This window comes from Schistocerca cancellata, chromosome 7, assembly GCF_023864275.1.
Source record: "Schistocerca cancellata isolate TAMUIC-IGC-003103 chromosome 7, iqSchCanc2.1, whole genome shotgun sequence".
NCBI lineage: Eukaryota > Metazoa > Arthropoda > Insecta > Orthoptera > Acrididae > Schistocerca > Schistocerca cancellata.
Genome location: NC_064632.1, coordinates 16,667,108 through 17,820,540, shown reverse-complemented (window position 1 = coordinate 17,820,540; position 1,153,433 = coordinate 16,667,108). Strand labels below are relative to the sequence as shown.

The 1,153,433-nt window shown below is 44.3% G+C and overlaps 1 protein-coding gene and 2 non-coding genes across 5 annotated transcripts; all 3 read left to right on the top strand.

Annotated features, from left to right (window-relative positions):
• The first annotated feature begins 320,627 nt into the window (after positions 1-320,627).
• LOC126092535 (protein dachsous-like) lies at positions 320,628-910,721 on the top strand. 3 transcript variants are annotated; one of them, XM_049908186.1, is made up of 3 exons: positions 320,628-321,000; positions 380,303-382,116; positions 910,428-910,721. In XM_049908186.1, the coding sequence occupies exons 2-3, from the start codon at positions 380,347-380,349 to the stop codon at positions 910,437-910,439; spliced, it is 1,782 nt and encodes a 593-aa protein (XP_049764143.1). In that variant the 5' UTR covers positions 320,628-321,000; positions 380,303-380,346; the 3' UTR covers positions 910,440-910,721. The 3 variants fall into 3 exon arrangements, with proteins under 3 accessions (XP_049764143.1, XP_049764142.1, XP_049764141.1); XM_049908185.1 differs by lacking the exon at positions 910,428-910,721 and adding an exon at positions 756,878-758,758; XM_049908184.1 differs by lacking the exon at positions 910,428-910,721 and adding an exon at positions 543,852-546,276.
• On the top strand, positions 459,663-459,737 carry Trnas-cga (transfer RNA serine (anticodon CGA)). Its single transcript has one exon. It is a non-coding gene; the product is annotated as a tRNA-Ser (tRNA).
• Trnat-ugu (transfer RNA threonine (anticodon UGU)) lies at positions 593,137-593,211 on the top strand. Its single transcript has one exon. It is a non-coding gene; the product is annotated as a tRNA-Thr (tRNA).
• Positions 910,722-1,153,433: the final 242,712 nt, after the last annotated feature.

The window sequence follows — 1,153,433 nt, the reverse complement described above, 5'->3', positions numbered from 1 at the left end:
GCTGGCGGCTCTCCTCCAACTGCGCAACGCTACGCGCTGTTAACATCCAGCTGCCCAACACTACAATCGCAGACAACAATGCAAACTAGCCACAGATTGCACACAGCACAACCAGTGATTTTCATACACAGCGCTACGTGGCGTTACCAATAAGAAAACCTAAACAGCCTACTTACACAGAAGTCACACAGACGCTCCTAACGTTCTAAAGAGAAATGCCTGAAAAACGTTCAGCAATAAATATCTTCTGGAGTCGTCCGCTGTAAGGAAATGACACAAAAATTCACAAAATTTCTTATGTAACTAGTGGGATACTTGGGTACTGGAGTAGTGCTACTTAGTGTAAGAAAAACATGAAACTAAAGAAAATTATTTATTTTGCAAAAATTCTGAGAAATCGCAATGGCACTTTTAGTTATGAATTGAACGAGTTATATCCAAGTTCTTTTCGGAATGTGAAGTTACATCTCAAGGACAGGATTCGCTAATGAAATTTCTATACAAAGTTTAAGATGGTTGTTGACTTGGCAGAGTGGCTGAGAGGCGCGCCCACTCAACTTGAATAATTATCCTTTAGAATATTGCTTGGTACGGTCGAGGCTGTCGCGTGTAAAATGCAGTGAAGTGTACTGTTGTGGAGGAAATATGGGGCTCGCAATAGCTGTGGCGCACAACACCGTATGCTGCGATGACTGCTGTTTGCGCCGCTCGCTGCTGCCAGATAAGATAACTCTCGTTCTATCTGGATTGACCTTCGCCAATCAAACTCTCCCTATGCCTTGATGAAGTCAAGCATTCCTATTCGCCCCTAGCCTAACTATTGGCGTGGTACACTGGTCAGATAACTAGTCCACCGCGATGTCACTCAAAAATTCGCTCGCAGGCATTTAACTATAACTCTGTCCGTTCACACCGCACAATAAGTGTGTCGGCCAACACAGTGAACAACGCTTAATCGCAAGGACTCAATATAGAGTCGCACTTCGATTCGCTCTCGACAGAGGTGCTCTCCCAGTGAAGTACTGAGGAGAGACTTGTTCCTCGCTCCAAGAGCGACAACGGAACGGCGCCTCTCCACTCCAGACGTGAAGGCGTATATCTTTTGGTCTCTTCCATTACTCCTTCAGCTCAAGGTGTCAGAAATATCGTCTGCCAATCAGCATCGCTCTTCTAAAACGGGAGAATGACGTTTCGTTGAAGGCGACAAATCCGGAAATCTGTAGTATCGGCGTTTGCTGTTTGCTGTCTCCCTGTGAAAATCTCTGAAACTGCCTACTATGTGTAAAGAATGCATAGGTTGGATGCGCCCACACAATGTAGTGGAATTTGCTTTTAAGCTGAACATGGGGTCATTCCCCCTTTCACTCAGGCACACGCTGTCTGCTCCACGGGCAGCAGAGGTTGACTCGTCCTCTGAAGGGACCGGCCTCCCGGTGTGTGGTCTGCCTAACTAAAAGCTCCTGTGACTGTCGTGTCTGGAATGCATGTGTGTACGCCAGCCTCGAGTATTTCAACCCCAGTGTGCACTTGTTATTTGCATATCGTTTACATGAATTCATACAACATTGAGTTTATCTTATCGAGTTTGGGTTCGAATGAAGCGTATTGATGTGCGCAATACAATTGTGAGGGCGGAATATGTAAGCAGTGAAGGTCAGGAGACCACGACATCTTAGATGTGTTACTTTAATTCGACCTGCTGCGAATTCCAAACACTTTAGCAGTACTCAACAATGGATTGCAGTAGTGTTCTATATGTGGTCTCCTTTACAGATGAACCACTCAATCCTAAAATTCTCCCAATAAACTGAAGTCGAACCATTCGTCTTCCCTACTACAATGCTTACATGCTCATTCCATTTCTTATTGTTTTGAAACGTGACTGCTAGATATTTAATAGATGCGACTTTGTCAAGCAGCACAATACTAATGCTGTGCTCGAACATTATGGGACCAACTAGAAATTTTGCCTAAATCATCTTGTATGTTCCTGCAGCCACTCGGCGACCAGAGCATCATCAGCAAACAGTCGCAGACTGCTGCTTAACCTGCCTGCCAGATAATTTACGTATACATAAAATAACAGCTGTCCTATCAAACTTCTCAGGAGCATTCCTGCCGATGCCCTTGTGTCCGATGAACACTCCCCGTCGAGAACAACATACCTGATTCCATTTCTATAGGTTTCAGTTGCCCCGACGGAATATTTTTATCGAACACGAAGGCTAACTGAGACCTTCTGAAGCATCACTTCTAGAAGCTACACAGCTACAAATCATCTGCACAATAACTGCAATTCGACGCTTCCATCCTGATCCAAGACAGATTTCCACCGAAACATAAAGAGATTAGTAATATCATAAGACGCGACAAAAAAAACAAAACACGTGGGGAAGATGGTCTGGTACGGAGCGCCGTGGGTTTCGAATCCGCATCAGACGGCATGGACCTCGATGACCACTAGAGGTGTCTGCAGCCGTCGCGCCGTAAGTCGTGGCTGCGCCCGTGTATAATGTGAGGGCGCCACTGTGGAGCACGTGGCCCCAGCGGCCGATAGCGACGGACCGTATCACGTATTTCAGCGCCTGCCTCTCGCTCAGCCAGGTCCTTCTCCCAGAGCGGATTTTCCTTTCCCCTCCCCCCCCCCCCGAGACCCGGCACCCATTACTTGCCTCTTTCCTTCCCACATCCCCACATCCCTCCCTACCTGGCCCTCTTCAGCGCGCCCGCCGCTCATCTCCCCCATCTCTTCCCCTCCCTCCCTTCTTCCGGTCACCCTCATCACCTTGCGCCTGGCAGATCCTCTGTTTTGATCATCGTCAGTGTGCCACATCAGTGTTGTGTTTAGTGCTGTTTCTCCTGTGTGTCAAGAGGTGTGATTTTAATTGTGTACTGCCTTGAGGTTCGCCGTCAGTGTTTATGTGCTACGCCATCCGTCGATACCTTTTATGCTCCAGTCATACTGTGCCTTGTGTTCTTTTAATTGTCGTAGTGTGTGGCTTTTTGTGTGTGCTACTTTTAAACAGTTTTAACAGTTTTTTATCTCCATTTTACGGTCATCCCGTTTTTCGTCTATTGCCTTCCATGATGTTCCCTCTTTTTTATATCTATGTTCACCATATTCTCTTCTTTGTTCTTTTGGAATGTCTTCTATTGTTTGTTCTATGTCTTTCGGCTGAAGAGCAGCGCATATGCTGCTGCCAGCCCGCCCCGATGGGGAATTGAAATACAATAAAGAAAAAAAAAACTCAGCCAGGCAGTCTGATATTCGCGTGAGTCTCTCGATATCTCGCTTACAGGCATCATGTTTACTTTGCTTGTTTCCGTCTCCGAATGGACGTTGTTGATTTCGTCAGGTTTTCGCTTGTGACGCCATTGCTTCTTGCATGTTGCTATTCTTGGTGTCTTGCTCGGTAGTCTGTCGCTGTGTGTGTCCATCCTTTCCCGTTCGTCTGTCTCGTTTGTTCGTTGGCCGCTCCCATTCGGTCCCGCCGCGCTTTCGTTCACGGCCAACCTGCGACGGTTGCAGTCGCGGTTACAACAGACAGTGTAATTGCTGAGATGCTGAAGATCGGAAAAACGTATGACCGTTTAAAAGCTGTCATTGTGAATATATGGGAGAACTAAGCCATACTTGAAGACCGAAAGAAGACTAGATGGACTCAAGCGACTGAGTAATTTATCTTCGTAGAGTTTCTCACAAAGTATTCTGATGAAACTCCTTGCCAGATTAGACCAACAGGCTGAATGGATGCTAGGTGAACAGCAGGCGACCTTGTGACTAGGCCGATAGTTTATATAAATGATCTAGTCCGTAACTTCGGAAGCTTCGTTAGGCTGCATGCGGATTATTAAGAAATCATCACGCTCGAAAACGGTAGCGAAATGCTGGCAGACTTGCAGAGCATCGCCATTAGATTCATGGACTTCACCCTCTACAGAAACAAACACCAAGTACCGCACGTAAACGGGCGGCCGTTGCTATTTGTTTACACAATCTTCAAATAATCGCTGGGAATAGTCACTCCATTAAATATCGGCTAACATCCGTTCGGAGCGATTTGAAGAGGAACGAGCACATAACATTAATCGTAGGAGAGGCAGAAATTAATTACAAAAATCCTCAGGAAATTTAATTCATCCACCAAGTAGCTGCTTTACGAAACCCTCATTTGACCGGTTTTTAAATATTGTTCCTCAGTCTATGAAAGTTACGAGATGGGGTTCATAGACGAATAGAGAAGATCCAAAGAAGAGCAACAAATTTCATCAACGGTTCGTTTCATAAGCACAAAAGTAAAACAATGAACTTAACAACGATAAACAAACATGGGTGAAATTCAGATTCTTTTGAAAATAGGGATTACACAAGATAGCGGCCTTTGTCCTCTCAGTTAAAATGTGGGATTACAAAAGATCAACAAGACATGGGAGAAGGAAATACCTCGAATTAAAATGACAACTAAAAGAAAACGAATCAAAATCAAATGTGTTGCCTTTACTGGTGATCCAGCACCAGCTACCAGGATTACCACTGAAGTCAGAGTCTAGAGAATCTTCATAAAATCTGTGTCAAACTGACCTCTAAATATCTTACAAACAAAGGCAGCACACGGACTTCTATCGCGAAGACGAAATGCGGGAGTATCTCTATGCTTAGACACTTCAGGCACTTGTGTGAAAGGTTCAGGACAATTAGTAATAACATAGTGATTATTAAACATCGTGCAGAAAAAAATGAGCAAATCTGACACCATAACCCTGAATATCGAAGAGTCAGTCTCTTGCCACCAAAGCCAATTTTTGCCACTAACGGATAGTCTTTCTCCCATAAGTAGTCAACTTAGCTGTTGATACATCAACATTAACTAGCAAAGTCAAAGACAACGACGGACTGGAAAGACAGGTTTAAAGTAAATATTCGGACCTAACATCGAACGAGCCCTCTGGGGTTACCATGTTCCCTGATGCAACGAATTAGTTTCATTGCATGGAAGACGATACACAATTTACAAATAAAATCTCCCATATCGTGAACGAGATCCGAAAAATCCAAGTACGATAGCTAGCCAACACTAAAATGATTTCATGAAAGTCGCTGGTGACCCACTGAAAACTACGTGGATTACGTTAAGTTCAGGAGCAGATAAGAGACAGAAACCAGTCTATAACTCAAAAACGCATGGACAATACAAAACGATTCCCACAGAAAGAGGGTGGAGAAGTCTTGGGAAGATAAGAAGTATAATAAGGGTGAAGGTAACTACTGGTTTACGTACTCATTAAGGGCCTAACTTATCAATCATAATAAAATGACTTTGTGGATATCTATAACGAAGTAGCTGTAGAATTGTTGGTTTCAATATGGTTAGGAAAGTTAAAAAGTTGCACAAAAGTTTTTAGGCTAAGACTTTGCTGCGACACGTAAGTAGTGAAATACAGGTGCATGCAGCAGTCAACACCTATTGATTGGTTTAGATGCCACTGTTGCATCTTCAGGGTCTCTTACGTGGTACTGATATTAATATGTCTATGGTTTCTAGCTGAGGAATGTCTGTTAGAACTATGGTGGGTAATTCCAACGACAAATTTTATAATTAGTTTTTTCAAACTATTCTAATCATGAGCAGCGGATTTTCAAAAAGGCAGATTCTTTCTTTGTGTGATCCATTCATTGATAATAGTATATTTTTATCATGTTTGCGTGTTTGTGATCAAAATACTCCATGTTGCACAAAATACAAAACGAAAATTTAGTCTTTTTCACTTTAGAAAACATTTTAGAACACTGCAAATACACCTAAAAACCAACTCTACCTCAACGCGCAAAGATAAAGACTCCAAAGTTGAAGACTGAGAAAGACAAAGCAGAGCAAAATAATGTTTCTCTCGCAGATGTCATATGTACATAAATGTTGCGATAGTTTGCTGTTACGTTAATAATCCCGTTTTTTTTTAACTTAATGACTTCCAAGATTCCTATAGAGACATTTTATAGACGCTCTCGCTAGTAATCTGAATGTGTTATACGGTAGACGAGGTAAAACCAAAATAACAAATAAGAAGAAGCAATTTCCCATACTCAGAGATTATAGTAGTGGATACTGTGTAAGCCATTATGACTGTCTACTGAAATTTAAAATTATTTTTTGTGTAGTACATTCTATTAACTTACAAATAAGTTATGTGGAAAGTTAAATATTTGGCAACTCGGCCATATCCCACTCAAAGTTTTGTAGAAATCTGAGATTTTTTGAAAGCACACAGCACTCGTCTAATTTAATTGTTTCAATATATTTCCTTTGTCATTATCTACACAGTCATGAAACATGCGTTCGAATCTTGTAACTATACCGTAGAGATCTCACATAGTAACGGAGCGTTAAAAATAAGCATCATCATCATCATCATCATCATTTAAGACTGATTATGCCTTTCAGCGTTCAGTCTTGAGCATAGTCTCCCTTATAAAATTCCTCCATGATCACCTATTCAGTGCCAACATTAGTGCCTCTTCTGATGTTAAGATTATTACTTCAAAATCATTCTTAACCGAATCCAGGTACCTTCTCCTTGGTCTGCCCCGACTCCTCCTACCCTCTACTGCTGAACCCATGAGTCTCTTGGGTAACCTTGCTTCTCCCATGCGTGTAACATGACCCCATCATCTAAGCCTGTTCGCCCTGACTGCTACATCTATAGAGTTCATGCCCAGTTTCTCTTTGATTTCCTCATTGTGGACACCCTCCTGCCATTGTTCCCATCTACTAGTACCTGCAATCATCCTAGCTACTTTCATATCCGTAACCTCAACCTTGTTGATAAGGTAACCTGAATCCACCCAGCTTTCGCTCCCATACAACGAAGTTGGTCGAAAGATTGAACGGTGCACAGATAACTTAGTCTTGGTACTGACTTCCTTCTTGCAGAAGAGAGTAGATCGTAGCTGAGCGCTCACTGCATTAGCTACACCTCGCTTCCAGTTCGTTCACTATATTGCCATCCTGTGAGAATATGCATCCTAAGTACTTGAAACCGTCCACCTGTTCTAACTTTGTTCCTCCTATTTGGCACTCAATCCGTTTATATTTCTTTCCCACTGACATTACTTTCGTTTTGGAGATGCTAATCTTCATACCATAGTCCTTACATTTCTGGTCTAGCTCTGAAATATTACTTTGCAAACTTTCAATCGAATCTGCCATCACAACTAAGTCATCCGCATATGCGAGACTGCTTATTTTGTGTTCACATATCTTAATCTCACCCAGCAAGTCTATTGTTTTCAACATATGATCCATAAATAACATGAACAATAGTGGAGACAGGTTGCAGCCTTGTCTTACCCCTGAAACTATTCTGAGCCATGAACTCAATTTACCGTCAACTCTAACTGCTGCCTGACTATCTATGTAAAGACCTTTAACTGCTTGCAAAAGTTTGGCTCCTATTCCATAATCTCGTAGAACAGACAATAACTTCCTCCTAGGAACCCGGTCATATGCCTTTTCTGGATCTATAAAGCATAGATACAATTCCCTGTTCCACTCGTAACACTTCTCCATTATTTGCCGTAAGCTAAAGATCTGGTCCTGACAATCTCTAAGAGGCTTAAACCCACACTGATTTTCATCCAATTTGTCCTCAACTAACACACGCACTTTCCTTTCAACAATACCTGAGAAGATTTTCCCACAACGCTGATTAAAGAGATACCTCTGTAGTTGTTACAATCTTTTCTGTTTCCATGTTTAAATATTGGTGTGATTACTGCTTTCGTCCAATCTGATGGAACCTGTCCCGACTCCCACGCCATTTCAGTTATCCTCTGTAGCCATTTAAGACCTGACATTCCACTGTATTTGATGAGTTCCGACTTAATTTCATCCACCCCAGCCGCTTTATTGCACTGCAATCTATTGACCATTTTTTCCACTTCCTCAATTGTGATCCTATTTCCATCATCATTCCTATCCCATTCTACCTCGAAATTTGAAACATTACTGATCGCATTTTCACCTACACTGAGCAACTCTTCAAAATATTCCCTCCATCTGCCCAAGGCATCCACAAGATTCACCAGCAGTTTTCCTGACCTGTCCAAAATACTTGTCATTTCCTTCTTACCTCCCTTTCGAAGACTGCTAATTATACTCCAGAATGGTTTTCCAGCAGCTTGACCCATAGTCTCCAACCTGTTTCCAAAGTCTTCCCAAGATTTCTTCTTGGATGCTGCAATTATCTGTTTGGCTTTGTTTCTTTCTTCTGTGACTACCTGAGTTCTAGTATGTAGCCATTTTTGCTACGCCTTCTTTTTCCTTTTACAGGCTGCCTTGACTGTGTCATTCCACCAAGCTGTTTGCTTCATCCTACTTTTACACACTACTGTTCCAATACATTCTTTAATCACTTCTAGTACTGTGTCCCGGTACCTTGTCCATTCCTTTTCCAATGACTGTAATTGACTACATTCAACTAACTGGTACCTTTCTGAGATCACTGTTATGTACCTGTGCCTGATTTCATTATCCTGAAGTTTCTCCACTCTTATCCTCCTACATATGGACCTGACCTCCTGCACTTTCGGCCTCACAATCCCAATTTCACTGCAGATTAAATAGTGATCAGTGTCATCAAAGAATCCCCTGAATACACGTGTGTCCCTCACAGCCTTCCTGAATTCCTGATCTGTTATTATATAGTCAATGACAGATCTGGTTCCCCTGCCTTCCCAAGTATACCGGTGAATGTTCTTATGTTTAAAATAGGAGTTTGTGATTACTAAGCCCATACTGGCACAGAAATCCAAGAGTTGTATCCCGTTCCTGTTGGCCTCCATATCCTCTCCAAATTTACCCATAACCTTTTCATACCCTTCTGTTCGATTTCCAATCTTGGCGTTAAAGTCACCCATGAGCAGAACATTTATGAAACGCCCCCTTAGAACAATTTGTACAATATGAAACGTTCCCTTAGAACAATTGTACAAGACTGTGCTTAACCTGACACACAATAATTTTAGCGCAACGCAATCTGACTATCAAAAATCCCTGCAAAAGAATGGCCCTGAGTAACATTAAACTATACCTTTCAGAAATCACTTACCTCACAAAAATCTTCGCTACTCAAGCTACTGCAAAACAGCGAGCGCCACTACTGCCAGCTAAATAAAAGATTCAAACCACTGAAGGTACTAACTACTGATAGGGATAGTTAGCAAATGAAAGATATTAATAAAGAACAAACAATGTATTTACCTTAATATTCATAATTGACATTCAGTCTTACAGATTATCAAAACTCCGCCATCTCTCTCCCCACGTCCACCACTGCTGGCGGCTCACCTCCAACTGCCCAGCGCTACGCGCTGTTCGCATCCAGCTATAGCAGTTCATGACAATAATGGCAGACAACAATGCAAACTAGCCACATACTGCACACAGCACAGCCAGTGATTTTCATACAGAGTGCTATGTAACGTTGCCAATAAAAAACATAAACAGCAAACTTACATAAAGAAAGCCTAAACAGCCTACTTACATAGCCCCCATGCTCCCCACAAAAAATTTTACAAATGTTTTTGGCCAGTGGCCAATAATGATTTGATAAAATTTTTCATAATTACACTAACAAAGATATCCAATGCACACACTTATTGATACAATGTTGGTCAAAAGCTAAAATTTTCTCACAGTCCATAAAGACAGTCCTGATCATTCATCATAATAGTAATTACAGTTTTTTGTTTTTCACAAAGTCTCATTAGTAAAAGAAATTGCACATAGAAGTAATGGATTTCCATGCAGTCTTGAAGAAGTAGTGTTGTCCTTCCAACGGAAAGACAGTGCTGACTCTTGAAATGCTGACAGGTAATGGGCCACAATGGAGCAAACCCACAGCAGAGTCATTCGAAGTTCTGACGAATATTGGTAGGTAGGTCATCACTGAGCAGACCCACTGCAGTCCTGGTAGAGAGTATGGTATTGGTGGGCCACCAGAGATGCAGACCCACAGTAGTCCTTGTAGAGATAATTGTATTGGTGGGCCAGCAAAGATGCAGACCCACTGTAGTCCTTGTAGAGATGGCCAGCAGCCATCTGTTGTGACTGTGCAGGTGCACAATCACCATTGAAGAGTCTTGCGGATAATAGAGCAAGTCCATAACCACCACTTGTGCATTCACAAAGTTTTTGGGAATTGTCCTTAGAACCAGCAATGCTGTTATCCAGTCCCTTGCTGAATTATTAACACACGTGCAAACACTAACAGTCCCTACTTCTCACATATTGTCCATATACTATGACCAACAGAATGTGTGCAGTGAAATGAATGCGTACAAGTTGCTGAATTTGATTAACTGGCGTCAATTACAGTTATATAACATAAGAATACAATGACAAAGGTACAAAATACATCATTAAAAACATAACAACACAGATAATATTTGTAGTAATAGGGGCTTTACAAAAGAATAGAAATAAACATATACATCAGTGTTACAGGAATGATGACATGAGTACATACATAAAAGATCAGAATCACTTTTAAAAATTCAACTTCACACATGAGCATTAAAACAACACAGAATAAATAATGTCTAAGCATCTTTACAAAGTAAATAACATATTATTAGAAAAAGTCTACAACAGAGCTCTCATCAGCTAAACACATAAAGACAGGAAAAACACAAATACACAAGGGTACCCAAACACATAGTGGGATAACACAAAAGGAAAGGACAGGGTTTGTTTTCAGTGTAACATTTGGTACTGCAGTCCACCCCACAACTTCATTCGATAGATCTTTCGTCTTATTTCAACATTTGTTTCCACCAAAAAAATCCTATCCAAGCATGCTTTCTGTATTTATATGTTCACACATTGCTTACCTCATCATTTATTTCCAAGAAAATCCTACCTATACCTCGTTCCTGTATTCTATCCATATTTCTTTCAAAATAATTATTTCTGATTGTACAATACTCATTGGGGCCCAAATCTTTCTTCGCAATGCATTCTTTACCTATTCTCCATAGTCAGTTTCTTATATAGTCTACCCCCTCTTAAGCTAACTTAAATCTACTGAGCTCAGATATATAGACCAAAGGACGAGGCAATGCAGCATCACAACAAATCAACACAAACAGAAATGACAAAGAAATGCAAACTGGCAAAGCTAGCAGCATAAATTAGCAAAAGTCAAATTCAATAACACTATGCCTTGCAAACAGCAGCAACTTATACCTAAACATGACATAGCGCAAGCAGAAAAGATATTACAGTAAAAACAACAATGCAGACAAGGGAAATGCATATTCACATCTTAATGTCTATGTAATTAAAGTGGTCATCTTAATGTCTATGTAATTAAAGTGGTGCACCATAACAACTTATTGTAAAAAAAATATTACCATGTACCTGAAAAGAAAATTAAGTGTTACTGTTACGAGTTACTTCTTATTGTTCTTTCCTTTCCAAGTGCTCCTTTTTTAAAGAATGTGGATTACAAAATTATCATTTAATAGATCTGTTGACAGAAAGAGTTCACATTAGCAAATGCATCTCATTTTATAAAAGCAATGCTGCAACACAGCTGGAAACCAGACATCAAATGAAATAAGCAATTACACAAACCAAAGCATAAAAATGTCATTCAGTAGTCATGTGACATTTCATTTCATAAGTTAATTGCTCTCAACTCTCGTACAAAGACTCTTGTCATAATCAGGTGTGCAGATGTAAAAATATTTCTTGTCATTTTGTTAGGCATTTCAGTAAATATCATAAATTTTTAAGTAACGAGGGTGTCGCATTAGCGATGAAAGGCACATCCTAATGGTTTATTCTCCAGGTGTTTGACACAGCTGTGTGCCCACAACGCATTACAAAAATCATATGTTTTCAAGTAACGAGCGTGTCGCATTAGCGATGAAAGGCACATCCTAATGGCTTTCTTTTCTACCTGAGCGTCTGAAAAGGCTTGTTCTCCAGGTGTCTGACACACCTGGGTGCCCACGTCGCATTATGTGCAGGTGGTCACTTAACTTTCTTACGGAAATATTTACGACAGCAGTTTCCGCTACAGTGACAGTCTCATATAAAAACATTTCATAGGTCAAGAATTTTATTGACATAAACATACCTCAACAGCATAATACACATCGTCGTCGTAAAAATAACATCATAACACCTCAGTCAAATGTCAAAAACGTCGTAGCTTCCTCCAATGATTTCAAAACCTAAAGAAAATTCTCTGCTCATTTCAGTAGTGTCATCTACCTCAAACGTACTTTAAAAATTATACTCCCTTACCAAATACATCATTCAAAGTTCTCACAGTATCACAATGGTTCCAAAAAAATATGAACAGTGCACAAAGTACAGACAAAGTACAATTTCTTAAGTGTGAAGTAATCCAACTCTGTAATTGCGTAAACATGTGTCACTGACGTAGTAAAAGGATGTTTGTTTCTCTGTTAAATGATCAGATAGGTGTGTAATTTATGTGTTAGAGAAATATGGTACCGATGTGTAAAGTTGTATAAGCAAATACCATATTAGCTAGGGCTCCTTGTGCTTGCCAAACACATGGTACACAAAGTAGGCGTGTACCCCCCTGAGGTTTATTGTAATTATACCCTCAGGTGTTACAGATTTCAGCAATGGAATGAAATGTATTGCGAAAAACTTTCTTTGTAATTCAAAAATCTTTAAAAATAAATGTTTTAAGTACAAAATTAATCACTCAAATACGTGTCCTGTAGCGCTAAATGTGCGTCTTGCTGTAAGATAATCTCTGGGAAGTGTCGTAGTTATTGTCCTCCGAAAGCTAAGTTCTGCAGAAGTCAATGTACTTACCTCATGATAAACAAAGTGAAATGCTTTGCGTATAGATAACTTAGTTATTACGCTTATTGCCGCGATGAAGGAATTATTGTGCTGTAAAGTATTGTTGTGCTACGGAAAAGGCTGTCTCATTGTAGCTATACCACAAAAGTTACTACTAAAACATGTCTCACTTTATAGAAGAATTCAGAAAAAACTGTGCAGATATAAAACAGATACACCGCAAAAGCAACATTGTAAATTGTCACGCATTAGCAGTGTCGTGATAAAATCGTGTAGCTGTCACATAAACTAACCACTGTGTCATCTGGCATTTCACAGAAAGCACCTCAAATCCAGAATCCACTCATAAGCAAACCAAAATGTTGCATGAAAATTTCATTAGCAGTGCTGGTATATGTTCTAAGTATGTAAGCCGTATATTCGTTATGTAATCGTGCAACTAACAAGGAAGAATGTATAAATAACAACACTGTGTCGTCTGTTCGCAATAACAATGCATTCGCAATTACTTGTCTAAGTTACCTATGTTCTTGACTGGATGGTTAGTTAGCTTTAAAACATAGTTGCATGTTAACAGTTTCTCAGTGTGACAAATAGTACAAGTAGCGTGAAGTGAAAATTGCAAAGACTAAGTTAAAAAGCAGATTATCTGTCAATAAATGGTTTTACATGAGAAATGTGGTGTAATCTTTTACCCTTTGCTCTTCTCAGTACGCAGAGTTTCAACTTGAATGCAAGTATCATGCAGTATTCGTCCGTAAAGAATACGGGAATTTTACTCAAGGTTAGCGTCAATGTTATTTTTCTCGGAGCCAGCCGGCGCACGCGGCAGCCTGCGGTGCGAGTCATTGTCTGTTTCTTTGTTGGCGCGCGCCGTTATTGGGATTAGGAGGCCTAACTTCCACAAATTCGCCTTGCCCAGAGGGCCCAGCTCTGTTTAAAACTCGCCAGTTCTGATGCAGTTCAGGTCTGTCGTTACGATCATATCGTCTGTCGTCATGTCGGTAGTTTACATAGTTTCTTTCTTGTCTGTCACGTGGTGGAGAATTTCTGCCTGAGTCGTAACTACGCGCTGGACCGTTGCGTCTAAAGTTATTCTGTCTCCCTTGATAATAGTTATTTTGGTTCCCATATTGTCTGTTTCTCTGATTGTCTCTGTGATAGTCATTACCGCGGAAAGGTGATCTTTCCCTGTAACTATTACTCTGCCAGTGGTTATCATATGGGTGGTGTCTGTTTTGGTCACGATTTACGTTGTAAGAATAGGTTTGTCGTGGCCATTTATTGTTTCTGTCGTCACGGAATTGTGACGGATGTGACCTGTAATGATTGTTTTCCTGTTTTCGCATCCCGCGACTGTCTGTGTCAATTTCCAGTTCTTGTAACAGTCCCTGAAAAGCTTCAATGTCGTCTTTGCAACGTCCTGCTAAAATAATATGTCTCAAATGTTCGGGCAGTTTGATTAAGCAAATGCGGATGAGTTCTGAGGGGCTGTATGGGTTTGACAGGTATTGATTCTTGTGCAACATGTCTTCAAAATATTTGACAAGACTGGAAAATTCAGATTGTTCAAAGTGTTTCATCATCATGATGCTATGTTTTACGCGGTCTTGTGTGGCTTGAGACCAATATGCTGAGAGGAAGGCATGGTAAAACTCTCCTTCACTGTGGCAATCGTGAATGACCGATCGCATTCTTACAGCTGGTTCATTCTCCAAGTAGCCACACATAAATTCTAATCTGTGCTCCAATGACCAGTTGGGAGGGAAACAATGAGAGAATTATTGGAGCCACGCTTGTGGATGAATGTCGTTGCCAGAATTCTTAAATGTTTTGAATTTACGTGTAGTAATGAACAGCTTATAGTCAAAATCATCATGTCGGCGAGTCACATATCGGTCATTGTTACGTCGTGTCGGCGGTTCCATCTCAAAATTCGGTGCACCTTGCCAATTTCTTTCATAATTACCGAAATGCTCTGTGTTATTATATTGTGGCTTTTCCGTATTTCTATGTCCCTCTTCCAGTATTGGGGCGCGAGTGTCCTCTGAAATACGTAATTCTTGTATCACCTGCGTCAACTGATCTTGTACTTCCCGGATTTCTCTTTTATACTGTGTATTAATTTGATTTTGATTTTGTTTGAATTTTCTTATTTGTTCATAGTCTTCTGTGTCAGTGAAGGCTACGGGTCTTGTGTCATTCAGATCATCATCTACCTTTGTAGATAAGTTAGTGACATGATCCGAAAGTTCAGCTACTTTCTCCGATAGTGAACACATTTCCTCAGTGTGTTTTTCTGAACCAAGTTTCAGAGTGTCCATTTGTGTTGAAATCGAATCTACTGTGTTCTTTAAGTTTTCCTGAGTTTTTGCCAGTTGCGTAACCGAATCGGTAGATGCAACTGAGTCAATTTTAGCCCACAAGGTCTCATGATTTTCATGAACAATGGTTTGCAGTTCTTTTATGGCTGCTTCGTGATTCTGTAATACATTCTCATGACGCGAAAAAATAGGTTGGAAATGCTCACAAATTTGTGTTTTTACGTCATTACAGACTTTCTGACATTTCGATTCTATTTTATGTAACTCAGTAGTTAAATCTTCACGTGTTTGTTCAAGCATATGTTCCACTGAGTCTAACTTTTGAAGCTTTTGTTCCATTGTGTCTAACTTTTGAAGCTTTTGCTGTGTTTGTCTCTGATTTTGTTCCATTGTGTCTAACTTTTGAAGATTCTGTCCCATTTGTTTCTGATTTTGTTCAAGCGTTGTGTCTAACTTTTGTAGCCTTTGTCCCATTTGTTGCATTAACTGTAATAACAATGCACTGGTGTCTGAAACATGTTCCTCAGTGCTTTTCGGCAGTGAATTTGCACCGGCAACATTCACATTTTGACAAGCGGAAAATGTGTCTTGACTCATTTGAGAAAACGGTGAGGACGCAAAACCTGAATCTACAGTATTTGCAAAATTGTGTCCTATCATTTCGGATTCCTGAGGCGAGCTGTTGCCGACCGATCGATCGACAATGCTTCCCTGTTCACTACCTGTTTCACTGCCTACGCCATTGTCTGACGCCCGCTCCATTTCCCTATGCACAGTTACCAAATTACTACTTTGAATATTAGTTAATTCACTACCCAGTGGTGCTGATAAGCTACGCTCGTCGTCACTATTATTTCTCAATTTAGTTTGGAGCCTAGTGTTACGTTTTTCACACGCCATTATTGTCACAATATTTCACACGACAACACAGAAAAGCACAACTTGAATAGCAAAAACAAGAGAACACATTAACATAGCACTGAAAATAATATCTAGTTAATTGCAGCAGCGAAATACTTGGCGCAAAGCTACATGCATGCCACAACTGTTTTACTGTACAACAATGAAAGACTGCAACTACAAAGGAGATTCTCTCTACAATTACGCGCTAGCAATAAACAAAAGCTACACTAAATACACAAACTACAAGAAAAAAAATCAGAAGATTCCAGTGAGGTATCCTAGGCTAAGGGTCGACATATGAAATGTCCCCTTTGAACAATTTTACATGTGAAACGTCCACTTAGAACAATTATACAAGACTGTGCTTAACCTGACACACAATAATTTTAGCGCAACGCAATCTGACTATCAAAAATCCCTGCAAAAGAATGGCCCTGAGTAACATTAAACTATACCTTTCAGAAATCACTTACCTCACAAAAATCTTCGCTACTCAAGCTACTGCAAAACAGCGAGCGCCACTACTGCCAGCTAAATAAAAGATTCAAACCACTGAAGGTACTAACTACTGATAGGGATAGTTAGCAAATGAAAGATATTAATAAAGAACAAACAATGTATTTACCTTAATATTCATAATTGACATTCAGTCTTACAGATTATCAAAACTCCGCCATCTCTCTCCCCACGTCCACCACTGCTGGCGGCTCACCTCCAACTGCCCAGCGCTACGCGCTGTTCGCATCCAGCTATAGCAGTTCATGACAATAATGGCAGACAACAATGCAAACTAGCCACATACTGCACACAGCACAGCCAGTGATTTTCATACAGAGTGCTATGTAACGTTGCCAATAAAAAACATAAACAGCAAACTTACATAAAGAAAGCCTAAACAGCCTACTTACACATTGTGCTTGTCCTTTAACAACTACATCACTGAGTGAGTCATAAAAACTATCCATCTTATCTTGATCTGTCCCTTCACAATGCGAATATACTGACACAATCCTAATTTTCTTTCTAGACACTGTTAAATCTATCCACATCAGTCGTTCGTTTACATACCTTATTGCAACTACGCTGGGTTCCCTTTCTTTCCTGATGTAAAGCCCTACACCCCATTGTGCTATTCCTGCTTTGACTCCTGACAGGTAGACCTTGTATTCTCCCACTTCCTCTTCTTTCTCACCCCTTACCCGAGTGTCACTAACAGCTAAAACGTCCAGCCCCATCTTACTTGCAGCCTCTGCCAGCTCTACCTTCTTCCCAGAGTAGCCCCCATTGATATTAATAGCTCCCCATCTCGTTAACATTCGTTTGCCGAGTTGTATCTCAGGAGTCCCTGGTTTGTCACTTAGAGGTGGGACTCCGTCACCTCCAAAGGTCCGAGGCATTTTGCTCTGATTGTTGCCAGCATCATATTTAAAGTACCAGGGAAGCAGGTTGCTAGCCTTACTTGCCCCGGGTCCTATTGAGTTTTACCCCTATCGGTTGAGGGACTAACCGGTGGATTTGGTAGTCTTTGCCGTCTGAGCACAAAGGTGACCACAACTCAGAATATGTCCGAGATGCCCAGCCTTATTCCAAAGTAACTGGTATCCCGACTGTCAGGACCACTTACTTGGCCACTCATACGTTTCCTGTGGTTCATGAACTAGGACATGACAACAGGAACCCACACCATGAACCAATTAAAATTTGGATTCATGGTTAACCTATTTTTGTTGCTTTAAATTATTACACAGACTTTGATGATCTTCGTCGATTGCGGATACATATCTTGTTGTTGTTGTTGTGGTCTTCAGTCCTGAGACTGGTTTGATGCAGCTCTCCATGCTACCCTATCCTGTGCAAGCTGCTTCATCTCCCAGTACCTACTGCAGCCTACATCCTCCTGAATCTGCTTAGTGTATTCATCTCTTGGTCTCCCTCTACGATTTTTACCCTCCACGCTGCCCTCCAATGCTAAATTTGTGATCCCTTGATGCCTCAGAACATGTCCTTCAACCCGAACCCTTCTACTAGTCAAGTTGTGCCACAAACTTCTCTTCTCCCCAAACTTCTGTAGCACCACATTTCGAAAGCTTCTATTCTCTTCTTGTCTAAACTATTTATCGTCCACGTTTCACTTCCATACATGGCTACACTCCATACAAATACTTTCAGAAACGACTTCGTGACACTTAAATCTACACTCGATGTTAACAAATTTTTCTTCTTCAGAAACGCTTTCCTTGCCATTGCCAGTCTACATTTTATATCCTCTCTACTTCGACCATCATCAGTTATTTTGCTCCCCAAATAGCAAAACTCCGTTACTACTTTAAGTGTCTCATTTCCTAATCTAATTACCTCAGCATCACCCGACTTAATTCGACTACATTCCATTATCCTCGTTTTGCTTATGTTGATGTTCATCTTATATCCTCCTTTCAAGACACTGTCCCTTCCGTTCAACTGCTCTTCCAAGTCCTTTGCTGTCTCTGATAGAATTACAATGTCATCGGCAAACCTCATAGTTTTTATTTCCTCTCCATGAATTTTAATTCCTACTCCGAATTTTTCTTTTGTTTCCTTTACTGCTTGCTCAATATACAGACTGAACAACATTGGGGATATGCTACAACCCTGCCTCACTCCCTTCCCAACCACTGCTTCCCTTTCATGCCCCTCGACTCTTATAACTGCAATCTGGTTTCTCTACGAATTGTAAACAGCCTTTCGCTCCCTGTATTTTACCCTGCCACCTTTAGAATTTGAAAGAGAGTATTCCAATCAACATTGTCAAAAGCTTTCTCTAAGTCTACAAATGCTAGAAACGTAGGTTTTCCTTTCCTTAATCTTTCTTTTAAGATAAGTCGTAAGGTCAGTACTGCCTCACGTGTTCCAACATTTCTACGGAATCCAAACTGATCTTCCCCGAGGGCGGCTTCTACCAGTTTTCCCATTCGTCTGTACAGAATTCGCGTTAGTTTTTTGCAGCCGAGGCTTATTAAACTGATACGTCGGTAATTTTCACATCTGTCAACACCTGCTTTCTTTGGGATTGGAATTATTCTTCTTGAAGTCTGAGGGTATTTCGCCTGTCTCATACATCTTGCTCACCAGATGCTAGAGTTTTGTCAGGACTGGCTCTCCCAAGGCCGTCAGCAGTTCTAATGGAATGTTGTCTACTCCGGGGGCCTTGTTTCGACTCAGGTCTTTTAGTGGTCTGTCAAACTCTTCACGCAGTATCGTATCTCCCATTTCATCTTCATCTACATCCTCTTCCATTTCCATAATATTGTCCTCAAGTACATCGCCCTTGTATATACTCCTTCCACCTTTCTGCTTTCCCTTCTTTGCTTTGAACTGGGTTTCCATCTGAACTCTTGATATTCATACAAGTCGTTCTCTTTTTTGCAAAGGTCTCTTTAATTTTCCTATACGCAGTATCTATTTTATGAGATAAGCCTCTACATCCCTACATTTGTCCTCTAGCCATCCCTGCTTAGCCATTTTGCACTTCCTGTCGATATCATCTTTGAGACGTTTGTATTCCTTCTTGCCTGCTTCATTTACTGCATTTTTATATTTTCTCCTTTCATCAGTTAAATTCAATATTTCTTCTGTTACCCAGGGATTTATACTAGCCCTCGTCTTTTTACCTACTCGTTCCTCTGCTGCCTTCACTACTTCATCCCTCAAAGCTACCCATTCTTCTTCTACTGTATTTCTTTCCCCCATTCCTGTCAACTGTTCCCTTATTCTGTCCCTGAAACTCTGTACAACCTCTGGTTTAGTCAGTTTATCCAGGTCCCATCTCCTTAAATTCCCACCTTTTTGCAGTTTCTTCAGTTTTAATCTACAGTCCATAACCAATAGATTGTGGACAGAGTCCACATCTGCCCCTGGAAATGTCTTACAATTTAAAACCTGGTTCCTAAATCTCTGTCATACCATTATATAATCTATCTGATACCTTTTAGTATCTCCAGGGTTCTTCCATGTATACAACCTTCTTTCATGATTCTTAAACCAAGTGTTAGCTATGATTAAGTTATGCTCTGCGTAAAATTTTACCAGACGGCTTCCTCTTTCAATTCTTAGCCCGAATCCATCTTCACCTACTATGTTTCCTTCTCTCCCTTTTCCTACGCTTGAATTCCAGTCACCCATGACTATTAAATTTTCGTCTCCCTTCACTATTTGAATATTTCTTTTATCTCCTCATACATTTCATCAATCATCTGCAGAGCTAGTTGGCATATAAACTTGTACTACTGTTGTAGTTGTATTTTTGTTGCTTTAAATTATTACACAGACTTTGATCTTCTTCGATTGTGGATACATATCTTATAAAGCATATTATATCAACTCCAGATATTAATATGCAGTGTTCAAATAAAATTTTGAATATTGTCTAAATTTTAAAATTGGACGTTGAGATCCAGAAACGCATTATGATATTAATACATTGGTTTGTTTGTAATGTAATTCCTGTGGAAACAGGCCATGTGTCTACCCTGAGTGAACAGTATGTGCAATCTATGGCAGCATTGTCACCTGTCAATATTTCAGTACTCGTCCTGTGTTCATTACGAGAGGTGTGTTGCTCCGGATTGATTCGGACAAGAAGGAGACAGATTGACGTCGCAGCGAATGTCACTGTGAATCAAAACGACGTTTCTAAAATCTAGAACAAGCTTCTAGAATCGTCACAGAAATGGCCGTGGAAGAAAAACAAGGGATGTGCAGGACCGATATCTGTGCACAGCCGCAAACAGAAACTCTCAACACAATGCAATACGACTGCGGCGGCAGTTGCAAACAATTGCAGGAGTGCAGGTGTGAACACAAACGATACAGACAGGCCCTGAGCAGGGGTGACAAGTCGGAAGGCCTCTCAAGGCTCCTGCTCTGAAATGGGTTCGGAGAGCGACTAGTGGGCCAGACATCTGTGGGACACAATGCTCTCTTCTAATGAAATCTGTATACAATCTTCAACCTGACAATAGTGATATTCGTGTGTGGGGACAACGAGGACAACGTTTACAGCCAAACTGTATCGTCGACCGCCACTCTTAATGCGGTTCAGTCATGTTTTGGGGTGGAATCATGAATGGCCGCAGGACACCCTCTGTGCCAATATTTGGGAGGATGGCTGGCGTGAAGTATCGGGACGACATCCTTGCTTGTATTGTCGCTCCGTTTGGTGAACATACCAGAGTAGAGCATAGAATCAGTCGGATGGAACGGCCTCCATGTTCTCCAAATCTCAACTGCATTTAGAATGCATGAGCCATGGTAAAACTAGCGGTTTGCAATCATCCTGTCCCATCAGAACCAACATGGTATCATAGAGACTGCTGTGGAGGAATGGGACAACATCACACAGGCTAATCTGCACAATCTGGTAATGAGTATGCCTAAGCGTGTTCAAAAGTATCTCCAACTACGACGAGGGTCAGGTGGTTCTTAAACAACGTGTTATGTAAGACGATATTGAGGAAACAGTAGAATCTTTCATAAGGTTTCGTTTTCGAATTTTTGTTTGTTTTTATCAAGTGGAACTGCGTTTACCTCCTCTATTTTTGTTTTCTTATGACTGTGTCTGACAGAACAAGAACAGTTTTTTTTTCCTACTACGACCAATGTTGACAATAAAGCGATATGCTACATTTATTTTGACCACTGTATTTGTTCTGTTTTTGTACTCGCCACATAGTTTATGCTCATTTTGTGTGTGTGTGTAATCACGATACTTGTACCACCAGTTTTTTCGCGCAGAGTGCTGGAAACTATTTCAGTACCTCGTGACTTACTTTATTTTTAATCGAAACGTACAACATCATTTGGTGGCAGTGTTTGCTTTCAGTATGCTTGAAAACGACAAAATGTCGAGACTGCAGGCACAATAAACATTTTTAACAGCTATAAGCAGAATGATTACTTCCAGTATTTCCATTAATTGTAACAATTCGTTCATCAGTTCCACCATTCGCTTAGGTTACTATTCTGCAGTTCCCTTCACCAATGGATAGGCCCAGGTTGCCGTTAGCAAGTTAGAAAGCGTTTTTCGAAGGGAAAAAAGTTAGCTCCTACCATTCACCAGTACAGAATACAAACCATGCTCAGCTGAATGTGTGACATCTCACCGTACGCAAAAACATATCAGAAAGGGCTACTTAGAATCATAAGGAAGGATCCGGAAACAGCCATCAGCCGCAATCCAATTGGTTTCTTATTATTCTTGCATACCCACACTTCAGCTATAAATAGCCATCGTCAGTGCACTTGAGTGAGTTATAATACAACACACTCCCAGCAGTACTTGTCACCATATGACTGTGCTGGTGTACAGGCAGAAGGAAACTTACCTGGAAGTGGCGCCTGATTCAAATTCGTTCCTAGACCGTCAATCTTCTAGGAGCTAGGACCATAATTCATTACCAGAAACGAGCAAGATTTAGTAGTTATTGTGTCTGCATACACCCAAAAATATAGTACGTTTGTCCTGCAGCATCGCTTCGTTACACTGTGTGCAGCAACTGTTGTTGACCGAACCAGATATATCGTGGTCAGTGTAAATACAGTACCGAATAAGTAATGATGTGACATAAGCGCCCCAGAAAGGTCACGAAGAAAATTAAAATTTGAGCCACAGTGAAAAAGCACAAAGTAGTTTAAACCTGCGAGCCACTAGGCAAATTGGTCACATACTCTACTCATTTGCACCCATGGATCCAAAGCTGCTGATGGCCTTTAAGTCGACTTCCTGCCTACGGCAGCACCACAAAGAACACCGAAGTATCTAGGGTGCGAGTCAAGTGTGCGACCGTTGAAGTAATACTGGCTCTCTTCATTTGTCTAGGGAGAAGGAAGTACACGCCCTTAAACTTAGTTTCACAAACTCGTCGGATCATTCTGTGTAGCATACAAGGGAGGAAAAGGCTTGCAACCAATGTCCTCTATTATTGATGCTTCCACAGTAAGTGTAGAAATACCGAAGCAATGTTATCTACAACTTCTGCCTTTTTTGAGCGCAAGTTTTCCAAAGCTGCGTTGAACTCCGACTGTAATAATGAATCCTTATGTCCGCCATATCGACTCTCATATCTACCTCTAACACGTCATCACACAAACCACTCTCATTGAAGCCTTTCACCAATCCACTCTATCGTCTGTGTCAAGTATTTAAAAAATTTCATTTCCATGTTTTCGTGTTAACAACTTTAAAATTACGGAACAGTCGTACCAAGAAATATACATAATGTACAAATGTGTAATCACGAATCCAAAGTAAGAAACATGATCCGGGACATTTTTTGTACGCTCCGCGCGACTGCTTCGCCTGTCTACAACGCGATTTTGTTGACGCCTCTCGGAACGTTTCTTCGTACCTCAATAGACGAGTATCGTTTTCACATTCAGCTTTTTGGGCTTAACACATAAAAGCTGTCAAAAGCGCTGCAAGGCGTCAGGAATTTCCTTAATTCGACTCGACTGTAGGACTATTTTAGTAGTAAAGAATAAATGAGTTAAAATTTCATTAAAGATGAGGCATTTCTTCACGTATCTCTGTGTTCATGACGTCATATCTCGTAAACTATATGCGGTATCGTGATACACTTTTGTTGGTGCATTCAGCAGCATATTTGGATACTGCCTGCGAAATACATTGTGAATATGGTCGGTATCACAACAGTAACACATTTAAACGTCATGCATGGTGCGGCAGTTCTTGACGCATCCCATCGTTTACGACATCATATCTCCTGAACTACGATAGGTAGATGGTTGTTACCCCACATCAATTGTAGTCTGATAGTAAGGGATGTGTGTACCAAATTTAATGCAAATCGGTCCTGTGGTTTAGGAGGAGATGTAGAACATATATACACACATCTATACGTACATCTTTATAATATGTGTAGATTCCTGTCCGTCTCTGAACATTTTTGTACTTCTTCTTTCATCGATCGATTGAAGTATTTCTTTTGTTACCCAAGGTTTCTTCTCAGTTACCTTCCTGTATCAATATTTGTCTGTCCAACCTCTATGACTGCCCTTTACAGAGATGTACATTTCTCTTCAACTGGAGGGCCTCCTATGGTAGTGTGGTATCTGCAGCCTTGGAGAACTTCAGTCTTGGAATAAATTACAGTTTAATCATTAAGTCAGTTTCTCATAAAAATAAAACTAATGTTGGCTTTACAAGGTTCATCTGAATCCACAACTGCGTTTGAATGCTAAAATCAAACTTCCTCCCGATTAAATTATGATAAAATTAAATATCGGTAAACGTTTCTCTAAAATTTGTTCAGGTCTGTCAGGAGCCATCTGCGTGACCGTTGGTGATTCGCGCTACGGGGTGAAATCACAGCAATTATGTATCTGAGGCGCCTGTTCACTCTCTACTATCCGCTGCAGTTGTCAACATTAGCTCCGTCTCCAGCTTACACATCACCTGTTGTAGACCACGGCGTAACCTATTTCCCAATCACACCCTTTCAGTCTCTCCATCCGCTACTCATTATTAGCTGTGACCACTTTGCCAGCTACGTAGGCTTTCAGACCCTGCTGTTTCTGACCCTGTTCTGGTGCCACGGGTATGGTCAGTTTTTCACGCTGGGCTTTCCTATCGGAGCCTCCCCCACTCCTGACTTACGCCCGTCTTTCACCAGCGGCGGATGTGTTTACACGGTCAGTGTCAGGCAGCGCCGTCGCCGATAGCCTACGTTTCCGTACAGCTTCGTAGGCCTAAGCTCCTTTAGTTCTGTACACTGTGAGTAATGAAAATGATTACAACAACGAAAGGGAAACCGTGTCTTCTCAAGGATGGTCATTGCTACCGAGTGCACAGAAAATGTGACGAGTATACGAAATGGCTGTGCGTGAATCCCGAACGGAGTAAGTGCTGAGGCGGTTTAAAAATTGCGGATGGAAGGGTCATGGTTGAATAACAACGTTCTTGCCCACCGGACGAACCAGTTGTGCAGATTAAGAAACGAATGTATAACTGGAGGAAAAGAAACCGCGATGAAAAGTCAGTGCATGTTTTCCAGATTTTTAAACAGGAACTTAAAGGTCCAAAAATTAACGGCTTAGTGTATGCCAAATCATGGAAACTCCAAGACTGCATTGTGTAAAGCAACAAGGGAAGCTACTGCGACGTCTAGAACGCTGGTACTTGTTCAGATGTTCAAATGAGAGAAGACAGTTTGTAATTAACTGAAGGTAATAGTTTTTTTAGTTGAGGATGAGTCTGCTCCTGACAAAAATAAGTCTGGTATTGAGTTGTGAAGACGTCGAGAAAATCCTGTTTGAAAATGAAATTGTTCTTACGAAAGGGAAACTTGACAGTTGTTCTAAACAATTCACACAGCAGTACCTCATGCACGTTGATCTCGGAAGCAAAGAAGAGGGGACAAAGGTATTTCCTGTTTTATTCGCTTTGCTTCCAGACAAAAGTCAAAGTATGAGGAAGTTCTGTAAAATAATGCCTCAGATTTTTTTAATGTGAAACCTCTTGAAGATTTTTAAATAAAACAAATGTTGTTTACATTCTACATCTTTATTCTTCACGTCTATATATTTGCAGCCCTCTGCCGAATTGTGACGTATAACACGTCTGCGTGCAGCGTCAGAAACCGCGTGCTGCAATCGGGCTTCGAATTCGAAGAGCTGGTCCACTCGTGGGGTGCCCTCTCCTGCAGCACAACAGTGCCAGACCGCTGCAACATCTACAACGATCCTACACCCCGGGTTCTCTCTCACCGATCATCCTCCGTATAATCCCGACTTGGTCCCATCCGATTTTCATCTGCTCCCTGTTACTTAAAGAACACCGTCGAGGACTTATCTTTGACAGTGACGAAGCGGTGCAACCAGAGGTGAGGTTGTGGCTCCGTCAAAAAGTGAAACATTCTACAGTGACGGTATCGATAAACTGGTGTCTCGTCTGGAGAAATGAGTTTTCCACCAGAGTGACTATGTTGAGAAATAAATGTGTGACCGTGAAGAATAAAAATGTAGAATATTTAGAACGGTTGTTTTGTTTAAGAAGCACTAACAGTTTTCACATAAAATTTCGGAGGCATCACGCCTTCGGACATTTGAAAGACTTTTTCTGGATTGACAAATAAGATGCCTAGGTGTTCAATGAAGACTGCGGTGCTAAACAGTGTCCTCCAAAACACCTGTTCCCGGTTGCAAATTTCACTTCAACCAACATCTCTGGGAGAAAGTATAAGAACTAGGATTAACGGAGCAATACGGAAGTGAGATTGTTTTGCCGTATGTGTGCTGCAGTGGCTCATCTTCCATCAGACAATATTGATTAATCATTCATCAACAGATGGAAAATTGTGGTATACCAGTTAAAAGTGGAATTTTTTTTAACCTGCGACACAGAACCACGAATGCTGTCGAAGGTTGGGATAGGAAACTAAACTTCTCAATAAATCAAAAACATACGAACGTATGCTTTCTGATAAATAAGCTGGAGGAGAAAGCCGTACATGTCGCATTTGAAATTCAAAAAAGGTTTCCTTGACCAGCCTCTTCAAAAAGATAAAAAAAAATACATAGATCTTTCAAAAAGGTTAAGACATTTTGAGAATATGCAGGGTGTTGGACACACCCGTTACAAACTTCCAGGATCTCTAGAGAAAGGATATGAGCGCATAATATTTCGAATAAGAAACGATGTCCAAAAATGTCATCCAACGATGTTACACAGCATCGAAGTTACAGACGTCTGCACCTGTAATGTAAGTACATGCAAGGTGATTCTGTGATGACTGAAACGTCCGCTTAGAAAAATTGTACATGACTGTGCTTAAACTGACACACAATATTTTTAGCGCAACGGAATCTGACTTTCAATAATCCCTACAAAAGAATGGCACTGACTAACGTTAAACTATACCTTTCACAAATCACTTACCTCACAAAAATCTTCGTTACTCAAGCTACTCCAATACAGCGAGCGCCACTACTGCCAGCTAAATGAAAGATTCAAACTACTTATCGGGCATAGTTAGCAAATGAAAGATTTTGATAGAGAAAAGACAATGTATTTACCTTAATATTGTTCAAAAGTCATATTATATATATCAGTTCATGACATCCAGTATTACAAATTTACTGTCTCTGTCCAGATCATCCGCTCTCAAAACTCCGCCATCTCTCTCCCCACATCCACCACTGCTGGCGGCTCACCTCCAACTGGGCAACGCTACGCGCTGTTAACAGCCAACTGCCCAACACTATAATGGCAGACAACAACGCAAACTAGCCACGGACTGCACATAGCACAGCCAGTGATTTTCATACAGAGCGTTACGTGGCGTTACCAATATAAAAACCTAAACAGTCTACTTACATAGCCCCCATGCTCCCCACAAAAAATTTTACAAATTGTTTTGGGCAGTGGCCAATACAGATTTGAAAAAATTTTTCATAATTACAATAACAAAGAAATCAAATGCACACACTTACCGACACAATGTTGGTCAAAAGCTAAAATTTTCTCACAGTTCATAAAGACAGTCCTGATCGTTCATAACAGTAAAATTGCAGTGTTTTTCTCAAAGTCTGAGCAGGAAAAGAAAATGCACACGGAAGTAGTGGATTTCCATGCAGTCTTGAAGAAGTAGTGTTGTCCTTCCAACGGAAAGACAGTGCTGACTCTTGACATGCAGACAGGTAATGGTCCACAACAGAGCAAACCCACAGCAGAGTCAGTCGAAGTTTTGAAGAATATTGGTAGGTAGGTCGTCACAGAGCAGACCCACTGTAGTCCTGGTAGAGATTACGGTATTGGTGGGCCGCCAGAGGTGCAGATCCACTGTAGTCCTTGTATAGATGGCTAGCAGCCATCCGTTGTGACTGTGCAGGTGCACAATCACCATATAAGAGTCTTGCGGAGAATATAGCAAGTCCATAAACCACCACTTGTGCACTCACAAAGTTTTTTTCTAATTGTCCTTAGAACCGGCAATGCTGTTAACCAGTCCCTTGCTGAATTATTAACACACGTTCAAACACTAACAGTCCCAACTGCTCACATACTGTGCATGTATTATGACCAACAGAAACGTGTGCAGTGAAATGGTACTTAATTTGAAGAACTGGTGTCTATACAACTATAAATTGACAACATAAGAATACAATTACAAAGGAACAAAATACATTATTAAAGAACATAACAATACAGATAACATTTGTAGTAATAGGGGCTTTCCAAAAGAATAGAAATAAACATATACATGTTACAGGAATTATGACATAAGTAAATACATAAAAGGTCTGAATAACTTTCGAAACATCAACTTCACACGTGAGCATTAAAACAAAACAGAACAAATAATGTCTAAACATCTTTACAAAGTAAATAACATAGTATTAGAAAAATTCTACAACAAAGCTCTCATCAGCTAAACACATAAAGACAGGAAAAGCACAAATACCAAAAAATGGTTCAAATGGCTCTGAGCACTATGGGACTCGACATCTTAGGTCATAAGTCCCCTAGAACTTAGAACTACTTAAACCTAACTAACTTAAGGACATCACACACACCCATGCCCGAGGCAGGATTCGAACCTGCGACCGTAGCAGTCCCGCGGTTCCGGACTGCAGCGCCAGAACCGCTAGACCACCGCGGCCGGCAAACACAAATACACAAGGGTACACAAACACATAGAGGGATAACACAAAAGGAAAGGGCAGGGTTTGTTTTACTGCAGTATTTTGCATGGAGATCTCCCTTCGTTCATCATTATTCCCAAAAAGTCCTATCTAAGCCTGCTTTCTGTATTCTGTTCACATCCGCTTTCAAAAATAGTTTTTCTCCACTGTACACTTTTTTTTTTTTTGCCAAACCATTTTCTTATAGCTTCTCAATGCATTTCTTCCAATTCATCATAGTTAGTTTCTTATATAGTCTACCCCCTCTTATGCTAACTTAAATCTACTGAGCTCAGATATATATACCAAGGGACGAGGCAATGCAGTAGCACATAACTAATTAACACAAACAGCAATGACAAAAAATGGAAATTGGCAAAGCAAACAGCAGTATATATAAATTAGAAAAGCAATTGCAATATCTGTATTTGCAATATCTGTATGAAACGTCCCCTTAGAAAAATTGTACATGACTGTGCTTAAACTGACACACAATATTTTTAGCGCAACGGAATCTGACTTTCAATAATCCCTACAAAAGAATGGCCCTGACTAACATTAAACTATACCTTTCACAAATCACTTACCTCACAAAAATCTTCGTTACTCAAGCTACTGCAATACAGCGAGCGCCACTACTGCCAGCTAAATAGAAGATTCTAACTACTGAAGGCACTAACTACTGATAGGCATAGTTAGCAAATGAAAGATTTTGATAGAGAAAAAACAATGTATTTACCTTAATATTGTTCAAAAGTCATATTATATACATCAGTTCATGACATCCAGTATTACAAATTTACTGTCTCTGTCCAGATCATCCGCTCTCACAACTCCATCTCACTCACCACATCCACCACTGCTGGCGGCTCACCTCCAACTGCGGAACGCTACGCGCTGTTAACAGCCAACTGCCCAACACTACAATAGCCAACAACAATGCAAACCAGCCGCAGACTGCACACAGCACAGCCAGTGATTTTCATACAGAGCGCTACGTGGCGTTACCAATATAAAAACCTAAACAGTCTACTTACATGATGTTACAAACTTTCTAGGATGACTCGGACGGATTAATGAATCCATTTGAGGTAAGGGCCCCTGGTTCGGAAACGAACGAGTCGAAAGTTACAAGTGAAAATCGTTCTTATGCCTCTGACACTGGAACACATTGTACCGCTATTCTTGTTGCTAAGAATGTAGGGTTTGCAACTTTCATAGGTGATAGTATTGACAAAAATTAGGAAGAAATGTCCAGTAAACATCGGCTCTAAAATGCATACCCGAGGAGCTATGGGCACTTATTCATCTTCGCTAGTGTGAAACGTGTCTTCTCTATTGAAGTTGGTATTATGGGCCAAAACTGGAGAAAAATATCCACTAAAGTTGGGCTCTAAGATGATACCTGAGCAACTCTTATCACTCATTCATCTTCGCTACTGTGAAACACATCTCCCCTATTGGACAAGTGTTCATAGCTCTTAAGGTATGAATTTCATATCCCATGTTTACTAGACATCGTTTCTTGTTTTGGTCCATACTGCCACCTCTGAAAATTGCATACCCTACATTCGTAACAACAACAGTAGAAATACATGTATTCCAATGTCAGAGGTATCAGAACGATTTTCGCTTGTGACTTTCGACTCATCCGCTTATGAACAGGGACCCTTACCACAAATTGATACATTTATCCGTCGTCATCATCCAAGAAATTTGTAACATCATCATCACGTAAACACCCTGTCTGCGCATACAATTACACGCCCGAGTGCCTATAACTTCGACGTAGGATGACGTTTGAGGACATGGGTTCCTTTTCAAAATATCGCGTACTCACTCCCCTCTACAAATCCTAGAAGCCTGTAAGGGGAATCTCCGAACATCCCGTATGACGACTCGAGGGATTTAAGAAAATGTTTAAAATCTCTGGCTTTCTTACAAAAAAATTAAGTGAGACATTAAAATCCATAAATTAAGGCTAACCAATTGTTGCCGTAATATTGTAGCAAGGCAAAGAAAAAAATAAAATTAAGGGAAGAGTAAGGTAAAATCCCTTAACAAAGCATTTAAACATGCCTATGTACCATGTGCGTAGCCAGTCCTAAGCGTGAATAAAATGTGAATGGATGTTGTTATTACAAAATAGTCGGCAGAGCCACCCACTTTGACAATGGAAAAGCCACGGCTAAAATGTTTGTAGCAGGAAACACCACACTGACGACACGGGTCGCAGAGCCCACAGTCTGAAAGCCCATGACACCGTTCTGCCGCCCTTTGTCCCTTTGCAGGCTGCACTTTCGACTATTGCACGATCATGGGTTAAGCTCCCTGCACAAGGAGTGTAATCGGTAGGTTCAGCAGCATAATTCATCACGGATAAACGGTTTCAGTACACAGAACTGTATCAAAGAACATTAAATTGAAGTGGCGTGTGCATTTAACTATCTTTTTTCTTTTCAAATGTTTGCTTCTGTGTTTCCAAACAGGTTTCATATTTGTATGCGGAATTTTAGAGCTCGTTCTGGTGTACAGAATATATTTTATGTTTTTATGAAGGTGGGCAGAGTTCCCTTGTTGATTTTTGAATGTTTCCAGAAGAATATCTCTAGTTTGTACATTAGTCCACAAAGACCGTGTAAATTACTGTGGATGTTTGTTTTAAAGTATTCTGAATAATTACGTCCTTTTTTCCGGATATTCAGTTTTGTTTCCAAGATGTCTATGAGAAACTCGAGCTATGACCAAGTAGACGTTTGGTATCTATATCTCAAAGGATCCCAAGAAGATTTCTGGGACAGTACCTGCGTGATAGGCAGACAAATAGAATGAAATTTTCAATCTACAGCGGAGTGTGCGCTGATATGAAACTTCCTGGCAGATTAAAATTGTGTGCCGGACCGAGACTCGAACTCGGGACCTTTGCCTTTCGCGGGCAAGTGCTCTACCAGCTGAGCTACCCAAGCACGACTCACGCCCCGTCCTCACAGCTTTACTTCTGCCAGTACTTCGTCTTCTACCTTCCAAACTTTACAGAAGCTCTCCTGCGAACCTAGCAGAACTAGCACTCCTGAAAGAAAGGATAGAGTGAAAATTTCATTCTAGAAACATCCCGCAGTCTGTGGCTAAGCCATGTCTCTTGAATATCGTTTCTTTCAAGAGTGCTAGTTCTGCTAGGTTCGCAGGAGAGCTTCTGTAAAGTTTGGAAGGTAGGAGACGAGGTACTCGCAGAAGTAAAGCTGTGAGGAGGGGGCGTGAGTCGTGCTTGGGTAGCTCAGTTGGTAGAGCACTTGCTCGCGAAAGGCAAAGGTCCCGAGTTCGAGTCTCGGTCCGGTATACAGTTTTAATCTGCCAGGAAGTTTCAGACAAATAGAAAAAAACCTAAAAAAATCTACTGTGGCTTAGAGGTTGAGGATGCATGCGCTAAATAAATTATTAGCCTTGACGAACAGCCAATTCAGCTCATATTCGGAGCGGATTGGCTAACACAATAAGGGGCCACTCTTAATTTCCAGGGAGGTCTACAAGCTACCGCTAGGTTTAAAGTGGCTTTCCGGGAAGAAGGGGGGGGGAGGGGGGGGGAAAGAAGAGGGACAGAACTAAGCTAAACCCGAGACAAGTTAACTGCTGCCGCCTGATCATTCTAGAAAGGAAATACTGAAGGGACAGCAAGTAAGAGGGAGAAGCAAAAAGTCAGTCAGATGGAGTGAATCTTCGAAAGAGGAGTAAGGGGGAAGAGCAGCCTGATTAAGGAGATAGTGATGGCGCTGCCCAGTTCTAGGCCGGTAACACAAAGGAGCACGGAGGAAAGGAACAAAAAGACTTCACCTTCTCGCCGACATTGAAAGGCGCTGGCAAATAAAGAAATAGAGTACGGGCCTGATACTGATGAAGACAGGAGGTCGAAGGTTAACGAGATGCACGCATGCCAATTGGAACTCGCGCAGATCTGCTGATGAGGGAGGCGTGGAGTCGCAGCTCCACCAGAAAGAGAGCGAGTGTAACAGGAGAGGCAGAAGCCGAATCTAGCTGGCAAGATGAAAAGAGGAATCCTGGAACTGGGTGTAGTCCATCATCTGTGAAATGCCAATCAACTACGGAATTATTGCGCCTACCCCAGGAGCCGAGGGAAGTCCACTTGTCTACCCACACCAGTGACGCCGTTATGGGAGAGGTGTGTACACGTTCTGTGTTGATTCTCGTAGAAAGAAAGTGAATCCTATAAACAACATGTTTGCCAGTGTACGGTTGGCGACGTGTTGAGGAGAAGAATCTGGTCATTCGTATGTGGAAACTTCGAGAGAAACACCAACAAAGCTTTAAAGTCTTTCGCAGGAATATGTCCTGTTACAGAGAAAAACTAACGCACTGAATCTTTTTGGCGATACCCCTCAGCTAAGGCTGCGGTGAAAGTGGCACCGACGGAGATCGCCACTGCTTCGTCACAGTGCGTCCGATCTGCTTCGCCCAGCTTTTGGCGGGATTGAGGATATTAGAATCTGTTCTATCAGGCAGGCTACAATCTGCTCTAACGTGGTGAATACCGTACACACTGCCGTCAGTTACTGGAATAACGAGACAATTTTTACGAATACGTGAGATGAGGAAAGAAACGTTCTGTTACATGCTCGAGATGATTCGTGGTGACATTGCCAGCAAGATTACAAACACTTTTTACCACTTGAAATAAATTCAGCAAAACAGACGTATGTCAAATTTTAATGACTTTGATTCAGCACGTGTGTGAAAGACAAAAATAAATTCTTAAGTAAGATACTCTGAACAAGCACAGGAAAGTGAGAACACATACATCACGTTTGCTAACCACCCATATATATAGCAAAGTCACCATCCTCCTGGCATAAAAATACCAGCAAGAAGTAACAATGATTTAAGAAGTAATAATCGCTCGTATAAAGCTAATTTCCACCTATCACCAGAAGGATCCACACAGAAAACTAGTATCAGAATTGACATACACGACCTTCTTCACTTGGACTCATAACTTTTTGCGGTTATAATCTAGGATTATGATTTACGATCCAGATGTCTGCCTCTGCTGCGAACTGACACGCTACATTTGAAATACAGACATGAGGCCGAAATGGCCACAGAACCTGTGTAGTGTAGTATAGGGTAAAGTTCAATAATTTATTATTAAATTCTTAACTTAGGAGAAATTTATGGTTTCCAATGAAGTATGGTAGCGATTTCAGACCAGCATTCCAAGGTATATCACTGTTACTTTAGTTATCATCCTCAGAATGTCACCAACACCTTCTTTCTTGTAGTAAACTTAAAAATTTCTCACAATCCATCTTTTGCTTTTGAGAAGGTCGCCCCATTGGACCGAAGCAGACAAACTGACTTGAATTCCGTCGTCCGACGTCTGTATGTTCTGACACTGATATTGGTTGCACTGAGACCGCGCACCTACTTCCATAATGATTTCAAATATTAGCCGCCTTCGGATGATATCGGACGTGGGTAGACTCCCCGATGGCGATGCCACTTTGACCACAGCCTAAAATGATCGACTCTTCATTCGTGCATTAGTGGGAAGGAACGAAAAGTGGCTTAAGTTTACAGGAATTAAATAATTCTGAATAAGTTCCGTGACATCTGCCACAGTGATGCTAAACGAAGAGAAATTTTCAGTTACTTGTGGAATGTAAAATAAGAAATAAACGAAAACAATAAATTTGTAATAAGAGATGTGCAAAAGTTACAAGTAAGGGTAGCTTTCGATTTTTTAAGAATTGTATCGGCGACCGACGAAGATTGCTACTTCAAACGGGCAAGAAGGTGTTTCTATGAGCAAACAGGAAAGAAGTAGATCGAAATGAACGGTGATTATTCCCATTGGCGATGTCACTTCATTAGTGAGTAAGTATTCTTTTAATAGGTGAATACAAAAATGGTTGCAGACGCTGACAGGCTAATGAAAGAAGAAGACGAGAAGAAGAAGACGATTTGATTAACTCGAGCATTGCTCTGGTCACAACGAAGCAAGTAGCCAAAATGTAGTTTCGTTAGAGTTATTTCGATTTTCAGTGTTTCTGACGGATATTACGCATTACCAGATGGTTACGATATAGATTGCTCGCGTATTCATAGTAATATTTAAATTCGTAAAATGAGAAACCTTTGGGATAATCGTAGCGTTCATAACTTTTCTGCGATTACTGAAAGACCAGCATGGGTGTTCATTATTTCAATAGACGATGCCACGGCAGATCTACAAGACAATGTGCTTCAGACCTACAAAACACTCTATCATACCGTTCTTAGCTTCAACGTAACTTTTCTGACTATGTGACCCCATTTTCTTATCTTTGGCCCTGTTTGTGTTCTTTATCATGGTGATGCATTAGCTGCTTCAACACAACTGCTTCAGACCTACGGAAATCTCTATCATACCGTTCTTTGCTTCAGTATAACTTTTCTGGCTATGTGATCCTATTTTCTTACCTTAGTCATTGTGTGTGTTGTGTACTTTATCATGGCGATGCATTTGCTGCTTCAGTATAACTTCTCTGACTGTGTGACCTCATTTTCATGCCTTTGACCACTATTTGTGTTCTTTATCATGGTGATCATTTACTGCTAGGGTACTCCCAAATACAGACCTTGAACGAGAAGTAGTCACATAGTTTTAATTATCACCTCGAAAAGAAAATCCAACTGTGATCATGAGACATTGGGATGGTCCCGGCCCTTCTCTACATATCCACCCTTCAGTGGGACAGCCAAACACGGACTTGCCGGAGTCTTTCATTGGAGAAATCTGAATTTTGCCTTGTGACTTGATGTGTAACCTCCCCTCACTTATCGACCTTAATGACAGTGAAAAATTAAACCGCGTGTACCTAATGGAAATTTGGGATAAGCAATCGTCACCGAAGTTAATCTGTCGGTAAAGAGGGAGGAAAGAGTTACATCTAAATGAAAGAAAAAATGCTAATGAAACTGGTGGAAATTAATTTTGAAAAGGGGTAAAGTTAATAAAGAAAGTAAATGTGCGGCCGTTACAGTAACAATTAACTAGCGGTAATTAGATATTTGGGATTTGGGGGAAATTACGGTCGCCAGTCCTATGGACAATTACTATAGTAACTGAAAAAGAAAGGTTATTACACATATAATTAGCACTACAAGCGTGGCAACTGAAGGTTGACACGTGTAGTGTGAAAACTGAAAGTTTGTCAGAAGTAATAAATTTCGCTACACTCTGACTTAATTTAGCAAAAGAATTAATAAAACAGGAAAGTCGAAGTTAATTTAGTGACTGAAGTTAAGAGTGAGCTTTCTTCCTGAAGCACATCGAAATTCAGTAAAATATGGTTAGTCTTGGAGTACCTCAACAATCATTTCAAAAGCTACTTGAATCTACGCAATTTAGAAATATGAGATTTAACTTTGAACTTGAATTAAATGATTCTGAACAATTAACAATAGTAAAATTTAGTACGTACCAAGCTGAGCTGCAGTCACAGGTAAGCTAAAATACGGTAACAAAACTCGCACTCTTAATTCGCGCTTGTGTAATCTAAATATTGTAGCCAGCTAAGAATACTTTAACTGAACTTTGAAATTAAATTAGTGAAGTGGAATGATGCTGGCGTTTGAATTTCAACGACACTCGGGTTCATTCCGGAAAAGGAAGGGACCCTGCTTGGTAATGCAATTGGGTCAATGAACAACAAAGGTTCATGCTAATTTGCTGTAATTTTGTGATGCAACAATTTTAAAAGTTTGAATAGCTGAGGTCTGCCATATAGTTCTAAAACTTTACGTGCTTCCTGTCTTCCTTGTTGGTTGATTGAAGGTTTGAAGTCGGCGATCGAGGAGGTGGCGACAGTCACTCATTGTCGGCTGTCGCTGTTGCAGAAGCTGGATGTCGGCGCGCCTTCTTCTCCACACGGTCACCAGACAAAACGGGCTCTTGATGTGCGCCAGCTAATGCTTCCCGTCCGCGACACCGTGCCAGAAACTATCATCGCAAGTCGAGCGCAATTACATGCTGCCAAACCCCGAAAGCGAGCAGTGGCGGTGTGTCAAACAGTCCGGAAGAGGACTTCTTACAGATCTTAGAAATTATGTAATAAATCGTAGTCATAATAATCAAATGTGAATACATCAGCAATTACAGAAAAATTATACACATCCAAAGAAACAATATTTTCAATATCTCAAAAGCTCCAAAAGTTAATACAGGGTGTATACGTGGACAAGGAAAAAAAAGTTCCCGGATTTCCCGGTTAAAAATACACATTCTCCCGGATGAAAACACACTTTTTCCTTGTAATTAAGTGACGGTATACTTTCCCTCGGAACTGAAAAACTTATCAATCCTTTGAATGGCTATGTTTTTATACACGGGCGTAGAATTTCCCGGCACTTTAGAAAACGAAACTCAGGGAAGAAAATTCCTTTTGGGAAGGTTTTTGATGTGCAGCAACATGTACGCTGCATATTTTCGTATTACGAAAGTGTAAATTCGAATTCCACCAAACCCGCATGTTACTTTCCGAACCATTGTAATCGAGATTGCGATGCGGTTTTGTAAGCCAGTCATAGCTCATGTCACGAGATAACGCCATGCGATGACAGCGTATATTCAGACCACAGAACACGTGATTTAGTCAGCTAATAGCTACACCACTGTTCAGTAGCGCGGATACAGAAACAGGAAAAGTTAATGTTTTAAATTAATATTCATAGTGTTGCTACCTTTTAGTATCTTTTAGTATACTAAAAGGTATCAGATTACATAATGGTAAGACAGAGATTTAGGAACCAGGTTTTAAATTGTAAGACATTTCCAGGGGCAGATGTGGACTCTGACCACAATCTATTGGTTATGACCTGTAGATTAAAACTGAAGAAACTGCAAAAAGGTAGGAATTTAAGGAGATGGGACCTGGATAAACTGAAAGAACCAGAGGTTGTAGAGAGTTTCAGGGAGAGCATAAGGGAACAATTGACAGGAATGGGGGAAAGAAATACAGTAGAAGAAGAATGGGTAGCTTTGAGGGATGAAATAGTGAAGGCAGCAGAGCATCAAGTAGGTAAAAAGACGAGGGCTAGTAGAAATCCTTGGGTAATAGAAGAAATATTGAATTTAATTGATGAAAGGAGAAAATATAAAAATGCAGTAAATGAAGCAGGCAAAAAGGAATACAAACGTCTCAAAAATGAGATCGACAGGAAGTGCAAAATGGCTAAGCAGGGATGGCTAGAGGACATATGTAAGGAGGTAGAGGCTTATCTCACTAGGGGTAAGATAGATACTGCCTACAGGAAAATTAAAGAGACCTTTGGAGAAAAGAGAACCACTTGCATGAACATCAAGAGCTCAGATGGAAACCCAGTTCTAAGCAAAGAAGGGACAGCAGAAAGGTGGAAGGATTATATAGAGGATCCATACAAGGGCGATGTACCTGAGGACAATATTATGGAAATGGAAGAGGATGTAGATCAAGATGAAATGGGAGATACGATACTGCGTGAAGAGTTTGACAGAGCACTGAAAGACCTGAGTCGAAACAAAGCCCCCGGAGTAGACAACATTCCATTGGAACTACTGACGGACTTGGGAGAGCCAGTCATGACAAAACTCTACCATCTGGTGAGCAAGATGTATGAAACAGGCGAAATAGCCTCAGACTTCAAAAAGAATATAATAATTCCAATCCCAAAGAAAGCAGGTGTTGACAGATGTGAAAATTACCGAACTATCAGTTTAATAAGCCAAAGCTGCAAAAAACTAACGCGAATTCTGTACAGACGAATGGCAAAACTAGTAGAAGCCGCCCTCAGAGAAGATCAGTTTGCATTCCGTAGAAATGTTGGCACACGTGAGGCAGTACTGACCTTACGACTTACCTTAAAAGAAAGATTAAGGAAAGGAAAACCTACGTTTCTAGCATTTGTAGACTTAGAGAAAGCTTTTGACAATGTTGATTGGAATACTCTATTTCAAATTGTAAAGATGTCAGGGTAAAATACAGGGAGCGAAAGGCTATTTACAATTTGTACAGAAACCAGATGGCAGTTATAAGAGTCGAGGGGCATGAAAGGGAAGCAGTGGTTGGAAGGGAGTGGGGCAGGGTTGTAGCATATCCCCAATGTTGTTCAGTCTGTATATTGAGCAAGCAGTAAAGGAAACAAAAGAGAAATTCAGAGTAGGTATTAAAATTCATGGAAAAGAAATAGAAACTATGAGGTTTGCCGATGACATTGTAATTCTGTCAGAGACAGCAAAGGACTTGGAAGAGGAGTTGAACGGAAGGGACAGTGTCTTGAAAGGAGGATATAAGATGAAGATCAACAAAAGCAAAACAAGGATAATGGAATGTAGTCGAATTAAGTCGGGTGATGTTGAGGGTATTAGATTAGGAAATGGGACACTTAAAGTAGTAAAGGAGTTTTGCTATTTGGGGAGCAAAATAACTGATGATGGTCGAAGTAGAGAGGATATAAAATGTAGACTGGCAATGGCAAGGAAAGCGTTTCTGAAGAAGAGAAATTTAACACCGAGTACAGATTTAAGTGTCAGGAAGTCATTTCTGAAAGTATTTGTATGGAGTGTAGCCATGTGTCGAAGTGAAACATGGACGGTAAATACACTCCTGGAAATTGAAATAAGAACACCATGAATTCATTGTCCCAGGAAAGGGAAACTTTATTGACACATTCCTGGGGTCAGATACATCACATGATCACACTGACAGAACCACAGACATATAGACACAGGCAACAGAGCATTCACAATGTCGGCACTAGTACAGTGTATATCCACCTTTCGCAGCAATGCAGGCTGCTATTCTCCCATGGAGACGATCGTAGAGATGCTGGATGTAGTCCTGTGGAACGGCTTGCCACGCCATTTCCACCTGGCGCCTCAGTTGGACCAGCGTTCGTGCTGGACGTGCAGACCGCGTGAGACGACGCTTCATCCAGTCCCAAACATGCTCAATGGGGGACAGATCCGGAGATCTTGCTGGCCAGGGTAGTTGACTTACACCTTCTAGAGCACGTTGGGTGGCACGGGATACATGCGGACGTGCATTGTCCTGTTGGAACAGCAAGTTCCCTTGCCGGTCTAGGAATGGTAGAACGATGGGTTCGATGACGGTTTGGATGTACCGTGCACTATTCAGTGTCCCCTCGACGATCACCAGTGGTGTACGGCCAGTGTAGGAGATCGCTCCCCACACCATGATGCCGGGTGTTGGCCCTGTGTGCCTCGGTCGTATGCAGTCCTGATTGTGGCGCTCACCTGCACGGCGCCAAACACGCATGCTTGGCACCAAGGCAGAAGCGACTCTCATCGCTGAAGACGACACGTCTCCATTCGTCCCTCCATTCACGCCTGTCGCGACACCACTGGAGGCGGGCTGCACGATGTTGGGGCGTGAGCGGAAGACGGCCTAACGGTGTGCGGGACCGTAGCCCAGCTTCATGGAGACGATTGCGAATGGTCCTCGCCGATACCCCACGAGCAACAGTGTCCCTAATTTGCTGGGAAGTGGCGGTGCGGTCCCCTACGGCACTGCGTAGGATCCTACGGTCCTGGCGTGCATCCGTGCGTCGCTGCGGTCCGGTCCCAGGTCGACGGGCACGTGCACCTTCCGCCGACCACTGGCGACAACATCGATGTACTGTGAAGACCTCACGGCCCACGTGTTGAGCAATTCGGCGGTACGTCCACCCGGCCTCCCGCATGCCCACTATACGCCCTCGCTCAAAGTCCGTCAACTGCACATACGGTTCACGTCCACGCTGTCGCGGCATGCTACCAGTGTTAAAGACTGCGATGGAGCTCCGTATGCCACGGCAAACTGGCTGACACTGACGGCGGAGGTGCACAAATGCTGCGCAGCTAGCGCCATTCGACGGCCAACACCGCGGTTCCTGGTGTGTCCGCTGTGCCGTGCGTGTGATCATTGCTTGTACAGCCCTCTCGCAGTGTCCGGAGCAAGTATGGTGGGTCTGACACACCGGTGTCAATGTGTTCTTTTTTCCATTTCCAGGAGTGTAGTTTGGACAAGAAGAGAATAGAAGCTTTCGAAATGTGGTGCAACAGAAGAATGCTGAAGATTAGATGGGTAGATCACATAACTAATGAGGAAGTATTGAATAGGATTGGGGAAAAGAGAAGTTTGTGGCACAACTTTACCAGAAGAAGGGATCGGTTGGTAGGACATGTTCTGAGGCATCAAGGGATCACCAATTTAGTATTGGAGGGCAGCGTGGAGGGTAAAAATCGTAGGGGGAGACCAAGAGATGAATATACTAAGCAGATTCAGAAGGATGTAGGTTGTAGTAGGTACTGGGAGATGAAGAAGCTTGCACAGGATAGAGTAGCGTGGAGAGCTGCATCAAACCAGTCTCGGGACTGAAGACCACAACAACAACAACAACAACAACAGTGTTGCTACAAGAAAAGCAAAGCTTTCATATATAACATTGGTCTCTAAGGATAATAAGCTGTAAGAGAAGCTAAGCTTTGACAAATAATGTTGATATTTTTTGCGCGTGTTACATTTTAAGATGTATCACACAAATGTACCAGTAAAACTTTTAGCCGAATCCAGTGACTCTTCCTCAAAGTTTTCCACAAATAAATTAGCTACAGCAGAGGAGAGAGAGCTTCCCGTAGCACTACATCAATTTGGTCATAATAACGACATGAATGATCTTCTGGGCTCGAAATACTTCTAAATGACTAGTCATCAAACGCTCTGTGATTTAAGAAATTCATCGTACATTCTCGCACATAGTTCAACTTGCGTAAAAGGAAATTTACTTTGAAAGTAACGCTTTTCAAACCACCATTCGCAATATTTTCCCGCAAGAGCACATTCGTATGTCCAGTTTCCCAACGAAGTAGTCCTCGACCTGATATTAAGCTTTTCAGTTGCGTTTCGGGATGTACATTTTCTTGGAGTACCAGTACTGTATTAACTCGTTTTTGATTCTTTATTATGTCATAATGCCATATGTGCCAGAAGATGAAAACGTGCACTTGATATGCAGCGAGCAGTTGAAATTAGCCAACAGTGTGGAACTAAACACTTTGTTTCAAACACATTGACTGTCTCAGCGTAAATGATGAATAAAAACGAAATTTATTTAGCAAATCGACAAAAATAACTTCATTGTTCTACAAGGCGATTAATGCATAGCTGTCAGAAAAAATCGTGGGAAGACTTTGGAAACAGGTTGGAGACTATGGGTCAAGCTGCTGGAAAACCATTCTGGAGTGTAATTAGCAGTCTTCGAAAGGGAAGTAAGAAGGAAATGACAAGTATTTTGGACAGGTCAGGAAAACTGCTGGTGAATCCTGTGGATGCCTTGGGCAGATGGAGGGAATATTTTGAAGAGTTGCTCAATGTAGGTGAAAATGTGATCAGTAATGTTTCAGATTTCGAGGTAGAATGGGATAGGAATGATGATGGAAATCACATTTGAGGAAGTGGAAAAAATGGTCAATAGATTGCAGTGCAATAAAGCGGCTGGGGTGGATGAAATTAAGTCGTAACTCATCAAATACAGTGGAATGTCAGGTCTTAAATGGCTACAAAGGATAATTGAAATGGCCTTGGAGTCGGGACAGGTTCCATCAGACTGGACAAAAGCAGTAATCACACCAATCTTTAAACATGGAAACAGAAAAGATTGTAACAACTACAGAGGTATCTCTTTAATCAGCGTTGTGGGTAAAATCTTCGCAGATATTGTTGAAAGGAAAGTGCGAGTATTAGTTGAGGACCAATTGGATGAAAATCAGTGTGGGTTTAGGCCTCTTAGAGGTTGTCAGGATCAGATCTTTAGCTTACGGCATAATGGAGAAATGTTATGAGTGGAACAGGGAATTGTATCTATGCTTTATAGATCTAGAAAAGGCATATGACCGGGTTCCTAGGAGGAAGTTATTGTCTGTTCTACAAGATTATGGAATAGGAGGCAAACTTTTGTAAGCAATTGAAGGTCTTTACATGGATAGTCAGGCAGCAGTTAGAGTTGACGGTAAATTGAGTTCATGGTTCAGAGTAGTTTCAGGGGTAAGACAAGGCTGCAACCTGTCTCCACTGTTGTTCATATTATTTATGGATCATATGTTGAAAACAATAGACTGGCTGGGTGAGAGTAAGATATGTGAACACAAAATAAGCAGTCTTGCATATGCGGATGACTTAGTTGTGATGGCAGATTCGATTGAAAGTTTGCAAAGTAATATTTCAGAGCTAGATCAGAAATGTAAGGACTATGGTATGAAGATTAGCATCTCCAAAACGAAAGTAATGTCAGTGGTAAAGAGATATAAACGGATTGAGTGCCAAATAGGAGGAACAGAGTTAGAACAGGTGGACGGTTTCAAGTACTTAGGATGCATATTCTCACAGGATGGAAACATAGTGAAAGAACTGGAAGCGAGGTGTAGCAAAGCTAATGCAGTGAGCGCTCAGCTACGATCTACTCTCTTCTGCAAGAAGGAAGTCAGTACCATGACTAAGTTATCTGTGCACCGTTCAATCTTTCGATCAACTTTGTTGTATGGGAGCGAAAGCTGGGTGGATTCAGGTTACCTTATCAACAAGGTTGAGGTTACGGATATGAAAGTAGCTAGGATGATTGCAGGTACTAGTAGATGGGAACAATGGCAGGAGGGTGTCCACAATGAGGAAATCAAAGAAAAACTGGGAATGAACGCTATAGATGTAGCAGTCAGGGGGAACAGGCTTAGATGGTGGGGTCATGTTACACGCATGGGAGAAGCAAGGTTACCGAAGAGACTCATGGATTCAGCAGTAGAGGGTAGGAGGAGTCGGGGCAGACCGAGGAGAAGGTACCTGGGGCAGACCGAGGAGAAGGTACCTGGATTCGGTTAAGAATGATTTTGAAGTAATAGGTTTAACATCAGGAGAGGCACCAATGTTAGCACTGAATAGGGGATCATGGAGGAACTGTATAAGGGGGGCTATGCTCCAGACTGAACGCTGAAAGGCATAATCAGTCTTAGATGATGATGATGATGATGATGATGATGATGATGATGATGATGTCAGAGAAGTGGAAATAAAATAAAATCTGAAACTAATAACGAATATTAGCCTTCCGTAATTATGTGAATGTATTTTAATTCACTTAATAGTTCCCGGTCACAGAAATTCATTTTGTTTTCATTTGACGTGAGAGCAGCAAACGTAGAGGAAACAGCAAAATCACTGAATGTAAACACGGGTCACGTGCAGACTACACACTTCCCCACTATAAATCAGAGTGCTCTGCGCATCAGCCTTGGATCTACGATATTTCCGAACCGGGGCAATACTAAGATAGTGGCGGCCCCCCTCCCCCCACCCCACCCCACGGCGTCAAAAATTTGAAAAAATCGAATTTTCAAAAATATGTTCATTTTGTAGCGCACATCTTTCTGAAGAGTCTGATACGTAAAACATATATCTTAGAGGAAATTTAAGACATGTTATTTGGTCTTAGTCTACGAGAGTGCAGTGCCACCCCGCTTCTCACAGCATTCTCCTATCGCACGTCAGTCTATTTCGCTCCGTGGAACTGAAACGTGTATATTTTGTACTGAATGTCATCAAACTATATTCACGACAGTGGAAATTAAAATGTCCTGTGGTGCGTCTCCTGCTCCCAGTCGCCCGGTTTGACATCCTGCCCCTCTTTAAAAAAAAAAAAAATCGGGAGAACAAGAACTCTTCAGAAAATTTGCACTCTTTATTGCCTGTTAGCTAATAACTTTCTGTTTTGGGTCACATAAAATTAAATATAGGATACATAAAATAAGTAAAATGAGACAAGCAATACAGTACCCATTCCTTCAATCCTTAGCTTCTAGCATTGTTTTCTCTCTAATCTTGCTACAGCTTTACATGGCGTGCTTTCCTTTCTGCGAAAGAATCTATTACCTCATCAAAGTTCCTCAAACGTTTTGCTACATCAAAAATCGAAATATCGCTGTCTAATACTGCGTGAGCTGTTAATACGAATAGTACCCTAGGCTGGTGTGGTTTCTCGATCTGATTACGTCTATTTTGTCACTGTCTGCTAGATAAAACAAAATAGCCCTTTCTAACACTGCAGAAATTGTAACACACACCAAGTAAATGAGACTGTTTTGGCACAAATGGTCATTTTCATAATACGACAGAATACAATTCACGAAGGTCAACATAAAATGCCTATTAGACCTACTACAAGCAAAAAGCTTTATGTTAGAAAATAGTTTCACATTTCATTGATACGCTGAAGTTTCTCGAGTATGAGATCGAAAAGCAGTAGTTCGAGATTTTTATATAAATTTATAATCTTCATATTCTCCCCTAATTTGTGTGGTGTCCCCATTTCCATTCCTTCCTCTCTCTAACAAACAATCTTGTCATGACTAACTATGGAACTATTCCTGTATTTGTCAAAACTTATTCGGCGGTTAACTGCACTAACCCTGCCAGAATCACCAGTTTAGTTATACCTGATTATTCTCCGGTTAGGCGTTATGTTCGTACAAACCATTTTCCGCGCTACTTCCAGAATAGAATCCAAGCGGCTGCTAGACGGGGACTGTACAACTGGCCCTTACTACTGTAGCGATCTGGCCAAAAAATTTCTGACAAAATTTCATTTTCCTGATACACCGAGAAGATAATACGTAATCTTTCTTACCTGTTATTCCTGTTAGTCGTATATTTCCACTCTGGTAGTCTGAATCTATGGATTTCCCTAGTAATTATAACAACGCTGATCATTCACAAACCCAATCAACAACATAATCAGACAGCGATTGGCGTTCATTTGCTCGGCTTTACTTCGCTCCGCTTGTATAGCCCGGTCCCTTTTTGCCTGCAGGAAAGTTTATTTCTAGATGCGACGAGGATTCCCCTGACAGAGATATCACGTACACTATGCACGCATAGTGCAAGAATCATGAAAGGAGGCTGTATACATGGAAGAAGCCTGGAGATACTGACAGGTTTCAGATCGATTATATAATGGTAAGACAGAGATTTAGGAACCAGGTTTTAAATTGTAAGACATTTCCTGGGGCAGATGTAGATTCTGACCACAATCTATTGGTTATGAACTGCAGATTGAAACTGAGAAACTGCAAAAAGGTGGGAATTTAAGGAGATGGGACCTGGATAAACTGAAAGAACCAGAGGTTGTAGAGAGTTTCAGGGAGAGCATTAGGGAACAACTGACAGGAATGGGGGAAAGAAATACAGTAGAAGAAGAATGGGTAGCTCTGAGGGATGAAGTAGTGAAGGCAGCAGAGGATCAAGTAGGTAAAAAGACGCGGGCTAATAGAAATCCTTGGGTAACAGAAGAAATATTGAATTTAATTGATGAAAGGAGAAAATATAAAAATGCAGTAAATGAAGCAGGCGAAAAGGAATACAAACGTCTCAAAAATGAAATCGACAGGAAGTGCAAAATGGCTAAGCAGGGATGGCTAGAGGACAAATGTAAGGATGTAGAGGCTTGTCTTACTAGGGGTAAGATAGATACTGCCTACAGGAAAATTAAAGAGACCTTTGGAGAGAAGAGAACCACTTGTATGAATATCAAGAGCTCAGATGGCAACCCAGTTCTAAGCAAAGAAGGGAAAGCAGAAAGGTGGAAGGAGTATATAGAGGGTTTATACAAGGGCGATGTACTTGAGGACAATATTATGGAAATGGAAGAGGATGTAGATGAAGATGAAATGGGAGATAAGATACTGCGTGAAGAGTTTGACAGAGCACTGAAAGACCTGAGTCAAAACAAGGCCCCGGGAGTAGACAACATTCCATTAGAACTACTGATGGCCTCGGGAGAGCCAGTCATGACAAAACTCTACCATCTGGTGAGCACGATGTATGAGACAGGCGAAATACCCTCAGACTTCAAGAAGAATATAATAATTCCAATCCCAAAGAAAGCAGGTGTTGACAGATGTGAAAATTACCGAACAATCAGTTTAATAAGTCACAGCTGCAAAATACTAACGCGAATTCTTTACAGACGAATGGAAAAACTGGTAGAAGCCGATCTCGGGGAAGATCAGTTTGGATTCCGTAGAAATGTTGGAACACGTGAGTCAATACTGACCTTACGACTTATCTTGGAAGAAAGATTAAGAAAAGGCAAACCTACGTTTCTAGCATTTGTAGACTTAGAGAAAGCTTTTGACAATGTTGACTGGAATACTCTGTTTCAAATTCTGAAGGTGGCAGGTGTAAAATACGGGGAGCGAAAGGCTATTTACAATTTGTACAGAAACCAGATGGCAGTTATAAGAGTCGAGGGGCATGAAAGGGAAGCAGTGGTTGGGAAAGGAGTGAGACAGGGTTGTAGCCTCTCCCCGATGTTATTCAATCTGTATATTGAGCAAGCAGTAAAGGAAACAAAAGAAAAATTCGGAGTAGGTATTAAAATTCATGGAGAAGAAGTAAAAACTTTGAGGTTCGCCGATGACATTGTAATTCTGTCAGAGACAGTGTCAGGACAGTGTCTTGAAAGGAGGATATAAGATGAACATCAACAAAAGCAAAACGAGGATAATGGAATGTAGTCAAATTAAGTCAGGTGATGCTGAGGGAATTAGATTAGGAAAGGAGACACTTAAAGTAGTAAAGGAGTTTTGCTATTTGGGAAGCAAAATAACCGATGATGGTCGAAGTAGAGAGGATATAAAATGTAGACTGGCAATGGCAAGGAAAGCGTTTCTCAAGAAGAGAAATTTGTTAACATCGAATATAGATTTAGGTGTCAGGAAGTCGTTTCTGAAAGTATTTGTATGGAGTGTAGCCATGTATGGAAGTGAGACATGGACGATAACTAGTTTGGACAAGAAGAGAATAGAAGCTTTCGAAATGTGGTGCTACAGAAGAATGCTGAAGATAAGGTGGGTAGATCACGTAACTAATGAGGAGGTATTGAATAGGATTGGGGAGAAGAGAAGTTTGTGGCACAACTTGACTAGAAGAAGGGATCGGTTGGTAGGACATGTTCTGAGGCATCGAGGGATCACAATTTTAGCATTGGAGGGCAGCGTGGAGGGTAAAAATCGTATAGGGAGACCAAGAGATCAATACACTAAGCAGATTCAGAAGGATGTAGGTTGCAGTAGGTACTGGGAGATGAAGAAGCTTGCACAGGATAGAGTAGCATGGAGAGCTGCATCAAACCAGTCTCAGGACTGAAGACCACAACAACAACATGCACGCATACACAAATCAACTTATGATTTTTTAAAGTATTGGACCAAACTGCTGATGTCATCGGTCCCTAGGCTTACACACTACTTAATCGAACTAAGGACAACACATACACCCATGCCCGAGGGTGGATTCGAATCTTCGACGGGGGCAGCCGCGTGAACCTTGATAAGTCGCCCCAGACTGCGTGGCTACCCCGCGCGGCTTATGATTCATTCAGAAATCAACTTGCAGAGTGTGTTCAAAAACCAACAGGGATGCGCATCAAAATCATATGAGTAATTGATAGACCAACGTGCGCTGGATGCTAGGCGCTTTGCGAAACAAGGTTTTTTCTGCACAAGAATATGAATTTGGCGCACCCCAAACTCACACTCATATATCCTGGCCCGCTGCGCATGCGTGAATCTGACAACTCGGGCACGGCAATAAAATTTTTTCCTGTTGCATCTAGCTGCTTGCTGCGACTGCTTACACAGCCAAGAGCCACATTTCTGTATCCAGATACGGGAGAAGGTACAACTCATACGCCACTCAACTGCACATGCGCATGAGCCCACTCGTAACTGCTAAAACGAATCTAATGTAAACAGTTGTGACGTCACGCTCATCGTAAGCAATTTGTTGTTATGAAGCATTGCACAGTCTTCCTAAAGCCTTTGACACATTTTGCTGTAGGCAAACGCTTGTATGAGCACTGGGTTTAGTTGTTGTATATGGCACATTTCATTTACAATTTATGTTTTATTTTCGTTTCTTTTCTCGTTCACGTTTTATTGTTGCAGTATTATTCTGCAGTAGCGGGATACAGTTATATCTTTTGTTAGAGTATCGATTCTTTCCAGTCAAAATTACAAAAATTTGATTGAAAAATAAAACAATGAAAAATTCCCGGAATTCTAAAAAATTCCCGGGATTTTCCCGGTTTTCTCCCGGATGAAAAAATTCCCGGGTTTTCCCGGATCTCCCGGTTGTCCCGTGTCGCATACACCCTGTTAATATTTTACATTGCCTGAAGATTTTCTCAGTGAACCTTTGAATTGAAAACTTCTAAACGCTTCACGTGATTTCAACTACTGTTGTCTCAGGTGATAAGATTGCACTATAGCTACCAACTCTGTCAAGCCACTCGTCTGTGTTTAATTTCTTTGTTTGTTTGTTTGTTATGTACTTGTGTTTTTTTCATTATGCATGTTTGTCAGAACATCGTATTCTCCACAATAATACAGCAACTGAACGCAGCATGAACACATCACTTCGTGTCGTACTTGTGTAGTTACTATTTTTGCCAATAACTTTATTTAAATGTTAATCAGAATTAATATTAAAAACCGTGGTAATTTAAAAGTGGTCAGTAGCATGTGTTACGTTGCGCCACCACTGAAAAGAGAGCCAAAAGACGCTTCTATCAAGGAGACATAAATAATGGTTTCAACAGTATTTCACGACATGATACTGTCTCGTAATATACACAAAATGGCGCAAGAATGATGGCTTTTTTATTTATAAGCTAACCTTTATTTACAATTATTGTGAACGGTATGACTGTGACTGAACGTTTATAACATTTATTTTAAATAAATATTCTTGTAATATATTACTTTAGTGCAGACAGTGGTCAATTTGTCACGTCTGTTGAAAATTTGAAAGCTGCATTTTTTAAGAGGACGCCTTCAGCCAGTGGAAAGCAGACAGTGGCGGAACATTGCTGAAATCAAGTGAAGACAGATACTTTTTGGATGGCGCATTCAAGGCAGTAATGCTGTGGAATGTGTAACGGTAGTGACACACCAAAATCACAATAGTAATCGGTTGTAGTTGCTACACATTTTATTACAATCAAAAGCATTATAAAATCACAATAATACAGGAGACTGCCTTACAAGGCCAGATCACCTGGACAAATAACAAATAAATTTCTTTAACCGGAACAAGACCCATAAAACTTGAAATCTGAATATCCCTAGGTAAATATACTGAGGTAAAGCTTTACTTAAATAGTAAAAATGTCCATAGAATTCCCATCAGAGCTATCATTACTTCCAATCAGCAGAGGAATAGATTACAGGGTAAGAACACAGATCTTTTAAGGTTTGGCTAGGCAACTTTCCTAAACAAAACTATGTACAAATGATTAAAATAATTAAGGAGGTGCTTTAATTTTGACGAAATCAATCTTTCAGATTTACTTACTCAGTTGATTAATCAATAATATTCTTAGAAAGATTGCAACTAGAACATAACCAAATGACAATACCCCTAAAATGAGGTTGCTTCAATATTGCGTGTGAATTAGCGATAGACGCGAGCAGACCAAGGATTCAAATCAATACGGGAGATCCACGAGACAGGAAATGACAAAGAAATGTACTCAACTTTGCACTGCAATTAAACTTCAGATGGTATAATTGTGCATCGGAAAGATGGAACCACGCAACCATGACAACATAACCCAAGATGTAAAGTAGAGGACAGGGCCTTAAATAACTCTCTGCCCCCGTGGTGCTCTGCTCCCAGTATGCTCGCGTCGACCACTGCCAATTATCTCTAACACAACACACATCAACTGCAGACAATATTCTGAGAGATAAACTACACAATCTTATCTGGAGAACAGGTGAGCAATACAACTGAACAGAAACAAATTAGCCTCTGTGAGTTACTTGGCCAGTGCCAGCCTTTAGACTTTGATTAATAAGCTCGCTAAAAATCATGCCCTAAAGTTAAGATGACAAGAATTATCTCGGCGCACATTTACACGCCAAACTACCAAATGGACTACAAGGTAGAATAGAGGACGTATCTCGGCGTGTCTTGAAACGCCAGAGCCGGACTTACTCACTACTCATTGCACTTCTAGCTACGTCTTTAACCACGCTTCATGTCGGTTGGTTGGGCGTAGCCACACTTCCTCAACTGCCTTCAAGGTAGTTAGTCACGATACCGAGGTAAGTGATAAAACAACTAAAACAACTAAAACTACTCGTAAGGATTTTTGGTACACTGGCACATTCAATTAAGCCGCACGCAACCCACCGAAGCAACTCGGCGACTCCAATTCCATCGGCCGGCGTAGCTTACAATCGACTCGAAGGAGCTTGTCCTTCCGACCTCTAGGAAACCCAAATCACCGTGGGCGGTGGATCTGCACTCACGACTCAACCCGTTGTAGCCGCTGGCCCCGCTCCTTCGTTGTCCGACTCGTCCTCTTGTCGCCCTGCCTACGTACACAGTCCCACGTGACTCTCGCTCACCACCGATCCCGACACACCTACCCAGCAGAGCGCACGCGCTGCCGCCAAAGATGAGTAGGAGACAAATAAGCATAGAAGTCGACTCAAACATCAAAATGACGATAGATGAAAGCTGGCGCCAGAAACACACCAGCTCATGCTGGACTTGATGTCGAGTTCTGGAAGAAGGCCTACCGCCTGTGGCGTAGTGCGATGTTCGGGTGTGTAGGCGATGGATTCTCGGCGGTGAACAAGACTTTAACTTCTGAAGACACTTTTAAGTTAGATCTTGATAGCGAGATCTTGAAGACGGCAAGCCTACTTATGGTAACATGTGCTATTCGGTCTTCTGAGTGACAGATTCTGCCCAGTGAACAGACGCTAAAATACTTTAATTTTCTATGGGATTTTTAAATATCGCAAGCCTGAATATACTCCAAAGAAGAACTTCAACCTTTTACGATTGCGTTACGGAACTCAGAATAGACGAGTAGGAGTTCTTACTTGTTATCTCGAGTGTGTTAATTTGTAAGTCGTTATAATGAACTCTGAGTTATTGTGTTTTGAGCTGGCAAATATTTCGCTTGTTGCGATCACGAAATGGACTTGGTTTTTCGAGTGTCTTCAATGAGTACTTACTTTGCGGCTTTTGCTATCGTTCTTGTAACTCTCTCTACGTAGCTTTATTCCGTTTGATAAGGTTATTTCTGTCTGTATAATACTGGTTGTCGTAAGGCAACTTTCCATTTCTTTGACGCTGTTTCTTGACTAACCACTATTCAACATAATTCTCTAGTATCATCTACAGCAGTTACGACGATGGAATAGAACCGTTTTTATTAATTATTTATTTCTCTTTTAGGTAATATTTCCGCGTATTTTATTACTTCACAATTCTAGTCTGTGCATAGATTATTTGACTGCAGGATCTTAGCTACAGGCAGCGAATTAGCTGCTGGGCATGAAAGCAGACACGTGAAGCTGTAAACTACGACAGTACTGAGTGTTTTAAACAGAGCCGTGCATAGCGCGGTTGCCTAAGGTGCGAGCATCATCAGGTAAAGTCACAGTCGTTTGCTCGTATGGAATGCTGGTCAAAGACACTATTCAGCAGAATATCCTTTAGATAACGTCGTAAGAGCGAAGCCATCGGCTGCTGAGTCACTTGGTACGGTGCCTCTGAGAACTGCGTGGCGTCCCACAAGGACTTCTTAAGGTGTGAATAAACGTGAGAGCAGAGTGGCTCATCAGCAATCCACGAGCATATTGTTTACAAATGTACACGTACCGTGACGTGCACATTGCTCTAGTGATGGCCAGCAGCTTCTAAATGGTTAACTGTTCTTCCCTATGATGTCACATGTAGGGCCGATTGAACAGTCCCCTTCTTGTATGCAATTGCAACTGGTTTTGAAAGCCATTAATTACAAGTCACCTTTCAAGTCATTCATTTTTACGCAGGTAGTGCATCGCTAAAGTATTCCAGAGACATTCTGTACCCGGATTCTCGCCTGCCAAGGATGCCATAGACTTTAGCTGGCAAAGTGGAGGTACAGGGTGTTTCAAAAATGACCGGTATATTTGAAACGGCAATAAAAACTAAACGAGCAGCGATAGAAATACACCGTTTGTTGCAATATGCTTGGGACAACAGTACATTTTCAGGCAGACAAACTTTCGTAATTACAGTAGTTACAATTTTCAACAACAGATGGCGCTGCAGTCTGGGAAACTCTAGAGTACGATATTTTCCACATATCCACCATGCGTAGCAATAATATGGCGTAGTCTCTGAATGAAATTACCCGAAACCTTTGACAACGTGTCTGGCGGAATGGCTTCACATGCAGATGAGATGTACTGCTTCAGCTGTTCAATTGTTTCTGGATTCTGGCGGTACACCTGGTCTTTCAAGTGTCCCCACAGAAAGAAGTCACAGGGGTTCATGTCTGGCGAATAGGGAGGCCAATCCACGCCGCCTCCTGTATGTTTCGGATAGCCCAAAGCAATCACACGATCATCGAAATATTCATTCAGGAAATTAAAGACGTCGGCCGTGCGATGTGGCCGGGCACCATCTTGCATAAACCACGAGGTGTTCGCAGTGTCGTCTAAGGCAGTTTGTACCGCCACAAATTAACGAAGAATGTCCAGATAGCGTGATGCAGTAATCTTTTCGGATCTGAAAAATGGGCCAATGATTCCTTTGGAAGAAATGGCGGCCCAGACCAGTACTTTTTGAGGATGCAGGGACGATGGGACTGCAACATGGGGCTTTTCGGTTCCCCATATGCGCCAGTTCTGTTTATTGACGAAGCCATCCAGGTAAAAATAAGCTTCGTCAGTAAACCAAATGCTGCCCACATGCATATCGCCGTCATCAATTCTGTGCACTATATCGTTAGCGAATGTCTCTCGTGCAGCAACGGTAGCGGCGCTGAGGGGTTGCCGCGTTTGAATTTTGTATGGGCAGAGGTGTAAACTCTGGCGCATGAGACGATACGTGGACGTTGGCGTCATTTGGACCGCAGTTGCAACACGGCGAACGGAAACCCGAGGCCGCTGTCGGATCACCTGCTGCACTAGCTGCGCGTTGCCCTCTGTGGTTGCCGTATGTGGTCGCCCTACCTTTCCAGCACGTTCATCCGTCACGTTCCCAGTCCGTTGAAATTTTTCAAACAGATCCTCTATTGTATCGCTTTTCGGTCCTTTGGTTACATTAAACCTCCGTTGAAAAGTTCGTCTTGTTGCAACAACACTGTGTTCTAGGCGGTGGAATTGCAACACCAGAAAAATCCTCTGTTCTAAGGAATAAACCATGTTGTCTACAGCACACTTGCACGTTGTGAACAGCACACGCTTACAGCAGAAAGACGACGTACAGAATGGCGCACCCACAGACTGCGTTGTCTTCTATATCGTTCACATCACTTGCAGCGCCATCTGTTGTTGAAAATTGTAACTACTGTAATTTCGAAAGTTTGTCTGCTTGAAAATGTACTGTTGTCCCAAGCATATTGCAACAAACGGTGTATTTCTATCGCTGCTCGTTTAGTTTTTATTGCCGTTTCAAATATACCGGTCATTTTTGAAACACCCTGTATATTCACTAACGTGACAAACGTCATGGGACAGAGATGTACATGTACACAGATGGCGATACTATCGCATACACAAGGTATAAGAGGGCAGTGCATTGGCGGAGTTGTAATTTTTGCTCAGGTGATTCATGTGAAAAGGTGCCCGACGCGATTCTGGCCGCACCACTGCACTTGGCTGATTTCGAACGCGGAATGGTAGCTGGAGCTAGACGCATGGCACATTCCACTTGGGAAATCGTTAGGGAATACAATAAGAGATCCACTGCGTCAAGAGTGCGCCTAGAATATCAAATTTCACGCATTACCTCTCAGCAAGGACAACGCAGTGACCGACGGCCTTCATTTAATGACCGACAGCAGCGGTGTTTGCGTATAGTTCCGGTGCTAACGGACAATCAGCACTGCGTGAAATAACCTCAGAAATCAATGTGGGACGTATCCGCCGGGAGAGTGCGGCGAAATCTGCCGTTAATGTACTATGGCAGCAGGCGACCGACGCCAGAGCCTTTGCTGACTGCACGACATCGCCTGCAGCGGCTCTCCTGGCCTCCTGAGCGCACTACACATTAAACGTATTCACAACTGCGAGTGTCGACTACCATCAGCTGTAGAAAGGAATGACGACAGTGAAAACTTGTGCCGGACAGGGACTCGAACCCGGATTTCCCGCTTATCGCAAGCGTCGCCTTACCGCCTGGCTGTCCGAGCGTAACTCACGGCCAGACCCGAGCTTCCATACGTTGTCAACCGTGTGTCTGCAACCTGCACTCGCACATCCATTATGTACGAGGGTAAGTCAATTATTATCCGCAATTTAGTTATATTTTTGTTTATTTTGCTAGCACTGTCGTTTTACATTGATGTCGCATGCTTTGTTTATTTGTTGTTATATCTTTGCAATTTTCAAGCTGCTAGGTTAGTTTCGTTATTGCTGCTGTGCGCCGGCCGCGGTGGTCTAGCGGTTCTAGGCGCGCAGTCCGGAACCGCGCGACTGCTACGGTCGCATGTTCGAATCCTGCCTCGGGCATGGTTGTGTGTGATGTCCTTAGGTTAGTTAGGTTTAAGTAGTTCCAAGTTCTAGCCGACTGACGACCACGGATGTTACGTCCCATAGTGCTCAGAGCCATTTGAACCATTTTTTTGCTGCTGTGCTGTTAATCATGGCTGCTCCGCTATTTGCACCAAAGAAGAGCAGCGATCAGTGATCCGTTCTTTTGTCGTCTGAAGGCGTATCAGGAACTGAAATTCATCGGAGACTTTCGGTCTCGGTACGGTACGGGAACAGTGTCTTGCCACAACGGGGTGTCTAGGAATGGTTTGAAATATTCTGAAATGGTCGCACAAGTGTTACGCGCTATGAAGGATGGCTATTTACCGCCACAAATGAAGAAACCATTAAGCGTTCACGTGAAATGATTCTCTTAGACAGACGATTAATTATTCACGAAGTGGCACATCGTCTGCAAATTGGTCACGGTCCTGCCTCCGAAATCATCCACAACAGACTTGGGTTTCATAAACTTCGTGCAAAACAACTCACACAGTTGCATAAACAAACGCGGTTGGACATCTGCAAAAAAACATTTGCACCGCTATTGTAACGAAGGGGACAACTTCATAGACAGGATCATTACTGGTGACGAAACATGGATGCATCATTACGAGTCGGAGACCAAACGTCAGGGGATGGATACATCCAAATTCCCCGTCCAAGAAAAAGTTCAAGACCCAACAGTTCGCAGGAAAACTGATGCTAACGGTTTTTTGGGACGCGCAAGGCCCAGTACTGGGACATTATGAAGAAAGTGTACGTTACAGTGTGATGCTTAATCTCAGGCCAAAGAATGCAATTCGCAGGAAACGCCGAGGATTGCTGTCAAAAGGTGTTGTGGTGTTGCACGACAATGCCCGTCCGCATACTGCTGCTCACAATGCTGAAACCCTAGAGAAACTCAAATTTGAAGTACTGGATCATCCTCCATATAGTCCCGATCTTGTCCCTTCTCACTATCACTTGTTTGGTGCACTCAAACAGGCATTGAGGGGCCGTCGATTTGCCTCGGACGAAGCAGTGAAACACGCGGTGCATTCCTGGCTCGCAGCTCAACCGAGAACCTTCTTTTATTAGAGCATCATGAAGCTTGTGCAACGATGGACCAAGTACGTTGAAACGCAAGGAGACTATGTCGAAAAATGATGTTCTTGTAAGTTTCCCATTTGATTACAATAAAATTTCATAACTACTTTGCGGATAATAATTGACTTACCCTCGTATATTCTCGTACAGAGGAGACATTTTACGTGAAAGCCACTTGCCCAGTGTCAGCTGATACATACGATATTGCAGCGCCTCTGATATTACGAATTACGACACAAGGTTCCTCCGGACATGGATCATGTACGAGTGCAGGTTGTAGACGAACGGTTGACGATATATAGAAGTTTTGGTATGGCAGTAAGCCATGCTCGGATAGCCAAATGGTAAGGCAACCGTTCGCGGTAAGCGCGAAATCCGCGTTCGATTCCCGGTCTGGCATAGATTTTCATTGTCGTCATTCCATTATACAGCTAATGGTGGTCCATCATCGCAACTGCGAATACATTTAATGTGTTTCATAACGGGTTAGTCACCGTAGTGCCTGCATCTAATTCGCAATGAAACAGGCACTGCAGTACCCTATGTGACCACACTGGGTGGAGCCTAGAGGACTGGAAAACCGCGGCGTCGTCATATGAGTCCAAAATTTCAGTTGGTAGAGCGGAGTGGCGCAATGGTTAGCACACTGGACTCGCATTCAGGAGGATGACGGTTCAAACCCACGTCCGGCAATCTTTATTTAGGATTTCCATGATTTCCCTAAACCGCTGAAGGGAAATGCCAGGATTGTTCCTTTGAAATGGCACAGTCGATTTCCTTCCGCATCCTTCCCTACTCCGATGGGATTGATGACCTCACTGTTTGGTCCTTTCCTCCAAATCAACCAATTAGTTGGTAAAAGCTGATGGTAGGCATCCAGTGAGTAGTGGGACTAAGCAGGAGCTGGTGCATTTTGTTAGTGCAGGTTGCGTACATCCCGCACTAACAAAATGCACCAGCTTAGTAGTCCCCTACTCCAATGTAGCCCTGACCCCATGAAGCCATAGACCCAAGTTGTCAAAACTGTGCAAGCTAGTTATGGCTCAATTGTGTGGGCAGAGTTTACATGGAAGTCACTGGATCCTCTGATCTCTCTAAGCCGATCACTGAGTGCAAACAGTTCTGTTCAGCTACTTGGAGACCATTGCAGCCAATCATAGGTTTCATGTTGGTAAATAACTAAGGAATTTTTATAGATGATAATGTACTCTGTCACGGGGCCACAACTGTTTGTGTTTGGTTTGAAGAACATTCTGGACAATTCGAGCATATGGTTTGGCCACCAGTCTCGCCAGACACAAATCCCATCGAACATTTATGGGACATAATGAAGAGGTCAATTGGTGCACAAAATCCTGCACTGGCAACATTGGCGCGATTATGGAAGCTATAGAGGCAGCATGGCCCAATGTTTCTGCAGGGGGCCCACAACGACTTGCTGAGTCCATGCCATGTCGAGCTGTTGCACTACGTCGGGTAAAAGGAGGTCCGACACGATATTACAAGATATGTCATGACTTTTGTCACCTCAAGGTATGTAGTCAATACCTTTGGACGTACCTTTGGCTGATGAATCACGCTCCCACGCCGCTGAGTTGGGCAACGCACGCTCCGATGAATGCTAGATAAATGCATTTTGCATTCAGTTCTGTTTCCCGTTGGTGGTCTTCACCCTTGTCAAGGCTAACTTTGGCTACTATGTACTGAGTTGAGGTTGCATTCTGGTCGTCATTTTCATGCGGTAAGCTACAAGAACGCTGGTGAGGTTGTCGCATTGCCATCGAAGCTTCACGTAATATTTTATTTCAAACGCTTTCGGGGCCACAGATGTACGTTCAGTCAGGCCCAATCTTCATAACCGATGTTCAAAGAGAGAGATATTGTTCCGTGCACACGAAACAATATCGATATTTCAGTTTTGCATCTGTGAAGCTATAGTTGTTGTTGTTGTGGTCTTCAGTCCTTAGACTGGTGTGATGCAGCTCTCCATGCTACTCTAACCTGTGCAAGCTTCTTCATCTCCCAGTACCTACTGCAACCTACATCCTTCTGAATCTGCTTAGTGTATTCATCTCTTGGTCTCCCCCTACGATTTTTACCCTCCACACTGCCCTCCAATACTAAATTGGTGATCCCTTGATGCCTCAGAACATGTCCTACCAACCGATCCCTTCTTCTGGTAAAGTTGTGCCACAAACTTCTCTTTTCCCCAATCCTATTCAATACTTCCTCATTAGTTACGTGATCTACCCATCTAATCTTCAGCATTCTTCTGTAGCACCACATTTCGAAAGCTTCTATTCTCTTCTTGTCCAAACTATTTACCGTCCATGTTTCACTTCCATACATGGCTACACTCCATACAAATACTTTCAGAAATGACTTCCTGACACTTAAATCTATACTTGATGTTAACAAATTTCTCTTCTTCAGAAACGCTTTCCTTGCCATTGCCAGTCTACATTTTATATCCTCTCTACTTCGACCATCATCAGTTATTTTGCTTCCCAAATAGCAAAACTCCTTTACTACTTTAAGTGCCTCATTTTCTAATTTAATTCCCTCAGCATCACCCGACTTAATTCGACTACATTCCATTATCCTTGTTTTGCTTTTGTTGATGTTCATCTTATATCCTCCCTTCAAGACACCATCCATTCCATTCAACTGCTCTTCCAAGTCCTTTGCTGTCTCTGACAGAATTACAATGCCATCGGCGAACCTTAAAGTTTTTATTTCTTCTCCATGGATTTTAATACCTACTCCAAATTTTTCTTGTGCTTCCTTTACTGTTTGCTCAATATACAGATTGAATAACATCGGGGAGAGGCTACAACCCTGTCTTACTCCCTTCCCAACCACTGCTTCCCTTTCATGTCCCTCGACTCTTATAACTTCCATCTGGTTTCTGTACAAATTGTATATAGCCTTGCGCTCCCTGTATTTTACCCCTGCCACCTTTAGAATTTGAAATAGAGTATTCCAGTCAACATTGTCAAAAGCTTTCTCTAAGTCTACAAATGCTAGAAACGTAGGTTTGCCTTTCCTTAATCTTTCTTCTAAGATTAGTCGTAAGGTCAGTATTGCCTCACGTGTTCCAGTATTTCTACGGAATCCAAACTGATCTTCCCTGAGGTCGGCTTCTACTAGTTTTTCCATTCGTCTGTAAAGAATTCGTGTTAGTACTTTGCAGCTGTGGCTTATTAAGCTGATTGTCCGGTAATTTTCACATCTGTCAACACCTGCTTTCTTTGGGATTGGAATTATTATATTCTTCTTGAAGTCTGAGGGTATTTCGCCTGTTTCATACATCTTGCTCACCAGATGGTAGAGTTTTGTCATGACTGGCTCTCCCAACGCCGTCAGTAGTTCCAATGGAATGTTGTCTATTCCGGGGGCCTTGTTTCGACTCAGGTCTTTCAGTGCTCTGTCAAACTCTTCACACAGTATCGTATCTCCCATTTCATCTTCATCTACATCCTCTTCCATTTCCATAATATTGTCCTCAAGTGCATCACCCTTGTATAGACCCTCTATATACTCCTTCCACCTTTCTGCTTTCCCTTCTTTGCTTAGAACTGGGTTTCCATCTGAGCTCTTGATGTTCATACAAGTGGTTCTCTTATCTCCAAAGGTCTCTTTAATTTTCCTGTAGGCAGTATCTATCTTACCCCTAGTGAGATAAGCCTCTACATCATTACATTTGTCCTCTAGCCATCCCTGCTTAGCCATTTTGCACTTCCTGTCGATCTCATTTTTGAGACGTTTGTATTCTTTTTTGCCTGCTTCATTTACTGCATTTTTATATTTTCTCCTTTGATCAATTAAATTCAATATTTCTTCTGTTACCCAAGGATTTCTACTAGCCCTCGTCTTTTTACCTACTTGATCCTCTGCTGCCTTCACTACTTCATCCCTCAAAGCTACCCGTTCTTCTTCAACTGTATTTCTTTCCCCCATTCCTGTCAATTGTTCCCTTATGCTCTCCCTGAAACTCTCTACAACCTCTGGTTCTTTCAGTTTATCCAGGTCCCATCTCCTTAAATTCCCACCTTTTTGCAGTTTCTTCAGTTTTAATCTACAGGTCATAACCAATAGATTGTGGTCAGAGTCCACATCTGCCCCTGGAAATGTCTTACAATTTAAAACCTGGTTCCTAAATCTCTGTCTTACCATTATATAATCTATCTGATACCTTTCAGTATCTTCAGGCTTCTTCCATGTATACAACCTTCTATCATGATTCTTAAACCAAGTGTTAGCTATGATTAAGTTGTGCTCTGTGCATAATTCTACCAGGCGGCTTCCTCTTTCATTTCTTAGCCCCAATCCATATTCACCTACTACGTTTCCTTCTCTCCCTTTTCCTACACTCGAATTCCAGTCTCCCGTGACTATTAAATTTTCGTCTCCCTTCACTATCTGAATAATTTCTTTTATTTCATCATACATTTCTTCAATTTCTTCGTCATCTGCAGAGCTAGTTGGCATATAAACTTGTACTACTGTAGTAGGTGTGGGCTTCGTATCTATCTTGGCCACAATAATGCGTTCACTATGCTGTTTGTAGTAGTTTACCCGCATTCCTATTTTCCTATTCATTATTAAACCTACTCCTGCATTACCCCTATTTGACTTTGTGTTTATAACCCTGTAGTCACCTGACCAGAAGTCTTGTTCCTCCTGCCACCGAACTTCACTAATTCCCACTATATCTAACTTTAACCTATCCATTTCCCTTTTTAAATTTTCTAACCTACCTGCCCGATTAAGGGATCTGACATTCCACGCTCCGATCCGTAGAACGCCAGTTTTCTTTCTCCTGATAACGACATCCTCTTGAGTAGTCCCCGCCCGGAGATCCGAATGGGGGACTATTTTACCTCCGGAATATTTTACCCAAGAGGACGCCATCATCATTTAATCATACAGTAAAGCTGCATGCCCTCGGGAAAAATTACGGCCGTAGTTTCCCCTTGCTTTCAGCCGTTCGCAGTACCAGTACAGCAAGGCCGTTTTGGTTATTGTTACAAGGCCAGATCAGTCAATTATCCATACTGTTGCCCTTGCAACTACTGAAAAGGCTGCTGCCCCTCTTCAGGAACCACACGTTTGTCTGGCCTCTCAACAGATACCCCTCCGTTGTGGTTGTACCTACGGTACGGCTATCTGTATCGCTGAGGCACGCAAGCCTCCCCACCAACGGCAAGGTCCATGGTTCATGGGGAGGGAAGCTATAGTATGGCATTCGTTATCCTCCCGATATTTTAATATTTTTCTGAGTACTTTATACTATACCCCTGCAGCTCCACACCCTTTTACATCGTGTCGTGTCATTTTACTACGGTTGTTATTCGCAGAAAGTAATTTTATGTTCAGAGAACAAAAGAAGATCTTATGTACGTTATTTCAAGGGTGGAAATTATAAACCTATTCCCTTCCCACCCGTACTAATCCCTATTTTTTTATTTTTTATTAATTTTTCAATTGTTATGCGCACAATTACAGCTTATAGTTTGTTATGTAGTTACACTTATTTCTGTAAGAGTTCTCTTTGATTCCTGCAAAATCATTCTGACATATAAGAAGTGAAAGGGAACAAGTTATGTAAGGTAGCATAGTTGCCAGTGTGCCATTAGCTGTAACATTGCACTGGTTTTTACGTGATTGTGTTCTGAATGGTGCTTTAGTTAAACTGATGTTTGGGGGTTAAAGAGTTTTAATTGGACAAGGGAGTGTGAGACGCTCGTGGTCCAGGGCTCGGTCGGCCCTCAGCGATACAGCCGTGCTGTATGCGGCGCTCTGCGAGTGGGCGTTTTTCACTGGAGCAGGTACTGACACTGTAGTGTAAACAAAACACCGCGAACGACAATAGCGCTTTAGTATAGCAAGGTCACAATAAAATTAACGTTTCGTACCCAGTACGCACGACAGAAAACATACGAGGTAGAGCGTTTCCTGCACGAAGTAGTGCACGCCGATCCACAGGAACTCCTCGGTATTCCATGTTTCTATCGTCTCAAGCACTGTTTATCTGAAATTTGCCGTTCCACCAATGGACATCGTTTCTATCACTCGGACGGCAGTGCGGGAGTAGTGACTGTCGATCACGCAGGACTCGGAGTCCGGGACACACAAATCTTCGAGGTGCCATTGAAGTTCCGGCCACGCTAGTCATGGACGCTCTGCGGAATTACAGAGAGGTACCAAGTCACATGGAACAAAAGTCACACGTTCCAGATGTATCCTGTTCTGAAAGGAGTACGTCAGGTGCGAATCGAACAAGTAAACGCATCCAGTCGTATGTGACCGTTCGTAACTGTCGAGTGATCGTCATTTATGACGGTCAACCGCGGATTTGCCCGGGGTGCGGGCAGGAAGGGCGTGTTCGCGCTCAATGCCTGCAGAGACGCCTCGCCGAGATCCGTCGTGCAGACACGACGCCTACATCGCAGCCGATGACGCTGCCTGTCCAGACAGCGAGGAACGAGACACAGATGCGAACATTGTTCCATTCCACTTACAAGCCCCCTCCCCCCCCCCCCCCTCCATCATTTCCCACAGGGCCAGTTACCGCGAGCATGACGTCACGGCCTGCATCGGAACCGTCGACTTACTCGACAGCAGCGACCCCGTCTGCGCTTCATCTGTGTGGGGCAGGAGAGCACTTGGAGGTCGATTCAAGCTAGGCCACGGAGATGTGCGAGGGGCCTACAGTGCGTCGTGATCCACAGGACGCGTTCCTGCAAGCAGAAGCGCCCAAGTGACGAAAGAAGATGAGGATGTCCGCAGCAAACGTTTCTCAAGACGTTGACATGTTGCAGGAAGCGCTCCGTCTTCAGGCCGCAAGTGGCCCATCGGGACCATCCGACCGCCGTATCAACCTCAGGTGAGGATGCGGATAGGAGGGGCGTGTAGTCAGCACACCGCTCTCCCGGTCGTTATGATGGTTTTCTTTGACCAGAGCCGCTACTGTTCGGTCGAGTAGCTCCTCAGTTGGCATCACGAGGATGAGTGCACCCCTGAAATATGGCAACAGCGCCCAGCGGCCCAAATGATCACCCATCCACCTGCCTGCCACTCCCGACAGCGCTTAACTTCGGTGATCGGACGGGAACCGGTGTATCCACTGTGGTAAGGCCGTATGTCGCAGAGGGATGAGGACAATCTCTATGCGGCTTGGGCTGTGGACTGCGCACTACAGTTTCCTCTTTCGATGCTGGCAATGTCTGCTCAAAGGAAAAGACAGTTTGACGATGTTCAGTCCACTGACATCAGATGAATATCATCCGTTGCCTTAGGTCCCACACCTCCAGCTTGGTGACTGCGCGTCTGAGGTGGAGATCGAGAGGGTATGTCAAGACTCGAGCGACCACCTGACACCCGACGTCGGCGGATTGTCGGACGGGCTTCTTGTCTCGGCCGATCGCTAATGTATATGCAGCAGGTGACTGGGACGGTCACATAGGCGACTGGGCGCTTATTGGCTTAAACGATTGCAGGGTATGTATCGTATCGTATCCATGTGTATCGGATAGGTACAGTCAAAGTCAATGGCATTAGTTCCACAATCAAAAGCCAACTGTTGATGGACATGATTCGGGCGACAGACATTGATATCGTGTTTCTTCAAGAAGTAAGATCTGATCTGTACCTGGATATTTTTGGATACACGTCTTACGTCGACCCTACTACCGACGGTGGTATTGGTACTGAAACGTCCCCTTAGAAAAATTACTGAATTATTGTGCTGGTAAACCCCTTACGTTATTTGATTTTCAAACAGCTGGGCAAAACTGAACGTACTCAGACATTTGTCTCTTTACTTATTCTGATCATCACTAAACTGACACACAATATTTTTAGCGCAACGCAATCTGACTTTCAATAATCCCTACAAAAGAATGGCCCTGACTAACAATAACCTATACCTTTCATGAATCACTTACCTCACAAAAATCTTCATTACTCGAACTATTGCAATACAGCGAGCGCCATTACTGCCAGCTAAATAAAAGATTCAAACTACTGAAGTCACTAACTACTGATAGGCATAGATAGTAAATGAAAGATTTTGATAAAGAACACACAATGTATTTACCTCAATAGTGTTCAAAAGTCATAATATATATGTCAGTTCATGACATCCAGTCTTACAAATTTACTGTCTCTGATGGACACACGTCCAGATTATCCGCTCTCAAAACTCCGCCATCTCTCTCCCCACATCCACCACTGCTGGCGGCTCACCTCCAACTGCGCAACGCTACGCGCAGTGTTGCCAACTCTAAAAAACCCGAATCGCTAGATTCAATATCAAAAGTCGCTAGAAAGTCGCTAAAACTGATTTTACTAGGGGTGTACTGAAAATTTCGTGCTGTGAACGATGCAGTAAGCCAGATGGGTGGGGGGGGGTAACAAAATGTTAATAAAAATTGTCTCATACGTAATTGCTATGTTGTCTTAATTAAATGACACATCGCTTGCAACAACATACATATAAAATACGCTAACATTTAATTAAACATGTTATCATAATTGATGCAACACATAAATTATTGTTTCAATCACAGTAGTCAAATATACTAGAAATATACAACTATATTTGTAACAAAAGAAAGCAAGAACTCAAATTAGGTTACAAAATATATACATACCAGTATGCGAGCTATTCATTGTCGTCACTCAGAAGATCGAATAACTCTTCTGTTTCATGCTCTGACAGAACTGTAGTTGATGTAGAGGGTTGAACGTCGCACAAAATGATGCAGTTCGACTGGTTTTGTTGCAAAAGAGTAACTTTTGTTCGTTCCAATAAGCTCCAATACGTCTGACGGTATGTCAAAAGATGCACAATCTTTATTTTGTTTCTTCAACTGGTCTCTCAATATTATCAAAGCATTAATTGTCTTTAGCGATAATCTGTTACATTTTTTAGTTTTTATAAGGTTCATAGAACTGAATATTCTTTCCACTTCTACATTTGAATGCGGTAGGCATAGAACAGTCATTGCTAGTTGTGAAATCAAAGAAAAAGGATTCTCCCCTGCGGCATTTTTATACTACAAAACCTCACTCCAAAATCGAACAGTGTTAGTAGTGTTATTCTACCTAATGAAGTTGATATTATGCCATTTTTGCAACATACCGTCTATGAAATCGGCACTAAAACCCAATTCTTTGGCTACATCCGCTACAGCACTATTTTTATTCACTTTTAGTGTTTCTTCAACATTCAGCATTGACATGTTTTTCAGGATCGTAACGTTACTTGGCAGTCTTTGTTGAATTTCAAGAATGCATCTCTTCTTCAAATAAACTTTATCTTCCTCAGACAAACTTGAGTCAGACAATTTCTGTTCACACACAAAGCCAAGGTTCGGATTTGCGTACATACATTCGCTTGGAACTGGTGTTGTCAACAAATCAACAGTTGGAAAAACTATGTTTTGTACGTATGACTGCATGAGAAATAAAAGTGTATCTAGTAATTTACTGAGGTCATTGTCTTCTCCTTCAAAAGCTTTTATTGCTATTTGTACGTCTTTTAAAGCATGTTTAAGGTAAAACATGTAAAGATGATTTGTGTCGTCCCAATACATCTTGTACAAAAGATCGGCAGTGTAACAATTGTCTTAAACCATGGCAAGTGAAAAATGTAGCTTTAGTTCTTCCCACTGCTCCAGAATTCTTCGTATTGCTGGTTCAATTGAAAGACAATGTGTTTCACAGACCTTCAAAATTTTTAGTGGCTGTTTTCCACAATTTACTGTCTCATAAACCTTTTTATATTCCTCTTGCCTTTTGGGTGAAATGGGGAACCAATTATAGGTTTCCCGTAGAAGAAACTCTATGTTTCTGGGAGTGGTATTCACTGAGGCGTACGAAACTGCAAGCTGAAGAGAGTGACAAATGCAACGGATCAATACCAAATGCTTCAAATCATATTCTCTCTTGAGTTGTTCGGAAAGCCCATTGTATATTCCAACCATTGCAGAAGCATTATCTGTGCCAATTCCTACCATAATAGCGATTGGAAGTTTGAGATCTTTCAAAGAATTCACAAGAACAGCAGCCAGATTTCTTGCATCTGCAGTTTCCACTACAGCGAGTTTGAAAAATGCTGATCTAATGGTTTGGTTGTTTACACTATAGTACCGTATAACGATACCTAGTATTTTAGATATTGATACATCTGTGGATTCATCTATTAATACAGTGTATTTTCGGTTACCTATATCTTCAACAAATGATTGTGTAAAATATGGAGCCAAAACTTCAGTTATAATGTTAGTGCACTTTGTACGATGTAATTGCATGTTTTTAGCGCCTTCATCACCGGAAAATACCTTCTTGCAGAGTATTCCTAAATGATCTACAGCTAAAATAGAACAATGTTCAGCAATAAATAAAGAAAGGGCGCCTTCCGCTCTGCTTGCTATTCTAGCTGTAATTTTCGGAACAATTTTCACAGGTAAGGTGGTTTGTGTTTTTTTTAATCAATTTTTTGTTTATGCTTAATAGACTTCGAATGCTTTCTAATATCAGACAATTTAGCATAAAACTCTATTGCACATACTTGAGATCTTGCCTTGGATAAGTCTCCAACTACTGGTTTCAGCCACCCATTGAATTCAGATTCTGCTTCCCACGCATCCCGATATTTTTGAGCGTACTGTTTTTTCTTCTGTGGTAAATCCATTATGTAAGCCACCACAACATAAGTTTCACCAACTTGTAATCACTGAAAATACATTAAAATTCAGGCGAACTAGAGGTCACGAAACACTATACTCACTCGGTAACTCGATATCAGTCCTATTGTTCGTTGTTTAAAACGTAATAATGTCTGAGATACCCCCACCGAATTGTTCTTGCGGTACCACTGTACATGTGGTAATAATTTGACTGCGAGTCAACATTTCGAAAAATTAGAGGTTGCTGGACAGAAATGTATTTTATTATACTTAATATTACGTATGTTTTTTTGTCAATTCGAAAAATAAAGGGAGTTCAAAAGTTGAAGAATTATAGATCGATACGCTATCGACGATAACAGGCTAGTGGGTAATGAATAATGAATTGTTCTATAGTCAAGGTTTTCTTACTCTGTAGGCAATTCCCACATTCAGGTTTACTAAATGCTGAACAGTGCTACGTGATCTGCTAAGAACTTAATTTAACTTAGTAAATCTAGAACAAAGTCAGTGTAGTACCCATTCTACAGTTAATATCTTAGTTTTGTTAATGAAAATACTGGCCCAAAATAGTTTTGATTTGTACTTCAAAAGTCGTTAGTACTCCAAAAGTCGCCAGATAAGTCGGTAAATAATTTTTGTCGCTAAAAAGTTTTTTTTTTTTTTGTCGCTAAGACGAAGGCACAAGTCGCCATTTCTAGCGAGAAAGTCGCTAAACTGGCAACACTGTGCGCAACGCTACGCGCTGTTAACAGCCAACTGCCCAACACTACAATAGCGACTATTTCAACAATGCCCACCAGCCACAGACTGCACACAGACAGTGATTTTCAGTACGACCACCACTACTACTCAATGGCGTAGGAGCAATGGATCTTCAGTATTTGACATATGCGCGAAGCCTTGCACTCACCATAGGTGTGCTGCACCTTGTGAATCTGCACGCACAATCTAGTACTGTGAAGTGTTGGCATTGAACATTCTATTACTCTACTGTTGTAACTCCATTGTTTCAAGGTCCTACATGGCACTTACTGGTGGGCGGGGACTTAAACAACGTGTTACGCGCTGAGTATCAGATCACTCACCATGTTTCATGTTCGGCCCTTCATGCGATGACCAGGGATCTCGCTTTGCATGATACATGGACAATAATCCATGGTGAATGACGTGGATGTACACGCTTCACCAGCCACTCAGTCAGTGGGCTGGACAGGACTTATGATCCCTGAGGTCCTTTGGCAGTGACTGCTGGTGGCGAGATGTGATCCACTGCATCACTGAGCATCAGTCTTTCATCTGTGTGACCCTGCCACGACAACAGACAAGTCGTAGTAGAGGACCATGGACTCTTAACGTCAAAATTTTCCGGGAAGAGACTTGCAATGTAGCCATCACTGCTAAATGGCACAGATGTGGACGACGACGTCATACCTATTGTTCAGTAATACGATGGTGGACACACTGCGCAAAACCAGCTATTCTCCGCACGCTCATGGCGTACGATGAGACAGGGCGCTTTGGAGTCAATCGACCTCTGAGTTTTACTACGACTAGAGTCGCAACAACCTTCGCCAGAGCGCCAAACGGTCGTCCACTGTACAATCATATGGCTCCCTTAGATTGCGGCTGTCACATTGGAAGCCACATAGGTTCGAGTGAGACTGCAAGCTTCCATCCCAGGAGAACGTCGTCCTCTTTATCACATCGTCACAGAACGGAGACATCATAAGAGGCGAGTCGTCACGGCAGTTATTACGGCAGACGGATGACGCACAGAGGCACACTTCATCACGGATTATTAATGCACTCTCTATCTGCCAGACGGAGAACGTCCTGCACGACCTGCCGCCTTCGCGTAGGGCACAAGAAGAGGACACATTTTTTGGAGGCCGCCACGCTGGAAGAAATACGCATGGCCCTGTCGCGGAGTGCCAGAAACAATTCATCACGAACTGATGGTCTTTTGCTTGAATCTTATGGGACCTTTTCTGACCTGATGGGGGAAGCTTGGCGGCAGATATGCTGCAAAGTCCTGGATCAACACTTTCAGTTCCCACCCCCACCCCCCAGCCCCCGACCCCCCGAATTTTTGGAGAGCATTGTAATCAAATGATTCAAATGGTTCTGAGCACTATGGGACTTAACATCTGAGGGCATCAGTGCCCTAGAACTTAGAACTACTTAAACCTAACTAACCTAAGGACATCACACACAGCCATGAACGAGGCAGGACTCGTACCTGCGACTGTAGCAGTCGTGTGCTTCCAGACTGAAGTGCCTAGAACCACTCGGCCACACCGACCGGCAGCATGGTAATCACCTGTGCTAAAGATAAACAGAGGGTGCAGGCTGCAAGACTTCCTTCTGTGACATTAGTGAATTCGGATTACAAGCTGTACACATGCGTACTTCGTGCTTGCCTCCTCACTATTGTCAAGGGTGCCATTCATGGCGACCAATCATGTCTGGGAGGTGGTAGTAATATATACCTGGGATTAGGCTACTTTACAGATGTGGTGGCACTTATGTCGGCATGTTGCTTAGAATCAGCATGGCGGTTAACCTAGACCATGCATTTGATCGAGTTCAGCACTGTTTCCTGTACTCTCTCTTACAGAAGAAGGGTCTGTCACTGGTTCTCTGCCTCATCCACAGGATCGCTTCACATGTTATGATCAACGGCTACCGCTTTCCAGCATTCACTATTCAGCAATTCGTGCAACAAGTCTGCCTTCTGTCAGCCTTTCTCTTCGCCGTCGCCCTCTAGCCTGCACTTGATTGTCTACGTCTGCGCCTGTGCCTAGACGGCATACGCCTCCGCAACGCGCATTTTAAATGTTGTGGCTACGTACTGCAGATTCCTTAATATGATCTGCATGCAAGTGCGTTTCCATACTTTTCGAATACACATTTTGTGAACGTCTACCTCGCCCCGAAACGTAATCATTTCACACACGTTCTCCCACTGCCCACTACAGTGGCTTCCAAGATTCAGACGATATTTGGTCATTTTGTCAGCGCTGGCAGGCTGTTCAAGACCCGTTATGAGACACTGACATTGCCCACACATGCAGGTGGCACTGGAATGATAAAAATACAAAATAGGGTATGCTCTCTTTCTGAGGTCGATGCATCACCTAGATGCTTCGGAAAAGGATACCCTCACTGGCAGAATAATTGAAGAGGTGACACAGCGGTGAAACTGACAGTGGCACTAAGTATTGGGGCAACCTGCGCTCTGGAGCACTCTGCATTGTTGCCAGATGTATCCGAGATGGCGGCGATGACGCCATCCGAGATGGCGGCGTGTAGACGTAGCAACAGCACATGATGTCATCAGAGATGGCAGCCCTGACGTTAGTTGATGACCCAAGTACCGTTATCCAAGATGGCGGCTTTTGGCGAGAAAGTAACACGCTCCCTCCCCCCCCCCCCATCCCCCAGAAAAATGGCAGGAAGTTCAAATTCCAACATGATAATGCATCACACCTCTACTACGCTAAGAAAATCGTGGGAAGATAGGTCACTTCGGCTACCCCCACTAACGTAAGTCATCCGACTGCCACCTCTTCCTAGGAACTGATGCCAACTTTGAATCTTGGCGGTAAAGAAAGGTTAATTTGCATATCTCTACTAAGCTAAGAAAATGGCGCGAAAGAAACGACACTTGGACTAACCTGTCACCTGACCACCACCTCCTATGGATTTGTGGGAAAAGGACTCGACCAGTGCTGGACATAAGTCTTTATTTTGCATGCACCAATATTTATTTAACAATTTGATGTAGAACAGCCATCAGGTGTGTTCACCACTAGGCTCGTTCTCCAACTGACCTAGTACACAGTACCACCACCAGAGGGCGCTGTCGTCCCAAGATGGTGGTCCAGACGTCAGCTGATGACACAAGCATCGTTATCGAAGATGGCGGCAGACAGTGTGTTCACCATGAGGCCTAGTTCATATTGCCACCACCAGAGAGCACTGTCGTCCATTCCATGACATAATTCAGGATGGTGGGGGGAAATGGTGGGAAAACGACACTGCCTATGCTGGACATAAGTCTTTATTTTGCAGGCAGTGTCTCCACCACGAGATCTAGACTCCAACTGGCCTAGTACACAGTACTGCCACCAGAGGGTGCTCTCATCCCTCCTGTGACATAATCCAAGATGGTGCTCTGGAGGGGGAAAATGGTGTGAAAATGACTCAGATTGCGCTGGGCTGCTGGGGAGAGTAAGGATGGAGTGTACTCTATTTTGGAACATGTTATTTACCGAAATAATTTCAGTAGACACTTGCACATTCGTCCAAAATAATGCAGCATGTGATGTGTAGACATGCTCAGTACTCGTAAACTGTCCAAATAATGCATAGTGCAGCTTACAGACCTGCCCACAAAATAATGCAACAGACACACAATCAACAAGCGCAGACATTCTCCACCACCCCATGTCCAGTAGAGTGCACAGGAGGCTAGCAACAGCCTCAGTGAAGTGACTCAGCCGTCAGCTGTCAAACCACATACAGCTGCCCTCAAGCATGAAACAGTGACATCCCATTCATACTTGGTACCTGAGAAATTCCTATCCAAATATGTGATAACCTAGATGCTGTTGATGACACGACCGGATGCACCCAACGTCACAGCCGTGAGAAACTACTGGATGCTGGTGAAAGTTGCCTCAATTTTCGAGTATACAGTCACTGCTATACTGACATCAAGAGCTCCAAGGCGCGCCCACGCAGCCCCATATGCAATACACCTCCAGGCAGCATGTGTCTTTACCATTGATGACAGAGTAGCGCAGGGCGCATTCTTCCTAGCAGGACATTAGAGATGTGTCTAACCATACTTAACTGTCCAGCATGACTGGCCCTTCTATGTGGCCATACCATAAACGTATTGGCGACATATCTCCAGAAACCAACTGGTTTCAAGAACTCTGGCTTCAGTGTCATGTCATCAAAATCTTCCCTAAAGAAACTGGCGACTGTGGGGGATAATGGGCTCCCCATAGCCACTGCGCTAAGGGCAGTAACGATTTTTTATTTGCAAGACACCATATTAGAAATAATTACAGTAAAGAAAACCGTTTTGTTACCAATGCAGTGTGCGTATTCATAAGTGATTATTGAGACAATGTATAGCACTCATTCAGTGATTTTGTAAAGCTAATTGTTGATGTATAATAAATGTATTGTGTATTTTGTGAGCATTATTAATTATCAAAGAATGAAAATACAAGTTTTACAGTTAGTGCCATATTGTTACTTACCACAAGTCAATACCAGTTCCCAGACCCACGTCGTTTTTGATTAACTATTTTTCTCAAGAAGTTATTATCTCAGTCATATTAGATTTAATTCAAACGTATGCTAAGCAAGAGCCTTGCACAATAGCCGTTGGCTAACTATACCATTTAAAGTACTAACAGAGAGTGGTGCCGAGAGCGTTACCATTGCGCAGACAAAAGAAATTTTATTATTTCAGGGGTAGCATTCATTAAGCACAGGGACCATTGTTTTCACTTAGATAGATTTTTGTTTAATTACCAGGGTCAATTTCAAATCAATAGTGTTGCGTCAGATACAGTTTTTGTGTTACGTAAATTCTGGTAGATTTGGTTTGGTTTAAAGTTTACATTCTCGCAGTCAGAAAAATTCAGTACAGGGTAAAATGTATGTTCGTATGCCATTCCCATTCTAACAGATGTGCTGCAGGTTACTGTCACTTACGTAATCACAAACATACTTCAAACACACATGTTTAACATAGGCAGTAGTATTGCACTTTCAGAAGCCGACAGCTCTGCAAGAGGACATAAAACTACGAGAGCATCTCCACGTAACAGGTAGGAAGAATTCCTACGCGGCGGCTCACCCAGCCATTTCAAGGACGGACTGATGTAATTGTCGCAGAACTCGGGTGGGAAACTGTGGCCAGCGATACCGTACGGGCAGTATACTACATTCTACGGAGTCGCCAGCCAAACTGAGACATTGCTGGAGGTTTAGTACGAGTGAGGGGTTCTTACATTTGGCACCCCTGGCAGGGAGATCAAATTCCCACAAATTTGGATAGATTGCAGTGGATCCTTCTTGCGTGTAGTCGTAATTTGAATAATCTGCCCTGGATGCGTCTTGCGCTTGGCATCTTGTGAGTGAAATATGACAGCAGAGAAATAATATGCGACGAAAAAAGTTATTTACTGCAAATTTATGGGTAAAATAGAAGTGCAATTTCGATGAAAAACGCGACGACTAACGTTAGCGGAAAGTGAACTGCTAGAATGTGTAACATTAAAACTGTCTCAGTCAAATAACGCAAGAAGTGTGTCACGTAAAGTGATAATGTTTCGCAAAGCAAAAAATACAATTAGCGTCAATGAGTACCAACATTTCGCGAGTGAATAATAGAGATAATAGTCGAAAAGAAGAAAGAAATCCAACGTGGCAAGGAAAGCCGTGTAATCGGAGGAAACAACGGCATAGTGTGGATAGCAGCTCAAAGCAGCAGAGAAGGGGTGCGCTGGAGGCGCTCTAGCTGAGGTCCGGAGTTCGACGCTCGGTGAGGTAGAGGAGCATTACTGCACCCAGTAAAATATACAATTTTCAAAGCGGCAGGACAACTACAAGTAAAATGAGCGAACCAAATATTAGCGAGGACTTGGTTCAGGAGACCTTTGAATCGTCAGTGACCACATTATGTATTTCCACTGACAAAATAAAAAGAAGGCCCTGTCGTCAGGATGAATGACATTGTAGGTAAAGAGGGACGGGAAGTCCCGTTAAATAATTTGGATACCACAGAAAATGCTGTTGAGTCAGACACTCGGACAGTGGTTAAGGAAAATGTGAAGACAGAAAATGAACCTAACAAAATTTATGTTCCAGAATTTAATAGGCAAAGTCATGTTTTCAGCTGCGATGAGTAAACTAGAGGAAAGTGCCAGGGATACTAAACCGAAAACCAGAAACGACTAACAATGAAACAGAAGGAACTGCTAGGAAAACTAACAAGAAACTAGAAGAAAATAACTAAAAGCTAGAAGCAACTGATAAGAGAATAAAGGAAAGTGCTTGATACACAGAAGAATAGTTGATAAAAATTATGAAAGAAGTTAACAAGAACGTAGCTGCTAAGCTGGATAGATATATTATGGTTACTAACCAAAATTTCAGAGCAATAGGTGAAAAATCAAGAATATAATCAAGGAACAGAAGGCAGTGACTCAAAATTTGTAAAAAATGGGTCATCGCTGGGGAAGTATCCATAGTAAATCACAGTAAATTTGTTAAAGAATTACAGCGATATGTTAAAATTTTAGATCACAAATTTGGTAAGAAGATTGAAAAACGCAGTGTGTCGATCTCCAATGCAAATAAAAAAGTAGATAAAACAGAGACAGCTTCATCTAATAGAGCATCATCAGTAGAAACAGATACTAAATAGATATTCACAAATTTAGCTAGTATTCAGAAACAGTTCAGTTATTTTACTAACAGAGGCTCTGATATCTCTGCTGAAAAGGTTGAAAAGAAATTAGATTCCAAATTAATTTCCACAAAACTGGAAACAATACAAATTAAGACCACTGTTTAGAAGTTCGTACTTTACATAAAACAGGAAACTTCATCCTAAAGTTTTTGTGAAGGTCTATTCCAGAAAAATGAGCCAATAGGAGGAAAACAGGATGAATTAAAAGTATAATAGAAGGAGATGCTCTTTCAAGGGAAATGACAGCTGGTGAATCATGTCAAATGTATGACGAATTTATTAAAAAATTCTTAGAGAAATAGTGTCTAACAGTACTCAATGCAGTGTTACAGACAGTATCTTCCAGCAGAGAAATTTCTTGGGCATTGGTATGACAGCCATAAAGATTATTTTCAAAGTTTCTACTGGAATATCTTGTATTTAGATAACCTACTTGACGGGGAAGATCTTATTTCTGTAGTATTGTTCAAGCTACCAGTGAGCGTTCAGGAAAAAATAATATGTAATTTCAGGGAAGGAAACATCCAGTAATGAGGAGTAAATTGGAGATGGAGAGGAAGTGTTAACTGGGGGGAAGAAAACAAACCATAATGAGCAGAGGGAACATAACAGTAAATCAGAATGGGAGAGATGACGAGGGGCATGGCAGTGGGTTCAACAGACGTGATAGAGAAGGTTTAAACCGGGTAGGTAATAATAATCACAATAGTAGCTGATATGAAGAACAAAATGAGAAACATATTGACGGCAGGACAGAAAGAAACCACGAAACGGGAGACCAGAAAAGGGAAAATTAGAAACGAATTTGTGTGAAGAACAGACGTTCAGATAAGTGATGAACCACTGACTATGAAAAGGTCGATAAGGGATATTAGTGAAGATCTTTTTCAAGAAAATGATACAGATAGTAAAGAGGAATACTAACTGGTTGCAGATGAGAATAGTAATGGAATTAAATCAGTTACTGTTATTAATAGAAATAGTGAGTTATGTGCTGTAGTGCACGGGATATAGAGCAAATAAGAGTTACAAGTGAGGAAACCTAATTGCCATTGCAAAGATTTATAGTTATGGGTGCGATAGGAGGAAAGAATCAGAAAATAAAGATTGAAGTGTTGTTAGAGGTAAATGTTCAAGGAATTTTATTGGCAGTTAGTGCTATTGTGGTCCCAAATCTTTGTACTGGATTGATAATAGGGGCAGATTTGTTGGTGGACCACACGGGAATTATGGATTTAGAAAAGGGTAGTATGACCCTAATTGTAGACGTTACTCAAAGAGAAATTAAAGACGGTAACGTGATTAGTCCCAAAGGGAAAGAGTACGGTACGTACTACCTAAAAATAATGCATGACTGCTTTCAGTGGAAAGCAGACTGAAACATGGTAGTCAAGGAATGCAGGATTCTGTGACGATTGCGGACGGGGCTGTAATCAGTTACTATTGGTTCCCTTTTGCAATTACACACATTTATTTTAAAACAGTAATTCCAGACTCAGCAATAAATAATGACATCACACGTTATTAATGAAGGAATAAACAATTGTGTAATTAATAGTGCTTTCACTGCGTTACAATTTAACAAATGAGCATAAAATACAGACACAGCAAATAATGTTTTAAAAACAATCCAATGTGACCCCAATTCGAATTTTAAGGCAAGTAACCAAAGTCACAGCTGAAGGCCTTTAACACAAAGAATGGCAATTATTAAAAAATTTAACAAACATATTTTAAAAGAATAATGCAATAGCGAAGGATAATTTAAAAGACAGGCAACTGATCATCAAATGGATGAGACAAAATGATGGCTAACTTGGTGGCACAATCATTTAAACCTGCTGTAACGCCAAGAATGGCAATTATATAAACAATTTAGAAAGATACAATAAAACAGCAAATACAATAATAAAACACAAGGGCCAGTCACAGATGGTGCACCAACAATCGACCTCAGAGTAGGTCTGGCAAAAAACACTTTCACGAGTGATGAGATAGGTAGCCAAGAGTTGCATTCACTTCACAAGATGGTAACTCAAACTAGTGGCAGTCTAAGCAATGACTAATGATAATCTTGCTGAGGCTCCCTGACCTCCAGTAAACCAAATGCAAAGATGTAAAAATACGCCAAAGCTGGAACCGGCGGTCTGGAGCCCGCACGCAGAGTACTGTGCGCAGAGTGCCCGGAACGAGAAAGGAATCACTGCCACCAGAGTACAAGAATCGCCAACCAACACTGACCCCCAGGGCATCTAGCTGGGGCAAAACGGCCACGAGGCAGGAAGAATACCACAGGTTGAACTTAACAAACAGTAACAAACTGAATGCAATAAATAGTAATTAGAAGTCCAGGAAAGTTAATCAGATCTGCCTTCCCCAAACACTCCACTCGCTGCTCTTCACCACGGTAACATTAAGAGCAGCAACACGAACCCAAGTCACTGGAGAATCGCTAGATTTCACAATGGTGGAGATTTCTCTACTTGAATCCAAATGCACTTAACTTAAAGCTTGCAGGATCCGGTTTACAACGAGGTCGCGCACCCTCGTGACCACAGGCCTCCAATCTGGCAGACCATGTGCGCCGCCAGAGTCCTGGCATCTTCTCGCACTGCATGGACCTGGCTGCTCCTGAGTACCCCTACCGAACTGCAAACTGACACACCCGGAAGAACAACGACGTCGCCCCAAAGATGGGGCCACAGTTACTACATATCGATAACCACCGCTGCTGCCACTAGTGGACGCAACGCTTGAAAAACCAAGTGGCACCAGTCAACACGAGAAGAAGACAAACAACCGTAACCATGTCAACTAAATGATACAGTCTGGCCTCCAACAGAGGACGGAAACCTAAAAACAGCTCCAACGCAAGCTGTAGCACGGCTCATAGATAGAGAGGAAAGTATTCCACAGAGAAAAGGGAATCTGAATCAACATGAGGTTGGTTCAGGGATAGTAAATGAAATAAAGAATAATGTAAAGGATATTGATGTTCTTGATAAAAATCGGAAAAGAGAGCTAGAAACCATGTTGTTAAAAAATGAAGAACTATTTTCTGATATACCAGGATAAACAAAGGGAGAACCCCATGAATTTAAAGTTAAACCACTTTGACCTTTTAAATTGAGACAACATATAAAAAGTAGGACATAGAGAAATACAGAACATGTCGTCTTTACAAATTATAGATTGACCAGCCAGTCAGTATTGTAACCCATTAGTTTACATTATCAAAAATCATGGTTCAATACTAATTACATTGGAAGCTAGGATACTAAATAAGGTAATAGAATCGGAGTATTATGGTCCAGATACTTCAGGGAAATTACTGGAGAAATTTGAAGGCGCTAGTAAGTTATCAAGTGTGGACCTGACTGCCGGTTATTGACGTGTAAAATTGGCTGAAAATTGTAGGAAATTGACAGCTTTCAAGTATAAGAGCAGATCCTATCAATATAAGATGCTGCCATTTAGGCTAAATATTTCAATAGCTGCGTTTATAAGGGCATGAGTTCTCATGCTTGGAGAGGAGCTAAAGTCACTCTGTGTGTGGATGATATTTTAACTGCAGCCGGTAACTGGGAGGAAAACAAAAGAAATTTTGGAGGATGTAATGTCACAATTAATTTAGCTAATTCCGAAGTCGGAAAAAGGGAAATAATTTTGGGGGCGTATCACATCAGCAGAAGGTATTACACCGAATCATGCTAAACTACGAGCTGTCAAGAGGTTCCCACCACCAAAAAACAAGAAACAAATAAAGTTTTTCCTCGGTGTGTGTAATTTTTATACCAAGTTCGTGAGTGAACAGGTACTAAATGCAGCAGCTATACTGATTTTAACTAACACGAATTTCCCACGGTCGTGGACCGAACAGTGTCAGAAAGAATTTGATAATATTAAGATAGAATACTGTTCTACCCAAGGTTAAATCAGGAGCTTTGTGTATCTTCTGATTCTGGCATTGGAGCACATCTATTCGAAGAAATTGAGACTGAGAATGGTGTGGAACAGAAGTCAATTAGTTTTGCTAGCAGAATTTTAACGAAGTTTGAGCATAACATTTACTGAAAATGAGGCATTAGCAATTGTGTGGGCCTTGAAAAGTTCTGATACTATTTGATAGAGAGGAAAGTAAATATATACACAGACCGTAAGACACTGTCGTTTATTAAGAGTTGCAGACTGACACATGGCTGACTTACTAGTGGGCCTTGCTCCTCAGGAATTACAATTTGATATACATTATAGTCCTGCCAAGGACAATGTAGTGGCAGACGCATTGACATGATGGCCACTTTTGAGTGGAAAAAGGGGTACAGAGTGAATCAGATCCCTGATAAATATGTTTGTTTTACTGAAAGGGGTAGGGCACGAAAGTGAGGTTCGAAAAATCTAGAAAAACATAACAAGGAACAACAAAAAGATTTTATTTTCGCTATGATACAGAGAAAGTGGAAAGAAAATCAGGAGCCCAGAAGAAGGGGACATTATTTTGCGGAAAAAGGGGTATTGGCCCGCAGAATTAATTTAATAGGAGGAAGACTGGACATTCTGTTTACCTGAACATACCAGAAAGGAGTTCATATGGTATATACACATGAGCTATGGTCATTATGGGCCCACAAAGTGTGCGGAAAAGTTGAAGCAAACTTGCGTTTGTAACAGTATGGTAAAGAGGGCTAGGAAAATATTAGAAAAATGCGAAAAGCGCCAGGAAACGAAAACACCTAAGGGCAAAGGAAAAGTCTCTTAAGGCGAGGCATAACAAGAATATAACGCCTAAGGAATACATTGTGTGTGATCTGGTACTGATAAGATAGATGCTGAAATAAAGAAATTTCTCTAAATTTTTTAAGGACCATATGTGGTTAGCAGGGTGCCACACCCTAATGTAGTGGTAGCGCACATCCAGAATCCTATGTGGAAGGGACATACAAAATGTGTTGACATGCCTGAATATCAATGACAAGGTGGAATATCTCTCTAGTACGATAATAAAGAATATAAATTGTGAAATACACAGACATGACAATGAAATGCATTGTAAATAGTAGTCATAGTAAATTACTGACAACGAAAGAAGCTCTAAGTATTTTGAAATAATATATGTCCAATTTATGCGTTTGTACAAGAGGCAGGTGTTGAACGAATCTGGAGAGGACATGGTGTGCTGGCGTATTGTAACGTCAAGGCAATTAAAAATGGTTCAAATGGCTCTGAGCGCTATGGGACTTAACATCTGAGGTCATCAGTCCCCTAGAACTTAAAACTACTTAAACCTAACTAACCTAAGGACATCACACACATCCATGCCCGAGGCAGGACTCGAACCTGCGACCCTTAGTGGTCTCGCCGTTCCAGACTGAAGCGCCTAGAACCGCTCGGCCACTTCGGCCGCAAGGCCATTAAAGGGATCACAAAGACAGCAAAACGCTTATGACATGTCCAAAGCACAGCTGGCGCCTGAAATTGCGAACCAGGTGATCATGTGAGGTCGCCAGCGCGATGTAAGCAGAGATACGGCATGACTGAGAAATTGGTAAACATAGCGACCCTTTACGGCGAAGAGATAAACCAACAACGTAAACCAAAATGATTTAATATCAGGGTTAGTAGTTGTTATCAAAGACTCAATTAAGTAAAGAATAACGTAATTAAATGAAGATAATTTTTCAAGAATTAATTAAATTAATAGAATATCTTGTAACTCTAGAATTGTTTAGCACATTAAAATTATTTCAAAAGAATTCACGAAATCATGAAGGCAGTAGTTAATTAAAAGTTTTGAATTTTGGCCACTTGGGCAGAACCAGTAGAGTGAGTCAGAAAAACCAGTCCAGTGTTTAGGAAATGTAATTTATCATTATTATGTGGTTCTAAAATATGTGTCTTTGTTTACTGTATCCATTCTGGATGTCTTGATGATGGGAACATGGGGAATTCTGAGCACACCTACCCATATGACGTGCGCTGATAACCGAGCCTGATGACTAGCTACCAGAGAGGCTGTTGGCATATGCACGAATTATGGCTTTCATCAACAAGCAATGCAAACACTTTGCGTAGGGCCAACAATTTTGGCTGGCACGTAATAGTGCTTCTCTCCAAATAAGTGTGTCAGTGTAGTGATTTATCTGAGAACGACCTTGAGTCGTAAGTGCTTCGCGAATTTCAATGGTGACCAGTGAAACACCATAGCAGTGTAAAAAGAAAAATTTCGTCAGTTTTTTTATGAAATGTGTATTTTAGATATCTTGCATATTTAGGAAAATTCTGAAAAATACGCCAATGGATTCCTGTGGGACAGCCAGCTAGGTGCTTGAAAAAGTGAGCTTAACGTTTCTAATATTTTTTCTAGGTTTCTGCTAAAGTTAAAAAATTAAACTATTATGATAGTTGCTAAACAGATTTTATGTGCTTGATAAATGTTTTAAAAGCTAATGTTTAATTGTCTTTGTGAGTATACTTGAAGCGTATTCTATAATATTACCTACATCTACAACTACATGGATACTCTGCAAATCAGATTTAAGTGCCTGGCAGAGGGTTCATCGAGCCACCTATATCTTTCCGTTCGAGCTCTGATTTCCCTTATTTTATCGTGGTGATCGTTCCTCCCTATGTAGGTGGGTGTCAACAAAAAATTTTCGCATTGGGAGGAGAAAGTTGGTGATTGGAATTTCGTGAGAAGATTCAGTCGCAACGAAAACTCCTTTCTTTTAATGACGTCTAGCGCAAATCCTGTATCATTTCTGTGACACTCTCTCCCATATTTCGCGATAATACATAACGTGCTGCCTTTCTTTGAACTTTTTCGATGTACTCCGTCAGTCTTATCTGGTAAGGATAACACACCGCGCAGCAGTATTTTAAAAGAGGACGGACAAGCGTAGTGTAGGCAGTCTCCTTAGTAGGTCTGTTACATTTTCCAAGTGTCCTGCCAATAAAACGCAGTCTTTGGTTGGCCTTCCCCATAACATTTTCTATGTGTTCCTTCCAGTTTAAGTTGGTCGTAATTGTAATACCTAGGTATTTAGTCGAATTTACAGCTTTTAGATTAGAATAATTTACCGCGTAACGGAAGTTTAACGAGTTCCTTTTAGCACTCATGTGGATGACCTCACACTTTTCGCACCATTCAGATATATTTTCCAAATCGTTTTGCAGTTTGTTTTGATCTTCTGATGACTTTATTACTCGATAAACGACAGAGTCATCTGCAAACAACCGAAGACGGCTGCTCAGATTGTCTCCCAAATTGTTTATATAGATAAGGAACAGCAAAGGGCTTAAAACACTACCTTGGCGAACGCCAGAAATCACTTCTATTTTACTCGATGACTTTCCGTCAATTACTACGACCTGTGACCTCTCTGACAGGAAATCAGAAATCCAGTCACGTAACTGAGACGATATTCCATAAGCACGCAATTTCAATACGAGCCGCTTGTGTGGTACCGTGTCAAAAGCCTTCCGGAAATCCAGAAATACGGAATCGATCTGAAATCAGCACTCAACACTTCATGTGAATAAAGAGCTAGTTGTGTTTCACAGGAACGATGTTTTCTAAACCCATGTTGACTGTGTGTCATTAGACCGTTTTCTTCGAGGTAATTCATAATGTTCGAACACAATATATGTTCCAAAATCCTGGTGCATATCGACGTTAACGATATGGGCCTGTAACTTAGTGGATCACTCCTACTACCTTTCTTGAATATTGGTGTGACCTGTGCAACTTTCCAGTCCTTGGGTACGGATCTTTCGTCGAGCGAACGGTTGTATATGATTGTTAAGTATGGAGCTAATGCATCAGCATACTCCGAAAGGAACCTAATTGATATGCAGTCTGTTGATATATATTAATGTGGTTTAGTATTTTGAAAGAATTTTGGTGGGAGAGGATGGTAGTAAAAACTCAAAGATTATGCAAATTCTAACAATCAGAAGCTAAGGAAAATGTTTCAGTAGGTGCAAATGTAATAAGATTACATAAACCATTACATTTTGCGTTTTAGAGATTTCTGTCGAACTTCTAAAATTGTATTTGAAGAGAAAAAGAATATTTAAAGTAACTGGCATAAAAACAATGAACCTATGGTGTAAATGATGCTCCTAGGAACTGAGGTACCACGTTTCTAATGATTCCAAAATTCCAATTTTGTCTGAACGAAAAAATTACAATTTTGAAACAAATTGCCGAAGGGGGTGTGTAAGGTACCCCTTATTTGCACATAAGAGCTCATTTTACTTTATTTCCAGTTTTGCTGTTTCATGTACGTGAAATGAATGCACCAGCGCTGCAGTACATAGGGAGCAAGGAGCCAGCGGTAGGTTCGCACGCAGGCTAGCAGAGGCGGTTGACCATCTGGCGCTTTCAGAGCCAGTGGGATGAGGTGCCCATGCAGAAATCGCTCGTGACGTCAGCAGATAGGTACGTAGGTAAAGTACATTTATTCTGGCGCTAATCAAGTAACTGATATTAATAAATATTTGCTGACAAATGTTGTTTTTCGCCACTCAGACATTAGGAGGGGTCAACGGGTCATAAATACTGTCTTTCAGTAATTTTACGATGCCAGGAAACGTTGATATTAATAAATAAATGAATATCTTTGGCGTAACCGAAGATATACGATCTTATACGAACTACACCAGTTGTATGCTCAAGTTACAGACTGTTCCCCATAGTTGGTAGTCATCGATAGGATCCCTTTCGATCTAGTCATGCGGTAGAAGATCCTCTCGTACCGTTAATGGTTAGCTTAATATCAGTGTTAACAAGATCATTTTACGGTTTTTCTTAAATATACATACCATAAAAATTATTTGCACAAAAAACTTCTTCCCTCTTCATTATGTAAAACATAGAAAGTAGTACTGCACTTTCAGAACCCGACGGCGCTGCTACGGCTCTGCGAGGGACATAAGACTAAGAGAGCATCTCCACATAACAGTAGGAAGAATTCCTACGCGTCGGCTCAAACATGAACTGGCTTAACTGCCGCAAAATTTGAGTGGAAAAGCGTGGCCAGTTATACTGTACGCCCCTTCTGCCACCATCTGGGGACTCAACGGCTAAATCGAGACATTTCTGGAGGTTTAATACGATTGGGAGGGGTGGGGGTGGGAGGTTCTTGCAAAGATATAGGGGACCCTGTATTAGAATCACAATTTAGAAGAGCTTTGGAAGACATGATATCGAATAAGCCATAGAGAATATATAGCATTGCATTAGAATTTCGAAAATCACTGAGGGACATGGTAATAAAACGACTATTCACTTTGGTGTGTACAGAATATGAGTGTGGTGATATACCATCTGACTTTCGAAGAGACATCAACCACACAAGCAAGAGCCGATAAGTGCGAGGACTGTCGCACAATCAGCTTGACAGCTCATGCATCCAAGTTGCTGACAAGGATAAGAATGGAAAAGAAAATTGAGGATGTGTTGGACGACTGCCAGTTTGGCTTTAGGAAAGAGAAAGGTGCCAGAAACGCAATTCTGACGTTGCGGTAGATAATGGAAACAAGACTAAAGAAAAATCAAGACACTTTCATTGGATTTGACGATCTGGAAAAAAGCGTTCGACAATGTGAAATGGAGCAAGATGTTCTATATTTTGAGAAAAATAGCGGTAATCTATAGAGAAAGACAGGTAATATTCAATTTTTACAGGAAGCAAGAGAGAAAAATAAGAGTGGAAGAGGAAGAACCAAGTGCTCAGATTACAAATGGCGTAAGACAGGGATATACTCTTTCGCTCCTGTTGTTTGATCTATACATCTAAGAAGGAAATGACGGAAATAAAAGAAAGGTTCAAGAGTGGAATTAAAATTCAAGGTGAAAGAATGTCAGTGATACGATCTGCTGATAGCATTGCTGTCCTCAGTGAAAGTACAGAAGAATACAAGATTTGTTGATTGGAATGAAAAGTCTAATGAGTACAGAATATGGATCGAGAGCACATCGAAGAAGGACGAAAGTACTGAGAAGAAGCAGAAATGAGTACAGATAGAGCCGGCCGCAGTGGACGAGCGGTTCTAGGCGCTTCAGTCTGGCACCGCGCGACCGCTACGGTCGCAGGTACGAATCCTGCCTCGGACATGGATGTGTGTGATCTCCTTAGGTTAGTTAGGTTTAAGTAGTTCTAAGTTATAGGGGACTGATGACCTCAGAAGTTAAGTCCCATAGTGCTCAGAGCCACTTGAACCAAGCTCAACCGTGCATGCCATGCAGAGCCATGTGCTCAGAGCCATTTGAGTACAGATAGAAACTTAACATCATGATCGATGATCACGAAGTAGATGAAATCAAGGAATTCTACTTACTAGTCAGCAAAACAGCCCATGACAGATGGAGCAGGAAAGCAGACTACCACCGGCATTTCCTGGCTTAACGTCTGTTAGTATCAAACATAGACCTTAATTTGAGAAAGAAATTTCTGAGAACGTACGTTTGGAGCACAGCATTGTAAGGTAGTGAAACATGGACTGCGGGTAAACCTGAACAGAAGAGAATCAAAGCATCTGAGATGCAGTGCTACAGAAGAATGTTGGAAATTAGGTGGACAGATAAGGTAATGAATGACGAGGTTCTCCACAGAATCGGCTCAGAAAGTAATATACGGAAACCACTGACAAGAAGAAGGGGCAGAATAGCAGGACATCTGGTAAGATATGGCACTATAGGCAGCTGTAGGGGGTAAAAACTGTGAGGAAAACAGAAACTGAAATACAGCCAGGCAATAATTGAGGTCGTAGGGAAGCTGTGACGGGTCGCATGAAACGAGTGAGTTGACTGATGTCCCGCCCACGAAAAAAAAATGCATATACTGTTGATGAAACTGATGTATAGGGTTCCAAAATTGTGCCTCCTCAAATTGGTGGGATTTCGTGTGTATATGCATTTGCTAATACTGGCGGAATTAGCAGTGCCTGGGCACAGCCTGTTCTTCATAAGTAAGTGCTACTCGCTTAACAGATAATTCTAGACTGTGGATATTCTTATAAAATGGTATGATGCTAGTAATTTATATGCTGTATGTTGTCAAAAACTGTTTGTTGACAGACAGCTGGCCCCATGTCCCTTAGCGCCACTCAGCGCTGCTAGTCCGCTTTCCTACTCCGTCCGCCATGGGTTATTTTGCTGCCTAGGTAGTAGAATTGGCACTAAACAAAGAAAAGTGCGAGATCATCCACATGCGTGCTAAAAGAAATCCGACAAATTTTGGGTACACGATAAATCGCACAAATCTAAGGGCCGTCAATTCGACTAAATACCTAAGAATTACAATTCCGAGAAACTTAAATTGGAAAGAACACATAGATAATATTGAGGGGAAGCCGAAACAAAGACTGCGCTTTGTTGACAGAACACTTAGAAGATGCGACAAACCCACTAAAGAGACAGCCTACATTACACTTGTCCGTCCTCTGCTGGAATATTGCTGCGCGGTATGGGATCCTTACCACGTAGGATTGACGGAGGACATCGAAAAAGTGCAAAGAATGGCAGCTCGTTTCGTGTTAACGTGCAATATAGGTGAGAGTGTCGCTGATATGATACGCGAGTTGGGGTGGCAGTCACTGAAACAAAGGCGTTCTTCTTTGCGGCGAGATCTATTTACGAAATTTCAATCACCAAATTTGTCTTCCGAATGCGAAAATATTTTGTTGACACCCACCTACATAGAGAGAAATGATCATCATAATAAAATAAGAGAAATCAGAGCACGAATGGAAAGATTAGGTGTTCCTTTTTCCCACGCGACATTCGAGAGTGGAATGGTAGAGAAGTAGTATGAAAATGATTCGATGAAACCTACGCCAAGCACTTAAGTGTGAATTGCAGAGTAAACATGTAGATGTAGATGTAGATGTAGATGTAGACTTCCTTAAGATGAGGATCGATGATGACGAAGTAGATAAATTCTTCTGCAGTTTCACTGACGATAGCAATCCTGTTAGCTACAAAGTTAATTATGCATATAGATAGTTCATAATACAGGATGGTCTATTGATAGTGACGGGGCCACGTATCTCACGAAATAAGCATCAAACGAAAAAACTATAAAGAACGAAACTCGTCTAGCTTGAAGGGGGAAACCAGATGGCGCTATGGTTGGCCCGCTATATGGCGCTGCCATAGGTCAAACGGATATCAACTGCATTTTTTACATAGGAACCCCCATTTTTTATTACATATTCGTGTAGTATGTAAGGAAATATGAATGTTTTAGTTGGGCCACTTTTTTCGCTTTGTGATAGATGGCGCTGTAATAGTCACAAATGTATAAGTACGTGGTATACGTAACATTCCGCCAGTGCGTACGGTATTTGCTTCGTGATACATTACCCGTGTTAAAATTGACCGTTTACCAATTGCGGAAAAGATGGATATCGTGTTGATGTATGGCTATTGTGATCAAAATGTCCAACGGGCGTGTGCTGTGTGTGCTGCTCGGTATCCTGGTCGACATCATCCAAGTGTCCGGACCGTTCGCCGGATAGTTACGTTATTTAAGGAAACAGGAAGTTTTCAGCCACATGTGAAATGTCAACCACGACCTGCAAAAAATGATGATGCTCAAGTAGGTGCTTTAGCTGCTGTCACGGCTAATCCGCACATCAGTAGCAGACAAACTGCGCGAGAATCGGGAATCTCAAAAATGTCGGTGTTGAGATGCTACATCAACATCGATTGCACCCGTACCATATTTATATGCACCAGGAATTGCATGGCGACGACTTTGAATGCCGTGTACAGTTCTTCCACTGGGCACAAGAGAAATTACGGGACGATGACAGATTTTTTGCACGCGTTCTAATTTAGCGACGAAGCGTCATTCACCAACAGCGGTAACGTAAACCGGCATAATATGCACTATTGGACAACGGAAAATCGACGATGGCTGCGCCAAGTGGAACATCAGTGACCTTGGCGGATTAATGTATCGTGCGACATTATGGGAAGAAGGATAATTGCCGCCCATTTTATCGATGGCAATCTAAATGGTGCAATATATGCTGATTTCCTACGTAATGCTCTACCGATGTTATTATAAGATGTTTCACTGCATGACAGAATGGCGATGTACTTCCAACATGATGGATGTCCGGCACATAGCTTGCGTGCTGTTGAAGCGGTATTGAATAGCATATTTCATGACAGGTGGATTGGTCGTCGAAGCACCGTACCATGGCCCGCACGTTCACCGGATCTGACGTCCCCGGATTTCTTTCTATGGGGAAAAGTGAAGGATAGTTGCTATCGTGATCCACCGACAACGCCTCACAACATGCGTCAGCGCATTGTCAATGCATGTGCGAACATTACGGAAGGCGAACTACTCGCTGTTGAAAGGAATATCGTTACACGTATTGCCAAATGCATTGGGGTTGACGGACGTCATTTTGAGCATTTATTGCATTAATGTGGTACTTACAGGTAATCACGCTGTAACAGCATGCGTTCTCAGAAATGATAATTTCACAAAAGTACATGTATCACATTGGAACAACCGAAATAAAATGTTCAAACGTACCTACGTTCTGTATTTTAATTTACCTGTTACCAACTGTCCGTCTAAAATTGTGAGCCATATGTTTGTGACTATTACAGCGTCATCTGTCACATAGCGAAAAAAGTGGTCCAACTAAAACATTCATATTTCTTTACGTACTACACGAATATGCAATGAAAAATGGGAGTTCCTATTTTAAAAAACGCACTTGATATCCGTTTGAGCTATGACAGCGCCATCTAGCGGGCCAACCATAGTGCCATCTGGTTTTCCCCTTCTAGCCAGACAAGTTTCGTTCTCTGTAGTTTTTTCGTTTGACGCTTATTTCGTCAGATATTTGGCCCGGTCACGATCAATGGACCACCCTGTAGGCTTTAATGAGTGTATCTGTGACTATCAAAATATGTAACATATATAGCTGTATCTTTTGATTTCATTGACTTAGAAGCATAAATTTTTACATCAGCTATGAACCGTTGACTTCAGTCTTTGACATCAATTTCTGCTTGATACCTCTACCCGTTCCTGAAAAACGTGTCTTAACAGATAGGTAGATGAACAGACGGAAAACAAATGACAAAAAGTATTTTTTACTTGATATAATTACAAGTTAAAATTGTCCAGCTTTTTCTACACTTATACTGTAAGTAACCTATACGATTCGATGAGTGAATTTACGACTGTCACAATACGTGGCACTAATGACCATATCTTTTGATTGCATAGACTTGGAAGCTTATTTTTTTTACACCGCCTAGGTACCAAGACCTTAGTAGTTGACATTTATTTCAACTTGATACTTCTACTAGTTCCTTCACAGGAGAGGTCTTAACAGACAGACAGACAGACAAGAAACTGATCCTATAATGGTTCATTCTTGCCGGCTGAGGTACAGATCTCTAAAAAAGAGTGGAAAATATTGACGAGCAGTAGAAATGAGGCTGATGACTAACTTAATACTGAATTTGGCGACAACTGTTACTTTACGAATCTGAGGCTTGGATAGCAAACACGTTAGGCATAAATCGAATAGTGATGTCAAAACTTAAATTCCCCAGATCAGTTAAAGCATGTAAACTAGAAGATAGATTAAGAACGAAGACATTAGATGTTATAGATATTAGAAATGAACCTAAAATATTTTCTGTAACAGAAAAAAAATCAACACATCTAAACAGAAATTGAGGGAACTTGTAAACTGAATGCAACAAAGCAAATATCCTCAATAAGTTTTGCGACATATACCCAAAGGGGTAAAGGACAGAGGTCGTCCCAGAAAGCAACGGAGTTAAGAAGCTGAAGCCAGAACGTAATCGACGAATGTAAATAGTGATGTTTCTACACATACAGTACGAAAAACAATCATGAAAATCTCATCGGGAGCAGTGGGTAATAATGAAGTGAACGTAAGTACGAATAGAAACAGCGCCAACGTTATTATTCCATTTCTTACGTACACAATTAGTCCTTCTTTCGTTGATGGTAATATCATAATGGAGGGAAACAGAGCTTAATTTGACCAATAGCAAAGGATGATAACCCAAAATCAGCATGCGACTAAAGGCTGGAGAGCACATTAGCCGCAATATCTCAAGCCTTGAAGTATATTGGTAATGAAAGGCTTAGGCACTAACTTAAAACTTATAGCAACCACGATAAACATATATCATGTTTCAGAGAGCTCTGTAGCAGAGCAACAACGTCAGTCTAAGTGATGACATCAGACATACCATGGACAGCTGTATACTGACCATTCAACAGTGCTTCATTTCACCAAGGCTTTTAATACTGTTCATGTTTATCTATTAGTAACGGATACGAAACAGCTGACTTTCTAAGCAGTGCAATGCCGTGATTTGACGGCTACCTCAAACACAGATATCTGCGGATTGTCTGCGGCTTTCACGAGTCCGTCGGGTGCAGTCCTCGACCCGCTGCATTTCCTCCTGTATACCTATGACACTCCGTCTACACTACATTCTTGTAACCAGTTATGTGGTAATGACTATCTAGATGCCCTAAGAACATTGCTGCTGCCATACCTGAATGGCAGCCTTTGTTCAGTACCGCGGTTGGTATAAAACCTAGGTCTCAAAATAAACCCTTTCTGTGTACCAGGCAAGTGGTGTACAACGAATACCACTGGAGGCAGCCGCCACCCACGCACAAACATTCCCATAGCGCCTCTCAGTTTCAAGCAGCAGCATCCAGATGGCGTTCATAGTCTGCGCCTCTCACCGCGCCTCGTCCTTCAGAGCATTCCAATCATCGGCCGGTGGCGTGGACACATGCCAAAAGAGTACTATGGAACTGTGGAATACATTGCTGTCACACTGTACTGGCGGACACGGAAATCCTTCCAGTGACAGGCACAAAGCACAATGCGCTGCGAACATTCAGGTAGTTAGAAATCAGCGGTTAGACCGTTTAGTTCTGTGCCTGCACCCAACTCAGTATAGTTCCTGCAAGGCTACATTCCAACTCAGCAGTCGCTGTTTATAGAGTAATAACACAGCCAAGAGTGTCTGCAATATCACTGTCGTAGTGACCTTATCATAGACTGCCGAAGGGCGACAAAGTTGTTAAGATTTCATTGTATTAGATATAGGACATCAAGTGCCACACGTCTACCTGTACCAAAGCTATGTACAATATTGTATCACAACCGTGACTAAATGTTATTGGTTATTTCCTTCTGTGTTGTCACATTGCTGTTCTCTTGTCACCCTGAAAGGAAGTGTTTGATTAGTAAGTGCGCAATCAGCCATCTTTAAAGAACTATAGCAGGAAGCCACTTATCTGCTATCAGTATGTTTGGGCTGATAATAGCATTCGAAGCCAAGGGTCATCCTCATTCTAAAGGAATATGCAGAGTCCTTTCGGAGGTGGTATGTCGTTTACTTTCTCCAACTTTCGAACTGACTTACCCAGACAGTTACAGGAGGACCTATAATTTAACACGGTCTCCAAACCACAGTACCACAGTGCATTCTTCACATCAACAAACATTGCCAGAGGCTAAAGAAGTTATAAGCGATAAATAAAAATCGTAGAGCCAACTGTGGGTGTAACCCTGCATCTCTGGATCCATGATTTGCCATCTTACGACTGAGCCAGAGAATTATGTCGTATTCATATCACATCCAGAGTTAACAAGTGAATAATTTTGGGCAACAGTTCCTCTGATACTCCATGATTGTACGCGCTCTATCGTGCTACTCAGGTACCAGATCAAAAAAGAGAAAAAGGTCTGAGTATAATCTTGGATAGTTTAACTTGAGAAGAACAGTCATAACATGCAAAACCTTTCTGTTGCCCAAATGCAATCCTAAAATTTAGGAAAATATTTCCACTTACAACATACATAAAAATTATTCCAGACAAATCCTGCCTAAATTTTTCTACTGTGATGTGAGCTCCTGGAGGAAAGATTAGTCTCCCCAGTGCGCACGCACAGATGAATCGTTAAGCTTTTACAGATGGCGCAGCTATCGGGTCTCGTGCTCAACCGTACGGCCGTTGTGGGCGAGCGGTTCTAGGGGCTTCAGTCTGGAACCACGCGACCGCTACGGTCGCAGTTTCGAATCCTGCCTCGGGCATGGATGTGTGTGATGTCCTTAGGTTAGTTAGGTTTAAGTAGTTCTCACTTCTAGGGGACTGATGACCTCAGATGTTGAGTCCCATAGTGCTCAGAGCCATTTGAACCAAGCTCAACCGTGCATGCACTGTCTCCACTTGAGCATAAGGAAGTAGCGATCAGTTGGTTGGTTGGTTGATTTGGGGGAGGGAACCAAACAGCGACGTCATTAGACCCATCGGATTAGGGAAGAAAGTTGGCGGTGCCATTTCAAAGGACCCATCCCAGCATTTACCTGAAGTGATTTCGTAAAATCGCCGGACACGGTTTTGAACCGTCGTCCTCCCGAATGCGTGTCCAGTGTGCTACAGCGATCAGTTGAGACACTTATATTTCAAGCGGACATTTATCATTGTTTACACACAGAGTGGCAAAGAGGGGCAATAGTGTTTGGCCGTGTTCATGGCCACACGGTTTGTGAAGCTACTGGATTTATTGGTATTTCGAGTCGGACTGATCAACATGTCTTACAAGCGGTGGTGTAACTCACGTGGCACGAAACACCACATCGGGATTGCGGTCGGAAAAAGATCCTGACTGAGACAGACCGGAAACTTGTTTCACGGCTTGTGAATCAAAATCGCTTCGAAACCCTTACAGAAATTGCTGTAGGAAGTGAATGAAGATTCATCCCCATATGTCAGCGACGGAACATAGCGACGGGAATTGCAAGTAATGAACAAAGGAGTCGTTCACCTCACAGGAGGCCATTGCTCCCACAAGCACATAAAGCTACGCGTTTTCAATGGACTAGAAACCATCGGACGTGGACAGTAGCTCAATGGCGGAACGATACATAACATTTTCGCCTATATTAAAATGACTTATGTTGTCGAGTGCACCAAAGGCCAACTGAAGCATTTCTTCATGATGCTCAAATCGTTATGGGCACTGAAAGCTGGCTAAAGCACAGCCGAAATTTTTGCGGAGAACCTAACGGCCTTCCGAAAGGATAGGCTAAACACGGTTGGCGGTGGCGTGTTTGTTGCTGTTAGAAGTAGTTTACCTTGTCGCAAAATTGACATAGATAGTTCCTGTGTATGGGCAGAGGTCATTGTTGGCAACCGGAATAAAATAACAATTCGTTCCTTTTACCGACCTCCCAATACAGATGTTACAGTTACTGAAAGGTTCAAAGAAAACGAGTTTGATTTCAAACGTGTACCAGACTCATACGATTATAGTTGGTGGTGACTTTAATTTACCCTCGATATGTTGGTGAAAATACAGGGTTATTACAAATCATTGAAGCGATTTCACAGCTCTACAATAACTTTATTTTTTGAGATATTTTCACAATGCTTTGCACACACATACAAAAACTCAAAAAGTTTTTTTAGGCATTCACAAATGTTCGATATGTGCACCCTTAGTGATTCGGCAGACATCAAGCCGATAATCAAGTTCATCCCACACTCGGCGCAGCATGTCCCCATCAATGAGTTCGAAAGCATCGTTGATGCGAGCTCGCATTCTGGCACGTTTCTTGGTAGAGGAGGTTTAAGCACTGAATCTTTCACATAAACCCACAGAAAGAAATCGCATGGGGTTAAGTCGGGAGAGCGTGGAGACCATGACATGAATTGCTGATCATGATCTCCACCACGACCGATGCATCGGTTTTCCAATCTCCTGTTTAAGAAATGCCGAACATCATGATGGAAGTGCGGTGGAGCACCATCCTGTTGAAAGATGAAGTCAGCGCTGTCGGTCTCCAGCTGTGGCGTGAGCCAATTTTCCGCGGGCTACGCGTGAAACTTGCCCGCACGCGTTCAACCGTTTCTTCGCTCACTGCAGGCCGACCCGTTGATTTCCCCTTACAGAGGCATCCAGAAGCTTTAAACTGCGCATACCATCGCCGAATGGAGTTAGCAGTTGGTGGATCTTTGTTGAACTTCGTCCTGAAGTGTCGTTGCACTGTTATGACTGACTGATGTGAGTGCATTTCAAGCACGACATACGCTTTCTCGGCTCCTGTCGCCATTTTGTCTCACTGCGCTCTCGAGCGCTCTGACGGCAGAAACCTGAAGTGGGGCTTCAGCCGAACAAAACTTTATGAGTTTTTCTACGTATCTGTCGTGTGTCGTGACCATATGTCAATGAATGGAGCTACAGTGAATTTATGAAATCGCTTCAATCATTTGTAATAGCCCTGTACATGTTTAAAGCCGGAAGTACGCATAATACATAATCCGAAATTGTGCTAAACACATTCTCTGAAAATTATTTCGAGCAATTAGTTGATGAGCCCACGCGAATAGTAAACGCTTGTGAAAAAACACTTGACCTCTTAGTAACAAATAATCCTGAGTTAACAATGAGCTTCAAAACGCATACAGGGATTAGTGGACACAGGGCTGTCGTAGCAAGATTGAATATTGTAACCCCTAAATCCTCCAAAAATAAGCGAAAAATATACCTATTCAAAAAAGCAAATAAAAATTCTCTTGACGACTTCCTGAGAGACAATCTACACTCCTTCCCAATTAATAATGTAAGTGTAGACCAGATGTGGCTTGAATTCAAAGAAATAGTATCGGCAGCAATTGACAAACGACGGAGCTGATCCTTCTTGGGACACAAAATGGGTCAGGACACTGCTGCAGAAACAACGAAACAAACATGCCAAATTTAAACAGACGCAAAATCCCCAAGACTGCCTATCTTCTACAGAAGCTCGAAGTTTAGTGCGGACTTCAATGCGAGATGCTTATAATAGTTTCCACAACTAAACTTTATTTCTAAACCTGGCAGAAAATCCAAAGAGCTTCTGGTCGTATGTGAAGCATGTTAGCGGAAAGAAACAATCAATGCTTTTTCTGCACGATAACAATGGAGATACTATCGAATACGGTGCTGCCAACGCAGAGTTACTGAACACAGCATTCCGAAATGCCTTCACAAAAGAAGACGAAGTAAGTATTCCAGCATTCGAATCAAGAACAGCTGCCGACATGAATAACTTAGAAGTAAATGTCCTCCGAGCAATGAAGCAACGTAAATCACTTAATAAAAGCAAGTCTTCTGGTGCAGACTGTATACCAGTTAGGTTCCTTTCAGAGTAATCTGATGCATTAGCTCCATACTTGATAATCATATACAACCGTTCGCTCGACGAAAGATCCGTACCCAAAGACTGGAAAATTGCACAGGCCACACCAATATTCAAGAAAGGTAGTAGGAGTAATCCACTAAATTATAGGCCCATATCGTTAACGTCGATATGCAGCAGGATTTTGGAACTTATATTGTGTTCGAACATTATAAATTACCTCGAACAAAACGGTCTATTGTCACACAGTCAACATTGGTTTAGAAAACATCGTTCTTGCAAAACACAACTAGCTCTTTATCCGCATGAAGTGTTGAGTGCTATTGACAAGGGATTTCAGATTGATTACGTATTTCTGGATTTCCGGAAGGATTTTGACACTGTACCACACAAGCGACTTGTAGTGAAATTGTGTGCTTATGGAATATCGTCTTAGCTATGTGACTGGATTTCTGATTTCCTGTCAGAGGGGTCACAGTTCATAGTAATGGACGGAAAGTCATCGAGTAAAACAGAAGTGATTTCTCGCGTTCCCCGAGGTAGTATTATAGGCTCTCTGCTGTTCCTTACGTATATAAACGATTTGGGAGACAATCTGTGCAGCCGTCTTAATTTTTTTGGAGATGACGCTGTCATTTATCGACTAATAAAGTCATCAGAAGCTCAAAACTAATTGTAAAACTATTTAGAAAAGATATCTGAATGGTGCGAAAATTGCTAGTTGACCCTAAATAACGAAAATTGTGAGGTCATCCACATGAGTGCTAAAATGGTCCATTAAACTTCGGTTACACGATAAATAAGTCAAATTTAAACGCCGTAAATTCAACTAAATACCTAGGATTTATAATTACGAACAACTTAAATTGGAAGGAACACATAGAAAATGTTGTGGGGAAGGCTAACCAAAGACTGTATTTTATTGGGAGGACACTTAGAATATGTAACAAACAGGTCTATTAAAGAGACTGCCTACACTACTCATGTCCGTCCTCTTTTAGAATATTGCTACGCGGTATGGGGTCCTTATCAGATAGGATTGACGGAGTACATCGAAAAAGTTCAAAGAAGGGCAGCACGTTTTGTATTAACGTAAAATATGGGAGAGAGTGACACTGAAATGATACAGGATCTGGGCTGGACATCATTACAACAAAGGCTTTTTTCATTGCGACGGAATCTTTTCACGAAATTCCAATCATCAACTGTCTCCTCCGGTTCCGAAAATATATTTTTGACACCGACCTACATAGGGACGTACGATCACCACGATAAAATGGGGAAATCAGAGCTCATACGGAAATATATACGAGTAGGTGTTCGTTCTTGGAATAATAGAGAATTGTGAAGGTGGTTCGACGAACCCTCTGCCAGACACTTAAATGTGATTTGCAGAGTATCCATGTAGATGTAGATATGTGTGCAAGGTCGAATTCAAGCCAGACGTGGATCTGTAATGTTTTGGAGGTGTTTTTCTCATAACGAGTTGCTCCCGCTCACCGAGGTGACAACGTGCATGAACCAGTCTGATTATTTAAAGATTCTCAATGATCAGGTTTCTTCCTTTGAGTTGACATCTACATGATAAGTACGCTGTTGATACCCCTACTTTTCAAGATAACAACGGAGGTCATCGGGCTGGAAGAATACGTGACTGGTTTTCTGAACGCTCACACGAAACCTATTATATCTCTCGAATGACCTGCAAAATTATCTGACTTTAACTCTAAAGAAAATCTGTGGGACATGTCGGAACAGCGGATAAAACGCCGACATCAACATCCTAGTAATTTCGTGAAACTGCGCGATCAAGTCCTCAAGGAGTGGCTTAACGTGGATGCGACGTGCCTGCGGACGACTTATGGACTGACTTCCTAAGGAAATCCAGTCGGTTTTCAAGTCCACCGGTGGAATTAGACGGTATTAAATGATGCTTGTTATGATTTCCCAATTTCATGTCCGGTGCGCTTAGTTCAACACGTCTCAATTGATGCAAAGTTCTGTCATCTCGAGCTATTCGTGAACGCTTATATTCGAGTGTTTGACAACGTCAGCCCTTATTAAGCTTAGGCAAGGAGGATGCGACGGGATAGGCGATGTCATTTGCTCACTTTCGGTTTTCCTTGTCCGTTTTCTTAGCCACTGGTAGCCTGCATACTTCTCTACATGTATCATGTACCTACCATCATTCAATAACTGCGAGACAAGTTCACATCCATCCAGCTTCTTGGCTGTATCTATTCTTAACATTAAATCTGTCTCCGGCTCCTCCATTTCTTCCATCCGACTTCGGAGCAAACTATCCTGTGTGGCAGGTCCATTGGCACATTTTAACCCTTAATCACCAGGTATAATATTATATAACTACCCAGGTGTGGTCTGTGAGGATTCAAAAAGTATTTATTAATTTGAAATTAAATATTTGCTATTGAACTTCTAAACATTTTTTAATTCCGTCAAATTCATGCACCATGAATCATAACACTGGAACTTCAAAAAGATATTAAGTGAATAATTGGTAATATTCACAATCATAAGTGACTTAAACTAAGAAGTTGTTTCAAACAAATGAAAATAGACAATGCATTGCGGTTTTAACCCTGTTTCTTATTTTTTGCTCATAGAAATAATTTAAAAACAGATTTACATAATTCAAATAAGAATTTGAGAAGAAATACGTTTATTCAATAAAACTGCAAACAGTATATTAAGGATATAAATTCAATAAGTTCTGTTTATACATACTCGCATACATACCAGTCTTTTTTTGCATTAATTATCACACTTACACAAACAGAGACATATCTTTATGCATGGTATGCTGTTTTCTTCTTTTACCAGAGGGACATGTATAGCACACTTTCCACTTCCGAAGTTCCTCTTCTTTCTTCATTTCCGTATTCGTCCATTTTACTACATCCTGTAACGAGAAAATTCCATGCCTCGTTGGAGTAACTTCATCTTTCATCCGTGCTTGATTCGTAAATCAGAAATCTGAACGATTACGTTGTATTGCCTAGTTCTTTAGCTGACCACTTGAATCGATTTTTTCCACAGAAGTTTCTCGGAATTCCATTGGATTCGCTTACCTCGTCAATGTTAGTTTGCGAAAGCTGTTCATTCGGTCCTCTCTCATCGCCGTTTATCCCCAGTTCAGACGCCAAATCACGATCACGTCTTCGTTACACACATCGTCACAGTCACTTACTTCTCCCTCTAACCATTGCAGTGCTACACCACGAAAATCGGAATGATTCACATTAGTCCCTTGGGAAAGACCACCAGCCGATCGCACAGCTGCTAGCTAGGTGAGGTCTTTCAGACTACGTAGGTGAATTCGCAAGCCACATAGTTACACCTAAAAGGAAAACTGCAACGAAACAAATACACAGGTACCAGCCGACAACAATGAAGGATTACATGTCAGAACAACTGTGTAACTCGGCTAGTTTAGAAGAAGCACAGAGTACTTACCAGCCAAGCACAACTGCGGTTAAATGCCCGGCTGGCGCACAAATGTCTCGCTGCCACGAACTCGGCGGCACTGCAGCGCGCAGCGGCGGGCAGACAGGCAAGAGAGGAGTGCGGCGGTCGAGAGACTGGGACGGAAGCAGCCGCTTGAAACCAGCCAACGTTTCTCAAGCAACCTCGTTTCATTTGAGACTGCGAGGTTGAGTACGGCGGAAATTTTAGTGAACAAGTGGAAGGTAAGACCGTGGAATGCTGCCTTGCTCTTGGGCTTCGCTGCACGGATTTTCCTCTGTTTGCGGCTTGCTTACTGCGTTCCCTGACAACATTGTACTGTATTTCCATCTTCTTAAGCAGGGTCCCACGTCAGGAACATAGTTTAACATGTAAACGCGTGTTAATATAAAATACAGTTTTCAATATCGTTATACAGAATAGTCAGAAACGGCTCGTAAAGCTTGTAAGGGTGTTGCAGGATAGTTTGTGCTGGGAAATAATTGTTAACCAAAAAAAAAAATTGCGATACTTCGCTCCATTTCGTAGTTAATTACCACTGAAGTTGGCCAATCAAGCCGCTGCGCGCAAAGTCAAGCGGTCACCGAACGTGTTCTTCGTTCGGTTTCTTAAAACTGAACAATAGAGCGATACAGTAATTGGACGTGGGACGGTAGTATGCACCGAACCCGAGCCAAAGGCTGAACAGTCTCACGCGCCATCTGCGCTATGAGAAAACTGACGCTAACTGTATCTGGCGAGTCGCTTCAATCTGCGCGCTCAACGGCCTGATTGACTAACTTCAGTGTTAATTAACTCGGAAACGGCGAAGCCTATTGAATTCCGCCTTAACAATCATCTCTCAGCACGATCTACCCCGCAGTACCTTTACAAGCATTTCAGGCTATTTCTGACCGCTCTGTATGTGTAGGGTTATTTCATGCCGTTTGTACAAGAAACTTGACCAGAGTGTTTTTCGTAGTAATTTTATTTGTTTGAACCAAAAACTTCATTGCTGCATTTTGCTTATTTGGTTAAAGTAACCGCATAAAATTTGACGCAGCTTATCCAAACTAATTACTTAAAAGTTTTATTATAATTTTATGAATTTTGTTCATCCAAAAACAAAATTTATTTCTCTTTTTAATGACCCTTGAATAGAGCTACACTATAGCTCGTGTTAACTTTGATATTTGTGAGATTAATAAAATATTGTTGCGCTACAGCCTAGTTTGGAGCCAATTCAGCAAAGTGATGCATAGCGAGAAGGTGGCATCATTTCGCTCACCAGACAGTGTGAAGTAATAAGAGGTATTCAGAGTGGAAGAGCACTTATTCAGGAAGCTGACGAAGTGCAGAATGTTAGTCAACACCTCTGAAGGATAAAGTGGTGCAATTCTACAGTTCCAGCTACTCTCCATCAGGAGCTGACTAAACAGGAAAAATTGAACAATTTAAGTCATCACCACCCATTGGCGACGCGCAGCTGCTGCGGTCTCTTGTCTTTTCCAGGATAGGGATACTGCTGTTGAATAATTACCGGCCAGCAAATTTTAATAAATATTCCCTTATATCAGACCCTCATTCTCAGGTGTTTTCAGATGTTTGCATAAGGTCTCTGCACATGATAAAATTGTGGTGTGTGCGTGATGCCGACCACTGCCATGTCTATCAACTTCTGTCTTCGAGGTGGAGACTGCTGCAGAGACAGATGAAGTATCCACTCATCTACCAAGGATTACGCCTCCATTAGCTGCAGGCAACCACCTGTGGTGAGGACAATATGCAGACGACTTAGAACACGGGCACAGCTGGGTCCCTTCCTCCTGCTCGTGGCCAGCCCTCTTGTTGGTTGGTTCGTGGATTTGGGGGAGGGAACCAAACAGCGAGGTCATCGGACCCATCGAATTAGGGAATGATAGGGAAGGAAGTTCCTTTCAAAGGAAGGCATTTCACTGAAGCGATCCAGCGCAATCACGGAAAACCTAATTCAGGATGGTCGGAGGCGGGTTTGAACCGTCGTCCTCACGAATGCGAGTCCAGTGTGCTAAGCCGCTCCGTAGCTCTCTAGTGGGACGCCCTCTCGCTTCTGGTCACCACCACCGTTAACAGCCCACGTCCCACCGGAGAAGACGGGTTTACATCCTGACTTTCGCATAGCCATTCCCTACGCCACAGTAGAGCTCCTACCCTGGCCTCTAAACAGTGGCCCCCACTTTATACATTTACGCCAGCTAACCATTCACTCCCTCCTTGCAAGTAAAATTCTTTCCGTATCACCAGTAAACTACAACACTATTCATTCAGGAGATCAAAGCTTTATCTGTTATATCTCTCCGCATATCCCAGCTCTTTTCCTTCTGTCCAACAGTAGACTCGTAACTCTGTCACACTGGGTACAGCAGCCATGCTTTCCTCGTTCTTATCTACATCTGTTTTCTTTCTTTCATCTCATAGACTAACGTTATCCTAATATTTCTCATTCTTTCCCTGACCAATGAACTTCCTATAAACATGTGATTACCTATGAAGTGTTGTGATACATTTCTGTTCATCCCGTTATTCACATTCGACAATCATGCAACGAGGAAATTTCTTAACACACTGTGTTTCCCATACAGGGATGTTTACTACTTCTCGTCATTATTATTATTATTATGTGCTGCTGTAATACGCATATTTTTATGTGAACTCACTAAGAATATCTGTTCTGATGTGAGAGAGCGCCAGGCGCTCTAACCTTGCCAGGTGAAACAAATAATATAAATAACCACTATAAAAATTTGCTGTACTGTTTTCCCGATTAAAAGATCAGTTTTGTTTGTCGTGTGATTGTAAGCCCTTCTGATTCCTGCTACTTATCATTCACTCAGTTACTTCTTCAGCAATGGTTTCGATTTTTAACGAAACGTAAAGAAGAATAACATTTCTTGACAGACTAGAACTTCAGGAGCGTAATACATGCACACTCAGTTTCTAATACGCAATTCCAATTTGCATAGAACTCTAATAAATGACCCTGTACTTATTCATATAAAGCTGCGATATAACATGTATATGTATATCAACAAAGAAATCGAGCAGCGGTGTAGGGAAGGAAAATTATTTTTTTGTTTAGCTTTGATTTCCCTAGTTCAAAATCGGCGCAATTCGGAAGCTTTCGGACGAACAACGTAAGTGCCTATAGTTTCTCCAAGGTGTGCAAATAAACAATGCGCGAATGCAGTAATACCTGTTGTTGTTCCTTTCGTTTCTTACTTTTGAACTTAAGGTTTCTGACGTTTGTTTACAGAAAATATATTGTGTGCTCGTTACCAAGGAAAAAAAAAGAAGAAATAGACGATTTAAAACACAACTGCCTTTTCTTAGATTAGGTTGTCAGCACTGCATGAGCGAGATGCTTTCTGAACCCGTCGCATACTTGCCTAGCGGCAGTTCACCCGGTAATACCCTCTCGGGCCCTGCACCCTACATTGTCATGGCCAAGGACACCGTAAACAAATAGTTCACTCGCTTTCTCAGCATTCATAGTGGAGGAAATATAACGGTGTACATACTGTTTGCGTTAAAGCTGCAACCACTGAAGTATTACAACAAACCTTCATACTGATAGCTGCACTAGTAATACACTCCTGGAAATTGAAATAAGAACACCGTGAATTCATTGTCCCAGGAAGGGGAAACTTTATTGACACATTTCTGGGGTCCGATACATCACATGATCACACTGACAGAACCACAGGCACATAGACACAGGCAACAGAGCATGCACAATGTCGGCACTAGTACAGTGTATATCCACCTTTCGCAGCAATGCAGGCTGCTATTCTCCCATGGAGACGATCGTAGAGATGCTGGATGTAGTCCTGTGGAACGGCTTGCCATGCCATTTCCACCTGGCGCCTCAGTTGGACCAGCGTTCGTGCTGGACGTGCAGATCGCGTGAGACGACGCTTCATCCAGTCCCAAACATGCTCAATGGGGGACAGATCCGGAGATCTTGCTGGCCACGGTAGTTGACTTACACCTTCTAGAGCACGTTGGGTGGCACGCGATACATGCGGACGTGCATTGTCCTGTTGGAACAGCAAGTTCCCTTGCCGGTCTAGGAATGGTAGAACGATGGGTTCGATGACGGTTTGGATGTACCGTGCACTATTCAGTGTCCCCTCGACGATCACCAGTGGTGTACGGTCAGTGTAGGAGATCGCTCCCCACACCATGATGCCGGGTGTTGGCCCTGTGTGCCTCGGTCGTATGCAGTCCTGATTGTGGCGCTCACCTGCACGGCGCCAAACACGCATACGACCATCATTGGCACCAAGGCAGAAGCGACTCTCATCGCTGAAGACGACACGTCTCCATTCGTGCCTCCATTCACGCCTGTCGCGACACCACTGGAGGCGGGCTGCACGATGTTGGGGCGTGAGCGGAAGACGGCCTAACGGTGTGCGGGACCGTAGCCCAGCTTCATGGAGACGGTTGCGAATGGTCCTCGCCGATACCCCAGGAGCAACAGTGTCCCTAATTTGCTGGGAAGTGGCGGTGCGGTCCCCTACGGCACTGCGTAGGATCCTACGGTCTTGGCGTGCATCCGTGCGTCGCTGCGGTCCGGTCCCAGGTCGACGGGCACGTGCACCTTCCGCCGACCACTGGCGACAACATCGATGTACTGTGGAGACCTCACGCCCCACGTGTTGAGCAATTCGGCGGTACGTCCACCCGGCCTCCCGCATGCCCACTATACGCCCTCGCTCAAAGTCCGTCAACTGCACATACGGTTCACGTCCACGCTGTCGCGGCATGCTACCAGTGTTAAAGACTGCGATGGAGCTCCGTATGCCACGGCAAACTGCCTGACACTGACGGCGGCGGTGCACAAATGCTGCGCAGCTAGCGCCATTCGACGGCCAACACCGCGGTTCCTGGTGTGTCCGCTGTGCCGTGCGTGTGATCATTGCTTGTACAGCCCTCTCGCAGTGTCCGGAGCAAGTATGGTGGGTCTGACACACCGGTGTCAATGTGTTCTTTTTTCCATTTCCAGGAATGTATAAGAGCACTGCAACTGGACAATTCTTGCATCAGATGTCGGCGACAGAGGAATCCATACCAGTTGTCCTCTATTGATACATTTTCGGTAAGTACCAGTTTTAAGTAGAGATCGTGTTGGAGTTGTATGGTAGTACTTTTTTGAACTGCAGCGATAAAAATATCACTTTAGACTTTGTTGTTTGTTGTTGTTGTGGTCTTCAGCCCTGACACTGGTTTGATGCAGCTCTCCATGCTAATCTATCCTGTGCAAGCTCCTTCATCTCCCAGTACCTACTGCAACCTACATCCTTCTGAATCTGCTTAGTGTATTCATCTCTTGGTCTCCCTCTACGATTTTTACCCTCCACACTGCCCTCCAACGCTAAATTTGTGATCCCTTGATGCCTCAGGACATGTCCTACCAACCGATCCCTTCTTCTAGTCAAGTTGTGCCACAAACTTCTCTTCTCCCCAATCCTATTCAATACCTCCTCATTAGTTACGTGATCTATCCACCTAATCTTCAACATTCTTCTGTAGCACCACATTTCGAAAGCTCCTATTTTCTTGTTGTCCAAACTATTTATTGTCCATGTTTCACTTCCATACATGGCTACACTCCATACAAATACTTTCAGAAACGACTTCCTGACATTTAAATCTATACTCGATGTTAACAAATTTATCTTCTTCAGAAATGCTTTCCTTGCCATTGCCAATCTACATTTTATGCCCCCTCTACTTCGACCACCATGCTCCCCAAATAGCAAAACTCATTCACTACTTTAAGTGTCTCATTTCCTAATCTAATTCCCTCAGCATCACACGACTTAATTAGACTACATTCCATTATCCTCGTTTTGCTTTTGTTGATGTTCATCTTATATCCTCCTTTCAAGACACTGTCCATTCCGTTCAACTGCTCTTCCAAGTCCTTTGCTGTCTCTGACAGAATTACAATGTCATCGGCGAACCTCAAAGTTTTTATTTCTTCTCCCTGAATTTTAATACCTACTCCAAATTTTTCTTTTGTTTCCTTTACTGCTTGCTCAATATACAGATTGAATAACATCGGGGAGAGGCTACAACCCTGTCTCACTCCCTTCCCAACCACTGCTTCTCTTTCGTGCCCCTCGACTCTTATAACTGCCATCTGGGTTCTGTACAAATTGTAAATACCCTTTCGCTCCCTGTATTTTACCCCTGCCACCTTTAGAATTTGAAAGAGAGTATTCCAGTCAACATTGTCAAAAGCTTTCTCTAAGTCTACAAATGCTAGAAACGTAGGTTAGCCTTTCCTTAACCTTCCTTCTAAGATAAGTCGTAAGGTCAGTATTGCCTCACGTGCTCCAACATTTCTACGGAATCCAAACTGATCTTCCCTGACGTCAGCTTCTACCAGTTTTTCCATTCGTCTGTAAATAATTCGCGTTAGTATTTTGCAGCTGTGACTTATTAAACTCATAGTTCGGTAATTTTCACATCTGTCAACACCTGCTTTCTTTGGGATTGGAATTATTATATTCTTCTTGAAGTCTGAGGATATTTCGCCTGTCTCACACATCTTTAGACTATAGAAATCCATTTAAGCGATCAGTACCTTCTTTGCCTTCATAGAAACGTGAAACATAGGCACGTTTCTTTCTGTTACATGCTGCCTGCTGCCAGCTAGGGAAGGTTCGCTTACAGCTGCTCCTTATTACGTACCCGCGTACACCGCCAAGTTACAGCGAGCGTGGAGAACACGATATTAAATTCTAGTAGTACGTAATAGTTGTGGCGTAGACTCTAATTCTGGAGTACCATATTCAGTCCTAATGGACACACTGACAGCGCCACATATCTGGTACAGAGTGAGCGACCAAAATTATTTCCAGCGTCCTGCGGCTGGAATGCATGTTCTCCGGTGTCAGGCCGCACTACTTGGAAGTCACCGCACGAGGTGTGCTTCTCCTCATCGTTTTTGCACAAGAGAACTATAAGGGAGAAAAGTCGGAGGCTCACTGCAACTAAGTAAATTATTCAGTTTCTCATACCAGTTGAGATAAACTTACATGTTCATCAGCACCACGTACGGTAAATGATGTCAGGAAAAAAATGCAACCACGTTAACTCGCTTATCATGCAAGACGCGTAGTGTGACGGATGTAGGTGGCGACTGGCCTAGCAATAAGGCTGGACTTTAACGTCGTATAGACAGTGAGTTTATTGAATTCAGGTCTGTCGGGCTTTTGAGCAATGACTCTCAATAGCCTAAGGCGACAGCAGAATCAGCCACTGAAACAGTATGACCCTTGTATATAATGTGAATGTAATTTTTTCGGGTCTCTGCGAATTTATTTTAAATAATGCGTATGGTTAGGGTATGGACACAAAAGAGAATAAAACACAAGAGGATTTCCAAGAAGGTAACTGAAATGGAGATGCGAAGGAAACGGCCAAGAGGAAGACCAAGGGATAGATGGCTGAAAGCTGTGGAAGAGCACGTTGAAAGAGGAGGTGAGGACTGGACCAGAGAGAACACAGGAAGATGCTGGAAGAACAGGACTGGACGTCGAGGCTTGTGTTCCAAACACACCCAGTCTGGGGGGTGGATGTCGGGTCCTGTCCACCCGTCTCTTATAGGGTGTCTGAAGAATGCTGTTTTCTCGGATAGCTGTGCAACAATTCAAGCAAATCACATTACTGGTGTTTATTACAATAAAGAAGATTGACAATACTTTCGTTTACAATGTCGTGTCGCAAGCTATTCGCGGCACGTAAATAATCAGTGTCTTTCGCTATATAGAATATCCATGCAAATAATGGCTGTGGATCACAAGTAAGTTCTCTACAAGAGTCCGTCTTCTACTGTCCAGCCAAGGCAGGCAGGAGCGGCACTAATAGTCTCTTCTTGTAGAGGGCACTCGTGCTGTGGTGCGCTCCTTAGTCAGCGAGCTATTGGCTGACGTCGTCTCACAGCCTTCTCTGCTCTTGCGTTCTTCACCTTCGTGCTGGCGGTTGTCGTTACGCCGGAACATCTACGATCATAATGATGACGAAGATGATGATGATATGGTTAGATAAGGATCGTTCCATTGCCAAATACCACTGTTTGATATAGCTATCCATTAAGATTGATCCAAAAGTTATGTCAATTACTTCTTCCTTTTTTCTATACCTGAAGGAAGTTTCCTTACCCCTGTTCAGGATCTGTAGATTGCTCTGTAATAGCTGTTGAAGTAGTTACTCCTGTTGTTTGAGCAGTTGCTTCCCCAAACCAGGTTCTGAGCACTGTCGTCACAACCAGCCCGCAGTTGTTCGTTCAACTGCAAGCAGCTTACAGTCTCCTCACTTCCTGAGCTGGAGGACCTCCGTCCTTCTAAGAAAGGTATGGTTAGGCCAAAAACAAAATCCATCGTGCTCACTTCCTCACCCTGCTTCATTTTAATGGGCTCTAAGTCCCCGGAACAGAAGCTCGCCGAAGGCATGAATGAAATTCGATTTTTAACATAAATGCATGTTGTGGCGAGTTATAAATTCCTCCGAAGCCTGCCATGTCCCCTTTATACATGTAAGGTTCTTGGACCAGGGCCAAGTTCACCTCTTGTAATCCAAGAAGGCGACTCAAGGTGACACTGGGGGGTGTTGGCGCCGCGGTTAGCATACTGGACTCGCATTTTGAAGGCCGACGTTTCAGACACCCGTCCGGCCATCCAGATTTAGGTTTTCCGTGATTTCCTAAATCGCTTAAGGTAAATGCTGGGACAGTTCTTTTAAAAAGGGCACGGCCGATGTCCTTCACCCACCGTAATCTGAGCTTGTGTTCCGTCTCTAACGACCTTGTAGCGGACGAGACGTTAAACTCTAATCTTCCTTCCTTCGTTCGTTACTCAAGCTGGTAGTTACCCTCTTGCTTTGCTGCAGGATTCCCGGCAACAGTTCCGGCCGCTGACTTGCCGCCTCTGTTGTCCTCCATCATCCTGGCAGCAGCCTGTGAGAACCACAAACACAGTTTCAAGTCTCGGTCTCGTGTTGCCTCCCAGGATGTTTCTCCGACTCCCAGCACAAGGGTCTGGCCGTCAGTTCCAGACGACCAGTTAATTACCTTACAGTCCTCTGTGGTGACTTTGTCGTTTCAAACCCGTACTTCCTCTGAAATGGTCTTTGGAGGAACATCATTGAGTGTTTTTGGTACCCATATTGATATCTTAATGGTTTCACTGCTCTCTTGACTAGCAGCAACGCTTCATCGAAAGGAAATATCTTGGGCACCACCTCTGATGGTCAATACACTGTTCCTATGCCCTCGATCAAGGACAGGTCCTCCTGAAATAGGGGCCTCGACTGCGTCCTCCTAAGTTTATCCAAAGAAGGGCATCTACACTAGCTCCTCTATTTCTCTACCGTTCCACTCTCGAAAAGCACGCAGGGAGAACGAACGCTTAATTATTTCCGTGAGACCTCTGATTTCTGTTGTTTTATGAGGACATGCTGAAAAGTAATGCCTCCGAATTCCTTTATTCTGTTTTCAATATCACTTGAGGTATTTCGTGTCTTGCATATTGCCCGATCGACTTTCCTGCTTCGCTGGCGCAAGTTGCAACCGTCTACCGCTAGAGGTCTCCGAACTGTAGAGTGTAACAGGGCGGTGTGTGACGTAAGTATGCCGGTGCGTCAGAACTGCTCAAAAAACTGAAAGCACAAACCTGAAGAGTTCTCCCATACACGGGGCACCGTCCCCTTCAGCATGTCAGTGCCAGACCGCACACGAGCGCTGCGACACTTGCAACTATCCGATGCCTTTGCTTCACTGTCACAGATCATCCTCCATACAGTCCCGACATGGCACCACAACATTTTCATCTGTTTCTAAATCTTAAAGAACACCTTCGACCACTTCACTTTGGCAGTGAAGCAGCGGTACACACAAAGGTGAGGTTGCAGCTGCTTCAACAAGGTCAAACATTCTACACATACGGTATCAACAAACTGGTCTCTCGTTGGGAGAAATCTGTTCGTCGCCAGCGCGACTATTTCAAGGAATTCATACGCAAACATGAAGAAAAAATATTCAGAATGTTAATAAAGATTATTTTATTTAATAAAACTTCTAGAGTTTTTACATAAAAAGTTCGGAGGCATTACTTTTTAGCATGCCCTCGTGTTACTACGATCTTGGTACTAGCGTAAGCGGGCGCCAACAAAATATTTTCGCATTTGGAAAAGGAAGATAGAGGTTGAAATTTCGTGAAAATATCTCGCTGCAACAAAAATTGCCTTTGTTTTAGTGATTGCCATCCCAACTCGCTTATCGTATCCGTGACACTGTCTCCTCTATTTCGCGAAAATACAAAACGAGCTGCACTCCTTTGAACTTTTTCGATGCCCTCCGTCAGCCCAATGTGGCAAAGATCCCATACAGATGTTTGGTTTGGTTTGTGGGGCGCTCAACTGCGCCGTCACCAGCGCCCGTACAAAGTCCCAATCGTTACACAGTCCGATCTAGCCACAGTCACGATGATGATGAGGATGAAATGATTAAAACAACACAAACGCCCAGTCCCCGGCCAGAGAAAATCCCCAACCCGGCCGAGAATCGAACCCGGGACTCCGTGGCCAGAGTCAGCAACGCTAACAAATCCCATAGCGCACAGCACTACTCTAGCAGAGCACGGGCAGTCTAGCAGATTTGTTGCATCTTCTAAGTGTTCTGAAAATAAAACGCAGTCTTTGGTTCGCTCCAGTTTAAGTTGTTCGTAATTGTTATCCCTAGCTATTTTGTTGAACTGCCAGCATCTAGAATTGTATCATTCATCGTGTAACCGAATTTCGACGTATTCCCTTTAGTACTCATCTGGATGACCTCACAGTTGTCATGATTTAGAGTCAACTGCCACTTTTCGCACCATCTAGATATTTTGCCCAAGTGTACGTAGGCTGTTTATGTTTTCTTATTGGCAACGTTACGTAGCGCTCTGTATGAAAATCACTGGCTGTACTGTGTGCAGTCTGTGGCTAGTTTGCATTGTTGTCTGCCATTGTAGTGTTTGGCAGCGGCAGCTGGATGTGAACAGCGCGTAGCGTTGCACAGTTGGAGGTGAGCCGCCAGCAGTGGTGGATGTGGGGAGAGAAATGGCGGAGACTTGAAATTTGTAAGACTGGATGGCATATATATTATGATTATTAAGGTAAATACATTGTTTGTTCTCTATTAAAATCTTTCATTTGCTAACTATGCCTATCAGTAGTTAGTGCCTTCAGTAGTTTGAATCTTTTATTTAGCTGGCAGTAGTGGCGCTCGCTGTATTGCAGTAGTTCGAGTAACGAAGATTTTTGGTGAGGTAAGTGATTTGTGAAAGGTACAGGTTAATGTTAGTCAGGGCCATTCCTTTGTAGGGATTTCTGAAAGTCAGATTGCGTTGCGCTAAAAAATATTGTGTGTCAGTTTAAGCACAGTTCTGTATAATTGTTGAATGGGGATGTTTCATAAGTAACAGTACAACTGCCTTTAATCTTCTGACGAGTTTACTAGACGCTAAATAAGAGCAGTATCTGCAAACAATCTAGGACGGCTGTTTATATTGTCTGATAAATCATTTGTACAGAGAAGGAACAACAGAGAGCCTATAACACTTCCATGGGGAACGCCAGATATCACATCTGCTTCAATCGATGAATTTCAGTTAATGACTACGACTTGTGATCTTTCTGGCATAAATGACGAATACAGTCGCACAACTGAGAAGATACTCTATTACCAAGCAATCTGATTAGAACCCGTTGGAGAGGAACGGTATGTAATGCCTTCTGGTAATCTAGAAATATGTAATCAATTTGTGATCCCCTGTCGATGGTACACGTTACTTGATGAGAGTAAAGAGAAAGTTGTGTTGCACAAAAACATTATTTTCTGAATCTGTGCCGACTACGTGCCATTAGATCGTTTTCTTCGAGACACTTCAAATGTTCGAACACAGTATATCTTCCAGAATCCTACTGAAAATCCGTGTCAATGATATGGATCTCTAATTCAGCGGATTACTCTTCTTTCCTTCTTTGAATATTGGTGTGACCTGCGCAACTTTCCAGTCTTTAGGTACGGATCTTTCACGTACGAGCAGTTGCATGTGATTCCTAACAACGGAGCTACTATATCAGCATACACAAGGAATGTAACTGGTATACAATCCGGACATGAAGACTTGCTTCTATTAAGTTATTTGAGTTGCTTAGTTACAGCGAGGGTATCTATTAAGCTACTTACGTTAGCAGCAGTTCTTGATTCGAATTCTGGAAAATTTACTTTGCCTTCTTTGATGAAGAATTTTAGATAGCTCCGCTGCGCCGCTGTAATGACGGTCTCGTCGGTAACACTACTGCCGCTGTCGCGCTGTGATGGTATTCTCCGTGTCTTGCCGCTGTTCTGCTGTAGATTCGACCGGATTCTCTTTGGATTTTCTACTCGATTTGTAGACAGAATTTCGTTGTGTAAACTACTAAGAGTATGTCTGACTGACATCCTCGCTAAATTCTAGTTTCTGTAAAATTTCGCCAATTTTTGGGTCTTTTACATTTGGCATCTTTATTCGTTGAGTCTGCAACAATGTTCTGAGCTGTCTTGTGTAACATGGAGGATCAATTCCGCCTCTTGTTAACTTATGTGGTGTAAATCTCTCAGTTGCTGTCGGCACTACGTCTTTTGAGTTTAAGCCACATCCGGTCTACGGTTTACGCTCCTTCGGAAAGGAGGGAGGCTGTCTCTTAGGAATGCGTCAAGTGTTTTTTTTGGTCTGCTTTTTTAAACAGATATGTTTTGCGTTTATTGTTGGTGGGTTTGAATGTTACAGTACTTAGTCTCGCTACAGTGAACTTGTGGTCACTAATCCCTGAATCCGTCAATGTACTTCCTATTTGCTCTGGGGTATTTGTTGCTAAGAAGTCGAGTATGTTTTCGCAACCAATTACATTTCGAATAGCCTCCTAACTACCGTAATACCTGAAAATAATTTTCCCAGAAAGCATTTAGTACAATTTCGGACGATGTTTTATGCCTACCACCGGCTTTGAACATGTATTTCCGCCAACACGTCGAGGGTAGATTGAAGTCACCACCAATTATAACTTTATGAGTAGGGTACCTATTTGAAATGATACCCTAGTTTCCTTTGAACCTTTCAGCAACTGTATCATCTCATTCGAGGGGTCGGAAAACTGAACTAATCATTAATTTGCTCTGGTTGTCAGATATAACCTCCACCCATACTAACTCACAGGAACAGTCTACTTCAGTTTCGCTATAAGACAGACTACTTCTAACAACAACAAACACGCCACCACCAACAGTATCTATCAGTGTCTGTCCTTACTGAACAGCGTTAGGTCTTTTGTAAAAATTTCGGCTGAACTTATCTCCGGCTTTCGCCAGTTTCTGCGTCTATAACTATTTGAGCTTCAGCGCTATATGTTCGCAATTGGAGCTCTTGTTCTTTCCCAACACAGCTACCACAATTTACTATTATAATACCGGTGGGTCCTAGGTCTACCCTTGTCCTGTGTTTGACCTGGATCCATTGAGTTCGAAGCCCTTTTTATGTAAACTGAAGGCGAGGGGGGGGGGGGGTGGAGGAAAGAGAAGACACTCTTGACGTCAGCTGCATCGGGATTTAATGCGGAATTAGCGGCGAAGAGTGCAAATTTGTACCGGACTAGGATTCGAACCCGGGATCTGCCTACTGGGTAACTGCGCCCCCTGGTCACAGTGTCTGTAATAACAGCGCAGACTACCTGGGCGCGCCTCCCGGCTACCTATCCGCAGTCCGCGTCGACGTCCTACACGTTCACTGGTTTGTAATTCCCGCAGGAGGTTGTGATAGGAAAAACCGAATGAAAATAATCGATTCATTCGGTTGCTGGAAAACAATCGACACGTTCGGTAGTAGTTTTACGTATCGATTGAATTGTTCATTCATTCTTTTGAGTGAAAGAAGTCTGTGGCATCAACCAAATGACAACAGTCGTCCAGTTGGTCGGTCTACCCATTCGTTCTTTTGACTGAAACTAATCTGTGAAACTGCCGAATGAAAACGATCGAATAAGCTGGTTGTAGTTTTACGTGTCGGTTGGATTATTATTCATTTATTTTCTGTAGTTAAAGCCGTCTGTGGCAGCAACCGAGTGGAAACATTCGACACCGCTGCAGTTTTGCATATTGACTGAATTATTCATTCTTTATTTTCAACTGAAAAACGTGTTCCATTAAAAAGTGTTTTATTTAAACGGTTATTTTCTGATTTTTAACCTTGAGTGAGCGAAATTTTTCAACTGATTTCAGCATTTTGATGAGACTACAACAGAGACATGTGGTAAATTTCTGGTTTATTTCAGGGTTTCTTTTCAACTGAGTCAACCAGTACATTCCTTCCTCCATGTATATCTCGCTAAAGGACTCCGAATGTAAAAATTAGAGGGAATCAAGTTCAAACGGAAGTTTAGCAGCAATCATTCTTAGCTGCGCAACATTCGCGACTGGAACAGGAAAACAAGAAAATAGCAGTGCTACACCAAGTACTCTCGGCCACACACCGGTAAATAATGTAAAATGAGTTAATTTTGCATTGTAATTCAGTTCAGAGCTAGGTTGAAATTTTCAAGTCTTTTGCTTATTAGGAAGTTGGTTTAAAATGAGTTACAAAAAAAATGGCTCTGAGCACTATGGGACTTAACGTCTAAGGTCATCAGTCCCCTAGAACTTAGAACTACTTAAACCTAACTAACCTAAGGACATCACACACATCCATGCCCGAGGCAGGATTCGAACTTGCGACCGTATCAGTCGCGCGGTTCCAGACTGTAGCGCCTTTAACCGCTTGGCCACTCCGGCCGGCTGAGTTACAAAATTTGTGCCCAATAGACAGTCAGGCAGACAGACCGTAAAATAAAGTACCCTCCGCTACACATCAGACTCTGAACCGAGTTACTATTGCAGTGTCATCCACTTCTGAACTATTTTTAAAGTTTCAAGTCTCTAGCTTATCTGGAAGTTAGTTTAGCATCAACTGCAAAATTTTTACCGAACAAACAGACAAGAAACTGATCCAATAAAAACATGTTAGAAAGTGATTGTTCATTTATACATACATAAGCTTACAGTCCCCCCCCCCCCCATGAACCATGGACCTTGCCGTTGGTGGGGAGGCTTGCGTGCCTCAACGATACAGATAGCCGTACCGTAGGTACAACCACAACGGAGGGGTATCTGTTGAGAGGCCAGACAAACGTGAGGTTCCTGAATAGGGGCAGCAGCCTATTCAGTAGTTGCAAGGGCAACAGTCTGGATGATTGACTGATCTGGCCATGTAACAATAACCAAAACGGCCTTGCTGTACTGGTACTGCGAACGGCTGAAAGCAAGGGGAAACTAGGGCCGTAATTTTTCCCGAGGGCATGCAGCTTTACTGTATGATTAAATGATGATGGCGTCCTCTTGGGTAAAATATTCCGGAGGTAAAATAGTCCCCCATTCGGATCTCCGGGCGGGGACTACTCAAAAGGATGTCATTATCAGAAGAAAGAAAACTGGCGTCCTACGGATCGGAGCGTGGAATGTCAGATCCCTTAATCGGGCAGGTAGGTTAGAAAATTTAAAAAGGGAAATGGATAGGTTAAAGTTAGATATAGTGGGAATTAGTGAAGTTCGGTGGCAGGAGGAACAAGACTTCTGGTCAGGTGACTACAGGGTTATAAACACAAAGTCAAATAGGGGTAATGCAGGAGTAGGTTTAATAATGAATAGGAAAATAAGAATGCGGGTAAGCTACTACAAACAGCATAGTGAACGCATTATTGTGACCAAGATAGACACGAAGCCCACGCCTACTACAGTAGTACAAGTTTATATGCCAACTAGCTCTGCAGATGACGAAGAAATTGAAGAAATGTATGATGATATAAAAGAAATTATTCAGATAGTGAAGGGAGACGAAAATTTAATAGTCATGGGTGACTGGAATTCGAGTGTAGGAAAAGGGAGAGAAGGAAACGTAGTAGGTAAATATGGATTGGGGCTAAGAAATGAAAGAGGAAGCCGCCTGGTAGAATTTTGCACAAAGCACAACTTAATTATAGCTAACACTTGGTTTAAGAATCATGACAGAAGGTTGTATACATGGAAGAACCCTGGAGGTACTAAAAGGTATCAGATAGATTATATAATGGTAAGACAGAGATTTAGGAACCAGGTTTTAAATTGTAAGACATTTCCAGGGGCAGATGTGGACTCTGACCACAATCTATTGGTTATGACCTGTAGATTAAAACTGAAGAAACTGCAAAAAGGTGGGAATTTAAGGAGATGGGACCTGGATAAACTGAAAGAACCAGAGGTTGTACAGAGTTTTAGGGAGAGCATAAGGGAAAAATTGACAGGAATGGGGGAAAGAAATACAGTAGAAGAAGAATGGGTAGCTTTGAAGGATGAAGTAGTGAAGGCAACAGAGGATCAAGTAGGTAAAAAGACCAGGGCTCTTAGAAATCCTTGGGTAACAGAAGAAATATTGAATTTACTTGATGAAAGGAGGAAATATAAAAATGCAGTTAATGAAGCAGGCAAAAAGGAATACAAACGTCTCAAAAATGAGATCGACAGGAAGTGCAAAATGGCTAAGCAGGGATGGCTAGAGGACAAATGTAAGGGTGTAGAGGCTTATCTCACTAGGGGTAAGATAGATACTGCCTACAGGAAAATTAAAGAGACCTTTGGAGATAAGAGAACCACTTGTATGAACATCAAGAGCTCAGATGGAAACCCAGTTCTAACCAAAGAAGGGAAAGCAGAAAGGTGGAAGGAGTATATAGAGGGTCTGTACAAGGGCGATGTACTTGAGGACAATATTATGGAAATGGAAGAGGATGTAGATGAAGATGAAATGGGAGATACGATACTGCGTGAAGAGTTTGACAGAGCACTGAAAGACCTGAGTCGAAACAAGGCCCCCGGAGTAGACAACATTCCATTGGAACTACTGACGGCCTTGGGAGAGCCAGTCCCGACAAAACTGTACCATCTGGTGAGCAAGATGTATGAAACAGGCGAAATACCCTCAGACTTCAAGAAGAATATAATAATTCCAATCCCAAAGAAAGCAGGTGTTGACAGATGTGAAAATTACCGAACAATCAGTTTAATAAGCCACAGCTGCAAAATACTAACACGAATTCTTTACAGACGAATGGAAAAACTAGTAGAAGCCGACCTCGGGGAAGATCAGTTTGGATTCCGTAGAAATACTGGAACACGTGAGGCAATACTGACCTTACGACTTATCTTAGAAGAAAGATTAAGGAAAGGGAAACCTACGTTTCTAGCATTTGTAGACTTAGATAAAGCTTTTGACAATGTTGACTGGAATAGTCTCTTTCAAATTCTAAAGGTGGCAGGGGTAAAATACAGGGAGCGAAAGGGTATTTACAATTTGTACAGAAACCAGATGGCAGTTATAAGAGTCGAGGGACATGAGAGGGAAGCAGTGGTTGGGAAGGGAGTAAGACAGGGCTGTAGCCTCTCCCCGATGTTATTCAATCTGTATATTGAGCAAGCAGTAAAGGAAACAAAAGAAAAATTCGGAGTAGGTATTAAAATCCATGGAGAAGAAATAAAAACCTTGAGGTTTGCCGATGACATTGTAATTCTGTCAGAGACAGCAAAGGACCTGGAAGAGCAGTTGAACGGAATGGACAGTGGCTTGAAAGGAGGATATAAGATGAACATCAACAAAAGCAAAACGAGGATAATGGAATGTAGTCGAATTAAGTCGGGTGATGCTGAGGGAATTAGATTAGGAAATGAGACACTTAAAGTAGTAAAGGAGTTTTGCTATTTGGGGAGCAAAATAACTGATGATGGTCGAAGTAGAGAGGATATAAAATGTAGACTGGCAATGGCAAGGAAAGCGTTTCTGAAGAAGAGAAATTTGTTAACATCCAGTATAGATTTAAGTGTCAGGAAGTCATTTCTGAAAGTATTTGTATGGAGTGTAGCCATGTATAGAAGTGAACCATGGACGGTAAATAGTTTGGACAAGAAGAAAATAGAAGCTTTCGAAATGTGGTGCTACAGAAGAATGCTGAAGATTAGATGGGTAGATCACATAACTAATGAGGAAGTACTGAATAGGATTGGGGAGAAGAGAAGTTTGTGGCACAACTTGACCAGAAGAAGGGATCGGTTGGTAGGACATGTTCTGAGGCATCAAGGGATCACCAATTTAGTATTCGAGGGCAGCGTGGAGGGTAAAAATCGTAGGGGGAGACCAAGAGATGAATACACTAAGCAGATTCAGAAGGATGTAGGTTGCAGTAGGTACTGGGAGATGAAGAGCTGCATCAAACCAGTCTCAGGACTGAAGACCACAACAACAACAAGCTTACAGTGCAGCACCAGGTACTAAACTTTTGATGCCAACCAAAACTTATTTTTAATGACACAAGTATGAAAATTCGTATTTGAATAAATAGATACATACGTTCTGGAAATATTTTATTTTTAGAAATATATTTTTTATTCATATGTCCTTGGGAAAAAAATTCTTTATCTGTCTCAAAAAAAGTTGTCAACCCTAGTCATGGTTCACTTCTAATCGAAAAGGCTGAAAAAGTATGTAAATAAAATCACTCAAACCCGCAGAGTGACTGAAAACATTCATATAACGGCCGCTACCGACAGAGACTTGTCGGTCGGTTGTCTCTCACTGAATGGAACCACTCAAACCCGGAGAGTGAGTGAACACATTTATACAGCTGATATGGCCGTAGAGAATATTTTCTTTCGGTTCTTTCATTCGACTGAACGAAAAAGCAAGCGACTGACCAGTCGGTTCTTAAAAACAGTCGGCTGTCCCAGCACCAGCAGCAGGTCGGACTCCACTGTGCGCCCGCACTGAAGGTGGCGGGTTCAGTGCCCATCGAGCGGATTAATTACACGAATGCGTGGTGTCTGCTGTGGCGGACACGTCCGATAGAACACACACCACGCTTTCATATAAAATGCTGTTTCTGTTCCTTCGGGAGACTCTCTAACCTAAAAATACCGCCTACTCCTATCCATACCGCCCTCGCTGCCCGTGTAGCCGCCTCCTGTGTGTAACGGACCCCTTACCGATTAAGCAGAACCCGATATCCGACTACCAAGTCAGGGAATCTGCAGCCTACAAGGTCGCAGAACTGTCTGAGACTCTGATTCAGACCCTCCAATTGGCACTATACCAGAAATCAGCAACAGGTCATGTCGGCAATGTTACTGATGATGAGCTCTGCTTTCATCTCGAAAGCAAGACTGGCAGTCCATACCGCTTCAGCTAGTGGCCCGAAACCAGGGGGACTCTCTTTCGATCCAAAGCGGTACTCACAATCAGCACCTACATGAGCCGCCACCTGTGGTCTTCATCGCATCCGGAAGGCCCCGTTCCACATGTCGGATGACTCTCCCTGGCACGTGCACAGAGTACACAGTGGATTTCTTCCTCTCCTCGACAGCAATGCCACTAAAGCCGTCGGCACACGGACCGTGCATCCGAACGTTGAGCGTTGAGCGTGCCCAGTTTCTGACGTCATAGCGTGGAATAGCACGTTCGGGAGTCTTCCCGAACGTGCAGGGCAGGTCAGATATTCTGAGCGTGCGGCTGAGCGTTGAGCAATGAGATGGCATCAACGCCACCTACGTCACATGCACGCCATCTCCCTTCAGCACAGAGTTGTGATGCGCCATATTGGCACTCATTTCAAGCCTATACGTAGATATGCCGTTTATGATAATCAGGAAATTGAGAATTACTCGAAAACCCGTTGTTAACTGTGTGTTTCGTTGCAAAAAACATAACGAGAAACATCTTATTCGTGGCAAAAGTATTATTGTAACTTGCGCGTTATGAGAGTATGCCATTTGAACGCAACGACACAAGCAGGATCCAACGTTGTCAGTGTAGCGTAGTGAGTAGCATTACTAACTTCTACCTAGCTGCAAGAAATAGCTTTGGTTCGCGTCTCGCGCTGTCTAATTTTTTTCCCCCCTTTCGTGTAATAGGTTCTGATGCATTATTATTAGTTTAATATAAGTTTATACTATAGTATTTGATGTGATGTAAATATAAGTGCACCTTCTTTTGAGGTGTGAGTTTCTTCGATTGGCTTAATCTACAGGACAGCTTGCGCTACTTGTATAACGATATTTTGCTCCTTTTTCTTTTACGTCTTGTAATTCACATGTTGTAAAAATTCTGCTCCTGGGTACGAACAGTGATCAAGTAAGGATGACCTTAGGGTTTTGCTAAAATGTGGGAATGCTGAAATAATGCTTATGTTATGTGGAGAACTATTGCAAATTTGTATCACACTGTTTGTAATAGAAATTTTATAAGTCTGTGTTCTTACTTATTAGACATGGTACTTTCCTTTTCGTCTTAAAACATTTACATGGATATTGAAGTTTTTATTTGTGTATATTACATATAGAACAACGCGACTGGCCTATGGGTAATGGAGGAAATGTGCGTTTTGATAGAGTTAATGCGGGAATTTTACGCGCACCCGTTTAAGCAAACAGTGTGATTTACGAGCTAGAAACATACCGCAACTGCCGCTGGAGTGCGTTGTGATCGCGTATAGCACGTTGAGGCCCACGTACCGTATGCACAAGTCGCATCGTTCCTGAGCGTTCAGCAGCACGTTGAACTTGGCACGCTCAACGTTAACGTTCGACAGCACGGTCCGTGTGCCGACGGCTTAAGGAGCGCCTCTACGCGCCTAACGTTGGAGTTCCCAACTGCCGCTAATTCCCGGATCTTGCTGGCTGAGAGGCCTCCACTTCAGCGACTACATCCAGCTCAGGACATTTGTCAGCCACAGGGAGAATCTTAAACCTGTTTGTCGGACGAATATGGGAGGCCTTTCGGTCGTCTTCCCTGCCTGCTACACTTTGGGATGTTCTATCTCAGTGCGGGCAGTGCCCAGGGCGTCAGCAGTAACGGGCCGGTAGGGTACATTTCGGGCGTTCAGGACGTGTCTCGGATCCCACGTCCGGCCCCCCATAGTGATGCCTACTGGCAACAGCCTAAAGCTGAGTGAACTAAAGCCAGCACTGCCTGGAGCTGTGAGCGAAGGGTCACCAACCCAGCCTGCATCTGAATGCAGCAGTCACATACTAAAAACGTTCAACAGACAAGATCGTTTAAAACAACCGGTTTCGAAAGGCTTTACTGCCATCTTCAGGTCTTAAAAAACCTTTTGTTATGTAACGTGTTCATTCTATGTCGGACCTCACGCCAAGCTGTAATGTGAATAAAGATCATCACATTATAAAATGTCGTTTCATAACAAAAGAGTTTTTTAACACCTGAAGATACAGCAAAGTCTGTCGAAACCATTTGTTTTAAATAAACAAATATTTATGCGATCTTGGCCGTTGGATGTTTTCAGCAAGTAAAATAGATCGCTCCCTCGGTCTTCTCAAAATGAGAATCTTCCGACAGCAATGAGCGTCCCTATCCGTACTAGAAACCGTTGTACAGATATTAAAACGTTTGACTGTGGCATTAAGTACACAAGCACGGAAGATATTTAAGAATTAAACTAGTAACCATACAATAACTTGCTCCTCTTAGGAGCTCGTAAAAATGATTCGCAGACAAACGTTGCACCAGCAGAGCGGAAGCAGCTGCCACTACTGGCTGTCTACCCGACTTTGTGGCAGACCTTCTGTTGTGAAGCCACACCACGGGACGAACTCAGCCGTCCATTGGTTTGCTTAACAAGATAATCTGAATCCTCCTTTCTGAGACAGCAAGCTTTGCACTCTCAAAAATAGCAAATAAATGAGCAGAAATACAAGGTTATTCTAAATAATGGACCCATTTTCAAGAATTCGTATGTATTCAAGTACAAATGGAAAATAAACAAAAATGAACAAGCTTTATACCAATGAAAAGAGGAAGTTTCGAAGTTTTTGGTGGGCGGCAGCGGGCGGGCGGTGATGGTTTCAGAAGCGGCCGGTAGACTTCGCGCGGCAATAGGGCAACACTGTCAGTTGTGAGTGAGATGACGACTGTGGAGCACAAGGTTTTCCGCGTTCTTGAGTTCGCGAAAAGTGAGTCGCAAATTGTAGTGCATCGGGCATTTCGTACCGAAGTCGATATTCAACCACCAACTCCCAAAAGCATTAGCCGTTGGTTTAAGCAGTTTAAACAGACTGGGAGTGTGCGCAAAGGAAAAGGAACAGGCCGACCGCGTTTGTCAGAGGATGATACCAGACGGATTCAAGAAAGTTTTGTGCACAGTCCCAGTAAGTCTACCAATAGAGCCAGTCGAGAACTTGGAATACCCCAACCAACTGTGTGGAAAGTTCTGAGACGGCGTTTGCTGTACAAGTTCTACCGATTACAACTTGTGCCGTCTCTCTACCCCTATAACAAAGATAAGTGTCTCGCATTTTGTGGTTATGTGCTAGCAAAGATGGAGGATGACGCATTTTTACAGAGTGTAATTTTTAGCAATGAAGCGATGTTCCACCATTGTGGAAAAGTCAACAGACACAATGTTTGCATATTGGGCTTGGAAAATCCACATTCACCACTGCAACACGAAAGAGACTCACCGAAGATCAACGTGTTCTGTGCCGTATCCCGTACAATGGTTTATGGGCCATTTTTCTTTGCGGCAAGAACTGTAATGGGAGTCACGTTCCTGGACATGTTGGAACAATGGCTGTTCCCTCAAGGTATGCAATGTTGTAAATATCAACTCTGCAACTTTATTTGTTTAAAAGATATGGTAAACTTAAATTATCAGTATTTTCAGTTAAGCATCAGATCATCAGTTCCTCCACACAAAACACATTGACAGCGTGGCACCTTATTGAATCATTAGGTAACAGAATATTTGTTGTAAAGTTTAGTGCATAATAGTTACTTTTGTTCTTTATTTATTTATAAGAAAGCACATTGGTGCAAGGCTACTGACCGAGCGAGGTGGCGCAGTGGTTAGACACTGGACTCGCATTCGGGAGGACGACGGTTCAACCCCGCGTCCGGCCATTCTGATTTAGGTTTTCCGTGATTTCCCTAAATCACTCCAGGCAAATGCCGGGATGGTTCCTCTGAAAGGGCACGGCCGACTTCCTTCCCCATCCTTCACTAATCCGATGAGACCGATGACCTCGCTGTCTGGTCTCCTTCCCCAAAACAACCAACCAACCTTCCTGCAAGGCTACTGGTCGTGGCATTCAAAACTAAGAAGGAAATTGTATAGGTTTTATGTAAAAGAATTTAACGTTTAATATGTAATAGATATTATTGTTAGTTTGTTTAGAACATGAAAGTGGTCAAGCTTTGATGATTTAAATATCTTAAAATGTAAAATAATGTAGAATAAGCTGTAGCCGATAGATAGATGGCTTCAGGAAAGTCAGTTGAGCGAGGAAACGCGGCCGGGGACAGGCAGAGGGAGTTCTGGTGCAGACGCGAAAGTTAACAGTTCGGCTGGAGACACTTGAGGGTACAGTTCGGATGTAGACGCGAAAGCGGACGGTCGGTCTGTAGGCAGCTAGGAAGTGAAACGACTTAGAAAATGTCGCGTTCTGTGGTATCGCGGGACTTAAGTCTCTGAGCGGTGAGCAGCCGCGCGCCTGGTATGAGTTCTAACTTCTCGCGTAGGTAACTTGTATTTCGCTATGAGATTGTGAATGATCGAACTGTGTCAAATGGATATGCGCTCGAGTGTAACAGTAACTCTAAATATGACCACTTTCGTTATTAGTTTGCTTTCTGAATAAACATTATTCTAACCAAATCGCAACGTTCTGACCTACATCATTTATGGTCGTTAATTTAGTTCCCGATATTATTATTACTGTTATTATATGTTACGTTAACTTTGTATTTCTTAAACTTACCATCAGCCAGCCTATTTAACCCAAGGGTCACACGTGTCTAATTTAGGGCATGTAATGCGACACGTGCGGTTCAACCCCTACACGAGTTTGAGCCAAGACATTTCGTTGAAGAGGAACCGCATGTGAGCCCGAACATCTTTGGGGTGTTAGCTCGCAACGTACCGCCTCTACCAACCACTCTGAACGATCTGCGGAACCGGATCACTGCTGCCTTGCTCTCATTAACAGCAGATACGCTTTCGTGTGTGTGGGAAGAGTTTGACCACCGCGTCGATGTTTGCCGTGCAGCCAACGGTGGCCACATTGAACACTTACAACATTTATCACATTTCTAATTATTAAATATATATTAAAAACTAATTAATTACAAATTATTAAATTTGTATCAAAAAATATGAAAAAAAGCTTTCACACTTCGTCTTCTCATTGGTATAAAGTTTGTTCATTTTGGATTTGTACTTGAATAAATACGAAGTTTTTAAAATGGGTCCGTCATTTAGGGTAACCCTGTACAATCAAATGTCGCTCAGCGATATGTAACGGACACGTCACAACCTCGACGAAAATCATATATCTCAACTGGAAGAACGGAGTTCCCCCTCTCGTGTTCGTTGTGACATCAGTCGCTCCCGGGTTAACATGTTCACAATATCTCGCGGTTAGAACTGAGGCGTCTACAAAATATACGAAAATGAATTCAAGTTATCAACTGAAAGTAGAAGTATATTACTATGATTTCAAACAAGGACATGATTCAAAATCGGCCACGTCTATGTCCTACAGAGCACTGAATTCTTGGTCGTGCAACAGAATGGGCCAACTTTTGCAAGCTGTGAATTCATAAACGTCCGTGTCAAGGAACGAGCAACAATCTTCATGTCGCAGTCTCTTTGTCTGGAATCTGGTGTTGCCAGATCACGCAACAGTGTGACCGTATCAGAAGGAAAATGATTCTCTACACTGTACATTCTTTGAACTCAAAATATTTCATTTGTACGTTGGCAACATCAATCTTTGGAGCTTATTTCCGTAATTGACTGGCAGTTTCAGGCCGACATACGTAAAAGTTATTTCCTTATTCGCGGGCTTTTTACCGTAATTGGCGCGAAAGCAATCTTATTTCTTGTGTACTTGTGTTTTGTCATTATTGTGTACAGTAACGTGTATATTGTTTCGAGTGAAGTTGAAAAACTGACTTTCACGCCTAGTACTACATAATCGAAACATAAACAGACGAAACCTCCGGATCAATTGCAAGAAAGAGAACGAGAGACACATTAAAGTGTAAAAAATGGTTCAAATGGCTCTGAGCACTATGGGACTTTACTGCTGAGGTCATCAGTCCCCTAGAACTTAGAACAACTTAAACCTAGCTAACCTAAGGACATCACACACATCCATGCCCGAGGCAGGATTCGAACCTGCGACCGTAGCGGTCGCGCCGTTCCAGAGTGAAGCGCCTAGAACTGCTCGGCCACCCCAGCCAGCTCAAAGTGTAGATTACAACAACGAAAGCGGGAGTGGTAAAAATAATAAATACTTCATTTTATTTTACTGCGGACTATCAAATTTTCCCGTTCGATTCTTGAAACGGTGTATCAGTTTTAGGTTGATTTCTTTTCGGAAATTTGTCTTGTCGGGCCTCAGAGCGAAAATGCGTTTCTCAGTTTTTGAGATTAAAAAAAGAATTCAAATGAGCACGTTTGAAAAGAAAATAAGATGATGTAACTATGTATGTTTGTGTGAGTGTGTTTTCTAACAATGTAATGATAGAAATAATAATAATAATAGTAACAATAATAATAGAACCTCATCAAGTAAAAATTAATCTGTCTTGATTTACAATATTTTGTCTCTGGGCCAATGAAAGATACAAGAACGTTCCACGAATAGTCTTGTCCATCTACAGACAAATTAAAACAAGGCGGTTTTATCTTGAAATGTTTAGAGACTTTTCGAGTGGCCAGTGAGACACCGAAGTTGTATCTCTTAAATATTATGTGAGAAAATCGAAGTGCGCAGGAAAGGTTTCATGAATATATTAGGTTTAGGGACACATCGAATTCCAGGTGTTGCTACAAGTTTCCTAACACCTGGAAATTCTCCGGAGGAAAATACTTGTGGAAACAGGAAGACAAATATTTACATTTCCAGACATTGATCACTCATCATGTTTATAAAGACGTTTAAATGTTCGGAGCCGCAATGCTGCAGGTCGAAATCATCGGTAGTGAGCTAAATATCAAGAATATGTGGCGAATATATAGTGCAGAAGCAGTTGCAGAATGCGAAGCGTAAGAAAGTTTCTTTAAAAACATTTTCAATACTGGATTGAATATATGATTTGAACACCCAGAACCGATGTGTGCTCAAAATGTTTGCAGTTTGAAGGAAGACTGAAGAAAGAGACTGAAGCACGAAAGAGAAACTCCTTGAACACAGAGAAACAAATTCACAGTGCTACGGCTAAAGAATTTTGTGGACTTTTGAAGGAGAATGAAATCGATTTACTGATTTGGTCTTCTGATTGCCACTAGAATTTTTTATCTACCCTGTATCCTAGATGAAGCAGTATGTTACAGCACGCATTTGTCAGTGTTCAGTTTATCAATTCGTCAGTGCTATTCAAGAGCATCAGTAACTAAGAAAGATGTTTTTATTTGTTCATGAAATAAAACAGAGTGTGCAAAAAATTCCAATATCATTTTCATCAGCTTTATGGCTTTATATCGTCGTCTGAACGATGCTAATTTCAATGAAAGTAACATTCTTCCACAGATAGCAGATGGATGTGGCGGTCAAAATAACAACAGTTCTGTTGTAGGAATGGTCTCAAATTAGTCCCTGACTAATGCTCCGGACTCAGTTACAGAAATGCAGATAATTTTCCCAACTGCAGGACATTCATTTCTACCTCCATGCCGGGCTTCTGGGCGTAGTGAAAAATAAATTAAGAGGCATTAAATCCTTACAGACCCATAGGAATAAGAACAGAAATGTTATCTAATTATGAATCTGTTTTTTTATCTGGGTGTGACTTGTGAGACGAATGATTGGAAACACAAAGTGCTGATGTATTGAGGCCTCCTTCTCAATTAATTTTCTACTAACTAAGACCAAAAGGATTATTATGAAGAAAACAGAGAAGGCACAAAATTCTGTCCATGTAAAATGTGTAGTATTTTACGATAATGGTACTGGGAAATACCAAAGTCTGGGGAAAAGAGGAAAATTACTGGTTCAAATGAAACCTCATACAAGTATTGAAAGACATTTCGCTTCCGGTATTAAAACAAAAGACATAAAAAAATCTTGTGCAGACACACTTTGGCGCAATATGGAAAGATCTCCAGTCAGAGAAATTTTATAAAACAATATTATTAGCTGGTGCAACTGCTTGCACTGGTACTGAGATTTCCTGTACAGCCTCCGAACTCTGCGTCAATGGTTCACGTGAGATGCTAGACATCTAACCCTCTAGTGCCCTGCGTGATATGTACGTCACACTGAGTTTGAAGTGCTGCAAAGAGTACAACGTGCTTCCTTTCTGCCTAACGCCTGGAGTGACACATTTGTTAACATTGCTGTTAACGCCTCCCTAGCGGTCTCTGGTGGCGTTCATACGAATTAGTGGTGCGCACCGAAGTAGTTTCGTTATCTGACCGCTGCTGTGAACTGCCATGTCACGGAAGGTGACGTTGTTGCATTCACTGTATTCGTATTACTGCAGTTTGATGGAATATTTTAATATTTTATGTTGCCATATGACAAATAGCGAATATTGTTTGGGAATTGAATAACTATTCTGTACTGTGATGTAACAGGGGTTGAAAATGAGTGTTACAAATATGTTACATGGGGTGATGAGTAATACAGTTGTGGATGAACGCCATGTTATTTCATTTCGTGAAACAATGGAACTCATGATAAAATTAAAGTGACAATGATTATCGCTTTTGTAGGCATCCACTGAAAGTATACTTTCTATTCTGGACGAGCCTGATGTCAGTATCACAGAAGATCTGTACTCAGATGATGCTTATGATGAAACAACTGCAATTAAGACAAGAGACTTGTCACACGTGAACATGTATCCCTTAGTATTCCTTCTTCTGCTGAAAACGATGAAGGTTGTTTGGCTGAAGACATTGAGGAGTCCATACAGGGAGACGTCAATGTTGCAGATACGTCTGATCGACTACAGTGGAAGAAGGAAGATTTTCCTCCGTCATTGAGCCATTTGTTCCTACTCCTGTATCAGCTTCTAATGGACTGATGAGTCCTATGGAATATTTCAGACTCTCATGACGGATGGTATGCTCCACAACTTGGTAGACCAATCAAATGTGTACAGCACACAAAAGACTAGATCAACAGTGAACACAAGCAAATCGGAACTGGAACAAATGTTAGACATGGGACTTGTTCAGATGCCTAGCATTCGCTGCTACTGGGAGACCGACATGGACCACCCATTGGTTTGTAGCGTTATGGCGCGAAATAGATTCGAAAACAATTTATTGGCAACTGATCAAACTAAAACTAACGATAAGCTCCAAAAAATACGACCATGCCTGAATCAATTCAGAAAAAAATTGTTTGAAAGAAGTTCCAGAAGTAAAGAAGTAAAGACTGCTTTTAAAGGCAGTAAACAAGTAAAGACTGCTTTTAAAGGCAGAAACACTTTGAAACAATTTATGCAAAACAAACCTGTAATGTGGGGATTCAAAATGTGTGGTAGGACAGGAGCTTCTGGCTTCTATTATGACTTTAGTATTTATCAAGGTGCAGTACGCAAAATGTAAAAAGGTGGAGACAAGTAGGGAAAGAGCTCGCACATGAAGTGACCTTAAAATTAACATACTGCCAGAAAACCGCAGTTTCAAGATATATGCCGACAACGTTTTTAGGGTGCTATATTTGTTCAGTATCTTTTGAATAGAGGTATCTGTTTCATTGGAACTGTAAGAGGAAATAGGCTGAAAGATTGTGACCTGCCTAACGAAAAAGACACGAAGGCCGAAAGACAAGGAGTAGTAGAAACCCCAGTAGGTCACACAGGGAGATTCATTGTAGTGATATGGTATGACAACAAACCTGTTATTCTGCTGTTATCGTGATTTCCCTAAATCACTCCAGGCAAATGCCGGGATGGTTCCTCTGAAAGGGCACAGCCGACTTCCTTCCCAATCCTTTCCTAATCCGATGAGACCGATAACCATGCTGTCTGATCTAATTCCCCAAACCAACCAACCAACCTGCTGCTATCTTTCGTTGGTGTTGAGCCCCATACTGAGGCAAACATCTGGGAAAAATCACAAAGAGAATATGTGCAAGTCACAAGACCAGCTGTTATTCAAGCTTACATCACCTGTTTGGGTGGTATTGGCCTGATGGACATGCTATCATCACTCTAAAAATACCAAATAAACTCAAGGAGGTGATATTTATACATCTTCTAACACAAAATTACAGGTGCAGCAATCAACAGTTGGCTCAAATACCGTACGGACTGCAATTTCCAATCAGAAATAGAGTGGACTGGTATCGGCAGATAACAAATTAAAACGAAGACGCCCAAGTAAAGGTGACACGTCAAAAAAGAAGAAGAGGGCTGCCACAACAGCTGTGCACCTTACAGGCTGCCTAAAGGACAAGTATGATCATTAGCCTACGTGGAAGGAAACAAGAGAACGACGCAAGATATGTATCAAGATGGTATCATACGTGCAGTGTGAAAAATGTGATGTGTCTTTGTGCTTAAGGAAAGACAGAAATTGTTTCAGAAGATCTGACATAAAAACTGACAAGCTGAGTTGGCTGATAATTTAAGTAGCTTTTTTTTATTTTACTGTGGAAAGGAATTAACAGTTTTGCATAATGTACCGTACTCTTTAGTGAATCAGCTGCTGTTTTTTAGCGTATAACTACCTGATTGTGCAGAACTGAGATATGTACGATAATCTGCTGCTGTATGACTGTATGATAGTAATCAGTTATTTATGCATTCAGTATAGGTCAATTAAAAGTAGAGTAGTATTCTTCAACACAGAATTTTTCGTAAAAATGAAAACAAAAGAGACTTTGGAACTAGAACCTATAAAGTAAATTAAATTAGAATCTTAAAAACATTTCCTGCCACCCAGTAATTTGTATTGTCTATTGCCCATTGTGAAAATTATGTCACAGTAAAATTTTGGGTTGGATACTGTTAGAATTGCACATGAAATAGCGAAAAGAGGAAATAAGATGTTTTGATGAATAAACGTTTTTGGTACTGTGGGGAATGGTGTTGGGCATTTTAGAACTATATGAGTCCAAATTAAAGGCTTGAAACAACAATATTACACAGTATATATGAACAGTGTCTATTAAACAATGATTCTATTGACATACATCATTAGACCCTACTTGCACATCATTTTCTTTTTATTGTGTTCAGGACTGGATTGAACTACAAACTTTTAGTGAGAGAAATTCTATTTTGTATTCGTCTCAGTTTTGTCACGTTCTTCTTGATGTGCTATTATCCAATTTATCTTCAAATACTTTATTTATTACGTTAAACTGTGTAGGTATTACATTCCATACAAGTTTCCTGCTTTCCACATCCACCGATTTGGCTGGAAGCGTAACGAACGAAACCTCGCGTTGTTGGGAAGATGTAAGACGTTCCTCTGCAAAATGTCAGGTCTTCTCGTGTTTACTATAATTTTTTTTCTTAAAGGAAAACCACATTCTTCAGTAAATATCTCTACTTTACAAGAGAATCACAAATGAACTGACCTTAAATGTACCGTTTCATACCTTCCAGAACCCTTAGGAAACTAAAGAAACACAAATATGGTGTATTTTTTTCTTATTGTAAAAACTATGTTACAAATAAATATGCGATACTATTTACTCTCATCCGATATCGTATTCAGAAGTGTAGCTTGCTGGCAGCTTGGCGCGCCATCACAGTGGGTAACAAAGACGAGACGGAGTGTCGCGGCTGTTATGTACACGTACTAAACATCTACATGACTACTCTGCAAATCATACTCTATTGTTCCGAACTCGAAAAGCACGCGGAAAAGCGAACACTTATATCTTTTCGCGCGAGTGCTGATTTGCCGTATTTTATTTTGGTGATCGTTTCTCCCTATGTAGGTCGGCGTCAACAAAATATTTTCGCATTCGGAAGAAAAAAACATGGTGATTGAAACTTCGTGAGAAGCTTCCGCGCAACGAGAAACGCCTTTGTTTTTATTGTGTCCACCCCAAATCCTGTATCATGTCCGTGACACGCTCCACCATATTTCCCAATAATCCAAAACTTGCTGCCCTCCTTTGAACTTTCTCGATGTAGGTACTCTGTTAATCCTACCTTGTAAAATCCCACACCATGCGGCAGTACTGACAAAAGGGCGGCAAGCGTAGTGGAGGCAGTCTCTCTAGTAGAGCTATTGCATCTTCTAAGCGTTGTGCCAATAAAACGCAGTATTTGGTTCGCCTTCACACAACATTTTCTATTGGTTCTTTCCTATTTCAGTTGTTCGTAACTATGATTCCTAGGTATTTACGTAAATTTACAACCTTTAGATTTGATTGATTTATTGCGCAACCGAAGTTTAACAGATTCCTCTTAGGACTCATGTGGACGACCTCGCACTTTTCATTTAGGGTCAATTGCCAACTTTCGCGCCATACAGATATCTTATCTAAATCGTTTTGCAATTTGTTTGGATCATATGACACTACCTCGGGGAACGCTAGAAATCACTGCTGTATTACTCGATGACTTTCAGTCAGTTACTACGAACTGTGACTTTTGTAACAAGAATTCACGAATCCAGTCGCATAACTGAGAGGATATTCAATGAGCATGCAGTTTATTACATTCCACTTGCCCTTGTAGGGTTCGCTGTCAAAAGCCTTCTGGAAATCTAGAAATGCGTAATCAATTTGAAATCCTTCGTCGACACCACTAAACATTTCGTGTGAGTAAAGACTAGTATTTCACAGGAAAGGTGTTTTCTATATCCGTGTTGAGCATGTGTCAATAGATCGTTATCTTCGACGTAACTCCTAATGTTCGAACAGAATATATGCTCCAGAATCAAGCTGCATATCGACGTTAATGCTATGGGCCTGTAACTTAGTAGATTACTCCAATCGCCTCTCTTGAACGCTGGCGTGACCTGTGCAACTTTCCCGGCTTTGAATACGGATCTTTCGTCGAGAGAGTGGTTGTACACGATTGTTAAGTATGGAGCTATTGCATCTGCATACCATGAAAGGAACCTAGCTGGTACAAATTCGGGACGGGAAGACTTGCTTTTATTAAGTGACTGAAGTGGCTTCACTAAAAGTGGCTTCGTCGACACCACTAAACATTTCGTGTGAGTAAAGACTAGTATTTCACAGGAAAGGTGTTTTCTATATCCGTGTTGAGCATGTGTCAATAGATCGTTATCTTCGACGTAACTCCTAATGTTCGAACAGAATATATGCTCCAGAATCAAGCTGCATATCGACGTTAATGCTATGGGCCTGTAATTTAGTAGATTACTCCAATCGCCTCTCTTGAATGCTGGCGTGACCTGTGCAACTTTCCCGGCTTTGAATACGGATCTTTCGTCGAGAGAGTGGTTGTACATGATTGTTAAGTATGGAGCTATTGCATCTGCATACCATGAAAGGAACCTAGCTGATACAAATTCGGGACGGAAAGACTTGCTTTTATTAAGTGACTGAAGTGGCTTCACTACTTCGAAGATATCCACTTCTAAGTTACTTATGTTGGCAGCTGCTCTTGATTCGAATTCCGGAATACTTACTTCTTTGGTGAAGCAATTTCTGAAGGCTGTGGTTAGTAACTGTGCTTTAGCAGCACTGTCGTCGAAAGTATTTCCACTGCCATCGCGCAGAAAAGGCATTGATTCTGTCGCCACTAGCATAGACTCACACGTCAAAGAGGTTAGAACGCCCGCGATTCCATCGCTGTATTTGCAACATGGCTTAGCGACGAGGGAGCCCATTAAGCAACTAACATCCATGCTGTACAGATGTATAAGTCAATAAAAGGGGTGAAAATGGACTGGACTCCTTTCAAAAGTTACAGGCTTTTGGAACGAAATTTCAAAACAAATCTTGGTAAATTGTGTTATTTTTCAACAATGTTTTCTGTTCATTCTTGTCCGTACTGGGTGTTACGCTAGACCTTTTCTATATATCGAAAGTACTGCGAGTCATCTGTTGCGGCAACGGAGTTCCACACCCGAGTTGGTACCATTAAAGTCAAATTAAGCCGACGCATGTTCTTTCTGTCTCCAAAGCTGGCTTGTTATCACCTCGCAAGACGTTCTCTAATAGCGTTTTAACGACTCGAGCCTAGGGTTGTACGTTTCCAAGAAACGCTGCCCTTACTGAGACTAAAACGCGCAGTTCGCCAGTAAACAAACAAGTAAAAATGACTTTGCGTTCAGAATTCACACACTAAAAGCTGTCCTACAAGAGAACAGTAACACACTAATTTTATCTATTTGTTCCGATTTTCAGGTTTCGGAAACTTATGAGTGGTAATGTCTGCATTTAACATTTAGAACAAAAAGCAGCAGTGTAACTCGGCTGTGTCTCTGCAAAATTTCCAACAAGATATGCAAACTTTCATTCCTGCTCTCATTATCAGCCCGATTATTATTACTGGTAAACTGTCTTATCATTTTTCGAATGTATTAGCGAAGCGGTTATTACGTGGAATGTCGACGAAAATTGTTCTTGCAGTTATGTGAGATACAATGTCAGATATGCCCGTAACAATGCTGCTGTGCATATTACTTTACTAAAAAAAAGCTACGCAAGAGATGGGATTTTGTTGTATGGATCAGATATTTCTTAAGACAATACTGACAGATTCAGTAATGAAACACGTGAAACACGCGAGTTGCTACATCAATGGCGATTTGTTGTTTTACAGAAAACGATCAAGCGAAATCGTGAAATATGTATTTCAGGCTAATATTGAGGCAAATATTGACTATAAGTTTCGATAAAGTGTCTTCCTCACTTGAAAATCGTTTTCAAGCACATTTATGCACATGGTAATCGTTGCTGGAACACAAACTTCTTTGAAAGTTAATGAGGCAAAGAGAATACTGCAAAATGTAGCACGGAACGCCAACAGCTAATGGCCAAGCTGAACTGGATGTGAGATGTTTTTAATCGCGGGATGCTACATTCCCAGGTAAGAATAATTTGTTCGAATAATCGCTCGGAAGCATTAACGTTTACCGTGCTAATTTCGTTTAGTATTTGCATGCATTGAATGCAAGCGTACGTGTTCTGTACCAAAAAACGGAATTCTGACTGAATTCAGATAGCAGTAACCTAGTTTGATTATTGACTGAGTCTGCGCTCTTAATGTTTAGTAGATTTTAAACTTTGCAACATGGGGATAGTAGGTGCAATTTTAATACCACATAATGTGTACGTTACAGGGTGAAAATCGTGTAAAACGGTAGCACTGATGATTCATTTAACCCCAAAATATCAAGTACGTCACGTTAGAAAATGATGTCTTTATTTTCCGCTATTTTCTCGACCTTCGCATATTTATCGTAGCCATTCTGTATGTTATAGCATGAAGGAAAATATCGCCGCGAAAATTTTTCGTTGACAATGTATTCCAGTAAATCTTCTGGGTGAACGACACAATTGTTGAGTGCAATATGTGCAGAAAACTAAAGAACAACGAGAATGAAGGTCCTGTGACGTTAAACCTGCATGCCAGCCAGCCGCGACAGTTGTGTAGTTTTCGTTTATTTCTTTATGCCTAGAAAAGTCGCAAAAATGAACTCTGTTTCTTTCTTTGCAGCTTGGTATTATTATATAACAGTCACTAAAATTTCGTCACAATATCATTTCGTCATAAAGATCAACTGTTTTGGTATTGGGATTTCGATGCAAAAAATGGCTAGCGATATATGAGGAAAGATAGCCCAGGCAAAATCTTGTCATGTTTCTCCTGCTGTAATGCAGTCAAAACTAATGTCTGTAGTACCGTACAAGGTCAAGTTGAACACGCGTCATTACAGTAACTGCCCAAATCCGGACTCCTTGTAACTAAGAAGCTCTTCGGTTTCCTGTTGTATGAAACCACATAAACCTAAATCTGTAACTCAAACTACGAACTGTAATCAGTTGACATCTGTTTCAAATTGTGCACTGTTGTCACTGTTTTTCTTCATTGTTACCACTGGTTTAAGGCCATGCCCATTTGACCATAAAAAATTATGTTACATTATGATACAAACAGGACATTTTTCGGTCTTAACTACCAGATATAAAATAGTGTATTGCATGAAACCACGTTATATAAAGATAAGCGAAAACTTACGTGAAGTAATAAATCTAAAAAGTTCATTAATCTGACTGTATCATTCCAATGAAAGACAACAATTTTTAAAATGAAATCTAAATATATATATGTCGTCAATCCATCTTCTTCTAGGTCTCTCTAGCTGAATGGATCACACCTTTCATCATTTTCTTTCTTTGGTACTCTATTCTCTGCCATTCTCTCCTAGCCATCGTATTCGTTGTGATTTCACAAATTTCACGATAGGGACACAGTGAAATCTCACCAGGATGGGAGTCCGGGGGTGGAAAAGCAAATAACCGAGAAGTGTGACCAAGGGCTGTAGCGTTACTGAAACCATATAAAATTTAAAATTCCATTTTACAGAGATCAATTAAAAGACAAATACATTTGGTAACGGACCCTTTCATCGAGCTAAGAGCTACTATAAGGGAAAAACAATTTTTAAAACATTTACCGTATAATTATTCTTTTATGATTATATTTATTACATTCTATTAATATATGCAGTGTCCTCTTAAATGAGGAAGGGATCGTAGTTTGGAGCGGGTGTTCACATTGGCAAGTGTCTCGTCTTTATTAACACTCATATTGCCTGCTCTAAGTCTATTAATAGTAACAATTTCTTTTCTTGTAAGCTCCGAGTTGAGAAACTAAGTATGCTATTGCTGTATAGCCCAGCCCCAAGTGCCTTTGATGTTACAAGCGAAAGTCATTTGTCCATCACGTTTTTGCTTTGTTGGCGTGTGCTACGAATGTCACAGCATAGGAGGCGTTCAAATGGTTCAAATGGCTCTGAGCATTATGGGACTTAACATCTGAGGTCATTAGTCCCCTAGAACTTAGAACTACTTAAACCTAACTAACCTAAGGAAATCACACACATCCATGCCCGAGGCAGGATTCGAACCTGCGACCGTAGCGGTCGCGCGGTTCCAGACTGAAGCTCCTAGAACCGCTCGGCCACACCGGCCGGCTATAGGAGGCGTAGTTCAGCCTGTATAAAGTAGGAGCCAGTTAGGCTGTGCTTTCATGCCCATAACTGTGGCACCGTATCCACTATAGATGCATTAATTGATGCAGTTCGTTTGTTCTATTGATACTTCTCAATTCTCAGTACATCGTGTCCCAATGGATTTACTGTTTTATTTTCGGCTGCCGTCCTAAGAGGATATAGCGCACTCGCCGATTCTGTACATTTTAGGACTAGATCAATTTATAGGTTGAATGTATTAAGAATAGCTTCCATTTACCACTGTTACCAAGTATGGGGCGTCCCTTTTTTCTGTGGAATAGAATATAATTTGTTGTAACAGTTTGCCGGCCGCGGTGGTCTAGCGGTTCTGGCGCTGCAGCCCGGAACCGCGGGACTGCTACGGTCGCAGGTTCGAATCCTGCCTCGGGCATGGGTGTGTGTGATGTCCTTAGGTTAGTTAGGTTTAAGTAGTTCTAAGTTCTAGGGGACTTATGACCTAAGATGTTGAGTCCCATAGTGCTCAGAACCATTGTTGTAACAGTTTCTCTTATGGCTGTTCGCAATAAATACATGGATACATATCAGTGCAACAGGTTGAGTTTTAAGACGTATATTTTAGAGCAAGTTTTAGAGATAATCATTGCCTGAGATTCCTTTATGTTCATCGTTCATTTACAACAGACATGCTTGAAATTCGAGAAACAGTAACATGTACAACACTTTCATCTCTGTGTCAGAGAATACTCTAAAACAGTGGTCATCAAACTTTTTCGCTCACGACCCTATAAGTTGGCCCCCAGCCAGAAAGTACTGAACGATAAAAGCCGGTACTACTCGGAACACAACATGTCGACTGTTCTCTGTTTCATAGTGCTGTGGCGCTCAGTGACTCCAAAGTTGTGATACTGTAATTACCTGACGAAGTGTTGTGCGTGTGAGCGGACGAATAACCGATTAGTAACGCAGTTGTGCTTATATTTATATTTATTATGTAATAATAGACACGATCTCAATGTTTACTTAAACTGCTGAATGTTTTTACTCTTCTACTCATTGCGTTCTATTACAGAAGCCTTAATTTAATTTCATATTCCTTGCTACAAATATGCACCGCATTTGAAGATGACGGTATTACGCATACACAAATACATGTTACTTCCGTTTGAAATGTATACCATAACAGCTGACCTGTACGAGACACTCACACCCGGGAGTTGCCAGTATTGGAAGACAAACAATAAAACATTCCACCTCTCACATTCTTTAACACTGTAGTGGCCGCTCTACCACCCTTCTGTCTCTGAGATAAGTGGCCAACTTCATTTAACTCACAGTCGAATTCTCTAACGTCAAATAAAATTAAACATCTCTTAGAATATTACGTCTCTGTGAGTATTTTTGTTAACTACACCCTTAAGAAGTTGTTAACGTTATATGATGTTTTTAGATTCGATTGTTAGTTGCTAGAAGTATATTATTAAAAATACGCCTGAGAACAGCGGGCCGCGCGAATGTTTGATTCGGGCCGCAGTCTGACGACCAGTGCTCAAACCCATCTGTAGAGGAAAAGGCACATGCACATCTGTCCTTTACCTCTGTTTATATAGTAACACCATAATAAGATATAAATACTTTATAACTGAGAGCATTCGGCCATTGAACTGTAACAGAAATATATTTTCTGTTATCGAAAACTTTCGTGTAGTTCGAGTTCTACTTCCCGAGTGTGCAGGAAGACGAAGGGAAGATAATTCTCGCTCAGTGGAATTACTTTATGCCCCTCGCCGTAAGCCTTCGTGAGGTATTTCCTAATTGCTGACTGACTCTCAGTTAATAATAAATCCGATTTCTTTCTCGGAAACTAGACAGAAACTGGAAAGCGATCTGTACGAAACTTTTGAGTTATGTCAGCCTCCTATAACACCTAAGAGTTTGTCATTACGATATCATCTCGTAGCGGTAGGGTTATTTAATTACATACTCAACAACAATGGCACTGTGGAAAGATAATTCAGTTCTGCATAAAAGGAATTAAACGGCCAGCTGCCACGTACGTCTCGGCTATGTTTCCCGTTATTCTTCTTCACATAATAAACATAAACGTGAAACAATACTGTCAAATACCTGGTAACATATTACTCATGTCGTAATGTCCTGATTTCACGGCATGAGCAGTCAGCTGAACCGAGTCAAGCGGACAGATGCAGCTGCAAATGTGTGCAATTACTACTTCCGGACCTATAGCGCGTGATTCCACTGTCCTAGCAAAAACTGACTCTCTTCGAGAATAACAGCAGTTGAAGCTGTTAGGTGATAAATGAAAAACGACGTCAGCCGGCTTTAAACATGAAATATCGAGAGAAAAGGTGACGAACGCAGCTAGAGAGCTGAAGCGCCTCGCAACGGCCGAACAGCAAACTACCTGTGGGCAGCCATGAGCTACGTGTGCTGCCCCCAGCGGATTTCAGAGGAGGTGTGAAGGACGCAGTGCAGACAGAATACCGATTACTGCTGTCAGACCAGTATAGGAAACAGTCGTGCTTAGCAGTAATGTGAGTTGACCATCACGTTCAGGCGCACACAGGTGCAGAAAAGAAGCATTCCGCTATGTATCGATAGGAGAAGTGTGTGGTTGCCTCAATCAGTAAACTGCGCCGTAAGGGAAAGAGGGCTGGAGGAGAGCGTCGTTGCACGATGAGGCCGTTCAACGATAGAGCACTATCAAAGTCGAACGAGTGTGGTGGAAGAAACTGCCGTTAATCTGCTCAAAGGAGCAATCTATACAGCGTGACTTATTCTATACACATCTAAATCAGGGAGGAGGTATGATCGGCGTACATGTACATGTACATCTCTCACGAGTAGCTCGTTGTCTTGACAAACGCACCTCACTCGAAAGCATTTTTCAAACACATGTAGACCCCGTTATAAGCGGATTCGTAATACGCGTTATTGCTTATATGCGATATGCAATTTTAGGTTTGAGACTAGCGCTGCCATCTGTTAACAGTAGGCGGAAACAGTAATACATTAGTACAGTTCAACGCTTATTTTCTGTGGTACTTGTCGATGCGTGAATCATTAGATCAGTTCTGCAGAGCTGTGAAGTTGCACTTGACAAGGGTTGTATTTAAAATGTCAGACAAAAGGAAAGAAAGTGTGCACGTAGAGGGAAAGAAGTGTGTACGAAGGCCGTGATCATTACAACAAAGTTAGCAGTTTTGATTCGCTACGAGAAATGTGAGCGTATTGGAGTGCTTTGGGACTGTGAATCCACTGTGAGGACTATTCGTGACAATGCGGAATCAATTCGAAAAATTGCTCATCGTCAACTAATTCACGTTTGACTAGAGTGACCAAATATCGTTCGGTGGCGAGGGAAAGAATGCTAAGCCACTAGATTGAACATTGCAACACCCACGGCTCTACCTGTAGCTGCTAAGAGCTTGTTTGGAGAACCAACGAAAGAAGAGGAAGATCCAGCACCTTCCTCTGCCAGCTCAGGTGGGTTTGATCGCTTCAGGCATTCAGGTTTCTTGAAATTACTGCAACCCGTCGCCTTCTGTTTTGATCCTCCATTTTTATTGTCCCATTACCGTTTTCGAACCGCCTAGCGATTCGTCAGGTGGTACATTGTTAGTGATTGTCTGCAGCTGTGTGGAAGTCGTGTAGCTGTCGCAAGATGTATAAACGATACATGAAAGCTCTGAATGTGGCGAGAATTATTCACTTTATGAGATCGATTTTTTTTTATTCAGGCATCGTTTTGGCTTTCGCAATATTAAAATGACAGAAGAGGTAGCTGTGGCAGATGAAGATACAAAGCTAGAGCCGAGAAATTTAAAGCGAGGTTTAAAGAATTTGTGACAGAAAAACATCTATACTGCGAAGCAGGTTTTCACCCTCCATGAAATGGCTTATTTCTATTGCAGATAAAACATCACCGGGATTTAAATGATCTACCACTCTCAAAATCCTAGAGCACTAAAGATTCGTGACGAGAGCAGGCTGGGAGTTCACTGGAGATTGAATAAAACTGGTTGATATTCAGTGACAGTTTTGTTAATGGATTAAACAGAGAATGAAAACCTACTATGTGAAGGAAAAAATTCCTTTCAAAATTTACCTCCTCATTGACAATGTTCGCAGCCTCCTACTTCCCATTATCGATTCCGATAAGAACACGTAGGAGACGAGATACTGGCAGAAGTAAAGCTGTGAGTACCGGGCGTGAGTCGTGCTTCGGTAGCTCAGATGGTAGAGCACTTGCCCGCGAAAGGCAAAGGTCCCGAGTTCGAGTCTCGGTCGGGCACACAGTTTTAATCTGCCAGGAAGTTTCAAAAACACGTAAGTCATGTTCCTGTCACCGAACGCTACATCTGAACAGCAGCACATGGACCAGGGAGTTATTTCTACATTTAAGACATACTGTCTTCTTAAAACTTTATCCGTTCTGACAAAAACGTGATCCCAATGACGAACTTACAGCAAGAGATTGTTTCATGTTATTAGAGACGCATGGACTAACATCCCTCCAAAGTGTATGAATGGCGTATGGCGGAAACTGTGGCCCGATGCTGTGTAGTGCTAGGAGATGAAGTGATCAGTGATGTCACAGCTGCAACGAGAGATACTGCGGACAGGGTATGTCATATTGGATTCACTGATGTCGATGAAGAGAAAGTGTGTGACTTCCTAAACACTCATTCCAAGGACATGAGAAGTGAAGATATGAATGTTTTCAGTGAGAAAAAGAAAAGCGAAGTCGAGAAAGTGCAGCCTATTAGAAAGCTGGCAACGAAGAAACTGACAGAGGTCTGCAGAACGATCAACGTTGCAATAACAGTTTTTGTAAGAAATTGATTATGAAGAAGCAGGGAGTACAGTACTGAAGTGAGAAGTTAAACATTCTCTTAAATGTTACAGAAAGTTGTATAATCAGCTGGCAAAGGAGACTACACAGTCGACAATTAAACATTTCTTTGCGAAACAGAATGGCATTTCAATTGAACGTGCCTAGCGAGAACGCTTCAGATAGCAAGGATCTGCATGTAAGGAAATCCGTCACGGAAACTGAACTGTCGTTAGCATTATATTCTTCCGATGTAGATAGTCCAGAGGCAAGTTGGCATGCCAAATACCAATGTTCTCTGCAAGAATTGCTGTGTTCGGATGAGGGCTGAGTTGGCATCCCTTCGCTCACAGCTGCAAGCGGCGCCGACTTCGGTCGCGCAGATTGAGGCTGTTGCCAATGGGCACCACTGTGGGGAGCCGGACTTAGGTATCACGGGGATGTCAACATCGTCCCGTCTGTCCCTAGATCGGTCTGCCGCTGTGGTTGCCCCGGTTGCTGCCCGCAGTGGGGGTGTGGTTGATTGGGAGGTCGTTCCAAGGCGTGGCAGGCAGCGAAAGACGTCCCCGTAGGCTGATCAGAAAGCCTCCCCGGTGCGTCTGACAAACAGGCTTCACGCACTGTCTCTGGCTGAGCCAGATGCAGCTGCCTGCCCTGTTTCAGAGGATGATTCTCAGCCTTCAAGATCCGGGCAATCACAGAGGGTGGGCTTATTGGTAGTTGGGACTCCAATGTTAGGCGCGTAATGGGGCACTTAGGGATATGGCGGCTAAGGAGGGGAAGAAATCCAGTGTGCACTCCGTGTGCATTCTGGGTGGAGTCATTCCTGATTGGAAAGAGTCCTTCCGGATGCCATGAAGAGCACAGCGTGCAGCCAGCTGCAGGTGGTGGCACATGTCGGCACTAATGACGTGTGTCGCTTTGGATCTGGATTCCAGCGGTTATCTGATTTGGTGAAGGCTGCCGGTCTTGCTTACGAGGTGAAGGCAGAGCTCACCATCTGCAGCATCGTTGACAGAACCAACTGCGGACCTTTGGTGCAGAGCCGGGTGGAGGGTCTGAATCAGAGGCTCAGACGGTTTTGCGACCGTGTTGGCTGCAGATTCCTTGACTTGCGCCATAGGGTGTTGGGGTTTCGGGTTCCGCTAAATAGGTCAGGCGTTCACTACACTCAGCTGGCGGCTACACCGGTAGCGGAGGCTGTGTGGCGTGGACTGGGCGGTTGTTTAGGTTAGAAGGCCTCCGGAAAGTCCGGGTGGGTTGCAATCTCAAAGGGTGCATGGCAAATAGAGGACGTGCTTGGATCAATGAACAGTCCGCCCGCATCTCGTGGTCGTGCGGTAGCGTTCTCGCTCCCCACGCCCGGGTTCCCGGGTTCGATTCCCGGCGGGGTCAGGGATTTTCTCTGCCTCGTGATGGCTGGGTGTTGTGTGCTGTCCTTAGGTTAGTTAGGTTTAAGTAGTTCTAAGTTCTAGGGGGACTGATGACCATAGATGTTAAGTCCCATAGTGCTCAGAGCCATTTGAACCATTTGATCAAGGAACAGTCGGAATTGTAGTTGTAAATTGTTGTAGTTGTGCTGGGAAAGTCCCTGAGCTTCAAGCGCTTACAGAAAGCACAGAACCTGAAATCGTTATAGGTACAGAAAGCTGACTAAAGCTTTAATAAGTTCTGCACACATTTTTACGAAGTCTCAGACGGTGTTCAGGGAAGATAGATTAGGCAGAATTGGTGGTGGAGTGTTTGTGTCTATCAGTAGTGGTTTATCTTGTAGTGAAGTCGAAGTAGATACTCCGTGCGAATTGGTAGGGGTGGAGGTTATACTTAACAGCCGAACAAAGTTAATAATTGGCTCCTTCTACCGACCCCCAGACTCCGATGATATAGTTGCTGAACAGTTCAGAGAAAATTTGAGTCTCGTAACAAATAAATACCCCATTCATACGGTTATAGTTGGTGAGGACTTCAACCTTCCCTCGATATGTTGGCAAAAATACTTGTTCAAAACCGGTGGTGGGCAGAAAACATCTTCCGAGATTGTCCTAAATGCTTTCTCCGAAAATTATTTCGAGCAGTTAGTCCACGAACCCACGCGAATTGTAAATGGTTGAGAAAACACACTTGACCTCTTAGCCACAAACAATCCAGAGCTGATAGAGAGCATCATGACTGATACAGGGATTAGCGATCACAAGGTCGTTGTAGCTAGGCTCAATACCGTTTCTTCCAAATCCACCAGAAACAAACGCAAAATAATTTTATTTAAAAAAAGCGGATAAAGTGTCACTAGAAGCCTTCCTAAGAGACAATCTCCATTCCTTCCGAACGGACTATGCAAATGTAGACGAGATGTGGCTCAGATTCAAAGATCTAGTAGCAACAGCAATTGAGAGATTCATACCTCATAAATTGGTAAGAGATGGAACTGATCCCCCGTGGTACACAAAACAGGTCCGAACGCTGTTGCAGAGGCAACAGAAGAAGCATGCGAAGTTCAGAAGAACGTAAAATACCGAAGATTGGCTAAACTTTACAGACGCGCGATATTTGGCACGGACTTCAATGCGAGATGCCCTTAATAGGTTCCACAACGAAACATTGTCTCGAAATTTGGTAGAAAATCCGAAGAAATTCTGGTCGTATGTAAAGTACACAAGCGGCAAGACGCAGTCAATACCTTCGCTGCGCAGTGCCGATGGTACTGTTACCGACGACAGTGCCGCTAAAGCGGAGTTATTGAACTCAGTTTTCCGAAATTCCTTCACCAGGGAAGACGAATGGAATATTCCAGAACTCGAAACACGAACAGCTGCTAGCATGAGTTTCTTAGAAGTAGATACCTTAGGGGTTGCGAAGCAACTCAAATCGCTTGATACGGGCAAGTCTTTAGGTCCAGATTGTATACCGATTAGGTTCCTTTCAGATTACGCTGATACAATAGCTCCCTACTTAGCAATCATATACAACCGCTCGCTCACCGATAGATCTGTACCTAAAGATTGGAAAATTGCGCAGGTCGCACCAGTGTTTAAGAAGGGCAGTAGGAGTACTCCATCTAACTACAGACCTATATCATTGACGTCGGTTTGCAGTAGGGTTTTGGAACATATACTGTATTCAAACATTATGAATCACCTTTAAGGGAACGATCTATTGATATGTAATCAGCATGGTTTCAGAAAACATCGTCTTTGTGCAACGCAGCTCTTTATTCGCACGAAGTAATGGCCGCTATCGACAGGGGATCTCAAGTTGATTCCGTATTTCTAGATTTCCGGAAAGCTTTTGACACCGTTCCTCACAAGCGACTTCTAATCAAGCTGCGGGCCTATGGGGTATCGTCTCAGTTGTGCAACTGGATTCGTGATTTCTTGTCAGGGAGGTCGCAGTTCGTAGTAATAGACGGCAAATCATCGAGTAAAACTGAAGTGATATCAGGTGTTCCCCAGGGAAGCGTCCTGGGACCTCTGCTGTTCCTGCTCTATATAAATGACCTGGGTGACAATCTGAGCAGTTCTCTTAGGTTGTTCGCAGATGATGCTGTAATTTACCGTCTAGTAAGGTCATCCGAAGACCCATATCAGTTGCAAAGCGATTTAGAAAAGATTGCTGTATGGTATGGCAGGTGGCAGTTGACGCTAAATAACGAAAAGTGTGAGGTGATCCACATGAGTTCCAAAAGAAATCCGTTGGAATTCGATTACTCGATAAATAGTACAATTCTCAAGGCTGTCAATTCAACTAAGTACCTGGGTGTTAAAATTACGAACAACTTCAGTTGGAAGGACCACATAGATAATATTGTGGGGAAGGCGAGCCAAAGGTTGCGTTTCATTGGCAGGACACTTAGAAGATGCAACAAGTCCACTAAAGAGACAGCTTACACTACACTCGTTCGTCCTCTGTTAGAATATTGCTGTGCGGTGTGGAATCCTTACCAGGTGGGATTGACGGAGGACATCGAAAGGGTGCAAAAAAGGGCAGCTCGTTTTGTATTATCACGTAATAGGGGAGAGAGTGTGGCAGATATGATACGCGAATTGGGATGGAAGTCATTAAAGCAAAGACGTTTTTCGTCGCGGCGAGATCTATTTACGAAATTTCAGTCACCAACTTTCTCTTCCGAATGCGAAAATATTTTGTTGATCCCAACCTACATAGGTAGGAATGATCATTAAAATAAAATAAGAGAAATCAGAGCTCGAACAGAAAGGTTTAGGTGTTCGTTTCTCCCGCGCGCTGTTCGGGAGTGGAATGGTAGAGAGATAATATGATTGTGGTTCGATGAACCCTCTGCCAAGCACTTAAATGTGAATTGCAGAGTAGCCATGTAGATGTAGAAACCAACTAACCATTAAAACCCCTTCCTCAATACTCCACATCGTGTAAGTCTTTAGGAGTCGTATAAGAAGCGATCAGAAACGGGATCCGCATTCGAGGAGCGTTCTATCAACGCCATTGTGCTTGCATGTCTCTCTCGCGTAGGAATTATGAGAATAAAATAAGATCCAGGGCACATGTAGAGACGTATAGATAGTCATTTTTCTCTTGCTCCTTGCTTCCCAAAAGTATTGGGAAGCAAGGAGCAAGGGAAAAATGACTATCTATACGTCTCTATAGAACTTTCTTTGTTACGTATTTTAAGGTCGCGGTGTATTACTAATTACCACTTAACGAATTTTGAGATTTTTGATTCTTTGCTTCATAGTTAACCTCAAGACAATAACATTTTAGTTGCTGCAACACTAGAAAATGAGCATATTACCTAATAATTAAGTCATGTAAATTATAAATCGAGGAACATAATAAAAAAGTTCATTTTCTTATATAATGACAATAGTGTTTCAGCTAGTCATGGTACTTTCTTGAGGATTCATATTTTATGTTTCTAGAAGCCTTCAGCTGGGTTCTTCATGACATATTGCGATACTCCACATAGCTTTCTAATCACTAACATCGTTGCTGTTTGTTTTAGGTACAAGAATAAACATTATTTAACCAAATATAGTTCATGTCATTGCTTGAAGCAACTTCAGCACTTTTAATCTGTCGTATCTTATAAATATTTAGTGGATTTTTGTTCTTGTGAATTAGAAACCATGGAACTGCCTGGCTTATGAATTAATACTATACTATAACCTTGCCGCAAATCTAACTCTTTCTATATATTATCCGTACGTACGCATCGTTCTCCTCCACACGTTCTGCCAATAATGTTCCAGGTAATCGTTAGTGAAATTAATAATAAGCAGTTAAATAGTAACTCTTATTATAATGCCTTATATACTGTGAAATATTGAATAAATAAGTATGGCAATGTGATTAATTTCTTAACAGGGAGTTAGGTTCCGCGGAATCAACGCGCATATCACATAACTCGAGAAACATTTTATGTGTAAAATATCTGGTTATGTTCTCGTTTAAGCACACATCAAGTTTACAATAGTTCAGTTTCTTATTATTTTGTACCAAAAATAACTATTATCGTCTTTCAAAAACATATTTTAATGTAAAATTTATACATTTAAAAATATGACACTGAAAAACAGAATAATGCACTAACATCATTTTCATGAAGGCAGTCTATATCCTGAAAAGCCTCTACATTATGTACATGGGAAAAATTTGTTGCTAAAGGAAGTTCACTTGCAAATGATAAACATTTAAAAATTTAATTAATACTTACATGCAAAAGTGTTATTACAGATAAATCTAGCTGAGAAGGGATTTGCATGTTGGTTGATTGTGGAAGGAGATCGAACAGTGAGGTCATCGGTCCCGGCGGATTAGGGAAGGATGGGGAAGGAAGTCGACTGTGCCCTTTCAAAGGAACCATCCCTGCATTTGCCTGAAGCGATTTAGGGAAATCACGGAAAACCTAAACCAGGATGGCCGTACTCGTGTTTGAACCGTCGCCCTCCCGAATGCGAGACCAATGTGCTAACCACTGCGTCACCTCGCTCTGTTTGGATGCTGTCTGGAATGGTTATATACAGGGGGTTTCACAATTCATGTTACACATTTCTAGAGGTTATAGAGAGGACTTAGTAGATCAAGTCTTACATAGGAACTCATGTCCGGAAACATTGTCCAACGACGATACAATGCGTCGAAGTTACAGGCGCCGGCGTCTGTATGTATGTACAGTGTGATTCCGTGATGATATTACAAACTTTGGGGATGATGTGCCAGTTTGGGGTAAGGGTCCCTGTACCGGAAACGGACGAGTCGAAAGTTATAAGCGACAATCGTTCTGATACCTCTGACAGCGGAATACATGTACCGTAAGATTGTAGGGCTGACTGCTTTCAGAGGTGGTAGTATGGATCAAAACAAGAACAAGTGTCTGCTAAACATGGGCTCCAAAATGCGTACCTTAAGAGATATGAGCACTTGTTCAATAGAGGAACGTGTTTCACACTAGCGAAGATGAACAAGTGCTGGCAGCTCCTCAGTATCCATGTTAGAGCCCATGTTTGTCTCAAATGGTTCAAATGGCTCTGAGCACTATGGGACTCAACTTCTGAGGTCATTAGTCCCCTAGAACTTAGAACTACTTAAACCTAACTAACCTAAGGACATCACAAACTTCCATGCCCGAGGCAGGATTCGAACCTGGGACCGTAGCGGCCTTGCGGTTCCAGACTGCAGCGCCTTTAACCGCACGGCCACTGCGGCCGGCAGAGCCCATGTTTAATTGACAATTTTCTCTTGCATTAGTATATACTACCACCTCTGAAAGTTGTACACCCTACATTCCTAGCAACAATAGTACCGTTCCGCTCGATCGACGAGACTTTTTATGACACCTCTTTTTTGTTGAGGATGATGATTATAATTTTTATGTAAATATCTGTCTGTATGTGTTGCCTTCCGAAAAACTTTATATTCAAGCTTCTATCGGGCCGTCTCATAAGTCAAGTAAAATAAGTCAAGTACTACGATCTGTGAAGGATAAACGCTCTCCCCTGTCGACATATAGTCAACCTTATCTTTGCTATGGATTATCACTGCTCATCACGTGTCACCTGAACCACGCCCCCCTTTCTCACAATATATAAGTCGCTCTCAGACACCCGACCAGTCAGTCGGCAAGATTCAGCGGAGCAGCGCCTCTGAGGAAGTCCAGCGCAGTCCTGTACGAAACGTAAGGAGCAGAAAAGTTCTTGGACCACGACCTCACATCCCGGAAAGTATATCAACAGCCAAACCAAAATCAGTCTGGTCATCCGGCAACAAACTCGGGCGCTTCATATTTACCTTTTTTTTCACAGTGTGTTACATATCACGCCAACGACCTTGCCGCAGTGGTAACACCGGTTCCCGTCAGATCACCGAAGTTAAGCGTTATCGGGCTGGGCTAGCGCCTGTATGGGTGACCATCCGGTCAGTCAGGTGCTGTTGGCAAGCGGGGTGTACTCAACCCTTGTGAGGCAAACTGAGGAGCTACTTGATTGAGAAGTAGCAGCTTCGGTCTCGTAAACTGACGTACGGCCGGGAGAGCGGTGTGCTGAGCACATACGCCTCCATATGCGGATCCAGTGACGCCTGTGGGCTCAGGATGACACGGCGGCAGGTCGGTGCCGTTGGGCCTTCATGGCCTGTTCAGGAGGAGTTTAGTTTAGTTACGTATCATGCTCTGAAAGTGTATTTCTTGTCTGTCTTGAGAGTAGTATTTCGAAATGTTCGGTACGTCATGTTTGTGGTTGGTTTCCAAACAATGGTGGACGAAATAGTGTGTGTTTTCTGAAATTTCCAGTATTCCCATCAGTCTGGTGAATATAGATCTCCCTGTTTTTCCTATATAGTACGTGCCACACTATTGGAAAGCGATTTTATACCGCTTACTTTTATTCACGGTCCGCCCCCACAGCTGAGCGATCAGTGCGACTGTCCGCCATACGGGAGACCCAAGTTTGATTCCCGGTACTGCCACTGATTTTTCCTCTGTGGGAAGAGTGATACTCGGTGCACTCAGCATTGTTGGGCCCACTGTGGAGCTACTCGATCGACTGGTAGTGGTTCCAAGGTCAAGAGGCCATGGCAGCGGTGTGCCGTCCGTATGCACCATCACGCCACATTCAGTGGCGCCAGAGGCAGAGGGTAACACGGCGGTCGGTCGGGCCCGCCACAACGCGGAACTTCATCTTCCCTTCCGTGGGGTATTAACTGTCCTTATGCTGACTCTTACCTACTGCCCTGTAGTCTAATAATAAATGTAATTATTTACTTTCAAGATGTTGCCTATTCTGGTTGGCAATTTGCCGAAAATGGAAGCACATATCTCTCCTTGTCCTGAATATGAGAAGTAGTTGAGGGATGTAATAGTCTCATTTGTTTTCTTTTCTTTCTCCGGAACTTGCCGTCAATTACTCGATGATGGACGTATATGTGTTCCATAAAGTGGAATGCGTAATATGGTGTGTATGAAGAAATGAATGCACTGAATTATCTAGAATCTATGAATGAGTGTATTTGAAACATATGGATCGCTTCTTGGGTATCTATACTACACTCTAGGAAGTTGATGGTCATGCCACATATTGCCATACTGAACTGTATTGTTTAATGTTGCTTGGTAATTTTTTGTATGAACTCATGGAGGCACCTGGTTCAAGCAACAGACATTGTCCATATAATTAGTACCTGTACCAGAACAAAAAGGTTCAGAATTAAGAAATTCTATCTCAGATCTGCGTATTTATATTTAAATATTTTTGGGGGTTACGGCTATCTCGCTGCTAATCCACTTACTTGACACAAGTATCCATACATTCTTTTAATGCGATACAAGGGAAAAGGCTTTGTACATCAAAACAAACTACCTAAACACTGGTAGATACGTGATACTGCTCCAATTCATAATATAATTCTGTTGTAATACTATTACTTTTGGTTTTGTTATTTAAAAACTATGTTAGTATCCCATTATTTTTATGTGCTATATGGGCCGTCGGGGCATGAACTACTGCAACCACTAGACGGATTCGGATATTATTGGGTTTTAATTAAATCATACGTAAGTGGTGCATGAGAGTTTATTTAAATCATGGTTCCTCTTTTTGTTTTTCTGTTCGGGAGAAAATATTGGCACACTTGTCTGCTAGTAGTCTTGTTTGATCAGTGAGCCTGTTGTTAGATCCACACTCCAATTCTAGGGGTTGGTGGATTCTTCATATAACTTTTAGCTCAAGCATAAATGCTTCCCCTTTGTTTGTTATTGTCTCTATTACCTCCCTGCCATTCCTGCCATTCACTCCCTTTTTTAACTTCTTTTGCGTAATCCTTCTGTTTTGTATGCCTTCTTAGCTAGTACTGCGGTTGTGTATTGTAATTTTACCTGCACATTTCTGATATATACTTCGTATGGCTAATAGAATACAGCAGTAAGTAAGTAATAACACAAACAACGTATAAAAACAATGAATGGTCAATATGTTACAGGCAACAAACAATTATTAGATCTAAAAAAGGAAGTAAAACACAAAATACACAAAAATACATAGAAATTATAGTAATAGTATCTAGTAATAGGTTTTCCAGAAGGAAAACAGTAGACCAGACTCATGGTTGTATGTCCAAGTCCCTCAGCCAGCCAGAAGCATCTCCCTCCAGGAGGTGCAGCTCCTGCATTGTGCCAGGGAATCTCCTCGTAGGGCAGTCCATTGCGATATGATGTAGAGTTTGTGGATTCCCACAGTCGCAGTTGGGTGAGTCAGTCTGTCCCCATTTGTGCTTCCAGCAATTACATCTACCATAGCCTGTTCGGATACGATTTAAAGTTGTCCAAGATTTACTGGGAAGACCGAAGCCCTCGGGCCGTGCGGTTGGGTCCGAGACTAAGTTAAGGTGATCAGGGTTAGACATATCCCATTCCCGACGCCAGGCTTCGTCGATATCATAATTGTCCTCGATCCGCTGTTGCCCTAATCTCCATGATGGCTTACGGGACTTGAGCCTGTGGCTGGGATTCTTGCAGTCTTCGTGTAAGGGTAGGTCACGGTTGTTAGCGCACTTTTGCCATTCCCTTTTCAGTGCAGATCTTCGCCTTAGATGAACATTTCTGATAACAGCGGGGATAGTGAAAATTACTGCAATAAATAAATATTTTAATTTTTTTTAATTTGTGGTAAGGTCTCATGGAAGCAAACTACTGAGGTCATCGGTCCCTAAGCTTACGCACTACTTAATCTAACTTAAACTAACTTACGTTAAGAACAACACACACATCCATGCCCGAGGTAGGCCTCGAACCTCCGACGGGGGGAACCGCGAGGACCGTGACAAGGTGCCTCAGACCGCACTGCTACCCTGCGCAGCAATAAATAAATAATACCGAATGTCCGTAGTGTGCAAGGACAAATGTGTTTGCAACCTTATCTACTACTTATAATATCATCCATATCTCAAATTATGGATCAATACCTTTGTTATACTTTGAAAGATCCTCGTATATTTCAGATCACAACATCACGTTGGTCGTTGTTAATTTGTTGATTCATAATAATCTTGAATACATGAACAACATCTTTGGAAGAGTCTCACTAGAAAATAGGTTCAACGGGTGAATATGACTTAAAATATTCGACCATCTAACCGAATGCTCCCTGTGTAAAATTTGCTATACGAGTAGGCGCAGCAACAGAGTGAAAGATTTAAATAAGAGTTTTTTTGTCGGAACGAGTCCCGTTGTAATTCTCGTCGCCGAATCTAATTCACACGTATAGCGGGAGACTTCCGTTTCAGATGAATGTCACAAGTGCCCGCCTAGACCCCTAGAGGCAACAAGCACAGCTTTTTTGGTCGTATTGCGCCCAAGAAACAACTGACTACAAAAAGTAATGAGTTGTCGTTACACAAAGTTGCAGAAACAACTTGACTATAGGGCTAGAGAGCAATGGCAGAGGGGTTTACGAGTGATGTACCATGCTACAGGATCATCGTCAGGATCATCGTCATCCTCATCAGCTACTTCACATGTAGCACAGAGAGTACACCTGCTCCCAACTCTTTCGTTGGAGACTTCAGCTACACATATCCATACGGCTCTTGCATATTTTATAATTTTAACTTCCCTTTGGTCACATTCTCGGTGTTTTCTTATCCCTTAGAATCAAGCGAACACCTTCTAGGATCCATCGACCATTTATTTGCTTTACTATATGTCTAGCCCACTCCCCTTCATTTTCATTATGATCATAATTACATCTTCCACTCCAATATGTTCCATGAACTATTCGTTCGCTTTCTTGTCTGTCTTGGTAATTCGTTATATGTATCTCTTCATTCCTCGCTGAGCAACACTATTTTAATGCTTTTTGCAAGCCTCACCGACTGTAAACTTCCCGTTTCAGAAGCTTAGTTTTGAAAACTTTATGTATCTTAGAAGGCACTCTTTCGTCTTACTCTGCGGTTATACTACGCAAAACAGTCTAACACCACAGTTTCGCGAGTCGAGCCTCGCATACTGTAAACATAGTCCCCATCGCGAACCATGTTGCGAGGCTGCTTTACGGTGAAAAAGCTATTCGCTTTTTTAGCATCCCGAATAAAAAAATTCGTCACAATCGTGTGAAAAGTAAGTATGTGTGGAATGAAATGAGAGTGATCCTTCAGCAGCCTGTATCAGCTTCGAAACCAAGAATAAAAGTTCCGTTGTTAAGCGGATGCTGCAAACATGTGTATGAATCACTTATTACCAGGAATCGCAGTTGACATAGCCAGCCTTTATTGAACAGTTGTTGCATCTCTCAGCTACGTTCCGACTCGATTTTCGGACGAATCAGTGACGCAAAATATTCACAACTTTCTGCAGTGATCGAGATGAAGTTACTGATATTAGTTTCGATTTACCTACACGATATTGGCATATCCTGCGGAATAGTTCCTTACCCCACCAGTGGCAACCTCGTTTCGGTTTCTTTTTCAAGTATAGCAGTGCCGTAGGGCGGACGCGATTGTAGCAGGCAGATCTACGGCCGAACGCGACACTTACCACGGAATCAAGTTCGCCTCGCGGAGTGGCCGTGCGGTTAGAGGCTAGGCCATGTCACGGATTGCGCGGCCCCTCCCACCGGAGGTTCGAGTCCTCCCTCGGGCATGGGTGTGTGTGCTGTCCTTAGCATAAGTTAGTTTAAGTAGTATTTAAGTTTGGTCCTTTAGGAATTCACACACAGAATCAAGTTCATTCAAGTACATACTCAAACAGAGCACATATTCGAAATGATTCTCTCAGTCATTCAAAATAACGACTTCCTTTTAAATACGTACATGGATTTAAATAAATGATTCCGTGTCCCACAGAATGGTTGGTTGTGGCGTACTTCGCTATGCATTGTAGCAAGAGCAATAGCGCTCACAATAGCATTGTAGCAGTCACACTAGCGGCTGTATTACACTTCAAACGTCAGTAGCTTACGCTTCGTCCGTAAGGCCTCACTCACCTTTTCTGTTCCAAACGTTAACGAATATAATGTGGCTGTGAAAGGGTTGTCTCTTTAACCCTACAATAGTCGCGTGAGCTTCTTTCACGTTACTGGTTGCGTAATGTTATTTTTACAACGATGGAACAAAATAGGATATACACTTGTATAATGATACAGGATTCAATGAACTTATCATTCCACACTTGAATGTACTATATTTATAATAATATCCACAGGTAACCTATTTTAAAGAAAACAGACGAAACTGGAGTTACTTTGCAACTCCTGTACATGAGCCTCACTAACACAGCAATTAAACCAATATTTCTAGAATTTCTTCCTGACACATTTTATTTCAGTCCGCTCTCTCCAAACAGTTGACACAATCTTCCTTTAAATAACCAGGGCTGGTCCCCACTGCCACACTCGCAACATCTTCCTGTTTTTCCATTTGTTTCCTCTTGCGGTCCAGTCTCTTCCACTCGAAGCAGTGAAAGTCACCACGCCTCCTGATCCCCTTGGGAACCATCCTCTCTATTTGGAGTTTTAAAAGTTCCCGTGCAGCATTGGTTACGAATATAGTTGTGTTCAGTGCTTTATCTTCTTTTTATTGAATTTATAAATGGAAAAATACAGGCTGAAGGTACGTACACTATGTGATCAAAAGTATCCGGACACCCCCAAAAACAGACTTTTTACATATTAGGTGCATTGTGCTGCCACCTACTGACAGGTACTTCATATCAGCGACCTCAGTAGTTATTAGACATCGTGAGAGCGCAGAATTGGGCGCTCTGAAGAATGCACAGACTTCGAACGTGGTCAGGTGATTGGGTGTCACTTGTGTCATACGTCTGTACGCGAGATTTCCACAATCCTAAACATCCCTAGGTCCACTGTTTCCGATGTGATAGTCAAGTGGAAACGTGAAGGGACACTACAGCACAAAAGCGTGCAGGCCGACCTCGTCTGTTGACTGACAGAGACCACCGACAATTGAAGGTGGTCGTAATGTGTAATAGGCAGACATCTATCCAGACCGTCACACAGGAATTCCAAACTGCATCAGGATCCACTGCAAGTACTATGACAGTTAGGCGGGAGGTGAGAAAACTTGTATTTCATGGTCGAGCTGCTGCTCACAAGCCTCACATCACGCCGGTAAATGCCAAACGATGCCTCGCTTGGTGTAAGGAGCGTAAACAGTGGACGATTGAACAGTGGAAAAACGTTGTGGGGTGACGAATGACGGTACACTATGTGGCGACCAGATAGAAGGGTGTGGGTATGGTGAATGCCCGGTAAACGTCATCTGCCAGCGTGTGTAGTGTTACCAGTAAAATTCGGAGGCGGTGGTGTTATGGTGAGCTCGTGTTTTTCATGGAGGGATCTTGCACCCCTTGTTGTTTTGCGTGGCACTATCACAGCACAGGCCTACATTGATGTTTGAAGCACCATCTTCCTTCCCACTGTTGAAGAGCAATTGAGGGATGACGACTGGATCTTTCAACACGATCGAGCACCTGTTCATAATGCACGGCCTGTGGCGGAGTGGTTACACGACAGTAACATCCCTGCTCAGAGTCCTGACCTGAATCCCATAGAACACCTTTGGGATGTTTGGAACACCGGATTCGTGCCAGGCCTCACCGACCGACATCGATACCTCCCCTTAGTGCAGCACTCCGTCAAGAATTGGCTGCCATTCCCCAAGAAACCTTCCAGCACCTGATTGAACGTTTGCCTGCGAGAGTGGAAGCTGTCATCAAAGCTAAGGGTGGGCCAACGCCATATTGAATTCCAGCGTTACCGATGGAGGGCGTCACGAACTTGTAAGTCATTTTCAGCCATGTTTCCGGATACTTTTGATCACGTAGTTTATTTCGATAAAGCTGTTCTTTCTATATTCTTTTAATAGCATCGTTCTACCAGGCCTCACGAAAAACGGCATTTCTCCTCTTTCGACAGTCAGGCTGTTGAAACAAACTTTATTGGTGTGCCTACACTAAGGGAGATTGTACTGTGACTTCTGGCGAACGGCGCCAAGGGGCAGTTCTTCAAAACAAGGCTGGCCGACCAGCGGTGTTGACCTGTGCTGCTGCCAATGGGCCCTTCGGAGACTTCTCCCCAGGGGCGGCCTCCTCTGCCAGCCTTCGTGACAGCTCAGTGTGCCTCCACACTAGCCTCTGTAGTTTTGGAAAAAACGGTCCAGCAGCAGACGTCGACGTCTGTACCATCAACAGTAATGCCATGGCCTGATCAATCAGACAAGACCGCTTTCGACTGGATTAATCGAGAAAATCCTGTCAGTGCTGTATTTAATAGTTGATGTTTACGTTATTACTCTGCTACACACCAATAATCACTAAGTGAAATAAAAAGACGACCGTCATATTTTATATTTAGTATTTATTTCAGATGAGAATGCTAACGGTAAGTTATCTGCCGCTCACATCCTGACACTAAATATAACCATTGTCTGTTCCGTGGATGTAACTCCGTTATCAAGACGGTAACGCAGGTAGGCAGCGCAGTGAATTGTATTGTAAATTTCGATATGTGGGGAGAACCAAACACCATATCCACCCAACTATCGGGATAAATCAAACAATAGTCTTTTATAATAGCTTCAGTAGAGGTCGAAACACAGTTACAAGTTGTCAAGTCTATTACCAGTAACGTGCCTTTATTATTTCACAAGTCCTAATACCGAAGAGTTATTAAGAACAGTTAAACGGTAAAATTCATGGCTCCTTACGAGTGTAAAAGATTCGGTGCCCTCGGGAGTCAATGTCGCGCGTCAAGGTCACACTGATAGACGCAACTAGCCGATTGAAGAGTAACAGTTAACTCTTCAGTAGGGTGAATTATGTTATTTGTTATGTTCTATGTAAGGTCGCCCTCAGAGGTGGATTTGTATAGCCTCTAGTTACACTTTTAAGGTTAGTATTTCACCATTGTTGTTTGAAAGTGGCTATAATTTGTGAGAATAAAAGTAGTTTATCCATCTTGTGTGCTCTGGTTGACAAATGTTACCCATGCGACTATTGGTGTTACCATTTCCGTTTCTATTTCGGTAAGTTAAATTATTTATTGTCCAGTGTTTAGTGTTTATATTACAGGGTTTATACTAAATAATGTATAACATGCTTGAAACTTGTGTTGGTTCGCAGCCCGATGGATCTTATAAACAAAGCAATATCCCTCATAACGTAGAGTAATAAGAATGGTTGCGCCAACAGCCGGCGCTAATAGAAATGTAACCAATAAAATGAAAAACCAGTCCAAGATGCAAAAAAATGCTTACTTCGCCGAAGTGTTCCCACGTAAGTGAGACCCTTATCTTTGAGGTTTTCAGTAAGAGAATACGTCGAAAACCAGGTATCGATGGCTACATTTCTACTAACGTCCAGCAAGCTGGAGTAACTTGGGTCAGCAATTTCTGTTAATCAATGGTACGAAAACCAGTTCAAGCAGCAAAAGAAAAAAAAAATAAATAAATAAATAAAAAATTGATGACCCAAGGTGCTCCAGCATGCTGGACGTACGTAGAAATGTAACCAGCGATAACTAGTTTTCGACGTATTCTGTTACTGTAAGCCTCAAAGATAAGCGTCTTACTTGCGTGGGAACACTTCAGCGAAATAAGCGCAAAGTATCTTTGGAGTTTCTTCCAAGAAACAAAAACAAACATCTCCAATTTTCGGCTTTCCAAAGGACGAGACCTCGTGCAGTACTGACCTTGTAATTTCTACAATGCACCTTGACTATGTGATCAGTAGCGACACAAGTGATGCGGAAAAGTCAGATCATAACATTTTACAACATGACAAAAGTTGGCGTGGAGTTTGTTGACCAGCTGTCTCAAAAAAATGATGTGGCTCGAAATGTAAGGCATTGGCCTGTCGTAGTGTTCTATAGTCTGCTAAAGTTAGCTGCTATAAATGCATTTATAAATTGAATAAAAAGAAGATAAGGCACTGAACTACATTCGTAACCAATGTTGTATGGGAACTTGTAAAGCTCCAAATAGAAAGGTCAGGAGGCGTGGTGACTTTCACTGCTTCGGACGGAGACTGGGCCGCAAGAGGAAACAAATGGAAAAACAAGACGTTACGAGTGTGGCAGATCACGGGACAAATCAGCCAGGAAGTGGTGTGTTACGTGGGGACCTGCCCTGGTAATTTCAAGGAAGCTTGTGTCAAGTCTTTGGGCGGAGCGGACTGAAGTGACATGTGTGTCAGAATATAATTTTGGAAATATTGGCGTATTAGTCAGGCTCCTGTACAGGTATTGCAGTGAATGGTCCATAAAGTAGACGTATTCTTCATTTTTATTGCAATGTAACTTCAGTTTCGTTTGTTGTCATTAAAACATGTTACCTGTAGATATTATAATAAATATTGCACATTCAAGTGTGAAGTGAGATAGTTCAACTGGCTCTGAGCACTATGGCTCTTAACATCTCAGGTCATCAGTCTCCTAGATATTAGAACTTCTTAAACCTAACTAACCTAAGGACATCACACACATCCATGCCCGAGGCTGGATTCAAACCTGCGACCGTAGCGGTCGTGCGGTTCCAGAATGAAGCGCCTAGAACCGCTCGGCCACTCCGGCCGGCAGTGTGAAGTTAACTGAATCCTATATCATTATGTAAGTATATATTCTATTTTGTTCCATCTTTGTTAAAATAACGTTAAAACCAATGGTGTCTTATAGCTGTCACTCACACTAGCAGTAACCTAAAAGAAACTCAAGCGACCATTTTAGAATTAAAAAGACAACCCTTTCACAGCCAGACTACAGTCGTTAATGTTTCACAACAGAAATTGTGACTGAGGTTTTACAACTGTTACTGCAATGGACAACATGTAAGTTACTGATGATTGAAATATAATATAACCGTTAGCGTGACTCATCGTATAACGTAATACACCACATCTAATCATTATGTGGGACTGATGAAACATTGTATTCACATAAAAGTAAAAATCTGAGTCCTGTGTATGTGTATAAATACGAGTCGTTATTTTGAATGACTGCGAGACTCATTTCGAATATGTGCTCTGTTTGATTTTGTAATTGGATGAACTTGATTCTGTGTGTGTGTGTGTGTGTGTGTGTGTGCGTGTGTGTGTGTGTGTGTGTGTGTATGTGCTACACAGATATCCTGACAAAGGAGTCTTCACAAGCCTACCCTAGTTAAGACTCTTTGTACGTGGTTCTCAGACAATCTCTTGTAATGTTCTGGCACAGTAAGTGATGGATAATCGTAGATGTTGAGAGAAACCACACTGTTATTTTCGCGTAAGGTTCTGGCTTTATCACAGTTGACAGGAAAAGTTCATTCTAATATTCTTATATTTTGCTAAAATGTTCATTCTTACGCATTATGCGATCCAGAGATCGTAGCCTGATTCGAATGCAATCGATATTACTCAGAGAATTGATTGTAACGCTGCGGGGTATCACACGACAGCGCGTTAATTCTGTATAAAAAAAACTCTGTTTACTAAAGTCACAGCCTATCTTAGTAGGAAAACATTCCCCTTGCAATTCTTTGTGAGATTCATCCACGTTACTTGAGTATGTGATTGGGTTTGGTCTCTTTCATACACAAATTAACAACACTTTGTATATGAAATGCCGAAACTTCGTTTTTCAATGTAGTTCCGACAACACAAAATCATACATCATTACTCACACGAGCCACCATGAACACCTCGAAAGAAAGCGAACGGCAGACAGAGAATGAAATAAAAGATTGGCGATCTCTTACAGAAGCTCGAAATTTATATCGTACTGCAATGCGAAAATCTTATAATAATTTTGACAGTAAAACTTTGTCTCGAAACCTGGCAGAAAAACCAAAGAGATTCTCGTCGTATGTAAAGTATGCTAGCGGCAAGACACAATCAATGCCCCCTCCGCGCGATACCAATGGAAATACTATCATTGACAGTGCTGCTCAAGCAGAGTTAGCCTTCAGAAATTCCTTCAGAAAATAATATGAAGTAAATAATTCACAATCCGAATCAAAAACAGCTGCCAACGTGAATAACTTAGAAGTGAATATCCTCGGAGTAATGAAGTAACTTCAATCACTTAATGACAGCAACTGTTCCCGTTCAGACTGTACACCAGTTAGGTTCCTTTCAGATTATGTTGATGCAATAGCTCCATATTTAACAATTATATACATCCACTCGGTCGACGAAAGATCCATAGCCAAAGACTGGAAAGTTGCACAGGTCATAAGAGAGGCGATAGGAGAAATTCACTACAAACGCATATCATTAACGTCGATATGCAGCAGGATTCTGGAACATAACATTGTGTTCGAACACTATGAATTACCTCGAAGAGAACGGTCTATTGACACAGTCAACACAGATTTATTAAACATCGTTCTTGTTAAACACAACTAACTCTTTACTCACACGAAATCTTGAGTGCTTTTGACAAGGGATTTCAAATTAATTCCAAATTTCTAGATTTTCAGAAGCCTTTTGACACTGCATCTCACAAGCAGCATGTAATGAAACTGCGAGCTTATGGAATATCGTGTCAGTCATACGACTGGATTCGTGATTTCCTGTCAGAGATGTCAAAGTTCGTAGTAATTGATGGGAAGTCATCGAGTAAAATAGAAGTGATTTCTGGCGTTCCCCGAGGTAGAGTTATAGCCCCTCTGCTGTTCCTTATCAACATGCAGGATTTAGGAGCCAATCTGAGTAGCCACATTAGGTTGTTTGTAGATGATGTCGTTTATCGTCTTTTAAAAGTCATCGGAAGATCCAAACAAATCGCAAACCGATTTAGATAAGATACCTGTGTGGTGCGAAAATGGCAACTTACCGTCAATAACGAAAAGTATGAGGTCATCCACATGAGAGCTAAAATAAATCCGTTAAACTATGATGACTCGATAAATCAGTCAAATCTAAAGGCCGTAAATTAAACTAAATACCAAGGAATTACATTTACGAACAACTTAAATTGGAAGGAACACACCGAAAATGTTGTGGGGAAGGCGAACCAAAGACTGTGTTTCGTTGGCGAGATACTGAGAAGATGCCACAGATCTACTAAGGAGACTGCCCACACTATGCTTGCCCGTCCTCTTTCGGAATACTGCAGCGCGGTGTGGGATGCTTACCGGATTGTATTAACGGAGTATTTCGAGAAAGTCAAAGACGGGCAGCCCTTTTTTTACTGTCGAGAAATAGGGGAGAGAGTGTCACGGACATGAGACGGGATTTGGGATGGACATTATTAAAACGAAGGCGTTTCTCGTTGCGGCAGGATCTTCTCACGAAGTTTCAATCACCGTCTTTCTCCTCCGAATACGAAAATATTTTATTGGCGTCGACTTACATAGGGAGAAACGATCATCACAATAAAATAAGGAAAATTAGAGGTCGCACGATATAAGTGTTCGTTTTTTTCCGCGTGCTGTTCGAGAGTGGAATAACAAAGAATTATTGTGAAGGTGGTTCGATGAACCCACTGCCAGGCACTTATGTGTGATTTGAAGAGAATCCACGTAGATGTAGGTGTATTTATAATAGTGGAAAAACAAAAAATAGTACGTATTTTAGCTTCTGTAGCTTATACCCTCTTAGTTATTTTAATTACTATTTGTTAAATAATATTTAATATACTTATCAAAAATCATTAATTTATCAGAATGGTTATTGAATTTTCTTAATTGAATGACTTGAAGCCATCTAAGAAAGATTTCAATAAGATGAACAGTCTGGCTTTCTCCACAGTTGTAGTGTGTGTATCATCTTGTGAGTGTGACCCCATCTTGCAAATTAACCTTTGATCTGCCAGCTCCCGATCTCATTCTGTTGAGAGGCTTTCAAGGTGTTCATTTCTCATCATAGCCAGGAGTAGAGTATCTGAAACTCCATACTCCATTCCAGCCAGGAGGAAGGTAGGTCGTGGCCCTCCATAGACGCAGCATAGCTTTTCCAGCAGTGGTTCCAAATGCCGTCGGTGGTCTGAGGAATCTCCTCGCCGACGTCAGTCGTTGCGTGTGCGGTTCGTGCTCATACAGAGGATGCGTTCTCTCCTGCTCCACTTTCTTTCTTTCCCCATTCGTGGCTGTTTCTCTTCGAACAATAGGTGGTGCTGTTCCTGCGAGGTGGACATGCCTAGTCTGCCGCGGAATAGCTACTGCCGTTGCAGAGGTTCTTCCAGTATCGGATTGACTACACCACTGTCATCCGGCCAGTTTCCGTAGAGGATTCTTTCTGGTGGAGTGTTTTGACTTGCAGTTCGTGCAGTGCTTCTTGAAAGTGAGAGATTTATAAAGTATCAGTCCCATTTATTTTGGGATCTCAATATTTTGGTATCTCACAGTCTTCCAGTTCAACACCTGACAAATGGTTCAAATGGGTCTGAGCCCTATGGGACTTAACTGCTGTGGTCATCAGTCCCCTAGAACTTAGAACTACTTAAACCTAACTAACCTAAGGACATCACACACATCCATGCCCGAGGCAGAATTCGAACCTGCGACCGTAGCGGTCGCGCGGTTCCAGACTGTAGCGCCTAGAACCGCTCGGCCACTCTGGCCGGCAACACCTGACAATAAGATACTTAATCTGCGATTAATTTTCTTGTTTCACAAATTAAAAGCACACGCTTGTGTCTCTATGGGATTTGGTTTAAGCTGATTTGTGTTGTAGTATCTGGAAAGATATTAAAGGATATCCGTGAGGTTTTTCTCCGCACATTCAGAATCTGTGGTCTGCCTGGCTAGAGCAATGTCATCGGCATACGAGACCCTTCTGCCTGCTATTAGGTGCTAGAGTATATACTGAACAGAACTGCAGCCAGCACACTTCCTCGCAGTAAGCCGTTTTTCTGTAGTCTGCATCAGCTGCTGGCGATGACCCTAGTCAGGCTAAAATCCTTGGCCATGTTGTAGATCCTAACTAATAGTAGCGGTGATTGCCTGTGCCATACGCTGCTGATAAGTCGAGAAATACAACTCCTGTCATCTTACGAGCTTCAAACGGATCTTCTATAAACTGTGTGAGATTTAGCAGGTGTCCCGTACAGCTTTTGGCAGGCAGGAATCCAGATTGCTGAGGTATACTTAAGGGGTCAGTTACAGGTGACAGGCAATTAAAAATCAACCTTTCCAGTAGTTTGTAAAGGTGACGTAACAGTCAGCTGGTCTAAACTTCTTTGGATTACTTCCTGCTTTGCCAGGTTCTAGCAAAGCAATCACTCGACTCTCTCGCCATATCTTTGGGGTTTGACTTCAGCTCACACAGTTGCTGAAAAGTTGGGGAATACATTTTTTCCCCGTTAAGCTGAAGTGTTTAATTTGCTCGGTTCGTACATCATCTAAGCCAGCTGATTTTCCACTGTTTCTGTTTGATAGCCTTCTCTAATTATTTTTTGGTGAATGATGTTGTGAGGTCACTTCTCTCCTCTTGCTCTTCTCTTTGCACTTTCTGTTTTTGTGATCTGTCTGTTGCCTTCCAGTTCAGCAGTAACTAATGTGCTACTTGATCGGTAGTGATACTATGGTGTGCAGTGGTCTTAGTGGATCATTGCTTAGGCGTCGCAGAAGTCTCCTAGCTTTTCAGATTCAAGTTTTCTATAGGTTTTATCCAGTTAACCCTTTGTGTCTCTTATAGAGGAAATAAACTTGTCTCCTGCTTTACGGTCGCTTCACTGAAACGATTTTCGTCAAATAAGTTGCTGTATTCCGTGGTTTGGTCTGATGTAATCCCAGTGATGTAAGATGTTTGACAGCCACGAGGGATAGATATTTTGGAGCCTCTCGTTACAGCGGTCGTAAAGGAGTCGCAGCAACCGGTTACTGCTTCTATGGAGAATACTTGTACTTTGGCGTCAAGCAACTTTGCAAACCTTGTTCAGTCTGCCTTCCCAAAATTAAACCCAGAAGATACTTTCTGAGGTCTTAAGGCAGAAACTAATTGTCACGTAAGTGGTCTATGCTGTGATGATATTTGGTTTGTGGTGCGCTCAACTGCGTGGTTATCAGCGCCCGTACAATTACCCAGTCTTTGCTCAGTCCAATTCCGCTACTTTCCTGGATGATGATGAAATGATGAGGACAACACAAACACCCAGTCATCTCGAGGCAGGTGAAAATCCCTGAACCCGCCGGGAATCGAACCCGGGACCCCGTGCTCGGGAAGCGAGAACGCTACCGCGAGACCACGAGCGGCGGACGGTCTATGCTGTGTATTGTGTATTGGGGTACATACAGATTTTAGACATTGTTCACTGACATTTCTGCTGGGTTGTAAGCTCGCCTCCACCTGTTCCAGCTAATTTTACGCCATGGATTAAGGTCAAGCGGCTCATTTCCGCCCATTCTTGCACTGCTGTCCCATTCTCATCTTCAGGTTCGTAGCCCCAAACAGTACTGCTGAAATCGCCGATCACTACCTGCACAAGTTTATTTTGAAAACTGATTTGTTTGTTAACAGTGAATTCAGCGACAGCTTGTTTACGAAAGGGATGAAACGGTGCAATTAGCTGTTTCTAGAGTGAGGATTTTAATGTTGTTTTCCTCCGTGACTGCTGTGTATGCAATCTGGATTTCTGGTTGAACGTAAATAGCACTTTCATATTTATCGTGTGGTATTTCAATGGCGAGAAGCATTCCATCTAATTTTCGTCCGCGCATGTCACAAATTCTATGTACAACATATGGCATTGTTGTTGGCTGCATAGTTTTTGCAGCAGTTTTTCTTCCGCTGGTGCAATCCCTTTTCTGTTAACAGAAATAATCGTTAGCTGTGGCACTGAAAAGGGCTCCGATGAGGCTGCTTCTGGTGTGAAAGAATTAGCTGTCATTATCTGACGTTTCCCAGGGTACACCCGATTGCTTTTATTACCTTGATCACAGGTCATCGCAATCTTCAGGGAAGCTCCCATCGTGTACCCCTAAAATGAAGAAAACAGCCAAAACAGTGTGTGCATGCCGACTGTCCTGCTCTTAAAAGATTAAATGGACACAGCACTTAAGTTGTATTGGAAAAAACAAAACAATAATAAATATGATCTAAAAGGCCATGACTTTACTAACAGGCCCTGAAATGCCTTCCTTTAATACTCTTTCCTGAAACTTAGCTAGTGGTTTTTGCGGAATTATTGAAGACGTCGGCTGTAAACAACTGTAAGCAACGAGTTGGTTGTTTCGAGGAACTGCGCAGCAAGATTTCAGTTAAATCTCATAAATAAGATATTCCAAGTACATTCTACATCTGCATCTACATCTACAGCCATACTCCGCAAGCCACCTGACGGTGTGTGGCGGAGGCTACCTTCAGTACCTCTATCGGTTCTCCCTTCTATTCCAGTTTCGTATTGTTCGTGGAAAGAAGGATTGTCGGTATGCCTCTGTGTGGGCTCTAATCTCTCTTATTTTATCCTCATGGTCTCTTCGCGAGATATACGTAGGAGGGAGCAATACACTGCTTGATTCGTCGGTGAAGGTATGTTCTCGAAACTTCAACAGAAGCCCGTAACGAGCTACTGAGCGTCTCTCCTGCAGAGTCTTCCACTGGAGTTTATCGATCATCTCCGTAACGCTTTCGCGATTACTAACTGATCCTGTAACGAAGATTCATTGTGATCTATTAATTGAGGTAAGTCATTATTTTCAGATATCTCTGGAGTAACGACATATTGCTAAAATCTTAAATTCTATCCAAAATTATATTCTTAAAAATACGTCAGTGGATGCTTAAAACTGTTTACTTGCAAACTGAGCGCACTTTATATGACTGAGCACTGATTTACCACTGGTTACTTGCTGGACGAATAAACGAAACATTAGGAGATGAAACCTCTCAAACATAGAAACTCGATATTCCGGACTGTTTCTGTTTATTATTCTAAGATTTGCATTACCTATTCTTGGAATAACAAATTACAACCAGCTCAAAATTTCACCTTAAAATTAATTTTATTATCGCCTTACTTCAGCTTTCTAGTATCACCCTATTACGTAAATTCACGTAAACCATGTTAAGGGACACAACTAATATTGTTTACTTGCTTAAATAGCTATTCGTATTTACCTGATGGGCAGCAATACTTGAGGCGCACTTGCGTTGTGGACATAATCGGGATCTTTATCTGAGTCGTATTTATCCCCATCGTTCTTGGATTTGTCCAACCATGATTTTGGCACTTACCTTTGTTTGCAACTATACATCCTCACAAAGTTCCCATTATCGGGAATCTGAAATTAGAGATACAGCTGCCATTTCCCGGTTTATCGTGTAACTGTGAACTAATGTGGGTAAACGCGTGACGTATCATATTTTACATGAAATAACTCTCGTCGACTGTCCCTTATCATTGCTTCAATTGGCGTTTGTCTCCACGCGTGTGCAACTTCCAATTTTTCAGCTTCCCCCCAGACGCTCTCCCAGGGGAGATTGGGGGGTGAGGAGGTGGGGCGGGGAGGAGAGAGAGAGGGGATGGAGGAAGGTAAATAAGCCTTGTGATACCCTTATTTGTGTGTTCAATATCCGATGTTGTTCCTACTTTTTATTGGTGGAAAACCCTTGAACAGTATTTTAAGATGGGACATACGAATCTGTTTCAAACATTTTCCTCTGTGTGAGTGCATTTTCCCAGTACCCTAGCAATGAAGTGAAGTCTGTCATCGATTTTACATGCGACTGAGCCTATGTGAAGCGTTTCATTTCATATCACTGCACATCCCATCCAGCTATATACATGAGGGGAAAGATTCCAGTTTTGATTAAGTGATTTTGTAGTAAAAAAATGGATCTGAACACTATGGGACTTAACTTTTGAGGTGGTCAGTCCCAGAGAACTTAGAACTACTTAAACCTAACTAACCTAAGGACATCACAAACATCCATGCCCGGGGCAGGATTCGAACCTGCGACCGTAGCGGTCGCGCGGTTCCAGACTGAACCGCCTAAAACCGCTCAGCCACTTCGGCCGGCTGTAGTCATAGGTTAACAATTGATTATGTTTTGTGAATTACACAGTTTTACATTTATGAGCATTTAAGAAAGTTGCCAATTTTTGCACCATCTCGCTATTTAAAAAAAAATCAGACAATATCTGCGCATTCTTTTTTGGATATAGGTATTTATCAGCTCTGCGAGTCACATTGTCGCTCTAGGAAGTATCGCGAATTTTAATTGTTATTTCTGCATTTCTCCCTCATTTAAGTTTTCGTCAGTAATGTTCAGTTCATTATGGCCTACGTCCCGAGGAGGACTACCGCTTCAGTGGAAGCTGTTTGTTCCCCTGAAAGAGGCCGCCAAGCAAGCCTCGATGCGCCGATTTGGACATCTAATAGGGAGCGAGGGGCGCGGCGGCCGCTGCTGCAGCGTTGCCCTCTCTGGCTAGCTGGCCCGTCACTCTACTGTTGGAGCTTTGAGCCGAGATCAAGTCTACGTCTGTCCATGACCACCGAAACATGCTAATGGCTTATGCATTCAGACTCCGGCATGCCCTAATGTATTCCGTATGCCGGAATATAATCACAAGTTTGCAAGAGGTCACATACTCATCTGTTCTGGCCAGGACTCGCTCAGTCTGGCACACAAACCTTAAAAATTCTGAACGAACAATTAATAATCCGCTCTGGCCACCTGGGGGTGTTTAGCTGCCTAATGGAATAGCAACAGGTCTCACATGTACAGCACAACTGGTCTGTTATCAGAAAACACCCGCGTGTATTTCTGAACTACTAACTGCTGCCTAAGTAGTAACTACTTTCAGCTCGTCTCTGTTGCAGGCTCAGTGACCACAATGTGTACCAGAGATTGACAAACGGTGTATTGTGCTACGATTAAGCATTAACAAACGTATCTTATTCTCTCACCTAGCGTTTATTCCCGTCCAGTACGGGATCCGCTTTTCCGTGATTTGGAAAATTTTATTATTTAACTTAATGGCCCGATGTTCTCCCGTACTCGTCAACATAACCTAAGAGAGCTAAGTCGTGTGCGCCATTCGTCCGTAGCATATTTTGATTGCAAAAACAAACAGTATAAGTGATCATTTGCGTTTGTGTGATATTCTGTGTAATGGAGGAGGCACAAACTTTATAACCCCAGAAGGACAAAGACAGTGCAAGAGAAGCAGTAAATCACACATGTAAACACCGCAAGAAATATTTATGTGAACAAGTGCACTTTAAAAAGAGGATAAATTCTCGAAATGCGTTGTGATAAACACGAAAAAAAGAAGTAACTGGTGCAGTTTTTCATTATTTAAATCAGTGTGAAGTATGATGATCACACCCAGCAGAAAACCTCATCGCACTTCAAACTAACGTACATGTAACCGTATAGCACCCGACGATGGCAGTATGCTGCCTAAACGCATAGTACTATTAAATATTAGTAAAAACTGACTGGAGCAGAAAAAGTTGGTTCATAAATTGATGGAAAGCCGTTCAAGGACAGTAGACGTGTTGGACGTCCGCGGCCCATAACAGAACACGGTTGTCAGAGACTTGCCAGCCCTGTAAAGTGGGATAGCGAAGATCTGATGAGAAGCACAGTTCCGGTGCAGGCCCGCCATTCAGCAGGCTCCGCAGAAGACGACCCCTACGAGTCTGACACCACGACGTCGTGAACTACGCTTGCAGAGGCAGAGGATCATCGAGCTTGGACTGGGTCAATGGGAACGTGTCGCCTGGTCAGCTAAATCACGGTCCTCATTACTGCAGATATCTGGTCGTCTCTGGATACTCCTCATCCAGGCGAACAAATGCTCAAAGCATACACCGCGCCGTGGACGCAGGCCGATGGGGCCCGTGTTACACTACACGGGACATTCACGTGGGCTTCCACGAGGGCTGTGATAGTAATCGAAGCTATTGTTTACCTGCCGTGTTTCACTATTTAAACGGGAGTCTAATTAGGAGATTTAGTGCCTCCATGAATTAAATGCAAAGCATGCAAAATGAGACGCATGTCACAATTAATAGACCTGGGACAGAGCGAAATAAGGCTCAATAAGCTTGATGCAAGAAACATATTCCTCCAACAAAAACTTGTGAGTGTTTGAAACTCGTTACCACCTCAGCATTTCTTATATCCTTAAAAATAATGTCACAATGAAGCAACCATTGTAGAAATTCAGGTGATTACATACATATTACTTAAGCATCGCCTAAGCATAGGGAGGTTGTAGGACATTCAAGATGTCAGAATGCAAGTAAGATTAACAATACAAAACTTTAATTTAATTATACTCATGTGAGCAACTGACGATGAATAATATAAATCAATATTCTGAAAACTGTTGCAAATTAAAATAAAATGACTTGACTATGTGGGACCAACATTCAATTGGAAGACTGCAGGAAGCAAAACAATAAAATGACTTGACTATGTGGGACCAACATTCAATTGGAAGACTGCAGGAAGCAAAACATATAAGGACAGCTCGCAAAAGCAAGATAAATGAAACAAATATTCACCACAGATAACTGACCATGCATAGCCAAATGAGTTAAATACGAGCTGCTCAGGAGATGGATTGCGCTACTGCGTGAGCGCGCTTACCTCCGGATGAGAACCTAAAAGCGAACCTTCTCTCTTGAAAAAGTTCTCTTCAGGACGTTCACCACTCCCAAGCCCCACTTGGTGCCGATCTGGTGAACGAAAAAGTTCCCTTTTCTGCGTAAAAGCGGGGGAACTCAATAGAAGCATCCAACTCAACCCTTGCAAGAAGCATCATTACGATTCTTGAGACTGGCACCGGTTTCGAACAGTCTCACTCCATTGGTCGGCACTGACAGCACTGTGTCTGGTGACGAACGCCACTTTGGATTGGACAATCCGTAATTTTTAGAGGAAAATAAGGGACCTTCTTCTTCTTACGTTACGGCCTCTGTAGGACCAAGGATAGCCCCTTCGTGGACTGCATTTTCCTCTTCTTCTCCAAGACCCTCTTCATTCTTTCTCTTCTTCTCACCCGCTCTTCTTGCGAGATCTTCAGTGTCCGTTTCTCCTGTCGGCTCCACTGGTACACTCTAATCTTTTCCTGTATTCTTCTCTGTCATTGATCTCCGGCATATTGGTCGGTGTATACTTGTTCCTCCAATTTCCCTTTGCTTCGACCTTGATCCCCCATCCAATTCCCACCAGTCCTTCCGAAGTTCGACAACCCACTTGGTTCCTGTCTTTCCCCTTGTCCTCAATGTTGTTCCCCACACTCTCTTCGTCATTCTGTCCATACTCATCCTAACTACATGTCCAGCAAACCTTACCCTTTTGAGTCTGATTTCCCCAGATATTGTTCTCATATTCCTGTACAATTCTTCCCTAGGTCTTCGCACCCACCTCTCTCCACCTCTTTTGGGACCTAGTATTGTTTTCAGTATTTTTCTCTCTTCTTTCTCTAGTTGTTCTGCCCAATTTCTTCCCAGTGTCATCGTCTCAGCAGCATTTAATACAGCATTCCTCGCCGTTGCCTTGTAGTGGCTTATCTTTGACTCTCTGGATATATTCGTTTTTATTGTATATCTCTCTCATCATGCAGAAGGCTGACCTGATCTTCTTTATCCTCTCTGTTATTCTCTCCTTGCTCCTGTTCCTTCCTGCTATAAATTCTCCCAGGTATTTAAATTTGTCCACCATTTGCACAGTGCCTTCCGTTGTTTCCCAGCCTGCAGTGGTATTTAATGTCTTTGTCTTTTTATAGGCGATCCTCAGTCCCACCTTTCTCGCTACCTTACTTAAGTTTTCGAGTTGTATCTTTGCGTATTCTTCCGTCTCACTTACTATTGCTATGTCGTCTGCAAAAGCTAGGCAGCCCACTTGAGCTCTGTTGTCCTTTTTGTCCCTCACATGGGTATTCGGTATTCCCATTTCCTCGTTTATTGCTCTCCACTGCCTGATCACTTCGTCCGGTGCTATATTGAACAACAATGGTGACAATTCATCTCCCTTTTAACACGAGTCTTGATCTTAAATTCTTTCCCATAACGAAGTCCTCATCTGGAGGGAAATCGTATAGTTGTCTCCCCCAGAAAAATTTAACAAGCTCACACCTTTAATTAATGTATAATCTCCACAAAGTTGAAGCAAAATCGTAATGTGACATACGGTAGTCATGTCACAATTACTGTGAACGACTTCGTATGCAACAATAAGGAAAGGTGGGCTACAGAGTGTTGCGGCAAGTGTCGTCGAAGGAAAGCTGGATTGGAGCAGAAACATGCTAACACAGCAAACAGAAGATTTACTTGTAGTTCCCCAAGCGTCTGAAGACTTATTACAAGTAACGCACCAAGTCCGGCTATCTCAGAGTCAACAAGGAAGAGGCCTACTGTACTAAGAAACGAACGAAGGTGTCGTAGTGAAAAGGTTCTTGGCATGAGGGGGCTGAGTCGCTGCCGTGGGCCACCCTGTACTGCGGCGCAGTGCAGAGCCACTGGAGGCGTGCCCCAGTGGGCAGATCCCGTGCAGCCGCTGCTGGCGTCCAACGGAAACTGGCAACACTGCCACGCCTGTGGGGTAGTACTGATACTCGATACCACAACAGTGTCTTCCCTGACGCCGATGACAACTTCCACCAGGATAACTATCCAAACTGCAGGGCCAGAACAGTGTTGCTGTGGTTTGAAGAGTGTGATAACGAACTCACGGTGATGTCTTGGACACCAAGTTCGCCTCATCTGAACCCACACCGTGCCTGCACAACCAGCGCTCTATTACATCCCAAACCTTGGTGAACAAACGCTATGTTGTGTGTGGTCATAATGCATTGGCTCATAAGTGTATTCAGCCACTCACAAGCGATCGTACCGGGGGGGGGGGGGGGGGGGATGCGGGTTAGGGGGTGCACCGCGTCCAGGTGTCGATTGCAGGGGGCGCTAAAGGCTGAGAGCACGATCCTTCTCGAAACCAATTACATGTGTTAGTGTTGTACGTGTGGAAATAAATGAGGATTTTACAAAATGAGAAAGTGTAAATCCTAAAATAAAATCAGTATTGCAATAAACTTTTGAACTGTAGTGGTGGATTAGCTTGGTTCAAATGGCTCTGAGCACTGTGGGACTTGACTTCTGAGGTCATCAGTCCCCTAGAACTGAGAACTACTTAAACCTACCTAACATAAGGACATCAGACACATCCATACCCGAGGCAGGAGTCGAACCTGCGACCGTAGCGGTCGCGCGGTCCCAGACTGAAGCGCCTAGATCCGCTCGGCCACTCCGGCCGGCGTGGATTAGCTAATCAGCCTAATTTCAGCGTCATCTAGGGATGCCAAGCAGCGGTCGACAGGCTAGGGGCGCATACGGCACTACGTGGGCACTTACCGTAGCCTGTCGCGGGATGCGAATGATTGTTAACTGCAGGAAACGTACTTGGTTCATATGGCTCTGAGCACTATGAGACGTAACATCTGAGGTCATCAGTCCCCTAGAACTTAGAACTAGTTAAACCTAACTAACCTAAGGACATCACACACATCCATGCCCGAGGCAGGATTCGAACCTGCGACCGTAGCGGTCGCGCGGTTCCAGACTGAAGCGCCTAGAACTGCTCTGCCACACCGGCCGGCAGGAAACGTACTAAAAGAGTGACGTAAGAATGTCGTTTGCTGGCTGCTGTTGTAAGATTTGCCTTTGAGCGTCAATGGTGTGACGAGCGGCGGCGGCGGCGGCGGCGGCCATGGAGGGGGCGCGAGATGATTGATTCACTGGCGGGGGCGGCAGCGCCCGGGCCTGCCTGCCTGCCATTACGGCCGGCCACGTAATTACTATCAATGCGCGCCCGCTCCGGACTTAATTAAGGAGGAAGGCTAATTAACGCCGGCTACAAATAAATACAGAACGCAACATAAGCCACTGCTCCCAAACAGTTATCTCGCGCGCAAATGTGCTCCGGGCTATTACGTGCCGTTCTTTTTGCCCGCGCTAGCTCAGCAATTTCGATCTAGACTTGGGTGGCGAGTCTAATTGTAAGTGGAGACTGTGGCGTCTAGCTGCAGTTCTCGAAATGATGGATACCCTGCCTCCGTGACACCCTGCCTCAACGTTACGGACTTACTGCTCACGACTTGCAAGCGCTACGCCGTCATACCTAAATTTGCTGAAAGCGAACACAGGTGTGAGGCCACGGCTTAGCAGCTGCTGCAAGCCTACTGCCCAAGAGAGTGCTTAATTGTGACCACCCTCCTTGCTAGGCCTTCAGTAAAGCGGCGACTACCTGTTCACTACGTACATAAATGATCTGGCGAATAAAGTCTGTACAGCCCCATGAGGCTGTTCGTATACGACGTATCTGTGAATGGAGAGGGAGCTATCTGTTAAATGTAGCTTGTTATTTATAGAATTCCTCACCATCTTCGACACTTATTTTTCATGCTATTTTATTCTCCAGAAGTTAGTCGTGATTTTTGGAAATAGTTATATGTAAATAAATTATAACACTCCCATCGAAATGCGATTTTTTTGGGGGGGGGGGGGCGGAGGAAGCAGGGAAGATATGACCCCGATGACCCCGCCTCCTCGCGTTAGCTCCACCCCTGATTAAAACTGCACGTCTTATGTCATAAGCTGAAGTTGATAATATATACTTAACAATTATTTTATGAATTACATAATTAACGAGGTCGTTCTGCAGAACGTACTAAATAAGCTACAGGCGACGTCCATTCGAAATAAGCTCACTTCTCAAACGAAAGTACTTTGAATGGACTTGTATACGATACAAAGAGTCAAGAGAGGGTATTCTTGGACGAAAAGGGAAGTTTTACATCCGCGAAATGAGGATGCTTGGTTAATACAACAATTATTTAGTGCTTGTTGGATTAAATTAACCAACGCAGATAATTACTATACTCTCGTTTTGCTATCCCTGTTACCTGCGTTTGGCAACAGAAGTTAACATATCTGCTTCTAGTTTTTAATTAAAATTTGTTGATTGAGACCAGGACTTGTTACACATGTCTAGCCATTGGGTGACTGATGAAAGATATTTATGGTAACATGCGGCATCTTTCTCAAACACAGATGACTGTATAGATAATAATTAATAAAGGTAATTTTTGCTTTTATTATTGCAGTTGTGGATATAACTGTTGCAATCAGTTTTATTTGTTTTCTGTTATGCAGGTCGAACATTAATAACACCGACAAACTTCAGAGACGGATTAATGACTGGAAACGGAGGAAAAGAGGTCCTATGAACATGTGTCCGGAAATGCAGCGTTCTCACTGTTGGTGGCGCTGACGAATGAAGATTCCTCTGACCACGTGCCGTGTGTTACTCGTGTGTTGCAGCGTACTGTAAGCAGCAGAATGGTCCGGAATTCATGTCGGGAACACGCTCAGATGGTGCTTGTGTACATCCAAGAGACAGCACAGCTAAAGCGAAACAAGTACCCTGACAGTCACTAAGCACATCACACAACATTTGGGGTAGACAGAGGAACGTGCTGCGAGGCGGCGCTCTGTGCGCGTACCACATTTGGAGGGCGGGGTATGCTGCCTCTCGACCGCTTCCATCTGCTTGGCCGTACACAGACACCAGCTCCGCACGTTTCCGACACCAACACCGGACCATTCTGCTGCGTCAGTCACACAGCCTGCAACACCAAAGTAACACACGGCACGTGGTCAGAGGAACTTTGATTCATCTGCGCCATCTACCGTGAGAACGGTGCATTTCCGGACACATGTTCATAGGACCTCTTCTCCTTCATTTCCAGTCAGGAATCCCTCCCTGCAGTTTGTCGGTTTTATTAATGTACACCCTGTATACGCATTTATTGCACCTGAGACTACTATTTTCTTCAAGCCTTCTTTTAAATCTTTCCAGACACCAGTAATGAATAAACTTCACGATATATATAGTAAATGGGTTGTACGTGACAATGATAATTAAGGTGATGATGATAATAACAATAATAATAGTAATTATACACTGCGTCAAGAAACTTTCATTGTGTTGTTCTAGAGTGGCAGTAATGGCACATAACAGAAATGACTGGCAGAATATGGAAGGTATCATGTCTGAAGAGGAAATTGGCTGGTCTTTGGAATAGAGAGAAATAATAGGGTAATGTTAACAGATGAGGAGAAATAAAGAACGATAGTAACAGACAGGGATTAGCAACGCTCGCATAGCACTGATATTGTGTCAGAAATACTGATTCACTTGTAGACTGAAGGAAGACAGCTGAAATTTGCTACATGGAAGTTAAGAATATGGGAACAAGTAAATCTTCAATCTTCTCTTGAATACGGTGTGATTTTGGATCAGTTGCAGGTTACTATGTAGTTTGTTTCAAAGTCGTGTGAATGAATTGGCGGAGGAGGTGGGAAAGGATTTGGTGTTGGTAAAGTCAAAATACACGTATAGTGCTTTTGCTTTTGTCGACTTGGAAAACGTATTTGACAAGGTAGACTGACGACAGATTTTTAAGACGCTAAGAGAGACAGAGAGAGAGAGAGAGGCATAAGGTATAATGACAGAAGAATAGTGCAAAGACTGTACAGAAAAGAAGTGACTTTGAAAGATGTGGAGAACATCGAGCAGCAGGGTCTACTACAGAGCTGCTCAATCTCTCATCTTGTTCAGTGGATACATTTAGAAGACAATAGATGATGTTAGGGAGAAAATAGGAGCTACTGTAGAATTTAAAATTCGTGGTAAGAAAATAGGGATTCTGCGATTTGCTGATGATTCAGCAATGTTAAGTGAAGATGCAGAAAAATGAAAAGCGATGCTGACTCAGAGGAAAATCACTCTCAGCTCATCCTATAATATGAAAATTTATAAAGGTAAAACAAAAATTTTAGTGGTGGGGAAATGAATTACCGTTACCCAATGCTCACTTAACAATGAGAGACTGGAGACGTGGCGCACAGTAACCTGTACTGCTACTAGTCTTTTCCTTTCTTATTCCATTCGCAAGAGCGACGAAAAAACGGCTATCTATACGCCTCTGCATGAGCCTCGATTTATCGTATCTTATCTTCGTGACCATTACGCTCAATGTATGGTGGAGTCAGTAGAATCGTTCTCCAGTCAGATTCAAATTCCGGTTCTCTAAATTTTCTCAATAGTGTTCCCGGATTCCCATTTGACTTCCCGAAACATGTCCGTAACACTTTGGTGTTGCTCGAACCTACTAGTAAGAAATCTAGCAGCCCGCCTCTGAATTGTTTCGGTGTGTACATTTAATCCAACCTGGTACGGATCCCAAACATTCGAGCAGTACACAAGAGTAGGTCGCACTAGCGTCCTACACTCCTGGAAATTGAAATAAGAACACCGTGAATTCATTGTCCCAGGAAGGGGAAACTTTATTGACACATTCCTGGGGTCAGATACATCACATGATCACACTGACAGAACCACAGGCACATAGACACAGGCAACAGAGCATGCACAATGTCGGCACTAGTACAGTGTATATCCACCTTTCGCAGCAATGCAGGCTGCTATTCTCCCATGGAGACGGTCGTAGAGATGCTGGATGTAGTCCTGTGGAACGGCTTGCCATGCCATTTCCACCTGGCGCCTCAGTTGGACCAGCGTTCGTGCTGGACGTGCAGACCGCGTGAGACGACGCTTCATCCAGTCCCAAACATGCTCAATGGGGGACAGATCCGGAGATCTTGCTGGCCAGGGTAGTTGACTTACACCTTCTAGAGCACGTTGGGTGGCACGGGATACATGCGGACGTGCGTTGTCCTGTTGGAACAGCAAGTTCCCTTGCCGGTCTAGGAATGGTAGAACGATGGGTTCAATGACGGTTTGGATGTATCGTGCACTATTCAGTGTCCCCTCGACGATCACCAGTGGTGTACGGCCAGTGTAGGAGATCGCTCCCCACACCATGATGCCGGGTGTTGGGCCTGTGTGCCTCGGTCGTATGCAGTCCTGATTGTGGCGCTCACCTGCACGGCGCCAAACACGCATACGACCATCATTGGCACCAAGGCAGAAGCGACTCTCATCGCTGAAGACGACACGTCTCCATTCGTCCCTCCATTCACGCCTGTCGCGACACCACTGGAGGCGGGCTGTACGATGTTGGGGCGTGAGCGGAAGACGGCCTAACGGTGTGCGGGACCGTAGCCCAGCTTCATGGAGACGGTTGCGAATGGTCCTCGCCGATACCCCAGCAGCAACAGTGTCCCTAATTTGCTGGGAAGTGGCGGTGCGGTCCCCTACGGCACTGCGTAGGATCCTACGGTCTTGGCGTGCATCCGTGCGTCGCTGCGGTCCGGTCCCAGGTCGACGGGCACGTGCACCTTCCGCCGACCACTGGCGACAACATCGATGTACTGTGGAGACCTCACGCCCCACGTGTTGAGCAATTCGGCGGTACGTCCACCCGGCCTCCCGCATGCCCACTATACGCCCTCGCTCAAAGTCCGTCAACTGCACATACGGTTCACGTCCACACTGTCGCGGCATGCTACCAGTGTTAAAGACTGCGATGGAGCTCCGTATGCCACGGCAAACTGGCTGACACTGACGGCGGCGGTGCACAAATGCTGCGCAGCTAGCGCCATTCGACGGCCAACACCGCGGTTCCTGGTGTGTCCGCTGTGCCGTGCGTGTGATCATTGCTTGTACAGCCCTCTCGCAGTGTCCGGAGCAAGTATGGTGGGTCTGACACACCGGTGTCAATGTGTTCTTTTTTCCATTTCCAGGAGTGTAGAAATTTTGTTTACGTCATCTTGTATCCTACAGTCACTCAACTTCCGACACCTTCCCGCACACCTCAGCATCATCAGCAAATAACCTTGTCCGCCAAATCATTTACGCATATAGAGATTAACGGCGGTCATATCACACTTCGTGGGACAGTCCTGATCACACTCTTGTCTCTGATGAACACTCGCCGTCGAGGACAACGTACTGGGTCCTATAACTTAACAAGTCTTCGATACAGCCACATATCTGTGAACGTATTCCACTTGCTCATACCTTCCTTAACAGCCTCCAATGGGGCACCGCTTTAAATCTAGAGATATGGAATCTGCCTGTTGCCCTTCATCCATTATTGGTAGTACATCTTGTGAGAAAAGGGCAAGCTGACTTTCACATGATTGTTTCTAATACCACGCTGATTCGTGGACATAACATTCTCTGTATAAAAAAAATTTATTGGATTCGAATTGACAACGTTTTCAAGGATTCTACAGCAAACAGATGTTGGGTCTGTAATTTTGGGGGTCCGCTCTTTTGCCCATCTTATGCAGACGAGTCATCTGCGCTTTTTTCCAGTGGTCTGGGACTTTGCGCTGGGCGAGAGATTCGCGATAGTTGCAAACTAGGTAATCAGCCAATGGTGTAGAGAACACTTTGAGAAACAGTATTCGGATTACATCTGGGCCCGGTGACTTCCTTGTTTTCAACTCCCTAAGTTCTTTTCCAAGCCAGGGACCCATACGGGAGTGTGTACGATGGTCAAACGACGATACGTTTGTACGATTCTCATGCGAGAACGACTTCTTAAACGTGAAATTTAGAACTTCGGTTTTCGTTTTGCTGTCTTCAACTGCCTTAGACCCACTTAGCGATTTTACATAGGATCTTTTGTTAAGGTATGACGGTGGTAGCTGGTGTATGCTCTGCGCATTGATCTTTTCACAGGCGCACGAGTCTCTACTAATATTTGCTTGTCGTCATTTGCACGTTCTCTTTCGAACCGGGAGTGCAACAGCCTCTGCTACCTCAGTATTTTCCGAATCTTGTTATTAAACCACGGCGGGTCTTTCCCATCCTTAATACACGGGGTGAGTACATAATTCTACAGAGCACGATTTACAATCTGCTTAAACTTTGCCCAAATTCCTCTATCTTACTGGAACTAAGTGATGCCAGTTCACTGAGTGAGATGGTAACTACTGTCTGTCTACTCTTTCTATAAGGAACACTCTCGTAGCCTTCTTAGCTGATTTATTAACGTTCGTAACCATAGTTGTTATAATGACATCATGATCGCCAGTCGCCGTTTCTATTCTAACGTTGTAGATAATGTCCGGTTTATTTGTAGCTACAAGTTCTAAGATATTTCCATTGCGTTTGGGCTGCCGTACTAGCTGCTCAAGACAGTTTTCAGAAAACATATTCAAAAGTACTTCGCAAGACTGTCTGTCTGTACCCCCTGCAATGAATCCATAGAGTTCGCAATCTATACTCGGTAGCTTAAAGTCGCCTCCAACTAATATTGCATGATCTGTGTATTTAAGCGCGACTGACTAGGCTCATTGACTTTAGGAATGTCACAGCAGAATTGCATGGCCGGTAAAAACATCCAACAATCAATTTGGTTTCACCTAGGCCTGTTCTATGCGACCAGATAACTTCATTGTCATACTAAACTGCGACATCAGTAGAGACAGTATTTTTATCAATTTCAGTGAACACTTCCCCCTCCTATGGCCTCCAATCCGTCTTTTCGATATACGTTCCATGACTCGCTAAATATCTCAAATCTTTCCACTTCGTTTTTCAGTCAATTCTCGTTCCCGGTAACAATCTCAACGCGAGAACTTTGCTTTGCCAACCCTGGGAGTAAAATTAGATCAGACGGAAAATCGAGGAATAATATTGCAAGCCGGATCCACCAGCAAAAGCTGCTTTTGACAAGAGAAGAAACTCCTTTACATTCAGCAGTACAGAGAAATATCTCAGGTAAAACCTCATAAAGCACTTGGTTTGGAGTACGCTGCTGTACGGAAATGAAACACGGACAATCGAAGAAACGGGAAAACAAAAGTACAGTCTTCGAAATGTGAAGCTAGCGCAGAATACTCAAGATTTCTTGGGTAAACAAGGTATGAAACGAGGAGATCCTTCACAGAGTGGTGGTAGAGAAGCCTTGTCTCTTGAACCTCAGCAGTCGAGGACATGCTGAGTCATGATGATGTCATTGTAAGTACCATTGGAGGGCAGTAGAAGGGAAAAATACGAGAGGCAGACCGAAACCAGAGTCATCAACCAGAGCACGGAGGACGCCAGCTGCACCACTTACGACGCTCTCAAGAGGGGGGCCGAAGACAGGAGCGCATCGCGAGCTTCGGCTGACCAGTCTGATGGCCGAGGACCGAAGATGAGAAAGGCAGAATGCTACGCTTATCACACTTAGTTTGTAGTTATGGAATGATGACTGATATTTGAAATGCGAGGGGAATTATTGAAGATACCAGTGACTGAGAAACCTACGAAGGAAACAGCGTGTGAAAATCTGTTTGCATGCACCCCAGCTAAAAGTTTGGTAGACTTGTAAGTAGGCTGTTTATGTTTTCTTATTGGCAACGTTACGTAGCGCTCTGTACGAAAATCACTGGCTGTGCTGTGTGCAGTCTGTGGCTAGTTTGCATTGTTGTCTGCCATTGTAGTGTTGGGCAGCGGCAGCTGGATGTGAACAGCGCGTAGCATTGGGCAGTTGGAGGTGAGCCGCCAGCAGTGGTGGATGTGGGGAGAGAGATGGTGGAGTTTTGTAATTTGTCATGAACTGCTATATATATTATGACTATTAAGGTAAATACATTGTTTGTTCTCTATTAATATCTTTCATTTGCTAACTATCCCTATCAGTAGTTAGTGCCTTCTGTAGCTTGAATCTTTTATTTAGCTGGCAGTAGTGGCGCTCGCTGTATTGCAGTAGTTCGAGTAATGAAGATTTTTGTGAGGTAAGTGATTTCTGAAAGGTATAGTTTAATGTTACTCAGGGCCATTCTTTTGCAGGGATCTTTGATAGTCAGATTGCGTTGCGCTAAAAACATTGTGTGTCAGTTTAATCACAGTCGTGTATAAAATGTTCTAAGGGGACGTTTCAGACTGATTTGATAAACAACCGTCTGTTATACACATGTGCCATATTCGCAAGGTTTCATGGTAGCTCGACATATCTGTAGTTTTAAATATTTGTGCCGTGTTGAACTACATCACACTAACTGAAGGTGCGACACGAAGTCGCGTAGGAATCATGTGCCCATTGGGTAAACTTGAATCTTTATTCACTGCTGAATGGGTCGCTAAAAATAACTATTCTCCTTGCTACTCAGAAGTGATGTACTGCCTCGTTTCGGCCTCTGCCTATCATTAGAAATACCTTCCAAGGAAGGATACAGTCATAACCACAAATGTAATTAACAATAAAGAACAATGTTACACAAGGTGTTACAATACAGGAGTGGACATACAAAAAGTAAGAACAAAGTCTTCATACAGACTATGGAGTCAGTAGTCACTCGTATCATCCATCAGTACCGGAACCTAACTGATAGGAGGACGGCGTTACAAAGCTTAACTGGTGGCGTGAATATATGATGGCTGTGGCACTGTATCGTGGCCGTAGAAATAGTTGAACAATCTTATAATACAAATAATAAAAGAAAACATTTAAGAATGTACCTAAAATATGATATAGCTGATATAGTTTGTTGACACCGACCTACATAGGGAGGAACGATCACCACGATAAAATAACGACAATCAGAGCTCGTACGGAAAGATATAGGTGTTCATTCTTTCCGCGCGCTATACGAGACTGGAATAATAGAGAATTGTAAAGGTGGTTCGATGAACCCTCTGCCAGGCACTTCAATGTGATTTGCAGAGTATCCATCTAGATGTAGACAGCAGAAGTATATACACTGAAGCGCCAAAGAAGCTGATACAGGCATGCGTATTCAAATACAGAGATATGTAAAGAGGCAGAATACGGCGCTGCTGTCGGCAACACCTATATAAGACAACAAGTGTGTGGCTCAGTTGTTCGCTCGGTTACTGCTGCTACAATGGCAGCTTATCAAGATTTAAGTGAATTTGAACATGGTGTTATAGTCAGCGCACGAGGGACGGGAAACAGCATCTCCGAGGTAGCGATGAAATGGGGAGTTTCCCGTACGACCATTTCACGAGTGTACGGTGAATATCAGGAATCCGGTAAAACATCAAATCTCTGACATCGCTGCGGGCGAAAAAAGATTCTGCAAGAACGGGACCAACGACGACTGAAGTGAATCGTTCAACGTGACAGAAGTGCAACTCTTCCGCAAATTCCTGTAGATTTCAGTGCTAGACCATCAACAAGTTTCAGCGTCCGAACCATTCAACGAAACATCATCGATATGGGCTTTCGGAGCTGAAGGCCCACTCGTGTAGCCTTGATGAGTGTACGACACAAAGCTTTACGTGTCACCTGAGCCGTCAACACCGACATTGGACTGTTGATGCCTAGAAACATGTTGCCTGGTCGGACGAGTCTCGTTTCAAATCGTGTTGGGATGGACGTGTACGGGTATGGAGACTATCTCTTGAATTCATGGCCCCTGCATGTCAGCAGGGGACTGTTCTAGATGGTATGGGACGTGTGCAGTTTGACTGATACGGAACTCCTGATACGTCTAGATACGACTCTCACAGGTGACATGTACGTAAGCATCGTGTCCGATTACCTGCATCCATTTATGTCCGTTGTGCAATCCGACCGTTTTGGGCAACTCCAGCAGGACAATGCGACATCCCATACGTCCAGAATTGTTACAGAGTGACTCTGGGAATCAGCATACTCTGAGAGGAACATCACTAGTATACAATCAGGACCGGAAGCCTTGCTTTTATTAAGTGATTTAAGCTGCTTTGTGACACCGAGGATATCTATTTCTATGTTTCTCACCTTGGCAGTTGTTCTTGATTGAAATTCAGGAATATTTACTTCGTCTTCTTTGCTGAAGGAATTTCGGAAAATCGTGTTTAATAACCCTGCTTTGGTGGCTCTGTCATCAGTGACTTCACCGTTGTTATCGCACAGTGAAGGTACTGATTGCGTCTTGCCACTGGTGTGCTTTATGTATGACCAGAATCTCTTTGGGTTTTCTGCCAGATTTAGAGACAGAGTTTCGTTGTGGAAATTATTGAAAGCCTCTCGCATTGAAGTACGAGCTATATTTCGAAGTTCTGCAAAACTTTGCCAGTCTTGGAGGATTTGCGTTCTTCTAAGTTTTGCATGCTTTTTTCGCTGCTTCTGCAACAGCGATCTGACCCGTTTTGTGTACCATGGGGGATCAGTACTATCACTTATTAATTTATGTGGTATGTATCTCTCAATTGCTGTCGATACTATCTCTATGAAATCATTCCACAATCTTTCTACGCTTACATGATCAGATCTGACTGTCTGTTAAAAAGGCGTTAACGGTATTCAGCCTAGCAGCTGCTGCCTTGTGGTCGCTAATCCCTGTATTCGTCACAATACTCAGTATTTGTCCAGGATTATTTGTTGCTAAGAGGTCAAGTATGCTTTCGCAACCATTTACGCTTCGATTGGGCTCATGAAAAAATTGTTCAAAATAATTTTCTGAGAAAGCTTTCAGTACAATTTCGGATGACATTTTATGCCTACCGACGGCTTTAAACGTATAATTTTTCCAGCATATTGAGGGTAGATTGAAGTCACCACCGACTATGATTCTATGAGTGGGATACCTATTTGAAATGAGAATATGTTATGCGAGAATAGTGTTAACTTTATATACCTTTCAAGCAATACAGGTATGACGATGAAGCATAGTTGGAGAAGAATTTACTTTAATATAATTTTGTTGTGTTTTTCAATTTTTTATGTACGTTTAATTTCCAAAGTAAGTTGCTTTATTAGAGTGTTAGTTTTATGTCAGCCTGGTTTATTGTTATACTGTTCAGCTTGTATTAAAAAAAAAAATAGTCTCATTCCGTACAGTGCAACATAAAGGCAGCTTTGTTATTTTCTTTTGTTCTATTTAAATGTTGATTTAATTTTTAAAAAAGCGCATGGTAAGGCGACCGCTAGCGATAAGCGAGAAATCCAGGTTCGTGTCCTGGCCCGGCACAAATATTCATTGTTTTCATTCCATCATATAGCTGACGGTTGTCCATATACGCAACTGCAAATACATTTAATGTGAAACTGACGATGTTTGATTGATCTGAAATAATAATTTCTACGACATTTGTTATGAAACTTATGCTAATTCCTTCATTCCACCATTATCTACCGCCTCAAAAGAGATTCTCGTGATTGCATTCTGTATAGAGCGTTGTAAAAAAACGCATTTGTGACGAAAGTGCTACCTGGCGGCCGATACCAGAATGAATGCGGCTGGTAATTTCTCGCATCTTGAGAGCCGACTGTTGCCGAGAAAAGGTCATTTAATTCGTGTGCAGCGGCTTGAAAAACAGCATCAGACTTTACTTTCCCTTGCCAAGGTTGTGCAGTTTTTTCCACAGTGCTGCAGGATTCGATTCGATGCATACAACGAAACGGGCATGCCTGATTTTAGCGTTGTGCACGTTCTGCTTCACTTTGTTGCTATGTTTCCTGTACCCTTCAAAGTTTCACTTGAAACTCCTATGTATAGAGCGTTTTTATTCAGCGTTTGACTAGTTCCGTAGTCATCCATGAGTAGGAAGATTATTTGCGACGATTTTCATTAGTACATACACATCGAAGACGAGATTAAAATACCTAAGACTTTTCGCCTATTTCTCCTATAAATACTGTATTCCTTCATACAGGGAGAAAACTCATCCATAATGGTTGAAACCATGCGGTTTACTGAAGAATTCTGGAACATATTCTCAGTTCGAATATAATTTAAGTTCCATGAGACTAGAATCATCTGTCCACAAATCAGCACTTTTTTAGAAAGCACTGCTCGTGTGCGAAACTCAGGTTGTCCTTCTCTCACATGAAGTTCTGCAAACTACTGGATGAAGGGCAGCAGGCAGATTCCTTATTTATGTATTTCCGAAAAGCATTTGAAGCGGTGCGCCACTGCAGACCGTTAGCTGATGAACAAGTGTGCGGAATAGGTTCCCTGTGGCTGGAAGACTTTCTTAGCTAACGACGTCCTCGACAGCGAGTGTTAATCAGAGAAGACAATATCTTCAGAAGTGCCCCATGGAAGCGCGACAGGACCGCTGTTGTTTTCTACGGACATAAATGATCTGGCGGACACATTTAGCTGCATTCTCGGCTGTTTGCTGATGATGCTGTGGCGTACGGGTAAGTGTTGTCGTTGAGTGACTGTAGGTGGATACAAAGTAACTTAGACAAAATTTCTAGGTGGCTGGTCAACGGCAGCTAAATCCAGGGAAATGTAAGACGAGAAGGAAAAACAATTCCCTAATCGAATACAGCATTAGTAGTCGATTAAATTGAAACGTCCCCTTAGAAAAATTATTAATGACTGTGCTTAAACTAACACACGATATTTTTAGCGCAGCGCAACTGACTTTCAATAATCCCTACCACAGAATGGCCCTGACTAACATTAACCTATATCTTTCACAAGTCACTTACCTCACAAAAATCTTCGTTACACGAACTACTGCAATACGGCGAGCGCCACTACTGCCAGCTAAATAAAAGATTCAAACTACTGAAGGCACTAACAACTGATAGGCATAGTTAGCAAATGAAAGATTTTGATAGAGAACAAACAATGTATTTACCTTAATAGTGTTCAAAAGTCATATATATATATATATATATATAGCAGTTCATGACACCCATTCTTACAAATGTACTGTTTCTGATGGACACACGTCCAGATCATCCGCTCTCAAAACTCCGCCATCTCTCTCCCCACATCCACCACTGCTGGCGGCTCACCTCCAACTGCGCAAAGCTACGCGCTGTTAACAGCCAACTGCCCAACACTACAATAGCCAACAACAATGCAAACCAGCCACAGACTACACACAGCACAGCCAGTGATTTTCATACAGAGCGCTATGTGGCGTTACCAATAAAAAAAACCTATACAGCCTACTTACAAAATATCTAGGCTTACCGTTACAAAGCAATATGACCATATTGTCCACTGCACTACAGAACTGTTTGTGATCGTGCTTCCAAGTAACTGCTATGGTAGTGACAATTTGTGAACAGTGACCAAGAGAGCCGCGGAAATGGAAAGAGCTCAGCGCATCACAACGAGACCGCCAGGCCAGAAGAACAAAGATGACCACAACATTTACGAAAAGACTATGTAACGTCAGTATGACCTTATTGTAAAGTTGTTTTTGTAATGCAATTTAGCCTGAAGATGAGGGATTCCCTCAAAACATGTCGCTAAATAAATAGGTAATACAATAGTTGACGGAGTTTGTGACTGGTAGAAGTAATTTAAAAATAACTTTACATATTTCTCGAAACAGTCACTGTTGAAAAATAGTCAAAATGGCTTCAGAAACGGGAGAGACTGGAAAGTAGATGACTAATACTGGTACAGGGTACGCACCATACGGCGGCTTGCGGAATATGTGTGTGTTTCACAAAATAACTGAACAGTGTGATCACTTTGGCTTTTGATATTTAACTATTGCCGTGCGAGTACTCCGAAAATGATGTATCATGTCTACATGTTGCTCTTGTGCATACAGATCCATTAAGTCGTTTGGACCACTTCATTAAAACTACACATTTGCTCTTCGATGACGATTGATGGGCAAACATACGACAACAGAGCAATTTATATCTTACGAAATATGATTTTGTGCGTACTGCATATGTTAACATTCGGGGTGACTCTATGTCTTGTGCAGACAAGAGAGTTTCTTTTTTAAATAGCGTCATATATTTTTATTCATTAATACACTTCCTCTGCTAAATAACTGTTCAAAAGAATGTCACAGTGTACTGTTTACGTAAACATAATATTTTCTTATATACAATACATGTACATGTGGTATAGTACTGATAGATGAGCAGCATTTCTACCTCCTCTTCGTTGGTGCACATTGTACTCACACGAAACGATTCTTTTATTTTTGAACAAATACAGGTGTGGGTCAAACCACGTGGTCATTCCAGTCACGTACTCTTCAGGCGCTCGAATAAATTTATCTTGTATTTAAACGCCTAGTTTTGGTATACTTTCTCGAATATGTCTTCTTTTCGTATCTTCTGACATCGTTTTCCGAAATGTTCCAGCAGTAGCAACTGTTTCCTATTGCCAGTAACTAAATTATTAGTCGGTGCTTGACAGAGCATGACAATCGTAACGAAAGAGGAAACACTTTTTTTTTATTTTTCCAACTACTTATTTACTGATGAAATAAATTTCGGCTTTATAGCTCTTCAGAAGAAAACAGAATGTCCCAACACCAGATGAAGTGCAGGGATGTTACTGGCGCAGAGTTCTCAGAAAGGAATGTATTACTTTTTTAATTCAAAAGAAAATTGTTAACATTTAAAAATGAATAACATGTTGTAGTTTAGCGTATCCTATGCATAAATGATTTTTATGTTTTTCAATTTAAAACTAACTTGACATTCTGTAGTATCATAGGTCTCCTTTCGTTAACAGTGTGCAGAATATCACAATGTACATTGTATGGGTTGTTTTCTGTTAAACGATGTTGAATCAGCTTTTGGTAGGCTCCAGCTTCACTTCCGCTACGACAACCCGACTGCCACAGCTCTGCCTGACAAGGAGGAGATCACTGTTTAGCGTCCCGTCGATAACGAGGTCATTAGGCCGGAGAGCACAAGCTGGGATGGAAAAGGAAGTCTACCGCGCCCTTTCATAGGATCCATCCCGGCAATTGTCTTAAACGATTTGGGAAAACCACGGAAAACCTAAATCAAGATGGCCGGACGCGGGTTTGAACGGTGATCCTCCCGAATGCGAGTCCGGTGTGCTAACGACTGCGCTACCTCGCTCGGTCAGCTGCGCCTGATAAACAGACGCGAGGGCATGAACGTGACATCATGCTGCACCTTATCTGTGTTACTGTTACTGTAAACGCTGGCCTATAGATGTGAGTTCTTAATTTTTTTCAAAGTTAGCTGAAATTTTGCCATCATGCAGGATAGTGCACCAGTCTTTGTTACTCCTGACTGGTTCTTTACTCTTATGGTTTTTTTGTCTTGTTGCGTAGAATGTTACCGATCAGATAAGATAAATGTACAGGATAAATCTGTGTCAGCCCCTGCATGTTACATGATTTGCAAGACGACGTGGTAAGAAACACACCAGTACCCATGTAAATACTTGTTAACAAAAAAATGTGAATTATTGCACGATATTAAAATACCCCGCTTTTAGATAGCAATAGCTCATCTCTAACAACTCTTGTAAGTATGAAACATGAATGGAAGAATTTCGTAGAACGATCGCTAACCTTACCTCTCGCGTGGTTGGTTCCAGTCCATCTGCAGCCCTCCAAAGAGTAAACCCCAACCCGCTCCGAGCATTTCCGTATTCTTACTGTGATACATCGGGCATCTTGAGGTAACGTATAGCCGAGTCTGTGGTGCCAGTGACGCTGCCAAAAAACCTTTCCTTTACTTTACAAAGTCACGGTTATGTGCCCAAATGATGAACGGTAACGCAAACACTTAAAAAAAATAGAAATAGCGGCAAGCATACAAACATGGACGTCTTTCAATCTCGTACCTAGAAACTGTAAAACATAGCGTGCATCTTACAGTTCTTATGTGATGTTCCAGTTCTTATGTAATGTTGCAGTTCACTTTACTTCATACTACTAATGTAGATATCAGTTACATTTATAGCACGGATTAACAATTTCGATGAATTAACTGATCAAAATATTTGAAAAAGTGCTGACTAAATGAAGTACATCCGGGAGAGTGGCAGCTCGAATCTCCGTCCCGTCATCAATATTTTTGGTTCTGTGATTTCCTTAAATCGCGTGAGAGAGTGGAGAGAGTGCCGGGATGGTTTCCTTGAAAGAGCATGAGCCATTTCCTTCCCCCAGTCAGAGTTCGCGCCCCGCCCCGTCTCTAATGGCTTTGTCGCCTACCGGGCAAAAAACCCCAAATTTCCTTCCGTGCTTTACCGCAGCACTAGCACTAGCATCATGTGTATACCTTTCCCAATTTCTGAACACGCCTACTGGCCGTAGAGGCTGCTATGCGACCAGTCTCCAGATTCAGAGGTGTCTCTTGCTTTGTGTGTGAGTCCATGTGATCTTACACACTCGCTCGTACAGTTCACACCCTTATCAATTTAGCTCTGCCAGCTTACACAGCGGACGTCTGCTATGGATCACGAGCCGTGAACTGGAGTACTGCGAAACGCCCTGCCTTCTGATGTAGTTCATCGTCGACAGTGCCGACGTGGGCTCTCTGGTATATAATTTTCCAGGCTTTTTCAATCAGTCAGTTCACAATCTCCTAACAGTTTCTCTTTGCGTTTAAGAGCATGAGTAGATATCTGCGGAGTTACGGGTGTTCCGTCAAATCTGAGGCGAGGATTTGTGTTGAGACCAAGTCTGCCCTCCAGGAGTATGAACGTGCTTTTACGGATAGTAGAAGTCACTTTGTTGTAAGAACACAACCGTGGCATTTTCACTAGCACGGAAGTAGATTTTCCTTCACGCTTCGCCCTGGAGTTTGTAGAGACGTACTTCAGTGCTCGATGTTTTGACCCCTCTGGTACGGTCTCCTTCCGTACTTTTTTGTTGTACCTGGGTAAACGAGCATCTGTTGAGACAAAGGATAAGGTCAAGAAAAAGAGCTTTTCAACACGCTGAAGGTCAGTCAGAAATCGATACAATGTTGATGGTGTTGAGTCAGCAACCAGTCACAAATTTATTTTCGATTCCTTTATTCAAAAGGTACCGTTAGCGGTTTAGAAGCATTACGATTCATCTTCAGACGGTTTTATGCTTTCATTACAACATGTGATGCGTTTTTTATAGATTAATTGACCTGAAATGTCGATTTGGAGTGCTTGTTTTCATAGTTTTCGTCCAACAGATTTGAATACATTCCCACTGTATTCTTATTGTTGCACACGTAAATTTTTCTCACAGAACATTTTAGATTTGTCACAGAATAGATTTCTAACATGCATCGTGGTGCGTGTTAGAAATCTATTGTGTGACAAATCTAAAGCGTTCAATGAGAAAAATTTACGTGTGCAACGATAAAAATGCAGTGGGAATGAATTAACGTCTCTTTGACTATGAAAACAAACACTACAAATCGACATTTCACGACAATTAATCTGTAAGAAAACGCACCACATGTAATGAAAGCATGAAACCGTCTGAAGATGAATCGTAATGATTCGAAACCGGTAACGGCACCTTTTGAATAAAGGAAATGAAAATAAATTTGTGGCTGGTTGCTGTCTAAACACCATCAACATTCGTCTTTAAATAGCAGCCACGGTCTCCGACGATGTCATGATATGACAAAATTGCAGGAATCAATACAATGTTCTGCGAATACAGAATACTCAGAATGCGCTATTAAAACCATGCTCCAGGAAGACTACTATGGGAGAGGTATCTTCATCAACAGCTATGGGTTAATATCTGAGGAAGACGATATTAGTTGAAAACAAAAGATGAAGGATCTACAAATGAGTTTACCAGCCGCAGATACGACGGCGGTTAGAGATGGGTGGTTGGAGACACTTTTCGGAATGCTTGTTGATGACTCATTTCGGCCAATACTCTTGACTCCACGAGACACCTAGGAAACTGATGATAATTCTGCTGTTACCCATTTTATGTCACCCGCTTTCCTCCCACGGCCGTAGAAATACAGCCAGTGAAAATTAGCTTTAGCACCAGGATCCGAATCAGTTAGCTCCGCATCTTGCGCCCTGTCACTAGCTGAAGAGGGGGCAGAACCTTAAGCAGATCAAAATAAATAACATGTTTGAGAAATAGCGATATAGACACTACGACCAGAAGACACGCACCACTAAGGAAATATCCGAATGGGACGGCAATCAGTAGATGTGGTTACATGTACAGACAAAAAAATGATTGAATGGTTTATTCAAGAGAAAGATCTTCACAAATTGAGCAAGACAATTACGCAGTTACTCGGCTCGGCAGTGACTTAAGTGTTGTTGGATGTTCTCCTGAGGGATATCTTGCCAAATTCTGTCCAATTGGAGGGCCGTGCCCATAACGCTCCAGACGTTCTCGGCTGGGGAGAGGTCAGGCTGTCTTGTTGGCCAAGACTGGCTGTAGCAAGCACGAAGACAAACAATATAAAATCTACGTGTGTGGTCGGCCATTATCTTGCTGAAGTGTAGGCTCGGGACGGCTTGCCATGAAGGCCAACAAAACAGGGCGTATAATATCGATGATACACCGCTCTGTTGTAAGGATGCCGCGCATGGCAATCAAAGGGGTCCTGCTATGAAATCAAATGGCACGATCCATATGGCGGGCTACAATCAAGTTGATGTCCCACAGTTTTTGGGACATCTCCAGACACGTTTTCAGCCTAGAATCTCAGTGACTGGAACAGAAATGTATTGGGTGATGAGTTTGACCATTAAAGACGTGTCTGGAGACACCCTGGACAGCGGTGGAATACCGACCTGTCTGCCGCCCGCCACACGGCCCGACAACCTGGGGTGTCTCTTGTTTTCATAGCAGGACCCCTTTGGTTGCCATCCGCAGCACCCTTACAGCACAGCTGTACGTCGACGATATTCCACGCCCGTTTTGTCGCCCTCGTGTCAAGCCACCTTGGGCTTACATTTCGAAATGATAAACCCCGCTCGCATACAGTGAGTGTTTCTACCGCTTGCTTTCATGCTTGTTAAACCCTACTTTTGCTAATAAGATCGCCAGATCTGTCTCCAGTTGAGAAAGTTTGGAGCATTATGGGCAGTATCCTCCAACCAGCTCGGGATTTTGACGTTGCAACGGGACAGAATTTAGCCCGATGCCTCTCACGGGGACATTCAGAAACCATCAATTAATGCCAAGTCGAATAACTGCTTGCATAGAGACCAGAGGTCGACCACGCGTTCTTGTCTTGCTCAGTATGTGAAGCACTTTCTATTTAATAAATCACCCAGTTTTTTTTCTGAAATTGTAATCAGTTGTTTGTCTGCATATGTATACCACATCTTCCGATTTCCGTCATATTAAGATGATTCTTTCGTGCTGCGCCTTTCTTTTCTTAGTGTCGTCTGTAATGCTATAGGTATCGCAAAAAACATTTGCGAACACACCACTTCTTCCAACACGATGCTGCAGTTTTTACGTGACATCAGTCCAGACACATTTGTGAATATGACATTTTTTTGTGTGTCATTGACTTCCATCTAACCATTAACTCTAAACAGATATATCTAACCGCTGTAAATAACAGAGATTTAACAAATTTATGTACATAATTATTTACTAATTTCAGTACGACTGCTTCACGTAGTTCCCTATTAAGAGTCCCCATAGTGTTGTGGAAACTGTGGTGTCTGGAATCGTGGGAAACTGCATACATGCTATCTTATTGCAGACGACATAGACTCGCAGTTCCCCAGACAACATATAATTTAGTAGCGCCGCAACGCATACTCAAGGGTGCTAAATCTTGATTTTAAAGCTCATTTCCAGTCTAGTGTCAATTGTAATGTCCAGCAAAGAAGCTGAAACTAATAATGCAAGAACAGCGTTTTACCCTTCGCGTAGCACACGTTTTCATGCTGTAACTACCTAAAATGAGAATGATGTTAGCTTACACTGCATTCACGTAGGATGGCTGGCAGTAACATGAGGTTTAAATGGCTGGGTAGTGAAAAGGGCAATCGTGTAGTTTTGATATCGTCTTTCTTTATCGGTGTTCGAAAGCGTTTCCAATAATTCTCAAGCCGTAAACATCAAGTGAGAACATTTTACCAGTTTCTGACAAACTCTATATTTACAGAAAAGTAAATTTTCCCTATGTAATTACCGGATCTAACGAGAGAAAAGCTATTTAATGCTCACGTTGAAGGATCAGATTACATCGACAAAAGCTTTAGTAGAGATTGCGTACTGTTGACAAATTGTAGTACATATCAAATTATACATTTCAAATACACTACTGGAAATTGAAATAAGAACACCGTGAATTCATTGTCCCAGGAAGGGGAAACTTTATTGACACATTCCTGGGGTCAGATACATCACATGATCACACTGACAGACCCACAGGCACATAGACACAGTCAACAGAGCATGCACAATGTCGGCACTAGTACAGTGTATATCCACCTTTCGCAGCAATGCAGGCTGCTATTCTCCCATGGAGACGACCGTAGAGATGCTGGATGTAGTCCTGTGGAACGGCTTGCCATGCCATTTCCACCTGGCGCCTCAGTTGGACCAGCGTTCGTGCTGGACGTGCAGACCGCGTGAGACGACGCTTCATCCAGTCCCAAACATGCTCAATGGGGGACAGATCCGGAGATCTTGCTGGCCAGGGTAGTTGACTTACACCTTCTAGAGCACGTTGGGTGGCACGGGATACATGCGGACGTGCATTGTCCTGTTGGAACAGCAAGTTCCCTTGCCGGTCTAGGAATGGTAGAACGATGGGCTCGATGACGGTTTGGATGTACCGTGCACTATTCAGTGTCCCCTCGACGATCACCAGTGGTGTACGGCCAGTGTAGGAGATCGCTCCCCACACCATGATGCTGGGTGTTGGCCCTGTGTGCCTCGGTCGTATGCAGTTCTGATTGTGGCGCTCACCTGCACGGCGCCAAACACGCATACGACCATCATTGGCACCAAGGCAGAAGCGACTCTCATCGCTGAAGACGACACGTCTCCATTCGTCCCTCCATTCACGCCTGTCGCGACACCACTGGAGGCGGGCTGCACGATGTTGGGGCGTGAGCGGAAGACGGCCTAACGGTGTGCGGGACCGTAGCCCAGCTTCATGGAGACGGTTGCGAATGGTCCTCGCCGATACCCCAGGAGCAACAGTGTCCCTAATTTGCTGGGAAGTGGCGGTGCGGTCCCCTACGGCACTGCGTAGGATCCTACGGTCTTGGCGTGCATCCGTGCGTCGCTGCGGTCCGGTCCCAGGTCGACGGGCACGTGCACCTTCCGCCGACCACTGGCGACAACATCGATGTACTGTGGAGACCTCACGCCCTACGTGTTGAGCAATTCGGCGGTACGTCCACCCGGCCTCCCGCATGCCCACTATACGCCCTCGTTCAAAGTCCGTCAACTGCACATACGGTTCACGTCCACGCTGTCGCGGCATGCTACCAGTGTTAAAGACTGCGATGGAGCTCCGTATGCCACGGCAAACTGGCTGACACTGACGGCGGCGGTGCACAAATGCTGCGCAGCTAGCGCCATTCGACGGCCAACACCGCGGTTCCTGGTGTGTCCGCTGTGCCGTGCGTGTGATCATTGCTTGTACAGCCCTCTCGCAGTGTCCGGAGCAAGTATGGTGGGTCTGACACACCGGTGTCAATGTGTTCTTTTTTCCATTTCCAGGAGTGTATATATACATTTACCGGTAGGGTTTCAGCATCAGCTCTCGTGACAGGTCATTATCTCCTCGTAATTGACAAAAATATGTGTTACTTTTCTTTTTCTTACTGGATCTCTATCTAAAAATGAAAATCACATTTTCTGGCTTCCATCGGACAATCCACTTTCCTCAGGTTTCAATCATACACGTGACAAAAAATCGACTCAGTACCTGGAAACGAGCACAAAATTCGCATGGACATGTATAGAAACTGCATGCCTCTTTCCTGGGAACTGAAAATATAAAAAAATATTTTGTGGTAGTCCTATACGTTTGAAAGTGATGTACTTTAAAGTGACTGGCTTCTGCAGACTGAAATGTCTTTGGAATATAAAGTAAATTTACGTGATATTTCAGTTTCGATTGCACTCATTATATTTCTGACAGCTCCTTAATATTGTTCATAATTTTCTGGTTAATTTGGTATTACTCCGCAAAATAGATACGTATTCTCGTGTTGATATGTGTGTCTGAATCCCACATAAATGTCCAGTTCTCAGTTTCGTGCACGCACCATGTAATACTAACATAAGTCGGAAGATAAGATAATGCACTGTTAGTACTGTCATAATAGCCCTTATAGAGGGCTACTCGTTTCAGTGATCAGTCACTGTTGATATCCGGCGATTAACTTGCGTCGAATTACAACATTCTGATCACATCACAGATATTTCCAGATAAAAGCGTTTCGTAACCATCCAAGAAAGTCACAACTAGGACGTTAGATGAGGCACAAGCATTCGTCTAAATAATATGAGCACATACTAATGACGGCGTAGCGTCAGTGCCCCTAGGGATTTGAACCTTCAATGGCGACCCGCAGCGTATCACATCACTTGGCTAGAATTTGACTGTCTTAATCGGGAGTGATGGTACAGCCAACCAGTGGATAATGTCATATCTACTTAAAAGAACGCATTAAGTTGTACTTAGTAATTTAAGCATTCTAGTTCGGGATATTAGTCTGACTGGGGAGAAACGACGTACGAGGTTCCGCAAGGCCCATGTCTAGGTCTACTACGGTTCCTCAAATGTGTAAACGGTGTTCTATCTAATATACAACAAGCACATTTAGTTCATTTTGCAGACGACACTAGCATTGTAATCAATCCAAATATACATACACAAACAGAAGAAATGGTGAACAATGCTCTTAAAAGTATCATTGACTGGTTTTCTGCGAATGATCTCACCCTGACTTTTAAAAAGATACAACAAATTCAGTTCTGCCCGTCTACGTTTACTATACCAATGATAAGTGTAACACTTGGTGAGGAAATAATAAATAATAAATAGATAAATGGGCAGTAACTAAAAAAAATTTAGGTGTCGATATTGACGAGAACTTAAAGAGAAAGAATCACATTTTAGAACTAGTAAAACAACCCCCCCCTCCCCCCCATATACCATGGACCTTGCCGTTGGTTGGAAGTCTCGCCTGCCTCGGCGATGCAGCTAGCCGTACCGCAGGCGCAACCACAGTGGACGGGTATCTGTTGAGAGGCCAGACAAACGTGTGGTTCCTGAAGAGATACAGCAATATTTTCAGTAACATGATTGATCTGGCATTGTAACATCAACCAAAACGGCCTTGCTGTGCTGGTTACTGCGAACGGCTGAAAGCAAGGGGAAACTACGGCCGTAATTTTTCCTAAGGGCATGCGGCTCTACTGTATTGTTAAATGATTATGCCATCCTCTTGGGTAAAATATCTCGGAGGTAAAACAGTCCCCCATTCGGACCTCCGAGCGGGGACTACAGAGGAGGACGTCGTTATCAGGAGAAACAAAACTGGCGTTCTACGCATCGGAGCGTGGAATGTCAGATCCCTTAATCGGGTAGGAAGGTTAGAAAATTTAAAAACGGAAAGGGATAGGTTTAAGTTTGATATAGTGGGAAGTAGTGAAGTTCTGTGGCAGAAGAAACAGGACTTCTAGTCAGGGGAATGCAGGGTTATAAATACAAAATCAAATAGGGGTAGTGCAGGAGTATGTTTAATAATGAATAAAAAAGTAGCAACACGGATAAACTACTATGAGCAGCCTAGTAAACGCATTGTTGTATCCAAGATACACCCGCCACAGTACAAGTTTATATGCGAACTAGCTCCGCAGATGATGCAGAGACTGAAGAAATGTATGATGAGATACAAGAAATTCTTCTGAAAGTTAAGAGAGACGAAAATTTAACAGTCATGGGGGACTGAGGTTCGATAGTAGGAAAAGGAAGAGAAAGAAAATAGTTGGTGGACTGGGGGAAAGGAATGAAAGAGAAAACTGCCTGGCAGAATTTTGCACACAAGCCTGGGGAAAAGACCTGGAGGCAACGGAGGGTTTCAGATTGATTATATAATAGTAAGACAGAGATTTCGGAACCATATTTAAAATTATAAGACATTTCCAGGGTAGATGTGGACTCTAGCCACAACTGATTGGTTATGAACTGTACACTAGAACTGAAGCAACTGCAAACAGATATGAATTTAAGGGGATAGGACCTGGATAAACCGAAAGAACCGGACGTTGCAGAGAGTTTGAGAGGGAGTAATAAGGAACGATTGACAAGAACAGGGGAAAGGAATACAGCAGAAGAAGAACGGGTAGCTCTGAGAGAGGAAATAGTGAAGGCAGGAGAGGATCAAGTATGTAAAAAGACGAGGGCCAGTAGAAATCCTTGGGTAACATAAGAGACATTGAATTTAATTGATGAAAGGAGAAAATATACAAACGCGACAAATGAAGCAGGCGAAACGGAATACAAACTTTTAAAAGACGAATTTGAGAGGAAGCGAAAAGTGGCTAAGCAAGAATGGCTAGAGATCAGATGTAAGGATTTAGAAGCATATATCACCAGCGGAAAGATAGAGACCACGTACAGGAAAATTAAAAGAGACCTTTGGAGGAAAGAGAACCTCCATCAAGAGCTCAGATGGAAAACCGGTCCTAACCTAAGAAAAGAAAGCAGAAAAGAGTAAGGAGTATGTAGAGGATCTATACAAGGGAGATGTACTTGTGGACACTAATATGTTAATGGAAGAGGACGTAGATGAAGAGAAGATGGGAGTCATGATACTGCGTGAATAATTTGACAGAGGACTGAAAGACCTAATCGAAACAAGGCCTCGGGAGTAGACAACATTCCATTAGAACTACTGATAGCGTTGGGAGAGTCAGCCATGATAAAACTTTTCCATCTGGCGACCAAGACGTATGAGATAGGCGAAATACCCTCAGATTTCGAGAAGAATATAATAATTCCAATTCCAAAGAAAGCAGGTGTTGACAGGTGTGAAAATTGCCGAACTATTAGTTTAATAAGCCACGGTTGAAAATACTATCACGAATTGCTTAAAGAATAACTATTAGGCGAACTGCATTACCCCTATTCGATTTTCTGTTACAATCCTCTACTTGTCCTGACCAGAAATCCTGTTCTTCCGGCCGGCCGCGGTGGCCGAGCGGTTCTAGGCGCTTCAGTGCGGAACCGCGCGACTGCTACGGTCGCAGGTTCGAATCCTGCCTTGGGCATCGATGTGTGTGATGTCCTTAGGTTAGGTAGGTTTAAGTAGTTGTAAGTTCTAGGGGACTGATGACCTCAGATGTTAAGTCCCATAGTGCTCAGAGCCATTTGAACCATTTGAACCTGTTCTTCCTGCCAGACTATATCTAACTTCAACCTCGATATAACTTCCTTGCACGCTGTTTTGTGGTTCTTTAATGGATACAAGAGCGAGGAACACATCAGTCGCTACTAGGTAGCTTTGAATTTTGAAACACATACAGATATCCCAGATTTACAGGTCAATCAGTCTGCAGTACAGTAACTAGTGAGTAGGTCACGAGCCGTGGCCACTGTGAAAGTCTGTGAATGTTATTCAACTAGCAAACACTTAAAATGGACTCAGTGCACGAATGTTCAAACTTAAGTACACCCGTCGCGGGATGCTCGTGTGTCATCGGCAGCGGCCCTCGCGCCGCGGTGGCCGCTGTACAAAACACGGGAGCGGAACTGGGGCGCAGGTACTTGAAAGTGCAGCCGACCGAACAGCGGCCGATACCGCACCCCGCCTCGCACAGCTTGGAAGGCACAAAGGGTAGGTCTGTGCCGACGATACTGATGAGGCCACGTGTATAATTGCTCTCTGAAGCGGGGGATGTTCCCAGAAACACTGAAGTACGCCATTGTTAAACCACTGCATAAAAAAGGCGATACGTCCGATGTACACAACTACCGCCCAATCTCTCTTCTGACTGCCTTATCCAAAATTTTTGAAAAGGTAATGTATTCTAGAGTAGCTTCACACCTTTGTAAAAATAAAGTTTTAACAAAATGTCGGTTTGGTTTCCAAAAGGGTTTTTCAACGGGAAATGCTATATATACTTTCACTAATGAAATATTAAATGCTCTGAGTAACCGAAAGTCACCCGTTGGAATTTTTTTGTGGTCTATCAAAGGCTTTTGACTGTGTAAATCATGGAATACTTCTACATAAGCTCAAGTACTGTGGTATGAATGGGACAGTGCTCAAATGGTTTAAATCATACCTAACTGGAACAGTGCAGAAAGCTGAAATAAACAGTTCACATAATATGCGAAAAACTGGTGATTTCTCAAACTGGGGAACAATCAGGAATGGGGTGCCGCAAGGTTCGGTCTTGGGTCCTCTGCTGTTCCTAATATACACTCCTGGAAATTGAAATAAGAACACCGTGAATTCATTGTCCCAGGAAGGGGAAACTTTATTGACACATTCCTGGGGTCAGATACATCACATGATCACACTGACAGAACCACAGGCACATAGACACAGTCAACACAGCATGCACAATGTCGGCACTAGTACAGTGTATATCCACCTTTCGCAGCAATGCAGGCTGCTATTCTCCCATGGAGACGACCGTAGAGATGCTGGATGTAATCCTGTGGAACGGCTTGCCATGCCATTTCCACCTGGCGCCTCAGTTGGACCAGCGTTCGTGCTGGACGTGCAGACCGCGTGAGACGACGCTTCATCCAGTCCCAAACATGCTCAATGGGGGACAGATCCGGAGATCTTGCTGGCCAGGGTAGTTGACTTACACCTTCTAGAGCACGTTGGGTGGCACGGGATACATGCGGACGTGCATTGTCCTGTTGGAACAGCAAGTTCCCTTGCCGGTCTAGGAATGGTAGAACGATGGGTTCGATGACGGTTTGGATGTACCGTACACTATTCAGTGTCCCCTCGACGATCACCAGTGGTGTACGGCCAGTGTAGGAGATCGCTCCCCACACCATGATGCCGGGTGTTGGCCCTGTGTGCCTCGGTCGTATGCAGTCCTGATTGTGGCGCTCACCTGCACGGCGCCAAACACGCATACGACCATCATTGGCACCAAGGCAGAAGCGACTCTCATCGCTGAAGACGACACGTCTCCATTCGTCCCTCCATTCACGCCTGTCGCGACACCACTGGAGGCGGGCTGCACGATGTTGGGGCGTGAGCGGAATACGGCCTAACGGTGTGCGGGACTGTAGCCCAGCTTCATGGAGACGGTTGCGAATGGTCCTCGCCGATACCCCAGGAGCAACAGTGTCCCTAATTTGCTGGGAAGTGGCGGTGCGGTCCCCTACGGCACTGCGTAGGATTCTACGGTCTTGGCGTGCATCCGTGCGTCGCTGCGGTCCGGTCCCAGGTCGACGGGCACGTGCACCTTCCGCCGACCACTGGCGACAACATCGATGTACTGTGGAGACCTCACGCCCCACGTGTTGAGCAATTCGGGGGTACGTCCAACCGGCCTCCCGCATGCCCACTATACGCCCTCGCTCAAAGTCCGTCAACTGCACATACGGTTAACGTCCACGCTGTCGCGGCATGCTACCAGTGTTAAAGACTGCGATGGAGCTCCGTATGCCACGGCAAACTGGCTGACACTGACGGCGGCGGTGCACAAATGCTGCGCAGCTAGCGCCATTCGACGGCCAACACCGCGGTTCCTGGTGTGTCCGCTGTGCCGTGCGTGTGATCATTGCTTGTACAGCCCTCTCGCAGTGTCCGGAGCAAGTATGGTGGGTCTGACACACCGGTGTCAATGTGTTCTTTTTTCCATTTCCAGTAGTGTATATTAATGACTTGCTATTCTATATTCACGAAGATGCAAAGCTGGTACTTTTTGCCGATGATACAAGTATACCTATCACACCCGACAGACAAGAATTAACTGGTGAGATTGTAAACTATGTTTTTCAGAAAATCACGAAGTGGTTCTCTGGAAATGGGCTCTCATTTAACTTAGACGAAACACAGTACATACAGTTCCACACAGTAAATGGAATGACACCATTAATAAATTTAGACTTCGATCAGAAATCGTTAGGTAAGGTAGAATATTCAAAATTTCTAGGTGTATGCATTGATGAGGGGTTGAACTGGAAAAAACACAGTGAGGATCTGCTGAATCGTTTGAGTTCGGCTACTTATGCTATTAGGGTCATTGCAAATTTTGGCAATATACATCTGAGTGAATTAGCTTACCACGCCTATTTTCATTCTCTGCTTTCGTATGGCATAATATTCTGGGGTAACTCATCATTGAGTAAAAGAGTGTTCATTGCACAAAAGCGTGTAATCAGAATAATTGCTGGAGCTCATCCAAGATCATCCTGCAGACACTTATTTAAAGAGCTAGAGATCTTCACTGTAGCCTCACAATATATATATTCACTTACGAAATTTGTTATTAACAATCCGAACGAATTCAAAAGTAATAGCAGTGTACATGGCTACAACACTAGGAGAAAGGATGATCTTCACTGCTCAAGGTTAAATCTAACTTTGGCTCAGAAGGGGGTAAATTATGCTGCCACAAAAGTCTTTGGTCACTTACCTAATAGCATCAAAAGTCTAACAGATAGCAATATAGCATTTAAAAGGAAATTAAAAGAATTTCTTAATGGCAACTCCTTCTACTCCTTAGATGAATTTTTGGATATAGTAAGTGGGTAATATCATAACCCCCCCCCAAAAATATTAAAATATTGAGTGTCATGTAATATTTTGTGTAATATAATATCTTGTATAGACAACTTTTATTAACCTGACACGTTCCACATCATTACGAAGTGTCGTATTCATGATCTATGGAACAAGTACTAATCTAATCTAATCTAATCTCGGGTGAGGCAGAGCAGACTAACCCGCGTCCCGACATGGCGTCTTGCGAGCGCCAGGGTAATTGCCCAGTAGAACGAGGCGCTGGACGCACCCGATGATACAGGGAGGTGCTGCAGAGGGTGCTGGCGACTGGCCGACTGTGGCGGTGTCGATGTCCACGGGAGAGGCGACTTGCGGTGTTGGCGTCGCGGGTGGCCAGGCCGAGACGGCGGCCGCCGCCTGCTCTGTGAGCTGCGTGCGAGGCTGCGGTGAGGCGGGCGGACCTGGGCTGCGTCACGGCGGTCGGGAGAAATCTGAAGCAGTTGAGTGGCGCTGATGCGTTCGTGCGCTGTCGCGAATAGTATACTGCACTCTGCCAGCTGATCTGAGAGCAAAGCCGTATTGCCACAAATGTGGCTTGTTGTACACTCGTCTTTGAACTCTGATGTTGGGATGGAACTTCTTGGTGAAATCTGAAGGTGGAGCAGAGCGGTAAGGACGAAGAAAATGAAACAAGGTTCGATGGCGCGTCCCGTGCGAATGTTCTGCTGGCGAAATGTCAGTAGCGGGCAAAGTACGATATCAACTCAGAAACATCAGTAACGTCTCTTCACGTGAATGTGAAGCTTGTAACCTAACAACAGTTAATAATAATATAATAACCTCCCAACAGTAAAAAATATAATTATATTATTCATTCACATTCAGCGTAACCTCCCGGTATATAAAAAATATAACATGTAAAGCATCCACATTCAATGTAACCTACCAACAGATAAATTCCGTAAACTACCAATAATAAAATGACTGATCTCTCAATTAAAAAATCTGGCTCATATACAACCTTTCAATAATTGACTGACTGTGAATCTAAACTGGTAAATTTGGGCGTCAGCAGTGCTGCGTTATGGCCCTGAAAGATCATACTGAATAAATTGAAAATTCTTACCTCAATAAGATCGCCGGATAACGCGTATATATCTGCTCCTATAAGAAATTTTTCTGGCACAGCCCAGTGCAATGCTGGCCGATAGATTTGTCATGTATAAAAAGAAAGAACTGATTTTTCTTTACAATAATCGGGATGGCCATTGACTGGAGAAATTAGTAAATTCTTTAAATTGAGATGAATGATTCTCAAAAGTTAATTTTTATAAGAAAGATTATTATTAAGAGATTTTTAAAAACATTTACATGGGACTTGGTATAACAATACTACATATACTCTAGGCTGCTTTTACCTTATACTACATCGCTCAGGCACCACCATCGCTCCCCACGACCGACCCAGCCAACTCCACACACACGACTGCTAGCTACTACTTACTCCTACTGCCACAGAGTTCCTACTGCAGCCAACACTGCTCTCTGGTCTGATATTCTCTTATAGCTTACATATCGCAGGCAGCGCGTGAGCAGTCCATCGAAATTACATCTGCCTGAGTTCACTAGCAATAAATTCCTTAGTCATGGACCTCTTACAAGCTCCACGTTCTGACATCTGCATCTTGAACATCCGAACGCAACGTTCGGCCTCGCCGTTTACACTGTAGCTACGATGGTGCTGCCATGGCACGATGCAATCCGTTGTGTTTGCAAAATTGTGCGAATTCTTTGGAAGAACGAGGAAGTCCACTGTCAGAAACAATTGTTTGCGACCAGCATTCGAGAGAAAATACAGAAGCGAGCGACTCGGTAGTGCTGGCGGCATTCGTCGAATGCATTGCGATAACGAAGGGTAATTGCTGTAGGCGGCGACGATAATTAACCGACATGCTTGCCAAAAGTGGCCAGCAAATTCTACATGGAGGCGTTGTTATTGAGTATCAGAATGAGGCCAGTGGAAAAATTCCTGGCGCGTGGCGACCTGACTTCCTGCGCAAGCACGACGCCGTACCGTCACACACTCTACAGTATTTGCTTATCTAACCCAAGCCTCTCACGACGTTGGCGCGCCACATGGCTACTGCGAACTCTTCCCGACTGTCCTCTATGTAGATGACGTAACAACTGCTGTTGCAGCGAGGCGGGGATTAACACACTTGTCTGTTCGTTAAGGCGTGTGATGCAGAATCACACCATTCGGAAGAGATAAACTGTTGCGCCTGGGCTTGTGCGATCCGCCGTGAATCAATAGGAAAAGAATCCAGTGCTTGCGAATCAGAGGGACTAATATGTAAACAAGAAGCTTCCTATGCACTGAATACTGCATCTGTGCCGATATGTAAACGAGACAATGTGTCGTGTTTGCGTGTTGTGCCGTCGGGAGATACAGAATTTCATACTGGTAATTTGACAGTAATAGGGACCAACATAGAAGCTTTTGCGCCGTGCGGTGGGGAATTTAATTCGACGAATGAAAAAGTGCAATCAGATGGTTATATTCCGTGACCAGAAAGAACTTTCTGCCATGCGTGTAATGATGAAATTTAGTGACACCATTATAGCCAGGGCTTCCTTCTCCAATTCATTATAATTAATCTGAGCACTATTCAAAGTTCTGCGAGAACATGCGATAGGGCAATCTGTTTTGCCAGTTTTCGTCGAATTAGGAATGAACTTTATGTAGTAAGTTAATTTTCCAAGAACAGCTTGCAGGTCACGTAAATTCTTAGGAGATTGCCATTGCTGAATTGCTTTCAAATGTTTCGTCGAAGGATGGGCTCCATTGGCGTCGATGATATGTCCTAAATATTCACTCATTGCGTTGAAAAAAAAGAAAATTTCTGAAGCTGCATTTGAGGCCCACCTTAGTTAAAATTTCAAAAAGACAGTCCAAATTTTTAAGACGTTGTTCCGGTGTTTGTTTTGAGACAATAACCTCTCGTTCCGTGTTGTAAAATTGCTTGTAAATGTAGTACAGCTGCCAACACCTAGCGCAAATACACTGATCGGGAGGCACAGTACAGCACTGTACAGTCGTCCGCACACCACGTACTCCACATCTACAGAGCGTCTCCTCTGATTTCTGTACGCTCCTGGTACTGATCCCAGACACTAGAACAATACTTTAAAATTGATAGCGTAGTTGACTTCTGTAAAATGATTCGAACTCCATCCGTCTAGAGGTCCATCATGCATAAAGATCGCCCGTTTATGTTCTTCTTAACCATCTGCTATTAATCACAGCACTTTCAAATGTGTTACTATACATCGATAAGTAGTGCTAACCTCCTCGACATGGGCGCATCTGAAGAAATCTTGTGCACTTGGATGAGCGAGTACTCGGCAAGCTCCATTCATTCACGAGACGTGCAATGTAGCAGTCTACTACTGGTCGGCTGCAGATTAAATCGGTAACAGTGTTGCAGGGCAGGCTCTTTCAGTCCCTAATTTTATCCTAAGACTGCGAGAATGTTCTGAGACTCCCATCCGCACAGACATACATCGTAAAGTATGCACTATGCTCGAGGTGTTAGAAATATGTGAGCGCTGTCTGGTATATTTCAGTGACGTATGTGTTCGAGAATTAACACTGAATGGACGTACTGCACAGTTATCTACCTACATTCACAATGATACTCGCAAAGTAGAGAAGGGGCGGTTTAGCTATGATACTCAAATTGGGGAAACATGCTGTCGCATCATTGGTCGGTGTTGAAATTAGGTAAAATTGCTAAAATTGTTCGCGTTATCAACTGTGATGCTTATTATTACAGTACATCGACGGCGTCTTTTCCATCCCATCCGTCCACTGGTACGCTGTTGGTTACCACATAATGATTGACTGACATCGCTTGTTAGAGTTTGAGAAAGGGTTTTGGAGGAGGGGCAACACCTTCTGGGGACGGCTAGCAGCGAAACAGTGATCACGTACACGACTTGCAATGTGAGGAATTAGTCGAAACGGAACGCAGAGCCATCAGCTATTCCGTCATTGTGACTGATGAGTTTAAATGTAGAGGCCGTCAATCACCTTCGGACTGCAGTTGGGAAACTCTCCACAATCCCACCAAACTCTTCCAGTTTCCTTAAGTTGTAACTGTCTTTTATTTAAAATCATCCATTGTGTGTGGCGTGTTATGGTAGCAGCAGTAACAACACGACCTATACCATGTGACATCTAGTTTTGTTTTAGAAGCAAAGTGTTAACGTCACTATAGAACCTCAACCAGAACTCGAAGACGTGGCGGAAAAAAAAATGTATGGCAGTGTACGAAGTGTGTTACAACAGAAAGAAAACAATGTTTCAAACAACGATGCAGGGTTACAGGGAGGGCCTCTTCGACTTATACTTGTGGTATACGGTCATCCTCCTGCAGCACATGCGATGAAACTTTAAACTGGTCTGTGCAATGGGTATATATAATAGGATCGTCACATGTGATCGATGCCTGCACGCAGATGGTATTTGTTTTCGATATATTGGAGGAGAGAGTGAAACGTCCCCTTTGAAAATTTATACAGGACTGTGCTTAAACTGACACACAATATTTTTTTTTTTTTTAGCGCAACGCAATCTGACTTTCAGAAATCCCTACAAAGGAATGGCCCTGACTAACATTAACCTGTACCTTTCACAAATCACTTACCTCACAGAAATCTTCATTACTCGAACTAATGCAATACAGCGAGCGCCACTACTGCCAGCTAAATAAAAGATTCAAACTACGGAAGGCACTAACTACTGATAGGCGTAGTTGGCAATGAAAGATTTTAATAGAGAACAAACAATGTATTTCCCTTAATAATCATAATATATATGCCATCCAGTCTTACAAATTTCAAATCTCCGCCATTTCTCTCCCCACATCCACCACTGCTGGCAGCTCACCTCCAACTGCGCAACGCTACGCGCTGTTCACATCCAGCTGCCGCTGCCCAACACTACAATGGCAGACAACAATGCAAACTAGCCACAGACTGCACACAGCACAGCCAGTGATTTTCATACAGAGAGCGCTACGTGGCGGCGGCGTTACCAATATAAGAACCCTAAACTGCGTACTTACATGGCCTACTTACAAGAGGTGTGGTAAAAATCTTATCGATTCTGTATCGGATGAAGTTACACGCTACAATTCGGAGCCCTCTTGCGGCACAGGGTTGAAACTTCCGTCAGTGAAGCGGGAAAGTCACCCGAGGGAATTTGCGTGACATGTAATACTCGTTCCTCAACCGACGTTGAAAGCAGGATAAAAATTCGGGGGCACTGCTTTGCAGCATGCCCTCAGGTGTGAACGTCTTCTATTAATTAATGACACAGTACTGTTTGCTATCCTGCAGAAGAGCCTCAACAACTTAATACTGAAAATTTGAAAGTAGTTCTGAAAATCAGTTTCAGTGAGTCTAAAATCATCTATAAATTAACAATAAAGTCACAGAACCAGTTCATTTTTGCGGATTGTGTATTTTTGCGGATAAGTTTGTTAGTTCCACCTACCATGGATCATACTCACGGTAAATGCTGTAATGTGGAACGTGTCAACTGAACGAAATATGAACTACACCGACAAAATTTCAAAAATTGTTGATTATTTCGGCACCACAGACCTGTGGTTTCGTTGTAGAGTAATCGCATTTCGTTTCATATACTACCCCACTTTAATTTTGTACCTGTATTGCAATTAAAGAATCCGCACAGCAGTGCAAATGTCTACGGTATACGCTGTGTGTCTGGTTTAGAAGCCAAATTGATCCATTAACTCGCGGTACTTCCTTTCAACAGTAATGATCACTTTACTTTTCGCTCTCAAACTTGAATTCAGTACTACTCGTTTCTGTCTGTGATTTGTTTTTGCCGGCAGTGTTAGTTGGACGTTAAAAGTGTGGGTAGTTTTGCCGCTGAAGAGCTGGCCGATATACGCCTCGTGTTGAGTTCACTGACTGCAACGGAAGAGCAACACAAACACGCTGTGCTGATCCTTTCAGTTGAGGGTTGTGTTATTCAGTGTCTCTTTCACAGAGGAAGACTGCACTGTAGTTTCTTCTCTACATTGTAACACAGATGACAAAATGGGAGATATCGAAATAGATGACAGAGGGATAGAAAAACAATTAAAATCGCTCAAAAGAGGAAAGGCCGCTGGACCTGATGGAATACCAGTTCGATTTTACACAGAGTACGCGCAGGAACTTGCCCCCTCCCCCCCCCCCCCCCCTTCTTGCAGCGGTGTACCGTAGAAGAGCGTAGCGTTCCAAAAGATTGGAAAAGGGCACAGGTCATCCCCGTTTTCAAGAAGGGACGTCGAACAGATGTGCAACTATAGACTTATATCTCTAACGTGGATCAGTTGTAGAATTTTGGAACACGTATTATTTTTTCTGGAGACTAGAAATCTACTCTGTAGGAATCAGCATAGGTTTCGAAAAAGACGATCGTGTGAAACCCAGCTCGCGCTATTCGTCCACGAGACTCAGAGGGCCATAGACACGGGTTCCCAGGTAGATACCGTGTTTCTTGACTTCCGCAAGGCGTTCGATACAGTTCCCCACAGTCGTTTAATGAACAAAGTAAGAGCATATGGACTATCAGACCAATTTTGTGATTGGATTGAAGAGTTCCTAGATAAAAGAACGCAGTATGTCATTCTCAATGGAGAGAAGTCTTCCGAAGTAAGTGTGATTTCAGGTGTGCCGCGGGGAAGTGTCGTAGCACCGTTGTTATTCGCAATATATATAAATGACCTTGTGGATAACGTCGGAAGGTCACTGAGGCTTTTTTCGGATGATGCTGTGGTATATCGAGAGGTTATAACAATGGAAAATTGTACTGAAAGCAGGAGTATCTGCAAGGAATTGACGCATGGTGCAGGGAATGGCAATTGAATCTCAATTGTAGACAAGTGTAATGTGCTACATAGAAAGAAAGATCCTTTATCATTTGGCTACAATATAGCAGGTTAGTAACTGGAAGCAGTTAATTCCATAAATTATTTGGGAGTACGCATTAGGAGTGATTTAAAATGGAATGACCATATAAAGCTGATCGTCGGTAAAGCAGACGCCAGACTGAGATTCATTGGGAGAATCCTAAGGAAATGCAATCCGAAAACAAAGGAAGTAGGTTACAGTACGCTTGTTCGCCCACTGCTTGAATACTGCTCTGCAGTGTGGGATCCATACCAGATAGGGTTGATAAAAGAGATAGAGAAGATCCAACAGAGAGCAGCGCTCTTCGTTACAGGATCATTTAGTAATCGCGAAAGCGTTACGGAGATAATAGATAAACTCCAGTGGAAGACTCTGCAGGAGAGACGCTCAGTAGCTCGGTACGGGCTTTTGTTGAAGTTTCGAGAACATACCTTCACCGAGGAGTCAAGCAGTATATTGCTCCCTCTCACGTATATCTCGCGAAGAGACCATTAGGATAAAATCAGAGAGATTAGAGCCCACACGGAGGCATACGGACAATATTTCTTTCCGTGAACAATACGAGACTGGAATAGAAGGGAGAACCGATAGAGGTACTCAGAGTACCCTCCGCCACACACCGTCAGGTGGCTTGCGGAGTGTGGATGTAGATGTAGACGAATATGATTCAGTCAGTGTTACAGGCTTTTTCACAGTTATGAAAATACTGTTTTCAGAAACAAAAGTAATTGGGATGGTAATCCAAATACATCGTAATTACATTATTTTGTAATGACTCACTAGACACCAAGGGTTCCTCGCACCAAATTACATAGAAAATATTTTTGATCAAGCTACAAAATTTTGTCAGCGTGAAACGGACTAAGTTGGAACCTCGGATATACTCTTATTGCACTCGAATATTTCAAAACAATGACTACGATGAGTTAACACTTGAATTTATTACTCATAGTCTTATTTATAATGTGCTAATTTTCATAGTATATGTAATATTTATGAAAATCTTGTTAATTATAAATATGGTAAAGTGAACTTTTTAATGCAATACGCAAAGTAAATTGCTAGTGAGCTAATCGGCAGTTCTGATCATAATGACACCACCCATTAGCAAGACTGACATCACGACTTTCCAATAAAGTACTTTGATTTATCTGAAACCAATTTACTTACGAGATTATTAATACTGAAGTTTATGAAGCCACGTTTTACATCGCATATCTTGCTCTGTACTTATTAGATTTCGACCTTTTGCAGTATACTTTTGTTGACTGGATTTTTATGCACAAAATAACATACTCACTAACTGATTAGCTATTAAAATTTTTGCATAATTTACCATAATTTTCAGTATGGTGCTTCTGGTCGAAGTACATTTTCATAAACTATTCTAATTTGCTAACCTACAAAGTATTTCGTAAAACAAATTACTATTAATACTTGTAATACATCCCTAGTGGCAAAATATAAGCTACAACAGTAACACTCAGCACAGAAAACTACCGGAAAGAACTAGACATCATTCCACAAATAGCACAAAACAACGGGTACAATAGTTAAACAAAAAAATTTAAACAACAAGTACAGTCAATAAACATGAAAATACTCTGCCAAAAACAACAGCACAACAAAACACTACACAAACACACACACAGCAGCAGAACCACAACGACACAAAGAATACATGAAAACAAAACAGAAGATTGAAGATGGTACACAGTGACCTACAAGCACAAGTTCAAATATAAAATAACAAACATTTTCCAAAGACAAGGCATAAACATAGTGTTGTTGTTGTTGTGGTCTTCAGTCCTGAGACTGGTTTGATGCAGCTCTCCATGCTACTCTATCCTGTGCAAGCTTCTTCATCTCCCAGTATCTACTGCAACCTACATCCTTCTGAATCTGCTTAGAAAAACATAGTGTTCAGAATAGAAAATTCGGTCGAAAAGTAGGTTCCAAAAATAACAAAACACACATAAATCTACCAGGAACCAGCAATATGCCAACAACAATGCAACACGTGTGGTGGAAGATATGTAGGACAAACCAGCAGAACATTCGACCCCCAGTACAAAGAACACATTAGAGCATAGAAATATGGGACAAGCCAGTCAACTTTTGTAGAACATTTAAGAAATAATAGTCGCAAACATACTGCAAGAGAGAAAGATATGAAAATAGAATAAATACCTTTCTTACAAGAAAATTACCACATATTCAAAACATATTCTGAAAGGAAGATACTACTAAATGACCAAGTGAACTAACTACTCACTTTTTACACTGATTGATTATATAGCAGACAGTACTCCCAAAACCTATTCATAAATCCCATTTCTTTTGCAAGAATATAAATGCATGAAACAAATAAATAATTAAATAAATATAAAAAATAAAATAAAAATGTGCACACACACACACATACACACACACACACACACACAGAGAGAGAGAGAGAGAGAGAGAGAGAGAGAGAGAGAGAGGGAGAGGTCTTACATCAGTACACATAATGTTACAAAAAAACAGTTGAAAGCAGAAACTGAGAAAGTTGGCAACACATACACAAACAAATGACACTATCCACACAAAAATGGCAGTTAAACTGCTATACTTTGAAAACATTGACCAAAAGGGAAAGTACAAACTTTGCAAGTTTTGCCGACTTAGAGAAAACTGTATGGCCTAAAAATATTGCATCAGATGCTGATCTGTAAGTCCTTTCCTAATTCATTCTAAAAACTCCAAAGAACTGTTTTCAATCGATAACCTGTAAGTGCAAACGATAGCCTGCAAGTGCAAATGAAAAAAATCGTGTAATATTTTAGGAGACCCACTGAAGATGCCTTGTGACTAAGGAGAAACGTATCTGGGTGCTCAAGATAAATAAAAAAAACTTCATGTGCAGAATGCAAAACGCGTTTTTCTTTTGAACTACTGTAACTTACATACAGCTGCTGCGAAAACGGCCAGCACAAGAAACTTGTTATAACCTACTAATTTTTGAGGTGGCTTTACAGTTTCCGAGACCACAATATGTTCACACGCCAGCCTTTAAATAGTCGGACGCCACCTGAAAGTTTCAGTCTGGAACCAGCATCTAAGCGAGATCTCTATAACCTGTGGCTAGTTTGGGTTATGTTGAAATCGTTTCTTGAGTTCGCGACCTATATCTACAATGCTGACTACTACCGTGTTAACGCAAATACAACTATTCAGTGATCGCACAATGTTCGCAGAAATCAATTTATAAATATTACGCAAGACTTTGGTCATAGAGACTCGTAGGGCTTAAGTGCAATGCAGGTAGGCACTGTCCCAAGTCGAGTTTGGTTTCATTTATTGTATTTTAATTTATCCTGTCACGGTCACCTGTAAGTGGCCCAGAAAGGTTGGGGTTGGAGGGGTGGGGGTGAAAACATAGGGAATAATCTTTTTATCAGTTTTCTTAAACACAGGGGTCATACACACACACACCGCTTATGATATAAGCAAGTGGATCGGAATATTTGATGACGTATGCCTAGATCGCACGTACTGTTTCCCCTTGGCGCTAATCTACCCATTGTTGCAGCCACCAACTATAATTTAATCATTTAATTGTTATGTAATTAGCGGCAGGTCGGTGAAATACGCACGTAATGAGGACCATAAATATCTGGTTAAGATCCACTTATAGTCTACGATAAAACACGTTAATGTGGACAGCAATTTCCAGACATTGTTTTAGTCATACAGTAGCCGCAAGTGTAAATTAGCACTTCAGCCATGGTGATCTTTCTTTCAGAAGCAGCCTCTTGCATTGGATTTCAATAAATCATGAAAACAGGAATGATCTCTCTACTAAATAACTATGCAATGCTTGTTATTAATAATAAATGTATTATTCTTCATAAACATGAACACAAATTACAGTCTCGTGATAAGACCCCTATTCACATTACTCTTTAAAAAACCAAACCTCCATCGTCGGGAAAGTAATCTGATACCATCCGCACAAAACAGGCATTGTACTTCTTGTAATGTTAAGCTGGAGGAATTGAAGACATAATAAAATGGAGTGAACCTAAATTGATACAGTAACCTGTCTCCAAATGCTTAATGATTCGGAACCTCTTCAAGCCTACCCTAGTTTTTGTGAATACGGGGAAGTACGTCGGCGTCCGGAGTGGCACAAACGGACGTCCTGCCTAACCTCAAACTGTAGAAAATACTGTAGCACAGTATATAAATCGCGACTATCTTATCTGTCATGTTTCACGTCGTTAAAGACTGTTCACAATCATCGCTCTCCGTCAAACAAATGTAATTTTATCAGAATAGCATTCTCCATCAAGCATAGCTCCAGAACGAGCCACATCTTAGTACTTCGAGACAATGAACAACGAATGTAATGCAACTCTCTCACGACTGCCTGACTTCCTTACGAACGAGGAACCACATGCCATTCTCAACTGCCAAAGCACGCCATTGGCTAATGGGCAACTGCCCCCCCCCCCCCTCCCGCCCCCAAGACAAACTTTCTGATGAGGAGGTTAAGCAGTGTTTGTGAAATTATCCGTATCGATACATACTGAAATACTGAAACTGGCTGGGTCAATATCTTAGAGATAGTAGTCAAATAAATATTATAGGAAATAGATGTTGGAGAAATGAAAGAGCCAATAAACAGTCGTCTTTCTCAGACATCTACATTTAACAGATGCATGTAAGACACACCTGTCACATTTCGTGAATTGGAGGTGACATACAGTATGAAAGAAAGAAAAAATTCCAATTAGGCGGCCGAACCGATGCCCTGGGATCGCCCAACCAACCATTCCACACGATATTCAATGAAGGAACCACTGCGTTATCTCGCTAACAGTAGTAGTCGGAAGTCTGCTAGAACTGATATGACGTTGAAACACGTCACGTCTAGCACAAGGGTGGAATTCTTTAGCTTTTCGAGGTTGCTGGGAGGTGATGAATAAATACAAAGGTTGTGCAAAAAAGGGCGGTCAGGAAATTGTCTCCAAGCTGTTATTATTTTGTTCGAACGCTGTGCTCCCGGTGACTCTCTCAACTTCCATTTTGAACTAGCTACAGCGTCACTGAATACAAAGATATTATGCGGAAAATGAAGTAATTTATTTAAATTGCTCCATTACTCGGAAAAAAGTTTCATTTTGACTCTCATTTGGATGTGGCTTTTCTTACTTTATAGCAATTTTGTCTCAGACGTATTTACTAGAACGGGAAGTTGAATACTGGCTGCTGTTGGGTCTTTATCTGAAGTAATGATATACTGTCAGCGGTTGCATTGGACGCACTCTATCCGATTCGTTATTTGCACTGAGCAATTAGCTGTCCCGCTCATGAATTTTTATAAGACGCGCGCCACTGTCTTTTGCATAAATCAGATAACGGCTGTTGATTTCGCGACCGCATAGACGGAAGGAGGGCGCGTTCTGCGGCCTGCCCCTTGTACGCTGCTCGGCGTGTTCATTAGCGCTGCTCCGTTCTCAATTTGTGCTCAGCCGAGCAGGACATGACGTGCTCACTGTAAATACGAAAATTTCTTTATCTAGTAACGTGGGAACTCACACTGATTTACTCTCTGCAAGCATTAAGGCTTCTTGTGTGATGTGGAGTCACGTTCCAAGGCTTCGTTCCCCATTTAGAGACGGCTGATAATGTTTCTTGTGCAGTTCTTGGCGTAATGGATGTAAATCTTATCCTTTGACCTACAGAAGGAGGAACGCTACAAATATATTTGAAGAGGGTACATAAACGTAGGGGAATTAATTTGGCTGCGAACAAACTTTAAAATGTTCGCTCGTCCTGCGTAAGTGGATCGTATATATCACAATATTCCAGAGGCTGACGAGGCGAGGGAAAGTTTAACTGTAAGTAGCAAAGTGCTGTGATGTGGCGGTGAAGTAATTGAACCCTCACCTTGGTTTAGAGTTCTTTAAATCCTCTTTCGGCCGCACTAGTTCAGAATTTCCGTAGGTTCCTAAAAGCGCGTAATGCACAAAGTCCTTTGTAAAAGCCTCGAAAATTTCCCTCCCCAACTTTCCCAAACTTATCTTATGGTTCATCCCGTCGTCGACGGGAAGTTGAAATCAGTATTCCTTCGTTACATCCTTATCGAGTCCAGTCTTGGATTCTGTCTCTGATGACCTGGTTGTCTACAGTCCTTACGCCTGTAGGTAAGTTTATTATACCCGTATTCCACCATCTGAGCCGTAAAAAACTTTTCACAGCGCCTAAGGGAGCATCGTGTAAAGATCTCAAGAATATTTCTATGTTTACTCCCGAAAACGTTTCTCATAATTTTCACTTAATCCTACACCAACTAAATTTACTTGTGCAAGTCACGTTTTGGTATGCGGTAGTTGTAAGCTCCCCTGTTACTAATCGGTTAATGCGAATTTATTGACCATGTTCGCGTGATCCTAAAAGTAACAAGAAATTTTCGAAAGACAATTTGTTTTCGAAAAGAATTACCGGTTAGTGAGGAGAGAGGTGCAAGAAGTTATCCTTACAAACAACTTACTTCACTCCCTGTACTTACTACTTACGTGAATTTCAATTAACATATTTAAAACAGTGCAGTCACACACGGCCAAGTACGACACGAAAAGGGCACCACGAAACTTGAATATTCCACAACTAAACTCAAATGAAATAATTTAGAAGTAATTAAACAGTCGCGAGTCAAATTGCACAATAAATGTTCAGCGCATAAACGATAATTAGAGCAGCAATGACTATTTATCTGATTAACTAAGCATGTTAAAATAGAAAGTTCGCACATATATTTCCAACAACACAACACCGTGCAAAGTAATAATTTGGTATGGGTAATAATCCCTCATTACCAAAAAAGAATTGACCACTGAAAGCCTTTTTTGTTATAGTAAGAGTTACGTAATCTCACAGTAACGTTTACTTGAACGCACAGAAATTGTGGAATTTGCAAGTGGATCTCATTTACATTGCCAATATCGACCTTGACGCACAAATCACAGTTAACTTTCTGCACAATCGCAAAATCCAAGTCAACATATAACAACAATTCGGTAAACACTATAAAATAAAAGGTGCATAATTAATATATTCTTCTACTTGAGTTTTAGTTAGCCAGTACTACTTACAATTAAGTAAGTTTACTTTACAGCTCATTTAGATTCAAGAATGAACTTTACCTCTGTTTATTCTTATAGAACAGAACACTTAACTTACTGAGGCATTGTTAATAATTACTCTCAGTTATTCTTTCAGCAAGATAACAACCTGGCAGTATTATTCTTTCTTACTAATGTTCTTTTAACTTTCAACAACGACATTCGGGTATTTGATAACAGGAAAGGATTTGGACCCTATAAAGACGACAATGAAATGGGACAGTTACTAGATGTCCGCCCCCGGTAGCTGCGTGGTCAGCGCGACAGAATGTCTATCCTAAAGGCCCGGGTTCTATTCCCGGCTGGGTCGGAGATTTTCTCCGCTCAGGGACTGGGTGTTGTGTTGTCCTAATCATCATCATTTCATCCCCATCGACGCGCAAGTCGCCGAAGTGGCGTCAAATCGAAAGGCTTACACCCGGCGAACGGTCTACCCGACGGGAGGCCCTAGTCACTCGACATTTATTATAGTTACTAGATTAGGACTGTAAAGTTCTGACATATTACACTTGTTACTGAACGAGAAATTCACTAAAAGTCTCTGTATATATCTCGTATTGTCTGGAACATGAGCGAAATAAAACGATCTTAGAGTTCGTGGTAGATGTTGAGAACGATTCTTCGCTCTCGTCGGCAGTGCTCCAGTTGCTCCACTGTTTGATTAGCAGTGACCAGATGTGGGCCAGGGCCCGCCTACATTTGTCAGTCTTGGTGCTTCGCAGCTGAGAACCTGGCCTCACACGGGTCTGACTTTCCACAGTACGCGCTGCTCGTGTCTACGCCCTCCCTTGTGTTTCGCACCGCCGTAGTTGCGCGGCGCTTCCGGGCTGATGTCACACTACTGCGTGCAGAGACGGCGCTAGCATTTTAACTTCACTCTTTGACAAACGTGGAGGTAGCGCACCTAACACTGAATTGCAGATCCAGCTTTCCTTAACGTTATTCCAAAACTTTGCACATATGTCTTTTGACACTGTTTACTGGACTTTAATTACAGAGAGGAGGAAAGTCGAGAGCAGAACACTAATTACGGATGACCAACCTAACCTGAAGAAAGACTGGCACTCAAAGTCGGTCGCTTGGAACTTGAGGCATTTACGTTCGTGATGTTTTTCTTATCCCAACAGCTGCTATATCTCAGGTTTTGATGTCTACAGTGTTAAACAAGAAACAATTCGAGAATTTTATTAAAGTTAATATAAGAAAGACAATGTCAGTCAAACGTCACTAATGAAATGTAACTATTCATACGACAGGTCACATAGGCTACTTAATAAAATCTGCTATATGGTTTGTTAGAGGCAGCTAAAGTGATCTCGCGTAAACCAAATCTCTAACCTAACAGTGATACACCACCGATGTAGTTACAGATACCACAAACTTATTCAACGAGAATAATCAAGTCTTTCGTATATTTTTAATTTCAATCAGCATAATATACACATATTCGTAATAGTTTACTTTCAGGGAAATTTATTGTTCTTTTCCTTTGTAATATTATAAAATAGAAATCTTGTGCTCATTCGCTTCAGTCCCACCTCATGCTAGTATCTAATGAATTTTTTCTTCTGCATACGTCAGCAGTTGGACATTTGAGGGCTCGACAATTTTGTAATAATCATATTTTTTTGTTTTTGAAAACATTTTCATGGAAATAAAACAGTCATCTCAGAGGAATATTTTAAAATTGAAACTAAAACAATCTTGATGGCAAAAGAATATTTATTAAAAGTGGCATCGGATTTCGGTCAAATAGCGACCATCTGCAGACCATATGCGCTGAAATATAAGTACAGTGCAGATTTAGAGGGCATCTAATAAGAACAGTTAATGTAAAATACGTAAAATATGACCAAAATGAAAATAAGTTATACGAGTGACGGTAGGTGAGAGCGGTGAATGGAGCACGGACGTCAGCTGCTGCTTACGGCAGAGGGGCGATGGTTTAAGTACTGGATGCCCGACCATCGCTTGTCGCGTTACGTCACTAACAGTCAGTCAGGCATACAATATGTAAAAAGCGTTATTACAAATACAGACGTACAGAGAAAAAACTAGACGAAGATTATTAGAAGACTTACATAACTTACATAAATGTGTGCTTTATAAAGCAGTTTCTCAAATTACGTTTAAACAGAAACAGGAGAATACCCGCTTCAAAGCGGCTGCCACTACACAGATTGCCCTCTTTGGGCATTTGAAGAAAACTCGTAGAGCGTAATCATAGTAAAGATATAGCTATGTGACGCCACTGGTTTCTAAGGAGATGGCGTGAAGGTATCGATATGCACCATCCATCGCTGGTGGAGGACGACGTCAAAAATCCGACACCAACTGACCGCCCAAGTGTGCCAGGATGCAGGTAAGAAAAGTAAAACCCGCTGAAGTAACCATCATGACGACTGGCGACAGAAGCTTACGTAATTTTAAGTGTAAACGAGTGTATTACGTAAAGTTAGCAATTCGATTGGCAGATTGCCGTAAAAGCACCAGGGAAACGTAGAATCTAAAGGTCACAAGCTATAAAATAAGAGGTCACACATTAAAAATAAGAACTGTGTCATTTCAGTCATGAAACTAAAACTACGTATAGGATAAAACTGTTGAAAAGCATGTGAGTAGCGGAATAAAAATGCAATGACATTAAAACTAGAAACTTAAGTAAGAAATAATTGGATGTTGAGATGTAAAAACAGTAGAGCAAAAGCATTCTATGTACGTCAACGAAGAGGTCAAAAAAATATCTTTTTCTGAAGTGTAACTGCTCCTTCAGTAAGCAGAAAGATTTATTTTCGTAAAGAGCATACATTTATCTCTCTTCAGTAATATTCTGGCGGACAGCTGGTGTCGCATCTTTGTCATCATTCTCCACCAGCTCTTGATGTTGCATCTCCATGAAACCAAAAGTGTCACATAGCTCTATCTTTGGTACGATTAAGCTCAACAAGTTTTCTTCAAATTTACACAGAGGCAATATGTGTACTAGCAGACGTTTTCAGTTGGCTATCTCCTATATATTCTCCTACCTCTTTTTAAAGTTAATTTGACGATACTGTTCCGTTCACAGCCACCGCCTACCATCACTAGTATAACTCATTCTAATTTTGGTCATATTTTACGTATCTTGCATTAACTGTTAGTATTATTATTATTATTTCTTTCTATTCTCAGACGTTATGTCTGGTCAAAAATGGACAGTGACGCGGACCTTGATCAAGCGTGACTTCCTTTTAACTGTACGGTATATGTTATATTGCATTTAGGAACTTTCGGGTCATTGAACATGTATCAATAATTACAGATTTTTGTAGTTGTATATATATGTTTGGATGTAGCTGTATTGCATTGATGTACTGGTGGATATTGTAAGATATGACTCCTGTAGTTGATAGTATAATTGGTATAATGTCGACTTTATCCTGATGCCACATGTCCTTGACTTCCTCCGCCAGTTGGATGTATTTTTCAATTTTTTCTCCTGTTTTCTTCTGTATATTTGTTGTGTTGGGTATGGATATTTCAATTAGTTGTGTTAATTTCTTCTTTTTATTGGTGAGTATGATGTCAGGTCTGTTATGTAGTGTTATTTTATCTGTTATAATGGTTCTGTTCCAGTATAATTTGTATTCATCATTCTCCAGTACATTTTGTGGTGCATACTTGTATGTGGGAACGTGTTGTTTTATTAGTTTATGTTTTATGGCAAGTTGTTGATGTATTATTTTTGCTACATTGTCACGTCTTCTGGGGTATTCTGTATTTGCTAGTATTGTACATCCGCTTGCGATGTGATCTACTGTTTCTATTTGTTGTTTGCAAAGTCTGCATTTATCTGTTGTGGTATTGGGATCTTTAATAATATGCTTGCTGTAATATCTGGTGTTTATTGTTTGATCCTGTATTGCAATCACGAATCCTTCCGTCTCACTGTATATATTGCCTTTTCTTAGCCATGTGTTGGATTCGTCTTGATCTATGTGTGGCTGTGTTAAATGATACGGGTGCTTGCCATGTAGTGTTTTCTTTTTCCAATTTACTTTCTTTGTATCTGTTGATGTTATGTGATCTAAAGGGTTGTAGAAGTGGTTATGAAATTGCAATGGTGTAGCCGATGTATTTATATGAGTGATTGCTTTGTGTATTTTGCTAGTTTCTGCTCGTTCTAGAAAGAATTTTCTTAAATTGTCTACCTGTCCATAATGTAGATTTTTTATAGCTATAAATCCCCTTCCACATTCCTTTCTGCTTAATGTGAATCTTTCTGTTGCTGAATGTATGTGATGCATTCTATATTTGTGGCATTGTGATCGTGTAAGTGTATTGAGTGCTCCTAGGTCTGTGTCACTCAATTTCACTACTCCAAATGAGTAGGTCAATACTGGTATAGCATAAGTATTTATTGCTTTTGTCTTGTTTCTTGCTGTCAATTCTGTTTTCAGTACTTTTTTAGTCTTTGTCTATATTTTTCTTTTAGTTCTTCTTTAATATTTGTATTATCTATTCCTATTTTTTGTCTGTATCCTAGATATTTATAGGCATCTGTTTTTTCCATCGCTTCTATGCAGTCGCTGTGGTTATCCAATATGTAATATTCTTGTTTAGTGTGTTTTCCCTTGACTATGCTATTTTTCTTACATTTGTCTGTTCCAAAAGCCATATTTATATCATTGCTGAATACTTCTGTTATCTTTAGTAATTGGTTGAGTTGTTGATTTGTTGCTGCCAGTAGTTTTAGATCATCCATGTATAGCAAATGTGTGATTTTGTGTGGGTATGTTCCAGTAATATTGTATCCATAATTTGTATTATTTAGCATGTTGGATAGTGGGTTCAGAGCAAGACAGAACCAGAAAGGACTTAATGAGTCTCCTTGGTATATTCCACACTTAATCTGTATTGGCTGTGATGTGATGTTATCTGAATTTGTTTGGATATTAAGTGTGGTTTTCCAGTTTTTCATTACTATGTTTAGAAACTGTATCAATTTAGGATCTACTTTGTATATTTCCAATATCTGTAGTAACCATGAGTGGGGTACACTATCAAAGGCTTTTTGGTAATCAATGTATGCATAGCGTAGGGACCTTTGTTTAGTTTTAGCTTGATATGTCACCTCTGTATCTATTATTAGTTGCTCTTTACATCCTCGTGCTCCTTTGCAGCAGCCTTTTTGTTCTTCATTTATAATTTTGTTCTGTGTTGTATGTGTCATTAATTTCTGTGTGATGACTGAAGTTAATATTTTGTATATTGTTGGTAGGCATGTTATAGGGCGATATTTAGCTGGGTTTGCTGTGTCTGCTTGATCTTTAGGTTTCAGATAGGTTATTCCATGTGCAAGTGTATCAGGGAATGTGTATGGGTCTGCAATGTAACTGTTAAATAATTTAGTTAGATGTGAATGTGTTGAGGTGAACTTCTTTAGCCAGTAATTTGCTATTTTATCATTTCCAGGGGCTTTCCAATTGTGTGTAGAATTAATTGCTCGGGTGACTTCATGTTGCAAAATTATCACTTCAGGCATTTGTGGTATCATCTTGTATGTGTCTGTTTCTGCTTGTATCCACCATGCATGCCTGTTATGTTGTACCGGGTTTGACCATATGTTGCTCCAGAAGTGTTCCATGTCTGTTATGTTTGGTGGATTGTCAATTTTAATGTGTGTGTTATCCATTGTTTGGTAAAATCTCTTTTGGTTTGTGTTGAATGTTTGGTTTTGTTTCCTTCTATTTTCACTTTTTTTGTATCTTCTAAGTCGTTTGGCCAATGCTTGCAATTTCTGCTTTTTTCATCTAATTGCTCTATTGCTTCTTGTTGTGAGATTTTACCTAACCTTTTTCGTTTTTTGCCTGATATTTCATTTCTTATAAATTGTGTTAGCTGTCCGATGTCTTTTCTCAGTTTTTCTATTCTAATCTGTAGCCTGTGTTGCCATGCTGGTTTTGTGGGTTTCTTCTGTGTGTTGGTTTGTTCTGATCTCTGCCTAGTGTGTATATTTAGTGTAGTGAGTGCTCCTATATAAACCAGTAGTTGTAACTCTTCCATAGTTGTGTTTTCATTTATTTTGTTGTGTATGATTGTGTTGATAGTTTTAATTGTTGTTTCGACTTGTGGGTTATTTGGCGGTCTATGCAAGAATGGTCTAATGTCTGTATTTGTGTCTTTGTATTCTATATATGTCAGCTGAAATTTCTCTTCTATATCTAACACGTGTGTCTCTTCGCGTTCTATTTGTGCTTGTTCTGGTGGCTGTCTTAAGATTTCGTTTTCCTCTGATTGTTTAATTGATGCGTGTTGGTCTTAGTTTGTTTGCTCTGGGATGTTTGAGTCCATTACTGTATTTTCTTCTTCTTATGATTGCACATTATTTTGTTCCAGTATTTGTTGTACTTGTTGTTTGATGTTTTCTAATTCTGACTGGGGTATCCTGTTATTTTTTATTATTACACGGATCTGATCAGCTAGTCGTTGTTCTGTTAAAAATTTTAATTCCGGGTATCTGGTAATAAATGTTGTGTATACTTGTGATCTGTATCCAGTTGTGTTGGTTCCTAGGTTTGTTGCTTGGTAATAACAGAACATGAGGTGTCGATTAACTTCATCTGACCATCTCATCCTCTGTCTTTGTTTTCCTTCTAGGGTGGTTGCAGGAAGCATATCCTGCAAAACACCTCTATTTGGATTTAAATCATTTTCCAGTTGGCTAGCAGTGTCGTTACCATTGTGGGCGGGCATAGGGTTCAAGCGTCGTCCCCGACCATGACGGCGCTTGTCCGAGGCTTTTATTATTATTATTATTATTGTGGTCTTCAGTCCTGAGACTGGTTTGATGCAGCTCTCCATGCTACTCTATCCTGTGCAAGTTTCTTCATCTCCCAGTACCTACTGCAGCCTACATGCTTCTGAATCTGTTTAGTGTATTCATCTCTTGGTCTCCCTCTACGATTTTTACCCTCCACGCTGCCCTCCAATACTAAAATGGTTATCCCTTGATGCCTCAGAACATGTCCTACCAACCGATCCCTTCTTCTAGTCAAGTTGTGCCACAAATTTCTCTTCTCCCCGATTCTATTCAGTACCTCTTCATTAGTTACGTGATGTACCCATCTAATCTTCAGCATTCTTCTGTAGCACCACATTTCTAAAGCTTCTATTCTCTTCTTGTCTAAACTATTTACCGACCACGTTTCACATCCATACATAGCTACACTCCATACAAATACCCTTAGAAAAGACTTCCTCACACTTAAATCTATACTAGATGTTAACAAATTTCTCTTCTTCAGAAACGCTTTTCTTGCCATTGTTAGTCTACATTTTATATACTGTCTACTTCGACCATCATCAGTTATTTTGCTCCCCAACTAGCAGAACTCATATACTACTTTAAGTGTCTCATTTCCTAATCTAATTCCCTCAGCATCACCCGACTTAATTCGACTACATTCCATTATCCTCGTTTTGCTTTTGTTGATGTTCACATTATCCGCCTTTCAAGACACTCTCCATTCAGTTCAGCTGCTCTTCCAGGTCCTTTGCTGTCTCTGACAGAATTACAATGTCATCGGCAAACCTCAAAGTTTTTATTTCTTCTCTATGGATTTTAATTCCTACTCCGAATTTTTCTTTTGTTTCCTTTACTGCTTGCTCAATATACATATTGAATAAATCGGGGACACGCTACAACCCTGTCTCACTCCCTTCTCAACCGCTGCTTTCCTTTCATGCCCCTCGATTCTTATAACTTGTACAAATTGTAAATAGCCTTTCGCTCCCTGTATTTGACCCCTACCGCCTTCAGAATTTGAAAGAGAGTATTCCAGCCAACGTGTCCAAAGCTTTCTCTAAGTCCTACAAATGCTAGAAACGTAGGCTTGCCTTTCCTTAACCTATCTTCTAAGGTAAGTCATAGGGTCACTATTGCCTCCCGTGTTCCAACATTTCTACGCAATCCGAACTGATCTTCCCCAATATATTCACATGGATATGGTGTTTGTTCTTTCGGACATATCCGAAAGAACAGGGGCCATTGAACGAAATTAGAATTATACTAATACCTTCAGCTGCTAACGGAGGTTCATATATATCAACGGGGACAGGTGAAAATGTGTGCCCCGACCGGGACTCGAACGCGGGATCTCCTGCTTACTTGGCAGACTCTCTATCCATCTGAGCCACAGAGGGCAGAGATGATAGTGCGACTGCAGGGACTACCTCGCGCACGTCTCCCGCGAGACCCACATTCTCAGCTTCTATGTCCACACACTACATTCGTAGTGTCCCACCCCAACACACTCATTACACTCGGACATGTCCAAAAGAACAGACACAAACAGACAACAGACAATAACAACAACAACAACAACAACAACGCTGAACAAGAAGTAAAGGAAACCAAAGGAAAACTGAGAGTAGGAATTAAAGTTCAGGAAGAAGAAATAAAACCTTTGAGGTTCGCCGATCACACTGTACTGCTGTCAGAGAGAGTAAAGGACTTGGAAGAGCAATTGAATGGACTGGACAGCCTCTTGAAAGGAGGATATGAGATGAACATCAACAAAAGCAAAACGAGGATAATGGAATCTCATCGAGTTAGGTCAGGCGATGCCAATGGAATTAGATTAGGAAAAAAGACACTTAAAGTAGTAGGGAGTTTTACAATTTTAGCAGCAAAATAACACGATGGCCGAAATAGAGAGGGTATAGAATGTAGACTGGCAATGGCAAGGAAGACATTTTGAAGAAAAGAAATTTATTCAAAAAATGGTTCAAATGGCTCTGAGCACTATGGAACTTAACATCTGAGGTCATCAGTCTCCTAGAACTTAGAACTACTTAAACCTAACTATCCTAAGGACATCACACACATCCATGCCCGAGGCAGGATTCGAACCTGCGACCGTAGCGGTCGCGCGGTTCCAGACTGAAGTGGCTAGAACCGCTCGGTCAGAAAGTTATTAACATAGAATCTAGAGTTAAGTGATAGGAAGTCTTTTCTGAAGGTATTTGTTTGGAGTGTAGCCATGTATGGAAGCGGATTGTGGACGATAAACCGTTTAGACAAGAAGAACATAGAAGCTATTGAAATGTGGTGACATAGGAGTGGTGCTTAATATTAGATCAAAGGATCGCCAATTTAGATTTGGAGGGAAGTGTAGGGTGTTAAAATCGCAGAGGGAGACAACGAGTGATCAATACAGTAAGTAGATTCATAAAGCTGTAAGTTGCATTAGTTATTCGGAGATATAGAGGCTTCTACAGGATAGAGTAGCATGGAGAAGTGCATAAAACCTGTCTTCGCACTGAAGACCACAACAATAACAACAACACAGGGCTATCAATAAAGGAAATCAAGGAGAAATCTGAATAGGAACTGAATTTCAGAGAGAAGAAATTATGACTTTGAGTTTTGTTGATGATATTGTAATTCTGTCTGAAGCGTGATTGGACTTGGAAGACCAACTGAATCGCAAGTGACGTGAAAAGAATTTATAAGAAGAACGCCGACAAAAGTAAAACAAATGTAACGGAAAGTAGTTGAATTAAATCAGGCATTGCCAAGGGAATTACTTTAATAAAATACTTGTGGGTGAATTCGGCTTTTAGAGAAGAAAAACAACAGAAGATGGCTGACGTAAACAGGATATAAAATGTAGATTGATAACAAGAGAAATATTTCTGAAAAAAGAGAAATTTCTTAAGTTTTTTCTTAAGATATTTGTCGGGAGTGTGGCCTCACACAAAAATGAAATGTGGACGGTAAACAACTCAGACAAAAAATAGCAGAAGCTTTAAATGTGCTACAGCAGAATGCTGGAAAGTAGAAAGGAGATGCCGGCCGGAGTGGCCGAGCGGTTCTAGACGCTTCAGTCTGGAAACGCGCGACCGCTACGGTCGCAGGTTCGATTCCTGCCTCGGGCATGGATGTGTGTGATGTCCTTAGGTTAGTTAGGTTTAAGTAGTTCTAAGGTCTATGGGACTGCTGACGTCAGAAGTTAAGTCTCATAGTGCTCAGAGCCATAGAACGGAGATGTATGGATCCGATGACTAAAGAGGACCTACTGAATCGAACTGAGGAGAAAAAAGCGGTGCCACAACTTTACTAAATTAAGGGATCGGTTGATAGGATACGTCCTGGGCCTTCAACGAGTCGTCAGTTTCGTGACGGAGGGAAGCATATGGAGCAAAAATTTTAGAGTGGAGACCAAGGCTTGACTATACTGAGCAGATTCAAATGGATGTAGGTTCCAAAAAGTGGGTAGATACTGTAATGTGTGTGTGTGTGTGTGTGTGTGTGTGTGTGTGTGTGTGTGTGTGTGTACGAGTGGTAAAACTGAACTCCTCCCATGAGCAGTGCAGTAAGGTCCTGAATTATTAAGCCATGCTGTAAGTATGAACCTTTATTCTCCAGAAACAGCTGGCGCGGCAATCGGACAACTAATATTTAACAAGATGGTCACAGATACACGTGCTCCTACATAGTGATGTGACCACCTGTCGGAATCCTGAATAACTGTCTTCTGCAGGGCAGAGCACTGCGAGAGTTAGTGAGTTTCTGAAACGTTCCACCAGTGATGTGGAGCCACGCTGACTCCAGTGCCGTGGCCAGCTGCGCTGGGGTTCTCAGTTGAGAATCCATGGCACGAACAGTGGAGCCGAGGAGGTCTCACAGATTGTGTTTAAATCCGGGGAGTTTGGTGGCCAGGGGAGTACGACAAACTCCTCCTGGTGTCCTTCGAGCCGTGCATGTACACTGCGAGTTGTGTGAAACGTTGCACTGTTTTGCCGGTAGATGCCATCGTGGCGAGGAAAAACGAACTGCTTGCAGGGGTGGACATGGTCCCCAAGGGTAGCTGCGCTGTTAATCCATTATACCTCCCATAATGACGACATCGCCCAGGAAACGCCATGAAATCGTTCCCCAAACCATAACGCTCACTCCTCTGGCCTGGACCATTCCGACGACTGTTGCAGGGTATTTGCTGCCGAACAATTCACGTCGCACACGGCAACGGCCGTCCGTGCGATGGAGCATAAAACGTGATTTATCTGAAAAGGCCGCCAGTGACCACTCATCGGAAACAAAGATCCTGCTGCAAGAGGTTCGTATGCAGCAGAGTTCACTGAACTGTCGTTGAGGAGACACTGTTGATAACCCCTCGGTTCATCTGGCTCGTCAGTTGCGCAACTGTTCGCTCGCACACATCTCCGCAGCCGTCGCTCACACCTATCATCGATGTAACGTGGAACACCGCAGTTGCCTCGGCACCGGTTTTCGATCGCCCATTTTTGTCGTGTACGGTATGTTATAACCACGGCGGCACGCGAATGGTTTACAGATCTAACCGTTTCGGAAATGCTTTCGCCCTGAGCCCAAATGCTGTAAGTAGGCTGTTTAGGTTTTTATACTGGTTAGAAAATTTGAAAAGGGAAATGGATAGGTTAAAGTTAGATATAGTGGGAATTAGTGAAGTTCTGTGGCAGGAGGAACAAGACTTCTGGTCGGGTGACTACAGGGTTATAAACACAAAGTCAAATAGGGGTAATGCAGGAGTAGGTTTAATAATGAATAAAAAAATAGGAGTACAGATAAGCTACTACCAACAGCATAGTGAACGCATTATTGTGGCCAAGATAGATACGAAGCCCACACCTACTACAATAGTACAAGTTTATATGCCAACTAGCTCTGCAGATGACGAAGAAATTGAAGAAATGTATGATGAAATAAAAGAAATTATTCAGATAGTGAAGGGAGACGAAAATTTGATAGTCATGGGTGATTGGAATTCGAGTGTAGGAAAAGGGAGAGAAGGAAACGTAGTAGGTGAATATGGATTGGGGCTAAGAAATGAAAGAGGAAGCCGCCTGGTAGAATTTTGCACAGAGCACAACTTAATCATAGCTAACACTTGGTTTAAGAATCATGATAGAAGGTTGTATACTTGGAAGAACCCTGGAGATACTAAAAGGTATCAGATAGATTATATAATGGTAAGACAGAGATTTAGGAACCAGGTTTTAAATTGTAAGACATTTCCAGGGGCAGATGTGGACTCTGACCACAATCTATTGGTTATGACCTGTACATTAAAACTGAAGAAACTGCAAAAAGGTGGTAATTTAAGGAGATGGGACCTGGATAAACTGAAAGAACCAGAGATTGTACAGAGTTTCAGGGAGAGCATAAGGGAACAATTGACAGGAATGGGGGAAAGAAATACAGTAGAAGAAGAATGGGTAGCTTTGAGGGATGAAGTAGTGAAGGCAGCAGAGGATCAAGGAGGTAAAAAGACGAGGGCTAGTAGAAATCCTTGGGCAACAGAAGAAATATTGAATTTAATTGATGAAAGAAGAAAATATAAAAATGCAGTAAATGAAGCAGGCAAAAAGAAATACAAACGTCTCAAAAATGAGATCGACAGGAAGTGCAAAATGGCTAAGCAGGGATGGCTAGAGGACAAATGTAAGGATGTAGAGGCTTATCTCACTAGGGGTAAGATAGATACTGCCTACAGGAAAATTAAAGAGACCTTTGGAGATAAGAGAACGACTTGTATGAACATCAAGAACTAAGATGGAAACCCAGTTCTAAGCAAAGAAGGGAAAGCAGAAAGGTGGAAGGAGTATATAGAGGGTCTATACAAGGGCGATGTACCTGAGGACAATATTATGGAAATGGAAGAGGATGTAGATGAAGATGAAATGGGAGATACGATACTGCGTGAAGAGTTTGACAGAGCACTGAAAGACCTGAGTCGAAACAAGGCCCCCGGAGTAGACAATATTCCATTGGATCTACTGACGGCCTTGGGAGAGCCAGTCCTGACAAAACTCTACCATCTGGTGAGCAAGATGTATGAAACAGGCGAAATACCCTCAGACTTCAAGAAGAAAATTCCAATCGCAAAGAAAGCAGGTGTTGACAGATGTGAGAATTACCGAACAATCAGCTTAAGAAGCCACAGCTGCAAAATACTAACACGAATTCTTTACAGACGAATGGAAAAACTAGTAGAAGCCGACCTCGGGGAAGATCAGTTTGGATTCCGTAGAAATACTGGAACACGTGAGGCAATACTGACCTTACGACTTATCTTAGAAGAAAGATTAAGGAAAGGCAAAACCTACGATCCTAGCATTTGTAGACTTAGAGAAAGCTTTTGACAATGTTGACTGGAATACTCTCTTTCAAATTCTAAAGGTGGCAGGGGTAAAACACAGGGAGCGAAAGGCTATTTACAATTTGTACAGAAACCAGATGGCAGTTATAAGAGTCGAGGGACATGAAAGGGAAGCAGTGGTTGGGAAGGGAGTAAGACAGGGTTGTAGCCTCTCCCCGATGTTATTCAATCTGTATATTGAGCAAGCAGTAAAGGAAACAAAAGAAAAATTCGGTGTAGGTATTAAAATCCATGGAGAAGAAGTAAAAACTTTGAGGTTCGCCGATGACATTGTAATTCTGTCAGAGACAGCAAAGGACTTGGAAGAGCAATTGAACGGAATGGATGATGTCTTGAAGGGAGGATATAAGATGAACATCAACAAAAGCAAAACGAGGATAATGGAATGCAGTCGAATTAAGTCGGGTGATGCTGCGGGAATTAGATTAGGAAATGAGACACTTAAAGTAGTAAAGGAGTTTTGCTATTTGGGGAGCAAAATAACTGATGATGGTCGAAGTAGAGAGGATATAAAATGTAGACTGGCAATGGCAAGGAAAGCGTTTCTGAAGAAGAGAAATTTGTTAACATCGAGTATAGTTTTAAGTGTCAGGAAGTCATTTCTGAAAGTATTTGTATGGAGTGTAGCCATGTATGGAAGTGAAACATGGACGATAAATAGTTTGGACAAGAAGAGAATAGAAGCTTTCGAAATGTGGTGCTACAGAAGAATGCTGAAGATTAGATGGGTAGATCACATAACTAATGAGGAGGTACTGAATAGGATTGGGGAGAAGAGGAGTTTGTGGCACAACTTGACCAGAAGAAGGGATCGTTTGGTAGGACATGTTCTGAGGCATCAAGGGATCACCAATTTAGTATTTGAGGGCAGCGTGGAGGGTAAAAATCGTAGGGGGAGACCAAGAGATGAATACACTAAGCAGATTCAGAAGGATGTAGGTTGCAGTAGGTACTGGGAGATGAAGAAGCTTGCACAGGATAGAGTAGCATGGAGAGCTGCATCAAACCAGTCTCAGGACTGAAGACCACAACAACAACAACTCCACGTAGCGGTCTGTATAAAAATCACTGGCTGTGCTGTGTGCAGTCTGTAGCTGGTTGGCATTGTTGTAATATTCGCCATTGTAGCGTTGGGCAGTTGGCTGTTAACAGCGCGTAGCGTTGCGCAGTTGATGAGCCGCCAGCAGTGGTGGATGTGGGGAGAGAGATGGCGGAATTTTGAGAGCGGACGATCTGGACGTGTGTCCATCAGAAAGAGTAAATTTTGTAATATTGGATATCATGGACTGATACATATATTATCACTTTTGAACACTATTGAGGTAAATACATTGTTTGTTCTCTATCAAAATCTTTCATTTGCTAACTGTGCCTATCAGTAGTTAGTGCCTTCAGTAGTTTGAATCTTTTCTTTAGCTGGCAGTAGTGGCGCTCGCTGTTTTGCAGTAGTTCGAGTAACGAAGATTTTTGTGAGATAAATGATTTGTGAAACGTATAGGTTAATGTTAGTCAGGGCCATTCTTTTGTAGGGATTTTTGAAAGTCAGATTGCGTTGCGCTAAAAATATTGTGTGTCAGTTTAGTGTTGATCAGAATAAGTGAAGAGAGTAATGTCTGAGTACGTTCAGTTTTTCTCAGCTGTTTGAAAATCAAATAATGTAAGAGGTTTATCAGCACAGTAATTCATTAATTTTTCAAAGGGGACGTTTCATAACAGCCAACTGCCCAACGCTACAATGGCGAGTATTACAACAATGCCAACCAGCCACAGACTGCACACAGCACAGCCAGTGATTTTCATAAAGCGCTACGTGGCGTTACCAATATAAACACCTGAACAGCCTACTTAACAAAGCCAATAATCATGCCCCTTTGGAAGTCAGATAAATCGCTTCGTTTCCGCATCACGACAACAGCTGCACTGTTTTCCGCATCCCATGACACGTTTTATGCACCCTCCACCGCTGGTGCCTCCACTTGCCGTCTGTGTTTATTGGACGTTGGCGTTGAACATAGCGGTGGTCACATTAATGTGCTTAGATTTTGCGTAATGTTAGCGTGACAAAAAATGTATTTTTCATCGCAGCCGTTCGACATTAAATAATAAAATATATATTCATTAGAAACTGACCAAAAATTTAATAGTGTGTTTCCTTCCGGCTTGTAGCTCCGAGCAGTGCAGATGAGGATATTTCGTCACATATGTAAGCATTGACTCTAAATTTGGAAACATATCTGAACTAACATTTTGTTGTACTATTAAGATCAGGACACAGCTTCAGAATATAATTTCCTCCTAGTATCACAGTTAGGAAGCCCTCGCTATCCTGATTGGCACAATATAGCTTATTAATGAGCCATATCACTCATAAAAATATTTACAAAGTAGATCTCGTCTCTGACAGCAGCTGAAGATCTGCCTTTCACAATCTGGAACCTAATTTCATGCCAAGAAGCGATACTTGTTGGTAATGGTTTGGAATTGCAAATTAATGAAGTTAATCGCTTCTGATAAATTAGAACATCTACGTGCCACAGTCGATGTCAACAAGTGTTTGCAATAGGGCGGTGTGGCAACGTGTCGAGTAAAGTAGGAATCAAATTATTTGCTTTTGAATGAAAATAATTCAGAGCAGAATACCATTAGAAATTCAGGAGATGATGACAACCTTGATTCTAAAGAACGGGGGACTGCTAATATAATATTTACTCCTATGATGAACTTTCCATTGTAGTAACTTAGAAGCAGATGCCACAGAAGTCAGGCGATGGCAGCCTCCTCTCAAACCAAGCAGAACTAACAGATAGCACCAAGTACCAGACTACAATAGAATGGCGAATACTCATTCGAACAAGGAAGAGGTCGTGGTTTCAGAACCATAAGGATTCCCGTTGGCTGATAACCAAACTGGCCTCTCAAAGATGCTAAATTCCTCAGTGGACATGCAGAGAAATTGCTCGAAGAGTCGATGCTGACCATGGCACAATCACGCAAAATATTGCAGAGATAAATGTCCCGGTTTAAAGAAAGCAAAATACGGAAATGAAGTCTCATGCTTCTTGACAGAGCGTAGGGGAACTATGCGGGAGACCCGCGCCGCCGTACTAGGCAAGGTCGTAATGGAGGTGGTTTGACGTTGCCTTCCTCCGACCGTAAAGGGGATGAATGATGACGAAGACGACACAATAATACCCAGTCATCTCTGGGCAGGTGAAAATCCCTGACCCGCCGGGTACTGAACTCGGGACCCCGTGCTCGGAAAGCGACAACGCTACCGTGAGACCACGAGCGGCGGACAAATCAAAATAGGAGGTATATTCGGAAAGTAAGGTTCAAAATGGTTCAAATGGCTCTGAGCACTATGGGACTTAACATCTATGGTCATCAGTCCCCTAGAACTTAGAACTACTTAAACCTAACTAACCTAAGGACATCACACAACACCCAGTCATCACGAGGTAGAGAAAATCCCTGACCCCGCCGGGAATCGAACCCGGGAACCCGGGCGGAAAGTAAGGAACTATCGGTCGCGAAATGGAAACCACAGTGAAAATCCGATGAAGTTTTTGCACAGGTGTGTTGGGCAATATCCCTAGTATGCCCGTCGATCGCGTTACTTCGTTATTTTTAGTTCTGAGCACACAGGGAGCACATAAAGATACCTAGGACAATAGTGTCTCCCGCCAACTACGAGGGCCAGGTGAGAGATGCTGTGCAGCCAACATTACATAACTGTCGTGCGGTTTCTTCTTCAAGACAACTCTCAGCCTCATTCTGCAGGGGCAGTGAAGATGCTCCTGCATCGTTTTCAATTGGAAATGTTTGATTACCCACAATGCAACCCGTAGTTGTCTCTCTCTAAGTTTCATCTCTGCTCACATGAACCACTGGCTATGAAGACAACATTTTGGCACAGACAACGAGCTGTAGGCCAGCGTAGAGAATTGGCGGAAAGCATTGGCGGCTGCCTTCTATAACGACGGTATTGGAAAGTTGGTACAACGCTACGACAAACGTCTAAGTCGGATCGGCGTCTATGGAGACAAGTAGCTGGGAGTTGTAGCTAACTGTTTCAAATAAAACAGTTTTGATTTTCACTGTGGTTTCCATTTCGCGACCTATCGTTCCTTATTTTCCGAATAGCCCTCGTATAATGCGCAAAAACTGAAATTGCAAGTTAACAGGCAGTTTTCAATATGAAGGTTAGAGTGTAGAAACATATCAAACCTGTCTTCAGATGGAACATTACCACAACAACTTCCTCCAGTTATTGTCATTAACAGTGTTATCAAACTCCATTCCTTTTTTATATTTCGCGTATATGAGAATATTTTGTTTTGTTATGCGCTAGTTTTATGTTTGAAGCAGGCAAACACACTGATGAGCCCAAACAGGATGAGCACTGCCCTCCGCGAGGCTGAATGCCTCCTGGCCATGTTGCGGGCACGTGGCGCAGTAAGGAAGGAATGTAAGCTGGAAAGTGACGAATGAGCAGTCATTACAGCGAAGATACGGGCCGTAAATGCGGAAATCCGCTGATGTAAGCGGTTTTGGGAATGAGCACATTGTTGTCGTGGTGTGGCTGGAAACGAGAATCTGAAACGGGGAAGCTAGTCGCCTATTGGCGTCCTACTGTCGTGAGAACCTAACAGAAAGCACTTGAAGGTTGGAGGAATAGCGAGTAGGCCGTATGGTCGACCACGTCTCGCCACAAAACTTGTAGAGGTCGGAGGATTCCGCACCGTGCAGTTCGAGATGGGCGGCGATCTGTGCCAGGTGTGGCGACAGGGTACGACGATGGTGCGGGCACAGCTGTTTCGGAGCTCGCCGTTCAAAGGCCGCTGTCGAACACGGAGCCCCTCGTCACACGACCCCTACGTGTTGCTGTGTTGGCCCAAAGACATCGTCAGTTATGATTGCAGTGGACACAGCATCACTGAGTTTCCACCGTGGATCGGTAGATATATGTCGCCTGTAGAATGAATCGCATTTCTTGTTACACCAGGTCGATGGCTGAGTCCTTACAAGCCGTCATGTAGACGAATGGCCGCACAAAAAATGCACCGCGCGACAGATGTAAGCCGGTGGCGACAGAACTATGCCATGGGGCAAATTGAGTTTGGCTTCCTTGGGATCTGTGGTGGTAATCGAAGGCATCATGACAGCAGTAAACCACGTGAACATTATTGCGGACAGTCTGGATCGCTTCACTCTACGGTGATGACGTATTCCAGCTGTCCGTGTTGCAGGGTCAGAATCGCGCTACAGTAGTTTGAGGGGCATTATAGTGAACTCGCATTGATGTCTTGGCCGGCATATGTGCCATTGGAACACATATCGTGCGCCAGGTGCGTGCTCGTAAACTACCATCCCGTAATATGAGGGAATTGCTTGACCTGTGCGTAGGCATCTGGTGCCGCATACTTCCGAAATCCCGCCAAGGACTTGTAAAATCCATGCCAAGCAAAACCTCTGTTGTACTGTATTTGAAAAGTGGAACATCACGCTATTAAACAGGTGGTCATAATGTTTTGGCTCATCGGTGTTTTTCGGTATGGTATACATTCGTAACTACCCTCAGACCTAGCATGAAAAGTCCGAGATTGATAGTAGCCCGTATCTGACACAGCATGATGAAAGCAGTGCCTGGCGCTAAAACCACTTCTCGCCGAGACAAGGCCGAAAAATTTGACAGATGGGCTGCTTTCCGACACGTGGCCGCGAGATAGCGTTAATGGGGTTCCTCGGGGCTTACCACTTATTGACGGATCGCGTGTCTCCCCACAGAGGTATGTGCTGAGAAATGTGTACCGGAATAAGGACCAAGATAACTCCCTCTCCCTTTAATAGCGTCGGCAACATTTTTACCCAAGACATTGAAACTTGTAGCTTCCCACATTTACCGCAGTGATGCACACGATTCCAAGACCCTCTTTCTTTTACCAAAAATACGTTTGTTTAAGGCTGCAGAATGGCTTCTTGATGGATTCCGCACTTAGTTCTTTCGTACAGGCGAATGAAGTAGTCAGGATTCTTCCGCTGAGTCTGTAAACTGATAGAGAAGTGAATGCAATGTTATTTACAAGATTTATGCGTCAAACTCCGGAAGAAACTTACGGAATTCTGCAGGGTAATAATGCAGTATGTGGAAAAGCGACTAATTATAGTCTCCAAGCTAAAAAGAACGGCGACGGTGTGGACCAGTTTTAAAAATAACGATTTTGGTATTTTCAGTTTACTATGACTGCCATCATTTAATGTTACGCTTTATCGCTCAAACAGGAAGAGTTTTGTCTTTTGCAGCTGAATTTATTTGTGTGTACCAAACATGTTTCTCCTACCAATGATCGTCGGTAATTCTCTGTATTTTCTCTCTGTAGACATTTCACGAATGTATGTGGGAGAAGTAATATGTTGCCCCAGAGTGTACTTCTTCGGAGTTACAATAAGAAAGCGCTCCTTGTTGCATGGCGCCTCTCCTCTGACGTCTGCTGCTGGAGTTGTCGAGCATCTCTGTAACACTCTTGCACCGACTAAACGAGCCTGCGACGAGACGTGCCGTTCTGTCTTCTCTATCTCTTCCAATAGTCCTATCTAGCAGGGGTCCCTGAGGAGTGAGCCATATTCACGCATCGGTCAAACTAGTGTTCTGTAAGCCACTTTTTTCGTAGACGAGATACATTTGCTTGAGATTCTTCCTATGAATCTCAGTCTCGCGTCAGCTGTTCCTATTGTTTTATGCAGTCGTCCCACTTAAGGTCGCTCCGGATGGTCACACCTAGATATTTTACGGTAGATACTGTTCCCAGAAATTTGTTGTTAATTGTGTAGCTGTACTGTTTATGCACAATGGGTCATCTGCGAAACCCCGCACCATTCATTGACATTCTGCAGGCCGATTTGAAAATCACTGCAGTTTTGTGGCGTTGCTACGTTCTTACAGACACCTGCATCATCTGCAAACACTCTTATGTTAGATCATTTACGTACATTGTAAGCAGTGACGGTCCTACCACACTTCCCCGGTGTACTTCTGAAATTACCTTTACATCTGTCTGTCTCATTCCGTTAAGTGCGACGTGTTGAGTTTTAGCTCCAAGGAAGTTAGTTCTCAAATCTAGTCCGGTGATACGTGATAGTTATATTTTTCACTAAACGTCAGTGCAGAATTGCACCAAGTGCCTTCCTGAAGTCCAGGAACACGGCATCAAGCTGAGCACCGATGTCTTTAGCGGTGTGCATCTCACGGAGGGAAAGAGCGAGCTAAGTTTGCAAGATATCTGTTTGCGGAATCCATGTTTCGTAATTCTACAACAGATTGACGCCAGCGATATAAGTCTATAATTATGTGCATCTGTCCTACGACCCTCCTTCAAATCGGAAATGAGCTGCGCTTTCCTTCAGTCGCTAAGTATCCTTTGTTGCTCCAGCGAACCCACGGTAAACTGCTGCTAGAAGAGGAGAAAGTTCTTTCGCGTAACGTCTGTAGAATCTCACAAACATCTCATTTAGTGCTTGCAGCTACTAAGACTTTCCACTACTACGCGACTGTAGTTCCTTTTTTTTTCTATTGCGCGGTTACTTATCACAATATAAGGCATTTCGAAGTTCGTCCCATGATTGAGAGGAGTGACCGAATTACGATCTTCCGTGGCGAAACAATTTCGGAAGAGCGAATTCAGTATTTTGGCATTCTCTCTGCTACCTTCCTTTTCGGGGCCGTTATGGTAATTGAGCGTCTAAGTAGGATTCTACGTAAGACCAAACCCTCTTCAGGTGTTTAGTCAGATCGCTTGCCAGAATTTTCCTTGTCTTCTTTCTGACCTTACGCTCATTTTCACTTCGTTCATCTCTTGTTTCAGCTAGGTTTTGACTCATCTTAAATACGTAACGAATTTTCTTTAGTTTACTAGCAGTTTTCAAACACGGCTGTTAAACGAATAACTCCTTAATACCTTGGTCGGAACATGCTTGTCTAACAAGGAAACCGTTGAGTGCAAGGTCACAAGTTCAATCTTTAGTGAGGTTCATTTGAAAATTTAACAATTATGAAAGGAAACATATTAGCTGCTAATGACCCACCATATGCATCAGGAGGGCGGCACACAGTGAGTGTCCGGGAGGTGCAGAGTCAGCCCTCTGTGAGATGTATGTGTTACAGTCCACAGAATGAACATCGTCGGTATTCAAGAAATATTCGAAACAAACCGTTAACTTTGTAAGTAGGCTGTTTATGTTTTCTTATTGGCAATGTTACGTAGCGCTCTGTATGAAAATCACTGGCTGTGCTGTGTGCAGTCTGTGGCTAGTTTGCATTGTTGTCTGCCATTGTAGTGTTGGGCAGCGGCAGCTGGATGTGAACAGCGCGTAGCGTTGCGCAGTTGGAGGTGAGCCGCCAGCAGTGGTGGATGTGGGGAGAGAGATGGCGGAGTTTTGAAATTTGTTATACTGGATATAATATATTATGACTATTAAGGTAAATAAATTGTTTGTTCTCTATTAAAATCTTTCATTTGCTAACTACCCCTATCAGTAGTTAGTGCCTTCCATAGTTTGAATCTTTTATTTAGCTGGCAGTAGTGGCGCTCGCTGTATTGCAGTAGTTCGAGTAACGAAGATTTTTGTGAGGTAAGTGATTTGTGAAAGGTATAGTTTAATGTTTGTCTGGCCATTCTTTTGTAGGGATTTTTGATAGTCAGATTGCGTTGCGCTAAAAAATATTGTGTGTCAGTTTAAGCACAGTCATGTACAATTGTTCTAAGGGAACGTTTCAACTTGCACCACGAACACCGAATGAAGAATGGCGCGACACAGTGATGCCGAAGATTCGCACCATCAAGATCGAAGGTCAACTCCTTGGAAGTTAAAAACCGTACAGGACATTCAGCTAGATATCCACTCTTAAAGAATGCACAGAGAATCATATTTACGTAACAGGGTGATCAGAACTGATGGAATGTGATCGTATGCAACCGAGTACGAAACGGTCTGTGGTGGAACTTACGGTGAAACTGGCTATACTTTGAGGGGCAGCTGTAAATAGTGCGACAGTACGTTTTATAGGCACAGAAAAAAAAAACATTCAGTGGCTGAATTTATCCAGCGATTCTAATGCAAGAGCAACGTCAACACTTTTCAGGAGGGGTAGTTTGCTCTAAAACGGAATGATTTTTATACGCAGACCAGAAATCAAGCAAAGCAAGTTATCCTGACCAGCTATTGGCGAAACGCAGTGGTCATACCACAGTTGTAGTTCTCTTACGCCCATTTTCCCACTGTTGTTTGCTGTGAGGCAGATATTGCCTACTTACTGTCCTTGCAAGATCGCGCCAACGATAAAGAATCGTAGGGGACAGAGCAGCACAGGAAACGACTCTTCAGATTAACAGTGGGCATAACTGTATGAGGATGCGTTGCGGCACCGATGTCAGCTGATCTAATTTCCAGGGTTCGTTTCACTGCACTTCTTCTGCAAATCCCGATTGGTCCAAGTTGAAAACAGATTTCTTACTGAGTGATGTGGTAAGTTCGTTTATCTCATCTACAAATTTTCGGGCCTATTCCGCAGTTTGCTGTCAGATCGACGCTTTGTTTGAAATTTCGTTGACTTAACTCTTCCAATTCCTTACCACTGTTTGAAGTTATGCAACCATCCACTGTTTCCCTTGAAATCGCTGTAATCTATGCCACGCGCAGTTCGATGTGCATAACGTAGTAGGTTACTATCATGCACATCCTAAAAATTGTATCGAGCATTCTCGAAACGCGCAAACACCAATTTTTGTAACAAGTGTGCTTTGTCCTACCTTGAATATCTGTAGTTTTTCTTCTGCTCTAAACGGTCATATTTCTACGGACTTATCCGAAGTCTCTTCATAACTTTTTTTTTACTATGCTAAGGATGATCTTCCATGCACGTAATAATGTGACCTAATCAGTTACAGGCCGGTTTTACTGCTTTTGATGGATTATAGATCTTTGTGGCAGTTTTCATCGATAGTTGGGGTGACTTATTTGGTGCAACAAAAAATGTGGATACTGATTTCCATAAGAATTTGTTATTTTCTTCATTGATATACTGGTTTGCTTCGAAGTTTAGCGAATAAAACTTCACATTATTATATAGGTAAACAGAGTCTTTCTTCATGAGGTCTTCTCTTCTGTTTTCACTAGTTACTTTCTTCTCCTAAAAAGAAACGTTAATCGTTAAAACATGTATGTAGGTTACATGCGAGTTCAGTAATATGATGTTATATACCTCTCAGGGGCTTTAGGAAACCCAAAATAATCAAATGTGATGACTTCTTCATCTTGTTGCCGCAATTTATTGCGCTACAAACGCTCCCGTTTGTAAAAACAGGTCCAGTGCCCAGTGGCTACCATGTGCGAATGCGCTACAGCACACCATAAATATTACACTAAAATATGCCATTTCTCTTCGAACGCAAGCAGGTAATCGCACAAAAATTACACCATTTCTCTTCGAATGACTGCTGATCCGCAAATAAAATGGACAAAAGCATGTTTTTTAGAGCTTTCTTTGCGATAATTAGAAGCCAGTGTTAATGCTGAAACGGTAGTCAGCCAAGCTACCATCAACTCAAGAGACCCTTCTCTGCTGTCTGTTTTCAACTGCGCGTGCTCTGATGTGACGTCATTCCTTCCGGCACTGCGAGTGCTACGTTGCCCACAGCAGCAGGTCAGTACTCTTCTTTCAAAGCGCGTGTCGAGTATTGTACAAGTGTAGATTATGAGGAATTTAGGAGGAGCGGCTTTTGTAACGGTGCTGTGCCCAGCTGTGTAAGTGAACTACGGTTTTCGTTCCTATACTATTGACGTAAAATCTGTTAAGTCTTCATATCTGTCCAGATTTATGGCGCTCGCGTGTAAAGGAAGAAAAAAATATTCAGAGTGATACTTTTTACAACAATAAAAGATCTGAATTTCACATCATTTACCCCGTATTTTTTATGTTTGAACTGGGAAATATCAGCTGGCTTTGTGTTATTACTAACATCAGATCATGATTTAATTTCTTTGACACAAAGTGGCATTTGTTGTGGCTTGACAAATCCAACAGAAAAGTGTGCCAAGTCTATCTAATTTTGTGTGTAATTCCTGATGTTAATGTTGACATTGAAGAATAAAATATAGGCTGCGTTTGAGTATGTTACATTGTAACAGCATTGTGTGTAATGAAGAACTGTATATAACACATTATTGGTTTCAAGTTGTGGGTCAGAAACCACATTGCTACCCTCCCTATGTCTGTTCCGCAAGCGCAACTTTTACTTGTCTGTAAATTAAGTTTTTGTGTACATTTGTAAGTATTCATTGTAAGTACTGTGAGTTGTATTGTAAATTGTAAGTTTTTGTAATTTATAGGCAAGCCATGTTTTAGTGAAAGTTGTAGTTTTTGTGGCATCAGTGTTGTTTCTGTTATTGTTAATTTTTATAGGAAATGCAGATATGTTTTGTATACTAATTCTGTGTTATTTTGTTTTCATTGTTGTGCACATCAGAATAAGAAAAATATGCGATCATTTGATCTGAAAGTACGTGCAAATGAACTTGTATGTACCAAATGCAAAAAAAAGACACTGAAAAAAAGAATAAAGTGATGAAACACGCTGGCTGGCAGTTCGTTGGCTCGAGTTTCATTCCTGCTGCTAGCATCACATACTTTTTCATTTTATTTTATTCAGCGCAATGTTAAACGGTTAATTATGAAATTTAAATACATTTAAACTCTTCCATTTACATAAATAAAGTTAATATATTCACTTTAGTTATCCGGCCGGCGTGGCCGTGCGGTTCTAGGCGCTTCAGTCTGGAACCGCGCGACCGCTACGGTCGCAGTTTCGAATCCTGACTCGGGCATGTATGTGTGTGATGTCCTTAGGTTAGTTAGGCTTAAGTAATTCTAAGTACTAGGGGACTGATGACCTCAGATGTTAAGTCCCATAGTGCTCAGTGCCATTTGAACCACTTTAATAACGACTACTGCCCTTGCTAGTCACTGGCAAAATTTTGCGTGAGCCGGCACTGTACAAACCAATATAAAGTATTACAATTGGCTTTCGCAGAATTGTACAGTGTCACTTGCCGGTCTCTTGGTGGGCTGCTACCGCCGTACGTAATGAAAACAAGACGGAGTGTGGAGACAGTTATGTTGTCAGATGACGACGTAGGGAGTGCGCACAACGGACTGTATTGCGCTTCTGCCATACAGGTACGTCAGTCTCACAGTCCTCGAGGCCCACGAGAAATACGGGCCCCGCAACCACGGATGAAAAAACAGGAGGGAGACTGCGCTATTGACTTCCGCTGTACGTTGTTTTGAAGGCAGAGTGGGCGGGGCCTGCCGCCATCTTAAATGGCCCAAAACATTGGGAGACTACTGTTTACCATTGCTTCTTGTTCGTTATTTGTGTAGCGTGCACGCAACAGCTCTTTTAAATACTAAAAATTACAGTGCTTACACAAATAACATAGCATCAGGAAGGCAATTTCAAACGTTTTTCTGTTCTTGAATGCGTATTTGCTGTAGTAATACGACACATTTGGCTTCGTTGATCTAACTTGTTTTTTCTTGATGTATTTCGAATAATCAAGAAGAGACGGTTGTGATGTGAAAAGGATGCTTTCGTATTCCAAGTATTTCCACTTTTACTGTATTTGAATCGATCGCAAATGAAGCTGGAACTCCGAAACCAATGCTTGTTTGGTTACTGGTACTGCTTCTTGCTAGTTACATTTTCAGCTTTCAGCTCGTATGCGCAACGTTTATAATGTTTACGTTTGCAAGAAACATACCTACGGATTCTTTGTTAGCCCATAAAGGTGTACAATGCGAAAAGAAATACAGCGTGCTATGATATCTTGTACGTGTCAACAAAGTGAACGGTTATTGAAATGTCAAGGAAACAAAACTGCATGCAGAAGCGAGTTGCTGTGTTATTAGTTTGTCAGTACATTAACTCACTGTAACGTACACACCTTCTCACTCTGAAATCCTATCTACGATGTGACATTCAGTGTGTAGCCAGTACTAGCAATTTACATAGTAAAAAAACGATATAATTTTCCTAAATATTTTCCAGCATTGCGCAATGCTATAAATGTGATAAGGGAATTGTCTCAAACGCTTAGACACCGTAAAATGGATATATTGCTTTAGCACGTACGTAATAACTCTGTCATTTTCTCAGGAATAACCAGACATTCACAATTGGAATGTACATCTACTTTGATGGTCTGCTTGATTTTACTTTTGGCTTTCATTTTGAGGTTTTCAAAGTATGTAAGCCTGTACCACTATGCTTTGTGATATACCAATAGTTAGTTTTATGTTCCATGTACCATTTGCATGACGAATCGTAATGATGTGGAACGAGTCATTCTATATTAACATCAATCTCTTTCTGTACATATGCATTCATGCTGATCATTTATTATTTCTTTTTCCTTTTAATTTAAAGATAGACAGATGTTGAATTAGTAATTCCTACTCATCACATATTACAATAATAGTCTTCTGCGGAATAGGAGGAGTAGTCGAAGAGAAACATTTTCGGTTTATTTACAGATTTTATTTTGCTGTCAGTCAGGCATTTTTTATTACTGGGTAAATGATCGAAGCCGGCCGGAGTGGACGAGCGGTTCTAGGCGCTACAGTATGGAACCGCGCGACTGCTACGGTCGCAGGTTCGAATCCTGCCTCGGGCATGGATGTGTGTGGTGTCCTTAGGTTAGTTAGGTTTTAAGTAGTTCTAACTTCTAGGGGACTGATGACCTCAGAAGATAAGTCCTATAGTGCTCAGAGCCATTTCTTTTAAGTGATCGAAACGTTTAGTTGCAGCACTGTGAGCAATCGTTTGTGTTACAGACAACCTTGCCGTGGCGTAATGAATGACTTTTTTTTCTTCTGGTGCTGTAATTATGTACAATATTGTGCCTGATGAAGTGCAGTGGATTATTGACAACTTCATGAGGGAATAACTAAACTGTGAAGCGGACACGTTGCTGCTCACAAGTCGAGCAGCAGGCAGGTACAACGGAAAGAGTGTTCATCCAAGTTTCCGGCCAAAGTATTTTTCAGAAAGGAAGCAAAAAAAATAAAAATAAAAATAAAAAAAAGAAGATCGTATGGCATTTATTGGCCGGGATATCCTCTTCGAGGTTTGGCCGCAAGTCTTTTTTAGTTGACGCCACTTCGGCGATTTGCTTGTCAATGATTATGAAGATAATAATGATGGACACACAACACCCAACACCTTGCCGGGAATCGAAGCCGGAACCCTTGCGTTGTAGCCGGTAACGCTACCGCTGCGCAACGGAGGCGGACGAAAATCACACATATACAGTTATATAATCACACACACAGAAGAGCTGTTTTAGCCGGAATCTTTTTTTAAAGAGGGAGACAATGTGAACAATGAATAATTATTGGCGGGAGGAATTTAGGGCATGAGATGCTGCACTAACAATCAGCGCAGTCACTTAGCTGTGTGTTGTGCGGGGACGAGACCACTGGTACAGAGTGGCTCGGCTGTCGGAGCGTTTGTGGTTTGAAAGGCAATGAGAAACACAGGAAAGAAGAGCAAGAAGGGGCACCGAGTAAAGTAAAACTTTATAGAGGATAGTGACAAAAGGAAACGGCATTGATTTGTGGGACAGAAGAAAAACCGTTAGACAAAATCAAACAGTGGAGTCCTTTAAATTTCGGGCATGCAGCTGCGCAAATAAAATTTCTTCCTCTGATATTTCGCCCTGATATCGACCGACCATCCTTAGAATAAGTCGACTTACTCTAAGGATGGCCGGACGATATGCGGCCGAAATATCAGTGGAAGAAATTTTATTTGCGCAGCTGCATGTCCGAAATATAATGGACTATTCATTACGCCGCGAAAAGTTGAAAATTGTCCAGGCTGAAATATCAACAATATTCGCCGATTCTAGCTACAGCAGCCGGAGACAGCTGTCGTGTGTGCGTGAGTTTTGTGTGTATGATTGTATGAATGTGTGTTTGCGTTTTACGTCCTTTCTGGAGAATGGGTTGACCGAAAGCTTGTGCGAACACACTTTTCGTTATACCTGTGTCTTTTTTACGGTGCTAAGTCAGAATGGAGACGCCTTTAAGAGCAGACGCCAACATGCGACGCAGCCCCCACCACTGTCTAGCCGTCAGCGCACTTAGCTGCAGGGTTATTTAGCGCACATTGTTGTACACGTGCAAGCCAGTGTGGGTCTATGTTGAATTAGTTTGCATTTGCTACCTGACTGTGAACGGTGTATGGTCAACTAGTGAACAGCTGCTCAACAAGAACAGTGGAAAAACTGAAATAACACGTCGGAAATATAAATTTCACGATCGCTTTGAAAGTGGCTATCCTGGCATAAAGCGAATTAAAGATGACGAATGCAAGGCAAAATGTGTTACCTCCAAGGTAATTTTGTCAATTCAAAACTAAGGTAAGCACCACATTAACAGCATTTAAATAAGTCACTGCGCAACTTAAAAGTAAAGTTCGGCTTCCAAAACTAGACATTAAATGAAACAATAAATTCACTGTTACCAGTTACCGTTTTATTTATTTCCATGACGCGTTTCGAAGGTTTAAACCTCCATCATCGGGTGGATTTACATTAGTAAGTATTACATTTGTGTGTGTGTTGTGTTACGATTTTTGGAGGAACTTGTGGCACTGCCTAGTGGAGAAACAAGACACTATTTCAGAATACGGTTTAGGATTACTTTTGACAAAAAAATTAACTGATATCTAATGGTAAACGTTAAATAAGTAAACTAGAGTACCTTCAGTGGTCACAGGTTCCTTTTGCTGTCGTAACACATCACATGTATACTGCCACATTTGTAAACAAATATGGCGTCTGGAATCAGCTGGGTGCAAGGTTCGTATAGCAGAAGAGAAGACATAATCGAAAAGTGCAAAGAATATACATTGTAACAACATTATTGCAGAATAATTGTTTTAAGCATTTGGCGGTGTTTGTTTTGAGGTGTCAAATATATATGTGCGTGTAGTTCAGGTGGTATATAAATCCAATTCTGACAAGTTAGAACAGCTAAACATTCGTACTCGTTTATACAATCAGGTGAAATGTTAAAATGGCTTAAACTTCAAACTTATTGATAACAATTAGGTGAAATGTTACAGACTTTAATTACAATGATCATATTGGCTACAACGGTAAAATCATACATACATTGCACTCTTTGATTGGGATTAATAAACAGATGTGATGTGAGGGGCTGGAGGCAGAAGGAGAGGTAGAGAGAGGGAAAAAGTGTGTGTGTGTGTGTGTGTGTGTGTGTGTGTGTGTGTGTGTGTGAAAGAGAGAGAGAGAGAGAGAGAGAGAGGGAAGAGTGATTATACGAGAGTAAACATTTACATGGCAAGGAGTCTTAAGATTGCATGTTGCATATATTAGCTGCCTAAAGGTTGGGGTAATACATTGGTCAGTGCTATGTGCTATAAAATATGCAGATAGATATACATTTGTGCCAGTAGTTGATGTACATACAGTTTCAAGCTGTCAGTAACAGTCACGGTAAAGCCTAACCTAAAAATGTTCCAAAACTAGGTTAGAAATGTTCTTTCGACCAAAGCAACGCTGTTCATAGCAGCTGAAACTACGTCACATGGAACTCGTGTGGTCATATCGCACATAATCAATCGTTTAGGAGTATGGACTGTACAAGCACTCTTCTCAAAAAGTCGTGTGATCAAAAAGTTTCTGTTGTGAGAACTAAATCAGAAGCTATTGTTACGAATGTTCTACATAACCGGTTTGAAGAAAGATTAAAAGAAGAGATTAATTCAACAAATTTCGTCGTAGTGGCAAACGATGCATCAAATAGGAAAGACAAGAAGAGGTTTCCTGTTTTGATTAGATTCTGCAAATTTTCCAGCGTGCCTGACAGCATGAATATAAATGTAAAAGTGAGGCTTCTGCGACATTGCATTCTTCAATCGAGACTGTTGAGACTGTTGCAGAACATGTTCAATCTGTGTTTAGGTGTTACGTACTGGAAGACAGAATTATTTGTTACAGTATGTTGCAGATAATGCACCTGTCAATTTTGGCTCTGTGGGAAATACAGATCAAGGTAACAATGTACACTCTATTCTGGAAAAGACATTTAAGAAGAAGATACTGACAGTTGTGTCTGCTACACATGTAACTCATAATTCACTGGAATCTGCAATGGCAAAGACGGTACCTGTTGACATGAACAATGTCTGCTACAAAATATATCATCACTGTGACATTTACACAGTACGTGTCAATAAGCTGAAAGAATTCTGTGACTTCATTGGAACCCAGTGTCAGCAAGTGCTGCAGCATAGGAAGACTCGGTGGGTCTCTCTCTTTCCGGTGGTGGAGAGTATCCTAAAATAATGTGAACCATTAAAGAGGTATTTGTTAGTAATACAGAGTCCCCAATAACTTTAAAAAAGTTATTTGAATAGCAAGATAGTGAGCTGTGGCTTCTGTTTATTCTTGCACAACTTAATTTGTTCAGAACTTTCTTACAAGAATTGAGAGGGAAGATATTACTGCAATTGAAGAAGCACCACAATATAACACTCTTCTTCAGAAGTTATAAGACAGGCAAGTGAATACATTTATTCCACTTACTGTATTGACACTGCAGAGCACATTAGCAGGGAATGGCCTTTTAAACAAAACTCAGTTTCAGAAAACTGTCAGGACATTTTACTACAAGTGTATCTTGTACTTAAAAAAAATGGTCTAAGCGATTTATTAAAGATGTGCTTGAACTAAGGAAGTTGCTGGCCGGCCGGAATGGCCGTGGGGTTCTAGGCGCTACAGTCTGGAGCCGAGCGACCGCTAAGGTCGCAGGTTCGAATCCTGCCTCGGGCATGGATGTGTGTGATGTCCTTGGGTTGGTTAAGTTTAATTAGTTCTAAGTTCTAGGCGACTGATGACCTCAGAAGTTAAGTCGCAGAGTGCTCAGAGCCATTTTTGAAGTTGCTGTTAAATTCTGTTATAACATACGAAGAATTTAAATCACGCTTTTAACTGTACGAAAATATAAGTGAATACTATGGCAACGGAAACATTAGTTTTCATATGTTTTGAGCCATAAAGCGAGTAACTGAAGAATACTTGGAATCCTGGAGAACTAATAATGTATGTCTTCAGAAAAAGTGAGAGATTTCCTACAATGCTGCATGAAGGCTGGTTGTGATTTAAATGAAGAACTTAAAAGATTAGTGGAGTTAATTTTTGCTATTCCAGGAACCAATGCAGACTGTGAAAGAGCGTTCAGTGTTATCTGAAACTACTGGTCATCTGAGAAAAGTAGGCTTTCAGCAGAGACAATGGAATGTGTGGTGAAAATAAAAACTAACTCTGACTACAACTGCCAGCAGTTTTGGGATGCCACGAGAAAAAGAGACCTCCCTTCTAGAAAAAGTGGGAACCTCAGAAAAATAGAATAAGGCGGGACCAAGCTGCAGCGCACAATAATTTTAAGTGTTCATATGTTGCAATCAGAGAAGGCAATGTTAAATGTATATTTTTTTAAATGAATAAACATTCCCACCTTTTCTTTGGACAATTCAATTGATATGAACTCTTTTCCAGTTGGAAATATATGGCCACTCTGTCTTAATATGTCTTGCCAACGTTATTCTGTCGTAGTCCCACTACATGAACTTTACCCTGTGACGAAGCCGATTAGCTGCTGCGTACTTAATAAGCCACCTCAATACAGCAACTACTTTCTGTGGTAGGGGGTTCTCTTTCTGCCAGCTTTATGCTGGACACCGATTGTATTTGGTGAACACTACAGAACCCTTGGACAGCACAGTTTTCGAAAAACCCTGTTTGCTATTCGAGGAAGTTGATGAGACCAGTCTGCTGGCATCGTGTTGTATCTCCCGTAGGGATAACGAGGATAAAATAAGAGAAATTACAGCACGCGTAGAAGTATGTAGTCATTTGCTCTCGCTCAAAACGTGAATGGAATAGGGCAGAAAATAGCTAAGGTTGTGAAACGAACCTTAGAAAAATTAGAGAATTACTGTGCTGGTAAATCCCTTACGTTATTTGATTTTCAAACAGCTGAGCAGAACTGAACGTACTCAGACATTTCGCTCTTTACCTATTCTGATCAACACTAAACTGACACACAATATTTTTAGCGCAACGCAATCTGACTTTCAAAAATCCCTACAAAAGAATGGCCCTGACTAACATTAACCTATACCTTTCACAAATCACTTACCTCACAAAATCTTCGTTACTCGAACTACTGCAATACAGCGAGCGCCACTAATGCCAGCTAAATAAAAGATACAAACTACTGAAGGCACTAACTACTGATAGGCATAGTTAGCAAATGAAAGATTTTGATAGAGAACAAACAATGTATTTACCTTAATAGTGTTCAAAAGTCATTTTATATATATATATATATATATATATATATATATATATATATATATATATATATCAGTTCATGACATCCATTCTTACAAATGTACTGTTTCTGATGGACACACGTCCAGATCATCCGCTTTCAAAAATCCGCCATCTCACTTCCCCACATCCACCACTGCTGGCGGCTCACCTCCAACTGCGCAACGCTATTACGCTAAGCGCTGTTAACAGTCAACAGCCCAACACTACAATGTCGAATATTACAACAATAGCACCCAGCCACAGACTGCACACAGCACAGCCAGTGATTTTCATACAGAGCGCTACGTGGCGTTACCAATATAAAAACCTGAACAGCCTACTTACAGTTGTTGCGTAATACCCTCAGCCACGCTCTGTGCAGTGGCTTACAGAGCACATTCGTTCATGTAGATGCAGATGTAGAGTTAGTGTACCACATGGAATTAGTGAAGCAAACTATGCGGACCTGTTAATATCTCGGTTCCGACGACTTACACCAACTGAAGCCGGTTATAGCTACCACCCTCTCCGTATTTTGGATCTGAAGATGGCCTCCTTCGGACAAAACCGGTCGTTACAAAAAATAAGTGGTCTAGAATGTGCTTCGTTGCAGAAGTAAGCTATTTTCACAGTATCATCACAGAAGTAGAACATTGAATGTGTATGAAAAGACTCGCACGAAAGCTTCCCCTTTCCCGACAATTCTAGATTTCTGGTGGTATCTGCATCACTCTGTATTCCAGTATTCTTAGAGGGTGAATGTCAGGGCGACGAAAATAATGTGTTATTATTCGGTTAATATGAGCCTGTACCAAGTTAAGTATGTATTGAAGTTTACTTCCATATTACACTGTTTCTGTCGTATTGGTGTAACTAGTCAGATGGCAGGATACGTATATATCATATTCTTAGGTAACTGACTAACCACTCGCTTTTGACCTTCCTGAGATGCAAGTTACCGCAGAATATTGTGGCATCAGACATCAGTGAACGGGAAAGTTCAAAATATTGTTTGATATTGGGTTGTTTGTTACGATGCCAAAAGCAAAAACTTACATGTTTAACAAACACAACAGCATGTTGCTACTTGTTCACGTTTTATCGATATGTACGTCCAAAAGCAGGGATAATTGTGCTCTGTTCAGTAATTCACTGCTGGCGCTATTGCCTCATTTGTAGAGAAATGACTAAATGCTGACAACAGAAGCTGTATGCACGAGCTGTCGAGGCGTTGGCACCTTTCCGACTATTAGAGCCTCTGTTTCTTATCTAAGAACGTACTCAGTTGATCTTACGAGTCTGAATGTTACCTGTTCGAATCCTCCCAATCAGGAAAATTTCCTGGCAATGCCAGAAATCGTGTCAGAGGCTTCCGCGTAGCAGACGTACAGAGGTATAAAGAACTGAATATGAGTTGAGTTGTCTCTTTAAAATTGAAGGACAGTTCATCTGCGGAGTACCACTTAACAATTCCTCCAAAACCATTACCGTCAACTTTTTTTCTTTTGCGCATTTTATTACGTGCAGTAAATAACAACTCTGTTTGAAGCAACGGAAGTGGAAAGTCGATTGCTGTAGAATAAAGTTACGTACAAGAGAAGCAGGGTAGAACAGTTGGATCATAAGGCGAAGGAAAACAGAAGCTGAGTGCGGCAAACTGCTTTCTCCTTGCAGGTGATGAAGAGGACTGTATGAAATAAGCAGATAACAAGTGACAGCTCGCAGTGGTACGCATGAAATATGCCTGCAGATAGACCGAGAACGTGGGGATCAGCGTTCCATTCGCAGAATAGCCTGCGCATGCGCAGATCGGAGCTGTAATAACTGAACAGCGTCACATTCTGGTTGTGCCCTGTTTCACACACGTTCCTCGGTCCGTCGCCCCATTCCACCTAACGCAACAACTCTTACCGCAGATCTCATTACAAACTTCAATAAACACGACGCCACTTAGAGCTGACTGAATTCTGAGACAGCGAGCGCTACTGGTGGTCGACGCTGGAATCATTAACGATACCAACATTAGCCACCCAATAAACAGTATCGTTCATTGTCAAACAATACCCAACGGACAACTGAAATGAGAAACGTACACGTCAGATTTCCATGCTATTCCTCTGAACACATAGTTTATATAACAGTGTCAATGTTAGCGGCACTTAAGACACTAGTTAAAAAATTCTGACTACCGGTTTAGTTCTTGAGAATCGGTTCCAAGTTACAACTGGGTAGTTGTGAGATATCCGTTTCCTTGAGATGGGATACCATACTGTTCTTCGCAACGAACAGAGGCAACTTTGACAATGGTCCAAGATTGACAATGTTTTCATGCGCCTGAGATTATGGTCTTCGCTGGTAATACGAGTAGATAGCTGTTGTTCATCGTGACAGTTTTCAGGTTACCTACATAAAATTGGAAGGTAAGCTTAACATGTTATTACAGCGTTATATTGTCTCAAGATCTGTCTGCGTCAATTTAGGGATAACAGACCACGTATCTATTGCTTCTTTGCAGTTAAATGTAAAATTCAATTGCTAATTGGAAACTTGATTCCAGCTATGTCGTTCTCTTTCCTCTCTTATGACACAAGCAGATTTCATCTACTGCAGGTATATTTCCTAAACGGAAAACAGTAACATTTCATGAATAGTTTGTTACAAAGTAGCTATAAAAGTATAATCATTAGGGATTACCAATGAGTTATTACCAGCATTTGAAAATCATCAAACTTTGAATATAAAATGGACTTCGGTAAAGAACAATTTATATCTCCTGAGATATACTAGTCTGTTCTGATGTGTTCACCAAATTTTTGTGGTATAACTTTTCTCAGAATGAAAGCGACACTTGCAAAACATTTTTAATGATGCTTGACAGAACATTACCGGTGATAGACGATGAACATACAAGAATTCATTTCTCTAGCACTGAAACTGTTTTCACTTATTTTAGTGTTCAGAAATTTTGTATCTAAAAGAAATTCCTTAAAGAGATGTTCACCCATTACGAACATTATGAAATTCATAGCAGCTGTAATGTAGCGAAGAGAAAACTTTCAACTGTACTGCTGCTATACATAAATTTTGTGACAGAAATATTACGAACATTTTGCATTGCGTGTATCCTTCTACACTGTCTTCACGTCCTTGACATATTTCTTTGCTGTTAAATAACGACAAGTTTGTGATACCTCTGCCACACACCCTCTTGTGGCCTGCAGGGTACTGGATATGTACAGCCACTGGAAACTCTTGTCAGAATGATCCAGGATCGTAATTCTGCTGGTGACATCTGTTAGCGACATTGTTACTTTTCCACTTACATTATTTAAATTACAATAACCGTTTTAAGTTAATGAAGGCTTTAGTGGTCACATTGTTGTAAATAAAATGGTGGTCACATTGTTGTAAATAAAATGTAAATAAAATTGTTGTAAATAAAATGTCAGTGTTATAATAACATCAGAAATTTTAAAAAGTATTGTGATTAATATGTGACATCATATGCACTGCGTAGCATAGAGGAACAACGAGAGTTCGTTGTGGATATCAGTTTAAAACTCATGCAGAGAACTAAATAGCGTCCTGTTGTGTTTAACGGCCGAAGGATGTATTCTTGCGCAGTGCAGGTGTAAAGCTCCAGCTGTCCTATTACACGATGACGTCACCAACCAGGCTTGGGTCTTCTACCCCTCCTGCTTTGCAGAACTGCCCTCCTCTCCCCCCTCCTTTTCGCCCCTCTCCCTTGCTGTAGCCTTTTACCAGAAGCTCGGTCTGTTTACCATTTCATTCAGAAGGTTCACGCGTATGATGCGCGGGCATTTGACTGGTGACGGTGAGATTGTGTATAGCACGTTAGGTAAGCACGTCTGCTTTGCACACAGTTGACCGGGGGGTAAGTGCCTGCTATCCGTTTGCTTGAGACTAAGGCTGAGGCTACACGAGCGTTTTTTAACGCAACTTTTTTTTGCGACAAATGCAAGAAATACGGTCATAGAGTTACGGTATATGATGTGGCTAGAGATAGTGAAACAGATGCAGATTGTCGAAGGACAGGTGCATTCTCAAGGTCGTAACGCACACGCTTGGGCCTGGACCCATTTTCTTCCGTCAAAAGACAAGTGATAGCTTCCACCGTGCTGGGAAGGAAACTACGGTAACTCTACTCCACGCAGCCGGCGTGCTCCCAAATCTGCGTCATTTAACGTATAAAACCTCGCGTTATTTAACGTAGGGCATAGCCAAATGTTTACGCGAAGAAAACGGTGCGTTAACTACTGTAAAATTGTTGCATTGGAAAACGACCGTCTAGCCTTAGCCTAACATCTCACCGTATTTTTAGCGTAATTCCTGGGAGCGATGCAGTAACTTTTCAACACGAATCCAAACTGAATATGCCCTAACCATGACATACAAAGCATGTTATAAAAACAGCTACCAATCACTAATTAGTTAGTTTATAATATAACCACGGAGCCAGCATAGAGTCAGTTACTGACGAATTAGCATGATATATAATTAAATTACCATACTTTATTTAGATTTAAGTACGTTATAATTCAGTGACAAGAGGTTTCTGCGTTACTGGATCGATGTGAAGTGCAACGTTTCCAGCGTGGCAAAGAAATGCCGTTATTTCATCTACATCTACATTATTACTTAGCATTTCACAATAAACTGCCTGGCAGAGGGTTCATAGAACCACCTTTAAGCTACTTCTCTACCTTTACACTCTCGAACAGCGCGAAGATAAAACGAACGCTTAAATCTTCCCGTGTGAGCTCTGATTTCTCTTATTTTATTGTGATGATAATTTCTCCCTACGTAGGTAGGCGCAAACAAAATATTTTCACACTCTGAACGCTGGTGATTGGAATTTCATGAGAAGGTTCTCTGCTACAGCGAAAAACGCCGTTGTTGTAATGACTGCCAACTCAATTCGTGTATCATATCCGTGGCAGTTTGTCCCTTATTTCGCAATAACACAAAACGAGCTGCCCGTCTTTGAACTTTTTCGATGTCCTCCGTATTCATTTCTAACAAAACGGGGAAATTTATTGCCCTGTAGAAGTGCTTCAAAGCAAGCTATTTCAGTCATTTTTATGTACGTTGTTGATTGTCATGCTCAGCGGAAAAGCTGTTTAATATCCAACGCTGGGTAAAGGACTTCTCTAGGCTATTCCAAGCACTACAGTCAGGCCCTTATTTACAACTCCTGACGCCCCTGGGCTGTCTGCTGCCGCCCGACTTGAAATACACTCGCTTGTATCTATAGTATTTTTATATGCAATACGATATTATGATTAGCACACATTTCTTACACTGTAAAGATCTACCGCGACTTTTTATCTTAAATGATTGTGGTCTTATGTTTTTTAATGTCTGATTTTTTTTCACCAAAATTGTGGTACTTCAACGTTAGACCTTTAGTTGCACTCCGACAGTTACCCACTGCAGAAATATTTTGCACTCCAAGCTGTCACTTTGCTGAGACCTTCATTCTTAGAAATGTTTGCCATTCTGTATAATCCAACATTTTAAGAAAAAAAGGCAGCTGCCTGCATAACATAAACAATATGTACTTCACGTTTTTGTTGTGGTTGGTCACACACTCTGTTTGTTCGACAATTACGCTGCCGTATACATCAAAATATTTCTCTGTGTTGTACTACAACACCTACAAACGCACAGCCCATCATAGCAGAGTATGACTTGCACCAACATATAGCAAGTTTTTGAGGTAAAATTCTGTCCAACTAAAGTACAGCTCTATACGTGTCAAGCATGAGCTGTGGTTCTTTCTTGTCTCACTAGCTTCTCTGTATAACATTTGCATTCTGCGCTCTTGTTTGTGAATAATTGCATCTCAAAGCTTTAATAATGTATTTGGGAAAATTTGCACATACACTGCAGTCAGATGGTATCAACTGAGCCTATGTACTGCGAGTTTCGCTGTGTGGTTGTCCAGGGGCATGCTAATAGTCTTGAGAATAAAAGACACTACGTAACACCCTCTGCGTGTGCGTCAACTAATATTCCACGGACAGCGGGAGATTTAAATTTTGGTAATGTGCGCTTGGCGTGGAAACCAGTCAACATTGCTAACACGCATCATTCAATTTTACGAACTTGTTTGATGTCTATGGTTTTTATTTAATTTTCTACGAATATTGCTGCCCCCTAAAACCTGCCCCCCCCCCCCCTCACCGCCTCCTCTTCGCCCCCCGCCCCTTAAATACAGTCCTGACTACAGTTTTTGGTTACATGTATCCAGTGATGAAATGTGATATCTTCCGAACCTAAGTTTCTATGTCGTTTCCGTCATAATTTTATTGATTTAAGTTTTTTTCTTGCCGAATTTTTATTCTACTTTCGTTAAGATACTACTGTAACCTGGTCTTCAGGAAGCAGGGTAATTAATTATTTGAAGCTGCACAATGTTTTTATATTGCTTTCTTGTCTCAATCTCAGTATTGGCGCCTGCGTTTCAATAATATATGTCTTTGCATGGAAGACAGAAACGCAGAAATCTAGCTTGCGCTATTCTTTTCGTACTGAAAACTTGAAATATCAGTTGAGCGGCTGTGTTCATTTCTTCTGTGTGTTGCACGTAACGTGGTTACGTGTGAGTCTTTCGTAACATTGAATAATGGGTAAGGAATAAAAAAAAAGGAAAACGAGAGTTTATGCGGGACGGTTTGATTAACATTTCGTAAGGTAGTTCGGTTACACACTATTAATGTGAGGTACAGTAATAATTTCGTATCTTTATCTATTTAACAAGCCATATGGTGCTGCGCGGTGACTGAATGCTCTTACAGCCTTTCATATAGTCTTTTTAACGCCGTTTCAGAGTATGACGCCACTTAAAGTATTTCTCATATCATTCGGCTGCTATCCGCCACCTGCTTTCACAGCTCCCTTAATAGCTTCGCAGAATAGGAATTGCTTCCAGCGGTGGCTGTTCCTGACGAAAGTGTAGTGGTGTCACGCCTGTGCTTATGATGAATGAGGCACAGCTCATTCTTCTGGGCTGAGCAGTCCTGCTTTTGGGGACGTCCTTTATTGCCACATTCGAAATGGTCGAGAGGGTCTTCGAAGAATATTCATCTGTGTGGGTGCGTAATCAGATACCTTTAAATTTTAGCTCCAGGATCGTCTGGAGTCGTAATTGCAAGCACACGTTGGTTGAGATATTTGACAACGGAGCTGAGAACCACTGTGGTGTACTTTTTTAGAGGCAATCGTTTTGTAGCAGAGCTGTCGTCGTATCGAAACCTGAGCGGGGTTCGTTTTCCGCGACCGTACTTGAGGTACAAGAAGTCGATAGTACTCATAACAGGTACCTGTGTCTCATAAGTAACGGGGTTAATGCAGACAGCAGGAGAAAATTGAAAAGAAAGCGGATGTGTCGTGAATGTGAAGTCACATCTTATGACCATCAAATCCAGTAACATCAGCTTCCTGAAGCCACCGCATGTCGTATGACGGACACGCTATTCAAAAAGTTGTCCTCCTGAGAATCTATTGTTATATGATGGATATAAAACTGAACGACATTACTTTGTGGCCATTCCCATGTCGATCACATGTCAATAGGTTCACAGAAACTGAAGCGCAGAAACAAATATAGTGTACCACAGGGTTGTACTTTGTGTCCTCTGTCGTTTCTGATATACGGAAATTGATTTTCCAATTTAATTGTCAGAAGACGCAAAATTTTGTCCTTTTTGTAGATGACAGAAATGCAGGACTAAAATGTTGTACCAGTACTCTTATAGAAAAGGCGTTAATAAACAAGTAATAACATCAAAAAATGGTTCAAGGCAAATGAATTGTCATCAAACTTAATAAGGTTCAGTTCAAACAATTCTTTACTCCGAACAGAACTCCACAAACAATAAAAATTATCTGTTTTAAGAATGAAATAGAAGATGTAGAACGTTTTGGGGATTACAGATAAACCCCAAACTCGATAGAAAATGTGTCCTCTAGAGATAGTGAGGCGTCCCAGTTTAGTTATATTTATAGTAATCTTGATTACTGTTACAGGTAAAATAAAAGTAAAGAAACTAATTTGTTCTCCATAATAGCATCCACTAATGCATTACGGAATTTCTGTGTGTGTGGGGGGGGGGGGGAGGGGGGTACTCTGCGGTCTAAAGTATATTTCTGTACCTAGCTTTACATCTCCTAATGCTGTAGAAACTATAAGGAATTAGCTAATTTTAAAACTGTAACAAATTCAGTAAATCGAACTGCTAATGTCTAATCGAGCAACGGTTATGTCGTGATGTCTCCCGACTGCTGCGACAGATCATGCATTGGCGCCAACGTGGCTCCTAAAAGAAGCACCGGCACCATGGCTCAAAGGAAGCAAAAGCAATTGTCGCCTCGCATGGTAGGATGTATAGAGAGGCCATAGAAAATGAAACAAAAGTACAACGGTAAAGACAAACGTCGCGTAGGAGCGACTCTGCGAGCTTTGGCAGCGGTCGGATGACATAACGACTCGGAAATTACGCAGGAGCAGGTAACACACGAAAATTTAGATGTCTCGTAGATGAGGGAGTATGTACAATGGCTTAAAAGAGGTTTAAATCTTTAGTAGTACGAAGAATGCGCCCCATAGAATACTTAACGAACAATGGAACTTCAGTCAGAAGGTTTATTTTAATATCTTCAATGAATGCTCCGTACAGTGGGTGCTTTCGTGTGTCTGATTTAGTTAATAAACTTCAAGATTAGGCGTTTTTCCAAGTTTTACCTGCTCCTGAGTAGTTTTCCTTGTATACTTTCTAACAAAATTATTACAGTATTAGAAAACGTCTTTATGAGAGTGACTTCTAATACGATTTTCTAATAAGTTGCTTTTCTTGGGATATTAAAAGTGCTGCCTTTCGTTATTTGCGTTTTTCTGTTTTTATTAACTGGAATGCTATCGTTTCTCCTGTAACTGCGCTCCTCTGCGCGCCCCCTATTTGTTAACCGTTTCCGGCGACACACAGCGGTCATTCTTAATGTGGCTGTTTATCATACTGGCAGTTTTGAGCGCCTTGGACAATTTGTCGTTTGCAGTGCACGCTTGTTAGCTACATCTCACAATGTGCTTTGTGGTACCAGGCGCATTAGGAGCCACGGTGCGTTATTATGTCTTAATCTTTATTTTTTTCCATTAATTTATTATATCGTGAACATTGACCAATCTGATTTCCCTCACGGGTATCCGTCTCCCTTAACTTTTAGTAGATGTCGAGATAGGCGTTGAACAACTGAAACCGGTTGCTAACGGCTTCTTTAATTTGCGATCAAGACAAATAAATTTATATTGATCTTTTACGGATCGCGTGTTTCCTTAACTGACTATATAAGGTCTTCCAATTTAACCTTACAACTTTGTAACAAAGAGCAGCACACTGTACCTTTATAGCCCCAGTGTGTACCGTCAAATGTGAAAATGGCGTCTTCACGTATTTCAGTATTATAAAAGCTAATAGCCTGCTATGCGTTATGTGTTTCATCCCTTATTGCCTATTAGCAGGCGCTTGATTAGCTTCCGATATTCGTTCCTGTAGCTGTGCAAAGGAAGCGTTTTACTCGTTTCGGGTTACGACCGTGAGGTGCGGATTACCGATACAAAATCCCGTAAAAATATGGGAGCGGTGTAGGTAAGAATTTTTTTTAATAAATCCTCTGATAGGTTCAATAGACTTACACTCTGCTTAAACTAACTTATGCTAAGGACAACACACACACCCATGCCCCAGGGAGGACTCGAATCTGCGGCGGGAGGGGCCGCGCAGTGCGTGACATGGCGGCCTCTGATAGGTTCGATGCGACGCGCCGTCAGTTCCAAACTGTGCATCTCAGGTAGCATTTGCACCTCACATTCTCAATCATTTGTTGTGCGTATACCGCGCTCTGCCTTCCACAACAGTCCTCATGCTGCACCGTTCGCTTTGTTACTATGATAGTTATTCCATGGTATCCTTCTTGTTGTTAATATTCTCTGTGTGTTCCTTTCTTCGCCGATTCCGCGGAGAACGTCCTCATTTCTTATCAGTCCACCTAATTTACAACATCCTTCTGTAGCACCATATACTGAACACTTCGATTCTCTTTTTTTCCTCACAGTTCGTCATTTATTCCTTACAATGCTGTGTCTAAATGTACGTTCTTAGAAATTTCCTCCTCTAATTACCGCCTATGTTTAATACTAGTAGACTTTCTTTGGCCAGAAATACCCTCTTTGCCTGTGTTATTCTGCTTTTCATGTCCTCCATGCTTCGTCTGTCGTATCTTATTTTGATTCCAAGCTATCGTAATTTCTTCACTTCGTCTTCTTCGTGCTCCCTAAAACAGATGTAAAGTTTGTCTCTAACTTGTTTCTGCTACTCCTCATTATTTTTGTCTTAGTCTATAGTGTGTGCTCATTAGACAGTTTATTCTGTTCATCATAACCTGCAGTCTTTCTCAGTTCCACTGATGACAGCAATGTCATCAACCAGTCTTATCACTGCTCCTCTTTCACCCTGAATTTTTATCCCACTCCTGAACCTTAATGTTTTTCCGTCGTTGCTGTTCGATGTATAGTAGAGGCGAGAGCCTACAACTACTTGTAGAGAGAAGTAAACAATATACACTCCTGGAAATTGAAATAAGAACACCGTGAATTCATTGTCCCAGGAAGGGGAAACTTTATTGACACATTCCTGGGGTCAGATACATCACATGATCACACTGTCAGAACCACAGGCACATAGACACAGGCAACAGAGCATGCACAATGTCGGCACTAGTACAGTGTATATCCACCTTTCGCAGCAATGCAGGCTGCTATTCTCCCATGGAGACGATCGTAGAGATGCTGGATGTAGTCCTGTGGAACGGCTTGCCATGCCATTTCCACCTGGCGCCTCAGTTGGACCAGCGTTCGTGCTGGACGTGCAGACCGCGTGAGACGACGCTTCATCCAGTCCCAAACATGCTCAATGGGGGACAGATCCGGAGATCTTGCTGGCCAGGGTAGTTGACTTACACCTTCTAGAGCACGTTGGGTGGCACGGGATACATGCGGACGTGCATTGTCCTGTTGGAACAGCAAGTTCCCTTGCCGGTCTAGGAATGGTAGAACGATGGGTTCGATGACGGTTTGGATGTACCGTGCACTATTCAGTGTCCCCTCGACGATCACCAGTGGTGTACGGCCAGTGTAGGAGATCGCTCCCCACACCACGATGCCGGGTGTTGGCCCTGTGTGCCTCGGTCGTATGCAGTCCTGATTGTGGCGCTCACCTGCACGGCGCCAAACACGCATACGACCATCATTGGCACCAAGGCAGAAGCGACTCTCATCGCTGAAGACGACACGTCTCCATTCGTCCCTCCATTCACGCCTGTCGCGACACCACTGGAGGCGGGCTGCACGATGTTGGGGCGTGAGCGGAAGACGGCCTAACGGTGTGCGGGACCGTAGCCCAGCTTCATGGAGACGGTTGCGAATGGTCCTCGCCGATACCCCAGGAGCAACAGTGTCCCTAATTTGCTGGGAAGTGGCGGTGCGGTCCCCTACGGCACTGCGTAGGATCCTACGGTCTTGGCGTGCATCCGTGCGTCGCTGCGGTCCGGTCCCAGGTCGACGGGCACGTGCACCTTCCGCCGACCACTGGCGACAACATCGATGTATTGTGGAGACCTCACGCTCCACGTGTTCAGCAATTCGGCGGTACGTCACCCGGCCTCCCGCATGCCCACTATACGCCCTCGCTCAAAGTCCGTCAACTGCACATACGGTTCACGTCCACGCTGTCGCGGCATGCTACCAGTGTTAAAGACTGCGATGGAGCTCCGTATGCCACGGCAAACTGGCTGACACTGACGGCGGCGGTGCACAAATGCTGCGCAGCTAGCGCCATTCGACGGCCAACACCGCGGTTCCTGGTGTGTCCGCTGTGCCGTGCGTGTGATCATTGCTTGTACAGCCCTCTCGCAGTGTCCGGAGCAAGTATGGTGGGTCTGACACACCGGTGTCAATGTGTTCTTTTTTCCATTTCCAGGAGTGTAATTAAATGAAGCAAAACTCGAAGGAGATGTAGCCATAGGAATGGATGGTAAATGGTCCAAGGAAGATCTTTGTTTGGTTCCAAGAGAGCGAAAACACCGAGAAGACGACTTAAGTGAGACAAATATAGATGTGTCTAATGAATATCGTAATGTACGGTGACGTTTATCTGTAATGTCAGGTGAGGATGATCTTGCAACGGTTGATGATTGTGATAACACAGACATATTTCATATTAATCAGTTAAATTTTAGAGAAATGGGCCCACTTGCGGGTAAAGAGAACTGCACGACATCGTCTGTTAAGTAATTGACAGGTACGTAAGATATGGACGTCGAATTTTGATGCAATATGTATGGGATACTGTAAACGTAAATTATGTAATCAGACTTTTGATAATCTGTAGAAAACAAAAGAAGACCAATAATGAATAAATGAGCAATTAAACATTGGTCTGTGGTCACTTTGCGTCATGTTATATGATGAAATAAACTTGTGTAAATTATGATTCAGGACTGCGATCACAGTTCAGTTCGTAAAAAGACGTGAAAATGGGTTTGAGTATCTCGTCGCTTAGTTATCGATGGAGCAACTGATTCTAATATTCTTACCTTTGCAACTTTACATGAAGGAATTTCTGATTATTATGTTGCCGTTTTCGTGGCCCTCTCAGTTGCTATACAAGGTTTGCCTGGTAAGGATCTACTGTCTGAAATTTTTGCTTTTCTTCTGCGAGAGCTCTTACAACAATTACAGCTTAATAACAATTTGCACCAGTAACTCACTCCGGCTCGCACCATTTTTGTTGTTTGTTAACCCAAGCAAATTGTTTTAGAAATAGATTAGAACATCGTTATTCCAGCTCTTTAAAACACGGACAGTAGCAGCTTCTTTCTTTTTAATGTCATCACGATTTTTGTCAGAGTAAAGTTTCCGTAGGGTGAATCAACACGAACGCGTCGTAATTCCCAGCATTAAACAAGAACAACACGTTGTAGCTCCAAGTAACTACGTAAATTCTCGATTCACGTCTAAATTTTAAGAAAGACTGCAATTCAGAAGATTCTAAGTAAAAACTAGTGTTCTTACGGGAATACCAAGTTATGCTACAGCACTAACGCCTCCTGAAATATTTACCATTTCTCGTGATAGATGGTGCAAAAGTTAATTTCTGTCTTTTCCTTCGACTGATTCAGTGCACGGGATAAGGTCGCTCCTGAAAGAATTATCAGCGAATTTATCCTTTACAAATCATTATCAGTGCTTTATGGACGAGGCAAAATCCCAGGAACATAAGGAGCACTTATTAAGTTGAAGCACTCAAGGATGCGGAAAATAATTTTAGAACACAAACAAGTTACCAAAAAAAGATAACACGACCCCTCTGGCCGTAAGTACAGGGTTATTACAAATGACTGAAGCGATTTCACAGCTCTACAATAACTTTATTATTTGAGATATTTTCCCGATGCTTTGCATACACATACAAAAACTCAAAAAGTTTTTTTAGGCATTCACAAATGTTCGATATGTGCCCCTTTAGTGATTCGGCAGACATCAAGCCGATAATCAAGTTCCTCCCACACTCGGCGCAGCATGTCCCCATCAATGAGTTCGAAAGCATCGTTGATGCGAGCTCGCAGTTCTGGCACGTTTCTTGGTAGAGGAGGTTTAAACACTGAATCTTTCACATAACCCCACAGAAAGAAATCGCATGGGGTTAAGTCGGGAGAGCGTGGAGGCCATGACATGAATTGCTGATCATGATCTTGTAATGGTCGCCTAGTCGTAGATATTGCTAATTGCTATAATCGCACTATTTCACTCCCATTTACGGAGCTTGTTAGCACTTGGTGTTAGGTTGGCACCATTAAAATGCATTGTGTTGTGGTAGTCGCTGCTACTTGCTGGATCGCTGCTGTGTCTCGATGCTGATGCTGGCTCTAAATCTGGTTGTCTAGGGTTAAAAACATGAGGTCCCGTGTTTTTTATGTGCTTTTGATGATAAAGAACGAGCGAAACCAACAAATAAGAAACTTCAAATATTTATTACTCTGGTGGCCATCTTAATTCCACTGTCAACCAAAGACCATGACAACACAAAGTAGTACTTCCTTTACATGTTCTTTGCATTGTTTATCCACCTCAAACAATAACACACAAACACACTTTACCAAAGTGACATTCCGACTGCCCCCCGACCCTTCTTGCTGCTTGTATTTATAACCTTGTCAAAGAACTACTAAAAAGAGATATAGTTTATAAGTCACATGTACATCTGTTATCATAATTTGTGCAGAAAAGTTATTAATTTGCATCGAGTGACATAATTTAACATGTTATTAAAATGACAGACAGATTTGTTGACTTGACAGAATAATTCTTTGTTACAAAAAGGCCGTGTTTTAGAAGTTTGTCAATTGACTTCTCTAATTTGCATAAATAAGTAAATAACATGAATTATTAAGAATTACATTACTGATATGAAGTCCTGATTTGTAGCTGAGGGAAGATGTTGTGAAACAGAACCTACGGAGCACAGAATTTGCTGGACGTGGAGTGTATAGAATCAGAAATACGGTGCTAGAGAACAATTCGAAAAAAAATATATGAACATAGAAAGTGGCATTAGAAACAACAGATCCGTACATAAGCGCCGGCCGGTGTGGCCGAGCGGTTCTAGGCGCTTTAGTCTGGGACCGCGCGACCGCTACGGTCGCAGGTTCGAATCCTGCCTCGGGCATGGATGTGTGTGATGTCCTTAGGTTAGTTAGGTTTAAGTAGTTCTAAGTTCTAGGGGACTGATGACCTCAGATGTTAAGTCCCATAGTGCTCAGAGCCATTTGAACCATTTTTGGACCGTATATAAGCCTGACAAACAATGTTAGTTGAAGAAATGGTAGTTTAGTGGATACAAGAAGCATAAATAGCTGTGAGAAGTAGTAGATCAGAGAGCTTCAAAGCGGAGAGGAAATTTCAATTTGCAAAACGGCTTACCCAACGCATAGTATAGCATCTGTGAAGAGCAGAAAAAACCGTGCAAGTGCGGGTAGGATTAGCGATCCGAGGATTCTGTTCAAGTTTAATAGTGTATAAATATAGTATCTCCACGATTTATCTGTTACAGATCTCGAAACTGGCAAGATATCGGTACAAGAAATTCCAAGACTTTGAGACTGTTTCAATTTGAATTCTTAAGTTTAAATTTGTTGTGCATTTGCTGTTGTAATCTTTAATTCGTTTTATTAGTTTGGGAGTTACATTAACATACTGCGCTAACTGGCAATCGCAGGTGCATTGGCTTTGTCTGCTCTTGTCCCTGTTGCAATTACTGGTACTATTTGACCAGTCTCCAGAGAACAAAACGGTACAGCCGCCAATAGGGCCATTTGTTACGCAAACGTCGAATTGTTCTGACGATGCTAGTGGCAGCGTTAGGCTCAAAATGCAAAAAAAAAAAAAAAAAAAAAAAAAAATTCGTGACATAAGTTCGGAGTAGGTATTAAAATCCATGGAGAAGAAATAAAAACTTTGAGTTTTGCCGATGGCATTGTAATTCTGTCAGAAACAGCAAAGGACTTGGAAGGCCAGTTGAACGGAATCGACAGTGTCTTCAAAGGAGGGTATAAGATGAACATCAACAAAAACAAAACACGGATAATGGAATGTAGTCGAATTAAGTCGGTTGATGGTGAGGGAATTAGATTAGGAAATGAGACACTTAAAGTAGTAAAGGAGTTTTGCTATTTGGGGAGCAAAATAACTGATGATGGTCGAAGTAGAGAGGATATAAAATGTAGACTGGCAATGGCAAGGAAAGCGTTTTTGAAGAAGAGAAATTTGTTAACATCGAGTATTGATTTAAGTGTTAGGAAGTCGTTTCTGAAAGTATTTGTATGGAGTGTCGCCATGTATGGAAGTGAAACGTGGACGATAAATAGTTTAGACAAGAAGAGAATAGAAGCTTTCGAAATGTGGTGCTGCAGAAGAATGCTGAAGATTAGATGGGTAGATCACATAACTAATAACAGATTCTGTGACATACGTACAGGAAAAAGCGAACACATTCTCTGACCGCAGCGATCTTTGAATCTATGCCTAATAGAGGCACCATTCCAAAGGTCTTATGTATCGAATCCCGGCACTATTTGCGAAGAGGCTTCGTATCCGTACTGTAGAAGGCTGTGAAACCCAGTGCTCCAGGGATACATCACTACATCCGCGAATCAGTGCGTCGGCGGGATGATGCACGTAACAATGTTAAGGAAGGGCATTTAGAACATGTAGTGTAAGAAACTCTTTTGTGTGGTATGCTGGTACGTTCTGTTTCTCTGTGTATCTCAATATTTATGTGATTCAAAGAATTGTCAAAAATGAGTTCTAACAAGGAAATTAGCGTTGCCGGAGAGTCACGTCCCTATAACATGTTTACTTCTACGTGGGAGGAGTGTGTCCTGCAAGCTTAGTCGCATCTTTTTGTTGCACCCTGTATAGGAGCTAATAATTATGCTTCATGTGTGGCACCTGACATACCTTGCTATTCCGGAGGAAAAGTGTCGTGTTTGTAACTTAATGCGAAATAGAAGGAATGACTACTAGCATTTAACATCTTGCCGATGATTGGACTACTGATGACAGAGGATACGGAAAAGGAAGTGGTCATGTCCTTTTCAAAGGAACCGTTTTAGTGTGACATTCAGAGGGGTGTAATTTTGGATACTACAGTACTGGCCATTAAAATTGCTACACCAAGAAGAAATGCAGATGTTAAACGGGTATTCATTGGACACATATATTATACTAGAACTGACATGCGATTACATTTTCAGGCAATTTAGGTGCATAGATCCTGAGAAATCAGTACCCAGAACAACCACCTCTGGCCGTAATAACGGCCTTGATACGCCTGGGCATTGAGTCAAACAGAGCTTGGATGGCGTGTACAGGTACAGCTGCCCATGCAGCTTCAACACGATACCACAGTTCATCAAGAGTAGTGACGCTTCCAATGTGCGTTCATATCGATGTCGCCAAACACGGATGCGGCCATCATGATGCTGTAAACAGAACCTGGATTCATCCGACAAAATGACGTTTTGCCATTCGTGCACCCAGGTTCGTCATTGAGTACACCATCGCAGGCGCTCCTGTCTGCGATGCAGCGTCAAGGGTAACCGCAGCCATGGTCTCCGGGCTGATAGTTCATGCTGCTGCAAACGTCGTCGAACTGTTGGTGCAGATGGTTGTTGTCTTGGAAACGTCCCCATCTGTTGACTCAGGGATCGAGACGTGGCTGCACGATCCGTTACAGCCATTCGGATAAGATGCCTGTCATGTCGACTAAATGGCTCTGAGCACTATGGGACTTAACATCTATGGCCATCAGTCCCCTAGAACTTAGAACTACTTAAACCTAACTAACCTAAGGACATCACACAACACCCAGTCATCACGAGGCAGAGAAAATCCCTGACCCCGCCTGGAATCGAACCCGGGAACCCGGGTGTGGGAAGCGAGAACGCTACCGCACGACCTCATGTCGACTGCTAGTGATACGAGGCCGTTGGGATCCAGCACGGCGTTCCGTATTACCCTCCTGAACCCACCGATTCCATATTCTGCTAACAGCCATTGGATCTCGACCAACGCGAGCAGCAATGTGCGATACGATAAACCGCAATCGCGATAGGCTACAATCCGACCTTTATCAAAGTCGGAAACGTGATGGTACACATTTCTCCTCCTTACACGAGGCATCACAACAACGTTTTATCAGGCAACGCTGGTCAACTGCTGTTTGTGTATGAGAAATCGGTTGGAAACTTTTCTCATGTCAGCACGTTGTAGGTGTCGCCACCGGCGCCAACCTTGTGTGAATGCTCTGCAAATCTAATCATTTGCATATCACAGCATCTTCTTACTGTCGGTTAAATTTTGCGTCTGTAGCACGTCATCTTCGTGATGTATCAATTTTTATGGCTAGTAGTGCATTATTGGACGAAAGTAAGGGGCCACTTATTTGAATTGAACTGTAATATTTGGTTTAGCGAATATGATTTAAGTTATGAACGTTAAAACTTGAATTACAAATGTCTTTATGTTCCTGAGACGAGGCAGTGAAGCAGAATTTACTAGATTTTTTTGGTTGGTATGGAAGTATTAAAGGTTATTTTGGTTTTGATGTAACTCCCTTCAGTTTACAATTATTGATTTTCACAAAGGTAGCAGTGACTGCTAGACAGGTTCCTTTGTATGAAGGAAGACGCTATGAAAGCAAGTATACCTCCGCAACGACGCAGCTCGCGATTACAAACCACCAAACAGTGAAAACGTAATAAATGTATACAATTTCCTCATAAATTGCTTTTAAATGTAACCTTGTGTCACGCAGGAATGTCCATTTATGGTGGCAACAGAAAGTGGTGCCTACGAAGGCATGATGTTTCCTAGCTGGCACCGAGTCTTCAAATAGCACCCAGCAGGCTGACACAGCACCACTTTTGTCGATTTTCTGAAGCAGCCAACACGAACCTCTCTCGTCGTGTAGTCAGTGACCAACCAATATATCCCATCATAGGTGTCATGTTGGAGCAGTTCTTGTACTGAGTCAAGACACACTTAGTGGAGTTGTAAGAACTTCTGATGCAGGTCGTTACATTCGCCTGCGGCATAGATAACACAGCTTCATGTTTCAGTGTCACTTCTCACCACTCGAATTTGTCTCTTCCGCCCGTATCAACCCTATAAGCGCTTTTCCAAACAGCAGAAGATATTCATTTTTTAAACTTTGTTTTTAACTATGCGTTTTTATAAACCTGTGAAATCTCATAACAAATGCAGATGCACAATGTTCATCAAATTTCAGTGAACGATATTTTATTTTTGTATACGTAAATCTTTGGACCACAATACATTTCAGTTATCGACTCAAGTTTGGTTTCTTCCTGATGTTACAGTTGTGTTATGACTCTTCCTTTCCACCCTCATCCCCATGATTACTCTTGATTAATCAATCTACCAATTGACTTACGCACGCCTGTAAGTGGGATTGAGAGCAATGCTCCCGAGGCTACACCAAGGAACGGAATTTATTTCCCGGGTTCGATCTGTTATGCGAATTGATAAGTAAGTTGGTATACAGCTGCACTTTACTCAAATTTTCCTTAAAGACTTAGGGAAACCAAACAAAATTTCCATCTGGATGACGGGACGGGAATCTGAACTCTGTTCCCCCCGAAAGCGAGACCGAATTCTTCACCGCTTTGCCACCAATCCTGGTACTCAAACGACAAAACCTTTTTTATCAAGCGATAAACCGTGGAAACCATCTTTAAAGATAATTTTATTTGATTTATTATCAGTGTTGAGGAAGACACCGACATCTTGCATGGAGAAACGTCGATAGAAGTAAAAGTATCTTCAGGCTTGCTCCAGGGAAGTGTGTAGTGGACTTTGCTATTCACGTCGAATAGTAATGACCAGATAGACACTATTACTAGTAAGCTCAGACTCTTTGCAGATGATGTAGCTATCCATAATTAAGCACTGCCGGCCGTAGTGGGCGTGCGGTTCTAGGCGCTACAATCTGGAACCGAGCGACCGCTACGGTCGCAGGTTCGAATCCTGCCTCTGGCATGGATGTGTGTGATGTCCTTAGGTTTGTTAGGTTTAAGTAGTTCTAAGTTCTAGGCGACAGATGACCTCAGAAGTTAAGTCGCTTAGTGCTCAGAGCCTTTTGAACCATCTGAACCATAATTAAGTACTGTACAAAAATCTGGAAAAAGCTGCACACATGTCCAATCATAAACTGACAAGGTTTGAAAGTGGTGCAAAGATTGGTAACTTCGTTTAACTGCACGGAAATGTAAAAATGTCTACTTAACAAAACTCAGCAAAGTATTATCCAGTGACTACAATAAGTCAAAATTGGAATCAGTCAACTAATACATATACCCGGTTGTCACAATTTGTAGGAATATGAAACTGATCAGTCGCAGGCAAAGCAGGTGTCAGATTTGCATTCTTTTGTCAGATATTTATTTATTAGCTGTTTTGTTTTAGTCCGTTATCTATATAAAAGAAAACACGAAACGTTGCACATGAAGTGGCATGGATATAGCACATAATATTTTAACATAATATCAAATGTGTTAGTATAACTAAACATTGTGAAGTTTAAGGGAGAAATAGAAACCAGAATCTATATAAAATATCGACAAAATTAAGAAAAACAAAGAAATAAAAAGAATGTCTACATAGTAAAATTTGGCCATGTGGCGTGGAGGTAAACACTCACGTTCAGAAAAAAAGAACGCCTTGAACGACTAGAGATAGGACGTTCATATTCACAGGATACGTACATGATTGTGTTCTGCAGAAATGATTAGCATTCGAACCATGTCGGCTGCAGGTTCAAGGTAAACATCAATATCGCGGCGCAACACCATCTAGTGGTAAACACCATCTAGTGGTAAAATGTTCCTGCGGCTCTTGTTGTTGCTATAAACTGAAGGTAACTGATCAGCGTAACTTGAGCAGACATGAAGGATGCCTCGCAGACGTGTGTGCAAACCGCACTGTAAAATCCGTGAGTGTCAGAGAGGACGGATTATTGACATGAGAGAATGTGATGAATCCATCCTGGAAATTGTTGTTCGTGTGGGACTCAAGTGTTTCGACAGTGCAACGGGTGTGTGCAGAATTGTTCACAGGTCGTAGAACACGGCACGGCGAGATGGGTCAGGTCGCACCACCCAGACCACTCCCCCCCCCCCCCCCCTCCCCGCGAAGATCGACACCTCATCCGAATGCAGGACAGGTCTGCGTCCTCCTCGGCTCTGGCACTACACATCGTACACTATCAGGGGTGACAGTCCGTCGCCGTTTATTACGGCATGGGTTACGTGCACGTCGGCCATTTCTCCGCCTATCTTTGACGGATGTGCATAAACGAGCTAGACGGTAATGATATATGGAAAGACGTCACTGGGGACAGAAATGGCATCGGATAGTGTTTTCGGGCCAACGCAGGTTCTGTTTGTTTGGAAATGATGGCCGCATTTTGGTTAGCTGCAGACAGGGGGAGCGGCATCACAGGGACTGTATTCGCACAAGGCATGCATCGCCAGCTCAAGGCCTCATGTTGTGGGGTGCTATGCGGTGCAACCGCAAATCACAGTTGTGCGTGTCTGGGGCACTGTGATCTGTGTGACTTGCGTGAATGACACCCTGCAACTCGTAGGCAAACCCTTTCTGCGCAACACCCCATACGCTATTTTTCAGCAAGACAATGCGCAACCACATGTTGGTGCATGAACACGTGCCCTCTTGGTGCCACAGATTGTCAGCCTGGCCCGCCAGATCACCAGTCTTGTAGCCAATCGAAAATGTGTAGAGTGTGGTTAAACGACGAGTGTAGCGCTGTGACCCAGTGCCAACCGCCACAGATCAACTTTGGAAACAGTGGGATGCTGCATGGATGGCTATACCACGAGATGCCATCGCACAGGTAGAAGTTATCTGGGCCCATGGCGGACCCTGTGCCTACAAGGCAAGAGGACACGTGCTGAACCGAGGTGACTGAGATGCTAATCATTTCTGCTCAACATACTAATGTATATGTCCTGTGATTATCAACGTCCTATGTCTAGTCGTTGAACGTGTTCTGGTTATTTTGAACACGAGTGAATGTTCATCTGGAATCCGGAAGGCATATTCTATTGGTCTACTCTAATTTGCTGCATTGCTGGATCACAAGTTTTGTAATTTATAATTATACACTGCACTGCGCAGCACTAATGTACACTAAACTACACTAAGCTACGCTACTGTACTTGGTATCAGAACCACGCAGGATTTCTAATTTGTCTGGATAGTTGGCTCTCGGCGCGCTGAAGCACAACTTAGAATTCACAGGAGCTGTGCTGCTGTGCCACCCAAGGTGTAGAGATGGGAGATGGCTGTCACGGTGTCAGGAAATCCTTCCCAGTCCTCCCCAAAGCTCACCTCCTCACTGCTTCCGGAAGGTTGTTGCAGGTGGATGTTCTGGTGAGGTGCGTCTCGTTGGCACGATGTACGGTCGCTTCTTGGTCGCCTCTCAGCCATGTTCATACTGTAATTGTCAGTGAGTCGGCAAGTTCAGCTTATGTCACAGTTCCTCATTCCTTATTATGCCATAGAGTGTTGTATTAGCAAAGACGTTCCTGTCCTGATCTGTAACATCTTGTCTAATGGAACACTCCCATTCGATGTACTCTACGGTGTAAATTGCTCCACATCCACAAGTGTCTGTGATGTATTTTCAGTAAGTAACTGGGATGTGGACCATGTCCCAATAGGTAGAGTATAGCTCCCTTGGTGAGAAGGAAGTATGCCTTTGTGGATCTTTCTTTTATGTTAGGAAGGTACTGGTAACTTCTCCTCGCGTGTCCCAGATGTCCTGCCATTCTCTATCAATGCATGTTATTGTTTCCTTATTTGGTTTGGCTCTTGTGTCCAGTATCTTCTTTACCCTTTTCTATTCACCCTGTTTGAGCCGGTATTGTAATTTCACTGTGTTATGGCTAGGGCCAGAGGTAGCAAGCCCATTATCACCAGAAGCGCCTCAGTCGTTGTCGTTCTATACGCGCCTGCCAGGCGCAGGAGTACACTTTTCTCACTTTTCTGTGCTCGCTGGAAGCCTGTGCTGTCCTTACCTTACTTGCTCTATGAGCCCAAACGCTCGACTGTAGCCCACTATAGCAATTAAGATTGCGTTTGGTACGTTCTCACTGCACGTAGTGGCAGCTGAAACTTTTTTAGCCAATTGCTATTTTATTCAGAATCTTAATGCCTCTCTCACAGACAATTTATATATGCGTATGAAAGTTTTGCTTTTCGTCGATGTTTGTACCAAAGTACCTATCTACTTCTTTTATTTTCAGACGTTGGTTATGTACTCTGATCGTGTAGTTATCGATCTTGTTAATGTTCCTTGTAGTAACTTATAAATTGTTTTGTGTGTTGCTATCGTTAGATTTTTTTTCTACGCACCACTTTTGTTAGTTAGTTTTTCAAGACCTACCCTAGTGTTTTCCTCTAAGTGAGCCCTTGCGTTGGCAGACCGTCTGCAGAGGAAACGCAGTCCCCAGTGTTCGTTATATTCTGAAGCTGGTTCAGTCACGGCTAACATCTCAGATCTGTGGATCACAAACAAAGCCCTCTGAGCAGCCTTTGGTGATGTTTTTCGCAATATTCTTTCCGGGACATTCTAATGGCACCTGCCTGTCTGTGAAGTAATTTCGTACGTCGTTACAGACTCGCTTCGTACAGTTCATCTGTTACAGTCTTTTGACCAGGCAGGGTACCATAAACTATTAAACGCCCCAGCTATATCAGATATTATGCCTATAACATACTTGTTGACTGAGGTGTCCACAAATATTCATTGCGTGATTTATCGCATCGGTGGTGGACTTCGGTTTCCTGAACCCGTGCTGTAGGGGACTCGTGCCTATCACCTGTCTTTGGCCCCTCAGGCGACGGCACAAAAGCTTTACCTGTAGTTTGGCAAGAACATTTAGCAAATAAATCGGCGTGTAAGATTTATGTTCTCTTGGGTCCTTGTCTCCCCCCCCCCCTCTTTTTAGTATAATGACAGTTGAGATTTTCCAGATTCTGTGCACACGTCCTTCAAAAGACATTCGTGTAATAATATTGTTATACACACATCAAAAAAAGTTTTGCATCACCTGGGTTTCGAGAGTTCTGGAACCTGTACAGAAAATTGGAATAGAGATCAACATAAACATCATTTCCGCCCTTTTTGTTGCTCATGAGAACCACATATTGCTTGTTGTACCACCATACAGCGAGACCTTCAGAGGTGGTGGTCCAGATTGCTGTACACACCGGTACCTCTAATACCCAGTAGCACGTCATTGGTGCGAGCTTTTCTGCCACCTTGCTGCACTCGCTGGACAGTGTGTCTAAGGCGTTCAGCCTGACCGGGTTGCCTCCAAACACGTCTCCGACGATTGTCTGGTTGAAGGCATATGCGACACTCATCGGGGAAGAGAACGTGGTGCCAATCCTGAGCGGTCCACTCGGAATGTTGTGGGCCCATCTGTACCGCGCTGCATGGTGTCGTGGTTGCAAAGATGGACCTTGCCATGGACGTCGGGAGTGAAATTGCGCATCATGCAGCCTATTGCGCATAGTTTGAGTCGAAACATGACGTCCTGTGGCTGCACGAAAAGCATTATTCAACATGTTGGCGTTGCTGTCAGGGTTCCTCCGAGCCATAATCCGTAGGGAGCAGTCATCCACTGCAGTAGTAGCCCTTGGGTGGCCTGAGCGAGGCATATCATCGACTGTTCCTGTCTCTCTCTGTATCTCCTCCAATTCCCAGCAGCATCGCCTTGGTTCACTCCGAGATGCCTGAATACTTCCCTTGTTGAGAGCCCTTCCTGGCACAAAGTATCAATGCGGACGGAATCGAACCGCGGTACTGGCCGTCTAGGCATGGTTGAACTAAAGACAACACGAGCCGTGTACCTCCTTCTTGGTGCAATGACTGGACTTGATCGGCTGTCGGACCGTCTCCGTCTAATAGGCGCAGCTCATGCATGGTTGTTTACATCATTGCGCGGGTTTAGTGAAATCTCTGAACAGTAAAAGGGACTGTGTCTGTGATACAATATCCACAGTCAATGTTTATGTTCAGGAGTTCTGGGAACCGGGGTGATGCAAAACTATTTTTGATGTGTGTATATGGTACAATTTGGGCGACTAGCCGGTGCAACACTTCTGTCATAATTCTGTTAGGCCGTATGCTTTCTTATTCTTTAACTTTATTATCGCCAACCTCACATATTCCTGGGCACACGGAATCACAATATCATTTTTCACATGCTGCTCTAGTAAGTCAGAGCGAACATGCTCATGGCACTCTGTGTCTTCCATCTCCGTATCGTCCGGCAACAGAATTCTCAGTAGATACTGCACTGCTGCCTACTAGTCTGTCGTCGCCGTGTCATCGGATCGCCATTGGGTTGATAATACAGTGGGTGATCGAACCTTGTTTCTTCCAAGTTTTTTATGGAAAAGTCGAAACGTCCGTTACCGTTTGGTTCTTGCCGTATGAATCCTGTTTTTCTACTCATGTTTGGTGTAACAGTTCATTATATTGTTGTCTGACTATTCGATAAAAACTCAGGCATCTTTGCTGTTCTGTTCTCGCTAAGGATCTCTGGTAGTGTCTTGACGCTTGTCTTGTTCTGCGTCTTAATGACTAGAGGGTGTAACTACAAGGAATCTAACACGTTTTTGAGTTTCTAACAGATATTGAGATCGCCTTGTCTTGCGTCGTCAGCAACTCTCGCACTAAATCGTCGACTTTGGGCTCAACATCAGATTCGCTTCCTTGCAGTCGGGCTAGATGTCAGCGTCTATGTGATTATCTTCGTCTGTTATTGTGAAATAAATGAGATTATGTCGCTGTTTTTAAATCCAGCAAATACTATCCATTATGCAGTGTGGTCACTAACTTATGAATCTGCGGGTGTGATATTATACTTGTTGCCGCGGTTTTGGAAGATAGGCGGGTTGAGAGGCCTTTTCATGACTTGAAGGCCAAGTTCTTGTATAGTGTCCTGAAGGCAGTGTCCTCGTTCGTGTTACTCTGCCAGTTACTCTGCTACGCCACACTTTTGATTTCGCATTTGTATCCCTTACGAAAATATGTCTATCCTGTCGGTGCACTGGTGTTACTGTCTGTAGCTTTTCTGTGTGTGGTCTCCTGACTGTATTGAAAATATTGATTAGTTATGCGTTTTCCTAACACAGTCATTATTTCTATTGTCACCATGTTCTCGTCATACAGTGTGCTGGGAAACTGGATTCAGCCTACAGAGAAGTCTGGTTTCAAAATAATTATGCGTGTGGGGTCCACACCAAATATTTCTGACGGGGAGATACTGAAGTCATCGGAAAAGGGTGGCATGAAAAACAGTCGGATTGTTTGACTAGGGGTAGAGCGTTACGGAAAGATGAAAAACGAGAATTGACAGACGCTTCAAGGTGGACATCAATCACTCATGAAAATTCAAGAACTGTAGTGCGGAATCTAGAAATTTATTTAAGCCCCCTACATATCGCTCCTCTAGGGACCGCGAAGACTATATTAGATTAAATTCAGTTTTCGTTCCATTGACCCAAAAATGAGATGATTCTCGTGAGTGTGGAACATATCAGAAAGTAAAACAAAAAACATGGAGCATCTGAATATAATACTCACTTCCCTGAACATTTGCCAGGAGACCGTCAAGGTCTGTGAATATATACAGTAAACTGGCACTGCTGATATATACAAAATTAATACACTCTCAGAATTAAACATACTTCTGCATTTTAATAAATTTGTCGCTCACAAAATACCAGTCTTGCTGTTGTGACTAAATGCTGTCAAAACTGAAATCTAGCAGACATTTTTACTTAAGCTGATCTAACAGTCCCTGTTAAAATATTCAGATACAGAGTAGGACTTGCTTACTAAAAAGTGTTTGAAACTCTGTTTAAACCACTTATCTGAAACCAAATTTTTAATGGTTGCTGGCAATTGATTGAAAATATGTGTTCCTAATACTGGATCCCTTTTTGGACCAACGTAAGTGATTTTAGGTCTTCATGTAGATTGTTCTTATTCCTAGCATTGATACTACGTCCTGAGCTATTGGCCGGAAATAGAGACAATGTTATTTGCAACAAATTTTATTAAGGAACAAATATATTGAGCAGCAATGGTTAGAATACCCGGTTCCTTGAACAAGTTTCTACATGGTGTTCTTGAATATAGACCATTAATGAGGATTATTGCATGCTTTTGCACTCTAAAAGTTTTTGCTCAGCTTGACGAATTACCCCAGAAGATGGTCTCATACGATATAATAGAATGAAAGTAAGCAAAGTATGCAAGTTTTTAAGTTTATGTCTCCTACATCTGACATCATTCGCATTGCAAATACGGATTTCTTTAGGCGCTTCAGCAATTCCGTGGTACGTTCTTCCCAACTGAACCTGTTATCGAGTTGTAATCCAAAAATTTAACACTGTCAACCTCATCCACTTGCATGTCTTCATACATAATACACACGCTGGAGGGAAATCTCTGAAGGGTTCTCCACTGCGTGTAGTGGGTCTTTTCAAAGTTTAATGACAGTGAATTAACTTTAAACCATTTATTCGTCAGTGAAAATTTGATTAGCAGCCATCTCTAAATCTGTACTTGGTATGCTATTTATTGCAATGTTTGTATCATCTACAAACAAAACAAACAGCATCTAGCAATGCAACAGAGGAGAGGTCATTAATTTACTCAAGAAAAGGCGGCGGACCCAATGTGGAACCTTGAGGAGCACCACGTGTAATTAATTCGCAATCGGATGAAGACTAATTGCTTATTTCACAGGTATTTCGCAAAGCCACATAATGTTTCCCTTTAGTTAGATAAACTCGAACCATTTTGCAGCACTGCCAGTGACACCGTAATATTTTAATTTACTTACGAGAATCCTGTGATTCACACAAAGGCTTTTGATAGGTCACAGAAAATGCCAGTAGCCTCCAATTTGTTATCTAATGAATTGGGTACATTCTCACTGAAAGTGTAAATAACCCTCTCTATATCGGAAGCTTAGAATCCAAATTGTGACTTGGACAATATATTATTTGCAATCAGATGCTCAAGAAGGCGTTTTAACACAACCCATTCAAAGGTTTTTGAAAAAGCCTAGATTGGATTGATTACAGCGAGGACAGAACATAAAAGCATTCAACATTTCCACGCTCCATATGCGACTGGAAAGCGAAGAAATCGTAACAGATAGTACACTGCTAGTAACCTCTTTCACTGCGATGTGCAGAGTATGTATGTAGGTGTAGATAGTGGTAGTGTAAGGTGGCTATAATTTCGCACCATACAAGCACTCATCCACATACTTTGCCGTGATCTACAACCACATTATTAGATAGGTAGTACATCGTATGTATGAATTTAAAGGAGACTGACATTGTCACATACGCCTTGTAAATAATTGTTAACACTTATTGCATGAGAGGTGACGGAGTGTCGTTATTATCATACTAGTAGAGATTGGAACGACAGTGGAAATGAAACGGCAGACGGAACTCAAGCCCTGGGTGGAAGGCCCACACAGGTGTGTTGGTCCTGCTGAAACACAGGAAATAGCAAGACGGACGTTGTAGCACCTAAGCGCTGGAGCACAGTAGAGTCGCGACCGGCCAAATTAAGCCGAACAGAAAGGATTATACTTCGGAAACGCTGAAAATCTTGGACGCAGGTGACAGGAACGAAGAAGTGGCGCCTCGGAAACCACTCAGGCTGGGTTATTTCCAAGGATTTTTACTCAGAAGTACGAGTATAAGTTTTTCCTCGCAAACTTTCGGCGCTGGACTACAAAAGACTAAAATATGGTTGGGCGGCGTTCGGAAGAATCTGTAGGGAGGCAGAATATTCCGTGGTTTCGGGAATATGATCCGTTTTCGGAATTACTATGGTGGGGAGCCGAGCCTTGCTGGGAGGCTCAGCAGTGGAGAGAAGAGGTCTTCTGTTGTGATCGCCCTTGAGTGACGGTCGCCCGATATCAGCTTTTGTTGGTACAAACGGACTTGCTGTCTTTGCTGTCAGTAGAGTTTTTAGTTAGAAGAGTTAGGAACTGTACTGTTGCGAACCTATACGATTCTGGACTTCGCCTCCGGGTTGGAAGTCGTCGTTGAGTACGCAACGTTCAGTAATTGAGAGCACTTCCTCTGGCTATACTTAGGTTGAGACGTTATCTGAACTCCGTCCTTGTGGTTGGGAGTTCGCGTTTCTCGTCTGTAGAACACAGAGAGGAGAAGACAGTATTAGAGTATATTAGTCAGAGGACCGCCTTCTGCCGTCCTAGTGTTTGAAAGAGTTTATTTGTGGCTGGAGTCATTCCATCGTCGCAGACGAGTACGAGAACCGTCACTTCGACGCACCGGACCCAGTACATGCGGTGATATCGCAAATTGCTTCGGCGTATTAGGGCTATAAAAGCCATAACGGTTGTGATCACGTTAGTTTATTTCCAATGAGGTTGAAAGGTAGCATGAGCCCCCTCTCATATTTCTATCTTACTCTCAGTAATTCGATTTTCCTCTCTAAGTGCATGCAGTGAAAAGTTGCTATTCCTTCACACACGGACTTCCCACGCAGCGTCTCTCGTCACCTGGCTGGTCAGATGACAGGCGGGTTCTGGTGATCTTGAAAGGGTTCTGCCGACGGGTGTGAGGGAGTCGAGTGGATGCTTTCCAGTCGCCGACATTGTCGTAAGAGCGGGGGCGACACGCCCACAGGGGCCTGACAGAGCGGCTGGGCTAGAGAGTCCTTTACTTCGCAGAAACTTGGTGAAAACACTTTCTGGCGGGCTACCAGCGAGGCGTGGGAATGAATTGTGTTCCCAGGCAATCTTGGCGGGCAAGTCCCGCGTTTTCTGCAAAATCATAACTGTGATTGTCTTGCTCAGGGGATAGCTCCGTGACGTAGCAAAATTGGCGCAGAAACTGGCGCCAAGTATCTCCATTGGTGGAGTAGTAGTGCGTCGGCAACAGAGTGGAACTTTCCGCCGGTTTTCGAGTCGCTGATTGGAACGTTTAACCACGGCCACTGTCGTGGGGGCAGGAATGTTCTGTGTTGGGCTTGTACGGGTGCTCTTGAGGGGGTCGGCTCTCGCCTTTCGGTCGGAGTAGGTTACAAGACTGAGCCCTCGCTGCTCTGGACAGCCTGCCTTCCGTTGGCTGTCTAATATACTGTCATTTAATTGTAACTGTTTGACGGAGTTGCTGAAGTTTCGACTTCAATGTAACTTTCCGAGTACAGTTGGCAATTGAGCATTCTGCGTGCAAGCGGCCTATGTTGTCTGTCTTGAGCAGTTTTGGCTAAAGTTCACTGTATCGTAGTTACTGTGTGACTTCGCTTGTTAAAATCAAACACTGTACCGTCAGTGATTGTCTGGTGGGCCTTCTTCGTCTCCCTCAGAGGCGCATTTGTATTGCTAGGAAGTCTTTAGTCTGGAACAACCAGACCAGGATAATTTGTTTCGGGCTATACTCGCGACATTATCATCACCATGACGGGACGTCGGAGCAACCAGCCATCGCCTCCGGTACACCAGGTTGTGTCCTCGCAGTTAAGAAGACAGCTTGGTAATGTATGTCCGCAGCACCGGCAGATTAGGTAATTTTGCTTGGTGATAATCAGAGCTTAGCAGAGCGCGCCTGTTCGTCTTTTCTAACTTGGTTCTGTCTTGGGCGTTCATTGTCTGAGTTCTCACTACTGTAGCAGCAATTAATGTTGGGTTGCCTGGGTGTTTCTCTTAAGATCTGAGTTGCAAGGAATTGGCTCCACATACCACTTGGTCATCAATGTCACAATCTAGTTTATGGACAACCTCACCTTCACAGCATTTGTTTGAGTATCCAATTTGATGTATTGTAAATGTTTCATGTGTTTTGTTTATTATTTTGAGTTTAGTCATAATAAATCAAATTGTTATTTTGGACAGAACTTTCATTCTGTTAATCGGTAGAGCAACCCTTTCATTTCTCACTACGTTAATGAAACTTTCCTTTATCTAATTAATTTCTATCAAATTAAATTATTGCAGGTGACACACTCTTTTCTACTCCATTTGCAGGGTCGATTACAGTCAGTTCGCGTTTCTTCTCAATCCATGTGTTACAGCAAAAGTCGAAATTAGAAAAGGGGGGCTTAGAGCATCATTTCCTTATGAAGATTCTAGAAGAATTTAGTGTTAAATACACTGCTAGCCCCGGCACCTCGCAAGGTTCCACACCACCGTAGATCATCTTTCAAAGTAGTGTCTTCCAGTGTTTGGTATGTAGATGATGTCAGTCATTCCGCGTTATTGATATTAGATCGCGCAGTCATAATAAGGCGCAGAATTGGGCAACTGATTAGTAATTTTACTTAGGAAATGCAAACTTTGTAATATAAAGGTTTTTTAATCTGCAATAAATATAAAAGAAGGAACAACGTTTATCATTTAGTAATATTAGTTGTCTTAATCATTCATTTATGTTTAGGTTGTAATTTATACGTTAAAGTCCATTAAGAGATCCTAAGATCTGGTTCAGGGGATTGTCAGACAGGGCCAATTCTTTAGCGTTATTATTTTCCGTTGCGCACATTCAGTTTACAGCCGCCTGGAGTAGCATCTTTTGTAGAAATGCAGTTAGACGGCACCTACCAGCGCCTTTTGTGCCTCCAGGTTTCGGCTAGGACATTGAGTATGCCGCGCAGCTTGCTTGTCTTTGTTGACGGTAATTACTGCTGGGCCGTTCGGCACGGCACGGCACGGCACGGCACGGCAAGGCACGGCCCGGCCGGGACGGCTGCGGCAGCGCCGGTCGCCGGACGGGGAGCCCTCGCGTTTAGGCAGCTCATGCATAATTCCACGCGCGCCCTTCTCATCCGTGTCGCCTAGCTTACGTCAGGCGCCACGTGATCCTGGTAATTCACTGTCCTCTCAGGGGCCGAGCTTCCTCCGCGCGGCCGCTGCGTTCCGCACGGCTCGCCTGCAAACGGTTGTGTCCGCTCGAACGGAAAGTGTTACACCACGAAGCACCAGCTCTGTGGAGACGTTCGTCACATAATGGATAGTAAGTGACTGAATGCCCATTCCGCTTGGAACTGATGTCGATCCTCGAATAGGTTGGTGTGTGAGTTTGTAGTGCTTCTGTTTTGCGTGTTGGTAATCTAGTTGCCGTGGGTTTATTTATGGTTTGTCATTTTTTATTCGAAGTTGACAGTTGCTATTTGAGTTAACAACTTGTCATTTGGAGATGGTGAGAGGAGCTGTGGACGCTAGGAAATGGAGTACCGAGTGGATAAATCGAAACATTTCCGCCATATTCTTCTGTTTGAGTTCACTGGAGGGGTGACAGCAGCGGAGGCAGCCAGAAACATTTGCGCCGTGTATGGGAATAGTGCTATTGGACAGAGCACGGCAAGAAAATGGTGCTCTCGTTTTAAGGAGGATGGTTTTCACATTAGTGACTCTCCACGTTCAGGTAGACCTTTGGGGTTTGATGAAGATCGTTTAAATGCATTAAATAACAATGATTCTCGTCAGTGTACTCGAGAATTGTCAGCTGTGGTGAAGTATGATCATTCCACCATAGTGCGACATTTTCAAGCAATGAGGAAGGTTCAAAAATCGGGTGTGCCGGTACGGCATGCTCTGAGCCAAAACCTCACAAAAATCAGGGGGTGGCCGCGTGTGCATCTCTGCTTCGTCGTCGTCAATTGGCTCGTGAACAACGCCGACCTTTCCTATCCTGCATCGCCACTGGTGATGAGAAATGATGTCATCATGTAACGTAAGCAAAATAAAGGGATAACTGAGCCCAAACGAAGCATCAACTCCCCTTACATAGACTTCGGTGCATCCACAGAAGATAATGTGATGAATCTGGTGGAACAGCAACGCAGTGGTGTACTAAGAATTGCTTCCCCGAGATGTTCAAATGGTTCAAATGGCTCTGAGCACTCTGGGACTTAACATCTTAGGTCATCAGTCCCATAGAACTTAGAACTACATAAACCTAACTAACCTAAGGACATCACACACATCCATGCCCGAGGCAGGATCCGAACCTGCGACCGTAGCGGTAGCGCGGTTCCGGAATGCAGCGCCTAGAACCGCACGGCCATCCCAGAGATGTAACCATCACTACTCACATTTAGTCTTGCAGACGCAATCCACGAACAACGACTGCGTAAGATGCTACTCCACGATAACATCCGCCCGCATTCTGCTAGACTGACAACAAACACTGCACAGGAACTGGGTTGCCAAGTCATTCCGCATCCATATCATTCATCTGATGCTGCGTCTTCAGAATTTCACATTTCCCGCTCTATATCGAAAAACCTTCAAGAATTTCCTTCCCGAATAAAAATGAGGTCCGAACATGGCTGGATGAGTTCTTCGTTCAAAACCATATGATTTATACAGTCGCGGAATAGAAAAGTTGCCCCAGAGTTGGCAGACAGGCACAAGGATTCTTGCGAATTGTGAGGAGACTGGTATGGGACACAGGCGTCCCACAAAAAGCATAGAAGTTATACATAGAAGTTACTATATCCCAATACTGATCTACCCATCTCAAACATGGGTAACGGAGAAAAGAGAGGTAAGCAGATTACAGGCATGTGAAATGAAGTTCACGAGAAGTAGCGTAGGAGTAAGAAGGAGAGACAACAAGAAGAATGAAAGAGTAAGGGAAATAATGAAAGAGGAACCCTTGCAGAGGGCGCTTAAAGAGAATGGAAAACAAGAGGATTCCCAAGAAGATATTTGAAAGGGAGATGCGAAGTAAACGACCACGAGGAATACCAAGGGATAGATGACTGAAAGGTGGAGAAGTTTGAGTTGAGGCGAGGACTGCACCAGAGTTAACACAGAAAGATGGTAGGAAAATAGGACTCAATAGCAAGGCTTATGTTCCAAACAGACCCAGCCTGGGGCTGGAAACTGTTCAAGATGACGATAAAGATGGTGATGATGATGATGATGATTATGATGATGATATCGACGGGCAGATTCGTATGCGTTTCTCGAAACCCGACAAACTGTGTAAAATGTGTAATTCCGTTACGTGTCTTCATCCACCTGCGTTTTCAACGCATTCTGAGACTCAATTAACTCCTTTTGTAAATGACACTGCACTGACTTAATCTCGTTATGTAAAGTATTCTGAACTTCTTGTATTTGATTCGATAATTCAAGCGATGCTTTAAACTCTGTTAGATCCTTCTTTAACTCTCTGGATAACTCTTGCTTTAAGCTTTTTGTTAAATTCTGTTTTAGGGTTTCGGATTGCCTAGGCAACTCCTCTTTTAGCTGTTGGGATTGTTCTCGTTTATGAACTTGTAACATTGCTCGTATTTTCTGTAACATTTGGCCGAATGTACCCTGGTTTTGCTGTTCTGTTGTGGCCTGTACTTCACTGTTCACCGCCTGTTCATGTTTAGTTCTGGTCGGTCGTGCCACGTTATACTGTTTCGGAGTCAACACAATATTCTTCCGGAAATTCCTGTCACTCTCTTCCTACTTACTACTTATTAGGATTTTTATCTATAATCGTAGATTAATGTCCTTGTGAAAGTTAAGACCATACGTAATGTTGTCAATTGTATCCACACAGTGTTAACATCTAAAGAAAAAAAAGTAACTACTAAAGGAAGATGCACAAGTTGACTGTCTCGAATACTTCAGCAAGAACCTTGAGAATATGAAGCATAGTCAGGAAAGAGTGTGTACACCTACTAAATGTCGGTATATATCGTGGCTCTGGGTTATTACACTCACCTCTCGTTTCAGAACTCGTTCCCTTTTTGTCAGCATCAGAATCGTTACGTGAAACAAAAATACGATGCTTCATGTACTATCCTAAACATTATAAAATTACGAAGAATACAAATACCACGTACAAGAGTTGTTTTTTTTATTAGTGCTTTCATGGGCGCCACAGTAAAATATCCTACCTACACTATTCTTATAGTGGCTAACCTAATTTCCATTCTCGAAATAAAATGTTGCTTCGACCGGTGGGCTACTACAGTGTAGTGTCTGTCCTGGTATGGAAATCGTCATTCTCATAACGGCACAGAGAAATACAGTTGACCACATGCTGCAGGCTCGTCCGCTGAATTTGCTCCTCCCTAGACGCCCGAGCCCTCGACCTGGAGCCTTTATAACTGAGTTACCAGCGATGGACAATTTATTGATCAGTCACTTCTTGAATCCAAATAATCCCTCAGACAACACTGGCATAATTCTTCATTCTCTTCCTTCTTACAATTTTTCCAGTTTTACGTACAACTTTGTACAGAAATCATATCTTTTCAGACAAAACTCGACTCAGACTTACATCCATCTAAAACAAAACCAAACTAATATTCATATATCGAGAGTTCACTACAGAATGCATGTAATATAATGCACCTATGATAGAGTACTTGTTCAACGTAATATTTCTACTAGGCAGCTCGCATTTTTTCTGTCCCAATTTTTCCAAAACGGTGATTGCCCAAAACATTGACTAAGTAGTTGTGCGTACCCCATCATATGGGGAAAAGCATTCTCTCTACTTCCGTCTGTAAACCAGTGCTTATGTCGCTACCTGAATATTAACACAGCAGCAGAAACTTTTTTTTCCACCACAGTACTATGAAGCAAAGTTATTTCGTAAGTCTTAAGAAAAAAAACAGTGTATCAAACGCAACCTATTACCTAACTGTCTATAGTTTTCATTATTTGGCGAAGAAATCGGGACAATGTTGTATCATATCTTGCGGCATATGGTTTAACTACTTTTTGTGTGTTAATGATCATTTTGTAACTGCAGTATTTATCCTGCACGTAGGCCTAAGAAGAAGATATGCACCAAAAATGACGCTAGTATGCCCTCATGTTGCCCTTTTCAAGTGTGACCAGCCTTAAAAGGAGGCGGAACAGACCCAATTCATGGGTAAAAGAAGTGGCCGAAACAGCGGTGTGACGTTGAAATAACACTTCTCCTTTTGAGTGATTACATGGGTGCTTTTAACACGATTATGGTACTACCTCCACTATATTATAGTGGAGAAAGAAAACTTTTATTATCAACAGAAGAGTCGATGTAAACACTAAAAAGCATGGTGGAAACTGCCTGTCTTTTATGCCCTTGTGCAGTAAATCAATACTTACAGCAGAAGGTCTGTGTACCTGCAATGTGATTCGCCCTGTCGCGTGACACTTCACAGATGCATAGGACATGCCTTGTCAAACCTCATGATCACCGCTCCTGTCAAAACTACCACCTGAGCTACGCAGTGTAGAAGGCCTTCCAGACTGGTGAGAAAAACGTCATTTTATAATCAATTTTTTTCCTGGCATACTGGAATAACAAGCGTCCTCCATCCATGTACGTGTCAGGACCACATCTTAAAGCACACCTGTACGTTAACATAAGGACACCGTGCGGCTGGTCAGCTGTACACTGAGTACCTCTGGCGAGGTGCCGTGGCCCCCGCCTGCCTCAGCCGCCGCAAAGCACACAGAGGTGACCGGCGCTGGCGATGCACCACGGATACCGCGCTCTCGTTCCAGTTTAGTGATGCGCAAAGTCGCCTAAATCGTAACTGTCGCAATTCTTTTTGAATCATCAGTCTTCCGACTGGTTTGATGCGGCCCGCCACGAATACTTGTCCTGTGCCAACCTCTTCATCTCGGAGCAGCACTTAAAACCTACGTCCTCAATTGAATGGTTTATTTCAGAAACCAGTCAAGCGCCGAAACCAGAAAAAATTAGTTAATGGCGCCATATTTGTCTTTGAGGGTAACTGCACATTTCAGCGCAGAAAGTAGTCAAATATCTCCAACTGATGTTGTCTGTCATGACATTTAAGTTCGCGTTTACATCAGAAACCAGTCAAACGACTCCGTTTGTCTGGTTTCTGCAGTAAACTGTGGGGACACTTTATGTTTCTTTGTTGTCAGTTGGTACTCGCGTTCTGAATCAACAATAGTCAGATATTCAAATGTTTCCATTGTCGCCACTCATCAGTTAGCTTCAGGTTTTCGAATAAGTCTGTTCTGTTTTCCAGTGTTAATAGGTTTGTGATAACAGTAACCCTATATCGAAGTGAGATGTCTGCAAGTTCAGTGTGTGGTTTGGGGATCTTATGGACGCCCAACGGCGCGGTTACCAGCGCCATAAGAATGATTAAAATAAACGAATGTGGATAAGAACGAAAACTGTCGTACACGCATGCACACGAAATAACCACACAATCACTCTATAGGCACTCTCACATGCACTAAAACCAATGAGGAGGCAAAATAGCTAATCAAGAAATTAAAACAGAGGGAAAACAAAACACAGAAGAGCTAAAAGAACAAAAAAAATGGCTCTGAGCACTATGGGACTTAACTGCTGTGGTCATCAGTCCCCTAGAACTCAGAACTACTTAAACCTAACTAACCTAAGGACATCACACACAACCAAGCCCGAGGCAGGATTCGAACCTGCGACCGTAGCGGTCACGCGGCTCCAGACTGTAGCGCCTAGAACCGCACGGCCACTTCGGCCGGCAGCTAAAAGAACACTAGAGAAAAATATGACTGGCTGACCACTTACAAAAAACTTGGGTGAGCCAGCCACCCTGTTGACACATTAAAAACATCTCCCCAAAATCTTGTTAAAAACTTGGGACAATTCACAAAACTTTACAACGCGAACCACATTCGTTTGTTCATAGCATAAAACAGACTGCAGATCCGTCGGCAAATTCGCTGCAGTCTGCTGGTCAGCAAATAAAATGCAGTCCAAAAATGTGGTGAACCGTGATCTGCACGCTACAAGCACCACACATCGAAGGGTCCTCTCGCCGAAGTAAAAATCCATGCTTCATAGGGCTGTGGCCGATGCGAAGACGAGTAAGGAGGACCTGGTGCCGTCGACGTGGCTGGGATGAAGTACGCCACGGCCGAGTTGTGGGCTTGACGACACGGGGCGTGTTGTCGGTCACTTCTAGCCACTCATGTTCCCAGCGACACAGGACATTATGCCGCGACAGCGAGGTGAGGGCATGCACGCGGATAGCACACTGAAAGACCTGACCGTCACGACACGCCTCCTTGACTGCTCGATCAGCCCTTTCATTCCCCAGAATTCCCATTTGCCCTGGTACCCAGCAGAAAGACACCTCCTTCCCCAGTCGCTGTAGTTGGAGGAGGGCATCCCGGATAGTCTGGGTTACTTTATCTGCTGGTACAAACGCTGGAGAGAGTAAAGGGCGCTCGAAGAATCTGAACAGACGAGAAATCTAACATCATGGGAGAATGTCTCATCTGCTCCAGTGCCTGCAAGATTGCATACAATTCTGCGTCAAAGATGGTAAATTCGGGACGCAGTCTGACCTTGAGAACACGATCCGGGAAGACGACAGAGCAACCAACGGAGTCACCCTGCTTAGACCCATCTGTAAAAACAGCTACTTGGTCGTGCTCAGATAAAACGGCAGAAAAGACCTCATTGAAAATGGAAGCAGGAGTGGTATCTCTCCTGTACCGCACCAAATCTAAAATCACTCTGAGCCGCTCCAGTAACCAGGGTTGGCGACTGTTAAAACCCTGGACTTGGGGTCGCTCTGGCGCCACACTGAGTGACTCCAGCACATGCTGCACACGGATCCCAAATGGTATCGTGGCTTGTGGACGGCTGGAAAAAAGGCGCTCCAGATGTGGACGAACAACAGTATGGTGTGTGGGTGAAGTTGGAGCTGCGAGGAACTTAACGTGCTTGGCTCACCATGAGCAGCTGGCGCCGGATGGTAAGTGGCGGTTCTCCCGCCTCAGCACAGAGGCTGGGTATGGGACTGGTCCGATACGCACCCGTGGCCAGCCGAATTCCCTCATGGGGGAAAGCATCAATGATCCGCAAACAAGAGGGCCTCGCTGACGCATACAGAAGACGAGCCTCAACACAAAAGGAAACGAAGAGTAGTAAATGATGACTCGTACAAATGTAATCGTATTCGGAATGCAAGGGTGAAAGGAGAAGATTATGTTTCTTACCCTGGCAAGGAATTACCTACGAGAAAGAGGCCCAGCAGTATCATTTGTACGTGCAATGCAAATTGTTATTTAAACATTAACCAAGACGTCATTAATGAAACCTGGAGATATTTTCATTCTCTAGAAAATAAAAACTGTCAAGACATCTATATTCAGACTTTGATTGAGGTTACTGAAGTTAAGCGCAGACGGGGGAAACAAGGTCCAGAAAAAAGGTCAGGCAAAGAAAGTGGTTGGCATACTGAAGGCAGTCTCAAAAGACATCACTCTTATAGATATAATGTAAAGATTGGCGGTGTACTAAAACATGTTTGCAAGAATGTGTTTATGGAAATCCATGGTACGTCACATAACAGATTAGGGAGAATTTGCCACTTATTACTTCAAAATATTAGCCTTAAAGAGATGAGGGGCCAAAGCAGTAGTGGCAACGTTCTTCCTGGCAACATTTGTGTACGTATCCACGATTATATCGAAAAATTTGAAGTTAAAGAGAGCCATTATGGTGGGCAACACAAAAGTATTTGGATGCTCGCTTAAATGTCACATAACGTCATGAGATGTTAATTAATGACAACTCTGACTTAAAAGATACTGTCAAGTACCATTTTTACTGTTCTTAATTTCATGAAAACTTTGGGTACGGTCGACCACAGGTTGATGTATGCAGTGAATGTGAAAGCCTAAACCCAAAATTGAAGTTAAATCCTTGAATGATAATGCAAAATGTACGGCAACTGCAGAGCTCATTGTACAAAAGAAGAGGGACAAAAAGTTTTATATTATTATGAAAGAAGCGTCTCAAAATGATGGCGAAGAAACCGCTGCCTTGTGTTTTGATTATATGCAAAACGTGCCGCTCCCAAATATTACTGTTCAGGAAATTATTTTAAATGCGGAATTTATGGGTTAACGTTTTTAGTATCCATGATTTGAAGAGCAACAAGTCCAAAATCTACCTTTGTCGTGATGGTGAAGGTAACAAGTCTTCAGATGAGGTGTGCAGTTTTTTATTAAATTACATAGAGACTGAAATATCCAGTAAAGAGACTGACTCTTTTCGGTGATGGTCCATCAGGACAGAACAAGATCCACACCGTTGTTAGGTTTTTGATGAACCTCTGTGACAAAGGGTGATTGACGGTATCACCCACAACTTCCCTGTTCGTGGTCACTCATATTCACCAAGTGACAGAGACTTTGGGACTATATAGCGTATCGTGAAAAAAGTGGATCGAATTTATACACCAGAGCAATATATGAAGCTTACTCTGTAAGCCAGTAAAACAAATCGTTTTACTGTTCACAAAGTTTCCTTCCGAGATATCAGAAGTTGCAAAACATGTTGGCCTCATGCATGCAAAAAGCTTAAAAACTCAGACGAAACTAATGGTAGAGGTGTTCGTGAAGACTAAGAGGAGAATTTCAAGATATCCACATACAAACAACTTTGTTACAACAGTAATACAGATGGAAAAGTGACTGTAAAGCCACATATTGATGGAATCATTCAGTCAACTTTCACACTGCTGAAAACAGAGCCTGCTCCTAACTTACCCACCAATTTGGCCAACCCTTCAGGAAAAGTAACTTTATAAATAATATAACATATTAGGCAACTTACACAAAAGTTACTGTTAGGTTTAACTATTTTCTTTCATTCAAACGTTTACCTAAGATTATGTAGTGCAGTCTGAAATAATATATTTTTTGGCCATTCTCCATTCATGTTTAGGTCTGAACCCTAATTCCCTATTTATTATTTTAGGTTCCCATCAATATCCAGAAGCTGCGAGACCTAAATGCCTTAAGATCTTACCTGGTGGGGTATGCAACATTTTATGACAACATTTTACAGTGGCCTCCTACTGAGGCAGAATGTGCTGTGGGATTTGTTTATGAGGATTGAGTAGCCCCTACCGTGATGATTAGTAATGTAGTCTCCATATCATTAGAAATTCTGTACTTTTCTAAATATATGAGTTTTATTTGTAAATCCTAAAAATATGGAGAAAACTACGTTTGCTCTTCTCGTTTACTGCAGAAACCAGTTAAGTAAAATTTTTTTTTGTTCCATTGACAGCAATGTTAAATAACCCAAAATATTTTTTCTTTGATACAATGACTTGCAATATATACTACTTTCAGAAAAAAATACCGAAGTCATTACCGAAACATTTTGTATGATAGGAGGCATTTTTCTGTGTTTCCACAAAGTTGACAAACTTGGTGCTTGACTAGTTTCTGAAATAAACGATTCAATTATTTGCTGGATGTTTTCCTGTCTCTGTCTTCTTCTACAGTTTTTACCCTCTACAGTTCCCATCCTGCCCCTTCTTCTTGTCAGTGTTTCCCATGTACTACTTTCCTCGTTGATTATGCGCCAAACCATCTTATTCATTAACTTATCAGTCCACCTAATTTTCAACTTTCTTCTGTGGCACCACATCTCAAATGCTTAGATTCTCTTCCGTTCCCGTTTTCCCACAGTCCATGTTTCACTACCATACAATGCCGTGCTCAAAACGTACATTCTCAAATATTTCTTCCTCAGCTTGAGGTCGATGTTTGATACTAACAGACTTCTCTCCGCGAGGAAGGCCCTTTATGACAATGCTAGTATGCTTTTGATGTCGTCCTTGCTCCGCCTATCATGATTTATTTTGCTGCATACGTAACAGAATTCCTTAACTTCATCTGATTCGTGATCATCGATCCTGGTATTAAGTTTCTCGCTGTTCTCATTACTGCTACTTCTCATTTATTTCTTCTTCCTTCGATTTACTCTCAATTCTTATTTTGCACGCATTAGAGTGTTCATCAGCGAATCTAAACATTGATATCCTTTAACCTTTTATTTTAACCTCATTCTTGAACCTTTCCTTTACTTCCGTCATTACTTCTTCGAACGTATAGAATGAACAGCAAGGGCGAATACCCTTTTCAATCCGGGCACTTGCCTCTTGGTCTTCCATTCTTAAGGTTTCCTGTTGGTTCGTGCACATATTATAAATTACGCGTCTTTCCGTATATCTTACTCCTATTTTTCTCAGAATTTCGAACATCGTGCATCATTTGACATTTTCTTCAGTCTTGCTTCGTTACCCCAGGGGGAAGAGGGTGCCCTGAACCTCTGTCCGCTCCGCCGCCTTCTTTTGACAAGGCCGTTGGCAGAATGAGGGCGACTTCTTATGCTGGAAGTCTCCGGCAGCCAATGCTGCTGATTTTTACTCAAAATTTAAGCGGTGGAGGGGTTCGAACCCGCAACCAAGGGCATTCTGATTACTAATAAAAGACGGTATCCTACATTTATATGAGAAATAGAATAACTATTGCCAGACTCGGAAAGCCTTCGACACACTGTTTCCTGAAACATGATACAATTACGGAACACTTGAGTACATTGCACGTGTGCCGTTCGTGGTTACACAACCTGCCTGCTTGACCAGTACATATTTCCTGTAGTACCCTGTATATGGTTAATAGACAGTAAACAGCCGATGTCTTTTGATCACATACCTATACGGTATAATCACGAGTAATCAGCAGACTAAAACTGATCAGTGATCCTTCTTTCAAATAGAATCCGAGGTGCCGGCCGGAGTGGCCGAGTGGTTCTAGGCGCTGCAGTCTGGAACCACGCGACCGCTACGGTCGCAGTTTCGAATCCTGCCTCGGGTATGGATGTGTGTGATGTCCTTAGGTTAGTTAAGTTTAACTAGTTCTAAGTTCTAGGGGACTGATGACCTCAGAAGTTAAGTCCCATAGTGCTCAGAGCCATTTGAACCATTTTTAGAATCCGAGGTGTCACGGCTCCGTACACAAAGATGTCCATTCAGCTACCTAAACTGAGTTGCAGAATAGTAGTTCATGCTATGCTGACGTGATGGCTCTGCATCACAATCCATATAATACGCAAAGAATATGTGACGTGTCGAGAATTAGCTAGCATTTTAGTCTAATGGAATTTCGGAGATTATATATATCTAAATACTGGGCTAGTTTACCATCTCCACAGTAAAAAAATAGGCTTCCATCGTATTTTCTCTTGATAGGTATACCTCACATCTGTTAATCCAACCTGATAGGTGATTCAAGTTGATGAAAGAATCCCTTATTTCATACATAACATACACTACGAAAACCTGAAACGTGTTATACAGGTGATAAATGATTGGATCGAACATGAAGGGCAATCTCGGGTATTTTACAAATGCATATTGTCGTTAACGTGTCGTGGTGATAGTTTATCACACATAATGTTATCTGTTGCAGCGATGGAGCACTAAGCTAACACATCGAAAAAGCGACGTCCTCATCATGTGACCAGCTTGTAATTCCTTAACAGGTTAAGCATTAAGTTGTTTTTATATGCTTGCCTGCAAGATAGTCAGGTCCCCAGAGATCAACAGCTATTATTTGCACTCATCTTACTAGATTTTACCCTGTTCTTTCCACTAGCAAAGAAAACTGCTGAGATGGTGATGCTTTTACAGTCGTAGTAACCGCAAATAATAAACATGTTTCTCAGATTCTTCATCTTATCCGCTCTTGGCCCTAGAGCAAGTATCCGACCACAGTAACGTAACTGGAAAATAGATTACAACGCAGACGAACTACACGGAAATTCCGAAACAAACAGCCAGGCATCAAACCGCTCCAGCCGTTAAAAATTCTCTATTAAAAGCAGACAGTCCTGTACAGCACATACACATCATCACATTGCACCAGTTTCCAGCCTCAGGCTGCTTCTGTTTGCGACATAAGCCTAGATATCTGATCCTGTTTTCCCACCATCTTTCTGTGTTCTCTCGATCCAGTCCTCGCGTCAGTATTCTCTTCCACAGCTGTCAGCTGTCTCTCCCATAGTATTCCTCGTGTTCATTTCATTCGCGTCTCCGTTTACGTATCTTTTTGGGAATCCTCTTGTTTTCCATTCTCCTTAAGAGCCCATGCCACCTTAACCTTGTGTTTCTATCCTGCTTAGTACAGGTTCCTCTTTCACTATTTCCCTTACCCTTTCATTCCTCATCCTATCTCTCCTTGTTACTCCTATCCTACTTTTGAGAAACTTCATCTCACATGCCTGTAATCTGCTTACATCTCTCTTCTTCATTAGCCATGTTTCGGATGCATAGGTCAGTATTGGGATGTAATAACTTCTATATACCATTTCTTTGCTTTTTTGTGGGACGCCTTTGTTACAAATCAGGCTCCAAACACTTCGCAGGAGTGCTTCTGCCTGTCTGCCACGTTCACCGATCTTTTTCTCATTTCTTCCATTTTCTTCTACTTCATTTTCCAAGTAGTAGAAACTTTCCGCCTTCTTCAGTTGTTCACCTACAGTCCTTATTCCGCTAGTTGGTCTATTTTTCTTTCTAAATGTTATCAGAATATCACATTTGTTTACATCAAACTTCATTCCTTGCTGTCTCACAGTTTCTTCACAAGCATTCCTAATCTCTTCCTCCCTGTTTTCATCAAGACATCTGCTTCTATCTTATCTTGTCCAATTTTTTTCTGGCACGTTAGTCATTATCTCACATACCATACTGAATATGAAATATAATTTGCGTACGAAGACCAGACAGTCATCCAGCAGAACAACATCATATAGGTACCCTAGTTTAGAGTACTTTTCAAGGTCACGCAACCATCAGTCTCCCTTATCCGAAATATACGTATGTGGACCACCATGAAAAGGAAACTTCTTAAGATTTTTGACTGATTTGCGAAAAACGCAAGCTAATATTGTCGTACAAATACTTTGTTAATTTCCGCATACTCATTTACACGCAGGAAACAACGTTTTCTTTATGGTTGTTTCGTGTAGCTTTATTAATAACAGCTAAATTTTTAACTTTTAATTTAAATCTGCATTGTAATCTGCTAAGCCTTCTTTCATCCAGTAATTTGACAACTATATATGAGGGATATTCTCGACTTCTAAAAGACATCTAGTTTTCACCTGTAAAATATCAGTTGTCTGGCTTTAAAATTAGTTTTGTCTCCTCCTGCAAATTTTCAGGCCAAGAGCATTTGGGAAGTTTAATTTTACCTCTTACTTCCTGCATGACGCTACTGTTATAACACTCCACAACTTCCTATGTGTCTGCTACCGGCTCTATTGCTGCAAATTCTTGTGGAATTTCCCCTATAGAACATAAAATTTAGAAGTTTTGCAAATGAGTGACTATTAAATGTAGTTATTCCATTGTTTTAAGCTCTGAAAATGGCTGGTCTGTTGCTAGCTGCACAGTGACCAGTCCGCCACATTTAGGTACAATGTCACCACCCATTTTAAGGGGATCCATATGGGAATGGAGATTCGTGTATCCTTTAATGTAGTAAACATTTTTGATACCATTGCTTTTGGCCAGTACTGCAAACCGTGACATATCTCCATTGCTGTTTATTGTAAATGCACATATTTTATATTCCCTAGTGACAGCTAGATTTGTCCACATGCTGTGTTTACAGCAATGTGTAAACCTTGCCGGCACGTCTCCGATAGTGTCTGCTGTTTCTCATAGCAGTGTACATTCTTCCTTCGTAGCAATTACTTTCGTCAGATACTTCAGTACTAAGTTTTTGACCTTAACGTCTTCCAGTCTGAGTTCTTTTTTGTGTGCTCGTAACACATTAACTGCACTTAAAGGTGTAATTTTTTTAATGAGGAATCATTTAAGTTCATTCGGTACATTTACCATTTTTCTTAAGACTCATGCAATAATATTGTTTGTGGGTACCAGTCCTAGTTCGGAAATATGCATATTTGATGATATTGTGCAGAACAGTGCCCTAGATTGCGAAAAATATATGTCTTCTGTTTTAATATAACACTTCTGTATGATACTTATATCGTTTTTGGTGCGGACAGTGTTAAAAAATCCCTGTAGTTTATGGGCAAAAGTTTAAACTGTACGCATACAGAGCATAGCTTATAAGATTTTCTTGGTATCGAGTGTCTTGAAGATTTACTTGCACGCCTGTCAAATTACGGATATTGTTATGGCCTAAGTAGACAAACTGTGTTAAACACCACACGACCGCCAGTCTGTAAGTTATTCGTTACTTAGCACAGCATGATAGCGATTGGCACAGGATGAAGTAGAGTACTTTGGTGAATAGTGTTGTTTAGCATTTAAAGGACGTACATCGTCTTGCACAGGGTCAAACACACGATCCATTCAGTAGTTGCGTACTGTAGCCTCCAACATAGTGATACCGGGTTCTTTAGATAAGGAAGACGTAAAAGCTTCTTATAGTTGCATATCAGAAGACTTGATAAAATTGATGATGTTCTTACAGATAATCTTGTGCACTCCTGGGCTTGTGTTTTGTCATAGAGATCTGTTCTATACTTTTGCCCTACAATTACTGGAATCATCGATGCAGTGTGAATCGCAGCTATGTTATCGTTGTCCACAACGACATTACTATTTTCCTGACATTCTCCTTGCATGTAGAAATCATGATTTGATGTTAAGTTATCACACATCTCCATTTTATCAAAAATCCCAGAAGAATCTGAGGTCAAGAGGTAATAGTCGTCTAAACGAATCTGTCGTAATATTCCAAGCCATTATTTCATTACAACGTCGATTTAATGCTGTGTATATCCACCGGATTTGTCTATTTCTTTGAAATTATTTCCAGTGCTTCCTTCCCGATTTTTTGCAGTATTTCTCTTGCTGTCACGTTGTCATTCCCATGTAGGAGAAATTGAAGCTTTGCCTTGACAGCGTGTCTGGAGGTGACGTACTTTGAGAACTGTCTATGTAGATATTTGTTGAATGAGTTGGAAAAAGGGTCATGTCCACTTTGTTTTTCAAATTACGTTTACTAGGGTTAACTGGTCTTTATATCTATAAGCATCGGTGGCATAACAAGGGATCATGAAGTACTCGTTAGAGGGTACTGAGTTAGAAAAGGGGGCATGTCCAGATAACGAAGCGTATAATGGACCTGTTCCAATAAAAAGAGAAGAGAGTAGACAACGTACAGAAATTCCAACAATACATACCTGACAAGCAGAAACCATTTTACGAGTTTCTGCCGTACTGCATTTCGCCTGTGATTGTATTTTGGGCACATTACGAATAAACCTGTATGGGCATAACACACTATTTTATTGCTCTAATGAATATGAATAATATAAGCTTCCATAACACAACACTTCCGCTGCAAACAAAACGCTAGTTGCCTCATCAGTGGCATCAGGTTTGAAAAGCGGTCATCTGTAGCACTTTTTACTGACTACAGTCAGTCGATAACGTATGTTGTAATGGTGTATTTTGTTTCACTCTGAGGCCAATTGCTACATGGCGGCTCCACGACATCATGCTTACATTCGTTGTGCAGTAAAACAGTTTTCTATGTCTTCTAAAAGAATTGATTTGTGAGACATGACCCCTTTTGTAACTCACTGATTCAGTTAAATGACCAACACATCTCCTTCTAACTGACTGTTCCTTTTCTAACTGCTCCAAACAATCCACTTGATCACAGATTTTTTTCCAGCGTAACTTTATCGCAAAACTCTTCTGCAGTGGTTGTAAGCAAATTTAAAGTTTTCTTGCTAAGGAACATACCATTTTCGGTGTAACATATGTTGCCAATGTCAGTGATAAGACTGTGCAGGTTGTCCAGTGGTAACCACAAAAAGCGTTCAACAGCTGGTGTCGTCTTCCTCCCTAATAGCTGAGGGATGTTTAGCACTTTGGAGGAATCTGTGTTGACACTTCCTCTTATGCTATAAAAACCAAGATGGCAGCACTATGGCGTGTTACCACTTCTCAGAAATTTTTCCGTAAGTTATTCATTAATTGATACCACACGGAAGTGATCGCTACAGAGTACAGTGGGGTACATTGGAGATATTGTTTGTTGGTATTTCATACGCTTAAACAGTCTGGTGCAGTGTCACACGCACGATCCGTTGTGTTCACAGCTATAAGGTTCTATTATGGTGTAAACTGGCAGGCACCCATTCGTGTCCTGACTACTCGTTCTATACATAGGAATATAGGAAGGGTAAACCTCGCTGGCATCCACTATGTCCACTTACCTCGAATTATTTTATTACTAGTGTAGTACGATTTGTGAGATATCTTTCTGTGGATTCTGAACGTTGTCGTGTCCTCTCCCAAAACATACGAGCTGCGGCACGTAATTGAGGCTACGAGTGCGAGGAGGCGGGACGTCTGAGGGAGGGCACGCGCCGGCGGCCGTGCTGCCTGCTCGCGAAATGCTACTGCTTCCAAATAATAAAGCGAACATATGCAGCTTGACGATCCGGGAAGTTGTGTTCCTGAAACATTATGCAACTGCGTGCCGCCGGCAGGCTGACTGCTTCCGTAGTGCGAAATACCGTGGCTCAGGCGTAGTTTTTGCAGGACCCGGCCTGCCAAAGGCGCACATATGTATAATTTCGAGAATGCGACTTGCCAGATAGCCGGATTGCATATGCTCGCTTTATTATGTGGATGCAGCAACGCCACATCGCTTTTGCGGCATTTCGCGAAGCAGGCAGCCCAACGAGCAGCACATACGGGCAGGCGTCTCACGCCCTTACACTCCTTGCCTCAGTTAAGTGGTGCCAGAGCTTTAATTGCAGCTCGTATTTATTGTGAGAGAATACCACAGAATTTGGAATCCGAATAAAGAGTATCTTAAAAACATGCTACACTACTAATAAGACAACTTGACGTAAGTGAACATAGCGCACGTCGGCGATTTTCTCCTCCCTGTATGCTTATGTGCTCGTATAGTAGAAGCAGCTTAGCAGACAAATGGATGCCTACCACTTTACACCACAATAGAATCTTATAGCTGTGAACAGAAAACATCATGTGTTCGACACTGCGCAAGACTGTTCATCAAACAGCAACAAACAGTATTTACTCCACTGTACTCTGTACCACCACTTAAAGGAATACCTTACGGAGCGGCTGCTGTGTGGTGGAAACTGTCCACCGTTCTGCCACCTTGGTTCTGTAGAGCATAAAAGGAGGCTTCACAGACGCGACTGATCAGTCTTTAGTGGAAGCTGAAAATGTTAACGCCAGTTCCTCCAAAGTGCTACACATCCGCCAGCTATTAGGGAAGAAGATGTGGTTATTATTGAATAATTCTCCCCAGTGAACCGTGCACGTTGCCCTCGGTGGGGTGACTTGCGAGCCTCAGCGATGCAGATGGACACGGAGGTGTGTCTGCTGAGAGGCCAGACAAACATGTGTTTCCTGAAGTTGAGTAGCTGCACGGCCAACAGCCTGGATAACTGATCCGGCTTTGTAACATCAACGAAAACGGCCTTGCTGTAGTAGTGTTGCGAACGGCTGAAAGCGAGGGGAAACTACAGCCGTAATTTTTCCCGAGGGCCCACAGCTCTGCTGTATGGTTAAATGATGATGGCGTCATTTTGGATAAAATATTCTGGCGGTAGAATAGTCTCCCTCTGGGCGGGGACTACGCAGGATGATGTCATCTTCAGGAGAAACAAAACTCGCATTCTAAGGTTCGGAGCCTGGGAAGTTAGATCGCTTAATCGGGCAGGTAGGTTAGGAAAATTAAAAATAGAAGAAACAGATCGGTTAAAGATAGATATAGTGGGAATTAGTGAAATTCGGTGGCAGGAGGAACAGGACTTCTGGTCAGATGAATACAGGAGTATAAATTCAACATCACTGTAGTGGTAATGCAGGAATAGGTTTAATAATGATTAAGAAAATAGGAATGCGGCTAAGCTACTATGAACAGCATAGTGAACGCGTTACTGTAGCCAAGATAGACAAGAAGCCCACACCCATCACAGTTGTACAAGTTTATGTGCCCACTAGCCCCGCAGATGACGAACACATTGAAGAAATATATGTTGAGATAATAAAAATTATTCAGATAGTTAAAGGAGACGAAAATTTAAATGTGAAGGGAAACTGGAAGGCGATACTAATAAAAGGAAGGGAGGGGAAAAATAGTAGGTGAATATGAACAGTGCGAAAGGAATGAAACAGGAAGCCGCCTGGTAAAGTTTTGCACAGAGCATAATTTAATCGTCGCTAACATTTGGTTTAAGAATAGTAAAAGGAGGTTGTGTGTGTGAAGAGACCTGGAGACACTGGAAGGTTTCAGACTGATTATAGAGTGCCAAGACACAGATTTAGGAACCAGGTTTTAAATTGTAAAACATTTCCCGAGGCAGATGTCGACTCCGATCACAATTTATTGATTATGAGCTGTAGATTAAAACTGAAGAAACTGTAAAAAGGTAGGAAACTAAGGAGATGAGACTTGGATAAGATGAAAGAACCAGACGTTGCCCGGAGTTCCATAGTAATCATTAGGCAATGTTTGACTAGAACACGGGAAAGGAATGCAGTAAAGACGAATGGGTAGCTTTAGGAGAAGAAATAGTGAAGGCAGCAGAGGCTTAGTTAGGTAAAAAGACAAGGCCTAGTAGAAATTCTCGCGTAACACAAGAAATGTTGAATTTAACCGATGAAAAGGGAAAATAAAAAATGCAGCAAATGAAGCATACAACAGAGAACATAAAGTTTAAAAAATGGGATTGACAAGAACTGCAGAATGGCTAAGCAGGAGTAGCTCGAGGACAAATGTAAGGATTTAGAAGCATATTTCATTGTGTGGAAGGTAGAAACCGCCTGCTGCAAAATTGAAGAGGCCTTTGGGAAAAAAACAGCTGTATGAATATCAAGAGCTCAGTCCTAAGTAAAGAAGGGAAAGCTTAGAGGTGGAAGAAGTATATAGAGCGTCCAAAAAAAGGACGGAAGGACAAGGAAGATACACTTGAAGGAAATATTATGGAAAGGGAAGTGGACGTAGATGAAGATTAGATGGGGGATATGATACTGCGAGAAGAATTTGACAGAGCTCTGAAAGATCTAAGTCGAAACAAGGCCACGGGACAAGACGATACTCCATCAGAACCAGTGATAGCTTTGGGCGAGCCAGCCATGACAGATCTCTTCCATCTGGTTAGGAGGATGTATGAGACAGGCGAAATACCCTCAGACTTCAAGAAGAGTACAATAGTTTTAATTCCAAAGAAAGCAGTTGCTGACAGGTCTGAAAATTCCCAAACTATTTGCTAATATGTCGCGGTTGCAGAATACTAACACGAATTCCTTACAGAGGAATAGAAAAACTGGTAGAAGCCGACCCCAGAGAAGATCAGTTTGGATTCCGGAGAAATGTAGGAACACATGGAGTAATACTGACCTACGACTTATCTTAGAAGATAGGTTAAGGAAAGGCAGATCTACTTTGATAGCATTTGTAGCCTAAGAGAAAGCTTTTGACATTGTGGACTGGAAAAATATCTTTGAAATTCTGAAGGTGGCAGGGGTAAATTACAGGGAGCGAAAGACTGAGTACAATTTGTACGGAAACCAAACAGCCGTTATAAGAGTCGAGGGGCATGAAAGGGAAGCAGCGGTTGAGAAGAGAGTGCGACAGGGTTGTAGCCTACCCCGGTGTTATTCAGTCTCCACACTGAACACACAGTAAAGGAAATCAAAGAAAAATTTGGAGTAGGACTTAAAGGTTAGGAAAAAGAAACAAAAACGTTGAGGTTTCCTGGTGGAATTATAATTCTATCATAAACAGCAGCTGAACGAAGTGGAATGTAGTCGAATTAAATCAGATGATGCCAAGGTAATTAGATTAGGAATGGGGCAGAAAGTAGTAGACGAGTTTTGTTATTTAGGCGGCTAAATAATGGGGATGGCCCAAGAAGAGATGATATAAAATGTAGACTGGTAATGGCAAGAAAAGCATTTCTGAAGAAAAGAAATTTATTAACGTCGAATATAGATCTAAGTCTTACATAGTCTTTTCTGAAAGTATTTGTCTGGAGTGTATCCTTGTATGCAAATGAAACATGGACGATAAACAGTTTAGACAAAAAGGGAATAGAAGCTTTCGAAATGTGGTGCTACAGAAGATCGTTGAAGATTAGATGGATAGATCACGTAACTAATGAGGAGGTACTGAATATAATTGGGGATAGAAGAAAGTTGTGGCAGAACTTGACCAAAAGAAAGGATCAGTTGACAGGGCGTATTCTGAGACATCAAGGGATCACCAACTTAGTACTAGAGGGAAGTATGGGGTTTAGAAATCGTAGAGGGAGACTAAGATATGAATACAGGGAGTAGAGTCAGAAGGACGTGGATTGCAATAGTTATTCAGAGATGTAGAGGCTTGCACAGGATAGAGTAGCATAGAGAGCTACATCGAACCTGTCTTCGGATTGAAGACCACAATAACAACAACAAGGGATAATCTGGACAGTCTTGTCACCGACGTTGGAAACTAAATTACACCGAAAATGATATGCTAATTAGCAAGAAGAATTTAAATGTGCTTACACCTTCTGTACTGTTATGCGATAACATTATGATAGAAAAAGCCTGTGGTCTGTCAGGAGCGCTTAGGAAAGGAACATTTAGTAATTTTAAAGAAGGAACCGTAAGGGTCATTTAGTTGAAGCGGTGAGTTGGAAAAGAGGTCATATCCCAGAAATCAACATTTTTAGGAGACATAAAAAAACTGTTTTACTACACAACGAATGTAAGCATGATGTCGTGGAGCCGCCATGTAGGAATTGGCCTCAGAGTGAAACAATATACACCATTGCAACATACGTTAGCCACTGACTGAGTTTGAAAGTACTGGAGATGACCGCTTCTAGAACCTGACGACACTGATGAGGCAACTAGCGTTTTGTTTGCAGGGGAAGGCTTGTGTGGTGTGAGCTTATTTTGTTCATGAAGAGTTGAAATATCAGCAAACCAGCTGCAAAGCAAACGTTTAATAGGCCTTGACCTACGTTTCGATATTTTCAAAAACACAGTATCTTCTTCAGAAGGTCGACTCCTTGTGAAGAAGATCTTTTTAAAAACATCGAAACCTAGCTCAAGAGTTTTTCAACTAGTTGGCTGATGTTTCAGCCTCTTCAGAGTTACACAGTTTCAGTTTCGCAGCCATGTTTAAGGTTTTATAGTATTCATATTCATTATAGCAATAAAAGAGTGTGTTATTCCCACACACATTTATTCATAATGTACCCAAAATACAATCAGAAGCGAAATACAGCATGGCAGAAACTCATAAAATGGGTTCTGAAAGTCATGTATGTATTGTTGAAATTTCTGTACGTTGTCTGATTTCTTATTTTTTATTGGAACATGTCCGCTATACGCTTCTTTATACAACCATGGCCCCTTTTCTAACTCAACATCCTTCCAACAAGTACTTCTGTTGATGGGATATTATCCGATGTTATGCCACACGGTGCTTACAGATACAACGATCAGTTGTCTCTGGTAAATGTAAGTTGAAAAACAAAGTGGACATGACCCTTTTTCCAACTCATCGATTCAACAAGTATCTGAATAGTGAGTTCTCCAAGCAAGTCACCGAAAGCTCCTATTTCTCCTACATGGAACTGACAGTGTGACAGCAAGATTTTGTAGGTATATTTAATAAAATGGAGACGTGTGACTACTTAATACGAGGCGTTTCCAGAAAATAAGTACTTTAGCACATTTGCACTCGTCTCTCTGGTTCATCGTCTTCCCACTTTCATCATTACAGCCGGAATGTGTTCCGTTTAGGCTTGCTAGTGACCGTTCAAAATGTGTAAAAAAAAATCTCAGAGGCCGACATCTTTGAAGTACGTCCGTAGTAGAATTTTTTAATGCAAAGTATGTTAAGCCAGCTGAAATCATCGTCAACTTGTAGAAATTTATGGCGAAAATGTAATGACCGATTGAATGGAGAGAAAGTGGGTGAGACGATTCAATAACAGACGAACCAATGTTCAAACTGAAGCACGGAGTAGGCGGCCTTTGTTCTCAGTGATGGTTTGGTCGGGGAAAGTGAATGAGAAAATTATTGAAAACAGACGATTTACAATTACAATACTTTGTAATGAGTTTCCACAAGTTAAAAAAATGTTTTACTTGAGATTGTCGCAAATCGCTTAAATTTTCGCAGATTCCTAAATTGCTTACCGATGTCCACAGAACGAAGTGACTTGACAGAGCCCTGACATTTCTTACACGGCACAGTGATGAGGGAAATGAATTCTTAAACAGAATTATGACCGGTGATGAACTTGGGTTGTCATGTCACTCCAGAGTAGAGGCACTCACGATCCCCAAAAAACAAAAATTCAAAACAATGTCAGCGCAAAGAATCACGCACACTGTTTTGTGGGACAGGCGGGGCGATCTGCTCGGCTTCTCCGCACAGGTGTAACTGTCAGTGCGGCGCCATACGGTGAAACAAAAACTTAGGAATGCAGTTCAAAACAAAAGGCGTGTCAAGTTTAGTCAAGGCATTGTGTTGCTTCATGACAAAGCACGTCCAATTTCTGCTGTGGTCCCTCAAAACCTTATTCATAAGTTCGGTTGAGAGCATTTCACTCTCTTGACTTTGGAGGGAGGCATTTTGACAGGGAAGATGACGCAAAAATCGGTGTTCGGCAACGACTTTCTTCATTGGCGGCATCTTTCTTTAAAAAGGACATAAAGAAGTTGGTTTCCCGCTATAGCAAATATCTCAGCAATGATGGCAACAACGTAGAAAAATACTCATTCTTGTAAAAATAAATTTTGGTTCTAAAAAAAAGGTTTTATGAGTTTTTTTCCTCAGAGGTATGTACTTTCCGGGCGTCCCTCGTTTGAAACTAAGGCTTCTGCCTGGAAGGAGACTGCCACGGAAACAGAAATGTGATTGTAGACAATGATAAAGCGATTGAGATTTACTGTTTATCGAGTAAAAAGGTAAAGCAAAAGTATATGCAACATCACAAGACCAGGAATGTCCAGAGTCATTGGTAACCATGTTATCGATTTTATGAAGGCTTCTGATATGCGACTATGAGGAACTTTTACGTCCTCCTTATCTAAAGAACCTGGTATCACTAGATTGGAGGCTACAGTACACAGCTACTGAATGGATCGTGTGTTTGACCCTGCGCAAGACGATGATGTCCTTTAACGCTAAATAACACTATTCACCAAAGTACTCCACTTCATCCTGTGCCAATCGCTATCATGCTGCGTTAAGTAACCAATAACTTATGACTGGCGGTGGTGTGCTGTTTAATACAGTTTGCAGTTCGTCTACTTAGGCGATAACAATATCCGTAATTTGACAGGCGTGCAAGTAAATCTTCAAGACACTCGATGCCTAGAAAATATTATAAGCTATGTTCTGTATGGGTACAGTTTAAACTTTTGCCCATAAACTACAGGGAGTTTTTTAACACTGTCCGCACCAAAAATAATATAGGTATCATACAGAAGTGTTATATTAAAGCACAAGACATATATTTTTCGCAATCTAGGGCACTGTTCTCTACAATTTCATCAAATATGCGTATTTTCGAACTACGACTGGTACCCATAAACAATATTATAGCAGAAGTCTTAAGAAAAATGGTAAATGTACCGAATGGACTTCAATGATTCCTGATGAAAGATATTACACCTTTAAGTGTAGTTAATGTGTTATGCGCACACAAAAAAAGAAAAATAACTCAGACTGGAAGACGTTGACGTTAAAAACTCAGTACGTAAAATATATGCATTTACAATAAACAGCAGTGGAGATATAATCAAAATATCCACGGGTGTACTGCCGGTCTACAGTGTCCAACGGGCACAATATTTCGGCGATCATACATGTCGCCATCATCAGGTGAACTGACGGACTGAGCCGAAATATTGTGCCCGTTGGACACTGTAGACCGGCAGTACATCCGTCGATATTTTGATTATCAAATACGCCGGGAGAAACTCAAGAATCACAGCAGTGGAGATATGTCACGGTTTGCAGTACTGGCCACAAACAATGGTATCAGGAATGTTCACTACATTAAAGGATACACGAATCTCCATTCCCATATGGATCGCCTTAAAATGAGTAGTGACATTGTACCTAAATGTGGCGGATTGGTCACTGTGCAGCTAGCAACAGGCCAGCCATTAGCAGAACTTAAAAACAATGGAATAACTACATTTAATGGACACTCATTTGCAGAACTTCTAAACATTAAGTTCAATATGGAAATTCCGTAAGACTATGCAGCAATAGAGCCGGTAGCAGATACCAAGGAAGATGTGGAGTGTTATAACAGTAGCATGATGCAGGAAGTAAGAGGTAAAATTAAACTTCCTATATGCTCTCGGCCTGAAAATTTGCAGGAGGAGCCGAAACTAATTTTAAAGCCAGACAACTGATATTTTACAGGAGAAAACTAGATGTCCATTAGAAGTCGAGAATCCTTCTATAGAGCGCTCTTTTCAGACACTGTCTCACCTGTAGTCAGTTCCAGTGGGAGGATGAGTTTTATGAGCTGGTTGATGGTGTGGCCATGGGTAACCCATTGGGTCCTAGGATCGCCAATTTTTACGTGGAAAAATTCGAACAATTTGCTCTGGAAAAAGGGAATAAGAAACCATGTCGATGGTATCGATACGTGGATGATACATTTGTGGCTTGGTCACATGGCAAAAAGCTTTAGAGGAATTCTTTTGTTATTTAAATAGTAAAAATCCTAAAATCCAGCTTACCATGGAAATAGAGAAAGGCAATGCAATATCCTTCTTGGATGTCTTCGTTATGAAACAGACTGATGGCAGCTTGAAACATAAAGTCTTTCGAAAGGTTACACATACCGACAGATACTTGCATAAGGATTCCAATCATCATCCACATCAGAAAAGATACCTCATCCACAAACGCACCCTCTCGAAACCTGGCGAGCAAGCTACACCGCGATGCAGAGCGCCTCTCTTGCAGAGTCTGCCACTTGAGTTTGTTAAACATCTCCGTAACGCTATCACGGTTACCAAATAACCCTGTGACGAAAGGCGCCGCTCTTCAGTCGGGTGATTACGTAGCGAAATTTTCGGAAACTGAAGTTTTATGTACTATGACGAATTATTATCCACGGCTATATAGAGAAGCCATCGAAATATATAAAGATGGGGATCATTATAACAGAAAAGAAGAAGCTATGAAACTCAGCGATATATGGACAGTGGCGCTACAGAATCTATGAGAATTTTTAATCTTTGACGTACCATGATCGATAGTTATATTTTATCCTTGACAAGGTTTATCTCTGCTATCACGCCCACTTTCCACGGTATTTAGGCCGTTCTTCGACGTCCGACTCGTCAGTCGGCAAGACTCAGCACAACCAGGAGCACTTCCGAAGATGTCCAACGTAGCTCTGGACGAAACGCCAGGGATAGGAGAGTTCCATGGACCACGGCCATACAACCCGGAAGAATTCTCGACAGCTGAAAGATCCGGTCGTGAAAGCCCTCATTGTATTCCTTGTTTATGATTATCTACATGCATGTATGTCAGATCTTGGAAGTGGGTACTTGAGTGACCCTGAAAAGTAGTCGAAAGCATAGTGACCCCCTTTTCTTACCTATATGACGTCATTAATTTATACTGTCAAAGTTTCTTGCCTTACAGCTTTTTGACTCTGCTGCTAATGATCTTCTCACTGCAATGAATGACGAAAACTGATGTATTGGAGTCATAGTAACTAATTAATTTCTTATAACTAGCACCCACACCCTAATCCTCTCACTAGAGAGCACAGACCTAGAATGGAGAGCAAATTGCCCAAGAGCAGTGGAACCCCACGGCTGGTAACTGAGAGCAACCGCCCATGATTGATAAATATTTCATATCATTCGGATGCTTTTGACTACAAGCTACCTCGTAATATTGTCATTAGTTCTTGCTCTAGTGCTGTTCTGACGAAGATGTACACTTAACATCAGCTAATTATTTAATTTCCAGGTATCTTTATCTGCGGGTATGGATGCATTTGGAGATATAAATCGTCATAAAGTGTTCAGTTTGGTGTAACTGCATTTTGGCGTATCCAACGAGTTTAAAGTTTTGGCACCCTACCTGTTTTCCAAAGTTACATCAAGTTTTACCAATTTCCAGACTTGTCGTCCTACAAATTTCCGTATTTGGTGCCATTCGACCAACATTTTACAGACTATGCTATGATGTACTGTCAAAAGTATCTTATCTCATCGTTTTTTGTTTTTTTTTTTTAACTCTGCTTCTGACTGTGACACCTGATTACCTCTCCACAGCACAGATGCCTCGAATGGAGAGCAGCAGCATATGATTGATAAAAAATACAAGTATTTTTTAGCACTGCCTCAGCAGCGCATGATGACAATGATATAGCATGACACCAGCATAGCGCCAGTACACGCCATTTCAACGCCATGCATACGAAGCAGATTACTCTGCATATATGCCGATGCGATGCCGTCAGGTCGTTCGGATTACTTTTGGCAAAAAATGATTTGTTCTAACAAATACCCGAGCACTGAGCTAGAGTGGAGAGCGCATTACTGGAAAGCAGTGAGAGCTGCTTCATCCTAGAAGTGCAGACATCTGTGAAATGACAGTGCTCGTGCAACTGAATTACAAAAATTAAAATTTCTCGAGGGATGGGTGGCCGAGCGTGCACGCCGTTGGTGCCCTTGGGCCAGAGCGCAATTGACAGATAACACGATGATGTCGACATATGCTCCCGCAAAATGTGCGGTGGGCGCGGAGCGAGGGTGGCCTTCAAAGGGCAGTAACATGATGATATCGTGCCCTTGGTGTAGATGTCCAGATGCGTTGATGTTAGAATCCCAGGAATGCTGATGTTAATTTCATCGAAATATAACAAGCCACTTCCTAAGCAGTGGATGCTGGCTCCCGCGATTCCGAGAATGCTGATGTCATCAGTTGCTGCGGCATCAGCGAATTCATTACCAGAACCTGCAGTTATCATCTACTGCGAATGTCTTCAAATGTTCCTTACACTTACTCATGATGGAGCATTGATCTTTTAGAAGTTTATCCTTATCACTGAACCAGTTGGATTTCTACCAATCGTAGTTGGGGCATAAACCGATTCTGTGACTTGCGAGAACTGTCGTATAGTCTGGAAGATTTTGTAACTCTTCAGCAGTTGTTATCCACCACGCATTCTTCAACGCATGGGTAGCTCTTTGTTCTTGTGCTATGTCAAGACGATAGGCTTCTTTCTTGGCAATGCAGTTCACATTCTTTCGCCTTGCTTACAAGGCTTTTGTGTTCTCTGAGATCAGTGCTTCAGTTACTTCATCATTTTCATCAGAGCAGTCCAGATGTTTCCTGATCTCCCTAATATTTCTTTGCAGGCATTCAGAATAATCACCTTCACGTTCTCCCAGTATTGGGTTGCATCATGATGGCATTCCTTAAATAGAGTCTGATGAAGCTGTTTCCTGTAATGTGAGGTATATTCTGACTTGCCAGACTTCTCAATATCAGACGCGTGCCTACAGATCTTTTGTTTCCTCCTCTGGACTGACTGTTACAAATGCGAATCTGATGAGTCGGTGATCTGTCGCACAGTCATCGGCACCCGTCGTTGCTTTAATGAGGAAACATCGTGTCGATCTTTCTTGCAGGCAATTACATAGTCAATCAAATGCCCAGTGCTTCGATCTAGGATGTTGCCTTGATGTTTTGAAGCGATCTTTTTGACAAAAGAAACTGTTGGTAAATGTTAATTTATGTTCGACACATTTTGAGACGAATATTATAAGATTGGAATTTTCACTTCCAAATCCCTTCTTGCTAGTGACACCATTCCATACTTTGTGGTCCTTACCAGCTCTAGCATCAAAACACCAAGTGAGATTATTGTGTCTTGGCGACTGATGTTTCAGAGGATGTGAGCCAGATCCGAAAAGAATATTTCTTTTATGTCACATGCTTTGATCGCTGTGGCCTGCTGACTCGACTAAAACACAAGGAAAGCATTGAAACACGAAGAGTTTTTCTTAGAAACCAGTTTTCTTAGAAAACGACAGTTCTGGCAATGTATGTTGTCATAGATTAAGCTCAGAAGTGTTTGCGTCTGCCATTAAACACATTTAAAACAGGTTACGGCCATTTTCTCTGATTTATAGTAGACTGATTTAACCGTCTTCTTTTCTTTTCAAGATACAGCTAGAAACATAACAGAGTGAAACGTAGCAGGAGTGTTCTGACCGTGAAATGGTACCGCGTAGTTAAATCCATTTTCATCCTTCAGTACTTCGTCTTCATCCTCTTGTTGTTGTTGATGTGGTCTTCAGTTCTGAGACTGGTTTGATGCAGCTCTCCATGCTACTCTATCCTGTGCAAGCTTCTTCATCTCCCAGTACCTACTGCAACCTACATCCTTCTGAATCTGCTTAGTGTATTCGTCTCTTGGTCTCCCCCTACGATTATTACCCTCCACGCTGCCCTCCAATACTAAATTGGTGATCCCTTGATGCCTCAGAACATGACCTACCAACCGATCCCTTCTTCTGGTCAAGTTGTGCCACAAACTTCTCTTCTCCCCAATCCTATTCAATACTTCCTCATTAGTTATGTGATCTACCCATCTAATCTTCAGCATTCTTCTGTAGCACCACATTTCGAAAGCTTCTATTCTCTTCTTGTGCAAATCTATTTATCGTCCATACATGGCTACACTCCATACAAATACTTTCAGAAACGACTTCCTGACACTTAAATCTATACTCAATGTTAACAAATTTCTCTTCTTCAGAAACGCTTTCCTTGGCATTGCCAGTCTACATTTTATATCCTCTCTACTTCGACCATCATCAGTTATTTTGCTCCGCAAATAGCAAAACTCCTTTACTACTTTAAGTGTCTCATTTCCTAATCTAATACCCTCAACATCACCCGACTTAATTCGACTACATTCCATTATCCTAGTTTTGCTTTTGTTGATGTTCATCTTATATCCTCCCTTCAAGACACCATCCATTCCGTTCAACTGCTCTTCCAAGTCTTTTGCTGTCTCTGACAGAATTACAATTTCATCGGCGAACCTCAAAGTTTTTATTTCTTCTCCATGGATTTTAATACCTACTCCGAATTTTTCTTTTGTTTCCTTTACTGCTTGCTCAATATACAGATTGAATAACATCGGGGAGAGGCTACAACCCTGTCTTACTCCCTTCCCAACCACTGCTTCCCTCGACTCTTATAACTGCCATCTGGTTTCTGTACAAATTGTAAATAGCCTTTCGCTCCCTGTATTTTACCCCTGCTACCTTTAGAATTTGAAAGAGAGTATTCCAGTCAACATTGTCAAAAGCTTTCTCTAAGTCTACAAATGCTAGAAAAGTAGGTTTGCCTTTCCTTAATCTTTCTTCTAAGATAAGTCGTAAGGTCAGTATTGCCTCACGTGTTCCAGTATTTCTACGGAATCCAAACTGATCTTCCCCGAGGTCGGCTTCTACTAGTTTTTCCATTCGTCTGTAAAGAATTCGTGTTAGTATTTTGCAGCTGTGGCTTATTAAACTGATTGTTCGGTAATTTTCACATCTGTCAACACCTGCTTTCTTTGGGATTGGAATTATTATATTCTTCTTGAAGTCTGAGGGTATTTCGCCTGTCTCATACATCTTGCTCACCAGATGGTAGAGTTTTGTCAGGACTGGCTCTCCCAAGGCCGTCAGTAGTTCCAATGGAATGTTGTCTACTCCGGGGGCCTTGTTTCGACTCAGGTCTTTCAGTGCTCTGTCAAACTCTTCACGCAGTATCGTATCTCCCATTTCATCTTCATCTACATCCTCTTCCATTTCCATAATATTGTCCTCAAGTACATCGCCCTTGTATAGGCTCTCTATATACTCCTTCCACCTTTCTGCTTTCCCTTCTTTGCTTATAACTGGGTTTCCATCTGAGCTCTTGATGTTCATACAAGTGGTTCTCTTATCTCCAAAGGTCTCTTTAATTTTCCTGTAGGCAGTATCTATCTTACCCCTAGTGAGATAAGCCTCTACATCCTTACATTTGCCCTCTAGCCATCCTTGCTTAGCCATTTTGCACTTCCTGTCGATCTCATTTTTTAGACGTTTGTATTCCTTTTTGCCTGCTTCATTTACTGCATTTTTATATTTTCTCCTTTCATCAATTAAATTCAATATATCTTCTGTTACCCAAGGATTTCTACTAGCCCTCGTCATTTTACCTACTTGATCCTCTGCTGCCTTCACTACTTCATCCCTCAAAGCTACCCATTCTTCTTCTACTGTATTTCTTTCCCCCATTCCTGTCAATTGTTCCCTTATGCTCTCCCTTAAACTCTCTACAACCTCTGGTTCTTTCAGTTTATCCAGGTCCTATCTCCTTAAATTCCCACCTTTTTGCAGTTTCTTCAGTTTTAATCTACAGTTCATAACCAATAGATTGTGGTCAGAGTCCACATCTGCCCCTGGAAATGTCTTACAATTTAAAACCTGGTTCCTAAATCTGTGTCTTACCATTATATAATCTATCTGATACCTTTTAGTATCTCCAGGGTTCTTCCATGTATACAACCTTCTATCATGATTCTTAAACCAAGTGTTAGCTATGATTAAGTTGTGCTCTGTGCAAAATTCTATCAGGCGGCTTCCTCTTTCATTTCTTAGCCCCAATCCATAATCACCTACTACGTTTCCTTCTCTCCCTTTTCCTACACTCGAATTCCAATCACCCATGACTATTAAATATTCGTCTCCCTTCACGATCTGAATAATTTCTTTTATTTCATCATACATTTCTTCAATTTCTTCGTCATCTGCAGAGCTAGTTGGCATGTAAACTTGTACTACTGTAGTAGGTGTGGGCTTCGTATCTATCTTGGCGACAATAATGCGTTCACTATGCTGTTTGTAGTAGCTTACCCGCATTCCTATTTTCCTATTCATTATTAAACCTACTCCTGCATTACCCCTATTTGACTTTGTGTTTATAACCCTGTAGTCACCTGACCAGAAGTCTTGTTCCTCCTGCCACCGAACTTCACTAATTCCCACTATATCTAACTTTAACCTATCCATTTCCCTTTTTAAATTTTCTAACCTACCTGCCCGATTAAGGGATCTGACATTCCACGCTCCGATCCGTAGAACGCCAGTTTTCTTTCTCCTGATAACGACATCCTCTTGAGTAGTCCCTGCCCGGAGATCCGAATGGGGGACTATTTTACCTCCGGAATATTTTACCCAAGAGGACGCCATCATCATTTAATCATACAGTGAAGCTGCATGCCCTCGGGAAAAATTACGGCCGTAGTTTCCCCTTTCTTTCAGCCGTTCGCAGTACCAGCACAGCAAGGCCGTTTTGGTTATTGTTACAAGGCCAGATCAGTCAATCATCCAGACTGTTGCCCTTGCAACTACTGAAAAGGCTGCTGCCCCTCTTCAGGAACCACACGTTTGTCTGGCCTCTCAACAGATACCCCTCCGTTGTGGTTGTACCTACGGTACGGCTATCTGTATCGCTGAGGCACGCATGCCTCCCCACCAACGGCAAGGTCCATGGTTCATGGTGAAATCTCCATATTTTCGGTTTGCCACAACATAAAACTATATAGTGAAATCTTTTCATTAAATTAAGAAGGAATTCTCCGGGTTTTCGAGACGGTGTGGAGAATCAGCCATAAGAGACACTATTATTAAAGTGAAGATATAAAAATGTATAATGTAATCCTTTCTGTGCCTTTTCACTAAATTTTGCTTTTGCAATTTGAGATGTCTCCTTCTATTCAAACGTCTTCGAAGAAGTTTTACCTTCCCTCCGCATTCTGTGTTTCTTGAGCTATTGGCATTTATATCGACAAAGAATTTATCGTTCAAACAACAGCCCCTGCGAGTACCTCTGTTCATGTATCAGTCGGCGCCTTGTTTTAATGTGTCAGTCTTAAGAGTCATCCATAAATATCTCGGCTGCCTGCAGGGGTGACGACGTTGTTCACAAGGTTTCGTTGTTTCATTTCAGGAAATACTGTTTGGAGATTAGCTTTTGTAATGCCAGTTCGATCACAAAACGTGCACAAATTTATGTCAGTGAATTCTGTTACCGTTTTAATTAAGGGAATAAATTTAGTAGTATTTGCTGGACAATAAGAAAATACCTGAATGAGAATAGTCTGAAATATTTGCGAGTAAAGTTTTCTGAGATTGTTGTCCTACTAACGTGGCTAAGTGGAACGGAATCCGTAGCCAGAGAACAGAGACGGAGTTTCTAAGACGTATTATTGGATTTAAAAGAACAGATAAAGTCGAAAACCCTAAATGTAGGTATCAGAAGTGAGCTAAATATGTGCAGCATAAAAGCAAAAGAAAATACGAGAAGGTGGACTGGATGTGTGCAAAACAAGAATCCGGAACGCTTACCAGTAGACATAAAGAACTGCAAACCAAATCAAACCGAGGTCCTTTAAGACCAAAGAAAGGATGGGAACCGAAACAAATGGCAAATAGCTTATAACGTATGCTGAAGAAGGAGATTTGTTTCTCTCAATGCGCTTCGAGTCTCAGCTCAGTGTCGAGTAACCACTCGGACTGCGTTATATCTGCCGGTATTCTGACGGAAGTACACATTTCGAGACGTCACTGATGAAGAGCGTTCTGCAGACTTCTGGCGGTCATGCGCTCCTGGGACATGTACAATATTTGTGCCCCAACAGGGAAGAACTAAAAAAAATTCTGTTGCAAAATGAGTACCTGAACACTAACTTCTCATTCCATTTATTTCGTCGTCCCTACAGCCTTCCCCTTTGTCGCTGCTGCATGTTATTGTCTGTGGTCTCCGTACATGACCACAGATCCACCAGACTTCAAGACATTTCTGCAGTGTTAAATTTTAATGATTGAAATTTAACAGTCTATTCTTGGAGCCAAGTTCTCATTCTTCTTTCACACTTATGTCATACCTTCGACTCGTGCATCTATTTTTATGCCAGGCCTTTCTGTTGTCTCTCCGATGAGATTGTCTTATTCGCTTATTGCATTGTAAGTACAGATCTTACTAGAGACTTATACTTTATTGGTGATAAATGGAATAATTACTGCAAGAAGCGAAAAGTAATTAAATTCGCATCATGACAATAATAACACTACCAAAAAAAATAATACGTCTGTAACTTCGACCTAGTGAAAGAAAAAAGAGAATGAGCAAGATGGTAGCCGTGGCCTATAGTTAAGAATCATCATAGCATTAGCTTGAAATCCTGGGAATCATTTGGAAAACCCAAACCAAGAGGTTTTAAACAGGTTACATCTTGAATCGTTGTTAAAAAAAACGTTATTTGCTCATTTCAGTTTCAGTAAGGTGCCCCCATGAACCCTGGACCTTGCCGTTGGTGGGGAGGCTTGCGTGCCTCAGCGATACAGATGGCCGTACCGTACGTACAACCACAACGGAGGGGTATCTGTTGAGAGGCCAGACAAACGTGTGGTTCCTGAAGAGGGGCAGCAGCCTTTTCAGTAGTTGCAGGGGCAACAGTCTGGATGATTGACTGATCTGGCCTTGCAACACTAACCAAAACGGCCTTGCTCTGCTGGTACTGCGAACGGCTGAAAGAAAGGGGAAACTACAGCCGTAATTTTTTCCCGAGGGCATGCTGCTTTACTGTATGATTAAATGATGATGGCGTCCTCTTGGGTAAAATATTCCGGAGGTAAAATAGTCCCCCATTCGGATCTCCGGGCGGGGACTACTCAAGAGGACGTCGTTATCAGGAGAAAGAAAACTGGCGTTCTACGGATCGGAGCGTGGAATGTCAGATCCCTTAGAAAATTTAAAAAGGGAAATGGATAGATTGAAGTTAGATATAGTGGGAATTAGTGAAGTTCGGTGGCAGGAGGAACAAGACTTCTGGTCAGGTGACTACAGGGTTATAAACACAAAGTCATATAGGGGTAATGAGGAGTAGGTTTAATAATGAATAAAAAAATAGGAGTACAGATAAGCTACTAACAACAGCATAGTGAACGCATTATTGTGGCCAAGATAGACACGAAGCCCATGCCTACTACAGTAGTACAAGTTTATATGCCAACTAGCTCTGCAGATGACGAAGAAATTGAAGAAATGTGTGATGAGACAAAAGAAATTATTCAGGTAGTGAAGGGAGACGAAAAATTAATAGTCATGGGTGACTGGAATTCGAGAGTAGGAAAAGGGAAAGAAGGAAACATAGTGGGTGAATATGGATTGGGGGAGAGAAATGAAAGAGGAAGCCGTCTGGTAGAATTCTGCACAGAACATAACTTAATCATAGCAAACACTTGGTTCAAGAATCATAAAAGAAGGTTGTATACATGGAAGAATCCTGGAGATACTAAAAGGTATCAGATAGATTATATAATGGTAAGACAGAGATTTAGGAACCAGATTTTAAATTGTAAGACATTTCCAGGGGCAGATGTGGACTCTGACCACAATCTATTGGTTATGAACTGTAGATTAAAACTGAAGAAACTGCAAATAGGTGGGAATTTAAGGGGATGGGACCTGGATAAACTGACTAAACCAGAGGTTGTACAGAGTTTCAGGGACAGGGTAAGGGAACAGTCGACAGGAATGGGGGAAAGAAATACAGTGGAAGAAGAATGGGTAGCTTTGAGGGATGAAGTAGTGAAGGCAGCAGAGGAACGAGTAGATAAAAAGACGAGGGCTAGTAGAAATCCATGGGTAACAGAAGATATATTGAATTTAACTGATGAAAGGAGAAAATATAAAAATGCAGTAAATGAAGCAGGCAAAAAGGAATACAAACGTCTAAAAAATGAGATCGACAGGAAGTGCAAAATGGCTAAGCAAGGATGGCTAGAGGGCAAATGTAAGGATGTAGAGGCTTATCTCACTAGGGGTAAGATAGATACTGCCTACAGGAAAATTAAAGAGACCTTTGGAGATAAGAGAGCCACTTGTATGAATACCAAGAGCTCAGATGGAAACCCAGTTATAAGCAAAGAAGGGAAAGCAGAAAGGTGGAAGGAGTATATAGAGGGTATACACAAGGGCGATGTACTTGAGGACAATATTATGGAAATGGAAGAGGATGTAGATGAAGATGAAATGGGAGATACGATACTGCGTGAAGAGTTTGACAGAGCACTGAAAGACCTGAGTCGAAACAAGGCCCCCGGGAGTAGACAACATTCCATTGGAACTACTGATAGCCTTGGGAGAGCCAGTCCTGACAAAACTCTACCATCTGGTGAACAAGATGTATGAGACAGGCGAAATACCCTCAGACTTGAAGAAGAATATAATAATTCCAGTCCCAAAGAAAGCAGGCGTTGACAGATGTGAAAATTACCGAACTATCAGTTTAATAAGTCACAGCTGCAAAATACTAACTCGAATTCTTTACAGACGAATGGAAAAACTGGTAGAAGCCGACCTCGGCTAAAATCAGTTTGGATTCCGTAGAAATATTGGAACACGTGAGACAATACTGACCCTAAGACTTATCTTAGAAAATAGATTAAGGAAAGGCAAACCTACGTTTCTAGCATTTGTAGACTTAGAGAAAGCTTTTGACAATGTTGACTGGAATACTCTCTTTCAAATTCTAAAGGTGGCAGGGGTAAAATACAGGGAGCGAAAGGCTATTTACAATTTGTACAGAAACCACATGGCAGTTATAAGAGTCGAGGGGCATGAAAGGGAACCAGCGGTTGGGAAGGGAGTGAGACAGGGTTGTAGCCTCTCCCCGATGTTATTCAATCTGTATATTGAGCAAGCAGTAAAGGAAACAAAAGAAAAATTTGGAGTAGGTGTTAAAGTCCATGGAGAAGAAATAAAAACTTTGAGGTTCGCCGATGACATTGTAATTCTGTCAGAGACAGCAAAGGACTTCGAAGAGCAGTTGAACGGAATGGACAGTGTCTTGAAAGGAGGATATAAAATGAAGATCAACAAAAGCAAAACGAGGATAATGGAACGTAGTCGAATTAAGTCGGGTGATGCTGAGGGAATTAGATTAGGAAATGAGACAGTTAAAGTAGTAAAGGAGTTTTGCTATTTGCGGAGCAAAATAACTGATGATGGTCGAAGTAGAGAGGATATAAAATGTAGACTGGCAATGCCAAGGAAAGCGTTTCTGAAGAAGAGAAATTTGTTAACATTGAGTATAGATTTAAGTGTCAGGAAGTCGTTTCTGAAAGTATTTGTATGGAGTGTAGCCATGTATGGACGATAAATAGATTTGCACAAGAAGAGAATAGAAGCTTTCGAAATGTGGTGCTACAGAAGAATGCTGAAGATTAGATGGGTAGATCACATAACTAATGAGGAGGTATTGAATAGAACTGGGGAGAAGAGGAGTTTGTGGCACAACTTGACAAAAAGAAGGGACCGGTTGGTAGGACATGTTCTGAGGCATCAAGGGATCACAAATTTAGCATTGGAGGGCAGCGTGGAGGGTACAAATCGTAGAGGGAGACCAAGAGATGAATACACTAAGCAGATTCAGAAGGATGTAGGTTGCAGTAAGTACTGTGAGATGAAGAGGCTTGCACAGGATAGAGTAGCATGGAGAGCTGCATCAAACCAGTCTCAGGACTGAAGACAACAACAACAACAACAAAAACAACAACAAGGTACGGTTTCAATAATCTTAGATAATTGGGACTTTGGTATTCTTTCGGCGAGTAGAACCAGTTTACCAAGAGAAAACACATAAATTTTTTTCTTGAAAATACATGCTTCGTCACTGATCGTATGCCGTTCGCGTGACAACCTGCCGGAAATGTATAAGAACGCTGCGCAAAGTAACACATACTTTTCTGAACAGTAGCAAAAACGAATTCCCCACAGGTATGTAATTCCTCATCCCTTGGTTCGCTGAAAGGAATTAGCTGCTTCTTCTCAACAAGCACTTGTGCAAACAGGCACCTGACGTGACGCTATTACTTTGTGAGGTATGTGAAGTTTATGAGCGCTCTATATGTCCGGATGACGCACTACTAAACTAAAAATAATACTTGACGGTGAACGCTATTAGGAAGCAAGCATTGTTAACTTAGTGGTGTTGCAAATAAATGTCAAACAATGAATTCTGAAGTTTGGAATTGTATCTCGTGTCGATCCTTAGAAATGTTTGTCTTTTTCCAAGCGTGACAGTCACATCTGGCTACGTTTCTGCATGCTGTAGATGTAAAATGGGGACATGGTTTGAATTCGGCGTAAAATAACCGTTCCTCCAATTACTGTTTTGGTAAGTTACACATGTTAACAGTTTTACCATCAGCGGGACATTACGTCACCCACTTCCTGCTGCCCACGGGGACAGGACTGTGCCACTTCCGTGTGGTGCTGCGACACGTTGTTGGGTTTACGAAATATGTGAAACCGACAGGCCCACAGAGTGGCACCTGAAGGGCGGGTTTTTGATTTCTCGTTAGTGTGGTCGAATTTGTTGTGTTGAGCGAGTTTCCGCTGTTATACAGTTCTTTTTATGAGAGACAAGGACAGCGAAGATATTTCTTACCTTTTTCATGTTATTTGCTAAATGATTACAGTTTGATACGAATGTTGCAGGAGTCATATTGTTTCCCCCTGCAGCAAGCAAGTGTACATAAATAGACTTTTTATCCCTTTATTTGTATTCAAAACTATTTCTATACGTTTTTAGGGATTGAATTGTTTCCACAAACAGTTTTTCTTCTTCTTAGAACGTAACATCTTCAATTTTATTTTCTGTCAGAAATCTCAATAGTGAACAAGTTCATGATGTAGGCTGTAGTAATGGTGTGACCAAGTGTATTTTTCACGTTGCCCTTGTGCGGCAGGTTTCGATAGGGAAAGGAAAAGAGAAGCCGATGCCACTATTCCTCACAAAGTCAGAGGAGGAGGTGTGGAGTTCTTGACTGTAGTTGGCTGGAATTAGCAGGAAAATATCATCCAATAAAGACGACAAAAAGTCTATCAAACAATGCAGCGTACGAAAACAGAAGGTAATAAGTAATGTTGTAATGATTGCAAAGTGCCATTATGTGTCAAACTTTCCTTGGAAAAATTTCATAGACCTTAACTTTTGAACTGTTAAATCGTACTGACATAATATTACTGCTTTTTGTTCTCTCTCCCTTTCCTCATAAAACGCATAAAATGGTTTCAGAAGTTATTATGGTACTGCTTGACTAAACGAAGTGATTGATTGATATTGCACATCGTCGGGCATGAAAGAATCGTCAGTTTGGTGATGGAAAGAAGTGCAGGGGGTAAAAATTGTAAAGGGAGGCCCAGGGTGAGTACAGTAAGCGCGTTCAAATCGATGTATAGTTATGTGGAGATGAAGACGCATGCAGAGGATAGAGGATAGTGGAGAGCGGCGTCAAACCTGTCTTCAGGCTGAAGAACACCGTCACAGCAACAAGTACAACAACAAAAAATTATTTTTATCTCGACTCCAGTGGGACGAGGATGTCTCATGTAAAAGAATGATGAAACTATTTGGCTATTTAGTCGGAAATATTAAAGAGATTGGCTTACTCACTACGCATTCAAGCGAAAGCGCAACAATTAGTGCAGCAATATTGGTTATAATAATTAATTCACTCTTGAAAAGGTTCATGTCATGTACTGACGTGCCATCTCCAATAGGAAAACGGCTAGTAAAACACTACGTTGCTTGAACCAATCTTTTGGTTAAAGTGAATGTAGGCATTTTTGATTACGTCTAATCTTGACTGTTACGGATATAAATTCAAGTACACAAATATTTGTAACTACTCCCTTTATTTTACTGTTCCACGGTATATTACGGAATATTATATGCGCATCATCAGACGGAATCAATTAAAAATTGTAAACCTGAATATAAATTTTTTAATGTTTGGTATTGTGGGTAACCTATGGGTCAATTTTCGCATAGTAGTTACAGACAGTGTCATACATTCCTCACAAAGTCGCACATAGAAAGTTTACATTTTATCTTACTCATTGTAACTGAATTTAGTTAATGAGAGAGCCATAATATGGCAAAATGCGTTTCAAAATCGTGAAATAAAAATTTACTCACCACAATGCCATTTAATTACCTGTTATTCCTATATGCCCTCAGTTATTAGCTATGGTATCATTTATGAGGAACCCAAAACATAGAACGTAGACACAACCTTCATACCACAGGGAAGAGCCATAATAGTAAATAATAATAATAAGAAGAAGAAGAAGAATAGGAACTGGTTTCAGTGTAAAGATGCATTAAAACAGCTCGAGATTATACGAACAAATCCCAATCTTTTACGTACACTAAGAAAAATATTAGTAATTATTGCATTAAAGTGGCATTAACAATAATGAAATAAGATCCAAACGCAATGTACATTTACCGAGAACAAATAAACAAGAAATATAAAATTTATTTTGGTACTGGGGAATAAAAATGTACAATAAATTGTCTTAGGAGATTAAGGAAATAGCTAGAACCCGCTGCTAATCACACCGTTGAGCTCTTATAAACCACACGACAAATAAACCCACATATTTAAAACTGCGTTAAGGCACGCTTCTTAAATAATACATACTAAACAGTTAAGTATTATGTGTAAAACACAGGGGGAGTAACTTAATCATAATAGAAAGGTCTGCCATTCTACAGTATACAGTCAATATGTAGTGCATCTTACTGTGAAATCCGCTCAAGATCTGAGTGGATAACATATTGACCACCTTCCATGTTCCTGAGCTCAATATCTATTTCAGTTGTGATGGTATGATGACAAATAGGAAAATACGAAAGACATAACGGAAAGTGAGAAATATCGTTATGATTGTGATACCAGCACCATTCGACTGTAGTAATATGGCTTTAACTTTGGATTAATAACTTTTATTTGTTTATCTGTTTGTGTTAAGATTACAAATCAGATATCATGGTGTAGAACGTCTGTAGGCGTACGATCTGATTAACAATTATACAATGATACATTTTTAGAATCGATTTAATGAGGGCTACATTTTATTTTGTACAAAAAAAAAAAAGAAATAACAAGGTAGATTACTTTGACATCGAAAAGGTTGGAATATTTCAGTAGTATATACAAGTATATATTTTACGTTTTTAATATGAATATAACTGTCAATTTTTTGATTCAACGATATCAAATTGCGTCGACATATGATTAAATCTAGGGTATCGAACGATTTACGGAATGAAGCCAGAAAACTGCCGGAAAAAATATGTTCTCATTCCCATAATATTAAGATGAAACAAAAATTAAAATTAGGCAAAAGGAAAAACGTCAGCATGATTCAGAAAATGCCACATTAATTCTTCTCGATATGAGGAAACAGGGAACAAACTTTTAAAAAAGGCTTATTGAACTTAAGTGACATGTACAGAAATGTGTTTGCTCATAAAACTTCACATTTGATGACGTTAATGTATTTATGGCATGACTTTCATGCTATGTAATTTTTATTGTGAGTCGCGTAAGTGAAGTCGAACAAAATGTGTTTTGCAAGCTACATATTTTGTTAGTTAGGTAAAATGTACTGCAGTGTTAGTATACGACACGATGAATGTAGGAAACCTCCCAATACCATCCTCACGACAGAATCGACTTTTAGCAGCCCAGGACTGAAACACGGTCACCTCATCTCTCCAGTTTGTCACATTATTGTGCAGCCGTGCCAAGTGGAACGTATAATTCGCAGCTCTGTGACTGTATGTGGTGCTTTGTTATACTCATTCATGTTGAGAATGTCCCTTTCCTGAAGAGGAAATCTCTTCAACCTTGAAATTTCCCTTTTTTCCCTCCCTTCTAGCGCCAAAACAGTATTTTCTTTTTCGTTTTACGTATTTGTGATTAACTACAGATATGCAAACATCTAGACTTCAGCATGGCTGTATTCTTAATAGTGCGCTACAAGAGCTCAGCCGTGTAAAACTGATTGGAGAATCAGCGAGCTATCATGGACTTTTCTTGTCCACCGACAAACGTTAACTGCTGTTGTGATTCCACTATGGAGCAGTGATGTGGTGTCCTTATGAGAATGGGGAGGGGTGTCTGACACGTATATTACTGCCATGTTTATGATGTGCTGGGGGACGGTAACGGAATTCCTGAGCCGTGCTGTTAGACTGGCTCCAAGGGGTGACAGAAGAAGCGACAAAAGAAGACTGAAGGCACTATTTCGGCACTCTTCTGTAAAGATCCAGAACCAACCCTATTGCAGAACAGCGATGAAACCGCAGTCGCACCAAGGAATCGGCATAATTTCTCTTGAACAGACTGTCAGCCAAGAAAAAGCCAAAATATACAGTGATTGCTAAGCTGTCGCAGTCGGCAGTGCTAAATCTGTAGTTTAATGTGGTAGTAGAGAATGATTGTTAGAAATTCGACAGAAAACTTGCACCCAGATTCCAGGGGGGGGGGGGGGTCAAGTGTCGCCTCTTGCGTCTCCTTGCGAACGCCTATCGCAGTGGCGCACGTTCACTACGTATACATGGGCCGCAGTAAACTGACTTCCCAATATCCATCGCTTCTCGTAGGTCATGTACTGTACACTCCAATATCGATTCTGGAAAACCCCTTTTGGTTGCTAGATTTCAGCTTCCACAGTCGGTATTCGCTCCCTATATTAGGCGCGATCAGAAAGTTTCCGTTCGAAGGCTGTACATTCCAAAATCGGTATGCCAGTCAGACAAAACTGCCGTGAGCATTGAGGCAATCATTCCACCGTCGCACCAGACTGAAGATACCCATTTGGTAAAACACTGTGCCCTGCTGCACGTGCTCGTCCGACAGGAATCGTCGTCTCTTCGAGGCCTTTTTATATGTATAATCGCAGGGGGAGAGATCAGGACTATAAGTCGGCTGCTAGAGTGCCCCCCCCCCCCCCCCCACTCGAATTACCGTAACTTCTGCGTTACGACATTTATGGTACGGGGACGTCGGTTATCATGTTACACCATTCAAAACGGTGGTCTGCGATAGACATGCTGCCCCATATACATTCTTCATTCTCCGTGGACGTGTACCGGTGTTTGTCCTTCGGCATCTTTGCGCCTGTGGTGCTTTTGCCTTACCATGTCTTGTTCGTATGACACAGCAATTATAATCGCTGTTTATGAGTTAGCCACAGTATATTGTTACGCAGTTCCCTCAGTTCGAATAATGAGAGTGAAGTTACGTTTAGATTATGAGAGTCTCTGTGGGTCTGTTCAGTTAGCGTGTTATTATGGAACGTATTCAAGTAAGTATAGTAGTGTGTGGGATGTATAATTTAATTTTCTGGTGTTTTACTGTCTCCCATTTTACATTCTTTTGGAACTGATCATCCAATGAAGACTTGCTAATAAGTGTAAACCAGTAGTTCCCAAACTTTATCTCTGACAGAACTCTCAGACAGTCCTGGTACCTAGTTTATTTTGAAGGTCTATAATTTTTTTTAAATCTGAGATAAACTTTTTATAACCAATAATACTGGTGTTCTGCGGAACCCTGGTCCAAACCGATAATGATGCAGTTTCTGTGATCTGGGGCTGAAATAGAGCATTTAAAAATTTTTTGGACGTCCCTTGTAAAATATCGTTTTTCTCCTCTTTACGAATTTTCTGACGTCCACGAGGAAATCGTGCACTGCACGAAAAAAGCGAAAGTACTGATAACGTTAGTCGATCAAGCTGAGGAAATTTGAACAGCTGTTTACAGACGTCATTCGTGTGAAACAGATGACGCTCGGAAACCGACGTTTGATACGGCTGGCAAAATCGAATCAGGGTGTGATACATAAATGTACGAAAAAAGGGGTCCGAACTTAGGTCTCCGTCTTTCGGAAGTCGCGTGTCGCGCAAACGTGTCGATTGAGACGCGTCGACTGTGGGAGACACGCAGCGTGCAGGGCAACAGGTGTCGGCGCAGTTCAAACGGTGGCGCGCCGCCCCCACCACGCGGCCCGCGCGGCGGCGGCCATCTTGGCGGCGCGCCGAGAGTCGAGTTTCCCGTTTCCTCGCCGGGGAACCTGTTGTGGCGGCGGCGGCGCGACCGGCCGGCCAGTCTCTCGCCGTCCAGCCAGTGGCAAGGTGGCTGCAGACCGCGACGGGCGTCACGCCGCGAGTTCCCGGGCACCGCCGTCGCCGCACTCGCCATTCGCTCTCCTCCGTCGGTCGGCACGGCGCGGCGTTCGCACCCGGACGATCGGACGATGGAGCGGCGTCGGAAGCGCCGCGACGGCCTGCGTGCAGCACGTGTGAGGGCGACGAGTGCGTCGGCGCTGTGCTGAGCCGAGCCGTGCCTCCTGTGTGTGCCGTGCGCGAGTGACCGCCTGCTCCGGCTAGTACAGTGGATTACTCCGTTCTGGTGAACAGTGGATTCGTACGAGTGGCTTTTTTCAGTGTTTTACTTGCAGTGCTCAAACGGCCTCAGGATATTGGAAGGAAACACTGCAGGTACGTCGCCTCTATAAGATTGGGTGCGTCTGGTAACTCAAAATTTGTCACCGACAAACCATTCTACATTCCTCGAGTTCTTTACAAACGCTCGAGTACGTCACAAAGCTTAGTACGAGAAACCGGGCAGTGGGTTCGTCGTAGCCGATCGGAAAGGACGCCGTGTCGGTACTCTCGGGGCTTCTCGATAGCACGGTCTTCGGTGTTGTCGTGGCGCGGTGCGCGGTGATCGCAGTGCTGGCGCGGTGCACTCGAGCGGTTTAAAACCGCCCGTCGAGTAAGGCAGCGGAACGGTGTCGGTGCGCACGTGGCCGCCGCGCCAGGCAAATTCGGCAGGCCGGTCGCGGATCCGGGGAGCAGCGAAATTCCTGGCCGACGCGTTTCTTTGGTTCGCAGCTCGCCGTGCTCCCTTTTTTCCCCTTTTCGCATGCCTGCTCTGTCAGGCAGGCCGGCGGCCAGGGGCGGCCAAGGTTGCCGCGCCGGCCCGGTCGCCAGATGCACGACCTCCCTTCCGGCGCTGCTGCACCGCCGAGATGAAAATAATGGCAGCCACCGCCGCGGGCTGTGCTCGTGAGCCACTGACCCGATTGCTTTGCCCCCTGCTACGGATTTACCCTCTAATGCGGCGCCTCTTACTGTCAAACTCGGACGTGTTTCGTTCTTACTTAATACGTGTGCACTTCCTTCTGCGAACACGGTAGTCTGTGCTGTTGAACGTGCACTACGAAGACTAATAAAAGATGAAAAGCATTGTACGATCTATTTTCGTCAGTCTGCCACCCACACGCAATAGGACTACTGGATCAGGTAGAGAAAATACAGAACACCGGTTTGTTTTGTAAGGACGAGGGACACACAGATGTTCCCCAGACTGCACTGGCTGACCCTAAGAAGGCGGCTTATGGTTGAAATTCTGAAAAGAAGTGTCCAGCGACTTGCAGTACCTCGCACAGTTTTTGTTGTGGTGCTCAGTCCGAATACTGGTTTGATGTAGCTTTTCAGTTTATTGTATCCTTTGCGAGCCTGATCATCTCTGCACAACTATTGCAACCTACAACCATTTTCATCTGCATACTGTAGTCGAGTCCTGGTCTCCTCCTACAGTTCTTACCCCCATAATTAGTTCCATTACCAAGCTGAGGAACCCTCGACGCCCCGGTATGTGTCCTATCAAATGAACCGTTCTTTTAATCAAATTGTAGCATAAATGTCTTTTTCCCCAGTTCTGTTCGGTACCGCATCATTAGGTAACTGGCGTACCCGTCCAGTATTCAGGGTTCTCCTGTAGTATCACATTTCAAAAGATCTTTTCTCTTCTTGGGCGTACTGTCTAACGTCTGCATTTCACTTCCAAACAATGCAACCTGTTACAGGCGTTTTGCGAAATGCCCGCAACGGAAAAATGATAGAAATTGGAGCTTATAGCAGGGCTTAGCTACGGTAGTTTTTTCGACGCACCATTCGCACAATCTGGAAAAATCCTCGGCCTTACGCCCTAACTATGTTACTTGAGTATACAGGTACGCACGGATACGTATTGGTTTAACAATATTTCTGCTACACTGTCACTTGTCAGCAAAGTTGCTTTTGTGTCCGCACACCACACCAGTTCTTCCATCGCACCACTCGCGAAAAAAGCTGGAAGACGTGGGAGGGAAGGAGGGGAGACGATAGTGCTGCCCCAAGTACCATCCGCCACACTCCTTAATGCTGCTTGTGTCGAGTATGTAGGTACACGGAGGGTAAACTATTCTTCCTGCGACGGATGCCTTTGTGACCGCGGCAGTCCTTAAAGGACTGTGCGTGTCTGTCGATACCGAATGTCTCGACCGGGAAAACAGGAGCGGCGTTGCGGGCGAGTGCGAGCGCGACGGACGGAGGCGCTAGGTGGCGCTGGGCGCGAGTTCGCCGGCCGCCGCGCCTGCGCCTGCGCCTGCGACATCGAAGCAGTGACCTCCGCTCCGCGTAAAAAGACAGCCGCGACGCTGGCGCTTGACCCCGCTGCCGAGCGCGCCCGCTTGCCTACACACGCGGCAGCACGCGCTCAATGGAAGCGGCCGCTGCCTGTCTTGTGCACGCCGCGACCGAGCTGCGCGTTTCTCGGACGGCCCCACCCGCGCCCGTTGCACAAGACTCGTTCGCCCGCTCGCGTTCCAGCGCAGGTCGGCCGCCGCCGGCGCGCGCTCTCGCCTTGTCTCAGCACACTGGTAGCTCAGCGCCAGGCGCGACGACGGAGCGGCACCCACATCCACCCGTTTGTACCTCGTCGCGTGTAGTAATGCTTCGTGTTCCATCTATCTCTATAACGTGTGCTTATAGAGACAGCCGATGACATTCTGGGAGCGAGGGTAATGAAATGTTGTCAGATTACGAGGGGATTTCAAGAAGTGAGCTCTACATTATCATCGCAGGTCAAGTAACTTTTTTTGAATGCTGCACTACACTTCAAAGTGACACAGATACGTGAAAGTACTTTTCAGCATACTCACCAAGTTTCTGTAATCGACGGTCGAAACGTTCTACCAGTCGTTCAGTTCCTCGACGACAGAAATGCGTCGCTCGGTCACTGAGCCATTCTGGATCCGCTGTCTGAAAGTCCGAAAGTCCTCGTCAAAATTCTGCGAGTGCTGCGAATCACTTCCTCGATTGCTTGGACATTGCACTCTATGGTCGATGGGCTCCCTTCCCGATCAGCATTACCGACGTCTGTCGGGCTTCTTCGAATTGTTGGCACCGTTTCGTTACGACTGGGCGCAACATCGCATGTGGTCCACGTACCGTCAGAATAGCGCGGTGAATCTCCGCGCGATTTAGACGTTTGGCCCACAAGAATCGAGTTGTCCCGCGGACTTCAACTTGGGAGTACGTTTCCAGTTGCCGCGCCATCTCACCCGCACGCTGCGATGCACCTGTCATCCGTACCGCCGCAGAACTGTGTCTGCAGGAAACCCAGGGCTTTTACTGCCCTCTGTCAACGCGTCACTCTTCTTGCGCAATGGTCTGATTGCGGGAGGACCTGTGTAACTTACTTTTTGAAGTCCCTCGAAAATCAGGCGCTGCTGACGAAATTAAATTAGGGAATGAGACACGAGACGTAGTGAATGTGTCGTTATTTCTGCAGCATGGCCAAAGTACGGAGGATATAAAACGCATACTGGCTATAGCACGAAAAGAATTTCTGACAACAGAAATTCGCTGACGTCTGATATAAATTTGAATGTCAGAACGTCTTTCGTAAAAATATTTATCTTCATTGTAGCTTTGTATGGAACAGGAACGTGGAGGATAAACAGTTCGTATAAGAAGACAATATATCCAGACTGTGGTGCTACAGAAGAATGTTATAAAATTATATGAGTAGATCGAATAATTAATGAGGAGGTACTGAACCGAATCGGGGGTTGCGTTCATTTGGAGTGGGGTGGGGGGGGGGGGAGGAGACCAAACTGCGAGGTCATCGGTCTCATCGGATTACGGATGGATGGGGAAGGAAGTCGGTCGTGCCCTTTCAAAGGAACCATCCCGGCATTTGCCTGAAGCGATTTGCGGAAATCACGGAAAACCTAAATCATGATGGCCGGACGCGGTATTGAACCGATGGCCGGACGCGGTATTGAACCGTCGCCCTCCCGAATGCGAGCCGAATCGGGGAAAAAGAATTTATGGCACAACTAAAAGAAGGGATCGGTACATACGACGCCTTCTTAGGCATCAAGGGTTCGTCAGTTTGATAATGTAAGAAAGTGTGGAGGGTAAAAATTGTAGAGGGTAATCAAGATAGGCCGGTTCAAAAAGGATAGTTGTACTCAAATGAAGAGTACTGCACATTGTAGACTAGCGTGAATAGATGCGTCAAATCAGTCTTCGAACTAAAGACCACAACAATAGACACAGCGTGGGGCAACTGGTTCTGTTCCGCAATAGATTCGAGGTGCCAAGACTTTTCCGGTACCTGATGGCAGCCTATTACAAGCTTGGTGACTAACATCTGGAGCACGTTACATCGCTTGAATATTCAGTGGTAATACTAACAAGCGATTCGGAATGAGGCGAACACATGAAACCAGTGGCTTTTGTTTTCCAAACGTTGTGAGAAAGTACACTGCATCTGTTAAGAAAGTTGCACCGAGGTGCTACTGCTAACAATGCCACGATATGCACTTCGCACTGATTTACAGGCTATGTTTGTAGATTTAGAATTATAGAGCATTCCTGAAGCCTTTGGAGACGTTGTCAGGGAGTCACGGCAGCAGACATCGAATGCTTTCGGAGACGGGCTGCCTGGACCGTGACGGGTCGGTACAGCCCAAACGCAAGAGTAAAAGACGCTGAGGGAAACTGAGCGAGAATCTGCGGGAGATAGGAAACGATTTTCTCGCCTGTTGTATACATTTAGAGAAACAGTATTCGAGCAAGTCTGTGCCACAGTTCTGCTGCCAGCAACGCATGTCTCGCCCTGGGATCGTGAGAATAACATGAGATATATCAGGCCCGCACAGAGGCGTGAAGACATTTTCCCCTCATTTACAACGCCGTTACAATACAGCAGAGAATCGTTGATATTAACGAAGTACTCTCCATGGTGAACTGCCTCGCGGAATATGTTTTCAGATTTACGCAAACACACAAATGTTCTTCGATAGTGTTTCTGCCAAAAACTGTTTTTGGCAAGATAATCAGTGTCCTTAGCATTTGATGTTAAAGCTATGCTGATGGCAGAGGATCCTATACTGATTAATTTGAGATAAAGACCTAACAGCTGGAAATAAACACTTAATTTTCTATTAACATGAACAATATATATCTTATAATGCACGTTCTCAAGTATCCCTGTTTGTTGTACACTGAGACTGCTAGCTAAGACCTTATTATCTAGTTCCTCTTCAGCCTCTAATTAGCGACGTCATGCAACAATAAAGGGAAAAAAATGCTGTCGTGGATACTGAACAGAAGACTGGTTAATGTTCTCGAGGTCAGCACCACAAACGTTGATACAGCAACGCAAGCAGCTTTTACGGACACGTGCCTCAAACGCACTGCTCATTCGGGACATAATGCCGCCTGAAATATTTTTTCCGACTATTCGTTTTTTCAGGACAGGTCATATTTACAAGCAGGACTTTTAGGACATTTCCGGCTTTCTTCCTTTGCTGCATTACTGTACTCGTACTAACTTCACTAGCCGTCACATGCCGCTAAGATATGCGCATCGTTCCACGAAGAAAAAAAATTAAAACCTTCTGTTTCCTACCATATAAAATAGCTGCACTTATAAACTGTATTTAAAATCAGTATACACATTCACGTGTTATTATTGCCGACTGAAGTATTAAGAATGTGTAACGGAAGATCGTCATGCTGTGTACTAGACACGCTCCGCCCTACGAGTTCTCCATTAATGTAGGGAGTTATGAAAAATTACAGTTCCTATGCCTCCGTAATCTCCCTGATCCCTCATATTTAATTCCTGTTGTAGCTACGCGAGATATACGACAGAGGCGGCCGAATTGTTACACAGTCTTGCTCCAATACCGGTTCTCTAAATTTACCCAACACGGTTTCACGAAAACAGTTTTTCCTACAGAGGATCCACTTTAAATTCCCTGAGCGTCTCTGTTTCACTTACGTACCACCTATGCCGCCTTTTTGCGAGCGTAGAATAGCGTCTTGGAATTAATCGTCTTCGTTCAGTTCGACTTCATAACAACCTAACTGCTGGGACAATATCTGCCTTCTATGGCAATACCTTAACACATGTAACGCACTTTTCCGGTACCTTTTCAACAAATTATGGTATTCCATTCGCCTTATTTAACACTTACGTCACATTTTCACCGTATGCCATATCGATTCGTGGTGTCAACAGCTTATATTTAAAATATGTAATAAACTCTAGAACGGTACCACTAATGTCATAATCTGATTGTATTGAGTTCCTCCCTCCTGCAGTTGAATTGTGTCGCATTAAGACTCATTCTCGTAGCGACTACTGAGCACGTTCGACAAAAAGGAAGCCAGAAAAAATACTAATGATGTGTCTGTAGATGCTTAACAGTTTGTGGTGACGATGTACGAGTTCGGTTGTATAATTCATAGTTGAAACCAAATACAAAAATAAAAAAAATACACTTTTGTAATCAGTCGGATATTTTTCGTTGATTTTGTTGCTGTTAAACGTCACAGGTATATAATAATAAAGTCTGTTGGATAGCTGAATTGAGTGACTACCAAGAAGACCATTTCAAACAAATTTCTCAAGTAGTGACCGAGCGTTGGTGTAAAATGTTGCAACCGGGGGACCGTGTATTGATCGATACATAGACCAGCTATTGAAATGACTAACTGAACAGCGCCGGTCTGATGAAGACCGCTGCAGTAGTGCCCGAAACGTTAAAAAATTTTACAGCATGACGTGATCACTTGTCAAAAAGGAAACTGTAAAAACTTAAGAAAACCTGTGCACATACTCATAATTAATGTTCACAAAATTTTCACCTCATGTTTTTTAAGTAGACATTCGCCTGTATACATTCATCTGTTGTTCAGCTGGTCAGTGGCATGAGAAATGCGGAGCCATTCGCTGTGTTTCTCTAGGTGTTCGTGACAGAATTCCAGGAATGAGAGATCATTTATGCAACAAGATTTTGTAAAAGTGAGCTTAATTGTAGTTGTCAGGCGGGTCAGAAAGTAAAATTATTAATTAGTTACTGATAATAACTGCTACGATCCAAACTGCATGTTACAGGGGGTAAATTATTTCGTTAAATGCGCAGAAAATATAGCGCAGTAGCATATTAGGTCCGTCAGTCGGAGAGTAACCTTTGAAGCTTCAGTTGTGTGCATACATTGCATCACGCAGAGAGGCAAGAGGTTACTAGCGACAAAGACGAAAGCAGCCACAAGATCTTAGAGTTACACACAGTAGGTATTAGACTTCCGTTGTCCTGATCGGCCAAAAATAACTGATCTGCAATGAGCCGTTGCAAAAGTGATATTCAATATTTCAGTCTAGCTGCCACGCTGCGTGGTTCTACCAATGGATAAGACACGCAGGTTCACCGTCCCGTGGACGATCCTGGTTAGAATTTTTACCAGAATGCCAACTAACGTAATTTTCTTGTAATGTTAGAGGAAGATTATGAAGGACTCAGAAAAACAATCGAACGATCAAGTGCTTTCCATAATGGAGCAACTTGTAACTGTTTTCCATAGGGCTGTAGCAAATGTTTTAACATACCGTATTAGAAAAACTAGTAAACATCGAATATACAGATTTTTTGTTTATTGAATCTGTGAGTACGGTTTCCTTCAAATTTTATGTAGAATATACTGTGTTAGGAAAACTGGGAAACGTCCAATACACAGAACAACCGCTCGTGTAATACTGACTGCAACAGTTCCGGATTGAAACTGAAGGTGTGGTCTCGTCCAAATGTTATATTGAACTAAGTTCAGTTAGGGGACAGAATACAATATTTTTAAGATACTCTGAGAGTAGTTATTGAGCTTTCCTTATTCTAGGGAATGTAACCGTGAGCAGCAGAAACAATTTTTCCACGGTGCAGAATTTTATAGCATCACTTTTCAACGTTTTCATTTCTACTACAATTTAGACATCGGGAATATTCACTTCACGCTTTAAAATTTTTTTAAAACTCGTTTTCGCACGTACTCGTTACCAAAAAAATATTTTAAAATTAGTTTTAATAGATGTTTCTGCAAGCAGTATAGTTCTACACCATAATGAATGTAGCGTTGCTCGGTTTTTTTGCACGATTTTGTGTGATTAAGAAGAAAATAAAATAGAATTTTCCTCAGAATAGTGTAATCGATTTTTGATCGCCCTTGTTCGGAGTTTGTAAAATATCTCTCCGACGTCCCCATCTTTAATATGCTGAGTTATTCAATCACTTTATTACACGTATTACTCTTGCCCGTACGATAGGAACCTTACTGCAGGTTCGAGGATGGATCGTAGTCAAGGCCAGCTAATACTTTAGTGACAACCATAGAACTGCTAATGGACAATACTATACTATTTATTGTAAACTTAAATCGACGCGCTTCCACAATTATTCTTGACGAAACTGTGTCTGTTTTAATAAATTTTCTACACTTATGATAATTTGCCGAAAACTGACGTTGTACCACCGTTGCTGTGTACAAAGTACAGGTTGATTCTTGATAAGAAGGAAACACTAATCAGTCACTATTTGTGAAGCTGTTTATTTACAAAAATGGCATCATTTCCGCTTTCTAACCGAATAGTTCATCTTGAGGCGGCTGTTCACGTCCAGACACTCTTTTTTCGTTGGTTTCCGGCTCTTTATGCCCTATTGTGGTGAAAGTTCGTTGGGGGTGGCGATGCCCTACAGCAATAAACCATGTCAGAAACGACCTGTTTAAACGTAATTATCCCTAATAACGACTGAACGCAATACAAACAAATCTTTGATATTGAGTTGTTTACTTACGTCGAAAACCCGCGCCATTTTGTTGCAGCGTTGTCCTCTTGTCTTTACGAAATTGTGCATAGTATATAAAGCACCACTCGTACACGCTGAAAAGTTTTTGCCACTTGGGAAAATGTATACAAATACAACTTTGGCCACAATGATCTCAGATACCTGAACATGCGGGGTGAACTATTTAGTACATCTAATACCTACCGTCGCGTACTCGGAAGCGAGGCTAAATGAGGACAAGCAATAATGTCAGCAGTCACTAGACGATTGATCGCTCATTGTTTTGGTCGTAGGCTACATTTAAGGCGGCAAGAACTGCAAACTGAATTTATTGACTTGTGAAATATAAATTACAGTTTAAGGATAATGTTCACTACTGAAGAAGTTTTTTGCGTTCGCGGACATTACACGCTGTTACTCGGAGTTGACCGTTTCAGTGCTTCTTGTTGTCTCTCCAGAAGCGTCCGCCCGGCGGCACAGCACGTTACCGAAAGTCGCCCCCTCACAGTTTCACGGCGTGCGCTTTTGAAATGGACCAGGCGTAGCGACGAATGCGGAAAGGCACCTACCTGGCCGGCTCGCAGGGGCGCCGCTCCACTTTCCCCGCATGCCACCGCGCGGCCGGTCCACGGCTGCCTTTGTGGTTCTCCTCCCCTCTTATCTGCCTCAGCCAGTCCCTTTCGAGATTAACAATGATTCTGTCCCACTACTCGTGTTACGTCGACGAAAGCTTTTTTGAATCTCATATATCATTTTCCCTGCGTCCGTCTTCGTGAACGGCTCTATTAAAACATTATTCCCACAAATTTGCTTGTTTCAATATTTGGCTTCCATTGCTTGCGTCTTCAAATGCAAGGACGCAACAATTGCTTCGTTACCGTACGCTGAGCTTTCAGTGCTTTACATACTAATACAATAAGGGACTTTTGTTCAGTTGTTCGAATTTTAACGGGTTACGGATCCAGTCATGATGTAATTTCACCAAGACAGTGTTCTTTTTACATGGAAACTACTAAGAAATAAGTATTCCTTTCCTAAAACTGCATAGACGACATGAAGACATTAAGGCAGTTAACTTCTAGATCTATATCGACGAATCAGTGAGAAGTGCCTGGCATGTGGTACCTTGTATTGTATTTTACGGTATCAAGTGAAACGTGGGCAGTGAGCGTTTCAAACAAGAAGAGAACAGAAGTGTGGTCTTACGGAAGATTGCTGAAGATTAAGTGTATAGACGGGCTAAATAATGAAGAGATACTGAAACGAACCGTGGAGAAAAAGCTTGCGGCGCAACTTGACAAAAAGGAGGGATCGATTGATAGGACACATCCACCGAGGCTTGAGTATGGTAAGCAGGTTGAAACAGATGTGAGTTGCTACAGGCATGCAGAGGTGAAGAGGCTTGCATGGCGTGGAGAGCTGCATCAGACCAGTCTTCGGACTGAAGACCGCAACGGCAACAATATTACGGTTTCTTCCCGTTCGTTTCACGACCGTTTGAACGGCTTTGTGCGCGCTGTTGTTTGCTTAATTTTACCTGCACGATCACTGTGCTACAGGTACGTGGATGACTGAAAAATCTGCGTAGTTTCTGCCGTGAAACGTAGTTCTTGAAGTTTGTTAACCAACTTTCCGAGAGAGGTGCATAATACGGTGAAATGTTCAAGTGTCTGCTGCCAGTTAAGGTTTATCAGCATGCCAGATACGCTGTGTTGCAGTCAGACAACCCCGTAACCATCTGCCCAACAGTTCGTCGTATCTGCTCGATGCCTCCTGCTAATCCGACGTAATAGTGGTCCCATACACTTGAGCGGGTCGTCCGAGTATTTTACCTGCACTCTCTTTTGTAGGCAAGCTCCAGTTTCCCAGCGTCCTACCAATATATCGTAGTCTGAAACTTGCTTCGCACAAAACTGGAGCCATATTGTCGGGCCGCCTCGTATGCGGTATCCCAAATCTTTTTATATTATTAACTGTCGGTGACATTAATCTGGTAGTCACAGTCACGTCCCGTGAAGTGCAGAACTTTGCACTTCTCTTGTACATACTGGTACGATACTGGACCCATTGGGGTGGTTTTTTCAGTATCCGGTCTTTTGAATTTTAACCAATTATTTACGTTTATTAGGTAGTTTTGTCAAAAAAAGATTTTTTTTTGTGGGAACTACTAAGAAATAGATGGTCCATTTCCAATGATGCACGAACGACATGGACATTGTATTATGTTCCACGTCACTTATTTGTTTGTTTATTGTTATTCCGTTGGAATCTGCGTTAGTAACATATGATAATTAAACGTATCATAGCAAGTACAATTCTTGCCGAAAAAGTAAGATCGGAATAATAATAATAATTGTAGAATGAAAAATAAAAATAGTCGGTTCTGTCTCTTTTTGAATTCATTTTTATTTTGTTTTACTTAATTATTCAATCGAAATTTTTCAAAAATCTGTTAGTATAGTATGGTCAATTTTTTTGCGTGTGATTCATTACTGGGTTTGATCTTTAAAAAACTATTACTAAGTTGTTTAGCGAGGTGGCAGATTGAGATTACAGCGAAACACTCGTGTTTACTGTGAGTGTTCCTTCTCGTTTGGTGTTGGTGGCTGTCGTGAGAGCCACAATGTGTGAGTGCCGGATTGTGTGATCGATATCAGGCAGCGCTGGCCACACACGTAGAAGGCCTCGATTCGCGGGAGACTGTCACAGCTATGCTGCTAAGCTCCATGTGGCCGACACTCGATGAAAGACGCCCAGAATTCCGAGAAAAATTATCAGTGTGCAATTCGTGTTCATTCTCCGGTCCACTGTAGCAACCAGAACAGAACCACGCTAGGCTCGCGAATGAAAGGGTAAAACACATTAATTTGCCGCACACAGTACACATAAAGATGATTCTGCAAAAATGTGCCCATTAAGTGCATTATTGGTCTCTTTACACCGAAAAATAAATGTTACTGGTGATTTGTGCAAGCGAAATGCTTCTGTCTGTGTCCGATGAAGAAGAATCGAGAAACAGAAGTAGTTGCAACGATACGTTATAGCAAGCAAAGTACGGTGTCTGTGTAACGTAAAAAAAGTTCATGGCCAAAAAACTAAAAAAAACTACAATATCAGTGGTTCCCACAGCTACTTCATATGCTTTCTTAGGCACAACGCTTCTACTCAAAGGAAAACTAGGCGGTCCTAATTTTTATAGACTGCAGAACTATTGCTAGTCCGTGATCAGCTTCTAGTAGAAAGTAGAATAAGGGCGCTGTGTAAGTGCTCGGAAACACTAAACGCTCCTACACATTTTTACGCTATAGGTCGCGTACTGCCGACAACAATACTAGCAATACCATTGTCTTAGGTCTCAGGCGTCTTACTATTTCGTGAAAAAGCGGTCTAGGTTTCTGTTTCACAATCGTTTAATTAATCAAATCAGTGTAAACTGAGAACTCTGCTAGCGCAGTAAGGCGAATCATCTGCTGGCTATAAAAGTGCTGTACTGCGCTGTTTCAACTGCTCAAACGTGACAGTAAACTTAAAGTGTCTCTCTTTGCTAAGTATTGTTGTACGTAGTATGTTACATATATGCATTATTTATATATCTGTAACAACACTGATCTAAATGCCTGTGAAAGAATACTAAATAAGGCACTAGGAAGATCGTTCATTGTCGTGGGTTTACATAATTCAGATGTGTCCTGATTAGTATATTAACTTCTAGATCAGTACAGAGAGACAACGTTGCGACGCCTATAGATTCTCCGACTTCTTGCCGTTCCACGAAGACTTTTAATCGTTGCATCATATTTTTCTCTTCAGCCTGTCAGCTGTTATATTATTTTTCAGTGAACACACAGTGTGTTGTGGGATGATCACTCTGTTGTAGAAATAATTCAGAAGCCAGGATCGCTTAAACACTGTTTACTGGGTAACCGGTTTCAACACACTAAAGGTGCCATCATCGGATCTGAATGTAGCTTAACATTTATAAACCATTTGGATATAACGATACACGAGGCAGACCAGCTGATATAAAATCATTGTCACAAAAAATGAAGAACAACTGCTCTCATGGTCATTCTTTTCCATAAGATATGTAAAACCCAAGTCAGAAGATAAAACTGTTTGGTACGTGACCGACAACGGTCGGCATCACACTCATTCTCTACTAACACTTGGGGTTTGAAGTTGAAATTTTATGTTGCGGCTCTGTAGTTCAAAAAAAGTAACAAAATATCATTCGAATGCTGCTGAAATGTGATTTTTCCTTTGCTTCCTGCCAAGTTTTGTTGGTAGTGAAAAAATAAAATAAAATCGTATAAACAGTGTGAATCGATTTTAGCCGTTAGTTTTCTTCTTTACTCAGCATTCCACGCTTATAAAAATAGCAACAGAAACATTATTAAAGGGCAAATAGAAATATTTTTCTGCTTGCTACAGTGTATAGTAGTCACATGTACCAAAACATATCAGTTTGCATTTTGAATGGCTGGTGTAAAGATTTCCCGCAAGTGAATAACGACACTGCTCCGAAAGTGAGTAACTGGAGCGCAGAAAATGTCAAAAGCACTGTAGTTGCTTGACCAAACGCAAAAGTGGCAGTCGTAAGCTTCCATCAACAGTAACGCTACAAGGAATGTGTTAAAAGCTGAAATAGCTGTTCGTGGTCTAATGGGAACTGAATCGGGCAACAGGTATATGTGGTAAACAAAATACCTTTTTGTTCCTATTTTGTTTCAAATGTCGCCGAATGCCTCTCTTCGGCATAGATAAGCCGGGCCTTGAGAAATTATAATATGTTAACACCTCCTGCTTCTAGACTATGTACAACATTGCTAATTATTTTTCTTGGCGTGCTCACTGGTCCTTTACGTATAAATAGTTACCAGACATTATATTATGTTTCACATCTCCCGTTTATTTATTTTTATTCCACTGGATTTATGTGTCACTAGAATACTTTCATACAATATCTCACTGCATATACATGACTTCTCACTGCTTATACATGACTTACTAAAATAAATTAGACCGGAATAACAAAACATGTAACTATAAAATGAAAAAACTGAAACAGTAGTAATAATAATGAAAATACATTTAAGACTCACGAAGGTCCACTGAAATAGTCCCAAGAAAAAAATTCGCCAAATGAATGGCTGTAATAAAATATGAGCTTTGAGCGCTCAGTAGCACAAATACCGACAATTTATGCTTAACAAGCGTAAGGAAAAAGTGCGGTTTGTGTGTGGGAGTTCCAGTTGTCCAGATACGATGACCTACACAGACATCTTTCATAGTAATCATGTGTCAACTGCGAATGATAATCTGTTTGAGTCATCAAGGGTTTTTGATGTTAAATAATCATTTGATTTCACTGAGAGGACTACTACTCTAGAAGGCGCCTTTGGTCGTTTTTAAAACTTTACAGCGCTGTTATGTCTACAGTGTAAGTTCATCAGTGTTGAAATGCTCCAGATACTCAGTTCGTGAACACTTGTAGAAGTAAAACTCGCAGTTGCAGAAACAGAGACGAACTGTTGGAAACGAGTGATGGTTTCCGTCTTGGGTGTGTACCACAGAATGTTGTGAGACAAGTACTTCTATGGAAAGCTGACATTAACGAAGAAAAGCATGTTCTGTTTACACAGTAAAATCACACGAGGGTCAGAAGTGCGGCAAAGACATACTTTTTTGTAGTCCCCTTCTATGTCAATGCTCTTCACCCATCGTGTTCCCATGAAATAGATTACATATCGAAGTACGAGTGTAGAAGGTCAGCAAAATATCCGTCTGCGGATACCATAACCTTTTCATTGCATCCAAAACGTTGCATAACTGCAACCTAGGCTACGTCGACTTACATCTGATTGTTGTTCATCGTATTCAAGTCTTGGCATACATCCTCATTTTTAACGCCCCCCAGCCCAGTTACTAGGTAACTAATTCCTTGATGCCGAATGATAGGCCCTATCAACCTATTCGCCCGTTTAATCGAGTGATCAGTAAGACGAACCCGTTTTGCATTCCTGAAAACCCACTTTCCGTAACGTTTCCGGTGGATGAAATTGAAATCACCTTTTTTTCGTTCAGGGCCACCAGCGTCCACCCACTGTTCTGCTTCAATTGTTATTTCGTTTCGGGCGTGACGCGGTAGACCCATGTGTCATCCACAGTAACAAATGTGCGGGTAAAACCCGATAAATTCTTCTCAGAACAATTCAAACATAGCTGATAAATTTGTTTTCGCATTAGCTGTCTGTTCGCATTCTACAAAGTCACCGCACACTTTGAATAAAACTTTCTCATCAATTCTTAATGTAAAGTGTAAGGCGTTCTTCCAATATGTCTATGGCGTCAGGTATTTCATACAGCTTTAATCGTAACGTGCACTTTCTAGACGTTTTCCTCTGTGGACGCCCTTCATATGAATGATCTTCAAGAGAAGGTAATGAGATCTGAACTTGGCCGCCTATTTCTTAAAATTTGAAAATGAAGGAGCTGATTCGGTATAAAGCACACAAACAATTTATATGTTCGAGAGCACGGTATTCCAGTTTATCATTTTGGACGTAATACGTAAAATACGACTATATTGTAAGTCTGTGCAAACAAACATATTCTGTAGATTAAGTTGACGTTGAGCTATGTTACTGTGAAGTAGGTACCAGTAAAATAAAAAGAGTTCACTGATTCAGTGCTTAATCTTCCAATAGACATCGCCGGGAAAATGAATCAGGCAGGGTAGTTCTATGTCACCAAAAATATTCTCAGCAGTCAAGAAGAAGTTCTCAAATCCTAACGCTGAGATGTCGAAGAAGAAATTCAAATTAGTGGAGCGGATTTGAACCACTTCTGTTTTGCTGACGAGATGGTACTCTTTGTGTATACTTCCAGGTCATATTTCAACAACCTAAGCGAGTATTTAATAGAACAAGGTTGAAATTAGACCTGAAAGTCAGTTGTAATAACAATAAAATAACTTACAATGAATTCGTCGAAGTAAGTAAAGTGTAAATTAACAGTGCTGTCACGGAACCACTTGATGATTTTTTTTAGGGCAATGGAAGACAACGATTAGATGGACAGCAAAAGAAATAAACGAAAGAGTAAATGTGCTGTGGAGTCCTTTTAGTTTTTCAAAAACAAGCTTCCGATGGATCTGAAAACAAGAGTTAACACTCACTAATAGTGTCAACAGTTGATAGCTGTATGTTAGGAATTACTATCAGAAACATCAAAACAAACAAATAGACCAAGCAACAGATTGGAGTGGAAGACGTACTTCTGCTGCATGGGAAAGGTAGGGCAGGGGGAGGGGGGGGGGGGGGAGGGGCCAGGACTGTAGCCTGGAAAATGGATGACAGATGGACCAAGGAATTTCTTTGCTGGATTTCAAGAGATAAGAACGGACCGGTAACATAATATAAGGTAGGTTGATAGTATAGGATGTGTATAACAGAAGACCATAATATATGGAAAAGTTGCAGAGGGCTTTACCAAGCAGTGGAAATCAAATTTATGATGGTGATGATGATGCTCCAAGGTATGTCGAGGCCAGGTTGAGTCCTTCTCGTGTTGTTCTTGTACAAAAGACGCGTAATCGTGTGGAGCACTGGAAAACATCTATCAGCAAGTGGCGCCCAGTTGTGAGCTTGGCTTGTGCCGTATGACCGCGAGTCGCACTTGGATGCGTAGCTCGTGGGTGCCGGTGGTGGTCGTACCTATACCTAGGCTTAGTACGGGGCGCCACCGCCGTTCACGTCTTCCACTTTTTCCCCAAGATCCTCTGCGTTACACAAGAGCTGCACTAAAATTCGTCCTCTCCAGCTCTCCGCCTCCCTGCCGCCCTTCCACGTCTACAAAACGGAGGTAAAAGCAAAAGAAGAAGAAAAAGGAAGATTATTTTCGTCAGGAAATTTGGTGGTCGCTTTATGACAGTGACCGTAATGAGGCAGAGGATTCCCGCAATCTCGAAACATATAGCTCTGTACAAAAACGCCTCGTCTCGTCGCACTGAAAACGAAAATGCTTCTTTTTTTTTTTTCGCGCATCTCGACCTCATCCGCTGACGCATTACCCGCCACGCTCACCCCGAACTTGCAGTTGATGCTTATTGGGGTCGTGAATTTTCGGTGCGGTCATTAGCCCGCGGACTTGCTTCTATACCCTTCCTCACTGCTTCTTTAATGTCGTACTTCGACAGGTTAGAACAGCTGCGGCAGAGTTACAAGCCGACGATGTTTAGCCCCTCGCGGCAAGAGGACAAAACCTGGCATTAGGCCGGGGGCCAAAGCGAGTAAATTTTGTGTCAGAGCATGCCGTATTGTATGTCGCAAGTGTTCGAGTGTTATGTTCTCATATTCGTTTTTACGCGACTTTTAACTTCAGCGAAGCTTCGAATGTGTGACAAATTCCCAGCCGTGCCACCGTTCTCCGTCTTGGTAAAACAATTTCGTCTAGCATTTTGATCAGCAGTGAATATGAACTTATAGTTTCCCGCACTAAATAGTTTTTACTGTTGTTTTTATTAAAGTTACTTTCGTTTTTTAACGACAAGGGATTAAGCTGAATGATGGGTGAAGATGTTTGATTTGAGAACAGAAAGTTTAAGTGACAAGTCAAACATAAGTTCTGATTCTGTTTGTTTCCCGATAAATATTCTTTGATATAAACAAAAACAAAATATTATTTGACTGCATCCATTGATTGGAACTGAAAGTTTTGGCTCACAGAGAAATGTTTAAGTTACGACTTGGCAGAACACTCTCAAACACAGCATGTATCAAACAGTATGTGCCTAAACCTCCGACTCTCCAATGAAGTTGCTTGTGTTTAAAGTGCTGTCGTGGCCAGCGCATGAAAGTGTGGATATTTCAAAATAAGGAAAAACGTCGTCCATGGAAAATACATAGCGTTCGGAAAATGGAAAGAAATTGTACGGACCGTGATGGATGGGGAGGGCAGGGGACGGAGAGCGGCGCGGGCCTGCGTTTCTGGTCTCTTTACAGGTTAAGTATGTAAATCATAAGGTACCGTGGCGTCGGTGGCAATGAGGTTTTCAAATGACGCCGTAAATTACACAGTTTCTGGTCTATCCGCCTCTGGCGCTTTCCGATTGGTGCTTCGTGACTGCCAGTGATTATCCATTACACTCGGAGTTCGGAAGCGTTTTAATGCGGGTGATGGAGGAAGGGGCCAGAATGGCTGCGAGATACAGGCTGCGCGTCTGTGCTCGCGGTCAAACCACGCATCTCGACTGCGAACCAGATGGGACTGCAGTCTGAGTTTAATGCGTGGCGTATCGAGCACCAATCAAAGAGAAATTTCGCTATTCCGCAAGTACTTCTGTGATAATAATTTGCTTTGTACATTCCAAACTGGAAGGTACTTTAAACCTGTTTTAAATCGAATGTTTTATCCTGAATATCTTCTCCATAACTACTAAGAGAGTACTCAGCACACGTTTCTGAAACATCTGCTAATGTACGAGTCATTAGTTCCTTGCGTATAAGATGAATGAAAACGTCGCATGCTTCAATGTGCTAAAAGAAAAAAAATGTAGTAGAGAAAATGTGTCCAACTTCATATTCTCTCTGTTTTTGTTTTGTTTCATGAGGATTTAACGTTCTGTCAGTCGTGAAGTGGCTAAAGGCGGAGCATTACTTAATGCCTGTAAAGAGCGGGCAATTGCCTTGTTAGAATATCCAATCTTACGTTCATCAAATAATTTTCTACTACCAAGGGAAGCAACGTTAGTATGAGTTCACGGAATCGCTACAAATTAAAAGAATCTATGACTATTTTGATGGTGTTTATTGATAACGGCTGGTTCCAACAATCGCCTGCACATAATTAGTAAAAAAGCGTTCTCAATGTAAAACGTGCAGTGTTGGCAATCTGTCCACCGCCGATTTAAACAAAAACAGAAAAGTAAATGCTGTGCTGTTTCTCCAAGTTCCGAACTACGCTATACTTAGCACTTATTTCAGATCCTTTGGCATTCGACTTACATACAACTCTAAATATTCCAAACACTTCAGTCTCTCTATTTAGAAACGAACAGACAAGCATAATTTCATTGTCATGAGAAATAATCAAAGCATAATTTCACGGACATGAGAAATAATCAACGTGTGGTTTCCCAACCGAGGTGTCCATTCAGATTAACGTAAACCCTGCTGTTGACAAATCCGGCATCAGAATAAGTACATTTAAGAAGTTAGCTGACGAGAATAATAACGAAGGGTTTTAAATACAGATAAAAAGAAAAAGTAAGTGCATATTAGACGGAAGCAATTAATATAGTGTTTACTCAAATCATCCTCTGAAAATGTGACATTGTTATTTGTTGGGAAATATGTCGCTACGGTCAAACTTCTACCCGTGGAACGAACTCACACAAAACAAATGTGGACGTATGTTGTGCTGTTAAGCACTGAATTTCGTGACTTCCTTTGAAATAAGTAGATCAACTTTTTTCGTCGAAATTACTAAGTAGTAATTACTTTATTTATAATACTGATTTATCGTTCAACAGTGTGCTTTTTTAAGGAACAGAATTCCTGATGCCGCATTTGGTGCAAATGCTATAACCGAATGAGAAAGAAAAGCTTACAGTATAACACAAATAATTAGATGATACTCTAAAGAAATGGGTTTTTATCTGCTTGAGAGTTGTGTTCCGGATTTCCTCTTGAATACTGTTAAACAATAATAGATGAGATTTTGTTCTTTATCGGACACTTTTGAAAGCCTCAAAACTGGATGCGGGACGAATAGCAATGAACATTCCGACATTCGTTATAGAAATAGAGGCAGAAGACAGGTGCTGACAGGTTTGGACACTACTGAACCATCAGTTTAATAAGTCATGGATGCAAAATATTGATACGAATTACTTACAGAATAATGGAAAACCTGATCAAAGCAGGCCTCGGGGTAGATCATTTTGGATTCGGGAGAAATATAGGAACGTGATTTATCTTAGAAGATAAGTTAAAGAAGGCAAATCCATGTTTACAGCATTTGTAGATTTGGACTGTACGTACGGAAATATTCTCTTCGACATTCTGAACGTGAAAGGAATAAAATACAGGGAGTTAAGTTTATTTGTAACTGGTATATTAGCCAGACTTCAGTATGAATCGACGGTCATGAAATGAAAGCAATAGTTCAGACGAAAGTGAGACACGTTGTAGCCTATACCTGGTGTTATTCAGCTGACACAGAACAAGCTGTGAAGGAAACCAAAGAGCCCTTTGGAAAGAGAATTAAAGTTCAGAGAGAACAAATAAAACCTTTAAGGTTTACCAATGGCGTTGTAGTTCTGTCAGAGATGGCTAAGGACTTGGAAGAGCAGTTGTAAGGGTGGATAGTGTATTGAAATGATGTTATAAGATAAACATCAATAAAAGTAAAACGAGATTAATGAAAAGTAGCCGAATTAACTCATGCAATACTGATGAAATTAGAGTAGGAAATGAGACACTGAAAGTAGATCACTTTTTCAGTTTGGTCGGTACAATAAATGATGATAGCCGATGCAGAGAGTACATAAAATTCAGTCTGGCTATAGCAAGACAAAAATTTCTGAAAAAGAGCAATTTGTTACCATCTATCATTAATTTTAATATTAGGAAGTTTTTTGGAGGCATTTGGAGTACGAAAGTGAAACATGGACGACAAACAATTCAGATAATAAGGGAATAGAAGCTTTTGAAGAATGCTGAAGATTGGATAGGTTACTATTGAGGAGGTACTGTATCGGATTGGGGAAAAAAAGAAATTTTGACTTAACTTCACTAACAGAAGGGATCGGTCAATAGGACACATCTTAGGGCCTCGAAGGAATTATCAGTTTGGTTGTGGAGGGAAGTGGAAGAGAGAGGTGATCTTAAAATTGTAGAGGGAGACTAGGGGATGGTACAGTAAGCATGTTCAAATGGATGGAGATTGAACACGTTTGCACAGGACAGACCAGCGTGTAGAGTCGCATCAAACGAGTCTGCGGACTGTAGATAACGACAATACAAATAGTTATTACCACCTGTTGAATCTACCTGGAAGAAAGAGGGATAGTAGCTTCTACTACGACCGTACAGTAACGTAAACCCAGAAATCTTTTTGCCTGACTAGGCGAGTTAACGAGAAATTTACACGAGTATAGTAACCCATGCAAAGAAAATAATACCTATATGTTAAAATAAAGAGGATTACCAGTTTAGCCGTCTTCAACGAAAGTTTCAGAAATGTCTAAACTACTATTGAAATGTACATTATTTGTTCCCTGCATAAATTGGAAATTTGGAAGCTCTTGATGACAGCGCTATAACATCAGACCGCTAGTAAAGTTCCCCGTTTGTTCAGTAGGACTTCGGCATGCTATCACCGCACTGTTGAGACGTGTGAGCTATTGCAAATATTCGTTTGAGAACACGTAAGATCGTCTTTTAACCGACGCACACTTCCTATACATGATGTTATATTTTATGTTCTTATTGATAATTTGCACGGCAGTTCAATCTTTCGACAGAATTAGGCAAACCAATATTTTTAAATTCTTACTATACAAACCAGAATCACAAAAATAACTTAAAAGAATGCGAGAAATGCTAGGAACACGTGCGGGATCGAGGCTACGAGAGTTGGCTTCGGGTGCGACTGCTTGTAACAGTTATGCCTCAGCGAGGAGCTGCCTTCTTATTGCACTGGAACCGCTTCAAGTAACAAAATTATAATTAAAGGGCAACGCACCAAGTTTTCCAGGCAGAATATACTGCTGAACCTTCGTGGACAATAATTTCTGTTCATTACTTTAGATAAACAAGAAAACTTTGTGGCTTCTTAAAGTTATATATTTGTAATCGATATCGTGCATTAACGACCGTAGGACTTCTATACCTGGCTGAGTATAGTTTATATGTGGTAAAATGTTGCCTACACAAAAGCCACTTGAAACTGATTTAGACGGCTGGCACACAAGACTCTCCCACCCATGTTTAGTTAGGCGATGATTTGGTGAGATGAAATGCACTCAGCTACTGTTATATTATAAGCTGCCTAGTCTGGCGTTTTAACTGTCCGGCAGATGGGGACGGGACTAGCTCCAGAAAGCAAGGAAAAGACCATTGTAATTTTTTAGCCTGGCTTATGAAGGGACATGGTTCCCCTTCACAGACTGTAGGTCGCTATGTATTCAGAAAGTAAGTTGCTTACTAACTGCTACAATTACTGTGGGAGGTACTACTGCTATGTTGTTTACATGAAACAGGTAAAAACGAGCAGTGGTTTGCTTTATCTTATAGAGGCCTTAACATATCAGAGGGGCTCCATTTCTAATTTCCGAGGGGTGTTGTAGACCTTCAGTCACAGTTTTCAGACACGAGTTCAAAATGTTTCCAATGTTGATAGCTGGGGTGTGCGCCCCGATTCATACTAGGCTACAAAGGTTCCACATCTCAGCCACGCAGAAGTTGTTCATCAGTCCTATAGCTTCCGTAAATTTGAGTACCAAGTAGCATGAGATAGGCCAGTGCGGAGAGCTATACCTCAACAACAGGATGGACAGATCTCAAGGATTATCCCAAGATCTTTGACAGGTGGTTAAAATTGCTCTGGGAAAGTATATGGAGCATTTGGGATGTTCTCATACTACAGGTGCTGTGACAGGCCGGGATTCTCAATGATGCCGTCACCACAGCATCCCCCTATCATTGAGAAGCCCGGCCTGTGACCATACCTGTATGAGAACATCTCAAATGCTCCATATACTTTCCCAGAGCAATTTTAACCACATGTCAAAGATCTTGGGATAATCCTTGAAATATGTCCATCCTACTGTTGTGGTATTGGTCTCCACCTGGTCTGTCCCATGCTAGTGTCTTCATCTCTACGTACTTGTAACATTCTACGTCTACTAGCTCAGTATGGTCAAACCTTTGTCGTCTACCATTTGTATTCCCGAATCTTACGTCCATTACAAAATTAACTACTCGTTAATACCTCTTAATGTACCTCGTCAACATGACCTATATTTTGGCCAAGTTGTTCCATTAAAGTTCCTTTCTCCCAAATTCTGTTCAGTACCTCTTCGTTGATTATCCGATCTAGCCATCTAACGGTCAGCATTTTTCTGCAATATCACTTTTCAAAAATTTCTGTTCACTTCTTAATTGTGCCGTTAATCGTCCACATCTCGCTTCCACGCAATGCTATGTTCCAGAGCAGTTATTTTAGAAAAGAGTTTCTGACACTTGGATGTGTGTTAGAGGTTAACATATTTCTGTCTTTCACACGAGCTTTTCCTGCTACTGTCAGTCAGTTTCGAGTATGTCCTTCCAAATTCCTAACTGCAATCTGGTTTTTTTGTGCAAGTTGTAGACAACATTACACTCATATGTCTTACCTCTGATAACATTATAGTTTCAAAGTCTGGCTAGTTTCTAGTCAGCGTTGTCAAAGGCTAGGTTTTACATTTTTTTATTTGTAAAGCAAAGGCCGGAGATCTTAGTTTTTTATTTTATTTGCTAGCAGTAACTAATTGCTACGACTAATGGGTTTTGACATTATTAAATTTACTTGTACTAGGAACGAAGCTAATTTTGTTTCTTAGTGCTTTAACAAAGCTACAATCTCTTACACTTGAAAACATTAAACTATTAAGGAAACGGAAATGCTTAAAATCAATAACTTGTGTATTATGAAAACGGAAAGACGGCAAAGAGCTTAGATTTACTGAGCGTGTCGCTCCTCTGTAGCCATCGCCCGATCTACTGCTACTTGCCGTTTGAGAGCGACGACCTCAGCAATACTTTTAGCTCCCGCCCTGAAAAGACATCGTCCTGCATCTACCTAGGTTCTGTTTTCTTTTTTCTTTTTACATGGGAGCATTTTCTGTCCTCTTTATTTCTCTATATTCGTCAACCGTGTAATCTTAATTTCTGATGTACACTACTTTCTTGGCTTTCTGGTGACAATCACCAATCACATTTCATTACAATCCTTTTTACAATTTTACCATTGTAAGTTCGTTAAGCTTCTACCACGAGCGTATGTAAGTGTATGATGCGTCCTGTACAGTGTAGTGATCAGTATTGTCTCATGCCTAAAATATACAACGTAGAAGAAGTTCCTGTACCCTGGGTCAAAGCAGTATAACGCATATTGGAGTTCTTACAAATAAAAAAAAAATATATGCATCCAGCCGATCTTTAGGTGCGCCATCGTGCGTTAGGAAGAAATCTATGTCGCCATTAGACGTCTTGCGAAACAACGCAGGCGTTATGCTTCGATAGACTCCGCCACAGTTTTACAGAATTCTTCATTACTCTTGTACCAACATTATGCACATGGTATCTAGCTAAAGGAGCTGTCTGTTATGGCAAGGTCTTGGCCCATATCACAACATGAGGCAGGTTCCTTACCAGTTCTGACACGTAAAGGCGATTTTTAGACCAGAAAACCCATCCCTCCTCTGTGAAATGCGTTATATCGTACATTCATCAAAAAATAACTCTGTTGGGCGACACACGGCATCTAGAAATTATGAGAAAAAAGGACGGCAGGCTGCAACTCCCTGCTGCAAACATTGTCAGACAATTCATCCATAGCCGGTCGGTGTGGCCGTGCGGTTCTAGGCGCTACAGTCTGGAACCGCAAGAGCGCTACGGTCGCAGGTTCGAATCCGGCCTCGGTCATGGATGTGTGTGATGTCCTTAGGTTAGTTAGGTTTAAGTAGTTCTAAGTTCTAGGGGACTGATGACCTCAGATGTTAAGTGCCATAGTGCTCAGAGCCATTTGAACCAATTCATTCATAAATATCGGCCCAAATTGTTTCATTTTCAAATCCTTTTTAATACGGTTATGCATTGTTGGGAGACGGCTCATTCGATTGAACGGCAGCAGGACACCTCTCCTCTCTCGTCTTGTTCAAGGGTACGGGACTTCTGAATCAGCCTGTAGCATTCACATATGCTAGTAGTTAGCACAGGTGAAGAGCTCCAAATCGGACGCTGCCACCAGCCCACCCCTCTTGGGGGTGAGAATGTGAGTAACGAATAAATACGAAAGAAAGCGGCACGGTAGCCGGGGGTGGCGGCAGCTCGCGCCGGCGCTGGCGCAGGCGCGCGCCGGCCGGAGGCGTGCATCCTCGCATCCTGCGGGCAGATAGGGGGCCGGACGAGCGCCCCGTCTGTTTGTTTCGGGGGATTACGGGAAGGCCTGGCCGCTCCATTGTGTCGGAGAGATAGCGGCGCTCACAATGGCCGCAAGAATTCCGTGACGAGGGGCGCGCTCGCCGTACCGGCCGCGCCGCGCCGCGCCGCCCCGGCCAGGCACACACGCCGCACTTGTCTTACACCGGGCGCCGTGTAATTGTTTTTACGCCGCTCACGGCTTAAAAATCCGCGTAAGCAGCCCCGCTGACAAAGCGCACTAAACTCGGCTGCTTTATATGCGCGCGCTGGCTTTTTATCGCCGCATCGAGCTCTGCGATTTCCCTGCCGCATCGCGCTGCACCACTGGCCCAGTCTCGCTCCGGCGCTACTTGCCTCCGCCTCCGCCAGCAGCTTTTTCCTCTCGAAAAGTTGCTAAATGGATGTGTAAATTTTGTGGAAGAGTTGGTGTCGTAAAGGACGCTTCCTTTGATCGTCGTTTCTTTTGATGTTAGTCTCCATCGAGAAGAGCAACTGCTGTGACTATTGGAAACGAGAGACTGCGCGCCCAAGTCTGATGCTGTAGCTTACGGGAGTAGGCGAGGTGATTGAAATCGAATTATATCAATCGGCGTCGGCGTCACTGGCAGTGATAATTAGCAGGAACACTGTGTGCAGCGCGTTTTTATATGCGTGTTATTTGTTAATTTCATTTGAAGTATTTTTTATTGCTTTATATTTGTTACTGGCACTTTAGACACTTTAAAGGCAAGAGTTACCATTTAGCTTAAGACGGTAGCAAATGTAATTTGTTCAAAAGCTGAATGAATTTATATCGATTTTTGTTGATTCAGCTACTCCCAACATCCATCTTGCAAAGGGACCTCTTTAGACTACGGGTGTCGTAAGTAATAGTGGCTACCTAGCCAGAACTGGAAGAAAATAAAACGAACGCTTACATCTGCGAGGACGTGCAAGCCAGTTCCTTTTCTAAATTTTTAACTGTTGTTGAGAAACTAAAGATCTTCCTGTTTAATGTGTATTTTTTAAATTATCTTTCTTGGACTCACTCGACCAATTAGAAAAAGAACAAAATACTACAAAGTACTGCATGGAGAAAAAAAATGGGAGACAGCCCAACTCTATCAAAAGCTATTGTGCATAAACAAATGGTTCAAATGGCTCTGAGCACTATGGGGCTCAACATCTTAGGTCATAAATCCCCTAGAACTTAGAACTACTTAAACCTAACTAACCTAACGACATTACACACACCCATGCCCGAGGCAGGATTCGAACCTGCGACGGTAGCAGTCCCGCGGTTCCGGACTGCAGCGCCAGAACCGCTAGACCACCGCGGCCGGCCGTGCATAAACATAAATCTGAGTACTGATGCAGGTAAATACGAATAGAATCCAAGTCTAAGGGCCCCCTAATGTGAATTGCCTTAAACATTTAAAATGACAAGCTTTCCAGACATCACACAAGCCAGAACATTGTTTTGTAGAGTAAATCGTGAGGTTGTAGATAGTTGAATTACACGAAGGAAGTCAACAACAGCCTGTCAAAGAACTCCAATTGATAAGTCACAAAGCAGATATTTACTGACAGCAAAATACCACTTGTGCTGCGGAAATACTAAAGTTGCAGTTCCTGATTCTAAGCCATATTATTGTCAGATTATGTTTTCATTCATGCAGCGTGCTTTCTATGATGATAGCCACTCGTTTATGTCAATCCTTTTGTGGTTATGTTGCATGATGCTACTGCAAACACACACTCAGAGAATAATCTACGTTTGTCATTTGCAAACTTCTTTCACACTTTACCTACCGAGGAAGCTGTAGAACCTGATATTTAAACTATACACTTTGTTTGCTAAACTTTGTGTTTCGGGCGAAGCTAACAAACTCAGATACAGGTAACGTTGTACGTACGTCTGTGCCGGGAAGTGGAGTGCGTAAATTTCTGTTCCGCTGTGTTACAGCACACTGTTTTACGGGGCCGACGCCCATGCTAGCAATATATTGCGTCTTACAGTAGGTGCAGGTAACAGGCACTTGCTTTGGATGACGTATTCATGGCCAGGCAACTTGATACTTGTGTACATTCGCAGCCTACTGTTTTAGATTTCTCACGATGCTGCACTTATAACGCTTACACTTCTGGCTAATGGAACACATTTCCGATTATATTTATTGCGCCGGTTACTTTCTCCGAAGAGGTGTCTTGTTAATTCCAAGTTAGTTAATTTCACCTAAAGTCGTAAGAAACTGAAGCCCTTGAAGTACATTTTTAAAAGTTTACTTTAATACCTTATTTCTTCAGAATGTTAATATTAGTTTTTCTACACGTTTTCCTACTACTTCCTGCTGCTACGTACTACTTTAAAGAAGTGCTGAGTGTTGCGCAGTTTATTTTTTACAAATGAATCTGTAGTAAGTACAGTTTTTCGGTTTTCTCTTCCCCTCCATTTTTAGCTTGTGAATTCATTTGTTTCTATGACGTTCATGTCACGTACTTGTCATCACAGTAAAATACCTCGATAATATGCCGTTTGCCTTCAGTGACAATTTAAGTACACTTTTCATATGATAAGAGATGTACATCTTAATCTGAGGATAAAACTGAGCCGTTTCGTATCAGGCTATTTTAAACGGTCAATCCTTTGTTATAGTAGGCGCTGATTGGCGGCAATCGTGTGCAATATAAATGAATGCTCTTACTCTCCCTTGTACGTCGTGAAGTCTTTGCTTATCACTTTGACATTCCTGATAACATCTACACCTCAGGAAAATAGGTAAATTCGTTAACTAATACTACGCTCCTTCTGATACACGTGCACAACAAGAAAACAACATATATTTATTTCTGGAATGATGAATGTTAATTAATAATCGTTGTGTGTAATGAATCAAAAGCGCCCTATTTTTAATTTAACGTTTAAAAATGTCTCGCTCCGCATGTGCTATGGTATTTTACCAGGTCTGACTGAAATTTCACCTCCTGTTAGTTGATGAGCTGCTTCCTTCTTCGTATGAGCACGATGAAATCCTAGCGTTCAATTAGTGGTTCATGGTTTCACGCAATCTTGTTGAGATGTGTTTCTATTGACCATAGGAAGATGTGTATATCGTCAAGTTTTTTTCAAATTACAGCCTTTCTACGTTATTACCTCGACAGAATGTGACATTTTCTGTGTTACTGCTTTCGGGCAGGTAGCTGCCATATAGGGACGTAGCAATATGCCACACACACTCTGTAAGACGACGTTGTAACGACGGCAGACTAAGAGCCTAACCTTGTTTCCTAGCCTCTGTTCCTCCGTAACACGTTCTGCAGTTGTCAACAATGGTTCGTTCTGATATCTTATGGAAGATGTACGGCATTTTGTTAACGCGTTCGCTGTTCAGAGTTTTGCCGCTGTCGCGGTAGCAAGCGCCAAAGAAAAAAAGAAAAAAATTAAAAAAATACGGAAACTAATGTCGGTAGTCATAAACGCGGAACGAAGTGGCAGAAAGACGGAGCGCCTCCGTCATTCCAGGAGGACAAGGAATGTAGTATCGCAGTGGAAGAAGAACTTCCCGTGGTGGCTCAGGTATTTCTGTATCGTTGCTACTAATCTGATGAGTAACGTTTCTATTCTTTGACGCTCGCCGCGAGAGTCCACTCGGTGCAAAGATTTAAGGCAGCGGCTCATTGACATTCCAAAGCGTGCCGGCGCCGGGATAGCATCCGTGCCACTGTGAGAGGACATACGTCTGTATCTCACGTGCTGATTATCTATTGGACGCTCCTATGCTTACTGAAATTGACATTTTCCCTGTCTTCTCCGTCACGGATGCAAATGTTAGGACTGACCAAAGAAGGATTTCACCAATTTCGCTTGTGATCGCATAGAAGTAACTGTTGTGTACTGTATAAGATCGATATCACAAACGCTGTGTTACGTTAGGGCACGTTGCTGAGGGTGGCACGCTTTGAGAGAGATGTCTAAGAGCTTCCAGATCCCTCACATCTTCTGAGATCCTAATGCACCGTGATACGATTGAAAAAAAAAAATAAATAAAGGCGTTGTTTTTGTGCATTTCACCCGCGTTACAGATTAACAGTATTTGGAAAACAGCTTTTTTATTAATATGAAAGTGACTGCTTGTCAGTTATTCCTAGAACAACAGCAACTCCAATATTATGGACACAACCCCCTAACTGTCACTACTGTTAGTCGTTAGGAGAAGTCTCACCCCACAATCGTGAACTATGTTTGCCGCGGATGTCCGGTATATGGCTTCAGGTGAATTCTGGAATGTTTCATGTTTCCTACCACGATCCTTGTTCATCTGAGGTCTGTCTGTAGTGATTTCAGTGTATGCAAGACGCTACACCCGCCCCTCCTTCTGTAAACGTCCAGAGGAAAATGATATTGTAGATGCGAATTTCACATCATTTTCATCCGAGCTAACATCACAACTCTCTTCGCTGTAACTGAAAGAGATAACGGAGGTATTTTTTTCATGCATTTGCCAACATCCATGCTGTGTGTTGTACCTTTCTCCTGACCTATAATTTCCTGTGACATCACAGTGGTTTCAGGCTATACTTGCACTATGAGGAATACGTCCAACTATCTTAAATTTCCATTTTCGCACAAATGGTTTAAAGCTCACGAAAAGGGAAGACAATCAGCAGACATGAGATCTGTGTTAGTGGTAAGATGCCGTGGACTTTGGCTTATTCTTCCATCTTTGAAGTCAATTTGTGTACTTTTTGTACGTAATTGATTTCCTTTTCAGAGATCTGATAATACAGGAGAAACCGAGGATGGCGTCCGATCCCTAAAATATTTCGTCGTTGCTACGGAAATGTAAGACCTACATTGCCTTGTACACACTACCCCACACTGTCTATTTAAGAAGAAACTTTAAGCGGATTTCCTGTCATTGCATTGGTTTCAGATATTTCAACCTAGTATTTAGAACAGTTTTACCTACAGATTTTCTAGTACTCGCTCAGTAAAATTTACATTACTGTTGGTCGCATATCAGGTGATGAGGTCAGAATGTAGCTTTCATACGAAAGTATAGTGAAATTGTAAATAAGGTGATGATAAGTAAGAAGAAGTAAGAACTCTATGCAATAACAAGCATCGACAAAACACAACCATGTTAGGAAGCAGGCATTATTTGGGGTGGGTACCATCAGATCTGCATCTTCGCAGGATGGCCAGTTGCGCAAATCTTGCACACAATGGACAGTGCTATGTTGCAATACCTTAATTTATATCAGATAATTCGTTTGACTGTGCCAGACAACGACTTGTACATCCTGACGAATACCAATGTCGGTACAGGCATGATTTACAAATTTTTTAACTCCAGGAACGGATAGAAAAGAAGATAATGATTTGGGAATCAAACTAAAGCATTGTTGTGAAAGGACTACTATGTTTTTTTGTCTTGGCTGACAGTTAACTTGCACTACACTTAGTCTACTGATGCATATTATAAATGAAATTTCCTAGATTTCGTGTGCCGAAAATGAATTACCGGGTAGCACTTTTAATAAGTCCTCCATGATATATTTTGTATCATTTCATCCGGAAAATGCCATATATTCTATGTGTTTTCCTAATTAAGTGATCTGAAAGCAGGGGAAAGAGATTTGATCTTCGTTTTACAAAGAAAACTAGAAATAAAATCCAGTCAATGTGGTACTGAAAGGAACTGTGTTCTCTGTTTTACATGAAGAATGTGCCTAAAAATACTATTGTTAGCAGGATATTACATTTGCGAGGCGTATTTGGACCAACATTAATTTGGACTATTAGTACTCGAAAATACAGGGTGCTAGAATATGAAGTCCACGTTGTTTGTTAAACATTTATAAACTGAGATTTGCGTACGGCTTCATCTGGTCAGCTAATAATACACTTAAAATAATTTTCCGTGGTACTACTGACATACCCATATTTTTAGTTAACTTGTGGACCATATTCACTCTATAAATGCGCTTGTGATTAAATATGAAAAATATTTGTAGAATGCCTTTGGCTGCCACTGCCAATGAAGTTTCCGTGAGGGTCGATGTGAAGACGTGGTAATAGAATTATTGAAAATATTCTCAGATAAATGATTTTCTGCCTATAGGTCGCACTCGTAAAGAACAACAGATTTCTAGTGAATATGTGCGCATTCCTCGTCTTTAACGAAGTATGTACTTAAGTAACGCAAGTAAATGGTAATAAGTGTTGTTCGTGAGTCACCTAACTTATGCACGGCTATAGTGAACACCGTAATGTTTTTAAATAGCAAAGTCTCTCTCCGCCGATCTGTGTGCAATTCTCCACTCACTGTACCCTTCGTATCTGTTCCTCTGTGGTTTTCTGAAGAACAGTATATGGCAATTATATTTTATTACATGGTCAGCCGTTAAGGGTAACACAATCTTATATGTATATTTTTAGGGAAGAAACTCTTTCAAGGGTCGAAGGTAGTACTTGGACACATTCCGCCTGATAGAAGTTTCGGGATTAAGACAGCGGTAGCGGCAGAAAATGGCGCCTTCACTTTTTGACTGTGGCTGATATCAGCAAAGTACATTGTAAGACAACGTCATGTTTGTCCGTATTTGCGCAACTGCTTCTGCATTACTCAAGAAAATGTGGGATTGCGTTTTCAAAACAGCTAAGAGCTACTGAAGTCCATTCCGTCTCTAGATAACTAACGATGGCACTGACACGATAGGTGTGCAGTATACATGAAATGAAGGGCTTATTTCAATAGTGGTACAACAAGTCCATTACCTCCACTTTTCTGTCTATAATGCTTCTGAAATTAATGGTCGAAACAAACGCAAAGAAAGGTTCATCTCTAGCAAGAAGCCATATGCTTGAATATTTCTGGTATCGCAACTGCAGATTTTTCAGCGCTGATTCAACTTTAGGACTCTGTATCTCAGAATGAACAAAAATGGACTTGTACCACTATTGAAATAAGTCCTTCAAATGTCGTCTACTCGAAGACTTGGCACTGTTTGATTCCTGGCAAATTTATAGGAACTTGTGTTTCATAACTTTGTATAGAGTTGGACTAGGTATAAAAATCCCTAAAAATTAAATAGGAAGTTACATTATTTATTGCATAAAATCCCTGTTAATTACGGTGAAGTGTGTTCTTAGTGATGAATACAAGAATATCTGATAATACTGCAACTACAGCAACTAAATTTGTTACGGTGATTATTAAAATATTTTTTCCATGAAAAAATAAAACTCATAACTCGCCAGACAGTATGTATACAGCCAAAAAGTGAATGGTCGGCAGTACTTTTGCGTGTCTGTACCCAAAGAGCGTTTCAGTTCGACCTTTGCACGGCGCGTGCACCGTGCAGCGAAAGACATGAAAGACAACAATCTTGCAGCTCACATTGACCTATATTCATATACTCTTTCTCTATTATTGACACATATGTGTCTATTGACACTGATTTGCAGTACGATAATGAAGTCGTAAGAGATACTATGCAGAAATCTCTCTTAATGATACAGAAGAGAGAAAGGACGTCCTTTTTGGATGTAACAAATATAATTTCTTAGAAAGGAATGCAGTTGACAACGCCACTGATTTTGGTGTGTTCTTTGACTTCCGGAAGGCATTCAGAACGCAGTTGCCACCTAGTGAACAAAATACGAGTTTACGGAATTTGGAATCACAGTATTGTTAGGACTGAGGGCATCCTACTAGATATAACTTAGCGCATCGTTACCGAAGACAAACCGTCAGATGAGGAAGTAAGTTCAGGCGTATTTCAAAAGAATGTTACAGGGTCGTAACTGTCCACTATTTGTATCATCTGGTGGATGCTGTTCTGGTGCAGCTGTTCGCGGATGATACCATTATTCGTAGCGAGGCTGCACCACCAGGAAAACTGTAGCAAGCTGCAGACGATTGAAGTTTGGTGCAGGGACTGGCAGTGGACCTTCAAGACAAACAAACGTAACGTACGGCGCATAGTAGGTAGGTAGACCGATTACTGCTAGATTACACGATTGACGATAAACCACTGGAAACTGGCAAAACGCCCGAAATATCTAGGAGTTTGCTTCCACAGCGACGCGAAGTGGGAACACCAAAAAACTATATGTAGGAAAGGCAGATGCCACACTAAGGTTCGTTCGGAGAATGTTCTAGGAAACAGCGATGTTGAGGCACATATCACGTTATTTACAGGATTCCTTTTCATTCAGCTGTACGGGATTTTACGATTGTAATTGTTAAACCCAAAAAAAAATGCTGTACTTTTGCAGTACCTTAGTGCAGCTTTAGGATTGAACTTTTCGCTTTTTGTGTCTTTTCACACTATACAATTTTCTCTGTAGTTCCTTCAAGCTGATCTTCAGTGACCTGTAACGACTTTAGCTCGTGGCAACTGAAAATACCGTTTCTTCCGTTTTGTTAACGTTCTTTACGCAGGAAAAGAATGATACCGCCGCACTAAACATCATGCTCTTGTCGTAACTAGCGTTATTGCTTCAATACTGAATGAACGATGTCTCAGTGTCTCTCTGACTCTTTAATTATTTAATATGATACCTTTTGAAACAACTGTATTTCTAAGTATTTCTTGCTTTTTTTCATTTATTTGGTGTTCGGTACAGAACGTCATTCCGGAGGCAACAGCTATCTCCCATATCTATCTGACACGTATTTTTTCAAACAATTTTACTCGCTTAATTTGTTAATTGACAGAGGAAGATTGCAACAGGAATTTGTTGGCACGGCTAAAACCACGATACAATATAATATTGCAAGCTGGTTTACGGACAGTGATGCAAATGTTGCGCTACCTCTGTCCCGTTGACCTCCCACAACAACTCTGTTGTATGGCTGTCAGCACCTGTCCAAACTTCTCCATGGCGGTAAGAGTTCCGTGGTGCCTCGTACATTGTAACTCACTTTTACGCTTTGGCTTTCTGAGGAAAGGTGTTCAGAATCGACGATTACACGCTAGCAAATGAATTTAATAAAATTATTTACCACTTAGTCATCATTTGACAGAGTTAATGTATGTCAACGATCGTCGTTCAGGAAATGCTCTTCATCGTGTGTCGAGATGCGTGATGTGCTTCGACTACTCCAGCTTGTCAGCGAGCACTCAGTCTAGTTGCAGTAAGAGGCTCCTCTAGTTACTTCTCCTGAGCAGATACGCGTTATTTTGGACACGAGTGTTTCGCCGCACAGGAACGTTACCGATCTTAAAGGTTCACTAGTTCGTCTTTCATCTCCAGAATTCCGTAACTGACAACATATTAAATTCGAAGCTAGCTACTTCTTTGTCCTCAGTGTCTTAATTCTCACTGCTCATTTGTTCGATTCGTAAGGGAATTTCACAGTTTACTTGCGTCTGTTACTCACATAGCTGCATAATACTCTTCATCTTCCTTACATCTACAGTTTGATTCACAGCTTATAGTTAATTAGTTTTACTCCTTGACAGCCTTTTAATATTGATTTCAGGTTACGTGATGTGTTTAGCATTGGAAGATTGAGCTCATTTTATTTTTCGACGTCGTAAACGTCTGTACGTCGGTAGTAAATATTGTACTCTGTATCTCTCATATTTTGTTCTTTCGTTATAAATTGAATTTTGGCAATACATTTTTATTTAATGTTTCATAGATATTATCGGAGGTGATAGTCCAAATAATTAAGCGTAAAAAAGGCTACAGAAATAGTGTTTCCATGTTGCCGAATTCGTGCGTAAACATGTAGATATCATTATGACATGGATTAACGTGATTTTCTTGCTCTGTGAAAGAGGTTCTTCGTGAGACGCAGCGTTATAGTACGCAGATGCTGCTATGTGAGTTACTTCCATTTACTGCTACTAGTTTCATTTAAAATGTATTTGGAGGAGAATTAAAAATATAAGAAGATTTGAAATTTCGTATCATGCAACAAGAAACGAAGTCGACAAAAGATTCCTTAAAACTGTGAATTTACGGCGTACTTTCAAAGTAGAAAATATTACTCAAGGAAGCATTTGTGACATTACATGCAACTTAGAACAGACTATCTAACCATACCGAGGGAATAACATTGCTAGCGCAACAACAGTTGCACTTTTATCGGGGTGGATCCTAGCTCGGTTTGCTATAATACTTCCGCGTCAGAAAAGAGGTACCTGATTACTTAAGAACAATGGGAATAAATTCCTGAGTCCTCGTAAAATATGATTGTATGTGTGCCATTTAGCGCCATAGTGGTTAATAAAATAACATAATTCTCGTATAGGCGTCGTTCGCTAAGGAAAAATAGCATTTGCATGACGTCAAATTAAAGGACAAAGCTTTGTATTACAGAGAGAACTGTTTGTACTTCTGGGTCTACAGGAAGAGCCGTATGATATTTATAAACAGGTTCTGCCGAGATCGCTACCAGCCACAATTCCTCTTTAACTGTCTTAAATTACTTAATAATGCAATATGCTTTGACGTATAACCTTATTAGTCAAAATATGTAATACAAAACCAGTTAACATGAGTACACACACATCTCAAAGTATTTGTATTCTGTCTTGCCCTGTGGCCTGCTCTCTTCGTCTGAAGTGACTGTCTTCTTGTGACGCATTCACTTTATGTGGCTATCTGTTATCTTGGCTTGTTTTTGTTTTTTTATTACAAATAAAAATTTGCGAACAATACTTACATCGCGTTGTTTATTACAATCAAAGTCCCTGTGCAGTAAAAACAAGATGAGCAGCCGGATTTGCCGCAGTGTTCCTCGGCTCTCTATGTGCAACATGTTTAGCTGGTTAACTGCAGGTTGATGCGGCTGATCTTTGATACCGAAATACAGGTGACCCTGGCATCGATCGCATGTACGCCTTGACTGCAGTGAACAGATTTGAATATAATCAAAGATCTGTGGTCGAAGTAAGGTTCGTTTTACCATTAACTAGACTCACATGCGGTCATCTGTAATGATATGAATTAAGTGAAAAGCCTATCGAAAAATAAAACACATTATGGTGGAAATTTATCTAAATAGTGAATACAGTTACATGGAGGTGCATTTTGTGTGGCATGTATTTTAGGACCACAGCGAAAGCTTCTTTAGGATGCACATTTGTGTCAAAACCGTGCACGAAATAGTAATGACCATCCTTTTTTGTCAATGAGAGCTTTTCCATTTCACTCAGCGTGAAGGACATGACAGATCTATTTCAACTATGAACCAGCCACTACATCTGTTTTTGTATTATGAACTCCACAGTTACATTTATGTTTGAGGGTCGCATTACATTAAACATTGTGGAGAAGAAGGTAATTATTTTTTCCCGTGCTTAGCTAGAAGAAACTGGTACGTGTTCGGATGCGAAAAATTTGCGGGTAGGATTCTTCTTTAGCTGATGAGTTTTCTCGAAAACTGATAAACAGATGAATGGTCTCGGAAATAAAACAGTCTTGCTAGAATTTGTTTACAGTGTACAAGATTTGTGGGCACTTAAATTTCTCATCGCTTACTGTTAGCATTCTGATGCTACAGAGAGACGAAGTCGATAGACTACTAAACTGTTGTGAAGTTTCTTTTTTCTCCTGTTATTCGAAAGAGAACATAATAAAATATCTTTCTTGATTTTATAGCTGACCAATCAAAGTGGTTTCAGGAGATCCTTGTAGGAGACTGTTGGGTAAACATTGGACTGTGGTCGGTTTGAATCTCAACTCATCTCAACGTGATCAACCTGCATTTCGAGTGGCCTGTGGAGTACTCTACAAGCTTTTTGTAGTCACTTGCGAGTACACTCCTGGAAATTGAAATAAGAACACCGTGAATTCATTGTCCCAGGAAGGGGAAACTTTATTGACACATTCCTGGGGTCAGATACATCACATGATCACACTGACAGAACCACAGGCACATAGACACAGGCAACAGAGCATGCACAATGTCGGCACTAGTACAGTGTATATCCACCTTTCGCAGCAATGCAGGCTGCTATTCTCCCATGGAGACGATCGTAGAGATGCTGGATGTAGTCCTGTGGAACGGCTTGCCATGCCATTTCCACCTGGCGCCTCAGTTGGACCAGCGTTCGTGCTGGACGTGCAGACCGCGTGAGACGACGCTTCATCCAGTCCCAAACATGCTCAATGGGGCACAGATCCGGAGATCTTGCTGGCCAGGGTAGTTGACTTACACCTTCTAGAGCACGTTGGGTGGCACGGGATACATGCGGACGTGCTTGGCCTGTTGGAACAGCAAGTTCCCTTGCCGGTCTAGGAATGGTAGAACGATGGGTTCGATGACGGTTTGGATGTACCGTGCACTATTCAGTGTCCTCTCGACGATCACCAGTGGTGTACGGCCAGTGTAGGAGATCGCTCACCACACCATGATGCCGGGTGTTGGCCCTGTGTGCCTCGGTCGTATGCAGTCCTGATTGTGGCGCTCACCTGCACGGCGCCAAACACGCATACGACCATCATTGGCACCAAGGCAGAAGCGACTCTCATCGCTGAAGACGACACGTCTCCATTCGTCCCTCCATTCACGCCTGTCGCGACACCACTGGAGGCGGGCTGCACGATGTTGGGGCGTGAGCGGAAGACGGCCTAACGGTGTGCGGGACCGTAGCCCAGCTTCATGGAGACGGTTGCGAATGGTCCTCGCCGATACCCCAGGAGCAACAGTGTCCCTAATTTGCTGGGAAGTGGCGGTGCGGTCCCCTACGGCACTGCGTAGGATCCTACGGTCTTGGCGTGCATCCGTGCGTCGCTGCGGTCCGGTCCCAGGTCGACGGGCACGTGCACCTTCCGCCGACCACTGGCGACAACATCGATGTACTGTGGAGACCTCAGGCCCCACGTGTTGAGCAATTCGGCGGTACGTCCACCCGGCCTCCCGCATGCCCACTATACGCCCTCGCTCAAAGTCCGTCAACTGCACATACGGTTCACGTCCACGCTGTCGCGGCATGCTACCAGTGTTAAAGACTGCGATGGAGCTCCGTATGCCACGGCAAACTGGCTGACACTGACGGCGGCGGTGCACAAATGCTGCGCAGCTAGCGCCATTCGATGGCCAACACCGCGGTTCCTGGTGTGTCCGCTGTGCCGTGCGTGTGATCATTGCTTGTACAGCCCTCTCGCAGTGTCCGGAGCAAGTACGGTGGGTCTGACACACCGGTGTCAATGTGTTCTTTTTTCCATTTCCAGGAGTGTATATTTGTTACCGTGGTCTTATGTTTATGCCGCGCAAATGTGTAACGACTACTAATGAGTCGTCACGCTCTGTCCCAGTCATATTACGAGTATGTCACACGGAACCGTGTGATATTGCGCGGATCTTCCTTATGGAGGAAAACACTTTTTTTTCTCCACTTTTTATCTCTTTTATTTCTACACTCGGCTGTATTTATTATTTTCCAGTTTACATATTACAGATTTCAAAGCCATCTTCAGGCATATAGATGCAGGAACTGATTTACACCCATAACATATATCATCTGATAGAGAGCACGAGGAAAAAAACGAATGTACTTTTTGAGGTCTCCTAAGACTTATGTTTCACTTCAAACAATTTTCTTTGTGATAAATCTGTGGGTTTTTTGCATTTCGCTAGTCACCTTAACCGATGGACCGGCTGATCACGTCTCCAGGACTGACTCAAAACTTTCATTGTCACGGTGTTTCCACTAATGATTTCCAAACATTACTGCGTAAATTCTTCTACAGAGCGTGTAGGAATAGTACGGCTTGAGGAACGGGACCTTTGGAGGACCGTGGCTTACTCTGCCGCAAGGTTTATAAAGGGTGAAACAAAATTCACACATTCGAGCGCCTTAGCGCAGTTCTTTACATACAAACAGTGCAAACATATCTCTTAAAATCTCGTCCCGGCAAAGAACGGCAGTGTGGCAACACTGTAATCACATGCGAGACAAGTGAGTGGAACACCCGAGGACGAGAGCTCGATTCCGATTGTAGGTGTACTTCCTTCCTAATTTTTGGCTCATGGTAAGGTGCATCTTAATCGCTATACAGTAATTACAGCAGGTCTTATACAAACACTGACAATTATATAATACCAACACCGAAATGAGGGGCCAATCGTTTTTATTATTCAATTTTCAAAGACGTTTCCACCTTCTCTTCCTCGCCCAACACCTCTCCATGCTTTGTGGTCCAATGTCAGCATTGCTTCCCTTTTCTGCTGGTACACTCATTCGTCCAGGGTACAAAAAATCGACTCCATTCGTCTATTTCTTGTTTTATCCCTGATCCATTTATCCTAGGCAATTTCCCTGCAACTGTGTAAATCACACACACACACACACACACACACACACACACACACATCGTCTTAGCGTACTGTTTAGTACTAATCCATCAACTAGATTCGAACCCAGTTTCCTGTATGCCCTACTACCATTGGTTCTCTTCATTAGTACCAACTATCATACTTACCATTATCATGTCTAATACATTTCTTTACGACATTACGTTACCAGTAGGGCTAGCAACCAGTTTCACGGGTAGTTTAACTGGTCATTACTTTCCATGAATATTTACGACATGTCTGAGCAATAACTGTTACGTTCAACGTTGCAAAAACTACTGTTGTGTTGTGATATGTATAGTATTCTACAGTGTAACTGGGAAAATCAAAGTTAGAAAATTGAAAAAAATAATCTTGATCCGGAATCGAACTCTCGAACTCGAGTATGCTAAGGAAAAACTATACCCACAGCACTAACTGGGTAGCACAGTTGAAAGGTACTGAATGCAGGCACACGGGGTGGACAGAAGTATGGAAACACCACAAACACAACACATTAGTATGCCTGGTACGGTATAAGAAAACCCTTGAAATTCAAAACAGCTTCCGTTTGACTCGGAAATTTGTGGTAAGGTTCTGTGGGACCAAACTGCTGGGGTCATCGGTCGCTAGGCTTACACACTAATTAATCTAACTTAAACTAACTTACGCTAAGGACAACACACACACACACACACACCCACGCCCGAGGGAGGACTCGAATCTCCGAGGAGGGCAACCGCGCGAACCGTGACAAGGCGTCCCAGACCGCACTGCTACCCCGCGTGGTTTTGACTCGGAATAGATAATATAGGCCCTGTATGATTTCCAAGGGAATCTTGTACCCTTCCTTCTGAAAAGTACTGGGAAGTTCAGGTAAAGATGATGGAAGCGGTTAACAACCATGCATCCTTCTCTTCAAAGTAGACCACAAAGGCTCTTACTGCTGAGACCTGGTAACCGTGGTGGCCACAGGAGATGCGACTGTTCTTCCTTCCAAAACCAGTCCTGGACGAGGTGAACTTTGTGAACATGGGCCCTGTTGTCTTGGAATACAGCATCACCATTTGGGAGCAAATATTTACCATGGGATGGACATCACCTGCCAAAATAATCACATAGACATTGGCAGTAACGCGACCTTGCAGAGTAACCGTGGAGTTCATTGAGTACGACGATGTTGCAGCCCAAATCATCACCGAATCCCCGTGACGTTTCACTCTTGCATCACTGATGAATAGTTTTGGAAGTCCAGCTCGCCTTGTTCCGGAGCTCCCTTCGCGTTGTTTTGATGCAGACAAGTTTCGCCAGTGCGACCTTAGTGACTTTAGTAGTTGTCGCCCTATTTTCTTCAGTGGCCATTTGTCGTGGTCACTCAACAAACACATTCATAAGTGCCGGCCGGAGTGGTGGAGCGGTTCTAGGCGCTTCAGTCTGGAACCGCGCGACCGCAGGTTCGAATCTTGCCTCGGGCATGGATGTGTGTGATGTCCTCAGGTTAGTTAGGTTTAAGTAGTTCTAAGTCTAGGGGACTGATGACCTCAGATGTTAAGTCCCATAGTGCTCAGAGCGTTTTGAACCATTCATAACTTAGCGGATGATGTTTTCCAGTTTCCCTGTATGCCGTATAAATCTTCGATGGGACGTGTCTCGAAACACTAAACACTTGGGCTACTTTGGTTGCGTCAGCGGTTTGCCCGCGTTCGAATTCACGTAGCTCCGACTCAGTGCACCCTCAGCTACACAGAACACTGTTCTGACCGCGAGCAGACGGCACAGTTGCCGTCCGTGGTCAAATGCACCTGCGCAAGCTGCAGGCTCGGGTAGCATGTTCAAGCACGCATTTGTCGCGGTGCTTCCATATTTTTGTCCCACCTCTGTAAATGTCGTACTTATGGTAATGCTGTTGTTAAATTGCCTTTCTTTGGAGCCCACTTCCCACCGAAAATAAGCACTGGGCGAAATTTTGTTACACACACTTTTGTGCCTTTAATATGCAAGCATTCGCGCTGTGGCGCCCAAGAGCGAGATATTTTGTTCAGCCTGTATATTGAAAGAACTTAATACACTGAAATGAAATAGGGATCAAATCAACGAAAATGCATTGAGATGAAATAATGTAAATGCTAATCGTTCAGATATGCTGAAACTGCGATGTAGTGAATATTCTGAACGGTTTGACGGATATTATTTCAAGTTGTTCTCTCGTCACTGACTTAGTGACTGCCTTCGTTTCAGTTATTTCAGTTCAAGCTGTGTAATTCATATCATAATTTTCTTTCTCTTTTTGGGCTTGTCTGTTTGTCTGTATGCCCCCCAAAAAAAAAAAAGTAAAGGACCCAGACGACACGGTCGGATGTCAGCGTAACTTCGTACATCACATCAGCAGCTATGTTAATGATCAGAGCTGCAGTCCTCTGTGAAAAGTAGGACAGCCACCTGAGTGCCTTTGTGTTGTTGGTGTTTAGTGTTGTTACCAGGCCTGATACAGGGGCGTGAATGGCGTCAGATATTGAGAGATCACTTTGAATCTGTGGGGGATTCGGATGTGACAGTACCCGATGTTGGGCTGCATGTGAACATGAAGGCAGGCAGGCGCACTGTCGAGGCTCCGGTCGACCACGTGTGACCACGACATGGGAGGGTCGCCGTAGTGTGCTCCAGCCACACCGTAACACGTTTGCGGCATTCTCTGTCATCGAATGCCGTGAGTCGGAGACCAGCAGCAGCTGGACTAGCGACTGCATAGGCTGCCGTCAACGCCATAACACGAACGGCTGCGTTTGGAGTTGTGCTGTGACTAAATAGCACGGACTGCTGATGAATGGCAGTGCAATGTGATCAACCGTGAATCTCGGTTCTGCACTAGCCCAGGTGACGAGTGCTGTGGCCACTTGTTTTGGAGCTACTCCTGGACCCGTGATGCGGGGAGCCATCGCGTATAACTTCAGGCCAAGGCTGACAGTGATCGAGGGAATCGTAACAGCACAACTTTACGTCGCGGACGACTTGTTTCCTCATGTGTTACCTCTCGTTCACAGTATCGTGGTATCATTTTTCAACAGGGGACTGTTGGTCCACACAAGGTACGTGTCTCTCTGAATTGTCTGCGTAATGTTGTGGTACTTCCGTGGCTAGTAATATCCCTAGATCTGTCCTGGATGGAACATGTGTAAGACCAGATTGGGATTCAGCTCTGTCCCCGTAGCAGTCTCCAGGACAATTTACTGTAGTCATGAGCCAGCTCGCTTCAGGACAGGATGCGACGGCTTTATGCCAGCCTTCTCAGTCGAATCAGTGGATGCATCGAAGCCAGAGGGGGTGCAACGTCTTACTGAAAAGTGTACTCATACTGACAAGTTGCTTGTAAATGTGACTCGAATTGCAATTACCTAAATAACATCACTTACCCTCTGAACCCGTGACATTTAATTTCGTTTCTTCCTCCCCTTCTCGGTGCTTCATCCTTTTGTCCGGCGGTGTGTTTATAAGATAAGCTACCATTGAATAGTGTGTGTACTGAAGGACTGCAAACACTAGCTGTTGCTCCATTGGTCATAACGTAAGGTTCGTGTGATTTAGGTAATTTCAGATTAACTTTTGCCTCTCACACATGTTGGATGGCCTGTCCCGGTGAGTCTTTCTTGTTACCCGTCCTCCAACTACACTTCTTAGCAACGACTCATATTGTAACACGCGCCGCGTCCCAGCACAGGTCCAAGATACCAATATAGAGTTAGTGTCGCCTAAGCGGAGCAATCAGAACGTCAATGACAACATTATTTCGTTGTGCTTTTCCGTAATTAATCTTTATAATGTAGTCGAAAGCGAGTAGAATCTCCTTTTTTAGTCTCTGGGGTGTGGGGCGGTTAATGTTGGGGAGCAGAGAAAGATCTTTGACAGGAACGGTGATATGGAAAAGCAGCAAAATGATGTGAAACAAACAGACCTAATTACCATTAGGGTTATTAATATGTGAGACGTAGGATGAACAAATGTAACAACTGTGGATAAGCCACACTTGATACCAAATCTTTACTGTTGTAATCCCTTTCACCTATTACACATGGGCTCCCTGCTACCAAGAGACAAGAGCTACCTCGCTCCTTGTTCTGAGCACTATTAAATGCACTACTACGTGTGTCTAGTTCAGAGACAAGTACAGTCGTTGTCGCTTATTTTGCCGTGTACTGTGTTGATAGTCACTTGGCCTAACTCTAATAAACGGCCCCTTGGCCTAATTCACCGGAGACAAGTACTACGCAGCTACTTGTTCCTAATAGCGAATGAAATCCGCTGCACTGCCATTTGAGACTAAATGAGGCTTTCTCTGTTCAACACTATTCAATGAAACATATATAACGCATAAAATTGCTGCTCGTGTATCAGTTGTAGTTGTGCTGCCAGAGTGATACTGTCTTCAGGTAGATGAAGTCCTACTCGCCGGCCGGGTGGCCGAGCGGTTCTAGGCGCTACAGTCTGGAACTGCGCGACCGCTACGGTCGCAGGTTCGAATCCTGCCTCGGGCATGGATGTGTGTGATGCCCTTAGGTTAGTTAGGTTTAAGTAGTTGTAAGTTCTAGGGGACTGATGACCATAGATGTTAAGTCCCATAGTGCTCAGAGACATTTGGACCATTTTTTGGAGTAACTGTAATTTGAGTAATTCGAAATTACTGTATTTTCATGCAAACTTATTGTTGTAGTTACAGAAGAACGAGGATCTTTTTTCTGCTGCACTCGATTCGATTCAGAAACGAAGCTCTCCTCTGATGTAGCAGTCTGGAATTTCCGCGCCTGACGTGCGAATATTAACTGGCGGCCGCGTCGCACGCGAAGCGAAACCGCGGGGTGCGAGAGTGGAAAGCTCGCGCCGCGGAAATGGTAATTCGGCGCCGCGCGGCCGCCGCAGCCGCAGCAGACAGCGCCCGGCCTGCCACTCGCGCGCGCCGACGGCCTCATTATCCCGTCTCGCGCCGTAACATTCGCGAATACGCGGGGAGCGGGCGGCGGGCAGCGGGGGAGAAGCCGGTGGCGCGAAAGAAAAATTGCCATTACAAAATAGCTGGGCCGGGCGCACGCAGTGGCCGCTCTTTTCTCTCGCTCGCCGGCCGTGAAGGCGGGAGAGGAATATTGAGATTGGGACGCGGCGCGGCCGGCAGGTTTCGAGTGACGCATGCGCGCTGCGGGCGAGGCGGCGCGCCGCGTAACGCGAGCGGACAGGCGCGAGGGCCGAGCGGCGGCGGCGGCCCGCCTGCGCAGCCGCTGCCCCCTGCCCGCTCCTCCCGGCCCTCCCGTGCTACAGCCGAGCACCGTTTCTTCAAAGATGATCTGGACCCACTGCATCCGCTGCGGACTGCACACTGAGCTCACAAAAGTCGTGGGGTAACGCCTAACATCTTGTCGGACCTCATTTTGCCCGGCATAGTGCACCAGGTCGATGTGGCACGGGTTCGACAAGTCACTGCAAGTCCCGTGCAGAAGTACTGAGCCTTTGTAGCCACCCGTAATTGCGTAAGTGTTGCAAGTGCCAGATTTTGTGCACAAGCTAACCCCTCGATTATGTTCCACAAATGGTTCCATGGGATTCGTGTTGGGCGATGTGGTCGGCCAAATCATTCGCTCGAATTGTCGAGAACGTTCTTCAAATCAAACGCGAAAAATTGTGGCCTACTGACGTGCCGCATTCTCATCCATAAAAATTCCATCGTTGTTTGGGAAGAAGTCCACGAATGGCTGCAAATCGTCTCCAAGTAGCCGAATATAACCATTCCCAGTCACTGATCGCTTCAGTTGGACCAGAGGACGAAGTGCATCATGTGTAAACACAGCTCACACCATTGTGGAGAGCCGGCCGGAGTAGCCGAGCGGTTCTAGACGCTACAGTCTGGAACCGCGCGACTACTACGGTCGCAGGTTCGAATCCTGCCTCGGGCATGGACGTGTGTGATGTCCTTAGGTTAGTTAGGTTTAAGAACTTCTATGTTCTAGAGGACTGATGACCTCAGAAGTTAAGTCCCATAGCGCTCAGAGCCATTTGACCCATTGTGGAGCCACTACCAGCTTGCACAGTGCCTTGCGAACAACTTGGGTGGGTTTCTGCGCCACACACCGACCCTACCATCAGCTCTTACCGTATGAAATCGGGGCTCATTTGACCAGGCCACGGTTTTCCAGTTGTCGAGGGTGCAACCGATATCGTCGCAAACCCAGGAGAGGTGCTGCAGGTCGTATCGTGCATTTAGCAAACGCACTCCCGTCGGTCGTCTGCTGCCGTGACTCATTAACGCCAGATTTCGCCGCAGTATCCTAACGTATACGTTCGCCTTACGTCCAAATTGACTTCTGCCGTTATTTCACGCACTGTTGCTTGCCTGATAGCACTGACAACTCTCGGCAAATGCCATTGGGCTGCTCTCGGTCTTTAAGTAAATGCGGTGTCAGATCTCAGACATAATGCCTGACATTTGGTGTTCTCGGCACACTGTTCATCTCAGAATACTGAATTCCCCAAAAATTTCCGTAATGGAATGTCCCATGCCTCTAGCTCCCATTACCACTCCGCGTTTAAGGTCTACTAATTCCCGTAGTGCGGGCACAATCACGCGAATCAACTGGTCGCAAATGACAGCTCCGCCAGTGCACTGCCCTTTTGTATATTGTGTACGAGATTCTACTGCCACGTGTGTACGTGAATATCACTATACCATGGCTTTTCGTCACTTCAGTGTATACTCCAGAAAGAGGTGCAGCACATTCACCAAAATTTGAAGGACGTGCACTGGGAACGGACGGAGTTAAGAAATGGGAAGCTAGAATTTCAATAGGGGCAAATAGTATAGATATAAACAAAGTGGCTAGGTGGACATGTTGAAGAATAGGAGGGTATGAGGTGCGTGGTAGAACTGGATAAGAGGACTGCAACATGGGCGTGGCCCTGACACGAAGACTAAAGGAGTTTGGGGGAGGGCGATAGGAATAGAAGTATTAGAGCTTATCGGAAGGATAATTATATACAACTTGTTCAGAAACCAGACGGCAGTTGTAAGAATAGAGGGAAGTGAAAGGGGAACAGTGGTTCAGAACGGAGTGAGACAATGTTGTACTCTATCCCCGCTTTTTTCAGTAAGTATACTACATCCTAAAATGCACTTCACCATTGAAACAAACGAACATACCAATTAATTTCCTGAATCTCACAATCACTGACAATAATAAGTCACACATTTTCGAAATTTACAGAAAGCACACAAGAACTATCAGCTTCATGCGTGCTAATTCATGCCACCCAAAGACACATAACCATCCGTACTTCGAAATCATCACCAACAGAATACAAAATGTTCCACTAAAGCAAGCTGACACCAAACAGAACTCGATACATTAAGATATACGGCACAACAAAACGGTTTCAACCAAGGCACATTAATGCAGAAATACAGGAGAAAAACTACAGCTACTCAAACAAAAAAGACATAAAGGACATAAAATTATCCAGAGAAACACCAACAAAAAAAGACTAAACCAACAGATATACCTATAACATATGAAAGGCATAATATCAAACAAATTAAACGCACTAATCAAGAACACAAGTATCCAGTTCACATATACAACCAAAAGCAACATCCGCCATAAACTTCCTCAGGAAAAACAAAATTACCAACATACGCAAACCCAGGCATATACAAAATCGATTGTCATGATTGCAATAAATTTTACGTGGGACACACAGGGCGCAACTTCAGTATAAGATATCGAGAGCACACGAAAATTAGCGAAAATAATCCCTCCTCGTTCTTCACCAACTTGAAGAACTTTATCCATAGAGCAGAACGAATGGAGTTTGCAATGAAAATTTTACACGTGCTATCTAAAGGTTTAATAATGAATGTACTTGAAGAGATAGAAATCTTAATACACGAAATACAACGTCGTGATGACATTTTAAATGAATAAACGATTTAAGACATAAACATTTCATGCAAAATTTTATAGAATTTCTAACCAAAGACAACGGATAGACACAAACAACAAACCACAGACACATCGATAAAAAAGATCATACATGCAGCCCTAAATGGTAACATCAATATACCGTAGCAACTGTAACCATATAGTATTTTTGGTCAACTGTTACAATCGCCAGTCTGCCAAATCTGACTGTAAAACGTCAGATTATATAAATAACAAGAAAGAACGATTAACAGCAGCAAACCATAAAAGAGCTTGTAGCACAAGAGTCCTAAATCCACACCACAGTGGCCATTGATGATGTATGGACGACAGTACAAAATTTGTATACCTGAAAATACAATAATCAAGATTACAGTAAAATGTAATAAAATAAAAATATTAAGTCACTTTCGCAGATGGTCTGAAGTTTGCAATATAGCCGAAATGGATCTATCACGATAAAAAAACACTGAACTCCTATAGGACCAATTTGCATAAAAAATACATGTGCATAGCCACATGTCCTCCCCTTTCAACAGGTCTGTTAAGTATCTCTTACATCCAATCAGAACGCCTATGAAAATAGTAAGATAGTAATTGAAGAGGTCGGCAGGAGAAATTGCTAACCCTCAATTTAGTAAAGATTTGTCGGATCATGCTGGCTGTTGTGTTTTCGAATTCATCACGTGCTAGTAACAAGTGCTCCATATTTCTCTCTAGTTAATGCTGTCTACTACATGTTTTCGAATTCATCACGTGCTAGTAACAAGTGCTCCATATTTCTCTCTAGTTAATGCTGTCTACTACATAAACTGTTTTGTCTTATTGTATTTATACTCTTGTTTTTTAATTTATCCAGAAATATAACATGTGATAATACTCTCCTTTGAGTTAGCACTTTCTTCCATCGACCTCTTCAATGAAGTGTATTCCTTGCAAGTGCGTACTGCCGATTTAAAAACGGGAACTGCTGATACGAGGAAGGGAATACGATCTCTTAGTTAATACATAAATATTTGCCTTCTACTTGGGCATAGAATTACACATTTTTTAAGTAAATGTTCTCTTGCTATGCTAGACAGAGAGCAAATTATTATTTAGAATAAACCATCCCTTCGTACCTGCCATTTGTCTCTCCCGTAGTAACGCGGATCCGTAACTTACCCGACAAGATTTACGTAGAAATGTTTCGGCCTGTTAATGATTAACGGCTGTATAAGGGACGAAAATAGAAGTCTGCGACGCCCAAAACTTAATAAAAGTCCTGAGGGCAGCGGAAATTCAGACAGGGACACGGTTGGCTGATGCGTCGCTGTCAGCAGACAATAGATGTGATTACGACGATGGTCGCAACACGACCAGCGAGACACACGTGCTTGCATATTTCCGAGCCCTGGCGCGGACCGGAGGAATGGAAATGATGCATTTGTCATACGGCATTGAATGAGGGAATTGTTGCTGGCCATAAACAGCTCGTCCGGCCGGGGAGATTAGCGGTGGCGTGTGCTGTAATCTCTCCTGACAGATCTTCACGGGCTTAAAAGGAAAACGAAATAAACTCCTCAACACCGTTAGGACACATTCGGAGTGACAGTACTTTAAAGAGGACGCTGTAGCCGTGTTTCGCGGCCGCCTGTTTGGGGTCGCAGGCTCCTGCAACTCGGCCCCTGTTTGGTACCGTCTGCGAACAACGCAGAGTACTAATAACCTGGAATACTCTGCTCGGATTTACGTTATTGATACGTTCCCTCACTCTTGCTTGATCTTGTTAAAGCCAGAGAGATGTCATTTGGCAAGAGTACTGCACTAGCGCGGAAATCCGACTTTAATCCTGATCACTGTGTGTTAAGACGAAGATGTTCCACCAGTGAAGCCTAATGCTTTCCTCTGAAGAGATAAATATCGTGCATCGAAGTACTGCAGGGAAACCACAGATTAAAGGTGTAATCCATTTTTACCTTCCGGAACAACAAAACAGACCAGCTCGTGTTACGCTCAGTGCTCCAGTTTGCGAGGTAGGAATGTGACTCAGTCGCAGGTCAAAACCAACCACGCACACGATTAACAACCACAGCTCTGATGCACGGTCAGTGAGTCCATGGCTTTTAGACAGTTTTTATCACTCGTCAAGGTAAATGTTCGGGTCGTTCCTCGTCTGCGTATTAAAATCACGTTTGCCCATCATCACCTTACAAAATTAATTTATTGATACTAATATTGTCTCTCGTCGAGGTCGTTGTTATTACTGACTCAAAGAGACGCGATATTCCAGTCAACCGATTGAGCTGGAGCAGAGGTAAGACTTTGGACACACATTCGGAAAAATGGCAGTTCATATCTACGTCGGGCCATCCAAATTTAGTTTTACGTGGTTTCTCTAAATCGCTTAAGCTCAATACCGGGATCATTCCTTTGAAAAAGGAAACAACCGAATTTCTTCCGCATCCTATCCTAGTACGAGCTTGTGCTCCGTATCTAATGGCGTCTTCAACGACAAGATGCTAAATCATTATTTTCCTTTCTTTCCATATCATTAAGATGTCTCAGACCGTTTTTTTTTTTTTCATCAGTCTTCTGAGTGTTTTGATGCGCGTCGCAACAATATCCTCTCAGATAACTATGGAATATTTTTAATTTTTATGGCTATTCCCTCCATACGAATTCGGAGAATCATAACCATCAGTGGCGCATACTCTAAACTGAGCTACAACTGTAAGTAATAAATAACAGGCCAGCATCACTACTAGAGAACGTGCAGGAGGTAACAAGAACTGCTCTGAGATTAAATAATATTCCAGCATACAAAAGTGATACCAAAAATCTGTCAAGGAGGTAAACGTAGTTAAAAGGTGTTACATTATTTCTTGGTGCACTTAGAGAGAGAGAAAAAAACGGAACTTGAATTTTAAACCATAGTCTGAAAGGGCTTTGTTTACGCATAGCCCTATCCAAGAAGAGGCAGTTAATGTAAATTTGTGGAATAAGAGTTTAAAACACAATTTCTTTCCTTTCTATTGGTGGTGGCCGGTTGCGGTTATCATAAGTGTCATCTTACCAAATTAATTTACCCAGGCAACATGGGAAGACTGTGCTCGGAGCCGAGGGGGTATATTATCAGTTACCGATTATACTATAAATTGTCACCATGCAATCTTTAATTCTAAATTTAAAGAGATCAGAAACAATGAGAGGTAGATCTAGTTCATCGAAGTTGACTGAAATTCCACTGAATGCTTGCGGTACTGTGTAAACCCTACTTTCGTCAGTAGCCGACAGACGTTATGTCTAATGGTTTCTGGTCCATAAGCAACGTACACTGCCTGACAGAAAAAAGTAAAGCATCCATAAGACATGGGCGAATGTCAGTGTAACTTTGCACACGTGTACACCGTCGATATGTAAATGGTTAGAGTTGCATTTCTCTGTGACGGGTAGACAGCTGCCAGAGTGCATTAGTGTTGACAACAGGTATTGTCGGATATATAAGGAACACGAACAGCGTCAGATGTGAGTGATCACTGTGAAGGACACGTAGATCTCGCGTACTCGTGTGAGACAGTGTTGTTAGCGTCTGACAGAATTTGAAAGAGATCTCGTCGTAGGTCTCAATTTGGCAGGCTGGTCGGATCGTGCACTATCCAGACTTGTGAGGCTTTTGGATGTGCCAGTGGCCTGATGCCGACAGCGTAGGAACATGGGGGCAGCCGTCCTCGCCGTCAAGGATCCGGTGGCCACGTCTGACCATCGTGAGGGCGGATCGCTGTATTGTAACCCCCGACGTCTGCGCCTGCCATCCGGCTGCGTTTGGAGTCGTGCGGCGACCGGGACTCCTCATAAATGGCATCGCAATGTGATTAGCCATAAATCGCGATTCTGTACTGCCCAGAATGACAATCGTCGGCGAGTATGAAGACTATGTGGGGAGAGGTCCCAGTCTTGACGTTTTGGGGGAGAACCAGTGGTGTTGCACCAGGAGTCATGGTGTGGGAAGCCATGGGGTATGACTTCGTGACAGGGCTGGTAGTGAATGAGGGAACTCTAACGGCACAACGGTGCATCGCGGACATTCTGCACCCTCATGTGTTACCTCACGTAAGATAGTATGGTGGTGCCATTTTTCAACAGGACATGGCACGAGTCTCTTATCAACTGTCTGCGTAATTCTGAGGCACTTCCATGGCGAACGATATCCCCAGATCTGTGTTGACTATGACTTGTGTGAGACAAACTAGGACGTCAGCTCTATCCTAGCGCCAGTACGCAGAATATTAAGGACCAGCTACAACAGTTGTGCGCCAGCTTGCCCTACGAGAGGATACTGATTTGACACCCTTACCAACCGAATTGGTGCACGCATGCAGGGCAGAACGGGTGCAGCATCAGATTGATAAGTACGGTCATACTGGCAAGTTGTTCGTGAATGTCACACAATTTGTAATCATTGGAAAAACATCACATACCCTTTGAACTCGTGAAGTTTCTTCTTGGTTCCTCTTCGCCTTCTGAGCGCTTCACTCTTTTTCCCAGGCGGTGTAAATATGCAGTTACAGTTCCACATACACATTCCGTAAATCACTGTAAATCACGTGGTTCAGACTGCTTTGTACCAGTACTAATCACGAGCTGGTCCATTTCACTCGAGCCTCCGTATGCACCCTGATCTTTGTTAATTTTAGGGATCCTTACGTGGATTATACTATGGAGGCAGAAGAGTTGAAAATCGATTATCCGAATTTATCATGACGGTTCACGACAATATCACCTTCCTTCTGAAGGTTCGCTCTAAATTATTTGAGCAACACCACCTCACCTTTCGATGTGGGCTATATCGATATGTCATGATTCTCAGAATTCGTTCGTTCATTATCATACTTTCTTGACGTTGATTACAAGCACTTGAACAGTACTCTAGAACAGGTCCACAAGCATCTCGATTACGATGTCCTTGACATGTTGTTGTTGTTGTGTTGTGGTCTTCAGTCCTGAGACTGGTTTGATGCAGCTCTCCATCCTACTCTATCCTGTGCAAGCTTCTTCATCTCCCAGTACCTACTGCAGCCTACATCCTTCTGAATCTGCTTAGTGCATACATCTCTTGGTCTCCCTCTACGATTTTTACGCTCCACGCTGCCCTCCAATACTAAACTGGTGATCCCTCGATGTCTCAGAACATGCCCTACCAGCCGATCCCTTCTTCTACTCAAGTTGTGCCACAAGCTCCTCTTCTCCCCAATTCTATTCAATACCTCCTCATTAGATATGTGATCTACCCATCTAATCTTCAGCATTCTTCTGTAGCACCACATTTCGAAAGCTTCTATTCTCTTCTTGTCTAAACTATTTATCGTCCACGTTTCACTTCCATACATGGCTTCACTCCATACAAATAGTTTCAGAAACGACTTCCTGACATTTAAATCTATACTCGATGTTAACAAATTTTTCTTCTTCAGAAACGCTTTCCTTGCCATTGCCAGTCTACATTTTATATCCTCTCTACTTCGTTGACATAGTTTTTTTTAAAACAAGAAAACCTTGACAACGGCTTTGTAAAGAAACTTCAATGCATCGATTTTTAGCTACTTCGTTCATGAATGATGTCTGTTATGTTTCCATAGTGAGAGATCGAGCATATGGGATAATTCTGTCTGTTTCTGCGATAGTTTTTGCTTATCTATAACATTTCTACTTTTTGTAACTCTGAAACGATGTTTTTATTTTAAAAAAAACGTATATGATGACGAAGCTCGCGGACTTGTGAATGTGTTGACTACGTGAGTGTAGATAACTTTTTCATTTTACAGAGGAGAGCATTACTGAGCTTATGTAACATGATATGCTGCGTAAGACGTAATAACCCTTTTATTTTGGAACAGTTGAGAATATCGAAACTAGATCTTCACCAAGCGCTAGTACGCAGATAGGGACGTAGTTCTCTTATATTGTCAATACTCTTAAGTTTTGTATCTCCCTTATATTATAGCAAGTATATTCTTTTTATTCAATGGAACGGAGTAGTGTTTTTAAAATTAAGGAGGCGAGTTAACTGGTGAACGCCTCTTAACGTAAGTTTTTCAGGTTTCTGCAAGAGTACTCACGAGGCAATGTAGCCGCAGTATGCTGCTGCTATGTAAATAGCGCCAAGCAGGGAACTCGTGGCAAGCGCCGTCCGTACGTGCAGAAAGAAGATAATCCAGAGCTACTGATATGAAACTAATTTCTGCTGACACCAGTTTATATGGCAGAGTTAAAGATTTTTGTATCCAGAACTGCTCTAAGTCTTAGCATGTCAGAAGGCGCTTAGGAAAACGATTTCAAGTGTGTGTATGCCATAGTGTTTGCGCGAACAGTTTTTATGGAAACATCAGCAGTTAGATGACGTAGTTTTTCAGTTATGTCTGTGCCCAAGCGTTTGGCTAGATGCGTACGCGTGTTACCACTGAAATAGAAACGTCATCCGACGGGCCTCCGTAAGAAAAGCGCCCTGTCCACGGAGAAAATCAATATCTGTATTTAATTCTCCGTTTACGAGATTATCTGGCTTGTCTTTTCCCGGAGACCTCTGAACGCCCCATGAAGGTACTACTCGAATACTTGTTTAAATGGAATACACAGGTCAGTGAATGAAACGTTTTACTGAAACATAGCACCGTCTCTCCGGTGTTGTAGAGAAAACCGATAAAATTGTACATGATGTACGAAACGACGACGTTCGAGTGGCTGAAGTACTGACAGATGAAACGATGACTGATCCCATATTCTTTGGCGATTCTTGTCATGTTACCATCCCGACTGATAAGCTTCGTAGCCAGAACAGTTTCTTCGTGCGATCTGTCAGTTGCAGTCCTTTTACATCCTCTTTCATTCAGGCTACCTGTCCCGATAACCCCTGCAAGTGCCTGATGCGCTGGACACTGGCGATCAGAACATGTGTCATTATACCGCCATCCTTTTCTGACAACATTTCTTTGACATTCACAGTAACAAGCAGCATGTTATGTAACTCCTCACAATTGATTGCTTGTGTGAGAGCGAGACACGTAGCAGAAATGAGCTGTCATATAATAAATAACAGACAGGTCAATACACGACACATTACTTCATAATCCTGCTCTATTGACAGGTAAACAGCTGACAGTCTTGACACGAGACTGGAGTTTGGCAAGAGACACCTGCATGGCGGTGTTATCGGAGTCCACGTGCCTTGCCTCTCAGTTTTGTCACGCTTCTTAGATGCTTTGGTGAAAAGTTTCAGATGCAACATTAAGAAAGGTTGTATCACTGTAGTCCTTAGTCGATGAACGTTTTGTTGCTGTAGGAAAACAATACATCGTTCCAGTTAAGAAAACCATACTTTCTTTAAAATCTCGTTGAATGAAAGAATACTAATCACATAACGAACATAAGTGCCCTTCTGTCTGTTATCATTTACCGGAGACCCTTTGAACTGTTAACGAAGTAAACGGGGATTTACATCGTTTGACACTCATCCTAGTTGTGCAGGATGTTTATAAAAGACGTGTCCCACATGGTACTGGTGAAAACAGAAAAGTCCAACGAACATGCTTCTGGAAAGAAATACTTGTTAAGTTATGGGCCATTTTATTTGCGTCGAGAACGTTCAGTATTCCGTGCTGTAGGCTATGTTCCTGTTGACGTCCGTTGCTCATTTCCAGTTCGTTGTGTTTGTCGCTGTGCTTAGTTCCCTGTGATTCTGTTGTCAGGCAGCACTTACTCTTATCTCCTATGTCAGCCATTCCTAACGTATCGTTTTCAGGTTCCGTTAGCACTGGAACTAGATTACAGATTCTCTGGAGTGCGAAGAACTTAAACAGTGAAATGGAGACCTATTATTTCACATGGGAAATGTGGTTTGACTAATGACAGGCACGTGTTATGTACGCCGAACGGCGTCGTCAATGCCGCATTCCATCTGAAAACTTGTTCTCCAGGACGTTCCAGCCACTTTCAAGCACGGGATCACTCGCAACAAAGGCAAGATACCGCAGAAGATCCGCCACAGTTCGCACACCGGGGATGGAGGAGTGAGTAGGAGAGTAGAAGAAGATGCTGAAACAATTTTGCAAAGATTTGCGTCGTAAATTCTGCAACAGCCGTTATTTTATCCGTATCGCATACACCGTGTGCGAGCTCTCAAGCTATACGATCACTAATACAGCCTACAGCGCTGCCAGTGGATTTTGAAAAGAAGCGCTGTGGATCCGCAGTTACAACTTGAGATTTATTTACAGATGAGGCAAGATTCACACAGAGCGAGAAATAAGTTTTCACAATAACCACATTTGTGCGGATGCAAATGGGAGTACTAACGGGAGCATGCTACAGGATTCGCTGTAGTATCAGTTGGCGACCCTCCCCGGCTTCGCACTGGTAGCACTGAGTATCTACGGCCGACGACTTGTCTGGCGTAGTAGTGAAAAACACATCAAATCGCTCACAGCGGTCCTGAAATTAGCCTTTACATAAAGACTGAAAAACGCGGTGAGGGACATCGTTTTAGTAATGTGTATATATGAGTGAGCAAAAATGATGACACGCTCTTAGGGCGACACACTTTACGGGACAGATGGACCGAAACTATCATCAATTTCTGCAAGACAAGTTATTTGCTTTTTTGGAGAACATCATGGTTGCAGAAAGACAACGGAAATAGTTAATGTATAACGGTGGTCCGTTTTCTACGTCTCGTACGACAGTACTTAACACAAACTTTAATAAGCGATGGATTGGTCTAGAAGGTCCAGTAGCAAGGCCTTCCCGTTCACCTGACCTTATTCTCTTGGCTTTCTGATCATGGGTCATTTAAAGATATTGTTGCATTTTACACCCATCGAGAACGTGCATACTTTACAGTAGCGTATGTCGCGCATGTGATCAAATGCGAAGGCTGCCATGAAGTGTTCGCACGAGTTCACGATTCTTTGAGAAAGATGGCTGAAGTATGTATGGAGTCACAGTGAGCACACCGTGTAGTGCCAACAGGTAGACAGCCAGGACTGAACAGAGTGGCCCATATCTGAACACATATCTGTCTGTCTCCAGATAGACATTTACAGGGTGTTTTTTGTGTTTTTGACCTGTGCTATTTCTGTTAGAGTATGTGACACTTTTTGTTAAACACCGTGTATTTGCACTATTGCTACAGCTTGTAAAGCTATATCTTCTAAAACACAACAATAGGGCATACAAATAAAGTAATCCTCTTAGTTGTACAACTTGTACGTTCAAATAAATTACTGACCTATTCCTTATATTTAAGTACAATCTTGGACCAAGTTATCATCAGTGTTATTACTCAAGTCAACAGCCGTTTTTCTCAACACATGCTAATCGTACAGGTATGAATTGGAGTTCCTTTACAAAGGTTTTTTAACCGGCTTCTGACATTGCATACCGATTTTGCGCCGAACATTTGGGGAACATTTTAACATAAATGATACTATTACCTATCATAGGCAAAAGATCTTAATGGATGCCCAGCTTCGTATCTGTATTCTATGAAGCTAAGTTATTAATCAGGACTAAGAGGCACCCTTTTCATATTACCTTATTACAAAAACTATTTGTTTTAAAGTACTTATTAATTGGATAATATACGTTCAACATTGGCATAGGTAATAACCGTGACCACTGCCGTAGACCATTATTTTTGCCCGTAGTACAAGGTGACTTTTCTAAACGAATATACTTCCCGAAACGACAAACATCCTGTAGAATTCTTACATTCATTAGATCTGTCAGGATTGCCTTTATCCCAGCGATTACACTTATTCCAGATACTATCGTTCTTTAACACTATCAAGTTTCGAACTGGTCACCTGGTCGAAAAAGCATAAAAAGTGAAAAGGACCTACACCTAGCCCGTAATAGTCGTCGGATAAATTGCAGGTTCGTGTCGTACCAAACGGTCTTTTATTCTCCATGTCTAACGATTTAATCTGAAGTTCGTCAAGAGTCCTATCCCTGCTGTGTGCATGCGTGTGTGTGTGTGTTCTTGCACGACCATTCAAGTTGGTACTGCAGTTATGTCTCTGTTTGGTTAGTTACGTGTTGAGCTTCTACATTTTAACAATTACAGTGTCTGCTGTATGAGCCCAGCTATACACAGCGAGGTGAGATTCCTGGCAGTTGCCAGCTTCCAAGCACAGATCGCAGATGCCAGCGTCAGGAGTTACTGAAAGCCATAGTCGCTTAGAACTGCAGCAACACTAAGACGTTGCCATAGAAATGGTCATAGTAGATGTATGAAGCAGTCGCGCGAAGCTCGCCTCAACTGACGGATATTCTATGGCCGACTGGGACATAGTTAATGAAGCCAGTGTGTGTTTGTGGATGATAAAAAGTATTAAATTTAAGGCATTTCTCATGATGGAGAATCGTGATTTTCCGTAAAAATATGTTACGAGTGATAGGAAGCTCTAACGTGCATTTTCGTTAATTCAGAAATAATAATATCAATAATGTGATTTCGTAAACCAGACATTGCATTACGTATCACGTTCCCTCTGTCGGCAGGTGTGTGTTTTCTTTTTATGTTTCAATGGCGAAGTTGTCCAGTATCACCAAATAGTCATCGTCCAGATCCCACAAAATTTATGCAGTAACTGATGCTTGTCGATGTACGCTTGGACTGTATGGATGCGAAGAAGATTTGTGCATGCTTGCGAAAAATGCCTGAGCATGCATGCTCGTCAAGCTTATAGCAATTTGTGTGGCTGCCTTAAAAGGAAGTTCAATGGAGCTAAAGCATCGCTTTGCAGCGTTGTGGCCTGCAGTCTCGTTACATAATGCCGGTTTTATAAAGCAAAAACAGTCACAAATATTAAAGCAAACCTTCATAAAGTCATTATACAGTATTCACTGTATTTTCCACAGATAGAATAATCCACCCCAATAACCTAGCACCTAATCTCTTGAACTAAATATCTGTGTTATGCCACTTCGAATGGGTGTGCATTTTATAAAGGAATTACGACGTGGTATTCCTGGTGCAACTGGTGCTCCAGCACTTACGACTTTACACTCAACTATTCAGGAAAAACAAATTATAACTATTTAAAAAGTAATCGCCATATTAGTCAATGTTTTTATCCCATTATGAGGCAAGTCGGTCAAAGTCTTCATGGAAAAATGTTGCCTACAGAGCCATGATTGTACCCTGGCGTTCACATCTACGTCCTGAAGCAAATCTACAGCCACGAATGTCTTTCTTCATCGTTCCAAAAATATTGGAAATCGCATGTGGAGAGGTCGTAACTGTATGGAGGAAATGTAAAGGTTTCCACCCACATATTGACAAGCACGGTTCAATAGACAACAGGAAATATTTTTCCACAAAGGCACTGAGCGTCTTACCTCACAGTGCGATAAATATATCGACATTTATGGCGATTACTCTCGAAATAATAAACAGTTTACTTACTTTGTAGGGTTCTCTGCCTCAGTAGGTAGAAACGAAACCCTTGCCGGATCAGTTTGTTTTCCGTCTGTCTGTCTCTGTATGACTGTAATGCCACTTTTTCTCAGAGACTATATATGAAGCTGAAATGTATGTCACATACCAAGGTTTATGGTCGCTTGGCGATTTGAAACATTTAAGCTTCTCCGCCATTGCAGTCGGAAGGTTCTGCCATCTATGTCACATATTTTGACACTCGCAACCCGATTTATCAAAACCTACAGTACAGTGCCTATGTACATACGTATGGATGAACTATTCATATAGATAATTAAGTATATAGGGAACGCACAGAGTGCGAATCCTACTCACACTTGGCCAATTATTGTTCATCTGGATCGTTTTCATTTGATTGACCTTATACTCGGTCCTCCGTTGCATTATCTACTTCATTGGAAGTCTTTGCCCTCTCTCTGTGTGTAGTCTGGAAAGTTTTCCAAGTATCACATCGGTTACCCTACACTCTCTGAGAGGCTTTGTGACGGCATGCAACGCTGCATCCCCACCGGACCCATTTTCCACGTATCCCCCGATAGCAGACGGTACTGAACGCCCCACCCCACACCATCAGTTATACTAACAAATATTGACTACTGTTAGTACTCCTTTTGTCGCTGATTTTCCATACACTTATGTAAGCTAGGCTTCACAGCTTTTAAAAGTTTTATTGTTCTAGAAATAGTTTCTGCAGCTTATGTCACACTTTGGCAGGCTTTTTTAAGTGGTGTATGTCTTCAAATATGTGGTAAGCTCCATTTTAAATAATTATTAAGTCTGTCGAACGATGACATACTATCGAGATTAGTTGCAAAACAATAACGTTTTTAGCAGCTTCGTGACGATTATAGGCCCTATGTGACTCGCAGACTCTGGACTGCTCTCATTGCTGGAACGGTCATGTCTCGACCTCGTGATAACACTTGCTGATGTGGCGCAGGATGGCGGCGGCGGCCGGCTAGGCGCCCGCTGCGGCTGCTGGAGATGGCGGCGCTGCTGCTGGTGCTGCTGCTGGTGGCTGGCGGCTGCCGGCGCGCCGGGGCGGAGCGCGTGCGCGACCTCGACGTGTCGGAGGGCGCCCCCGTCGGCACCCGCGTCGGCTTCATCGGCGACGGCGGCGGCGGGGGCGGCAGCGGCAGCTCCTCCAGCGGCGGGGGCGGCGCGGGCGGCGGCGGGCCGCCCTACCTCATCGTGCCCGTGCCCGGCAGCGCCGTCGACTCGGACCTCAGCATCGAGCAGACGACGGGCGAGATCCGCACCAAGGTGCCGCTGGACCGCGAGACGCGCTCCTCCTACTCGCTGGTGGCCATCCCGCTCAGCGGCGAGAACGTGCGCGTCGTGGTGCGCGTGCTCGACGAGAACGACAACGCGCCCACCTTCCCCACCGACGCGATGCTCATCGAGTTCCCGGAGAACACGCCGCGCGACGTCAAGCGCACCCTGCACCCGGCCCGGGACCTCGACCTGGGCGCCTACAACACGCAGCGCTACAACATCGTCTCCGGCAACACCAACAACGCCTTCCGGCTGTCGTCGCACCGCGAGCGCGACGGCGTGCTCTACCTGGACCTGCAGATCAACGGCTTCCTGGACCGAGAGACCACCGCCGCCTACAGCCTGCTGATAGAAGCGCTGGACGGCGGCAACCCGCCGCTGCGCGGCACCATGACCGTCAACATCACCATACAGGACGTCAACGACAACCAGCCCATATTCAACCAGAGCCGCTACTTCGCGACGGTGCCCGAGAACGCGACTGTGGGCACCAGCGTGCTGCAAGTGTTCGCCACCGACACGGACGCCGGGGAGAACGGGCGAGTCGAGTACTCGATAAACCGCCGGCAGAGCGACCGCGAGGGGATGTTCCGCATCGACCAGGCGACGGGCCTCGTCGCCGTCAACAGGCCGCTCGACTTCGAGACGAAGGAGCTGCACGAGCTGGTCGTCGTGGCCAAGGACCGCGGCGAGCAGCCGCTCGAGACGACCGCCTTCGTCTCGATACGCGTCACCGACGTCAACGACAACCAGCCGACGATCAACGTGATATTCCTCAGCGACGACGCGACGCCCAAAATCTCCGAGTCGGCCCAGCCGGGCGAGTTCGTCGCGCGCATCTCCGTGAACGATCCCGATTCCAAGACGGAGTACTCGAACGTGAACGTGACCCTGCAAGGAGGGGACGGCAAGTTCGGACTGGCGACGCGCGACAACATAATCTACCTGGTGATCGTGTCGCAGCCGCTGGACCGCGAGCTGCAGCCCAACTACACGCTGTCCGTGATCGCGACCGACCAGGGCGACCCGCCGCTGCACGCGTCGCGCACCTTCCACCTGCTGGTCACCGACATCAACGACAACGCGCCCGAGTTCGAGCGCGCCGTCTACTACGCGAACGTGCTCGAGGTGGCCGACCCGGGCACGTCGGTGCTGCAGGTGCGCGCGCAGGACCGCGACGAGGGCGACAACTCGGCGCTGTCCTACTCCATCGCCGACACGCCCGAGACGCACTCGGGCTGGTTCCAGATCGACGCCCGCTCGGGGCTCGTCACGACGAGGGCGCACATCGACTGCGAGACGGACCCCGTGCCGCAGCTCACGGTCGTCGCCAGCGACAACGGCGCGCCGCCGCTCTCCTCGTCCGCCACGGTGCTCGTCACCATACACGACGTCAACGACAACGAGCCCATCTTCGACCAGAGCTTCTACAACGTGTCCATCCCCGAGAACGAGCCGCGGGGGCGCTGCATTCTCAAGGTAAAAGCAGCGTTCGCTTATTATTGCTCTACAGGGACAAACTCCCTGCAGTCACTAGTGGATTGTGTGACGGAGCGATCCTCCCTCAGTGCGGGTAACTCCAGACGGTGATGGACTACTCATTTCATCACCACCTATAATTATACCTCACAAGATACTTGTTTACAGTTTGTTTTGCATGAAAGTGTTCGGATATTTTTTTCTTTATGTGTACCGGAGGAACAGCATCAATCGATTTACCTAGAAACTGGGAAGACAACTAACGTGAAGCAAAGATTCGAAATATATGTGGCTACATAGATTACAGATTTTTTTTTCATGTCTTTTTTGTTATCAAGAGATCGATGATAACATTACTCTAAATTTTACTGCAGTTCCAAGTGTTCCAAAGGAGATGCTTAACCTTACGAGACTGCATGTTCTTTTATCTGCCTATTCTGTTTCTACCTCAGGAGGAGGAGGCAGAAATACTGTGAACGTTTTCCTTCGGGCCTTAGACACCACCCCTCTTCCACCTATCTTTTCTCCGTATATCGCCAGAGTGCCATTATTTACTCTGGCTTCGTTATAGTGTTTGCGCTATTTTGCTCACGCAGATCGGTGACAGTAAATTATTGTTTGCATTGACACTGTTTGTAGAGAACATGCTCGTCTGTAAATATTCAATTTGTAGTGTACGTGTGGCAGTCATAGTGGAAAATGTGTATTGTACATCCGCTCCACTTCTAGCGCTGGAGCTTTTTAACGAAAAAAGAACTGTATGTGTCACCTAAAGCGAGAGCCTCTTTGATGTTACTTCGTTTCATTCCTTTTTCCCTAAGCTTCAGCGCGGTACTAAGTGCTACTAATTTATTGGATAAGCGGTTTAGGTTGCTGTATTGTTCCTATCATTTAGCTCGTACATTTAAAAAAGTTTTAGCTGGTGAATTTTTTCGAGTTAGATTTTGGTATCAACTGTTCATAATGATGCCCTTACGATTAGCTATTTTTCAGAAACGAGAATATAAATTTAGTACTTAAGGATGTCATTCAAGATATTGCCATCAAACACTAATTGAAAGCCCTGATTGACTCCATTAGAGATTTTCTCATCAGATATTTATTGAAAGCCGTGATTGGACAATGACGGATGTGGACTCTTTCAAGGAACCTTCCCTTTCTCACACGTAATACTTTAGGGAACCTTCTAGAAATCTTTATCAGGACAGGCGAAAGTTGTCAGAAGACATATCCTCCTGTAAATGAGTAGATTGTATTAAATCGCTGCAGGTACCTTTGTAGGTGTCAGACTTGACGTACCTCGCTACATGTGCTTGCTTCTTTAAACTGATCGTAGCATGGTGTCTGTGCAGTGCGAAATGGAGGTAATGAATGAAACAAACCCAAATTCTTGACTTAGATATCTATTAAAATTTGGTCGAGAGAATTCGTACATGTGATCATCTATTTGTGTATGCCAGGAGGAATAGTCAACCAGTCGAAGCAAAAAGATACAGTAAATCAAGGGGGCTCTAAGATGCGTACCTTGCGAGTTATGGACACTTCGTCTTCGATACTGAGAAATAAATCTCTTCTACTACAAGGTCTTTGCTTTCCATATTTCGCGAGGTGATAGTATGGACGCAAACAAGAAAAAAAGTGCCCAATAAACATGAGCGCTAAAGCGCATACCTTAAGAGCTACGAACAATTGTTCATCTTCGGTTGGTGTTTTACAGTCCCTGCTAATAAATACTGACAGAACAAATATCGCACTAGACTAATGTGAGACCGCTTTTCCCGAGGAGCACGTAAAACTCCGCTTTAAAAGTTACTTTGTTTGTGACGGGAAACAGAAAAATAGTTTCCGCTGAAAATGGGCTTCGCATGAGCAGTATTTGTTTGGGGTGATTCCAGCAACACATGACATAAACGAAATTGTAAATATCTGGCACATGAGGAAAGAAGATCACAACTTGATATCAAATATGACTCTTCTGTATGAGTGAGTTAAAGTTGGATTCTTCACGAAAGTGGTAAAACTCAATAAGCGGCACACATGTGAAAATCGCACGTTCCCAAAGTGGTGTATCTTTGAGGGACGTAGAAGTATAACAACACACTGACATGTAGAAGAAATGGTAAATAATGTACAAAGGAACCAGTGTAAATGACACCTTTATGTTATTCTCATGTCAGAGGATGAGCTGTCACGTAAAGTTCTCCAGTATAGATCCAGAAGAAGGAAAGGGATCGAACATTGTGTGCAGTCCCAGAGTGGCTGCATGCCGAATACTGGTGGTGGTAAGCGAGCGAGGTTTCTATGTGAAACGGGTTTTCCCATTCCTTTTTGCCAGGTTACCGTGTAGCTCAGGTGACAGATTTCGTATTGCAGAGTTGCGTCTGTTATCTCACTGAGAATTAGGAGAGGGTAAAACATAACCACGTCCTCTCGAAATAGTCACAGCGCACGGCAAAGTAGGGTGAAGGGCGGAGGAATCTCGTACGTACTTCCCGGAAGCAACTGCTTAAGAGAATGTAGACAGCTCCAGAATTTGTGCCCGGACTGAAGTTGAGCTTTCGCGCTGAATTTAGGTACGGTAATTTCTTACACAGCCAGACCTCGAGGCAGCAATTCCCGGCTCGCGTGCCTGCACGTTAATGCGATTTAGCGAGTACGGCAGAGAAAGCGTAGTAGGAGCAGCAGGTTGCTACGTGTACTGTGCGGGGACAAATGAGGCGGGCCGGCCGGCTGTACGTACAGCAGAGGCAGGGCAGGGCAGGGCAGGGGGGCAGCGCTGCGCGGGCCGCGGGCAGTACTTCACGGCTCCGTGTCGGCCGCTCCCGGCTGTCGCCGCGATCCTCCGCTGCCACCTGGGGGCTCCGCGTAGGGACACCGCACTCCCTCACTCCTCCCTCGTACCACCGACAAGTCTTAGCTTCATTTCAACTCTCTGGGACTACAATTTCCATTCGAATTTGTCAAACACAAGCAAAAGTCAACGTTTATAACAAAAGTCGCTGCATCAGCTCTGTCAGCATTGTTCGGTCACTAGCACTCCTGAGGGATGGGATACTGCGGAGAAATGACTTCGTTGCAGTTTACTTTTTGTCTTCCAAGGTGACCTGGTAATATATAGACGAAGAAGTGTCTGCACAAGTTACTTAGCGATTTACTTCTACACAAATCTTCGAATTTTGCGTAAATAAAAAGCCTCGAAGTGTGACGTAATCTATGGAGCATCTAGGCCTAGCGTTGCAAAGCGATAGGAAACGGTACGAGCACGCAAGAGTAGTAAGAGGGAAGAAAAATGGTTTAAATGGCTCTGAGCACTATGGGACTTAACTTCTGAGGTCATCAGTCCCCTAGAACTTAGAACTACTTAAACCTAACTAACCTAAGGACATCACACACATCCATGCCCGAGGCAGGATTCGAACCTGCGACCGTAGCGGTCACGCGGTTCCAGACTGAAGCGCCTAGAACCGCTCGGCCACCCCGGCGGCAGTAATAGGGAAGGCGAATGGTCGACCTACTGGGAGAATTTTAAGAAAGTGTGGGTCGTCATTAAAGTGCAGCGCGTATAGAACACTAGTTGACTCATTCTTGAACACTGCTCGAGTATTTGGGATCCCTACCAGATCGGATTAAAAGCAGACGTCGAAGCAATTCAGAGGGGGCTGCTAGATTTGTTACCGGTACGTTCGATCAACAAGCGAGTATTGCGTAAATGCTTAGGCAACTCAAGTGGCCTCCCTGGAGGAAAGGCGACGTTGTTTTCCGGATACACTACACAGAAAATTTAGAGAACCGGCGTTTGAAGCGGACTACAGAGCGGTTCTACTGCCACCAATGTACATTTTGCGTAAGGACCACGAATGCAAGATGAGAGAAATAAGGGCTCGTGCGGAAGCATATACACAGTCGTTTTTCCCTCGCTATATTTGCGAGTGGAACAGGAAAGGAAATGGTAGTAATAGTACAAGGTACCCTCCACGACGCACCATACGGTGGGTAGCGGATTATGTATGTAGATTTATCATTAAGAAAGTATGTGCACAATACGATCCTCATTGAAAGTATAAGTTTTAGGAGTAATTAGTGTCGCAGACCTACATCAGAAGATTGATTTGAACACTGCAAAGCTTTGTTTGGCTGTTGCAGATGGTACGCTCTTCCCTCCTGCGACATTAGAATGGACTTACACGCCAGTTATAAGGTAGACCTTCAGTTAAACGTAGACTCCGGATCGTGGTGCAAACTGTGCAAAATACGAGTATTATGTATAAGCGAATAACGTCAAAAAGAAAAAAAAATGGTTCAAATGGCTCTGAGCACTATGGGACTTAACTGCTGAGGTCATCAGTCCCCTAGAACTTAGAACTACTTAAACCTAACTAACCTAAGGACATCACGCTCATCGATGCCCGAGGCAGGATTCGAACCTGCGACCGTAGCGGTCGCGCGGTACCAGACTGTAGCGCCTAGAACCGCTCGGCCACCTCGGCCGGCTGTCAAAAAGGAACTGCATTGCATTTCCAGTAGGGAGGTACATGATTAGTTAAAATTCTGTTCTGTTCTAACGACCTCCCTGCATTCATCTGTCCAGTTTCACCTTTCAGTTTCCACAGGAAGCTTGTTATCCCAACGAAATTCCCCGCGTAGTGAGATGAAGCGCTGACGTTCAAGCTATTGGCGATTAAAAGAAAACTCTAGATCTAAGAAAGTCACCGGAATTTTTCGTGTAACCTTTCATCCCCTTAGTGTCTCAGGTTAGTCTGTCTCATCATTACTTTCACGAAGACAAATACACTTTTCTCGAAATTTTACAAAATATCTTCTTGAGAATGGCAGGCAGTTCATTTCCACATTGAAATACGCTACTGTAATGGAAAAAATTCAAGTAAAAGAGTCACTAGATTAAACATATTATGTCCGTGGTGGGTTTGGTGGCACTTTTATTTTGAGAAAATGTCTCTCAAATAACGAAATTAACCCTTTTCTTGGATTTGGAAGCACCCGAAATAATTATTACGGAATTCAAACATTGGAAACCATTCCGTATGTTTAACCGTAATCTTAATCAAAAATATAGAAAACGTTGTATATTACAGATAGCTTACGTTACTTCTTTGACTGGAAAATGTGTTCGACACTTAAAAGCGTGGCACGGTGTACTATTCAGTTCCAGAAAATGAAGTCCTCAAGGCAGGTATAGGAAATTGGATTTGACGGTTTTCAGCTGTTTACAGGACATCTTGTGCTGGTCATTATTTCGCGGATTGGGTGCTAATAATTAGAAAATGCAGATGTGTAACGTAGCAGTAAAATGCGTGAAATGTTGGCTCGCAGACAGCCGCTTGAACTCGGATAAGAGAAGACGTTCGTGTAAATATGTTTGCTCGACTGCCTCGGCAGGCATTAAGAACGAGAGAGCGGTGCAGAAGAGGTAATAAAAAGTAGGGCTTGGCGAACGCGTTGTTGCGGCACGCGGGTCGACTCCCATTCTCTCTATCACTCGTCTCGATTAGTCTTTGTTGTTCATTATTGCCTCCTCTAAAAGCTTTTCACGGTTACTTTGTCATGAAATAACGTTAATCCCCTCTTTTTATTGAGTGACATTTACATGGGAATGGTTGATTGTGAGAAGCAACTCGAGGTTTCGCTTTGGCCCGCAGTGACATTTAGTGACGTATTTAAATATCAATCAAGTAAAAGTTAGGGGCATAAATAAACGTGGCTGTTCCCTAAAAGTTTTTTTTTATTTGTCCCCTGGTAACGCTCTTCCGCCCTTAATGATCTATAAATTCGTCGTTTATTCCCGCACGGCTTTCCGCGCCGACAGGACGCCGTGAACAAGTCCGAGGTCGCGTTTTCGCCTCCACGGCGAGTCGGCCGGTGCACGTGTGCATCCGCAGAGCGCGCCAAGCAGTAATTTGCGCGAGGCCCGCAGTTGCCTTCTGCGGTGGCAGCGCGTAATCAGCGGCCGCGCTAAACTCTTCACTCGTTACTCCCCACCCGGCGCCTCCTTCTTTTTTCAATACCGACCTTTCTGTTTGTTCCGTTCCGAGATACTCCTATTTTTCTTCTTTCTCTCTTCTTTCCCTCGCTTTTTTTTTAAAAATAAGGAACAGGAAACTTTGCTTCATCTCGAATAGACAAAAATGCGAGAATTTTTTGGTCGCATACATGTCTCTTGCACCTTATTGAGTCAAAGTTTTAGTACAGTTGATGCTTCACCATTTTACATTACAGTAGAGAACACTTTGCAACAAAGATGTTGAGCTGTATCACCTCTACCAACAATTTGCAGAGGCACTGAAAACAATCTACATACAACTGCCGGTAAACACGTGATTTCTCTTTTTCATCCTCATTTACTCTTTCCAGGAATGATAATTCACACTTCCCCGCAGTCAGATTCTAGGTTGTCCCAACGTTTCAGATATTACCTTATAAATGAAAACTAAAATGCGTTATGAGATTTGAATTGCGTCATGTTTAACCTGCAGTGGATCTGTGGTTGAAAATTCAGATGGAAAACCAATCATTACAAATGTCCCTAAAACGAACTGAAACTCACACAGTGAGTTGTGAACAGCCTATCAGTCAAAGTTAATGATAAGTTTAACGAAGTTAGAGATCATTATCACAGCTCTCACTCGTATTAGGTGTTAGTTTATTCTATGTACTAGTCAGTGCGATGTTACTTTGGAGTTCAGTCGATAATGCTAATAAATTAAAGCTAATAAAAATCTTCGGGTTTTCTTAACGTTCAAACAGCGTAATTACTTGAACATTTAGTACTCCCATGCGCCTGATTCATTAAGCTAGTGGCTAATTCTGAGTCCATAGGCACAAAGATTAGGGGTTCAATCTTTAGTGATCCCTAGACGTCATATCTCAGCTCTTTCACCTCTGATAACGGTTTTTGAGTGTGAAAAATGTCAGTCTGCACCGTGTTTCGGAATCGGACGTAAACTGTTGTTCAGGTAAAGGGCACGTCAATTCAGTGGTCAGAGGAAGGCTAAGACTGTTACTCTTCCCTTTGTAGTACGAGTACAACGTTATTTGTTTAGTTACGTCTTCCGCTTACTCTGTACTTTCATACAACTATCTTGATATCAGTTAGTGAAAGTAAACATTCTTGTCTGACCAATAATAAATCTTGTACTGACTAGTTTAACTGGTGTGCTATAAATAATAAGTGCAAAGAATGAGCAAAGATCAAACGCCACTGCGTAATTACTATGATTTAAAAGACATAGTGAAACTGATTTCTCACAATGCTTCCGTAATTCGTTTCGCAGAGATGCACAATACTAATAACCATTACCACCACCATCACCCAGCACTTTCATAACTTCATCTCTCGCGAATGAGAGGTAAAGAAGCACAATAATTCCATTCGCTGTTTGTCATAGGCGAAATCGACGATTCGACACACAAATATGTCACCGGAAAACATTATAGCTATCAGAATGCGTTAAATGCAGGTATCATCAATGAAGATAAGCTAAAAGAGCTCGAGACCAGTATGGACAAATGAATCGTAAACATAATGGCTAGTTGCCGTTTGATCAATTCAATGGTCTCCTGGCTGGTAGTATTTGGTCATTAATGTGCATTTGATAGTACATAAAAAACTGGAATAGTAATTATTACATTCGCTGAACGTCTGCGGAAGGTTGATTTTTAAGTCCTTTGAGTGATAAATCGCGCAATAGCACCAGTTTGACAGAAAATTCCCTCAAATCAGGCATTAGAATATTATAAAATGATACTTAGACGCTGATATCGGCAATTCTGAACTCGCACTCGAGGCAACAAAATTTAAATTAATAATTTTTCTTTTTATTGTTCAGGCTCTAGCGACATGAAACTCTTGTATGAAAAGTCATTTTACCAGTTTCAGAAACTGGACTATATCGTTGCGATTTAAGTCCACACTGCGAGTAACTGACAGATGAGAGTTTTCAGATTTGGCTGTCGTTGGGTCAATGGTAAAATACTAGGCTACAAATCTGAAGATCGTCACTCCTAGAATTTTAATCTGTAACTTGTTTCGCCCCTGGATATTATTTTTTTATGTGTAAGAAAGCCGAGTTGCACAATGATTCGGAGGCATTGTTGAACTGTAAGTGCCCCTGTAACTGGATGGGTTAGTCAATTCAGAGATCGAAGTGAGGAAACTGCATACCTTTAGTTTCAAACGAATCTTCGGCTTGATGAAAGCCTTACCTTTTGAAAGGAACGACAGCCTGCTGATGCTGTTCCTGTGGTTGGCGATGTAGGAGGATCGCAGGCCCCCCACAATTCACAGAATTAGTCAGAGGTGCGCCTTACCGCGTTTGATGGCGTAGCGGAAGTACGGCGGCTAGTGATGTGCGAATTTGAGAACAACCTGATGGTCTGTGTGTTGCAAGTTTGGACCAAACAACAACGGCTAGCTGCAGCGGCAGCCGTAAAACTCGAGCCCAAGGCGAGTCGCCAACGTAAGCGAAGGCCGCAACTTGTATTTCGTAAACTAGTTACCTGCCGGGGAGGAAAAAATTCATTATTTCAAGAAATATAACAATAGAATATGGTCGGTGATTGTAGGTTGCAGTTAATAGCGCCGTGTGAGATGGCGGCCGGTAATTATGTAGGTTTCCTCTCGGCGGTGGAGCGAGGAGGGAGGAAAAAATGGTAATTCGGCGTGGAGCCCGCGGCTGCGTTCTTGCGCAGGGCGGCACGGCACGGCACAGAGGAGCAGGCGGCGCAGCCAGCACACATCGGCAGCGCGGGTTTAATTCCGGGCCGGCACGCCCCCCTCGCGATATTTTTGCGAAATTCTCGGCGCGCCGGTGCGGGCCGCGGGGTTGGCCGTGCGTAACCTCCCGGCGGCCGGCCGGCTGACCTTGGGGCCCGGTGCCTCTCTCCTCTCCTCTCCCCTCCTCCCAGCACCGGCTCCTCCTGGGGCGGCCCCACCACTTCCACGTTTGCTGCCGGGAGAACAGAAACAGATGCCAGTGCTCTGATGTCTGGTATGTAGCCTTGTACCGGAGACAGACGCGGACGGTAAACAGTTCAGCGAGAAGAGAATATAAGCTGTCGAAATGTCGTGCTACAGAAGTATGCTGAAGATTGCATGAGTAGACTGGGTGAAGAGGTAGTGAATCGAACTTAGGAGAAAAGATATTTATGGCACAAAATTGACTAAAAGGAGAGATCGGTTGATAGGACACATCCAGAGGTCAAAAGGAGTAGTCAGTCTGGAAACGAAGGGAAGCGTGCTTGTTAAAAATTATAGGGGTCCATTACTTGACTACAGTGTGGAAGTTCGAATATACTTATGTTCCAGTACTTATGCAGAGATTGTAAGTAGGCTGTTTATGTTTTCTTTATGTAAGTAGGCTTTCTTATTGGCAACGTTACGTAGCGCTCTATATGAAAATCACTGTCTGTGCTGTGTGCAGTCTGTGGCTAGTTTGCATTGTTGTCTAACTTTTGAAGCCTTTGTCCCATTTGTCTCTGATTTTGTTCCATTTGTTGCATTAATTGCAATAATAATGTATCAGTGTCTGGAATCTGTTTCTCTATACTTTTTGGCAGTGCATTTTCACCGGCAACATTCACATTTTGACAAGCAGAAAATGTGTCTTGACTCATTTGAGAAAACGGTGAGGACGCAAAACCTGAATCTACAGTATTTGCAAAATTGTGTCCTATCATTTCGGATTCCTGAGGCGAGCTGTTGCCGAGCGATCGATCGATAATGCTTCCCTGTTCACTAATTGTTTCACTGCCTACGCCATTGTTTGCCGCCCGCTCCATTTCCCTATGCACAGTTACCAAATTACTATGTTGAATATTAGTTAATTCATTACATGGTGGCGCTAACACACTACTTTCGTCTTCACTGTCATTTCTCAGTTTACTTTGGAGCCTAGTATTACGTTTTTCACACGCCATTATTGTCGCAATATTTCACACAACAACACAGAAAAACACAATTTGGAGAGCAAAAATAGGGGAATACATTAACATAGCACTGAAAATAATATCTAGTTAATTGCAAGCGCCGCTGCGAAATACTTGGTGCAAATCTTCCTTACTCGAACTACTGCAATACAGCGAGCGCCACTACTGCCAGCTAAATAAAAGATTCAAACTACGGAAGGCACTAACTACTGATAGGAATAGTTAGCAAATGAAAGATTTTAATGGAGAACAAACAATGTATTTACCTTAATATCATCACAAGTCATAATATATGTAATTTCAAAACTCCGCCATCTCTCTCCTCACATCCACCACTGCTGGCGACTCACCTCTAACTGCGCAACGCTACGCGCTGTTCACATCCAGCTGCCGCTGCCCAACACTACAGTGGCAGACAACAATGCAAACTAGCCACAGGCTGCACACAGCACAGCCAGTGATTTTCATATAGAGCTCTACGTAACGTTGCCAATAAGAAAACATAAACAGCCTACTTACATAAAGAAAACATAAACAGCCTACTTACAAGATGAAGAGTTGTACAGGATAGACTTTAACGTGGTAGTTTTAGGTGTGTGTGGGGAGCGTGTATTTAACTGCGACTGCGTCAGATAAAGGCAACTGTTCGGCCTGAACTACGACAGTGCGACCTACACAAACAATTGTGCTGTAGCCGTTCCAAATTCGTTGTGGTCTCCGTTTTGCTTCGTCTTGTGCGCTACTCCTGATTTTCTATTCTTATTTTAAAATAAACGAAGAGGCTAATTCTGGTCCATGTCTCAGCAAACAGTTGCACTGTAGCTAATTCCTTGTGGTCTCCATTTTGCTTTGTCCTGTGGGTTAGTCTTTATTTTCTTTTCATGTTTTTGAATCACCGAAGAGACTAATTCTGGAACATAACGGAGTTCGAAAATGACCCTCAAAACGCCAGAACGAATCGGCGATCCGCATGACCATTATAGCTGTTCTTCTTTCGTAGGAGCTTAGAACATTGAAAGGAGGGCAAGGTTGTTTCCTCCACACTCCTCCTGTCCTCTCGGTTGGTCTGATTTCTAGTTTGTTTCCGTTCCCGGCCGCCTGCCACGTTATACTGTGCCGGCACTGTACTAGTCTTCGGACTGAATGCTACAGCAACAACAACAACAACGCTCTAGTTCGCAAACATCGGAGGACTTTTGTCCGCAATTGAGTGAGACTCCAGTAGAACTCTCGAATAGAATGCACAGCATATTTAGCATAGATTTGATTTAAGGATAAGAAAAAGTAAGGTGAAAATGATCAAATTTAGCAGGAATGAAGTTGCTAAATAACTCTTTGAAGCACACTGCGCATTTTTCACTCCTTTTTATCTTGCTCTTTGAATCGTATATTCTGAGGTCCGACACAGAGTGTAAATCGAGTTTAAGTCAGTCAACGGACAAGCAAATGATGTACGTAAGCCAAGTTACACATGAAGAGGGGAACAGATGTCCAGATGGATAGAGATATTAAGTCTTTCAGCGAAAACTGGAACTGAAGCGTTATTCGGGGTAAGATAAACAGAGAGGAGACGGATGTTGCATTTGTCGACAAAAATGGTAAAACCTGAATAGAGCGTAGGTACAGATTTTCACATTCCTTAAATGTAAGGACAGAGTATTAATGAATTTTTAAGAAAATGCTATAATGTAGAAAAAAATGTTTCAAAAGGCTCTGCGCACTATGGGAGTTAACATGTGAGGTCGTCAGTCCCCTAGAACTTAGAACTACTTAAACCTAAGTAACTTAGGACATCACACACATCCATGCCCGAGGCAGGATTCGAACCTGCGACCGTAGCGATCGCACGGTTCCAAACTGAAGCGCCTAGAACCCCTCGGCGACACGGCCGGCTATAATGTAGAAGATACGCGTTTGATATTCAGAGTTTCCCACCTGGATGGCAGCAGTAGTACTAATCCCCGACCTCGTACTGGTCAGTGTCAGCATCGAGCTGAAACAAGACACAAGCCGTGACGTGGCGAGGGCTGAAGGGGAGACTAATGTACCAGACGTGCACGTGAAACTGGGGGTAAACAGATAGAAACTTTAATTGTATGAGCTAGACAAGGCATAGCTGTTTCGTCTCGATACAGCTTACTCGATGACCTCTCCGTGAAGACGCAACATTCTCAGTGGCTCAACATTGCCGATTCTCTGAGCCGTTTTTGCCGTCGAAGTAGGGAGCGAAATGACGCAACGGCAATAAATTTCCGCCGGCGAAACGGCGACTGCGGCACGGTGCACTTTGAGATCAGTACTTAACCGTACTGATTGCGACGCGAGTCTGCTTGAGATTCCAGCCGTCAGAGGCGGCGTAACCGCAAGTGACAGGCGGACGAGCGGCTGTCTCGCGGCCCCGTCACGTACACACACACACGCACACACGAGCGCGGCGTACAGTGGCGGGGCGCAGCGCGTGTGCCGCCTACCCCGCGATGGCTCGACGGCGCGGCGCTGCGCTGCGCGGCGCTCGCCGCAACAGGTTTCGCAGTGCACCCAGGAATGTCACTCGGCCGCCGCTCGGCGCACTCCGCGCCTAGCCGCGCCACTCCGCCAAACGGACGTACACGACCGACAATGTGCGCAACTATCTTAGATTCCGGCTTTCATTCGACTGCTCAGCTATCTGAATGCCGCACACGCGACAGAGTCCGCATACTTACAAGAATAGAGATGGCCAGAAGTTATTCTGCGTACTAATGTTGAAAAGATACACAGGGTGCGTGAGAAAACTAACGAGAATGATTTTTTTTATCTACCAAAGTTTTAATTTTTTTTCAAACAACAATATTGGCCCCTTCAAAGTATCTCGCTTCGGCAGCTACACATCTATCGAGTCGTTCTTACCAGTCTTGTTAGCAGCGCTGAAGGCCTTCAGCTGCTAGGGTCACACTCTTTTGAGTGAAGTCCTTTTAAGACATTTTACGATTTCGGGAAAAGTAAAAAGCCACGAGACTAAGATCAACTGAATAGGCTGTGGAACAACAGGAATGCCGAAACTTCCTGGCAGATTAAAACTGTGTGCCGGACCGAGACTCGAACTCGGGACCTCTGCCTTTCGCGGGCAAGTGCTCTACCAACTGAGCTACCAAGCACGACTCACGCCCCGTCCTCACAGCTTTACTTCTGCCAGTAGAGCCAGTAGAGCACTTGCCCGCGAAAGGCAAAGGTCCCGAGTTCGAGTCTCGGTCCGGCACACAGTTTTAATCTGCCAGGAAGTTTCATATCAGCGCACACTCCGCTGCAAAATGAAAATCTCATTCTGGAAACAGGGATGCCATTTGAGGCCAAAAATTGCCGTGGCCGTGCGACATATGACGTTGTCGTGATGGAGCATTCAGTTGTCTGCAATGTGCGAATCTTCAGTCAAAATTTGATGTACGGTGAAAGGGTTTAATTTTAACACGTGAACTTTCATCCTTATTGTTAAACGTCGGTCTGATGTCGCAAGAGCGCACAAACGTTCGGTGTTTACGTGGGTTTTTGAAGTTGAAGGTCTCCCTGAGCGAGGTGCATTTCAACGTGTTTTCCGCCTTCCAAAGATGAATTGTGCCAGCGAACTTGTCCTCTTGATAAGGAATCTTCCCTACAGGCCTGCTTCACCTTTTCAGAGGTCGCATTCGCAGATTCCCCGAGTTTAACACAAAAACCGATTGCTTAACGTTGCTCTGAATTCCGCTGTTCCATTTTCATAAAACACAACAAAAACACATCTCTGATTGAGCTGTCAAAAATCACGTGACAGCTGTACCGAGTTGAAATTCGGACTGAGCATCTGGGGCAGGGGAACACACCGGTCTACAAAGGAAGAACAACATATCGTTGCCAAATCGCTCGTTGTGTAGTCAGTCCCATTATTTTCTTCACACACTTCCTATATACAGAAAACATGGCCATTCCGGGGCTTATGTTTATTTTACCTTAGTCTCTCGAAAAATTCGTTCAAATAGACCTAAACTGGTACATATTGTTATTACGAATATTAAAATTTGTTCGTATGCTTCCTCTCGGTGGGTCAGTGCTAAAGTGCCAGATTACCGATCCGTAAGTCTCAGACTGGATCGCTGGTCAGTCAGAATGTGTGTTAGTCATTTACCACTTCCTTCTCCCATGGAAGTTTTTTTTAATGTGAAAAATGTCGAGTTGCACCGTATTTGGGTCTCCATGTTGAGCTATATGCCCCCCTATAAATGACTGAGTAAGTAATTTCGAAGGTCGTAGGAGGGAACAACATATAACCTCCTAATAAAGAATCGTGGCGCTCAGGCTAATTTTCGGCTTGACGACAGCTATATCTTTTTCTTCAAAGTCGGTCGATTACTTCTTTTTATTGAGGTTCGTCACCCTCGCCACAAATGCTCTGTGGAGGGTCACAGGGAGCTGTGGGCGGTACAAACATTTCGGTTTCAACATAAGAGTTTTAAATCACATAAAATCGGTCTAATTCAATTATAAAGGTGAATCATTTACAGGTGTTTTTAAAATTCTGAATGATAATTTGCTTCGATTGCATTTACAATATAACCACGGCGTTTTTTCACTTAAAAATAAAAAGGGATGACTCATAAATGGAGATAATCTTATAAAGAATTACGGGGCATCCTCTAGAATTTGAAGGACCTTTATTGGTAAAGAATAGAGTTAGAGGACAGGATTGAAAGGGTTGGATACAAAAAAAGGGTCTGTTGGTTTGTAATGTATGTTTTTGGGGTAGTCCGGATAATTTTGATCACATAGTATATGAAGTGTGTGTAGGTGTAGATCTGGTAGAATGTATCGGTATAGATGCAGCAGCATACCTGAACTGGATAGAGCAAACAATGCCGAGTTTGTGAATAGTATGGAGGTGTTAAATGTGGACGAGAAGAAGTGGAAATTTTTCGAGATAGTAAAGAATTCATGTCGGGAAAGATAAAGGGATGTAAAAGTCAAGGCCGAACACTTGAAGTTCAAGGCCAAGTCAATTGAGTGGGAAAAAGGGTTAAGCAATTGAGAATTGTATAAGCGTTGGCTTCCGCTGCAGTCTGTTAAATACGTGAACGCTCCATATAAACTGTATATTTCGGCATTGTAACATCGAGCAACCTTTTGTTGAGACTGGGAAACAGCTTTCGTTCACTCAGTTCAACCTCATTCGTTCTGTTGCGAATGTGTTTGTCATGCCATCTGCTCGTGAATCGTGCAAGTATTATTGAAACATCTGTGTGTAAGAACTGAAGTTTGGCAATATCTATGAGAGAGTACAGCTTTCTGAAAATGATTGTTGAAAACACTTCAGAAACATCGGCTTCAAAGGCACCGTCACACGAATTAATTGCTTAAAAGCCACCTCCACGTAGTATCCGGTCGTTTTACTGTATACGACAATGTAGGAGTCTGCGCTTTAGTTAAGGTATAGAGTACCGTTAAATATTCATTTCATCAGATTCCGTACAAAGAGGGAACGTTTCTGAAGCGATAGTCTGTGCTTTTATATCAAAGTTCTGTTCAAAAAATCAGCTCTGATTCTTTTTTTTCCGGAACTCTTCTTGCCATATAAAGCAAGTTGGTTCGCATTTACTGCACAAGAAAATCCAAAGGCAGTGAAATAAACAAAGCTGGACAGACCCAGAATGAAGTGCTACAATTTGAGAGCAAGATGTGTGCTCTTACGTAGCAGACACAACACGCTTTTTGTTTCCATACATGCCATCTTGTTGCAGGAAATCAGGGGTAATCTCAAAGCGAAGGAAAGGGTTGCAACTGGTCACTGACTCGCGTTGATGTCTGCTTTGCACGTAAAAGGGTTGCCGGTCTTGCATCTCTTGCTTGTCTTCGCCACACGTTGATGAACAATATAGTTGCATCGAGTTGTTCAGCAGAAGCGACACTTCCTCCGTAGAAAAACTGGGGAAGTAGAAGAATTGTGTGACAGGGTCCCCTGTGTACTCAGGTTGACAATTATGGTCTGTAAAATTGTCAGCGGCCGACAGACGCGACGTGTGGTGACTCAGATTTATTGCGTCCGGGGCGAGCTTTCCTGCCCGCCGCAATTCGCCCGGACTTCTCCGGAGAAACTTTACGCTGTTTCTGCTCCCGAACGAAATGTTTCACCTATTACATTCGAATGATGCTACTGTCTAATGATTTAAATGGCTCTGAGCACTATGGGACTTAACATCTGAGGTCATCAGTCCCCTAGAACTTAGAACTACTTAAACCTAACTAACCTAAGGACATCACACACATCCATGCCCGAGTAAGGTTTCGAAACTGCAACCGTAGCAGCAGCGCGGTTCCGGACTGAAGCGCTTAGAACCGCTCGGCCACACCGGCCGGGATGCTACTGTTTCAGGGAAGAAATAAATCTGTTAGTAAATCAGTACGTGTTACTTGTTTAAGTCTTCGGGTATCAAAATCACATCTGTATAACATAGCTTAAAGTTTCCGGAAGAAGGTTAAGTTATGTGATGCTAGATTATCCAGTGTTAGAAGTTGAAATCTAGTGACAAAATACACCTTAACCTTTTGTTTGTATGTGTAGGTAAATTGTAGACCTGTGTGGAAGAGTAAAAGTCATTGCCAAATAACAAACTCCAATTAGTAAACCATAAATCAGCAGTATTCTGAAAGGCTTCGTGTATTTTGACATAAATACCCATCGTATTGTTCTGTATTATACAACCGTGTTTCATTACCTGCAAATGTACTTCACATTTTCCATACGTCCTAAAGGGCCGAACTGCTGAGGTCAACGGTCCGTACACTTCACGCTACTTAAACTTACTTATGCTAAGAACAACCCACACACACCCATGCCCAAGGGAGGACTCGAACCTCCGGCGGAAGGGGAACTACGTCATCCTTAGAACTAATATAAAACGTGTTTTTCAATCATACTGAAACATACTGAAGTGCTGATTTGGACGGCTAGCTGTCTTGAGCTACCATTCGCTATTGACCCGGAACAATTCAGTTGTTTGTGTTGAACTCGAGGTCAGTGGGACGTTGGAACACAAAGTATGTGGCCACGTTCTCTGCCACTCCAGACTGTTTAATTTTTGTTTTCAGGCGGGGACAATAAACTGTAATGAGACGGCACTCTGCTGTCATAGTGATGAAATTTAATTCGGGAAGCGTAACTATGTCATTGCGTGCGAAACAGCGTGCTATAATAGAGTTTGTAGCCTCAGAAAAGGTGCCTCAAATTGGAATCCATAGAAGAGTGAAAGCTGTATACACTAATGATTGTATCGAAATCAGTAATGTACGAAATGGTTCAAATGGCTCTGAGCACTACGGGATTTAACATCTGAGGTCATCAGTCCCCTAGAACTTAGAACTACTTAAACCTAACTAACCTAAGTACATCACACACATCCATGCTCGAGGCAGAATTCGAATCTGCGACCGTAGCAGTCGAGCGCCTTGAACCGCTCGGCCACCGCGGCCGGCAGTAATGTACGAAGTTGGGTTGTTCATGGTCGTAATGTAGGAAATACTGGGGCTAACATCAACGTGTGTAACAGACCTTGTAGTGTTTCCGAAACGCAAAGAACGCCTTCGAGGACTTCACTTTGAGGTGCTGAGGCAAGTGGAGGTTAGGTTTTGGCTCAGTTAACAAAGTCAAACATTGTACAGTGGCGATTCAAACTGGTCTCTCAATCTGAGAAATGCGTTCGTCACCAGGATAACCATGTTGAGAAATAAATATGTAGACATGTAGAATAATGATGTAAAATGTTAATAAAATTTGCTTTATTTCAAAAGCCTTAAGAGTTGTCACATAAAAATTTCAAAGGCGTTGCTTTTCGGCACTCCCTCCCACATTTATGTCGAACTCGATGTCAACGGGATGATCAGACGTGAATATATGCACACGCCTGACTCTCCTGACTATTTCAATTCTAAGTTCGGTTCTCAGTCACGCATTTAAGTCACCTCAGTAAACTGAAACGAGATGGCTGCCGAAGTGATGAATTAGGAGAAAGCTTGAATAAGGACGTATCCGTGTCGACTTTGATATCAAAAGGCTGACTTTGATATCAAAAGGCATGGATGGAATGTAGACCTTTGACTTTCCCGGCTGTTTAAATTCTGAGTTCGTTTCTGTCTCAGGCGTTGAAGTCTCCGCACTGAATTCGGTATTTAATTGATTATATACTCTGGCTGTAGATAGGGGTTCAGTATTCGAAACCTTTGTTACTATATAAATCGACCTGAAAGCTTGGGATCTGACGGATTTTAACGCTCGGATGAACACCACTTATCTCAACCTTTTTCGCATCACTTGTTACTTGCTGCAGAAATGTGATTACGTTTATGTGGCAAATTTCTTTTAAGTCTTTGCTTTCGAATATCGAAATACGTATTCTGACACAACAGTGCATCTTCTTTCAATGAAACTTATGTTTCTGCAATTTTTAGTTGGTCCTTTTGTCAGCTGCGGTAGGCAAAGAAATACTATCGGGGAAGCTGCGTGAATGCCTTGCAAGCTAAAAGATGTTACAGTGGCAAAAGACTGTTAGGGACTAAAAAAATGCGTAATGTTCCTGTCCTGATAGTGTTCTCATGACAGGCATTCTTTCAAAAATCAAGAGCATCCTTGTTGTCTGTCATGTATATCTTTGTGTATGGGGTACACAGTAGTAAGCCATGCGCACCCGTCGCTGTTGGCGATGGTCGGGAGCGGGTTTGCGAAGTGGGTGAGTTTCCAGCGAGGTGGAATTTGGAGGAGCGGGCAGGCGCGTGCTGACGGCCGGTGGCTTCGGCGGCGGCGGCGGCGGCAGCAGCCAGCAGCAGGAGCAGCAGCGGCAGCCGCCACCGCGGCCGGCACGCACACGCTACCGCAGGTACGCGCCGCCTGGGGCGCTGAGCCCTGGCGCCGGCCCCGGCCGTCAGCCGCGTCACACTGTCTTCCCGTCATCCGCGGAGGACGGGCGGCGCGCGCTCGCGAACTGCGCGCACCGGCCAAGCTGCCGGTGCAAACCGGGTAACTTGCGAGGCGGCCGTTGTGCATAATCCACGCAAAACTCTCCACTTTCTGAGGTTAGACGGTAATCGTTACTAATATTTTCACTTTGCGCGGATTTCGCCCAAAACGTGGACCGTAGTGGCGTTTAAGAAGGAAATGCGAAGACGCCAAGAAGTGACGGTATGTATCATTCTGCCGGCAAGACATCATATAAACGTCAGCTCTGTCTTCAACGTTTACCAAGACAGTTATTTGAATCGCCGGGAATGGGATGATTACCTGTTCTGCTATGACTCAGTTTGCCATAATGCTGCAACGTACGTGCTGCCGGACGGAGCTCCTGCATATTGCCACAAAAAAAAAAAAAAAACAGTCGTGGTCATTGTATCGGCTCCTCGGTGTTTTTGCAGAACCACCAAAGCAATCTGATCTTTCTCAACTAGATAACTTTTTGGGTGTTGTCCAAAGTTAAAAGCTTACAGGCAAAAGTGATCTACAAGAGAGTAATAACATAGTCTCGTTTTAAAAGCCTGTCAGAGCATTAAAGAAGAAGTAGTTAGAAACACAGTATCTGTTAACGTGAGGCGAAATTCAGCGAAAATGGTACCATTATTTGAATATTAGTTGTCATGGGCAAATAAGAATAAATCAGTTGTAAACAGAACAAACGGTAACGTGTTTTCTCTTTAGAATGGTCCTCGCTGGTACGTAATGAAGTATGTCGGTATAGTCCAGAACCGACTTTCCATTCGCAACTAAGAAGGGCATAGCAGTTATGAAATACAACAGATCTGAAAGCATGAGAAGTCAATCGAATTATTCTTGATGGTTATAATTCTGTACACCATTCCCCGTAGATGCAGTATTCAAATCGAATTGGTGTTCCAGAAACCAAACTATTAGAGATTACAAAAAAATTAAGCGAGGGTAATGTGCCAATACTTCAAATGGGAGAACAGTGAAATACGTTATTTACCAAATCGAAACTGTGTTATGTCGCAGGTTCGAATCCTGCCTCGGGCATGGATGTGTGTGATGTCCTTAGGTTAGTTAGGGTTAACTAGTTCTAAGTTCTAGGGGACTGATGACCTCAGATGTTAAGTCCCATAGTGCTCAGAGCCATTTGAACCATTTGAAACTGTGTTGGTGAGTTCATAGCAGCAGCTACGCAATGCAGTGCGTAGCTGCAATGCAGTAAATACATATATGACATCACATCAATTAATATATGCGGAGCTGCTATGAACGAATATATCAGAAATCGAAAATCGAAACATGCATCTATGAAATTTTGACAATATGGGTAATAGCAATCACTTTCCCTTTAGGAATAGTATATATTAATTCATTATAACTTTCGACAAATACGAATAAAATCCAACGAGCATTTCATTTCAATATTACAATAAAAATAGCGAAGAATTGATAATCCAGTGTTTCTAGATGGGAATGATCGCGTATATTATCATTGTCAATGGCAGAATAAGTTAAACGCTTGTCATCACAGCACTGTGGACATTTACAATGAAAATTTAGCGATAATTGAACCGATACGTACGACTCTTTCTTCTACATTGCAACAGACAGGCATTTTCAGGAAACATACTGAGGACATCATTACGTTGCTGGAAAAGCTCTGACGTACAGTTATCGGTAAAAAATATTGCAGTACAGAGACTGTGTTTACATAGATGTCGCTACACTTCGTTTACTGAATCCGGAAATAATGATTCGCTTCCACTGATGGACTGCGTATTTAGTAAAATGGCTAAGAACACGGTTTGAGGTGGATTGCCACAGATATTAGTGTCAATTATCCAAGGCCTTTCAATGCCTAAAAGCACATTGTGATGAGGAATAACATGCGTGACAATGCTCTTCAGTCATGTCGTGTGAAAATCCAATCTAAAGGTACTACCCCCTTCACTCTTCTCTCTTTCATGCACACGCACACAAACACGCACGCACACGCACACACACACACATAACACACACACACACACAAATAAATAAGTGATGTACAGGCATATGTTGACTGAAATATGTTGTTGGACTGGCCATCAGCAAGAAAAGTAAATAGCAAAGGCATCGAAAACGCACTTTCATAAAAATCTGAGTTCTACACAAAGTTTTGAAATTCGTTCCATACTTGTCCCACTCTCACCTAAAATAGACATACTTATCAGACAATCGGAGAGTTGTTCACTGTCTGTAAATACATACTTAAATGAAATAGGATAAATGAGAGTGGCCCTGCACCACAACCTTTACATACTACGTTCGTCACCACAGATGTGATTGTCTCTGATGGTTTGTGACTCTCTGGGTGAACTGTTATTACTTAGCAAGTCTGTGTACAAATCACATATTATCTGTTACGAACTCGCTCCTAGTCCTTAGTAGCGAGCGATGTTCATCTACATTGCACTGGGAAAATATCTGAAACGTTCAACATGGTATTGCCTAGCAATGTACGTAGCGTGAAGAAACGCAGGAAAGTATTTCTGTGGTGTGTAGGTACTCACCGAAAATGGAGACCCATCTTTGCAGTGGCAGTCAACAAAGGGAAGATGTCCGTAGGCTGGAGGTAAATTGGCTGCAACCGCTATCGGCTCCCAGCCGCCCCGTCGCGATATCGATTTCGTGGATTTACCGTGTCAGAGTGCGCGTTACAGATTCGTTTGTACGCTAGGCGCTGTAAGTCATCGTTATACTGTAATCTCGCCCGCGGTAAACATCGTAATTTGAGCGGCCGATGGTGTGCGATAAAATTAGCTCGCGAGTGGCGCGTACATCGTCGGCCGATAGCGAGCGTGTTGACAGAGGCCAGTCCTGCTTTATATCGCCTGCTCTGTGGTTAGTCCGTTTTATACGAGCTGCTTTCCCCGGGCTTCTTTATTCTGTGGCCGATAATTGTGCCTGATAAGCCGCCCGAAACGGAACCCAGCCAGCCAACCTCTTTGCTGCTGTACTTGCGTTCCGCAGCAGACGTCCAGCGGGTCGGTGTTGCTTTCCGGGGAAGACAGCAACATTATTGAGTTCTTCTGGTGTCTCAAAAACTGAACAAACGAAACAAGTTGCCACGATTTGGCCTTATTCGTACTACTGATCACGATGAATCCACCGAAAGAGGGTTTGATAGCCGTTACTAAATATCGTGTAAAGTTGGTGGACAAGTGAGGTGATAAAATTTTCCATTTGACCTGGCGGTGCTCTGCATTTACCGTATTACCTCTGCTGACGTCAATAACAAGAGAGCGTGTTTACCTACTTGCATCCTCACTAACACCGCTATTGAGTATGAGGAAACCATGTATACCTATAGCCCACATTTATTTGAAGGTGCATGAGGACAGGTGCACATGTGTGTGTCAGTGTTCAAGAAGTCGTCGGCAGGCAACTAGAGACAAGGCACAAGCGGTGCCTACGTTCGTTATTTGTTGTGAAACGCCTATCACGACGCAGCCACTAGAATGAGCCTTGTGCCTGCATTTCGCTAGTCTCCAGTGAGAATCAATACGAGGAAGTAAAACAGTGTACTAGCAGCCATTATCAAAACAAACGCGGTGATTTGCAGGCGAAATGTTACTTGGCGTTGCCAGGCATTTCGTTTTGTAGATTATCCATTCTAGTGAACTGCTAACGGCCCCAGTATGGCACAGCGATGAATAGCGATAGTATTATTTTTCCTTGAGACGGAAAGGAAGAAGAATCGCATCTGAGAAAAAGACAAAGTCCTGTTACATCTTTTCTCCCCGTTGCCTCATGCCGCTGCTACACTTCAAATCCTGAAGGTACATAATATTCAGATTGTGTTTCTTCCTCGTGGTGTTGGGAAGTATTACTTTTGTGATAGCTCTGTGACTTTCTGTAAATTGTACCGACAGCCAGTGCGAACAACTTCCTATAACACTAGTTGCCTACGAATGATTTTTTGCATGGCTTTCGCGAAGCTGACAGTCCTTCCTGGCAGCATCAAGTTCCTCGGTCACACTACGGCCTCATGGGCCATACTACACATTTCTTCTTACTGCCGTCTGATATATAGGGCAACACCTACGTTGAAGAAATGGACCTCAATCATTTTGCCCAGTACCCTGGTTAGCTACATGCTGAAACGGTTATCGCAATAATTATTTCAGCGTTTCACTGTGTCTACAGGGACCGCTGTCGTACCAGTTATATATACTGCGACAGCAGCATTTGCTACTGGTTGTGTGGAGAGCTAGCGACATGCAAAATGTCAGCCTTTAACTGTTGGTGGTAACTCACAGTGGGAATGGCCTTCACGACTGAACGTGGAAAATGAAAAAGGAATTGCGGTACAATGCGAATAATGATACAAAGGCGCTCCCACGCCCCCTCCCCCCCCCTCCTCCCACTCAGTGGTGAAAGGAAAAATACAGTGTAATCAGGTGATTTTTTTTAATAGAATGAATTAAAAGTCTGTATTACGCAGGTTTTTAACACGGTCGGACTGGAACTTCTTTATAGCTACTTCATATCCCCTCTCCTTCCGGTTTACCCTCCCGTCCAAACTATCATATGGGTGCTCTTGCACTGCAGTGAATTTCGGTGTCGGAAATGAATTTTCGTCATCGGCATCTTGGTGACACTGGGGTGAGGGTTTGTGATTTACAGCCAGCGTGCCACTCTCAAAGTAAATACGAAGACGTGTCACCAGCAGCAAGACTTGACTCGTTTTCCGAAGAAGTCGGGATGGGACGCTCGCCCCTCTATCGACATTTCGGTTCCTCAGCAGCTGGAAAGGCAGTCAGTATAACTCAGTGTTTCCATTCACATCTTCGTACCACTAGGGGAGGGGGGGGGGGGATACGAAAAAGAAACAAAATCGTAGAATTAACAGAAGCAAGCTTTATTAAGAACGAAATACTAGAATTAGACGACTTTCGAAGCAGGAAACATGAGGAATCAGGAACAACAAGTACAGATGAAAGGAAAGGACGGGACATGGGGAGAAGATGGAGTGCTGGAAAAGTGGAAAATAACAAAGAGGAGGAATGGAAAAAGTCCCGCTATCTTCAGTATGGAGATACAAAAACCAGTCGATACACCTTTTATTGGTGGCCAGCTACGCATAACTGTTACATTTAATTCGTATGAGTCACATTTCGCCGAAAATTGTATTCGTTGAAGTAAGCGAGAGGAATTCTTTCTACTTCGCAGCTGAACTATCACAGCCCGTGTCTTACTGTGCGAAATTTAACCCACTTTGTGGAATATTACTTTGCGAAATCTTCTGTAATGGTGACGAAAGGAATCGGCAACTGCGTTGAGTGAAGAATATCGCAGTGAACAGCGTCAAGTCGTACATGGATACTGCGGAAACAGCTAAAGGCAATATGAGAGGCATTTGGATATCAACGTTCTGAGGTACGACTATGGCCAGTTGCAACTACGGCATGTCTCTTTATGAACCGAAAAAAAAATAGGATCGTTCATTAACGGGTGTAAAAGGGCGGCTTTGTCACTCGGGTGAAAACAAAAACAGAGGCGACGGTGGTGGGGAGTGTCGGTCTCGCAGCGCAGCACGGGCAACGTTTCCTGTATTTAAATACAATGCGTGCTGGACGGCGCACGGCCGCCGCTCGCGCGTGAGATACGAGAGAGCCGGGACGCCGCGCGCGTCCCACGCAGACGCCGCGCGCCGCTGATTGATTCGCACACCGCCCCCCCCCCCCCCCCAGCGGCCTCTTAAATGCCGCGCTCTATTGTTTTTAATTGTTTACTGCTCCTGCGAAGCACGTGGACTCAGTGTCTGACCAATCGCGCTGCGCCACTCCGAGCCATGCCTTGCCTTAACTCCAGACAACTGATGCAAACTGCACAGCTTCAAACAGGAAATGAACTCGCTTATCATCGGTAGGAACCGCAGCGATTATCGTATTGAACATTTCACTGCAGGAAGGACCATCTAAAACGAGGGAGCACAGGTACCGAATAAATGCTGTGTGTTCGAAAAATAATAAAATATATGGCATGTGCGTATGATTTGGCTTTACTGCTTGAATATCTAGCAGAGGTAAAAATCAACCTCTTCGAACAGATAGCCAGAAGGAAGAAAAGGGCAGCAGAGAGCCAGAATAAAAAAAGTACGTGGAAAAAAAAAGATGTCATAAATCAGCTGTTTCGCGTAGCCATAAATTGGCCAAATATTAATGATAACAATAAAATGGTGAAATACAAAATGTGTAATTATCTAGGAGAGATAGCGCAAGGAAATGGGTTTGAAAAAATTGCAATTGGTGAAAGGTTGCACTCAATAGGAAGGAGATTTGACATAATTAATAATGTTTGCAATAGAAAGTTCTTTCGAGATATGCAACACTTTCACATGAAAACACTGGAATAAAACCAGAATACCTCTTTGCAATCGACGATCACTGAGCTATAAACAAGACGAACCAGAATTAGAAAGAGAGGAGAAGTGGGAGGAAATTTTTTCCTCAAATACGAGGCAAGAAGCCCGGAAATTAGGAAGCGGTGGTGAAATATATCAAAATGCAGAAAAAAGGGTAGCAGTATGGAAAAGATGACTATTATTTTGTCGACATTTGTAGACAAAGACTGACAACATCGTAATAAAACGTATCTTAGACTGTATTTTCGAAAAGAGATTAACAAGCTGGATCTGAGAGGTTAAAAAGTAGCTATAGAAATATAAAACATCAAGGAAGAAGGGGCAAGAGAAATAAGTTTTCAGAGAGACAATGTTTAAATTAGAATGGTTTCGAGGAAGAACCAGTAAGAAAAGAAGTGTGGAGTGGTCTGAAGATAGAAAAAGCGGACATCGTGAAGAGGAAACAAGAAATGGGAAGGATCTCGAATTGACGTGTGGTACCTTTGGTTCCTACCCGGCCATAAGACAAATCTGTCGTCAACTCGAAGGTGATTTGAAGACTACAGTGCTTTACTAGGCATTGTCCAATTGGAGTTGGTATGCTCTTTCCTTTCTTCGACGTCTGAAGTGACTTATCGAGCCAGTTGCACAGTGGTGGGCGGCGTTTGCGGAGGGTGGGAGGTGGGGGGTACGAACCACGGTGCAGATGGGCATTTCTTCCATTAACAAACACTGCCTGAGGAGAAAGAAATGATACGTGACAGGTGCATATCCTAGAACTGACAAGGGACCGAATCCTAGACCTTCTGGGTATGTACTCTGGTATTTAACCACTGAACCACCGGACCCATACCCGGCGATAAAAAGTAAAAAACGGAGCGAAAAGATGAAAAGTAGCGATGTTTTGTATGTGCATTCTTATCACAATGCCGGAATACGCTATTGATTTGCGTAATGTAAGTAATTCTTTGCCGTAGTGTCCAGCCGGGTCCTACATCCCGAGCCGGCATCTGCGCCGGCAAACAACGTCGATCCGTCGACACCTCGAGTCTGCGCCACGGCAGCGCAGCTGACGATTTCGAATAGACGCCTACCTCACGGCTGCGTGTTAATTGCTTACAGCGACTGTGGACCGCGCGCGATTTGTGCGTGTTTGTGCGCGCGCGCGCCGAGCGTGGGGAACGCCGCGCCGGACCGCCCATTCACAGCCGTTCACACTTGCGTCGACGGTAAACTAAAAGACTTTGTGAAACCGTAGCCGTTGTCGGGCGCGTAATGACCGGCATTAATCAGTGCGGGCCCGCCGCCGCCGGTGCTTCCCACTACCAGTATTGGTTCTGTTTGCAGTCGTCAGACATAAATTTAAATATCTCACGCCCGTGGCCGCATGAGTTATGGCCGGCATTTGCATAAAATGCGCTCAGCGACTTTTCGTATTTGCAAGTTGTTAGTCGGCGCTAGTTGAAACGTATGTTACATTTTCAATCACGGTTCTCAGCTGGTGGTTGACCTCAGAGAGCGGGCCCTATGACCCTCCCCCCACCCCTCCGCCTTTTCTGCACACGATGTTCTGAAAGTCATTGCTCAGAAGAGCAGAAGCAAAACGAAACGATTACCAGTGCGAGACATACTACGAAGTCGTATTTTTCTAAGAGAGAAACTGCGTAGCGGTTTCTTAGTAAGCTTATTGTGAGTCGTTCTGAATAAAATAACTTTTGCGAAATTTCAACGCAAGTTTGAAGGAAGAATCGGCAACTAGTATCGAAACTCGGTAGCTGATTACTACTGTGTGCCGGACTGGAACTCCCACCCAGAACTTTTACGGGGAACGCTCTTACCCAGTGAGCTGTCCAGGCGCGACTCGACGCCCACCCTCACGGATCACTTCTGCTAGTATCTTTCTCCTACTTTCCAAGGCAGATCATGAGCCACTTCTTAATAGCTGAGTCGGTAACGAAGAGAATGACAGAGTAACGGGACTTTCAGTCTGCTTGAAAATGGATTTCCTTAATTTACTAAGTTTAATGTAATTATAGGGTACGTATTACGCACACGACTCCGGAACACAAAGGCAAAGGCTTTGCACCTAGCATCTGCCTCATTTACTGGACATTCAGATTAACTGCTTCGAGAAGGTTTAGCGCAACTCGGTCTGACGATTTTGTCACAGAAGATTTTTTTTAAAGTTTCAATGAAAAAATTTCGGTCTTTTGTTAAGAAAATAATATTTTTAAAAATTTAAATTTCAGTAGTTTCCACCTTTTAGTTTACGGTTCCAGAGAAGAAGAATAACGACGCTGAAGCTAGGCCGAGAAGGCAGGGTATTGGTGAGAAAAAAAAAATGGCCTGTAAGAGGATTGGAGAAGAAAGGCAAGGTTCCGAGTTCTAGTCGCGGTCCGGTCGACTGCTGGGAAGTTTCAACTGCGCGCATTCCGCTTCAGAAGATTCATTTTGGGGATAATATTGCTACAATGTTATTTTCTCTGGTAGCTACGTTCGCACTCGAGCTTACTTGTGACTAGTTTCGACAACAAAGCTTACTTTCATTTCATAAAGATAAATATATTAAATGTATAAATGTGAACTGTTCACAACTGTTCTATCCAAATACGTTAGTAGATTGCACGTGGTTAAGACTCGGATAGTGAACATTGTGTTTGTTCGAAACGATTGACAAATAAATTTGAGTTTTTTTAGCTACTGTATCATGAAATAAAAAAGTGCCACGGGACATAGTTGTCAGGCTACTGAATGCTGAAAACAGTGCAGAAATTGCAATCAAACAGTATCATATTAATTGAAAATTACTTCCACCAAGAACTAGGCGCGGTCATCCAATGACTCAACAAACTTAATTGCGTAGAAAACCAAAAAGAGTAAATAGGTACGGACTTTGGTCTTAAAATTACGATTCAAGATGCAGACACATCCATACCTCGTAATCGACGTGTTTCGTTAGTTTGAGTGAGATGATCCCTTCTTTGAGACACTACACTCGAATTCGGGAGGAATCCTATTCATTTCTGTGTCTCGACATGCATATTTAGTTTTTTTCCGCGGTCTCTGTAAATATAAGATTTTTGAAAACATAGTCAGCGATCTTAAAAGTAGTTCAAATTAAAATTTTTAAAATTTAAGACTCTGTAAATATCTTGAGGCGACTGCAAGTGTAGTTGCTTTGGGTAGGCCGAGAAGAGACGCCAACAGAGTCGTATCCAGCCGGACCTTGCTCTCCATTTCTAATAAGCTTATAATCGACAGGGCGGTAAGCATAAATATCGTGTCCTTCCGCGTCCTTTTCGGTTCGTATTTGGAAATCGTATTTCGCACGGAGATACTTCTGCGCAAATTTAAGAGCAGTTGAGGACTGCACCGGGACGGGTCCATCGCTTCGGGCGCCGCGCCCAGCCCTGTGGTAGCACCTCAGATTGTTAGTGTATCATTACAAAGTAGCGTCGGTAGCGTACGGAGCAGTGTTGTGCAAGCAGCGCTAGATGTGACGCAGTAATAACAATAATTGGAGGCCTCGCCGCGGGGCCGTGGCGGCGTCACGCAAGCGGCCGGCCGCGCCGCGCCGCCCACCGCCTGCCTCCCAGCGCACCCCGCTGCCCCGGCCGGCACATGACGCGAATGCCGGGGCGCTTCCTCTGACCGTGCCGCTCCGACGATCTGCGAGGACCTTATCGTCTGCACAACATCACTCGCGTTTCGCGTTCTCACCACACAGTCGCCACGTCAAGATCGAAAAAACACAAACATTTGAAAACTTATGTATCTCGACAGAGGTCGTTTTGTGCGACACAATTCGCAAACGATTTAGCTCGATGGAGATCCATTTATACGGATATCACACGTAGGAGTGACACACGTTAAACAGTGACTGCGGCAACGAGAGAAATGATTTTGAGGGATTATGCACCTGATCACTTCACGTGTTTTGGCAAAGGACCACTACCTTAAGGTGTATGCTGGAGGGTAGTTAGGGTTCCTTCCCTTTTCTCTTCCGTCGCGAAAGGTGCGCCGAAAGAACGAGTGTCGGTAAACCGCCGCACGACCTCGAATATTTCAGACTTTCCCGTAATGGTTATTTTCAGTGAATTTTGTGGGAGTGAATAATATAGTGCCCAACTCGTCTTAGAATGTGCGATCACAGAATTTCAGCTGTAAAACTCGCAGTAATATACACCATCTGTCACGTGGAGCCTGCCAGTGGAGCCGAGTGAGCACCCCCGTGACACAGTTGAGCTTACGAAAACTTTAATGAAACACGCGTGGTTCTTATCTGGATCTTCTCCAACCCCCCCCCCCCCCCCCCCACATGATAAATAATGGGCAACACTCAAGAGTACGTCGAACTAGGGTTTAGTAAGCGGCCTTTTTCGTAAGTAAATTACTTTTTTGTAGGGTTGTGCCAGTGAATTTCAATCTGGTATCAGCTTTTTCTTACAACTACCTTTATGTTGTCGCCCCTCCTTAAGTCGTTCTGGATGCATACTCCTGGATATTTTGCCGATCGTTAATTGTGTAAATATACAATACTGCGACTTTCCGCACATTTGTACGCAGTTCATCACAAATGTGTATGTTGATGGACAATTATACGTCCCTACACCAAGCGTATACATAGCAGAAAGCCATTATTGTAAGATTACATGATTGGAAAACTATCACTGGACCCAGTTACTCCGTAAAATTTGTAAGAGTATGCGTATGGAGCGATTTAAAGAGGAACGACCGCATAAATATAATCGCACGAAAGCCAGATGACAGACTGAGATTTATTGGAAGAATCCTCAGAAAAAAGAGATAGGTAACTTAAAACTAGTTGAGCTTCGACCAGTACTTGAATATTGCTCGTCAGTACAGGATTCTACAAACAGGATTGATAGAGGAAATAGAGAAGATCCGAAGAAGAGTAGTGCGTTTCGTCCCAGGTTCATTTAGTAAGCACGAAAGCGTCACGGAGATTATCAGCCCCAGCTACAGAGGCAGACGTTAGATGTGAGGAAATCTGCATCACGGTGTGGTTTACTGTAAAAATTTCGAGAGCGTCAGTTCCTAGAAGAGACAACAAATACATTGATTCCTCCTACTCACATGTCGTGAAAAGACCTCGAAGACAAAATTAGATGGATTCGAGCCTACACGGAGGCTTACCGGCAATCGATCTTCTCCACTGGAACAGAAGGTACGCTCCCCCACACATCGCAAGGAAGTTTGTGGAGTATAGATGCAGATGTGGACGTAGTCTTGATGCGTTTCGCTACAATTTGCTGACGTTGCGACTTCGCTACATAAAATAGCATCATCTGCGAACAGCCTCACGGAGCTCGTGGCTTAAATTTCAAAATGGAAGTGAGGGTCGAGAAGCTATAGAGAATTCACGGTGAACATTTAGTGAACGCTTTCTTTCTGTGTATTCCTCGCCCTCATAATTGTTGCTCAAGTAAACACACCCGCACATCTTATTCATTTTTCCTCAATCACACGCACTACTTTCTGTTCAACGGAAGTGTCCATCACTTTCTGTAAGTGAAAGCGAAATTTTCAGCGGAATGTTTATGTTTTGCAGGTCATGGGCCAGGCAGGACTTTTCAAGGCCGAACGTAGGTACGCCAGTCTCTACGCACCCAGTAAACTGCAGAAAACTACCCCTCGCAATACAAACACCATTTCTCATGTGCTGCTGCCCGCGCGAACGATATTTTCCCGAGTATCGTACCACATCCCATCTCGTTCTACGACAGCAGTAAGCGGCAAAGCGTCTCCCGCTCGCACACAGAAGCCGGTGCGGAAGACAGGAGCGCGTGCACCTGGCGTTCGCCTGCCGGAGGAGCAAAATGAGCGGATAATAAAGGGAAGCGAGGTCTGGCGGGCGAATTCAGGGTGCGGTTCCGGCCACATTTTGCGCCGCCGTCGCCGGCTGTCAGGCGCGTGATTTGCTCTCTGTTTTACGGTCTGCAAATAGAAACGTTCCGCGGCGCAGGCGCAGGCGCGGGCGCCGCGTGGGCGGCGGCCACCGACCTGTCGCGGCCGGCCGCTCGGACCGCCGCATCACCGCCGCCCACTGGTCCACTGTGCGAGCTGCGCCGAGCTGTTACAACCTGTACGGCGGTTACGCTGTCGAATTAACGCTCAACGGATGTGACCACTGCTCGAATAAAAACTTTTCTTATGGACTATCGGTTTCGATCATAGGTATTATCATCACGTCCCTGGAAGGGAATGGCAAAAACATGAACAATATTTGAGTAATTTTGTCATAAAAATAAACGTATTATGCTGGGTTTGTAACACAAAATTATATCAGCTTCTTTTTTTTTGTGTTTCAATTGTATCATATTTAGCTTATCATGACAAAATAAGCAAGGGTAAGGGGCAGTCGAATGAAAACGAGACAAATGGAAAAAAGACCTTGCCATACCTATTGATACATTTATTCCACAGTAAGACAAGACGATCAGTACCTCTATGGAAAAATGGTTGCGGTTGCCTACGGAACACAGGGCACAGGGCACATGTTGTGTCTAATGGAGACAGCCTTGCAAAGGAGCTGCAACACCAACAGTAAGTGTTCAAAGATAATTGATAGTTTCCACATCAGATCAGCACAGCTTTAAGGAAGAAGAAATGTGACCACTCACGAGATCAAGAACAGAAGGAGCGGTTGAAGGCCAAGGTAGTCCTCCCATAGGTTGGAAATATTTCGTTGGAATTGGGCCGAATCTTAAGAAAAAACTGTGTCAAAGTAAACGTTCAAATTCAAATGGTTCAAATGGCTCTAAGCACTATGGGACTTAACATCTGAGGTCATCAGTCCCCTAGCCTTAGAACTACTTAAACCTAACTAACCTAAGGACATGACACACATCCATGCCCGAGCCCGGATTCGAACCTGCGACCGTAACAGCAGCGCAGTTCCGGACTGAAGCGCCTAGAACCGCTCGGCAACAACGGCCGGCAAAGTAATCGTCTGCCCATCTACAAATACTTGTCCTCTTCTCGATTTGGTTAGACACTGGACTCGCATTCGGGAGGACGACGGTTCAATCCCGCGTCCGGCCATCCTGATTTAGGTTTTCCGTGATTTCCCTAAATCACTCCAGGCCAATGCCGGGATGGTTCCTCTGAAAGGGCACGGCCGACTTCCTTACCCATCCTTCCCTAATCCGATGAGACCGATGACCACGCTGTCTGGTCTCCTTCCCCAAACCAACCACCCAACCATCTTCTCGATTCGGCAAAGGACGACCAGTGACTGCGGAAGGCTAGAATCTGCGGAATTCTTTGCCAGTGTGGCAAAGTCTACATTGGTCAGACAACGCGCACAGTGCGTGAAAGATGCGTTGAACATGATCGCTTCACCGCCTTTCGCAGTCCAGTAAGTCAGTCATAGCCGAGGATTGTATCTCCACGCGACATTTCATTTATTATTCGGCCACAGAAATCTTGGTCTCAACGTGATACCGCTGGGCTTTAGTTATTAAGGAATCAGTGGAAATATGTTTGGCAGAAATTTGTGCTAATCATAATGGTGGCTTTCAACTGGAAAAGGCATGGGACCCAGTGATTTCCTTAATATCTACAGAAAGGGAACATTTTATGACTAGTGACACGTCTAGCGACACATAATTTTATTAATTTTGCATCTGAATTTTAACTCTGCAGGCCCACATTCCGACAGAGCAGCATTACACATGTTCCTGCGCGCGTTAGATGGAGCAATATTGGAAGAGGGCGCGGAACTCGACAGCGGTCGCTCATATAAGCGGCTGCCTTTGCGCATGTGTCTCAGTGCCAATCTTTTGGTATAAAGTTAGCGACGTATAGGAATTCCCTAGTGCAAAACAATTACGTGACGATGGCGAAGTGGTAGTCAGCCGAAATGTCGTGGCAAGATGTCGACGTTATCCGGCTGAAATCCAGAAATTTCACGAAATAAAAATTTGAGAGTGGAATTTATCCATTACGTAAATAAAAAAAATGCAGGTAGAGTTGATCCCCTGTATTATGCAAGTAAAGGCTGTACCCTGAGGAAAGTTTGTGGGATCCCGTTCAGCAGCGGTGGGCCGCGCCCGCCGCCCCGTCCCGATCTGGAGCAGCCGCGGTCGTCGCGCTCCACCTGCGCCGAGGAAGAAAGCTGCCAGCAGCACTCTGCGCAGAACGAGAGCGGCTCGCAACACTGGCTCAAATGAAATTTCGGCTGCGAGGCGATCTCCTGCGGATTTATTCACTCTGGCGTCAAAGGCGTCTGGTTCCCCGAAGCGGAGCCAAAAGCCATTGTAAATAATTTGTTAATGTGCCTAATACGCTGGCACATTTGGCGGCGCGGCACGTTGCATTTGTTAGCGCGGTCGACCGCTGGAGAGAGAGAAGTGTGCCGTCATAGTTCGACGAAGGGCCGCGCGCCCGCCGGGAGGGAGCATGCATATGTAGCAGCAGCGAGGGCCGGGCTGGGCCCGCCGCATTGTTCCCCGGCCACAGCCGCGGCCCTCCCCCGCCGCTTGCTGCCAGCTGTCCGCACTTGTTGTCGCCGGGACGGGGACTGCGGCCACTGTGGCCGGTGCAGCGGCGTCCGCGGTGGGCGCCGGTTCAAAGAGGCAGTACCAACTATGTCCTTCCACGACCGGGGACGATAACATCAATCAGTTAGTGTATCGTGCCTGACACGAGAGCTGCAAGTTCGAATCTTTGCTGTATTTGGTCGGAAAGGATAAGAGAGATGTTAGTATACAATTCCCGGTCAGCAGATTGGGCGCCAATGTTCCGATTAAGTCACAACACTATCGACAATGACTCATCCAGTTATGGCCCATGACGTTGCTGACGGTGACACGTCTCATCAGGGGAAATTGGACGCCTGTTTTCCTACTATTATGTGCCAACATCCCCCCACTTCTCTTCTAGATCGTCATCGCCAACACGGCCATAAATCGTAACGTCAGTCATCGTAACTAAACAGTGACACGCAGGACACAGTACTCGCGTTATGAAACGGAAATTAACTGCAGACTTCACTTGCATGATACGAGGGCGTGCTGAAAAGTAATGCCAGCGATTTTTTTATGTCGAAAAGACTTAAAGTTATTTAAATTAAACAAATGTTATTAATTTTCTACATCTTTGTTCTTCATGTCTATTTATGTATTTCTCAATGTTACAAGAAATGTGTGTGTGTGTATGGTGACTATTTTAGACGAAGGCATTATTGGCCGAAAGCTCACTTTCTGACAGTCTTTTTGTTGTGCCTGTCTGCGATTCAGCATTTCCGCTGTATGGTGAGTAGCAACTATCCTTTTCATAATATTGATACATTCCATGCCAGACATTGTTATTTGCTTCTCAACATACTCACCCCGGCGACGAACACATTTCTCCCAGCGGGAGACCGACTTGTCGATACCGACACTGTACAGTGTTTGACATACTTGACGCAGCCACAACCTCACCTCTGATTGCACCGCTTCATCGCTATGAGAGTCAAGTCCTCAAAGGTGTTACGTTTTGAAAACGGATAAGCCCAAGTGGATGGTCGATTACAGTGAACCTAAGGCGTCGGATTGTCGCAGATGTCACAACGCTCGTATGTGGTACGGAAATGTCATGCCGAAAAAAAGTCAGCTCCGTATGCGGACGAAATCTTGGAATTCGAAACCCGATTTCAGGACGCTATTGCTCACACACCGATGTGGTTATGGTGCTACAGAAGGTTACTGAAAATTAAGTGGACTTATAAAATTAAAAAAAAAAGACGTTCTCCCGTCAATTCGGGGCGGGGGGGGGGGGGGGGGGACGTTAAGTAGAAGAATGGCTCAGATGATATGACATATATTAAGGCAGGAAACTGAGGGAGCCGCAGAGGGCAAAAATTGTAAAAAAAAAGACAGCGATTGCTATATAAATAGCAAATAATCGAGGAGACTGGATGTAGTTGCTGCTGTGAGTACGAAATTGGCACAGAAGAGAAAATAATAGCAGACCACATCAAATCGGTCAGAGAACTGATGCTAAAGAAATGGTACAGACAGAGAAGCCGCTGCCGAATCAAGAGGCTACATTGCTATTGAACTGCCCAGCCGGCTGTTCTGGAGGAGAGAAAATCTTTTCTACAAAAGAGAAATAAGTTAACATTGAATATAGATCTAGGTGTTAGAAGCCTTTTCTCAAGTTATTTGTCTTCAGTGTGTAGAATTATATGGAAGTGAAGAGTGAACGATAACAATACAAACGAGAAAAGGAGCTTGTTAAATGTAATGCTACAAAGGAATGTTTATTAGATGGGGTGATTGAATACGTAATGAAGAGTTTTGGATCGAACTCGAGAGAAAAAGTCCTACGGCCCAACTTGACTAAAAGGAGACCCAAATGTGTAGGACACATTCTAGGACATCGATAATTAATTAATTAATTACTTTGATAATGAGTTGTGTGTGTGTGTGTGTGTGTCTGTCTGTGCGCGCGCGTGCGTGTGTGCGTGATTGTGTTTGTGGAAAAGCTTAAATAAAATGCTTTAGTTTTAATGGCTATAGTCTGCGGTAGTTATGCAAAGATGAATGGATTGCACAGGTTAACTAGTTGTGAAGGCCTACACCAGATTCCTCTTCGGACTGAAGATTTGAACAATCACTTGCTGTCACTTTGTATGACCTTGCCTTACGGTAATATTCACCGATGTTTTTTACCCGAATTTGAAGCCTTTCTTCTCTGTTAATAAAGAAAATGGAGACATTATTCTTAATATTCGCGTCGTAGGTACGGAAAATGGATGGCGGCCCGACTCGGTAGTATTATCGTCACGTTGGACATTGGCATACCGACCATGCGCTGCGTCAACCGTGACTAGTGAAGGGGCAACTAACCAGCACAACCCTCTAACGTCCGAGGTACCTTGAAAGCGACTACGAAAGCAGCAGAATGACTTCCTTCAGGTTTTTACACCGTGATCTGCCCGGTCGGTGTCTGTTCGTGGCTGTGCCTGAGCCGTGTGGTGAGGACCGTGGCCCTAGTGGAGGCGTATGCTACGAGCGCGCGGGGTCGGGGCAGGCTGTCAGACGCCGTTCAATTTCCACCCTTTTTTCTGAGAGAGCTGCGCGGGCAGGCACGAGAGGGAGGCAGGAGGCAGGCACATAAATCTGCGGGCCTGGGGGGACCCCCGGGCACCGAACGCGTATTTCTAATTTTAATTAGTGAGCCCTTGCCCCTGTGAGATGAGCTCGGGGCCAGGCAAGGGGACTAGCTTTCTCTATTGCCGTGGAGCCGAAATTAAACACGCGGCTACCTTGCGCAAGTAGCAGCATCACTTTTGTATCAAACCCCTGTAAAACTTCAGCTGAATCCACAACATTAGCAGTTGTTACTTGCAATCCAATACTTCTTTGTAATTATTGATTTGATACATACTGATCAGCAATAAATAGGTATGTCAGCTGCTAAGGACGTCACGGAGTGTAAATAATACTTTCCGACACCCTCTTTTCATTTCTTTTTCTTTATCCACTAAACTGTATTTATTAATATAGAGCTTGTATGGTTCACATTTCAGAACCAAATTGTTCCATTTTAAAATAAAATCATGTGAGAATCGATGTAGATCTGCCTCCTATGTCGTCTAATAAAGAACCTGAAGGAACTGCACAGCCATCCATTTATCGGCAAGTACAAGTACAAAAAAATTCTAAATGGATCCGTTAGCCTTTCAAATCGATAGCAAATAAACTGGAAGACAACAAAACCGATGAGTTGATGAAAAAGACATAAACAGAGTTACAGAAATATTTATTTTCGTCTGTGAAAAGTTCCTCTTGAACAGTGTAAAAAAAAGAATATGTCCCGTGAATTCCTATCTAATAGACATATTTCACGATATTTCTGTCGTGCAGGAAAATTGCTTGCAGGGTGATTCCGTGATGATGTTAAAGACTTTCGTGGATGGTGGAGAAGGTTAACTATATGAATCTGAGGTAAGGGGCCCTGGTGCAGAAAAGATGAAGTCGAAAGTTGTGAGCAAATATTGTACTGGTGTCTCTGTCAATGGAATACATGTACCGGTGCTATTGTTGCTAAGGCCGTAGGATAGGCATCTTTCAGACGTAATAGTATGAACGAAAACAAGAAAAAAAGTGTAGTAAATATACCTTAAGAGCTAGAGCACTTGTTCATTTTCGCTACTGTGAAACTCAACAAGTGCCCATAGTTCTTAAAATATACACTTTAGAGTCCATATTTACTGGACTTTTTGTCTTGTTTTGGTCCATACTGCCTCCTCCAACGATATGAAAAGCAGAGAGCTTGTAACAGAAGACATGTTTCACAGTATCGAATATGAGCCAGTAGCCATAGATCTTACGGTATGTAGTTTAGAGCCCATTTTTACTGAAAATTTTTTCCTTGTTTGGTCCGCACATCTACATACATACTCGGCAAGCCACCGCACGGTGCGTGACGAAGAGTACCGGGCACAAATATAGCGAGGGAAAAACAATTGTTTGTATGCCGCTTTGTGAGCCCTGATTTCTCGTATCTTATCTTCGTGGTCCTTACGCGAAACGCGCATTGACGGCAGTAGAATCGTTCTGCAGTCAACTTCAAACAGCGTTCCTCGTAAAAAACGTCGCTTTCTCTGTAGGGATTCGCATTTAACAGTCCTGTAAGCTGCCTGCCGTACAATCTTAGCAACAGTACCGATGCATATGTTCCACGGTCAGAGGTAGGCCTATCAGAACGATCTTCGCTTGTAACTTTCGTCTCGGTCGTTTCCGGATTAGGGTGTCTTACCTTAAATTGACACATTTACCCTTCTCCATCTTCCCTGAAAGATTGCAACAACGTAACGGAATCACCCTTTGTAGTTGAATAGCTGCAGACTTGTCCTTCTCTGTTCGGCTGAATGACCTTTGAAGGATATAAGAATAAATTATGTGCAAGCTGAGGAACAAATAAAAAGTCAGTATCGTTATTAAATGATGTCAACTTGCCAAACCGAGCAGCTAGGATTCAGCGTTTGACGTCCCGTTGACGATAAAATCATATTAATGACGTAGTACAAGCTCGGTTGGAAGGAAAACAGGCATGTCCTTTTCCATCATATAGCTTGAGCGATCTAGAGAAATCACGTAAAACCCAAATCTGCGTAGACAGAATGGTCATTTGAACTGTCCTCTTCTCTGATACGAACCGAATGAATTATCACTGCGCCACTTCGCTCGGAGAAAGGGTATAGGAGCTAGTATTATAGAGTGGCGCTCCCCTATTTGATGTAACCAAGATTATCAGGTACACTCCGTAAAGAGAAGGTGCCCTGTGTATGAGTGACAAGCAGAACAACCTTTTACTTTGACCGAAAAACCGTACTGGGCGTTGCATACAGCGACGTAACGCGACGTGTCTTTTGTTTAAGGTATTTGGCGAGAATGCTCCGAGTTATAAATGGAGGTTCCCTAAATGAAGATATTATAGAGAGCCGAGGCTGAGTAAGCTCGCAGAAAAGCGGTCGTGCGGGGATAAAAAGCGGCTGGGCGGGCGCGCCCGCACCCCGGAGGCCGCGGCCGGCGGCGCGTCGCTGCTCGGTCGGCCGGTGCACGGCGCCCGCAAGAAACCCCCCGCGGTCTGCGGGCTCCTCGTTTAGCGCCGCTCTCTCCGCGGGCGCCGCTTGAGCGTGAAATTCCACTTTTACGGGAAACGTGTTCGTCCGTCTACGGACGGGAGCTGTGGCCACTGGGACACGGCGCACTTCTCGTCTGCCTGCTTCAGTTTGTGTATTAGGCTTTCCTCCTAAAATGTGTATTTCCCTATTAACAGCTACACTGGTGTTATCAGAACCGGTTTTCAGTTGATGCAGTGTTGAGGAAGAAATAGGAATCGACTTAAACATACTGTTTAACAGCAATAGGGCTAGTGCTCTTTGCGAGTATCGACATTAAAGACATAATTCGGAAGTTCGAAGTAACTAGCGATTTGAGAATTTATCCTCGGAGACGACGGCCAATTGCGCCACAAATTGTTGAAGAAGTTAGTGTCGCCATGGCTGAGAAGCCGGACGCAGTGTGCGGTCTTCAAGCAGCGCACGAGCTGTGTCACGACAGCGAAACGCTCCGCGGTCCACCGGTCTTTCGGGCAGCAGTAAAGCATTCTCTGGAGCGGTCCCAGGCTGTCGTGGATGTAGATGGTCGTGACGCTGAGCAACGTTTGAAACCTGAAAAGTAAACACGATATGGAAGTAACGAATGTTATCCTCTCATATGGTGTTAAAATGGGTTTCATTCGGTGGTTTGTTCGTTACTTCTCATTCGCATGTCCTTCCAAATGTTTCCGCAAAGTTTCCTTGTCCTATGATCACTCGTTATTCGTGGGTGCCCTCTCAGGCTGCGAAACTTTAATTATATCCACCCTGTACATTGCAAATTATGCAAAACACATCAGTTACTTAAGTATATAAAATGTAACTACAACCAACTATGAAACGTAGACCAAGTTCAGTGTACTGTTAAATGTTGACACTAGTTACTGCTGATATCGTAGTTGTGGTGCAAATCCCATTGTCTTATCTCCAGTTGCATACAGAGTAACACGTCTTTGATCGTACAAAGACATTTTTGTCAGAGGCTGTAGTACAAAGCTCGTGTAACAAACTCTTACCTTTCAAGTGTATCACTTATTTCTTAAACTTACTAATGCCTCGTTTCTATCGTATGAGAACACCGCAACCCAGTATAACACTAGGCTTTGTCAAGGAACACTTAGTCGCTGAGATCGCTGAATCGCGCCAATACTCCAATAAAGCTACCAAAACGTAACAATAGTCTTCGCCCTTTGGACTTTTCTTTCTTTATAAAGACCTGTAGTGAAGTTTCACGGACCGTATACATATAAATGGAAATTATGATAACAGTAAGCATTTTTCTTCACATAAGTTGTGAACTGCATAGTAATAATAATAAACTGGTTAACATACAATGCTTGATAAAGGTCTCCTCTCAATCTTTCTATGACTCATAGTCATCAGCTGCAGGCACCCATGTTGCTGCTGCATGATTTGTGTTGATATCTGCCCACCTTCCAAATATATGCGTCATTAAATTTGCAAAACATTTTCTTCCTATGTTCCACATATTTCAACACAGAAGATTTCTTTAATTGAATGGAATGATGACATCAATATCAAAATCACTATCAGTTTTCTGTATCTTTGTTACGTCGTAGCGTACTGCCGTAGTAATTTTGGCCCTGTTTGAATTCCTATTTCTGTCCCTTCACTTCGGCTCGTCCTGTGAATGTTATTATTTGTTCTGACGTTAGATAAATCCTCAAGCAACCTGCATTCCTTAGATTCCATGCAGAAATTTCTTCTCGGGAGGTTAGAAGAGCTACAAACATCGCTTGGACTTTGATTATAACAGGCGTGAGCTGAGTGTCGTAATTGCTGTGTACGTATTGAAGCTCTACAATGAAGGTGACATTACACACTGTGAGATGTTTCAAATACTGAATCCTCTACATCTGTGAAGATGTAAAAGCCTCCGTAGCTGATGTCTGTGCGGGGTGGTATTCGACTTCGAGGTATCTACGTCAGATGCTGGTGTCGGAAAAGATTTTCACCGGCCGCTATTTTGCCAGCAAGAGGGGAGGAGGCGCGGGAGAGAGATGGCGGCGTACAGCTCCTGAGGCTCAGCGCAAAGCTTCTGGATTAAATTTTAAACCTATCCGTAATGTTTCATAGACATGTGACACTGTTGATGGTGATTCGTCTGTCGGATGAGGACTTATAGCTCGGGACACTTTTAGTGCTCTTTGCCACGTGCCGACACCGGATTTCACCCTCTCCCTTCCCATTATCCATAACGACAAAAGAACAACACTCTGAACAGGAATTAATCGCAGTCCACACAACACATATAGACACTGGACACTGCAAAACAGATCGAACGAAGACAATAGCAAACCACCTCCAGTTGACCTTGCCCAGGACGGCAGAATCAGGGTTCCCGCTTCCGGCCCCAACACTCATTCGATGAACGTAAGATGTCGCTGACAAGGGCTATTACTTTTACACTGTCCAATCACATTAATATGACGACCTGACAAAAGCCTGAATAATGTTACTTATAATCCGTCTTGAATGCAATTTTCTTTTTTCTTTTTTTTATTCATATGACCGGTTCCGGTTCATCCAGAACCATCTTATGTGACGCAGCATGTGAAAGTTGCTAGATTTGGACGGGTTACTCCTGTAACTGAAATATCAGGTACGTTCTGGTACATTTGATGTTGATTAGATAGGATGAAAAAGATTTGCTTTCGTGAAATAGTAAATTAGTATCATTATCGCTACAGATCTGAAGATGGTTCTGGATGAACCGAAACCGGTCACATGAATAAAAAAAAATTTGCAATCAAGACGGATTATAAGTAACGTTATACAATCACTGATTGCTGCTATCCCATCAGACATTGTCTGTTTTTGCAAAAAGCGTGAATAAGCACTTTTCGCAACGTGGACTGCAGAAAGAGAGTCAATGAGGCTCTGGAAGACGCGGAAAGGGATGTGAAGCCACGCCGACTTCCGTGCCGTAGGTTTCTCGGTTCAGGGTCCACGGCGTGATCAGCTCGATCGAGGTGGCCGCACAGATTCTAGACTGCGTTTTAATCCTGCGAGTTTGGTGGCCAGGGGAGTGTGCTGAAGTCATCCGGGTACTCTTCGAACCGTGTACGTACATTGCGACCTGTGTGGCGCGTTGCATTAGCCTGTAGGCAGAAGCCAGTGTGCCGAGGGAAAACGAACTGCACATAGGGGTCGGTAAAGTCCCCGAGGATAGGTACGTACTTGTGTTGATCCATTGAGATGTCCTGAATGACGAGATGATCCAGGGAATGCCACCAAAACCTTCCCCAGACCATAACGCTCCCTCCTCCTGCCTGGTCCCTGTACTTTCAGACCTTTCACGCCGTGCACGCCAACGGCCACCTGTCCGATGGAGAACAAAGCGCGATTCACCTGAGAAGGCCACCTGTAAAGACAATCAGTGGACGTCCAGGAGCAGTACTGGCGTCCACATTCCAGCCTTCGTTGCCGGTGCACAGCACAAATCACGCGCCTGCTGCTCAGGCCCATACGCAGCAACGTTCGCCGGACTGTCGTCGATGAAACAGTTTTGGCAGCCCCTTCGTTCATATGGGCCACCAGTTGCTCAAAAGTTGCATGTCTGATGGCCTGTACACATATCCGCAGCTGTCGTGTACCGCCCCCTGGTGCACAACAACTTCCTCGGCGCATTTTTTGGGTAGCGCCATTTTGTCGTGCACGGCATACTTTAACCACGGCGGCACGCGAACAGTTTGCAAACTCAGACGTCTCGGAAATGTTTCCACCTCTGGCCCGAAAGCCATTGGTCACGCACTTTTGGACGTCACGGTCTTCTTCCTCATTACACGTTATATACCCTCCACTGCTAGTGTTATCACCTGCCGTGTGAGAGTGGTTATTGCACGTTGAAGTCGGACATAGGCGGTGGCTACAGTAATGCGAATGGACCTTGTACAAGGTTAGGGTTTTACTGGACCGTGTATGCGGTTAGGTTTTCACTGGACCGTATATAAGGTTAGGGTTTTAATGCACTGAGTGAGAAGATTACGAAGGTTGCTATCAGGACTTAAAGATACTTGTTTCGGTTTTTCTAAGGGTTTGGCATCTTACAGTTGCTAGGCAAATAACGTTCGTTTCATTTTTATTGAGCTAGAAACGTCACGAACTCGACATCGTGTTTATGGCGTGGACTAGCAGCCGAAGTTGTAATAGAGGTACCGTAATGTGAGTGCAATTGGCGGGACGGGGACAGGTAGCGAACAAACAGCATTCCGCAGATGTCGGCCGGGCGTTCACAAAGTGCAGTACAAGTGCGCTTTAGTGCGCCGGCATGGCGCCAGGCCCTCCGAGGCCAGCCCGCGCTCGGCACGGTAGCGGCGGGGCGGCGGGGCGGCCATCTGTTTCGCAACGCTGACCTCGGCGCCTAGCCGCGGGCGGGTCATCGCTGCTTTCATCTGACGCCCGCGAGCGGCGGCGGCGGCGGACAATGTACCGCCACCGGCGGAGCGCGCCGCCAGGCCGGGCTCTGTGTTGACAATGGCCGCCCACTCCTGTAAGAGCGGCATTCACTCTGACGTGCAGCCAGCGCGGAGAATGGCGATTGATGCTATGATCTCTTCTTCTCGCCGTCAATGAGTGTCAGGAGTGTGCTGACAGTAGAACATCCGAGTTAACGGAGATACCTACACTTACATCTGTACTCTGCAATCCACCGTACGGGGTCTGGCGGAAGGTACGTAGCGTACTTATACCATTCCCACCGCCTCCCACCTTACTTTTTTATTCTACGCCCGGATGGTATTAGGTGTGTAAGGTTGTCGATACCCAAAAAGGTACGTACGAGACCGAATTGTTCTGATTTCAGCAAACATGAGATACATCTTAGAGGTTCTTTTATTGAATCATTTTGGAAGGCAGATCCCTACAATGTACGTACATCTTTATTATGTCTCCCATTGCAGGTAATGGTGCTACTAAACGAACGCGTTATGAATCGTGAATCTTTTCTTCTTCTTCCGTTATTCCAGCTTATAAAGAAAACGGATTTCGTTCCTGAACTATACTTCTCTACAATTCTTCCAAAACATATGTTGTCTGACTTCCCCAAGTACAAGTTAATGTTATCACTGTGTCATAAATTGTTCACTAGAGAAACTCCTAGACGCCCGAAGGTTGTGACTGATGACACTGACTGATCGATAATCACACAGTACTGTGACATCGGACCTTTTTTTATCTAATTACGCGCATTATGCGACATTTGTTCGTTGCCAGTAATTGCACCAGACTCTAATCATCTCTCTGAATTTCATAACAAATTAGTAATGATATCATCTCCCTGATTTTCTCTGCCTCGTGATGACTGGGTGTTGTGTGATGTCCTTAGGTTAGTTAGGTTTAAGTAGTTCTAAGTTCTAGGGGACTGATGACCATAGATGTTAAGTCCCATAGTGCTCAGAGCCTTTTTTTTTCGTCTCCCTGTACACAAATGCATCTTGCACTGACAGACCGCCGGCCGTTGTGGCCGTACGGTTCTAAGCGTTTCAGTTTGGAACCGAGCGACCGCTACGGCCGCAGGTTCGAATCCTGCCTCGGGCATGGATGTGTGTGATGTCCTTAGGTTAGTTAGGTTTAAGTAGTTCTAAGTTCTAGGGGACTGATGACCATAGATGTTAAGTCCTATAGTGCTCAGAACCATTTTTTTTTTTCGTCTCCCTGTACACAAATGCATCTTGCACTGACAGACTCGTAGCAGCTGCAGACTCTCACGTGGTCGTTGTTGTTGTCACCAAACAAATTTGGCGTACAGTGTAAGAGTGGCAGGAATCGAACTCCCTACAACAGAAAAGTGGTTACTGTATGGAAGGTGACATGATTGCACGCTGGGAACGAAACTTGTCACAGGGCGATCAATCTGTAACAAATAATGTGGGAAACACAATATAAAATACTGTAACTAACAATCATTTATTAAAAGTATATACAAAATAAGTACTCATTCTAAAGAAGATGCATGTCATTGTAATGAAAGATCTCAACTCAGTGTGAGAGAAGTTGAATCATGGGCTGCTGTCGGTTGACAGTCTACAAATTCATGCTTCAGTGAAAGTTAAACACTTTGACACTCGGCATTTACGGCCCGGTAAGCGTTTTTTTTTTTTTTTTTTTTTAAACTCTTGCCTACCCCTTGCCTCATATGGTCGGCGGTGGACTGCCAGTGATCAAATATCCAACTCTTCAGCTCACAACATTTACAGATAGTAAATGAATACATAAATAATATTTATGGGTGCAATATTAAAAAAAGGTTCTAAAATATACGTGGTATCGCCCAAAGATCACGGCGCCACGCCAAATCCAGCAATGCGCATCGTTGCCACAGACATGGTCGATGTCCCACTGCAGTTGGCAACCACGAATGGGAGAGCCTGCACAAGGCGCGACCTCTCTCTCAGCACAGCAGCACCCTCAGTGTAGAGCCGAGCGTGGAAGTGTAATATTTCCGATGTTCATTGTCTCATCTATGAAAGATAAAATAATGAAATCAAATAGTACGACGTGTGGCATTTGTTTTTTGACGACCTATCGGAACCATCACCCTCCCCCCAGCCTTTGTTGGAATGTCTCCTCATATGACGTGAGTGTAGCGTAGTTCCCTATTCAGCATTCTGTTCTCATACCTCATCTCTTTAAGGCTTAGGTAGGACAAATAGTGTTCTGACTTCCCGCTCTTCCTAAATCTTCCGATATCAGTTATTTCTTTTTAACGCTAAGTTAGCCGGCCGGAGTGGCCGTGCGGTTCTAGGCGCTACAGTCTGGAACCGAGCGACCGCTACGGTCGCAGATTCGAATCCTGCCTCGGGCATGGATGTGTGTGATGTCCTTAGGTTAGTTGGTTTAATTAGTTCTAAGTTCTAGGCGACTGATGACCTGAGAAGTTAAGTCGCATAGTGCTCAGAGCCATTTGAACCATTTTTTTTTTTTTTTACGCTAAGTTATAGAGAACAATCTATATCCACGTGACCTTTACAACCGTTCACATCTTTTTCCTTATTTTCTTCCACCAGGAAGTGACGTCAGGTTTTTGACTAAAATCGTTGCTTCAGATGTTACTAAATAAAATGTATCCAAACATGCCTAATAATAAAATAACTTTGCTGTCGCGGGAATTCTGGTCTCGTCTTATTCCATGTCTATTGGGCATTCCGCTTTGCCAAGGGCATTTTCTTATTTCTTATAAAAGTGGGATACTTCTAGGTCTTCAGTTAAAACTATGGTTTTGTGTATGGACAACGCCCCCATAGCCGGAAAATTCTAATTTAGGTAAACAGTGGCCATGAAAGCCTACGTTCGACTTTCGGATTTGGCACTTCACTTTATTTCAGTTATTGTCAGAAATTACAAACTGATATACTATTGTTGTCTTGTGAAAATTAATGCTGATGTTCTAGCTTTAGTTCACTGTCTCATATAGTTGGTAGATTGTTACTCAAATATTATTCCACGTATAAATTCTTTGTTTGTTGCAGAGGTATGTTACCGTTTTAATAACGTGACAAAAGTAACTTGTATATACTGTGCTGTTCACGTTGTCAAACGCTTGTTCAAAATCTGTAAATGCTGTATATTTTTCACTGCTTAATTATTTTCTTCCTTCCACTGTCGTTCGCTTGAGCTGTTCTTTCTTAAAATGAGAGATGAGATACAGTCAAGTACGTCGAGGCGTGCGGCACAAGAGGACTGGGACAACCTGACGGTAAAAGAACGTTCTGGTTACCGCGGAAGGGCGTCCACCACCGGGGAAAACCCATTGCAAAATAGGAAACTATGTTCCTCGGCAGCTGTGTGATAGGATCAGTAGTCCAATCACGTACTAATCGCGTCCTTCATTCTAGTTTTCGGTACTGGCAAATGACGTCATTGAACCTATCGGTATCAACTTACATTTCTGTGGCAGAGAAATGACAACACTACTAAGCAGCTGGCAAAAGAGTATTGCACTTTTTAACTACTTAGGTGCGCCACAGTGTCGAATGCCTGTTTAAATCTAGGAACACAGTAACTGACTGTAGTGTAATAGTGTCACATAGCCGAATCACGTAAAAAATCGCGATGGTGCAGCGCAGGAAATGCTGTACCAAAACCTCCGTCAAGGCGGGCGGCGGTCGTGCGCTGGCGAACAGTTTCCCGGGCAGAGCGAGCGTCCGACCGTCGCGGCACGCGCTCGTCACGCACACGCACGCGCTCTGCGGGCGCGCCGTGCGTACGGCCGGCAGCACGCGGCCACCGGCGCCGCCCGCTGTAAAATGACCTAGCCAACAACATCCAATAAACGGGTGCTTCCTGTTTTTAATAATCCATAAATTTGGACACAGAGGCGAGCGCGATGTTTATCTGGCGCTATTTTTGAGCCGTGGCCGCAGGCTGCCCCCTGTAGTGCGCCGTGGCAGCCCGCCTGACTCACTCCTCACACACGTCCAGATGCGATCTCGACGCCGATACGGCGCTGCGGGCCGGCCGCTGCGGCGCGGCGTCACTCCCGGGTCCTCAATGGGCCCGTCTGCCGCTGCCTCGCGAAGGGCGAGGGCGCGCCCGTGATTTAACGAGGCCCGGGTGACCGGCTCTCACCTCGCGACCACTCAGCGTCCTTCACTCGCGCTACGTGGCGTCACTGTACCTGCCGGCGTCAACTTTACACTGCCGCATCTGTATTTCACAGTCCATCTTATGGTGTGTGGCGGAGGGTATTTCATTCCTCTTCCAGTAGCGAATGGTGAGTGGGAGGAATGACTTTCTAAGCCTCAGTGTGAGCTCGAATGTCTCTGATTTTACTTTCAAGGTTTTTTTTTCTTTTTATTTAATTATGTATTTATTTTTGCGATATGTACGTAGGAGGAAGCTACAATATATTGGTTGATTCTTGCAGGTACGTATGCTCTTGGAATTTTAACTGTAAACCACACAGTAATACAACGCGTCTCTTGCAGCGTCTGCCACTTGATTTTTTTACTAAGCGAACCTGTGACGAAACGCACTGCTCTTCTTTCGATCTTCTCCATTTCTGCTATCAGTCGTATTTGGAACGGGTGCCAGACTAGTGTTAGACAAACAAGGAGAGGGAGAGACGCAGACTAAGCAGATGGCACTGAACTAATGCACTTTCTAACGATTCAAGTGTGGTACAGTTCGAACGCTTTCCGGAAGTCTAGTAACTTACAGTCGTTGTTGTTGTTGTTGTGGTCTTCAGTCCTGAGACTGGTTTGATGCAGCTGTCCATGCTACTCTATCCTGTGCAAGCTTCTTCATCTCCCAGTACCTACTGCAACCTACATCCTTCTGAATCTGCTTAGCGTATTCATCTCTTGGTCTCCCCCTACGATTTTTAACCCTCCACGCTGCCCTCCAATGCTAAATTTGTGATCCCTTGATGCCTCAGAACATGTCCTACCAACCGGTCCCTTCTTCTTGTCAAGTTGTGCCACAAACTCCTCTTCTCCCCAATCCTATCCAATACTTCCTCATTAGTTATGTGATCTACTCATCTAATCTTCAGCATTCCTCTGTAGCACCACATTTCGAAAGCTCCTGTTCTCTTCTTGTCTAAACTATTTATCGTCCACGTTTCACTTCCACACATGGCTACAGTCCATACAAATACTTTCAGAAACGACTTCCTGACACTTAAATCTATACTCGATGTTAACAAATTACTCTTCTTCAGAAACTCTTTCCTCGCCGTTTCCAGTCTACATTTTATATCCTCTCTACTTCGACCATCATCAGTTATTTTGCTCCCCAAATAGCAAAACTCCTTTACTACTTTAAGCGTCTCATTTCCTAATCTAATTCCCTCAGCATCAGCAGACTTAATTCGACTACATTCCATTATCCTCGTTTTGCTTTTGTTGATGTTCATCTTATATCCTCCTTTCAAGACCATGTCCATTCCGTTCAACTGCTCTTCCAAGTCCTTTGCTGTCTCTGACAGAATCACAATGTCATCGGCGAACCTCAAAGTTTTTATTTCTTCTCCATGGATTTTAATACGTACTCCGAGCCGGCCGGTGTGGCCGTGCGGCTCTAGGCGCTTCAGTCTCGAACCGCGTGACCGCTACAGTCGCATGTTCGAATCCTGCCTCGTGCATGGATGTGTATGATGTCCTTAGGTTAGTTAGGTTTAAGTAGTTCTAAGTTCTAGGGGACTGATGACCACAGATGTTAAGTCCCATAGTGCTCAGAGCCATTTGAACCATTTGAACCTGCTCCGAACTTTTCTTTTGTTTCCTTTACTGCCTGCTCAATATACAGATTGAATAACATCGGGGAGAGGATACAACCCTGTCTCACTCCCTTCCCAACCACTGCTTCCCTTTGATGCCCCTCGACTCTTATAACTTACACTCAGGAACACTGAAAATAACACACCCGGAAGGAATAAAGGTACACACTTGAAACTTTACAAACATGTAGAGTGAGATCCGATATGCAAATGGTCCACATTTGGTTCCAGTGTGCTCGCTCACAGGCCCTGCAGTGGTGCTACAACAGGGCCGGGAGCGCTTTGTAAACGGCGCGTAGTGGAAGAATCGTACTCGTGACGGTCACACCGCGCTTCGAGGAGTACGTAGAATGCTACGTAGACGTGCTAAACGACACTTCTCACAGTTATGTCAGTTGGGCCTATCATCGTCATGAAAACCACAGTCATCACGCCGTGTGGCTCGCGAGGTCGATCGCTCGGCGTGTTCCGTTAGACGGTGCTGGGAGCAGTGGAAGCATTATGGCGCCCACGTGCGACGTCCTGGGTCTGGAGCGACCACGAAGACGACGAGGCGAGAGAAGCGGTGGATCGTGTGGCAAGTGATCAGGGGTCTACACCGACTCGCTCCACGATACAAGCAGGTCTATGGGTGCCAACTGTTCCGCAAAAAAAGGGTTAAGCTGTTCAGCAAAAAAGTGTCTTAGCTGTTCCGCAAACAATTTTCAGTCGTCTTGCGGATGAGAATTTGCGGTGCAGGCGCTCTTGTCGTGTACTGCCGTTCATGCCGACTCCTTGGCGACTTCGTCTACGGTAGTTCCGAGGCAGAACGACTTGGGCTGACGCAGACTGGCCAAACAAGGTGTTTAGTGATGAGTCCCCTTTCGTTACTGGGACGGATGATAATCGCATACGGGTATGTAGGCAGCCTGGTGAACGGTAGAGTTTCAACCAAGCTGTCGCTCACCACACCTCCCGCTCAACCGGCGTAATGATCCGTGGTTACAGAGCCTACGATAGCCAGACCTCTCTAACTGTGGAACCTAATCGGGCCAACATTATGTTGATGACTGTTTTCGACCCCATGTGGGACCTTTCCTACATGGTCTACCAGACGCTCTTTTCCAGCAAGATAATCCTCGTCCGTATACAGCTCGAGTTGCTCGAGAGTTCCTACGTCATGTTTAGACTCTTACATGATCGGCCTGTTCCCCGAGCGTATACCCTGTACAGCATGTGCGCGACCAGCTGAAAATCCAGATGCTGCTGTGTCACTTGTACGTGGTTTGGAGACGACTGTTTAAGACGTGTGGCCCGGTCTGCTCCAGGACAACGCCAGACGTCTAATAAGCTCGATGCTCAACCGTGTTGCGGCATTTATTGCAGCACAAGATGGTCCAACACCTTACTGATGTTGCATTGTATTTGACTACTTGTACTCACCTTATTTGTTTACATGTCTTCATCCTGGGATCAAGAGAATCTCTTATCTGTATCAATATGTCCTAATGAATTTCATTCCGACCCTGTGCTCCCCTCTTGATGCGATATTTTCAGTGTTCCTGAGCGTAGAAATCGATTGTTGGCCAGAATTCAGCGTTTACTGGATACCATGCCCGAGAAGGGCGAACTGTGATCGCATGGAAGTATAGTGCGTGCGAAACACAGTTCTTTTCACACGCGACATTCTGCAGAACATGGGTGCAGGCTAACACCCAGGTTTATATTCCCAGATTTCTGCACAGCGTTCGACACTCTACTACAATATAGTGTGGACTGTTGACAAGCGTCCTAGCATACGAAATAAACTGTTAAATATGTGGTTGGCTCGAAGACATTTTGAGCAATATAAATTTCTATGATGTGCTGGACTATCGATCAAAGGTAAAGATAACGTCGAAACTGCCCCAGGGAAGTGCGATGGACCGCTCCTCCACGTACAGAAACGACCGGTCCAGTACCGTGGGCAGCGACGTACCTCCGTTTGGTCACGACACTGTCGCGTGGGGAAAAGTGTCGTCGATCAGTGACTGTAGTGACTTCCAGGACGGTGTGGGTGCGATGAATAACACCGCAACTGATCAATGCAAACGCGGGATGGTTGCTTTGGAAAGGACGCGGCAGATTTCCTTCCCCATCATTCAGCAATCTGCGCTCGTACTCATCTTTAATGGCGTCGTCGTCGACGAGAATTTGAACCCTAATCTTCCTTTAGATATCAGATTGGTCAGCGCAGTTTTTGTGTGTACCGTGATGTGAGTTAAAGTATATCAGTGCTTTGGGTATGTGAAAAATGTCAGGTTGGAGTGTGGGCCATCGACTCTTCATTGTTTAAGTGAGTCTGTCAGGAGGTCGGAAGCGCTGCAGCTGGTAAAGCATTGCAGTTACTGCGCTCTGCAGTCTGAACACTGACTTGATGCAGCTCTCAACCCTACTCTGTGCTGTGCAAGCCCTTTTACTTCCGCATACACATAGCAGTTCCCATCTAGTTCAATGTCCCTGTTGCATTCAAGTGTTGCTCACCGTCTACCACCTTACACTTAACCATCTTACAGCCCCTCCATTAGCAGATTAACTATTACTTGATATCTGTGTATGTGTCGTATCAAACGATTTCTTCGTTTAGTCAGTTTATGCCACAACGCTCTTTTCCCATCGATCCAATTCAGTACCTCTTCATTAGTTACCCGATCTACCCGTCTAATCTTCAGCATTATTCCGTAACACATTTCAAAATCTTCTGTTTTCTTTTCACCTGTAGTGCTTATCACTCCTGTACAAGGCAACATTCCGTACACAATAAACAGAGTGTTAGCCCGCATCTCGTGGTCGTGCGGTAGCGTTCTCGCTTCCCACGCCCGGGTTCCCGGGTTCGATTCCCGGCGGGGTCAGGGATTTTCTCTGCCTCGTGATGGCTGGGTGTTGTGTGCTGTCCTTGGGTTAGTTAGGTTTAAGTAGTTCTAAGTTCTAGGGGACTGATGACCATAGATGTTAAGTCCCATAGTGCTCAGAGCCATTTGAACCAAACAGAGTGTTAGAGGTACAACTGCAGATATTTTCATTGACGACTGAAGACAGTGTACCGAACAACGTTCATCAATATTTACTTCATTTGCAGAATAATAAGTATAGCTATTAGGAACGTTATGTTTTTAGGTTTGTAAGTACCCCCAATTGCACGTGGCAGGAGCAAGCCATTAATGCTTTTTTTTTCCTGGGCAGAAGGTCAGGTGTTGAAGTGTGGACGCGTGGACGCAAAACAGTTAGTCTATACACACACAGGTGTTGTCCACCTAGTGGTGCGGTTACGACCGTGCGAGAAAACATGAGGTGTAAATAATGTGACACGTTTGTAGGAAGACTGTTAGGCGGAGAAAAAAAAACAATTAACATACTGAAGAGGGTACTTATTAAGGTACCAAAGGTCACAATATCTGCACTTATATCTTTAACATCCTGTATATTTGATGTTAAATCTCTGTTACTCAAAAATGCTCTTCTTTTTTCAAGCGGCAGTCTTGCAGTCATTTTACATCCTGTACGCGTTGGCCGTCGTAAGTTGTTTTGCTGCCCAAATACGAAAACACAACTTCTTTTAGCATCTCATTACTTAATCTAAAACCCTGTTCATGGTTTGTTCAGTTCGAATTCATTCCATTGCTTTTGTTTTCTTTATTAGTATTTATGTGATAACCTCTTTTAAAGACACGATCCTTTCTGTTCCAAGACCTTTGGCGAATATGACACATTTGCTATGTTATGAGGAAACCACTAAATTTAAATTTCTTCTCCTGATCTTTTAAGTTTCTTTGCAAAAATCTCACCGATTTCCTTCATGCCAGCTCACGGGGATAAGGTACAACCCAGTCTGATTTCTTCTATGTCGCTGCTTCCATTTCAGGGATTTGTGCAGATAACACCCGTAATATCGATGTCTGCTTTTTAAGTATATCCTTTCGTGAGGCAGTACTTGTATTAGACGCAACTGGCAAATGAATCGAAGTAAAAACTATAGGATATTCTTAGTACTATAAGAGCAGTTTATCATGCAAGTTAAGTGTTTTTTAACGGCGGTTACAAATGCATTAAAGCAAAGAACGTACGAGCTAAGAGGGAAATCAGTTTGCAGTTAGGGGGAATTCGATTGGCTGCCTCGAACCCGGATCTGGTTGGCCAGAGCCGTGGCCACGGGCACGGCCACGGGGAGCACAGGCAGAGGTGTCGGCGGCCAGCGGCCGTCGCTTCCATCAGCGGGCGCCGTGACGCGGTACTTTCTGATTGTCCGCCGGCCGCGGTCCCCGTGTCCCAAGATGAACTCATTAACGAGCACAGCGCTCCGTGATATGTTTGAGAGGTGGGTTCCGTTGCTCTGTTTGCCGCGCCGGGCCGCGGTCGAGCCGGTTTGGGAAAACAAATCTCTTCTTGTGGAGCGGCGGCGGCGGCGGCGGCTGCCGGCGCAGGCGCAGCCCGCGCTAAGCCCCCATATATCATCCATCCGTGTTCTGCGCGTGATTTGGGCTTGTCAGGCCTCGGCCGGCACATGTGCGCCGCCTGCTTATTGCTCCGACGGCGGATCAGAGTGGAAGGGATACAGATGAATCTGGAGATAACACTAAGTGATTCATTTCTCCGGAGACTGCCCTTGCGCTGATGTCTACCCAGAGTGTGAAATTTATTGCCGACGGTTGTTCGGAAGAACGGATGCGCTCGCTGCCTCGAAATATCTCATACGGTTTTTCGTTTTCCTCTTTGGTTCACACAGTTCTGTTTCACATAGCTCGAAAGTTGCCTTCGTGTATTTTGCCAAGCTGTTCATAAGACAGCAAGGGAAATGAAATTCCTGACAACATTTATGCATTATCTCGTTTCGTGCCAGCAGTGTACATCGACATCCAAACTCCGCAAGCCACATTATGGCGTGTGGCGGAGGGTAGTTTGTGTACCACTGTCACTTTCCGCCGGCCGAAGTGGCCGTGCGGTTCTAGGCGCTGCAGTCTGGAACCACGAGGCCGCTACGGTCGCAGGTTCGAATCCTGCCTCGGGCATGGATGTGTGTGATGTCGTTAGGTTAGTTAGGTTGAAGTAGTTCTGAGCTCTAGGGGACTAATGACCTCAGAAGTTGAGTCCCACAGTGCTCAGAGCCATTTTTTTGTCGCTTTCCCCCTTTCCTGTTCCAGTCGCGAATGGTGCATGCGAGGAATGATTGTTTGTAAGACCCCATATCATCTCAGATCTTTCTAATTTTACTTTCGTGTGGTATCTTCGCGAGAAAGAAGTAAAGCATGCTGTCCCAGGAGCAATGGTCAATACCCTGGGATATGAGAGGAACGATCATACGAAGCAAAAGGGTGTACAAATTATCGGCTCTAAAATCCATATTTTTTCATCTTCCCTTTTGAGAAATAAGTCTTTTCTACTGAACAGTTGTTCATAGCTCTTGAGGTACGCATTTTAGAGTCCACGTTTACTGTACTTTCTGCTTCGAATGATCGTTTGTGTCATATCGCTGGATACTAACCATTGCTCCTGAAACACCTTGTATATTGCTTGACTCTTGTAGGAAAGCACGCTCACATAATTTAAACGGTAAGCCGCACCGTGATGCACAACGCCTTATTCGTAAAGTCTTCGACTGGAGGTGGAGGAGCATTTCCGTGAAGCTTCCGCGCTTCCTGATCGAACCTGTGACGAAATGTGCCGCTCTTCTGTGGATCTTCCCTAATTCCTTTATCTCACTTTTCCGGCATGGTCCCCAGACTGACAAGCAATATGCTACCATCATTGAAACGACGATTTTGTAAGCTGCCTCCTTCGTGGGTGTGTGAATTCCTAAGCGACCAATCTGCTGAGCTCATCGGTCCCTAGACTTACACACTACTTAAAGTAACTTATGCGAAGAACAACACACACACACACACACACACACACACACACATACCCGAGGGAGGACTCGAACCTCCGGCGGCAGGTCTCGCTCAATCCGAGACATGACGCCTCAAACCGCGCGACCACTCCGCGGGTGGATGGCAGTTCCCGAGGATTCTTCCACAGGACGTGTCTCGCTTCTACCATTCTTGCGATTAGTTTTATGTGATCGTTTCACTTGAAATCGGTTCGTACGCTTTCTCTCGGATACTTGGTGGATGTGACTATACTTGGTGGACGTGAATGCTTCCATTGATTGTTCGGCAGTCGAGTAATCACTGAACTACGGCTCTTCTGCCTAGTTGCATATGTTGGCAGTCAGCTGTAAGCACTTATCTCGAATTACTCACCATTCGATTTTACAGCTCTTGCAGTAGCTGTGTATGCAGACAAAATTACTGGATATTAGGCCCGCCTGTTACGGAAAACTCAGATGACTGCACAACAGTCGAACGTTATATCTGGTAACTTTTCTCGAAATTTAACCCGTATTCTGAAATCTAGTACATTGTTTCCGTTATTATGACACTGCAACAAGAAACATATCATTTCAATCAAATGGTGCACACAACACTTTAGACTTCTTGGACACGTGTGGCACTGAAGACAGACAGACTTGTTGCTGAACGCCACGGTTAAGAATTAAAAGAAGAAATAATAAAAAAAACAGCACAGTTGCTCTTACATGTTTTTCCTATGAAGTAAAGCAAGGATTGTTTTGTGGAAATATTTCTTTCAATATGATTCCCTACTTTTAACCATTTTTTGACTAGACTAAACTCATCTGACCAGAGAAATATAAACAAATGATTTGAAAAACATATGGTACGACGGACTCAGTTGGCCGGTTACAAGTACTGTACGATCCAAAAGTGGCGAATGTTTTACGCATTGGTCACTTACTTTTTCCCCAGTTGAAAAAGTAAAATAATCGTGGCTAACTTCTTAGCGAGCGCTGTTGGTAAGTCTTGGAAGAAATCTGGCGTCGACTGTGAAAGAACAGAAATGTCTAATGGCGCTACATACGCATTCTGCACGCGGTTAGCGTTACTCAAATTTCCTCTGGACTGGACAACCGAATAACTCTGAGCACGAATCGAGAAATAACTAATATGACACTTGAAGTTTTCATCTGTTCACTTGTTGTTGACACCACACCAGCATATCATAGTTTGGGGCGCACCTCGGTATGCTTGAGGCTGGAACTGGCCTGAATTGTGCTTCGATCTCATGTTAAGATATTCGAGAGGATCTCCTAAGGGTTCTATGAATATTTATATATAGGGCGCCGGAGGCGCTTACTGCAGAAAGGACCCCTATCCCTGCGAACGAACTCGTAGGCGGTCAAAATAATACTTGTGGCCGACACAGTGTAATTTTGTATATAACGTGGGCGTGGAGCACTCTCCCACAGATCTTATCACCTGCGTTTACTCAGTAACATGTAAACATTCTGACCTACTTACCACACGTTAAAGACAGCATGACCCAAATATAGCAGGAATATACTGATTTCAGGCGACGATTTTCATGTGACGCGGCTGCATCAGTATTGTAGCTCATTCTAACAATTTCTTTTTTCTTTGTATTTTGTCTCGGTAAGCTGCCTCGCGTTTAAGTTCGTGTTTCATGTGATACTAACAAAAATTAGTAATCACGTTCCAGGGCGAGTATAAACCGTTTTGGTATGGTTAGAGACCATTTAATATTTCTAGCAATAGTCGTTTTTTGTTCTTCCTTCCCCATCCCGCTTTAACGTCTTGTGGATTTCACTTATTTTTATTTGTGAACTCAATGAAAATATGTTCCAAAAAACGTAATTCTTTGCATCATTGTAAACTTTTCCCTTATACACCAGAATTGACAAGATGTGTTCCAAATGTTTCGATCACTCAGGAATGTGTAGCTTCTGTCGTTATTGTAAAAAAATTGCTGGAAATTAAAATAACTTGTAGGGAGGTATACATCTTGTTCTGGTTATAGGTATCTCATTATGATAAAGAAAGTGTCATTCCAGGACGTCTCTATACTTTTAAGAAAAATAATGGATGACCCTTACGACAATTTGTTCGTCTTTCCGCTACAATAGCTATCTATTTTCAATCCTTTTTATATGAGGATGGGGATTACCCTATCATCAAGCGCTGAAACTTAAAACATGCATCCTTTCTAGTATACAAAACGTCTACAACCCGATGGTTGATTTGAACACCCCAGTACTTTACCAGGCATGGTCCAATTGGAGCTGTTATGCGCCTGCCTTCCACCAATGCTTGTATTGACCTATATAGTCAGTAACATGGATACTTACCTTTCACCGTAGACTAATGCATGTTGCGTACAGCCTGGACGTACAGAGGTGGACGTGCAACTCTGTGCCTGCGTCCACGTCCACAGCAACATAAACCAAGTTCCTCAGACCGGTGTCGTGCACTGCAAGCGTGACAGGTGCAACTGTGTTTGTTTACTGCGGTGCAGAAGTCAACATACACTTCGAGTCTGTAGTTAGTTGCAAGAGAGACGTTGCAGTGAACGCGGTGCAAGGGGTGTGGTTTTTTGATATAACAGACGTGTATTGCAGTACATAATTTGATCGCATAACATGGATTCAAGCCGGCCGGTGTGGCCGAGCTCTTCTAGGCGCTTCAGTCTGGAACTGCGCGACCGCTACGGTCGCAGGTTCGAATCCTGCCTCGGGCATGGATGTGTGTGATGTCCTTAGGTTAGTTAGGTTTAAGTAGTTCTAAGGTCTAGGGGATTGATGACCTCAGATGTTAAAGTCCCATAATGCTCAAAGCCATTTGAACCATGCATTCAAGAAGAACCGAAATACCAGTGGAGATGAGGGAAAATATTAGTGAGCTCAGTAAAAACGGCTTTTCACTGCGGAAAATTGGGGAAATTGTTAGAAGGAGCCATGCAAGTGTCCAGAGCATAATAAGAAATTACAGGGATCGAGGAAGTGTAGAAAAAAAGCTAGATGTGGACGACTACCAAAATTATCTAACAGGGAGTACCGACACATCATTAGAAAAGTGAATGCGGATCCTTGAATTTCAGCTACGGAGTTGCCATTAAATGTCGCAAATACTACTGGAAATAATGTTCCTCCCATAACAGTACGAAGACCGCTGCACGATCATGGACTTGAAAGTAGAACAGCAAGGAAGAAACCGTTCATAAGCAGGGTAAATGAACAGAAGCGCCTAGAATATGCAACTCTGGACCGAAATAAAGATTCCACATTTTGGAATACAATACTTTTCACGGATGAGAGTAAGTTTAACATCTTCCAGTGTGATGGACAACAAAAGGTGTGGTGAAAAAAGAAATGAAAGTTGGAAGAAGAGAAATCTTGTCCCATCCTTGAAGCACGGTGGTGGAAATATTCTTGTGTGGGGTTGCATGTCTGGAGCTGGAGTTGGGAATTTAGTATTTATTGAAGGTATTATGGATAAATGGAATTATATCATCATCTGAAAGGAGAATCTGAAGCAATCTGCGGAGAAACTGGGACTAAGAACAGACTGGGTGTTTCAGCAAGACAATGACCCCAAGCATATGGCCATTGTCGTAAGAATGGCTACTTTACAATGTACCAAAACAGTTGCATTCGCCTCCGCCGTCACCAGACGTTAACCCAATTGAACATCTTTGGGGAGAACTAAAGTGTAGGATAAAAAAATACAGCATCAAAAGCAAAGACGATTTAAAAGCAGCCTTAGTGAAAGAGTGGAATAACTTTACACCTGCGTACACAAAAAAATTGGTGGAATCTATGCCTCGAACTTTGGAAGCTGTGATCGGAGTAGAAGGTGGCAATACAAAATATTAAGTTCGGCCTGAAAGTGAAGAACATCATAGTGTACGTTTACTTTTGTACCTGACCGCTGTTCCATTTTTATGTTCAAGATGTCAGTATATGGAATTATTATTAATTTGCAGTATTTATGTTTTTTTCAGTTCCTAACATGTCTGTTTATGTCACAGAAAGTGAATACATAATATTTTCTTGATTGATTTTGACTTCAAGTGTTATTTTTAGGGTGTATGTCCGACTGTATAATTTCCAGAAGTAAAAGAAACGATAGATGAGACTAAGAAAAATCCAAGACTAACTAGGAACTGAGCCCCGAACTTCTGAATTTGTGGCATGATACTACAAATCCACACAAAACCACCAAGCAGCCTAAAAAGTTGTTATCTAGAACTGAATTCGCACATGTGAGAGCAGTACTGGAAGGAAAGAGGGGAGATTAGTGTTCCACGTCTCGCCGACGACGAGGTGATCAGAGGTGGAACAGTACAGCAGCCTGCGGTCGCTAAACGCCGGTCGGACTCGGTCAGCCCATTAAAACAATACGGGGGAGATATGTTGGGACGTAAAGCGCTGCGCAACGAGACGGACGCGCCCTGTTCCTGTACTTGACCCACGTCGGGCTTAACAATGGACTCACTTATCTCGTTTGATAAATGTGTCAGTTGTAATAGTTGCCGCCACGAGTTACCGAGCCCGGAGCGTCGCCCAGCTTTCTGCCGCCTGCTAGATTTCCTGCCTCTGCGACAAGGCGCGCCCTCCTACGCGATGCTGTAATTTATTAAAGTCCATCTCCACCATCCTACTCCTCCTACTACTTGTTCCTACAACGTTATTTTTTCCGTTTATTTTCAGCATCACTTTTCGAGGAGCGCGCTTTCGTCGGCACTTTCTCGAGAAGCCGCTCGTGTGCTGGGACTCGTGAGGCGGGTGTGCGGGCAGTTTTGTATGTTGCGCTGCCACCGCGGCTTTTAAGACCCGCTCGCCCGCCGTCCGTCTATCTCGCTACTTTTCCAGGTCTACGTGTCACGTTATTCTTGCCTTATACATACCGCGTTTCTCTCGGTCGGAATAATAATGTGCAAGCGGCGCCATCTCTCTCTCTCTCTCTCTGCCTGTCTCTCGTTCTATGAGAGCTCCCTGCAGACCACAGCAGTCACGTGTCTGACTTGCGGGATAGTGGCGGCGGAGGGCAGTTATCAAGATGCTGGGCTAAAGGTGCGCACGCACGCACAGATACACGGCTGCCCGCCCCCGCCACGGCTGCAGGGACAGCTCCGTCTCGGCTCCGCGGAGCCTTATGTAACGGCGGGGGGAGACAGGTGGACATCACGCCGGTCGTGATCTCGAGCGGCCACGAGCGGACGGTTCCAGTCGGCGGCGGCGGCGGCGGCGAGGTCCGTCTTACTTACTGCCTCCCTGGCCCCGCCAGCCGACCCACAGATCCACTTCTGCGGCCACGCCGCGGGAAGGACGCTCCCTCCTGCCCTTCCGTCTGGGGACAGCGCTCACACTGCGGTGGCTGCTTCCTTAAGCACTAATGGCGCCAGCGTGCCACCGTGCAATCTACCGGACGCGAAGGTGCGCTTTGCTGAACCTTTCACACTATTACGTCTTAAGGTCACTGGAGGACTTCATCAATTACGATAAATGATCATTCAGTCAGCTAGTTAACAGAAAAATGTCGCATCACAGCTTGCCTTTTAGCTAACTAATTAGCGAGAGCCAGCTCGTACAGAAAATTGACTTACGTGGCCACATGCTCTTGTCTCGGGATCTTCGGCAGACGTATCGTCAGCACTAGTGGTTGGAATTGCCGAAGGTCCCCCTCCACCCTCTACCCGCCACATGATGAACCTTTGAATGCCCACCACTGGTGCTGGCGAAACGTCGCAAAAATCGTTAAACACATGTCGGCCGAAGACCCCGACAGGAAAGCCAACAGGTAATGCATCAGCTGCTTCGTCCAACATTTAATCTAATAACTGCCCTGCGAATAATCAAAATGAACTAATATTTAACTATTCCCAGTGGTTTCTTGCCAGTCAAGCACGCAGTCTCGTACTTGGCCTACGGTGCCATTTGCTTGATGTTTTGGTTCCTTGAAGTGCTGCCTCCTTCCAGCTATTGTGTTGATGAGTCCACACGTTGCCTTGCGTCGGTTGCGGACGTGTGGAAGCGATGCTTCGAATCCCCATTCTTCTACAATATATTATTTTATTATATCCAGCGCCCAACCCATTTCTCCTGTCTCCCTCTTCACAGTAAATAAGGTGCAGTGCCTGTAAGCTTTAGCGCCTCCGAGGAAAAAAAATCTGTAGACTGCTAAGAAGTCAACAGTCGTTTATCGACATCCTATCGATCTATTCAAAGCGCTAAAAACCTTTAGATCAAGAAATTGTTATATCTTCAGTGACATATTACCACTTTTGAAAGACGCTTTTAGAAGTACGTAAACAAACAGGATTAATTAAGTGGTGTTTCGCAGTTGATACGTGGCGAACGTGGTTAGAACGGAATACCAGTAAATTTTTGCGAAGTTTTGTGCATAGACTGAAATCGAGACTAGTATACGGAATGATGATTATCAGTAACATAATAAGCAGCAGAAAATTAATGCTTAAAAATATCTTACTCTTGAAAAAATTCTTTTTTTCCGCTTCGAGAAAATGCGGTAAATCTGTTTCGACTGTTGTCATTTGTACCACCAACCCAAATGTTGTTTCATACAGTTTACGGTTCCTGTCGCATGCCAATTGCCCCTCCATTTCGATATAATTGCTGTAGCACACAGCACAAACCATATTTCTTCCTTATTCATATTTAGGGCTACCTTGCGATTCTTTCCTTCCATTATCCCTTGGGCTACACTTTTCAGCAATGACTCATTTCGTAAATGTGCACAACCAGTCTGTTCCATCGGTTCTTTTTTCTGTTTGGCTCGTTTAATCGTACTCCAACAAACCATCTCATAGTCAACAGTCTCTTGTAACGTCATATTTCAAAGGGTTCTTATCTTTTCATTTCTGTCTTCCTATTATCCATGCCTTGCTTCCACACAGATCCGTTCTACAACCACAACTTTTCTTTAACCATTTTCCAATCTCAAGATTTCTCAGGATTTTAATTTTTGAATGTTGGCAGTTGTTCCTTTGTTCAGAAAGGTCCCTTTCCTCGTGCAATCATTCCATCTTTCTTCGTTATCTATTCTATTTCCTGGGTAGCAAAACTCCTCGAGTTCTTCTTGTCCAAGTTTCACATTCAGCATACCTACAGGGGTGGACAGAAACATGGAAACATAATATTACCATGCCTAGTAAGATGTAGGAGGCAGCTTTCAATCGTCTCGAAACTGATAAATACAGATAACTGTACTGCTCAAAGGGGGGGGGGGGGGACCTTACACCATCCGTACTGCAAAATAGTGGCAAGTTAGGTAACGACAGGTAACGATAATGCAGGTGGCTGGTGATGAAGCACCCTTTCCTCCAAAGTAAATCACAAAGGCTGAATAATATTGAGATCTGGTGACTGTGAAGACCAGAGGACATACGACAACTCATCCTGTTGTTCAAGAACCAGCCCGGTGCGATGCGAGCTGTGTGGACAGGCTCTTCTCGTAACACAGCGTCACCACTGGGGAACAAGCATTGTCCTGTGGGATGGATCTGATCGGCCAGAATCGTCACATGTTCTTTGGTAGTGACGGAGCTCCTGGAATACTACGATATGCCTGCCGATAACATCACAGAACCCCGTGATGTTCCACTTTTGGGACGAAGTTGAAAACAGCGTAAAACAAGACACGTCCGACCGAATGATATTCTTACATTGCTCCGTAGCCCAGGTTTTATATCTTCTGCGCCACATTCTCCTGCTACGTGCATCTGTATCACTGATGAGGAGTTTTGGATTTCCAGCTGGCCCACCAGTTCACAGCTTCTGGAGCTCACTTCGAGTGTTTTGTTACTGACACGGAGTTCTGCAGAGGCTTTGAATCTGAATCTGTCCTCCCCTTATTTTGTGTCATAATCTTATTCAATGATCGTCTTTCCTGCTCATTCAGCACACACTTCCGCCGGCGATAAGATTTAGTATATGACGTTTTTCCTCTTTCCCTGTATGCGGTATAACTTTTCGATTGGTGTCTCTTGAAACGCCAAACACTTTAGGTACGTTGGTGAGGGGAGCACCCACCGTAGGAGAACCAACAGTCTGCTGCGTTCGAATACTCTGGCTCCAACATAATGCGCTCACAACTATGCAGAACGCTGTTATGGCCACGACTGACACTTGGACGTCGCACGGGTGCCGTTCGTAGCCAACTTGCAGGCTTTGCTATTGTTTGCGTTTATGTTCGAGCACGCCTTTCTTGCGTTGTTTCCATATTTTTGTCCAACCCCTGCACCTGCTGCGCACACGATTACCTTGCTTTTCTTTTTGTTTATGTGCATGTTAGAGAGTGTAGGTAGCACCCTCTCATTTCACTGGGCACCTGATTCAATTCTGTTAACTTTCAGCGATTACTGCTATGTTATCAGCGAACCATATCGTACTTTTTTCTGTGACAGGCCACTCTGACATCGGAATTGTCCAAGACTTTCCTCGTAGTCTTTTCAATACATACATTTAATGCCAGTTGTGACAATCAACAACCCTGTGGTTTTCTCTTTTTCGACTACAGCGACTTAAAATGTATGTATCCGTGTAGCTGTAGAGGTAGAAAGGACAGATCGAGTGTGCTGCACGAAGCAGGAAAATTGTAGAATATTACTCACCGCAGCAGAGAACACACATGCGATTCTGTCGGTTGTAACTACTCACATTCGGCAACACATCAGTGGGAAATTATTCGTTGTTGTTGACACTGACATTCCTTACATTCCACATCTGCAGTACTATACGTATTGCCATTATTACTATTATTGTTTTTGCCTTCGTGATAATTGTCCCATAGAAATTGCGATGTTTACTCACTATGGAAATCTGACGAGATGCAAGAGAGGACCTGAAGCGCCAATCCTTTCCTCTTGAAATATGTGCATAAATAAATAAAAAATAAGATGAGTGCACAGATTTGCCAAGTGCGGCATTAGGAGGAGGATGTGAGCGAGGAAGACGAAGAACTAGGAAGGGACAGAAATAGTCGGCCGACGTCGGCGCTCGCCTCTGCCCCTCTTTGGATAGAGCGCCGGCGCGGCTGCTGGGGCTGGGGGCTTTGTTTTTTTCTTTTTCTGTTCTGCTCTGTTTGACCTTCCAGAGTTCTCGGCGGCCGTGTTGTGGATTGTGGGGGGCGTGCGGCACAATGCGGGCCGCAGCCGGCTGACAGCCGCCCCTTTTGTCCGGCGATATCACAAATTTCCCGCCGGTTGAGAACCTGTAAAGCGATACCACTACACGGGGGACGTACCCCCAGTCCTTAATGAGTGCAGCGCACAATGCTGCCGCTGACCGCCGCGGCTGCGCTTAAGCGCGCGCCACGCGTGCTGGTTGGTGGCCGCGGCCGGCTCGCGCCAGTCTGCCAGTCTGCCGCGCCACTCCGTTCTGACGTTCTGACCACATTTGCCTCAGCTTTGTGACGGGGCGGTACTCTCTGTACTACAGTAGGAAGCTAGGTGCGACTGCCCACCTTTCGCGCCACAATACTCTGCCCCCCCCCCCTTGACGTGACACACAATAATTTAATTATCTGGGAACGTTCTTCACTACAGCAAATACGTTTAATGTTGAATTAGAACTCTCTGTCGAATAACTTAGTGCAAAATTATCTCTAGGAAGACCAAAGTTCTGCTGCCGTGGTCTTCTCTCTCAAGACCACACGCTCTTCACCATACATTATACTGTTCATACCCCTTCATCCCTGCATAACAATTGCATCCTACGTGAGCTTGAACCTGCTTGGTCTGCCTCTTAAATTGGTAACTACCCCTCTCTCCCTTTCCCTAAGACTTACCGCCGTTATGAAATTAATATAAGGTGTGCGTCGTATCGAGCAATCCCTTCTTCTAGTCAAGGAAATCCAAAACACGCTTCTCTAAGTCATGAATCCGTGATGAAGTTACAAACTTTCAGGGGTTGTGGAGAAGGGCAAATGTATTAATTTGAGGTAAGGGACCCTGGTTCGGAAACGACCAAGTGGGAAGCAATGAAAGAAACTTGTTCTGATACCTCTTATAGAGGAATACATGTACCGGTACTGTTGCTCTCTAAGCTTGTGAGTACGCAACTTTCAGATGTGGCAGTATGAAAAAAAAAATTCTAGTAAACATGGGCTCTAAACTCTGTACCTTGAGGGCTATGAGCACATTTTCATATTCGATACTGTGCCGGCCGTGGTGGCCGTGCGGTTCTGGCGCTGCAGTCCGGAACCGCGGGACTGCTACGGTCGCAGGTTCAAATCCTGCCTCGGGCATGGGTGTGTGTGATGTCCTTAGGTTAGGTAGGTTTAAGTAGTTCTAAGTTCTAGGGGACTTATGACCTAAGATGTTAAGTCCCATAGTGCTCAGAGCCATATTCGATACTTTAAAACGCATCTCCTCCGGTAAACAAGCGGCCAGAATTATTAAGATACCGTTACGCATTTTAGAGCCCATACTTACTGGGCACTCTTGTATTGTCTAGGTCCGTACTACCACATCTGAAAGTTTCCTACCCTACAGTCGTAGCAGCAACAGTATCGGTACGTGTATTACATTGTCAGTGGTATCAGACCGACTTTTATTTGTAACTTTCGACTCCGTCGTTTGCAGACCAGCATCCCTTACCACAGACTGCTACTTTTACACTTCTCCATCATCGCTGGAAGTTTTTAATATCAGCACGGAGTCACCCTGTACAGGTACCCTTAACAGGTGAAACCTGAACTCAGAAGAAAAAGAAGCGCACGAGATGAAAATACTACAATTCTTTTTCTGCGGTGAAGAATTTTAGCAGTGGAGAATTTAATGGACCTGTAATTGTACCGTAAATAAATGCCGTAAGGATTAATTGGATTGGTCATGTAATGAGATCACAAGAAGAAAGCGTATTCAGGATTGCGGTAGCAGAAACTCCAGAAGAAAACTACGTAAATTTTTTGAAGGAGGGTAGAAACTCGTCAGTGGAGAATGGCTAATCCGCAATAACGTAGCACCATATGACCTATTTTTATGAGTTAGAGTAAACAAGACAAAAACACAGTACGTCTTTGCTTCCATGAAAAATGCAGTTGTTAAAGACAAATATATTGAGTTGAACAGAGGCAGTTGTGAGAGATGTGAGAAGTTCCAATACCTGGGAGAGCTGGTTACGGAGGATAGCAGAATAAGAGAAGAAATAAAACCCAGGATGGCTGCAGGAAACAGAGCTTACTGGGCACTGATCAAGATCCTTCAGTGACGTAGTCGGAGCAGAAAATCGAAGGTGACTGTCTATCGAACAGTCATAACACCGGTGGTAATGCATGGCTCAGAAACATGAACAATGGTTGTAGCAGAAGAAGAGCTCTGGAGAAGATGGGAGAGAAAAATATTAAGAAAGATTTTTGGAGCCGTGTATGAGGCGGGACAATGGAGGATAAGGGGAAACAGGAATTGGAAGAACTGTACAGAAATCCTGACTTGATGACTGAAATTAAGTGTAACGGATTGAGATGGCTGGGCCATGTAGAGCGAATGTCGGACGATCGACCTGTCAAAAAGGTTTACACAGGAAATCCAAGTGGCAAAAGCAGCAAAGGGAGACCCCGGAAACGATGGCTGGAGGTTGTGGAAAATGATTCGAGAAAGACTGGGAGTCAGGAGATGGAGGAAACGAGCAGAAAATCGCCAGGATTGGGCTGTGATCATCAGAGAGGCCGAGGCCCTACATGGCCTGTAGCGCCAAGGAGTAAGCAGGTATATGAAGACCTATTTCAACAACCTGACGTTGTACCAAACATAAAACTTGAAAGGATTAATTGGATTGAGGATGTAACGAGGTCACAAGAACAGTCAGTCATCAGAGTTTCTGTGGAAGAATCATCAGGACGAAACGACCAGGACGGCCGAGAGTGAAGTTTTTAGATTATCCGAGAAAATTTTGAAAATTATTAACTGGACAGAACATTGTAAAAGCAGACAGGTTTGGCAAATCGTCAAGTTAGCAGCAAAGAATTAGGTGTACATAGCTCGCACGGTAAATGTTTTGCAATAATTTTATTATTTTCCGATGCGAGTTGCAGTGGATCACTAGAACACTAAAACGGAGTGTGTCTCGTGTGATGACTTGTCAGTGTAAAATATGCAAAACTGTAGCGCGATTGCTGTGTCCACGTTAAACTGTAGGTCCCCTTACACTTGTCTGGGTACGTTAGTTTACTGGTCGGAGGAAGGCAAGGTCGTAGCGTCTCCAATACGACCGTGCCTAGGAAAGCACTCGTGTGTTAAAATCAGTCTTCGGACTGGTGACAATAGTACTACTAAGTAAATTGTTTTGCCCGCATCCAGTTGTCTTAAACTGCAGTATTCGTACTCTAATTCTGATGCTTTTTCCGTAAAGACGTCGAGGAACTGTATCGAAACATTAAAATTCCGTTGACGAATGGTTTGTGCACCAGTGGCTCGCAAGAATCGCGTAGAATGACTGTAAACAAGCGCGTTCGTCGCTCGCCTTCGAGACATCGTCAAGTACACAGCTGTTGGTATGCGGGGACCTGTAGTACGAGCCGCGCAGACTCGTCCGGGTCCGGCGACGCGTTCTTAAAAACCTGACGCCCTCGGCGACGAAAATGACACCGCGGTGAAACGAACGCCGCCTTTTTGGTCCCTTTGGCAATCTCCCACCGGCCGCAACACTTGACCGCCTTCCGAGAAAGGTGGAAGCGAGAAGGGGAAGGGGTGAGAACTGGTGAGGGTTAGGTCTGGCGGCGAGAGGGGGGGGGGAGGAGGGAGGTAAAGAATCATTTGGCCGGCCACCTCGGAGGAATGCCTCGTACACGTGCTCTACGGCCCCGCAAGTTATGGCGGTGGAACAAAGCCGCGAGGCTACTGCTTGCAAAGGATTTATCCCGCGCTGTTAATTGACGTGAATACCGGGGCAGGGAAATTTCGGCGCGAGAGGATGCGCAACCTCAGATTTATGACGCAGGCCACTACATCAACCGACATTGCCGTCCATTGTCGTCGCCGAGAAAAGTTGTAGCACCAGTGAGGTATCTAGCCGTCCCTTTCTTAATAAAACTGCTTATTAAATTTCATTCTGACTTCTTAAATAAAGATCTACGGCGACCTTCCCGCCGCTATATTCTCGTTCTTCCTGTTCCCGCTCCGTCCGGTCGGCGCCCCCTCCCCCCCTCTTCCCCTCCGTGGGCGCCACGAAATGTCCTTCCCCTTCGGCAGAACGCCCACCGTCGCAGAGGAATTGGACACAAAGAGCCACTGATTCCGCGGCGAGTTGGAAGTTCAAGGACCCTTTTAGCTGAAAAGGTGCCTGCCGCAGAGCTCAGCGCCAGCTAACAGGGTTAATAAATAACAGCGGCGAGCGGGCGCGCTGAGTGTGCTGAGCAGCGGACCGGCCGCAACACACTGAGGCAACGCACACCAGCTGAGACCGGTTGCGGCACAAAGTACGGAAACAAGAACACACACACACAAAACAGGCGCACAAGCCACAACATAACGTACGAGCAGTAATTACACAACCAGGTATCTGTGAGATGCAATTTATGGCTCATTGATAGAAACATCTCTCCATCTCAGAGGATTAAAACTAACCCTAATTAAGCCTGAATTATATATGTGAATATGCACGAGACTGCATGCAAAGAAAAGCTGCAGATGAACGGTCTAGATTTTCACTTAAAAATATGCATTCACTCTCAACTTAAAAGAAGCTTGTGATTGTTTTTGGCTCTATCTAGTTTTAATTACAAGATGTACTCTGGAGAGGGAGAGGGGAAGACTCTACACGTAAACAAGCCCGATGCTGGGTAATCGCTACGACCTGCCATCAGAAAACGAGAAGGTCGGATGGTGTCTCACTTCAGATTGCCTGTCGTTTCGTGATAATGTTGGCCTCATTACAATAAAAGGAGGCGGTATACCAGGGCACGGTGAGGTATCAAAGAGCTGGATCTGTTGGATTAAGTAAATGGCACTGTCTAGCTGGAATATCATTCCAGTCGCACAACGTGTTCGATTAACTTAATTTACGGCTGTGGAAACTAGATTTCACTGCGGACGAGTGGTGAGATACAAATCTCATTCTGGAGATAGCAACTTTCTGACTTCCAGTTAACCGTGGGAAAAGTCTTCACTTTTGTGGCGACAGTAATTGCAAATAAAAGTCAGTGAAACAGTGACTTTGTGCGTACAAAAATGTTGCAGTTTCTCTCGGCCTTCTATTTAAATATCAGTTCGTTTTACGACCCATTTCACTTGTGAATTCTGACATAAATACACAGAACGATAAAACTGTGTTCGCGCAAAACGACGAACCGTGGAAACTACACTTGCCGTCTTTTCTCGAAGGATTTGCACAGTGTGCCAACGTTTCCTTGTCGACGACGGAGACGTAGGAACATGTTACGAGAGCATGTTCTGACATAAGATAAAGTTTTCTACTTGGTATGGTCGTTATTTAAAGTTGCACAGTAGTTCAGCCATACCATTTTAACATAATGTTTTCAGATGTATTAGCTTAAGTCCAGAAGAAAAAGAAAACAGGTTTTCACTTTAATAAGTGAATTTAATCATAAAATATAAATCAGAGACGAAAAAAGGCTGTTGTAATTGCTACTACATACGCAGCGAAATAAAAATTCTTTGTTTTGTATCCCGTCCTTCAAAAATTTTCAATTTTGTACAGTCGTGTTTTGTTTTCCATTTGCACTTCAACAATCAGACTGTTCAGACTGACAGTATGCTGTAGATGCGGTATTGTGCTAGTCTGCAGAAACTCTATAACTGCAAATATTCGGTGCCAGCACAATTAGTGCTTCCGTGACAACAGTCGCCACCCAGTGCAACTACGATGTTTAGTGTAAACGTATTCGACAGGAAAAGATAAAGACAATAGCGAAAGAAAACCTAAACTTATTGACAGAGACACATGCACATCTGGCTAAAAACTAGTTATCGGGCTTAATGTGCTTCTGGAGAACTCATTCTCGTCGAAAACGGTATACAAACAAAGCATTCGTGGTACTGCTGTCGTTGATAAACTTCTTGCAAACCAAATGGAAGTAAAGAAGGTGGGGGGGGGGGAATCATGAAAGCTAGTGAACCACCGCCTGATAATACGTACCGTGCCCTCGTGTATCTACTTTTACAACTTTCTGCGTTTTACACGTGGAACATACTATGGAAAGCGTACAATAAGTACAGTCTTTCTCCGTAATAGTTTCTCGGTCATACTGCGGTTTGTAATTGGTTATATGATCACAATTAAAGTATCGGTAACTGGTTTGTCTCTACAAAACTAACCGCGAGTTGTATTTACGCACTGAATACACTAGGGAAAGGGTACAGTAAGTACAGACTTTCTCTAACTTTGAGGCGTGGGCCATCTTCTTTAATAGTTTGGGCGATCATATTGTAGTTTGTAGTGGGTGTTTGGTCACAATGAAAACACCGGTAACTAGTTTGTCTCAATGAAACTATCTTAGCAGGCCATGTTCATTCAATGACACAACTATTTTCCCGATTGGAAAAGATGACAATGTTCCCACTCAGAAGGCTGAAAATGCTAGATGTTGGTTTGATGGGCGTGTTGATATCGCTTGTACTCTGGCCGTCATAAATGCCGACTTAGGCTTATCGAAAAAAAATTGACTCGTCTCTTTGAGAGGAAAGGACAAAACTGCCCCGAATATCATATATGGTATATATGCATCACCTAGGCCTCATCGTCAGTCATTTAACACCCACTGCAAGATAAAAGCCTTCTCCAGGCGTTTCCATGATTTTTTGGTCGCTCGTGCTTTCTAATGCCATCTACGCAACTTCCACACGGTCGTGGAACAAAGAACTTCTGTGGTCCATAATCCAACCACTCGCTCGCCCATCAACATTTCAGTTTCCTTCATAACTGCATCTTCTATTCCTGTTTCTGTGTTGGTCCCTTTGTTTTTCTGCCTCTCTGTATTTTCCTCATTGTATAATCCTCGACTACTTACTGGGTCACTGTATGTTTGTAAGTGGTTCTATGTTTGTAAGTGGTTCCCACATTAGAAGTTCACATCTCACTATCTAATGTGAAAATTAGTAATACACACTAATTATAAAACTTTCCATCGAGATACATCGGAAGCTTACTTTTGAAAATGAATTTAGTGTGTCAAAAGAACTCCACAGCATTTTTGCTGCTATGTTTATTTCTTCTGACGCAGTCTTTGCAAAAAATGGTTCAAATAACTCTGACCACTATGGGACTTAACATCTGAGGTCATCAGTCCCCTAGAACTTAGAAATACTTAAACCTAACTAACCTAAGGACATCACACACATCCATGCCCGAGGCAGGATTCGAACCTGCGGTCGTAGCGGTCGCGCCGTTCTAGACTGAAGCGCCTAGAACCGCTCGCCCACATCTTTGCATTCGACTTTTATAAAAACAATAACTCATTTAGAGGTTGTATGATTCGTAATTGATTTCCAGTGTCTTTAGTGTACATAGTTGTAATTTTACTCTTATTACAGTTAATTTTCCAGCATGACTTCAGAACTGGTTTATGAAACTCTTCTATGCGTTATTATGTTTATCTGTACTAGAGGCAAACAGCATAATATCATTTGTATTGTGTTGGTGATACTTGTGTTTCAATCAAGAATAATATGTGATTGTCTGACTTGTCTTTCAATTCTGAATTTTTCTACTGACCGGTGAAGTTCAGCAAAACTAGAAATTATGTAGATCTTCTCCAGTTTATTAAGGTAGATTGAGAATAACACGCGTTCTAATTTATATGCAGTAGTTATTTTATTTATTCACTTTATTCGTCAAAATTCTTGAGTCTAAGAAGAGTTAATTATTCACACACAACGGAAATGATAAGACACCTGGAAAATGTGGAGAATGATACATAATGCTCAGATAAAAAGAGTATCAGCATCCGTTTGGTGAAGTTCAAACTGACAGGTGGAAATAGCGAAGGCTGCTACGCACGATAGCTCAATTACCGTGCTGTGCTGGAATGCGACCGCACGTGCAGCTCTTCGGTGAACCAGAGGCGGTTAGAACAGATGCGGCTGGGTGGAGCGGATGTGCTGCTTCTGTGTTGTTTTACTTTTCCACAGTCGAACCACACTACAAACAGATTCATCGGCACGGGGTACTAAATACTTGAATTCATCTCGAAGCAGCTTTTCTCAACTTTAAATACGACCTCTATTGCAGTCGCTTCAGCCAGTTTCAGCCGTAAGCGTTGCGCCCACCGGAGATTGGTTTTTCTGAAAGAATTCTCGGAGACGGTAATTAACACGTTATTTTTACGACTTGCCGGCGTGTTCTTGGCTAATACCTATTAACGGCTCGACGATGCAGTTGGCGTCCTAAATGCGTTTCGGCGATAAGGTTGCCGGCGCCTGTCCGATAGCCACCTCAAGAGCCGAGTACGTCCGTGTGTGTGTGTGTGTGTGTGTGTGTGCGTGTGCGTGCGTGCGCGCGTCCCGAGGCGCGAGCGATCCCACTGGAATGTGCCCGGTTTTCTATCGCGTCTGCCGCATTGTTACCTCGAGTCGAATTACGGGAGCGCTTCGTCGCTCCGCACCAGCTTTGCGCTTCCTCGTGGCCCCGGGCATTTCTCACGCACACGCCTCGGCTGCCTGCTGTACACTGACGATCGGAGAGAAGCCGAGTGGTGACGACCATATTCGTTGGTTGGTGACTCCGAGGAGAGCGGTTATCACAAATCGTTTTTCCGCCAGAGTAGCCGATGGACGTGGAGAGAAAACACATTTCGGGAAAGCATAAGGCACGTAGCAGATGATAAGCTACGCCCACTGTGACGGCAGAATGTTGCATAGAACCTTGGTCAGGGCGATTAGAAGAAAATGTGAATCACTCCGCGAGACATATTGTTGTATTAGTTGAGGGTTCTAGTATTTAAACACGTTTACACCACAAAAAAGTTGTCTGTTCATACAATCGTACAAAGTTGACGCTGTGTGCACTACTGCTGAACGCGCTAGTTGGTGCAAATGTGAAGGTCATGAAAACATATCTCGTCGATGGCGAGGCCTACAGAGAAGGTCCCGTTGTTGTTTTTGAAACTCCTTTATGGAATCGTCGTTTCTTGTGAATGCTGACTGTGACTTGCGCGGAATTTTTGCACCAGAGACGTCAATGGCCAACTAGAACTGCCTTTCCCTACTGGTACAAACAGAAGTTGCGAATGGGTTCCGCTCAAGCATACATATAATCTTAATAATCATAAAATCTGATCACTTTCGAAACACACGTTTCAGAATAACCGACACGTTTCAGAAGAGCAAAGGTTCTGTCGTGTGAGGGGTAACTTGCTCTCTTGGAACACATCAGTTTTAGTGTGATCAAACTTCGAAATGATTACCTCTACACGTGTGACTGAATCGAAATTAACGTTGCTCACTTCCATCCATTTATCGTTAAACTAAAGCTGGAAAAGTGTTTTGCGTTTCGTACGGCTACGAGATGCAATGAACAGTATCGTATAGAATGGTTACAAAACTACATATTCCTTTCATTTGAAACTTATGAATTGCGTGTGGGTTTACAACGTGAACTGCACGGCGTAAGTGATAACGAACTATTGCCTGGGTCCACCTTCTTGCTGCTTCTTTCTCATAGTGAATTGGGAAACACACAGAGCCATTTCATGCTGTGGTCTCTACGGACCAATTGATAATCCATCGTACGATGCGTAGTTAACGGATTCAGTGGGGAATTAATTGTCGTGCTGTTCAGTATTCCAAGTTGCACTGTTACCACGATAATGAATGATCGAAATTTCTTAAAACTGATATGTTTAGAATAATGTATTGTTTGTACTACAGGAAATTTGTTATTTTCTTAGAATATTTACTATAACTATACTTTTATTCATTATAACTCGCCAATCTTAGTAACAGCTGTAATTGTCCGAAATATCTACCCAAGAATATTCATTCGTGTCCACTTTGCTTGTGGGTAGTACACAACATGTTTTCGACATTTGTAGAACATTGGCGACCGTTCTACATCGGCACTGCTAAAAATGTATGCTGTGCAGGTTTATCGTCTCCCAGTAAACAGTTAAACTAGCAAGGCTGCTCTTACTGCCGTTCGCTGTCATACTTTACTCTTTTATGCATTACCAGTTTAGGAATATCTACATTTAACGGGTAACAGTTTGTAGAACGAGGGGAACTCGCTCAGGTACTTTTTATTTCCCGCACCCTTCTGTTGTAATTCTTTTCAGGTATCCATTGTTTGAGGGAGCTTAGAACTTTTTGTATTGTTGTCAAATGCAGGCTAAGCCGTGTATATCTACACTAACTGCAATAGCTGTGCGGCCGATGTTCTCGAGGCTTTTCCACAATGTGGTGGAACGTTCTGGATTCGCAGTTGCGACCTATATTATGCGATGGAAAACAAATCAGCATGCATAAATGTTTACTATGCATACTATGTGCAGAGCTTTATAGCTGCATTTTCAAAGCAGGCAGTTCATTTGGGGCGGTGCAAGTGTTGTACAGACGCAATTTCTGAGCTTTGTCCTGTCGGTTATCATCAAAAAGAGTGCCACGCTCTTGAAAGATGACACACGATGATCCAAATATACACGGGGAAGACTTGTTTCTGTGACTGTCAGTAGTATACTCGAATGTCATTGTCGTTCGTATAAGTTCAGTCTTCAAAATTTTGCATTTGTTTACCAGGGCTTGTATTTTTATATTCTTTGTTGTATCCACTTGGATCAACATGTCCCGTTTTGCAATGTAGAGTGAGTTTTTCTGATGATTGTCGTAGGGCTAATGTACAGATATGCCGTTTATACACTATCTGTACAACGTCAAATGAAGTATTTGCACTGAAAATGTAGCTATTATGCTCCTGAGCCGACATACGAAATAAACATGTTTTATAGCTACACGGTGAATTTTTTTCCTTTATACGAGCACAATTACCCCGTTACAGCAGACATAACGCAATAATACAACGTGTAAGAAAACGCCAAGGCCGTAGTACCACTTTTGAGACTTAATACGTTCGTAAGGGTGTCGATTAAAAGAAAGCGCGCTACCTTCGGCAGTAGTGTCTGTTTAAATTTCAAGCAGCTTCTCTCCGATGGCGCCGGCAAAAGAAACGAATCTGATAACGAAGCTGCCAGGTGATAGAGGAATGAAATAAATGTCCCTAGTAATTTTATTGGCCCTTGGGACCCCTGTGTCTCCACCTTCCCCCTCACGAGCCGAGCTCACTCGGAGGCGGAAACGCTTTTCCACGTTTCGGGGCTAAAAGGATTGTCTAGTTCCGGGGTTTTTTTCCTTTTTGTCCGCCCGAGGGTTGCGTAGCATTTTTTGGGGTCCCGGTGCCGCTGCCGCGGATGATGGCGATGCTGGCGGAGCGCTGGCAGAGGCAGCCGTGAGGCAGCCGCGGCGGCGGCGGCGGCGGCGGCCGTGGAGGGGGGCGGCCGGTATGCGCCGTTGCCACGTCTCGGCGGCCAGGCGCCCACAGGTAGCGGCCGGCCGCCCCGAGCGAGCCGCGCTCTGCGCTCTGCGCCCGCGCTGCGTTACCCCGGGCCGCGGGCCGCGCTAGTCGCGGTAAAGCTGCCCGTGGCGACGGCGGCGGCGGGGACCCGCCGGCCGCCGGCCCAGGCTGCCCGGCCCGGCCCGGCCACACCTGGCAACGCCGCCGCTCTCCGCACGGCCGTTTAATTGTTGCTCGGCTAGTCCAACTATTTACAAATTTGTGTGGCCCACGTCCGTCGGCAAACGAAAGCGTGTCGCTCAGCGAAAAACCCAACTACTCGTGCCGTCATGTGGAATTTTTCCCTGCACTAGGTAAACTTATACGTCCCATTGTTGTTTCAGTCATCAGGCTGAAAACAGGTTTCGTTCAGCTTTCTTACCGAGGATATCTTGTGCAATATTTTCATGACTGCATAGGTAAATAGTGCATACGTCTTGAGCAGCGACCACTAAATCTCTTTGGCAGTGGGAGCAATTTCTAGATTCAAAAATATACGCTGAGCGACTATGTTTCGTACCAGTGTTTCTTTCAGGCAAAATGCTTAGGAGGGAGAGGGGAGGAGGGCACATATTTTGAAACTTAATACGCATATGCTGTATAAACCAGTCATTCTCCTATTTTTAACCTACCTGAAGAAATACGAAACGTCCCAAATCACTCCTCTGAAATAAATGCTGTCTGGAACCATTACGGAATGTCGTATGGTATTACTCTTCTACAATAAGCGGAATATTTTTTTTTCCCTAGTACAATTTCCTAGATTATAATATACGAATGTAAACATTCAGGAAATTAGAAAAAAACATATTTGTATGTTATGCTTTAATAAGAAGTATGGCACTCACTTTCGTTCTGTATCTGGCATATGTCAGGGGGTAGTGTTAGTCACGTCCATTCCTATGGAACTGTCCAGTGTTCATCCGTGAATCTCTTTGTATACCTGTTTTTAACCACATTCGTAGTGGAAAAAGAAGTCTCGCGCAAGTTAGTAGAAGTGAACAATACAAGGGCCGAAATACTTTAAGAAGTAAACAATTTTATAATATAACGATTATTGTGTTACTGATTTATTTTTCAGATGCCTCGTTTTTCCGTTTTTGAGAGTTGAATGTCGCGGAAAATACTCCAGGAAACTCCTAAATGAATTCTTTTATAGCACAATTCTGTTTCCTTTCTGGGCTACTCTTGCTTTACACAGTAAACACCCTCCTTTACAGTTAACATATCTGAAGAAATAGTCTCTGTCTCCGAATAAAAAAATAGTTAACGTTTTTCGTGCACTCATCATTTATAACAACTCCCGCGTAAAAGAAAGAACAAGGACCTTCAACTGGAGTCCGATGTAAGTTGGGATCCAGTTCAACCAAATGTGCGCGAGTGATCCACAAAATACACTGCCTGACAAAAGCAGAGCGAATCATCCAGAGAATGTCGAACACCACTGTAACTTCGTACGCGTACACACCATCGGCGGCTATACAAATGACTAAGAGTTGCAATCCTTTGTGGCAGGCAGAGCGGCCGCAAGAGGGAACTGGCGCTGTACGTGTTCACGGTTGTTACCAGCGCTGGCTGGTAAATAAGGGGCGTGAAAAGCGCCAAGTCTTGGATGACCACTGTTAAGGAAACAGAGATACCACCACTCGCGTGAGATACCGTTATCACAGTGTGACAGAGTTTGAATAAGGCCCCATAATGGGTCTCCATGTGGCCGAAGGCTCAAATAGTGCAATATCCAGATTTTTGGGATATTCAGATGTCAAGTGGCCCGATGTTGGACTCGATGGGAGCGTGAGGACAAGCACACTAGTCGGCAAGGCTTCGTTACAAGGGATAGTCGCAGTCCTGTGCAGCAAGCACTTCGTAACCCCAGAATGAGATTTTCACTTTGCAGCGGAGTGTGCGCTGATATGAAACTTCCTGGCAGATAAAAACTGTGTGCCGGACCGAGACTCGAACTCGGGACCTTTGCCTTTCGCGGGCAAGTGCTCTACCAAATGAGCTTCGGTAGCTCAGTTGGTAGAGCACTTGCCCGCGAAAGGCAAAGGTCCCGAGTTCGAGTCTCGGTCCGGAACACAGTTTTTATCTGCCAGGAAGTTTCACTTCGTAACCCCTTTACATCTCTGCGTGCCATCTGTAATGTAATCTCTGAATCAGTCACGCCAATCGCCGAATCAATCATGTCATTCCATACCATTGGTCGGAGACTATCAGCAGCCGGACAAGGGAATAACCTCCCATGCCTAGGCTGCGGTGCCCGTGTAACGTCGCAACACAAACAGCTGCGCTGGGACCAGGAAGCACAGACTGCCGATGAGGGGCGTCACGCTGCGCTCAGCGATGGATTGCGGTTCTCCACCACCCCGAGCGACCACCGTCGACGAGTATGGCGAGAGGTCCCACTCTTCCAATATTTTGAAGGGGCACAGCGGGGTTACTCTTTCCGTCAGGCTGTGGAGAGTCGTCGGTATGGCGTCAGGTCACGATTGATAGTGACTGATGGAGCGGTACTCGATGGACGTTCTGCTCGGTCGTACGTTATCTCTCAGGCGATAGTATCGTGGTACCATTTTTTAACAGGACAATGCTCGTCAACACGTGACACGTGTTTCTGTGAACTGCCCATGTGGCGCTGAGGTACTCTCGCGGGCAGCGAGATCCTCTGATCAGAACACGTGTGGGACTAACGCCAAGTCACTGCGTCCCAGTACCAGTATCCGAGATATCGAGAACCAATTGCAACGGTCGTAGGCGACCTTTCCTCAGAAAAGGACACAACGGCTTTTTGACACCATTCCTGACGGAATCAGTGCGTGCATCCAGGCCAGAGGGGGCACAACGTCGTACTAATACGCCGAGTTGTTTGTAAATTTGACTCGATTTGTTCATCAGTGCAGTATAATCTCAATCCCTCATTTCGTTTCCTTCTTACCTTGTGGGGCTCCGTTTTCTTTGCTAGGCAATGCATCTTCGCGAGCTGCGGGTAAGCCGCGATCGACCTTCGGAAGTCGAGGCCTACTGGAAGCCACGAAGTCAGCGCTCAACTTGGCGCTCCTCGAGCACTTGTGTCAACTCACTGCACACTCGTACGCGCCATAACCAACTGTCCACCTCATACCGATCGCTGCGGCACATTTTGCGTCAGCTGGTTCTTCCTCATGCCGTGCACTACCGAGAGGCAAACGCGAGTCATTTCGTTAATTTGAATTAATCTTTCTCTGCTTGCAGTCTACAATCTTTACACCACACTACTCACTAAACGTCATCTGCTAGCAATCTCGACCATTTCCTCTCGTTGTTGTTGTGGTCTTCGGTGCGAAGGCTAGTTTGATGCAGCTATCCATGCTAGTCTATCATGTGTAAGTCTCTTCATTCCAGCATAACTACATACACACACACACATACAGTTTCCTCCATTAGCAAATTTTAACTACTGTTTGTTGCCTTAGGGTGTGCCTTACCCTACGCTGAAGATAATGCTAGATGAGTACGTCGTAGCACTACTGATTAGCTTGCACCAGAACTTCTTAGGGACAACCGTCTATCAGGCCTTCCACATAACAACTGTCATGCACAGACCCAAACAGCTCTGCAATAGGCAACTGCCCATGCAGCTTCAACACGATACCACAGTTCATCAAGAGTAGTGACTGGCGTATTGTGACGAGCCAGTTGCTCGGCCACCATTGACCAGACTTTTCCGTTGGTGAGAGATCTGGAGAATGTGCTGGCCAGGGCAGCAGTCGAACATTTTCTGTATCCACAAAGGCCCGTACAGGACCTGCAACATGCGGTCGTGCATTATCCTGCTGAAATGTAGGGTTTTGCAGGATCGAATGTAGGGTAGAGCCACGGGTCGTAACACATCTGAAATGTAACGTCCGCTCTTCAAAGTACCATCAATTCGAACAAGAGATCAGCGAGACATGTAACCAATGGCACCCCATACCATCACGCCAGCTGATACGCCAGTATGGCGATGACGAATACACGCTTCCAATGTGCGTTCACAGCCATGTCGCCAAACACGGATGCGATCATCATGATGCTGTAAACAGAACCTGGATTCATCCGGAAAAATGATGTTTTGCCATTCGTGCACCCAGGTTCGTCGTTGAGGACACCATCGCAGGCGCTCCTGCCTGTGATGCAAAGTCAAGGGTGATCGCAGCCATGGTCTCCGAGCTGATAGTCCATGCTGCTGCAAACGTCGTCGAACTGTTCCTGCAGATGGTTGTTGTCTTGCAAACGTCCCCATCTGTTGACTCAGGGATCTAGACGTGGCTGCACGATCAGTTACACCCATGCGGATAAGATGCCTGTCATCTCGACTGCTAGTGATACGAGGCCTTTGGTATACAGCACGGCGTTCCGTATTACTCTCCTGAACCCACCGATTCCATATTCTGCTAACAGTCATTGCATCTCGACCAACGCGAGCAGCAATGTCGCGATATGATAAATCGCAACCGCGATAGGTTACAATGCGACATTTATGAAAGTCTGAAACGTGATGGTACGCATTTCTCCTCCTTATACGAGGCATCAGAACAACGCTTCACCAGGCAACGACGGTCAACTGCTGTTTGTGTATGAGAAATCGGTTGGAAACTTTCCTCATGTCAGCAAGCTGTAGTGTCGCCACCGGCGCCAACCTTGTGTGAATGCCATGAAAAGCTAATGATTTGCATATCACTGCATATTCTTCCTGTCGGCTAAATTTCGCGTATGTAGCACGTCATCTTCGTGGTGTAGCAATTTTAATGACCAGTAGTGTATAAGACTGGTGAGTGTTCGTCGTATGCGGAATCAAAAATCAGGAATAATGCAAGGAAAACGAGGCTGATTGCAGTGCTGCTACAGCTGCTAACTTAGGTGTCGAAATATGTTTAACGTGTTATGTATATGTGTATTCCTTTTGTCCATGTATTTATACGGTCTCTTTGAGGTGTTTCACAATGTTCGCAGGTAAAATTATACAGGGTGTTACAAAAAGGTACGGCCAAACTTTCAGGAAACATTCCTCACACATAAATAAAGAAAATATGTTATGTGGACATGTGTCCGGAAACGCTTAATTTCCATGTTAGAGCACATTTTAGTTTCGTGAGTATGTACTGTACTTCCTCGATTCACCGCCAGTTGGCCCAATTGAAGGAAGGTAATGTTGACTTCGGTGCTTGTGTTGACACGCGACTCATTGCTGTACCGTACTAGCATTGTTGGTGATGTCTTGATTGGGCCCCATGTTCTTCCACTTACGCTCAATGGAGCACGTTATCATGATTTCATACGGGATACTCTACCTGTGCTGCTAGAACATGTGCCTTTACAAGTACGACACATGTGGTTCATGCACGATGGAGCTCCTGCATATTTCAGTCGAAGTGTTCGTACGCTTCTCGACAACAGATTCGGTGACCGATGAATTGGTAGAGGCGGACCAATTCCATGGCCTCCACGCTCTCCTGACCTCGACCCTCTTGACTTTCATTTATGGGGGCATTTGAAAGTTCTTGCCTACGCAACCCCGGTACCAAATGTAGAGACTCTTCGTGCTCGTATTGTGGACGGCTGTGATACAATACGCCATTCTCTAGGGCTGCATCAGCGCATCAGAGATTCCATGCGACGGAGGGTGGATGCATGTGTCTTCGCTAACGGAGGACATTTTAAACGTTTCCTGTAACAAAGTGTTTGAAGTCACGCTGGTACGTTCTGTTGCTGTGTGTTCCCATTCCATGATTAATGTGACTTGAAGAGAAGTAATAAAATGAGCTCTAACATGGAAAGTAAGCGTTTCCGGACACATGTCCACATAACATATTTTCTTTATTTGTGTGTGAGGAATGTTTCGTGAAAGTTTGGCCGTACCTTTTTGTAACACCCTGTATAGTTCCAAAGTCAGCGCAGGCTAACCGCAGAAATAGTTCACAGTTTACCTAGTTCCTAGAAATTCTCAAGAGGGGGATAAGATAGTTGTGCGAGGTGTTGCGCCACTTGAACGATACTCGAGAGAAAACACAATACTGGTGTCTGGCTACGAGAGATGACAGTAGGATCACGGAAGTGACTAAATGTTTGTGCATTGAAAACCGTCTTCTTTAAGGAGTTTTCCTTAAGGAGGTTCTCAGCGTTTGTTAACAACCAGTTAAGGCCTTTGAATCAATAAATTAAACATTTCTCCCGTTCTTCAGCACACTGTCTCTCCTTTACGGACAATTCATTATTGCCTATAGGAGTGACAGAAGTCAAGTAGTCAAAGTACTCTACTCGACATGAAAAATGGCGCATCAGTAGAACATATCAACCAAGCTTCCTAAGAGGTGAGGCTACAGCCTACAATTAATATTCTTGTTCATTATGGACAGTAGTTGGAGGACTACGACTGCTAATCTAATTAAAAAAGTGTAACTCTGTGTTCGACAAAATTAATTTTTACACTCCGCAAGCAAAAAGGGTACACGATGCCTTGGAAAAAGAAAAGTAACTGCGTTTGCAAGTCGACGTTATGGGACAATATGTTCTCAAGGGGTTTCAGAGAATATGATACAATCTATAACATTTACTTTAAAATCACGTTCATTGCGAATAAGTGAAGAAAGTGAGTGGTGTACGAAATAAGAACCACAAGAAACACAACTTGTTTTATTCATACACGATTTCTTGTACAAGGTAGATGCAGACATACGAGCACATTTTATCTTTCTCGATTTTCAGAAGTCAATTCGCCACGGTACCACGTCGTCGTCTAATAACCAACACACGATAATGAGAAATACATTCACAGATAAGCGATTTACTCGACGAATTTTTGCAACAAAGCCCACTACGTTATGCTGTAACCCGAATAGTCAACAAAAACGACTGTAACGTTGTGCACGGGAGAAGAAAACGTAACAATAGGTCAGACTGTAGATAAACGATTTATTGGATAGGATCAGCACTATCGGAATGTTCACTTCGAAGCTGTTGACGGAGGAAAAATATCGTCATTGGACATTTGTAAGGAAGTACAGAGGGAATTGAACAAAATTTCCAGCTTGTTAAGCGTGGTTTAATGGAAGGTAAAGTCAGTAAAGAAGAAGAAACTAATACGGTAGTATCCGATTAAATGAGTAGTGGTGAGCGTCTGGAGCATGTTCTATTGTATGATTATTGAGCAGCAACAAAAATTGGTTCAAATGGCTGTGAGCACTATGGGACTTAACATCTAAGGTCATCAGTCCCCTAGACTTAGAACTAGTTAAACATAACTAAGCTATGGACATCACAGACATCCATACGCGAGGCCGGATTCGAATCTGCGACCGTAGCAGCTGCGCAGTTCCGGACTGAAGCGGCTAGAACCGCTCGGACACAGAGGCCGGTGAGCAGCAACACGAAGAAGCAATATGAAATGGGGTGAACACGTAAAATCGGTAGTAGAGGATTTAAATGTTACATTTGTTGGCAGGGTTCCGGGAAAATGCGCGTATCTGTAAAGGAAATTGCGTTAAAGGTGGTAGTGCGACCAGTTCTAAAGTACTCTCCGAGCGTTTGGAGTCCTTACCAGGGAGGCACGATAGCAGAAATCTTTTGAAGACAAACGTCATAGTTCTGGCGAAACCGTACTGAGCAGTATTTGAGGAGCTCTGTGCAATAAATCTGCTAGCACCATCGTGTATGTGGGAATAAGAGAAGATGGATAAAGGCGCGTACAGAAGCGTATAGGCCCGTGTTTCACTGTCAAAACTCTTTGACAAAGGTCTTTGATCAAAGCCCTTTGGTGAATCGCTGACAGCGTACTGGGGAACCTTTTATCAGACATTTCGTTGATCGAAAATCTTTGTTCAAAGCTAGAGCGTTGGCCTAGCTTCGATCAAAGTTCGGATTATTGTGTACTTCTTTGACTCGCTTAGATTGCTTCTAACTTGTAAAACGACTGCAAAGTTTACTTGGTATGTGACTGCGATCACATTCATGAGTTCCAAGTATGACGAACACGACATTTTCATAACATTAGATATATTGATAACAAAAATCACAATAAGCAGTTAGACGGTCATAAAGAAACGGGCGCAGCCTTCAGCTGTTTTCGAAATGACTGCGCTGTGGACTAAGGTGATGTAGAAATGAAAGTGCACATAAGTGAAATACGTGTATTTATTTATTACTCTAAATAACTTAACCTTAACAAATTCCTCCTTAAGTGATTTATATATTGGTCACCTGCGTCTGTAACAAGAACAGAAGTGGTACGTTGTGGGATGCGGGTACTGTGTATACTGCAAGCTCGAATAGCTTGCGCCTGTTGCTAAAAATCTTAAAGAAACGATGAGACGATCTTTGGGAGAAATCCCATTTTTTAAACGATTATGATGTCTGCGGGTAATTGGGACTACTTTAATAAGGACAAATTTAAATGTTTGTTGGTCCATTCTGAAATAATTGTCGTAGCTCTTTATGTCCTCGCAGTTAAGCTCACGAAGCAAATTCTGTATACTCCGAGCTTCTCTTCTCGCTAACCACGGTTTCACCCACAATCCTGTCCGTTTCTCTTTCTTTTTAAGCCGTGCTTTCGCCGCTAATATTACTTGAAATGCTGCTGCACGCACGATTAACTGCTCGGCATCCATTCTCGAATAACTATGACGAAAAATTTGTCGATAGAGTAATGACTCCAGTGAAGTACTTTGGTCGAAGAAGGTTGACAAAATCTTTGACCGAGTTCTTTGATCAGAGAACTGTGACGGTGTAATACGGGCTATAGATAGTAATTTTTTCGACGCTGAACATGTGAATGTGATCAGACGGCAAGTCGCTAATACCAGTACATAGTAGACTCTGTGCTCCTCCACCACGTACTGTGCAGCGCCTTGCGGGTTGTATATGTAGGACTGAATCTTTTGCGCGGACATGGGGATACGGATAATCGGAGAAAAGACGAATTCATTTGGGATGACGATGCAAGTGGACGAAAGAGGATGTTAGCGAGTCAGCGGCTCGGTAGCAGCGCAGTGATCTGCCGAGCCGAGGACTGGCCACGTCGGGGAGCACGCGATCGCTGCTACTGGTGAAGAGCAGGTGAGGGCAGAGGCGATTATGCGGCAGATCGGGTGCCGCCGCCACGCCGTGTTTTAGAAGCACGAGTAACACACCGGCCCGGCGCGCATTTCTCTCTGCACGTCGGTCCCCGCTCGGAAATGTTATTTATGGCGATTAATGTATTGTGTCATCAGGAGCTGTCGTGGGAAAGGAGGCGGTAGCTACGTCGCCTGAGTTCCGATTTCAGTTAGTGATGTTGTAATTTAATTTCCGTACTGATGTGTTAAGTTGTACCTCGTTTCGTGCAGTCCTTTCCGGGTGGAAGAGGGAGAGTGGCGTGTTGCCACCGAGTTACGAGGGCAGTTCAATAAGTAATGCAACACTTTTTTTTCTCGGCCAATTTTGGTTGAAAAAACCGGAAATTACTTGTGGAATATTTTCAAACATTCCCGCTTCGTCTTGTATAGTTTTATTTACTTCCGACAGGTGGCAGCGCTGTACGGAGCTGTTAAAATGGCGTCCGTAACGGATGTGCGTTGCAAACAATGGGCAGTGATCGAGTTTCTTTTGGCGGAAAACCAGGGCATCTCAGATATTCATAGGCGCTTGCAGAATGTCTACGGTGATCTGGCAGTGGACAAAAGCACGGTTAGTCGTTGGGCAAAGCGTGTGTCATCATCGCCGCAAGGTCAAGCAAGACTGTCTGATCTCCCGCGTGCGGGCCGGCCATGCACAGCTGTGACTCCTGCAATGGCGGAGCGTGCGAACACACTCGTTCGAGATGATCGATGGTCAAACGATCAACTCTGAAGTGTATTGTGCTACTCTTCAGAAATTGAAGAAACGACTTCAGCGTGTCCGTAGGCACAAAAATCTGAACGAACTTCTCCTTCTTCATGACAACGCAAGACCTCACACAAGTCTTCGCACCCCAGAGGAGCTCACAAAACTTCAGTGGACTGTTCTTCCTCATGCACCCTACAGCCTCGATCTCGCACCGTCGGATTTCCATATGTTTGGCCCAATGAAGGACGCAATCCGTGGGAGGCACTACGCGGATGATGAAGAAGTTATTGATGCAGTACGACGTTGGCTCCGACATCGACCAGTGGAATGGTACCGTGCAGGCATACAGGCCCTCATTTCAAGGTGGCGTAAGGCCGTAGCATTGAATGGAGATTACGTTGAAAAATAGTGTTGTGTAGCTAAAAGATTGGGGAATAACCTGCTGTATTTCAATGCTGAATAAAACAACCCCTGTTTCAGAAAAAAAATGTGTTGCATTACTTATTGAACTGCTCTCGTATTTTACGAGACTAGGGAGGTGATGGGGCCAGCAACTTCTCCAGCCGGCCTCAGAGCGCGATTGTATCATCAAGAGCTGTCGTGGGAGAGGACACTTGTTACAGAGACGGTAGCTGCGCCGCCCGAGTGTTTACCGACTCTCGAGCGAGCGTTGCGCTGCCGAGCCGAGGAGCGCGGCTCTCTGCGATCCCCACCAGCAGGGCCGGCCTCTCTGGTGTACTTCAGGCCCGCCACTGGTTTCAAACTGAAGCACTGCGCAATATCTGACAGCTTTCGACACTAGGAAGGATCTCGACGCTTCGCTCTTAACGGATCGAAATCGATAGATGGAAAGATAATTTCAGGAGTACTCCAAAGAAGTGTGATAGGACCATTACTGTTTACAATCTGCAGGGTGAACATTAATAAAACCGACAAACTGCAGGAGCGGATTCCTGACTGGAATTGAGGAAATAAAGGTCCTGTGAACGTGTGTCGGCCATGGATGTGTGTGATGTCCTTAGGTTAGTTAGGTTTAAGTAATTCTAAGTCTATGGGACTGATGACCTCAGATGTTATGTCCCATAGTGCTCAAAGCCATTTGAACCATTTTTGAACGTGTGTCCGGAAGTAGACGGTGTGCGTGCAACGACTACAAATCGTTCCGGGACACAGTACAGACGTGTATCGCATCCACGCCACAAGATTTTCAGAGTGGTCTCCATGGCATTGAAGCTGACTGGGATAGTAGCGGTTGTCACGCGGAATACACATAATCGTACATCGTGTTGGCGGGCCGCGTGCCTCGAGCTTGTACCAGGGTTCGTCTCGGTATCCTGTAGAACCCGGACCACCGTGTCGGGTGTACGGACAGCCCGCTGCTTTCCAGCACGTTCGTCTGTCTGAAATGACTTATGATCACACAACCGACATAAAAGAGCTTGAAATGTTGGGTCTGTGAGGGTACTTGTTTTGGTATAGCCGTGCTGCCTCTCGACCGTTTCCATCTGCTTGTCCATGCACGAACACCATCTCGGCTTGTTCCCCACATGAATACCGCACTGTTCTGTTGCTTACAGCACGCTCCGTCAATCGCACGGCGTGCAACACGCAAGGAACACATCGCACATGGTCAGAGGAGCTGTCATTCGTCAGCGCCATCTACCTTGGCAAAGATGCATTTCCGGACACATGTTCATAGGATCTTTTTTCCTCCGTTACCAGGGCCCGTGGGCCACTTTATTTTGTGGAAGCAGAGGTTATCGGAGGGCCGCGCCTATTAAAATGATAGCATGTAATAGTTAACTTTGTATTTCAGAAAAGGAACAAAAATATACATAAAAAGTCTCACTGTCTTGCGGACGGCACAAGAAACGTCAGCGGACTCCGTGCAGACCTCGGGCCGCTATTTGCCCACACTTAATGTAGTGGATAACGTCGGGAGAGCCATAAGGCTGTTTGCAGATCACACAGATGTCGATAAGAAGGTAGACCGTAAAGACTGTGGACTGCAACGAATTGCATTAAGACCTGCAGAGGGTCGATGACTGGTGCAGGGACTGACAGTTGACTCTGAACATAGATACTTGCAACGTAGCGCACATGAAGAGGGCAAGAAATCCACTACTATGAGGTTATAAAGTTGGTGACAGATCCGTAGAAACAGTGACTACCTAGGAGTAACCATTCGAAGCGACCTATAGAGGAATGTACATACAAAAATATTATAGGAATAGCAGATGTCAGGCGGAGATGCATTGGAAGAACCTGAAGAAAATATAATTCGTCCACGAAATAAGTTGTTGTCGACTGATTCTTGGGTTTCGTTCAGTGTGGGATCGTTACTAGGTTGGAGTAGTAGAAGAAACAGGGAAGATACAGGCGTAAATAAAGGCGTGTTTCACTCGTGGGTCGTTTAGTCGGCGCAAGACCGTTCAGGAGATGCTCGACAAACTCTACTGGGAGGCGCTGTGCATCACGGAGTGGTTTACTGAGGAAATGTCGAGGGAACACGTATCGGGAAGGTTTGGACAACGTACTACGAGTGGACTTCAAAAGGTAGGCCACGAGAGTGGCGCATTGTCAGAAGAGAATGCGTGTTCTTGGTTTCCTTCAGATCCAATTTTCCTGCGGTACGAAAGCATGTGCATTACAGGATGCGAGGACATTCACTCAGCGGTTTTCGAACGCTACCGTGAACGAGGAGCGGATTCCTGTTTTTGAGGGATTAAATGATTGTCTGAACCTTCAGCCCATTGTTTACAGAGACTTGGTGACTGGGTTGAAAAATAGTGTGACGCATCTGTGTCGCTTTGAAGTATAGTGCAGCGCTCAATATAAGTTACTTGGCCTGTCATAATAATATGTAACTTACCTTTTGAAGTCCTCTCGTACTTCATGCCAACGTCTCACGAAATAACCACTACGAGGGAATCCTAGAAATAGGAGTTATTACGGAAGTTTACTTGTAATCATTCCTCCCACGCGTCATTCGGAAATGAAACGGGGAACGGTGGACCAGATAGTGGTAGCGGAATTACCCTCCGCAGTGTGTAGCGCCGTGTCGACGAAGAGGTCTTTAGAGAAGAGCACAAGTTCGCTTTGTGAAAGAAAATCCTCCATGTCCTTTGTAGTGGAACCGTATCAAAATTTGCCTTAGGCGATTAAGGGAAACCACAGTAAAACATAAATCTTAACGGCCGAGCGGAGATGAGGACCGCTGTCCCCGCGAGTGCGAGTCACTGCCTCGAGGCTACAGGTGGGACTGACGACACTCACGTTCCACCCCTAAGTTCCACCTGCTTCCGAAAGGCGTTTCAGGTGACCTCTGCATGTTCTATAAATTTTTCCCTTAAGTAATGTCGTTACAATAAATTAAATTAAATACAAAAGAATTACGACCAGAACATACGTAGTAGTAAATTTAAGCTTTAAATTTTCATACTTACGTTCGCAACAGGAAGAAAGAACTTAAAGAAATGAAAAATAATATTTCTGATGTGAGATTTGTATCTTCTCTGGAATGTGATAAAGACAGTAGGTGAAAAGCATAAAGTTACTGCGATACATATCAATAAAATGTGCTAAAACTTTTGAGCACTGTCCTTTACGTACACGGTTGTCTCTCGGCCGGCCGAAACGTCTGGCGATATTACGGCCTTGTACTCTGCCAAGCCATTCCATCCACTGTCTTAATATAAATGGTGAACTAGAACTTGACAGATACACTTTCAGAGATGGTACTGTGGACCAAAACAAGAAAAAAAAACTATTAAACTTGTACTCCTTGTACTCTAAAATGCGTACCTTAAGAGGTATGAGCATTGTGTTACGGGTCTCTTCTACTGCAAGCTCTTTTCTTTCCGTGTTTTAGGAGGCTATATGGACGAAAAAAAACAGTCCAGTGAACATGGGTTCTAAAGACTAACGAGCTATGAGCATTTTTTTCAGTAGCAGCAAAGATATGTGTTCCACAGCAGCAAGATGAAGTAGTGTTCATTTAAAGTATGCATTGTATACCCCACGTTAACTGCAGATTTTTTTCCTGTTTGATACATACCACCACCTCTCAGTAAATGAAGAGCAAATAGCTTGCAGTAGAAGTCATGTGTTTTACAACAGCGAAGATGAAGAAGCTCTTTATGTGCGTGTTTTAGAACCTTTGTTTACTGGACATTGTTTTCTTGTTTTGGTCGCCAATAGCATGTGTGAAAGGTTGTCGGTGGAGTTCTCGTTCACGTACAGGTGAAACTGCTCTTTTAGCTGTAGGCAGAAGTATTGTACAGTAATTCCGGATGAAACTGTTGTTTTCAGAGAAATGGTGGCGTTAGTTGTTCTTAACCAGAACGAGAGTAATACGACAGCTCATTCTGTTTACAGTTGCCGCGAGCAGATAGAAATAACGACGACACAGAACTTTATAAATATCTCAATTTGAAACAAAATTTTGTCTGCTTGCTGATGATCCATTAACTAACCTGACGAACGGCGCGGGGTTTCTTTCGAATTACTGCTTCTGAAATAAAGATATTTTTCCGCATTTTGAAATAAATTATCGCAGACAAATTTCCTTAGGAATTCATTTACTAGTATTAGTAGCAGACACCACATTGTACGTAGTTCGTACAGTGGTGCACGTGTTTGAGGCTGAGTCTGCCCGCCTTCGCCAAATTCTCGATCAAAGCCACAACGAGTGCTCCTGGCCCCAGTGCCTCGCGTCACCGCATCTTCTGCTCAACACGAGCAACAACGCTGCGGCTAATTTCGTCCTCAGCGAGTCAGCAGTTAGCTGATGTACTACTCGAATTCTCTGGCCTTTCTTTATTATCAAAGCACACTGTAATTGGCGCGTTCGACGAAAAGAGATCAGAAAATTACGACCTCAACGACGATGCTGAACCTTGTGACCACTGGCAAACGCTTACAAAGGCTACTCCCGCATCAGTACTGATCGAGAAGCTACGGGTCATTTCCCGCAAAGCGTCTTGCCGTGGTTAGGAACCGGGGTCCTGCCTGTGTACAAACTGACTTGATGTGCTCTCCCCCGAAAAAGATTTACCGCCTTTTCAAAAAGTTTCTGCAAAAGCAATCTCCGTTAGGAAGGCGTCTGCAGTCAACACTGGGTGGGATGGACGTGGCAGTAACAATAGTGTCCCCTGTATCACTACAGCGGGTTCTTCTCGCATTATATTGTACCCAGAGAAGAGCCGCTGTGATCCCTCAAATAGGCGGCAATAACATTAAGTATAGTTGAGTGGTGTTATAGTGCATAAGAGAAGTAGACATTGATGCGTGCAGTGTGCTAGTCTAATTGGTCACCCAGTAAACTTCGCGATTATGAAAAAAATTACTGGATACTTGGTTTGCATCCCACTAAACTGTAGTTGCTCTTGTAACTGCCCGAATGAGACAGTGTTCTGGTGGAAAGAGACGACAAGACCAGTAGAACTACGCCTAGTAAAGAAAACAAATGTGTGTGAAATCTTATGGGGCTTAACTGCTAAGGTCATCAGTCCCTAAGCTTACACACTACTTAACCTAAATTATCCTAAGGACAAACACACACACCCATGCCCGATGGAGGACTCGAACCTCCGTTGGGACCAGCCGCACAGTCCATGACTGCAGCGCCTCAGACCGCTCGGCCCTAGTAAAGAACAGTAGTGTTCACGCCAGCTTTTATGTTTCAAAAATGCAGCTCTTTCTAAATTATTTTCTAAATATATACCGACAGTCTTTTATCTCATAAGGTGGCTCATGAAGCTGCTGTACAAGAACAAGTTTATTGCATCAAGGAATATGTGCACCGTATGTTCAAACAAGGCGACAATTTATCAGGAAGGATGATTGATGTAATGTCATATTAATGTCTCTGTGTTGCATTGACAATTCAGTGAAACCACATGAAAGGTTTTATGATACGGGCAATACCTTATTTTCGTAACTGCTCAGAAGGTATGTACTTCTTCTTCTGAGTAATATGTATATCGTCAAGTCGTTGTGTGATCCACGCGAATACGTTAAGGAAAACACGCTACCAATCACAAGTTGTCAAGGAATAGTGGATAAACGAGCAGTACTGCGAAAGGATTCACTTTGTGCAAAAACAACAGTGTGAGCGGATCTCCCAGCGGCATAGTCGCAGTGTTCGTGAAGATTTGTGGGCACGCATAGCGCCTGCGACGTGTTTCCACCGGTCGTGACACATAATTTAAACGACCGTGGCAGAGTCGTGGACCAGCTGCCCTATAAATTAAATTAGATTTGATTGTATCCCGCCCCCAGAACGCAACATATCAATTTTTAATTGTCCGCAGCCGCACTGTCGGGACCTTGTTACTGGCGAATGTTGAGCGGACGCTTGTCGCCACATTACAGCTGGACCTCCGCGCCGAAGGGCGCCTCCAGTCTGCGCATGCGCGCCGGGCCTCTGCCTTCAGCTCGTAGCACGAAGCTGTTTCTGCACTTCGTAGTGGACACAACCGTGACGAGGAATCTAAACAGAACTGAGGACCTGTTTCCTACGAAACTATTTTACCTTTCTACACCAGGTGTTATTACAAAGTAACTTGCGTTACTGTTCTTTTGTATTATTGAAGAAGATCCTATCTGGATTATCTAAATTTGTTGTTGTCGAACAGTTACCAGTGAAATTTGTTTGGCAGCTTCATATAACCGATAAAGTGCTAGGAGTTTCACATATTTCTTTTTAGACTCGTAATTTCCTTATCGTGGCTTCAGTTATGTATCTGTCGTTCCCAGGCGATTTCACTTCGGCTGTGCTTCATAAAAAGCAGCAACAGGTTCTGCTTTACTGATATTCCGTCACATTTCACCGAGGAAGTCCCACTGTCATCGTATAAAAAACTACTACATAAATACTGTCACGTTAAACGGAAAATCACGCGCCACATAACATCATAAAACGCGTATCTACTTTCAAAACTTTTATCACTGGGCTCCTGGGTCATTTCTGCCGATGCATTTATCTTCAAGCGCGAAACACTTAAATATGACCGCTTACATTGGTAGATTGTTACATATACTGTCTACAGACATCAATCATCTTGTTAGTACTCTAGCAAAGCAATCGAGGATACATTATTTATCAGCGAACGAGCACTCCCTTGCTCCCTCTTCGGAGACTTCGATGAGCGAGTAAAACAGCAACACTGCATTTCAATAACACTTTCACGTAGACGCAAAATAAAGCTGAATAATTGTCGCATATTCACCAGTATCTGTTCGTAATAGTGATAAAATTCCAATTGATGTGTCCTGCAGCATGTAGCTGACCGCAACTACAACCGTTGCCTTTACAGTGTGGATTTGTTCGTCAACACAGTGTCACTATTTCTAAAGCTCTTACCGCGTTTAAAATTCTTCCTGTGGAAGAGGAAATTTTACCTCAGAAGGACACGGATCGATTGCTTCCTGGTCGCTGCATGTAGACGAGCACAAAATGTAACACTCGACTTGTGATGACTTGCATGTGAAGCAGAGTTCGCAGTGAAAGTGGTGTTTACGTACAGAAGATTGCACTGCCAAGTCGCCAACATCGGCTGACGGAATGGAAATGATTGGTACCGATTTGATCGCAATCGTCTACCCACAATATGGTATTTCATAATTTTCGTCGTAGTTTGTACGATGTCTGTCAGAGAAGTACGTGGAGCAAAATTTCTCAAGATCTCAAACAGAGCGCTATTAATAGACTTCGTTGTTGCTGTAGTCTTCAGTCCGAAGACTGGTTGGATGCATCTCTCCGTGCTAGTCTATCCTGTACAATCCTCTACATTTCCCAATATCTAGTACAACGTACATCCATTTGAACTTTCGTATCGTATTCATTCTTTGGTCTCCCTATAAAAGTTTTACTTCCCACATTTCCCTCCAACACGAAATTTATAATTTCTTGATGCCTCAGAAAGTGTCCTGTCAGCCGATCCCTTCTGTTAGTCGAGTTGTGCCACAATTTTCTTTTCTCCCCAATTCGATTCAGTATCTCCTCATTAGTTATACAGTAATCTAAAATTCGGAGACCCTGCGAAAACGTCGAAAGTTGGGGGCGTAGTTTACGTCCTGTCTGAGCCTTCACATCATTCTCGAAGCTCAGAAGTACGGTATGTGTTCAAGGCAAAGATTCGACGATAAAAGATGACAGAGTTGGTGAAACGTACTACGGACAGTCAGTGATTAGTCCAAGAACCACGCCAAAACCAAGCAGTGCCACAGTTCCGGTATCAAAACTGAATTTCCGCGGGTGGTTTCAGTTTACAATTCCAAATGTCCATGGATCGTGATCAGTCAGATTATTCCACATTGTTATTCTATGTTGGTAAGCTATAAAGACGGCTCATAAATTACGTTACTTTTGAAGACTTCTGAGTCCTTATTAATATTAAATATAAGGAAACTCCTTGTTCTCGATCGCATGTGTCAGTCGTAAAGCAAGGTTCATTGCTGTAGCATGTTATGCGTTGATGACTGCTCAGACTGTTACAGTGTACTAAAGTGGAGAGCTGCATCAAACCGATCTTCGGTTTTAAAACCACAACAACAACAAGAATAGAACTGCTGTTCTTTATATTACTTTTACAACAAGAATTCTTAATATTGTACGTGGATGTGGCAATATTTATCATCCACTGAATAAGCGTGCCACAGATTGTGTATATTCTGAGCACTAACTGTCTTTTTTTGCCAAAAGTATGAGACGATAATCGTTCGGAACATAAACATTTTCTTATCTGCTACAGTGCTTCGTTATAGTATTTGTTAAGAGAAATTTAGACTCTTTTAGAGTCGTGTTTTGTTTCGTTGGCGCTATATTTACATTGTGAGAGTTCGGGTCCTAACAGAAAACCTATCTGGGGTATCGGTAGACGCCGTTAACTGCCACTCATAAAGTTGCTGTGGGTATTAGGAACAGTAGCGCGCCCGCGGGCCCAGACTGCTATCATATTTATCATGATCGCAGGCTCTCGAGAATCCCCCACTGCTGCCCCTCCCTCTCGCCTTCCCATTCACAGCGTAGTGCGCCTCCTCGCACACGCACCGTTTTTTCGTGAATCCTGGCGCGGAGATGGGCGATACGACGGTCGATACGCCCGTGAAGTAACAAAGGGCGAAAAACACGCTTGAGGGTGATGCAGGAGAGAAAACGAGTATATTAAAAAACATGGTGTAACTCATAGACAGGGTCAACTTGGCAAAACATGGCAACGGCGCGCGAGCCGGGCGGCAGACGACATGAAATATCTCCATAGCCGCGAGCAGCACAACCTCTTTGCTCTGTCCGCCGCTGGTGGCGCGCCGCCCGGGAAGTGGTGCAACTACACATACTCGCGTGTGCAGAACGGCAAGGTTGTGAAGGCGGAGGCGCGGCCCAGCGCAGCGCGGCGCGGCGTGCTGTCAGCGTGTCACCCGCTCGAGCTGGCTTGTTTGTAAACAACGGCGCTGCTTGCAGCGGCCGCAGCCTGCTCCGCTGTGATTGCTGTTGTGTCTAGGAAGTCAATGCCTCCGGCGGACGTAATCAGTCGGGAATTCGGCGCCGCTTCCTCGTGTGCCGCCGCCGTAATCCTACCCTACAGGGACAGCAGGTGCTACACACTGACGATCATTTTCGTGAAGTATCTCTGTTTCACATCGCAGTTGTTCTTCCGACAACGGGGTGTCCAGTTAGACCGAACTGATTACGTAATAGTACAAACTTATGGTGAATTTTCAGACATTTGATAAACGCCATTCATTCTAATTGGCTATACGTTAAAACAGTCTGTCACATTCTACTACTATTTCCTCTATTATGATATCCTCTTAGAAAGACGATTCCGGAAGAAATTTTAGCGGCTGTTATCGTACAGATGTTTGAAATCGTCAGCAAACTAGTCTTGAATCCCTTCACCGTATTTGAGAAACAGAGTGCAGACGTTAAAATCACTACGAAATTCAACTTGCGGAACGTACAAATTAACATAATTCAGCTAGAGAGGAGAATTATTTCTTGCATTAAATAGACGTACAACGATAGATGCAAGGGACAGGTTTCGAGTCCCGGTCCTGCACATAGCTTTAAGGTTTAATGAAGGAACACAAAAGCTTAATTGCGAATACAAGGTTTACTTTTCACTCAACATCATTTCACGCAGCAAAGAATGCATGAAAAAGAATAAACACAAAGAAATAGCCATCGACCTGCACTAACAATACAGAAAATACTTTATCGCTTACACGACACTAATATTACAGTGGCTACAGGAATCCCTCATTAAATCGTCGTGTGCTACACAAACCTCGTGGTTACAATTGTTGTCTGTAAGCTATTTCCTGTTACGTTCTGCCAGTTAGAGGAGTCGGCGCAAAACAGTAATGGTTAATGACTCGCATGACAGCATTTGGGACACGGGACTTGCGTTAGCAGTTTGTCTGTGGTCTCCCCACACCACTTCAGTCAAGACCAGGACGCTCTCCTCTAAATCATCCTTAGCTCCCCCCCCCCCTTAATCATGTGTTTGAAAAGTACTATTGAGTACAGAGGTCTCATTTACGGTGAAATACAACTGGACATGGGAGAAACCGTATATTAATGGAAATATTTCTTTTACTTGTGGATTTTATTCAGTAGGCTTAGATGAACTAAATAAAGTGGAAACTGGATGCTGCTGTTAACGTCAACAAGTAGAATCTGCCAGTTAGTGAGCATTCTTAGACCTACACTGACGAGGAGACATCACCAACATGGCCTTATACATACATTATGGAGAAAGCAGTACAACTGCAAGATATCAGCTGTTGAAGAATTGTGCATCTCCTGTAAATATAATTCACTTTAATAATGGTAGCTTTAAAATCCATAGAAAATAGAGCACAACAACGATGTTAATAATGAAATAGCACTACGTTACCTCTTTAATAACACTTGTTCATTGCATTCATCTGCACTGCATTTTTAAATCGCAACACAGAAATGATCACAGAAGCAAAGAACTCTGTGGCACCGACTAGAGGTTAGAAACCGCGTAGTTTGACACAACGAAGAACTCAAGATACCAATGTCAGAACTGTGTTTCACAGTATCGCAAGATCTGGTCCGCACGCAATACAATAAGGACAAAGAGAGGAAGATGCGCGGACTCAATGTACAGTCGGCGATTAACAACATTGCCCAGCTAGGACTGTAGTGCAGAACTGCACAAATCGATCCTTTCCTGGCGATTCGGAGGAGTTCCTGTTAGAAACTAGGGCATCACCTGTGTACGTTCAGCAGTCGGACGTAAACCTTTGAGCTTCTGTGGTTTGTAAATACTGTAAATTGAATCAGCTTGTAATCGTGACTTCCTTTCGGAGTTAAATGTCTGTATGTGTACTGTAAAGAAGTGTGAAGTGATGCTAGCCATACGCTATACAAATAATAAATAAAATTAACTGCACCCCACTGTTACAGTTTTTCGCGCTCTGGCTCTGAACGGTTGCAGTGAGCCGGCCGTGGTGGCCGAGCGGTTCTAGGCGCTTCAGTCCGGAACCCTGCGATTGCTACCAAAATGGCTCAAATGGCTCTGAGCACTATGGGACTTAACATCTATGGTCATCAGTCCCCTAGAACTTAGAACTACTTAAACCTAACTAACCTAAGGACATCACACAACACCCAGCCATCACGAGGCAGAGAAAATCCCTGACCCCGCCGGGAATCGAACCCGGGAACCCGGGCGTGGGAAGCGAGAACGCTACCGCACGACCACGAGATGCGGGTGCGATTGCTACCGTCGCAGGTTCGAATCCTGCCTCGGGCATGGACGTGTGTGATGTCCTTAGGTTAGTTAGGTTTAAGTAGTTCTAGGTTCTAGGGGACTGATGACCTCAGATGTGAAGTCCCATAGTGCTCAGAGCCATTCGAACCATTTTTGGTTGCAGTGAGGCGGGGCGAGTGACGACCGGTGCGCGCGCTTGTTTAGAAACTGTACGTTCAGGCGGTCATAACTGCATGCCGGCAGAATTAAGGCGCAAATTTTCACGTGGGATCGACTGCTGAAGCCGAAACCGTGCGAATTTGCTTTTTTATTCTTGAAATGTGAGCTCATATTGAAATGTGAGGTCAAGCTAGTGAATCTTCCTTGTCGGCGACAAAGCGATTCCGGCTCAGATTTTCTTGGTGTTCAGAGTATGACCGAGGTCATCAAAGACAGATTTGTGGATTGATTCCGGTTAGAAGAGTGAAAACGTCTTTCGAAGACAACTCCTTCACATGTATTTGTTGACATCCGCTGGACTGCCGGCTCTGCCGCCGTGTTCACTCGTCACGCTGGGTGAACAGGGTTACGTGACCTCTTCACCTCGACAGAGGGTCTCGGATAAGGGAAGCGATCTAAACTTACTCAGCGTGTCTCATTTACAAAATTTAAATGCGTTACCTTGCAGACTAACAATGATCGCGATTTAAATTCAATATCTACTGACCAGCAACACACATGCGCCGTTGCTGTTGGTACTCGCCCTTTAAACGTATTCAAAGTGGCCCGGCTTTACTGCAGTAATGTGCAGTAATTGAGTCGTCCTGTTATGAAATTCAAACATTATACCCGCTTTTGAATGTTTTGCGGGCACATAATTTCCGTGTTGTTGAAAAAACGCCGGTAATGGTTGAGTAAGAGTTACTGGTCGTAAAATGATTTAGAAGGGAGGGTGGGGGGGTTCTAGAATTACGGTACTGATCTGCAGCTTAGGCAGGCTGTAAGTGGCCTCGACCCGGCACGTGATTCCGTAACGATTTATGTGCCGCTGCTCGGAGATCTAGTGACGACTTCCCGGGCAGAACGCTTCCATCCAGCGTCCGCCGGTGGCGGGCGTTGTGGCGTAAGAAGTTGCAGTTGTTTGTCTGGGTGTGCGTCTCAACTGGTGTAACAGGGTGTACATTAACCAAATAGTAAGAGATGGACTTCGTAGTAAGAGATAGCCTTAAGTCGACGGCAAATCATTCATCCTATACTAAGATACTTGCAGTGGTGTCTTCCTTTAGGAAACTCCTTCGGTACGATAGTGACGATGTTATCTAAGCTCTATGTCAGATCTCTTTTCAGATGTGTGTGAAATCTTACGGGACTTAACTGCTAAGGTCATCAGTCCCTAAGCTTACACACTAGTTAACCTAAATTACCCTAAGGACAAACACACACACACTCATGCCCGAGGGAGGACTCGAACCTCCCCCGGGACCAGCCGCACAGTACATGACTGCAGCGCTCCAGACCGCTCGGCTAATCCCGCGCGGCTAAGCTCTATGTACCTACGTACTATTGTACTAAAACATAAACAAGGTAGCAGGGAGAACAGTCGACGGTGTTCATGTGTAAGTACTTTCTGAAAGACGTAATCATTGTTTGACAAATACAAGGCACTACAAATATCTGTGAGATCAGTGTAACTCTTTTGCAGTGAAGGTATGAAACGTTTTTCATTCAAAAATGGATGGCAGCCTGAAGAAGTCCTCGCATATTATGTGAATGCTTACCCTAAGTTTATCATCTTTGATTTAGTAATATGCTAGCTTACAAATCGTATGCACAGTAGGGGGCTACTATCAGAGACTGTATCATTAGCTATTTATATCCACTTAAGGGTTTTTACAGAATGCTTTTGAAGAAATTTAAAAATCTACCATTTGGAATAGACTTCAGAAGAATACAAACTGTCCGCAATGCTTATCTCAGATGAGGTCAAAATTATGGAGGTTAGAGCTAGCACAGAATTATAAAGGCAATCATTATTCCCTTCGTCTATTTGAGACTGGACCATGAAAGGGAATGACTAACAATGCACTGTACAGTGTTTTGCATAGCCTGTATGGAGTTGTAGAATATGTGGGATTATTTTACTCATTCTTACTTTCGACCTGTATCTTTAAAATGCCCCGAATGCTGTACCTACAGCTCACGTTTCGAAGAAGAAAAAATTGCGGAAAGCGAAATAAATTTAAAATGGTGCTCGTTGTTTGGAAACCGGCATCCGAGCTGCGATATCTTGCGACTTGAGCTGAAGCCGAGCTACTGAAAAATCCAATCATCACTAAATCACTAAGGGACTCTGGCACGCAGCGCTCCCCCTCCCCGGTCGCCTCCAGACACACACACAGAAAGACGTGAGCGCGTTTCCGCACAAACACCTCCGATATAACTCATTGTAGAGGTGAGAATTGCGGAGAGAGCGGAGCGCGCCGCCACGGCAGGGAGTGCGGCCCCGGCGCGGGCGCGCGGCCGGCCGGGTCGGCCTCGCCGGCCGCCAGGCGGCTCTGCCGGCGCCCGCACTCCCGCAGGCGGGCGCGCCGTTCTGCCGTGTCAACGAACAGAAGAGAGGTAAACAGCACACGCAACGAGGTTCAAATTTCTGGGTTCGCAGGCGCTTAGATGTTGCCATTTCCCTTCCCAGATATTTCGACACCTACCACGTTGTCTTCGTTAGACGTCGAGCGCAGTTTGGACCCCAAACACACCCGTCTCCGGCAGCCAACTAAAACAGCTGTACCTCAGCACTGCTTCAGCTGTTCAAAAATGGTTCAAATGGCTCTGAGCACTGTGGGACTTAACATCTTAGGTCATCAGTCCTCTAGAACTTAGAACTATTTAAACCTAAGCTAAGGACATCACACACATCCATGCCCGAGGCAGGATTCGAACCTGCGATTGTAGCAGCCCCGCGGTTCCGGACTGCAGCGCCTAGAACCGCACGGCCACCACGGCCGGCGCTTCAGCTGTGAACGTGGAATAATGTACTACAATACCAGCGTCGTGGTGCAGGTGCCCAACTTCTAGGGCTGTGTAATAAAAAAGACAATCGAGATTAGAGTGACGGATAAATTCATCACCAGGTATAGACGTTTTAATCTAAATAAAGCGAGGGATCTGGCGCTCAACTTGCTTAAATTACGTCGGGAAAGGTATCAATATTCTCTCTACTAATAGATAAATGCAACTCACGGTTTTCTTCATGAAGAGCGTTGTATTACGATATTCTTCTTGTAACTGTTTCACGTTTCAGTTTAGTGTGTTCCACACTTTTGTGCGACTATGATATTATTTAACGGCGCTGCGAATCCATCGGTATGTCGGCATGCAGTCTGTTCTGTTCAGTATTTGGTTGGAGTCCAACCAGCGAGCAACGAAACATGTGCTCAAAACCTGATGAAGACAACTGTGGAAGCTGGCGAAATATCTTAGAAAGAAAACGGCAAGGTTAATTCGGCTGCAGACTGATAAACTGAGAATTTATCAACCAAGCAAAGAAAACTGGAAGGTTGAAACACACAGAATACGAAAAGTTCCTATGCCCACTGTGAGGAGGACAAAACACGATGTCTTCTTCTTCTTTCGTTTCACCCTCTTTGGGGTACGCTTGATCAATCATTTCTTTGTGCGTTGTTCTTTTCTTAGGGCCCAGTATTTCTTCATTCTTTCTGATATTCTTCTCCTCTCTTCTTCCGAGATGAAGGATTTGGACTTTTGTGTGGATTTGTCTTGGAACCTTATGTTTTCATCTTTATTAATTAATTCAGCAGTTCGATCAGTAAGTGAATTTTCTCAAGTATTTAATTCCACTAGGTCTTTCTCAGTTTCTTTAAACCAGTTGGGCTTCGTTTTTCGGTTACGGAAGAAGTCAAAGATTTGTTTAGTTAATCTGTTGGAATTCATTCTGAGAAGATGACCATAAAAATTTATTCTCCTTTTTCGCATAGAATCTGAAAGTTTTTGAATTTTCTTGTAGAGAGTTTCATTTTTGATGTATATAATCTTATTGTCTTGAAATTTTGGCCCAATGATTTTTCTTAAAATTTTTCTTTCCTTTACCGCAAGTTTCTCCATTTGCCCTTTGAAATTCATGTTAAGTGTTTCTGCTGCATACAGTGCTTCTGGCTTAATCACTGTCTTGTAATGTGTAATTTTGGACCCCCATGAAAGGGATCTTTTGTTGTATGAATTTTTTGTTAGTTGGAAGGCCAATTCAAGTTTATTTTTTCTGGATTCCATTGCTTTGCTTTCCCCAGCATTCCAACTGATCCATTCTCCGAGATATTTGAATTCTTTTACTATTTCAATCTTCTGTTCTTGAACTTTCAGGTATTTACATGGGTGCTTGATGTTTGTCAATATCTTAGTTTTTTCAGAGGAGATGTGAAGACCAATTTTAGCTGCTTGTTTCTTTATTTCAAGGATTTGCTCTCGTGCTTCTTCCATTGTTTCAGCAAACAGGGCCATATCATCTGCAAAAGCAATGCAATATACTTTAAGGTTCTTGTTTTTGCAACCCAGTCTTATACCACTCTTAATATTTGTGTTCCATTCTCTGACTACTTTCTCAAGCGCACAATTGAACAGCAACGGTGACAGCCCATCGCCCTGTCGCACTCCCGTTTTTATTTCAAAGGGTTCCGATAGTTCGCCCATAAATTTAACTTTCGAAAATGTATTTGTAAGGGTCGCTTTTATAATACTAGTTGTTTTCTTATCCAAACCCATTTCTTCCAGGACTGATAACAGAGATTCTCTATCAATCGAATCATATGCTTTTGAAATCAATGAAGCAGATTACGTATGTCTTTGCCCTTGATTTTTGGTATGCCATAATGTTTTTGAGGTTTAGTATTTGTTCCGAACATGATCCACCCTTTCTAAAACCTCCCTGGTATTCCCCGATTTGCGGATCCAACTGCGGCTCTGCCCTGTTCAAAAGGACTTTAGAAAGAATCTTGTACGTTATATCCGGCAGTGATATTCCTCGTAATTGTTGGGGTCTGTCTTCAAACCTATCTTGTGGATAGGGTGGATGAGAGCTGTTCTCCATTCTGCGGGGATCTCTTCTTCTTTCCAGATTTGATTGAAAACACACTTTAGGGATGTAACTGCATTTTGTCAGCCTTTTTCCATAGTTCGGCCACTATTTGATTTTCTCCGGACGCCTTGTTGTTTTTAAGTTCTGAAATGACCTTCTGTGGTTCTTCAGTCGTCGGTGGTTCTGAATCCGGCTTCTCACGGTTGTTTGGGATGGATTCAAATTTTTCAAGGATGGGTTCACAATTCAAGAGTTTCTCAAAGTAGCCTGCTAGTATTTTGCAGTTTTCCGTGTTGTTGTGAGCGATGGTCCCATTTACATCTCGAAATTGGAGGCTGGGTGCTTTGTATCTTGATAACCTTTGTTTGAAACACGATGTATTATTACCCATGATTCTATAGCATAAGAACACCAGCTCGAAACACTGTACAGGTTTTGAAGAACTCTCTCAGACGAGAGTTACCATACTCCAAGAAGCTGGAGGCAAAAGAAAATTATTTTACTAAAGACAATTTTGTTTGTTCAGATTCTGCACAACAGGAAGCAGCTTAGTTGCTGAAATTTTGTTAGACGTTCGCTGTAGACACTTTAACGTGGCCACGCTTTCGTAAATCAGTAAAATCAGTAGAAATTTGACATTTTAACGTGGCGACGCCTTCGTAAATTAGTAACATCAGAAGAAATTTCTTATACATTACTTGGCCCATTACGGGACTGCTGCCGTAGTGCCAGGAATAGTGCGATATCTCATTATGTAGTGCTTGACAGTTTACTTTCAGTTCTTAACGTTACGGCGGATCATATAAGGTTTTATCTATAGCCGCCCGCATCTGCGGTGCAGTGAGTGTACTTGCTGTGCAAGGTTATCGCTTAGTTAAAATGACTTATATACACACTTCTTGTTGGGTCGATGCATTCTAGCCAATGGAACTTTTTAGATGACTGCTCTCGCACTTGTAGTCGCGACAATCTGTAGTTGCAATTTTCTCGTTGACCGAGACACGACAGAAGGTATTTTCAAGTCTTTGGCGGTTGCCTGTGTTTGCTTGAATTTGATGGGAAGGTAGCATGAGAACAGACTACGAGGCCATATGTAGGTACTGCTGATTTACGAACAGAAACGTGTAGACACCGAAGAAGACAAGCTTATGGGGTACAGAAAGAAGTGTTGGCTGCTAGAAAAGTGCTAAAACATTGTTTTTGCGCTGTTGGGACATGATGTGAAGATCTGAGTAAAAATAACTGATCTGTATGCCAAGACAAGGAATATAACCTAGATAGTACTCAATTATGAGAGGTATTTTTGGGTGCTGTTATCATTGTTCATTCATCTAATAGCCTACCTTCCCCACTTTACCTAAGGGAAAGGATATTCGTTTAAGGTACCACAATCGCTCATAGGGAAAGGATAGGCATTCTATAGAATTCCAAGAATGTCTATACGAAGGAAATCGAACATTTGGGTAATGTATTTGAGAAAAATGGTAGCTGCACCTTCCATTGTACACCCTGGCGAAATGTAGCCAATTGTTGCAATGGAATGGTTTGTAAACTTTGGAAAGGCAGTGGTCTGCAGCGAAGAGAAAATGGTGTGGTGAAATTTGTAAAAAGATCCAGAACGGTTAAAACAAAGAATCCGTAGAACATACAATGTGAATGGCCCTCGCGTGGTACACATACTATTTCTTCAACCTGCGGTGGGTCCCCGTTATCGGAATCGTGTATTCCTTTTCTTAGTGAACTGACACGTAACTCCACCAGTGTTCAGCCTGAGTATTCTTGCCACCAAATATTACATAAACACATTTACTAATGAGACTTTTCCGCACTCGTAACAATCACTAATCGGCAGTCAAATCGCAGATTTACTAACGATGTTTTTTTCTATTTTCCTTGCTTCGCAATTTTGTTCGACGTAGAACTCGTAGTATGTAGCTATAGGTTTTACCGAAGCCGACTGAAAGTTCTACAAGTCGTAGTTTCTGACGGGGGTTTGAGGAGAAAGCGTTTGTGAATTGTATGATTAGAACGTACAAAAAATAAGTTCTAAACCTTCACTTCATAGTTGTGAAGACGTAAATCAGCAGTATAAAGAGCACGGCGACTTCCGTTGCGTCGTGCCAGTTCTGCCCGAGTGCTCCCTTATGAATGGACGGAGACCGCGCCGTGGGCCCCCCACCCGGTGCATGGGAAGAGCAGGGGCAGGCCCGGCCCGTTATTAATTGACCTTATTGACGATGCTGACTGTTATTCTGCTGGAGGAACGCCGAGTGAAGAAATCAAAACAGTCAGTGATAGATGCGAGAGATGGAACGCGCGGCCGCGAGATGATGTGCCACGATAAGGGGCCTCGTATCTTCATCCGCAGCGTGATGTCTCGCTCCGCGCCGCTGATGCGCGCAAATCGCCTGGCCTCACTGTCTTGTTTTGGTATTATGCTTCTTTATCTTCTTCTTATGCTGAAGGAAATCATCGATGAACGTCTCGAAACTGTAAAAGAGGAACTGGAATCTAATGGCAGAAGCTTCACGGTCCAGATAGTGCCATTCAAATAAGCGAATGCTAGCGTGCTACAGATGACATTTTGTGATGTTCCTAGATATGAGGATATTAAAAGAAAAGAGGCGTTTTGTTTGATAGCTGAGATAAGTTATTGTCAGCTAGGCTTACATTGGTTTTTAAAACTTTTTTTCGTGTCTGAAATAGCTTACCAAGACTGACGATCAGGTGCATTACAAATCTACGATATTATGACTTCACTTCGTAATTCATGTATACTCGGTGTTTGTAATCAGATCAATATTACTTTCAAAACGCATTAACAATACTTGAGATAATTATAGGAAACTTGAAAATGAGTTAGATTGCAGATATAGTCTTGGTACTTTGTAATAGGTCGGAGGAAGACAATGGCGAGACATTGCCAGCAGGAGAGCTCTGTATGATCATTTCGTCCTTTCTCGTGCGCATTATGAAAATAACTTTTCAGTAAAGAATAAAACGCGCTCAGTGAAAGTCTTGAAAAGTTGCGTGGCGGAGTTACTGTGTGGCCAAGGAGGATTCACCAGTTAAAATTGTTCTGTTAATTATTTTCTTCGAATTCTTTGCGTTTTTCTACGTACAAGTTTACCTTTTTCGGGAAGTAGGCACGTCTTGTATGGCACTATAAGAATCCACCATCTTTGGCCTTTACTTCGAACATTATTTTTAATCTCGCACGACACTCGATTAACGTGCAGTTCGGATGAATACAGTGGTGCCTAGAGTTAAATTACATTACAGTCAGTTTTTTATTTGTTGCTTGTTCACTACGTCAACAACAATGGAGAGAGAATTGTCACTTAGCTACCCTTTCATTTTTCGATATGATAGCTCGCATTCGTTAGCGTGTTCAGTACGCGATGAACAGTTATGGAATATATACATAATTTTCTGCAAGTGACGAGGAGAAGGTTGGATGTTATTTTATTGCTAATATGTCGAAAACGGGTGAGAAAATTCAATTACTGTGCATGCTGGGACGTTTCCTCATTAATTCAAAACTTTCCTGTGTTTGTAAAGTTTTCTTTACGACGTCCGTCTTTGGCGCAGTAATGGTGTTTTTTCGAAGAAGTTTACATAGTGTTCTCCACTACTTTATGTATGGGTTTCGAAGTTTCAGTCTCAATTAACAGTGGTTGGTAATAAATGATCGACGTCTGCAAGTAGTGGTCTGGTTGCAGTAGAATAACACTTTTGTCTTGACTTTTTTTTTTAGCTTCGTTACACCTTATGAGTTTCGGCGTTACGGCATTTTCAAAGGATCAAATATAAGACACAAATTGTCGAAGGACCAACAAATAACAAAAAGTGCAAGTGCACTAATGTCTCATGACATTAAGACTGACGAGATACCGGGTATATATATATGCCTCCCACAGATTAATTTTTGTTGTTTGTCGGTCCTTAAAACATTGTGTGTCACATATCCGATTATTTGAAAATGACGTAACGCCGAAATGCGTAAGGTGTAACAAAATCGATATAAACTTTGGTCGAGACAAAAGTGGTACTGTAATGACACGCGGTGTATTTCAAAGAAAGTTTTTGGATATTTTCAAACAACTATTCGTAAATAAAGGATATTACAATGAGACAGTATCCGCGTTATGTCTTGACAATGAAACCCCGTTGTTTCGACATCCGGAATAGAGAAAATAATTTTATATGTGGGGGTCCGTAGCTGATGAAGGATTTTCTGGGAACAAGAGTTTCGGTAGACAATTTTGGAAACTTAACGCGCACAAGTGCTCGAGAATGGAACGGCGTCCTCGAAACTAGTAACGAAGATGTAAATGGGAAAAAAATATAATGCAGGTGCAGAACTTCCCGAAGAATAGTCAACTGAGACTTAGTTTTTCTGTACTAGTTACAATTAATACCCGGCATTCCTCTCAGCTGTGGAAATATTGGCGTCCGCGTCGCAGCTGACGTAAACAGCTTACTGATTCCAGGTAGCGAATGGCACACCCCTCAAATCAGCTCACGCCCGGGAGCAAGTACGCGCCAGGCGTGTCCCAGCACACGCAGGAGACTTGCATGAATTACCGGCGGGGACAACTCGTTAGCGGAGCGCGACAGACCGCGCCCGGCGCGGCCGAATCAGATTAGGAGCTCCTTATTGTGTCGCAGAATTCGGCGTGACATTGACAAATCCCGCTCGGAATAAATCAAACATCTCATTAATTAGCGTTGTCCGGCCGAGCGGTGCGGATTTGGACGCTGCGGCCGGTCGGCGGCGCGCGGCAGCTCCCAGGCTTCGGAAGCGCTGGAAGGGAGGAAAATAAACCGAGAGCGCAGAGAAAGAGGTGAGATTTTTGACACCTCGAAAGATGGATAGGGCAGATAACATGAATAATTCATCTCACATAGCGATACAATAGTTTTCTTTTGGCTGTTGGTTACGTTAGCCACAACTCGCGCCAGCCTCGATTACCTGAGGTGACCTTTATCACGGGCACTGCGGAAGGCGAGGAGCATCACCACCTGTCCGCGCACCGGAGATGCTCTGCCCGGCACGCTGTAAGCTGTCCGCTTTCCGGAGAACTGTCCGTTCGGTGCTAAGAAAATAAAGTCACGGCGAAAATACGGGAGTGCTATTCTGTCACTGTTAATTAGCGCCAAATTACCAACGCCGAGGTTTAATTACCAGGAATAAAATTCTGGGAGCGAAAGGTTACCTACAAATTGTGTGGAAATCAGACTGTAGCTATAAAAGTCGAGGGAAATTAAAAGGAAGGAGTAACTGAAGAGGGACCAAGACAGGGCTGCAGCTTATACCCAGTATTATTCAATCTGTACACAGAGCAAGCAGTAAGAGAACCAAGAAGAAAATGGGGAAAGGAATTCAAGTTCGAAGAGAAGAAATAAAAACTTTAAAGTCTGGCGATTACAAAGTAATTCTGTCAGATATAGAAAAGACTGCGAAGACTAGTTAAACAATGCGTAGTGTCTTGAAAAAGGGTTACAAGATGAACAGTGACAAAATAAAACAATAGTAATCAAATGTCATTGAATTAAATCGGGCAATACTGAGGAATTAGGTTAAAGAGAAACAACTTTAAAAGCTGTAGACGTCTTTTGGTTTTTAGCAGTTAAATAACTGACGAACGCAGAAGTAAAGCGGATGTTAAAAGCAATCTGGCAGTAACAAGAAAAGATTTTCTGAAATAGAAACAAAAATGTTAACGTGGAATATGGAAGAGAAACTCGGACGATAAACAGTGGAGATAAGAAAAGAATAGAAGCTTTTGAATCTGGTGCTTACAAGAATGCTGAAGATTAAATGTTTAGATCAGCTAACCAACGAAGAGGCAGTGAATCAATTTGAGAATTGTAATTTATGGCACAAATTGAGTGAAAGAAGGGATAGGTTGGTTGGAAACATCCTGATGCATCAAGAAATAGCTAGTTTAGCAATGGAAGGACGTGCGGGAATAAAAATTGTGGAAGACTAAATCCAGACTTCAGCTAGCATGTTCAAATATATGTAGGCTGTGGATGGTATGCGGAGATGAAGATACTTCCGCTGCAAAAAATAGCGCGGAGAGCTACTTGTGCGTAAAATAAGTCTTCAAAGGGATACCACAACAAAAAGAATGAGTCAGAAACCTTAATCAGGAAAGCAAGACATATCAAATTCGAATTACTTAACTGCAAGCTTATAAAAATCGGTACTGTTATTATTTCTCGAAAATTGGAATTCAGGCTCTATTTTCATTAGACACATAAAAAATACGGTTCCATTTTGATGATATATCAGCAATACATACAGGGCATATCGTCGTAGATAGAATGCGTTTGGTCGCTTACTATTTTGAATTTTGTATGCAAACTGAACGCATTGGTCGATTGTAACGTGTTCAGAAAAAAACTAGTATTACAAACTTCGAGGAATACAAAAAGCAAAGTCCATTTGCATAGAAGAAAGTGAAATAACAGCATTATCTGACAAATCGTAGAGCACGTTCTATTATTGGAACATTGTTACAACGGTAAGGGCTTGATATTTCTCCTCATCATCATCCGAACTGGGGCGTACTGAAAAGTAATGCCTCCAAATTTTTTGCGTGAAAACTCTTAAAGCTTATTAAATAGAACAAACATTATTAGCATTGTACATCTTAACTCATCATTTCTACATATTTATTTCTCGCCGTAGTCACTCTGGCCCCGAACACACTTTTTTCCCAATGAGAGACCAGTTTTTTTTTTTTACCGTCACTGTAGAGTGTCTGACTTTGTTGACGGAGTCACAACCTCACCTATGCTCACGCCGCTTCATCACTATCAAAGTGAAGTCCTCGAAGGTGTTATTTAACTTCTGTAAAGAGATGAAAATCGGATGGGGCCAAGTCGGGACTGTATGGAGGATGATCGATGTCAGTGGACCCAAGGCGTCGGGTTGTTACAGAAGTGGCAGAGGGCTTCAAATAAGTAGACATGGAGAGTAATGATGTAGAATGTTAATAAGATTTGTTTTACCTGAAAAGCTTTAAGAGTCTTCACATAAAAAATTCGGAGGCACTACTTTTCAGCACACCGTCGTATAAACCAAAGCATCCTCATACATTACGTTCTGCAGTCAGATGTGGTCATCTCACATCCAAGAACTACGCCTCCTAGGGAACGGGAAGAGTAGAGATCCTATGTGAAGAATTAGGGCCTACTGTCCAATGTTGGTTTCGTCCCTAACTGACTAGGTATTCAGGACGCCGTGTTTTAACAGTGCTGTATTTAGCTTCTATTAGTGTGAAGTATACGGCGAACTTACGGAAAGTTTTAACGCTCTGAATAGAGACTCCGTGGTATATATTTTGTATATGCAACTATGGTACGTCTCAATCAGTTTTCCATGTCTTTTGTCATATCATTTTATATAATTTAATACCGATAAACACACACGCTGTAACTCGGATCCGTAGCGCTAGTTTGCGAATTAGATCTTCCCAACAGTTTGTATCTGAAGGGCTTATTTCAATAGCGGTACAAGTCCATTACCTCCACTTGTCTGTCTATAATGCTTCTGAATTTAATGAGCCAAACAAACAGAAAGAAAGGTTCATCTCTAGCAAGAAGCCATATGCTTGAATATTTCTGGTATCTCAACTGCAGATTTTTCAGCGTTCGTTTAACTTTAGGACTCTCTATCTCACAATGAACGAAAATGGACTTGTACCACTATTGAAATAAGCCCTTCATATGTGATCTTGCATCTCATGTGGAACCCAATGCTTAGAAATAACAATGGCATAAATAGTGCAAACAGGAGCAGCTGTAGAAAAAGAAATTTTTGTTCATTAGTGAAAGGTAGAACTAAAAAGGAAATCACAGACAGATGTATATAAACTGAGGGCACTGGCAGAATTAGACGTGAAGAAAGGGGTGGGAGAGGGAGCGAAAGATGGCCTGACAAAGGTGAAGGGACAGAAAGTGACTGGGAGACTGTGGAAACACCTACTTTTCTGTTTCGCAGAGAAAACTGGCCCTATGCATTAATTTTTTAAGGAAAAGTTATGAGGTTGAGAAAATTAAGCGCTTTAGCTTTTCCTTGAATGTAACAGTGTACTGACTTGTGCACAGAGTGCAGGATAGCTTTTTCCAGAGGTGGAGCGCAGCAGCAGAGTTTGCAAGTGTTTTGTGTTATGGACAGGCACAGCTGGGATACTAGATAAGTAAGATCTTGTGTTGCGATTATGATGGGACGGGTGGTACTTGATTTCTGATGCGATGCGAGGTACCGGAGCGCAAGCGCACTGGAGAGCCGATCAGGTAGACGTAATGTTGGTAATCACTTTAGCTCGCCTGCGTGCAACCACCATAACCGGCATATGAAGCAGCGATTGGTTCAAGAGTGGAATTAAAATTCTAGGTGAAAGAATGTCAGTGTTAAGACTCACCGATCACATTGCTATCCCCAGTGAAAGTGAAGAAAAATTACACGATCTGTTCAATGAAGAAAACAGCCCAATGAATACAGAATATGGATTGAGAGTAAACCGAAGTAAGTCAAAAGTAATGAGAAATGGTGGGAATAAGAATAGCGAGAAACTTAATATGAAAATAGGTGATCACGAAGTAGATGAAGTTACGGAGTTGCGCTGTCTTGAAAGCAAAGTAACCCGCGAAAGCAGAGAAAGGAGGACATAAAAAAGCAGACCAAGACAAGCGAAGTGGGCATTCCGGGCCAAGAGAAGATGGGAATGTACGCTTGGGGCACAGTATTCAATCGTGGACTGTGAGAAAGCCGGAACAGGAGAGAATCGAAGATTCGAGTAGCGAGGCTATAGAAAAATTCTGAAAATCAGGTGAACTGAGAAAGTGAGGGGAGAGGAGGTTCTCCACAGAATCGGCGAAGAAAGGAACTTATTGAAAACGCTGACAGAAAAAGAGAAAGGATGAGAGGACACTTGATTAGACATCTCGGAAAGACTTCCATCATACTAGAGGGAACTGTAGAGGAAAAAAAGAACTGTAGAAGAAGACGGAGATTGGAGTAAGTTCATCAGATAACTGAGGACGCCCAGTGCAGTTGCTATTCTGAGATGAAGAGCTCGGTATCAGAGAGAGACTCGCATCATATCAGACTGATGACTCAGGAGGAAAATAAGGACGAATGTTAAGATGTAACGATATCAAGCTCTCGTGGTTACAGCAGCTCGATTACACGAATTTATCACAGACGCTGCAAATACTATTAGTTCTAATTGTCTATACGGATTTTTCACCATTCGTGCCGCGTTGGGTTGTACATCCCGCGCGCAATCCGTGAAAAACATAGCCTCCCCTAGAGAACTGGCCACTCTTTGTCTATTGTCTGTATTGGCTGTTTAGAGGAGTGTGTCGTCTGTGGCAATACGAGGCTTTCTTCTATTCTCAAAGAAAGCTTTCTGCCGCGGAGCTGTGGTCGCACGAAGCCACCGGCCGCCCCGCCGTGACCACCTACGTGTCCACGTGCGCCGCAACAAAGGGCGGAAGGCACCGGCCCCACAATGGACACTTCCACATTTATAGTAATACATTCTTTGTGGCGGTGACTCACGGGGGGCGGCGGGCTGCACCCCGGGTCCGGCGTGATATTAGTCGGTTGCCGTGGGCGGCGGCGGCGGCGGCGAGGGCGGCGGCTCGGCCACGTACGCGCCGACTATGTGCGTACGTGCGTGGCCTGCGTGCCGGCAGCCGCGGCCGCGGCCGCGCTCACACGCGCCTGCAGCGCGCACACAATGCCCGGCGGCGGCGGAATACATACTCGCATCTGGGGAGCGCCGCTGCCGGAATGCCATTCAGGAATGCGCTTCTGTCACCGCAGCCACGCGCTTGCTCTATTCTTAGATTCTTTCATTCAGCAGCTTTTGGGTCTTCTGTGTAATGACACACGTCCTTTTTCGTGGCCGAGGATCAAAGTCATGGCAAATTTTTCGAAAGACTTAATGGTCGCCTATGACTATAAACTATATAATCATAAAAAAACAGCCTCACTTGCCGTCATTAAAGACATCCTAGTCGCCTTTGACTCTAGAACCTATGTATTCATAAAAACAGCCTCAGCTCCAACCAACAAAGCGTACACTATACATGTGGTGCGTCAAGGTGCCAACAAGTTTAAACACACAGCCTATGAACGTGATGATGAGCTGTATGGGATGTTTCGAAACTACTTTTACAAACTTTCGGGAAAGTTTCCTCACACTGAAACAAGAAAAAAAAGTCTGGCAAACTTGGGGCTAAAACGCATACCTTGTGAGCTATGAGCATTTGTTCAATAGAAGAGACGTTTTTCGCAGCAGCGAAGATAAACTAGTGTTCGTAGCTCTTAAGGTATGCGTTTTTAGAGCCAATGTTCGCTCTACGTTCTTTTCTTGTTTTAGACCATAGTACCTACTCCCAAAATATGGAAAGCAAAGATTTGACACCAGTAGAAGTGTGTTGCACAGTATAGAAGGTAAGTAAACAAGTGCTCGCAGCTCTTAAGATAAGCATTTTACAGCCATTGTTTACTAGACACTTTGTTCTTGTTTCGGTGTAAGGAATCCGTCCGCGATGTTTGTAAAACTAGTTTTGAAACGCCCAGTATACATAATGTCAATATTTTCTGAAATTTTGATGAAGGGCCGCACCACGACGTGGCATGTACTCGACTAATGTCTGAAGTAGTGCTGAAGGGAATTGAAACCATGAATCTTGCAGGGCTGTCCATAAATCCGCAAGAGTACGAGAGGGTGAAGATCTCTTCTGAACAGCACGTTGCAATGTATCCCAGATATGCTCAATAATGTTCATGTGTGGAGAGTTTGGTGACCAGCGTAAGTGTTTAAACTCAAAAGAGTGTTCCCGGAGCCACTCTGTAGCAATACTGGACGCGTGGGGTGTCGCATTACCCTGGTGGAATTACCCAAGTCCGTCGAAATGCACAGTGGATATGAATGGATGCAGGTGCTCAGACAGGATGCTTACGTACATGTCACCTGTCAGAGTCATATCTAGACATATCACAGGTCCCATAACACTCTAACTGCACACGCCCCACACCATTACAGAGCCTCCACCTGTTTGAACAGTCCCGTGCTGACATGCAGGGTCCTTGGATTCATAAAGTTGTCTCCATACCCGTACACCTCCATCCGCTCGATACACTTTGAAACGAGGCTCGTCCGACCACGCAAGATGTTTCCAGTCATCAACAGTCCAATGTCGGTGTTGACGGATCCAGGCGAGGCAGCCATCAAGGGTACACGAGTAGGCTCTCGACTCCGTCGATTTTGTGTCGTTGAATGTTTCGCACGCTGACACTTGTTGATAGTCCAGCATTGAAACCTGCATCAATTTACCGAAGGGCTGCACTTCTTTCACACTGAACGATTCTCTTCAGTCGCCTTTGGTCCCGTCCTTGCAGGATCTTTTTTCCGGCCGCAGCGAAGTCGGAGATTTAATGTTTTGCCAGATTCCTGATGTTCACAGTGCTCTCGTGAAATGGTCGTACAGGAAAATCCCCACTTCATCACTACCTCGGAGATGCTGTCTCCCACCGCTCATGCGCCGACTACAACACCACGTTCAAACTCACTTAAATCTTGATAACTGATATAACAACTGAGCCAGACTTTTGTTGTCTTATATAGGCGTTACCGACCACTGCACCGTATTCTGCCTGTTAACATATCTCTGTATTTGAATACGCATGCCTATACCAGTTATTTTGGCTCTTCAGTTTATGCAACCTGTGGACGGTTAAGCCATACTTCGTCAGTCGTTCAATATTTGTACCTTGCAACGGAAATAAGTCTTTTTACCATGCAACATGTAATAATTGTAAATGAACTAAGTTTCTTTAATCTCTTAACAATTTTACTCCTTAAAAATTAAAATTTGTGGCAGTTTCCAGTAGCTTCTATTTCGAAACGTATTTAACTTGTACTTAGTTTTTGATAAACTTCTGCCGAATATTCTGTCTCTTGTTAGTGTGAAGTAGACTATTAACGTAACAAATGGACTTTTAAACACAGTAGTAACAATATTTGTTCGACTGCAACGCTTTTAAAATTGAGTACAGTATTTTTTTTAGGTACAAGACCATGTTATAGCTGGTAAGGTTTTCCCAAATGTCAAAAAAGTTCCTTTTCCGCAGAATTTTTTATGAATTCAGATTACACCACACAAAAATTGAATGCTATCATTTAAAATTTTGATTTGAGCTAAAGCACAAAATTTAACCAGAATCTCTATTAAAATTATTAAAAATCATTTAAAAATTTAAAAAATGAAAAAGTAAATATATTAAACTTGCATTATAAGTATGGCTAGAGGTGGAAGTTTGAACAGTGTTTCAGAATATAACACTCTACCCTACTCCACTTGAAAACAGGTGGCAGAAATATCAATAACGAATTTTATGAAGAAATAGTTTTTACAGGCAAAGGCGACCAACAGCCGTTCAACGAACTTTTCTAGGTCAGTCGAAGGCGAAAGTGAACATTGCTACATCTCTGCGCTGCTAGCAAGTAGTTTAAAATTCCGTTGAACGTCGGGATATTCTCAGCATCATTACCTTTGCGTGGACCGAGCTGTTCGCTCTCTTCAAATTGAAATACCGTTATCATTGCCGGAACTCTTTCTCGGGCGTCCAGCATGTGCCCAACCAGTTAGTTTGCAGGGTAAACCATTTTTCTCAGGTCTTACGTCTTTCGTTGATAAGAGTTGTTCGTTGCAGTTGCTTTTTCATTCTTCTAACTTTGATTTGTATTGTATATCTCTAATTCCTGTCTGATGTTTTCGCTTCATATATCATCTCTAAGGGTGTACAAACCCGTTCTTCCCAGGAAATTGATTTCCTCTGTTTTAATAGCTCTCTTCTCCTTTCCGTTCAGAGTCGTCATTTTATAAAATTTCATTTGTCTGTCCTTCCTTGTTCGATGGAAAGTTTTCTGTTCATAGTAAGTCACATTAGTTGAAACGTGTTTAGTTTATTTCGTAGACTTTTATCTTGTTTATAACAGATCATTAATTGAGTTTTCTAACCTCTCGAGATATGTTATTGTTAATTGCTATCTTTAAACGTACTAGATTATTCACCCTTGAGTGCTATTACTATAGATATGTTAACGGGCATCACTTGCTCGTACTATAAAATTTAATTGAAGAGTTGCAACGTAGTCAACTGTAGGTCACATTGCCTACAACTAAGATCTGATTACAGTTACATATATGTTGCCAGTTCTAAAATATTTTACATTGCTTTAGCAGTCTTTTATAGCTGCGTCAGCACTGACATTATTATAAAAACGATAGATGAAAAGAGGCACTTTTTTCTGAACTACTGATTTGCTAGCGCTTCCGGGGATCTGCTTGTGCTGACACACAGTCTTACCTATAATCTCTTTATGACTTCTGTTGCCGCCCGCTGTGGTCGAGCGGTTCTAGGCGCTTCCGTCCGGAACCACGCTGCTACGGTCGCAGGTTCGAATCCTCCCTCGGGCATGGATGTGTGTGATGTCCTTAGGTTAGTTATGTTTAAGTAGTTCTAAGTCTAGGGGACTGATGACATCAGATTTTAAGTCCCCTACTGCTTAGAGCCATTTGAACCATTTGACTTCTGTTGAATGACTTGGCTAGCATTTATTTTTCACAATTACCCAAGCTTGTGACTCGATACTCCGTCATATGCTTTTGTGTAGTCAAAACATGGGTTTCTGAGTCGAACTCGAAAACATGGGTTTCTGAGTCGAACTCTCGTCTCTTTGGCTTTAACTATTTTAATGTGTATACACAGTCCCTATGAAAAGTGTCTACTTCTGGAACTTGCTGTTCTTCTGTTAAAAGAGTTTCGCTAGTTTTGTTAAGGCAGCTTGTAATAATTTTGGCATAGACTTTATGTGCAGGTACGTTTACTGACATAATTATATTAGTAATGTGCACGTACTTCAATACTGTTTACGTCACCAATTGAGAAACGGTATCGAGACACGTTAAATGAAATGAGTAGTGCCCCGGTACGGTTGTTCAGCTGCGGACGTTTGAACTGAAGTAGGCGCCCATATACGCTTGGATTTACAATAGTCCGGGTCTTGGTTTAGTCAAGCAAGTGTGTCTGATGACGGTTAATCGCAAATCGTATATTTACACTAATAAATACAGCTGAAGGAAAAGTTACAGTTTTAATCCGTCAGGAGCAGCTCAATTTTCCACATCCCCCCCCCCCCCCCCCACACACACACAAATGGAAGAAAGAAGCGAGAATTAAATGATTTAGGGAAAAGCCAGATAAACCTTTTTAGGATGTCCCAGCAGGAATTGGAACTCCACCTCTTCCAACTGCAGATAGGATGGTGCCTCAGTCATTGCGCCACTTCACTCACTGATACGAAAGGAATCTCAAAGAAGGTCTCACGTGGGTTACATTCCGTAACGTAAGAAACTGAAATGGAACGCTGACCCACGCGTCGTTCCGCCTGCCTTCAGTGTTCTGTATTACTTGATTCACCTGGCCTACTAACACTGCCTAATGCTCAGTTAGCTCAGCGTGTTGTAAGTACCCTCGAGAGCCCCAGCACCGACGACGCGCACCGCGCACGCTGCTGCTTGACATTCAGCGCGGCGAACGCGGCGTCGACGTACTGCGCCTGACTGCTGATTGTGCGTGCAGCTGCGTTCTCCGAATCCTACGGCTGTTTCTGGGAGCTCACCTAAGGCGTGTAGCTTTTGTACGCCTCCACAGGTGTTTATAGAGTACAGCTCCCGCTCCGTTGTTTCGACTTACAGGTTCTGATAACAGCTTCAGCACACGGCTCTCTCTCTTTGAGTGGAACACTCGTGAAAGTGAATACACACGACACCACGTGCTAACGAAAAGTGAACGGCAATTCAGTCTGTAGTCTCGCAGCTGGCTGAGTCAAGCACTGCTTGAGGCCTCGCAGGATCGTCAGTAGAACACAAGTTGCGCGGTGGAAGGCTGTTTTATTAATTCTCAGAGCTGGTAGATTCCATATGTAAAGTGATGTGGTGTATACGAACGCTCAGTAACTTCTGGTACAAGAAATTCATTTCTTTTCACATGTTTCGGAGTATTTTGAAGCGGTGCAATAATGCTGTAGATGTGGCCCTCGAATTACGACTGTAGAGATTACCAACAACGTCTCTCAGAGGCGTTATACGTCTGCTACGTCGACACAACAAGTAACCACAGGTTCAGATGCCTATAAAACGCTTGTTCATTAGTCGCTAACAAGGCAGCTTTGCTTCCTTTTCTGAACTGGTAAAAGCCACTGATACTTTAGCCCGAAGAGGAACTTGAATACGTACGACTTTGTTCTACTCATCGTCGTTCTACTGGAGGCGGTATCCCCTGGCCTCCATCCGACTTCAGAGCTGGCTTATCTAGCCAGTAACAGAAGCACCTGCAGTTCATGGTTCGAGCCACGCTCCAGCTTGGAATTTTTCACAAATGAAAATCATTACCAGTGGTGAAAGAAACGCTAAAGGAAAGAAAAAAATGCTATGTGGAAGTGACATTTACCCTCCGAACCACCAAATTGATAAATAAAAAAGTTTCCAAATAGTAAACATTTATCAGTGACGATATCGACAGCGTTTGTTACTCATTTTCTGCTTCGCAAGTGAACAGTGAAAAATATTTGCCAAGTTAAAAAAAAACGGTAAATTGCGCCTCTCACAGCTGAGGGTGTGGAGACAACCTCGACAATGGAATTCACTTCGCTAAAGTAAACAGTCGCAAGAAACGCTGATGCTTCCTAACTTCCCATCACATGGGTCTCATGAATTCAAGCCGCGACGTTCTTGCTGCAGAAAAAGGGTAAGGTTGGGATGTGGTTCTAGAACAATGCATTTAACAAAAACCCTGTGAACGATTCTTTAACAATGACCATAGCAGATTTGTTCCTCGTTCCCAATTTAAGCATCTAAACGTGTCCTCAACGGCACGTACTGGAACACACCGGACTCCTGCAGCAATCAGCCAGTCTCTTTGTAAATGATCAGCGTCAGTACTTGCTTACAGTGGTTTCATACATGAAGAATTCGCTACTTCGGATCTTGCAATCTATATAGCGAGATTTTCCGGCTATTTTGCATATCGTGTGTTGTTTTAATACTGCCTGAGGTACTTATGAATATCTTTCGATGATTAAAAAGTCAACATAAAAGTGAAAACGTGACTGACTTCTCCGCACTTTGTATGCTTCCATCACGGGATTATAAATGTCGATTCTCTTCCAGGCTTCCACGTTAAGAGTCCACTGTTTGTTCAGAAAATATATGTTGATCATATGATCAACTTCTAACCAGTCTCTCCTCAGAATATTTCATTTTTGAAGAGGAAATAAAAATTCAAGATGATGACTACCTCTGAATTCACCGTTTTCTTATTCGGCGTCGGCATAATTTCTCAGTACGACGAAAAACCAGTACAAAGTTGCAAATTTTACTTTTTTATTGACTCGATGACTAGTGAATATTAAACATTCCTTCTGGAACACCCTTTATAGACGTTTTGTTTTACCAACTGAGGAATCCTTAAATGGAGAGTGCTTATAGTTCTTCCTTCGGTTTAAGTTGTCTTAGAAGCCGCAGTTCGAGGAAAACTGGGCCTATGGGAAGCATAGTTTTGTAATTTCTCGTAGAGAGTGAATGTGTCGTATTGCTTTAGGTTGTCTGCATGATGCTTTGCGCTGCTGAAATTATGTTTGAGAGACATACGCGATAGTCTGCTGTTGTTACCGTCTTTTGTCCTTGGAAAAAGAAAGCTCCAACAAAAGAAGTTACTCTCTTGCTTGATCCGAATTAATTTGAAGCAAAATTCGGCGCGATACTGGGTCGCACGTGGAAAAACGAGAAGTAGCGTAACGTAGGTGCAAGCTCTGCAGCACTCTCAAGGTCTTCACTGTATACATTCGTAATTTTTTATTTGCGGGTGTAGTTGTCTTTGTTCCTAAGATGATGCGAGTCTGCTCCACTGACATCGCGTGAGTCAGGCTACACACAGAGACCGCAGTGAGACCGCTCTTAATAATTCCCTCGGTATCTCATCCGCACATTGGCCTTGACGGCAGCGCAAAGCGTGCTGGCGTAATTTACTGAGCGGAGTAACCCGTGCTACAGAAGGCAGAGGGCCGTACGTCCAGAGCGAAAGCCTGTATGAAGTAAGAATGCTTACGCGATTACATTCACAACTGACTGCACACCCTTTATCACGTGCTTTTCAGCAGGTCAGTAAATTCTCGGTGTCACTGGTGCAATGTGAATACCTCGACATCTTCCTCCTGAACTTAAAACGTCTAGCAGTATGCCCTACAGTGTTGAGTTTCATTTTCTGTATTATGCTTCTCAACCTGGTTAGTGATAGTAATCGGATGATCCAGAAACAACACTAAGCCGAAGAGTGAAGCAGCTGTAAAAGTGTTGCCAGTATCACGTTGCGTCTTTACTTAAAAGACCTAAGAATTTTGTAATAATGAAGTAATTATTGCTAGAAAACTAAAATTCTTCACCGGCAGCTCCCGTCTTTATTTGAACAGACTTGTTGGCTATCGCTCTTGATATCGTGAGTGACTCTAAACCTTACAGATACTTGTATTATAGTGTGCACTGAAGATCAACTTTCTGTTTTAATGTTTTTCACGTAAACTACGTGAGTCATGTTACCTTTTCGAGAGAAAGTTACCTGTATTACCAGAATTCCAATCCAAGGATATCTTTAGGTTCCTTGTTTTACTTTACGTGGATCGACCTTATAATTCCACTCAAATTTGTGTAGCAAGTGTCTGAGGTGGTACTGACAGCTAGCAGAGCGTTCGAACGAATCACCACAGCCCATGTAGACAGGTTACTAGACAGCAAGCGGATTCTTCATCTGACCATTATAATCACCCATTTCTTTTCCATGCAATGGATAAAATGCTTAGAAACGACAATGAAACATAAAATTTACTGTGCAGATTAGGCAGAACAATTCTACTTTTTGTTTGTTCAGTCCAAATTGCGGAGAAAAATTAGTGTTACCGAATATTGCCTTGACATTTGTTGGCAGTGTCGATGTAATACAATCAACGGTAACAACTTCACGGCTATAATAGGTGTCATTAAGAATAAGTGAAAACATTAAGTAGCTCGTTCTGTTATATATCATGCAATACAGATAATTTCCTGACATTCTTATTCTATTACAGGGTTTGTTTCTCACCAATAGAGCAAATAATTATGAGAAATTTCAATAAATAGAGCAAAAAGTTGAAAGAGGCTACACCATGTTAGCGATGCACTATTTTTTCCGATGTCTCACAAGTAAGGGCATAGGCTACAAATGCCAACCTAGAGAGACATAAAATCACACACAGCCTTGCGTGGAAAAGGAAATTAACTGTACCTTCGTCAAAAAACATTCTGCACGGAAACTCAAAGAAATTACTTACTTCGTTTCGTAACTGCCAGATAAAAAGTTCAAGTCAGTTCAATAGTCATTCAGAAATTGTATATCTCGAAGTAACCTAATGTTGCTACGTTTACCGTCACGATCATTATACGAAATATACAGTGGTTGAATCAAGTGTTCCTCGACTCGTCCGTGAACAGACGCCATTTGAATTTTTAGAGACAGCCTTTCCGTGATACACAGTGTCTTTTCAGTAGCGCCTATCTCTGGAAAGTGTTTGCTTCTGTGACCCTCTTGTGCTGCCTACAGAAATATGGTACGATTGGCGCAGATCTTCGATTTATTTAATTCTTTCGTTAGTGAAAACTGCTGGTAGCCTCTAACACTTATAAACAATACCAAAAAGGTACCGGGTACCGGTTTTGTAAACTGCCTCCTGTACAGATAATTTGTCTTTCTTGTGGTTCTTGCGGTGAATTTCAGCTTGGAATTAGCACTTCCCCCATCTGATTGCCCCAGTGAATTCCGCTAGATGTTTCGCCGTTGCCATTTGTTTGCTAAGCTGTGATGCGATTCGTATAATATGCTCTCTTAGGCTGCAAAAAGAAATAATAATTCCCGATAGTGTGGTATCAGAAAGAGGTGTTATATAAACTGCAAAGGTGTAGGCGGTTGCAGTTTACGAGGTGTGGCTATAAAATAACGGGACTGTTATTTCAAAAACATACATATTTACTTATTTTCACCCTCAATATGCTCCCCTGCTCTATACCTACAACGCTCCATGCGAATTTTCTACTGTTGGATCAGACCTGGAAGTCTTCCTCTATGAGCTCGTTGATGACGCGTGACGTTTTTTCCTTCACTGCTCCAGCGGACTGAAATCTTTTTTCTTTTAATACACATTTGACCGTGCGGAACAGATAAAAGTCACTTGGTGCTATGGCAGGCGAATAAGGTGGGTGCTCTACGACTGCTAGAAACCTCTTAACAGACAATGCGGTATGTGTCGGTGTGTTGTCCTGATGCAGAACCCATGACTTGTTCTTCCACAGTTCAGGTCGTTGCTTTTTCTCTTTTTTTTTTTTTTTTGCGGAGTTGGTATTGGGCGAGAAAAAGGTAGTACTGTTGATTAATAATTTGACCTTCAGGAACCCAGTGAAGATACACAATTCCAAGACTCGAAAAAAAAAAAACATTCATCACCTTTTTGAATCTTGGTTTGCTCATTCGAGCGTTTTTCGCTGTGGGTGAAGTTGAGCCCTTCCAGTGCATGAATTGGCGCATAGTTTCTAGATCGTATGTGAATAAAGGAAATTCCTCACGTGTTAGAAACATTTTCACGAGTTCCTTCTTGTTCGATCGTGAGAATTTTGGGCTCCAGTTTCGCACACACTTTTTTCATGTTAAACTGGTTATGTAAAACTTAAATCCGTTTTTGTGTTGAAGGGCGTCCCGGACGTGAGTCATCTTCAAAGTCTTCTCGGCCATCTTGGAAACAGATGAACCACTCAGAAACACATGTACATGATAAACGATCTTCGTCATACGCTTTTTTAAGTAAAGGGTAGGTTTCGTTAGCAGTTCTTCCAAGTTTCATGTGAAACTTCACAATTCATTGCTCTATTATTAACTTATCATTTTTTCCAGAAAAGCAAAATAATATTCATTACACAAACGAAGGCCACGGCCACCATAGAAGACCAGTATGTCAGAAGTACAAGTCCGGTGTTACGACAAGGAAACAGAGAACGACAGCAGAGCTCCAAGTGACGTGGCAGTGAACTTTGAGTAAGAGAAATAGGGCGCCGAGATTCGTATTGTTGCTTTTCGAAATACTTACAGTGGATGATAATATTTTTCATTTATACTTTATGGGTGGGTCTGTTACATCTAGCTCTGCATCATAGTCTGCAATCCACCTAATGGTGTGTGGCGGGTACTTTTTGTACCACTAACTGAGCCCTCCAACCCTGTCCACTCGCGAATAGCGCGTGGCAAGAATGACTATCGGTAACCCTCCGTGTTGTCCATGAACACACGGTCGACCGCATCAGAAACGCCTGTTGCTGACATTCCCGGCCGGTCGGTGTGACCGAGCGGTTCTAGGCGCTTCACTCTGGAACCGCGCGACCGCTACGGCCGCAGGTTCGAATCCTGCCTCGGGCATGGATGTGTGTGATGTCCTTAGGTTAGTTAGGTTTAAGTAGTTCTAAGTTCTAGGGGACTGATGACCTCGGATGTTAAGTCCCATAGTGTTCAGAGCCATTTGAAGCACAGGATCTACGCAAACACAGCAGTACCTGACGGTGTAGCCAGCGCGGTGGAGGGCAGTGCTGGAACTCGCTGTGGCGAGCCCGGCTCGGCCTCACGCACACAAGAGAGCAGCGTGGCTCTCGGTGCACGCGAGGAAACGCTCTTCTTGTTCCTACAACTCTATACACGTCCGCGCGCGGCTTTTTGTGCGAGCGGTTTCTTGTGCCGTCGCCGCTGCGGCGGCGCTAAAAATGCTCCACTCCCACCACCCTAGGCCGGCGGCCGGCGGCCGGCGGACGTTTCCTTTCCGTGCGGGGTTGTGTTACAATGAGGCGGCTGTAGATACACTGCCGGCCGACAGCGACCACGCCTGTGCCTTAACGAACGTGGGACGTGGCCGGCGGAAAGCCGCTCGCGGCGCGTCGCCTCTGCCTCGGCGCAGGATATCCATCTGACGCCGAGCACGGCGCATTTTTCCCGTTACCACACGAGGTTCGCTACAGCGGCATTGCGCCTTCTCGAGTTCTCTGCAGGTTTCCGGCCTTCGTCACCAACAGCCAACGAATTTTCCTTTCGTGTCCTGGAAACATCTCTTTCTTTTCAAACAATCCGGACTTTTGTTGAAGGGCATCAGTTGCTGTCGCTCATCAGTCTTGATATTAAGGTGATACACATCTTCACATGTACTCTGCTGGCCACTGATGCAGAACCGATGGCACTTCGTACCATCCCGGGTTCGATTCCCGGCGGGGTCAGGGATTTTCTCTGCCTCGTGATGACTGGGTGCTGTGTGATGTCCTTAGGTTAGTTAGGTTTAACTAGTTCTAAGTTCTAGGGGACTGATGACCATAGATGTTAAGTCCCATAGTGCTCAGAGCCATTTGAACCATTTGAACTTCGTACCAGTATTAGCGGTTTCTTTTCCTGTTCCATTCGCGTACTGAGCGAGGGTAAAACGACTGCGTCCATAGCTCTGTTTCTTTATTACTTTAGCGCATGGCAACACGATATTACAAGATATTTAAAGAAAAAACACGTAAAATATAGATTTTATATGCTAAAACCGGTTGCAGCTATCTATCGAGGGACATGGGTGTTGGAATGAAGTATTGCAGCACCCACCACAAAAACGGCTCTGAGCACTATGGGACTTAACATCTATGGTCATCAGTCCCCTAGAACTTAGAACTACTTAAACCTAACTAACCTAAGGACATCACACAGCACCCAGTCATCACGAGGCAGAGAAAGTCCCTGACCCAGCACCCACCACGGTATGCTGTCAGCTCACAATCTTCGACAAGGCGACGGATGGGTTGTCTTGAAGCCCTACGGTCGCAGTTTGTTGTTGGAAGTTTTCCGTCCCTTTGTCCAAGCGTAAATCAAATATAAACGGTATATTGGTTCCTGAGCGGCAACGGTTGCTGCGCCCGCGCTTCAAGTATGCTTCGGGTTGGGGTGGAAGGGGAGGGGGCAGACAGTAGGAGTAGGTAGAGCCAGGCATCGCACGCTCCCGACCAGTTCGTCAGCAGTGTTCACAGTGCCGGACAAACAGGTGCGCAACGCGTAATCTTAAAATTTCGTGCTCGTGAGAGAGTTCAAACGACAGAATTTTTTCGGACATCGACTGCACAGCTCGAGGATCAAACATTGTGAAGGTCTCGTATGTTTGCCTGGCATAAAGAGTTCAAGTAAGGACAAGGACTCGTGGAAAATAAGGACCAGCATTAAGGATGAAATATCCACACGGTTAGAGACAGTCTCGGAGACAATCGACGGACGTCTGTATCCCGAATTGCAGGACAGGTCGGATATCTATGGGAGCTGTCAAGCTATCATTACAAATGATCTAAAGTTCCGTAAAGTGTGTGCCAGATGGATTCCCCGCTTTTTGACCGCAGATCAGAAGTTGGGACATTTGGAATTCTGTCAGACGCTTAGAGCAAGCTTTGCGATAGAAGGTGATGGATTTTTTTGTCGAATCGCCGCCTGCGACGAACCGTGTGTCCACTACTACACCCCCGACTCGAAGCGAGCCGGTATGTTGTGGCGGAGGAAAGGGGAGGCAGCCCCCAATGAAAGCAAAGACTCGACTGTAATCTGGCAAAGTTCTTTTAATCGTTTTCGTTGACTGGTGGGGTGTTACGCTCCTTGAATTTTTTCGCGAGTGACGCACAGTCAGTGCTGCGTACTACTGCGAGTCGTTGAACGAGCCGCAAAAGGTGAAACCAATCGATTCGAGAGGCCGTCATCCACTCCCACGACAAAACCGGGCCCCACACCGCACTGCACTCGAATCAGCTTCATCATTCTTTCTGCAGCCGGACCTCTAAGATTTTCATTTGTTTGCACAGCTTAAAGAAGCTGTAGGAGGGCAACGATTTGAAGATGACGAGAGCATGGAGGGTATCGCGTACAACTGACTTTTGACCCAATCAGCTGCATTCTGCGATGTTCTAACAGGGAAGAAAGTATTTCTAGAACAGGAAACTATTTAGATAAATAAATTATATTTGCCTTTTATTTTTCGATAAATATTTTTTTAAAATAAAATCCTATCGGTATTTGATTTACCCATGTAGATTTTCCGCACAAATACCGTGTCCCGTGCGAATTCTGTTTAAATTTTCCATTATATGACGAGGGAGTTCAAAACCATTGGTTATTGGATGGATCTATTAGGCCACGTAGATAGTAGAGGGCGTTTTCAGTCTACAATTACAACCATTTGGTATTGACATTAAAGCCGTCGCCAACGAACTGTAGAGGAGGATGGCCCAGTCTCTCCTATTTTCCTCTAATCCCTATGTGAGACACTCGATTATGACAGCAGAATTATCACATAGTCTTCCTGAGATACCGGCTCTCTAAATTTACCGAACAACGTTTCGCGCAACTAACGCCAAAGATTTGCATTTAAATTCAGCGGGAATCCCTGTTACAGTTTCGTGTGGTCTATACCGACTTGTTATTGTCCTGGAAGTGCGTTGCTGAAACGACATCGCGTGCTCCAGATGTTCGCCACTGATCTGTGACGCAGACGGGTTTAAATCACCACCTGTCACTTCAAACATTGCAGCTATCAGTGGTTTCCTTTAATCACTTCTTGTGAAAATCTCGGCTGTACCATCAACATAATCAAGAAAACAAACTCTACAAATAAAAATTTTACTGATTTTCGCTTCTATTTCAAAATATGGCGGAGATGTCATTAATAACATTTATAAGATCTGGATTGTATAGTTAAGGAAGCCGCTGCTTGGCATCTTTCGCAAAATGGTATTGGGCTTCTTAACGTTCTTCAAACACAAAGGTCTGTTACTTCACCAGTGAGCCTTCTTCAGCCAGCGGTTAACCGATGATGTGAAGGTATCAAGCAAAAAGGTGTTGGCGCGGGTGGTGAGGTATTGTTTTATTTCGAAACTCTCGTATATTAGCGAGGCAGCAGACAGTCTGCAGCGCAACCACGTGAGCATAAAAATGCTGTCATAAAATCGGAGTTTTATTAAACACAGGACTTATTTACGGCAATAACTTGTGTCAAAGCTTGGTAGATGACAACAAGCGCCTAACAAATTTTTCCTATCGTGCAAGGCGGGCATACGCTGGGCTGCGGATACAAAAAAGGGGTAATAGTCCGTGCTCTGGGCTCTGGAATCCAACGGAGGTGCTTCTTTCCCCAACAGGCGTAGGATGCAGCGTAAAGCGTGCAGGGCGATTTGTTGTTTCTTCTGCACATTACAGCTCCTCATTTTTAGAGAAAAAAGGAGGAACTTGCGTCTCTAACTGGGAAGTATAGCCTGCTTTATTAAGTGGCTTGAAATAAACGCAGCACGAATTCGCGATGAATATCTACCTATTTCTTGCAATATATATACAATTTAAATAAAATAACAGTCAGGGCGAAATGCAGGGAAATGTAAATCACTGGGGCACTAAAGTAGCGAATGGATGCTCTCGTGTAACGGGAGGGCTCTGTCGTTCGTTGTCTGTGACTATTTCTGTAAAACAAAACAAAAATGACCACACTGGCACACTTCCTCACTTCCACGGAGAGTAGCCGTGTCATCAGTGAATCATCGCCCTATCTTCAAATGTGAAAGTGTTTATTTCCCTGAGTTATTTCTGTAAGTTCCTATGTACATTTATCCATTTTAGATCAATATGTTCTCCATAGATATAATTAAAATTCACATAAGGGAACCTGTCCAAATACTTCTTGTAAAGTGTTCAATTGCAGCTAACGCGGCAGCATTGAAATGCTGTTTAAAGTTTTGTTTTGTTTGCTGCAATGTTATTTTTTAACATTTTTACTGTAGTTTACACGGCGAGTCACTTGATGGTTTGTTGCAGCTCACCAGAATTTCTTCTCCTGTGCCACACCCTTCATGTCAGAGTAGAACTTACGCCCCAAGGCCTCAATAACTTGCTGCATTTATTTCAACCACTGTCTACCCCTACAGTCTCTGCCCTCAAACCTCGCTTTAGTACAACGCAAGTTATTCCCTAATGTCTTAACACAAGTTCTACTGTCTTGCTCTTTCTTGTAGTAAATGTTTACCCCATACTACTGTCCAAGCCGATTCGCAAATATCTCATTTTTTTAGTTACTTAATTTTGAGAATCATCCTTTAAAACATTTCCAGCTCTTCGAGTCCATTCTTTTACAAATTTTTGTAAGTCCGTGATTCACTTAAACATAGTGTTGTGGTCCAGAAGTACGTTCTCACTAATTTCTTTCCCGAATTAACTCCTCTGTTTGGTACTATCAGATTTCTTTTGATGAGAAATGCGCTCTACGTACTGTTTCACATACACTTCTTTCACGTGTTTTGAATTCAAGCTAGCACAATTCCTTCGCTTCGTGTACTACCTGATGTTAAATTCGTTGCTAATCTCAATTTTACTGCTCCTTAATACTTTTCTTTAGTTCACTTTCAGTCTCTGTATTCTGTTCATTCCATTCAACTAGTCTTAATTCATCCTCACTTCCACGGAGAGTAGTCATGTCATCAGTGAATCTCTTCATTTTTATTCCGCTGCAGGAAGTTTCTTTAACTTTCTTCATTGCTTCTTCGATATACAGGTATAACAATAAAGGTAAAAAACATCATTGATGTTTACAATGACTGTGCTTGTACAGAGTTTGTATCTTCACAATACAATATCCTTTAGGCACGCATGTATGTCTGAAGGAACAGACATTGTCACAGACGGTTACAGCTGTGGTAAACATTGCGAAATAAATTCGCATTCTGCAACTATGCATTGACGTGAGTTGTTTCTGGCACATGAAAATTTATGCCAAACAGGGACTCGAACCTGGATTTCGTGCTTATCGCAAGCTGTCGCCTTACCCACATTTTTGATTCTTTTTGGCCGCCTTACTTTTTTTCTTTTTCTTTTTTTTTTTTTTTTTTTTTACATTAAGGAAGTGGAGTAGTCATCTTCATCCCGGTGGAGGCAGGGTGGGCTGGGGTCGACAGGTCGAAACCCGAGGCCTGACCACAGTGCCTCCCTCCTCCCGTCCCTGAACCATTACCCTCCGACATTTTTTTTTATGTGAGGGAAACAGGAAGGCAGATTAAACAAATCATCTTTAATCTTACAACAGTGCTCTTGTACGGGTAAAGAAAGTAACTAAACAAAAAATTTAAGCATAAATAGAACGTAAAGGCCGCCCTTACAGCGGAACCAACATTTGACACTACACCCGCTGTTACCGTCGATCAACATATCCATGGATCCTTCTAATCCGCCATTAGGGCCAGGCACGTTTTCATGAAGAAAGAGATCATATGGTTCTGTCACTTTTTCCGGTCGGTTTCGTAAAATTTACACCTCTCGAACCCTGCACACCCCAACTGTGGAGAGTATCTAAGAAGACACTACACATATAATTAGCAAAGTACTGGTGGTAGCGCAAGAGGCGTCCTAGACGAGTGAATCGTCCAGAAATCGAGGGAGTGTTTCTCAACATCACGAAAAAGATGTAATACGATCAAATCCTTGATCAAAATTGCTGCTTTCATCTTAGCATGTGGATAAAACGTGACATCAGGGATGAGAAGGGATGTCGGAGTCGCAGCTGAATGCGGGCCAACGTCGACCTCGCCATCCTGCACACCTCCACGGCAGACCCACGGTATCAGGTTCATCTGCGTCAGGTAGGTGGCACTGAGCACATAATAGAGAATCGGCCATACGTATGGAATAGTCTCTGGAGATTCACGTATTTGTCGTTAACCACCAAATAACAGGCCGCTCTGGCGTCGGAATCGAGAAGAGCGCCATGCACTGAACGTCAGACCACCGGCCAAGTAACCGTGGATACCCGGCTTTCAATCGGATTTCGGGGATGGCCTTGCATCATATGACAATAAACATCACAGGTCCTCTGCAGCCTCCCACTCGGCAGATCAGTGTTGACATAACTGAAGTCACAAAAACTCCTTTATGTGAGACAATGTCGACGAAATTGCGCAACTGCAATGTGCGGTTCGTGAGAGGTGGGGGACCATTCTTCAATCAGAGTTCCAATGAAACTGTGCTGGTGGTCGTTCCACATCTTCATCATCACGGCGACATATAAAGCAGCGGTTGTAACCCGCACATTGACCATTCCAGGACTGCCCTTTGCAGTAGGAGGGGGGGGGGGGGGGGGGGGGGAAGGGGTGACCGTGTCGTATCGCCGGTAATGATTCATGTAGGCGTTGGCAATATCCTTTTCGGCTGCCAGGCGGCCTTCCGGCTTATCCAGCACGGGAACCAATGCTCTTAGACATTTGCGATGTTCGCGGATAGTGTGATGCATGGCCAGTGGTTCACCTCCAACCCGGTCTCGACTACGCGCGCACACAAGCGTGCTCTCAAGACGACGGTGTTGAGATCCTTGCTTGCAATCGATGGCCCTCAGCCTGACGTCCTGGTGATGCTGGTTGGGGGAGATATCTCCCGCAGTAGCATAAAAAGATATTCCAAGGTGCGCCGTTGCCAACACGTAGCCTCTTGACGGCAGTTCATCATCACATGCCGCAGTGCAGGTTTTGCGCAATCGAGCCACCACTGGATCGTGGAAGGAAAGTGACTTCTCTCGGTTTCTCCAGGTCTCCGCTATCCTCTGCCAACACTCTGGATCCTCGAGGAGTGCTACGTTCATCTTCCATATGCTCCTGCTCCGTCACGCCCTCTGTCGTGGGAGGGAGATGGTGCAGAGGTAGGCATCATGATCTGTAAAGGCTGTGCACATTGGAGGGAGCATATACATTCACAGTCCTGCCGGCCTGATATATGAGAGCAAGTTTTTGTGCTGACAGTAGGAAAGTCACACCATCGATAAAGATGCCTCCCTTCAGAAAATGGCAGCACCACTGGCATTAACCATCAATGTCATCTTATAAACGTAGTGTCCATAAATAAATGGGAACTGGTCGACGCGCAATTTCTAGAGGAGTGCGATGTCGTGACAACAAGTCACGAAACATCTGCAGCTTGACCTCAGAACATATTGTATTGAGGTTAATGGCGTCTGTCCCGTAGGCCCTGCACGGGGCGGCGGTATTCTTGCCACCTGTTGGGAGAGGTCGCAGTGGGACACCTGAAAGAAGGCCCCACCGTCAACGACGGGTCCCCTCCTATGCCCACTGGCATTCAACTATCGTGATGTGAAGCAACTGCAATCATTTTAGCTACGGCAGCAGACGTCAAGTCCTCGACATAGTCGGCCCACGCAGTCGGGTTGTGCTGCGGTCATTCCTCGGAATTAACGGGTTGGCTGAAGGTTGTAGTACATCTGTGATAAGGTCAGATACTGAATCCATCCGCTGCCCATCATCCAGAAGCACGGCACTAGGAGGGGTCCCCTTCGAGCCTGCTGCTGATCGAATCCCGTCAGGTGAACCGACGATCATATCTTGCTGCTGGGGATGGTTGTCACCATCAAGATCTTCGTCTTCTGTTGACGTCATCCAGCAGGTATCGGATGGAGCCAGTCGACGTCTCTTCAGTGGCTTTGGAGCCCGTTGGTTTCGGATATGAGCGTCGGTACCCGACAACGACTAGGGATCGTTGCTATCAGCGACAAAAGTGACGGTTCTCACCACCAGATCTGCGGTGGCTAGCCTCTTCTGCATGGCCGTTCCCCCTTCGCATCTCACTGTCTGCACGGCTTCCCCCGTCGGAGGTTCGAGCCTCCCTGGTGCATGGGTGTGTATGTGTTGTCCTTAGCGTAAGTTAGTTTAAGTTAGATTAAATAGTGTGTAAGCCTAGGGACGGATGACCTCAGAAGTTTCGTACGATAGGAACTTACCACAAATTTCCAATTTTTCCTTCGCATTGCAAAACGTTGCTCTGGCTGTGCAGAATGTCCGTGTGTAGCCCCTGCCGCTACATCGGAGGCTGCTCAGTGTCGACTGAAGGCGAAGCTTCCGTCGAAAAACGAGGATCGGAAGGAACAGATAGAAGGGACCCCAAGTATGTCAACAGGAGCACCGTTATATCGGGAGACATTTTCTCCTTCCTCGTCGGCAGTTGTGTGATGCAACGTTGCATACAGCTTTATCTGAGATGTCCGTCTTGCCCATATCCCGAACAGGTCTTTGGCCGGCCGTCATTAATTATGCTGGCACGGCATCCCCTGACGTTCAGATAGGACGGGACATGTATAGTTATGTCTTTCCGCACCTGGCGCACCCCATTCAGAATTGGGTACGTGGTAAAATGTGCCCATTTTTCCGCCTTATGGTTTATCATAGTGGCATATGGTCTCAACGCTGCGATCACTATCTCTGCTAGCACCTCGAAACGGCAACTCGAACACACGGACGTCCTCTGGTGTAGACCTGCATGTTATACTTTCACAGGGCCAATGTGTCCATCCGAATGTCTGAATTGGAGGTCGCTCTATTTTTGAGAATCCTTTCATAAACTGCGTCCTCCACTAGTTTGACGCAGACCGAGGTGCTCAGTATGAAGAGCTGAATCCCAATTAGTTCATGATAATCGATGTGAACGTCATATCGTAAAAGCTGTTCGATTTCCGGTGCTTTCGGTCACGCATACACGGTCGTAAAACAGAACTTCAATGTCGACTTTCGTTGTGAATACGTCATGGTGCTTCAAAGGAAGTAAGCTGCACGAAGACGGCTGTAAATCACAACACCACGGCGCGCGCGTAAACAATACGTCCAAGCCTCTGCCCTGCCCAAGGCAGACTGTCACTTCGGCTATCGGAGCACGCCTCCGGGACTTATCCAAACTTCCATATGTCTCGTATTGTGCAAGCATAAGCATGGTGACTATGTGACATATGGAAGTTTGAATCCTGGAGGCGTCTGTCAATGCGTAGACGAGGACTGCTAATCTGTTTGGTAAGGAAAGGTATAAAAGACTGCATATACCATACTAACCATCTTTCCTAAAAATCAATTGTTATGCCAATTATTGCTTTTGTATCATGTGAAGCGGAATCTGTTGGCCATTTTGTGCTCTTCAGTAGATTTCAATAAACGCTCATGTCATTTCAAGAATCAGTCTCAATTTTTATCTTTCTACTTACATTTTCCGCGAAGTGTTGAATTTTTCGAAAGTGAACAGACGTTTGAGGCAGTATCGGACCTTCTGAACCACGCGATTAGCGAGAACTTAATGTGTTTGACTTGTAGATCTTCTTTTGGACTTTTCCATTGCGACGGCTGCTGCTTAGTTTCAGAGAAACCACCATAAACCTTAGATTGAAAGAATCTCTGAATGGAGTTGAATACATTGTTTAAAGTTTCATTGCGACTTCCACACAATATTGCTTCCGTCGTCTTGAAGAAGTTACGACACAAAATGAGTCGCAGTCCTTCTGATGGTCAGTTGTAACAGAAACGTTTACAGGAACCATATCTTATTCCCAAGTTGTTGCAGAGATCCTCGATGATCTGTTTGCGACCTTTGAAAATCAGATCGCTCACTTCCTGAACTTTACTGGATCGTTATCATCACTCGATGTTCACCTGTTTTTGAAACGCTTATACCAGTTTCTGAACTAAACCGTTATCTTCAAATCGTGCTAATTGGTTCGTTTTTGCAGCGGTTTTCCCAAGTTTAAAACGAAACTGTGTACAATCACTCTGCTGTTACAGGTCAGCCACCTCAGACTCAAAGAAAAACGACAAAGGTAGTATGCTCAACAACAACTACTGTGCAGTCTTTGTGTAACCAAAACTTACAAGTTGGGCAACATAACCAATCACATTTTTCTGCAGTTTTCAGGTATACTTCTCCGCACTTCTTACACATATCATACTTTGATGCTTTTGTATCGTCATCGTGTATTCTGGCAGTAGCCTCCTTCAGTCTTCCTGCCTTGGAAAGACCACGATGTTTAGTTCTTGGTTTTCGTTTTTATAAAAGGGAGCCATTTTTATTAAACCTACAATAAATCACATATAATTATTAATTTCATTAGGTTTTATGCTCTAAAAATTAAAAAAATGTAGTTTTATTTACAAATTGAATCTATTTATTTTGTCAGTATCTGGCGAATACTGAATAATATTGCGCACCCGTCCTCATGAGACTGTATGAACCCCCTAAAAAGTGCATGGTAAGCCACTGAAATGAAAATACAAATAAAACAGAAACGTTTTCATTTTTTTTTCGAAACTGTTACTTGATTTGTGCGGCAAGTATCATTAATGAAAAGATGTGCAGCATATGTACCGACTTTTATTGCGGCGTGTACCCCGCACCTTACAAATTCGTGACCTTTATAGCCAAGATGGCGGTACTAGAATCAAAACAAGGCCAATAGAACAACAACAGAACTTACTGCTAATACGACCACTCAATATTTGGAAATATCTGACTATTGAGCATAGACTAAGAACCAATCGTGACGCTGAAAAGGCTTTGAAGGGATATTTATACACTTACCTCAATTATTCCCCCAGAGCTTACGTAAAACTTACTCGAACGAAACGTGACCACTTTTATTATGGTCTGTCGTCAACTGATCGTTAGCAGTGCCGATACGCGCTCACTCTGTCTGTGTTTGCCGAGACTACGAGGGTTGCGCAGTCTGTGCCACATTCGGCGCGTCTCCCGGATGCACCCAACTCTCAACTATTTACGTGCAGAATTATACTTTGGGGAAGTTTCGGACGGCACTTGGTGGACTGGCCGAGCGAGGCGGCGCGCCGGGGGCTGCGGCTAGGCTACGGCTGCGGCGGCGGCGGCAGGGTGGCCCCCCGCCCCCCGCCCCGCGCCGCGGGACGCGTGTTGCGGCCGCTGTCTCCCGGCGGGGCGCCGGCGCGCGCGCCCCGCGCCCCATTAATTGGGGAAATACGTTAACAGTGCGATTTAACGAAGGCCGCGCCGCCACGGCGACATGATGTACTGGCCGCCGGCGTTACAGTACATCACCGCTCGGTGCGGGCCGCGTTGTTTACGTGGAATTACCGGGCACTAAACAAGCTACCGGGCTCTGCCGCGGCCCGCCCGCTGCCGGCTGCTTTACAAGCGCCCGCAGCCGTTAACGGAATTAAATACGGGGCGGCGTAATTATTTGAATTACGCCCGCTGCGATCCTTACAGTTAGGGGCGGCATCGTATTCTGTGGGGCTCCGAGGCATTACAGCTCAGAAAGCAGTGCTTATAGCTGCCTGATGACTTTCAGCACTGAAGTGGTGGCGGGATTTTCTGCCGACTAGGTCCACTGAAAAAAGCGACCGGAAAAGGTAGAGGAAACGTGCTCTAATCTCCCTGTTCGAACTCCGTAACTCTGCCGGTAGTGAGAAGTTCCGAGGCCCCTTACATAAAGTGCTGATGAAGAGTACTGTAGTTGCTCGAACGAGAAAAGGATTATCGAGTTTTCTCCGGTCGGAAGTGATCAAAATTTATGTTATTTTCCGTCGAACGTAATTACAAAAATTGCACGTATGACCTCATCTTCAGAACTGCGATTGAAAACATGAAAAGCAGATTACAAACATGAAATTTCAAAATCTCTTTCTTGTGGTTGACAAAGCGTACTTTAAAACAAATATAAAATAAGATATAGTCCTTCATCATACGGAACATGTAGGCCTAACGTACATACTAACGATAAGGCGTGGAGTATGCACGTTGTGTATGGGTGACATAAACTCTACATAGTTTCTGTTCCTGTTCCAAGCTTTAAATACTCAAGTTCTCTATATGTGACTAGAAAATATGAAAACAAATTTCTTTATATTATAATTCTGCGTATCATTGGCCTCCCCCCCCCCCCTCATGGGTCGGAATTGGTGCACTCCAACTGTCTCTGTCTAGTATTATCTCATGTGCAAGTGTGAGAAAATTTTCTAAATGTTTGCGAATAGTGCAACTGAGGCAGGAAGTGGGTACCAGCTCGGTCTTCACATAGCAGGACGTGGAAAACCGCCTAAAGACCACGTCCAGGCTGGTCGGCATACCGGCCCTCGTCGTTACTCTGCCAGGCGGATTCCATCCGGGTCTGGCGCGCCTCTCCGTGTCCACGAAGCTGGCGCTTTAAAGGCTCGGATATCCGGGCGGATATTAAGAGAAGAATCACTATCAAATAACTCGCTTAGTAACAAATAAATTTTTAAGGTGACAATGCATAATACGGTTTTTCGTATTACGAGAGTGCGTGCGTCATAAAAGAAGGAATGGCAAGATCTAAACGCTAGAACCAGAGCAACGTTAGTGGCATATCGTTGAACGTTCAGCTGATCATTAGTGGCGCTCTTCTTCCAGCAGCAGGAAGCTTACGTTGCTGGTGATTTGCATGGCAGCCTCTACACGAGTCAGGCACGGAGTACAGCACCTTACTATTTATTGCCTCTAGGAGTCTTCACAGACGAAGAGGGCTCTCAGGGTCCAGGTAGGCAGGGACTTAGTGAGCAAGTAGTTTCCAGAAGAACTGGGCACAAGTTTTATAGATTTTCCAACGCGTTAATTTCATTGGGTGCAATTTTCGTAGATGTTGCGGTCACGAATTTAAATTCTGTCAGGGTCTGCGCAGATAAGAGGTATGCCATCCGCACCGCATCCGCCAGTCCCTTAGCCGCGTCCGTAAGCCTTCCTGGATATTAAAGTATATATTTAGTCCATTCGCTACACTGTAGTCCGGACGGTAGGATGGCACCAGCGGTGAATTTTCGTCTGATGACGTTGACCTCGTAATTCGCATTTCACAAACAAAGAATGCAGAGGGCGATCTCGACCAAATTTTAACACAGCATAGTCTGCAGCCTACGACTTACTGTCATACATCCTGAACCGTGTTGTATGGAATTATGTGAAAAATATTTCATCGACAGTGGGAAGTGAAATGAAGTCGTGTTACAAGTCGTCACATCTTGCATACTGTTAAATGTTAACGGTATAGTTCGTCTGTCACATGTACGCTAATTCGTAATAACGTTAAATGGTATTGACTGACTACACTTCTCAATTTAATAAGCATTGCATTGTGTATTTTTAAAAATTTCCACGAGAAACGTTGATAGTGACACTGACTTACTGACTTTTTATGGAACATTATTTATGCCGTACATGATACACAAACAGGAGTCAGACCACGAAACGCATTTCCTGCAGCAGCCTTCAGTTCGCTTTGTGGCAGATTTCGGTAATTACTTAAGTGACGTAAATGAAACCTGAATGACAGGCGTCAGACAGCTGCTGGTACGATGTACGCTGAGGTGACGAAGGTCACGGGAGAGCGATATTCACGTATACAGATGATGGTATTATCGCGTACGGAAGGTATAAAAGGGCACTGCACTGGTGAGGTATCGTTTGTACTCAGGTGATTCGTGTGAAACTCTTCCCTACGTGGTTGTGGCTACACGACGGGAACTAGTAGACTTTGGACGCCGAATGGTAGTTGCAGCTAGACACATTGGACATTTCGTTAGGGAATTCAGTATTCCGAGATTCACATTCTCAAAAGTGTGCCGCGAATACCTAGTTTCAGGCATTACCTCTCACCACGGACAACACACGAGACCTGCGCCCTTCACGTACGACCGAACGACCGAGAGCAGCGGCGTTTGCGTGGAGTTGTCAGTGCTAACAGACAAGCAGCACTGCGTGAAATAACAGACAAGATATCAATGTGGGACGTATGACGAACGTGTCGTCAGAACAGTGGGGTGAAATACGGCGTTAATGGGCTACGACAGCAGACGACCGATGCGAGTGTCTTTGCTAACGGCGCGACATCGGCTGCAGTGCCTCTCCTCGGCTTGTCACTGTATCGGCTGGACCCTATACAGACGACTGGGAAAACTTGGCCTCGTCAGATGAGCCCCGATTTCAGTTGGTAAAAACTGACTGGGTCTTCTGGTCCAACTGAATCGATCATTGACTGGAAATGGTTACGTTCAACTACTTGGAGACCATCTGCAAGCACTCGTGGACTTCATGTCCCAGACGACGATGTCATGTCACCAAGCCACAATTGTTCGCGATTCGTTTGCAGAACATTCCGGACAATACGAGCGAATAATTTGGCCAGCCAAATCGTTCGGAATGAATCCTGTCGAACATTTATGGGACATAATCGACAGGTAAGTTTGTGCAAAACGGCCTCCACCGGCAAAAATTTTATAATTGTGGAAGGTTGCCGAGGCAGTATGGCTCAATATTTCTGCAGGGGACTTGCAACGACTTGAATTCATGTCACGTCGAGCTGCTGCAGTACGCCGAGCAGAAGGAGGTCCCACACTGTATTAGGAAATACTCCGTGACTTTTGTCACCTCTGTGTACTCGCAGTTGTGCGAAAAATCACGAAATTCGCCACGTTGTCATTTTTAGACCCTGCACACATTAACAACACATCTACCGTATCCTTCATATGAGACGCTGAGGCCAATTTTGTGGCATTCCACTCTCTTCCTTTGAACACGCACGGCCAATTTGTTTGCCTACGCTTTCTCAATCCGAGCATGTGCTCCATCTCCAATGGCGTCGTCATCGACGATACGTTAAACCATAATCTTCCCACCCTCATTTGTATTTCGTGCCAGCTTCCACTTCATTTTCATTACAGTCATAATTGCATCTTCCATCCCATTCTTTTCCGCGGTCCTCTTCTTTGTTTTTCTCTCTCTCTCTCCTACTAATTCTCATCAAACATCTCTCCAGTGGTCTCTAAGGATCCGCGAGTTTCTGAATAATTTTCAAAGTCAAAGCCCCCGTCTCGTGTATAGTCTACGGATTAATCTAATTTATAGTTGTGCGTCAGGTGGCGACTGTTTTGCTGATCGTATAGGCACTTTCATTTACTTATGGGAAGCACTCTCGTCAATTTATTTAGTAAAACACAGAAACGCCAGGCAAGGCAGTTTGCAGTAATCAGTAACGATATTCCACAATTCCGGAAGTGACACGTGGCAACGCCCCACTGCAGAAGATACGAAATTCGACCCGAGGTCATCAGTCCAGGGGGCCGGGGCGGGAGGATGGTGAACAAAGGCTCTGACGTCACAAATGTCGCTAGCAATCTGCGTGAGCCGGCGAGCGTCTGTTCAGGAATATCACGACTGACGGCGACGGATCACAATAACCGGGCTTCGTATTCCCTCCGCCTCCCGTTCCCGTTCCCCTTTCATTGCGAGTTCTGCCAGCAGAAGACCAGAACAAGAGGGGGAGGGTGGCTGAAATAAAGTAGAAGCCACGGCGAAGAGGTACAGCGAGAACACCTAGGGAAAGAGGTTGGGAGGGGGTGGCGTAACCCCATAGGCCAAGTAAATGTTTCGGGACTCGACCCCCGCTGCTGCCGGGGCAGCGTGTCGTTCGCCACGTGAGAATGGACATGTCAGCGACGGACAATGCAGACGAGCTGGCAGGGCCGGGACAAAGCGCGCAGCCAGCGCCGCCTTGCCGGGGCTCGCCGCCGGCGCCTCCGCCCGTGGCCGGCCAGCTTGTGCTCTCCTCTCCTCTCCTGTCGCTCTCGACGCCGCTGTGGTCTCTCCCCGTCGCTACAGTGCAGACTGTGCTCAGCCTCGGACGTCCACGAGTAAACGCAGAGCACCGAGGAAAAGCTAAAACCGCAGCGACTCGTTTTACTGGGCATACACCAACTCCGAAATTCGAAAAAGGTCGTGGAAGGATCCACTAATCAATCCATCCGAACTGTGCAACGTGCTCTTCAGGTAAAAGAACGCGTGCGTGATATTTCTCGTAAGTCTGATCCTTGTGGCAACGCCATCGTAGGGCCTGGTCGCTTTTACTTAGCGGCAGAGACGACCGTGGTAGTGCCGAATCTGGTGCCAGAAAGTACATTACTGATAAGTTCTGTTACAGGAACGATCGTTCGAATTAATTAAGTCTAGTAAACAAGAGCTGTGGGTACTTGTTCGGTAGAAGAGGTGTATTTGACAGTAGAGATGATGAACAGTACTCATAGCTCTTAAGATATGTACTTAAGAGCCCATATTTACTGTGCGTTTGTTTCTTGGTAGGTCCATAATACTACCTCCCAAAATATGGAACGCAAAGAGCTTGCAGACGAAGAGATGTACTTCACAGTATGGAAGTTGAAGACGTGCTCGTCACTCTTAAGCGACGCAGCTTAGAGCCCAAGTTTACTAGACCTTTTTGCTTTAAATGATAATTCCTGTTATATCCCCGAATATTGACCATTCCTCCCGGCACACCCTGTATATGAAGCACAGCGTTGTTGAAGATAGAATAATAGTACCTGCAATTATACTATAATAGTACCTGCAATTATACTTTCTATTCTTTAAACACTTTTTTTCGTCATCTTTCTGCCAGTTATGTGTAATAGTTCTCTTCAAGTTTCATTACTACACTCGTAGAGTTGGCTTACTGATGAGTTGCGAGGAGTGGGCGAGAGGGAATCAGAGGTCTGCTGTCTGACGGTAAATGTTGCAGAGAGTTCGAATGTTGAGTAGGTAAAAGTAGCTCCAGCCGCGAAGCCCGTTTTTTTTCCGACGATAGCTCTTCAGTTTTGACTTCCTGGTCTATAATATTCTAATCCTACTTGCTAAAAAATGTGGACTGCTTTTCACTGTATAACGAGTACTGCCCATCTTAGGATACTGCCCCCTGCCAAAATGGTAACGCATAATTGCTGTTATGTTTCTGCGATCGCGTACCATTACCAGTTATTGTGATCGCTTCTCAGTTTTGGTTATTGATAGCTTGATACTAGTGTCTGAGTTTAATTTGTACAGCACTGAAGATGATTACTATGTGATCGAAAATCAATTCTGCTATCAATAAAACATCAATATTACGGCCAACGCTGACCTTCCTTTTAATTTAACATATATAAAGTCGCCAATCAACATTCCATTTTGCTTCCCTTCTTGTATATTGGACATATTGTAGCCAATTTCCATTCTTCTGGCAGTGTCTTCTTCTCCCATATCAACTCGATCAGTTTACATATCTCTAAGTGTAAGCTGTCACCTCCCTCCTTCATTAATTCTGATGTTATTCTGTCGTCCCCTGGGGCTCTGTTGTTTCTGAGTCCTTTGATTGCGATCTTCACGTATTATTCACTCTTTAATGTGCAAATTAAAATGTATTTCTTTCAGTAGTTTATTCATTATTTCTCTTCCACATGTCCTTGCAAATGTTTGCACGAAGTTTCACAGTTCTACGATCACTCTTTCAAAGGTGGTCCTTGGAAGTGATAACGGAAGGGGGCTGGAGAACTCTCAAACTTCGTTACTAACCGGGTCGTTTCACGCAGCACGTTACCCGTTTGAGTGAGACAGAATCCGTGAAGACTGACCACGAGCGAGTGGACACAAGGAGTCAAAATGAGAGTCGTTCTAATTTTTCCGTGACGTTGTCATAGACGCTTGCTGGCAAGCTGCAGCAGCTGAGTTTCTAATAAAAGCGAAGCGTTCTTTGCAGACGGGTCTGTCAGTCGAGCGGGCAGAATCGCGCCGTCATATTTCGCGCTAACGAGCGGCTCTGCTCGTGCCGGCCTTCGTGCGTATGCAAGGCGACCGCGGTGTCCTCAGCCGGAGCACACACGGCCGCCCGATACGAATCGCTTTGCTGCGCTGCGCTGCGCCGCACAAGTCGAGGAGTCGGCGCAACGGCGGGCCGCCGGCAGTCGGGTTGCTGCCTCCCGCCGACTGCTTAGTAGTGTTCGTCACTGTGGCAGTAGGGCCGTCGGTGGTTTGGCTCTTCACAAAGAAACAAGCCAAGAACGGGTGTTCGAGTATAATATACACCTGCTATTTCATTGGTACACGATACTACTGTTTCAGAATCTGAAATTACATCACTGTGATGGGTGTCACGAACCATCAGGTTCAAAATTTTAGAGACGTAACTTTCGAAACATCCTCCAAGAGAGGAGGTCGTCTAAACATGCAGTTATCATCATCATCATTATAATCTGCGTGCACGGATTAGGTTCAGAAATCCTTTTCCGGCTTCATCTTCTTAGTCCTATCATTTCCTACCCCAACCTACGTCCCTTACCCCTCTGGGTGTATATGGCGAAGCTATTTTAGAGCAACCGCCTTGTTGTATTCTGCTTACGTGTTCCTTCCAATTCTGCTTATATGGATCGATTTTCTCTTTTATTGCAAATACTTCAAACGCATTTCTAATATCTAAGCTTCTTCATCCGTACTGTAGTTTACATCATTTAACTGTTCTGAGGAATTTCATTTCTGACGTCACTATTCGATTTATGTCTTCCTAATTTTGCTATCCGAGCCTCATATCCGTTAAATAGCAGTGGAACAGCTAGTTGCATTTCTTCACTTGTCTTTCCGTATAGCCGCGCGGGATTAGCCGAGCGGTCTGGAGCGCTGCAGTCATGGACTGTGCGGCTGGTCCCGGCGGAGGTTCGAGTCCTCCCTCGGGCATGGGTGTGTGTGTGTGTTTGTCCTTAGGATAATTTAGGTTAAGTAGTGTGTAAGCTTAGGGGCTGATGACCTTAGCAGTTAAGTCCCATAAGATTTCACACACATTTGAACATTTTTTTCTTTTCGCATAATGTTCTTTTTATTGTTCCACGGACACCGTGAAATTTGCTGTCGTATTCTTTATATTCATCTTCTAATCAAAAGAAATATCATGGCCCAGGTAGTTCAAATGACTTACTTGCTTGTTTAATTTTGTTGCATATGTTGTTTGAATTCCATTAACCTTGTTTAACTCCTTGGTTCGTTTAAGTGTCATTCCTACTTATTTTGTTCCTTGTCTTTACTAAAAATTTAGTTTCATTGTGACACCTGTCTGCAGAGAATGACAAGGCGGTCGGTCGGGACTACCGAGGCGTTTCGGAGAGAGAGAGACAGAGAGAGAAAGAGAGAGAGAGAGAGAGAGAGAGAGAGAGAGAGAGAGTAGTTCCATTGTGTAAGCTCTTTACGGCCCATATCAAGTGTCGCAGAATTATATTTCATTGTAATAATGACAAGGGTTTTGTTGTGTTTAACCTGTCAAATGCCTTGGCATAGTTGATAAAAGCTATGTAAATCTGATTATTAAGTTATGTCCTTTTATTTATCAATATCTTCAAAGTGAATAAATTATCCGTTGTTGTTCGTTCAAATCTGAACCATTTGGTCTTCATTTAAAGTGGTTTCGGGTATTGATCTTGGCTTTAGACTTAAAATGTTTGCATATACTTTATACCTAGCTGTTGTAACAATTTTTCCCCTATAATTATTACAGTGTTTTCGATGTCCTTTCTTAGGAACTGAGTAGACAAAAGTTGTTGACCGGATTTGCTGTATTCTCGCTTTTTCTCACCATAAATTTAGTAAATTTAGAAATCTTAATTTAAGGATAGTTTCACAGAATTTTAATAGCTCGCTGTTAATGACACCTATGTCGGCTGCCTTTCTCACTGTTTTTAAAGCGTCTTCTAATTTCAGTGATGTTAGTACATCTACCTCTCTTCTACGTTCATAAAAAAATGGTTAAAATGGCTCTGAGCACTATGCGACTTAACATCTGAGGTCGTCAGTCCCCTAGACTTAGAACTATGTAAACCTAACTCACCTAAGGACATCACACACATCCATGCCCGAGGCAGGATTCGAACCTGCGACCGTAGCAGCAGTGCGGTTCGAGAGTGAAGCGCCTAGAACCGCTCTGTCACAGCGGCCGGCTCGCAACTGCAACCGATACATTAGGACTCGAATGCCCTGCGCACCAACACTGTCCTGCAGTTTCCGTTGCGTTCAGACGCGAAGTGGTGACAGGAAAGCGGAGTTGACTCTTTTTACTTGTTTATCTCGAGGATGGTCGTACGATGTTCAGTATGCACTAAACGTGACGCGCGGAATGGCCGCTCGGTTTGAGGCGCCATGCCGCGGATTGCGTGGCCCCTCACGCCGGATATTGGCGTCCTCCCTCGGGCATCGGTGTGTGTGTGTGGTTCCTAGCATAAGTTAGTTAATTTAGTTTCAGGAGTGTGTAAGTTCAGGAGCTGATGACCTCAGCAGTTTGCTCCCTTAGGAATTCACACACATTTTGCACTAAGCCTGATTTGTTTCTGGATTTATCTGCTAAGTGTAGAATCATTTCCAAAATAACGCCCTTTTAGGTCTCTTTCATAAATGACTCATTTAAATCCGTCCACAACTCATGCATCGCTTCTTAGTTTGTGCAGGTGTTAGAAACATATGCAGAAGTGCTCCCCTACGTACTGCACAGTATGTTGTGTTATGTACCAGAACCTCCCTCCACATGATTACTCTGTGCTTGTCAGAGAGCGCAAAAGACAACTTTTAAATTACACCTCTATAGTTCCAATTTTAGACAGCGCTTAGTAAAAATAAAATCCTAAACCTTTCTGTGCGAGCTGTAAATCCTCTAATATTATCGTGAGGTCATTTCTGCATATGTAACTGTGAGGTAATATAATATTTTTGGCATTCGGAGTAAGTTTGAAATAGAAGTGACAAGATTTCGCTGCAGCGACTAATGCCTTCGTTCTGTTGATTACCATCCTAACTCGCTTACCATATACATAGTAACACGAGCCGGCCGCTGTGACAGAGCGGTTCTAGCCGCTTCAGTTCGGAACCGCGCGACCGCTACGGTCGCAGGTTCGAATCCTGCCTCGGGCATGGATATGTGTAATGTTCTTAGGTTAGTTAAGTTTAAGTAGTTCTAAGTCTAGGGGACTGATGACCTCAGATGTTAAGTCCCATAGTTCTCAGAGCCACTTGAACAATTTCTTTTAGTAATACGAACGAGCATCCCTCCTATCAAATTTTTCGATGCCTTCCATCAATCTTTAATCGTTTTTTTCATCATTCTTTTGACTGGGTTGATATGACCCGCCATGATTTCCTCGTCTGTGCAATCTATTCATCTCTGATTAACACACCGAAAACACTTTGGTAAGGATCCCATACTGCGCTGCAACAGTCTGGAAAAGGACGGACAAGCGCACTGTAAGCAAATTCTCTCGTGGAAATGCTGGAGCTTCTAAGTATTCTGCCAATAAAACGCTGTCTTTTTGTTTGCCTTCGATACATTACTCTTTAAATGTTCCCAACTCTAATCCCTAGGTATATAGACGAATCGACGACTTCCAATATGTGTCATTTGTCACGTAACAGAATCGACAGATCCATCGTGCTGTTCATGTGCAGGACCTCACAGTTCATTATTTGTTAATAGCTACCACATAAGATAAAGGACTGTATCATCTGGAAATAGTCTAAAGGGCTACCAGGAGTGACTTCTGAATGATTTATATAGAAACAATGACCCTCTGAATTTTGACAGTAAGAGATGCACAATGTGTAACTCGACGCGTCTGTCTTGGAGTGCGGTATCAATTCTGTAACGTTATAACGCTGACGACCAAATAAACCGTGGGGAAACGTGTGTAGCAGTGTCAGCCGGCCACAGGACGGTGCCCAGCGTGTGCCAGCCGCCTCCACCCCCTCACCAGAGCTCGGTGCGGCGGGTAATTAGAGCTATTCGTTACGGCTGTTACGTCCACCTCGCACACCCCTAATGGCCCCCAGAGCGGCGTTTGGCGCATCAATCACGGAGCAGTGCGCGGGACTGACCGACCGACAGGTGGGCGACGCGGCCGGCTCTCCCGGGCCGCCTCCGGGGGCCGGAGGCGATTACTGCGTGAAAAGGGAGCTTCTCAAACGGGATTAAAAGTCAGACTCAAGGGATACCAATGATTAGCTCTACCTTTAGTGAATATGACGGCTGATTGAAATGAACAGTCTTCTGAGTATTGATTACTGATTGAGAGTACATCATCTATAGCAGAAATATTGACGATCAAGAGGAATGAGAGCGGCGATAAACCAAATCGATGACCACGTCTTTGACGAATTACAAGAATTCTGCATTTCGAAACAAGATAACACATTATGGAAGAAACAAGGCGATAAGAAGCAGAATAGAATGACCAAAGGGAGCAGTGTTGCTGAAAAGAAACTTGTTAGTGTCAAACATGTGCCTTGTTAGAAGAAAGAAATTTTCTAAAATCTACGTCTTGAACAAGAATTATTAGGAAGTGAATGATGGACAGTGGGGAAAGAGGACAAGAAGAGAACCCTGGCTAATATTGTTGTGTATAATTACGGGAGAAGGCTCAAAATTAAGTGGATGGTAGGATAAGAAAGGTAGGGTTCTCCACTGAATGCTGGATGAGTGAAATATGTGAATATGTGGAAAACACTGGCAGAAAGAAGAGACAGGATAGTAGGCCATGTGTTAAGACATCAAGGACTAAATTCTATGGTGCTAGAGGGAACCATACAGAGCGGAAATTGCAGGGGAAGTCAAAGACTGGACTATGTACAGCAAATAATTGAAGACGTCGAGTATCAGTGCTACTCTGAGATGAAGAGATTGGCACAGGGGAGGTAAGCGGTTTGGGGCCGAATTAAAACGACACACCGACCTCACTAGGCACTGGGCTCGCATGCGGGCAAACGCCGGTTAAAATCCGCCTCTGGCGATCCAGATTTAGGCTTTCCTTGATTTCCGCAAATCGCTTACTGCAGATGCCCGGGTGGGTCCTCGATAAGGCGCGAACAGTTTCATTTCTCCTCCGGCGCCAATCCGAGCTTGTGCTCTGTCACTGCTGACCTCGTCGTCGACAGGACGTTTAACCTTAAAGCTATATTCATCCATTATATTAGTCAGAGAAATGATGACCCAAAAAGCAAGGAATGTAAGAAAATGTATTCTGTCTGGGGAAGTGACGTATCTGAAAGCCTCACACGCCCATACAAATCTCGAGAAAGTGGGCAAAGTTAAACAAAAAATAATTTAAGATGTTCCCGGTTAACAAATCCATTCTGACTGACGGTATAGTAACCTGGAAGTTCTGTCGAAGTGGACGATGTAACATGCAAATGCGATCACCAAAAAGTACGTGGGAAACGACATTGAGAATGTAGTCTTCACCTTCTGTGCTGCCGGAAAATCAGTGGCGCAGCGACTAAGCTGCTGAACTGTCGTAAGGTCACACACTTCCTCCGAAGGTATTCTCGCTGCAGCAATAACTGTCACTGGGTCTGAGCTATAGTATTTCAAGTGTTCTATAGTTTACAAGCAACTGAACCCGAATACTGTAAGTGCGTCGAAGATTAAGACACGAATTGAGTGTTAGGATTAACAAACAACAGATCATTTACGTAGTGGACGCTAACATGCCATTTCTGAATGGATTGTAAGGAACTAATTTCATTTTTAGGTAAAAGACGCTCGTTCCCCGAGCATGTAGTTGGCAACCGAAGAATGCATCCTAGTAACTGGCAACAAAACGTTAGATGGACTCCTGTGAGTTACTGCAACGTTTCTACCGAATTACTTGTATGTTCCTTCAGCTGTCAGGCTCCCCTCATTCTTACGAAGCGCACGAATGGCTCCACTGCATGCAGATATCAATCAGAAACTCAGTGCCGTAGCCCCGACTTCTTTATTCCTCAGGACACTCACTAGTACCAAATTTCTTTGCTGGTTAGATATTGGCCAAGGATTCCGACGTAGCTGTTAAGTTATTCATCCTGTTTACATTGTGAACGTCGTTATCTATTGTCAGACTTAGTTCTCTCGCTGACAGTTTGATAATATCGAGAAACTGTGTTCCTTGGTACATCGCTCAAACTCAGTAGGACATTGGAGTTACTTAATTTGCAACGTTATACGTATCCAGATTAAGGAATTCTAATAAAGGAATAAGCCATTTAGATCTGTATTGTCTTACCATCTGTACTATATCCTTAAGGAAAGCATCTTTCACTGCAGAAAACATGATTCGGCGTCCTCTGCTGGATACCTCTGGATTCACAAATTAAACCAGAAAGTGTCGATGTACTTTATCTCTTAATTTTTTTTCATATGCTTGTGTGATAAACTGTGAAGCGTAGCGTACAGAAAATCAATAATGATTATTAAATGGGGTGGGAGGAATGTTGCTGCTCATTAGAGCATAATAATTGGTTGTGGCAGGGCAGTACTCGGTGACGACAGTACTGAATACCGGCACCTTCACCGTAACAGACTCCTTCTTAGTGACTGCATAGAGCTCGGTTTCTGTGAGAAGGGTCAGAGCAAGTGTCCGAAACAAGCTTCGTACTTTACTCAGAACAGCTGGTATGAAACAAGTACAAAAACATTGTCCTGGAACGTAGTTCAGCAGCTTAAATACAAAATTAAAAAAAAGAATAGATGGGATACGCTTTAGACAATGTTACCGATCGTAACGACACCATGAAATGAGCTGCGTGAAAAGCGTAGTGGACTTGTGATTTACGTTTTCTCATATTCTTAATTATTTCTCTCTTGAGTTTCTTCCCTCTTTACCTTTCTCTGAAATTTACACGCCATTCTTTGAAAACTTTTTCCGGAACTATAATTTGTTCTATTATACAGAATTTTTTAATGTTTCGCTGACTCCAGTCCTTTGGCACATGCTCAACTCGAATAAATGTTTAGATTACAGTCAGTAGTGGTAACACTATTCATATCAGTGCCAGTGGAAGTATTAATTCTCATGTTGTAGCACTAGCAAATAGACTCTCTGAGATGTAAAAGTGAGTAAGGAAGTGAAAGTTAATCGAGGTACAATGCTGGTGATTCTGGAGCTGTGTTGAGGCGCTGCAGTACAGGACGTGTCGTCTCACTTCATACGCCCTGAGGTGGACGTCTAGTTTAAAGCGACGATTGTCCAATATACATCCCGAAATTTGTTGTTAGCTCAACATTCTTAAATTAAGCTGCTAAGAGAAAGGAAGCACCAACTATTCTTTTTCGCGCAGGTCAATTATTATTACTAACAGTCTCAGACTTGGTGAGAATACAGTGTTCAAATTTTCGCAGTCTCGTAGGTCGAGAAATACAGCGAGACCGAGATGAAGTGAAAAGTTGTACATCTACATCTACATCATACTCCGCAAGCCAGCTGATGGTGTGTGGCGGACGTTCTAAAAATACGCAGTCGCTGCTCCAGAAAAAAGAACGCTACTAATAAGGAGTGTTGGAGTCACGGCGAGGGTGTTGGTGGATGCTGACCTGAAGCGTCCGCCCCCGTCTTTGAGTGGAGCGCTTGCCGGCGGCCGGGCCGCACTGGGTCCGCTCTGCCGCCTGAAGCCGCGGTCGGTCGCACGTCAGCGACGCGGCTTTCCGCCGTGGCGCGCGTCCGAGTTCCTCGTGTTCTCCGGCCTCTGCCGGAGGGCCACGGCTGACCCCAGCGCCGTTGACTGATAATGAAGATTAATGAACGCCATCGGACATTCCTCCGGACAATGCCGCGCGTCGCTTTATCCCGAGCCCCCCGGATTCTGATGCACGTGTAGCTTAAGGACACAAAGGCGTGCGTGAATTGTTTCTAAAAGTGCGGCGAATTGTGTTCGGTAAACGATGTCACGGCTAACTTGTATTGCCGCCATTCGTGTAAGCGTAGTTTTCCAATAACTGTAGATGGTTGTTATTTCTTTGGTGAAGGTGCGTTGAAATTATTATGTAAAATGAATTCTGATAATTTTCTTTCGTTATTGTTGCTTCAGTTGTCCTGGAGAAAACGGGCTGCTAGCGGATAAATCCGCTTTTCATCCAGTGTTACATAGTTTACATATTTTGTATATAAAACAAATTAGTCTTATAGTGAAGCGAAATATATTTGTTTCTAACATTTCAAAGAATTTGTAATATTTACGAGGGCTGAAGATGCCGGCCGAAGTGGCCGAGCGGTTCTAGGCGCTTCAGTCTGGAACCGCGCGGCCGCTACGGTCGCAGGTTCGAATCCTGCCTCGGGCATGGATGTGAAGATCTTAATAACGTTGCTTAAGTTAGGATGAGATGAATGAGGGACTGAAGGATGTTAACCGCAAGTGTGGTTTGTTAGTAAATTTAGTTAGTGGAGCGTTTTGTGGTGGAAGGGTGAGAGATGTTCTTTCGAGGTTATTTTCCTAATTTCAGTTCGTAGTATTTTGGTGTGTTAGTGAGAGGAATAGGTGGGTTGAAGATGGAGAAGGGGAAAACAGTTATGGTAATTCAACACGGCCGGCCGCGGTGGCCGTGCGGTTCTGGCGCTGCAGTCCGGAACCGCGGGACTGCTACGGTCGCAGGTTCGAATCCTGCCTCGGGCATGGGTGTGTGTGGTGTCCTTAGGTTAGTTAGGTTTAAGTAGTTCTAAGTTCTAGGGGACTTATGACCTAAGATGTTGAGTCCCATAGTGCTCAGAGCCATTTTTTTAATTCAACACTGTTGCTACTTCTCTTGCCTAAAGACCACTGCTCTCTCGGGTAGATAAAACTTATTATTTTTCTTTAGCGCTCGTCTTACTGCGACAGGTTCCATTAATGACGAGTATTTCGTGATTTGATCATCCACTCTGCAGTCGGATACCCTTCTTGCCGCTGAAATTGCTGACGGAGTAAAGCCGTGCGTACCAGTTGTTTACAAGAAGCATAACCCTTGTTCCTCGTACATTCGTATGTCAAATGGTCGCGTATGGTGTTTCTGAAGCGGACATGGAGAACCAGCTAATACGCCTAAAGTCCTCTCTAAAACTGGCCGTCCGGCCGGTACTCGGTTCTAGGTCTAACTCACCTCCCTGTCTCAAAAGAAAGACCACTGCGTTTTTAGCTATACAGTTTAGCTGTCTAGAGCACTTTTATCCAATTTATTGTGTCAAATGTCCTTGTGAAAATTTTAATAGCCTTCCCCAATTCTTCTAGGCTGCTGTATCGGCTGCACAAACATGGCCCTACACATTTCCTCCAACACCACATCGTCCGCATCTCGTTTCATGAAAACTTCAGCAGGCTCTCTCTTTCTGACTCATAACTGCGTGCTGACTTTTATCCATCCTAGCAGCTATAACCCTAGCCCTCATACCATTTCCTTCGATCAATATCCCTCCCAGTCTCCCGACTACCGTAACTGCATCCGCGCATCTCCTTTTTGCAGCTTGTACTCATCGTAAAGATGGTTCCCTGTCCAACATACATCTACGTCTGCAGCCACCTCAGCTCCCGCTCTCACATGCAGAGATCGATCCTTTGATTCCTCGTCCCCACCTCCTACTTTCCTACCCTCATAATACTAACAGGGAGTTGACCTAGGACTTCACAGAAACAGCACCGTCATCTACATCGTCGAACCAGCCACAACACTGTCATCTGTGTTTTTCTGTAGTCATCCAAGGATATCATTTTTATTGTATTTTAAACACATCACTGTATTTGCTTTAACAGTAAAAACAAACTTTGTGAATATTTTAATTCCATTAGGCTCAAGAGCTACGGCATGTCTGCTGCCACCCCACGCCGTCCCGTCTGGGAGTGATAACATGAGCAACAAAGAAAAAAAGATTATAGTGTTGTTAAGGAGGAACAAGCAACTCAGATGAAGGCTGTGACCGCAGTGTCTTTCAGAATATGACTGGAAGGTCCACGAAACAGCTCTCCGCTGCGTCTGTGGCGAGTGGTGTTGTTCTTGAGAGAGATATGCTACCATCCTGAGATGCTTCTCCATTTTTATCCCTCCCTCGGTTCCCAAGTTTTCAGAAGTTGTCTATTGCTGTATCTCGCTTTATCCTCTGCGGCTGTCACGGTGTGCCGTGTCGCATTCTGTATATTTGATGTTGACTTAGGCTGCTTGTCGGCCACAAGATTCCTTCTCTCTCCTGAGCTAGTGCGTTCGCCTTCGGAGGGAGTTGCATTTTCAGGCACCTGTCGGAAGTGTCTGATACAGGCGAAATCTTACGAACTCGCACAGGTCGGGTCACGGCGCTGTCGGGAAAGTCGAGTTGTCGGTGTTATCTCTTCTCTTGGCGAGCGTGCTGTCTCGATTTGCAGCCCACGAACGCCGGAGTCGCTTGTCGGCAATTGGAATCGTTGCGAGTGACACGGACTCCCGCACTCTTCTCGCACTGCAATCCTGGCAGGCGAATGAGAGCAGTATCTGCATATCGCACTTTATGGAGCATCTTTCGCAGATAAGACTGCCGGAGCAGGCCCTTATTTAAATACTGCCGCGGCGAGTTGTGCCGCGTGTTGCAAATAGAAAATTTTCACTTCGCTTTTCGTCGTCGTGTCGGTTTCGAATGTACTTCTCGGCGATTTCTCGGCGGGGATGCAAAGGGGCGAATAGTTTATGCGTCCGTCCGGGAAATACGTACACAGTCGCCGCTGCTGTCTAGATCGCCGCCTCTCGCCCTGGTATTAGGAGACAAATGTGCGGCCGCGAGCGCGCCGATGCATCATAGCGTAGCGGCCGCGTACCCTGCCCTTTTTTCCGTTTATTTCTGCTTCTCATTCCTTTATTTATTTCTGGTGCTTCCCACGAGTACACGTCCTCGCACTGGTGTGAAATATTTGGGATGTACGATTTGCGAATTTGCATATTTATTAGGGTCGTCGGCCACGAATGTACGCGACCTGACGCGTACCCCCTACCAATCCCCCCCTTTCCATCCTTCCCCTCCCGCAGGGCTCCCTTTATTTATGGGTGAGAGCTGTCTCGTCCGCCACGCCGCGCTCGCGGCATTGGGTCAGGCTGGCCTGGACACGCTCGAAATCTCTCTGCGGGGTACGTGGTGTTGCCCTGCCCCTTGTGCAGATATATATACACGTGCACATTCTGACAGCGGCTAGTTGCGGGTGGCGTTTATAAATTTATTTTTATTTCGTCACTGCGGCTTGGGCCACGATGATGGTCGTGGAGCGTAAGGGGGCAACCGAGAGAACGATGACTTAGCTTCAAGTAGCAGAACATGGCGCATTTTGAAAGGTAACACGGAGACACACGTTTTTTTGTCGCCTTATTTATGCGTAATGGTTTTATATATTATGCGCGTATCATCATACGACGAAGGCGGCCCAGTGTTAATAGTTTTTCGGCAAGAACAACTTTACTCGTTTTGGCACTGGCTACGCTGCAACACCTGTTGAATAGAATGAACGACTGAGAGTATAAGAACGACGGAAGTATTTAGAAGCAGCAGAAGTGAGGTTAGCGGAAAACTCCTAACCAAAATTGGATACCTCGAAGTAGCAATTTTGCTCATTTGGAAATAAAATAACGCCTGACGGACGTAGCAAGGATGACGTAAGAAACAAATAGTACAAAAAGAGCATTTCTTCTCGACGGAAGTCTACTAGTATCACAGGCCTTCTCTTGGAAAACAGTGTTCTGAGAATGTACGTTTGCGTAAAAGTGAATTATTGACTGTACGAAAGCTGGAAAAGGAGGGAAGCGAAGCGTTTGATACGTCATGTTACAGGAGGAGGTTGAAAATTAAATTGAATTATAAGAAACGAGGAGGGTCTTCGCAGAAACGGCGAGGAAAGGAATATGTCGACATAAAACTAGAACTGTAGGGGAAAACCGATATTAGAGCTTGTATGGCACATAATTGAGGACATTTGGTGTAAAAGCTACTCTCACATGAAAACACTGGCACAGGAGGGGAAATCGTTGTGGGCCACATAAAAACAGTCTGAAGACTGATGACCCCGAACCACCAACAAAATATATATACATAAAACAATTTCCATCTCTTTAGTCTCGAATATGTGTGTTTAAAGAGGATGTGGGACACCCTTCATCGGAGATGGAATATACACATGTCAAAGAGACCGAGGGAAACGCCCACACCGGAGATTTGTCTCGTTTAAATAGTACGACAAGAGTAGCTTTATGTGCCTCGCTCAAGATGGTACACTGCATATTGCCGAAAGTGCGTTTCGCTGGAAGGACATTCTGATTTCCCATTCTAAGAATATATTTTGTTGTGGTATTATATGTCAAAGACATTTTTAATGTATAGTATCGAAAAATCTCCTCGTAGCAAAACCGTTTGTGTAGTATCTTCTGAGAGGGCTTTGACCCTTGCTTCACTTGGATGTCCGCTTAGTGTCAATAGTTAGAGTAGCTTTTCAAATAATTGGAAGCGTCAGCGTGACTCGTAAGGTGGTTTAAGAGCACCAGCTAAAACATACGAGTCCACGATACTCATAATGACGACGGCAGAAGCGTCCTTTCTTTCTGAAATAGACTGAATACGCTAATCGCTCTGGCTCGCGTCTCCGTTGTCTTGCCTCAGTGGTATTCATTACGAAGTGAGGTTCGATGATTGCACGTGGTTCTGTCTTTCATACAGTGTTGAAAGAACAAAATATGACCGACTATTGACCTATATACAATGAGTGGAAACCAAACAAAGAAATAAAAGCTTTAAGGCGATGCTGGAGAAGTGAATCAGCAAGTTATAGACTGTAGTGTATGAGTTTTGCTATTTGGAAGAAAAATGATGAAGGCAGATGAGAATGTAAAATTCAGACAGAAATATAGGCTGTTCTGTGAAATAGAAATGTGTTTGCGTCGAAAATAAATTAAAATAATAAAAAGTTTTTTCTGAAAGTATTTAGCTGGAGTGTAGTCTTACACGAAAGTGAGACGTGAAGGATAAACAAGACAGACAACAAGATTGTTGAGGACTAGAAGAGTGGACTAGGCAATCAGCGATGAGGCGCTCAATAGTGTCGTACAGAAAAGAGCATTTTGGCACACCTTCATTGAAAGGACGGTTCACTTGAGATGACATGTCGTGAGCAGTAAGGAATTATTAAGTTGGTTATTGTGGGGAGTGTGTGTGTGTGGGGGGGGGGGGGGGGGTGGACTGTAGAGGGAGACGAAGGTAGAACAAAGTTAACGCTACGGTCGCAGGTTCGAATCCTGCCTCGGGCCTGGATGTATGTGATGTCCTTAGGTTAGTTAGGTTTAATTAGTTCTAAGTTCTAGGCGACTGATGACCTCAGAACTTAAGTCGCATAGTGCTCAGAGCCATTTGAACCATTTGAACAAAGTTAACGGGTTCAAAATGATGTTGATTTCAATGATTATGCACAAATGAGAAGAGAGCTGCACATGAACTGAGATCTACAACGAAAAAAAAAAAATTGATAAGAACTTGCTGAGGTGCCGACTAATCCGTTGAACAGTGTGGCAGAACGGAAGTTTCTACAGTCGACTGTTCAGGATAGTCGGGTCGAACGCTTGTTGCAGACAGTTGTGGCCTGAGACGCAGAGTGCTGCGGAATGCACTCTTGCGAGTTTAACGCCGCTGCCGTCCTGCCACGCGCCGACACCGTTTGTCATCGCGAGCCGGTGCGCACGGAGCGCTAAAAGCATTCTTAACCGTAAATGGGACACGGCTATATTTTGCTCCTCTTGCCCTCGATTTCCCTGTCTTTCCCCGTTATGCGGACCAGCGAGCGTGCATTCAACATTTGGCGAAGATGAAATATTTCCCTACAGCGATCCCTTTTAATTTCGGAGCTGCGGGGGCATAATTTAGATTAGCGTTTAAAATACGCAGAATTCCACGCCACGGTTAAAAATGTTATCACAGCAGCTGTTGAGATGAGGCGGGCGCAGAGACACACGGCAGCATGGGAGCCGGCTAAAAAGAAGCTGGTCGGGCATGTGGGGTTATTAACTGCCGGCCGGCAGCCGCGGCATCACCGTGGAAAAAAAAAGAAAGAAGGAAAACACGCAGGCGCCCGCGCGCGTATACCTCGTCCGCCCCCGGCACCGCGGTTGCGTCACTTCGCGAAATGTGCCGCCCCGGGAACTGGGTTAATTGTGCGTTCGGCACACCTCCCTGCGCCCTCTCTACTGAGTCGTCTCTGTCGCGAGTCGGCCCTTTCGTTGCTACTTTTCCTGTTTACCTACTCCAGTGGGTAACGCCGGAAGCTGTGTGAAGCTGTTTTTCAGTAAATGTCTCCCCTATTTCAACCCGTTATTTTTGGATAGGAATCTGCTAGTTTCTGTGTGGTATCTTACGAATGTCATGTCGTCCTGGCACGCTGTGTGGTTCTTTAGTGGATGCAGCAGCGAGCAAAGAGATACCATTCGAGAAGAGAGAATTCAGATATTAATTTAGTCTGCATCTAGTGTCAAATAGTACAAAGAAAACATAACTTTGTTGCGGTAGTTTTCAGCGCCAGTTGTTAAGAGAAGGTTTTAATGTATAAATATGTACAGATATAAAAGATTTATAAATCTGCCACTCTTCAATACAATGTCTATTCAGAAGATGTCGAGCCCTGGCCACTATGAAACTGTGTAAAACTTATTCGACAGGCAAACCCACAAAAAGGGGCTGAATGCACGGATGTTCGAACTTACCGCCGCAGCTCCGGAGAGGGAATGCTTCATCTCATTGGCAGCGCCCTCTTGCCGCGGCGGCGGCTGCAGGAAACGCGGTGGCGTAACAGGCGGCGCGCGGATTTGAAAGTGCGGCGTACCAGATAAAGGCCGATGTCGCAATAAATACATGCTTATTCGTTGGCGTCACATTCGTACCAACTATCCAAATTAATAAGTTCGAAGTAATGGTTAGTTGTTTTTCTAGTTTATTTTAATTTTGCAGACATGTTAATTTGTTTTGATGTTAATTATTTTTTGAACGTTATGAAAAATGTAACTAAGTTTCGCGAAACGCTCTAGTGATCTCCATGAAAACTCAGGGTTCCACGGAACACAGATTAAGAAACAAACACAGATTAAGAAACGCTTCTGTAGGCAGTACAGTTGATACTGCCACAGCGACACTCGCAACGAATGAAACCGTATTTGTAAGACCAGGCAGAAACCGGCCATGTGTTCGATTCGTACCCAACAATAATAGGTGGTTTTTTTCTTTTTTTAACGAGAGGCACGGGTTGGAATGAGGGAGACATTTATTGAAAGAGTTATTCAGTACCTGAAGACTTGATTTAAGCTTTTATGCAGCAGTTTCCAAATGAAAATCTGATTAAATATCAGATCCACCTTCGATCATGTCAGCAGAATAATTCGCTACTTTAACCCTTTGAGTCCCAACAACATAAAAAAATTAAAAAAATTTCAAAGAACTGACTGTTGTAATAGCAAGCAACGCATACAAGAAGAAACTAGCAAAGAGTAAACAGTCAATTATTTTAAGGAGGTGGCTTCTCTTTCGAATAACTGGGACATAAACTTTTCAACCACCCATCGCTTCATGAAATATATTTGAAAGCAGTTTCGCCTTTTTCCTGGACTAAATCCACATCTCGAAACTTTCATCGTCTCAGAAAATCCAAAAAAATCAAAGTCCTACATAATAAACAAAAATGGGCCTACTATTTAAGAAATTTATATCAAAAGTACATACTGCTTCAGTGGTTTCATTTCGAAATCAACCGTAAAAGCAGCAGTATAGACTGAATTTTACGTTACAGTACCCTTAGATTCATCAATGTGGTCACTATAAGAAAGCACGTCACAATCTCCTACAATTACGTAGCATTATCTCCGCCCCGACTGTTGCTTTGAACGCTGCAACTGACTGCTACGGTGCACTGTGTACCTACAGGTGTCTCATTGTATCACCAGAGGTCTCGATCTTATATAGTACGGATGGTTTTATGCGGAAGGCACTGGTACCTTAAAGAAATGATAAAATGCTGGTTTCAGGCAGAAACCTCTGTTATTCAAAGGGTTAACTGACCTGGCATCCGATTTGGCGTTGGAAGAAAAATTTAAATTAAAATTATTATCAGAATTCTGGTGTAGTTTAAAAGATGAGTAGCCTCAACTGTTGTCAAATGCACGTTACAGGTTCCTTTAGTAAGCACGGAAGCGTCACGAGGATGATCAACCAATTCCAGCAACAGACGCTGAAAGAGAGGCGTTCTCCGTCACGGTGTTGCTTACTTACGTGCCTAGAAGAGTCAACAAATGTATTGCTTCGTCGTCCATAAACCTTGCGGAAATACCGTGAGGATAAAATTAGAGAGATTCGATCCCACGCGGAGTCTTACCGGCAGTCGTTATTCGCCACTGGAACAGGAGGGGGGGAGGGGCAGAAGTGACAGAGGTACACAAGGTACCCTCCGACTCACACCGCAAGTTGGCTTGCGGAGTATAAATGTAGATGTAGAAGGCTCTGCTGGTAGTTTTGCAATTTACAACTTCATATACGTGCGAAACCAGGTTCTTAGCTGATGTGTCGACAAAACAATAAATACCACAAGAGACGTTAAGGCAAACCTTCATGGGAAATCAACTTTCACCCATAAAGGCCAATATTGAGTATATATGCACAAACGGAATACAGTACTACTCATCTCATTAAAATTTAAAATTTAAATTCCTATTTGATTACGTTATTTTAAATTTAAGTTACTTCAAGAAGTTTTGGGTTAATTTTGAAATCAGTTTTTCATGCAAATAAATATTATTTTATTCGAAGTACTTGTCATTTTTGTTGCAACTAATCCATATTACGTGTATGTGAGATCCGTTCAGGTCCAAAAGAACAGACACTTTTGTATCCCGCCTGGGAGACGGCGCGTGGGTAAGGAACACGAACAGGAACAGGAGAAGATACTAATCTCTCGGTTCCGCAAATATGGTTTAAGCACCTTTACTAGTGGATTAACATATGCAGACATATTACATAACTGGCAAGGTGGTGCGAAGTTGAAGCGAAGTGTCCTGGCTGTCTGCACCTGATGAAATGGACTGAAGCAGCTAGAGGGCGCTGTCGTCGGTCTCTCGTGGTACCAACCTAGCAGAGCGGACCTACATTGTGGCATCGTAGCTATCGATAACACACACACACACACACACACACACACACACACACACACACACATTATATATATATATACAACCGGTCACATACAAGATCCTCTCTAAAGCTTTACTGAACAGACTAGAATGCCAGACCGACCACTTGATTGGGGAATGCCAAGCAGGCTTCCGTAAAGGGCGGTCTTGTGCGGAACAAATTTGGAACCTGAAAATGATTTTACAACACAAACAGAACCTGATCATTACCTTTGTTGACTTCAAAAAGGCGTACGACTCTTTCGACCGGAAAACTCTCTTCAAAATTCTAGCAGAATACAAAGTAGACAACAAAACACGGGTTATCATAGAGCAAACTTTAACCAACACGACCTCCAAAGTAAAGTTCTGTGGGGAACTATCAGAGCCCTTTGAAATTCGCACAGGTGTCCGACAAGGCGATGGCCTCTCACCTCTCCTTTTCAATCTGGTGTTAGATAAGGTCATAAAAGAATGGGAAACATCACAACAGGGGATAACCTTAGGAAACCTACAGATTAAATGCCTGGCTTTTGCAGACGATTTGGCGATTGTCACGAAAGGTATAAAGGAAACAAAAGACACTATTGAAAAACTGCACGAAATCGCTTCCAAAACTGGACTACAGATCTCTTACGAAAAAAACACAGTTTATGAGCACAAAGAAACTCTCATCTCTGAACACAAAGTATGGCACGATTTACAAAACGGCAAACTTCAAATACCTCGGTGAAACACTACAAATGAGTGGACATAACAGAGACTCAAACGAAGAAAGAAAGACTAAACTGGACAAGGCATACAAAGTAGTGTGGAATCATTACAACAAGAAGTCTATCTCACAAAAAGCCAAATTACGCCATTACGACACGGTGGTGCTCCCCGAGGCACTATATGCAGCAGAGACCACACTAATCCTAGGGCATACACGTATCAGACAATTAGAAAAAGTAGAACGGAAAATACTTAGGAAAATATTTGGCGCAGCTAACAACAATGGAATATGGATCAAAAAACCTACAGAGGAACTGTACAAACATACGGAGACAATCACAGAAAAGATTAGAAAACGCAGACTACAATTCTATGGACACCTATACAGAGTGCCATCACACAGGCTGACCAAACAGATCTTTGACTGGGTAACCACTAGAAACAACAAATGGGTGGCAGAGGTAGAAAACGACCTGAACCAACTCAACATAACAGCAGACACAATAAACGACAGAATAAAGTTCAGAAACATCATTAAGAAAAGTAAACTACATGAGATACAATGTGACAAACGAACAGGCATAAAATGGACCGAAGAACGCAAGCAAGATCACAGCCAGAAGATGAAAGAAATATGGGCAACCAAAAAGGCAATCAAGATGAAGCCGAAGACACAAAGCCGACAAGAAGCATGGACAGAGGACCGGAAACAGAAACACAGCGAGCGAATGAGGGAAGTTTGGGCAGCAAGGAAGGCAGCAAAAGGAACTGGCCATGTAGTTTAGTCCAAATGCGCTCTTTAAGGGCAAAACACCAATAATAATAATAATAATAATAATAATAATAATAATAGTGTATATAATTATGGCGATGACGGCCAATGATCCATGTGCAGATGCACACTTAGCTCGAACTCCTCTTATGGGAAACAGCGAGGTGCCGTGAGTAATGTGGCTAATGAGCAGGCCCGCTGTATCGGCGGTGTGTGGTGTGAGTTGAGAATTTGGGTCTGACGGCAGGCTTGCTAGGGTAGTCCGTGCAGTTGTGGTGACCACTGTGTCCGGATGGCGTAGTGGTCAGCGAATCTGCCTAGTAAGCGGGACACACGCATTCGAGTCCCGGTCCGGCACAAATTTTCAGCTTCCCCCTTTGATTTAAATCAATGCCCACTGATTGCTAATGTCTTTAATTCCATATTACCCTTAAAAACGTTACATTGGTTCGACGATAAAAGTGGACGTTAAAAAGGGCGCATATACTAAGAACCGCTAGTCAACAGCAAGGTAGCAACGCCAGAAGGCTACAGGGAGATGTGGGAATGCCTGTAGAGGGCGACGACTGGTGTAGCGAGTGGCACTTGAATCTGAACGTAAATAAATCTGACGTGATGCGCATAAGTACGCAGAAAGGCTCATTACTGTTCGTTTGACTATTGGGGTTGAATAACTGAAAACAGTGACGACCGTAAATTACAGATGAGTAGATTTTAGTGATTGCTGCAGAATACCTTTTGCCTGTTATTAAAAGAAGTGTTACTGCTCCGTCTGAAATTGCTTTAAAATCTGTACTATTACTTTTAGTTTCCTTATTTACAGTAACACTTCCAATTGAATTCGCTGCTTGGTTTGCTCTTATGTAGCGTGTCCTGCATCTTGATTTTAACTCTGTTTCGTTTTCGTTGTTTCGCCTCAGTCTAGCCCATATGATCATGTTCACCACCAACCTGTCTTCTGTTCTCGAAACTGTGCACTCTGTTTTCCGTAAACGAATAGGAAACTGTAACACTTTGAGCCATAGCTATATAATTGGCAATGCACGTATATTCTTTTTTCTATAGTCCTTCATGCAACAATTTAGTAGCTTATATGGAACATACGAAAAGGAAAGACAAAGGGATTTATATCTCGCGTAATTTGCTGTGCTGTTTCCTGGCAACGGTTTGTGCAGATGTAGTCATAGTATTTGGTTAATATCAATTCAGTGATGATATTTTCTTCACAGTTTCAGAGAATCTTTGAATCTTCCGCTTATTAAATTTTCTAGCTGTATGCTTTTTCAGTATCGCAGCAGTGACGCTTACGTCTTGTGGCATCTGTATGCGATGACGGTACATAGTTTTGTAACAAACTATTCTCATCATACCGTTCCCGGGTTCGATTCCCGGCGGGGTCAGGGATTTTCTCTGCCTCGTGATGACTGGATGTTGTGTGATGTCCTTAGGTTAGTTAGGTTTAAGTAGTTCTAAGTTCTAGGGGACTGATGACCATAGATGTTAAGTTCCATAGTGCTCAGAGCCATTTTTTTCATCATACCGTACTATGTACTTCTGGCGTATAGATTAGGTGGAACATATTATTTACGTATCAGAAGACCCATCGATTGACATTTAATATTATCTCAAGAGAGCGATACTTTTAACTGCTCGTATGTCTTGCTCCTGCAATTGTGGGTACGTTGCTTTTTCTTTTAATTACTAAGTTTTAACAAGCACTCCACATGTTTCTGCAAGTTTCGGAAGAAACATTCGTTTTATGTGACGAAGATTTAATTATATCTAAAACTGAAAAGTCACTGTAATAATCTGCCAAATAAACATGAGCTGCTACTGTAATTTGCCAGCAAAAAATTCCATCGCCAGGGCATCAAACGTACCGCTAATTGCGTTAGAAACACTTAAAAATCTAATACGATTTTCAGCTCCAAGAGTTCGCAAACACTTGGTTTCGATCACTTTGGGTTCGCTCAGTCCACTTTTCTTGTCTCGCTCGCTCACGGAACGAATATGTTACGGTCACGCAATGCAGATGTAGGCAGTGCCGACGAAGCCTCAACTCCTGTAGATTTATTGCCATTGTCCATTTCAAAAGTATGATAGATAATACATATTAAATCACACGTAAACTAATTAATTTCGTACAGTGTTTCTTGACAACTATTAGAATGGGTTTTCATTCACCGTGGCGTGAGCTGGGGCAAAAACCACAACAGCCACTTTAATATTGCGTTCGCATTATTTTTGACTAATCTAACATCTTGCTTCATACTGTATGCTACATTTGTTCAACAATTTATTCGCGCTATTTATCTGTTTCAGGTAAGTCTGACCAACTACTTTAGAGCAGAAACCTGAAGACTACATCTCAAATGGTGAGTTACTGCGGATAATAGGCTAGTGTTTTGCCGTCACTATAGATGATTTTTATTTAGCAATGGATGCTAAAATTAGCTTTCCACTACTGTTAGTAGGTACTACACTGGGATTGTGAATAGTGGAATTTTACCTGAAAGATGAAATCCACTCTTGTAGCTTCTACTTTAACATTTCACAATTATAGGAGATACTTCGTTGCATTTTTGTAGAGCTCCGTGAAAGGCGTAGGTCGGAGGAAAATCGCTCCTTGGAACAGGAATTACGATTCAAATTCTTAAACATGAATTACCTGCAAATGCGTTGTTGACGAATGTGATTGGGTGTACATAAACAGCTCGACCGTTGATAAATTCATCTTCTAGCATTACATAAACTCCAGTAACACATATTCCTTCCAGCCAATCAATTCAGTATCACATAGAGGTACTGGCAGAATTGACGCTGTGAGAGCTGGTCATACCTGGATAGATTAGTCGATAAGAGAGTTGCCCGCGAAACGTAAGATTCCCGAGTCAAGTCGTGGTCCAGAACACAGTCTTAAGTTGTCAGGAAGTTCGAATTTCGCGCAAGTTTACATAAGACAGTTAGCGTGTTATGGAGGGAAATAAAGACCGGCACCTACATATGTTCTCCACAGCTTACCGCACGCTGTGTGGTAGAGGTCACGTGTGTACCATAATCTTCTCCATCATTTTCGAAGGAGAAGAGATTTTATTTGTGGGTCCGTAGCTTTACCTGGGACGATGCGAAGTTCTAGCTTAACAGTTTGGCTGACTACAAGAATGAGCGGTTTAGAACGGCACTGCGACCCCGAAGCTTGTCGCAAAGAATGAAATACAAATAGACAAAAATGCAGCTCTGGAACTTGTCTAAAGCAAAGAAATACGTGTGTACTAGGCTGCAGTATCGAGCCCTCTCCCCCTCCGCCACCTTCTCTTTCCCTGACCCCTTGTGTCCTATTCTATTCGCCCATATAGCAAGAGAAGATAGGCTGTCACTGATCATCTGTATAAGCCAGAATTTCTCTAACTTGACCATCGTAGCCGTTACGCTGGATGCATGGTAATTTTCATGTAATCCGCCTCTTTTTAAGTCTGCAACGGAATTCACGCTGTCACTTTTTTCCGAGAAAGCATGAAACAAATCGTCACTTTTTAGTCCTTTGTTCAGGTGATAAACAATAATTGCGTCCTTATGTACACAAATGATTAGAAGTACAAACTGTACGTGTACTTTGACCGTTAGAATTAAGTAGCCATCATGTGGTGCAATGAGGGCCTCAAGACGTCGTAACACGGAGTCAAAGACGGCCTGGATATATTACGGGGGAACACACAGCCACGCGGTTGTAGGCAAAGCATCGACAGTGGTTTCAGGAGGACCAGAACGAACAAGTTGGCAACAGAGCATATCCCCGACGAGAGATGTCAAGCGAACGTGCAGGGCACAGAAAGCAGTGCCATCTGTCGTTCTTCGAAGAGGAGTCGCAATTTCCTCTCCACGCGTAGTCGGGCGAATGTCCTACTGAAACATGGCACGGGGAGCTGCCTGCAGGAGGGACATTGCCTCGGACTCTAAGCTGTCACTGACGTAGCGGTTGCCGTTCAGATTGCTCTCGGCGCCAAGGAGGCGAGATCTCATGTTACAGCCAATGGCGCCCCTAAGCGTTACACTTGACGTTTGTCCGCTATGCCGCTCAACAATGTAGTCTGCCCGATAGCTGTCACCGCGGTAGCGTCTAACACAGAACAAACTGAAGCGGCACTCGTCTGAAAACACTAAATTTTGCTGTTCAGCACCTCAGCGACGGCGTATATATGTCCATAGCAGTCTGACGCGTTGGCGTTTTCTGGACAGTGGAAGCGGGCACTCTGGAATTCGTGCCATCAGTCCATTCCCCAGCAGAAGGCACCGTCTACGCAGCTATGTCCACATTCGTCACAGTGCTTCGACGTCGAGGCAACGCTGTGGACGAGGCCGTTGTGTCGTTTACGGCCACGTGGACAAGATGGAGGTCAGCCCGTGCTGTGGTCACACTGTGTGGTCCGGTATCCGCTTGTCGCTGTGTACGACCCTCTTCTTTCCAGTTGTTCAACACACGCGTCGTTGTCGCAGCAGCGCGCCATGTTCGAACCGCCATGTCACGGTGCGACAAATCCGTGTGACGGAGACCAGTCTTTCAGCCACGTTCGAAACCATTTCGATGCTGATATTGTGCCCTTTGACGCCGACGGAGCGTACCGGCACTATCTCTCACGTTTCCAGTCGGTTTGACGGCTCTGCGCCGACTGTGCGTGGCTTAGCTATGACCTGTCCGGGCACACAAAAGTGGGCGCTGTTAGCGCTAAGTGCAGTCAGTCTTAATCACTTATGACGGTTCTACTGTCTGTGCATCCTCCAATTTTGGAGTGATTCATAACATTCCTTCTGGGTGTTACAATTTCATAAACAGCAGTGTATTTGGATGAAGACATTACAGATATGTGTTGTTGTTGTTGTTGTGGTCTTCAGTCCTGAGACTGGATTGATGCAGCTCTCCATGCTACTCTATCCTGTGCAAGCTTCTTCATCTCCCAGTACCTACTGCATCCTACATCCTTCTGAATCTGCTTAGTGTATTCATCTCTTGGTCTCCCTCTACGATTTTTACCCTCCACGCTGCCCTCCAATACTAAATTGGTGATCCCTTGATGCCTCAGAACATGTCCTACCAACCGATCCCTTCTTCTAGTCAAGTTGTGCCACAAAGTCCTCCCCAATTCTATTCAATACCTCCGCATTAGTTATGTGATCTACCCATCTAATCTTCAGCATTCTTCTGTAGCACCACATTTCGAAAGCTTCTATTCTTTTACTGTCCAAACTATTTATCGCCCACGTTTCACTTCCATACATGGCTACACTCCATACAAATACTTTCAGAAACGACTTCCTGACACTTCATTCTATATTCGATGTTAACAAATTTCTCTTCTTCAGAAACGCTTTCCTTGCCATTGCCATTCTACATTTTATATCCTCTCTACTTCGACCATCATCAGTTATTTTGCTCCCCAAATAGCAAAACTCCTTTGCTACTTTAAGTGTCTCAGTTCCTAATCTAATTCCCTCAGCACCACCCGACTTAATTCGACTACATTCCATTATCCTCGTTTTGCTTTTGTTTGTGTTCATCTTATATCCTCCTTTCAAGACACTGTCCATTCCATTCAACTGCTCTTCCAATTTCTTTGCTGTCCCTGACAGAATTACAATGTCATCGGCGAACCTCAAAGTTTATATTTCTTCTCCATGGATTTTAATGCCTACTCCGAACTTTTGTTTTGTTTCCTTTACTGCTTGCTCAATATAGAGATTGAATAACATCGGGGATAGGCTTCAACCCTGTCTCACTCCCTTCCCAACCACTGCTTCCCTTTCATACCCCTCGACTCTTATGACTGCCATCTGCTTTCTGTACAGAAAAAGAAGAGAAGCCTCACTCTAGTGCGTGCCAATGCGCTACGCAGACCTGCAGCTGTTGACAAGATATCCGCGTTATATGGGAGTGTTTGGCGATCGGTGGTTACCGGCCTGTGCTGGCAAGCAGCTCGCTGAGCAGAGCTTACGTCTCACTCGGCAAGTGGCGAGCGGCGGTACACGGCGGCAGCGGCAGCGGCAGGCTCACGCGGAAGGCGCGGCGCGGCCGCCGTCCGAGCAGTGGCCGGCGCGGGCGCGGCCTTGACCCTCGCCGCTGTCCTAGGTCGCGAAATAGCGCCGCGCCGCGCCGCGCGCACTCCTGTGCCCGGGCACGAGCACGCTGCCGGCTTAGTCTCGGTCACCGTCGTTTAGGTTTTCCGCGGCTCCCCCAAAGCATTTGACGCGAGTACCGAGATGATTCTGTAACTGATTTCGCGGCCGATTTCCTCCGCCTTCCTTTCCTTATGCTCATTCTCTAATGACCTCGACGCTGACAAGACATAGAAATATTTTTCAAAGTAATTTTCCTGTGTCGGCTGTTTTTTTTTTTAAATATATTAACAATCACTCTGTTTTACTGCCGGTTATCTACTTTCGCTTACTCGGGTATAATCGAACAACCTTGCACAAAAAAAAATTACGTTATGAGCTTCCATTTGACAAACTGTTTCTCTCTGTCAGCCATCCTGTCTCTCTCTCTCTTGATACTCTTACACAGCTTACACTTCGCTGGGAGAATTCTTTCAATTGTAACTTTGAATCAATTTTGTTGGGGTCGGTTGGATTGTTTGGGGGGAGGAGACCAGACAGCGAGGTCATCGGTCTCATCGGATTAGGGAAGGACGGAGAAGGAAGTCGGCCGTGCCCTTTCAAAGGAACCATCCCGGCATTTGCCTGGAGCGATTTAGGGAAATCACGGAAAACCTAAATCAGGATGGCCGGACGCGGGATTGAACCGTCATCCTCCCGAATGCGAGTCCAGTGTGCTAGCCACTGCGCACTGCGCCACCTCGCTCGGTGGGAGAATTCTTTTATCCTCAGAACAATTTCCTTCTCCATCCATTTCCTTATCAGTATCTTCCAAATGTGGTTTCTGGATGCAGTGTCATATGATTTCACTAAATCCAAGAAACCTGTCAGCAAGTCTCTCAGGTAGTCAGAGTAATGTTCCTATACCGCTCTTACTTTGGACTTTCCTGGCCTGAAGCCGTATTGTTTTTTCTTTTAACTGCTAGTCCATGTTATCCAGATTCGTCTCTCCGGAACCATTTCATAGATTTTTACACAGTCGCACATGAAGTTACAGATTTTTACTTCCTTTTGACTTCTCTTCTTGAAGACAAGTACAACTATTCCCTTATTCCAGTCTTCCGGAGTTATCATTTCCTTCCACATAGCTCTCATAACTCTACACAGCCACCGTGTCCGCACCTCTTCAGCTGCGCTTATCCTTTTCACACTTATTTCATCCAAATGTGGTGCCTTTCCCGCTTTCATGGTCTTTCAAGGTCTGTAATGTAATCCCTATTAAATCTTTTTCCAGTTCCATTTCACCCTCCATCTGCTCTATATCTCTTATCTTTCTCCACTGTTGCCGGCCGGAGTGGCCGAGCGGTTCTAGGCACTACGGTCTGGAACCGCGCTACCGCTACGGTCGCAGGTTCGAATCCTGCCTCGGGCATGGATGTGTGTGACGTCATTAGGTTAGTTAGGTTTAAGTAGTTCTAAGTTCTAGGGGACTGATAACCTGAGAAGTTAAGTCCCATAGTGCTCAGAGCCATTTTGAACCATTTTTTTTCTCCATGCTTCCGTCTCGATTCAACAAGTCATCAAAATATCTCCTCTACAGCTCGATGACGACCTCCCCATCTGCTACTTTATTCCTATCATTATTAACCATATTTACAATATCAGCCAGTTCTCTTCTCCTGATCATTCCAAACAGCACTTTCTTATTTCCTTTACTATCCTATTCCATCATCTGACCATTTTTCCATCCATTTTGTCTTTTACTTTAGAACTATTATTTGTGTCTCCCTCTTTCTCACTTTATATTTCTTACTGATGTCCTCTGTTGAGACTATACTCTAAATACCTTATTCTTTTTCAAAACTGCTTCTTTAACTTCAGAATCCAACTTAAGTGTCTCCTTGTATCTCGTACTATTACCGGTTCTTCCGCACACCTCCCCTTCTGCTTCCGCAAGTGTGCTCTACATCTACACGATCATTTTGCAATTAATACTTCATTGTTCGTGCGACCACGTCCAAGCTATTTATCAAGCGTTCCACTCTGGAGCAGCACGTGTTAAATAAATGTCGTGAGACTAGGGCCTCCCGTCGGTTAGTGGTAAAAATGAACATCTAAATCATTCCGTGCGCGCTCTGATTTTTTTTTATTAATATGGTCATTTTTCTCTATGTAGAAAGGCGCCATCAAAATATTTTCTCATTCGAAGAAGAAAGTTAGTGATGGAAATTTCGCGAAATGATCGAAAACCCTTGCTTCCTGAATTCCGTCGCAACTCATTTATTTTATCCGTCTCACTTCCTCCCCTATTTCGCGATCACTCAAAACGAGCTGCCTTTCTTTGAATTTTCTCCGTGTCCTCCGACAATCCTATCTGGTACGGATCCTGTACCGCGCAGCTGTTCTCCAGAAGAAGACGGTCGAGCATATTGTAGGTAGTCTTTGTGTTAGATTTATAGTATGTTCCCAAGTATTCGGCCAGTTGAACACAGTCTTTGATTCACCTTCCCAACAACATTTTCGGTGTGATGCTTCGAATTGAATTGTTTGTAGTTGTAATTCGTAGATATTTAGCTCAGCCTACTGTCTTTAAAATTTTGTGATTTATCATGTAATCGAAATTCAATGGAATTTTTGAATGCTTATATGGAGGACCTCACTTTTTGTTGTACAGGATTTGTAGTATTTAGCCCTGTAAGAAGAAAAAGAGCAACTTTGTCGAAGGACGCTGTTATTGAACGTACTTTCAAATTCTTAAAGCTGAATATGTGGACGATCCGTAAATTGCTGTAACAGGAACCCGATGACGGGGGGAGTGAAATTCGGGTCACTACGCCTAATAAGAAGAAGCGCAGTGCCCACAATATGCATAAATATGCCTTTAGGCAGCAGTTTCTGTGATCGTATGCGTATTACCAGCAGATCTTAAGTCCGCGACATCTTCAGAGGCTGCTCGCTTAGACTTAGGTTACAGGATCAGATTTTCTCCCGCCTATATTATGAGCTGTACTGAGGCGGTCAGCGGCAGCCAGAAGCACAGCAGCCCCCCTCGAGGTGACGTGTGGCTAAGGCGCGGTGCCGGCTTATGTCAGTCACGCAGCCCGGTGGGCGAGGCGCCACGCATGGCGACGCACGCTCGGCACGCATGCGTAGCAGCGCCCAGCCGCCGCCTGCCGCCTGGGGTAGATCAGGTATTCGGCGCCCTGTGCGGTGTAATCTATGGCGCTTTGTAAACGGCAGGTGCGTCCCATCGAGAAAATTACGAGAAAGCTATACACGTGGATTTTCTGCGTGATCCCTTCCTTTGTAATACGACTTCTTCTTCTTCTTGTTATTATCCCATTTGGCCGTTCAAAGAGGACGTACAATCCCTAGTTAACGTAAGTCTCTTTGTTGTTCTTATCTTTACAATACTTCGCCATATCGCTATTGAACTGTCATCGTTCTAGTGTCCGTGCTTTTTTAAATATAATTCCAGACTTCTTTCTGTTTGTTATTTGGGCGTGAACGCATGAGAGACGATCTTATATCTACATGTCTGCCATGTCGTCTGTGCAGGTTCCATTGGGTCAGTAACAGTTTCCTTGAGATCCTTGTGAGTGCCAACTAGCCATCGGGTCCCATTTATGATGTCCAAGATTGTCTCGGTTAATTGCGAGTTGTTCATTCCTGCATAAAATTTCAGATCTCTCTTCGTGCAAAGAAATAAAATGTTCCGTCATGGAATACAATTCTCCTCAACTTTTGTGCATCCAGATACCATCTAGGACCTCGGGTCCGAATTCATTCCGAAGAATTTGCCGTTCCTTTTTCTCGACGACATGCTTTTTCAACAACGTAGTGTGCTTCTGGAAGAACCGTTTGGTAGTGGCGTAGTTTATCTTTGTTGCGAAGGGATTTCTTGTTATACATATAATACGTCAGCCTCAGTTGCAAATAGAAACCAATATTTACCTCGGTTTCAGCCAAAGTAATTTGGCCTTCTTCATAAGCTATTGACACTAAACTAATGCATGTCAAAGTTTGGCCATCTCAGGTATAAAATTGTCGCACCACAGTACCCAGTCATAAATCTACATTACTTGGGGTGAAGAGAAACTGCAGGCCCCACTGCGTGGACGAGGTCGGTAGGCCGCGAGAGCTGCGCCGGAACTAACCGCGGCGAGCGGTTATGTACCGAGGCATCGCTGATGGTCATGCATATGTGCGCGTGGAAATGTAGATACATAACAGTAGCTACCTTTACGTTAGGAACTGGATTAATGTAACCATTAAAACTGTTAAGGGCGTAATATATAACCGAATTTCCTTCTCAGGAGAAGAATCCTATAAACGGATTCGGAGCCCGTAAGAAAGACTAGCTATTACTCGGCAAAATTATTGCTCAATTTTGAATACATTACTATTTGACTAAAGGAAGTGGAGTCAGGCGTCGGCGACTGCAAAGGCAACGTAACATCAGGGCCGGTGAAGCAAAGATTGAAAACCTTCGAAAAAGTTCTTGTTTCTCAATTGTAGGTTTTCTTTATCAAGCAACAGGTGTTTAAAGATTTGCAACTCCTCAAGGATGTCAATCCTAGTGCTTTTAACGTCGCAATTTAATAGCTTTGTGTTATTTGGTGGATTAGGAGCACGGGCCAGTTGAACAAGGTGCTCGGCAATAGTCGAGCCACGCGTGCCGTCACCACTTTTGGTGGGTGTATGTTCCTTATATCCAGCTGAGAGCGCTCTCCCTGTCTGGCCGATGTAATAACTCGGGCAATCACTGCACGTGATTTTGTACACCTCTGAACTTGACGGAACATTGTAGTACTAAACAGCCGAGCTGGAACCATTCGTTTTACCCAAGTTCCATGTGATGGTATAGAATCTGATAATGTATGACATACCCTTCTGGAAAGTATATTTTCAACTAGCGTCAAACATCTTACTGTATTAAGCAATTCAGTAACCTTATTACGCCAGGTAATTTTAGACGAAAGAATGTGGACGGAAAAAGAAGATTAGAGGCAGTGCGTGGTGAAGTAATTGGTTTTACCTCTTTACGACCCGAAATGGAGCTTAACTTGCAGGTTGCCATGGTGGTAACCGAAGAGCGAGGTCCCGAGACAAGTTTGGTACCCCGCGGTGAAACCACAAGCAGACGCAACGACGAATGAGAGACGCCGCCGTCGACGCGCCCTCCGGAGTTCCATAGGCCACCCAGCGCTGCAGCCGGCTTGCTTACGTCACAGCGGAGTGCCTTTCGGCCCCAGACTGTAATCATCGCCAAAGACGGCAGCACCGTCTTACTGCAGTCAGCCGTACGAGAGATGTATTACACAGAACCGTGTAGCATAGTTTATAATCGGTTGTAGTTTGAGATAGGAGACTAGTTGGTTTGTCGATTTGGGGAAGGGGACCAAACAGCGAGATCATCGGCCGCATCGGGTTAGGGAAGGACGGGGAAGGAAGTGGGCCGTGCCCTCTCAAAGGAACCATCCGGGCATCTGCCTGAAGCGATTTAGGGAAATCACGGAAAACCTAAATCGGGACTGTCGGACGCGGGTTTCAACCGTCGTCCTCCTGAATGCGAGACCAGTGTGCTAACCACTGCCACGTCTCTCGGTCTATCTTATAGTGTGTCGAGTGATAAGTCGGTGTTCAGTGAGGGTAAAAAATGCACACGACATTCCTGTGCACATGGGTTGTTACAGAGTTAAGTATTTCATCTTGTTCAAGTTATAATAAAGTGATCTAATATATTGCATATGTTATACTCTAACTCGATCTCCTTCAGAATTAAAGTTGAGATCCCATCACTGTGCCGACTTGTGGTATTTCATCCGGCGCTACACTTGCCCTGCCGTGCAGTAAGTACAATTTAAGTCCTCTACGAAATGACTGCTGATCGGCGTCAACGGGAGCAGAAGAAAAGCTCTTTTGAGCTTCCCACCGAGCCCCAGAACCCACGATGGAGGTAAGCTGCGGAGGAGGAGGAGGAGGAGGAGGGTACGAGGAGGTGAAGTAGGCAGGGTGAGCACGCGGCCGCGCCGGGCATGCGCACGCGGTACAAAAGCCAGAGCGACACTCGAGCGCCGGCCGGCGGTAAAACAGCTCATAACTCAGCGGGGCGGCCGCGCCGCGCGCCGTGTCGGCAAACACGTCACCGGGGTGGCGCGCCTTTTGTTGTCCGCGAGGCCGGCAGTCACGCGCCCCCGCTGTGGCCCGGCGCATCCCGCGCCGCGGCTGATGCGTGCGCCGGCAAAGTGTCGGGGAAGTTAGTCACTGCCGTCAGCCTTTCGTGCGTTCTGCTGAGCCGTAATATCTGGGGGGTACGTAGCGTGCGGCAATCATTTCACCTCGTTTCTGTTCCACCCCGCGTGTCAAACACACCCGTAGGAATTGCCGTCCATTCTGTTAACGGCTGTGCCGAGGTGGACACACCGGTTCCCGTCAGATCACCGTCGGGCGGGGCCAGTGTTTGAATGGGTGAGCGTCACCAGTCTTTGCGCCACTGTACTGGCTTAAATTCCCAACCGCTCCGCAGTGTCTCATTAAGTGAGGGCGTGCCATACTGTTGATGGTGATTTGTCTGTCCGGTGGGGACGTTAAAGGGCCCTCACACTTCAATAATATTGTCACACAGTCAGTATACTGACCGTCCGAGGGCGTGTATTCACGTATTGCCAGTACCAGGCATACTGATGAGCAGTACTGACGGACCTCAAAATATTCTCAGTATTGACAATACACACTGGAAATGTCGAGTCAGATGTTGATGGTTTGACAATATTCTCCATTGAGATGTTGAAGAGCTTCAGGAACCAGCCAGTGTGCGCTGCTTATTCTTTCAATTCGTCGTTGTGTATGTGAACCTTGAGATTCAGTTTTTAATGACTCTTTTGACATAAAAGAATTTTAATAGGCCTGTGCAAGTCTACTCATTGTATATGCCACCTTAGTATGGTTAACAGAGGATCTACTATGACACTGCTTACGTCATTAATTTGAAAATATAATATAGATTGTTGGATCACATGGCAGTTTTGAGGAACCCCCCCATTTCGAAAAACGTCATATATCTGCAATGTCAAGTGAGAGGTCTGCGAAATGCTTGTCAGTTTCACCAAATTATCATAGTGCCTAAAAAAAAATGTTCTGTGGTAATTGCCTGAACAGATCTTTGCTAGGCAGATATAATTGCTTCACAGGTTTCCATAGAAGTTTACTAATTGTGCTTGCTGAATACAGCACTGAACTTCGAGCATTAGAATGACCTGCCTGTTGCCAGACATCACGAAGTTAATGTGAATCTCTTGTTAAATGCGACAGGCTCTCGCATTAATGTATTTTACTTCTCTGTTTTATCCCGCATCAGCACAAACAACTTGTACGATGCAGATCTCATCGGAAAATAATTTACGAAGCCTTTCGGGTCCGTGATTCTGATTTCAGTCGGCAAGTTAACATGTGACCAGTCGTTCGTGCTTTCATCCGACCTATTTCCCCTTTTTTGTTGTTTTCTGTTGCTTGTAAGCTATTGGTTATCCGTCTTGAGGTGACTGCAAGTTAATTAAAAAGAATTACACCAGACGCGTTTCGCATTTATTTATAAAACATCTTCCGTGGTTTTTCTGCAAATTGCCTACATACTTTTGTACATTTTTGGTTGTTTTAAGTTAAGAGCAACGTTTCGTTTATAAAGTTGGTGTGCAAGTTACTTCTAGTCACATTTGCACTCGGCAGTTTTTGCCATTCTGCAGTTATTTCTTGCGCTGCATTATTTACACTTAACTTTTGTAAACTGTTTCTCGTACCGCATAGTAACAGTGTTTATGTCTGATCGTTTGTTTTCGTTCACGTTGTGAGTGTTGCCAACCTATGACACTACTTTCTTTGTGTTTGTGTGTGAGCTAGTGAAAATTTGTGAATTTCTCTTGTGTGTTAATTAGAGACGGGAGCGGAATAGGCGTGGATTGACAATTTCTTTTGTGTTTCTTTCGGGTATGGGGGGGGGGGGGGGGGGGAAGGAGAGCGGGCATGGCCTGGTCGGTGATTATAGGAAAGAATTTGGGCGGAGGTGGTAGTGTAAAATGGAGCCTGTGGTTATATGCGTACATTTGATGTTATATTAAGCGGTCAGTCAGTTTAAAAAATGCGCCATGTAAAAGATTTTAAGAGCTTCTGCTGAAGATGGCCACGTAGACAAACGTATAGCAATATATTAGCAGCACACTCTTTCTTTTGGGTCTTTGACATGTTAGCCTTAAAATCGAGTTGTCAGTTGACACTTTTTGTCAGTTTTATTGATAGTGTGTGGTCGCTTCAGTATATATAAGGTCTGATGAACTAGTGTTGTCAGTAAATGTTAAATGTGTGAAGCTCCCTTGAAGCTCGGCGGTTCCCGCGATACTCTTCGAGAGGAGTAGACTATTCGCCGACACCGGGTTTCACCCTCTCTCTTCTCGCATAACCTCCAACACGAACATGACATTACACAACACACAAACGCATCGCAGTCACCTACGCTTAATAGATACACTTACGCACTCAGCTCTCATGCTTCGCAAGGGAAAGGTGCCTACGGGCGCAGAAGAGAGGGAAAACGTTTCTAATTAGGCGGCTCAATGTGCCCTTCGGGATCTCCCAGCCATTACTGCCACACGATTTTACTTTACCTTGCGTTCTGCAAAAAACTATCTTGGGAGACCTAGCTCGTTCCATTCATCCACGGGACCCAGAATGCAGTACTTACCGGCACCCAGTTTGATGTTGCATTATTTGACTTTCAGAAGGCGTTCGCTACAATTCCACACTCTCTTTCAGTGAACCACCTCACAGAACTCTAGCGTGTGAGGGTTGTTGTATTACCATGGGTTTTGTGCTGTATGGTTTGGTTGTCGTGGGCCTATGTCACAAGCTTGCTTTGCTTTTGGGAAGGTAGCTGCGATAACAAATCGAATCAACCGTAGTCGCTTTATTATTTATTTTAGTGATAAGTGGCGCTGCCCCACCACTTTGTACACATTGCGCCCAAGTTTTAACTGTCCGCCACTTCCTGATGCAATGTCCAATTTTTAAACGATTACGTTCCAACTTGGGTTTGCCGTCTGATTTATCTGCCGTTTTAGCAAATCACGCGCGGGCTGTCGACCGCGTTTTACTTTTTATCCGCTAAAGCAATATGGCGAAAGCCATTTAATTTTTAGTTTTGTACCTCCGTTTCTGTATGGTGTCTTTTTTAGCCTTTTTTCCACGAGCGTGTTCTTAGCTGTCTTCTATTACGTCAGTTGGAACTGACGTATGGTCGATTGTAACTCCTCTCGGTCCACGTGTTCTCTAGTTTTGACTTGGGCGCGGATGACCCCAGTTGTTTTTTGCGCCCTAAAGCAAGTCAAAACCAAAACCGAAACTTTATTACTCTGTAACGGGCCATCGGAAAGCACGGATTGCTTATATGAAAATACTCAGAAAATATCTCTCAACAACTTTCAAAGTTTTATCGTTGGCGTTGCAGTTCATCCTGTACGTAAATGGTATAATGGATAACGCCGGAAGGACCATCAAACTGCTTGTGTGTGTATAGGAAAAACACTACACTAGAAAACTATAGTGAAATGAAATGAAATGGAAGAACTGCACACTTGCTACAGGGATTGGCACTTGACACTCAGCAAATTAGATTAAGTAGTGTGTAAGCGTAGGGACCGATGACCTCGGCGGTTTGGTCCCATAGGAACTTACCACAAATTTCAAAAAGAAAAAAAAACTCTAAAGTAATAATGATTTGCGTACCGTACATGTTCAGAGTTTCATGGCTGTCTTGGAAACACGTCGAGACTTCTAGGTCACTTGTCGTTCATCCAAACCTAAGAGACTGTATTATATACAATCTGCTCGGTACCCTCCAGGGTTTATGTTTCTGCTGCCATTTTAATTCTAATAGTGAATTGTCTAAATCGAGCACATACTTACTACAGTACTATGTATACAAACAAATAATGATAACATTTAAATATAAACTAAATTGTATCCGAATTATGTCGAGGAAAAGCCACGTATTTAGCGCTTATTGCTAACTTACAGATGTATTCGTGTGTGACACCTGTTCCAAATTCGTCGTATTGTAAGATTGTTGTGTTTTGTCTACGGATTGACCATTACTTGTTATTTCTTCACGTGTAGTATTCATAATGATTTCACGCCCTATTTCGTCTCTATCACTGGCAAGAGGTCGCACAACGCAACCCGAGGAGCTCAGCTATCGAATCTCCTTGTTTAAGTGTGCATGCGGAGGACCATAGTTCTGGTTTCCTTAGAAGGGTATGCAGATTTTCTGAAGAAACCTACTTCCTATTGTCTACTACGAGAGGAACAGCTAATACTACGTTGTCAGGGAATCCCGACCCGTGCAGAGTCACACATTTGCTTGTGCCATTTCCCAGTTTTAAATAAATATTGCGAGTGGGGCCTACGATCACTGAGGAACCGTGTTCTGACTTCGGTTTAAGTGATACAGTTGTAGTCTTTCCCTAATATATCTCGAAATATACCATTCGTTCTTCTCGCTTTCGTGAGTTCGTCCCACACAGGTTGCCCCTCGTTTATTTTCCAGAATTTCAGGCTACCTTTGTCCGTGACTCAGGAACCAACGCGGCCGTGTTTCGCGAAGTTACGTCGGTCGCGCTGGAGCCAGTCGATGCGCCCGTACAGTGGCTCCAGAGGCGGGCTCGGGCGGAGCCGGCGGGCGGCCGCTTCCCAGACTCGTTATTCACCGGCCGGCCAGGCGCGTCCAGGGAGAGCACCCCGCACAATCAATCAATGTACAACGACTGCCTCTAATTAAGGTCTTTTAGGGTCAAACACGAATCTCAGCGCGATTCGAATACCAGGTCACGACGCGGCCACCGCGGCGGCTCCAGATAGTGTGAGAAGTAATATAGAGAGCGCGGCGTAGGCGCGTTCATTAGGCGGGGTGCGGGGTCAGCGTCTGCCAAACCCTAAGCGGCGCTCCTCGTTTTTCCAGGGGGCGCCGGGACGGCCAGATCTCATTGCCATATTTAGGGAGCGCTGCACGATTACGTTGGGCAACACTGTCTCTCTGTCAGACATCGTGCGAAAACCTTAAAATACTCACAAGGACACCATCTGGCAGTGGGTCTGTTGCATTTTTTTATATTGATCGTACGTGTAGTCCAGAACTGAAATATATAACAATGGAAAACACGGATAAAATAATAACAATACTATGAAAAGGATATACTGCTACTCACCGTATAGCGGAAACGCTGAGTCGCAGACAGGTACAGCAGAAAGACTACCAAGCAAGTGAGCTTCCGGGCAAAAAGGCCTTCATCGGAATTAGGCATCATACACACATACACTCTCGTAAAAGTAGTTCACACACACACATGACCACAGTCTGTAGTCATGTGCGTGTGAACTGCGTTTGCGTGAGCATGTCTGTGTGTGTGTGTGCGTGCGTGCATGTGTGTGTGTGTGTGTGTGTGTGTGTGTGTGTGTGTGTGTGTGTGTGTGTGTGTGTGGTGTCTGTATATTTTGTCTATTTCCTATGAAGGCCTTTTTGGCCAGAAGCTTACATGCTTGATAGCCTTTTTGCTGTACCTGTCTGCGACTCAGCGTTTCCGCTATACGGTGAGTAGCAGTATATCCTTTTCATAGTATTGTTAGAATTCAGATATCAATATTCAAAAGCAGTTCTATACAACACTCTAAAATTCCCGAGAAAGTCGAATTTGAAATTTTTAGACACCCTTTAATACCCTAAATAATTTTGGTTTTACAACTGGCTGCGTGGATTTTTGGTTGAACGCTTATCTACCACATAGGCGGTCCGGGTTCGATTCCTTGTTGTGAGTTCCTTAGCATTTCTGTGAGGCGCAAAATACGTAAAGACGGCAAATAAATTAGTAGCACTCGAGACTCGTAACTGCTCTATTGCTGGTTCGAGTCTCATTTTGCTCAATATTTGTTTCTTTTTTTTCAGTTCAGTTCGAGTACCTACATCATTCAAATACAAAATTCATCAAGTAATGTTAATTAACACATATGTAATTCCCATTTTTATAAAAAAACAGACTTATTATTTCTAATTACATACTGCACAGAAAAATTCGCGGTTCTTTTCCAATATAAATTCTTATTACCTATCTTTTATAAAGCAGTGTATTGTTAACAAAGACTGTTTAACTTTTAAAAAATTACCAATTAAATTTTTTTCATCCTTATGTATTTTAAGCTTCATGGAAATACTCACGGAAAATGCATCTTTGTTTAAAAATTTACCACAGCCAGTAATCGAACGCGAGCCATCCACATGGTAGGCGAATATTGTGCCACAGAGCCACGCAGAAAGTCAAAATGACAACATTGATTTAGAATATTAAAAACGCTCAGAAAACTCGAGAACTTTTGATAACTGCAATGAACATGATGTTAGGGTTCTGAATTTCACGTAAGATAAATATAAAGAAAAAATACTATTGCCATGTGGTCCCCTTATCAGCAGTAACCTTCCGGCGCCCCGGTCAAGTTGAATGACCGAATAAAAACAATTGTAGGAGGTGCAGATGCCAGGCTGAGAGCCATCGAACGAATCTGAAGGAAACGTAATACATCGACGAAAGACACTGCCTACCGAAAACTCGTTCCACCGCCTCGTCACTCGGGTATTTTTACCAGGTTGGATTAACAGAATGGATTGAGAAGGTCCAACTAAGAGCGGCGCGTTTAGTCAGGGTGTCGTTTAATAAACGCGAGCACGATACGGAGATGTTGAAGAAGCTCCGGTAGTGGGCACTACAAGGGGAGGGTTGTGTGTACGTTGGAAGAGGTAGGACAACATATTACTTCCTCCGAAATGGCCACGGCGAGACAATCAGAGAAACGGAGGTGTTACCATCAGTCGTGCTTTCGACGCTTCACTTTCAAATGGGACAGGTACCGTTTTAAATGACAGTGTACTGTGGTGAGTGCACTCCGCCACACGCCACAAGGTGACCTGTGTATACAGGCTGTTTCCGTAAGAGCGTGCAAAAAGCTAACATATCCTAGAGAATGCTCCACTCAGCAGTTTGAGGTAGGGAACCTGGGGCCGGAGAAGCCAGCCTAAGGAGATAATAGGAACAAAACCACATTAATGTGTAATTTTTTATTTACATTACTTACAGTTAACTGCAAATACCGTCTTTGACAAAATGAACGTACCATTTTTAATGTATCTTACAAAACGCTCTGAAACTGACTGCCATCACCCTCAATGCAAGCATGATATCGGTGAACAACATTCTGACGCACTCTGACGAATATCGCTGGTGTGCTTTGAATAACATCAGAGGCAGCTACAATTCTGGTAACTAATTCCATCGCCCGCATCTCGTGGTCGTGCGGTAGCGCTCTCGCTTCCCACGCCCGGGTTCCCAGGTTCGATTCCCGGCGGGGTCAGGGATTTTCTCTGCCTCGTGATGGCTGGGTGTTGTGTGCTGTCCTTAGGTTAGTTAGGTTTAAGTGGTTCTGAGTTCTAGGGGACTGATGACCATAGATGTTAAGTCCCCTAACTAATTCCATCTCCCTATCCACTGGGGTTTAATACACATGTGGCTTTAGATATCCCTATAGGAAATAATGAAGGGCATTCAGGTCAGCTGACCTCGCAGTCCAGCGACCAGAAAACGCAGCAGTGAGGTGGCTGCGGACGTCCACACTGGAGTGAGGCGGTGCGCCGTCACGCTGGATGTGTCTGTCGTCGGTCCATGACACGTCCTGTCGTGGTGCATTGTGAATACGACGCTACGGAGCCACCGTGTGGACAACTAAAGTAAACCAGGAAATGAAGAATGTACATGTAAATAAACAACACGGGACGTGTAAACTTTTACGCGTGATAGTTGTAAATAAGCTGGAAAACAGTAATGCTAGACAAAGCGGTAGACAAGTTTACTTCCACATATCGTTAAGCTGGCTTCTCCGAATCCAGATTCCGTACGTCAAATTGTTCAGTGGAGCATTCTCTGTGTCCCGTTACATTTTTGCTCGCTCGTACGGAGACACCGTGTAGATATGGTATAGATAACTTTTAAGTGTGCTAACTAAAGTGAGGATCCCAAGAATTCACAATATTCTATACGAGTGTGGCAGCAGTTACGTGGTAAATTTCAAAAATCGACGGCGACCGATCAGTCTTCCAAGACTATGTGTGGACAGATTCCGGCCCACGCTTCGAACTGCTTGGACTCTGTGATTAGAGAAGTCGTTGAAATATACTGCACACAAGCGTTCATCGCTGGTTTCAGCCAACTTGCGCTCCTTAGAGAGCAGCAGCAGGATAATCGAGAACGGGGAGTATTAGCAACTTCACGAGTTTTTTTGAAGCTCGAGAAAAATCCTTTAGATGATGGTCCAGCATGATCCCTAAATTCTTTGCAGAAGAAGAATAAATAATTTCAATTTAGAATTGGGGGTGGAACAGATTCTCTGACTCGAGGTACAATACATCTTTTTTGAGCGACTAAGCATGCTTCTCTTTTAGATAGGCTGTTTCAAACATGCATTCTGCGCCCACTCTGACAAGGCAAGTAAGTGAGCATTTAGATGCTTGAGGACTAGGCACAGTTTTATTGGACTAGCTGTTACGGGTAAGCGAAGGTCGTCAGTATGTAAGTGACTTCTGCAATGGGAGAGAATAGTCGACGCATATTTAACGTAATGGACCCCGTACTCGTCCTTGTGGAACCCCTGCTACTACATTCCTCCATTGGACCGCCCCATGAAGAGCACTCGAAGAAAAATGTTCACTTCTGAGTTTAGGAAGAAGAATGGCACAGTCGACAGTGCCGAAAGCTGTGCTGAAATCCAAAAAGCACCTCTTATTTGTCCATAGTTTGTTTCAGTTCGTCGACAATTTTGCAAGAATAGTCGTGCTGCTATTTTTGCGGTACCTGTCTGGCATTCATCTAAAAGGTTATTTGAGGTCAAGTAACTTGTAATCTGATCGTTAAATACGTATTCTAAAGCCTTACATAATGTTGGTAGCTTGCAAGCGAACCTTGTAGTCACAGTATTCGTTAGCATATTCGTATTTGACTAAAGATTTTATGTTCCTGGTTCCTGTTGTGAATATGTAAAGACAAGGTGCGAGCGTGACGCTTTCAAACAAAAGACTGGGCTAACTGGTTAAATGTCAAACTACGAATCTACAGTTTCGGCTTTCAGTCGTCGAGGGACCTCGGTTTTCCGCTTTCTAGTAAGTTTTCTAAGTTTTCACTTATTTTACTTCTGATTGTGATTTGTGTGATGTGAAAAATTCCGAGTTGCATCGTTGTTCGGAGACCACGTTAAATTTAGAACCTCCTGTACCGACTTTGTAACTCAGTTCAGCAGTGGGAGAAAGCTAAGGACATACCACGTTCATTCGGACCACGGCAAGTACAGCACTTTGCAAAACCAACTTTCGGACTGAGAGTCGTCCAAGGCACGTGACATGTGAATTGCTTCAATTTTCAGTAGAAGATGGATGGGAGACTCTAAGAAGGTTGGAGTATACTTTTAAGAGGAAGAAAAGTGTACGCATGTGATGACTTTCAAAGTGCACTACTAGGTGAGTTCCTCGTCACAGCAAAAATAGGATTGTACTCATATAGCAAAGTTGCAATACGCGATGAGTTCAAGAGCACCAAAATTATCTGCAGCACATACGAGACTATAATAACAGGCAAGGAAAACAGTATGAAAGAAATACAGCGGTACGTCGTTTTATTATAATAACGCTTCTGAAACCAAAGCACATTGGAGGGTAATCGGCGAGACAGACTGATCTATAGTTTCTTTAATACGTGCGCGGCCTCCAGAAAAGGAAAGAGGGCCGTATTTAAACGCACACCAGATTCCAGAAGCAGATTTTATTGGATGCAAACTTGCATTATATATACATCCCCGTACCGCGTTTGTTCTCGGTAAGATAATATAGTTAGTCGGTTTCGGCAATAATTTCCCTCTGTTTTTCGTTCAAATTTATTGGAGGCAATACAATCGAGTACCCCTACCATGTAAGTCTTATCTGATAAAATAACAATTTCCGCTTGACAAATTAACGATTGAACAGAGGAAATACGTGAAGCGCAGGGTGGCCGCGAAGAGGAACCGGAGGCGGGGACGGGAGGGAGAGAGGGAGACAAGTCTGAAGACGGAGTTCTCGACGAACGGGACCAGCGCGCGCCCGCTAGAATATCACTGTTCGATTGGCACGGGAGTTTCTGCTGGCACTAGGCCTATTCTTATGCAAAAGAGATTCAAGATGGCCGCGCAGAAGCGGTTTTCGGTATCTGTTAAAAATAAAAAGGAGTCCGGCGGCGGCCCCTCTGTCCGCTCTGGCAGCCGCCGCGGCGCTTAATTAAGAGCGGCCGGCATATATCCTTTAAAAGTTGGCCTATCTCGCATCTAGGGGTAATTTTTGCAGCGTGCGCCTGTACCAGTTAATTGTCCCCGGGCCGCGCTGCCGCTGCCTCGGTGACAGGGCCGGGGTGGGAAGGGGAACACGCACGTATCACTCTCCTTATCGCCACCTCTGCCTGCCTCCGCTCTCGCAGCGCCCACCTCCTCCTGTTTCTCGGCCGCCCTACAGCCTTATCTCTGGAATGGAAACCACTTGTTTGCAAGCTCGTTCTGAATAGTCCTCTCTGTTCGAAGGAAATATATTGCTTTACTAGTAGATTGTTTCACGTATGCACGAGTGAAAAAACACCGTGTAGTAGGAATCGCGATCGAGATGTGTAATTCCTGCATCAGCAGCCGTGCTCCTGTCAACTCTCTCTCGGTTACCTGTCTCTCTAATATACGTATCGAGAACTCTAGGTATGTTAGTAGCAGACGTGATACTAATGGATTTCCTAGACGTGCATCCTTTGGACATCTGGCAGCAAAAATGTAGCGTAGCGGGCATGTGCAGAACCTATTGCGTGCCAGTAACTACATCCTTGACGGACCTTTTTTTTCACAACCCGGAGCAGCTGTCGTGATTCCGTTGTAAACTTCGTTAATGGTGCATATAACACTTCGTGAAAATGCGCATTTCTCGAATTCGTCTTTGATGTGTAAGACAAGTAAATATAACGAGCCTCCAAAGGGAATTGGTTACAAAACACTCGTGCGATCCGTACTAGAATATTGCTTAAGTATGTGGGACCCACTCCAAATAGCAACAACAGGAATATTGAACGGATACAAAGCAGGCCGGCACAGGTTTGCCTGACTCACGGGAGAGCGTCACCGAAAAATCGAAACAGCCAGACACTTGGAAAATAGACTCCAGTTACAAGGGCGTGTCGAAAAGTGATGCCTTCGAATTTTTTGTGTGAAAAGTCTTAAGGCTTTTTAGATAAAACAAACTTTATTAACATTTTACACTTTTATTCTTCACGTCAACACATATATTTCTCAACATAGTCACCCTGGCGACGAATACTTTATTACCAGCGAGAGACAAGTTTTGGTCGTACAGTCTTCATCGCTGTCAAAGTGAGGTCCTCGAAGCTGTTCTTTAAGTTTTGGAAACAGATGAAAGTGGAATCTGACCGAGTCGGGGCTATGCGGAGGATGTTCGATGACATGGAATTGTTGCAGATGACGCAGTGCTCGTGTGTGGTGCTGGAGAAGAGGGCGCTCCACGTTTGGACGAACTGGCCTCGTGAAATACACAGACATAATTACGTTACACACCGCCATTTATACGCTACAATTCGGAGCTTTTAGCGGTACAGGTTGCTACTTGTATTAGCGAAGATGGAAAGTCGACTGAGTGATGTACCTGTCCGGCATTGAGAAGTGAATAAAAAATAACGGAGGCATTACTTATCAGTGCGGCTTTGTATCCCAGGAAAGCAACTTACAAAGCTTCAAGAAACAGCATTAGGTGAGGATTCTAAAAATATTCTGGAACTCCCTACAAATTCATGTGGATGTAGAATTTTCTGCAAACAACAAACGTTAGCTAACGTAGCTTACGTTACAGCCGTTGGACATATCGCATTGTTAAGTCAGACGGTGTTTGACCTCTGAAACAAGAAAGAGCTATTATGCGTGATTATGTTTTGCTTCAAACGTATAAATTTGAATTATTTTTTCTGTTCTTCTTTTTAGTATCTCAAAGAGGACGTTATTTCGTGGTCATACTGCATCATGAAATCATTACTGTAACTAGATACGGTGCTGCTAAAACTATAATGAGCTCGTGGCATAAGAAGTGTTTGCTGCTATTACAGACGCGAGGAGAGATTTCATTTTTAGTGCTTTCCACTGCGACTTTTTAATACTACTATCGAGACTGCGGAGTAACGGCCCTCATATTGCGTTCTGTCTTCCAGCATAAATGAGATCTGTTCCCATAGAAAGTCTCCATGTGCCACCAATGTTGATGAGAGAATTTTAAGGCTGAATAGAAATGGATCACTAACATCTATAAAAGAGGTTCAGTCTTCGACCTTATGGCAAATAATTTATGAGAACGTGGCTTTGAAGTACCCGCATCGACGCATAACTTGGTGCAAAGTGGTTTCCTGAACAATGCAAGCAACTTCATGCGAACGGTTAGGAACGATTTTATTATCACTGAACGTGTCGCTCCACATAAAACTAGGCAAGAGGACAAAGAAGAAGCTAGTTCAATCCAGGTTGCTGTCATAATTTTATTCTGTGCTGTTGGATTTTAAGGTGGAGGTACGTACAGGTCCTCCGTTTTTATTCGAACTCTGTTCAGCGAGTCGGTGCTTTTACACTCTTAAGTGTGGTGGCATTCCGCGGAAACTAAGTTTATTAGTAGCTGACGGTTCAGACACCAGCTGAAGAAGTAATGACCCATAAAACGGACTTTGAATGATGTCAGCGAATAACAACCACTCTGCGCGGCGAACAGTTGGAATATGAAAGCATACTAATTCGCGTGTCAGCTCGTAATTTTCTTTCGCTTAGTGCAGGTTTCGCAATTGCTAGCCTCAGACACGCACTTCTGGCTGTGGTAATGTCACTTGTAATTTTCTTCTTTCATGTAGCTAGATAGTCGTGCCATTACACTCACAACAGTCCTTTCGTCTCCTTATTCTCTACATCTTGCCTGAATTACCAGATTTAGCCTTAACACCGACTTCGTAGTGTAATATACTAGATATTTCCAGTCTTCCATTTGTTGGATAATTTTAATGTTGTAATTGTCTCTAGGTACCTCGAAGAGACCACGTGAGATTCACATAGATTCTTTTTCTTCAGCTTAGTTTCTCAAGTCTGTCATATAATCAGATAACTGCTGAAGTGTAACTGGTAGTCCTTCCATTAAGACATATCCTAATAGCATCGTTATGAACGTAGATGGACTGCAAGGAGGAACGACCTTTTTTTCAGTGAGTTGGTGTACTTCCGAAACAGTCTCAGAACACTAGAGAGACATTGTTCTGCTTCGAGCGTGGAAATGTTAATGTTGCAGGAATGTCGAATACTATGCGAGAACGATGAGCGTAGACTAAGCGAGCAAGACGTGCAGCGGTTTATTTGGGCAACTGTGTACTCGTAGCAACAAAATCTCAAGTCAGAGAATATATCTGGCAAGTAAATTAATGTATTTTGTTGGCTCATATCTAGGACAACATTACCTGCATAAAAAAACATTACTGCAAGATAATACAGCATACGTACACAACCTAGCCATAGTGCTTCAAACCTCACTTGCTGCTGCACGAAATCAATGTAAAGATGCTTTTCACCTAATGATTGCGGTTAACCATCAAATCGCATAGTGGATGAAGTAACACTTCGTCACTGATGCAGAATTATATGTGTTTTTCATTCTAACTGGGAGTTGCAGTACTCACGACTTAGTCCATAGTGGATGTAACGCTTGTACCGGTATTATATTTTTAAAAAAATGGTTCAAATGGCTCTGAGCACTATGGGAGTTAACTTCTGAGGTCATCAGTCCCCTAGAACTTAGAACTACTTAAACCTAACTAACCTAAGGCCATCACACACACATCCATGCCCGAGGCAGGACTCGAACCTGCGACCGTAGCGGTCGCGCGGTTCCAGACTGAAGCGCCAAGTACACCCCCAGGTTTAAATTTTCCGTGATTTCCCTAACTCGATCCAGATAAATGCCGGGATGATTCCTTTGGAAGAGCATTGCCGATTTCCTTCCTCATCCTTAACAGAGAATTCGGAACCTTGTGCTCCGTCCCTACATAGCACGCTGTCGACGGGATGTTATTCGCTAATCTTCCTTCCTTCCTTCGTCTATTAAATTTGGAAACGTGAAATGTGGATTGCTGTAGCAAGAAACGTTACATTCTTAATGTTGTCTGAAATTATTAATCAGTTTAAAAAATACGTCGATCGCCAGTCAGTCGTTTTGATTGAAAGGGCTGAGGACCCACGGAACTGTAAAACTTAACAGTAAAGAACAAACACAGTGTTTCCTGAAGGCTTGCCTCAGCTGACCCACCTCGCATCGACACCTGCAGACTGTTGTGGTAGGAGGAGCAGCGCGGCGCCCCGGTGGCGACAGTCAGCTACCGCCGGCCTCTGGTCTCCTCTCCCCCCTCCCCCGCTGGCTCCCTCCCTCTCCCACCCTCCTTCTTCCACCTGCCTCCGCGGACTGCCGCTTGTCTCCCTCGAGAATTTACAGGCTCCGATACGGATCTTGCCGCAGCTGACATTGCGGTTTTGCAGTGCGTTTTGCTCCTTTTGATTTTAGTTAAAATGCACGCACAGTGTCTATCGTTTCATCGTTTCTTTTCTCCTTCGCCTTTTCTGCTTAAATATATATTTCTCTTAAATAAGAGCGAAGTTAAAAAGGCGCAGCTGTGGCATTCTTCGTTAAAGGCTCCTTGTACTGTTCCGACCGAAAACCTATTCCTTGATTGTCTTTAGAAAAAAAAGGGACAAAAAAACGGAATAACAGAGGCGAGTATTTAAATGAAATAAAATAGCATGTAAGTATTGTTAAACGCGGGTGCGATTTTTTATCACGCGTAACGTCTGTAAGTCTCTGAGAATAATTGGACGCTGTCTGCGTAGGTATGTGCCGACGACAGGCATTTGTGTGTGTGTGTGTGTGTGTGTGTGTGTGTGTGTGGGCGGATGGTGGGTGAGTTTCTGGGCAGGGAGGGTTGGCGGTTTGTAGGGGAAGGGGCGGCAGTGTCGCAGGCGAATCGAAAAGGAGCACAGAAGAAAGATTAAATCGTTATTTGATTTCCAGACTTCGTGGAGACTCTGTGTGGTGTATATATTGCTTGAATTTCTTCGGCAACGCAGCGAGAGAATTTTTTTGATGGGGAGTGCTGCGTTTGCTCGTGGCGGCAGAATACGGTTGCTGCTGAGGCGACTCTCTCGTACAACGGAATGCCAGCAGATTTACGAGTCCGGCCAGGCCAGAGCTGTCAGGAACCCACTTCTCGGTCAGACTGCCGCGTAGCTCAGAGAGTTCCTTGCCAACAGTTACGTAGAGACTCTGTGCTGCAATGACAGGCTGAATTACTGCAGAACGAGTCGGTGGGCATCCGCAACAGTTGGAAGGAAGTGACCCGAAAGCCATTCGGCTATGTTTCTGAGGTGCGGCCGATGAACAGGCCAGCCTGATTTGGAGTTTCCGTCGATTTCCGGGCTAGGGCTTTCCCAGCACTCTCCACTTCCCCTGTCAGTTAGTAGCACTTGTGCAGTGAAGGAAATCCCGTACTCTAGGTCATCAATACTCCAGTGAGTTTTTTACTATGTTTTATTATTCTATTTTGCTTTCTCTCAGTAAATCCACCGTTAGTGATGTATCCTGGGAGATCGCGCTACTGCTAGAGATATACGACTAAAGAAAAACTTTAATAAATAACACTGAAATTTCAGGACGAAGTAAGCAAACTTATCTCGATCTGCTTCAGTCTGGAACAAACAAGAATATTGTTGGAAACTAAAAATTTTTTTTAGTAACGGGCCTGCAAACCAGGTAGACCTAACACCGTACTTCCCGTACAACTTGCCTCTTTCCGCATGTGTGTTTCTTGTTTTACATCGAAGGCACTCTCTCAAAAAGGAGCATATATTCATCTGATATGTTCTTAAGACAGACCTCCTGTGATGAGAAAATTGTAAAATCTCCATATATGCTCAGCCCCACACAGAATCAATTAAGGAGCGGAAAATTTTACCCCGTTTTGCTGTTCACAGTTAATTATGTTTCTAAAGCACATCCATTTAAAAATCCATGTCTTCCTGTAGATTTATTAACTACGGTTCTAAATTGCACCCACGAAGTTCAAACGAAGAACGAGTATTCACCGAAGACTGTTTTGGTTCTTAGGACCACCGATATATTCTGTTCTCCTGTTAGGGTGACAGTTGTTGGTCGCCTGTATTATACAGGATCAGGACTGCATCTTCAGCACAGCGGATGTTGTTGGTCGACCTTCCATTCACGTTCACTCTCATGTCCACATTTTCCAGATAATCTTGAAAAATTGCTTCCTATTACTGTTTGAACGAAAGTCAAGCTACCACGCATCCTTCCCTTACCCATCTAATATTCTTCCACCGTCTCTTTCGTTATCGTGGGAGCCGATTCTTTCGATTTAGTCCACTTATTACTATTCTAGGTACGACAGGAAGCCTATGGTTCAAATGGCTCTGAGCACTATGGGACTTAACATCTGAGGTCATCAGTTCCGTAGAACTTAGAACTACTTAAACCTAACTAACCTAAGGACATCACACATATCCATGCCCGAGGCAGGATTCGAACCTGCGGCTGTAGCAGCCGCGTGGTTCCAGACTGAAGCGCCTAGAATCGCTCGGCCACATAGGGCGGCCAGGAACCCTATGGTCAGGTTCGAGGAAACAGGTCACAGTTAAGGTCCCAGCTGGTTGCAGCTACAGTCACAAAAACTGACAGCGGGTGGGAGAGCGGTGTGCTGACCCTTACACCCCTCCGTACCGCATTCCGTGACGCAATTGGCGGAGGATGACACGGCGGTCAGTCGGTACCGACGAGGCTGCCAGGGCCTGTGGGCGGAGTTTACATTTACGCTGCACCATAAACAACCGCTACTATGGCGCTGCTGTCTCAAGGTATATATGAGGAACACATACGTTACAGCCTTTCATAATTTGCACGAAGTTGTACTCTTCTTTTTCTGATTTTACCCGAGCGTTTAGGGTGCAACGAAAGTTTTGCATACATCGAATGTCTTTTTTATCCGTATGAAGTGTTTCGAAGAACCGCATATCCCGTAACAGTTTGCATTTTGGAACTCTCACAAACTTCTTAGAGTTTAACTTGAGTTTTCCACGAAGCAGTAGCTACTTATTGATAGTATCGCTCATCGTATCTCAAAGGATGTTCGTGTCGACAGAAATGGATCTGCTGTTCGGTTGTTTTGCATTTGCCTTTCAGTGGGAAGAAATTGCCGTTAGAGAAACTCGAGCATCGGAGTAAACAGGTCGTAAAGACTCATCTCTAACAAGGACTAGCGTTTTCCAAATAGGGATCGGGTCGGGAAAACACAGTTAGTAGTGCCGCAGCGGTCTCTTGAGAACTGGTCCGTCGGAATCATAGGTTCCCTACCGCAGGAGTCGCTATGGCGTGCCTCTCGGCCAGACAATGGAGCGCCGCAAAGGCCAGCCGCGCCGTCCGAGTTATTTACCGGTCTGCGGTCGGGTCGCGGTCGCCGTAACGAACGCGCGCGTACATACGTACACGTACAGAGCGAGCGACGCACAACCGCGCCTAGCCATGCATCCCGCGACGGTCGCCGGGGGAGACCGGGAGGGACCGCGGTCCAATTAAGTAGGCGCCGACCGCCGACCGCCGCCACCCCCGGCGCGCTCCATTAGCGGACAGTACGGCCCGGCTGCGTCGCCTCGTTATAACGCCGCGCACTGAAGACGGCCACCGGCGCAGTTTTGCTTCTGCCTGGCAGCGAAACGCTGTCGCGACTATTGCGCGCCGCCCGACGCCCGCAGCCTGCGAAATCTCCCATCCATCTGTTTATCCACCGCGCCAACTCGCTTATCTCTCTCGCACACTCGGCCTAGCTTTATACACATCTTCGCTGCCGTCTTCCGGGGTTTTGTCGCCGCCGCGCTCTTAAATTCAACCCCGCGTCACCGTTTCTGCAAATGTGGACGCCGCCAGTCTTAAAATTTATGCTCCGTCGCTGGTGAATGCGAGAGCTCTCCTCGTTTCCCTTCAGGGGGGGAAATGAGTAAACTGTTTAAACACAGGTGGCTCGGCGCGGCGTAGCGGGCCTAGCTCTGCGTCCGTCCGTTCTCCGAGCACTTTGCGCTTCGGCCCTTGTCTGCAGTTGGTCGTTTATCTGCCGGTATATATTCACCCTGTCTCCTCCGTATCGTCTTTCACAGACCAGCGCGTAATTTACGAGAGAAAACAGGCGATAAAACGCTCTCGTTGCCAGCATAGCTGCGAACTAGTGTTCGTTTGTGCTGCCGCTCTCTTAGATAAGGCGCGGTTGTTTCTTTACAGCCGTAAGACGGAGCTTCAGTTCCCTAAGAAGCGGCTCTCCAGCTGAATTTATGCTTCGCATGTCGACGGTGTTGCTGAAGAGGATTTCACAGTAATGGCACTGGGTGCTTGGCCTTCGACATTGTTACTGCTGCAGTCGAGGCTGACCGCGAGCAATTTGTCGTTAATGTGAACGGTTCACAGGCCTCGTCTGTGCGGGAGGCACTGGTTTTGATTTATCATCGGCGTTGTACATACCATACACGCAGTATGAAAGTAAACTGGCCCTTTGTTGCAACGTGTAGACTGCAGAACATGTCAGAAGCGACTGTTGTATTGGCTGGTAGTTGTACATACGTTCCAGGTCGTCGCAGAAGTTTACATGTTAAATCCATTTCCACCATCACTGGTTGAGGCTAAACATTTTCACACTAGGTGAGACATTGTCGTATTAAAGTACGAATTTGTTGCCTTATTTTACGGCAGTAGTTTACTTCGTTAAGTCGGCTACTTGTGGTTGTTCATGGATAGTCTGGCAGAGCTGGATGAACTGGACTACACCTAACAATGACGGCCCATTTGCTAATTGATAGTAGACGGAGCCCTCTCTGGGCACGAACCTTGTCATTATGCACGAATACTTCCGAAAAGTGGTTTCATGTCTCACAACACAAGTACAACATGCATAACGCAGAACCTGACGTTACACCGCATCTTCTGGTACACTAATGATGGACACAGGCAGTGGTATTTTCTCGGTAGAGCGCGTCAGCGCCATCTGGGTATGGAGGAACTAGGGGGCAGATTCTTCTTTGTTTTACGAAGTTAATATTTTCCTTGGTAACTCAATTATTTTTATCCTTCGTATCTATTGAACAGATACTGTAAATAAACTAATGATGTTCACGCAGCTTCACTATCTACTTCCTGTTTCGAAGCACTTCCGAGACTTGAGACATGTGCCGGCGTACCAAAAAATTGAGGTGTTAGGCCGGGGGACCTGAAGGTAACCAAGTCTCTCATTCTTGTCCAGAGAGGAAAATATGGCTGACGAACAGACTCCCCCAACCTAATATTTCCACAGTACCACCACAAAGATGGCGTATCGAGGCTTCCACTCTACCTGAGTGTACGGCTGACAGCTACTTGCCCGTTAGGTTGCTGTGTCTAATCAGCAGCAGGAGAAATAGCTACACGCACACTGCACTTGCTGCCAACACTGATTCTTCTGTAGCACGACACGACAACAGTGAGTCAGGGCGCCACCTCCGTGCTTCTCGTTGCTATCTCTCCATTCGGAATAACCAGGAAGAAAGTACTTTAGACTTCCTCTGGAGGACGCGTCAGCGTGTATTTGACTAGATACGTTAATCTAACGAAAATATGAGAGACAATCAAAAAGTTTCCGTTTGAGGGTGTTGGTGCAGCTTATATGCAACGTAACGTGACTCCGATGCGGGTATATAGGCACCGACATGTAAGCAAGGGATTAGTGTGGCGTTCGTGCCTTTGCCACGTGCGTGCGGTAAATGTGGCAACGTGAAATATAACATCTCCATACCGCAAATGGTGTAATGCAGAAGTTATGGTAACTGATGTGTGAGGCACTCGAGCCTTATCTCTCCCCATACTATTATCACACCTTCAGTCCCTTAAAAAGACCTTGAAAGTCGACGACTCCTGTCACACGAGGATGTGCAGCAGGCAGTTACGGGCTTCTTCACGCAGCAGGAGGCGGTGTTCTAACAAACGGGTACCTTCACCCTGTTGCCTCCGTGGGGCGATTGCCTCAAAGCTCATGGTGCTTTTGACGGATTGGCGTAGCGATTCTCGACTGTATGGCCCCGATTACCTCGTATAGTTTTGCAGCGCTAACACAGTTAACGAAGTTGGAAATAGGAAAATTAGGATTTAAAGTCCCTTCGACGATCAGATCATTACAGACTGGTCAGTAGCTCAGATTAGGATAATATAGCGGCCTGGCTGTATTCAGATAATGTAACCCTGTATAAGCCTTAAGCGATTTATATAAATCATGTGAAACCCAAGTCTGTATAGCCGGATTTGATTCGTCGACCTCCCGAGTGCAAGTCCTTTGTCTTAGCACTAACTCAGTCGGTGGGTAACGAAGTGTCAAAGAAACAATTTCTTCGCATAATTTATTGAAATTTCAAGAATGTGTAGTGTTATAGTTACATCTGCTCATGGAAGGTTATAGGAGCCGCATTAACGACAAGGGACACTGGATGAACCAGCACAAGACTGTAAACTGTTTCAAAACACGCATGCCAGTGCCCAATGTTTGACGAGATTGTGATTTTAGGCTATATTCCACACTCCTCTGATAGGTTTGTGTGATACCGTCCGCGCTTTCTGCTCACAGAAGTGCTTAATGGATTCTACATTTTAGCACTGACAGATTAATTTCATACCGGCTAGCTAGTATGTCTCTAAGTGATACTAAAATGTAATTCGACACAGTGCGGAAGAAAACGCTTAAAGTTGAGTGTGACTAAATGTCAGTCACGTGTCAAGCACAGTGCTCTCTCTCTCTCTCTCTCTCTCTCTCTCTCTCTCTCTCTCTCTCTGTGTGTGTGTGTGTGTGTGTGTGTGTGTGTGTGTGTGTGTGTGTGTGCGTGCGTTTGTCTGTGTGCGTGTGTTCTGTGTCTGAAGTCTGCTGTAACTGTCGACTTTACACTGACAGTGCACATTTGCAGGCGAGGCCGAAGCCGCAGCTCCGAGTAGTAAATGTGATCCCGTCACTACTGCTGCAGCTGGTTCGGAATAGTTTAGGCAGGCAGCCAAGTAGAGGCAGCGGCGCTTTCATCTGTACGCGTCGCCTCCACACGAGGCGTTAACAACCCAACTACTCTGCAGATCCTTCGCGTGCGGACCTCAGAGCTGACGCAGTGGGAAGACGCGGTTTACATCCCCGTCCAGCAGAGCACATTTCGGTTCTCTGAAGCTCCCCTAAATCACTTAAGGTCAAATGCCGGAATGTTTTCCGTAAAAGGACAGAGCTGATTTCCTTCCCCAATCCGAGCTTCCGCGCCGTCTCTATTGAAGTTGTCAACGGTACTGTAAATCCTAGTAGTATTTCCTTCCATTTTCAGTTATTCTTACATTGCGCTTCGCACTTAGAAGTCTGTTCTATCGGGACAGGACATGTCTCGATGATGACTTGTGGTCTTCAGTTCGAAAACTGGTTTGATGCACCCCTCACGCTAGTCTATCCTGCCCAGACGTCTTCATCACTAGATAGCTACTGCGGCCTACATCGATTTGAACTTCCTTACTGTATTCGCACCCTGTGCCCCTCCATTACCAAACTGGCAGTTCATTTATGCCCCAAGACGCGTGTTATCAACCGATTCCTTCTTTTAGTATTGATATAGGTGAAGAATACGGAGCTTTACCTGGTGTGAGGAGTACGACACAGTATTATATGTCTCATTTCCAGACCGAGATTTTCCATTCTTCTTCCCCTTTTCTTTATGTCAAGATGTAGAGCTTATTTTCCTTGAGTCTGGAATTCTGCAAGGGTGTTGGATCTGTGGATCTGTTTCCCAAATTTACATCTGTTCTCCTCAAGTGACCGAACGGCCTGTCGCTGAGTGTACATAGTGTACTGGTGTCATATTCCCCTCTTCGTGTTCGAATCTCACATGGAACGCGGGAAGAAAGACAGTCGATACCGTTTTGTGTGAGCTGGAATTTCTCTGTTTTAGGCGTCCTGGTGATTTCGCGAGATGTATATTGTAAAAAATAATATGTTTCTTCGTTCATTTTGAAACGTGGACTCTTGCAATTTAACAAGGAAATCTCTCACCAAACTACAACTTCGTTCTTTTAACGTTTACTTCTGCAGTTCGCTGAGTGCTTCTGTGACAGCCTCACGCCGACTAAGAAAAACGTGATAAATCGTGCAGCACTTGTTTGAAACTGTTCTACCTCTTACTATAATTCTAGTTAAGCCGACGAACAGTACCTAAGAACTCGTCGAACAGACATTTTGTAAGTGATCTCTTCTGTGCTTGTATTTGCCTTCCCACAGTTAAATTTATGTGGTCATTCCACCTTAAATCACTCCGAACAGAAACTATTAGGTGACGGAATTTTGCCAATCTTTGCGTCAGACGCTGATCCCCTACAAGTCTCCCTACGTTGTGGTACAAGCTTGTAACGCTAGCACCATCGTGTAGATAACTGGACGCAGGGCTATACAGACTTTATTCGCCAGGCTTTCCGTGTGTATCGTGGACAAGCAGCGGACATATCACACTAGTCTCAGGTATGTCAGAGGCTGCATTCACTTTTGACGATACCTCTCCATTAAGGGCGATGCAGAGAGTTACGTTTGCTGGGAAGTTTACAGTCGAATCGTATATCTGTTTATGGACGTTACGTATGCTTCTATTTTGGTTACAAGGCGACGATGTGGAATTATATCGGAGGATCTCTGGAGCTCTAGAAACACGGCATTAATCCGAATTCCGCTAGCTACTGCCTTCTGGATTTCGTAAATGAAAAGAGCCGTTTGACTTTCACACGATCTTTGTATAGTGAAAACGTGTTTATCTCTACATTCATTCTAGCCTGCCGATATTTATTTATCTAGCTGGACAAAAACTGAACATTCCTTAACGCACTGTTTCGTTGGCAAAGTTCCGTAAGTTCTTCCAATAAGAGTCTTTTGGAAAATAAAAGAAAGACATACTGTTTATGGAGATTAAGTGGCTGATTACATTATTTTATTGTTTCATTTATTGTAAGGGACACAATCACATGACTATTTCACAATAATGTAACGGTTTTCTACCAGCCAGTGGTCATCTTCAGACCGCCCACAGATAAAGAGGAGACAAAGAATCGTTATAGAATTTGCAAAGTCTAGAAACTAAGTGTGCATGTCATGACAAAAACAAAATTTTATTCTTTTTTATCGTTATCTAGCTAGTTACCTGGCAGATTTTATGGATTCTACAATTGTTCTTTGTTTCCGCTTCTTATCTATTGACAGCAGATGACCACTGGCTTGTCGAAGCGGGTTATGATGTTGTGAAATGCTCATGTGAGTGTGTGGTATAAAGTGCAAAAAAATAAAAGATCAAGTATCCTTTCCAGCTTGTTCAGCTATTGCAGCTTACGAGTATCGTAAAGGCAACTGATTGAATGCCAAGCACCTTTATTTCTTACACTACCATTTATTTAATTGTTATGTGAAACTCTAACCTGTGATTATGTTCATCAAAAGGAAGAGAGACGTTTTCCGCGGCCCGGCACTCGCCGAGAGATGTGAAGGACAACGACGCCGAATGTAGCAGTAGACGGGGAAAATAGTGCGTGCAGACAAATATTAGAATACGAAAACAGATTATAGTGGATGTTGGTTGCCTAGTTACGTATAAATCAAAATATAGGAAAGTATGGAGGGCCACATCAGACTAACTGAAAGGCAGATGACTTTATAAGAACATGTTAGCTAGCGATGGGGTCTTTTTGCGGATCGTTCCACCATCCTCGAACGCCTCTCTAAATGTTCCAAGGAGCTCGTCTTGTGCCCTAGGAAGGGATATGGAGGGAGTACCCCTAGCAGCCCGGACGCTGGCGGCCTAAATGCCGTTTATTTGCAACGGTTGCCGCGCAATCGGCAGCAGATTTTATCTGCTTAATACAATCGCCGCGCGCGGGCCTCGTTACGGGGCTAGCCCGCTCCCGCTGACAGGTTCTGCTTTCACTGCTGCCGTCGTCTGACGCACAGCTTTTACTAGCCCGGCCCGGTAGCGAAGTCGACGCCAGTCGCCAATAATTCTCACCCACTGGGCGTCTGCTTCGTTTGCGCTGTATGTATAGTACAGACTCTACACTTGAACAGAAGTCAGTTTCAACCACTTAGCACTCGAATGCCGTCGTATCATCACTGGTGACAGTGGATAAACATAGCGAGGCAGTAATTAATACGTGCAATGTAGGAGACGCCGCTTCATCATTCATGGAGCGCATGATACTCAAAAATGCGCTTCCTGTCTCGGACTAACCGCAATCACAAATGACGATGTCCTCATCCCTCAGGCCCCGTCTTCCTATGCTGGTCTTCATCGGCGACACACCTGTTCCAGACGAAAGAATATTCTTCAGGTTATCCCTGGAAGTTTGATGATACCCTGTTGAAGCGGGAAACAACTTCATAATTCTCTACTAAGCCGTGGCGTGACGTTTTTTGACTTTAGTCGTTGTGGCACACGTAATATACCCTTCGCCTCCCACATTACTCCTCTTTTATCAAAGATTTGCGTGAATTTCTCATTTCATTTCTGAGCTGCTCGTCGCAGAAGTACCTGCTACAATGTATACTTTTTCCGAGTGTCGCCTTCGTGCACCCAATTATGCGTTATCTTCACTTACTTTCTTCATTAGGGCAGATCAACTTTCTTGGCTGTATGCTCACTATGAATGTAGGTGAGAGACCTTTCTAAGATAATACCCATATACCTAAGTGTTTGTTTTAGCAGATGGTTGTTTTGTGGCAGATTAAGGTTTTTTGTGACGTTCTTGACCGTAGGTGTCACGCACGTAGGTATTTGAAAAATTTGATCTCATGGGAGTATTCCTGTAATAAATTGAAATAACAGCGAGGTCTTTTGTGAGTTCATCTCCGACGCGCTTAAACGTTCGACTTTGAATTGCAATGCGAAGATCACGTGCACAAACAAAATGTCTGGCATCTCGAGGAAATCACCCACATTGCTGAATGGTTCTAAGGTATCATGTTGTCAGTAAATGTCACATGTACGTCTGACACGCTTTACACACAGGCAACGCATAGCACTGCTATCGTCGATCTAAACTACATTTATGAGAAAGACATATTTGAAGTAGTTGTTTCCGCGTTTGAAGAACTTATTCGTGCCTTAGCGGAATTGCAAATATAAAGGATGTTCGGTGTAAAGTGGAAATTTTCAGCCTCATTCGAGGAAGTGGTTTCTTGAAACATAAAATAAAACTTTAGTTCCGACGTTCATATCGTGTTTAAGTCAACGTGTTACCTATTTTTGACTTGTATTAATTTCAGTCGTAGGTTTGTTGGGGAGGAGGTGGGGGGAAGTGAAACGTTTCTTGCTATAGAACCTCATCTTAATGGAAAGAGTTATTCCGATCCATTTAGTAATCACTGATAAATGTGCATAAGTTGATTCCTGAGACTGTTGGCTCTACTTTCCAAACCTAGTCGCGTGTGCATTTCGTACTAGTATTATTTCTTTTCCTTTCCTTTCTGGAAGAAACTTCCATTGCGAAAGCGCTGATTGCTAAAATCTGCACTTTTTACCTCCGAAAACGGTCATGATCCTTCTCGTTCTTTTTCTAATGTCGGCATGATTATTAACGGATTTGGTATGGTTGACTTAATGGGTGGTCGGATGCCATTCCTGTCGCCGCCCCGTTACACATAGTCTAACAGTTTGCGAATTGTTTAACTGAGGCTGGACGTGGGTACCAGCTCGTTATTCACCTACGTAAGAAACCGCCTAAAAGCCGCATCCAGGCTGGCAGGGACAGTTACCCCCGTCGTTAACCTGCCGGGCGGATTCGATCAGAGGCCGCCGCATCTCCGCGTTCCGCAAGAGGAGCTTTAACACGCGCGGCTATCCGGATGACTGACCGGCAGCAAATCTGGCTGGAAACAAAAATCTTACATTGATGCGAATCTGTTAGAATTCGTGCAGCTAGCCAGCCTTCCTTGACAGCAATGTCAACGACGGAATTTTCTTTTCAACTCGTCGGCAGTGTTGGCATTTCCTTACATGCGTGACACTACATTCTCTCTCTCTCTCTCTCTCTCTCTCTCTCTCCCTTCCTCCCCCCCCCCCCCTCTCTCTCTCTCTCTCTCTCTCTCTCTCTCTCTCTCTCTCTCTCTCTCTGTGTGTGTGTGTGTGTGTGTGTGTGTGTGTGTGTGTGTGTGTGTGTGTGTGTGTGTGTGTGTCTCCCGAATGTACGTTCGACTACTTCTTCGTTTCATTTGTGTAGTTTATATTCCTCTCTCTTCTTTCTTTGTCGCCGCCCCCCCCCCCCCCTCCTCCACAACTCTACATAAAAACCTTAGGAACCAGAATTTTGCGATTCCACACGCATACTTTTATTTATGTATTTTCTATGACTTTTTTTTCAGACCGTCAAGGTCCACGGTCGCATGTAGGTTAATCGCGCGAAGAATTTCTGCCGGCGAAACTGGGTGAATTCCAGACTGGAGAGACCAAAAGCGGTAGACCGGCGCTAGCTACCGGGCTTGGGCCGACATGGAACGGTTATTCCAAGAACGCGATATGCGGCGAGCCGCCCGTCTCGCTTCTCATTAGTAGCACCAGCTGCGCGACGCCGCGCCGATGCGCGTCCGGGACTCGGGTGCGGTTGCATAAGCCAGCTGCGCGTTCCTAACGTCACGTACAACCTCTGCTTCGGTTGACATTCTGAACTTTCTTCCCCGTGTGCTCGCGTCCTACGAGGGCAAGAGAAATGAGCGACAGCGCACCATCATTGGATGTGCGATGTGACGGGCGCAGGCAAGAACATCCGTCAAAGTGCTTGTATGTCCTGCGCGCGAGCCACAGTATCTGGTGTGACTTGGAACCTACCACCTGACTGATGACAACACCGACAAACCGACAAATATTGTCGCTCTAGGATGCGGAAACAGTATTAGCCTTTATTAGATAAATCAAGTGGAAGATGGGTGTTTTATAACGTCATACACTATTCGTAATTCTGAAGGTAGCAGGGCTAATGTACAACGAATGAAAGGCTATTTACAACTTGTACACAAATCAGACGGCAGTTATACGAGGAGAAGGTTCTGAAAGGGAAGCACTGGTTGAGAAGGGAGTGAGACAGACTTGTAGCCTGTCTCCGTTGTTATTCAGTGTGTCCATTGAGCAAGCAGTAAAGGAAACCAAAGAAAAATTTGGAGAAGGAATTAAAGTTCAGGGAGAAGAAATTAATATGTTGAGGTTTGCCGATGACAATGTAATTTTGACAGAGGCAGCAAAGGACTTGGAATAGCAGTTGAACGGAATGGATTATGTCCTGGAAGGAAGATGTAAGATGAACATCAACAAAAGGAAAACGTGGGTAATGGAATGTAGTCGAATTAAATTAGGCGACGTTGAAGGAATTAGATTAGGAAGCAAAACACTAAATGTAGTCGATGAGTTTTGATACTTGGTCAGTAAAATAGCTGAGGAGGATATAAAATGTAGATTTTCAGTGACAGGTAAAGCGCCTCTAAATAAGGGGAATCTGTTAACATAAAATATACATTTAACTGTTAGAAAGTATTGTATGAACGTAAGTGTGTAGCGTGTAGCCTTGTATGGAGGTGCAACGTAAACGGTTTGCAATTCAAACAAGATTAGAATAGAATGGGAGCTACAGAAGAATGATGAAGATAGGTTGCGTGGCTTACGTAACTAATGATGAGATAGTGACTAGGATTGGGGAGAAAAGAAATCTGTGGCGTAACTGGACTAAAAGAACGAATCGATTGATAGAATGTGAGCAGAGACATCAAGGGAATATCTCTTTAGTACTGGAGAGAAGTATGAGGGCTAAAAATTGTAAAGGGAGACCAAGAGATGGATACAGTAAGCGGGTTCTGAAGGATGTAGGCTGCAGTAATCATTGAGAGATGAAGAGACTTGTACGGGACAGAGTAACATGGAAGGGTGCGTCATGCCGGCCGGTGTGGCCGTGCGGTTCTAGGCGCGTCAGTCTGGAACCGCGAGACCGCTACGGTCGCAGGTTCGAATCCTGCGTCGGGCATGGATGTGTGTGATGTCCTTAGGTTAGTTAGGTTTAAGTAGTTCTAAGTTCTAGGGGACTGATGACCACAGCTGTTAAGTCCCATAGTGCTCAGAGCCATTTGAACCAAAGGTGCGTCATACCCGTCTTCGAGCCGAAGACAACGACAATGAGAGCAACCACAGAAGAGACCTTCGCAGAGAATTTCACTATTTTTAAGCGCAATTAGCCGATCATCATCCAAATTATTCAAGTAAACAAGGAATCCCACAAATTCATTCAATAGTTTTCAGAGATGTGTTTCATACGTGAAGACACGAACTTTGAACAGCCAATAAACTCCGTTCGAATACTTATTTATAACTGAAAAACCTAATCAGAAACAAAAAGGCCCCAAATAGTTGAATATAAATGACGAAAAGTGAAATCCGAACGTGTTTAAAGAATGAAACTTCCCTTTATCATATGCAGGAGTGACCTCTGTCGTAATATTTTTACTTGCACAGAAACGACGGAAATAAAACCAATAGTCACCTGATGGGCTGACTGCCTTGCCCACATCTGTCCACTCCTTACTAGGTATAAATCAGCTGTGGTAATTTTCTTCCTTATGTCCCTCAATGTGCGCGTTTTGGAAATTTCGATCAGTTTCTAAAAAGTGTTTCGAAATACTGCACAGTACCGCACTAGCTGAAAGCGTTCTTGCCATCGGAAGACAGTCAGGAATACGAAGTCGCGCTAAATACTTTGGGGTCTTATTTGGCACAAGAGCACTGTGGGCGAACCGAACTAGTCTAGTGTTTTATAGCTAAGGGCTGGAGACGATTGTAATTGCACTGAACGACTATGGAATCTCACCGAGATGTGACCGTCGATAGCGAGATCCTACCACCTTTATGCAGGGCAAAACGAGAAGAGTCGCCAGTTCCAGCTGAAACATATAGCAGCAGGGGCGAAAAAAAGAGTGCGAAGAGGCCGCGAGTTAATTGACAATGGTAATGAACGCGGTGCAAGTAATGCTTCCGCCCCACACGAAGAACAGTACTGTACGCGCCCGCTAATTGGCACTACAGCGTAAAAATGAAGACTAATGGCATCGGCCGCGCCGTACACGCGACAAAAGTCGCCGTGGCTGCGAACGTCGTAAAGTGCTGGCCGGCAGCGCGCCCGGCTCCTGTGGAACCAGCCGGACGTGGGAGCCAACCGGGCGGCCCAAGACGTCATCACGTGCGGACGACGCAGCGCGGGGTACCCGGCGTAATCGCCCTGTTTTCTGCAACCTCCTCTCGGTTATAAAATATTCCTGCTTGCTTTCTACGAGGGCAGTTCAATAAGTAATGCAACACATTTTTTTTCTCGGCCAATTTTGGTTGAAAAAACCGGAAATTTCTTGTGGAATATTTTCAAACATTCCCGCTTCGTCTCGTATAGTTTCATTGACTTCCGACAGGTGGCAGCGCTGTACGGAGCTGTTAAAATGGCGTCTGTAACGCATGTGCGTTGCAAACAATGGGCAGTGATCGAGTTTCTTTTGGCGGAAAACCAGGGCATCTCAGATATTCGTAGGCGCTTGCAGAATGTCTACGGTGATCTGGCAGTGGACAAAAGCACGGTGAGTCGTTGGGCAAAGCGTGTGTCATCAACGCCGCAAGGTCAAACAAGACTGTCTGATCTCCCGCGTGCGGGCCGGCCGTGCACAGCTGTGACTCCTGCAATGGCGGAGCGTGCGAACACACTCGTTCGAGATGATCGACGGATCACCATCAAACAACTCAGTGCTCAACTTGACATCTCTGTTGGTAGTGCTGTCACAATTGTTCACCAGTTGGGATATTCAAAGGTTTGTTCCCGCTGGGTCCCTCGTTGTCTAACCGAACACCATAAAGAGCAAAGGAGAACCATCTGTGCGGAATTGCTTGCTCGTCATGTGGCTGAGGGTGACAATTTCTTGTCAAAGATTGTTACAGGCGATGAAACATGGGTTCATCACTTCGAACCTGAAACAAAACGGCAATCAATGGAGTGGCGCCCACCCACTCCCCTACCAAGAAAAAGTTTAAAGCCATACCCTCAGCCGGTAAAGTCACGGTTACAGTGTTCTGGGACGCTGAAGGGGTTATTCTGTTCGATGTCCTTCCCCATGGTCAAACGATCAACTCTGAAGTGTATTGTGCTACTCTTCAGAAATTGAAGAAACGACTTCAGCGTGTTCGTAGGCACAAAAATCCGAACGAACTTCTCCTTCTTCATGACAACGCAAGACCTCACACAAGTCTTCGCACCCGAGAGGAGCTCACAAAACTTCAGTGGACTGTTCTCCCTCATGCACCCTACAGCCCCGATCTCGCACCGTCGGATTTCCATATGTTCGGCCCAATGAAGGACGCAATCCGTGGGAGGCACTACGCGGATGATGAAGAAGTTATTGATGCAGTACGACGTTGGCTCCGACATCGACCAGTGGAATGGTACCGTGCAGGCATACAGGCCCTCATTTCAAGGTGGCGTAAGGCCGTAGCATTGAATGGAGATTACGTTGAAAAATAGCGTTGTGTAGCTAAAAGATTGGGGAATAACCTGGTGTATTTCAGTGCTGAATAAAACAACCCCTGTTTCAGAAAAAAAGGTGTTGCATTACTTATTGAACTGCCCTCGTATATTACCGATCCCTGTTTTATACTTATTCGTGAATTCTTAGAGAATCATTCACAGCATTTCAGAGTGTTGCGCTTTCCACTTAGAAGAGCGAAACAGAATCCTGTAGCGAAGCAACTGTCTCTGTAGTTTTCACTGACATTACCTTTCGCCTTGTATTGTAGTAACAGTGAAGCTCTCCTCAATACGATGGTAAGTTCGAACGTCCCAGTGGTGTAGCCGGCGTGGTCCTATTGGAGGTGGTATGCTCTTGACTTACTCCGACGTTTGAATTGAGGTACAGAGCGAGTCATAGAGGGACCTATACTTCATCTTGTACTTCGAACCGAGGAGTAACATCGAGTGAGTTGGCGGAATGGTTAGCACACTGGACTCGCTTTCGGGGGGACGACGGTTCTAGCCAGCGTTCGGCCATCCTGGTGTAGGTTTTCCGCGATTTCCCTAAATCGCTTCCGATCGCAGGTTCGAATGCTGCCTCGGGCATGGATGTGTGTGATGTCCTTAGGTTAGTTAGGTTTAAGTAGTTCTAAGTTCTAGGGGACTTATGACCACAGCAGTTGAGTCCCATAGTGCTCAGAGCCATTTGAACCATTTGAACCCTAAATCGCTTCAGGCAAATGCCAGGATGATTGCTGTGAAAGGGCACGGCCGACTTCCTTCCCCATCCTTCTCTAATCCAAAAAATGGTTCAAATGGCTCTGAGCACTATGGGACTCAACATCTTAGGTCATAAGTCCCCTAGAACTTAGAACTACTTAAACCTAACTAACCTAAGGACATCACACACACCCATGTCCGAGGCAGGTTTCGAACCTGCGACCGTAGCAGTCCCGCGGTTCCGGACTGCAGCGCCAGAACTTCTCTAATCCGGTGGGACCGATGACTTCGCTGTTTGGTTCAAAAATGGTTCAAATGGCTCTGAGCACTATGGGACTTAACTGCTGAGGTGATCAGTCCCGTAGAACTTAGAACTACTTAAACCTAACTAACCTAAGGACATCACACACATCCATGCCCGAGGCAGGATTCGAACCTACGACCGTAGCTAAGAAGTAAATTGTCACTTCTAGCATTAGATAAGACGTTCCAGGGATGAAAGTAGCTATAAGTGACAAAAATGCTACACCCAATTGAGAATCGAGCCATGGACCTTTAGGCGTTTGGAACTTTATCCACTGCGTCACTAGTTAGTAAATATTGTGAATGTTTATCGAGAGAAACAGTTCTGATTTGAAGCGCTGGTTATTTTTCCTCTAGCCTGCTATGAATATTATTCCAAGTATTTAATTCGTTTCTTACACATGATTTTACACATTCTTTCCATTACATAAATATTATTTAATGGTTAAAACAGTTAAATTGTAATATTTTTATACTAGGCACGTTGGTAGAGAGCACTACAAAGTCCCTGTTTCCATAAATCACGTGTATTACAACTGCATTCGAATCATGCCTATGTAGCTTACACTAGCGCAGATTTCAGTCGATTCTGCTACTTAAGAACAAACAGAATCTTAGTTACAATTAATGAACAACGCAGAAACCTCTCTCTAAAATGAAGTATACCAACATCCACGCCTCTCTCGCCCTTTACTCAGCTATTCTGAAGCAAAACTTGTATACTTTTAGAGGTGGAGTGACGAAGCGTTTGCCCGTCAGGGATGAAGCTGATCAAGCGCGAGAGATGAATTGGGATATAGTTTACTTTATTTTCGAAACGCATTAATTTTATTCCGTCAAGTATCAGAAGTATGTTGCACATTACTTGATTTTAAACGGCTAAAAGACGATCGTTAAATCTGTCGAATCCGACAACTGACCCACAAAATTAATCGAGAGTGTGATGTCATGGAAACGTGAGGAGTGGTTCCCAATCCACATCGGAAATCTTACGATCAAATTTTCTGTGGATTCTGTAAATTTCTCCAGACCGATGTTGGATGATCTGTTCATGAAAAGCTCCGCCCGATGTCCGTCCTTATTGCAGTGCGAGTTTGCTGTTGCTGTGGTCCTACATCCTCGAAGTTGACCAAGACAAAATGTGATCTTAATACTGCCGGACATTTGATCAGTTACTTTATGCTGCTTCACTTTACGCACGTTAGCTAAAATAATACCCGAAAATAGTTACGTAGTACACAACAATGTGGGGGAGGAGTCTAGATGTGAGGAGCTTGCCGGCAGTTTCCCACGAGGGACAGCGGAGGGCGGCGGCCTCCTCCCCCTACCAGAAGTAAAATCGTCGCGAACCAAACTTCCACAGTTCCCCGGCGAACAGACCGACGTAGCGCTTTAAAGAGAGCTCTGGCACACGGAATCGATAGTAACGAGCGAACCCGGGGCCCTCTGTCGTGAAATCTCCAAAACTATTTCGCCATTCGCCGTAGTTGCCCGCCTCACCGCTTTCCCTGTTTCCCCGGCTCGCTGCCGAGGAGGCGGCTGAAGCGCGGAGGTCGGCAAGGCCGTTGACCTGTCGGCGCTGACCGCCGCTAGCGCGCGCCCCTGGCACCGCCGGCGTGCTAGGGGGACACCGACGGCGGCGCGACGCCGAGGTGCCCACAGTGCCCGTCTGCCCACTGCTCACCCGCCAGAGTGACACTGTACAAACAAAGAGGCATCGGCGTAAAACAGTTTTGTTTGATTTCCGACAAAAGAAACTATCTAATAGGGACACAGTGACTGAAATTGTAGTTCAGGCAACGAAGGAAAATTAGGGAAATAATTCGTGTTGTTGCAAGTCTTTACGCAGTGGTAGCCGGGAATGTAAATGAATAACATACTAAAAATTCCGTAGAAATGTTGGAACACGTGAGGCAATACTGACCTTACGACTTATCTCAGAAGAAAGATTAAGGAAAGGCAAACCTACGTTTCTAGCATTTGTAGACTTAGAGAAAGCTTTTGACAATGTTGAATGGAATACCCTCTTTCAAATTCTGAAGGTGGCAGGGCTAAAATACAGGGAGCGAAAGGCTATTTACAATTTGTACAGAAAGCAGATGACAGTTACAAGAGTCGAGGGACACGAAAGGGAAGCAGTGGTTGGGAAGGGAGTGAGGCATGGTTGAAGCTTATCCCCGATGTTATTCAATCTCTATATTGAGCAAGCAGTAAAGGAAACAAAAGAAAATTCGGAGTAGGTATTAAAATCCATGGAGAAGAAATAAAAACTTTGAGGTTCGCCGATGACATTGTAATTCTGTCAGAGACAGCAAAGGACTTGGAAGAGCAGTTGAACGGAATGGACATGGTCTTGAAAGGAGGATATAAGATGAACATCAACAAAAACAAAACGAGGATAATGGAATGTAGTTGAATTAAGTCGGGTGATGCTAAGGGAATTAGATTAGGAAATGAGACACTTAAAGTAGTAAAGGAGTTTTGCTATTTGGGGAGCAAAATAACTGATGATGGTCGAAGTAGAGAGGATATAAAATGTAGACTGGCAACGGCGAGGAAAACGTTTCTGAAGAAGAGTAATTTGTTAACATCGAATATAGATTTAAGTGTCAGGAAGTCGTTTCTGAAAGTATTTGTATGGAGTGTACCCATGTATGGAAGTGAAACGTGGACGATAAATAATTTAGACAAGAAGAGAATAGAAGCTCTCGAAATGTGGTGCTACAGAAGAATGCTGAAGATTAGATGGGTAGATTATATAACTAATGAGGAGGTATTGACTAGAATTGGGGAGAAGAGATTTGTGGCCAAACTTGACTAGCAGAAGGGACCGGTTGGTAGGACATGGCTCTGGCTCTGGCTCTGAGCACTATGGGACTTAACATCTATGGTCATCAGTCCCCTAGAACTTAGAACTACTTAAACCTAACTAACCTAAGGACATCACACAACACCCAGTCATCACGAGGCAGAGAAAATCCCTGACCCCGCCGGGAATCGAACCCGGGAACCCGGGCGTGGGAAGCGAGAACGCCACCGCACGGCCACGAGCTGGTAGGACATGTTCTGAGGCATCAAGGGATCACCAATTTAGTACTGGAGGGCAGCATGGAGGGTAAAATCGTAGAGGGAGACCAAGAGATGAATGCACTAAGCAGATTCAGAAGGATGTAGGCTGCAGTAGGTACTGGGAGATGAAGAGGCTTGCACAGGATAGAGTAGCATGGAGAGCTGCATCAAACCAGTCTCAGGACTGAAGACCACAACAACAACAACTAAAAATCCAGACTCGTGGGGTGTGAGCGTTGGGGTGGACGGAGGTGGTGTTTCGAGGTAACTCTTTTATGTTTTTATTGACTCTCTTGAAAATCGTGGCTCCGAGGGAAAATGTCTCTCAGTGCGAAGTTAAACTACTTTAAATTTCCTACTAAAACGGTCCTATTGACCTTTCTCTAGAGTTAAAAGTTTCCACATTGCAGGAGATGGTAGCATGCAGAGTGTTAAAACTAATGTTCTAACGCAATAAAAATAATTTTTATGGCTTCTCATCTATCAGACTAAAGGTATATCTGTCGATCCATAGACAGTCGTTCATCTCATTTCTGACACATTACGCATTTCCCCTCTCTCTTATTATTGTGGGCACGATTAACTGTGACTTTTGTTAGTTATTTGTCGGATAGAAAGGAGGCAAGGACTTAATACTTTCAACAGGCCGCGGCTGTTGGGAGAACCGACGTCATCTTCCTTCAATGACTAGGCGTGTCGTAGGCGCTTTCTTCGTCACATTCCGACTGTCATCTGCACACCGAAGTCGGACAATGTATGGGCCAAACTGCTAATATTTGGAAACGTGTTCAGTGACTATGTCTAAAAAACGTTAATGTAGCGTAAACAGCTTCTATCGGTACACTTCGTTTCCGTTAAGTCTTCTTTCTGATAGATTAAAACATGTTGTTGTCGTAGTGAGTGGGCGACCTACACGTTACACGATGAATGAAACGCTTTGTTTATCCATCACACTGTACAGTATATTTATCACTGTATGTCTTTCGCATAGAAATGGATTCTGTAAAACTTCCCTCAATAACTCTAACAAATATTACATCTGTGAGATGTTTCTTCGAAGCATCTAATTAACACTTCTTTATGAACAACGATTTCGCGTTATTTGATATAACGCATCAATTTTAGCGATATCTCAGTTTCGCCCTCCATTTGGTACTTCGATGTGTAGACTGTACATCTTCTAAATAAGTTATTTTGCTTATTTTACTTCTTTTTTCCCACAGCAGTCGTCCTCCAGGCCTCTTAATCACAAATCAGGCGATGAAAGACCGGAGGTGGGTCAATATGTGTGCCGCACATGGAATACAGAAAGAGAGAGAGAGAGAGAGAGAGAGAGAATATGCACTTTCGGACTCCACACAGTAGTTACACGCCTTAATTTGAGAAGCGCACATTCTTTAAGATAGCTTTCACTTCTTTCATTCCTCGCAATTTTCCCAACTGATTTCATAATCTCGCCATTCTTTACGTTTATCATCTCATCTCGTTCCGCGACGTCTCTTACTCTATATGAGTGATGGAAAATTTTCTTGATGTAGATTTTAAGTACGGTGTTCCATTGCCTTTATTGCTTGCTGTTTTCTCGCTGTAACATTACGGCGCAAGATTGCATCTGAAAACTTTGAGGCAGTTAACGTGAATCGGCAATTTAGACTCTCCCAGCTAGAGGTTGCCGCCTTCCCTGCTCTGCGTCTTTTCTTACCTCTTGCATATTTTTGTAGAGTAAATCTTTTTTCTACCAGTGTCGTTAGACTCTTTCAATAAATCTCGTTCAACATCCACAAAATATACGCATCGTAACACAACAAACAGCTTTCGGAATATACGCTGCGATCAACACATGCTTTGTATGATATAGCCTTAGCTTTCTCATCGGTTTTGTACCTTTGAATTACTTCCTTTGTAACTTTAAATTGAAAGACACTTACTTCTCTCTGACTGTTACACGGTATAATGTGATGACCAACAAGATTAATATATTTTGTAATCACGTTACCAATTTCCCTTACAGTTCTTAATAATTACTGCAGTGTACATCGCTTCTGTTCCTCAATAGGTTCTTTTGAAAGTGTCTGCGGAACACTAATAGTCATTTGGATACAGGTTTCATCTGATCTGACAACAGATTCACTCGCATAAGGTGCGCCAGGTGTTCTGGAAATCCCTTGGTTTCAAGTATTTCCTTCTGCCTTCTTCGTTTCTTGGCGTAGTCGATGAATGCAATATGAGTTTCTGGATTAAATTTCGCGTCTATTATTCTATCACCTGTTTTTTAATGAAGACTTACTGTCTGAGCGACTGTAATGGAATCCATTTCGTATCTTCTATGACAAATTGCGCTATTCTTGACCTGTTGTTACAGCTCGTGTATACACTTTGTATCCAGTATTCAACAAGCTAATACCTCTGAATATATGAGTAACGGGCCGATCTGCATTCATAAATAACGATATAATTTTTATCTCGTCTCATTATTTGGGGATTGTCTTCTGTTTCCAGTATGTTATTATCTATTTATTTATTTATGTACATTCTTCTTGGGATGATGGGACCTGCAACTACTTGGTCGTGGGGCGAGTCAGTACAATGCTTAAAGAACGCTAATTAGAAAATTTATAAACGAAAGAATTAATAAAACACGAAACATTGTGAAAGAGTTTATCGAATGAATGACACATTACAGAGAAATATTCTCAACTACTGCTCGAAATTTCTGTAGGAAATAGAAGATGTGTGCCACAAGGAAACCTTTCAACCTGGATCTGAATACTTGAGCGTTATCATTCCATTTTTGTAGTTCGGCTGGAACCCTATTAAAAATTAAAAACTCCTGTGTAGCGCACAACTTTCTGTACAATGCTTAAGGAAGTGATATCCAAGTGCATAACGTTGTTTGGTCTTGTATTAGCCGAATGAATATTGTAGTTTCTTCTGACAGATTGTTATTACCAATAAATCCGATGACGGAATACATAAAATGAATGTCGTGTGAGTAGGGCATCCCGTCGGGTAGACCGTTCGCCGGGTGCAAGTCTTTCGATTTGACGCCACGTCGGCGACTTGTGCGTCGATGGGGATGAAATTGATAATGATTAGGACAACACAACACCCAGTCCCTGAGTGGAGAAAAATCTCTGACCCACCCAGGAATCGAACCCGGGCCCTTAGGATTGACATTCTGTCGCGCTGACCATTTTTATTTTTTATTTTAACATCTATTTTTGTTCTATATTGTTCTTTGAATTTGTTCGGGGCGGACGTCCGATGACACCGTCAGGTTCTTCGTTGATCCGTTCACTCAGTTTTTTATTACAGAGGGTAGCTAACCCTCTGACCGAGCACGCTGAACTACCGTGCTGGCGAAGTTCGAAAATTTACGCGGGATACATGTGTAGGTACGACTGTGAGCAGCTGCCTACATGAAGTTCGGGATTTGACGCCACAAGTCAGTTTGACTGGCCTTTCCTGACTGAAGAGAATTCTTGGTGAATGCGCAGAGTTGCCTCAAAATACAACGCCACACCAGATGATAGAGTGAGAATAAATAAAACGGACAATCCTTGCCATTTCAGTGTCAGAGACGGTGGAGATCTTGCTTATAGTAAAGATAACAGCATTCAGTTTTTGCATAAGATCTCGAGCGTTGAAACTTCCAAGAAAACCTTCCATTTATCCTCAGTCCTAAGAATTTAAAATAATCGATTTCACTGACTGTTTGACCAGCTTGGGACAACAAAGTTTCGCTTTAAAAAAAGTTTCGTCTGGGAAACTGTACGCACTGCGTTTTATTGGAGTTAAGCGCCAGTCTGTCCCTCGAGAGCCACGTGTCGGTGTTACTGGCTACTCTGTTAGCTATAGCATTTATTTTACGACTCACGTCTTTCACAGTAACACCTGCGTCATCTGAAAAGAGAATTTTTGTAGTCATCTTTCATACCTAGTGACAGCTCACTGATATATAGCAAGAAAAGCAACGGACCCAGAACAGAACCCTGTGCCACCCATCACTTTACATGACCCCAGTCAGATTTCTGGACAACCCGCTGCTTCTTACTTCTCGATATGATGTAAACCGTTGTTGAGCTTTTTCCTTAATCGCGTAGTATTCCAAAGTGCGCAGAAATATCGCATGGTCGACACAATCAAATGCTTTTGTTAAATTAAAAAACAAGAAAGCAATAGTCCAAATTGTGAGAGATCATTAGCATATTTGAAGAGTTCAAAATGAATGCCAATCTTTAGCGGCAGCCTTCCTAATTTTTGGTTGGTTGTCACTTTTTCCTTGGGGTAACACGTCCTCATTCCCATTTTTTTCTATGAACCGCACAGAAAACAAATTACGTCTTCTACAAGTATCTGAGGCATCCTAAGCGGAATGTCCGAAAGAACAGATAACATCTTCATATAGTTAAGGTTAACCGGCCACTGTCCTCCTCCTTCTGTGCGGATGTCACGTATTGCCCGAACTCTTACGGGACTCGGTAAGTTTGTCTGCCGCGAGTAATGAGTGTAATGGGCAGAGGCACTACGGATGTAGTGTGTGGACATTAAGGTGGCAATGTGGGCCTCACGGGGAGCGTGCAAGGGATAAGTGCCTACAGTCGCACTATTCTCTGTGCCCTCGGTGGCTCAGATGGATAGAGCGTCTGCCGTGTAAGCAGGAGATCCCGGGTTCGAGTCCCGGTCGGGGCACACATTTTCAACTGTCCTCGTTGTTGTATATCGACGCCTGTCGGCAGCGTAGCGTCTTGATTTAATTAGCATTTCAGGTGAGAATGATGTTGCATTGTGAGACTGGGCGCCGGATACTCTGCACGACGTAACGTCTTTGCTTGCGATTGCTCGGTGAAGCGCAGGACACGTACAGCACACGCCACTCGCAGCTCGCCTTCTGCCGGCAGCAGATCGACGATCGGTGAGCGTGCAGCTCGCTTTCGTCCTACGGCACTGGAACTGGTATAGTCCGCTAGTGAAGGGATAATGGAAGCCGCCGAGCCCGTGGTTACTCTGCCGGTAGCTGTCGGCTTTTGAGGGAGCAGTCAGCCGCCGACGGGGTCCGCGTGGGCGTGGAGCGCCGGCCGAGCGCGATGCGCGAACGCACGGCCGCAGCCCTGTCCGCGCTCTTTGCTTTACTGCCGCTGCCGCAGCGCACGACCGGCGGTGAAGGCGTCTGTCACGCTTGATACGGTTGATGCAAGTTTCACTCGCGCAGTGAAGAGGTTAATACATTGTGTTTAGTAAACGCAGATTGTTTCAGCTTACAGATTCTAGATCCGTACTCTGCAAACCACTGCCAAGTACGCGACAGCCCACTGTACCAGCTGTTAGGGCTGCTTCCCGTTCTATTCGTGTACGCAGCGTGAGAATTGCTTAAACGCCTCCTTGCGCGCTGTAATTAGTTTAACATCGTCCTCGCGATTCTTAGGGTAGAGATACGTAGGAGATTGTAGCACATACCTAGCACATTACTTAAAGCAGGTTCTTAAAACTTTGTGAATAGCGTTTCTCGAAACAGTTTGCGTCTGTTTTAAAGTTTCTGTAGCATTTACGTCCTACTGTCACGTTCGTGCTGTCCTTTTCTAGATGCCCCGTGTTAGTCTTGTTTGGTGAGAGTCCTATACACTCGAACAATATTGTAGTATTAGTCGCAGCAGTATTTTGTGAGCAATCTGCTGTGCACACTAATTGCATTTCCCTATTATTCCACCGAAATGTACCAACTGTTTTGCTTACGGGTGATCTTATCGTTTACATATCCCTACGAATTTCTAGGGCCAGGTATTTGTATGATTTGATCTATTGCAATTTCAGACTTGAGTAATGTCTCAATTAAGGGGGAAAGCTGAAAAGTGTCTGACTGCTGTTGATTCGTTAACTATAGAAAGGAGAGCTCGTGTGCTCAGTATAGTGTCCTGAAATACACTAATGTTGGCCGAGGTACCTTATCACGATTATTACGAGGGATAATTAAAACTTTTCCTGAACTTCTTTTGCTACGGTGAACGACAGAGAAAGGAACGAGGTGTTACTCTACTCGCACTATGCACAACGCGAGAAGAAATAAACTTCCGGAAAATATGCTGTACCTTGAAGGACAAAGTCACTTTATTCACAAGCATATGGAAGGCAGTTCATCTTTGTAGAAGTATGTGATAACAAGTTCAGACCAAATGCAACACACGTGTCACAGTAAAGGATACCAAAACAGTCGCAATAATCGACAGTATGCCGCTTTCTGGCGGCAATGCAGGCGACTGCATAGTCTCACATGCAGATGATGATGAAGGTGCATCTTGCGGTTGACTGACGCTAGCATCCCGGGCCTTTTGTTACAAATCGGGAATGATTGTTGCGGGGCCTAGAGAACGAGTAAGTTGCCGCTCGTCATGTCCCATACATGTTCAATTGTCAAGAGATGTAGTGATCTTGCTGGCCAGTGCAGTTGTTTCACACCACGAAGAGGACGTTGCGCTTCAGCAGCGTATGTGGATCTGCATTGTCCTGCTGAAGAAGCACATTACCTTCCCCTCGAAGGAACGGCAGTCGCACTGGGATGACGGCCAGTGCAATTTAGCGGGCACTGGTTACTTTGCCCCGCAGAAATACCAAATGTGACCGCGATTTGTAACTGACGGCTCCCCACACCTTGAAGCCTGGGAGGAGGACTTTGTGGCGCAACGGAATGCACTCCGGAATAGGCAGCTAACCGGGTATATGCCATACACGTGGAAGTCCGTTACTTGCGCACAGAAGCACCGATCACCTCTGGTCCCAGCACAGTTACTGCCTGCGGAATCAAAACACAGGCCTGCTGAGCGCCATCTCATCGCCGATGATAAATGTCGATCACCGACACTGGGACCCGTCAGTATCCCGGTGCCACTGAACACAGACCTCGAGCGTTTTGCATTTTTTCCCGGTACTGTGTATCTATGTTGAGCACGCAATCCTGCAGATTATTTTACGGGATATGATGGCGAATCACAAGGAGAGAATAGAGTTTAGTCCAACGAAGTGTAAGACGGTCTGTAACGAAGAATAAAATAATTTCAGCATGTTACTTTCTGAGCTTTAATTTCGCGAGATATTGATTTTAAACAAACGCACGAGACGTTAACACAATGATCACTCCTAGTAGATGCCACAAGATACACATGAGCACATCTCTCTCTCTCTCTCTCTCTCTCTCTCTCTCTCTCTCTCTCTTTGTGCCTGCGTGCGTGTGTGTGTGTGTGTGTGTGTGTGTGTGTGTGTGAAAACGTGAAAAAGTGGAAGAGGGTAGGACATTGACAATGAAAGAGAGAGAATGGTTGGCAGAAGAAGCGGTAATAAGGAGCCGTACAAGGAATGATAAGGAGGTAAAAATTACCAGAAAGAGTCTCCGCAGCAGTTGCTCAGGTCGGTAGGTTGAAGAATGACACAAAATAAGCGCACTGGCGAGAAAGTGTCACAAGGTTCGTAAAAGCAGGTATTCAGGCGCGATTTACAATACGAAACTCGAAACAGGTAAAATGAGAGTGGCATAAACCCGCCGGAGGACAGATGAAAGAACTGGAAATTCTCACAGAAAACGGTGGTAATGAATCGCAGCCGACACGAATATAGCGCTAATGTAATAGGAAACGGGTTTCGGGTAAGTATGAAATGCTCACGATTCAGACTGTTAGCCGGGCGGACAGCGGCGGCCGTCATCTGTTTGCGGCGCGTTATTAATACAGCTGTAGCCGGCGGTGACATTTGCATATGTTTCGCTGACGCTGGGTAGCCGCGCATTGTTACAGCCATAAAGAAGACGGGCCCGGCCGCGGGCTGGCTGTCGGGTGACCGCCCACTACGGCGCTCGGCGTGGCCTAGCCAGCCCGCGGGGCTGCGGGCCGCCCGCCACGAATTAATTCGCCCGCTTAGCGGGAGGGGGGGGGGGGAGGGGAGGGGGCAGCGGGAGGTGCGTGACAATTCTATACAGCGCGGCTCGTTACATTCCGCGGGCCCGCGCATAAATATCGCCCGTAATGAGGCCCGCGACACGCCCGCCGCCGTTGACGCGAGCGTCCCTCGTGATAAAGGACGCGTAAATCTCGCGCCACTTTCGACAGTTTGCCAGGCTGGGAGGCAGCGCGTTTCGTAACCGGTCCACGCGGCCAACCGATGTACGAGGTAGCTCACTGGCCAGCGCTCAGGAAATTGGTAACAAAATAGCGAGTGTAATCTTCAGCCGTTTGCGATATTTTTTGCGCGTATTTGAAGCAGACGGCGCGAATACTATTCTAATTTCTCCTTTAGCTCAATGCATAGGTTTACGTACCTCAGTACGTTTTGTCAAACACTCATCTTGCATGGGTTTTACGTACCGTACAGTAAAACCCATTCAAGATGAGTACCATACAGTTCTTAATTTCGAACTACTTCTAATACACGGTTCAGTCACATTAATATGACTACCGTTTGTGTTTGGCGTCAACATTCAGTTACCACTCACAGACTGCTCGTGGCGGTATTGGCAGTGTAGGGTGTATAAAGCGTGTCTGAGGGACTCGGGAAACAGTGCAGTCGTCGTCGTAAACTTTGTCGTAATGCGGAAACGGAGCGATTTATCCGCTGGCCAGCAGACTCCCCGCATTTAAACCCAATAGAGAATCTGCGGGACCGTGTCGATCAGGCTGTTGGCGGCGTGGATCCTCAGCCGAGAAACCACGGCGCTGGACTCGGCATGGCTCCACATCCCTGTCGGTACTTCCAGAGCCTCACTGACTTTCCTCCTGGACGTCTCGCAGTGATGAGCGATGGAAAAGGTGGTTGGTTCGAATCCTGCCTCGGGCACGGATGTGTGTGATGTCCTTAGGTTAGTTAGGTTTGAGTAGTTCTACGTTCTAGGGGACTGATGACCTCAGAAGTTAAGTCCCATAGTGCTCATTTGAACCATTTTTTGCACTCCCGACAGCTGGTCGCGTTAATGTGACTGAACAGTGTAGTATGTCAGTTTGACTTTCAGCAGACCATTTTGTGACGTTATTAGTTAAGAAAACCGGACAGAAACTTCGTGACCTCCAGAATAAATTACGATAACACTGTGTAACACTGCATGTAGCGTTGATAGTGACCTCAGTTCGAAAAAATGGTTCAAATGGCTCTGAGCACTATGGGACTCAACTTCTGAGGTCATTAGTCCCCTAGAACTTAGAACTAGTTAAACCTAACTAACCTAAGGACATCACACACATCCATGCCCGAGGCAGGATTCGAACCTGCGACCGTAGCGGTCTCGCGGTTCCAGACTGCAGCGCCTAGAACCGCACGGCCACTTCGGCCGGCTGACCTCAGTTCGGAGAGGGAGAGTATCCGTAAGTTTCTTTAGACATCCCGTACCCAACTTAATCTACTCATTGATAGCGTAGAGGATTTGAGAGGATGTTGATATCCGTGTTTCACCCGCTGTTCCAAATAGTCTCAGACGTTTTCAATGGGATTAACATGCGAAGATTTAGTGGAAAGGTCGAGGTGCGGTATGGCATCTATTCCGTGACCACGGAACATGTTGAAATAGGCACTATGGTTTGGGTTTACAGCCACCTGAGCGGGTAAGCCGAACTCGTTAAAAAACGTTCAGATGTACGTGAATTGCTTAGGGACCAAAATGCTGAAGTCATCGGTCCCTAGACTTAGGACAGCACACACACCCATACCCGAGGCAGGATTCGAACCTGCGACCGTAGCGGTCACGCGGTTCCAGACTGAAGCTCCTAGAACCGCACGGCCACACCGGCCGGCTTCGCATGGTCCACGAGTGGTTTTATGAGCACGAGCATGAATTCTCGCATCTCAATTTGTGGTGTACTTTAGAGAGAAGGGTGCGTTATCACTGTGCACTTCCATTACCTTACCCGAATTTTTCACTATTTTGCAGTAAGAAAGATTGCCTCGAAAACCATGCAGGACCTTTATTTATCCGTTCTCAGACGACTGGAAGTTATTTTGAATGGCAGCTGGTATTGTGTCATGTTTTGTTCATCGCTTGTATGGTCATTTGTGCTACTTTTGTCTGTACACATTCAGTGTCCCCTTTTAGTGTATGTGGTACGGAGGATGGGTCGCAAGAGTGTTTTTTAAGCAATCTCCTATGCAGAACTGTCACCTTTACTTAGTATTCTATTAGTGGACCGAAATGTGGCAGCTGTTTTACCTACGACTGAGCGTATGCAGTCGTCCCATTTCATATTGTAACAAAACTGTCCCACCCGAGTAAGTACTTGTATGAGTTGACCGAGTCTGTTTGTGACTGACCGATGTTGTACTAATAGGCCGTTCGTTTTCATTTTCTGAAGTGTAGAAGTTCACATTTCTGAACGTTTAAAGCATGCTGCGAATCTATGCACCTCTTTGAAATTTTATCAAGATCCGATTGAATATTTGTGCAATGTTTCCCAGACAGAACTTATAGATACCTTATCACCTGCGAAAAGTCTGAGGTTTATAGTTGCCTGTAAGGTCATTAAAATGTGGGGCTGAGCGCAAAATTAAGCAGAGTTTCTTTTGTGTAACTCGCCGCCGAGGAAATAAGCGTGCACGGCAAAAGGTAAATGTGTCCTCAGTGGTTGTCAAATGGTCCGTAACGCAGTAAGGGCGGGGGGTAAAGGTCTCCATACATCTGCAGCTTTAGCAGTGGAAGCCGTCCGAAGCAGTGTGTTAGCAGTGGAGCGTGATGGCGGCCGGCGCGCCGGAGTCGGTGGCTGCCCTCGAGGGGGCAGACTGCGCCGGTGGGGGCAGCGCCGGGCGTCGCGACGCCGGCAGGAGCACGCGTCGATATGATCGTGCGCCTAAATTAAGCCTCGGCCGCGGCGGGGGACACACCTCGGATTAATTAGGGAGGCGTCGCGCGAGCGTAAATCAGGCGCCGGGGGCAGCGCGTGACGTATGGCGCGCCCGGCGCCCACGCCGCCCGTGGGCGAAGCGTCGCCCGCCTCTCCGGCTGACACGCCGACCCTCGAAGATCCTGCTGCGAATGCCGCCGCCCCTACCAGGGTCTTCAGGCCTGCTCAGCACGGAACAGCAGTGCGGAAGGACGAGTCCGAGCCGTTGTGTTGTTCAGATCAGTGTGTATCCGAGGGAAGTCGAGCGCTTCGTAGAGTGGGATGTCATTTGACGCTAAATGTAAGCGACGGTAGTTTCGTGGATACGAGAGATTTCTGGTACAGTATGACATCAGCCTTAAATTACTAATGAGGTGCATCGATCAGGCGTGTTGGTCTGGCACGCCGTGTGGAGTATCATATGCATACATCTTGAGAGCAGGAACGACGGCTGAGAATTGACTCTCAGTTTCGAATGAGGTTCGTAGTGGCGGAGTGTTAGAGAAGATAGAAGGGTTGGTTCCGTAGGGGAGGCGAAAGGGGTTTGAATCTGCCACGGTCTTATCTGTCGTACCACTCGACAGTTAATTTTAATATTCAGGAAAACCAGTGGAAATCGAAAGTAGAAAGACTGGAAAGCAGTTTTAATCTCCTGTTCTCACATAAGGACTGGTTACACGCAATCGTAGATCAGTACGGCCACTGTTATCTTCAGAGAAACGGCCCCGGGTACCTGAATACGTCGAGGTATGATTATGTGTGGTGTCATAACATCCCGTTTCTCATTTCTTTTGTATGAAAGTATTAGCATGGAGAGAGCTTAGCTTGTGTCAATTCTGACTTAGTTCTTGAGACAGGTAGAATGGAAGACATGGAGACGTGATAGAGTCGTGGCAGTATGGTCGTGATGCCAAATTCAGCTGCAAATTTGTGCCGTTAAATGTAGTGAAGAGTGTCAAAAGACCAAATGAACAATACATATTTTTGTGTTATTAAGTAAACTAGTGCCGGATATATACAAATGTAAGCGAACTGCACGTTAGATATTACTGAATCAGGCAGTGCATTTGTTAACACAAGACCTCAGATCCAGGAGCTCGGACGCTCGTGATCTGTCCGGTTGTCGTGTTTTAGGTTTTTCGTCGCTTTCCTAAATTACTTCAGCCAAATCCTAGGACGGTTCCTTAGGCCATGTGTCCTGTGCTCCCCTAATTAAACGCATGTGTCTATATATACTCGCATATGACTTACGTGTTCTTTGTAAATAAGATAACACATCCCGTATCATCGTAAAATGATCCTCGGACAAATAAATTACTGATATTGTGGTCTAGTAAATAGAAAAGCACCAAAAGATGTCCACTGAAGTCTGAGCGCAGCTTTTGTCGCTAGGATCAGTGATGACGTCAGTCAGCCATTATGTTCGCTTGCTATCGTGTTGCAACAGGATTTCTCTTCTGCAATATCACAAAGTTATAAAGGACACAAAGGCAGTGATGTTCCTCGCTGTTACTGGGAACGTGGTGCAGAACTGCAAGGTGCCAGAAAGTGGCCGCTCGCTTAACGATTCAGGGGAGCGGGTCCGGCGTTGCCAGTGCGTCGCGGCGCCCACGGCCGTGTGGGAGTCATCGCGGCTCATTAATACAGGCGCGACAATCGCGTTACGTCACTGCGCGGGGTTGCGGGGCGGCAGCGGCCGGCGGGGGCGCAACCGCGCATCCTCGACCAGGCCCCGCCGTCGGCCGCCGGCCGTTCATTAGGGAAGCCCGGGGTGAAAGGCCGAGGGCCGGCGCGGCGCGCTCGTTAATTAAGCGCGAGTTGCGCGCCCGAACAATGTGCTCCCCGCCCAGCCGGGAAGTGGACTCTGTCTCTTTTGTCGCACCCTCTTATCAGCACGGCCGTATGCTGCTTCTCCCTATTTACCTCCAGCACCGTTGTCAATACCTCCCGAATGTCGGTGTGCGTAACATTAGGAGAATTTGTGGTCATCGGACACTTCCATTCGTTCTGTAAACGAGAGTCAGCATTGCTGAATGCTTTATACACTGTGGCGCGGCACACCTGCCCTTCGTGTTGTTGTAGTTGTGGTCTTCAGTCTGAAGACTGGTGTGCTGCAGCTCTCCACACTAGTCTATTCCGAGCAAGCCTCTTCATCTGTGCAGAACTGCTGCAACCAACATCAGTTTTAACCTGCTTAATGTATTCGAGCGTTGCTTCCCCTCTACAATTCAACACCATCCTTCTTGCCCCCCCCATGCCCCCCTCCCCCTCCCACACACGCACTTCCCAACATTACCAAATCAGTCATAAGGGTCAGTTGTCACATGTGTGAAGAGCACAGATGCTCATGAAGTTCGGATATCTACGGAACTAGATACAAATAATGGCGACTAGTTATATACACGCCCAAGTGGTACGTGGTGTCATTCATGTGGTAGGCCTGAAGATGAGATGATTGGAACGTCGAAACTGGTTGGCTAATAGAACATTATCAAAATAGCGGCTGTTGGTACTGTATTATTACATTAAGTCAACAGTTCCTTGGTCCCTCATGATACCTTATATACGCGCAAACCAATCCCTTCTTGTAGTTAAGTTGGACCAAAAATTTCTTTATTCCACAATTCGATTCAGTACCTCTTTATTAGTTATTCGATCTACCAATCTACAGTAATTTTCGAAATTATTCTTTTTAAAAACTATTGTTTAGCATCACATTTCAAAAGCCTCTGTTCTCTACTTGCCTAAACTTCAGAAAAGGTTTCCTAACACTTAAATTTGTATTCTGTGTTAATTTTTTTTCCAGAAATGCTTTTCTTACTAATGCCACTCTGCGTTTTGTATCCTCTCCACGTCGGCTTTCGTTAGTTATTTTGCTGCCTAAATAACAAAACTGATACACTACTTCTAGTGTCTCGTTTCATTGTCTAATTCCTTCAGCATCACCTCATTTAATTCGACGACCTTCCATTATCCTTCTTTTACTTTTGTTGATATTCATTTTATATCCTCCTCTCCTTGTAGGAAATGGAGACACAAAAGACCTGCCGTCATAGCAGAAAACTGATGATGATGATGGTCATTGAAATACGACAAAAATAAGAGTGAAAACAATGCGCTGCGCCACTGATTAGGTGCGTATCCAGATGTGCCGGTGCTGAAGATGAGCCAGAAGATTCCAGTTTGGGCGACAGGCTGTCCAGGCAGATGCGCTCCCTGGAAGCCAGGCCCCTCCCTGCACCTGCGCGCGCCCGCTTTGTTCGGCCTGCCCTCTCGCAGACCTGCGGCGACAAACAGCCCTCTCGAGGGTCGGAACGTCGCAAACAGCCCGCCGCCCTACCGACCACGCCAAGGGGAGCGTATCTGTGCCATTCTAACACTGGCAGTTATCTACAGTTCGCTGCACCCTTTTCGAGGCGGCTAAATGTTCCTCTGAACACGGCTACTCTGTCCGCTCTGTTAACTCCGACGCTGCTTCCGAATGAGAAAACTTCGAGACATACCCTCGCTTTATCTCGTTTTCGAGTGTTGGAGACTGAAATCCGTGCTTGTGCTCAATTATCTTGAATTCTACGGCCTCATTCTCTTGGCACTCCTTCACTGCTACATTTTGTTCGTTTAAGTCCTTTCTGCACTGGATGTTATCTTGTTACGCGGCAGGAATCTGACAATCCTCTGAGGGCAAATCAACTTACTCGGACTTCACAGAGTGATTCCCCACATAGTAGCAAAAATGTCTGGAAAATAATGTCGTCACCTGTATATTTCGCTACACAACAGAAGTCAAGGCATGGCAACACCGTTACCGCGTGTACGGCAAGTATCTCCATTCGAGACATTGTTAACAACACAAGACAGTGTTGTGGTAGTGTGTTGGAGTAGGACAGTCGAGCTATAGGATTCCATTTCTTGTGTAGGCGTGTTCGTATTTATTTATTTGTCTTGTGTTTATAAGATTACGTGGTTTTCGTAGACTCTTCTCACTCCTCGTATAGTAATTAAAGGCGCTCATGTACAGAACAGGTACGGTTACTTGATACTAGCACAGAAATAAGACTATAACATTTTATTACTCTACTTTTAAGGACGTATTTTGCCTTCAAGAATTAGCTGTATTCTCATACCACTCACTATGTTTCCCGGACAATTTTCAGCATAGCTCACCCTCTACTTCATTGTTCCCCGCTCATCCAAAGTAGAAAGGCACCAATTCCACGTATCTCCTATTTGATGTACCCTTGCTTCTCTTGTTATTTGCTATCGACGTTAGTCGATTCAAGTCAGGAGATGTTGAGGGAATAATGCGTCACGGAAAGTAGTAAAAGAGTTTTGCTATTTAAGCCGCGAAATAACTGACAATGGCGGAAGTAGAGAGGCTGTAAAGTACGGGTATGCAAGAAGCAAGAAAAGCTTATCTGAAAAAGAGACAGTTTTAAGATCTAATGAAATTTGAGTGTTAGGACTTTTTTCTGGAAGGGTGTGTAGCCTTCCACGAAAGTCAAACGTTGAGGATAAATACTAGAAACACGGAGAGAATCCAAGCTTTTAAAATGGGCAGATACATGAGATTGCTGAAAATTTGACGAATGGGTCATATAACTAAGGAAGAGTCACTGAAACGAATCGGAGAAAAAACAACGTGACTAAAAAAGGGAAAACAATACTGCGGTGCCCATGCTATTCCGAATTACGATGCACAAAGTTCCTTCGGACATGGATGCATAGAGTAATGACAATGAAAATTTGTGCAAGACGGGTGCTCGAACCCGGGTTTCCCGTTTATCACCAGCGGTAGCGTTACCATTTGGCTATCCGTGGACGACTCACGGCCAGACCCAAACTTCCATATGTCGTCAACCACGGGTCTATAACCTGGACTTGTTGTTGTTGTTGTGGTCTTCAGTCCTGAGACTGGTTTGATGCAGCTCTCCATGCTACTCTATCCTGTGCAAGCTTCTTCATCTCCCAGTATCTACTGCAACCTACATCCTTCTGAATCTGCTTAGTGTATTCATCTCTTGGTCTCCCTCTACGATTTTTACCCTCCACGCTGCCCTCCAATGCTAAATTTGTGATCCCTTGATGCCTCAAAACATGTCCTACCAACCGATCCCTTCTTCTAGTCAAGTTGTGCCACAAACTTCTCTTCTCCCCAATCCTATTCAATACCTCCTCATTAGTTACGTGATCTACCCACCTTATCTTCAGCATTCTTCTGTAGCACCACATTTCGAAAGCTTCTATTCTCTTCTTGTCCAAACTATTTATCGTCCATGTTTCACTTCCATACATGGCTACACTCCATACAAATACTTTCAGAAACGACTTCCTGACACTTAAATCTATACTCGATGTTAACAAATTCCTCTTCTTGAGAAACGCTTTCCTTGCCATTGCCAGTCTACATTTTATATCCTCTCTACTTCGACCATCATCGGTTATTTTACTCCCTAAATAGCAAAACTCCTTTACTACTTTAAGTGTCTCATTTCCTAATCTAATTCCCTCAGCATCACCAGACTTAATTTGACTACATTCCATTATCCTCGTTTTGCTTTTGTTGATGTTCATCTTATATCCTCCTTTCAAGACACTGTCCATTCCGTTCAACTGCTCTTCCAAGTCCTTTGCTGTCTCTGACAGAATTACAATGTCATCGGCGAACCTCAAAGTTTTTACTTCTTCTCCATGAATTTTAATACCTACTCCGAATTTTTCTTTTGTTTCCTTTATTGCTTGCTCAATATACAGATCGAATAACATCGGGGAGAGGTTACAACCCTGTCTTACTCCTTTCCCAACCACTGCTTCCCTTTCATGCCCCTCGACTCTTATAACTGCCATCTGGTTTCTGTACAAACTGTAAATAACCTTTCGCTCCCTGTATTTTACCCCTGCCACCTTCAGAATTTGAAAGAGTATTCCAGTTAACATTGTCAAAAGCTTTCTCTAAGTCTACAAATGCTAGAAACGTAGGTTTGCCTTTTCTTAATCTTTCTTCTAAGATAAGTCGTAAGGTCAGTATTGCCTCACGTGTTCCAACATTTCTACGGAATCCAAACTGATCTTCCCCGAGGTCGGCTTCTACCAGTTTTTCCATTCGTCTGTAAAGAATTCGCGTTAGTATTTTGCAGCTGTGACTTATTAAACTGATAGTTCGGTAATTTTCACATCTGTCAACACCTGCTTTCTTTGGGATTGGAATTATTATATTCTTCTTGAAGTCTGAGGGTATTTCGCCTGTCTCATACATCGTGCTCACCAGATGGTAGAGTTTTGTCATGACTGGCTCTCCCGAGGCCATCAGTAGTTCAAATGGAATGTTGTCTACTCCCGGGGCCTTGTTTCGACTCAGGTCTTTCAGTGCTCTGTCAAACTCTTCACGCAGTATCTTATCTCCCATTTCGTCTTCATCTACATCCTCTTCCATTTCCATAATATTGTCCTCAAGTACATCGCCCTTGTATAAACCCTCTATATACTCCTTCCACCTTTCTGCCTTCCCTTCTTTGCTTAGAACTGGGTTGCCATCTGAGCTCTTGATATTCATACAAGTGGTTCTCTTCTCTCCAAAGGTCTCTTTAATTTTCCTGTAGGCAGTATCTATCTTACCCCTAGTGAGACAAGCCTCTACATCCTTACATTTGTCCTCTAGCCATCCCTGCTTAGCCATTTTGCACTTCCTGTCGATCTCATTTTTGAGACGTTTGTATTCCTTTTTGCCTGCTTCATTTACTGCATTTTTATATTTTCTCCTTTCATCAATAAAATTCAATATTTCTTCTGTTACCCAAGGATTTCTACTAGCCCTCGTCTTTTTACCTACTTGATCCTCTGCTGCCTTCACTACTTCATCCCTCAGAGCTACCCATTCTTCTTCTACTGTATTTCTTTCCCCCATTCCTGTCAATTGTTCCCATATGCTCTCCCTGAAACTCTCTACAACATCTGGTTCTTTCAGTTTATCCAGGTCCCATCTCCTTACATTCCCACCTTTTTGCAGTTTCTTCAGTTTCAATCTGCAGTTCATAACCAATAGATTGTGGTCAGAGTCCACATCTGCCCCAGGAAATGTCTTACAATTTAAAACCTGGTTCCTAAATCTCTGTCTTACCATTATATAATCTATCTGATACCTTTTAGTATCTCCAGGATTCTTCCAGGTATACAACCTTCTTTTATGATTCTTGAACCAAGTGTTGGCTATGATTAAGTTGTGCTCTGCGCAAAATTCCACAAGGCGGCTTCCTCTTTCATTCCTTCCCCCCAATCCATATTCACCTACTATGTTTCCTTCTCTCCCTTTTCCTACTGACAAATTCCAGTCACCCATGACTATTAAATTTTCGTCTCCCTTCACTACCTGAATAATTTCTTTTATCTCGTCATACATTTCATTTATTTCTTCATCATCTGCAGAGGTAGTTGGCATATAAACTTGTACTACTGTAGTAGGCATGGGCTTTGTGTCTATCTTGGCCACAATAATGCTTTCGCTATGCTGTTTGTAGTAGCTAACCCGCACTCCTATTTTTTTATTCATTGTTAAACCTACTCCTGCATTACCCCTATTTGATTTTGTATTTATAACCCTGTAATCACCTGACCAAAAGTCTTGTTCCTCCTGCCACCGAACTTCACTAATTCGCACAATATCTAACTTTAACCTATCCATTTCCCTTTTTAAATTTTCTAACCTACCTGCCCGATTAAGGGATCTGACATTCCACGCTCCGAACCGTAGAACGCCAGTTTTCTTTCTCCTGATAACGACGTCCTCCTGAGTAGTCCCCGCCCGGAGATCCGAATGGGGGACTATTTTACCTCCGGAATATTTTACCCAAGAGGACGCCATCATCATTTAATCATACAGTAGAGCTGCATGTCCTCGGGAAAAATTACGGCTGTAGTTTCCCCTTGCTTTCAGCCGTTCGCAGTACCAGCACAGCAAGGCCGTTTTGGTTAATGTTACAAGGCCAGATCAGTCAATCATCCAGACTGTTGCCCCTGCAACTACTGAAAAGGCTGCTGCCCCTCTTCAGGAACCACATGTTTGTCTGGCCTCTCAACAGATACCCCTCCGTTGTGGTTGCACCTACGGTACGGCCATCTGTATCGCTGAGGCACGCAAGCCTCCCCACCTACGGCAAGGTCCATGGTTCATGGGGAACCTGGACTTGTACATCCATTATCTATATTCCCATGCAGGGTAGACGTTTTACGTGAAAGTCGCGGCCCTGCGCCGTGTATCTGCTTTTACAGAAGTTATAGTGGCTGTTATTCTGTTCTTCCGTTATATGTCACGAGGTAAATGGGAGATGAACACACTTTCCTGCACATATCCCCACAAGAAAAAATCATGTAGAGCCATTTCTGGCGATCTTGGAGGCCAAGAATGCAGGGAAGTGCGCCCTGTCCAGTGTTGAAGCAGAGTGTCATTGATAAATTAACGTAGGTCCATATTGTTTAACCAGTGTGGTGAAGCTCCATCCTGTTGGAAAAAGAAATCATCGGAGTACTCCTGAAGTTGTGGAAAAAGCCAGTTTTCCGGACACTGTTTTCCTCAAAAGAGAAGGGACCGTACACTTTTTCATGAGAAATGGCACGAAAAACGTTCACTTTGGGTGAATCTCTTTCGTGCTAAGTAATGTGATGAGGGTTCTGAAATCCCTATATGCGCACGTTATGTCGACTTACTTTACCGCTGACATGAAATGTTGCTTCACCACTGAAAATTAACAGTGGTAATAATGTATTGTCTTCAAAGTCCTCTAGCAGAGCATTGCTGAAGTCAATCCGTTTCTTTTTATCGGAATCCGAAGAGCTCGCACTAACTATAGTCTGTGTGGTTTGTAGACCAAACGACGCCCAAAAACACTCCCCAGACAATCGTGTGAGGCAATGCCAGTTCTCTGGTTGGGCGGCGAGGAGACTTTCGTCAACTCCGCTCAAACGTTTGCCGTAGCCTTTCCAACATGTCATCTGAAATGCGTAGTTGTCCTGGACTACTACCTTTGCACAAGCATGCTCTCTCTTTAAATTGGCGGTACCGAGGACGAATGTGCAAATTGGGAAGACGCATTGACTGACATCTAACGGCAAATTTCTGAGACTCTAGGCCACGCCCATCCAAACAACACACTTCCATGCTGTCACATCCCATGTTTCATAATTATTTCCGTCCAATATTAAGTCATTCGTTTTGAAACACCCTGTACTACCCTGGTTCCTTGAACATATGCCACTTATTATCTGTCAACAAGTGTTATTCCAATATGATGGATATCCATCTCACTTTGGAGTGAAGGTTCGTGAATATCTAAATCAGACGTTTCCTGAAGAGTGGACAGGCAGAGGAAGTCCTATTTCGTGGCCAACACGTCATCCCACTAGATTTTTTCTTGCGGGCCACGTGAGACGTCTGGTGTACGAGACGCCTGTCGAGAACGTAGAGGATCTGATGGCAAGAATTCTCGCTCTCTGTACGACACCGACACCGAGGATGTCAGCACGGGTACGACAGAACTTTGTGCGGCGATGCCACGCCTGCGTTGACGCTCAGGACGGCGGGCGGAGGGGAGGGGCACCGTGTCGAAGAACTATTGTGAATGTAGCAGCTTATGAAACTTGTGCAGGTAAATTGAATTCATTATTACTGTACCGTAGAATTTGCATTTTTTCGGTCTCCCTGATCAAGCGCCGCTACTAGCCATCAACGGAGGAAATTATCTAAGAGTCTTGGGGAGTATTCGGCGGGAATCTGTACCTCATGACCGGGGCTCGGAGGTTGGGCACAGCTATCTTCCGCTACAGTAACTCCGAACACGGATCAGCCACAAGGAATTCACATATTTCGACATACCTCAGTAATTCGGGGAAGTCTCACAGAGCTGGTAACGTGTAATTGCCCGAACGCGTACACAGCCAGGCAGCGACGTGCTATAGTTTCAGTAGTTGACACAAACTGGCTTGCTGCAGCCGAGATGGACTTCTGCGAATCCACAGAAACATTGTCCCCTCCTTTTCTGTATATTTTTTTTTTCTACGGTAGCTGGGCGACAAAAGACAAAAGCGCAGCGGCTGTAACTCGCAATCAGCGCTGGCTGTTGGGCCGCTAACGAGGTGCGGCCGGCCCTCGCCGCGGACCCGGGCAGGACGTGACATACCCGCGGCGCAGTCCGCAGTACCCGTAAATAACTGATAGCGCGGCCACCGGCCGCAATTAGCGCCGCCCGGCTCCTCAGCCAGCGCGCGTGGGTGGCGCTCTCCGGCGAGCACGTGTCCGTCACCCCCGCCGCGCGCGCGGCTGTGGTTGAGGCGAACGAGAATTGTCAGTTCCTGGCAGATAGTGTCGGTGAAAGGTAAACCTGGTGGACCGACTGCCCAAGTGACAGAGAATGTGCTTCCGAAGGTTCGGGGTTTGCAGAAAAAACTGACGCCGTGAAGCATCCTGTCGCATCCCCTGGTTTTATATTTACGTGGAACGCTGGTACAGGAATGTCTAGAGTAACGAACCGAGCAGCGATTAACAGCTTAACTACCAATGCATGGCTATATGCGTCTATAGTCTACGTCCGGATCGCGTTGTACACTGAGATGTCAAAAAGTCGTGCGGTAGCGATATGCACATATAGAAACGCCGGTAGCATCTCATACACAAGATATAAAAGGGCAGTGCATTGGTAGAACTGTCATTTGTACTCAGGTAGTTCACGTGAAAAGGTTTCCGATGTGATTGTGGCCCCACGATAGGAATTGACAGGCCTTGAATGCTCACTGGTAATTGGAGCTAAACGCGTGGGACATTCCGTTTCACAAATCGTTAGGGAATTCGATGTTCCGAGATCCACAGGGTCGAGAGTGTGCCGAGAACACCGGATGTCAAGTATCACCTCTCACCGCGGACGATGCAGTGGCCGGCGGCCTCCACTTAACGACTGACAGCAGTGGTGTTTGTGTAGAGTTGTCAGTGCTAACACACGAGCAACATTGCGTGAGATAAACGCAGAAGTCAATGTGGGACGTACGACGAACGTATCCGTTTGGACATCGCGCCGACATCTGACGTTGATGGGCCACGGCAGCAGCCGACCGACGCGAGTCCCGTTGCTAACAGCACGACATCCCCTGCAGCTCTTCTCCTCGGCTTGCGACCACATAGGTTGGACCCTACGCGACTAGAAAACTGTGGTCTGGTCACACGAGTCCCGATTTCGGTTGGTAAGAGCTGATGGTAGGGTTCGGAGTGTGCAGCAGACCTCACGAAGCCGTGGACCCAAGTTGTAACAACGCACTGTGCAAGCTGGCAGTGGCTCCATAATGGTGTGGACTGCGTTTACGTGGCATGGACTGGGTCCTCCGGCCCAGCTGAACGATCAGTGACTCGAAACGGTTATGTTCGGCTACTTGAAGACCATTTGCAGCCGTTCATGTACTTCATGATCCCAAACAACGATGTAATACACTAGGCCACAATTGCTCGAGATTGGGTGAAGAACATCCTGGACAGTTCGAGCCAATGATTTAGCTACCAGGACCGCTGAGCATGGATCCCATCGAACGTTTATGGGACATAACCGAGAGGTCAGTTCGTATACTACATCTGGCACCGGCAACACTTTCGCAGTTACGGACGGCTATGGAGGGAGCATGGCCCAATATTTCTGCAACCGACTCCCGACGATTTGGTGAGTCCATGCCACGTCGTGTTGCTGCACCACGCCAGACGAAAGGAAGTCCGACACGATATTAGGAGGTATCGAATGATTTTTGCTACCTCGCTGTGCACTACGCACAATATTTCTTCGAGACAGGTGCTAGACGTCATCAGTTAGTTGCTGCTGGCTGTTGCTGGCATGTTGTAGTTACTGCTTCATACTTACCGATGATAACCGGCAGCAACCACTTGATGGTGTCGAACAGGTGCCTCGGAGAAATATTGTGAGATTTACAAAACGTGATCCGGCGACGTATCGGAGAGCTATACAGGGTGAGCCAGAACTCCACTGACGAACTTTTAGAGGTGAACCAAAACAAAGAAATAAAGGATAGTAAATATGTATACGTTAAGAGCTATGACCTAGTTTTCATCTTTGCCAATGGGAGACACATCTGTCCTGAAAGGTCTTTGCTTTCTGTATTTTGATAGATGACAGTGTGAAACTAAACAACAAAAAAAGTCCAGTAAAGTAGGACCCTAAAGTGCATACGGCGACAGCTATGAGTACTTGTTCTCCCTCCCTACTATGAAAGACTTCCGTTACAAACAAGTAGCCACAGCCGCTATGGTTTGCATTTTAGAGCCCCATGTTTACCGAACATTTTTTTTCGTCCCATACCACGTCTTCGTAAAACATGGAAAGCTTACAGCAGAAGAGATGTATTTCACAAAATCGGAGATGAACGAGTGCTCATAACTTTTAAGGTGTGCGTTTTAGAGCCCACTGTTACTAGAGATTTTATTCTTGTTTCCGCCCATTCTACCAACTCTGAAAGTTTGTTGGTGGAATTCTGGTTCACCCTGTATGTTGCACATATCTGCTGGGAAAGCCTGAAGAGTAACAATAGGTTCGCTGTTAAAAACCATCACCAACAAGTGTTTCCAGAGAGCAGTTGTCAGTTGTGTATATCTGTGAAGGACACCAGTTGACGTGAAAACAACATAAATATCAGCAGATGTTTGAGAATTGTTAAAATTGCTGTTGAACACGTTTTCAATAAAATTTTGTGTAATAACTATAGCATGCAGTATAAGACAAGCCATCAGACCTTTTTCAAATAATTGGGCTGGAGAAATGGATAGGTAACATTGGTGCCAATTCACATCCTGGAAAAAGACTTGGCTATTTTAGGAGACCGTGAACAATTAATTTATTCCTGTTATTATGATGTGTTAATATAGACTAAAATACTTTATTAGCAAAAAAGTTTGGGAAATGCCACTTACATTGCTTCGCTGCCAAACATTTTTAAATGTTAGCGTTGTGCTTGAGCAAAGGGCTCAATGAAGTGTACACAGGCCCTGGTGGGCTCATCGGTACCAACCGACCGCCGCGTCATCCTCTGACAATGGCGTCATCCCCTGCGGTATGGAGGGGCGCGGGGTCAGCACACTACTCCTCCGACCACCGTCAGTTTTTAGTGACGTGGAGCCGCTGCTTTTCGGTCAAGCAGCTCCTTATTTGGCCTCACGAGGCTGAGTGCATCCTGTTGCAGTTCTCCTGCCAAGGAAAAATCGAATCGAACCCTGGTTCTCCGAATGGCAGTAACAGCGCTGACTACAGCTACGGAGGCGGACTCTGTAATTGGAACAGAAAATGATTATGTTCATCATGTAGCTACGACGGGCATTTCGCCTATTGAAACTATGAAATAACATGTTGGACTACACAACCAAGAAACACTGCGCATGTATCTATGTTTTGTATTTGCCTTATGTACAATCAAAATATTAGGAAATGAAAGTAACGCTTTTGACTGCATTCTGTAAAAGTAAACACCGCGGTGGTCGTAGCATCACTTTTCCGTCACTTGTCACTTCTTTCAGCTTCAGCAATGATCTGATTATGTAAGAAATGTCCATAGACACTTGGTTCGTAGCTCACGTTGAACTATATGTTCCCCTATAAGGAGGTGGGCAAGTTATTTGATAGGTCGGAGCATGGCGAGAGCATTCTACTTCTCTTAGGACCATAAGGCACAGCGGTGTACAAACGAACTTTCAGGCTGAAGACAGCTTTACTGTCAATATGCACTACCATGGATCCGTAAATTCGCTAGGTCTTGTCTACTCGGTATACGTTTAAGGCGAGGGGCGGAATAGACCATTCACATTTTATAGTGAAACGGGTACTCATAGTTAAGGCATCAGCGACGGTTTGAATGTTCGTGGGGTACAGTACACTTAAACAAGTTAAGGACAGCCGAAAAATTAAAATCCTTCCGAAATTGCGCTCGAACTGAAAAGACTGACAACAGCTGGCTGTGTTTGACGCTAGTGCAGCAGCAGCAGCCTTCGGAGGACATGGTTTTAACGCAGTCAGTAGAAACGCAGATTTAAGAGAAGTAAGTTCCAGACAAGGGCAGCTTCCCTTAGCGGACAAATCGTTCCGCGCGATGCCGGACTATGCTGAAGCGGGCGAGAGATTGCTGAAGACGGTGGGCTGTGCGGTAGCCGGCGTCGCTACCTGCGAGCGTGTGGGAGCCCGAGCTCGTGCGCGTGCGCGCGCAGCCAGACAATGATATCGTTCGGCACAATGGCAGCGCAATAATAAGACGGAATGCGCGCCCGCCTTTGTCGCCGGACGGCCCTGCCCTGCGCGTCGCTGTGAGCGTAATGGAAATTCATTACACCGCGTCTCAATATTAATGAAGTGGCCGCGCGCAGCGCACTCCCGTTGTACGACATCCCGTTGTTGATTTATAGGCCCTTCAGTCCATTTCCATATTCCAGGCGGATCTGCTTGGAGAATTGCCTTCTTGCCCGGCTAACGAGCTTGTGTAAAACTCCTGCCAAAGGCAGTGCTACGGATTGAAATGAAACTTGCATATTGAGAGACCGGTTCCTAAGATCCACGTAAGATCTTCAAAATAAAGCCGCCGATTAGCGTCACTTTAGCTACGCTTCTTTTATGTAGCGCAACAGCTCAGTTCATACGCGGCCTCGCATCACCGCCCGGCGAATGCAACTGTTAAATCATCTGTGTAGTCGTTTAACTTTCAGCAGTTCGTTACTGTTTATCAATCCCGTATCCGAAAAATGGTTCAAATGGCTCTGAGCACCTTGGGACTAAACCTCTAGGGGACTGATGACCATCAGTCCCCTAGAACGTAGAACTACTTAAACATAACTAACCTAAGGACATCACACACATCGATGCCCGAGGCAGGATTCGAACCTGCGACCGTAGCGGTCGCGGTCGCGCGGTTCCAGAGTGTAGCGCCTAGAACCGAATTCGAAAGACACTTACATTGTCACTCCCTGTAGGATGTGTCCAACTTGCCGTCTAAAAATGGCGAAGCAAACCATAGAAATGCGGTACAGCTTTGGCACGTGATCTACAACTACTCAGTACATTTTGTTGTGTTTGAGAAAAGATACGAATCACGTGTGGCAAAAGCTAGCCCCCGGATCTCATGAAAGAAGTATACCTAGAGTGTGCGGCGTGTTGCATAAAGCGAGCAGAGTAGAGCCACAAAATAAAAGTACAGAGCCTTCCCGCCACGCCCTGTAAATCAGGAGTAGCAGGGCTCGCCATGTGGCTGGGAAGCTGTGAATACGTGAGAGCCGCCAAAGCCGATAGCGGCCGACTGTGAAATGTTCTTATAAAGGCAGTGGAAGTGTCGGTTTTCGACTTACAAATCATGGAATTCGCTTGATGCAACCGTGGATAATACATGACATTCCGGTTCGATATGTGATCGAACCCTCTCCATTGTTGTATTCCAATACTTCAGCCTACTCCAACGTCAAAAGATACATACTTGATTTGCGCTGTCGTTGGGTGGAGTTTTCGGTGTCTTTATTCTTTCGTGTTTTTACTTGAATTTCTCTGTCGTGTTCACTAACCTGTTGGCACTTTTTTTTCTGTTTTGTTGATTTTGCGGTATCGCAATGTGCAATTAACTAACTTTTTTATCATCTGCGTGTTATCATGATACGAAGAGAGATATTATACCATTTAAAACAAGTATGTCTTACGTTTTTCAGGCTGTATGGAACGAGGAAGTGGTAACTAGCGTCACAAGTTTATAGCATCAAATCAGCCGGCCGAGTTGGCCGAGCGGTTCTAGGCGCTACAGTCTGGAACCGCGCGACTGCTACGGTCGCAGGTTCCAATCCTGCCTCGGGCATGGATGTGTGTGATGTCCTTAGGTTAGTTAGATTTAAGTAGTTCTAAGTTCTAGGGGACTGATGACCACAGCAGTTAAGTCCCATAGTGCTCAGAGCCATTTGAACCATTTTTTATAGCATCAAATCGAAGTTGCTCGGGTGGATTTCTAACCACGCACTGAACTGCGACGTTTCCATCGACATTAGCTTTGCAGACATCCAGAACGTGGAGATGACACCAGTCTCGCAGCTGTTACATCAAACCTGAGACCGAAACGTGGCTCAGCAGGTGAGCGACGAGCGGCCGGAGTGACGTCGCTGCTGGCCAGGAATGCGCGAAGCGACTGGCGGGCGTACCCACAGCACGGGGGAGGCATGTGGGCCGAGCCGAGGCCCGGCTGTTAGCACGGACTCGTAAAGCAGCCATTAAATTATCACGCTGCCCGTCTCGCATGCCTTTCACGAGTGCTTCCTGCGCAGGTGAGAAAATAGGCCACCGAGCCAAGAAGCGACACACAGTCGGTTTCAAACTCAGATTCATTAGAGGCCTGTAAGTGATATCTTTTACATTTTCAAAAAAGGAAAGCTTTAAATCGTGAACGTATAAAAATCATTCACGTTCCCATCGTAATGGTCCGCAGTAGCCTCGTTTCACACGCAAAAAACTTCGTCGGAATGTCGATGTATGTTACTCTAACGCAGATTATGAACTATGTATGTGTTACCCTGAAAAAACTGCTTTGCTCTCGACCTTTACCCGCTCTTAGTTATCTGGGTTTATCTCTCTGTCGACCTGCATCGTCTGTATTAATCTAGCGGCTGGTCCCGGCGGAGGTTCGAGTCCTCCCTCGGGCATGGGTGTGTGTGTTTGTCCGTAGGATAATTTAGGTTAAGTAGTGTGTACGCTTAGGGACTGATGACCTTAGCAGTTACGTCCCATAAGATTTCACACACATTTGAACATTTGTATTGATCTTACACTGTACGTTGTAATTTTCAGAGTGGGGTTACGGAACGGATGTTCCCTATGTGCACTTTTCTCGGTCGCGCTGGCTGCAAATTAGTTGGGCAGGCTTAAATACTCCCTTCTGTTTAAGATCGCAATTCCGTGTTGTAGTACAGTGCCGCATCATAGATGAGGGAGAGAAAGATGATTATACATATTCAAGCTCTATGTATGTGAGAACCGACATATAGCGCACGGTTTGATGCTCAAACTGCAACCAGTCGCTTTATATGTTTTAAAAGCATTTTATTGTCCTATTACCCAGGTTCAGAGCCACGCCAGATACATCATCTGATGGTGCGGATCTACAGAATCTTTGTACACTAACTGAAAAAAAAATACAATACTCCCAAGGACTGTATTCTGTGGCACTAGGATAGAAGATGTTCATGTTGAGCATTTGTGATGTTAGTGATTCATTTGTCACGGTCATCGACGATCAGATGGCCAACAAGGGGCCTGAGAGTGCACCATGTGTTTTGATTCTACAGACAGTAACTCTGCTGAGTTTAACGTGAGCAGTGTTTGTAACACTCATTGTAGGATACAAACACGCCCTCCTATTTGTACGTACTCCAGTTGAACAGCTTAAAACCGTTCGAAGGCGGTCACACCGTAGACCTTCAGGAAAGCAGGATGGATGTATTGCTGCGCATGTTGGACACAATTTATTGGTGACGTGTCGCAGCTTTCAACAGTGGTCTGTGGAACATTCCCAACCCGTTGACAAGGTTCTCCACGTCCGCGTGTTGCAGACGCACGTCGGTATTGACGCATTGTGCGAACAGTGGTAGCTGCAGGGACGCAATTCAAGCACATGTAGCACTTGCTGTATCGTAAAGAACCATTGGGAACCTTCTGCTTGCAGTTGCATAAAGGTCAAGTGTTTTTCTGGCCGTGCTACCACTGACACCGAGGTACCATACCGCCTAACATGGCTGTCCTGTTGTCGTGAAAGAGTTGACCGGAGAGTGGAATGCCATTCTGTTGTCTTCAGTAATGATAATAGGTTGTGTCTGCATGCGAGATATGGACGTGAATTCGTGCACGACACACGTGATCCATCCCAGGCTTCATGATGCGGGCAGCCATTAGTTAAACTCACGGTCACATTTGGTGTTTCTGCAGGATAAGGTAACCAGTGCCCGCCACATCGCACAGGCTGTTATCCCCGTGCTGCTGCCATTCCTTCGACAGGAAGGTCATATGCTTTTCCAGTAGGACGATATAGATCCACATAAGGCTGGTGCAACGCAACGGGCTCTTCTTGGTGTAAAAAAAGTGCCCTGCACAGCAGTATCACCATATCTCTCGCCGGTTGGACACGTATGGGACACGATGCAGCGGCAACTTACTAGTTCTTCAGGGCCTGCAAGGATCATTGCCGAATTGCAACAAAAGGCGCAAGATGCTTGGGACACTCTATCATAGGTTGCCATTCAGCACTTCTATCACCATTTGCATGTGAGAATACGCACTTGCGTGTATTGCCACCAAAGAGGAGTACGCTACGTATAGATGCGACTGTTTCGGCAGCCTTTATTGTTAAATGTGTTTCATTTCATCTGAATTTGTTATAGTGTACTAAGTACCTGTCACCTTTCTTATCAATAAAAAACCTTGTCCTTGAGGGTGCTGCATTTTTTTATTTTATTTTATTTTATTTTATTTTTTGTTTTGGGAATGTGTTTGATGGACCTTCGAATATATAAGATAATATTCGTGAATAACATATTTCGATATGCAAAACCAATGTCAAAGATCACGATGTAGTGAACTGTGCACATTCAAGGAGGAGATGTAAGACAGAAGTAGGAAACATGGATTGCAGGTAACGGCAGGTCTGAAGGCGGTTCAAAATTTCTTTTTAAAACGTAAAATTTGAATTGTGTGAGTACTTCTAGGAATTCGCCGGTCCTATTCAGTGCCTGTGCTTGAACAAAGAGCATAAGAATCTCATCAGTGTTTCCTGCAAAGAGCAGTAATCTAATTAGCGTCGTCGAGCGGAAAAAACGGCAAGAAACTGACCAATTACTGACTAGATGCAGCGCACACTGCGGGCATAAATAAAAGACAAGCGGCGGTGTCGGCGAGTGCTGGGCTAGAGCCGCTACCGAGTCACGAGCTCGTGACGGCAGCGCACGACGCACGCCCGCCCTTATCTCCGCTATCACACACGTCGTTTACGCGTGTAACGCAGGGACTACATCTTGTTTACCTTAACACCTACATCCTATTTATTACCCGGAGTTTACATAATTTATGCAACGTTTATTCAAAATAAGTTACATTAGAAGAGAGAGTGTGGGAGGGAGGGCATCATTATACGATCGGCATGAACCGTGAACTTCTCCTGCGCCCCCCCCCCCCCACCCTATCCTGTTGATGACCACTGACGTGTTTATTTTGACTCCGAAACTCGGTAGACCTGCACGCGGCGTGGCGCTGGCTGTCGTTATCATTGTCGATCAATAAGCGGCGTACGTCTTTGACGGGTCTCCCTCTACCCGGCGCCCGGCGCTACGGTTATTGGCTGGCTGCATGCCATCCGCCCGGACGTGAGCCTAGCCGTTTGCTTCTTGTTGCCCCACGACACGCTTCTCGAGAAGGGTTCCTCGCATACAGCGTGCAGAGGGTCGACGGTTGGTGCACAGAATGGCAGTTACGTCTCAACATAAAAAAGTGGGAATTACTGATAATAAACAGCTAGCAAGACCCATTACTGTTCATTTACGTTTGAAACAGAAAGAACTTAATAATATCTAGAAATAAAGGTCCGGAGTGGTTCAAAATGGTTCAAATGGCTCTGAGCACTATGGGACTTAACATCTATGGTCATCAGTCTCCTAGAACTTAGAACTACTTAAACCTAACTATCCTAAGGACATCACACAACACCCAGTCATCACGAGGCAGAGAAAATTCCTGACCCCGCCGGGAATCGAACCCGGGAACCCGGGCGCGGGAAGCGACAAATCTACCGCACGACCACGAGCTGCGGACGGTCCGGAGTGGAACGACCAAACAAAATTATTCGTCTCGCACAAGATTCATTGGGAGATTCCTAAGACAGTGTAGTTCATCAACGAAAGAAGTGAGTCACATACACGCGTTCGGCCGTTTCTTGAATGTTGCGTGTTAGCTACTCTTACCACGGGAGGGAGTGGGGGGGGGGGGGCGGGCAAATACATAGAGAAGATACAAAGAAGAGCAACGCTTTTGGTCACAGATTTGTTTAGTAAGCACGAGAGCGGACAAGTTACGCATAACGGTGAGATTTACTGTTAAAATCTCACGAAATGACGCCGGCTGGAAAATCACAGAAATTAGACTTATAGAGGGCTGATCGACAATTGTTTGTTCCGTAGCATCACTCACGATACAGTCGAAAACGGGAAATAGTGCAGGTGAGTTGCGGACTATGGATGCAGACGTTTTCCTTCTTGGCTGTCACCTCGACTTCCACATTACTACAGCGTGACTGCTTGGACGAATTTTCGTGGAAAAATACTGGTTGCGAAGACGACATCTGTATTGTTTGTAATGTGTGCCTCGTTCTTACCGTTACACTTGTTGTTCGGCATTTTGCGTTTCAGCTGCGTACTTGCGTCGTCGCCGAGAGGAGTAGTGCCGTCGATGCAGAGGTGACACTACTTGGCAGCCCTTAGCGGCGTATAGTGAAGCATTTAATGTAATAGCATCCTACGGTTTGAAGCTCAGCCTGTTCGTAAATACACGAGATCAGAATACTCAGATCGAGAAAAATGTACGCTCCTTACAACGTATGATGGGCGTTGTCTGTCGATTAAGATAGATTCGTTGATATTCTGTAAAATATACACCATACGGTTTAATTCTGAAACATAAAGTGCTCTGCTATCGGTACCGCAGTAGTGCTCCCTATAAAAATGTTGTAGAGTGACATAACACGGCTCTATGAAAGGCCTGTTTTTTATCTTTGGAACTGGGGGTATACAAACAGCTAAACTGTATGTTGTTTAGAGTTCAATCGTCATACAAATTGACCTAATGTTGGATCAGCAGATCAGTCGCAGTATTATGCGACCTTGTGAAAGACATATCATTGTCATCCGCACTGTATTACACTGTGGACGAAAACTTCCTTCTGTCGTTTAAATTGAATCTGTCGAAGACGGCTTATTTTAGCGGGATGTGTCATATCGATTTCTTTACCAAAAATTACGTCAGAATTCATTACTTCGTACTGTCGGTTAATAGAACTGCACTCGAGAGAAGCAGGTTTTAAAATTAGAAAAGTCTACAAATACGGGATATACACGAGAGAAATGGTGCCTTGTGCCTAGCCGTTACTACATACGCAGCTGCTACCGGCATCGAGTCCCTTACTGAGTGGCAGCGACTGCTAGCAGGTATCCAGTGCTCGTCTGAGGAACTGAACCACTGGTATATTTCTTTGTGACTCGGACCTTGAGTACCCGTGATTAAGTTATTTTCTTAAAAACTGAAAAGTACGTTGTTCCTTCCTTCTCAATAATACACTCCTGGAAATTGAAATAAGAACACCGTGAATCCATTGTCCCAGGAAGGGGAAACTTTATTGACACATTCCTGGGGTCAGATACATCACATGATCACACTGACAGAACCACAGGCACATAGACACAGGCAACAGAGCATGCACAATGTCGGCACTAGTACAGTGTATATCCACCTTTCGCAGCAATGCAGGCTGCTATTCTCCCATGGACACGATCGTAGAGATGCTGGATGTAGTCCTGTGGAACGGCTTGCCATGCCATTTCCACCTGGCGCCTCAGTTGGACCAGCGTTCGTGCTGGACGTGCAGACCGCGTGAGACGACGCTTCATCCAGTCCCAAACATGCTCAATGGGGGACTGATCCGGAGATCTTGCTGGCCAGGATAGTTGACTTACACCTTCTAGAGCACGTTGGGTGGCACGGGATACATGCGGACGTGCATTGTCCTGTTGGAACAGCAAGTTCCCTTGCCGGTCTAGGAATGGTAGAACGATGGGTTCGATGACGGTTTGGATGTACTGTGCCCTATTCAGTGTCCCCTCGACGATCACCAGTGGTGTACGGCCAGTGTAGGAGATCGCTCCCCACACCATGATGCCGGGTGTTGGCCCTGTGTGCCTCGGTCGTATGCAGTCCTGATTGTGGCGCTCACCTGCACGGCGCCAAACACGCATACGACCATCATTGGCACCAAGGCAGAAGCGACTCTCATCGCTGAAGACGACACGTCTCCATTCGTCCCTCCATTCACGCCTGTCGCGACACCACTGGAGGCGGGCTGCACGATGTTGGGGCGTGAGCGGAAGACGGCCTAACGGTGTGCGGGACCGTAGCCTAGCTTCATGGAGACGGTTGCGAATGGTCCTCGCCGATACCCCAGGAGCAACAGTGTCCCTAATTTGCTGGGAAGTGGCGGTGCGGTCCCCTACGGCACTGCGTAGGATCCTACGGTCTTGGCGTGCATCCGTGCGTCGCTGCGGTCCGGTCCCAGGTCGACGGGCACGTGCACCTTCCGCCGACCACTGGCGACAACATCGATGTACTGTGGAGACCTCACGCCCCACGTGTTGAGCAATTCGGCGGTACGTCCACCCGGCCTCCCGCATGCCTACTATACGCCCTCGCTCAAAGTCCGTCAACTGCACATACGGTTCACGTCCACGCTGTCGCGGCATGCTACCAGTTTTAAAGACTGCGATGGAGCTCCGTATGCCACGGCAAACTGGCTGACACTGACGGCGGCGGTGTACAAATGCTGCGCAGGTAGCGCCATTCGACGGCCAACACCGCGGTTCCTGGTGTGTCCGCTGTGCCGTGCGTGTGATCATTGCTTGTACAGCCCTCTCGCAGTGTCCGGAGCAAGTATGGTGGGTCTGACACACCGGTGTCAATGTGTTCTTTTTTCCATTTCCAGGAGTGTATAAACTCGCTCACAGTGACTAAGTAAAAGACTGTTCGTTTGATAGCCGTACGCAGTTCGCTTCTTTTGTGTGTTAAGGATCCCCAATGGCTCGTAATACATATTTTGCTTCTAAATTACATATATACTTATTCTTTGCAACCTATGATGTCCTATTCTGGACATCTGCGTGAACGTTCACTACTTAGGTTACACTACACGTTCTCACCGGTTTTTTACTGTGTGTTTACTTACTGTAGTATCACCAACTGCTGCCATGTGTTTATATCTATCGTCTTTGTTCTGGAGACTGTATCCAGTTCACTTTTTATTTATCATGTAGGTGCATATGTGTTTGAGTAAGGAAAAATCGCTGACATTGTTTTTTTTTTTACTGTAACTGAAGATTAGGATCTTTGAAAACTGATTCGTCAGCGACACGGCACCACCTCCTGGTTGAAGAAGCCCGCAACTCAGTAGATTATTCTCGGAACGAGTAATTCAAACACGCTACCTCTTTAAACTTCCAGGCTGGTGAAAGGGACTAAAAGTAATAAACTGTTGCTGAGAGTCTTCGGTTCTCCACTTACCACACGTGACAGGGAGCGCCACATGCCCGAGGTTGGGTCTTCTCGTACGTGGCCGACTCTCCGTAGTTCACACGTCGTATGCACCAGGCAGCCGGCCTCAGCGCCAGGACACCCGAGCGGCTCCGCATGGCGGCCGCCCGCTGCACTACTTTATTTGTGGCGGGCCGAATGCCGGGCGTCCCAGTAGCCGGCGGCGGCGGGGGATGCCCGGTCGTCTGCATACCAGCAGGGGGCGCCGGAGTAATTAATGGTTCGTTTTGTTTTCATCGTCCCGCCGGGAAATTGCTGATCGAGTTTTGATTGGTTTTCTTCCTGTGAGCTCATCTTCCCCGCGCGCCACCCGCCGCCTTTATCGCCGCAATCGCACGCCACTTATACAAAAACCTGCCGCTTTTAATTTCACGTCACTTCTCGCACTCGGCTCTCCCGCTCCCGTTACCGACCCTGTGTCTCTCCACACGACGTCCTCACTCTGGGCACAGCGCGAACGAGGAACAGAAACGAGTAACGGCCCGCGCCCCTTGCAGCGAATGCCTCGCATTACCTGTAATTAGCCGCGACTCCAGAAGACACCGAACCTGCTACGTGCCTGCCCTGTGTTCTGTGATTAGGACGGTTAGATCGCGTCTCATCGACGGCACGGCAAGGTTTCCCCGGCTGCATCTAGCGCGTTTACTTTTTGCTGTCGTAATTAATATAAAAAAGAAAGCGAGAGCTTTTAAAACCTCTATCAACGAATAGATGTAATCACCGAAAATATATAACTTTTATGGGCTCGCCTTCGGAAAAGTGCTGTCCGTAATCACTCAGCTCATAACGCAGACCGAGTCAGCCGTCCATTCTTTCCCCGTCGCTTTCTGCCGTCGTTTTTATTTATTTATTCCGTAGCGGGAGTTGTACGGCGAGAAGGAATTTGGATTTGGAACTTTTCAATCGCGTTTATACCTTTAATTGGTGCTGCGTTTTATAGGGGGCTCTCGGGCGGTAAGTGGTACCTGGGAGAAGCTGCTCTGAATAGATCCGCTTACGTATTAATTATTTCTCGACCCATTAGCGGAGTACCGTCGGGGGAAGGCGGTCGTGAACGCCGTTAAAGTGGCCAGCATTTTGATTCCGTGGACAGCGCCATTACGGGTTCGTCTCATTACAGTCGCGACAACGGCCACTGCTAAATGATACACGAAAAATTTGTTTCCAGATTACTTTCGGGAACTGTAAACGTCAATATCTAACTTCATTTTCTTACCTTCAACACCTAATTTTCACGACGCAATTTCTTTGAAACAAACGTGCTTTGTGATAAAAGTCACATGCCAAACTGTGTCCGAAAAGTTTGTCGCTTTCGCGAAGACGTCAACATTATTTTTAACTGATTATATTTCATTTATCCCAGTATCCTTCTATTTCGTTATGCGTGCGCTATTTTCCGCTGTTGTAGCATGTTCCACCGACTCATAGGTCGTGTGACTGAACGATTTCAGAAAAAAAATCATCCTCGAGCTGAGTGACATACTATACATTTCATTTCTCTTAACCTCTCATTAAATTTTTTTCTACTAAATTGTGATATTACTCCTCACTGCCTGTAGCGATTCTTTTTTCATATACACATAAACATATTGAACACGGAGCTTCCGCGCGTGTAACTCTGAACTTCTCGTAGGAATGAATAAATAAATAAATAAATACAACGTAACGACATTAAAATTTAAATCTTCATTTAAGACGCATTTGCGATGTTTGATCCATCAGCAAATGATACAGAACTTTCTTATCTCAGCAGTTGCTCCTGTGAAGACAACGTTGCTTTTCTGGCAGCAGCGCTGGTGAACTGAAAGCAGATACTGTCACATGATGATAAAACATACCATGTTTGAAGAATTAACGTTTACTGACGAGATTTATGCGTTTCTTCTTGTTCTTTATTCAGAGTTTATTGTAGCGGAGATATCGTCGGGAGACAAAAGTAATAAGATCATTAGGTGTGCGGAACGCTGTACCGGATAATCAGATACGTAGCAAACGGTGGAGACTCTTCCGATTACGAGATTTATAATGGAAGTAAGAGGCGAGCTCTGGGCGCCGCCTGCAAGCCTACAACGTTTAACTTGCCTTGTACAAGGGACTCAGTGTCATGGTCGAGCCGATTAATAAGTTACGAAACACAGCTAATTAGAAAAGTTTCCGTATGGCGGTCCTAAATACGCCAGCCAATTAAAAGACAGTTTCTGCAATGACTGGAAGCATTACTTTGCCTCCTGCGGAGTGTGTGTGGACGCAAAACCTCCCTCCCCCCCCCTCCCTCTCTCTCTCTCTCTCTCTCTCTCTCTCTCTCTCTCTTTGTGTGTGTGTGTGTGTGTGTGTGAGAGATTTTCTGCGATCCTTGGGGAGCTCTTCTGTACGTATTCTCGTCTGCTTTCTGCGGCTCCAGGTGTCACTCACAATTTTCTTAAAAGATGGCAAAGAAATTTTCGTGGTTAGAAGGAGGTTGCACTCACCAGTTTTCCCTCCGGTCCGATGAACCGTTCATGCGGATGAAAGAAGTATCTTTCTAGGCAATCTGAGCCGGCGGTAATACCCAGCCAGCCTGGGAGGGGAAAGAAACTCGCTTTCACTCTATTAACCTCCACATTGGTGCAGAAACACCCGGATATGGAAGCTAAGTTGTACTTCCTGCCTCACTAACGCGAATGAATCGTTGGTTTGACTACAAAGAACTTGCCCAACTCTTTATCATGCCTCACAGATGGGCAGAGGGAATGGAACTGAAGCATTGAAGTTTCGGCAGTCTACTTTAAACGCTGTTTCGTTTTCGCCGATTTACTTCACTTTTAGAGCAGTTCTGTGATTTAAGTATTACAACACATTTTAAGCACGCGTTACGATTAACGTATAGCTGCAGTAAGACTGTGCAAAGATCTGTGTTTGATGTCTTCATGTTAGCACTCGCCGTCTGAGGATTACCACAGAATGTAGGCAAAATAAATTTTCTCATTGTTGGTAACTTAGAATCTCATCTCTGCCGAGATTGCAGTAAAATAAATTTAGTTTAACCTTCTTTTCTCTTCTCTTCTCTGCTGTGGCTTATTCTGAAAATCTGTTCGTAAAGTAAAAAAACCCATTTTGCTTGTGATAAAAACTGATTTAACTGCACGACCAATTTTAGAGCGTTAGATCTCCAGTCGCTAACACCTGTAAAGACAAGGGGAGAAGTCGAGTTAATCTTTTTATTACAACTGAAGCTGATTCTAACTTTACGGACATGTTACTAAGTCGCACATGTGCTCACATCAAATCCTTAAAAAGTAGTTATGATAGTGGCAAGCGTGCACCTTTCCACAATCTTATTTTAGGTTTTCATCGTTTTTATTGTGTCTGTTCACTAAGCAGGTGTAGGAGCTAATAAATAAACACATAAAATTAAACTAATATAAAGGAAGAAGAAATAATGAAAATAATTTCTGTTTTTCGTTATATAGTTGACTTAATAAAATGTTAAAATCATGTGCGCCAAGTGGAAATTGTGCTGCTGTCAAAGGTAAATTTTCGATGCAAACCATAATGATAGACATTTCTGTCCCGCTCAACAATAATCCTGACGATAGTTGCTGGCCATGGATGTACGTTTTACCTTGTTAATCCTTCCTTCCATTAACTAAACGAAAGATCAGTATTCTTCCCTGTAACATTTACTTCTTCCAAAGCCAAAATGATCGTCTTCCAGTGCCTTATCATTTTTTTCTTTTACATGTACCGATGTAGCCAACTTACAAGGATTAAGTTGTTACAGTGATCGTCTGAGTGTTCTTATTTATTTACTCGTATCCCCTTGGTTTGTATAAATAACGTTTTCAACATTATTGACGGTAACTCTAACATTGTCATATATAGTGTAAACCAGATCAAACAGCTGTCCATTGTATACCTTGCACTGATGTTAGTAGCCGCAGAGCGCCTTTATCGAACATGCTGACTTGTTTAAATCGCTCGGCGTATAGTATCGTGTCGTCCTTGACGACAACGGACATCTTTCTACGGTTCTCATTAATTATCTGTGCGTCACCTCTGACTTTCGACCAGGCTTGTCTTTTTTATGGAAAAGAGGGTCCTTCGCGATTGTTTCACATTCATTTGTCACGATCGGAAGCTGAAGGCGAAAGGCAGAAGAAAAATTATGGTTTAACATTGCGGTCACTAAGGCACAAATTATGATTGGAGAAGCAGATCTGTCGTGTCCTGTCAAAGAAACGATCCAGGCATTTGCCTTAAACGGTCTTACCGTGTGCATTGATGTTCAGGCTAAGCGGCCCGACTCTCAATTCAAAGTTCTGGGCTTGGAGACTCTAACAGTTCTAGGGTTATTTTCTTTCCACGTTGGCAATGATTTATTAATGTGAAAAATGCAAAGTTGCGGTTTGGTTCGGATTCCTCGTTAAATTTGAGGTCCCCTTATAACTGGCTAGGAAAATGAGGTAAAAGTCGCAGGAAGGCACGGGCATCCTATCTCCAGTGGAAACGGGCCTAATAAACCACTGCGATGTTCTGGCTAACACGACTGTTTTAATTTTCTGGTGTCTTTTGAAGCTGTCTGTGGCCGACCGATGTTTATAAATGACATGGTAGACAACAACGGAATGTCCATACAAGGCTCCCCGCGGAGATGCTGTTGCATACAGAGCAGTCTTGGCGCTGGAGAACTGTAGCGAAATGCAAGAAGACTTGCGGGGGATCGAAAGTTGGTGCAGGGAGTGGCAGCTGACTCCCAAGATGAACGAAGTTAACGTATTGCAGACAGGAAGACCCGTGATTGTGCGATCAGACGGTTGCAGAACAACCACTCGAAGCAGTTTGTTTCATAAAATATCTAGGAGTATGCGGATGGAGCGTATGAAGTGGAACGACCGCACAAAATCAGTGGCGTGTAAGGCAGTTGTCATAAAGAGGTGAATTGGAAAAATACTCAAGAAATGCAATCCGTTAACAAAGGAGGTAGCTTACAAACCCTCGTTCGATCATTACTTGAATGTTGCTCGTCAGTATGGGATCCGCACCAGATAGGATCGATAGAGGAAATAGAGAAGATCCAGAGAAGATCAGCGCGTTTGGTTACAGATTCATTTAGTAACCACGAGAGGGTTGTGCATCACGAGTGGTTTACTGTTAAGGCTTTCGAGAGCGTATGTTCCTAAAAGAGTCGACAAATATATTGGTTCCTCGTACGTACGAGCTGTGGCTATAAAATAAAGGCATTATTACTGTACAACATTATATTTCAGAAACATACGTATGTAGTTATTTTCAAGTTGAATATACGTCCCTCCTCTGCCCTACAACGCTCCATGTGAATTTTCCATTCGTGGAAACAGTGCTGAAAGTCTTCTTCTGTGGGGTCAATGATGACACGTGTTGCTTTTTCTTTCACTGCTTCAATAGACTGAAATCTTTTATTGCAGATTTGAACTTGGGGAATAGCTAAAAGTTACATGGTACTTTGTCAGGCGAATAAGTTGGATGACCTAAAACTGGGACGCTGTACTTCACTACAAATCTGTTAACAGACAATGCGGTAAGAGCCGCGCGTTGTGTTGATGCAAAACCCAAGCCTCCTTCTTCCACAGTTTGAGTCGTTTCTTTCTTTTTTTCTCGCGGAGTTGAGTAGGAACTTCGAGGTGGTGATGTGAATTAATAATTTGGCCTTCAGGGACTCTGTGAAGATACAGAATTCCATGAATATCGAAAAAACGATAATCTTCGCTTTGAATCTCGATTTCCTCATTCGAGCTTTTTTCGCCCTCGTTGAAGATGGGCCCTTCAAATGCATGGATTGGCGCTTAGTTTCTGCATCTTAAGTGGGAAACAAGATTCTCCAACATGCTACTATTCTTCCAAAGAAATCAGAATAATTTCTATTGGTTTTGAAAGCGTCTGTAGATACATTTTCATGGATTTCTTTTTCGTAACCAGTTGCGCTCACGCTTCTCTCGTGTTACATTGGGTTATGTAAAATTTGCCTTACGCATTTGTTTGTCAATAGTTTGCCAATTGTTTGTCAATAGTTTCAGCAATCGATCAAATACTCAACCATCGGGCAAGTCGATTCAGATTACCTACTTTTCGAAATTTCCGTCCGTTTTTGACGTTGAGGGCGTCCGGGGCGTGTGTCATTTTCAGCGTCTTCTCGGCCATCTTGGAAACACTTGAACCACTCAAATTTCACGTCCGTGATAAACAGTCTTCACCATACACTTCCTTTAATAAAAGATAGTTTTCAGTAGCAGTTTTTCCGAGCTTTATTTGGGGAAAAAACTATCTTACACAAACGGAGGCCACGGCCGCAATGATTTTTCTACAGGCACCAGAGATGCTGTTTTCGAGTGAGAAGGCTTAATGCTTCGCAGCTATTCATCATTCATCTTTGGCGCAAGCGTACTTACTTTGTGACAGCATCGGTCGCATTGTTTTATAGCCAAATCTCGTATATCTGGCGAAGATAACACGAAGATAAAATTAGAGAGATTCGAGTGCAGACAGAGCCTTGCCGGGAATTGTTCGAACAATTCGTGTCGGGAACAGGGAAGGGGGAAGTGACCGTGATGCACAGAGTACCCTCCACCACACACAGCAGCTTAGCTCGGGGGAGTGCGGATGTAGATGCAGAACTAATGGACCACGCATTTTTTCATATCAGTTTCCCGCCCCTTTTCATCTCCACCTGCGACGTATTCCTCCCAGTTGCCTGCCGCCCCCGTTCCTCGCTCTTTGCTTCCCTCCGCTGCTCGGCCGGCATCCAGGATGCAGGGCAGAGACGCTGCGCTGCCGTCGCCAGCGCCGGCGTCCGTCCGCTCCCTAATGGGCTCCGGAGTGGGACGGGCTGCCACTTCCTCGGCGGCGCGGCGTCCTTGGCGCGCCCGGGCCCACAATCCAAATAATGATTATGAGCTGGAAGTGCACTCGGTAATGACAGAGCAGAGCGTGTCATTGTGCGGGGTGCGCGCAGCGGCGCCCTTTTTGTTTCCCGTCCACTTTCCTGCCGGGGCGCCTCGCCGCCTGGGCGGCTACCCCACAATCAGCCCCGGTCCCCGGTCCCAGTCCCGGCTACCTGCCACCGGCCGCCGCTTCCTGCGACGGCGCCCCGCAAACACCTGGCTGGCCGGCGGGCTAACCTGCACTCGGAAACTTACTGAGGCGTCACACGACAGTGCACCATTTGCGATATGTCGAAGTAACGTAATGAGACTAGTCAGAAAATATTAACCATCCACACCGGTATCATCTTCAACGGAACTCCCTCGAATCTAATGTGAAGGTGGAGGGTGAGAAACTAAAGGAAAGGAAAGGGATTAGTGATGTCAGCTGCACCGGGACATTACACGGAATCAGCGGCGAGTGTTGTACACGACCGGGATTCGGATCGGTATCTCCTGCAACTGCGCCATCCGGGACACAGTGTTATCGCAACTGCGCGCACTATCTCACGGTGGACCCACACGCCCACCGAGCACCGCCTGTCCTCTGTCCCTGTCCATTTCCTGCACGCTCGCTACTCTGAGATTCCCGCAGGAGGTCGGACGTCCTTGACTCAGTTATATGATCTTTCGGACATGCACGCGCATTTATAGAACTCCCTTGTTCCTGCACACACTTACTCCATCGGTGTTTCCACTGTTCGTAGCATCTGGCGGACACAGTAACAGACGTCCCTGGCGTGGAGAAACAACTGAAAAAGTTGAAAACAAGTAAGTTGTCAGGTCCGGATGGGATCCTAGTTCCGTTTTACGAAGAATACTGGTCGGCATTAGTCCTTTACGTAGCTCGCATTTATCGCGAATCTCTAGCCCAGCACAAAGCCCCGAGCGACTGGCAAAAAGCGCAGGTCGCTCCTGTATATAAGAAGGGTAAGAGGACGAACCCGCAAAATTACAGATGAATATCCTTAACATTGGGTTGCTGCAGACTTCTTGAACGTATTCTCAGTGGAATTAATAAATTTCCTCGAGGCGAAAAAGCTCTTGTCCACAAATCAGCCCAGTTTCAGAAAGCATCGCTGGTCGAAACTCAGCTTGCCCTTTTCTCACGTGATAGGTGCGAACCGTGGATGAAGGGCGACAGGCAGTTTCCGTATCCCTAAATTCCGAAAAGCATTTGACACGGTGCCTCACTTTGAACTGTTAACGAAGGTACTGACATACAGAATAGATTCCCAGATATATGAGTGGCTCGAAGGCTCCTTAAGTAAAAGAACCCAGTATGTTGTGCGCGAAGGCGAGAGTTCATCAAAGACAAACGTATCGTCAGCAGTGCCCCAGGGAAGTGTGAGAGGACCGCTATTATTTTTTATACAGTGTGTCTGGAGATTCTCGTTACAGACTTCTAGGTCTCGTCGAGGGAAATGAGTGCATAATATTTTGAAAAGGAGCCCGTGTCCGGAAACACACCGTTTCTGTCCTACGACGGTTTCAGTTCAGATGTTTAACTCATCCACTCCTGCTTGAGAAACTACATTAGGCGTGACGCAGTACAATTATTAGGTAACAGTTCCAATGGAAACATAACGAAACATCCATTTATCACATTTGTTTGTGTTAACACTTAAATACCGCCTGTTTACGTTATTCCAAAACGAAACAGAAACCAACATATTTACGTAAAGAACAGTACTGATGAATTACAACTGCGACTCGACGTGGCGACCACCAGCGTTGTTACAGACTTTGTACCTACGAAGAATGCTTGCCTAATGTTTTATAAACTCTCGTAGCCATTCGTTTGAAACTTTAGTTTCCAGAATTTTCAGATCTTTAGTTTCTCTGTATACCTGCATATATACCCCGTGAGCTACTGCATGTTGACTGGGCGAGGGTACTTTCAACCATTTTTATCAAGGTATCCATGGAATTTATGACTTCAGCTCCAAAATTATTTCACGATGCTTTAATGTGGGACAAATATGTTCTTCATCTTAATCTGTGCTGATTAGTGTCCCTATTAGAAGTAGGGCGGCCAGTATCTTACCCGGTAAGTTTCGTTTGTTAGAGATTTAGTACGAGTTTCGTTACGCGCACAGGTGACGGTGTCGCTTGGCGACACTAGGGAACGGAATATGATTGGTTGTTTATCGAGGAGGGCAGGACGCGAGCCGTTTCCCCGGCGTCTGCCTCCCTCCCGCATTACGCCTTTATTACTGCGGTGGAGTGCGCTGTTTAGCGGCGATGCGTCGGCACTAAAAGGCGGCGAGGCCGGGCCGGGCCGGGCCGCACGCACCGAGCCGCGCTCGTAAGGCGCGCCGGCTCCCGCTTTACGTCCCATTACGTCACAATGATCGTAATTTGTGTCCTTTTACAGGCAGAAAATTCCGGCTGGCGATGTAATTCGCAGGTGCCGCTCCAGGTATCCACCCTCCGTTGCTTACCTGGGCCTCTCCCCGCGGAACAATGGCATCGACGGGCCATCACGTTTTTGTTCCAGTGACACCAGAGGCTTCCGTGAGGTTACTGGAAGCGCATAATTTCGATAACGTGAGGTTCTGCTTCTCCGGCTCCGGTATACACCTAATGATTTTGAGGAATGTTTATTCAGTTCTGTTTTTCTTTCGTCTACCCTCTTCTGCATTTCCATCCCCCTGTACAGTTTCGAATTCCAGTAGCCGCTCTCCACACGCAATCATATGCAAATGGGTGATCTGTAATTCCAAATGAGCGCTCGTTTCGGAGAAAGCGGTGCTCTACTTTCGTCTTCTTTCACGAACAGGGAGCATTTCACAGCCCGTCGTCGAATTACTCTCACCTATTCGATACCGTTGTTGCAATATTATGACTCTGGTGCAGGATACCGAATTCGTTCGAAGTTGCAGAATATTTTTCTGAGTAGACACGTCTGTGAGGAACACCACGATTATTATTACCAAGAGGAAAGCAAATAAGCTGTTGACAGCAGTATCACTTTTAAAAACAACAAATATGTATGTACGTCTCGCTGAAGCCCATTTCAAAGGCGCAGTAAAATAAACCTACATAAAGCAGGTGTACTGCCTAAGGGGAACACAGTGACCGTATTGTTACGAAATTCTGTCATTGTATCGCCCAGCCTCGGAAAATTCGACTTCTTAGTTATAATTAAATTATGCTAGAAGCAAGGAAGGTGACGCATGCCCGCCTACAGATTACTTGAAAAAACTTTTTGTGCTGTATGCAGGAGTTTTTCATCTTCTCTCGTTCTACCATTATCAAATGATGGCTCACTAACAAATCGAAACCTATAATGACACAGTTCGTGTCACCTGACGTTGGAAATGAAAACTGTTCAACAAAACTCAGGATGCAGAAGGCTATTGCTTCCACATGTAGCATATTTCTTTTTGGATGATATATCACATAATCTAAAAGCATTCACGTTCGACACCATGCTTTCCTTTCGAATTTTTTTTCTGTTGTGTGACTCTAGTACGTTTGTTGGGAACGATCTGATTTGTAATGTGATGAAAACCATCTCAGCTGCAACTAGAAAGTCTTACCGTGTTTTGCTGTTTTTCTTTGTCAATGGGTGGGTGATGTGGTGAATTTATGCAGGGACAAATGAACTAATCTTCCTATTACTTCCGTTATGAGTTCTATTCGGACAGTATATAAAGCAGCACGTATCAGCTATAGGAGGAAAGTCTTCTAAAAAAATTTAGCACTGACAGTGTCTGTAAATGATACTATGCTGCTGGAAACATATCTTAGTCATGCAGCTGGGCTAATTGTTGCAACAGCTGTTGGAGACATATGTAATGAAGAAAATGTCCATTAAAGACGATCTCATCGTTCTTCTAATTTCTGCCATGAATTCTATATTCATCTAGTTTTTTTTCCCTCGTTGTTACTGAACGCGGCTACATGTTCTTGCATGCATTCACCTTCGCTTTTGCGAGTTGCTTACAGGCATAATTCTTGCTCATTTCATAGCGATTTCCATTTAATATGGAGCCGAAAGTAAATACAAAGTATATACCCCAGATTTGGATATCTCGTTGTAGAAGTGGATTAGAAATCGATGATTTGTCTGAGAAATGAATATCATTTGTATGTATGTGTATGCTCCACATGTCCTCCTAAACCAATGGACCAATTTCAAGCAATCTTGGTACACATATCTCTTAGTCTCAGGTAGCAATCGCTGTGGGGGTAAGAACCACATATTTATCATAGTTCTGGAGATATGGACTCATAGACAATGAGATGCCTAAAAAACTGCCACATCATGCATGACGTTTAAATCTATTCTTACGTGCCAGTACCTCTATTCGCGTCATAATTCGCAGACGGCATCCGCATATCGCTGAATGTACCTACACAAATGTATCAATGTACGACACGTAGTTCAAGAGAGATGACGTTGCGAGCACTGAGATGCGTGAAAAAAAAATGCGGATCGTGCACGAAGTTTTGAGCACTCTTACAGTGGAGTCGACTTAAGGAAATCCCTGATGCTTGGCAGCGTTTTTGACAGCTTTGAACTGCGAGGCGCAAACGGCTGTAGGCCGTCTGTATAGCTGTGAAGAGGCGTCGCCTTAGAGACGTTTACAAAGTCGCGTTATAGACACGCGAAGCAGTTGCATCCAGCGTACAGAAACTGTCCGGCTCACTGTGTTTTACATATGTACATTACGTGTATTTCTTTGTAGGACTGTTTCATAATTTCAAAGGTGTTTTTACGAATACATGGAAATGAAATTTTTTCGATATTACACCACAAACACAGTTAATTTTTTTGTGTTCGTTTCCAATAGAAAACAGGCAAAATGAATAACTGGGCAACGCCGGGTTCGTCGGCTAGTATCTTTCACATTTTAAGCAACTACTGTAATTCATTGCCGATAAATGTTGGTGAGAAAATAACACGCTGTCGAAATGGGGTCCACTGACCACACACTAAACGCAGTTTACTGTACTTCTGCATCAGATCAGTCGCTCTTCCTGACTTATTATTTTACCCTTTTCCCGTAGTACAATCGCGATTTTAACAAGATAAGTAACATTAACAAAGTAGAATATATTACACGGTCTGTTATTAGGTAGTTAAGTGGGAGACTGCGAGTGAAAACGGGTGGCAGTAATTTTGATTTTAAGTCAGTCTGTGTTCCACACATGGTTGGTTGTAACTGTTTTAACAGTATTCGTCTCAGAATACCCGTACTACTGGACGGCCAAAGTCTCCCGAGCCCTGTTGTACGCTGCTTATCTGAAGGCTTCCAAGGGCAACAAAAATTTGATTTTCAGGATTTGATAGAGTTAGTGAGCAATGAAAAATTTAACTTCCTGTCATAATCTACTCATTAAGAGGTACGTTCTGAAGTTAAAGATTTAACACAATAACGTCGGAAACTTTGTATGTGTCCTGAGACGGCGCAACTCGTGGCACCCGCATTATCCAGGCTATATTTGTCCCGTATTTGAGAGTGAGGGCACTCAGCTACTTTCAAGAAACTTTACACATATTTTTATACCATTTCGAAACTTTTTCTCGCTGACACTCCGCAGAAAATAATGAGAGGAACAAAGTTTACCGCACACTACATTTTCAATATTCGTGCAGTAAAACTTTGGTATCAGGCATGACGCTTTCATTTATTACCTCTTTAGTATTAACGCTTTACGCAATGCATTTTGGAAACAGTATCCACACACAGCACTGAATTTTTGCGTCTTCAACCATGAAGATTTTATGTGCTTATCGTCAAATGTTCAACAAATTAAAACATTTGTAAAGTAAACAGACGTTTGAAGCTGTTTTATACATCGAGTACGATTGTTTGAAGAATCTGGGTGGGGATCTACTGGTGTTATCTGAGGTACTAATAACCTGACAAGTGCGCTCTAAATCAACGGGCAGATACACAAACTCTCTCTGTTAATGTCTAGCGAAAATAAAGAGCTAAATTATCTTACACCGTAATTAAGCATAATTACTTGCTCTCTTTTTCAACTGAATGTTTATTGTAGTTTTCACCGAGACATCTTTCACCTCCTGGTGTAAACATGATCAGTGGTTTTTATGTCTGCTTTCCGACTGCACATTCGTTCCTGTGTAGGCTCTATATGAATGCAATATATTTTTCCAATTAACTATATGTAATGGTTAGACATATCACTAGATATAACTTTGACCGCTGTTCAAGGTCACTTACAAATGACGACGCCCAATACGAACAGGTGAGACACGTTTGGTTCAAGACAATAATGAAAATTCAGTTGCAGAAGACAGCAAATACACTGACGGGAAAAAGAAGCGCAGTACCAAGAAGGAGATGTGCGACATGAAAGTAAGTCGGTAGGCGTGTTTCTATGTCTGAAAGATGACGTACATTCCAATTTTGCTCCAGTGACGCGAGTAGCACCACTATGATGTCTGCTGTGGCTAACGGTTCAAATGGCTCTGAGCACTATGGGACTGAACATCTGAGGTCATCAGTCCCCTAGAACTTAGAACTACTTAAACCTAACTAACCTAAGGACGTCACACGCATCCATGCCCGAGGCAGGATTCGAACCTGCGACCGTAGCAGTCGCGCGGTTCCAGACTGAAGCGCCTAGAACCGCATGGCCACTGCGGCCGGCGGTCTGCTATGAGAAGCTGGATGTTCCTTCTGCGTAACTGGAGAAAGACTTGGCAGGAATGTAGCCAATGTACATGACTGCGGTCACGAGAATGGACGGTCGCGAGAAGACCGGGCTGCGGACCGCCACGCGGAACTGCCGAGGGGGAAGACCATCGGGTTTCGGCGTATCGGTGCAGCATCTGCAGCAGCAATTTGAGCAGCAGTTGGCACCACAGTGATACAACAAACTGTTACTAATCGGATACTTGAATGACAGCTCCGAGCCAGACGCACTGTAGCGTGCATTTCACTGGCCTCGAACCACCGCCGTTTGGGACTTGAGTGGTGTCAAGCGAGAAGTTATTGGAGGGCGGGGTGGAGCTCTGTTGTGTTTTCTGATCAAAGCTTGTTTGGGCTCGATGCCAGTAGTGGCCTCGTGCTAGGAGGAGGCAGCTGAGGGCCTGCAGCCAGCCTGGAGCTGCGGTCTCGGCTGCGATCTTGTATGACTGCAGGGGCACTCGTGTGGTTAGAATTGCACGTCAGTCTGTCGATTGGAGCTGTTGTACTGCCATTCACGAATAGCTTTCCAGCCCACATAGCGCTGTCGTAGTCCAGCATGCTCTTCAGAGTGTCAGCACGTTGCCTTGGCCTGATCGATCACCAGATCTGTCACCAATCGAGCACATATGGGAATCGTCGGCCGACAACACCAGCATCATCCACAAACAGCATTAATCGTCGCTGTATCGACCGACCAAGTACTACAGGCATTGAACTCCATCCCAAAAACTGACATCCGGCAACTGTAGAACACAATGCATGCAGGTTTGCATGCTTCCATTCACCATTCTGGCGACTACACCGGCTATCACTGTACCAGCATTTCACATATGCATTGGCTTATCCCACTCTTAAATCGACCTGTGATCTTGTAATGTTAATCACTTAAATATTTTACCTAGACAAACATATTACCGAAATTTCAGTACACTAGTTGATTATTTTTTGGTGCTGCGAATTTTTTCCTCCAGTGCATTTATGATTATATACACGAAAATCATCCCAAATATGAACTGAGGAGGATACAGGCAATAAGGAACAAAGAATGGAAGGGAGACGATGCGAGTGGGACTCGTGAGTGCAGTGGACTGCCGGCGTGGTCCGCGAATGCCGAGAGTGGCGTAACGGGACTCGACACATCGCCGTGCCTCGGTCCCGCGCCTCGTTAAAGGAGGGCGCTCCGGCCGAGGCGCGGCGTATCAGTTGCCGGCTGACACAGCCGTGGCCGCGGCTGCGGCGGGTCGGCGGGGGTGCGCGGTGCACGACTGGCGCGCGGCTCGTGAGTCGCGCCGCGCCGCGCCGGCAGAGTATCGGGCCGCATCTGCGCAGCGGTTTCACCAGGAAACGCCGCGGCGGTAGCTGCCGGGCGCGCCCTAATCAGATGGCGGCGCCGGCGGCCGGCAGCCGGCGTGCATTCCGTATCGGACGCAGCCGAATATTAAATTTCCCCACCGCCTCTCTCCTGCGTCTCCTTACCCCCGCAGCCGTTCCTCAGCCACCTATTAATCACGGCCCGCACTTTAGCCCTGTGTCCATTTCTTCTTCAACTGTAGCACCGAAGGATGCAGCTAGCTCCACACATATGCCTACTGTATCCACGTTTTATCTAAAAGCGAAACAGCTTATTCGTATCCCCATGCCGATTCTGCCGGTCGCGTGGTAATTCCCACAAAATCCTTTTGCATCGCCGACCACACGATTCCTACTTAACTTCAGCCACAGTGGCCAAGTATAAACCACCCATTCGCCTGACTGCATGTGCCTCCGTTTTTGAGTCATTTTCTCAATAAAAGACCTCGTCTCGGTACCACAACTCAGAACTGGTACAATACACTGAGGTGACAAGAGCTGCGGGAAACCTCCTAATATCGTGTCAGATCGCCTTTTGTCCGCAGTGATGCAGCAACTGGACTCGACAAGTCGTCGGAAGCCCTCCGCAGAAATACCGATCAATACTGCCTCTGTAGCGGCGTACAACTGCGAAAGTGTTGCCGTTGAAGGATGTAGTCGTTTATGTCCCACAAATATTCCGTGGGAGTCGTGCCGTGCGATCTGGATGACAAAGTAAATCCCTCGAACTGTGCAGAATTTGATTCAAACCGCCGATACCCTACAAGTAGCCAAACATAACCGTTTCCGGTCAGTGACCGATTCAGTTGGACCAGAGGACCCAGTGCGTTCCATGTAAACACAGTGCACCAGTTGTGGAGCCGACACCAGAGCTTGCAGAGGGCCTCGTTGACAACATTCCTTCACGGTTTCGCGAGGTCTGCGGCACCGTCGAATCCTACCGTCAGCTCTCACCGAGTGAAGTCGGGCCTCATCTGACCGGGCCACTGCTCTCCAGTCATCTCCGGTCCAGCCGATTCGATCACGAGCAGAGCACAAGCGCAGCAGCTGACGTCTTGCTCTTACCAAAGGCACTCTGCTGCCACAGGCCCACTGAGGCCCAATTTCGCCGCACTTTACTAACGGAGACTTTCCTCGTCCGTCGTACGTTCCACATCGGTTTCTGCGGCTGTTTGACGCAGTGTCGCTGTCTGTTAGCACCGACATGAAATGTCCCATGCGTTTAGCTCCGACTAACGTTTCGCGTTCAAAGTCTGTTTATTCGCGTCGTGCGGCCGTAACCACGTTCGAAACCTTTTCACTCGAATCACCTGAGTACACTGACAGCTCGGCCAGTGCGCTGCTCTTTTACACCCTGTGCACGTAATACTGCCGCCGTCTGCAAATGTGCGCATCGCTATCCCGCGACTTCGTCACCTCAGCCTGCCGCGCGTCTCGGGCGTCTTGTGACGGTTCGCGCGGCTACCCCCGTCGCAGGTTCCAGTCCTCCCTGGGGCATGGCTGCTTGTGTTCTCCTTAGCATAAGATAGTTTACGATGGTTTAAGCAGTGTGTAAGTCTAGGGACGGATGACCTCAGCAATTTGGTCCCTTAGTGACTCACACACATTTAAACATTTGAGACAGAAAATTCTACGAGAAAACTGATGGCGTAGCTATGAGGAACTCACTCAGCGTGCTCGTACCGAGGTTTTATATGGTGGAATTCCAAGAAGCGGCCCTTCACACGGCGATGAAGACACCCTCATTTTCATTTCGGTACCTACACGGGCCTTGCGTTATGGAGAAAAAGTGCTTTCAGATATTCTACATTTCCTGTATGATATTAATTCTGATATGAAATTCACTTTGGAAATCAGAAGGAAGGTGAAATTTCATTTTTGGATGTACATGTAATTCGGAAACCAAACGGAACTTGAGGCCACAAGCTCTACTTAACTAGGGCAAGTAGAAAAGAGAAGTATTCAAAATATTGGTGCACCGGGCTAAAAGAATCTATGAACCATAATACTTAGAGGAGGTCCTCTGTCATTGAAATAACTGGTTTCAAAAGGAGTGGCTAGTATGACAGAGATATAGAATACAGGGCATTACACACTATAATATCTGGGGCCTTTAGTGAAATGGACCAACTGAAGGGAATGTTTTCCTCCCTTTCGCGAAAACATATTGCGTGGGCAGAGAAATAAGCGGACACTGTGTCGACAAAGTGTTTAAACCGAGAATAACGGTTCCCGAATGTTTGAACACAGCAGTGGACCTCCGCCCACCAGTTTCCACACCAGGAGTACCGGTATATAAAAGTGGTAAAGTGTAGATAGAAAGTACAAAAAGAAATAGCACAGTAGCAATTCTCGTGTGGCTGACACGGATAAACCGACGGTAGCAGATCGTGGACCAGGACAAGGGAACCACCAAAATCGTTTCTCCGAAGGTATGGTAAATGTGGTTTCGTCGAGATCCAGTCAGTACTGTGTTAGGATGTACAGAGAGGCTACAGAAATTCTGAACCTCAGAAACAACTTTAAGAGACAACGCGAAGGACTGAAATTTGACAAGTGTTAAATAAAGCAGACAACATCAACTCTCTCTCCCCCAAGCTCCCATAACCCATGTCAGTGCGACACTGCAATCACAGGCAGCCGTCTCATGACGTCGCGAACCGACCGTAGCGTGGACGCCAATAAACAATTCGGTTTCGTGAGTTTGTTTAAGATTGTACTGCTTTCTGAGTGCTCGTAGCTTCTAATGATGTCTGCAGGAAGGAAGATTAGGTTCGAACGTTAACCTCGACATCGAGGCCGTTAGAGACGGAGCATAAGCTCGGGGAAAGAAATCGGCGGTGGTCTTTCAAAGGAAAGATCCCAGCATTTGGCTGGAGTGATTTAGGGAAATCGCGGCAAACCTAAATCTTGAACCGTCGTCTTTCCGGATGCGAACTGAGAATGCTAACTTATTTTCGGCATTGGAAAACCAAACTTTAGGCGGAGAAAATTCCTTGGACGGCGGACTACTGTTCACAGAACATATGTCGGCAGGGATGCAAATACCAACAGGAAGGCTTACATTGTATTTCTCTTCTCTTCTTCCGGTCCCGATACAGGGATTTTATATAGCTTTCACACGGCTGTGATAAGGACACGAAGCGCTCCATAAGTAATTGTGTTATGTACCAGACTGCTTTAACGCGACAACAGAAGTACTGTATTGCATTACGAGCCAGAGCTCTTCCCGTACGTCACTCGCTTTCCTCGCAGTGCGTCACTGCCGCAGCTACGCGTCGTGAGCGTATTTGGATGGGGGGTCTTGCGGATGTCGACATCTGATTGCGAGGCTGTCGCGGACGGAGCGGGCTACGGGCGGTAATATGCGGTCAGATGCTTCTAATGAGCCGGCCGCTAGCGAAGCCTCTTCGTTAACATCGCAGCAATTGTGCGCCGGCTGTGTCCGCCGCCGGACAGGGCTACGTGCGCCGCTGCGGCTGCACTGCGGCGCGACTCTTCTCTCTGAAATAAGGGCGCCGGCAGGCCAGGAAGGCGTGCTCTAAACGTGTCGCGTCACGTCTCTCCGCACCACACAACACTGGTGACATACCGTTTCTTTTCCCTGTTTTTCATCATTTTTGTATCGTTCTTACCACTTTGCAGAGAGTATCTCAAAATAAAATGCTTTTCCCTGATTAAAGGGAACTAATATAATCTGGAAGTTAATGTCATGTCCAATGTGTCGAGGTCTTTCAACTCTACTAACACACTGTATTAGCTCCATAGTAAAATAAACTGAGGGAACTTGCCGCCTCCCCTGTTGATACACATTAAAACCCAAACAATAAAATCAATAATAAAATGACAACTTACCGGAAGTCGTGTATCTGAGTCTCTGATACATCAAATTCTGAATTTTACAAGTTTATAGTTGTATGAAAAAATGCATATTTTAGATTTAAGTGTCTGAGTTAATTTTAGACCTAATATTTATTTAACGATCATGAAAGACATCGGCGAAATTTGCGTTAAGATCTTCTGGCTTTTTGAGGTTTACATTTTACTAATTTGTCACGTTTCTCTCAAGTTTTAAGCATCTTAACATAATTCTTTTTGATATGGTGAAAAAAAATTAAAAATAAGTTGAGTCTGTTCAATTTAAAACAGGAAAAACATGTAATGTTAAAATGTGAATGTTAATTTCGCATTTATATGTGACTGCATTTATAAGTGACTGTGTGTATACAGTCAAAAGCCAATATAAAAAGCTTTTTCTTTGTACGCTTATGGTATTCCGACATTATTGGTAATACTAATTACTGAGATATTCAATAAAAACTTCCTTCTTTTAAAATGTGACACGTGTTCTAGAATCCCGTTTTGGGATCTTAGTTAGCTTTAAATGCGAGCATTTTAGGTTAGGCTTTACCCTGATTGCTATTGATATCGAATGAAACAAGTAGTTTATTGTTACTAGTCACTGTTTATTTATACCACACAATGCGTATCGAAGGCTTAAGCCTCCATTATCAGGTGGATTTACGTATGTTATCATGACATATGTCTGTGTAACACAACACACACATATGTCACAATAACAAATGTATTTCCATCTGATGATGGACGTTTAAGCCTTCGAAACACGTTGTGGGTGTAAATAAACAGTGGCTAGTAACAGTAAACTTTTGTTTCATTCGATCTCAACTTACTATTTGAAATATTAATAAAAGCGGCAATATTTCTCGTAATTTTAGTAGGAGATGAGATTAGAGTTATCTTCTTCAATATCACCTACTTACGGCAATATTTCACTAGTGAAATCCGCAAAATATTTATTGGAATAAAATACCGTGGAAATGTCAGCGCGTTTCTTCACCTGACGGTGTTTGATTGAACTGTCATAATCGAGAATTTTTTGTTTCGCTCTGGCTTTCGACTCATAAAACAATACAGGAAACATAGTTCCCACTGTTGCGAACGGTAGGCGGCGGAGAGGATCAGATAAAACTCTTGTACCAGAAAGAGGACTAGCCGATGTTCGTTGTGAACGTTACCTAGTATCGTCTTTGTTTAAATTTGACCGCTATTATCATTCCTACAAAGAAATTCTCCGTGTATAGGTTGACTCTTACAGAGAAGGAAACAGCATCCAGCCTCTTTTGACAATGCTGTTTACTTATTTAAATTCCGCCGTTACCAGTTTCGAACCGAAAGGTTCGTCTTCAGACGGCTAGTTCACGTTCCGTGCCATTTCATGTTACGTAACTTAAAATTGATTTCAGGCTAAGTTAAATCTTCTGGAATTAGATCCAAAAAGCAGTTTGTGTTATTCAGGCTTATAGGCTAACAAGTGCGATTGACGTTGCGTGTAAACTACTATAGATGATCATCGGGTGGGCAGTCTTACTATTTAGATTTAATGGTGCACGCAGCACCGTCGGTCGGTTAAATTCCGCGTCCGGCCATCCTGATTTAGGTTTTCCGTGATTTCCCTAAATCACTCCAGGCCAATGCCGAGATGGTTCCTTTGAATGGGCACGGCCGACTTCCTTCCCCGTCCTTCCCTAATCCGATGAGACCGATGACCTCGCTGTTTGGTCTCTTCCCCCAAACCAACCAACCAACCAACCAGCACCGTCGGTCTATGGCCCGTCACGCACATTTCCTATTTTTCTCCTAACAAGGACTCTAGTCTCAAAACATGAAACAAAAGCGCAGAGAAACCAGAAAAAATTATTACTTTTCTTCTTCTTCTTCTTCTTCTTCTTCTTCTCCCTCGCACGTCAAGTTGCCCAGGGCTTCTATCCTTATCTTGAGACGTTATTTGCTTCGTTGGTAGACATCTTGCATCAACAAGTCTACCTGTTCTCGTACTTTTGGATAACTAACGGCCTGATAGTCACAGCTCTTATCTGTTTATCTGTGACCAGTACCGATTAAGTACGTCGGACTTTTGGTTTCATACTCTTTGTCATCTAACAGAAAGATGTAGTCTTCCTGGAGCGGCTGAGCGATGACATTGGTCAGTGTTGGATCCTCCGCCGCCACCTCTAATGCAAGCACCAGCAGACATGCAGACCCAGACCCTAAACATGTCAGAGAAGTTCCCAGGCTGTCTTTGGTAACGTAGTTTTTCTTCGGCCGTTTGGTACAGGCGAGGAATTTTATTTCCTCTTGCCCTTCAGTAGTATTTCCCAGGCTACTGATCAGCTTCCCGCATATACCATCCGTAGGACTAGCTGTTTGGGAGAGAGACCCCCACAACAGAGCTCAACTTTCCTCTATGGAAGAAAAACGTTGTACGTTACAGGAGGGTGGCGGAGGAGATAAGTGTTCAACGTCTCGTCGACAGTGAGTTCATTAGAGACGAAACAAATGGTTCAAACTGCTCTGATCACTATGGGACTTAATTTCTGAAGTCATCAGTCCCCTAGAACTTAGAACTACTTAAACCTAACTAAGGACATCACTCATATCCATGCCCGAGGCAGGATTCGAACCTGCGACCGTGGCGGTCGCGCGGTTCCAAACTGTAGCGCCTAGAACCGCCAGAGACGAAACACAACCTCGGATTAGGGAATGGTGTATAAGCAAAGCGGCCGTGCCCATTTCGAAGGAACCATCCCGGCATTTGCCTTAAGCGATTTAGGGAAATCCCCGAAAACCTAAATCAGCATGGTCGGATGCGGGTTTGTCCTCCCGAAAGCGAGTCCATTGTGCTAACCACAGCGCTACCCTGCTCGGTTGTTACAAAACACTCATGTGGCAGTGACCGTGCAGTGTTATATCTGCCGATGCAAGACATATACTACTACATCTAGGGAAAAAATTTCTGCAACGGTAGTCATATACACGCAACCAACATCCTGGAGAAAGGGAAAAAAATCAATTACCGTTCCAGACGGACGATTAGTATCTTAACCCAAATTCTCCACATATTAATAGTGTTGTTTTTATCTCCACGTATCGCGCTTCAATTTTTGCTGCTCTTGTCTCGGTCCGTCTAATCCTGAGAGGGGTCACTGTAGTTTATAAGCTTCTGCGCGACGCCCACCCCTCACTAAGAGCGGCGTTTCACTGTTGCCAGTTGGCCCGTCGCTTATGAAGACAAGCCATCTAGCCTTGTTACTATGTATTGTTTTTGAAATTTGGGAATTTGTATGCACGACAAATCGCTCGACGCGCCGCTACGAAAATAATATGACGGTTAATTTTTGTGGCGTAGTGAGTGGACCTGGAAAAGTAATTAACATGAAGCTGGACCGTCCCTTGCCTCCTCCCCTCTCCCTCTCCCCCCCGCCCCACCCCCCACTCCACCTATGCTGCGTATCTCCCCTCCTTTCGTCTCCACCTCCCATCTCCTCTCTCTCTCTCTCTCTCTCTCTCTCTCTCTCTAGTCGTTTACGAACCCTCTCCTCCCCGGCTGCCGACCGGCCGTCGTAATTACCGCACGGTGGACGGTGGGGTGGACGAGTTCGCATTGCTCCGCACCGGTGCCTTATCAATGATGGCTGCTGCCTCGTCGGTTCGTTATTACTATTAATAATAAATATAATAAAGGAAGATTAATAAACGGCAGTAGTGGCACGGGTCGAGGATGGGGCAAGGATTGGAGGAATTAGAAAAAAAATAACGTAAGAGGCTGTCGGTAGAGGACGAACGTAATGTAACGCGGAAGATGGTCAGGGGTTAATTAAACGTAAGGCGGCGTTGTGTGTGTTCGATGAGAGGCGGTGCAGCGGGGGACAGATGAGCTGGTGTACGGATGGGGAACGTGTAGGCATGGCGCGGCTGCCTCGCTTGCCTTCGTACCATCCCTTACTGACTGAATTCTGCACGCACCTTTCCGCCAGCACATTTGACTTAGCCACAACTTCAGACAAAGATTTCAGTACTGAATTGGTCATTTATTGTATTCTTCTCCATTTCCACGTATGGTTTTCTTTGGCGTTCATAGCGCTCTTTCATTAGTGATCCATAAATTACTGAATGCAGTTACACAACTGTGGTTCGTTACGTGATGTGTCGCTGACTTTTGGAATGCCAAAAGACATAAAATTGAGAGCGGCAGCAAAGCATCGCCTGTAGATTTCACATTATTCGCTGATGATGCTCGTGATCCATTTGGATGAATTTGCAGAACATTCTTCACTATGTTTTTAGGATTATCTAGTCCATAGTTTCAAAATGACAAAAAAGTTTATTTGAACATCATTGGTCAACAAGCAAGGAAGTACATCTACATGATTACTCTGCAATTCACATTTAAGTGCTTGGCAGAGGGTTCATCGAACCACAATCATACTATCTCCCTACCATTCCACTCCCGAGCAGCGCGCGGGAAAAACGAACGCCTAAACCTTTCTGTTCAAGCTCTGATTTCTCTTATTTTATTTTGATGATCATTCCTACCTATGCAGGTTGGGTTCAACAAAATATTTTCGCATTCGGTGGAGAAAGTTGGTGACTGAAATTTCGTAAATAGGTCTCGCCGCAACGAAAAACGTCTTTGCTTTAATGACTTCCATCCCAACTCACGTATCACATCTGAAACACTCTCTCCCCTATTACGTGATAATACAAAACGAGCTGCCCTTTTTTTTTGCTCCCTTTCGATGTCCTCCGTCAATCCCACCTGGTAAGGATCCCACACCGCGCAGCAATATTCTAACAGAGGACGAACGAGTGTAGTGTAAGCTGTCTCTTTAGTGGACTTGTTGCATCTTCTAAGTGTATATGGGCGGAGAAGAATCCTTTCAATAAATTTTTCTGGCGAATTAGGATTTATGTAATGAAAGTTTTCTGTATGACCGTCCCTGATGAAATCGCTTCGGTTCATTAGTGACGGTGTCGCCACGAAGACTTTTCGAGCACGATTTCTACTTCTCACATTCAGACGAACAGGAAACTCGGTGAGGAGTGTCCGTAAAGCTCCAGAACATTTCCCAAGTTATCGAGCCGTCGTCAGACTGGTCGCGGTTGGTCTGTCCTTACCTCTCACCTACTAGTGTGTCGCAGTGGTGAGACACTGGACTCGCTCTACATAGGACAGCGGTTCAGATCTCCAGCGCCACCCCGATTACCCCGATTCCTTTTGAAAACGACACGGCCTGTTCCCCACCCGTATGCTTCCCAAACGCAACGTTGTGCTCCGTCTGTGATAATCTCGTCATCGACAGGATGTTAAACCCCTGTCAGTCTCCCTCTCTTTCTTATCTCTCGCAAAGCATCAAAGAACTTCTTTGGTCCGTCTGTCAGCCATTCGTTTGACTCCATGTCCCTCCTGATTTGAATGGTTTTCGTCTCGAAAGGCCATGTCTCGGTACCATAAGCCAGAAGTATACACCGATGGCAAACTTTCCTTTACAGACGAATCGGTTGTTTCATCTGGAAACTCCTATATAAATTATCAGTTATGCTACTGTTTATAAATTTTGCTTTCCCTCCAGCCGTTGTCATCAACTGAACTAATTAAAAATTCTACGATTTTCTTCTCCACTAGTTCATTGTACATTGCTTCAGTCTTTTTGTAATTTATTTCTTAGACCTACTCTCAAACTTGCTCTGTTCAGATTTTGCAATCATTGTTGAAGTACATCTGCGATAAATCAAACAATGCGATGTTACTAGCAAACTAAAGATGTTTCAAACGTAATACGTTCTCTCGTATACTTTCTTTGATAGACCAGTTTTATGTTGTGAGAGTTTTTGTTCATTAGCGACAAATAACTGTAAATGCACTTGACGATAACAGCATGCTGCCGAATCGCATCGTGCTGTAAAATATTAGTAACAAGTGACTGTTGCAGTATATATTACTTCATAAAAATCCTACAATACAGTCTGAGTCCTCAAATAACATCCATTTGACGTGGATAAAATTAAGATAAAAATAATTACCAACAAAGGAAGAAAAAAAATGAAAATTATTTTTACCCAGTTTGTCACGGAATATAAACCACACGTCTCGCGAAGTGACTACGACGAAAAATTAGAATTAACCCTAGGTTTACCAACAGTGGTTCTTCCCACAGAAAGTATGTAACAGTGCTGGTACCAGAAGTGCGCCCCACCACACTCCGCAAGCGGCTTACAGAATATAGATACAGATGTGCAGAGACAGGAAATGTATGCTCCTAACTGTGGCTGCTACGGGGAGACCAATTCGCACAAAGACGGACTCGATAGGAGAGCTGCTGTTCACAGAGAGAGGCGCGGCTCCAGCACTCTGGCCCACTGCCCCGGAAGCGGCCGGCAGGGATGCTGTCCACCGGCGCTTTCCGTCTCGCCACCCATTAATCACGGCCGACGCCACCGTCGAAAAGCCGCGAGATGAAAACAGCGCGCCCACCTGATAAGCGCGCCGGGTACTTTCATTTATCTCAATTACGGACGCGGGCGGCATGCGCTCCGGCAGGTCTAATGAAACTGGCGGCAAGGACGGAGCCGCTATCTGCGCCCACATCGCTGCCCGCCGGCGTCCGGCGTTTCGGCTTACCGCAAAAGTCGTTATCAGCCGCGAAAGCGTCGCCGTCGCTTCCCCCGCTTTACTGGCAGCCGGCTGCCGTGACACAGACATTAAACGTAATGACGTGCTTGTCGATACATTAAATGATTCTAATCGCGAGCTATTGGCAGCTTTCAGAGTTACGATTAAGCATAATTACTTTTGCAGGTGCGACAAAACGTGCAGCGGAACCGCGTACGCCCCCGCGCACTCGCCGGGCCTCCACTGAGACCCCTCACATTCGTCACGGCGCTGTCCAGGTGTAGCGATACCTCTGACGACGTAACGAGTGCAACACCGGTTGTCCCCCAACGAACCGTAATGGCACCTCTAATGTTTTCAGTAGGTGTAACGATATATGAAGTAGCAGCAAGACAAAATTTGCAGTTGCTTTAATGAAATGCGGCGCTCTTTATATGTCGATAAATACACTGATCGAAAGTATCGGGACACATATTACTACACATTAATACGCGGTCCTTCCACCCTTAGTCATTATGGAACCCCAAACTCTGCTGGTGACACTTTCAGTGTGGTGTCTGAATGCCCGTTCAGGCTTGGTAGCCCGTTGTTCCTCAAGAGCCGAAACCAGAGAAGGAAGTGATTCTGGCCGCTGGGGTCTGGAGGGAAGTCGAACTTGTGACTCACCTGAAAGATGTTACGTTTGAGTCATGACGGGACTCTGGGCAGGCGTGCCCAGTTCACGAACGTTATTGTCCACAGATCATGGCCTTATAGAAACTGCTTTCTGACAGGGTGAACTGTTCTGCTGTAAAAATATCGTCTCTGAACTATTCTTCTACTGTGCGCAGAACACAGAGGACTAAAATGTGTTCGTATTCTTCTGTAATTAGCGTTTTCTCGAGGCAGTAAGGGATCCATACCGTAAGAACGGAATCACCTCCTTACCGTAACACTGCCTCCTTCGCACTTCACTGGCACTCCACGCGATGACAAGTAACGTTCTGAAGGCATCCGCCAAAACCCAACCTCTCCACCTGGTTGCTACAGGCTACAGCGTGGTTCACCACTCCAAATCAGTAGTTTCAATTCACCCTCGGTCCAGTGGTGTCACTTTTTATACCACGTTAGGTGTTGAATAGGATTGGGGAGAAGAGACGTTTGTGGCACAACTTGACTAGAAGACGGGATCGGTTCGTAGGACATGTTCTGAGGCATCAAGGGATCACCAATTTAGTATTGGAGGGCAGCGTGGAGGGTAAAAATCGTAGAGGGAGACCAAGAGATGAATACACCAAGCAGATTCAGAAGGATGTAGGTTGCGGTAGGTACTGGGAGATGAAGAAGCTTGCACAGGATAGAGTAGCATGGAGAGCTGCATCAAACCAGTCTCAGGACTGAAGACCCCAACAGCAACAGTCGTCGCTTAGCAACGAGTACAGAAATGTGTGGTTTATCATGAGCTGCTCGACCATTCTACCCCATTGTTGTTAATGCCCTGCCTGCGTTCACTGTGCTAGCTGGACTGCTCGTAGTGTTTTGGACCTAATGAGTGATTCCTACCGTCGATTTCGAGCAATTTTTTACAACCAACCTCCGCAGTGATCGACGATCCCTGTCGATCACCTCATGAGCTCTGCCTGGTCTCGGTTTAGCTGCGGTTGTTCCTTCGCGTAAGCTTCACACTCACATCACCAACAGCCGACCTGGACCGCCATAGAAGGGTTGGAAGGTTCTGACTGATTTGGTACGCGAGTCACGTCCAGTGACTAGTCCACGTTCTCGTCGTAGTCACTGAGTTCTCCCGATAACCGAACCACTCTGCTGTCGGTGCTTCTGTGCTGACGAGTCCGCCTCTCGTGACGTCTAGTGTTCAGTTCCGACTTACACAGAGGTGCCCGGGGCCGGATACTTTTGATAAGGTAGTATATAATACCAATAAAAAAGACAAAGAGCCTGATAGTATCTGATTACAACATTTGTGGTGAAAAAGTTCAGCACGAACATCGTTTAAGAAATTAGGGATAACACTTGGAAAGGATATGAAACGGACGATCAGGTGAAGTCAGCACGAGGGAAATCTGTTGTAAGGGTACTGGGTTAAATGCAACGCATCTGCAAAAGAAATCCAGTTCGAGATGCTAGTGTGAGCGGTTGTAGAATATTGTTCCAGTGTTTGGGACTCTTATCAGATTGATATGACAACAGACATGTTATTGCTTCCTTTAGATTTATCTGAGAGGTCGTGGTTTAAACATTTTTTAAGGTTCTCACATGTTTCAATTGAATGCAGAGCTGTGTCTCAGCATTGTGATAACAATAATAATAATAATAAATAAGTAGTGGTAAAACAGAAATGTCTACTCCTTATAAACGATTGTTTAAAAAAGTTTTACAATGTACTGTAGGAGGTAATATTGGCCACAACTAGAAGAATAGTTCGTATAAACATATGTCAGAAAACCAATGCCTATTGAGCTATGGGCCGTTTTAATTGCCACGAGTAATGTGTAGTATTTGATGGAGAAAACCGTCTTACTGTTGCTGTTCATTGCGTGATTAATTATCAAAGCTGCTGCTGGAGAAGGTTACACTTGTAGGTAAATAACTAGTATGCTTTATACACGACGGAGCACCACCCAATTTTCTACGGATCGTGCCTCCCGCACTGGATTCAAATCCGTTGGATTTCTGGCAGTGGGGTTACTTAAAGGCATTGGTGTATACCCAACCCATGGACAATGTGCAGACAGAGGATGATGCGTCCAATGCATGTTGCGCAATCCATTTGCAGGCAGATGTGTATGGAAGAGGCCGCGATTCACTGCACAGGAGGGCTGTATGATATGCTAGGGTGGATCATACCCACACGCAGCACTGTCTGTATTATCCAGTTCACATAACAGAAAGATGGGAATGAGAGGCCATAATAACCCATACCTTAACAGGCCTTGGTGTTTGAACTAGTGGTTACAGGAACTTCTAACTGAAGAATACTCCCCCTTGTAGGAAAAATGTGAGACAAATTTTAAACACGCTGTATTTATTATGTGCTGCTAACAGCTTTGCATGTATCTACAAAACGGGCAACACAGACAGCACGTGAGCTCGAGAAAGTACTACGATATGGTGGCAGAGGTCGCTACCACTGTACTCGGTGATGAGCTTATCACAAAATTATTTTACTCAAGTGTAGTACAGAATTCGCGATACGTTGCGACTGAACTACGTCGAGACTTAGCTCCTCCAAATTATGGTGTGTGTATCGTTGTCATACCGCTTTATACCAAAACTCACATATGGTCCACACTGACCGAGTGCGCCTCACCTCCTTTTTACACAAACTAGAGCTTTCGTGACTGGTATTTCCATTACAACAAAGTCAACACGAATTCATCGCAATCGTTAATTTTGGCTCTCGTTTTCTGTTTGATCTAGCGAGGTGGGACACTGTTTAAGAAGCTGCAGCCGTGCTCGGGGTGAGAGCGACTCAGATATCTTTTCGGACATGAGGATGTACCTCTTCCGTGGTGTCCCTAATCGATTGAGGTGAATGACGGGATGGCTTCTTAGACGCGGCTGATTTTCTTATCCATCATTGTCATAACGAACTTGTGCTCGTCGTCAATACGACATTAAACCAAAAGCTTGCTTCTTTTATTTTTCATCCGCGTTTCCTATTCTGATGAATCGTTTAAAGCTGTTTATGATAGATTTTTATGATGGCAAGGTAGGAAGGTTTTGGAGTGCAGCGGATCTCCATTGCGCAGACAATGCCGGTATAGTTCGCCAGAGTTACTGCCGCGAGAGAGTCGGGTTCTGCATTAATTATCTGCTACTCGTGACGCACCGCCTGGTCTCGAAACGGTTCTTATGCACTCAAAATACGCCAAATACAGCGGAAAGGGAAGAGGGAGCGAAAAGTTACCTGTGCTCGCCGTATTCGGCATCGTCCTTGGCGAAGAAATTTCTCTGGAATCCGAGGACACGGCCGCAACAGTTAAGCAAGGGAAGCAGAAAGAGAGAAAAGGAGGGAAAAACGAGCAAGTGTCGGTGGGGTGTAGAGCTTCCCCCGGCCGAAATTCTGGGGCATTACTAGCAATATAACTGCGGTTTATAGCCGGCCGGCGGGCCGCTGCGGCGGGCCGGGGTTTTTTGTGCCCGCTGCAGGCCGACTGTTCGTTAGCACTGACGGAGAACCATTAGTCGCCTGTCTGCCCGTCGGCAGCAAGAATAACAAAGTTTTGCGGTCATGCCATGTTCAACTTACGCCCCCCGCCCTTCGGCTTCTTTAGCCCACTCGCCGCCGACGATGCGCGTCCCTGCGTTTCCCACCCCCCTCCCCTCCACTCCCCTCCCCTCCCCGAGAGGCTCGAAAAAGTGAGTCGTGCACCACCCTGTAATCAGCACAGTTTCGACTTATGCCTGCCCACGAAAACAAAAGATCCGGTCATCAAACTTTTATTTCTCTCTCTGTTGCGGCTGATCGTTATAAAAGTTTTGTGGTTTGTCGGCCTGGCGGCGACACTAACAACCGCTGGCCTTAATGGTGTAACAACGAACACACGTCCCACGCGAAACGAGTCTTTTTTGCCATAGTTGTGAGGGCCTAAGTCTGCAGACACTCTGACAGCGCAGTGTCCCCATCTGTACCCTCCCTATCTCTGCGGTTACGGCGACTCGTAATTAGAGATTTAGGCTGTGCCTATAGCTCCCGATGTGTACCGGGTGCTCCAGATCCCCATTGCATATCTAATTTAAAAATTGCGCACTATACTTCAGATCATAACACGGAACAAACAGCGTTAATTTTTTATCAATAATTCCAAACGATACTCTGAGACACGTAACATCCGAGCTAACAGTATGGTAATTATTGTCTAGAGCGCAGTCTTGAGAAGGCACGCAAGAAAACCTGCGTTATTGCACAAACATTAGTATGTGTATGATTCCCGAGGTACTTGTAGACGTCGAAAACGCCCACTGATGTACTAAAAAATAACCTGTTTCCAACTCGAGTCAGCCGTAGGCTCATGTATGGAAATCAGAAACAGCGTCGCATACATGTCATTGGAATGAGCTAATGTCAGAAACAGCTTCTCAGCACTGTAGAAACGTCGACATACGAGTTCAGCGAAAGCCGGTAGTTAAATTGTGCGGCAGGTCGAGCAAGTTGCAGCTCTCTGTAGTCTCATCTTTATTGTTAACGAAAAGAAGCGGAGCTCGCAATCGCGTTCAGGCCACGTTCTCGAGGTCCGATGAGAAACAGATGCACTTCCTCGTCAAACCTGCCGCAGAGCATCGTCTGTAACCGCGAAAAATGCTATTGGGTTCAATGAAATTCGGAGGTTGTTCAGTTATTTTGTTACCTTCTTTTTACGCTGTTTCAAGTTGCGCATGCATGTTTTACGTCAGTTCAGTGAAGGTTCCATTTCTTTTCTCGTAAAAGTGTCGTAAGTTGTTTCAGAAGTAGTAACTACAAGACAAATTTCACATTTTGGTACTGTAGTAAGTTTCAGTCTTCAGATACATCCTTTAGGCGGAACTGGGTTTTGTGGAAATCGCTATAAACCGATGATGTACATCTCCAAAATCATCAAGTAGCGTACTCGAATAGACTAAACGTAGAAGTAATTTTGTAATAATTTGTATGCTGTGAATACTGTATAATTTATATCTTCTGTACTAATAATAAAACTGTAAAACCGTCGTGTCTGTCTCTCTGAACAAGCTAATTTATAAAACTGCTAGACGAATATTAAAGGCGTTTTTACAATTAACTTGAGTGTAGCTTGAGGCAACGCATTTGCTTTATTTCATCAAAATCGAACACGGAAAAAGTATCGTAATTTAATGTTTAATCTAAAATCGTTTGCTCACCTTAGTAGTTCGGATGTTTAATCATCACAGCATAGTATACCAAGGAACCAATACTCGGTGCTGTTAGTTTCGTAGTAAACCAAAGAACCAGTAGATCGCACTGGTAGTTTTTTAAACTGAGTGACAGATGTAGTTTCGGAAGCTTACGTCAGTGATAGAGTTAAACACCACTATCTTGTCTTAACGAATGCAAACTAACATTGAACTTTCCTGGGGTGGAATGTGCGGGTTACTAATTTATCTTCGTGTATTAAAACCTTAACATCTCTTTGCTTTTTTCGATAGGTCTTATTCATATTCTTTGCTAGAAAAAACGAATACGCACCCCGTCTTGCTTACCGCAATGGTTTACCTTCTCCCAACTAGATCCTCTGCCATCTCATCAAATTCCCACCCCTCCTCACCCACATCGAACACCTCTGCATCTCCTATACAGTCCGCAAACTAAATTCCAATTGCCCCATTGTCTTCCCATTGATCACTAACCCTGGTATGCTACCGCACCTTCACAAACGCATCCCTCCGTCTCTACACCTACCTACACAGACTCCATATCCTACATCATCGCAAATTCAGTCAACTCCCCCTCCCAGACAATGAGATCTGCCCCGATATTTATCACTTCTACGAACTTTAACTTTGCCCCATGTATCCCACCTCTCCATCCATCCCTATCCCTTTCCTCTTGCAATCACTGCCCTACCCACACGACACACTACTCCTCACGCTCTGTCTTTCCCACCGAATGTATTTCCCACTATCCATCTTAGCTCTTACCTCTCATCTCCATAATTTTCCTGTCTAACAGGCCCATCTCTTTCTACTCACACCCCTCAGTCCATCAGATTTTAAATGAAAGTACAGTGTTTCAGTGTTTTTATGAGAAGAATTTTACCTTCCTGCAGTGCTTTTTAAAATGTATATTTTTTTCATTTTTTTAACTGTTCGTCCTTGATTTTTACTTTAAAGCAGAAAACAGCCCCCAACTCTGTTTTTATTCCTCATTGTATTTTTTTTTTAATTCGCCTGGCTGAAGAGCGGAGAATTGTGCCGTTGACAGCCCATCCCTCGCCCATGTATGGCGAGGACGATGAAATACGAATAAAGAAAGAAAAAAACGAATTTATTAAGTTTGCTTTACTATTTGGTTGCCTAATAATTACATTTTGATTTCGTTTTGTTTATGAGTAAAATGTCTAGGAAACCGTCAAGTCTTTCTGAAGTCTCCAGAATGGCTAAAACACTGAGGATTACGGGATCTCAAGAATCCAATGAAGACCGTGAAGTGATAGTCCTTGCGGAGCGAGAACATCAGGCTTTAAACCAGTCTCTGCAAACTCCTTCCGAAAGCGAGGAGCGACGAAACTCAAAGAGAACGTCATGCATTATGTCGCTCCTCAAAACACTTCACTCACAGAGGCTTAAAGTTACTTTTCTCAAACGTAACATTACAGAAGCGGAAATTCCGGCGGGAAGCGGCGCAGACGAGCTAGTTTTTATACCCCGAATCCTGCTTACTCCTAACAATTTACCATTCCGGTTTAAATCTGTACAATTGCGGGTGACCTTATATCACGCCATGACCGTAAACAAAGCATAAGGACAGGCAGTGGGTGTTGCGTGCGTGGACCTTACTATTAGCTACTTTTCACAAGCAGCTCTTTGCTGCTTTGGTCAAGCAAACAAGGTGTTCGTACAGGTGCCCAATCATACTACTTGAAACGTCGTGTGCAAAGAAGCTTTATAAATCTAAAATAAATTCTACGCGTGTGAAGTCTCGGAACCAACCACAAATAAAAAATCTGTGCAGCGCCGGGTTTCTTAGCTGGTACATCAAAACAAATGTTGAATTTTATATCTGAAAATAACTACGTAAACGACATTATGTCGAAATTGGAAGTAACATTGTACAGCCCAGTTAGCGTACCTGTCAACCATTACACGTTTCAGTGATAAATAAATACGACCTTCTTCTTCGACTAATGTCTAAATCACATTAAATGGTTCTGTACACATTTAAAGGATTGTGCCACGGTACTAAGTGTTTTTACGATTGTAAATAATTTTGTTTATCACTGAAAGGTACTAAGTGTTTTTACGATTGTAAATAATTTTGTTTATCACTGAATTCTCTCACAGTGTCTTCTTCCACAACATACAAGTGGTTCAATATACTACTCAAGCGAAGCAGCAGTTGCTAGAAGTATGCGGCACATTATGATTCAAGAGTAACGTGTCATGTGACTGCAGAAAATGTCATGATTTTCGTTCAGGTACGAGTCAGCCTGAAATGACAGATGTAAAGGGGCTGCGATCGTCCTAGTGGAGGGAAGCGGCTCTAAACAAAAGTCCTCGGTTTCTCACCAGAAACTATGGAGGAAGATGGTATAAATGACAATGGCATGCGCCGCCGATTTGATTCGTCACTTCCAGTAATCACAGTTTCACAATGGTTTGTCTCCAGTGTATTTATTACCTTAACATTCCGTGACAGTAATATCAACAGAGATAGAAAATAGAAGCTATGGCAAAGGATATTTGTCAGTGTAAAGAACATATCTCAAAATTGCCCATCTAGATGACTGGAAAAATCGCCACAATCACAGCAGAAATCGTCAATATTTAATGGCGTACAGTTCTTCTTGCGAATGACTCGGCCCTACTACCTTGTCACGTGGTTGTGAACAGAGACATAACAAGGCCAACGCATTTTGCTCGGGACCACTGGGAAAACCAGCTATCGAAGGCACGCCTCATAAACGTGGAAGCCCTCTTAAGGCGACTTTGGTTCAACAGACGTCGGTGCTGGAAGAGAACTGCAGCCAGGGAGGGCGTTATTAATGGTCGCGACATATCTGAGAGGGTGGCGCGACCCGGCCAGCGAGGCTGCGAACTTCTTTTCGTTTTATGCAGATCGGGCGGCGCGATTTTTAGCGGGTAATGGCGTGTAATGAGCTACCGCGGTGTGATTTCCATCTCCCTCGCGCCTGCTCTCTCATTCCGATACCAGGGAAGCGAGCTAAGGACGTGCAATTAAAAATAGGTTGACGCGGAGCTGTCGCTAACTGGTTTCTCCTCGCCTTGAATGATGGCAAAGCTAAGTTTCTCAAACGCAAAAAAAACTCCAGATATTATTTCTGTAAGCGAGCAGTGTTCTAAACGACAGCTCTTTATTTCGTTGAGTGGTAGCCATTTCTCGGCTCTTCTTTAATGAGGTGCTTTTACGACCAGCGGGACACGTACTGGAAAATGGTGCGTGTATATCTCTGCTGGCGGTGATCAGTAACTTGCTGACGTGCGCGCAGCCTTCACCGCTCGAAATTTTGGAGGAGTGTCGTGACATCATTCCGTTGCTAGGCACACAACTGCTTGTTAACACAGTACTTATCCATTTCGAAACTCTCGTTGCGATCGAAATAATGAAATTTACTCAGCACAGTGTCTGAATAAAAATCTACCCTCGGGGAGGCTGAAGTGAAACGCCAGCTGTTGTTATTACCTGTCGTGTAAGTAATACCCACTAGTAGGATGTGAGAATGTGTGACATAAGAACTTGTACAAACATTCGCTAAAAACTTTTACGACTTTTAATGGGAGCTAATTATTAAAACTCGGTTCAGGTAACTGCAGCTTCCGCAACGCCTACACTTTGTCTCACCCTTTTCTCACCGGAAGTATTCTACTCCACATCCGCGGACGAAATGCGATCGCGAATCTTCTAATAGGTCTTAGTTTTCTTTTTTTGTTTTAAAAAAAAGAAAAAAACAAGAAACGAGAAGTATGGGAAATAGAGCAAATGAGACTCGGAAAAGCGCCAGCTCGCCGTGGGAAGCAAGTAGGCTGCCGCCTCAGGGGGAATACAGTCTTGAGCGGCCCATAAAGTTTTTAGACAACTCCGAGCGGACTCAATTACCCGTTGCGAAAGGGCGGCAGTGCGGGCGAGAGTCGAACCCGCGGCCTCGGCGCGTCCTCTAATTACCGGCAGACAGACAATGGGCTGCGCCAGTCGCCTCGCAATAACCTGCCCCGCCCTGATGACCAGCCGACCGACAACCTGCCAGCTGCGCTCGCGGCGGGCTTCACACCGTCGCCCTCTCTTCTCGCTGACACAGGCGAACGGCAACCGTCTTTGAACGCAAATTTGCTTACCGGTTTCGATCGTATTAATAGTATTAATGTATGGTTAGCTACTTGCTACCGCGCTAAACCGAGAAAATTGCGATATAACATATGGAAGAGTGAAAAACCGCACCAGTGTCCATCATCGTCATGATGTCTCGTTATTTTACTTCACCACGTCTTGCTGCAGCAGTTCTGTATCTTGTACTACGACTGAGGAGTAAACACGATGATTACGATGCGTGGTCAGAAACGCCATTCGCAGAACAAACTAAATTACATTGCGCAAATTGCATTTGGTGTCATGAACATTGAAAGTTCGAACTATCACGTATTATATGAAAAATATTGGAGAATCGAGTTACTGAAAGTGGGCAACCTTCCCGAAGTAGCACCTGTCTACTGGAATGTGACAACCATATATGCGTGTTTTAGTTTTAAGGCACTTTCAAATGGCTCAAATGACTCTGAGCACTATGGGACTTAACATCTTAGGTCATCAGTCCCCCAGAACTTAGAACTAATTAAACCTAACTAACCTAAGGACATCACACACATGCATGCCCGAGGCAGGATTCGAACCTGCGACCGTAGCAGTCACGCGTTTCTAAGGCACTTTAATGTGTATCATTTGTGACTAATTTTGTATGAAATGAAATACTGAAAATTTTATGTAGTTGACTCTGAAATTATACAACAAATTTCTGTCAATTTAGTACTGATTTTAAATGTGTATATGCAGTAGTTGGAGGAAACCGAGTGTGGTAACGTAGCCATTCTGCAGCGTAACTTTAACGATTGACGAGCTACACAATTACTTGATCTCACAGTTCAGTGTGTTTCAAAGATATTACGTTACTGTTTAGTCTGTAATAAATAAAGAACAATCTAAGAAAATCTGAAGATCTGTATTTGTTAGTATTGCTAAGCTCTTTTGGCTATTCCAGAGTCAGGTGTCGTGCACTGCAAGCACAGATGCAAGTTGTTCCTGTACTTCTCCATATCTCTTATCCACCAAGTTTCACATGTGCTCAGTTTCGGTCGCTTCAGCTTTTCTGTTGGGAACATCTCGGTGTCTAGTTTTCACCCGCCTCGGAGCAACAATCGTGCTTCAGTTACATTTATGTAACTATGCATTCTTCCTTTACTCTGTTGCCAACAATGATATTACTTCTAGCAGGGAACGAAGCGAAGTGACACCAGCGCGAACACATTAAATCAAATGATAGGAGGGCTACTGGAAAATCTGGTACGTTTTCCGGAACTGTTAGGTAGCGTAAACAACCCTGAAAAGATAGTGCAAAACCTGTGGCTTATTTCCTGCTCGTTTAAATTTTTGTTTTTACTGTTGTTTCATTCTTTTGCCCTTCACGAAGCCGGCTGCTGTTGTCGAGCGGTTCTAGGCGTTTCAGTCCGGAACCACGCGGCTGCTACGGTCGCAAGTTCGAATCCTGCCTCGGGCATGGATATGTGTGATATCCTTAGGTTAGTTAGGTTTAAGTAGTTCTAAGTTCTAGGGGACTGATGACCATAGATGTTAAGTCCCATAGTGCTCAGAGCCGACACCACCCTTCACGAACGGGGAGGGGGAGGGGGGGGAGCGGGGCTAAGAGTGAGCCAATGTTCCGTCTTTTTCCCCAAAAGACTTCTGAAATTCAGTAATTATATCAAATATTTACATGAGTTTTCAAATTATTAAAAATAAAGTTTTTGCAGATGACATAAAAATACAGGCAATCAAAACAGCTGACAACGCTGAGGCAGTCAGTGCTAGATGTGGCAGTACACTGCACTCAGTAGGAGAGACTTGTACTATAAAAAGTGTAAACGTAGAAGAGATAAGGCGGACTGATTTAGTGGGATCGTAGGGATCGGGTAGGTAGGTTAGAAAAGGGAGTTATATAGAAGAAGGGGAACGTTTGGATTGAGGAAGGTATACAGAGGACTGTGCAGGGTTTAGTAGGAGAACAGATTTCATTGCAAGGCACTGTTGAAGTAGTTTTCGGAGAGGACATGGAGCGAGTGTGAATATAGCGCTGGTAGGATATGTTAGTGTAGAGGCGGCAGCATATCTGGATTGGAAATTAGAGAAGCATCAATGGGGTTGTTGGAGCCGAGCTTTCGGAACGCCAAGGAAATGCGGGGATGTTCAGTGTCGGTGATGATTCACAGAATCTAATAATCTGGTGGAAGATTCGTGTGTAGGAAGCAACTCGAGCGGAGTAAATAACATTCAGAGATGTGCAGTGACATAGCTTAAAGCAACGAATATCTAAACGATAATGGCATAGATGAAGGTGGGTCAGGTTAAGGCTTTGAAGGTGTGGAAGATGGTTGAGGCATCTAATACCCACGTTCGACATGTTAGTTGGGAGAGTTGACGGTCAAGGACTAGTCCACGGTATTTGACACGTTGAGCCAGAACCAGGAGTTTTACAGGGTTAAAGGGAATCATTGGAGTAAGGTGGGATAGGTAAATTTAAAGGATTAGTATTGGTGAATACCTGTAGATCTTTTTGATATTCCAATATAACTGTAAGGCCTAGTTAAAAAAGATTAGGATTTCTATGCAGGCAGGCAATAAACTGGTTTGCATCACTCCGCTTGTAAGATTAACGGTAACTTCCACAATGTTTTGTCCTGTACTTTCAGTAGGTGAGTATAGTGACGCATTGTCTCTAATTAGTAATATATCACTTCTTGACTTGGTTGACAACAGTTTGAGAGCATACCAGGGCTTACCTGACGGAACTGTGTGTTATGTATACTTTTGTACACAATATCTCTTCTAAATATGGCAAGTAATGTTTAGAAATCAGTACGAAGAATTTGACTGTCGACTGCGTTGCTTGGATCAAGTCTGTCACTTTGTACACTGAGTGAACCAATAAGAGCTACGTAATAAAACAAGTGACATTTTCGTGGAGGAATGTGTAAGGAGGATTCCGTTATTTAGTCCTTGTAGACTGGCTCATATAATGGCAGCAATAGACACCCCTTCATGTAAGACGCTTTTGGACTGGGAAAATACTTTATTCGATAGTTAAAAATTGTTAACGTGACAGTTTAGTGTAGTAAAAGCCAGAAAGTTGGTGCGAGGGTGAAATTTGGGCTGGACGGTGGCACACCCGGCCGCCCCTGCGACTGGATGCCGATGCCGTCTGCCAGGCCGCGGCCGCTAGCCGCGCACCGCCCGTCGTGTAACCATTTATCAACTCGCTCCCTGTTTCCTGCTTCGTTTCCAGGAATATTTTACTGAAAACTTTGGCCACTCTACCCATCACACACAGGACTTTTATTACTTTTCCGAATTTGCGTGTACATCCGTGTGACAATTCTTTATTGTTTAGGTACAATGTTTAACGATGAGTGGAAGGGATGAACAATATGATAGTATGCACAGAGCAGTCTGATTGGCAGCGCAGCATAAATTAGTAAACATGATATCTAGCCCACCTAAAAACACGGGAACGAATATTTTAAATTCTCCCTTTTAAGGTGTTACCAAAGTTGAAGGTGCAGCTCAAGTTTTGTTGGTTTAGTAAATCAGTTGTGGTAGACTTCCAGGAAGATGTTTTGAGCGCAGTGTCTGTTCGCCGCTTATGATAACAACTGCTGACTACGTGCATTTATCTGGCAAGACATTAAAAGTTTCCCGAGCATATGTAATGTGGCATCAGGCTCCTTCTCGTAGCAATACCAGCTACGTTGTCACTGGCTACGTAGCGCTATAGTCCTACAAGGTTCCGTTAATATGCTGAGGCGCATTTTACTAGCCCAGAATGTGCATCTGTGGGGCATCTTGCGTCTGGCGGTTGAACGATTAATTTAGAACTATTCCAATACACCCACTGGGTGTAAGTCCAGCGCATAATCCAGGCTCTTGACGAAAAGCACAGGTATTTATGTTATTGCATTGCCATACACAAGAGCTGGAAGTGGCGGCTGCTGAGGCTCTCCAAATGGTTCAAATGGCTCTGAGCACTATGGGACTTAAAACTTCTGAGGTCATCAGTCCTCTAGAACTTAGAACTACTTAAACATAACTAACCTAAGGACACGCAGGATTTGAACCTGCGACCGAAGCGGTCGCGCGGTTCCAGACTGAAGCGCCTTGAACCGCTCGGCCACACCGGCCGGCCAGAGGCTCTCCACTCCCTCGCGTGGTGCGGTATTATTGTTAGCAGAACGTTAAGTGCACTTGATAAATCGATCAAGTTTCGGTCCGCAAGGACATCGAAAGCCACGTAGAAGTCAGGCATAGGAAGGCAGGAGACCCCCAAACACTGTGCTCATGTTAACACCCTCGAATGTCGCCGATCAGTTTCTCAGTCCACAGTGCAGTCTCCACTGGAATGTCTGTCTTTCTCGACTGGCCCACATTTACTTTTGGCGCCGAATTTCTCGTGTGGGGGCGCCGCGTGCTGTGAAAATACCGCCCCGCCGTCCAGGCGCCTCATTCCGCGTAATTGCTGCAGCTTTTGCTTTAGACGGAGCAAAAAAGGAAAAACAACTCGAAAAAAGAATCCCTAACTCTGTTCAAACACCGCCCCTTCATTTCCCTACGGAAAAGTATTCAAAATAGCTCGTAATTACTACATATAAAACGCTTAGCTTTGGCTCTAGAGTACCCGTCGCGGCGCGGTGGGGTGCGGGAGGGGAGAACCAATATGGCGGCCGGCGTTCGCGTCATAATTGGTGTGGCCGCACGAACGGCCGCTGCCCCGGAGTTTAACACTGGTATTTCCAGCTCCCGATTACTGTATTTGTAATTAATGTAGGTCGATATCGAATTACCGTGTGCGCAACTGGGAGGTGCTGGCGAACTGCGGCGTGTACAACGCTCATCTGATTGACTACCGGACTTTGATTTTAATATTATGTTTCCGAGTACTTTTACAAGATTTTAATCCAGTTACTTACGGGAGGAAGTTCCGTCATCACCGGCATCTCTGTTTGTTTATTAACGAGAGTGTTGATTTTCCGCCAGGCTGCCGTCAGAGCTGGCTAATGCCTATCATCTGCCCGCGGTGTAATTAGCGCCGTGCAGATAACAATGTTTACCGCGGGCACCTGTTTGCCGCGTCGGGCCCACGGAGTTTCGCGGTCGACGGCAGCGGCTGCCTTGACCCAGGCGCGTTCGCCGAGCCGCCGGCAGATTCATATCGCAGCTTGCGCGTTTTATTGTTACTGGGGAGAGCCGGCGAAACGGGGCGAATTACAGCGGTGTTTTGCGCCTCGCAATATATCTCGGAGAAATGTATAAAACGCACTAGACGCGATGTTAAGTACTGTGCGGGCTGCCGCCGTCGCTGCTGCCTGTCTTTTTTGCCAGCGCTCCAACGACTCTGCGTACTGCTCGGCGCAGGCCGAGACAAAAGGGAACTTCAGTGTATTGACGCCTTTGCTCGGCGGCAGCCTGTGCTCCTTCGCTAACACGCATTCAGATCCTGCCACCATGAGGAAGGTAACCGTCGGTACATTACGATACGGCTTCTCACGATAACGGTATCTGTAAACTACGCACCGGAGTGGACACCTCGAAGTAGATGAACTGAAGGAATTCTGTGCGGTAACGGACGGAGCAAGGAGAACATAAAAGGCAGAGAGACGCATGCAAAGAGGCCATTTCTGGCCAAAAGAAGTCTACCAGTATCAAACATCAGCCGTCATTGAGGAAGAAATTTAAGGAAACCGAGACGACAGATACAACCAAAGGATGATTCTGTCAGAGCAGCACCTGTGCTTAGTCTCCATCAGACCACGGATAAGGAACAAACCGCGAAGAAAGCGCCAGACAGATAGACAGGAAGAAATTTCTGAGAATGTACCTTTGTATGGCAGTGAATTACGGACTGTAGAAAAACGGAAAAGAAGATAATCGGAGCATTCGAGATGCACAACTATAGAAGGATCCTGAAAATTAGGTAGACTGGTAAGATAAGAGGTAAGTGCTTGTCCGCATCATCGACGATGGAACTAAGTTGTGGGAAACACTGACAGTTATAGACATGATGATGGGATATGTCTTAGAGATCAGGGAATAACTTACGTAGTACTAGAAGGAGCTGTAGAAGGGGAAACTAAAGGGAAAGTGAGGGCGTTGGGTGGAAGTTCTACTCCAAAATTAACAGGTGGCACAGGAGAAGAAATCGGAGTGGACTGCATGAAATCAGTCAGAATACTGATTGACGAAGAAAAATCTCTGTGAACATGAACACGGGAAAACCGTTCCTTTCGTGCATGATAAAGGAAGGGTCCTCCCACACCGCTTAACCAACACCTGCGCATATAAAATGGTTCAAATCGCTCTGACCACTGTGGGACTTAACATCTGAGGTCATTAGTCCCCTAGAACTTAGAACTAGTTAAACCTAACTAACCTAAGGACACCACACACACCCATGCCCGAGGCGGGATTCGAACCTGCGACCGTAGTGGTCTCGCGGTTCCTGACTGCAGCGCCTGCGCATATAGCTGACCTCTCTGCCCCTTGGTGACATCATCCCACTTATTTTCTCTATGCTGTGGCACACTTTATGTCACTCGTCAGTTACGAGATGAGTTGTAAGCGATCTACTGTGCTTGGCACTTTATTGTGACAATTGAACCCAATATATAAATGACGTAGTGAATAACGCCCATGAGGATGTCCGCAGATGATACTGTTATATACATAGAACTTGCAATGCCAGAAAGTTGTAGCGAAATACAAGAAGACCTGTAGAGGATCGACGTTTAGTACAGTCACTGGCATAAACTGGCGGACAGCCCCATTATTATATGATTGCACGGTTGCAGAACAATCACAGGAAGCCCTTTTTCCTTGTGATGGGGGGGGGGGGGGGTGTTATGGGGTCAGGCATACGGAACGACAACAAATAATTAATAGCAGGAAAGATAGATGCCAGACAGATTCAGTGGAGAGGAACTGTAGTGCATACACGAAACAGGTACCTCAGAAAACCGTCGTTTAACTGATACTTGTACATTATCCATCAGTCTGGAACTGTGCCAGTCAGGAGTGACAGGGGATACAGAGGCGATATAGGCAGAGCGTTTCGCCTCGGATCCATTTAGCAAGCGCAAATGCATCCCGGAGAAGCTCACTCAACTCGTGGCACACACTACATCGCTGTGTGATTTATTATTAAAATACCGAGCGTGTATGTTCCTAGAAGAGTAAACTGTTATATTGCTTGCTCCCGCGTATTCTCGCGGAAAGACAATGAAGTTAAAATTAGAGAGATTCGAGCCTCCACGGCGGCTTACCCACAATCATTCTCCGGGGCGCGTTTAATGACACCCCTGACAGTTAACGATTACACTGACTGATCGATAACCTGTTAAGTTTGGATAATGTGAGTGCACAAAATATTATATACTGATAGAACACCGATGACCTCAGCATTTTGGTCCCACAAGACACCACAAATTTCCAAACTGATAGAATACGTCTAGTAAACTATTGCATTAAGGGTTACGGTGACCTGTTAAATTTCGATAATAGGAGTACACAAAATGTTAATACTAACAGAACATATCCAATAACGGTTACACTAATTGAATGGGTGATCTCTCAGATTTCGGTAATGTGAGTGCACGCATTTAACACAGAACCAAAAATCTAACACTAAGAGAACCAAAAATCTAACACTAAGAGCTACTAGTGTTATTGTTCTCATCTGATATGAGGCAGAAGCTCAATAATGCCACTATCATGTGGCTAAACGATAGATAAGGATTATTGCTGGATCGTAAAAGGCAATTTGATACTCGGAAGTGTATGGAAGCGAGGCTGTAATGAATACAAACGGAGCTATAAGCCTTTGAGCACGAAGGAAAGAAAAGGAAAGTTGCCAGTACAGCGAATTACTGCAGATGTGGATATTTCATTTCATTCGCTGAAATGGATTTGGGGGGGGGGGGGGGCGAGCAAGATATTATAATTTTTTAGGGACGTCGTTGCTGGAGAGTGTACAACATTCGTTAGTTCTCTTTCGCTGAAAGAAACCTGCGTAGCTGTGTAAGAAGAGTCGAGCCCTTCCCTTGTAAGCACGGGGAGGACGGTTATCTCCCCCGCAGCAGCGGTCGTCTTCTGCGCCGGCAGGCCGTGTCCGGACACCGCTTCGGAATAAAGTGTTGTAAAATATTCCGCTAGAGGTGATAACCGGCAGGCTCTTAGGAATAAATATATGACGCTAATAGATATTTTATTTCAATCGCGCGCTTATCTTTTGTGGCGGCGCTATCTGGCGCGGCTGGTTTATCCCTGTGTTTAGAGGCGGCCTCGCGGGAATCGTATCAACACGCGGCGAGGAAAACCTGTCGGCCGCGCCGCGCCGCGCCGGAATGTTACGAGCTGTCCCCTCGACGACGGCCTTCTCATTCGCTTTACAATTTTTATCTGCGTACACTTTTTGTCGCTTGTCGCGAAGGAAAAAGAAAGGCACGAGCAGAGGAGGTGGCGAAGACAGCGAATATCAGGTGCCGTGTTTCACGCCATTTTCTCTCTCTTCCCCCTCCTAACCGAGCTGAACTATTGTGATGTGGCCAAGGGACTTGAACAATTCCGGGGCTAGGAAAGAGTTAATAGTAGGTTCTGCGCAAAAATAAAAAAAAATGGCTGTGCCTAAAGGTGTCTTGCTACCGACGGCAATCCGTATTGACGCTACGGTCGCTGGTTCGAATCCTGCCTCGGGCATGGATGTGTGTAATGTCCTTAGGTTAGTTAGGTGTAAGTATTTCTAAGTTCTAGGGGACTGATGACCTCATAAGTTAAGTCACATAGTGCTCAGAGCCATTTGAAACAATCCGTATTGAGGATTCTGATGACCAAGATTACTTTGTATCACAGTAACTGGAATTTCTCGACTACTGCAGTCCAGGTGTACGAATAACGACGCTCACTTTGGAAATAAGAAAAGACTGTAAAATTACACGGCCAGTGGGCGCATTGTCAGCGATAGAGGTGAAAGTTTTTCCTTTCATTCGGTCCAACATTTATTTTACCTTACTTAACATTCATTTTATGTTACCAGCCAGTCTGAAATGAATACATGCAACGGTGACGAGTATGTCATCAAATTTTGAGCTAATTCACTGTAGTAAAATAGCCTTATGAGGTAACAATCAGAACAAATATGAGCACTCAGTGCTTAGAATTAAGTCGTAACGAAATGTCAGACATATGACATGCAGTGTAAATAGTGCTCGTAGTCGTTCTGGTTGGTTGTTACCTTATTATATACTAAAAAATTTGACCACGAACACGAGTTGATTTTAAATTTAATGACAGACGTGTCGCCAATATACATGTGCGTTTTAAAATGTTCACGGGTGGAAACTGGCAATTAATGCACAATAAATGTTGACTTGCAAGAAGCTGAACTTGGTATAATATTTTAATAATTAAGCTATAAGAACAAGAGCGTAACAGACAGGTCCCAAATACTGCAGAAAGAAGAAGCTTATCTACTAGCGCTAAAAGGCCATATTGTATATCGAGGGAAATACCACGCTATATGCAACGAAGCGTGTCTCAGGCTGCGGAAGTACCGTGTTGTGGCCCCAGACCGGCCAGTTGGTCCCAATCGACCGCCGCGTCGTCCTCTGACGATGGCGTCGTTGGCTGCGGGCTGGAGGAGCACGTGATGAGCACTGCGCTCTGTCGGCTTTCTCGGCCTTGCAACAGCTACCGCTCGGCCGAGTAGGTCCTCAGACGGCCTCACCAGGCAGAGTGCATTCCGGTCCAGTCCTCCCTCCAAGGAAAAATCGCTAGCAGTACCGGGAATCGAACCAGGGCGCCGCATGGCAGTCAGTCGCGTTGACTAGACAGGTACGGTGGTGGGCTGTCAGGCTGGAGAATGGGGGAGGAAAGAAAACTGAATGACATCTGGGGCACTGAGAAACACGTCAAAGTATGTATACAAAGATCAAGACGAGTGTATGATAGAGTAGCACCAACTGCGATTACATGCACGAGAAAGTAAACATTCGATGGGAAAATCATAATAAGAGACGACTAATCGTTGACAAAAATGATAACATAACATGATTCTAGATATCAGTTGCCTCAAAAAGGTCTGGAAATCAGCTGAAATAGGGGCAGGGGGAATCGTACACAATAATACGGCAGAGCTGAATAGGTGCACGCTAAGGAAAACGTCACCTATACGACTATCAGAATTAACGACTTGTGAGGCATAGCGAGCCAGGTGGAGTGGGAGGATGATAATGTAATCATTGACTTCGTGTTAGGAGAAGAGAGCAAAAACTGCAAAACTGTAATGGGTGGACGAATCGCCGCGCTGAGATACTTGGAAATGAAAAGGTAGAGGCATTCGCTGAGCAGGTATCCGCAGATAGGACTCCCATAATTAGAAAGTAGCTAACAGCGACTAATAACCAAGGACATCTAAAATCAAAAGTTGCAATTACGTGTTAATTTGCCCAGAAATTTCTCGTGTACCATGGTTCGGTTGGACAAAAAACGAGGTTTCACAACAGCTACTGTATCAATGAAGTTTAATCATCAAAACTTAAAGAAATATCTGCAAAGAATGTACATTAATATCTATAATTTAGAGACCACCGTGAAGTGCTCGGCACGTTAAAGTCGTATTGTGCCAAGTACTAGAATTTCTTACCGTGCCCTTAGCGTATGGGGTGCGGAAAAAAATATTGCTTGGATGCGTCTTCAAAAATGGCTCTGAGCACTATGGGACTTAACATCTATGGTCATCAGTCCCCTAGAACTTAGAACTACTTAAACCTAACTAACCTAAGGACAGCACACAACACCCAGCCATCACGAGGCAGAGAAAATCCCTGACCCCGCCGGGAATCGAACCCGGGAACTCGGGCGTGGGAAGCGAGAACGCTACCGCACGATTGGATGCGTCTAACGAGCTGCAATTAGTTTAATCTTATTTTACTGGGTGTTACAACGGTGATACAGAGGGATTGTAGTATATTCCTAGACTCCTTACTTCATACTGTTTCTTGACAGGAGGGTTTCGCGGGGTATTTGGAATCTTATCTTCAAGCGCCCGCTCGTTCAGGTTTTTAACACCTCAGCGATACTCATCGGTGCGTTGAACAGGCTTTTAACAACCCGTGCTGCCTCTGTTTTTCCGTACATCAAGTACTCGCTGTTAGCCCTATTTGGCTTAAATCCCACACATTATACGAAGGGTCGGACTCATGTGTACAAGCGCAGAGGAAGATCATGCAAAAACAATATCTTTTCTTCCTCCAATGTGCCACGAATAGTTACTCGTGATTCGAAAGAATTCTGAAACAATTCAAGTCATTAAAAATTACTAAAACTGTCTAATTTTTTCAGTTTACAGATCGCTGCTTTTTATTTGCACATTATCGGTCGGCAACGCCACCCATCTTCAGATCATATATTGTAGTTACGGAGTAATCTGTCGTAAAGGAAGTGTCGGTTCAGTCTCATATATACAGGCTGGCCAGAAACAGTCTGAAAAGCTTGTAAAGGTGTTGCAGGGTAGGTTGTGCAGAGAAATAAATGTTAAGAATAAAATTCCATACGTTGCACCGTTTCCGTTTTAATTAGCATTAAAGTTAGCCAATTACGCTGTTGCGCGCGTAAATTAAAGCGGCCCGCCAGATACAATTAGTGTCTGTTGTTCTCATATCGTAGACGATAGCGCACGAGACTGCTCAGCCTTTGGTTCGGGTTTGATCCGTACTACTGTCACATGTCGAACTTTTGTATCGCTCTGTCGATCGGTTTTACCAAACTAAACGAAGGAAACGTTCGGTTGCACCGTCTGTGGCGGTCTTCTTGAATTTGCTCTCGTAACGGCCTGATTGGCTAACTTCAGTGGTAATTAACTCTGAAACGGCGTAACCTGTCGAATATTTTTCTTAACAGTTACTTCTCACCACAACCTACCCTGCAACAGCCGTACAAGCGTTTCAAATAACCACCCTGTATATGAGTACGACAACGAACTGACAGTTTCTTCAGGAGAGGTTATTCTGTAACTACAGCATGTGAGGTGAAGATGGGCGACGTTGTCCGAAACCGGTAATTTGAAAAGGAAAAGCAGTGATATGCACACTAAAGAAATTAGACATTTTTTTGTGAATAAGGGTAGTGGATAACTCCCTTGTGACGAATATATCCAGTTTTGATTAAAGAAAATGAGCGTTTCCAATAGGAATTTCGGCGCCGATAATTGCGAGTTTAATGTCAACTGGAGGGCGGCGCTCCACTAGCTCGGGGAAACTGCTCTGTGAGCGGGAGGTGACTCGTGACGCCTCCTGGACGAGCAGACGGCGTGGTTTCCAGGCAGGGATTATGTCGTTGTTTGTGGGTTGTCGGATATCCCCTAGTTGATTGCTGGAGCCCGAGTCGGAGGTCGCACTGTGGTAAATTCGGGTCCGGGCCGTAAAGCAGGCGGGGCCACGGCGCTCGCACAGCACGGCACGGCTGACTCTGACTTTTATTGGGCCGAGAGTGATCGCGGTCACGGGCTGCGCGCCTGCGTCGCCGTCGCCGGATTACGACAGCGCCCGCCGCCGCCAGGAAATAGTTCCGCTGCGCAGCTTCTACATCACCCGGCGCACGGCCATCCTCGTTCCTCCTTATGAAACACTCGTACACAAAAATGTATATCACCATTAGCCGTTTGGGAAGCGAGTTACATTCCGAAACACGGCTACGATGTGCACGAATAGACTACTCTGCATCAGACTTGTTCGCAGCGCCACTAAAATTAACATTCGTTATCCGGCATTTTCGCCTCTCTCGCGGGGATTAAGTGAGACATTTCAGGCGACTTGTCTATTGTGCTTTAATGATGACGCATGGAAATGGCCGCGGACAAGAGGACGGAATCGGCTATCTAGGTTTTTTCTCCTTTCCTCTTTTTTCGTCTGCCGGCTGTGATTAGCGTTTGGGAGGAAGCGACACACGGTTCGGTCGCCCACGAGAAAGTCTGTATTTTAGGCAGCCTGGAAATGACGTCCGCGCGCGGGCTGTAATCGCCGTAATCTGCGGCTCGCACTAATATTACGGCTGTGGCGCTCGGATTCCACCAGACCGCAAACATTTCGGCGCCCGTCCGCAGGCGGCGGGATTGCTCTCGGGGGACTCTTTTTTTCTGTCCAGAGTGTACTTTTCTCATCCGACAGCTGGTGCCGTGCGCCAGTTGTAGATTGTCAGAGTCCCGCCGGGCGGCAAAACGTGCAATGAAGACTGTACCGTCTGCCGGATGTCAAATACGTAATGAGCTGTTTGCCGCGAATGAGACTCACGAACTTAATGGAAACCGACGGGGACTAGCCGAGTCTGCCGGCGCGCGTATCCTCTGCGAATGGGATTAGCGAGTAACTGCGCGAGACTTCTCGGGAATCCGGCATTCTGTGGGGGTAGCGGCGTTGACTCGGCGGCTCGTCTTCTCATCTGCAACTACGTCCACACCACTGTACGGTGAACGGTAGAGGGTACTTTGCGTCACTGCTAGTCAATTCCTTTGCCCTGCCTCTGGCAAATGGAGTGAGGGAAAGATGACTGCTTGTAGAATGGTGTATGAGCCGGAGTCTACTTTACCGTTCTTACGACCCTTACACGGAAGGAACGTTGGAGACAGCTGAATCGTTCTTATGTCTGTCGCAAATGTTAATAGTATCGAAGTTCCCTGAAAGCATTTCGCGAAAAGATATTCTTACCTCCAAGAATTCCAACCTAAACTCACAGAGCATTTCCGTAACACTCCCGTACTGACCGAAGCGACAAGTAACAAATCAACCACCGTGATCCTGAACTACTTCTGTGTTTTCGTTTAATCACGCATAGTGAGGATTCCAAACCCACGAATACAAGGCTACTCAAGCATGGATTCCACGAGCGTACTGAATGTGGTTTGCTTTACAGGTAGGTAACTCTTTCGCACGTAGCTACCTATGTATCATCTACACCTACACTGAACTGCGTGGCAGAGAGATCATCGAGCAATTTCACACTATTTTTGCACCGTTCCACCCTCGAACAGCGCTTGGAAAAGAGGAAGATTTAAATCTTCTCGTGCAAGCCCTGCTTTCCCTTATTCAATTGTGATGATCATTTCTCCATATGTAGGTCGGCGTTAACAAAATATTTTCTCATTCGGAGAAGAAAACTGGAGATTGAAATTACGTCGCAGCGAAGAGAGCCTTTGTTTTAATGATTGCCATCCCAACTCGCGTATCAGATCCGTGGCACTCTCTTCCATATTTCGCGATAATACAAAACTAGCTGCCCTTCTGTGAACTTCATCGATGTACTCCGTCAGTGCTGTCTGGTAAGGACCCCATACCGCAGAGCAGTACTCCTACTATAGCAGTCGACGTACAAGCGTACTATGGACCACATCTTTAGCGGATGTGCTGCATCACCTAAGTGTTCTACCATCCCCACAACATTATCTACTTGATCGTTCCAGTTTAAGCTGTTTGTAATTGTTATCCCCACGTATTCAGTTTAATTGACAGCCTTAAGATTAGATCATCTGTTGGCAATCCGCCTTCCCTTCAACTAAACTTACGTGCTCGCTCCATTTTATGCCGTTTCGCAACGTTACCCATAGATATTTAATCGACATGACTGATTGGAATAGCAAACTTTAATTGAACTTTAAAGGCACCATGTAGTCGCATTTAACGACATCTGACGTTTTCTTTTTCGCTAACAGTCGGAATACGTATCGAGATCTGTTACGGCAGTGAAATGTAAACTACATTTTGAACTGCGGAGAATCTTTTCTACCACGAAGTAGGTGACTGCGCTCTACCAAGTTTATGGCGGGACTAGGACGCTGCAGTGGATTCTGCCCGAATATATGTTGTTTTCACCACGACTAGGATGACGCCGTGAAGAATTTTCAACACGCGTACAGTCAATTGTTGTCCCTGGAATAGTTCAAATGGTTCTGAGCACTATGGGACTTAACAGCTGAGGTCATCAGTCCCCTAGAACTTAGAACTACTTAAACCTAACTAACCTAAGGACATCACACACATCCACGGCCGAGGCAGGATTCGAACCTGCGACCGTAGCGGTCGCGCGGTTCCAGACTGTAGCGCCTAGAACCGCTCTTCCGCCCCGGCCTGCTGGAATGGTTCGCCGCTATTTCGCAACTGTACTTTTTGGCAGGATATCATGCCTCCAGTTACGACAAACCGCGGGAACGCACGGAGCAGGTTGCACCTCAACTGCTTGCAGATATAACTGACGAGAACATCACAACCAGTGGTGAACCGAAGTGATTAGTGTACGTAGCGGCGTTGTGCGACAGGCAATGGAAAGTATTCTCAAAGTAAAGTGATGAACTACGTCACGTGCAAACCCAATACCAATGGCCACTGTCATGTCTTTTCGTCGACCGTCAACTGCATTACACATTTGAAGAATGCTACTGCACTGTAGTGACTGGAAGGACCACTGCACGGTTTATTTCGAGCAGCACAGAAAACAACAGAAGCAGCACATCTTGGGCTTACAGTGCGGACTGTCGTAGTGCTGCGCATACGATCGCTGTAGTTGCATTTAACCGTGGAAGGCGCTGTCAGGGTCTGATGTAGCAGCAAAAGCGTCAGCATCTAGCTCGAACAGCGTCATGACAACATCTACGTTTTTCGTACGCAAGCTCATTACGCAACGGAAGTCGGGCTGACTATATAAAGTAACGCTTTACCAGGGCCCTCCAATCTGTGTTGTAGTAGCGTCATTCTCGGGGAAAACTAGTTAAGTGGTGCAGTGAACTCGCATTCAGGAAGATGGCAGTTCATATCCCCGTCAAGACATTCACGCTGTTTTTCGTAGTTCTCTTAAATCGCTGAAAGGGAATGCCGGAATGTTTCCATTGGAAAGGACGTGGTCGATTTCCATCCCTTCCCAAATCGCGCTTCAGTTCTGTTTTTAACGACCTCTTGGTTGACAGGACGTGGAACCCTAAGCTTTCTTCCTTCACGGAGAAAATTGCAGTAGATTGTGTCATTTTCAGACGTCAGGTAATTCGAAATCCATCGGTTCAACCAAAGTTTCACATCTGAGGGTTTGAACTTTGCTTCATTACAAACGTATATAGTTTCTGTTTGAGGTTCTGCACATACTGACGCGAATTTGATCAAAAATAGTAATAACACCCAGTTAGAAGCCCCGTGCTTTTGTCAAAACCTCTCAACTGCACTACTGCCTCTGATGGTCTCATCATTTGCGCTAAACTTCACGTTTTGCGAAATACGTCAGGTGAGCAACAACAACAAACTGCCCCATACGAACTTTGAGATACAACCCTATATTTCGACGTTTTCCTAATACTAGGGCAAATAAGTTCCACATACATCGATATCAGTGAATCCGGACGTACCGTCGTCTTTCTAGTTACCTCTGGAGTAACTACTTTCTCTTTTTATAATAATATGTGTAGCCGTGCGCCCTTCACGAAAACGAAAATCCGTCGTAAGTTTAAGGGGCTATTTCCTTATATTTAATGCATCACCGTGATTATCTCCAATACAACTATGGTTCTTTCCCTCACGTTGTAGCCTTTCTTAATACATTATCTTACGAAAATCGCTGTATCCCGCTATCCGAGCTACCTTGCACAAAACAACTGTTCGTTCTGGAAGAAACAAACCGCCGGATCGTAAGCGTCGGGGATGGCGTCGTGACAGCTTGTGGTCCTCCCACGCACCAGGTGAGGCTGACTTTGCAGTTCACCGTAACTATTAGTTCTGCCGCAGTACCGTCTATGTAAGCTGTCTAAACAGAACAAATTTCTTACCTGCACAAAAGGCGACGCGCGTGAGACGTCCTTCATGTCATGTAACAGCCATTATACGTCTTTCTCGCTCAGGATAAATTCGCAGATATTCCAACTTTAACGATGCAGTCGTATGTTTCCCGAGGCTGATTATTTATCTCCGATTATTTATCTCTAATGCAATCGAGAATGGGTATGTTCTGAATCAGAATTTTACGCACGATAAATATTGTGAACAAGGTAAATTCTGTCCACCTTCACCTACTAAAGAACCCCACTGTATCCAGTTTGCTATGTCTGCAAAGAGCACGAATTCTCTGCAGAGTGACGAATTGTGCCTCCGTTCTGAAATACGAGAAAATAGTGAGGATCTGTTTCCCAACAAGCACTTTGTTTAATGTCGGCACGACTAAGTGAGTAACGAAAAGTACAAGCCCTGTTCAGCAGTTTATTACATCCGTGTCCATGCAACAGAGCGTCGTGAGTTTTAAGTCACCTTGCCTAGGATGTAATAAAAAATAGACCTTTTTTCTGCAGTACATAGTCTGCAAAATCATTTTGAAAGTCATTGAAAGCTTAATTAACGAACCGCTTTGTTTTCCTACGAAATGTTATTTAATGACCAACTCTGTTAGTAGGAATAATAAATTAAATTGTTCAGTACACAAAATGTTACGGAAATGAAATGATTTAGCTCGGTCTCCGATTGGCTTCCGGACAGTTGCTGTGTCCATATGCTGTAAGAGATTGCGGTGTGCATTTATTTCAAATACATCGGGCTTAATTATCGAATATGTTCGAGAACGCGTATAGTGTGCTGAATGTTAAAAAAAAAGAACTGGTTTAAATTGGTGCAAAGTTTACGAATTTCTACCTGTATCTAAAGCTCAATGAAATTCTAGTTAGTTACTTGTTTCGCAGAATTCGGTGCTTTCACGGAATTAAATTGTTTTTCTGAAGAGGTCTACTTTAGAATCAGCTAAGACTGATTAACGTGTAGCTTGCAAATTAACTTGAGGGAAATCGGATACCTCGCAAACTGCTGACAATAACACGTAAATCTGCGCGTCTTCGATGGCCTAAACGACAAAGAAACTGGACGGTGGGTGACAGAAGCCGTGTGGTGTGGTCCGACGAGTCACGATTTTGTCCCTTTTCAGGTGGTGCACCGACGCCCCAAAGAGACCTGTAGCCGCAATGTGTGGATGATGGTGATACTGCACCGTGATCTCGGCCCACTTATTCAAGTCACTGCGAACATGATCGAAGATGTACACTGTCCAGTCACATTATTGTGTCCACCTGTCATAAGGCTAAATACGGTCCACAAGGATCGATGCGTTCTTATGGTGACTCTTTGTTGCTTCCAGAATGAGCAGAACACCCAGGGAATGCCACGAAAACATTCATTCCTCAGACTATAACGCCCCCACTTCCGGCCTGTACCCTTCCGACGATTGTTGAAGTGTGTTTGCTTTCAGACGTTTCTCGCCGTGCACGCAAACGGCCATCTGTCCGAGGGAGTATAAACGTGATTGATATGAAAAAATCACCTGTCGTCACTCGGTGGGCGTCTAGTTGCGCTACTGGCGTGCTAGTTCCAGTCTCCGTCGCCGATGGACAGCTCTCAGGATGAGAGGGGGCCTGCTGCGGAGGCTCGCACGCAGCGACGTTCGCTGAACGGTCGTTGAAGAAACATTGCTGGCAGCCCCTCGGCTCATTTGGGCGGTCAGTTGCTCTACAGCTGCAGGTCTGTCCTCCCGTACATATCTCCGCAACCGTCGTTCACCCCTGTAATCTACAATCCTGGAAATGGAAAAAAGAACACATTGACACCGGTGTGTCAGACCCACCATACTTGCTCCGGACACTGCGAGAGGGCTGTACAAGCAATGATCACACGCACGGCACAGCGGACACACCAGGAACCGCGGTGTTGGCCGTCGAATGGCGCTAGCTGCGCAGCATTTGTGCACCGCCGCCGTCAGTGTCAGCCAGTTTGCCGTGGCATACGGAGCTCCATCGCAGTCTTTAACACTGGTAGCATGCCGCGACAGCGTGGACGTGAACCGTATGTGCAGTTGACGGACTTTGAGCGAGGGCGTATAGTGGGCATGCGGGAGGCCGGGTGGACGTACTGCCGAATTGCTCAACACGTGGCGCATGAGGTCTCCACAGTACATCGATGTTGTCGCCAGTGGTCGGCGGAAGGTGCACGTGCCCGTCGACCTGGGACCGGACCGCAGCGACGCACGGATGCACGCCAAGACCGTAGGATCCTACGCAGTGCCGTAGGGGACCGCACCGCCACTTCCCAGCAAATTAGGGACACTGTTGCTCCTGGGGTATCGGCGAGGACCATTCGCAACCGTCTCCATGAAGCTAGGCTACGGTCCCGCACACCGTTAGGCCGTCTTCCGCTCACGCCCCAACATCGTGCAGCCCGCCTCCAGTGGTGTCGCGACAGGCGTGAATGGAGGGACGAATGGAGACGTGTCGTCTTCAGCGATGAGAGTCGCTTCTGCCTTGGTGCCAATGATGGTCGTATGCGTGTTTGGCGCCGTGCTGGTGAGCGCCACAATCAGGACTGCATACGACCGAGGCACACAGGGCCAACACCCGGCATCATGGTGTGGGGAGCGATCTCCTACACTGGCCGTACACCACTGGTGATCGTCGAGGGGACACTGAATAGTGCACGGTACATCCAAACCGTCATCGAACCCATCGTTCTACCGTTCCTAGACCGGCAAGGGAACTTGCTGTTCCAACAGGAAAATGCACGTCCGCATGTATCCCGTGCCACCCAACGTGCTCTAGAAGGTGTAAGTCAACTACCCTGGCCAGCAAGATCTCCGGATCTGTCCCCCATTGAGCATGTTTGGGACTGGATGAAGCGTCGTCTCACGCGGTCTGCACGTCCAGCACGAACGCTGGTCCAACTGAGGCGCCAGGTGGAAATGGCATGGCAAGCCGTTCCACAGGACTACATCCAGCATCTGTACGATCGTCTCCATGGGAGAATAGCAGCCTGCATTGCTGCGAAAGGTGGATATACACTGTACTAGTGCCGACATTGTGCATGCTCTGTTGCCTGTGTCTATGTGCCTGTGGTTCTGTCAGTGTGATCATGTGATGTATCTGACCCCAGGAATGTGTCAATAAAGTTTCCCCTTCCTGGGACAATGAATTCACGGTGTTCTTATTTCAATTTCCAGGAGTGTATGTCCCATGGAGGACCACAGTTCCTCGGCGCTGTTGCCGCGCGGGATTAGCCGAGCGCTCCGAGGCGCTGCAGTCACGGACTGTGCGGCTGGTCCCGGCGGCGGTTCGAGTCCTCCCTCGGGCATGAGTGTGTGTGTGTGTTTGACATTAGGATAATTTAGGTTAAGTAGTGTGTAAGCTTTGGGACTTATGACCTTAGCAGTTGAGTCCCGTAAGATCTCACACATTTCATTTCGGCGCTGTTTTGGAAACGGCAGCTTGCAGTGCACGGTATACTTAACCACAGAGGTATGAGAGCAGTTTAGGAAATACTTCCACCCTTGGCACGAAAGCCAATGATCATGTCCTTTTGGACGTCAGATAAATCGCCCTGTTTGCTTACACTTGCACGCGTCTTCTCTGCTCGTCCCCGCCTCCCAGCCCCCATACCATCCACTCCCTCCACTCCTAGTGCTCCCAACTGCCATCTGTGATTGGCTACTGGACGTTGACGTTGAACATAGACTGTGGCCACTTTATTGTGATTGGACCGAGTACATTTCAACGTGCGCTACACGCGTATTCTCCTGCTTTGAAGATCACTCAGGCACCATATCGCACCTGCCCTTCTACGCAAGCCGCCCGATCTCAGTCCCATAGAAAGTCTTCAAATGGCTCTGAGCACTATGGGACTTAACTTCTGAGGTCATCAGTCCCCTAGAACGTAGAACTACTTAAACCTAACTAACCTAAAGACATCACACACATCCATGTCCTAGGCAGGATTCGAACCTGCGACCGTAGCAGTCGCGCGGTTCCGGACTGAAGCGCCTAGAACCGCTCGGCCACTCCGGCCGGCCATAGAAAGTGTCCTGGACTGTCTGGAATAGTGGATGAAACGTGACCGAGCGATGTGGTGCAGTGGTTAGCACACTGGACTCGCATTCGAGAGGACGACGGTCCAAACTCTCATCCAGCCACCCTGATTTAGGTTTTCCGTGATTTTCCTAAATCACGGCAGGCAAATGCCGAGATGAATGCTTTGAAAGGGCACGGCCGATGCCCTTCCCCCATCCTTCCCTACTCCGATGGGACCGATGACCTCGCTGTTTGGTCCCCTCCCACATACCAACCAACCATTGGGTGAAAAGTACCAATCAACATTTCGCAAGATTTAATGATAAATGAAGGCTTCAGTTGAATATGGTATAGCAAAGAAACACAAGCACTCTTTTCGTCGGTGAATTGATGCTATTATCGAGGCTAGGGGCGGTGTTAAATGGCATCAGCGTGACGTCTCCTGGAGGTGACTTAAGTTTTTGTCCGGTGTGCTTACGTAAGATGGTTGCACGACTCTGGAATCAGTACCGAGCTGGTTGTGCCACGTTCAGCTGGGCCGGGTACTGGTTGGATAGTACTGCTACAGAACGTACGCCTGTACGCTGAAGGCTGGGGAAAGCGTTCTCGCTTCCCACGCCCGGGTTCCCGGGTTCGATTCCCGGCGGGGTCGGGGATTTTCTCTGCCTCGTGATGGCTGGGTGTTGTGTGCTGTCCTTAGGTTAGTTAGGTTTAAGTAGTTCTAAGTTCTAGGGGACTGATGACCATAGATGTTAAGTCCCATAGTGCTCAGAGCTGGGGAAAGCAGCGGCGGAGGGCGCGCGCGCGCGACATTGACCCCGGGCCTGCGACCAGGCCGGCTGGGCGTCGCCCGCGCCGTCACATCTGCCTCCCTCACGCCGGGCGTCGCGGGGGCGGGGGCGGGGGCGGTGGTGGGGGCGGCGTGAATTACGGCGGGGCACCCAGCCGGCCAGTCGCCGTGCGGCGCAGCCGCGGTCGCAATTGTTACTAACAAAACGAGCAGGGGCGCCTCATCACCGTATTGTCACTCAGTGCGACCGTGTCCGCAGCGCATTGTCTTGCGCCGCTTGATGATATACCATTACACCTTAACGATTGTTTTGGTCGGCAATAAATTATTACCCTGTGCTTAGCCCATTGTCCACTTTGTGCCCGAGTGTTACGATAATGTGTTACCGCGGCAGACTGGGACAAATGCTCCGTCCTATCCATTTAGCGCGCGGCAAGCTTTTTGGAGGAACCGTCGTGGCGATGAAAGAAAGAGTGCTTCATCATCGTGCTGCTGTAGTGTCAACCCGCGAAAAATTTGCAACATTATGTAAACTCTGCCTGTACTGCATCCATCTGCGAGTCGTCGTTAATTCAACTTCGCGGTATGTTGTGTATCGTCCCGTACTGAAATACGTAATTTGTGTACGGCAGTAGGGGGGATTTCCTTACAGACGGCTTGATTTTCAAATTAATAGCGCGTCTTTAGCAAAATTAATGAACTTAACGTCAGATCTCTATATACTATACGGTGAATAGAATGAAATGAAGAACGATTAACTTCTACTACAGCTTCATGAATAGGGGACATCATCATCAGAAATTAGTTTTATGAAGTCGATTTTGTAATAGTACTGCTAATGCTGCTATTCTAAAAGATTAATAAAATATTTTTAGCGAAATATTGTTTTTGTGTCAGTTGAATTAAATTCGCCGGAATGAAGTAAATGCAGTATTAGGATGAAATCAGTGAAAAACTAGTGACATAATGTTACATGGCCAAAAGCCGGATAGAAACGCTGATCTCTCGAGGTACTGAATGTGTCGTGACTAGTGAAATTTCCTGCAAGACGGGCACTTGTACCGGAGTTTTCTGTTTTTGCGAACAGTCGCTTTCGTTGTTAGGCTTTCTTTTTATGTATGTGTTCTGTGGGGAGTGGACGGGGCTCTTTCCTCCCGTCATAGCTGCTCCTCACTCACGTGGTCCAAGCCTGTGGCTTGACAGAAACTTTTTTCGTGAAAATAGTCCAATATGAAAAGACGAGAAAAGAAGTACCGATAATTTTGGGTTGGTGCGTAATTTCATAGCGTTTTTCCGTAGGTTTAATAAACTCAACAGACAGGCATAAGAGAGACTTTAGTCATCAATTATATATTATTGCTCGCTATTCACAACAGTCTGCCAGCTCCGGGGTAACTTTTCGATTCCGTGACTGTAGAAACCACGTGGTTTCGAGGCGAAGAACTCGTCGAGGCGTGTTCGGAGATCGTTTTCATCCGGAAGGGAAGTTCACTGTGGGTTGTCAGACAGCGAGCGGGAAAAGCGGAAAAATCTGAGAGATCAAGTGGGTGAGCTGGGTGCGGAATCACTTCCCAACCCAAGTCCTGTGTAATGCTTTTTGTCAGCCAAGCAGTCTTCCTCGCCGTTGTTCTTGGATTGCCAGTTCTCGAGTACACCGACAGGGATCGTTGTGGATTAATGCGTTTAAACGATCTCATCAAACTCCAGAGGTCTTCCTGAACGTGGAGAGGCACTACCGTCAAAACGAACTTTCTTCAAACGAGAAATCTATTTTCTTGCCGCGCTCTGTCCAGCGGCATTATCCCCACGGACGGCGCAAGTGTTTCTGGCTGCCTACGCTGCTGTCAGCCCTCTACTGAACTCAGACACGAGAATATGTCGGAAATGATCCGATGTTTCCACTTGGCGCCCCATTTTCTAGCGTCCACATTTCCACTCACTATCTCAGAATGACCAAATGACAATATGGTAACTCAAGTACCAACAGTGAACTACAAATAAAAATGACAATCGATAAATGAACCCATAGCAATCGGATTGCCAACATGCAAAACAAAAACGCCACGAACTTATCCACCGACATAACATTTGTCCTGTAACCATCTCCAGCGCCGCTAGCAAGACTACGCAGGAACGTAGAGGTGTACAGAAGAGAGCAATAACCTTCCTAAAGACAACGCATTCGGCCTCTAAGATGGTTAGTGGGAAAGGAAAAAGAGGAGAGGGAGGGAATACTATCCGAGCTCGCTTTCAAGCCTGACTCAAACTTTTTTTGTCTCTGACATTTCTGCGTGCGTTTTTAAAGATTGTAATCAGGGGTTATCCACTGACTATGTGGGGTCTTAAAAATTTTATATTTTCTTTACGTGGTATTTAACAGCCGCTTGTCGTTAAACTTTGCTTGAGGAATGCCTCTACTGTGACTGCGGGGGGATTTCCTAGGGAATAGTATCCTAGAGGCAACAGTGTATGGCTAGCACCAGAGTAAAGAGGCAAAAGGAAATGGTAATTACTACTCCTGAAGAACAACAGCAGTCTGAATGCGGAGGTTCTTAAGAAACTGAGTAATTAAAATATATAACGGTAGACGTACGTAGAAGCAATCAATGCGGGCAAAGGATTGAGTGTCCGCAGGTCTCGGTAGACTGGAGGAGGGACAAAGCCGCCAATACGGCGATAAGGAGCAGCGCAGCCGAGAGTATTTCACGCTGCGGCGGTCGGCGGGCCAGCGGGGTAGCTGGCGGGCCGGTACTCTTCTTATTGGTCGGAACCCGCGGTAAATTAGGTCCATTTTTCACCGGGACGCGGGTGCGAGGGAGACGGAGCGAGCGAACAGGGCGTTTAGTGGGGAACGGGGCGGAAAAACACGGGGCGAACACAGATAAGGGGCAGATAAATGACGTCCGAGTGTCCAAGGCGAAGCAGGTGAGAGGAAGGAAGGGAGACGTATCAGTAACTGCCGATGAGGGATGGCCGCGAGTGAGACGGAAAGCGGCTCGCACCGCTCACATTCGTACGCGGCGGTGCGCGGAGGAACGCGGCAAATGCAGATGCGGGCCACCAGATAACCGACTCGAAGTCCATGGTAAATAACAGCTGTAAAAAAAAAAGAAAAAAAAGGGAAAGACGAGCAGTGCGAGAGGAGGTCGCCCGGACGGAGGAGGGACATCAACATTTACGACCACATTAAGCAGTATCGCCAATTTAAATATTGTTTCTGAATGTGACGGAATTGCAGATATTTTTCTATGTGGAATCTAAATATGAACACACATCCATGTGTTTGTTGTTTTTCCTCAGAGTCGAACAGTCGTCCCACAAACACGTCACAAACTTGGCGACATGATGTTTTCTGTGCACGGTCGTAACTACACCACTAAGTGGATTACGCCTGTCAGTATAGACTACCCGTTTTGCGTCAATGCGGCCACACATCAACTGATCTGCCGCCCAGGGGAGAATAAGCATTAATGACTTGTTCTCGCCACGTGTATTTACAGGTGCTAACCAATATAAGAACATACTACTACTAATAGGTGTTATTATTAGCCTGCAAATGAAGTAAAAACAGATGTAATGTTGTTCAATATACCGTCCTTAGTCACCAATAGAAATATTTGCACTTACACCCCCTAAAAATGGCTCTGAGCACTATGGGACTTAACATCTATGGTCATCAGTCCCCTAGAACTTAGAACTACTTAAACCTAACTAACCTAAGGACATCACACAACACCCAGTCATCACGAGGCAGAGAAAATCCCTGACCCCGCCGGGAATCGAACCCGGGCGCGGGAAGCGAGAACGCTACCGCACGACCACGAGCTGCGGACACCCCTTACACCCTGTATATTTCCACGTAATGAGTAATTTTATTTCTAGTTTTTACATAGAGAATAGAATAAGCATTTATAAACCATACATATGGAGATTATAGAGTAGATGCTTCAAAAAAATCAAATTGTGCTTCTAGTAACAGCAAGTTGTTTCTGCGACAATCGATGTGGCTTATAATTGTCCACACCACCAGTTTTTCGTGTAAGCTATCCGTTAGCTGGCGGGAAACAACAGCGTAGTTTTTCATTTTTCCCCGACATTTACAGTTTTCTGTATTTGCTATACACTTGACGGTGGTCAGAAAAAAATCAGTTTTATTGGTTTGACTTGAAGTCCTGAAGCATATAATACAGTTGCTTTACGCAGCTGCTTGAAATAAGAACTTTTAAATGTAAAGAACCAGTTATTCCCAGAGATTGTCTGTGTTACTACGCTGCGAAGGAAGGCTTTGAAAATGGACAGAATAGCTCTGAGAAACTGCAGACATAGTGTTTTCATCACAAAAAAAATCAGAAAAAGTATTTGGTGTCAGTTTTGTAGTGTGCTAAGAGCCACTAGAGGATATTATAGTGAATTAGCAGAATGCGTGCTGAGCCGAAGCCGTGTCCTGGAGGTCTTTCCATATTCTGCTTTATTTCAGCCCAGGTGCATAGTTCAGGATGAATATGATGATATTTCCTCTTCATTATGAGACAGGCAGACGAACAAATGCGATAGAATTTGAATTACAAACAGGGATCACGAATTTGTACACGAAATTATTCCATTGTATTTACAGAGAGTCAGTAACGTATGCGCCACAAAGGGGTAACGAGAGAAAAGTGGTTGATGAGCCGCATAAGAAAGGTATATGACAAAAGCGGAATTGGTGGCAGCAGTAGAAGCTGGAATTTAGTGACCAAGAGCGCAGAAGTAAATATAGATGTGAAAACGTAGACGATAACAAAGATAAAGAAGTAATCATAAACAGAATACGCGTCGAAGTGTAGAATCATAAACGGAAGGATGCAACAGTATTCGCCTAAGACAGATTACGATGGAGAGTGCGGAGGAGCTGCAAAAAGAAGTGATGGAGACTGAGAGAAGGGTGGAGACAAGATCAGTGTGTGATGCCCCTTGTACGGCGATGTCATTACAGACAGCATAGAGTGAATGGACCTAGCCTGAGAAGCTTGTAGTAGTACTGGATGCAGCTAGCGTAAGCATTCTAATGGTGAGTCCCTGGCTTTATTAATCTAGGCGCCACGGAATCAGGGAAGTGACCGCGCAGACACATCACCGTTGCGCAATTTCTGGCGTAACCGTCGAACAGCCGGTTCCCAACTCTACGCGACTGTCAGGTATTTGGTTTGGTAATTAATTTCCGTTCAACTTATCTATTGCCCGCCCCGCTACGGGAGAGATTCTTCCCATCTGGGGACCCAAAAATATCTCGTTCTCGGTGATTAAAAACTCCGTGGCGGCCACATTAAATCACTCGCCAGGCGTCAGGCTGATCGCGATAAGGTTCTGAGTTCATTTGCATCGACGGCAGAAATGGCGTCTTCGAGGCTACCAAGTCATAATGGAATTCTGTAGATAGGGGATCTCTAGCGTCTCATTGCAACTTGCAGTGCACTCTAGGAACACCGAATTGAAAGGTTAGTAGCAGTAGCAGTACGCAGTAACATTCCGCGACGGACCGTCAGGATCGAAGAATTTTGTCGATATGGTTTTGCTAAATGAGATACGTTATCGATTTCCTGTAGACTTCATAACGGTTTTATCTTCGCATTACAATCCTTACGACAAAATTCTTGTAGTTTTAAAGTGGCATTTCAGCTTGCAGACTACAAACTAAACAGCTGCTGCGTAAGTAATAGCAGGTATGTTTTTTTTCCCTGATTCTTCAGCAAAGGCGTCCCAGGGTGAAATCTTTGTTTTTCTACTAGCCGATACGTAGCAGTTTAGGAATGTTATTCCCACAATGACGAGGTTATTCCGGGTCTCGTGGAAACGATAATGTCGGCATCACTGACTGCACTGCACGGCTCTATAAACGACATCACGAATTTTTTAGTCAGTGCACCGTATATACCGTCAAACAGATTAGGAAGTAGGAAATATGTTGGTCTGATTTTTCGTTCTGTTGACTACGCATGGAAGAACGTTTACTAGAGCAAAGCAGACGTTTATATAAGCTGACAACCGAGACGTACTCCATTTCTTGAAAATCAGTACAGGAAAACTGATTGAACAGTTCAGTAGACTTGATAATGTCAGTGACATGTGGCTGACCTCACACATTATCTGCCTTGGAAATTTGATGGTTATTCCGAGAAATGTGACATACGAGTATAGCGACATCCGAGGAGTAACCTGGTTGGAAGGCACTCTTATCGATCGATACAATGTTGTAAGGGACTGATCACGGCGGTTGTATATATCAAGTCGCATTATCAACAGTTAGCGGAAATTCTGTTGACTGGCGTTATATCACCGATATCTTTCTTCTAACAAGCGTACAACAGCCAGTTCTTTAATTTTTATTTTTTCTCTCCCAAACACGTCATGACAACGGCGCGTGTTTCTGCAGTAGGGAGGCTGCGAGAGGGCCGAATCGCTCGGTTTCGCACCTTATCGCCGGATGAGCGTTTCGGGGCCGTGGCTGGTGCACACAGGCTCTTAAATCGGGACCCCGCCGTTGTTTAGTCCCGTGGCGAGAAGGCTGGCGATAAAGAAGCGACGCCGATGTCGCGGGCGTTCGGTGTCCGCGGCCGGAGCCCACGCGTCGCCCGGGCAGGGCGGCGGATAAGATTAGGAAACGGCACGCTCTCTGTGTCCCCAAACCGCACTTCTTTTTTCTTCCACGGTCTTTCCACCTGTGACGTTGGCCGAGTGTCGATTCGAGGTCGGCATTGTTCGTCCAACTGTAGGAGAAAAAAAAAAGATCAAATCTTACCACAAGAGTCCGTCTCCGTAGGTGAGTTGTCAGCATGTATGGCTGCTCAGCCATGCGGAGGACCCGGGTTCACTTGGAAAGAACACCTAGAAAATGTTGTGCCAAAGGCGAACCGAAATCTGCGTTTTATTGGCAGAACACTTAGAAGATGTAAGACATCTATTAATGAAACTGCCTACTCTACACTTTTCCGTTCTATTTTGGAGTACTGCTGATGCGGTGTGGGATCCTTGCCAGATAGGATTAACGGAGTACATCGAGAAAGTTCAAAGAAGAGCAGCTGGTTTTGTATTATCAAGAAACAGCGTAAAGAATGTCACGGGCATGATACAGGGTTTTAGGTGGATATAATTAAAACAAAGGCGTTTTTCGTTGCGTTAGGATCTTCTCACGAAATTTCGACCACTAACTTATGTTGTTAACGCCGACCTACATAGGGAGAAACGATTATCATAATAAAATAAGGAAAATCGGACCTAGCACCGAAAGATATAGATGTTCGTTTCTTCCGCGCGTCGTTCGAGAGTGGAATAATGGAGAATTACTGTGAAGGTGGTTTGATGAACGCTCTGAAAGGAGGGAGTATCCAGGTGGATGTAGGTACAGACGTATTACATGGTGGTCGGCCGCTCCTGAGTGGCCCCTCTGGAGCAGCACGCAGAGCTTTGCTTTGCTTTTTACCATAACATGGCGATGGCGTTCGCCAGGACCACCACACCTACATGCACCGCAATTTTCACTTTTTATTCACGTTAACCGAATACGAGTAGAAGGCGGACATTTTTCCGCGCTTATACTGAAAGATCACGTCTTAGTTCAGAGACGACATTTCTACAATCTTTGACCTATGAATAGATCCACCTCCGAACTCCAGTTGCGCCGAACCATGCAAGATAGTGCTCTACAGCTACCTTAACATTTTCCTTGGATTAAAAACGTTTACTAAACGCAAATTTCTCTAGATGTGGCAACAGGTGGAAACCACAGAATTTCAATATTGGTGAAACGAAACAAAAAAAATTAGGGATTAACGTGCAGTCGCTGGGTGGTCATTAGAGAGCTAGTGCAAGCTCGTATTGAGAATAGGACAGTCCCGTTATTCGGCTGAAATGATTTCCGGAAATAACATAAAACTGAAGTCGTCGTGTAGGCCGGTAGCGAATTTGAACCTTCAGCCTTTCGACTACGAATCTATAGTATCAACTACTGCACAAACTTCGCTTGTGGCATATTATGCAGTAAACTAGTAACCTAAATTTAAATAAGACCGGGCTGCGCTCTGTTCCCTCGGAAGCACGTCAATCTACAAATAAAAATAACGTTATAATGTCACTAAAGTGGATTATTGAGCATCAGAAATCTCTTAGGTCTGTCACTGCATCACCTGCTATATATTGAGTGTCTGCCTTCTAACACTTGTCCAATCTCAGCTATCACTTCGTCAAATGGTCGTTGAGCCGTCTGCTGCTGTAATTTTTCGTGCTTCGTCTCTGATGAGCTCCACGACGACGAACGTTAATGTATAATATTCCCATGCTTTCTATAACAAAGTGATATACGGGGTACATTCTGGCTGTTTACGGATAACGCGCGTTTGCGTTCTACTGCGTGTGCAATGGCGTCCTTCACAGTCCTGCTACAAGTATATGACATCGTGTAAAGTTTCCCCGAAAAGTAGTTGAATGCACTCATATTTTCTGTATGTCCTTAGTAATCACTTTCAGTGATTCCAAGCTGTTACGCTGTTAAGTAAGACAAGTGCCTCCTTTTTTTGAGGGGGGTGGGGGAGGATACGAGGAGGAATGAGTAAATCATTCAGAAAAGTCTTTTTCTTTGCTTTACGGTTTAGAGCTCTTTGATTTGTTGCTCTCGGAGGAGACATGAACATCAGTTATTATTTCGCGAGGCTTAATTGTGGGTCTCATTAGAAGTGCGTGTTGATGCGGGTCGCAGGAACTTCTCCCTATGAAGGAACTGGTTGGAATCGTAACCCGCTTCCTGCGATGACCATGAAGAAGAGCATTAGTCGTGGAACTTGAGTCGTGGCGGGAGTGCCGAGCGACGGAGGGCAGAGAGAGAGAGAGAGAGAGAGAGAGAGAGAGAGAGAGAGTGAGTGAGAGGGGGGGGGGGTAGAGTGAGGGGGGGGCGCGTTTTTCGGGGACGCCGATGTAGAGGCCTCCCTGGCTTGATTGCAGCCATATAACAAACAATAAGACTGTAAAGCAATTTGGAAGTGAAGTAGCACGAGTCGTAAAGATACACCCCTGTGATGGCGGGCGGGCCGGGCCGGGCCGCCTCCGACACCTGCCCGCTCATACGCCGCCGCCAGCCCGTAGCGCGCGCTTGCTCGTGCTGGTGCTGTGAGCCAGCAGGGCCGCGTAACACGGGCGCAACTGCGGGCGGAGGCGAGAGCTCACCTACTCGAGGACGGACTTTGTTGTAATACCTGTACACAGCTGCCTGACACCTAACTCTTTTCTCTCGTGTAGGTTTGGACTGCTGGAAACTCCACACATCAGGCTTGCACTATAGACAGTCACCGTCTATCTTCTCGTGCTTGTCCAATGTGAATTTTCACTTCGTCGACTGGGCGTTAAACTGTCTGCTTCAACCGTTTTTCGTGCTCCGTCTCTGGGTTTATTACTGGTCGGTAGAACCTGCACGAAAGTGTAACGGAAGAGCTAAGGTATGAAAATAGACGATAGTGAGCAAATGTAGAGATACAGTAATCGAGGCAATCAGTAAAATGGTTCTCCTTCTTCCATTGCGTATGTCGTGTAGAGTCCGAAAAGCTAAGGTAGAAAAGTTTCGGGGAGCCCAAGTAAAGGCGCTTTGAAAGTGCAACAGGATGAGTTGCTTAAGACGTAACATCATGTTTTCACTAACGCTTCAAAATACTGAAACATTTTTACCTTCAACCATTCGCTAACGGAGTCGGACAGAGGATCGCCAATATTTGTACAGAGTAACCTCCGCCACTCTCTACAAAATTGTTTGAAAGTGCGCAATTTCCTTTCGCTAACGGTTCGTGTTACTGAAACGAGATTTCCGTCAATGACTGTGGTCACTAAGTTTTCGTGATGAATAGCGCTCATAACTCAAGTGTCAGGCAAAGTAGCTGAACAAGAATGAATTTCCTAACACCCCCAGAAAGCTCCATCGTTATATTTGGGGAGAGCAGTTGCGCATTCCGGGTGTCTTGCTTATCAGTTTTAGTAAATTTCTCGTATACTTTAGCGGAAAGTTATTTCATCAGCATTAACAAGCGTGATATCGCTGCAGTCATCTTTCCATAAGTTTTCGAAAACTGCTAAAAATTATACATTACCGTTTAAATAAATTGTTGTTGCTTCAGTATCTCGCCTGCTACAAGTGACACGTGTTTAGAGTATTGATTATTTACAAAACTGTTCTCTCCCCCCGTATCCCTCCCCCCTCCAGCCTTACGAACTATGACTTGGCGAAAACCTAGTTTCAATATCTCGAACTGTTCATTACATGGAAGGGAGACCTCCGAACTTCACACATACAGAGCTGAAAGACATGAGAGAAGACAATCGTAGACCAGTAGAATACTGAAACGGAAATCTTTGGATCACACCACTCTAGAAACAATGGAGTTTTACATTCATCACATAGAAGATACTTTACATATATCTCGATTATAATACTGCAACTCTTACTAGTCTCTTAGAGAAGAGTTAACTGCCAATATGACACCGGCGAGAACAGAATCACCTATGAAAAAAAGAGCTGCCGAAGTTTATGCTCAGTAATGTTCAAATAAATGTTGGAATATGACTGGCATGGTTACCAAGACCAAGTGACTACATCGTACGCTTAATAAAAGACCAAGTATGTCATGTTACGAAAAGCGTTCAAGCAGCCAGCGCAGTTTTACATGCGTGCATGAGTAAACTGTATTACACTCTAACACATTTCTCGTTTTCAGTTACGGAACGTGTCTGTCGAATAGTCATCGAGCAGTAAAAAGGAAATACAAACTACGCGACGTCAGGAGCGACACGCTCCATACTGGAGGGTATCCTTCATGAAATATTTCCTTAAAAGCTCAGACTTGAAGCCATTTAGATAGGGGCTCCGTCCCGGCTCTCCCCTAAGCTTGATACACGTATCACCGAAGCGTGTTCTGACTCGTTCAGAGCTGTAATGGTGGGCGTTTTTATCTCTAAATATGCAATGCATCCAAGAGAACGACATTTAAAAAGGTTGTTGTTTCCCACCTTGCGCTGTAGACCGGATAGACCTGCCATCACGCCACAAGCAAAACTATTCACGTGAATCTTTACACCTGAAATTATTTCTCTAATTTACGTTTGAAACTCTGCTCCCCCCTCGTGAGCTGTTGACTATTTTCCGGCTGAACAATAAAATCCGACATTCCGGTATTAAATCAACCAGTATGTAATTCGTATTATTAAGAAATGGTGTATTCTACCGCATCGACCTGATCCTAAATTACATTATAGGTGGGCGAAATCAGTCGTATCGTTTATAAACTATCGTTTTGGAAAGATAATGAATATTTCTTCTCAGATATAAAATCAAACAAAAATGTTGATACCCCGTTCTGTCAACAGAAATTATTTTTCTGGGCAGACTAACACAAAAATGTATGCTGCTCAAAAACCTTTAAGATTCCACCTATCGTTTATCAGTAACCGAGTGACGTAAAATGAAAATTTCTCGCCCTAATCATGCTGCGTCGTTGATTGTTGCTACAGGGAAGAACTGCTGTAGTGACAAAAAGGCTTCAGTAAAGTGGTCCAGGCTGCACCATAGAGTTTCTGCTAACATTAACAAGAAACGAGAACAATGTCCTGTGTGATTCGAAGTTTCCTAAGTTTATATTTTCTTAGTGGGTTGTTTTGTCACCATTACTTTGAGCTTTATCTTAAAATGTTTTTGAATGTTGGTAGGCCAACAGACTAAGAGAAGATTGTTCCTTCTATTCCAAGCTGCAATCCAACCCAACGCATGTCGTATAGTTTACACTCTGATCTAAGCACTGGTATTCAGAGACGTATCAGAAATTAATACTGAATGGTATTCCTAAGTTGCAAAATGCTCTTTATTGGCCAATAAAGAGCATTCTGCAACCTAGGACTGTCTTTTAATATTAATCACAACAGAAAGTAGCTGTACCGCCTCGCCACAATGAATTGAAATAAATTTTAAGTTATCAAAAATACCGTGCAATCCTTCTGGATTGAAAGTTAGTCAACATGGATCCATAAAAAACCTTTTCCTATTCGTAAAAAGCTTGGAACTATAAAAACCTTTCCGAAGTCGAGGAATTTGGAAACGGATTTTACCCATAGCTAGGTACTGCAATTTTCTAATTCTGCTCTCACTTATTATATTTCCTGACAAAATTAACGAAATAGCAACAATTTATTCTGCAGAAGCTTCCTTACAAGCGTAAAGCTCGGAGATGTCGGAGAAAGCTACAGAGCTACGGTCACTTGCCTGTAGAGACTTAGTGTCGATGAGCTACACGGAGCAACGCAGTGCTGGGAAGTTTCACGAATGATTTGCTGCGTCCTCATATCGAGACGAGTACGTATCTCGGTTCAGCGCCTGGCCTCCATTAAGCGCAAATTTACCCTTAGTGGCTGCAGAGAAATTACTCCAACAGCAAAAAAGTGTGTCGCCATCGGGGCGGATCACTAAGTAGGGGGTAGCAACTTCCTTGTCCCACTCATTATAAGCGCATTTGGGTCCCTGAAGACGGGTGATAGATGGCCGAAGTGGCGATAATGATCGTGTTGGCCGATTCTTCCGCCCCTTACGCATTCCCTCTGGGACGGGAAATCGTTAGAGGTTGCCACAGGGTAGCCGTCGGAATACCTGACCTGCTGGGAAGTGCGTTTTTATTTTTTACTTCTTAAAGCTGCGGAAGTTTCTTTTAACAGCAAATAATTGCAACACATTTTTTCTCGTAGGAAAACGAAAACCCTCTTTCTGTTCTGTAGAGTGCTTTAGAAACTCAGAAATTACCATTGTATAGTTACTGACAAGAATAATTATATCTGCTAGTGACTGTTGTGGTATTCAGGACTTGTCTGATACAGCTCTCCATGCCACTCTACCCTGTGCGACCCTCTTCATCTCCAAATAACTACTGCAACGTACAGCTTTCTGAATCTACTTGCTGTATTCCTCTCTTGGTCTCCCTCTACGACTTTTACCCCCATAAACTTCCCTGCAGTAGTAAACTGGTTCTCCCTTGATGTCTCAGAACGTGTTAACAACCGATCCCTTCTTTTGGTCAAGTTGTGCCACAAATTTTTTCTCTCCCCAGTTGTATTCAATACTTCCTCATTAGTTACGTGATCGACCCATCTAATCTTCAAAATTCTTCTATAGCATCATATTTCGAAACTGTTTATCATTCATGTTTCACTACCATGCATGTCTGTACTCCAGACAAATACTTTCAGAGAGGACTTCGTTACACTTAAATCTATATTCGGCGTTTAAAAATTTCTCTGTTTCAGAAATGCTTTTCTTGCCATCGCCAGTGTACATTTTATATCCTCTGTACTTCGGCCCTGATCAGTTATTTTCCTGCCAAAATAGCGAAAGTCATCTACTACTGTAAGTGCACATTGCTGCACAAATAACAAAACTCATCTTCTACTTTTAGTGTTTCGTCCCCTAATATAATTCCCTGAGTAACTATTGATTTAATTCGACTTTTGTTGGCGTTCATCTTAAAGCCCCATCTTAAAACACTGTCCATTCCGTTCAGTTGGCCTCCCACGTCCTTTACCATCTCTGAGAAAATTACAATGTCATCGGTAAATCAAGAAGTGTTTATTTCTCCTTAATGAACTTTAGCTCATTTTCCAAATTTCTCATTCGTTTCCTACTTACTCAATGTACAGACGGAATTATCGGGGATGGACTATAACCTTATCCGACTCCGTTCTCAGTTATTGCATCCGTTTCATATTCTTATCTAGAAGTTGTAGATACGCTTTCGCTCCCTGTATTTTATTCCTGCTGTCCTCATAAAAGGAGCTCTATGTGACCTCTAATGTCACACGCTGTCAATAGCACTGGTAGATTGCCTCTGGCGATGCCCTTGCCTGTTGAATAGTAACGTCGTTTGACGATGCTAAGGAGGGAAACGCTGAAAGACTCCCACAGATCCTCTCTTGATATGATGTATGGGAGCTCGCTCTAAATGTAACTAAATATAATACAGTGCCTACAACAAAGAAACCCGATAATATGCATTACAAGACCATTGGTGAACGTGTGGAACACGTCACATCGTTTAAATCCACTATGTGATCTAAAGTACTTGGATACCCTTATGTAATGTGGAACTGACCACTAGATGTCACGAGAGGCTGATTCGCCAGCGTAAAAGCAGGCGAAGTGTGTTATGCTGTCATAGAGAAGCAGTCCGGAAAGCTTCAAAACGTGGAGTTGTCATCGGATGACACCTGAGTAACAAATTCACCGGACCCATTTGAACACTTCTAAAGCTGTCCAAGTCGACTGTTGGCGATGTAATAGTTAAGTGAAAATGGGAAGGAACAACGACAGCTATACCAAGATAAGGGAGACCTCATCCACCGACAGAAAGGGACCGACGACCAGTCCAGAGGTGGTTATAAAAATCGCATGAAATGAGTGGAAGGAACACGTGTGGGTTCCAAAGTGCTACCAGCACAATGAATGTGCGTAGGGGTTTAAAAAGGTTGAGGTGTAGTTGTCGAGCAGCTCCTGATGAAAGCCATATACTTCTGCAGACAGTGCTAAAGGAGGCCACTGGACAGTGGGTTATTGGAAATGAGACATTTGGAGCGCGGAATTACGCTATACCGCGTGGGAATACGATGCAAGGTTTTGGGTTTGGCGAATGCCTGGTGAACGTTACCTGCCGCCATGTGTAATGACAACAGTCAAGTACGGAGGAGGTGGTGTTGCAGTATGGGATTTTTTCCGTGGTTGGGGAGTGGCCACCTTATTAAACTTAAGCAAAGGCGAAATGCGGAAATGTGTGAACCCACTGTGTACTGCGTACAGCAGAAAAACAGTTCGCAGACGATGACTGAACCAGGCTAACAGCACAGAGTGAGACAGACTAGCCTGCCTCGATAACCGATCTGAACTCAGTGGAATACCTTTGGCATGTTTTAGAATGCCGCCTTCGCTCTGTGCCTAACCGTCCAACACAACTAGCTTCTACTTAAAGGAGAGGATTGTAAATAGATTATAATGAAAATTAACGTACTTATAAATCTATATTTAACGGTCCACTCTTATCATCAAAAAATAGTAAATAAATAACATATACCTCCTCTGGTTTCGGCTCTTGAAGAATAATTGGCTGTCATTCCTGCTCAGAGATTCAGACGCCTTACTGAAAGTGTCCCCAGCAGCGTTCAAGCCCTCATAAAGACACAGGGTGCACATATCCCATCTGTTCACAAATAGCTGTCCGGATGCTTTCAATCAAATAATGCACTTAAGGTCAATACTAAGAAACGTGACGTTTAAAGTGCGTAACTGGAATTCTTATACATCATGACGACGCTGTCAGTGTATTAATCGCACCTGAAGGTGGCAAACGGTTGCCGAAACCGTTAGTGTGGACGTTGTAATTATTAAGCTATCCTGACGTAAGTAATTATTATATAAACATTTAAAAGGTCGCCTTTTCCGTCTGACGATATGTCGGTTTTTAATAATATGGCGTGAGGATAACAAGCATTCATACTATAGTGATGTTTATGGAGGAGAGAATGTTAGCCTCTAGTGGTTATTGTGGTCAAAAACTAATGGACTTGATTTGGGAAAGTCTTTGCGTGAATCTTTCGTAGTCGTTATTGGCACCAGTATTCACCAGTGAAATGTGCATTAGATGCTTTCCCGTAACAAGTTGTTTAACCACAAACATTTTAAACTACTTCCTCTCTCTTGATAACATACCAGTTTAAAAATGGAGATACTACGCTAACATTTGACTAGCAATATTTAATTTTATTTTTATAAAAATGAAATAATTATTTGTGCATGAAGATAAATGTCATCCCCGGCAGGCATTTAACCTACTATGTTGGTGCTGAATACAAGTGTTTCAGTCTAGCAGGCGCTAGCGTTAACCATCTATAGAGTTTATCCTATTGGCACATGGATGACTCTGGTACATTCAACGTAAGCATTGGTTCAGTTACCCTATAATACGTGCCTCTGGCATGCACTTGCGGGCGCTTCACTCTTCGTTAATATGCTGGTGTCCTGATACATTTACAAATCTTACAACAGATCGGTCATCCATCCTCCTTACTCGTTACAGATTTTACACGTTTATGGTTGAAGCAGTTTAACTCGCAATGCGTAATTGGTGACTGCAACGAGTACGAAAATTTGGCACATACCGTTCGAACTGCGTGATTCCTCTTTTCCACGTCAAATCCATTAGCTTTTTACCAAAATGAACACTGCAGTAGGAATCCTTATTGTCTTCACGCCATGTTTTAAAAATGGTGGATTGCTAAACGGAAGAATGCGACCTTTTAAATGTTTGTATAGTAATTTACTACGTCGAGATCACTTAATAATTACAACGTTCAAATTATCTGGACCACATAAACGATCATGTTGAACAGTGTTCCTGGGTGCATTGCGTGTCCCCACTTGTAGCGATATGAAAGTACGTCGAGCATGTCGAACATTACCATTTTGGTGGTTCAGTGTTATGGTGGGGAGGGGGATAATGTTGCGTGGCTATACTGACCTAACACGACTAGTTACCGGTCAACATTATTGTGACACTACTCCTTCCCACACGTACGTGTTTTAGGGCTGCAACCGGCATTGACTTAATTTTAATGGATGACAATGTGCGACCGCATCGAACAGTCCACATGGAGGAACCTTGTAACGGGAGGTCTTTTGGCGAATGGACTGGCCCGGCCTGCACGTTCCCCCATCGAGCACGTGTGGAATTCGTTGGGGAGTCGTACTGCATGCAGCACGTCCACATTCACCAACGACCATTCAGCAGTTGTCATCCGCGCCGGTGGAGCAATGGAACGCCCTGCCACGAGGACTCTTAACCAACCTTGTGGCCAGCACGGGAGCACGTTGCAGAGCAAGGACTGCCGTCCATAGTGATCACGCGTGCTATTAAGAACCACGTCCCACCTTTTGCAATATCCACTGCTCTTCAATGTAATTATTGTCTTTCAATAAAAGTGCCATTTCTGTTCATCTCTTTGTGTATTTCTTTCAGTTATCTTCCGTAATATGCTGTAGCATATCTTTCTATGTATAGCTCCAGTGTCATCTAGCTATGTTACTCAGCAGTGACACATAAATGTAGTTTAATCACAATCTCATTTCAGACTGAAGTCTCTTATTCTGGCGTCTTTTAGAAAACAATTACTGTAAAGCACGCATTGCGATTTCGACAACAAAGTTAATGTTAAACGTTCTTTTGATGCGCAGGTCTTTAGATACAGAAATTTAGCACAGAAGAATAAATACAAAAAGGAACACGACTACGGCCTCTTTGAAGGAACCATGGAATCATTCACCGAAAGTGGTTTAAGGACATCGCGGAAAATTTAATTCTAGATAGCTGGAGAGACATTTCTGTACGATCCAACACGAATTGAGATTTAGTGCGTTTTGCAGGGAGTCCCCTCACTCCTCCGATCATACTGGCGAGAGAAAATGCTAGAAGAGCGCTTCTATGAATTTATGGCATCAATAATCAGGAAGTATGGCCTCCGATGGATTTATAGATGATAAAAATGTCTTCGTGGTCTAACTTCTCGACTGTGTACGATCACACAGTCTCATGATCGTCCGTGGTAGAAAGTTATTAGCTTTCTATTGTGAGCTCCGCAAAAGGCTCAGCACTTCATAAAGAAGTGACGTCAGCGTTTACCGGAAGCGAAAATCAGGACTTAATCGCAAGTAATAAAAAAGCAGCATCGCCCAAAATAGGAGTAGCAAATTAATTGTTAAAAGTCTTGCTTTTATTAGTGGATTTCCAGCAAACAACTATATCTGTACGCTGTTCCATCATTTTCGTGCCCAAACTTTTTCGATGTACCAACTGCTCTGGTGCCATTAACAGTAACTTTTCTTTAATAGAGTTATGAATTTAGGGACCAGAAATTGAATATGTTATAAGTTGGCTTCGGATCCAATACTACTGAAGAAAGAGGAAATGTAGGTGGACTGTTTTACAGTGCAGTTGCAGTAAATATGAAGTAAGTTACAAGATAGAGTTATACGATGTTCCAAGAGTAGGTAAGAATATTCACAGGCTTTCGGTGACAGAGCACGTATCTAGCTACTAGATGCAGTCGGCAAATTTACTGTATCTTCTTCGGACTTTTGAGTTAATCCATTCACCGTTCACGTAAGCGTCCACCTGCAAGTATTTTTGGTTGCTTCAGGCGGTCTGCTGAAACCAAAATCGTATTTTTAAATGATTGAATATGAATCTGTTGAGTGCAGTTTGTGTCGTTGTAGAAGTGTGTGGAAACTGGTGTCTGCAACTGAAACGCGCACTACGGGGGTGTCAGATTCCTCTGCAGTATGCGACGTACCGTCTTCTCCGGGGCAAGTGGGGACTGACTGCAGGCGTTAAGAGCCGTATTTCCCTTACGCCACCATAGCTGGGAGGGAGCCGGAGGGCAGCGGCTTGTTGCCTTCCTGCAGTGGGCTAGCAGTAACACTTCGTTGTGTCTAAGAACGGAGGAAATTTTGACTGCCCCGTCTGGGCTACTTCCGGCGGATGTTTTGTCTGAGTTTCACGTCTAATCAAAGTATATATAACTCGCTTTTGTGTATGAAAATGGATATGTTAAAGGCATTGAGGGAGGCTTTGGTTTGTCTGATTACAGCGTTAAGCTTCCTGCAGTCTAACCAGAATATGTTCAAATTAGAGATAATGATTTTGGAAAAGATCGAAAAATTCACCAGTTCCCCTAAAATTCTTCGCGATGTGATAATCCTTCGCGCTTAATACAGGCACAATAGTTACCATTCGTTGTTGAGGCTTGTGTGTACCAGCGGCAAACAGTACATCGGCAGGAGCAACACGAATTTGATTGTGGTTTATTGCTTTATTCGTAAATCTTCGTTTTTTCAGTTTAAGGGTACTGAAATTTGCACTACGTACTCTTGTAAGTGGCGTGCGGCTATCACAGCATTGTTGCAATTTTGGGTAACTGTCTTTCTTGGCAAAGCTTCTTTAAATAATTCTGCACGTTCCTTTAGCATTACTTTTTCTCTAGTTTTATCATTTGTATGAAATGCATAATCTCCTGGCACTGTTCCTTTCCACACGCAGCAAATGACAATGTACACCTCTGCTGTTAACTGTATGTGTATGTAATTTACCTCTTTAACTGTACAGACATTTAAAGAAATTGTCGACTGATTGCAGTTTCCTCTTTAACGTTAGTTACTCTGCAATCTGTCATCGGAACGGATGACATATGGTATCTACTAATTATAATTTTCTGCTCTGCCGTCTTCATGCTACCGTTAGTTTCTGTTGTTTCGTTACACAATTTTTCATTGTACGTTCTCATATTCTCTCGAACAAATTCCCAAATTTTTCGCTTTGTTTGTAGTAACTGTCTCATTTCATTTGATTTTTTTTTTATTTTGCTTCTTCAACCCGTCGCATCTTTTCCAGTTTGCCTAAATGCCTTTGCTCAATAATTGTCTTTGTTGTCTATGTGTAATTTTCATTTTCTGACGCATGTCACGTAATTCAGTTTGATATATTTTCGTTTCCTTCAAGCACAATACGTTGTAAACGAATATGTTTCCCTACATCGGATGATCTCTGTCATTTCTGTTGTCGTATGCCAAATTTCTCTCTGAAGAACCACTTTTTAGTTGTTAACCAACTTTTGCTTCAAATCACCCACTGCCGTTGTTTAGTGGAATCTACATTTATTTTGCGAAACATTAATGATATGTGGTGGAGGTTACGTCTGGTAACATCATCGTTTACCCCTATTTACCGTTTCATTCAGGAGCAGTACGTGGGAATAACGCGTATTGTTAGTCCCACGTATTCCATTCGTGATCATTTCGCCCTATGTTTGGGACAAGTAATACTTTGCCCGACAGTTCTTAGAATTTCAGCAGTGGAACTCTTGGTGATGCTCATTCCCACGTAGCCTCAGCTCGAAAGAGTTTGGAGCGCGTGTCCGTAAAGCAGTCGCGTGTCACTCGTTGTCAGAACAGTGTTTTGTGTAGTCGTGCGTGCGCCACGTCGGACCTCAGTGCGTTCGAAGAGGGGCAAACTGTCGGTGCTCGCATGGTGAGCGCTTCCGTAACCAGTGTAGCCGGAGGCACCGTATCATAGATTTATGCGGCTGAAGGGAAATCGGGAAAACGTCGCCCGAAAGTGTATGGTGAGTGATCTCGAGAGATGGTCATTGGAGTGGGCTGTGACGAGAAATTAGATCCGACAACACTAAAAGACACTGCGGAACTGAATGCTGTACTCGCGAACGCTTTCGGCACCAAAACAACACGAAAGGAGTTCCATAAGCTGGGAATTGGAAGGAAAGCAGGAGTTCAGAACCAATCATGAGTGATACCCATAACAGGAGAACGTGGTAGAGCCCCAGTTCACACAGGTCGCACCATCCTGGACTGTTTCTGTGAGCACGAAGACGAACTGTCGTATCTCCCCTGGTCTCTTCGGTCACCAGATCTAAATATTATTTCTCGTCACAGCCCACTCCAATGACCATCTCTCGAGATCACTCACCATACACTTTCGGGCGATGTTTTCCCGATTTCCCTTTAGCTGTATAAATCTCCGATACGGCGATACTTTGGACAGTATCGCTGTCCACGTCTATCATCGCTACCCGAAGTTGCGGAAAGAGGGCTATACATTCCTTTGGTAACGATACGTATCCTGTATTTGTCCATTCCCTAACGAGTGGAAACTGTTTTGCATGCCAGCGGTTTTCCTCGCCGTCTTACGCATGGTACTGTATTTTTGGCGTTTCCATATTTTTGTCAAACCCTTGTATGTTTCTTTACATGTGTTGTAATTAATTGATAACAATTAAAAGAGTGTCTTTCAAGTGAAACTACTCACTAGACGCGAGATATTTGGAGCTCGTGCTTCGACTGAAACACATCAGTTGCTTCAAAAGGCTTTTCCAAAAAAGTGTCAAAGTAAACTATTAGTTAATGGAAGGTATTTGCCGTAAAATCTGTTATGCCACTGCAGATAAGAGGTGATTCTGACTTACAGCATAGTGAAGCTACGACGAGTTCTAAAAGAGAAACCTGGTACGATACCCTGAACCACACGAAGAAACCTGATAAAGTAAAAACGGTCCACGTAAAAAGATTGATGTGGAAAGGAACAGAATGAGTAGTCGAAAGTGTCTGTAATGTTACATCAGAATGTAGCAATGTGCAGCAATGTAGAATCTGGGTTAAGACGAACAAAGTAGTTTTAATCTGATTGAATCGATTTGGAATCGATCGAATGGTCGAAACCGATCTCCGACTTATGAAAAAAACGGCTGGTTCGGTGGAATTGTAACAGACGTTAACTTCAGATTTTTCCAAAGAATGTGAGCCTGGCACGTGCATTTCCTGCCACTAGTTTAAGGTCTCTCCGGACGTCATTTGTCAGTTTCCGTAACTATTCGTGGGGGAGTGAAGAATGTGAGCACTTTGTCGCCGATAGCGTCGGAGGCGGTCGGCAAGCGCGGCCGGCATGGGGCAGGTCGCGTTACGCGGGAGGGGTGGCATTCCTGCCGCGGCAACACAGTAGCGCACGATAAAACTGTTTGCCGTGGCGCGCCGCGCGGCCCTGCCTCTGTAAACACGGGCTGCCGCGCCGCCAGTGTATACTTTACCTTGCCCACTGTTAAAACATCACCGACACGCTAATGCACCGGCCCCCGGTAATTTACACGGGCTAATTGCCGTACAGCCAGCTCCCGGCCGCCGACGGCCACCGGCCATTGCGTCCATTGTTCGCCCACCCCGCTCTCGTCAAAGCTGTTTTCGTAGGGCGTCGGGCGGGTACGTCTGTCTGCGCCACACTTCTCGTGCCCTCGCACACATTCTGAGGTGCAGTACTCTTTCGGTGACAAAATCTTTGTGTAACAGTGAAAATCTCCTTTTGTCAGACCGGGCGAGATGACGCAGTGGTGTATATAGAGAACTCGCATTCGGAAGCACACACGTTCAGAGATCGGAGCTCCATCCGACCATTCAGGCTGAAGTTTTCCGTAGCCTCCCTAAATCGTTCTGGCCAAATGCCGGGATAGTTCCTATGAAAAAGACACGGACGATTTCGATCCCAGTTCTTCATCCATACCGAGCTTAATATTGTCGCCTTTACTTTTTTCTGCACCATGTATCTACTCTTTGGGCAGCCATTTTCTTTTTGATTTCTTCACTTTTTTTTCAGTCCCTTAGTTTTAGCTTCCTTGTACTTCCTTGTAAAAGGTCTTTTATAAATAACCTGTTCATACCTCCGCCTCTTAGCTGAGTGGTCAGTGTGGCTGACTGCCACATGGAGGACCCGACTTCGAAAGCCGGTACTGCCAGTACTTTTTGGGAGGACTGGAATGGGGTATACAAAGCCTCGAATTGCCATTTGAGGAGCCAGTTGACCGCGTAGTAGCGGCTCCGGGTCACGAAAACTGACGACACCTGGAAGAGCGGCGTGTTCCTGCATACCGCATCCAATGACGCCGGCCGGGGTAGCCGAGCGGTTCTAGGCGCTACAGACTGGAACCGCGCGACCACTACGGTCGCACGTTCAAATCCTGCCTCGGGCATGGGTGTGTGTGATGTCCTTAGGTTAGTTAGGTTTAAGTAGTTCTAAGTTCTAGGGGACTGGTGACCTCAGAAGTTAAGTCACATAGTTCTCAGAGCCCCTGTGGTGTGCGTGCTGTTAGACCTTCGTTACACACACCATCAGATTATTTGACTTGTCGCTCTAACGAAGTAGGCGAGTGTCAGCAATATGTCTCGTGGTCTTATCGTGGCGTGTTTATCTTCTGCCGTTAGGTCAGACGATAGAAATGCCACTTGCACGCTTAGAGTAGCAGATTGACGGTGACCAACTTTAAATAGAACTTGATTAATTTTCACACACATTTATTAAAATAATAAAAAGCATAGAAATTACTTAACTTGATTCTGGATGCTGTTTACAATTGACAATCTGAAGTTCCTTTGGTGTTGGTACGTTAATCTTATTCTCACATATCTCTGATACTTGACAAAGTGTCTATACATTTCTCTTCATGGCTATGTACGGGAATATGATAATCGTATTAGGTGCAGACTGAAACTTGGCTATAGACTAATGCAGACTGACTAATCGGAGGTCTGTACACTCGTTATAATACCTCACGCGTTCAAGTATCACTGAGCGAGTGTGATCCGTGAGGAGAAAAGGTTCTACGTTAGCAGCAATCTCATTGGCTGCGTGACATATTAATACGCGGATCGGCGGAAGCAGAATTTGGTCCGTCTCTAAGACAGCGCCATCTCGTAGTGCGGAGACGGACGAGCGCTGCGCCTGCGCTGTTGTGCTTAAGCGGGGCGCGCTCTAGTGGGAAAGTTGTGTGCGCGCTGACTACGCGGAACTGTGTACACAACAGCCCCCAATGATGCCACTGACAAAGGATGACGAGCCGGTACCGATGAATCGCCAGGGCCTGTGGAAGGAGTTTTATAATGTGTTCTCATTGTACTGGGACACTTCTGTGGTAGTGAAATAAAGCTGTCATCATTGCGACGGTAGTCTGAATTCGAACACCACATAGCTTTACTAGACACTGTCCTGTTGAAAGTGGCATGTCCTTGCCTTCCTCCGATCTTTGAAGGGACTTACGCAGCCAGTTGCAGGCGGACTTAGACTCGACAGTGCAACTCGGAATTTTTCGCAGTAACAAACATTGCGAGAGGGAAAAGAAGGGATAAGGAGCAGACAAAAATCATAGGACCCCCCGGAGATCGAACCTGAGACTTTAGGATCCGCAGTCAGGCAGTTAGTTGGTGACCCACCGAACCACCAAATGCCATATATAAAAGTTAGAGGGTGGTCTTAACTTTTGCAAAATATTTATGAAAGATATTTCACAGAGTAATATGACCCTTCGTGCTTTACATTGCTGTCGTCCGCACGTCTTCTGAACCTTTTTGTATTTCATTTTTTCTTAGATCAGCTGAAGTAGTTCTTCTGTTACCCACAGTTTCCCAACAATTACCTTCATTATACCTAATCCTACATTTGTCTGTCCAATTCCTTTCATCACTCATTTTGGAGATGTCCATTCCTCCTTTACTCAACTGTCAGTTGTCTGATGTGGTAGACAGTACCGCAGTGGGTCCTGTGACATACGTTTTTCGTTCCCAGAACGAGATTTTCACTCTGCAGCGGAGTGTGCGCTGGTATGAAACTTCCTGCCAGATCGAAACTGTGTGCCGGGCCGACTCTCGAACTCGGGACCTTTGCCTTTCGTGGGCAAGTGCTGTACCATGTGAGCTACCAAAGCAAGACTCACGACCTGTCCTCACAGCTTCAATTCTGCGAGTACCTCGTCTCCTACCTTCCAAACTTCACAGAAGCTCTTCGGCGAACCTTCCTTTCTTCCAGGAGTGCTAGTTCTGCCAGGTTCGCAGAGGAGCTTCTGTGAAGTTTGGAAGGTAGGAGACGAGGTACTGGCAGAATTGAAGCTGTGAGGGCGGGTCGTGAGTCGTGCTTGGGTAGCTCAGATAGTAGAGCACTTGCCCACGGAAGGCAAATGTCCCGAGTTCGAGTCTCGGTCCGGCACACAGTTTTAGTCTACCAGGGAGTTTCAAGTTTTTCGTTTCTTCTTTGCATGGATTCGTACCGTTTCTTCCACAAAAGTACTGCCAACTGCTACTCGAGTCATGGCAAAATGTAGCAAAGTACCTAGTTCACAGAATATTTGCTTCCGACTCGACTTCACAGTTAACTCTTCACGCAGTGTGACACCCGAGCGCTCCGTATTCGTGTTATTCCTTTTAAGCCGGTAGTTCTTACAGGAGCGGCCGAGCAGAGTCACGACGCAGCTCCCCATTAAGCGTGAGGTCTTCTAGCTACCATCTCAGGCCGGACGCCGGCTTCACTTTGTCTCGCGAGGTGGCGACGCTGACAGTCGCGAGGGCCGGTAGCCGCCCGCCCGCCGGCCGTGGCAATGACCCCCTGCGCCCGCCATTTGTTTGTTTGGTCTTAGTGGGCGCCGCCTTCTTGTACGTTTTGCGCTGTCATAGGGCGCGCGGGTCGCCCGTTAGGTGCGCGCAGATACGCGCCCAGTTAAGCAGATCGAGTCGCGGCGCGGCGTAAGCCGGGTGCGCCATTATCATATCTTAATTGCGCGGCCGGCGGCGCGCGCCATTGTGGCGCTGCGACAATGCTAACGGGCCGCCACCGCCTAGCCCAGCCTCGCGTGGGAGGTGTACCGCACCGCGGCCCCAGCGCCTGCCTGCCTGCTCCTGCGGATCGGACGAAATAAGACGAGGATAGTCGAGACCACACTACAGCGACGTCTGTATGTGTTTTCCGCAAGCCGTCTAATAGTTTGTGCACCTCTGTCACTTTCTCCCTCACCTATACCAGAAAGACTGCTGGTAGGCCGTCGTGTGAGCTCGAAGCTCCCTAATTTTACCTGCAATTTCCTCGAGGCATACTTGAGAAGAAGCAATATATTGGGAAGGATGGGAATACAGCAATCAGTCGCAATCACGTTGTTTTTTTTTCTTATTATTGTATATATCTGTTGCTTCAGCGTACACACCAGTAAAGTGATATATGGTGACATGTACTGGTGCGAGTTTGTTGGATGGTAACTGACTCGCCCACTCTGGAAATGGCTATTTATGCTTGGAATCTGGATACGCAAGAGTAATAAAAAACCATTGGGATTAAGACTGTGTGCTGTCTCCCTAGCTTTCCTTACTTATTCTGCACACATTGTGAACAACGGTACGTTATGGAATCGAAGTCGGTTAAACAATATCAGTTGACACTTGTACGAAAGTATGTTCGCGGATCGCGTTTACTGCTGGCAGATGTGAGGAAGCTCACTGCTCTTCGTAGCATCTTCTCTATATCCTTACTGAAACCTACTCGTTAAGGGTCCCAAACAGAAACTTCTTTTTGAAACCTTCTAGATAAGTGTCCCAGACTGACGATAAACACACAATCTAAATCTACACCTACATCGAAACTCTGCAAATCCCATCCAAGTGCCTGGCAGAGGGTTCGTCGAGTTACACGAGTGTTTTCTAAGCTACCTCCTTTGTCTATGGGCCGCATTTCCTGAGAATTCTTCTAATGAATCTCAGTCTAGCATCTGCCATTTCTACAGGAGAAAAACAAACTGCGGATGGAAACTCTTGTCCGAAACCGTCATCCGCCGAGGCAACAGAGTATTGCATTCTTAGGAGATGAGGCTTTTCTACGCAGCAACTGGCTCCATCTTCTCCACTGGCGATCGTGGAAGTCAGTCGCGACAACTGAATAACAAACAACATTGCGAGACGTCCCGGCTGCCTTCCGTCACGTTCGAAGCCGAAAGCGTGGCCGAGTGGCAGCCGCCGGCGCCTACAACTTTGACGCTCTGTAGCGCCGTTGCATGGCTACGGGCTGCTGTCCTCGAATTGTTCGTCATGACACTCTCTACAACCCCTCGAAGTTCGTCGCAACATTTCGGTACACCCTGTACACAAGTTGTTTCAAAGTCTTTGTATCAAACGTATAGGGGTGATAGGTCGTATCACGGAGAACAACTTTTGCAAGAGACAAAATGTTCGCTGAGCTTCCCGGCGACGCTAGGTGTGTTTATTATCGGGTTACGCCCCTGAGAGGGGGGGAGGACGTAGGAACTCCGTGGGGTGCGTATGCATTGTGTGTTGTCCGTAATCCATCTGCTCCAGCCGTGCGGAGTGGCCGCGCGGCTTGGCACTCCATGTCGCGAATTGCGTTGTTCTTACCATAAGTTAGATGAAATAGTGTGCAGGTGTAGGGGCCGATGACCTCAGCAGTTTCGTCCCTTAGGAATTCACACACAGTTGAACATCTGCTCCATGTAAAAGGCGATAGCAATGTAAGAAAATTAAAGTTACTGATTCGTTTTAAAAATGTCTGTCTCTAATTAGAGACCTAATTCTTAAGGTTTTCGTGTTGAAAATTACTCTGTCTGTATACTGGGGTAGGTAGCATGCAGACGGAGCGCACCTCGTTAGACTGCTATCTCGTCGTCTCGCCTCCAGTAAGTTGAATTGAGACACGCCTAGCGTCGTCTCGAAGCGTCAGCGAATATTTTGTCTCAAACAAAAGCTACTCCTCATGACGTGATCTATCAAAATTAGACGTTTAATTCAAAAACATCTTGCATATTGTGAAAACTAACTCCCTCTAAGTATTCCCAAGGTTTCTTGCACGTCCTAAGATTTCTCTCCGTTGAGAGTGAGATGCAGCGTTCTGTTTGCTAGGAACTCTTCAGTCCAATCGCTAAGCGGTCTCTATTTCGTGCGCCCGTACTTTGTTCGTTGGATGACAGTGCGGAACTGCAGAGAACGCGTTTTGGAAATCAAGGAACACGCCATCAGCTTGGCGGATAAAGTCCATATCCTTATGAGGCTACTCGCAGAGGGCGTAAATGGGTAACAAAATGCAGAAAAGCTTGCAGATTATCAGCGTCTGGGACTCGAATTGGCAGCAGATATTAAACATAAATAAAAGTAATGTAAAACGCGTAAACAGGCAAAAATTAGTCAAGTGCGAAGATAGGTTTAATGCTATTTGTCAACAGGGGTACCATAACATGAAAAATAACGAGGAATCGTATATGGAATGGTTATTTATCTATTTATCATGGCAAGATCAGAACCGTCAGGTGCTCTGTTACGCCTAACTAGGTATTCGACATATTTTACAATATGTTCACTACGACAAGCGCATTATAGGATATCTTACGTCTAATATAGAATTCAACATTTAGAGACAGTTATAACATTAAAAGTGGGAACAGTAGTAACAACAACAGAAAAAAAACACAGTTTGCATTCGTTCATGAAAAGTAGAATAACAAGAACAAATTACATGCTGGTAGATTAAAACTATGAGCGCTGACAGTAATAGGTATGAGAGACAGGTGAGGCGATGCTGAGAAAGAGGAACTTGATAGAAGACAAGTAATGCAGATGGGGACAAGAAAGTGGTGTGACTGACTGAGAAGTGAAAGGAGAAAGGAGAAGACGGGCGCATTTACTTAGCTGCTCGACAGAAGTTAACTGGCAATACACGTTATGATTTAGGGAGAAGCTATGACTTCGACAAAAGGAAACGCTTTAGTATTTTTCTTAAATGCACCAGGGCAAGGAATTATTTTCACAGAGCAGGGTAGCTTGGTCCAAGGGCGGACAGTAGAAATGGGATTAGTAAAGAGTTTTTGTTTTATGGATAGACACAGCAAGAATATTAGAAAAACTGGTAGCATGTGTTACGGTTGTGAGGAAATGATGATGGGTATTTGATCTCTGATGCGAAACATTGCGCTGGATGCGCACTGAAGATCCAACGAAATAGACGAAGTTTATGGTACTCCGTAACTTGTCTGCCGCAATTATTCTGACTGTGCGCGTGGAGCACAGACGTGTCGAAACAGACGGGCGTCGGAGATGTACCACACGCATGCACTCGAGATTAGTTCTAACCATCTAGAGCTTTCAGTTCTCGCATCGTACTGGATAATATGGCGGTACGCGAGGTTCAGCTAACAAATTTACGTTTTGGATCCTGTGGAAATATGCTCCAAATCTTCTTTGGGACATAGAGATACGTGGAATTCTTCCTGTTCTTCTCTGTTATCACGTAAAGTAATAGGAGTCCTTCGAGAAGAATATAGGAAACTGTTCATTAAATTTGAATTATTTAATCTCTGACGGATTGCTAAAATAACTTGGGTCTTTTTCGCGTTGAAGTTTCAAGTTTTGCGTTTCGCGTTGAAGTTTCAAGTTTTGCGTGCATCTGAACACTGAAGACAGATCGTCATTCTTGTGGACGATGTGTGCGCTGCATGGAGGTAGCAGACAAGAAAGCGCGTCACTGGACAACCTAGGAGAGGGGGAAAGTCGGGGAAGGCGGAGTGGGACAACCAGCGTAATGTATAGATATGTAATGAATGCTAGAGGACATACGGTCCAACTGAATACCAAACAAGACTAATTTGGAACCTCGCTATCGAGTGGGCACTTAAAATTCCACTTCAAAATCGTTTTATTTGTAATCAGACGCAAACGGACGCTTTCCGTTGACGCTGAGGGTCAAATAAAGCACGTGATGAGCAGCATCTGTCTTGGTTTCCACCATCTACACATTGCAAAAATCAAAACTGCAAGTATCTAAGGAAAAACCAGAGAAAATGCTCCACACGAATCTTAGGAGAGAACTCCGGTTTAATGAGAAGTAGATCAATATAAATACTAGACTTTCAGCAGATGACCGTTTTATTCCGACCACAATCAAATAAAAAATAAAATGTGGGAGTTTTCAAACGAAGTGTCAGCTTCTGACTCACAGGTGTTACAGAAAAGAGATACTGTTCACAACTATCCACGATTAGGTTTTCACAGTCCTGTTATACCGGTGAACCATACATGAAAAAAAGAAAAAATCACATGCCGAGTACAATGGCGAATGGGGGGTCTGCCCTGATTCAGCTAGGGAGGGAAAGAAAACTCCTAACAGCGATACACCACAGACAAGCTGGAAAATAAAACGACGGATGGAAGCAACAGGTAGAGCACGCCACGCCGACCAGTTGTGGCAGCCGTATGCAATACGTGGTAGTCGGCCGCTGATAAATCCCCAACCCTGCCCATTTATCATTAGCCGGCACGACGCTCGGCCAGTGTGGAATTATTGCCATTAGGAGCGAGCCGTGAGTTACACTGGCAAGCGCGGCTGACGCCGTGCCGCTGCGATTATTGGACGTGGACGCGAATGCCGTTGCTCAGGCGTCTCCGATTCCGGGCTCGGATAAGATTAAGTAAGCCCTGGCGCGCGTAATCCCCCAGCCGACCTCACGCGGCGCGCTCGCTGGGCCGGCCCGCGCCTTGTCTTGTCTTGTCTTGTCTCCCAGCTACGAACGCGCTTTGTACACAAGGCGAGGCGCAGTCCCGTAGCAGTCAGCACTGCCTCGGAAAGCGCCGGCCGTCAACGTCAGTTTACATACTGTCTGGATATTATTTCGTTTCGCGTTGTGCTTATCAGTTGGACCCTGTGTAGCCAGTTCACTTGCTCGACACTAACATCGTACAAAATATTAGACATTTAATTTAACATCATCCGCTGTAAGCACACCTTTGTCAAGACACAACCATAGAATTACGGACATAAACACCAATATGGAGATTTGCCGCAGCGCTAACAAGGGTCGTTACCTGGGGTACTGGAGGAACTGGAAATAGTCGTCTAGACCATCGAAAGAAAGGAATCACACAAGATTCTGAATGAACAAACTGAGTTTCCCTGTAACAGTCATTCTTACCTTTACATTGATGTTCTCTGGTAAATCCATGGTACCTGAAGTCTTAGTCATTCATCAGACATGAAAACGGTGTTTGTCATGTAAGATGGCCGCAGATGGATACTGATCTCTGTAGGCAGTTGTCTGCAGTATGCACAAAAACAACAATGCTACACCTGATGCTAATCCTACCGTATGTGGCGCGCTCATGTGACCACTCCCAGTGTTTATCCATAAATTTGTACGGTTTTACTCTTATTTGTAAAAATTCCTGTGTTAATGTTATATATTGGGTCTACGCACGTAGTCTTTAGTTTTGACAAAAACAGGTAAAGCTATAATCAACTCGTAGATTTTGAACGCCACAGTAATTGACTAGATATGATATTATTGAGAATGTCATGCTCTTGCCTTCCTCCGACCTTTGAACGGACTTACCCAGTCAGTTACAAGGGAACTTACAATGTAATGCGTGTTTCGAACTGGTGTCACGGGTTGTCACAGATGAGTTGTGTTCCAAACAGGTGATTAATGACACGATTATTGTACGCAAAAAACGTAAGAATTGAAATATCAGAATGAACCATTATCTTTTGTTATACGACTTCTTTGCTTTGACCATGGGTCAGCACGTAGGTATATTTACGCACATAAGCAGAAACAGTCTAACACTTTCGCTGGAATAGACATCGTTGGTAATACAAATCGAAGTACTGTTCAAGAGACTCTCTGCCTCGTAGAATTGTCCCAAGACGAAGTTCACCAACATATGCAAGGACTTGCAGATTAAGTTGAAGAGTGAAAACGCACTGTCTCTAACTCAGTTGTCGCCGGACACGGAACTTACCTCAGTGCTTGCTGTGGACTAGGCGTTGACTGGAATTGCCCCCGTGCCCACGTGTCGGTCTGCCGACGACGGCGCAGAGAACTTGAGTGGGCGTGTCTTCGCTGCTTCCGTGTCACTGGTGTGGCTAGCGGTGCTCCGATAGCGAGGACCGTCAGTGTGGTGTCGTCAGCAGCCACCATCGCTGGGCTTATCGACCGCGCCACGCGAACCTCTGCGCAGCTCAGCATTTTCCCCCTGTAACAAACTTCACCAGAGGGCAAAGAAGCGACAAGTGTCATAAAATACCTGGAACCGAACCTCAGACCTGCGTAGTCATAGTCTGGCTCTTACCGACCCAGCCATGTTAGTTCTGTTACTAACTTGTAAAATATTTAACACGTCACGAAGTTATTTTTTTCAGTTACATGGGTATCTGACGTAGGCAAACGTTGTCTCATGGCTGTCCACGAGGCTTCCTCTGCTGTATCACTTGTACATGTCAGATAGTTTGCTGTTGCATCCTCGCCTTGTTCAGAAGCAATACTTTGCATCACTACATACGACTAACTTCATAATATTTCGTTTTCTTAACACCACTGGTTGTATCTCTTTAATGCCACGTTACTATAATTTTTGTACCATCACTCCCTACTCTTCTTTCTTACTGCTCAGGTTTCGATTTGAAGACTGAAATGGATTAAATAAAAAAAAAATTGTGAGTGACGCAGGTAATGTTTTTTCATTATATCAACTATAGACGAAGTTTCCCAGTGACAGTGTTTAACTCACTCGTCCAATACAATTTTTAACCAAAGGCAGTGCTGGGTGGGGCAAAGTTGGCACTGGTATACTTTTGCAGTTGGGCAGCTCGTAGACATTATCACACACACTTGAAAAAATCTGGCAATATATTTTCATGGTGCACCAAGCGTTATTTATAGCGAGAGTTCGCAAAATGTATGCTTTAGTTTTTGCTTTATTGTAATTCCAGTTTCCATCACAATTTTAATTTGTAATCAGGTTATTAATTCTGGTCGGTAATGACCATCTTCAGACCTAGAAAATATAAGGATTCAGAGTAGCCTAATGTACAAAACACTCTTAACTATACGAATGTAAAGCAAAAAACAATTATAAAATTATGATATATAAAGAGCACCATTAAAGCGTACATATTGCACATGAAGAGAGACTCAGTTATACTGCCGTGCCGCAGCACATCAGTGTATATGATTTGTGAGGGGTACATGCATTATACTGAAGTATATAAAAACACAATTTACATTTTATAAAAGAAAATGCAGAAGATAAAACAGAAATGATTGAGCATACACGTCATGTAATAAATTTAATGGTGAAGTAGGCTTTATTAAAACTTAACCATTTCAGAAGATTACGTAGTCAATCAAAACATTTTAACCACAGAGAGAATTGCAGCTCACCAGTGAAAACATTATCAAATGTAGACAATGCGCTCACGCAATAAGCAGTTGTAATAAAGCAAGTATTTTGCTTGGTCGCTGGAAAATTTTTCGTGACTATGTCACAACTTGTATACTTTAATATTCAATGAGGGCACTGATAACCAAACCGTTCAGCACACTAAAACCATCATCGTCATCATCATAAAACTGTTCACTTCCCATGATTGAGAAGTTACATGTGATGCATGGAATGTAGTGTGTTAACTTAGATGCAGAGTAATCACTAAAAGCCCTTCGTAGGATGATTGCTAGTCAGAACTTGGTCATTACTAGCAGCTGTCTCTGGATGTATTGTTGCTCCGCTGCTCTGATCAACGCATGGGTTCGCAGGGTAATTTGCTGTATTGGTTAGCGCGCCGTTAATCGAGGATAACACCGTAGATCGTATGAGTTCGTACACGCAGTGATATCAACAAGGGTCAAGTGCAGAGCTCGTTCCGGATCAGCAAACACTCTCGGACCATCTTAACATTACGGAGAAATCGATAAAAAAATGTGACTCTTAGAATGTCGATAGATTGTTTTCGCTCCTACGTAAGCGGGTTCTTGCCTGCTCCTAGTATATTTCACCTGGTGTGTTCATACTCTTGTCATTTTATATGGCTCAATATGTTTCCATTGTACTTAAATGACTGCAGCATTGGATCACTCTCATAGGTCATTTTACGTGTTGGAAGAGTTCGTAAATGACTGGCAATAAATGCTTGCAGAAGACTGCACTAGCCCCGTTAAAATCACATGACTTTCAGAAAAAGGAAATCGCTTAAGATTAACGCTTTTTTTCCCTTCCGAATATTACGTTCATTAGTGAATCGTTCCATTCGTTCGTAGTAATTTTCGTCCACTGGTGCAATAGCAGTAAATTTTGTAGATAGCGTGTCAACCTCTCATGACAAATGTATCATGGGATGGTGACTGCGTAAAAATTACGCCGTCTGTCCTTTGTTCCTGCCGGGTGGATAACTCGCTCTTGAGGTCCCGCCCCATAAATTTCCAGCGACGTTAATGGCACACTGCGCGCTCTCGCCAAATAAAAGCCGGGCCCTCCTCCAGAATACGGCCCCCTGTCCCTGTCGTCATATCGATATGAACACGCATAGCACTACATATCGACCCAGATCGTCCGCAGCATTTCATATTCGTGCAAGTCATGCTTGACCGCTTTTAATTAGTACAATGCTTTAATTGCTTCATCTGTAAACGAATCCATTACAACACCAAAGGGAACGTTTTGGGAGCTCTTTGACAGTAATTATTTCCCATCTGGATCTCAGAGCAATTACTATCGACATGTTTTATAGCCCAACTTCTGTTCTTATGATTAATTATCCCGCTGTATTTCACTGACGCATGTAAGAGAGTGCATAAACATTTCTGGGGCACTAACTCTAAAGAACAGTTCCTACGTAGCGTCACTTATTAAGGTCGAAATTTGTTGTTCTTAACACGAACCTTCCATATCTTATGGTACTTACAGCGCTCTGGAAAACGGAACTCTGTTCTTACGGCCACAGCGCGCTTACTTCGTCGCTTTTCAGACAAACCTAATGGTCGTAGAATGTGAGTCATTTATAAAATCGCAAATCACCTTTAGCGGCCGTTGATCCGCCACCGAGGTAATTACTCGCTGCCTAATTGAGTTCCGTGGCCACGACTGAATAGGTGTAGCCAGGGGAGCCGCCACGGACGGTAGGGTATAAATTCCGTGTTTGTTTCCCACTTTTATAGAGATGCAAAGGTGTAATTATGACAGCGGCGTAGCCGAACGCGGGGTTCGTGATAAGCTGAGTTATTAAGATTGCAACTTGCGCAGAAGAGCAATTAATTGGCCGGCTTCACGGAAATTGGTGGAAGCAACGGTTTGGTCCCTAAGCGACTGACATTGGCGCTCACAGCAGGAACTTCACGCAAGAGCACAAAAGCTAATCACTGTGGCACGTCCGTAACGAAGAATAACGACAACAACACAGTTACGATCTCTGAAGCACATTTAGCGTCTGTTACTGTTCCTTTTATAGCAAAAGGCGACGTCGTGCAGGTGACTTATTAAATACCTACAGACTACGTAAATTTCAAATCCCAGTGAAGGAATTTGCTCAGAATTTCATACCACAAAACCGCTTTCGCTACCAATATTTGCTGCGCCTCTTCAGTCCACTGAGAAAAAAAATTGTAAGCAACCAATATTTGCAAAAGTACTGTCGCATTCGTTATTTACGGACTCAGTCTCAGTCAGTAATGAACGATGAGTCATCGACGCAGTGGTTAATTTTGTGTTGGAAACTCTCAGCACTTACCAGCGTTCGCATGGAATTCTTCAAATCCCATGTCGAAGTCTTACGAACACAGAGAAACCGTCAAAATGGAAAAAGATGTTTGTCGTGAGAAAAGCAGATTCCAGTGTTGTTTCCTCTTCGTGGAACCTCTGTGAAATCACTTGTCCCTCTCGGAATCTTTAAGGTACGACACATTCTTCTTGAGCTCTACACGTGTCTTATTGATAAGTGTGATATTACAAGAAAGGCTCCCATGTGGCTGAACACGCAATACTTTATTAAGCGACTTCAGTGGAGTAATTTTGATTTTGTTGGTTGAACAAACAATTGTAAAAAAAATTAAATCACGGTAACTTCTCCCTTGGGATGTGTTGTAGAAAAGGAAGGATGGAAGATTTGAATTCTGTCGACGACGAGGTTATTAGAGACGGAGCACAAGCTGGTTTGTAGGAGAACTGAGAAGATCAGCTATGTCCTTCTCAAGAGAATCATCTCGGTATTTGCCTTAGGGCCTAACAGATTTAGGGAAAAAATGAAAGCATACCTGGGGAGAGATATCAGCTCTGATAGTCCTAAATGCGAATCCATTGTCTCATCGCAGTCTCATCTTCAGTCGGAGGGTGCTTTTGGTCAAAGTACGTATGGACTGTGATGCTGGACATCACGGAACGGAACGTCAAAACATACCGCAACACATTTCAAGTTGTCGTATTCACACAGTGTGTCACCGAACTGTTACGTCACCGAGAAAGATTCTCAGAAAGAAAGTTCTGACGGTAGGGCCCTCTGCTAAGATATAGGGTCGTCTGCTAAGATAACTACTAGTAGTTAACCTAGTCTCGCTTCGCCCTGTAACTTGATTTCATTTGAACAAAGAGATGAAAACAATTGCGGTTCTAGCCCACTAGTTCCCTCATCAAAACAAGGCTTATTATGCTGTTTCAGTGCCTGTAATTCTAGTTAAACCAGCCAGTACCCTTAAAAAGTGGTAGGAGGCCCTTTACCAGTCCTTTATTCGACACAATTTCTTCAGGACTAGATGACCCGAATATTCTGCGTTTTTCTTTTACTTTTTTTTATCTCCAACGCTTCGCACGTAAAGATTAGGTGTTGTGCAGTTTCATCACGCTCACGACATAGCCTACACCTACGGGCTTCTCTCTATTACCATCGTGTGCAGGTGTTTTTGTAACTTCCCATGATCTGTCGTTCGACTTACTGTAAGTTTAATATGGCCTTTTCCAAGCCCAAGATTACATAACGTTTCATAAAACGCGACTTTGGCATCATTAGCTCATCAAGTTTTTGCTTTTGGGTCATAGTACAATATTCTACATTCTGCTTTGTGATCGAATGTCGTAGTTTTGATTTAACGATCGCCTTAGTGATGGTCGCACCTGTCCTGGCCAACATATCAGCTTGTTCATTTGCACTGATTTCTGACTGAGCAGAGCTCCACAGCAAGTTTACCATGTTACTTTGCTCTAGTCTCAAAAGGGCTTTGTGACATTTCTGGTTGAGATTTCACAGCTGCTTGACTGTCTGGATAATGGCCCACTCATACTATAGTAGTGAACATGTGGTTTTATGTCTTCTCAGTCTTTATGTTATTGCTTACTTTGCTTCTTTGGCGTATTGGAAGAGTTGCATGGGGCCCTTGATGTTTTTCCTCGGTATGTTCTTCGACGAGAGAGATGCAGTATCTACAAGCGAAAAATTGTTCAGTTTTTACTACGCTTGGACAAATGAAAAGTCAACTTTGGTCGTAAATAGCAACGTAAACAAGTTAAAAACAAATTTCAAATGAACACAGCGTGAAAAGTGAAACAGTCAGCCACGTTGAGGGAGAAACATTTCATTTCCTGTCTTTATTTGGGAATTTACACAGGGCAAGGGAAGGATGCAATTGCTGCCTCTTTAAGACTGTTCTTTCAGTTTCCACCAGTGTAGAATTTCCGTACTGCGTTTGTCGAGAAAATGCATTACGAGATTTGCTTTCTCCATTACGAAACACTGCTATCGTCCTTAATGTTCATAGTACGTTCCGACTCCGGTGTGATCACACCACAATTTAACGGAGCAGGTCCGTTCCGTTCCCATGAAGTCCAAAGTGAATCGACCTTTAAGTGACAGTCGATGGTATACGAACACCTTAACCGCAAGGCAAACGGGAGGAGAAAAAATACAGGAACAGGATCTGTACGTGGCGAGTAATGCACTGGAGCGTGTGACCAGCGGCGCGGCGTTTTGGCGCCGGTGATAGATTCGGGTCCCGGCGCCGGCTGACAGCCAAATTGCGCTCGGCGGCATCCGCTGCAGTGGCACGCCATCCGATGCAGTGGCACGCCACTCGGAGGGGTCCTGGCAGCGCGACGGCGCAACGCGCGCTGCGGTACTCCGTGTGTGTCTGCGCAGCGAGCAGTTCATTAGCCCATAATTATGGTCGTACTCTTAATTTACTACTGCGACGTTGAGAATTAGTTAGTGGGAATTTATACCGCGTTTTTTCACTGCCCAACTGCATGCGCTGCTTATTAGAAAGAATGCACCGACGCCGACCCTACGCTGCTAGTACTGGGCGGGCGGCCTAGCTGTCCCCTGAGATATTAACGCGGTTTTTCTTAATGGATCTTAAATTTATACGGATAATCTCTGCCGCGCGCGGATGAGTTTATTTACTCCCTCGTGTTCGCCTAATGAACGTCTCATCCCGTCATAGGTTCTTTATGTTAATACGGGGTTTCTAGTTACGGGCCAATACCCAATCAAATATTTGTGCTATCGGCTGCGGCCAGGGCCGTACCTAGTAACCGATCGGCCGCGCTCCGACGCCATAAAGTAAGTCGGCGGGAAGGTGTAAGCACAACTCAATTTGGATGGCGGCCGGGCCTTTTATCTGGGGCCGTGTTCTGTCGCGGGTGCCGGCCGCTTCCCCGGCGCCCTTCCAGCCGTCACAACGTATAATAGCGTCGGTAAACAACGGCGACCATTAACAGACGCACCGGCAACTTTGGCAGCTCAATCACGATGTTTATCAACGCGAAACCAGCGCTCCCACACTGCGCAGTACGCCCAGAACCTGCCGTTCACGGCGCAATCGTAGGAATGCGATGTTTACAAGACCGCTCGCCGCGTCGGTATCTACATCGATTCTCTGGTCAGCAATGTTTCAGTCAACAAATTGCTGGACGTAGTTAGATCTCTTCACTCTGTGAACAGCAATAGGAGATAAGTGATACTTTTTCTCAGCAGGCTTATTTAAAGATCCTTTTTCACTGTGGCTACTACCGACGGTGCGTGAAGGGAGAGGTGAGATATTAGGAGATTCGTTATGAGTGAGATAGGCAAGACAGAGGGCCTACTAGGAGAAATGAGATTCACTGGCTTCGTTGCAGATTGTGAAGATTGTGAACTGACATTGGTTACGTACAGTGGACAGTTTCTGTTTTTCCTATGTCCCTTTCGTTATAGCTGACAGATATTGTTAATACTGAGATTGTTAATCTTCTCAGTTTTTCATGAATAACATTTTTATTATTATCATCATCATCATATGGCGGTACGGAACGTACAGATAGACATACACAATACAGTTTACTGTTTAAATTCGACAGCCAGATCGTAGCACTCCGTGTCGATTCTGCAAGTTTTTCAGACCTGCTTCAAAAGCATGGAGTGAGCAGTTCTTCACAGTAAGTCTCATTATATGTTCCTCCAGGCTACCCTCACACGCAGTACCTTCACAATAGCTCCACATCTTGAAGATGTGGCCACATGTCCCTGGCCTTGTGTTGATGTGATAAAGTTTCGGCAATGCGCGGAAGGATAGGTCAGATACCGTAATCCTCGTCCCTGAGTGGGCGTTCTGGGTTTGATATTCTTTCCACTCTTCGGTGACACAGAAAACGTCTATAACCAGAAGATCGGCCCAAGGTGACTTGCGTGACTTCAGGCATATGACTGTACTAGAGAGAGATATTTAGAACTGATTTCTTATGGGACTCTATCTTCTTAAGAATTCTCACCTTGACAGCTCTTCGTCTGTGATCCTGAGGAGCAATATTAGATAGAATAGGCAACCACAGAACAGAAGTAGATCTTACATTGAAAGTAATGTTCCTCAAGGACTCATTAAGGCGTACATCTGTATTAGTCGTACGTCCGCTGTTCCCTCCAGTTGGGACACAGTATTCAGCAGCTGAATAGAGAAGTGAAATCTCAGCATCACATAGTGTATCTGTATTTGCTCCGCAGTTGTCCCCAACACTTCTGAGCCAAACTTCTTTGGGAGATTCGTGGACGCAGAGACAGACGATACGAGTAACGCCTCAGTAAGTCGACACAACGCGTCTCTTGTACAGCCGGTCACTGAAGTCAGACGACACTAGCGTAACGCTCTCGCCCTTACTAAACCAGTCTGCCACTTCTGTCGCGAATACATTACAGTATTTTGTAATCCACTTCTTTCGTGGATAAATTACACTTGCGATTATTCCTGTGGCTCTCATCCTGGTTTCTGCTTTTCCTACAGTTAATTTTATGTGATCGTTCCATTTCTTCATATAGCTACGGACGGTTCATCCAAGATATTTTGAGTTTTCACCGGTTTCAGTGATTCATCGCCAACATTGTAATCGAACAATAATGGGCCTTTTCGTGTATTTACGCGAGATACATAACAATTCTTTTTTCTTTTTAAAGATGAGGATCAATTGCCAGTAGCTGCGACAATCATCTATCCTTAGCAAGTGCTGCATTTCGATATAGTTTTCTGACAGCATGCCCATTTACAGCAGCATCGATGGCGAACAGCTTTACGGAGCTTTCAACGACATGTACTAATTCAGTGGTTCCCAATGTTCCTGACACCATTACCCGTAAGCGTAATCAGATATTGACCAGTATCCCCCCCTCCCCCCATGATCAACATTAGCGCCTAAGTAAGCTTTAGAGTGAAAAAGAATTTTTATTATTACTGTGACGGATGACAACTGGTATTTATTTTTTGTAGGTAGTTTATTGAACCACGAACTGATGAGACAGTGAGACGATTCCTATTGCACATTTCTAACAACCTTTTTCTTTTTACAGAATGATACAATTATTAGTTCATTGCGAATGCAATCAATGGGAGCTCCTTCTGAAAAAAATAGTTCAAATGGCTCTGAGCACTATGCGACTTAACTTCTCAGGTCTGATGAGTCGCCTAGAACTTAGAACTAATTAAACCTAACTAATCCAAGGACATCACACACATCCATTCCCGAGGCAGGATTCGAACCTGCGACCGTAGCGGTCGCTCGGCTCCAGACTGTAGCGCCTAGAACCGCACGGCCACCCCGGCCGGCGCTCCTTGTGAGAAAAGAAAGCTAAGTACCCGGTTTGTCACAAAACATGCTTCCTATGCACCACTCCTCTCCTTAATGACACCTAGTTTATCCAGATGCTGGACCCCCAGTTAAACTTAACCAAGTTAAATGTGTGCACTACAATTATTGTTTCTCAATCATTTGATTGGTTGACTGCTTACTTATGAAGTGGTAGAAATTGGAAGACTTGAGGCTAGTTATCCACTGCCACCAATAATAAAAATAATGCGGTTTAGGCCCGATAACAGTGTAGTAGCCATTACACTGGTATGTCTTAATTTCACTGTCGTCAATGGATGGTATAAAGTATGTTTGTAGTGGGTGTACTGTCTGAGAAAGGTATTGTTCATACATTAGTTTTAAAAGCTGTAACCTCCACCATATTGTGTCACGCGTTAACGCTGGTTTTTGGAAACAAAAATGTTGTTGATAAAGTCTTCCCGGGTGATCATCCGAATGGTGTGGTCGTCTTTCCGTTACGTCATAATGGCTCTCGTACCAATCATCTGCAGGCGAAGTGAAGGCGAAGTGAAGGTGATGGGTACGAAACTTACTGAAACGTTACAACAAGACGACGCCACTACATGGCTGATGACCCCAGTAGATTTTATCATTGCAATAAGCCGACAAAGCTGCAATTACAAACATGCTACTACTGGTAACTTATGTAATCCGTAAGACAGTCTTACGGAAAGTGATTCTAGTAGAGATATTTTAAAAATAATTTAGTTTCTGCACCGAAAGAGGATGGAACCCTTTTGTTTATCCCACTCAGAAAATTTCGTTTCACCCCTCACGGCTAATTACGCCCAGTTGATCGTGGTGATTTAGGTAAAACACGCAAACCCGGCACTGGCGTCTGGCTTCGTAGTAGCAATTGTGTGTGTGTGTGTGTGTGAAATCTTATGGGATTGAACTGCTAAGGTCATCAGTCCCTAAGCTTACACACTACTTAACCTAAACTAGCCTAAAGACTAACACACACACCCATGCCCGAGGGAGGACTCGAACCTCCGCCGGGACCAGCCGCACAGTCCATGACTGCAGCGCTCAAGACCGCTCGGCTAATCCCGCGCGGCATAGTAGCAATTGCGCCACCTCCTTTGTTGCAGAATACACAGGAAAGTGGCAGCAACTAGTTCACACTACTTTCGGCAAGGTGTACCCTTAGCTGTAAGCGTTCGTATGTTTACAAATATTGCGATTAACGCAGAGGTGAGACGGACGTGCGTAGGAGACGAGTGGCTCGGCAGAGCGGCCGCGACGCCTGCGGGAAGCCTGGGGGTTGCGTGGCCCGCCGCCGCCGCCGCCGCCGCCGCATGACTTGCAGCGCGGCCGATGGCTGTTTAATGGCAGCAGCGGCGCGCTGTGTGGTCCCAGCGGCGCGCTCACCTCCTCCACGTCCAGGTCAGAATTTACCCCACACCCGTCCAGTTTGGAGTTGCGCACGTTGGATGAAGGATGCTGACAAAGCTGACAGCAGTCCGAAGATGGTAGCAGCAGGCATTCTGTGTCAAAACTCTCAGCTTTGCGGGAACGAGTCAAGGAACGAATCGTTTGATCCAGGATGAGTCCAGAGATTACTAAACTACTACATGACAACATTTTCCCAGCCTAATATAATAAAAATGACAAAAGGTACAGGTGAATTTCGCCGGCCGCGGTGGTCTAGCGGTTCTAGGCGTGCAGTCCGGAACCGCGCGACCGCTACGGTCGCAGGTTCGAATCCTGCCTCGGGCATGGATGTGTGTGATGTCCTTAGGTTAGTTAGGTTTAAGTAGTTCTAAGTTCTAGGGGACTGCTGACCTCAGATGTTAAGTCCCATAGTGCTCAGAGCCATTTGAACCGTTTTTTGGTTCTAGGCGCTACAGTCTGGAACCGCGCGACCGCTACGGTCGCAGGTTCGAATCCTGCCTCGGGCATGGATGTGTGTGATGTCCTTAGCTTAGTTAGGTTTAAGTAGTTCTAAGTTCTAGGGGACTGATGACCTTAGCAGTTAAGTCCAGTAGTGCTCAGAGCCATTTGAAAAGGCGAATTTCAAGGTCTTTTGCATAATTTATCGCGCCTCTCGCCGCTGATAGGGAATCTCCGGAAGGACCCTTGTAGGCACACGCGGGACATTTTGATACAACTGTCTGTCGTTCCGCGTCACAATCACAAGATGGTGATTTTGCTCACTTGCACGTCTTCCCTGGCCCGCTCGGATGCTGTTGAGGGTAGTCTAAATAACCTGAGGCCAGTCAAACCGAGGGGGTGTCCCCTGGATGCAGGGCACTACCGGGCGTTGTGTCGCCACCAGCACTTCCATTCACCGATGACATTCAATTCAATTTCCGTTAAGAGTCCTGACTGCCATAAAAGTGCGATGTCTTAATTTTTCGCGCCGCACATGGTATACATCGTTCAATATTGGAAGGTCAGGGTTATCGGGAAGCTCCTAGTACAGACATAGCACTGTGCTCTTCCGCCTGATGTCAGGAATGCGGCTCAAGACTGGGAACCAGTAGGTCAGGGTAGACCGTACTGAAATGAAATGAAATGATTGTATGGCATTGTTGGCCTGGAGGCCCCATGCGGGGAAGTTCGGCCGCCGTATTGCAAGTCCTTTTTAGTTGACGCCACTTGGCGGCTTGCGAGTCAATGATGATGAAAGACACACAACACCCAGTCATCACGAGGCAAAGAAAATCCCCGACCCCGCCGGGAATCGAACCCAGGATCCCGTGCGCGGTAAGCGAGAATGCTACCGCAAGACCACGAGCTGCGGACAGACCGCGCTGACCCACTGTCAATGCGCCCGGCTCCCTAAGTTGTTCGTGTTTCTTTGTCGCGTATGGACTGTCAAGCCCTACAGGAACACAGCACTGTGCTGTTTAGGGTACCCGTCCGACTGCAGATACTCAAAGGGCGTCCACTGACGATTCCCAAATGTTGGCACAGATTATTCTGAATATGAGCCCGATGGACCTTGAAAAGTTTTTAATTGCCACATCGTTTATGGAGGATGATGTTTCTGCTTTTGAGCTTAGCAGATATCTCCTATCTAACGCTATCCCAAGGTATTTTGAGTGCATGTTATGATGAAGTACGTGTGCCTCAAAATAGCTCTGTGAGTCGATCTATTGGACAGATGAAAACATACACTTCTGTTTTAGTTTAGCTTAGCCGTAACCTCAATTTACGGAAATATTGGCTTAAGATGTCCAGTTCAGAAGACAGGATTTCTTCAGTTTTTTCCTAAGGATTTTTCGTCGGTTAACTATGACCCGGACTTTGGCATATCCTAGCTTTCTGGTCTGTGTTGCAGGAATATCAGATATACAGGTATACGAGCATATACACTGATGAGCCACCTGTCTAATAGTCGGTATGCCCATCTTTGGCAGGGATAACAGCGGCGACGCGTCGAGGCACGGAAGGAGTGAGGCCGCGGTAGGTCGCCGGAGGGACTTGGCCCCACATCTGCACACACGAGTCACCTGCTTCCCGTAAGTCCCGGGGAGGGGACGATGAACTCTGACGCCATGTTCAATCACATGCCAAATGTTGTGTTAATTCGGGTTCATATCTGCCGAATTGGGGGCCAACACACCAGTTGGTTCCTAGAACCACGCCATCAAACTGCTGGTCTTGTGACGTAGCGGATTATCTTGTTGAAAAATGCCGCTGCCGTCGACAAACGTGATCATCATGAAGCGTTGGACGTGGTCAGCAACCAGTGTACGATACGCCTTGGCGTCACGGTACCTTGCACGATCTCCACTGTACCCATGCGTGCTCACGTGAACGTTCCCCAGAGCGTAACGGAACCGCCGCCAGCTTGTCTACGTCCCCCAGTGCAGGTGTCAAGCAGCTGTTGTCACGGAAGACGACGGATTCGTGCTCTCCCATTGGCCTGATGAAGAAGGAATCGGGGTTTATCAGACCGTGCAACGCTCTGCCAATGCGCCATCGTCCAGTGCCGATGGTCACGTGCCCGTTTCAGCCGTAGCTGCTGACGTCGTGGTGTTAACATTGGCACATGCTGGGGTAGTCGGCTGCGGAGGCCCATCGTTGGGAGTGTTCGGTGCACTGTGCGTTTGGACGCATTTTTACTCTGGCCACCGCCTGTTCTGCTTTACCAGTCTGCTCAGCCTACGGTGTCCGACACCTGTAATGAGGGGGAGGGGCGTCCGTCCAACCCCACGACGTCTGGACGTGGTTTCACCTCGGTTTCGCCACGTGTTGAAGACATCCACCACAAGACTCCTCGAACACCCGACGAATCGGGCGGGTTCCGTGATGCTCTTGCCGAACCTCCGGGTCATCACAATCCGCCCTGGGTCAAACTCAGATAGATCGCGCGCCTTCCCCATTCTATTCACAGACAGCACGCTCATTGATATTACATTCAGCGTGAATGTGTCTGATTAGCAGTCTTTCCTCGCCAGGTGACGATGGTATCACCTGGACGGATTTATATCGATAGGTCGGGTTTCATATAATTCTGGCTGATCAGTAGAAGAGCAATGACTGATCGCCGTTATTTAATGCTTTCGGGCAGCTAGTGTCTCTTACTGTAGTTACAGCAAATGTCCTTCCAGATGTCATATTGTCAACTAATTTTGTAGTCTGTCTACATGGAATAAACTGTAACAATTTATAAAGTAGCCCATGCCCCACATCGTGTCAGCTGTTGCATCCAGATCAACAAAAGCAGCTGATATTTTCTGCTTCATTTAGTATCCTGCTACAATAAGTGTCGTTATTGATAAGAGTTAATCGCCGCAGCTCCCTGCTGGTCGAAATCCAGTTTGCTCAACACGAAGGTTCTGAAAGATCACAGGACTAATCCGACTGTACACAATTCTTTTTAGGAACTTATAAGTAGTGTTCAGTACTGCGATTGGGTGATATCTCTATGGTTAGTCTGATGTCTTACCGGGTTTGAGTATTGTTGTGATTTTTGATTGGTTCCTTTTTTGGAGGGTTGAAGTACATACGTCAGGGAAGAAATCGGTCAACCGTCTTTTTATGTCGTTCCCACTGTGCAGAAGAAATTCGAGAGGTATTCTATCTACATCCGCATCTACATCAATACTCCGAAATCTACCTGGCGGTGGGTGGTGGAGGGTACTTCTGGTACGACTATCTGATGCTCTCCTTCCCTGTTCCACTCGCGAATGGCACGTGGGAAGAATGATTGTCGGCAAGCCTCTGTATTAGCTGTAATTTCTCGTGGTCTTTTCTCGAGATGTACGTGGGCGGAAGCAATATGTTTCCCGACTCTTCCTACAAAGTAATCTCTCGAAATTTCAACAGCAAATTTCTCCGTGATGCTCAACGCCCTTCTCGTAGCGTCTACGACTTGAGTTTGTCGAACGTCTCTGTAACGTTCTCGCACCGACCAAACGATCCCGTGAAGAAACTCATCGCTCTTCGTTGGATCTTCTCCTTCTCTCTCACTCTCTCTCTCTCCCTCTCTGTCTCTCCACCATCAGTCCTGCATGGTAACGATACCTGACTGATGAACAATAGTCGAGAATCGATCGAGCAAATGCCTTGTAAACCACTTCTTCCGTGGATAAGTTACATTTTCGTAAGATTCTTCCTATGAATCTCAGTTTGATTTGACGAGTCCACATAAGGTCGCTCAGGATAGTTACTCCTATATGTTTACACTGTTTCCAGAAATTTGTCATATATAGTGTAGTTATATTGTAGTGGATTTCTTCTCCTATACATGAGCAGTATGTTATGTACATTCAGGGCCAACTGCCAGAGCCTGCACCATTCATCAGTCCTCTGTGGGTCATTCTGCAAATTGATACTGTCATCTGGCGTTGATACTTTATTATAGGCAACTGCATTATCTGCGTCCAGTCTACTCGACTTGGGGTGCTTTCTACTAGATCATTTATATACATTCTAAACATTAACGGTCCTATCACACTTCCTTGCGGTACTTCGGAAATTACCTTTACATCTATCCAATTTGGATCGTTAAGAGCGACATGTTGAGTTCTGTCTTCAAAGAAGTCTCGAATCTAGTCAGTTTTGTTACTAAACGGCATCGTCACTTTCTGATGTCTTTCCAGCTTTTACAGTTCTAAGAGCAGCAGAAATTTAAAACACAGAGAACGTTCTTGAGTATCAGATTGTTCATTGGCGTTCTTTTTGAGCAATTTAAGTTTGCGTCTGATGTCTGAGTGTTGGCGTCCGTGACATTCCTTAAGTCACACGTGTTCTCTGGGTCACTTCAAGGCAACATTCTAAAGTCAAAAAGCAGAGGCAGGCACATAATCTCAAAGATCTCCTGGGTAAAATGAATTTGTCACAAGACATCGTCCCTGCAGCTATAACTTTGGAGGTCGGAGAGTAAGGACTGTGAAGAGCGAATCGGTCGCACGGATAAATTCGCGAATTCGTGGAGTGGATTGGTATTGCAGTTGCAGATAGTAGGTCTTCCTCGTTGACGGCGATTGTGACTCCGGGACGATATCCAAGTGCCAAAAATTACCATGAGGTTGCCAACAAATTCCTGCGACGAACAATGCAGAACTACTGCCTCAACAACTGAGCCTGTTGCTCGGAAAACCGGTATAATCCACGTAGCTGAGATGCAATAACGGTCATTGTTGTGAAACCCTTGGCCCTCTCGAAGTTAACATTGTAGGTTCGTCTTCGCTTAATACTGAGATCACCGCCTTGAGAAACACACTTTTACTTTTACGCACATAGATTTCAGTACTGTTGTACAGCCATCGGTTTGTTGATCAGAAAGATAGGATACGGTTCAAGTATACACAACAACGGATACGGCACAGTCATTAAATCTTGCGTTGAGCATGTACTAACTTATTCATTAGCTTCACCGTTTGGCTGCAAACCTGTAATTTTCGCAGATAATTTTTTCCTACAGTTTCTCATCGTAAAGTAAAAATACATTTACTTTAAAGTGGTTTTGTCTAAAGAAAAGTTGAACCAGAAAATTATATTACAGGAGTGCTTTTATCCAGTAAATGTTCTGGTTTACTACTTGACAATTCTTCGGTTCGAATCCTACTAAAATTCTGTCTATTGCTCCTGTATCCGGAGTTGAGAGTCTGTAGCTGGACCAGGCTGCTTCTGGTACAACGACGCATTCGGGAAGTAGATGAGGAACGTTCTACCATGACAATTAATGTTTCATTTTCTACTGCATCTCTTACTTGATGATGTTATAGTTACAGGTCAGTTCCCCGTTTACATGCCTGCGGTTTCACAACAGAAAGGTATCAGACTGTTGCCATTTATAAGCTAAAAAATAAAAATAAAAAACAAAAAGAGCTATTCGATTTGTTATGTGCGAGTATACAAAGAAATTAATAGTAGTTTTTGCGTGAAGCTACATTTCGATGCTATCTGAGGTGACTGTGTGATATGGTATTACGTTGTTCCGATGGAACCCATGTGGAAGGAGGTGTAGACAAGCACAAACAATACAACAATGGGAGGGCACAAACACGACCACAGATTCCGAAACCGAGGAAGGAACACCAAGTGAACAGGACTTAGAAGGGATCAACGTGTAAGGGGCCAAGCCCAACAGTGCATGACACTGCATGCCACAACAGTCACAAACAACACAACTGTCATAAAACAAATAAATACCGGCACCACATACTAAGACTGTAGTAATAAGGTAATGTAGCTTGGGAGGAGAAGGCTCGAAGAACTTTTATTCCGAGGCTCCTCCTCCCCAAAGACTTACTGCGTAGTGTTTTAAGTACACTGCACACAAGCAGTAATGTACTTGTCGTCTTACTGTGTGCAGACACAAGTGTATTCTCTCCTCAGTTCAAAGCTACAATCAATGAATTTTATATATCAGTAATGTATTAAGTTATTTAAGGAATAATGCATTCAAGTAGCAATGAACTATATTCTATTTCTACTAACAAATTACAAATATAAGTGTATTTATCGTGTAAAGCTAAAATTCATGTACTCCATGTGTGAAGTGCTCAATCAGAATTTAATCTGTATAATCTGTGTAAACATACATTTGTACAAACCATTTTTGATGAGAATATCTCGAGGTTGAAGCGAGACCTTCTCATCTGATATAGATAGAAATAGGCCATTATCAACCAACATGCTACTTAGACTGTATTACTCATCCAAATACAGCATATCACTTCCCTCTACATACTGCAAATTATTTTCACCACACTCATTGTATTTCATTTTCTTCTTTAAATTTTACTTTGACATTTTTATTATATATTATATTCTCATCAGCTAGGTAGTAACAAATTATATGGAATAATTTTAACAATTGTAAAGCATTCAATTCGCTGTAACCCCAGAGAAATCTTTATGTATTATGTTCTTTATACTATTTTAAAAGAAGCATTAACAACTGTATACCAATAAGACTGTAACAATGAGAAGTCTTTGCTGTTAGATTCAGAAGCATCCGATCGACCTTACAAATCAAGGCGGTGGGTTACTCCGCACTGTTAATGAAATAAACAAATGTTCCGATGGTTCTTTCAATGTAGACAAAACAAAGTTGCAGAGACTGCTTTCGAACCTCCAATAAGTGTAAGAGAAAGTCCGTGGAGATCAAGCTGTTCAAATTACCTCCAGTTACAGTTCTGGATAACCAGAACCGTTTCAGAACAGTTAGTCATACTCGTATGGTGGCAGAGTAATTTTTATTTAAAAAAACGGTGCAATAAAAAAATACGACCCAGCAAAGGAAAAAATTCGTTTTTGGTGACATTAAACAAGTAGAAGAATAAAGGGTCTCTGAAGTACTCATTTCCCTCCTTTTTACGAGTAACAACGTGGCTGACGGATTGAACGGTGATGTCCAGCTCCACTTCTTTAGTTGTATAAGCGTTCCGCATACATCGCTTACTTTCGCGCGGTTCTACTTTCAGTGGCACAATCTAAACAAAATAAAAAGCGTGTGGTGTGGAAACACGTTTGTTGGCACACTCTGTGGATTACCAGCTTAACTGGTTGTCTCTTAATGAACAGTTCGTTTATATAAAGGAAATATCGTGCGTCTTACTTGGGAGTCAGATTCCTCGGCAGTCGTTGGCCGGTCTCGAGCTCGTGTATCTTAATTTAGCAAAATGAGAAGCTCAACGAACAGCAGTTAAGCCATTTGGTTGACCTGCAACTCCGGCTTACAGTGCTACATTCCAATGTAGTGTCAGTTTTGTTTCGTTGCTCATTTGCTACATTATGCTTCTCGGAGCAGTTTTTCTGCTCTTATGTGTTCATCGCTACAAATACCGACCTTTTGCAATTATATGGAAGTCATAGCTATATAAAACGATTATCTTGTTATTATTGTAATCACCATTAATTCGCTAATGAGATTTTGCATTTCATTCGCTTTCTAATTGTAGCCTCACAACTATGTCGAGTCAACGTTGTTGTGGTCTTCGGTCTGAATACAGTCAGCTATCCATCCTAATGTATACTATCTCTGCAAAATTACTGCGACCTACATTCATCGCAGCCTGTCGTATAAGTTCTTAAGTTGAAGATTCGTGTCATCGCGTCGTACCGACAACGGAGATGAGTCATTCCGAATGGTTTTTTAGAGTCTGGTCTGTTATGACAGCAGTGTCGTAGTTGACGCGCGTGTCTTTTAGAATCTTTTTTTGTAATTTCCCTCACAGCGTGTTATTTGTGGACGTTTCCTAGCGAACATATTTTCAATCGTTAGTGATGTCTTATAGGTTCCCACTTGCTTGAATGACCAGGATGAGATGTGGGTCAGAGAAATACTGTTAATGAATACGACTTTCATGCTTGCAGATAATTCTAAAACTGACTGTGGATTTTTAGTTCAGCATTTAATCGTTTAGTATGATATAGTGCTATGAAAGTACTTCGAAGCAACGGTTCATATCGCTTCCATCTATCCTGGTCTGTACGCTGCCTGAAAGTTAGGGGAACACTCGACTGTACAGTTGCTTCGATTACTCCTCCCAGGCACTGTCGGAGGTGAAAAAAGCGTTTATTAACAGAAAAAATGAAAATGTATTTGTGTCCTTCATTTTTTATGGTTCGGTGCAAAACAGCTTGACCCTGTAAGTAATAAATATCTAAGAGAAATTCATACAGCCAGAACAATTATTTCTTTTAAGGTGAGGGAGCGAATCACGTAAGTTTTTGTTTCACGTTAGCCGTGATTGGTAAAGCGCAGTGTCCGTGGTATAAAATAACTTGTATTGCAGTGACACGTGCGTACAGTCGTGTGTGCCTCTTTATACAGCATCACTTCGAGGCAAATGTAATGCTGTTGGAAAAACAAGTTGGACGTTTTTCACCGACACGTGTGAGCGGGGTAACTTTAGTATTCAGGCGCTTGATTTTTGTTTTTAAGCTTCCGGTCACTTAGAGCACTGCATTAACAAATAATCAATGTTTGTACAAAACAAAAAAAAAATAATTATTTTGTACACCAAAACGAAATTTCACATATAATGATTACCGAAAGTGAAAATTACGCGGTAAATGTATACAGATAAACCACCGAGATGTGCAAATTTCAGATAAACAAATTTAAGATATATGTTTAACAACTTCTTTTCGTGCTATAATGAGGTAACAGTCACGGAGGACTACCATACTTCAACTGATGAAATTATATTCTATTATAAAAGAATATCGTGTAAGTGCTACCTTTATGTCGGGGAAAGATATATTCAACTTTTGGAATTTAACAAGAGGTTTCTACTTAACAGAAAACTATTAATGTACTTTAAGGTTAAAATAGAATCATAGAGATCTATTGTGCGACTAATAACTAGTTATGGGAGTGAGTGATAGGGAATGAAAGAAACAGAAAGGAATTTAGAGCTGTAGAAACGAAACACTTAAGAAGAGAATATAGAGTTTCGTGATTTGGCCGCTTAAGAAATACGGAAAAAGAAAAAGGACGCAAATCCGTTATAGTATTACATTTAGAATAGAAGAAAAACAGCTTGGATGGCTAAAACGCTGGAGAAAGAGGAACAGGAGAGGACGAGGTGGAATGAGCAGACCGAGGAGTTTGTCGACAGAGATCCGGGATACGGCCACAACTATAGGACCCCCGCGACAAGCAAGAAAAGTAATAACATCCTTTATTTTCAAGTTATACAAATGAGAATGCAAATGCCATGACTGAATCGCATCCATATTAGTGATCTTGTAGGGTCCCTACTGTACCTAAAATTATGGAACATGAGACACGTGTAATGTTAGGTTGGACGTATTCGGAGAACTGGCCTTTCTCTTAGCTACTTATTTGTCCACTCTCCTTGCCATTTCGTATAGACTCGTTTCTTTAATACTGTCACGAAATAGTTGATGAAGATGACCAACAGTGTGGGCAAGTGTGACTGGACAAATGTGCTCACACCTGATGATGAGGTAGTACAGAGCTTCGAAGAGGTACAAAAACTGATTAATGGCAGAAGGTACAACTACAAGGTGAGACTTGAGGCATTATAGTAGTATTCTACGATGAAAGTTACACAATGATTATTAACTGAGAGACGTTAGATATAAAAATCAATAATGATAAAGGTCATATGACAGTAGAATTTGTCGTAAAGTACAACATCTAAGCCCTTAACATACACTACTAGAAAAAACAGCGTAAGAAACAAGAAACTGACTTGGAAAGGACCAAACAGAACTAAAATGAAACTGAATGTACTTTATTAAACAAGACACTGCGCATGTTGTGGAGGTCCTAAACCATTTTCAAACATCATATGATCTTTGCACTACAAAGATTCATAGTAAATATAAGCTGGAAAGAAAGAAACTCACCACGCAGGAAATCAGATATGTAGATCATGACATGAATCTTTATCGAAGAATAGACATATCTACGTGATAAAACTAAATAACACGATCCAAATCTTTGCATATGAAGAACAGACATAAACGAGAGGGGAAATTATTTAACATAGATACGTAAATCAACAGCGAAAGTGTCGCAGATACGAAGAAGGAGAAAGAAGAGAAAATCTCTAAACTAGTGAAGTGAAGGGAGAATTGGAAGTAAACGATTAGAGGAATACGATAAAATATTATTTGGTAATGTCTTTCAGGAGATGTAAGTAGGTATAATGAAAATTTCGAAAGAGAGACGACTGTGACCGCCGCTAGATCGGATCAGTATATTTTCCAGTCATCGCCGTCTATCGCACGCGTATGTGCACGAATAGTATTTACGGGGAACTGTTGCAAAGCCTTTGGGGACGTACCGGATGTCGTAATGTGTTACCGCCACTTTTTATCTGATGCGGACGTTTTCAGTGTAAAACCCGGAACCAGAAGGAAAACAGCGTATGCGTTTCAAACAAACTGAACACAGTTTGTTGGCGTGGGCTCGAATAGCGGCATATTAGGCACATTTACAAACGTATCTCGTTATTCGTGAGGACGGGTGGGTGACGGGGCGATATTCCAGAGGCTGTCCACGGCGGCGGTCGTCGGCAGCCTGACGCCAGCCGGCCGGCCGATTGAAATCCATTATGGGCACCGTGGCTGCCCGGACATCGAAAACAAGTATTAATTTTGAAGAGGAGGAGGAGGGAAGGAGAAAAAGAAGGAAAAGCGAAAAAAAGGGAATGTGGAGGGGAGGGTATGGAAGGAGACGGAGGCGGAGTGGTAGGGCGGAGGTGTGCGGTGGAAGTGATGGGGCGAGCGGGCACTGGAGGAGCCCGCCGAATAATTACATTTGAAAGTTATGGGGTCGGCGTGAGCGCGGAATGAAAGCGTAGAGAGAAAAATATGGGAGGGGGCGGCCTCCCCCTCCTCTTATAGCAGATTGGTTATTGGGTAACTCTTGATTATGTTTCATATATAGCGGACGGGCGACGAACCATCAGGCGTGTGTGTGTGCGTGTGTGTGTGTGTGTGTGTGTGTGTGTAAGTGTGTACAAACTTGTCGGGAGACTTTATTAAATAGGGGAGGCAGAGTGACGCCGTGTCCTGCATGTTTTCATTCTGAACGCTTTCCATAGTCGTCCGTCCCCACCGGTGCGCCCGACCAAAGTCAGTTCATTGCCAAACGTTTAAATACTCGTCCTCTATCCCGTTTTGCGAACTGCGGCTCGTCGTACGTAACCGGAATATTAAGCCAGATGTGCCTGAGGCATGAGAGACTTTGCTCCCACCTCCACTGTTACAGGCGTACAATTCTTTACAATTCTTGTTGTGACCTCATATACTGTTCCATTAATTTACACCCATAGCAAACTGTACCCAGCTGGATTACCTTTTTATTATTTAATAAAAAATTATTTGAGTGACGAATATGTTAAAGATATTACGATTGTTTCTCTTCATCACAAGTTTGTTAGATGCTGCGCAGAGCTGAGACTCCAATCTCTCCTTTCATACCAAAATGCATATATGCCATTCCATTGCTTCAGTTTTAGTCCTTTCCCTGTATTGTACTGCAGTGAACTACAGGCACGAGGCAACGCTCAGAGGTGTAACTCTTCATGACGTTTGCTTTGCAGTCTGAGCACTGTTCTGACGAACTACGAGAAACTGAAGAGCAGAAGAAATACTCAGGAACGAATAGTCCTGGACAGGTGACGGTTTAAGTAATGCTACTGCACAGTACAATCAACCAACTTCAGTCCTAGCGGTGTCATCTGTTTCTTTCATAATTTCCGAGTAATTGACGTAATTGATTCTCGGCAATACTTTACTTGGCTGCTTCATTCGACCTTCGGTTTTTAGTTACGTCAGGATCGCTAATTTTTACAAAAGATTCACATCACCGGTTTCGCTACTTAATTACCATCGGCAGAGTTATAATATTCATAAAAATATTTCGTCCAGAGATACAGAAAATCTGTATACATGAGCGTCAACATAGATAATCACAACTTTACCGGAATAGAACAGACATTTCACTACATCTGTCCATGGTAATAAGCTGCCGAAACAGAAACTTGTGAATATTTTATAATAATTAGCGATCCTCATATTGACAATTTTTTTACTGGAAATATAAGTGGCATGCATAATTTCTCTATTAATACGTCAATCCTAACGAAGTTGTGTAAGATATACAGCGAATTTCCATTGAACCTGACTGTTCGCATTTTCGCATTTTTAGTAATCCCAAAGAGTTATTTAATTTTCTTAAAAATTTTGTTTGTTTCGTGACACAAGTAAAAATATAGTGCTGATGCCGCATGCGTCAAGAGCAAAAAGTGTTTCAACCGCTCGACACCATCAAATCGTACAACTGGCCAGGGAACGGAATATCTGTTGTTATCGCTCATTCATTAAGATGGCCTGCATTATTAACGTGCTCTTATTAACTACGATAATTTTGGAATTCTCATTTACGAATATGAAGCCCAGTCCCATTTCGAGAACACGAGCACTCGCTTTTTTTAAATTAATTTTCAAGGGTCGAAAACAGGGCGCAGCATTCCCAGGGAGCGAATGGTCCCCGTTTCAATCTCTCTGCGTTCCACACATGTCCTGATTGATGTCATATTAAAGACTGATATTCAGGAAAGACGCTCTGAAAATTAATGAAAAATAAAACGGAATTTTTATCGCCAGTTACTTATTATGAGCGCACCAATAACATCGCTCTGGTATTAATAAAAATACGTGAGTCGATATTACGCATTTAAGAAAAAAGTCGGGCTTTCGGAGGAGGTGTAATGGAAGAAGGCAGTGGTCGTTTTGTGCTTTATTATTATTGCCTCGCTCGGCCGATACGCCCTGTGTGTACGATATTATAAAGGCAATTTATACTGGATGAAGTCAACACGTGAAGCTCCGAACCTCTATAACAATATCTGCGTCGGGCATCAGCATTGCGCAAGAGCCAACTTAATATAATTACAGCCAAAAACGTATTATGTAATTACTTTTTAAAATGTTAATGGGTGATCTTCGTATTATTTTTTCACTTATTATATTGCCAACGACAAAAAAAGTAACTGGAACAACGGAAGATAACTGCAGAGAGAGGGACGAGGATGGGCAACACGGGAGCGGAAGAGGAGACGAAGTAAAAATAAAGAATAATAAAGCTGGAAACTCGCGCTGGTCTCCGTAAAACCTTTCGTCTCTTTCTTTCCTTTTTTTAAATTAGCGGAGAGGGAGCAATAAAGTTTGTGGTTAATAATAGAGTCATGGTACAGGATGACCGTTCGGGAGATAACTTAATGGCGGCGCGGAGGAGGCGGCCATCTTCTAAGGTGGCGGGAGGGGTGAGGGGTTTTGGGGGGGGGGGGGCAGTCACCGTGGCGGAGGTGTAGATAAGGACGCGACCTTTCTCCTCGCCGGCCTCTTGCTTCCGGTACCCGTCACTTCACGCTCGGGCCTCCCTTCTTCCCTGGCCGAAAGCCTGTGTTGGCCCCTCTGACCGCATTGTGAGAAAGTTCTCTCGAAATGAACCTCCCCACACCTAAAAGTAATCCCACTTTTTCTTGTTTTTAACATCTCTTTGATATAAAGAATAAACGGACAGGCGTGCGAAACTTGTTCGGAGAGGAACGAGAACAGTTGTGCAACCGGGAAGGCTCTCGCGGCAGCGTAAGAAAAGGGCAACAACTAATTGTTCTTGATTCTTGCATATTCATGAGCGAGCAGCCCGTAATGTCTACGGACAATAGTTGTACGCGCCTCGCGGGGTACAGGTGACAACGAGGGAATTGTCGATTCTCCTAGCACCGAACGAAGTAGAACTGGAGCTGAAGGTTATCAGTACACGTACGACGGCCGTGCGGACTTACGTCTTCCTGTTGTTTCCCTAAATCATGTCAGGCCAATGACCAGATGGCTTCTCCCCATCACAGAGTAACTGCTCTGTCGCTGATAAATATTTAATTTACTTATTACTAGACTCTTCAGTAATCTTAATACAGAGTTTCTCATCACAGTTCTTCGATTTAGGCGTCAAAAGCAAGCTGTGTACGATCACGAACTTTTATGTTTTGCTGCACCTTAGCGCACATAATTATTGCTTCGGTCAAGAGGACTATTTTCTTGACATAAAACAAGTAATCAATGCAACCACTTCCGTCAGTTTCGTGTTCAGGATATGCTTTCCGTCATTTGTTTCTCCTTTTGTTGCAGAAATTTCCGAACTGTTAATGTTAGCGGATATATAAAGACTTCCCTTGATATAAAGGAACTGCGGAAGATACATGAATAAAAATGTAGTTAACAGTCGTATTTCAGTTTTTTCCCCTCCATTTTGGTCAAGTACGGAGCACGTGGAACTTAAATTATCTAAGACTTTCCTTCTAAAAATGTCACTTACTAAAGCTTCTTATGTTTTTATGTAGTGAATTTCCAAATCCTTTTAACTTCTTGGACCCAGCTGATTGTTAGTTTCATTTCTTGCAGATACTTACAGATCCGTTTCGTCGGCCGATTGTCAATCATCCTGTATAAATGTCGAAAAAACATGTCTTCTTTTCTTTATGGTTTCTGTTAGTTTTCTATGTTTTGATATACGTCATCATTTATTCTTAGTTTCCAGGCCTCTGTGGTTCAATTAAAATTTTCCTCATTACTCGTCTCTCTAATATATCTAATTTGATTAATGTCTAATTCAATGCTAGGAGTTCATTTGAGTAGAGCCATTCTGGTTTCAGTACTATATTGTAACGAATTATTTTTTGCAAATGGTTCGAATGGCTCTGAGCACTATGGGACTTAACTTCTGAGGTCATCAGTCCCCTAGAACTTAGAACTACTTAAACCTAACTAAGCTAAGAACATCACACACATCCATGCCCGAGGCAGGATTCGAACCTGCGACCATAGCGGTCGCGCGGTTCCAGACTGTAGCGCCTAGAACCGCTCGGCTATTTTTGCATTCCTTGACTTTAGCTGTAAACTTATTTTTTATATTATTATTGTTATTAATGTAACCGTAAGTATTTTAATGTGGAAGCTTCACCTTCAGTGCCTAAAAGTTTCTAGCGAGGCTTTCTGATGCAGTTGTAGCTGCTTCACTGTTAGTTCGTAAAATGTAATCCTTACTGTTAAATTGAATGAAGTTTGAAAGGTGAGAGCAGCGGAACGGCGAACCCCGCATCCTTAAGTGAAAGCTACAGACAACATTGGTAGGTATCTGACCGGACGTTTAAAACATGCTCAGGGTTGGGGCCACAGTCCGTCGTGGGGCACTTGGCGGCGCGCACGTAAAACCAGTTTTGTAAGCCACGAGAGGTTAAGCAAAGTAGTGAAGGACAATAGTAAAAAGACACAGAGTAAGAAATAAGCGGCCGCGGAGGCATAATAAAAATATTGATAGTTATTACGCGTCTGCGCACCGTGAATAAGGCGGCAGCGACAGGGGCTGCTGTTTATGTGGCCGTCGGCCGCGCAGGACGTGCCGTACCGACCACGTGCGGATTGGCGCCGGATTTATGGCCGGGATAACTGTTAATACGCCTTGTCTGCAGAAATTAATGAGACAATCCATCCCGCTATGCAACATCGAGCCTGCCTCCGCCGGCCCGTCTTATAGACACTGCAGTAGGTATGTGCACACCACGAGCACAAATAAATAAAAAACCTTGTCGCGATTGGTTGCTCGCACGTCCTCTGTGCCCTTTCTCATCGTATTCCCCTTGCATCGCCGTCCTAGGTTACTACATCTGCAAATCATTACAGGTTAAGGAGAGAGAAGTTCGCCAGTTTAGACTCTCTTCAGTTCCAAATATTCGGGTAAATAATTATGTACATAAATGTATGTCCTTGTTATTATTTATTGTTATAATAATAGTGATTATTGTTATTATTATTGCAAAATAATTATAGACCCTGTAATTCTTTTAATGCTGAATTAATCATATTTTACAAAGCTGCTATGTTTTTTATGTTTTCTCCAAGCAGTATCTTAATTTCTGTTCCACATGATCCAAAAATCTCGTTCTCGGCCTTCCCGGTGGTCTTCTTTCTTATGGAGATTCTTCTACAATAATCTTGATGAATCTTTCTTCCAATTGCCGGCCGGTGTGGCCGAGCGGTTCTAGGCGCTTCAGTTGGGACCGTGCGACCGCTACGGCCGCAGGTTCGAATCCTGCCTCGGGCATGGATGTGTGTGATGTCCTTAGGTTAATTAGGTTTAAGTAGTTCTAAGTTCTAGGGGACTGATGACCTCAGATGTTAAGTCCCATAGTGCTCAGAGCCATTTGAATTTTTTCTTCTAATTATCTCATTACACGACCAGTCCACTTAGTCCTATTAGCTTTTACTTTTTCTATAATGTCAGCCTCTTTAAATAGGTCTTATAGTTCTCTCGGATTCAGTTCTCAAGTAGTATTATCTATTTCATTTATTTATTTATTTCGTTAACGCTACAGAGTAGCCCACCGCCTTGAAATGAAATGTGAGGCGGGTCGGATGCTTCTGAATCTAATAGCAGAGGCTTCTCATTGTTACAGTCTTATTAGTATATAGATGTTAATGCTTTTTTAAATAATATGAAGAACATAATATATAAAGATTTCTCTGACGTTACAACGAACGGGATGCTTAACAATTGTTAAAATGGTTCCATATAATTTGTTACTACCTAGTTGATGAGAATATAATTTATACAATGCAAATGTCAAAGAAAAATAAAAAAATAAATAAAATCTAACACAATGAGCGTGATTAAGAATAATTTGTAATATAGAGAAAGCATGTTGGTTTGTAATGGCCTATTTCTATCTATTTTAGATGAGAAGGTCTCAGTACAACCTCGAGCTAATCTCATCTGAAATGGTTTGCGCTAATGTATGTTTACACAGATTTACAAATTAAATGCTATTTGAGCACTTCATACATGGAATACATGAATTTTAGCTTCGTACGAGAAATACACTTTTGTTTGTAAGTTGTTCGTTGAAATAGAATATAGTTCGTTGCTACTTGAATGCATTATTCTTTAAATAACTTAATACATTTCTGATTTATGAAATTCATTGATTATAGCTTTGAATAGAGAAGAGAATATACTTCTGTCTGCACACAATCAGACGAGCAATACATTACTGCTTGTGTGCAGTGTACTTAAAACACTACGCAGTAAGTCATTGCGGAGGAGGAGCCTCGGAATAAAAGTTCTTCGAGCCTTCTCCTCCCAAGCGACATTACCTTATTACTACAGTAGTACTGTCTTTCACTTATACAGGTATTTAAGTATGATACTAGCACCACAAGGAGGTGCGAATAAGGTGGGTCATTTCGAGCTGTATGCCTGGCGGATACTTTCGGTAGCAATTCAGGCGTGTAAGTTTGCACATCCACAGTCTCTCGCTACGATTAACACTGTAACAGTCTAAATTGGTTGATATATTAACTCTCCTTTAAACAGAGTGATATTTACCTCTTCTTTCTCGAAGAAAAAGATGCATCGTCCGTTTTCGGAAAAAGATTCATCGTCCATCTCCGTAAGAAAGTATGCACTATAATAAAATCGTAAATAAATTCACTGTTATATCCGAAAATTGCAGGCTACGTTGTATCCAGGTATCATTTACAGAATGAGCAATTTAGAAATGAAAGAAACTGCTTCCATTTCTAGGAGATATAATTTTAAAAGTTTTACACAAATATATACATTGTTGTGCGACACACGCGCAATACGTCCACCTAGAACTATGGACGTGAAGACACAGATAGTTGAAGACTGAAAAATTTGATATCGGCTTAAGGAAACATTAGAATACAGATTCATGTTAATCTTTCTTTTCGTATATATCTCTTATTGGCGCGGGAGCGTTTATATTGAATTTTTGTTTCGATACTTATTAAATGACATATACTTTATAGCTAAACCAAAGTAAGACCATTCACACGCTGTTTTTATATAATATTTTTTCCTTCGAAAATCCTGCGTGATTTTTTATCTTTTGTGCCATAGTCCACGTCTCACATGCGTACGTTAAAATTGGATTTTGTCGTATAAATGACTCGTAAATGCATATCTTAGCTTTTCTCGGTAAATATCGCATCATGAACATATCATATTTAATTTGAATTTTGAGTTATAATTTAAAGTTAATTTTTATATATTATTTGCTATGCCGAAGAATGCTTTGAGGCATTTGAATTCGTGTATTTTTTCGAATCTGTCAAGTTATCGTTATCTTTGATCGTACGAGTGAGGACATAATATTCTGTTTTATTGACATTTAATTTGCGTGACATTGCACGATATTTATACGAATTTTTAAAACGAAGAGCAGTATTTTTTTCTTCGTAAGTGTCAGCGTATAAATCTTAGAATTACTAGAAATAACTGATGTGGGTTTGACATGTAGGTTTCATTAATTAATTAATGTACGAACTTCTTCTCGAGGTGCCATTCTCCAGTAAATAATTTATAAGTCAATAATTCTTGGGTCCTTAGCACTGCAGGCACACGTAAGTGAAGAAGCCTTACTGGAAAATGTAGATTTAGATTAATTTTTCTTTTGTGTCATTCTGATATAAAACCAGTTACATGCTGTTTGTCGTACTCAATAGATGGACTGAATATGCAAGACAAATAACTGACTAAAATGTCTTTCAATCATAACATAAATTTAGTAACATTTCCGTTAAATTTCGACTGGGCACAACGTACTTCTGGCAGTTATATGTCGCACCTGCAGATAAAATTATGTGCTACTTATGCAGATTTTAGTGATACTAGTAAATAATAGTGAGATACAGAGCATTTACCAACGAAAGTATCGCTTTTTTATTTTATGCAGAAGTGATGACATTGAACAAAAACAGAAAAACATATGTAAAATCGTTACTTTTAATAATAAATAAAAATAAAGTTGAATTACTATTGTAATATAACATTTGCATCCTTGAAACTTAATTTAATTGAAGGAAAAAGGAAATTATGTTTAGTCATTAAACACTATGTCTTGTGTTTGGTGATTTCACATATTTCCAATAGTGTCATCTTTCTGTGTTTCTTAATAGTAATAAAAACTTCGACATACTGTTAAGAAAAAGCGACAGAAAACACTCCATACATCGCACAGTGGCTGCTTGGTTTTAAATGGCCAAAGACATTTCCCTTTTTTACCTATTTCAACTAAGTCTTAGTTGTGCAAACATCAGTTTGCAATAGTAAATTCAACTTAATTTTTATGTCTTGTTAAATGTAACAATTCATGTGTAACATGAAAAAAAAAATACTTTCCTTTCCACTCTGCATCTGGCCGTTTTGCATGTATCCTGTATGTCTATTAGTAATATCTGTGAAAGTCCGCATATCATCGCGACATTCAGTTGTCACCTACCGATGGCCTAATCATCTGTTAGGTTGTCGCGTTTTTGTTTTGCATGTTGGTATTCCGGTTGCTATGGGTTTATTTATCGATTGTCATTTTTTATTTGTAGTTCACTGTTGCTACTGGAGTTTACATATTGTCATTTTGCCATTTAGAGGTAGTGAGTGGAGCTGGGGGCGCCAAGTGAAGTAATCGGGACATTGCCGCCATATTCTTCTGTTTGAGGTCAATAAAGGGATGACAGAAGCTGAGGCAACCAGAAACATTTGCGCCACGTATGGAGATGATGCCTTTGGACAGAGCGCGCCAAGAAAATTGTTTTCTCGTTTTAGGGAGGATCGTTTTGACATTAGTGACTCTTCACGTTGAGGAAGACCTGCGGGATATTACGAAGCTCGGTTAAAGCATAAATCCATAACGACCCACGCCACTGCACTCAAGAACTGACAAATGACATGAACTGTGATCATTCCACCATCGTTCGACATTTGCATGCAATTGGGAAGTTTCAAAAATGGGGTGTGTGGGTACCGCATTCTCACAAAAATCAGCGGGGTGGTCATATGTGCATATCTGCTTGTTCATCATCAACTGGGTCGTGATCGACTCGGACCGTTCTTGCCCTGTACCGTGTTACTGGTGACGAGAAATGGTGTCTTTATGCTAACACAAGGAAAAGAAAAGAATGTCTGAGTTCAAATGGTTCAAATGGCTCTGAGCACTATGGGACTTAACATCTTAGGTCGTAAGTCCCCTAGAACTTAGAACTACTTAAACCTAACTAAGCTAAGGACATCACACACATCCATGCCCGAGGCAGGATTCGAACCTGCGACCGTAGCAGTCGCGCGGTTCCGGACTGCGCGCCTAGAGCCGCTAGACCACCGCGGCCGGCAATGTCTGAGTTCCAAAAAAGCAGCAGCTCTCCGTACAAAGAGCTGCGCGCATCCGCAAAAGGTGCAACAGCGACGAACTGCTTCCCGCAGGTGTGTCCACGACTGCTGGCCTTTGTTGTCAACAGCTGAGACGCGTGGCAGACTGAGTGGGAGGAGGACGACCAGGCAGAGCGCGTGAAGCTCCAAGGTAACGCTCTCTCGCCTTCTGCTACACTGACAAAAAACACTTTGTGCACGAGTTGGGTTGGGAAGGGATTCCGCACCCACTTAATTCACCTGATCTTGCCCCCTCAGATTTTCGGCTTTTCCGGCCTCTAAGGAACAGCTTTCGAGGAACTTCGTTTCCAGACGAAAATACGCTTCCAAAAATGGCTGGACGAATTCTTCGTCTCAAAACAGATGACTTTTTCTGTCGTGGAATCGAGAAGTTACCCCCGTTGGCAGACAGTTGTAAACAGTGAAGGAGAATATATTACTGATGACTAAACTCTCTGTTACATATCTGTGGTGTTTACTAAACTTACGGAAAAACGCTACGAACTTATGAACCAATCCAATATTTTGCAGAACACCAGAGAAGTGTTTCATGTTTAACAAGTTATTTGCGTTGGCTATTTCCGCTGTAGCTGTATATAAATTAAAGTAGTTGAAAGGAAAACACGCTTTGCATGCTGCACATTATTTATCTCGTGCACACAGACGCGTTTCGCCTTGGTTACAAGCATCTTCAGTGGGTGTCCTGAAATACTACACCGGTTTTTTGTTTGCTCATACAGGTTAACGTTTGCACATAGAGATTATAGATTTAAAACAGAACGTTGAGGTTTTTATAAAATGGAAAAGTACTTATAGATGAGGAGCGCATACTTCATTATTTTTAAGCCAAATAGCTTTGTCAAGTGGCAAACTGGTTTAAAGTTCGCAGTTTTCCTTTTGGTTACTGTTTCATGCATTTATTTCGAGTTTAATATTACTATTCACTAATTATTATAGTGTTTGTCATTTTATTAAAAGTTTATTTCGTTTTGCCGACGCACATTTTGGACGGAAAAGTTTATGTTTAAAAAAAAAAGGAGTGGATATAACCGAATAGGGGCGCGCAGCTTATCAGTACTGCAGTTCCGTCTCGACCATAACCGACCCTGTGAAGAGGTCAGGAGCGTCACACCGTCCGCAATAATGAATTTCTATTTTCATACACCACTATCAAAACGTAACACAGAAATAGAGTGAGAAGAGGGTGAGGGAGGGAGCAGCTGTCTGCAGCTGGTGGGCTGTTATCTGCACGCGAGAGCAGCCGCGGGCCTTAGTTAGGGCGGCGTGCGTTAATTCTGGCCGCGTCGTCCGCCCCCCGCCCCCACCCCTGTTCGGCTTATCCGCGCCAGCCGCCGGCCGCCGGCCTTGTATTAATTATGTAGCCGCGCACGTTATCTCGCCGCACTAAAACTTCCCGAAGAATGCCCGGGTGCGTTTTGTAGGCCGGCCGCCGCCTCTAATAAGACCGGCCCCGCAAACGAAACACCAAAAAAACGTCCGATGCAAATATATGCACCTTGTTTTATATCACTTTTAATCTCGTTACAGAGACGGAGAAACACGCGAAAGGGAGGGCAAAAAAAGAAAAAAAAAGATTTAAAAAAAAAGAAGAAGAAAAATCGACGGCAGGAACAAGAGAAAAGAAAGGCTACGACGGGGTCTCCGTGTAGAAAGATTCGTGGCTCTGGATAAAGTCTTAAAACAAGTAGGGAGGACGCATCCGCACAAAGGACGTGTCACTCCGCGGCCGGCTGCCGGGAGCAGCTATTACACGTACAGAATTAATGAGTGCGCGTCTGCTGGAAATGAGAAAAGGAAGGCCAGCCCAGGCCAGGCGGGCCGGCACAAGTTCCCAGCCGGCGGGGCGAGCGCGAGCGCGCGCGTGGGCGGAGCCGGCCCGGCCTGTTGTTTTGTGTTAGGATGAAGCGTGCAATGTTGTCACACGGCGGGATTCATTAGTGTCTCACAAAGGCAGTTTGCTAATGAGGTCGTGCTCATTATAGGCCCATGTGTGGGTGACGCGAACACGCAGATAAGGCGCGCGCGCGCTCGCTCGCTCGGCCCCGCAGCCTTCGGAATTTCGCCGTTAACGACAGAATTAGCATGGCCTTTAGCACGACCCAGGGGCGCTTCGTGTGGCCGCCCGCGCCGCGCCGCGCCGCCGTGCGATACGCGTCTGCGACCTTGCCGCCGCCGCCGCCGCCGCCGCCGGCTGCTCGCCTCGCGTCGTGTCCGTCTCGCAAACTCTTCCTGTCCCGTCCGCGGCCGTCCCAGCACACCACACACTTTCTGTGTCCTACACTGAATTTCCAAAGTCCCTCACTTTTTTTTTAATGAATCCGTAATGGCTTTACTTGACGAGAGCACAAAGTGATGATGAATGTCCGACAGACGTCCGTATTCTGATTTTTAATTTACCTACACGTATTTAACAGCTAAAAACCATCTTCAGGGTTTACAAAGTATCAGTCCGGGCCGTCGGTTGTGACCGTGTGAAGCAGTCGCACGCGAGGAGGTGTATATTGTTACATTAAAGGAAAATACAGGGTGACAGTTGTTGTGCTATATTAAATAAAATCGTCATAACTTGTGGAACGGTTTGCGTTAATAAGTTCAAACTGCACGGTTGGCCTCGGGGCATGACGGCGACTAGTGTGCGCGTGCTTGGCTTAGGCTAGCGACGAAGCCCACCTCCATGTGGGCGGGTTCCTCAGTTGGCGGAATCGCCGCATTTGTGGGGGACCGAGTATCCGCGCAGTCTCTTCACCCTCAACGCGTGACTCTGTGGTGCGCCATGTCCAGTCGTGGAATAATCGGTGCGGTATTCCTTGATGGCACGGTGACTACCAAACGGTACGTGAATTATTGGATAGATTATTTCATCCCCATTATCCAAAGTGACCCTGATTTCGACAAGACGTCTTTTATACGAGACAGAGCTCGACCACATCGCAGCAGGAGAGTGTTTTATGAACTGGAGGAGCATTCTGGCTGTGGGGTACCCGGAGGCACCTCGCATGGGCCCCGACTGGCCGCCATAATCTCCGAATCTGAACACATCCGACACCTTTTTATGGGGCTATATTAATGACAGGGTGCGCATTAACAACCCCAAAACCTCCGTGGTACTTGAAAAGCCATTCAGGAGGTCATCGACAGCATCCATGTTACGACACTTCAGCGGGTCATGCAGAATCTCGCTGTTCGTCTGAGCCACATCATCGCCAAGGATGGCAGGCGTATCGAACATGTCAAAACTTAAATCCGAATATCTCTGGTGACGTTTACATCTTGAATAACACCAAAGTTCGTAACTAATTTCCTTTTTTTTTCATATAGTTCAATAATTGTCACCGTGTACATATGAGTCCTATTGAAAAACAAACTACGACTCTTGCAAATGTCAATATAGGCCACAAACTCCGGCTTAAGCTCTTCAATAAAGTCATCTTTCTCTTCACAAATATCCGTTCAGAGATATCTACATTACAGAAGACAAAATAGAACGTAGCCTTTCGCAGCAGATGTTCGCTTCTGAAAGTTCCATCTGATTCTGCCACACTGCCACGATACGATAAATCCACCGTCGTTTCAATTTGTATTGCGTGCAGTAGTCATCAGGACAATTAGTCACACCCAGAAGAATCTTACTGAAATGAAACAAAATACACTGCACTCTCTTTGAGAAAGACATATGCGAATAATATTCATGTAATTCTTCACTTATATATCCGTGAAAGATAAATTTTGATACTGTGCAGGTGGCAAGGGCAATATGCTTTACATCCAAGGATCACGAAAGATTCGCTGGTTCCGTAGACAGTATAATCTATAATGTCTTCTCTTACTTGATTTATCTGTGTAAGAGGAATGTCTAAAATCATACAGAACACACATAGATACTGAAAACTGCTAAAAATTCTATATTTGACAAAATTATGAAATAGATTAATGAATATGCAAAAACGATGGTCATAAAACGAAATTCAAACACAAAGAAGAACTTAATGCTTTACTCGATAGTTATAATGAAAATGAGACAGTAGCAGATTCTGATGCAAAATTTAAATTTTTCGATAGCCTAAAAACCTGACAGATACAGAATTTCGTAACAATGAAATTAACTTATTAAGAAAGCAGCATATAACATACAAAACAATTTATACTAAGAGCGTTACTGGGCACGTGAAAATAGCAGTGATACACCTAAGATTCCCATCGCAAAACAATACTACGTTACTGAAAAGAAAATCTCAAAATGTCGAAAGTCTCGATTAATACTTGCAAATCCTGAAGATAGAGTTTTCGGCCCGAAATCCACGTAGGTAAATAAAACGCTCGTATCACAATCAGTCGACGGGCTTTAATTCATAAAATATATACTAATTTCTTATATTACATTTACTTTTTACACTATTTGCAGCGTAGCGGTGATGGACAGAAATGTAAATTTCGTTCACAATGCTTAACGAATACCCCAAAATTGCAGTGATTAATTGATCAGAATTTGCCTGTTTATTTTTCCTAAATTACGACGTTTAGAAGATAGATGAAATTAAAAGCTGTCTTCTCCTTCTTTTACTCTTCCAGCTTCTTGAGAATATCGGCTTCTACTGACGGTGCTGGCCTATCCACCAGAGGAAGTAAATGAATTTAAATACCTACCTGGTTACCGTCCTTAATAGACCAAAAATGGGAAGCAAGCACCTGCAATTTCAATTCAAAATGCAAATAATGTCCTATCATATATTTTCGTCAGCATAAATATAGCTAGGAAAATCAAAATATGCATTTGTAATTCAGATAAACAATTAGTTCTAACATATATTGTGAAAATTGGGCTCTGACAAAGAAGATCAGATGATCTTCAGGATATTCAAGAGGAACATTCTAGATATAATTTTCGAAGCAGTGAAGGACTCTGCCATTGGTGACTGACAAATCCGACAAAAACGTAGAACTATATTGCGTATATAAAGAATAAGATGTAGTAAAGTTAAAGGCTAAAAGGAATAAGTTGATCATGCATTGTTAATCGTAATAAGACAGATTCATCAAGATTGTCACAGAAGAATACCCAGAAGGAGAAAAATCACCAGAACGGCCAAGACTGATTTTTTTAAATGATGTGGAAAAGGACTTAAAATATTTGAAAATTATCGTTTGGAGAGAACAATGATAAATAGACACATCTGACAAAATATTGTTAAGTCAGCAGCAAAGAGTTTTACGTAGATTGTAATTTCTTTGTGATAAAAATAATCAATGTCTATTTCTTCCTTAAAAATTAGTTGCAACTGCAGAAATTAAATTAATTGACTCATGATCAGTCAACAGTATACCCTACCCGCCTCATTCGATGACGTATTGATTAGTTCGTGGCGATGTGCCTACTGATGTATGTGTTTGTCGAGAGTGATGATAATCTCAGAAACGAGTTTTGCAATGAAAGATGGACAAAAACTTGAGAAATATGCAAATAAAATAAGTAAAATCATACGTGGTGAAAAAAATGAACTTTCAGGGTCTGCGTAAAAAAGCTCCCTTCTATTGGAAAACTAAAACCGGTTATCTTCAACAGCCCTTAGAGAAGTGTGCGTCAGTTAAGCTTGCTTAAAGTAAACAAACGGTAAACCCATATATCTGTCCTTCTTAGGCCTTTTTTTTTTTATCCGACTCCCCTTCCCTGTATCCCACACTAAGCCACGATCTACCTGGCATCCACCCTGACGACTGAATACTATCACAGTGTCCGATGTTAATGGAAGTTCGATGCATCTTAACTGTCAGAGTGCATGAATATTTAAAGACTGAACGCATTACTTTAAAGTTACGCTGAATTAGTGTATTTTACTCCTCTAATTACTTTCTCTAAATGGTGTTTCTCCGAAGTAATATTCCAGAGGTGTTTAGAGGCGCATAATTACTGTGAAGATGGACGTTAACGTTATTTCACTGCGCCATTGTACACCTTGATAGTGAATGTGATAGAACCTGCCGACTTGTTCAATAAGGCAGGGACTGATGCGGTTGCTTGGCCGAGTATTTATCCAAGTTTAAGCACTGCGCTCTTCCAAAACAGTAATTTTCTTTTTTCTCCTTTCTACATGAGGTGCCTCGCAGTCATTTTTGCAGAGCATTATTGAGAGACTCTGGCCTTATATTTGATAAAACACCGTGACTTGCTGTCAGTATATCCGGATGGCAATAAAAAATCATGATTTTTGTACAGTCAAATGCGATATTCCCAAAACTTTCGACCTATGCGCAAAAGGTGAATATAGCGCTATCTGGGATGTTACATTTTGCAGCCATATTGAGAGTTACTGTTTGTTGAACTATAGGAACAAGTTTGATAGAGGTTGCCATCATGCACAATTCTTTATCATCTTGTTTATTCTTTTATATTTTTACTTCTTTAACATGTTTCGTGGTTAGGTCTCTCTGTCAGGCAACTATAGCTGTACAACAACATTCTAATTAAGCACACATAATTTTTAATGCTTTTAGTCTCGGCGTATGTGGAAAAAGAAAAGTTTAACCTATTTAGCGCAGTTTCTATTTCTTCTTGAGTATTGCTATCCAGTCTCAGGACTGAAGACCACAACAACAACAATTTCTATAAATTATGAATGTGTCATCTGCTTATCTGATGTAGTGTAAAATTTTCTAAATTATGTTGTCTCTACTATTTATATTTTCAAAACGGTTCATAAAAATTTCTGCTATAACACTACTGAGTGGACATGTCATTATTAGGCCTACATACTGTTAGTTTCACCACTGGTTGTGAAATAGTTGTTTGAGAGAACAAATACTATACACTTTAGGAAGCGCTGGAAAGTCGTTGCCTTAGAGCAAATTGAAATATTCATCCCTGGCTAAAAATGGAAAAAATAAATCCTGAATGAAATGACGGGTTTAAGCAACACAGATTCTTCACTAACTAGGAGTTCTCAAAATTAGAAAGTCCTTAATGATCATCGGTAGGTACATATCTTTGTTTTCCAAACCTATGTCATCGATATTTTAGTGTAAATGAATGTTTATCTTTAGAAATAATAAATAATTTATATTCTCTCTGATTATCAAAAAATACATCTACTAACTTTCAATAAACTTTGCACAAATGTGCTGAAAACTTCCCAAAGCAACAGATATAACCAACATGGGCATCTTGGTTCTAGTCCCAGATTTCTGCATACAATAAATAGGTATTTTTAGTGTACTTTAGAGATTACAATTAACTTACAATTAAATTCAAGGAGCCATAATGACGGATCAAGAAGATTACTCCACAACAAGACAGCTAATTCTGATAAACAGAGTGCTGTTTATTTAGAAATTACATGTTTCCTGCAGGCCAGTAAACGCTCTCTAGACAAACAAATGATTTAGATACCACTGAACAACAAATTTTAAGTGAAAGTGTGTAAATTGCACGGTTTTGAGTTAGTTGTGTTTATTTCAGTATAAAAATCATCATCTTCATAAATATTTAGCTCTAGTTTTTAAAAAAAGTAATCCCTATTTTTGTATAAATAACTCACTAGCTAAATAGGCATTCATGTTCCAAGATTCAGCATAACAAATTTTAAGTGAATAATTACTTCAATTATTTGATGCGTTACGCATTGATAAATTTCAGTGCCATCCTGGAAGTACAAAAGTAAAATATTAAAAAATGAAGATAATATTTCATGAATGAAAATACATTGTAAGTCTACTTTGTACCAGAACTGTATAAAGCACAAAAGAAAATATATAAATTAACTGGTCGCAGATGTATATAAAGGAATACAAATGTTAAATTTCCATATGTACAGTATATACAGTTACATATTTTATTCAGAGATAAATTCAGAAAATGACCGTTTTCGCTTGGCTTGACGTTTTTACACGCGCTCGGGAACATCCCTTATGACAATCCAGCACTAATCTACTAAAATAGTTGCGCTCCATTTCTCCTTGTCTCAAATGTAGCAATATCTTGATGAAATCGCTTCCAATGTTCATCACTTACTGCATCACAAGAAGTCAAGATGACTATGTAAGAAATACGTTTTCGATGACATGTTGCAACCAAGTTTTTCATAAGATGACTACATGTTATCTACAATCTCGTTGTAATTTATTGCTCGTTTGTTCCCTAAGAACTGTAAACAGGCTGTCTTAAAACATTTCCATGCGTGCTTCTTATCACCTTGTATGATTCCATCAAAAGTATGGTCTCTAAAAAGCTCTCGAATCTGTGGGCCTACAAAGATGCCCTCCTTTACTTTGAGAATTTTTGTCTTAAGTACTTAAACGCATCACCATCTTTGTTCATTCCCTTAACAAAGTTTTTCATGAGACCCAACTTGATGTGCAAGAAGGGTGGGAGCAGAATCTTTTTAGGTTCTACTAGAGTTTCACTCTTAATGTTCTTTATACCTGGTTGAAGAGACTTTCTGGTGGGCCATTCATGTTTACTGTAATGAAATGCACGAGCTCGGCTATCCCATTCACGGAGAAAACAGCAATATTTTGTATAACCTAACTGCATACCTAATAGCAGTGCAACCACTTTCAAGTCACCACAAATCTGTCATTGACAGTCATTATACTTGATGGCTTCTAGTAAAATATTCATGTTTTGGTATGTCTCTTTCATATGCACACTATGCCCAACTGCAATAGAAGGAAGCTCATTACCAATGTGTAAAATAACTGCTTTTAAGCTTAACTTTGACGAATCAATAAAGAGTCTCCACTCATCAGGGTTGTAATTAATTCTGAGAGCCTTCATTAGACCATTTACGTCTACACATGCCACAAGACTATCTTTCACGTTAAAAAAAGGAGTGAATTGTTGCTCTATTGTACGGTAGAATGAAACATTTACATTACTTTCCAGAAAATTGCGCTGCTGCAATCTTGATGCTAAAATCTCAGCGTTAGCTTTAGAGAGCTCTAAATCCCTAATGAGATCACTTGACTCATTTTGAGGCAATTTTTGTGGATCATCAGTTGATGATATATTTGGAAGAAATTCTAGATCTTGTGATGTATATGGTTCAGGACATACAGAATCCTCATCAGAAGTAATCTCGCACTCTGTCGATGGTTCAGGTATTGGCAATCCTTCCCCATGTAGAACTGGACGCATGGCAGATGGAATGTTAGGATAGATCACTGCCCGCTTCTTCTTCTTAGATATTCCCTTCTTGATAGGAGGAACCACACAGAAGTAGCAGTCACTGACATGGTTAGTCGGCTCACGCCAGATCATGGGCACTGCAAAGGGCATTGGACGACCTTTCCCATGCATCCAACTCCTGGGGTTGCTGGCACAAGTGTTGCAGATCACATGTGGAGCCCAGGGTTTCCCGATTACCTATTTTGCACCCAAAATAACAACTGTAAGCTTTTTTAATCAATGGAGCGATTTGCTGTTTTTGTGAAGCAAATGTCACTTCTCCACACACATAGCATTGTTAACATATACACGTGGCATTTTTGTTCAATAAATAGTAGTCAAATTGAACAACTGGTAGTTAATCCAGAAACAAATGTGCAAAAATTGTTACATGCATTAATAAAGTCACTGAAGTTGAAGAGGAGAGAGACAAAAAGATCACCAAAATTGGTATCAAAATGTTTATATCCAAAATATTGCACACAAGTAAGACCAGGGACAATAATATAATCTATTGTCACTAGTTACTATGACTTTGACAAATCATTATGATATTTGATTTTAAACTTAACATAAAAATCCGTATATAATTATCTCACCGTAATAAAACAGTGTAAAATGAAAACTAGAGGTAATGTTGAATAGTCTTCGTGGTATTCGCGATAAGCACATTAGAACTGATAGGAATTGGCTATTTTCTTTCGATTTACATTTTCATTGTTGCTCAGTGTAAAATATCTGTGTGATGCGAAAAGTGGCACTTGAATGAACTACTGTTGTGCGGTGTGGGATCTGCATCAAATAGGATTGACGAAGAACATTGAGAAATTCAAAGAAGAGCGGTTCGTTTTGTATTATCGCGAAAATCTTCACGAGTATGATAAGCGAGTTGTGGTGGCAATCAGTAAGACAAAGGCGGTTTTCGTTGCGGCGAGATTTGTTCACGATATTTTAATCACCAACTCGTTTCCTCTGAATTTGGAAATATTTTGTTGGCATCCACCTACATTAGGGGGAATGATCGTCATAATAAAATGACAGAAATCAGAGCTCGCACGGAAATAGTTAAGTGTTCGTTTTTCCCGCGCGCTGTTAGAGAGTTGAACTGTAGAGAAACAGCTTGAAGGTGGTTCGATGAATTCTGTACCAGCTACTTAATTGTTAATTGCAGGGTAGTCATGTAAATGCAGATGTAGGCGAACAAAAAAATACCTTGAAATCCGTGTGTATTTTTGTACTGGATTAAGTAGTTATTTCTTTAAACATTTTTATAATGCTGTTTCGATACTCTATGAAATCCATATTAATTTCGTTATATCGTTATTTATTTTAAAGAAGTTACATTTGGTCGGAAGTTAAGTCCACAGTATCTGTCATGAGCCCTTACTTAAAAACACTGCCGTTTGACAGAGCGTTACTCGGTGGCCATCTGATGCTGCTTCCAGTCGTTCTGTTGATGGCCAGCTGTGGCCGATACCGGTTACAGAAAAAATATAAGCGTACGGTTAAAAAGTCAGTCACTGTCTCCACGGCAAATATGTTACATTTGCCGAACTACTTGTACAGTGCGTCGAGAGTCAGAATATCGCTAATAATTTGTTTCTTATAACCTATGTCCCTCTTCCTTTCTGTGATCCGTAAGAGTGTGTGTGTCGCTTGCATAAGGCACAGCTCATGACCGTAGTGCTGAATCCAGCAGTATGGTGGAACATCTGCGACCGGTCACCCGCACGTCGAGTATGAGGACTGTGTAAAAGATTCCCAGAGGAGAGTGAGTGGCCTGCGGCGTACAGGCGTTTACCGAAGTCGCGTGTGGCTGAGCTCTCTCGTCAGCTGGAACAATTTCCATCTTGTTGCAGACATGAACGTGCTTCTCCATGTAGAACTTTCAAAGTGGATATTTGATTTAAGTTTAGCGCCAGGATTCGAGGAACAGCCGGAACGAACGTCCAAATCTATTCCACCCTGGTGTGAAGTTAAGACTTGGTTGTCTCTCTGTGACCAATATTGAGTTAGCGCGGTCGTGACGAAAATGTGGCAGTATGTCTACGACCGCAACCAGTCACTTAATGTTATTCATTAGCGTGTTTTTACTGGTCACATACATATTGGAATTACTGTTAATGTCGCCACTTGAAATTTTACTGACGTCATTAACAGCAAATGCTGTAAAATATTGCTACAGTAGCGTTACAATGAATTTCTAGCATCATTTGAAGTTAGCCAGTTACCAACAAACAATAGCACACTCGTACAGCTTGTTAAGTTAGGACACGTTTCATTTTATGGTGAGATAAGTCTTTGGTGTTAATTAATCAGTAATAAATTATGAATTAGTAATATTATGTTACTGGTTTTATATCTAAATATATTACCGCCGGATCGGTTCTCTCTCTCTCTCTCTCTCTCTCTCTCTCTCTCTCTCTCTCTCTCTGCACCCCTTTGAGTTTCTCTCTCTGTCTCTCTCTTTCTCTTTCTCTCTCTCTCTCTTCGCTCAGGTCTAATTTAGATTTTGATTCAGTTTGAAGAATCTAAATCAAATTGTACTTCAGAGATGCATCTCCAGCACACCGCTAAAGTATGTAAAAAGCTGTTCAACGTGCACTTTTTTTGTGAGATTACATTAAGGAGACGGAAACAAAATGTATCTAGATGAACGGAGTTAATCAGAAGTGACTACTTTAAATATCAGACCGTAGAATGAATTGCCCAACATAGGAAGGCGTCAAACGGAGGTATTTCTGATTGTATCTTTCTCTTTAAATATTGTTTTATCTTCCACGTATACTTTGTGAGTTTGACACTGAAAACACCTAACATTGCGCTCTCGCCTGAGCAGTTGGCAGAGACATCTTTGGAAGATGTTAAATGGCTTTTGCCACTTTCGACTGTAATTATTATTTATTTGGCACTGGTGGTCAGTTTGGGCTATGCTGGTATTTATAAGCAGTAGCCACGAACCCATCAGCCTGTGGCGGAAAAATAAAACTGTCGACAAATAGTGATGTGTACAGTATTTATAAAATGGTTCAAATGGCTCTCAGCACTATGGGACTTAACTGCTGTGGTCATCAGTCCCCCCTTCGTTTTACATTTTATGATTTTATTAATGTCCACCTCTCAGTAGCGTATGTCATAACAAGTATGATAAGAGTCTTTCAATTTCTTGAGAAAGGTCTGCTTTTTAGTACGTCTAGTGATGAGAAGTACCATCTATTGCCTTTTTGTATTCCACCATTTACTTCTCCGTTGACACTGTTGTCTATGGTTAGCAGGGTTCCAGAATATGTGAATTACTGTTTCGGTTTTCTCTGCACCAATTTTAAAAGTATGGTGTGCTTAACTTTGGCGCGTGATGCAGAGAAGTATTTCGTTTCACTGGGAGTAATTTCCAGTCCTTTTCCAAATAAGCCTTATCAATATCGTGGCGAGTGCATTAACTCCTTGATGATTTCCACCTAAATATCAACTCCATATGGTACTAAGTTAAAATTGTGCTCTAGTTTTGTTCCAAGTTGTGATTGCTTTATTTTCCTAGTGACCTGATTCACAGCGCAGTTGAGAAGTGATGGTGACAAAGCAGCGCTCGGGCACTCTGGCCGGCGTACAGTCTTTATACAAACACTTTGAAAATAGTATGTGAAACTGGAATACCGCTCAGTGCTGCGTCACCTGTCATAAATTAAACTGTCGTAGTACCGGCGACCGTCTAACAGATAATAACACCAGTAGCAGTATCCAGTGGTGAGTCGTGGACTTTGCAGATTAATGCAGGGATGAAAGGTTGAAGTTACAATTCTTTTACTATTCGTTACACCCAATTTTCAAAAGAAACCTAAAGAAACTCGTCCATAACGAGATTATCTGGCGACGTTAACGAAGCGATTGTCTTACCTAAAAATGAAAATCACCACCGAGATGCCGGAGTTTACAGCAGAAGTGTCCTCTTATCACAATAATCAGTTTATCGACAGATAATCTTCACCGTGGGGATTTTGGAGCCGGAGAATTATTTGTCTCCCAAAGTAACTAAAATAGACTTCATGGAGACTAGCTTACTGAGTGGAGCGGATGGTGTTCGTCCTTTTGGCAATACGTCTTCTCGTGCCTTTGGGAGAAGCGCGCTGTGGAGTGCACGCCGGTGACAGGGCCTGCGGCCGCCGGGGGCAGCAGGTGGCGTCCCCCGCGGCGGGCAGCAGGCAGGGTATCGCGCCGCGCCCCGCCGCCAGTAAGGCGATACGCGGGCCTCCGGTAAGCCGAGCCAGCGCCGGCCAAGATGGCCCCAGCTTCCGGCTGTCAAGATGGCCGGCTCCATCACGCCCCGCGGCTCCTGTGTCTGTCCGACAAAAAAGGGGACTTACTGCTGCACGCTGCTCGCAGAAGATATTCCCTCTGCACTCTCAAATCTTGACCACCCGGGGGTCACCCGAGGCGCCCCATAGCATTCAAAAGGACCAGGCTGCCTCACACTTGTTGTCGTTGATGTGGTCTTCACGCGAAGACTAGTTTCGTACAGGTCTCTTATAGTAGTCTATTATGTGCAAACTTTTCGTCTGCAGAACCTGCTTACTATAATCGAGTAGTCAAGGCTTGGTCTCCCCACCACCCACACACACACACTTCCTTCCTTTACCAAACTGAAGATTCTCTGCTGCCTCAGGACGTCTATTATCAACCGATCCCTTCCTTTAGTCAAGTTGTGGCATACATTTCTGTTTTCCATAGTCTGATTCAGTACCCCCTCGTTAGCTATCTGATGCACCCACTTTTGTAATGGTAATGCTTTCCTCAGAATAGAAAGAAATATATCCGAGATCGTTGCTTGCTTTTATTACGTTCTTGTGCTCCAGATCCATACAGCCTGCGGGATACCACAGCAGACGTTTTTCCTGTACAATTTTTCACGATTTGTTTACACGTCGTCTGTGCTTTTTCTGTCACGCTCACATTTCATAATAGAAGCACAATCTTGCAATGTTCTCAACGATGCTGAAGTCATCGGTTCTTTGTGATAACATGCAAGTATATAACCGAAGTGATTTACGAAACGCTTGGTGAGCTTGTGTGAGTACTCTCTGATCAGAGGAGCGAAGTGGCAGCCGAAGAAGCTTCTTGATAAACGATAGTGTTTATTTCACTTACCGTCTCCGTCCTTCTCTTCGTCAGAAAAAATTTAAATTTAGAGGGACAGGGACCCAGAAAAGTAAAATAAAGATACAACATATCATGTGATCCTAGAATAATGTAACTGAAATTGTAGGATTAATGTATGTTCAAAATTGCCAAAACTGTAGTTTCCATTAGATCAAAAACAATAAGTTTGAGATTTTGTCTCAGTCTATACGCGTATTTCAATTTACATCTGTTGTGATTATTCGCACTGTATAAACTAATTTGTTTCCTTCTCTTATTGCAGGTAAGGACGAGGGACTCTTCCGTCAGCATGTAAGTTCGCTTAGTCTGTAAAATATTCCTAAGATACTATTATCATTCATTCACTGTCTTTTTTGAGCCTTCAAAGATCTGCACAATTATGCTTCATCGTATGACGTGCCTTCCTCTTCTCAATATTTCTCCATCATTCCATTGTCTTCTTCCTTTCCTCTTCTGCTTCCCACCTTTGGAGTCATGCATTGCTCCATTTCGTCCAGGACATCGTTGTCTTCTTACTTCACAGATATTTGGAAAATCTTTTTCTTTAACGTAGTTGTAGCTTTTCTAGATAAATGCCCAAATAACATAGGTTAACTCTTCGGTATCCGGTTTGCTGTACTTTCCATATTTTAGTGCACTTCAACATTACCCCATAATTTCTAGACTTAAGCTAGTGTTAGCGGATATAATGCTTTCCTCATGATTATTGTTTCCAGTAACTTTATTTCATTTATAGGAAAAGTGAAGTACCACCCAGAAGGGATGCGAGAAACGAAATGAAACTTGGTTTGAGGCAGTGTTAGATGTTATTTCAGTGATTACAAAATCGGGTCAAATTTATAAAGAAATTTTCTCTACGAGCGCACTTTCCAGTATGACGTTCCATTCCTTGTGGCGAGGATGCTTACGCTGATTCGATTGCGAAGAGTGCCAAAGTCTTTGTATCCTATCCTTAGGCAAGATGGCCCACAAATATTGTAACTGGTCCTTGGTATTCTGAATACTGGCAATGGGACGAAGCTGCCGTCTGAGGTAGTCCTATACATGTTATACGGGCAACAGATCTGGGGATCTTGTTGGCCACGGGAGTACATCAACGGCACGCAGTCAGTTTATAGGGACACTTGCCATATGTGGACGAACGTTGTTCTATTGAAAAATAGCACCACGATATTGTCGCATGAGAGGTAACATACGAGGACGCAGAATGTCTGTGACGTCCCGTTGTGCTGTCAGAGCTCCCTTAGTCAAAATGTTCAAATGTGTGTGAATTCCTAAGCGACCAAACTGCTGAGGTCATCGCTCCCTAGACTTACAGACTACTTAAACTAACTTATGCGAAGAACAACAAACTGACACCCGTGCCCGAGGGAGAACTCGAACCCCCGGCGGAAGGGGCCGCGCAATCCGTGACATGGCGCGTCTAACAGCGCGGTCACTCCGCGCGGTCACTCTCAGTCACTGCCAGCCGCGATGTGAAGTCATATCCGATGGCTCCTGACACAATGACGACAGCAGTAACACCGCTGTGCCTGAAAGAATAGGAGCGCTCCTCAGGTCGCTGCCATACTCGCCGACGACGGTTATCCCGGGTAACACAGGACCGTGATTCATCAGAGAAGGCAGTGCGGCGCCATCCACCAGAAGTCTACACTTCCCGGTCACAGCGCCACTTCAAACGTAGCCGTTTGTGTCCTGTTGTGTTAACGGCGACCTACACATGGGACGGAAGTTTTCTAGTCCGGCTGCTGCTAGTGTTCGACAAATATTGTGGGATGACACGGAATGTTGTAGGGAGTCCATTAGTTACTCTCGGCTGGCAGTCGGAGATGTGAAGGGTTACGATGTGCTTGGGGCACAATACTCCCTCGTGGTGCTCAGGCATGGTCGACCAGAATCTTGACGACACATGCCCGTGCAGTTCAACAGCGGGGACTACTGTCACATCGGAATGCTTCGTGTATGTGGATATGGCATGGTTCCACCAGCCGACGCACAATGAGGCCCATTTCAAATTCTGTGAGGCGCTGATAGCGCTGTCTGACGCGAGAACGCCCCATCTCCGTCCTCTCCACAGTGAACATTCACCATCTGACGCTTTTCAGGGCCCTTTGTATATCCTGTCAGTATCAGTAGCAACACTAAACACGTACAAAGTTAATGCACTGATGACCGATCTGTCGGCCACAGATAATTGCAACTTCTAATCATTTACATACCCGCCGATGGTATGTATGTACCTATGCATAGTTTCGTTGGCATCATGTAGCTTTTCTCTAAATTTACAGAAAAAGTTTGGGGGAGTTACGTCACCTTTCTCCTAGATTCCCGTTTCAGTTCCCCGAACATCTTTGTTGCGCTTTCGCGCGGTCTACACCGACCTGTTACTATCCAAACAAGGCTCGTCTGAATTCGTTCGGTTTTTGTCATATCTATCTGAGTAGTGCTCCATTAGTTGCACAAGAGCTCTAGAACTGGACCTACTGATACCCGGTCTCCTTTGCATATAACATGCAATTTCCCAAAACGTTTCTGTAAATCGAAGGTTTCATTCGCGTGATTTTACATGTTCGTCCCATTTCGTTTCATATCTTGGTCTATTTATAGGAAATGGCAGACTGCAGAGAAGAAAGCAATGACACAGACATCGTAGTTTCCATAGTGATGGGACTGAAGTATGACCTGTATTTTATGATTTGAGGATGGCCATCAGCGGCCGAAACCGGTAAATTAGTTTTAAATTAGTGTAATTGTGCCTAGTAATTAAATGAAAACAGCCAATTGATATGGTCTCCAGCTCGGCAGAAATGTCGTTATTTCCAAGACTCGAGAAGTTCCGTAAGAGGCTGATGTGGAACCGAGGGCTGTGATTAGTGTTGGAAATGCAAGAGCAATAAAAATTGACGATATTGAGCCTGCTCTGCCAAAAAATTCACTCTCCCACGTTCCAGAACGAGAACTAAAATTGTAACCGACGAGAGGGTGGGAGAGCCGTTAGCACCTTAGAATTAGGGTATAGAGTCCTTGGTGACGGGTTGTTGGAGAAGGATTAAGTGTTATCGTTACAGATTAGTAATCTTCATTATTAGTAAACCGCCGAATGAAACCGCTATATAGCGAAGTCAGCGAAATACAGAGTTGGATTTCCATCTGGGGACGAGTTATTGGATTGAGAAGGACGTATGTAATCCGTGAGTGAGTGTGTAGTCAGGGTGGAGTCCACGAAGTCATCCCTCGGCGTCGGAACGGAGCGGCGCAGACGGGCGGGCAGATTGGGCCCGCGGCGCGGTTGGCTTCGGGCGTGTTCGTGTGGACTCGGGTCGGCTCGGTGCCGGCGCTCCGGCTGCATTAAGCAGACGCCTTATCGCGCGGATGCCCGACCGGCTCGCTCAGGCTTTACGCTCGAGCACGTCTGCGCAAAGGTTAACTTCATGCATTAAGCGTTTTACCCAATACCCGCACTTATACACTGCAGATAATTCGAAATGATATATCCGGGCGCCTCACTCTCCGCTCTGGACGCGTAACGGAGACGGCAAGAAGAGAGGAGGATAGCGGAGGAGGCAAGTGCTGAGGAAAAAATTAATAGCTACGGTTATGTTTGTTGTCTGGCGCTGTCCGCAGCACACTTTTTATCATTATTGTTTTCGTGAGCAGCGGATGATTCTCTTTTTCCTCACGGCAAGGAGCTCTCCGAATTTCTCGTTCTGTCTCCTCTTTTCCTGTTGCCTTCTCACACCCCTCCAACTTGCTGGAATATTCTGCGATAGCTGAAGTTTATAATTCACTTGCAAACGATTAGCCCGTGCATTTGCAGAGGATGCCGCCTCGTGATGCTTGGCAGCGTTTAGTAATGCTGTAACGCATTCAGACCTTTCGAACCATTGTGCATTCCAAAGCCGTTTCGCAAGAGTGCCTTTTGATACATCAATTTGGCTGGCTTTTGGAAAATCTTCCGAATATTTGATCAGTTGCAAACGGATTTACCTTTGACGTTAAGATGCTGAAAGTGATGTTTCCTCTGTCGCTTCTGGGATACAGTTATCTGAAAGTTACGTGTCAGATTCATATACAGTGTTCAGTGATGGTAATCACTTTAGTATACACACTACGAGTTTGTAGAGATCACGGTTCTATCACCAGGTAAAACACGCAGAAGAATCATACAAATTTACAAAAAATGACTAAAATCAGTCTTGTCACATTATAAAGGATCAGCCTTCGTGTCTTCATCATACTTGGCACCAACACTTCTCCGTTTTCGGCTCGAGCTCAGTCACCGTCATCATCTTCATCATGTTCGTCTTCTAACTCTTCTTCTCCCAAGGAGTAGGCGTTTCGCCTGTTCTGATCGCAGAGGAAGCTGTTGCCAACGTTTGCTTGGTCTCCCAGTATGTGCTTTTCATTCTCGCTAGTTGATAAAACTTCTGTAGACCAAATAGTAGAACAGGCACTGAAAGAACCGATAGAGACTAATCACATACTCCTTGAAAGAACAAGAAGCTCCATCGCAACAGCTATTCTTTTTAAAAACATGTTTTTTATTTATCGGTGACTTTATATATAAAGTATATATTTATCCGATGCGTCATGTTCACAACATTTTTCAGAAATTTTGACATATTATAGTTGATAAAAAAGTTGTATTTCAGAAAAATAATGACAGCAATATTATTAAGTAATGGTAAAAATATTTTATATCACTAGCAATATTAATTCCCTAAAAATAAAAAAATGAAAATTTAAAAAGAAGAATGAATTTTAGACACATAAAATTCGACAGTAAGAGACATACAAGTATGATTCTACATAATAAGAGAATCAAGGGCAGAAAGGAACAGTTGGCGTGGATGCCGTCACCTCATAACATTATGAGTGCATATACACCCTGTCGCCAGAGCACCTTCCCGTTGTAACTGCGTCCTCCAACAGGCTCAGCGCCTACTACGGGTAGTGGGTCGTACTGTGAACAGCTAGTTGTGGATGTCAGCGACTTGTTTCTAACAGTCACGCACCGGAAACGTCCGACACGTTCTTCGTTGTTCATTCGTAGGTTGACAGCCGACTGTGACCGGCTGATACAAGTACGAGAGCATGTTGAAAAGAAACGCCTCCGAATTTATTAGATGAAAACCCTTACAAGCTTATTAAAGAAAACAAACTTTATTAACATTCTCCATTTTTATTCTTCATGTCTGCATATTTATTTCTCAACATAGTCACCAGGGCGACGAACACATTTCTCCAAATGAGAGACCAGTTTGTTCATACCATCACTACAGAATGTTTAACTTCGTTGTCGGAGCTGTAACATCAACTATGCTTGCATATCTTCCCCACTATCGAAGTGAAATCCTCGAAGGTGTTCTTCAAGTTTTGGAAACAAATAAAAATCGGATGGGGCGAGGTCGGGACTGTATGGAGGATGATCGACAACAAGCGGACCCGAGGCGTCGGCGCGTTACACATGTCGCAGTGCTCCTGTGTGGTCCGGCGTTGTCGTGCTGAAGCGGAGGGCGCTCCGTGTCTGGACCAACTCTCAAAGTCGTGCTCTCAGTTTTATGAGAGTCCCGCAGTACCTTGTAGACTTTGTGGTGGTGCCTTTAGGCATGAATCCCAAATGCGCAACATCTTGATTATCCCGGAACACTGGGAGCATGATTTTGCCTTCTGATGGCACGGTTTTAAACTTTTTTGGCGTCCGTGATCCTTTGCGGCGGAACTCAATTTTTGCTTTCTTGTTTTCGGGATCAAAATGGTGAACCAAGCTTCCATCATCTGTCACACTGTTGTTAAGGGACCCATCACCCTCACGCTCAAAACGCTAAAGAAATTGTTAACAAATGTCCAGCGGCGCGTGTTTCAGTTGGAGGGACATTTCCTGCGGTTAGAAACTCGATTAAAGCACACTGTTTCTCCAGCGTGACATAGTTACGTTACACATCGTAGTGTTAGTCGCTACATTTCGGGACCTTATAACGGTAGAGGGTTGCGACTTGCGTCAGCGGAGCGGTAAAGTCGACCGTGTAATATGCATGACGTGTAACATCTTAACCATTATTGAGAACAGAATAAAAAAAATTAGGAGGCATTAATTTTCAGAACGCTCTCGTAACTGTTTCCTATATGCGTCAGTACAAACCGGAATCTTTCTAATTTTTCCGTACGGTCCTTTCGTGAGGTGGAATCCTCGTGGAGTCTTATGTATCACCAATGCTGGTTCTCTAAACTTCCTCAATTGCGTTTCACAAAAATATCGAATATTTCCATCTAAGCTCACCAAGCATTTTCGGAACACACTAACACTGATGGAATTTATCGGCAAGAAATTTAGAAGGACGTATCTCAACACGTCTGAACTGCCTGGATGTCTTCCTTATGTTCCCACCGTGCAGGGGTCCCGAACAGTCTAGCAAGACTGGAAAACTGGTCCCACAGGAGTTCTGTGGGCTGTCTGGTTTACAGATGCTCTACAGACCAAGTTGTTTGGCTTGAAGTCATGGTAACAATAATGAAGGAATTGCGTTGCTTCTCTGTCACTCAGACAATGAAGAAATAAAAGAAAATCGTACCTCTGGAAGCGGTAATAGATCCACTCACTGTGCTCGATTTCCTAACCGGGAAAACTGACGTCATTTTCTACGCACTTAGATAATACTGGAAAGAGACGAGGGAAAGCAACATTCTCTGCTCTATCAGCTAATGTAGTGATGAGTTGAAAGCTTCTTTTATTAAAACGACGCAGAGATAGGTTTCAGATATTTGTAGTATAAATTTTTTATTTGTGGGACATCCATAACTTTTGTGCAGCGTGTTCATGGTAAACAAATCCGCGGTAATTGTAAAATACTTTATTGACGGAAGGCATGCACGACAGAAGTCGCTATGCACCAGCACGGTTTCAGGTCCATCATCAGGGTATACCTGAAATCTAGCAGTAGTGGGACGTCATTTCCAACTAAGTGGACAGTGCCTGTTAGTGGTTAGGGCATAGACATGACGTCCTGCTACTGCTAGATTTTAGATACACCCTGATGATGGAGCAAATACTCTGAAACCGTGCTGGTGTATAGCGACATCTATCGTGCAAGAATTTTGTTAATAAAGTATTTTACAATTGTGACGGATTTGTTTACCACGAAAATATTTGTAGACCTCACTGAACTTTTCTTTAATTTTCTTCTTTCCAGTCTTTAGCGCTTTACATCTTTCTAGTACGCTATAATGGCAGGCATATTCATTTAGATGTATCTTACATTTTCCTTTCTTGTCTCTTTCCTTCCACACAAGTTTCGCCGTCGTGGAAACAACACGCGGCTCGCCGACTGTCCGAGAAACCTGCACGCGGCGGACAGCGTTAATGGGCGCCAGTGGACCCTGGCCGGAGATTATGGGAATCAATATAATCACGAAAGGAAATCATTAAATTAATGGCTGGGATTTGATTAAAGTCGTGATGAACGATCGTTTTTGGCGTGCCCGAGATAAGCGTCAACGGTCGGCGGCAGTCTGCTGCCGCTCGGCGTTCGCCGTTAATGGAGGGAATTATATCGGGGCGTTGGTGCGCTGCCCGCTGCCAGCTGCCGAGGCGGAGCAGTCGATACCTGTTTACCCAACAAAGTACTCGCAGGAGCCCGGGGTCCGCGGCTCACGCTGCTTGCGTTACTCCAGTATACACTCGTTCCTGGCCAAATCACGTGCAGTGTAGGCGTGTAGAATCTGTAACGCTTCCTGGTCCTAAGGACTCCTGTTTATTTTTACTTTACCGATAATTTGAGTGAAATACGGTGGAATATGCTGCAAAAAAACAACAACCCATTCAATAAACTCTAAAAACTGGAAACATTTGTTGCGGCACGTGATTGCTAAGCTTCTTAATATTCTTCTGCATTACTTATGGTCTTGAGCGTATTAGAGCTTTGGATAATATAGTTAAGGCGTTGTTGTTGTAGCCTTCAGTCGGAGTACTGTTTCGATGCTGCTCCTCCCAGTAGCCTGTATTGTGCATGGCTTTTTTTTCTGTATCTGTGTTACTACTGCACCCTTCATCCATTCGAATCTGCTTACTGTGTGCACGCCATGATCTCTCTCTAGAATTTTACCCTCCTCCCTCCCCGTTACGTTCCTTGTTGCGTCGAGATGTGTCTTATCAACTAATCCTTTTTTTTAGTGAAATTAGACCATCATTTTCTCCAAAATTCGATACAGTACCTCTTCATTAGTTACTCTCCCTACTCATTTACTCTTCAGCATTCTTCTGGACCATCAGTTTTCAAGAGCTTGTGTATTCTTGTCTGTACTGTTTAAGGTCCCCGTTTCAATTTCATATAAGGCTATATTCTATATTCCGGACAAATATTTTCAAAAATACATTCTAACAAATAATTTACGTTCGTAACAACAGGTATCTCTTTTTCACAAAAAATGTTCTTGTTATTGCCACCCTGTATTTCATATCCTATTTTTGTTTATACAGGGTGTTACAAAAAGGTACGGCCAAACTTTCAGGAAACATTCCTCACACACAAATAAAGAAAAGATGTTATTTGGACATCTGTCCGGAAACGCTTAATTTCCATGTTGGAGCTCATTTTCGTTTCGTCAGTATGTACTGTACTTCCTCGATTCACCGCCATGATTTCATTCGGGATACTCTACCTGTGCTGCTAGAACATGTGCCTTTACAAGTACGACACAACATGTGGTTCATGCACGATGGGGCTCCTGCACATTTCAGTCGAAGTATTCGTACGCTTCTCAACAACAGATTCGGTGACCGATGAATTGGTAAAGGCGGACCAATTCCATGGCCTCCACGCTCTCCTGACCTCAACCCTCTTGACTTTCATTTATGGGGGCATTTGAAAACTCTTGCCTACGCAACCCCGGTACCAAATGTAGAGACTCTTCGTGCTCGTATTGTGGACGGCTGTGATACAATAGGCCATTCTCCTGGGCTGCATCAGCGCATTAGGGATTCCGTGCGACGGAGGGTGGGCGCATGTATCCTCGCTAACGCAGGACATTTTGAACATTTCCTGTAACAAACTGTTTGAAGTCACGCTGGTACGTTCTGTTGCTGTGTGTTTCCATTCCATGATTAATGCGATTTGAAGAGAAGTAATAAAATGAGCTCTAACATGGAAAGTAAGCGTTTCCGGACACGTGTCCACATAACATATTTTCTTTATTTGTGTGTGAGGAATGTTTCCTGAAAGTTTGGCCGTACCTTTTTGTAACACCCTGTATATTTACAACATGCTCCACTGCAATATTTGTAACATTACATGCGTGTACTATGTGCGCGTGGAGCGTAGTGTAATGTTCGTGTTGCATGGTCGTGGTGATGATGATGATGATGAGAGAAGGGAGAGGGTGTAACCCGGGGCCGCACAGAGGGGACCGCCAGGTTTAACGTCCCCATCTGACAGACGGATCGCAACAGTGTCAGATGCTTCACGAGACACTGCGGACAGCTTTGGTGTTCGACTCAGGACACTGGCGCCAAGTCTGGTGGTCGGGAACTTTACGCCACCACCTCTCCACCCCTCGCCGGTCAAATACTGGCAGCGAAAATTTTTCCCAGAATTCGAACCGGCACCTCCACGGGTCGAACCCTACTGCACAAAAGTGCGTTAGCGACCTCGGCCACGGAGGCGGGTTTCTATCCTTTTTGTACTTCGGTCATCGTCATGTACTTCCGAGCCAAAGTGGCAAAACCCGCCCACTACATTACGTATCTCATTTCTTATTCTAATTTCGTCGAAATCATGTCATTTAATTCCAATACACTTCATTACTCTTGGTTTACTTCTATTTAGTCCGTCTTGTGACCTCTTTCCAAGCAGGCCGGTGTGGCCGTGCGGTTCTAGGCGCTTCAGTCTGGAACCGCGTGGCCGCTACGGTAGCAGGTTCGAATCCTGCCTCGGGCATAGATGTGTGTGATGTCCTTAGGTTAGTTAGGTTTAAGTAGTTCTAAGTTCTAGGGGACTGATGACCACAGATGTTAAGCCCCATAGTGCTCAGAGCCATTTGAACATTTTGAACCTCTTTCTAAATCCTTTGCCGACTTTGACACAACTACATTGTCGTTGGCAAGCCTTAAAGTTTCGTTTCTTCCCCCAGAACTCTAACTCCCTTTCTAAATTTTTCTTTAGTTTCCTTTGCAGCTTCCTCAATGTATATATTGTCTCATTCACTTCTCAATTACAATTCAGGTCCTGAAACTGCGTTCCGGTTTCTATACATGCTGCAGATGATCTTTCGCTCCTTGTATTTTGCCCCTCATACGATTCTAAATGCAGAATCCCGATAGCTATGTTTAGTCTAGTTACACATGTCCCCTGAATTCTGAAAATTTGTTTAGTTATATGGAGATAATTCAGTGACTCGTTGCTACCAGTAGCCTCGTGGTCCCATTAGGAGTCTGCCACGTACTGTACTCTCTGAAGACACGTTTCATTTGATGTAACTGCGACATGCATTGCAAATGTAACATGTTGCGTAGAGTACACAGTTTTGGATGAATTAGAGACGCACCATGTATTTATTTTCCAAAACTACTATCGGCTCCCGTATCTTCTATTTTTCACGCATCTTTCCACGTTTGGTGACTTTTTCATGCTATCTGGTTTACTGAATAAATGTAGTGTTTTCGAATCGTCTTTTACCTGATCCTCAAAGAATACGTTACCAAAATTATTCTAAAGTCCTATTCCAGTGATATGTATTTACATTGAAAATTAGATAATATTATGCTTTTTCTTTTGTGTTGAAATAACCTGTGGTTGCTGAGAATAACATCAAAGAGCAGTTATGCTAAATTTTGCACCTTAGAACCGAAAATGAGAAAAGAGTATTTATCATCCGTGAGCACCGATGCACCGGTTTTATAGTTCAGTAGATATCTATTGACGCATTTCCATTTTATCTATTTGATTTTTGCTGAAAAATGTAACACATTCACTTTTCCATTCAACTGTGAGTCTGTTAAGTTTTCCAGTGACATTTGCTTGATTCCCCTCTTCTAAGTAAGGTTTCAGTGTTTCTGTTCTTGAACATCCTTCACGTGACCTCAGATTTCGACAGTATTTTCTGATTCTCCTAGAGCTGCCTACTTGTTGCCGTAAAATAATAAAAATAATTTTTCCCGTGAAGGTGGTCTTAAGAGGAGCACTGAATCATTGTTCTACTAGAGGATGTACTTATGCCATACTTGAGCCTGTACTTAAGCCTGTGCCGACATTTTTGCAGCACGAGCTTATAGAATTTTTTTCTTATCGTGGCTTATAACTTAATAATATCTTCATTACAGGGTACCGAATACATGGAAATGTTTTAATCCCCACAGACGACATCTTCTGATAATGGCTGCGAATTTCGGCAAGCATTTCATTTCTTGAAAGACCATATTATTTTCGCCGAGACTGTGTATTTGTGTTTATTTAAACCATCGTTCAGTTATGTGTCCTTTTTCAGGTGAATTTAACGAAGTTCATGTTTGGACAACAAATCAGTTTCTGCAGGTCTGCTTTCGTAGTCTTGGAGTTTCTTGAAAGACGACATTATGTCCGCGGAGACTGCATATTTAAGAAGTTCCAAAAGAATACGGAACCACGGACCTGTTATCAAGCTAGGTAATTGGGGCAATCCACTTGAAAATGTCAGGTGATTGGTTATCACTTGTGTCATAAGGCTGTACGCGAGATTTTCAGACTCCTAAAATTCCCTAAGTCCACTGTTTCCGATGTGATAGTGAAGTGGAAACGTAAAGGGACAGGTACAGCGCAAAAGCCTACAGGGCAACCTCGTCTGTTGAGTAACAGAGACCGCCGACAGTTGAAGAGGGTCGTAATGTGTAATAGGCAGTCATCTATCCAGACCGTCAGACAGGAATTCCAAACTGCATCAGGATCCACTGCAAGTACTATGAAAGTTTGGCGGGAAGTGAGAAAGCTTGGATTTCATGGTCGAGCGGCTGCTCATAAGCCACATGTCACGCCAGTAAATGCCAAACGACACCTCGCTTGGTGTAAGGAGCGCAAACGTTGGACGACTGAACAGTGGAAAAACGTTGTGTGGAGTGACGAATCACGGTACACAATGTGGCGATCCGATAGAAGGGTGTGCGTATGGCGAATGTCCGGTGAACGGCATCTGCCAGCGTGTGTAGTGCCAACAGTAAAATTCAGAGGCGGTGGTGTTATGGTGTGGTCGTGTTTCTCACGGAGGGGGCTTGCACCCCTTATTGTTTTGCGTGGCACTATCACAGCGTAGGCCAACATTTATGTTTTAAGCAGCTTCTTGCTTCCCACTGTTGAAGAGCAATTCGGGGATGGCGATTTCATCTTTCAACACGATCGAGCACCTGTTCATAATGCACGATCTGTGGCGGTGTGGTTACACGACAATAACATGCCTATAATGGACTGTCCTGCACACAGTCCTGAGCTGAATCCTATAGAGCAGCTTTGGGATGTTTTGGAGCGCCGACTTCGTCCCAGACCTCACCGACCGACATCGATATCTCTCCTCCGTGGAGCACTCCGTGAAGAATGGCTGCCATTCCCCAAGAAACGTTCCAGGACCTGACTGAACGTATGCCTGCGAGAGTGGAAGCTGTCATCAAGGCTAAGGGTGGCCAACACCGTAATGAATTCCAGCGTTACCGATGGAGGGTGCCAGGAACTTGTAAGTCATTTTCAGCCAGGTGTCCGGATGCTTTTGATCACATAGTGTACATGCAGTCTCAGTGAATATAATGTCGCCTTTCAGAACAGTATAATTTTTGACTATTGAACCAAACCTGAAAAAATTACATTTCATTTTTGTTGACGTCTTTTGGCTGATCTTATCACGATGAAACTGTCGTTCAGCATTCAGGCATTGTGTGTGTGTGTGTGTGTGTGTGTGTGTGTGTGTGTGTGTGTTGGGGCTTATGGGCGCTCAACGTGGAGGTCATCAGCGCCCTGACACATTAAAGGGAACGAATGTGGACAGAGCTAATAAAACTGAAACACACACGCAAAGAAAGCAGGAAAAGAAGGAAAATGCTACATAAGGAAGTAGAACGTAAGGAAAGGGAAAATGTAGCAACGAGAATGCCACCGCAGCAACAAACACATTAGCTGACCCTTACATTACAGTATTTATGTAGTGTTTATTTGATAGTCACATTTTTGTGAAGCTGAACAGGTAAAAAGTAATTTATTTTTGGTGATGTCACGCAATATTACTGCTGTACTTCGTAAGTGAAGGTAAGCTGGACGACCAGACGCTGTCGTTGCTGTGGCCGGCTCATCAAGCGTCGATCGTGATTACACGCCTGGGCCCCTATTGTGCGTGGCTGGCGTGTTCTGCGGACACACACACACACGCTCTCACGGTAAACACTGGGTAACTACTGCGGTCTCTGGTGGGGTGTCACGTCGTTGCAGGGGTCGTACTGTCCATGTATGAAGTTATCAAACTCGGAATTTTAGTTTTACGTTTTCTTTCCTCGCGTTATCCCAGGCGCTCTAATACCAGTGCACCATAATTCGGATCTGGTCACGAGAAATTAGTTTTGGCTCGGGTGAAGGCGCGCTGTGGTGGTCGTTAACCACTGCATCTCCCACGGCGTACTCGTGCAATTTCGCCCCCTACCTCCCCCTCCCAGCCTTCCTCCTCCTCCTCCTCCTTTCTTCGTTCGTATCCCTTTTTTTTTTTATATGTATATACCTGGCTTTGTGCCCAGTGCCGTGCTGGGAAGCATCGCCGATTCTCGGTAAGAGAGGTCTGCCTATTGTTGGCCTCATTAGCTCTAATTCCGGGACATAACAATTTTGGTTTTAACCCGAGATTACTTAGTGTGGCCCCGGTAACCCGTGATTATCGCCGGGGTCAACGCGGCCTGCCGGGGTCGGCTGGAGGCGAGGCGAGGTGAGCTGAAGCGGGCCCTGGGCGCCGCCGCACCGGCCGGTCACACCGACCCTCGCCGACACTTCCGCCCCCTGCCGTCATCGAATCGTCTCTCAGTTTAAAAAAATGGCTCTGAGCACTATGGGACTCAACTTCTGAGGTCATTAGTCCCGTAGAACTTAGAACTAGTTAAACCTAACTAACCTGAGGAGATCACACACATCCATGCCCGAGGCAGGATTCGAACCTGCGACCGTGGCGGTCTCGCGGTTCCAGACTGCAGCGCCTAGAACCGCACGGCCACTTCGGCCGGCGTCACTCAGTCACTGCGCATTCTCAGAGCCCCCGCGTGCCGTCGTGACGCACCGCTTCCGCCTCCGTCTGGTTACTGTCGATACGTCCAGCTGGCTCAGGAACGATGCCTTGCATTACTCGGTGACCGTCTGACGGACAGTGTTGCTGGATACCGATTAACGATCCAAAACTTCTCCTGAGACTGCATAAAAAAGTATCAAGTGTACAATTAAATAAAAAAGTATTTGGTCGCCGACGAAAGGATGTGAGTTACCAACTGTAGTGTTTTAACCCTGCTGTGCAGTTGTCTACCGCAGTGGACAGCTGTTAACGTTGCTACTTTGACGTTTTAATCAGTCCTGAGGCTGAAAATGCTCGCAGACCACTGCATTATGCACTCCCTACGGGCACTTGCAGCCTCGGGATTGATTAACAACTTCAAAGAAGCGACTTTAACAGCTATCCACTGCTGTAGACAACTGCACAGCAGGGTTAAGCTTTTCAGACGCCGGAATGTAATAGGATTAGATTGCATCGCGTGTTCACTAACTTCGTTCACAGTGGTCACTATTTTTACTGTATACGTTTGTCATAATTATATTTGTGATCTGTACCCTTCTTCCATTATTAAAAGGTTTTTCTTGGGCTCACGTAGAATTATGCTATTGGGATGAAAATAGTTCTTGTCTTTCGAAGCAAATCTTTCCATCGTATCAGTATGCTGCGTACCGTAACTATGGAAGCGTTTGTAGATTTTCTGTGTTGCTGCTCCGAAGATATATTTCAGGTGATGTTTTGTTAATGAAATTTTTTGAGTCACATAACTTTTAATATTCATTGCAGTCTTCGATGGTATCTTTGTGAAACTGAAAAGATGTGAGTACATATTAGGACTATTCATTTTCAATTTCTGGTTGAAATTACTTTTCATCTTGGCAAAATCATTTCTCTATTCTTCTCAATTTGCGTAAAATTATGTCTTCAGAGAGATTCATTAAGAGTTTTACGATTATTTTTGTAATAAAACCTTAAAGTTTCTCTGCACAATTTTCTGACGTCGTATTTAGTAAAAAAAAAAAAGTCGAGATTCAACTGTATTATATTCTTCACAGTACATCACACACATACACACAGACCATTTATTAAAATTTTCTACTGTAATCTAAATGGTTCAAATGGCTCTGAGCACTATGGGACTCAACTGCTGTTGTCATAAGTCCCCTAGAACTTAGAACTACTTAAACCTAACTAACCTAAGGACAGCACACAACACCCAGCCATCACGAGGCAGAGAAAATCCCTGACCCCGCCTGGAATCGAACCCGGGAACCCGGGCGTGGGATCTACTGTAATCTACAGTACCACTTTCAGAGTAATGAATACCACGTCGGATAAAAGTTTGTATATAGACAGATGGACATAGAGTATTCAGTTTTCGATACATACCATATCATACACTTCAAACATTTCTTTATTTTTTAATAATTTACAACAATGGAATGTCAGGGACGCTGGCAACTCTAGTGGCAACTTATTGTGTGGGCTGGCCATCAGTTGGTAGGTTTTCCGTGCCTGGCGTTATCAGATCCGTCACAAAGGAAGTATGCGATACTGATCTCCGCTCTTCTCGTTCGGTGACAAAAAACAGAAAACGTAATGATGTGGTTTGATTGAATAATTCGAACGTAGTACATCGCACACATCAGTGCGAGGAAGCATGAATGCACCCAGCGTCATTCAGCTGTCCAGGAAGGTAGTGAGCCGAAAAGTTTTGGCACACTGCACGGCGCTGAACGTTTCCCTCAGTGAGTCGTCCGTAGTAGTTGCTGACGCCCACAGTCACTTATGGATTCCGGACACATTTTCGCAAACTCCGACACAGCTGCTAATGAAGAAAGTAGTACAAGAAGTACATAATATTATTCGTTAATTCCAGTCGATGAGTACAAACTAATTGTACTGAGGCTATCGGCCGCGCCGTTAGAGGCGCGTTGTCAATGACTGCGCGGCCCCTCCCGCCGGAGGTTCGAGTCCTCCCTCGGGCATGGGTGTGTGTGTTGTTGTTAGCATAAGTTAGTTTAAGTAGTATGTAAGTCTAGGGACCGATGACCTCAGCAGTTTGGTCCCTTAGGAATTCACACACGCATAAGGACATTTTTTCCTGAGGCTATCGTTTTTTCTTTTTTTTAGCCGGCCGAGGTGGCCGAGCGGTTGTAAGCGCTACAGTCTGGAACCGCGCGACCGCCACGGTCGCAGGTTAGAATCCTGCCTCGGGCATGGATGTGTGTGATGTCCTTAGGTTAGTTAGGTTTAACTAGTTCTTAGTTCTAGTGGACTGATGACCTGAGGAGTTAAGTCCCATAGTGCTCAGAGCCATTTTTTTTTTTTTTTTGCTATCGATTTTGGTCCATAATGACAGTATTCAGATCTGTACAAAACACAAGAGGCCAAAGTAGCATTGCTGTAAGATATAGCTGACTACTGTGTATACGCTGCCACAAAAGAATGCAACAACCTCGAGGTCAAGCAGGCCCTAATTTTATTGGCAAATGAGGTTTCTTGTCGTTGATCATTGTAGGAGTATATGATAAGAAACACAGACTGAATAAAACACACATGGCTACGTCCCCCCAAACCCCGCCCGCCTGCGGCGGCAACGCAAGTGTGTATTCTCGCATACAGACGATCATAAAGGTGCCGAATGGCTGCCTGCGATACAATGTCCTAAGCATCTTGCGGCTTTTGGTGCAGTTCTGGAATGGTTCCTGCAGGCGCTGAAGAACAAGTAACTTTCCACTTCATCATGTCCCAGATGAATTCAACTGGAGAGGGATGTAATGGTCTTAGTCGTCAGGACATTTGTTGTACACCACGAAGAGCACGTACCGTTTGGACGTGTATTGTTCTGCACATCACGATCCTGTCCAAGAACTGGTAGTAGCATGGGGATAACAGGCGGCGGAATGTAGTGGACACTGGCTATTTTACCCTGCAGAAACACCAGGTGTGAACGCGATTTGTAACTGATGGCACTCCACACCATAGAGTCTAGGATGGGACTGTACACCATGGGGGGGGGGGGGGGGATGGGGCGCCCTCATCTCGTGGTCGTGCGGTAGCGTTCTCGCTTCCCACGCCCGGGTTCCCGGGTTCGATTCCCGGCGGGGTCAGGGATTTTCTCTGCCTCGTGATGGTTGGGTGTTGTGTGATGTCCTTAGGTTAATTAGGTTTAAGTAGTTCTAAGTTCTAGGGGACTGATGACCATAGATGTTAAGTCCCATAGTGCTCAGAGCCATTTGCACACCATGGAGCCTGGGATGGGACTGGTGTGTCGTGGGGGAATACACTGTGCAATAGGCAGTCCACCAAATCACTGCCACACACGTGTACGCCTGTCACTCGATCGCCGACAGAAGGTACTCTTATCACTGAAGAAGACGCAGCGCCATTTCACTCTGCAGTCAACTGTTTCACGACACCAGAGCAACCATGCTTGGTGGTGTAACGGTGTCAGTAGCAGCCTGGCCAGAGGTACAAGTGATCTCGATTCGGCTGCAATCGCACATTTTCCAATAGCTCCCGATGCACATGTGCCTGCACTTCGTCTTTGGATGATGTTCGGTTGGCCACCGCTGCTCGCACGATGCGTCGATCTTGACGTGAATCTGCGCTCCCGGACGCACAGTATCTGGTATACATGGGCGAATGTTCCACGGACCACTGTTAAATCAGCGACACACCACTGACACCCGATTTATAGGGGTTCCGTGTGAACTGCGCTCTTTTGAGTATTGTGCCATACAATGCTGTTTGCATTTAATGTGTAACTTTTGGTGACTGAATTTGGTGCGATGAATTCGATAATAAAAGCAAAAGTTCGGGGTCTTGTCCGCTGGGTTATAATGTTTGACTCTGATGCGCCAGTTGAAGTCTTTTCCACGCAGTAGAATTTAACTGTTGAACGAAATAAAGGACGTAATTCTGGATCGGACTTATAAAGAGTATAAAAGCGTAGATCGACGACTATTTAACGGGCACAGACCACCCAGATGCGTTACAACCCGCGGAGGTCATAAAATACCATCAGTCACCAGCAGACTGAGGAGTCGAACGTCTCAAAGCAGGCAGTCACATCCGCCTACGTCTGCGGACGACTGGTTCTCGCCGAACCGCATCTGTCCTACCGCTGCCCAAACTCGTCGACGCGGTCATCCGCGAATCCGCGGAGCAAGAAAAATAAACGAAGAAACACAGTCGTCATTTCTACCGCGCCGGCCTTTCCCACAGATTGCCCTCTCGAAGCAGCAAGAAGTGTGAAAGAAGCAGTCAGTCCGTTTGGAGTCGCAGTTATAACTCATCGCCGAACGACCGCAGACGCGCAAAATGCCCGGTGGTCTCGGCCGCACGCAGCTGCGCGTGCAAAAAGCCCGCGGGCGCTGCGTGACGGGTGATTGCCGCAGAGCAAATACAGAGGACCGGGCTGCTTCCGCCCTGCTCGCAGTACGTCTGCGACCGCCATCTGGGAGGGCGGCTGCTACGTGCCGCTAGCAGCTCGCTCGCCGAAACTACGAGTCGATTCCGACGCCCGTTTTTCACCGCTGTGCAGGTGGACAACGTCTGACAGTAAGGACCAACATCCTCCCCCCCCTCCCCCCCCATCAAAATATCAAGAGATGCTCAGCAACTGTACGTGCGGCTGTACCAGTCTATCGGTCTCCTCCAGACTACTTTATTGGCCATGGCTCACTGAGTACTTCGACTGACTATGCTTACAGTGGCTAGTTGAAATAATTGAATAAAATCCGGTCGCCAGATTAATCTTACTCGACGGTTCCTCTGAAAGAACAATAGTTCACGTCAATAGTTCACAAGAATGCTCTGGATCAAAGGGTATTGCTTCGATCCTACTGGCAGGGTTTCAACACCAGCATTGTGACCATGAATCTGTTTCAGAGCTACAAGACGGACGGAGGGAGCAAAACAGAGTCTATTAATTTCTGAATACGGGAAACTCAGTAACAACTGCATATAATATTAATGAATACCAGTGCAAAAGCTACGAATTGAAGGACGTTCAGGATTCTGTAGAGTGCGGGAGAAATAAGAGAAGCAAGTGCGCCAGCTCTTCTCACATTCCCAGCTCATTCAGTTTTGTAAGCATGCTCCTCACTCAGGAGTGACAGAACGAATTTCCTCTGTTAAATTTTTTGTTAAAGACGAATCTGCATTAGGTCCGCGATTGACACGATCTTTTCCACCGAATTTGAGCTTGGAGGTTTCGTTCTCACTTCTTGTACGAACAACTGGCAACTGTACAAAATTCCCCCCAAACGCGCAACCAAGAGCCAAATATCCCCGAATGTGCTATTCCTGCTATGTCCATATGTCCCTGGCGCACGCCATTGACTGTTAAAAAAAATATACGTATAAATAGGAAGGCGCCAGGCATTCTGGGACAAATATGCACAACGGCCATTACTCTGACTGTGGCAGGTGGAAGCGAAAGCAGAGCTTCGACAGGGGTGGTGGGATGACGTCATCATGCCTCTCCCTCTCCTCTCCTCGTTCCTAGGCCACGCCCCTTTCGTGTAACTAGGCCACTCAGAGAGCTTCTTAAGCCAACACACACACACACACACACACACACATACACATACACATTTAGATCCCCCAATAACAGCCCAGAATTTTACCGTCCATTAAAACAAAACAGGCACTCAGCATTACGCCAGAACTGTCATGTTGTCCTTGTACCCAGGTTTGCAAGACACTACGGACTCTCAAAATTGTCGCAATGTTATTTCCATATCTGAATTGCGTGTATTATTTATCAAAACACATGTAATCCACTTTACTGACATTATTTAATAATATTTCAAAAAATATATTTAAAACAATATCATAAGCAGAAAAAATAGTAATAGCTGACATTTGTACTTTAGCCTGCCTTGCTCTTCTTGCAAAGCAGCAGTAGCGAATAAGAAACCAAGTTTGGTTGAAAAAATGGTTGGTTGATTTCTGCATATACATCACAGAAATAAAAGTGCAACATTATATACTTTACACAGTAAAATTAGAGAGAAAGGAGGATAAGATGCAGGTGGAAGGTGTAGAGAGGTAGTGGGAAGGTGGAAGAGACAGAGGCGGAGATGGAAAGAGAGAGCGGAAAGAGGATATGGTCAGAGGGAGGAGGAAGGAAGATATACTTAGAAAGAGAGGGTGGAGGAAATGGATAACTGCAAGGTGAGGAGGAGATGAAGAGACAGAGAGAGAGAAGAGGGGAGAGACAGATAGAAGGAAGAATGAGGGACACACAGAGGAGAAGGAGGAGGGATATTCAATAGATGTGTCGAACGCATAATCGGGTGAAGCCACGGGTAACAGGCTAACAGGAACATCAAGGAAGGTTAACAATGTCTGTTTCTGTTCGGAACGTATCACGTAGTGAAACTATAAGAAAAATTAATGTTCGCTACTTAAAGGAAGACTGTACAATTTCTATGTTTAATTAGCACGAGAGTTTAGGTTTCACATATAAATTCATTGATTTTGGTTATGATCTAAACGCCTTTTCAGAGGTAAATGTGAAACTAATACAGTCGCTCAAGAAAGATTGTTTTACAAAATGTAAACACTTTGTTGTCTTTGAAGTGTATGATAAATATGAATATAACCATTATACAGAATTGTTTCTGATTCAGTACAATAAAGTCGTTGAGAGTTACAGTAAAGAAACTTTGTTTGTATTCTATACTTTTTTTCGACGAAATGCAGCTCGTTGTCAGTTGTATTTTATTAAGTCAGATACATCTAATAAAATTATAACCAGCCGACCAGTTGCAATGGATAAAGAAATTCTTTACCTAGCTTTCGACAAATATAAATTTGTCTTCTTGAGAAGGTAGCAGAAATATGATAACGACTGTGTCAGATACATCTGTTAAAATTTTATTAGCTGCTGGAGATGTTTTACATATTTGCTCAAATTGCGAAACCGTACTATTTGTAACAGATGAAACCCTAAAAAAGTGAATAAGATTGTTTATTAAATTCATATGTTGAAACTACAGTTCAGTATAATATTCCACAATGCATTATCAACATTTCTCCATACTTGAAACGATCCGAGCTTGTGCTCCGTCTCTGGTGACCCCGTCGTCGACGAGAAGTTAAAGCTTAGTCTTCCTTCCTTCTCAGTTTCAACAGTAAGCTTTTCCGCGAAGCAGAGTACCTGTTTTGAGGCGTTGCACCTCCTGTGTGTTGATCATCTCTCCAACGGTCTCGCACCGAGCAAACGATCCCGTGACGAAATGCGCCACTCTTCGTTACATCTTCTCCATCTCTTCTGTTAATCCAACTTGATTAGGGTCCCAGGCAGATTAACAGTATTCAAGAATCAGTACGTACGGTTCTAGGCGCTACAGTCTGGAGCCGAGCGACCGCTACGGTCGCAGGTTTGAATCCTGCCTCGGGCATGGATGTGTGTGATGTCCTTAGGTTAGTTAGGTTTAAGTAGTTCTAAGTTCTAGGGGACTGATGACCTGAGAAGTTAAGTCCCATAGTGCTCAGAGCCATTTGAACCAATCCTCCGCCTCTGTACTATTGCTTTTGTCGATGTAGGTAAGTTACCCGTGCCGTTTCTTTCGGTTGGTGATCTTCTCACTCAGCGAAAACGTCAACGTGCAGAAAACACCGACTGAATCGCAACCTACCTGACATAAAAACTACGCGTAAAATCGAGAGTTCCAGTGTCATCGAGCAAAGCTATTGTCAAGGTGGAAATACACGTAGGCTGTGTGTATAGAAGCATCTACTCCTGCGAGTGGCTCAGAACTGATAACGACGTAGGTGCAGAAGCGGAGGCGTACGCTCGCTGGTGGAGAAGCGCGTGCGGGTGGCGCCGGGGGCGGCAGCTGAGCTAGTGCAGCACGCAGCGACTGTACTCCGCACAGAGGAGAACCACGGCCGCGAAGGGAGCTTTTTTCCACCCCAGCGTCAGGAATAAAATTTCGCCATTACCGGCGTACGTGATTTTATTACTCGCGGTTTGCCGGCCGCTCCGCTTGCGTAATGCGGAGGGAATGGCTGGCGGCCGCTGCCACGGCCACGGCCACGGCAGCTGCCCAAATCCCAGCGGCCGGTCCCGCCGGGCCGCCTCCCTGCAGGGTTCGCGCTGCAGCGCCCTTGTCTCCATGCGAGGGCGACGTCTGGCCGGCTCAAAATCACCTTCCGTGTAAATACGCAGCCTTTCGCGACCCACCTCGATCTCATCAAAATCCTTTTGAGTGTGCTGCCGCGTCATCTTATAGTATACGTATCACAAGTCATTTGGAAAACCCGTCAGTGAAAAAATGTACATCACTAGTATCCAACACCCACCAAGTGATCTATTCTCTCTCTCTCTCTCTCTCTCTCTCTCTCTCTCTCTCTCTCACACACACACACACACACACACACACACACACACAGGTTAATGGACCGTGCAAGTTCGGCGATATCTCATCGTACGAGGGCGGCAAGTATTGTAAAGACCGCCCAGCGTCGCTGGGAGGCGTCAGCGAACATTTTGTCTGTGACGAAAGTTGTTTCTCATTACGTGGTTTATCACCCCTAGACGATTGTCATAAGATTTTGAAACACCCTGTCTCATTTTACAAAGAATTAGAACGCTTGTTGCTGTGGGTAGTAGAAAGGTAGAGATCGTGTTTGTAGTTTCGAATTAAAGAAATTCGCGCTTCTGCTAGCGCGCAGCGTTTGGACGAAAAGATATGACTTGGCATATAGTACACGGACTCCAGTTTCCCTTGTAAATCGTGAAATCGACAACTACCGGTACAACTAATATTTTATCCAGATCTGAGGGGATGTTACTTCAGTCTTCTTGCTTCCCTGACACTGGATACTGGTGGTTTCAATTGTGAATTATTTTGTTACAGAGTATAGGCGCTCTTTTCATACTAATTTTACACTAAGCTGTGTCTGTTATTTACTTTAATTGTAGAAGTGTACGATGCCTTTTGCGCCTTCATCTTCAGGCACTGAGGCACAGTTATCAGAATGGTACAGACCACCGAGTGTATCCTGTTGCGCCCGGCGCGGCGTAGCTGCACCTTGCCACGGTTCGCGCCGCTCCCCCCGTCGGAAGTTCCAGTCCTGCCTCGGGCATGGGTGTGTGTGTGTGTGTGTGTGATGTCCATAGCGTAAGTCAGTTTAAGTTAGATTAAGTAGTGTGTAAGCCGAGGGGCCGATGACCCCAGCAGTTATGGTTCCATAGGAACGTACTAAAAACTAGAAAAAAAATCTTGTTGCTGTACCACAGTATCTTCTGATGTGATAAATTTGAGATTGTCGTGTGCAGTCTTACATTTGCGTCATTAGAGGATGCTGTGGTACGGCAACAGGCTATACTTACAAGTGTTTCTCATTTCGGTCACTGTGTCTGAGTGCCTGAAGACGAAGCCGCAAAAGTCTTCCCAATTGGCTGCAAATAAAGTAAACAACAAACACAGTTGAGTGGAAAAATAGTACGAAAATAGTTCGTGTGCTCCGTAACAGGAAATTACTTCAGTTCTTTTACGGACGTCGATAGGTGGCGTCGTCATACGCGAATCGCCTGGGAAGGCGAGGAAGAGTCGCGGCTGAGGCAGTGGGAGTGAACTTCGGTACGTGGGACGGTGTCGGGCCGATAAAGACGGGCCGGCGGGCGCTGTGTGACAGTGGGGCGCGCTCGCCCGGTCGCAGATCGGCCGGGACACGGGAAGTGCATTAGGCGCGGCGCCTCTGCCCGCCGTGGCGTGCCCTCTCGCCAAATTACACACGTCGCGCCGCCGCGCGTCACCCCGCCGAGCCCCGGGCCTTCCGAATGCCAGCCGCAGCCGCAGCCGCCCGTGCCTGTACGCAGCGGGCGCTGCCGCCTCACCCCACCCCACCCCACCCCACCCCACCCCGCTCTCTTCTCTGGGTCCGTGGTGCTGAGAGCTCTGAAGCCTGTCTCATCGCTCCAATTATGGCCGAAAAGTGCTTCCAATGGTTGACAGGAAACAAAGCGCATCAATAGGAAAGAGTCTTCTCCTAACCTGTCAGTTATCATCAAACGGTGAACTACTCACAGGTGTCCCTCAAGGTTCCATCTTGCGGCCCTTACTTTTTCCTGTGTAGTATTCACCCTTCAGGAACATTACCAAACACCAAGTTTGTTACGTTTGCGACGATACAGACATTGCAATAAATAGCCAATCGAGTATAGTTTGGGAAGATCGATTAACGAAATTTTGATGGACATTAATACACGGTTCCTCGCCAGATCCTTGTCAGTGATATTTGGAAAGACATACTATACAGTCTGCTGTAGAGGTTTACTAAGGGATGGTGTCAAGCATGCAGAAGATGTTGAGACTGTTAATTCCAGAGATTACAGCTTGATAATAAATTTGATTCGGAGGAATGCACTACAAAACTGCTGAAACGCCTAAACGAATCTTTATTTTCAATGCGGATGTCGCCAGATGTATAAAAACAAAACGAAAAATAAATAAGAGCTAGTATACTTTGCTTACTTTCATTCCATACTGTCGTACAGAATCATTTGTAGGGTAACTCGTCAAGCCAAATTACAGCTTTTAGGGTCCAAAAGCGTGTCGTATGAATAATTAGTGTTTTCGTGCAGTGTATGAAATTCTGGCACAGTTTTGAAAGCAATAACTGTTGATATACGAATAGTTGTCACTGAATGAATAAGAGTTAGACTTCCGAAAAGTACATTTATTAAACACACTGGCTAGTCTCACACTGTACAAATGTGTCACCCTCACGGCCTTCTCCTTGTTCTCACAGTCGCATTCCGCACCCACTGCGTGACGTCACATCCACCAGTTACGGGGGGTGCGTTCACTACTCCATTCCAACTTAAAATATATCTTTGACCATATATGTAGCGATTTATTATATTTAAGTGGAGACTGCGACAGCTCACTTTTTGGAATCAATACCAGAAATAAAAATAATGTTCGTAAAGATGTAAGGTCAATTCCTTTGGTTAAGAAAAGTGTCAGTTATTCAGGATCACACATTTTAATAACTCGCTAGCAGCCATAAAAGGTTTAACTACGCATAAGCCCCAGTTTAAGAAGAGCCTAAAGAATTTATTCGTGGCTAACTCCCCTATTCCACTGACGACTTTCTTCGTACCACCGACTGATACATATGTTATTAATAGCGTGACTATTACATGAAATCGTTCTTCGGTATATCTTCAGTAGAGTAAATCGATCAATGTAAATAAGTGTCGTAAACCGATTTTTTGTTTGATGAGGTGGGGCTACAAGAGCCCGAAAATTATCATCCGCCCTTCAGTGTATTGTTCATTTCGTGTTTTGGGACAAGTGTGTTATCACCTCGTAAATGAAAATATGCTTAAGAGTTTATTGACTTATTCTAGATCCATGAGAACCTTTCTACTGTGGATCTGTGAAAGGGACGTTAGCATCTACCTTTTTGCCAGTATGTATTCCTGTTTTATGGCATACTCTGCATTCTTGACGATCCCCTTACTATGGTTCTATGGAACAAAAATAAAAGCTAATCTAATGTAAAATACCTAGCATGGCTTGTGGCTGAAAGCATTATCCATTTACATCAAGTGAACAAGCATCTTCATATTATGTGACGTCACGCTCAACATCCGAAGGAAAGCGAATACTTGCCGAATGCGATGAAACATGCACGTGTCAGAAGGATTCAGTGTAGACTGTTATGTTCTTGTGTCTCGTCCTCAGAGATGCTATGGCATTGCGAGAGATATCATGGCCCTCAGCGATGACAAATTAGGTGACTTCTCATACCACTGGTGAGCAAAGAAATGTTTATCCCGTTATAGGTACTGCTGAGCCTGCATAGGTGTCACCGGCTTCGCTTTCACCTGTGAGACAGGAGGAAAGAGGTCATTCCTTCAGTACCAAACATAAATGACCCGTAGAAATTTAACTGTGTTTGGAGAGGTCCAAGATTCTAAATCTAAACTGGACAACGTACACTACCCACCAACTGATTGCTTGCATTTTTTGCTGAAATGTTCTCAAAGCCAAAATTGGATAACAGTTCAATACGAGGCCCAGAGTTACACAAAAATCTGAACACCTCGGGTCTCCAAGGAAATAAATGCATTTTAGTGACGTTAATTAAACTTACCTTGCATTAGTCAGCACCTCCAACCAGTTAGTCGCTTGACAGTATAACACGAGGTCTGCCTATGTCTCAAGTGAACACATACTAAGCTGCAACACTCGCTTACGAAAACCGAAAAATCTTATCAGGATTACACGCTCGCTCACGGGAACGAGTGTGCAATTTCCTCTTTTCGTAGTGCAAGAATAAGTTTACCGATCACAACAATCTGACATCAGAAACCAGTAACGCTGACAAGCAGCGCCTAAATCCCAGAAGGCCTACGACTTGCCCTTGCAAGTTATATAAACGTTAAGGTCTTTCAGTCAGTCAACCTCTGTAACAGAATGCGGGCGTTCTCATTGGCTATCCCCTTCTCCCGCTAATAATTCGCCTTTGAACTGTACTGTTTCCAGACAGCACATCTCGCAAGATAATATCCAGCTCAAGTATTATTGGAAAGATCACCGACGTCACGCTTAAGTTTTTAGCATCTAAGCGAGAGTGTGTTGTACACACAGCATATTCGATGTGGATTAGGGAAAATTCCACCAAGGACAAACTCCACCTACGTCGGAATACGGTTGTTTCATCGCTAACAGTCAAGATGTTCCTACAGTGTAGCCGTCCATCGTATTGTACTTAAAAGGAGATAAAATTCCTGCCACAACTAAAATCCGAATCTGAAAACTGTTCCTCAGAACAGATTCTGTCAATAGAATTGGAACTCATACGTCAATGTACATGCGATATTCAGGAAAGAGTCTTGTAGCGGCCGATGTTGGTTATTAGTTACTGATGATAAGAACGAACCTCGCTTGGAATGGTGCAGTTGTTGATATCTGCACCAACGGAACATTGTTTTGTGGAGTAGGGCGTTCCAGCGCTCAAATGATCGTGTGTGAGCGTCGAGGATGCCTAACGAATGATGTTTGCTGGACTGCGTGGTGACATCCTGTGCGGCTGACTGGATGGTTAGAACCATTAAAATTTTCCACTGACAAAAAAAAAAACGCAAATGTAAACTCTCCCTGCTCAGCAGCAACAATTCTGAATAGAGCCTTCTCTGTGTACCCGTCATAGTGCCCCCCTGTTTACAGGTCAAGGAACAGTACATCGCTGTTTATTCTACGCGAGAGCGTTACAGAATGGCCTGAAAAATCCGTGTGGAGGCGTTCGGACGAAGGCACTTTTCATCGTGGAGTGCCTTCCTGTTAAATTATGAGGGTTCACGGTCCAAAATACGTTACTTACTCCAACTAACAATTAACATAATTATCGCGGGACTAAAAATGCAGGGTTTTCGGCGTACGAACAACCTTTTCCCCGCGCACCATACGCACACGAAAATTGATTGAAAAGGGGAGAAAAACATTGTGGTACATCACACACCGTCCGACTCGCGTCGCGCGTTGTAGATGAAATGTGGATGTAGATCTCGGTTTGAAGAACGTAATTGTGTTGGTAGCCTCATCTGCTCAAAAGCCAGACCTGGACCCATTTCCAATGGGGCGCGTTTGCATGTCAGTCTTATTGACAAGGTTCGAATACGTCAGTTCTCTATGCTTCGTGTGGAATGATACTTCGTTGTATCGGAAGCCTTCATCGAGGATTAAAAGCTGTGATAGTATCCAGCGAAGGATGTCCTATATGCTGTTACATACGTGACAACTGTCACTGGGTGCCATATAATGCTTCTGTCCGAAGTGGGTGGTCACTGATGTAGCAGTTTAATCATAATGAACTCAGGTTTAGAGGCGACCCATGTATTCTCTTCTAAACATTTCCGCACTTTATTCCGCGTCTCTTCTTAGTGTCCTGCAATTGCAGTGAGACATCATTAAATAATGCAGGTGGTTCGCAGCTATCCAAGAGAAATGTATTTTCGAAGTGATGAAAACGCTGTCAAGGTTAACAGTGCCGATGTACGCTTGTGGAGGACGAGCAGCGTAGGAGAAGTTGTATCAGCGGCAGCGTGAATGATACATTTTCTCTGTGTGTGCAATGCGGTCAACGAAGTTTACTTAAAAGTAAGTGTGTTCTTGTTCATATAGTCTGTATTTGCATTCAGATTATGACCATACAAATTGTTACAAAGCAGAAAAACGTCAAGCTTTTCAACACAGTTTTATGAACAATAGCAGGCTACTTGTCAGCGAAATGTGTACATAAAAAACAGCAGTTACGGAATGTGACACCGTGGACAAAGAAAACGGCATTCACTTGCTACCTGGTGTGGAGTGTTTTAGTTGCTGCGTAGGCCTACGGTTAGCACTGGAACACTACGTAGGCGCTTTTTCGTGTAAAATGCCACCTATAAAGGTTAACGAAATAATATAACTAGTAAATAAATATGTAGCTAAAAGATGAGGAAATGGTTTGATAATAAATTCCTTAGAAAAGTTGAAATGTAATAATTATTGCTTTGCCGTTATTTGTTTAATTTTCATTGCTTCAGATGCTCTCTGCTATAGCTGTAGTTCAGCGCTCATTTCGAGTAAGAGCTTTGTGAACGAGCCACAACATAAAAACCTATGGGTTACTTCCACCAGTAATGGAAAGGACTACGTATTTTAGAATTTACATCTTCTCTGAAACAAAACAAAAAAAAAATGGTGGAAATTGATTGGTAAAGCGAAAATGAGCCCTTTACGTCTGTCTTCCCCTTTTTTTCTTAGAAGGGGTAACGTAAGCATCGCGCATTCGTTGTTCTAAACCGGTCACTTCCAACAATCGTCACATAATCGGGATCCGGATTATAAACCTGGTACTCCAAAAACCTCTGTCGCTTTTTCGTCAGCGAATTCTCTTGTGTTGAAATCAAAATATTTCTGATTTTTCTGCTACGAAATATGCCTAGCTACGCTTAACCTAGCATAGATAATGACATGAATGTGTTCTAACAGTCCATGTTTGAAATGAGTAAGCAACTACCAAGGAAACTATTTAAGAATTTCCAGTTGCGGCGTAGTAAGAGGAAGGAATGACAGTAAGGTTGATGGTTCGCAGCTATTTCCCAGTGACTCGCATGAAATGGACAGGTTTAACGTGTGTAGTGAAAAGTGTCTGAACTGTATTCGTGCAAACAGGTTCTTGTTGCAGTCCCGAGATTACGTGTGTGTGTCACTGCCAGTGATCGCTAATCCACTTCGGCGACTGTCATTCACATTTTTAAACTATTTGTAGATGGATTAGAGTTCACAAACATTACAGATACTTGCTCTACTCGTACGTAATTGCATGACCGTTCTCGTCTGCATTTCTTCGTTGTCGTAAAATCTTAATTAACGATACCGGTGCACTTGACGAGAGCAATAACCAAGCTCATGCAACATGACATACTGCCTTTCTCTGACAGAGCAACCACACCAACGGAGAACAGAAGGTAATGTTCGCTACGTCATTGCGCATTTTCATCGTGAGGCGTATGAAACGTTTTACGTCCATTCCTGGGGATACGCCATTATTTCCTATCCCAGTGTTGCAAAAAACGCACCGTCGTTAAACACTAATTGTAATTGTATCTTAAAACCATAATGGCGGCGTAACATGCGTGCTGGAAGGAGATAAAACTTAACGCTTAAATAAAAACGCATAAAGTGCGCTGTAGCCATAAGCTGTCATATAAAAGGCGCTCAGATATTGTTTGCAGTGAATGTAATGCGCTCTGAGATTGCAGTAACGAAGTGTGCTTTTTTCGCGGCACTGTAGAGCCACATAGTCCGTGGTTGTGCAGTGTTTAGTACTATACACACGACACGCATTGCCGGGAAGCGCTGTTCACATTCTTGAATAACCATCCGTGGTTTTATCAAGCCGATCGAAAGCCGAATGCCAGGATGGTTACTGCGAAAACGACAGAGCATATTTCCTTTTTCGTCCCCATCCTTGTCCATCCCTATCGTAGGCTGTGCCTCTAACCTGCTCGTCGTTGTCACTGCACTGGAAATCAGTGTTATATGTAGTGCGTTACTCTGATGCAGTTCTATTTTCCGCGCAGTGCAGTTCCTTCCTCTTTTCGTCTGGACGGAAATATTTTGATACCGAGATTTCAGAAAAAGTGATAAATTCGGAGAAATGACCGTAACTGCAATTTCATTCAAATCCTTCAGCCGATTTGCAGTAGGTTATAGTCATCAAGATTTTAAATCCACGAATAGTCTACCATATATTGCTTACCCCTTTTCTACGATAGATTAGTGATATTTTAGGGCCGATAACAACATGCGCAATATTGACATCGGTGTCTTATGGCAACGGTGCAGACGCAGTCCGTAGATATTATAAAAATGGATGCATGTATGTGTGTGTACATACGTACGTTTCACATCTCCTCCTCAACCACTTTATCGATAACAACCAAACTTGCTACACATATTTTTTATTGTCAGGCAAAAATCTCTGTGCGGGTAAGACATTATAAACAATAGATGCATGTAAGACTGCCGCGTCATGCACGACGTTTAAATTTATCACTTCTGCGCTACTATTCTAATCGAAATAAATTTCGCAAACAGTATTCACATAAATACCGTTGAACGTACCTACAAAATTATATCATGGTCGCACATGTAGTTCACGAGATATGACATCAGAAACACTGAGATGTGTGAAAAACTGCCGCATTGCGCATTATGTTTAAATTTATTCCTTGTTGGCTATTAATTCTATTCGCAACACATTCTGCAGACAGTATCCACATATGCCGCTGAATGTACCTATATAGTTATCTGACTGTATGACACACAGATGAGGGGATGTTACGGCATAAACACTAAGATTGCCGCATCAGGCACGATAGTACTCACATATGCCGCTACACAAATATGTCATAGTGCGACAAATAGTTCAAGAGTTATGATGTCATAAACACTGAGATGCGTGAAAAAAAGGCACATTGTGCATGACGCTCTACTGTCAAGTCAACTTAGAGAAATCTCTGACAGCAGCCAGCGCTTCTGACACCTTTCAGATGCGAAACTCGGACGACTGTGAGCGAAAACAGTAACTGTCTACCGAACTATTGAGATGTGTTGCCACAAAGACGTTTAGGTATGTAAAGCAGCTGCGACCAAGGTACACAAACTGTACGTTCCTAATAGAAAATTGGCAACATGAATTGCCGGCAATGCCGTGTTTGTCAGTTAGTACATATTACAGTATCCACCTCTGACAGACACATTCTACGTTCTGGAGAAGACCGCTGCGATGGATATTTCTGTTCTTTGCATCACTCGAGTGTACACCCAGTAGACTGAGACTGACCCTGTCCGTGGAAGTCTACGTGTTTTGAACATAAATTCGTGAACCACAAAACAATAAAACTGGGGTTTACAGTATGTGCCAAGTGTCTGAGCGGTTCTCTGTGAGAGTAGAATATTTACGCCGATAGGGCATGCACATTTTTTCTCTCTTTCCACCTTAACATTCAGCGTACTGTAATACCTATGCGACCCGTAGTAAGCAATATGATGATAGTGGAAGTAATAAGTTACTTGCTGCAAGATATCTAACTCGTAATTACTGAATAGAGTTGGTGTATTTTTATTAATATTTATTTCCCTGATAGCTTTAGTCATGTTGCTAGCTCCATTATGCGAAATTCTCTTTATTTTCTCCAGGCAGGTTTTTTGCCGGTACCGAATCAGGACTTATTTTAGAGTATACCCCTAAAATCTTTTTGGTCGTCGCTTTCCCCTCTCACCTCATTGTTCCCATTCCCTAACAGGTCCCTCTATCCATGAACTGAAGTAGTTCAGACTAATCTGTGTGTGAGGGAACAGAACAGCGCGGAAGGCGTAATTACGAGTGCAATGAAAACGAAACATATGTGTACTGAATATGAAGCCGGACGATTTGTGATGTTAGATGGAGCAAGTAATTTATTTGCTGGATTCCACGACTTGAAGAAAGATCGAGAAGACGACCTAATCGAAGAAGAGCGGAAAACATATTGGAGCAACGTGGACGCCTGTAGTGGAAGACATAAGGATCTACTTGAAAATAGGGCGCTCTAAGGAGGCGACAAAAAATGTTGTCTGAGTTGCAGTGCTTGCGTCACAGCCGTGGTGCCCGTGCCTGTGCCTGTGGGGTTGTCTCCGGTTTCTGGCCGCCCCGCCCTCCGGCCTGCCCCGGTGTAGGGTGACGCGCGGCCGCTCGACCGACAACTTGGAAACCGCCCACCGCGACCAGCCATCACAGGTTCCGCCTCCATTTTTGTGGCCGCGCGTCCCCACCGACTCGGTATAAACAATGGCTAACGAGCGCCTGAGGTGTGCAGTGTTTTAGGCCATTCTGCTTCAGATCCAAAGCTATAAGTTATTCGTATACAAACACCGCAGGAAGCTAAACTCAGTTTGTGCGAGTGACATAATGTGCACTTTTGATTACGTCAGGTATTTGAGGCTACTACAATACATAACTAGCATCAGCGATTTTAGTTACTATGACACATTTCTCTTAGATATCTCTTTTGATAGTAACATGAAGATTTACAGAGCGGTTGTCAGTGAAATACGAAATAGTGCTGCATACCTAGTTTTTAATCATTTGGATGTTTCACCATTTCCACTTCAGTGAATTTACTACAAACGCCGGGTTGATGTACGCCATGTACAACTGACATTGCTGTAACTTCTGACATGAGTTTCGACCAAGTTATATAAAAGAAGAAAAGTAATGGAAAAGACTTTCTGTTTTTGGTTGATCTGATTCATACGTGTTACGAACTTACGGCTTCGTACCTCCTTTTCCACTCCTGCTGATTAAATGATAGCGAGATAAACTCGGAGGCAGAAGAATTTTTCTGTAGTCTGTTACTGATACTGATCTTTCGCGAAAAGATCGTCTTCTTCGCTGCAAGAATTCCCTTTCTGAGCTCACGGAACATTACCATAACATTTTCGTAGTGTTCGAATTGACTGGTAACAACTCTAACGACACGTCTATTGCACTCAAACACTTGAATATTTCTCAAGAATGTGTCGCACATTTCGCAGAACTTTCCCAATAAGCCATAATTTGCTTTTCGCTTTCCCTACAAATAACCTTGTCTTCCCTTTCCGTTTAATGGCTCAAATGGCTCCAAGCACTATGGGACTTAACTTCTAAGGTCATCAGTCCCCTAGAACTTAGAACTACTTAAACCTAACTAACCTAAGGACATCACACACATCAATGCCCGAGGCAAGATTCGAACCTGCGACCGTAGCAGCAGCGCGGTCCCGGACTGAAGCGCCTACAACCGCTCCGCCACAGCGGCCGGCTTTCCGTTTAATGCCTAGAGATGTAAATGATGTGACAAATTGAAGCAGCATATAAAATCGTTTATTTTGCCCTCCACTCCGTATTTAAAGGCAATTCTTCGGATCAGTTAGAAATTGTATACAAGTCATCATGAAGCCCCTACAGTGACTCGAAACCAACATTTTTCCTTACACTATAGCGTCATCAACACTGTCTCAGAGTGTTGCTCCCCCTGTCCAGTATATAGTTTAACGACATGAAGAATAAGAGGGCACCTATTTCCCTTCCGCGTAGATATGCTATCGTATGTTTTTTTGTGCTTTCTGTCTTTCTTTAGTTGCTCCAAAATTCGTGGAGCTGTGTTCCATCTATGCAACTACCGGAAGGCAATTTGTTTGTTGCAATAAACAAAGTTTCCTCAATTGGTTGCATTGACGGAACATACCTCCACGGCTATCGTATTTCTTTGTTGTTCTGTCAGGGAGATGTAATTTTTTTTTAAATCTTATGGGACTTAACTGCTAAGGTCATCAGTCCCTAAGCTTACACGCTACTTATCCTAAGGACAAACACACCCACCCATACCCGGGACCAGCCGCACAGTCCATGACTGCAGCCCCATAGACCGCTCGGCTAATCCCGCGCGGCGGGAAATGTAATGCTCTCTTTACCACATGTGTATTTGTTTTTATGATTTATAGTCTTTCTCTTGTGTATATCTGTGGATAGCTGTTGTATAAGATTCCGTCTCGTTGCAGAGTATTCGCTTTATTAAACGCCCAAACATTCCTAGAGGGAGAGCAAACGTATTGTTTTCCTGTGGTACGTCTAACGCCTGTTGTCTAAAGAACACAAGTTGACTGTAAGTTGCACTGATCAAACAGGTTTCTTCTGCTGCGCAGTAGTACCAAACAGAGGTCAGTTACACACTCTTCTGTATAGGGAGGTCTTTCTTTAAAGATTTCTTGAAGCGAGGAACAGAAATTTGTTCCCAACACTACCTCTCGACACGTTTCGATGTAACACTGCTGAAGCATAAGGCTTTTGCTCGCCTTAACGAGTTCACCGATTGACGGTTTTAACAGGCAGCGTGTGACTGAGCAAATTGCTGCACAGCTTGTTCTCGCGGTCAGCGACGTAACTCCGTGCTAAGTGTCGAGGCCCTGTACACGGCAGACGTTAGCACACCGCCGCCGTACTGCAAGTAATTACACCCCGCGCCGCGGCGAGCAAAAAAAGAGCCACCAACTCGGAGAGCAGTTCGCTTTTACGGCTCCAGCAGGACTGTAGCTTCCGATGCGCTTGTAGAAGGTGATTGGCCCAACAAAGCGTAAGCAACGCATTCCATCATAAGTCAGGGCGCGCATCTTTTCTCCGGGTAGCTCGCCAACTTCCCATACCGTCTCTCCCGTTAGCCTCTCTGCTCCTGTTTTCTTCCTGATCTACACGTTACAGATCGTCATCTCGCAAATGATTAGGTAAGAAGCAGAAAGTAGTAACTTGATCTTCTTGTTTTATCACCATGACCTCTTTTGAACGGTAATGTTCTGTTGCGACAAAGTGTATCTAAAGGTTTGGTAGATTGCATCATGAGACGAATGAAAGTAATTTCCTTTTCTCAAAATATACGCTATCTTATCAGAAGTATCCGGACACCTATTAGCTGACATTACTGTGGATGTTAAGACACTGACATCTGGAGATAAACGTTAGAACTCTTCTGAAAGATGTTCCATTGGGTTCCGTTCGGACTCTGGGTAGGCCACACCATTTCAGGAATGTTATTGTCCACAAACAGTTGCCTCACAGATGCTGCTTTGTGACAGGATGTTTTATCATGCCGGTGTACACAGTCATTGTCTCCAAACTATTCCTCTACTATAAGCAGTACCCAGTGTAGTGGAATGTGTTCGTATTCCTTTGTATTTAGCGTTTTCTTAAACGCAGTAGGGGACACACACTCACCACGGAAAACACTCGCACACCTTAACACCAACTTCTCCGTACTTTACTCTTTGAAATGCACACGGTTGCAGGTGAAGCTCTCAAGGGATTCACCAAACCCGAACCTTTCCATCGGGTTGCCACAGGACGTGACACGGTTAATCAGCTACCGTGCAGTGGTGTCGGCCTTCACGCCGCCTCAACCATCGCTCAGCACTGACTGCAGAAATGTGTAGCATTTGGGCAGCTGCCCGACGATTGCACCCCGTTCTTTTCAACTCTCTACGCAGTCACTGCGCTAGCTGGACTACTTGCAGCACTTTGGAATTCACAAGTGGTCTCTTCCGCTGATTTCACGCGATTTCTGACAAACACTCTCCGCAGTGCCCGACAGTACCTTTCCATTAGTACGCGAGGTCTTTAGCTACGGTTGTTCCCTCGCTTTTCCACTTGACGATACCATCACCAACAGGCGACTTGGGCGGCTTGAAATCTCCTTGACGGACTTGTCGCTCAGATGACACCCAGTGTCGGCGAGCCGTCCTGACGGACTCCTTCAGCTGCCGCAACTTCTCTGCTGACAGCACACTAATCCCCCCACCTCTTTTGGCGGGTCCGCCTCCCGTGACGCTCATTACATTGGGCTGTCCGGATAATGTTGCACTCGCGCAACACTTATAACGTTGCTAAAAACAAATACTGAAAACTGTTTCTGGGATTGATAGATGTGTTTTGCATAAACACCTGTATTCCACAAGTCATTTGCGTTGATTGGTGGAGGGTACTTCCGGTTGCATAATCATTCCTCCCCTTCCCTTTTCCTTTTGGGAGTGGTGGACAGTATGAACGACAGCGTAAGCTTCAATAATTTGCCTCATCTTTCCGTTGTGGTCATCACGGGATGGGTGTGTGGACGCAAATGATGTTTTGCTTGAATCTTCTCAGAACGTACTTTTCTTTATCAGTTGATTTAATCGTGATGCACAAGGCTTATAGCGTCTGCCACTCAAGTCTGATAACCATCTCCTTTACACACTCTCGGTTATTGAACGAACTTATGGTGTATCGCATCGCTATTCTTTGAATCGTCTCCATCTCTTGTATAAATCCTAAATCCCACCAGTAATGTCACACATATTTGGGTTTCCGTGAAAATACACTCAAAAAACGCACAACGAAGGATTTATCCCAATGGGACAGACATCGATAGATGTGACATATATGTGCACACAAACAGTGATTGCTGTTTAGAAAAATTTGATGATTTATTGAAGAGAAAGAGCGTCAAAAATTGAGCAAGTCGATGACGGATTGGTCCGCCTCTGACCCTTATGCCATCATTTACTCGGCTTGGCACTGATTGATAGAGATGACCTAAGGGCTACTGTACCAAGTTATGTCCAATTGGCACGTTATATCGCCGGCCGCTTGACCGAACGGTTATAGGCGCTACAGTCTGGAACCGCGCGACCGCTACGGTCGCAGGTTCGAATCCTGTCTCGGGCATGGATGTGTGTGATGTCCTTAGGTTAGTTAGGTTTAAGTAGTTCTAAGTTCTAGGGGACTGATGACCTCAGAAGTTAAGTCCCATAGTTCTCAGAGCCATTTGAACCACGGTATATCGTCAAAATCGCGACACGGTTGGCGGGCTCTGTCCATAATGCTTCAAACGTTCTCAACTGCGGAGAGATCTGGCGACCGTGCTGGGTTCGGCACTCACGAAGGCGGGCAGTAGACACTCTCTCCGTGCTCGGGTGGGCGTTATCTCGCTTCAGTGTAAGCCCACGACAGGCTGCCGTGAAGAGCGGCAGCACAGGGTATCGCCGACGTACCGCTGCGCTGCAGGAGTGCCGCTGACGACAACCAGAGGGGTCCTGCTGTGAAATGATGACCCCCTACCACTCGCGGATGTCGGGCCGTACGGCGGGCGACACTCAGGCTGCCATCGCCTCGCTAAACGGTGTGTCTCCAGACGCATATTCGCCGGTCAACGGAGCGAGACTCACCACTGAAGACAGTTCCATCCAGTCAGTGAAATTCCAGCTCCCGACGACCGGGAAAGATCCAGCGTACCAGTTCAACATAATCTGACGCGATACCCCTTAGGAGATCATGCAGAAACTCTGTCAATCAATGCAAAGCCGAATAACTGTTTGCATATGGACTAGAGGTGGATCAATACGTATTTGACTTGCTCAGTTTGTGAAGTTCTTTCTCTTGAACGAATCATCCACTTTTTTTCTTAAATTGTAATCATTTGTTTCTCTCTGCACATACGCCATATCTACCGATTTCCGTCCCATTCCGATATTTCCTTCATGGTTCAAATGGTTCAAATGGCCCCGAGCACTATGGGACTTAACTGCTGAGGTCATCAGTCCTCTAGAACTAACCTAACTAACCTAAGGACATCACACACATCCATGCCCGACGCAGGATTCGAACCTGCGACCGTAGCGGTCGCGCAGTTCCAGACTGTAGCGCCTAGAACCGCTGGGCCACCCCAGCCGGCTTTCCTTCATGTTGCGTATCTTCTTTGTCTCATGTAGCCTGACGTGCAGTACTATGTAATGATTGCTCGCCCGACTTAGTTTTCTCACATATGTCATTGGAAGCTCCAGCAGTTACCAGTCATATGCCTTTGTATCGATCAATCCGGAACAGACCTTCCTAATTTCTGTGAACGATGACGATAACTGTCTTCTCTCTAATCTGCAACTTGTGTTATATCAGTTGCAGGTCTTTTGCCAACGCGTATTTATCGTTGTCGGTCGACCGGAGCTACGACATCATGTTCATTTGTGTTGGGAAAGTGTTTGAACCGGTCATATCCACACATTTCAACAAGTGTTGCTGTTTAGAGACATTTCAGTTTTTCGAGCTTTTTTTTCACGCAATTAGTGAATGAAATAGTCTGCTGTCGTTAAGACCTTTACCACCCAAATTGGCACGTACACGCTGGCGCACAGCATCTGCAACGGAGCCATTTGTAATTACAGGTGACGGCACTTTTTAGTGGCGTAAACTATGGCTTTTTGCAAGAATGTTGAGGCCGAATCAACCTTGACCTCCGCGCAATGTTAACATGTTCGTCGTCAGAAAGTAACATACATTCTTGAACAGTTTTCAGTAGCAGAGTGATTCCTTGTGCCACTCTAATGAACACGGGTGGTGCTTCGTACCTCTGTAGGTGTGTCGAACGAAAGAAACTGATCGCCTTGTCCCTCTATAATCGTCCTATATACGATTACAGACAAGAGAAGCCTTTAAATAATGTTTTGCAATGAGAAGCATGTTTTGGATACTATGATCGTAACGATATCTTTCGTACTTTTGACATCGAGGACTTATTTATACAACCTTACAGATAGCGTTAGCTTAAAAGCTTTTGTGTATGTATATGTCGACTGAACATGATTTGTAGATCGAATGTCCCTACAGTAAAGAATACATTGTTGCAGTTGTCTTTTGATGGTTAATAATGACGTTCTTCAAATATTTAGTAGCTGTGGGACACTGCTTATAGAAAATATTTTGTAAGGGGCTAGCAAGAAGTTTCTGCTTGAGGGCGTTGTTGCAGCGTATACGCAACGTAGGGCGACTTAGATTGGGTACACAAGCCCCAAATTTACACGAGGGATTAGTGTGCCATTCGTGTCTTTCCGACGTGCTTTCGGTAGCTCCTGAAACGTTAACTGTGGTGACGTTGATACGAAATGCATGTACACGGGACCGACGTTCTGTTATTAGATAACTTATTGGTTGCCGATGGACAAACGCCTGTAGACACCCATTGGGCAAGAGGAATGTGTGTGGGGTAGCAAGTCTGTCGACATCCACCGCTGGGACAAGGGTTAGTGCTGCTTCATGATAACGTGCGCCCCTATGTCGCAGTTACAGCAATTCACGTGGGAGACAATCTAGCACCCGCTGTATAGGCCTGATCTCTTCCCGTGCAATTATGACGCCTTCGGTCCCTTGAAAAGAGACCTCGAAATGTCGACGAGGATGTGCAGCAGACAGCTACGGACTTCTCGGAGCACGACACTGTGTTGTACCAAACGGGTAGTTCAACCTCGTGCGTAGCTTGGATGATTGTGTCAGTGCTCACGATGATTTTGCCCGATTGGCGTACCGATTCTGGACTATACGGGCTTCGAACGGAAACTTCTGTATCGACCCTTATAATTTCGGCGGGCTAGTTTGTCAGATTTCGACCGTAGGAGTACTTTTCGCAGTTTTCGTACACCCGTTATTTGTGGCTTGATTTTTCGTGCTTGTTTCTGCGCATTTCGTGAACTTTGCTAGACTTGACAGTTTCTACCATTTCGGGAGCTGGGCATTACTGTTGACACTTAAATGTTACGAAGGACATGGGATGGTATGTCGTGCGGTGTGCACTTCGCAGCAGTTGGTTTTGGGAAGTTGTTAGAGTGATTCCCACAGTTGTCGAGGTGTAGTGCGGTGTGGCTACGGCGCTTCTGCGGGTAGGACGCGCCGGCGGTGGCATGGCGCTGCGGCGCAGTTTGGGAGGCGGTGCCGGCGCCGGGCGGGTTTTTTGCCCGCGACAAGTGTCGCGTCCCGCGGGGCGTGACGGCGCGCCGCGGCGCTCGCCATTGGCTGGCGGCCGCCGCCTCCCCTCCCCCCACCCGCGCCGGCTACCGGGCCTCGGTTGGTCCACCGCCATATAATAATAATAATAATGCTCCCTGCCGGTAATTGCCCGCCGCTCTTAATGAGGCTGTGCCAACAAAATGGAGACCCGGACGGGCCGGTTGGAGCGCGAGCGGCCACGGCCGCGGCGTTCGCGAGAGGAGAGGAGAAGGAAGAGCAGAGAGCGCTCCTTCATTAATATGGATATCGCATCGGCGGCGGCGGCCGCGCCGTGGGAAGGAAGCGGGCCGGCTCGCCTCTAGCTGCCCACACCTGCCGCACTTGGCCGCTCTGCGCAAATCTGCGACCGCGTCTGTGCCCCGCTTGTCGCCGTACGGTGCTCCACCGTCATTTCCCCGCGGTCCTGTTCCATTCGTGCTCGTAGTCTGTTGTTGTTGCAATGTTTTCCTCGACTTGACCTACGAACGTTTCGTTTGCAACCGAGCGATCGTACGTGGCCATTCCTTAGCGAAAACACGTCGCTCGAATTTGCACATTTGATTTTCAACAGGATTTTACATTTTCTCGCGGACTAAACACAAGCAGTTGTTCCGACATCTCGGTTATAAACTTCTACCATCCCACTAAGATGGTCGATAGGAACGGAAATGACGTGCTTTACTGAAAATCTTCATCTATGCTGAAGCCTAGCTTTGATAATACTCTACCGTACTTCTCTTCTCAGCTTTTTATTTCTTTGTAAGACCGATAGACGTGTAAAATTGTACGAGCGTCTTTAAACGGAAAGCCCTTAACAATCGTAGTTTTCCATTTTTCAGAACACTTGCACTGTTAACTCTTGTACTGACAACGACTTTCATCACCCATCACCTCTATATAGCTGTGCACGTCTGACAGTAAACCATTACGATGGGAATCGCCTGTTGAGGCGGTCGGTCCTGTAATGCGCTTCGATTTTTGGCAACATGGACAAGTATGACGCATTGCAGTTGTTTGAGCGAGACAGATAATTAAACCTGAATTGAAACGTGCGGCTAGATTAAGAGTGATGTCGGCTCAAGCTACATTTCAACTGCAGTGTATTTAGATCTCACAAACGATGCCAATTATTTTGCTATCCCATTGATGTAAAGCGACACCCACGTAGCTGGATGCAGTAATCACTGTGGAATCGAAATTATAGCTGAAAGAGTGTGCGCCTAACGTGGCACAGTATCTTTCCTTAGCAGAGCTAGTTCTACATCTAAATCTATACTTCGAAAGCCATCTTACGGCGAAGGGCATTTTGTGTATCACAGTCACTTCTTCTCTTTCTGTCCACTCGCGGATGGTTCGCGGGAAGAACGACTGCTGGGAAGCCGCCGTGTGTGCTCGAATCTCCCTAATTTTGCCTTCACGATCTTTTCGCGATATATTCGTAGGAGAAAGCAATAAACTGTGAACGTAATCTCTTGGAACGTTAACAGTAAAGCGAGGCTGGATGCTGGACGCCTCTTTGCAGCATCTGCTACTGGTGTTGGATGAGCATCTTCGTGACGCTTACTAAATAAGCCTGTAACGAAACGCGGTGTTCTTCTTTGGATCATCTCTATTACCTCTATTAGTCCTATCCCAAGCTGACGAGCCGTATTCCAGTACTGATCGAACGGGGGTTTTGTTGGCTACCTCCTTTGTGGGTGGATCCATTTCCCGAGGAATCTCCCAGTGCGTAAGTGCACAATAATTCGGATAGGAACCTATGTCCAGAAACGTACCGTTTTCGTTCCAGAGCCATTTCACGCCCGGTGTTTACTCGTCAGCTTCTGTTTAAGGATTGAGTCAAGCGTGACGCAGAACGTAATGACTGTAGGGGCATACTGAAACAATTAGACAATATTTGTGGCCGCGTGTCGTATAGGACACATGGGACTGGTGACTTCTATCTGCGAACAAAACTAATGTAACGCCGAAGGTATACCTCCAGTACTTCGCTTACCTTATGCAGTACGTCATTACCGACTGCAAGAAGTTCGTCCTGGGTTGTCAGTTGTGTGTAATAGAAATATTAGAGGGATCAACATACCGTTGGTACCCTGGAACTGAAGAGGATAGAACCCTAGTGCGGCCCATTCTTGAGTACTGCTCGATTGTTTGGGACCCATATGAGGTCGGATGAAACAAAGACGTCGGAACAATTCAGAGGTGGGCTGCTACATTTGTTACCAGTAGGTTCGAGTATTACGGAGCTGCGTCGCGAACTCAAATGGGAATCGCTGTAGGGAAAACGACATTCTTTTTGCGGAACATTATCGAGACGGTTTAGAGACTGGGCATTTGAAGCTGACTGTAGAACGATTCTACTGCTGCCAACGCACATTTTGCATAAGGACCACGAAGATAAGAGAAATTATGGCTCGTACACATTGATATAGACAGTTGATTCTCCCTCGCTCTGTTTGCGAGTGGAATGGGAAAGAAGAAGACTGGTAGTGGTACAAGTAACCTACGCCAAGCACCACACGATGGCCTGCGAATTGTATATATACATGTAGGTTACGTTTCTATCAAACAAACTCAATTACGTAGTAATTACAAGGGAAAAGTTAACTTACCGATTTATGACATAAACTCTATTATCTGCATGCAGTAAAACGTAAAAACCTGATTGCATTTTTCAGAAGGGAAAAAGAAACAGTTACATGATAATTCCTGTACGGTACTGGTGCACTACAGTAGCCCAAATCGTCCGCAGAAATGCCTGTGAACGTCAGATTATCGTCTGACCTGATGTTCTCTACCTTGTCTTCACTGTCGCATATCGTAGCAGCCAAGCCCGAGACACTGCTCCTTCTCTCGGCAGAATTGGATGAATACCTGATCTGAAATGACTGTACAACGAGGATGCTACTTTACTGGACTTGGGATCCTATTAAAAATATTGTGTACTGAGTCTCTCGTACAAACATCCTACAAGTTTGCAACCGTAATTCCCCAGTGACGGGTAAATTTCAGAGTAACGTGCGTCTGACTCGCGTTCGTACAGTTGACAGAATTTTGTCCAATATAACAAAGATAAACCACACTCTTGCGCTGAAGTTCCTTTGAACAAACTCTCTAGTTTTTCTTAGCTGCTTCAAATACAGATGTATAATTTGTTTGTGCTCATTTAAGCCCCTAATAAATAGGTGAATTCCTCTTCTTTCTTTTGCCTATTTATTACTAACCGTTCCTCCTGAGTTTCTGGTGAGAAGACTCCAGAACGGCGAGTGACGGACGAGTGCGCCATGGCAACGATAATGGTTCGTTGTCGTTTTATTCTCCCCTCGGTGAGTATACTCAACAAAATACCATGTTCCTTCGAACTACTCGGAGTGTCTACTGATGTGCGAGGCTAGACATTATCCCAAAGCCCGAAAATTTGGTCGCTACGAATAGCGTTCATCTTTACGGCACCTATTAGGCTCGAACAAGGCTTAATACAGCATTATCGGGCATTTTGAGACAAGGATCTAATGATTTTAACTTATACAGGAAATGTATTTCCATTTGCGTCTGAGCGGATAGGCGATGGTGTCGTCGGCGTGTGATCCTTCAGTGATCCGCAGAGTTTCTGCGAGGCCAGTGGGATGGTGTCGTAGCCTTAGCCAGGAACGTTGGTTTTCTTCGTCTGATCTTACGTAAAGCGAGCTTTAGGGAAGTCTCACAATAAATACTGAAGGCGTCTGCTAGGCTCCCTTAAGGATTAAAGACTTTCCCCTGAAGTGTTTTTTCCAGCGGCGTTTGAGACGGAAACACTTTTTCGATAAGTCTCGTTAGAAGGCAGCTCTTTCCAAGCAAGTGCTGTTAATGGGAGAATGAGATTGCCAATATAAATGTCCGCACTAAAGACAATGTGTCCGCTCAAGAATCATGCCCGGTTCAAGTGCCAGAATATATAAGTAGCTTTGGGAATGTGTCGGCTCCTGCGAACTAAGGAGTCGGCAGTCAGCTCTGCTAGGTGTGGGTGGTGAGTCGTGGGTCGTCCGGGGTGGAGGTGCCGTTTGACGGCGGTTCTTAATGTTATACACACACTTGTCGCTCTATGTAAAGCGTACAAGAATCTGCGAGTGTGCCTCGGTGCGTTGGCTAGGAACTCCACTCATTTTCCTAGTTTATGTAGACGAATATTGCTTCTCGGTGGACGAAGTGCGACTCATAGGCAGGGCCCTGCTGAGCTTCCAGCTGGACGGAGGTGGAAGAGTCGGACTTGCGTTGCCAAGTTGGAAGTTTTTGATTTTAATGTGACTCCGGACCTTCAGAGCCTCGAATGGTTACCCTCTTTAGTCTTTGTGGGGATTTCTACGGAACTTCGCAGAAGCTTTTGGAGGCGGTACATTGACTGTTAGCGGTGTGCATTGTGTGGTCGAGCAGGGTCTTGGAAGCTGTCAGAATCCTTTTAGGTTGCTACATTGCATTTTATCATCGGTATTGAAATACATACTATTTCCTATTTTTAAAAACTGCAGCTAGTTTCAATGACCTTTATTGAGACTGTCTTATAAGAGTAGCGGTGCTGAGTACTGATCCGGTTCTGGTGACAAAAGTTTCCTTGCTAATCAGTGGTGCAATACGTCACATAATTTGTGTCACACACACCGCACATCGCTGAAAGCATTTAGATTTCACCGCAGACGCTCCTGAGAGTTTGCACGGAGATACGGCGTCAGTGAGGTCCAGTTGAAGGAGCGATTCACTAGGTATTAAAGAAACAGTTTGCGGGATACTTGTGTGATTTATGAAAAAAAACGAAATCGATGTCAAACGTCCGTCTCTCGGCACACGAAGATGTGTACGTGGTCACCTTAGTTGTGAGACATTCGCCATCAAGATAAGGTACACGTATTTGTTATTCAACCGCTGATGTAACACTTTAGTTGTTTGATGGAATACGGCAAACAGCAAAAAACTGACCAGGATCCATCGCATGTGGGGTTATCTTGTCAGCCTTCGAGTTGGGTATGAAGAGTTTTGTTCTACTGTGGCACTTTCGTCATTCCTTAAAATAGAATAGGCACGGTCGGTAAATTATCTTGTGGTGTTACCGTTCTTGTTTTCGCAGAAGTCTTGTTCTAACGAAGTAAATACTTTTCCAGCGATTTTCGAAGTGACGTCTGATGCACATCGGCACAGTGCTTAATTGTCCGATTCGCTCTATTATCGTCTATTACGCTCTTTCTATTACAAAAAAAAAAAAATTCAGTAAATTACTTGATCTTAGTACGATGAACTAACGCCATCTGATAACAACGTTTGTTCCAGTTGCTTGGCGACTCGCCCGGGCCGGCCGAAGTGGCCGTGCGGTTAAAGGCGCTGCAGTCTGGAACCGAAAGATCGCTACGGTCGCACGTTCGAATCCTGCCTCGGGCACGGATGTGTGTGATGTCCTTAGGTTAGTTAGGTTTAAGTAGTTCTCAGTTCCAGGGGACTAATGACCTCGGCAGTTGAGTCCCATAGTGCTCAGAGCCATTTGCACCATTTGACTCGCCCTCCTCCGTGCCAGAGGGAGCTGGTGGCTGGTGGCGAGGCGGCGGCTTGGCGGCCGCGAGCTGCGCACCCACCCCCGTCCCCGGGACGGCCACGCAGCCCTCCCTCCACCCGCACAAAAGCGCTGCACGCGGGGCCGCGGCGAGGGGGACGGCTGCCTGCTCCGGGAATGACGCTCGTCATCAAATTTAAAATACATTTCCCGCGGCATCTTATTGTTCTCCTCTCGCGTAAACAAATAGAAGCTTAAGAAACGAGCGTTACGTGCGCTCCCGGGACACCCAAAATATACATATAAAGACGCACTTAGAAGCGCCATGTCAGCATAAAATATTGTACGCCAACTACCTAGTCGGAGAATTCGGAGTGAAGCTAAAAAAAAAAAAAAAAAAAAAAAAAGAAGTGGTCGGGGGCAGAGACAGATTTCTCAGGAAGTAAAAGGGGCGCACGACTTTTTCGACAGTAACAAAATTACACACAAGTCGATGCAAGGCAAGGCAAGGCAAAAACTGGCTAGAACTGCTGTCTCGCTGCTCTGTTCCCATTCTCGGCTCTTGGGACAAACGTAGCATTTAGACTCGATAAACCGCTAAAACTGCTACAACTGCCACAAGAAGTAGCTAGTATTTTGCGGGAGAGTTACTGCTGTAGCTTCGTCGCAGGTTTTAGAAATGATTGCACAATTATCTTCGTCAAACGGTACAGGCTTTGCTCACATTTTACTTCTTTTTCTTTACAACACTTATTACAGTCCATTCAGTCCATTTAGGATTAGTTGTGAGAAATATTGATGAACATCTGTAACTCCATAGCCTTAATCTTGGTGCGAAAGATGGGCCTATGCCACACGAGAGGTTGAAATTTCAGATATCGATACTTTTTCGTCACTATCTGACGCGTAATGATAAATCAAATCGTCTCATTTTTACATTTACATTGTATTCCGTAAGCCACCTAAAGGTGTGTGGTGGAGGGTACTTCTGGTAACACTAACTAATCCCCCCCTTCCCTGCTCCGCGCCCGTATGGCGCGTGAGAAGATTGGTTGCAGACAAGCTTCTGTATCACCTCTAATTTCTCGAATTTTCTCGTCCTGATGAAATCGCGATATACGTGTTGGAGGATATAATACGTTCTCCGACTCCTCCCGGGAAGTGCTCAATAGAAGTTTCAGTAGTAAACCTGCCCGTGACGCACCACGCCTCTCGTGCAGCATCTGCCACTGGAGCTCGTTGAGCACCTCTTTAATGCTTACAGGCCGACTAAATGATTCCGTGACGAAACGTGTCGCTCTTCGTTGTACCTGCTCTCCCTCTCTCTCATATCAGTCCTACCTGGTAAGGATCCCAGAATGATAAACACTACTCAAGACTCAGTCGAACAAGCGCCTTGTAAGCCACTTCCTTCGTGGATGGATTACATTTTCTTAAGATTCTATAAATATACGCAAACATTTTAAACAGGCATCATATGTGCGATCTAGAAAGGGTAGCTGGTTGTCGAGACCTGCAGGGGACCGACGGTTGGTGTAGGGACTGGCAGTTGGCCCTCAATTTAAACTGAAGATCAGTTATTTTATGATTACACATGTGCAGGACAAGTACTGGAAACAGACACATTCATAAACTATAAGTGTGGAGCGATTTAAACTGCAGCCACCGCAAGGTGGAAAACTAATTAACGGCTTTCTGTTTTAAGACGCTCTCATAGTCGTACAAATCCATAAGTCTGTCAAAGAAATAAAAAACTAAGAAGAGAAATACGTAAGAGTATTACCAAAGCCAGTCTCAGCACTGATGTAGATTTTTAGTAAAGGACCTCATTTCTGTTCTTATCGATGATCTTACTGATTTGTAATGACGAGCGTACATTATTTTGCGACATATTTCTGAAAGAAGTCCACTATGTTGTATTTTGGAGAATGTTAACATTTAATCCCTGAAGTACTCAATGTGTAAAGGAAGTTTTAAGACAGATATAGACAGTTTTTAGTCTCGCCGTAAGTTCTGAGAATAATCTGTTTCTACAGCCTTGACTGTTCCAACTTCCCGATTTCCTTCTTCGGTAACGAAACACCGTCGGACCAATTCACAGAGAAATCCCCCACTCAGCAACTAAAATACAACATCGTATGTATTCCATAGATTCTCTTATCTCCACTGTGAAAGGAGACGCACTGGCTTATCGATACAAGCCTCGCATGCGGTTGGAGGCTCTATCGGTCAGCTACCTCACTGAATGGGTTCGTTGTTCCTGCAGTAAACGAAAATTTTTCTTCCTGTAAGTGAACTAATCGACTGTCTATGATTACTTTAATTCATTCGACAGAATACCCCAGAAAAAGGAAAAAACGGATACAGAAGCACTTTTATAACTCCCTTGAAGTGGATCATAAGAGGAGCGACTGGAAGCCACGATCTGAAGACAGATAATTCTCGGAAGTTGCGATCGCAGACGAGAGACAGTCATGCGTGGTATAATTTGGGTTGGTAATCGGTTTCCTCCTGCGTTTTGCTTTCTGCTTCCTATTGCGACTGTCTATAAACAAAAGGTGCCGACCATCTAGAGCTGTAGTTGCTCATACATTGCCAAGACCGCATTTCTTTCGAAAAGCTCTGTCGTTTGGAAGCATGTCCACAGTTAGCAGCTCTAACTTAGTGACAACCAACTGGCATTTACTACCTTGCTATGTGACTGACCAGTAGTAATGATATGACATGCCACGCCAGAGCTTCCTACACACCACTGTTTGTTAACATTAGCGTCCAACACTGATTCTCCCGTACCTCTACGACACGTGGGTATGCCTACAGCCTCTAACAGCAAGAATATTGGGTGGCTGTGCTCCAAGCCTCCCCAGACACCGTTTTCGTTCCAGGACATGTGAAATCCATGCCATGGGGTGTCGAAGTGGTTGTCTGCCCTCAGGCGATAGTGGAGCGATGTAGCGCCACACAGCTGAATGGGTGTCGAAGTCTCTGCAGGGGCAGATTTTCATAAAGTGCTCACCAGGTTACACTGAGGGAGTCACCGAGCTTGGGGGGAGGGGGCGTCATCTTAGAGGGACTCTGTGCCGTTTTATTCACGCACATGTGTGCACGCCGTCCGCCGCGATCACGCCGCAGGAGGGTTGAAAAAGCGTCGACGCCCTTTGCTCTATCATCGTATCAGTTTAAATTTAGTCCAAATTGTTTGAATGGTCCTTAGTGGTCCCACCCCGTATCAGAGCAAAAATTGTGACCGCGCTGCATTCTAACGGGGTCAGATCACGTTCAGTGGAATTACAGCCCCATGCTTTTCTATGAGAAGGGTTGAATCGCCCGTGAGTATTCGTCAGTGTCAAACGCTGTTAAGAATCTCCTCCTGTTCGTCATCGTACTCTGAACTGTCGTTTTCGACCGCGGAATGTGTGGGAATCAACGCCCCAAGAGAACGGGTTTTTCACTGAGGCTTTTTATGCCATCTCCTCAGGCCTTTCCGTGTAGATTCTCCGTGGCGGTATGTCTGAAGTGTTTTCCTCGACCACTCATAAAAAAATCGCGAGATTTCAACGCTGGGAGTCGCCGTTCTGACCTCAATCGGAAAGGCGTCAAAAAGAGGGGTGAAATGTTGGTAACAGATGGTGTGAAGACCATCCCAACGTGTGGCAAGTCCACGGTGGTGGTAGAGAGAATTGTGGCGAATTTTTGTGCCAATCATTAACCCGCCTTACACCTGAAGTGAGTTATACTGAGCTCTGGGCTGTTTCCGCGTTTGTCGACACCTTGTCGCTTGAATCGTCGCCGAGCTGAAGAATGACGTCACAGAGCACCCCGCTTTTGCGCCATTACAGAGGAAGGCCGTAGGCAGCTTGCAGGCAAATTTCAACTTCTGTATCGCAATGTAGGACAATTACAGGTTTCAAAACGTGAGCCATTAACTGTCTTCTGTAATGTATTTGCCTCTGTTCACTTTATAATCTCTCCTTATCGTGTTGTCATGCTCCCTACGCGAAATGTGTAATGGTGGCAGCAGAATCTTTGCACATTCTGCCTCGAATACAGGTTTTATAAATTTATCCAACGGTGTTTCACAAGGACAACGTCGCCTTCCTTACAAAGATCGCAGTTAACATGCCCCTAGCACCTCTGTTACAGTTCCATATCGGCCATACGGCTGTGATGCCATGCTAACAGCGCGCCTCTAAAGTCTTCGGATGTCTGTGGTCAACTCTACACGATACGGACTCGAGACGCTTTAACAGTGCTCGCTTTTTGCTGTAGCGTCTCGTATGCTTTGCCCTGTACTGCCCCTAAACACTTACACTGCATGTACCCTGAGGTGCTGCGCAGAGGGAGAACTTCCGCGCTCGGTTCCGCCTCGTTTTTAGAGAGAAAAGCCGAAAGCTGGAGCGCGCGCTGCCGGGGTGGAGGGAGGCGTTCGCGGACGCCGGCGGCGGCGGCGGCGCCGGGCCCTTCCGTGCCTGCGGACAGCGCACGCGAGGCCGGGCCGCGGCCCAGCTCCCGGACTCCTTTTTTTGCTCCTTCGCACGGGCTGCTGTCGAGAACGGCAGTAGCCGTGTCCGACCGGCGACCCACTTGTGGAAAAATTTGCTGTCTGCTGTCCCGCCGTGTTGATGACTTCCGAGAAGTGATCGCGAAAACCGCCTGCCCTGACCGCGCCGCCCGAGCGAGTCCTTAAGCCGTCGGCACACGGACCGTGCATCCGAACGTTGAGCGTCGAGCGTGCCGAGTTTCTGACGTCACATCGTGGAATAGCACGCTCTCGAGTCTTTCCGAACGTGCAGACCAATATCTGGCTTGTCAGATATCCTGAGCGTGCGTCTCGGCGTTGACCGATGAGATGGCACAACGCCACCTACGTCACACGCACGCCGTCTCCCATCAGTACAGAGTTGTGAGGCGCCATATTGGCGTTCATTTCAAGCCTATATGTATATATGCTGTTTCTGAGCACCAGCAAATTGAGAATCACTGGAAAACCCTTTGTTAACTGTGTGAGAAACATCATATTCGTGGCAAAATAATTATTGTAACTTGCGTATTATGAGAGTAGGCTATTTGAAGGCAGCGACACACTGAAGATCCACCAAAAACGTATTGTTCTTGGTACAACTTGTTATAATTACATTTCAATTAGTAACATAATTATCTACATTAACGTTTTTAGCAAGGGGTAACACATATGGTCAGTTACAAGGAGGGAACTGTTGGTTTAGCGTAATGAGTGGTTCCATTTTCCTAAACGGCTTTAAAATAATGAAAAAAAAATTAGCGTCTGTGTTCACGAATGACATTTTGCTGGGGCGACGGTTCGCGTCTTCACACTTCCAATTTTTTTTTTTCTAACATTTGCGTTTTTATTAGGTTCTGATACTTTATTATTAGTTTAATATAAGTATATGCTATAATATTTGATGTTATGCAAATATAAGTTCACCTTTTCTTGAGGGGTGACTTTGTTCGATTGGCTTAATCAACAGGACAGCTTGCGCTACTTGTATAAAGATATTTTCCTCCTTCTTCTTTTACGCTTCGTTATTCACATGTTGCAAAGATTCTGCTACTGGGTAGGAACAGTCATCAGGTAAGACTGGCCTTGCGGTTTTACTGAAATGTGGGAATGATGAAATACCGGTAATGTTTATCTTATGCAGAGAAGTATTCCAAATTTGTACCGCGCTGTTTGTAATGGAACTTTAATAAGCCTGTGTCCTTATTGATTGGACATGGTACTTTCCTTTTCGTGGACGATGGAGGAAATGTACGTTTTAATGCAGCTAACGTGGGAATTTTACGCGCGCCCGTTGAGTAAACAGTGTGATTTACGAACTAGAAACATCCGTGAACTGCCGCTGGAGTGCCTTGCGATCGCGTATACCACGTTGGGGCCCACGTTCCGTGTGCACAAGTCGCATCGTTGCTGAGTGTTCAGCAGCACGTTGAACTTCGCGCGCTCAACGTTAACGTTCGACAGCACGGCTTTAGCTCCAGCTCGCGGCTGTGCTGGCGCACCGATCTCTATACACGCGCCGGCCCACTATCCTGCGGCTTTGTGTGCAGACGTAGCGTCTCCGTGTATTGTCACTCGCCGACCCACTGTATCCTTCCCTCTGCCGCTGCCACCAGTTTCAGGAATTTTAATAACACGTCTCAATTACTTCTGTTAAAACGTAAACAGAAAAAAAGTGGTCGCAATTGAAGTTGGGAACACAGTTATTACCCTAGGCTGCGACCGCAGCTACTAATTACGATTTCGTCATTAGCGGTGGATGCTGGTGGCCTCTAATTAGCTCCCTTCCTCCCCGCGCTCCGCCACGATTCAGTGCAGCAGTACGCGGCCCGACAACGTTGACACTGTGCTTCGTATCCAGTTCGGGACACTGGTGTAATTGGCTTTTGACTGGCAGCTAACCTTCAACATAAATAAAGGTGATGTAACGCGTGTAGATAGACGAAATGATCCGATATCGTTTGAATACGCGATCGACTGTCAATCACGGGAATCAGCCACATCATTCGAGTATAATGGAGGACTTATTTATAATTACTTATGATTTTACGATCAGCAGCAGTATGAAATACTGTTCCAAATTATTCACTGAACGCGCATTACATGAAATCAGCTGCAATGGGTATAGATGTATTACCCGACTGTCTTTTACCCAGTTGTCCGGCACAAATCTTCGTGTACCACAACTGGGTGGTAATAAATCATTGTTTTCAACTGTTCTTGTTGAAAGGAAAACCCAACAAGATTGTACCAATTTAATCCTTACACAAAAAGATTACTGCAGTAGATTTCAGTGTCAGTGGCGCTGTGAAACACCTGAAATCGTTAAAACTAAAAAAAGCTCCAGGGCCAGATGTAATCCCTGTAAAATTCTATATGCTATTTGTGGCTGAGCTAGCCGCTTTTATAACTTAATGTATCTCAGATCCCTCGCACAAAAAACAATGCCCAATAGGTGGAAGAGAGTCCAAGTCACAGCCATCTACAAGAAAGGTAGCAGGAGTGATCGACAAAACTACCGTCCATTATCCCTGACATCTGTTTGTTGTCGAATCTTAGAACATATTCTAAGCTTTAACATAATCAGGTGTCTCAGACAGAATAACCTACGCCATGCCAGTCACCGTGGATTTCGAAAATATCGATAACGTGTACCCCATCACGCACTTTTCTCTCATGTCACCCTGGAAGTCACGGATGAAGGCAGTCAAGTAGATCCAGTATTTCTTCGATTTTTGAAGAGCATTTGACTTCGTACCACATTTACACTTATGTACGGTCTTATGACGTATCAAGCGAAATTTGAGCATATGTTAAGGGTTTTCAGGTCGGGAAGAAGCGGCGTGTTTTCTTTCTTGTGAAAGTAAGTTCGGGTGGGTCTCAAGGAAGTACGTTGGGGCCCTTGCTGTTCATGTTGCATATTAATCACCTTTCAGACAATATTACTAATGACAGACGTATTGCAGATGATGCAGTTATCAGTAATAAAATACTATCTGAAAAAAAGCTGTTAAAAGATTCAGTCGGATCTTGATAAGATTTCAAAGCGGTGTCAAGATTGTCAACGTTCTTTAAAAAAAAGAAATTGAAATAGAAAAACATAGTATCCTGTGACTACATTATCAACGAGACAGTTCTGAATCAGCCAACCCATAGATACGCCTTGGTAATTTGTATGAATCTGAAATGGAACGATCACATAAGGCTCAGTTGTAGGAAAAGCCATTAGCAGACTCTGATTTATTGGTAGAATAGTAGGGAACCACAATCAGTGTCTACAAAGGATGTTACTTATGAATAACTCGTGCGACCCATTCTACAATATTGCTTAACTCTGTGGGATCTGTACCGAACACTGAATATACTCAGAGAATAGCAGCACGAATGGTCACAGGTTTCTTTGATGCTTGAGACAGAATCACAGAGATGTTGAAGAAGCTAAGCTGCCAGACACTAGAAAGTAGACAGAAACATCCCGAGAAGCCTACTTACAGAGTTCCGAGAATCGGCATTAGGTGGTAACTCTAGGAATATACTACATCCCTTACGTATAGCTCCCGTAGGGATCGTGGAGATTAATTACGTCGAGCCCAGATGCATTTAAACAGTCATTCTTCCTGCACTCGAAACGTGAATGCAACGAAAAGAAGCACCAATAACTGGGACAGTGGGGAGTAGCCCCTGCCATTTGCACTTCACACTGGTTTGCGGAGTGCGGATACACATATTCTTCCCGAGATACCCTGAGCATATCCGCGGCATCGTACGCGCGAGACCAGTCTGTTGCGACCGTCGTTAACACATTCCAGGAAGGCCGAAAACAAAACTTCAGAGTGACGGGTGCGGAGAGATAGAGAGACTGAGCAGTGGAAGTATTCGATTTTGTCTCCGTATTAAACTTACATGCTGAAAGAGACGAGAAGATCTCGAATTTCTATAGTTAAAGTTGTAGCTACGTCGACTCCCGTAGATACAATGTACAGGGTGTCAGTTATTGACCTGTATGAAATACGAGTAAGATCGTCATTACTTCTGAACGGTTTGTGTTAGGACGCTCAAACTGCACGGTTGACCACGGCTCATGACAGAAATTGGAAGGTATGGTATGATTTGGTTTAGCGACGAAGCTCACTTTTCTTTCATTTGGATGGATTGGTCAATAAGCAAAGCGGGGGCATTTGTGGGAGTGAGAATCCGCATTTCGCGATCGAGACGTCTCTTCACCTTCAACGGGTGGCGGTGTGGCGTGTAGCATCAAGTCACGGAATAATCGGTGCGATATTCCTTGATGGCACGGTGACTACCAAACGAGACGTGAAAGCTTTGCGAGATGATTTTATGCCCATTATCCAAAGTGACTCTGATTCCGACAAGATGTGGTTGATGCAAGACGGAGCTCGACCCCATCGAGGCTGGAGAGTGTTTGATGTCCTGGAGGGGAGACCTTCGGGGACCGCATTCTGGCTGTGGGATGACCTCGATTGTCCGCCATATTCTCCGGATCTGAAAACATGTGATTCCTTTTCGTGGGGCTATATTAAAAACAAGGTGTACAGCAATAACCCCGAAAACAATGCTGAGCTGAAAACAGCCCTTCAGGAGGTCACCGACAGCATCGATTTTCCGTCACTGCACCGGGTCACGCAGAATTTCGTCTGCGCGACATCATCGCCAAGGATGGTAGGCATATCGAAAATGTCATAACCTAAATTTGAGTACCTGTAATGACGTTTACATGTTGAATAAAGTGTGTGCACGCCGTAGTTTGTAAATAATTTACCGTTTTTTTCACATAGTTCAGTAATTGTCACCGTTTATCTCAGTTCCACTCTGGCCCCGCCTCTCGCGCAGTTGAAGAAAGCATGGAAACCATGGGTTCAGGTGTACAGATAAACCGCTAGAAGTTGCGTACTATTGGATTATTACTAACTTCGTTTGACAGGCGCGACCATTTCCATTTATTCATTGCCCTGTCGCCAACACGTTATAATTGGAAGCAGCATTGTCACCACTAAGGAGCGAATTTAGAAATAACTCAAATAATACGCCACTTGTGGTGATTTATGTAGACATTAATTCCAAAGGTCGCTGAGTCCTCTGCAGGCGAAATCTGCCTTTCCTAAAAATGGTAGAAAATTATCAGATGAATCTTGCAGGTCAAGTGACGGTGCCCACAGAAAGTTGGTTCAAATGGTTCAAATGGCTCTGAGCACTATGGGACTTGACATCTATGGTCATCAGTCCCCTAGAACTTAGAACTACTTAAACCTAACTAACCTAAGGACAGCACACAACACCCAGCCATCACGAGGCAGAGAAAATCCTTGACCCCGCCGGGAATCGAACCGGGGAACCCGGGCGCGGGAAGCGAGAACGCTACCGCACGACCACGAGATGCGGACCCACAGAAAGATGCTCGGAAAACGCCACCGCGAACTGGATTCCAGTCTGCCACGAGCAGTGGAGGATAATTCCTGGAGAAAGCCGAGTTATATTCTCACTCAAACAGCCGTCGGAAGGAGAGGCAGGAACAGAGGCCTCCGGGCGGTACTCGCGTCGTCTGATTACGCGTCACGTGGCGTCCACAGACGTGACTCGTGCAGCGGAGCTTCCTAATTGCCCGCCGAGGGATTCGGTGCGGGGCAGAAGTCCGGGGGGAGTGGACGCGAGTGTGGCGGAGGCGGCGGCGTGCTTCGCCAGCGGCCGCGCCGCGCGGGAACGCCGCTCCTGTATAAACAACGTTCGTTTGCGAGACACGTTATTAAGATTGTGAGTAGGAATACACACACACACACACACGGGGCGAGACGAGGCCGGGACGTAATGAGGTGGAGCGGGGCGCGCCTCCGACTCTATTAATAAGACGGCGACGTGACCGCCGGCCGGCCGGCCGTCATTACGCGTATCGGCCGGGGGGGAGTGTCTCCGCGCGGACGTGACGACGTGAGCGCGGCCACGCGTGTGCAGCCGGAGCCCGCCCATTGTCTTCCGGTAATTTGCGGCCGCTCCGGCAGGTGCGCGCCGCCATTACGGCTCCCGGGGTAGCAGCCGGCAACCCTCCCAATTTACCCCGCTGTCACTGCGGCGAACGCACCTCGGCCGCGATCGGACGCGCCTGCTGGCGTAGCGTCCAGTATTGACAGCACGTGGCATCGTCCAAAGATCGCGGTGTCACACCGAAGTCGGTATTGCTCTCCGATAGTACAGACGTCAGCGACGCCTCGCTGCAGTCCGCTACGACGAACGGGAGAGGCTGAAGCATACGCGACCTCTCTCACACCACAGCAGCCACATCACACGGAGGTCAATGTAGAGTCGAGCATTGAAACGCCGTCCCCAGTTCGTGACCTCAGCTGAACCAGTCAGCATCGTCGAGTAGGACTAAAGAGTTATTCGAGTCTCAGTTAGGAATGCACTTCGGTAAATGTTGATCGTGTCAAGTCAACATTTTGCCCATTCACGCAATATAATGAACTAATAATTCGTATGTTGCAGTTCCAATGAACCGTCTCCCAGAAACGATTGCAGTTTCACGTGATCGTAACGCACCAAAAGACTTAAACTGCAGTTACCAATTATGTCTGCTTTAACCCGAGGCACGGCACACTTCATCTCACCAGTTGTGGCTGTGGAACGTACCCGAAAAAATTCTTTAAAAGTGTCTAACGGCAATCAGAAATGTGTGACTGTAGACAGCTTGGGACTTGCCGAGAACTTTTTTTTCACTTACCGTAGAATTTCAGGAGCAAGTTCCCGAATCATGTAAGAGAGCTAGAAATACGGTGTCCAATGGACACATCTGCACATAGAGTTTCGAAAATAAAGCTCCGCAACTTCGTTTCTCGACCTCGTGTCACTGTACAGACGAAACTGATCGTGAAGCCATTGTGAATAGTCCACGTGAAAAAACGAAGTGGTCGCAGCTCGTGGTCGTGCGGTAGCGTTCTCGCTTCCCGCGCCCGGGTTCGATTCCCGGTGGGGTCAGGGATTTTCTCTGCCTCGTGATGACTGGGTGTTGTGTGATGTCCTTAGGTTAGTTAGGTTTAAGTAATTCTAAGTTCTAGGGGACTGATGACCATAGTGTTAAGTCCCATAGTGGTCAGAGTCATTTGAACCATTTTTTTTAAACGAATTCTTCATAAATAGTCGTGTTTGGTAAAGTTTTACATGTGTTAAATGCATTGCACAAGAAAGATGCACAGGCTCCAAATATATCGACTTCGTTGGTTCCCACGAACAATGCACCTGAACTGCACCGAAACTGACACCTGATAACACCTTCTAAATACGTCTTCCGTTTTTTTTTTAATTTTTTAGTAATAGATTAATTAATAGATAGAGTCCCTCACACAACAATCCGCGGATCTCCTGATGAGGTTGCAGGAAGCATCTGACGTGAACAATATTATACGTCAATACCAAGTTCTAATTCAGTGGCACTTCCTCGACATTATTTAGAGATATTGGACTATGTGTTACTTTATACTGAGACGCTGTGAGTGCATTTTTTTTCGTTGCTCGGTGTTATTACAAGAAGTATGAAGAATAGCGACAACCCGCGCGTACTTAGAAGACTCGAGTAGTGCCAACATAAATAACAACCACAAGGTACAGAGCAGAACAGCATGTGTATGTATACTGCACTATGCTGCTTATGATACTGCAGATGGCATTGACGAGCAATTAGGAAGCAAGCATTTTATTTCTAAGATGTTGCATAAGGCATTGAAGCAGGTCATATCTTAAAAGCGCTTTGCGATCAAGATAAAGTTTTTGTATTAGTTTCGCTACTGTGTTTAGGAACCAAAGTAATCTTTGGGTTCTATATGCCTTCGAGACCGTACATTCAGTAGTCCTTTACAACACCCGCTGATATTTGCGTGTTTTGACGGACTCATTAACTAAGTAAGACCGACAACTTGTACACGTTGTCAGTCTCGAAGATCCGTCATAAGGGACATACTGCCAGCACGGAGAAGTTGTAGCACAAGGAGAAAACAAATTAAAATGTCTGTGCTTCGCAGGCAAGGCAAGATTAAAAGCTTCAGAATTTAAGTGGTATTTGTCTAATGGAAATTTGATTCCCTCGCCCCTAAGAGTGATGAGAAGTTGGCATCGGTACAATTCACGGCCCTTCAGCTAGAGGAATAAAATATGGATGAAATGATTCATCATCGCCGTGCTAGTGTTCTACGACTGCGACTGCTTCTCTCTTCCGAACGTGCAGCTTCTGCTAGCTCGTCAGTCCCTTTCTTGTACTCATCTTGCATTTTTAGCAATATCAATATCCTCATGAAGCTTCTGTGTGACCGTCTGAGCTTCTGTTTTTACACTTTTTCTGTCATCTACTGTCATTCCAAACCAAACTAGACATTTCGCTTCGATCCTCTATATTATTGCCCCCCTCCCTGTAATTTCTCTTATGGTGTAATTTCATACATGATAGATTCTGAAGGTGCTACTGGTTCTTCTCCAGAAGTGCATTTTAAGTGCGAGTTCCCTTTAAGATTGCCTGTTGTTAATCTTCTATTTTTCTGCTGCGTCTACAAATAATACATAAAATAGTAAAATATTTTCGAAATTATTACACTGATGGTGACGAAACTGAGAAACAGGTGCAACAAAACATTCGATTGAATGGGGGGCAAACAGCATTGGGAAAGGATCAAATAAGTTTTTTTTTTGCTTGTACGCGGATCCACAGTTCTTAAACATCGATCAAAAGAAGTCACGGTTGCTCCGCGGCAGTATATTATGTGAATAGGATGTTTTATTCATGACTATCAGGCAATTTTCACCTAATAGTCATTTCAAGTGAACATGTAGGGTATGCTATAGCGAATCGTAAATTAAATCAAAGATAAAAAATAAAATGTTGGGCATGCTCCAAATACATCGTCGATCCAATCGAATATAAATCACGGAATATAATACCAAGCAACTTCACCTAAAGAACTGTGCAACATAAATGCGTTATCCTGTGAGGCTAGATTGACAATCGCGAATCGTGGCGTCGTCCCACACACTCGAATAACATACGGTCTCAGCGGGAGAATGACTTCTTTCAATCGATCGTTTGAGAGATGGGAGATTGGACGGTACTGTGGCGAGTGGGATGCTGAAAACGTGGGTGTGAAAGGTTTAATGGTAGAAACACGTGGGAGTTGAGGCGAGTGTAGTCGAATGAATGCTGGACTCTCGTCACAGAGAGAGACGAGAGAAGGTGCGGGCAGATTTCGAAGTCAGACGAGGCGTTTATTCCCGGGCGTTGCCCGTGTCGCCGTCCGTGATGGAATATCCACGACTACAGCTGAGCGTGTGAGGCAGCAAGCTGTTACGCAGATGACTTCCGTCAGCGTCGCTCTGTTCGGGAGGAGGGCGCGAGCAGAGTGAGCTGTTTCCTCGACGGCCGCCCCGCCGGCTTTTGTTCGCCTCTTTTCGCGTCGTCTCAGAACAAACGGAAAACTAATTGAAAACGTGAGGCGGGCAGGCTCCGCCCTCGCATCGCGAACACCGCGGCCGTACTGTGTGTGCGGCGGCGCTCCGCGCCTGCGCTGACAGGCCGCGTGTTCGGCCCAGCCTCCTGCAGTGACGGGCCGGGCCGGGCCGGGCTTCTCCTGGAAACTCTGCTGGAAAGGGGGGGGGGGGGGGGACGGACGGGCGGTGCAAAGCACTCTCTCCTTACCCCTCGTGTTTATTGTGGGTAAAACAAGTTTTATATTTATCCCTTGAAAATACGAGGTGCATTCAAGTTCTAAGGCCTCCGATTTTTTTTCTCCGAACTGGAAAGAGATAGAAACGTGCGCATTGTTTTAAAATGAGGCCGCGTTCATTGTCAATACGTCCCAGAGATGGCAGCACCGTACGGCAGATGGAATTTTACCGCCAGCGGCGAGAATGAGAACTGTTTTCAATACTTAAAATGGCGACGTTTTCCTTACTTGAACAGCGTGCAATCATTCGTTTTCTGAATTTGCGTGGTGTGAAACCAATTGAAATTCATTGACAGTTGAAGGAGACATGTGGTGATGGAGTTATGGATGTGTCGAAAGTGCGTTCGTGGGTGCGACAGTTTACTGAAGGCAGAACATCGTGTGACAACAAACCGAAACAACCTCGGGCTCGCACAAGCCGGTCTGACGACATGATCGAGAAAGTGGAGAGAATTGTTTTGGGGGATCGCCGAATGACTGTTGAACAGATCGCCTCCAGAGTTGGCATTTCTGTGGGTTCTGTGCACACAATCCTGCATGACGACCTGAAAATGCGAAAAGTGTCATCCAGGTGGGTGCCACGAATGCAGACGGATGACCACATGGCTGCCCGTGTGGCATGTTGCCAAGCAATGTTGATGCGCAATGACAGCATGAATGGGACTTTCTTTTCGTCGGTTGTGACAATTGATGAGACGTGGATGCCATTTTTCAATCCAGAAACAAAGCGCCAGTCAGCTCAATGGAAGCAATGAAAGACACTCTCCGTGGCCGCACATTCACCAGCCGTGCTGCTATTGCCTCAGCGATTTTCCAGTGGTCAAAACAGACTCCTAAAGAAGCCTTCGCCGCTGCCATGGAATCATGGCTTCAGCGTTGTGAAAAATGAGTACGTCTGCAGGGCGATTACGTCGAGAAGTAACGCCAGTTTCATCGATTTCGGGTGAGTAGTTAATTAGAAAAAAAATCGGAGGCCTTAGAACTTGAATGCACCTCGTATTAATGGCCGGGAGGAAGAGAGCATATTAGAATTGCATTATCCCAGTAGTATTTCTAGAACTCTCAGGAAAGCAACCTCTGTTAGAATGTTTAAAAAAAGTACTGCAATGCTTGAAGCAAACTTATTAGGCTCAGGTGGCTCTGAGCACTATGGGACTCAACATCTGAGGTCATCAGTGCCCTAGAACTTAGAACTACTTAAACCTTACTAACCTAAGGACATCACACACATCCGTGCCCGAGGCAGGATTCGAACCTGCGACCGTACCAGTCGCGCGGTTCCGGACTGAAGCGCCTAGAACCGCTCGGCCACAGAGAGCGGTAAACTTATTAGGAAATCTTAAATCTACGCAATTGTGTTACTTCTCTATGTAATCACCATTCAAACTTAAGGGTTCATCATGCCACTTAACGAGTTGACAAGTAGTCTCTGCGTAAAATCTTGACAAGAAGACCATAAGGCAATGAAACTTTTGTAATTTTTATTTTTATGGTACATAAAGTTCAGAAATCAAATAACAGTCGCCCAAAGCAGTTCTATGCAACTCTCAAAAATTTTTGGAGAAAACCTACTTCGAAGTTTTCCGAGCATCTTTAATACCCTAAGGAAAGTTAGATAGTTTTTCAACAGGCAACATGGCTCTGTCGAGGATGCCCGCTTGCCACTTTGGTGTCCTGGGTTCCATGTCAATCTGACGCAAGTTTTTAAACAAAGGTGCTGTTCAGCTAGCATTTACATGAAACGTAAAATACATAAAATGGGAAGAATATCAGTAGTGTTCGAGACTGTTAATTGCTGAATACAGCCTTGTGTTGGTCATTATTTCTTCGGCTCAGTTCGAATACCTATGTAACCGTATGTTATTTAAATGTAAAATACGCCAAATATTTGCTGGGCCCGTCCCAACAACAATCTTGCTTTAGGGTATTAAAGACGCTCCGAAAACTTCCAAGTTGATTTTCTCAATAACGGTTGAGAGTTGCGTGGGATTGCTTCGAGTGATTGATATTTGAGTTCTGAATTTCATGTACCATATACATATATAAAGGAAAATACAAAAATCCCATCGCTGTGTGGTCTCCTTATGAGACTGCAGCCAGTCCGTGAGAATATCTTGAAGTTTTTCGTTAGAGTCAAAGCACTGGGAGGCAAGCACTTTTTGATATTCGTGTAGAGGTAAGTCTCCAGGAGCCAAGGCTAGATTGTAGGGCAGATGTTCATAAACGTTGAATTTCAACTGACACAAAAATTATCGTGTTTGCAGGTAAGAGTATGGCGTTACATAGTCGTGTGAAAACGCGACAGTGAAAGCCAAGAGCCCGTATTTCTCATTCTGAACGACGTTTTTCAGTTTTCTTGATGTCTCCAGAAGGATTCAGAACTGATTATCCTTCCACGTTCCGCAAAATCCACCAACAGTGTTCCCTTGTCGTACTCACAGCCCTTGCTGCGTTCTGTTTTTGCCTTGGTGGGTGAAGCGATATGACCCCCACACCACTGACTGCACTGTCGTCTCCACGCTAGCATACGAAACGCGTGTCGTGTTACTAGTCACGATTCCTTCAGTAGGTTGGCAAGCAGCCGTCAGTTGTGTTTTGTGATTCTCAGAAAGGAGTTTTGGAACCCAACGAGCACAGAAGTTGTGGTACCCTAATTGTTTGGTCACGAGATCATGCAAAACACGTCGCGAAACCACCGGAAAGTTGTGCAACTGCTGAAATGTCGTGGAAATCTGTTTTTCACACATGTTTTCCTCATGATTTGTTCCAGTCTTTTCGTGACTAAACAAAAACGGTCGCTTCCCGTCATCATTATGAACATACGTTCTTATCACACAACACCACCATTTATCTCATTCACTCTGCACACAGAATATTTTTCCTAAAGAATGACGTGACTTTCAACTGCATGTTCATTTTGAACAGTTCTCTAGGCGAACACGAAGGAAATTGACTTTCGCGCTATCGCTGCCCCGCGCACACTGACCCGCTGCGTTAGTTGGTACCGCAGCTGTTCCGTTTTCCCGAGGACTACCTCTCACTCTAAACCAAAACGCGGGACACTTTTTCAATAGACCACCAGTCACTGAAACCTTGGAACATCACTTTACAGCATACACTGTCTGCAATCCAGGTGAATTTGAAGGATCTCGGTACAAATGTTTTTCTGCATCTTTATGACTACCCCACACTTCGTGGCTAAGTGCTTGTCACAAGGTTCACAGAACCACCTTCGTACCATTTCTCGACCGTTTCACTTTGGAATAGCAGCTGGAAAAAGTGAAGAGCATAATCTTTCCATACGAGATTTGGTTTCTCTACGTAGATGGGAGCTAGTAAAGTATTTCCGCGTTCAGAGGATGAATTTCGTGATTGAAATGTCGTGAGAAGATCTCTGCGCAACTGAAATCGCCTTTGATATTGCGGCTGCTGCTCCTGCTATCCGCGCGACTCTCTCCTCTACGAGGTGTGACTATAAAGCAACGGGACTGGTGCTGTCACGGGGTAAGTACGCACGTGCCAAAGATGAACGACCAGTAGCTGAGAAACGCGAAGCCTTCTCAGTCGAATGCGGCACCTGTGGTGTCTGTATGGCCATGGCCTTTGTTTGTGTCAGAGCTGTTACTTTGTTTTACGGAAAAATGATAAGTGCAATAACAGAGGAACGAATTATTGTGAAGTTTCACGTGAAACACGGAAGAACTGCTAGTAAAATGTTTCTTTTCATAAAAGAAGTGTATCGCGAAGACTGTTCATCACGTACTCGGTTTTTGAGTAGTTCAGGCGTTTCCAAATCGGCCGAGAAGACAATGAAGGTAGCTTACGCCTTGGACGCCCCTCAACACCAAAAATGGATGAAAATATCGAAAAAGTAGGTAATCTGATTCGATCTGACCATAGGTTGAGTATTCAATCGACTGCTGAAACTAGAAGAATTAACAAAGAATGCGTAAGTTTTACATGATCAATTTGACATGAGAAAATTGTGCCGGAACTGGTGCCGAAAATTCTCATCATCGAAGAAAAAGAAGCTCGTGAAAATGCTTTTACTGGCACTTTGAGTACCACTGAAAATGATCCTAATTTCTTGGAAAGAGTGATAACGTGTGACGAATCTTGGTTTTCCACTTATGATCCAGAAACTAAGCGCCAATCCGTGCACTGGAAGGGCCAAACTTCACCGAGATCGAAAGAAGTTCTAATGAACAGATCAAGATTCAGAGCGGTGATGATTTTTTTATATTGATGGAATTGTGTATCTTCACTAAGATCAGACTGGTAATCAATTTTGCCATCTTGAAGTTCGTAGTCTACTCCGTGGAAAAATAAGAAAAAAGCAATCCGAACTGTGGAAGAACAAGTCATGGGTCGTGCATCAAGCCGACGCACCGGTTCATACCGCATTGTGTGTTAACAGGTTTCTAGCAAACTACATCATTCAGACCACCCATCTTATTCGCCTGAGCTAGCACAATGTCACTTACATTTTCCCCAACGTCAAAGCTCCATGAAAAGGAAAGACATTTCAGTTCGTTGAAGCAGTGAAACAAAAAGCTGTACGTGTCATCAAGGAAGACTGCCAGCAAAGTTTCCATCATGGAGCGTTGTAGGGATGGAGGAGTTTCACAGATAACTAAATATGTATGTTTTTGAAATGAAAGTTCTACAGCAATAGTCCCGTTATCTCATAGACATACCTCGTATTTCACGATCTTACAAAATGAGCTGCCCTTCTTTGAAGTTTTTCAATCTCCTCCGTCAAACCTATTTATTAAACACGCCATATCGTGCAGCAACACTCCGGCAGAGGATGGACAAGCGTAGTCTAGGCAGTATTTTTAGTAGATTTGTTCCAAATTAGTGTTCTGCGTATAAAACGCAGCCTGTGCTTCGCCTTCCCCACAACGTTCTGTATGTGATGGTTGGTGCTAAGTAAAATTAGGAAGAAACCGAAGTGGAATCTAATATGAAATAAAATACTCAGAAAACAATACAATCACATTTGGATAAAGAGTATCCAATGATTAAGGCACAAAAGTGTTGAAACATGTTTGGATGAGAAAATGATTGTTTGCATAACATGCGGACCATATATCCAGTAATCTGCAATCGCGACCACCGCAAGAGCAGCAGAATCAAATATGAATACTATCTTATTACTAGGAACTAGCAGTTCGAGATTATAAATTTTTGCTCTTACGCTGCATAGGCCTTTCACTCAAAATTCTCTTATTCTGGTTTTCTTTTACCTTCTTTTTGCGTTGATGAGAGGAAGTGGTTGAAACGACTAGCAGATGACGTTTTCCAACGAATGCTGTGGTATACACTTGCGAGACGGCGCGTAGGTCAAACTGTAGAGTCACGTCAAGGCTTAGGAAAGAACCAGTCGGCGCAGTATGCCTCAGAGAGTTGCGCAGGCGGCGGACGAGACGGCGCTTTTGGATCTCCCGCCAGTGCGCCAGCCACCCCTCTCTGTCCTCCACCGGGCGGCGCCACGCGCGCACCCCATCACGCGCCGCTACGACGCGTCTTCTTAAGCAGTCGCACTCAGAGCTTCGCCACTCGCATCTAGAGATTTATAAATATTAGAATAAGGTGCATTACAGTATGCGGCAACTGGAAACCTACTCCCAAGTCGAAGTACGTAGGACAGTACGACGCCTGTGAACCGAATAACTAAACAGCGCGCAGATTCACCGCGAAATTCTGGAGGTATGTGGACCAGATGGTAAGTCGCGTCCGGCAGATGGGGAAAGGCGCCACCAGTCTGACAAGGCCGCACTGGGCTGGGCGAAGCTAATCGGGAAGGACGGCAGTACCCAGGAAGTCGCAGCAGTGGCAGAGTGACTGTCGCAGACATTGCTCAGCAGGTACGCATCTTAATAGGTAGTGCTCGTTGCACTGTCGGAGGTCGTCTGCAGTATCGGAAGTTGCGCTCACGGTGGGTTCCGCGATCACTGTTACTGGCACACAAAGACGCAAGGCTTAGGGCGTCTGTGGTCTTCCTTGAACATTTCTTCGTAGGAGGTAAAGTGAATTCGTAAGCCGCATTGATACGGGCGATGGAAGATGGGTTCACGATTTCACACCCGCTACAAAGAGGGCCTCCACGAGACGGAGACACGTCTCTTCGCTTCTGCGGAAGAAGTGAAATTTTAACGCGAACAGTTTCTTTGACTGTGAAGGAGCTGCCTACACAGAGTTCACGATAAGGTGCACAACCATTAATGCTGTTTCATACTGCGCAACACTGACATCGCTGCGCAACTGCGAAACTTCATAAAGAATAAGCGGCGAGAAAAATTAAGAAAAAGGGATGGTTAATTGTTCTCCTGCACGAGTATGCAACACTTCAAACAGCGCGCACAACGCAAGCTTTGCTCCAACGTTTTCGATGGGAGGTTTGGAAAGATCTGCCATCTTGCGCCATGCGATTTCCATCTTTTCGGCAAGCTGAAAGGACACCTGGGGAAAAAGAGATTTTCCAACGACGAGGCCTTTCACGCAGCGATTCTCTAACAGGCCGAGATCAAGGAGCGAATTTCTAAAGTCGAGAAATTGCACGATCGATAGAACGTTCCAACCAAAGTTTACAGCGACTTAGAAACTATGTTGAAAAATAGTGTCATATATCTGTGTCAGTTTGAAGTAATGCATAATTTAGTTTTTGAGTCCCTCTCATATTTCATTCTTTACACTGGAACAGCGTTGTTTGTTAACTCGCACAGTGTCTCCAGTTGGTGTAGTGAATTATGAATCAATACAGAGTAATGCCTTTACCGAAGAGAAAGTATCCAATAACAATTTTAGTATTTAATATCCGAAGCAGGTCACTTCAATTAAATATTTAAGAGGTATAGTAAGAAGTAATATGGAAAGTGACAAACGCGTAAAATCATTCTTACGGAAGGTGAATAGCAGACTTAGATTTGTTGGTAGGGTTCTGGGAAAGTGCGGTGAATAAGTAAAGGAAATCACCTACAAGACGCTAGGGCGACCAGTTCTCGAGCACTGCTCCAGAGTTTGAAATCCTTATCAAGCACGCACGATAGCACGGTCGAACGTCTTCAGAGATGCACAGTCAGGACCGTGGCAGATCAGTGTAGTCCATACAAAAGTCTAACTAAGGTGCTCGACCAACTTAGTTAAGAATGAAGAAAAGTCACATTGTTTCCGCGAAACTGTTGGACAGATTCAGAAGCGAGGAAAAGTGCTATATATCGCACAGGGGTCATGACAATGAAATAAGAGTGATTACTCAGTAGAACAGAATTTAGCTCATACTGGTTTGTCTTACCCTCCGCCACGCAATGCGCAATGATTTTCGGAGTACACGTGAGAACATAGGACTCAAATTTTGTGATGGGCGGTATGCTCAGTGTAGCCAATTCCCAACCTCTGGCGTTTCTGTATAGGTCATGCGTACCATCGGTACTATGTTATTTTGGTTGTAACTTGTTTCACTGGCTCTATAAACGGCTCTGAATAAGTCCGGTGATTGCTCTGAAGCCGTGGCCCGTGGCCCGTTCGTAAGCACAGCAGCACTGGAAGGCGAGAAGCTGAATAGCGCGGCGCGGTCCCTGCAATATTTCACAGCGTACGGCTTCCCGTTATTTACTCGTATTCTTCCGCGTGCGGTAGGGGTATGCGTATTTTGTTTTGTGCGTCGCCTTTGTGTCTACTTTATGATCCCCTACGGAAACACTGGACGTTAATACCTCTCGTGCACTTCACTCCCACCTGCGGAAGTCCTAGAGCTTAGGGGCACTGGATAGCCTCATATGTGAATGGCGAACGCGAGTGTAAATTCTAGTACGCTGCTTACTGATCTTATTGTCCAGTCCGGCAGCTCGTAACTTGGGCTCTGTGGAAGCGTTATTTACGGCAGGGCAGCCCGGATTTATTCTGAGCGCTATTCTTCCTCTGTGTGGAGGCAATGGAAACAGTTATCGTTGCTCTGTAGAACTTCTCCGATTACGCTGCAGTCGCTACCATATTCTCGAAGAAACGGCTGAATATGATCATCAGGACGTATGTGTTATTTTTCTTTGTTCGATGTATTTCTGCTTTCTTGAAAAATAGGCTTTGGTCTCGCAGCCACTCAACTCGTATTTATCGATTCAGGTACCTCGGTCGTCAGATTCACTATTAAATGATTCTTCGACTCTCACGTTTCCCGTCTCTCAATACACACACACACACACACACACACACACACACACACACACACACACACAGGCGCGCGCGCGCGCATAACTTCTGTCTTTGGATGCACGCCAATACACAGAAATAGAACATTTAATGTCCATACCGTTGCTTGAGATGGCTTGCGAGTCTAGCCTAGAATTTTCGCTTTCCATGGCAGCGACTTTGGACTAGTTTGTTAACATCGCTAGCACGTAAAACAAAATTCAGAGGTCGGTTCAACACATATGCAGAGGACAAAATTCGTGTTACCGATCTGAAGTTGAAAACAATCTATCCGAGGAGCAACTGCATGTTACATCCTCAGCTAAATAAGATCCATTTTACGATATAAATATAATATGGCGATTATGGCGCTCGACGAGGGAAAGACATGCAAGATTTAACAGTAACATTCCTGTTTTTAAGAGTGTCAAAATGAGTAGCTAATAATTAGGGTACTGTAAAAAGTTGATTTGTCGCAACTACTAAAGGAAATTGTTTAGCAGCTGGATTCTGCCGGTTATTGACTTACTCATAATAACACTAGCTACGAGAACACATCTGGTGATACAACATCGGTGTGAGATAGCACAATTATACACTTAAGCGCCAAAGAAACCGGTATACGCATGCGTATTCAAACACAGAAATATGTAAACAGGCAGAACACGGCACTGCGGTCGGCAACGCCTATAAAATACAAGTGTCTGGCGCAGTTGTTAGATCGGTTACTGCTGCTACAATGGCAGGTTATCAAGATTTAAGTGAGTCTGAACGTGGTGTTATAGTCGGCGCACGAGCGATGGGCCACAGCATCTCCGCGGTAGCGATGAAGTGGGTATTTTCGCGTACGTTCATTTCACGAGTGTACTGCGAATGTTAGGAATCCGGTAAAACATCAAATCTCCGACATCGCTGCGGTCGGGAAAAGATCCTGCAAGAACGGAACCAACAACGACTGAAGAGAATAGTTCAACGTGACAGAAGTGCAACCCTTCCGCAGAATGCTGCAGATTTCAGTGATGGGCCATCAACAAGTTTCAGCGTACGAACCATTCAACGAAACAGGTTCTATATGGGCTTCCGGAGCCGAAGGTTCAAAATGGTTCAAATGGCTCTGAGCACTATGGGACTTAACATCTAAGGTCATCAGTCCCCTAGAACCGATAACTACTTAAACCTAACTAATCTCAGGACATCACACACGTCCATGTCCGAGGCAAGATTCGAACCTGCGACCGTACCGGCGCGCGGTTCCAGACTGTAGCGCCTAGAACCACTCGGCCACCCCGGCCGGCGGAGCCGGAAGCCCACTCGTGTACTCTTGATAACTGCACGACACAAAGCTTTACGCATCGCCTGGGCCCTTCGACATTGGATTGTTGATGACTGGAAATATGTTGCCTGGTCGGACGAGTCTCAAATGGTTCAAATGGCTCTGAGCACTATGGGACTCAACATCTAAGGTCATCAGTCCCCTAGAACTTAGAACTACTTCAGCCTAACTAACCTAAGGACAGCACACACTTCCATGCCCGAGGCAGGATTCGAACCTGCGACCGTAGCGGTCACGCGGTTCCAGACTGTAGCGCCTAGAACCGCTCGGCCACACCGGCCGGCGGACGAGTCTCGTTTCCATCGAGCAGATGGACGTGTACGGGTATGGAGACAACATCATGGATCCATGGATCCTGCATATCAGCAGGGGACTGTTCAAGCTGGTGGAAGCTCTGTAATGAAGTGGGGCGTGTGCAGCTTGAGTGGTACGGGGCCCCTGACAGGTGAAACGTACGTAAGCATCCTGTCTGATCATCTGCATCCATTCATGTCCATTGTGTATTACGACGGACTTCGGACTTCGAACTGTCCAAGTCCAACAGGACAATGCGACACCCCACACGTCCAGAACTGCTACAGAGTGGCTCCAGGAACACTCTTCTGAGTTTAGACACTTCCGCTGGCCACCAAACTTCCCAGACATGAACGTTATTGAGCATACCTGGGATGCCTTGCAACGGGCTGTTCGGAAGAAGCCTCTACGCCCTCGTACTCTTACGGATTTTTGGACAGTCCTGCAGGATTTATGGTGTCAGTTCCCTCCAGCACTACTTCAGACATAAGTCGAGTCCATGCCACGTCATCTTGCGGCACTCTGCACTCTTGCGGGGGCCCTGCATGACATTAGGCAGATGTACCAGTTTCTATGTCTCTTCAGTGTATTATTCGCTTATTAATGCGTATTTTACAGTAAATTAAGTAGTTCTGACTCTGAAACATCCTCGGAGAAAATGAGAAAGACTGCTAATTCCATTTGATATCTGCATTTACATATCACCAGTTATACCTTTCACAGCCTCACCTACGAACTGCGCTGTGATACAAACGAAGACTTTACGTCGTTGTGCCTTATTTATGGACGTGGGTTTTGTGTTATGCAGTCTAGCCATGAGAAAATTTACTGTCCAGTCTGACGTAGTTTACATCGGGGTTTTACAGTAATGTTGGCTTTAACTCTTCATATCGTTATTAGCAAAACTACAGTGACTTGGTAGATCGCAGATGTGATTGAAACGGCAGAAATGTCTGGATGTTCATTACTTGGTTGTGTTCTCGGTCTTCGTACAATTAGTTTAAAGTTTGGATAATAGCTTCTTCGAAGAAATCGCGTCAGGATGACGTAATCCGCCAAGGATTGCTTTATCGTAATACATATGGTTAGAATCACTCCCGGTTTGATTACTGCTATGTGAAGTGTGTCCGTCTGATTTATGAATTTGAGCATCCATGTTTCACGTGGGTGAGATCCGCAAGCACATCTGGGTGAGCTTCACAAAGCGGAGACTTCAATCTTCAAATTTTGCGCAGATGTAGCAGGTAATGTCAGTGTTCGTGTAATGTGAGTTATCGTAGATGTATGGCGTTTAAGTAATACTGCGCGAGAGAATAATGATTTTTTAAAGTATTATGAGGCTGTAAGTTTGCACATTTCTTTCTATACCTATAAGACCTGTTTTGTCTAAGACATAGCGGGTAACGTCAATATGAAGTAATTTAGTATAAATCAATAGGGTAGATTATATTAGGGAAGAGCGTATCTCACACTCGCTTCGCCAGTTGGTCTACCATCTCTTCTTACGGACTTCCAGAACTCATTTGATCCAATGTGATTGTACCGTTACTGCTGGTACTCCTGTTTGTGAAGTAATTAAAGCAACTGCAACCCGGTGCAATTAGGTTTTGAGTTCCGTTTCTGTTAATGTACTAATTTCACCGAAATTCGATAATCAGTGAAAATAAGATTGATGTCGAACCAATTAACGCCATTGTGCTTCTCCGCGAAACATTAGAGCTCGTCTGTAGCAGTTCCACGTGACTCAGGCTGCAATGTAGAAAGATAATTGTTGTCGTTAACCTTGGACAACCGCCCCGGCGTCCGTCTTTGATGGAACCAGCAGTTCACAAAACGTACGCCGCTAATTTTTCAGCCTCTCGCACATTCTTCTAAAACCTAATTATAATCGCGAAATGGCAGAGACGTATATGTATACACTTGCGCGCGCAAGTAACGCCGGTGGTAAAGCTCGAACGGTTTGAAGCGTAATTTGTAGGAGCACCGCGGTAATCGCGGCCGGTGATTACAGTCATAAATCTCCCGATTCGTGAGTGCGCCCTCGCGCCGGAATTAGTTTGCGCGGAGGCATTTTCATTTGGCCGCGCTCAGCTCCACATCAGCGGTCGCAGTCAAAAAGGAGGAGCGGCAAGGAGAGAGGGAGAGAGGAAGGCGACGCGGCCGACCCCTAGCCCCGCCCCCTGGCTCGCTGCTATTGTGGTCGGCGCGCTGACGGCACCTGTCCGCCGCTGCCCCTCTGCTGACCCCGGCCTGCTCCGCGGCTGCACTCACCTTTATCTGGGTGGTCTCTGCTGGTCCAGGCTTCTGACCCCTGTCCGCAAAGTGCAACTTCTGCTTTTTTCGGAGGTTGTTCGAGGAAAGCCGGCCGTGGTGGCCGAGCGGTTCTAGGCTCTACAGTCTGGAACCGCGCGACTGCTACGGTCGCCCGTTCGAATCCTGCCTCGGGCATGGATATGTGTGATGTCCTTAGGTTAGTTGGGTTTAAGTAGTTCTAAGTTCTAGGGGACTGATGACCTCAGAAGTTAAGTCCCATAGTGCTCGGAGCCATTTGAGCCATTTGTTCGAGGAAATTCTCTGAGTATTTCAGTACAACCGACCCCGTGTCTCTGGTGGCTCGTTAAAGAGCAGTTGATTTCTTTTTCTTTATTTCTGAATCATCTCTCCTCTGGTTGGTTTGATGTGACCCGCTGCGAATTCCTCTCTCGTGCCATGCTCTTCATTCCAAAGTAACTCTTGCTTCCTACGCCATCAGTTATTTGTTCCGTATATTCCAATATCTGTCTTTCCCTAGGGTTGCCAAGAAGGTCGTCTCTGCCTTTGCTAATCTGCTTTTGTGCCTTCCTTAATTCCTTTACAAAGAAGCAGAATTCCTTCTCTTCGTGTACTTCGTCGTCCCCAATTTTGACGTTTAAGTTAATCGCTAGTCTCACTCTTGCTACTCGTCATTACTTTATTCTTCTCCATATTCAGCAGGTTGTACAGTCCTTCCTCACTTTCGCTGACGATAGCCATGTCAAGCGAATTTTTATCATTGATATCCTTTCATCTCAATTTTAATCCCACCTTTGAACATCTCTTTTTTCCGTCACTATTTCCTCGATGTATAAATTGAACAGTAGGGGCCAAAGACTGTACCCCTGTCTTGCCCCTTCTTTAAAGTGAGTACTTCGTTCCTTGTCTCCCATTCTTATTGTTCCCTCTTGCTTCTTAACCCTATTTATCTTTACAGTGTACCTCCTGAAAACATATTAGAATAATCTGCGAAGTATTTACGTGGATGTGAATGTACTGCACAGAATGTGTGTTTTCTTGTTCGGAGACGAACTTGCTCCATCCATTGACGGTTCTTGCTGTGAAAGCGGTAACGCCTGCTTTACTGTCTGTCCACAAGCTTACATTTAGTTCAAAATGTTCATATGTGTGTGAAATCTAATGGGACTTAACTGCTAAGGTCATCAGTCCCTAAGCTTACACACTACTTAGCCTAAACTATCCTAAGGACAAACACACACACCCATGCCCGAGGGAGGACTCGAACCTCCGCCGGGACCAGCCGCACCGTGCATGACTGCAGTGCCCAGACCGCTCGGCTAATCCCGCGCGGCATACATTTAGTTCTGCTCGGTTGTGCCTCGGCTTTGTTCTTCCGGCATAATTAGTTGTAAATTAACAGTGATACACAGCATTATAGATAAGCTTACTGGTAAGAGTTGGTCGATGCGCCTCTCGTGTGTGGGTCATTGGGTGCAGTGGAAGAACAGCACAGCGACGCCGTGAGGTGCTCTTTCCACAGTACGGCAACCTCGACTCAGTACTTGGTTGTTGTTTTAGTCCGTGTTTTGTGTTATGGGGTTTAGTGGTTGTGTTAGTCGATGTTTTGTGTCGTGCATTTTGGTGGCTGCGTATAACAGGCTTCTTCACTGTTGTGTAGTTGTGTAGGTATTTTCGCGGAAACAAAAGTAATTGGGACAAAAAAGGAAATAAATCATAATTTCGTTACTACTGTAAAACGAGTCAACTGAGGCTACGCATCCCAGTTATCAAAATAATCTGAAGAATATCGGGCCTAGAGGTGTCTCGTTGACTTGTCAAAAGCCTTCAAATGGTTCAAATGGCTCTAAGCACAATGGGACTTAACTTCTGAGGTCATCAGTCCTTTAGAACATACAACTACTTAAACCTAAGTAACCTAAGGACATCACACACATCCATCCCCCAGGCAGGATTCGAACCTGCGACCTTAGCGGTCGCGCGGTTCCAGACTGTAGCGTCTAGAACCGCTCGGGCAGTCCGGTCGGCAATTAGATTAGGAAATGAGACACTTAAAGTAGTAAAGGAGTTTTGCTATTTAGGGAGCAAAATAACTGATGATGGTCGAAGTAGAGAGCATATAAAATGTAGACTAGCAATGGCAAGGAAAGCGTTTCTGAAGAAGATAAATTTGTTAACATCGACTATAGATTTAAGTGTCAGGAAATCGTTTCCGAAAGTATTTGTATGGAGTGTAGCCATATATGGAAGTGAAACAGGGACAATAAGTAGTTTGGACAAGAAGAGAATAGAAGCTGTCGAAATGTGGTGCTACAGAAGAATGCTGAAGATTAGATGGGTAGATCATATAACTAATGAGGAGGTATTGACTAGAATTGGGGAGAAGAGAAATTTGTGGCACAACTTGACTAGCAGAAGGGATCGGTTGGTAGGACATGTTCTGAGGCATCAAGGGATCACCAATTTAGTATTGGAAGGCAGCGTGGCGGGTAAAAATCGTAGAGGGAGACCAAGAGATGAATACACTAAGCAGATTCAGAAGGGTGTAGGTTGCAGTAGGTACTGGGAGATGAAGAAGCTTATACAGGATAGAGTAGCATGGAGAGCTGCATCAAACCAGTCTCTGGACCGAAGACCACAACAACAACATGTGATATAAACAGCGTGAAAATTAAAAAAACCGAGAAACAGCAGGGGACAGATTCCTGACTGGAAATGGAGGGAAAAAGGTCCTATGAACATGTGTCCGGAGATGCATCTTTACTATGGCGGATAGTGTTGACGAATGACAGTTCCTCTGACCGCGTTCCTTCCCTTCCTTGTGTGTCGCAGTCTGTGTGATTGATGCAGCTTACTGCAAGCAACACAATGGTCCGGTATTCGTGTCGGGAACAAGCCGAGATGGTGTGTGTCTACGGCAAAGAAGATGAAAATGGTCGAGCAGCAGCGCTGTTATACGGAAACAAGTACCCTCACAGACTCCAACACACCACACATCATTTAGAGCCCTTTTTGGGCGTTTTTGTGATCGGGGGGCCTTTCAGACAGACCAACGTGCGGGGAGACGGCGGGCTGTGCGTACGCCAGATTTGGAACACCATTTTCCACAGGATACTGTGACGAAACCTAGTAAAAGATCCAGGCAAGTGGCCTGCGAACATTGGTGTAAGCCAAAATACGATTAAGAGTGTCTTGCATGACAACCGCTCCTATCCCATGGAGGCCACTTTGAACATGTGGTTGTGACGTGGGTGCGATGCAGTTCTGTACTGTGTTCCGGGATGATTTGTTGTCGTTGCACGCACGCCGTCCACTCCCGGGCACATGTTCATTGGACCTTTTTTCCTCCATTTAGAGTCAGTGCGGTTTATCGGTTTTGTTAATATACACCCTTTGATATACTGTATGTATATATGAGAATTAAATAAGGATCAACATATCCTTGGTTTTGGGAGCCGTGTGAGGACATGCGTTGTCGCGGAGGGGACTTATGTCAGACGACACTTTCCCGCGCACGTGTCAGTTTAGTTGGCTTTTTACAGTGTACATCAGCCTTAATTGTTGACCCAAGATCCATGAAACCAATCAAAAGAACGCCATTCTCCTCCCAAAAAACGGTAGCCATCATTCTTCGTTTCGAGAACTGAGATTGCTTAGACTTTTTTTGGTTTGGGTGAAGTTGAATGGTGGCACACTACGCATTCTTTGCTGTTTTGAGCAGTTTTTGAACCCATCTCGCACACAGTTTTGGACAACCAAGTACTTAAGTGACCGTTCTGTAAACTGAGGTTCGAGTAACCTTTCGAAATTCATTAGCCGGACCACTAATCGTCAATCGCCGGTCGCTTCGGGATTGTTGATGCACTTGATCGAAGATGTCGTTGGTCCGATTATTGCGCCTGCCACTCCGCTGTTCCTGGTCAACATTTGTGCGGTCATGTTGAAATTCTAGACACCGACATAACTCACGATGGTTTTCAGGAGCTAAAGATCCTTTTGCCAGCAAAAATCTAACCACGCCGCACTCTTCAGAGCTGGCGGGATCTACGATTGTATCGGCCATTGCGATCTGCTCTCACCGACTGGCAAACGACTACTGAATGAAACCGACGTTGCAGTAGTTCCCAAAAGATTCGGTAGATAGCGCTGCATGCTTGAAACGCGATTCTGGCCTGCCACGAGTTAAAGTCTGGTCACTGGACCTCAGTACTGCAATATGCCTCGTAGAAACAGAGAATAAAACCGGCGCCGTCTGTCCGCAAGAGCGCAGGCGCCGGGCCAGCCCCAGACGGGCGCGAGATAGCGTCGCCACCGCCGGCGCCGGCGCCGCCGCCGCCACCTCGCAGCCCCCGCAACACGCGGCCGGGCCGGTAACGGACGCCTGATTTATTGGCCGCACCGGCGATGACGTATCCGGCGGCGCGCACAGCGGCGACGCCCGCGCGCCTCTTCCGAAATTTTAATGAGCGGTGTCGTTGGCTTTTCCGGGCGCTAATAACGGGTCCGGTGGCAGCGCGCCGGCCATAAATCGCGCCCGCTAAACACACGGCCGCGGCGACGCTCCATAAATTACCGGCGCCGCGCTTCGGGGGCGGCCGCCGCAGCCGCCCCGCGGGTGTCGCGCGGTAGCCGCAGCCGCAGCCGCGCGCCCCGGCCCGGCCGGCCCGAGGACGCGGCGCAGCTGCTGGCGCGTCCACCCGTTTCCTATTGTCCTGGTCCTCGACGCGAAGACCGGTGTCGTGCAGCGCAAGTTTCTTCATCTCTCTACAGCTGCTACAGGCTGCATCCATTCGCATCTGTTTACTGTAGTCGAGTCTTGGCCTTCCCCTACAATTTTTACCTCGCACTCCTTCCTCCAAATTAACTATTCGCTAATGCCTCGGGATGTGTCCAGTCTACCAATCCCTTGAAACTTCCTGGCATATTAAAACTGTGTGCCGGACCGCGACTCGAACTCGGGACCTTTGCCTTTCACGGGCGAGTGCTCTACCAACTAAGCTACTGGCAGAAGTAAAGCTGTGAGGATGGGGCGTGAGTCGTGCTTGGGGAGCTCAGATGATAGAGCACTTGCCCGCGAAAGGCAAAGGTCCCGAGTTCGAGTCTTGGTCGGGCACACAGTTTTAATCTGCCAGGAAGTTTCATATCAGCGCAAGCTCCGCTGCAGAGTAATAATCTCATTCTGGAAACATCCCCCCGGCTGTGGCTAAGCCATGTCTCCGTTGTATCCTTTCTTTCAGAAGTGCTAGTTATGCAAGGTTCGCACGAGAGCTCCTGTAAAGTTTGGAAGGTAGGAGACGAGATACTGGCAGAAGTAAAGCTGTAAGGACGGGCCGTGAGTCGTGCTTGGGTAGCTGTTGGTAGAGCACTTGCCCGCGAAAGGCAAAGGTCCCGAGTTCGAATCGCGGTCCGGCACATAGTTTTAATGTGTCAGGAAGTTTCACATCAGCGCACACTCTGCTGCAGAGTGAAAATCTCATTCTGGTACCAATCCCTTGTTTCAGAAATGGCACCACGCGTTTCTTTCCCCTCGCAATCGACCTAGTACCTCTTTATTAAATATCCGATCTACTCATCTAATCTTCAGAACTCTTCTGTAAAAAGACCTTTCAGTAGCTTCCGTATTCCTGTTGCCTGTGCTGTTTTATACCGAGCGAGCTGGCGCAGTGGTCAGCACACTAGACTCGCATTCTGGAGGACGACAGCCGAAATCCGTGTCCGGCCATTCAGAATAAGGTTTTTTTGTCGTTTACCTGCCCGCATCTCGTGGTCGTGCGGTAGCGTTCTTGCTTCCCACGCCCGGGTTCCCGGGTTCGATTCCCGGCGGGGTCAGGGATTTTCTCTGCCTGGTGATGGCTGGGTGTTGTGTGCTGTCCTTAGGTTAGTTAGGTTTAAGTAGTTCTAAGTTCTAGGGGACTGATGACCATAGATATTAAGTCCCATAGTGCTCAGAGCCATTTTGTCGTTTACCTAAATCGTTCCAGGCAAATTCCGGGACCCCGAAGTACACTGCCAATTTTCTTCCCCACACATCAAACGATCCGAGCTTGAGTTCCGTCTGTAATGACCTTGATGTGGACGGGACATTAAATGCTGATCTTTCATGCTCTGTGTTTCACTTGCGTGTAAAGCTAAATTCCAGGAAAACACGTCCAGAAACAGATTTCTAACACTTAAATATATATTCGATATTAACATATTTCTGTATTCCAGAAAAATTTTCATTGCTAATGACAGTCTGTATGTTAGTTGCTCTTCACTTTTGCTGTCACCAGTTTGATTACTGCCCAAATGGCAAAGCTCCTCCAGAGACTTAAAATAACGATGCCAATTAGGTGAAACGAAGAACGAAGAGGAAGAATCAATAGCTAAGGGAAACATCGTGAAGGAATTCATCCGTGACTCTGGCTGTAAGTCCCGTTAGAATCAAACAATGAAGTTGTAATCACACGGAAAGAAAGAATTTCGACTAGGGCTGATTAATGCTCCTCTTTGTCAATGTGACGACGAAGAAAATATAAACTACATAATATTAAGATTTCCGGAAAGATGTAACACTAAAGCTCATGAGTACTATGGAATAAAAAATAACCGCTCTTTTGGTAACAACGGATGTCAGAGTGTAAACTTTTGTACTGCAAAATTTTGAACCTAAGAGTCGGTCGACATGTGTGTTCTCGCCGAAAGCCTCGTTTAAAGACATTTAGGATCAGGAATGAGCTCGAAAAAGATATGAAATACGAAACCATACGGGACTACGGCCACTCCGAGATGTCTGCATCAGGACGGAAAACGGCCGGAAAAAAGAAGACATCCCCGGTAAGAGTGCTTCGGACTAGCTAATATGACAAAAGACACAAAGAGTCATTCAGTGATTTCCTACACTTGTAAAACACTCGGGATAAGGCTCTCCACTCTCGATTTCGCTCGGCAGGCAGTGTCTAAATTAGTCGTTACTGCAACACCAGTGTTGAGCAGCCTGCTCCAGTGTAGAATATTCCAAGACCTGCCCGCTAAGCATCAACAAACCGCCGCTTAATGATGCCTTGTAGCTTACACGGAAATCTGCAGTGAGGCGAGAATCACACCGAACTCAGAACATATCGAATTACAGAATGTGCAAGTATGGTGAATACGAATCGGAAAGGAATGGGTGAACACAGAATGGTACTGACATTTGTAGTACTTCTTAATTACGCAAGTAAAACATTCATATGACTTTGTGCGATGTCCCAAAATGGATTTTCGTCCTTTGCTGCCAGACAGAACAAAAAGTTACCTCTAAACGTAGGTACAAATCTTCTACGTATTGTTAATTGAAATAAACGCACCTAACAGTGGAGGTATATTCCTCCAACATGGATGAATTATAGGACAGTTGTAAATAATTCAATATGAAACAGTTCTCACGTAATGTTTGGAACACACGAAAAATAGAAATGTGATATTCAGCTGGAAGAGATTCCAATTTTGGAACAGGCACTTTAATGAAAATTTTATTCGACATTTTAAGAGATGGAAACAAAACAAGAAGACAGTAAACTGGTCCATATTTTACATTGAGAATGGTTACCAATAGAAATGCAGTTGTTTCGTGTTACCTGTTGTTTGAGAAAAAGAACGTACTTCGTTACGTTTACAGGAGACGCCTATTCCGGCCATCTCAGAATACGCTTGGTGCGTCTTTTGTAAACGCAGAAGTCAGTGTTTTCCTTTGCTGTGTACTTGCCAGAAACTCGGCTCGCGTTGAGTCTTACTTAGCAAGGGTCTGGCGTCGAGTGGGGCACACATTTGTACGCTGCCGTGCCAGAGGAACTTGCCTATTTTCTGCGGCTGATTACGAAGAGATGGATGGATGTCTAGTATCGGTAATGTCTCCGGCGCCGTGAATTATTCAGCAGAAGCCCGTCGCGACGTAAATCCCGCGGTACGCCCTCATGCGCGAAACTGCGCCCTCCGTCCCCGCTTGCTGATTTATACCCGCCTGCGGCGCGCGCCGGCGTGACGGACGAGCCGGCCGCCGTTCTTACCGCCGCTCGGCGACACCTTCCTTCGTTTCCGCGTAAATCGCTCTTCGGAAGAATCTGAAAGACTTCGTTTACCTCTGAATCAGGCGACCACTGACATCTCCTCAAGCGAGACAATTGCATCGGTGACAAAAAGTAGAATTAGTAGAAGAAGAAGACAAATACGCGCTGACGGAAAAAAACTGCAACACCGAAAAGTAATTAATATAGAGTAATGGAATTTCGAGAAAGCATTTGTGTAGGTAACATATCTAAGTGATGCGAGATAACAGGTTAATGTAAGCGCGAGATGAGCCATTGCAAATGTGAAAGTCTGTTACATTGATAAGCAGGTAACCGGACAACGTTGAACGTAAGCATGCTAACGTGCCTACATCGTGTTGTACGGGTGTCGGATGTCAGTTTGTGGGCTGGAGTTCCATTGCTGTTGCACTTGGTCGGTCAATACAGGGACGGTTAAAGCTGTTTCTGGACGACGCTAGAGTTGCCGTCCGATAATGCCCCATATGTGCTGGATTGGAGACAGATCTGGTGATCGAGGAGGCCAAAGCAACATGTCGACACTCTGAAGAGTATATTGGGTTAGAACAGAAGTACGTGGACGAGCTGTTGGAAAACACCCCGTGGAGTGCTGTTCATGAATGGCAGCACAACAGGTCGAATCACAAAGTTGACGTACAAATTTGCAGTCAGCGTGTTTGGGATAATCGCGAGAGAGTATGGAGCCGCACCCCAGGTGTGGGTCCAGTGTGTGTGGCACGCAGACAGGTTGGTCGCAGGCCCTCCGCCGTCCTCCTGCTGACCGACGCACCGGCGTCGCTGGCACAGAGGCAGAAACAGCTCTCATCAGAGAACACGACAGACCTCCACACTGCCCTCCAGTGAGACCGCGCTCGACTCCGCTGAGTCGCAAATGGCGGTGCGTTGAGGTCAGCGGAATGCACCTGCAGGGTGTCTGGCTCGGAGCTGTGCTCGAAGTAACCGATCTGTGTCACTGTGGTGCCAAATTCTACTCAAATTGCTGCTGCAAATGCAGTCAGATGCCTCAGAAACATACGCCTAGTAAGGTGGTGTTTCCTCTCGCTGGTGCCAGGTCGTCCGAAGCCACGTCTTCTCGGAGCCCCACATTCTCGTGCCCACCGCTGCCGGCAGTCACGTACAGTGGTTACATTCCTGCCAAGTCTTAATGCAGTATCGCAGAAGGTACGCCCAGCCTCTCGTAGCCCCATTACGCTGCCTCGTTCAAATTCAGTAAGGCGTTGATAATGGCGTCTTTGTCGCCTTAAAGGCATTCTCGACTAACACCAACTCACCACGACCTGTCTCAAAGGTAACCAACGCTCACGACCGTTACAGCAAACCTGATTTGCATCCTTATAGTTGCGCTACTAACGCCACTCTTACGCGACTGGTGCGAAATTTGAATAGACTTCATCTTTCAGATGTAGAAATACACCTTTCAACTTCCGTTTCACTCGCACAACTCCTTCTTCGTGTGGCAATTTCTTTTCCCTTGGTGTATTTTGTGAGGGGGGTAAATATTTGAAGAAAGTCGTAATTAACAACTACCGAGAGCTGGTGATGCAATTAACCTCTGTTTACTACCTGTTTCGATCAACCCATCATCAGCAGATAATACAAAATTATTTAAATCAATCTGTATAGTATCGTTTTTACTGTGGCGTTAAAGAGGAAAATAAAAATTGAACTTGTGTTGTTGATCCTCCCTTCAGTGGTAATTGTATTAAGCAATTTTGCTGTTTGCAGAAGTTTCAGTGACACGTCATGGTCCTTTATTTTATTTTTTGACGCCACAGTATGAGCGATACCATAGAGATTGATGTAAATAGTTTCATGGTAGCTGGTGACTCGCTGATCGAAGCTGAAGTGAATAAAGATTTATCCATCAGCAGTTCTTGGTAGTGCTTACATATGATTTCCGTAGAAAAAAGCATACAATGAAAGAGTATTACGCACTAACGGTGATCGCCGTACATTATCAAGTATCTGCCTATCTGTTTGCTGCCTTATTTCCAGATACAAAATCAGTACTAGTTGTACTTTACACATCCTTTTCTTCTTTCTTTCTTTATTGTCTTTCTCTGCTGTCTTACTTCCTTGTCAGTCACTGCCTCTCTTTTATGCCCGTCGTCTTTTGTTATGTCAGTCTGATTTCTGTACAAATTGTTCAGAATATTTAGCCTCCTATAGCTAATCATTCATAACTTGAAAGATAAACCAAAGAAAGACGAAAGTTAAAGAGAAGTATCAGAAATGAAGTTAGCGATATACTTAATCACTAAATTTGGTACCACGAAGTAGACGAAGGGAGGGAATTCTACTACCTTGGACGCAAAATAACTCACGACGGGCGACGTAAGGAGTATACAACAGGCGCACTAACACGGGAAAGAGGGCATTCCTCGCGAAAATAATTGTATTAGTATCAAATATAGACCTTAATTTAAGGAAAGAAATGTCTGAGAATGTTCATCTGGAAATTATTAAAAATTAGGCTCATTGACAAGAAATGAGGATGTTGCCCGCAGAATCGAGGAGGAAAGTAGTATCTGGAAAACAGTGACAAAAGGAAGGTAGAAGATGATACGACACGTCGTTAGACTAGAGGGAGCTGTAGAATGCGAAAACTGTAAGGAGAGACGGAAAAGGGACCTACTCAACTAATAATTGAGGCCCTTGTAAGAGTTTCTGAGATGGAGAAGTTGGCACAGCGGAGGAAGTCATAGCAGATTGCATCAGATCGGTCGGACGACTGACGATGGGAAGAAAAGACTAAAGGGGTACAACGTCGTCAATAGCGTTTTCTAGATGTATGCTATGTATGTGAGTTTATCATTCTTCGACCTATCTTTAAAGATAAGTCGAAGACAGCGTTGCCTCAGGTGTCGCTACCTTTATCCTGTAACATACTGGTCGGTATTCCATTTACAGCCATAAATTACTTCGCATGATACATTCGTTGGACGCTGAGCAATCTTCGGAACCGCCGAGAGCTATCGGAAGCATCTGCGCCAGCCGTGTTCGCCTGTCCGGCATCTGTCGGCGAGACAGCGCGGCGCGGCCGCTCGCCGCATCTCTTGTACAGCGCGCGGCGCGGCGTAGTCGGGAACCCGTGTTTCGCGGAAGGATCTGCGCGCGCATCGCGGCCGGCGGACAAGCCGTGGCGCACATGTAGATGGCCGAGCCGCCGCCCGCCGGCCGGGGATGTAACTGTCAGCGCGAGTGTGCGCCCGGCGCGCTGCTAATAGCGTCGCTGCCCCCGCGTAATTTATGAGCCCCGTCCCGCGTCCGGGCGCCGAGCGAGACCGCCCAGCGAGGCCGCGCCGGCCCAACACTCATCTGAAGATGTCATCGCGCCGACCGGCCGAAACGTCGCCATCTAGCGAGTTGCAATTTAAACGGTCGCGCATTCACAGTACAACTTCCCAATGGAAAAAAAGTAGTTTTGCGGAGAGGGATCCTTTGTCGCTAATAAAAAGGGTGGTCCAGTAGAAGGGGGAAACGGCCTTGCCACAGTGGATACACCGTTTCCCGTGAGATCACCGAAGTTAAGCGCTGTCGGGCGTGGCCGGCAGGTGGATGGGTGACCATCCAGCCGCCATGCGCTGTTGCCGTTTTTCGGGGTGCACTCAGCCTCGTGATGCCAATTGAGGAGCTACTCGACCGAATAGTAGCGGCTCCGGTCAAAAAAAAACCATCATAACGACCGGGAGAGTGGTGTGCTGACCACACGCCCCTCCTATCCGCGTCTTCAACTGAGGGTGATACGGCGGTCGGATGGTCCCGATGGGCCACTTGTGGCCTTAAGACGGAGTGCTAGTAGAAGGACGTCCGCAGTTACCTCAGGTCCTGGTTTTCTGTGTTTCTTAACGTTTTGTAAGCGGAACAGTTTGACGTCTTCAACTTTTCACTGTTTATTTAACGGTGACTATCTGTTAAAACTATAATTTGAGAATACTGGTGTGTTTGTCCCGGCCCACACAAAAAAACTCAAAAATCTGTAACTTGACGAGCGTTGCCCAAATGCGCTGTAAAATATGATTTGCGTAACGTCGCTTACAAGCAGAAACTCGCCCCTTCTCGTCGTTCCAGATAACGCTCAGAAATGTATATTAAAATATTGTTTAAAAACTGTGTAGGGACCCAATTACCGCGTCTAACCCAACAAACAGGAGTTCTAGCGGTTTCTTACCACTGCAGTTGTTTCCCGGAACTTAACACGTCGCCGTCTTGCTTCCCGTTTCCCCTTCCGCACCGCCTCTCCTAGAAGTATAACTTCAACAAAAGAGTAAGTCATACGTATACCAAGACTGGTTTAAATCGCTTGAAGCGTGTCAGGGTTAAGTTTTTTACATGTCACGCATTCCCACCACCGTCTCCATACAAAGAGGGTAAACGTGGTGGCGAGTGTCACAAGTCTACCCAGAAAACTCGAAACATGTGCGTTCGACATTAGTACAGTCAGTTTTGAATCATTTTTAAATCTCATACCCTTCACGCCTCCGTCTCTCCCATAAGAGGGTTTGAGGTGTTTCGCGTGAACAGTACATTTTTCCGGACAGTAAGTCATATATGTAGCGAGTTTCCTTGAAATTTCTCCACGAGTTCCTGATTTGTGACTACATAAAGACATGCCCACCATAATCCCGCAAGTAGGGATGCTACATTTGTTGTATACTCGTGCTTATGTCTTGGTTCAGATGTCTCGTGGTACGGGTAAGCTATTTAATGTGATTACAGAACATCGAGGTCGTTAGTGTTGGGTGTGTTCTATGATGATTTCTTACTGGTTACGTTGTCCGCCCCAGTAGCTGGGTGGTCAGCGTGACGGATTGCCGTCCTCCGGGCCCGGGTTCGATTCCCGGCTGGGTCGGAGATTTTCTCCGCTCAGGGACTGGGTGTTGTGTTGTGTTCATCATCATTTCATCCCCATCCGGCGTGCAGGTCGCCCAATGTGGCGCCGAATGTAATAAGACCTGCGCCAAGGCGGCCGGACCTGCCCCGCGAGGGGCCTCCCGGCCAATGACGCCAAACGCTCATTTCCATTTCCACTGGTTACGTTTTCGTTACATAAGAGTTATATTTTAGTTAGGTTTAGAAGATATTTTTCTCAAATTTTAGTCCAGTCCATTTATCTGCATCAACAACACGGGAATGTCAGTTCTCAGTTCTGCATACAAAATTCTTACAGACATAATTTTATCAAGACAACAGCCATATCTGTAAGAAATTGTTGATGATGCACAAGTTGTTTTTAGAAAAAAAAATGATTAACAGTGGATGATTAGCAGTGAAGTCCTACTTTGAATAGACTCAGGATGCGCACATGCTTTTTATAGACTTTAAGAAAGCATTTGATAATATTTAAAAAATCTATCTGTGGACGACTATGAAAGAATTTAAAATCTGAGGAAAATTAATGCAGCGGTAAAAATGTGCATTCAGAACTCAAATTTTAAAGTACGAAATAATCTTTCGGACATGTTCATGTTATTTCCTGAGTCAATCAGGGAGGTGCTTTGTCACCATCACTTCTCAGCTGCGCTGTAAATCAGGTCATTAGGAAAATAAAGCAGTCACAACTTGGAACAAAACTAGAGCACAGTTTTAACTTAGTACCATATGCAATTGACATTTAGGAGGAAATCAACAAGGAGTTAATGCACTCCCCATAATATTGATAAGGCTTATTTGGAAAAGGACTGGAAATTACTCCCAGTGAAACGAAATACTTCACTGCCTCACGGCAAAGTGAAGCACATCATACTTTTAAAACTGGTGCAGAGCAAATCGAAACAGTAACTCAGTTCACTTATTCTGGAACCTTGCTAACCATAGACAATATTGTCAACGGAGAAGTAAATGGTGGAATACAAAAAGGCAATAGATGGTACTTCGCATCACTAGGCGTACTAAAAAGCAGACCTTTTTCAAGAAATTGAAAGACTCTTATCACACTTGTTATGACATACGCTACTGAGAGGTGGACATTTATAAAATCAGAAAATGTAAAATGAAGAATCTTCGAGAGGAAAATTTTGAGGAAGATATGTGGCGGGAAAGAAAGATGTTTTACATTGAATTATTCCAGGAAAGCTGCAAATAGTTTAATTAGTAGTGCATCTACCTTACTACAAGCTTGTTTCGGATATAATGCCATTCTCAAGTAAACCTGTAGATGTTACAGGTGGTGAGTCTATTTATGTTTATAAAAGTTGTACATAACCGTCAGTAACCGGTCGTTGTGGCCGAGCGGTTCTAGGCGCTTCAGTCTGGAACCGCGCGACCGCTACGGTGGCAGGTTCAAATCCTGCCTCGGGCATGGATGTATGTTTTGTCCTTAGGTTAGTTAGGTTTAAGTAGTTCTAAGTTCTAGGAGACTGATGAGCTCAGATGTTAAGTCCCATAGTGCTTAGAACCATTTGGACCATAACCGTCAGTCTACGTCTAGTTGGAGAAGACTCCCGTATTGCATCAGTGAGTAAACATAACATCGAAAAGCTAGGAGACTTCGTTGGAATGTACACTCCCTTCGAGGTCCAGAAGAAAGGGAAAAATATAAAGTATATACAAGACAACTTCTTGGCAGATTAAAACTGTGTGCCGGACCGAGACTCGAACTCGGGACCTTTGCCTTTCGCGGGCAAGTGCTCTACCAACTGAGCTACCCAAGCACGACTCACGCCCCGTCCTCGCAGCTTTACTTCCGCCAGTACCTCGCCTCCTACCTTCCAAACTCTACAGAAGCTCTCCTGCGAACCTTGCAGAACTAGCACTCCTGAAAGAAAGGATACTGCAGAGACATGGCTTAGCCACAGCCTTGGGGATGTTTCCAGAATGAGATTTTCACTCTGCAGCGGAGTGTGCGCTGATGTGAAACTTCCTGGCAGATTAAAACTGTGTGCCGGACCGAGACTCGAGTCTCGGTCCGGCACACAGTTTTAATTTTTTAATTTGCCAGGAAGTTTCATACTAGCGCACACTCCGCTGCAGAGTGGAAATCTCATTCTATATACAAGACCTTTTGGACGTCCTAAACTAGGCTAGTTCGACAACATCAGAGAAGATGATGAACTGGAAAATTAAATGGCAAGGTGGAACTACCCGGCAAAGCATTGTGACGTCAGCATCAAAGAGCCTTCATAGCTTGTAAAGTTTGCTAATAATAATAATTAGTCCGGAAGATTGCTGCTGTGGACAGCTGGAAACGGTCATAGTGTGTAGTTAGTTCGTGATTGTTGCACTTATATATTTAGCAAAGATAGGTGCTTCACATTCCCGCTAATGTCATTCTTTGGTATACAAGTAGACGTATGGGGCTGCGCTTGCTTTAGCTTCTGCCGCCGCCTTAGTTCCAGAACGAGGAGCCAGTGGCACCCGCCCGGTAAGAGCAGAGCAGCCGCTGTGGAACCTTCGGGTTCCGCCTCTTGCTGCGGCCGGCCGACGCCTGCCCACCCACAGCCGTGAGGAGTCTCTACAAAAGAATTACTATAGCCCGTGTGGAGTACTTATCGGGGGAAATTATCGCGATTACCGTGGGCATATGCACACACACGCCGCCACACAATAGGCGCTCGCTTTGTCTTCCGCGGCGGAGCACAGACCCGCGGCGTGTGTGGGTCGGGAAGGCGCGCCCTCGCGGTGGCAGCCCCGGCTCAGCCCCACGGAGAGGTTGGCCTGACCTACCACTGCCGGGTCGGCCTCCTCCCGTTTCATTAAGCGTGAACACACGGCCGTCTCGCAGTCTGCGCACTTCTCGGCATTGTGTGTATGTATGTGGAACCCACGAAGCGAACACTTTCAAGACCGACTCGTCAACGTTGTCATCAGTCGGGGACGCGTTCCAATGAGCATTGCATTGTATTTTATACTCTAACAAAGATAATCACATTATAATCTCATACAATAAAAATAATGTCTTTTCTGCATTTATCGATGTATATATTGTATATTTTTACAGTTAAATCAATGTTTGCAATTAATTTTGCGTCACATACTGTCTGTTTTATTTATGTTTCACCTTGATAAGGGTGAATGTCGCAAAAGGGACACTACACTGTGTTCTTACTTTGAAAAAGAATATTAAAATATGAACAATAGAAATTTTTCTTCACATATAGTAATACCAATCAACTGAACATAGAGTATAGACCTTTCTGTACACATTAACTGATTTTTCTGTCACCTATTGGTTGACCTGCATAACTATAAAAGAAAAACACACATTCTGTATGTTCTATAGGATCAATTTATTTAGTTGATCTGTTTGGTTTACAAGTTGATCATCAGATTTTAACATACTACTGACATGAAACAAATTACAATAATTGTAAACAACACTGTCAAGGATGTTACTCATCTAGACTGAACACAGGGGTATAATACCTCCATGAATCTGGTGGTAATGAAATTAAAAAGGTAAAAAGTTGAACAGTAAATAATATGAAGCGATTATACAATAGACAGCCTGCAAAATCTGCAGCTGTGATACACTGTATGTTAATTGAAGGTGTAGGGAAGGAGACAGGAAGAGACTATCAATGTAAGTTGCATAAGACCGACTCGTCAACGTTGTCATCAGTCGGAGACGCGTTCCAAGGTTAGCATTCTGAAAGGGGCAGTCAAATGAAAAAGAGGCAGATGGAAAAAGGTAAATAAACTGCTTATTATTTCAAAACTAATCGCCATACATTCATACCACTATGAGACAAGTCCCTTTATGGAAAAATGTTTGCGGTTGCCTACGGAACCACGATTGTACAAAGACGTGCACCTCTTCGTCCGAAGCAAATCGACGTCCACGAATGTCTTAACTGAGGGCTCCACAAACGTGGAAACCGCACGGGGAGAGATCAGGACTATTTGGAAGGCTTCCCGGCGAAACTTCTGCAGCGTAGTCGAAACAACACCGCACCAGTTCCGAGAGAGTAATCACGACCTTTTTCTCTTGGACTGCGAGCGCCCGCTGCTCATTGACATTCTGGAGCACGGCGCCGCGATTGGCGCACAGTGGTACGCGGGCATTTTGCAAAAACTGAAGGGCGCCATAAAGTCCAAACGCGCAGGAATGTTGACAGACTGCATCATTCTGTTGCAGGATAACGCCCGCCCACGTGTTGCAAAGGCCGTTACGACTAAAGTATTTTCGCTCCGAAACCGTTGCACATCCTCCGTGCAGCCCCGATGTCTCCCCCACAAGATTTCCCCATATTTGGAGCCCTGAAGTAAGACATACGATCTGCTTCGGACGAAGAGGTGCACGCCGGGGTACAATCGTGGTTCTGTGGACAACCGCATATATTTTTCTGTGAAGCCACTGACCGCCTTGTCTCACAGATAAATGTGTTGGCTACTACTGCCTCGTCTTCATTTGACTACTCTGACAGGAGAGGTAGAGATGAGGGGTGAGGTTTGGCGTAGTATCTTTTAATAATCGCCAGGAAGTTACGAAGACGCTCACCAAACTCAAGTGGCAGAACTACAGGAGAGGCTTTGTTCATCACGGAGAGGTTCACTGCTGAAATTCCGTGAGAGTATTTTTCAACAAGAGCGCGAAATGACCATGGCGAGAAAATCGGATAAATTAGAGCTTGCACGGAGGTTTATCGACAGGCATTCTTCTCGTGCATCATTGGTGAATGGAACAGACAAGGGGGGAAAAGATAGAAGGTACCGTAGGTACGCTGCGTCACACACCGTAAGGTTCCTTGCGAAGATTACAAGTAGGTGTTGTTACGGAATTAATTCTGTAAACAAAATCCGTTTTTTTTTACAGTATCGGAATTAATTTCCCTGCCACATTTCGCCTTTCATATGGACGTCATCTTCACTATGTGTTCTAGAATAGTTCACAGTCTTGATTTTATGTATATTAATGTTACATTCAATGCTGTTTACATCCTAACTTTTGTGCGTGAGTAAAATGATACTTGGAGTTATTTTTTGTTGTGTCCTTACTAGTTCCATTTTTTCTCTTACGCTGCAACAGGGTGAAAGACTCACCACCAGCAGTTATATGTGGATATTAAGTGACACTGAGCTATGGACTTCTTGCTCTAATTTAAAGAACCTATTCTGCCAAGGCGGTAACTTTGAAGACGGTGACTGTGTAGTTATTAAGGTCAAATTGGAGAAACATTGTTCGACAATGGATCGGCAGGGGTACTGATGAGTTAGAGTATATTAGTAAGAGACGATTTCCCCCACATCAGTTCTGATACAAGTGTGACTTTATCTGCGTTAAATGGACAATGCATGTCGCTTTAGACAGCTGCACCAAAAATTCGTACTGGAAATTGCGTCACGACCTGTTACCGTGATCGCATCTGTACCTGCGTTATAGACTCGGACGGCGTCCTAACTGAAGGGAATCGCAGGTCTGCCTTCGCTTAGGCATTGACTCGGTGACGACGTTTACATACTCATTTCAGTGTCAGCAGTTTGTGGGTTCTGAACAGTGTTATCGAGGGAATTACGTTCGTACCTCCAGTCCAAATGGTTCAAATGGCTCTGAGCACTATGGGACTTAACATGTGAGGTCATCAGTCCCCTAGACTTAGAGCTACTTAAACCTAACTAACCTAAGGACAGCACACACATCCATGTCCGAGGCAGGATTCGAGCCTGCGACCGTAGCAGTCGCGCGGTTCCGGACTGAAGCGCGTAGAACCGCTCGGTCACAACGGCCGGCTACTCCAGTCCGACGGCAAACAATTGTGAACCGTCGACGCAGACGGGTCCACACTCGTTGCAGTTCTAGGAACGTCGAGCCAACGCACTGACGAACCTTAATGCCTGTGTCACTCAGAACAAATCACGACTTGAGTCTGCTTGGTGGCGGACATAACTGTTCGGTAACTGTCGGTGAAGACGGCTTGCTTAGTGGCAAACTGTGTTTCAGCTGCAGATGTTTGTTATATAATAAGTGAGAATTTGCTCAACATAAGTCAATACTCTTCGCTAAATGCAAAACTTAAGGAAATAAGTCTTTATTCTACTGTGGAGTCATGCACGGTAATTAAAAGTTACTGTGTCCAACCGCTAGCGTGGTCGCTATTGGAGATTGTGACGTCATACTCCGACTGTACTTCAGATTGATCAGAACAGGTAGCTCTGAATGAAGTTTACAATGAGAGTGGCACCGGAGCTAACATTAACAAACTTGCAAATCTCCCAGCAAGCAAATAGCAGCCAACGGCGTCTAGATGGTAGCCATCACGTGAGCCACGAAATAAACTTGCTGCAAATCTTACTGCGTGTGACGCAGAGCTTAAGAACTGTGCCTAGGGTGGCGGTCTCTTCACTTCGTTCGGCGGTGACACTGCCTGGTGCAGAGCCGTATCGCCTCTGGTGCATACATCCAACACAGACAGCACTGTCGTAGTTGCGCGCCATGTACCTATCACAGTCTCCTGTTGTGATAAACACACCTGTCGCACTACTCCTTCAAATTTACTTACGTCCTTGCAGTACGACGTGGACGAAAAACAGTGGCACTCATTTTCATTTACCACATCGTTCGTCGGCACGTCAGTAAGTGTGCTTGGCATGACGGCGACTTTTCAGTTACACTAGACGGGTTGCTTACGTGTCCCTAATACAGTTACTCTACGTATTGCTAGCACGCATATTCTTCGAGTATCGATCCATCCGGACCACTGCCTCCAGCTGTCGCACGTTTCAGAGAGATCACGTCTGCGATTCGGCTGGCGGCGGTGCGTAGCGCCTCGCAGTTAGGCTGCACGTCAGCGCTGCCGCTGTACGTTGCGCCGGCCGGGCTGTCTCTTCTTTCTTTTACGCTCATCAGTTCTGGACATCCAATAGCAGGCGTGCCGAGCTCTTTAGACCGTAGCACTCCTGTTGACTGTTGGGTGGACGGGAGTAGACAGGTCTTTTGTCGTGAATCTTTTAAGCAAAATTGGACGAAAATCTCGGAATATTTTTACCGGTAGTCGGTGTTAGTATTTCCTAAGTTTAGCGTAAGTACTTCCTAAGTTTAGCATAAATGCTATTCAGTTGTACATGTATGCTACTGTTTGTGCGAAGGCTATAATATTAACGTTTTGTCGACGTTGTGATCATTAGTGTCGGTGCACAAACTCGGACGTCACAGGGATGAGCTAGCAATTGACTCACTGCCGTTTTGAAGTAACCTTGCCAGGTTTCTACTGAAGTTACTTAAGTGGTATTAATGCTATGGGGCTGAACGGCGAGGAGCAGCCCTCGAATATGAGTCTACACGCTGAAAAACTGCTGTGGCTCCCTTTTTGCAGTCTCGGGAACAGAGCCTCAACTACTTCTCGTCTGTCCACTCTGTGGCGACAGTACTCACGACTCCAGAGAGTTCGGCACCACAGTCCATGGGTCGCGCTCGAAACACTCGTACCGCAACAGCTGCGGTACCCCAGGGGCCGCAGTTGCCAACCCGTGGGCAGCTCGTGTATGGATAGCGAGTGGACGATGCCTCGGTAAATACCGGGGCACTCAGCGGACAGTTCTCCTGAGTGCACCGGGTCGTGAACAGCCTCCAGTTACCGCCGAGTCTAGAAGCCGCAGCGTTCGTCCGTCGTCTGCAAGACTCGGGATCCGTAGGCATCGTAGGCCAGCTCCGCACTCTACGTAGGCGTCACTCAGGGGCACGGTGACGGGAGTTAATATTTTAGAGGAATTGTTATAATTTCGAATGTTTAGTTGTGCTGGGCATTTCTTAACAAGAAGCATCGTTTGAGTATTTTCTTATACTTAATAAATATCGCTTCATTACTACTTGTTGGGCTATCTTTCTGATTGAAGATAATCTGCGACATCCTCCTGCATTCCCGGCACACTACACTTCCGACCAGCACGTGTGTGGCACGTGCGTCCTGCTGTACGCTCTTGGTTCACCGGTCACTATCTTTGTTGTGAGCTTGAGCTGCGCCGTTGTGCATTTCCCGCGCCTCTAGTTTCAGATTTCTGTAGCTGTTCTGCACTAACAACTTGGCGTATCTCTGTCGATATTACTGCAAGTAAGGATTGCCCCTTGCATACTGGTAGCAAATCTGATTGCCAAGTCCTGATTTTAAAACTCTGTGAACGTCTTTAACATCGGTGTCTGAGCATTCAGCAATATTAGACAATGCTTCAGCAAAATACTCTCTCAACAATTCTGCTTCATCCCTCCTATACAGTGCACGTAAATTTTTGTCTGTGGACTCAACCAACTTCTTTCTCTTAGACGCCATTTTACACACGCAGCAAGTGGGGACGATACGGGGCTGTACAGCTCAGTGTTGGCCTGCTAACTGTCATCGTGTCAGAATCCGCGAATGACAGTTGGCTGAATTAAAATTTAATGGTTGTTGTTCTAGACTGTTGTGGGTTTTTCGTCTGGAGTATGAACTACTGCCAAGTTCGTGCACTTATAAAAAGAAAAATGAAACGTTCCGCAGGTCTCATTTAATGAAGTCGGGATAAATGAGGTTCCACTGTAGTTCACATGACGAAGATATTCGAAGACAGCCTTCAGATGTCAGAAATGATACGATTGCTCTTGACCAGTGCACACCACAGAGGCGCCGTCTTGTCGCAGAGACACAGGAAGCCGGATGTGTCGCTATCCACTCTCATTGCATTAAAGTATCTGCAGATGCTCGTCGCCCATGCCTTCCCTGCCTTATTCGTCCTCACGACATACTTTCTCACGACAGTCGTGCTCTGCAGTTCTTCTGAATTATCGCCCGAGATCAGTACTCTAGAAGTTGCCCCGCACGTGGTACACGCTATTCGAGGGAAAGCAGACCGAGAGGACTCTTGGAACTCTTTAAGGATTTGCTGGAACGTAGACTGATTTTACATGCCACTGACGACTTATCTGGGTAAGATACTATGCACGCCATTATTCGCTCTCGAGATAGAATCGAGCGCGCTTTCTAAGGAGCCCCATTTCTCTACTGATGTAGCGACGCTCATTAATATGTCGTTTATGCTGCACCGAGCACAGAAGGAACCGAATCGCAGAAAGTGCTTTCTTTTTCAGTTTAATATTAACAACGCACGATTCGCCCACCCAGTACTTAGAGGGCGATCTAATTTATTTGTACAATTAATCATCGGCGAGATTAGGCGGCGGCGAGGCCTTAATCACAGACGAGCGCCGCCGGTACCGCCGGTTCGCTTCCCTGCTGCCGCCGGAGCTGCGCGGCCGCGGCCTCCCCCCGCCGGGAGGGCCCGTGTTGACAGCTAATATGTAAATGTGCTAATGCGGCCAGATACTATCTGCGTTTGTCGTCCCGGCGATTCATAACCGCGGCCGCGTGAATTACTGCCACACCAGAGTCGTGTTCGCGCCGGGGATCCACACACACGGGGAAGGAGGTAAGAGAGGGAGAGAGAAAGAGGGAGCGAGAGAGACAGAGGCTGGTGGGAGACGGTCTCGTAGCATGCGCGCGCATCTTGGTAACCTCAGCTACTAAACTGATTACGAGTGGCACTGCAGCGGTTTCTTCACGTATCACTGCTAGGCATGGTAGTGTTACTCCACAAGCTCCCGGCTTAGTCACCTGTCACAATCTTCCATTACACTAAGCTAATCAGACATAACGTATTACCTGTCCTGGAGAAATGAAAGAAAAAAAATAAGATCTTGTTACAGCATTAGACATATCTTTGCGACATAAACTAGATGCAACCCTGATCAACAGTTGCCTAAATTTTCAGTTAATGTACATCCGCCCTTTGAATGTTATCTCATTCTTTCCTGCTCACTATTAAGGACTGCTTTAAAAGCAGCTCTTGTATTAATCCTGTAAGTGACAAAAGGTTTCCATTATAACAATGAAATACATGTCAGTATGTACTCTCGGGAATGGCGATGAATAAACCTGCTCAATGTACTGTGTATTTTTAGGTCTACCATCAGATGTGCGGCGGTAAATATTCATACCAGTGAATCAGGAGAAAAACAACTATACGTGGTAATTCCATTTCTTACCAGTTGTATATACATTTACCAGTGTCACATGAATGGTTAACGTACGAAGATCTCGAGAAACCAAAGAACATTCCATCTAACTGCAAATTCTCTCTACTGTTAAGTATGAGAAATTTAAACGTTGTTAATCCGACACGGAATGACCAAGAATAGTTTAAATCGATTAAAGGGTGATCTACTGTTAATTACTGCAACAGAGAAAACGTTACAAGAGCAGCAGTCCCCTCCCCAATACACAGGACCTTACGTTACTAAATCGCTTTCGAACTGTAAGTGAACATAGAATCGTAGACAGAGAAAAAAGTAGATACAATGTTAGAAAATAATAAACTCATTGTACAGGAAAACGGAAATGTATATTATGACAATGTATCTGAGTCTTTGAGAATGAATAATATACAGACTTTGACGAAAGTGGCAATTATTTAACAGCACTAATTAGAAAAAGTGCAACATATATTGTAGGATGAGAAAGCCAACTATAAAAAAAATCTCTTGTGGAATAAGGTTTTACTGAATAGTAATAATAATACTAATAATAATAAATTATAACGAAATATCTTCCGGAAATGGCGCGATATGGTGAAACGTTGATAAGAAAAACGATGCAAAACAACAAGGCTATGTAGAAATTAGAACAATAACTTACTTTGCTTCGATAACGTTTTCCTCAGTTAAATAAGCAGATGCCACAGTAAGACAAAGAGTTAATTTTACATGCGTTCATGGATTTATTTAAGTGTTAGTACAGTTCTAGAGAATAGAAATGAACCAGAATCGCAAATAGTTAATAATTGAAATAGTACCATTGGAGAACTTATCCGAGGTGTGATGTATAAACGCATTCGGGATATGAAGAAAGGAAATCTGCTGGGATATGATGGTGTCACAGGCGAAATGCTTAGAGACTGAGGCGAAGTAATACAAAAGGAACTACAAAAATTGATTGAGGAAAAGGAAGAAAATTCCAAAAGGTAGAACAATACAACAATAGTTCTATTTTACAGCAAAGGTGAGGCAAGACATAAAAAACTGTAGACCCACGAGCCTCGTCTTTATAACGCAAAAGATTTTCACTAAAATTTTAATCAACCGCATACAAAAAACGCTGTGGTAAAATCAGGCCAAGGTGCAAATTAGCTTTAGCATTGGATATAGTACAAGAGATAATTAGCAATTCGTAAACGAAATTACAGATTGGAACAATGGCTATGACTCGAATTTAACCAAGTTTGTAATAACATATAATACTGACTATGTTAGAATCAATGATTCAGCATGCAAGAGGCTTTATCACGATAGTGTGAAATCCCAAACTGGAATATGTACAGCAAGGAGATTTCATATCACCAGAACTATTGTTAGTAGTTCTGGAGGAAGCTTTCAGATCCTAAGCCATGAATAAACATGTATATTCAACACATAAAGAAGAAAATAGTATAAATTAGAACACAGAGATGGGCACGATGCGTAGGCGGGCGAATGGATGGTAAGTGAACCGAGAAAGTTCTTAAGTGGATCGCAAGAGATAAGAAACAACCGAAACGAAGATGGATCAGTGACATAACAAATATAAAAAACAAGCAGAAGCAACGTGGATGCGTATCGCTGAGCACCGTGATGTGTGTAAAAGGATAGATGGGCGTTTATCGAGCAGATGATGTAAAACGACCGATGACGGTCTTCTTCTAATTACTTCTTCCCTTTGTTCATTAATTCCGAACCTCCAGCCAATATTTAATTCTTTCCAGATACTGGTAAATTAAATGCGATCGTCCACTGTCTTATTAGGGCCGTTTGTAGACTGGATGCTTGCGCAGTGGCCTTGTTTTCTCACGCTTGCCCCTCGCAAATACTGCATACTTGCAGGCGGCGGGTTTACTGGCCAGGACCCCTCGCCGGGACTCCAAAGCGCTCGCGGCGCTCCCTTCTAGGCGAGTGCACCTTTTACTGGCGTGCCGCGGAGGGACTGGCGTTGTGCAGGAATTCTACCTGCTACCCTCGCGGCAGAGGTCCGGAAACTCCGGACCGACACAAATTGCAGGCGCGCTACACAAAAGAGGAGGCCGCGCCACTAGGTACAAATTGTCCCCCCCCCCCTCCCCTCCTCCTCCCACCCTGCTGCCCCCCCCCCCCCCCCCACCCAGACGACGACGTGCTGCACACGACGGGGCAACGCTGCTAAAACATACAAATGCTTCACCTATCCGAAAGCCTGCTAACTTCGTCAAGGGACTACAGAAAAGGACCGCAAGAATAAAAACCAGAAATGGTTCTCGAGCTCATTATCAAGATCTGTTCAAAACAATGACGATATTAACTACAGGAAGTGAGTACATTTCATCAATCATTCAAGCACATCAACAATAACTTTGATAATTACTGCACGAACAGCTCAGGTTAAAGGAACGAACTTATTTAAAAAGGCAGTTAAAAAGTATAAGTTAAGCAATGCATCCTATAAAGAGAACACGGAGTAGGGGTTTGGTAAAAATGTAATATAAGCAAATAATAATAATAATAATAATAAAACGTCCATCATTTCATGTAACAGTTTCACACTATAAATTCTTTTATGTTTTTCCTGTAAAACATGACTCCCCCAGCTACGCAGTGAATAATATTTAAGCGTTATCCCGTTTCTGAGTTCAACATCTGATTCGTTGTCGAGGGATGCGCACTCCATTTTTCAGCCTGGCACATTGGAAGCTTCTGTACACAACATAGAAAGGAGAAACATCGTTGTGATGGCTCTGACGTCAGCTGACAGTGTATATTGTGTTACGCTATGAAATAAACTGTGTAGAGTGGATGCAGTGGTTGGTAGTGAGGAATGAGTGTAGCACTAGCCATGTACCTTATTAAATAACTTCTTTGAAAAACGGTAGGAATACACAGAAAGAGTTTGCGCTCTTTTCAGAAGACTGGCCTTTTGTATTTGGGAGGATGGAAGTTCAAATCATCGTCTAGCCATCGTGGTATATGTTTTCCGTCGTTTCCCTAAATGACTCAGCGCAAAAGCCATGGTGTTTCCTACTACCTGTGCTATCCCTCTCAATCTACATCTGTTAAGTGTGTAAAAGCATGTATAAATGAAATATTTGTGATTTTTGTTCTTAAATTAATGTGATAGCATGCCTTATCTAATATACTTCGAAAAGTGATCCGTGGATGAGTAACATCCCTGCTTTGAACAGTCGGACTTCTGGTCGCATGTACACACATCGCAAACAGCGCTACAGTGCATGGCGAAGGATACTTCGTGCAATTACCACACGGTCCCTTCCTTGTCCTTTTCGGTGCACGGAACGAGGAAAATAATTATACTATTTGCCTTGATACTCGCTTTAATATCTCTCACCTCTCGCGAAATATGAAATGGATGCATTGCAATCCTCTTGTAGAGTGCTGTAAAGGATGTTGTTTTTAACTTAATTCAAGAATGGATCTCAGTTTAGCGCCTACGCTATTTTTGTGTCACGCGAGTATGGTTAAATAACATGTAAAATGTAAATACACTTTCATTTGCAGACTATTACAAAAGAGAAGTAAAAAAATCAAAAGTGTGCAAGAAAGTTCTAAGGAACATAGTAAGCTCACCATTGAGTAATAGATATTAACCGGCCACTGTGAAATATGTTACGTTGTTTTAGTTGAACGTAATAGTCTGAGTGGAAGCCCGAAGAACATGTAAAATTTTAATACCTTTTGCACATTCAAATAAAAAAAGATGGTACACATTCAAATAAAAAAAGATGATGTCACTAATGAGATAAATTTCTGATTTTAATTTCAATACACAATGCAGTCAATATATGGTGTATTGTAACTGGGACGCCACTAGAAAACCACAAACCAGAGATGCATCTCCCGACCAGACTATTGGAATAAGATTACTGCCCAATTACTCTTTGATTTCTCCACAGTTCATGTGCAATTTACTTGCGTAACACATCTGTGACTCCAATGACGTTCAACTAAGCTAACAAAAGGCCACATTCAATACGAAAGGAGTCTATAGGTGCAAAGTGTCAATGTAGGGTCTTTTCAGCATAACACCAAAACGTTCCCCTGTTGCATTTTTTGGAGACTCCCCCTCGTGCACAACTCCATTCAACGGCTCCGTTAATTTAGACTCAAACAGAACATTTCTTGGTTTCATAATTGTTCTATTTTATTTTATTTTTCATTTCCCCCGCATAGGGGGTGGAGGGTAAGATGGATGAGAGCATATCTGTAGAACTCTTCCCGCCAATGGGTTTGTTATAATTCTGTGTTGCGTCTTTTGTTATTCCTGTTGAAAGGAATGTTACAGAGGGTATTACAGAGAATAGCTAAGGTAGTCATCTTACAGCTAGGTAAAGCTTCTAAAACTGTGGCGGGATCTAAAATGACTGAGCAGTGGTGATATTCTGATGCAAAAACTTATTGCGAACTCTCGTGATGCCGTGAGTAGCATATTTCATTTCGCGACCAGATGACACTGTATGTAACTATGGAAACTATTCCGCAAAGGGCGATTTCTGTTTAGTGATTCTGGGACACTTGGTCAAACAGTTTAACAGGAAATTTTGTGTTCAAGGGTTTCTTCTGCTGCGTTTCTAGATCTGTCGAAGTATTTGCTCGACATTGGAAAATATTCAAACTGTACTAGTTTATCTTCCGAGGAAAGGAAACAAGCTGAAATAGCTTTCGAAGTGTCTGAAGTCAACGTATCAATAGTCTGTTGTGATTTTCATTATTTATTAGATGTACTTTCAAGTGCGAACGTGTAATATAGAAGACTGCGCAAAAAGAGGTGGGGCGTGCGAAAACCTTTCAGATTCCCTCCATCATTCGTCAGATGTCTTTTTCTTGTCCTTTTTGTGTTGAATGTGCTCTCTGATGTCCACACTGTCCACGAACTTCAGGCTGTCTGCTTATATTCTGTGTAAATTGGGAAAAAGGCATGTGTGGTATCTAATAGGTTGTAAACTAACAGAAGCTACAATATACACACATCAAAAAAAGTTTTGCATCACCTCGGTTCCGAGAGTTACGAACCCTGTACAGAATATTTGAACAGAGATCAACATAAACTTCATTTCATTGTATGTTGTACCACCATACAGCGAGACCTTCAGAGATGGTGGTTCAGATTGCTGTACACACCGGTACTTCTAATACCCATTAGCACGTCCTCTTGCATTGATGCATGCCTGTATTCGTCGTGGCATACTGTCCATAAGTTCATCAAGGCACTGTTGGTCGAGATTGTCGCACTCCTCAACGGCAATTCGGCGTAGATTCCTCAGAGTGGTTGGTGAATCACGTCGTCCATAAACAGTCGTTTAGCACTTTTCAGTCTATCCCAGGCATGGTCGATAGGGTTCATGTCTGGAGAACATGCTGGCCACTCTAGTCGAGCGATGTCGTTTTCCTGAAGGAAGTCATTCACAAGATGTGCACGATCGGGGCGCGAATTGTCGTCCGCGAAGACGAATGCCTCGCCAGTATACTTCCAATATGGTTGCACTATCGGTCGGAGGAAGGCATTCACGTATCGTACAGCCGTTACGGCGCCTTCCGTGACCACCAGCGGCGTGCGTCGGCCCTACACAATGCCACCACAAAACATCAGGGAACCTCCACCTTGCTGCGCTCTCTGGACAGTGTGTCTAAGGCGTTCAGCCTGACCGGATTGCCTCCAAACACGTCTCCGACGACTGTCTGGTTGAAGGTGTATGCGACACTCATCGGCGAGCGTGATGAGAGTGGTGAGCGGCCCATTCGGCATGTTGTTGGGCCCATCTGTACCGCGCTGCGTGGACCTCGCCACGGACAGTTACGCATCATGCAGCATACTGCACACAGTTGGAGTCGTAACACGACGTCCAGTGGCTGCCCGAAAAGTATTATTCAGCATGGTGGCGTTGCTGTCAGGGTTCCTCCGACCCATAATCCGTAGGTAGCGGTCATCCACTGCAGTAGTAGCCATTAGGCGGCCTGAGCGAGGCATGCAATCGACATTTTATGTCTCTCTGTATCTCGTCCATGTCCGAACAACACGCTTTGGTTCACTCCGAGACGCCTGGACTCTTCGCTTGTTGAGAGCCCTACCTCGCACAAAGTAACAATGCGGACGCGATCGAAATGCGGTATTGACAGTCTACGCGTTGTTGAACTACAGACAACACGAGCCGTGTACCTCCTTCCTGGTGGAATGACTGGAACTGATCGGCTGTCGGACCCCCTCCGTCTAATAGGCGCTGCTCATGCATGGTTGGTTACATCTTTGGGCGGGTTTAGTGACATCTCTGAACAGTTGAAGGAACTGTGTCTGTGGTACAATATCCACAGTCAACGTCTACCTTCAGGAGTTCTGGGAACCGGGGTGATGCAAAAACCTTTTTTGATGTATATAAAAACGACGATATCAGTTTCTGGACGGTGTAACATAAGTCGCAGAACTACTCATTGTCTCGCCGGCCGAAGTGGCCGAGCGGTTAAAGGTGCTACAGTCTGGAACCGCACGACCGCTACGGTTGCAAGTTCGAATCCTGCCTCGGGCATGGATGTGTGTGACGTCCTTAGGTTAGTTAGGTTTAAGTAGTTCTAAGTTCTAGGGGACTAATGACCTCAGCAGTTGAGGCCCATAGTGCTCAGAGCCATTTGAACCATTTTCTACTCATTGTCGACAGGCTTGGCTGGCAGAACACCGCAAGGCAGTTAGAGCAAGCGAATGTGCTGTACGTTCCGTTTGCTTGATACAGCTGCACTCACCATCAGTTCCGCTCTCACAAATACCTAAAAGCGCGTTTTACCTTGTAATATGCGACACGAAACCTTACTTTCCTGAGAAAGTAAATGAGACAACCGTCTAGTGTCGTCAAATATATCCTTAGAAAAGGTAGAGTCTCATCTGCAGTTGTCCAGCTGATTGCCGAATGGCCTTCACTGTGACGTCGACAAGCTGTTGTTTTAATTGGAGATGTACATTCGCTATTCGATAATATGCCACTACGATGCGGTCTTTGCGACTCGCTTCCGTTTAATCTAAGTGTCTCTGTTCACCGAGAAAAGCCACAGCCGTCCGCGCGTACGGTCCGGTAACGAGCGGCCCGCTGCGCTGCGCTGCGGACACGCACCGGGGGCGGTGCGCCGGCGGCCGCGGCCGCTGCCAAAACACACAGTGACGCTAATGACCTCTGCAGCCGACTTTTATTGCTATTTGGCGTGGGAGGCGGTGGGCGCCCGTCACTTTCCGGAGGCGCTCCCCCGCTGCTCATTAGCAGAAGATGAAAGAGAGCGCCGCGCAGCGCCCGACGTAAATCGTGAGCGACCGGCTGCGTCCCTCGGTCTTCGCGACAGCGGAATGGATCCGGGCCCTGGTGCAGGCGCGGCGCGCTCGCCTGCCCCTGCCCCTGCCCGGCCGGCCGCCTGGCGGTCGCCCCCTCTGTCGTACTGGGCCAGACTGCGGCTCTACGCAGCGCTTCCCGCGAGCTCCCCAACTCTCCTGCTCCTCCGTGCACTGGATAAACGCGTGTGTGTGGGTGTCGAAATCTCCCCGGTATGTGTGCGTGTTTAGGCAGGTTCCCGCACTCGTGTACCCAAAGACTGACCAGCATCGAAAATACAAACTACTTACGTCTCCGACAGGTAGTTCCCAGTGTTACCCTTCCCATGTTGAGCTAGTACTCTCCTGTATTCATACCTACTACATGTAACATACTGGGTACACAGTTTTCTATGTTTTAATATTTGCCACCCTCTTCAGTTTTTATCTCTGAAACTGCAGATGTAATTTCTGGAGCAATTTCAGCATCCGCAAGTACTTAAAACATCGTTATCACATAGACGGATTTACACAGTCATTTTACACGACCGTTATCTGTTAAACTATTATTCATTCTCCGTCCGACAGCTCAGCACCAATAATGTTATTCTGCCTCAAATGGATCTGAGCACTATCCGACTTAACATCTGAGGTCATCAGTCCCCTAGACTTAGAACTATTTAAACCTAACTAACCTAAGGACATCACACAGAACCATGCCCGAGACAGGATTCGAACCTGCGACCGTAGCAGCAGCGCGGTTCCGGACGGAAGCGCCTAGAACCGCTCGGCCACAGCGGCCGGCTATTCTTCATAACGAATGTAGTTTTTATTGAGTTGTAATTTATATTCGGATGCTCGACGAGAAAGGAGCAGTATATGAAGCCACCAAGTAAAATTACGTTGCACAGACAACGGGAAGTACTTTTAATTTCTATAGCGAGAGTTCTCAGCTGTGGATAAAGTAACGAGACAAAAATTAATAATAAGACATTAGTATTTGATGTGCTTATGCAGCGAAATGACGAAATTCCGACAGTATTTTTGCACAGAGTTTCGAAGAACATGCTGCTACTCTCCACACTCTTATTGTTAAGGATCATACCAGTTAAGCTAGAGTCTCATCAAAGTTCTCTAATTTCCTTCCGGTTACTTGCAGTTCCAAAGTGGTTTAGTAAGTCGTATCTTTTATGCTGGATAGGCCAGCTAAGTCTGTTAAGTTTTTCTGTCTTGCAATGCCTGCAACACTTGCACCCTGTTTGTAATCGATTCTATTTGCTCTTGATCATGAGTATTGACCTTCTTGACATCAACATTCTGGAACGTGGTAACAGAGGACGACATTTTACTGACGTCATCCAGCGTGTCCCGGACACAAGTGTACTGACTTGAAGACGGGCAGAGCTATGCGAAACGTCATTGTATCCACAATAATAAGCAACTTCTATCAAGAAGTGGCGTGATATACCAGTAATAGATCTGTGTGTTACGCACAGCAGACTTCCCCTAAAATCTGTACCGGCTGTAGCCCCTGGACTGTGAAGCAGAATCCCGCCCCTCTCACTGCTGCCGCCGACAGGTAGTGCCCCCCCCCCCCCACACTTATTCCGCCCTGATTGAGATGTAGCAGGCTGCAGTGTCGCCACTCTCTCCGCCTTCATCCGAGCTTCTCCCCTGCACTCCCTGCTGCTGTTCTCATGCTTGCAGCCGCCGTCCCTCGCTGCTGGTATACCCTCAGTTTCTACTACAAAAGTACGGGAACGCACACAAAACTCTCCGTATTGACCCTATAATTCGCTGGTTGTTGGACAACTTCAGTTTCGTACATGCCATTACAATTAACGATTGCGGCTTCTAGCACGATGTAAAGCGCAACTTGAATGCTTGAGCCGTAAACGCTTCTGTTGTACAGTGTAGATTTTTGATGCTGATCGTAGGCGGTGGTCACATTAATGTGACTGGACCTTTTATAAAAGTAAAAAACTCGTATGGAGATGCATTTTTTTTTTGTAACTTAGTAAGCGTGCGGAGTATCACGAGCAGGAAAAAATTCTTATACAAAATTTTAGAGTATTTCTAGGAGATGGAAAGAGACACTTTCTCATGTGACGAAAACGTCACAGGTGAACTTTTCTCCACTAGGCCTCCTTGAAGGGTCTGACGCTGGTCTTCCCTTAGGTCACGTATTCCCAAACTTTTCCTCAGACGGAACACTTTGGGAATCTTGACACTTTGATAGAACACCTCCTTTATGTAAACTGAAGGTGGACGGGGAGAAAAAAAAGGAAAGGAAAAGGAAGGGACTATTGATGTCAGCTGCATCGTGACTTTGCGCGGAATCAGCGGCGACGAGTGAAAATGTGTGCCGGACAGCGATTCGAACCCGCCATGTCCTGCTTACTAGGCACTAGCGTTAACCACTGCACTACCCGGACTGCGCGGAACATCTCGGGACGCATCTTGGCCGACCCAAACTCCCACGTCGTGCCACCTATCCGCAGCACCTGACCACTGTGAGATTCCTGCCGCTCAGACGTAACTGTGCCTTCGCACTGAAGAAAGTCGACTCGTTCCTCATCGAGGCAAATCATTTAAATGGATGCTGGGTGTTTATCCGAAAGAACAGGTATCACGCATCCATTTATTACATCGTTTATTTTGAAGGGTAACGAAATTTAAAAATGAGAAAAACATGTATGTACTTCAGTTTTAAATCATAACTAACAACACACATATCATAATAAAATTTTGTACAAAATAAAAAATGCAGAAAAAGCGTCACATTACTAAAGGTTTTTCGCGGATCACGACTGTCTGATTTTGCCGTATCCTCTGTGTAAGATGCGAAGATGGAGGGTAGAGGAAATTAACGTATCTTTTTCCTTAAAGTACTGCCGGAAATGTGTGAGAATTTCCCGTTGGGCGCCACCACAGTTTGCCGTTGGTAATAGAAAATGTTTCCTCCAATTAATTGAGTGGAAACGATGGGCCAGAATCGTGACGTCCACGTCATCACGACCTCATTATTATGACCCTCCAGAAGTGCTACTTGTCCATTTGGCTGAAGTTAAAGCCATTATTCGTGAAACACAATGTTGTTTTGAGCGTGTTAGGCGCTCGTTAGCATGCAGATGCTATTTGTGCATTAATGAAAACGGGCGAAATTTCCAGCAACGTTTCTAAAACAATTTTCATCTCCGGCAGTTTCAACACCTCTGAAGATACCTAGCGTCAAAACCTTGGTGGAATCCTAGCGGGAAAACGGAACACCTGTGACATTTTTGCTACATAACAGCTTTTTCTTTTGACATCCTCTACATATTGTAAAATTTTATATACGTAGTTCCTTTTTACACCCTATGGATTGTTGGTTGTACTTGAAAAGAGGCTAGAAGCGGCAGAAAGCCACTTGGCACGTCCCACTGCCTGGGCCACGCGGCTTTCTCTGATGCGCTAGCCGATCGGTACAGTCGCGCCACGGAATACGCCCACGCTGTGCTGCGCTGCGCCACTTGGCAAGACCTAGAGCTGACGCACCTCCAGGTAGGCAGAGCAGGGGAACGGCGAGTGCTGTGCGGCGGCGCCCTCGCCACCAGCCCCAATTCACTCCGCCCCGCCCCTGCATCCCCAGCTCAAAGCACGCCGCGGGCTGGGTGGTCGCGCCGGCGCCACTGACGTCCCCTAACGAGCGCCTCTCCCTTTCGCAAGCCTCTACGGTGAAGGCCAGCCAGATTCGCTTAAGCAGTGGTGCACACGAGCATCAACAAGGACGCGGCAACGCAGCGTAGTTTAGAAGCACACAGCAGAAATTGCTGGGGGGGAGGGGGGGGGGGGCGGTCACCACAACAGACCATACCTTTTTGTGTTTACTCCGAGTAGTGGCTTGAAGCAGATCTTCACACTACTTTTCGCTCCAAACATCTTCGCATCTTTCACTACTGCAACTAATAACCACTTGACTCTACTTAATTTAGTCAAGCCTTGATCTCCCTCCATTGCCAGACTGACGTTTCCACACCGCCTCTAAATGTGTCGCTATCACGCGATCTCTTCGTTTAGTCAAGTTGTCCTGAAGATTTCTGTTCTTCCCTTTACAATTCGGCACCTCTTCGTCGATTATCTGATCTATCCATCTAATTTAAAGCATTCTTCCATATCACCACATATAAGAAGTTTCTATTCCCTCTTGTCTCGTATGGTTACCGACCAGGTATAACTGCCGAAGAAGACTACACTCCCCCAAAATATGTTCAAAAGAGACTTCCTAAAACTTAAATATTTGTGTTCAGTGTTAGTAAATTTGTCTTTTACAGCAGCACTTTTCTCGCTGTTGTCAGTCTGCATTTTATATCTTCCCTACTTCGGCCACTGTCTGTCACTTTTCTACCCATAACCTTTATTTTGTAAGAATTAGACTGGCACATCCAATAACAACTACAAAAATTACTATCCCATCAAAACAGTATGCAAATTACACTGAAGAGCCAAGGAAACTGGAAACCTGCCTAATATTGTATAGGGCCCCTGCGAGCTCGCAGAAGTGCCGCAACACGACGTGGCATGGACTCGACTAACGTCTGAAGTAGTGCTGGAGGGAACTGACATCATGAATCCTGCAGGGCTATCCATAAATCCGTAAGAGTACGAGGGCCTGGGCGGAGATTTCTTCTGAACAGCACGTTGCAAGGCATCCCAGACATGGTCAGTAATGTTCATGTCTGGCGAGTTTGTTGGACAGCAGAAGTGTTTAAACTCAGAAAAGTGTTCCTGGAGCCACTCTGTAGCAATTCTGTCCTGCTGGAATTGCCCAACTCCGTGTGGGTGCACAACTGACAGGCATGGATGCAGGTGATCAGACAGGATGCTTACGTACGTATCACCTGTCGGAGTCGTATCTAGACGTATCGGTGGTCCCGTATCACTTCAGCTGCACACATCCCACACCATCACAGAGCCTCCAACAGCTTGTCTCCATACCCGTATACGTCCATCCGCTCGATACAATTTGAAACGAAGCTCGTCCGACGAGGCAACATGTTTCCAGTCATCAACAGTCCAATGTCGGTGCTGACGGACCCAGTCGAAGGGTAAAGCTTTGTGTCGTGTAGTCATCGAGGGTACACCAGTGGACCTTCGGCTTCGGAAGCCCATATCGATGATGTTTCGTTGAATGGTTCGCACGCTGAGACTTCTTAACGGCCCAGCACTGAAGCCTGCAGCAATTTGTGGAAGGGTTGCCCTTCTGTCACCTTGAACGATTCTCTTCTGTCGTCGTTGGTCTCATTCTTGCAGGATCTTTTTCCAGCTGCAGCGGGATCTTTTTCCAGCTGCAGCGATGTCGGAGATCTGATGTTTTTTTCCGGATTCCTGATGTTCACAGTACACTCGTGAAATAGTCGTACGGGAAAATCCCAGTTCATCGCTACCTCGGAGATGCTGTGTCCCATCGCTCGTGCGCTGACTATAATACTTCGTTCAAACTCACTTAAATCTTGATAACCCGTCATTGTAGCAGCGGTAACCTATCTAACAACTGCGTCAGACACTTGTAGTCTTATACAGGCACTGCCGACCGCAACGCCGTATCCTGCCTGTTTACATATCTCTGTATTTGAATACGCATACTTATAACAGTTTCTTTGGCGCTTCAGTGTAGTACACCAGCGAATGATTTCGTAACATTCATGTAAATATTATATTTGCCCTCTCATGCTGAAAAAATGTGTTATCAATGAATAGCTGTTAAAGATTAGTATATGCCATAGAGTGTTTAAAAGATTTGTGTAACAGCCGTGAAGATTCTTAAAACAACATAAATTTGTAGTTCTGTCGCAAGTTATAATACTACACACGGTAAACGAACACAGTCTATCGATAAATTTTGTGCAAGTCGACAATGTCAAACAAAATTGGTGGTTTGTATCAGGTACAAATTGCTATGCTGTAACCTCACGTGTAAGAGTTGCATGCTGCGTTTGCAATGCTTTGTGTAAATATTTCGGTAGCTGTGCTTATGAAGAGAAAGAAGAACATAAGAGTGTTCATAACAGACATTAGATCCCCTGTTTGTTTTATATTATAACCTAAAAGTGCTCCTCCTGATGTTGCGCATGAAAACGCCCATATCCTGTAAATTTTATAACCTACTTAGTGACATATTGTCGTCAATACTTCCTCCGTCATATACAAATTGCTGTATTATTCAGTCCATTATGAAGAACAATCGTTTGAATCTCCTTTTAGAATAGAAGCTTTCGGAGCGCTTTTTAGTCCCGCAGTGTGTTGTCGTCTGTGGTTCATTTTACTCGTGCCTCTGTGCGCGGCGAGAATAGCTGGTATCATTACAATATCTTCGATTTTGCTGGAGTCAAGTATCTTCACATCGGTTCATCCCGGAAGATTGTTATGAAGGTGCGACTGACAGAATGTGACCATGATTACCCTACTCTTTTTTTCGTCAATTATTAGTAACACTTCTATGCATTTTAAACTAATTGAGAAATCTGTGACCGTAATTAACCTACTGCCTTTTTTTAACGTGTTACTTGTAACACTTTTATCCATTTTAGGTATTAATATAACCATGGAGTTACATTTTTTGTTGTAGCGTTTTGTTATTACAAACGGTATTTTATGTTCGTGCTGACTGCCATATTGCGGAGCTAATTCGCCTGTTTTACGAGAAACGTATGTCAAGTATGTTTATACAGTGGGAAACGTCCCGTATTATATTTGTGAACTGCTTTGTTATGATTCACGGCGCTGTGTTTTCTGTTATTGCCTTCTTGTATCTGCATAACTGTACAATACATTGACACATATGTCGCCCGTAATACACTTGTTTATGAGAGCTGTTTTTTTTCCTTGACATTCATCAATATTAGTGTTAAACCACCTATTTTCACGCTGTGGGATGAATGTTAGTACCATGTCTTTGTGCAGACATGCAAAAAACATACATTATACATTAATAACAAGAAACAGAAACGACTTACTGCAATGATTGCATATAATCTAAAAAACGTTTTTCTTGTATCATAGCAAATAAAGCTATTTCTTCATTGTGTATGCTGTTGGAACAGCTGTAAGATTTGGAAGAGGGTCTCTCCAGAGTTACGTTTGACTCCTATGTAGATAGATACCACTTGCGGCAGTAAACAATAGAATACTCGTGTATTTAATGCTCGTGTGAAATTGACCTAGAAAAATCTGACTAGCATACACGAACATTTTACACTATATCGCTGTTGCCGAAATGGAGCATCTCGATCATTACGTTTGTTTATTAAACAGCCACAGAAGAGAATTTCGCCAGTCTCTGTGCACTTGAATCATCACACACCACTGGAAAGTCAATTAACGCCACGATTAAATTTTTACGACGATGCCTGACTGCTTGGAGAGAACTCGTGTTATTGACCTTGTGCAAACAGAAGTCACACAAGAACAAATTATATTTAAACAGCAAACTTCTCATTGTCATGTTACACTATGTGGTAGTTAAACACTACATTTGAGAGGCTACCCTTTATCTACATTCCTCTGGCATCACCGAAAAGTATCCGTCGGAAAAGGTATGGTACGTTAAACAATCAAAAATTCTCGGTGTCCTCAACTTTATCATACTCACGCGATCTGAATTTCTGTGCATGAGTCATGATAAAGGAGCAATTATCTGGTTTACTCACGTGGAACGACGTCAGTCATGGGACCTTGTGGAGCGTAAAACTGGGCATGGAACTGAAGTAGTTTTCCTACGGCGGTCCAATTCTCCACTTTCGTGCTAGATTCATGGCACAAAATTTGCTGAAATGCTAAACAAATGAAACACAGTCTATCGCACGGCCAGAACTCGTATAAAATAAGAGAAAAACAAGGTCCCCGGTTGGTAATACTAGGCAATTATTTGCCGATTTGGATCTTGTGCAGGCACTGAAATACCCACACAAAGTTTGTGTGCAATACAATACAAGCTCCCGTACATGTCTCCCAACCCAGTAGGAAATAGTTGTTAGGATTAATGTCATATGACTTTGTCATTCGGAGATCACAGAAATTTAATTCCGCGTGTCAGGAAGACAAATGCGTTCCAACAAGCACCGTTGCCGCTTTATGCACATAGCCAGTTTACGGCAGATCGTCTTTGTATCTCCGTTTTTGTCGTGACGGTCGCAGTCAGCACACTGCTTTATTTGAGAAACGGGGTAAGCTGACCTTTGAACTTCCGACCCTACGCTGACAGTAATGCAGCGGCAGCTGTCAGCTTTGTGTGAAACAGTTTATACGCTGAATTACCGCTAGACAACCGAGTAAACTGTGGCCGGTTTACGCATGTGCAGCGTGCGATGATGAATGTGTGGTCAGCAGCGTGGAAACGCGCAACGGTGCTGGAAGTGTTGGTTTTCACTTACTTGCTGCGCGAGCTTGAGTAATGCAGCACCGGTTTAATTAGTTGCCCTACGTTGTACGTAATAACGTCACTGGTACAGAACTGGTGGGGTTTACTCTAGCCACCAAGGAGATCTGTAAGTTATACGAGTCTTCCATTGACGTCCAACTGCACATGACATACAATCGTAAAGTTATCTTCCCATCAGGCTGACTTCCTCACAGTCATAGCTTAAGCAATTGAAATTATTGCTAAAATTATCTGAATGAACTAATTTATATTTTTAGTATCAACATGCGCTCCATAACTGAAAAAAGGCTACCTTACTCGGGAATGATTTCTTTCCCTTGTTCTCTATCTATTTATCTATCTATCTGTCAAACACACACATATTGAAACCTCCCCTTAGAAAAATTTATGAATTACTGTGCTGATAAACCTCTTACGTTATTTGATTTTCAAACAGCTGAGCACAACTGAACGTACTCAGACATTTCTCTCTTTACTTATTCTGATCAACACTAAACTGACACACAATATTTTTAGCGCAACGCAGTCTGACTTTCAATAATCCCTACAAAAGAACGCCGGCCGGGGTGGCCGAGCGGTTCTAGGCGCTACAGTCTGGAACCGCGCGACCGCTACGGTCGCAGGTTCGAATCCTGCCTCGGGCATGGATGTGTGTGCTGTCCTTAGGTTAGTTAGGTTTAAGTAGTTCTAAGTTCTAGGGGACTGATGACCTCAGAAGTTAAGTCCCATAGTGCTCAGATCCATTTGAACCTACAAAAGAATGGCCCTGACTAACAATAAGCTATACCTTTCATGAATTATTTATCTCACAAAAATTTTCGTTACTCGAACTACTGCAATACAGCGAGCGCCAATACTGCCAGTTAAATAAAAGATTCAAACTACTGAAGGCACTGATAGGCATACTTAGCAAATGAAAGATTTTGATAGAGAGAAAACAATGTATTTACCTTAATAATGTTCAAAAGTCATCCAACTGCCCAGTGGTATGCGTTGTTCACATCCAACTGCCCAACAATACAATAGCGAATATTCCAGCAATGCCAACCAGCCACAGACTGCACTCAGTACAGCCAGTGATTTGCATACAGAGCGCTACGTGACGTTACCAACATAAAAACCTAAACAGCCCACTTACATATCTTTCCCTTGTTCTCTCTCTATTTATCTATCTATCTGTCGAACACACACATATGTGCGTGTGTTTGGACTCGAAGCAATCAGGAACTCTGCAGCCAATGTATTCCCAATTAATCATGGTCATGTTTCCTTAGGACATTTAGAAAATTCTGTCTATAGGTCACCACGAGCATTTTATCTATGCTTCGTTTACTTGAGTTGGTGACTGATACAAGAGCATCAATCCTCGTCAGAGCTAATACAGACCTTCCTCAACTAAGTAAAACTTAAAACATTCATTTTTGTCGAATATTTTAGATAAATGAATTCGCTTCCTTATTGTGAGGCATTACTCCTTAATTTCAAATGAAGGTGGTTCTTACTAATTTACAGCTGTAGTGTGGGCAAAGGTCATTGAATGTATGAGTCCACGTCTGAGCTTTTCTTGAATGTTCTGCTGAACTCCCATCACAAAAATGGTTACTTGCAATCTCCATTAAGTTAGTGTTTGGTAAGGGAGAGAACATCATGACCGGTCGCGTGGCAACCGTTACCTGCAGTACTCCTTTCAGCCGCCTCTGCACTCTGGCGCTGTTGTTTCAGTTAATCTAGGCTGCAGTGTTTTGTCGCAGACAGCGAACTACTTCAGAACACCTGACCGCGAATTAACGTGTTAACCCGTGATCCGACAACTGCTTGCTAATAACGGAAGATGAAACTTCTCTCACGTCACTAATAGAACAATCAGCAAGCAAAAGCACGACAAAAAACTTCTGATTAGTATTTCTGAGTGATTTTCTCCGTATACCTTTACTTCGGTACGTCCGGACAAAAAGATCTGTCTTCCCAAATCAGCAAAACGTTTTTCGCTTGAAAATGGCCTCACGTTGTGGTCCCCCTCGTGGATTAATGAGAGGCTAATGGTGGAACAGAGTAAAATACAGCTTACGGCTTCTCTGTGTCCATTCTACGAAGCGGGCAGGTTCCCCCGCCCTGCAATTACTGGGTTCGAGACCCATTCTAGGAACAGAATTCGCAACTGTCGTCATACTGCTGGTAGGGCGATTATCTTTTTTTGCTTGCTGCTGCTTCAGCGGCCGACGATGACTCGTTAGGAGCGACAGAAGTGGTTTAGGCAGCCTTTCGAGGCAACATCAGGGCACGAAAAAGGAGTGTCTTCAGAAAGTGACAGATGTTCGTGTTAATATGTGGATAGTTAAAGCCGGCCTCAAGCGTTTGCTGAAGAAGTGTACACTTATTATGCTGACCGAAATGATTCCGATAGCAGTACCTCGAGGTACTTTCCGTCTGCTGGGGTGTCCGCTTTCTTTTCTTATCACTGCGCCACTTCGTCAATGCTCGGTCTCCAGATATGCCTTCGTTTATCCAACGCAAGTCTACACATACTGTTACTGTCCTTACGACGCCTTCCAGATTATAATTAGTGAACGTAGTGCCTACTGTGCAAATAATTTTATATTTTCCGCTGTTTGGTCAAGGTTTTTCTTGTGTTTGCAGCAGTAAACGTAAATGTCCGATCGATAGTGCTTATGGTAAAACCTCTTTTGTGAAAAGGTTTCCAGAGCTTGCGCATCCATGTTTACATCTGTTTTCGATTGTAAAGTACCTTATTTTGTTTTGGGACATATACGAAGTTTATTTATAATGTCACGAAGCTTTGGTTATCATATATTTTTTTGCCGATTTCTGCGTCACTTGGAACGTTTCTTTCGTCCGCGCTGAAGCTTCCGTGACGTCGCACCAAGCAGCCAGAATCCAGGTGATGTGCAGCGCGCGACACAAATTACGCAATGTGCTGCTGCGCGGGTTTAATCGGATACCTTTATTGGGGAGCCCGAATTAAATCTCTGCTCTGCTACACTATCAAATCAGTCTAAATAGGGGTCGCCAGCCTCGCTTTGACCCGTAAGAAAGAATTAAACTCGCTACTCCAGTGTCAAAACTGTGTAACTGTGTAACTGTGTAACTACCCTCAGAAAGATTCAGAAATATTACTAGTGGACTGGAATATGCACTCTGCGAACGGTTCATACAACGTGCGATAACCCAGGATCTTCTGGAATTTCTCTTGATTTTCTACGATAGCACTTGGTTTTTATCCATGTTTACATCTGTTTTCGATTGTAATGTACCTTATTTTGTTTTGGGACATTTACAAAGTTTATTTGTAATGTGACGAAGCTTTGGTTATCATAAATTTTTTGCCGACTACATATCGGTAGTTTCGTATGCTACCAGATTTTACCGTGAAAATTAGTTTACCTACAAATGTCAATAACAACGCGTAAAACACAAGCTTACGTTATTTCTGTTTTGTAAAATCATTGTAACATCGCTCATGAGAACTGCAAAATCCGCCAAAAGTCTGACGCAGCTTCCGACGTTGTCCATCAGTCCATGTACGGAGGCAGTTTCCGTGATGATGTTACAAAGTTCCAGTGGTGATGGGGAAGAGTAAATGTAGCAGTCAGAGGTAAGGGACGGTGAAAGTGGCCTACCCCGCAATCTGATCAACAACAGTACCGGAACATGTATTCCACAGGTAGAGGTATCAGAGCGATTTTCCCTCACAGTTTTCGACTTGGTTGTTTCTGGACCAACCGTATTACTATAATCGACCCACTGTGTCCGGCGGCTCGTCACAGAGACAAAGTAAATATGAGTTATAGGGTTTGTTACCCCAGTTACCGTTTTCCCTACGAAAAATCACAGTAACATTGAAAAAGCTAGTACCACACGATAATTATTACACGAAAGGATTCAGTTTCTCGTAGGAATCCGTGTACAGATGCAAAAATACTGTCCTGTGGTTGCCCGTTCTGAGAGGACAGCTCAACTTAGCGTGTACTTCGTGTTCTTCCGTCTCGTCAGAAATCCTGAATCCAGTCAGTAAGATTGTCCGGTACTCCGTAAGATTGTATTTGATTCAGTAGGCGACGATATGAACCTGATCGAGGGCCTTCAGAAAGACATGGAACTCAACAACTACTTCCTTTTTCATTTGGCTTGGGTTTCTGGAGCTAAACTGGCAACAGCTTGGTACAAATAGAGAAGTATCTACACAGAGAATTCACATAAAGCGCCTGAACAATGATTTAAAATTATTTTGCTTTATCACAATACATAAGGCTACAGAATTTTGACATGATACTAACTGTAGACAAAGTAGAGTACAAAAAAAACTCAACTTATAAGGTGCAGTCAAATGAGAACTGGTGAGATGGGGAAAAAAGTAAGTAAACTGTCATATTTCTACCAAAAGCGGATGGGGTGAGATGGAGGCTCTATGGGGGATATGTTACGGCTTCCCAGTGAAACTGATGCAGCTTAATCGAAACAACCTTTGCAGCATTTTCATTATTTTGTAGCCCTGACGAAAGACATTTGTGCCCACTGATTTGCTTCGGACGGAAAGGCGCATGCATGCCTGGGTACAGTCACGGCTCCGCAGACAACCGCAAACATTTTTCCGTGAATACATTACTGGTCTCGTCTCACTGTGGGATAAACCTATTAACAGTTACGGCGATTACTTCTGAAACAATAAACAGTGTACGTAGCTTCTTTCCACCTGCCTGGTTTTCATTTCACTGTCCCGTACACATTGACGACATTCCTCTGGAGATTGAAATGTTGATGTGAATACTGACACCATACAAAATTTCACAGATGCGTGTTACTATCTCACATAAGATCAAAAATGGCTTCCTATTTTAGAATACATGACACAGTAAAACTCTAGTGCTTGTTGGGACACCTATCAGTTTCACAAGGTTTTGCAGTAAATACTGCTGTTATGCTTCCAAGAAACTCTAGGGAAACAACAAATGTTTATATCTCCTCCTTGCTCCTTCAGACAATTGGAGAAAATGCCTATCCGATGTAAGTGCGAAGGATGTGAACCATGATGGCACGCTTTCGTACCAAGGACATTATCAGCTTCCTGCTGATCTGGAATGTTGGAAGTCAGGGGGAATTTCTAATTACTGATTGGATCACAGCGTAATATTGATCTTAAGGAATATCGCAAGACGCCAGTCCTCTGCCCATTGTTCTTTTGACAGTTCCCGCATCAGCACCTTTAAGTCGGAGGATGGTAGACTGAAGTTCGTTGGAGGGGCAAGCGACACGGCCTCCTTCGCCAACTGATGGACCTGCACGAGATGGGGCTTTGAGGTGTCCCGCCCCGATTACCAGCCGTGATGCTTTCCCTCCTCGATTGCCTATCCCCTCCTTTAATGCAATCTTAGTTACTGAATGCTCACTACCTTCTGCAACCCAGAGAACCAGGTTAGAGTATTGGGGCCATGATAAAACGTTGTACTCTTGCTTTAGATGTACCAAAATTCGATTAATATGTTCAAAGATTGTTTGCGATAGTATAAATTACCGTGTTGATCGGCGGGACCACACTTCGACGGATATTTCTTCGTAAATAATGTTATCGCTTCTTTAAAATGGAATGTATTTGCAATTATATTTGTTTCTATGAAACTGGATCGTTTAGTCTGCCCTAGCTGATAAGGAGCTGTCTTTTAGATGTCCAATGAATCGTCGTCGTCGTGCAAGATTTCCTTTTCCCGTCCTGCTACAACAGTGACTCGTCGACTTGATGAAACTCGAATGGCCACAGATATTCTTAAACGCCTCTGCTGCTTAACATCGAAGTATATCACTTTAAACTGGTTTCTTCTTAAATGTTAGTTAATATCTGACATGAGAATGTAAGAATTGTAACTGTTTCAAATTTCTATGTTCACTTTATTGTCAAACAGATACAGTTTCAGGATGAAAAGTTCGCGTTGCCGTGTTGCTCAGTGGTTACTTTTGAATGACCATGAAGATCAAATTTCGCTCAAGCAGTAAAATGAAATTATGTAGCTATGTTGTTCAACTTTTCTCGCTTTAAAAGAAGTTAAGACTATTATTGATTTAAGTTTCCCCAACTATAATTCAGATACATTTCAAAAATCGCAAAAGAAACTTTTACTTTATGTTCCGACGTATTTAAATAATTTGACCACTGATAACTTTCACAGTAATGTTAATTGATTAGGACAAGGTTAAGCCGGCCGCTGCGGCCGAGTGGTTCTAGGCGCCTCAGTCCGGAACCGCGCTGCTGTTACGGTCGCAGGTTCGAATCCTTCCGCGGGCATGAATGTGTGAGATGTCCTTAGGTTAGTTAGGTTTAAGTAGTTATAAGTTCTAGGGGACTGATGACCTCAGAAGTTAAGTCCCATAGTGCTCAGAGCCATTTGAACCAACGTCAGATGTTAAGTCCCATAGTGTTTAGAGCCATTTGAACCATTTTGACAAGGTTAACATTGAAGGCCAATCGTTCCTTCAAATGGATCAATTATTGACATTAAATGTTATCTTGAAGGAAGTCAAATTTCGACAATGACAGTGTAGTTCGCTTGTATAATCACTAAGCTAATCAACAGATGTAATTAACATACAAATAAGTAACACTCTTTTTATTTATTAAACGTTAACAACATACAATGATCATAGAAGCTCGAGGCCTTCTGTAGAGCTGGCACATTTTCATATATTTACTTCAGACATCAATTTTTTTTAAATGTAGAGTTTATGCCGACAGTGATAATCCGATGTTCTTGCCGTTGCTCTTATGATTAGTAACTCGCACTGCCGAGTTGCAGCGTCGGTGGAACAGTGGTGAATGATTTGCCAGGATCTCCTCCGTAAAACATGAAACAGACAGAAGAAACATCATTTCATCACACACATCACTTAAAGAAAATTACCTAGTTAAACCATATACTATTACGGCCTGTCTGTTGTCGCACAAGCGGAAAGAAAGGACGGAGCTGCTCGTTAAAATCTAGAGCACCACAGATTACATCAACCTGGACGGCACGATCTGACGAGCTGAGTTTGGCACGATCGCTGTCTGCGGCATGCGTGTCGATTCCCCCACAGCAGGTATATCAGTGTATTGAAAAGTCGTAATACGCAGCACCGTAATTCTATAACAGCGTGTAATGGGTGATTTAGGGCTGCAAGTGTGTGACGGGCGATTCGCCTGGCGGACGCCAACCGCGCTCCCCGCGGCTCTGCCGGCTACGCCGGTGACGCGAGACAGCCGAGGTGGCGGCGGCGACGGCGCGCGGCCGCAGCTGTCGTGTCGGCTGCCCGGCCCAGCCCAGGCGTCGCCGGCGACGCGGCGGGGCCAGTCGGCCGCCTGTCGCCGCCATTTGCGTGCGGAATACTAACGGCCCGCGGTACACGGCAACTGCCACACGTCTCGCCGCGAGCGTGCAAGAGCGCCGCCGCTCGCTGCCGGTACACGGGGCTTGTTCTCTCGGTGCGAGCGGCTACGAGTAATCCAGAGCCAGAACAGATCCACCTGCTCCTCCTGCTTTGCCTAACCTCTAGGGGCGTCGGACTTCACAGGAGACTAACAGCAACACTGGTTTACTTTACCCTTACATTGCCTCACTGACACACACACACACACACACACACACACACACACACACACACACACACACACACATATATATATATATATATATATATATATATATATATATATATATTCCTCACACACGAAGAAAGAAAATATGTTATGTGGACATGTGTCCGGAAACGCTTACTTTCCATGTTAGAGCTCATTTTATTACTTCTCTTCAAGTCACATTAATCATGGAATGGAAACACACAGCAACAGAACGTACCAGCGTGACTTCAAACACTTTGTTACAGGAAATGTTGAAAATGTCCTCCGTTAGTGAGGATACATGCATCCACCCTCCGTCGCATGGAATCCCTGATGCGCTGATGCAGCCCTGGAGAATGGCGTAATGTATCACAGCCGTCCACAATACGAGCACGAAGAGTCTCTACATTTGGTACCGGGGTTGCGTAGAATGGTTCAAATGGCTCTGACCACTATGGGACTTAACTTCAGAGGTCATCACTCCCCTAGAACTTAGAACTACTTAAACCTAACCAACCTAAGGACATCACACATATCCGTGCTCGAGGCAGCATTCGAACCTGCGACCGTAGCGGTCGCGCGCTTCCAGACTGTAGCGCCTTTAACCTCTCGGCCACCCCCGCCTGCGAAATGCACTCGAGTTCCCTACGGTCAACTGAGAGCGTACGGATACCACAGCACATGTAAGAGTGTTTGTGAGCTCAGACGGGTCAGCACGAAGCGTTGCGGACCGCGTATTAGCAGTGTGACTAGGCCACGCACACCTTTCACCCGTCTTTCAGTCACTGCAACAGAATCGACATGCAGGGCTCGACTGATCCATCAGAGGATCGCATGGGATACGGAATGGTCCTCTTCTTCAGCGATGAAAGCAGGATTGTACCTGCATGCAAGTGATGACTGCCTGCGTGTACGACGTAGACCTGGCGAGCACCCGCTCATATAGTGCATTCGTCCGAGACACACTGGCCACACCCAGGCCTTACGGGTCTGTGGTGCGATAAGCTACCAGTCTGGTTTCTGGAGGGAACGCTAACCAGCTCTCCATACGTCCAGAATGTTATTAGACCCGTTCTTTTGCTGTTCTTGCAACAGGAAAGTGTTGTTCCGACAGAATAATGCTGGCACACACACACACTGCCCCGGAAGTCAACGTGCTCTGCAAGACGTGCAGCCATTTCCCCGGCCAGCACAATCTGTGGACTTACCACATGTAATGAGGGTACGAGAAGTGACTCACGCGACTCGTCAACCAGCAACTACGTGAACAGGTCTAACAGGCTTGGCACAACATATCCCACGACATTATTCGCCTCCTCTGCGAACGACTGGGTTCCAGAGTCAGCGCCTCCGCTGCCGCCCTCGGAATCTACACCACACAATAATACGGGCTTTTCAACTTGACTCGATACCTGATACGTCAGAACCGCCTTTGCTATTGACCTGTAAATGTAATCATTTCGTGTGCTCTATATGCAAAATAAATCCTGAGTCAATTGGAAACTCTAAAAAGGAAATACTAATTCGTTTTCCGGCAGTGTATATATGGAAGACGAAACAACACAGTTGACTTAATCTGTAAGTAAAACTCAAGAATAGCGAAAAAGAGCTTGTACTGAAAGAACGAAAATAATGAGCGCGAAGAAAATCAACGGCTGGAAATGTTGTTTATGCTTCACGGAGCACCAGCCCACTTTCTCCGAAATATTCGAGAAAATATCCGACACACATTTAATGGGCAATAGATTCCTCATGGAGGTCCAGTACGCTGACCATCCACCATATATCCACGACTGGAGTATCTCTGGTTTTCATCTCTTTGCTCATGTGAACCGCTGGCTACGAGGACAACATTTTGGCACAGACAACGAGCTGCAGACCAGCATAAAGAATTGGCGGAAAGCACAGGTGGCTGCCTTCTATGACGACGGTACTGCAAAGTTAGTAACAAGCTGCGAAAAATGTCTAAGTCGGAGCGGTGACTATGTAAAGTAGTTGGGAGGTGTAGCTCAACATTGCAAATAAAACATTTTTGATTTTCACTGTGAATTTCATTTCGAGACCAATCTAACGTTGAACAAAAAATAAAAAGGATCGCATTCATATAGAATACTTTTTAAACAGTCTCACACATACGCTGTGAAATTTAGTTGAAAGATAATTTGTGTGGAAGACATTCCATATTGAAATATTATTTCCATAATCGATTTTTCACTTTGCAGCAAAGTATGCGCTGGTTTGAAACTTCGTGTCAGGTTAAAACTGTGAAGCGCACCAGGACACGATACCGGCTGACCACACAGTTTTAACCTGCCGGGAACTGAATAACTCTTCTTAAGAAAAATTTTCGTATATAATGTATTGTTTGTATCAATACGTCTTACGGTTATTAGCACTTTTTCATACTTAAAAATGCCTAGTTAAAAAGAAAAAAATTTATCTGACAGGTAGAGAGAGCATAACGATAGATTCTTTTTTGCAGCTAAATAAACTGCGTTTTATTTATTTATTTTACGAATTGCACGCATGGTATTACAAGTTATTTACCGGAAAAATACGTAATACGTTTATGTAAATTTTGAACGCTAAGACTAGTTGCACTTAAGCAATAAAGGACATGGTTTTTGGAACAAAGAACTCCATTATCTAACCAGCGTATACTCTCAGCTCACATACCCGACAACGTCAAAGAGCAATTCTCTTGGAGCTCCATACAGTCAGAGTTCGGTGTTGGAAGTTTCCTGATTTTTATAGATTTTCTGCGCAAACACTTATTTAATTTAAATTTTTCCATATATGACTAGGGAGTTCAAAACAACGAGTCACTTCTGAATGTGCTATGTAGTAGAAACAAAGCGACATAGAGAGAGACAAAGTTTAGAAATTAAAAGAGAACCGCTGTCAGCAACCGAGGTGGCGCAGTGGTAGGACACTTCATTCACATTCTGGAGGACGGCGCTTCACATATCTTAACGGTCATCCTGATTTAACTTCCCCGTGCTTTCCCTAAATCGCTGAAGACAAGACCTTGGAAAGTACGCAACCGTTTTCCTTTCCCAATCTGAACTTGTGCTCTGTCTGCAATGACCTCATTGTCGACGGGATGTTAAGCCATAGCATTTCTTCCTCCCTTATCACTAGTTCCTTCGCCGAACTTGAGAAGATGAAATGTGTGCTTCTAGCTGAAGCCACAAATACTTATGAACTCTGAAGTGCCACTTACTAGAATTTGAATTACAGCACCATTACGAGATATAATGCATTTTACAACGAAGTCATGACAATATTTATAATCCAAGGGTGCTTTCATTCGGATTTATGCAGTAGTTAAGCAAAGCTTTTGTCAACTATGAACACGACAGTGCTTTGCTAGATATTGTCCTATTATTGAAGGTGGTAAGCCATTGCATTCCTCCGACCTCTGAATTGTCTAGTCAATGATACGGAGACAGAAAATTCAACGGCCCCGAATGACATTGCAACTTGGAATGACTGACATCAGCAAATGACTGCCTGAAGTCAAAAAAGCGCCAAATGGTGGAAAAAAATCCCAGGACCGACTGAGGATCGTACACTGATACTACTGCGGGAGGAAACCAGTTCTCAAATAGGTCGTAGTAGCTGAATCACGATAAAATCCTCTCAATCTGCGGATGACATTTTGCTGACTGACCAGTTTCGCTTCGGTAAACTCCACTGTCGCATCTGTAATGTGGTTTGATTCACGGTAAGTCATTAACAAACCGTAACTCTTGTCCATCACGAACTGAGAAAACGGTGTTTACCTTGAAAAAGAAATATAGAAGCTCCGTTAGCCGACCGCCGTAGTTAACAAATCTGTAATATCGTGTACCAGCGAAATTCTGTGCCAGAGGGAGTGTACAACCCGTATTCAAAACCGAACTTCCGTTGTAGATGGACGTTAGAGCGCTGCGTCTCCGTTAGGCTGGCCCTGTCGGTGCGGCGTGTTTCTGCTGTCGATCGACTGGCGGAGAGCGAGCGAGTCCCGGGTACATACATAATGCATGTCCTGCCGACTGGACGCCATCTAGCCGGGGTGTGATGCACTCGCCACAGACTCTTGACCTTGCGCGTACCGCGGTCCCGATGGGCTTCTCACACGGAAGACCAGCAATTGTACAGTTAATAGAGATTGTGTTGACGACATCATGTCCAACAGTGAGATCCACAGAAGTGAAACGCAGTGGTCGTACTTTAAGCTCACTAGAATGAATGCTCTAATCCTTCGTTATTGATTTACACTAGCAATGGAACAACTGCAAGTGTGTGTGTGTGTGTGTGTGTGTGTGTGTGTGTGTGTGTGTGTGTGTGTGTGAGTGAGTCCACATGACTTCATCTTACTCGAAAAATACAACCGGTAGCTATACGTGTGCCAGACGGTTTCTATTGAAAAACTTTTTCCGACCACCGATGGTCTAACATTCTGAACAAATCTCCATACTACTTTAATGATTTTCTTTCAATCCTATCTACCGCTGTTTCATTAGCCCTCGTTCTACATCTTACTTGATTATTAGTTTTTTCTAGATTCTTGGTATTTCGGGGCTCTTTTTTTCGTAAATAACCCATTTCCACAGTTGTTAGTCTTCTTTCGAGGTCAACATTTAAAATCCTTAGTTCTAATCGATATCACACGACAAGTTCGACCATTCGTCCAGCACTCTTTTCTTATTGCTGTTAGAAGTGGCATTGTCCCACCAACAAAATATTCGTATACTCTACTAACTTTCTGCTGCGTTGTATCCTGTATTTTGCCTCTGTATCGCCCAATCCACTTTTTTTGTTTCAGGCGATTGTCAACAACATCGATGTACTTGGAAAAATGCATGGTAGACACTGTGCTGTCTTACAATACAGTATTTACTCACAACAGGGTTCGATCATTGATCATCTTCATAGTGGAAAAGTATTGTGACAACTTCACATGTCACGCATGCTGTTTTACCAGGAAAGATATCACAGCTGACTTGCAAACGTCATAAAAAGATACTTCACGCCATAATACCGGCTTAAGCAAGCGAAAAACATGGAAAAATGAAACCATTTAACAGCAGTAAGTGCTCAGCACCATTGGTCAGGCACAACAACATCCAGTAGGTTAACAATAAGTGTTGATCAAAGAAGCTTTGATTTTGGCTTGTAGCTCCAGCGTCAGTATTAACTTATCAGGTGCTCGGTATTTGTTAGACTAACGTCTAATCCCCATTTGTCACGTTCCTGATATAAATGTCGCGTCATTAACTCAAGACCGTATTTTTCTTGTGCTTAAACGGCTGAATCAGCTGCAAAATTTAACGAAAACACATAATTAACTATGGTTCGCATTCGTCCACAGCTGTTATTCCAACTTCGGAGAGACACTTCAACGTATAAACTGCACAACATGGGTGGCACACTGCAACCTTGTCTCAGCTCTTTTGTGACATTGATAGGTTCTGATAATTTTCATCCCCCTTTATTTTCTCTTTACATTTCACTGATAATCTGTAAAAGACAATCATCCATGTCTTTTATAGCTTTCCACAGTTTTGTTCTGGGAACATTGTCATAAGCTTTCGCTAATTCTCCAAAGACAATGTGCCTGTACAGAGCATGTCGAATCTGTTTTGATTGCTGCTGCTGTTCGATCAAAAGAACAATTCCTTTAGCCGCAACGATTTTAGTAGTCGTGTAATAACATCTAATTTACAGTTAAGGTGTCCTTCTTATCATTCTGCAGGACATGCATGCCATACATACGCTGCTATACGCTTGGTGGACATGACTTGATCTGGCGCTGAAATATCGAACCACTTCGACACATATATCCGGTGGGATACTCGGTAGTTCTTTCATCGAAATGTCTGCCAGGAGACTGAAGTCTCACAACCCCATATGTTGATGTCTCGCGTATTGTGTCTGTCCACGTGTAATGAGACCTAAATCTGGACGTATAGGTACTCATTCTCCTGTTAATTTGGAATTTTATTTTATCAAAAACAGTATTCCCTAGAAAAAATTCTGACAGATGCTGTTAGATTTGCAAAAGATCTGTCTATTTCTTCCAGCAGTGTAACAGAGGTGTTCAGAGAAGTTCGCTCTTCAAGTTAGTTCTTCGAAATATTGTTGGATGAACTTATTCCGAATGATCAGTAAAGCAGTCATTGCTCCTGTAGTGGATTTTGCACTTTTATAGCAACAGAAGGGAAGAGAGATGAAGGGGTGTACAAAGGTTCACAGAGCAATCCAGTTGAGAGATGATTACTCGTCATTTGGTGGGTGTGTAGAGTTGATCTGATTACGTCAGTCGCACGGTGCCCCTTGTTGTGATGGAATCTCCTGTCGATAATTTATCCAAACGTGTAACGGACTTTCGTGTGAACAGCAAAAGAAACTTCAAGTCTGTCAAATGTCCTGTCTCGCAAATAACATTCGAAATATGTGACAGAATGAAAACGAGTAGAGCCACAACGAGCGGTGTTGGTAAGAAATGCTGAGAACTGGCGTAGTAAGAAAACTATGAAATGTAAAACAAATAGTGGGTGCCAGGTTATCAAATAGGAATAGGATTACCATTAATGTTGTGATCCTTGTACCGTGCTAGAAATTACCTGATATCAAACGACAGATAATGCTTTTTGCAGTCACTGAACGCATGCATTTCTACTGTCTCTGTGACGTCATTAGAGAGAAATCGTAATCTGCTTGTTATTTATGATACTTGTTCCAAACAGACGAAAAACGCCGAAGTCAGTCTCTTCTTAGAATCTCTCTTCTTGTTACTTGCAAACAAGCAGACGCCGTCAGTGAAACGGATGCGAATCTCCATCCTACTCACTTGTCAGGCAGCTCCATACACCAGCCGGCAGTAGTGGAGGCGGCATATTTAAATTAGCACCAACAGCGTAACGCACCACAATGGCGTCATAAGAAATGCAGTGCTGAAAGTTGGTTCAGGTACTCCTTGCTGGTACACCGTGAGTAACGGTGCAGTCCCTCTCTGCCCCTCCTCCTCCTCCTTTTTTTTTTTCTCAAATAGACAAGAGAAGGCAGATATTGTCGTACTTACGTGCCGAGAGTGGAGATGAATGCTTGTTCTTCCTGTGTCTCATTAACATAGTTTCATCGTTTGTCTTCCCCTTTGCTTGAAACATTTCAGAAATACTGTCTGGTTTCCGGTTATAGTATAAAGAGATTTATCAGGGCGTTTCCAGTTGTGTCATTTAAAAGCGCGCAGTTGACTCCATGATTAAGTGTATCCGCCACTTGGCATACAAAGCCATTATTTTTCTCCTAATCCTGGAGATGCAGAATATCTTGTTTGAACAGATAGAGTACTGGCTGCTGCGTTTCGTGTAAGTGAAACTCGAGATCGAGACCCTCACAACATGGATGAACATTCAAAATTACGAGAGAAATTAGTCAGAAAGTAACAAACATAAGCCTTCTGCTGTTCAGTACAACGTACTTGTACAGACCATTTGTGCCTTGCAGCAGGCTTTAATATTCTACTGTTCAGCGTTCCCTTCACTTTATTCTAAGGGTATTGTATTCGTGGGTATTTTATTCGTGGCTACTATATTCGGGGGTGCTGTACTGAAATGTAAAAAAATGTTGATTGTCCGGCGATTCTCTGGCGATGAGTTCCATGAGATGATAGATGGTGGAAAGGTCCTGAAAGAAATGTACTTCGCAGATCATTTCAGGCGAGGACGCAGAGAACAAGAGACTTTTCTTTGATATTAGAACAACAAGGTGCCATTTCGACTAACGTTGTCAAATCAAGAATAATCTTTTTCATATTTTTATACAATCAGATGCCTTGCAAGCAATGTGAGCAAAACCTACTTGGTCATGGAGCGAGTCAGTACAAAGTTTACAAAACGGCCATTAGAAAATACACAAACCAAGAATTATCAAAACACAAAACAAACTGTAAGAGAATGTACAAATAAATAACACGTTAGGAGAGAATAGTTCTCGACTTCTATGAGGGACTCTTGTGCATAAAGGAAGCAATGTGCCACGAGAAAGCCTTTCAAGTATTTGAATACTTGAGATTCATCACTAATCTTTTTCTCAGTTCTGCTGGAACACTGTTGAAAATGAAACTTGTCGAATAGTGTACACCTTTCTATGCAGTGCTTAAGGAAGTGTTATCCAAGTACATCTCATTCCTCCGTCAAGTGTTCGCCGAGTGAATGTTGCAGTTTATTCTGAATAAGTCAGTATCATCAACAAAAAATTCCTTGATGCGATATACGTATGTACAGGGATAGTAGAGCATTTTATCCATCGTCAGGAACTGCGTTTCTGTTTATGCGTTTCTGTTTTTATATATATATATATATATATATATATATATATATATATTCAGCAAGCAGCTGCGCAAAATAAATTTTATTTCCTTTACCAGATTCAGGCACCTAGTGCTGTTCTTTAGAAAGTTATAATTATCGCATTATTTGCGAGTGTCAAAAATAAGGTGTACGCAGCATATTGCTGGGTTAGCTGATTAGCTCCAGTTTTGGCATGAGGTCTGCACTTGTTTTTGGTTCCTTATGGCACTTTTGTACAGGCACGATGAATCACATGACCACAGCAATGTTCCGTATACATCTAATTAGTCACACTCGCAAACAACGCGATAATTATAATCTTCTGAAGAAGGACGCTGGGTGCCTAGGTACCCGAAACCGGCAAAGGAAATAAAATTTCGTTTGTACAGCTGGTTGCTGATTGTATCAAGAAAAAGGGATGGTGGAGTCTGAATTTCCATGCACCTGATCAACTTCATACAAGAACTTCGCAAGCTGACATCGCGTATCAGACTGACTGGCCTTCTCTGGGCTTAGAATATTGTTAGTGAGCAGACAGTGTTGCCCCAAAACATAACACCAAACGAGATAAGAGATAATTCAAACAGTGAAAATAGCCGTATTCAGTTTCTGCACATTATCTTGATCGTGATAGCTTCAAGAAAGGTTTACATCTTTGATCAGTCCTAAAAATTTAAAATGATCTACGTCACTCACAGTTTGACGACCCCGGCACAGTAAAATCTTTCGCAACCGTTCCATATCGCTAACAGTATGTTTTGCATTTCGCTGCATTTAACCGTTAATCTGTTACGATAGCCACGTGCTGATCTTGTTGACTACTTTATTAGGTACAAAATTTATATTACGTTCTAAGTCTTCTATAATAACACTTTTGTGATCTGCAAGGAGAACAAAGATTTGAATTATCTGTCACGTTTAGTGGCAGACCATTGGTGTATTCACTGAGGTGACAAAAGTCATAGTCCGCAGCTCGTGGTCGTGCGGTAGCGTTCTCGCTTCCCACGCCCGGATTCCCGTGTTCGATTCCCGGCGGGGTCAGGGATTTTCTCGGCCTCGTGATGACTGGATGTTGTGTGATGTCCTTAGGTTAGTTAGGTTTAAGTAGTTCTAAGTTCTAGGGGACTGATGACCATAGATGTTAAGTCCCATGGTGCTCAGAGCCGTATGAACAAAAGTCATAGGATACCTTGTAACAGCGTGTGGGACCCCCTTTTGCCCGGCGTAGTGCAGAAAGTCGACGTGGCAGCGACTCATCAGGTGGTCGGAAGTCCCCTGCAGCAATACTGAGCCATGCTGCCCGCATAGCCGTTCATAACTGCGAAAGTACTGCTGATGTAGGAGTTTGTGCACCAACTGACCTCTCCACTATGTCCCACAATTGTTCGATGGGATTCATTCGCTAGAATGGTCCAGAACGTTCTTCAAACCAATCGCGAAAAATTATGGCCAGGTGACATGAAGTCCATGAATGGCTGCAAAATGTTTCCTACTAGACGAACATAACAATTTCTAGACAGCGATCGGCTCAGTTGGACCAGAGTACGCAGTCCATTCCACATAAACACAGCTCACACCACTATGGAGCCACCACGAGCTTGACGGTGCCTTTTTGACGACTTGGGTCCACGACTTTGTGAAATGTGCATGACGCTCGGACCCTATCATCAGTTCTCACCAGCTGAAATCGGAACTCGTGAGACCAGGCCACGGTTTTCCAGTATCCTTCGACAACAGCTACGGTCACGAGCCCAGTGAGGCGCTGGAGACAATGTCGTGCTGTTAGCCAAGGCAGTCGCGTCGGTCGTCTGCTGCCGTAGACCAATAACGCCAAATTTCGCCACGTTGCCCTATCGGATACGATCGTCGTACGCCCCACATTGATTTCTGCGGTTATTTCACGCGGTGCTGCTTGTTTGTTAACACTGACAAATTTACGCAAACGTCGCAGCTTACAACGTTGTTGCTTTATTTTGTGGTGTAAGCGGTGCTGCTAGACAATAAAAGCGGTTTAAAAGCTGTGAGCTGTCTGGGGAAGTTAACCTTGCATTACTGCGCAACTGTTTCACCAGGTATCCAGTCTAGCTGACCAAATTCCCAACCAGACTAACATTAATTATAATCTTTTAAAAGTCATACGACAACGGGTGATATATATATATATATATATATATATATATATATATATATATATATATATATATATATATAAAAGAGAATTTAAATAAAAAGAAATAAATCAGTTTATATTTGGAAATTTATTTTAACATTGATCATTGAAATTTCAGCATATTAAACTTGATCATTGAAATTTCAGCATATTAAACTTAAGTCGTAATTAAGCTGGTGCCTTATTTAGGATTGTGAAAATGTGAGATTGTAATCCTACGGAACACATCAAATATGGAGCCAAGATTGGGAGACTCCACACAACACTGCATTCATAAAATAACACACGAAGAACGTTGAAACATATGCAAGAGGAAATTAACCACAACCAACCGATTCAATTTTGACCCAAAGAAATTACGTTCGTAGCACAATCCTGTCCGTCATATAATTACCACACACTGGTATACTAAATTCATACTAACTCTCTGCGAAATCTTCCCAAAAAGAATAGCTGAGGGCTACTTTGATGATTACACCACATGCTTCACGTGGTCAACTTGGCTTACACAAAGCGTGTAACTCCACAATAATTTTGATAATTAAAATAAATTAGATCGAAAAGCAATTTACAAAAGAAAAACCTCGAACTGGTTACTAACGTCTTACTATTAATGTGATGGGTCAAACAATTATATAAGCACGTGATAGTGGTCTCACAAAGTACACCCCACGTGGGTTGAACATAAAGAAAAGTTGCTATATTGAAAAATACTGTCAAGACGAGACGTTATAATCTCCCGCACACTCGCATTTAAGATTGATGATCTTAGTTAGAGTTACTGATCAACACGTGGTTCCACTTTACTCACAAAGTAGTGACAAAGCAACTACCGGAAAATAATCTGAACTTCACACGCGAATTACACTGCGTTGCAATTTAAGATAACATTAGATATTTTAGAGATAAACCTGAAATAAAGGTGATTAAATTTTCAGTTAGCTGAACTTAATAAATCCATTGTCCTACGGACGTAGCAGACACGCGCTTAGCCGGAGATCTTACCACTTCAGACGCTCGCCACGGACAGACTGACCTGGTCCCTTCCTGAGGGGGGCTCACAAATACAAACGGAAGTGGCCAGAGGGGCAGCTTCCTATACCAACATGACAAGCGACGGACAGGACCATACTAAGGATAGAAACCTCTTTGCTTTTAGAAAGCGTAGCTACCTGTTCCGACGTTGGTCCTACTGTTGTCTAGCAGACAGGCTTGTCTGCTACCCTCAAGCATGCAACTAGAAATACATTTGCTCATTCATCCTCTCACACAGCAGGGAAGGGGGATGACAGTATCTTATCATATACAGTATATAAAAGAAAGCGGATGTAGGTACCGTATGAGACTGTGTGACATGAATTACATGTAAACTGTGTTTTAAAGTGTAGTAGTGTGACAGATCGTTTTTGTTTGTGTGTAAAAGTAACACGTTCCACTACTCAGTCTCCTTCCAGTTAGGCAGAAACGCCACAGTAAATTTAGAAGGGGAATTTATGCCGTAAATGACAACAGATTTAAGAAATTGACATGAAAGGAATCCAACAGAGACCTTTCAAGCTCTCAGTGGTTAAATGAAGCCGTGGGCCAATGCGTTGCCCGTGGTGAGATGTAATGCTTGAAGTGTGCTATCCTCGTGTCATTTTCGACGCCCTGGATCGCGGAATATTAGATTCCCTAACGACTTCCGAAATGGAGTATCCCTTGCGTGTAGCTCCAACAACCAATTTGCGTTCAAAGTCTGTTAATTCCCGTCGTGCGACCATAATCACGTCGGAAACCTTTTCACGTGAATGACCCGAGTACAGATGACAGCTCCAATGCACTGCCCTTTTATACCTCGTGTACCGGACAGTACCGCCGTCTGTGCATATGCATATCGCTATTTCGTGACTTTTGTCACTACAATGTACAGTGTACAGGTAGAGCAATGAAACCAGAACAGAAGCCTGTGGCACTCCGCCATGATCGACATAAACATTATCGACTCCACTCCTATCCTATTGTGGTAGACTGCTTTATTGACGGCACGTTCCATACGTAGTGGGCGTTAGTTTCATTTACGAACACATTTTGTGCCCACTGATGGCAGTAAACTGGTCAGTCTTCAGACGATTCTTTGTTTTAGACAATTTACGACCGACAGAATTTCCGTCACCCGTGGGCATTCATACGAAGTCGGCAAAGGCTTATGAGGAGTGCGCTCATTCATTTTCAACAGTTGCGAAACGGGCAGCACGAATTTGAACTTAACCGTCTCGAGGACGGCTCAAAACGGCAACTATCACCAATTAAAGGCGTGAGCGACAGTCGTAGGCAAGCAGACCGGTGGCAGCGACTGGAAGCGTAGCTTAGACTGCATACAGCCGGAGTGGAGAGCTCCGTGCCCGGCGCGCCGACCACTGCCGTAATGGCGGGCGTGCGTGTGTGGCCCGCGACCGCCCCATTAGCTGTAATTGCGCTGCCGGCTCCTAACAGCGCGCACTCACTAAGGAGGCTGACACAGGCGTTTGTGGCCGGCCAGCGGCCGAAAGAAACCACCCGCTGGCGTCGCCTCGCGGGCCGCGTCTCGTGTTGCCGGGCGCGTTTCGTTTCTGATAGCCTCGCTGTCAACACGTAACAGTGTCCAGGCCGATAGTGAAATCAGTAATGGTGCTAACAGATATTAGAGTAAGAAAGACATTGTTTCGATAAGAGGTGCAGTGGGGAATAACGCAGTTCAAACGAATCCTTCACTCTCCAAGGGGGTGAAAATCCCTGGCACACTAAAGCAGTGTGCCCACTGGGATTCGAACTCAGATCCCTAGTTTTCGCGGCCAATCCACTTACCTCTTGGGCTCTACAGGTACGACTCGTCACTTTCCTTCAACTCTACTAATTTTTTCCTCCTACTTTCGAAACTTAACGTAGGTTTTCCCGTATACTCGAATACTGCTAATACTTTATTCCTGCTTTTCAAACTTGTCATAAATTTTCCTGTAACACACCTCGAAGAAGGAACGTCGCCACAGGAGTTGGACGTGGACACCAACAGCCAACAGTCTGCCCAAAGTCAAAAGGAGGCGCGATTATTTTTAAATGTGAAGATGTTTCATTTTTACATACACCACAAAAAACTACTATAGCTAAAATTTTGTTTTAAAACAATGGATATTTGGTATATATCATTCTAAACTTTCAAGTCTGGCAGAGGATGAGAAAATATTCGAGACTTTTTGCAGCAAAATAAAATTTTCTAGCAGCTTTGCGGTCACATACAAAAACATATCTTCTCTCAGAGCCGTGGACAACTTAAAGAAGATTTTAAGTGTTTTTCCATGTGTAAAACGTTTATTCAGTTTCATATTTATGCACAGATCTTGAGGTTTTCACGCAAAAAACACCGATAGTGTCTGTAATATTACCCACCTGTTTCATCGCTTTTGCGCAGGGATGGGAGATATCTGATGTCAGGGGCAAGATGCCAACTTCGAGGTGATGCTGTCATGACATTTCCTTCTCTTTGGCTCTGGCTCTGAGCACTATGGGACTTAACATCTATGGTCATCAGTTCCCGTAGAACTTAGAACTACTTAAACCTGACTAACCTAAAGACATCACACAACACCCAGTCATCACGAGGCTCCTTCTCTTTCCTAGCTCGGTTTGACATAGCATTATCTGCCCCTGTGGGGATTCGCATTGTTCTAAGGCTACCGTGAAGGTCTGCCATGGGAAACAGCATGAGGAGAAGCAGTACTTGTCTTAGCACTCTGCGCTTTTTTTTTATCGTTGATGTGGCCTCGCGACCCTACATAGGGCACACTTGGTTTCTGCCTTATAAGGCTTCACTAAAACCTTACATCAGTTCTGGCACAGTCAGGATCCAGAGGAGGTAGAAGAGTTTGTCCCCTTTTTTTCCCCGAAGAGCCTCGGTATGGCATTTCCAGGTTGCGCGCTTGTCGAGTGTGTCCTCTTAGTATTTCTCTGGTTTCTCCAAGGTACACTTTGCCCTTGCAGTCTGTAATATTTCTGCCTCTAGGAGCCAAAATATTCAAAATGGTTCAAATGGCTCTGAGCACTATGGGACTTAACTTCTAAGGTCATCAGTCCCCTAGAACTTAGAACTACTTAAACCTAACTAACCTAAGGACATCACACACATCCATGCCCGAGGCAGGATTCGAACCTGCGACCGTAGCGGCTGCGCGGTTCCAGACTGTAGCGCCTTTAACCGCTTGGCCACCACGGCCGGCCAAAATATTCAATCCGAAGCTTCTTATCGTAGCTGAAAATGAATGTATTAGCTGATGCATGACGTAAGATGTGGAGCGACATCATAAGAACTTAAGTCTGGGGAGTATGGTGGATGGTACAGTACTTTCCAGTCCCATCGACCGAACAGAGCAGCCAAAGCTTGCGCTGTAGGCGCCCGCGCATTATCGTGTAAAATGATGGGTGGGTTGCGCAGAAAGTGTCGCCGCTTCCTTCGCAAACCTGGTCGCAGGTGATGGTGGCTTTGATTTGATTCCGAAGATGAAGGAACCAGTTCCTGGCATTCGCTTCAGAACTGTTCCAGAGATTCGACAGGCAGTAGACCGCTCCATTCGCACCATCAACAGAACAGGCTCTGCTAATGGTACACTACGCCTTCCACATCTCTGGCAACGGGTTCTACACAACGCTGGTGACTACTTTTAGGGGCAGTAACAGGTGCAAACATGTAGTTTATTGTGAATAGAGTTTGTAGCACAGAAGTAAAAAATTTAAACGTCATGCATGATGCGGTATTTTTTTACGTATGTCAATGTTTATGACGTCACCCGCCAGTTTAGTCGAGAGCGCTAACGCGCTGCTTCCTGGACTCGGGTAGGCGCGCCGGCCCCGGATCGAATCCGCCCGGCCGCTTAACGATGGAGGCCGGTGTGCCGGCCAGCCTGGATGTGTTTTTAGGCGGTTTTCCACATCCTGTTAGGTGAATACGGGGCTGGTCCCCACGTTCCGCCTCAGTTACACGGCTCGCAGACATCTGCACACATTTGCACTATTCCATGGGTTACACTAGACACAGACAGTTGGGATACACTAATTCCGTCCCGGGGGGTACGGGGTGGCGGCAGGAAGGGCATCCGGCCACCTGTTAAATTAACCCTGCCAACTACGAATAGCCATGCCAACCCTGCGTCATTGCGGGAAAAGACACAAGCCAAAGAAAGAAAGAATAAATGTTTATGACGTCATTTCTCCGGAATATGATAAGTACGTTGTTCTTACCCTCACAGCGATTGTTGCCTGACAGTAGGGCATATGTGTACCAAGTTTGGTTGAAATTAGTCCAGTGGTTTAGGAGGAAATGTGAAACACACAAACACACACACACACACACACACACACACACACACACACACACACACACACACACACACACGCCACATACATAAATATGTACACACACTTTTATTTATTTATTTATTTATTGTCCAACCTCCAATCGGTCACATAGTGGTAACGACAGAGAAAAATTGAATATGTTTTATTGCAAATTTTATCTACGTCTTGCAGCTACTTTGCTATACCAGACTTAGATATTTGTCATAGCGTGGTGTCAACTTTCCAGTACTCTCATCATAAAAGGCAATCGCCTGTGCTTTCCGCTAATTCTCTATGCTGGTCTGCAGCTCGTTTTCTGTGTCAAAGTGCTGTCCTCATAGCCAGCAGTTCATCTGAGCGGACAGGTGAAAATCAGAGGGAGCCAAGTCCGGGCTTAGTGGTAGGTGCTCAAACACTTCTCATCGGAAACGCCTGACGGACGTCTTCATGCCACCGCCGGCCGGTGTGACCGAGCGGTTCTAGGTGCTTCAGTCTGGAACCGCGCGACCGCTAAGGTCGCAGGTTCGAATCCTGCCTCGGGTATGGATGTGTGTGATGTCTTTAGGTTAAGTCCCATAGTGCTCAGAGCTATTTTCTTCATGCCACCTGCAGTATACGGCCGACAATTGTCATGAGGAAGGAAAGGCATGAGAGTTACGTTGTGTTGTCTGCATGAAACCGGGCGAAAACCCACAGCAAAGGCTCACACTTAGCAGGAGGTACTGTATTTTAGACTTTACGTGCTCACTGTGCGGCGCTGACAACTGAAAAGTGCGAAGTGACGCGGTAGAGGGGACCGACCGGGCGACACATCTGCGCTAAAGTTCAACAGGTTTTTACTGAGGTTTTAATTTCGGGACCGATCGAAGGTTGAAAAAAAATAGCCCTCTCACTTAGGGCGTTGTAGTTATGTCTGATGTGTACAAGTTTTTTAGAGGAGCTGAGACCGAATCCTGGTGCAAACTGGGCAGAACTGGGCCAGCGGCTTACACAAAAATAGCAGACCTATCAACATAATCAGAAGGGTATATCTAACTACAATAGCGTCCGCGATGGGCAAAACACGTTTAAAATGGAGTTGTCTAGGCAGTTTTACAAGTTGATAGACACGGCAATGCCCCAATCTTCAGTTTATTGTTTCGGCTATGCTCGTATTCATCGTGAATGGAAAACTGATTTTCGGAACGTTCACTTTCTATTTTTTTTCCCGTGAGGCTTCCCACCCGTGAGCGAGGAAATACTGGATTGTTTGTGCACTCTACGCTCAGTACCGTAGCTGAAGGTCTGATTGCTTGCACATCGTGTCGAGCGAGCTGCATTTATTATTCCTACTCGCAAGTATTCGATTATACAACCGAATTGTTGTCAGTGATTACAGCGTGCCATTCCACGTTCACAAAAGTTTTCCTCTCGAGTTCGACGGCATTTTTTTTTTCCCCGAAGCGTTAGTTATGGCGTATAAACATGTGCGCTGGACTGCTGCATCCATTGTAATTAAGCGGTTGTCTGTGAGTGTAGTTTCCGTGCGCGGGGCACGTAAAACGGACGTAACGGCGGCGTGTCCTCCGTGTGTCCCGCTTTATTGCATTATAACTCGCGAAATGCTGGCTAATTAGCCGCAGCCTCGCCCACGCCGCTCTTTAACGCTGCCAATTTCGCCGGCCGAGTGCCGGTAATCATTACCGTGGTCACACCGCGCCGTACTAAAGTTCTCCTTAATGGAGCCGAAGACTGTCCCGGCCCTCTGCTCCGAGTTCTTTTCCATGACAAGCGTGAAACTCGTGCAGACCCTTACAGAAATGCTCTCTTTCTGGATGCCGAGGTCCGCACTATTCCGTGTTGTTCTGAACCGTGAGAACAAGAGAAACGGCCAGTTTGAAAGATAATGTCTCCACAGGCTCATTTTGCCTCGTTTTCTGGCCTCTGGTATCTGACGAATTCGCATCTGGTTTCATTTCCTGTCTACATGACCTCGCGTAGCAGTATGTTGGAGTACATATTAAAGCAATCACCTTTTTATGCAAAGGACGAAGAAAATACCAGAATCACATTTGACTGCATCAAGCTCTCGTCTTTTGACGTAGCATACGAGACTCAGAGTGCTCTAAATGAGCTAGGGGAAGTCAGAAATTGTTCGGCCCATAAATATTCTAGCTATTGGTGAATTTTCTTACATGCTATTAGATCATAGCTACTTTCTATTTTATGAGCAGACTTCGTAGTTTGAGTTATGCACTACACAACGCTACACAGCACTGTAGTACACTAAAATATAGCGGTTAGAAGAAAACTGTTGTTTTGCTCATTTGTTTGCTGTTTTTAGCCTGTAAGGGAGGAATCATAAGACGTTTGCTAACCTAGCACGTTTGTTTTATTCCTGTTATGAAGCTATAGAGAACTGAAACTACTGTCAAGGCCTCAGTAAGTCCTTCCCGGGAATCATCTCACTGCTTCCAGAAGAACCTTCTGGCTGAATCTTCTGTCTTCGTGCGTCTCGTTGTCACGTTCGATGGCTTGTCTCACTTCTCTCTCCTTTCGGCCAAAGAGCTTGCAGTTCGCAGTCTGATAATCTTCTTATGAGCATGTTCAGCTTGTTATAGATTCTCATTCGTTACTCTGCTGTAGACAATTTAATGCCAAAGACTTTCCTTTCATGAACTGTAACGTGTTACCTTTTGGTATACTTGGGAACGATCTGGTCCGTGGTTCTGATTCCTCCAATTCACTGGTGTCTGTGCCCCCTTGGTGTATTCTTAGTAAGTAAAGGGAATATAGCCCACGTCCAGTCAATTAGTTTATTGCTCCCTTGGTCGGTGAGAGGTATAACATTTTTTCTTGTCTGTTTGGTTGGAACTGGTTAGTTCTCCTCCTCGTTTTTAGACGTCTTAAACGAACTGAAAGAAGTCCCTGCTGCTGAGTGGTATTCCAATAGAGCTGAAAACCTCTTCGAGGCCAGTCAGATCGAGAGGCAGTATTTCCACTGTGAAGGTTCCCAGGTTCGAAACCCAGCGTTGGCAGCCGCTCGCCCCATTACGTCGCTCGGTTGCTCGCAGCTGAGTAATTCATTCGGCCCTATCTCCCGCGTAGCCTCCACGGTAAGTAATGTCAGTGTTTAATCGCTGAAAAGGCCACGGCCGCTACCCACGATGTCGCTCCGTCACCTTGGTCGCATGGTAATGCGGCTGGTTCGTGCTGGCGCTGTTGGAACGGGGCCTGCGACAAGTGGTGTGTGTGTGTGTGTGTGTGTGTGTGTGTGTGAGTGAGTGAGTGAGAGAGTTGTCCTGTCCATTCAGAAGTGGCTGCCCGCTCGCCACATGGGATCGGAGGCCGCCTTGTTTCCATGATCAGGTGCCTCCCTACAACAGAAATGAGGACACCGGAAACCATGGCGAGAAGCGCGCTTGGCACTTGTTTCGCTCTCCGCGACACAGGCCCGTTGTCTGACTTGTTCTCTTAGTGTGCCCAGCAAGGTATTACGCTTTAGTTACAAAAATTCGACAGAAGGCAGTTCGCATGATGTCGCATAATGTCGCTAGAGTACTGTTCGTCGACAAAATTGTATGGATGAAAAACAGAAAGCAAAGTGGCGAAAAAAAGGAAACAAATCACAATATTAGAGAACAGGAGTAACTAGATACAGCGCTCTGTGCGTTTAGCTCTGTGGTAACACTGTGCCACTTTAGTTTGAATAACAGAAAATTCGGGACTTACGAGCATATTTGCAGATGTGTCAGAAGATTTGGTTGTGGTGCTATGAGAAATGTATCAACATTTGCGAATTGTAACAGCTATGGCCCAAGTGGCGAAATATGGCTCAGGAAACACCCCTCTCAAAGTGCAAGCTGAGATAATGTGTTTCATTACGACGTATATAATGAGCAAGAAAACTGAATTACACACCGTTTTGCAAATAAAATCGTGCCACATGCGGGTCTGTGATTTGTGTGGTTGTGTGCTAGAACAGTTCTTGCTGAGATTTCTTTCACGTTTCCTTAATAAAATACGGGACAGATAAGCACTATCCCAAAATTATGCAATAAAATCCAGATTACTGCTCTGGTAGTTTAATGATGTGTTTATTGTGATGTATCACTTTCGGCTGGATTCCCATCTTCAGACCATCAACGAAAGTTGTATAACTTTTTTGTTTTAATGGTATAGGCTTAAGCAATGAACTAAAATTTGTACCAGTGTCGGGATTCACACTGTGAATGATTAATTTTTCATTTTATTATGACGTTAGTGAATCATATTTTCGGATATGCAGATCTGCTACTATATCATCAGTGGTCATTCTCACTCTTTATTGTATTATAACGTGGTGTACGTACACGACTATTTGTGATTTGCGCCTGTTGTCTATGGTCCTTTCTTGTAATCTTTAAAACTTGGTGTTTTATCGTCAGATTTGACATGTTGACAGTTGTGACAGTTGGCCAAAGATGCTGTATGGTTACGTTTGCTGAATCGTGAGCCCAGGACGGCTTTCACACAAGAATTAACGAAAATAATCCATTTACATTCTTCAACCACTTAAATAATGATAATCACAGCGCACAACGATTGGAGTTAGCAATGAAAATTTTATACATATTACCTAAAGGTTTAACAATGAATTTACGTAAAGAGATAGAAATATACATACGCACAATAAAATGCTCTGATGACATTTTAAATGAACAAACGGATTTAAAACATAAACATTTATACAAAGTTTTGTTAAATTCCTAACTAAAGATAACAGACACATACAACCACCCATAGACACATAGAATACAAAGATCATACATACAGCCGAAATGAAAACATGAACCTAGCAACTGTAACCTTATAGCATATTTGGACAACTGTCAGTCGTGTCAATCACTCAAATCCGACAATAAAACGTCAAATTACAAAAAAAAAAAAAAAAAATGGTTCAAATGGCTCTAAGCAATAAGGGACTAAACATCTGAGGTCATCAGTCCCCTAGACTTACAACTACTTAAACCTAACTAACCTAAGGACATCACACACATCCATGCCCGAGGCAGGATTCGAACCTGCGACCGTAGCAGCAGCGTCAAACTAAAAAAAATAAAAGAAAAGACTATAAACAAAGAAAGCAGCACAATCAACAGGAGCAAAACCACAAAACACCTTGTAGCATGACAGTCCTAAACCCACATCACGTTGTAACACAAGTCAAAATGGACCCATCATTATAAATATATAATTAAATAACTATATCAGCAATCTGGATTTTATTACATCGTATCTTTAAGAGAGATCTTCTACGCTCCTGGCCCATTGGATCGTAAGCTATCGAAAAAATTATAGCATTTGGCATTTCATGTTGAAATTGTTGGTGTTCTAGCGCTTTTTGTTCAGTGACATTGACAGTCTTATACTAAATGAATTGTCACCCTGTAATGGGACATAGTGGAAGCGGTTTATTAATCCGAAGCAGATGACATCAATGAAGTTAACTCCAGGCAAAAAAATGAATCCTCATAACTTGATGGAATTTTTAATTTCAATTTGAATTGTGGTGTCCATAATAACATTTATGAAGACAAACAGTTATTTACACGGATCTTCTGATGTCACGATCATATCAGTTTAGTGATTATCAGAAATAACTGTCTGATTTCCTTCAGCACGATTACGTTAGTGACGCTAATATTTAAAAGCCTTCAAAATAAGTCAGCCCTTAGTGGGCTTTTGTCAGTAGGCACTGATTATCGCAACATCACCCGTGAAATGAATTCGTATTGAATTACACAGTAAATTTCTGTTTTTCCCTTTATCATAAAAACTGTGTGACTCAACGTTAACAGGTTCGGTCCGTAATTGACGCAGGATTTTTTTTTCTGTCGTGTATCGCCTCTTTCACGTCTGGCAATGACTCGATAATTTGAAAAATATAAAATTACACCGTGGTTTGCAGATCACGTTAAAGCACAGGTCCCTCCAAGTCAGTTCAGAAGTCGTGCATGCAGAAGTAGTGCATGCCACCAACAAGACCCTGCCTAGTAAGGCAGTGTGGTGTTCAAGTTTAAGGTTGAGAAGAGTCTTAGTACCCTCTTAACATGAAAAGGTGCTGACGACTTACTGGAACTTGTCGTTTAACTTGTCAGTTAATGCAAGTAAGGATGTCTTCCTTTAGAATAAAATCAAATTTTGGGTATCAGGCTGCGTCGTTGTAAAACATTAAAACAACTAAAATACGGACGTTTCGACTGACTTTGGAGCTGTCCTCTTCAGAGCGACTATCAGCTGTCCTCATTTAGCGTGTATGTTTTTACGAAACACCGTGTGAACCGTATCAGGTTAATCCAAGAATATATTTGCAAGAGATTAATGACGAGTAGCACGCCCAGGAATTTGGTTATTTATAAGGCGTCAGTTGCAGCCGAAAGGGAAGACCAAATGCTGCCCTCCGAATGCCTGGCGTAAATTACGGAGCGAGTGTCGGCTGAGCAGCAATCACACTCGGCAGCGGGCAACGTGCCGCTTTATGACTCGCCGTGCAACGTCAGCCGTCACTCGTTGACGTATGGAGCAGCGGTCCTCATTTTCACGCGCCTCTAAGATGCACCCCGCACGTTGTTTCTTCTGCTGCTCCCATGTTCCCCAGTGGCGCAGGGCGTGAACCGGAGCTATACGAAGCGTTTGCGGTGGAGATTTATGACTTGTTACGGGCTGTCCAGTGGTCCGGGCCCGAAAAGACGCTTTCGCAAATGGAGCTGGAAATTATCTTGCACGAGAACGAAAGTTCGTAATTCACACGGGAGCAGTAACTGTGAAAATGAGACGGCCACCGTCCGTGGCAGCTACCTTTACTCGCTCTAAAACTAAATGGTTGTGCATCGTGTGATGGATACCGCGAAAGACTTGGCAGAGTACATCTCCAGCAAAAGCTCCTTGCCGATGTCTAGCGCTGTGTCGTCACGAGTTTCCAGAGCAATGAAAATGCCAGTAAATAAGCGCTCACTAAAGGTCGGTGCACAGAGCAAGGTTATAAAGATGGCTTAATGCAATTTCACAGCAATAAGAGGGTAGTATGTAGTAACGCTAGAGCTGCTTCGCAGATCGAAGCTAGCTGATTATGCAAAGTTGCAAATGTTTGCTGCGCAGGAACGACGCTTGTTCAGTACTTCAGTTGTGGCACTGAAATAATGTTCTGCTTGTAAGTGACTGCTTTGATCTTCAACCGTGTCCCCTCTGTGTATCGAGCGCGTATAGTTTACTCGATGCGGGAGCACGTCGTGTGCAATATTGTAGTTATGATCCCGTATAAACGCAAGAAAAATAGATGATAAGTAGTTTAGTAGAAACTAAGTGCTGATTAGCTCGAGAAATAGACAGAGGGCATTACAACCGAGTGTTGCTATAATCGTGTATACGGTTCTATTTCCCTAAAAATTTTAAGGTTTTAGGCAGTTAAGAGCTCTAAACATTTTTATAGCGCGTACGTAGTGGGCGAGAGGCAAGCATCGCTGTAGCACATTACTTGCACAACTCGCATTTGCCACGATTCTCGTTACTTTTAGTGCGGCAGAGGAACGCAGCGCACGTAACGACACTGTATATCGGAGTAACGACTGCTGTGGCCGGCGACTCCTGCCGAGGAATGCCGGCAGCGAACGCGCGGGCGCTTCACACGACACGCGGCGGCCGACCTCGGAAGATTGATAACGCCTCGCCGACTTGGCTGCACTTTACCAAATTCATCAGCATTAATTAAGGCAAAAGTTATGAGGGAATTAATGGAGTGGGTTTTTACACGCCGATACCGGCGTGCGCGATCTAATGACGATGCTGAGAGGATGATGAATTAAGGGAACACACACGTACAAAAAACGCTTCTCTCTCAGAACAATGATTGTCTCGTTTTATGTAATACTGCCCCATAGTGGAAGCTGACGTCACCCTCGTTTGTGTACGTGTGCTCAGGTGTGTGGGAGCATGATCCCTAGATCAGTGGTACCTAATGTGAGAGTTAATCAGTTTTAACCCACGTTTTTCCGAGTGGTTGTAATAAACAGACAGGTTGCCCACCTAAGCCCTTCCTTGAATATTTAGTTTGGAATGAGAGCTTGTACAAAATCGAGTACAGAGTGCTGTGTTTCTTTCGGTTTTAATATTGTTTTGCCACACTTTAACTGTGACAGAAAGAAATCTTAAAATGCGTTATAGAAGCTCATTTCCTATCTTCATCATTATCGCGGATACAAAAAGTCTTCTGCTTCCAGGTAGGAACTCTCTAGTGTTTAAAAAGTTACAGACTTTAGTAGATTGAAAGTTTAATTCACATACAGACGCCAGTTCGATGGCCCAGTTAATAGAATTATTTGCAAAAGGTGAGGATCCTTGTTCAAGACTAAGTATTAACCGGTCTAGCACTAAATGCATCTTATACACTACACTACAGGTTGAAGGGTGCAGTCCTGAATTGCTGTAAAATCCAAAGACAACATTAGTGATTTTTTCTGAACGAAATATTGGAAAAAAATTTCTATTAGTCATGTATATTCAAATCAAAATCGTACTCTACAGCAGACTTGAAAACCGAAACGTTTGCCTAGTACCCATCCGAATTACTCCGTGATAATTCTCTTAGCAAGAGGTTTTGTAAGGAACTTACATACGATTAACCTTTATTGAACTACCAGCGTTTCTGTATTTTTAGCCTCGGGCATGGATGTGTGTGATGTCCTTAGGTTAGTTAGGTTTAAGTAGTTCTAAGTTCTAGGGGACTTATGACCACAGCAGTTGAGTCCCATAGAGCTCAGAGCCATTTTTTCTATTTTTATTGTCAAATTATTACCTTCACGCTTATAATAACAGAGAAAGTGAAATAGCAAGTGCATAATTACATTCCTTAACAAATCGACGCAATATATACTGCCGCCCTAGCTACTTGTAGTTGCAATGTGAACAGTAGTAAGTGTGTCTGTGATCTATATTTTCTGTACGACCTGTTTTTATCGGATATGCCTTCAGCACTCAGCGAAGTTCGATTTCTATTAAAAAAAATGGTTCAAATGGCTCTGAGCACTATGGGACTTAACATCTGTTGTCATCAGTCCCCTAGAACTTAGAACTACTTAAACCTAACTAACCTAAGGACATCACACACATCCATGCCCGAGGCAGGATTCGAACCTGCGACCGTAGCAGTCGCGCGGTTCCGGACTGCGCGCCTAGTCGATTTCTATTAGATGTATCCTAATACGTATTTCCGAAGAAAACAAACGATATCTCAGAGAAGAGAAGAAAACTTTTCTGCCATTCCGTATTCTTCTGAAACAAGTATGTACAAGCACTGCTGTTCTCTAACACATTGATCAAGTTAGTGGTTCAATTAATATTCATGAAGCAGTGGCATCTTCACTGAGACAATGTTTTAATGGAACTTAACACTGAAACTAGCGAATCGTGCACTATTTTTTTATGAAGATGATAGCTTCATAATTTCAAGAAATCATGTCAGAACAGCGCTACCATTGTGTCACAAGAGCAGAGCTTCAAGCTGAATTTTCAGTTTCCTTTTCATTTGTTGCTCTCTCTTCCGTTACTGTAGAGATGTGCAACGCTTTTGCTAGTCTGTCTATTACTTTACGGGCTCGCATGAAATCACCGCTATTTTCCATTTTCCTGTCCCTTAGAGAAGTTCAGGAACTTGACTTTTAAGGATGGGTTGTCTTCCGTGCACAACTGAGTATTTTATTTTAATCGATAAACTTCAAGAAACTGTCCTACAGGATCCTCAGGAACAGTCTGAAAATCTTGTAAGGACATTGCATAGTAGGTTGTGATGAGAAATAATTGCTAAGAAAAAATTTAATAAGTTGCCATTTCTGATTTAATTATCATTGAAGTTAGCCTATCAGGCTATTGCGCTCGCAATTTCAAGCGGCCCGCCAAATACAATTAGTGTCACTTGTTCTCACAGTGTAGATGATAGAGCACGAGACTGCTCTATGTTTGATTCTGGTTCGATTCTTACTGCCGTCCCGTGTCTAATTTTTGTATTGCTGTCTTGTTCGGTTTGGCGATACCACCTCTAGCGGGCCGCTTGAATTTGCGCGCGCACCTGCCTGGTTGCGGAAGCGGCGCACGCAACGTATCGAATTTTTTTTCTTAACAATTATTTCTCAGCACAACTTACGCTGCAACAGCCTTACAAGCCAGCTGCAGTAAGTAAGCAAAGGAACAGTTCTGACAAACGCCGCTGCGCATCGGCGCCTCCTTTCACCAGCAGAGGCGAGCTGCGCACGCGTGCGCGCCAGCCGTCTGCGCAGATGCGAGTTGCAACGCACTGGGCGCGCCACGTTAAGGCGCTACCGTCTTCCTTCCCGCGGCCAGCGGCTACCTTTGCTATTGCTTCGTGCTGTCCCCGCTACCGAGAGAGAGTGCCTCGCGGCCTAGCTACGGCTTACGGCCAGAAAAGACCGAGGTATCTTGAACGTCTCCAGACATCACTTTGAATGCACATGTGAGTGCGAGCACCGATATCGTATTTTCTTTTCTTTGTCCGACTTAGTTAGGGAACAGAATTGAGAGATTTCCACCGGGCGGAATTGTAAGGAGTCTACTAAACCTGGCAAGCCGTCAAAGAGAATTCTCAGCAGTTAATGGCGTACAAGTCGACAGAACATGTTTGCAGCAACATGAGGCCGAAGTTTATCGTGGGGGTAGTGTTCTATAAAATATTAGCAGCACTGACATTAAAGCATGTTTCGTTTGTAGTTATATAAATAATCTGTGTAAGAAATGGACTACCTGTGTCTCATGCACGTTGTTTTGTAGATTTTTTCGTTGTAAAATGATGGTGTGCGATAATGTCTACTGTACAGCTAAAGATCTATTATACGATACATAAATACTACCATTGTTTGATTGCAGACTTGCATAGTTTTCAATGGTGAAGTCAGGTTTGTTATACGCTGTACAGTTCAAAAAACGTGATACAGGACGTAAAATGTGGCACTTCCTTAGGTAACAAAATACAACTAAAAAATAAAGATAAAAAAAGGAAAAAAACTAATTAGAAGCACCTCAGAATGAGAATAAATTGTCTAAACATTTCATACCTATCAAAATAAAACCACATTGTTAAAACGACTGGGAAGTAATGCCATCAGATGAGGATGATTTTGGTTTCAGTGCGCTTCAACCGCACGGATATCGGCATCGCCCTTTCAGGATATGAACTAAGTGATTAGTGAGAATAAACTGTTTGGTTGTAAGCAGTCTCTTGGGACAAAGGCAGATGGACACATGTTAGAGATTTGAAGAATTTTCTGGCAGTGACAACACTAAACTGATAATAAAACTGTCACACTTACATATGACTGTAATATTATCTTTCTTTCTTTCTTCTCTAGCGTTTATCCCGTCTAGTACAGGGTCCACCATCTCAGGGTGTGGCAAATTTTCTTGTTTTGAACTGTGTGACCAGATGTCCTTCCTGATGCCATAGGCGAAAGTAACATAAGAGAGGGAAGTGGTGTGTGCCGTCTGTCTGTGAATCACATAGACTTTGTTCTGTCGCTGTATTTTAAACGTTTGTGTATCGTATCATTTGAGGCGGAATTTCAGGACCAGCCTAGCATTTTTCTGAACAATCGTTGGAACTCGCCTGAAAACAATGCACACACTGTCAAGTGTGCCATCGTATTGTCTTGAATCCATCACATGGATGCAATCTGGGTCTGGCTCATTTACATAACTCACAAGCTAGCGTGCTGCATGTTACTCTGCACGAACAAGTACATATCAACAAATACAGGTGATACCTGTGTGTGTGTGTGTGTGTGTGTGTGTGTGTGTGTGTGTGTGATCTCCTCCCAAACCCGTGGATTGATTCCAACCAAATTTTCAATGAAACTGCAGGTCTGACGAATAACACTGTGGTGTTTATAGCATCCTAGCTCCAATAGGAGTGGGGATACTGGCAAAAACGTGTTTTTGTTCAACGCCTGGTGCATAAGCTGCCCTGCATGACAGTCACGTTGTGAGGGAACAGCATCGGCCTGCCAAATAAGCCTGCTTTGCAGGGCAGCCTACATGACAGCTGCAAGCAACTGTTCTTGGGCCCTGACGTGTGGGCTGCCTCCATGACAGGTATGTTGTGCTGCAGTAGTAATAATGGGCTGCTTATCGACCTGCTTTGCACGATGGACTGTACGTCAGAGGGAAATAAATGATTTTCGAGACCCTGATGTGTAACCTGGGCTGCATGACGTAAAACGAGAATTAGCAGAGGTTTCTCCAAAACCGTTATGTGATGGATAAAGTAAGTTATTGGAACAATTTGTCGCCCTCTCTTTCTCGCTCTCTCTTTCACACAGACACACAGCATTACGTCACGGCGCGCGCTGCCTCTGTCGAGCACACACTTGCGGCTAGACACCGTACCGACAGTGAGCACGATGTTCCCAGCAGAGTGTGCAGCGGTGCCCAGCCTCTGCCTGCACCGCGGCTCTGCGGACAGGTTGCCGGGAGAAAGCCGGCGGCGTGCGCTGGCCGCCGCGTTCGCGTTCGCGGCCCGGCCCGGCCGGCTTTCTTTCCGCCCGCTCCGCTCGCTCTCCCACACGGGTTTCACTTTCTGCGCCGCGCCGCGCCGCGCGGGCAAGTTTTATGGAAATGCGGCTCAGCAGGTGGACAGCGCGAGAGCTCGCGTGTTGCACACGGCCTGGCGCGAGTCGCGAGCCGGACCTGTGCCCTGCCCTGCCCTGTCCTCGTATACCTGCCCGCCGCGCTCCTCATATTTATTGATTCTTGATTAAGGGCGAATTATGAATTGTCAATAGACACTCGTTCAAATAAATATGGGCTCCCGGAAACCGGCCCCCCCTTTTGCCGCCGCGGTCCCTGTTCCGCGGCGCGCCGGCCGTTCGCGGTCCTGATTTATGGCGACTAATGCCAGGTAATTGTGGGCAGGCGCGCGAGGTGGCCGCCGTGGCTAATGGCACATCTTAATCCTGCCGCCATTGTCGCAGATACCATCTGCCGGGCCGGCGGCGCGACACTCCTATGAATAATCAGCGCGCTTGCACGCGCTGGCCCACTGACACGGACGTCGACGGCGCGACAAATGCGCCGAGTGCCCTCCGCTCTGGCAGCACGCGCATCTGCCGTACTGCCGGCAGCCCGTCTGGCTCTTCAGATGAAAACTACGCTTGAAGCGCCGTTGAGCCAGCCTACACACTTTTCAGAGTTTTAATTACAGAAAAATGTCTTTATTTTTATTCTTTCCTTTATCGTTCAGCGCGCGGGTCATGCATACTATTAATGATACATGTCACCACCGACTTTCCTTCTTGCGGGTCCCCTCTGGACCGATTTCTAGTGCACGGTTGACCCAGCAATCACTCAGTTGCCTAACCTCGCTCCTCTCGTGCTTCGCAGCGTCTCTCTGTATTCCGGTACGAAACTTCCTGTGTAGGGCGTGTTGATTCAAAACTGGAACCTTACCTCTCACTGGAGAACTTCCGGCAGATTACGACACACCACCTACCTCAATTCTCGGAGTGGGCGAGCGGTTAAAGGCGCTACAGTCTGGAACCGCACGACCGCTACGGTCGCAGGTTCGAATCCTGCCTCGGGCATGGATGTGTGTGATGTCCTTAGGTTAGTTAGGTTTAAGTAGTTCTAAGTTCTAGGGGACTTATGACCACAGCAGTTGAGTCCCATGGTGCTCAGAGCCATTTGAGCCTACCTCAATTCTGACGGCACTTGCGCAATATTTGCGACCACTGTCCCGCACGAACATTTAGTGTCGTGAAAATTCAAGAGCGGTATAAACTCCACTGTAACTTGAAACATTCGGTCTCGAAACGGTAAGTAGACTATAGCTAATTCATTCTCCGCGGTATCTGATCTCCCAAGAATTTTAGTTCAGTAATTTGAGAAATTTGGGAACTAGAAGATAGTTAATGACATACTGAGGTCTAGAGCCGATTCGTTCGTATTGTCCCGCCAACTCAATAAGTTTGAAAATCTAGTCTGTGCATTCGAAACCCTGCCAGTCAGGAAGTTTCAGAACAGTCTATGCTCCGCAAAGAGGGAAAGCTTACTTCCAACTGCATCCTGGCATATAGTGCCTTGTCTCGGTCTTTTACTATTTTTTTCTCACTTGACACTTTCAATGTACGTGTCGACTTTCCACTGTCTCTTTGAACAACAGCGCCGACTGTGGTGTTGTAAGTACGCTGTTTATGTTTTCTTTATGTAAGTTTGCTGTTTATGTTTTCTTATTGGCAACGTTACGTAGCGCTCTGTACGAAAATCACTGGCTGTGCTGTGTGCAGTATGTGGCTAGTTTGCATTGTTGCCTGCCATTGTTGTCATGAACTGCTATAGCTGGATGTGAACAGCGCGTAGCGTTGCGCAGTTGGAGGTGAGCCGCCAGCAGTGGTGGATGTGGGGAGAGAGAGATGGCGGAAGTTTTGAAATTGAACTGCTATATATATTATGATTATTAAGGTAAATACAGTGTTTGTTCTCTATTAAAATCTTTCATTTGCTAACTATCCCTATCAGTAGTTAGTGCCTTCAGTAGTTTCAATCTTCTATTTAGCTGGCAGTAGTGGCGCTCGCTGTATTGCAGTAGTTCCAGTAACGAAGATTTTTGTGAGGTAAGTGATTTGTGAAAGGTATAGGTTAAAGTTAGTCAGGGCCATTGTTTTGTAGGGATTATTGAAAGTCAGATTGCGTTGCGCTAAAATTATTGTGTGCCAGGTTAAGCACAGTCTTGTATAAATTGTTCAAAGGGGACGTTTCATATGTCGACCCTTAGCCTAGGATACCTCACTGGAATCTTCTGATTTTTTCTTGTAGTTTGTGTAATTAGTGTAGATTTTGTTTATTGCTAGCGCGTAATTGTAGAGAGAATCTCCTTTGTAGTTGCAGCTTTTCATTGTTGCACAGTAAAACAGTTGTGGCATGCATGTAGATTTGCACCAAGTATTTCGCAGCTGCAATTAACTAGATATTATTTTCAGTGCTATATTAATGTGTTCTCTTATTTTTGCTCTTCAAATTGTGTTTTTCTGTGTTATCGTGTGAAATATTGTCACAATAATGGCGTGTGAAAAACGTAACACTAGGCTCCAAACTAAATTGAGAAATAATAGTGACGACGAGCGTAGCTTATCAGCACCACTGTGTAGTGAATTAACAGACGTTCCAAGTAGTAATTTGGTAATTGTGCATAGGGAAATGGAGCGGGCGGCAAATAATGGTGTAGACAGTGAAACAGGTTGTGAACAGGGAAGCATTATCGATCGATCGGTCGGCAACAGCTCGCCTCAGGAATCCGAAATGATAGGACACAATTTTGCAAATACTGTAGATTCAGGTTTTGCGTCCTCACCGTTTTCTCAAGTCAAGATACATTTTCTGCTTGTCCAAATGTGAATGTTGCTGGTGCAAATGCACTGCCGAAAAGCGTAGAGGAACAGATTCCAGACACTAATGCATTGTTATTACAATTAATGCAACAAATGGGACAAAATCTTCATAAGTTAGACACAATGGAACAGAATCAGAGACAAACACAGCAAAAGCTGCAAAAGTTAGACACAATGGAACAGAATCAGAGACAAACACAGCAAAAGCTGCAAAAGTTAGACACAATGGAACAAAATCAGAGACAAACACAGCAAAAGCTGCAAAAGTTAGACACAATGGAACAAAATCTTCGGAAGTTAGACACCACACTTGAACAAACACTGTATTTACCTTAATAATCATAATATATATAGCAGTTCAATTTCAAAACTTCCGCCATCTCTCTCTCCCCACATCCACCACTGCTGGCGGCTCACCTCCAACTGCGCAACGCTACGCGCTGTTCACATCCAGCTATAGCAGTTCATGACAACAATGGCAGGCAACAATGCAAACTAGCCACATACTGCACACAGCACAGCCAGTGATTTTCGTACAGAGCGCTACGTAACGTTGCCAATAAGAAAACATAAACAGCAAACTTACATAAAGAAAACATAAACAGCCTACTTACAGCGTCATGTTCCCATTTATACAGCCTGTACTGTATTCAGTTGTTGCGGTGTATTTGGCGTTGAATTTATTGTATCCTCGTCTGACAGCGGCGAAGATGCAGAAATGATTGATGTGTCAGCGCGGGCGAGGACCGACATGACCAGCACAGAGCGTGTCTCTACAGGAGAGGATCTCTGGACTAGTGACGCAGACACCGTAGCGTCAAGCGTCCCCCAAGTCCGCCACGGTCTACACCAGACAGACAGCTCCGCTACATGAAAGTGCTCCTTACTGGCCCGGTGTTGACTATCTCGCTGTGTACTTGGATTTTATATTGGATCTTTCTTTGGACTACTTGTATTTCGCTGCTGACGGACTTTGTTGCCTTTAAGGAACTACTGGCTCACAACTTGTCCTGTTTAACTGCTCACCTCCATCTCTTGCTAATTACGAACTCTGAATGTAACCTTTTCATTGTCTGACTGATCTATGGCCATTTACTCTGTGCGGTACTGACGTTCTCTTGATTGTGGACCTGAATCCGAGCGCCGCTTCGCGGAACTCTCGCTCTGCGCCTGTAACGCACTGTTTGTTTTTGTGTCGTTGCAGGACACAAAAGACTCGTTGCACGGTTGACAGACTGTACGTCTCTGTGACACATTATCATCGATGAAGGCCGCCTTAACATATTTGACCGTATAAAAATAAGGAAAGAAAGTCTTAATCCCGGTCCTGAAAAATACATCTGTGAGCTGCTGTACGGCAGAACCAATCTGCATTTCTTCCTTTGCCTTTCTGTGCGACATGCTACAGAGAATAGAATACACAGTACAAATATCATGTCGATGCTTTCTATCTCCATACTAGGGTGAAAGGTTGTGAGTACTCTTCTGAATGTTCCGAAGCCCCTGTCTTTATGTTAATACGAATCATAAGTGGGATGTAAATTGAACAAAGAAATGACTTAGGTTCCTCACTGTGATGACAGTCACTGGCCGCTACCAGCTGTACTATCCAAAGCTTACGTCGTTGCGTCGCTCCGTTGCAGGACACGGCAACAGGGGTCGCCAGACAGCGCGAGGCGTTCCCATGGGAGATGTTGGAGCAGATGGGCGCCCTTCCCTGTTGGCTGTCGCCCATTCACCGGCCGTGAAGTCCTCGGCGTGCCTGTGTGCCTTACTGGACTCGCAAGGCTTGTCCAGTTTCCCACGGAACGCACTGGCTGAGAGAACCGCGGTTTTTGTAACAAAAGTCTTGTAGCAGCAGCTTGCATAATTCCAGTAGAGATGCACTATACGATCAGACTACGACCCTCTAGTGAAGCTGGACATATGAGAGCCATATAACTCACAAATTATGTCCGCCTTTGAGTATGAACTCTTTCTTGCAGACCACGGAAGTAATATTTGGGCAATTTTATCTCCTTCCTAAATTGTTCTGTTATTTTATGCCAAATCCGTACATTCCTGACAGCGTTTTACGTGTACAAGACACAACTATAGTACAATTGATTTGTAAGTATTAATATTTTAGAATGTTTGTTGTGAAATGTCCTTTTCCTGTCGTCGTAATTTATATAAGTTAATCCTGGACCTGTCTAGATCTAAAATCGGTAAAAAAAAGCTAACGAACGAGGGTAGTATCATGTCTGACTACTTGTCGTTCACAATTTTCATAAGCTTTCTGCGCAACGGAAACGAGTCGATGCGACTGACTTCTCACAAGAGCAATATAGTGGCACAGGCGCTGTCGTTATTGTGTTTTTCTCGTGCGCATATTGTGTCGGTCCTTTTTATATCAAATACGTTATTTTTATTGTACGAGTTCATTCCAACACCAATTTTTCCGTTTAGTAACAGGCATCTATTTAAATCGATGTGACACCGATAGCTTGCACCATTTAGACTCGGAAGGGAGCTGACGTATAAAAAACCTAGCAGAGTTATCGGTCAGTGCCAGTAAAATAATAAGCAGTATTTTCATAGCCTACGACGAGTACTTGTAACGTAAACTTCATTTTTGATACTCGTCTCTCCCAATACATCTTCAGCACGAAGAATTTTATTAAGTACTTTGTAATTTCTGAAGCGAGGGCAGAGCTTTGGACTTTATCTTCTTTAAGTAGTCTAGCGAGGAAAAATATATACAGTTACCTGCATGATGAAGGAGCATACACTGAAAATAATAGGCCTGTTACGTTGCGGATTTGTTGCGCTATGCGATGAGACCTGGCAGAAACAGAGGGTACTTTTCACGGGTTAATTGTTCTTATATGACCCCGATTAAAACAAGCGCAGGTAAAGACGCTTTCACGGCAGAGAGCGAAGGACACAACACGGAAAACTGCAGTCGGTAGAAGGTAGTTGCAATGGTAGCTAACATCAGTAATATCAGAAAATTCCTGTTTTAGGTCTTACATGGTCTTGACACAGAGGGCCGCTCCAACCTGCTCTCTCTCTCTCTCTCTCTCTCTCTTTCTTCTCTCATTGCGCCGGTGAAGTTTAACTTTCACTCAGTGCAGTGAGAGCTGTTTGGTGACGCAGTAAACCGTAGCGCGGCAGTAAAATAACTTTAAATGCTCTGGATGCAAAAAGCAAAAAGCCAAGAACGAGGTCGCGGAGTGAAGTCTCCTGGAGAGCAGCGATGGAGCTGCTCCAGCTGGCTGACGACAGCAGAGCTGCGAAACTCTCCTCCAGCGACTGGAAGCTCTGAGCACCAACAGGAACTCGTGCTGACTTCCAGTAAGAGGCGTACAGCAGTGTTCCAGCAGAAGGGTATGGGAACTGCATACTCTGCAGGTTCCAATTTAATGAGTTATTCTGTACATCGCTCCCCCGTTGTAAGAAGTTAAAAGGCCAAGAATGACGGCAGTGAGTGAACAATGTGGGTATGACTAAACAGTGTGTGTGTGTGTGTGTGTGTGTGTGTGTGTGTGGCCGGTGATGGTCTAATTAGTCTCAGCTACGATCCCATCGTTTCGCTGGTACTAAGATTTACTACTTAACAGTAACGGATTGTGATTTGAAAAAGGGTACTTGATTCCATTTTATGAACCTGAAAGTTTATTTCATCATCTTAGTGGTTTACTAGGCTTAGTCCAGTTGAAGACGGTATGCTTATGCTTACCTCCAATCTGTTCACCGTGCTGGTTGTAGGGTATTTGTAGTTTGATGTCGAGTACGAAGTGCTTGATATATTTCGTATACACAAATCGTTATCACAGATGGAAGTGTTAGTTGTATTGATTGACAGTTCCGTTGTTTCTTGGTAGAATGTTTAACAGATTATGAATGAAAAAAAAAACACGACTGTGGAGCAATGTTCTACAATTAATTATTTTTTATTTTTATAATAAATATTGTAGAACATTACACCAACTTCGTTTGCTTTTTTTATTCATAAAATGACGTTTTTATACCAGAAGCAATATCTGGCACGAGCGAGAATCCGACTGCCACCTAGCCTCTGAGCCACGAGACTAAAGTAAGGCTCACCTATTTTTAAAAAGATCACTCATTTTGGCTCGCAGTTACACATTCGCAAAATGACACAATTACGTTGCTAGTTTTTAGAATAAAATTTGTACAAAACATGAAAGAATGAGAATAATATGTCTATTTTTTCTGCTTACAGGTAAGGCGCTGATCAGAGCTGCGTGTTTTGTGAACAAGTGCCGCCGCCTGGTAAGTCTTTCTGCACCAACTGGCTAGTTCAAGACACGTCCCTCCATATGCACGTTGAAATCATGACTGTAAACTTACGTCCCTCTACTGCGCAGACCCCCGTACAAGCACTATTGTGATCAACTGTGAATGCTTCCGTAACGAATTTTGAAAAAATGTAGTACTCAGCAGGCCTCGAAACGTGGCACTGTCGATTCCCGAGGGACACTTGGTAACTACGCCGCTGTTCTCAGTTCGCCAGAATTTAAATGTGCCAATCAAACAAATTCCTCGTGTAGCTCACTTCAGTTTTTATGTCTTCAGAAGCAGCAGGAAGTAAGCTAAACGTGCCAATGTTGTTCCCTAAGGCAGTTACGAACGTTGACACTGGGTATTGTTTTCTTTGTAGCAGGACAGCATGTACAGTGAACAACGCTATTACTTGTGTTTTTCCTTCCTCATATCAACTTCTCTATCTCAGAACTTTCATGTGGTGCTGGTGCATCCACTGCAATCGATGAAACAGCATTTCTGCAAAATGCAAGACATTTTACATTCGTACTGTATGCCTTTTCCGGGCATGGTTTTTTTTATTCGACCATTATATTAGACCATCTTGGTAACTTACTGTAAAACACTGTCCATCGCCTTCTCACCACTCTCTCCCTCATAATAGTCTTTACAGGCCAAAATAGTGAACAGTCAGTCAAGATTACTGTATGTAGTCGGAATCGTCAACAATAGCGACGAGACCGACTGTGCCGTCTAGCCGTCAAATCCATTACTTGCTGTATTTCTGTCTGGTGCGAAATGGGTCTATGAAATGCATGCCGATAGATGTAGATTCAATAAGCTCTCCACGTAACCGAGGAAATGCTGGGTTGCATCGCAAGGTTATCCTAACATAATCCTTCCCGAATACAAATTTCTCCTAATAATTCTCGAACAATATTAGTTAGATGTGCTGATGTTTTTCATTCTATATCCATATATATTCCCCGCAAGCCACTGTACACTGTACTTCATACGAATGATATGGGTTTCACGCCATATTACATTCGCATATTGAACGACGGAGAAATGACTGTCCGCACTATCTCGTCATAAGTACACGGACACCCTTATGTAATACGGAATGGACCACTAGATGTCAAGAGAAGCAGACTTGTCGGTATAAAGGGGGGCACGGAGTATTGTGTTGTCAGTAGAGGAGCTCTAACAGTAGAAGGGTCTGCCAGGACAGCTCAGTGGCTTCGAAATAGTCACTGGATGTCACCTGAGTGCAAAGTCTATCGGGGATATTTCAACCCTTCTAATGCTTCCAGGCCTGCTGTTGGTGGCGTGATTGTGAAGTGTACACTACTACAAGTGAATCAACACCAGGCAGATCTCATGCACTGACGGACGGGGACCGTCGACCATCGTGGAGTGTGGTTGTGACGATCGCATGAAATCTGTGGGTGGAATCACTCATGAGTTCCAAAATGCTACGAGGAGTCCAGCCAGCACAATGACTGCGCATGTTGTTGTTGTGGTCTTCAGTCCAGACACTGGTTTGATGCACCTCTCCATGCTACTCTATTCTCTGCAAGCTACTTCATCTCCCAGTACCTACTGCAACTTACATCCTTCTGAATCTGCTCAGTGTATTCATCTCTTGGTCTCCACGCTCTAAATTGGTGATCCCTTGATGCCTCACAACATGTCCTACCAACCGATCCCTTCTTCTAGTCACGTTGTGCCACAAATTTCTTCCCAATTCTATTCAATACCTCCTGATTAGTTATGTTATCTACCCATCTAACCTTTAGCATTCTTCTGTAGCTTCACATTTCGAAAGCTTCTATTCTCTTCTTGTCCAAACTATTTATCGTCCATGTTTCACTTCCATACATGGCTCCAAGCCATACAAATACTTTCAGAAACGACTTCCTGACACTTAAATCTATGCTCGACGTTAACAAATTCCTCTTCTTCAGAAACGCTTTACGTGCCATTGCCAGTCTACATTTTATATCCTTTTACACCGTGTCCCATGCTTCAGATTTTCGTCACTAATGACTGTGCCCGCTGATCGGATACTATCGAGTCCTTTTTACGTAGCAATTCTCAAAAAGTAATAGATACAAGTGTAAATGCTTCTTTCCAGAGTCCCACAAACTGTGACTCGTGCTGAAAGCTTGCCAAACATGAAACGCGATGAAACTACAAAACTAATAAGATAATCTTTTTTGCAGTTGACATTTAAACAGCACATTAATAGTCCTTTCTTTCGACTGCAGAAGTCTGTCTCTCCACCGCAGTACGTGGGATGGCAGTTTGAATTATCGCTAATATATGAGTCAATAAAAACTGCAAATAAACGGCCGATTCGCAATGCGCAGGTGTCGGAAAGGGCGCAGCGTAATGCATTCGGCGTCCTTGACGGAACGCACACTCCGCGGCGCAGTGACGCACCTGTTTTCGCTCGCCTGCAGCGGCGCGGAGAAAGCGCGGCCGCCGCTGCCGCTGCCGCTTCCTGGTTGGCCCGCGTCCCTCGCGTGGGCGGGGGTCAGCTCCATTCACGTGCCGCGGCCGCTTTTCTGCTCCTCTTTTTTATGGCGGAAGTGCCGATCGGGGTTACGGGCACGCTAGAAGCCCGCCGCCGCTGACACCTGCGTGTGATACCTCCCTCCGATAAAAACGAGTTTGCAGTCGCGCCGCCGGCTGTAAAACGCATTGTGCGGAGGCAGCCGTAAAGCTGGCCGGCGTCGTGACGGCGTTCCAGCCGCCAGCCACTGAGGCTCCAATCTGACCGCCTCGCCGCCCTAGCGAGGGACGGAGGTATCTCTCACCGGGTCCCGCCTGTGCGTCCTTCCGCTTCTCCAAAGGATTACCTGCCTGAAAACTACCCTACTCGCGGGCGCTGCTTTTGAGAGCTCTCGAGGCCTCTGCACACTGTACTGGCATGCGCTGGCTTCACTACTACAGTCTCCGTTGCAGATGAGAAAAAAACAGCACCCTGGACCCACCAGGCACGCCTTTGGAGACTGATTCTACACTGGACAAACAATATTGTGTTCCTTTTTCACCAGTACATGTTTCAGTATTTCAGTACTGTGTCAACATCACTAGGTTTTCGTTGTTGGCAAAATGTTTGAGAGAAGAGAAAACAAGACTGACTATAAATTACAGAAGGTTTTTTTCCGAAATTCCATACGCAAACGAAGAATGGGAAATAGCCAAATGGAGTACGAGATTGACCAGTGTGGTCTAGATTTCTAAATAAAGATGTAATCGCTTGAAAGAAATAAGGATAATTAACACAAACTTTATTAGTGATTTCAAGGAAATGGAAATATTTCGCCAAATGAAGTGTAAAAAAAGTTCATTTCGTCAACCCGAGCCATTGTGCGCATAAAAAGTTACGTTGTTGTGATATAAAATAAAATAATTAAATAAAATGGTCAGATATTTTGTGAAATTATTCATTAAAAGTAATGAGTGAAATAGACTAAAGAAACGTTTGAAGCACCTTTGAATGATTCACAGAATCATGTACAGTAAATGAATTGCCGATTGCGGATTTAAAGTTCATTTAAAGTTCAGTGTCTAACTTATGATCTTAGAATTTTTAGAGAGTAATAGAGGGTAATTTGTGTGGTGGATTATGTAGACCGTGCATCTCGTTTGCCTTTCGCGATTTCCAGTATCATTCAAAGGCGCGTCAAATGTTTCTGTAATCTATTTTATTTATTTCTTTCAGATAAATCATTTCACAAAATATTTGTTCTCCGGTTCTCAAGGCTTTTGCTTAGCAGCGCAACTGTTGTTCGTGTAGGTGTCCGTCATATGCAGTAGAGCTGATATTTCGGTGCTATTTGTCATCTGTAGTTTTTGTGATTTCCACACTATCACGAGTCTTTGACACTGTGATCATAAACACGCGCTGTGTTATTGTTTACGAAAGAATTGTGTTTGTTCAAGGCAGAATCCTTCCACAAAACACATTTCTTTGACAGTAAACACAGGTACACAGGTGATTTTTGATCCTAAAATGAATTTGTTTATTATGGGTAGGGGCTTTAGAGCATTATAGCTCCATTTTCAACCCAAACAATTCATCTGGCGTTGTATACATACTCTGCAAAAGATGTGCCAGAACATTGCCTCATCGACAAGCTGCAGAAAGCGTGCATCTGACAGTGTATAATGCAAGTGTTTTCGCTTTCGATATCTTCTGGTGGCATCGGTTCGTCACTACAGTACCTGCATGGCTCCCTTTTCAAAAATTTTTGGCAACTCATTAATCCGCACAGTTCCGTACACTGCGGATTCGGCCTCCCGCTTCACTGTAACGCACGAAGTGCACACATGCGAAAATATGACTTCACATGACACAATTTTGCACATCCCTTGCGCTGCTATTATTATTCCGGTGGAAGGCGGGAGATGCGCTTGCGAATAGAAGCGAGATGATAACTTTAGAAACCTAAAATGCCTGTAGCATAAGATGGCAGCGGTCCTTAAACATAAATAAATGTTTTGCAAAGAGCGTAAATAGCTGAAAAGATCGGATATTATTTGACTAGGAGACCTGTTATTCGACTACGAGACCGGCTATCGTCCACTGAAATGAGCCACAACCCCAAATTCTACGAGTGTCTCTCCGCATTGACTTAGACAGCACCCGCGGGTAAGTTTATTTTACGAGGTCCACTCAGAAAGTAAGCTCTGATCGATCACAAAATAGAAACCACAGTGAATATCCAATGAAGCTTCGCATAGATGTGTTGGACCGTCGATCGCATCACGTCGCTCTTTTCACATCTGATCGGACTGTGAGCGCGTAAAGAAGCCTGGGAAACGGTTTGTCCCGCCAGCTATGAGTGCCCGTGAGAGATTTCGCCTGATTTCATGCAGCCTACACAACATAACTGTCATGCATGTCCATCTTCATGACAATCCTCGGCCGCACACTGCAGGGGCAATGAAGTGGCTCCTGCAGCGTTTTCGACGGGAAGTGTTTCGTCACCCACCATACAGCCAGGACTTGGCTCCCTCAGAGTTCCCTCTCTGCTCACGTGAACCGCTGAACATCAAGCTGCAAATCAGCGTAGAGAATTGGTAGCAACTACAGGCGGCTGCCTTCTGTGACGAGGTTTTTGGGAAGTTGGTACAATGCTACGACAAATGTCTCAGTCAGAGTGGCGACTATGTAGAAAAGTAGTTGGATGTTGCAGCTAACTTTTTCGCTATGATTTCCATTTCGCGACTGATCGGACCTTACTTTCCGAAGAGCCTTCGTATGTACGAAGGAGTGTGGGTCGTCCGTCTGGGACGCTTACCACGGTGTTCTTCGAAAGAATACACCGCCGTCTGACTGTATATTACTGTACTTTTCTTCTATGCACTCTAGATTTCGGCCATTATCGAGTTTAATGTTCTTAGACCATTAACACGTCATCAGCCCAAAGCAGGTAAAGAAGAACAGCACACGTGTTTGTGTTGTATCTAGAATAATTACAGCGTAAATGAATGTGCTAGTCTTCTTTACCCGCTTTGGGCTGATTTTACCAGATATGGCGTGTTAATGGTCTAAGAATATTAAACTCGATAATGGCGTAAAAGCCGACATCTAGATTGCACAGAAGAAAAATTCAGTAATATACAGTCAAATTGGGCAGTTTATTCTTTCAAAAAAAAATGCTGTATCAATGTGACCCAGCACCATTGTAAACTTTTTACTTACCACGCTGCCGGTCGTTGTGGCCGAGCGGTTCTAGGCGCTTCAGTCTGGAACCGCGAGACCGCTACGGTCGCAGGTTCGAATCTTGCCTCGGACATGGATGTGTGTGATGTCCTTAGGTTAGTTAGGTTTAAGTAGTTCTAAGTTCTAGGGGACCGATGACCTCAGATGTTAAGTCCCATAGTACTCAGAGCCATTTGAACCATTTGAAGTTACCACGGTGGTTCAACTGAAGGCACAGACAAGATTCAAAGAACAACCGTACGGTTCGCCATTGGTTTGTTTAGTGTGCGTGCGTCACAGAAGTACTTAACGAAGTGCTAAGAGACCATGAGGATAAAATCAGAGAGATTAGAGCACACACAGAAGCATACCGACAATCCTTCTTTCCACGAACAATACGAGACTGGCATATAAGGGAGAACCGATAGAGGTACTCAAGGTACCCTCCGCCACACACCGTCAGGTGGCTTGCGGAGTATGGATGTAGATGTAGATGTAGATGTTGATAGTCGTAATACGAAAAGATGTTGTGCAACGCGGAGTTCCAAGAGCACACTCTCAAAGTTAGTCGCGAAACATATTACTTACTCCAAATTATATCTTTAATTAATCACCAAGACGCCAAAATCAGAGAGATTGAGACTTATACAGAAGAGTACCGACAATCTCAGGTAGCTATTCGCGTATGCAGCAGGAAGAGGAGTAGGAAAGTGGGCGGAATGTACAGACACACTACGTTCTCTGCGCCACACGCGGTACTGCAGCCTGCGGAGTACAGTAAGTTGTAGAACCAGCCAGGGGTAGAGTTCAAGTCGACTGAGACGTAATACGCTGTCGAGGGTGCTGCAGGCAGACTAAGGAGTGAAGGCAGCTCTTACGAGAAGACAGCGCAGGTGCACGTGGACGCGTCAGAGCGGCTCGCAGCTGACGCTATCGTACGCAGGGCGTCGCGCCGTGGGCTGGATGAATGGCGGCGCGCACGCACACGGCACTTCCGCGGGACGGGCCGGGCTGGCGCGCCGCCAGCGCGCCGCCGGCCCGGCCTGGCCTGGCCTGGCCTTATTCCGAGGTGCGTGGGCGACGCGCCGCCCCGCCGCTCACCCGCCGTGCCCGCTGCGTGCAGGCCTGGCGCGCTCGCCGCCCGGTCGCACGGCTCCAACTGTCCACACTCACAGACCGACATGTCGGCCAAAGTGACCGAGTCATATAAACTGGACCAGTTACCGTACCTTCCGAGCCACTGCAGCAGCGCCTCAAGTCCCTGTTCATTCACCACTCGTGCATTGCCGACATGACTAAACCCCCTACTCCTCTAATTGGCCGACGGCACCACGTTCCGTGCCCAGTACTCTCCATAATTACCAATGATCCCTTCACTTAAAACTCAACCAGTTTCTCTCATGGTGTAACCAATGGCTCCTCAGGATCGACACTTTTACCGACCACGCAATAATTATAGGAAATTGTTAAGGCTTTCGTGGCCACTTGTTGACAAACTGCCTATTGGCTTCTGTCTCGGGTTCTTCGGCCGACGTTGATCTAATGATTTTTCTGACGTTTCGCCAGCACGAGTGGCTGGCATTGTCAAAGCTTCACCTGGCAATGGAGGCAATGGCAAAGCGTTACAAAAATCATTAGATGAACGTCGGCCGAAGAACCCGAGACAGAAGCCAATAGGCACTTTATCAATAATTATAGGACCAACCGTGCGCTGTTTTCGCGCGTTGACTTCTATCTCACTATTTGCAGCCGTCCTACAGACGTGCCGACCGCGGTGGTCTAGCGGTTCTTGCGCTGCAGTCCGGAACTGCGGTACTGCTACGGTCGCAGATTCGAATCCTGCCTCGGGCATGGGTGTGTGTGATGTCCTTAGGTTAATTAGGTTTAAGTAGTTCTAAGTTCTAGGGGACTTATGACCACAGCAGTTGAGTCCCATAGTGCTCAGAGCCATTTGAACCTACAGACGTAACTAACATAGCAATAAACTGTTGTTGTGGTCTTCAGTCCTGAGACTGGTTTGATGCAGCTCTCCTTGCTACTCTATCCTGTGCAAGCTTCTCCATCTCCCAGTACGTACTGCAGCCTACATCCTTCTGAATCTGCTTAGTGTATTCAACTAGGGTTGGATAAAAAGTAGTGACAACACTGTTACATTTCATACCAGGCTTTGTTGAGAGCTATTCACCGTATTACATTCCCTCTATATAAATCACCCCGCATCTCGATCACCTTCAGTCACACAGATGGAAGGCGTCGTGCATCGACAACACTTCCATTCCTGTTGATGTCTCGCGAGGACCGCCGTGTGGCACGGATGATGCCATCTCTTGTGTTGCAGCACATACAACGAAGAAGATCCTTCTTTCTAATGAACAGGTCGTAATCGCACTGGCTCATATCGGTTGAAGCGGTGGATGTTCCAGTATCTCCCATCCCCAAATATGCAGAAAGCCTTGCGCAGTGTTTGCCATGTGGCGTCGTGCTTTATCGTGAAGGATGATAGGATGCAGTATCAGAAGGTGCTGGAGCTTTCCTCTCAATGAGGTACGAAGGTGATGTCGCAAGAAACTGCGGTAGCTGACTGCAGTGATCGTCTACCCCTGCGGTACAACGTGATGCAGAGCTAACTCATCGATAATGTAAGGCACAGTATCTATCACTTTGGTATCAGCTGGCTGACGAAGCACATTCTGTGGACGAGGAAAACCAGGGCGTTTCTATTCATCGGACTGGCGCTTTAATCGCGGTTCGTACCCACGAGCCCAGATTTCATCCACAGTGACTATTCCTGCAAGGAAGTCTTCACTATTCCTGTCGCAGCGATAGAGGAATGCTTGCATAAGTGTACAACAATGTCACTGTTGCATCTCGGTCATTGCATGCGGTACTCCACGCGAGACAGACACCATCCGTGTCGTGGGGTGGTCCTTGCGGGACATCGACAGAGATGGACGCGCTAACGATGTACGACACCTTCGATCTGTGTGGAGGAAGGTGATCGAGATGCGGGTCGAATATACTGAGCGTGTGTAATACGGTGAACATCTGTCAGTAATATCTGGTATCAATTATAACTGTGTGGCAACTACTTTGGGTCCAAACTGTGGGCTTCGTTCGGACCAATGCTCTATCGTAATCTGATATGGAAATCCCACCTAATAACCACAAAACAAAAAGCCCACCATAGAGCAGAACTAATGAAAGTACCACGTAAGTGACAGTCATCGACCGTATTGGTCAGCTGAGAGATTTCATCCCACTTCAGCACTCTTATGCCATTGTCTACTGAATTTCCGCTGTACCAACATTCTGTCACTCTCTTCTAATCCTGGAACACGATGTACTCCGTGTCGCTTTCCGTATCCATCCAACTTCCTCCGTTGGGATTCTGTGTCACGTTACAAATCTCTCCCCCCCCCCCCCCCCTCCTATACTTGCTCACAGTAACTTCCCCGTTACTTAGACACGAATCGTTTCATCCATGATTACCAGTGCTTGTGCTGTACCGCCTGTGTATCACAGCAACCTCCTAACCTTTCACATACACACTCTCCGCATCTTATTCCAACGAAAGTTTAACAGTCCCCCTACCCGACCACGAAATCCACCCAGAGCTCCAAGCACCTTCTTTTTCTCTCTACGTCAGTGCTCGTCTTCTCCCCATTCTCCTTTCGCTCTATACATCAGCTTGTTTCGGGGGTCCACTTTTTCATCATTTCCGAGGCTCGTCCTTCCATAACTTCCACAGGAAGCTTCACCATACACTACTCACTTGGTTATCATTTTCATCCTTCCCATCATAACAGACCCAACTCATGCATCACCACCGTCAAAGAGAAGGTTATATCTTGTTAGTATTTCCTAATTCACTTTTATGCATTTTATAACTCTGTGGCCGAAGAGCGGATGTGTTACCGCTGCAACCTCCAGTTGCTATGGGTCGAGGGGAGTGAAATAACAACCTTGTTTGTCCTCGCCTTCTCCCTTTACTCAGGGTCGGTTTTGCTAATCATGTGGTGCAATTAATTGCGCTGTTAGACATCATCTTGACTAAGACTAGGTTCGTTGTATCACTCTGGATATTCATCAACGAGCTAGTTTCAGGCCTGTAGGTCCTTCTGCTCCCTGTCGCCATGGAAAGGCATTTTTCTAAATTTGGCTTTGGTTTTTATGAGCATTTTTGTATGCACAGATGCCCTGAAAGCATGCGTTGCTTTTTCCGGCCAGATGTTATTCTTTGATTTATGTCTAGTTCATCTGATCTTTCTTCTGATATTACAGGTCCCAGATACTCTTGGAAGTGTGGCGTTATCAAGCTCGATACCTGTTGTTTTCGTGGCATCGGGTGTGCAGTTGCCCATCATGAACTGAGTAATTTGTTGTACTGATGCATAAACCATTTAATGATGCAACAATGAAGGAAAGAAGGTAATGAAATGACAGTTCATAAGACTTAATCCCGGTGGAAATGAGTACCGGAAAAGAAGTCAACGAAATTGTCGAGTGATCCAGGTAACAGCTCCAGTAACACAGTGTTCAGTAGCCGTTGTGATGGCCACGCAGGGTACATTCTAAAGCCAATGGTAGCCTTCGCCCTTCACGACGTGGAGAGAAAAGAGACTCCCACATTGTCTGTACAACAGCTTTGGGGATTAGTACAGACAAATTCTTTCAGTAGCCGATGTTTAGAAGTCCGGTGAGCCGCGATAATCTGTCTGGAGGTTGTGCTGTGCGTCCCGGAACAGACGTGCACGTCGCTTGCGAGTGCGGAATGAAAGTTGCCGTGGCTAGAGTGGCCGTTCAGCGGCGGGGAATTAAAGCTAAACGGCGGCCGTTTAACGGGCTCCGGGGGCTTCCGCAGCCGCAGCCGGCGGAGCTATTTTAATTGGCGTGTGCCGCAGTTGCAGTCGCGGCACGTCTGCGGCCGCGGCCGCGGCGCGCCGCTCTGAGTGATTGGGGCTGTCCTCGCCTCACCGCGCCACTCCGGCCAGATCTCTGATAGTCCGTGCGCCGGCAAGTGGCGGCGGAGCTGGTCACCTGGTGCTTTATGTGACCGGCAGGGGGTGAACATTCTCTGGGCGGCGCCGGACCTTGAGCACTCAAGTGCTGGCAGCGTGCCACCACGTCGCGTTTTCCCTCAGAAACAACCAACTCCGAGATTTCAGCTTCGTGTGTGTCTCCAAGTTTTGCCGGAGTAATGTGTGTTCTGCGGGCTTTTTAGAATTGCAGCCCAAGGATCTTGACTCCTAGCCTCGATATTTCGGTTCACAATCAGGTAGCAGTGAAATAATTTCGTGTATCACTGCGAAAGAACGCATAAGGTCAGGTGTGAAAGGTGAATAGCCGCTAGTATCTATTGGGGGAGACGAGGGAAAGTGGAGTGCACCTGCAAGGGACGCTGTGTGCAGAACCATTTTTGAATACAAAAAAATGGCTCTGAGCACTATGGGACTTAACAGCTATGGTCATCAGTCCCCTAGAACTTAGAACTAATTAAACCTAACTAACCTAAGGACATCACACAACACCCAGTCATCACGAGGCAGAGAAAATCCCTGACCCCGCCGGGAATCGAACGCGGGAACCCGGGCGCGGGAAGCGAGAACGCTACCGCACGACCACGAGCTGCGGACTTTTGAATACAGCTAGAGTACTTCGTCTTAAAGGGGGAAAAAAAGACGCGATTAAGACACTTGCTGGTGAATTCGTTACCAGTACGAGCGTGTTACGATAATGTTCCATGAGCTTAGGGGAAACTTCTAAGAGAAGAATACGACTTTTTGTGAAACATTGTTGAGGAATTTTAGAGAATCATGATTTGCGACAGACAACCGCGAATTTATCTAACTGATAAAATTAATTGTTATTGGACATCGGGCGTATACTTTTGTCTTTGTGAACAAATTAAAGAAATGACCGTGTCCCACCCCTCGTACTACTGAAAAATGGTTCAAATGGCTCTGAGCACTATGGGACTTAACAGCTATGGTCATCAGTCCCCTAGAACTTAGAACTACTTAAACCTAACTAACCTAAGGACATCACACAACACCCAGTCATCACGAGGCAGAGAAAATCCCTGACCCCGCCGGGAATCGAACGTCCTACTGAAAGCCGCCATCTCGACTAATAAAGTCTTATGACGTACGTATGTATTTCCACGGATTCTTGCTTAATCTAAGTCCAAAAGGATTATGTCACTGTCGAGACACTCTATGAGAGTAATACGTGTAATGTCCCGTGTAGATGTGGGTGACTTTCGGAGCTACCAGACTATGTTCCACGAACCATTCATTTGTTGTCCGTGTTTTTTGGAAAGCCGAAGTCCTTAGAGCACTATGTCGATGTGCCAAAGACTGCAGTGGCCATACCACAAAAGCATGCGTCTCTGGAAGCTATAGTAACACTATTTTTTACTAACAATGAGATAAAATTACATAATACAATAATTTATTCAGTTTTTCAGGATTATCTAGACCGACACATGCTGAAGGACTAGTATCACGCACGAATATTCTGAACAGGATCTTATAAATCATTGAGCACTAAACAGTTTAAAATTCTTTGTTGCTGATAAATCGTTCAGCTATGCACCTCAAACTAATGGAAGGCGTGCGGGGGAGGGGGGGGGGCTAGGGGTGGAAGGGGAGGGTGAACAGATGATGTAATTTTCGTGGAATTATTGATCATTGTACATTTAATTCTTGTCACACTTATATAGAATTATCACTTTTAACCACACTCTTCTCTCTAATATTTTAGTACAAGCGTGAAACGCTGTCGTGCGCCCAAACAATTCCATCACAATAATCGTCGAATAATTTAGACAAACCACACAAATGTACATCTGAATTCACAAATTGTATAGGTAATCCGAGTGCAGGGCAAAATATTACTAGTACAAAATCTTACTGCAGGGAGTAAAAAAACTAACGAAGTCGCTGAGTGAAAGAGTGGCTATTGCTGAAACTTGAGGTAAGTGGGGAACTTCTACTCTCGGTAGCAGATTCAGCGCATCAACGCGGGCGGTTTCTACACTGTTTCCCACTTTCAGAAAACAACGAGACGTTGCACAGTTTGCCTCTGCTCCCGTGCTCTCGCCTTTATTCGCTCCGTCAGCCTACGCGCGGGGAGTGTACGATATCGTCGCCGCGACCAGTAGCGTTTACTGAAAACAGAACCCTGCGTGCGTGATTTATTGCGCACTACCACCTAGACAAGTGTACACACACGAATGAGGTATTTACGGACCGTCTCATTAGAGCATTCCGCCGAGCCTTCGCCCATTTATGCAGACGCGGCGGGTTGCAGAAACGACTGTGGACAGGCGTCAGGGACAACGGCACTGGGCGAGCAGGCGGGATGGGCCGATATCTGTCCGGTCGCAGGCGATCCGTGCTCAGGCCTAGCAATGTCGACAACTGTTCTCTCCGTTCAGAGATGCCCTTTTAGTCGCAGCAGCTGGGAACCTTCTTCATAGTTAGCAAAGTGAACACGTCATGGCGGGAAATTAAGCGAGAAAGGGCTTCCTCCCTTATCAAGGCCCGCAGGGAATTTTCACACCGTCATTGCTGGGTCCGAAGGAGGTAAGCTTTCAATTCTGCATCCGACCACAGAACCCGCCCAGCGCGCAACCCCTACAGATTATCTATCTCTTACACCCCATTTTAGTTTTTTTCTTGTTTTGTGCCCTTTTTCTAACCATCATTTTTTGTTATTTCTAACACCCGACTTTAATTTCTTCAACTGACTGCTGTGATTTTTGTTATCAAGGGGAACTATATACAATGTAGTTTCACTGTTCTCACATCGCTTCTACTCACATACGTGAGTACGTAAACACCGCAAATTGAATTCTGTCATTGGTACTAAAGGACTTTAAAGATTGGTTGACCGGAACGGAAAGTCTCTCGGAAAGAAGCTGTAACATGAAGATCAACAAAAATGACACTAAGGTGTTGAGGCGTATATGAATTAAATCAGATAATGCTGAGAGAATTAAAGTAGGAAATGCGATGCTACAAGTAGTCGACGGGTTATGCTATTTTGGCAAATATCAGAAATAAAATGGATACGAAATGCAGGTGGTAATAGCAAGAAAAGCTTTTCCGAAAATTGGAATTTCTTAACATCAATTGTAAAGTTAAGTATTAAAAAAGACGTGTCTTAAAGTACGTATCTGAATTGTAGGCTTATATATAAGCGAAAATTGCACGATAAACATTTCATACAAGAAGAGAGTAGAAGCTTCTGAAATGTATTGTTTTCAGAAGAATGCTTCATATTAGGTACGTAGATCTGCCTCAGTTATCCAACAGGGAAAGGGGACTTACAGATTAATGTGGGACTTGAACCACTTGTCGTCCCTTGCGTCTCCTCACGTCGTTGAGAAGCGAATGGTAGATTAAAGGTGGACTGAAAACTTCCGTGGTCTGACTCGTCAGTTTTCAGGCGCGCGCTTTTGCCGCTAGGTCAGCAGACTCAACGGGTAGCTAATGAAGAGGTATTAATCGAACTGGGTAGATGAAAAGGTTAAAACTTGACTAAAAGCAGGACTCAGTTGATAGGACACGTCTTGAAGCATCAACAAATAGTTGATTTGCTAGGGGTTGAATATGGGGGATGGAAAAATTGTAGAGGGACACCAATGCTCGACTGCATTAAGCAGGTTCAAATGGATATAGGTTCATTCGTTATGGGGAGATGGAAATCCTTGCACAGAATAAACTAGTGTGGGGTTCCGTATTAGAAGCGTTTGCAGATTGATGAGGGCTGCACCTCTGCGGCAATCTACCTGACGCGTGAGGTAGCCGTGCGGTCTAAGGCGTCTTGCCACGGTTCACACGGCTTCCCCCGTCGGAGGTTCGAGTCCTCCCTCGGGCATGGGTGTGTGTGTTGTAGTTAGTGTAAGTTAGTTTACGTTAGGTTAAGCCTAGGGAGCGATGACCTTAGCAGTTTGGTCCCATAGGAACTTACCACAAATTTCAATTTTTTTTTCATTCTAACACATGTTTACTTACTTATTTGGTCGTATATCTTTTCAAAGACTTTCTTTTTTTGCGTACACCTTACCTGATTTCTTTTTCTCCTCCTCCTCCTCGCCTTCTCTTTCTTTGTTGGGTTAGGCTATGCTGGTTTTACAGTCTTGTCCTCGGTATTATTAAATCCTTGTCTTAGCAACTAACAAATTCGTTATTTAAATCACTATAAAAGGCAACGTCTTGTTGGTAAGTAAAGTTAGGTGGTGGAACTGCCACCTCTAGGCCTCCCAACTTTCATGCTACGGATACTGAATAACTATGTTCAGCATGTTGCCCAACGTTTGTAGGTAATTCTCCTGCCATTGGATTTTGCGGTTGGCGTAACTGTTGTATGCATAGTGGAAACTGAAATTTCCGTAGCAACGTTGTACATTGCACATACGTTTGTGCTGTAGTCTAAATTGTCGCATTGATTTTTGACTGTGGATAACGTAATTTCTAAAGTTGTATCATATGCATGCCTCTTTCCAATCAGTCACTGACATTCTGTGTTGATTGTACTCCGAGATTGCTCGTGTGAACCCATAAATTAGCGTATATGCACTTCACCGCATATTTGAGAAGCTAATGGGAGAAGCTGGTGGGAATTGTATTTAATGTGGCAGTGACTGGTATTTTATCATTGACAGTCACACGCCACATAGTTTTAATGCTATATGATAGGAAGGTAATGTGTTCACTCCTCCACTGTATTTTAGCCGTCCTTTGTTTTAATCTCGAAAAACATTATTGTTTTTCGAGACCCAGGAGTTACAGTACAGTCATGGCAAATCCTTTCGTCTTTGTTTATTTCCTGAATACTTTGAGATTGTACTCAGGACATACGGTATATAACCAATAAACTCTTCTCTGAAGATCGTTCGTGTCACAGATTGCGCGGTCCCTCGCGCCGGAGGTTCGTGTCCTTCCTCAGATATATATATATATATATATATATATATATATATATATATATATATATATATGTGTGTGTGTGTGTGTGTGTGTGTGTGTGTGTGTACAAATGGCTCTGAGCACTATGGGACTTAACATCTGAGGTCATCAGTCCCGTAGAACTTAGAACTACTTAAACCTAATTAACCTAAGGACATGACACACATCCATGCCCGAAGCAGGATTCGAACCTGCGACCGTAGCGGTCGTGCGGTTCCGGACTGAAGCGCCTAGAACCGCTCGGCCACGCCGGCCTGCTGCATGTGTGTGAGTTGTTCTTAGCATAAGTGAGTTTAAGTAGTGCGTAACTCTAGGACCGATGACCTCAGTAGTTTGATCCCTTAGGAATTCACATACATTTGAACTTCTTTTTAAGATCGTTTTTGGTTTCTTGAATTATGATTTCGTCATCAACTAATAGCTGTTTTAAGGGTGTCTCAAGATTACTGAAATATTTTCCTTAAGAAAGCTTTAACGTCTATCGCCATATGGATTCGTTACTAATAAAACTGCATACTTCCCGTAAAGCTGTATCGTAGGTATTTTTCCGTTATTGTTGTTTCAATTATAGGGCTTAGAAGTGACCAATACCACACTATTTACTCTGTAAAACTTTTTCGCCATTTGTGAAAACAATTGTTGGATGTCTTAGATTTCCAACAGGCGGAAGGCTATGGAGTCAGTCGTCGGCGCAAGCAAATCAACGTATTCCCTTAGAGGCGGCGACACGGAACCACAGAGTTGTCGGCTGGAAACGACTGGAGAGCGAGCAGAACCGCGGCAGGTCGCGGAGACTGGGAAAAACATCCCTCGATTCCTTTCTTGTGAATGGGCAGGCACAGAGAGAGGCAATTTGAGTAATGACTGGCCACAGCCTGCAGCGTATAGACCTTTCCTTGCGGTTTCCCAAAAACTCAGCTACGACTTTGTGAGATGCGAGGGCGTGGTGAGGGGGGGGGGGGGGGAACCGCGGAAAGGCAGAAGAGAGAAAGAGACACGCAGTTGAACGAGGCGCTCTGAGAGCGGGAAACGGAATGACATAGGGAGGATGAGACGGAAAAACAGAAACGAGAGCAAAAAAAGCCGTTAAGAGTTGCGGTGGAGAGGGGGCAGGGGAGGGGAGGGGGTAATGGCGGGTTACGGACGGGGCTCGGGATGCGTCGGCATTCCGTGGCGGGCAGAGCGCCGCCGCTGCGACGCCACAGAAATGCGCCTCACCCACGGCCACCGAGCACACCCTCGTCATGTGACTCGCTCTGTACGTCACACAAGAGTCCTGCAGTCGGCCGTCAACCGGCTTCCAGCAGGGCGAATCACAGACACATGTGCTGTGATGTAAAGCGAGGCGAACGGAAGTTTGTAGACGAAGGTAGCTTATTCACGAATAACGTAAAGCAGACCTGTCCTCAAATGTAATATTGGCTGGAGGAGGAGGAGGATATTCGTGTTTAACGCCCCGTCGACAACGAGGTCATTGGAGCACAAGCTCGGGTTAGGGAAGGATGGGGAAGGAAGTCGGCCGTGCCCTTTCAAAGAAAGCATCCCGGCATTTGCCTGGAGTGATCTAGGGAAATTACGGGAAACCTAAATCAGGATGGCCGGACGCGGGATTGAACCGTCGTCCTCCCTAATGCGAGTCCAGTGTGCTAGCCACTGCGCCACCTCGCTCGGTAATATTGGCTGGAACAGAGCAGTGCTCTTCTAGGCATAGTGGTGGTATCCCCTTGCCTTCTTTCGATCTCAATTATCACGCAAGTTAAAAGAGTGGGGGGGGGCACAGTTTTAAGTGGACACCGAACTACCGTGTAACTTGACAGTTTTCTCATACACAAATCATTGCCAGAGGTGAAAGAAGCGGTAGGTGACACAAAAAAGTTGTAGGAGCAACTGTGGATTGAACCCCCGATATTTGAATTTGTAGCTTGCCTCCTTTTTATTTTCTTACCAGACCCTTTTTTTAATGTATTCTCCCTTCAAAGCCCATACTTCAAGCGCCAAAAGTGTCTTCATCGGCGTCGACTTTCACTGTAGAAAGAATTTTAAACGGAGCATTTGCCTACACTATTTAAGGCTTTTGACTGGAAATTCGTATAACTAGTTGGAGAAGAAATATAATTAGGTAAAATTTAACTGATACTTATCTTTCCTGCAAAATAAAATCCTGCTCCTTGTTAAGAAATGAGGTCCTTTAGTCGTACATTTTTAAAATTGGTTAATTAAAATTTTTCTTCAAAAGAGAATCCTAGGACTGACCTATCTGTTTATTTTTTTTCTTTTTTTGTCTAAGAACAGAAGCGAAAATTAAGGTGCCATTCTTCTGAGGCTTGCTTGTTTTAAATTAATGTACATTATGTCTTTAATTGAAACAACAATAAAAGTTTTTCTCGAGATATATTCTTGAAGTATCGATTTACTAAAAGAATGCTTGCGCCTGTAAAAGTAAGAATTCACTTAGAACGATCGACGAAAACTTTTGACCATCGTAGTCTTTGGCCGAAAACGGGATAACTCCACTTCTGTAATGTCATGCATTCCAAGTTAGGGACATGATAAAATATGAAATGGACAGAACAGCCAGGTGTAACATAGAAACTCGTATCAGTTCTTAACTTTCGAGGTAACTGCCATAGTTGTAAGCGAGAAAAAGAATAGGGAGTTCATAAAAAGTATCCGTAGACTGTGCCACTACATACGCCACAATTCAAGAAACAGTACTGACTGTGGTATATTTAGACACTGATCTATTGAATTTCATGGACTGTGTGCCAGTGTATCTGGAGAAAAGTTGCCAGGTTGCTGACTGATGTAAATTAACTCCGTATTACATCTTCATATTATCAGTTATGTTTTAAGCATATGTAGTATCATAAGATCTTGTCTATTCAAATGATTATTATGTTTCTCTTCCTTGGTTTTTACCTTTAGTTAATATTTGCTGGCTCGTGATACTAGTGCACTGCACAGACCTTCAATATCTGAAGAACCATGCGGCCATACCTCCATCTACAAGTATCCAGTTATATGTTCACAGCCTCATAGATATATGTGGAAGATATTCATCTCTGGCCTTTTTTCACGTTACGATCAATGACCTAAATGTCTCTGATGCCGCAGAATGATTACCGCTGGACTCATATGTAAACGATATCGTCTGATTCATTGTGGTTGAGCATAGTGTCAGAACATATATAAGAGATCTGTTGCTGTGACGTCGTTTCCAACTCACGGGGCTACGACTCAAGCGCATAAGAGAATGCATGGCAGCGTTTTGCTTTCACAACACTATATTTTTATGATCTGTGACTCCAAGGCATCTTCTTTGTAAGCGTCCAATCCAAGGACAATTTTCGCTAGTATTTTTGACATCAATAAATTACTTGTACAAAATTTCAGTGTTGTTTACTTATGTCTTTGCGTATGTACAGGTCGGCTGAAGATGATCCTTCAATGGAAATTAGTCTCGACAGTAAGAATTTATCTTTGAATCAGCTTTTTGGTTATTTCCTAATGACCATTTCAACAAATTAAGGACTTTAATTTTATCTGTGCAGCTAACGTGTGGTGAATATTACACTTCAAAATTTCTTAGACGTTGTAACTGTGCTCATTTGGGAATACAAGGGGGCGGGAGGGTGGTGGTTGGACAAAAATATGAAAACACCAAAAATGCGGCACATTATCATCCCTAATGCGATGTAGGAAAACAGTTGGGATTCAAAACATCTTACTGACGCCTCGGAACGGATAAATACAGGTGGTGTATGTTCAAGTACCTTACGGAAATGCAGCTGAGTGACGTCAACAATCGCCGATATTTAGACAGCTGACCTCGCTGCCATTTTCTAGGCAACGCAGTTTTGCCTTGAAAATAACAGGACTGGTCACCTGTCGAAATATTGGCGGTTGTTGACGGCGTGAGTCGGCTGCATTTTCGTAAATTATGTCAACATTGTATACGCCGGGAAAAAATTGGGGCTCATAGATCCTGTACGGTTTGCAAGGAAACCTTAGACCATGCTTCCTTCAAAATAGTAGCAAGTTCAGAAAATGATGTTGGAGACGGACAGGATACAAAGTGAACCTCCAAGTGGCAGTAGTACTGAGATCTGCTGACTGTGGTAGCCAGTGGACACACGAGAGCTCGTCCTCGTGCCCATGGAACCAGTCCTGGAGGCCAGGACGATGCGAACTCTGTGAACAGAGCAGGGGCCCTGACGTCCTGGAACACAGCATCGCCATGGAGGAACAGACATTCTACCACAGGATGCGCCTGGTCAGCCAAAACAATCAAATAAACCTCGGCAGTAATGCGACCTTGGTATGTACGTATGGGGTCCATGCAATACGACGTTTTGGCTGCCCCAGTCATCTCCGAACTCCCGCCGTGTTTCATTCTTGGAACGTAAACTCGGCCAGAAATTGTGAGCACTGTGTAACAAGATTCATCCGCCCAAATGGGTCTTCCATTGCTCCACAGTCTACGTTCGGCACCACGTTTTGCTCTTACGATCATTTGGATCACTTATGAGTGGGTCTGGAATTCCAGCTCGCGCTGCAATTCAGTGCTTATGGAGCTCCCTTGTGTTCTTTTGTTATTGACAGGATTCGCGAGTGCGATATTCAGTTCTGCAGTGACTTTTGCACCTGTCTTCCCCTTACTTTTCGTCAGAATCCTCTTTAATAGACGACTGTCACAATCAGTCAACACAAACTTTCTTCCGCGTTTTGTCTTAGCAGATGATGTTTCTCAGCTTCCCCAACAACTTTGCCGACACAGTGCACCCACAACCACACAGAACACTGTTCTGACTACAATTGACACTTGCGACGTATTGATGACATTGCACAGGTGCCGCTCGTAGTAGAATACGGTAACGCATCCGGCCGGCAGGCTCGGCTAGCATCTGCATTCGTGTTCTAGCACGCATCTGTCGCGGTGTTTCCGTACTTTTGTCCAGCCACTGTAGGCGTCGGGATTACGTGCTAAGAGCACTGCGGTCTGGAGAGCTCGCACGCCAGCTACCGGGGACCAGCGGCAGCGGCGAGAGGGGGCGGCGCCACGTCCCCCCCGGGCCTCGCCGCCAGGTAACAAGCCGGGCCGCGTAATCACGCCACCCATTGTCTCGGTAATTGTCTCTGTCTCCGCGCTGTACACACATATTTACACGCCTGTTCTCTGCACCGCCATTGTCTCTCCTCCTCTCTCCCTATCCATCTCTATCTGTCCTCGCCACTCCATTCCATTCCATTCCCTTCCTCCGTCTCTCTCTCTCTCTCTCTTCCGCAGCTCGGCACGGAAAAGGTCTTAAGAATGGTCCTCTTCCGAGGCCTATTAGGGCTCCCGAAATGATAACGAGGAGACGGCGTCCGACGTAATTACGAAAACGGCCGGCGCGCGAACAGCTACATCCACTCCGCCGTCGGCGTCTTTGTACCCTGCGACGGCGTGACCCCACTGACTAGCGCCCCCCGCCCGAGACAAGTTCGCTGCGCCCGGAATGCTCTCTCTTGCACGGTATCAGCTCCTGTTCTGATGGGCCACCTTACGTAGCACGTCACACCGTATAAGCATTTAGGGGAAGTACCAGGAAGCAATGTGAAACGGGACTGACACGAGAAATCAGTAGTAGGGTAAGTGTGTGGAAAATTTACATTTATTGAAAGTATTCTGAGAAAGTTTACAGCCCGCATCTCGTGGTCGTGCGGTAGCGTTCTCGCTTCCCACGCCCGGGTTCCCGGGTTCGATTCCCGGCGGGGTCAGGGATTTTCTCTGCCTCGTGATGGCTGGGTGTTGTGTGCTGTCTTAGGTTAGTTAGGTTTAAGTAGTTCTAAGTTGTAGGGGACTTATGACCACAGCAGTTGAGTCCCATAGTACTCAGAGCCATTTTTGAAAGTTTACAGCGACTGTAAAAAAAATTCCCACGCAAGACGCTAATTCGATAATTCACAACGTATTCCGTCATCGTTTGGACTCGCGAGGTAGATACGATACCACACATCAAACGAATTCAGATACGCCATACTAGGTCCGTAATATGGTGCTGTAGAGCATATGACAGTGAAACAGAGATATTCGGGGAAATTAAATGGGGATCTTTCGAACAAAGGGGAAGGCTTTTTTTCCTAAAAACTGTTTCATAAATTTAGATAGCTGATACTCGACGAAGACGTTCGATAGTTCTACTGCTACCATGGTTATCTCGCGCACAAGTGGTTCAAGTGGCTCTGAGCACTATGGGACTTAACTTCTGAGCTCATCAGTCCCCTAGAACTTAGAACTACTTAAACCTAACTAACCTAAGGACATCACACACATCTATGCCCGACGCAGGATTCGAGCTGGCGACCGTAGCCGTCGAGCGGTTCCAGACTGTAGCGCCTAGAACCGCTCGGCCACTCCGGCCGGCGGTACGGTGTACCCTCCGCAACGCAATTGAAGAATGAGGACTGGTGTCAACTTCCGTATGATCTGTTACTACCAAGTAAGATAGCTCATTGAAACTGTTGCACTGAAGTACAGAAGATAACTGAAAGAAATGCGGAATGAGACCAACAGATACGACACTCGTCCTAAGAGAATAATTACACTGTATTCACTTAGATTTATGATGGTCCACTGAAAATTACAAATGGCGGGACATGATTCTTAATACGGTGTGCGATCACCACGGCTGTGCAACGGATTCACATGCTGGCCTCAAGATTGGTAAAGTGTTACTGTGGTACGGCGTACCATTCATCCACCAGCGCGGTTGACAATTACCTCATACTTGTTAGTGTTTGTGGACGTGGTGCAGCGCATCTCCTCAAGGCATGCTGCACGTGCTCGATGGCCTTTAAGTTGGGAGAACGGGGAGGTCGGTCTATTCGGCGAATATCTTACCGTTCCAAGAGCTAGTCCACTTGCACCGTTCAGTACCGTAGCTCATTGTCATCCATAAAAAGGGAGTCGGAGCCGACTCCTCGTGTGGAAGGAGAACTCTGTCACAATAACATTGACTGTTGAGTGTACAGTGTTGAGAGATTTGGAGGTCACTACGCCTTCCTGCACCATAACACCTGGAACACCGTATGATCGTGTTCGACAGTGCTAGACATACCCACACATACGTGGGGTATTGTCAAACATGATCGTTTTGATGCTTCAGATGTTGTGATGCGTGGGCGCGCTGACCTCCAGATTTTTGAACACGGTAGGCTCACCGGTCACTGTTATTGCCCAGTACTCCTTCACCATGTGCGCCTTTTCAGGGGTGCGTTCCGGCTTGACATCATTTTTGTGGATGGCAGTGCGCGACCGCTTCCAACTGCGCAAGTGCAGGAGCTCTTGGAACGACAGGATGTATCGGCGAATGGACAGGCCTCCTAGTTCCCCCGCGTGGCAGCCACGACAGTCGAGCAGTTGTTAACGGCTTTGGTGGAGGAATGGAGCGCCCTACCACGGGAACTCCTTACGAAACCTCGTGGCCAGCACGGGAGCACGCTGCAGGCCTGCCGTCCGTGGTGATCACTAGGAACCATGTCTCGTCTTTTGTTACGTCCAAGAGTCCATCGCGGTGACTTCAGTGCAGTTATAGTATTTGAATGAAAATGTCATTTCTGTTCGTCTTATTGCATATTTCTTTCAGTTACCTTCCGTACTGTACTACAATAGTTCTTTCTATGTATAATCCAAGTTTCATAGAGCTATTTTTGATGGCAATGACGTATCAAGCGAAAATTACTTTCATCCATTGTATATATAGATGTAGATGCAGCGATTTCGAAATCTTCCCCTTGTGCTTTTATTTTTAATCCTCCCTTTCAATACTCCTTTTAGTTCTACATCTACATTCATACTCCGCAATCCACCATACAGTGCGTGGCGGAGGGTACCTCGTACCACAACCAGCATCTTCTCTCCCTGTTCCACTCCCAAACAGAACGGGGGAAAAATGATTGCCTATATGTCTCTGTACGAGCCCTAATCTCTCTTATCTTATCTTTGTGGTCTTTCCGCGAAATGTAAGTTGGCGGCAGTAAAATTGTCCTGCAGTCAGCGTCAAATGCTGGTTCTCTAAATTTCCTCAGTAGCGATTCACGAAAAGAACGCCTCCTTTCCTCCAGAGACTCCCACCCTAGTTCCTGAAGCTTTTCCGTAACACTCGCGTGATGATCAAACCTACCAGTAACAAATCTAGCAGCCCGCCTCTGAATTGCTTCTATGTTCTCCCTCAATCCGACATGATAGCGATCCCAAACGCTCGAGCAGTACTCAAGCGTAGGTCGTATTAGTGTTTTATAAGCGGTCTCCTTCACAGATGAACCACATCTTCCCAAAATTCTACCAACGAATCGAAGACGACTATCCGCCTTCCCCACAACTGCCATTACATGCTTGTCCCACTTCATATCGCTTTACTGTGTTATGCCTAAATATTTAATCGACGTGACAGTGTCAAGCGCTACACTGATAATGGAGTATTGAAACGTTACAGGATTCTTTTTCCTATTCATCTGCATTAATTTACATTTATCTATATTTAGAGTTAGCTGCCATTCTTTACACCAATCACAAATCCTGTCCAAGTCATCTTGTATCCTCTTACAGTCACTCAACCACTACACCTTCCCGTACAGGACAGCGTCATCAGCAAACAGCCGCACATTGCTATCCACCCTATCCAAAAGATCGTTTATGTACATAGAAAACAACAGCGGACCTACCATACTTCCCTGGGGCACTCCAGATGATACCCTCACCTCCGATGAACGCTCACCATCGAGGACAACGTACTGGGTTCTATTACTTAAGAAGTCCTGTTAAAATGATCTGACCCCACTCCTGGTAAAGAAACTAAAAGTTCGGAGATTCGTAGAAAAGTTCCAGCAAGATGACCGAAAGGGCAAAGACCCAACTACGAGTCTATCTTTACGTACTTCCGTTATCCTATCGACATACGTAAGTGAGATGTGAATAGGAACAATCCTGAAAAGGAGATGCCGTAAATGAAGTGAGAGATTAGAAATGGTTTCTAGGATTGAGGTGTAAAGAAATGGTATATTAACTACTCAGGATTATCTAGAACCGAAATACACGGAAATGTTACGAGAATTTGGAGACGTTAACAGAGAGTGTCGTCAAGATGATTGCGTGATTTAGTAGTAGCCGGCAGCATCAGTACTGAAACACAAACAGCAGAACTTGACACACTTCCGTACATCATCTCATAGTTTCCACTTCTCATCAGTCTGTATTTAATTATTTTTTTCGACGGGATATCTGGCCCAAATAACATAAAATAATATAGTTGTAAACAATACATTAAAGCATAAACGTAGTGCGTCTGTCTGTTTACGAATGGAAGGTACCACTGTTATATGGAAATGTGTTTGGCAGAATGAAGGGGGCCATTTATATTGGTTGAAATGGCTCTGAGTACTATGGGACTAAACTTCTGAGGTCATCAGTCCCCTAGGACTTAGAACTACTTAAACCTAACTAACCTAAGTGTTGTTGACTGCTACGGTCGCAGGTTCGAATCCTGCCTCGGGCATGGATGTGTGTGACGTCCTTAGGTTAGTTAGGTTTAAGCAGTTCTAAGTTCTAGGGGACTGATGACCATAGATGTTAAGTCCCATAGTGCTCAGAGCCATTTGAACCATTTAACCTAAGTGTTGTGGATTGGCAAGACAGCCAACCCACTATGACAGGAAGCCGAAAGGCATGCGTTTAGCTCACGCAGGCTGGCGTGAGGTCTGGAACAGTTAAAGGAATTGAGACTAGTAAAAAAAGTACGTAGCTGCTGGAATACTTAACTTTAATCCACAATTGGTGAACATCGCTCTTGACGGTACATGTTTTACAGCATCAATAGTAACTGGTAATGGCGCCTTGCTAGGTCGTAGCAAATGACTTAGCTGAAGGCTATGCTAACTATCGTCTCGGCAAATGAGAGCGTAATTTGTCAGTGAACCATCGCTAGCAAAGTCGGCTGTACAACTGGGGCGAGTGCTAGGAAGACTCTCTAGACCTGCCGTGTGGCGGCGCTCGGTCTGCAATCACTGATAGTGGCGACACGCGGGTCCGACGTATACTAACGGACCGCGGCCGATTTAAAGGCTGCCACCTAGCAAGTGTGGTGTCTGGCGGTGACATCACACTAAGGACATCACACACATCCATGCCCGAGGCAGGATTCGAACCTGCGACCGTAGCGGTCGCGCGGTTCCAGACTGAAGCGCCTTTGATATTCTGACTCGTTGAAACCAAATACGAAGCGAAAAGACCGCTGTTTTTGCGTATGAAAATAGACAGCACCCTCTTTAACTACAGCGTGATTAGAGAAGGGGTGACAGCTCAGTTGTCTTGTGACTCAGGAAGGTACTCGTCAAAGAAAACTCGCGTCCATTCCTGCCGAATGATTCAGAGAACGCGTTACGAAGCCTCTGTTCGGCGCTGGTGAGCGTGCCTGCGCCTATGATATGGCAGCTACCGCACGCAACAAACTCTACGAGTCCAAGGCGGTGCGGTATGGGTGGTTCGCGAACCGCAGTTTCTCCCTGCGTTCGGCGGCGGGGCGACCTGTGCGGCCCCTCACGGTGTCGCCATTTCGCAAATCACCAGTGGTTGGCGCGAATTTAACGCACTGCTCGCTGTGGCCGGTACTCAGTGGTGAAAGCGACCGAGCGGAGGAAAGCGTTCGTCGGAGGGAACATCGCTGCCCCGCTCCACGTTCGCGGATGCCCTCTGGCGGAGCAGCGAGGAGTGGTTTTCGCTACGCCATTTTACGTGGTTCATCGCTATGTCATTTCAGGTTCCACAGAAGAGAAACGGACTCTGTGCTATCACACACATTGGAACCATTCTGCGATTTTAATGCCGAAAAAGACCGGCATAAACGCAGTAAATTATCTACAGTAATGGTTCCCGTGATCGGGCTCTGTATGGCAACACGCTGCATCTAGAATTTTCGAAATATTGGGATGAAAACTGATGTTTACATCATATATATGTTTTTAATATTTGCACCATCGCATTCTTTTCCTACTTACAAGTTCAGCTGCAAACATTTATTATATTTTTGAGAAATAACGTGTTCGATAAGAATTTCTTATAATATACACCAATAGCTAGAAGTACATTTCCTAAATGAAACGACAAGCAGAGTGATCAGAAAGTGAGTCATACACAAGGACATTATTAAATTATTTATTCGTCGGCAACTGAAATTAGAATTTTTATTACCTAATTACCCACTGTCAGTGGCTATGGAGGGACTGACTTGCCAGATTATGTACCAGTATTTATTTCTTCTGTAATGTCTACTTCCTTTTCTTCTTATATATTACGGATGTGGCATGTCTTTCACTGCGATTTAGTCAGAAAAATCGAGATCATACAGATACGGGTGACATATGATACTTTTACGAGGAGGGAAACAATAAAAATGGAAGACTACGTAAATAAAAAGTGCGGAAGGCGGGGACCCAGTCTTTGCTTTCCATTGTTAATCTGTATATCGATGGAGTTGTTAAAAGAAAGTTCGTAACTAGGATTTAAATTTAGCCCGTAAGAATATCAGTTATAATATTTGTTGATAACATTGAATGATATATGTGAAAGTGAGAAAAAATTAGGGGATTTGATAAATCGAATGAACGGTCCACCAAGCAGCCAAGGAATTCTGCAGCCTTTAATCAAAATAACGCATGGTGGGCGAGGAGGACATTAGAAGCAGACTAGTACAAGGAAAATGGAGCATTAGTCATCAAAAGAAACTGTTCGTTTCGAACACATGAGAACTGTATGAAAGCAAATCGTGATGGACCGTAGGAAAACACGAAAAGAAGAGAATTTAAAGAGTTCCAAATATAGTACCACAGAACAAAATCTGAAAATAATAAATAGAAATGAGGAGGTTCTCCACAAAATTAATGAGGAAAAGGGTATGTGGGAAATACCAGTTAAAAGAAGAGACGTGAAGACAGGATATGTAGAAAGACATCCGTGAATACGTTGATTGGTTGAAGAGGGAGCTGAAGAGGTCAGAATTCGTTGCGGAAGACTGAGATTGGAAAATGTAAAACGAATAACTGAGGGCCCGGGTGTATGTGCTCCACTGAGATGATGAGGTAGACGCAGGAAAGGAAATGAAACCAGTCAGAAGAGCGCTCAGTCCAAAAATCACGTGTTTGTGGAGGGAGAATATCAGGCCCTGTCATTGTAAAAGTTGCGGTAAGTAACAAAAGTATGTTTACGACTGTTGTCACCAACTTTCCGGGCACCGACAATTTTCTTCCGTTGTATTTCTCTGACCTCCAAAACGACTAAGGAAGGCCATGACGATTCCAGTGCTACTAGAGACCTAGGGGACAAGAAAGAACGTTTCCGGTGCGTTATACGGTACACGCGAGCTTCGCAACAGAGGTACGCACATTACTTTAGCATTCTCGACACTGGTCGTCACGGTAATGAGACACTGTGGGCCCTCGGTGCGGCGCATCCGCTCAGTTCGCGGAGACTGGGCAGCGGAAGCGGACAACAAACACTCCGCACCGATTCTATCGCCGAACGCAGCAGCAGCCGGCCGGGGTGGAGCGGGCGACCCATTTACAGATAGCGACAACATCTGACCCCGGCTGTCGCGGCCGCTCGCCAATTACAAATCACGCATCCTGGGCGGGCATCTGCATGCGCATGCGCATTCCAGCTACCGGCTGGCTCGGGCCCTTATCTTATGATGGAAAGCCGCGCCTCCGCTAACAATGTGCCGCGGGCGAGCGCGCTATCGCCGCCGCTCATCGATAACGCGCGCGCGCGCGCACGCAGACAAACGAGGCAGAATCTCAGCTACTCTCCCACCGCACTATCTCTCTATACATTTGTTTCTGCGTTCAGCGGCTTCGCGAGTCTATTATCGCCCCTTCGCGATCGCCGAGTAGTCTTACTTGTGTTCCGCGGCGCTTGTTTGCCGATAAGGAATACTATTGTTTTATAAATGTTGCACAAGTGCAGCATCTTTGTACCGGAAGCAGGACGGTGACAGGGAGCATGTAGGAGGCACATTTCCATGTACATTCTGCGCTGAATTCACTTCTCTCTGTAGATTGCATCAACAGTAGACGAGTGCCGAGTGCAAAGTTCTGCGCTCTTTCGTACCGCATCAGTAATACTCGCGATTAACCACGTCTTATTTTCAAAACATAAGCAGTGTGACGTAATGATGAATATGCTTTAGCCGAGAGTACCGCATATCAGTATTTACCACGTAGGTTTCCATATTCAGATCTGCGTGTATTACGGAGCGAAAAAAAGCTTTGTGTTCAGTTATATTGGGAAACGTAAATTTTCAAACAAATGTCGTACATCACATTGTATTGTGAAGCTTCTCCGTAGTGAAACGTGTTTTTCCATAGTGACACCTGTTTTCAGTTAATGAGCATCTTTGGATGTGTTACAAGTTTATATGATGTATACCACCCACTGGGGCGACAGAAGTCCTGGGTACCTCCTGTTAACGTGGTGGGGCTCCTTCTGCCTGGCGCAGTGCAACAACTCGACGTGGCACGGACTCAGAAAGTCGTCGGAAGTCCCCTACACCAATACTGAGCCAAGCAGCCTTCATAGCCGTCCATACGGATCGCGAACAGTTGTGGCCCGGTGACGTGGCAGGTTGTCATCCATAAACATTCCATAGTTGTTGAATGACTGAAAATGGTCTCCAAGCAGCCGAAAAGACCAGAGTACGCAGTCCATTCCGTGTACCCACAGCCCACACCACTGTGGAGCCACCACCAGCTTGCACAGTGGCTTGTTGAGAACCTGGATCCATGGCTTCGTCGGATTTGTGCCACACTCGAACCGTACCAACAATTGAAATCGAGATTCAACTAACCAGGTCACGGTTTTCCTGTAGTCTGGGATTCAACCGAGATGGTCACGACCCCGGGAAAGGCGCTGCAGGCGAGGTCATGCTGTTACCAAAGGCAAATATCCTTGCACTGTCCAATCAGGAACGTTCGCCGTACGTCCCACATTGATTTCTGGGGTTATTTTGCGCAGTGTCGCTTCTCTGTTAACAGTGACTACTTTACACGTGAACTCTGCGGTTACTTCGCGCAGTGTCGCTTCTCTGTCGACACTGACAACTCTACGCAAACGTCGCTGCACTCGGTCGTTAAGTGAAGGCCGTCGGCCATCACATTGTCTGCGGTAAGAGGTAACGCCCGAAGTGTGGTGTTTCCGGCACACTCCCGATACTGTGCATCTCGGAAATATTGCGTTCCCTACCGATTTCCAAAATGGAATGTCCCCCTCGTGCGGAGCTCCAACTACCGTTGCGCGTTCAGAGTCTGTTAATTCCCGGCGTGCGGCCACAACCACGTCGGAAACCTTTGCACATGAATCACTTGAGTACAAGCGACAGCTCCAGCGCCCTTTTGTACCTTGTGTATGCGATACTACAGCCATCTGTATGTCTGCATATCTCTATGCCGTGACTTTTGTTACCTCAGCGTATGCTGTTACCGTACCTAACTAATCCAATACACTCACATGATTAAATGAAAACAGTGTACACGATACAGGTAGACATTGCGGAGCAGCAAGTCAACTCCAATGAGACGTAAGGTGTACAGAATAAAATGGCAGGAGTTTTGAACAAAAATTGTAACTTCCGGCCTTTGTGTGTGGAACCTACTTTTTAAAACAAAATAGTTTCAAAGGTGAAATAACGAACAGTACTCAAAGTTGAAATTACAGTAGAAAAGAGTTCAAATGGTTCAAATGGCTCTGAGCACTATGCGACTTAACTTCTGAGGTCATCAGTCGCCTAGCACTTAGAACTAATTAAACCTAACTAACCTAAGGACATCACAAACATCCATGCCCGAGGCAGGATTCTAATCTGCGACCGGAGCGGTCGCTCGGCTCCAGACTGTAGCGCTTAGAACCGCACGGCCACACTGGCCGGCTAGAAAAGAGTCTTACAGTTCACACACAAATCTACTTTATACAAAAGGAAGTACCAAGTGCCAAGACTGTTGTTGTCATTAACATCGACAAAGGATATAAATGGTCGACCAGAATTGTTACTTCCTTGCCAGTTCATGGTCCTCCTAGTGTCAAAAATATCACTACTGCCAGGTAATAATCTTTTTGTACGCAACTACTTGTGGTGCTTCACTCTGATAGGGCAGAGATTTCTACCTCACTCTACGGACTGGCGACATTCTGTCACCGGTACGATCTTCCTCGGTGCAGTCCAGGTAAAGTAGTGCTACGTGGTTCTCCCTATTCCTCGCTGCCCTGAGGCGCCCCTGACGACACGAGTAAGGGATGACTCGCACCTGACAACCTGCCCGTGCCGTCATGCGGTTTCACTGATTGTTGCAAAAATTCCACGACGGCCGAATGACGTAACGGCTACATGGAACCAAAGGTTAAGCATTTACTCTCCCGTAATTGCACACAGCTGGAAATGGCACAGGAAGGAATGCGGAATGAAAACAAAGAAATTTAATGTACCGACGACGCCACGGTCACTTGAGACGGACACATAGTGTGGGACAGGACGAACACGGGGGAAAAGCCTGGCTACAGCACCGTTCGAAGAACCGCCTCATTGAAGATGCTGCCGACTCCTAAATGATAACGGCCAGAACGACTCGTGTACAAGTACAGTGCCGTGAGCGTTGCGCCACCCGCTCAGTAATAACCATTGACATTGCACTCATTACTCCACTAAAATCATATTTCGAGATCGCGGAAAGATATTCTCTTTACAGCTCCTTTCCTCAATGTCTTTCCTCTCTTTTTTCCCCCCCCCACTGTATGAAGACCCTTCTGTGGACAGCTCATCTGTCATTGTGTTCCATTTTGCTGTTTTTGCTCAACGAATCATTTCTTGCGTGACACAAATAAGAGATAATACAGCGATAGGATATGAGGCTAATTTAGAGCAATAACTGTGACAGAATGGTTAAACGGAGATCTGCTTCAAGCACACATACTCTACTCCTGTCAGTTACAGCGCCTCACTGTGCTTAGTCTCTGCATGCGGAACAAGGGATGGTCCCGTGATTGAGTTTCTCAACACTTTTTATTCCTAATCATTTATTATTTAATTCACTACCACTAACTTTTATTTCTAATTATGTATTGTTTATAGCTCTACCAGTAACACCCGCTCCCCCTCTCCCCAGTGTTATCAAACACTGGATGAGTATTGTTTGGGTAATTTGCACTCGGCTTTAAGAAAGACAAGTTTTTCACGCACCTCGACTTTGTGACGTCACATTTTCTGAACTACGTGCCGTACAATGACATAATGTTCAGGTACATTCGGAGATACTTGTGGTAGTGTTTGCAGACTGTGTTGCGAATTTATTTAGTGGTAAAGAGGTAATAAATTAAAAAGTCATGCTTGGTGCTGAAGCTTTACTGCTTGATCAGCGAAAACGTAGTGTGCGATAAACTCTTTTGGAAGTGTGACCAAGAACAAGATTCGTAAACGTTTAAAATTATATGTAAAGTTTGTCGAAATCAGAAAATGCTCGTGTTCTGCAACACTGCGAGAATGTGGTCTGGGTAACTTGCGCGTTGCGAGTGCCGCTGCCTGAGAAACTTACACTGTTCCTAACTTTAATTTTTCACTTATTGTGTTAAACTTTTAACGTGCGATTACATCTGGCAGTGAGTAGATAATGATATTTTAAATTTTTAAGTTCGTTCAGTAATTATATCAAACACTGAAAATAAAATTTTTGTTGCCCTGAAAGCCGTCAGATACGCAACCCGCAAGTGTGAATGAAGGACCCGTTGACCTTTCAGTAATACAGATAGGCAGTGAGATTGGTGAAATGGGAATAATAGTAACAACTGTCGTGACTGCAGCATGTGATATAAGATTTTGAGATCTTTCTAGAAAGCGACTGGTTCAGCGCTGACAAAAGCGCACACGACGGGGCCTTTTTTCCTCAAGTGTTGACGGAGTTTATTTCGAATGGGAAAATTCACACTGAACACAGATCAACTCAGTATTGTAACGCTCACCATTAGTGAATTACGGCTGTAACCTTGTCATTGTTAGTGAATGTTCATATTATTTTGCGCTTTCCTGCAAATTTTCTTCTTTGATTTGCCCATGATAAAGGTGCTTTTTTTCCATATAACTACTTTCTTTCGTTTCCCGCATTGCATGTCTAAAGGTCCAGTAAGCGGGAGCCATTGTGCTGGTGTTTTAAATCACAGCGTTTCCCGTTACGTGCTAGGTGCGTAGCGGCCAGGTACTGCAGACAGAACGGGCTCAGGAAGCCACTGAACCGAGAGATTCGCGTTAACCTCTATACTCGGCCGAGAGGAGCCTCCGCGATTCTTGAGGCGGCGTTGTGCCCTTTTCTCAGAAACGTCAGATATTGAATTACGCCGAATAAAAGCAATTACGTCTATGACTGCCCATCACTATGGTCACTGTACAAGAGAAAGCCTAGACCGTCAAAATACAGGTTTACTGTATAAGTGGCTGATTTCTCTTTGTGTACAAAAAAGCGCCTGTGCTAGTCAAGCTCTTCTTCCTTCTTAGCACTTTCTGAATGATTTTACATCCGCATACACATGATAATGTGAGTGACGGAGGGCACTTCTAGGAACACCATGATGTCTCTCTTTCTTGATCATTCACGACTGTTGATAAAAATACAATTATAAAACGTCTAGTAATCAAGGTGAATACAAAGAAGGTATGTCAGTGCTGCAAGGAAAACAAAATGTACACACTACACCAATGTAATGTGTGAGCCTTTTTCTCGTGTACTTGCTGTGGTTTCACCTTAAATACTCTCTCTCTCTCTCACTCTCAACAGGCTTGTTCTCAAAATGATATAACGCGTTCATAAGTGACGGATTGCTACGGAAACAGAGATAATGTAAAAATAATAGAGGCACCAAATCAAGCTAACATGGCTTTTTCGAAATGCAAATTTCAAACATTCAAGGAGACAGTAAAATATTCATTCACTCGGACATAACGAGGGCGAATCAGATGTTCTGAAGCATTAAGTCCAATATATATTTAGTAAATGTTTCCATGAAATATAGTTTATTATTCGATCTTCGACGCATTAAGCGTGGAAAATTAACTTCCATATGTGGACTCCACATTTAAGTCATAAGATCGTTTCCATATGCCTGACTTATCACAACGGTTAGAACAGTGACACGTCGATTAGGTAAATTTGTGTGTGTGTGTGTGTGTGTGTGTGTGTGTATGTGTTTGCTGAGGCATACGTTAAGGAGAAGGCGCACAGGGAGACATAGGGGGTAAGACTTAAAAGAATGTCAGCGGCGATTATTGATAGCCCAGGGTACAGTATTGTTTTACGCCGGCCATGTTCTGCGCAACCAACGGAAAACGTGGACCCGGGGGAGCACGGAGGACAGGGGAGGGGGAGGGAAGAGGACAACGCAGCCATGTCGCTGCAACTCTGTCGTCAGATTTCCAGCCGCCGTGAAATCACGCGGAAGGCGCGCGCTCAGTGGGTTTCACCGGTCTTAATTACCTCCCCTACAGGCACCGCCGCGGCCGTCTCCACTTTTCCCAGGGATATTGGATGATTTCCGTCACATATGTGATCTGAAGGCCCTGTTGCGTCTCTAGAGAAAACACTGGAAGACTCTAGGACCATATATCAGAAAAAATCTTTTTTCTGTTTTTCTTATGAGACTTGGCCGAGGAATGAGCTCGTCACTGCTAGAAAGTGTGTAACTTTTTATTTGTCTGCATGCTTGTTTGTAGCCAGGAAATCCAATATTTAGTCTGGCTGCCTATTCGTGTAGTACCTCATGAAAGCTGATGATGCGGTTCTTGTATGGGTTAGGAACCTAGACATTGACATTTAGTTAGTTTTATGTGTAGTTTTGTATTCTCATATTCCTTTTATATACAGGGTGATTAAAAAAGAATTTAAAACTCTGCAACGACAAAAGGCAGAGCTAAGCACTATCTGTCAGCGAATTAAGGGAGCTATATAGTTTCATTTAGTTGTACATTTGCTCGCTTGAGGCGCTGTTGACTAGGCGTCAGCGTCAGTTGATGCTAAGATGGCGACCGCTCAACAGAAAGCTTTTTGTGTTATTGAGTACGGCAGAAGTGAATCGACGACAGTTGTTCAGCGTGCATTTCGAACGAAGTATGGTGTTAAACCTCCTGATAGGTGGTGTATTAAACGTTGGTATAAACAGTTTACAGAGAATGAGTGTTTGTGCAAAGGCAAAAGTTCTGGGCGGCCGAGAACGAGTGATGATATTGTAGCACGCATCCAGCAAGCATTTGTTCGCAGCCCAGGAAAATCGACTCGCAGAGCTAGCAGAGAGCTGCAAATTCCACAATCAACTGTATGGAGAGTCCTACGAAAAAGGTTAGTTATGAAACCTTATCGTCTGAAATTGGTTCAAGCACTGTCTGCAGCTGATAAGATTAAAAGAATCGATTTCTGTGATTTTATCCTTGCTCAAATGGAAGCAGATGAATCTTTCGTTTCAAAGATTGTGTTTAGTGATGAAGCAACTTTCCACACTAACTGTCCGTAACTACCTGAACGTCAACTACCCGAGGCGATGGATCGGCCGCCAGGCAGCCCGTGACAGAGCACTTCATCATTGGCCTCCAAGAAGCCCTGATCTTACCCCCTGCGATTTTTTCTTATGGGGGTATGTTAAGAATATGGTGTTTCGGCCACCTCTCCCAGCCACCATTGATGATTTGAAACGAGAAATAACAGCAGCTATCCAAACTGTTACGCCTGATATGCTACCGAGAGTGTGGAACGAGTTGGAGTATCGGGTTGATATTGCTCGAGTGTCTGGAGGGGGCCATATTGAACATCTCTGAACTTGTTTTTGAGTGAAAAAAAAACCTTTTTAAATACTCTTTGTAATGATGTATAACAGAAGGTTATATTATGTTTCTTTCATTAAATACACATTTTTAAAGTTGTATTCTTTTTGAATCACCCTGTATAGTGTTACTAATGATGAATACATGTAATTTTAAACTGCATGTGAACCATTCGAATTAATAATAAAGTATATCATTTCAAGAAATTTTCGTATAATCGTGGAATGTGTCCGCTTTAGAATAAATGGAAACAGCCAGTTTTCAATTCACGAATGAATTTGTAAAATGATGCTTTTATTTTGGATTAACAAATTTCCTGTGATTCACGGGTTTTGATGACGCTTATGAAGCAGTTTCAACAAAATCTGTAGTAACAGTCCTTGAGGAACAATTCACTTATTCCACCAACGTGGATGTTAGTAGCTGAAGAATATCTACTCCAGTGATCTAGCTTCCATCCTTCTAGGAAACTCAAAATTGAAAAAGGAACAAAATGATTTCAATCATTGTCCCTCAAATTGCCCCTCAGCAGCCACACAGGTAGTTTTGAAAAATATATGTTGGTGGAATGTGCACAAACCACTTTCGATTTAGTCCAAACAAATTTCGGGCTTGCAGCCGTTCGTCGTTTAATTCATCGCACGATATTTTGACTGGCAGGTGCCCAGTTGAAATATCGTGCGATGAATTAAACGACGAACGGCTGCAAGCCCGAAATTTGTTTTAACATTCAATTCGCCGGAAAAAATTTAGATCTCACATCTTCGATTTGCAGTTGACTTTGTGCTATTTGTCAGTTGTGCAGATAAACTTAAACAAGAAATGGAAAACTATACACATCAGGTTTGGAAAGAGGTCTGTAAAGCATATACAATAAGATTAAAATTAAGCCAAAGAACCAACTGACGATTCGATACGCACTGTTCAAAAAATTGAGGGAGCATGTATATCAACGTCCGATATGTTAAATCTGTTTCGATACCGGCGATACCTGTGGTCTTACTGCATGACTTGAGATTTGCGCTTTCACTGTAGGCAACAATTAAAATTATTCGCCATCTATTGGCTGTGTTACGACATACAGTGTTACGTGACCACTCAGAAGGAAATCAGCATCTCTTTCCCAGTGGTTTCTATTGAGGTACACAGATAGCATTTGTCTTTTATGGACATTGTATTGAACCATCTTCATGCACCGTAAATTGCAAGGCTTATCTGTTTGACCTAAGAAAGGGATTGATTTTGTGCCATCCATAGCTTGTAGACACGCTACAGGGAGATAGATTAACTCACAAGGCGAGATGGAAGAGGTCGCTGACTCAGTACAATACCACGTGGAGACGATGTCTGGCCATCTCTGCGTTGCGACGTCATACTGATACCGCCAGAGCACTGCAAGGCGATCGCAGAAGAGCCATTGGAGCCGCTGTGTGCGATCAGACTGTAATGGACAGGAAACGAGCTTACGATGCCGTCGTCCTTTCCGAGTACCCCGCTTGAGCCGACAGTATGATGCATTCAGTTCTGCCGTTTCCATATCAACTGGCGGCTTCGTGACTGTCGGAACGTGGTGCAAGGTAACGGTGTTCGCGTGTGGAGACCCGTGGTGAGACGTACCTGCCAAATGTTGTCCAGGAAATCGACAGATTTCCAGGGATCTGTGATGTTGTGACGAAGCTTCAGTGTCGACAGTCATACGGATCTTGTCGTTGACCATGTCGCCTCATCGCTAGGCAGTACATCGAACAGATCCTGTTCGACCATTTGGTGGCCATTGCGTACGATGGTGGCCGTGAATTCCTTCTAACGCCGGTGCCTATGTGGTGAGCTTGATCAGGGATGTCTTACGAAGCGTGGACTTTGAAATAATGGCATGGCCAGAATCTCGACCCAAACACCATCTTTCAAATGTGGGACATGCTTGACTGACGTGTTCGTGGTCGTCCTGTTGCACCACAGACACTCCAAGAACTGCCACGGCGTCTCATTAAAGAATTGGTACGGATCCCACAGGGTGACTTCCGTAGACTTATAAGGAGCATGCCACCTACATGTCAGGCAGTAGGACATACACGTCTCTCAAAGTCCAATGAAAAGCACCCTGGATGACGGGACGAATGATTGTTTCCACTTTGTTTTCAACCCCTGTCGGACGATTCAGCTCTCTTTATGTAAACGATCGAGGATGTTGTTGTCTACTTTGTTGTGTACTTAATTTCTGGAAGATAAATGTGTAATTTGATAACAATATTCACTCCTGAGTTATTGCTCAATGGACTACGGCAGACACCCAACGTGACGTTCCCAAACTTCTTTTGAGTAGTTTATTTAGGAGCATCGAAGACAGTAAGTGGATGGACAGGAAATGGAATAGATAGAAAACAAAAATAAACTTCAAGTGTGTTGATACAATTAAAAACGGAAGTTTACTGTCAGTGCCTTTTACCAGCTCCGACGTACGAGCGTGAGACATGAACTTTCTATGCGAAACTATCCGAAGCTGAGGCGCCTCTGTGAGCATGCTGGAAATTACTAGATGAACCAGAAAAATAAACAAATCAGTCAGGGAATAGGTTAAAGGCGAAGTCTGGATAGTAATTATAATGAAATTCAGTTGGGCGGAACATGTAGTGCAGTGAATGGTTGATAAGAAAAGGTCGACCCGACATAGTAACGGATGTTGACATTTCAAAACGTGTAGATGCATGCGAGAAAACGTCTTTGCGTGTTTTTCTCTGAGGACAAAACAGACGTTTTGGAGCCAAGACAGATAATTTCGTCATTGATATCAAAAGAGAGAATAGTATATGCTGTGACGTACGTACGCATTTCAGCACTTTCGTGGCCTATAATGAGATGTATTTGTTTCTAAATGTTAATCGATCATGCCTTTGCAAACAACATCCATTTTCTTGTCAACCGTCTTTCGACCCCGTTCCTTTACGTAACTGGCAAAGTTCTGTTCTGTTTTACCGTGTGTCTGGTGAACCGCTTACGTTGCAATTGGTTTTTGGAACAAAAATAAATTCACGCGTAATTGCTTGAGAGATTTACAGTACTACAAACCAACGTAGTTACTGTTAAACTTGCAGAGGAAACTAGTATTTTAGGCATTTCGTTTGCAGAATGCATGAAGACATAAATTAAAAATTGAAGAATACAGTGATCTAATCCTTAAAATGAGTGCAAGCTATTGTTTTTGAAACGTTAATCATAAATTTGTGCTTGTGAGAAAAGACTGAAAATCAGATAGAACGAGGTATAGGAACGATCAGCAGGCTATTCTCAGTTTATTCTTTTACCTTTTTAATACTCTATAAAATTCAAAGAAAGCTACTCTTGATTGATGTTCTAAATCACAGCATCTGCTTAGTATCACAACCTTACAACAACACTCTCAATGAGAGCGTATTTCTCGTGTGAGAGGAGGTTTACCTTCACTGTGTGGGCGAGTGCAGGGATCACCTGTAACGAGAGTGAGGTTGTGTGCCAGTGGTTGGCCGGCGCCTGCCTCCTCGGCGTAAAACACTTTCCATGTGTTCCGGTAAGCCACGAGCAGTCGTAAAGTGGCGTTAACGGCAGCCGCCGGTGTCACAGAGGTGACATTTTCGTCGAGAAACCTGCACGTTCCTTTACTTCTGCGCACGCTTCGTGTGAGTTACAAGGTAACAGGGATGCACCCGCACAGACTTCCGCTAGCACTTCGTGACACCTCAACAACACCGTCAGTATACGAGAGACGCCGCACACTGTCCGTTGTGGTAATGGACACTACGCGCCATCGAAGCTCCTGTGGTTCAAATGGCTCTGAGCACTATGGGACTCAACATCTTAGATCATAAGTCCCCTAGAACTTAGAACTACTTAAACCTAACTAACCTAAGGACATCACACACATCCATGCCCGAGGCGGGATTCGAACCTGCGACCGTAGCAGCCTCGCGGTTCCGGACTGCAGCGCCAGAACCGCACGGCCACCGCGGCCGGCGAAGCTCCTGTGACTGACGCCACCTCCAGCTAGGAAAAAAACGTTCCGACAAAATAATACAATCACTAAACCAGCCTTTAAATATTCTGATTCGTGCTTGATAAGCCGTAATGATCTCCGAGAAATCACTGTAATCGATAACAAATTAATTGCCAAAACTGCTGTCATTTACCACCCAGACTCTACCCAATGGTTGTACAAAGAGGCGATGATTAAACAAGGCAAAGCGCATGCAAGAGACAGGCCTCAGAAACCACTTAAGCAGCGTACCCTGTATCACTATGCGACACACGCCAAGAACGAAGTAGCTGTCTGGTTAAACTGGTAGCGTTAACGCAACGTAACCAAAAGTGTACAGTTGTCCGGTTTGTAGCACATGAGGATACCGTCCTTTACGTCTATTGATTCCACTTGTTAAACATATCGCAAAATCGATTATGAAGCAGATGTAAGTTTCCATACACTGTCTCTTTCGTGATCGAAATGCCACATGCAACTATTGCTGAAAAGTAATACCTCGGAATATTTATATATAAAAATTCTTAAGGCTTTTAAAATAAAACAAACGTTTTTAACATTCTACATCTTTATTCTTCATGACTATATATTTTTCTCAACATAGTCACCCCGGTGACGAAAGCATTTCTCCAAAAGAGAGACCAGTTTCTTGACACCGTAACTGTTCCACTTTGTTGACGGAACCACAACCTCATCTCTCCTTTCACTGCTTCATCACTATCAAAGTGAAGCTCTCGAAGGTGTTCTATAAGTTTCGAAGCAGATGAAAATCTGATGGGGTCAAATCGGTACTGTATGAACCCAGTGCGTCGGATTGCTGTTGATGTCGCAGGGCCCTTGTGTCATCGGGCATTGTCGTTCTGAAGGACAGGGTACTCCATGTGTGGACGGACTCTTCGAATTCGAAACTCGATTGCAGCACGCTGTTTCTCGCGCACCGACAGGGCTACTTTACACACCGCCATGGTACACATTACAATTCGGAGCCCTGCGACGGCAGAGGGCTGCAAATATATAGACATGAAAAATAAAGCTGTAGAATGTTAGTAACGTTTGTTTTACTTCAAAAGTTTTAAGAATTTTGACATAAAAATTGGGAAACATTACTGTTCAGCACACCCTCGTATTAACGAGAGAACGCGGGCATCGACCTCGTTTTTCGCTCTGCTGGGCCTGTGTGTGCTTCCTACGTTTGGGCACGGAGTCTGTGTAGTAAGGCTGATTTATATTTTTGGTCATTTGTTTCAACGCAATAGAGGAAATACTTAACTCCCCCAGTAATTAGTCATGATCACAGCCACACATCAGCGTACGGCGAGGAACTGATGGACTTAACTCTGATGCACATACAAACCGACACACACACGCACGCACATACTAGTATTGTTTATTTTTGATTGGAACGAAGCTGTCACACTATATTTATAAAACGGTCCAACCTCTTCCCCCACCCCTCCCGTCGCTCCAAAAAAGTTTTCTGGAAGCTCTCCCTTGCTGGTAAGGCAAACGCCAGAACCTGAAATCTATTCTCAGAAGGAACCACTTGAATGCGAAGTCGCATGCTCAGTCTTTAGTAAGGCTCATTTAACAGCTTTGTGTTAACAATTATATTAGCTGTTAATGACTCACCATATGAATCAGCAGGGCGACACAAAATGCGTGCCCGGGAGGTGCAGAAATCAACCTTCTATGGTACACATGTATTGAGTTGATTTTGATACAGCTCTCTTGGTACCTCTAATTTCGAAGGTTCCTTTTATATACATTTCCTCTTCAAATCCCATTTCGTCGGAGATGAAAACAAGTTCCTTACTGTATGATGCTGTAAGTTTGTTTATCTCATCTAAAAGTTTTCGGAACGATCCTGCAGTTTGCTCTGCGCCGTCAAGTTGACACTTTGTTAGAAATTTCGTCACCTTACGTCTTCCAATTCTTTAGCACTGTTTGAAATTATGCAACCATCCACTGCCACCTTTGAAATCACTGAAATATACTTCGCGCGCAATTTGATGTGCATAACGTAGTAGATCACTTTCATTAACATCCTGTAAATTGTATCGAGCGTCCTTGAAAGACAAACGTCAGTCTTCGTAACAAGTGTGCCTTCTCCTCCCTTGAATTTTCATAGTTTTTCTTATGCACTAAACGTCACATTGCTGCGGACTTATTCTAAATCGGTTCATAACTGTTTCTTTACCATGCTGCAGATGGTCTTACAAGTACGTAATTATGTTTAGTACCGCTCCTTGGATAACGATCGTCCTTTACTACGTTTCACTGGAGACGGGCTTTGTGGCTCCCTGTCCGACTAGGATGATGAACTATGTGGCTCCACTCCTGTTTCAATATCACTTTCACTTTTGAAGCACGTGTCGTCATCATTGTACTCCTCACGTACGTTGTCCGCACAGTCGAGGGTATCCGACACCACGCATTCCACTGAGTCATCTTGCAGAAACTCTGATATTTCATATGCCAGTTCTTTCACACTCTACGAAATCCCTTGGGTTCCTTTATGACGATACGTCAACTTCAGCAGATATAACGCAGTGTTTGCTTTATTTGTCGTTGCCATCGCTCTGCGCTCTATCAACACTAGTAACACCGTAGCGAGTTTCTCGGCGACTGAGCTGTTCTTCAGTTGCGCTCCGTAGCCACGTGCTGTGCTCACCACTGGATACCTCGAGCCCCTCCCCATTTTACCATTGGCAGCCCATATTGTCGTTGCGCGGCAGACAGTTTGTGGGGCGTCGAATGCCACAAACATCAGTCACAACTCGCTAGGATTACTCTGATAATAATCGAGTTCAAAAAACAGCTGCGAAAAAACGAATGGAAATCCCAGCCTTTGGGTGAAAACTTTGCAAAGTAAGTGAGTTTATTGTTGGGCGACGCAGATGTGTAGTTGTTGTGCTACAACTGGCGCCGGCCGTTGCTGGTCTTCCTCGCGGTTGCGTACTCTTCTGAGGCCCGCTGCTGCCCCCCGGCCTGTATGCATGACAGCACATTAATGCCAACAATAAACCAATAAATTACGGACTGGCCTTTGGCGACGGAAATTGCCTGGCGTCCCGGCGGCTTGTACCTGCCCCAGAGCCTGGCGCAGTCTGCTCTTAAGCTGCTCTCAGTCCCTCCGTAAGTATAATGGCACGTCCGAGCCAGCCTCAAAGCGTGGCTTTCTCTTCCTTGTGCCTGGGTTCCATATTTCTGCATGTAAATGAATTTCTGTCTCGGGTACGTGTTTTGTTGTGTAGTGATGAAGGGGCGTTTCTCGACCTTAAAATGTCTCTCTAAGTGAGGGTATAATTATGACAAAAGTCGTTGACGGCCAGGAACCGCCTGAAGAACCTATTTACAGCTGCTATTGGAAATCATGACAATGTCTTCTAAAAAAAGAATTATATGATTATTGTATAAATCTAATGGTAAAAATTCAATAATCTATTTGATTCATGAAATCCGACTTAAGTTCAAAATCAAGTGGCTCTGAGCACTATGGGACTTAACTTCTGAGGTCATCAGTCCCCTAGAACTTAGAACTACTTAAACCTAACTAACCTACGGACATCGCACAAATCCATGCCCGAGGCAGGATTCGAATCTGCGACCGTAGCGGTCGCGCGGTCCCAGACTGTAGCGCCTAGAACCGCTCGGCCATCCCGGCCGGCTCGACTTAAGTGTCAAATGCTTATGCACAACCTATTATATGTAGTATGTTACCTTAAGATGAGTAAAGCAAATAAAGGTAGTCTTAACTGAGAGGATAAACTAAATTGTGACGTCATATAAAACTCGTTTTTTTTAAAAAAAAAACATACTTTGAAAATTTTGCAACACAGTAGTCAATTTCAGTAGTGAAATCTGATTTACGTTATTGTGCAACATGTACCAACGTAAGAATTTACTGATCACTACGTCATTCCCCATGGCCAAAAGTGAGATTTTCTTGTTGTCTTAATTAACTATCAATAGCGTGATGATCTTTGCATAAATATGGAGCCGTTAAACATCGAATAACATAAAAAATAAACTGAAGTGTTACAGCTGAAACGAATAAGAAAGGTTAGGTTAGAATACTACATTGGATGATCTGTATTGCTGAAATAGCTTTCGGAGTGTTGATGTCAGTTATAATGGTCGTATGATGTAGCTGATGATAGTGTAGTTGAACATGAAATTTTGTAATTATGGACAAAAGCCACCTCCAGATATGTATAGCAAAGGGAAGGAGCACATGAGAAACGAAGAGCAATCAGTGTTTCAGAAGAGCAAATCTTTGCTCGCGAGCGAGCGGCAGGAGACAAGAACTGGCTTTGAGTGGTTCGAGATTTTACAGTGACAAAAATACGAACCTAACCCTCTGCTAATTAATGTGCATATATGGGGTGTCCTCGATGGTTCTGTGACAAAGTGCCAGATTATGGATCTAAAAGTCACGCGTTTGATCCCCTGTTAGTCCTAGAATTTTCGTGTGCCATTTATCACTTCTTTCAACTCTGGCAAGGTTTGTTAATGTGAAAAATGCCGAACTGCATTCCGTGGTAAGTATAAGTCCCTGCGTAAGTAAGCTCAAAGGTCAGAGGAAGGTAACGACACCCGGACTGTAATAGGATGGTTCAAATGGCTCTGAGCACTATGGGACTCAACATCTGTGGTCATCGGTCCCCTAGAACTTAGAACTACTTAAACCTAACTAACATAAGGACATCACACACATCTATGCCCGAGGCAGGATTCGAACCTTCGACCGTAGCGGTCACGCGGTTCCAGACTGACGCGCCTAGAACCGCACGGCCACACCGGCCGGCTCTGTAATAGGACTGTAGGGTACTGTGGTGTTGACGACTGCCTTACCCCCTGGGTCAAAGTTGCACAGAGCGTAGAGGATCGTAAACTGAATATTTTGGAAAAAGAAACCAATGATCTGAATCTAATATTTCAAGAACAACGAGATTTTGAACGAGCAGTACGTTTGAGACACGTGTATATATGCTGCTCATCGAGTAGTAAACAAGAAACAACTTCCTGCCCCACTCACTTACGTGCCATACCAAAGAAAGTTGATGACAAGCAGTGTCACGCACAGAAGGATGTAGGGCCCAGTTAGCTCAACGAATGTACAGAAAAAAAATTTGGAACAGGCGTCATCGTGTATGTGTATGTAGGCTTCCCCGGTGTGTACTGCTGAAGAAATCTTGTCGGCCTTCCATCCGGCTGCGTTCAAATTCCGTGACGTTTCGATGGGTGTCATTTTCATCATCTTCTGAGACTCATCGAAACATGGCGGAATTTGAAAGCAGCCACCCGGATGGAAGCCCAAGAAAATTTCATCTTAAAGGAACCTCGACTGTCCAACGACATAGAGCTGTGCAATGTTATCTACGAAGAATACAAAGAATTTTTGGCAGAGTAGAATTTGAGGAAAGTGTGCTCGGTTGTGTGGGCAGTGTGCTGCTGACAAAAGGCTGAACGGCCTTACGGCCCAGGAAGAGCGGGTCATCTACTGTCCTCTTGCGTGCCGAACGTAATGAAAGAATGGGGTATATAAAGTATACAAGGTGTTCCGCTGCGAATGGTCAATATTCAGGGACATGACAGGCACGATCATTCGAAGCAAAGAAGTTTAACCAACACGCAAAATACGCCCAAGGGCAACTGTGAAACACATCTCTTCTACTGAACAAGTACTGAGATATACATTTTAGAGCCCACGCTTACTAGACTTTTTTGCTTCGAATGATCGTTCCCGCCATATTCCTGAATATTCATCGTTTCTCTTGGGACAGCCCGTGTAAGGCGTAGAGATGGAAAGATTTCGCAAATGCATCTAATACGCGGGAAACCTCGAGGAACTTGAGGAGAGGATGAATTTTGGTTTATCGGTAGAGAAAGCGGCTGTGCCGACGTCGCAAGTAAGGTTGGTGTATCCATTGGAGAACCTGCCAGGAGTGGCAGAAACAGTGCGTCTCATAGATCCAAGCGAAGTGAGCGAAAGTGAGATTCGCGTAGAATTAAGGCTTAGGTCGTTTCCCGAAGGCTTGCCCACTTTGTCTCCGATCGCACTGTCGTCAAACCGCCGTTAGACGTGACGGGCGACGGTCCCCGACGACCCGTTCGCACAGTACGTTCGATTTCAGCAGTGAGAGTGGCGCAGCGGCGTGGCACAGTTCCAGGCGTGCCCGCCACCTGCGCGCGTGCGCCGGCCTTGGCGACGAATCGGGAGCAGGCGTGGGGCGCCGCCGCGGCTGTGAATCAGCGCGCCTCGCGCCTCGCGCCTTCCGCGGGGCGTGGGCAGCCGCAGGTGCGCTGCTGCATCCGGCACCTTGCGTCACCCCACCGCAGCGTCCCCGCCGCTCGTTTTTACGCCCCGTGTCCTGTTGCGCTTACCGTAGCTCTCCAATTTGTTGCGCTGTTTTTTGGCAGCTGTCAGCTTACACAACCAAAGATTCGGTGCGCCGTGTTCGGCAGGTTAAGCTTTGCTGTCTTCCTCTACGGTCTCGACGTATCTTTCAGCTCTGCCAATGATCTGGGCATGTGAAAAACGTCGCTGTTGCTCGGCATCTGCGCTAAACTGTAGGTCTTCGCTCCAGCCGGCCGGAGTGCCCCAGCGGTTCTAGGCGCTACAGTCTGGAACCGCGCGACCGCTACGGTCGCAAGTTCGAATCCTGCCTCGGGCATGGATGTTTGTGTTGTCCTTAGGTTAGTTCGGTTTAAGTAGTTCTAAGTTCTAGGGGGCTGATGACCTCAAGTCCCATAGTACTCAGAGCCATTTGAACCATCTTCGCCCCAACTGGTTACAGGGACAGTTTTACGGGTCAGAGGAGCGTAAGGAAGGGCACACCGTCGCCTAGCAAAGCACCGTGCTACCACCGAACTCACAGTAGTATAAGTTTTACACCCTAGCTAAGATCATCAGGGTAGTCTGTCTGCAAACTGAAGAGCTAGCAGGCGAGTCCTCACTATGTCTAACCAGGCACACCCCAAGCAGCTCCTACAGACTGTTTCGCAATGTTATGACGAACATCCTGCAGCGTGCCTTTTAAATCGGTGACGACGCAGTGCGCAGACAAGTTCGGACAGTGTTTAGTTTTCACTAAATACGTTAAATCTACACGTAGTACAGAAATCAGTAGCTAATATAATTAAAACAAGAAATACACATGGACAGAATCTTCGTAAATCACCGCACTGCACTGCTAGGCGGGAAATTGATTCTTACTCGTCATGTACGGCAGCTGCAGAGTTTTTCCGGGACAGGCCACTTCCCCCACCGCAAACGTTGCTCTCTATTTAGTTTATAGGCACTATAGCAGTAGGCATAGACCAATTGGAACGTGTTGCAAACCTCTAGACTTCAGTTGAAGATAGTTTGTACCTTATTTATATATTACGAAACCTATGTTTCTTCCCCTTTATCAGTCTCATGTGCATTTACTCTTTTCTACGTCTTTTTTTTTTTTCAAATCATTAGCACTTATTTGCTTACAAATCAGGTACTTGTGTTAATGGTGGTTCGAATATTACTAGGACATGCGGTACGTATCAGAAGTGTAGAACCTTTGTATCAGATCGACAAGATCTCCCGCCTTGTCGCCAACGATCTAAATAGCGTGCCTATAACAGGAGTTTCCTTTTATCCAGAGGAGTAATTGACTGTATTAGTGGAATCAGAGACGAGATATTGAGCATGTCTTCCTCATATAACTTCTATAACGCGACCAACTCGTATTAACGCCTTTTTAACGTGGTATACTTGTGCTGATGTGCCGTTCTTGGACTTATATTTTATCTTGAACACCACGAATGTGTTCTTCATTGTGCACTAAAAATTGTGATGTACAAAATTTGAAACTTTACTTGCAGTATCATTAGTATTTTGCATTAATCACACGAACGATTAAAAAAACTTTGCAGTAATGCTGCACGCATTATGTTTCCAAATGAATTTTGTGTAATCTATTTGGCCCAGATTCACGGGAAAGGTTGAATGTTTGTCCACATTGAATATCAGCTTTGTATAATTCCCCAAAGTTCTACATCTTCATTCATGAGGACGCAATGTACTCTTCCTGATGAACAACAACTCCCCCGGCAGCAACATCACCAGATCCCTCGTCAATTGAACAAACGTGATGAAGTGCCAACTTACTCGTTCTCCAGAGCGTGCAAGACCACTGCCGAATTGCAACAAAAGGCGCAAGATGCTTGGAACAGTCTATTTCAAGGTGCCGTTCGGCTCCTTTATGATCGTTTGCATGCGAGAATACACGCCTGCGTTTCCCACCAGAGGGGGGTGCAATACCGTGTATTGATGCCACTGTTTAGGCACTCCTCACTGTGACACGTGTGTTTCATTTGGTCTGAATCTGTTATCATATACGCCTACAACGATGAACTATCTGTCATAACACTTGTCAATAAAATTATCTTGTCCTTGAGGCTGGAAAATTTTCTCTAAACAGTGTAGGTTATCGTTTGCGATATAACCATTTCTTACCAGTGTAGAACCGTAAAATATCTCCAGGAACACTGAAAATGATGTAATGTGATAAAACAAACACGTAACTAAAAGGACGCGTAACAATGTAAGCATTAGTTGTCAATAAAGAAAAGCTGACTTTTCGTGCACAGATAGGCTACGATAGAACTGTTAGCTCTTCTAAAGGTAGAAACATGCAAGGAATAGTAAACAATGATATTTCCTTACACAGTACGTAATTTTATCGCCTGTCGATACGTTTTTTCTCTGGGCACAGCTCCTTTCGCATTACACCGTAAGTACCTACAGCACTCCTGCTGTGACACTCTTTGGAAAAAGATGACGAGCGCGTGTATCGTACATATTTTCCTTCCCAAGGCAATATGACAGGGGGGAGCGGGCGGCGGGCGGCTTCAGCCACCTGGACGGCAGTATCTCATGAGAGCGGCTGCCATGATATTGGGGAGTTCAGTTTCTGGCAGAATGAGAGAACGTATTTGACGGGAAGCGAAGCTGCAGCCGCTCTCTCGGCAGTGTGTCGGCTCTTATCGGTTCCCTAGCGGCTCGGCCGCCTCGGAGAGAGCTCACCTCTTAAACTGAAGGACGAGCGGCGGCGCGCTGACAAGGGTTGCGGCGGCGGCGGCGGCGCTTGGCCCGACGCTGAATTGAACTACGGTCTGTCGGCTTTCCCTTCACGCCTCCGCACGATTTATGTGGTTATTGTCTGGCCGCTTAAATCCCCTCTCTCTGCTGTGTGCGCGGCGCGGCGCAGTGCAGACGAGCCAGCCGGTTCAACCGTAAAGCCGACCGTGCTGAGGTAAAGCCGTGCCGTTTCTCTCAACTCCCAACCCTAGCCCCGCCGGCCGCAGTTTACGCCACGTTCAACACTTTTACTCAGTCGTTCCCAACTGCCACCGAAATGTGGTAACACTACATTTCTTCCTCTATGCACCTTTTAATTCTTCAGTCTTTTGCAGTTAGCATGGTGTTAATAATTTACCTAAACATGATTTTGTACAGTTCACAGCGTCGTGTAGCACCCTGTTTCTTCCAAGCGTGCCTTCTTCTCAAAACATGAAGAGGATTAAATAACTGCAGCAGCTTTGCCTCTTCTCTTCCTCAGTTCATATTCTTCAGTAATTCATCTCTCTCCTCTCGCTCTTGCTACAGCGTCCCAATCCGCTAAAAGATCGTATTGTATTACGTTTTATCAGCTATTAAATTTCCTCTAACTCTGTATCATCAGCTTTGGAAATTATGTACGACGGATTGGCTCTGGGTCGTTTCAGTCTTGAAAAGGAGAATTCGGTCACTAAATTTCTTACACTCATTCTGTTATCGAGAATCCGATTCATTATAACACCAATTTCTCTTACTGTACACGCTGTTGATGTTGTGACTCTATAGTTGTCATACCGAATGTCGTAGACCTCTTTATATCTTCGCTGTCCAAGTAACTTTGGAGTATATGGTGGAGGGTACGTCTGCTCTCGGCCTTACTCAACAGACCCTCGGCAAAACGCATCGCTCTTCTTTGGATCTTTCTGAGCTCTTCTGTAAATCCTGCCTGGTAAGGATTCAGTACTGACGATTCATACTCGAGAGCCAGCCGAACAAATGTCGTGCAAGCCACTTCTTTCACGTGCACATACTTACAATGCTTCCAGTGAATCTCATCCTGGCATCTGCATTTCGTACAACAAGTTTTATGTGGTCATTCCACTTATGTTTCCCCATTTCACTTCATTAATTGCCGTCACGTTTAACTTAACCGTTGACTCGCACGGATACCCGTGTGCGTTAGCCCACCGTTTCCGACATTAGGAGAGACGCGCCGGCTCCGAATCAAATCCTGGCCGGCCGCTGTGGCCGAGCGGTTCTAAGCGCTTCAATCCGGAACCGCACTGCTGCTACGGCACGGCACAGGTTCGAATCCTGCCTCGGGCATGGGTGTGTGTGATGTCCTTAGGTTAGTCAGGCTTAAGTAGTTCTAAGTCTAGGGGACTGACTGCCTCAGATGTTAAGCCCCATAGAGCTTAGACCCATTTCTGATCAAATCCGGCTGGCGGATTAGCGACGAGAGTCTGTGTGCCGATGAACTTGGATGTGGCTTCTAGGCGGTGTCTCACATCCGACTATGTGGATACCGGTCTGGTACCCACGTCTGCTCTTGTTGCACTATTCGTGAACATATAGCCCACGCTCTCACTCTTTAACGTCACATAACGTTAGATTCAGGCAGATGGAGAACACAGATTCCATCCTGGGGAGCACGGAGTGGATACGGGAAGGCCATCCGGCCCATTTCTACCGCCGACACTGCCAAATCCAGAATAAAATACCGATCCCATGAGGATACGGGATAAGTACAAAAAAAAAAAAAAAAAAGAAATAGACAAGACGTCTAACTTAACCTTCTACTGCTCGCTCTTCGAAGTATCCAGTTTCCCCGCCGAACACAAACCCGTTGCCAGTTATATTTGATATTATTACCACTAGTAATGTTCGCTAATAGAACACTTATCTGTTAATAAAGTCACATTAAATTCTACAATGGAAATGGCTCATATGACATAATTAAACACAAAGTTACCTTATCTGACGCGACAAATTCAACTCATTAGAAAACTTCATACATTAATCCTACCATTAATATTCCTTTTAATAATTAATTAATATTTCTTTTTTCTAGTCGCTGTCCCTAATAGCGCAGGCGCTACGTTTCGGTTTAAAAGCTCTCGTTTGCAACATCAGTGTGCACCTTGTATCCTTCTCAAGGTATTCGTGCATGTCAGCCGAAAACATCTTTCAGTCAGATGCGTTATAGCTATCATCGGCTTTCGCGTGTATTCATCGACCGGTTTTCAGAATCTGCTCATGACAAACGAGTACATGCAATTATACAAGCCGCCTTTTCTTCCTTCAAGAATAAGCCTCGGTGGATATTTATCAACGCTAAGTCGTCTTTGATCAGTTACGTTGTTTTTCTCCTCTTGCGCTAAGAGATCTTCTTTCCGTGCCAGCCGATGACAAATGCCAGTCCCAGCATCTGGTTACTAAAGTTTAGGTGGGTCTGGACCTTTGCTAAGTCCAGATCACCTTGTCAATGCCGCAGTGTTACTACCGATGAAGAGCGATAAAGAAAACAGGAGGATATGCTATCTGCGCTCTGCTCTCATTAATATCGATGGAAGCACGGCAGTGATTTTCGATTTTGTGATTTAGCGACCATTCGACGCCTAAGGAAAGTTACTTTTCTTCCGGATTTGACCTCTGTCCAGTACATGAGGTCAGACATAATGCCTAGGTGAATCATTAAGGTGTTTCCATCTTTTCCCCATTTACCAGCAAGTGTGATAGGTAAATTTCCTGATACATTTATTTACGCGGAATGTCGTCGTTGTTAATGGAACAGATGAAATAAAAGTTAAATATATTGGGCGTTCTCACATAAAACATTAAATCATCTCTGTGACGTGTTGGGCAGATAAAAGGCCCTGAATGCTGTACTCAGTTCTTGTATTTACAAAACTGCACCAAATAACGACACGAAAGTGTTCGTTACGCATTTGTTTTTCGTAGCTCTTGTATTTTTTTAATCCTTAAGACTAATATTTGACTCCCTATAGTGGGATGGACATTACTATCAACGCTTTAGGCAACATCTTAAAAAAATCGTTGGTGTTTTCTCACTCGGAACTAGTTATGCCTCGTCTGTTTTACTTATGAGTCCACGCAACTGTAAATTTCTATAGACGTGCTCGTGACTACTATGGGCGTGCGAAATTGTTCGTAGGGACGCGATGACATATTACTTTTCCCCCACACTGTTGTGTGGATCACCACTTGTTGTAAGCAGGACTGTTTCTATTGTAATCTAGCTTGGCAGGGTCCAAGGAGGTGAAATTACTTACCTGTAAAATTGCTTGCACCTGAGCGCAAAGATCGTACACACTGGAGGCTGGACGTGGAGTCCAGGTGGGAGGCTCCATGGCAGTCTCACACGTTCTCGATCGGGGAGAGATCGGGCAATGCAGCTGGCGATGGCAGAGTATCTACAGCCACGAGGCAAGTCTGGTGGCAGCGGTACGAAGACGAGAATTGTCCTGTTGATATTGGGCGTGGGCGTGGGCGCTCATGAAGGGCAGAGTAACTGGGTGCAGGATCTCTTGCATATGTCGTCCATATGTCACAGAATCCTTTAAGATGTGCTTACAGCTGTGCGCAGTGCGGCTAGTCCCCTTGCCACTGTACTTGTCCCACATGCATGTAGAGGCACGTGTCTCACTTTCTGGTATTGGGAGACTCCTTAGTAGCACCAAGGATAAACAGGCAGCATGGTACATTGCTTGATACACCATCATCCCACGTTGGCTGGACGTGTGATAGGGGACCAGAAACCGCTCTTCGTGATGCTTTCGCCTTCGCATCCACACATGGACCCGTTGGTTGTTACCTCCAAGGCAGAAACGAGACCTGTGTGAAAGATGACCCACTGCCAGTCTGCAAGGTCCCATGTCCGTCGCTGCGGATACCGGGCGAGTCGGGGTCGACGCCGCAGGAGTATGAGTTGCACGAGTCGAAATAATCTGCCTACGACGAGCCTAGCGTCATACAACCGCCTGCCAATGCTACTAACATTGCAGGATGTCGCATAGAATGTAGGACAGCCCTCTATCGTTGCCGTTGGATGCGTTCGCTCGTGGCAGACAATCCATCGGTGCTCCTTCCTTCTGCTTTATATCGGGCATTCACATCCTACACGTCGTACAAGCGTGCCTATCTGTGCCCACTGCCATCGACAACAGCCAATGGTGGTGTCCGTACGACCGGGGCGACGCGCAGTAGGACGATAGGAGCGCCCAGCTTCCCGCAGCCCCACTTGTCGAGCTGGGTATCCTGCTGGCGAACGTGTCGCCTGGCCGCAGCGCGTGCGCGTTCAAGTGATGCTACCCGCTGTCCTACTGGCCGGCAAGGCTGCTGGGTCCCGCTTACGTCAACAGACGGGCGTAACGTCCACGGTTTAAAAAATGGTCCCCCCGCATGTGCAGGCGAACTTGGAAAAGTAAACATTCGCATAGCTGATGGTGGTGAGGAACGTACCCACCCAGTTTACAGTGGATCAGTCTGGTGCTTTTGGGTGCAGCTCTTTTTATGACGATGAATGCATATATTTTCCACGGATGATCACCGCAAAAACAAATTTGTTGTGACAAAGATCGGTACTAGCTGGTTCCAGCGCTTCATATCATTCTTCGCGGAGCGCAGTCGTACATCCTGCTTCTTTGGGCTATCAAAATTTGCCCTTCTGCCGGCCCTCCGCTACCACTTATTCTCCTGATGCAGTACCCAGTGCCACCTCGGAAACTACTGTGGGTCAGGCGTTTCCGTAATGACGAGTATGCGATTCTATAGGTGGAATGTTTCCGTGAATAGCCAAACTGGAGACTTCAGCAACAAAGGTTCCTTCCAAATTTTGGTGATAAATGATTCAAATGTGAATATGTAGGGCTGGAGCAACACCGTAGTGAATTTCATGTTCTCAGCTTGTTTTATATGAGGTGATAATTAAATAAAGTCCTGTGACGCGACTTGAATTATCTAGTAAATATGGGCCAGCGAGCACTTCTGAAACTGGCCCCCGGGCATTGTGACGCACTCGCTCAACCATCCGCACTCGGACAGCGTCGGCGCGTACCGCAGGCCCGGCTGCTGACATTTACGCAGTCGATTTCTCTCGGCGTACCGCATCGCCGCACCTCGCTAATAGTGCGTTGCGCGCGGCGGCTGTGGCGAGTCCGTGGAGACGGTGCGAGGCAGAACGAGAGCCGGGCCGCGGCAGCCGCCCACGGCGCTTGCGGCAGCTCGCGGAAATACCACTGCGTCCGCGATGGGGCCGACGGATAAACTCCGGCGCTGGCGAAGGAGGCGCGGATTCGCCGCAGCGCATACCGGCTACAGCCCCGCACGTACACTCCACTCCACGCCGCGCCGCGCCGCCGCAGCGGTAAATCATAACCCCGCGTGTGTGTGTGTGTGTGTGTGTGTGTGTGTGTGCGCGGGAAAGTAGGCCTCGGTGTCCGCCCAGTTCGAAGCCCGCGGAGGTCAGCGGAACACCTGCACCGCGCCGCAGCTTTCTACCAGTCGGGGCCCACGGCGTGTCTAAGCGGCGTCTCGTTGTCGGCGAAAGGTGACGAGCAGCTTTTCGCGGTGGCTCTGGGTGCGGCTGCGCGCCCGTGTGTGTGCGTGTGTGTGTGTGTGTGTGTGAGAGAGAGAGAGAGAGAGAGAGAGAGAGATCTGCCGACTACTGCGCCAATTCTGCCCGCCCGCTAAGTGGCCGAGCTATAACGGTTGCGTCGGCCGCTCTTAAATGGAACCACTTCACATGGCACTCAACTGCGCCGTCTCCTTTCTACGTACGTCGGACTTGTTGACAGCTAAAGGAACAGTCTTCAAGTTGTTTAACATCGACGTTACGCACCGTCCATCCACATAACACGAAACCGTTAGAGGAAGGAAAAAGTCTTCATTTTGTGCAGTTAAGCAAAAATTTTTCGATTTCCGGGCACTGTTGCAACACTTTTGCATTCAGTCAGCAAATAATTTAGTGCGAGGTATTTCGGAGTCAGCGTAAGTTCCTGTGGATGTTTGTCGATCGACAGTTGTAACACCAAGTGACTGAACAACTTAATGGAGCAAATGTTCACGATAAAACAGCGCATAGGTGAAGCTGTCCTGAAGGCCAATGTTGGTTTGTGGCTCAGTTGCCAAATACCAGTCTGCAAATCAAATTCCAAGGTCTGGTGTTCAGCCCCTAGTAGCTTCCAGAACTTTTATCTGTCATTCATCACTGCTTGCCCCCCACCCCCGCCTCCCGCCTCGTCCCTGCCAATATCTGCAAATGCGAGAAATGAAGAGTTGTACAGCGGTTCGTAGTCCACTTTAAACTGTACATCCCTCTATAACTGGGTGGGTAAATCACCTCAAAGGTCGGAGGAAGGGAAAACCATATCAACTTCACGAGAATCGTGCCTAGTAAAGCACGGTGATGTTGAGCCAACTTCCGGAAGACAGATTTACTCTTTTTGTGTTGTTTGAGAAGATAATGTGTTCCGGTCTTAAAATTTCTTAGCATTTATACCAGGTGCTTCTTGTGCAATCTTCTGATTTGAGGTTTCGGCTCACTCGCTGACGCTTTCATCCAGCAACTGCTTGCATACTACCGATAGCCGCAGTATGTCTTAATAAATTGCAGATTCTCCTTAATGAAGTAGGAGGGGGGACTGGGGAGCGAGGGGAAGAACTAGCTTTTACCATCGTCAGTACGACCGCACTTAGCAAAAGGCTAGTTCACGTGACATCGGTCTTTACATATTAGGCATCGTTCCTAGTCGATTATACCCCTTTTTCGATTCATTAGTTCGTGACAGTATTATCAACTGAGAATGAACCACAAAGAACAGGAAATATGTAACGCTGAATCAGTAAAACAGAGACTAATTCTGCTTGCACTGGGATGCGTCAAAAGGGTGAAGCGAGGTACGCTACTTCCTGGTTCCGACGTACACGCGCCGTCCGGGCTCTTCCGTTGTGATCTTTTCCAGACTCGGTCGTTTACCATCAGCAGAGACTCGGGCAGACTGCAACGAAGACACCCATATGCGATTCTACACATTGAAAAATATTCGAGACGTTTTCCTGGCTCGTATCTACTAAATAAGAGACCTGGTGTTTGCCAACTCTATTAAAAATATATGTGCTATCTTTAAACAAACTACTGAAAAACGCATAACGAGACAAAACACGAACCATTTTCCTTGCACGATGACTTGATAAACTTATAAACGTTTGTGAACTAGGGAAATGGGGGCTAATTTTCCAATATCCTTGTGAAAATTGTTCTACAACTACGCTTAAGCAAATTCTCTGTTTTGTCAGAGGACTGTACTTGGTTCTCTAGCGCCCTGTGATTTAAAAACACACTTATAGAGTGTAAGTACTCAATATTGTAACAAGTTGCTCAAAAGAAACCAGGTGACAAACTTTATTTATTCAGAAAAAGTGCTGTCCTTTAAATCTGAGAAAGGTTACTGCAAGCATTGAACGTGTTATTCGTAAGATTATATTCAAAGTAAGCTATTAAATAAGTTTTTTCTGTTATTTAGAATGGGGCTGCCTGTATTGAAATGTAGAGCTCGTCAGAGGTAAGCGTAATTACAGCATTAACTGCGTGCTTGAGAGTGACTGAATAAAAAATGAAGAAATGTGTGCTTGAGCAGTTGCCCAAGGATTACTGGTGATAAAAGTGAATAAAAACATCATAATTTAGTATTGACGTGTACCTGCTAATTGCATTTCAAGGGTGACTGGAATCGATTTTAAGTAACCATTAAAATTTAAGAAACCGTATGCATAATTTATTATATAATGTCACAGTCCTTTTAACAGAAACGTTTCGAAAGAGGTTCCGGAAAATGAATGTGTGATGTCCAAAATAAATGTGCGATGTCCATTTGTCCGATAGCAAATGTTGCCACTTTCTCTACCGAGTTGCCACTCCAAGGCAGTCGTTTTTTTCTGTTTTAAGATATGTTACTGGCTAATATATGAACAGTAAGTGGTATCTATTATTTTCCTGGACTTGCACGTGCCATGATTGCATTAATTTCAGTAACTCTATAAGAGATGGCAACTGCTTGATTATTAACGAACACACTTGTCAAGAGTTAGAGGATTCTTCTGGTCAGTGACATCGACAGTATGGAACAGGCATGTGGTACTTACTGGTCATATATGTTTGTGAGCAGCCGCTAATGTTTGCCATCTTAGTTATTTTGTTGCATGTCTCAAAGAAAAAAACAGCCGATATGGTGGTTTATTGATTTTATCCAATGTCGCATGTATGTGATTACAAAATTGCACCATGATTTCCTTTATAGCTTTGCATTAGAGATCCGAAGAAATTAGTAAATGAAACTGGCACTTTAGTAACGTTGTGCAGGAGGTTTGAGGAGGCTCCAAAAAGCAGATTACATAAACAACACCGAGTACGGAGTTTTTGCAGCAACAACTAACTATTTATATAAAGTTTGCTGTGCAGAAACTTCCTCAAATTAAAGTTGACAGTCACACTCTAAGGGATCACGTCCTACATATAAAACAAGGGAACACGTTCTACATATCAAACAATAGATCTTTTGCCCTTACTATCTTCGAAAATATTCGCGTTTCCAATCATTAACAAAGATATAATCCGGATTCATGATTTATATGGTTCACCTGAACCACTTCCGGTTCCTCTGAGTAGATCGCAATTCATTTTCCAGCCCATCTTTGTCCAACTGAAACAATGTAACTACTGAAATGCGTAGTAGACTACGTCTGGAGGACGATTGTATGCAGGTCGTACCGATAATTGAATGGTGACAGCCAAATACTGAAACACAAATACACTGGGTTGGGTTGTTTGGGGGAAGAGACCAGACAGCAAGGTCATCGGTCTCATCGGATTAGGGAAGGACGGGGAAGGAAGTCGGCCGTGCCCTTTCAAAGGAACCATCTCGGCATTTGCCTGGAGCGATTTAGGGAAATCACGGAAAACATAAATCAGGATGGCCGGACGCGGGATTGAACCGTCGTCCTCCCGAATGCGAATCCAGTGTCCTAGCCACGGCGCCACCTTGCTCGGTAAATTACACTACTCTGAAAGCTTAAGGAGGAGATAGATAGAGTAACATAACATATTAACAACTCGGTCGAAATGAATGAAAATGCGAGAGCAATTTGCTAGAAAAAGCAGGGCGTCAGATGGCGTGGGGCCAGCGTGACTATGACGCCAAATGGAGCCGGCCGGTAACACGAGTCGGTTGAAGGAACGGGAAAAGACGGAGTGTGTGAGTCAGCGAGCAATTACGGTGCACTACGTGGGTGTTCTTCGTTACAGCATGACCCGAAGACAACATCTGGATGACTTCCACACTCGAAAGAACCATCGCGAAACTGGAAGATCTACTATGTGTGACGAGTGTAGCACAGGAGTTTGGAATTGCTCACAGCTTCGCTACCCGGAAGGATGTGCTCGACGACGATCAACTACGGCAGGAAATGACCGGCACAGTGCCTAACAGCCGTGAGAGGACCAACCTCAAACAGCGTGTACAGTTGCAACCGTATTGGACAGAACTACAAGGCACGCACTCAATCTCACGCTGCACAGTGGCACGGCTACTGGAAGGGGCGGACTCTTTGGTCGATAGCCAGTACGTCGTGTTCCGTTGACACAAACACATCGGCGGCAGAGGGTGCCAAGTGCATAGGAACTGGAACAACGAGGAGTGGGGTCTCGAGCTCTTTTCGGATGATACTTGATTCAGTACATTTAATGCGTCCAGGAACATTGCCGAACATGATCGTTTTAGTGGTGCAGTTGTTACTGTGTGGGGAAGCGTAATGTTAGGTGGGCGTAACGGCCTCCGAATTTTTGAACACGGTGTATGCACCGATCAACGTTATTGTGTGCACCTATCAGCGTTATTGTGGCACTGTACCCTTTCCCGGTGAACAGCTTTTCAAGGGTGCAATTGGCCCTTACTTCGGTTTTATGTATAGCAGAGTGCGACCGCATAGAGCAGCACACATGGGGGAGCTCTTAGAACGAGAGGATTTTCGGTGAATGGACTGAGCTTCCAGTTCCCTCAACTTACGTTCCATCGAGCACTTGAGGAACGCCTTGGGAAGACGTACTGCAGCACCTCTAAATGCAGCAACTGTCAGCGGCGCTGTTGGTGGACTGGAACGCCGTAGGGCAACAACTCCTTCCTCACCTTGTGGCCAGCGTGGGAACACGTTGCAGAACATGAATTTCCGTCCACGGTGATGACACACTCCATTAAGAAGCGCGTCTCGTCTTTTGTAATGTCCTGGGGATCATCGTAAATTGCAGTGTCATTTCCATTCATCTCATCACCTGTTTCTTTCACTTACCTTCTGAACTATACTGAGTAGCAGTACTTTTTATGTATGGTCCGACTTAAACTCGAACTATGTTTCTTGGTTGTGACAAATCATGCGAAAGATAATTTCGTTCTTTAAGTTTTGCACTCCGATGTAACTGAAAACATCAGAATTGAACTCGGACTCATCTGCCACAAATCCGGTACCCGTCTCATTGAGCAGACCTTCTGATAGATCTGAAGCTACATTTACGTCTATACATCTCAAGCCACGGTATTCCGTGTTCGGAGTGTACTTGTGATACCACTGCCTCTCCTCCTCCTCCCCCCCCCCCCAAAAAAAATATCTGTTGCACTCTTCTGTAGTCATGGGAAGAACTACTATCGGCAAGCATCCGCAAAAACTCAATCTTCTCTGACATTTCCGTCATGATCATTGCACGAAAAGTACATGACAGGAGTAAAGTGTACTTGGAATGTATGCTCTCGTAATTTTGACAGTAAATCTCTCCGTGATGCTCAACGTCTCTCTTGCTGCGTCTCTCGAACGCCTTCTTTCTTACTAAAAGGGCCCCTGACCGTCTCCTCTATTAATCCCTACTTGCTAAAGGTTCCAGACTGGCAAGCAATACTCAACGAATGTTTTTTAAACAAAGTTTTTGTGTATGAAACGCACTTTGTTAAAATTCTGACAGTGAATGTCAGTCTGGCATATGCTTTTCCTACAACTTGTGTTAGATCGAACCACTGTAGGTCGCTTATTGCCATTAACATATAAGGTAAGGTAAAGGTTTCATTTCTCTGCCTCGTGATGACTGGGTGTTGTGTGCTGTCCTTAGGTTAGTTAGGTTTAAGTAGTTCTAAGTTCTAGGGGACTGATGACCATAGATCTTAAGTCCCATAGTGCTCAGAGCCACTTGAACCGTTTTTTTAAAGGTTTCACCAGACGGCAGGTTTGTTTGAACACGAGAGTGCTTTACTAGATATAGTGGCATGCTGTTGCCTACCTCCGATTTTCCAGCTGACGTACCCAGCTGGTTACTGCGGGACCTACAGTTAAAGTGGACGCGAAACCACGCTGCAAGTCAACAGTTTTCGCAAGAACAAATATTGCCCTTAGTAAGAGAAGTGATAAGTTGCAGTTTTAAAATCCTAGGACTGACCGGTAGTCGATCCTGAGGTCTGTGGATTCTTAGTCTGGTTCTTTACCATGGAGCTACCGAACCAATAAAACAATCGAACAATAATGAGTCTTTCCATCTAATTATGCGTTAATACGTTAAATTTATTCACGTTGAGGGTCGACTGTCAGTGCCTGCGACAATCGTCATGCACCAATGCTGCGGTGTCCTTGACAGACAAATGATACTCGGTGTCGAAGGAATGAAGAAGGAAGTTTTGAATTCATCATCCCGTTGAAGGCGGAATGGAGCACAGTGTTCTATTACACGGCAACGAGGCAGAGTGTCTGTCGTAAATCGGCGTGAAATGCTTTACGAAAACTGTGAAAACCTTCATCAGAGTGGCCGCAGTTCGCGGTTTCTAGTTTCCACGATGTAGTGACTACGAATATTCCTCGTTCTACATCTACATCTACATTTATACTCCGCAAGCCACCCAACGGTGTGTGGCGGAGGGCACTTTACGTGCTACTGTCATTACCTCCCTTTCCTGTTCCACTCGCGTATGGTTCGCGGGAAGAACGACTCCCGGAAAGCCTCCGTGCGCGCTCGAATCTCTCTAATTTTACATTAGTGATCTCCTCGGGAGGTATAAGTAGGGGGAAGCAATATATTCGATACCTCATCCAGAAACGCACCCTGTCGAAACCTGGCCAGCAAGCTACACCGCGATGCAGAGCGCCTCTCTTGCAGAGTCTGCCACTTGAGTTTGCTAAACATCTCTGTAACGCTATCACGCTTACCAAATAACCCTGTAACGAAACGTGCCGCTGTTCTTTGGATCTTCTCTATCTCCTCTGTCAACCCGAGCTGGTACGGATCCCACACTGATGAGCAATACTCAAGTACAGGTCGAACGAGTGTTTTGTAAGCCACCTCCTTTGTTGAAGGACTACATTTTCTAAGGACTCTCCCAATGAATCTCAACCTGGTACCCGCCTTACCAACAGTTAATTTTATATGATCATTCCACTTCAAATCGTTCCGCACGCATACTCCCAGATATTTTACAGAATTAACTGCTACCAGTGTTTGTTCCGCTATCATATAATCATACAATAAAGGATCCTTCTTGCTATGTATTCGCAATACATTACATGTGTCTATGTTAAGGGTCAGATGCCACTCCCTGCACCAACTGCCTATCCAGAGCAGATCTTCCTGCATTTCGCTACAATTTTCTAATGATGCAACTTCTCTGTATACTACAGCATCATACGCGAAAAGCAGCATGGAACTTCCGACACTATCTACTAGATATATTGAGAAAAGCAATGGTCCCATAACACTTCCCTGTGGCACGCCAGAGGTTACTTTAACGTCTGTAGACGTCTCTCCATTGATAACAACATGCTGTGTTCTGTTTGCTAAAAACTCTTCAATCCAGCCACACAGCTGGTCTGATATTGCGTAGGCTCTTACTTTGTTTATCAGGCGACAGTGCGGAACTGTATAGAACGCCTTCCGGAAGTCAAGGAAAATGGCATCTACCTGGGAGCGTGTATCTAATATTTTCTGGGTCTCATGAACAAATGAAGCGAGTTGGGTCCCTCACGATCGCTGTTTCCGGTATGTATCTTCAGGCGGCTGGCTGTTCGGAGTATTTCAGCGTACCGTTGTGCCAGCGACCGTTGTGGTGTACTCGGCAGGAAACGCAAGCCCTGCAAGCAGCACGTGCGGGGTGATTCTGATCAACGTTTAAAAACACCCGAAGCGACGTAGGTGACGCTGAGACAGTTAATGTAATGTAAGACACAAGGGGTCACAAATGACGGAAAATACACAAAAGTGGATGACAAACGTTGAACGTGTGATGTCGCTACATGACGTACCTCGCCGTACGTGCAGCGGTTGACTCTGTCAGTCTCTTGCGCCTGCTCGTCCCAGTGAAGTACTGGGTCCTCGTGCGCGACTGTAGCTCAGGGTTCGAATAATCAGACACATTTACTTGTATTTTGAGAATGAGTTATGTAGAAATAACAGCATTTTCTATCTCTGAACGAAGTCTTTCGTCGACTCAACAGTAAACTACCTACCTAGCTGCGCTGATTCTCACAGATGTAACTAATTATTACTGTGGAACTGAGGATCCGATCTGCACAGTCGAACCCCCCCCCCCCCCCCCCCCCGCCCCCGAGCACAGTCGTCGGCGTCATTTATGCCAGTGCCGGCGAGGGCGCAGGCGTCGTCAAGACTTCCCGGAGAGGAGAGGTTCGGCGCCTGATACGCTTATTACGCTGCCACGCTGGCTCCAGCCGTCTGGGTCCGCAGATACTGGCTGGAGCGCTGGCGGGCTTCTGACGTCCAGCACACGAGTGGTGTCTTACGACTACACCACGAGGACAATAATTTGTAACTTTTACGTTTACAACAGCTCACAAAGGTGGTATAAACTTAAAACGTGTGCTCGAATGCAAGTACTGCATCGCCCGATCATCCCTTCACACCCAAGTCCAACCGCCGCACGTGCGGCGTGGTACGTCTTCTGGAGACGTCACCTGTGCTACATTCCGCGTCTATCTGTGGAGTATTTGCCGACATCTGCTTGTCTCGGGGTCGTCTACGCCGCTTGGCGGGTCTTTAAACGTTGACGAGACTCACCCCGTAGAGGGCTCGCCTGGCAGGCGACACGTACCCACGTGGGGCGGGCGGCCGGCCGCCTCATTAGCTGCAGTCGCATTCGTCCCGCCTCCACGCCTCCTCCGTGTTTCGGCCGTCGTGTCGAAATGCGACTCCTCGGCGGATAGCATCGGCACACGCCTTCGACAGCGTGTCGCGCTATTGCCTAATACCGGCCGCGGCCTCGTTTAAAAAATAAAGCCAGCCGGCGCAGGGACGGGCGAGCGAGAGAGCGAGCGAGCCAGCCGCTCGCGGCTGGTGACCTGTTCCCCAGTCGTGTCAAAGCGAAGGCGTCACTCGCTCCGTAAACCTGTAGCGCAGTGCGGCTTCACTGGGACCGGCGGGGCGTCGTCGCCGAACTGGTGAACAACCGCGAAGTTTCGTGCCGCTCTCGAGCAGTATACCTCATCACCGTCATCATAATCATCAATATTATCTTGAATTTCAAGGACTCGGTGTGAGCCTGTTCCAGGGCAGGATCAGAATTATTCAAGTCGCCGTGTAGAAGTTGCTGCTTCCGTCAGTTCGCTTTTAAAAGAACGAACGCGGAAGTAGGGGTGGCAGAAATTAGAATGACTACCTGACTTCCGATTCCCGATTAACAGGCACATTTGCCTTCCCCTGTTGACCTTCTGCTGCCTTGACCTCGGCCAGCATCGCCCTCATCTTTTCCATCTGGGGTTTCTGGTTATTAGTTACAGGATTGCAGGAGGCAACAGGCGAATTCTGCAGACCATAAGTCGGACAGATCTCTTAAGATCTTGCGTATAATTCCACAAACACACATATGAAAATGGGAGGTAGCCTGTTTCAATTAAAATAACGGACACTACACACATAGAAATAGCACAGACATGCCGGCCGGTGTGGCTGAGCGGTTCTAGGCGCTTCAGTCTGGAACCGCGCGACCGCTACGGTCGCAGATTCGAATCCTGCATGGATGTGTGCGATGTCCTTAGGTTAGTTAGGTTTAAGTAGTTCTAAGTTCTAGGGGACTGATGACCTCAGATGTTGAGTCCCATAGTCCTCAGAGCCATTTGAGCCATTTTTGTAGGACAAATATATGGAAATACCAAAAATATAAAACATTACCGCGCCTAATACATTGTAGGAAGACCTTTGGCCCTCAAGCCAACTTCCAGTCTTCTCGGAATGGACAAATGCAGGCCCCGTATGGTTTTCAACGGATTGTTATACCGCTGTTCCTGCAAAACAATGGCATGTTCAGATCGATGATGGAGGTGCATAGCGATTACGCATGTTTCCCTCCAAAGTAGATCACAAAGGCTCGATAATATTGTCCGTGAGAGTAATGCAACCTTGGAGCCCATACCACGATATGAGTACTCAAATCTTCACTGAAGCTCAGCAATGTTTCACTCTTGAGACTTAAACTCAACGACAAGTTCGAAACAGTGTGCAACAAGATTAATCCGACCAAATGACTCTCTTCCATTGCACCAGATCCATGTTTCATGGCTTTGGCACCATGTTTTCCTGTTGCGGGCATTTGCATCACTGACGAATGGTTTTGGAAATCCAGCTCGGTATGATGTCCACTGCTTATCCAGCTCGTTGCGTTTAGTGTCAATGCCGACAGGGCTCGTGAGTGCGACATTCGGTTTTGCAGTGACTCCTGCAGCTTTCGGCTCCTCGTTTCTCGTCACAGTTCCCTTCAATGACTGCCAGTTAGATCACTCAACACTCTTTCGTACGCGTTGTGACTTAGCGGATCATGTTTTTCCGCTTTCCCTGTATGCGGTATAAATTTACTGTACCCTTCCTTTTGAAACACCAAACACTTGGCTACCTTGGTTGCGGAAGCACCAACAATTTTCCCCAAGTTTGAATCCACTCACAAGTTCACAGAACAGTGCTCTGATCGCGAATCACACTTTCAACATATTGAGGATACTGCGCAGGTGCAAATACAACAGCGTAACCTGTACTTTTGGCTAGCTTCTGCATTTATGTTCAAGCATGCATTTGTTGCAGTTTTTTCTATATTTTTGTCAACCCCTGTACTTAAGTGAAGGGTCATACGAAAAACTAAATACTTTTACTTTGTACCGACACAAATGCGGAAGAGTCCGTCTTCGCCTCGGCCAAAACAAGATGGGAAAGTCGAAAGTAAAATTACTTCCTTGCTGATCTGTTTTTGAATGTTAACGGCGTTGTTCGTAGAGAGATCGTCCGTCCTGCTGAGACGGTTGTTCAAATGTTCAAATGTGTGTGAAATCTTATGGGACTTAACTGCTAAGGTCATCAGTCCCTAAGCTTACACACTACTTAACCTAAATTATCCTAAGGACAAACACACACACCCATGCCCGAGGGAGGACTCGAACCTCCGCCGGGACCAGCCGCACCGTGCATGACTGCAGCGCCCTAGACCGAACGGGAGACGGTCAGTAAAGAGTTTTGAAGCAGTATTTTACGGCGTTTGAGGAACGACATGAGGAGTAAACGTCCGCAGAAGTTGCCCAAGAACGACTGGTTACTTAACAGTGACAGTGGAAGATAGCAAACGGCGTACATTATTTACAAATTTTTTTGCTAAAAATAGAACGAAAGTAGTTTCCTACTCGTTGCCGAGACGTAGATCCAAGTATCTGCTTCCTCGTCCTCGATATTAAAATCAGATTGACCAATTCGAGCTGATTCGTAGAGTTTACTGAACGCTGTAGGAAAGACAAAATCAAACGGCTCTGAGCACTATGGGACTTAACATCTGTGGTCATCAGTCCCCTAGAACTTAGAACTACGTAAACCTAACTAACGTAAGGACATCACACACATCCATGCCCGAGGCAGGATTCGAACCTGCGACCGTAGCAGTCGCGCGGTTCCGGACTGCGCGCCTAGAACCGCTAGACCACCGCGGCCGGCTAGGAAAGACAGACTTTTGATTCACCTGAAAGTGGTTTATAGATCGGGATCGGTGTCTTCGCTCCCAAGCGGACTAATTTTAAGGTGAGTGTGCAGGATAAGATCTGGATATTGTAATTAATATAAATTGAGAGCTTTTGGAAACCATCCAGTAGTATGCCCTAGGCTTGGGTCCTCCGTGGTGATGGTCCCGTCACCGGCAGTCGGCCCCAGCACCATTTCCAGTAAGTGCCGAATCTCGCACAGCCAGCCACGGGTTAATGGGCGCGAGATGTGCGACGGACGGGGCAGAGAGAGTTGCCGGTGGCCGCGGGGCCGCGCTTTCTCCGGCCGCGACGTCTTCTTCCTCCTGCGGCGGCGCCGGCCGCGCGCTGCCGTACATCATAACAGCGGCGCGGCGGCCGGGCCGGGGTTCAAAGACCGGCGCTGCGGCGCGCACGCGCTGGCACATGCAGCCGCGCGCGAGCAGCCGGCACATACATCCCCTAGGCGGGCATTGTCCTCTGCAGGCAACGCAACGGCGGCGCTCGTACCTCGCACAAAAGCACTAGTCGGCTGCACAGCGAGCGGGACCGTACATCGCAGCCTTGTCAAGGCCGTCGTAAACTTCTATTACTGCGGTCCCCACCAGTGACGGTCAAATCCGAAAAGTGCCGCGTGCTTGGGCGATACGCAGTACTGCGGAAGTGCTTGCAAGAAATAGTTCGCTGCGTATTCCGGGGGTGTCACGGATCCGTTGAGATTGCGCTTTTAGCAAATAACATTTCAAACACGCGTTAGGGAAGAATCAAACACAACAACTGGCAAATGTTGCTAACACGTATGTTGCCACTGTGTAATTGGCTGATTGGTACAGTGTTACGTAAGTAGTGTACATTAGCTTAGTAAAAGAATTATAATAGCGGTAACCCGTTACAGGATTAGAAAAACTCAAGCAGTGCCGGAGCACGAACACCCGAAGGGTGCCATGTAGATTACATACGGGGCGGTCAGAAACAATCTGAAAAGCTTCTAAGGGTGTTGCAGGGGACGTTGTGCTGAGAAATAAATGTTAAGAAAATGATTCGATACGTTGCCCAGTTTCCTTGTTATTTAGCACTGAAGTTTTCCATCGCGTCGTTGCGCGCGGAAATCGAGAGAATCAGCTGTAAGCTAGCTGAGAAAGAAGTACGTTTGTTCCGTCTGAGGAAACCAAACGAAGAACAAGTCTGGCGACGCAGTCTCTGCAGGCTGCTTGAATCTGCGCACGCGACGTCCTGATTAGATGACTTCAGTGCCAAATAACTCGGAAACTGCGCAACGTATAACAACTGCTCCTCAGCACAACCTCCACTGTATACCCTTACAAGCTTTGCAGACTGTTTCTGACCACACTGTATAGTGTAGTTACGTGGGTTAGGACGTATGACTAACGCCTTGCAACACTCCAAGCCCTCTCCGAGAGACCGACGAAACCTTGAACATGTATGTATCCGTTTCATTCTGTTATACTCATTATGTTATGTTAAACATTTTGTCTTGCTACAAATAACTTAATGGCTGTGATCTCAACGATAAAGACGTCGACGAATACTCCGTCGATGCGTGGAGGAACAGAGACATATTAAAAACAGAAATACGTAGTACTGATACTCCGAGATAATGGAACGTCAATATTGTGTATTTCGTTTTTTAATATGAACAAGGATGCGTTCTTGTGTAGTGTCATTTGGGCGTGAAACGACTTGCAGTAGTAATTTAAGAGGAATGGTTGTGATGAAATAGCAATAAATATATAAATGTTCCTAACATAACACGTACGACACTACGACACGCTATCAGCGCCGCCTCGCTCCACTTATTCGACAGAATGGCTCTCAGCACTATGGGACTTAACTTCTGAGGTCATCAGTCCCCTAGAACTTAGAACTACTTAAACCTAACAAACCTAAGGACATCACACACATGCAAGCCCGAGGCAGGATTCGAACCTGCGACCGCAGCAGTCGCGCGGTTCTGGATTGAAGCGCCTAGAACCGCAGAGAGACAGGTAGCTAGGACTATAGCAACCATTTCTTCAACAGTTTCTAATCGGTTTCATACACCAGCGACGTCATGTAATCCAACATGAGAAAATCTTCCTTGGACATACAACAGAAGATTCTGTACACTCTTTCAAAGCACGCTACCAAAGACGGTGCAAATAAATAAATAGTTTAAATTTACGTGCCTCCTCCGAGACATCGTAACGCGTGAAGTAATCTTTTAGTATCATTGGTTCCTTATCTGAAAGAACTGGGTTCAGGATCATTAGCCGACTGTTTACGTTCAAAAGGTTTGGAACACCTTGAATGAACCAGATTGCTTGTAAATCGAGGACCATTCTTTTCGCTGGTGATTCTTTGTTTGCCTTGAGGTTTGCGACAGCCATATTTTGAGATTCACCGTAATCTTACAAACATTCGTTAAAGAGACGCCTTCTGTGCAGCTTCGGCTTTTTTGTTGGTATTACTTAGCAGTTACGTAAAACATTTTGGAATTTAGTACATTGCATCGAGTAACGAGTATTTTTGTGTTTCCCAGAGGCGCGTTTTAGTTGATCGAACACCTTTCATCACTAGTGGTTAGAGAGGAGAGTCTGCTTTCTAATTCAGGATTCACAGGGATCATTGTCACTGGGCCGGCCGGAGTGGCCGTGCGGTTCTGGGCGCTACAGTCTGGAACCGAGCGACCGATACGGTCACAGGTTCGAATCCTGCCTCGGGCATGGAAGTGTGTGATGTCCTTCGATTAGTTAGGTTTATTTAGTTCTAAGTTCTAGGCGACTGATGACCTCAGAAGTTAAGTCGCATAGTGCTCAGAGCCATTTGAACCATTGTCACTGGACGCGACCTGCAAAACTCTTTTTTCGCCTGCGTCTGTAAATTTGAATGTGGCTGTAATACTACTCACTTTGTATCACCGTGATAACTTATGTGCGGAGGAGGCATTTCACTGAAATAGAAGCTGACCGCAGCGCGTACCGCCGAGCGGAAAACCGCTCAAATCTGTTCTTACCTCGAACTATTTGCACTTTCGTATTATTCTCTGTTTATCCGAAGAGAAGCGCGTACGTGAGGATCCGACGACCTTTGCTTAGTGTGTACATAGTGAACAAAGCTTTTTCTTTCTGAACACTGCCTTTCTGTTAAGATGATTTGCCTTGCCTCCCTCTCTCTCCAAATCACATACATAGCATGTTGCTTAAGAGTTAGCCACATGAAAAATTATTTGCATCGAGTGACGAGTATTTTTGTGTTTCCCAGAGGCGCGTTTTTGTTGATCGAACACCTTTCATCACTAGTGGTTAGAGAGGAGAGTCTGCTTTCTAATTCAGACGCTGAGTTACGACTGTAACGAAAGTAGGCGCGCTGACGAGGAATATATCAAGATCTACATTACACGCTTCTCGCAGACACACGACCCGAAGTATCCGCACCACACGGTCCCGGAAAATAAAGTTGCATTATGATGGGCGGAGAAAACGTAGCCCACAGTCTACAACAAGTAACCTTTTACCACCAGATCGTAATGAGATACGCCGCCCAGTGAGTGATGTTCCTTAGAAACGAAGAGAAAGCGGTGAAATTAAAATTATTTTCTCCGTCAGTATCTCTGACTAGCCATTTCATTTCTTTTTCTAACCACTCACCTTGAAGAACACAACAGGTTTGTCGCCTCAATACGGGTGGAAATTGAACTCTTAAATAAAACAAACCTGGTACATTAATGAAGTATTACGGGTGTATGTGTCACAGTCAAATTCCACACACTTTGGTAACTAAGTTTAAACAAATAAACTCATGTCTGTTCTCCATTTTCCGTTCCCTACGCGTTTGAAACGCTTTTATCACTGGCCAGTGGTTACGTCTTCGTCGACAAGACAAATAACGCCTTAAAACCAGACTACTGTTTTGAATAGGACAAGAATAATCGATTTCCGCTGCGGTTGATGTGCTGGGATCTGATTTCTGCGAGATTCTCATAATTCTGATCACGGGTGTGTACGCGAAGAAGGCAGGAAGATTACAGTTTTGCCCTTCGTAGTGGTCATTAGTTCGGCAATTTACGAAAAGGCAACCGAGGTGTGTCCAAGGAACCGTATTTGCAGTTGTGGTTTTGGGAAACCACGTAACGCTTAAGAAGGAGGGTAAATGGGTCGAGATCTGAGCCCAGTTAGTGGCGTTTACGGGTCCAGCGACTTTACCACTGCACTACCTCACTCACCCGTCAGGTGGAAGAGACGGTGAAAGTTCCAAACTGACTTGGTAAGTTTCGACAATTTTTACGTGATTGCTGGGAACAACAGCAAATTAATTTGTATTAGATAGCTGATCTTTAGAAAAGAAAGGAGGTTAGTATCGTGGTCTTGCTGGGTTGTAAGCCGTCGACTGCTGCAGAGGCGGGTCCCGCTTGCGGCAGCTACTTCCTCCTAGGTGTATTTCAATCAGCGAATGTCCGTCCCGAATCATTTGTTATCCCATGGACACCGTAGTCCTTTCCATGCACCTTTTCATCAGGTAACTGTCTCGTTTTACACGGAGCCTAATGCTGCTCTTTATTTCACTTTGAATGTATTGTCTCGTGTTTATCCTCGTCTTTTAATATAAAGACTAAGACGAAACCTATTTTATTCAGTTGCTTTGTTTTATTAATTCTATTCTTTCACCTCGTAGTTCAAGGCAATACCTGACTGTCTTTGATATCTATATTTATTCTCTGCGAATCAAGCATGTGCACTTTTTATTTTATTTTTTTTATTATTTTTTTTTTCGCACGATATACGTAAGTGTGCCTCGGACTTTTGTATGTGAAAACCCTTAAAACGTTTTGAATAAAATAAACATTATTAACGTTCTCGATCTTTATTCTTCATGCCTACATACACTAACGGGAAAAAATCGCAACACCAAGAAGGAGTTTTTGGAGATAAACGAAAGTTGGTAGGCGTGTCTCTACACCTGAAAGATCATGCCTGTTCAGATTTCGCGCCAGACACATAAGAGTAACGCTAGTAGTGCTGCTAAGGAGATACAATTAGGTTTGGTTTAAACACACATTGTAACGGTCGTCACCGTTAGTTGCCTTTGAGATTGGACGTGGTGAGAAGATAATAGTCAAGAATGTCTTTAAGGCAACAAAGACGCCATTATCAACACCTCACTGAGTTTAAAGGAGGTCGTGCGGTAGCTCTGTGAGAAGCTGACAGTTCCTTCTGCGGTACTGGAGAAGACTTGGCAGGAATATAGCCACTGTGCGTGATTGCTGGCATCGGTGGTAACGGGAAAGTACGGTCACAGGAAGACCGGGCTCCGGACGGCCACGTGGCACAGCCGAGAGGCAGGACCGCCGTGTTTCGGCGTCTCGCAGCAGCAGTTGGCGCCACAGTCACACAACAAGCTGTTACAAATCGGTTACTTCAATGACAGCTCCGAGCCGTACGCACTGTAGCGTGCACTCCACTGGCCCCAAACCACCGCCGTTTGAGACTTGAGTGGTGTCGGGCGAGAGCTCATTGGAGGCCAGGTCGGAGGGCTGTTGTGTTTTCTGCCTCTCTGCTAGTGATCACCACGTGTTGGTTAGAAAGGGGACAGTTGGGGGCCTGCAACCAACCCGTCTGCGCTCTGGACGCATTGGACCTGGAGCTATTGTCTGGGGTGCGATTTCGTGTGACAGCAGGACCACTCCCGTGTGTTTATCCCACGCACCCCGTCTATAAATCTGTACGTCAGTCTGGTGATTCGAGCTGTTGCAGTGCCATTCATGAACAGCATTCCGAGTGGTGTATTCCAACAGGATACCACCCGCCCATGTACCACTGTTGTATCCCAACAAGGTCTACAGAGTGTGGACGCGTTGCCTCAGCCTGCTCGATCACCAGATCTATCTCGAGCACGTATGGAGCATAATCGAGAGGAAACTCCAGCGGCATCCACAAAAAGCTTTAACCGTCCCTGTATTCACCGACCAAGTGAACACGAGAGACCAGTTTGTTGATACCGTCACTGAAGAACATCTGAATTTGTCGACGGAGCCTCAGTCTCACCTCTCCTTGCACCGCTTCATAACTGTCAAAGTGGAATCCTCGAGGTGTTAAGTTTTGGAAACATGAAAATCTGTTGTAGCGAAGTCGGCACTGTATGGGGGATGATCGATGACGGCGTCGGATTGTTGGAGATGACGCAGCTCTCTTGTGTGGTATGGCAGTGTCATGCTAAAAGAGAGGGTGCTCAGTGTGTGGAGAACCCGATTGCAGTACGCTGCTTCTCACGCACCGACATAGTTGCGTCACGCACGCTACAGTTCGGAGCCCTCTAGCGGCAGAGGGCTGCAAATTTGTAGACGTGGAGACTAAAGATCTAGAATGTCAGTAGCGTTTGCTTTTAAAAAAAACTTTAATATTTTTGACATAAAAAATTGGGAGGCAGTACTTTTCAACATGCTTTCGTATTAAGGTTGCTTTCTGATACATTGACGGATAGAGCGTAGGAAGAATGGCTTCTTGCTCATATATGACTCCGGGCTAGAGGTATTCCCTAATTTTGTGTGCGCTTTCTCTGCGAGATAGGTGCGTAGCGGACTAATGATATTTCCGAATTTGTGTCCTGAAAGACGTTTCTTGAAGTTCGTTAGCGAGATGTATGTGCCAGTTACACCCTAACACCAGTCAGACCAGTCTGCGCCGCTCTTCTTTGCATGCGCTCGATGTCTTCTCTGAGTCCGACGTGGTAAAGGTCCCACGCACTTGAGCTGTAGTCAAGTATGGCCAGCACAAGTGCATTTTGTGCAATATTTTCCGTAGTCAAATAAAAGTTTTTTGGTATCCTACCACCCAGTACAAGCTTAAACGTAGGCTTATTTTCGGTCTCTAGATCGCTGTTTGACAAAGTTCTTTTGTTAAGGGAAAACAGTTTTAAAAATATAATGGAAAATAAGAGGAGACACATTCTTAAAAATTTTCTGTTTCCCTTTAATAAAATATGTTTGTCAATCCAGGAAATCTTCTGTGATATTTATTTTTAACAGAGGGAAATGTTGTATATATAAACTATCAACCGTCCCCACCTTCGCTCGATTAGCACTAAGTGTGTTCGGCCGGGTGTTTTTCTCAGACAGTAATAATCATATTTATGGGCTACTGTGCAGAGTCATACTAAAATCTACAGAACAAAGTTAAGTAACTGAGTATCGTCGCATTGATTTTACTTAAAAGAATGAAGCAGTACGCCCCAGACACGAATGTAACCTATTCCACATTTAATAGACACTAGAGGTGACATCTCGTGAGAATGTCAGGAACTGCGGGCTACTCCGTTGCCCGAAAAATGCAACGCCAGTTCGGCGCGAGCTGTGGCCTCATGCCAGCCACGCCACTTTGAGACTAGTCTGAAGATATGCATGTCATCAGCTGGTTAGCTCCAGTTCTTACATGATGTTGTTTGGTGCCATACCGTATTTGAACATGTAGTGTGACGCATATGACAACAATACTGTTCTGTGCATACTTATTTTTGACGCTCGATAATAGTGCGAATATTCAAATCTTCTCAGCAAGGGCACTAGGTGCCTGAAACCGACAAAGAAATAAATTTATTTTGTGCAAGTGGCTGCTGAGTCTTTCAACAAGTTTATTTTCTACAAATAAGGTAGCAAATAACTCCCTACCGACAAGTATGTCCAGTTTTGGTGGAATAGAAGCTTGCCATTAATTTGATCTACAGCTGATTTTAGGTTGCGTTTCCACATCATCTCTCTGAATGTTGTTACTGAAAAATATTTGTGTGACACGCCTGAATCTAGTCGTGTATTATTCATATACACATCATTGCATTTATCGTGAGACAACTAGGTAAACTTGAACCCTCTTTAGCAATTGTACTCAGTTTTTGGAACAATGTAGTAAATGCAGCGGGCTACCGGAGCGAAAGAGAGCAGCATCACAAAAACCACTTGAAGAGAGCCTCCTCTGTAAGGGCCTACACTCCTCTCGACTTAGTGTCGAGATGTGTGCTGGAGGAAGTAGTGTTGCATGGCTAATTCTGGAAAGATGGCTCTCGGATCTTTGTAAGGTTCTCCGCGATCACGAGGTCTATGTTGTAACATCTACCACTGCACTTTGTTGAGCATTTCCGCGACTCTCAAACTCGTAAGACAAAACAGAGACGAATCGCGCAGTTCTTCTTTGGATCTTTTCTCTCTCTTCTGTTAATCCGACTTGGTAAGGATTCCAGAGTACCAACAACACCGGAGAATTCCTCTTTCCTGTGCGAATTACTGTCCCTTAGGATTCCTCCAGTAAAGCGGGATCTGGCATCTGCGTTCAGAGCATACAACTAGTTTATTTCGTGCTTCCTCTCTTACTGATTTCAGAGGGACGGTTCCTCAATTGTTGTACCTGTTTCACCTGGAAGTCTGACAAAATTGCTGCGGTGGGGTGTGCAGCGGTGCGAGCGGAGAGTATCGGTCGCCGCCAACGACGGCAGCCACATAAATTGTGGAGGCTGGCTTGTTTAGGCGCGATGTACGGCGGTGACGGAGCGGAGAGACGGCAGACAAACGGCCCGCGGACAGGCGCTAGCTAACGCCACGCCACGCCACGCCGGCCCGGCCCGTTGCGACACCGGCGTCCCGCGGCCGTGTAGCGCGCCGCTATTGTTTATGCCCGCCGCCACGGGGCGACATCCACTTCCAGTTGTCGGCCTGCCTCATTGTCCGCCAGCGCCACTTCCACCGGGCCCGGAGCTGCTCATCGCCAATTGATTTCTAGCTGTCGGCGCAGACTAACTGCTGCCCGTTCCCGTGTTCCGACGGCACCCACGAGCCGCGCGGTGCTAAACGCACGCGGGCAGCGTGTCTCGCACGGCGACCAGTCCCTGCTGCCGGCCAGACAGCTCCAACTCTCTCTCTCTGTCCCTGCTCCCGCGGGAATGTTAGAGTAACCGTAACTCTAGGCTTACGTCCAAGAATGCAGTTTGTCTCAGAGAGATTTTAAAAGCAGTGCTGACGCAGTGACTGAAGGGAATAAGAGTTTCACACCCGAGACTGTAACTAATGAAATTGTATAATGGCCGCACTCTTTCCTGATGACCAACTTATAACATCTGACAGTGAGGACACCTTCCAAAAAAGCACTTATAAAGTAGCTGAGTACATGGCATTACCCGCCTATGTATTTATTCCAACTATATCAGTCCGTCTCGACCTATCCACTCTCTCTGTCCATCTCTTCCTCCCTTCCCTGTCTCTCCATTTCCCACCTCCCTTCTCTCACCATTTCCTCCTCTTCCCTTGCTCTGTCCTATCCTCTTCTTTCCTTTGCCTGACCATCTCATACTAGCCCTCTCTCTATCCTTCTTCCCTGTCCATCTCTTCCTCCCCCATATACGAGTCCATCTGCTCCTTCTCCGCCGAGCGAGGTGGCGCAGTGGTTGGCACAATGGACTCGCATTCGGGAGAACGACGGTTCACACCCGCGTCCGGTCATCCTGATTTAGGTTTTCCGTGATTTCCCTAAATCGCTTCAGGTAAATGCCGGGATGCTTCCCGTGAAAGGGCACGGCCGACTTCCTTCCCATTCTTCCCTAATCTGATAGCACCGATGACCTCGCTGTTTGGTCGCCTCCTCCGAATCAGTCAACCAACCAACCGACCTTCTTCTCCGTCTCTACCTGTCCATCCCTTCCTCCCCCTTCTCTCTCCGCATTATCACCCCCACTCCAACAGGAGGTTGCTATTTCTTATCCCCACAGTATTTCTTTACAGATAGAAATATGTGTACCAAGTTTGGGTGAAATCGCTTCAGTGGTTTAGGAGGAGCTTTTTAAAACCCACGGCTTTGCCTCCTTGCGCATATGTCACATTTATCATATATTTCACACATATTTGTACATATATTTCACCTGTACCTCCAGCGAATTTCACCCTGCAGTTTCTTTTTCACGCAGCTCGATGTTTATTATGTCATACCTCCTGAACTATGTGTTGTAAAAAGATATAATTTTGCAGGTACAGTCAGTGGCATGTCTGAATACTACATGCGAAATGTGTTGCGATCAGAGTAGTAAATTAAAGCACCATGGATGATGCGAGTAACAGGGAACTGAATAATGCGAATGATTGAATATAAGATGTATACGGCAGATTAAGTGCGTGCGACTGGAAATGAACTTATTAAGAGTAAGATGTTGTGTATCCACCTATAAAAACATAGTAAGAGAGATGAAGGAAATAAAAAGGTAAAGTCTGTGGCGCGATCTCTTGGCCCGACTGTCGGTACAGTACAGCTTCTCTTCGCCGCTGCACAAGCACGGGCAAGGCGGCAGGCCTATGGATCCGACCTTCCTTTGCCCCCGGCAAGCAGTGTCAGTGGACTTGGGGCCGTCCCAGAGAGAATGGAACGAGGAAAATTCGCCACCTCCATCCGGCATTGAATTCGGAACGCCCATTGCCGGAGGCTAATGTCTACCCGCTGGACCACAACGGCCACAAGGAACGAAATATTAGGGGTTAGCTGGCCGCGGTGGCCGAGTGGTTCTAGGCACTTCAGTCCGGAACCGCGCGACTGCTACGGTCGCGGGTTCGAATCCTGCTTCGGGCATGGATGTATGTGGTGTCCTTAGTTGCGTTTAAGTAGTTCTATGTTCTAGGGGACTGATGACCTCCGATGTTAAGTCCCATAGTGCTCAGAGCCATTTGAACCATTACGGGTTAAAGTTCCGTTAACGACGAGGTCATTCAGAGTCGGAGTACAAGCTTGGAAGTGTGTCGTTTACCAAGTAACCATTCCGGTATAAACCCTAAATTTGGAACGTACATCGGGGATTTTAACATCAGTACTCCCAAACGTGAGTCAAGTGTCATGCTACAGCGCTACTTCTTTCGGTGAGAACATAAGAGAAACGAAAACAGAATAAGTTACGGTTTTTTCTGGTTGGAAATTTGTTGTCCAATCCCAAAAGCGCCAAAATACCTCTCGTCTCCTAAGCTTTTCAGTAACTCCAGTTTTAGACAGTTTTCTGCACTGTTGGTAGATAGTATATTAAGTGCTTTGAGTTTATTAGACAATTTATTATTTTCTCGTAATGTGAGAACATGTAATGGTGACCACTGTAGCACTGGTAATTATACAGGGTGAACATCAATAAAACCGACAAACTCAGGGGTCGTATTCCTGACTAGAAATGGAGGAAGTAAGGTCCTATTAACATGCGTCCGGAAATGCATCCTTGCCACGGTAGATGGCGCTGACTAATACAAGTTCCTCTCACCACCTGCCGTGTGTTCCTCGTGTGTTGCAGGCTGTGTGACTGACGCAGCGTACTGCAAACAGCAGAAGGGTCCGGTATTCATCTCGGCCTGCCAGATGGAAACGATAGAGAGGCAGGAACCTCACGCTCGCCAACGACGTAACACAAAATTTCAAGCCCTTTTTCTCGGCTCGACAGGTTCATAGGGACTTTTTTCCTCAATTTCTAGTCAGGAATCGGTCCCTACAGTTTGTCGTTTTTATTAATGTTGATCCTGCATTTGAACGCAAGAATTAAAACACACAGTTGACATGTACATATGGATTATCAAACTAACCTGCTTAGTGTCTTTTGTCATATACATTCAGCCTGTGAATTTGTTCAAATGTGACATTTCAAAGATAGAAATCCATGAAAATAATTGATCTTAGATCGAAATCATGATTGACTATGCATACACATACTAACAAGGGAACATCCCCATCGTACCCCCCTCAGATTTAGTTATAAGTTGGCACAGTGGACAGGCCTTGAAAAACTGAACACAGATCAATCGAGAAAACAGGAAGTAGTTGTGTCGAACTATGGAAAAAATAAGCAAAATATACAAACTGAGTAGTCCATGCGCAAGATAGGCAACATCAAGGATAGTATGAGCTCAGGAGCGCCGTGGTCCCGTGGTTAGCGTGAGCAGCTGCGGAACGAGAGGTCCTCGGTTTAAGTCTTTCCTCGAGTGAAAAGTTTAATTTTTTATTTTCAGACAATTATTATCTGTCCGTCCGTCCGTCCGATGCGAGGTAACTGCGCCGTAGTATGGGGACGCTACACCGAAACGGAAAAATTTGAAAACGTTGCCGGCCGCGGTGGTCTAGCGGTTCTAGGCGCTCAGTCCGGAACCACGCGACTGCTACGGTCGCAGGTTCGAATCCTGCCTCGGGCATGGATGTGTGTGATGTCCTTAGGTTGGTTAGGTTTAAGTAGTTCTAAGTTCTAGGGGACTGATGACCACAGCTGTTGAGTCCCACAGTGCTCAGAGCCATTTGAACCATTTTTTTGAAAACGTTAAAAACATGTGTTTTGACAGAGCACAGGGAAAACTGTGCGACTGTGAAACTGTTGCATTCATTTGTTGCAGTTTATGTGACAAGCTCATGTTTTCATCACTTTTTTAGGAGTGATTATCACATCCACAAGAAATCCTAAATCGGGCAAGGTAGAAGAATCTTTTTACCCATTCGCCATGTGTACAAGTTAGGTGGGTCGACAACATACTCCCGTCATGCGACGCAGATGCCGTCACCAGTGTCGTATAGAATATATCAGACGTGTTTTCCTGTGGAGGAATCGGTTGACCTATGACCTTGCGACCAAATGTTTTCGGTTCCCATTGGAGAGGCACGTCTTTTCGTCCACTAATTGCACGGTTTTGCGGTGCGGTCGAAAAACACAGACACTAAACTTATTACAGTGAACAGAGACGTCAGTGAACGAACGGACAGATCACGACTTTGCGAAAATAAAGAAAGTAAACTTTTCACTCGAGGGAAGGCTTGAACTAAGAACCTCTCGTTCCGCAGCTGCTCACCCTAACCACATGACCACGGCGCTCCTGAGCTCACACTATCCTTGATGTTGCCTATGTTGCACATGGACTACTCTGTGTATTTTGCTTATTTTTTCATAGTTCCACACAACTTCTTCCTGTTTTCTCGATTGATCTGTGTTCAGTTTTTCAAGGCCTATCTGCTGTGCCCACTTATAACTAAATCTGAGGGGGGTGCGATGGGGGGTTCCCTTGTAAGTGAGGTCCTGTGGCTTGGCAATGGTCTGGTGGTAGTTTGGTGATGTAACCTGGCAATTCAGCAAAAAAGATTCAGTTAGCAGAAGTCAGTTTATTGTCCAAAATGACTGTTACGCGATACTTAGGAACTAGTTTAACGCAAACATAATATAAATTTAAGTCGGTTTAAGTGTCTGACAGCGTTTTCTGCGACTGTTTGTCTCGATTTTTAGTATTATTTGGAAGTGAAATGTATACGGTAAATATTACAAAGAAGAAACGAATATAAGGATTTGAAAGGAGGTATTAGAGAAAACTGCTAAGGATCAGATGCGTAGATGGTATAGCAAATGAAGAGAGGCTGAATCGCGCTGGGGAGAAAAACGCCTATACGACACAACCTGGCAAGGTTACTTTCTGAGGCTTCAAGGAACAGTAGATGTTCTGATGGAAGAAAATGTGACGAATAAAACAGTCGAGGGATTTCAAGGCTAGAATACAATAAATTGGCTCAAACTGATGTATGTTACAATAGTTTCGTTGAGATGAAGGGACGTATACACGATAGAGTGGAGAGTTAGATTAAGTACTGAAGAGTACAACAGCAATCGTTATTGCACTAGAAAGTTTGGAGAAATTATGGAAATTTCTTTCAAATAAAGCAGGACATACGCGGTATACAAAAGGGCTGATGAAGAATAATTCAAGTTTGAATAATTGTTTGTACTGGCGTTACATACAGCAGGCAACGCTGATCACCAGAACCCACTTGGCTTCGATTTGCTAATCGGTTATCGTTTTCGGATGACACCACTACCCGAGAACAAAGAATTAGGTTGTTCTCACTACTCTGCCAATAGGCCAGTACAGTGTTCGAGAAATTACTCTTAGGTGGCAGTAAACGTTTTAGAATGGAAGCATGTCTCTGCGCAACGTCGAGAGATTTCTGCCTCGATAAGAGACCCAACGTCGGGCAGAAGGATGCGGCCGCTACGCCAGGTGAGTGGGAGGGTGGCGGACAGAGCTTTGGGGATCGGCCGGCGTGCAGAGGCGGTGGCGCCACGTGCGCGTGTCGCTGCACCTTGCGGGCCGGCGCGGTGCGCGCGGCATTCCGGCGCGACAGCGGGGCAGGTATTCAAATGCGCATTGTTTCCCGGCCGGGCCCGGCCAGCCGCTGGTCGCTCTGCGTGCCTCGTGGCGTCGCTCTGCGCGTTCGCTGCCTCAGTTACAACGGGCGCTGCTGCGTTTGCGTGGCTAGGTCACGGCCGACGGGGGCAGTAGGCAGCGACTAGAGCTCGGTCGCTCGGTGCGTCTTTACATCGACTGTGTAAGCCTCCACCACCACGACGTTGTCGGATGTTTAATTAAGCCAGTCCGAATCTGTTTACTTGCGGGGTAGAATCTGCATGCAGCCACACATGGGGAAGAAAGAATTTGCACTCTGCAGCGGAGCGTACGCCGATATAAAACTTCCTGGCAGATTAAAACCGTGTACCGTCCGGTATTCGAACCCAGCACGTGAGTCGTGCTGCGCCAGCGCCGTCGGGAGAGCATTTTCTCGCTAAAGGCGAAGGTCCCGAATTCGAGTCCCTGTCCGGCACACAGTTTTAACCTGCCGGGATGTTTGAAACTCGCGGAAGTTTTGAGAGCTGTGACTGTGCATATCACATCCCTGTTCGATTTCAGTACAGCTTGATTATTTCCAGAATGAATTTTCTTACTGTAGTCGGATGGATATGAAGCTTCCCAGTAGTTTAAATCTGTTGCCTAACGTCACTCGAATCTGGGACCTTTGACTTCCGCGGTGACTGAGCTATCCAGGTACGGCTCAATATCCGCCTACACAACCTTACTTCGGCCAGTACCTCATCTCCTACCTTACAAACTTCAACTAAGTTTTCCTGCATATCTTACTAGATTAACACTTCTGGAAGAACATGTAGTGCAGATTGGCTTAGCCACAGCGAAGTGGATTGATTTGATTCTGTAGTAGTGAGTGCGCTGTTTAAAATTTCCTGGCAGATTGAAGCTATGTGCCGGTCTGGGACTCGAACGGGGGACGTAAAGTGAAACGATTACACGTAATTAGTAGTAGGGAAACATATACCAGATTGAGATTAATTAAATAACTGTATGTTATTCATCACTGAAAGACGTGACTTTCTTGCCAGTCTGAGACCATACCTGACAACATTAGTAAAATGGTTCAAATGGCTCTGAGCACTATGGGACTTGACATCTATGGTCATCAGTCCCCTAGAACTTAGAACTACTTAAACCTAACTAACCTAAGGACAGCACACAACACCCAGCCATCACGAGGCAGAGAAAATCCCTGACCCCGCCGGGAATCGAACCCGGGAACCCGGGCGTGGGAAGCGAGAACGCTACCGCACGACCACGAGATGCGGGCAACAACTTTAGTAGAGAAGAGCGACGCATTTTATCACTTGTTCATTTGGTTCATTTGGTTCATTTGGTGAGTGCATGTGCATCACTGAGAGGCTCACAAACTTTGACGTCAGGCGGCACAAGGTAGACGTAATGTGCTGAGCTTCCGAGAGGAGACATTCCATGCCCCTCTCTCGTACATACGGACAAATAAGGGCTCATACTTGCCGACACTTGTTCATCCCATTCAGAGTTCTCGAATGGAACAGGAAAGTGGGTGAAGATAGTGTTCTGGAAATGCCTTCCATCATACACATTGAAGTAGCCCGTGGTGTACGTACAGGGTCTGGACAAAAATATGGCAACAGCGTGAGAAATGTATGCCTCAACATAAATATAGGTGTTTGCCAAGCGTGCAGGTGACACCGAGCGGCGTCTGTGCTGTTTCGACAATAAGATGGAGGTGTCAGTCGCGATGCGAACTTCGTAGCTGACTGCATCGTGCCGGACCTAAGTGGATTCGAACGTGAGCAAATTGTTGGCGCTCGTGTATTGGATGGTTCCGTAATGAACGCAGCCGAAGTGTTTGATGTATGAAAAGCAACCATCTCGAACATTTTATACCGCATACAGGGGCAGCGTGAAAACATCATCCGGCGAGTCAAAACGCGGACGGAAGTGTGCGTATGGCGTCCGAAGTCGACGACCCATCCTACTTGCTGTCAAGAGTGAAATGTGGCGGAGGTACTGCACGGGTTCCACGTGGGCCACGCAAGATTTAGTAACTGCCAAGGATGATGTTGATTTTGGCTGATGAGGTCCTTCCCACGGTACGACGTTTGTTCCAGGCGGTGGTGCTGTGTTCCAAGACGCAGGCCGATGTCCACACAGCTCGCATCGTCCAGGACTGATTTTGTGAACACGAGGGTGAACTTTCGCATCTCTCCTGACCACTGCAGTCAGCGGATCTCAATACTATTGAGCCTTTGTGGTCTATTTCGAAGAGAGGGGTGCGTGTTCGCTACCCACCTCCATAACTGTTGTCTAATAGTTTTAACATTTTGCATGAAGAATGGTATACGATTTCCTTGAACACCGTGCAGGACGCGTATTTATCCATTTTAAATGCCAATGATTTTCCTGCATGGCAGTGGGCAAAGTAATATGTTAGTGTATCGATGTTTATTGTGGGGCGCCTGTGTGTACATGTCGACCATTCCAGGAGCCAAACGTTATGAGTGTGAATGCGTACTTCTGTACAGCTTGTCAGCATAGCCCAGTCGGTTTTTCTGGCTGTTTAAATACGTAATCTACTCTAGTATTGTAGAGTAATGGCCGGAAACTCGTCGTATTGCGTAGATTTGCGGCAGGTCTGTCCAGTAAATACTGAAGAGGGAGCTTAGGTTTGGAGAGTAGCATTAAAGGTTCGGAGAGAAAGCGTGCAGCGGGGAAGAGATGCGTCGATCCGAAAGGCGAGAGCGCGGCCACCAGTCGGTGGGTGGGTTCGCCGCCAGGAGCGGAGCGGAGGCAGCCGAGACGCTGCGCTGCGGTGCTTAAATCACGCGCCCCGCTCGACCCACTTACCGCGGCTTTAACTCAGCATACATCTTTACGGGCAGCCGTAAATTACGCTACTCGCAGGGAGAGAGCGTTCGCGCGGGCCGCGGCCCCTCGGCGCATCTGCTGTCTGTGGATCGGCCCTCCTCTCTGCTAACATCGCGGTATCTCGATTCGCCGTATATTGTAAAGCGCACTCACTGCGCATCGGCTTGCACCTACTGCGAATAGCGCTTCAAAGTTTTTAGCTCTTCAGCATGCAAATATTTGTAAACATTAACAGTCTTGGCGTCTTGTCTTCGGCCGACGTTTGTTTACTGATTTTCCTCACGTTTCTCCAGGGCCAGTGGCTGCCACTGTCAACGATTCACCCTCCTCCATTGCTCAGTGCACCACGAGTAATGGAGGGTGATTTCTTGACAGCACTAGCCACTAGTGCTGGCAAAACAACAGGAAAATCACACAAACATTGGCGTAGGTCCCGAGGCGAGAGCCAGCACGGAAGACATGAACAAGTAGGCCCGAAAACCTCAATAATTTTGTATTAAAAGCCTAATTTGTAAATTAATCGACTTTCGCATGCTTGTAATAGTCGAGTGTTTACAGAGCACATCCGTAGTGGTCGCGTATTGCACGAATGTACCGGTGACAAATCTAACAGCACGCCATGATTTGCTTCGATGTCTTACCCTAATCCGACCTGGTGGGGATCCCAAACACTTAAGCGGTACTCAAGAATGTTTGACCGGCCGGAGTGGCCGAGCGGTTCTAGGCGCTACAGTCTGGAACCGCGCGACCGCTACGGTCGCAGGTTCGAATCCTGGCTCGGGCATGGATGTGTGTGATGTCCTTAGGTTAGTTAGGTTTAAGTAGTACTAAGTTCTAGGGGGCTGATGACCTCAGATGTTAACTCCCATAGTGCTCAGAGCCATTTGAACCATTTTTTTTTTTTTTTTTTTTTTTTTTTTGTGACCGGAAGGAAAGAATCGTAAGTCGTAAGCACGTTACTGGAGCCGTTGTCTTTTTGAAGAGAGAACACTCCGGTCTGCTGAAGCATCTCGGCTGCTGACCTGCAACACTGCACAAACGTGCCACACAGCTATCCGACGATGTACGCAATTTCGCTGCAAGTAAGCGGCAGCCCTCTAGTATCAGCCACGACTACTAGTGGGACGTTCCAAGTGCGTTACTTTGGTTTTAAATTGCTTTAAAGAAAATACTAATCGAAGATCACAGTGATCGACACTGATTTATTAGTTGGTTGCTGGAGCTGCTAGGTTATCCTCAACATATTCGTGATTCAGAGCGTTCACTTTACAGTGCGCGCCTGAACACGCACACACAAGGGCAGTGGGGATCGGCGGCTGGTATGCCGCACGCGAGCCGCTCATGCGGCCGGTGATTTCTCGCCCAGAGGAATTAATTTTTCACTAGGGCGGCCATTGTTGCCCCTGCGTGAAATACAGCCGGCGCGGCGCGGCGGCGCGGCTGGCGTTTACGAGGCTTCATTGAGCGGGCCAGGGCAGGCCACGTCGTCGCCGCGTCTGCGGCCACGCGGGGGGCAGCGGGTGGGTACCTGCGCCACGCCGCCGTACACCACTCGTGCGTGTGCAGCTCCCCCGAGAGCGCAAGCACAACATAAGTCTGTGTTCGAGGGTTCTTTCCATCTCCTTAACGGAGAAATGACTGCTCTGTTCTGTAATTGCTCCTCTACGAGCACCAATTCGTCAGGTTTCCTTTCCGTACTAATATTGTCATTACGTACTTTCACGGACCACCCTCTCTGTTGCTATAAATCCCGTCATTCCCGTGTCATCTTCATTCCGACCTGTCGTTCAGTGAATATAATGTGAGCTTAGCGAGTATCGCCCCAGTTTTATCACTGAACTTTCTTGCAAATAGTACTCAACAAGTAGCTCTTATGGAACACAATAAACAATTCTAAAGGTAATTTCGGGAGTTCTCCAAGCGAGTTTATAGCACCGCTACTATTCACAGTTTTGTGTTAATCATGTAGTGAATGACGTTGGAGGCTCTGTAAGACTATCTGCGTACGGTACCGTTGTCTATAGGGAGGTCGCGACGCCAGTAGATTGCAGGAAAATGCAGGGACACCTGCAGAGGGTCGGGGATCGGTGTTACAACTGGCACGTGCCGCCGAACGCAAGTAAATGCCACGTGTTGCGCACATGCAGGCGAAAACACAGACCACTGTTCTGTTGCACTGTAGGCGACATCAGTGGAAACCTAGGAGCAAAACAGACAGACAATAGGAAGAGCAGAAAAAAAAATGGTTCAAATGGCTCTGAGCACTATGGAACTTAACATCTATGGTCATCAGTCCCCTAGAACTTAGAACTACTTAAACCTAACTAACCTAAGAACATCACACAACACCCAGGAAGAGCAGAGGCCATGTTGAAATTCACTGAAAGAAACTTAAGAAAGTGTAAATAATTCACGAAACAAGTCGCTTACAAAACACTCATCGATCATTTCTCAACTTCTTTTTATCAGTCTGAGAGCCTTACCAAGCAGGAGCGATAGAAGAGACGGAGCGCGACTGGCAGTTGACCGTGGATGGACGCACAAACATCCACCACTCTTCGTTAGACTATTCGCGTGGAAACACAGTCGGAAAATACCAATGAGTAACAGTCCGGAGCAGCCTAAAGTGGAAAGACCACGTGCGAGTACAACTACAGCAGCTGTTCGGAGATTTCGCATTGAGGCTCTTAAGGAAATGTAATTCTTCCACGGAAGGAGTGGATTCATCCGATTCTCGAGCACTGTTCGTTAGTGTTGGAGGGATGAATATAAGAATAAGAGAAGATCCAACGAAGAGTATCATGTTTCGTTACGGGATTGCTTTCTCGGCGCGAAAGCGTTACGGGGATGCTTAGGGGGTTGCTCAACAAATTGCGATGGCAGGCATTACTAGAGAATCGTTCTGCATCACTTGGAGGTTTAGTTTTGAAATTTCGTGAACGTACATTCCAAAAAGAGTCGGGAAATATTTTACTTACGCCCACGTCCGTCTCGCGAAATGATCACTACGAGAAGATTAGAGAAATTAGATGTGCTTTCTTCTCATGCGCCATTCATGAAAGGAACAGGAAAGGGGGGAAAGGAGGAGGATGATAGTGGTACCAGAAGTAACCTCCGCCACATACCGAAGGCGGCGTGAGCACCATAGATGTAGACGTACAGCACGGTTTGAATCACGCCTTCCACTCTAGTATGTTCACTGATTTATTTGTTCATTTTCATGTGTCTCGTGCTGATTTACCTCTCCATTGCTTCCTGCCCAACCCCCAATTTTTATGGTTCTTGCATTAAGAGTCCATACGTTGAAAATTGGAATACACACTGATTGTATACTTCTCGTTTCAGACACTTCGAAATATTACTTTCGAAAACTGTATTTGATTTACCAAAAGCATTTACCTCTTTTTATTCTCCTTTTGTTGTTCACCCAGTCGATGTTTTCAACTCCTCTAAATAAAAAGGAAGTTATCGATTGGTTCTATGATTTCACTGTTAATTAGAACAATATTTTTCCCTGTACTTACTGTCCGTTCTTTTATTCGCTGAAATTTATTTACACTATACAAAAACAGTGCAGTATTATCAGCAAAACGAAAGTGGTTCTCGTACGTTTCATTAATCCATATTCTTTTTCCATTTTCCTAACTGAGATCTCTTAAAGTCTTCATATGGGACTTCTCAGACTACTGTTAGTAAAGTGGAACGTCACTGTGTGACTTCGTTTTCAATCCTGAAATTTACTATTATCGTGTGGAGACTAATGGCAGCATCGTATCCTCATGAGATCGAAGTTTTCGCGTCGCCATTGTTATGTAAAACATTCTCTATTTACTTGTCGCGTCAGATGTGGCTAAAACCTCGAGCTTTCGGCGAAATCCACCATCAGCTTCGTCAGGATCAACTTACTGTCGTCCGTGTCTGCAGTGTTCTCGTAGGGACGTAAACAGTTCAGCGCATTTCTCTGTCAGTGCTTATCATCGACGACTACCTTGCGTGCTGTAATAACATTATAGCTGCTGTACCGGTTGAAGCTGTTCTCACACATTCTAATTTCTACTACTTGTTTAATAACAGAATCCTAGAAGTGAGAAACGTGGGGAAAGGTTTTGGTTTCAGAAACTGCTAATTTTTCAAGTTCTAGATTTGTAATGTGGCTTTGGTGTTCAGCGTGTAGAAAATGATATTTAAATATCAGCTGCCAGTAACTGGACGTAGAGCAGGTTGCTAATAAAAACAATGCAACAAACGTCACTTCAGAAGTGTTGCAGAATGGGCGGTCGGGCGAATTGCAGCACTAGGAATTCAGTTCGCTGCAGTGTGGGATGCTGGGCGACTGGCCTTAACCACTCTAGCTAACGGGTTCTCCTACTACACGCCTCTGCTGAGGGAGACTGGATGTAACCTAGATACGGTTGAATAACCATAGTCGGAGCTTCGGCACTTTCGACGCTCTTCTCCAGACAAAATTACGGGATTTTAAAAATAATTTGTTTGTTACAGCGAATATCTATTCCAAGTAACTCTGTGATAACAAACCTTCAGAGATCTTTCTAGAGTGGCTTTCGACGAGGACCGGATACACTATGCATACGATGTCGGTGGCCGCGTTAATGTAAAGCAAGATATATCATGTCATGTGCTGTATGTGTTCGGCAGGTAGCTACACCATCCACCATGATGTCGACTGTTTCTACTGAGCTCACGTGAAGAACGTGCTGTTGTGTTCGTACTTTCTTTGTCATCACACTTCGGACTGATTTGATGCGGCACGTGGGGATTGAGTCTCCTAACTTCAGAACGGCAGTTACACACAGCTCCTCACTTGTTGTATATATTCTAGTCTCTGACTTCCCTACAGTGTTCGCCGTCTACTGCTCTACCTAGCGTCGAGGAAGTTATTTCCTCATGCCGTAACACATCCTGTCAGCCAGTCCCATCTTCTGATCGTGTTCTTCAAATATTTCTTGCCTCTCCGCTTCTAATAATTTTGATGTCATAGCGGAACGACAGCGATAATATTTAACAGCATAACAGAAAAAGTCAGTCCAGATCGCAACAGTTATTTATTTATTCATTGTGGTAACCGGTTTCAGTCTAAGTGATCATCTTCAGACCAGAAGCTCTGAAATTTTCGACAAAATGGGTGGGCAATTGTGATAATAGTTGCAAAAAATACATGTACATGGCTGTTTCTATTACACCTCATTTTTGTTCTTCTACTTCGTGGCCCACAATTTTAAAGGGCAGTTTGTGTTTAATCTCATTTCTGCTGCTCTGCAATACTTTGCCGTGTCATTGGTTTAGTTTCCGTCCATACTCCGTGTTGGACAGACTGTGTATTCCGCTCAAAAGCTCGTGTAATTCTCCTTCACATTTACAGAGGACATCAATGGCATCAGCAAATCTTGTTATCACCACACTCTTTAAAACGGTATGTACATGAGAGCGGTGGTGACTACGATGGATAGATACAAAGAATAATGTAGGAATATCGATGACGTTTCGTCCTCCCAGATGAGAAAATGTGGCGAGAGAAATTAACTGTGGTGTTGTTGGACAACCAGGAAAATGAGGTCAGCCGGGCTGCGATTCGTTTCCCGTTGCTGTCCAAATATTCTAGACTAGCTTAGCGCGCATTGCTTCGCTTGCGTAGACTGTATGGTCTCCAAGGATTTCTTTTGCTTTTGTTTGATCGAATTTTTACGTTGTTCGCTAATTTCAATACGTTCTAAGCTTTTCATGGAAATTGAAGCCATAGAAGCATGGTCTTTTCACAGTGTACGTTTGACCAAAAAGCGATTCTAGTAGTTGGAGTCCCAAGGTTTTTGTTTATCATGCTTCATGTGGTCTTGTGGTGATATTTCCACAGAAACTTTCATCCCCTAAAACACGTTTCTTTATATCTAACCGAGAAGCGAAATACCAGTTTTTATAGATTTAGGTTTAATTTTTTTAATATAACGAAATATTTTCTCAAAGGTATTCATCCACTGTTCGCTCCTTTAGGCTCTGAGCACTATGGGACTTAACTTCTGAGGTCATCAGTCCCCTAGAACTTAGAACTACTTAAACCTAACTAACCTAAGGACATCACAAACATCCGTGCCCGAGGCAGGATTCTAACCTGCGACCGTGGCGGTCGTGCGGTTCCAGACTGCAGCGCCTAGAACCGCTCGGCTACCCCGGCCGGCCACTCCTTTACGGGTTGGGTTTCCAAAAACAGTAAAACTCGTATTTTTCATTTCTAAAAAAGAAGTCAAATACAAATTTTCATAGATTTAGCTTCCAGATACAAATGTTCATAGATTTAGCTTTGGAAACGCTTTCATTATAAATAATTTCGTAAAACGTTTCGTGCCTTAGTTCTCTTTCTTAGGGGTTGAATTTCCAAAACCACTGAAATATGTACTTTTTTAATTTCCGACCGAAAAGTGAAATACCAAGTTTCATAGATGTAACTTTAAAAATGCTTTAGTAGTTCTTTAATAATGATTTTTTTTTCAAGAATTCTTTCGTCCTCTGTTTTACCCTATCAGTGTTGGAATTTCCAGAAATGCTGAAACACGTATTTTCTTTCTTTTTCTTTTTTTTGTATGTTTGACTGAAATCCGAGATACCAATTTTCGTAGTTCCAGCTTCGAAACTGCCTTAATAGCGACATGTTTTTAAAGAGCCTTTCATTCTCTACTTCATTTCTTTGGGAGGGGAATTTGGAACAATCTCTTTTTAAACAATGCCTACAGTATTAAGATCCACACCCTCTCCAAATTTCAAGTTTCTGTCCTTACCGCCTTGGGCTGTGCAATGATGATTCAGTGAGCGGGTCAGTCGGTCGGGACATTGCTTTTTGTGTGTGGAGGTCACTTGGGCCACCTTATTAGGAACTACAGTTTGATCCCAGCCAAAAGGCGGAGAAGTGGTGTGGATCAGTCGGCTCTCAGTGCTCGGGCGTTGTTAGGATTTTGGCAGCCTCTGGCCAGACACGTGACGGCCGCCGAGGCCTGGGGGCAGCCACTTGTCAGAGCCCACCAGGTGTCGCCCGGGAGCGCACACTTCGTCACCCTGCCCGCGCCGACGCAGCGGCAACTCTTCACCGCCGCGCCGCTCCGAAAACCCCGCCGCGCTATCGGATACCCCCGTCACATTCGGGCAGAGGAAGGGCGGAGAGAAATTGATCTCATTATCGAGGAAGGGGACAAAAAACCGCCGTCGGAGGGTGGAAGGGCCGCAGTTTGGAAAGACAATAGTGGGGCGGCTGTGGGTGAGGGCTAGGGCGTCACGCGCCCACAGGTGTCGCGGGCCGGTATCGGGCGCCGCATCGCCCAGCGGCGCGTAATTAAACAGCCGTCACTCCGCGCCGACTGTCCCACACGGCCCGCGCGCGCCTCGCCAAAGTCCTCGCCCCTCTGCCGCGCGCTGTCGCTCACGGAGACTCAGCGTACACATTTCTCTCCCTCAACGCCCTATCGGCCTGCATACTTCTGTTGTCTTACTCCTCTGTCCGCAGGCTCTCTCTCTCTGCTTCGCCAAGACCTTGTAGAGTACGAATTTCAACACAGCACGTTTCACCTGCCTGCGTTTTACACTCAAAGGAGATGAAACCCAAAATGTAAGTGGGGGTAGGGGCTGAAAGGGGGGGGCGGTAGGGGGGGAGGAGGCTGCTGCCTACTTTACCTGGGACGAGACGAGAGCAGAACCCGTCTCAAATCTTCGGGAATTGTCTGCATTAAACTCTTTAGCTAGCAGTTTTAGTGTGTTACAGAGAGGCGTGGACAGCTGCTGTAGTATTAAGGTTCTTCTGGTTCGAGCTCTGTCTTCTTTTCAACAACTGACATATAAATTCACACTGTATGTGTATTTCACAGAACAAGTTACACAAAATCTTTCATTTCGTTTTTCAAGTCAATTTCTTAATACGTTTTACCAATTTTAACGATACTCATCAGGATTCAGTATGTGCACTAAGGACTTCGATGTCGTGCGCGCAGAAAGATCATCAGTGGCATCGCTCTGACGAGTAACCAACCTCCTGCCACACCCAGGGGACACTTGTGTATAGTTATCAAGTCTGTCCCTTCCTATTTACTAACTGCAATGTGTGTCAGGTATCACGAGAAGAAAATGACACTCCTTGAAGAAAGTGCTCGGACAGATACACACTGTTTCTCTGTTTTGGAGCGTATTTAGAAGACGAATGACTGTGATAACAGAAATGTATCAGATCCTGTCGTGCCGGCCGGAGTGGCCGAGCGGTTCTAGGCGCTTGAGTCTGGAACCGCGCGACCGCTACGTCGCAGGTTCGAATCCTGCCTCGGGTATGGATGTATGTGATGTCCTTAGGTTAGTTAGGTTTCAGTAGTTCTACGTCTAGGGGATTGATGACCTCAGAAGTTAAGTCCCATAGTACTCAGAGCCATTTGATCATGTCGTGTTAAGGAATCTTGTATTTTGGACGTACAGTAAGTTGTCGCACACTTTAACAAAAAACTATACATGAAAATTTAGAAAGTACGCTCTTTGAAATTCTGTACTTACCAGTATGAAATATCTTATAATTTCGAGGGTGATGGACCATTACTGTTTACAGTGTTTGTAAATGATCTAGTGGAAAGCATCGGAAGCTCTTTAACACTGTTTGCAGATAATACTGTTGTCTATGAGAAATTAACAGTTCAAGGAGACCGTATCGATTTGCAGCGTAACCTCCAGAGAAGTGATGAATGGTGCAGGCCTTGGCAGTTGATCCTGAATGTAAATAAATGGAACATGTTACGCATACATAGGAAAAGAAATGCACTACTGTATAACTGCTCTACTGATGACAAAGTTCTGGAAACAGTGTCTACGGTAAGACACCTAGGAGTAATTATCCACAACCACCGTGACCACGTAAAACGAACTGTAGGAAAGGCAGCCGATAGAAGACATAGAGACGATGCAATGAAGATGGTTTGTTCGGCGCGACAGCGTCACACAGCTGCGCAGCAGACTCCACTGGCAGGCGCTACAACAGCACGGAGAGGTTACTGTTGAAATTTCTGTTGAGCACTTTCCGGGAATAGTCGGTCAACATATTACATCCTCCCACATACAACTCGCGATATGACCTCGAGAACAAAATTCGAGAAATTAGATCTAATGGGAGGCTTACCGACGGTCGTTTTTCCGACGCCCCATTCGCGAGTGGAACAGGGAAGGGGGCATCAGTAGTACGAGAAGTACCATCCGCCACACATCTGCGGGTACCTTGCGGAGTATTATGTAGATGTAAATATTTATGTAGATCTAAATAGTATGTGTAGATGTAGATGGAAATAGTTTTTTTACAAGTTTTACAGAAAGCAGGCGGCAGTTATGTGGAAGTATATGAGAGGAAGGCAATAGTTGGAAATGAATTGTCTCCCGGTCTATACATAATGCAAAAAAGATGTTCGTTGTAGCTACTCAGTCATCAATCAAACCAGTTGCTGGAAAGTATCTGGCACAACTGAAAGAGTCATTGTCAGTAGATTGCCTGATTTGAGTCTTCTCTTTGTTTTATTTAAATGAAGAGATAGAATCATCCAATGTGTGTGTGTGTGTGTGTGCATAAGAGATAGTAAGTTTATATTCCGATGTTCCTTTTTAGAGCAGGTGTTATGCATGTTATGCACAAAAAAGATTGGAATTTCTGAGGGAATAAATATGATAGGGGATTATTTCCGCCACAGTATGTATTAGGGGACCAAAGGAGTCGTACGGGCTTCTCGAAGGATCATTTTGGAACAGGTGCGCAGAGACTAAGCAGGCTAAGTTGGAACGCTCTGAAACTAAAAGCAATATCGTAAGACGTCACCACTATACACAGTGAATGTTCTGACAATGTTACTCTCAGTAAACAGTCGAATTACCTCCATTAACAGTAAGACGCCGTTATCCATTTATTTTAGTTTAGGGCGAGAATGAATGGTAATTGATTATGAAATTGACACTGCTGTCGGTACTGCTACTTATCGGAGTAAAGAGCTGACGCTCGTTTGTATACTGCCCTTGTGTTACCTAATGTTACGTGCTAGAGGAACCAGATGAAGGTGCCAGTGCAACCGTTTATGAGCAAACAGCGTACCCGCATTAAATAGCAGCAAGAAGGCCAGCTACCCACCTAGTTGGCCAACCACAGTCAGCGACCAACCCTCGATACTGTAAATTAGATGACGGGTTTCGGCTACGATTTTGTTTTTTGTATGTTGACATCTGTCCGCAAACTGCTAAACATCTGTCCAAAAGGTGCAGCTGATTGCTCTATGGCTGGAATTTTCATCGTTGATTCGAGAAGAGGGCAATCTTAACATATACGTGCATTCCGGACGAGGTTGTGTATTTCAATAATTATCGTTTTTATCGATTCTTCTGCATACTTTAGGTATTTTTACATTGTTAAAATCTACTTCCTTGTTTGTTCAGGGCTTGGAAATATATAGAATGTAACAAGTTCGTAATCGCATATTTTTGAACAATGAGATGCGATAGCGACATGCATACATACAAATAGCTGTGGTATCGTTTAGACAAGGCATACATAAAGGGGCAATGAATTGGCGGAGCTATCATTTGTACTCCGGTGATTCGTGCGAAAACGTTTCCGACGTGTTCGTGGCCGCCCGACGGGAACTGACAGGCTCTGAACGCGGAACAGCAGTTGGAGCTAGACGCACGGGACGTTCCGTTTTCAGGTCTTCAGTACATTCAGTACTCCGAGAGCAACGGCGTCAAGAGAGTGCCACGAGTACGAACTTCCAATCGTCGCCTCTCGCCACGGACAACGCAGTGGCCGGCGGCCTTCACTTAACGACCGAGAGCAGCGACGTTTGCGTAGAGTTGTCAGTGCCAACAGACAAGCAGCACTGCGTAGAATAGTCGCAGAAATCAGTGTGCGACGTACGGAAAACGTATCCGTTAGGACAGTGCGACGAAATTTGGCTTCGCGAGTGCCGCTACTGACGGCACGACGTCACCTCCAGCCCTCAGCGCCTCTCCCGGGGTCGTTACAATAACGGTCGGACTGGAAAACCGTGGTCTGGACAGATGAGTCCGATTGCTGCTAGTAAGAGCTGATGGTATGGTTGGAGTGTGGCGCAGGCCCCACGAGCGATGGACCCAAGTTCTCGACAAGGCAACGTGCAAGCTGTTGGTGACGCCATAATTGTGTAGGCTGTATATACACCTAATGGACTTGGTCCTCTGGTCCCACTGAACCGATCATCGACTGAAAATGGTTAGTCGTCTACCTGAAGTTCATTTGAAGCGAATCATGAATTTCGTGTCCCCAAACAACGATGGAATATTTATGGATGACAATATGCCATGTCAAAGGGCTACAAGTGTTCGCGATTGGTTTAAAGAACATTTTGGGCATTTCGAGCGAAAGGTTAGGCACCCAGATCGCCCGACTTGAATCCCATAGAACATCTATGAGACATAATGAAGAGGTCAGTTCGCACTCAAAATCCTACACCGCCAACACTTTCCCAATTATGTACGGTTATAGAGGCAGCACGGCTCAATATTTCTGGATTTGCAACGACTTGTTGAGTCCATATCACGTCAGGTTGCTGCACCACGCTGGGCAAAAAAGAGGTCCGACACGATATTAGGAGGTACGCCGTGAATTGTGTCACCTCAGTGTAGAGTGGTAGACTACGACATCTTTTCACTGTCGAGGCTACAGTTTGTGTTTCACAAAACTACTGAAAGGGGTATGGGCAACTTGCGCTGTTGGTGCTGATTTGTCTGACCGCAGGGAAAACTGAACTGCTCTGCCGCCCCGTACACTCTTTGTTGGCCCCCTCCCATACACACATTGACTTATCATAGCACTACAACTGACAGTCATTTACTCTTGACATTTACCATTCTGAAACAAGATACGTGGGACAACAGCGCTGAAGGTCTCCACGTTTGAGCTGTCGGTTACAACTCTTTGCTCATCTTGGGGGGATTGTTTGTTGATTGCGCCGTAAATGTAATGGGAGTTGGCTGGATTCCAGATCGCTACTAGCCTTTGTTTTGTTTTCTATTTTCTGCCATTGTCATTCACATTTCACTCTGGAACTGAAGAGAATAATAATAATAAAGCTGCCCGGTGGTTTGAATATTGTACACTGTAGCCGCCATTTTAAATTGTTGGGTTTCGCAGCTGTATGGCAATGAGATTGGTCAGTAGAACCATAGGTAGCATGGCTGTGTGGTGATATAGACCGAGGCGTCCAAAGTGATGCGATGCCTGCAAATACCGTGACGGGCCTCATTTTGTCAGGCGACGTGGCTTGAACTCAAGAAATAATAATTCCGGAAATGTTGCTGGCACAGGAGTTTGTGCACGAATTAACTTCTCGATAATGTTCCATAAATGTTGGATTAGGTTCATGTCGGACAACCTGGGTGAACAAATCATTCACTCGAATTGATCCGAATATTCTTCAAACCAGAGTCGTGGCTTGGCGCATTCCAGTCAATGATTGTTCTGTTGGACCAGAGCACCCAGTCCACGCCAGGTAAACACAGCCCACACCAGTATGGAGCCACCGCCAGCTATTGTCAGTCATAACCAACTGAAATGGGGACTCACGTGGCTACAGCTTTCCAGTCGTATAGGGTCCAACAGATACGATCACAAGCCAGGAGGAACGCTCCAGGCGATGTCCTGCTGTTAGGAAAGGCACACGCGTCAGCCATCTGCTGCCAGAGTCCATTATCGCCTAATTTTGCCGCACTGCCCCAGACCCCACGAGATTTACGACGAAAGTATCCGTTGCCGCAGTGTTGCTCGTCTGTTAGCACTGACAACTCTACGTAAACGCTGCTGCTCTCAGTCGTTAGGTGAAAGCCGTCGGCCATTGCGTTGTCTACCGGTAAGAGGGGATGCCTGAAATTTGGTATTCTCGGCACACTCTTGACGCTGTCGATCTCATGTTATTGAATTCCCTACCGAATTCCGAACTGGAATGTCCCACGCATGTAGTTCCAACTACCACACTACGTTCGAAGTCCATTAATTCTCGTGATGTGGTCATAATCAGGTCGTAGAGTGGTGGTAGGCCACTTGCCTGCGAAAGGCAATGGTGCCGAGTTCGAGTCTCGGTCCGGCACAAAGTTTTAATCTCTCAGGAAGTTTCATATCAGCGCATATTCCGCTGTAGAGTGACAATGTCATTCTGAAAACATCCCCCAGGCTGTGGCTAAGCCATGTCTCCGCAATATCCTTTATTTCAGCAGTGCTAGTTCTGCAAGGTTCGCAGAAGAGTTTCTGTGAAGTTTGGAAGGGAGGAAACGAGGTACTGGCAGAATTAAAGCTGTAAGGACGGGTCGTGAGTCGCGCTTGGGTAGGTCAGTTGGTACAGCACTTGCCCGCGAAACGGAGAGGTCCCGAGTTCGAATCTCGGTCCGCACACAGTTTTAATTTGCCAGGTAGTTTGAGGTGGTAGACGTCTCCACATGAATGATCTGAGTACAAATGACACGTTGAAATGAAATGTGTGTCAAATCCTATGGGACTTACTGCTAAGGTCATCAGTCCCTAAGCTTACAAATTACTTAAGCTAAATTATCCTAAGGACGAACACACACACCCATGCCCGAGGGAGGACTCGAACCTCCGCCGGGACCAGCTGCACAGTACATGACTACAGCGCCTTAGACCGCTCGGCTATTCCCGCGCTGCTACAAATGACAGATCCGGCAAAGCACTGCCCTTTTATACCTTGTCTACGCGATACAACAGCCACCTCTATATGTGCATATCGCCATTCCTCGACTTTGGTCACGTCACTGTAAAGAACGTTCCGGTTGAACACAGCATTTACTCGGTCTGTGATCTAAGACTGTCCCGGAGAGACAGTGAGGCGGGATGTGCCGTCGTGAGGCGGCGGGCGCGCAGTGAGCGGCGTCGGCAGGTGGGGTTGGCAGACGGACAGACGGGCCCGGCACGGCACTGCGGCACTACTGACACACATCCCCCGGGGCTGCAGCGCCCGCAGCCGCAGCCGCAGCCGCGCTAGCCGGGCCGCGCCGCGCCGCTCGGCGCAGCCGCCGGCCGCGCGCTCTGGCAACGCCGCCCATTCCAGGCCGGCCGGCCGCCTCCCGAGGACGTTGGCTCGCGCTGCGAGATCACGCGGCCCGCCAGCGCTCAGCGCTCAGCGCTCTGCGCCGCGCCGGACCCGCTATCGCTATCGATACTGCCCACCCGCCTGCTTGCCGATTCGTCTCGCCAAAAGCCCGAATACACTCTCCGCCGCGGCCAGGCCGCCACGGCGCCCCGCCGCTGCGCACTTCGGCGCCTCCAGACTTCTGCGCCTCCAGACTTCTCCTGCAGGAGCTGCTAAAATTGAAGCAGCTCTCGGAACTGTTTCTTCCTTCTCATTCGGCACTGTGGGTACGAGCACCTGCGTTGCCATTCGAATCCACATTTACATCTGTAGCCTCCTCCGCCAGCCGCGTTGCTAGGGACTCTCCGATGCTACTAACACGGGTGTCAATAATTTCTTTCCGATAGCTAGTGTTCGACCATTTCATAGCGTCGTAAGAAATATCACGGTCTTACGTATCCTATGGTGATGGGGCAATTACAGCAGTTTCCAAAACAGTTCCTGAAAGCCAGACAACAGTTTTTAGATTTTGGTAGCAAAATAAGTCACGATGGTCGTAGCACAGAGAATGTAAAATACAGGGAACAGCGGCGACAAGAAAACATTTCCCAAAAAGAGAAATTAATTAATTAATTACTAATAATTACTAATTTACTAATAATTAAAAGGTAAAACCGTCGTGTCCGTACGTTGAAAATATTCGCCAGAAATTGCAGGTGATGTAGGCAGTGTAACAGAATACAAGAAAACTATTTTTAAACACTCTGTTTGACTGAACACGCTCATATCCAAAACTGCTAGACGAATTTTCGTGGGTTTTTCACAGGTAACTTGAGCGTAGCTTGAGGTAACACACAGGCTTTATTTCTTCAAAATCGGATCACGGAAAAGAAAGATGTCTTACTTTAAAGTTTCAAAAGTCTTCTCAGCTTAGTAGTTCGGATGTTTGCCTCAGAGACTGGATCATCACGGAGTAGCACACCAAAGAACCAATAAATGACTCTGTTAGTTTCGTAGTAAACCAAAGACACCAATAATTGGCGCTGTTAGGTTTTTTTTCTCCTCAAATTAACTGCGTCACACTTTTCTTTATGAATCCTATCTTTATTTTCGGAAGTTTACGTCAATGACAGAATTAACTGCGTCACTCTTATCTTTATGAATCTATGCTAACATTGGATTTACTTGGCTAGGATATAAAAAAATTACTGATTTTGCTCTCTGTATGAAAAACTCAACGAAATTGCTTTGCTGCTTTCGATAACTTTCATTTATATTTGACTTATTGGTTAGGGAAAACGAATTTTTCGAGTTTCCTTTGTGACTTGCGTGCCTACTGATTACATTTTGTTTTTGTTTTTTGGTGAATAAAAATGCTTAGAAAGTTAAGTGTTTCTCAGGACATTAGAATGGCTAGAAGACTGGTGGCAATGCCGTCTCAAGAATCCAGTGAAGATCGCGAGGCGAGACTTGGCTCCAGCTGGAGAGTTATCAGGCTTTGACTCTCTGCAGACTTCTTCCGAAGGCGGGCGCGACGTTAGTCTCGCCGAGACCGTCGTACGTGATCTCCCCCCTCGCTACAAGTCAGATACAAATTGCCAGGCCATACACTGGCCCACCCGTGCTGGGCGGCTCGCAACTCGAATTAAAATTTTATTTTGGAAAATAATTTTTGGAGGCATTCGTATGGAATTGCAGCTTTGAACGGAAGCGAAGCAAGGGCGATAGAGTGTGCCAAAACAACATTAAAAATTTGATAGGTAGATCGGATAAGTAATCAAAAGGAAATAAATCGAATTGGGAGGGGGAGGGGCAGGGGAGAATTAATGGCATAACTTACCTAAAAGAAGGGGTCAGTTCATAGGACGCAATGTGAGACATCAAGGGTCAGTCAATTTGATGATGGACGAAAGTGTGTGTGTTTGGGAGAAAGGGAGTAAAAATGTATAGGGTGAGCAAGAACTAACTATACTGAGCCGGTTATAATGAATGCATCATACAGTAGTTGTGCAGAAATGAAGAGGTTGTCACTGGATAGACCACTGTGGATACCCGCGTACAACCATTGTAGCGAACATGAAACGCAGGTGCCGCAGTAAAAAACCCAATCCGTGCCCAATGTATAATCCACGTTATATATTCCAGTAATACAATTCCAGTGTTTATGTACGTGACGGAAGGAGTTAGAAACATAATGGAACTTTATTTTTAAAAAAGGCCTTTGCCTGCTTTGAGATACTAAAATCTGAGAATCTGCTTTCCGTGTGCAGCAGCCGGCCGTGGTAGCCGTGCGTTTCTAGGCGCTGCAGTCCGGAACCGCGGGAATGTTACGGTCGCAGGTTCGAATCCTGCCTCGGGCATGGATGTGTGTGATGTCCTTAGCTTAGTTAGGTTTAAGTAGTTCTAAGTTCTAGGGGACTGATGACCTAAGATGTTAAGTCCCATAGTGCTCAGAGCCATTTGAACCTTTTTTTTTTTGTGTGCAGCAGCTATAGAGAAATATCCGCTTCATTAACAGCATCTTTGGCCAAGGGGACTTGCAGTAACGAATATGTTTTGAGAAGGATTCTGCTTTGAGCAAATACAGTTGCCTCGTTTTTTACCCGAAGGCTACGTCTGTCAGTGAAGTTTCATCATCATCAGTGGATTCTCTTCCGTTAATATCACGTACTCTAATTGCATATGTAGGGCCCTCGCCTACAGTATAGTTTATATTTCGGTACAGTTTGCATCTGTATTACTTTTCTTCAGCTGCACTGCAGATGAAGTACAGCTGCACCAAGAACAGTATGTGGTGTTAGGAAAGATAGAAGGCACTGACTGATGGCGGTGAAACTTCGCTCAAACATGTATGGATGAAAAAAGAAGAAAATTTTATATCCTCAAGGCAGAATCGTCCTCAAACTGTCAAACTGTATTTATTCGATAGCAAACGCATCCACAAAAATTGAGCAGTTTCTTACAAAAAAAAAAAAAAAAAAAAAAAAAAAGGGGGGGGGGGCTTACTGTAAATAAGTGCTTGTAACAAAGTCTTGTAACGTAGAAGAAACTTTGTGTGGTGACCGGTATTTATGTCTGTGGTTGGAATATATTGCATTTATTTCTTACATCTGTATTTAATTTTATACTGATATTTGCCTGGTATTCTAATTAACTCATTTTCTGTTAACGAAACCTTTTAAAACATATAGAAAAGCAGTCAATACTTTGCGATACTGTAGGTATTGAAATTGTTCGTACTGTGTTCTTCCTACTGCATTTGCTGACGAAGCAGAGCAGAAGAAGAACGAGTTTTGCACACACCCCCCTCCCCCCTCGCTGTCTCTACAGTATGATTATATGCGACGGCGGAATTTGTAGAAGATGAAACTGTCACTACGAGACCAATTTTCGCAGTCGTATTTACATGTTACGTCTGAACTAACTTTGCTAGACCGGTTGAATGTCGGATTTGCAGGTGTCAGTTGTTTCAGAGAAACTCTGTCGGTGAATCAGCTGCTCCAGTTCGTTACAACGATGAAGTGGGATTAAGGCCGGTCCTTCTTGCTACGCACAGAAAGTTCCAGCTGAGTCATTAGCTTCCTTCTAGAACACAGTATGTTACAACAGAACTAGAAGTCGACAGAGTTCTGCTGTGTAATGATTCCAAAGCTGCTCTGTTGTCCCTTGGTAGGAAAACTACGGGGAAACTCCAACTTCATCTGATACATCTTTATTCTCTGTAAGAGATTTGTTAGCATCGTATTTGTGTGGAAGAGGCAACTATGAAACCGAGAGCAAAACTATGGTTTATTGTGGGTTCTTTGAGAGATTAAGCACAAATTGTGTAGATGATCTGTTTGTTGAGATAAGATTCTTCCCTTTACAGAGACAACAGTTTTGCGGATCTGAGGCACCGTTCTTGATGTGAAACACATACAGTTAACTGCACTAGCTGTGAACCGCTAAAGGAACATTTGCTCCCACACCATGAAAAGTTTTGACATACATATGCTACAAACATCTGTCTAGGGCGAAAAGTTATTAGGAAAATGCTGAAAAGACGAGGTGGGGGTGTGGTGAGACACGGGAGCGGGGGAGGGAAGAGGCAGAAGGGAGGGGGGGGGGAGGGGCGGCAGCGAATACAGACATTTTCAACTGCCGATGACCGAACGATGTGACCTTGTGTTTTAATACCTGCTTTAGTCACAAAACCCGGAAGATGCGTCACCAGGGCTCGTATGGACGATAGTACAACCAGGATTGATAAAAATGATTTCAAGTAGGATATACTGTTTGTTGAATTTGCAGTACAGTGGTTGAAAGGACTGTACGTATTTATAAACGATGAGGGAAGTTCGGGAAATTAACGGCCACTGGTACTCGTTTGTGATGTCTCCCTTGGCTGCCTCAGGTTCATCGCGCGGTGCGTATGACGTACGTATGTCTCCGTTTCCCTAAAGGGGGGGGGGGGGGGCGAGCAGCCCTCTTTTGACGCGCGAACCCATACTGACTTCCTGTTATGGCAGTTGCGGCGTCATAATTTCAGAAGAAAGCCGCGTTACGTCAATGCTGTTGTTACTGTTACGGTCTTGTTTTCGTACGGCTAACCATGCTAGCCCATCCTGTACATGTCTCTTCGCCTATGGCTAGAGACTGCAACCGTACGTCCACTTGGACGCGGTTGATGTAGTCAAGCCTCGGTCGCGCTCCACAATTTTTGCCACCAGCACGTCGCTCCATTGCCAAAATGACTATTCGTCGAGGCTTCATTCTGTCTCCTGTCAACCGTTGCCTCCTTTTCCTCAAATTACGCCATCAAATAACATATCCTCGATTTAACTATTTTGCCAATAATTATACGAACTACACGTCAAACCTTCGGAATTCTTCAATGCACCACATTTCATAAGCTTATATTCCTTTTTTGTAAGTACTGTTTTCGTCATAGTTTCACTTCCGTTTAATTCTACATTCCTGACGAACAGCCTGAAAAAGAAATCATCAAATTAATGTGGTATTTATGTTCAAAAATTCTTTTTTAGAAAAGAGTTTTTTTTGTATTATCACTCTGCTTTTGCTATCGTCTACTATTTTCAGTGCTTCATTTCCTAATATGTTCCCCTGGCAACACCTGATTTAATTAGCCAACACTCTACTACTCTTGTGTTACTTTTGAAAAGAAATTACAAGGTGTGTGGCAAGAAGACACAATCCATTTCGTTGAAGCGATCTTTGCAATCATTTGGCGTGTCTGACAAAATTACAGAGTCATCGGTAAAACTTACAGAAAGTTATTTATTGTCACCGAAATTCATTACTTTTTCTAAATTACTTCTCGGTTCCTTTTTTGCCTGTTCTGTGTGGGAATAACATGGTGAACAGAGTGTGCAACCAGGCCTCAATCACACGCTTTTGGTTCAAATGGCTCTGAGCACTGTGGGACTCAACATCTTAGGTCATAAGTCCCCTAGAACTTAGAACTAATTAAACCTAACTAACCTAAGGACATCACATACACCCATGCCCGAGGCAGGATTCGAACCTGCGACCGTAGCAGTCACGCGGTTCCGGACTGCAGCGCCAGAGCCGCTAGACCACCGCGGCCGGCTCACACGCTTTTCTAAGTGTACAAATGCTGTAAGTGTAAGTTTGCCTTTCTTCAGCCGAGCTCCTAAACTAAGTCGTACTACCTCAGGCTAGGCAATACTGGCCGTAAAAGTTATCTTAGGAGATGAATTGCAGAAAGACGAAGCAACATTTGCGTAGGACCAGTCACATGAAAACGAGACAGATGGGGAAAAAAGTAACTAAACTGTTTATTATTTCAAAAGTAATCTTCACAACTGTTAATACATTTATCCCACTGCGAGACAACACGGTGAGTGCCTTCACGGAAAAATGTTTGCGGTGGAATACAGATCGACGATTGAATCCAGGCCTGCACGTCTTCGTCCGAAGCAAATCGTATGTCTTTCTTCAGGGCTCCAAAAATATGGAACTCGCGCGGGGAGAGATCGGGACTCCACGGAGGATGTGTGAGGGCTTCCCTGGTATTCTTCTGCAGCGTAGTCAAAACAGCGTTGGCAGTACGCGGGCGGGCAGTATCCTGCTATAGAATTGTGCCGTCGGACAATATTCCTGGGCGTCTGGACTTTATGGGGCACTTCAGTTTTTGCGTTGTTTTTGCAGTGTTCCAGAAAATCAATGGACAGCGCTCAGCGAAAAAGATCATCATTTCCCGGAGCTGGCGTTGGCGTGCCTGTTGTTTAGACTACACTGCGTTAAGTTCCGCTGGGAAGTCCTTACAGTTCCTCCTTGCAGCCCCTGTCTCTCTCCATGCAATTTCCGTATTTTTGGAGCCCCGAAGAAAGACATTCGTGACCATCGACTTGCTTCGGACGAAGTGGTGCGCGCCTGAGTACAGTCATGTTTCCGTAGGCAACTGCAAAAAATTTTTTCGTGAAGGCACTGGCCGTCTTGTCTTACTGGGGGATTAACAGTTATAGCCGATTACTTTTGAAATAACGGGCAGTTTACTTACTTTTTTCCACCTGTCTCGTTTTCATTTGACTGCCCCTTACGCCGTTTGCAGAGACGAATGTTATGGGACAAAAATGCGTGTGTGGGTAATTTGGCAACAGCGCCAGGTGTTCCTGGGGCGGGCCCCGCCGCCGCCGCGGGCAGTCGCTTTGTTTCAGCACAGTTGCAGGCGGCGGCGGCCGCGGCCACAGCACCGGCCAGCGCGCCGCGCCGCGCAGCGCCACGCCGCGCCACGCGTGACGTGCCGTGCCCTGCCACGCGTCGCCGCAGCCCTGCCGGACACACACGCGGGGGCGGCTCCGCCAGGCGGGCCGCTCGCCGTCCAGCCGAACCAGCTGTGCCGGGGTGGTTGCTCACCATTTCCATACAGATCCTTCACGAATTGAGCTAGTACTCCCTCGGTAATCACTTGGTCATCGAACAAACACCGACGTCTAGCCTTCCTTCCTTCACCAGCTGTCTATTTTCTCATCTGTCGGAAGCTAGCTCAATGCTGACTTCACAAGGATGCAGTTTCTAGAAGTGCAATTATAGTTACGGTTGGCGTTCTACACCAACACATTGGCATAACTTTCCCCTTCGTCTCAATAGGTGACGTCCTGAAGTGGTCTTCCTTTTTGGTAAATTTACTGTCGATTCATTACCCCTAGAGGCTGAGTGGGGTTTTGAAGTAAAGTTCCGTCCAAGGCCAGGGGCTTTTCAGTTAAATACCGGGCGACCTGCTAGTGGGGCGTAGGGATCCCCAACTGAGGATATTGGGGAGGAGGTTTCCATTTCCGGCATGTGCATTACAATTAAGGGAAACACGAATACCTCGGTCAGAACCGGGTCGCGAGATCTACTTCAGTCTAATTTCGGAGCAATATGCCCCAGACAAAAATGAAAGGCAAGTGTATGTGGATGTGTATTTGTTCATGAGTATCGAGGAAATTCGATGACTTGGCTCGTTATGTGGACTGTACCTTATGTCGACGTATAAATAATTCACATAATACACGGTACGTACAACCACCAGGAGGGAACAATAAGAATCAAGATCGAGAGACAAGTTCTAGGATAAAAGAAAGCGTAAGTCAGGACTTTAGACTTTCTCTCGTTCTATAAAGGAAATCGGAAAAAAATGAAAGTGGGATTAAAGTTCATAGTGAAAAGATATAAGTCATAAGGTTCGCTAGTGATATTACTGACTTGTGTGAAATTGAGGAAGAACTGCACGACGTGTTGTAGCGAATGAACTGTTTTCTGAGCACAGATCATGGATTGAGAGCTAACTAAAGAAAGACGAAAGTATTGAGGAGCAACAGAAATGAGATTAGTGATAAACGTAACATTAAAGTAGTGATAGACGAAGCGAAAGAATTCTGCTACCTTGAATGTAAAATAACGCGTGATGGACGAGACCAGGACGACGTAAAAAGTCAGACAGATAGTTAACATACAGAGATATCTATTGTTATTAGTCACAGGCCTTAACTTTAAAAAAAAATGGCTGAGAATATAGTTCGAGTACAAAATTGCATTTAAATGAAGCATGGAGTGTGGGGAAAATCGGTAGAGAATCGAAGAGTTTGAAATTTCATGTTAGGAAAGGATGTTAAAGATGGATGATAAATGAAGTGGTTCTTCGCGATGGCGACGTGGGAAGGAATATATGGAAACATAGAAGCAGCCAGAATGATAGGACCTGCTCTAAAGATGTCATGGAAAAGCTACCATTGCACTGAGGCAGTTGTACATGGCAAAAACTGTGGAGGAAGACAGAATTTGGAATATGTCAACAAATAATTAAGAGCATTGGCTACAAGTGCTGCTGTTAAATAAATACTTTGCACAGGACAGAAATCGTTGTGGGCTGCAATAAACGAGTCACATGGCTGATACTTAAAAAACGTATTCCTGCACAACAAAATAACAGTAGTCGATAGTGTCACGACTATGGCTCTACAAACATATCTGGAAAACTTCACACCCTAGATTTAATAAAGCGTCTGAACTCGGCTGCATTTCCTGCGGGCATGACTGCTGCAGTGAGTGATTTAACAATGAAGAAACTGATTTATCATTAATGTAATGCCCTAGAAAATCAGTTCAAGAGAGACTGTTTTTGGTTTTAGTTCCAGAATATTATGCAGATAACACTTGATGTCGAGAAACCTGTGCCACAATGCACTTTTCCTTCGTCTTTACCTACATAGAGAAATCCGCGTACATAACGCTAGTATCTCGAACAACCTCTACGAAAAACGGAAGAACTTGGCATTAATATAGAAAGGAGTCAGATATGTGTCTTCAACAAGCTGCCAGATCATATTAAATGTCGTCTGTGTAATGTAGTGGAGTTTACAACTGGATTTAAAAACATGGGCGACTTCATCTGTTCCATTGAATAGCATCTCCACAGTAACTTTTAAAATGAATGGTTTATGTTAAAGTAAAATAAAATGGTCACCAACCCGAATGTTGATTTCAACACCTTATTGCTTAACTATGCTCGGTCCAGTTGGAGGTGGCGTATCATTGCCTTCCTGTGACCTCTGAATAGACTTATCAAGCCACTGTAGGGAGATGCAGAGTTTAATGTGAAGTACGAACCACGGTTTAACTCGGCAATATTGACATTAACGAACACTGTCAGACGTGAAAAAAGTAATTTTCTAATTGATTCTAGCACTATAATAATATAAAATTTCATAATTTCAAGACATTTCATTGTATTGCACTTATATAATTGTAGTTCCTCAACTCCCTTCTACACTCAAGAGATCCCTCTCCGAGAGTTCCGTGCATACTGCCGATAAACTGTATATCGTGGCCACAAAGGGGCGTTTCGCGTCCTTTATTGAAAACTTTCAGACGATGCCTAAAAGTTGTCTACCATTTCTGCACGTCAGTAACTTGTTATGAAGATCTATTACACAAAATACCTTCATATGTATAGCTGCACCTCATAAGTACGTATAACATCGTATCACCACGAGAACGTCTGTCGTTAACTCTTATGAATTGCTCTATTGTACCGACGCATCTCTCCATCACAATGAAGTCTCTCGAGGAATCAAGGAATTCTTAATGATACAGCAATCTTGATTGTACTGTTAGTCATTTAACACTCATTTAAATTTTTATAGTACATTGTTGCTGTTGACTGAATATAGCACTGCAGAAAACAGAATATTCTGCAAGAGAGATAAATAAGCCACCGGTTCTGACTGAAATCGACTCTTAAAAACATTAAAAGTCGCGTTGAGTGTAATGTAAACTTCTACTGTGCCGGCAGTGACTTGATTGAGTATTTGCAAATGAGTTTCTTATTACGCAAACCATAAATGCAACAAGGCTCTCAATGATTGCGCTTATCTCGGTGTATTTATGTATCCATCAATTCGTGAACAGGGGAAGGCATGATTTCTATTACAAGTTAAAAAATAATTTTGAAATATTAGGTACATTTCATATGCAACAATGTATACTCTAAAGAGCACAGAACACGTAGTGTACCGCGAGGCATTTTAGGATTTAAAGTAGAATTAATGGACGATTGATTAATTAATTTCGAAACATTATAATAACTAAGGCGAATAATGAAACGATAATAATTTACCGTGAAACTAGTATATGAGGCTACAAAATGTAAAACATTTAAGTTTTTTAACCCACTCGATTACTGCAAACAGTTTGAGAAATATTATAGAGCGAAGTAAGTCATCCACAATGACACTGAATTTGATTTTCTTTTGACGAAACCACGATCTTTTTATGAATTTCAAATGGAACGGATGTAGTCCTGCTAGGTTTACGTAACAATTTTTCTGCACTGTAATAAGCAGAAAAATGTTTTCCAGCAGTAGTTGCCTTCTTTACACGAAGGAAGAATGCCTCACGATAATAATTCATTCACTCCGAAACGGGAGACCGAATTTCCTCTGCAACGTAATTTCGGCCAGTCATGCGTGTTGCCTGATTTCCATTCTGTATTTACGATTTCACACACTTCAGTGTAAGTTCAGTCGTCTCGATACCTGTCGCTCATACAACCTGCTCTCATGTGCAGGTGGTCTAAGCATAGGCGAATTTAAGAATAAATTAATGAGGAGTAATTGTATCACGCATAAGATCGTGACACGGAAGGGTATAGTGAAAACACACAGACACAGACACACCCACCCACACACACACACACACACACACACACACACACACACACACACACACACACACACACACGCAAATCGTTCCATCGATAAAGCAAGATTACACAGAACGGTCGAAACGAGGAGTATATTAGAAACAGACGCGATCAACCAGTAAACAAAACCGAAGCTAATTTGGAAAAGGCATTACAGTTCAGGGGAAATAAAATAAAAACTGTAAAATTTGCCGAAGAAGGAACAGCAGATAACTAGGAAGTTCAGTTAAGTGTAATGGCTAACTTCTTGGAAAGAAAATCAAGTATAGTGAACATAAGAGCAATGGAGTGTAGTCTAATTAAATCAGGCGATGATGAGAGATTGGAACAGGAAATGAAGTACTAAAAGTAGTTATCGTGTTTTGCAATTGGGGCAACGGAATAACTGAATAAGGTCGGAATAGAGGTGACGTTAAATGCAGCCTGGCAAAAGCAAGAAAAGCATTTGTGAAGAATAGTAATATTTTGACATATTATTTCTGAAAGTATTTGTATGGAATGTAGCCATGTATGGAAGTGTAACATGGACGATAAATAGTTTAGACAAGGAGAGAATAGAAGCTTTCGAAATGTGGTGCTACAGAAGAATGCTGAAGATTAGATGGGTAGATCATATAACTAATGAGGAGGTATTGAATAGGATTGGGGAGGAGAGGAGTTTGTGGCACAACTTGACTAGAAGAAGGGATCGGTTGGTAGGACATGTTCTGAGGCATCAAGAGATCACCAATTTAGTACTGGAGGGCAAGGTGGAGGGTAAAAATAGTAGAGGGAGACCAAGAGATGAATACACCAAGCAGATTCAGAAGGATGTAGGCTGCAGTACGTACTAGGAGATGAAGAAGCTTGCACAGGATAGAGTAACATGGAGAGCTGCATCAAACCAGTCTCAGGACTGAAGACCACAACAACAGCAACAACAACAACACATAAATTGATGTGTTAATAATTCTTTGCTAAAGTATTAGTACGAGCTGTAGCCTTGTAGGAAAGTGAAACATGGGCGAAAAGCGATGCAGAAATGAAGAACAAAGAAGCTTTTGAAATATGAAATTACAGGTGAATGCTTAAGATTTTTTTGAGTAGACGGGATGGTTGATGAAGAACTAATGAATCTAATCAGGGAAGAAAGGTGATTGTAGTAACACGTGACCAAAAGAAGGGATTAGTTGACAGGACACATCTTGAGGCATCAAAGAATAGTCAGTTTGGTAATGGTGAGAGATGATTATGATGATGGTGGTGGGGGAGGGGAGGACATGACTACAGTAAGCAGGTTACATTGGATGTTGTTGTTGTTGTGGTCTTCAGTCCTGAGACTGGTTTGATGCAGCTGTCCATGCTACTCTATCCTGTGCAAGCTTCTTCATCTCCCAGTACCTACTGCAACCTACATCCTTCTGAATCTGCTTAGTGTATTCGTCTCTTGGTCTCCCTCTACGATTTTTACCCTCCACGCTGCCCTCCAATACTAAACTGGTGATCCCTCGATGCCTCAGAACATCTACCAACCGATCCCTTCTTCTAGTCAAGTTTTGCCTCAAACTTCTCTTCTCCCCAATCCTATTCAATACTTCCTCATTAGTTATGTGATCTACCCACCTAATCTTCAGCCTTCTGTAACACCACGTTTCGAAAGCTTCTATTCTCTTCTTGTCTAAACTATTTATCCTCCACGTTTCACTTCCATACATGGCTACACTCCATACAAATACTTTCAGAAATGAATTCCTGACATTTAAATCTATACTCGATGTTAACAAATTTCTCATCTTCATAAACGCTTTCCTTCCCATTGCCAGTCTACATTTTATATCCTTTCTACTTCGACCATCGTCAGTTATTTTCCTCCCCAAATAGCAAAACTCCTTTATTACTTTAAGTGTCTCAATTCCTAATCTAATTCCCTCAGCATCACCCGACTTTATTCGACATTGGATGTAGGCTACGGTAATTACGTAGATAAGAAGATACTCGCACAGGATAGGATAGCTCGGAGAGCTGCGTCAGACCAGTCTTCACACGACTGACTGGCAGTACCTCACCGAGGGAAGCCTGCTGGTACGGAAAGTAGGGAGGAGCGGGCAAGCTGGTGGGAGCGGGCGGAGCGCGTACGGTAGCGGCGCCCGCGGCGCTGCAGCCGAGCCGAGCCGAGCCGAGCCGAGCCGAGCCGAGCCGAGCCGGCGGAGCGCCGTGGCGGCCAGTAGCCGGCCTGCGTCATCACACCGGCCGGCAGCCGGAGGGACAGGCAGCGCGCACCCCATCCCCAGATCTCACTCGGAAGAACAAATGACGGCGCTCTAGAGAACTCCGAACCACAGTGGATATAACTTACTTCTTCAGCCGTTACATAAAGTACTCGGTCAGACTCGGTTTACTATCGACTGTGTCTCAATGTAAGGGACGTTGGAATGTTGGCGAGACTGCAGAGTTAGCTTACTGTTTACAGCTGTCAGAGGACCAGGACCAAGTTGCACTGTTAACTGAGTACGGAGTTCGCTTTTTAGTGACTAAATGACAAGAATTCACTTGAAACAAAAAACGTTATTGACGCATTTCAGGGATGGCTCATCATCAGAACATAAGAAGCAAACTTGATACAAAGTATATCGTCAAATGGTAACAGCTAAGTCGGGGCTCAAATTGATCTACCACTAGACACGATACTTTGTATCACCGTGATTTCTGCTCAGTTATTCAAAATGACAGTCACAATCGCATTCTTTATTTTGCCGCCAACGGTTTCAGCCCGCGATGGGGTCATCTTCAGGGCAATTTACACCATTTGGTCGCTCGCTGGAGTCGTAACCCTGCCTCTGAACGGTTGGTAACTATGCCAACCGTGGACAGGCAGGGCGACGACTCCAGCGAGCGACCAAATGGTGTAAATTGCCCTGAAGATGACCCCATCGCGGATTGAAACCGGTTGGCGGCAAAATAAATAATGCGATTGTGACCGTCATTTTGAATAGTTGATTATAAATAAATTAATCGCTGTTTATGTCCATACAACTATGTTGTCTAAATATTTATGATTTCTGCTGTTTTTACGATGAGTCATGCCCGAATCGCATCAATAAAGTTTTTTAACAAGTGGACTCTCCAAAATGAATTCTCACTCTGCAGCGGAGTGTGCGCTGATATGAAACTTTCTAGCAGATAAAATTGTATGCCGGATCGACACTCGAACCTCAGACCTTTGCCTTTCGCGGGCAAGTGTTCTACTAACTAAATTTGGAGGGTAGAAGATGAGTTACTGGCGCAAGTAACGCTGTGAAGACGGGTCGTGCATCGGATTCAAGTCCAGGTCCAGCTCACAGTTTTAATCCGCCAGGCTGCCAAGCGCCATTGGACCTTCATAGCACCTGTTGTTAACTACCGAAAGTGGGATCTCCTCGTGTTACAATTGGGAAAACCTCTCCCAGTTATTTCTCAGACACGATGAACAGTTGGTACTGAAAATATTTGACAGAAATCATCTGCAACTCAGCGCCCACATAGACTTTCGCTCGGTTTTTTACCAACCCAACGCATCAAATTCACTTTGTTCTCTCTGAACACCAGTTTTGCTGCCTCGGTGGCTCACTGGGTAACTGCCAGACTGCAGATGCAGAAGCGTCGGGTTTTGACCTCAGTCGGTCTGATGCCTTTTACAGTAACTCATCGCTTCTTTCACATCTGGCAATCACTTGTTAACGTAAAAAAATGCCAACTTCTAACTACTTTTAGAGTCCATGTTAAACTGTAGGTGCCCCCGTAACTTGCTGGGTGAGTTAGTTGAAAAGTCGATGTTAGGCAAGGGCGTACTACCTCCAAAATAACCACGGCAAGTAACGCATCGGGCCTTACCTCGGTTTATCAAGCTGGTACTTGACAGATTAGATTTCACATTGTGGTCGCTGTATTGGAAGCATGCTACACTTTAATTACAACTCTGCCTGTGGCCAAACGTAACGGTCCGAACTAAACTGATGAAAACAATGCCAGACCTTCACAAAACTGCCACAGAACTTCGATGTCACCTCGGCGCACATGTTTGAATAACGCTTGGCGGACTTGAGACTAAAGGTTCGAGTCGACCCTGGGAGGCGTAGTCGCATTGACCAATGTTTAGGCGACTGCCCCCAACAGAAAAAATGATCTGGGGACGAAATGTGCATTGGAGGTATGTGCACCTGGTGAGATGGTTGCATGTGGTTTCCGTAGGGAGTGTAAAACTGAGAGGGCGAAATGTTCCTCTCCAATACTGATTTATTCTCTTACAGACGAACTGGAACGCTCAGTTTGGCAGATCGCGAGCCAGTTTTCGCGGGATTCACAAGTGATCTTATTGAAAGTATGCCTTGGAGCATATGGGACCTAGGTGTGTCTAGAGTGAGAAGGGAAGTATGCCCTTATCAGGTGGAAGCCAGTAGTAAAGCGATCAAGCAGCCTGGGACGACGCTCCTCTGCCAGGAACCAGCACGTGGTTAGTCTCCAAGTCCTTCACTGGCTGTATATACATAGTGTATAGAAGGCACACTCTTCATCAGCATTTCGGGGAAACTGACATCTTTTGCTGAGACACAGATTTTACCTCGGCACATAGTGACGGATAATCAGTTAATGAGGACAGGTATTCTGACGTAAGAAAAGCGTGCAGTCGGGTGGTTAATTTGCTTAAATCACGCCAGGAAATACCTTAGTGTTCTCCTTTTCGTCATAGATGAGTGCCCACTAAGGCGTTTTTTAGTGGAGGGGGTTGTCTTTACTACATTTTTTCAAGCTATTTGCAGTTTGGCATAGCCTTGCGGTTGCTATTACATTTCTGTGAGACGGTTTTATTCTTTGACGGCTTCGGAGAACAATCTCTAGGGAGGTACGCAGCATATCGCTGTATCGAGCGATGTGGCGGTGTGGTTAGGGCACGGGACTCGCATTCCAGTTGACAACGGTTCAGTTCCCCGTTCGGCCATCCATATTTAGGTCTTACGTGATTTTCCTTAATCACTTAACGCAAATTTCAAGATGGTTCCTTCGAAAAGGCGCGTCCGATTTCCTTACTCAATCTTTCCTAATCCTAGCTTGTGCCCCGTCTTTAATGATCTCATTGTCGACGGGACGTTAAACTTCAGTCTTCGTTCCTTATAAAACCTGCGCGCCATACATGACAAAGCTGACAAAATGTCATGGAAGGAATATAACAATATAACATAGCTACAAACCCAGGAACTTGGGAAACACTCAAAATTTTGTCGGTTGACAGTACTGTGAGCAGTTTCGTTCGACGAAGTGGTATCTTCTTGCAGTAGGTCGTAATCCTCTGGTTGTTTTTCATGTTGTTTAATTTTCCTCATATAAATTCCCATCACTGTTACGCTTTTCTACATTTTCTGAGCTTTAACACCGAGTCTTCAAACAAACCTCGTTGAGCACTCGTACGTTTTTATAGTTGACACACATCAAGAACGGGACGAGGACTCCAAAGAGTGCTTTGTGTCCCATTTATGTGTTACACGAAGCTGTCACGTAAGAGCCACGACACTAGTTCTGTAGTGGATGGATCAGACGCGAGGTAACTATGGCTTGCAGACTGAAGTTACAGTCACTGAAGTGCGTGTGTATACAGCGTGAACACGAATAAAACCGAAAAACTTCCGCGATGGTTTCTTCACTGGAAATGGAGAAAAGAAGGTCCAATGAACATGTGCCCGGGAATGCATCGTTGCCACGGTAGAAAACAAGTATCAACCACAGCCCCCATCATCTGAAGCCCTTTTTAGGGGTCTGTGTGATCACGGGGGGACCTGGAGGGAGGTGGCGGACTGTGCGTACAACAGATTTGGAAAACCAGGTTCTACAGGATATTGAACCTTAGTTCAAGCCCCAGGCAAATGGCCCGCCCACATGGTGCAAGCCCAAGTACGATTTTGTCTCTCGTGCATGACAACCACTACCATCTCTATCACCTGTAACGAGTGTGAAGATTATCAGCAGAGGATTTACCTCTGCGGGAAGTACTTTGTCAATGGTTTTTGCACCAGATCAGCACAATTACGGGCTTTCTGTCAGCAGTCCTCTTTACCGACGAAGCAAACTTTACCGGAACTGACGTCACCAATGTGTATCATCGTCATCTGTGGGCTGCAGACAATTCTCGGGGAATGATTGAGGCGTCTCACCAGCATCGGTTCAGCATCAATGTGTGGGCAGGGATTCTTGGGGACCACATATTTGGAACCGGTTATTATTCCACAATGCCTGCACGGAGGAACGTACCTTCCAGCAGAATACTCTGCCTGGACTGCTTGAAAATGTGCCTTTGGCCATAACGACAGGTTATGTTGTTTCTACACGACGGTGCTCCACACCACTTCCGCATTAGAGTGCACCGACTCCTCGTCTTTGGATAGGACGAGGAGGCCTTGTAAGTGGCTCAGATGGCTCTGAGCACTATGGGACTTAACTTCTGAGGTCACGAGTCCCCTAGAACTTAGAACTACTTAAACCTACCTAACTAACCTAAGGACATCACACACATTCATGCCCGAGGCAGGATTCGAACCTGCGACCGTAGCAGTCCCACGGTTCCAGACTGTAGCGCCTAGCATGGCCTGCTAGATCGCCACACTTAAACCCCCTGGTTTCTTACCTTTGGCGGCATCTGGAAGTTGCTGATGTGCACAACCTTCAACAGCATATTCACTACTACTGTGACACTATTCGAAGAGTGGCCGGAACGTGCGAAAGAGTGCGGCAGTCCGTGATGCGACGTGTGAACGCGTGTATTACATCCCACGGAGGCCACTTTGAACATCTATTCTGACGTGGATGCGATGCAGCGGTGTAATGTGTTCCGGGGTGATCTGTTGTCGTTGCACGCACAAAGTCCATTTTCGGACACATGTTCGTAGGACCTTTCTTCCTCCGTTTTCAGTCAGGAATCTGTCCCTGCAGTTTGTCGGTTTTATTACTGTTCACCCTGTATTTTGTAACATTTGGTGGAAAGCTGTGAGGAATTGGCACTTTGGCGCCTACATACTGGACGTCGTCGCTCAAAATTTCGTAAATAACGGAACGGAAAATTGGAGCCGGAGATGGCGACGGCGGCCACGCTGCGCTGCTTCCACGTTGCTTGTCGCGCGACGCGCCGGGAAGTCGCCTCTAGGGGGGGACCGGACGGGGACGAGGACGAGGACGAGGCAACATGGGCCGCGCTGATGACCGGGCCGGCCGCCACTTCCATTTGCATGTTAACTAATGCTGTTAGTCGCTTAACCGAAGCCCATCATTTCCCAGATTCCTGCCGTTGCTGATTCCCGTTCATCACACGCCTCCATAACAAAGGAGCCCATCTAAAAGCGGCACCTGTGCTTAATCTGCCTTCCATCTCTCCGCGCACCACGTGTACACAATACTTATGCGAGAGGCTTAATTTGGTTTTTCTGGTCATTAGCTTCCGCGGCGACCTTTAAAGGTCCGATTTTGTCGAAATACAGCGAATATTAAGTTTTAGACTGCAGTTAGCTTCGGGCGTTTGATAAATTAAAAGATCCGAACCTGAACTGCTTTCGATGAAATAATTTTCAGAGTTTCAAGCCGAAACGCGTGACTTTGAAAGTACCCATATTCAAGATAAAGCTCGCCGTGTTATCCTACCATTAGCGCTTTGTCCGATGCCAGGGAAAAGCCAAATAACTTGCACCGGAGTGTTTAAGACACGCACCAGAGATAGTTTGAGTTTTAGTTTGTATGTGGTAAGCCTAAGGTGTATCTGCACGGCACATGAACACATTTACGGTCATTGCTCTAAACGTCTGCCCAAAAACGCGCAAACTTTTCCTCTGGCCCCCTTGCATTTGTTCCGCATTCCACCAGGACTCTCGGACGGTGGTTATGTGACAGTGTTGTCACTGTCGTTGTGGTTCCTGAGTGAGAGGACTGGTTTGATGCTACTCTCCTCTCTAGTCTGTTCTGTGGAGCCATCCTCATTTCTAAACGGCACTGTAACTGCTCGATCCTGCTCAGTCTATTCAAATGTTTCTCCCCTTCTACCATTTTCTCCCACAATTCTCTCTTTACGCCATTCAACTCTTCCTTCCCAGGTTCGTCAGTGTCTGTTCCTTAGTGATCTGATCTATGGTTATATATTAAATATTCTGCTGTAGAACCGCATTTAAAAACCTTATATTTTCGTATCTGTACTGTTTATCACGTCTCACTTCCCTATAAGTCTGTTCTCCAGAGGGATACCTTTAGAAATAACTTCCTGTCACATTTATGTTCGATGTTAGTATGTTAGTATACTTCCGATTTAAAAAAAAAGAAAAAAAAGTCTTTCTTGCTGTTACCAGTCCACATTTTATATCCTTATTACTCATACTGCCGTCAGCTATTTTGCTGCTGAAAAAGCAACTCTCTTCTACTCCTTCTAGCGTCTCTTTTCCTAATGTACGAGGGCGTAATGAAAAGCTATACCTCGGAATTTTTTTATCTGTCCTCAATATCGACCTGAGGTATTACACGCCTTACGTACTACTCGGTCGACTTCCCGCTTCGCTGACAAAGTTGCAACCTGCTGCCGCTAGAGAGCTCAGAATTGTAGCGTGTAAAACGGCGGTGTGTAGCGTAACTACGTGGTGCCTGACAAACAGCGTACTGTAATGAAGTTTCTAACCGAACAAGAGCTCGACCACACATGGAGCACCCTCTGTTTCACCATGATAATTCCGAAACACACACAAGTGCCACGACACCATCAATTCTCGGACGTCTTGGGTTAAGTGTCATTGATCGTCCTCATACAGCCCCGACTTGGCCCCATCCGATTTTCATCGTTCCCAAAACTTAGACACCCTCGAGAACTTCACTTTGATAATGAAGCGGTGCAAGAAGAGGTGAACTTGTGGCTCCGTCAACAATGCCAAACATTCTACTCGTGACGATGTCAACAAACTGGTCTCTCTTAGAGAGAAATGTGTTCGTCGCCAGGGTGGCTATGTTGAGAAATAAACATCTAGATATGAAATGTAGAGATGTAGATTGTTAATAACGCTTGCTTTATTTTAAAAGTTTTAAGAGTTTTCACGTAAAAGATTCGGAGGCATTACTTTTCAGCACGCCCTCGTAGTTCCTCCAGCATCACCTGACTTAATTCTACTACTCTACACACTCCTAGGTCACTTTTATTCAGCTTAATCCTACTATCTGTTATCAAGAAACTATCCATTCCTTGCTCCTGAATTTCCAAGTTCTGGCCTACCTGACAGAATTATTGTATCGTCGCCAAACCTTAGAGTTTTTATTTCTTCTCCCTGAACCTTAATTCCTTTTCCATATTTCTCTTTGGTTCCTTTTACTCCTTCCTCTATGTACAGAATCAATAACGCCGCGAATGGGCTACAGCCTGTAACCTCTCCCTCACTTATCGACCTTAATGACAGTGAAAAATTAAACCGCGTGTACCTAATGGAAATTTGGGAAAAGCAATCGTCACCGAAGTTAATCTGTCGGTAAAGAGGGAGGAAAGGTTTACATCTAAATGAAAGGAAAAATGCTAATGAAACTGGTGGAAATTAATTTTGAAAAGGGGTAAAGTTAATAAAGAAAGTAAATGTGCGGCCGTTACGTTAACAATCAACTAGCGGTAATTAGATATTTGAGATTTGGGGGAAATTACGGTCGCCAGTCCTAAGGACAATTACTATAGTAACTGAAAAAGAAAGGTTATTACACATATAATTAGCACTAGAAGCGTGGCAACTGAAGGTTGACACGTGTAATGTGAAAACTGAAAGTTTGTCAGAAGTAATAAATTTCGCTACACCCTGACTTAATTTAGCAAAAGAATTAATAAAACCGGAAAATCGAAAGTTAATTTAGTGACTGAAGTTAATAGTGAGCTTTCTTTCTGAAGCACATCGAAATTCAGTAAAATACGGTTAGTCTTGGACTACCTCAACAATCATTTCAAAAGCTACTTGAATCTACGCAATTTAGAAAGAAGAGATTTAACTTTGAACTTGAATTAAATGATTCTGAACAATTAACAATAGTAAAATTTAGTACGTACCAACCTGAGCTGCAGTCACAGGTAACTAAAATACGGTAACAAAACTCGCACTCTTAATTTGTGCTTGTGCAATCTAAATACTGTAGCCAGCTATGAATACCTTAACTAAACTTTGAAATTAAAGCAGTGAAATAAAATGATGCTGGCGTTTGAATTTCAACGACACTCGGGTTCATTCCGGAAAAGGAAGGGACCCTGCTTGGTAATGCAACTGGGACAATGAGCAACAAAGGTTCATGCTAAGTTGCTGTAATTTTGCGAGGCAAGTGGAACAATTTTAAAAGCTGAGGTCTGCCATACAGTTCTGAAACTTTACGTGCTTCCAGTCTTCCTTGGTGGTTGATTGAAGGTTTGAAGCCGTCGATCGAGGAGGTGGCGACAGTCACTCATTGTCGGCCGTCGCTGTTGCAGAAGCTGGATGTTGGCGCGCCTTCTTCTCGACACGGTCACCAGACGAAACGGGCTCTTGATGTGCACCAGCTAATGCTTCCCGTCCGCGACACCGTGTCAGAAACTATCATCGCGAGTCGAGCGCAATTTCATGCTGCCAAACCCCGAAAGCGCGGCAACTCGCGGGAGCGTCACACAACACACCTGCTCCACTCGCTACCCCAGCCAGACTCCCTCTCTGCTCAGCCCGCGCTCCACGCGACAGTGTTAACACTACCAAAGATCCTACACACTTTGATTCTTCACACGACCTATCGATGTAATCATTCGATAGCAGTTTTCCCTAGCCAAGACCCAGCGTAAAAATACAAATAATATTTACGAAACAAACCAATTATACATCGACATAAATGCATAAATGTATATATACAAACAGTAAAACAATTACAATATATAAAGAGATAGAAATGTCATATATTCAGGTAACAAAAATAAGGACAACAAGTTTATAGTGCAATAGATGGAAATAGGAGGATATGCATTTCCGGCTTTACAAGCCTTCTTAACTTTTACCATTTTGAACGGTCCACATCGAAGATCAAAATTTAGTGAGGGCTCAAATGGCTCTGAGCACTATGCGACTTAACTTCTGAGGTCATCAGTCGCTTAGAACTTAGAACTAAGTAAACCTAACTAACCTAAGGACATCACACACAGCCATGCCCGAGGCAGGATTCGAACCTGCGACCATAGCGGTCGCTCGGTTCCAGGCTGTAGCGCCTAGAACCGCACGGTCATTTAGTGAGGGCAGATACGTTCTAGTTCCTCGGGTTCTTCAACCATCTCACGACACTGAAGATCTAAATGGGATGAAGCGTTGGTAGAACGCCATCACAGCAGTACAAGACAAGTGAAGGTTCACACTGTCGTTTGTCCTGTTGTTTTGTTTGGCGATCAGTGACGGGCAATAACAATGGCGCCCTGGAAGACTCTTCCACATTATGCTGCTTATGGATAGCGGGCATGTTGCTGCTTGATCATGTCGACAGAAACAGACTCGTAAGTTATGCTTTACAAAGAAAACGGTGGAAGACCAGCCTGCCTGGTATAAGGGAATGGTCCACACGTAATCGAAATTGTGTGTAATGACAGCCGATCACTTAAGTATGCATGAAGACGATCATTAACAAGGACACAAATACTCTTGTAAAGCGGGCGTAATATTGAAGTTTACAAACTGCCACTCTGTGAAATAGTTATTTGTGTTGCATTGCGACTAGTCATGTTTATTTCCATTTTAATCGCAACGCTTTTCAAAAACGTTTTGCTCGTCCTTAGACGTGTCTGCATAGAGAATGGATGCTACTTAATGATCAGAATTTGCTTGATGAGGACAAATTACCAGAATGGGGCAGAATAGATGCGGGAATACGATAGTGGTGCAGCCTATTACCACTCTTTGTTTATTATTTACATGAATAAAATCATTCAACAATGGAGATAAACGCCACACGGCTTCATTCAAATCAATAGAAACAGAAAGCTAGCTGCTTTACCTTTTGCAGATGCCTTAGCTCTTGTAGCTTCTTCAGAGGGTGGCCTGCAGCTTTCGTTTTCAGTTTATATCCGAGAGATACAGCGTGGAGACTAACGTGGAAAACACGAGACCTGTGGTCTTCTGCAGGAGATACTCAGCACAAAGTAAGACATGTCTGAAAAAACATATTCTAGAAAGAGTGAAGACATTCACATATGAAGGCTGTAAACTATACTTTCTAGAAGAAACAGACTTAGCTGAAAAAGCCTCCACGTGTATAAAGACGACGGGAGTCATTAACAATGTAATGAAACCTCCTTCCCTAGCGCACAACCACAGCAGAATACCCCTTCATAAGACTTTAACAACACCTGTGCTGTGCTATTGCAGTGAAGCCTCGACATTAGGCAAAAGATGCGGAAATGCCTGTGAAATGAAATTCTTGAGACGAACTGCTGGTTACGCTAAATGGGATCACAAAAGGAATGAAGATGTGCCGAAGGAACTTAAAATGAAATCCACGAGAAATTATATTCAGAACTACCAAAACAACTGGAGAAAACATCTGCAACGATAAAGCTCAAAGAGAACCCCAAACTCGATTCTACACTTGCACCCCAACAGTGTAGGATCGCTTGGTCGACTAATGAAAAGATGGCATAAGAACTTCTCGAGGATACCGTAAGAAGCCAAGAAACCTAATACTTGGAAAGAGTGTGGTGATGATGATCAGCTTCTCTAAACGAAAATTAACAATTATGCTAGTGCAACTATCTGCTTTTTTCTGTTGACTAAGTTTGCAATAGTGTAAGACTTTCTTTGGAAGGGTCGGTGGGGGCAGTTTGAAAGACGAGAGAGTGATGTCCACTGTAGTGTTCAGTTGCAGTAGTAGTAGTTGTTGTCGTTATGGTCGCCTCTACATCGATTTGTTTTTGTTGTGACGTGTAGACCAACACAACAACAAATTTTATCGTTAAATGGCATTCATTATATGTGCAAACACGTCTGAGGGCGGGTGGAAGATGCTGTAAACGTGTAGCAGTGTGTTAAATTAAACAGAAAATAATTATAAGATGAGTGCTGGCAGTCTAACGCAAATAATTAATAAATATGCCTTAGAGACTGAATAAACCAAGAGAGGTGACGTTTCAGCGTGGCAGTAAATGCGCTCTACTAAAATGATAAAACATGAGGAAGAAGATTAATTTCATTTCTTATCTTTCCGGCTAGAGACATGAGCAGTGTAGCTATAACCGTAGCCTTCAACCGTGAAGTGTATCTTGAACAGTTGTCTGTAATTGTGAAGTTATGGCCAACCTCCTACATTCTCACCAGTATATGATTTGCTGAGTCCTTGGATTATGAAAATGGCTTTACAGCCGAAACTTTGAAGTAATGATGACAACATAAAAGGCTGTTTTAATCCATCTGGTGGCAAGGCAGTGCGTTAAAATATCATCGTTCAGACAACCAGAGCAGCCGTTGAAGAGGAATTCGGTGATACGTTGTATGTTTTATGCGGCCAGGAGCAGAGAGATGACCCCTTTCATACGTGCCACGTGGAAGTGAATAGTTACTTCGTCTGAAATGTTGTATGTCGTGTTTCTCTTTCTTAGGATATTTTGCTGTGTGTGTGTGTGTGTGTGTGTGTGTGTCTGTGTGTGTGTGTGTGTGTGTGTGTGTGTGAGAGAGAGGGGGGGGAAGGGATAGAGAGAGAGAGAGAGAGAGAGAGAAGAGGGAGCGTGAATACCATGTTCGCGGCGGCCCAAATGGCCGCTGCCTGCAGCCCGAGCGCCGAGCGGGCGTCGAGAATTGGCCGGCGTGGCGCGGCGGGGCCGGGCCGGCATACGTTCCCCCGAGCAGCGTGTTTTCGCGAGGGTGTCCTTTGTGCGGGGCCTGCCTGCCTGCCTGCCTGCCTGCCTACCTGTTCGGTCGCCGACCCAACAAGAGCAGCACGCCGACCAGATCGCGGCAGGACATTTGCATAGTGCGTCTGTGTCCGTGCTCGCATTGTGTAAAGGATCCGCAACAGGCGGAATTAAAGCGTGCATGCTCCAGTAATTACACGTCCACATTGTGTGCGTGTATTTATGTCACCTGATTCTGATAGCATTGCAGCTGCCCGTCCTCCGCCCGTACAGCGTTTACGTATCTACCCACTGTTATCTTAGCGCGCATCAACTTAATTGTTATCGTTATGCGTCGTACTGCTGCTCACTTGTCCGTAGTTTCGTGTTTTGTTTATGCTTCGGATTTGCTGCTGGTGAGTGTCGAGTCCGTTTCTGTCGTTAAGAGAACAAAGCTGACGGCGCGTCTTACCTGTAGAGTTACATTATGTGTAGCTACCCGATATTTATCAGATTTTATTAAAACAAGTCTGTGGTATTTTCCAAGGTTGCTGGCCGGTAGTAATGCATCGTTGGCTAAGATCCGAAGGCGTTGGCTAAGATCCGAAGGCTACTTCTTGTGTTTGTGCAAACACCAGTTTATTAAAACTATGTGGTGTAATATGCGAAGAGCGCGTACTGTGGCGTAGCGTGAGCAGCCTTGAAGAGCACAGTCGTCCTAGGCTAAAGGAAATCCAGTGCAGGACTGTTGCGTATCCCAAGTTCCACTGCCAGAGTCATAAGTTACGCTGCAGAAACAGGTTCTTAATTTGGAAACCACCGTCAGATGTGTTCCCGTGAAACGTAGTAATAGTATAACAGTGGCACAGTGTCTAGGGTCTCGCGAGTCTAAATGTGTTACGTACTGCTGCGTGGATGTGAGATAGAGAGAGAGAAGGTGTGAGAGGATGTCAAACCGTCCGTATTGCTGTGACTGATGAATTTCGTTGTCACCTGATATACTGTTGCGTTATAGTACGCAGCTGTTTTCACCTAACTGGAATGTTTCTGAAACGTTAGACATTTGGGTGAGGAGAGCAAAAATTTCCAGAAGTTCCTTTGATGTAATAGATAAGGCAGAACTATAATTGTATCCGATGAGACTGAAACTGTGATAACTATTTTTACATTCGCTTTGGCGCGTTTCCTTATTCTTAGGATTCACGATGGTATAATACGTATGTGACTGTTCAATGTAAAACATTGAAAACTTTGTAACAGTGATTTATAGTGACCAGCAACCATGAATAATATTAGACAGTGTTCTTTCTATCGTCTGCCATGGAGAAATGTTGTTCATATTCCCTACGAATTAACTTCGAAACTCGCGACAAAATTGTCATCTTGCAATCTAACCTAGGGAGTGGGCTCTGCTGCCGATCAGTATGTCACCAAAACTAAGATTTCGTTTTTATATTCGTTGGCCTCACCAACTCATGATTAGATTGTCACCTTTCAACCTAATAGACCTCGGGTTCTGCTACAGATCACTGTCATAACAGTTTACATTCCGTATTCACATTCGCTGGCGTCGCTAATTCTCAGACAAATTATCACATCTCAATGTAACGTAGACGACGGGTCCCGCTACAGATCAGTCTGTCACCACAACTTACATCCCAAAATACAGGCTTTTTTTATTTGTTCCTGTTTTGTCGTTATTAGTGTGCTGATCTCTTCCTGTTTTCAGATGTATGACGTCACAACCAACAACATCATTACATCATAGGACGAAACTAACATCCGCTATTAGCAGGTTCAGTTGACCCTTCCCGACTTGCCATTGTGATGGAGGCTTCACGTGGTTTGTGCAAGTCCTTTTACGCCAACTCAAGCATAATTTTCGAAGCAAGGACGCACCTGATTTATTCACACTTACGTTTGCATACTTTTACACAGTTCGCAAATCACTGCACAATGCTTAGCAGAAGGTAATGTACCACTGCTAGTTGTTCCCTTTCCCGCTCCAATCGTAAATTGGCCGCGCCGAATATTACTACTGCCTGTATACCTGTAAGCCATAATCTCCCTTATTTAACGCAAGTATGGTCGTTCTGCGAGTTAAAATTTGGTGGCAGTGCAATCATTCTACAGTCCGTCACATGTACTCGTTCTCTAAAGTTCCACAGTACCGTTCCGTGAAAAGATTTCCTTCTTCCCTCCAAGCGTTCCCACGTAAGCTCACGAATCATTTCCGTAGCACAGTAGTTCTAACCGACAGGTAAAAAATTTAGCAGCACGCCTCTGAATTGATTCAAAGTTTTCCTTTAATAGAAATCAATATAAACATCGTTTCCGCCCTTTTTATTGCTCATGAAAACCACACATTGCATGTTGTACCACCACACAGCGACACCTTCAGAGGTGGTGGTCCAGATTGCTGTACACACCGGTACCTCTAATACCCAGTAGCACGTCCTCTTGCATTGATGCATGCCTGTATTCAAAAAAATGGTTCAAATGGCTCTGAGCACTATGGGACTTAACATCTGTGGTCATCAGTCCCCTAGAACGTAGAACTACTTAAACCTAACTAACCTAAGGACATCACACACATCCATGCCCGAGGCAGGATTCGAACCTGCGACCGTAGCAGTCGCGCGGTTCCGGACTGCGCGCCTAGAACCGCGAGACCACCGCGGCCGGCATGCCTGTATTCGTCGAGGCATACTATCCACAAGTTCACCAATGCACTGTTGGTCCAGATTCTCCGACTTCTCAACGGCGCTTCGGCGTAGATCCCTCAGAGTGGTTGTTGGGTCACGTCGTCCATAAACAGCCCTTTTCAATCTATCCCAGGCACGTTCGATAGGGTTCATGTCTGGAGAACATGCTGGCCGCTCTGGCCGCTCTGTCGTTATCCTGAAGGAAGTCATTCACGAGATGTGCACGATAGGGGCGCGAATTGTCGTCCATGAAGACGAATACCTCGTCAGTATGCTGCCGATATGTTTGTACTATCGGTCGGAGGATGGCATTCACGTATCGTACAGTCGTTACGGCGCCTTCCATGACGTCGGCTCCACATAATGCCACCCCAAAACAGCAGGGAACCTCCACCTTGCTGCACTCGCTGGACAGAGTATTTAACGCGTTCATCCTGACCGGGTTGCCTCCGACGATTGTCTGGTTGAAGGCATATGCGACACTCATCGGTGAAGAGAACGTGTTGCCAGTCCTGAGCGGTCCATTCGGCATGTTGTTGGTCCCACCTCTACCGCACTGCATGGTGTCGTGGTTGCAAAGATGGACCTCGCCATGGACGTCGGGAGTGAAGTTGCGCAACACGCAGCCTATTGCGCACAATTTGAGTCGTGACACGACGTCCTGTGGCTGCACGAAAAGCGTTATTCAACATGGTGGTGTTGCTGTCAGGGTTCCTCCGAGCCATAATCCGTAGGTAGCGGCCGTCTACTGCAGTAGTAGGCCTTGGGCGGCCTGAGCGAGGCATGTCATCGACAGTTCCTATCTCTCTGAATCGCCTCTATCTCCGAACAACATGGCTTTGGGTCACTGCGAGACGCCTGGATACTTCCCTTGTTGAGAGCCCTTCCTGATAGAAAGTAACAATGCGGACGCGATCGAACCGCGGTATTGACGGTTTAGGCATGGTTGAACCAGAAACAACAGGACCCGTGTACCTCCTTCCTGGTGGAATGACTGGAACTGATCGGCTGTCGGAACCCCTCCGTCTAATAGGCGCTGCTCATGCATGGTTGTTTACATCTTTGGGCGGGTTTAATGACATTTCTGAACAGTTGAAGTTACTGTGTCTGTGATACAATACGCACAGTCAACGACTATATTCAGGAGTTCTGGGAACCGGGGTGATGCAAAACTTTATTTGTTCTGTGTATATCACGCAAGACGGCTCAGAACTTCACCGAAACTGTCGTCACGCCCATGAATAATTCTCCAGTTTTTTTTTTTGTTTATTTATAATCTGTGTTGGATAACACCCTGAGACTGCTTCTCTTTGTGCTCTTCGTTTGTGTTCGGTCGCTCAGAGCGTAAGTGGCAGATTACGTATCCAACAGTCTCGTTTTCGATCCGCAGTTGGTCACAAGACTTTTACCTGCCACGTACGACTTCTTTCACCTCTACCAGTATCTACTAATGTGGAAAGTACCCAGTGGCAGCCTGTTAACGAGTCCGCGCTAAACTGTAGGTCCGCCTTACCCGTGGGTTATCCGGTTCAAAAGTCGGAGGAAGGCAACAGCACACTCCACACCTACGTATACGCTGCGCAAGACACCGTACGGTTCGTGGCGGATGGTACACTGTGTGACTATCAGTCGTTTCCTTTCCTGCTTCACTCGCATATAGCGCGAGGGGAAAACGACTGTCTATATGCCTCCGTATGAGCCTTAATTTTTCCTACCTTCGTGATCCTCACGGGAAATGTATATTGACGGCAGTAGGATCGTTCTGGAGTCAGCTTCAAACGCCGTTTCTCTAAATTTCCTCAATTCTACTCCTCGCAAAGAACGTCATTTTCCCTCAGGTGACTTGTATTTGAGTTCCCGAAGCAACGTCTGTCACACGTCTTGTTCGAACCTACAACTAAGAAATGCAGCAGCACGTCTCTGAATTGCTTCGATATCTTCCTGTAGTCCTTCGGGGATCCCAAACACTACAACTGTAATTACCAATGGGTGGCACTAGTGTCCTATATGCGGTCTCCTTTGCAACTGAGCCATACTTTCTTAAAATTCCGCAATAAACGGAGTCGGTCGTTGATCTTCCCTACCACAATCCGCGGATGGTCGTTCCACTTCATATCACTTTGCAACGTTACGCTTTAATATTTAAAGGACCTGTCTATGTCAAGCTGGAAACTACTAATGCTGCATTATAACGTTACGGGGTTGTTTTTCCTACTCATCGACGTCAACTTCATTTTTCTATATTTAGAACTAGCTGCCATTCATCGCACCAACTAGAAACCCCTGGCAATAGCACCACGCCTTGATATAAATCAAACGCATGGGCTTTTCTGTTCGTCTCGTGGCAGGGCACAGCGTGATTAGAAATTGCGCCCACGAACACCTGTCCTCGATGGCTACTGATTAATTGTGTGCACACACTTCCAAGTAAACAATTTTGTCGAGTTGAAATTGCGAGTTTCATCGATTTCGACTCGATAGTTTACTCGACGGAACAATCGCGTGTATGCACCCGACGCAAGCGGGTGCGCGTCCTTTGTAGCAGATGCGACACGCTGCCAGCCGCGGCAGAGGCATGCGCTCGCATGGTGGTGGCGACGGCCTCGTCGGTACCGCTGGAGGCAGCGGCGGCGTCGGCGTCGGCGGCCATTGGAGCTCGGAAGATTTAAATGAGCCCGGTTGCCGAAATGCTGAATAAAATTTGCAATAAGGAATTAGTTATCCCCGCTGACAGAATTCGGTTGTAATGGTAGTATGTATTCTGAATACGGCGACAGCGTTATATACGGGAGGCGGCGGCGGCGGCGGCCGCGGGAGCGGGACCTTGTACGCGCCGGCCGCAATATTTATGGCCGGCCAGCCTTACAATGCACCCAGCATTCAATAAAACCAGTCCGGCCGCGGCTCTGCCTGTGGCTGCCTCTGCGGCCGTGGCCACGCTCCGCGCCGCTCTCTCGCCCCGCCGCTCGCAGGGCGCGCAAGAATTTTCGCTGGCCCGGGCCACCCTCCTCCTCCTCCTCCTCCTCCTCCTCCTACTCCTCCTCTCCTCTGCCCCTGCGCAGAGCAAAGAGGACGCACAAGTAACGGGAGAAAAAAATCGCGATAAATAAGAGTAAAACAGGCAGCAAAAATCGCCAGCGTCTCCCCGCAGCAACGGCAGCTTCGGCGCAGCCGGGATACCAGGAACTGAAGAAGTCCTCACGTCAAGTCGCGGCCAGAAAAAACCGGCGACGCCGACTCGCACGCTTGCTCGCCCTCTCACCCGCCACTCGCCGCTGCTCTTCCGTCCTCCCCTCCCCCACCCGTCTCTCTCCCTCCCTCCCTCCTTCCCTTCCTCTCTCTATCTCTGAATGTGTATGTGTGTGTGTGTGTGTGTGTGTGTGTAAGTCACCTGTGCAAACAGATGAAAACAATGTCATCAATTTTGAACCTTTTATATTTTTCACTTTGAAGACCTCTCTTGGAATACCGTTACCGGCTATTCCTGTGTCTTCCTACCAAGCAGTCTTGTTACTGTTAGGCATATCAGAAACGTTACATAAATTGTAATATGTACATAGCGCTGCAAACAAGTGTCGAATATTTCGACAGGCGGTAGTATCCACCAAAACGAGAAAAAAAAGTCCAGTAAACTTTAACTCTGAAATGCTGACCTTAAGAGCTAACAGCTCTTCTTCATCTTCGATACTGTGAAACACATCTCTTCTACCGCAAACACTCTGCTTTCCATATTTCGGAAGGAGGTAGTATGGACCAAAGTAAGGAAAAAATGTCCGGTAAATATGGGCTCTATAATGCACGACTCAGGAGCTATGACCATTTGTTCAATAAAAGAGATGTGTTTCACAGTAGCGTAGACGAAAAATTGTTCGTAGCACTTAAGGGACGAATTGTAAAGTCCATATTTACTGGACTTTCTTTCCCGTTTCGTCCATACGTTCTACTCCCAGAATATAGAAAGAAAAGAGCTGCCAATAGAAGAGATGTCCTTCACCGTATCGAAGATGCACGACTGCTCTTAGCTCTTAAGGTATGCATTTTAGAGTCCATGTTTACAAGACGTTTTTAGTTTGGTGCGTAATATCACCTCCCAAAATATTCCACATATTAAATAACCTGTGTAAATGACTCACTGGAGAACGTCGGAAGTTCCATGCCACTCTTCGCAGGTGACGCTGCTGTATGCAGACAAGTCGGAAAGCTAGATTGTTGCAGTAAAATGCAGCAAGACCTGCAGACGATCAGCGCTTGGTGAAGGAATTGGCAGTTGACCCTCAACTCAGGCAAATGTTAACAGAATCTTCCGTCGGTTCTTGGTAGAACAACATTATAATAAATGAAAAGCACCAGTTTGCTTTTGTTCTACAGTACTGTAAATGGGCAGGAAGACACACTACTGTACGATTACACGATTGCAAAACATTCACTGCAAGCAACCATCCCATAAAATATCAAGGAATATCCCTATGAAGCCATTTAAAGTAGAACGATCACACAAAACGTATTGTAGATGAGGCACAGGCTAGAGAGATTCTTTGGAAGAAATCTCAGAAGGTGTTGGCTAACTACTAAGAAGGTATCTTAGAAAAACTTCATTCCACCAATACTTGAATATTGCTCGTAGGACTCGTATTCGGATCGTATAGGATTGATAGAGGCCGGCCAGAGTGGCCGAGCGGTTCTAGGCGCTACAGTCTGGAACCGCGGGACCGCTACGGTCGCAGGTTCGAATCCTGCCTCGGGCATGGATGTGTGTAATGTCCTTAGGTAAGTTAGGTTTAAGTAGTTCTAAGTTCTAGGGACTTATGACCACAGCAGTTGAGTCCCATAGTGCTCAGAGCCATTTTTGATTGATAGAGGAAAAACATACAGAGAAGAGCAGCGCGTTTCGTTATCGATTCGCTTAGGAAGCGGGAAGCCTCACGGAGATGCCCAGCCGACACTACTGGCAGACGCTGCAAGAGAGGCGTCGTCCATCACGGTGTGGTTTACTATTAAAATTCCTAGTTCGTACGTTCCTAGAAGAGTTAACCGAGATATTTCGTCCAGTCTACGTATATCACGTGAAAGGACCGTGAGTGTAAAATTAGAGTGACTCGAGCTCACGCGAAGGCATCCAGCGTTCTTTCCGCGAACCATTTCGCGACTGCAGCAACAAGGGGGAGAGTGGCAGTAGTATACAAAGTACCCTCCGCCTCACACAGTAAGGTAGACTGTGGTGTTTCATAACTAAATCAAAGACTAGTCAATGACCACAAGTTCGAACACAACGCAGTTGTGATTTAGAAGTGGGCCACGTCAACTATACTTTTCTGGACTAACGTAAGCTCTTCCAGGAATCGGCACAGGGCATCGAGGGTCAGAATATGCACGTAAGTGTCTGAATTGGACCACATTCACCAGTGAATCATCCTAATTTCCGGAACTCAGTGTACGATTGATTTCAAAGACCAAGTGTACTGCCTCACGCATTGTTGTGTTGTGCATGCGTCATACAGTGTGCTATGTTATTAGGAATTAGGGACGAATGCAAAAAAAGTGAACGTTCCATTCAAGTCACACGCTCGTCACTATGGATAGACTTTACCAGTGACGATTTGATACGTCCGAAAAGTTGAGCAATATTTGGTCAGTAGAGAATAGAGTGCAAGTAATTGTGCTGCACTTCTATGTGTGCCTTCAGTACCAGCTGAAAGACTTATAGCTTCTGTGGTCATTCCATTTCATTGTTGTTGTTGTGGTCTTCAGTCCTGAGACTGGTTTGATGCAGCTCTCCATGCTACTCTATCCTGTGCAAGCCTCTTCATCACTCAGTACTTACTGCAGCCTACATCCTTTTGAATCTACTTAGTGTATTCATCTCTTGGTCTCCCTCTACGATTTTTACCCTCCACACTGCCCTCCAATTTGTTATCCCCTGATGCCTCAGAACATGTCCTGCCAACTGGTCGCTTCTTCTTGTCAAGTTGTGCCACAAACTCCTCTTCATCGCCACAAATTATTAATCTCAGGTTGTTGTGTAAGTTAACCGAGTCCACTTGTGTTTTATGGATATTGTACTCTGAGGATGCTACAGTTTCTGTCTTTAGTTAAGTACACAATTTTACATTTCTGTACTTTTAAAACAAGTTGGCAACTTACGCACCACTTTGATATCTTATCAAGGTCTGCCTCAATATTTGTGTAGCGTTTTTCAGGCAGTACTTCATTGTGGGTAATTACGTCATCCACATAAAGTCTAAAATTATTATTAATATTGTCTATCAGGTCGTTATTATACAAAATGAACAGCAATGGTTCCAACACAGAACACTCCGGCACGACCAAATTTACCCGTGTCGAAAGGAACTGCCAATATCAAAGTTCAACAACGTAAGCAAGTCATAACATAAACAATGTGCAGATATAATCCAGTGGCCGTAGCGGACACAGAGCTTAAACAGAGAAGAGCCTTACATTCTAAGCTCCAGTGACGTCGTGTGACTCGTTTACTAGAGTACGGTGTCTCGCTCTTTTTAATATACCTTGCTCTCGTCAGCAGGTCACTCTTTGGCTCTCGTAGCGCCTCCCGCGTCAGTGGCGTGTCGGTTGTGATTTCATCACTGACTGTATCGAGTCACTCTCCCTGTACTCCCTCTAGCAATCCCACGTCCAGAAGCGCTTGTATTCACCTCCGAAACACCCGCTGTGTCCGCTGCCGCTAGCCACTCTTTCATATTACAGGCGTGTCCCTAACACTAATCATAGTTATTTGAAACATTCAGGCTCGCTAATAGTAGTGAATAATCGTTTGAACATGTTATTTCGTGTAAGATTGTTGCATAAGTATTTCATCGTGCCTCTCCAATTCGCATTAGCCATTATCTCACTTGCAATGGTTTTCCGGGAACAGCCGATGTTTACCTTACCTTTCAGTTTCACACCAGACAACACGTTTCTCATTTTGTCATTTCTGTCAGGTGACTTTAGCCGTCGCGTTCCATTATACAGTGTCCTTCCTTCCTAAACGTGTGCTGTAAGATCAGAAATGCGCTATTTTTTCATCATTTACCAGAGTCAGAAGCATAGGTAGCATCAAAAAATACCACGGAATCCAATTCAGAAGAAAATTTACGTGTTAATCAGAGGCTCAGGACAACCCACTCGGATAGCCGCGCACATTAGCACGCCACTTCCGTAATTCAGGGAGGCGCCGGTCCCGGATCGAACCCGTCCGGTGGATCAGTATGTTGACCAGCCTGGATGTGATTTTTAGTCAGTTTTCTACAGCCGACTGGGTAAATGCCGGGCTAATACCCACGTCGCGCCTTCGTTAATTGATTCACAAACATTTAGAAAGCTTTCGCTCTCTTTCACATGAGAATAACACCAGACGAAAATGTTCGATACACAAATTCCGTCACGAGGAAGAATGGGTGGTGACAGGAAGGGCTTCCGACGAACTTTACTACTTAGTTCAATAACTAACGTATCTGCTCCGTGGAGATAAGGGATAAACGCTAGAAAAAACAAGAATCGTAGGGTCAAGACGTCGACATGATAACAACATCATAAAACACTGAGAGAATCGTGTGTGCTTGCATTTTATCAGTTTTACGATTGACCTTATAACCGACGATTCCGTTTGCCCTTTGTTTCACATAATCTTGTAAATAATCTTCTGAATGCAATTAGTTATCCCTGTCAAAATGATCTGAGGTAAAGCTTGAGAAATAAATGATGAAAATTACGATATTGTGACATGTATTCGAGAATTTGAAAAAATAGTAACTTACTAAAAATTCCAAACGCGTCTACTTGCAAGTATGACAAACCAAGTGCTAATGATATAAACGCTTCATCTGCCCTTGCCTTAGAGTGGTTCTGCTTTGTCAAGGACGTTGTTGTTGGTTTTAAAGGTGACGCTCCAAAAATTCTTCTCTCGCCCGTGAAATGTTGGTATCGAAGCCTGTGGAACTTGCAGCGGAGCCGCCCAACTGTGTCAATGAGTCGTGAGTCCGGCGTGCGAACGCGATAGCGGCGGCGGAAAACCGCTGTGACCGGCGCGGCCTCGAACTTTGCCGTAGGACCGCCAGTGGGAGAGCCGAGCGGCGATTTCTCACGCAGATCCACCGCCTAACGGCCTTATTATACGCCGTTTTGTTTCTCGGAATTAAGCGACACCGAATCAGATACAGCTAATGCTGGAGTTACGTGCCGGAAATCGTCCGAGCGTCGTAAAATTTAAAACCTGACCGCGTTCACAAGGTCGTCTGGGACTGCCGGCGACTCTAGCGGATATTGCGGCCGGCACCTCGACAGCCAGTTCCTCTAAGGGCACTGTATATTCAAATTTCCTGTCAGATTAAAACTCGGACCGGGGCTCGAACCCGGAACTTTGCCTTTCGCCGGCAGCGTTCTTGCCGACTGAGCTACCCAACAACGTGTAACGATACATTCTCACAGCTTCAATTCTGCCAGAGCACCTCTCTCCTACTTTCCAAACTTCACGTTATCTCCGCTTGACATCTTGCATGCTAGAGCAACATTTTTGCGGAAAAGTATGTCGCGGAGAAGTGGATTAGCCACAGAAAACGTAAAAATGCCACAAAACGCAGTGAAATAGTCCAAGTCTGCGTCAAACTAAGCAGTGCAAAAGTGTAATGTTAAATAAGAGCTCGGCTAGTGTACCAGCGATGGCCGGCCAGGATGGCCGAGCGGTTCTAGGCGCTTCAGTCTGGAACCGCGCGACCGCTACGGTCGCAGGTACGAATCCTGCCTCGGGCATGGACGTGTGTGCTGTCCTTAGGTTAGTTAGATTTAAGTAGTTCTAAGTTCTAGGGGACTGATGACCTCAGCTGTTAAGTCCCATAGTGCTCAGAGCCATTTGAACCATCTGAACCAGTGATGCGAATGAAGTTTCGGGACGCCAAAATCGTAAGTGGGTGCAAAACAACCTGCATCCCACACAGATGTGAATTACAACAGACCCCGATTCACAGCTCCACGGCAGCACAGGACACCTCTGGACACCGATTTCTGGCCACCCACTGTCGGCTGACGCCCCAATAGCCAAAGTATTCTTACATTAATTTAGATTAAGACGCTTGTCTTTAAATTACATATATCTGTATGCATAAACACCTGACGAAGAGCAAAACAGGAAACAGGCTGCGGTATGTTAAATTAAATATAAAATAAATAAATAAATAAATATGATTGTTGGCAGAAAAGCACAGATACTTATTACACACAGACACGGCTCGTGAACTTGAGCAGCGTGGCCACAGTTACTAATGCTCTAAGTCTTTAATTGTAGACATTAATGTGTCTGCAACAAATCTTAGACCGAAAGCGATTATGTAAATAAAATAGTAAGTACATCTGTCATACGATACAGTTCCTAATATTCATAAAGGCCGCCCAACACCGTCCACACGGATTACTCCCCAAATTGTTTAGGTCATGCAGATACTCAAACCTGACCTGCAGAACAGTGAGATTTTGGCTTGGTACTAATACCATTCTTAGTCATACGCTTTATGCGCTTTCCCCTACTAATAACATTTGTCTGATACGAGCTACTTTCTGGCAGGACTTCTTGTGTTATTGTTTCCCAATGTTACTGAGAGCATATTTGGCGTCGTTGAATGTTCCATTAAGCGAGCGAGCAGACTCAGACGCTGGTAAACGTCAAAGTACAATGTTCACTTACAGGAGACGTGACCGTACGTATCACAACTTGACTGCATCAGAATCGTCCCATGGATCGACTCGGTTACATATTTAGGCCTCAAAACTCGCACGAAATTTGCATATTATACATATCATACCGGCACGTAGTAAAGGTGTGATCATATTATACCAACTGCAACATATCCTCAATATAAATGGCTCAATACCAATACAAAACAGATGATTTGTAAGGCGGTGGTACTCCCAACTGCTCTCTGTGGTTCTGAAATATGGATTGTGCCAGCTGACACATCAACAAGATTCGAATCCTACGAAACGGAAAGCTATGTACCACTTCCGACGCACTTCTGTTCGTTATAAATTTAATCATTCCTCACGAGAGAGTTAAGGACATGAAAGTCGCGGAAGTGACGTCTAATTAAAAGACTTGCATAGGCCATTGAGCCATACGGAATTATTATTATTATTATTATTGTTGTTGTTGTTGTTGTTTCTTCACTGTAATAATTTTTTAGCTGTATCAAGTGTTTCGGTCGTCACTTCGGCGACTTGCGTCTCCTTAACCTGTCCTACCCCCAGTACTGTTATCGAGGGACGTGGACTGAACCACGTGTCGTCCCTGGTGAATCTTTCCTTTACATCATCGAGAGGTGATGGCTGCGTTAAAGGCAAACTGAAAATTCCGTGCGCCGACCGGCATTCTGATAGGGGAACCATTCGGTCTTCAAGCACAGACCTTGCCAACAGATGAGACCAGACAAGTGACGTGTCACACACACATGAGTGGGCACTTCCACTAAATCCAAATTTTGTCCCAACCTCTCATTGTATCGTTAGGCCAAAGGAATAACTACTTCACTACACGCCTCAGGCTCACAATTTCGAGAACACTCACTTTCTAGTTGCAGATCCCTTTTTTGCATTGACACTCAAAAACCGTTCCTGAGACCATACCCAGTCAAGGCTGAGACACGTATAGTGCAGACTGAAAGAGTAGGGAAAGTGTATTTGCCTTTTGAAAGAATATGGGTTTATGCACTGGATCACAACGTTTTGCACACGTTCTGCATCTCGCAGACCACCATCTGCGCAGGTATTACCAACAGCTCGCAGCTGTAGGCGCAAACGAGCACCCCTAGCCGCTTGGGCTCTCGGTTAACTCCATCAGACGTCGACTCGTATTTCGTTGGCAGCCAAGATCACGTCCCATGATGCACTGCAAAAGTTAAAATCCAAATCGTATTGTTACTCCTCTGAATACTGGTCTCCACTGGCAAAGCGAGCTAGGTGGTACAGAAATTAAGGTAATGGATTGGCATTCAGGAGACGTGGACTCATGGGGGTATCAAGCGGGGCCTCAAGCGAAGAATGTTCTTCAAAAAGCGAACTCACATTCTGCACGCCACGCTGACATATCAATGCTGTATCAATTTGAAGAACGGCGGGATGTGTATTGGATAGTTACTAGTATTAGGTGTACCCAGAACTATTTGCCACCAATTCTGAAAATTATTTCGTCATGAAATTGCTTAAGACAACTGCCAGGATAACTCCCTTGAAAAGCACAGGGTCAGTTTCTTCATAAATCTTCCCCAAAAGCATGCTGGGTGATAGTAACCTCGTTGTCGAGCGCCCGTAAGCCGCAAATACCTACCTACCCACTCAGCCACCCACCCACCCACACACACCATGTTATTGACTCAGCGTCGAAGCCTACGTTGTTTTCCTATCTCGCATTATGTAGTTTCCGCTTGAAAAAGAAAAGAAAAACACTCTACGGACGCGGAAATGATTTGTTACCAAGCGGCTGGGAAGGTTCAGAATAAACGTCTCGGTCACCGTGCTGCATGTTGTCTTTGGCGGTAAGAGTAGAGTAGAGTACTGGGATGTGAAAACTCGAGTTGAGGTAAATAAATGTCGACACTTACGCCTACATCGGAGAGGCAGAACTGTTAGCGAGCGCTACGGTGGGAAATGTGCAGCAAAATGTGAGCCGGTGCGGCGATGCACCTGCAGAGCAAACGAGCTAGCCGCGGGGCTTTCATCGATAGCGGCCACCGCTGCTCCCGTTCTCCGAGAAAGTTCGTGAGGCACGGCGGCGGCGGCGGCGATCGGGGGCGGGTTTCCAGGTTTCCCACAGCCGGCGGCGGCGTCGCGCCGCCCCCCGGTGCTGGCGCTGGCGCTACCGGAAAGGAATGCCTAATGAGGCCGGCCGCCACCCAGGAAGTCCTCTCGTTAGGGCGACACCGCAGATAACGATTTTCGCGGCTCCCACTTGCTACACGCGCCGCCTCCTGCCGCTGCCGCTGCCGGCGATAAATCTGCTGGCGGGCGGCGCGACGACCCGGCCAGTCCTCTTTTTCCGTTCTGTCGCTTCTTCACCAAACCTACTTGTAATTGGTTCGAAATGACAACGTTCGTGTGTTAAACGGCCAATTTATTTTTGGGAGCAGGGCGATAAGTCAAGTCATCGGGCGTTCTCGCCGCAGTGTGGGCGGTGTTAAGGGCGGAGTGCCAGGTTTCTGCAGCGCGCTTCCTGCTCTAAGATACTTCCCGTTTCTCGTTTCTGAAGGCGCCGGGTGATTAAAAAGTGCGAGTTCGGGGAGAATACTCCTTTGAAAAATTTTATACAACCCGATGTAATTGTCGTTAATGTGACGATTTCGGTGTGCATTGCTCGTAGATTAGGTGAAGAACTTTTCTATAATTATTTATGACACGTTAAAACTGTGTGCCGTATCAGACGTGAACCTCAAACTCCTGTGTTTGCAGTCGGTGCTCTTCCATATTACCCGCTTAAGAATGCCTTAACAACCGACTCAGAAGAAGATGCAGCTGAGCTCATAGTATGTCGAAACTTTACACTGATGCGTTAGGCGCGATGTAACGGCCATAGCGACTCAGTGTCAATGGGCGCGAGTGCTAGCTGCAGCGAAGAAGTAAACAAATTAGGCGCGCTCGCGTCTCTGCGGACGGGACTTGCTCGCCGCTCACCTGCCGGAAGCAGACTGATTGATGTGATGGAATTACATTTTTCTGGAGACATTTGAGTCTCAGCTCTGTCTTCGATAAGGATATAAGCTGAAGCGAGGAGTTACAAATTTGCGCCGAGGCCGGTACTCCTGCTCACTTCGCAGGTGTGGTAACCACCACAACGGCGCAGCCTTGTGACTACCACAGGTGCACGGAGTAATCTGGTCCAATGCCCTCTCTGACACAAACTTCAGTTCGTTCATTCGGCAGTAAGCAGGAGACCCGGGTTGAAGTTGTGGTCGTGGCGCAAATTGTTTGTTCGTTTGCTTCAACTTCTGTCTTTACCTATAGGATCGTTCGCATACGAGAGTACACGCCTGCGTTGCCACTAGAACGCTGGCACTGTGCCTTGATGAAATTGTTTCGTCACCCTTTTTTGTAACGCTTCTTTCATTTGGTCTGAATTTGTTACATATTTTATACTCTTACAATGACGAACCATGTGTCATCTCTGTTCTCAATAAAATAACCTTGTCCTTCGGGGTGTTGCATTTCTTACCCCGGCAAAGAAAATATTATTTATTTATCTGTTTCATTAACAATACAGCGTAACGCCCCGCCTAGAAAAGTAAGGTGGGTCGGATGCCACTAAATCTGATAGCAAATACTTCTTATTGTTACAGTGTTATTCGTATGCATATGTTAATGCTATTTTAAATAATATAAAGAACATAATATATAAGAATGTCTCCAAGGTTAGAAAGAATTTAATGTTTTACGATTGTTGAAGTGGCCCTATATAGTTTGTTACTGCCAAGAATATGATTTATAATTTATACAATTCAAAGGTCAAAAATAAAATAAAATAAAAGACGTAATACAATAAGATAGGTAAAAAAAAGTTGCAGTGTATAGAAAGAAATGATATGCTACATTTGGACGTGTAATATAGTCTACGTAGCTTGTTGGTTGATGATAGCCTGTTTCTACCTATTTCAGGTGGAAAGGTCTCGGTAAAACATCGAGCTATTCTCATCTGTCATGGTGTGTGTCAATGTTGGTTTTTGTGTTGGTGTGTACTGATATGAAGTGTTGCATGTCTGCACACTACAGGATATTCAGTAGTTGTTTGTTGGTCTAATTGTTGGCAGTTGTGGTATATTGTCTGTTATCCCTTAGGTATGTATTCCTAGTGTTATACAGATTATATACTGATTGAGTATTTGCAACATGCAATACATGAATGTTAGCTACAAATTAAAAATAAACTTATAGTTGTAAATTTATTAGTAGAAATAGTACGTAGTTCATTGCCACTTGTCCGTAGTGTTGCTTAAGTAACTCAATACGTCACATTTTTAGTTTCATACATGGTTTATACAGAAAATACATTTGATATATAAAATATATTGATTGTAGCTTTACTTAAAAAAGAGAATATACTTCTGCCTACGCAAAATAAAACGAATAATACATTACTGCTTGTTTGCAGTATACTATAAACAATATACAATGAATCAAATGGTTCAAATGCCCCCCAGCACTATGGGACTTAACATCTGAGGTGATCAGTCCCCTAGACTTAGAACTAATTAAACCTGAGGACATCACACACATTCATGCCTCAGCCAGGATTCGAATCTGCGGCCGTAGCAGCAGCGCAGTTCCGGATTGAAGCGCCTAGAACCGCTCTACAACGTATCGTTGGGGAGGAGGAGCCTCGAAGTAAAAGGTCTTCGAGCCCTTTGCTCCCAAACGACGGTATGTATGAGAGTCGTGAGGAAATAAGCTGTATCGGTGACCTGTCGAATATTCACGTCCCTCGTAAGAGACCTAAAATGCAAACTGCCTAAGCCACATCAAATAGAAAGATTTTACTCAGGTCGTCACTGAAGTTAATCGTTAAGAATTAAATTTCCGCTGCAGTTTTGTCCTTTTCGTCGTATAATGAAACCAGTTGTACGATGTAATTTAATACGAAACCGCCGTTCTGAGGCGAGGTGGTTGGGAATGCCGATGCAGTGGCGGGGCGAGGCGAGGCTCCCGCGAAATGTCTGAATGTATTCGAGATGCGAGCCAGCTGTATTTCAGGGGCGGCAGCGCGAGCGGTGAACGGCCGCGCGGAGCTGTTTCTGGAAATGGTGGGGAGGCAGGCCGGCGGCCAATTTCCATACCGCCTGCCGCCGCCGCCTCTTGGACGCTACCGAGCGCCGCGCCACTAAATCAGCCGCCGCGACGCCGACGCCGACGCCGGCTCCCGCGGGTCGTGCCCGCGCCGCCGCCGCCGCTCCTCCCTCCCGGCAACAAATGCTTCGGCGTAGTGGCCTTTAATCGTGCCCCTTCGATCTACATGCAATAGACTCGGCGTATCGGCAACCTTACAGAACCAACCGTGTCTGCGTTTGCACTACCTTGCGCAACGCAATTTAAGAGGCACTTTTTTCGAATCCCCATAATTATTTCCCATTGCATCGCAGTAGTTTGAAATTTTACTCAAAGGTGCTTACTACCTACCTTTGTAATGATGCAAAAGCGTGGCACACTTCGACGTCTCCTTCGGGCTCGGCGAGGCTTCGAACAGCAATGTGTCGACACGTGCAAGAAAAGGCCAGAGCTCAGGAGTTGGTGTCAGGTGTAGGATGGGTGAATGATGTCACATTGGCACCACAATTTTCCCCATCCACCGTGAACGAGTCAGACGATGGGGAGGTGTCGCACCCATTATTGCCCACACTTTACCCCTCCTTTTGACGGCTTTGCGGTAGAGGTCAGAACCGCAACACCCAGCTCTGAAGTCATGCAGTTTGCTTATGGGTTGCCGAGAAAAACATTACAGATTCAGCGCCATTCAGGATTGAGACAAGAAGTTCGCAGGGTGTGGCATAAAGGCCTTCAATGAAAGCACCCCTCCCCTCGGGCGTTGACTCCCACACACTTCACGGACGAAAACGACTGTCCGCAGTGCGATGAGCGACAGGAGGACGATCTGGACGAACACTGACTCTGCTGACACCCGCCGGACGATTCAGCCCTTCTCTAAGGAAATCGTGCCACTACAGCCCCAGTGAATGTGGTCGCACCCATTTGTAGATTGGCGCGACCACGAGTTTTGTTTTGGTGTACATCATAGAACAGCTAAGAATCGTCCAAAACCATTCGTCGAAATGCGATCGTGATCCGAAGCAGAAAAAGGGTGTTTATACTTTTTCAGCCCTCCTATTTCGAACCCTCTTGTTGCATGATCGAGGAGAGGGGCGAGGCGGGTTTCCGACATCAACACGTGGGTGGATAAAACCCAAATGGTTCCTCTAAGACGCCCCCTCCATAGGTTCTGCAACACCTTCAGTGCCGACCGCCCGCACACCTCTGTTAAGCACTTTGAAAATGACCCTGTACAGACACAGCCAGTCACTCATTCCTAGGCGCCGGCGTGGCAGGCATTCCTTTCGCCACCGCGAAGATTTAGCATGTGGCCAGCAGGTGCTAGCTAGTTCAGTGACATAACGCCACTCAGCTCAGCGGTGTCCAAATGGTTGCCTGTCACACCAGCCCCCAATAATCGGTCACTGCCTCTCTCTGTATACGTACATTTCTAAAATGCTCAACAAGGGTGCGCGGGTGGCACTGACGATATTGCCGAACTCGGGAGCCGATTGAGGGAGGCGGGGCTCAGAAGGACCCTCTGCCCTTCTGTTAACCCATGTGTCAACGTCGGCGCCCCCCCCCCCCTTCCCTTCCCTTGGTACACCACAGTAATGCACCACACAGATACACTGAAAAAGCATAAGTACCGTTTGCTGATTCTGATCGCGTTCAAATTTCGCCGATTGGTTCCACCACGTACCACAGAGAAATTGTGCTCGCGCTACGCTCCAAATCACTTTCAGTGCGGTTGCAGGAGCACGATGTCCTTAGTAAAGGGCTGAATCGTCCAGAGAGTCTCAGCGGTGTCAAAGGTTGGTCAAAAAACCTTTTCCCTGTTGCTTTTCGTAATGTGATCTGTTGTTCTCGACTGCGAAATGTGTGGGAATCATACCCCAGGGAAAGGGGTGGTTTCATTGCCACCCTTTACGCCCGCTCGTGTCGATACTAACCGACGGAGTGTCTGGAATGTTTCCCTCGGCCACCCTCAAGAAAATGGCGTGATTTCAAAGCTGGGCGTCGCGGTTCTGACCTCCATCGCTCAGCCGTCAAAAGAAGGGGTCAAATGTGGGGTGGTAGTAACAAGCGATATGAAATCAAACATGTAGTCCATGTACAAAGGGAACTGCATACAACACACTAAAGAGACCTATTCTAGAGCGCTGTTCCAGCTCTTTTGAGTCCTTACCATGTAGGTTTGATAGCAGTAATCGTACAAATTCTAAGACGTGTTGTTAGGTTAGCCTATATGAAAATGTAACTCATGTACATGGGGGAACGTCAACAGGAAATCTTTGGAAGAAGGGCAGCGTTATTCTCTGCTGTTCAAACTGACGAAACTGGTATTAATTGAGAAGAGAGTCAGACAGGGTTGCAGTCCCTCACTGATGTTGCTCAATGTGTACATTGTACCCAGTGAGAGAAACGAATGAGAAATTTGGAAAGGAAATTAAATTTCCGGGAGAAGAAACGAAAACTTGTAATCCTGTCGGAGACAGAAAAGAATCGGAAAAGTAGTTGAACGGAATGGACAGTGTCTCGATAGGATATAAAATGTACGTCGATAGAAGCAAAAATAGTCTAATATAATATAGCGAATTAACTCAGGCGATGCTGAGGGAATTAGATTACAAAATGAGAAACTAAAAGTACTCGATGAGTTTATTTATCTGGGCAGCAAAATAGCCGACGATGGCCGAAGTAGGAAGACTGTCATGTACTGACTGTCACTAGCAAGAAAACTTTTCTGAAAAAGAGAAATTTGCTAAAGTTGAATATAATTTAAGTGTTAGAAACCCTTTTCTGAAGGTATTTTGTATGGAGTGTAACCTAGAAAGAAAGTGAAAAGTTGATGATGAGCATTTTAAGCAGGGAGAGAATAGAAGTTTCTGACACAAACCACAAAACAATGTTGAAAATTAGACGAGTAGATCGCCGGCCGGAGTGGCCGAGCGGTTCTAGGCGTTACAGTCTGGAACCGCGCGACCGCTACGGTCGCAGGTTCGAATCCTGCCTCGGGCATGGATGTGTGTGATGTCCTTAGGTTAGTTAGGTTTAAGTAGTTCTAAGTTCTAGGGGACTGATGACCTCAGCAGTTAAGTCCCATAGTGCTCAGAGCCATTTGAACCATTTTTAGACGAGTAGATCGAGTAACTAATGAACTATTGAACCAAATTGGTAAGAAAAATGAAGTTTGTGGCACAAGTTCACTAAAAGTACGAGTCGATTGACAGGAAACATTCAGAAGTATCGGGTAATATTCAGTTTGGTAATGGAAGGAAGTGTGTGGGGTAAAAATTGTGTAGGGAGACTAAGACGTGAATACTGGAAGCAGTTGAAACTGGATGTTCGTTGCAGTAGCCATGCAGAGAAGAAGGATCTTGCATCGAATAGACTAACCTGCAGAGCTGCATCAAACCAGTCTTCTGATTGAAAATGAGAATGGAAGTTTTTCCTACCCATCGTTACACGAAGTGAAATAGGTGACAAGTTCACAAAAAAAATGGACGATGAATTGCACAGGGGCTGGCGTAATATATTTCTATATGTATATGTAAATTAAGCGTATGAAATGCATCGCAAATTGAGCTACGTAACGTCCCTCGGAATTAAATTACCTTTAAGTTTAATTGAGTAGGTACTGCATACAAGTGTGAAACTCAGAGACTTTGATCGTCAACCATTTTCAAAAGTTTGATGCCCACGAATTGTTGCAGTTTCTTTCTTAAAGCAGACATAGATTATGTCGTCAGTACGTAGCAGAGACACGATGTACTGCTTTTAGAAGTTTTCTCTCACGGAGCCTGGGACTGGTCCGCAGGCACGTTGATGTATGGTACTTAACACCTCGTATTACAAGTATTACGTGTTTAAAAGAAAAGTAATGTTTTATGTCCGCTGCGCAGCCGCCCGTGGAGCTAATGAAAGAGAACTCTCAGGCATAGCGGGTGAAATAGCTGGCACTCCGGCCGGCTTTGTCGCTGTCAGCGTGTTATCTGGGAAATTAACAGATGGCTAATGAACAGCATCAATCATCGCGTCGTGTCCGGGACGCGGCGGAGCCCGGCCGGGAAAAGTGGCTCGGGCGGGCGCGACGCGGCGCGGTAATGGCGTCTCCGCCGTTATCAGGGGCCGCCTCCTCCGTCACGTCGCGGCCTTCTCGTTCCGGCTCCGTGGAAACGGCGAGCCGAACCGAGACAAGAGAGCGGCGCCCAAGTCGTCTTAGCTGAGGACCGTACAGCGCGCCCCAGACAGTGGAGTATTTCCCGGTGCGCAATAATATTGAGCGTCTAAGGGTGAGATTGAGAGATTGCGCAGTAATACTGAGAACATCAGAAACAATGTGAGCCCTTAACTTTTCCCGGCGAATCGAATGTTCAAATAACTTACGGGTTTGCTGCAGGGTGACGTCGTCGAACACCGCCGACATTTCGACAGGAGCACACCCTGCCATTCTCAAGGCACAAATGCAAGGAAGAAAAAATGTGCAAGTAAATTTAATACCTCGGTTCACAGAGGAGAAACAAGGAAGACACCACACACAGAACAAGTGTCAACACAACCAAAGATAAGCAACATCAGAAATATCGATAGTTACTATTAACCAACAGGTGAGGTAGCACTATGTTCTGAATTAAATCCACCCGAATATTCAGTTCACTATGGAGGTGGAAAAGAATGGATGCCTTCCCTTCCTTAATGTGTTGGTCAAAAGGAAGACTGATGGTACGTTGGGACATTCTGTTTATAGGAAGCCCACCCACACTGACTTGTGTCTGCGAGCTGATAGTTGTCACCATCCAGCTCAGCGTGAAGGAGTACTTCGCACCTTGGTTCACAGGGCCCACGTTATCTCAGACCCTGAAAGTTTGGCAGCTGAGCTAGCACATCTCGAAGTCACCTTTCGTCAGAATGGTTATAGTGAGAGGCATATCAAACGTGCGTTGCGCCATCAGCCTTCTGTGCAACGGGTGAGGGACGATAGCAACGAAGTGGCACCTAAGTCTACGGCCTTTTTGCCTTACGCAGGAAGCATTTCCAACAGGATTGGCCGTATTTTCCGGAAATACGATGTGAAATGTGTTTTTCGACCACCTTCAAGGTTTAAGGCCCTGTTGGCGTCCGTAAAAGATGATCTTGGTTTGCGTAAGGCTGGGGTCTATCGTATTCCTTGCAGTTGTGGCATGTCATATATTGGTGAGACAATGAGGACTGCGGGAGAGCGGTGTATTGAACATAAGCGTCACACACGCTTACAACAGCCGAGCAAATCCGCTATTGCAGAACATTGCCTTGACACCGGTCGTCCTATGGAATACAACAACACGGAGATTCTGGCTTGAGAATGGCAGGATGTGCTCCTGTCGAAATATCGGGGGTGTTCGATGACGTCACCCGGCAGCAAACCCGTAAGTTATATGAACAACACCAGAAACATTTGAAATGCAGTGTGTCAGGGCGGGAGGTACAGACAAACAATTGCTTATAACCCCAAAGAACTCGACATTTTACGTTGTTGGGTAAATGCGCGGTCGATGGAGACACTCTCAAAAATGTGATCCTCTCCGTTTCAGGAACAGCGCTGAGTTGTATGGTGCGCTCGCACAAATCTGTTGAGCCGGTGGCGAGAAGAGACTGGAACCTGGATCCTCCCATACATACATCCGTTTATCAGTGAGACAGAATTCTTCGACACACTTTAAGTTTGATTTCAAATGCTGAAAAACATCTTAAAACGCATGTGAATGAAGAGACCGTGCAACCTGTGCGCGAAGCGTTCACTAGAAGCCCACGTAAATCCACTAGACAAGCTAGTAGGGGAAGCCGTCCCCCATTTGACGGTGCACGACATTGTGCACAAAAGTATCCATTTGCGTACTTACAAACTTCAACTTTTGCATCTCTTAAGCATGAGCATCATCACAAACAATGTGATTTTGTAAATCCTGGTCGCCAGTTTTGTATAGGCCTCGTCGCTACAGTTGTGGAGGCCGAGTTGCCACTGATGTTATGGCAGGCCGAATTTGAGAGTTCGTGAAACAGCTTCTGGTGCAGTACACCGTTAAGACAATTTCTCCTTGCCCCTATTACACAGCTATGCCCCAGGATCAGTTAACAGGATAGGAGAACGAAGGTTCTACAACACTCCAACAAATTAGTTACGAAGTCACACAAACGAATTAAAAAGGATTACTTATCTTTGTGACTTGTCGGATATTGAGGTCTGCAGCACTGCATGTAATATGACTCAAAAAGGGCCCTCAGTGGCTAATTGCAACTACTCGAGGTAAACTTCACAGTACATAGCAAATGCAATTCACAACAACTGTCTGATCACTTCTAAAAGTTTACTAAACCACGTTGCCTGTCTAAGTCGGCCCTGGACGATGATCTATAACCAAAGGAGCGAGAGCTGCTCCTCTGTCTTCCGAGTAGGCTTCTGCCCGTTGTCGTCGGGTCATTGGCGCGTTGTACTCGGCCGGCAGCGGGCCCAGGCGAAGTCGATATCTTCATCCTCAGTGCCGCCCCTGGCGCAAGTGGTGAGTCTCTGTGGCGCCGGCACCAGCCCGCATCTTTGACACTGTAGTGCTCTTGCCCCGGCTGTGTCTTATTCGGACGACACAGCAGAAATCTTGCATATTATAGACGAAAACAGCAACCTCAGCGCTGTGTTGTTCAGAGTGAATCTACCTTCCACGTCTTTGCAAAGTTAACCGACATAACTTTTGAATATGGGGAAGTGAGGCGCTATGAGAAGCGACTGAGTACGAAATCGACACACCAAAAGTAAATGCGTGTTTGGGATTACATAAAAATGGTGTGATTTGTCTATACTGGTTATGGAGTCTACAGTGACAGGGCACCCGTCTTTCGACGTGTTGGCGATGCGTGCAGTTCTACAGATGCCTCACGACGCCATTTTCCAGCAGGATGGCACCCCATCCCACTGTCATGGGGATGTTAGGACATTTCTCCGTGAAACGTTTCCCAATCGTTTGATCGAGAGGGATTAAGGCTCTCATCGACTGCCCCTCTCGGTCTCCTGATCTGACTCTGCTGGATAGGGTTTATCAAGGACGTTGTTTCCAGGCCGTAACATCTGTCGTGCTTATGAACAATTGGCTTGAAGTTGAGCATTGTTTCGATAGCTGTCCACCTACAAACGGCGCCCTACTGAACTGTACCAACATGCACACAAACATTTGAGCACCCGTGTACAATGTCGGACCAAATAAAGTTATAAACCTTAATAAGGCACTGAAATATAAAAAAATATTTTTGTATACCTTCAGTCTGGATACCCTGTATATTGCACTGCCCGGTGCCCGGAAATATTGTGCCTTCTGTGGGCAATATTGACAATATCCTTGACAGTCGGGGCCCGCATCTCGTGGTCGTGCGGTAGCGTTCTCGCTTCCCACGCCCGGGTTCCCGGGTTCGATTCCCGGCGGGGTCAGGGATTTTCTCTGCCTCGTGATGGCTGGGTGTTGTGTGCTGTCCTTAGGTTAGTTAGGTTTAAGTAGTTCTAAGTTCTAGGGGACTGGTGACCATAGATGTTAAGTCCCATAGTGCTCAGAGCCATTTGAACCATTTTTTTTGAACTTTGACAGTCTCTCGCGTGCCGCACAAGCAAAGGGGGTTACGTTAAGTTATGTTTGTTGTTGCTGTATGGAAAATGAGTTCAAAACAAGAGGAAAGAGCATTATCATTAGGGTGCTTCGGAATGTTTAAATCACTGCCGTCATTATGGGATGATCGGGCAGTAGAGAACAAAAACATATGTGTTATGAATAATGAATCGTGTGATGATTTGCTCAGAAAATATACGGAAAGGCCACAAAGAAGGAAGATGTTTAAAAAAATTTAATTAATGCAAAGTTATCAATGAGAGTATATATAGGTATTTATCTCTTATACATTACTTACCCGAATATAATCTTTCAGTGCATGTATTATTGCATGACACGTTTCCGTAACTATGTCTCAAAACAGTGAGGAGAACCACACTTGTAAATTTCAAGGGCCAGTAGTCAGGTATCGTAACGTAATAGCGTAATAGCGAGTTGCATATCGACTACTACAACTGCAACTTATGGTGTGTAGCGGCGCATGCATATTGTACTCGTATCTTCATCATTTCCCTCTCCTCCTTCTCCCATCCTGTTGCATTCGCGGATAGAACGAAAACATATCGGTAAATTTATACAAACTGCTGTGAATCGCAATTAACGTACAAGTAACAATGCCAGAGACAGAACCGAACGGTACTGAATGCAAACTTGAGGGTTAAGAGTAAAGTCGGCATTAGTGCTATCAACAGCAAGTAACATCAGGGAATGAAACAAGTCTGTTTTACAAGCTAAGTACACAGCCCATACAATCGAAATTTGCACTGGTGTGCAGATATTGTGAAAGCAGTAAAGGTCCAGTTTTTTTTAAGATAAACTGGTGGTAGGAAAACAAATGAAATGCAGTTCTTCTGTAAAGAACAGCCAGAGACCACGGGTCCCGTGTGGGTCCTACGAAAATACTAAGAAAATACCATTGGACAGTTTTTGAAATTTTGTCATTGGAGTTCGAGTTCACTCAGATAAGTGGGTGAACGCTTTAGAATCATTACAAAATGTGTAGAGACTTGCAGATGGTCAGTGCCTGGCGAAAATGTTAACACCTGATCCTGAGCGTAAATAAATGTGATGTATTGCGCTTAAACAGAACCGTCCAGTGTCGTATGGCATCACCATCGGCAAAGAACGACTAGAATCGGTCACAACAATCAGGTGGCCAGGAAATCTGCCGGAGTCATTTAAGGAGGGACGCGCCATAAATTTAACCGTGGGAAAGGCAGATGTGAAATTCAGATTTATGGAGAGAATCCTAAGGAAGTGTAACTCATGCACGTAATAGGTCGCTTACAAAAGCCTCGTTCGACTAATTCTGGAATATTTTTTATCAGTCTGGGGCCTTAACTAACTGCGTCAACAGAAGAGACACAAAAAATTAAAGTAAGACCTGCACCATTCGTGTCGTCTGTTTAGCCAGCGTGAGAGAGTCACGGCAATGTCCAATGATCTGCAGTGGAAGACGCTTCTACAAACGCATTGCGCATCGCGGAGAGCCTGCTCAGAGAATTCCAATCGTTCGCGTTTCGAAATGCCTCAAGAAACATACAATTTCCTTCGACGTATTACTTGCGACGACTCCGAAAGTAGAACAATTTGAGCTCATATAGAGAGCAACTGACAATTTTTCTTTTTGCATACTATTTGCGAATGCGTCAGCAAGAGGAGAAAATGACACTCGTTCACTACGAACGCTACGCTACATGCCGTAAGGTGCCTAGCGGAATGCAGTTAGAGCTGTACAAATAAAAAAAATCCGGAAACAGCTTTTTGGCGCACCTAACGGCCAAGTTAATACCCTATTGTAAATATAATGGTCATTTGTATCATCCACCTAAAAGGCCCTCTGATAAGGACACTGCGACTTGGCCCATAAAAGAGGTCCCTAACTATTTTATGGTATACATGTGAGTTAATAGAAGTTAATTATTTTCGTCTGTGTTACTTATAAATTAAATCTCTAACTTGGCATTCGAGACTGCGTTTAGAGGAACTTCCCGGCAAATTTAAGCTTTGTGCCACGCGAAATGTAGTCCACGCTCTCATGTAGATCATTCATTATGAAAGCAGAATAGCTCATTCATTGCTTTTAATTTATGCAGCTCTGTAGTTGGGACGTAGACTCTCATTTGTCTAACCGTCACGCAGTAAGCCTGGGGATTCGAGACAAAGTAGCCCCTTTTCGTCGGAAAAGAATGTGATCTTTGCTAGAGAATCCATGAACACCCCGTGTCCTCGCATACTACTCTTACTTGTGTCAGAAATAAGCAGAAATATAGTAGTCCAAGTTGTTTTAAGCATTTGTTCGGTCAACGTTTTACGTAATAGTGTAACCCGTGAATGAGACGTATTTGTAACGAGGGGGATGGTTCTCCACATTGAGAAGCTCCTGCTGAGTAGGCCACCAGTGATGTACGAGCTGCTTCGATTGAAAGTGGACGGCATTTCTGCTTTCTGAAGACACTCAACTACATGGAACTTGTCTGAACGGCAGCTGTACACCACGGTTAACACGGGACCATTTCCATGTCTGGCAGATATGGACACCCAAAAGTAGGGCGGATTTCACGACTCTCAAAATTTCCAAGTAGTATTTGTGACGCGTTGAACTGTTTATCGTAATTTAGAGATCGATTTTCACAAAATGTGGAGCACGGCAGGCAACAAACATTCCCATGTGCTGGAAGAGATGAGTGAACGGTGGATTGTCGAAATGCAAAGTTCGTCTCACTTCTTCTTCACCGACGGCTATACACATTTTGCTAGGACCTACGAAAAATGGAGAAAGTTGTACAGAGCCTTCCGCAAATCAACTGTGAGGTTTCAACACTGAGAAATACCACTCGATCGCAAAGTGATTCCGAAATTGGCACCCAAACTCACTTACCTTACACAGAAATATCAACCCTCATTGCTGATTACCTTGTAGGTAAGAGTAACTGTTACATATATTTTGCGAATGAAATTTATTTTTGTTTTCAATCAAACACGTGTCACATCATCGGTTTAGTCACATTCAGCCATTCAAAAAGGAAATAAAAGAAGTACTTGTTTGCTTAGTTATAGGTATTTTGTTTCGAAATACGTTTTGTTTCGTAGCAAGTTTAATGTTCATATTCTTTACTAAAAAGTACGTAGACTCGAGACTTACTTTCACGTATCCTATGTTATATATGTGTCGAATTGGCTCTTCTGTAAGCGAAGACTTACTCAGTGGTCTTTGACAAAAGTTTTCGTTTAACTTCAAGTCAACATCTTGTCCTCGGTATTCACCTGCACTTGTCACTGGGCTTACTAAGGGATTGCAGGAGCTATAGAATGTGTCAGCAGAATGAGGTGTGGAGGTTTACCAAGGAAGGTTTGAGTAGAGAATTACCTGCAATGGACTTTACTTGTAAATGACGTGAACATTAAGTTAATATAAAAGTGCTACTCCGTAACACTGTGTGTCTCAAAGCAAAATATTTATAACTGAGCAAACAGGTATTTCTTTTATTTCCTTGTTGAAGTAGTGAAGATGTCAAAAATAAGTACGTGTAAAACATTTAGTTAAAAAACTCAGTTGCAAAAAACTTATAATAGTCATTGTTAATTACAAGATAAAAGGCACTGAAGTATCAACTGGCAAGAATGTGTGTAAATATTAAAAGTACAAATCTTCATACCGTTGTCACGCTGCGTCATTTACTGCTGTCGGAAATAAACTGAAGATTTCAGTAAAGGACTGTTTGCTTACGTTTCAGAGTATCGAAATACAAACACCTCGACATGTCTGTGGAACTGTGCAAGCGAGCAGGACATAGGTGGCTAGTAAAACGTCTGCCCAGCGTAGCGCAGACAGCAGCACACTGCCATGTTTTAGCTGTACCTGCAGCGAGGTCTAGCCGCGGCTGCTCGGGCTCCTGGTCTACCTCTTAGCCGTCCCCTCCCCACGCGGGACAAGCACAACAGTGGCGCCCGCTGCTAAGCCGGGCAGCTGCGTCACCGCCGGAATGTTAAGACGCTTTTGATTGTGCTCGGGGCGCGCGATACACGGACGCGCTTGCTGATGGAATAAAGATGGTGATTACCGCCGCCTGCCGACGGCGCCGGCCAAATCTCTCTTAAATTGTGCCGTAATTTCTCTCATTTACCGGCTGTTGTTGATACAGGCCCCTTCTTCCGCAACTAGCCGGCACGTTTGTCTGCTTACCTGCTGCCTTTTGTGACTGTCCTTTGTCAGCGAACTGACTGCGGGTCTACGACGCCAACTGCCGTCTGCCAAAGAAACAGTAGGCAGACAGTTTTGTGGCTTTTAGGGAGGCTTAATTTTCGTGTAATTACATGTTGTACTGTTCTATTTCTGGCTGACTGACACTGCAGTGCAACTGCACAAGCATTATGTACAAACAGAGCGCGTTGCTGGTATTCTAAATTTTGAAGTATTTCTGGGGCTTCTACCAGCCACCTTCCTTCATAACTTTCTTAAATTATTTTATATTGCAACTGCCTTTTCTTCTCGATTATGTGGTTATATCTCGAAAAACGTTGCAATATAAGTAACATTAAGCAAGTTAACAAAGAATTTTGACTGTTAGCGATCACTAAGAAACTTGTATACGACTTTAAGAAGCAGTCACGACCGAATAATAGCGAGTATGGCTTTCAGTTGCGCTATACTACAATTTATTTTTTTTTATTTAGAAGTAATATGATAACGTCTTATGGCGTTCGCTACGTAACTTTGTTACTTACATTTAACAAGTCGCAGGTATTATCCGTCAAACATAGATTTGTGAACAGCGAAAGTGAATGAAAGGACTTTAAATGGTGTTTTTCTTGTAGTAAATATTTTTGTAACGTGGGAAAAGGGAGACTCTGAGATTTGCTTGGGGTGCTGCAGCAACGCCGAGGGTGGTCCGGCATTCACCTCAAAAGAGACGCGTTTCCTGACATTTCCTCGAATAATGCTCTGACATGTCGTACACAAAGAAATAATTGGAAGAATTGATTTAGGAAGATCTACAACATTTGCGCTCCATTCCTCGTCGCCTTAGCTGATTGGCAGTAGTCTAAAAACAGAGTTGTTTGCTTACATACAGTTCCCTTGGAGCGAAACTCTATTGTTAATCTAGTTTCAGATAAGTTTCAGAAGAGGAAGATAAAGATGAAGACGAAGAACAAGTCCATTCTCTGTATTAAAAGATACGGGTGGAAGACAAAATCCTGGGGTTCTGTCGGAAAACAGAAAATTTGGAGGACCCTTTGTATATTTTTGGATGTCATATGTTCTCGTACCTTTGAAGTGTACTAAGGTCCAGGTATTTGTGGAGACGGCAGTGCACTCATGTGGTCTGCTGAGCTGCCACTGCAGTGTTTTAATGTCTGGGTATTCTACTTTCTCGACGGTGTTGCAAAGTGTTGAACAATGGAAGGGCCTGCAGTTGTTTTATTCGTTGGGTGTCCGCCGTGAAGATAATAGCTGCTTCATCACGTCAGGTTTTACGTTTTAATTTTTTGGTAATTGTTCTTCTTTTTGTAGTGCTGATATGTTTTTTACGTATTGATTGAATGAATATCAGTGGCAACTGTTTTACTAGACTTTATTTTGGAATTACGAAGTAGTAACTGTTCTGTGATTATTCAAACGAACTAGTATCTGATCTATATCTGCGATGTCAAGACTCATGTGATAGCCTTCCTGATCGTACTTGCAATATCGTCCTTACAGACTCACCTTCATCTCAGAGTTGTGATTATTGGATGTGTTCGAAAGTTTACGTCGATATTAAATGCAGATATGAACCAGCCTGCGATAAATGTGGCCGAAGAAAAAGCAGGAGATATACATTCTGTGTTTGCATTTTCGTTTCGATTCAGGTTTCTCAGCAATGAAGGTGCTTCAAATTGGGCCGCATGTGGGACTTCATTGCTTAGTAATCCCGAGCAGGCCGTCGCTAAGTGTAAGCCAATTCACTCTCTAAGGGTAATTTGCAAGACGAGACAAACGTGCTCCGTCTTCGTTAGGCAGGCCAGAGAAACTCTGGTGTCGCGAAGGAACGAAGCAAACTGATTAAATTGCCATGACAAAGGGATGCGGTGTTACCATCTGAAGCAGAAAATTTGTTGCTAATAGAAAACATCTTTCGGTCTGTTCCTTATGATAAGGCCAATTCCAAAAATGATATAGTGATCGTCGTGTAATTATATGATTGCCGAAAAAATCACTAGAAGCGATCAGATAGATTAAAGATCTGTGAGCATGCGTACGGACCGATTTAAAGTAAAACAACGACATAGAACTAATTGTAGGAAATACCAGACTGAGATTCACTGGAAGACTCGTCAGGAAGTGTAGCCCATCCTCGAAGCAAGCAACTCACAAAACTCTCGTCGACTTTTACTTCGGTAAACCTCGTCAGTGTGGGACTCTTACGAGACAGCATTGACAAAGGAGACGTGGAAGGTCCAAAGAAGAGCAGCGCGTTCTCTCACACGTTCGCTCATCCAACTCCCATGGCAGACGCTACAACAGGGGCGTTGTGCATTGTTGTTGTGGTCTTCAGCCCAGAGACTGGTTTGATGCAGCTCTCCATGCTACTCTATCCTGTGCAAGCTTCTTCACCTCCCAGTACCTACTGCAGCCTACATCCTTCTGAATCTGCTTAGTGTATTCATCTCTTGGTCTCCCTCTACGATTTTTACCCTCTACGCTGCCCTCCAGTACTAAATTGGTGATCCCTTGATGCCTCAGAACATGTCCTACCAACCGATCCCTTCTTCCAGTCAAGCTGTGCCACAAACTCCTCTTCTCCCAAATCCTATTCAATACCTCCTCATTAGTTATGTGATCTACCCATCTAATCTTCAGCATTATTTTCTAGCACCACATATCGAAAGCTTCTATCCTGTTCTTGTCCAAACTATTTATCGTCCATGTTTCACTTCCATACATGGCTACACTCCACACAAATACTTTCACAAACGACTTCCTGACTTTGAAATCTATACTCGATGTTAACAAATTTCTCTTCTTCAGAAACGCTTTCCTTGCTATTGCTAGTCTGCATTTTATATCCTCTCTACTTCGACCATCATCAGTTATTTTCCTCCCCAAATAGCAAAACTCCTTTACTACTTTGTCTCATTTCCTAATCTAATTCCCGCAGCATCACCCGACTTAATTCGACTACATCCATTATCCTCGTTTTGCTTTTGTTGCTGTCGTGCATTACGGTGTGGTTTACTGTTGACATTCAGAGAGCGAACGTTCAAGAATACCCAAAACATTGGTTTCTCCTACATATGAACTTATCTCGATAAATGACACGAAGTTAAAATTAGAGAGTTTGGAGCTTACACGGAGGCCTGCCAACAATCGTTTTCCCCGCGCACCATTCGCGGCTGGTAACAAAGGGGCTGAGGGACGGTGGTGCACAGATACACTGGATAAGGGGGTTTGCCGAGCACAGACGTAGGTGCAGAACCGGTACAGGAACAGGCGCCTAGGCAGAGCGGCGCCACTGGGTTTGAGTGAGGCGGGCGGCCGCCGCAGAGCAAACAGCGCGGCGCGGCGCGTCGTTATTCTCGCATCAGCCTCCGGCCACGGGCACGCATCAGCCGCTGAGAGGCGGGGCGGCCAGCCGGTGGCGCAGTCTGGCAGGTGCCTTGCCGCCGGCCTCGCGGCCACCTCAAGTGCCGCCACAAAGCGTTAAATTTTCAAACCTCGACACATTTCGCACTTTAGTCTAGTATCGTACTTGCAACGTTAAGCTCCTCGGCACGTCAGGATAAGAACCGCTCCCCGGCCGCGGAGGTCTTGCATCGAGCGTTTCCACCATATAGTTCCTCCTTGCCATTTCAAATTGCGGATGTGACACGAGAGATGAAGTCTGTCTTTTACACTGATACTGCGAAATACTGCCGAGGCACTTGTTTAAGAACCGAACGCCAATGCTATTATACTCCTTGCTCTCCTCCCCCTTCAGTTCATCCTCCGCCGCATATATGCTGTGGTTTACGGCTTGGAAAGTAGTTGGGCTTAAATCCTTGTGAAGAAATTCTCCTTTCAGACGAAATGGAGCAGTGTGATACCTGTGTGTCGGTGTGATGGTTCCTCGTCGCTTAAAAGTGCGCTCTTTCAGCCCTTCTCTGTCACCATCTACGATTCTCTCGCCACGCGTGCACTTACCTCAACAAGTTACTATCTTCTTCCTACTCACACTCACACTCACACACTCACACTCGCATACCTTTGCTACCTTTCCTGAACAATGAGGTGCTTCCCACTCTTTACCGTAAAACCACCCGATAGGCTGCCTCAGAATTTTTAGTAAATAATTTCTAGGATTGGTGTACAAGTTGTCCTCCTTTACAAAATTCTGAAGACACTAATCTTAAGCTACAATCTCTGACAGTTCCTTTATTCAGATCTCCTCAGCTACTGTTTCTCCACAGAGTGGGTGAAAGGATACCAGTGATCAGATTTGCTGAAATTTATCCTTAGCGAGGAATTACAGGATCAGTTGCATGGAATGAACAGTCTAACGAGTACAGAATACGGATTGAGAGTAAACCGAAGGGCCGGCCGGAGTGGCCGAGCGGTTCTAAGCGCTACAGTCTGGAACCGCGTGACCGCTACGGTCGCAGGTTCGAATCCTGCCTCGGGCATGGACGTCTGTCATGTCCTTAGGTTAGTTAGGTTTAAGTAGTTCTGAGTTGTAGGGGACTTATGACCTCAGCAGTTCAGTCCCATAGTGCTCAGAGTCATTTGAACCATTTAGTAAACCGAAGGAAGACGAAAGTAATGAGAAGTAGCACACATGAAAACAGGGAGAAACTTGACGTCAGATTTGGTAATCACGAAGTAGACGAAGTTAAGGAATTCTCCTACCTAGGAAGCAAAATAACCAGTGGCGGACAAAGCAAGAACGACGTAAAAACCAGACTAACTCAGGCACAAAGGGTATTCTCGGGTCATGATAAATCTAAGAAAAGTCTCCTACTACTAAACAGAGGTGTAGTGATAAAGTAAAGAATGAGGAAGTTCTCCGCAGAATCGCTGAAGAAAGAAACATACGGAAAACAATGACAAGAAAAAGAGACGCGACAACAGAGCATGTCGTAAGATACCAGGGAAGAGCCTTAAATCCAGAGCACTAGAGGAAGATGGAGAAGGTAAAACTGTAGAGGAAGACAGAGACTGGAATATGTCCAACAAATAACTGAGGACGCTGGGTGCAAGTGCTAGGAAATTTGGAAATTTGTGGTAAGTTGCTATGGAACCAAGCTGCTGAGGGCATCGGTCCCTAGGCATACACACTACTTAACCTAATTTAAACTAACTTACGCTAAGGGCAACACACATACCCATGCCCGAGGGAGGACTCGAACCTCCGATGGGAGGAGCCACGCGAACCTTGGCAAGCCGCCATTGACCGCTCGGCTACCCCGCGTGGCCTGCGAGTGCTACCCTCAGATGAAGAGGTTCGCGCAGGACAGGAATCCGGGACCGGCCGCATTAAACCAGTCAGAAGATTGATGAGTCAAAAAAAAGTTAGGTGCCTAAAGGGGTTTAATTATTCACTTTAGAATAATGAGAAGTTTAACACAGTAAACGTCGGCTTCCGCGATTGTCGTTACTGTGAATGAAATTCTTCAGAGTATGTGACGCATTGTCAATAAGTGTAATTCCCTAACGTTTTGGTCAGTGCTGTGATTGGCCTTCCTCAGGGTGTTGCGCCACACAATGATGGAGACCGTTTGCATCAGTGGCCGAAATGGTGGAGAATTTTACATATTGACAGTGAGGTCATAATAGCCTGAAGAATTTTATTGACAGGGTTTACCCTCTCTGGCAGATCAGTGGAAGGCTGAGGACCACAATTTAGACGGATTTAACACAATGGCGGGGTAGAGAATTAATATGTATCCCCTAAAACATGTTGTTAGCTAACTTACAGCTGTGGAGCAATACATCCCATATTTGTCTCGTGCGCCGTAGATGGCTAAGAAATTATGACCACACGACGCCAAGGAAGCTCCGAGAACAGAAAATATGAACGATTTATCTCGTACAGTAAAAATGAGCTAGCAGTTTGTGTTTCGAAAGATGCACAGAGGAATTACTATATTTTAGTGTCCTAACAGCCACGGATAACCAGTAATCTCACAAATTGGACGTCGTGCCTCTATGTCCCGCGCCGTGCAACGTAGATATTATGCGAGAGCTGCGGCTCTGTGTGTCCACAATGACTGCAGGCCGAGTCTTTCCTGTCGGTGCAGCCGTGTTTTACGCCGCGACGGCCCGTAGCTCGTAGTCAGATAAACAGATCGGAGGTCGCGCCTTGCCTTTTGACGCTAAGTAGTCTAGGGTCTGGCGGGAAGCCCTCCTCGCTCCTCCACGGCAGCCGTAGGTCTGCTCCGTGAGCTCTCCCCCCTGTCCAGGGCCACCGGCCAGCCGGAGACGCGCACTCGGTTTCCGCTGATGCATTACTCAGAAGTATTCGGGCGCAACGAACGCTCTACATCGTGCGCGCCTGCCACCGAGCCGCTATGCAGAGCTCTGCGCGCCCTCTGTCGGTACCCGTACGCACTATCGTGTTAGTAACTCATCCAAAATAGTTCTAGCGTACTTGGCGTACTCCGAAGCATTGATGCATGAAGAAAATTGTTGTAGTAGTTCGCTATACAGTATAAGAGGATGTTAGGAATGTATGTGCAGATATTTTTATTGGTGATTGAGGACAGTCTACTGAACAACATTACAGCAATATTTACTTCATCTGCAGACTCTTAATTATAGCTACCTGTATTAGGAGTAGTACGTTTTTAGATTGGGTGGTACCTCCAAGTACATGTGACGATTAATGCTTGTTTTCCTCTGAGCTGCAGGTCAGGTGTTGAAATGTTGACGTGTGGACGCAACGCGATTAATCTATAGAGACAGACGTAGTCTCCTTGGTGGTATAGTTACGACCGTGCAGAAGGCACCTGGTAGTAAATTACGAGTAAGTGACGTGTTTGCGGGAAGAGTGCTAGGCGCAGAGAGGAAACAAGAAACACACTGAAGTGGGTACGTATTAAGGTATCAGCACCTGTACTTACACTCCTAGCGCAGCGGATACTGCATACGTTAAAAGAGGTGACTTCACGAATAGATCTCTCAATCCGCAACGGGATGTATGCCGTTAACAAATTTCGTGGCTGACTACAAGTGCGAACGACGGGAATCGAACTCGGACCTCTGACTTCGGGGGCAATTCTGTTACCCATTGACCTACCTAGTCACGCGGTACAGCCTGAATCAGATCCTTGGCCTGCTCTCTGTAGATCGCGATCACACTGAAGCATCTACACACGGGACGAGGCAGCTGACGGAGACGTGAACGCGGACGAGAAACCCAACCGCACGTGACACGACGTCCGCGTCGTATGGGACGTGATGGTTAACGTGATCTGCGACTATAGCGCTCTCCAGCTATGGATGCGTGTCAAATTATTACATTATCCCTATTAAAACTCGCATTTCCTACGTTGTCCACATGCTAGTCACGTTCTTCTGTGTACCGTATACATAAATAAAAACTTCAATGCACATGAACATGTTATAAGGCAATAAGGAAAGTTCCATGTCCAGTCAGTAAGGACAGCAGCTCTCAAACGTTTTTGAGAGAGAGCGCACTTACCTTTCATAACAATATCAGATAAAATATTTCTATTAATCAGAAAGAAGTCCCGCTACTTTTTACTAAACGTGACGGCGAATAAAAAAAAGAAAAAGGCTGGATACAGCAGGGCGCGAAACCGCTTCCCGTCATTTCATCTCTCGGCGCCTGTTTCCACCATGCTAGAATGTGAAATACGACGTTATATTTTATGTTACGATCTTTTGAAGGCTTTAATCGCCGATATGTTATCAACTGACATTTAATTGTAACAAATGCGAACAGGAACGACGCGTTTTCGATAAATCTCCAATGTGCCGTTGCCTTAAAACAGCACACTTTCATATCACGCGGATTGTTATACCAAAATAACTAATTACGAACGTTATTTAATCACCAGTGTGACCTATCTCGTCGATTTATCGCAACAGATCGTGCTAGTGGCGATGTGTTTTGAAGAGATCCTCGATGTACCGGTTCTCTGAAACAGCATGTATTCATAGGACATAAGTTACATTGCAAAATCCAGCAAACGTGGGGTTCATCTGTTAGCGACGGCAACGGAAATGGCTCCTGAATTTGAAAAGTCCTACTGCTCGACGTGAACGTTAGTTGTCTCGTCCCATGCGAGGACAGCTTAACTTGAACCTTTTTTCCGGTTCGTTAACTTATTTGTGATTTGGAATTTTTCACTTATTCATATGTAATGAACGAATTCCTCGTTTGTGCTAACGAAGAAGCTAAAAAAGAGCTCTGTGGTATGAAAACTTGAATCAATTGACAGGGGGCTTTCATGACCCCGGCGCTACTCTGTTAGGAAATAATATCGTACTCTCTGTCAAACCAAGTGAGGGCTATGTACCCAAGAAGGCTTTGATGGAAGGAAAAATAATATCTCACGAATGTCCTTGCAATATTTTCTATGCATTGACACACGTACCGTCGCAACGTTCAACAGATCAAAATGGTTCAAATGGCTCTGAGCACTATGGGACTCAACTGCTGTGGTCATAAGTCCCCTAGAACTTAGAACTACTTAAACCTAACTAACCTAAGGACAGCACACAACACCCAGCCATCACGAGGCAGAGAAAATCCCTGACCCCGCCGGGAATCGAACCCGGGAACCCGGGCGTGGGAAGCGAGAACGCTACCGCACGACCACGAGATGCGGGCTTCAACAGATCTCTTTGTGTTTCGTATTGTTAATTAAATTGGCTTGTATTCAGACTACCACTCGTGAGAATAAGGGACGTCACTGCCACACACTGTAGCTGCAACGCTCACTAAACACAGAGCCTTCGATTCCTGTTGTCTCCTTCTCATTTACGGTAATTGATTTTAATGCAGTTTTAGGTACTTGATTTTAATGCAATTTTAAATTCGGCATTTCAGTGTGAAGATATTACCTTTTCTTCATCTACTCGGTATCCAAATCCGTTAAAAGGTGGTCCGCCTACGTGGCTGTGAAGTACCCCACTATTCGGGGAGCTTCCCACCGCAGTTAAGCTCTCCTGGCGGTTGCACTCTTCGTGGAATCTCAGTCGTAAGCCGGCTACCTAAGTGTTCGAGGTGGACGATGACGGTCGCTCGCTTCGAGTTCGCGATATGCCAGCAGGTAACTCGGAGGAGTGCTTAACCGTAAAGCGCAGCAGTATACACTCGACTGAAAACGCAGACGCTCGGGGAAGGACGTCCATTTACGGCCACAGAGTCGCCGCCACGATTTGAGGCGCGACCGCAGTAAACGTCGCCCGCTGAGAACCTGCATCCGCCGGCCGGCGTGGCGCTAGTGGCCACTTGCTGCAGCGAGCGCGGCCGCCGAGTTGCGGCCGTACCGCAGCTACTCGCTGTTTACAATGCTTCGACGTGCGCGCCTCGGTTCCGATACGAGTGACACGATCTGGCGTTCCGAAAGGTCTACGCTGCCTTACTCTAAAGAAGAATCTAGTGGAACACTGAGCAGGCTTGTCGCTCCCTGGGCAGCAGCCACCCATCTCGAGATTTGTTCACGCACCGCTCGAGAGACTGCCGCGCGCTCCTACATCACCCGTCGGCATGCCAACAACGCGTGTGACGCGTACCGAGAAATGAGCTGAGCGTGGGCAACGAAGACGCATTGCGTAAGAGGTGACCTCTGCTCCGCTGGCCGCATCCTGTCCCTTCTCGCCGAGACGGCACCGCGCCTCACCGAGTGTATTACGACTCGATGGCCCGGCTGTCGTCTACTGTTGTTCCGGCGGCGGGCGGGCTGTAAATAACACTTTTACTGTGACGGGCTTAAGTGAGAAAGGGAGGACGCGCCGCGCACCGTGGCCGGCAAACCAGTTCCGGCGTCAGCGGCTGAGCGCGCGGCTGCGCTCCGTCCACGGTCCGTGTGCTTCCGCGGACCACTGTGGGCAGGGCACTCACCGGAGTGCCGAAAAATTGTCTTCGAGGCTGCCTCGAAACGTCTAAATTATGAACCGACTTGCGCTTTCGCTTATTTATGGCATAGGTAACTACAGCGTTAGAAATGAAACTTAATAGTTGAGATTTACGTGGACAGTTGTGAGAGAGAGAAAGAGAGGGAGGGAGAGGTAGAAAGACTATTAACTGGTCATTTACTCGAACCACCAGGTGGGTTCCTGTCAGTCAATGTACTTGCACTTTTTTCCACTATTAAATGCTTCTACCGAGAATATGCAATTTTGCGTCCTGGAGGAAAATACGGTTTGGCAGTTTTGTCTTCTTACGGCTCCACTTTTCTCAAGCCACTTGCTCTCTCCACACAATTTATTTGGTGGAACTTTTCCACGATAAAAGAAAATATTTTTATGTGTAGCTAAAGTCGTCAAAGAAAATAATTCGGTAGCAATTGCCAGCCGCTGTGGCCGAGCGGTTCTAGGTGCTTCAGTCCGGAACCGCGCTGCTGCTACGACCGCAGGTTCGAATCCTACCTCGGGCATGGATGTGTGTGATGTCCTTAGGTTAGTAAGCTTTAAGTAGTTTCTACGTCTAGAGGACTGATGACCTCAGATGTTAAGTCCCATTGTACTTAGAGCCAATCGGTAGCAATTGGAGCACTTCTAGATATGGCTGCAGTACGATGTACTGGCACGGATTACCAAACGTTATACTCACATTTCTTGTAAACTATCAAATTTTTACCAGCAGTGTGAGAACGTTGGCATCATCTCGTCTAACAGATTCATTACGGCACCTAACAGAAGTTCAGTTCAGCCCAGAGATACCTCCGACCCCAATTTTCCTGAAAAGACAAAGATACTCCTCTGTTGTACGTAGTGACAGATCTTCCGAGTAGCAGAAGGTCTCCACAGAAATCACTGATATGTGTTATACATAACAGTAGCAAATGTCTGCACTAATATTCGTGTGCAGACGGAAACAGTGAATGCTTCATCAAGAATGTTTCCCAGTACTATTTTATTACAAACAGTGTCCATTTCGAAGCTCATCTGCTGCGTCTATGGCTTTCTGGTGGCGATCATGGCGATTATGAGAGGTTTCACGCACAAAGATCGTTGTCAGGTTCCGGTAGAAGAAAAGAAAACGGCAAGCTGTAACGAGAAAACAGCTTTCTGCATATAGGCAGCCATTAAAACAAATAACACTGCATAGGAAAGTATTCGACCTTTATGTACACTAAAGCAGCACTCGAAATGACAGGCACTGGTGTCTCAAAGCGGCGATTACTTTGCCTTATCTCCGTAATGAGTTTACTGGCACCTATAACGCCTTCTGCGGACATGGTCAGAGCTCTAGCGTATTTCTTTGTTGCAGTAAACAGGCAGACTACGACACATAATTGCTGCTCTAGCACCTTTCAGTATTTGTATCTTTGCAGTATCGTTTGGCTTTCATAGCAGTGCGAGCTGTCGACAGGAAGAAGGTGTAAATTGTGCTCCTGCATCTACTCGAGTGGCACACAAAACACACATCCGTCTGTCTCAATCGTCAGATGTAGCACTTACGTAACATGGTTTTCGCTGCATGGTATAAAATCATTCGTCGTTACAGTTGCTGGTCGTTCAGTAAGACTTTCAACAAATGCTTAAACACTGTGGGACACCACATACTGAAAAACTTTCTGTGAAATTTTATTCCCCTGCTAACAATGAGGAAAGCATTTTTAACAAGGTTTAAACGAGGTGTCAAAATTTTACGGTCAGATTTAAACAAGTGGTAGAGGATTCTAAACTGACACCTAGGCATCAAAACTAACGGTGGAATTGAGTATTTAGATTTCAGATATAAACGACCTACACCTTAAGACAGGACTTCAGAATCGTTATCATTGTAGTAGTTTTTATTGCTTCATATTTTATCCTTAAGTCATAATGACAGGAATTATGCGCAGAAGAATGAAAGAAACGTAGAAGTAAATCTCGTGGAAGACCAGTTTGGATTTCGGAGGTATTTAGGAACACCAAAGGCAGTACTGACCTTGCAAATACCTTAGAAAACAGATTAAAAGAAGGTAAACCTACGTTTATAACATTTGTAGATTTAGAGAGAACTTTTGACAATGTTGACCGGAATACACTGAACGTCTGAAGGTAGCAGGGATAAATTTCAGGAAGCGAAAGGTTATTTGTTGAGTAAGACCCGAGTGTAACCTGTCTCCGATGTTATGCAGTAAACCAAGGAGAAATTTGAAAACGGAATTAAAGTTCGAGAGAAGAAATAAAAAATTTGCGGTTTGCCAATGACGCTCTCAGTTAGGCACCAATGTAACTGACGATTGGTCAGGTAGACTGGCAATAGCAAGGTAAGCTTTTCCTCAAAACAAGACCCTATTACTTAATGCATATTTAGTGTAAGCAAGTAATTTCCGAAGGTATTTGCCTGGAGTGCAGAATTGCACGGAAGTGAAACGTGAACGATTAGTAGTTCAGACAGAAGAGATTAGGAGCTAATGAAATGTGGTGCTGCAGAAGAATGCTGCAGGTTAAACTGGTGCATGGAATAACTAAAGGGAAGGTATTGAATTATAGAAAAAATAAATCTATAGCGCAGTTGATAGGACAGACGCCGAGGCATCAAGGAATGGTTAGTTTAGTAGTATAAATGTATGTGGCTGTGTGTGCGGGAGGGAGTAAAAGTTGTGTCGTGAGACATAAGTAAGACTACAGTAAGTAGGTTCAAAGGGATGTTATTCAGAGATGAGGAGACTTGCTCAGAGTAAACTAGCCTGGAGTGGCGCATGAAATCAGCGTTCGGACTGAAAACCACAACAAAAGCAAAACCAAGAAGTCGTGTTCTGTTCTAAGTTTGCTGCCCACTCTTGTCTACAGGTGTAGTAAGTCCTCAGAAGTCTGTGTTCTGTTCTAACTTTGCTGTCCACTCCCTTCTACATGTCTAGTTAGTCCTCGTTACATCCAAACAGAAGGGCTGTGTTGTCTGGGAATCTTAGCATTGGTATTCGTTCGCCATGTATCTTTTTTCATGAAATGAGATTTTCACTCTGCAGCGGAGTGTGCGCTGATATGAAACTTCCTGGCAGATTAAAACTGTGTGCCGGACCGAGACTCAAACTCGGGACCTTCACCTTTCGCGTGCAAGTGCTCTACCAACTGAGTTACCCAAGCACGACTCACGCCCCGTTCTCACAGCTTTAATTGTGCCAGTACCTCGTCTCTTACCTTCGAAACTTTACAGAAGCTCTCCTGCGAACCTTGCAGAACTAGCACTCCTGAAAGAAAGGATATTGCGGAGACATGGCTTAGCCACAGCCTGGGGGATGTTTCCAGAATGAGATTTTCACTCTTCGTGTTCCGAAATTTCCTTTCAATTTCTTCATTGCTTCTTCGACACACACGTTGCTGCAAGGCCGTCTCACATCGTTTCTTAAACGATCTGTTCTTTCTCACCCTTGTACTTTTATCATTCGCACTTTGGTTTCGTTGACGTCGTAGATCATCCATCTCTTTGGTTTTGTTGACATCGCAGATTATCCGTCTCTCTCTCTCTCTCTCTCTCTCTCTCTCTCTGGTTTTGCCACAATGGTATATGAATGGTGGAGGAGATTAGTGTTTAACGTCTCATCGACCGTCGATAACTATATACCATTAGAGACGAAGCACAAGCTCGGATTAGGGAAGGGCGGAGAAGGAAACCGACCGTGCCCTTTCAAAGGAAGCACCCCAGCATTTTCCTTAAGCAGTTTGAGGAACTCTCAGAAAACCTGAATCTGGATGGCCTTCCTTCCGAACGCGACTCCGGTGTGCTAGTCAGTGCGCTACCTCGCACGGACATCTTATCCTGCCAAACGTTGCCGACAGCTTCACCTCGACCTACAAACGCCAGGAACACGCGGTGGTCTGTCAGTCGGCCCGCTGTCCACCGGTACGCGGCGCCCCGTTGGCAGTCGGCAGATGCGTCGTTAGGGCAGCAGCGCCTGTCGCCGCGGTGTGTGCCGCCACGTCGGGCAGCGCCGTGGGAGCGCCGCGCCGGCCGCCGCCGTAATGAAATGTTACGCGGATATTACGCGCGCAGCCCGGCCGCCGCAGCCGCGTCATCTTGTTCATTACAAGGAGGGCCAGGGCTGTCCAGTGTCCACGCGCGTCGCAACACGCGGCTGCACCCGTCTGCAGGGCTTTGCATTCTTTTTTCAGCGTTATCTCGACAGCCCTCCGCAAAAGTTTTAATCTAACCTAGATCCTGAGGCAGTCAGATAAGTGTTCCAGTGTGGTCGTCGCGTTCCAGAATGCGCCTCCTAGAGTTATGTATAGCGACTAGACATTTTTGAGTCATGACAACGGCGTATTTCGCTCTCTCTGTGAGAGTTTGTGATTTTTCAGTGATGTTACGTATCATATACAGGATGTCACAGTAGTACTGGTCAGTATTTAGGAATATGATACGAACACTGTAAGCAAAAAACTTGATATGGACGTATGGTTTCCATGTACAACACATTTAGCCGTAGGTTACTCTAAACCCTCGTAAAATTTACGATTGTAGGCGGTATTAGTTCGCGGTTCTCGCCAGTCTGCTATTGTCAGTGTAGGGTGTAAGACAGGACATTTTGTACTTATTTTGTACGTGACATAACACTGAAGACCTTGCAATTGTAATTAACTAGTACATAAACTAAAAATTATCACTTCCTTTGAATAAAATATGGATTAGTAAAAGTTACGATGGTTTAGTAACAATGCAACTTTTTCCCCTCTTCAGTGTTCTAGGGTTAATGTACATCGTTATTTATTTTCTGTATTATTCAATATATTGTCCGGTTTACACGTACACGACAGTCAGTAAACATTACGACATGCTTTTTACCGCTAACGATAATCGCACACGTCACATTGCAGCTGTGTACAATTCCACGGTCAAATTCAGTCGATTTATGCATTCTTCGGAGAACATTGTGCGTTGCTTGTCTGACTGACTCTGTACGTCATCTAAGGACGGCAACAGCGTCCATCATGCAACCAGACAGTTTCATCTCGCGAATTCACCTTACGTTTGTACCCCTCGGATTTCATCCAATCAAATGAACCAAAATGTAATGGCATAACATCTGACGGTCTTGGTGGCCAGTTAATTGTCCTAGCACGACCAATCCAGTCATTAGGGTAAGAGACATGCGTGCACACGACTAATCCAGAAACAAACTATATTAAGTGTGTTGTGTCTCGGAAACCATTCGGAATAGGGCACAAGTCCATATGAAATTTTTGACTTCAAATGACCGTTCCTGTCATATCCCTGAGTTTTGATCATTCCTGCTGCGACACCCTGTATTATGTGTACATTATATTTTAGCCTAATGTTTGCCCTGTTGATCTGTAGATCGCCTGAAGCTGTTCATTTAGAACGAAACACGGTGTGGCGTAATGAACGCATCTGAAATGCAGCTTTGGTGGTTTTTATTAACGGTTAACTCACATGCATGATCTTTTAGACTGAGGAGATAATTAGTCTGTTCTCCTCAATTCTTCTCGAGACAGAGAAAGAGTATTGAACAGAGTGCAAGAGAGCAATGTTTCTTGCAGCCACAACTGCGTTTACCTATACTGAGAAGGAAAGCTTAAAGCACTCTGTGTGTTGCGTTTTACTGTTTTCGTTACAATTCCACGAGCCCTGCATCATCAGACTTCTTGTAGGCAACGTACCAGTGGATCATGGACCATTTCTCACTTTCATCAAGAAACACTTTTAAGTCGCTATTTGACAGGATTCGGTCAATGGCTACTTTGCAGCACAGCTTTCGTTAACAGCAAGAGTAACGTTGGAAGAAAATGACGTCCAGAAAGGAGCAGGATGTCAAAAATTCCTCGTTGAATTTTTTGCTCTACAGGTATTTTAACAACTTGTATCTCATTCTTTGGTAGTTAAAAATATTTTGGAATCTACCGAGCCAGGCGTGAAGTTGTCCTGAAGTATCAACGAATGAGATACAAACCTCGAAAGCGGTGCCTACCTAAAGAAGTGACACCGACGTGCACCAAACTCAGCAAAAGTTTTCAGTCGCCTTTTTGACGTTGTACTTATTTTACATCATTGTATTCCAATGTAACTTTTGCTGTTAACCCAAGCTGTGCTGGAAAATGGTCTTTGATCGAAGTTTATCGTTATTGAAGAATGATTTTAACTTTTTCATTTCTGAAGTTGATCAAAGTTACGTAACAGAACCAAAAGAAAATTTTTTGGCTTGGTTAGAGATTTGTTCTATTGTAGACATAGAGGATTCGCTGGTAGGAGAGTGCACTTGTATACTAGTACTCCATCATGAAGCGACTAGATATCTTTCCTAATCGTTGTGTTCTAAGTGAGGACGAGGACGGCTGACCAGGACAGGTACAGACGTGCACGCCGTGAAGCTGTTAGTACGTATTAAGACGCCACCTTGATAGATAGCTTTGTGGGTACGAAATCCGGAAGGGGTGCTCACCATCCCGCACTGCAAACAGCGTGCCGAGTCAATATCTGCACCCATCTAGACTTGAATGCATTACAGGTCACACACAGACAAACTGGCTGCCAAATGACAATATTGACTCGAGCGCTCTGCCGGCACGTGACCGGTATGCGAACCGGCCGTGCTGATAGCAGGCTCAGGGAGGCGCACTCGGCCGTGGACGGACACTGCCGAGAGCTTAGCCCCGCCTGCTCTAAGCACCGAATGGGCGTCGCCAGGCTTCAGATGCGTGGTCTCATATACTCTCTTCGATTCTTTTTTACCATAACTGTGTCAGAACGCTCCAATGATGAGTCAAGGAAAAGGAGGTAAAAAGATACTAAGCACATAGGACGTTTCACATTCTTCGCAGTTGTCTTCGCCTGATGCGTTGTTTTAACCCAGGATAAAGTCACCAGGTGTAGTAATGTGGAAAGAAGTTATGATAAGTTGAATGATGAAGTTCAGGAAAGACTCTGGTGTATACAGAAAACTATCGAGTGAGTTTTTTCGGTCATGATGGGTTAGTATTGAAGTTATTAATTTCACCCCCGCTTTCTGTGCGATTATCGTGAACAACGGGTAAGTAATTTCCCAAATAGAGAAAATCGTTAGGCGTTTGTGGTCACGAATTGCATCTTACAATCTGATAAAGACTACACGACGAGCTGCATAAGCACTAAGCCGGCCGTGGTGGCCGAGCGGTTCTAGGTGCTACAGTCTGGAACCGCGGGACCGCTACGGTCGCAGGTTCGAATCCTGCCTCGGGCATCGATCTGTGTGATGTCCTTAGGTTAGTTAGGTTTAAGTAGTTCTAAGTTCTAGGGGACTGATGACCTCAGAAGTTAAATCCCGTAGTGCTCAGAGCCATTTGAACCATTAAAAAAAAAGGCTCATAAGATAACATTTTGCGGGTTACAGCGTAAACACGGGATGTAGGTAGAAAGAGCCTGTCTGCATCGATCTCACAGATGATAGAGTTGGATCGGATCTTAATCAGGCAGTAAAATATTCGCACTTTCGCGTCCTTCCACTTGTCGGAAACATTGTTCCTACTTAATTAGTTGTTTATGATATGTTAGAGACACATATTTTTGTGACCGTTCACTGTTGAAGAGGAGTGGTAGTGGAATCCTTATGATCACTGATACCTTCATCTCCGTTAACTGATGCGACAAGTTGAGGTCTGTCTGTTGCCAGGAGGTCTAAGACGTTACCCACACGAGTTGTTTCTCTAACTATCTGCTCAAGATGATTTTCGGACGCAGTTTCACGTATGTGTTTACTTTTATTGCGCTTTTGGTACGTACAAATGGTGTAGTGCATTTACGTTTTCACTCTTCCACCGCTTGTTAGCAATGGAAGGCTACTACTCGACAATTGAAATGATATTCTGCTATGGTCGAGCAACTGGACGTAGCCTGGGAGTCAGTGCCCTCTACGCTGAAAAGTATCCACATCGCAGAGTGCCCTCTGGTCAGCTGGTCGGCAGACGTTTCCGCACAGGTACGCCGCCACCTCGGAAGACTGACGCTGCAAGGCCCCACACGGTCTCCACTCGTGACGTGGAAGAGCGTGTGCTGTGTTCGGTGGAAGGAACCTCTGGGACCAGTGTGTGACGATTAGCGGCAGCAGAGAGCGTGTCTGTCTCTCTCTTATTTGGGGACTGCTTCACGAGCAACTGCCGTAGCCATATCATCTACAGCGTGTTCAGCCTCGAAGGGCACAGACTCATCTTGGCAGGCGGCGGTTCTATTAGTGGCTGTTGCAGATCCACTGTCCACATCTAAGATTTTATCTACCGAAGAGGCAGAGTTCACAAGAGATGGCGTTGTGAATTTGCGTAACCAGCTTGTATGGGCAGATGTAAATCCCCGAGCAATTCAGGAAAGAAGGCATCGACACTGATTCTCCATCAGCGTATGGGCTTGCTTACTTGGCTATAAATCGATAGGGCCATACGTGCTACCACGAAGGTTAACAGGGGCGCATTATCTGGACTTTCTCATTAATGTGTTGCCTACGTTGCTGGAGGCTGTGCCATTGCAACAATGAATACATATGTGGTTCATGCATGATGATACACCAGCACACTTCCGTCACAATGTACGCATCGGACGCCGACATTTCAGGACTGCCGAATTAGACGGGGGAGCCCCACACCTTGGCCTGTTCATTCCCCAGTCCTCAGTCCCCTAGACTTTTAGCTATGGGGACATTTGAAGGAATTGGTCTAAGCCACGCCAATCGACGATGTGCGGACACTACAGGGTAGCGTCTTCAGTGCGTGCCAGCAGGTGCAACAACCGGGTATACTTGAAAGGAAGCGCCGTTCCTTACGCTGGAGGGCAGAGGGAGCATTGTCATCAATGGACGCCACTTTGAACACGTCCAGTAAACACGTCTTTATCGCAGAAAGTACGCATTTGCGGACCCAGTTTTATTGGACTTATTTTTCTTGTTTCGATGATTACTACCACCTCTCAAAATTTTCGACGCTTTTTTGAACACACTATGTAGTCGGTACGCTAAACAACTGTGCCTCTTGCGCTCCCTCCATGAGACATTGCGGAGAGGTTGGAATTTGAACAAGAACATTGGTGCGAGGAGAGGTAATAAGAGCAAGTGTACACTACCACTGCCGGCCAGACACTAGCGATTAGTACCTCTTCCGCTACTGGAACTCGAAGTGGCTAGCTCCGAGTGGAGCCCCAGCGCAGAAGCGTGCGCTGGGGTACTGCTGGACGACGCCGGCAGTTCCACTCTCAACTACCCACGCATCAATCACAAACTTTTCGCTGGGAGCAAAAGTCACTCACCAGTGAAAATATTTTTTCAACGAACCTACAGAGTCACTAAGGGGGGCAGACGAGGCAAGACGCGCGCGCAGGCACGCGTTCCAGCAGAATGAAGGTTTCTTCCGCCGAGGGTACTCAGGCCTACAAATATTTGCGTCGCCTTCGAGGGTATTTATGCAACTCCTTAGCCGTTAAAGCGCTTGACGCTATCGCAAACAAGGGCTGGCGAGTAGCGGCTGAGCCGCACGGCGTCTGTAGCAAGCGGACGCGGCCCGGCCGGTGCGCATTGTTTGAACGTGACAGCGACTGGCCTGTCTGTGTGCGTGTCTGCGTGTGTGCGTGTTGTTTGTTGCGCAGCTGACGGCAATATTTGTGGGCGCGCGGTGCCGCGATCGGCCGAACATCATTTCGCTAATGGAAGCGGAGTGATGGTGCACTTCGGCTGCTTAATTGAATAGCCCAGCCCCCGCTGCCGCCGCCGCCGCCGCTGCTGCCATACCTGCGCTGCGGCGAGCGGCCCGGCTCTACCGTCCCGTTCCGTCCGGAACGCGTCACGTGACAGCTGCCGAAAAGCTGCGTCTTCTTCTTGCGATAGAATTCGTATGTTTTCTACCTGACTGTGCTGTTGCGGCATTTTATTTCACTTGATCAGCTCTTATTCACTTTGCAGTCGTAACTGTCAAAGTATAAAAAAGTGATGTGGCGATTTCAATACACCCGCGCCACGTTGAACTCTCATCCAAAATTAGCACCTAAATCCCTAAATCACAGTAGCTGAAGCCTGCTGACGATCTGTTTAAGTGTACACAACATCTCTGTCATCAGCGTCTGTGTACTAATACTTAAAATTTCAAAAAAATATAATTCATCGTGTCTTCAGTCTGAAAGTTGGTTTCAACACCGCGTTATGTCACTGTGCTTTCATCCGACTTCGTAACTGACTTTTCCAGCTGGTTTTCGGGAAGCCTATAGTTTAACTAAGGCGTTTTTCACATTGACAAATCATTACCAGTGATAAAAGAAGCGACAAGTGACTCCACCGACTGGGGATCGAACACCCGACCCTTGGATTGGTAGTCTGCCATGTACCAACGAGCTTCCGATTACATGTTAAACTGATCGGCTGCAAGTCTTACGGTATCCTACCGCAATTTTCTAAAAGCACGACCTTCGTGCTAACAACTCCTTGGTTTGCTAACAGCCTGTTGCCGAAGCTGTTTAGCAAGTCTTTTACACACAAGGTGGGCCATGCAACGCGGCCATGCCTAATATTTCGCAAACAGTTCCGAATTCTAAGATAACATTTTCGGTAAGAGGCAAACGAGCATGAATTTTCTTCGCTGATAAATGCTTCCACTGTTACTTCTATACATGTCAAATTTACACTCAATTGTCTTTCATTTAAGATATTCATGCTATAGTCTCGGTTTCAAGATTATACAATCCAGTCCTTCAGTGTCCACATAGTTGTACTGATTAATCAAATTCCTCATACGTCACTCAAACTAAAATATCATTCAGTGATTTAAAATACTGAGCAATCTCAAAGAAAATCATATGTGAGTAAGATGTCCGTTCTAAAAAGTCTGTAATGACCTCCATGTCTTCGTTGACGAGCATTTTGAGATTACTTCATTTTTCAAACCTGTGATTGGCATTTTGGTGTCGATGACGTGTGCAGATCTGGATTAATGAGATAATTACAGGATCATACTTAGTAACATTTAAAAACATTGTCAATGTAGACGCCGCTGCTATAAGTAACTTCATATAAGACACTTGGGACCGTAAATGTCGGGAAATACACCATAAGTAGGTGACAAATGGTGAATATGTGACGTCACCAAATGACGTACCTCGCCACACGTGCAGCGGCTGGCCTTGTCGATCCTACACTCTCCGGTAGGGGGCACTGGTACACATCGCTGCACGACGGTGCAAATTTCGAACACTTTTTGTGACTGTCATGTGTTGTGAACGTAGAATTACTGTCCTCGCTGTAACCAAGCAAAAGATTTATTTTGTGTTTCTTTGCCTTTGTCCCTTCTTTTTTGTTTACAGATATTATTTAGTAAAGAAAAGGTAGGTCATTTTCTGATAACGACCAAATTCGCAAACTTATACTCATTTGCTGGTGACGCAGTACGGTAGTTTTCTGTTGTACTGTACTTTGCAGTAAACCACCGAAGACTGCGATTCCGCTAAGTAAAATGATAAATCTTATCTAAGTGTGAACACATAACTGTCTAACACAATGAAAAAAGTGCTGCCTGGCAGACGCAAGACTCAAACCCTGAGCTCAAGTCGCGCACGTAGGGCCGGAGTCTCGCCGATGTGAATACTTGATTCGACTTGGGTTGGCGTGGTCAGGTGCGACAGATCGATAGGCTGAATCGCTGCACGTGCGGCGACGTACGTCATCTGGCGACGTCACTTGTTCAACATTTGTCGTCCACTTTTGGGGTATTTTCCGACATTTGGCCGGCCGCGGTGGCCGAGTGGTTCGAGGCGCTCCAGTCCGGAACCACGCTGCTGCTACGGCCGCAGGTTAGAATCCTACCTCGGGCATGGATGTGTGGGATGTCCTTAGGTTTAGGTAGTTCTAAGTCTAGAGGACTGATGGCCTCAGATGTTGAGTCCCATAGTGCTCAGAGCCATTTGAACCATTTTTTTCCGACATTTGCGACCCCACGTGTCTTAGATTGCATTACTTATCTTAGCGTCATCTACGTCGCTACGGAGGTTTTAAAACGATAATAAGATACACCCTGTGTATGGAGGTTTGAAGATAGAATTCTAAAATCCCAAAATCGACCATGTAATATGAGTGACTTCAAATGGCTCTGAGCACTATGGGGACTTAACTGCTGAGGTCATCAGTCCCCTAGAACTTAGAACTACTTAAACCTAACAAACCTAAGGACATCACACACATCCATGCCCGAGGCAGGAGTCGAACCTGCGACCGTAGCGGTCACGCGGTTCCAGACTGAAGCGCCTAGAACCTCTCGGCCACATCGCCCGCCTGAATGACTTCAATAAAAAGCATACGTGAAGCAAAATGAAGGTTAAAGTCCTACCAAATGGATCTGCAAAGGAGAAATCTACATAATTACTTGGACTGTCTTAATCTTGCTATATGTAAAAGCAATTTTCTCCTAGAAATTAAGGAAACTGACAAATTTTTGTTGTTTTTGCGTCGGTACTGAAGGTGGTAGCACGGGATATAAGCTAATTAATGTTGGCAAAGCAGAATTTCGCAGAAACCTGCTACAAATATGGGTAAAAATAAAGGCTCATAAGGTAACATTTTTCAGGTTTCAGCGTAAGCACGGGATAAAGGTAAAAAGAGCTTGTCTGCATCGATCTCACAGATGATAAAGATAGATACGGATGTTAAGCACCCAGTTAAATATCTGCACTTTCGTGTCCTTGCACTTGTCGGAAACATCGCTCCTACTTCATTAGTTGTTTGTGATATGTCAGCGACATTCACTGTTGAAGAGAAGTGGTCCTGAAATCCGCACACTATCTTTACAATAGAGTAATATTTTCGACTCTGTACAGTGCGAAGCATAGCTTCATCTTCAGGGTTTCAATTTGCTCTCGAAGAACTTTCACTCTGACGTCAGTGTTACAGAAACAAGTAGGTATAAAGTTTACTGCCTCTTATTGCACAAGACATCGCAGTGATTTTCCGTATGATTTTTACTCTCGTATGTGCTTATACAGTTTTGAAACACGAATCAGTGCTTTTAACCCACTACTTGGTTCTTTATTTAGATTATCTTTTTGCTAAAATTTCTATACAGAGCAAGTTTCGAATCAACATTTTCCTCGGGCAAATTTAGTTGAAGCGTTATATTTCCTATGCCATTAACTGACTTCAGCTTAATACATTTGTTTGTGAAAACAGCTTTAATTGTTTGACCAAGTGGCAAAGATCTTTAGTTATAGTGGCTATTCTTGGCAAAACCGATGTGGAGAAATATATGGAAAATACGTGTACTGTCTTTTCAGTAGCAGATTTTGTTTTCCAGTGTACATTTGAAAGCAGTCTTCAGAGGACCTTACATTGGGTTTTCATGGGGAGCTACGCTTTGGCAACTGACGATGTCTTGCCGTTGACTAAAACTTGCTGAGTTGTGTTAAGTAATAAAAAGTCAATGGCATGGCAAATGTGGCCCGGTATTCGGTGGTTTGGCTCCCCTGTTCCCGGTACGGTTCCGCCCTTCTTCCGCGGACGGTAGCCGCACGCGTCTCCGCTGCGTTGCGCGCCCGTGCCGGGGGCGGTGGCGGGGGTGGCGGCGGGGGCGGGGCGGCGGCCGCCTCCCAGGAATGCCATTCTGCGGCCGGGCCGCTCTTTTTGCTTCCCCCTGTCACGTTCCTCTCGCCGGCGCCCGTTCTCTCTGTCTCTCTCTCCCTCCCTGTCCTGCCTCCTCCCTACCCGTCTCGTGACCTCTTACCTTCGCACACCCGTCAGTCCTTTCGCGTCGATGCTGCCTTCACGCTAGGGCGTTATTACGTTATTAAAACACGGGCCAATAGGCTAATAGACTGTGTCATTCTTTCGCCTGCCACGTTGCCGCACACGACATGCCGTCTGTCACAGCCGCAGGAACGAACAGCTCACGGCTTCCTAAGCGACTGCACGACTTGTCGTTGCTGATTTATTTATTTATTATATTAACTGCCATACTCAAATTCAAAGGTCCGATACTCTGCTCGCTTGAGGGGCCTTTTTCTTCTCGTAGGTTCACCTCCAACAGCAGCTTGCCTAGTAAGGCACTGCGACTTGTATAATAACCACCTTCTGATTGATAGGAGCTTTACTTTTGTGAGTACACAGTACTCGTATTCTTGTCGGGTTTGCAGCGGGATCACACGTTAATCACCACTGGCGCACAATGCCTTCACGTCACGTTATGATGCAGCAGCGACAATTTTCTCGCTCACGGGCGTTTAGTTCTCCTCGGTATGTGAAAGGGCCGCCGCACATGTGTTTGCGACGATAACTGTGCGAATCTTTGGAAAGAGTGTTGTCAGGCTTAGGAATCAGCCACGCACCCTCCTGACGGGGATGCATCGCCCAACAGTCTAGCTGCCCAACGTTGCAGTTTGTTCTGCGAACTATAGGAAGGAATATTCTTCGACTTAGGAATCAGCTCCGCATGCTGCTGACGGGGATGCGTCGATAGATAATCGTATTACCCAACGCCGCAGATGGCAGACATCCCCGACGTACTGCTTCCGACTGTCGGATGCCATTTGACGTGTCTGTCTTAGCTCTCTGACCTGTCCCTAGCCTGGCACGTGCCTGTGAGTGTTAGAGCAACACGACTGAATACACGTTTGCAGAGTACTCTGACACGACCCTTCTGTACGGCGACGCTCAGGGTATTGGAAGAGCCGCTCGTCGCCTTTATCAAGATCGCTACGCACAACGTCTGACTCCATCGCTAACCCCTTTCGACACAATTACGCAACGGCTTCCAGAAAGGGATACCTTCGGCGTCAGCAGGCGTGGCTGTAGCGCTTCAAGGAGACGCCCCACATCCTAACTGGAAGAGATGAACCCGTCAGTGAGTAGACGAACAATTGCTCACCAACGTCTGGTATGTTGTGCGAAACCGACAACTGCATCCATACCACCTCCAACACTCCGTACCACCTCCGACACTCACAGACTTGTGAATCAAGCTCGAACAAGCTGAGAGACGTAGGATCGACACCAAACGACATCAGCCAATCCGACGTAAGCATCCCCACCGTGACTACTCTGTTGCAAGCCTCCCTAGCAACCATGTTTTGAAACAGGCGTAGCACAAAAACGGTACCAAATATTGTATACTCACTCCTCTCTCCAAGACCTAGAACACATTCAAAATGAAAATGAGGTCTTATTTCGGAGTTTACTGTGGCGCTTTAAATTGTAGCAATTTCAGTTGGCTGTGGCATACGTGAGCGGCTGTTTATCAGGGACAGGAAATTAGTACGAGACGATTAATTGATGGAGTGAAGAGCAATCTCGTTTTGTGCTAAATGTAATGGTACATATGTTACCTGTAGCTTAAGATAGTCATGTAACTAAGAAGAAAGCCTCACAGGTGGACATGCTGGAGGACTACATGTCACAGTCGGCAAAGGGAATCTTTAATATTTATATAGAGTTTGATGCCTGGGAAACACAGAGAGTGCCTTTATTACTGGCCTGCGAGAGAACTGCTCGCGACAGGCAAAATTCCCGCACCGGCACACAGCCGTAATCAGCCAGCAACTTCTGTAAGCCGCCGTCATTGCTCAGTCTCCTTTCTGACGACCCAGTATAGTTGAAATGGGGCAGGCCCAATCTCACTGGGCTATAATGCCAGTTGGACTGTTTCTACGTGCCAAAAGTGGTGCTTAGTTCTTGGAGGACACGATGGCGATATTTTTCCTGCCAGCTGGTAAGGACTGAGCCGGCGCTCTGCACGGTTGGAGGACGGCCGCTGCTGTGGACAGGACAGAGCTAGGCCAGCGCTACACCGGGTCACGCGCGCCCCGCTCCACACCTGTCGCCGGAGGCGGCTCTCACTCCCCGTGCGACGCGACGCCACTCGCCGTACGCACGCTCCTGCCACCACGTTTGAGGAAGAATCCGGGCCGGCCGGAGTGGCCGAGCGGTTCTAGGCGTTACACTCTGGAACCGCGCGACCGCCACGGTCGCAGGTTCGAATCCTGCCTCGGGCGTGGATGTGTGTGATGTCCATAGGTTAGTTAGGTTTAAGTAGTTCTAAGTTCTAGGGGACTGATGACCGCAGATGTTAAGTCCCATAGTGCTCAGAGCCATTTGAACCACCGGTACAGGTCGCTCATACCCATGCACTCCCACTTGCCCATTCTCACACTGTCATTGTCGTTATGTCTTTGCGTGTGTCTAGCTGTCACTACCACCTGTCTCACAGCCACAGTCTCCTCCGTTCTGCCCCACTACTGCTTTTCCTCTCACTGCCAGTGTCTCCCTCTTGCTCTTTCTCGCTGCTTCTGTCTCATTCGTTCTTTCCAACTGCTGCTGTCTCTCGTCGCTGTCACTATCTCTCTCTCTCTCTCACTCGTTGTCACGTCATTAGCCTTTTTTGTGCTTCATTATTTCGCAGGTTCCCTTCTGTTCTTCTCGTCAGTAGAGATGTCACTTGTACGAAAAAAAAAAAAAACTTTATGGGCCAGTAAAATTTTGATAGTTTACTTAAGTAGCGTTGAAATAACGCAAAACTAATTTTACTTCTCAGACCGGATTTTACGTGCACAAAACATTTCACTACAACAAGCTGTTCTCAGAAACCTCCTGATGATAACGGGGACAATTTACAGCATATTTTCCCGTGCTACGTCACTTTATAAACTACGTTTCAATCTCACACAGGATACTATGTGCGTAAGCAAGGTAACTTCGAAGTTCTGTATCTCGCAAACGGTTAAATATATCACGAAAATTTTCAAGGTTGTTCGAGACCGGAGTCTTGGGGATGTATCGTAAAAATTTAGGAACCGCCCATGAACGGAATGTTGCCTCCTTAAGGCGCACCATGGACCACATGTCGTGCAAAAAGAACCAACCGATTTGCTCAATTTTGAAACTTTAACTGTGTTCTATAGGATAGTTACAGTAAGACGATCTTGCTGTCGCATGCGTACCGATGAAGCCCACTCCCTTAGCGTGACCTTACCTGTTACCATTCCGCGGCGTCAGACTCGGTGGAAGTTTTCGGGTCTGGGAGGACGCCGCCCCTGGTCCCCTGCTAGCTGTCCGGCGCGGCCGCCGCCCACCGCGCTGCGGGTCGCGGCTATCTGGCGCGGCCATCGCCTCTCCTAATGTGACGCGCGGGACGTGCGGCGACCGATAACGCCGCCCACGGCCATCCTCTTTGCGACACGCCGCCATTAAACAAGTCCGACGAGGTAATTCTTGAAACAATATGCTATTCTTCCGCCGACAATTTCCCTGAGCCCGCAACCACTAAACAGCCGATTCAGCGCTTCGTTTGTCAAGGCACATCACGTTCCGTGTTCCTATGCGTTCCTTGTTCGTATATACACTATCGCAACGAACATAATACGTCTTTATAAGGGAAAGAAAACCATTACAGACGTTAGTCTCAGTAGTCATTGTTTCCGTCGAGAGACGATGTGTGGATCTGTCAGTTAGAGCTGTTTCAGAACTGTGCTCTCGATTAAGCCTCTCTTTCCCAGCACTCCCCGTTTTCACTTACCTGCAACTCCTTCTACTAAATCTAAGTGCAGTATCCAAAAAGTAAGTTATGGGCCCACGAGCACCTGTCACCACGCGCTGCTCACAACAATCCTGTCTCTCAAATGGACCGAACTTAAGAAAGTACTTCTCAGGCTAACCGATAAACCACCATGTATTTTGAAAACTACTCTACGTTCTTCTAGAGTCATTGTAATCGCTACGCACTGAAATCCTTGTCCAAAGTTAAAAATCATCAACTACTCTCCCATGGTGTTGCTGAAAAACACGTCCGAGGACGACGAAGTAACGGTATTCACGAGAGATATCAACTAATTTAACTCAGTTTCAACGATTCTTCGTCGGGCAGTATAAATGACTGCAACTGCCGAACGCTGCAGTTAGTACAGAAAGATTTTCATAAGGATGCTACTAGTTAGAGCCTACAAACCCAGTAGCACACACTCCATGTTTTCCAGATTTTTCTGCCCACATGGGTGTGACCAGATATCGTGTAACATTAGCTGCTTGCCTCCCATGACAGGCAAGACACTGACCTTTTGAACAGCGTCTAGCACAAATATTTTAACGTACTTGCCGTCGACCCTGTAGAATATCTCCCGTCTCGTTGGTGTGAACACGTAGTGTTCACAATAAGTCGTGTGCGGAGAAACATTCCCGAATTCTTCTTCTAGCAGTATCGTCAAAATATTCTGCCGTTCCAGGAAACTGTACCGAATAATTATTAAGTTATTTTCTGCTAGAAAGATTCTAATAACGTTTCAGGTCACCTGGGTGCTCGACGGCCCACCTGATGAAACGTAAACACTAGGATGGCAGAAGACTAGTTTAATCTAACACTGTACTCCTCTCTGTTTTCTACAGACGAGAAACGCGAACTCCCAGCCACAAGGACGGAGTTCAGATAACGTCTCAGCGTTAGTATAGGCAGAAGTGCTCTCAGTCACTAACCCAAATGGCTCTGAGCACTATGGGACTCAACATCTGAGGTCATTAGTCCCCTAGAACTTAGAACTAGTTAAACCTAACTAACCTAAGGACATCACAAACATCTATGCCCGAGGCAGGATTCGAACCTGCGACGGTAGCGGTCTTGCGGTTCCAGACTGCAGCGCCTTTAACCGCACGGCCACTTCGGCCGGCAGTCACTAACCCACCTTGCGTGATTTCCGAGGTAAAGGTTCCCCTCTGTGGCGTCCAGAATTTTCTGAGTTTCCGAAGTATTATCCGGTTATACTTGCTGCCTCGCTACCAAACCGGCCAGCCGCCACTCTATTGTGCTTCAGCGCTCTGGTGCCCCGACCGTCCATCTTGGGCTACTTGCTGTTTTTAGCAGGACCAACACACCTGTACGGCCTTTTCCACCCAGGGTCTGAGTTACGCCTGCCTTTTCGTTTCCACTGCCGTTCCAACCTATGCTAGTATAGGCAATCATTCATTACGCCATTTTGATAATAAAGACGATCCATCACCTTTCATGCAATAAGCGTTAGCAACTATTTACAAGGTGTTCATGACAATGTCAGTCTTCTTTAAATATTCAAATATACGATGTACAACCTATCAAATGATACCAAATTCCCGTTATAAATCACGGCAAAGTATGTAGATGAGTGCTTGTAAGGTGCGAAATTATGTGAATGTGGATAAATACAGTGATGCCTGTAAGAAGAAACAAGAACCCTACTGTTCCTCTTACACTATTAGTAGTGAACATCAGGAGCACGTCATATGACGTAAATACTTAGACATGAGAAACTAAACTGGACGATTACGTAAAAACTATAATAGTTAAGGCGAATAGAAGCTCAGATTTTTAGGAAGTGCTCTCGCATCTTTCCATGTCATCTGTGAAGTAGATTGCATAGAAGACGCCAGTGGGATCTGCTGTAGAGCATTTGGAGTCAACATCAAGTAGGCATGACAACAGACATCGGACGAATTCAGAGCGGCGCTGGTAGGGTCGTAATAGACCGGTATAACTGAGACGTAATCTCGGGAAACGGTAAGGTGAATTTCTTCAACGAATCCGTGATGATTTTCCGTTGGACACACAGACAGTGAGAGATATATATTTTGTGATTAAACGTCCGTCGCTTATGAGAAGATTGTTTTTTAGGTTTTTATTTCCGATAATTATTTTGAAGGGAAAGGCCTATCATTAGGGTTTCCAAGATGCTAATAAGAGTTTTCGTCATGGCGTGGTGAAGCACTTGCACTTGGGGAAGTTGTGTGTTATATAAGCGTAAAAAGGTACGAGCACTAGTAAATTATAAACTACGGCTGTTTAAAATACCTTTACATTGCGAGACTTGAACGTTCTATAGTATTCTGTTAGAGTTGGCTTATTTTATTGATGTGGTACAGTGGAGAAACAAAGATAATAATTTCCTTACTACTGCGAGAAATAACATAGATCATAGTGAAAAGAGTTACAAGTAGTTTTTTTTTAGAAAAATATTGAGAGTTACGTATTCACTGTCTGCCTTTTCGTTAAATACGTGAAGTGGTTGATTAATTTTGTGCCGGGAATCACTTGTGGAAAGTTGACTTTTTTTGCGACATCATGCTGCATAAATTTAGAGAGAGACGGAATGGCGTTGCTGTTGTTAGCCTCGACACCTAGCGTGGGAATCGTGAGAATAACTGAGGACTGCGTCTCGTACAGGGACATACACCGTCGATCCAAAAAGGATCGAGACTGATATATTCCTAGAGTACAAGCAACGTCAACACTGTAACTAAAGCGGCAGCTTGAACTTTCGGCTACAAACAACAGATCTGGATTCTACTGTTAATAACCAATTTCGAGCGGAAGTGTTAAGGTTGGCTTGCGATGGCACTGTGTCACCGTTGTTGGATCACAAATTGGAATGGGGAGTGATCAAGACGTTCTCCAGGACATTTTCAAGAAGAGAAAAGTGTGACTCCCGAATAAAAAAAACAGCGAAGCGTGTTTGCCTGCCGCGACTTGACTGAAATGCAAAACGCGGAAAAAATCGTCACGGTTGACGGTACTCGATATGAATCAGTTCGAAACTACTGAAAACGACAAGAGCACAATGCGCTTCTGACGGTTCGCCAAGACCGAAGTAGTTGCGATGGTGGCGAGCGAACTGAACACCATCCCAAAGAAGGACTTACTGTGAGAGCTTCATATGGTCGTACGAACTGTCCGTGCGCTGTGCTGTGGCGGGGGAGTTTGTGTAGAAGACCTGAAGCATTAAAACCGCCATCTTAACTTTTAGCTGTTTGTAGGGTTCCGTGCCTCGATCGGTAAAAACGGAACCCTTACAGAACCGCTTAGTGTCGTCCGTGTGTATATCCGACTGTTAAAAACGCTTTTTTCTCAGTAATAAGTAGTCGTACCGAATTGAAATTTAGTCACATACTGAGGCCTGCTGTCCGTGGCGGTGTAAAGAATTGAAACTTTGAAGTCAGTGCAGTCAAAAGGTACGCCAATTATGTTACATATTTTGATACTAGAAAACTCACTCATCAAAAAATTGTGTACTTCCCGTAGATCTGTAATGACGAAATTTGGAAGACATAACTCACAGTACAAGTAAAGGAAAAAAATCCGTAAATTCTTAATTTGTAACAACAAATATTTCTTTTGTCATTTGTTATCCGACGTCAGACTTGAAATTAAAACAATTAGTAGTTCTGCATTTAGCCGGCCGGAGTGGCCGAGCGGTTCTAGGCGCTTCAGTCTGGAACCGCGCGAGCGCCCCGGTTGCAGGTTCGAATCCTGCCTCGGGCATGGATGTGTGTGATGTCGTTACGTTAGTTAGGTTTAAGTCGTTCTGAGTTCTAGGGGACTGATGACCTCAGATGTTAAGTCCCATAGTGCTCGGAGCCATTTGAATTTTAGTTCTGCATTTAGGCCGATTGGGTAGCAATGGTAAAAGTCAAACATCAGGCAAGAAATGACTTCATTGCTCGTGTGACGCATTTCGGAATTTGTCCGTCATTAGATATGAAACGCAATATGAGCAGTATAGTCATTCCTTGCTTGACGTTTGACATTTACCATTGCGACCCTGTCAGCCTGAATGGAGAACTGCTGATTATTATAATGACGTGCCATGCCTGCTGTATGACTTCATATCACATTTATATTACTGAAATTGAAACATCCCCGAAAATCTTGGTGTCGTTAGGACTGATGTTTTGCCAGTATCGATGTCAATAGCAGGCAAAAATGGTCGATATTCTGGATTTCCGGAATGCACGAAGTGACTGCATACAGAAATAAGTTCTTAAAAGACATCATAGTTGACACTGACTGTATAAAATATTTATTGTTACTATTGCAGTTTCGGCCTTATGGCCATTTTCAAGTAACACTGCAACAACATATTACAGTGTAATAAGTGTCGCACTCATCTGATCTTGTGGGACTCTCACAGTCAAAAGGCTGCATTTTGACAACGACATGTACTCATGTCAGATAATTTTATATTCTGACAGAATGTAACTTTGCAGTGTTACTTGAAAATGGCCATAAGGCCGAAACTGCAATAGTAACAATAAATATCTTATACAGTCAACGGCAACTATGATGCCTTTTAAGAAATATTAAATGAATGTGAATCCCAACCAGGAGAAGAAATAAGTTCATTCGGGGCCCTCAATGCGCGAGTCCTGCTCGCACGTGGCCATTTTTTTTTATTGTTCCAGTCTCAAAACTTTTTGGACAAATGGGATGGATATTTCCCACCGCTTGATTCGCGAATGCTGTAGAACAGAAAACAAAACATTGGTACGAAATACCGTCCGCCACCCATTGTACGACGTCTTGCAGGTTACGTATGTTGAACTCGATGTAGAAAAGAGGAAAGAAGTTCGTTTGGCGTGAACGCGTACCGCTCTCTGTGGCTCGAAGTGAGTCCGAAAAGGCTTTGGAAATAATGCGCCTAAAACGGAGTACATTTAGATAGCAGCGGGCAGGCGACCGGGTGGGAATATTTCGCCGGCGGAGTGTGTGGGCGCCAGCGCAGGGGGCTGTTTCGGCGCGGCCTCCCACCACACCGCCGACTCCGCACACGCCCTCGGCCTGGCCCGCCTTGATGGACTGCTCTGTTGTCGCGCGGGCCGCGCCGCGCCGAGGTGAGAACGGATAGGCGGCGAGAACATATTATAAATAAAATACAAGCGGCGCGGCGGCGGCGGCCGGAATGAATGCCGATCGTTTGTGGGAACACGCGAGTGCACTTTGGCGGGATAGGACCGGCGCCGATAAGGGGCGAGGTGCCGGCGGCTGAGGTCGGGCGGTGAGGGCCGCGGCCCGCAGGAGGAGGGGGGGGGGGGGCGGTGGACGGCGGCGGCGACGCACGGGGCAGGACACGCGGGCCTGCGGCGTAGCGGAAATGTGCCGGGCAGTACTGCGAGTGGGGCGTCCACAAAAAGTTCGTACCGCTTCATAAGGCTGTCTTGAGGTTCAAGCCCTTCTGTCCGTGGTTGCTTGCAAATAGATTTCTTTTTGGAGGGAGCCCACCTTGACGAAAACGCACTTTTATCTTCTGTTTCCCGGGTATGTCTCGCTCAAGTTTCAGCATCACCAGTGTGCTCTTTCTTTTTATTCAACTTGTTGTCTTTCACAGTTTGATCGCTCCAAAAACAAATTCATAAGGCTGTATCTTTACATAAACTAGGATATGCACCTCCATACGCCGGCCGATGTGGCCCAGCGCTTCTAGGCGCTTGAGTCTGGAGCCGCGCGACTGCTACGGTCGCAGGTTCGAATTCTGCCTCGGGCATGGATGTGTGTCATGTCCTTAGGTTAGTTAGGTTTAAGTAGTTCTAAGTTCTAGGGGACTGATGACCTCAGAAGTTAAGTCCTATAGTGCTCAGAGCCATTTGAACCATTTATTTTATTTTATTTTATTTTATTTTATTTTTTTTTTTTTTTTGTACCTCCATACGACCTTGCGTTCCTCTTCACAGCTATGTTCAGGATCAAAATTTTGATTTACTTCTCACAAATGTTTAATGTGCCCTCTAACAGACGCGCGAAACAAATTTCGATGATAGGGAAAGTTTTCTTCCAACGATCTTCGGGTAGACCATACACGACAGTAGGGCGTGCTCAAAACTAATACCTCCCATTTCTTTTCATTCTACTCTCTACATCGGCTGCGAGGCGTTACATGCGATGCATATTACTCGGTCGACTTTCCCATTTCCCTCGCTCTGAGCACTATGCGACTTAACTTCTGAGGTCATCAGTCTCCTAGAACTTAGAACTACTTAAACCTAACAATCCTAAGGACTTCACACACATCCATGCCCGAGGCAGGATTCGAAACTGCGATGGTAGCGGTCGCTAGGTTCCCGACTGTAGCGCCTAGAACCGCACGGCCACTCCGACCGGCCCCACTTCCCTGACGCAGTTTGTAACTCACTGCTACTACAGGGCTCAGAATTACAGCGTGTAACATGGCAGGTGTTAACGTAACCACTCGTATGTCGGCTCGTGAGGAACAGCGTTCTGTAATCGAATTTCTAACCACAGAAAAGTGCTTCCAATTGAAATCCTTAGAAGAATGAGAGGTGTGTATCGTGATGACAATACCGGACTACACACAAGCGCTGTTATATCTGCAACACTCCGACGTCGTGGTTTCACTGTCATCGAACATCCTCCATAAAGTCCAAACTTGGCCCCATAAGATTTTCATCTGTTTCCAAAACTTGAAGAACGCCTTCGAGAACTTCACTTTGACAATGATGAAGCAGCCCAGGCAGAGGTGACGTGGCTCCACCAGCAAAGTCAAAAATTCTACCGCAGGGATAGTCTACCTTTTTTACCGTTTGCCCACTTTTGCGCCTCTGTTATTAATAACATTTACTAATCATTTATTCGTTCTTCAGTAATGGCGATTTATAAAGTAGGAATGTAACACTACTTTACAAAATTTATAAAGCAGAGTTGCAGTAAATTAGAGGATATAATACTAATGACTTACCAAATACTTTCTCAAAATTTTATGAAAACCTAATGAAAATTTATTTAAAACCCCTGCCGCCCCAAATGACAGCTGGAACGCCCACTAGTGGGCGGTGCGGACCAGGTTAACTACGACTGTCCCACAGCAACGATATCGACAAACTGATCTCTCGTTGGGAGAACTGGGTTCGTCGCCAGGATAGTTACGCTGAGAAACAAATGTGGGAATATGAAAAATAACGATTTAGAGCGTCCACATGAAAATTCGGAGGCATTACTTTCCAGCACTCTCTCGTGTATCTTTATGTGCGAGGGCTATTTTTTTTTTCGAACCTCCAATCGGTGACGAAATGGAAATCACAGTGAAAATGAAAAATGTTGTATTTGTAACATTTGGTTACACCTTCCAGCTACTTCTCTACATAGACGCCACTCCAACTTAGACTTTGGTCGTAGCGTGGTACCAAATTTCCAATAACTTCGTCATAGAAGGCAGCCGCCTCTGATTTCCACCAAATCTTTACGCAATCAGTGCTGCTTGAATGAAATACTCTTATTAAAATCAAGGAGTTGCACAGAGTTACGAGTCTTCTATAGACAATATGTCGAAACGTTGTGATTTGTGAATTTCCCACGTTTTGTTGTCAAATGTGACGCCGTGATATGTCTACAAAATTCGCAGTTGACCTCATAACACAAAACGCTTTATTCATAACGTACAACAGTTGAAGGTTGCGAGTCGCGCTAAATTTTTCATGCAACAAAAAGAAGAGGAAGGTTTCTGTTACGCTAGCGTCTGACAGATGCCAACAGCAAAGGAGTAATGGCAGCTCTAACATTCTTTTTTCTTGCGTAATGTCGCATTGCTATAGTGCTACGTGAAGTGACCGGGTCATTTTCCATGACGGACGTATACACTGCATCGTGTAGCCATCACCATTTTCTGTCGGAGGCGACATCATAAGAAACAGGAGTACCGGAAGCTTCCGTACAGTGTGGACTCGTCTTTGCGACATACCAGTGTAGAGTGCATTCCAGTAATATATTGCCATTTCCAGAGAGAGGAATCCATACTCTAAAAGTAATTGCGTCTTTTTCCAGCGCCCACGTAGGTCAGGTTGCGTTACAACGCGAGTGAATGTCTTTTAAGAAATATCTATTCAGCTGTCAGGGAGACACAGTTACGTAGTAATAACAAGCAGGTGACTAGTAATTAAAACTGGCGCTAATGGCCGGATAACTGACATCTTCTCAAACTATCCTGATGCATCCACAAAACATTCGGAAAACTGACGCGAAATATTTCCGACCGTGGTGAGTAACTTGTTTCCGTCCATTGAGTTCATAAATAGTTACGTCGAACTACTTTTTAAACTGCATGGAAGCATAATTGCTCGTAACTTCGACTACTGTTTGCATTAAGCCCCGTTGTTACCTATAAGCGCAGAATGTCGTAATATTGAAGTACCTCAAATTACATTACTCTATGCTTTAAAACCAGTATCAACAAATGTCTTTTACTGTTTAATTTTATTTTGGAACAGAAATTGACGTATCGTAACGAGGCTTTATCAGAAATGCATCTGCACTGAATGTTTCTACTGGCACAAAATCGTCAGTAGTGCCTGGAACTATGACAGTTTTTTAGAGTTTGTCTAATTATGCAGATTGTTTCATGTATACTAAACGTAATGCGCACTTATTCTTTATTTGTATACATTTGAAGGTAAGTTGAGGTGTTTTGGCATGTTTCATCGTATACCGGTAGTTCTTCGTAAGAGCTATGAAGGGCATCTTCTCTGGCGTATTCGGCATTCAGTTGCAGTGTCGATTTTGCAATGTGTACCTGTAGTCAACCCGAACAAATACTGCCCGCCGTGTCTTTCCTGCAACTCGCGGTGCCGACGGAAAGCGTCTGTTTATTTCCCGTGATAGACAAAATAATTAAGCGGAACTTTGCGTAACCGTTCGATAGAGCGGTTCCAAATTAGTCTAGTGCGATATTTGTGTTATCTAACGTGTCAACAGGGACAGTAAAAAACAAAGAATAACCAATACTCCAGCAACAACTGAACGGCGCTGCTAGATAGCGGTGGCAGCGAGCACAGTCAGTTGTTTCCATCGAGACATTCACTGTATGTACAGTAGATTTCAGGGCTGAACTGATTTTTATTTGTTTCTGGGCGAAAAACCTTTGTCGAAATGTCAGATGGGACGTAAACGTCTCGCAATGACAGTGGCTTACCTATCGATCCCAATTCAGCGCAACGTGTGGAGTACAATACGATCGAAATTAAAGTTTCAGGTTTCCACTCGAAGAAGGCTGAGGAACAGACGAAATTTTTCTTTGAGATTCACTCCATACACCTTCATTTTGTATTAGCTCATCTCACTGGAAAGCTAACGTTCCATGTCGTATCTGTACTTTCTGTGATCAGCTGTCCCCTACTCCCCACAGGATCCAGACAAGTTCAAGGTATTTTCCGACTGCAGACTTGAACCTTTTGGTTCAGAATCATTCATATGGTACAGATTTCTCAGTTGACTACTTTCAGATAAAGACTAATGGTCGGGAACGAATATTTGGTTTCGTTATTGACATAAGCTTACACGTGTAGCTACAAATCAAGCAACCCTTCAGCTACGATCACCACTCTCAAGGCATACATTACAGCTGAAAATGTTCCCTCCCTCTCTCTCATATACCCTGTTACCTGTTGTACAAAGAGACAGGCAGCTACGCCTCGCTAACCAGGTCCTAATCTTGAGTTTCTACTTGGGCCTATACACGAACGACTTCATGCAGAAAAAAGTCCGGTGTTGGAATACAGTACATAGTACTTCGAGGTAATACCACCAGCGTCGACGCAGAAACATAAACTTCACGCGCTGTGTTTAGTCCTTATTTAAAAATGCTAAGCCTGGGATCCTTCCTCGTCTGTACAGTTTTGTCGCTAAGGCTTTTGGACATCCAGTAACTTGGTTTGCCAATGATGAGATACTGAGGTTGCCATGGATGCAACAACTACCAGCCACAATCTAAATGCGTTTTCCGCAACTCATCATTTCATATCCCATTTTGCAAAAGTAAGATATTATTACCTGTAAGTACGGGTTTTATCGTACGCAGTATGAAGCTTCACTTGGTGGCTGGGAGCAAGACCCGCGTCGGGCGAAGGACCGGCGTTGTGACGTGGTCGCCATGTATATGGCAAATGCCGCCCTCGCGACTGACAAAACGGCTGGCACTAGAATACGGAATGAGTTGAGGTCACGTCACGAAATTGGCCGGACTGGAGACGAGGCACAACTGAATTTAATATGAGCGGGAATAACGGGCGGGTCCCGGAGGTGCAGGGGAGGGGGAGGGGCAGGCGATTTATGGCGGGCGGCGGCGACTCCCACGTCACCTGTGGGGGCGGGGGCGGGGGCGGGGGCAGGGCGCAACTGCCGGGACCTCGCGGTCCTCTGCTCACAGCGGGCAGGGCTGTGGCCCGGCCCCTGTTCAAGTGAACTCGACTCATTTTGCTGCTAAAACTTACTGCAATTACTTACCCACGCACATGAACTGTGAGCTCTATGCTGTCGTCACTCGTCACTTTGATCCTTGAGGTAGCCTGCCTGCACTGCAGAAAAACCATTGCGAACAAGTCTCTCTCTCTCTCTCTCTCTCTCTCTCTCTCTCTCTCTCTCTCTCTCCCTCTCCCTCCAGCCAGCCCGAATAACTATCTGATGAGATGACGGATGCGCAGGCTTTTCGAATCCATTTCACTTGCTCAGACTGTGTCACCTCGTAACGGAACAGAAATAGGAGGTAACGTGCTATATAAACGACCGCGTTACTATCTTTTCCAGCGGAACACTTACAGAAGATCAAATTCGTTTAGCGTCTTATAGGCAGCACTATTGGAGATTAAAGCTATACACTACAGAATTTCACAGGTCATTCTAGTTCGTAGAATTGTCTACAATAATTTAGCTGATATCCGTAAAATGGTGGTAACTGGTTAAGCAGTAATCCAGCCGTCTGGGATTCAAATCCCTGTCGAAAGTAAACCATCTACGGTTTGTTCCACTCTCAAGTATTTTGGTCTGTCCATATTTTGTTTGGGCGACTGATGTTCTTTCTTCCATAGTCTAACTTACAGTTCAGCAGTGACTTTGAGATTCTGGTTTCTTCCAGTCTTCACTGTTCTTTCTTTCAGATTAAATTTTTTTGATTCTTCCTGTTGTCTTCATTTCTCTTTCTATCAAGTATGTGTAGCCGGCTACTGCTCTTCTCTGCACTTCACATCTGTTAGATTTGCGTTTAATAAGTGACTAACATTCTTAACCGTACAACAACGATGTTACTGCTATAACTTTACGTATGTTCATTGTATCTATTCTGCTGCTTTGAAAATTCCATTTTATTGTGCTACATGGATGCTGCAGTTTATGAAGCTTTCTATCCAAGTTAAAGGAATTTATGAAATTCCTCTTTTCATTCGTTATAAATAACAATTTTGACTGTAATTGTTTCATATCATTTACACGTCATCACTTCTCCGAAATAATTTAAAGGGTTCTCATTGGTGCTTCACAAGCAGGTACAGCCCATGGCATAAAACGTATTCAGTTGCAGCTAAAATCATGTGGTCCTCTGATAACAGTAAGAGCAGCGTTTATAATTATAAAGTGTTTTGATAACATTTCTGCCAATTATTTATGACAACATGAACGTAAAAGTAATATGGAGACCCAGAAGTGGCAGTTTCATCACTAGACTGAACTTCCGTAGCCCTCGTAATGCTTTCAAGGGGCAGTTTCCTTACTGAGAACGTTAACGCTGTCATGGACATTACTGGTGGGCTCTTAAGATTTACGAGAATTTTCTGACTTGTAACCTCACGAAACTGAAAAATCCTAGTATAAGACCGATTGACTTTGGCGGGAAATTCAGGCTGAATTAAGAAAGAAAATAGCCGACACTCAGTGAATAAAGAAAGGCTACTGCCCTCCAGTAGAAACTAAGAGCAGTTTAAATGCGATTATTTTGGGTTCCGTTTTACCGTGACTGAAATGAGTTTTAATTGAACGTAAAAATTACTACTTCGTGTTTCTGAGGATCAGACGTCGATCATCAGGTGAATTTATGTAAATTAGCACCGTCTGTAAGTATTATACTTATGACTTTCGCGTGACCTGTAGCACAGTATTTCCGTGGTCGCGGGTCTTGTTTCCTGTCGTATTTGCAGTGCACACATGTGCATGTCTGCGCTTTACTAACACCGTCTGATAATGGAGGTTTAACCGTAGGTGAAATAAAAATAGATTTAAAACATTACAGTAATTCGTTTTTTCAGTTGCTGAGATACAGTGCCGAAAATACAGTAAATACGTAAGAAACACGTAGAACTCACAAACGCAAACTGGTGGCTGGAATGAACTCGGATACTGTAGCCGGAACTGGAGAATGGGAGATACTGCGACCAACCGTGACTTGGTGTTCGTATGCGTGCCAGGGCGGGGCGTCGAACCCCGGGCCGACACCATTTTAGGGCAGGCCCATCGGCCGGCTGATAGCGGCGAGGTTATTTAGTGTCGGTCGGTGTCCTGCCCGAGATAGCGAACCCACGACCGCGCCGCCAGCGGCCGCCCTATCTGTACTGCGTCTTAATTGAGAGGCCTCCTCTGGGGCGTAAAACAGGGCTGCGACATCAAATAAAAAGATGTTGTCCCCCACCCCCCTCTTTTCCCTCGTAACTGCCCCACACTCACTCCTTCCCTCCTCTCTTCGTATTTCTCGGTTTCCGCTTAGCTGGGCTGACCGGCCCGTACGCCGCGTCGCAGCTGCTCCGCGATACAGCGCCTGCGTGTGCGCTTGTCTGCAACACTGCCGGGCGCTGCGAGGCCGTAAATTTGTTGGGACTGTTTGGGGGGGGGGATCCTAAGTGTCAAGCCCCTAGGCGTGACATCTGCCCACGAGTGCTCGCTGGACTTTCAGCAGTGCTGTGCCACATCTCGCTTCGTATTTCACTGTTAATTCGACATAAATTAGGGTATAAACCTCTGTCGAATGGGGTCCGTGCGTGGACAAGCTTTTAGAAGCCTGCTTTCGCGACATGATTCGCGAGGCGAAACAAAAAAAATTACTTCTTCTGAAACCACTGAACCATAATCTATCTGCGGACTCCATTTTTTAGTGTGCGGGCAGTGATGAGTTGCTCTATAGCAATTAGCAGAGCCACTCCCGCAGATAGAAGTTAGATGGTCATTTCGTCGAAGACCCTCTCGGATGCTTCAGCACGTGCATTTACAATTGTTATAGCCTACCTTGAGACCGGGACATATTCATTTGGTAACGCGGCCAAATAGAACGCTCTCAAACTACATTGTAGCGTGAGGCGACAAGTGTGTGAAGATGTCGATTTTTGTGTATGTATTAATTCTAAGTGATGTTTTTCTTGTAATCATTACAGTTTATACGGGAATTTTTTGTCTACAAGTAGTGTATTTTCCTTTGCAGGTAAGCTCAAGTCCGAGCTCCGTTGCAGCGCCAGTACTAGCGCATTAACTGTCGCAGCCAACGCTAGCGCATTAACTGCAGTCTTCTGTGCTGGTGTGGTGAGTTAATACTGCCGCTAAAGGTATCCTTTCTTTTGACCTTGGTTCTAAAGGTATCCTTTTTCTTTACCTTGGTTGTATAAAGAAGATGAGAAGAATAGCATAATATTAGTTTGATATGCAACACTCAACACAGTAGTCCCTTAGAGCGACTATCACGAATGGAAAGGTCTCTATGTTCTGCCTGATGTCAGAGTAGCATGTGGTTAATTCGATCTGCAGCACAGTTTAATCTTTTAGAGCCACCAACAAGATTGTACAAGACCCTGTAGTAGATCAGTAAATAACTTCATTTTAAAATAAGTGACATTCTCTTGGGTGTTGACTATGGAATTTATGTTTTCATTTTCATTGCTCACAATATTTTGATTGTCACTTATGTTTCTCACGTTACTCAGTAGCTTTCTTTTCTTTTCATGTTGCATTTAGAAACTAACGGATTACTCTCCAGTGCGTTTACTTACTTGGCATTCAGTAGCTCATCACCGTCAGATACAACATTTAGTTACAGTGTCATGGATTTGAAGCGAATCTGCCTCAATATCAAAACTAACCGTTTCCGAGGGTTTGCCAGCTCCACTAAGTAATATTTTGTGAAGTAATTTAAGTGTAAATATTTAAAAAATCTCCCGCGATAACGGGAACAAATAGGCATAGGCGGTAACGATGTTTTATATTCGGGATTTATAACTTTGTGTGTGTGTGTGTGTGTGTGTGTGTGTGTGTGTGTGTGTGTATGTGTGTGTGTATGCACCGATCTCCTGCTAGAGCTCACTTTGGTTTGCTAGCACTTAGGAAGCGAGTGACAGAAATACTGGAGGAAACGACAAAACAGATATTGCAAATAGATGCCAATGATCGCTATTTATCAAACATAAGAGTTACGCTACACACAAGAACAGTGAATAACAGTATCTGAAATTCAGACAGGTAGTGGAAATGTGGTACCTCAGCGTGTGACGTAACTCGTAGTGGATGTAGTTTCTACACTGAATATATCCAAATCTTTTGAATGTTGAACACCAGACAGATAAAGCCAGTTATACTAGTCACATTGCCTTACGAAATAAAATTATTCTACAGATTTCCTTCTTTCAGCACTGAATTACAAGAGATGTTATGTGTAGTGATGCTCGGGACGGAGCGAACGACGTACATGCCACCTACTGTGTTGTGAATGAAAGGAGAAAATGGACGGTAACTTCAACTTTCAGCAATCTCGAAAAATTAAAAACTAATCGCCCGACAGCCATTTGGACTGCGGAGATTCTGTGCAAAGATCGGATCTGTGTTGGTCACGGGGTAAGAAAAAATTTGTTACCAGCCTTGCGATCGAAATCATGATCATGGTACAGGCGCAACGTCCGTGAGGCTGTCAAATGTAGTGTACAATAGTTCACATTGTTTCCGCTTGACGATTTCATTGCGTTAGTACGAAGAAACGCAAAGTTAAACTTCCTGTGAATTTTTTTTTTCTTCAGCCTTCTGCCTAATTTGTTACGACCGACCACTATTTCTTCTTCTGTGAGAGCGTCTGTATCTCAGAGTAGCGTTTACACTCAACGTCCACAATTATCTGTTGGAAATGTTCCAATTTGTATCTTCCTCTGAATTTTTTGAGGCTATTTATGGTACGATGGAAGTAATTCCCTGATATATGAAAAAGTAACGTATCATTCAGTCCCTTGTCCAAGGTAACTGCTTGCGCTAGTCTGTTTCTAATGTCCGTCTTGCTCCTTCCATTCACTGTTTGTCCACGATAAGAAGACCCATTTTACTGACGCTGGCAGTAGCGGAGGAAATCGGCACTATTTGGAAAACATTTATTTTTATCCGAGCCCCGCAAACGTATACGCGTAATCAGCCCTGCGTTCGTATAAGCACAAAATACGGAGCCAGCGCCGGTCGCAGTGGCCGAGAGGTTCTAGGCGCTTCAGTCTGGAACCGCGCGACCGCTACGGTCGCAGGTTCGAATCCTGCCTCGGGCATGGATGTGTGTGATGTCCTTAGGTTAGTTAGGTTTAAGCAGTTCTAAGTTCTAGGGGACTGATGAGCTCAGATGTTAAGTCCCATAGTGCTCAGAGCCATTTGAACCATTTTTGGACGGTGCCAGCCATCACTGCGGCAAGGAGTCGCCGCTGTGCTCGCTTCACCGCGCACCCCTCGTCGAGGCGGTCCAGTGCAGGGCAAGGCATGTTTCCTGCCGATCTCGGGAAGGCCCTTCATATCGTGGCGAAACAATACATAAACATTTATATACCGCTAGATATACAGTCGCTACATCATAATGGCTTCGTCCGTTAAGCTTCTTCACGTCATCTACTGTGTGCTACCCATTTCTGATTTTAAATTTGTCGCTGATCTTATTTCTTGTGTCGCATTAGTGTCGCACCACTTTTGAACCGTCCAATGCATTTAGCTGTTAAATCTTACTCTGTATGGTGTTACATGTGACTTTCTGCCAAAACAAAGATGTCACCTCGGGATAGTCTTCGAACCTCGATATTGGTACGGACGGTCGGCAGTGGCAGTAAGTTCCACATTTGTTTATCTCGGCTTCTAAGCTGCCACCGCGAAGTTGTCAGCTGCGAAAGCTGCGGCGTGCGAGCCGCCCTTAATTACGCCGTGACGGGCGCGCTCGCCTTATTGCGCCCTCGCGACCGGGCGTACTGTCAGCCGACGTCTTGTTTAGGAACCGGCGGCCGCGGATAACTCCATTACTGGTCACGAGGGGACCTTATTAACAGCCGCGGAGCACAAAGCCGTTATTACCAAAGTCACTCCCACCAGCAGCCCGTAAAGTCGGCCCGTCCTGCCGGCCACCACCCCCGATGTTTTTTATGCTGGGGCGCCGACTGCAAATCGCGCTCACACTGAGAAACGTTCACTGTCAATCCCTCGCTCTCATCTTTAGACTCCAGCCCACACCTGTCTTGACAGCTGCTGCGCTGTTCACAGATAGGGGGCGCACAGGGCTTTCCTATCTCGAAGAGCCAATGCACTGATGAGCCAAAACATTTTGACCGTATGTTCAATAGCTTGTTTGTCCGTCTTTGGAACGAAATACATCATTGATTCTGCGTATCAGGGATCCGACAGTTTGTTTGTAGGTTTATGGAGGTGTGTGGCATTAGATGTCTACAGATAGATTACGTAATTAGTATAAATAAAGGGCCGCTGATCTGCGCAAATCGGTGATGGCACCCGATAGCCATCTAGATGGGTTCCATGGGATTTACAGCAGGCGAATTTAGTAGCCGAGACATCGATTTGAGATCACTGTAATGCTCCTCAAACCACTGCAGCACGGTTCTGGCTCCGAGTCACGGGCAGTTATACTACCGAAACATGGCAACGCCGTCGGGGAAGACATCAAGCATGAAGGGATGCAGGTGATTCGCAGCTGTCGGCGTGTCTTCGACGTCTACCACAGGTCCCACGCACCCGCAGGACAGTGCCTTCCGTGGCATTAAACTGCTGTCACCAGCCGGCGTCCGTGACGCGCTGCACGGTGCGAGCCGCCGTTCACCACGGCGACGGCGTTTCTGGAGACGACCGTCGACCTGGTGTAGCAATAATGTGATTCACCCGGCGAGCCGACACGTTTCCAGTGATCGACGGTCGAATCGCTGTGGTCTCGCACCACTTCCGCCGTAATTGACGACGTCGTTGAGTCAACATGTGAGCACGTAGATGTATCCTGCGAAGCTCCATGTTCAACAATGTACGATGAACGGTGTGCTCTGAAACGCTTGTACGTGCACCACCAGTGTGCTCTCTCGGCAAAGATGTCACAGATCACCTTCTATCCTACTTTACAGAGCAGACAAGCCTACGAACCTCACGTCCTGTGGCGACTCTTGACGTCCAACCATTTAGCGCTTAGTGGTAGTTCACTGGCCTACTTCTTTCCGTAGATGCTCACGCAAGTAGGACGTGAACAGTCAGTCAGCTTCGAAGTCTTCGAGAGGCTATGCGTAATAATAATCTGCCCTTCGTCATAGTCGTTTTTTCTGCATTTCCTTATTTTCAGCCCATCTCTTCGCTGGCGCGATCGCCCGTCCCTATCTGCTCCACGTGTCCGCAACGCTGTCCGGCAGCATCCATCGTCGAGGTGGGGAGTGGTGTTGGCTGATCACTATATATATATATATATATATATATATATATACAGCGGCGAACGCCGCTACGCCGGCCAGGTTTCGTTCAGACAGAGGCAGAACGTAGGAACGGACGAAAGCGGAGTCCAAAGTCCGCAAAAAATACACTTTCACTGAGACGAAAACGCAAGATGGAATTTCGAGACATACTCTAGTGAGCTTTTTAAATTATTGGGTCGCTGCTAGACTAGCAATAAACCTCCCTAGGGTTATTTACGCTTCGAGTACATTGAGCTCGTAGATAAAGCTGTTGTAAGATTTATTTTCCATGTCAAAGGCAAAAAGTTAAAAATGAAAGATACATAACTCCAGATATGATGAAATCGTAAATAGCAAAAGCTAATCTTATGAGGTTTTTGCAAAATAATTAACGGATTCAGGCTAAATGCCTTGCTTAGGTAACGACAACGTTATACTATACTGCAATAACAAAATAAAAGTACAATTATAACAATAACACTATCTCCAACCACAATCATTATCAGTGTTCTTGTAATGAATTTTTTACTCTGCAGCGGAGTGTGCACTGGTATGAAACTTCCCGGCAGATTACAACCGGACCGGGTCCTTCGCTTTCCACGGCCAAGCGCTCCACCGGCTGAGCTACCGAAGCACGACTCACGACCCATCCTCGCAGCCTTACTTCCGCCAGTGTCTGAGCTCCTACCTTCCAAACTCCACAAAAGTCCTCCTGCGGATCTTGCAGGACTACCACTACTGGAAGAAAGCGGAAGGACTTCTGTCAAGTTTGGATGGCAGGTGATCAGGTAATGGCGGAAACAAAGCTGTGAGGACGGGTTCTGAGTAGTTCTTGGGTAGTTCAGTCGGTAGAGCACTTGGCCGCGAAGAGCAAAGGACCCGGTTTCGAGTCCCGGTCCGGTTTTAATCTGCCGGGTAGTTTCATTTATGCTCTTAATTTGGACCGTAAATCTGCAGTTGTGGTATATGTTTAGACAATAAAACATTTCCGAGGCGATTTTTTCAGCAAAAAATCTCCAAGTGAACAGTGCTGAAACAAAAAACGACAAGTGCGGAAGAAATATGCTCTCTATTTTTCCGCACAAACAGTGAGCTGCAATGCCGAATCCGAAAGAAAGCCTTATGTTTTGGGTCGTAATAAATTTGATATTGACATCATATATTCGGATGACCAAGGCAACGAAACTGTCGAAACTTCACATTATCAGCACGGACTGACAGTTGCAGGCTTCATAAAGCCTGTTGGACGTATCCAGGAAATTTTATAACGTATAGGCTATCTGTCGTCCTTTTCGGAAACTGACGTTTGAAGCGACATAATTCACTAAGAGAAGTAGTAGTGTCGATATTTAGATCTGAGCTGTCAAGCCAGTTCTAAACAATGAAGGGAAGGCCGTAAGATGGAAGGCATATATAGATGGGCTATACAAAGTAAACTAACGTGAATACAGTATTGAAGAAAGACGAGATACTGTAAGAAGAATTTGACATAGCATTGAAAGACCTAAGAGTAAACAAGTACGTCAGATCAGACGACAATTCCTCAGAATTATGGGCATTTTGGGAGAGCCAGCCATGACAGAACTGTTACACATGGAGTGTAATCTATATAAGTCAGACGAAATACCCCCAGATTTCAAGAAAAATGTAATAATTCAGATTCCAAAGAGTGCAGGTACTGATAAGTGTGAAATTCGCGAACTATCAGTGTAATTAGTAATCATTGTAAAATACCGACACGAATTGTTTACGAAAGAATGGAAGACTAATAGATGCGGATATCGGGGAAGATTAGTTTGCGTTCCCGAGAAATGTCGAAACAGGCAAGGCATTACTCAACCTATGACTTAGTTTAGAAGATTTACTGAACAGAGGCAGTCTGCGTTTATAGCAGTTGTAGATTAGAGAAAGTTTTCGACAATGTTGAGAGCAATACACTGTGTGAAATTCTGAAGGAAGCAGAGGGTGAAAAGTTCTCTACAATTTGTCCGATTTTGCCGAGCACATATAACTAGTTTATGTATATGGAGAACAGTAGGAGTCTCAATTATGCTTCCTTGGGGCAACCCCGATGGTGCTTATATTAGTTGTGACAGGAGCGTCGAACGCAGAAGTAAGAACAAGTCCTCAGATCTACAGATTAATACTGACAATTTCAGTTAGCAATCCGGTCATTTCTGATGGTGTTTCTTAGTTTTCTCCAGTGACTATCGAAAGATGTCAGACGTGCCCTCCCTCTATTGTCTCGCAAGTCGTCTTGGCGCTCTGTGCTTCACTCGCCTTGCTCCTGTCAGAATGAGCAGTGCAGTGAAATGATATTTTCCTCTGTCATCCGAGTATTATCTGCAGGTTAACGTGGCAGCAATGGCAACGTTTTAGAAAAGAATAAAAAAAGGCCACAGCTCGTTCGATATGATAACTTTCTCGTTTCAACTCAGAAACAATAGGCGACTACAACTAGCGAACTGGATTAGCTAGACCACGCCCACTTTCCTCAGTATTTAGGCCGCTCTCCGACGCCCAACAGGACCAGCCATACCTCTGAGGATGTTCAACGGACGAAACGTTCGGAATAGAAGTATTCCATGGACCACGGCCATATAACCTGGAAGAATTATCAACAACAGTACCATCCGGTCGTGAAAGCCTTCATTGTGTAAACTGGATTAGGTGTTTCCCTTTTACCTCCCATACTTACGTGTACCGTACGAAGAGAGACCAGGCGGAACTACTGTGGCTCCATTCTTCCCTTTCGTGCAACTCTCAAACCTGCCGCATGGCTCTCTTCCTAGATCGAAACCTGTATTTATGAATTGACCAGTCTGAACCGCGCGTGTATGGGTGCCAACTACCAGTGTATCATAAACTTTCTTCTAGCGGCGCTGTGCGGGGAGGAGAAAGTAGTGGGGAGGCAGGGCGACCTCTGAACTGCAGCAGCGGCGCAGGAATGCTTGCGCCGCGCCGCGCCGCGCCGCCTCGCCCTGTTATTCCCGTCTGTCCACCCCCACCCTGACGTCTCTGTTGCCTGCAGGAGCCAGTCTCGTGTCCGAGCCACTGTCCGTACACCCTTCACCACTAACAGCGTCATTCAGCCCACCTCTGATACTCTGTGCATACTCACCAACGGCAGAAGGCATCCGAAGATACACAGCTGCACACACACAAAGGCTCTAGAGCCTTGAAGATTATGTAGAAAAAAAATTAGCTAGCGAGCATGCTGTGTCAAGAAACAGGGTGTTCAGGATTTCATTACTTTCCGTTCGTGCTCTATCCTTAACAAGAAGCATTTGAAATCTATTCTTATTCTGAAGTCTTTGCTTTGTAGGAAATCTTTGCTTGTGAGCGTTAATATTGCTTGCGAAGCTTGTCGGAATCAGGGTATATTGTGAGACACATCGCGATGTGATCACGTGAATGCAGTGTGTGATGGTGTTTGCTATGAACCATTTCGTGTTTTCTGATTATTTATTTCGGCCGAAATAGGAATAAAATATTGAACACTGGAGCAAATGTGCGTGAGCACAATACATTTGCTTCCTTTGTCTCCGTATAGACACACATATTTGCTTTTTAATGTTTGTGTGTCACCTATACAACGTGGCGTTCCCTTCACGAAATGCTGTTGCTGAAGACATGGACCGTGCAATAAACACAAATGTAACCACCTGAAGTCGAACGTATAGTGTCCGAAATCGGTAATGGCTTTCAAATAAATGCTTTCGTTGGTTGCGATCTCTCTCAGCAGTCTTTAATTGAACAATACCCACAGAGCTTAACATAATCCATCTTGAATAATTTTGCTTCAGCTGACCCAATTAAAAATAAATATTTGTACTGGCTGCACCAGTAAGAATGGGCAGTTTTTAAGGATATGACAGAAACGATCATTCGAAGGAAATCAAGTCCAGTTAACGCGGGTTCTAAAATGCATATCTTAAAAGCGATGAGCACTTACATATGAATAAGTTACTGTGAAAAACATCCCTTCTACGGGACAGATGCTCGCAGTTCGTAAGGTATGTACTTTAGAGCCCATGTTTATTAGACAAGTGGTTCAAAGGGCTCTGAGCACTATGGCACTTAACATCTGAGGTCATCAGTCCCCTAGACTTAGAACTACTTCAACCTAACTAACCTAAGGACATCACACACATCCATGCCCGAGGCAGGATTCGAACCTGCGATCGTAGCAGCAGCGCGGTTCCGGACTGAAGCGCCTAGAACCGCTTGACCACAGCGGCCGGCGTTTGCTAGACAATTTTTCTTTTTTGTCCATACTACCTCCCCCTAAAATGTGGAAACCAACGGGCTTGCGGTAGAAGAGATTTGTTTCACAGTATCCAATATGAAAAGTCGGTCATAGCTCTTAAGCTACGCATTTTAAAGCCCACGTTTACTAGAGTGTTTTGCTTCGAATGATCGTTACTGTTTTATCCCTGAATATTGACCAGTCCTCCTGGCACATCCTAAGTATATGTAGGCTATATAACACATATACAGGACCATTCTGCACTCAGCCTAAACATTAAAAAGATACCTATAAATATTAAAGTAGACATTTTAATCGATTACAACAGAAATGGCGGTCGCATCTGTCACTTCAGGACGGGTGGTCACCACCGACAAGAAATGTGACGGTTCTGATAATTCAGTGTTACAGATATTCGCGCACAGCAAGATGTTATGAGCCGGCCGTTGTGGCCGTGCGGTTCTAAGCGCGTCAGTTTGAAACCGCGTGACCGCTACGGTCGCAGGTTCGAATCCTGCCTCGGGCATGGATGTGTGTGATGTCCTTAGGTTAGTTAGGTTTAAGTAGTTCTAAGTTCTAGGGGACTGATGACCTCAGTAGTTAAGTCCTATAGTGCTCAGAACCATTAAGATGTTATGATTTTATGTGCCGGCTCATTCATTCGCTACACAAGGAAATGGCGCCGCTTGTCGAGAAATCACACATGCTGTACCATATATTCTCATTTGAAAAGTTTCTCTTCGTTGTGTCCAGGTAAAATGGTGGTAAGACATACATTTGAGTGGACAACGGTTCAGATCCCACCCGTCATCGATATTTAGGGATTCCAGGTTTTTTCCGTAAATCACTCAAGGCGAGTGCCGTGTTATTCCCTTTGAAAAGGACACAGCCGATTTCCTTCCCCAATACGAACCCGTATTCCGCCTCGCCCGACGTCGTGGTCGTCAACGTCGTCGGGACGATGATTCCTAGGCTTTCCCGCTGTTTTGCAATGTGTGAGGACTTGTCGTAAAAAGCACATTCCACTGCAGATCGGCTGTCTGTTTGCTTCCTGCAGATGCCCCCTCCTGTCCGCCTCGGTTGTCTCCAGAATGAAGGCGATGTCGCGAAATAAAGTCTCGCCAGTGGTCGGGATCTCTCGCGGCGGCATTAATCTTTCTGTCTCGGGAATTATGCTAATGCGGCCTTGTTAATGGACCGATATCTGCATCGCTACACGGGGGCACGGTGGGGTACGTCGCCGCCGGCTGCCGCCGTTCCCGTCCCCCCCGCTGCCGGCCGCGACAGCGTCGCAGGCCCCCGAGGTAGGCGCGTCTCGCCACTCATTAGCCGGCTTTCTGTCCCACTGCGCACGCAAGACGTTTCATTTGCTCGTACTATTCGCCATCTGCACTCGGCAGATAATGAATCGTTGTGGAACGTAAACTGTAGCACAACGGTAAGTGTTGCTCGTTGTTGCCCTCGTCACGCTTCTTTTTAGCCATCGGTCGCCGATCTGCTTCATCGTCAGTACCAGAAGCCATCGAACAGAGACTTATTTGCTTTCTAGGGTAGTCGTCATTTTTTTAAGCCAGAGGTCTTTCGACGTATTTAATGCTGTCCTCCTGTCTTTTGTTACTTTTCTCTTCATTTCCGCGGGACTATTACACCCAACGTTGTCTGTTTTGCATATTCTAGTCTTCGTCTGACCCTTCAATTCTCCCCGTTCACTGCTCCTTACAGTGGCAAGTGAACTACTCCTGCATGACATAGCAAATATCCTACTAGCTTGGCTCTTTTCCTGCTACGGGTCGTACCTAAACCTTTATCTTCACCTATTCTTATTAGTACTTCTTCTCCTCGTGCGTTATCTGTAGACTTAATTTTTGCAGTTCTTCGAGAGCTTCACCCTGCGCCATCTCGCCAGATGTTAATGTCTGAGTCGGCTCTTGGAATCACTTGTTGGACCTATTTCCGCTATATGTGACACTTGTCTCTACTTTATGCAGTATCAGTTACCTCGGCCATATTCGTGTCGAATATGTTCGAAATGTTATTTGCTAAGAAACGTCCTGGTAGATAAAAATTGTGTGACGAAGCACGAGTTGAAACCAGAAACTTTCTTTACATGCTGCACTATCGACGCTCGACTCATGACACGTCTTCACAACTGTACTTCCGCCAATACCTCTCTTCTACTGGCTGGAGTAGCACTCCTTTCTTAAAGGTAGTCCAGCGTGACAGGACGTCGCATTGCGGATATCAAAATTCAAATGGCTCTGAGCACTATCGGACTTAACATCCGCGGTCATCAGTCCCCTAGACTTAGAACTACTTAAACCTAACTAACCTAAGGACATCACACAGATCCGTGCCCGACGCAGGATTTGAACCTGCGACCGTAGCAGCAGCGCGGTTCCGGACTGAAGCGCCTAGAACCGCTCGGCCACAGCGTCCGGTGTGCGGATATCGGTAGACCCCTTCTTGCCAGCAGACAAAACCTGACGATGTCTGGCAGTTACTTCGGAGAATTTGGGGGGGGGGGGGGGGGGGCGGTACACAAAAAGTGATCCGGTGACGGACATGAGAGCCGTATGCTGACGATATCTGCCGCGAAGAACTGAAGAGTCACAAGATTTTAATTATTCGTACGCTTAGCAGTTTTCTCCTCCTTCCCTTCGTGGTCGGTGTCTGCTCAGAGAACGAGACCACTCTCCGGTTTTCGGCTTCCTCCAGGAGTCTACGGAAGAGAAGTAATTAGCGCTGCCTCTGGCCACCGGTGGACCGGCCGGGACCGCGGTGGCCGTTTGCGCTCCGCAGCGAGTGTACGTCGGCGGCGGGGCTGGCCCGGTAAATTAAACACTGTGCCCGTGTCCCCGTAATTAAGTAGGGTTGGTTCCTTTCCGAATTCCACGGCCGGGGACGCGGGGAGGCTGTTGGGCGTGACGCTCCGATAACGCGACCCCCGGTCCCTCCCTCCCTCCCTCCCCCCGCAGCCCGTCCCAGCCGCTGCCTAGTTGCCATCGTTACCCACGCTGTCGCCACCGGCCAGTCGATGCCGACACGTCCGACAGATACTTAGACGACCAACTTTTCAACCATAGTCCGGGCTTGCTAAATGTCTTTTGTTGTTGTTGAAACTGCAGCTCTCCATACTAGCCTATCCTGTGCAAGCTCCTTCGTTACTGGGTAACAACTGGAACCTACATCGATCTGAACCTGCTTTCTGCAGCGAAGCCTCGCTCATGCTCTACCATTTTTACCGCCTCCTTCCCATAACCACACTTCCCCCATTACCATATTGACAATTCCGCGTTGCCTCAGAATGTGTTCTAGCAACCAGCACCTTGTTTTGGTCAGGTTTCTTTTCCTCGTAATCGACAGTTTGGCCTATGCAATTATTTTCAAATATATGTACAGTACAGCCCATCAAAATGAACATAACTGGCTCGAATCCAGAGAACTGTCGAATCGCAGAGTAATTTAAAAGTAGCACACTGGCCACATTACCGGAGTTGGCAGCCACAGACATGCGTCTAGAACGTTCGACCAGCATATTGCTCCCTGCTACCCAAATACCGTGGGAGTAAAATGAGAGAGTCCGACGCCACACGGAGTCTTACCAGCAGTCGCTGTCCTCGCGCACCACTAGCGACTGCAGCGGGACAGGAGGAGGTGACAGTGCTGCACGAAGTACCCTCCGACTCACACCATCACTTGGCTTGTAGATCATACCCGTACGAGGCTCGTTCAGTAAGTAATGCCCCACTTTTTTTATTTAAAAAAAGGCCATTAATACACGTACGCGGACGTCCTTTTGGCGCTTCACATTTGATGTTTGTTCTGTTCGCCTGTGAAGTTTCGAACCGTCCTGGCAGGTGGCAGAGCCGTGGTACAGCGTCAAAATGGCGTCTACATACGATTCACGCTACAAGCAGCGTGCTGTTATTGACTTCTGTGCAGAAAAAGAAACCCTGGTGAGCATCCATAAACGTTTGTGTGCAGTGTATGGCGATGCTGCAGTTGGGCGATGGGTAAAGGCAGGAAATGCAGAAACAGATCTCCACGATCAGCCACACTCGGGACGTCCCGTCACAGCCACTGCTCCAGACGTGCTGAATCCTGCGGACGCCGACCGCTACGAGGGACACACTCTCAAGCTGACTAGAGTGTCAGTCACGCAGTGGAAACGTGGGTACGCCTATAGGACAAGAGCTTTTACCAGCACGGAATACAAACTCTTCCACAACGTTGGCATACGGCCATAGAACGTGATGGAGACTACGTAGAAAAATATGACGTGGACAAGACATGTTGATGTATATTGCCACCAAATTCTGAGTCTTAACAATAAATGTGTTCTGAGAAAAAAATGTGGGGCGTTACTTATTGAACGACCCTCGTAGATGTAGAATCGTAGTGACCTAGCATGCAGTTTCAGAGTGTACGAAGTTACCTTCTTCTCCATACATTCCTATGTCTTTTTTTCTATTGATTACTGAATTTTGAGACTTTGTCCACTACACGCGTGTTTTCTATTATATTTTAAGAACTTCCAAGACTCCATCGGCCAGTTATACGCTGTTATGTACAGCAAAGGAGTAACAAGTTGTCAGTCTTACTGCGCTTTAAGGTAAACGCAAATAAAATTCGTCTCAGCAATACCTTCCCGTCATCTACCGAAACCGAAATACTTTAGTAATACATAAAGTCGTGATTTTTATTACAATGGACGATTCATTTCGAGCCCTGGAGGATCATCTTCAAGTGGTGGATCAGTTAACATATTTATATATAGTTAGGTTATTTCTGATCCTGTTCAGAGGGCACAGTGTATCAAAAAGTGGCACATTGTGAATATAACGCAAACACACTTTTCGTCGTACGACACATTTGTAAACACGGTTCAAACAAGTTAAAGACTATCGAAATGCAAAGACCTTTTTCATCCAGTTGTAAGTCCCTCAATCCTTAGAGTTACGGCCACGTGGCATGAGACGGATTAACAACGTCCAATTCTACGGCTTGTGGTACCACGAAGAACATTATGAGACTATAAACCAAGCGTGCGGCACGCTTCGTATGGGCTTCTAAAACAGTAAATGCAAGCGGCGACGGTACTGTTGTAGTAGAATTGCAATCTCTCAACATTTCTCAATTGTACTTTGCTATTCCTGTTGATAAAAAATCTACACGACCCACGTATTCGTGTTAATAACACACGAATAGAAAGTAACATAACAATATCATAATAAATCCCTTTCAACCATAAAACCGGGACTTGGAAATAGTTCCATCGAAAATTTTATGAGCCTCGCTATCTGAAAATATGCTACGTTTGGAATGCTGTAACATTTTCCCTCCGTAGTGCTGCAGACTTAAATCGCAAAGGTGACTGATATAGTAACTAGAAAAAAGAACACATTTCAAACATTGATTGCATCAAATTTATAACAAAACTAAATTCAGCTTATCGAAGTGGTTTATAGCGCCAGCAACGCCGATGACAGTTGCCAAATTTGGCACTCTTCCTAATGGACGACGTACGACATAGCTGGACTGTGGAGGGGGCAGAAAAAATCGAAAGTCTCTAATGGGAATGGCGAAGCCGTGATACGGGAGCTCGCTGGACTGGAAGAGCTGAAATTTTCATTGAGTTACGATCGACTAGGTCGTGTTCTAGTCGCATGCTGGGACTTTATCGTTAAATGACATCACGTCGGCAATAATTCTGCACCGGTCGCAGATACACAGTCGCGGAATTATCCCTCTCATTACGCAGATATCCAGTTTTATCTGGCAGTGCCGCGCCGCGGCATTAATCTAATCAGAGGGAGGGAGGGAGGGAGGCACGGCCGCAGCCGCGGTGTCCACTGCGCCGTCTAATGAGCGCGGGGCAGGAAGTGGGCCGGGCCGCCTTTTTGTGCGCTTTGCGCCGGCGGCTCCGTGGAGCGTGCGTGAGCGGCCGCGACGGAAACAGGGAAGTAATATCGGCTGATGCGGCGCTGCGAGGAGCATCCATCAGTGTTCGCGTCGCGTCGTTCAGGCTTGACGGAAGAGCCGGAATGCCGCGCAGGCAGCTCTGCCTCCCCGCCACGCATTGCGTGGAAATTTACGGCCTAGGGGAGCGATCGTATTTCCTCATGTATCTCGCCACGATATCGAGCGTACTGAGTATGAGTGTGTGTGTGTGTGTGTGTGTGTGTGTGTGTGTGTGTGTGTATGTGTGTGAGTGAGAGTGGAGGAGGGGGAGTTGGGGGAAGGGATTGCTGTTCATACTTTCGTTGTAGCGCTTTCTTAGGTTTTTAAATTCTGTCTTCTGCAAGGCACCGTGTATTTCCTTCTTTGTTTTATTCTTTACCAAAGACGATTCGCCACCTCCTGCCATGCTCAGGAGTTCTCGTTTTATTTCTATAAATTAATGTACAAAATCATTTGTTCCTTTTCTGTTTTAGGCCTATAAACATGTGCATTTTCATATTGTTACTAATGAACCAGGCAGTGCTTCGCAATTGCTAAATGTTTATAGGAATTGGATATACATCCTAAATTCCTTGCCCTCCCCCCCCCCCCCCTCTCTCTCTCTCTCTCTCTCTCTCTCTCTCTCTCTCTCTCTGGCCGTCTTCTCATCTCCCCTCCCTCCGTACATCTCCGCTCCCCCAACTGTCTGCATAACCTCCTCTCCTCTCTCTATGTCCATTTCTGCCTGAATGTTCAGTAGAGTATTGTGCAAGAATTTGAAGTAAATCTGTCAAGATCTTTTCGAGTTTTTCAGTAACAACGTTTCGCCTTTATATATTACACATATATTTATTTATGCAATATACTACAAAAATGTATGCCTATGTCCGTCCGAATATTCATTAGAGTATCACGTAAAAATTGAAAGTAAATCGATCAAGAACTTTTCGACATTTGTGGTAACAACGCTTCCCCATTTACGTATTATATATTACAAAAATATGTGGCCTATGTCCGTCCGAAGGTTCGTTAGAGTGTCGTTTAAAAATTTGCAATAAATCTGTCAAGAGCTTTTCGAGATTTTCTGTAACAACGTTTCCCCTTTATATATTACATATGTATTTATATATTATATACCTGTCAAACGGACTTTTTTTGTTATGAAAGCATGCGACAGCAGGACTGTCAAAAATGAACGCAATTTTTTGTTTCCTTTTTAATATAAAAATAATAATACCATCACAAATTACGAACATAAACAAAAAAAAAATCGTTCCAGCAGTTTCAGGTGATGATCTTTCACAATTGCTTTTAAATTCTAACTTTTTGGGTGGTTTTTCCGAAAATTTCCTTTCCTGCAAACCTTGTCCCGACTATTACGAACACAACAAAGACAAAAATCAACCAAAGCTGTCGACCGTTCTTTACTGATGATATTTCATACATGAAGTAATTGACGTTAACCTTCGACTTTTCCTGACAGTAAAATAAAAAAAAAAGCCAAACCGGTGAAGCCATTCTCAGGTGATGATCTTTCATATATGCGGCAATTCATTTCTATCTGTATAGATGATTTTTCATTTCATGTTGCATATCCTGTACAGATCTCATACGGAAAGTACTCGCAGGAATATGTGTATTTGTATATACTTTTTTTCAACGGGTATTTGTGTATACTTTTCCCAATAACGGCGGTGGGGAAGTATACAAAAATAATTACTCTTCGAACAAAGAAACATATTCTTCCGACTACTTTGCAGATGACATTCTGCCAAGCCAAAAAATGGATAAGCGCAGGGCTACCTGCACAACCGATTTTGGAAATAAATGCGATTTTAGTGAGCAATCAGACGTACTACTGTTTTTAGGCTTGAAGTAAAAGGGAACAAGTAATTTTTAATAATATCATAACAAAAGAAAAGGAGATAACACATACGTGTCGAAATATATTTGGGCAAAGAGCAACAGGAAAGAGGCAGAATGCGGAGTTTAAAAACTCAAAATTAATTCGCAAATACGGAAAACCGGCATCAGAAGCTTACGCCGCTGGTTTGTCTAGGTCTGCCTGAACATTCTCCACCAGTCAGGCCGTTCGCATGCGACAAGTTGTGTAGTGCAGAGACCTCTAATCGTTACGAACTGCGGAGAGAATTGGAGATGATCAGTGCTTGCTACAAAGATTAGCAGATGACCCGCAACATAAATAAACATAAGCTAATGTACGTAACAAGACGGAAAGATTCGATACCCATTGATACCGTCATTCCCTTCATGTAGGTGGAAGTTTCTGTCCGTCGTGATTTCTGGCTTCGGTCCGCAGAAGGCGGATTTACTGAACTGTCGTCCTTTGACCGTCAGCCAAGCTCTACGGGATACTTTGCTATGATCTGTATGTGTGTTGCTCTGTGTTTTGAACTGCATCGTACAAAAAAGAACAGTCGAAATCTTCATCGTTTACTTCATTAGGAAAGTGCATCGATCTCAGTAAATGAATAAATAGTGTACGCAACGATAAGGACTAAACTAATACAGTAACGGGTTTCGTCACCAAGGAGAGGAGTTGAGGTAAAATTAAAGTTTCACTAGACGCCAGTTACCCTAGTTGCGCCACTACTTGCTACACACGTGAATCAGTGCTACGAGACATTTATTGTGGTGCTCAGACATCCTTACTACAGCTGTCTGTGCGGGTGAGAAATAGTGACGTGCAATTTTACCTGTACGTGGTGTACCTTGTGTAAGTGACGGGACAGCTCGATGAGCGTAAGTTGGGGCGGTATTCGGGCCCCAAGATCGCACCGCGTGTGGTCGCACACGCGCAGTTGGCCGGCAGCTAGGCGGCGCGGTGCACCTGTTCCAGGCTCGACAAATACCAGCGCCGATGAACGAGAGGGCGTAGAGTCAGGCGTGTGCTTCCCACAAGAGGAGAAAGTCGCATAACTCAGCGAGAACAATACTGGCGCGCACATGTCGGCCGCTTGTCGATTCGCCGGCTCGTAAAACACGCGGCCGGCCGCCCGCCTGGCGGGATTCCTCCGCAGCTGGCGGAAGGCGCACGTGACGTGGCCCTCCCTCCCTCCGCCTGCGTCAACTGTCCGCGAGCGTGCAAGAGGCGGAACCTAACGCGGGGGCGGGGGCGGGGGCGTGGGTCGCCTAGCGCGACGCCTCTGCGGCTGTTTACAGTGGCAAGGGAGGGCGCAAACGTTGATCAGCTTTTCTTGTGCTTTTACCCAGTAGTCGAACGTCAACTCACGTTTCCCTCTGTGTAAGGAAGCAGAAACGAAAACACTCGACAACATGCTGTCAAGGAGCTTGTCTGAGACCTTCCGCTCCAAATCCTCTCTTTTTTATTGGCCCTGCAGTAAGGTTCCAGTATTTGGACAGAATTTGTGTTTCGTGCTTCAGACGCATATAAATACAGGGGGATTCCGTTATGATGCTGCTGTCATGGAGAAGGATAGGTGCATCAGTCAGATGTGAAGAACCCACGTCAGGAAACGAACGATTCGAAAGTTACGAGCGGAAATCGTTCTGATATTTCTACCATTGGACCTCTTCTGCTGCAAGCTCTTTTTTGCTTTCCATATTTTAGAGGAGGCAGTATACGCCGAAACGAGAAAAGCTGTACAGTAAATATGGGCTGTGAAGTGCTTACCTTAACACTTGTTCGATAGAGGAGATGTGCTTCATAGTCGCAAAAGTGAACAAGTATCCGTAGTCCTTAGGGTACGCCCTTAAGGGCTCACGTTTATTGAACTTTTTTTCTTGTTTTGGTCGATACTGCTACCTCTGAAAGTAGCTTGCACTGGAACATGATCGGTACATGTACTCAAATTCCACTGTCACAGGTATCACAATGATTTTCGCTTGTAACTTCCGACACGGTCGTTTCCAGACCACATTCCCATGCCTCAAATTTACCCTTCTCCGTCGCCCCTGAAACTTTTTAATATCATCACGGAGTCACCCTGAATAAGTTAATGCGGATGGATAGCGGAAACATCACTGTAAAGACGGAATACAATGTTAGTGGCGTGCTGAGTGACTCATGCCGCGCGTGATTAGCGGAGTGGTCTAAGGCGCTGCAGTCATGGACTGTGCGGCTGATCCACGAGGAGGTTCGAGTCCTCCCTCGGGCATGGATGTATGTATTTGTCCTTAGGATAATTTAGGTTAAGTAGTGTGTATGCTTAGGGACTGATGACCTTAGCAGTTAGGTCCCATAAGATTTCACACACATTTGAACATTTTTGAGTGACTCAGTCATGTCGATTAAACATTTAGGCGTAGTGTTGCAAACCGACAAGTAGTGAGACGGTAAGCCGGCGGGAATGGCCGAGTGATTCTAGGCGCTACAGTCTGGAACCGCGCGACCGCTACGGTCGCAGCTTCGGATCCTGCCTCGGGCATGGATGTGTGTGATGTCCTTAGGTTAGTTAGGTTTAAATAGTTCTAAGTTCTAGGGGACTGATGATCTCAGCAGTTAAGTCCCATAGTGCTCAGAGTCATTTGCACCATTTTCGTGAGACGATAAGATAGTGACAGTTGTAGGGAAGACGAATGGCCTTTTAGAATTGTTTGGAGATTTCTGGGGAAGTATAAGACTCCTGTAAAGAAGGCGGAATACTGGACGCTTCTACGACCATTTCTCGCGTAGTCCTGCTGCTCGATTGTTTGGGATCACCACCAGGCCGGACTGAAGGAAATATCGAAGCACATCAGACACGTGCTGCTAGATTTATCAGCAGTTGATTCGATCGCTACGGGAACGCTTCGTCAGCTTAGATGGGAATGCGCGTAGAGAAGAAGATAATCTTTTAGCGAAACTCTATTGAGGAAGTTTACACAACTAGTTTTTGCAATAGACTGCAGAACGAACACAGCTTCCACCATTCATCCCGCGTAAGGACCGTAAGGATAAAGTTAGGGAGATTTAGGTTCGTAGATAAGAACGCAGGTATCATTAACCCTCGTTCCATCCGCAAGTGGATCACCTAAAGGGACGGACTTGAGGCAGTACAACATCAATAACACCTCCAATATCGTTTTTTTAAAGAACCGAAGTCCCATGTACGAAACCGCTTCATACATCTGATTCACTTACAAATGAGTTAACGTGGTAAAATGTGTGACGTGTAAAGTTCTCTCATTATCAAACACTCGATGAATACAGTCGTGTGTTATGCCCCTCAAGACACATAAACGAACTTTCTAACTTCAGTATTTGGTTTACCGCATTGAAGCTTTACTGTGAGATTTTACCTCTTAATGAGTAGATTGTGGCAGCATTTTAAATTTTTAAACTCAGTCAACATTTATATGAAATACTGAGAACCAACTTGTTGTTTCTCCTGGAAGCGGTTAGATAGGTAACCTGCAACTAGAACCTGGTGATGGGCTGACTGTTTTAGTCGTTTAGTAATACGCAGTAGATACCCACTGCTGCACACGGAACTGTAGCTTGAGGGGTGTATCTGTAGATGGAGATGGTTGAGCGACATAGAATGAACGTCTGGGAGTATTGCGCTCCGACGGACAGGACGTTTACTGTTGATTCCAGTGGAAGAGTTTTGATTAGACTTCGCCGAACAGACACCGAAAAGATTTCCTTTATTGGTGTTCACATGACAGGAGGATAACATGCAGAAACGTTGCTCGCGACTGTGAACTTGAAACACATATTGTGATATGAAGACGCGTTCAGAATATTAACTTACGGACGTGAATCGACAGATTGCATGCCTAGTTTTATCTTCTTCAGCGAACTAAATGCGGAGGAGATTAGTCTTTAAAGTTCCGTCGACAACGAGGTCATTAGAGACGGAGCACAAGGTCGGATTAGGGACGGATTTGGAAGGAAATCTGCCGTCCCCGTTCAATGGAGCCGTCCCGGCGTTTGCCTGAACTGATTTAGCGGAACCACGGAAAACCTAAATCAGAATGGCCGGAGCGGGTTTGAACCGTCGTCGTCCTGAATTCGAGTCCAGTGTGCTAACCACTGCGCAGCCTCGCTCGGTCGAACTAAATGCGATATTGGATTTGGTAAGCCGTTGATAGAATGGTGGCTTTCACGATCGGATGACGCTGCTGATGGTACAACTTTTGGGGTATAAGGTCGTGTGGTCCACTAAACTCTCCTGTTCTTGATGTTTCGTCCAGAACTATGCTGGACGTCTTCAGAGGCGCTGTCCCTCTCTCTTGTTGATTACGCGTACTGAAGCATTTGTAGAGTCGAACAGTGACTGATGATGGTATAACAAGGAGATCACACGGCACTAGGATTTTTAGTAGTTTTTCATATTTATGGCACTTGAAGTTCAGAATTCAAACATCTTACAAAGCATTTGGAGGCAACACTGAAAAATTCTCAAGAAAATCGACTGTCAATTTTTGCGAGCATTTTTAAATCACTAAAGCAAAAACGATTCTCGGACAGACTACGGGGCGTTGTGGTAAAATACTCGTTTGCCACGTGGGTAGGCCAGGAGTTGAGTTCCCGGTCGACGCAAATTTTTGAACACTTCGCGAAGCGTAGAATACATAAAGATGAAAAACCAATCGACAGCGTGAGCCGGGTAATCGCTGGATCGAGTCTTCTTTCGTTAATTTCTTTTTCCATTCAGTTCGAAAACCTACGTTGTTTAAATATGAAATTTATGAAATATAAACTAATTAACACACATCTGTCATTTTTCTATGAAAATTCACTCCTTCTTTTTTCGAGTTTGCATTGCAAATATAAATTCTCAATTGACAATCTTTTGTAAAAGAATTATTACTAAAAATTGTTGGAATTCGTAAAAAGAAAAACAAATTAATTTTTTTCATATTTCTATTTTATGCTTTATGAAAATGCACATAGAGCGTGCAGTTTTTGTTTAAAAATTTGCATCAGCCAGGCATCGAACTTCAGCCGCGCACATGCCAGGCGAGCCCATCCAAAAATTGTGCTAACTTGGATGAACTGAAGAAGTTCGCAAAACTTCAAATTCGATTTCCTCGACAATTTTTTAGAATTGCGTTGAACTGATTGGATCGATTGATGTTTGAGTTCTCAAATTCAAACATAAATGTAAAAAAAGTACAAAAATAGTTGGCTCGTAAGTCATATTACCATTTCCTCCATATAGGACGACGTCTTGATGACTACTGCTGAAATTTCAGTCTAAATAACACAGTTTTCTGTGTCGGTTGCTTATTTGTTGTATCACGACGCATTTCAGTAGTTCATACTTGCAACACCTTCAAATGGACAACTCAGTAGTTACCTTCTTGGTGTTACTGCCGAGTGTGGACTCCTTTACAGAGGAGCACGAAACGTAACGTATTTTGCACACAGTCTGCTGCTGTGAAAAGGCGTCAACACCAAGAAGGTAAGCAAAGAATTCTGCGCCTGATGACATTGGTGTGAACTATCGGAATAGATAGTGGTACAACAAACAATTGGCTGATGCAAGTTATTTATATCATAAGCAGTTAGTTATCAGTTTTGTCAACGGCCTACTAGCGTAAGGACAAACTGACACGGTATTTGTATGCTGCTGTTGGGTATCAACATGCATCTAAGATAGACCACGCAGTCAGTAACCAGATTCATATAGCTCTGGCGGGGCGAGTCACCGTAACTGTAACTTGCTCCGTAAAACACCTATATATGAACGTCAGTTACAAGAGAAAACGCCGACGCGGCAGAACGGAAGCGATTGTCAGTGCTGGAGCTCCTACCGTGCAGGGTGCTTTACGTCGTTTCGAGCACAGGGTCTGGAACGAACGCTGGAGGTGGCGTATCGCCGGCTTGTTTGTACTGTGTCGCGTGTCGCGGGCGCCCGACCGCGTCAAAACACCCAGCACGGCCGTCGCGGCTCTCGCGGTGGGCCATTTGTAGCCCAGAGCCGCGTATTCACCGACGTCACGCCCGCGACACAAAGATGGACGCGTGTCTTTGTCACTGCTGAGCCGCATTTCCCGCTCCATGCACCACATTTCGTTCTCCCAGACGGCCGCGAGACAGATATGCTGGCAGACATTAAGCCGCCCTCACTCGTGTCTGCTGTGCTTCTTGATGGAATGTTCGTTACTGCGCAGTCAAGACGCGAGTAATGCGATTCCCCAAAAGAAACCTAAAACGAATCTTGTATTCTTCCGACCAAAATGATTTTTAAAATTCCCCCAATATTCTTGAAATTTACAAAGATTTCTATGATGTAAAAATTCCTTTTTTCTCATACTGATCGCGACAACAGATGGCTCTCAGCCTACAAAAGACGTAACTCGCTTTCCGGTGCTTGTAATAACATTGAACTACTACCATTAAGACACACGTAAGTTACTCTCTGGACACTCCTACCAAATTATCAGTGATCATTTACTTCCAACTTTTATAGCACTGTATCCATCATACCCTCCTTAATATTTCCATTTTTATAACGAACCTTCCATCAGAATTTCTAAAATCATAGGGGGAAGTGGAAACGAAACGACTAATCACGTTGATGTGTAGAATGAATGAGTCTGGCGACATACCATCTGACTTTCGGAAAAATATCGTCCACACAATTCCATGACTGCAAGACCTGACAAGTGCGAGAGTTACTGCACAGTCAGCTTAACAGCTCATGCATCCAAGTTGCTCACACAAATAATATACAGAAGAATGGAAAAGACGATCAGTTTGGCTTTAGGAAAGGTAAAGGCACCAGAGAGGCAATTCTGACTTTGCTGTTGATTATGGAAACAGGACTAAAAAAAAAAAAAATATCAAGACACGTTCGGATCTGTAGATCTGGAAAAAGCGTTAGACAATGTAAAATGATGCAAGGTGTTCGAAATTCTGAGAAAAATAGAGCTAAGCTACAGGGAGAGACTGGTAATATACAATATGTACAATAGCCGAGAAGGAATAATAAGAGTGGACGACTAAGAACGAAGTGCTCGCATTAAAAAGTGTGTAGGACAGGGATGTAGTCTTTCGCTCCTACTGTTCAGTCTGCACATCAAAGAAGCAATGATGGAAATAAAGATTCATGAGTGGAATTAAAATTCGGGGTCAAGGGATATCACTGATAGATTCGCTGGTGACATTGTTATCCTGCGTGAAAGTGAAGAAGAATTACAGAATGTGCTGAGTGGAATGAACAGTATAATGAGTACAGAATATGGACTGAGAGTAAATTGAGGGAGACGAAAGCAATGAGAAGCAGCAGACATGAGAACTGGGAGAAACTTAACATCAGGATTGAAGGTCACTAAGCAGATGGAGTTAAGGAGTTCTGTTACCTAGGCAGCAAAAAAACCAATGACGGGCGGAATAAAGTGGACCCAAAAGCAGACTAGCAGTGGCAAAAAGGGCATGCCGCCCAAGAGAAGACTTCCAGTACGAAACATCGGCCTCATTTTGAGGAAGGAGTTTCTGAGATATACGTTTGGAGCACAGCACTGTACGGTAGTGAAACACGGACTGTGAGAAAACCGTAACATAAGACACTCGAAGCATTTGATTTGTGGTGGTACAGACGAATGTTGAAAATTAGGTAGACTGATAAGGTCAGGGATGAGGAGGTTGTGCGCAGAATCGGAGAGGAAAGGAATATGTGGAAAACACCGACAAGGAGAAGGGACAGGATGATAGGACATCTGCTAAGACGTCACGAAATGACTTCCACGCTACTAGGGGAAAAGCTGTAGAGGAAGGCAGTGAGTGGAATACATCCAGCAAGTAGTTGAGGACGTAGGCTGCAAGTGCTACTCTGAGATGAAGAGGCGGAGGAATTCGTGGCGGGCCGCATCAAACCAGCCAGAAGACTGAAAAAAAAACCCTTATTAGGTTGTTTCAAGTGAAATTTACGCTGCTACTTTACTTATTATGTCAGTAGCTCCACAATGAGGTTTTGTTTTGAACACACACGGAAAGAAACACGTCTTGCTAGATACTACACTGATACCTGAACACCTGTTCGTCAATGTCAGTGGAAGCTACTGTACTTACGAGTAGCTTAGCTTAACCGTATCTTGTAATTTTTATAAATGCATCATTCCAGCCTTCACAGTAAGCGATTCAGGGGATCCGCGGTGAAACAGAGTCTCGATAATCGTATCGAACTTGGGACCAATGTCTCTTGCAGATACGAGTCGAGTGCTTCAACAGCTGCATCGACTCGTTGGGCGGCGGCTTAACGAAGTTCTGTTTGGCGATATTTACAAGCAAATATAACTAAGATTCTCTCATGTCGCCAGACTTTGACTTTAACGTAGAAAAAATTTTAGTTTTTTTGCGAAAAGTTTTATTACGGTCATTTATATGTGTTGTTCCTTTTATGAACTCCTTTATAAGTATAATGTCATTTTAACAGCGGTGGGTTTTGCAGTGTTACTCAATTAATGATAGTTGAGGGAGAACGTGACCAGTCACAAGTACTTTTAAAGAGCGTTATTTTACTGCCATTATCACCTTCAATGCATTATGCCTATCCTTAGAAGGATTCTCTTGCTGTATTATAGCATCACAACTGCCATCATCATGTCGTCTTCTCCTGCAATTGTTCTGTGTCCATCTTTGCGACAGATGGTCTACCGTACTTCGGCCGTTCACTTACGTAATGAAATGAGACACCTGCAGCTGTCGTTTTCATGTTATTTTATTATATTGCAACCAGTTTCGGTGAGTCAATGCACGATCTTCAGCCCTTAACTGATACTGAGGGGTCAACTCCAGTCGTATACACCAACTTGAATACTGAGTCAGTTGCTAGTTGACGGTTGCAGGCACAAAATCGCTGTTATAGTACTGTACGGAATCCAGTTCATAGATGTTGGCCATTGATGGGACCGCGTATACGATTGGAGTTTAACTACTCAGTGTCACTTAAGGCTTGAAGCTGGTGTATTGAGTTACCGAAATTGGTTGCAATATAGTAAAATAACACGAAAGCGGCGGCTGCAACTTTTATTACGTCTCCCGTATTTTTTTTCCAAAATCATTACGTGTAAAGTACGTTTCTGAAGCTTCAAATATCTGGAACAGTATCGCAAAATTTTCGTGTATCACAGCTAATTATATAATATGTACCTGCGGTTTTCACGCAGACACTTTGTGTTTCCTGCCAAAAATTTATAAGGACCAGGCTGAGGCTAAACTGCGTTCAATAGAACAAATTGCAGGAACAGGTGACATGCTGCTGCCGGCCGGGTTGGCCGAGCTGTTTTAGGCGCTTCAGTCCGGAACCGCTCGACTGCTACGGTCGCAGGTTCGAATACTGGCTGGGGCACGGATGTGTGTGATGTCCTTAGGTTAGTTAGGTTTAAGTAGTTCTAAGTTCAGGGGACCGATGACCACAGCAGTTAAGTCCTGTAGTGCTCAGAGCCGTTTGAACCATTTTGACATGCTGCTGGCGATTGTGATAGTATAATAAAACAAGTGTAGTAGTGTAAACATGGACATAATGCCCCAAAACCGGTCATGGCAGTTGCAACTTGTTAAATACAGTTGAAAAAGTATATCGTTGCTTTTTCAAAAACCAATATATCAACCGATAACAATGTCATAAGCGTTAAACAAGTGCTAAAATAATTACATTTCGGGCCACTGGCATTTTCCGAATACTTTGTTTCTGTAGCAAGAACTGTCAGAGATGGCCGGCCGGAGTGGCTGGGCGGTTCTAGGCGCTACAGTCTGGAACCGCGCGACCGCTACGGTCGTAGGTTCGAATCCTGCCTCGGGCATGGATGTGTGTGATGTCCTTAGGTTAGTTAGGTTTAAGTAGTTCTAAGTTCTAGGGGACTGATGACCACAGCAGTTAAGTCCCATAGTCCTCAGAACCATTTGAACCATTTTTATTTTTGGTCAGAGATGGCTGCGATATGGAACTGATACAGTAGCGTGCTCGCTTCGCAGACAGCATTACTCGTCCGCTGGTAAGGTTCCACAAGAATCGTTTTTGAATTATGAAGATTGGTGACCTTACTGCGGCTCTCTTCTGAAGCGATTGGTCGAGCTGTACAGGCGGGCGTCCTGTCAGAGTGCGTGTCCAATAAAGGTGTATTTTTAACTGTGGCAGGCGTGGGCGGTAAACGAGAGGACTGCTGCGACGGGCTAGAACTGGGGCTAGAGGTGCAGCGCTAGGGGCAGAGGGGGGCGGCGGCCAGAACTGTTGGAGCCCGACCGAGCATGTCACCGCCGGGGCCGACAGACTAATGGAGGCGCTTATCTGCGCCCACGGATCTCTCCCAGTCACACGGGGGGCGAGTAAAAAAGTGGCCAAATAAGAAAAGCCGGGCAGAGTGTGTGTTACCCGGCTCACCCTGGTGGCCATGTTGGCGCGGCCGGCGGCCGTCTTTTTGTGGCGCTGCGGCGCGGGGCGGCGGCGGGGCGACGCGCGCGGCTGCAGCGCCGGCCCATCCATCAGAGCTGTCGGCGGCCGGGAGGCGGCGAGGCGTCATTTACACCTCGGGGCCGCACCAGCCCCGGGCCTCCCGCGGGACCTCCGCATTGCGGACGCGCCTTCTCCGCTAATCGCCCGCCACCGAGGAGCTGTGGGCGACGTCTGGCGCTACAGCTAGCTCCCCCGGATAACGCCTCCACCGTACCACACCGATTTGGATACCGAATGGGAAGAAAGTGAGGTCACAGCATCTAGTTGTCGTTGAGGCGATTACAGACAGAGTCCTAACTCGAGTTCAAGTAAGCGACCGTGGCATATTTTGTGGTCCGCCACAGATGTTTCTCGAAAATCTGAAGTTTCTTTCTGTTGTGTACGGAAAATATCATCGTTGGACGAACGCGAGGAATTCCAAATAGAAAATGGAAGTGGATAAAATTTCCACTTGTAATGAATAGCAGCTATCCACATTGTGCAACGCAATTAAAGCATCTCCAAAGATATTACATCACGTTCAGTGGGGCTGCAGCCTCGTGATGTCCTTAGTGTAGAGTTGAAAAGCACAAGGGACGGCAACGGTGTCCAAGGTTACCAAGAATGACGCTCTGTCGTCACACTGCTAGCTGTCTTTTTGGGCCGCGAAATGTGTAGGAATTAGCGCTTCACGGGCAGAGGCGGCCTCATTGGCACCCTTCATGCCACTCCCTGACGCCTCTTCGTGTCGATTGTGAGTAGCGATATGTCCGAAATGTTTTCCTCGGCGAGACATAAGGAAACCGCGCGAGTTCAACGCTGGGCCTCTCGGTTCCAACCCCAACCGTAGAGGCGTCAAGAGAACGTATGAAGTATGCGTAAGAGGGGGTGTGACGACCTTCCCAACGAATGACACATCCGCGTTAGCGTTTGGCAGAATTGTGGTGAAATTAGTGCCAATGTGACACCAGTAAGAAAACCGTACAGCTCACGTTTACTTCTGAGCTTTGGCTTTTTTTTTCTCCTGTGTCGACACCTTGCTGTTTGAAGCGTCGCCGCCGAGCGAGCCTTCGCAGTCGTTGGCACACTGGACTCGCATTCGGGAGGACGACTGTTCAAACCCGCACCCGGCCTTCCTAGTTCAGGTCTTCCGTGATTTTCCTAAATCGCTTTAGGCTTGAAAGGGCACGGCCGATTTCCTTCCCCACCCTTCTCTAGTCCGAGCTTGTGCTCCGTCTCCAATGACTTCGTTGTCGACGGGACGTTAATCTCTTCCTCCTCCTCCTCCTCCTCCTTGAAGCATGGCCGAGCCCGAGGCTGACGTCGTAGGCTTCGCTTTTTACCATTACAGAGGAAGGTGAAAGGCAGCTTTGAGCCAGATTTCAAATGAATGCGTCGCAGTGGGAGAAAATTACAATTTCGGAAAAGTGATCCTTTAATTGTGTTGCGCAGTGTATTTTTAAATGTAGATAAAGGCAAGAAAAAGCCTATACATGTGCTTTTTTGTGTTAGTCATCCAAGACATTATGACACCTGTGGATTGCTTGAACATTGTCGCGGACCACGTGCATCCCTGCATGTTTGATGTCTTTCCCGACGACGATGGCATCTTTCGGCAGGGCAGCTGTCAGTGCCACAAGGCCAGAATCGTGCTACAGTGGTTTGAGGAGCAGGACAGTAAACTCTCGTTCATGCTTTGGACACCAAATTCGCCTGATCTGAACCCGATGGGACACATATGTGGTGTCGAAAAACGTGCCACAGCCTTGGGGATTTTTTCCACAGTACATTTTCATCCAGGGATGCTAGAATCGCTACGTATGCGGGAGAACTTCTGTGTAGTTTGGGAAGTAAGAGAAGAGAGACTGGCGGAACTGAAGCTGCAAGGATGTATCGTCATTCTTACTTCCATAGCTCTACACTTATCTGCAAAAGGCAAAGGACCCAGCTTCGAATCCCGATCCAGCAGACACTTTTGATCTGCTAGTAAGTTTCAGCTCAGCACACAGGCCCCTGCATAGCGAAAATTCGCCCGGATTTACGAATTCTCATACAGAGTTGAACTAGCATGAAGTAACGTATCCCTACCGTCATTCGAGTCGACGTCCAGTCGTGTTAGAGCCACTGTTGCTGCCAAACCTGGCAGCTCTGTGAACTAAATTTCGCGCCTTCTTCTTCTTATGTCCCGCCTGGTGGCAGGGTCCGCTCAGTGGATTCGCTGTCTCCATTTTGTTGGACTGTGTGTTATATCTGGTTGAATACGTATACCCGTCAGACGGCCGTGCGGCCTATCGCTGTCATGGTCTTCCCTTGGATATCTTTCATATGACTCCCATTGTGTAAGCTGCCTTTGCAGTAGTATCGGCTTCTGCGCGCAGCACATGTCCAGACCAATGCAGACGTCTGTTTCGCATCTTCGGTGCGACCCCATAACGTTTCCTGATAGTGTCATTCGAAACGTGATCGAACTGAGTCGTGCCACATGTCCATCTAAGCACCTTAATCTTCATGAACCCCAGTCGTAGTTCTGCCTCTTTTGTAGCTGGCCAGCACTCAGTACTGTAGAGAGCAAAGGGATAGATGACAGTCCGGTACATCTTTGACATCAAATGGTCCGTAGTCCGACGATCGCAGGTGACTCCTGGTTGAAGTTCGCCACATCATTCAGGCTGCTTGCATCCTTCTGTTGACCTCGTATGTAAATTGGCCATTACTAGAGATTGCAGAGACGAGAAACTTAAATTTTGTTACTCTTGGTAGATCTACTCCGTCAACGTTGATCATCCCAGATTCCCGTGGATCTGAAATCATATACTCAGATTTATTGTTTTTTTTTTTTTTATCTGCAGGCCTTATCGCACAAGTCGGTCGTTCCACTCTTGTCTTTGGCACTGGAGATCAGACTTGTTCTGCAGCCAATACGACTACATCAGCGTAGAGTAGTGTCCGTGGTAGACAGTGTCCATCACAAGAAAGAACGGCAGTGGTATGAGGCAGAGCCTCGGGGGACTGTTCTAGGCCCTACAGTCTGGAACCGTGCGACCTGCCTCGGGCATGGATGTGTGTGATGTCCTTAGGTTAGTTAAGTTTAAGTAGTTCTTAGTTCTGGGGGACTGATGACCTCAGAAGTTAAGTCCCATAGTGCTCAGAGCCATTTGAACCTCGGGGGACTGCTATTGTGATGTGAAAGTTACTAGATGTTCCTGCAGCCACCAGGACATAGCACCCTGTGTGTCCTAAAACCATGTACGAATTGTTAGCTAATGGCACGTCACCCTGTTTGTTGTAAACCTATATGACAAGTAACAATTTGCCGTAAATATAACTCAATGATAATACATGTAAAAATATTTTCTTTGTAAACTACCACTGTAGTCAAGTAAATATTAAGCTTCTAATGGCAGATAAACAGCAGTTGTACAGTAAAATTGGGGAGGCAGTAGCTTCTTCCAAAGTAGCATCTTACTAACTAATTTATTCGATTCAATTTTCACGGCATAAGCATGAACAGCATTTAGCAGTATATTGAGTTTGTGGTTAATACAATAAACAGATTAGGTTTCTGTGATGTGTCATCTCATATTAATATATACCTCACTCAGTGAATAACAAAGAAAAAGAATCTGATAGTATCTGATTACAAGATTAGTGGTGAACGTCCTATGTGTGTCACATCATTTAGGTACAAGGTGTGCCCAAATGAAAAGGAGTCTACAGTGATCTATAAAGAAACTGTTATAACAATACTGGACTCCCCCCCCCCCCCCCACATATATGTTCGATATCCATGTTGAACACACATCATCCATGCTGTCTTTGTGTCCCCACTCTCTCTGTCTGTGCATCTCATCCTGACCCTCTCTTTCTCCATTTCCTCCACCCCTCTCTCTGACTTCCTCCCTCTTCTCTGTGACAATATTTTCCTTGCCCCCTCTCTTTCTATCTCTACCTCCCCCTTTCTCTTTTCCAGCCGCCCACTACCCTTCTACACCTTCCACCTGCCTCATAAATCTTCCTCTGCTCCTCTCTTTCAGTCCAATTCCTCTTCACCCTCACTCTGTCCATCTCTTTTCTATCCCTCTCGACCTATCCCCAGCCATGCTCATTGACAACTGTAGCCTCTGCAATACAGCTCAAAAAAGCAAGCCAATACTGATCCCACAATACACTTGTGCAGGATGCACATAAGGGGTTTGAAAATCATTTATTTGCCTCTGAGGTACAGCCTGCCATGCAAGCAGGCTGATATTACACCAAAATGCTTGCCATACAGGCAGCCTACATGTTGGGGCTTAGAAAAACGTTCCTTGCGCCTGTCATGTAGGTTGCCCTGAAAAGCAGCTTGATTTGGCCAGCTGATACTGTTCCCATACAATACGCCATTCGTGCAAGGCAGTCTACATGCCACGGGTGGGAAAAACCATTTCGGCCTGTATCTCCACTCTTGTTGGGGATATGGCACTGTAAAGACCACAGTACAGATACTTGTGAGGCCTGCTGTTTCTGTGTCAAATTTGGTTGAAATCTGTCCAAGGATTTGGGTGGAGATCCTGGACACACACACATACATATATGCACTCTCTCTCTCTCTCTCTCTCTCTCTCTCTCTCTCTCTCTCTCTCTTGTAGAACTACACATAACTGCTGTTGCCATTGTACTGATACACGGTTCCAAGGAGGCCGGACGTTGTGGCCGAGCGGTTCTAGGCGCTTCAGTTCGGAACCGCGCTGCTGTTATGGTCACAGGTTCAAATCCTGTCTCGGGCATGGATGTGTGTGATGTCCTTAGGTTAATTAGGTTTAAGTAGTTCTAAGTCTCAGATGTTCAGTCCCATAGTGCTTAGAGCCATTTGAACCATTTTGGTTCGAATGACGTAGAAAGGGAGTGGAAGAGTGGCTGGGTTCAATGTAGAAGTTCTTGTGTTTCTGATGGTTCCAGTTTACCACATTGTATTACACTTCCTTATCACAGGTGATCCTCTGATCTTTCAGAGATTGTTTTAAGGAGTTGAAGATACGTGAGTGACATGGGGCTGTAAGGAGGTTCTTCTTGGCCACACAGCTCACCTCGTAATGCTGACACCACTGGAGCATTGTGCGTCGCGCCAGACACTGCTCTCTGTACACGTCTTTCATCTTGTGACAAATTTGTGAAGCACGCTCTCTTTTGCGAGAAGAAATTTGATAACTGCTGTTTGTGCCGGTCTGGTGAAATCAGTCGTGCGACGAACTGCAGAAACAACACTCAAAAAATGAGGAAATTGTTCCGAAGCCGTCAGCTCCGCTTGTGGAACAGGGAATACGACCGCATCATCTCTTGACAATTACATTCAACTACTGGGATTGCACACTGGAGATCTCCTTCGTAACTGGTCATACCTGATATTTAGCGATAAAACTAAAAAGTAATATGAAATGGAACCGTCACTTAAAATCAGTATCGGGGAAGGCAAGCGGAAGACTCTGTTTGTTGAAAAAACTATGGAAAAATGCTATGCGTTTGTGATGGGAAACGCAAACAAGACCATACTGCAACCTATTGCAGAGTAAGTTACAAGCGTTTGGAGTGCTTATCAAGCACACGTGGAACGCATTTAGAGACACGCTGCCAGGATCGTAACAGTAGAACTCTTAATTCTTCCATTTCTTCCGTATTTATATCTTCCATAGGATCTCTTCTTCCTTCTTCCAAAATAAATGTCATTACCTCTGTCACAGTCGTCAACGTCAATAATAGGGATGTCAGCCGGAACATAGGTGCAAGGTCGGCCTTTGTTTTGCAAGCAGTGGTACTCTGTGTGGGGAAACATAGAAATGTGACGTCGTCCCTAACAAGAGTTTCTCACAACAGTAGTAGATACGGGGTCAGCTACCATAAACGTGAAGTTCATACGTACTTGAAAAACGAAAAAATACCTTACGCGCGTTTTGCTATCGCATAAGGTTTTCACTTTCGCGTTTTACATATGGGCTGCGATAGCTGCGACTGCTGCGATTGCTGAGACTGTGCCTACTATTGTGAGAAGTTCTTATTAAGAATTCCATCACAATTTGATTATTCTCCATACATGTGTGGACTGTAACACGCTGTACGTATAATAGGTTTTGATGTGCTGCATCTTGTTAAGACCCAAAAGCGATTGGCTGTCGGCTAAATAACCAAATAGAAAGTTAATTTTGAAATAAAAGGACAGCCTTCGTGGAAAGTGACTTCATTTAGGAAATTTACTGCGGCTGTGGACCCACACGTAAATGGAGCTATCGATACATATTTTCGTCTGAAGAAGACGGCAGTGCAGAGTTTGGATTATCCACAATCCGACAGGGAAACGGCCCGTGCTTGGGGGAAAAGGGAATTGCGTCTGGGGTGGGTCGGGTTGGCGCCTCGCACGGCAGTGCGGCCGACGTTCGGTTTCCCACGCGCACGCGCAGACGGCGCGTATGCTAATACGTTTGGACGCCCCGGCGCGCGCGGCGAAGCGGCCGCTCAAGCGAGCAACATCGCCGGCCTTGTAGGCGCGCCGTACAATGGCGTGACGCAACGCCCACCCGCGACAAACCCGCCTCGTAATTGGATGTAAGTGAAACAAGTGACACGGATTACTGCCAGAGGTCAAGGGGGTGCACCCCGCCCCGGCAGCCCGGCGCCCCGAGCCCCCACCTGCCACAGCTGCCCAATTCTCACTCGGTCCGCACGTCAGTCGGCGGCAACTCTTCGGCTTTAGACGAGCGGAATATTTTACCTGCACACGATTATCACCCAACTGTTTCAGTCCCTCGGCAAACGATTTACGAAATTTTTTTAAGGAAAATGTGGAATGCGAGTAATGTCCGCACTCGCTTGTAATTGTTACTGGTTTTTTACCACCGGCCAGTTTTGGCTATTATGGCACTTTCAAGCGGAAGCTGAAAAGTAAGTGTCGTAATTACAACATTTACGAAGGAAAATACAAATAGATATGACAAAATCGGTGTATTATACCGACTGTACGAATGAGTGCCATTCATAAGCCTGCTTGTCGTATGGTGGTTGCTTCATAGCTTGGTGCCTTGTGCTCGTGTACGTCAAGGAAGTTTTTACTGATTCGCTGTAGTGGTGTAACTGTCACTTCTCGTAATTTTTATCTTTTTTTCCTTTTTGAATTTTCTCATTACGACCATTTCTTTGTAGCTATCGCTCGAAAATGGCTTAAAGGGCGAACATGGCCGTTAGTGGAAAACAAATCAGACTTATAGTCGAACGCGAAAACCGCGATTTCAGGAATTTTGTAGGACTGTGGTGCCTACCAGAAGGGCAGTATTACTAGCGAATGAAAGTTCACCTTGTTGCACAAATTGAGCAGGTAAGACAATATGACTATTCTCACCTTTCTACAAACTACCATGGTCTCTCCTTCACGCTGAATACCGTAGGTCTTCATAATCCCTGCCCCCCCCCCCCCTCGATTACCCCAACCTGACCTTATGACACATATCTCCTGGTATTTAATGTTTCACGCTGGACAGGCAGTTTGAACCTCAGCGACCTGGGAATTAACGAAAAATCGTTTGCATGTCTGTTGGCTGATATTAATACCTTTCGGTAATTTTCTTGGTGTAACTTCGCTCTGTAGCTGCATTTGTTTCGGAACTGCAACCGAGTTCAGCTTTTTCACTAAACCTTTATTTGTGGCTGAAAAATTACACACAAAAACTGTGGGGCTTTCGTCCAAAGCAGAGAAAATTAAACAGTGGCAGATACTTTGAAACCCACAGCCATCGCCCATTCCAGATACGCACTACTCGCTCTGTAATTCGCGTGAACTGTGCATCTTAACACTTACATCTTTTAACCCTGAATATTAATAAAACCTCAGAACGTTTCTCTTATTTCCTTCATTGCTTCTTCCATATACCGAATGAACAGTAACTGACACAGACTGTCTGACACCCTCCTTTTTAATATGAGCATTTCTCAGTTAGCCTTCCATTTGTATTGGTCTGTCTTTCTCCTTGTGCATACTGTCTCTTACCCATCTCTCCCTATAACGTAGATAAATTTTTCTGAGAATTTCAAACATCGTCTACCACTTCACACTTCGCACACTGTTTCGCTGTCTACAAATACTGTGAGAGCGATAGTTGACTCGCGAGGGCTGAGCTAAGAGGGGATAAAAAAAAATTGAAGCTGTATATTTTAAAATTGCTTAGAAAACAATCTTATCCCCTTCAAAATATTCTCCATTACAAGTAATACATTGTCTCACTGGTGCTTTCACTGCTCGAAACATTTTTTGTAATCATCTTTAGAAATGGCTGACAGCACCTCCATCGTTTCCTTCTTGATTTTTTCAATATTGTCAAATCGGTGTCCTTCCATGCTCCTTTTCATGCGGAGAAATAAGAAAAATGTCGCACGGAGCCAGTTCAGGCGAGTAAGGTGCGTGGGGCAGCGGAACCATGGTATTTGTAATCAAAACCTGTGTAACAGAAATGGCTATGTGTTCAGGTGCGTTGTCATGGTTGAAGAACCAGTGTCATGTCTGCTACAAATCGGGTCTTTTTTGACGAATACTGTTGCGCAATCTTCTTAGAACTTCCAAATAAAAGGTTTGATTGATGGCGTGTCCTGGGGGAACAAACTGTGAAAGGGACGCCCTTGGCATTAAAAACGCAAATCAGCTTTGTTTTGTTGTTTGATTTGATTTGATGATATTTTTTGAACGGGATGCGATGACGTGTTCCATTGGCTTGACTGTTGCATTGTTTCTGGGTCGCAACCATAGCACCATGACTCATCACCAGTAATGACCTTTGACAGAAAATCTTGATCAGTTTCAAGCTGTTGTTTCAAAGTACGACATGTTTCGACTGAAGTTCCTTTTGGTCGTCAGTCAGAACCCGAGGAACAAACTTGGCAGCAACCCTTTTCATCCCCAAACCTTCCTTTAAAATTAACTGAACCGAGCTCCAAAATAACCCACTAATTCTGACAGTTGATAAATTGTCTGTCGATGGTCAGTGAGCACAACCCCTCTCGATTTTTTTAAAAATATTTTCGTCGGTTCGGGCGGTTGGTGGACGTGGAGAACGAGGTTTGCCATATATCGACATGTCGCCATATTTAAATCAAGAAAACCACTCGTACACTTGAGTTTTTCCCATAGCGTCATCTTGGTAAGCTGTTTTCATCATTAAAACAGTTTCAGCAGCATTTTTACAGAGTAGAAAACAATATTTCATAGCTGCGCGTTGTTCACTTAAACTTGATATCATAAAAAAACGAAATAAGAACAAAACAGAGCTAGCAAAAACAATCCCTGCAATTGAACAGAACAAGACAGGTCGACAACACGGGCGGCACTGAACTGGCAACGAGTTGCGCTATACACGCCTAGCGGCTGAAATGCGTACTGTCAACACATGCTCTACCAACGGCAGTGTTATTCCCTATTTTTTGGGTACCGCTTCGTATACCGGGCGCGGTCTTTTTAACGCAAATCTGTGGCCTGAGCACTGCCCGGGCTTCGTCTCCAATTTTTTTTTTACGATTGTAAAGTTATTTAAGACTGTAAGTTCAGGACCTTCGTTCTGCATATGAGCGCTCAGGCTTGCCTCCAACTCTCGAAAGTCGAAATGCACACTGAAGTTGCGTTGAGGTAATTCGCCTGTCGGCTGCCGCAGCGCGGGGGAGGACAGAGTGAGGCGCGGCGAGGTGAGGTGAGGTGGGCGGCGGTGGTGAGCGAAAGCGGCCGAGTGCGGACAGCGGCCCTCACGTCTCAATTAGGCCGGGGCAGGGGGAGGGGGAGGGGGAGGGGGTGGCGGCGCGGGCGCCCCCGCCATCAATTACCCCTGGCGCTCGGCCGCATCTTCTTGTCTCGGTCGCATTACATCAAGGCGCCGGGGAGGCGCTGTTTGTGAAAAGTGAATGATAATAACCACGATAATGAGGGGCTTTCACAACTAAGTGACAACTCACCTTAATCACTTAGGACGGAGTAACGCGGCCTGATGGAAAATTCTTTCTTACCCGGTTTCTTGCGCGCATTTGTACCTCTCCGCGTTTCTCCGAAAGCTTTCTTTTTTTTCTCTCGCTCTCTCTCTCTCACTCTGGCTGTCCGGACTTCACTCTGAAAGATAACGACACAAAAAACGCGCCAGATCCCTTACATCTACAGTCATCGTCTCATTTACGCTTCCTTCGTTTGGAAAGCCTCTGATGAGCTAATGAGATACAGAAACATTGCGTCAAAATGGCTAGGACTTTTCTTTCTAATCGTTATGTCTTTATCCTTATCGTTTCACTAAATCTGTTCGCTTTTGGTGCGTAGACGTTAACAGTCATTTTATGAACATAATTCGCTAACTTGAAAACTACAATTAGTTTCTTTCTGCTAATTTCAACAGCCTCTAAGAATCTTACAATCGACGAAAACTTTCATTTTCCGCAGAGTATGTTCTATTCTAGAGTAACCTGGTCTACTATTTCGTCACGACGTTTTGTTTTGAGTATTTAGCTCAGTTTCAGATGTTACATGTGTCACGTGCATGTATCATTTTCCTAACAGCCCAAACCAACATACCCATCTACATGACAGACACTAAATCTGGATAAGCAGACGATTCCATTAAACAAGCGGACGGAACCGGATGCAGTTTTATGAGCACGTCGCTTCCACATGCTAGTTAACCGAGAAGATCATGTGACGTTCACGTGCTCAGTATAGCTTAGAAACAGGGAACGTTGTTCATGCGTTCTGCCTCCACGCGTGGAAGCGGTGTGCTCACTCTACTCGTTCTGTTTTGGATCACTTTTATAATTAATCCACCTGTTTATTTCATTTGAGTATTTATCACACACGTGCATCACATGGTGTGGGCTGTTACAAAACAGATACTCCTACATGTAAACAAAACATCTGCTGTTCTGGCGGAATCTCCGAAAAATTTGAACGATGAACTGGTTTCACAAAATTTCCGAAAAAATTGTACGGTGAATCACCGGCCTGATAAACAGGTTGTAAAGTGCTGCTGTGTTAGTTCATAGTCGACGTTTGCAGCTTTTATGTTCGACGCACGCACAGATACGCTGTATTTTTGGTGCTGTTGTACCAAATATCTGTGACACACTTGCCGCTGATTTCCACAGTATAGGCATACTGTGATACAGCTTTGAGCAGGCTGTTCTTGGAGTCTCAAAGAATAAACTGGCACAGTTCCCACTCTGGAGTCAGTTTCAGTAACGACTGGAAGGCTCGTGGCCGAAATATCACATGAAGAAATAATTAAGCTTGGATGCACCCTGAAAAGTGATGCATTACTCCTTGGTTTCACTGCTGAATAGCTAATTGGCGTTTTCATATTGCGGCTAGCAGTTAAGTGTCCCTTAGGCCCATTATGGTCACGTGTTTTGTGGCTTCTTGTTACCATACGGCCTCTCTTAAAGAGCAGAAGCAGAGTTGTTGTTCTCCCCCACATCGACCTAGTGGTTGCTACCATGCTGTCCAGTGTCTCAGGTGAGGTTGCTCAGTCAAACAGAGGCTTGTCCAGCTTTCAGCTATTTTCCTGTGTGGCCTTGACAACTTCTATATCTGCCGGCAATGCCTGCAGCTCTGAGTCAACTGGTTCTCGCCTCTCAGTGCCATCTAAGGTCGAGTACCTTTCCTCGCCGTGTACACGTCTCGCGCATTTGATCGCTTCCACTCAAGACGCGTGGTAGCGAGTACACGCCGGTACAGGCGTCTCTAAAAGCCTGTGTGCAAAAGCCACGGCTGCCGCTCTGAGCGTCGTAAAGGCAAGAGGTGCGCTTGTTCGCTCAAAAATTACACGAAAAGACCGTTACAGCCGCAGTAAATTAATTAATATACGTAAAATGCGAAATACTGGTATCACTACCAAACAAAAAGGTTTCACTGTAATGCGCGATACACTTCGGCTCGTCCTCGTTCATGCACCTGTTGGCATGGGTGTATCCGGACTCCAGTACCAGTCATTACTCTTTACACAGACTGCGCCTCAAAAGCTTTGGAGCTGACGTGGAAGCACTTTTGAAGAAGTCGGGCCCTTTTATCTCGTATCTCTTTGTGGCGTTATTCCCATAAATATTCAGCTCGTAGAAAAGCGTCGCCTTTCGTCGCACGTCTATGCATTTCGTTACTTTGCTATTTTTCCTTCTGTGTGAAATTCCTTGTGATGATAAGACGATTCAATGTTTTGCAGACATCCCTCGTTGTATGACTCTCCCGTGGACAAGTCTTCCGTTTAAAGGGAATCGACATGCTGGCCGACATCTGAAAATGATATGATCCAGCTACGATTTTTAAACACCGTTTGTCATCGTCCTTGCTGAGTTATTGTTACACTATTCAGTGATATGACAAGAACGATCAAATGAAGCAAAAAAGGATGGTAAACATGCACTCTGAAACGCATACCTTAAGGCGTGTGAACACTAGATCGGTAGTTACGCAGTAGCAAAGATGAACAAGTGCTAATAGCTCTTAAGATATGCACTTTCGTGCCATTTTTGGTAGACTTTTTTGCTTCGAATGATCATTTCTGTCATATCCCTGAATACTCACCATTCTTCCTAGGATACCTTGTATGCGAAGTACGTAAGTTTCCGTAATGTTTTTATTTCGAATGAAATTTTATGCCGTGTCCCACTGAGCAGAGCTACATACAGACAGAACCGTTTGCGACGGGCGGAGCGCAATACCGGCAGAAGGCGTTGGATCGCTGCTGTGCGTATTCCGTTTTACCTACCAGTGTCCGTCATATCTACTCGTTTATGGGGCGTATCTTAACTCTTTTGGGTATTACCGTCATGCACAAATCCAACGTTGCATCCCAACGACAGGGAAACACAAAGCTTTAGTTCGACAGAAGAAACAGAAACTCACTAACTACAGAACGTAGCTCGCTTACGTAAATTGTTTATACAACATTCGGTTTCTAGTGGTCGGTTACTATACTACGACCTCTCACCAAATCCAACGACCAGTATAGGCGCTTGATTTGCATGCCGACTTTTTGTTTCGGATGTGAATAGGACTTGTACGTTTTTCACTAAAATTAACATTATAGTATTTAACTTCCTGGCAGATTAAAACTGTGTGCCGGACCGAGACTCGAACTCGGGACCTTTGCCTTTCGCGGGCAAGTGCTCTACCAACTGAGCTAAGCTACCCAAGCACGACTCACGCCCCATTCTCACAGCTTTACTTCTGCCAGTACCTCGCCTCCTAGAGGACTTGCCCGCGAAAGGCAAAGGTCCCGAGTTAGAGTCTCGGTCGGGCACACAGTTTTAATCTGCCAGGAAGTTTCATATCAGCGCACACTCCGCTGCAGAGTGAAAATCTCATTCTGGAATTATAGTATTTAATTTTTTTTCAAGGCATTACTTTCCTGATTGCCATTGGAGACTGAATCACTATTCCCATCCTTTACGAACGTAAAAGTAGCCATCCATATCGCTGAGCACTTAAAAGAGCCTACTGAAGTTACTGAAACAGTTCCAATCCCTCGGCTCCGACCAAGGTTCCTGCCTGGGAACGTCAAGGCCCCACAGTGACGACGCTACGTGCAACAAATGATGAGTCGATAAATAAACATACATTCAGCTTTTTACTGGCTGGACAACTGACTACCTCATTAATTTGAAAAGAATGTGACCTAGCTCTTAAGAAGTCCATTATTGGATTGTAATTGTGTGTGTGTGTGTGTGTGTGTGCGTGCGTGCGTGTGTCATAACATATGGATCTTATTTACTAAAAAAGTTCTGCTCAATAGAAGTAGGAGAATATCATGAATGGGACGCTAGTTCAGTGGATAGTGAACAACAAGTTCCACTCCGTTTCCATGCACACGCCCGCTACAGTGCAGGAAGTAATCTGCTGACTGCCACGCACAGTCCATAATCCGCCGAGAGCGAAGGTGTACTGATATTTTTGCTGTTTGAAAGCTGGAACGGTAGAACCGTGTTACGACTGTGTGTACACATCTGCATCTGTACTTCGCAGACCGTCTTACGGTGTATGGCGAGAGATAGTTGTGATACCAAAGTTATTTCCCTCCGTGTTATGTTCACGGACGGTACGCGGGAAGAACGACTGACTGTTGGTAAAACTTATCTTTTGTGTCTGCCGAGGAATTAAGCAAAAAGGTGAAAATTCGGCGGCACCGCTCGTACGGCTGCCTGCAGAGGGCGCATCGGCACAGCCCGAGGCGGTTCTGCTTTCTCGGAACGAAATTAACGGTTATGTTCGCAACGAGGATGTGCGCTTTTGTGGCGGAACGGCCAGCGACTGTTGCTCGGAATACTGCTCTCGGACCATTGTTCTCGGCAACAGGTACAAAGGCTGATTGTACGGGCAGCATGGCAGTGAGGGGGGGGGGGGGGGGGGGGGTGGGGGGGGGGAAGGGAGGGGAGGGGGAGAGGAACGAGGTGAGACGGGACGGACACGAGTGCCGAAAAAAGAAGGCCGCGGGAGGCGAATAGCAGAGGCTCGGGACAAATTGAAGCTAGTAGCCGGTAGCGGGACCACCGCAGCCGCTCTCGCCAGGAATCTGCGACAGCCAGGGGGCGCTTCGGAGAGAGAGTGGCCGCATGCCAGCCGCCTGCAGCCGCGCACGTCCAAGCCCGCAGTCACTGTCCGCCATCAAATCAAATCCGTATGTTCGCAAGGTACTCCTCACAAACGTCAGCATTATCCTCTTTGTCGTGGTTAGGCTGGACGGCCTTATTCATTAGTCCGACGCTAACTCTTCTGAAGAATTTTGTTCAAATGTGTGTGAAATCTTATGGGACTTAATTGTAAGGTCATCAGTCCCTAAGCTTACACGCTACTTAACCTAAATTATCCTAAGGACAAATACACACACCCGTGCCCGTGGGAGGACTCGAACCTCCGCCGGGTCCAGCCGCACAGTCCATGACTGCAGCGCCTTAGACCGAAGAATTTTGTGTTTGACATACTGCTTTCGGATACGTGCTTCTGTTACTATTTTGTAATGGCCACGGACTATTACATTCTCATCAAAATTTCCCATAAAGGTGTCATAAAGACAACTGCGGCCTCATCATGATGTATTTCAGACAATTAATGTGTCTAATATTAACTTTTCTGAAAACTGGCACCTCACGCGCCCGCGTCCGGTTTTCAGTAACTTGATTTGTTTCATCTTGTTCTGCAAACATCTATTCGCTCCCGGAGCTATTAAGATGCTCTACATTTAGTTGTTGCTTCGTCTTATACGGCACTTGTTTGTCACGGATCATATCACACTGCTTCATTTATTACTGAAGACTCCATCTTTTCCTGGGCGCTAGTGAGTGGATAGAAATAAAAACCCATTATCAATAAAACATCTCTAACAAAAAACAAAGCTTATCTACATCGGTACTCTACAAGCCACGTACGACGAATGACATTACGTGGGAACAAAAATCGACGGTATGGTTCTAACTTCCCTAGATTTAACGTCGAGCTCGTTAAGCGAGATATATTTTGGGGGAGAGATATATATTCTACACGTAATATGGGCTCTACAAATATTGTGAGCACGGTTCTCCGCGATGTACAAAAGTCTTTCTCGCAATGTCTCCCATCGCAGTACTTTGAGCGTTTCTGTGGAACTGTCACGCGGAGTAAACAAACCCGTAATGATAATCACGCAGCTCTTCTTTGAATCTTCTTTATCTCTTCCGTTAACGCAGCCTGGTGATGGACGAACAGTATTGAAAAAGAGCTTTGTAAGCGACATCTGCCATGATGGAATTGTACTTCCTTAGGATGTCCCAGTAAATCTGAGTGTGGAATCTATCTTTTCGATTATATATTTATGTCGTCGTTCCATCTTAGAGTGCTCTGGACAGAAACTTGTACATACTTAAAAAAGTGGCTCATTCCAGAGGGAGGCAATCAGAGGAGTAGTCGAAAGGTATCGGATCTTTTCGCCTTACATGCGTTATGTTCCATTTATTTATGCGTGGATTTCGCAGCTAAGCTTTCTATAATTGTCATAACTTTCACTGGCTTTCATAACATGTAGCTGAAGCTGTCACTCCCTTGTACACTTTCTTATATGTGGACGATATTTCCTAATCTTTGCGTCGAATGTCCAAGGGGTGACAGATCACGCCATGGGGAAGAACTTCAGTTAAAGACCAAATTTCGCTAGTACTAACCAGGTGTGCTGCATCTGCATTTCTAGCTACCCAAATAAATTCGTAAATCTGTAAGCGGAGAAAGAAGCTCGGCCTGCCTGCTTCTACGGTGACTTTTTACAGATGACTGGATGGTAGACAACCCACATTGTCAGCGAGCGCCACAGAGAGCCTAAGCCTCTCAGGGGCATAACTAGTTATAAACGACGCCTAGGGTTGCAGCGAACACTTGTCTCTAACAGAGGCTGTTGCCGATGACGTGATGTATCACCACTAGTCGTTCGAAGCAAAGATTTTGAGCTCTGTTCGAAAATATCCGAGACACAAAGGCTGTCTCCTAAAATCTGTATCAATACAGCAAGGAGTTCAAGAGAAAAGAACGGTCGTGATTTTTGTAAATGAGTTTAGTTGTATTCGTCGCCGTACAGCGTCGTTATTGGACATACACGTATAATAAAGAAGCGCGCTACAAACTTTACAGTGGACATCACTCGCTGGCGTACTAAATATACTTCAGTTGCTTTTAAACACAATATACCAGTCGGTGCCGTCCGCTTTAACTTGTAGTTAGCACGTCTCTTCCACGGTTTGACCGCACTGAAGCAAAGGAGATTAGCTGAAGCTCCGCGAATGGTCCACCGAAAGAGATGCAGATGCTACTGTGTGAGACTCGGCCAAATACACAAAAGCTTGAATTACTGAGCAGACGCGTTTTGTTGGTCACCCTGGGTCCCGCTTTCCCTCTCAGGGGATGCCGTGGGAACAGTGGGTCGCCTCTCGCGTCCTTGAGCCCTCTGCCCCGTAATCGCGTCCGAGGACGTTTTTCTTGCACGTCCCTTCCCGGATAAGTAATGTTTATTGCCGGCTGGTCCATTAAAAGCGACGGTTGATACGCATTGTAGCCTCATTGCGGGCCGGATACAATGGCTCTCCGGCCGTCCCCCCGCGGCCGATACCCAGAAGTGATTATTTGCTAATGACTCCGTATGTCTGTGTCATTTCAGCGGGGCACAACAATGGGACACTAAGTCGCTCTCAATGGCTCCCGTTCGATATAGAAGAGAGATATGTAATTCAAGGGGGCTTTGTTGTTGCCGGGCGTCCTGCGTGAAGTCGGCCGCGGCGGACGTCCGCTTGTCCGGCGCAGACGGACGCCGCCCGGCGCCATTGTGTGGGCGAGGGGCCGCCGTTAATTTGCCGATAGCGCACGCGGCGGGCGGCCACGGGCCGGCCCCTTGCCAGCCTTCCGCACTGCGGTCGCCCTCAGGACGCACGGGATGTTGCAGGAACATGTTTCGTACTCCTCTTGTACTTACTGCGTAAATACGTTACATTGGTCTCTTGCAATCACGCGACACGCCAAGCATACAAAATTTCCGTTAAGAAAGAAAGAAAAGGACAATTACGGCTTAACGTCCAATCGACGACCAGGTCATTGGAGACGGAGCGCAGATTCGACTGGTGAAATAAATCAACCAAATCATTTTCAGCGGGCCATGTAGACAGTTGCCGTAAGCTACTCACGAAAGTCACGGAAAACCTAGGTCAGTATGGCCGGACCGGAAAACCTAGGTAGGTATGGCCGGACGGTGATTTAGAACGCCTTTCTCACGAATGCGAGTCTATAGTACCTTAACTGCTGCGGACCTCGTGAGGTAAACAGCCAATACTCAGGGTGTGACCACTGCACCGCTAGATGGAACGACGATTGGCTGAGCTGTAGCTTTGACGGAAATGCACCAGAAACTATTTTCTACTTTGTAAGATCGGTTTTACTTTACACACATTCCTGTCCCCTCTTTAAAGAGAAAGACTCATTTTTTCGAAACTTCGAAGAGAGTTGAACACGGAGAGAGATGCGTATGCAGAGATTCGTTCCAGCCACTCTCTCTTCGCCAGCATACTTCGATGCACCCTGTGAGCGACCAAATATAGTGTTATAACTTTCCATATTGCTTCGTCTGAGATTTTTTCTGGTGTGTTCCACCATGCTGGCGATCAATTCGTCTCCAGCAGCTGTATTTTCTATCCCGACTAATACGAAATGTGGTGCTACTGAACGACGCTAAACAGTAGATGGGTAGATCGAATAACTGAGGAGGAGATGATGGATAGAATACGGCACAGAAGGAAAAAAAATGGTGGTACAGTTTACTAATGGAAGGGATAGGTTGATAGGACACATTGTTAGAAGCGTGGACGGTAACAACTGTAGACTAGACATCGTGAGACTTCAACAGACAATTAATATGGTGATGGAGGGAAATTTGAGTGGCGAAGAGAGAGGAGGAAATTATAGGGCGAAAACCTACGATAGACTGCAGTAACCAGGTTCAAATAGATGTAGGTGTACTAATTGGGCAGGGATTAAGAGACTTTCACAGGATAGCCTAGAGTTGCATCAAATCAGCCATTTGAGTGAAGATCACAGCTTATCAGCATTTTCTTGTCGGAAATCGTTCTGATACGTCTGACAGCGTACCCACGTTCCTGGAACACATCCCACATGTTATTCGTCAGCGGAGGTGGTTCCAACATGATGGAGCCCCACCTGTCCTTCGACTGACGGTTTGTGAACACCTGAATCAGACATTCCCTGGAAAGTGAAGAGGCCGAGGCCGGCGCGTTCACCTGGTCTCATCCCGCTTGATTCCTCCTTGTGGGGCCATATGGAAAGTCTTGTATACATGACGTGTGTCCAGACTGAAGAGGATGACAAGAATTCTCGCTGCGCGCTACACTGTTCAAACGACACCGGAGGTATTAAAAGGGTTATCACACAACTTCGTGCGCCTGCATTGATGCTGCATGACACCATTTTTCACAAGTATTGTAAATGTAGCAGTTTGTGGATATAAATGGAATTCTTTATCACAGCACCGTAGACAGCTTTTTCGGTCTCTCGGGCATCAAGTTGCTTGCGCCGTTACTAGTCCAACAACAGGGGAAATTAATTATCTGACGGTTGTGGGGAGTATTCAGCAGGAATTCTATACGTCATGATCAGGATTCGGAAGTTGCGGCCCTCATTCTGAGCGCTGTGCGAGGCTAAGGCGGAAATTCAGTAGCTTTTTCGCTTTCACCTTTCGACTCCGTGGCTTTCGGGTTAGGGTCCGCTACCTTAAATTGATCCATTTACCCTTTCCCATCATTCCCGACAGTTTGTAACATCATCTCGGACTCACACTACGTACGGCTTTCTCGCAATATTTTTAACATCTTCGACTGAGCTGGCATGGGAGAGGTATCGCTGTAGGTATTCCAAATCATTCATCTTGTTTTTACGGGCTTGCAGTTAGTATCCATAACTATTAACAGTGATGTGAAGCTTCTGACATGTTTGGCGCCTTAGTGTATAATGCAACTGGTATCTCAGCTCAGTGAATCAGGTATAGTGTATTACAAGCTACATATCTACTTATACGCTGTAGAGTTCCATATATCTAACTGTAACTGTAGCAGTAAAACAACATGGGTCCAAACGCCCCGTCCTATCCAATATTTCCAGATGTCGCTTAGTTTCTACGTAAAGAATGGAAGTGGAAATGCCGACACTTCTGCAATGGTCCAACTCGCTCGCAGGGAGCAATTTAGCGGAAATTTGGCTGCGCCTGTTACATAATACAAACGAGTACGGTATTTTTGATCCCGAAAGGAAACGTAAAGGGAAATAAAGCTTTTAAACGCTGCATGGCGGTCATTCCTCCCTTAGCGAGCATAGGCTGTCTTTAGAGAGTCAAAATCTTTGAAGTGCACCTCTTATAGGCGGTTGATCCTACGCTAAGATTTTTAGCTCCTCTACATGGGTTCTAAACAGGTTGATATTTCACTAAAGGATGGGAGCCATTTACCGGTAAGAATTTCTTTCCCTCGTTTCTTTCTGACTTGGAGATGTGGGAACGGTAGGAGGAGCGAGAACTTCTTGGTTCATCCACATAAATATTCACTATTACAAAGCTTTCTTTCATATCTGATAGGGAGATTTTTACTAACATCATGCCGAATGTATTATGTATTTTGGTCTGTGTCTTCCCTCGAACACCTAAATCTACTCATCGTCAGTGGAAAACTGCAAGTTTTGATGTTCTTTCACGATTGAGTGTGCGTCACATGAATGACAAACAAACAAAATTTCTCGAATTCTTCATGTTATTTATGCAAATCCTAAAATGACGCTTTGGGTTCAGAGGTAAGGTCAATGTTCTTCATTTATTCATTACTAGATATGCTACAAATATATCGTGTAAAGCTATTTGAGGCGTTGATGTTTCCACAATTATTTCTAGAGCATTAAAACCGATTTCAGCAACTAATTGCTGTCTATTGTAGAATCCGAGAGCTTTGTAGATAAAAGAAATCTGTCAACCTGGAGAACGAGATAACCCAGATACAAATTGCAGATGGACGTACACCTCAAATTTGGAACCAAAACGTGACAATCATTTTGACAAGTTTAACATCTGCACTACAGTGGAGACTACTGGCGAGGAGAGCTAATGCTTGGGAGACATTCATTTCTGTGCCGCCGAGCCAGATCTCTCGCGAAGAGGCTTGTGAAACCTTGAGAAACCCAGACCACGAGGCCCTCACCGGTGGGTGAAGCAGTCTCGTAAGGAGTGAGACGGCAGAGTTTTTACCACAGCGCTGTTCCGGTGGAAATGCGAGAGAGAGACGGCCGGGGCGGGTTTCGAGCCTCGCCTCGCCGCGCCGCACCTCGGCTTCCCAGAAGCCGGCGGCCGCTTAATATGCTCGCGTGCGTGTTTGTATGGCCGGCCGGGGCGCTGTATATGCCGGCCGCCGTGCTCATTGTTCGGCCGCGCAAACACGGCGAAAGGAAGCCATCTGCATGCGGCTTATTGTAAATGTCCGCGGCTCAGCGTTTCGGGGGCTACGGCGCTCGCCGCTGTCCGCTCACGCACACAATGCCCCTCATTGCGCATGCGCCCTCGGAATCAGCTGCTACAAGTGGCGTCGATTCTCCTCCCTCGCAGCCTCCTTCCCCCTCTCTCTCTCTCACGCACTCACACACGCACACGATATCAAGAATACAAAAACGCCGATACAAGTTGCGTGTGTGCTTTCTGGATTAGGAATGACACTGAAAGATGCTCGCGGCTTCCAGGAGGTCGAAGGATAAGGTTAAAATCTCCGTCAACATCAGGTATCATTAGAGGCGAAGGATTACCTTAACTGAGCGCGTTAAAAAAGGAGGAGGACCCGAAGCCTAGATGAAGGAATTACCCTGCCATTCGAGAAAGAGATTTGGGGTAACAACGCAGACCTGAAACCGTGATGGCCGAACGGGTGGCAGACCGCCACTGCCTAGCGTTTGTCCGCGAGAATTGAAGTCCTGTTTCTGTACGCGTTCTACAGTATCAGTAATATAAATGAATAATAAATAATATACTGGATAAAATGTTCTCTGGTTTCCAACCGCGTCAGTTGCTTAAAACTACACGAGCTTTCGGCCATGCACTCCTTGCCCATTGTCAAGTGTTGTGACTGCCAGTGGGCTGTTGGTGCGCCCTTATATACGCTAACTGCCGGCTGTGACGTCACTGGTGCCCGTGACATTGCCATATATGGACATACCAGCTATTAGGTAGGTGGTCATAGTGTTCTGGGTGGTCAGTGTGCATTCCCTTATTAGCGTTGTAACAGTCATCGTAGCTTTCGTGCAGGCATCACACTACACGTATCTATTACCCCGAAAAAAATTGACGTATCCATATACTAAGTTACGAGTACTGCTTACAGTACATTTCAGTAGGAGTATAGGCCTAATCGGAATATACAGGCGAAGATTTCCCAGTTTCCGCACTCAGTATACGCTTATGCAAATCGTGCTGTTCTCTTTGGTTCGTTTGGGGAATTGATTCAAAAATAACCTTAGGAGGAATTCATATTAACATCGTAAAGAAATTTATGGACGGTTCTTTTATTTTTTATTTTTTTTAACAATTGCATTCACTCTTCATAAATGTTTTCACACTGGAGCTGTTGTAACTGACATGAAACTTCACTCATTAATTGCAATGGGGTAGGTTTCCGTGTGTATCAGAAAATTTGAAATACAGTAGCAGTGCCAAAATGGTGACAGCATCGTGTCCAAGCAGTTTTGTTCAGCGCAGGATTTTTCGTCACAGATCCAGGGAGGTTCCGAATTTCAACAAAATACTGCCTTTATTTATTTGGCCTTTAGGTGACGCTATTTAGTCATATCATTATATGTTTAGTCCTCATTGCTCTGCTTGCGGCGTTTTAAAAAAGTTTAACACATCCAGCCTACATTTATTCACGAGCAACAGATACAACTACCTTGAAATATAGGCAGGTATCGTTAAAACTACAGAGATGTCAGGAGGTTCATCTTTCGATGGTCTTCTTGGTCTTCATACAACTGGCTCACTGCTGTATATCTACTTCATCCAAAAATGTAAGCAGTATGACGTAAACGCCAGACTTAGCATCCGGAACATTGTGGTAATTACCGAACCGCTGGCTTTCGACAAAATTGGCGACCGAACTTGCTTTTCCGAACTCTGAGATATGTGTGCAGCCACCCCTGTAATTTAATGGGAAAGTAATGTCGACGACTGGATCAGTCTCTCATCTCAAGCCCTTATCTGGTGGCACGTTTAGTGCCCACTTCGCTACGTAAGTTCCTAAAAATACGTTCTCCGTTGCGCGTCAACGACCATCGAGAGAATGGAGCTGCGTGTCGCGAATAGTTCCATTATCTCCCACTTGAAGGGGAAAAGCAGCTCCGTAAAAATTTTACGGCTCTCCACGGACCGTTTCCTAAACCAGTTTCGTGTCACTAAACTAAACGCAATTCCGGTTGGGATAAACAAGCAGTGTCAGAGCCGTGTCGGAATTAACCCCAGCACGGCCTCCAAAATCACTGTTAGCTAATTGGGAGTCACTTTTGTCCCTAGCAGCAGCATAAACTCGCTTCGTTGCGGCCCGGTGCGCGCCCAGAGACGAGACACTGACGATCGCCAAAGGAGCGGCACAGAAATTGCCACGTCGTCCGAGGGAAAAGCAGCGAGTGGGGCAGTCCGCCCAAGGTAAGGGCCGGGAATTTGCAAGTTTGATGTCGTGGCCCGCGGGGGCGTTGCTCCGGGCCGCCGAGTGCGGGGGCGGCGTCGTGAGGGCCGCGGGCGTCCGCAGGTCCCCAGCCTCGCCTCGCGTGTCCTGCCGCCACCCAGGTGCTGCCTTGCACGGTCTCACTGCTACACGTTTGTCTTTGTGCCCGTTAATCGCGACGTCTCGCAGTAGAACCTAAAGCTAGATTTAGTTAATTCTCTGCCTGTCGCAGTTAAATAAACAGGTGGAAGCCACAGCATACCGCCAGAAACCGACAAATTCCATTGTAGTTGATTTATTCGTACGAGTATGAACTGTTGTCCTCAGTACCTCTTCCTGCTTATCAGTTACCTATCATCGCTCCATAACTACACTCATTTTCAGAAAAAAAACACCTTCAACGACTATGTTCATATTCACAGGACATATACATTAATATGTTCTGCAGAAACGATTAGCATTTCAGTAACCTCGATTCAGCATGTGTCCTGTTGCCTACCAGACACAGGGTCAGCCATTGGGCCCAGATAACTTCCATCATGTGCGGTGCCATCGACACGTATAAGGCACTAATGGCATTTTGTGGTATAGCCATCCATGCTACATTCACCTGGTTCCAAAATTCATCTGTCGTCAGAATGAAATTTTCACTCTGCAGCGGAGTGTGCGCTGATTTGAAACTTCCTGAAAAGATTAAGGATACAGGGTACTTTTCCGGCTCAATATTATGTAAAAATCAACACCTATTTCTTTCAGGCACTGTTTATAAAGTACATGTTTATAGATTTTTGTTGATATCAAGTAATTAAGCATACTTTCTAAACAGATTAGAAGTATTTTGAATATTTTTGCACCTGCTTAGGGTTATTAAAAAAATTACAAAGAAATTGATGCAATTTTTTTCCAAAATGCTTCCTCAAATTGAGGTACCATTTAATGCAATGTTATACATGTGAAGGAGACCAAATTTTTACCAGATATGCATGACATGATGGTGAGGTACTAGACTTATTTAATTCCATATATTATGTATATCACAAGGATAAAAAAATATCACATTTTACATTTAAATCTTTATAATTTTTCCTAATAAAATGTTATTTTTTTAAAAATTTAGTTGATTCTGCAATAAATCTTAAGTCTACTACATAAGTATGGACTATTTAAAAAAATGGTTCAAATGGGTCTGAGCACTATGGGACTTAACATCTATGGTCATCAGTCCCTTAGAACTTGGAACTACTTAAACCGTACTAACCTAAGGACATCACACACATCCATTCCCGAGGCAGGATTCGAACCTGCGACCGTAGCGGTCATGCGGTTCCATACTGAAGCGCCTAGAACCGCACGGCCACACCGGGCGGCGGACTATTGTAAGTTACAGAA

Bases quoted from the DNA above. Each gene is read 5' to 3' on its own strand.
- LOC126092535 (XM_049908184.1), top strand. From the start codon at position 380,347: ATGGCGGCGCTGCTGCTGGTGCTGCTGCTGGTGGCTGGCGGCTGCCGG. The intron at 382,117-543,851 runs GTAAAAGCAGCG...TATCTGTTTCAG, and splicing joins GGGGGCGCTGCATTCTCAAG to GTAAGTCTGACCAACTACTT.